This window comes from Sus scrofa, chromosome 14, assembly GCF_054392235.1.
Source record: "Sus scrofa isolate SSC_HxYL_T2T_F1_AM1 chromosome 14, Sscrofa_HxYL_maternal_Yorkshire_Landrace_v2.0, whole genome shotgun sequence".
Lineage (NCBI taxonomy): Eukaryota > Metazoa > Chordata > Mammalia > Artiodactyla > Suidae > Sus > Sus scrofa.
The window spans coordinates 127,404,528-128,453,789 of record NC_139396.1 but is presented as its reverse complement, the minus strand read 5'-3'; the positions used below and the strand labels follow the sequence as shown (position 1 = coordinate 128,453,789).

Sequence of the window (1,049,262 nt, the reverse complement as noted above, 5' to 3'; positions counted from 1 at the left end):
TAGGTGTTCCACCAAAGAAAACGAGAAAGTAATTAAAGTTAGCAATACAGAAAAAGAATGAAAAACAAAGACAAATGGACAGGAAAACAGAAATAAAGAACTCCAATAAAAAGAAAACAACAATATGACAATAGTAAGTCATTCCCTGTCAATATTTACTTTAAATGTAAATGGATTAAGTTATGCAATCAAATATAGAGTGGCTGAATGGATTAAAAAAATAAGAGCCATAGAGTTCCGGGCTCCTGTGGTGCAGCAGAAACAAAACGAATCCCACTGGGAACCACGAGGTTGTGGGTTTGATCCTTGGCCTCGCTCATTGGGTTAAGTATATGGCATTGCCATGAGCTATGGTGTAGTTCTCAGACACAGCTCGGATCTGGTGTTGCTGTGGCTCTGGCATAGGCAGGCCGCAAAAGCTCCAATTGGACCCCTAGCCTGGGAACCTCCATATGCCAGGGGCGTGGCTGTGAAAGGACAAAAGACAAATAATAATAATAATAATAATAATAATAATAATAATAATAATATCCAACTATGTGCTCTACCAGTGGCTCACTTTTGATTAAAAGTTATACACTGCCATAAAAAAGAACAAAAATAATGTCATTTGCTGCAACATGGATGGAACTAGAGACTCTCATCCTGAGAGAAGTCAGAAAGAGAAAGACAAAAGCCATATGATGTCACTCATATCTTGCCGGGGTCCAGCCCCAGCAGCCAGGAGACGAGGAACAGGAGGAGGGGCTACAAACAGGCGTGGAAAGAATTGGAGCCAACTCCCTCAGCAAGTGCTACAGATGACCCATTTATTGAAAGGAGAGCATCAGCTTTTATACATTTTACTCTTATGCATGATTATACAAACAACAATATATGTTAATTTATTATTCCAAACTATTCTTTTAGTTTTAGATTTTAAATAAAGATTACGCACAAACTGTACTTTTATTCTTAGAAAATAAGTAAATAGCAAGCAGAATAATAGGTATCTAATTTTTACTCTAACAATGATTTGGCATAAGGTGATAGATATTCTTGCCTAAGCTACCTATTGTGCTCCTCTAGCAGGCATGAACAGCCATTGATGGGGAGTGGGGTATTCACATGTGGCTTGCTTTCGAGGTCAAGCTGACCTCAGACTATTAGCAAGTTGTGCAAACATAAACTGTCTTAAATAAACCTTATCTATTATAAAAATCTTTATTAATTATAAAATCTATATATCAAAAAAATCTTGCCAGTTACAATAATAATTTCCACCTGCTGGGTCCCAACAGGTAGCGTTTATTATAAAAATATATATATATCTTGTCTTATACTATCCACAATTGTTGGGCCATGGGCAACACACAAACCACCCCCTAATCTGTCTCCATGGGGACGGACCAAAGTCCAACAAAGATCTCCAGGCTTATGTGGCAGTCCTGCGTAATATTTACTATTACTCCTCTGAAGGGAAACTTCCCATTCTTAGGAAAGTTCTTTATGCATGGTTCAATTGTTTTCAACCTATTTGACAAGGGCTTAGGTTTATAAGTAGGTAATGGCCCATACTTGGGTGGATGCTCAAGAATTTGAGAAGGTTCCCATATTATGAGCCAAGAATGACTCACAACACACATAAGTGTCAGACAGAAAAGAAGCGCAAGAATAGAAGAGGAAATCATATTTCAGGAATTTTTACTAAACAGGATCAGCTGGGGGATTCTTCGAAACTGCTTTGCAGCTTCAGTTTCTTCAGCCTCTGCTGTAGCTTTGCTTACAGTTAGGCTTCACACAGGATTATTCTTCTTAGCCACTTTGTGGCTCCCAGCAATATCTGGGATCTAACATATGGCACAAATGAACCTTCCTACAGAAATGAAAATCATAGACTTGGAGAAGAGACTTGTGGTTGCCAAGGGGGAGGGAGTGAGATGGATTGGGAGCTTGGGGTTAATAGATGCAGACTATTGCCTTTGGAATGGATTAGCAATGAGATCCTGCTGGGTAGCACTGGGAACTCTGTCTAGACACATATGATAGAGCATGGTCATGTGAGAAAAAAGAATCTATACATGTATGTGTAACAGGGACACCATGCTACACAGTAGAAAAAAATGTATTTGGGAAATAACAATTGATTACAATAATTTTTTTAATTAAAAAAATATAATAACCTGATGTAGGGAGTTCCTGTTGTGGCTCAGCAGTCACTAACCTGACTTGTATCCATGAAGAGGCGGGTTCAATCCCTGGCCCTGCTCAGTGGATTAATGATCTGACATGGCTGGGAGCTGTGGTGTAGACATGGTGAAGACATGGCTTGGATCTCATGTTGTGGCTGTGGTGTAAGCCAGCAGGTGCAGCTCCTATTAAACCCCTAGCCGGGGAACATCCATATGCCATGATTCCAGGCCAAAAAGACAAAAAAAAAAGGGCACAAAAGATTTGAACAGGCACCTCACCAAAGTAGATATACAGCTGAAGAAATGGCATATGCAAATGCTCATCATCATATGTCATTAGGTACTTGTAAACAAAAACAGCAATGAAATACCACTACACACATAGGATGGTTAAAATCCAATTCATTAATAAAACCAAATATTGGCAAGGACATGGAAACAGCAAGGAATGGTGGTTATTGTTGGGGGAAATGTGAAATGGTACAGATACTTTGGAAGACATTTGGCAGTTCCTTATAAAACTAAAGGAATCATTATGATATGATCCAGTAATCAAACTCCCTGGGATTTATCGAATGAGTTGAAAACTTATGGAGTTCCTGTGGTGGCTCAGTGGAAATGACTATCCGTGGCCTCACTCAGTGGGTTAAGAATCTGGCATTGCCATGAGCTGTGGTGAAGGTCACAGGCGTGGCTTGAATCCCGTGTTGCTGTGGCTGTGGTGTAGGCCGGCAGTTACAGCTCCAGTTCAACCCCTAACCTGGGAACCTCCATATGCCATGGGTGTGGTTCTTAAAGGACCAAAAAAAAACACAAACAAACAAACAAAAAACTGCAGGGAGCTGAGAAGATTCAAGGAGCCAAGGGAGGGAGTGTGCCTGAATGGAAGATTCAAGGAGCTGAGGGAGGGAGTTTGCCTGAAGGGTGCAATTCTGAAGGCAGGCTCCTAATCAGAAGAAGGGGTCTGACTGAATGGTGCAGTTCTGAGGACAAGCTCCTAATCAAAAAAAAGGGGTCTGTCTGTATAGCACAATTCCGAGGACAGGCCCCAGAAGACAATAAGGCTCACCTGCTGGCGTTGGTGGGGAATTGAATTTTCCAGGAAACAATTTCCATTTTGTGTTGCTGAGTGGGGATTGTTCCATGGATAACTTAGTCTTTTCTGTTATTCACTTGCTATTCAGTTTTACTCAGTCTTTCCTGTTTATTTACTTATTATTCTGATTTTCCATTCTTATTTTCCTGTGGTGATTTCTTTTTTTTTTTTTTTTTTTTATTATTTACCCACTGTACAGCAAGGGGGTCAGGTCATCCTTAGATGTATACATTGCAGTTACAGTTTTTTCCCCCACCCTTTCTTCTGTTGCAACATGAGTATCTAGACATAGTTCTCAATGCTATTCAGCAGGATCTCCTTGTAAATCTATTCTCGGTTGTGTCTGATAAGCCCAAGCTCCTGATCCCTCCCACTCCCTCCCCCTCCCATCAGGCAACCACAAGTCTCTTCTCCAAGTCCATGATTTTCTTTTCTGAGGAGATGTTCATTTGTGCTGGATATTAGATTCCAGTTATAAGTGATATCATATGGTATTTGTCTTTGTCTTTCTGGCTCATTTCACTCAGGATGAGATTATCTAGTTCCATCCATGTTGCTGCAAATGGCATTATGTCATCCTTTTTTATGGCTGAGTAGTATTCCATTGTGTATATATACCACTTCTTCCGAATCCAATCATCTGTTGATGGACATTTGGATTGTTTCCATGTCCTGGCTATTGTGAATAGGGCTGCAATGAACATGCGGGTGCATGTGTCTCTTTTAAGTAGAGCTTTGTCCGGATAGATGCCCAAGAGTGGGATTGTGGGGTCATATGGAAGTTCTATGTATAGATTTCTAAGGGATCTCCAAACTGTTCTCCATAGTGGCTGTACCAGTTTACATTCCCACCAGCAGTGCAGGAGGGTTCCCTTTTCTCCACAGCCCCTCCAGCACTTGTTATTTGTCGATTTATTAATCATGGCCATTCTGACTGGTGTGAGGTGGTATCTCATGGTAGTTTTGATTTGCATTTCTCTTATACTCAGCGATGTTGAGCATTTTTTCATGTGTTTGTTGGCCATCTGTATATCTTCTTTGGAGAAATGTCTATTCAGGTCTTTTGCCCATTTTTCCATTGATTGATTGGTTTTTTTGCTGTTGAGTTGTATAAGTTGCTTGTATATTCTAGAGATTAAGTCCTTGTCAGTTGCATCATTTGAAACTATTTTCTCCCATTCTGTAAGTTGTCTTTTTGTTTTCTTTTGGGTTTCCTTTGCTGTGCAAAAGCTTTTCCGTTTGATGAGGTCCCATGGGTTTATTTTTGCTCTAATTTCTATTGCTTTGGGAGACTGACCTGAGAAAATATTCATGATGTTGATGTCAGAGAGTGTTTTGCCTATGTTTTCTTCTAGGAGTTTGATGGTGTCCTGTCGTATATTTAAGTCTTTCAGCCATTTGGAGTTTATTTTTGTGCATGGTGTGAGGGTGTGTTCTAGTTTCACTGCTTTGCATACAGCTGTCCAGGTTTCCCAGCAATGCTTGCTGAATAGACTTTCCTTTTCCCATTTGATGTTCTTGCCTCCCTTGTCAAAGATTAATTGACCATAGGTGTCAGGGTTAATTTCCGGATTCTCTCTTCTGTTCCATTGGTCTGTCTGTCTGTTTTGGTACCAGTACTACACTGTAAGAAAGTTTTTTTTATTTTTTTGAATTGGATATGTAGATGTAGTTACAGCAACAGTGTAGGGAAAATATGTGCTCCAGTAGAAAACTATGCATTGTCTATAGTCTACTTTAAAAGTGTGCTTTATCTGATTGTGACTTTATTGGAGCAATCTGAAATAATTTAGAAATTATCAATATCTGATAGCATTGCAAAATAATTTTCATCTATATATATGGACAGGAATTACATTGTTCTGTCCAGTGGAAGCTAAGCTGATGTTCCCAACTAGTTTTGCTTTCATGTGCACATACACATCAACATTCCTCTAGTCTCAGTCAGTCTGTAGTTTTGTATCCTTCTCCTCTCAACTGATAGTAACACCTTATTACAACCAGGATAACAGATTTCCTCATTAATGGGTTAAGTAATATCTTTAACTTGTGTTCATTTAGGAAAAGAAGAAGAAATAAAAGTGATCAATAGGTATATGAGAAGCTGCTCTGCACACTAATCAGGTTTTACCCTGGTCTCAGCCTATTGATAACTGATGGTGTGGTTGGAACAGACCTTGTGATTTTTATGACTGCAAAAAGCTTTAGGAAAAAAAACATCAGAAAACTGTAAAAAATATAACTTTATTACCTGCAGGACCTGGAAGTTGCCAGCACACCTGGGGACACACTGAGAGACTGCAGGTGGAAGAAGAGAGAGAGACCATCTGCACACGGACCTGGAGTTCTGCCCTCATTGGGATAAAGAGTGGGGGCTCAGGGCTTTGAGGGCACACTACTGGTAAGTTTCAAACATAAGGAGTGGAAAGTTATTCCATGCTCCTGGACTGGAAGAATTAATATTGTTAAAATTGCCATTATACCCAAAGCAAAAAGATTTAATGTGATTCCTATCAAATTACCCATGACATTTTTCACAGAAATAGAACAAACAACCCAAACGTTTACATGGAACCCTAAAAGACCCAGAATTGCCAAAGCAATCCTGAGAAAGAAAAACAAAGCAGGAGGCATAACTCTCCCAGACTTCAGATAACTATTACAAAGCCACAGTCATCAAAACAGTGTGGTACTGGTACCATAACAGACATAGAGACCAATGGAACAGAATAGAGAACCCAGAAATAAACCCAGACACTTATGGTCAATTAATCTTCAGCAAAGGAGGCAAGAATATAAAATGGGAAAAAGACAGTCTCTTCAGCCAGTGGTGCTGGGAAAACTGGACAGCTTCATGTAAATCAATGAAACTGGAACACATCCTCATATCATGCACACAAAAATAAATTCAAAAGGCATTGTTTTGTTCTTCTTATGGCTGAGTAGTTTTCTATTGTGTATATATACCATTGCCTTTGGAATGGATTAGCAATGAGATCTGCTGTGTAGTACTGGGAACTCTGTCTAGTCACTTATGATGGAGCATGATAACATGAGAAAAAGGAATGTATCTGTGTATGTGTAACCGGGTCACCATGCTGTACAGTAGGAAAAAAATGTATTGGTTAAATAACAATTGAACATAATTTAAAAAATAAAAACTAAAAAAATAAATTGAAAATGGCTTAAAGACTTAAACATACAAGACACCATCTAACTTCTAGAAGAGAACATAAGCAAGACATTCTCCCACATCAACCATACAAATGTTTTCTTAGGTCAGTATCCCAAAGCAATAGAAATAAAAGCAAAAATAAACCAATGGGACCTATTCAAACTTATAAGCTTTTCTACAGCAAAGAAAACCATTAAAAAAAAAACAAACAAAAAGACAACCCACAGAATGGGAGAAAATAGCTGCAAATGATGCAATGTACAAGGGCTTTATCTCCAAAATATTCCAACAACTCCTAAAACTCAACAGCAAAAAAAAACAAACAACTCAATTGAAAAATGTGCACAAGACCCAAATAGACTTTTCTCCAAAGAACACATATGGATGACCAACAGGCACACAAAAAAAAATGCTCATCACTAATTATTAGAGAAACGCAAATCAAAACTACAAGGAGGAGTTCCTGTTGAGGCACAGCAGAAATGAATCTGACTAGGAACCATGACGGTGAGGGTTTGATACTTGGCCATGCTCAGTGGGTTAAGGACATGGTGTTGCCTTGAGCTGTGGTGTAGGTTGCAGATAGGCCTCAGATCCTGTGTTGTTGTGGCTGAAGTATAGGCTGGCAGCTGTAATTCTGATTAGATCCCTAGCCTGGAAACCTCCATATGCCACAGGTGCAGCCCTATAAAGCAGAAAACAAAAAACAAAAAACAAAAAAACCTACAGTGAGGTACCATCTCACACCTGTCATAATGGCCATCATTAGAAAGTCTACAAATAACAAATGTTGGAGACAGTGTGTAGAAAAGGGAACCCTCCTACAGTGTTGGAGGGAATGTAATTTGGCACAACCACTATGGAAAACAGTAAGGAGAGTCCTTGGAAAATGAAATACAGAACTACCATATAATCCTGCAATCCCACTCCTGGGCATATATCCAGACAAAGCTGTCACTGAAAAAGATACATACACCCACATATTCATTGCAGCACTATTCACAATAGCCAAGACATAGAAACAACCTAAACATCCATCAACAGATGAATGGATTAAGAAGGTGTGGTGGATATACATAAAGGAATACTACTCAGTCATAAAAAAGAACAAAATAATGCCATCTGCAGCAACATGGATGGAACTAGAGACTCTCATACTGTGTGAAGTAAGTCAGAAAGAGAAAGACAAACACCATATGATATCACTTATGTGGGGAATCTAAAATATGGCACAGACGAACCTTTCCACAGAAAAGAAATAGACTCACAGACATAGAGATCAGACTTGTGGTTGCCAAGGGTAAGGGGGGAGGGAGTGGGATGGACTGGGAGTTTGGGGTTAATTGATGCAAACTGTTACATTTAGAATAGATGGGCAATGTGATCCTACTATACAGCATAGGGGACTGTGTCCAATCTCTTGAAATAGAACTTAATGGGGAACATATGAGAAAAAAATGTGTATATATATTTTGGGTCACTTTGGGTCACTTTGTTGTACAGCAGAATATGATACCACAGTATAAATCGACTATACTTTAATAAAAAATTAAAAAGTAGAAAAACATAAAGAGTGGGAATACAAAGGACCAGAAGAAGACAAAAACAAGTAACCAATAACCAAAATCAACCAAGAACAACGGAAGCTCAATGGGGGGAACTCTCTGTAGTCCTGTGGCTGTCTTGTGCTCATCTGATAGCCATATCTGAAGGGGATGCAGCTTTGAATTTGGAATCAATGCCTTGGCAATCATAGCCTGAATCAGGTGTTTGCATTACCAAAAGAAACCAAAATCACAAATGTCTGGGTTTATCCTACACATTAGAAAATGCAAATCAAAAGCAAAGAGGTATCACCTCACATCTACTAGGATGGTCATTGTCAAAATGAAAGAGGGAAGGAAGGAGAGAAGAAACGAAGGAAAAATAGAAGGAAGGAAGGAGAGAGAGAGGAAGGAAGGAAGGAAGAAAATAACACATACTGATGAGGGAGTTGAGAAATTGAACTCCTGTACATAGTTAATAGAATGTCAAATGATTTACTATAACAACAGTGTGGACTTTCCTCAAACAAGAAAAACAGAATTAACACATTACCCAGCAATCCTACTTCTGAGTGTTGACCCAAAAGTGCTGAATCAGGATCTCAAAGAGATAACAGCATTCCCACATTAACAATAACCAAGAGGTGGAAACATCCTAAATGTCTATCAACAATTATGGATAAAGAAACGTGGGAGGAGACTGGCAAAGACAGCAAAGCGGGAAGACCCAAGCTTATCGCCTCTCACAGGCACACCAAAATTACAATTATTTACAGAACAACCATCAGTGAAAAAGACTAGAACCTACCAGAAAAGATCTTTAGCAACCAAAGATATAAAGAAAGAACAACAAAGAGACTGTGAGGAGCAGAGGTGTGGTAGAGTGAAGTCTACCCCACCCCCAGGTAGACAACCCACAAGGAGGAGAATAATTACAATTGCAGAGGTTGTCTCCAAGCAGTGAGATGTCTGAACCCCCTACGGGGCTCCCCAGCATGATGGTCCTGCAACAGGGGGACGTGCCTCCAGAATGTTTGGCTGTGAAGGCCAGGAGGGCTTATTTTCAGTAGTTCGAGACGATTGAGGGAAATAGAGACTCTACGCATAAAGGACAGACAAAATCTCACTTTCTCTGGGATGCAGGGCATAAGCAGTAATTTGAAAGGAGCCTGGGTCAGACATACCTGCTGATACTGAAGAGTCGTTGCAGGAGGCAGGAGGCAACTCGGGGTCACCCTGGAGGCATAAACTCTGGCGGCAGCCATTTGAGGAATTCATGTGAATACTGGTGCAGCCAAGTTTCTCTGTGATGAACATCAGCACCCAGCCCCCTCCATCCACCCAACAACCAGTACTCAGATACCTAAAGTGAAGCAACTAACCAAGTGGGGACAGAGCCCTACCCACCAGCAGACAGGCTGCCTTAAGAGCCTCTGACCTCACAGGCACTCCTGTATACAGCCCTGCCACCAGAGGGCCCAGGACCCAGCTCCAAACAGCAGTGCAAGGCACTAGATGCAGGACCCTCAGGGCTCTGCAGCCAAGGAACTAAGGACTCAGCTCAACACACCCCTCCAAGAATCCCCAGCCCTGCCCACCAGCAACCCTGCTCTAGTCTCAGGACAAGCCTCACCCACCAGAAAGTGGATAAGAGCTGAAGAACAGTGACAGCCTACACAGACCCAGTCCATCTATCAGTAGACCAGCAAGCCTGCTTATCCTTGGTGTCAGCCTGTATATCATCAGTGGACCTCAGTCACAGAATAACCAGAGGCCCACAGCCCTGAGATGCAGCCCATCCATCAGCAGGCCAGCACCAATCCTGAGACCCACTAGGCCTCAACCCTTTCTACCAGTTGGCCTACTCTAGGCTCAGGATCAGCCTCATCCACCAGTGGGCATACACCAGCACCAAGACTGTGATAGCGCTAAAGACTACACACCCAACCCATCTACCTGAAGGCCAGCAGGTAGACACAAGGGACTTGGTGAGCCCAGCCCCACATGCCAGCAGGCCAACACAAGCTTCAGGACACCTAGAACCCAGAGCCTCTTGTGTCAGAAACCAGCCCCACATACAAGCAATCCCATAAGAGCTCTGGTCCCTGGGTCCTATAGACAGACCCCAGGACCTGCCTCTGCCAGCCAGTGGAACAGAACTTGCCCTAGAACCTGGCTTCGCATTCTTGGATCAGTCCTGGGATCTCTTAAATCCTGACTCTGTCCACCAGTGAACCAGCACTATCCCTGAAATGCCTCAGCATTCCACAGTCAACCACTTCATGACTCAGCCTGGCCAACCAGTGACTGGCAGCCTCTGCACAGGGTGGCTACAGGCAACCAACCTGACCAGGGCCAACCAAGACTACCCAGTTGCCCACACCAGTCAGCCCACCAAAACAGCAGGAACAACACAGCCCACATAGGGGTAACTCCTGAGGCATACAGCTCTAGTGATGAGAGGGCAGTGTGTTGCTGGGATACACTGGATGTCTCCCACAAAAGGCCATTTCTCCAAAGTCAAGAAATACATAAAATCTACCAGATAAATAGTCATAAAAGCAACAGGTGATGCAAAAAGATAAAACCATAGAGGAGGAACTAAGTGAAGTAGAGATAAGTCATCTAACCAAGAACGAGTTCAGGGTAATGATCATAAAGATGATGAAAGAACTTGGGCAAAGCATGGATACATGGAGCAAGAAGTTAGTAGTTTTTAACAAGAGTTGGAAACTATAAAGAACAATAAAACAGCTATGAAGACTATAATAACTGACATTAAAAAAAACTAGATGAAAGCATGAGTAGACTAAATGAAAGAGAGGGACAACAGTGAGCTGGAAGACAGAATAGTAGACATTACTGACAACAAACAGAAAAAAGAAGGAAAAGAAATGAGGATAGTTTAAGAGACCTCTGACACCAACTAATCATACTAACATTCATATTACAGTGGTCCCAGAAGGCGAAGAGTGAAGTAAAGGAGCAGAATACATGTTTGAAGAGCTGAAAAGTTCCCTCTTCTGGGATCAATAACAGACATCCAACTCCAGAAAGCACAGAGAGCCCCAAACTTGTCAAACTAAAGAGGAACAAACCAAGATACATTGTCATTAAAATGTCAGAAAAAGATAAAGACAGAAAATTAAATGCAGCAAGAGAAAAGTAACAAGTTACACACAAGGGAACTCCCCTAAGGCTACTGGCTGACTTTTCAACAGAAACTCTTCAGGGCACAAGAGAGTGGCATGATATATTTAAAGTGATGGAAAGGCCAATCCAACAACCAATAATCCTCTACCCAGCGAGGCTCTCATTCAGAACTGAGGGAGAGATCAACAATTTTACAGACACGCAAAGAGAAAAGAATTCAGCACCATCTAACTACCTTCACAAGAAATGTTAAAGAGACTTCTCTAAGGCAAAAGGAGAGGCCAAAACTTGAACAGGAAAATTACAATGGAAAAAGTGCAACAGTCAAGGCAAATACACAATAAAGATATTTTTAAGACAGTGCTGCATTTAAAGAGAAATCATAATTTATGAAAACTGCAATAAGATATCACTAAATGGTTAAAAACATGGGCATCACTACGATTTGCCAGGACTGTAGGCATGGGCCCTGAAAGTAATTCTCAGACATGTCTGTGAGACTGAATATACAAATACAGTTCACTTAAGTGAATACACATGTCATTTGTTTCATGCCCCACAAGGTTCATTCCCACTCTGTCCAAGTAACAAGTATTCCCTGGTGAACTGCTCTGGAATAGACAGCATGCATTTATGCTATAGGAAAAACATCATGCTCCAACTCTTTCAGGACATGACTCAAAACTATTCTTCGTGTTTTTGACTTGAACACAAACAAGGTTCAGGATGGAGAATGATTAAATGACTTTTATATGCACACTGTGTGCACCATCATGGGTATAAACACTGAAAAGGCACAGAACACAAAAGCTCCCTTGGATCTCTTTTTCCTCCTCTTTAAGGCTGAAAACCGTAACTGACCTGAAGGATGTGGCCACCCTGGAAGTGTTTCCAAGGACATCATTGGAGACAGATCAATCTGTTGAGGTCAGAGTTAAAGAATAGAGTCACCCATCACTGGATTTTCCAAACTCCTCCACATGGCAGCAGGCTTCCTCCTGAACTCGGTCCTCAATGCTCCTCTTCCCCATCCCCAAATGCCTCAGCATCATGAGGGAGAAGCATCAGCTTTCCTTCCATGTCTTTGCGTTGCTAAATATGAGTCTTAACGAGAGAGGATACAGAAACTAGGAGGGAGTTCCTAGGGAAGAAGTGAGCTAGCTGACACTTGGCAGCCTTGAAAGTGGACCAAGCTCTGTTGGGGGGAGGGAGAGGGAAACATTTTGAAGTCCCGTATTTCATCCTCCTTACCCCTATTTCCAATGCTGAACATGCACACGGGCACACCCACCACATCCTTTAGCAGCTCTTGCAAGAACTGGGAGATTGCCTCTTTGAGAAAATCCCTCTCCCAGATCAATCAGAGCGTCCTTCACTACTTCATATCCACACAACACCACGGTAGGCTTCATGCCAAAATACAGAGTGTACACAGACCCTAGATTTTTTTTCTTAAAATTTTTATTATACTTGATTTATAATGTTCTGTAAATGTCTGCTGTACAGAAGTGACCCATTCATGCATATATATATATATATATATATATTATATATATATATATAATATATATATATACACACACACAATCTTTTTCACACATTATCCTCCATCATGTTCCATCACAAGGGATTAGATATAGTTGCCTGGATAGGGCCTCATTGCCTAATTATTCCAAATGCAGTAATTTGCATCTACTAATCCCAAACTCCCAGTCCATCCCACTCCTATCCCCTCCCCCTTGGCAACCTCTAGTGTCTTCTCCAAGTCCATGAGTTTCTTTTCCACAGATAGGTTCATTTATGCCAGATGTTAGATTTGGATATAAGTGATAGATATCATATGGTATTTGATTTCTCTTTCTGATTACTTCACTGGTATGAGTCTCTAGCTCCATATGTGTTACTTCATCATTCTTTCAATGGCTAAGACTTACATTGTCTTAACCCATTTATCAGTGGTTGGACATTTAGATTGTTTCCATGTGTTGGCTATTGTGAATAGTGCTGCAATGAACACAGGGGTGCATGTGTCTTTATGAATGAAAGTTTTGTCTGGATATATGCTCATAGTGGGACATCTGGATCATATCATAGTTCCATATTTAGTTTTATGAAGCACCTCCTACTGTTTTCCATAGTGGTTGTACCAATCTCCATTCCTACCAACAGTGTAGGAGGGTTCCCTTTTCTCTACACCCTCAACAACATTTGTTAGTTATAGACTTACCAATGATTGCCATTCTGACTGGTGTGGAGTGGTACCTCACCGTGGTTTTGAATTGCGTTTCTCTAAAGATTAGTGATGGTGAGCATTTTTTCATGCGCCTGTCGGCCATCCATATGTGTTCTTTGGAGAAAAGTCCATTTGAGCTTTCCATCCATTTTTTAGTTGGGTTGTTGGTTCTTTTTGCTGTTGAGTTGTAGGAGCTGTTGGCCCATTTTGGAGACTAAGCCCTTGTCAGTTGCATTGATTGAAAGTGTTTTCTCCCATTCCATAGGTTGTCTTTTTTTTATGCTTTCCTTTGCTTTGCAAAAGCTTGTCTGTTTTATTAGGTCCCATTGGTTTATTATTGTTTTTATTTCTCTTGCCCTGGGAGACTGGCCTAAGAAAACATCTGTAAGGTTGATGTCAGAGATGTTTTTCCTATATTTTCTTCTTACATTTTGATGGTGTCTTGTCTTATGTTTGTCATTAAGCTACTTTTAGTTTATTTTTGTGTATGGTGTGAGGGTGTGTTCCAGTTTCATTGACTTACATGCAGCTGTCCAGTTTTCCCAGCACCACTGGCTGAGGACAATTTTTCCCATTTCATATACTTCCTTCCTTTGTCAAAGCTTAATTGACCATAGGTGTCTCGGTTTATTTCTGGGTTCTCTAATTCTCCTCCATTTAACTGTATGTCTGTTTTTGGACCAATACCACACTGTCTTGATTACTATAGCTTTGTAGTACTGTCTGAAGTCTGGGAGAGTTATGCCTCCTGCTTGGTTTTTTCCCCTCGGGATTGCTTTGGCAATTCTGGGTCTTTTATGGTTCCATATAAATATTTAGTTAGTTCTAGTTCTGTAAACATGTCATGGGTAATTTGATAGGGGTTGCATATCGAATTTGTAGATTGCTTTGGGGACTATAGCCATTTTAATATTAATTCTTCCAATCCAGGAGCATGGAATATCTTTCCATTTCAATGAATCCTCTTTAATTTCCTTGATTCATGTTTCATACTTCTCATCATGTATGTCTTTCACCCCCTTAGTCAGGTTTATTCTTAGGCATTTAATTTGGGGGGGTGAGACTTTTAAAAGTATTGCATTTTTATATTCCTTTCCTAATCTTTCATTGTCAGTAAACAGAAATGCAACCGATTTCTGAATGGTAATCTTGTACCCTGCTACTCTGTTGAATTCATTGATCAGTTCAGGTGGTTTTTGTGTGTACTTAGCGTTTTCTATAGACAGTTATCAGATCATCTGCATAGAGTGACAGTTTTACCTCTTCTCTTCCAATGTGAATACATTTTATTTCTCTTGTTGGTCTGATTGCTGTGGCTAGGACTTCCAATCCTATGTTGAAAAAAAGTGGTGAGAGTGGGCATCCTTGTCTTGTTCCAGATTTTAGTGGGAAGGCTTTCCACTTTTCTGCATTTATTACATTGCCTGAAGGTTTGTCATAAATGGCTGTGATCGTGTTCAGATATGTTCCCTCTACACCCACTTTGATAAGCGTTTTTCTCATGAATGGATGTTGGATTTTGTCAAGTGCTTTTTCTTCACCTCTTGAGATGATCATGTAGTTTTGGCTTTTGTTAAGGTGGTATAGGACATTAATTGATATGCTTATATATTTTGAACCATCTCTATGAAATTGGGGTGAACCCCATTTGGTAGTTGTGTATGATCTTTTTTATATGTTGTTGGATTCAGTGGGTTAAAATTGTGTTGAGAATATTTGCATCTATATTCATCAAAGATATTGGCCTATGATTTTTTTTGGTAGTATCTTTGTCCAGTTTTGGTATCAGGGTGATGGTGGCTTCATAGAATGTCTCTGGGAGGGTTCCATGTTCTTCAACCTTTGGAAAAGTTTTTTTAAAAATGGGTATAAGTTCTTCTTTGTATGTTTGGTAGAAGTCACCTGTTAAGCCATCTGGTCCTGGACTTTTGTTTGTAGGGAGTGTTTTTACTACATACTCAATTTAATTTCTAGTGATCTGTCAGTTCATTTGATCTATTCCTTCCTGATTCAGTTTTGGCAGGCTGCATGTCTTTAGAAAGTTGTGCGTTTCTTCCTGGTTTTCAAATTTGTTGGCATATAATTGTTCATAGTATTCTCTTATGTTTTTTTGTATTTCTGAAGCATCTGTTGAGATTTCTCCTTGTATTATTGTATTCCCATCAAGTTCTCCTTTTCCATCTGTTCGTATTTGTTGTGTGTATTTCAGTGCTCCTATATTAAGGGCACATATATTGATGAATGTAATAGCCTCTTCTTGAATGGATCCCTTGAAGGACATTAAATACTGTCCTTCTTTGTATTTCTCTATGGCCTTTGTTTTAAAGTCTTTTTTTCTGATATGAGTATTGTGATTCCTGCTTTCTTCTCTTTTCCATTTGCATTTAATATCTTTTTGCCATCCCTTCAATTTCAACTCATATGTGTCCTTTGCTCTAAGGTGAGTCTCTTGTAGGCAGCATATTGCAGGCTCTTGTGCTTTTACCCAGCCTGCCACTCTATGTCTTTGGACTGGAGCATTCGGTCCATTGACATTAAGGTAATTATTGATAAATATGTATTTATTGCCATTTTAAATTTGTTTTCCAGTTAATTCTATGTTACTCTTTTGTTCCTTTCTTTTTTTGGTTGTATGATTTCCTTTTATTTTATGCTTGTGTACTTTTTAGTTTTAGTGAATGTATTGTTTGGTTTGAATTGTGGTGGCCCTGTTTTTCAGGTATGTTAATTCTTTCCCATATGTGTTTGCTTTAGCCTGATGGTCATATAGGATCAAGCACATTATTTATTTTTATTTTTATTTTTTTGCCTTTTCTTGAGCTGCTCCCACAACATATGGAGGTTCCCAGGCTAAGGGTCTAATTGTAGCTATAGACAGCAGTCTACCCCAGAGCCACAACAACATGGGATCTGAGGTGTGTCAGCAACCTACACCACAATTCAAGGCAATGCTGGATCCTTAACCCAATGAGCAAGGCCAGGGATAGAATCCACAACCTCGGAGTTCCCGTCTTGGCGCAGTGGTTAACGAATCCGACTAGGAACCATGAGGTCGCGGGTTCGGTCCCTGCCCTTGCTCAGTGGGTTAACGATCCGGCATTGCCGTGAGCTGTGGTGTAGGTTGCAGATGCGGCTCGGATCCTGCGTTGCTGTGGCTCTGGCGTAGGCCGGTGGCTACAGCTCCGATTCAACCCCGAGCCTGGGAACCTCCATATGCCGCAGAAGCGGCCCAAGAGATAGCAACAACAACGACAAAAGACCAAAAAAAAAAAAAAAAAAAGAATCCACAACCTCATGGCTCCTAGTCTGATTCGTTAGCCACTGTGCCATGATGGGAACTCCTCAAACATACTATTTTAAAAAGAGTTTAGATTTTCTTACGTTCATTTTTTTTTTTTTTTGTCTTTTTGCCATTTCTTGGGCCGCTCCCGCGGCATATGGAGGTTCCCAGGCTAGGGGTCTAATCGGAGCTGTAGCTGCCAGCCTATGCCAGAGCCACAGCAACGCAGGATCCGAGCCGCGTCTGCGACCTACACCACAGCTCACGGCAACGCCGGAACCTTGACCCACTGAGCAAGGGCAGGGATCGAACCCGCAACCTCATGGTTCCTAGTCGGATTCGTTAACCACTGTGCCACGACGGGAACTCCAGATTTTCTTACTTTCTTTCCCCATGTTTCATGACTTTAATGTGCTTTTTTTAACATCTGCATGTTTATCCTTTTACAGCAGGTTTTTTTTTTTTCTGTTTAGATCCGCCTCTCCTCCTCCAGCCTTCCCCAGCAATGGTACCTTGCTTCTCATGTGGGCCCAGACCAACTTCTAGGTTCCCTCAGCTCTGGTGCTCCATTCCCCAGCCCTTGGCACACTGCTCCCTACCCCCTCATATTATCTCCACACAGCCAGCCCTAGTTCTGTCCCCAGACCTGAACTCCTCAGCCTCAGTCTCAGAGCCCAGCCCCCTGCAATGGGTCTCAAGCTGTGGTGTCCTTGGAGGTGGTACTGACCATCTGTGCAGCTCTCCATCTGCATTGCCCTCCTCAGTTCAGCTGTTGTACTTTTCTTGGAGGCTTTGAGGTCCCTCCATCTTGGCTGATCCCCCCATCAGTCAGGTGGCTTCCCAGGGCGTGGGTTCCTTTCTTCTTTCACAGGTTCCTCTCAGGAGTTTTAGTCCTGTCCTGATTCCTTTCTCTCTTTTTTTTTCTTCTTTTGTTCTCCACAGTTAGATGGAGGGTTTCTTCCTCTTTCTTTGAGGTTTCAGGTCTTCTGCCAGTGTTCAGTAGATGTTCTGTGCAAATCATTCTACATGTAGATGGATTTTTGATGTGTTTGTGGGAGAAGGAAAATGCCACATCTTACTCCTCTGCTATTTGGACCCTGTAGGGCCATAGACTTTTGAGAGCTGGGAGTGGAGATGCTTATAATAGCAAAAAAAAAAAAAAAAAAAAAAAAAACTATTTGATAATATATTGTACCTGATGCAGAATGTATTACCATGCTACTATTATGTTAATATTCTGCCACATACAGCCTCAAATATTCTGAACTTAATACATAAATATGATGGTAATTATTAGAGCTCCCACTTATGGATGTCCTGTGATGTGCCAGGCTATGGCCTGAGTAACTGGCACACAGATTACAAATTAATTCTCTTATCAGCACCTTTAGCTGGTTTATTTGCTCCATTTATAAATAAGGAAACTGAGGTCAGGGAATTCTATTTCATTTTTAGCATCCCATGCTTACTATAGAGAGGATTCAAAGCTGGTACAGCCCTAAAAAAAAAACAAAAAGAAAAAAACTAAACAAAAACAAAGAAACAAAAATCAGACAATTTGAATGTCCAGGCTAGTTTGAGATCTGCTAGTATTACTAGCACAAAAAGAGAATAAGTGTCATAGAGGCAGTGCCAGGACATGCAGAATTTCATGCAAGAACAATATTGTCCATTCTGTAGCATTCCTAGGGTCCAGACAGCAGCTTCCTGCAGAATCCAAATGAATGCTCTGAACACCAGCTGGACCCTGACTCACCACATCTTTCACCTGAAGAAAACGCACAACTTACATAGGACCTGGCTTCTCTAAGGAAATCTCTACGCACCAAACATGTCACTTACTTTTTACCTTCAGTGCAAAATCTTAGCAAATGGCTATGAATCAAAGAAGGGAAGCAACACTCCCAACTTTTGTCACTTCATTATTTTGATTCTACTATATAAAGACCTAAATGTTGCTCTACTCACAAAACACATTATTTCATTCCTCTATTTATGACAATGACAGTCCCGATAAGCCAAGAGACGTATCAAATTTTACAGGCAGTAATTTGCTTCACAATGACCTACTTCTTACACCTCGCTCACAGGAATATATATTAGTTTTAGAGTTGGGCTTAATTTAATTACCCTTTGCAACACAATGAAGGAGCACAAAACTTAGTTACATTGCTTAAGGACTTGCCAATGTTCTTAACATCTAACTCTAGACTAGTTCCAAGAATGGGAGAGGACTGGGGCAAGGCAGGAGCTTCCCCTTCCCAGAGCTCTGTTTCCAGAGTGGGAGGAGAAGCTACAGGAGAGACAGAGCACCAGGACCACAACCAGAGCCATGATGCCTTCTCTTCTTAAACAGACAAGAAGATGTAAAGAAATGGAAAGACATTCCATGTTCCTGGATTGGAAAAACCAATATTGTGAAAATGGCCATACTACCCAAAGCAATCTACAGATTCAATGCAATCCCTATCAAATGACCCATGACATTTTTCACAGAACTAGAACAAACAATCCAAACATTTACATGGAACCACAAAAGACCCAGAATCGCCAAAGCAATCCTGAGAAACAAAAACCAAGCAGGAGGCATAACTCTCCCAGACTTCAAGGAATACTACAAAGCCACAGTCATCAAAACAGTGTGGTACTGGTATCAAAACAGACAGACAGACCAATGGAACAGAATAGAGAATCCGGAAATAAACCCTGACACCTATGGTCAATTAATCTTTGACAAGGGAGGCAAGAACATCAAATGGGAAAAACACAGTCTATTCAGCAAGCATTGCTGGGAAACCTGGACAGCTGTATGCAAAGCAATGAAACTAGAACACACCCTCACACCATGCACAAAAATAAACTCCAAATGGCTGAAAGACTTAAATATACGACAGGACACCATCAAACTCCTAGAAGAAAACATAGGCAAGACACTCTCTGACATCAACATTATGAATATATTCTCAAGTTAGTATCCCAAAGCAATAGAAATTACAGCAAAAATAAACCCATGGGACCTCATCAAACGGAAAAGCTTTTGCACAGCAAAGGAAACCCAAAAGAAAACAAAAAGACAACTTACAGAAAAAAATAGTTTCAAATGATGCAACCAACAAGGGCTTAATCTCTAGAATATATAAGCAACTTATACAACTCAACAGCAAAAAAACCAATCAATCAATGGAAAAATGGGCAAAAGACCTGAATAGACATTTCTCCAAAGAGGATATACAGATGGCCAACAAACACATGAAAAAATGCTCAACATCGCTGAGTATAAGAGGAATGTGAATCAAAACTACCATGAGATACCACCTCACACCAGTCAGAATGGCCCTCATTAATAAGTCCACAAATAACAAGAGCTGGAGGGGCTGTGGAGAAAAGGGAACCCTCCTGCACTGCTGGTGGGAATGTAAGCTTGTACAGCCACTATGGAGAACAGTTTGGAGATCCCTTAGAAATCTATACATAGAACTTCCATATGACCCCGCAATCCCACTCTTGGGCATCTATCCGGACAAAGCTCTACTTAAAAGAGACACATGCACCCGCATGTTCATTGCACCACTATTCACAATAGCCAGGACATGGAAACAACCCAAATGTCCATCGACAGATGATTGGATTCGGAAGACGTGGTATATATACACAATGGAATACTACTCAGCCATAAAAAAGAATGACATAATGCCATTTGCAGCAACATGGATGGAGCTAGAGAATCTCATCCTGAGTGAAATGAGCCAGAAAGACAAAGACAAATACCATATGATATCACTTATAACTGGAATCGAATATCCAACACAAATGAACATCTCCTCAGAGAAGAAAATCATGGACTTGGAGAAGAGACTTGTGGTTGCCTGATGGGAGGGGGAGGGAGTGGGAGGGATCAGGAGCTTGGGCTTATTAGACACAACTTAGAATAGATCTACAAGGAGATCCTGCTGAATAGCATTGAGAACTTTGTCTAAATACTCATGTTGCAACAGAAGAAAGGGTGGGGGAAAAAACTGTAATGGCAATGTATACATGTAAGGATAACCTGACCCCCTTGCTGTACAGTGGGAAAATTAAAAAAAAAAGAAACCCATAATCTGATCCCACTAAGAAGTTTTAGGAAAGAAATACTTTTTTTTTTGAGTATTGAGCCCAGAAAGATCATATTTAAATGCAAACCAATTAAAATTGCAAAAAAAAAAATAAAACAGACAACTGTGAGCCTGAATTCTAAAGTTTTTAAAACAGTCCCTGCTACCTCAACTTTTGCCCCTCTGATAGAAACAAACCAATCTATTACATCCACTTTGTACTCTATAATGAGTTGATTTTGCTGAAAGTATTGCTCTGAATTGTACACCTGTCTCACTGTTCACAAAATAGTAACGGTAAACAGCGTCCCTGCCTGGACTCAAAGGAACACAGGGTCACAGATTCTCAGGAGAAGAAGTGAAAAGTAGTGATTCTCCCCTCTTCATCACCAAAGAGGCAAAATTTGTTCAGGTAACTGAGGGAAAAGGAAATCTCAAGCATTGCATGGGCAGGGCTTGAGAAACTATGCCCCAGGCCTCCCAACTGCCTCCAGACACAAGGCCTTCTATTGCCTTTTGGAGTCTGTCTTCATCAGAAATGATGAGGTAAAGTACACACCGTGTTAATCAAAACTTTAGAAAATGGAGACCTGATTGAAACTAAGAGATGTTGACTTGGAGTCAGGACTGTAGTATGCCAGATATAGATTCAAGAAAAATTTACCCAACTAATGGCTACCAAAGAGGAAATGTAGGGGCCTCGAGGCATACAGTAGGAGGGTGGGATTAACATATACACACTACTATATATAAAATAGATAAGTAACAAGGGCCTGCTGTGTAGAACAGGGAAATCTCCTCAATATTCTATAATAAATTGTATGGGAAAAGAATCCAAAAAAGAGAGGATACATGTATTAACTGATTCACTTTGCTGTACACCTGAACCTAACACAACATTGTAAGGCAATTACACACCAATACAATTTTAAAATTTCACATATGTGGAATCAAATATACAGAATAAATGAACCTATGTACAGAAAAGAAGCTTACAGACATGGAGAACAGATGTGTGGTGGCCAGGGGAAGGGGGAAGGAGTGGAAGTTTGAGATTGGTAGATGCAAACTATTGCATTTGGAATGGATAGGCAATGAGTTCCTGCTGCATATCTAATCACTTATGATGGAACATGATGCAGGATAATGTGAGAAAAAAGAATGTATATGTATGTATAACCGGGTCACTTTGCTGTACAGCAGAAATTGACAGAACACTGAAAATTAACTAGAATAAAAAATTTTTAAATCTATGGCCCTGTGTGTACTCTGTATTTTGGCATGAAGCCCACCGTGGTACTGTGTGGATATAATGCCATTTGCAGCAACATGGATACCACTAGAGATTTTCTACCAAGTGAAGTAAGTCAGAAACAGAAAGACAAATACCACATGATACCACTTATATGTGTAATCAGAAATATGACACAAATGATCCCATCTACAAAACAGAAACTGACTCACAGACATAAAGAACAAACGTGTGGTTGCCAAGGGGAACGGAGTAAAGAGTGGGATGGACATGGAGTTTGGGGTTGGCAGAGGTCCTACTGTACAGCACAAGGATCTATTGATTTCTTGTTTTCAATTTCATAGGTGTCTGCTGATATTTGGTTTCCTTCTTCTGTGGAATTTTATATAATTTTCCTCCTCTTTCTCTAATTTCCTAAGGTGAACAACATTTTACATTATTGATCTTACCTCTTCTTTCTTTTCTAATATATGAATGCAATCTCTACATTTCCCTCTAAGCACTCCTTTCATCCTATCTCATAAGCTTTGATAAGTTGGATTTTCATTTAATTTCATTCAAAAATATCTTTTAATTCTCTTGAGATTCCCCTTTGACCTAGGTTGATGTAGAAGTGTGCTGTTTTGCCTCAAATATTTGTGGACTTTCCAGCTAATTTTTTAGAGAATACTACAGTTAATGCCAACCAAATGGACAACCTAAAAAGAAATGGATACATTTCTGGAAACATACAATTTTCACAGACTGAATCAGGAAGAAATAGATAATGTGAATAGATGGATCACTAGTAGTGAAACAGAAATTGTACTTTTAAAAAATCTCAGCAAACATAAATTATATAGGAAAATTCTATCAAACATATAAAGAACTAGCACCTATCCTTCCCAAACTATTCCAAAAAGTTGAAGAGGATGGAACACTCCAAAATTCATTCCACATGCCACCATTATGGTGATACAGAAACTATACAAAAAAAACATACCAAAAAGAAACTTACAGCTTGGTATCTCTATGAATATTTTTTTGTCTTGATTTGGCATTTCTAGGGCCCCTTTTGTGGCATATGGAGATTCCCAGGCTTGGGGGCTAATCCGAGCCACATCTGCAACCTACACCACAGCTCACAGCAACGCCAGATCCTTAACCCACTGAGCAAGGCCAGGGATTGAACCCTCAACTTCATGGTTCATAGTCGGATTCGTCAACCACTGAGCCATGACGATGGGAACTCCTCTCTGATGAATATTGATGAAAAAATCCTCAATAAGGTATTAGCAAACTGAATTCTACACTACACAGGAAGCAACATATACCATGACTGGGGAGGGATGGGTGAGGGAGGGCTATTTGTTCCAGGGATGTAAGGATTGTTTAAGGTCTAGAAATCAATTATCATGACATACCACATTAACAAAAGGAAAAATAAAAATCACATGATCATCTCAGTAAATGAGAAAAACAGTTGATAAATTTCAATATCCATTCATGATAAAAAGTCTCATCAAAGAGGAGACAGAGAGAATATATCTCACCATAATAGACAAACATGTATGTCAACATGTATGACAAACCCACAGCTGATGTCATATACAATGGTAAAAAGCTAAAAGATTTTCTGCTAAAATCAGGAACGTGACAAGAACGTCTGTCTTGGGGAGAACCCATTGTGGTGCAGTGGAAATGACTCCAACTAGAAAACATGAGGTTGTGGGTTCAATCCCTGGCCTCACTCAGTGGGTTAAGGATCTGGCGTTGCTGTGAGCTGTGGTGTCAATCAGCAGCTGTAGCTCTGATGGGACCCCTAGCTTGCAACCTCCATATGCCACCAGTGTGGCTGTAAAAAGCAAAAAAAAAAAAAAAAGCAAAAAAAAAAAAAAAGAAAAGAAAAGAAAGAAAGAAAAGAAAAAAAGAAAAGAATGTCTATCTCCACTTCTATTTAACATACTATTGGAATATATTCTCTAGCATCATGAATATCTCTACCCTCACTTATTTCATTTATCCACAGTCTATAATCACTAGACACATTACTGCTGTTATTGTTGCAGATGAACTATTCTGTGAGATGTATTAAGAATAAAAATGAAAATCTTATGTTACCTTCCATCTTCCATTATTTCTTCTGTAATGCTCTTTCTTTGTGTGAATTCGAGTTCTTTACCTGTATTTTTTTGCCTCTCTCTGAAGAAAACTTCTTTTTGATATTTCTGCCAGTCAAGTATTGGAAACAAATCCTCTCAATTTGGTTTGTCTGAGAGTCCTTCTTTCTTGCACTTTTCTTTCTGTCATTTTTACGGCCGCACCTGGGGCATATGGAGGTTGCCAGGCTAGGGGTGGAATCCAAGCTGTAGCTGCCAGCCTACACCACAACCACAGCAATGCTAGATCTGAGCCTCATCTGCAACCTACACCACAGCACAGGGTAATGCTGGATCCTTAACCCACTGACCGAGGCCAGGGATTGAACCTGCAACCTCGAAGATATTAGTCAGAATCATTTCCACTGAGCCAAAATGGGAACTCCAAGAGTCCTTATTTCTCTTCACTTTTGTAGCCACTCCTATGGCCTGCAGAAGTTCCCAGGCCAGGCATCAAACCCAAGCCACAACTGTGACAAGGCTGAGTCTTTAACTGCTAGGTCATCAGGGAACTCCTCTCCTTCACTTTTTTCTTTTTTTGCTTTTTAGGGCCTCACAGGCATAAAGAAATTCCCAGGCTAGGGGTCAAATTGGAGATGCAGCTGCTGCCCTACATCACAGCCAGAGAAACTTGGGATCCAAGCCACATCTACAACCTACACAACAGCTGCAGCAAGGCCACATCTTTAACCCACTGAGTGATGCCAGGGATGGAACCCACATCCTCATGATCCTAGTTGGGTCCATCACTGCTAAGCCATGATGGGAACTCCCTCTCCTTCACTTTTACAGATAATTTCACGGGATACATAAATCAAAGTGGGTGGGAGTTTTTTCCTTTAAATACCTCAAATATCTCACTCTACTCTCTTTCTGCCTTCATTTTGAAGATAATTCCAACATAATTTTTATTCTGTTCCCCTGTACGTAAGATGTTCTCTTCCTCTGGCTGCTTTCATTTCCTTTGTCTGTATATTCTGCATTTGACTATGATGTGCCTACATGTAGACTTTGGGATATTTTTCCTACTTGATGTTCTCTGAGTTTCCTGAATCTGTGGCATAGTGTCTGACATTAATTGTGGGAAACTCTCTGAAATGACTGCTCAAATATTTCTTCTGGAGGTCTCTTTGTCTTGAAACAATCTTTTCCATTGAAGCATTATACCCAGAGAGAACAATACACATGTTCTAAATGTGCAGGTCAACGCACTAACACCAAGGGAATATATCTGTATAACCAAGATACAGGTCATGAAAAAGAATTCCATGATTTTTTTTCATTGTACTGTTATGAACATTTCATTTCCTTCCTGTGTGGTGATCATTTGATTGGTCTGTTACATACCTTCCAATACATGTTTTCTTCATATCTCAATGTATTGCATTTCTCTTAAGTACATACTTAGAAGTAGAACTGCTAGACACACATGTGTTTACCTCCAGTAAAGAATGCCAAAGAATTGTCCACATGGTTGAACCCATTTACAGTTTTACTCAAAAGCCAGGTGCTTTGCTTTCGTGCCTACACATTGTATAATTCTTTTTTCATTTTAACCATTCTAATGGCTCATGAGAATATCTCATTAAAATTTTAACTTGCATTTCCATGAAGCTTAATGTTGCTGAGCACTTCTCAGATGTCCACTGGCAATACTGAGTCTTCATATGGGAACAACTAAGTTATTGTGGATATGAGCCAATAGGTGACTCCACGCCGTGTTTGAACAAATATAAGCATCAGAAAGAAAACAAGGTAGTATGTACAAAGAATTACTTTACTTTGAACAACCTGAAGGTAAATTGCTGACCTTATTCCAAAGACTTGAATTATTTTAGCAGATCTTTTCTTAAAAGAAGGCAAATCACCTACATAACTGTAATAAAACCTTCAAAATCAAGAAAATAATACCTACGCAATAGGATTTTCTAATTCTCATTTCTATTGGTGTTTCAGGGATAAATCCCAAACATACCCTTTATCTCCCAGTTCTCTACACTTCAGAGTTGTCATGAGACTAAAGACTTCACAATGCCAAAGTGTCATAACTCAACACACTGATGTTAAGAAGAAAACAAGGTGATGGGATGTAGAAAGAAAAACAGAATCTGCTAACATCTCCCAAGGATGTTGTTCTTGTTTAGAGAGAAAAGAATAACACTTAGAACACATGATTATAAGTACAAAAGTATACATTAACATTTGCCTGTAAGTTTGAAACACAAAGTAATGAGAATATTTCACATCTTTCGTGTTGACACAAACAAGAGGAATGAATTCTAACTCTTTCTCTTCATTCCTCCCTAATGCTGATCTTCTCACCATTTCTCTACAGGGTAGGGATGCTCTTAGACACAATTCCTCTCATTTTCCAACCCAAACCTCAAGTAACTCTAGATGACACTCAGCAAAAAGAGTTTTTCTGCCCTCTTCCCCTTGCTCCTTCTCTGTTCTTATCACTATGAAGACAAGAAAGGCCTCTTCCGACTCTATTTTCTTTCACTTCTTACCCGCATTACATACAAAAGAAGGAAAGTCTGAGACTGGCTCAGCAAAGTGTGATGCTTTTTATTTAGAAATGCAGAGGACAAACAGCTACATACTGGCTTATATCAATCACTCTACTGTTTCACCCTGATAACACAACACTAACTCAATATTAGGTAACAATGAACACATGTGATAGCCAATCTGAGTGTTACAGAGTATAAAGATAGCACATACATTTGCGCAGTAAAACTCAGGAAACTTTTAATGGAGGTTGGATATTCGCTGGATATTGAGGGAATGTGGAGATACAAGATGGGAGGTCAGAGAGAGCACCCCTGGTAATGAGAAAGGGGTGAACGAAGCCCAGAGGAGGATGAGTTACAGAGAACAGCATCATAGCAGCCGCAAGGTCTGCTCCTCATTATACAGGAATGAAGCGGAGCTGGTATGAGGGTGGCACGTGGCTTAAGCCTCTAGATATAGGGGTGGTGTCGATGTCCTTTAGGTCAATCACAGGTTCCAGGGTAAATTTCTGTAAAATGCTAGTCAGGAATAAAAATAGCTCCATGCGGGCCAGGCTTTCTCCCACACAAACTCGTTTTCCTGAAAATAACACACATAGGGGATTTGACCCCAGAATATTGTTTAGAACTCTCACAGAAAATATGCAATAACTATTTGACAAATAACTGAATAGGAGGAGGTTGGAAGGATGGTTAGAGAGACAGAGGTTGGATATACTCTCGATCCACCAAATAGCTTAAAGGGAACCTTCCATTCAACAAATATTTATTGCATTCAGCTCTATGTCAACCACTTCATTACATATTCCCACATTATAATTGTTCTTTTCCATTTCCAGTTTCTATCCGACTTTGCAGAAACACCTGCACTCTGCTTGTCCAGGTGGGTTGAGAGGAAAAGAACTGAAAGGAGGGACCTCATGTATCTGTATTTTCCTTTCCACCTCTGGCACCAAATTCAGCCAAAGATTTTTCCTTCATGTACTTGCAAAAGCACGTGGCTAAATGTGTCACACTCCCACTGGAAAATAGTCAATGTCTCTCTCCCACCTGTTTCATGAGATGAGGTCCAGATGGGTTGAACTGGCCCTCCATACTTTGTTCCCAGTCTAATGTTCCATATCATTCCTTCCATTCTTCAGTGCTATGCTACTGTACCGTCTACTCCCAGGGCTTGCCATATCCAGGCATTTAAAAAATTAAAGTACATTTGATTTACAAAGTGGTGTTAATTCCTGGTAAACAGCAAAGTTATTCAGTTTTATGTTGATCTATATACGTATTGATATAAAACTGAATATGTACAAAATATATATTCTTTTTCACAGTCCTTTCCATTATGGTTTATTATAGGATATTGATTAGAGTTCCCTGTGCTACACAGTAGGACTTCACTGTATATCTATTTTGTATAGAGTCATTTGCATCTGTAAATGCCAAACCCCACACTTACCCAACCCCACCCCATTTTCTCTTTGGTGACCATATGTTTGTATTCTATGTTTATGAGTCTATCTCTGTTTTACAATTAAGTCCATTTGTACCACATTTTAGACTACACATTTAAGTGGTATTAAATGGTATCTGTCTTGCTCTTTCTGGCTTACTCACTTAGTATGATAAGTTCTAAGTTCATCCATGTTGCTACAAATGGCATGATTTCATTCTGTTTTTATAGCAGGGTAATATTCCATTGGGTATATATGCTGCCACACTTTCTCTAACCATTGTGAATGCACATTTAGGTTGCTTCCATGTCTTGGCTGTTGCAAAGAGTAGTGCTATGAAGACTGGAGTGCATTTATCTTTTTGAATTAGAGTTTTGTCCAGATATATGACCAGGAGTGGGACTGCTAGATCATATCACAACTCTATTTTTAGTTTCTTAAGGAATCTCCATACTGGTAGTAGTGGCTGTTGTTGTTGTTACTAAGAAAAAGCAAGAAGTCAAAAATTTACTCTGGAAATTTTGACATATTCAAGGAACTTAAAGATCAAGCCAACAGAGATTAACCCCCAAAAACTGTGCACAGGAAAAAGATAATGTGCATTCATTGGTTATGTATACACTTAATATTCATAAAAACCATCATTCTCTAAATGATGGCACAGCTAGGGTTATCACCAACCCATTGCCTCCATTTTAAAAAAATTTCACTGGAGTATAATTGACTCACATGTTGTGTTAGTTTAGGTGGTATATTGGGTTTCTTTTAAGAGAAGGTAATTTCCTCACAGTTCTGGAGGATAGACATCCACGATGAAGGTGTTGGCTGTTATGATTTCTTCAAAGGCCTCACCCTCAACTGGCAGATGACTATCTTCTCACCATGCCCTCATGTTGTCCTTCCTCTGTACACTCACCTAGCCATATACACCTTTCATCAATCTCCAATGCACCATGAGGTTTCTAACTTTGGCTTGTGCTTTTCCATTTGGTTAAGGTGCTCATCTCCTAAACTTCCTCAGGACCCATGTCCCATGTCACTTCCTCTTTATGATCTTCACAGGCAAAAGAATCTTGCCCTCTCTGGGTTTCCTCAGAATTATATTCATGCTTCAACTGAAGCATGGAACACTGTGAATCATAATTCTCCATTTAATTATTTTTCTGCTCTGCTAAAATGTGCACTTTTGAAGGGAAGGCCCAGTCCTTGACATCTTGGTACATACTGAGCAAGACCCAAAGCAGGCATCAAAAGCCTCAATTGCATGAAGGTTACTCTATGGCCAGAGGCAAGGCACACACTGTAGCCATGGAGAACCAGTTTCCTAGGCCTAGGATCATGAGTGGAGGAAGATCATGGTGATCTGGAATCACTGCAGAACATCCGGCCACACTCCCAAGGAATCCTGATACTACAGTTGATGGCAAGTGCTGACCCTTTCAAACTAGAGGAAATGTCGTGTTCCTATAAAAATCATCACACCCTCTTCTCTTACTTTGCTCTTTTATGTTTAGAATGTTACTTATGCTATGTTACGCCTCACTCTATGGTACGAGTGACCAGAAAGCAGGCAGTCTCCCCTCTGGTCTCATGAGCAGCCTGTGCTTTTCTCTCCCACCACACTACTCTTCCTGGATTACAGTGATGTGTTTACTAATCTGCTTCCCTAACTAGGATGTGAACTGGTTTGTTGCCCCTTCAGTGCTTGTGAAGAGCTGTAACCCCAGAGCTCACCCTGGGGACTAAGAGACATTACAGCAAATACTCAAAAGTTGTAGACTTTTATGCCTTTCATATGTCAGGCAAGGAAAACCTAAATGAGTTTAACTTGCTAAGAGGAGCTCTTGGGGAGCTCAGGGACCTATCAAAGAGGTAGGGTTCAATTCATCTGTTTTCTAGCCTTTTCATTTTGGCAGAACTGGGTCACTTTCCCAGACTACTGATACAGGGGATGTATGATGATGGGGTGGAAAGTGCATGACATTGGGACTGGTGCTCAGGATCATGGATAAGAAGCAATTCCACCAGCTCCAGACTGAGCACCATTGAGTTCCAACCATGCCCTGAAAGGTACCTTGTCCCCTAAAGTGCCTAAGGCAATTAATGTTCGTTACCTGTTGAGAAAGGCATGAAGCAGTCACTCTTCTTAAAGTTGCCACTCTCATCCAGGAAGTGGCCAGGGTCAAACACCTCTGGGTTGGGGAATTCTTGGACATCATGTAGCAGAGAAGTCAGTGATGTTAATACAGTTGTGCCCTGGAATGAAAATGAAGATGAACTTCGTTATAAGGAAGTCATGGAGCTGGAAGAAATGTTGCAAATCATTTAGTCCAATCTTTCAATCTATAGTTGAGGGGTCCCAGGTCTACATAAGGGCAATGGCAATCCCAGGCAGACAAGCCAAGTGCAAAAGAGGGATGAGCTTAACATCAGTGGCAATGAGGTTACTCAAGTGGCCTCCAAAAGCATTTGAAAGACTGAGTACGCAGTCACTTGCGTGCTGTTATCCGAATCCCCTTTTATTTATCACAATGTTTGGACACTGTTCTCTGTCCCACCCTTTGCTCTATTTCAGTACTTCAGTTTTACACACATCTCGTGTGTAGATTATGGTTTAAAATGGAAGCCTGTGTTGGCTCCTGAAAAGTCAGATGTGTTTGGAAACTGTTTACAGGGCTTTTGAAAGGAGAGGTCTGATCTGATTAAAAATAACAAAGGGCAAATCCATACAGACAGAAACAGATCAGAGGTTGTCAGGGGATGGAGGGACGGAGGACTGGGCAATGAGTGCTTACTGCGTGAGGCATTTCCTTTTGGAGAGATGAAAATGCTCTGGTATTAGAGAGTAGCTATGGATGCACAACATTGTGAAGGCACTATGTTGCAGTGAATTGTCCACTTTAAGACAGCTAAAATGGAAATTTTCGTGTTATGTGTATTTTATCACAATAAAAAAGAAACTTTGCCCAAGAGGAAAAATAACTTTGTAGATAATATTATAAATACACTAACAACTGCTGAGTATTTATCTTGGGATGGAAATTTGTTTCCCTCAGTTTAAAAATTGGGGGAACAGTTCATTATGGACACATTCTAGGTTTAAAAATGTGAGATGATCAAATTAGGAAAATTATCATTTATCAACAGTTCAGGTAAAGATTATCAATTAATGCTAAACTTATTAGATGAATGAGTTAGGAAACAGTGTACTCACAAGGTCTTTAAAGTACTATGCCATAGATGTTTTTTTATTAATTACCTGTGAGAACTAGAACCCCAACAAAGGAGCCATATGCACACACATCCTTAATAACGGATTACCTTAGCATCACCAATAACAGGATAAACTGACATTACATGTCTTCAGCCAAACTGTGATGCAGTAGGACATACACAAAATCACATATGTAATTTTATTGTGCAATACACAGAACTGGAATCTAATCTCAAGGGAACAATCACACATGGCCAGAATGAGGAACAGTAAACATAATAATTGTCCCAGTTTTTCAAAACTGTCAATGTACTAAAATGAAATAAAGGAACAGGAACTCTTCTTGAAAACAAGGGACTAAAGGGACAACTAAATTAAGTACTGTGCCTTGACTGGATACTAGATGTCCCCACAAAACAAACAAACAAACAAAAAACAAAAAAAACAAGCTTTACAAGATATTTTAGGATAACTAAGAACATGTAGTTATAGCATATATATGAGATAAAATTATTGTATAGATGATAATTCCCTTAGTGTGAAGGCTTTATTTCTATGCAGATAAAGTCCTTGTTCAGGTACATACTGAAGTACTTAGATGTTAAGTATCATAGAAGACTCATAGATATGCAGTTAAAATGTAGATATATACACAAATTTCATTTATGTTAGATACATCCATTTTATGCTTAAATACTATTTAAATTTAAAAATATTTTAAATTCAAAACTGGGGGATAATTCCACCCTTTATCATATTTAAGGTCCCTAATTTTACTTTTAAAAGTATTGCCTTGTATATTTTAAGACAAATAATACAGACAGTTTCCACCAGGGCACAGTGGGTTAAGAATCCAATTGCAGAAGTTCAGGTGACTATGGAGGTGCAGGTTCAACCCCTGGCCTGGCACAGTGGGTGAAAGGATCTGGCATTGTTGCAGTTGCTGTGTAGGTCTCAGATGAGGCTTATATTCAGCCCTTTGGCTGGGAAATGCCATATGCCACAGTTATAGCCATTAAAAAAATACAAATAAAAATTCAAGGAGGTCCCATCATGGCTCAGCAGTTAACAAACATGACTAGTATCCATGAGGATGCAGGTTCAATCCCCGGCCTCACTCAGTGGTTAAGGTCATAAGCTGTGGTGTAGGTAGTAGACATAGCTCGGATCTGGTGTTGCTGTGGCTGTGGCACAGGCCAGTGGCTACAACTCCGATTAGACCCCTAGCCTGGGAACCTCCATATGCTGCCGGTGTGGTCCTAAAAAGACTAAAAAATTTTAAAACTAAAAATAAAACAAATAGGAGTTCCCACCGTGGGTTAGTGGTAATGATTCCGATTAGCATCCATGAGGATGCGGGTTTGATCACTGGCCTTGCTCAGTGGGTTAAGGATCCAGTGTTGCCATGAGCTGTGGTGTAGGTCACAGATGCAGCTCAGATCCTGCATTGCTGTGGCTATTGGTAAAGTCCAGCAGCTGTAGGTCCAATTCAGTCCCTAGCCTGGCAACTTCCATATAATGTGGGTAAACCTTTCAAAAAGACAAAAAACACGATACAATAAAAGAATAATAATAATACAGGAAACTGTTACTTTAAGATTTTAAAAAGTGGGTATCTTAAAAAAATAAAATTAAAAAAAAACCACCCTGGTATATTTTCAGCCAATGGTGCCAGGACAAGTGGATATTCATAGAGAAAAGAAATGAAGTACGATCACGACTTCACATCATAAGTACACATAAACTTTCAAGGGATCATAGGCCTAAATATACAGGTAAAAAACTTATTAAAAGCACAAGTATTTTAATAACACATGCTGGAAAAGAAATATGACAGAAAAAGCACAAGTCATAAAAGAAATAATGAATAAACTGGACCCCATCAAAATTGTAAACATCTGCTCTCTGAAAGACATTCTTAGACACCAAAAACAGAAAGAAAAAGATACACACTGGGAGTAAAGACCTGCAACACTTAGGCACAATAAACAGATTGCATACAAAAATACAGAAAGAGCTGTAATAAGTAAAAAATAATAGTCCAATAAAAACAGGACTATAATTTAAGAAAGCACTTTACCTATGAACACACATGAATAACCAATCATTACATGAAAAGAAGCCAGGAAGTTTCCTTGTGCTGCAACAGGTTAAGGATCTAGCATTGTCACTGAAGCAGCTAGGGCTGCCGCCATTGTGCAGGTTTCATCCCTGGCCCTGGAACTTCCACATGCCACAGGATCAGCCAAAAAGAAAAAGCAAAGAAGCCACATATCATCACTCACTGAGAAAACAGGGGTAACACAAAATGTAATATCACTAAACAATCGCTGCAGTGTCTTAAAATTTAAGACCACTAACACCAACGAGAGGACATTGAGCAACTGGAATGCTCAGGTGTTGCTAGTGTGGGAATGTAAAAGGTCACAGCCACACAGAAAACAGTTCGGCACGTTTTTCAATAAAGTAAACATTTAAGCCACAATTCCATTCCTCAATATTTATCTGAAAGAAATAAAAGTTTAGGTCAGCACAAAAACCTGTATGCAATTATTTGTAGCATCTTTTTCAAAGAGCCCAAAACTGGAAATAATCCAGATATCCACCAATTAGTAAATGAGTAAACAATTTGTGCTACTCCATATGATGGACCACCCATCAACAAAAAGGAATAAACTAATGACACATGCAATAACAAAGATAAATCTCAAACATAGTTTGCCACATAAAAAAGAGACAAAGACATGAGTTAATGACAGGTTATTTCCTTTGTGTCACATTCTATTATGTTTTGCTCGTGAAAAGGCAAAACTGTAGGACCAAAAACAGATCAGTGGGTACCACCAGCTAGAATTAGGGGAAATGCATCAGCTGCAAAAGAAGACTAAGAGAACCTTTTGAGGTGAGGACAATGTTTTAACTTAGTTGTGATGATAGTTCACTTACTATTCAAAATTCTTTAGACTCTACACTTAAAAAGGTGAATTTTCTTTGACGTGGCTTATATCTCAAGTAAAAAAATGAGGAATATATTAAGTCACAAAAAGTATATATGGTGAAAAGGAAATCATATCTAACAATACAAACCCCTTTAGACTTTCCAAACATAACCATTCCCACCAACTAGTTATATGTCCTTCTAGAGATATTAAGCACATCAGGCATATAGTCCTACATACATTTATGCCACTTAGCACTTTCTTCTCTTTTTTAACCCAGTGACAAGCATCTACTGGATCGTGATTTTTTTCTTCAATAAAATAATCTGGATATTGTCCCATATCAACACACATACATCTGCCTTTTTCATGTGTCATAATGTAAATGTGCCATTACACTTCTGATGAACATTTAGATAGGTCGAGATTTTTTTTTTTTTTTTTTTTGGTTTTTGTCTTTTTAGGGCCACACCCGCAGCATATGGAGGTTTCCAGGCTAGGAGTCCAATCACAGCTACAGCTGCCGGCCTACGCCACAGCTGCAGTAATGCCAGATCCAAGCCACATCTGCAACCTCCACCACAGCCCATTGCAGTGTCATTTCCACAACCCACTGAGCGAGGCCAGGGATTGAATCCACAACCTCATGATTCTTAGTTGGCTTCATTTTCTGCTTCACCACAACAGGAACTCCATCAAGATATTTTTTTACCACAAGTAATAATGCAAGGATGAATTTTTGGACATTCCTTCATTAGCATTTGCAGTGGATACTAAGAATTTTAATTACTGCACTAAAATATACCATATTTTAGTTTAATAATAGATATGACTGAACTGTCCTGTAAAAAAAGATGTACTTATTTATAATCCTGCCAGTGGCATTTGAAAGTTCTTACATACAAATAGCCTCACCAATACAATGTCTTCTTAGTGTCTGATTTCACCACGCTGATAGATGAAAACAAGTTTTTACCTTATATTTTGCATATGTTACCTGATTTAATTCTTGTCACATTTTACTTAAGTAAACAAGGTTAAAAGTAAGAAAAGTTCACAAATGTCATTACCAGGACATGAATACTTGCACATAGTATAAATAAGAAATTTAAATAGTTCAAGCGAGGTTTTGACCATCAAATGAAATTGCACCAAACTTACATTGGTTTTAGTTTTCCAAGTTTTTATATTTTTTGTCTTTTGTCTTTTTAGGGCCATACCCATGGCATATGGAAGTTCCTAGGCTAGGGGTCTAATCAGAGCTGTGGAGGCCAGCCTACACCACAGTCACAGCAATGCAAGATCCCAGCTGCATCTCTGACCTACACCACAGCTCATGGCAATGCCAGATCCTTAACCCAATGCACGAGACCAGGGATTGAACTTGCAACCTCACGTTTCCTCATCAGATTCATTTCCAACGTGCCAAGATGGGAACAGCAGTTTTCCAAGTTTTTACTACTGCATAATTAAGGATGAGGGATTTCTAAATTCATGATATAGGAGAAAAAAAATAAAAACCAAAAAAACCTTAGATCAGCTCTAACACAGTAGCCTTGAGTGATCCATGGCTACTTATATTTAAATTAAAGATAAATATTCTGCTGTATAACACTGGGAGCTCTATCTAGTCACTTTTGATGGATCATGATGTAGCATAATGTGAGAAAAAGAATACATGTGTGTGTGTGTGTGTGTGTGTCCTGGGTCACTTTGCTGTATAGCAGCAAGTTGACAGAACACTGTAAACCAACTACAATGGAAAATATTACAATCATTTCAAAAGACAAATTAAAGCTACATAAAAGGAAATAGCATTTAAAATTCAGTTCCTCAATTGCACTAATCACATTTTAAGCACTCACTAGGCAATGTAGTTTGTGGCTACCACATGGAACAACATAGATACTCAGAATTCCCTCTTCCCAGAAGATAGCAGTAGTAATTTCAATCTTAATAAATTTACAACCCCCTTCCCTTCAAAGTAGAATGTCTAGTTATCTGATTTTTATACATAATAAGATGGTATGTGCAAGGCTTCAAATTGGAGTAGCTTGTAGGATCCCAACTAGACAGTCTGAATAAAAACAAAAACCATGTGTTAGAAAGCAGAGGAAAGGTGCTGACAAAAATTAGGCTCAAAATTCCAGAGCTGGAAGAAACCTGGATAGGTAAACCAGCATCTATAATGAACTTACACGTGTGTTAATATCTAATTTGGAAGCAGGAGGTGTTATGTAATTCTGTCTGCCTAGTGGAGGAAGGAGGAATGCTTTTGGGAAGAAGATAAACATCATCTGAGAAAGCATTTTTTTTTCTTATGTATTATCTGAGCTTAGGCAAACTAATTAGGCATGGGAAAGATTATCAAGTGAACACAAAAAGAAGAGAGAAGGGGTATATATATATATATATATACATATATATATATATATATATATATATATATATATATATATATAAAACTGCTGTATAGTAGCAAGTTGACAGAACACAGTAAATGAACTACAATGGGAAACATTAAAATCATTTCAAAAGATAAATTAAAGCTACATAAAATATACGCACACACATATATGGTTATATATGGAAAATTACCCACCTAATTTTTGAGGCCAACAGTACCTTGATAGCAAAAGTCTGAGAAAATATTCAGACCCGTCTCTTCTGACATAAATACAAGAGTTCTCAATAAAATGTAGCAAACCAAATCCAGCTAGGTGTATGTGACAGAGACAGACACAGAGAGAGACAGAGAGAGCAAAGACAAAATATATGTCATGTAAAGAGATGCAGAGAATCCATCTGATGAAATTGATACACATTTATGAAAAAAATTATAGATTGCCAAGATCAGGGGAGAGAGAGAATTGATTCCCAAGATAAGGGGAGAGGGAGAGTTGATGAGCTGCTAACCAGTAGGTATAAACAACTAGTAATACAAGATGAGTAAGTTCTCGAGATCTGCTATACAACATTGTGCCTATATTTAACAATAATATATTGTACATTTAAAATCTGCTAGGATTTTAGTAAATTTAAGTAAATCTAAATTTTAAATATTATTCAAAATAATAATAATTAAAAATAATAAAATCTGCATTCTCAAAACAAGAAAATTACATTTTGTTTTAGTTTTCTTAATTAGGAAAGTATCAAATCACTAAAATCTCTGTCAGAAGGGAGAAGTAGGAGTAGTTCCTAACTTCTTCAATGAGGCCATCATTACCCTAATCCCAAGACCAGACAAAGATATTGAAAGGAAGGAAAACAACAGGACAATGGCTCTCAGGAACATACATGTAAAAATCCTCAACAAATAGTAGCCAATCCAATCCAATAATGTATAAAAAGAACCATATACCACAAGCCAGTGATACTTATCCCATGTATGCAAGGCTAGTTGTACACCTGAAAACCAATTAATGTAATCCATCACATCAACAAGACAAAGAAGAAAAATCAGAAAAGAAGAAGGAAGAAGAAGAAAAATCAAAGATGAAAAATCAGCCCACATGCTGATTATCAACAGATGCAGAAAAACACATTTAACAAAATATAACACCCATTCATGATAAAAATTCTCAGTGAACTAGGGATAAAGGGCAACTGCCACAACTTGATAAAGAATATCCAAAAAAAAAAAAAAACCCACCTAGAGCTAACATTCAATTTATTGAGAAACCCAAAGCTCTCCCACTAAGAACAGGAATGAGACAAGGAGGGCTCACCTCACCACTGTTTTTCAACATCATAGTAGAAGTCTTAGCTAAAGCAATAAGACAATAAAAGGAAATAAAAGGTATACAGACTGGGGAAAAATTAATAAAACTGTATTAGTTTGCAAGTGACATGATCATTTATGTAGAAAATCCAAGGGAAGTGAATACTTTTCTCTGAAACTGATAAGGGAGTATACCGTGATTGCAAGATACAAAGTTAATACATGAAAATCAATTGTTTTCATATATACCAGAAATGAACAACTGGAGATTAAAATTAAAAGCATAATGCCACTTACATCAGCAGTGAAAAAATGAAAAGAGTTGTAAATGTAACAAAGTAAGTATAAGATCTATGTGAAGGAGAACACAAAATGCTGATGAATAAAATAAAAGAATCAAATATATGGAAACAATCCATGGTCATGGACAGAAAGTCTTCATGTTGTCAAAATATTAGCTCTTCTCAAATTATTCTATCAATTAAATGCATCTCAACCAAAATCCCAGAAAATTATTATGACAATAATGACAAACTGATCCTAAAGTCTATATGGAAAGGCAAAAGATTCAGAATAACCAATTCAATGTTAAAGAACAAAGTTAGAGAACTAATGCTACCCAAATTCAAGACTTAATTTAAAGCTACACCAGTCAAAACAGTGCAGTATTGATACAAGAATAAACAAGATCAAATGGGACAGAATATAGAGTCAGAAACAGACCAACATAAATATAGTTGACTGATCTTTGACAAAGGAGCAGATGGCAATATAATGTAGTAAGACAGTTTTTCAAAACTGTTGCCAGAACATCTGAATGCCTGCAAGCAAAAAAAAAAAAAAAAAGGATATTATACCATTCACAAAATTAACTCAAAATGAATCATAGATCTAAATATAAAATGCAAAACTATAAAACTCCCAGAAGAAACACAGGAGAAAATCTAAATGTCCTCAGGTTTGGCAGTGACTTTTCAAAGGCAACATCAAAGGCACAATTTATGAAAGAAAGAATTGATAAAGTAGGCTTCATTAAATCAAAATTTTCTGCTCTGTAAAAGACATTTTAAAGAGAATGAAGGACTTCCCAGAGTGGCACAGTGGAAACAAATCCGACTAAGAACCATGAAGTTTCGGGTTTGATCCCAAGCCTCATTCAGTGGGTTAAGGATCTGGTGTTGCCATGAGCAGTGGTGTAGGTTGCAGACGCAGCTTGGATCTGGCATTGCTGTGGCTGTGGCATAGGCTGGCAGCTGTAACTCTGACTGGACCCCTAGCCTGGGAATCTCCATTTGCTGCAAGTGTGGCTCTAAAAACAGCATAAAACATAAAAAATTTAAAAATACAAAGGCCATAAAGAAAGTCAAAAAAGGACAGTATTTAATGATAAAAGGATCAAGAAGAGGATATTACACTTGACAATAGGATCTAACATAGGATCACCCAAACACATGTAACAAATACTAACAGACATAAAAGGAGAATTCATGGGAATACAATAATACTAGGGGACTTTAGCACCCCATTCACATCAATGGACAATTCCTCCAGACAGAAAATCAATAAGGCCACAGAGATCATAAATGACACAATTGATACTTTCAGGACATGACATCCAACAAAATCAGAATATACATTCTTCTCAAGTGCACATGGAATATTCTCAAGGAGAGACCACATATCGGGATATAAAACTGACCTCTACAAATTTAAGAATATAGAAATTATTTCAACTACCTTCTCCGACCGCAATGGCATGAAACTAGAAATCAACCATCAGGAAAAGAAATGAGAGAAAAACTGACTACATGGACATGAAACAACAGGCTTCTAAAAAACCAATGCATCAATGAGAAAATCAGAAGGATCATTTCAAAATGCCCCAAGAGAAATAACAAAGAAAACATGATCATTCAAAATCTATGGATGTCTCTAGACCAAACACTCTCTGACATAAACCACAGCAGTATCATCTCAGATCCACCTCCTAGAGTAATGACAATAAAAATAAAAATCAACAAATGGGATTTTATTAAACTTAAAAGTTTCTGCACAGCAAAGGAAACCCTAAACAAAACAAAAAGACTACCCACAGAATGGGAGAAAATCTTTGCAAATGAAGCAACTGACAGGGGATTCATCTCCAAAATTTAGAAACACTACTTGCAGCTCAACACCAAAAAAACACACCATCCCATCAAAAAATGAGAAGATCTGCACAGACAATTCTCCAAAGAAGACATATGGATGGCCCAAAAAAAAGCACATGAAAAAATGTTCAACATCACTCATTATTAGAGAAATGCAAATCAAAACTGCTATGAGGTATCACATTACACCAGCCAGTATGGCTGTCATCAAAAAGTCTATAGACAATAAATGCTGAAGAGGGTGTGGAGAAAAGGGAACCCTATTACACTATTGGTGGGAATGTAAATTGGTGCAACCACTGTGGAAACCAGTATGGAGATTCCTCAGAAAACTAAAATTAGAATCACCATTTGATACAGTGATCCCACGCCTGGCTATCTATCCAGAGAAAACCATGACTCAAAAAGACATGTTCTCCAATGTTCACTGCAGCACTATATACAGTAGCCAAGACATGGGAACAACCTAAATGTCCATCAACAGAGGATTGGATAAGAAGATGTGGTACACATACACAATGGTATATTATTCAGCCATTAAAAGGAAAGAAATAATGGCATTTGCAGCAACATGGATGCACCTAGAAATCATCATGCTAAGTGAAGTTAGTCAGTGAGACACCAACATCACATGCTGTCACTTACATGTGGAATCTAAAAGCAGACACACAAATAACCAAAATTATAAATGAAAAAGGAGAAATCACAACGGATACAGCAGAAATACAAAAAAAAACCATAAGAGAATACTATGAACAACTGTATGGCAACAAGTTTGACAATCTGGAAGAAATGGACAATTTTCTAGAATCTTACAGCCTGCCAAAACTGAATCAAGCAGAAACACACCAACTGAACAGACCGATCACTAGAAATGAAATTGAAGAGGTCATAAAATCACTCCCTACAAATAAAAGTCCAGGACCAGATGGCTTCACAGGTGAATTCTATCAAACATATAAAGAGGAACTGGTGCCCATCCTCCTTAAACTCTTTCAAAAGGTTGAGGAAGAAGGAATACTCCCAAAGACTTTCTATGAGGCCACCATCACCCTCATTCCAAAACCACACAGAGATACCACCAAAAAAGAAAACTATCGCCCAATATCATTGATGAATATAGATGCAAAAATTCTCAACAAAATCTTAGCCAGCCGAATCCAACAACATATCAAAAAAATTATACACCATGACCAGGTTGGGTTCATTCCAGGTTCACAAGAATGGTTCAACATACGCAAATCAATCAGCATCATACACCACATTAACAAAAAAAGGTCAAAAATCATATGATCATCTCAATAGACGCAGAAAAAGCATTTGACAAAGTTCAACATCCATTCATGATCAAGACCCTCACCAAAGTGGGTATAGAGGGAACATTCCTGAATATAATCAAAGCCATTTATGATAAACCCACAGCAAATATAATCCTCAGTGGGGAAAAACTGAAAGCCTTCTCACTCAAATCTGGAACAAGACAGGGATGCCCACTCTCACCACTGCTCTTCAACATCGTTTTGGAAGTCCTAGCCACAGCAATTAGACAAACAAAAGAAATAAAAGGCATCCATATAGGAAGAGAAGAGATCAAACTGTCACTGTATGCAGAGGACATGATACTATACCTAGAAAACCCTAAGGACTCAACCCCAAAACTCCTTGAACTGATTCATAAATTCAGCAAAGTGGCAGGATATAAGATTAACATTCAGAAGTCAGTTGCATTTCTGTATACCAGCAATGAAACATTAGAAAAGGAATACAAAAATACGATACCTTTTAAAATTGTACCTCACAAAATCAAATACCTCGGAATACACCTGACCAAAGAGGTAAAGGACCTATATGCCGAGAACTATAAAACCTTAATCAAAGAAATCAAAGAAGATGTAAAGAAATGGAAAGATATTCCATGTTCCTGGATTGGAAAAACCAATATTGTGAAAATGGCCATACTACCCAAAGCAATCTACAGATTCAATGCAATCCCTATCAAATGACCCATGACATTTTTCACAGAACTAGAACAAACAATCCAAACATTTATATGGAACCACAAAAGACCCAGAATCGCCAAAGCAATCCTGAGAAACAAAAGCCAAGCAGGAGGCATCACTCTCCCAGACTTCAAGAAATACTACAAAGCCACAGTCATCAAAACAGTGTGGTACTGGTATCAAAACAGACAGACAGACCAATGGAACAGAATAGAGAATCCGGAAATAAACCCTGACACCTATGGTCAATTAATCTTTGACAAGGGAGGCAAGAACATCAAATGGGAAAAGGAAAGTCTATTCAGCAAGCATTGCTGGGAAACCTGGACAGCTGCATGCAAAGCAATGAAACTAGAACACACCCTCACACCATGCACAAAAATAAACTCCAAATGGCTGAAAGACTTAAATATACGACAGGACACCATCAAACTCCTAGAAGAAAACATAGGCAAAACACTCTCTGACATCAACATCATGAATATTTTCTCAGGTCGGTCTCCCAAAGAAATAGAAATTAGAGCAAAAATAAACCCATGGGACCTCATCAAACGGAAAAGCTTTTGCACAGCAAAGGAAACGCAAAAGAAAACAAAAAGACAACTTACAGAATGGGAGAAAATAGTTTCAAATGATGCAACTGACAAGGGCTTAATCTCTAGAATATATAAGCAATTTATACAACTCAACAGCAATAAAACCAATCAATCAATGGAAAAATGGGCAAAAGACCTGAATACACATTTCTCCAAAGACGATACACAGATGGCCAACAAACACATGAAAAAATGCTCAACATCGCTGAGTACAAGAGAAATGCAAATCAAAACTACCATGAGATACCACCTCACACCAGTCAGAATGGCCCTCATTAATAAATCCACAAATAACAACTGCTGGAGGGGCTGTGGAAAAAAGGGAACCCTCCTGCACTGTTGGTGGGAATGTCAACTGGTACAGCCACTATGGAGAACAGTTTGGAGATCCCTTAGAAATCTATACATAGAACTTCCATATGACCCTGCAATCCCACTCTTGGGCATCTATCCGGACAAAGCTCTACTTAAAAGAGACACGTGCACCCGCATGTTCATTGCAGCACTATTCACAATAGCCAGGACATGGAAACAATCCAAATGTCCATCGACAGATGATTGGATTCGGAAGATGTGGTATATATACACAATTGAATACTACTCAGCCATAAAAAAAGGATGACATAATGCCATTTGCAGCAACATGGATGGAACTAGAGAATCTCATCCTGAGTGAAATGAGCCAGAAAGACAAAGACAAATACCATATGATATCACTTATAACTGGAATCGAATATCCAGCACAAATGAATATCTCCTCAGAATAGAAAATCATGGACTTGGAGAAGAGACTTGTGGTTGCCTGATGGGAGGGGGAGGGGGAGGGAGTGGGAGGGATCGGGAGCTTGGGCTTATCAGACACAACCTAGAATAGATTTATAAGGAGATCCTGCTGAATAGCATTGAGAACTATGTCTAGATACTCATGTTGCAACAGAAGAAAGGGTAGGGGAAAAAAGTGTAACTGCAATGTATACATCTAAGGATAACCTGACCCCCTTGCTGTACAGTGGGAAAATAAAAATAAAAAAATAATAATAATAATTAAAAAAAAAAAAGGAGTGTGTGGGCTAGGGCTGGAGGAGGAATTTTCTGAGAATTTTGGAGGACAGGATGTGGGAGTAGCTATGTGAGAGAATTAGATGGAGATAACAGGTACTGCAGTGGTCAAAGTAAACTCTTCACTGTGTGTTTTGATTGCAATACAGACACTGAAGTGAAAAAATAAATAAATAAATAAAAACAGACACAATGAACTTCTTTGTAGAACAAATACTGACTCAGACTTTGAAAAACTTATGGTTTCAAAAGCACACAGGTTGGGGTGGGGGGATGGGCTGGGGGTTTGGGATAGTAATGCTATAAAATTGGGTTGTGATGATTGTTATACAACTATAAATGTAATAAAATTCACTGAATAATTTTAAAAAAACAAAATCTATGAATGCCTCAAAAGCAGTTCTTTGAGGTGTTCCTGTCATGGCGCAGTGGTTACCGAATCTGACTAGGAACCATGAGGTTGCAGGTTTGATCCCTGGCCTTGCTCAGTGGGTTAAGGATCTGGCATTGCCATGAGCTGTGGTGTAGTTTGCAGACAAAGCTCAGATCCTGTATTGTTGTTGCTGTGGCTGTGGTGTAGGCCGGCAGCTGCAGCTCTGATTAGACCCCGAGCCTGGGAATCTCCATATGCCATGGGAAGCAGCCCTAGAAAAGACAAAAAGACCAAAAAAAAAAAAAAAAAAAAAAAAAGCAGTTCTCGGAGGGAACTTCATAGCTCAAAGAGGAAATCATTAAAAGAGAGATTCAGAAAATAGAAAAAAAGTCAATAAAACCAAGAGCTGGTTCTTTGAAAGGGTAAAAAAAATTGACAAACCTCTGGACGGACTCACCAAGAAGAGGAAAGAAAGAATTCAAACTATATGAGAAATGAAAAAGGAGAAATCTCAACAGATATGCAGAAATACAAAAAAAAAATAAGAGAATGATATGCCCACAAATTTGACAACCTAGAAGACATGGACAACTTTCCAGAGACAATACCGAATCAAGGAAGAATAGATCAATCGAACAGACCTAAATGTCCATTGACAGATGAATAGATTAAGAAGATGTGGTATGTATACACAATGGAATACTACTCAGCCATTAAAAAAGAACAAAATAATGCCACTTGCAGCAACATGAATGGAACTCTAGACTCTCATACTAAGTGAAGAAAGTCAGATGGAGAAAGACAATACCGTATGATATCACTTACACGTGGAATGTAAAAAATCGAACAAATGAACCCATTTACAGAACAGAAACAGACTCACAGACATGGAAAGCATACTTGTGGCTGCCAAGGGGGAGGGCAAGGGAGAGTGATGGACCTGGAGTTTGGGATTATTAGATGCAAAGTACTACATCTAGATTGGATAAGCATGGGGTCGTGCTCTACAGCACAGGGAACTATATCTAATCACTTCTGACAGAATATGGTGGAAGAAAATATGAGAAAAGAGTGTATGTATGTTATGGCTGGGTCACTTTGCTATACAGCAGAAATTGACAGAACATTGTAAACCAACTATAATAATAAAAAATAAACTTTTAAAAAGAATAAAAAATAAAAACTCATAGCCACAAATGACAAGCACCACAGAACCCATCAACCCACCACACATATGATTTTTGCAATTCTCTCATCTACTGAATTGAAACCATACTGTGAACATGGGAACTTTAAGAGCATTGAGCTCACTGAAACAAATCTTACCTTGGGGATGAGGTAGTTTCTGAATTTAATGTCCCTGGTCACTGCGTGAGGCAGGCTGATGGGGACCAGGTCAATGTATCTCTGGATCTCATGCACCACGGCATCTGTATAGGGCATGTGGATTCTGTCCTGCATGCAAGGACTTCGGTGTCTCTCAATCACGGAGTCAATCTCTTTCTGCACTTTGGCTGATAAGACACAAGTAAGACTGATGGAAAAAGAGCTATACCATATTTGCATACCAATTCAGGGACACATGGAGCTCTACCAAGGTGTCCCAACATCATTACAAACATCACTCACATGCTCAGAAGTACATCTAGACACAGAGACTGAGTTGTCTAATTATAGGTACAAGTGACTTTCACACAAGGAAGGCTTTGAGATCAATCTATACACACCTACATATCAGCACAAGGATGAATACAAATAGAAATATATAATGCTTCAAATATAAATAGATATTTGCATTCCCATGTTCACTGCAACACTACTCTAAACCACCAAGATACAGAAACAACCTAAGTGTCTGTCAATGGATAAAGAGATAAGGAAAAGACAGTGTATATAGAGAATATTATGCAGCCAATAAAGATGAAAATTCTGCTTTTTACAACAACATGAGTGAACCTGGATGATATTATGCTAAGCAAAGTAAGCCAGACTCAAACAGACAAAAACTGCATGATCTAACATTAGAGTGGAATCTAAATAAGTCCAACTCAGATTTCCCATCATGGCTCAGTGGAAACGAATCTGCCTAGTATCCATGAGGATGCAGGTTCAATCCCTGGCCTCACTTAGTGGGTTAAGGATCTGGCATTACTGAGAGCTGTGGTGTAAGTTGCAGACGTGGCTCAGATCTGGTGTTGCTGTGGCTGGGGTGTAGGCCGGCAGCTGCAGCTCCAATTCAACCCCTAGCTTGGGAACCTCTGTATGCCATGGGTGTGGCCCTAAAAAGACAATAATTAAATGAAAAATAAAAAAATCAAACTCATAGAAACTAAGAGGGAAAGGGGCGGTTGTCAGAGGCTGGGGTGGGGGAAATGGGGAAATGTTAGTCAAAGGGTACAAACTTTCAGTTATAAGATCAACAAGTTCTGGGATCTAATTACAACATGGTAACTATGTTAACAATGCTGTATTACATCCTTAAAGTTTGCTTAGTCGTTAATAAGCTTGATTGTGGAAATCATTTCAAAACTTGTCCATATATGAAATCATCACTTTGTACACCTTAAATATATAGATTTGTATTTGTTAATTATATTTCAGTAAAACCGGAAAAAAATAAAGTTGTTTAAAAAGAGATAAAACTCCTTTAGGCATATCTTCTGTCTAAATAGCATGGTTTTTTTTCCTAAATCTAATCTTTTAACATACCTCCCAAACTGTGGAAATTTTCTCCTGCTTTCTCACCAAATTTCTAGGATTTTTGCTGTACTTCAACAAATATAGTTCTCTACGCTACCCTAGCATTAGAATGCTGCATATTCAGAATGAGGAAAGATTTCTGCAAAAAAATAACTATTAAAAGTCAACTCTTCTCAGTGATCCCATCATGGCTCAGAGGTTAACGAATCTGACTAGAAACCATGAGGATGAGGGTTTAACCCCTGGCCTTACTCAGTAGGTTAAGAAACTGGCATTGTCATGAGCTGTGGTGTAGGTCACAGACTAGGCTCAGATCTGGTGCTGCTCTGTCTGTGGCATAGGCTGGCGGCTACAGCTCCAATTACACAACTAGCCTGGGAGCCTCCATATGCCATGGGTGTGCCCCTAAAAAGACCAAAAAATAAATAAATAAATAAATAAATAAATAAATAAATAAATAAATAAATAAATAAATAAAGGAGAAAAAAAGACAAAGTGTACCCTTCTCAAGAAAACAAATATCCAAGCCTAGGCCAATTTACGCTGCACATGCCTGCTGCAAATCCCTTCTCGTGAAGTCCAGACATTTATCCAGAATTTTTTATTTATGAAATCCATACCTTTAGTGCCTTTGCTATTGCTCATGCTGAATTCCCTGTTTTCAGTTGTCCTTTCCTGTTACACAAACTTGTCTTATTTTTATCCTTTTCTTAATGTTTGGACAACTTGTAGTTGGTGGCACAGTAATTTCAAAAATAAAGCATCTCTAATGAAATAACATGGAGGCCTCTCTCCATGTCTTCCCAACCGCTCTGCTGAAATCACCCCGCCCACCAAGTTGGTCATACCTGTGACATCTGGGTGCTTCAGCAGCAGGAGGAGCCCATATCTGAGAGTGATGCTCGTTGTCTCTGTCCCAGCTCTAATCAAGTCAACTGCAGTGGCTATCAAGTTTTCAAGAGTAAACACCATCTGGTGATTGTGTTTTTCCTAGGAATGATTGGATGTGATTATCTGATACTTTGCCAGCATGTATACTTGCAACCAATCTGAAATAACGCACTGTTATAAAGTTAAGTAAACCTGGACACTGGAGAGTACAGTACTAACACAACCACTATGGGAGTTTCCCAGTGGATCAGCATGTTAAGGGTCCACTGTTTTCATGGCTGTGGCCCGGGGCACTGCCATGGTGCAGATTCGATCCCTGGCCTGGGAACTTCTGCAGGCTGTTTACATGGCCAAAAAATTTAAAAACAAAAATAAATAAAATAAAAAAAACAAAACAAGATGACTGTATGGTAGCACAAAGCGTGAGGAGTGACAGATCTTCATTTCCTATTCCTTATAACTTGCTTGCCTAGAAATATCATTCCAAGCCTCTTTTGTAGCTACAATGGACAAGAAACATACTTCCTACCAAAGGCCTACTGGGCCAGGTTCTCCCCTTCTGTCTTACTCAAAACACAGACATGAAGGTGCATGTGGTATAGACACTATCTTGGAACACGAGTCTCTGAGCATGAAGGTGAAGCCTGTATACCTAAGTATGCCAAAGATGAATAGAAAGAACTTGGGTCCAGGATACTTTCGGGCTAGCCCTAGACTGCCCAACATGAGACGCTCTGTATATGAGATTAGAAAAAGCCTATTTCCTTAAACCTTTGTCATTTTTCTTATTGGTGGGCAAATACAATCTGAACTGACAGAAATGAGCAAACTAGAGCCATATCTTGAAAAATATTATAAGCCCGACTCAAGAGTTTGCAATTCTCTTCTCCCAACAAACTCTGTGTCTGTCCAAATTTCTTTCTGGTTACATCCAGATAAGGCTTCTTTCTCCCGCCCATCTACTCTCCTTACCACAATATATCTCTGAACCTCTCATTGCACCATTCTACCAATCCAAAATTCCCTCCCCTATGATTTATTGCAAATATTTGAAGCTCTACATCAAACTTCAGGACAGACAGGAAGCCCACCCAGGGTTAACTCTTCCTTCTCATTCTCCTACATGTTGTGTGAAGTGATCACATGCACCTTCCTTTTATGGCTCAACACTCTGTATTTCTCACTTGTTTGTATTTCCATCTCACCTGAGATGTACATTCTCTCTCTCCTCAGATGGCCTATTAGTATCTAACAAATAGGGTTCAGGTATCCTAGTTATTTAACCATTCATCTTTATTTAATTTTTTTTTTTTTGGCCATGCCCATGGCATGCAGAAGTTCCCAGGCCAGAGACTGAGCCCATTCCACAGTAGTGACCTGAGTCACCATAGTGACAACATTGGATCCTTAACCACTAGACCACCAGGGAACTCCAACAAGTCAATTTTAAACCTCCCATGGTGCTCAGTTCAGATCCTTCCACACATAATCATCTGATGTGCTGGTCAAATGATAGAAGATAATATAAGGAAAAGAATGTATACATATATATGTGTGTATGTGTTTCTGTACAGCAGAAATTGGCACAACAGTGTAAATCAACCATACTTTAATTTAAAAAATAAATATTAAAAAACCCTTAAAGTGCCAGTCAAGCATTTCTTGCCTCACCATTTAAACATCACTAATTAAGTACAGAAATAGTCCATAAACAAAAAAATTTAGGCAAACAGACATCAGTCTGTCATTAACATTTTACCTGTTCCATCTTGATCAGGAAACAATCAATGAAGTCCCGAGGGTCGTTAACATCCAGAGATGCTTGATGTTCCTTTACTTTCTCCAAAATATAGCTTTTTAAGTATGCAAAATTTTTAAACACTTTGTTATGACTCCCTGGGAGATAGTCAATCAGGGCAGGGAAAATATTGCAGGCCTTAAAGATTAAAAAATACACTTAGTAATCTGAAAATATATCTTGATGCCAAGCCCTGTTTAAAAACTGAGATGAACACAAAATGCTCTCTATCTTCAGGGGGAGCCTTTTACATTGTACACATAAAGTAATTATTGGCTGTTTGCACTGTGGCTCAGTAGGCTAAGAACCAGACTTGTATCCGTGAGTATGGGGGCTTGATCCCTGGCCTCACTCGGTGAGTTAAGGATCCTGCATTGCCACAAAGCAGTGCTGCAGGCTGTAGATGTGGCTCAGATCTAGTGTTGTTGTGGCTGTGACATAGGCCAGCAGCTGTAGATCTGATTCAACACCTAGCTCGGGACCTTCCATATGCTGCAGGTGTCGCCCTAAAAAAAACTTCTTTAAACTAATACTTTATGCCGATAGAAATATTTAAGGGGGACACTCTGACTAGATGATGAAAGTTGATAGTCATTTCCTATACTCATATATCAAACATATGATATTAAAATATCTGCATGTCAATTCTCTCAGTTTTTACATTAACTCTTCCCTACAACCCTGAAATACAGAATGAGATGAATGACTATGATTCACATTTTATACATAAGGAAACAGGTTAGGAAAGTTTGGGTAGCCTGATGTAGAACACAAAGCCACTCCCTGCTATTTTTACTATTATCAAGCAGCCTCCGAAACAGAATCACTATTTTTATAACTCAGAGGGATACAAATATGACACAAAACCCAACTCAGCATTTTATCGATAAAGGACCTGTGTACTAGAGCAGGTAAATGACTTTTCCAAGATCACGTGACTTTATTTCGGTAGAGTACATTGGCTCAGCACAGGGCAAAACTGTGGTGTCTAGTTAAGGCTCATACACCCTAAAACCAGTTCTGTCATCCCAAGCCCAATTATCTTGTCAGCCACATTCCCAACTAGCTACACCCCTGCCCTAGTCAGTGTTCCCTGGTAGCATCTGTGTTCACAAACAGTCTCTTCCTTGAAAGACCGATACTCTTCCCTAAATTAGGGTACTTATGTGAAGGAATGTGACAAAGAAATCACTAAGGGTCATTGGAGGACAAGCCTTGTGGGCAATGGAAGCCTTTCAGGAAGGGTCTGGCTGACCACTGAGGGCTATGGCCATGCTTTTGGGCCTTCATCAGAGTAGATTATGGAAGCTGGACTTGGAGGAGTAGTGGAAAAACCACAGCCAGAGAGTGAATAGGCTTGAATTCCAGCTCTATATTCAGGCATTTCTTTTCTCGTCTATAAAACAAAGGCTCTGTCATCTTTCTCAAATATATATGAGGCTAAGTATGCATGTATGAGGCTAAGGCACGACTGTGATGTTCAAACATTCACTGCATAGAATAACATCAGCAAGAATGGTGTAGTAGACAGCTCTAAAGGTCAATCCCTCCACAAAATATGTCAGAAAATCAAGCAAACACTATCACAATCAACTTGTCAGAACTTGTCAGAAACACAAAGGTTTACAGCTATCACAGGAATGCTCAAGTGAGAAACAGACAACTTTAAATGGCAAGAAAGATTTGTGGCTTTTTTCTGCCACTTGTCCCACCTCCCTCCTCAGCTTGGCAGTGGTTCCAACAAAGGTGGCTTGCGGGATGGGAGCTTGGTTCCTGGTTCCAGAGAAACCAAAACAGTCCTCACTCACAAAGAATTATGTGTCTGTATTCTGCCCTCTCTGAGGCTACCTGCAAGGCTGACACAGCCCCTTGCTTTTGTTTCTGCTAACTTAAAACTCAGGGCTGGAAATGCAGCAGGGATGTTGCACAAACCTAGCAAGATGAATGAATAACAACCTGCAGCCAACGGGGGCAAACAATTACACTTAAGGCATAGGAGAGAGCATCCAACCCAGCCACTGAAAAGGGAGGGCCTTGGGAAATTAGGACATTCAAAAGCACCCACGTGAACTGAGGAAATTAGAAAGTTAAGCACAAAAAGTCCTGAGAAGACACTATGCTTTCACCTCTGCCTGATCTCTAGGCTCAGTACAAGCACTAGGGGAAGACCAAGATAGAGTCCAAAACAGCCTGGCTGAGGCTATAATGAGTGCCCCAGCACAGAACTCACCTGGAAGCATCATTTCCTTGCTCCTTCCCTCCCTTCCTTTCTCTTCCTTCCTTTCCTTCATTCCTTTCCTTTTCCTTTTTTTTTTTTTTTGTTGTTTTTGTTTTGTTTTGTTTTGTTTTGTTTTTAAGGGCCACACCTGGGGCGTATGGAAGCTCCCTGGCCAAGGGTCCAATCAGAGCTGCAGATGGTGGCCACACCCACATCCATGTGAGATCTGAGCTGCAACTAAGACCTTCCAGCACAGCTACTGGCAATACCAAAACCTTAACCCACTGAGCAAGGCCAGGAATCAAATCCACATCTCATGGATAGTAGTTGGTTTCCTTATCACTAAGCCACAATGGGAACTCTCCTTCCTCTCTTCCTTTATCTTTTTCCTTCTGTCTCTCCTCCTTTCTCTCTCTCTCTCTCCATCTCTCTCTCTTCATCTGCCTTTTTTGTGTGTGTGGATCCTTATATTTAATGCTGTCTCTATTGAGATGCTAGCTGAAAATAAGCTAAAGGAAAGCAATTTCAGAGACCACATGACAAAAAGAGAGAAAGAGACTTTGCCAAAATACTTTAGAAAAGTCAGTAAATAAACTGGAACTTCTCTGGTAACCCAGCAATTAAGGATTTAGTGTTCTCACTGCTGTGGCTGGGGTTCGATCCTTGGCCCTGTAACTTTTGTATGCTGCATGCATAGCCAATAAAAAGTAGTTATAGTCTACATAAAGCAGAAAGAAAAAGGAAAACCTATAGCAAGTTAAAACTCACACACAGAAAGGGGAGAATCTGATTCTCAGAGTTACCACATTGAAATACACAAAATAACTCGTTCCCTAACATTCACTTCCAAGCATGGTCCATATGGAATTTTGGACTTGTCAAAGAGAAGAGCACAAACAATTCAGAAAAAGAGAATGTTGACTTCACCTGGATCCACAGGGAGTTCAGAATCCTGAAGTTTTCATTTAATTTTCCCAAGAAGGTAAGAAAATTTGGATCTGTATAATCAAAACGATTGTGCAAAATGATGGAGCAGATCACATTGCAGGGAGCACAGCTCAGGAGGAAAGTGGGATCACAGGGTGAAGCTAAAGATTTAAAAAGATTTAAAACACCATTAAAAAAAATATATATATATAACTTCTTTGTGGATAATAGGTACTTTTAGAATCTCTAAAGTAATATCTACCTAGAAATTCCCTCAACAGCAAAAATTTCAGCATCCTTGAAATCAATGCATCACTTTCCCCTTAAACACGAATTGACCATTCCATCCTGGTTTGTTTAATAATTATTTTCTAAATACTCTATTTATATCACTGCCTTGACCCAAGGAGCTGGCTATTGTGAAGAGAAGGAAAAAAAAGTCAGAATCAGTTTTTAAAACAATAATTCAGGTTAACTGTCAGTGAAGAATCATATCTGTTTGGTAAGCACGTAGAAAATTAAGCATTGCTGTAGGAAGGAAGAAATAATTAGGATCTGGAAATCTTTTATATGTAGTGAATAGTTGAAGGAACAACTGGTAGCATCAAGAAAGGAAAAGATTAAAGAGAGAAAGCTTCAAGTATCTGAAAGAACAATGAAAACAAGAAAAAGGCACCTATGTTGTTATGAGAAGAAAAACTAACACAAACACAAATTTTAAGATTTGTTTGCTGGAGTCCTCCTCGTGGCAGAGTGGAAATGAATCCAACTAGGAAGCATGAGTTTGCGGGTTCAATCCCTGATCTGCTCAGTGGGTTAAGGATGCGGTGTTGCCATGAGCTATGGTGTTGCTGTGAGCTGTGGTGTAGGTTGCAGAGGAGGCTCAGATCTGGCATTGCTGTGGCTGTGGTGTAGGCCAGCAGCTGGGAATCTCCATATGCCACAGGTGCAACACTAAAAAGACAAAATAAATAAATAAATAAATAAAGATTTCAAAGATTTGTTTGCCTAAAAGAAAAGTACATAAGCATTATTCATTTCAAACTTAAATCAAAGGGCAAACAAGGAAGGTTAAAATGATAACTGGAGTCCTTTTGTTTCTTTATTGCAATAAGGCGAGGGATGGGGTGGGAAAGCAATGTCCTGCTTTAAGAAACAGGGACCCTCACCACCAATCAGCCCTCACATTTCACTTATTTGGACAGATGCTTCCCTCTGATGGAATTCTAGGATATTGTTAATATAGCCACCAACAGTATATATTATGTTCTTCAACTTTTGAATACAGATCAATTCTACCACATTATGGATAAAAAATTAAAGCAGAGCAAAAGTAGCTTTCGTTTTTATTGGCCAATACTTAAATGAAACTGCTATAGTCACATAACTGATTAATTTTTTTTGTAATGGCCACACTGGCAGCATATGGAAGTTCATGGGCTGGGAACAAACCTGCACCTCCACAGCAACCGAAGCCACTGCAGTTGGATTTTTAATCCACTCCACCACATCAGGAACTCCTTATAAATTTTATATGCAAAAAATCACATCATAATGCAATTAAGCGTGACTTGTATCAAAGTACTGAGAGGAAAGGATAGTGATTTTAATACTAGGAATCCTACTTAGTTAACTGGTCCTCTGCCAGGATCCTTTTCAGCTGAAACATGTCCATTCACTAAGCTTCTAGGAAAACTTATTTTAGAAGGTAGGGGATAATTTGAGAAGGCTGTGAGATTTCTTTCTGTGTGTGGGACAGCTAAAATCTGATGTTTATCTTTCCTTTCACTTCATTGGAGAGAGGGAATTAATAAGCAGGTAATTTAAAATCTAGACTGAAAATCAGATTCATCATGACAAGCACTTCATAGGTCTAAACTTCAAGTTTAGAATTGATAGTTTAGTTAATTTCACAGTCCTCTAGGATATAGGACCCTGGTGGTCCCTGGGTTGAGGGCAGGCAGAATATTGGTTTGGTGTGTAATGGTTTCACAAAGAATGTGGGGGGAGGGGAAGAAGGGGAGGTATGGGCTTTGGAGGGGTTGATTGAAAAATCAAAGCCATGGTATAGACAAGATGTTTTGCTCTGTCTCAGAATTAACTAACCCTGAGAGAGAGAGTTGTTCCCTGGTTCTGCAAGGCCCCAAAGATGTCAAAGTACCATAAAGCAGAGAAAATAAAAAACATTATCATTAGGACTAATATCCATGAGGATGTGCATTCTCTTCCTGGCATTGCTCAGTGGGTTGAGGATGTGGCATTGCCATGAGCTGTGGTGTAGGTCAAATATGTGGCTTGGATCTGGCATTGCTGTGGCTGTGGTGTAGATATGGCTACAGCTCCGATTCGACCCCTAGCCTATGAACCTCCATATCCAACAGGTGTGGCCCTAAAACGCAAAAACAAAATTATTATACCAATAAAGGGGTAGATAAAGAATGCTGAAAACAGTGAGTTCCCATTGTGGCTCAGCAGAAAATGAACCCAACTAGTATCCATGAGGATGTAGGTTCAATCCTTGGACCCACTTATTGGGTTAAGGATCCAGCAGTGCCATGAGCTGCAGCACAGGTTGCAGACATGGCTCAGACATGGCATTCCAGTGGCTGTGGTGTGGGCTGGCAGCTGTATCTCCAATTTGACCTCTGTCCTGGGAACTTCCAGATGCTGCACCTGTGGCCCTAAACACACACACACATACAAAACCACTGGAGAGAGAAGCAAGTAATAGGGAAGGCAGGGTCATGAATTACTAATATTAGTTGAAATCTAGTTAAATTATTATATAACCTGGTATTTGTGTAATGTTCAAGATTATGCTATTGCATCAATGTCTTCAAAATAAATAAAACAATGCTGTACGTAGGGAGCAACATTAAATAACTCAAGCTGATAATTTTAAAACAGCTGTTTACATGGAAATCACAACTGATGAGATCTGCCCTAATGGATGCCTAAGCAATTAAAACCACATAAAATAATCGTTACTAGCCAGAACAGCAGGCAATGGGTCTCAGAAGAAAGCCTCAGACACATAAGTGAGGCTGACCAAACAAATAGAGCCCAATTAAGTTAAAGCACATGTCATTTGTTTCACACTCCATAAGGTCATGATGACAGCATTCCCACCCTGTCCACTTGACAAGTATTCCCTGGTGAAATGTTCTGGAATAGATAACCCACACTTACACTATGGGAAAAACACTGTCCTCTAATACTAAAAAAAAGAGACTTAAAACCTTCTCCCTGTATAACAAAGATTTGAAAACAAAGAGCTCAAAACAGAATAGGATTAAATGACATTTCAATCCACACTATGTGCACCATCATAAGGGTACAAACACAAGAAGCACAGGTACACCAAATCTTCCTTGTCTCTGTTTCACACCCTGCTCCTCCACACAAGGACTCACAACCACAGCCCATATGGAAGATTCGGCCACCCCTGAAATGTTCCCAAGGACGTCACAGGAGAAAGCGAGCATCTGTTAAGGTCACAGTTACAGAGTGTAGACTCACCCACCATTGGTTTTTCTCAACTCCTCCACAAGGCAGCGGGCTTCCTCTTGAATGTGTTCCTCAATGCTTCTCTTCCCCATCCCCAAATTCCGCAGGGTCATGAGGGAGAAGCGCCGGGTCTCCTTCCATATCTTTCCATTGCTGAACACGATTCCTACCAGGAGGAGAAGCAGAAACTAGGAGGGGGGTCCCAGGCAGGGAGGACTGAGCTGACACTTGGCCTCCTCACAGATGGACCAAGCTCTTCTAGGGGACTCTTCAAAATTTTTCAACCTCCCCACCCCCATTACTAATGCTGAACATGCACACCTACCATGCCCTTTATTAACTCTCTCAGCCATTGGGAAATTGCCCCTTCCAGAAAACTCCTCTCCCGCAGCAATTAGGGCTTCTTTCATTACTTCATAGCCATGCAACACAACAGCAGGCTCCAAGCCAAGATACACGGTATACACAGGGCCATAAACTTTTGAGAGCTGGGAAATGGAAAGAAAATGCAAATATTAGCAAAACAAGTCACAACTTCATCTATTTTACTCATGGTTAAGATTGCAATCAACATCATATTGTTGAAGTTGTTATTCCACCATACATACCTTCAAGCATTTCAGGATCTTATATATAAATATGGTGAAAAAGCAACACCCATTCATGATTAAAAAAAACAAAAAACTCTGACCAAAGTGGGTAGAGAGGGAACATACCATAACACAATAAAGCAGAAGACCTCAATGTACATTTTTTCAAAGAAGAGATTCAGATGGGCAATAGACACAAGAAAAGATGCTCAACATTGCTATTAGAGTAATGCAAATCAAAACCACAATGAGAGACCACCTAACACCAGTCAGAATGGCTATCAACAAAATGTCTACAAACAATAAATGCTGGAGAGGGTATGGAGGAAAGGGGACCCTCCTACACTGTTGATGAGAATGTGAAGTTCTACAGCCACTATACAAAACTGCATAGAGATGCCTTTAAAAACTAAAAATAGAACTACCATATGATCTGGCCATTCCACTCCAGGGTACATATCCAGAAAAAAAATAAAAACTGTAATTCAAAAAGTTACCCGCACCCCAGTGCTAATAGCAGTGCTATTTACAACAGACAATACATGGAAACAACCCAAGTGCCCATCAACAGACAACTGGCCTAGGCATTTTATTATAGAAAAGCAAGTCAAAACTACAGTGAGATACCACCTCACACTGGTCAGAATGGTCATCAATGAAAAGTCTACAGGAAGTTCCCTGGTGGCCTAGCAGTTAAGGATCTGGCATTGTCACTGCTGTGGTCATTACTATAGCACAGGTTTAATCCCTGGGCCAGGAGTTTATGCATCCTGTGGCACAGCCAAAAAAATTAAAAAGTCATCAAGTAACAAACACTGGAGGAGTTGTGGGAAAGAGAAACCTCTGCACTGTTGGAGGGAATGTAAATTGGTGCAGCCACTGTAGAAAACAGTATGGAGGTTCCTCAAAAACATAACAATAGAGGTGCCATATGATATGATACTGCAGACCCATTCCTAGGCATATATCAGGAGAAAACTCTCAGGTGAAAAGATACAGAGTTCCTGCTGGGGTTCAGTGGGTAAAGAAGCTGATACAGTGTCCATGAGGATGTGGATTTGATAATTCGACCAGTGAGGAAAGGATCTGGCATTGCAACAAGCTGCAGCACAGGCCACTATTGCAGCTCAGATTTGGCACCGCTGTGGTTGAGCCACAGGCCGGCACCTGAAGCTCTGATTCAACCCCTAATCCAAGAACTTCCATATGCCACAAGTGTGGCCCTTAAAAAAAAAAAAAAAAAGATTCATGCATCTCTATGTTTATAGCAGTGCTATTTACAATAAACAACACATGGAAACAACCTAAATGTCCATCAACAAATGAGTGAATGAAGAAGACGTGGTACAGCAATACAAAGAATGAAATAATGCCTTTTGCAGCAACATGGATGGACCTAGTAATTATCATACCAAGCAAGTTGACAGAGAAAGACAAATACCGTATTGTATCTCTTGTATGTGGAAACTAAAATATGACACAAATGAAAATTAAATTGAAAAGAGCTCTCTTGTGGTACAATGGGCTAAGGATCCAGCGTTGTCACTGCAGCAGCTTGAGTCGCTGCTGAGGCACAGTTCCATCCCTGGCCTGGAAACTTCCCTAAGCAGTGGGCAGAGCCAAAGAAAAAAAAAAAAGAAGAAGAAGAAAAGAAATAGAAACAAGACTCACAAAAAATTTATCCTTACCAAAGCGGGGAGGGGGGACAAATTAGAGGTATGGGATTAACAGATGCAAACTACTACATGTAAAAAGTAAGCAACAAGGATTTACTTCATAGCACAGATACTTATATTCACTATCATGTAACAAACTTCCACTGAGATGCTGGCACCCATACTGGAGTGCATTTCCGTGTGTGGTGGTTTGCTATTCCATGTGGGTCAAGACTTTACCCCACTCCACCATTCAGGGGTTGCTGGTGGTGCAGGCCACCTGGGGTCTGCTCAAGGAGTTCTTCCCCCAAGAGGGGTGCCAAGACAGAGCACCCAGGGCTCTCTGACTGGGGCAAGGCAGGCAACTTCCTCAGAGGCTTTGACACCATCTCGCTTCACAGGAGGGATTTGCTGGCGCCTTTGGGCCTGTTTCCCTCCCAGAAGCAAACCACAACATCATCATGCTGGTGGGAGGTGCCACAGCGCCTCTGGATTAAGACCGCAGCAGTAACGCCCAGCATGCACAGGGCACTGCATGCAGAGGGCTTGCAAAGCAATAATGCATGCACCTGCGACGAGGGCTCCAGACCTGGGCAGGCTAGGGGCTGGGAGCTCTTCCCTAATGGATGTCCCTCGGGCAGCTTCAAGGTGCTGGACCTTTTGGCCTAGTACCAGAAGCAGCCCTGGGGGACTTCCTAGTGGTAGTGGGCTGCCACTTCCTCATGGGCTCACTGCTGAGGCAGAGAGTGGGCTGACTCAACTTAAGATCCAGGAGGAATGAGTTTGGCCAAGTTTTTATACCAGGCACTCCAAATCTATGACTTCTGCTACCTGTTCCAGAGTTATGGATGCCAGGTCCAACCAGGCTGATATGATCACCTGGGTAATATCATGTTCATCCACAAGTTGACAGGAGAAGACAGATTCAGACTCTCTCTACCTCTGATTACAAATACAACTGAAACAAAACTGGGAACATCAGCTGATACTATTGTTTGGCTACACAGACATAAGACATCCTCATTTGAATTGTATCCATGTTTTGAAACAGCAGGATAATTTGGTAGAAAGGTACTTGAAGCACTTCACTTTCCTTCCACCTCCAGAAACTGACCATAATGTGGGTGCATGTCAAAGAGCCAGAAAAGCAGGGCCCTCAGAAAGGACTTGGCTACAGAAGTAACAAAGCTTGTTCATGGACAAGAAGGACTGGACTCAGCTAAAAGGTCTACACAAGCCCTTTATCAAAGCAGCATAGTTGCCCTGGAGCTCGTGTCTGATCAAGAGTTAACAGAGTTGTTGAAACAAGCTTCGTTTTCCAAATTAGTTCTCGACCCTGGAACAGGCTTCCTGGATGCTTGCAGCAAAGCAAATTCCATTCCCCAGGGTGTCAATTGATGACAGAAGGCAAAGTCAGTATAAATCAGAGACAAGTAACAAATCCTCAGAGTGTTTTAGTTATTGGACAACATATTCTTAAGAATGGACTTTCATTACTTAAAATAGAAACAAGGGGTTTCTGAAATGGCTTCAACTTGGTTGGAAAATCCTTCTGGGGGCTCAGACTTAACATCATTCATTTTCAAGACATGTGAACTTACATTCGCTTATGCAAATCAAACAGCAGAGAATGGAATATACTCTAGGCCTCACAGTGTGAGTAATTTCATTATTTATATGGGCTGTTTGTTTAATAGCACGATATTTTATTTCCTGATACTTAAACATTAAGGACTGTCATAGAAAGGCATGATTTCCAGGGTAAATCTCTTTCAATAATCACTCTTCATGAAAAACTAAATGATGTCTTTGCTATCCTGCCCTTCTTGCTCTTTTGTAGACAAGGAGGAGCAATGAAAAAGAGGTAGTATAAGAAATTGGGGGTACTTTTATAACAGGTGTATATCTCACTGGATTTTTGTTGTTTGTTTATGAAGCCAATACAGATCTCCATTAAAAAGGTGAAAAGTTAAAGGAAGCCATAGTTGGCATTAGAAATTAGAGGAGAAAAAGTTTCTTTTCAAAAAAAGAACAAAAATGACTGATTTGACTATTCAAAAATTTTCTAATTCAGTTTTCCAGTCCCTTGCCTTTGTTTCTGAATAATTAAAATTAGTCACAGCCATGCGTTTTTTCTTACTTAGTAAAAAATGTAGCAGTGTTTTATAACTTTATGAGTTTTGAGTTTTAAGTGTCAAATTATATCCCAAAGCTGATTGGAACTTGAGATAAACTGAAAAGTTAGGTAACCAACAAAATAAATTAGAAAATAATCACATGAGTGTATCAAAAGATAAAAGTAATAAAAAAATTTTGGGTCAAATTTAAAGGATTCAGAATCAAGACTTAGCTGGGAGTTCTTGTTGTGGTGTATCAGAAACGAATCCCACTAGTATCCATAAGGACGCGGGTTTGATCCCCAGCCTTGCTCACTGGGGTGGGTGATCTGGCATCTCCATGAGCTGTGGTGTAGGTCACAGATGCGCCTCAGATCCCATATTGCTGTGGCTGTGGTGTAGTCCACAGCTGTAGCTCCAATTCAAACCCTATCCTAGGAACTTCCACATGCTGCTGTGGGTGAGGCCCTTTAAAAAAATAGATTTAGTGAAATTAAGCTCTATATTCATTAGGCAGGTTGCTCCTCCAGAACTGTTTCCAACATCTGAAAAATCAAGATAATAATACCCATCTTTTCCCCGAAGATCACATGAAACACAAACATACACATAAAATGGTTTACAATGAGGTTTGTTCTAGAAAGTCTGACAGGCAGCAAAGCATGGCTTTAGAGTTCAGATTCTAGCCATTTACTACCTGGATTACTTGGAGCAAGTTGCTATCTTCATATGCAGAAATAGAGATGTAATAATATTCGTCATTTATGAAAATCTATTTGCATAAAAGTCATAAAACTTTCATACACTATAAGCTGTATTGCTATATTCCAAAGTAGATTTAATTGTTAACAAACTATAGATTAGTAGTTCCCACTGTGGTCAGTGGCAATGAAACTGACTGGTATCCATGAGGACTCATTTATTTGTTGAAATAGGAAGAATTTATTTGTTGACACACTGTAGTATCACTTCATATTGGCAACTTCATTTACATAGTAAGAACAAACAGATGTCCATTATGATGTCAGAGATCATCTCTACATTTCAGAGCTTCACTCAGTTTGAGGACCAACAAAAGGTTTTGTCCTTCTATACCTCTCTTGCCTCTGTTTTTCTTTGTACAAGGTTTGTGGTACTAGCAAGTGCATTACCATGTCAGGTAACATTTTCAATTTGAAATGTATTTGATACACTGGAGGAGAAAGGTGCATTATAAGTTTTTTTCCCCTGACAAATACAAAAAGCTAGACTAGAATAGCAGTTATCTATCTGCAATAAGTAAGACATGGATGGGTATAAATTCAAAACTGATGTTTGATGATGGCAGAGTGATTTTGAAGTGTGCTAACAAACACTTGGAAGCACATATTCTTTAGTTTGTTTAACTTTATGGCCATATCTGCAGTAAATGGAAGTTCCCAGGCCAGGGAATGAATCCAAGCCATGGCTGCTACCTATGCCTCAGCCGTGGATCCTTAACCCCCTGCACCAGGCCAGGAGTCAAACCCAAGCATCTGCAGTGACCTGAGTTGCTGCCATTGGGTTCTTAACCCACTATGCCACAGCAGGAACTCCAGAAAAAGTGTATTCTCTGAAGATGGTACAGCTAATAGATTCAAAGCAACACCATAATAGATCAGAATGAATCTGTTTATCTTTTGGAGTTTTTTTTTTTTTTAATCTTTTTGCCTTTTAGAGCCACACTGGTGGCAGGTTCCCAGGCTAGGAGTCAAATTGGAGCCTTAGCCACTGGCCTACACCACAGCCCCAGCAATGCCAGATCTGAGCTATGTCTACAACTTACACCCTAGCTCATGGCAATGCCAGATCCTTAATCCACTGAGCGAGGTCAGGGATCAAACCTTCATTCTCATGGATGCTAGTCAGGTTTATTAACCACTGAGCTATGACAGAAACTCCTGAATCTGTATATGCTGAGATCAGGTGCTGAACCTATTGTTTCATAGTAAATAGGTGCCAGTAGCTAAATATAAAAGACACAGCCATATTTTTCCTGCCAATATACTTCATACATATCATTACTTTAAATTTTTGGCTATCTTCAATATATAATTTATCTTACAACTTGTAATTTGAATTAAGAACTACCTGTGGAATTTTAGTAAAATATCTATATCTTCTAAACCTTTCTCTCAACCCCCTGAATGCCTTTAGGAGTATGTGTGTGTATACAGATATTTGTCTTTAAATAATAAGCCTTCACCCTGTTTTTATTTAAAAAATACCTTGTAATAATCTATAATGGACTATAATCTGCTCTGGAAATAACTGAATCACTATGCTGTGCACCTGAAATTAAGGCAATATTGTAAATCAACTATACTTCAATAAAAGATTTTTAAAAGATACATATGATGGTGATTAGTAATAACCTCTGAGGTCCCAGGCCATGGCCTGGGCAATTGGTACTCAGATTATTACTAATCATCATATCCTACTTTGAGCTAAGTTTCTTTACTCTGGCTTATGGGTAAAGAGATTGAGGTTCAAAGAATTTCCTATTTATTTCCAGTGTCTCACAGGTAATAAATAGAAGAACCAAGTTTCAACACTGTGTCCTTGACCTCTGATGCTTGAGCAATTTATCTGTTCCCATGACTACCTTGGATACTGACTGTTTCAGGACCACTCAAAATCTCATCCCACAGGGATTCTGACTCAGGAATGATTAGAGATAGAAATCTATATTTTTAAAAACCACCGCAGATGACTCAAATGCCCTGTCCAGTTTGAGATCCACTGGTATTGCTAAAACATAATGCAAGCATCACAGAGGCAGTGCCAGGTCACGCAGCATCTCATGGAAGAACAATTTCTTGCATTCTTGGTCACACACAGTAGCTTTGTGCAGAATCCAAAAGGATTTTGTTACCATCCAGCTAGCCGTGTCTAATTACTTTTTTCTTTCCTTCGCCCATACTTGTCCTGATCCCACACTATTTCCTTAACATCAGGCATAAAATAATTCCTCACAGGAGTCCAGTTTTCATGTCTGTTTGGAACAAAACACACAGTTTATAGGGTAGCTGACTTCTTGAATGAAATCTCTAATCACAAAACACTTCCCTTGCCATTTACCTTCAGCCAATGGTGATGAAAGAAAGAAGGGAAGGAACACCTGTCTTTTATCACATTATAATTTTGATTCTACCATACAATGACCTGTAGTTCCCATTGTGGCTCAGGGGGTTACAAACCCAACAAATGTCCATGAGAATGCTGGTTCAATCCCTGGCCTCACTCAGTGGGTTATGACTCCTGGTGTTTCTGTGAGCTATTGTGTAATTTGCAGACATGGCTGAGATTTCATGTAGCTGTGGCAGTGGTGTACACTGGCAGCTGCAGTTCCTATTCAACTCCTAGCATGGGAACTTCCACGTGCCATAGGTAAAGACAAAAAAAAAAAAGTCTGCAACAGGAAGTATTGTTTTAAAATGACATATTTTGGGAGTTCCCACAGTGGCACAGTGGAAACCAATCCAATCCGAGTACGATCCATGGGCTCATGGGTTTGATCTCTGGCCTCGCTCAGTGGGTAAAGGAACCAGCATTGCCATGAGATGTGGTGTGGGTCAAAGATGTGGCTTGGATCTGGAATTTCTGTGGCTGTGGTGTGGCCCAGCAGCTATAGCTCTGATTAAACCCCTAGCCTGAGAACCTCCATGTATCACAGGTACAGCCCTAAAAAGAGAAAAAAATGAAGACATATTTTAATATAACCTTTTAAATATATTTTAATAAATATATTTTTTAAAAATAGTTGTTAACTTACGCTTTGCAATCCAAAGGGTTGTAAAACATACTTACATTGCTTAAGGATTTGCTGATGTCCTTAATATCTAGCTGCAGGATATTTCCAAGAATTGGGAGAGGAGTGGGCCCAGGTGGGAGCTTCCCCTTCCCAGAGCTCTGTTTCCAGAGTGAGAGGAGAAGCAGACAGGAGAGACCAAGCACCAGGACCACAACTAGACCCATGATGCCTTGTCTTCTTAGTTAGACAACTGTGAGCCTGAAATCTAAAGCTTTTATAACAGTCCCTGCTAATTACTTGTCACTCTTTGACTCATAAAGTGAATAATGAGCCAAGTCTACTTTAATGTCTTTGAAGGGACTTTGGCCCCTTGATAAATATTAAAACATGGTGTTCTTAGCTCTCACCCTTGTTCCAGTGCCACGCCCAAAACATTCTGTTTTAGCAGGTCTGGGGGGAAGCCCAGGTAAACACCCCAGGTGACTGAAAATGAGTGAAATAAATTGCTCAACATTCTAGACACTCAGATTAACAACCAGTTTAGAATTTGATTTTGACAGCAATCCTTCTATATTAAAAAATGCTATACAGTAGAAAAAATATATTAAGGAAATAACTAAAAAAATGTAAAAAAAAGCTCATTCTTTAATTCTTTACCAAACATTAATATACTTTGTCCTTGAAAATAAGCCTTTTGAAATAACATACCATAATATACTAACATTATAGCTTCCTAAACATAAACTAGGTAATACAATTGATACATCTTGAAAATTCAAACATGTATCAAGTAATAAACTAAATTGATACTCATTTCTAACCTTAAACTATCCTCCTCCCCTCAAGTAAAAAAGGTGGAAGAAATTTTTAATTTTTACCTTTCATATAGGGAAATTCAGAAAGAACAGGAGATGTGTCCAGTGTCATATAGCTCATAAGTGACAAAATAGAGATTTGAACTAGTATCTTCTAAGGTCCATTGTGGTCTACCATGGCTCACACCACTGCTGTCTCAAGATCAATTTATAGGAAAACAAAACCACCTCCCCCGAATATTAGCTTCTCTGAATACACACCCTGCTGAATGTCCACAGAATAACAAGGTTCACACTAAATAGATGCTCCTTACTTGACTCCACGGCTGAAAGAGTCATGGATTCTCAGGAGAAGACATAAAAGAGGTGAAACTTGCTCAGGTAACAATGTGAAGAGCCCATCTCAGAGAATGTAGGGGGAAGGGCTTGAGAACCCATCACTTCCCCCAGGTCCCAGCTACTTCCAGATCCTGCTGTTTCTGTTGCTTTCTTTGACCTGTCATCATCAGAAATAATGGTATGAAGGAGGCCCAGGAAGAGGGGAGATTTCAGACAGAAGAGCAGGTGTGGATTCAGTGGAGCATGGGAGGCAGGGACTTCATTCAACAGACTCATAGCCTAGAACCATCACAACTTGGAAACCTGAAAAGGAAACAACATTTAGGAGTTCCCTGATGGTCTAGTGGTTGAGGATCCGGCATTGTCGCTTCTCCCGTGTGGGTCATTGCTGTGGTGCGGGTTTGATCCCTGGCATGAAAACTTCCACATGCTGTGGGCACAATTATTAAAAAGAAAGGAAACAACATTTAGTGGTCATAAGGACCTAAATGTCACTGGAATGCCACTGATACATTACTAGATCACTAATAGTAATCTTGTACAAAGACATCTTCTGTAAAGATATTATCATATTTGGTTTTTCTGTTGATGAACAGTGTTATATAAGTTACAAATGTACATTATGGTGATTCACAATTTTTAAAGGTTATACACCATTTACAGTTATCATAAAATATTGGCTATATTGCCTATGTTGTACAGTATATCCTTGTAGCTTATTCTATACATAACAGTTTGTACCTCTTAATCTCCCACCACTAGTTCGTTCTATATATCTGTGAGTCCGTTTCTCTTTTTTTTTTTTTTTTTTTTTTTTGTCTTTTGTCTTTTTGTTGTTGTTGTTGTTGTTGCCATTTCTTGGGCCGCTCCCGCGGCATATGGAGGTTCAATCGGAGCTGTAGCCACCAGCCTACGCCAGAGCCACAGCAACGCAGGATCCGAGCCGCGTCTGCAACCTACACCACAGCTCACGGCAACGCCGGATCGTTAACCCACTGAGCAAGGGCAGGGACCGAACCCACAACCTCATGATTCCTAGTCGGATTCATTAACCACTGCACCACGACGGGAACTCCTTTTTTTTTTTTTTCCCGTTTCTCTTTTATTATGGTAACTAGTACAGGAGCATGTACTTTTCCAGGAAGGTGTTTTTTTGTTTTGATTTCTTTTTATATAATGACTTTTTTAAAATTATAGCTTGTTTACACTGTTCTGTCAAGTTTCTACTGTACAGTACGGTGACCCAGTTACACACACATGTATAGATTTTTTTTCTCACATTATCATGCCCCATCATAAGTGACTAGACAGAGTTCCCAGTGCTACACAACAGGACCTCATTGCTTATCCATTCCAAAGGCAATAATCTGTATCAGTTGACCCCAAGTTCCCTATCCATCCCGCCCCCTCCCCCTTGGCAACCACAAGTCTGTTCTCCTAGTCCATGAGTTTTTTTCCTGTGGAAAGGTTCATTTGTGCCCTATACTAGATTCCAGATATAAGTGATATCATATGGTATTTGTCTTTCTCGTTCTGACTTACTTCACTCAGGATGAGAGTCTCTAGTTCTATCCATGTTGCTGCAAATGGCATTATTTTGTTCTTTTTTATGGCTGAGTAGTATTCTCATCTTCCTAATCTAGTCATCTGTCAATGGATATTTGGATTGTTTCCATGTCTTGGCTATTGTGAATAGTGCTGCAATGAAATGAAGGTTCAGGTGTCTTTTTCAAGGAAGATTTTGTCCAGATATATGCCCAAGAGTGGTATTACTGCGTTGTATAGTACTTCTATGTATAGTTTTCTAAGGTACCTTCATATGGTTTCCATAGTGGTTGTACCAGCTTGCATTCCCACCAACAGTGAAGGAGGGCTCCCTTTTCTCCATACTCCCTCCAGCCTTTGTTATTTGTGGACTGATTAATGTTGGCCATTCTGACGGGTGTGAGGTGGAATCATGTGGTAGTTTTGATTTGCATTTCTCTAATAATCAGTGATGTTGACCACTTTTTCATGTGCTTGTTGGTCATCTGTATATATTCTTTGGAGCAATGTCTATTCAAGTCTTTCGCCCATTTTTCAAGTAGTTGTTCTCAAGTAGTTGAGTATACTTGTTAAAGGAAGGGGCATGAACCCACATGGGCAGCTGGGGGGGAGCCCATTCCAGGCTGAGAGTACAGAATGCCTAGAGGACTGGATGGGCTTTCTGGGGCCACAGCAAAAGGAGTTGAAGTAGAGGAAAGAAAATGCCAACTCATGGTGTGTGAGTTTTTTATTGCTTTGGTGTTGCTCTCTCTAGCCTCTGCATGCACGGTCTGCCCCAGTTATCCGCCACAGGAGTGATGCTGGGCAGAACCTAGCTCAATTTCCCCACAGTGTGGTGTGGTCCACCTGGTCAAGGTAAGCGGCCACTGCCCATCTCCTGTAAGAAAGGACACTATAGAGGAAGGATGTCAGGGCAAAGATGAATACTTATAGCCACTGCTCCAGGTTCTGAAGAGTTTCCTGGAAGAACCCAATGACAGTGAGACATCTGGTCTAGCTATCCCTAGATATCAATGGGAGTTGGTAGAGTGTGTTGTGATTGTTCAGATGTTCATGACTCACTTAATTTTAGGCAGAATTTTTCAGGCAGTCAAAGAGAGTCTTCCTCTACATGGAGACAAGGAATCTGCCAGTAGCAGTTTAGCCAGAGCTGTAGCAAAATGTAGCTCTCTTGTCCAGTTTTGTCCTATGAGGGAAGAAGATACAAAGGCAGAAGTGTCTGGTGTCCTGGATATGTTCAGCCATATGGTGCGGAAGATCATAAGCACCATGGTAATACATGGCGGGAAAGAAACCCCTCAGTATTCAGGCCAGGAGCAGTTCATCTATGCTCCTAAAAAAAATGTCCAGCCTTTGGGTGATGAAACCCATCCTATCAAGAATGTGGAAGAAACTAAACCACAGTAAAAACTACTGTGGTGATTGAGAAAAGGCTTAGGGCATTCCCTGTGAGCTCTAGGGCTCGAGTGTAGAGTCTAGTCATGTCTCTGCGGGATGCTGGAGGAAGTGGACACAGGTGATAACCTGGAATCAGAGGACTGGGAGAATGCTGACCACCCAGCAGAAGGATCCAGGAGGACCTAGAGGGATGCTCCAAAGTCAAATGCGAATTCAAGCACTCAGAGTAGTAAGAACACATGCTACACAAACACAGCTAAAGCAGAGATTAAAAAGCCACCAGACGGGTCATCAGAAAGATGTCCAGACTGAAGAAGCCTCAATCAAATGGTCATATCAACATCCTGAGAAGGTAGGAAGTGAAATGACTGCGTTGTTGAGCTTTAGCAACAGAAACAAGAAGAATGTCTCAGAATTATTTGTCATGGAGGATCATGACTTGGCAGCAAGAGATGAGAAGTTCTGAAGCATATGACCTGATGAACCATGAAAGAAATGAGCTCAGGACCTACTGAAAACAATTCAAATATCTTCAAATAAAGCGGGCAAGAAAACTTTCTTCTTCCCAGAGGCAGAATATATATATATCCCTGGAACTGAAACTTCCTGAGAGTTTGGGAGGGAAGTGAAAAGAAGTTCATCATCTACAGAGAAGAGGATGTGGCTCTGAGACAAAGAGAAACCCTGTGATTAAACTTGAGCTTCTAGAAGTGGTTCCTCAGACATCTGATGCTCCCCAAGGAGCATTTGGCAGGGACCATTTGCTCCCCAGTCTCTGTGCATGGGCTTCCCACTCCTCAGACCCTTGAGTGCCAGACGGACCTCCCCCTGTGGCTCTCTTCCCCTACCCATGTCCCTGGGAGTCTAAGGGTGCAGCTCCTGGCAGGAGGATATTCCCCACCATTCCAGGAAGCCTGTGTGCATACATCCCTCTGGATCAGATCCCACCAAGGGGTTTTTGTCCATCTTTTTGTCCATCATGGCCTGGCTTTTTTCCTTAGACACCTCCATTCTGAAAATTGAAGTGTGTTACTTGTGATACTAGCTGTAAAATCCCTAATACACTGGAAAACGTTTTGGCACTGAGTTTCTTATTTCCTCAAAATACTGTGGAACTCTATGTGTATTGCTTTTAGAATACAAAGCTCATTTTTGGCAAAGAGTTTTACTTTCTTTCATCATGACACTAATATTTCAGAATTGATTCCATTTAAGTCATTCCACTTACATTATATGTCTAGGAATTAGAAGCAGTAGATATTGCTTTGATGAGACAGTTTATTTTCCTTTAAACAATACAATACTGTGAGCAGTGTGAGCCACCAAAAAGCTTGAAATTAAAAATACTTTTCTCTGTTAATGTTTTATCCATCAGTGTTATGAGAGATGGAAATTATTTCAAGGTCTCAATAAATTAGAGTTGAATATTTTTAAGTTTGTTATTTTTTTTAATTGCTGTTGGCTCCAACAGAGATGAGTGTTTTTGTTTGGGGGAGGTTTTTTGGCTGTATTCACAGCATGTGGAAGGTCCGGGGAGAGAGATCCAACCAGCAACACAGCAGTGACTTGAGCCACTGCAGTAACAATGCCAGATCCTTAACTCACTGCACCTCAAAGGAACTCCTGTAGTTGAATTTTTAATGGCTAATGTGTGATGATTGAGTGGAGAGGGCCATCTATGAACGGGGAGTTGAGTGAGACTGGGCCCATCCCTGTCTAGTGACCTCTGCTGTGTGCATCTCTGGAAGGGGCTCTACTAATTATAAATGCTCAGTGTAATTGTAATGCTAAGTGTGAGTGTCGATGCTCAAAGAAGAGGGAGGCAGCCTCAGGCTATTGCTGCTTGCCTCTGCACTAACTCATCAGGAGACCTGGTGGCCACTGTGACCCTGCAAATCTTTATCAGAAAGATGGACCTATCCCAGTATCACCCCCTCTTCAAACTGGTGTATTTAGGCTTCATATGTTCATGTCCTCAGTGGTATCTTGCCCCAAGATCTTGGGTATGGGGCCTTGGGACTGGAGGACAAGGACTGGAGGCAGCTCTGCTCAGTAGCAAGGCAGACACAGAGTCAGGCATATCCCCAGGACTGGCATGTGGAAGGCTTTGGGAGCAGAGAGACAACTGCAGTCTCAAGTATTTAGGCAAAGTGTCTTGAGTCTTAGGTCCAGGCCAGTTCCACCCTACAAGCAATAGACCACACTGTGCTGATCCTGAGTCCCATCCAGAAACACAGTCATGGAAAAGCAGCTTCCAGAGTCATCAAGGGAGCTGTGTTACAGATCCTTAGTGTCAGCCAAGAGAAACTGCATATGGTCTGACCACCACTAAGTCTCAGGTTCCCAATTGCTACCTGGATCCACCATTAGGAACTTCCTACCAGTCATCCTGGGAAGCTTCCAATATGAGTAGTGTCTTCAAATCAGGATAAAACTATTGCCCAAACCTGTTCCCATTACTCATCCTGAAGCAGGAGGGCCCCTTTCATTTCTGTTCAGTGATGTGAGGGGAGAGTTTCACCTTCTACTAATGGTGGACAAGCTAATCTCATCTCACCTTCTCACAGAGAACAACTCTCAAGTTTGAGAAATTTTTTCATAAGAAAACAATACACAGAACACATTGGAGAGCCCCCCAACCAAATCCAATAGATCCTAGAAGAGCTTACTTGAGAAAAAGCAACTGGAAGGGTGAGATCACTAAAGGAAGAGCTTTTCATCTGAGGTTAGGCTACAAAATGCACTAACTATCAAACTTCACACAAATGACAGAGGATCAGACAGAAAATCTAAGAAGTCATGTTGGTCAAATAAATTGATTTGATAATCAGAATTAACCACACAAAGTCAACTTTGAGTTCAGATGGCTTTCCACATAACTTCTCTCAAATTGAAGGAGCCAACACCAAACTTGTTCAGAAAGTTAGAGGAAGAAAGAACCCTTCCTTATGTCCTGCAGAAACCAATTATTATCCTGACACCAAATGTGGGAAAGACATCACTCGGAAATAGAATTATGCCACAATATGTTCAGGATCATGCTCACATTGTCTTAAAATATATTGATCCAGCACCAAGCATAATATCACCACCAAGTGGCCTTTATGAACAGAAATGAAAGTAAACTTGTAAAAATACAAATTTTAAGTCCACTGTTGTTAACTAAGGAAAAAAAAGACAAAGTCACCTCAGTAGATTTGGGGAAATTTGGAAGAAAATCATTACCCATTCATTATGTAAAAACAACACAGCAAACTAGAATAGAGGGAACATTTCCTCTATTGATAAAGCACATCCGTGAGGAGTCTAGAGCTAGCACTATCTTTACTGGTGAAACATGGAACTGTTCTCCCACACTAGGGAGAACAAGGCAAGCTCTCATCACTTCTACTCAACATTAGGTAACAGATTTAGTAAGTGAAATATGTCAGAGAGAGAGACAGAGAGAGAAAACAGACAAGAATATTGAAAAGGAGGAGGTAAGAATTTCCATCTTCACTACAGATATGAATTTATGTGTAGAAAAATCTGCATTTGGTTGTAAAATCTACTTACATTAACATGTACACAGGATTTCTTTTAATCGGATTTGGTAAGACACAGAGATAGAAAAAGGCCTGAAGTGAAAGAAGATGTTGCTCACAGCTCCCTAGAATCAGGACACACCAGGCAGAGCCACATGAAGATGCCCCCAGGGTGGTCAGGGGGCAGAGCTGGCATGAGGGGAGAGCATGGGCAAAAGCATTCACTGTGGTTTTAGTAGATGAAATGATGGGATGGGCAAGGCAGGCTGGTTAGGTAAGCTAAGATTAGCTGTTACATAATTTCCAGAGAGATACAGGGTTAAGGTGGCAGAATAGAAGGACTGGAACTCAACTTCTCTCCTAAAAACAACAAAATTACAACCAAATGCTGAGCAATCTTCGACCAAATGGACCAGAAACTTTCAAAATGATTCCCTACTCCAGGAAGACAAAGAGGAGGCCACATCAAGAGGTAGGAGGGGTGATTACATGAGATAAACAACCCCATACCTCCTGAATGGAGAGCCCCACAGACTGGAAAAAAGTAACTGTATCACAGAAACTCACCTACAGGAGTGAGAGTTCTGATCTCCATGTCAAGTCTCCATGCCTGGGGATCTGGCATTGGGAGAAAGAGCCCCTGGGGCATCTGGCATTGAAGACCAGTGGGGCTTGTGGGAAGGAGCTCCACAGGAGTGGGGGAAACAGAGAGCCCATTCTTAAAAGGCACACACAGACTTTCACATGTGCAGAGACCCAGGGCAAAGCAAAGACTCCCTATCTGGGTCAGACCTGACTGCAATTCTTGGAAGACCTCCTGGGAAAACAGGGGGTGAAGGTGGCTTGTTGTGGGGGAATGGCATTGGAAGCAAAGCCCTGGGGAATATTCATCTGCTTGCATTTCTCTGGAGGTGGCCATTTTGGGAAAATCTGGCCCCACCCATCAGCACTGAGAAGCCCCAGGCCAAACAACAATCCCCGCCTTTCAGTAAAGAGGCTGCTTAAAGACCTCACAGGCACACAGCCCCCTCTATTCTTACCCAGAGACAAGGCCCCACCCACCAGAGGGATAGGAATAAGCTCCACCTACCAGTGGGCAGGCAATCAGTCCTTCCCATCAGGAACATGTATAGATTCTTTTTTCTCACATGATCATGCTCCATCATAAGTGACTAGACATAATTCCCAGTGCTACCCATCAGGATGTCATTGCTAATCCATTCCAAAGGCAATAGGCTGCATCTATTAACCCCAAGCTCCCAATCCATCTCACTCCCTCCCCCTTGGCAACCACAAGTCTCTTCTCCAAGTCTACGATTTTCTTTTCATTGGAAGGGGTCATTTGTGCCATATGTTAGATTCCAGAGATAAGTGATATCATATTGTATTTGTCTTTCTGACTGACTTCACTCAGGATGAGAGTTTCTAGTTCCATCCATGTTACTGCAAATGGCATTATGTCATTTTTTTATGGCTGAGTGGTATTCCATTGTGTATATATACCACATCTTCCAAATCCAGTCATCTGTTGATGACATTTGGGTTGTTATATTTTCAGCTGTTGAGTTTTAAGAATTCTTAGTACATTCAAGAGTTCTGAGTAATGTACTATTCAGTTCTGTCAGTTTTTTTTTATGTATTCTGGTATTGCATACATATATATTTACAATTGCTATACATTCATGGTGGATTGCACATTTCATGACTATAAAATATCCTCCTTGTCTTTACTAACAATTTATTACTCAAATGAATTTACCTCATCTGTAGTTATATAATGATCATAACAATCCAATTTCACAGGATTTCCATCCTATAACCCAAGCACATCACCCCACCCCCCAAAATGTCTCCTCCGGACACCATAAATTTTTCAGTGTATATTAGTCAGCATCTGTTCTGCAAAGAATTTCAGTTTGTCCTTTTTTCAGATTACACATGTAAGTGAAAGCATTTGATGTTGGTATCTCATTGTATGGCTGACTTCACTTAGCATGGTAATTCCTAGGTCCATTCATGTTGCTAAAAATGCTGGTATTTTGTTCCTTTTAATGGCCGAGTAATATTCCATTGTGTATATGTACCATATCTTCTTAATCCACTCTTCTGTTGATGGACATTTAGGTTGTGGCCATGTCTTGGCTACTGCAAATAGTGCTGCAAAGAACATCAGAGTACATGTGTCTGGAATAGATCACTTACCAGTGATGAATTTGAATCAATTATTTTAAAAAAAATTCCAAATACATAATAGTCCAGGATCAAACAGCTTCATAGGTGAATTCTACCCAACATCTAGAGAAGAGTTAATACCTGTCCTCAAATCATTCCAGAAATTTCAGAGGAACAAATGATCCTCTACTCATTCTAGGAGCCAAACATCACCACTGATACCACATCACACAAAGATAGCACAAAAAAAGAAATGTACAGGCCAATGTCACTGATGAATACAGATGTAAAAAGCCTCCACAAAATATTAGCAAACTGAATCCAACCATACAGTGAAAGGATCACACACCATATGATCCAGTGGTATGTATCTCAGGGATACAGGAAAGGTTCCATATCTGCAAATCAGCCAATGTGATATACCACATCAACACACCGAAGAATTAAAACCGTAAGATTATCTCAAGAGATGCAGAAAAAGCTTTTGACAAAATTCAACACAGATTCATCATTAAAAACTCTCCACAAAGCAGGTGCAGAAGGAACATCACTCAGCACAATAAAGTCCAGAGCTAACATCGTGGTCAATGGTGAGGAGTTCCTGCTGTGGCACAGTGGGTTAAGACTCCAACTCAACAGCAGGACTGGCTACAGAGGACTGGGTTGGAGCCACAGCCCAGTGCAGTGGGTGAAAGGATCCAGCATGCCACAGCTCTGACATACGTCACAGCTACAGCTCACATTCAATCTCTGGCCCAGGCATTTCCATATGCCATGAGTGCAGCCATAAAAATAAATAATGGTGCAAAGTTGAAAGTGGTTCCCCTAAGATCAGGTACAAAACAAGTAAGCCCACTCTATCAACAGAGTATTGGCAGTCCTGACCATAGCAATCAGACAAGAAAAAAACTAAAGGAACCCAAATTTGAAAGGAAGAGGTAAAACAGATTGAACTCTTTGAAATTCACATGACACTAGACCCAGAAAAGCCTAAAGATGCTACCCAAACCTATCAGAAATCATCAATGAATCCAGTAAAGCTGCAGGATACAAAATTAACAAACATATTTCACTTGCATTTCTCTACACTAAAAACAAACTATCAGAAAGAGAGTAAAAAATAATCATCCCACTTTGAATCACATCAAAAAGAAGAAAATATCTAGAAATAAAATTATCTAAGGAGGTAAAAGATGTATAATTGGACAGTTCCCGTTGTGGCTCGGTGGTAACAAAGCCAACTGGTATCCATGAGGACACAGTTTTGACCCCTGGCCCCACTTGGCAGGCTCAGGATCTGGTATTGCCATGAGCTGTGGTATAGGCTGCAGATGAGGCTCAGATCCTACACTGCTGTGGCTGTGGTGTAGGCCAGCAGTTGCAGATCCCACTCAACCCCGAGCATGGGAACTTCCATAGGCTGTGGGTGTGGACCTAAAAATAAAAAAACCAAACCAAAACAACAACAACAAAGACAGATACTTGGGAAACTATAAGACACTGATGAAAGAAACTGAAGATGACATCAACAGATGGAAAGATGTACTTTGTTCATAGACTGTTAAAGTGACCATAAAACCAATGCAGCCTACCAATTCAATGTAATCCCTACCAAAATACCAATGGCATTTTTCACACAATGAAAACTAAGAATTGTAACAATTCATGTGGAAACACAGAAGACACCAGAAAGCCAAAACACTCTTGAGAAGGGAGAACAGAGCTGGAGGTATCATGCTCCTTGACTTCATACTATATACTAAAAAGCTACAGCAATCAAAACAGTATGCAACTGGCACAAAAACAGACACATGGATCCATGGAACAGAATGGAGAGCACAGAAATAAACCCACACACCTATAGTCAATTAATCTATGACCAAGGAAGCCAGAATATACAATAGTGAGAAAACAGTCTCTTCAATAAGTGGTGCTGGGAAAATGAAACAGCTATATGTAAAACAATAAAGTTGGAACATTTCCTCAGAGTGCATACAAACATAAATTAAAATGAATTAAAGACCTAAATATAAGGCTGCAAACCATGAAACTCCTAGAAGAAAATGTAAGTATAATTCTGTTTGACAAATCACATAGAAATATTTGGGGGGATCTGCTTCCTAGGCAAAGGAAACAAAAGCAAAACTAAACAAATGGGACCTAATTAAAACTTAAAAGCTTTGCACAGCAAAGGAAGTCATCAACAAAAGAAAAGACAACCTTCAGAATAGGAGAAAATATTTGCAAATGATGTGACTGATAAAGGGTTAATTTCCAAAATATGTTATATATAAATATATATTATATAAATATAAGATCCAAAATATATATACAGCTCTTACAACTCAATAAAAAAATACAAACCCAGTTCAATTAAAAAACAGGCAGAAGACCTGAATAGACATTTTCCAAAGAAGACATGCAAATGGCTACTAGGCACATGAAAAGATTCTCAACATTGATAATCATCAGAGAAATGCAAATCCAAACCACAATGAGAATATCACCTCATACCTGTCAAAGTGGCTGTCCAGAAAAGACCACAGAAAACAAATGTTGGAGAGGATGTCAAGAAAAGAAAATCCTCATACACTGTTGGTGGGAATGTACAGTGGTAAAACTACTGTGGAAAACAGGATGGAGTTTCACCAAAAGTAAAAATAGATCTATAATCCATCAATTCCACTGCTGGGTATACATCTAAAGAAAGGAAACACACTAATCTGAAGAGATAGATGAACCCCATTTTTTGTAGCATCGTTTACAATAGTCAAGATACGGAAGCAACACAAGTTGGGCTCAACAACAAGACCGGAACCAGAGCACTCAAGCCAAAAATTGTCCATAAGCTACCTTTGCTTCATTTTAATGCTAATATCCCCTCCCTAAGAAAAGGAAACCCTCCTGCACTGGTGGTGGGACTGTAAGCTGGTACGATCACTATGGAGATCAGTATGGAGATACCTTAGAAATCTACACAGAGAACTACCATATGACCCAGCAATCCCACTCTTGGGCATGTATCAATACAAAACATTTCTTAAAAAAGACACATGCACCCACATGTTCTGTGCAGTTCTATTCACAATAGCCAAATAATGGATACAACCCAAATGTTCATTGACAGAGGACTAGATAGGAAGATGTGTTATATATACACAATGCAATACTACTCAGCCATAAAAAAAGAATGAAATAATGCCATATGCAGCAACATGCATGGAACTAGAGATTCATCCTGAGTGAAGTCAGTCAGAAAGAGACAAATACCCCATGATATCACTTATCTCTGGAATCTAATCTAAGGCACAAATGAACCTTTTCACAGAAAAGAAAATCATGGACTTGCAGAATAGACTTGTAGTTGCCAAGGGCGAGGGGGAGGGAGTGGGGTGGTTGGGGAGCTTGGGGTTAATAGATAACTATTGCCTTTGGAATGGATTAGCAAGGAGATACTGCTGTGTAGCACTGGGAACCCTGTCTAGTCACTTATGATGGAGCATGATAATGTGTAAAAACAGAATGGGTACATGTATGTGTAACTGGGTCACCATGCTGTACAATAGAAAAAAAAATTGTATTGGGGAAATAACTATTAAAGACATAATGATTAATTAAAATTTTTAATTAAAAAATAAATAATATAATCCCCTCCCTAGTTAGAGCTTAAGACCCATTAACATAACATGCAATATATGAAGAAGCATCTTCTCAAACTGTGCTTATGTGAGATTATGCCCCCTCTTTACATATAATGACAACACTTTCTTGCTTGAAGAAACATCCCTTGCCCTAACTAATCTTTCCTTGCTCAGGGTGCCACAGCGTTGAGAAATGATTCCCTGTGGTCTCCTTACTTGCTGCAAATAAAAACTTCGCCTTGTGTGACAATTCATCTTGGTGTCGTCTCTGATTAAAAACTCACCAAAAAGTGAACTCCATCTGGTTTGGTAACAGAGTCACAGTTCAGTGGGTACCGAGTATCACCATGCAAGATGAAAAGTTCTAGAGATCTGTTATACAACAGTGGGATTATAGTTACCAATACTCAACACAGTAGTGTTCGCTTAAGAGTTTGTTTAGATGGCAGATCTCATGTTATGTGTTTTCTTCTTTTGCTATAAATTTTCTAAAAGTGTAGGGAACAAATGGTAGGTCAGATAATAAAAGAAACATGTAGAGTTTGTGGCTTCTATGCTACACTCTTAAGCATTCCTGGGCTCAAAGTCTTTTAATTTTATTTTTATTTACTTACTCTTTTAATCTTTTTAGGGCTACACCTGCAGAATACGGAGGTTCCCAGGCTAGAGGTCAAATCAAGAGCTATAGCCTCTGGCCTACACCACAGCCACAGCAACACAAGATCTGAGCCACATCTGCAACCTACACCACAGCTCATGGCAACACTGGATGCCTAACCCACTGAGTTGGGCCAGGGATCAAACCTGTGTCCTCATGGATGCTAGTCAGATTCATTTCTGCTGAGCCATGATAGGAACTCCCTCAAAATCTTAAAAAAACTTTTATTTTACAAGGATGGATAGAAGGTAATCTGGAAAGTCTTGGACACATTTTTATCTCTATGTGATTCAAAGGGAAAATGTGATTTTCTGTCTTTCATTTCACTTAATGTATAAGAAAGAATTTTAACCCAGTACAATTTGTAATAGCTGAAAATCAGTCATTGCAACACTAGGTAATGGAAGGTAAACAATTACCGTACATTTGTTACAAAAATCCAAAAGGATGGGGCAAAGTTTGCAAATGGTAAAGAGAGTCAGAGTCCACTTAGAGAAAACAAGAGAAGCAGGTGTCAATAATGCTGAAATCTAGTTAAATAAAACATTTTATAACTTGGTATTTTTCAGAGTTATAATGTAGCAAATATTTATTCAAAGCTTATGTCAATATAGAGAGTAGTGATTAACAAGAAACAATGAATGCTGATATTTTTAAATAGTGTTGCCTTTGTAGAGAAATCATAATTTATGAGAATTTCAGTAAGATATCCCTAAATGATCAAAACAGAGATGGGGTTACTCTTGACCAGAACTGTATGCCTAGCCTCATGTAACACTCTGACATGTCTGTAAGGCTGAACATGTAAATACAGTCCAATTAAGTACACATATCTCACCTGTTTCCTGCTCTGTAAGGATGTGATGAGGTCATTCCCACCCTGTCTGCTTAACCAGTATTCCCTGGGGAAATGTTCTGGAATAGATCATCACATTTACATTATAGGAAAAACATTGTTCTCTAACTCTTTCAGGAAATGTCTCAAACTATAATTTGTGAGTTCTGGCTTGAAAACACACAAACGTCAGGGTAAAGTACGATTAAGTGACCCTTGTACCCACACAGTGCGCACTATCAGGGGTGGACACACAGGAGAAGCACAGATACTCAAAAGCCCCCTTGGCTCTGTTTCACACCCTCCCTCCTCCACACGAGGGCTGACAACCACAGCCTATATGGAAGATGTGGCTGCCCCTGAAATGTTCCCAAGGACGTCACAGGAGAGAGCAAGCATCTGTTAAGGTCACAGTTACAGAGCATAGACTCAACCACCATTGGATCTTCTCAACTCCTCCACAAGGCAGAGGGCTTCCTCTTGAACTCTGTCCTCAATGCTCCTCTTCCCCATCCCCAAGTTCCACAGCATCATGAGGGAGAAGCGCCAAATCTGCTTCCATCTCTTTCCATTGCTAAAGATGATTCCTACCAGGAGGGGAACCAAACAAGGGAAGGCCTAGGCCATGAGGAGTGAGCTGACACTTGGAAGCCTCGCAGAAGGACTGAGCTCTGCTGGGAGCCTCTTCACATACCTCTTCATCACCCACCCCAATCTTATTACCAATGCCAAACATGTGCACATGCACACTCACCAAGGCCTTTCCTAGATTTTTCACACACTGGGTTACTGGCTCATCCAGAAAACGCCTCTCCAAGATGAATCAGGGCTTCTTTCACTGCTTCATATCCACAGAACACCACCACTGGCTTCATGCCAAAATACAGAGTGTATGCGGGGCCATAGGCTTTTGAGAGCTGGGAATGGAGATGCATGTAAGAGCAAAAGAAGTCAATATCTGATCATATATTGGGCCTGATGCAGAATGTATTATCATTCTACTGCTATGTCTTTATTCTGCCATATATAGCCTAAACTATTTCTGAATTTAATACATAAATATGATGATGATGATGAGAGCTCCGGCTTATGGATGTCCTATGATGTGCAAGGCAATGGTCCAGGCAATTGGTACAAACTGCAATTAATCCCCATATGAGCACCTTCAGCAAGTTCCTTTTCCCCACATAAATTAGGGGCAATTCCTTGGTCAAGGAATTTCAACTAATATCCAACATCCCATGGATACTATATAGAGGATTCAAATCTCAAACCCTTATTCAACCTCTGATCCTTGAACAACATATCAATCCTTAAAGCCTGTCTTTGAAGAAACACTGGGACGACCGCATCAGAATCACCTATGGAGCACTCCCCATGAGAATTCTGATTCCTTAGCCCTATGAGGAATGTCACAATTATTTTTTTATTGAAGTACAGTTGATTTACAATATCATGTTAGTTTAAGGTGTACAACAAACTGATCGAGTTATATACAATTTTTTCAGATTCTTTTCTATTACAGGTTACTACAAGCAAGATATTGACTATAGTACAATTCTTTATTTAAAAATAAATAAATTCAGGCAATTCTAATGCTCAGCTTAGTTTTAGATCTGATGGTATTACTAACACAGAAAGAAAGCAAGCATCATATAGGCAGGTCCTGGACATGCAGCATCCTCATGAAAGAACAATATCTTCCATCGTGCAGCATTCATAGGGTATAGACAGCAGCTTCCTCCAGAATCCAAATGAATGCTGTTATCATGAATTAACACCAGGCATGATTTGCTTTTTCAGAAAAGTTCTATTTTCATGGCCATCTGAACAAAACACACAGCTTATGTAAGTTATAGAGTACATAATATCTACAGTAAATGTCGTATCACAAACTACGTCACCAACCGTTTACCTCTAGCCCCAAATCACAGCAACTTGCTGTGAAACAAAGGGAAGCAATACTCCCACCTTTTCCAACTTTATCATTTGGATTCTACCATACAGACCTAAGCATCTCTCTACTCACAAAACACACTATTTTGCTTCTCCATCTATGACAATGACAGAGCTAAAAAAGCAAGAGGAATATCAAAATCTATAGAAATAATTTGACCTATTTTAACATATGGGTAAAAGGAAAAATATTATTTTTAATATTGGCCTTAATTTATTTACCCTTTGTAAGAGGCTCAAGGAGCATTAAAAACTACTTACATTGCTTAAGTATTTGCTGATGGCCTTAACATCTAACTGTAGGATATTTCCAAGAATTGGGAGAGAGGTGGGGCCAGGTGGGAGCTTCCCTTTCCCAGAGCTCTGATTCCAGAGTGGCAGAAGAAGCAGATAGAAAAGACCAAGCACCAGGGCCACAGCCAGATCCATGATGCCCTCTCTTCCTATTTAGACCACTGTGAGCCTGAAATCTAAAGCTTTTATACCAATTGCTGTTAATTCAACTCATGCCTCTCTGAAGTATTAAAGACACCAATCAGTTACATCCACATTGCACTCTATTCTGAGGTCACTCTGCCCGCTGATAAAAAATAACCTGTCATTTAACCTTGTTTTCTCTGTCACCAATGTTGATTCTGGTTTAATCATAGCCAGTTAGGATACAAATATTGATGATAAAATAAAAGTGGTTTCACTCTGCAGCCAGGATTGAGAACCATAGAAACAAGAAATTTGATGCCACAAAAGGCTCATAACTGTAGATTCAATCAATAACCACTTGGGAATGTATCACATTGAGGACAACCAAGATGTACCATACCTTTTTTATTTTTAAACATGTTTTTGTTGTAATGCTATATCTAACACTAGGATACTTTTGCCTTGAAAATGAAAGATTTTAAACTATTTTCATGTACTGTACTAGCATTACCATCATTTCTACATAAAACAGTTAATGACATCATCATATTTAAGATCTTTTAAAAATCAAAAAGGAGTAAGCATCATGATTCAGGTATCCAAAGTGAAGCCAGGTGGTCATTGTGGATGTGGTTTCAGACATGTCCTGCATCACTGAGAACTTAAATTCTGACCTGTGTCAAACTTAAAGATTCCACCAGGCATTTTCAAAACAATATATGCTAGTAGTTTCTACCTACAATCTTGTATTTTCAAAGTTCCCTGCCCCCTTTGCAAATACACAATCATTTCAAACCCAACCAATCCTTGCTTAACAAGCACATTTACATCTTGCCATCTCTAATCCCAATTCTTGTGCGGGTGGGGGAAAGTGCTTATAAAACACTAATTTATGACGTTATGATTCTGGAGGTCAGAAGTCTTTCCTTTCCCTCCCTGGCCTCACCTATGGCATATGGACATTTCTGGGCCAGGGATCAAATCCAAGCCACAGTTGCAGCAACACTGGATCCTTAATCTGCTCTGCCACAGTAGGAACTACTAGAGGTCAGAAGTTTTAAATCAAGGTGTCAACCGGAATGCGTTTCTCCTGGGGGCTCTAGGGGATAATCCTTTTCCTTGTCTTATCCAGTTTCTAGAGGCCACCCGAATTCCTTAGTTCATGACCACCTCCTCCACCTTCATGGACAGCAGCACAGCCTCTTCCAATCTCTGATCCTGTTGACTTTCTCTTACAAGGACACTTGTGATTCCAATGGGCCTACCAGACAACCCACGGTGGTTTTCTATTCTCAAGATCCTAACCTTTTTTAAACTTTCATACAATTTTTAATGGTTACTTTCCATTTAGGTATTAGGAAAATCTCCAATCCTAATTACTGACAAAAATGTATGTACCCTTGCAGTTTTGGCCTGTACAAAGGTCCCCCATTTTGTAGTCCACAAGAACACAAGTGCTTCTTGGATATATATACTCCTTGGCTGCTATCCTAACAAACCTCAAATAAACACCTGTTGAGTTCAACCAGCTCTCCATTCTTGGAATTTGTGGTTAAGACTAACACAATTCAAACATCTTGAATGATCAAAGGCATATAAAGTAGTTATCCAAATGAATTGACATGAATTTACCTTGAAAGCTCCTCTCTCCCCACCAAAATAAACATTGAAAGGTAGAGATTTTAATTTTGTGTTTTTCAAATGAGGAAAGGGAGATGCTGGGTGAACAGGAGAGCTGACCAGTGTCACACGGCTCGTAAACAATAAAACTCAGATTTACAAGGATATCATCCAATGCCCACTGTGATACACTCCCTTACACCACAAAATATATGCTGCTCGAAAACAATTTTAGAAAAACAAAACCAAACATGCAAAACTTACTCTGCGTATAACCCAAATGACTGTTCCCAAAACAACAGGCTTCCCAATAAACAGAAATCCCTGGACTTAAAGGAAAAAGAAGTCAAGATTCTCAAGAGAAGAAATCAAAAATAGGGATTCTCCCCTCTCCATCACCAAAAGGCAAAAACTTGCTCACATATGAGGGAAGAGGAAATCACAAAAATTTAGTGGGCAGGGCTTGAGAAGCTATGACTCGAGTCTCCATTTGGCCTACAGACACAATTTCTTCTGTTGCCTTCTGGAGTCTGTCTTCATCAGAAAAAATGGAACACAGTATTCACAGGGTTTAGCAAAATTCTAGAAAATGGGGACCTGATTGAAATAAAAGGCTATTTATTGGGAGCTCATTAGCACTCCTGGCATTCATTTAGTTCTCTCACCAAATCACATGGGATCTCTCTCTCAACAACAGTGGCACAAAGCCAGCCTGAGAAATATTTTATGTCTTACACTGAACTCTTCACAATGGTAAATGTACTGAAGAAAACAGAGTAGAGAGACCTGAAAACAGGAGACTAAAGGTAACAGGTGACCATGTTATAGGCTTGTTCCTAGGCTGGATTTTGATTTGCAAAGAAAACACAGCAATGAAGGTTATTCCAGTAAAATCAGGGAATTTAATATAGGTTGTACACTAGATATGCTATTCCATCAATGATAACTCCTGAGAATAAATGCTGTTGTTGCTGTGTATACAAAATTATTGTTTTTGAGATATCCATGCTGAGGTAGGCAGGTGCTGATGACTAGATGGACAGACTGATCATGGGATATTAATGGAAGAAATATTCACATACTGAGGTATGGGGAAGTCATTCTGGCTTCTGTATCAATTTAAGCTGAATTTCAAATGAACTAAAACAGCTTCTTTGTGGCCCATCAAACATACACAGCACATCAGTTTAATCATTAAATAAAAAGGTACACTGACCAGAAATAAAGAACGTCCATGTTAAAAAGAAGATTAATCATAAACAAATGCCTCCCTTCCTGGGATGCTAATGCCAGGTGCCAAAGCCATACTGACTCACTGAGTACTTGCTGATCTGTTTTTTTTGAAACCTTGAAGGAATGTATCCCTGACTTGATGGTCTTTGTTCTGACAAGGTATAAAACATATGGAAAACCCGGCTTCTTCCAGTTCCTCAGAGTTTTCTGAGAGGCTGTGTCCTGGGCCATAGCCCTCAGTTTGGTTCAAATAAAACACCCCTCTATTCGTATTTTAGACTGTTTACTGATTATTTCCATCAACACTGCAAAATAGATAACATACATACTAATTCATATCTTACATATATATGAGCATGTTCTCAATGTTTTTAGGCTTAAAATATTTAATGCAAAATTGGTGAAAACTTTCATTCCTAAAATTTATCATATAAAAGATCTATGACTCTATTTCTAAAATTATACCCTTGTATATTTTTATACAAGTAAGATATGAAAGTCTTTAAGATACAAAAAAAAAGATATGAAAGTCAACATATTTTCATCAAATGTTGTTCAATCAATTGGCTATGACACAATGAAGTGGTCACATGTAGAAGAGAAGACAATATAAATACACCCACATTAGGGAACATTTCTCACCTCATTTTATGTTGCCAGCACTGCCTTGATGATGAGAAAATTCTGAGGAAGAACAAGTATAGACCAAAAATCTCTTATGACTGGGAACAGAGAAGTCCTGAACAAAATGTTACAAATCAGGAGTTCCCATCATTGTGGTTCAGCAGAAATGAATCTGACTAGCATCCATGAGGATGCAGGTTCAATCCCTGGCCTCACTCAGTGGGTTAAGAATCTTGCATTGCTGTGAGCTGTGGTATAAATCACAGAGGTGTCTCAGATCCCAGATTGCTATGGCTGTGGCTCAGGCCAGTGGCTAAAGCTCTGATTAGACTCCTAGCCTGGGAACCTCCATATGCCATGGGTGCAGTCCTAAAAAGCCAAAAACAGAAAACAAACAAAAAATGTATCAAATCTAAGTGTGTGTATATTTGCAATATGGATATTTGGTCAGGAAAGTGAGGCCAATATATATATAATCACATCAATAGATGGATTCATCAAATGACACTTTCATGTTCATGATAAAAAAAATAATTAAAAGTGAGAGGGCAAGATTCCTTAATCTGATTTTTAAAATCTAACAAATTATATATAAAATCATTCTCAACAATGAGAAGTTAACTTCCACTCTCCTGTTGATCAGAAACAAATCAAGGATAAAACATAGATATTAACCCAGATAGCTACAAGGACCAAGTACAGAGAAACTGTAATTAACCTAGGGATGAGATTTTAGCAATAATTTTAAATTTAGTAAGATTGCTACATATAAAATCATCAAAATGATAAAACCAATTCTATTTTCAAAAGTTCTCATGTGACTCAGCAGGTTAAGGATCCAGCATTGTCACTGCTGTGGCTCAGGGTTGCTGCTGTGACATGGGTTCAATTCCTGGCCCAGGAAGTTCTGCAAGTTGTGGGTGCAGCCAAAAAAATTATGCTTTCATATTCCAGATGAAGGAATGGAACTGGTATTTTTTTAAAAATCTATAAAAACACAGATTTCTCATCATGGTGCAGTGGAAACAAATCCAACTAGGAACCATGAGGGTGGCAGGTTTGATCCGTGGCCTTGCTCAGTGGGTTAAGGATCTGGGGTTTCCATGAGCTGTGGGGTAGATCACAGATACATCTCAGATTGGTGTTGCTGTGGGTGTGGTGTAGGCCAGTGGCTACAGCTCTAATTAGACCCCTAGCCTGGGAACCTCCATATGCCATGGGTATGGCCTGAAAAAGACAAAAAATAAAAAATGAAAACCCTGTAAAAACAACAGTAAATACCTAGGGACAACTAAATGAAAGATATGCAAGCCAATGCACCTTTAAAAAAAACATTATTGAGAAAATTAAGGAAAGGCCTTCAAAATTGGGAGGATATATCATATTCATTAATTGAATGATTCAACATGTCATGAAGTTACATATTTTCAAACTGATCTAATGCCACTCTGAAAAAACTCTCAGCAGTGTTTTGGAAAACTGACAAACTAAGAGATTGATCTGGATATGTAAACAGGTAAGATTAGCCAAACAATATAAAAGAACCAGAACACATTTGGAAATCTTGTACTGCTAGTTGTCAAAATCTGTTATAAAGCTCTACAGACTAAAGAAGAAGAAACACACAGTCTGTCAACCACCATACATGTTTTTTGTGCTTTTCTCAAATTGTGTTCACAGTGTATTACACCCATACTGTTTAAAGGGGAATTTCAAAACCACTGAGGTCAGAATAAGAGAAATCATTCCTACCTTGGGGATGAAGTATTTTCTGAATTTAATGTCACAAGTCACCACACAGGGCAGGTTGGTGGGGGCCAGGTCATGTATCTCTGGATCTCATGCATCACAGCATCCCTGTAGGGCATGTGGGTCCTGTCCTGGAGGCAGGGGCTCTGGTGCCTGCCAATCACACAGTCCATCTCTTTCTGGATCCTATCTAATAAGAGACAAGTAAGACTGACGGGAAAAGAGAAAAAAGGCATACCACATGTGCATCTCAATTTAGGATTACGTAAAACATTATGAAGGTGACTTGACATCATTGCAAAGATCTATTTTATGCCCAGAAATGCACTAGACATACAGAGATAATTGATCTGTCTATAATGTAGATACATGTAAGTTTCCTACAAGCTAGGCTTAAGATACAGCTCCAGAGACCTCTATCTTATCATCCATGATAAAACAAAGAAAAATGATGAAATGTTTCATAATATAAATTGAACATAAACACAAGAAGCTCAAGTTTGTGGAGAGAGAAAAACAGAAATCTCATTAATTTTATATCAAAGTAATATAGGGATTGAAAATTTGTATGTTTCACTGTATTTGCGCATCGTGTGTGTGCAATCTTCAATGCTATTGCCAAATGCTATCACTGTCAACGTTCTAGCAGTTTCCTCTGAAATTCATGATCTATTTCTAAATATTAACTCTGTTCATACTTCTGACTTATAGATTTTTTTATCCAATATCTAATGTCCTGGAATGAGAGTTGAGAATTTACATCTCCGTTCTCACCTCATAAAAAATATACTCACACAAACTCAGACACAAATGCCTTCATCTGTTTCCCCAATTATATTTATAGGAAATGTTTTGGCTCTTAGAATATTCATTTTAGGAGTTCCCACTGTGGCTCAGTGGGTTAAGAACCCATCACAGTGTCCATGAGGATGTGCATTTGACCCCTGGCCTCACTCAGCGGGTTAAGGATCCAGTGCTGCTGCACCTGCAGCACAGGTTGCAGAGGTGGCTCGGATCTGGTGTTGCTGTGGCTGTGGAACAGGCCAGCAGCTGCAGATCCTCAACCCCTAGCCCAGGAACTTCCATATACCACAGGAGCAGCTATCAAAAGAAAAAGAAAAAAAAGAGAAAAAAAGAATATTCATTTTCCACATCTTTCTAACTAACAACAATGTTCCCTGTTAAGGCAGCTATAATTTTGCTTGTTTTAGGTTACTTTCTTGGACTTAACCACATCTCTTTAGTTCAATTCATGAAATTCTATATCTTGATTTAGAATTATTTCCAAACACTCATGTAGCTTTTCAAACTCCTAATCGTAATTATTCCATTATTTGAAAACCAGAGATAACCTATCACCTCTCTTTTGTTCTTAGGGTCTGCCCTTACCTCTGATGCACCTGTCTAGTCTATTCTGAAATGCATATTTTCCAGTCCTGATAGCTAGCAACAGCCCTGACACTTTCATTCTTTTTCATGAGTTCTCAAGATTCCTGGAGTCCATGACATCCTCCCATATGACTTCAGGCACTTGGATGAGAAAGGGAAAAGAGTGAGTAAAAATAATTATCAAACATACGAGTCTGAAAATACCAATTTAAAAATTAATGCACAATTTGATAATTACTGTTGAATTATTTTTTTCTTTTCTGTCTTTTGTCTTTTTAGGGCCCCACCTGCTGAGACCAGCTCAGCAGGATGGGGCTGAAGAACAGGTGCTGTGGAGCTTAAGGAAAAAACCAACCCAAAACAAAATGCCAACACAAAGCAAAACACAGAGACAGAGATAGTAAACATGGGAACCGGGGGACTCGAGGTCTCTAGAACTAAGAGCCTCACCCTCAAGAAACCACAACACTTTTATTTTACTCTTTTGATGAGATCACATGTGGAGGGGCTATGGGTGGATAATCAAGCAAGAAGATTGGAAAAACATGTCTCACAACAATGGATGATCAAGCAAGAATATTGGAAAAATGTGTCTCCTGACATCTCCCCCTTTTTGTTTTTACAGGAGGACAAAAACACATCTTGCAGCTTCTTTTCTTCATTACTTCTTATTATCTCTCACTTCATGCATCTATAGACAGAACAAGAGTCCAAGTTAAGTCTCACGTGGAACTCCTCAGGCTTCAGCTGTGCTTAGACTGACCAGTTTCCAGGGGTGGCCAGAGCAGGGCTCAGTGCTCTTTGATGATGGTGAAGGGAGTCTCTGGAACTTGACCAGGAGGGGATTCTCAAGGTGCTGAACAGCCTCCCAGGTGTCCATGTCAGCTGCAGATGCAGACTTCTTGAGTATGATGTGATAGCAGAGGATGGTTCCACGGGATAATAACTGTAACCTTTACAGCAGCTGGGGTTCTATGCAACACTTAATTTGCAAATGTCAATCAATAGCCACATCAAAGAATGTATCAAAGCCCAATATTCTCAATCCTCACCCCTGAGTTGGAGACTCTAACTGTGGGAAAAGGGGCGATGACCGCTCTAACTGCTGAAAATGGGCATTGTCAGGAAAAGCAGTTAGGTCTCCATTCATGGGACGGACAAGTGGGCCTTGATACATTACTTTGGATACCCCTTCTATCAACATTTGAGCATTGATAGCTCAATCAAGATGTAATGAAGCAAGAAATACAATTAATTATACAGGGTCTGAATAAAAGGATCAAGACCACAATGAATATAGCGAAAGAAATATTTTCACCAGGAGGAGGAAGTCAGCTGGTTCCACAGGGCAGCTCCAAAAGCTGGAGCTGGATAGGACAGCTCATGAATCTATTGTTGAAAATCTTAGCAGGGAATGAGACACATTCTGTGAACAATCAGGAATACAACATTTAGATTTTATAATAGCAAGACCTTAGTTAAGGAAATGCAGAAACCTTGATTAGGCTCCATTGGCATATATTCCCCCTTCTTTTTTTAATTTAGTTTAATTTTATTTTATTTTGGGGGGCATTCTATTAACCATGGTCTGTGATATAACAGATTGTGAACTGAAAGGAAATAATATTTTCTTCAGATTAACCTGATACTTTCCATGAGTTTCTGCATTAATCACCAGGTTTTAATACTAATAAAAGAAAAGCTTTACATTTGACTGACATACACTATCATTTTGCTAAAATGTGAGGGATTGCTGAGTAGTTATGTTGTGAGCCACATGGGAAGTCCTCCATTGCCATGTGAATTGAGGCTTTAACCTCTTACAAAATATCTTTCTAAAAGAAGAGTTGGAATCTGGAACAATCAGAAAGGCTTTGCAAAAAGAAAATGGATTCCCAGTCACAGCTCAAAGGCTGTGTAAAAATTTTGTAACTGGCTTGCCAGAAATATGAATGTGGCAGATTCATGAGGGAGGGGCCCAGGATTGGAGAGGAGGACTGAAAAGTGGCTCCATATTCAGAAGGAAGTCAACAGGCTGTCTGTCTTCCTACATTTAGAGTCACTCAGGACTCCTGAGTGGTGATAAGGACAGGAGCCATTATGGAAATGTCCTGCCAGTCCTGATCCTGGGCCTGAGGGGTCAACCACAGAGACCTTCATCTTCAGGGGCAGTCCCTCCTCCAGTGATCTCCCCAACATATGGGGCACAGCTGAGTCTAAGGGCATTCCCATTTAAAGGATCTCTCTTTTCCACAGAGGAAATAGGCTCTGGGCATAGGTCTCTGCCCTAGTCCTCTCACCTTGGAAACTCCCAGGTTAACTCCCTGTAGCACCATAACTAGAGCCTCAGCCTTTTCTCTGTCTCTCTTCTTGTTCTCCTTTCATTCTTCCTGGCCCTGATTATAACATATTTGAGTTGCTACTCTGAGGAGGTGCTCCAGGTCCTGATCAGGACCAAAAGCCAATTTTTTGGAGCTTTCTCCATATACTGGCACCAATTGAGCTATAAATTTATCCTTAAGAATTATTTGGCCCTCCATTGTTTCTGGGTTGGTTGGTATATGTTTTCTCAATGACTTTGAGTCTTTCTAAGAAAATTGATGGACTCTCTTCTTCCCCTAGTAAACCTCCAATAGTTTTTAATGGGCTTTACTCATGAGACTTTTACTCCCTCTACTATACAAGTAACAAAGTGATTTCTATGTCAATTGTGGTTATCTCCCTCATCAACAGACCAACTGGGATCACTCATAGAAACCACCTGACACCCTTTGGGAAGTCTTGTTCTATCTCTTCTAATTTGCCTCCAGCATTTATAGCATCATTCCCTTCATCTGCCCCAGCTTTGATTTGACAAGTTTCAAAGACTTTATGTATATTTTTTTTTCTCAAGGCAATGTCTGTTTTAGTAATAACACAATGTCCTTCCAGGCTAACTCAAAGGACTGTGAGACCCTGACAGACAGTGACCTCACAAATGTCTCTTAATTTGTTCCCTGATATTACACTAGAATTGTACTCATAGGGGGTAACACAATATGAAGTAAAAGACTAATTCCTTTTTGACTCTTCATAAGCATAATTTCCATCCCAGATTTGAATATTTTTAAAGTCAAGAGGAATTTTTTCACAAGTCAATTTGAAGCTTGCTTTTATCAAATTCAGGATAGGGAGGCAAGAGGCCTGAATCTTTCCAATTTATGGGGCTTTTGGCTTTAGTTATTATTTTGTTGTTGTTGTTGTTGTTGTTGTTGTTGGCCTGATTGGCTGGAGACTGTCCAAGAGAGTAATTCATTAACAGAACACAGAGGTTGATGGCCCATACAGACAGGAATCGGCTTCCCCTTAGGGCACCAATCCCAAACAGTTCCATAGTAACCATTAAGCAGTATGACCCCCTCCATAGCCCTGCATATATTCCAATGAATTTGATTTTTCATTCTCTTGAAGGTACATAAAGTTCTGTCAGGCATCCCCATATTAACTGGTTTCATCTGATGATAAGCAAAACTCCAGCCTGTAATTATTTGGAGTGAGTGGCTTTCTTTAAATTAGCCATTGCTTGGGCTAACATTGAGGCCTTAAAGGACTCCATTCCCACTCCCTGACAGGCTTTAATATATTTAGCAATGTTAGCTTTTCCTTTTAAAAATCCTGTGGCATTTTTGCAATCAGTATTTGCATTTTCACATGCTAACAATTTAAAAATAGTATCAGACACCTCAGAGTTAGTTTGTCTATAATTACTACTAATTATAATGCCTCTTGTAAATGAGCTAGAAATTCAGTATAAGGTTCCTTAGGGCCTTGTAGGATCTCTTGAAAAGAAGTATTTATTTGACCCTTAGATTCAATTTTATCCCATGCCATCAAGCAACATTGCCTAATCTGTTCAGTAGCTAAATCACTCATTCTCATTTGATCTTGAGGATTACCCCAAGGTAATCCCTAACAACTGTTCCATTGTATTCAGAAGATTTTGAGCCTTTCCTCCAGTGTGTATTCTTGCCTCCTTTGTCATAGATGAGTTGGCTGTAAGTCCATGGGTTGAATTCTGGGCTTTCTATCCTGTTCCACTGATCTATGTGTCTGTCTTTGTGCCAGTACCGTATGGTTTTGATGACTGTTGCTTTGTACTATTGTCTGAAGTCATGGAGCCTGATTCAGGCTTTGTCAGGATGTCTTTGGCTATTCTGGGTCTTCCATGGTTGCAAACAAACTTTAAAATATTTTGTTGGAGTTCTGTGAAAAATGTCCTTGGTAATTTGATAGGGATTGCACTGAATCTGTAGATTGCCTTAGGTAGTATGGTCATTTTGATAATATTAACTCTTCCAATCCACGAGCATGGTATATCTTTCCATCCATTTGTGTCATCTTTGATTTCTTTCATCAGTGGCTTGTAGTTTTCAGAGTACAGGTCTTTTGTCTCTTTAGGTAGGTTTACTCCTAGGTATTTTATTCTTCTGGATGCGATGGTAAATGGGATTCTTTCCCTAATTTCCTTTTCTGCTCTTTCATTGTTAGTGTATAGAAATGCTGTCAATTTCTGTGTATTGATTTTGTATCCTGTGACTTTGCCAAATTCATGGATGAGCTCTAACAGTTTTCTGGTAGAGTCTTTCAGATTCTCTAAGTATAGCATCATCTCATCTGCAAATAGTGATAGTTTTACTTCTTCCTTTCTAATTTGGATTCCTTTTACTTCCTTTACTTCTCTGATTGCCATGGCTAGGACTTCCAAAACTATGTTGAATAGTACTGGCGAGAACAGACATCCTTCTCTTGTTCCTGATCTCAGTGGGAATTCTTTCAGCTTTTCACCATTGAGAATGATGTTAGCTGTGAGTTTGTCATACATGGCCTTTATGATGTTGAGGAAGGTTCCCTCTCTGCCCACTTTCTGAAGGGTTTTTTATCAGAAATGGGTGTTGGATTTTGTCAAAGGCTTTTTCCGCATTTAGTGAGAGGATCATGTGGTTTTTATTCTTCAGTTTGATCATGTGGTGTATCACACTGATGGATTTGTGGATATTGAAGAACCCTTGCATCCCTGGGATAAATCCCGCTTGATCATGATGTACAACCCTTTTAATGTATTGTTGGATGTGGTTTGCTAGTATTTTGTTGAGGATTTTTGCATCAATGTTCATCAATGAAATTGGCCTGCAGTTTTCTTTTTGTGTGGTATCTTTGCCTGGTTTTGGTATCAGGGTGATGGTGGCCTCAAAGAATGAGTTTGGGAGTGTCCCTTCCTCTGCAATTTTTTGGAATAGTTTCAGAAGGATAGGTGTTAGCTCTTCTCTAAATGTTTGATAGAATTCGGCTGTGAAGCCATCTGGTCCTGGACTTTTGTTTGTTGGAAGTTTTTTAAGCATAGTTTCAATTTCCATACCTGAGATTGGTCTCTTCATCTTTTCTATTTCATCGTGGTTTAGTCTTGGAAGATTATATTTTTCTAAGAATTTGTCCCTTTCTTCTAGGTTTTCCATTTTATTGGCATAAGGTTGCATGTAGTAGTCTCTTATGATCCTTTATATTTCTGTGGTGTCCGTTGTTACTTCTCCTTTTTCATTTCTAATTTTATTCATTTGAGTTCTCTCTCTTTTTTGCTTGATAAGTCTGGCAAGCGTTTCATCAATTTGTTGATCTTTTCAAAGAACCAGCTTTTCATTTCATTGATCTTTTCTATGGTTTTCTTTGTTTCTATTTCATTGATTTCTGCTGTGATCTTTATGATTTCTTCCCTTCTACTCACTTTAGGTCTTGTCTGTTCTTCGCTCTCAAGCTGCTTTAGCTGTCAAGTTAGCTTGTTTATTTGAGCTTTTTCTTGTTTCCTGAGGTGGGCTTGTCTTGCTATATACGTTCCTCTTAGAACAGCTTTTGCTGCATCCCATAGGTTTTGGAGTGTCATATCTTTGTTGTCATTGGTTCCTAGGTATTTTTTAATTTCCTTTTTGCTTTATCCAGTGATCCACTGGCTGTTTAGTAGCATGTTGTTTAGTCTCCACATGTTTGTGTTTTTTGCAGTTTTTTTCTTGTTGTTGATTTCCAGTCATATAGCGTTGTGGTCAGAAAAGATGCTTGATATGATTTCAATTTTCTTAAAGTTACCGAGGCTTGATTTGTAGCCCAGGATGTGATCAGTCTTAGAGAATGCTCCATGTGCACTTGAGAAGAATGTGTGTTCTGTTGCTTTTGGATGAAATGTCCTATAAATATCTATTAAGTCCATCTGGTTTAATGCTTCATTCAGGGCCTGTGTTTCCTTATTGATTTTCTGCCTGGATGATCTGTCCATTGCTGTAAGTGGGGTAAGTCCCCCACTATGATTGTGTTATTGTCAATTTCTCCTTTTAAGGTTGTTAGCAGTTGCCTTAATTATTGTGGTGAACCTGTGTTGGCTGCATAGATATTCAAAATGGTTATATCTTCTTCTTGGATTGATCCTTTGATCATTATTCAGTGACCTTCCTTGTCCCTTAAAATATTCCTGATTTTAAAGTCTACATTGGCTGATATGAGAATTGCTACTCCAGATTTCTTTTGATCCCCCTTTGCATGAAATATTTTCTTCCATCCTCTCACTTTCAATTTGTATGTGTCCCTAGAACTGAAGTGGGTCTCTTGAAGACAGCATATGTATGGGTCTTCTTTTCATATCCATTCAGCAAGTCTATATCTTTTGGTTGGGGTGTTTAGTCTGTTAACATGTAGGGTAATCACTGATATGTATATTCTTATTGCCATTTTATTAACTCCTTTGGTTTTGTTTTTGTGTCTCTTTTTTCTTTCCTTCTTCTCTTGTTCTCTCCTCTTCTGGTTTGATGACTATCTTTAGTGTTGTATTTGAGCTGATTTTTCTTATTTGGTTGTGTATCAATTGTATATTTTTGGTTTGCAGGTATTTTGAAGTTTTGATATGAGTCTATATGTATATGAGATTGTTTTAAGTTATTGTTCTCTTAATTGCACGCTTATCTCCAGTGTCCTGCATTTGTATCCTCCTCTTCTCATGATTTCTGATTTTGTTGGTATAATTGTGCATGGATGATTTCATATGTTTACTGTATATATATATCTTTACTGGTGACCATTTGTGGAATTTTTGTTTCATGTTGCTGTCTTTTCTTTTCTGCCTAGAGAATTTAATATTTGTTGCAAGGCTGATTTAGTGTTGCTGAATTCTCTCAGCTTTTGCTTATCTGAGAAGCTTTTGATTTCTCCTTCAAATCTGAATGAGAGCCTTGCTGGGTAAATTAATCTTGGTTGGAGGTCTTTTCCTTTCATCACATTGAGTATATCATGCCACTCCATTCTGGCCTGTAGAGTTTCTGCTGAAAAATCTGCCAATGACCTTATTGGGGTTCCCTTATTTGTTATTTGTTTCTTTTCCCTAGCTGATTTCAAGATTTTCTCTTCATCTTTAATTTTGCTCAGTTTGATTAGTATGTGTCTCGGTGTATTTCTCCTTGGGTTTATTTTATATGGTACTCATTGCACTTCCTGGATTTGAGTGAGTGGTCCCTTTCCCATGTTAGGAAAGTTTTTGACTATTTTCTCTTAGAATATTTTTTCTGTCCCCTCTCTCTCTCTTCTCCTTCTGGCACCTCTATGATATGGATGTTGCTGCGTTTAATGTTGTCCCATCATTCTCTGAGACTCTCTTCATTTGTTTTCAATCTTTTTTCTCTTTTCTGTTCTGCATCCATAATTTCCACTAATCTGTCCTCCACCTCACTTATTTGTTCTTCTGCCTCCTGTATTCTGCTGTTAGCTGCTTCTAGTGAATTTTTTATTTCAGTTATTGTATTTTGCATCTCTTCTTGTTTAAGTTCTATATCTTGTATCTCTTTGCTCAGTGTTTCCTGTAAGTTATTCATCTTTGCCTCCAGTTTATTTCCAATGCCTTGCATCACCTTCAGCATCAACAATCTAAACTCTTTTTCCTGGAGGCTGAGAACCTCCTCATCGCTTAGCTGATATACTGGGGGTTTTCCTTTCTCCCTCATCTGAGATATAGTTCTCTGTCTTTTCATTTTGATAGGTTTTTGGTGTGGTGACCTTTTTACAGATAATAGAGTTGTAGCCTCTCGTACTTTTGGTGTCTGCCCCCCATGTGGCTGAAGTCAAATTGGGGGCTTGCTGTAGGCTTCCTGATGGGAGGGGCTGATGCCTGCCCCCTGGTAGGTGGAGCAGATTGTAATCCCTCTGGTGTGTGGGGCTTAGTCTCTGGATGGGATTAGAGGCAGCTGTGTGCCTGAGGGGTCTTTAGGTAGCCTGTTTACTGAGGGGCGGGGTTGTGATCCCACCTGGATTGTTGTTTGCCCTGGGGCTTCTCAGTGGCTGGCTGATGGGTGGGGCCAGATTTTCCCAAAATGGCCCCCTCCAGAGAAAGGCATGGCTGCTGACTATTCCCGAGAGCTTTGCTTTCAATGTCCATCCCTCACAACAAGCCACATTCACCCCTGATTTCCCAGGAGTTCTTCCAAGAACTGCAGTCAGCTCTGACCCAGATACCTATGGAGACATTGCTTTGCTCTGGGGCCCAGTGCATGTGATAGTCTGTGTGCACCTTTTAAGAATGGGGTCTGCATTTCCACCAGTCCTGTGGAGCTCCTGCGCAAAAAACCCACTGACCTTCAATGCCAGATGTTCCAGGGGCTCTTTCTCCCAGTGCAGATCCCCACACGTGAGAGTTTGATGTGTGGTTCAGAACTCTCACTCCTGTAGGTGAGTCTCTGTGAACCAGTTAGTTTCCAGTCTGGGGGGCTTCCCACCCAGGAGGTATGGGGTTGTTTATATCGTGAAATCACCCCTCCTCCCTCTTGATGTGTCCTCCTCTTTATCTTCTGGAGTAGGATATCTTTTTTAAGGTTTCCGGTCCATTTGGGGAAGGATGCTCAGCCTTTAGTTGTGAATTTTGTTGTTTTTAGGAGAGAAGTTGAGCTCCAGTCCTTCTATTCCACCATCTTAATCCCATCTACTAAAAATTTTTGACATAAAGTATATTCAGTCTAGTATACTACTACTTGTTCTCTTTTGGCTACCATTTTCATGGAACACTTCATTACATCCATTTACTTTCAGCCTCTGTACAACCATTAATCTAAAGTGAGCCTCTAGTAGACACCATAGTTGGATCTTATTGTGTGTGTGTGTGTGTGTGAGGGTGTCTTTTGTCCATTTATGGCCACACCCATGGCATATGGAGGTTAACAGGCTAGGAGTTGAATCAGAGCTGTTGCTGCCAGCCTACACCACAGCTGCGTCTACAACCTACACCACAGCTCATGGCAATGCCAGATCCTTAACCCAGTAGGTGAGGCCAGGGATCAAACCCACAATCTCATGGTTCCTAGTCAGATTCGTTTTGTTTCCACTGCACCACAGGAGAGATGGGAACTCCATGGATCTTATTTTTTTAATCCATTCAGTCACTCTATATTTGATTGGAGAACTTAATCCATTTACATTTAAAGGAATTATTGACAGGGAATGACTCACTATTGTCATTTGTTGTCTTCTTTTTATTAGAGTTCTTTCTTTTTTCCTATCCATTTGTTTTTCATTCTTTTTCTGTATTGATAACTGTAATTACTTTCTCATTTTCTTTGGTGGAACACCTACAGGTTTTCTTTGTGTTTACTATACAGCTTATGTAAAATATCTTAGTCTATTTTAAGCTCATAACAACTTACTTCAATCATATACAAATCTTTAAACCTTCAATTCTTCCCCAGTTTGTTATCATTGTCACAATTTACATATATTTATATTGTGCATCCCATTCACAAATTTTTTTTATTTTCTGTTAGAGTGGATTTACAATGTTCTTCAATTTCTATTGTCAAGCAATGTGACCCAGTCATACATATACAGACATTCTTTTTTTTTTTTTTTTTGGTCTTTTTTTGCTATTTCTTTGGGCCGCTCCCACGGCATATGGAGGTTCCCAGGCTGGGGTGAAATCGGAGCTGTAGTCCTTGGCCCATGCCAGAGCCACAGCAACGCAGGATCAGAGCCACGTCTGCAACCTACACCACAGCTCACAGCAACACTGGATCGTTAACCCACTGAGCAAGGGCAGGGACCGAACCAGCAACCTCATGGTTCCTGGTCGGATTCGTTAACCACTGCGCCATGACGGGAACTCCACATTCATTTTTAAACTACCTTCCTTCTCATATTTTAATAAGTTGTTGTTTCACTTTTAAAGTAGAAAAAAAGTCATTATTGTACCACCATCACATAGTATTCTTATTTTTCTGTATACTTACCTGTATTAAGGAGGTTTTTTATTCTTCCTTGTAGTACCATGGTGCTGATAATGGTACTTTCATTTCAAGCTGAAGAGCTCCCTTTAGCATGCTTTGTAAGGCAGTCCAAGTGGTGAGCAATGTTGCAGTTTTGTTTGTTTGGGAATGGTTTTTTTATGGTTTTTATTTTTTCCATTAGAGTTGATTTACCATGTTCTGTATTGGGTATGTCTTATCTCTCCATTTTTAAAGGAAGTATTGGTGGTATTGGTTCTTGGTTGGTGGGGGTTTTTTTCAGAACTTGGAGTATATTTTCTCATTCCCTTCTTTTCTGCAAGGTTTATGCTTTAAAATCTGCTGATAGCATTGAAGGAGCTCTCTTGTGACTAATGGCTTCTTCTGGCTGTTTTGAAAATTCTCTCATTGTACCTGACATTTGGCAATTTGATTCTCCTGTATCTCAGAGTAGATTTTTAATTTTTTTCTCTTATTTGAGGATGTTTTGTCTGTCTGTTTTGTTGAAACTCCTGCATTATTTTTTTATTGTTCACCTGACCCCATGATGACCATTATAACTGTTATTTTGAATCATCTTTCAGTTAACTCATATATCCCTCATTTTCCATTTTTCTTGACACTCTGCATTGCTGTCTTCACATAAGAAAAACAATCACTTCTCTCAGTCTTCACCAATGAGTCTTGCAGGAGAAGAACCTCACAAATCAATTAGCTAAAGATTCCAAAGGTCTCTTAAACCTGCATGTGAGACCAGCCTGTTTTTTTCTACTCCAGCAGTCCCTATGTGTTTAGAGAATGCTGAGTCCTATCAGCGATCCAAAACAAGCAAGACAGAAGCCAGTTCCTCATGCAACCCCCAGCCACCACCCCACCCCCAAAAAAAAGTTGTGAATTTTTGGAATGACAGAGGTGCCTGCCAACAGCTTTTGTTCTCAGGGAGAAGCTGGGAACTTGTGGGGGGGGTGGTCCTGCCCAATTACATAGCTCTTTGAAGGGTTGGCAGTTATGGGGAAAGTGTATCTCTGCCTTTCTTTCTGGCATGGATATAGCTAGATGCATGTTCACTACGAGTACAGAAGTCTTTCATCTAGTTCCTGGATTTTTTTAACAAAGAGATTTGATCCACATGTTGTGGTGAATCAAGGTGTCCACTTGGGGGAAGGAGAGTTCAGAGATTCCTATAATGCCATGTTAGGGATGTTACTCCTCCTTGCATGAGTTTTGGCAAACTGTACTTAAGGGATGGATCCATTTCAATTAAGTCATCAACGTGGTGGACAGAGCGTTACTCATAATACTCATTTATTATTCTTTTAATGTTCATGGCATCAAGACATGGCCCCTCTTTGAACTGCAATTTTTGTGATTTGTGTCTTGTTGATTTGGGGGGAGGGGGAGCCTGGCTATAGGTCTGTCAATTCTGTGGAACTTTTCAAAGAACCAGCTTTGGTTTCACTGATTCTTTCTAGTAAGTTCCTGCATGCACATTTCACTTATTTCTGTTCTGGTTTTCATTGGTAGTTTTCTGAAGCTTACTATGAATTTAATTCTTCACCTCAATATTTCCCTACAGGGTGAAGCTGCTCCTGAAAACAATTTATCTCACTTTCAAAACCAACACTCAAATAACTAGGTGACATAGAGCCAAGGGAAGCTATTCTCACTCCCTTTGTCCTTCTCTGTGAATCTCATTCTGAGGACCAACACAACCACTTTGCATTTTTTCTTTCCTTCTTTACCTGCCACATGCACAAAACTAAGGAAAGTCTGAGAAGTGGCTCATTGAATTCTCCTTTTTACTAGGAATATACACAGGAGAAATGGCTTGGCATTGGCAGATGCTAATGACCTAGTTTTATTTTGTATGGCATTCCTAGTACTAAGTACATAGTACTGCACAATATCAGACAAGCATTAGCAAAATATCCAATACAGGTGAAGAATAGCAGATACATTTCTGTAGTGAAATTCCACAAGGAAGAGAGGTGGTCAATGAAGGCATTCTCAGGAAAGATGGATGGCAAACAGGCGAACGATGCCCCAGATGAGAGGGAGGTGAAAACCAGATCATCAAAGAACCCAAAGGATCTAACATTCCTTACAAAGGAATGAAGCAGAGCTGGTAAGAAGGTGGCATGGAAGTTAAACCACCAAAAATAGGGGTGGTGTCAATGTCCTTGGGGTCAACCACAGATTGCAAGGTAAATTTTTGTAAAAGTGTGGTCAGGAATAAAAACAGCTCCATGCGGGCCAGGCCTTCTCCTACACAAGCCCATTTTCCAGAAAATAACAAAGACAGCACATACTCCTTGAACACTGTGTTTCTTGCCATCAGAAAGAGACTCTGTAGTAGTAACTATTTGATGAAAGGTTAAATGAATGAATGGAAAGCAAGATGGGTGCATAGACAGATGGACAAAGGTTGGAAAAACATGATAGCCACCTCACATCTTAGGTAGCATTCTTTCAACAAATATTTGTTGAGTATCAGCACTATGCCAATTCCTTCAAGTGTTTGCATATTATGACTGATCGCAATTTTGTTTTTCATTTTTAACATTTTCCTGAAGTATAGTTGGTTTACATGTTGTAATAATTACTCTGTACAACAGTGATTCAGTTATGCATGTACACATATCCATCCTCTTTTAGATTCTTTGATGACTGCAATTTGATTTTTTCAAGTTTCCATCGATCTTTCTCTAGAGACACCCACACATTTGTTGTATTTTCTCTTTCTAGTTTGATGATCCAACATGATTCTTCCCATTCCACAGCCTCTATTCTCTGCTGTAAGCATACCTCCTCTTCATCAATCTCTATACTGTCATACTTTGAACCTTCATACTTTGAAGTTTCAGGGTTATAACACACAGTTCCTTGTGGCTAAGATGCACTTCTCTTGTGTTTTTTTCCGAAGCTCACTCAAATTTTATTTCTGAATTTGAAAGAACTAGGCCACCTCTCCAGAACTTCAGTGATCAAGCCCAATGATGAGGATATATCACAAGAAGGGAAAATGCATGGGTGCTGGGATTGCTGCCCCTCTCCAGGGACAAAGAGCATTTCTACCAGCCCCAGAGTAGGTCCTCTGTCACTTCCAACTCATCTCCAGTAGGTATCTTGGCCTCTGAAGTCATGAAGAAAATAAATGTTGTTACCTGCTGAGAAAGCCATGAAGTGGTCACTTTTCTGAAAGTTGCCACCCTCATCCAGGAAGTGGCCAGGGTCAAACACTTCTGGGTTGGGGAACTCTTTGCCATTGTGTAGCACAGAAGTCAGTAATGTGAATATAGTTGTGCCCTGAAAGAAGAAATCAAGATAAACTGAACTATGAAGAAGACACAGAGCTGGAAGAAACCTTTCCAATTATTTATTCCAATCCATTGAGCTAGAGATGAATAAGTGTAACTCAAAATAAGGGCAGCAGCACTTTGATTCTGAGAGAACAAGTAATAACCAAGGATAAGTTGGAAGACCAGTGGAAGTGATGTTGCTAAAGTGAACTTCACTAGTATTTGAAATAATGAATACAGAGGTCCTAGGCTGCCAGATCTTATTAATCCATTCCACTTATCACCACATTTGGGGCCTTGTGTATGTTTCCACCAACTGCTTTATTTTATCACTGTGATTTTTCCATCATCTTATATATAGTTTATGATTTAAGACAGAAGTCATTACAGGGTTCCCATCATGGCTCAGTGGTTAAAAAATCTGTCTAGCATCCCTGAGGACACAGGTTTGATCCCTGGCCTCACTTAGTGGGTTAAGGATCTGGTGTAGCTGTGAGCCGTGGTGTAGGTTGCAGACATGACTCGTATCCCATGTTGCTATGGCTGTGGTATAGGCTGGCAGCTCCAGCTCTGAATCAACTCCTACCTGGGGAACCTCCATATGCCATGGGTGTGGCCCTAAAAAAGACAAAAGACAAATAACTAAAAAATAGAAATAAAGAAAACAGAAGTCATTATTGGAATTTGAATATCTGGAGTTATCTGTTCATAGTGCTTTTGTAAAGAGGCATTTGACTGAATTAAAAATAAACTTTCTGTGGCAAGAACAATGAGCCAGTAACATATATTAGCATTGATCATTGTCATGAAGACTGTTCATCGTAATTTTTAAAACCAGGGTAGCCTTCTTTATATAATAATCCTAGATTTGAAACACTGAAAACATGATAAGATTAGAAAAATTGTTGCATAACAATTCAGTTTAGTAGCATTAATTTAAGCAAGTTGTACTAGCAATACTAAAACTGCTAGATAAATGATTGAGAAGCACTATACCCACAAAGCCCAAAAGGGCCACCAACTGATTTTTTAAAATTTCAACAAAATTTTTCTCTTTAGGACCACACCTGAGGAAGTTTCCAGACTTCAAATCAGAGCTGCAGCTGCCAACCTAAGCCACAGTCACAGCAATGCCAGATCTGAGCTGCATCTGTGGCCTACCCACAGCTGGCAGAAACACCAGATCCTTAACCCACTGAGTGAGCCCAGGGATCAAATCCACATCCTCACAGACACTACATCGGGTTAACCTGTTGAACAACAATGGAAATACCTAGATTTTTATGAATTAAATGTCAAAAAGGACTTCTGTCATGCAGAAATCTGGCAGATATCACTTTACTATGTGAACAACACTGCATAAATAATTGTGGGATAAGTGACATGATGTGCCCTACTCCCCAGTGGATTTCAGTGGGACATACGAGGTGCTCGTGTGGTTCTGTTGACAAATCACCTGGAATCTATCTTTTGAAAACAGCAAAGCACAAAACAAGCCCAGGGCATATTTTTCATGACTACTAACCTGAACATTTCACAAAGGTAAATGTCCTGAAGGAAAACAAACAGGGCAAAGCGAACTGATAACAGGAGGTTATGAAGAAAAGATAACCATCATACATGCTTGTTCCTTGTCTGGATATTGAGTTGCAAAGGAAAAAAAAAGCTATAAAAGTTATTCCAGGAACATTAGGAAAAATTGAAATATAGGCTGTACATTAGATAATATTATTACATTAATATTTTCTGAGTGTATTATTACTCTGTATGCAAAAACTGAAATAGGAAGAGGTTGATGGATAGATGGATAGATAGATAAATGGACAATATTGAATGAGTTTTCACATATTGAGGTATGGGGAAGTTATTCTGGCTTATACACAATGTAACTTGAGTATTATGATCATTAAAACAGCCTATTTGCATCCCTTCAAATATACATTGCACACCTGTTTAACCATTAAGGCAGAAGGTGCACTGTCCATAAATAAAGGATGTCCATATTAGGAATGCCCCTCAAGTCAGCAGAGAAAAATCTGACTTGTATCCATGAGGACACAGGTTCGATCCCTGGCCTCACTCAGCGGATTAAGGATCTGGCATTGCTGTGAGCTGTGGTGTGGGTTGCAGACATGGCGCAGGTCTGGTATTGCTGTGGCTATGGCATAGGCCAGTGGCTACAACTCTGTTTTGACCCCTAGCCTGGGAAACTCCATATGCCGTGGGTGCAGCCCTAGAAAGACAAAATATATTTTTTTAAAAAAAGAATGTCCATGTTAAATATAAAAACTATATGTTGTAAGCCACAGGGGAAGTCCAAGTGGAAAAAAAATAATTGTATTTGGGAAATAACAAAAAAAAATAAGCACCCATAAAAACAAAAATATAAATAAACACATAAATAAATAAAACACTCTGACATCTTTTAAAAAAAAATAAGATTATATGATTCCTTTCCTGGGATGCCACTTCAGGAACTCCTTCAAGAATAACACTCCCTTCCATGCACCAAGGCCATACTGACTTACTGTGTAAATGCTGATCTGATTTTTTTAAAACCCTGAAGGATTATATCCCCGAATTGTTCGATTTTTTTTTTTGACAAAACATGAAACTGTGCTAAAAATTATGCTTCTCCAGAGCACTTTCTCAGAGTTATCTGAAATGCTGTGTCCTGGGATACAGTTCTCAGTTTGGCAAATAAAACTCGTTTTTACTTCTTTTATAGATTATCCAAAATTTCCATTGATATTGCAAAAGTAGATATATAAAGAAAAACATATATCCCTTATGTGTGCACATGTTTTCAATTGTTTTTAGGTTAAAAAACATTTAATGCACACTTGGGGAAAACTTGCATCCCCTAAGTGTATCATACAGAAGGTATATAACTCCACAGTTGAAATTACTCCTTTGTATATTTTTATACAAGTAGTGTATGAAAATCTTTCAGATACAAAAAAAGGTAGAAAAGTCAATATACCTTCAGCAAATATTGCTCTAATAATTGGATGTTTATAAAGAAAAAAGGGGAAACATAACTATTATTTCTCATCGTAAGTAAAAATTATCGGAGCGGATCAATGATCCAAATGTAAAAATTAAAACTATAAAGTTTTAGAAATCAGTAAGGGCAATCTTTGGAATCCTATGTTGGAAAAGGGTCTTTAGATTAAAAAAAAATCCAACAAATCAATCTCACAGCATTGCAAAGTGTTCCATTAGACAGACTGTCCTAGATATTGACAAATGACCCATGTACAAATACAGCCTACCACCTGTCTTTGTACAAAGAATGAGCTAAGCATTTTAAATTGGAAAAAAGCAATGAAGAAGAACATTTTGAGACACATGGACATTACATGAAATCTCTTCAGCCTCCACAAAGACTGGGATACAGCCATTCACATTTGTATCAGACATGTCCGATGACTACTTCCATGTTTCAACAGCAGAAGTGAATACTAGCATCAGACACTCCAGTGCTTCAAATTCTGAAATATTTACACTTTGGCCTATTACAGAAAAAGGTTACCAACTTCTGACTGAGACCATTATTTCTAGCTGTCTCAGTGGCTCCAGCCTTAGATAAGAGAAATCATTTTTCTGATAGGTAAAAAGGTGGACTCGGCCTCCCAGTAGTCATGTTTCTCACTGGGATGCTCATGCAGAAGGGAGCAGTCATTCCCGATACATACTTGGGAATATATACATGACAGTATGAAGGTCAATTCCTGATACAGTGGATGTGAGAGGTGTACAGTCCCATTTTGAGGTCCAGTGCAGTTTCCTGTTTACTTAGAAACGAGAGGAGAAACAACTCTTACCTTACACCTCAGTATTTTGAAGTCTTTTTCTCATCATGTCCTTTGGTGAAAAAAATAGAAGACCTGAAGTTCTAACCCTTGTGTGAAACTGCCAATCACTGAGACAAGTCCCATAATCCCTAAGAAAATTCTCTCTTCTCCAAAGAATGACCTTGGTACTTGCAGCCTTATCAATCTCATTACTTTCTTTCCCCAACAAAATACACATTTTAGTTATACTATTTTTTAACTTTAAGAGTAATACGCTTTGGCTCAAGTGGAAGAGAGAAGTTTGCAGCACACCAACTAGAAAGTCTGAATATGTACCCAGAAATTGTGTGGTAGAAAGCAGCAGAAATATGCCAAGGCAAAAGTCTGTCTCAGTATTCTCTAGTTGGGAGACTTTCAGAGAGGCAAGCTGACACCTGAAGTTAATTTTAGTCTTTGTCAATGCCCAAATTTTACTCAAAACACTCAAAATAGGATGTTACATCACTCTGTCTGCCTAGTAGGAGAGGGATGAATCCTTTCTGGAGTAAGATGAACATCATTTGAAACCCAGCATTTTTTCATTTATAATAATTGATTTTTAACCAAAATTAATTAGGCATTTCAAAGACACAATTCAGTGGTCACATGTAGAAGAGAGGAAGGCAATAAAAATATACCCACATTAGGGAATAATCTTCTCCGAATTTTATGATACCAGCATTAGTTTGATAAAGGAAATAGGATGACAACATTTTGAGGATGAAAAATTATAGATCAAAAATCTCAAAAGTAAAAATCATTAAAAATGCTTATGACTGACTGTAAACAGTGAAGTCCTGAACCAAATGTTGCAAATCAAATCCAACTGTGTGGATACTTGTATAATATGCATATTTAGTGGGAAAAGTGAGGCCAATAGATACAATGATATCAATAGATGGAGTTATCTAATAAAAAAAATGTTCATGGCCAAAAATATCATTAAAAATAAAAGGATAAGCTTCCCTAATCTGATTTTTAAAATCTAGCAAAATACACATACAAATCATTCTCCATAGTGAGATGTTAATCTCTACTCTCCTGCAGCTGAGAAATGAAACAAGGACAAAACAAAGGTATTAATCCACCTAGCAGCACAATGTATACAGACATTGCCATTAATCTAGAGACAAACTTTCGACAACGATTTTAAATTTTACAAGGCTGCTGCATGTAAAGTCATTGAAATGAAAAATCAAATAAATGAGTTCCTGTTGTGGTGCAGTGGAAACCAACCCCACTGGTATCCATGAGGATGCCAGTTCCATCCCTGGCCTCACTCAGTGGGTTAAGGATCTGGCGTTGCCATGAGCTGTGGTATATGGGTCACAGATGGGGCTCAGATACCGAGTTGCTGTGGCTGTGGTGTAGGCCCACAGCTGTAGTTGCCATTCCACCCCTAGCCTGGGAACTTCCAAACGCCACTGGAGTGGCCCTAAAAAGCAAAATAAAATTTAAAATAGAAATCAATTATATTATCATATTTTAGATAAAAGAATGGAAAATTATTTTTAAACATTTGTAACAACAACAATGAGCATCTTGGGAAAACTAAACAAAAGATTTGTAAGCCAAATCACCAAAACACCCTTCGTTATTTAGAAAGTTAAAGACTTTCAAAACTGGGAGCGTTTACCATATTCATTAATTGAAAGCTTCAAAATGTCCTCATAAGTCTTCCCACACTGATTTAATGTCACCCTGATAAATATCCCAGCAAAGTGTTTGCTAAATTGACAAACCAATACCAACATTCATTTGGAAATGTAAACAGCTAGGCCAAACAAGATGAAAGAAGCAGAATACGTTTGGAATCTTTACACTGACAGCTGTCAAAAATCTGTTATAAAGCTTCATAGATGTACCTGGAAACAAGACATAACCCAAAAAGGCGCCAAACACATGGTTTTGATTGGTTTTTACTTCTCTCACCTTGTGTTCACAGTGTATTACATCCATACTCCAGGAAGAGGAACGTCAAGACCACTGAGGTTCATATAAGAAAAATCAATCCTACCTTGGGGATGAGGTAGTTTCTGAATTTAATGTCACAAGTAACCGCATGAGGCAGGTTAGTAGGGACCAGGTCACTGTATCTCTGGACCTCGTGCACCACCGCATCCGTGTAGGGCATGTGGCTCTTGTCCTGCATGCAGGGGCTCCGGTGTCTGCCAATCACATGGTCAATCTCTTCCTGGATCTTAGCTGGCAAGAGACAAGTAAAATTGATGGAGAGAGGGAAAAATGCATACCACATTTGCATACCAACTTAGAGATCCATGAGACATGACGCAGGTGTCCCAACATCATCATAAACATCAGTTATATGCCTAGAAATGCACCTAGACATAGAGAGGCAATGCCCATAATATATATGTAAGTCTCCTACAAGCGAGGCTTAACAACAGCTAAAGAGGCATTTATATTAGCAAACATGGTAACACAAACGGAAATGATGAAATGTTTCAAAATATAAATAGAACATAATGGCAAGAAACTACAGTCACTGCAGAAAGAAAAGGAAATCCAGTATTAAAAATAATATATGGGTAATTTTAGGATAGGAGTAATTGAGACTGAAATAGTAACAAAATTATTTCATTAGAGTTGCTGTAATAGTACTTTTTTACATTTTAAAGTGAGACTGTTAGGCATTTAATAATGATGATATAATATATGTTTGACAATTCCTTGTGACATTTGCTGGGAAAATTGTCAGTTAGTAAAAAAAGAATAATATACATATGAAAAATTTATTTGCCTGCAAGGAATGTAGATACTTTTCTGGATAGGAAACTAATGTACTACTGAAATAAAAGTACATGCTGTAATACAAAAAAAAAAAAAAAAACAATAAACCACCACGTTTTGAAAAGTGGTACTATATGTGTTTCACTGTATTTGTGTAGTGTGTGTGCAGTTTGCAGCTACTACTTTCTTTAGCATCTAACTGCCAAATGCCATCACTTTGAACATTCTAGCATTTTCTTCTGAAATTCATTTCTAAATAATGACTCCGTTTCTATTTCTTAGGAATTTTTTAACAATATTTGATGTTCTGGTATTAGAGTTGAGACTTCCCATTTCCACCCCAACCTCATACAAAATATACCCAAATACACACACACACACACACACACACACACACACACACAAATTCCCTTAGTTTATTTTCACAAAATTTACATCACAATTTCTGGCTATGAAAATACTCATTTTAGGGAGATCCTGTTGCAGCTCAGCGGTTAAGAAATACATAGCGTCCCTGAGCATGCAGGTTTGATGCCTGGACTCGGTGAGTGGGTTAAGGATCCCATGTTGTTGCAAGCTGTGGCATAGGTCACAGATGCAGCTGGGAACCAGCATTGTTGTGGCCGTGGCATAGGCCGAGCTGAAACTCTGATTCGACCCCTAGCCTGGGAACTTTCACATGCTACAGGTGAGGCCCTAAAAAGAAAAAAAAAATTAATTCAAAGAACATTCTGATTACATCAACAATGCTCCCCCATAAGAGAACTAGGATTATGCTTCATTTTTGATACTTTCTGGAACTTAAACATGTCTCTTTAATTCATAAAATTCTATATCGTCACTTAGAATTATTCCCAAATATTGACATAGACATTTCAAATGCCTAATCATAATTTCCCTACTATTAGGAAACCGCAGATAATCGATCACCTCTCTTCTCTTCTTGGTTTATTCCTTTACACCTGCTTTAGCCACTGAAACATTGCAGGGTTTTGTTTTGTTTTGTTTTGATTGGCTTGTTTGGTTTTTTGGCTGCCCCAATGGCATGCAGAAATTTTTGGGACTGAACCTGCACAACAGCAGGGACAACACCAGATCCTTAACTGCTAGGCCACCACGGAATTCCACATATACCTAACTGTTTTGAAATGGATATTTTCCAGGCCCAATTTCTAACAACAGGTTTGACTTTTTTCTCTTTTAAAAAAATCTTTTTTTTAGGGCTGCACCTGTGGCATATGGAGGTTCCCAGGCTAGGGCTGAATCGGAGCTGTAGCCGCTGGCCTACACCACAGCCACAGCAATGCTGCAGCTGAGCTGCACTCTGCCACCTACACCACACCTCATGGCAATGCCAGATCCTTAACCCACTGAGCAAGGCCAAGGTTAGAACCTGCATCCTCATGGATACTAGCCAGATTTGTTTCTGCTGAGCCACGATGGGAACTCCACAGTTTTGACTCTTTTATTCCACCCTTCACGAGTTTTCCAAATTCCTGGAGCCCATGGCTTTCTCTGATATGACTTCAGGCATATGGATGAGAAAGGGAAGAGTGGGAGAAAATTTTTGCCACACATACAGGTCTGAAAAGACCCTCTTTTTAATAATACAGAATTTGACAGTTTCTCTTGAGATACCCAGTGCTGTTTTTCAAACTTAATCCTTTATACATGACCAATACATATCTCCGAAAGCTATCGTGATTTTCTCTGGTGTTCTGAAAAGTCATGAACCTGTGTCTTAGGGTGGATGTTTTCATTTGATTCGCTCTGCTAGACATGTTGAGAGAGTTTTCTGTCTACATGGCAACTTCTGGAGGTCTCTTCTCCAGAGTATTTCCACTTTCTGGAGTTTATTTATGGTACTGAATTTCAGGATGGAGAAAGGAACTAAAAGCTTCTGAATTCAAAAAATGAATTCCTATCTAACCTTTCCTCTCAGCTGTACACCTCACTCTTGCCCCCAGTCTCTGCCCATATGGGCCTCTTAGGTTCATTTCTCTAGACAGTAAGCACCTCTCATTCTCTTGTGCAAACACAGTTACCCAATAAAAGGAGTTGTCAGAAGGACATGGCAGGGTGACCTACCTTTATCAGCCTGTTGTTTCTCCCTCTCCACTCACTGAAAACCAGTACTTTCAGATACTGAATCTTATGGGAGTGTAAAGACACAAATGACGTTTCATTATACAACTGCCTCTTCTAACGTTTAGGCTATAACTTCATCCTCTCTGCTAATATCATTATCACCTCTCAGTATACTCTCTGTCTTTCAAAAATTTGTTGAAGATGGGTTGGCTGCTTCCTGACCTCTTCTCCATCTTTAAAAGGCTAATTCTGGTTTCAAGAGGCTATAGTCATTCCAGTGGGATCCTAACACAAAGCAAGATAATGTCTATGTCTAAAATGCTATGTATAACTGGAACTCTTTAAAGGTTAATTTCTACCAAATAGCCCTTTGTAAAACTAAAATTATGGACCCCCTCCACTCCACAATTCTTATTCTGGCAATAACCATGATTCTGGAAACAAACTTCTCAATGAATAAAATTCCTGGATACACACATCTCAGGCCAATTCCTTGTGATTCTAACTTTTTAAAGCACTTACAATACTGTGAAAATTATCTCAGGCAGCCTCACTAAATTTCCAGGATTTTCACTAATGTTTCCATAAGGAGCGTTTCCATTTTCCCTACCATGGTTTTATAACACTGAGTTTTCAGAATGGGGAGCATCAAAATGGCCTTTCCATAATAAAACCAACATGCAGTCTCTGGCCAGTTCATGCCCCTGTGCCTGCTACAAATAACCTCCCATGAAGTCCTGATGCTCTTTTGTTGATTCTGCTACTGCCCACAGTGTCTTCACTCCTCCCAGTCCTCCTTCCACATCATGTAAAGATGTCCCACTATTGTCCTTGCATAAATTTGAAAAAAAATACAATGGAGATTTAAGCAGTTCTCTAAGAGACACAAGGTCAAATGCACTCACAGTCTCTTTCCAACATCTCCTCTGAAGCCACCCTTCCCACCATGGTGCTCATCATACCTGTGACATCTGGGTGCTTGAGCAGCAGGAGGAGCCCATGTCTCAGAGTGGTGCTCACTGTCTCTGTCCCAGCTGCAAACAAGTCAGCAATAGTGACCGTCAAGATTTCCAGTGTATATTCTGATTGGTGATTGTGCTTCTCCTAGGAGTGATTTGATTTGGAAAAATTACAAAGCATGGGAAAAAAGCAGGTAAACAGGGACCATGAATAGCTAAAAAATAAGCTGACACAAATCATCCCTGAGGAAGCCCAGACACTGGAATGACTAGATAAAAACTTGGAGATACATGTCTTAAATATGCTCAGGGAGCAGAAGAAAACCATGGATAAGAACTAAAGAGTATCAGAAAAGTGTATGAACAAGTGCAGAATGAGAAAAGTCTTATAAAAGGAGCCAAAGAGAAATTGCCAAAGAAGAAATAAAAATGAGTAACAGCACATGAAAATATGGTCACTATCAGTGTTCATACAGGAAATGCAAATTAAGCTACAAGGAGATACCTCTTCACATTAACTAATGACAAGAAATTAGAAAGTAACTATGGGGAATTATGTGGAAAAATAGGAAATCTTTAGATGGCTGGTGGGATTATAGATGCTGCAGTCTCTGTAGAAAAGTCTGGCTGTATCTCAAAATGTTAGGTATAAAATGACCATAATCTCACCAATTCCACTCCCAGGAATATACCCAACATAAATGAAAACATACCCATGAGGAAACTTGCATGCAAGTTTGTAACAACATCTCTCATATGACCCAAAGGAAATGACCCAAAAGAATGATGTTGGTAGCAACATCATTCATACGGCCCAAAGGAAAAAACAGCACAAATGTACACCAATACAGAGAAGGCACACTAAATTATGGTATGAACATAAAATTGAACACTATTCAGCCATAAAAGAGAAAAACAGAGTACTGATACCAACTACAACTTAGATAAGCCTCCAAAACATGACACTAGGTGAGAGAAGCCCCGAAACAAGAGGGGCAGTGCTAGAGTTCCTTTATATGATAATACCATAACAAGCAAATCCGTAGAGACATAGAGCAGGTTAAAGGTTAACATAAGAGGGAGTGGAGTGAAAGAGGAATGAGCATTTGATGGATACAGGATATTGCTGCAAAGTGATAGGAAAGTTTTGAAATAAATGAACTAGTTGTCACACAACATTGTGAATGCACTAAATACCACTACAAGTACACACTTTAAAATGGTTAACTATATGGGTATGTGAATTTCAACTCAGTTTTGTTTTGTTTTATTGTTTTTTGTTTGTGGCTGCACCTGCAGCATATGTTAGTTCCCGGGTTAGGAGTCACATTGGAGCTGCAGCTGTGGCCTATACCACAGCCACAGGAAAACCGAATCAGAGCTACATCTATGACCAATGCCACAGCCTGCAGTAATGCCAAATACTTACCCCCCTGAGCAAGGCCAGGGATTGAACTCACATCTTCACGGACACTATGCTGGGCTCCTAACCTACCAAACCACAGAGGGAACACCTTCACCTCAATTTTTAAATGCCATTACTCCATAAATTGATCCAGATTTCCACAATCTCTATCAAAATCAGTACTGATTCTTTCGTATAAATTATCAAGTTTACCTATAAGTCATCTGGAAATTCAAGAAACTCAGACTAGACAAAACAATCTTGAAAAATAACAACAAAATTAGAGGACTCACACTTCTCAATTTCCAAGTAAACTAGATGAGATCCTGCTGTGTACCATGGGGTACTATGTCTGGTCACTTAGGATGCAGCATGATAATATGAGAAAAAACATTGTATACATATATGTGTAACCGAGTCACCATGCTGTACAGTAGGAAAAAAATAATGTATTGGGGAAATTTAAGAAAATAAATAAAAATTTAAAACTCAAAAAAACAAACTACAAAGATAGTAATTAATACTAAAAGATATGCTATTGATATAACTATTGACATTCTTTAATGATTCTAATTTTTTCCATTATAGTTGGTTTACAAGATTCTGTCAATTTCTACTGTACAGCCACATGTCCCAGTCCCACATATTATATACATTCTTTTTCTCACACGATCCTCCACCATGTTTCATCACAAGTGACAAGGTATAGTTCCCTGTGCTATACAGCAGGATCTCATTGCTTATCTACTCCAAATGCAACAGTTTGCATCTATTAACCTCAGATTCCCAGTCCTTCCCACTCCCTCCCCCTCCCCCTTGACAACCACAAGTCTCTTCTCCAAGTCCATGATTTTCTTCTTTGTGGATAGATTCATTTGTGCCATATATTAGATTCCAGAGATAAGTGATATCATATGGTATTTGTTTTCTCTTTATGACTTACTTCACTTAGTATGGGAGTCTCTAGTTCCATCCATGTTGCTGCAAATGGCATTATTGTGTTCTTCTTTATGGCTGAGCAGTATTCCAGTGTGTGTGTGTGTGTGTGTGTGTGTGTGTGTGTGTGTGTACAACATCTTCATAATCCCTTCATCTGTTGATGGACATTTAGGTTGTTTCCATGTCTTGGCTATTGTGAATAGTGCTGCAGTAAACATGTAGGTGCATGTGTCTTTGTCAAGGAAAGTTTTAGGATATATGCCCAAAAGTGGGACTGCTGGATCATACAAGAGTTCTATACTTAGTTTCCTGAGGTATTTCCATGCTGTTTTCCATAGTGGTTGTACCAATTCACATTCCCACCAATAGTGCCAGAGGGTTCCCTTTTCCCCACACCCTCTCCAGCATTTATTATTTGTGGACTTATTCATGACGGCCATTCTGACTGGTGTGAGGTGGTACCTCATAGCAGGTTTGATTTCCTATTCTCTAAAAATCAGGGATGTTGAGCATTTTTTCATGTGCCTGTTGGCCTTCTGTATATCTTCTTTGGAGAAATGTCTATTGAGGTCTCTTGACCACTTTTCAATTGGGATGTTGGGTTTTTTGCTGTTGAGTTGTATAAGTTGTGTATATATTTTAGAGATTAACCCCTTGTCAGTTGTATCATTTGAAACTATTTTCTCCCATTCCATAGGTTGTCTCTTTTTTTTTTTTTTTTTTTTTTGGTTTCGTTTGCTACGCAAAAGTTGTCTGTTTGATTAGGCCCCATTAGTTTATTTTTGCCATTCCTTCTGTTACCTTGGGAGTCTGACCTAAGAAAACACTTGTATGGTTGATGTCAGAGAATATTTTGCCTAAGTTCTCTTCTAGGAGTTCAATGGTATCTTATCTTAGGTTTAAGCTTTTAAGATATTTTGAGTTTATTTTTGTGCATGGTGTGAGGGTGTGTTCCAGTTTCACTGATTTACATGCAGCTGTCCAGTTTTCCCAGAACCACTTGCTGCAGAAACTCTCTTCTTCCCATTTTATATTCTTGCCTCCTTTGTTGAAGATCAATTGATTGTATATGTCTGGGTTTATTTCTGAGTTCTCCATTCTATCCCATTGGTCTGTATGTCTGTTTTGGTACCAGGACCATACTATCTTGATTATTGTGGCTTTGTAATATTGCCTGAGGTCTGGGGGAGCCTGCTGCTTGGTTTTTCTTTCTCAGGAATGTTTGGTATAAGTACTGACGTTTAGATTCCTGGAATAGGTGTCAGGTTACAGGAATAAACCCTCAAATTTTTAACCTATTGATTTTTGACAAATGGTGCCAAGATGACTCATGTGTGAAGAACAGTCTTTTCAGCAAATGGTGCAGAATCCATGCTCTCAGACATGTATCTTCAACTCCCTATCTATGCCAATTCACTTTACACTCAATTAAGGCTCCTCTCTTCAATCCACCTCCTCTTCTCCATCATATGCCCATGTATACAGTGTTATACATACAGAATTCATCCATCTGAAATGCCCTCCCTTGTCTTTCAATGCAAATATATTAATATTTATTTCCAACCACTGGCCATGCAGGAAGCCTAGACATATTAAGCCATTCTTTTGCATTCTCTCTCTTGCCACCTCACTTTTTTTTCTTTTTTTTTTTTTGTTTGCTTTTTAGGGACACACCTGTGGCATATGGAAGTCCTCAGGCTATGGTTGAATCAGAGCTGAAGCTGAAAGCCTACCCCACAGCCACAGCCACAGTGGATCCAAACACCATCTGCAACATACACCATGGCTCAGGGCAACACTGGATCCGTCACCCACTGAGAAAGGCCAGAGGTTGTACCTCTATCCTCATGGATTCTAGCTGGGCTTGTAACCTGATGAGCCCAGGGGAAACTCCTCTGTGTCTCTTACAGTGTGTGCAATGACCATGCCCATCTTCATACTACAGCCATAATTTTGAATTTTCTAACTGATTTCTAATTGTCATTCTGCCTCTCCTTAAGTAGATTATGAGTATCTAAAGAGTAGAAGCAATATCTTCAACTGATTTAATCATTAAATATTATCACTTTCATAATGCTTCCTGTAGATCCATGCACACAACAGTACGCATTCATGCATACTTAAGATGCTTGTCAGCATCACAAGCTAGCCCAGTGAAACATCCCTGATAAATACAAAACTATGCAATGAACCATAAAATGCACAAAATCAAATAACTGAGCTGTCATTAACATGGTACCTGCTCCATCTTGATCAGGAAAAAATCAATCAAGTCCTGAGGGTTGTTAATGTCCAGGGATGCTTGGTGTTCTCTGGTTTTCTCCAAAGTGTAACTTCTCATTTGAGCAAAAGTTTTAAGGAATGTGTTGTAACTTCCTGGGAAATAATCAAGGAGAACAGGGAATATGTTGCAGACCTGGAAGAGAAAACAAGAGTCTATTAAATAAAGAACACTTCAGGAAGACTTAAGCACTATATGCTCAGCCTGGTGAATAACTCTGTTAAAGTATCAATATAACATGGTCTTTGTAGTGAGGGGAATATTTATTTCACAATACACAATTTTCTATGCTGATGGACATATTTAAGGGAGAAAATGAGGACCAGGGATCAAAGATAATTATCATTTCCTATTCTCGATGTTTATAGTATGAGAGCATTTATATATAAATCTTTTCTTATTTTTACAGCAATTTTTCCCTACAGTCATGAAACATGGGATGGCATGAAATACAATAATTCCCATTTGTAGATGACAGTAGACTTTAAAGGAGTTCAGGCAAATTGACGTAGAGCACAGAGCTGGTCACTGATGTTTAGTACCTTCCAGAATAAAATCAGTATTTTACAACTGAGAGGGTCTGAAAGATACCATGAAACACAACTCAAATTTTCATGTATTAAGTAGCCATACACCAGAGCAATGAAGTGACATCTCTAAGATCACACCATCATCCTTTAGGCAGAGTGCAAAACATGTCAGCTTAGTCCAGGGTACAATTGAGATGTTTGTTTATAGCTCCACCATCCCCCCCCAAAAAAATTTATTCTCTCATCCTCAACGCAATTACCTCATCAGTTAGGATGCCAACCGAAGCCTCAAACTCTCCTGATTTAGTCAGGGCGCCCTGGCAGCACTCTCCCTCTAGAAGGAGACAGTCTCTTCCTTCCTAAATGCAGATGTTTCTACCAAGGAATGTGCTGAAGAAGGCATTAAATGGTGATTGGTGACAAGACGTGTGGGTAATGGAAGCCTTTACAGAAGGACCAAGAATTCCTTCTATTGCTGTGGTCATGTTTTGGGGAAGTTGCCAGAGTACTTTATGGAAACTGGGCTTTGGAATTTAGTGGAAAAACCACTGGACCAGGGACAATAGGACAGAAATGCAGTGCTGTACTCTGGGCATGTATTTTCCTGTCTATCATTAGAGGGCTCAGCCAAATGTGTTCTCCATGGTGCTGAGCTCTGGGCAGGATGGTGATCACACACTCACTTCACAGCTTGGTGCATAGAGAGATTTGGACTTCGTGGAGAAAAGAGCATAAATGGCTCTTTGAGAAGCAAGGATCTTGGCCTCCCCTGCCTCCATGGAGAGTTCAGAATCCTGAGGTTTTCCTTCACTTTTTCCATTAGGTTTAGAAAAGTCTGATCTTTATAATCAAAGCAGTTCTGGTAAATAATGGAACTGATCACATTGCAGGGAGCACAGCTCAGGATAAAAGTGGGATCACAGGGTGAAGCTGAAGAATCAGAAACAATTGAAACACACCATTAAAACATACACATGAAACACACTGTCTTTGAGATAACAAGTAATGATGATGTTAGAAAAAAGTTCAATTTCTTTCCTACAAATTCCCTTCAAAACAAATATTCCACATGCACAACATCAATACGCTGTTTTTATCTTCATCTGAAAAGACCCTTTTAACCTAGCTAGGTATACCATGTTTTTTAGAAAAATATTCAATTCATAACCACTGCCTCTACTTGTACTCTTTTCACACAAGGTTACTGTTAATTTGAAAATATAAAGAAGAACGCATTTTCTTTTTTTTTTTTTTTTTTTTTTTTACTTTGCCTGTCATTATTTCTTTTTTTTTTTTTTAAATTTTATTTTCCCACTGTACAGCAAGGGGGTCAGGTTATCCTTACATGTATACATTACAATTACAGTTTTTCCCCCACCATTTCTTCTGTTGCAACATGAGTATCTAGACATAGTTCTCAATGCTATTCAGCGGGATCTCCTTGTAAATCTATTCTAGGTTGTGTCTGATAAGCCCAAGCTCCCGATCCCTCCCACTCCCTCCCCCTCCCATCAGGCAACCACAAGTCTCTTCTCCAAGTCCATGATTTTCTCTTTTGAGGAGATAGAACGCATTTTCAAATGCCATTTTCATATCGTTTAATAACTAAAATTGTAAGTGCTGAATAGCATCTGTCTTCAAAGCTGTAGAAAATTAAGCACTGATACATAAATAAAGAGACTATTTAGAGACCTCAAAATCAAGACTCTTGTAGAATCAGCAGAGGAAAAACGAAGGAGAGAGAGATGGTACATGAATTCATGTATTTGGAAAGAATAAAGGGAAGTATCCATGCTGTTTGAGAAGTAAGACTAGTAACACAACAATTACCATAAACTGGATTTTTGTCTAAAGTAAAAATGATGTAAAATTTTTATTTCAAATGTAAACTCCAGGTAAGTGAAACAAAAAAGGTAAATTGATGAACATGGTTCTTTTATTTTTTCATTTCAATGTTTAAAAATATTTACCTTCTTAAAAAAATAAAATATTTAAAATATTTCCTTTCTTAAGAAGCAAATGTCCATCATTTCCAATAACCACAGAAATACATTTATTTGATTTATTGGGCAAAGCTGCCTTATGTGAACTTCTGGGTACCATTAGGCATAACCATCAAGAGAATACTATGGTTTAATACATTTGAATTTTTGCATCCTTTAAATCAAGTTTTTCATATTTCCTGCAAAGAAATTACATTAGAGGAAAACCTGTCCTTTTTTCTAGGAGGCCTATGAAATAAAACTCGTGTTATCAAATCATCAATGAAACATATTGAGATCCAATTATTATATTGAGACCCAATATTCACATCTATAGATGTCATTAAGGATTACTTAAATCAACCACACAGTGGCAACGTCACCTTAGAGAGATGGTGGATAGGCCGTCCCAGCCCTCATTCTCCCATAGAAGCACTGGTTTAGCAATGATATTTGGACTAAAATTTCTCTATGAGATTTCCAGAATCCTTTAAGAAGTCATTGTAATATAGGAAAGCTCAAAGCTGAAAAAAAAATGATAAAGTTGATAAGAACAGCAATTTCCCTTTACACGTATCACCATCTCCCCCAAGCTGGAAAACCTCAATTCTGGAAGAGTGCCCATTCTTACCACTCCTATTCAACACAGTATTATAAGTCCTAGCCAGAAGAAGTCCACAAGGAAAGTAAAAGGTATCCAAAGGAAAAGATTTCAAAAAAATCTGTTTGCAGATGCAATGATCTTACACATAAAAGACCCTAAACATGCCCCCCAAATTTAAAACTAATCAATGAAAACAACAAAGTTACATGATGTAAAATCACCCAACAGGAGTTCCCATTGTGGCCCAGAGGTGACCAACCTGACTAGTATCCATAAGGACACGGGTTCAGTTGCTGCCTCTGCTCAGGGAGTTAAGAATCACGCACTGCTGCAAGCTGTGGTGTAGGTCACAGATGAGGCTCAGATCTGGCATTGCTGTGGCCATGGAATAAGCTGGCAGCTGCAGCTCCAATTTGACTCCTAGCCTGGGAACTTCCATATGCCATGAGTACGACCCTAAAAAGAAAAAAGAAAAAAAAAATACACATACAAAAATTATCTGTGTTTCTATATTACGAAACTCCATGAAAAAAAAATCCCATTTTAAAAAGCAACAAAAACAATACTTAGGAATAAATTTAACCAAAGATGTAAAAGCTCTGAACATTTCTCTCTCATAAGATCTTAATGAAATTAAAAAGACACAAACAAATGGAAAGATATACAGTCCTTACAGACCAGGATTAGTACGCTTAATAGGTCCTTATTACTAAAAGCTATCTATAGAGTCAATATCATTTCGTTCAAAATTCTAATAGCTTTTAAAAATAGAAATATGAAAACAATCCTAAAATACATATGGAACCACAAAAGGCCCCAGATACCCAAAGAAGTCCTGAACATGAAGAAAAAAGCTGAATGCATTAAACTTTCTGGTTTCAAATAAAATTCCAGAGCTAAAAAAGCAAAACAGCAGTGTATTGGCATAGAAGTAGACATAGAGACCAAGAAACAGAATTGAGAGCCCAGAAATAAACTTGCATATGAACTATCAATCAATACTTGAGAAGGGAGTCAAGAATACTCACTGGCAAAAGGATAATCTTGTCAAGAAGTGTTATCCTGTCTAGAGCAGCCTGCTTTGTGGCCTTAAACAAGCATTGTACCCCTGCTTAATCACTAAGGAAGAGAATGTATTTTAAAATTAAAATGAGTGGGAGGGACTGGGAGTTTGGGGTGAGTAGGTGCAAACTATTGCATTTGGAATGAATAAGCAACGAGGTCCTGCTGTACAGCACATGGAACTCTATCTAAGCACTTGTGATGGAACATGATGGAGGACAATGTGAAAACAAGAATGTATATAAAAGTATAACCAGGTCACTTTGCTGTATAGCAGGAATTGACAGAAACCTGTCAATCAACTGTAATAAAATTTTTTTAAAAGTTGAATTGAAATGGAGTAACTGGGTTTTATGATTTCAAAATGGGGCTGATGGCCTTTGTGGAGATGGTTTAAACACATTACCGCATTACTAAGAACTTGAATTTTCTAAAGTTTATCAGACTCAGGTTTATCAGACCACTGGGCCTTCTCAACACAATATCTACTAGCAGCTACTGCCTGCAACTATGGGCTCAAGGTGGACCCTTACAACTATGCAATCATTTCAGACTCAAAACCAATCCTTCCTTAACAAATATTCTTACTTCATGCCATCTTCTGTTCTAATTCTTGACAAACAACTTACACGGTTTTGTGGGTTTTGTTTTTACAAACCCTCCCCCATTTCGTACCTGGCCAAACACAGTTCAAATGCTTCTTAAATCTGTCTCCCCCAGCTAATAGCCCTCAGTTTGGCTCAAATAAAACTGTTTTCTATTCCACTTACTGATTACTTCCATTCATGAATAGATGACACATACATATGACATTTTACATATAGTCGACCCTTGAAAATATGGGGGTTAAGGGCACCAACGTCCTGCACAACTTTAGAGTCAGTCCTCCAAAACCACAATTTCAATCAACCAGAAGTCATACACTACTGCAGAACATATGTATTTTTAAAAATTCACATCTAAGTGATCCCACAGTTCAAACCCATATTATTCAAATGTTAAAGAGATATACTGCACACAATGGAATATTATTCAGCCATGACAAAGAAGGAAATCCTTACATTTATAACAACATGGATGGATCTTGAGCATATTATGCTAAGTGAAATATGCCAAAGGGAAAAAGATAAAGTGTGTAATCTCACTTACATGTGGAATCTAAAAAAGCCAAACCTGGAGTTCCCATGTGGCTTAGTGGGTTAAGGATCCAGCATTATCAATGCTGCAGCTTGGGTCGCTGCTGTGGTGTGGGTTTGATTCCCTGGCCTGGGTACTTCCACATGCTGCAGGCAAGCCATCCCCCCTTGAAAAAAAAAGCCAATCTCCTAGAAACAGAGAGTAGAAGTGTGGTGACCAGGGGCTAAGGAATATGGGAAATGGAGAGGTATTGGTCAAACAATACAAATTTTCAGTTAGAAGTGAAAAAGGTCTAAGGGGCTAATGCAGAGTTCTCTTTAAAGTTAACATTACTGTTAATCATATACCCGAAAGGTGCTAAGGGAATCTATTGTAAATGTTCTCCAAAGAAATGTTCATTATATGACCTGAAGGGAGTGTTAGACAATGCTATTGTGGCAATCACATTGCAATATTAAGTATATCAAATCAACACATTTTACATCTTAAATCTACACAATGCTATATATCCATTATAGCTCAGTAAAGCTGAGGGGAAAATCCTGAGTGTAGATTACCTACTTTCAAGAAAGGTGATGGGTTATTTCAGCCTGGATATGCAGGTATAATTCCAGCCACAATGTAGGGAAAATGGGTGGGTCCTGCCGAAAACTGCATCTATAGTTCACCCTTGTCCTTTAGCTGACTGTGATTTTCCTGGGGCTATATGAAAGAATTTATCAATTATCAACAATGGAGAGCAATGCAAAATAATTCTTGTCTCTAAACAGAGAGTAGAAGCTCCCTATTCTTTTTTTATAATGATTTTTATTTTTTCTATTATAGTTGGTTTACCGTGTCCTGTCAATGTTCTACTGTACAGCAAAGGGACCCAGTCACACATGTATATATGTATACACATTCTTTTTCTCACATTATCCTCCATCACGCTCCATCATAAGTGACTATATAATAGTTACCAGTGCTATACAGCAGGATCTCATTGCCCATCCATTCCAAAGCAATACTTTGCATCTGTTAACCCAGACTCCCAGTCCAAATCCCACTCCCTTCCCCTCTCCCCTGTCAACCACAAATCTATTCTTCAAGTACATGAGTTTCCCTTCTGTGGAAAGGAAAGGGCCATATGATAGATTCCAGATAGAAGTCACACCATATGGCATTTGTCTTTTTCCCTTTGACTTACCTCACTTCGTATGAGAGTCTCTAGTTCCATCCATGTCGATGCAAATGGCATTACTTTCTTGTTTTTCATGGCTGAGTGGTATTCCATTGTTTATAGATACCACATCTTCTTAATGTGGTCATCTGTGGATGGCAAGGTGTCTGTTCTATCCAGTAGATGTTCACATGACTGTCCCAGCTAGTTTTTCTTTGTTTGAACATTCATGTCAGTAGTCCTATAGATAAGTATATACATTTTTACCCTTCTTCTCCTATGAATTGATAGTAACACCTTATTACAAATAGACGCAAATGACTTCCTCATTAATGAATTTAAAAATATCTTTAGCTTTGTTCATTTTTTCTAAAGTAGAAGAAGAAATCCAAAGGGCCAACAGGTATAAGAAAAAAAGCTCAACATCACTAATCATATTTTGTGCTGGTTTCAGTCTAGCAACAATCATTGCTATGCTTAGACCAGACTTTGTGATTCTTAAAATGACTGAAAGAAGCCCTTCAGCAATAACCATCCAGAAACTTTGAAAAATATATGATTATTTTTTATAAGAGCTGGAAATGGGCAACACACCTGGGGACAGACTGTAAGATTGTTAAGCAGAGAGAGATGGCTCCCAATTGGGCCTGGGTTTCTGTTCTCAATGGGGTAAAGTGTCAAGGCCCAGGGTTCTGAGGGCACACTGCTGATGAATTTAAAAGATATAAGCAAGAAATTAAAGCACTAGAAGAGAAAAAAAACAAGCAATGCAAACTATCAGTAAGTGAAATCAACCAAGAACAAAGGAGCCTCAGTTGGGGGAGCTATTTATCTAGTCCTGTGGCTGGCATGTACTTATTTGAGATTGACATTTTTGGAAGAGATGCTATTTGAAATTGTTGCCTTGGCAATAAAAGATTACATCAGGCACTTGCACTACATAAAAGAAAAATAAATATAGCTGTCTGGGTTTACACTTCACATTAGAAAATGCAAATCAAAAGCAATGAGAGTTGGAGTTCCCTGGTGGCCTAAAAGTTAAGAATCTGGCATTCTCACTGCTGTGCCTCAGGGTCAATCCCTGGCCCTGGAATTTCTGCATGCCACAGGCATGACAAAAAAAATTACTTAGGTATCACCTCACATGGGTTAGGATGGCCATTATCAAGAAGAAAGAAAGAAAGTGGCAGCAAACAGGATGGAGGTAGGAAGAAAGAAAGAAAGCAAGGAAGAAAATAAAAAGTTTTGGAGGCGGAGAGGACAAGATGGAGGAGGAGTAGGGAGACACCTTCGCCCTCTCCCACAAACACAACAAAAAAAGCACATCTACAGAATAAATGACTCGCACAGAACAGCAACCAATCGCTGGCAGAGGAACCTAAACTCCAATAACGGCAAGAAGTTCATGACATTACTGGGCAGAACGGGAGAAAAGAGGAGAGTGAGAGAAGGTGAATCCAAGCAGGACGGGTGCTCCCGAAAGGGAACTGCAGAGGAGAAAGGGTTCCCGCACCCTGGAAAGTCACCTACCGGAGGAAAGATCAAACAAACCGGAGGAATCTCCAGATGCAGAGAAGAGTGTAGCATTAAGTTGGAGTACGGAAAACCCAATCAAGAACCCAACGAACCATCTGAACTACGGGCACAGTCACCAAAAACTGAGACGCCTGGGTGGGGGCTGGGCACTGAATCCTTGGCTCCAGAGGTTGGTCCCCAGGAAAGGGACGGGGGATGCCTGGATGAGGGCTGGGCACCGAGATCTCAGCTCCAGAGGCCGCATCAGAGGGAAGCTGGGAGAAGAGCCTGGTCTGCGCCCGTGCTGGGGAGGGGAGAGAAGGGGTGGGTCCCCATAGAATACCCCCCACACCACAGCAAGCTTACAGGCCCACTAGCTAGCTGAAAGCTGTGCTTCCCAGTGCATCCCCTCCCCCACCCCCTACGCTCTCACCAGACCTGGGGCTGCCTGCCATCCAGGAGGGCTGGCCTCAACAATTGCCTGAAGCCTACCACCACAGGGGCTGTCCCTGCACAGGCCTGCTTGCCCTTTGGAGGGGCTACACTTCCGCAGAGCGGCACCAAACACCACCAGCCCCCGAGAAAAGGCCTGCAGCCCAGAAAAGCTAGAACAAGCTTAGCCAGGCTGTGAAGAGAACGGGCTAATTCTCGGATGGTTTTTCTGAGTTGGGCTGCCCCAGGGAGGAGCCTCTTAGGTCTCCAATGGCCCTGCTACCCGCCCAAGCCCCAGGGGGTGCTGAGACCTAGTGGACCAGCTGCATAGGACTGCCAGTTCCAGGCAGGACCCCCTGCAGCCCAGAAAAGCTGCAACAAGCCTGGCCGAGTCAGGAAAAGATCTCAGACGGTCTTTCTGAGTCGGGCTGCCCCGGGAAGGAGCCTCTTGGGTTTCCAGTGGCCCTGCTACATGCCCAAGCCCCCAGGGGGTGCCCCACTCCCATGAAATAACTGCTCAGCAACACCAGCCCCCTGGAAGAGCCCCTGCAGCCCAGAAAAGCTGCAACAAGCTCGGCCAGACTGTGAAAAGATCCGCCTACATTCTCAGGCCGTCCTTCTAAGTTGGGCTGCCCTAGGGAAGAGCCTCTTAGGTTCTCAGTGACCCAGATAGCTTCTCCAGCCCCCAGGGAATGCTGCACTCCTGAGGAACAGCTGCCCAACACCGCCAACCCCCTGCAAGAACCCCACAGCCTAAAAACACCAGAGCAAGCTCTGCATGACCAAGTGAAATCTGCTACCATCGTGGGGTGGACCTCCCAGTCCTGTCTGCCCTCAGGAAGCCCTCCTTTGCTTCAAAGAAACACTGTTAGCCCCATCAACACTCCAGAAAAGCCACACTCCCTCAAAAAAGATTGACCAACAACGCCAGCCCTCAGGAAATATTCCACGGCAGTGACAAGGCAAACACTGCCCGATAACAGAGAGTACAACTCCCTCAGGAGAAAGAAAACAACAAGCAAGATGAAGAAGCTGAGAAACCACCCCCAGTCAAACCAACAGGAGAACTCACCTCAAACAGTCAACAATGAAACAGATCTCTGCAGTCAGACAGACCTGGAGTTCAAAAGAGAAATAGTGAAGATACTGAAGGAATTAAGAGAAGATATGAACAGTAATGCAGACACCCTCTGAAAGGAACTAGAAAATATAAGGAGGAGCCAAGAAAAACTAGAACATTCATTTGCAGAGATGCAAACTGAACTAGGGGCAGTAAAAACCAGAATGAATAATGCAGAAGAACGAATCAGTGATATGGAAGATAGAATAATGGAAATCACTCAATCCGGTCAACAGACAGAAAACTGAATCAAAAAACTGGAAAGCAATATAAGAGACCTATGGGATAATATAAAGCGGGCCAATCTACACATAACAGGAATTCCAGAAGGAGTAGAAAAAGATAAGGGAATGGAAAATATATTTGAAGAAATTATCCCTGGAAACTTCCCAAATCTAAAGGATACTGGGTTCAAGATACAAGAAGCACAGAGGGCCCCAAACAAACTGAACCCAAACAGACCCACACCAAGACACATCATAATAAAAATGGCAAAAGTTAGTGATAAAGAGAGGATCCTAAAGGCAGCAAGAGAAAAACAGAGTGTTACCTACAAGGGAACCCCCATAAGAATATCAGCTGATTTCTCTACAGAAACACTACAGGCCAGGAGGGAATGGCAAGAGATATTTAAAGTGCTACAAGGAACAAATATGCAACCTAGAATACTCTATCCAGCAAGAATATCATTTAAAATAGAAGGGGAAATAAAAACTTTTCCCAACAAACAAAAACTTAAAGAATACAGCAACACAAAACCCAGGTTAAAGGAAATATTGAAAGGGCTTCTCTAAACCAAAAAGAAAGGAAGGAAAGGGAAGAAAAAAAGAAGAAGAAGAAGAGGAAGAACTAGGACTGAGGAAACCGCAATCAGAGAGCAGTCACTCAAATAAGCCAGCATACAGATTTAATCATGAACATGCTTCAAACAAAATAAAATTAAAAATAAAAAATGCAAAAGAGTCATCAAAACCATAAAATGTGGGCAAGGGATGTTAGGAAGTAAATAACCCTTTTTGTTTGTTTGTATGTCTCTCTTCTTAATTTTAATATAGTAATGAAGTGTTTGAACTTACAGGACCATCAGGCTAAAACACACAATTATGGGAAGGGGTTAGCATACTTAAACAGGGCAACCACAAGCCAAAACCAAATATTGCATTTGCAAAAAATGAAAAAAAAATACACTCAAGCAGATAATAACAGGAGACCATCCAACCAAAAAAAAAAAAAAAAAAGAAAGAAAGGAAGAATGGAGAACCATAGAATCAACTGGAACACGAGGTTCAAATGGCAATAAATAATCATCTATCAATTATCATCTTAAATGTCAATGGACTGAATGCCCCAATCAAAAGACACAGGGTGGCTGAGTGGATAAAAAGGCAAAAACCTTCAATATGCTGCCTACAAGAAACTCACCTTAGGACAAAAGATACATATAGATTGAAAGTGAAAGGGTGGGGAAAAATATTTCACGCCAATAGACATGACAGAAAAGCAGGAGTCGCAACGCTCATATCAGACAAAATAGACTTTAAAACAAAAGACATAAAGAAAGACAAAGAAGGACACTATTTAATGATTAAGGGATCCATCCAAAGAGATGATGTTACTATCATCAACATATATGCCCCAAATATAGGAGCACCCAGATACATACAACAAATATTAACAGACATAAAGGGAGATATTGATGAGAATACAATCATAGTAGGAGACCTTAATACCCCCCTCACATCAATGGACAGATCCTCTAGACAGAAAACCAATAAAGCAACAGAGATCCTAAAGGAAACAATAGAAAAGTTAGACTTCATTGATATCTTCAGGACACTACATCCAAAAAAAGCAGAATACACATTCTTCTCAAATGCTCATGGAACAGTCTCAAGAATCGACCACATATTGGGAAACAAAGCGAACCTCAAAAAATTTAGGAGCATAGAAATTATCTCAAGTATCTTCTCTGACCACAATGCCATAAATTAGAAATCAACCATGCGAAAAGGAAAGAGAAAAAACCTACTACATGGAGACTAAACAACATGCTACTAAAAAACCAAAGGGGAGTTCCCGTTGTGGCGCAGTGGTTAACAAATCCGACTAGGAACCATGAGGTTGCGGGTTCGGTCCCTGTCCTTGCTCAGTGGGTTAAGGATCCGGCGTTGCCGTGAGCTGTGGTGTAGGTTGCAGACGCGGCTCGGATCCCGCGTTGCTGCAGCTCTGGCGTAGGCCAGTGGCTACAGCTCCGATTCAACCCCTAGCCTAGGAATCTCCATATGCCGCAGGAGCAGCCCAAGAAATAGCAACAACAACAACAAAAAAAAAAAAAAAAAAACAATGGGTCAATGAGGAAATCAAAAAGGAAATTAAAGACTACCTGGAAACAAATGATAATGAGGACACAACCTCTCAAAATCTATGGGATGCTGCGAAAGCAGTGCTCAGAGGGAAATTTATAGCAATACAGGCTATAAAAAAAAAAAAAAAGAAAGATCCCAAATTGACAACTTTACCCTTCACCTAAAGGAATTAGAAAAAGAAGAACAAAAAAGTCCTAAAGTCAGCAGAAGGAAGGAAATTATAAAGACTAAAGAAGAAATCAGTAAAATAGAGACTCAAAAAACAATAGAGAAAATTAATAAAACCAAGAGCTGGTTCTTTGAAAAGGTGAACAAAATTGACAAACCCCTGGCCAGACTCACTAAAAAGAGGAGGGAAAGAACCCAAATCACCAAAATTATACATGAAAAAGGAGAAATCACAACGGATACAGCAGAAATACAAAAAACCATAAGAGAATACTATGAACAACTGTATGGCAACAAGTTTGACAATCTGGAAGAAATGGACAATTTTCTAGAATCTTACAGCCTGCCAAAACTGAATCAAGCAGAAACAGACCAACTGAACAGACTGATCACTAGAAATGAAATTGAAGAGGTCATAAAATCACTCCCTACAAATAAAAGTCCAGGACCAGATGGCTTCACAGGTGAATTCTATCAAACATATAAAGAGGAATTGGTGCCCATCCTCCTTAAACTCTTTCAAAAGGTTGAGGAAGAAGGAATACTCCCAAAGACATTCTATGAGGCCACCATCACCCTCATTCCAAAACCAGGCAGAGATACCACCAAAAAAGAAAACTATCACCCAATATCATTGATGAATATAGATGCAAAAATTCTCAACAAAACCTTAGCCAACCGAATCCAACAACATACCAAAAAAATGATACACCATGACCAGGTTGGGTTCATCCCAGGTTCACAAGGATGGTTCAACATACGCAAATCAATCAGCATCATACACCACATTAACAAAAAAAAAAGTCAAAAATCATATGATCATCTCAATAAATGCAGAAAAAGCATTTGACAAAGTCCAACATCCATTCATGATCAAGACCCTCGCCAAAGTGGGTATAGAGGGAACATTCCTGAATATAATCAAAGCCATTTATGATAAACCCACAGCAAATATAATCCTCAATGGGGAAAAACTGAAAGCCTTCTCACTCAAATCGGGAACAAGACAGGGATGCCCACTCTCACCACTGCTCTTCAACATCGTTTTGGAAGTCCTAGCCACAGCAATTAGACAAACAAAAGAAATAAAAGGCATCCATATAGGAAGAGAAGAGATCAAACTGTCACTGTATGCAGAGGACATGATACTATACATAGAAAACCCTAAGGACTCAACCCCAAAACTCCTTGAACTGATTAATAAATTCAGCAAAGTAGCAGGATATAAGATTAACATTCAGAAGTCAGTTGCATTTCTTTGTATACCAGCAATGAAACATTAGAAAAGGAATACAAAAATACGATACCTTTTAAAATTGTACCTCACAAAATCAAATACCTCGGAATACACCTGACCAAGGAGGTAATGGACCTATATGCCAAGAACTATAAAACTTTAATCAAAGAAATCAAAGAAGATGTAAAGAAATGGAAAGATATTCCATGTTCCTGGATTGGGAAAATCAATACTGTAAAAATGGCCATACTACCCAAAGCAATCTACAGATTCAATGCAATCCCTATCAAATGACCCATGACATTTTTCACAGAACTAGAACAAACAATCCAAACATTTATATGGAACCACAAAAGACCCAGAATCGCCAAAGCAATCCTGAGAAACAAAAACCAAGCAGGAGGCATCACTCTCCCAGACTTCAAGAAATACGACAAAGCCACAGTCATCAAAACAGTGTGGTACTGGTACCAAAACAGACAGACAGACCAATGGAACAGAAGAGAGAACCCAGAAATAAACCCTGACACCTATGGTCAATTAATCTTTGACAAGGGAGGCAAGAACATCAAATGGGAAAAGGAAAGTCTATTCAGCAAGCATTGCTGGGAAACCTGGACAGCTGCATGCAAAGCAATGAAACTAGAACACACCCTCACACCATGCACAAAAATAAACTCCAAATGGCTGAAAGACTTAAATATACGACAGGACACCATCAAACTCCTAGAAGAAAACATAGGCAAAACACTCTCTGACATCAACATCATGAATATTTTCTCAGGTCAGTCTCCCAAAGCAATAGACACTAGAGCAAAAATAAACCCATGGGACCTCATCAAACTGAAAAGCTTTTGCACAGCAAAGGAAACCCAAAAGAAAACAAAAAGACAACTTACAGAATGGGAGAAAATAGTTTCAAATGATGCGCCTGACAAGGGATTAATCTCTAGAATATATAAACAACTTATACAACCCAACAGCATAAAAGCCAATCAATCAATGGAAAAATGGGCAAAGACCTGAATAGACATTTCTCCAAAGAAGATATACAGATGGCCAACAAACACATGAAAAAATGCTCAACATCGCTGAGTACAAGAGAAATGCGAATCAAAACTACCATGAGATACCACCTCACACCAGTCAGAATGGCCCTCATTAATAAATCCACAAATAACAAGTACTGGAGGGGCTGTGGAGAAAAGGGAACCCTCCTGCACTGCTGGTGGGAATGTAAACTGGTACAGCCACTATGGAGAACAGTTTGGAGATCCCTTAGAAATCTATACATAGAACTGCCATATGACCCCGCAATCCCACTCTTGGGCATCTATCCGGACAAAACTCTACTTAAAAGAGACACGTGCACCCGCATGTTCATTGCAGCACTATTCACAATAGCCAGGACATGAAAACAACCCAAATGTCCATCGACAGATGATTGGATTCGGAAGACGTGGTATATATACACAATGGAATACTACTCAGCCATAAAAAAGAATGACATAATGCCATTTGCAGCAACATGGATGGAACTAGAGAATCTCATCCTGAGTGAAATGAGCCAGAAAGACAAAGACAAATACCATATGATATCACTTATAACTGGAATCGAATATCCAGCACAAATGAACATCTCCTCAGAAAAGAAAATCATGGACTTGGAGAAGAGACTTGTGGTTGCCTGATGGGAGGGGGAGGGAGTGGGAGGGATCGGGAGCTTGGGCTTATCAGACACAACTTAGAATAGATTTACAAGGAGATCCTGCTGAATAGCATTGAGAACTATGTCTAGATACTCATGTTGCAACCGAACAAAGGGTGGGGGAAAAAATGTAATTGTAATGTATACATGTAAGGATAACCTGACCCCTTTGCTGTACAGTGGGAAAATTTTTTAAAAAAGGCCAATTCTAGTTGTAATAAGCTACAGTTATTTCAGTATGATTATAACACAAGAAAAGATAATGCATAATTTTAAACTTCTGTGCATGACTGTAACTCTTTATAGGTTAATTTCTCAGGGTAGTAGTAGCTGATTCCTCCAGCTCCTTTTTTTTTCTCAAGATTGCTGTGGCTATTTGTCTTTTGTGTCTCCATACAAATTTTAATTTTTTTGTTCTAGTTCTCTGACAAATGCCATTGATAATCTGATAGAGATTGCACTACATCTGTAGATTGCCTTGGGTAGTTTAGTCATTTTGACAATACTGATCTTCCAATGCAAGACCATGTTATGCCTTTCTATCTGTTTGTGTCATCTTTGATTCCTTCTATAAATGTCTTATAGTTTGGGGACTATAAGATTTTGTCTATTTAGGTAGGTTGATTCCTAAGTATTTTATTAGAGAAATGCAAATCAAAATTATACTGAGGTACAACCGAGGACGGGATTAAGGTGGCAGAATAGAAGGACTTGAGCTCAACTTCTCTCCTAAAAACAACAAAATTCACAACTAAAGACTGAGCACAATTCACCAAAATGGACCGGAAACCTTAAAAAAGATACCCTACTCCAGAAGAAAAAGAGGAGGACACATCAAGAGGGAGGAGGGGTGATTTCATGATATAAACAACCCCATACCTCCCAGGTGGGAAGCTCCACAGACTGGAAACTAACTAGTTCACAGAGACTCACCTACAGGAGTGAGAGTTCTGAGCCACACATCAAACTCTCATGTGTGGGGATCTGGCATGGGGAGAAAGAGCCCCAGAGCATCTGGCATTGAAGGCCAGTGGGGCTTGTGCGCAAGAGCTCCATGGGACTGGGGGAAATGGAGACCCCATTCTTAAAAGGTGCACATGGACTTTCACGTGCACTGGATCCTAGGGCAAAGCAAAGTCTCCATAGGTATCTGGGTCAGAGCTGACTGCAGTTCTTGGTGGACATCCTGGGAAAACAGGGGTGAATGTGCCTTGTTGTGAGGGATGGACATTGAAAGCAAAGCTCTCGGGAATATTCAGCAGACATGCCTTTCTCTGGAGGGGGCCATTTTGGGAAAATCTGGCCCCACCCATCAGCCAGCCACTGAGAAGCCCCAGGGCAAACAACAATCCAGGTGGGATCACAGCCCTGCCCCTCAGTAAACGGGCTACCTAAAGACCCCTCAGGCACACAGCTGCCTCTAATCCCATCCACAGACTAAGCCCCATCCACCAGAGGGATTACAATCTGCTCCTCCTACCAGGGGGCAGGCATCAGCCCCTCCCATCAGGAAGCCTACAGCAAGCCCCTATACCAACTTCAGCCACTTGGGGGGCAGACACCAAAAGTACGAGAGGCTACAACTCTATTATCTGTAAAAAGGTCACCACACCAAAAACCTATCAAAATGAAAAGACAGAGAACTATATCTCAGATGAGGGAGAAAGAAAAAAAACCCAGAAAAACAGCTAAGCGATGAGGAGGTTCTCAGTCTCCAGGAAAAAGACTTTAGACTGTTGATGCTGAAGAAGATGCAAGACATTGGAAATAAACTGGAGGCAAAGATGGATAACTTACAGGAAACACTGAGCAAAGAGATATGAGATATAAAACTTAAACAAGAAGAGATGCAAAATACAATAACTGAAATAAAAAATTTCACTAGAAGCAGCTAACAGCAGAATACAGGAGGCAGAAGAACAAGTGAGTGAGGTGGAGGATAGATTAGTGGAAATTACGGATGCAGAACAGAAAAGAGAAAAAAGATTGAAAACAAATGAAGAGAGTCTCAGAGAACGCTGGGTCAATGTGAAACGCACCAACATCCATATTATAGGGGTGCCAGAAGGAAAAGAGAGAGAGAAGGAGACAGAAAAAAAAATTCCAAGAGATAATAGCCAAAAACTTCCCTAACATGGGGAAGGAATCACTCACTCAAATCCAGGAAGCACAACTAGTACCATACAAATTAAACCCAAGGAGGAACACCCTGAGACACATACTAATCAAACTGAGCAAAATTAAAGACAAGGAGAAAATCTTGAAAGCAGCTAGGGAGAAGAAACAAATAACATATAAGGGAACCCCGATAAGGCTATCGGCAGATTTTTCAACAGAAACTCTGCAGGCCAGAATGGAGTGGCATGATATACTCAACGTGATGAAAGGAAAAAACCTCCAACCAAGATTACTCTACCCAGCAAGGCTCTCATTCAGATTTGAAGGAGAAATCAAAACCTTCTCAGATAAGCAAAAGCTGAGAGAATTCAGCAACACTAAACCAGCCTTACAACAAATACTAAAGGAACTTCTATAGGCAGAAAAGAACAAGAGAAGAAGGAAAGGAAAAAAAGCAGCAAAAACAAATCCAAAGTAATTAATAAAATGGCAATAAGAACATACATATCAATAATTACCTTACATGTGAATGGACTAAATGCCCCAACCAAAAGGCATAGACTTTATGAATGGATACAAAAACAAGACCCACATATATGCTGTCTTCAAGAGACCCACTTCACTTCTAGGGACACATACAAATTGAAAGTGAGAGGATGGAAGAAAATATTTCAAGAAAATGGGGATCAAAGGAAAGCTGAAGTAGCAATACTCATATCAGACAAAATAGACTTTAAAATGAAGAATATTTTCAGGGAAAAAGAAGGACATTACATAATGATCAAAGGATCAATCTAAAAAGATGTTATAACAATTTTAAATATCTACGCACCCAACACAGGTTCACCACAATATATAAGGCAACTGCTAACAATCTTAAAAGGACAAATCGACAATAACACAATCATAGTGGGGGACTTTAACATCCCACTTACAGCAATGGACAGATCAACCAGACAGAAAATCAACAAGGAAACACAGGCCCTGAAGGAAGCATTGGACCAGATGGACTTAATACATATTTATAGGACATTTCATCCAAAAGCAACAGAATGCACATTCTTCTCAAGTGCACATGGAACATTCTCTAAGATTGACCATATCCTGGGCTACAAATCCAACATCAGTAACTTTGCGAAAATTGAAATCATACCAAGCAACTTTTCCAAACACAATGCTACTTGACTGGAAATCAACAACAACAACAACAAAACTGCAAAAACACAAACACGTGGAGACTAAATACCATGCTACTAAACAATCAATGGATCACTGGAGAAATCAAAGAGGAAATTAAAAAATACCTAGGAACCAATGACAACAAAGATACAACACTCCAAAACCTATGGGATGCAGCAAAAGCCGTTCTAAGAGGGAAGTTTATAGCAATACAATCCCACCTCAGGAAACAAGAAAAAGCCCAAATAAACAAGCTAACATTACATCTAAAGAAGCTTGAGAGAGAAGAACAGACAAGACCTAAAGTTAGTAGAAGGAAAGAAATCATAAAGATCACAGCAGAAATCAATGAAATAGAAACAAAGAAAACCATAGAAAAGATCAATGAAACGAAAAGCTGGTTCTTTGCAAAGATCAACAAAATTGATAAACCCTTAGCCAGACTTATCAAGCAAAAAAGAAAGAGGATTCTAATCAATAAAATTAGAAATGAAAAAGGAGAAGTAACAACAGACACCACAGAAATACAAAGGATCATAAGAGACTACTATCTGCAACTATATGCCAATAAAATGGAAAACCTAGAAGAAATGGACGAATTCTTAGAAAAGTACAATCTTCCAAGACTAAACCATGATGAAATAGAAAATATGAATGGACCCATCACAAGAACTGAAATTGAAACTGTGATTAAAAAACTTCCAACAAACAAAAGTCCAGGACCAGATGGCTTCACAGCCGAATTCTATCAAACATTTAGAGAAGAGTTCACACCTATCCTTCTTAAACTATTTCAAAAGATTGAAGAAGGGATACTCCCAAACTCATTCTATGAGGCCACCGTCACCCTGATACCAAAACCAAAGACTGCACAAAAAAAGAAAACTACAGGCCAATTTCACTAATGAACATTGATGCAAAAATCCTCAACAAAATACTAGCAAACCACATCCAACAATACATTAAAAGGATTGTACATCATGATCAAGTGGGATTTATCACAGGGATGCAAGGATTCTTCAATATCCACAAATCCATCAGTGTGATATACCACATTAACAAACTGAAGAATAAAAACCACATGATCCTCTCAATAAATGCGGAAAAAGCCTTTGACAAAATCCAACACCCATTTCTGATAAAAACCCTTCAGAAAGTGGGCATAACGGGAACCTACCTCAACATGATAAAGGCCATATATGACAAACCCACAGCGAACATCATTCTCAATGGTGCAAAGCTGAAAAAATTCCTGCTGAGATCAGGAACAAGAGAAGGATGTCCACTCTCGCCACTACTCTTCAACATAGTTCTGGAAGTCCTAGCCACAGCAATCAGAGAAGTAAAAGAAATAAAAGGAATCCAAATTGGAAAGGTAGAAGTGAAACTATTGCTATTTGCAGATGACATGATACTATACATAGAGAATCTGAAAGACTCTACCAGAAAACTGTTAGAGCTTATCCACGAATTTGGCAAAGTTGCAGGATACAAAATCAATACACAGAAATCGATAGTGTTTCTATATACTAACAATGAAAGAGCAGAAAAGGAAATTAGAGAAGCAATCCCATTTACCATCACATCCAACAGAATAAAATACCTAGGAGTAAACCTACCTAAAGAAACAAAAGACCTGTACTCTGAAAACTACAAGCCACTGATGAAAGAAATCAAAGATGACACAAATAGATGGAAAGATATACCATGCTCGTTGATTGGAAGAGTTAATATTATCAAAATGACTATACTACCCAAGGCAATCTACAGATTCAGTGCAATCCCTATCAAATTACCAAGGACATTTTTCACAGAACTTGAACAAAATATTTTAAAGTTTGTTTGCAACCACGGAAGACCCAGAATAGCCAAAGACATCCTGAAAAAGAAAAATGGAGCTGGAGGAATCAGGCTCCTGGACTTCAGACCATACTACAAAGCAACAGTCATCAAAACTGCATGGTACTGGCGCAAAGACAGACATACAGATCAGTGGAACAGGATAGAAAGCCCAGAATTCAACCCATGGACTTACAGCCAACTCATCTATGACAAAGGAGGCAACAATACACACTGGAGAAAGAACAGCTTGTTCAATACGTGGTGCTGGGAAAACTGGACAGCCACATAGAAAAGAATGAAATTAGAACACTCCCTAACACCATATACAAAAGTAAACTCCAAATGGATTAAAGACCTAGATATAAGACCAGACACTATCAAACTCCTAGAGGAAAACATAGGCCAAACACTCTCTGACATAAACAACAGCAACATCTTCTCAGATCCACCTATCAGAGTATTGACAATAAAAAGAAAAATAAACAAATGGGACCTAATCAAACTTCAAAGTTTCTGCACAGCAAAGGAAACCCTAAACAACACAAAAAGACAACCCACAGAATGGGAGAAAATCTTTGCAAATGAATCAACTGACAAGGGATTCATCTCCAATATTCATAAACAACTTCTGCAGCTCCATACCAAAAAACCAAACAACCCCATCAAAAAATGGGCAGAAGATCTAAGCACACAATTTTCCATAGAAGACATACAGACGGCCGAGAAACACATGAAAAGATGTTCAACATCACTCATTGTTAGAGAAATGCAAATCAAAACCACGATGAGGTGCCACCTTACACTAGCCAGAAGGGCCATCATCCAAAAGTCTACGAACAATAAGTGCTGGAGAGGGTGTGGAGAAAAAGGAACCCTAGTACACTGTGGGTGGGATTGTAAATTGGTGCAACCACATTGGAAAACAGTATGGAGATTCCTCAGAAAACTAAACATAGAACTACCATTTGATCCAGCAATCCCACTCCTGGGCATCTACCCAGAGAAAACCACGACTCACAAAGACACATGTACTCTGATATTCACTGCAGCACTATTTGCAATAGCCAAGACATGGAAACAACCTAAATGTCCATCGACAAAGGAGTGGATCCAGAAGAGGTGGTACATATACACAATGGAATATTACTCAGCCATTAAAAAGAAAGAAATACCAGCATTTTTAGCAACATGGATGGACCTAGCAATTATGATGCTAAGTGAAGTCAGCCATGCAATGAGACACCAACATCAAATGCTTTCACTGACATGTGGAACCTGAAGAAAGGACAGACGGAACTCATTTGCAGAACAGATGCTGACTCACAGACATTGAAAAACTTATGGTCTCCAGAGGAGACAGTTTGGGGGGTGGGGAGATGTGCTTGAGCTGTGGGATGGAAATCCTGTGAAATCAGATTGTTGTGACCATTATACAACTACAGATGTGATAAATTCATTTGAGTAATAAAAAAAAATGAAAAAAAAATGAGGTACCACCTTACATTAGTCAGAATGGCTATCATCAAGAAGTCTACAAACAATAAATGCCAGAAGAGGTGTGGAGAAAAGGAATCTTCTTACACTGTTGGTGGGGATGCAAATTGGTGCAACCATGATGAAAAACACTATGGACATTCCTCAAAAAACTGAAAATAGAACTACCATATAATCCAGCCACCCCATTCCTGGTCACCTATCCAGAGAAAACCATAATTTGAAACATGCACACAAAGTTCACTGCACCATTATTTACAACAGCCAAGACATGGAACCAACCTCAATGTCCATGCACAGAGGAATGTATAAAGAAGCTCTGGTACATATATACAGTGGAATATGACGCAGCCATAAAAAGAATGGAAATAACGCCTTTTGCAATAACATAGATAGACCTAGAGATCATCATACTAAGTGAAGTTAATCGGACAGTGAAAGACAAAAATCATACGATATAACTTATACAGGGAATCTAAAAAGGGCACAAATGAACCTATCTGCAGAACAGAAACAGACTCACAGACATTGAAAACAAACGTATGGCTAACAAAAGAGAAGGGTGTAGGGGATGGACTAGGGCATGGACAGGGAGCATATGAACACTGAGGTATGTGAAATGACTGGCCAGTGGGGACCTGCTGTATAGCACAGAGAACTCAATGCAATAGTCTGTGATAATCTATGTGGGAAAAGAATATGAAGGAGAATGGATGTGTGTACCTGTAGAACTGAATCACTTTATTGTATACCAGAAATTACCACAACATTATAAATCATCTACACTTCAATAAAACTTTTTAAAAAGGAAAAGAAGGTTAACTTCTAACAAAAAGTTCTTTGTAAAAGCTAAAACTATTAAACCCACCTCCCCACCAAAATTGTTTTCTTGGCACTAACCACTTTTCTGGACTAATAAAACTCCTTTATACATAAATCTTAAGACAGTTTCTTGTGTACCAAACCTTTTAAACCACTTACAATGTTTTTAAAATTATCTCAGGCAGCCTCACTAAATTTCCGGGATTTTCACTTATACTTCAATAAAGGGAGTTTTCATTTTCCCTTGGCTTTAGAACACTAATTTTTTTCAGAATGAGGAGCATCAAAATGGCTTTTCCATAATAAAATCAATATTCAGGCCAACTCATGCTGCTGTGCCTGCTATAAATAACTTCCCAGGAAATCCAGAGACTGCTTTGTTGATTTTGCTACTGTCCACAGGGTCTTCGCTCCTCTCAGTCATCCTTCCATATTATGTGAAAATGCCCCAATACTATTCCCATATCCAAATGGAAAAAAATAAGCTGTTCAAACAGAGACTTAAATAATTCTCTAGGAGAAACAAGGTGGAAATAACTTGCAATCTCTTTCCAACATCTCCTCTGAAATCACCCTGCCCACCATGGTGGTCCTACCTATGACGTCCAGGTGCTTCAGCAGGAGTGGCTCTCATCACCTTGGTCCCATTTCCAAACAAGTCAGATACAGTGTTATCAGGTTTTCAAATGTATTATTCTGATTGTTGACTGGGCTTCTCCTAGGAATGATTTGGTTATAAAACATTACAAAGCATATAAAAAAGCAGGTAAGCATGGGACCCTTAATAGCTAATAAATATGTTGACACAAATCATTCCTCAGGAAGCCCAGACACTGGAATTACTAGATGAAAAAGTTTGAGATATATCACTTAAATATGCTGAGGAGCTGAAGAAAACCCTGGAAAAGAACTAAAGAAAAACAGGGAGCTTACATGAACAAGAGAGAAGTACCTCACTGAGTACAAAGGATCCACAAGAGGACAAAAGCTCATTTTTCTATAGAAACTGTGGAGATGAGAAATCAGTGGAAAGGTACATTTAAAGTCCTGGATGTAAAAATGTCAACCAAGAACTCTATATCTGACATAACTACCCTTCCATAAAATAAGAAGTATCAAGACATTCCCCTAATAAAATCTGAGGGGTTCTTGGGTAATAGAGCAGACTTACAAGAAATGTTAAAGGGAATCTTCTTCCTGGTGAAAACCAAAAGGGACTAGATGATAATTCAAAGCCAGACTGACAAAGATTTTTGTTAAAAATAACTATGTAACCAAATACTAAAGCTAATATTGTTCTATTCTAGTATAAAAACTCCTTTTAATTTTATATATGATTTACAAGAAAAATGCATAAACAATCTTTAGAAATACATGGTTCTAGGAGTTCCCATTTTGGCTAGGGGGTTAAGAACCCGACTGGTATCCAAGAGGATGTAGGTTTGATCCCTGGCCTCACTCAGTGGGTTAAGGATCCAGCGTGGCCATATGTCAAAGATGTGGCTCAGATCTTGCATTGCTGTGGCTGTGGCCAGGAGCTGCAACTCCAATTTGACCCCTAGCGTGGGAACCTCCATAATGCTGCAGGTGTGGCCCTAAATAAATAAATAAATAAATAAATAAATTTATAAATATATGTTCCTAGGCACAAAACATATAAAGATATAATTTGTCACACCAACAAAATTTAGAGTAATGAAGTTGGATGGGAGGAGAGCTAACATATGCAGTTTGAAGCTACTGTGGAATCAATTCATACTGGACTGTAATATATTTAGGATGTGAAACAATAATCCCCAAAATTAGCACTAAAAATTAACTTAAAAATAAACAAAAACTTGAAGAAGGAATTAAAAAGATTCTCCCTAAAAAAAAGATCAAATAAAAATTAGATCTATACTTGAGTTGAGAAAAAACATCATAAAATGCATTAGAGCAAAAAATAACAGAGCAGATATAAATCCTTCAATATAAGTAATCACTTTAATTGACTGAAATTCACAACTTAAAACAGATATTGAAATAACTTTTTTTTTTTTTTTTTTTTTTTTGCTTTTTAGGGCCCTACCTGTGGCATATGAAAATTCCCAGGCTAAGGGTCAAATCAGAGCCATAGCTGTTGATCTACACCCCAGCTACAGCAACACAGGATCTGAGCCACATCTGTGGCCCAGACCACAACTCACAGCAATGCTGGATCCTTAATAACCCACTGAGTGAGGCCAAGGATCAAACCCACATTCTCATGGATACTAATCAGATTCCTATCTTCTGTGTCACAATGGGAACGCCTGAAGAACAAAATTTTAAACTATGATTTAAATATTTTATTACCTATCTATAATATATCCATACATGTGTAGAATATAATTCAGCCTTACCAAAGAAGGACATCCTGATACTTGTAATAACATGAATGGACCTTGAAGTAATTACTCTTGAAACAGATCAGACACAGAAAGACAAGCACCATATGATCAATTTCATATGTAAGATATTTTTAAAAATCTGATCTTGGAGTTTATGCTGTGGGTCAGTGGGTTATGTACCCAAATAGTATCCATGAGGATACATATTTGATCCCTGGCCTCACTCAGTGGGTTAAGGATCTGGCATTGCTGTGAGCTGTGGTGCAGGTTGCAGACATGGCTCAGATCCCATGTGGCTGTGGCTGTGGCGTAGGCTCGCAGCTTTATCTCCAATTCGACCCCTAGCCTGGAAATCTCCATATGCCACAGGTGGGCCCTAAAAAGAAAAATGAAGATCTGATCTCATAAATACAGAGAACACACTCCTGGCTGGCTGCCACAGGGGGAGGGTGGTCAAAATGAATAAAGGAAATCAAAAGGTACAAACTTTCAGTTATAAAATAATTAAGTCCTGGGGATGTAGTCTATAGCATGATCACTAGACTTAAAAAAATTGTATTGTATACTTGCAAGCTTCTAAGAGAGTAAATCCTAAAAGTTCCCATTACATGAAAACTGATAACCATGTGTTAAGGCATGTTAACTACACTTACTGTGGGATTCATTGTGGCATACAGTGAATCATCATGTTGTACATCTGTAATTAGTATTTTTTTTTTCATTTTATGGTCACACCTCCAGCAGATGGAAGTTCCTAAGGCAGGGGTCAAATAGGAGACACAGCTGCAAGCCTACACCAGAGCCATGGTAACGTCAGATCTGAGCCACATCCACAACCTACACCACAGCTTGCAGCAATGCTGGAGCCTCAACCCACTGAGCAAGGCCAGCGATCATACCCGCACCCTCACAGAAACAATGCTGGGTCCTCCACTTGCTGAGCCACAACAAAAACTCCTGTACTTAATATGTTTTATGTCCATTATTTTCAATTTAAAAAAACTGTATGTTGTCTACCAGAGACCCACTTAAGATTGAAAGGTACAAACATGTTAATGAGAAAGAAAGACAAAGATTTTGCAGGAAATGAGTAGTTAAATGAAGTAGGAATGATTATACTAATATTAGAAGAAAATGTGAGATTGTAATCCAAAAATAGTTTAAAAGGAACACATAGGAATGCGATGTTTTACATTGGATTTAAAAAGGTGACTTCTTTAAGATGCCATAACAGTATACATATATATGCACCAAGCTACATAGCTGCTTATGAAGAAAACACTGAAAGAAGTGCAAGGATAAATGGAGAGTTCTACAGTAATAGTGGGAGATGGATTTAGTATTACATTGGACACAGATGAAGAAACGCTCTGAAGTTTGAGGCTATTGCAGTAGAAACCTCCAAAACAAAGAGAAGAAATATTTGTAAAAGAGAGAAAGAAAAAGGCATATTCAAGGCCTAGGGGACAGGTTCAAAATGTTTAACATACTCATAATGGGACTATCAAAAGGAGAAAAACAGAGAGCAAGAAATATAAGAAATATGTGAAACAATAATGACTGGGAATTACCCCCAAATTAATATCATATGCCACACCACAGATCAAAGAAATTCAAAGAACACTCACCTAAATAAATGCCAAACATTGTAAACAAAGAAACCCCACTCTAGGCATACATTTTTAAACTACCAAAACATCAAAGGTAAATTAAAAATTCTGGAGAAGTAAAGGTAAAAAGCAACTTACTCATCAAGGAACAAAGATAAGAATTATTCTGCCTTCCCCTCACATACCTTGCAAGAAAAAACTGAGTGGAATGAAATATTTAAAGTGTTGAGAGAGAGAAAATAATTAAACACCAACCAAGATTGTGCATCCTGCAAAATGAAGCTTCAAAAGAAAAAACAGTAATGAAGACTTTCTCAGGAAAAAAAAAAAAAAACAGAGCATATCTGTTACCAGTAGGACTGCCCTGCAAGAAGTCTCAAAAGAAAGTCTTTCAAGAGAAGGAAAATCAAGCAGTTGAGAAACACATTTACATAAAGTAATGAAAAGTTACAAAGAAAGAGTGAGTGAAATTTAAAGTTTTCATTTTCCTTACTCATAATTGATTTAACAGCTAAAATTTGTTCATATGAATAACAATGTATTTAATTAGGCAATGCTTATGAATATATCATACATAAATATATATTTTTGGAGTTCTCATCATGGCGCAGTGGAAATGAATCCAACTAGGAACGATGAGGTTGCAGGTTTGATCCCTGGCCTCACTCAGTGGGTTAAGGATCTGGCACTGCCGTGAGCTGTAGTGTAGGTTGTAGATGTGGCTCAGCTCTGCTATTGCTGTGGCTATGGCATAGGCCAGCAGCTGTAGCTCTGATTAGACTCCTAGCCTAGGAATCTCCATATGCCACGGGTGAGGCCCTAAAAAGAAAAAAAAAAAAAAGAAAAAAGAAAAGAAATGCAGAATTGGCAATAGATTCTTCTATTCAATGCCAATGTAACAAATATATATATATATTTATATTTATATTTCCCTTTGATATATATATATATATATATGAGATTTCATAAAAATTAAAATGTTTGTAAATCAAGACAATGAAAGATATGAAATGAAAACCAAAGTTTTAGAAAGAAATATTTGCATTTGATACATATATAAGAGGATGATGCCATAAAAATCAACTTTCACAGCTCAACAACAAAGAAAGGAACCCAGTTTTAAAAGGGCAAAGGAATTTCTCCAAAGAAGATATAAAAATGGGTACCAGCACAATGAAAACATATTCATCACTGTTCATTAAGAAAACAAAATTATAGCCACAATGAGATACCACTTCACATTCCCTATTCAAGCCCTAGTAATTACAAGACATTAGAAAAGAAATAGTGTCAATTATGTGGGAAATTGACATTGCTCATGTGAATATAAATGCTGTGGTCACTGTGGAAATGTTTGGTTGTTCCTCAAAATGTTAGACATAAAATTATCATACGTCTCATAAATTCCACTCTGAGGAATATGCTCAACGTTAATGAAAACATGTCCATGAAGAAACTTGTTCACAAATATTGGTAGCAACATCATTCTTAAGACTCAAAGAGAAACAGCACTAATGTCCACCCACACATGAAGGCTTAAAAAATGTTGGGATGGATATAAAATTGAATATTATTCAACTATAAAAAAAAACTACTGATATATACTACAATTTAGATAAGCCTAAAAAACATATATGGGGTTTAAAAAAAGCCATAAACAAAAGGGATAAATCTATGAGTCCTTTTATATGATATATCCATAACAAGTGAATCCACAGGTGGGACAGAGGGATTGGAGAGTGATCATTTAATGGATATGGCACGTTACTGCAAGTGATGGGAAAACTTTGAAATAAGTGGGTTAGAGATCAAACAACATTGTGAATGCACTAAGTACCACTCAGTGTACACTATTTTAAAGTGTACCATTTTAAGGTTAACTGCATACTATGTGAATTTAACCTCAATTTTAAAAGCAGTACTTCATGAATTGATCTACAGATTTCATGTGATCCCCATCAAACTCACCAATGATTTCTTTGCATAAATTGACAAGTTTATCCTCAAATGTATCTGGAAAATCAGGGATACAGAAAACTCAAAACCATCTTTAAAAAACTGACAAAAAAATTAGAGGACTCAAAATTCTCAATTTTAAGACTAAATACGAAGCTAGAAATTAAGACTATCAGATGATGTGCTACTGGGATAAGGACTGATAAGTAGATTATTGGAATAGATTTGAGATCACACAAATAAATCCTCACATTATGAGTCAACTGAATTTTTATAAAGGTGCCAAGATGATTCATGTGGGAATAAAACTGTTTTCAGCAAATGGTGCAGGATTCATGCTCACAGACATGAAACTCCAACCCTGTATCTATGTCAATTCATTTTACTTTATACTCAACAAGCAGGAGTTCCATCATGGCACAGCAGAAATGAATCCAAATAGGAACCATGAGATTGCAGGTTCAGATCCCTGGCCTCACTCAGTGGGTTAAGGATCCAGCATTGCCATGACCTGTGGTGAAGGTCACAGAGGTGGCTCAGATATGGCATTGCTGTGGCTCTGGCGTAGGCTGGTGGCTACAGCTCTGATTAGACCCCTAGCCTGGGAACCTCCATATGCTGCGGGGGTGGCCATAAAAGACAAAAAAAGACACACACAAAAAAAATAATAACAGACAACTTAAATGCACCATTACAATATACATATGAAACACTGTCTTTGAGATAACAGGTAAAGACGATGTTAGAAACTTTAAATCAATCTCTCTCCACAAAATTCCTTAGCAATAAAATATTGCACATGTATAAAATCAACACACTACTTTTACCTTCATCTGAATAGACCATTTTAACCTAGCTAGTTAAATTATTTTCTTTTTAAATATTCAATTCATACCCACTGCCTTTTCTTGTACTCTTTCCAACCAAGGCACCTGCTGATTTGACGAGTAAATGATGAAAACATGTAAGAGGCCATTGTCATATCATTTAATTACTAATATTTTCAATGCTGAATATCACCTGTCTACAAAGCCTGAAGAAAATTAAGCATGGATACAGAAAGAAAGAGAATACAGCAATATGGCTGCAACCAGAGATTCTCATACTAAGTGAAGTTAAGTCAGAAAGAGAAAGACAAATACCACATGATATCACTCATCTATGGAATCTAAAATATGGCAAAAATGAACCTATCTACAAAAAAGAAAGAGACTCACAGACATAGAGAACAGACTTGTCATTTCCAAGGGGGAGTGAGGAAGGAGTGGGATCGACTGGGAGGTTAGGGTTAGCAGATGCAAACTATTGCATTTAGAATGGATAAAACAATGGTCCTACTGTATATATAGCACAAGGAACTATATTCAATCTCTCTGGAAAGAACATGATGGAAGATAATATGACAACAAGAATGTGTGTGTGTGTGTATATATGTATGTATGTGTGTGTGTGTGTGTGTATATATATGTATATATGTATGTATGATGGGGTCACTTTGCTCTAAGTAGAAATTGGCACATTATTAATCAACTATACTTCAATACAAATAATTTTAAAAGAGAGAAACTAGGAGAACGAAGGAAGGAAGGAAAAGAAAGAAAGAAAGAAAGAGAGGGAGGGAGGGAGGAAGGAAGGAAGGAAGAGAGGGAAGAAGGAAGGAAGGAAGAAAGGAAAAGAAAGAAAGAGAGAGAGGGAGGGAGGGAGGAAGGAAGGAAGGAAGGAAGGAAGGAAGGAAGGAAGGAAGGAAGGAAGGAAGGAAGGGACGGACTAGCTAGGGACTTTGAAATATTTTGTATTACAAAGAGCTGAATTTGAGTCATGTGAAAAATCAGCAGAGGAAAAGCTAAGAGAGCTTGGAGGTGAACTCATGTATTTGAAAAAATAAGTGTATAAAACCAGGAAGTATCCATGCTTATGAGAAGAAAACCTAACACAAGCAAACAATTACTATCAATTTGATTTTTTTGTCTAAAGAAAACATCAAGTGTAAATTTTTATTTCAAATATAAATCCCAGGTAAATGAAACAAAAAAAGTAAACTGATGAATGGAGTTCTTTTATTTTTTCATTTCACTGTGTAAAAAGTTCCATAATAATTAAATGTCCATCATTTCCAATAACTATAGAAATTAATTGCTTCAGGAAAACTGCCATATGTGAACTTCTGGGATATTGTTCTGTATAGATATCAATAGAATAGTACATCCTGAGAAACTGAAAATTTTCCATCATTTAAATCAATTTTATCATATTTCCAGTGAATAAATTACACTAGAGGAAAAGTGTCCTTTTTTGGTAGGAGTTCTATAAAATAATTTTATATCAAATGATCAAAGAAAATTTGTTACATAATGAGAGATCCAATATTTACATCTACAGATCTAATTAAGGATTACCTGAATCAAAAGAATGATAGATATATGTGCCACATCTTCTTTATCCATTCCTCTGGTTGATTGTGATACATATACACAATTGAATATTACTGAGCCATAAAAAAAAGAACAAAATAATGCCATTTGCAGCAACATGGATGGACATAGAGATGATCATATTAAGTCAGAAAAACACAAACACAATATAATATCACTTATATGTGGATTGTAATAAAAATGATAAAAAGGAACTTATAAAATGGTTAACAAAGTCTTAGATTTTTGCGTTTTTTGGTTGTTTTTCTTTTTGTTTTTGGGGTTTTGTTTTGTTGCTTTTTAGGGCTGAACTGTGGCATATAGAAGTTCCCAGGCTAGGGGTCAAATAGGAGCTAAATCTGCTAGCCTACTTCACAGCCACAGCAACATGGGATCCAAGCCAAGTCTCCAGCCTACACCACAGCTCATGGCAATGCCGGATCACTGACCCACTCAGCAAGGTCAGGTATCAAACCTGCATCCTCATGGTTACTAGTCAGATTTGTTTCTGCTGTGCCACAATGGGAACGCCAGATTTTGAAATCAAATTTATGGCTACCATAGGTGAAACCATGGGGGAAGGGATAAAATGGGAGAGTGAGATTAACACATACACACTACTATATACAAAAGAGACACCTAACAAGGACCTACTTAGAGCACAGGGAGGTATACTCAATGTTCTGCAAAAACCTATATGGGAAAAAACAATGCATGTACATATATGTAGAACTGATTCTAATACACCTGATGTACACCTGAAACTAATACAACACTGTAGGTCAAATATATGCCAATATAATATTTTTAAGTACAGAGAAGAATGACATCAGAAAGATGCAGTAATAGGAAGTTCCAGCCCTTCTTCCCCTGTAGAAACACTTGTTTAGAAATGATGTGCACAAATGAACATCTCCTCAGAAAATAAAATCATGGACTTGGAGAAGAGGCTTGTGGCTGCCTGATGGGAGGGGGAGGGGGAAGGAGTGGGAGGGATCGGGAGCTTGGGCTTATCAGACACAACTTAGAATAGATTTACAAGGAGATCCTGCTGAATAGCATTGAGAACTATGTCTAGATACTCATGTTGCAACAGAACAAAGGGTGGGGGAAAAAATGTAATTGTAATGTATACATGTAAGGATAACCTGATCCCCTTGCTGTACAGTGGGAAAATTAAAAAATATATATTAAAAAAATTTTAAAAAAAAGAAATGATGTGCAGACTAAAATGTCTCCATGAGATTGCCAGAATCCAATTAAACAGTCATAGGACCAAAGGCAAGCACAAAACTGAAAACACAGAAAATAGAACTGATAAGAAGTGCAATTGTACCAGACCTGAATCAGCACCTCCCATAAGCTGGAACAACTCCATACTAGAAAAACATGTCTTATAAACATTTGATTCATGAACAATATGAGTTAACGGCACCAACTTCCTGCACAGTCAAAATTCCATGCACAACTTCACAACTAGTCTTCCATGTCCACAATTTTGCATGTGAGGATTCACTCCACCAAAGAACATGTAGTGCTGTGGTACATATTTATTTTTAAAACTCTGCATATAAGTGGACCCACACAGTTTGCTGTTCAAAGTTCAACCATATATATATATATATATACATACAAAAAATACCATATGATTTTACTTATATGTGGAATCTAAAAAAGCCAAACTCATAGAAACAAAGAGTAGAAGGGGAGCTTCCTGAGACTGTGAGTGTGGCAAATGGGGAGATATTGGTCAAAGAGTACAAACTTCAAGTTAGAAGATGAAGATGTTCTGGGGAGCTAACATACAGAATTGAGATTACATTTAACATTACTATATCATAAACCTGCAAGCTGCTAAGGGAGTAGATCTTAAATGTTTTCCAAAGAAATGGTAATTATGTGACATGATGGAGCTGCCAGACAATGATATGGTGGCAATCATATCACAACAGCTAAGCATGTCAAATCAATATATTGTATATCTTAAACATAGACAATGTTATATATCATATTGATCTCAATAAAGCTGAGGGGAAAATATTGAGGGTAGATCACATCTTTTCAAGAAAGTTTTTTTTTAATTGGATATGTAGTTGTAATTACAGCCACAGTATAGGGAAAATAGGTGCTCCAGTAGAAAACTATGGATTGTCTATAGCCTACATTTGTGCTTTATCTGATTATGACTTTATTGGAGCAATCTGAAATAATTTAGAAATTATCAATACCTGATAGCAATGCAAAATAATTCTCATCTATATACATGGACAGGAATTATATTTTTCTGTCCAGTGGGAGCTAAATTGACATTCGCAGCTAGTTTTGCCTTCATGTGCACACACACATCAACATCCTCTAGTCTAAGTCAGTCTGTAGTTTTTTATTCTTCTCCTCTCAACTGACAGTAACACCTTATTACAACCAGGATAACTGATTTCCTCATCAATGAGTTAAGCAATATCTTTATCTTGTGTTCATTTACGAAAAGAAGAAGAAATAAAAATGATCAATAGGTACATGAAGATGCTCTATGTACTAATCAGGTTTTACCCTGGTCTCAGCCTATCGATAACTGATGGTGGGGTTGGACCAGACCTCATGATTTTTATGACTGCAAAAAGCTTTAGGAAAAAACCATCAGGAAACTGTGAAAAATAGAGCTTTATTACCTACAGGACCTGGAAGTTACCAGCACACCTGGGGACACATTGAGAGATTGTAGGTGGAAGAAGAGAGAGAGACCATCTGCATGCGGACCTGGAGTTCTGCCCTCATTGGGGTAAAGAGTAGGGGCACAGAGCTTTGAGAGCACACTACTGGTAAGTTTAAAACATAAAGAATAGAAACTTACTACTAGTGAGTTTAAAACATGCTCCTGGACTGAAAGATTTAATACTATTAAAATGGTCATTCTACCCAAAGCAAAAAGATTTAACATGATTCCTATCAAATTACCCATGACATTTTTCAGAGAACTAAAACAAACAATCCAAAAGTTTACACGGAACCATAAAAGACCCATAATTGCCTAAGCAATCCTGAGAAAGAAAACAAAGCAGGAGGGATATCTCTCCCAGACCTCAGACAATACTACAAAGCTACAGTAATAAAGACTGTGTGGTACTGGTATAAAAACAGACATATATACCAATGGAACAGAAGAGAAAACTCAGAAATAAACCCAGACACTTATGGTCAATTAATCTTCAACAAAGGAGGCAAGAATATAAAATGGGAAAAAGACAGTCTCTTCAGCCAGTGGTGCTTTGAAAACTGGACAGCTGATGGTAAGTCAGTGAAACTGGAGCACACCCTCACATCATGCACAAAAACAAAGTCAAATGGCTTAAAGACTTAAATATAAGACAAAACACCATCAAACTCCTAGAAGAGAACATAAGCAAAACATTCTCTGACAGCAACCATACAAATGTTTTCTTAGGTCAATCTCCCAAAGCAATAGAAATAAAAACAAAAATAAACCAAGGGCAAATATTCAAACGTACACACTTTTGCACAGCAAAGAAAATCACTAAAAAAAAAAACAAAAAGACAACTTACAGAATGGGTGAAAATACCTGTAAATGATGTAATGGACAAGGGCTTTACCTCCGAAATATAACAACAACTCAACAGCAAAAAAAAATAAACAGCTCAACTGAAAAATGCACAGAAATGGAGTTCCCGTCGTGGCGCAGTGGTTAACGAATCTGACTAGGAACCATAAGGTTGAGGGTTCGGTCCCTGCCCTTGCTCAGTGGGTTAACGATCCAGAGTTGCCGTGAGCTGTGGTGTAGGTTGCAGATGCGGCTCGGATCCCATGTTGCTGTGGCTCTGGTGTAGGCTGGTGGCTACAGCTCCAATTACACCCCTAGCCTGGGAATCTCCATATGCCACGAGAGCGGCCAAAGAAATAGCAAAAAGACCAAAAAAATAAGAAAAGAAAAAAGAAAAATGCACAGAAGACCCAAATAGGCATTTCTCCAAAGAACACATATGGATGGCCAACAGGCACATGAAAAAATGCTCATCACTAATTATTAGAGAAATGCAAATCAAAACTACAGTGAGGAGCTCCCATTGTGGTGCAGCAGAATCAATCAACTAGGAACCATGAGGGTGTGGGTTCAATCCCTGGCCTTGCTCAGTGGGTTAAGGATCTGGCATTGCCATGAGCTGTGGTGTAGGTCACAGATGTGGCTCAGATCCTGCATTGTTGTGGCTGTGGTGTAGGCCACAGCTGTAACTCCAATTAGATCCCTAGCCTGGGAACCTCCACATGCCACAGGTGCAGCCCTAAAAAGCAAAACAAACAAATTACAGTGAAATACAAAATTACACCTGTCACAAAGGCCATCATAAGTAAGTCTACAAATAAAAAATACTGGAGACAGTTTAGAGAAAAGGGAACCATCCTCCATTGTTGGTGGGAATGTAAATTGGTAAAATCACTATGGAAAACAGTATGGAGGTTCCTCGGAAAATGAAATATAGAACTCACATATCATCCACCATTCCCATTCCTGGGCATATATTCAGACAAAGCTTTCACTGAAAAAGATACATGCACCCACATATTCATTGCAGCACTATTCGCAATAGCCAAGACATGGAAACAACCGAAATGTCCATCAACAGATTAATGGATTAAGAAGATGTAGTACCAGTCCTGTCTGCCCTCAGGAAGTCCTCATTTGCTTCAGAGAGACCCTGGCAGCCCTGCCAACCCTCTGGAAAAGCCACACTGCCTCACAGAAGACTGACCAACACCACCAGCCCTTGGGAAACATTCCACAGCAGAGCCACGGCAAACCTTGCCTGGCCATGGGGAGTACAACTCCACCAGGAAAAAGAAAACAACAAGCAAGATGAAGAAGCTGAGAAACCACCCCCAGTTAAACCAACAGGAGAACTCACCTAAAGCAGTCAACAATGAAACAGATCTCTGCAGTCTGACAGACTTGGAGTTCAAAAGAGAAATAGTGAAGATACTGAAGGAATTAAGAGAAGATATGAACAGTAATGCAGACACCCTCAGAAAGGAACTAGAAAATATAAGGAAGAGCCAAGAAAAACTAGAAAATTCATTTGCAGAGATACAAACTGAGCTAAGGGCAGTAAAAACCAGAATGAATAATGCAGAAGAACGAATCAGTGATGTGGAAGATAGAATAATGGAAATCACACAATCAGATCAGCAGACAGAAAACCAAATGAAAAAACATGAAAGCAATATAAGAGACCTAAGGGATAATGTAAAGCAGGCCAATCTATGCATAATAGGAATTCCAGAAGGAGTAGAAGAAGATAAGGAGATGGAAAATATATTTGAAGAAATTATCACTGGAAACTTCCCAAATCTAAAGGATACTGATTTCAAGATACAGGAAGCACAGAGGACCCCAAACAAGTTGAACCTAAATAGACCCACACCAAGACACATTATAATAAAAATGGCAAAAGGTAGTGATAAAGAGAGGATCTTAAAGGCAGCAAGAGAAAAGCAGAATGTTACCTATAAGGGAACCCACATAAGGTTATCAGCTGATTTCTCTATAGAAACTCTACAGGCCAGGAGGGAATGGCAAGAGATATTTAAACTGCTAAAAGGAAAAAATAGGCAACCTAGAATACTCTATCCAGCAAGAATATCATTTAAAATAGAAGGGGAAATAAAATTTTTCCCAAAAAATAAAAGCTAAAAGAATACAGCCATACAAAACCCAGGCTAAAAGAAAGATTGAAAGGGCTTCTCTAAACCAAAAAGAAAGGAAGGAAAGAAAGGGAGGAAAAAGAAAAAAAAAGAGGAAGAACTAGGATTGAGAAAACCACAATCAGAGAGCAGTCACTCAAATAAGCCAGCATACAGATTTAATCATGAACATGTTTCAAACAAAATAAAATTAAAAAGAAAAAAAAAGGAGACATCAAAATCATAAAATGAGGGCAAGGGAAGTAAGGAAATAAATAGACTCTTTTTTAATTTTTCTTTTTTTTCTCTTTCTCTTTTTTTTCTTTTTTTTTTTTTCTTAATTTTAGTATCGTAATGAAGTGTTTGAAGCTACAGGACTATCAGCCTAAAACACACAATTATAGGAAGGGGTTAACATACTTAAAAAAAAAGGGGGCAACCACAAATCAAAACCAAACATTGCATTCACAAAAAATGAAAAGAAAAACACTCAAGCAGAAAATAATTGGAGACCATCCAACCAAAAAAGAAAGGAAGAATGGAGAATCACAGAATCAACTGGAACATGAGGTTCAAAATGGCAATAAATAATCATCTATCAATTATCATCTTAAATGTCAATGGACTGAATGCTCCAATCAAAAGACACAGAGTAGCTGAGTGGATAAAGAAGCAAAAGCCTTCAATCTGCTACCTACAAGAAACTCACCTTAGGACAAAGGACACATGTAAATTGAAAGTGAAGGGGTGGGAAAAAATATTTCATGCCAATACACATGACAGGAAAGCAAGATTTGCAATACTCATATCAGACAAAATAGACTTTAAAACAAAAGACATAAAGAAAGACAAAGAAGGACACTATTTAATGATTAAAGGATCCATTCAAGAAGAGGATATTACTATCATCAACATATATGACCCAGATACATACAACAAATATTAACAGATATAAAGGGAGAAATTGATGGGAATACAATCGTAGTAGGAGACTTTAACATCCCACCCACATCAATGGACAGATCCTCTAGGCACAAAACCAAGAAAGCAACAGAGATCCTAAAGCAAACAATAGAAAAGTTAGACTTAACATTTTCAGTACATTACATCCAAAAAAATCAGAATACACATTCTTCTCAAGTGCACATGGAACATTCTCAAGAATCAACCACATATTGGGGCACAAAGCTAACCTCAACAAATTTAGGAGCATACAAATTATTTCAAGTATATTCTCTGTCCACAATGGCATGAAACTAGAAATCAATCACAGGAAAAGAAATAAGAAAAAACCTACTTCATGGAGACTAAACAACATACTACTAAAAAACCAATTGGTCAATGAGGAAATCAAGAAGGAAATTTAAAAATACCTTGAGACAAATGATAATGAAGACACAACCTCTCAAAATCTATGGGATGCCACAAAAGCAGTGCTCAGAGGGAAATTCATAGTGATACAGGCCTTCCTCAAAATAGAAGAAAAATCTCAAATTGACAATTTAACCCTCCACCTAAATGAATAAGAAAAAGAACGAAAAAGAACAAAAAACACCTAAAGTCAGCGGAAGGAAGGAAATCATAAAGATCAAAGAGGAAATCAATAAAATAGAGATTCAAAAAACAGTAGAGAAAATTAATAAAACCAAGAGCTGGTTCTTTGAAAAGGTAAACAAAAATGACAAACCCCTGGCTAGACAAAGAAGAGGAGAGAAAGAACCCAAACAAAACTAGAAATGAAAAAGGAGAAATCACAATGGATACTGCAGAAATACAAAAAAACCATAAGAGAATACTATGAACAACTATATGCCAACAAATTTGACAACCAAGAATAAATGTACAACTTTATAGAGACTTACAGCCTGCCAAAACTGAATCAAGAAGAAACTGACCAACTGAACAGACCAATCACTAGAAATGAAATTGAATATGTCATAAAAGCACTCCCTACTAATAAAAGTCCAGGACCAGATAGCTTCACAGGTAAAATCTACCAAACATTAAAAGAGAAACTTATACCCATCCTCCTTAAACTTTTTTAAAAGATTGAAGAAGGAACACTCCCAAAGACATTCTATGATGCCACCATCACCCTAACTCCAAAACCAGACAAAGATACCACCAAAAAGGAAAGTTATCATCCAATATCTTTGATGAATATAGATGCAAAAATTCTCATCAAAGTCTTAGCCAACTAAAACAAACAACATATCAAAAAGATCATACACTACAACCAGGTGGGATTCATCCAAGTTTCACAAGGATGATTCAACATACACAAATCAATCAACTTCATACACCACATTAACAAAAGAAAAGTCAAAAATCATATGATCATCTCAACAGATGCAGAAAAAGCATTTAACAAAGTCCAACATCCATTCATGATCGAAACTCTTGCCAAAGTGGGTATGGAGGGAACATTCCTGAATATAATCAAAGCCATTTAGGACAAAACCACAGCAAATATAATACTCAATGGAGAAAAACTGAAAGCCTTCCCACTAAAAGCTGGAAGAAGACAAGCATGCCCACTCTCACCACTGCTCTTCAACATAGGATTGGAAGTCCTACCCACAGCAATCAGACAAACAAAACAAATAAAAGGCATCCAAATAGGAAGAGGTAAAACTGTCATTGTATGCAGATGACATGATACTATATATAGAAAACCCAACCCTAAGGACTCAAACCAAAAACTACTTCAACTGATCAACAAATTCAGCAAAGAAACAGAATATAAGATTAACATTCAGGAATCAGTTGTATTTCTGTACATGAACAATGGAATATTAGAAAAGAAATACCTTTTAAAATCCACCCCCAAAATATCAAATGCCTGGGAATACACTTGACCAAGGAGGTAAAGGACTGATATATCAAAAACTATAAAACATTAATCCAGGAAATTAAGGAAGATGTAAAGAAATGGAAAGATACTCCACACTCCTGGGTTGGAAAAATTAATATTATAAAAATGGCCATACTACCCAAGGCAATCTACAGATTCAATGTGCTCCCTATCAAATTACCCATGACATTTTTCACAGAACTAGAGTAAACAATCCAAAAATTTGTATGGAATGACAAAAGACCCAGAATTTCTAAAGCAATTCTGAAGAACAAAAACCAAGCAGGAGGCATAACTTCAGGCAACATTACAAAGCCACAATCATCAAGAGAGTGTGGAACTGGTACCAAAACAGACAGACGGAGCAATGGAACAGAATAGAGAACCAGAAATAAACCCAGACACCTTTGGTCAACTAATCTTTGACAAAAGAAGCAAGAACATAAAATGGGAAAAAGACAGTCTTTTCAGCAAGCATTGGGGGGAAACCTGGGCAGCTGCATGCAAAGCAATGAAACTAGAACACATCCTCACACCATGCACAAAAATAAACTCAAAATGGCTTAAAGACTTAAACATAAGACAAGACACCATCAAACTCCTAGAAGAGAACATAAGTAAAACATTCTCTGACATCAATCTTCCAAAAACATTTTCTCAGGTCAGTCTCCCAATGCAACAGAAATAAGAGCAAAAATAAACCAATGGGACCTAATCAAACTGACAAGCTTTTGCACAGCAAAGGAAATAAAAAAGAAAACAAAAAGACAACTTACAGAATGGGAGAAAATAGTTTCAAATGATGCAACAGACAAGGGCTTAATCTCTACAATATACAAGCAACTTATATAACTCAACAACAAAAAGGCCAACAACCCAATGGAATAATGGGCAAAAGACCTGAATAGACATTTCTCCACGGGAGATGTACAGATGGAAAAGAAGCACAGGAAAAATGCTCAATATCACTGAGTAATAGAGAGATGCAAATCAAAAGTACCATAAGAAACCACCTCGCAACAGTCAGAATGGGCATCATTAATAAGTCCACAAATAACAAATGCTGGAAGGGGTGTGGAGAAAAGGGGACCCCCCGGCACTGTTGGTGGGATTGTAAACTGGTAAAACCACTATGGAAAACAGTACGGTGGTACCTTAAAAAACAATACATAGACTAGCATATGACCCAGCAATCCCAATCTTGGGCATATATCTGGACAAAACTTTCCTGAAAGAAGTGCTGCATGTTCACTGCAGCACTTTCACAACAGCCAAGACATGGAAACAACCCAAATGTCCATTGACAGATGATTAGATTAGGAAGATGTGGTATGTATAGGCAATGGAATACTACACAGCCATAAAAAATAATAATAATGCCATTTGCAGCAACATGGATGGAACTAGAGACTCTCATCCTAAGAGAAGTCAGAAAGAGAAATACAAATGCCATATGATATCACATATCTTAAATCTAATATAGAGCACAAATGAACCTTTCCACAGAAAAGAAAGTCATGGACTTGCAGAATAGAAATGTGGTTGCCAATGTGGAGGAGGGAGTGGGGTGATTGGGGAACTTGGGGTTAATGGATGCAGCCTATTGCCTTTGGAATGGATTAGCAATGAGATCCTGCTATGTAGCACTAGGAACTGTCTAGTCACTTATGATGGAGCATGGTAATGTGAGAAAATAGAATGTGTAAATGTATGTGTAACTGGGTCACCATGCTGTACAGCAGAAAAAAAAATGTATTGGGGGAATAATTTTAAAAATTAAATTAAATTTAAAAAGAAAAGAAATATAAGTAACAAGTTGGGAAAAATAAGGCAACAGAGAACATGCTCGAAAAGATGCAAAAAGATAAAACCACAGAGGAAGAACTAAGTGAAGTAGAGATAAGTCATCTAACCAAGAATGAGTTTAGGGTAATGATAGTAAAGATGATCAAAGAACTTGGGCAAAGAATGGATACATGGAGCAAGAAGTTAGTAGTTTTTAACAAAGAGTTGGAAAATATAAAGAACAATAAAACAGGCTATGAAGACTATAATAACTGACATGAAAAGAAATCTAGAAGGAAGCATGAGTAGACTAAATGAAAGAGAGGAACATGTCAGTGAGATGGAAGACAGAGTAGTAGAAATTACTGACAACGAACAGGGAAAAAAAGGGAAAGAAATGAGGATAGTTTAAGAGACCTCTGACACCAACAATCATACTGACATTCATATTACAGTGGTCCCAGAAGGAGAAGAGAGAGGTAAAGGAGCAGAATACATATCTGAACACACAGGAGCTGAAAACGTCCCTCTTCTGGGATCAGTAACAAACATCCAACTCTAGAAAGCACAGAGAGCCCCAAACTTGTCAAACTAAAGAGGAACAAACCAAGATACATTGTCATTAAAATGTCAGAAAAAGATAAAGACAGAAAATTAAATGCAGCAAGGGAAAGGTAACAAGTTACACAAAAGGAAACCCCCCCTAAGGCTACTGGCTGACTTTTCAACAGAAACTCTTCAGGGAACAAGAGAGTGGCATGATATATTTAAAGTGATGGAAAGGCCAATCCAACAACCAATAATCCTCTACCCAGCGAGGCTCTCATTCAGAACTGAGGGAGAGATCAACAATTTTACAGACAAGCAAAGAGAAAAGAATTCGGCACCATCAAACTATCTTCACAAGAAATGTTAAAGAGACTTCTCTAAGGCAAAAGGAGAGGCCAAAACTGAAACGGGAAAATTACAATGGAAAAAGTGCAACAGTCAAGACAAATACACAATAAAGATATTTTTAAGACAGTGCTGCATTTAAAGAGAAATCATAATTTATGAGAATTGAAATAAGATATCACTAAATGGTTAAAACCATGGGCGTCATTACCATTTGCCAGGACTGTAGGCATGGGCCCTGGAAGTAACTCTCAGATATATCTGTGAGACCGAAAATACAAATACAGTTCACTTAAGTGAATACACATGTCATTTGTTTCATGCCCCACAAGGTTCATTCCCACTCTGTCCAAGTAACAAGTATTCCCTGGTGAACTGCTCTGGAATAGACAGCATGCATTTATGCTATAGGAAAAACATCATGCTCCAACTCTTTCAGGAAATGACTCAAAACTATTCTTCGTGTTTTTGACTTGAACACCAACAAGGTTCAGGATGGAGAATGACTAAATGACTTTTATACTCACATTGTGTGCACTACCATGGATGTAAACACTCAAAAGGCACAGCTACACAAAAGCTCCCTTGGCTCTCTTTTCTTCCTCCTCTTTAAGGCTGAAAACCATAACTGACATGAAAGATGTGGCTGCCCTGGAAATGTTTCCAAGGACATCATTGGAGATAGATCAATCTGTTGAGGTTAGAGTTAGAGAATAGAATCACCCACTGTTGGTTTTTCTCAACTCCTCCACATGGCAGCAGACTTCCTCCTGAACTCGGTCCTCAATACTCCTCTTCCCCATCCCCAAATTCCTCAGCATCATGAGGGAGAAGCATCAGCTTTCCTTCCATGTCTTTGCATTGCTAAACACGAGTCTTAACAAGAGAGGATACAGAGACTAGGAGGGAGGTCCTAGAGAAGAAATGAGCTAGTGACACTTGGCAGCCTTGAAGGTGGACCAAGCTCTGTTGGGGGGTGACAGAGGGAAACACTTCAAAGTCCCATATTTCATCCTCCCTACCCCTATTTCCAGTGCTGAACATGCACACGGGCACACCCACCACATCCTTTAACAGATCTTTCAAGAACTGGGAGACTGCTTCTTTGGGAAAACCCCTCTCCCAGATCAATCAGAGCTTCTTTCACTGCTTCATATCCACACAACACCATGGTAGGCTTCATGCCAAAATACAGGGTGTACACAGAGCAGAGTTTTTTCTTAAATTTTTTATTATACTTGATTTATAATGTTCTGTAAATGTCTGCTGTACAGAAGTGACCCATTCATACATACACACACACACACACACACACACACATATATATATATATATACACACACACACACACACACACACACACACACACACACAATCTTTTTCATACATTATCCTCCATCATGTTCCAACACACAAGAGTAGATATAGTTGCCTGGATATGACCTCATTGCCTATCCATTCCAAATGCAAAAAGCTTGCATCTACTAATCCCAAACTCCCAGTCCATCCCACTCCTTATCCCCTTCCCCTTGGCAACCACTAGTCTGTTCTCCAAGTCCATGACTTTGTTTCTTTTCTGTAGATAGGTTCATTTATGCCATATGTTAGAGTTGCATATCAGGGACATCATATGGTATTTGTATTTCTCTTTCTGACTGCTTCACTCAGTACGAGAGTCTCTAGTTCCATCTGGGTTTCCTCATCATTCCGTTAATGGCTGAATAGTATTAAAGTGTGTATATAGACCACACTGTCTTAACCCATTCATCTGTGGTTCGACATTTAGATTGTTTCCATGTGTTGGCTATTGTGAATAGTGCTGCAATGAACACAGGGGTGCATGTATCTTTATGAATGAAAGTTTTGTCTGGATATATGCTCAGGAGTGGGACAGCTAGATCATATCGTAGTTCTATATTTAGTCTTCCGAAGCATCTCCATACTGTTTTCCATAGTGGTTGTACCAATTTACATTCCCACTAACAGTGTAGGAGGGTTCCCTTTTCTCTACACCCTCAACAACCTTTGTTAGTTATAGACTTACCAATGATTGCCATTCTGACTGGTGTGAAGTGGTACCTCACTGTAGTTTTGAATTGCGTTTCTCTAAAGATTAGTGATGGTGAGCATTTTTTCATGTGCCTGTTGGCCATCCGTATGTGTTCTTTGGAGAAAAGTCCATTTGGGCTTTCTGCCCATTTTCCACTTGGGTTGTTGGTTCTTTTTGCTGTTGAGTTGTAGGAGCTGTTGGCACATTTTGGAGACTAAGCCCTTGTCAGTTGCATTGATTGAAAGTGTTTTCTCCCATTCCATAGGTTGTCTTTTTTTTATGCTTTCCTTTGTTTTGCAAAAACTTGTCTGTTTGATTAGGTCCCATTGGTTTATTATTGTTTTTATTTCTCTTGCCCTGGGAGACTGACCTAAGAAAACATTTGTAAGGTTGATGTCAGAGAATGTTTTGCCTATGTTCTCTTTTAGGAGTTTGATGGTGTCTTGCCTTATGTTTAAGTCGTTACGCTACTTTGAGTTTATTTTTGTGTATGGTGTGAGGGTGTGTTCTAGTTTCGCTGACTTACATGCAGCTGTCCAGTTTTCCCAGCACCACTGGCTGAGGACAATTTTTCCCATTTCATATACTTCCTTCCTTTGTCAAAGCTTAATTGACCATAGGTGTCTCGGTTTATTTCTGGGTTCTCTAACTCTCTTCCATTTATCTGTATGTCTGTTTTTGGACCAATACCACACTGCCTTGATTACTATAGCTTTGTAGTACTGTCTGAAGCCTGGGAGAGTTATGCCTCCTGCTTGGTTTTTTCCCCTCAAGATTGCTTTGGCAATTCTGGGTCTTTTACAGTTCCATGTAAATTTTTCGTTTGTTCTAGTTCTGTAAAAATGAAATGGGTAATTTGATAGGGGTTGCATATCAAATTTGTAGATTGCTTTGGGGACTATAGCCATTTTAATGATATTAATTCTTCCAATACAGGAGTACGGAATATCTTTCCATTTCAATGAATCCTCTTTAATTTCCTTGATTCATGTTTCATACTTCCCAGCATGTATGTCTTTCACCCCCTTAGTCAGGTTTATTCCTAGGCATTTAATTTTGGGGGGTGAGACTTTTAAAAGTATTGCATTTTTATATTCCCTTCCTAATATTTCATTGTCAGTAAACAGAAATGCAACCGATTTCTGAATGGTAATCTTGTATCCTGCTACTCTGTTGAATTCATTGATCAGTTCAGGTAGTTTTTGTGTGTAACTAGGGTTTTCTACATATAGTTATCATATCATCTGCATAGAGTTACAAGTTTACCTCTTCTCTTCCAATCTGAATACATTTTATTTCTCTTGTTGGTCTGATTGCTGTGGCTAGGACTTCCAATCCTATGTTGGATAAAAGTGGTGAGAGTGGGCATCCTTGTCTTGTTCCAGATTTTAGTGGGAAGGCTTTCTACTTTTCTGCATTTATTACATTGCCTGAAGGTTTGTCATAAATGGCTGTGATCGTGTTCAGATATGTTCCCTCTATACCCACTTTGTTAAGAGTTTTTCTCATAAATGGATGTTGGATTTTGTCAGGTGTTTTTCCTTCACCTATTGAGATGATCATGTGGTTTTTGGCTTTTCTTTTGTTAAGGTGGTATAGAACATTAATTGATACACATATATTGAACCATCCCCAAGAACTTGGGATGAACCCCATTTGGTTGTGGTGTATGATCTTTTTTATATGTTGTTGGATTCAGTTCGTTAAAATTGTGTCGAGAATATTTGCATCTACATTCATTAAAGATATTGGCCTATACTTTTCTTTTTCAGTAATATCTTTGTCCAGTTTTGGTAGTAGGATGATGGTGGCTTCATAGAATGCCTCTGGGAGGGTTCCATGTTCTTCAACCTTTTGGAAAAGTTTTTTTTAAAGTGGGTATAAGTTCTTCTTTGTATCTTTGGTAGAATTTGCCTGTGAAGCCATCTGGTCCTGGACTTCTGTTTGTAGGGAGTGTTTTTATGACATATTCAGTTTAATTTCTAGTGACCAGTCTGTTCAATTTTTGTATTCCTTCCTGATTCAGTTTTGGCAGGCTGCATGCAGTCTTTAGAAAGTTGTCCATTTCTTCCTGGTTGTCAAATTTGTTGGCACATAATTGTTCATAGTATATTCTCTTATGGTTTTTTGTATTTCTGCAATATCCGTTGAGATTTCTCTTTTTTCAATGCTTCTTTCATTTGAAGTCTTTTTCTCCTATTCTTAGGAAGTCTGGCCAGAGGTTTGTCAATTTTGTTTACCCTTTCACAGAACCAGATCTTGGTTTTAGTCATATTTTTCTATTGTTTTCTTAATCTCTCTTTTATTGATTTCCTCTCATATTTCTGATTTCATTCCTTCTGCTGACATGAGGTTTTGTTTGTTCTTTTTTTTTCTAATTCTTTTAGGTGGCAGCTTAAGTTGTTGATTTAAGAGTTTTCTTCTTTTTGAGGAAGGCCTGTACTGCTATGAACTTCCCTCTCATAACTATTTTTGAGGCATCCATAAATTTGGAATGGTTTTGCTTTCATCACCATTTCTCTCAAGATATTTTTTTCATTTCCCTTTTGATTTCCTTGTTATCCCATTGGTTTTTTAGCAGCATGTTTTTGGTCCTCATGTGGGCAGTTTTTCTCATTTCTATTCCGGTGGTTGACTTCTAGTTTCATGCCATTGTGGTCAGAGAAGATACTTGAAATAATTTCTATACTCCCAAATTTGTTGAGTTTAGTTTTGTGCCACAGTATATGGCCAATCCTTGAGAATGTTCCATGTGCACTTGAAAAGAATGGACATTCTGATTTTCTTCAATGTAATATCCTGAAAGTATCAATTAAGCCTACACTTTCTATTGCATCATTTAGGATCTCTGTTGCCTTACTGATTTTCTGTCTGGAGGATTTGTCCAATGATGTGAGTGGGGTGTTAAAGTCTAGTATTATTGTATTCCCATCAAGTTCTCCTTTTCTGTTAGTATTTGTTGTGTGTATTTGAGTGCTCCTATATTGAGGGCACATATATTGACAAATGTAATAGCCTCTTCTTGAATGGATCCTTTGAAGGACATTAAATACAGTTCTTCTTTGTATTTCTCTGTGGCCTTTGTTTTAAAGTCTATTTTGTCTCATACGAGTATTGCAACTCCTGCTTTCTTCTCTTTTCTATTCACATGTAATATCTTTTTCCACCCCTTCACTTTCAATTGACAGGTGTCCTTTGCTCTAAGGTGAGTCTCTTGTAGGCAGCATATTGCAGGCTCTTGTGCTTTTAAACAGTCTGCCACTCTATGTCTTTTGACTGGAGCATTCAGTCCATTGACATTAAGGTAATTATTGATAAATATGTATTTATTGCCATTTTAAACCTTGTTTTCAAGTTAATTCTATGTCACTCCTTTGTTGCTTTCTTTTTTTGGCTGTACGATTTCCATTAATTTTATGCTTGTGTACTCTTTTTAGTTTTAGTGAATGTATTGCTTGGTTTTCATTTTTGGTTGTCCTGTTTTTCAGGTATGTTAATTCCTTCCCATATATGTTTCCTTTAGCCTGATGGTCATATAGCCTCAAACACATTATTTAAAAAAGAGTTTAGATTTTCTTACTTTCTTTCCCCATGTTTTATGACTTCAATGTCTGTTTTTAAATTCCTCATGTTTATCATTTTGCTGTTTACTGTCACTTTTACGGCAGACTTTTTTTTCTTTTAGATCTGTATAGTGGCTTACTTAAGTGATTCCTTTCCAATTGTGGTTTCCTCCATCCTATTTCTTCTCAGTTCTTTTTTATTTAGAGGGGCCCTTTCAGTATTTCTTTTAGAATAGGTTTAGGACTAATCTACTCTTTTGGTTTTTGTTTGTTGGAGACATTTCTCTATTTTAAATGATACTCTTGCTGGTAAGAGCATTTTAGGCTGCAAATTTTTCCCTCTTAGAGATCTGAATATATCTGGCCACTCTCTTCTGGCCTGTAGTGTTTCTACAGAGAAAACAGCTGATAATCTTAAGGGGTGGATGGTTCCCTTATAATCAACTCTTTGTTTTTCTCTTGCTGCCTTTAGAATCCTCTCTTTAACTTTTGCCATTTTTATTATAATGTGTCTTGGCGTGGGTCTATTTGAGTTCAAATGGTCTGGGGCCCTTTCTTCTTCCTCTATGTTGATATCTGTTTCCTCCAGGTTTAGAATGTTTTCAGCCATAATTTCTTCAAATATATTTTCAATCCCCTTTGTTTTGCTTCTTCTTTTAGTATCTCTGTTGCCTTATTGATTTTCTGTCTGGAGGGCTTGCCCATTGATGTGAGTTGGGTGTTAAAAGTCTCCTAGTATTATTTTATTCTGGAATCCCTACTATGTGTAGATTGGCTGGCTTTATCTTATCCCATAGATCTCTGTTACTGCTTTAATGTGTTTTCATTTGTTCTTCTATCTGCTGTCCTGATTGGATGATTTCCAGGATTCTATCTTCCAAGTCACTAATTCATTCCTCTGCATTATTCATTCTGCTCTTCAGGGCCTTTCACTTGCCTTGTGTCTCTGCTAATGAACTTTCTAATGTTGGCTGGCTCCTCCTTATATGTTATAGTTCCTTTCTAAAGTAATCTGCATTACTGTTCATATACACTCTTAATTGCTTCGTATTTGTTCTAATTTCTTCAGTATTTTCACTGTCACCTTTTTGAACTTGCCGTCTGTTATACTGCAGAGGTCTGTTTCATTGTTTGTTCCTTCAGGGGGAGCTCTTCTGTTCTTTTAACTACAAATGGTTCCTGAGCTTCTTCACTGTGCTTATATTTTTCTCATTCTGTGAGTTTTGAGAAACAGCTCCCATAGTCTTGGAAGGCTAGTTATATGTGAGAGCACTCCTGGGTATTTTGTGAAGGCTTACTCCTTATTTTTGGCATAAGGGCCGCTTTTGGTTTGGATGCTTGCTCTCTTTGGTCTGTGCAGGCTGTTAACCCCTTGATAGGGTGCTGTGGGTGCTTTCAAGGAGGTGGAGCCACTGGGCCAGGCTAGTAGCAAGAGTCTGGTTGCTGGGCTGTTGATATTGACAAGAACCCATGGAAGGTGGCACAGGCTGCTCCCAGTTGCTGGGCTCTGGGAAGTGGCACTTATCCTCAGGCAGGTGTAGAAGGTGCCCAGAGCATTTGGCAGTGGCCACAGCAGGCCGTGTACATTCCCAGGGGAGTGAGAGTAATAACAGGTGGTGCTCAGTTGCAGTGTTCTCCTCTGGGGCTGCAGCTCATGGCTATTCACAGACCCCTAGCAGTGGCAGGCCATAACCTCCTCTGGAGTATGAATGGCTGAGATTGGCCCACTGCCCATAGACCATGCAAGAGGTGCACCATCACTTTTGGACTATTCAGGAGGCACCGCCACCCTGAGCCCACAGAAGAGGGACAGTTGCCCATAGCCTGTGTAGGAGGCTCCTCAGTGCCCAAAAACCCTGCCCTCCAAGAGTCCACTCATGCACAGAGAAAGATATTCCTATGGATATCTGCCTCTCCTCCTCCAGCCTTCCCCAACAATGGCACCTTGCTTCTCAGGTGGGCCCAGACCAACTCCCAGGTTCCCTCAGCTCTGGCGATCCACTCCCCAGCCCTTGGCATACCACTCCCAAGCCCCTCATATTGTCTCCACACAGCCCCTCATTTTATCTCCACACAACCCTAGTCCTGTCCCCAGAACTGACCTCCACAGCCTCAGTCTCAGTGCCCAGCCCCCTGCCATGGGTCTCAAGCTGAGGTGTACTCGGAGGTGGTAGTGACCATCTACACAGCTCTCTGTCTGCATTGCCCTCCTCAGTTCAGCTGTTGCACTTTTCTCAGAGGCTTTGAGGTCCCTCCATCTTGGCTGATCCCCCCATCAGTAAGGCGGCTTCCCAGAGTGTGCGTTCCTTTCCTCTTTCACAGCTCCCTCTCAGGAGCTGTAGTCCTGTCCTGACTCTGTTCTCTCTTTTTTCTTCTTTTCATCTCTTCAGTTAGATGAGGGGTTTCTTCCCCTTTCTTTGAGGTTTAAGGTCTGCTGCCAGTGTTCAGTACACGTTCTGTGCAAATCGTTCTACATGTAGATGGTTTTTTTAGATGTGTTTGTGGGAGAAGGTAAATACCACATCTTAATCCTCTACTGTCTTGATCCTGCAGGGCCATAGACGTTTGAGAGCTGGGAGTGGAGATGCACATAATAGAAAAAAAAATAACTATTTGATAATATATTGTACCTGATGCAGAATGTATTATCATCCTACTATTATTATGTTTTTACTCTGCCACATACAGCCTCAAATATTTCTGAACTTAATACATAAATATGATAGTAATTATTAGAGCTCCCACTTATGGATGTCCTGTGATGTGCCAGGCAATCCCCTGAGTAACTGGCACACAGATTACAAATTAATTCTCTTATCAGCACCTTTAGCTGGTTTATTTGCTCCACTATAAATAAGGAAACTGAAGTCAGGGAATTCTATTTCATTTTTAGCATCCCATGGTTACTACGCAGAGGAGTCAAAGCTGGTGCAGCCCTTAAAAAAAACAAAAAGAAAAAAACTAAACAAAAACAAAGAAACAAAAATCAGACAATTCGATGCCCAGCCTAGTTTGAGATCTGCTAGTATTACTAGCACAAAAAGAGAATAAGTGTCATAGAGGCAGTGCCAGGACATGTAGCGTCTCATGCAAGAACAATATTGTCCATTCCTAGGGTCCAGACAGCAGCTTCCTGCAGAATCCAAATGAATGCTCTGAACACTAGCTGGACCCTGACTCATCACATCTTTCACCTGAAGAAAACACACAACTTACATAGGACCTGGCTTCTCTAAGGAAATCTCTGTGCACCAAACATGTCACTTACTTTTTACCTTCAGCGCAAAATCATAGCAAATGGCTATGAAACAAAGAAGGGAAGCAACACTTCCAACTTCTGCCACTTCATTATTTTGATTCTACCATATAAAGACCTAAATGTTGCTCTATGCACAAAGCACATTATTTCATTCTTCTATTTATGACAATGACAGGCCTGAAAAGCCAAGAGACATATCAAATTTTATAGGGAGTAATTTGCTTCACAATGACCTATTTCTTACACCTCACTCACAGGAATATATATTAGTTTTAGAGTTGGACTTAATTTAATTACCCTTTGCAACACAATGAAGGAGCATAAAACTTAGTTACATTGGATAAAGACTTGCCAATGTTCTTAACGTCTAATTCTAGACTATTTCCAAGAATTGGGAGAAAAGTGGGGCCAGGCAGAAACTTCTTCCCAGAGCTCTGTTTCCAGAGCAGGAGGAGAAGCAGACAGAAAAGACCAAGCACCAAGACCACAACCAGACTCATGATGCCTTCTCTTCTTAAACAGACAACTGTGAGCCTGAAATCTAAAGCTTTTATAACAGTCTCTGCTATATCACCTTTCATTCCCCTGATAGAAACAAACCAATTACATCCACTTTATACCATATTCTGAGTCGACTTTGCCCCACTGATAAAGATAAAAATAAACTGTCCTTTAGGCCTGTTTTCTCTGTGTCCAGTGACCACTCTGGAAATTCTGGTGTCATTCTCCTGGGTTTGTTCCAGGTATTGATCGTTTTTCTTTTTAAAGGGTAGGGACTCCACTGTGCAGTCAGGATTAAGAACCACTGAGATAAATATTTTGATGACAGAAAGGGCTCATAACACTGGACTCAAATCAATGACCAGCTGGGAAGTTATGACTCTGAGGACAATTGGTGTATTCTATGCCTTTTTTATTTTTATTGTTAATGTTGACTTTGTAATGCTATATTTAACACCAGGACACTTTGTCCTTGAAAATGAAAGATTTTAAAATATTTTAAGGTACTGTACTAGCATGACATTTACCTATATATAAAATAGTTAATGATGACATATTTAATAGAATTTTAAAATAAAAATAAATAACTATGGTTCAGGCAGCCAACATGAAGCCAAATAAGTCATCATAGATATGGTTTCAGACATGTTCCTGCATTATTGAGAACATAAAATCTGAACTGTGTCAAATTCAAGGACTCCAAATAGCTACTCTCAAACCAATACATGCTAGGAGTTCCCACTATGGCACAGTGGGGTCAGCAGTGTTCCTGGAATGCTGGGACGCAGGTTCAAGCCCAGCCTGGCACAGTGGGTTAAGGATCCACTGTTGCTGAAAATGCAGCTTGGATCTGATCCCTGCCCTGGGAACTCCATCGGCCATGGGGCAGCCAAAAAAGGAAAAACAAAAACAATATATGCTAGCAAGGGCTAGCTGCAATCTTCTATTTTCAAAGTTCTCTCTACACTCAAAACTATGTAACCATGTCAAACCCCAACCAATCCTTACCCAACAAGAATCCTTACTTCTTGTTGTTCCCAGTCCTAATTCTTGACAAGACAATTATCTACCCTTGAGGCTAGAAATAAATAAATTTCTGCATTTTGTACTCCTGAAGAACAGTTTAATTTCTTGGATATGCGTCTCCTGGCCTGCAGTCCTAACAAACTCCAAATAAACACCCATCAATTTCAACAAGATCTCCAATCTCAAAGCTCTTGGTTAACAGTAACAGAATTCACACATCTTGAAGGATCAAACACATATAAAGTAATTACCTAAGTAAATGTACATGGCTTTGACCTTGAAATGCCACATCTACTGCCCCCCCGCCAAATAAACACTGGAAGAGGAAGAGTGTGATTTTGCAGTTTTCAAATGGTGGGAAGGGGTATTCTGAGTGACTGCAAAGGCTGCTCAGTGTCACATGGCTCATAAATAACAAAACTTGGATTTAAACTGAGATCTTCTGATGCTCATTGTAACGCATTCACTGACACCACAGCTGCCCCCAATTTCAGAAATAGAAAACCAAGTCTCTCAAAATATTACTCTGAATAGTACACCTGTCTGACTGTTCACAAAATTGTAATAGTAAACAGTGTCCCTGGACTCAAGGGAAAAAAGGGTCTTAGATTCTCAAGAGAAGAAATGAAAAGTAGTGATTCTCCCCTCTCCATCACCAAACAGGCAAAATTTGTTCAGGTAACCGAGGGAAAAGGAAATCTCAAACATTTAGTGGGCAGCGCTTGAGAAACTATGCCTCAGGCCTCCCAACTGCCTCCAGACACAAGGCCTTCTGTTGCCTTTTGGAGTCTGTCTTCATCAGAAATGTAGAGGTGAAGTAAACACCGTGTTAATCAAAATTTAGAAAATGGAGACCTGATTGAAACTAAGAGGTGTTGACTTGGAGTCAGGACTGTAGCATGCCAGATATAGATTCAAGAAACATTTACCAAACTAACGGCTACCAAAGAGGAAATGTATGGGCCTTGAGGCATACAGTAGGAGGTTGGGATTAACATATACACACTACTATATGTAAAATAGATAAGTAACAAGGGCCTGCTGTGTAGCACAAGGAAATCTCCTCAATATTCTATAATAACTTGTATGGGAAAAGAATCCAAAAAAGAGTGGATACATGTATAACTGATTCACTTTGCTGTACACCTGAACCTAACACAACATTGTAAGGCAATTATACGCCAAAACAATTTTAAAATTCAAAAAGGAAAAAAGGAACATTTGTGTTCCACTAGACTATGAAATGGGAGAGGCTTATGAAGGCAAGCCACAAAATTACGTATGTCGTTTATCAAGAACACCTTGGATCTGGCAAAGTAAGGGTTCCTGTTAAGGGAATATTGGGGTCAGAAATTGTTGCACAGCTACAGTGGAAACCTAAGACCATAAGATTGCAGCTGGCGGGTGTTGTTCTGAATAAGGCTGGTCCTGTCCTTAGGTCCAGTACATTTCAAAGAAAATTCAGGTTCTCAGTGGTGCAGAGACATGTTCAAGACCACATCCTTGGTGGCTGCCAGTCTCCCTTTTTGTATGTCAAACTGTGGTTACTCCATGAGATTTCAACTTCTCATCAACAGCAAGGAAGGGAGATTTTACAGAGAACAAAAGGTGTGGATTCAGTGGAGGTTAGGTGGCAGGGACTTCATTAAACAGACCCATAGCACAGAACCACCACAAGAAGCAAACCCAAACAGGAGATGTTATTAGCAGTCATGAGGATCTAAATATCACTGGAATAACAAAACCTTACTAGATTACTGACAGTAATTTACAAACATGTGCTCTAAAAAGACATTGTATTTGTTCTAAATTGATTATAGCAGTTATTTCCAAGTTGTTCTAGTGAGGAAAAAATAATTTTGTCAGGACCTAGTCACCAAATGTTATATTCCTCATGTTTACATGGATTCATGTTTTATTCCTAATGGAAAACAATTTTCACACCATAATAACTCTTTTGATTCTCTCAATTACCTTTGCCTAAGGTAAAATTACTTCCACTTTATGGATGAGGAAATGAGCCTTGGAGAGTCAGTACGTGGGTGAGGGACACAGTATCTTCAAGTAGTAAACCTTGTAATGGACCTTCCATTTCCTGAATCACACAAGCTTACCTCCACACAAAATTCAGGTAACTATGGTCACCACTTACTGAATGTGTGCAATATTTTGAGATTCACTCTATTCAATGATGTTACAAGATATATCAATGTAGTTAGTAATTACTCCACCATGTGATTAAAATGGGGGCCAGAAAAGTTTAGTTTTGTAACCTTTAAACTTGAGTGAGTCCAAGATTTGGTGTAACCTCTATTAGAACAAAGAGAAACAGTACTTGGCTGCCTAACTCACACAGCTCTAAACTCTAAAACAACTGCACTAGGTTATTTTAGATGAAATAAACATAGTCACTTTCTTCAGAGCAACCATTTTATTCCTACAGAAATGAATGTCCTTGCTCTGCTCCACATTCCATCTGTTGAAGACGTCGCTCTTTCTAAAATGAAAGAGTCAAAGACAAAGACTGAGGGTATCTCTGAAATCACTTAGTCTAATCCTTCTTTTTTCTAATGAGCAATTAGTGACAGGGAGACAGAATGCCCTCGCTGCATTAGTAAAAAGCCTGGTAGTGGAATCCCAGTTTTTCAACTTCCACTTCAATGGCATCTCATATCAAATGGCATTTCTGTTGCTGTCTAAATGAACAGGAGAACATAAATATTAAGCCCTCCATTGTCACAGGGTAATGCAAACTTCAGGCTGGCTGGAATTGCAGATTCAGGGTTTTCTAAGTAATACAATTTATTTTTTAGAGCAGTTTTAGCATCAAAATATATCTAGGCAAAAAGTACATAGTTTTCACACACTCCCTCCCCACACACCCAGCCTATCCCAACATCAGCAACCCTCACCAGTGTGGGTCATTTCCTATCATCAATGATACAACATTGACAAGTAGTATACACATGACATATGACATAACATATGACATAAATCAAAGTCAAAGATTACACTAGAGTTCACTCTTTGTATATTCTTTGGATTTTGATGAAAGTAGAATGAACTGTATCCACCATTAAAGTATCATATGGGATATTTTCATTGACCTAAAAATGCTCCATGGTCCACTGATCCATCCCTCCTTCCCAGGACCCTGGGAACCACTGATCTTACATTATCGCCATAATCTTACCTTTTCCTGAATGTTATGGAGCTAGAATTAGACAATACATAGCATTCAAATTGGTTTCTTCCACTCAGTAATGTGCTTAAGATTCCACTGTGTGTTTTCATGACTTGATTCCTCACTCCTTTTTAACAAGAAATAATATTCTATTCTATTGATGTATCACAGTTTCTTTATACATTCGCCAACTGATGGACATCTTGGTTGCTCCAAAGTTTGGGCATAAATTTGTGAATAAAGCAGCTATAAACATTAATTGTATCAATAAATACCTTTTACTTTATGAACATATTTTATAAAAACTGCTTTATAAAATGATGCAACCAACAAGGTCCTAGTCTTCAAACAACTAAAACAACTCAACACATACACACAAAAACCACCTCTTCCAAAAATGGGCAGAAGACCTAGACATTTCTCCAAAGAAGACATATGGATGGCCAATAGGTACATGAAAAAAATGCTCAAAACCACTAATTATTAGAGAAATGAACATCAAAACTACAAGGAGGTACCACCTCGCACTGGTCAGAATGGCTGTCATTAACAGGTATACAAATAGCTGGAGAGGGTATGGAGAAAAGGGAACCCTCCTATACTGCTGGTAGGAATGTAGATTGGTACAACCACTATGGAAAACAGTATGAACATGCTTCAGAAAACTAAATTTAGAACTACCATATGACCCAGAAATTCCACTCCTGGGTATTTATTCAGATAAAACTTTCATTCAAAAAGATACATGCAGGACTTCCCTTTGTGCCTCAGTGGTTAATGAACCTGACTAGGATCCATGAATATGTGAGTTCAATCCCTGGCCTTGCTCAGTAGGTTGAGGATCCAGGGCTGCTGTGAGCTGTGGTGTAGGCTGCAGACGCAGCTCAGCTCCCACATTGGTTGTGATATAGGTTGGCAGCTGTAGTTCCCATGTGACCCTCAGCCTAGGAACTGTATGCCTCAGGTGTGGCCCGAAAAAGTGAAAAAAAAAAGTATACATGTACCCCTATATTCATTGCATCATTATTCACAATAGCCAAGACATGGAAACAACCTAAATGTCCATTGACAGATGAATGGTACATATACACAATGGAATACCACTCAGCCATAAAAAAGAACACAATAATGCCATTTGCAGCAACATGGATAGCACTAGAGACTCTCATATTAAGTGAAGTAAGTCAGGAACAGAAATAAAATTACATATGATAGCACATATCTGGAATCGAATATACAGCACAAATGAACCTATCTACCGAAAAGAAACTTATGGACATGGAGAACAGATGTGTGGTGGCCAGGGGGAAGGGGGAAGGAGTGGAATGGAGTAGGAGTTTGGGATTAGTAGATGCAAACTCTTGCATTTTAAATGGATAGGAAATGAGTTCCTGCTGTATTGCACAGGGCACTATATCTAATCACTCATGATGGAACACGATGCAGAATAATGTGAGAAAAAGAATGTATACATATGTATAACTGGGTCACTTTGCTGTACAGCAGAAATTGACAGAACACTGAAAATTAACTAGAATAAAAAAAAATTTGTAAGTCTATGGCCCTGAGTACACTCTGTATTTTGGCATGAAGCCCACTGTGGTACTGTGTGGATATAATGCCATTTGCAGCAACGTGGATGCAACTAGAGATTCTCATACCAAGTGAAGTAAGTCAGAAACAGAAAGACAAATACCACATGATACCACTTACATGTGTAATCAGAAATATGACACAAATGATCCCATATACAAAACAGAAACTGACTCACAGACATAAAGAACAAACTTGTGGTTGCCAAGGGGCACAGAGTAAGGAGTGGGATGGACAGGGAGCTTGGGGTTGGCAGAAGTACTACTGTACAGCACAGGCATCTACTGATTTCTTATTTTCAATTTCATTGGTGTCTGCAGATTTTTGGGTTTTTTCCTCTGTGGACTCTGTATATAATTTTCCTCCTCTTTCTCTAATTTCCTAAGGTGGACATTTTACATTATTGATCTTACCTCTTCTTTCGTTTCTAATATATGAATACAACCTCTACATTTCCCTCTAAGCACTCCTTTCATCCTATCTCATAAGCATTGATAAGTTGGATTTTCATTTAATTTCATTCAAAAATATCTTTTAATTCTCTTGAGATTCTCCTTTGACCTAGGTTGATTTAGAAGTGTGTTGTTTTGTCTCAAATATCTGGGGACTTTCCAGCTAATTTTCTAGAGAATACTACAAACAATGAATGCCAACCAAATGGTAAACCTAAAAAGAAATGGATCCATTTCTGGAAACATACAATCTTCACAGACTGAATCAGGAAGAAATACATATTGTGAATAGACGGATCACTAGTAGTGAAACAGAATTTGTAGTTTTAACAAATCCCAGCAAACATAAGCTATATAGGGGAATTCTATCAAATATATAAAGAAGACCTAATACCTATTCTTCCCAAACTATTTCAAAAAGTTGAAGAGGATGGAACACTCCAAAAATCATTCCACAAGGCCACCATTATGGTGATACTGAAACCAGACAAAAACACTACCAAAAAGAAACTTACAGCCCAGTATCTCTGATGAATATTGACGAAAAAATCCTCAACAAGGTATTGGCAAACTGAATTCTACATTACACAGGAAGCAACATATACCATGATCAGGGGAGGGGGGTGAGGGAGGGCTATTTATTCCAGGGATGTAAGGATTGTTTAAGGTCTAGAAATCAATTATCATGATATACCACATTAACAAAAGGAAAAATAAAAATCACATGATCATCTCAATAAATGAGAAAAACAGTTGATAAATTTCAATATCTATTCATGATAAAAAGACTCATCAAAGAGGAGACAGGGAGAATATATCTCAACATAATAAAGACCATGTATAACAAACCCACAGCTAATGTCATATACAATGGTGAAAAGCTGAAAGATTTTCTACTAAAATTAGGAACATGACAAGAATGTCTACCTTGGGGAGTACCCGCTGTGGTGCAGCGGAAACGACTCCAACTAGGAACCATGAGGTTGTGGGTTCGATCCCTGGCCTCACTCAGTAGGTTAAGGATCTGGCATTGCTGTGAGCTGTGGTGTCAGTCAGCAGCTGTAGCTCTGATGGGACCCCTAGCCTGCAACTTCCATATGCCACCAGTGTGGCCTTAAAGGGCAATGAAAAAAAAAAAAGAAAAGAAAAGAAAAGAAAGTCTATCTCCACTTCTATTTAACATACTATTGGAATATATTCTCTAGCATCATGAATATCTCTACCCTCACTTATATCATTTATCCACAATCTATAATCACTACACATTATTGCTATTATTGTTGCAGATGAACTATTCTGTGAGATGAATTAAGAATAAAAGCAGGGAGTTCCCGTCATGGCGCAGTGGTTAACGAATCCGACCAGGAACCATGAGGTTGCGGGTTCGGTCCCTGCCCTTGCTCAGTGGGTTAACGATCTGGCGTTGCCGTGAGCTGTGGTGTAGGTTGCAGATGCGGCTCGGATCCCGTGTTGCTGTGGCTCTGGCGTAGGCCGGTGGCTACAGCTCCGATTCAACCCCTAGCCTGGGAACCTCCATATGCCGCGGGAGCGGCCCAAGAAATAACAACAACAACAACAAAAAAAAAAGACAAAAGACAAAAAAAAAAAAAAAAAAAAAAAAAAAAAAGAATAAAAGCAAAAGTCTTATGTTACCTTCCATCTTCATTTCTTCTGTAATGATCTTTGTTTATATGAATTAGAGTTTATTGCTTGTATTATTTTTCCTTTCTCTGAAGAAAACTTCTTTTTGATATTTCTGCCAGTCAAGTATTGGAAACAAATCCTCTCAATTTGGTTTGTCTGAGAGTCCTTCTTTCTTGCACTTTTCTTTCTGTCATTTTTAGGACTGCACCTGGGGCATATGGAGGTTCCCAGGCTAGGGGTGGAATCCAAGTTGTAGCTGCCAGCCTACACCACAACCACAGCAATGCTAGATCTGAGCCTCATCTGCAACCTACACCACAGCACAGGGTAATGCTGGATCCTTAACCCACTGACCGAGGCCAGGGATTGAACCTGCAACCTCGAAGATATTAGTCAGAATCACTTCCACTGAGCCACAATGGGAACTACAAGAGTCCTTATTTCTCTTCACTTTTGTAGCCACTCCTATGGCCTGCAGAAGTTCCCAGGCCAGGCATCAAACCCAAGCCACAACTGTGACAAGGCTGAATCTTTAACTGCTAGGTCAGCGGGGAACTCCTCTCCTTCACTTTATTTTTTTTTTGCTTTTTAGGGCCTCACAGGCATAAAGAAATTCCCAGGCTAGGGGTCAAATTGGAACTGCAGCTGCTGCCCTACATCACAGTCAGAGCAACTAGGGATCCAAGCCGCATCTGTGACCTACACCACAGCTGCAGCAATGACACATCTTTAACCCACTGAGCAAGGCCAGGGATGGAACCCACATCCTCATGGATACTAGTTGGGTCCATCACTGCTAAGCCATGATGGGAACTCCCTCTCCTTCACTTTTACAGATAATTTCACGGGATATATAAATCAAAGTGGGTGGGAGCTTTTTCCTTTAGATACCTCAAATATCTCACTCCACTCTCTTTCTGCTTGCATTTTGAAGATAATTCCAACGTAATTTTAATCCTCTTCCCCTGTAGGTAAGATGTTCTCTTCCTCTGGCTGCTTTCATTTCCTTTGTCTATATATTCTGCATTTGACTATGATGTGCCTACATGTAGACTTTGGGATATTTTTCCTACTTGATGTTCTCTGAGTTTCCTGAATCTGTGGCATAGTGTCTGACATTAATTGTGGGAAACTCTCTGAAATTACTGCTTAGATATTTCTTCCAGAGATCGCTTTGTCTTTAAGTAATATTTTCCACTGAAGTATTATACACAGAGAGAAAAAGACACATGTTCTAAATGTGCAGGTCAATGCACTAGCACAAAGGGAATATATCTGTATAACCAAGATACAGGTCATGAAAAAGAATTCCATGATTATTTTTTCATTGTGCTGTTATGGACATTTCATTTCCTTCCTGTGTGGTGATCATTTGACCGGTCTGTTACATACCTTCCGATACATGTTTTTTTCATATCCAATGTATTGCATTTCTCTTAAGTACATATTTAGAACTGTTGGACATGCATGCGTTACCTCCAGTAAAGAATGCCAAAGAATTGTCCAAATGTTTGAACCCATTTACAGTTTTACTCAAGAAGGCCAGGTGCTTTGCTTTCGTGCCTACACTTTCTATATTTTTTTTTTCATTTTAACCATTCCGATGGCTCATATCTCATTAAAATTTTAACTTATATTTCCATGAAGCTTAATGTTACTGAGCACTTCTCAGATGTCCACTGGCAATACTGAGTCTTCATATGGGAACAACTAATTTATTTTGGATATGAGCCAATAGTTAGATCCAAACCATGTTTAAACAAATATAAGAGTCAGAAAGAAAACTTGGTAGTATGTACAAAGAATTACTTTACTTTGAACCATCTGAAGGAAAATTGCTGACCTGATTCCAAAGACCTGAATTATTTTAGTAGATCTTTTCTTAAAAGAAAACAAATCTCCTACATAACTATAATAAAACCTTCCAAATCAAGAAAATAACACCTATGCAATAGGAACTTCTAGTTCTCATCTCTATTGGTGTTTCAGGGATAAGTCCTAAACATACCCTTAATCTCCCAGTTCTCTACACTTCAGAGATGTCATGAGACTAAAGCCTTCAGGATCCCAAAGTATCATAACTGCCAACACACCGATGTTAAGAAGAAAACAAGGTGATGGGATGTTGAAAGAAAAACAGAATCTGCTAACATCTTCCCAGGATTTTGTTCTTGTTTAGAGAGAAAAGAATAACACTTAGAACATATGATTATAAGTATGAAAGTATACATTAACATTTGCCTGTAAGTTTGAAACACAAAGTAATGAGAATATTTCACATCTTTCGTGTTGACACAAACAAGAGGAATGAATTCTAACTCTTTCTCTTCATTCCTCCCTAATGCTGATCTTCTCACCATTTCTCTACAGGGTAGGGCTGCTCTTAGACACAATTTCTCTCATTTTCCAACCCAAACCTCAAGCAACTCTAGATGACACTCAGCAAAAAGAGTTTTTCTGCCCTCTTCCCCTTGCTCCTTCTCTGTTCTTATCACTATGAAGACAAGAAAGGCCTCTTTGGACTCTATTTTCTTTCACTTCTTACCTGCATTACATACAAAAGAAGGAAAGTCTGAGACTGGCTCAGCAAAGTGTGATGCTTTGTATTTAGAAATGCAGAGGACAAACAGCTGCATGGTGGCTTATTGATCACTTTACTGTTTCACACTGATAACACAGCACTAACTCAGTATTAGGTAATGATTAGCACTTGCGAAAGCCAATCTGAGTGCTACACAGTATAAAGATAGCACATACATTTGTGCAGTAAAACTCGGGAAACTTTTAATAGAGGTTGGATATTCGCTGGATATTGAGGGAATGTGGAGATACAAGATGGGAGGTCAGAGAGAGCACCCCTGGTAATGAGAAAAAGGTAAACGAAGCCCAGAAGAGGATGAGTTACAGAGAACAACATCGCAGCAGCCGCAGGGTGTGCTCTTCATTATACAGGAATGAAGCGGAGCTGGTATGAGGGTGGCACGTGGCTGAACCCACTTAAAATGAGGGTGGTGTCGATGTCCTTTAGGTCAACCACGGATTCCAGAGTAAATTTCTGTAAAATGCTAGTCAGGAATAAAAATAGCTCCATGCGGGCCAGGCCTTCCCCCATACAAATTTGCTTTCCTAAAAATAACACACATAGGTGATTTGATCCCAGAATATTGTTTAGAACTCTCACAGAAAATATGCAATAACTATTTGACATATAATTGAATAGGAGGAGGGTTGGAAGGATGGTTAGAGAGACAGAGGTTGGATATACTTTCAATCCACCAAATAGCTTAAAGGGAAACTTCCATTCAACAAATATTTATTGCATTCAGCTCTATGTCAACCACTTCATTACATATTCCCACATTATAATTGCTCTTTTCCATCTCCAGTTTCTATCCGACTTTGCAGAAACACCTCCACTCTGCTTGTGCAGGCGGGTTGAGAGGAAAAGAAGTGAAAAGAGGGACCTCATATATCTATATTTTCCTTTCCACCTCTGGCACCAAATTCAGCCAAATATTTCTCCTTCATGTACTATCAAAAGCACAAGTCTAAATGTGTCACTCTCCCACCGTAAAATAGTAAATGTCTCTCTCCCACCTGTTTCATGAGATAAGGTCCAAATGGGTTGAACTGGTTCTTCATACTTTGTTCCCATCTAATGTTCCATATCATTCCTGCCCTTCTTCACTGCTACGCTACTGTACTGTCTCCTCCCAGTGCTAGCCATATCCATGCTTCTAAAATATTGAGATACATTTGATTTACAATGTGGTGTTAATTCCTGGTAAACAGCAAAGTTATTCAGTTTTTATATACATATACATAAAACTGAATATATATAAAATATATATTCTTTTTCACAGTCCTTTCCATTATGGTTTATTATAGGATAGCGAATATAGTTCCCTGTGCTATACAGTAGGACCTGTTTAGCTATTTTGCATAGAGTCATTAGTATCTGCAAATGCCAAAGGCATAACTTATCCCTCCCCCACCCCCTTTTCTCTTTGGTGACCATATGTTTGTATTCTATGTTTATGAGTCTATTTCTGTTTTACAAATAAGTCCATTTGTATCATATTTTAGACTACACATTTAAGTGATATTATGTGGTATCTGTCTAGCTCTTTCTGGCTTACTCACTTAGTATGATAAGTTCTAAGTTCATCCATGTTGCTACAAATGGCATGATTTCATTCTGTTTTTATAGCAGGGTAATATTCCATTGGGTATATATGCCACATCTTCTTTAATCAATGTTAATGGACATTTAGGTTACTTTCTCATCTTGGCTGTTACAAAGAGTCCTGCTATGAACACTGGAGTGCATTTATCTTTTTGAATTAGAGTTTTGTCAAAATATATGCCCAGGAGTGGGAATGCTAGATCAGATAGTAACGCTGTTTTCAGTTTGTTAAAGAACCTCCATACTGGGGGTAGTGGCTGCTGTTGTTGTTGTTACTGAGAAAAGAAGAAGGCAAAAATGTACTCTGGAAATTAGAACACATTCGAGGAACTTACAGATCAAGCAAGCAAAGATTAACCCAAAAAAAATGTGCACAGGAAAAAGATAATGTGCGTTCATTGGTAAGTACACACTGAATATTCATAAAAATGGTCATTCTCTAAATGCTGGCACAGCTCAGGGTCATCTCCAGCCCGCCTCCTTTTTAAAAAAATTTCATTGGACTATAATTGACTCACATGCTGTGTTAATTTCATGTGGTATATTGGGTTTCTCTTAAGAGAAGTTCATTTCCTCACAGTTCTGGAGGATAGACATCCACGATGAAGGTGTTGGCTGTTATGATTTCATCAAAGGCCTCGCTCCTCAACTGGCAGATGGCTATCTTCTCACCATGCCCTCATGTTGTCCTTCCTCCATACACTCACCTAGCCATACACACCTTTCATCAATCTCCAATGCGCCATGAGGTTTCTAGCTTTGACTCGTGCTTTTCCATTTGGTTAAGGTGCTCTTCTCCTAAACTTCCTTCAGGACCCATGTCCCATATCACTTCCTCTTTATGATCTTCACAGGCAATAGAATCTTTCCCTATCTGGGTTTCCTCAGAATTATATTCACGCTTCAACTGAAGCATGGATCACCCTGAATCATAATACTCCATTTAATTATTTTTCTGCTCTGCTAAAATGTATGCTTTTGAAGGGAGGTTTCAGTCCCTGACATCTTGGAACATACGGAGCAAGACCCAAAGCAGGCATCAAAAGCCATCAATTGCATGTTTTCTAGCTTTTTCATTTTGGCAGAACTGGGTCAGACTTTTCCCAGACTTCTGATACTGGGGATGTATGATGGGGTGGAAAGTGCATGGCATTGGGACTGGTGCTCAGGATCATGGACAAAAAGCAATTCCACCAGCTCCAGAGTGAACACCATTGAGTTCCAACCATGCCCTGAATGGTATCTTGTCCCCTAAAGTACCTAAGGAAATTAATGTTCATTACCTGTTGAGAAAGGCATGAAGTAGTCACTCTCCTTAAAGTTGCCACTCTCATCCAGGAAGTGGCCAGGGTCAAACACCTCTGGGTTGGGGAATTCTTGGTCATCACGTAGCACAGACGTCAGTGATGTTAATACAGTTGTGCCCTGGGATGAAAATGAAGATAAACTTTGTTATAAAGAAGTCATGAAGCTGGAAGAAATGTTGCAAATCATTTAGTCCAATCTTTTGATCTATAGTTGAGGGGTCCCAGGTCTAAATAAGGGCAATGGCAATCCCAGACAGACAGGCCAAGTGCAAAAGGGGGATGAGCTTAACATCAGTGGCAATGACGTTACTCAAGTGGCCTCCAAAAGCATTTGAAAGACTGAGTACATGGTCACTTGTGTGCTGACATCTGAATTCCCTGTATTTATCACAATGTTTGGACACTGTTCTCTGTCCCACCCTTTGCTCTATTTCATTACTTCAGTTTTACACATATCTCATGTGTATTTACCGTTTAAAATGGAAGCCTCTGTTGGCTCTTGAAGTCAGATGTATCTGGAAACTGTTTATAGGGCTTTTGAAAGGAGAGGTCTGATCTGATTAAAAATAACAAAAGGAAAAATCCATACACACAGAAACAGATCAGAGGTTGTCAGGGGATGGAGGGACGGAGGACTGGGCAATGAGTGCTTACTGCGTGAGGCATTTCCTTTTGGAGGGATGAAAATGCTCTGGTATTAGAGAGTAGCTACGGAGGCACAACATTGTGAAGGCACTATGTTGCAGTGAATTGTCCACTTTAAGATAGCTAAAATGGTAATTTTCATATTATGTGTGTTTTACCACAATAAAAAAGAAAATTTGCCCAAGAGAAAATATAACTTTGTAGATAATATTATAAATACACTAACAACTGCTGAGTATTTATCTTGGGATGGAAATTTGTTTCTCTCAGTTTAAAATGTGGGGGAACACTTCACTATGGATGCATTCTAGGTTTAAAAAAGTGAAATTATAAAATTAGAAAAACTATCATTTTTCAACATTTCAAGTAAAGATCATCAATTAATGCTACTACGCTTGTTGGATGAATGAGTTAGGAAACAGTGTATTCACAAGGTCTTTAAAGTACTATGCTAGAGATATTTTTTATTAACCACCTGTGAGAACTAGAACCTCAACAAAGGAGCAATATGCACACACATTCCTTAAAAACGGATTACCTCAGCATCACTGATAATGGGACAAACTGACATTACATGTCTTCAGCCAAACTGTGATGCAGTAAGACATACACAAAATCACATATGTAATTTTCTTGTGAAATACACAGAACTGGAATCTAATCTCAAGGAAACAACCACACATGGCCATACTGAGGAACATTAAACATAATAATTGTCCCAGTTTTTCAAAACTGTCAATGTACTAAAATGAAATAAAGGAACAGGAACTCTTCTTGAAAACAAGGGACTAAAAGGCACAGACAATCAAATTAAATACCTGTGTCTTGATTGGATACTAGATGTACCCACAAAACAAACAAACAAAAGAAAACAACACAAAAAACAAGTTTTACAAGATATTTTAGGATAACTAAGAACATGTAATTATAGCATATATATGAGATAAAACTATGCCATAGATGATAATTCCCTTAGTGTGAAAGCTTTATAGATAAAACTTTGTAGATAAAGTCCTTGTTCAGGTACATACTGAAGTACTTAGATGTTAAGTATCATAGAAGACTCATAGATATGCAGTTAAAATGTAGATATATACACAAATTTCATTTATGTTAGATACATCCATTTTATGCTTAAATACTATTTAAATTTAAAAATATTTTAAATTCAAAACTGGGGGATAATTCCACCCTTTATCATATTTAAGGTCCCTAATTTTACTTTTAAAAGTATTGCCTTGTATATTTTAAGACAAATAATACAGACAGTTTCCACCAGGGCACAGTGGGTTAAGAATCCAATTGCAGAAGTTCAGGTGACTATGGAGGTGCAGGTTCAACCCCTGGCCTGGCACAGTGGGTTAAAGGATCTGGCATTGTTGTAGTTGCTGTGTAGGTCTCAGCTGAGGCTTATATACAGTCCTTTGGCTGGCAAATGCCATATGCCACAGTTATAGCCATTAAAAAAATACAAATAAAAATTCAAGGAGGTCCCATCGTGGCTCAGCGGTTAACAAACACAACTAGTATCCATGAGGATGTGGGTTCAATCCCCAGGCCTCGCTCAATGGTTAAGGTCATAAGCTGTGGTGTAGGTAGCAGATACGGCTCGGATCTGGTGTTGCTGTGGCTGTGGCATAGGCCAGTGCTCTGATTAGACCCCTAGCCTGGGAACCTCCATATGCTGCAGGTACAGCCCTAAAAATATTTAAAAATAAAAATAAAAAAATAAAACAAATAGGAGTTCCCTTCGTGGCTTAGTGGTAATAAACCCAATTAGCATCCATGAGGATGTGGGTTCGATGAATGGCCTTGCTCAGTGGGTTATGGATCCAGTGTTGCCATGAGCTGTGGTGTAGGTCACAGATGCAGCTCAGGTCCTGCACTGCTGTGGCTGTTGGCAAAGTCCTGCAGCTGTAGGTCCAATTCGACCCCTAGCCTGGCAATTTCCATATGATGTGGGTAAGCCTTTCAAAAAGACAAAAAAAAAAAAATAGATACAATAAAAGAAAAATAATAGTACAGAAAACTGTTAAAGATTTTAAAAGGCACGTATCATCAAAAAAAAGGTATATTTTCAGCCAGTGGTGTCAGGACAAGCGGATATCCATAAAGAAAAAAAATGAAGTACAATCATGACTTCACATCCTAAGCACAAATAAACTTTGTACTTAGGGATCATAGGCCTAAATATAAAAGTAAAAAACTTATTAAAAGCACAAGTATTTTAATAACACATGCTGGAAAAGAAATATGACACAAAAAGCACAAGTCATAAAAGAAATAATGAATAAACTGGACCCCATCAAAACTGTAAACTTCTGCTCTCTGAAAGACATTCTTAGACACCAAAAATAGAAAGAAAAAGATACACACTGGGAGTAAAGACCTGCAACACTTAGGCACAATAAACAGATAGCATACAAATATATAGAAAGAACCGTAGTAATTAAATAACAACATTTCAATAAAAACAGGACCATTATAATTTGAGAAAGCATTTACCGATGAACACACATGAATAACCAATCATTACATGAAAAGAAGCCAGGAAGTTTCCTCGTGCTGCAACAGGTTAAGGATCTAGCGTTGTCACTGAAGCAGCTAGGGCTGCCGCTATTGTACATGTTTCATCCCTGGCCCTGGAAATTCCACATGCCACAGGATCAGTCAAAAAGAAAAAGCAAAGAAGCCACATATCATCATTCACTGAGAAAACAGAAATAACACAAAATGTAATATCACTAAACAACCACTGCAGTGTCTTAAAATTTAAGACCGCTAACAACAACGAGAGGACCTTGAGCAACTGGAACGCTCAGGTGTGCTAGTGTGGGAATGTAAAAGGTCACAGCCACACAGAAAACAGTTTGGCATGTTTTTCAATAAAGTTAAACATTTAAGCCACAATTCCATTCCTCAATATTGACCCAAAAGAAATGATAACTTAGGTTGGCACAAAAACCTGTATGCAATTATTTGTAGCATCTTTATTCAAAGAGCCCAAAACTGGAAATAACCCAAACATCAATCAATTAGTAAATGAATAAACAATTTGCTTTACTCCGTATGATGGACTGCCCATCAACAAAAAGGAATAAACTAATGATACATGCAATAACAAAGATAAATCTCAAACACAGTCTGCCACATAAAAAAGAGACAAAGACATGAGTTAATGACAGCTTATTTCCTTTGTGTCACCTTCTATTATATTGCACTCTTGAACAGGCAAATCTGTAGGCCAAAAACAGACAAGTGGTTACCACCAGCTAGAATTAGGGGAAATGCATCAGCTGCAAAAGAAGAATAAGAGAACTTTTGGAGGTGAGGACAATGTTTTATCTTAGTTGCAATGATAGTTCACATATTATTCAAAACTCTTTAGACTCTACTCTTAAAAAGGTGAATTTTCTTTGACATAGCTTATATCTCAAGTAAAAAATTGAGGAATATATTAAGTTACAAAAAGTATATATGGTGAAAAGGAAATCAAATCTAACGATACAAACCCCTTTAGACTTTCCAAACATAACCATTCCCACCAACTAGTTATATGTCCTTCTAGAGATATTAAGCATATCTGGCAGAAAATCTTACACACATTTATGCCCCTTACCACTTTCTTCTTTTTTTTAACCCAATGACAAGCATCTACTGGATCATGATATTTTTCTTCAATAAAATGATTTGGATATTGTCCCATATCAACATACATACATCTGCCTTTTTATGTGTCATAATGCAAATGTGCCATTGCACTACTAATGAACATTTAGATAGGTCAAGCTTTTTTTTGGTCTTTTGTCTTTTTAGGGCCACACCCAGAGCGTACAGAGGTTCCCAGGCTAGGAGTCCAATCAGAGCTGTGGCTGCTGGCCTATAACACAGCCACAGCAATGCCAGGTCCGAGCCATGTCTGCAACCTACACCACAGCTCAATGCAACACCAGTTCCTTAACCCACGGAGCTAGGCCAGGGATTGAATCCACAACCTCATGGTTCCTAGTCTGATTCATTTCTGCTGCACCACAACAGGTACTTCATCAAGATATTTTTTTACCACAAGTAATAATGCAAGGATGAATTTTTTGGACATTCCTTCTTTAGCATTTGCAGTAGATGCTAAGAATTTCAATTACTGCAGTACAATACACTATATTGTATTTTTAATAGATATGACTGAACTGTCCTCCAAAAATAGATGTACTTATTTATAATCCTACCAGTGGCACTTGAAAGTTCTTACATACAAATAGTCTCACCAATACAATGTTTGTTTAGTGTCTGACTTCATCTCTCTGACAGATGAAAATAGTGTCTCATAGTTTTTACCTTGTATTTTGCATATGTTACCTGATTTAATACTTGCCACATTTTATTTAAGTAAACAAGGTTAGCATTAAGAAAAGTTCACAAATGTCTTTATCAGGACAGGAATATTTACACAAAGTAGTATCAATAAGAAATTTAAATTGTTCAAGTGAGGTTTAGACCACCAAATGAAATTGCACCAAACTTACATTGCTTTTAGTTTTCCAAGTTTTTCTATATTTTTTATTTTTTCTCTTTTGTCTTTTTAGGGCCACACCCATGGCATACGGAGATTCCTAGTCTAGGGGTCTAATCCGAGCTGTTGCAGTGGGCCTACACCACACCTACAGCAACGCCAGATCCAAGCTGCATCTGCAAACTACACCACAGCCCATGGCAATGCCAGAGCCTTAATCCAATGCGTGAGGCCAGGGATTGAACCTGCCACCTCATGGCTCCTCATCAGATTCATTTCCACTGTGCCAAGAGGAGAACAGCAGTTTTCCAAGTTTTTAGTGCTGCGTAATTAAGGATGAGGAATTTCTAAACTCATATTACAGGGGGAAAAAAATAAAAACCAAAAAAACCTTAGATCAGTTCTAACACAGTAGCCTTGAGTGATCCATGGCTATTTATACTGAAATTAAAGTTAAATATCCTGCTGTATAGCACCGGGAACTAACTCTAGTCACTTGTGATGGAGCATGACGGAGGCTAATGTGAGAAAAAGAATGTGTGTGTGTGTGTGTGTGTGTGTGTGTGTGTGTGTGTGTGTGTGTGTGAGACTGGGTCACTTTGCTGTATAGCAGCAAGTTGACAGAACACTGTAAACCAACTACGATGGAAAACATTACAATCATTTCAAAAGATAAATTAAAGATAAATAAAAGTAAATAACCGTTAAAATTCAGTTCTTCAATTGCACTAATCACATTTTAAGCACTCACTAGGCAATGTGGTTTGTGGCTACCACATGGGACAACACAGATACTCAGAATTCCCTCTTCCCAGAAGATAGCAGTAGTAATTTCAATCTTAATAAACTCACAAACCCTTTCCCTTCAAGGTAGAATGTCTAGTTATCTGATTTTTATACATAATAAGATAACGTATGCAGGCTTCGAATGGGAGTAGTTTGTAGGATACCAACTAGAAAGTCTGAATAAAAACAAACCATATGTTAGAAAGCAGGGGAAAGCTGCTGACAAAAATTAGGCTCAAGATTCCAGAGCTGGAAGAAACCTGGAAAGGTAAACCAGCATCTATAATCAACTTTTGACTGTGTTAATATCTAATTCGGAAACAGGAGGTGTTATGTAATTCTGTCAGCCTAGTGGAGGAAGGAGGAATGCTTTTGGGAAGAAGATAAACATCATCTGAGAAAGTATTTTTTTTCTTACGTAATATCTGAGCTTAGGCAAACTAATTAGGCATGAGAAAGATTGCTAAGTGAACACAAAAAGAAGAGAGAAGGGGTAATTATACACACACACACACACATATATGCATATTGTTATACATGGAAAATTACCCACCTAATTTTTGAGGCCAACAGTACCTTCATATCAAAAGGCTGAGAAAAAATGCAGACCAGTCTCTTCTGACATAAATACAAAAGTTCTCAATAAAAGTAGCAAACCAAATCCAGCTAGGTGTATGTGACAGAGACAGACATGGAGAGACAGAGAGCAAAGATAAGAAGAGGCAGAGAATCCATCTGATGAAATTGATACACATTTATGAAAAAAATTATAGATTGCCAAGATCAGGGGAGAGGGAGAAATGATGAGTTGCTAACCAGTGGGTATAAACACATAGTGATACAAGATGAATAATTCCTCCAGATCTGCTATACAACATTGTGCCTATATTTAACAATAATATATTGTACATTTAAAATCTGCTAGGATTTTAGTAAATTTTAGTAAACTTAAATTCTAAATGTAATTTAAAATAATAAAATCTGTATTCTCAAAACAAGAAAATTACATTTTAATTTTCTTAATTAGGAAAGTACCAAGTCACTACGATCTCTATGAGAAGGGAGAAGTAGGAGTAGTTCCTAACTCATTCTATAAGGCCATCATTACCCTAATCCCAAAACCAGACAAAGATATTGAAATGAAGGAAAACAATAGAACAATGGCTCTCAGGAACATACATGTAAAAATCCTCCACAAATAGTAGCCAATCCAATCCAATAATGTATAAAAAGAACTATATACCACAAGCCAGTGATATTTATCCCATGTATGCAAGCTAGTTGTACACCTGAAAACCAATTAACACAATCCATCACATAAACAAGACAAAGAAGAAAAATCAGAAAAGAAGAAAAGTAGAAGAAAAATCAGCCCACATGCTGATTATCAAAAGATGCAAAAAAAAGCATTTAACAAAATATAACACCCATTCATGATAAAAATTCTCAATGAACTATGAATAAAGGGGAACTGCCACAACTTAATTTAAAAAAAAAAAAACACCTAGAACTAACATCCAATTTAGTGATAAACCCAAAGCTCTCCCACTAAGAACGGGAATGAGACAAGGAGGTCTCACCTCACCACTGTTTTTCAACATCATAGTAGAAGTCTTAGCTAAAGCAATAAGACAATAAAAGGAAATAAAAGGTATACAGACTGGGGAAAAATTAATAAAACTGTATTAGTTTGCTGGTGACATGATCATCTATGCAGAAAATCCAAAAGAAATGAACACTTTTTCTGAAACTGATAAGGGAGTATACCATGATTGCAAGATACAAAGTTAATACATGGAAATAAATTGCTTTCATATATACCAGCAATGAACAACTGGAGATTAAAATTAAAAGCATAATGCCACTTACATCAGCAGTGAAAAAATTAAAAGAGTTGTAAATCTAACAAAATAATTGTAAGATCTATGTGAGGGAGATCACAAAATGCTGATGAATAAAATAAAAGAATCAAATGTATGGAAACTTTCCATGTTCATGGACAGAAAGACTTCATATTGTCAAAATATTAGCTCTTCTCAAATTATTCTATCAATTACATGCAATCTCAAACAAAATCCCAGAAAATTATTATGACAATAATGACAAACTGATCCTAAAGTCTATATGGAGAGGCAAATGATTCAGAATAACCAATTCAATATTGAAGAACAAAGTTAGAGAACTAATGCTACCCAAATTCAAGACTTAATTTAAAGCTACACCAGTCAAAACAGTGCAGTACTGATACAAGAATAAACAAGAAGATCAATGGCACAGAATATAGAGTTCAGAAACACACCAACATAAATATAGTTGACTGATCCTTGACAAAGGAGCAGATGGCAATATAATGTAGTAAGACAGTTTTTCAAAACTGTTGCTAGAACATCTGAATGCCTGCAAGCAAAAAAAAAAAAAAAAAAAAAAAAGGATATTATACCATTCACAAAATTAACCCAAAATGAATCATAGATCTAAATATAAAATGCAAAACTATAAAACTCCCAGAAGAAACACAGGAGAAAATCTAAATGACCTCAGGCTTGGCAGTGACTTTTCAGAGGCAACATCAAAGGCACAATTTATGAAAGAAAGAACTGATAATCTAGGCTTCATTAAATCAAAATTTTCTGCTCTTTAAAAGACATTTTAAAGAGAATGAAGGAGTTCCCAGCATGGTGCAGTGGAAACAAATCTGACTAAGAACCATGAGGTTGCAGGTTTGATCCCCTGCCTCCTTCAGTGGGGTAAGGATCTGATGTTGCCATGAGCAGTGGTGTAGGTCACAGATGCGGCTTGGATCTGGCATTGCTGTGGCTGTGGCAAAAGCTGGCAGCTGTAGCTCCGACTGCACCCCTAGCCTGGGAACCTCCATTTGCTGCAAGTGTGGCTCTAAAAGAAGGCAAAAAAATTAAAAATTTAAAAAATTTAAAAATACAAAGGCCATAAAGAAAGTCAAAGAAGGACAGTATTTAATGACAACAGGATCAAGAAGAGGATATTACACTTGTCAATATATATGACCCTAACGTAGGATCACCCAAATACATGTAACAAATACTAACAGACATAAAAGGAGAATTCATGGGAATACAATAATACTAGGGGACTTTAGCACCCCATTCACATCAATGGACAATTCCTCAAGACAGAAAATCAATAAGGCAACAGAGATCATAAATAACACAATTAATTGATAAATTCAGGACATGACAGCCAACAAAATCAGAAAATACATTCTTCTCAAGTGCACATGGAATATTCTCAAGGAGAGACCACATACCAGGGCAAAAAACTAGCCTCAACAAATTTAAGAGTATAGAAATTATTTCAACTATCTTGTCTGACCACAATGGCATGAAACTAGAAATCAACCATCAGGAAAAGAAATGAGAGAAAAACTGACTACATGGAGATGAAACAACAGGCTTCTAAAAAACCAATGGGTCAATGAGAAAATCAGAAGGATCATTTCAAAATGCCCCAAGACAAATGACATTGAAAACATGACCATTCAAAATCTATGAATGTCTCTAGACCAAACACTCTCTGACATAAACCACAGCAATATCATCTCAGATCCAGATCCTAGAGTAATGACAATAACAACAAAAATCAACACATGGGACTTCCTTAAACTTAAAAGTTTCTGCACAGCAAAGGAAACCCTAAACAAAATGAAAAGGCAACCCACAGAATGGGAGAAAATCTTTGCAAATCAAACAACTCACAAGGGATTCATCTCCAAAATTTAGAAACACCCTCTGCAGCTCAATGCCAAAAAAACAAACAACCCCATCAAAAAATGAGCAGAAGATCTAAACAGACAATTCTCCAAAGAAGACGTATGGATGGCCAAAAAACACATGAAAAGATGTTCAACATCACTCATTGTTAGAGAAATGCAAATCAAAACTGCTATAAGGTACCACCTTACACCAGCCAGAATGGCCATCATCCAAAAGTCTACAAACCATAAGTGCTGGAGAGGGCGTGGAGAAAAGGGAACCCTATCACATTCTTAGTGGGAATGTAAATTAGTGCAATCACTGTGGAAACCAGTATGGAGATTCCTCAGAAAACTAAAAACAGAATTACCATTTGATACAGTGATCCCACACCTGGCTATCTATCCAGAGAAAACCACGACTCAAAAAGATACATGTGGAGTTCCCGTTGTGGCGCAGCGGTTAACGAATCAGACTAGGAACCATGAGGTTGCGGGTTCGATCCCTGCCCTTGCTCAGTGGGTTAACGATCCGGCATTGCCGTGAGCTGTGGTGTAGGTTGCAGACACGGCTCGGATCCCGCGTTGCTGTGGCTCTGGCGTAGGCCGGTGGCTACAGCTCCGATTCGACCCCTAGCCTGGGAACCTCCATATGCAGCGGGAGCGGCCCAAGAAATAGCAACAACAACAACAACAAAAGACAAAAAAAAAAAAAAGATACATGTACTTCAATATTCATTGCAGCACTATATACAGCAGCCAAGACATGGGAACAACTTAAATGTCCATCGACAGAGGAGAGGATCAAGGAGATGTGGTACATTTACACAATGGAATATTACTTGGCCATTAAAAGGAAAGAAATAACGGCATTTGCAGCAACATGGATGCACCTAGAAATCATCATGCTAAGTGAAGTTAGTCAGTAAGACACAAACATCATATGCTATCACTTACATGTGTAATCGAAAAAGGACCCAATGAACTTCTTTGCAGAACAGATACTGAAAAACTTACAGTTTCAAAAGCAGACAGGTGGGGGTGGGGGGATGGGCTGGGGCTTTGGGATAGAAATGCTATAAAATTGGGTTGTGATTATTGTTGTACAACTATAAATGTATTAAAATGCACTTAGTAATTATAAAAAAAAACAAAATCTATGGATGCCTCAAAAGCAGTTCTTAGAGGGAAGTTCATAGTGATACAGGCTTTCCTCAAAAAACCTAAATTTAGCAGAAGGAAAGAAACCATAAAGACCAAAGAGGAAATCATTAAGAGAAAGATTCAGAAAATAGAAAAAAAAATCAATAAAACCAAGAGCTGGGTCCTTGAAAGGGTAAACAAAATTGACAAACCTCTGGACAGGCTCACCAAGAAGAGGAGAGAAAGAATTCAAACAAACAACATGAGAAAGGAAAAAGGAGAAATCTCAACAGATATGCAGAAATACAAAAAATAAAAAATAAAAGAGAATGATATGCCCACAAATTCGACAACCTAGAAGACATGGACAACTTTCCAGAGATGATACTGAATCAAGGAAGAATAGATCAATTAAACAGACCATCACTAGAAATTAAACTGAATATATAATAAACATACTCCCTACAAACAAATGTCCAAGACCAGTTGGCCTCACAGGCAAATTCTTTTTTTTTTTTTTTTTTTTTGTCATTTTGTCTTTTCTAGGGCTACACCCGTGTCACATGGAGATTCCCGGGCTAGGGGTCTAATCGGAGCTACAGCTGCCAGCCTATACCACAGCCACAGCAAAACCAGATCTGAGCCCTCACAGGCAAATTCTACCAAACATACAAAGGAGAACTTATACCCATCCTTCTTAAACTTTTCCAAAGGATTGAAGGAGATGGAACACTCCCAAAGATATTTTATGATAACAAAACCAGACAAAGACACTACCAAACAAAGTTATAGGCCAATATCTTTCATGAATATAGGTGCAAAAATTCTCAACAAAATTTTAACCAACCAAATCCAAAAATACCTAAGAAAGATCCTACATAATGACCAAGTGAGATTCATCCCAAGTTCACAAAGATGTTTCAACATATACAAAACAATCAATGTCTACAGCCTAAGAAAGCTCAAAAACCACATGACCATCTTAATAGATGCAGAAAAAGCATTTGACAAAATCCAACATCCATTCATGATTAAAAATGCTTACCAAAATGGGTATAGAGGGAACATATCTTAACATAATAAAAGCCACCTGTGACACACAGCCAATATAACCCTCAATGGAGAAAAGCCGAAAGCCTTCCCACTAAAACTGCGAATACGACAAGGATGCCCACTCTCACCACTTTATTCCACATGGTGTTGGACGTCCTTGCCACAGTAATCAGACAAACAAAATGAATAAAAGTTTTTAAAGTGGAAGGGAAGAAGTAAAACTGTCATTCTACGCATATGTTATGATACTATACAATGAAAGGAATCCAAACAAAAACTACTTGAGAGAGATGGGACTAAGATGGTGGAACAGAAGGACCGGAGCTCAACTTCTCTCCTAAAAACAACAAAATTCACAACTAATGGCTGAGCAATCTTCACTCAAATGGACCGAAAACCTTAAAAAAGATATCCTACTCCACGAGACAAAGAGGAGGCACAACAAGAGGTATGAGGGGTGATTTCATGATAAAAACAACCCCATACCTCCCAGGTGGGAAGCCCCACAGACTGGAAACTAACTGGTTCACAGAGACTCACCTACAGGAGTGAGAGTTCTGAACCACACATCAAACTCTCACATGTGGGGATCTGGCACTGGGAGAAAGAGCTCCGGAGCATCTGGCATTGAAGGCCAGTGGGACTTGTGCACAGGAGCTCCACAGGACTGGGGGAAACGGAGAACCCATTCCTATAAGGTGCACGCAGACTTTCAGGTTCACTGAGTCCCAAGGCAAAGCAATGTCTCCATAGGAATCTGGGTCAGAGCTGACTGCAGTTCTTGGAGGACATCCTGGGAAAACAGGGGTGAATGTGGCTTATTATGAGGGAAGGACATTGGATGCAAAGCTCTCAGGAACATTCAGCACTGTGCATTTCTCAGGAGGTGGCCACTTTGGGAAAACCTGGCCCCACCCATCAGTCAGTGCTTAGAAGCCCCAGGATAAACAACAATCCAGGTGGGATCCCAGACCCACCCCTCAGTAAACAGGCTACCTAAAGACCCCTCAGGCACACAGCTGCCTCTAATCCCATCCAGAGACTAAGCCCCACCCAGCAGAGGGATTAGAATAGGCTCCTCCTACCAGGGGGCAGGCATCAGCCCCTCCCATCAGGAAGCCTACAGCAAGCCCCTATACCAACTTCAGCCACAAGGAGGACAAACACCATAAATACAAGAGGCTACAACTCTATTATCTGTAAAAAGGCCACCACACCAAAAACCTATAAAAATGAAAAGACAGAGAACTATAACTCAGATGAGGTAGAAAGGAAAACCCCCAGAAAAACAGCTAAGCCATGAGGAGATTCTCAGCCTCCAAGAAAAAGACTTTAGATTGTTGATGCTAAAGATGATGCAAGACATTAGAAATAAACTGGAGGCAAAGATGGATAACTTACAGGAAACACTGAGCAAAGAGATATGAGATATAAAACTTAAACAAGAAGAGATGCAAAATACAATAACTGAAATTAAAAAATCATTAGAAGTAGCTAACAGCAGAATACAGGAGGCAAAAGAACAAATAAGTGAGGTGGAGGACAGATTAGTAGAAATTATGGATGCAGAACAGAAAAGAGAAAAAAGATTGAAAACAAATGAAGAGAGTCTCAGAGAATTCTGGGACAACATTAAACGCAGCAACATCCATATCATAGAGGTGCCAGAAGGAGAAGAGAGAGAGAAGGGGACAGAAAAAATATTCCAAAAGATAACAGCCAAAAACTATCCTAACATGGGAAAGGAACCACCCACTCAAATCCAGGAAGCACAATGAGTACCATATAAAATAAACCCAAGGAGGAACACCCCAAGACACATAATAATCAAACTGAGCAAAATTAAAGATGAAGAGAAAATCTTGAAAGCAGCTAGGGAGAAGAAACAAATAACATATAAGGGAACCCCGATAAGGCTATCGGCAAATTTTTCAACAGAAACTCTGCAGGCCAGAACAGAGTGGCATGATATACTCAATGTGATGAAAGGAAAAAATCTCCAACCAAGATTACTTTACCCAGCAAGGCTCTCATTCAGATTTGAAGGAGAAATAAAAACCTTCACAGATAAGAAAAAGCTGAGAGAATTCAGCAATGCTAAACCAGCCTTACAACAAATACTAAAGGAACTTCTCTAGGCAGAAAATAAAAGACAGCAACATGAAACAAAAATTCCACAAATGACAAGGCTCACCAGTAAAGGCATACATACAGTAAAGAGACGAAATCATCCAGGCACGATTACACCACCAAAATCAGAAATCATGAGAAGAGGTGGGTACAAATGCATGACACTGGAAATGAACTTGCAATTAAGAGAACAATGTAAAACAATCTCATATACGTATAGACTCATATCAAAACTTCAGAGTAACTGCAAATCAAAAGTCTACAACTGATACACAAACAAAGAAAAATCAACTCAAATACAACACTAAAGATAGTCATCAAACCAGAAGAGGAGAGAGCAAAAGAAGAAGTAAAGCAAAAAGAGCAACAAAAACAAATCCAAAGTAATTAATAAAATGGCAATAAGAACATACATATCAATAATTACCTTAAATGTTAATGGAATAAATGCCCCAACCAAAAGACACAGACTGGCTGAATGGATACAAAAACAAGACCCATATATATGGTGTCTTCAAGAGACCCACTTCATGTCTAGGGACACATACAAATTGAAAGTGAGAGCATGGAAGACAATATTTCGTGCAAATGAGGATCAAAAGAAAGCTGGAATAGCAATACTCAGACAAAATAGACTTTAAATTCAAGAATATTTTAAGGGACAAAGAAGGTTATTGCATAATGATCAAAGGATCAATCCAAGAAGATATAACAATTTTAAATATCTATGCACCCAACATAGGTTCACCTTAAAAGGAGAAATCAACAATAACACAATAATAGTGGGAGACTTTACCACCCCATTTACAGCAATGGACAGATCATCCAGGCATAAAATCAGTAAGGAAACACAGGCCCTGAATGATGCATTAAACCAGATGGACTTAATAGATATTTATAGAACATTCTATCCAAAAGCAACAGAATACACATTCTTCTCAAGTGCACATGGAACATTCCCTATGACTGACACGTCCTAGGCTAAATCCAACCTTAGTAACTTTACGAAAATTGAAATGATATCAAGCATCTTTTCCGACCACAACGCTATACGACTGGAAATCAACAACAAGAAAAAAATCTGCAAAAAACACAAACACATGGAGACTAAACAACATGCTCCTAAACAACCAATGGATCACTGGAGAAATCAAAGAGGAAATTAAAAAATACCTAGAAGTCAATGACAACAAAGGTATGAAACTCCAAACCTACAGGATGGAGCAAAAGCTGTTCTAAGAGGAAAGTTTATAGCAATACAATCCCACCTCAGGAAACAAGGAAAAGCTCAAATAAACAAGCTAACTTTACATCTAAAGCCACTCAAGAGAGAAGAACAGACAAGACCTAAAGTTTGTAGAAGGAAAGAAATCATAAAGATCAGAGCAGAAATCAACAAAATAGAAACAAAGAAAACCACAGAAAAGATCAAAGAAACAAAAAGCTGGTTCTTTGAAAAAATCAACAAAATTGATAAGCCCATAGCCAATCTTATCAGAAAAAAAGAGAGACTCAAATCAATGAAATTAGAAATAAGAAAAGGAGAAGTAACAATAGACATCACAGAAATACAAAGGATCATAAGAGACTACTACATGTAACTATATGCCAATAAAATGGAAAACCTAGAAGAAATGGACAAATTCCTTGAAAACTACAATCTTCCAAGACTAAACCAAGATGAAATAGAAAAGATGAATGGACCCATCACAAGAACTGAAATTGAAACTGTGATTAAAAAACTTCCACCGGGAGTTCCCGTCGTGGTGCAGTGGTTAACGAATCCAACTAGGAACCATGAGGTTGTGGGTTCGGTCCCTGCCCTTGCTCAGTGGGTTAACGATCCGGCATTGCTGTGAGCTGTGGTGTAGGTTGCAGATGCGGCTCGGACTCTGTGTTGCTGTGGCTCTGGTGTAGGCCAGCAGCTACAGCTCCAATTCGACCCCTAGCCTGGGAACCTCCATATGCCGCAGGAGTGGCCCAAAGAAATAGCAAAAAGACAAAAAAAATAAAAATAAAAATAAAAATAAAAAACTTCCACAGAATGTAAACTGGAGAACCAGCCACTATGGAGAACAGTTTGGAGATACCTTAGAAATCTATACATAGAACTTCCATAAGACCCCGCAATCCCACTCTTGGGCATATATCCAGACAAAACTCTACTTAAAAGAAACACATGCACCCACATGTTCATTGCAGCACTATTCACAATAGCCAGGACATGGAAACAACCCAAATGTCCACCGACAGATGATTGGATTCAGAAGATGTGGTATATATACACAATAGAATACTACTCAGCCATAAAAAAGGATGACATAATGCCATTTGCAGCAACATGGATGGAACTAGAGAATCTCATTCTGAGTGAAATGAGGCAGAAAGACAAAGACAAATACCATATGATATCACTTATAACTAGAATCTAATATCCAGCACAAATGAACATCTCCTCAGAAAAGAAAATCATGGACTTGGAAAATAGACGTGTGGCTACCTGATGGGAGAGGGAGGGAGTGGGAGGGATCGGGAGCTTGGGGTTATCAGACACAACTTAGAATAGATTTACAAGGAGAGCCTGCTGAGTAGCATTGAGAACTATGTCTAGATACTCATATTGCAACAGAACAAAGGGTGGGGGGAAAGAATGTATACATGTAAGGATAACTTGATCCCCTTGCTTTACAGTGGGAAAGAAATTTAAAAAAAGAAATTTAGTGTAAGAAAAAAAATGAAGAAATAAAGAAATAATAAATTGAAGTATAGTGGATTGACAATGTTCTGTTAGTTTCAGGTGTACAGCACAATGATTCAGTTATAAATATATTCTTTTCAGATTCTTTACCCTGTGCTATACAGTAGGTTCTTGTTGGTTATCCATTTTAAATAGAGTAGTGTGTATTTGTTAATCCCAAACTCTTAATAAATTGGACATAATTTAAAAAAAAAAAAACTTACAACAAGCAAAAGTCCAGGACCAACCAGATGGCTTCAAGGCAAATTCTATCAAACATTTAGAGAAGAGCTAACACCTATCCTTCTGAAACTATTCCAAAAAATTGCAGAGGAAGGGATACTCCCAAACTCATTCTATGGGGCCACCAACACCCTGATACCAAAACCAGGCAAAGATACCACACAAAAAGAAAACTGCAGGCCAATTTCACTGATGAACACACATGCAAAAATCCTCAACAAAATACTAGCAAACCGCATCCAACAATTCATTAAAAGGACTGTACATCATGATCAAGTGGGATTTATCACAGGGATGCAAGGATTCTTCAATATCCACAAATCCATCAGTGTGATATACCACATTAACAAACTGAAGAATAAAAACCATATGATCCTCTCAATAGACGCAGAAAAAGCCTTTGACAAAAACCAACACCCATTTCTGATAAAAACCCTTCAGAAAGTGGGCCTGGAGGGAACCCGCCTCAACATCATAAAGGCCATATATAGCAAACCCACAGAAAACATCATTCTCAATGGTGAAAAGCTGAAAGAATTCCCACTGAGATCAGCAACAAGACAAGGATGTCCTTTCTCACCACTACTCTTCAACATAGTTTTGGATGTCCTAGTTACGGCAATCAGAGAAGCAAAAGAAATAAAAGGAATCCAAATTGGAAAGGAAGAAGTAAAACTATCACTATTTGCAGATGACATGATCTATACGCAGAGAATCCTAAAGATTCCACTGGAAAACTGTTAGAGCTCATCCATGAATTTGGCAAAGTAACAGGATACAAAATTAATACACAGAAGTCGATGGCATTTCTTACACTAACAATGAAAGATCAGAAAGAGAAATTAGGGAAGCAATCCCGTTTACCATCACATCCAAAAGAATAAAATACCTCGGAGTAAACCTACCTAAAGAGACAAAAGACCTATACTCTGAAAACTATAAGACACTGATGAAAGAAATCAAAGATGACACAAACAGATGGAAATATATACCATGCTCATGGATTGGAAGAGTTAATATTATCAAAAAGACTATACTATCTAAGGCAATCTACAGAATCAATGCAATCCCTATCAAATTACCAAGGACATTTTTCACAGAACTCCAACAAAATATTTTAAAGATTGTTTGGAAGCAAAAAAGACCCAGAAAAATCCTGAAAAAGGAAAATGGAGCTGGAGGAATCAGGCTCCTGGACTTCAGACCATACTACAAAGCAACAGTCATTAACATCATACGGTACTGGCACAAAGACAGACATATAGATCAGTGGAACAGAATAGAAAGCCCAGAATTCAACCCACACACCTACAGCCAACTCATCTATGACAAAGGAGACAAGAATATACAATGGAGAAAAGACAGCCGCTTCAATAAGTGGTGCTGGGAAAACTGGACAGCCACATGGAAAAGAATGAAAGTAGAACACTCCCCAACACCATACACAAAAATAAACTCCAAATGGATTAAAGACCTAGATATAAGACCAGACACTATACAACTCTTAGAGGAAAACACAGGCCAAACACTCTCTGACATAAACGACAGAAACATCTCCTCAGATCCACCTCTTAGAGTATTGACAATAAAAACAAACAAATGGGACCTAATCAAACATCAAAGTTTCTGCACAGCAAAGGAAAGACTAAACAAAACAAAATGGGAGGAAATCTTTGCAAATCAAACAACTCACAAGGGATTCATCTCCAAAATTTAGAAACACCTTCTGCAGCTCCATACCAAAAAAAACAAACAACCCCATCAAAAAATGGGCAGAAGATCTAAACAGACAGTTCTCCAAAGAAGACAAACGGCCAAAAAACACATGAAAAGATGTTCAACTTCACTCATTGTTAGAGAAATGCAAATCAAAACCACGATGAGGAACCACCTTACACCAGCCAGAAGGGCCATCATCAAAAAGTCTACAAACAATAAGTGCTGGAGAGGGTGTGCAGAAAAAGGAACCCTAGTACACTGTGGGTGGGATTGTAAATTGGTGCAACCACTGTGGAAAACAGTATAGAAAGTCCTCAGAAAACTCAAAATAGAACTACCATTTGATCCAGCAATCCCACTCCTGGGCATCTAGCCAGAGAAAACCATGACTCACAAAGACACATGTACTCTGATATTCACTGCAGCACTATTTGCAATAGCCAAGACATGGAAACAACCTAAATGTCCATCAACAGAGGAGTGGATCAAGAAGATGTGGCACATATACACAATGGAATATTACTCGGCCATTAAAAGGAATGAAATACCAGCATTTTTAGCAACATGGCTGGACCTAGCAATTATGATGCTAAGTGAAGTCAGCTATACAATGAGACACCAACATCAAATGCTTTCACTGACATGTGGAATCTGAAAAAAGGACAGACGGAACTTCTTTGCAGAACAGATGCTGACTCACAGACATTGAAAAACTTATGGTCTCCGGAGGAGACAGTTTTGGGGGTGGGGGGATGTGCTTGGGCTGTGGGATGGAAATCCTGTGAAACTGGATTGTTATGATCATTATGCAACTACAGATGTGATAAATTCATTTGAGTAATAAAAAAAAAACTACTTGACCTGATCAATGAATTCAATAAGCAGCAGGATAAAATATTAAAATTCAAAAATCAGTTGCATTTCTGTATACTAACAGTGAAATAAATACTAGAAAAGGAATACAAAAACACAACACTTCTAAAAAATCACCACCCAAAAAATTAAATGCCTAGGAATAAACCTGACCAAGGAAGTGAAAGACTTATATGCTGAAAAGTATAAATCATTAATCAAAGTAATTGAAGAGGATTCATAGAAATGGAAAGATAGTCCATGCTCATGGACTAGAAGATTTAATATTGTTAAAATGGTCATACTACCCAAAGAAATCTACAGATTTAATGCAATCCCTATCAAATTACCCATGAAATTCTTCACAGAACTAGAACAAATAATCCAAAAATGTATATGGAACCATAAAAGATCCAAAATTGCCAAAGCAATCCTGAGGAGAAAAAAACAACAAGCAAGCCTCTCCCAGACTTCAGACAGTATTACAAAGCTACAGTAATCAAGACTGCATGGTACTGGTACAAAACAGGCATACAGATCAATGGAACAGAACAGAGAATCCAGAAATAAACCTAAACACATAGGGTCAATGAATATTCAACAAAGGAGCAAGAATATAAAACAGGAAATAAACAGTCTCTTCAGCCGGTGATGCTGGAAAAACTGGACAGCTGCAAGTAAATCAATGAAACTAGAACACACCCTCACACCATGCACAAAAACAAACTCAAAATGGCTTAAAAACTTAAACATGGAGTTACCATTGTGGCTCAGAAGTAACAAACATGACTAGTACCTGTGAGGGTTTGATCCCTGGCTCTCAGTGGGTTAAAGATTTGTCATTGCCATGAGCTGCAATGAAGGTTGCAGACACAACTCAGATCTCTCTTTGCTATGGCTGTGGTGTAGGCTGGCAGCTGAAGCTCCAGTTCAACCTGTAGCCTGGGAATGTCCATACACTGCTGCTGTGGCACTATAAAGACAACAACAACAAAAAAGACAGACACATAAGACAAAACACCATAAAATTCCATAAAACTACCATAAAACTCCTAGAAGAGCCATGAGCTATGGTGTGTATCACAAACATGGCTTGGATCTGGCATTGCTATGGCTCTGGTGTAGGCCAGCAACAGTAGCTCCAATTCAACCCCTATCCTGGGAATCTCCGTATGTCCCCTATAAAGCAACAAAACAAAACAAACAAAAATTCCTAGAAGAGAACATAGGGAAAACTTTCTCTGACATCAACCTTACAAATGTTTTCTTAGGTCTGTCTCCCAAACAAAGCATTAGAAATAAAAACAAAATAAACCAATAGGACCTAATAAAACTCACAAGCTTTTGCACAGCAAAGAAAACCATTAAAAAAATGAAAAGAAAACCTAAGGAATGGGATAAAATAATTGCAAATGAAGTACCTACAAAGGCTTAATCTCTAAAGTATACAAACAACTCACACAGTCAACAGCAAAGTAAAACTCAAACCCAATTGGAAAAGGAGCAGAAGACCTAAATGGACAATTTTCCCAATAGCCACAGGAAAAAATGCTCAACATCACTAATTATTAAAGAAATACAAATCAAAACTACAATGACATACCACCTTACGCCAGTCAGAATGGCTATCACGAATAAGACAACAAATAAATGCGGAAGAGGGTATGGAGAAAAGGGAACCCTCCTACATTGTTGGTGGGAATGTAAACTGGTACAACCACTATGGAAAACAGTATGGAGGTTCCTCAGAAAACAAAATATACAACTACCATATAATCCAGCAATTCCACTCTTGGGCATGTATCCCAAAAAAACTTTTGTTGAAAAAGACACATGTACCCACATGGTCACTGCAGTACTATTCACAATAGCCAAGACATGGAAACAACCTAAATGAGCATCAACAGATGAATGGTTTAAGAAGACGTGGTATGTATATACAATGGAATACTACTCAGCCATAAAAAAGAACAAAATAATGCCATTTGCAGCAACATGGATGGAACCTGAGACTCTCACACTAAGTGAAGAAAGTCAGAGGGAGAAAGACAATACCATATGATATCATTTAAACATGGAATATAAAAAATGGCACAAATGAACCTATTTACAGAACGGAAACAGACTCAAAGACATGGAAAGCATATTTGTGGCTGCCAAGGGGGAGGGCAAGGGAGTGGGATGACCTGGCGGGTTTGGGATTATTACGTACAAAGTAATCTAGATTGGATAAGCATGGGGTCCTGCTGTAGAGCACAGGGAACTATATCTAATCACTTCTGATAGAACATGATGGAGGAAAATATGAGAAAATAGTGTGTATATATTATGGCTGGGTGACTTTGCTATGTAGCAAAAATTGACAGAACATTGTAAACCAACTATAATAATAAAAAATAATATTTAAAAAAGAATAAAAAATAAAAACTCATAGCCACATAAGACAAACACCACAGAACCCATCAACCCACCACATGTATGATTTTTGCAATTCTCTCATCTACTGAATTGAAATCATATTGTGAACATGGGAACTTTAAGAGCATTGAGTTCACTAGAAAAAAATCTTACCTTGGGGATGAAGTAGTTTCTGAAATTTAATGTCCCTGGTCACTGCGTGAGGCAGGCCATTGGGCACCAGGTCAATGTATCTCTGGATCTCATGCACCACGGCATCTATATAGGGCATGTGGCTTCTGTCCTGCATGCAGGGGCTTCGGTGTCTCTCAATCACAGAGTCAATCTCTTTCTGCACTTTGGCTGATAAGACACAAGTAAGACTGATGGAAAAAGAGGTTTAACATATTAGCATACCAATTCAGGGATACATGGAGCTCTGCAAAGGTGTCCCAACATCATTATAAACATCACTCACATGCTCAGAAGTACATCTAGACACAGAGACTGAGTTGTCTAATTATAGGTACAAATGACTTTCACACAAGGCAGTCTTTGAGATAAATCTATACACACCTATATGAGCATAAAGATTAATACAAATAGAAATAATAAAATGCTTCAAAGATAAATAGGTATTTTCATTCCCGTGTTCACTGCAACACTACTGACAACAACCAAGATACAGAAACAACCTAAGTGTCTGTCAATGGATAAAGAGATAAGGAAAAGATGGTGTATACAGAGAATATTATGCAGCCAATAAAGATGAAAATTCTGCTTTCTGCAACAAGATGAATGAACCTGGATGATATTATGTCTAAGCAAAATAAGCCAGACTTGAACAGACAAAAACTGCATGATCTAACTTATATGTGGAATCTAAATAAGTCAAACTCGGAGTTCCTGTCATGGCTCACAGAAACTAATCTACCTAGTATCCATGAGAATGCAGGTTCAATCCCTGGCCTCACTCAGTGGGTTAAGGATCCAGCATTGCAGTGAGCTGTCGTATAGGTGACAGATGTGGCTCACATCTGGCATTTCTGTAGCTGTGGTGCAGGCCGGCGACTGCAGCTCTGATTCAACCCCTAGCCTGGGAACCTCCGTATGCTATGGATGCGACCCCAAAAAGACAAAAATAAAATAAAAAAGTCAAACTCATAGAAACTAAGAGGGAAGGGTGTAGTTGTCAGAGCCTTGGGGGGGAGGAAATGGGAAAATGTTAGTCAAAGGATACAAACTTTCAGTTATAAGATCAACAAGTTCTGGGATCTAATAATGACACGGTGACTATAGTTAACAATACTGTATTACATCCTTGAAGTTTGCTTAGTCGTTAATAAGCTTGATTGTGGAAATCATTTCAAAACTTGTCCATATATGAAATCATCACTTTGTACACCTTAAATATATAAATTTGTATTTGTTAATTATATTTCAATAAAACTGAAAAAAAAAGTTGTTTAAAAAGGAATAAAACTCCTTTAGGCATATCTTCTGTATAAATAGCATGTTTTTTTTTTCTAAGTCTAATCTTTTAAAATACCTCCCAGACTGTGGAAATTTTCTCAGACTTTATCACCAAATTTCTAGAATTTTTGCTGTACTTCAACAAATATAGTTCTCTGCCCTACCATAGCATTAGAATGCTGCATGTTCAGAATAAGGAAAGATTTCTGCAAAAAACATAACTATTCAAAGTGGACTCTTCTCGGAGTTCCCGTCATGGCTCAGTGGTTAACAAATCCGACTAAGAACCATGAGGTTGAGGGTTCAATCCCTGGCCTCGCTCAGTGGGTTAAGGAACTGGCATTGCCATGAGCTGTGGTATAGGTCAGAGACCTGGCTCAGATCTGGTGCTGCTGTGGCTGTGGCATAGGCTGGCGGCTACAGCTCCGATTAGACCCCTAGCCTGGAAGCCTACATATGCCTCGGGTGCAGCCCTAAAAAGACAAAAAAAAGAAAAAAAAAAAAAAAAAAAGACACAAAGTGGACTCTTCTCAAGAAAACTAATATTCAATCCAATTTATGCTGGCCATGCCTGCTGAAAATCCCTTCTCATGAAGTTCAGACATTTATCCAGAATTTTTTATTTATGAAATCCATATATTTAGAGCCTTTGCTATTGCTCACGCTGAGTTCCCTGTTTTCAGTCATCCCTCCCTGTTGTCCAAACTTGTCTTCTTTATATCCTTTTCTTAACATTTGGACAACTTGTAGTTGGTGGCACAGAAATTTCAAAAATAAAGCATATCTAATGAAATAACATGGAGGCCTCTCCCATATCTTCCCAACCTCTCCTCTGAAATCACCCTGCCCACCCTGTTGGTCATACCTGTGACATCTGGGTGCTTCAGCAGCAGGAGGAGCCCACATCTCAGAGAGGTGCTCGTTGTCTCTGTCCCAGCTCTAAACAAGTCATCTACAGTGGCTATCAAGTTTTCAAGAGTAAACACCATCTGGTGATTGTGTTTTTCCTAGGAATGATTGGATGTGATTATCTGATACTTTGCCAGCATGTATACTTGCAACCAATCTGAAATAACGCATTGTTATAAAGTTAAGTAAACCTGGACACTGGAGAGTACAGTACTAACACAACCACTATGGGAGTTTCCCAGTGGATCAGCATGTTAAGGGTCCAGTTTTGTCACTGCTGTGGCTCAGGTCACGGCTGTGCTGCAGATTCAAGCCCTGGCCTGGGAACTTCTGCAGGCTGTTCGCATGGCCAAAAAATCTAAAAATAAAAAACAATAAAATAAAAACCAAAACAAGATGACTACATGGTATGACAAAGCATGTGGAGTGACTAATGCAATCTTCATTTCCTATTCCTTATAACTTGCTTGCCTAGAAATATCATTCCAAGCCTCTTTTGCAGCTACAATGGACAAGAAACATACTTCCTACCAAAGGCCTACTGGGCCAGGTTCTCCCCTTCTGTCTTCTTACTCAAAACACAGACAAGGAGTTCCCGTCGTGGCGCAGTGGTTAACGAATCCGACTAGGAACCATGAGGTTGCGGGTTCGGTCCCTGCCCTTGCTCAGTGGGTTAACGATCCGGCATTGCCGTGAGCTGTGGTGTAGGTTGCAGACGCGGCTCGGATCCTGCGTTGCTGTGGCTCTGGCGTAGGCCGGTGGCTACAGCTCCGATTCAACCCCTAGCCTGGGAACCTCCATATGCCGCGGGAGCGGCCCAAGAAATAGCAACAACAACAACAAAAAAAAAAAAGACAAAAAGACAAAAAAAACAAAACAAAACACAGACATGAAGGTGCATGTGCTATAGACACTATCTTGGAACACGAGTCTCTGAGCATGAAGGTGAAGCCTGTATACTTAAGTATGCCAAAGATGAATGGAAAGCACTTGGGCCCAGGATACTTCCAAGCTAGCCCTAGACTGCCCAACATGAGACGCTCTGTATGTGAGATCAGAAAAAGTACTATTTCTTTAAACCTGTGTCATCTTTTTTAACGGTGGGCAAATACAATCTTAACTGACAGAAATGAGCAAAGTAGAGCCATATCTTGAAAAATATTACAAGCCCGACTCAAGAGTTTGCAGTTCTCTTCTCCCAACAAACTCTGTGTCTGTCCAAATTTCTTTCTGGTTACATCCAGATAAGGCTTCTCTCGCCCACCCATCTACTCTCCTTACCACAACACATCTCTGAACCTCTCATTGCACCAGTCTACCAATCCAAAATTCCCTCCCCTATGACTTATTGCAAATATTTGAAGCTCTACATCAAACTTCAGGAAGCCCACACAGGGTTAACTCTTCCTTCTCATTCTCCCACATGCTGTGTGAAGTGATCACATCCACCTTCCTTTTATGGCTCAACACTCTGTATTTCTCACTTGTTTGTATTTCCATCTCACCTGAGATGTACATTCTCTTTCTCCTCAGATGGCCTATTCGTATCTAACAAATAGGGTTCAAGTACCCTAGTTATTTAACCATTTGACTTCATTTAATTTTTTTTTTTTTTGCCATGCCCATGGCATATAGTTCCCAGGCCAGAGACTGAACCATTCCACAGTAGCGACCTGAGTCACCCCAGTGACAACATGACCTTAACTACTAGACCACAAGGAAACTCCAACAGGTCAGTTTTAAATCTCCCATGGTGCGCAATTCAGATCCATGCACACATAAGCATCCGAAGTGGTCAGATGATGGCAGATAATACAAGGAAAAGAATGTATAAATATATGTGTGTGTGTGTATTTCTGTACAGCAGAAATTGGCACAACAATGTAAATTAACCATACTTTAATTAAAAATATAAATTTTAAAAAAACCCATAATGTGCTAGTCAAGAATTTCTTGCCTAACCATTTAAACATCCCTAATAAGTACAGATCCAGTCCAAGAACCAAAAAATTTAGGCAAACAGATAATCAATCTGTTATTGACATTTTACCTCTTCCATCTTGATCAGGAAACAATCTGAAGTCCCAAGGGTCATTAATGTCCAGGGATGTTTGATGTTCTTTTACTTTCTCCAAAATATAGCTTTTTACATATGCAGAATTTTTAAGCACTTTGTTATGACTCTCTTGGAGATAGTCAATCAGAGCAGGGAAATTACTGCAGACCTTAAGGATTAAAAAATATATTTAGCAATCTAAAAATATATCTTGAAGACATATATACCATATGCCAAACGTGTCTAAAAACTGAGATGAACTTAAAAGAGACACGTGCACCCGATGTTCATTGCAGCACTATTCACAATAGCCAAGACATGGAAACAACCCAAATGTCCATCGACAGATGATTGGATTCGGAAGAGGTGGTATATATACACAATGGAATACTACTCAGCCATAAAAAAGAATGACATAATGCCATTTGCAGCAACATGGATGGAGCTAGAGAATCTCATACTGAGTGAAATGAGCCAGAAGGACAAAGACAAATACCATATGATATCACATAACTGGAATCTAATATCCAGCACAAATGAACATCTCAGAAAAGAAAATCATGGACTTGGAGAAGAGACTTGTGGCTGCCTGATGGGAGGGGGAGGGAGTAGGAGGGATCGGGAGCTTGGGCTTATCAGACACAACTTAGAATAGATTTACAAGGAGATCCTGCTGAATAGCATTGAGAACTTTGTCTAGATACTCATATTGCAACAGAAGGGTGGGGGAAAAAATGTAATTGTAATGTATACATGTAAGGATAACCTGACCCCCTTGCTGTACAGTGGGAAAATAAAAAATAAAAAAAAAAACTGAGATGAACAAAAAATTGTCTCTATCTTCAGGGGGAGCATTTTACATTGTACATATAAAGTAATTATTGGGAGTTCCCATTGCGGCTCAGCAGGGTAAGAACCAGACTGGTATCCACGAGTATGGGTGTTTTATCCCTGGCCTCGCTCGGTGAATTAAGGATCCTATGTTGCCACAAAACTGTGGTGTAGGTTGTAGACGTGGCTCAGATCCACTGCTGCTCTGGCTGTGGCATAGGCCAACAGCTGTAGATCTGATTCAAAACCTAGCCCTGGGACCTTCCATAAGCTGCAGGTGTGGCCCTAAAAAACTTTTTTTTAAAGTAATTCTCTATGCTGATAGAGATATTTAAGGGGGACATTCTGACTAGATGATGAAAGTTGATAGTTATTTCCTATACTTATATATCAACCAAATGATATTAAAACATCTGCATGTCAATTCTCAGTTTTTATATTAACTCTTCCCGGAGTTGCCGTCGTGGCTCAGTGGTTAACGACTCCAAGAACCATGAGGTTGCGGGTTCAATCCCTGGTCTTGCTCAGTGGGTTAAGAATCCAGCATTGCCGGGAGCTGTGGTGTACTTTGCAGACTCGACTCAGATCCTGTGTTGCTGTAGCTCTGGCATAGACTTGCGGCTATGGCTCCGATTTGATCCCTAGCCTGGGAACCTCCAAATGCCATGGAAGAGGCCCAAGAAATGGCAACAAGACAAACAAAAAAAAAATTAACTCTTCCCTACAACCTTGAAATACAGAATGAGATGAATGACTATGATTCACATTTTATACATAAGGAAACAGGTTAGGAAAGTTTGGGTAGCCTGATGTAGAACACAAAGCCACTCCCTGCTATTTTTACTATTATCAAGCAGCCTCCGAAACAGAATCACTATTTTTATAACTCAGAGGGATGCAAATAGGACACAAAACCCAACTCAGCATTTTATCAATAAAGGACCTATGCACCAGAGCAGGTAAATGACTTTTCCAAGATCACGTGATTTTATTTTGGTAGAGTACATTGGCTCAGCACAGGGCAAATCTGTGGTGTCTAGTTAAGGCTCATACACCCTAAAACCAGTTCTGTCATCCCAAGCCCAATTACCTTGTCAGCCACATTCCCAACTAGCTACACCCCTGCCCTAGTCAGTGTTCCCTGGTAGCATCTGTGTTCACCGTCTCTTCCTTGAAAGACCGATTCTTCCTCCTAAATTGGATACTTATGCGAAGGAATGTGACGAAGAAATCACTAAGGATCATTGGAGGACAAGCCTTGTGGGCAATGGAAGCCTTTCAGGAAGGGTCTGGCTGACCACTGAGGGCTATGGCCATGCTTTTGGGCCTTCATCAAAGAAGATTATGGAAGCTAGACTTGGAGGAGTAGTGGAAAAACCACAACCAGAGAGTGAATAGGCTTGAATTCCAGCTTTATATTCAGGCATTTCTTTTCTTGTCTATAAAACAAAGGCTCTGTCATCTTTCTCAAATATGCACTCCATGACACTATGCTATGTATGATGCTAAGGCACGACTGTGATGTTTGAACATTCACTGCATAGAATAACATCAGCAAGAATGGTGTAGTAGACAGCTCTAAAGGTCAATTCCTCCATAAAACATGTCAGAAAATCAAGCAAACACTGTCACAATCAACTTGTCAGAACTTGTCAGAAACACAAAGGTTTACAGCTATCACAGGAATGCTCAAGTGAGAAACAGACAACTTTAAATGGCAAGAAAGATTTGTGGCTTTTTTCTGCCACTTGTCCCACCTCCCTCCCCAGCTTGGCAGTGGTCCCAACAAGGGCAGCTTGTGGGATGGGAGCTTGGTTCCTGGTTCCAGAGAAACCAAAACAGTCCTCACTCACAAAGAATTATGTGTCTGTGTTCTGACCTCTCTGAGGCCACCTGCAAGGCTGACACAGCCCCCTGCTTTTGTTTCTGCTAACTTAAAACTCAGGGTTGGAAATGCAGCAGGGATGTTGCACAAACCTAGCAAGATGAATAACAACCTGCAACCACCGGGGGCAAACAATTACACTTAAGGCATAGGAGAGAGCATCCAACCCAGCCCTTGCAAAGGGAGGGCTTTGGGAAATTAGGACATTCAAAAGCACCCATGTGAACTGAGGAATTTAGAAAGCTAAGCACATGCCCAGTGCAGGACACGGGTTAAGAAAAGTCCTGAGAAGATACTGTGCTTTCACCTCTGCCTGATCTCTAGGCTCAGTACAAGCACTAGGGGAAGACCAAGAGAGAGTCCAAAATAGCCTGGCTGAGGCTATGAGTGCCCCAGCACAGAGCTCATCTGGAAGAGTCATTTCCTCACTCCTTCCCTCCTTCCTTTCTCTTCCTTTCCCTCCCTCCCTCCCTTTCCTTCTTCCTTTTCTGTTTGTTTGTATTTAAAGGCCGCACCTGCAGCATATGGAAGCTCCCTGGCAAGGGGCTGAATCGGAACTGCAGCTGCCAGCCACAGCCACAACCACAGCCACACAGGATCTGAGCTGCGACTAACACCTTAACAGCACAGCTCCAGGCAATACCAGAACCTTAACTCACTGAGCAAGACCAGGGACCGAATCCACAACCTCATGGATAGCAGTTGGTTTCATTATCACTAAGCCACAAAGAGAAATCCCCTTCTTTCTCTCTTCCTTTATCTTTTTCCTTCTGTCTCTCCTCCTTTCTCTCTCTCTCTCTCTCCGTGTCCATCTTGCTCTCTTCATGTATCTTTTTTTTTTTTGGCTCCTCACATTTAATGCTATCTCTATCCAAATGCTAGCTGAACATGAGGTAAAGGAAAAGAGATTTAGAGACAACACATTACAAAAAAAAAAAAAAAGAGAGAGAGAGAGCGAGCAAAAGAGACTTTGCCAAAATAGTTTAGAAAAGTCAATAAATAAACAGGAACTTCTCTGGTAGCCCAGAAGTTAAGGATTTAGTGTTGTCACTGCTGTGGCTGGGGTTTGTTCATTGGCCCTGTAACTTTTGTATTCTGCACTCACAGCCAATAAAAAGTAGTTATAGCCTACATAAAGCAGAAAGAAAAAGCAAAACCTATAGCAAGTTAAAACACACACACAGAAAGGGGAGAATCTGATTCCCAGAGTTACCACATTCTAATACACAAAATAACTCATTTCCAAACATTCACTTCCAAGCATGGTCCAGATGGAATTTTGGACATGTCAAGGAGAAGAGCACAAACAATTCAGGAAAAGAGAATGTTGACTTCACCTGCATCCACGGGGAGCTCAGAATCCTGAAGTTTTCATTAAATTTTTCCAACAAGGTAAGAAAATTCTGATTTGTATAATCAACACGATTGTGGAAAATGATGGAGCAGATCACACTGCAGGGAGCACAGCCCAGGAGGAAAGTGGGATCACAGGGTGAAGCTAAAGATTTAAAAGATTGGAGTTCCCATCGTGGCGCAGTGGTTAACGAATCCGACTAGGAACCATGAGGTTGTGGGTTCGGTCCCTGCCCTTGCTCAGTGGGTTAATGATCCGGCGTTGCCGTGAGCTGTGGTGTAGGTCGCAGACGCGGCTCGTATCCCGAGTTGCTGTGGCTCTGGCGTAGGCTGGTGTCAACAGCTCCGATTAGACCCCTAGCCTGGGAACCTCCATATGCCGCAGGAGCGGCCCAACAAATGGCAAAAAGACAAAAAAAAAAAAAAAAAAAGAAAAGAAAAAGATTTAAAACACCATTAAAAAAAAATCTTCTTTGTGCATAATAGGTACTTTTAGAATCTCTAAAGTAATGTCTATCTAGAAATTCACTCATGAGCAAAATTTTCAGCATCCTTAAAATCAATGCATCACCCTTAAACATGAATTGACCATCCTATTCCAGTCTGTTTAATAATTACTTTCCAAATACTCTATTTACATCACTGCCTTGACCCAAGAAGCTGGCTATTTTGAAGAGAAGAAAAAAAAAGTAAGAGTCAGTTTTTAAAACAATAATTCAGGTTAACTATCAGTGAAGAATCATATGTGTTTGGTAAGCACATAGAAAATTAAGCATTGATATAGGAAGGAAGAACTAATTAGGATCTTGAAACAGTTTATATGTAGTGAATCAAGAAAGGAAGAGATTAAAGAGAGAAAGCTTCAAGTATCTGAAAGAACAATGAAAACAAGAAAAAGCCACTTATGTTCTTATGAGAAGAAAAACTAACACAAACGCAAATTTCAAGATTTGTTTGTCAGAGTTTCCCTCATGGCACAGCGGAAATGAATCCAACTAGGAAGCATGAGATTTCAGGTTCAATCCCTGCCCTGCTCAGTGGGTTAAGGATCCAGTGTTGCCATGAGCTGTGGTGTTGCCATGAGCTGTGGTTTAGGTAGCAGAGGTGGCTCAGATCTGGCGTTGCTGTGGCTATGGTGTAGGCCAGCAGCCGGGAACCTCCATATGCTGCAGGTGTGGCCCTAAAAAGACCAAAAGAAAAAAAGACTTCAAAGATTTGTTTGCCTAAAATAAAAGTAAATAAGAATTCTTCATTTCAAACTTAAGTCAAAGGGCAAACAAGGAAGGTTAAATTGATAACTGGAGTCCTTTTGTTTCTTTATTGCAATATGGCGAGGGGTGGGGTGGGAAAGCAATGTCCTGCTTTAAGAAACAGGGACCGGGGGAGAGGACAAGATGGCGGAGGAGTAGGGGGACACGCTCGCCCTCTCCTACAAACACAACAAAAAAAGCACATCTACAGAAGAAATGACTCGCACAGAACAGCAACCAATCGCTGGCAGAGGAACCTAAACTCCAATAATGGCAAGAAGTTCGTGACATTATTGGGCAGAACGGGAGAAAAGAGGAGAGTGAGAGAAGGTGAATCCGAGCGGGACGGGCGCTCCCGAAAGGGAACTGCGGAGGAGAAAGAGATCCTGCACCCTGGAAAGTCTCCTACCGGGCGAAAGATCAAATGAACCGGAGGAATCCCCAGATGCAGAGAAGAGTGTAGCAGTAAGTCGGAGTACGGAAAAACGGATCAAGAACCCAACGGACCATCTGAACTACGGGCAAGTCACCAAAAATTGAGACGCCTGGGTGGGGGCTGGGCACCGAATCCTCGGCTCCAGAGGTTAGTCCCCGGGAAAGGGCCGGGGGACGCCTGGGTGGGGGCTGGGCACCGAGACCTCGCCTCTGAAGGTTGGTCCCCGAGAGGGGGCCGGGGGACGCCTGGGTGGGGGCTGGGCACCGAGACCTCGCCTCCGAAGGTTAGTCCCCAAGAAAGGGCCGGGGGACGCCTGGGTGGGGGCTGGGCACCGAGACCTCGGCTCCAGAGATTAGTCCCCGGGCTAGGGGGGCGGGGAAGAGCGGAAACTGCTTGGGAGGTCTCTAAACCATTTGACGGGCAGAGACTGCCTGGGAGACTAGAAAACAAAGCTGTCGCAGAGGAAGGGAGCAATACTCTAGGGGCGGGGAAGTGGAAAGCCGCCTCAGAGGGAACCTGGGAGAAGAGCCTGGTCTGCGCCCGTGCTGGGGAGCGGAGAAAAGAAGGGGTGGGTTCCCATAAAATACCCCCCACGCCACAGCAAGCTTACAGGCCGGCTAGCTAGCAGAAAGCTGTGCTTCCCAGTGCATTCCCTCCCCCCACCCCCGCCACCCCCTAAGCTCTCGCGGAACCTGGGGCTGCCTGCCATCCAGGAGGGCTGGCCTCAACAATTGCCTGAAGCCTACCACCGCAGGGGCTCTCCCTGCACAGGCCTGCTTGCCCTTTGGAGGGGCTACACTTCCACAGAGCAGCACCAAACACCACCAGCCCCCTAGAAAAGGCCTGCAGCCCAGAAAAGCTAGAACAAGCCTAGCCAGGCCGTGAATAGATCGACCTAATTCTCCGACGGTTATTCTGAGACGGGCTCCCCCGGGGAGGAGCCTCTTGGGTCTCCAAGGGCCCTGCTACCCGCCCAAGACCCCAGGGGGTGCTAAGACCTAGTGGACCAGCTGCATAGGACTGCCAGCTCCAGGCAGGACCCCCTGCAGCCCAGAAAAGCTGCAACAAGCCTGGCCGACTTGGGAAAAGATCTCAGACGGTCTTTCTGAGTCAGGCTGCCCTGGGGAGGAGCCTCTTGAGTCTCCAAGGGCCCTGCTACCCGCCCAAGACCCCAAGGGGTGCTGAGACCTAGTGGACCAGCTGCATAGGACTGCCAGCTCCAGGCAGGACCCCCTGCAGCCCAGAAAAGCTGCAACAAGCCTGGCCGACTTGGGAAAAGATCTCAGACGGTCTTTCTGAGTCGGGCTGCCCTGGGGAGGAGCCTCTTGAGTCTCCAAGGGCCCTGCTACCCGCCCAAGACCCCAAGGGGTGCTGAGACCTAGTGGACCAGCTGCATAGGACTGCCAGCTCCAGGCAGGACCCCCTGCAGCCCAGAAAAGCTGCAACAAGCCTGGCCGACTTGGGAAAAGATCTCAGACGGTCTTTCTGAGTCGGGCTGCCCTGGGGAGGAGCCTCTTGAGTCTCCAAGGGCCCTGCTACCCGCCCAAGACCCCAAGGGGTGCTGAGACCTAGTGGACCAGCTGCATAGGACTGCCAGCTCCAGGCAGGACCCCCTGCAGCCCAGAAAAGCTGCAACAAGCCTGGCCGACTTGGGAAAAGATCTCAGACGGTCTTTCTGAGTCAGGCTGCCCTGGGGAGGAGCCTCTTGAGTCTCCAAGGGCCCTGCTACCCGCCCAAGACCCCAAGGGGTGCTGAGACCTAGTGGACCAGCTGCATAGGACTGCCAGCTCCAGGCAGGACCCCCTGCAGCCCAGAAAAGCTGCAACAAGCCTGGCCGACTTGGGAAAAGATCTCAGACGGTCTTTCTGAGTCAGGCTGCCCTGGGGAGGAGCCTCTTGAGTCTCCAAGGGCCCTGCTACCCGCCCAAGACCCCAAGGGGTGCTGAGACCTAGTGGACCAGCTGCATAGGACTGCCAGCTCCAGGCAGGACCCCCTGCAGCCCAGAAAAGCTGCAACAAGCCTGGCCGAGTCGGGAAAAGATCTCAGACGGTCTTTCTGAGTCGGGCTGCCCTGGGGAGGAGCCTCTTGAGTCTCCAAGGGCCCTGCTACCTGCCCAAGACCCCAGGGGGTGCTGAGAACCAAGTGAAATCTGCTACCATCGTGGGGTGGACCTCCCAGTCCTGTCTGCCCTCAGGAAGTCCTCCTTTGCTTCAAAGAAACACTGTTAGCCCCATCAACACTCCAGAAAAGCCACACTGCCTCAAAAAAGATTGACCAACAACGACAGCCCTCAGGAAATATTCCACGGCAGTGACAAGGCAAACACTACCCAATAACGGAGAGTACAACTCCTTCAGGAGAAAGAAGACAACAAGCAAGATGAAGAAGCTGAGAAACCACCCCCAGTCAAACCAACAGGAGAACTCACCTAAAACAGTCAACAATGAAACAGATCTCGGCAGTCTGACAGACCTAGAATTCAAAAGAGAAATACTGAAAATACTGAAGGAATTAAGAGAAGATATGAACAGTAATGCAGATACCCTCAGAAAGGAGCTAGAAAATATAAGGAGGAGCCAAGAAAAACTAGAACATTCATTTGCAGAGATGCAAACTGAACTAGGGGCAGTAAAAACCAGAATGAATAATTCAGAAGAACGAATCAGTGATGTGGAAGATAGAATAATGGAAATCACTCAATCTGGTCAACAGACAGAAAACCGAATCAAAAAACTGGAAAGCAATATAAGAGACCTATGGGATAATATAAAGCGGGCCAATCTACGCATAATAGGAATTCCAGAAGGAGTAGAAAAAGATAAGGGGATGGAAAATATATTTGAAGAAATTATCCCTGGAAACTTCCCAAATCTAAAGGATACTGGGTTCAAGATACAAGAAGCACAGAGGGCCCCAAACAAACTGAACCCAAACAGACCCACACCAAGACACATCATAATAAAAATGGCAAAAGTTAGTGATAAAGAGAGGATCCTAAAGGCAGCAAGAGAAAAACAGAATGTTACCTACAAGGGAACCCCCATAAGAATATCAGCTGATTTCTCTACAGAAACACTACAGGCCAGGAGGGAATGGCAAGAGATATTTAAAGTGCTAAAAGGAAAAAATATGCAACCTAGAATACTGTATCCAGCAAGAATATCATTTAAAATAGAAGGGGAAATAAAAATTTATCCCAACAAACAAAAACTTAAAGAATACAGCAACACAAAACCCAGGTTAAAGGAAATATTGAAAGGGCTTCTCTAAACCAAAAAGAAAGGAAGGAAAGGGAAGAAAAAAGAAAAGAAAAAAAAAAAAAAAAGAAGAAGAAGAAGAGGAAGAACTAGGACTGAGGAAACCGTAATCAGAGAGCAGTCACTCAAATAAGCCAGCATACAGATTTAATCATGAACATGCTTCAAACAAAATAAAATTAAAAAGAAAAAAATAAAAGAGTCATCAAAACCATAAAATGTGGGCAAGGGATGTTAGGAGGTAAATAATCCTTTTTGTTTGTATGTATGTCTCTCTTCTTAATTTTAATATAATAATGAAGTGTTTGAACTTACAGGACCATCAGGCTAAAACACACAATTATGGGAAGGAGTTAGCATACTTAAAAAACAGGGCAACCACAAGCCAAAACCAAATAATGCATTTGCAAAAAATGAAAAAAAAAAATACACTCAAGCAGATAATAACAGGAGACCATCCAACCAAAAAAAAAAAAAAAAAAAAAAAAGAAGAATGGAGAACCATAGAATCAACTGGAACACGAGGATCAAATGGCAATAAATAATCATCTATCAATTATCACCTTAAATGTCAATGGACTGAATGCCCCAATCAAAAGACACAGAGTGGCTGAGTGGATAAAAAGGCAAAAACCTTCAATATGCTGCCTACAAGAAACTCACCTTAGGACAAAAGATACATATAGATTGAAAGTGAAAGGCTGGGGAAAAGTATTTCATGCCAATAGACATGACAGAAAAGCAGGAGTTGCAACGCTCATATCAGACAAAATAGACTTTAAAACAAAAGACATAAAGAAAGACAAAGAAGGACACTATTTAATGATTAAGGGATCCATCCAAGGAGAGGATGTTACTATCATCAACATATATGCCCCAAACATAGGAGCACCCAGATACATACAACAAATATTAACAGACATAAAGGGAGATATTGATGAGAATACAATCATAGTAGGAGACCTAAATACCCCCCTCACATCAATGGACAGATCCTCCAGACAGAAAACCAATAAAGCAACAGAGATCCTAAAGGAAACAATAGAAAAGTTAGACTTAATTGATATCTTCAGGACACTACATCCAAAAAAAGCAGAATACACATTCTTCTCAAATGCTCATGGAACATTCTCAAGAATCGACCACATATTGGGACACAAAGCGAATCTCAATAAATTTAGGAGCATAGAAATTATCTCAAGTATCTTCTCTGACCACAATGCCATGAAATTAGAAATCAACCATGGGAAAAGCAAAGAGAAAAAACCTACTCCATGGAGACTCAACAACATGCTACTAAAAAACCAATGGGTCAATGAGGAAATCAAGAAGGAAATTAAAAACTACCTTGAAACAAATGATAATGAAGACACAACCTCTCAAAATCTATGGGATGCTGCGAAAACAGTGCTCAGAGGGAAATTTATAGCAATCCAGGCCTTTCTCAAAAAAGAAGAAAGATCCCAAATGGACAACTTAACCCTCCACCTAAATGAATTAGAAAAAGAAGAACAAAAAAGTCCTAAAGTCAGCAGAAGGAAGGAAATTATAAAGATCAAAGAAGAAATCAATAAAATAGAGACTCAAAAAACAATAGAGAAAATTAATAAAACCAAGAGCTGGTTCTTTGAAAAGGTGAACAAAATTGATAAACCCCTGGCCAGACTCACTAAAAAGAGGAGAGAAAGAACCCAAATCACCAAAATTATAAATGAAAAAGGAGAAATCACAACGGATACAGCAGAAATACAAAAAACCATAAGAGAATACTATGAACAACTATATGGCAATAAGTTTGACAATCTGGAAGAAATGGACAATTTTCTAGAATCTTACAGCCTGCCAAAACTGAATCAAGCAGAAACACACCAACTGAACAGACCGATCACTAGAAATGAAATTGAAGAGGTCATAAAATCACTCCCTACAAATAAAAGTCCAGGACCAGATGGCTTCACAGGTGAATTCTATCAAACATATAAAGAGGAATTGGTGCCCATCCTCCTTAAACTCTTTCAAAAGGTTGAAGAAGAAGGAATACTCCCAAAGACATTCTATGAGGCCACCATCACCCTCATTCCAAAACCAGGCAGAGATACCACCAAAAAAGAAAACTATCGCCCAATATCATTGATGAATATAGGTGCAAAAATTCTCAACAAAATCTTAGCCAACCGAATCCAACAACATATCAAAAAAATTATACACCATGACCAGGTTGGGTTCATCCCAGGTTCACAAGGATGGTTCAACATACGCAAATCAATCAACATCATACACCACATTAACAAAAAAAAAGTCAAAAATCATATGATCATCTCAATAGATGCAGAAAAAGCATTTGACAAAGTTCAACATCCATTCATGATCAAGACCCTCGCCAAAGTGGGTATAGAGGGAACATTCCTGAATATAATCAAAGCCATTTATGATAAACCCACAGCAAATATAATCCTCAATGGGGAAAAACTGAAAGCCTTCTCACTCAAATCTGGAACAAGACAGGGATGCCCACTCTCACCACTGCTCTTCAACATCGTTTTGGAAGTCTTAGCCACAGCAATTAGACAAACAAAAGAAATCAAAGGCATCCATATAGGAAGAGAAGAGATCAAACTGTCACTGTATGCAGAGGACATGATACTATACATAGAAAACCCTAAGGACTCAACCCCAAAACTCCTTGAACTGATTAATAAATTCAGCAAAGTGGCAGGATATAAGATTAACATTCAGAAGTCAGTTGCATTTCTGTATACCAGCAATGAAACATTAGAAAAGGAATACAAAAATACGATACCTTTTAAAATTGTACCACACAAAATCAAATACCTCGGAATACACCTGACCAAAGAGGTAAAGGACCTATATGCCGAGAACTATAAAACTTTAATCAAAGAAACCAAAGAAGATGTAAAGAAATGGAAAGATATTCCATGTTCCTGGATTGGAAAAATCAATATTGTGAAAATGGCCATCCTACCCAAAGCAATCTACAGATTCAATGCAATCCCTATCAAATGACCCATGACATTTTTCACAGAACTAGAACAAACAATCCAAACATTTATATGGAACAACAAAAGACCCAGAATCGCCAAAGCAATCCTGAGAAACAAAAACCAAGCAGGAGGCATAACTCTCCCAGACTTCAAGAAATACTACAAAGCCACAGTCATCAAAACAGTGTGGTACTGGTATCAAAACAGACAGACAGACCAATGGAACAGAATAGAGAATCTGGAAATTAACCCTGACACCTATGGTCAATTAATCTTTGACAAGGGAGGCAAGAACATAAAATGGGAAAAAGAAAGTCTATTCAGCAAGCATTGCTGGGAAACCTGGACAGCTGCATGCAAAGCAATGAAACTAGAACACACCCTCACACCATGCACAAAAATAAACTCCAAATGGCTGAAAGACTTAAATATATGACAGGACACCATCAAACTCCTAGAAGAAAACATAGGCAAAACACTCTCGGACATCAACATCATGAATATTTTCTCAGGTCAGTCTCCCAAAGAAATAGAAATTAGAGCAAAAATAAACCCATGGGACCTCATCAAACTGAAAAGCTTTTGCACAGCAAAGGAAACCCAAAAGAAAACAAAAAGACAACTTACAGAATGGGAGAAAATAGTTTCAAATGATGCAACTGACAAGGGCTTAATCTCTAGAATATATAAGCAACTTATACAACTCAACAGCAAAAAAACCAATCAATCAATGGAAAAATGGGCAAAAGACCTGAATAGACATTTCTCCAAGGAAGATATACAGATGGCCAACAAACACATGAAAAAATGCTCCACATCGCTGATTATAAGAGAAATGCAAATCAAAACTACCATGAGATACCACCTCACACCAGTCAGAATGGCCGTCATTAATAAGTCCACAAATAACAAGTGCTGGAGGGGCTGTGGAGAAAAGGGAACCCTCCTGCACTGTTGGTGGGAATGTAAACTGGTACAGCCACTATGGAGAACAGTTTGGAGATACCTTAGAAATCTATACATAGACCTTCCATATGACCCTGCAATCCCACTCCTGGGCATCTATCCGGACAAAGCTCTACTTAAAAGAGACACATGCACCCGCATGTTCATTGCAGCACTATTCACAATAGCCAGGACATGGAAACAATCCAAATGTCCATCGACAGAGGACTGGATTCGGAAGATGTGGTATATATACACGATGGAATACTACTCAGCCATAAAAAAGAATGACATCATGCCATTTGCAGCAACATGGATGGAACTAGAGAATCTCATACTGAGTGAAATGAGCCAGAAAGACAAAGACAAATACCATATGATATCACTTATAACTGGAATCTAATATCCAGCACAAATGAACATCTCCTCAGAAAAGAAAATCATGGACTTGGAGAAGAGACTTGTGGCTGCCTGATGGGAGGGGGAGGGAGTGGGAGGGATCGGGAGCTTGGGCTTATCAGTCACAACCTAGAATAGATTTACAAGGAGATCCCGCTGAATAGCATTGAGAACTATGTCTAGATACTCATGTTGCAACAGAAGAAATGGTGGGGGAAAAACTGTAATTGTAATGTATACATGTAAGGATAACCTGACCCCCTTGCTGTACAGTGGGAAAATAAAAAAATAAAATAAAAAAAAATAAAAAAAACCCACCTATATTTTACAGTAACTACAATTGTAAAAAAAAAAAAAAAAAAAAGAAACAGGGACCCTAACAACCAATAAGCCCTCACATTTCACTTACTTGGATAGATGCTTCCCTCTGATGGAATTCTAGGATACTGTTAAATATAGCCACCAACAGAATATATTATGTTCTTCAACTTTTGAATATAGATCAATTCTACCACTTTACGGATAAAAAAAAATTAAAGCAGAGCAAAAGTAGCTTTCTTTTTTATCGGTCAATACTTAAATGAAACTGCTTTAGTCAAATAACTGCTTAATATTTTTTTTGTAATGGCCACACTGGCAGCACAAGGAAGTTCATGGGCTGGGAACAAACCTTCACCTCCACAGCAACCCAAGACACTGCAGCTGGATTTTTAATTCACTGCGCCACATCGGGAACTCCTTATAAATTTTATATGCAAAAAAACACATCATAATGCAATTAAGCGTGACATATCAAAGTGCTGAGAAGAAATCATAGTGATTTTAATACTAGGAATCCTACTTAGTTAACCATTCCTCTGCCAGGCTCCTTTTCAGCTGAAACATGTCCAGTCACTAAGCTTCTACAAGAACTTATTTTAGAAGGTAGGGGATAATTTGAGAAGGCTGTTAGATTTCTTTCTGTGTGTGGGACAGGTAAATTCTGATGTTTATCTTTCCTTTCATGTCATTGGAGAGAGAGAATTAAGAAGCAGGTAATTTAGAATCTAGACTGAAAATCAGATTCATCATGACAAGCACTTCATAGGTCAGTACAGCTGCCACTAGGGGGTGAAAAAATTGCCATGAACATTCTAACCCCAAATCCAATTGTGTTAAAATGTCCTTGGGGGTTTATTTTTATTCAGATGTGAAACCAAATTCAGGAAGTGACTGCCAATGAAAAGACAGTTTGTTACTCATACTTCCCAAGAGGAGGGGGCACAGCACACAGGGCCACAGGTGGAAGCACCAAGGTTGACCAGGAGGCAAAAGAAACAAGCAGAGAGCACAGGACAGAGCCTTTACTGGGGTTTTCGTGGACTATATGAACTAAGAAGAGTAGGTTGGCTGGCTAAGTTTAGAATTGATAGTTTGGTTAATTTCACAGGGCCCTAGGATATAGGACCCTGGTGGTCCCTGGGTTCACTGAGGGCAGGCGGAGTATTGGTTTGGTGTGTAATGGTTTCACAAAGAATGTGGGGGGGAGGGGAGGAAGAGGGTTATGGGCTTTGGATGGGTTGATTTAAAAATCAAAGCCATGGTATAGACAAGATGTTTTGCTGTATCCCAGAATTAACTAACCCTGGGAGAAACAGTTGTTCCCTGGTTCTACAAGGCACCAAAGATGTCAAAGGACCATAAAACAGAGAAAATAAAAAACATTATCATAAGGAGATCCCCTCATGGCTCAGCAATTAACGAACCTGACTAATATCCATGAGGATGTGGGTTTGATTCCTGGATTTCCTCAGTGGGTTGAGGATCTGGCATTGCCATGAGCTGTGGAGTAGGTAAAAGATGTGGTTCGGATCTGGCATTGCTGTGGCTGTGGTGTAGGCCGGCAGCTACAGCTCTAATTCGACCCCTAGCCTATGAACCTCCATATCCAGCAGGTGTGGCCCTAAAAAGCAAAAACAAAATTATTATACCAATAAAGGCGTAGATAAAGAATGCTGAAAACAGTGAGTTCCCATTGTGGCTCAGCAGAAAAAGAACCCAACTAGTATCCATGAGGATGTGGGTTCAATCCTTGGCCCCATTTATTGGGTTAAGGATCCAGCATTGCCATGAGCTGCAGTGTAGGTTGCAGACATGGCTCAGACATGGCATTTCTGTGGCTGTGGTGCAGGCCAGCAGCTGTAGCACCAATCTGACCCCTAGCCTGGGAACTTCCAGATGCTGCACCTAAGGCCCTAAAAACACACACTCACACAAAAGAAACGCTGGAAACAGAAGCAACTAATAGGGAAGGCAGGATCATGAATTACTAATAATAGTTTAAATCTATTTAAATTATTATATAACCTGCTATTTGTGTAATGTTCAGGATTATGCTATTGCATCCATTTCTTAAAAATAAATAAAACAATGCTGCACATAGGATGCAACATTAAATAACTCAAGCTGATAATTTTTTTAGTACATATATCTACATATTCCTGAAAAGATTAATTTATTTTTTTCTTTTTTTTTTAATTTTATTTTCCCACTGTACACCAAGGGGATCAAGTTATCATTACATGTATACATTTTTTTTTCCCCACCCTTTGTTCTGTTGCAACATGAGTATCTAGACATAGTTCTCAATGCTACTCAGCAGGATCTCCTTGTAAATCTATTCTAAGTTGTGTCTGATAACCCCAAGATCCTGATCCCTCCCACTCCCTCCCTCTCCCATCAGGCAGCCACAAGTCTGTTTTCCAAGTCCATGATTTTCTTTTCTGTGGAGATGTTCATTTGTGCTGGATATTAGATTCCAGCTGATAATTTTAAAACAGTTATTTACATGGAAATCACAACTGATGAGATCTGCCCTAATGGACGCCTAAGCAATTAAAACCATAGAAAACAATCATTACTAGCAAGCAATGGGTCTCAGAAGAAAACCTCAGACACATTAAGTGAGGCTAAACAAACAAATAGAGGCCAACTAAGTTAAAGCACATGTCATTTGTTTCACGCTCCATAAGGACATGGTGAGAGCATTCCCACCCTGTCCACCTGACAAGTATTCCCTGGTGAAATATTCTGGAATAGATAACCCACATTTACACTATGGGGGAAAAAAAAAAATGAGACTTAAAACCTTCTTCATTAAATGACCTTTTAATCCACACTCTGTGCACCATCATAAGGGTACAAACACAAGAAGCATAGATACACAAAAGCTCCCTTGGCTCTGTTTCACACACCCCCTCCTCCACACGAGGGCCAACAACCACAGCCCATAAGGAAGATGTGGCTGCCCCAAAATGTCTCCAAGGACATCACAGGAGAGAAAGAGAGGAGTCTGTTAAGGTCAGAGTTACAGATCACAGCCTCACCCACCATTGGTTCTTCTCAACTCCTCCACAAGGCAGAGGGCTTCCTCTTGAATGCTTTCCTCAATGCTTCCCCATCCCGAAATTCTGCAGGGTCATGATGGAAAAGCACCGGGTCTCCTTCCATATCTTTCCATTGCTGAAGATGATTCCTACCAGGAGGGGAAAGAGAAACTAGGAGGGAGGTCCCAGGCAGGGAGGACAGAGCTGACACTTGGCCTCCTCACAGAAGGACCAAGCTGTTCTAGGGGACTCTTCAAAATTTTTCAACCTCCCCACCCCCATTACTAATACCGAATATGCACACCTACCATGTCCTTTATTAACTCTCTCAGCCATTGGGAAATGGCCCCTTCCAGAAAATTCCTCTCCCGCAGCAATTAGGGCTTCTTTCATTGCTTCATAGCCATGCAACACAACAGCAGGCTTCAAGTCAAAATACACTGTGAATACAGGGCCATAGACTTTTGAGAGCTGGGAAATGGAAAGAAAATGCAAATATTAGCAAAAGAAGTCATAATTTCATCTCTTTTACTCATGGTTAAGATTGCGATCAACATCGTATTGTTGATGTTTTTATTCCGCCATACATAACTTCAAGCATTTCTGGATCTTTTATATAAACATGGTGATAAAGCAACACCCATTCATGATTAAAAAAAAAAAAACTCTGACCCAAGTGGGTAGAGAAGGAACATACCTCAACATAATAAAGCAGAAGACCTAAATATACATTTCTTTTTTCAAAGAAGACATACAGATGGCCAACAAGCACAAGAAAAGACGTTCAACATTGCTGTTAGAGAAATGCAAATCAAAACCAGTATGAGGTACCCCCTAACACCAGTGAGAATGCCTATCAACAAAAAGTCTACAAACAATAAATGCTGGAGAGGGTATGGAGGAAAGGGGACCCTCCTACACTGTTGATGACAATGTGAATTTCTACAGCCACTATACAAAATTGTATAGAGATGCCTTTAAAAATTAAAAATAGGACTACCATATGATCCCGCCATCCCACTCTAGGGTACATATCCAGAAAAAAAAAAACTGTAATTTGAAAAAATACCTGCACCCCAGTGTTAATAGCAGCACTATTTACAATAGCCAAGCCATAGAAGCAACCCAAGTGTTCATCAACAGACAATCAGCATAGGCACATTATTGTAGAAAAGCAAGTCAAAACTACAATGAGAAAAGAAAAAAAAAAAAAACTACAGTGAGGTACCACCTCACACTGGTCAGAATGGTCATCAATAAAAAGTCTACAGGGAGTTCCCTGATGGCTAGCAGTTAAAGACCTGGCCTTGTCACTGATGTGGCTTGGGTCACTGCTATAGCACGGGTTCAATCCCTGGCCCAGAAATTCATGTATTCAGTGGCACAGCCAAAAAAATAAAAAAGCCTTCAAGTAACAAACACTGGAGGGGTGTGGAAAAGAGAACCCTATGCACTGTTGGAGGGAATGTAAATTGGTGCAGCCTCTATAGAAAACAGTATGGAGTTTCCTCAAAAACATAAAAATAGAGGTGCCATATGATATGATACAGCAGACCCATTCCTAGGCATATATCAGGAGAAAACTCTCAGGTGAAAAGATACGGAGTTCCTGTTGGGATTCAGCGGGTTAATAACCTGATATGGTGTCCATGAGGATGTGGATTTGATACCTCGCTCAGTGGGTTAAGGATCCAGCATTGCCGCAAACTGCAGCACAGGCCACAGATGCAGCTCAGATTTGGCATTGCTGTGGCTGAAGCACAGACCTGCAGCTGAAGCTCCAATTCAACCTCTAATCCGGGAACCTCCATATGCCACAGGTGTGGGCCTTAAAAAAAAAAATACATGCATTTCTATGTTTATAGCAGCGCTATTTACAATAAACAAGACATGGAAACAACCTAAATGTCCATCAACGAATGAGTGAACGAAGAAGACGTGGGACATGTGTACAATTGAATATTAATCAGCAATAAAAAGAATGAAATAATGCCCCATGCAGCAACATGGATGGACCTAGAGATTATCATACCACGTAAGTTAGAGAAAGACAAATACCGTATAATATCACTTATATGTGGAATCTAAAATATGACACAAATGAAAATTAAATTAAAAAGAGTTCTCTTGTGGTACAACGGGTTAAGGATCCAGCACTGTCACTGCAGCAGCAGCTCGAGTCGCTGCTGAGGCACAGTTCCATCCCTGGCCTGGAAACTTCCCCAAGTGGTGGGCAGAGCCCCCGCCCCCTCCCAAAAAAAAAATAAAGGAAGAAGAAAAGAAAAAGAAACAGACTCAAAAAATTTATCCTGGAGTTCCTGTCATGGCGCAGTGGTTAACGAATCCGACTAGGAACCATGAGGTTGCGGGTTCGTTCCCTGGCCTTGCTCAGTGGGTTAAGGATCCGTTGTTGCTGTGAGCTGTGGTGTGTGTCGCTATGAGCTGTGGTGTGGGTCGCAGACACGGCTCAGATCCCGCGTTGCTGTGGCTCTGGTGTAGGCCGGTGGCTGCAGCTCCGGTTGGACCCCTAGCCTGGGAACTTCCATATGCCGCGGGAGCGGCTCAAGAAAAGGCAAAAAGACCAAAAAAAAAAAAAAAAAAAAAAAAATTTATCCTTACCAAAGCGGGGGAGGGGGGAAAAATTAGAGGTATGGGATTAACAGATGCAAACTACTACACGTAAAAGGCAAGCAACAAGGATTTACTTCATAGCATAAATACTTATATTCACTATCGTGTAACAGACCTCCACCGAGATGCTGGTGCCCATATTGGAGTGCATTTCCCTGTGTGGTGGTTTGCTATCCCAAGCAGGTCAGGACTCTTACCCTCTAGGGCTGCGTGAGGCCCACTCCGCCATTCAGGGGTTGCTGGCAGTGCAGGCCACTTGGAGTCTGCTCAAGGAGTTCTTCCCCCAAGAGGGGTGCCAAGACAGAGCACCCAGGGCTCTCTGACCAGGGCACGGCGGGCTACATTCCCCAGAGGCTTTGACACCATCTTGCTTCACACAATCTACCGGCTGGCGCCTTGGGCCTGTTTCCCTCCCAGTAGCGAACCACAACGTCATCACGCTGGTGGGAGGTGCCACTGCGCCTCCGGATGAAGAGAGCAGCGGTACCGCCCAGTACTCTGGGGGCGCTGCACACAGAGGGCGTGCAAAGCAACGCACGCGCCTGCGCAGAGGGCTCCAGACTCTGGCGGATAGGCTCTGGGAGCTGTTCCCTAACAGACATATCTGGGGCAACTTCAGGGTGCTGGACGTTTTGGCCTAGTACCAGAAGCAGCACCTGGTGGACTTCCTGGCGGTGAGCAGCCACTTCTTCATGGGCTCACTTCTGAGGCTCAGAGTTGGCCGACTCAACTTAAGATCCAGGAAGAATGAGTTTGGCCAAGTTTTTATACCAGGTGCTCCAAAACCTATGATTTCTGTTACCTGCTCCAGGGTTATGGATGCCAGACCCAACTGGGTGGATCTGATCACCAGAAAAGCAGGGCCCTCAGAAAGGACTTGGCTACAGAAGTAACAAAGCTTGTTCATGGACAAGAAGGACTGGACTCAGCTAAAAGGTCTACATGAGCCCTTTATCATAGCAGCATAGAGGCACTGGAGCTCACATCTGATCAAGAATTAACAGAGTTGTTGAAACAAGCTTCGTTTTCCGAATTAGTTCTTGACCCTGGAACAGGCTTCCTAGATGCAAGCAGCAAAGCAAATGCCATTCCCCAGGGTGTCAATTGATGACAGAAGGCAAAGTCAGTATAAATCACAGACAAGTAACAATTCCTCAGAGTGTTTTAGTTATTGGACAACATATTCTTAAGAATGGACTTTCATTACTTAAAATAGGAACAAGGGATTTCTAAAATGTCTTAAGCTTGGTTGAAAAATCCTTCTGGTGGCTCAGATTTAACATCATTCATTTTCAAGACATACAAACATATCTTCGCTTAGGCAAATCAAACAGCAGAGAATGGAATATACTCTAGGCCTCACAGTGTGAGTAATTTCATTATTTATATAGGCTGCTTATGTTTGTGTAATAGCGGGATATTTTATTTCCTGATACTTAGACATTAAGGACTGTCATAGAAAAGCATGATTTCCAGGGTAAATCTCTTTCAATAATTATTCTTCATGAAAAACTAAATGCTGTCTTTGCTATCCTGCCTGTCTTGCTCTTTTGTAGATGAGGAGGAACAATGAAAAATAGGTAGTCTAAGAAATTAGGAGTACTTTTATAACATGTATATCTCACTGGATTTCTGTTGTTTGTTCATGAAGCTAATACAGATCTCCTTTAAAAAGGAGAAAAGTTTTGGTTTTTTGTTTGTTTGTTTTGCCGTTTTTGGGGCCGCTCCCGCGGCATATGGAGGTTCCCAGGCTAGGGGTCTAATCAGAGCTGTAGCCGTCGGCCTATGCCAGAGCCACAGCAACGCAGGATCCGAGCCGCATCTGCAAACTACACTACAGCTCATGGCAACGCCGGATCGTTAACCCACTGAGCAAGGGCAAGGGCAGGGATGGAACCCACAACCTCATGGTTCCTTGTCGAATTCGTTAACCACTGCGCCACGACGGAAACTCCTAAAAAGGAGAAAAGTTAAAGGAAGCCATAGTTGGCATTAGAAATTAGAGGAGAAAGAGTTTCTTTTCAAAAAAAGAACAAAAATGACTAAGTTGACTTTTCAGAAAGTTTCTAATTCAGTGTTCCAGTCCCTTGCCTTTGTTTCTGAATAATTAAAATTGCTCGCAGCCATGGTTTTTTTTTTTTACATAGTAAAAAATGTAGCAATGTTTTATAACTTTATGAGCTTTCAGTTTTAAGTGTCAAATTATGTACCCAAGCAGATCGCATCTTGAGATAAAATGAACAATTAGGTAACCAACAAGATAAATTAGAAGATAATCACATGAGTGTATCAAAAGATAAAAGGAATAAAAAATTGGGGGTCAAATTCAAAGGATTTAGAAACAAGACTTAGTTGGGTGTTCTCATTGTGGCGCATCAGAAATGAATTCCAACTAGTATCCATGAGGATGCAGGTTTGATCCCCAGCCTTGCTCACTGGATGGGTGATCTGGCATTTCTGTGAGCGCTGGTGAAGTTCGAAGATGCACCTCAGATCCCATGTGGCTGTGGTGTAGGTCACAACAGTAGCTCCAATTCGAACCCTACCCTAGGGACTTCCACATGCTGCTGTGGGTGAGGCCCTTAAAAAAAGGGGGATTTAGTGAAATTAAGCTCTATATTCATTAGGCAAGTTGCTCCTCCAGAACTGTTTCCAACATCTGAAAAATCAAGATAATAACACCCATCTTTTCCCCGAAGATCACATGAAACACAAACACACACATAAAATGGTTTACAATGAGGTTTGTTCTAGAAAGTCTGACAGGCAGCAAAGCATGGTTTTAGAGTTCAGATTCTAGCCATTTACTACCTGGATTACTTGGAGCAAGTCGCTATCTTCATATGCAGAAATAGAGATGTAGTAATACTTATGTACAAAAATCTATTTGCAAAAAAAGTCATAAAACTTTCATACAGTATAAGCTATATTGCTATATTCCAAAGTAAATTTAATTGTTAACAAAGCTATAGTTTAGTAGTTCCTATTGTGGCTCAGTGGTAATGAACCTGACTAGTATCCATGAGAACGTGGGTTCAATCCTTGACCTCGCTCAATGGGTTAGGGATCCAGCATTTCCCTGAGCTGTGGTATAGGTCACAGATACGGCAGCTGGAGTCTGACATTGGTGGGGCTGTGGGGTAGGCTGGCAGCTACATCTCTGATTCGACCCCTAACCTGGAAACTTCCATATGCAGGTAAAGTTAGGAAGAATTTATTTGTTGACACACTGTAATATTACTTTCTATTGGCAACTTCATTTACACAGTAAGAACAAACAGGTGTCCATTATGATGTCAGAGATCATCTCTACATTTCAGAACTTCACTCAGTTTGAGCACCAACAAAAGATTTTCTCTTTCCATACCTCTCTTGCCTCTGTTTTTCTTTGTACAAAGGTTTGTGGTACTAGCAAGTGCATTACCATATCAGGTAGCATTTTCAATTTGAAATGTGTTTGATATACTGGAGAAAGTTACATTATATGTTTTCTTTTTTCCCCTTACAAATTCAAAAAGCTAGAATAGAATAATAGTTATCTGATCTATCTGCAATAAGTAAGTCATGAATGGCTATAATTTCAAAACTGATGTTTCATGATGGAAGAGTGATTTTTTTTTAATTTTTTGTTGTCTTTTTGTCTTTTTAGGGCCACACCTGAGGCATTTGGAGGTTCCCAGGCCAGGGACCTGTAGCCACCAGCCTACGACACAGCCACAGTAACACAGGATTCAAGCCACGTCTGTGACCTACATCATAGATCACGGCAACACCAGATCCTTAACCCACTGAGCGAGGCCGGAGATCAAAGCTACAACCTCATGGTTCCTAGTCGGATTTGTTTCCACTGTGCCATGATGGGAATTCCAGCAGAGTGATTTTAAAGTGTGCTAACAAACATTTTGGTAGCACGTATTCTTTCATTTGTTTATTTAACTTTATGGCCGTATCTGGGGCATATGGAAGTTCCCAGGCCAGGGAATGAATCCAAGCCACAGCTGCTACCTATGCCTCAGCTGAGGATCCTTAACCCCCCACACCAGGCCAGGAGTCAAACCCAAGCATCTGCAGTGACCTGAGCTCCTGCAGTTGGGTTCTTAACCCACTCTGCCACAGCAGGAACTCCAGGAAGTATGTATTCTGTGAAGATGGTACTGCTAACAGATTCAAAAAAGTATCATATTATATCAGACTGAATCTTTTGTTTGTTTTGTTTTGTTGTCTTTTTGTCTTTTAAGGCCGCACAGGTAGCATATGGAGATTCCAAGGCTAGGGGTAAAATCAGAGCCATAGCCACCAGCCTACACCACAGGTACAGCAATGCCAGATCTGAGCCATGTCTACAACCTACACCACAGCTCATGGCAATGCTAGATTCTTAACACACTGAGTGAGGGCAGGGATCGAACCCACATCCTCATGGATGCTAGTCGGGTTCATTAACCACTGAGCCACGACAGGAACTCTTGAATCTATATATGTTGAGATCAGGTGCTGAACCTATTGTTTCTTAGTAAATAAGTACCAGTAGCTAAATACAAAAGACACAGCCATATTGTTCCTGCCAATATACTTCATACATGTCATTACTTTAAATTTTTTGCTGTCTTCAATATATAATTTATCTTACAACTTGTAATTTGTATTAAGATCTACCTGTGGAGTTTCAGAAAAATATCTATATCTTCTAAACCTTTCTCTCAACCCCCTGAATGCCTTTAGGAGTATGTGTGTGTATACAGATATTTGTCTTTAAATAATAAGCCTTCACCCTTTTTTTCTTTAAAAAATATTTTGTAATAATCTATAATGGACTATAATCTGCTCTGGAAAAAACTGAATCACTATGCTGTGCACCTGAAATTAAGGCAATATTGTAAATCAACTATACTTCAATAAAAGATTTTTAAAAGATACATATGATGGTTATTAGTAATAACCTCTGAGGTCCCAGGCCATGGCCATGGCAATTGGTACTCAGATTATTACTAATCTTATCATATCACTACTTTGAGCTAAGTTTCTTTACTCTGGCTTATGGGTAAAGAGATTGAGGTTCAAAGAATTTCCTATTTATTTCCAGTGTCTCACAGGTAATAAATAGAAATACCAAGTTTCAACACTGTGTCGCTGACCTCTGATGCTTGAGCAATTTATCTGTTCCCATGACTACCTTGGATACTGACTGTTTCAGGACCACTCGAAAGCTCATCCCACAGGGATTCTGACTCAGTAATGATAAGAGCTAGAAACCTGTATTTTTAAAAACCACCCCAGATGATTGAAATGCCCTGCCCAGTTTGAAATCTGCTGGTATTGCTAAAACATAATGCAAGCATCACAGAGGCAGTGCCAGGTCACGCAGCATCTCATGGAAGAACAATTTCTTGCATTCTTGGCCACACACAGTAGCTTTATGCAGAATCCAAAAGGATTTTGTTACCATCCAGCTAGCCGTGTCTAATTACTTTTTTCTTTCCTTCGCTCATACTTGTCCTGATCCCACACTATTTCCTTAACATCAGGCATAAAATAATTCCTCACAGGAGTCCAATTTTCATGTCTGTTTGGAACAAAACACACAGTTTATAGGGTAGCTGACTTCTTGAATGAAATCTCTAATCACAAAACATTTCCCTTGCCATTTAACTTCAGTTAATGGTGATGAAAGAAAGAAGGGAAGGAACGCTTGTCTTTTATCACATTATAATTTTGATTCTACCATACAAAGACCTGTAGTTCCCATTGTGGCTCAGCGGGTTACAAACCCAACTAATGTCCATGAGAATGCTGGTTCAATCCCTGGCCTCACACAGTGGGTTAAGGCTCCGGTGTTTCTGTAAGCTATTGTGTAATGTGCAGATCTGGCTCAGATCCCACATTGCTGTGGCTGTGGTATAGGCTAGCAGCTGCAGCTCCTATTCTACCCCTAGCCTGGGAACTTCCACATGCTATAGGTATAGCCCCAAAAAGCAAAAAAAAAAAAAAAAAAAAAAAAAAAAAAAAGGGAAGGAACATTCATCTTTTGTCATGTTATTTATTATTTTGATTCTCCCATGTTATCCCACTATTCTTGACAATAGCAGACCAAAATTAGTTCTGACACAGGAAGCTTTGTTTTAAAATAACATATTTTGGGAGTTCCTGTCGTGGCCTAGTGGAAACAAATCTGACTACAAACCATGGGGTTGCAGGTGTGATCCCTGGCCTTGCCTAGTAGGTTAAGGATCTGGCATTGCTGTGAGCTGTGGCATAGGTCACAGACACGGCTCAGATCTGGAATTGCCGTGGCTGTGGCATAGGCCAGCAGCCACAGCTCAAATTAGACCCCTAGCCTGGGAATCTCCATATGCCGCGGGTACAGCCCTAAAAAGACCAAAAAAAAAAAAAAAAAAAACTTATTTTAATGTCTTCTAATACATATATTTTATTTAAAAGTAGTTGTTGACTTACCTTATGCAACCCAAAGGGACGTTGAACATACTTACATTGCTTAAGGATTTGCTGATGTCCTTAACATCTAACTGTAGGATATTTCCAAGAATTGGGAGAGGAGTCGGGCCAGGGGGGATCTTCCCCCTCCCAGAGTTCTGTTTCCCGAGTGAGAGGAGAAGCAGACAGGAGAGACAGAGCACCAGGACCACAGCCCCATCAATGATGCCCTCTCTTCTTACTTAGACAACTGGGAGCCTGAAATCTAAAGCTTTTTTATAACAGTCCCTGCTATTAACTTGTGACTCTTTGACTCATAAATGAACAATCAGCTAGGTCTACTTTAAAGTCTTTCGAAGGGACTTTGGCCCCATGATGAAGATTAAAATGTGGTGTTCTTTCCTCTTACCCTTGTTCCAGTGACCTACCCAAAACATTCTGTTTTAACAGGTCTGGGGTTGAGCCCAGGTAAACACCCCAGGTGATTGAAAATGAGTGAAATAAACTGCTCAACAATCTGGATTCTCAGATTAACAACCAGTTGAGAATTTATGACTTTGATGGCAATCCTTCTATATTAAAAAATGCTTATCCTTCAATGCTTTATCAAACATTAATATACTTTGTCCTTGAAAATAAGCCTTTTAAAATATTTTAGTGTAATATACTAACATTATACCTTCCTAAACATAAACTAGGTAATATAATTCATATATCTTGAAAGTTCAAACATGTATCAAGTAATGAACTAAATTGATACACAACTTTAACATTAAACTCTCATCCTCCCCTCAAGAAAAAAGCTGGAAGAAATTTTTAAATTTTACTTTTCGTATAGGGAAATTCAGCGAGAACAGGAGATGCATCCAGTGTCATATACTCAGAAGTGACAAAACAGGGATTTGAACTAATATCTTCTAAGGTCCATTGTGGTCTACCATGGCTCGCACCACTGCTGTCTCAAGAACAATTTGAGGAAAACAAAACCACTGCCCCAAAATATTAGCTTCTCTGAATACACACCCTGCTGAATGTCCACAGAATAACAAGGTTCACACTAAACAGATGCTCCTTACTTGACTCCAAGGCTGAAAGAGTCATGGATTCTCAGGAGAATACATAAAAGAGGTGAAACTTGCTCAGGTAACAATGTGAAGAGCCCATCTCAGAGAATGTAGGGGGAAAGGCTTGAGAACCCATGACTTCCCTCAGTTCCCAGCTACTTCCAGATCCTGCTGTTTCTGTTGCTTTCTTTGACCTGTCATCATCAGAAATAATGGAATGAAGGAGGCCCAGGAAGAGGGGAGATTTCAGACAGAAGAGCAGGTGTGGATTCAGTGGGGCATGGGAGGCAGGGACTTCATTCAACAGACTCATAGCCTAGAACCATCACAACCTGGAAACCTGAACAGAAAACAACATTTAGGAGTTCCCTGGTGGTCTAGGGGTTGAGGATCTGGCATTGTCACTTCTCCCGTGTGGGTCATTGCTGTGGTGCGGGTTTGATCCCTGGGCCAAGAACTTCCACATACTGTGGGCATGATGATTAAAAAGAAAGGAAACAACATTTAGTAGTCATGAGGACCTAAATGTCACTGGAATGTCACTGATACATTACTAGATCACTAATAGTAATCTTGTACAAAGACATCTTCTGTAAAGATATATAATCATATTTGGTTTTTCTGTTGATGAACAATGTTATATAAGTTACAAATGTACATTATGGTGATTCACAATTTTTAAAGGTTATACACCATTTATAGTTATTATAAAATATTGGCTATACTGCCTATGTTGTACAGTATATCCTTGTAGCTTATTCTCTACATAATAGGTTGCACCTCTTACTCTCCTACCACTAGTTTGTTCTGTATATCTGTGAGTCTGGTTCCCTTTGTTATGGTAACTGGTACAGGAGCATGTACTTCCAGTAAGGTTTTTTTCTTTTCTTTTTATATAATTACTTTTTTTTAAATTATAGCTTGTTTATACTGTTGTGTCAATTTTCTACTGTATAGCATGGTGACCCAGTTACACATACATGTATAGATTCTTTTTCTCACATTATCATGCTCCATCATAAATGACTAGACATAGTTTCCTGTGCTACACAATAGGATCTCTTTGCTTATCCATTCCAAAGGCAATAATCTGCATCTATTAACCCCGAGGTCCCAGTCCATCCCCGCCCTTGGCCACCACAAGTCTACTTTCCAAGTCCATGAGTTTCTTTTGTGTGGAAATGTTCATTTGTGCCCTATACTAGATTCCAGATATAAGTGATATCATATGGTATTTGTCTTTCTCTTTCTGACTGACTTCACTCAGGATGAGAGTCTCTAGTTCCATCCATGTTGCTACAAATGGCATTATTTTGTTCTTTTTTATGGCTGAGTAGTATTCCATTGTGTATATATACCTCATCTTCCTAATCCAATCATCTGTGGAAGGACATTTGGGTTGTTTCCATGTCTTGGCTATTGTGAATAGTGCTGCAATGAACATGCAGGTGCATGTGTCTTTTTCAAGGAAGGTTTTGCCCAGATACATGCCCAAGAGTGGTATTACTGGGTTGTATGGTAGTTCTATGTATAGTTTTCTAAGGTACCTCCATATGGTTTCCATAGTGGTTATACCAGATTGCACTCCCACCAATAGTGCAGGAGGGTTCCCTTTTCTCCACACTCCCTCTAGCATTTGTTATTTGTGGACTTATTAATGTTGGCCATTCTGACTGGTATGAGGTGGTATCTCGGGGTAGTTTTGATTTGCATTTCTCTAATAATCAGTGATGGGGAGCATTTTTTAAGGGGCTTGGTCATCTGTATATCTTCTTTGGAGCAATGTCTATTCAGGTCTTTTGCCAACTTTTCAGTTGCAGTAAGGTTTTAAGCTGTACTTGAGTGAAGCTTCCTCAGAGTCCACTGGATATCCTCAGGGGGAAGAAAAATAGCCACTCTATAAGTTCTTATATTTTTGTATCAAGCATTATGATTTTTAGCGCTCTAAAACACTTTTTATGCACAATCTCATTTTTATTGCTTTGCCTTCTTTACACTTCCTTTTCAATTTTAACTTTTTTTTTTTTTTTGGTCTTTTTAGGGACACGCCCATGGCATATGAAGGTTCCCAGGCTAGGGGTCTAATCGGAGCTATAGCCACTGACCTACACCACAGCCACAGCAACACCAGATCTGACCACCTCTGTGACCTACACCACAGCTCATGACCACGCCAGACCCTTGACTTGCTGAGCGAGACCAGGGATTGGTTCCTAGTCAAATTCGTTTCCACTGCACCATGATGGGAACTCCTCAATTCTAACTTTTTAAGGTATATTATTAATTGTTTGATTCATTTTCACATGCTTTTCCTAAGTGTTCTCAAATATTAAATGGTATGAATTTTCTTCATTAAACAATAATATGTCTCTTCCATATATTGATGCTATATCTGTTTGTAGTATTTGAAAAGTATTGTTCTGTATTGTGTTTTGGTCTTTTTTTTTTTTTTTTTTTTTTTTTTTTTGGCCACATCTGAGGCATGTGGAAGTTCCCAGGCCAGGGATCCCACTCAAGCCACAGCTGTAACCAGAGCCACAGCAGTGACAATATCAGATCCTTAACCCACTAAGCCATGAGGGATCTCTGTAGTATTCTTTATTTGAAAGATTCTAAAAGATTATTTAGGAGAGTTCTGAAATTTCCAAGCAGCTGTTTTATTTCCTTCATACTGTTTTTAATTATCCTGAAATGGGAAACAGGAAATAATCTCCATTACAATATTTAATTTTTTTGAACGTTGAGAAATTATTTTTTTTTTGGTCTTTTTGTCTTTTTTTTTTTTTTGAAAGGTTGAGGATCTTTTATAGTCCAAAATGGTGAATTAATGTTATGTAGTCATTTGTTATTAACATTTGTTCAACATTTGAAATTATATCAGCCAGAGTTTTAACTGCCTGATGAGTTAGAACATGAGGTGTGAATCTCCAGGGATGGTAAATGTTGACTTTCTCCTTCCACATTCATTCAAATGCTCATGCATTTATTCCTCTCACAAACATGCAATGGAGCATGATCCCAGTCAGGCCCTGCAAGTGAGTATAGTTGTCAAAGGAAGGGGCATGAACCCACATGGGCAGTTGTGAGGGAAAACCTTTCCAGGCTGAGAGTATAGAATGCCTAGAGGACTGGATGGGCTGTCTGGGGCCACAGAGAGAGGAGTTGAAGTAGAGGAAAGAAAATGCCAACTCATGGTGTGTGAGTTTTTTCTCCCTTTGATGTTGCTCACTCAACTCTCTGCATGCACGGTCTGCCCCAGTTATCTGTCACAAGAGTGATGCTGGGCAGAACCTAGCTCAATTTCCCCACAGTGTGGTGTGGTCCAGCTGGTAAAGGTAAGAGGCCCCTGTCCTCTGTATCAAAGGCTACTATAGAGGAACGATGTCCTGGCAAGGATGTATACTTGTAGCAACTGCTCCAGTTTCTGAAGAGTTTCCTGGAAGAATCCACTGACAGTGAGACATCTGGTCTAGCTATCCCTAAATATCAATGGGAGTTGGTAGAGTGTGTTGTGATTGTTCAGATGTTCATAGCTCACTTAATTTTAGGCAGAATTTTTCAGGCAGTCAAAGAGAGACTTCCTCTACAGGGAGACAAGGAATCTGCCAGTAGCAGTTTAGCAAGAGCTGTAGCAAAATGTAGCTCTATTTTCCAGTTTTGTCCTGTGAGGGAAGAAGATACAAATGCAGAAGTGTCTAGTGTCCTGTGGTGAGGAAGATCATAAGCACCGCGGTAAAACATGGGGGGGGAGAAGAAACTCCTCAGTATTCAGACCAGGAACAGTTCATCTATGCTCCTAAAAAAAAAACAAATAAAACAAAAAAACAAAACAAAAACAACAACGACACCAAAAAATACCAGTTCTTGTCCTGGCACAGCAGAAACAAATCCGACTAGGAACCGTGAGGTGATGGGTTTGATTCATGGCCTCGCTCAGTGGGTTAAGGACCCGGCATTGCAGTGAGCTGTGTTGTAGGTCACAGACGCAGCTGGATCTGGCATTTCTGTGGCTCTAGTGGAGGCCAGCAGCTGTAGCTCTGATTAGACCCCTAGCCTGGGAACCTCTATATGCCACCGGGTGAGGCCCTAAAAATACCAAGACAGATAAAAACAAAACAAAAAAAAGTCCAGCCTTTGGGTGATAAAACTCATCCTATCAAAAATGTGGAAGAAACGAAACCACAGTTAAAACTACTGTGGGTGATTGAAAAAAGGCTTAGGGTGTTCCCTTTGAGCTCTAGGGCCCGAGTGTAGAGTCTAGTCATGTCTCTGCAGGATGCTGGGGGAAGTGGACACAGGTGATAACCTGGAATCAGAGGATTGGGACCACCCAGCAGAAGGATCCAGGAGGACCTAGAGGGATGCTCCAAAGTCAAATGCACATTCAAACAGAGTAGCAAGAACAATACATCCTACACAAACACGGTTAAAGGAGAGATGAAAAAGCCCACCAGACGGGTCATCAGAAAGATGTCCAGACTGAAGAAGCCTCAATCAAATGGTCATATCAACATCCTGAGATGGGAGGAAGTGAAATGACTGCATTGTTGAGCTTTAGCAACAGAAACAAGAAGAATGTCTCAGAATTATCTATCATGGAGGATCATGACTTGGCAGCAAGAGATGAGAAGTTCTGAAGCATATGACCTGAGAACCATGAAAGTAATGAGCTCAGAACCTACTGAAAACAATTCAAATATCTCCAAGAAAAGCGGGCAAGAACACTTTCTTCTTCCCAGAGGCAGAATATATATATATCCCTGGAACTGAAACTTCCTGAGAGTTTGGGAGGGAAGTGAATGAAAGTTCATCATCTACAGAGAAGAGGACGTGGCTCTGAGACAAAGAGAAACCCTGTGATTAAACTTGAGCTTCTAGAAGTGGTTCCTCAGACATCTGATGCTCCCCAAGGAGCATTTGGCAGGGACCATTTGCTCCCCAGTCTCTGTGCATGGGCTTCCCTCTCCTCAGATGCTTGAGTGCCAGACAGACCTCCCCCTGTGGCTCTCTTCCCCTACCCATGTCCCTGGGAGTCTAAGGATGCAGCTCCTGGCAGGAGGATATTCCCCACCATTCCGGGAAGCCTGCATACACCCCTCTGAATCAGATCCCACCAAGGGGTGTTTGTCCATCTTTTTGTCCATCATGGCCTGGCTTTTTTCCTTAGACACCTCCATTCCGAAAATTGAAGTGTGTTACTTGTGATACTAGCTGTAAAATCCCTAATACACTGGGAACAGTTTATGTCACCGAGTTTCTTTTTTTCCTCAAAATAGTGTGGAACTATATGTGTATTTTTTTGGAATACAAAGCTCATTTTTGGCAAAGAGTTTTACTTTCTTTCATCGTGACACTAATATTTCAGAATTGATTCCATTTAAGTTATTCTACTTACATTAGAAATTAAAAATTTAGAAATTTTAAATTAAAAATCTAGAAATTAGAAGCAGAAGATATTTCTTTGATGAGACAGTTTATTTTCCTTTAAACAATACAATACTGTGAGAAGTTTGAGCCACCAAAATGCTTGAAATTAAAAAATACTTTTCTCTGTTAATGTTTATTCATCATTGTTATGAAAGGGATGGAAATTATTTCATGGTCTCAATAAATTATAGTTGAATTTTTTTAAGTTCCTTTTTTTTTTTTTTGTAATTTCTGTCGGCTCCAATAGAGACGAGTATTTTTTGTTTGGGGGGAGTTTTTTCGGCCATACATGGAAGTTCCTGGGCCAAGGATCAACTTGAGGCAGCAACTTGAGGCACTGCAGTAACAATGCCAGATCCTTAGCCCACTGCACCACAAAGGAACTCCTGTAGTTGAATTTTTAAATGGCTAATGTGTGATGTTTGAGTGGAGAGGGCCATTTATGAAGGGGGAGTTTAGTAAGACTAGGCCCATCCACGTCTAGTGCCCTCTGGCTGTGTGGAGCTCTGAAGGGGCTCTACTAATTATAGATACTCAGAGTAATTGTAACACTCAGTGTGAGTGTCGATGCTCAATGAAGAGGGAGGCAGCCTCAGGCTATTGCTCCTTGCCTCTGCCCTAACTCATCAGGAGACCTAGTGGCCACTGGGACCCTCCAACTCTTTATCAGAAAGATGGACCTGGTGTTCCCATTGTGGCTAAGTTGTTAACAAATCCAACTAGGAAACATGAGGTTGCGGGTTCAATACCTGGCCTTGCTCAGTGGGTTAACGATCCAGCCTTGCCATGAGCTGTGGTGTAGGTCACAGACACAGCTCAGATCGTGCATTGCTGTAGCTCTGGTGTAGGCTGACAGCTACAGCTCTGATTGGACCCCTAGCCTGGGAACCTCCGTATGCCGCAGGTGTGGCCCTAGAAAAGTCAAAAAGACAAAAAAAAAAAACCAGATGGACCTATCCCAGAATCACTCCCTCTTCAAACTGGTATCTCTAGGCTTCATATGATCATGTGCTCAGTGGTATCTTGCCCCAAGATCTTGGGTATGGGGCCTTGGGACTGGAGGACAAGGACTGGAGGCAGCTCTGCTCAGTAGCAAGGCAGACACAGAGTCAGACATATCCCCAGGACTGGCATGTGGAAGGGTTTGGGAGCAGAGAGCACAACTGCAGTCTAAGTATTTAGGCAAAGTGTCATGAGTCTGAGGCCCAGGCCAGTTCCATGCTACAAGCAATAGACCACACTGTGCTGATCCTGAGTCCCATCCAGAAACACAAACATTCAGGGCAAAGCAGCTTCCAGAGTCATCAAGGGAGCTGTGTTACAGATCCTTAGTGTCAGCCAAGAGAAACTGCACATGGTCTGACCACCACCAAGTCTCAGGTTCCCAACTACTACCTGGATCCACCATTAGGAACTTCCCACCAGTCATCCTGGGAAGCTTCCAATATGAGTAGTGTCTTCAAATCAGGATAAAACTATTGCCCAGAACTATTCCCATTACTCATCCTGAAGCAGAAGGGCCCCTTTCATTTCTGTTCAATGATGAAATGGGAGAGTTTCACCTTCTACTAACAGTGGACTAGCTAATCTTTTCTCACCTTCTCACAGAGAACAACTCTTAAGTCTGAGAAATTTTTTCATAAGAAAACAATTCACAGAACACATTGGAGAGCCACCCAACCAAATCCAATAGATCCTAGAAGAGCTTACTTGAGAAAAATCAACTGGAAGGGTGAGATCGCTAATGGAACAGCTTTTCATCTTGAGGACAGGCCACAAAATGCACTAAAATTATCAAACTTCACACAAATGACAGAGGATCAAACAGAAAATCCAAGAAGTCATGTTGGTCAAATAAATTGATTTGATAATCAGAATTGACCACACAAAGTCAATTTTGAGTTCAGATGGCTTTCCTCATAACTTCTCTCAAATCGAAGGAACCAACAGCAAACTCGTTCAGAAAGTTAGAGGAAGAAAGAACCCTTCCTGATGTCCTGCAGAAACCAATTATTATCCTGAAACCAAATGTGGGAAAGACATCACTTAGAAATAGAATTATGTCGGTGTTCCCCTTGTGAGGCAGTGGTTAATGAATCTGACTAGGAACCATGAGGTTGTGGGTTTGATCCCTGGCATTGCTCATTGGGTTAAGGACCCTTGTTGCCATGAGCTGTGGTGTGGGTCACAGACGAGGCTCAGATCCCACATTGCTGTGGCTCTGGTGTAGGCTGGCAGCTACAGCTCCAATTTGACCCCTAGCTTGGAAACCTCCATATGCCGCGGGAGCGGCTCAAGAAAAGGCAAAAAGACAGAAGAAAAAAAAAAAAGAATTATGCCACAATATGGTCACTATCATGCTCACATTGTCTTAAAATATATTGATCCAGCACCACGCATAATATCATGACCAAGTGGCCTTTATGAACAGGTATGGAAGTAAACTTTTAAAAATACAAATTTTAAGTCCACTGTTGTTAACTAAGGAAAAAAAGACAAAGTCATCTCAATAGATTTGGGGAAATTTGGAAGAAAATCATTACCCATTGATTATGTAAAAACCTCACAGCAAAATTAGAATACAGGGAACATTTCCTCCATCAGTAAAGCGCATCTGTCAAGAGTCTAGAGCTAACACTATTTTCATTGGTGAAACATGGAAACATTCCCCCACACTAGGGAGAAACAGGCAAGCTCTCATCACTTCTACTCAACATTAGGTAACAAATTTAGTAAGTGAAATATATCAGAGAGAGAGAGAAAACAGACAAGAATATTGAAAAGGAGGAGGTAAGAATTTCCCTCTTCACAACAGATACGAATTTAGGAGGTTAGAATTTCCCTCTTCACAACAGATCCAAATTATGTGTAGAAAAATCTGCATTTGGATGTACAAACTACTTACATTAACAAGTACACAGGATTTCTTTTAATCAGGTTTGGTAAGACACACAGATAGAAAAAGGACTGAAGTGAGAGAAGATGTTGTTGCTCACAGCTCCCTAGAATCAGGACACACCAGGCAGGATCACGTGAAGACACCCCCAGGGTGGTCAGGAGGCAGACTGCAGTGAAGGGAAAGCATGGGCAAAAGCCTTTATTGTGGTTTTCATGGATGGAATGGGCGAGGCAGACTAGGAAGATAGGTAAGCTTAAGATTAGCTGTTTAAATAATTTCCACAAGCTCCAGGGTGCAGGTTCTGCCCTTCGTTGCCTGGTACCTGACCCTGAGATAATTAGGGCAAAGAAATGTTGTTGCCTCCTGGCCAGCAAGAGCCTGATAGCATTAGAAATATTGAATGAGGCCCAGATATTTCCAATATCTTCATTCATTTCCTTTACTGCCCTAGTTCCTGCCTTGGTCACTAACCTAATCAGAGACATGTTTGGTAGATACCTGGTTCATTTATTTAGGATGGTAAAATAGAAAGAATGCAATATAGGAGTTCCATTGTGGCGCAGCAGAAATGAATCCAACTTAGGAACCATGAGGTTGCAAGTTCGATCCCTGGCCTTGCTCAGCAGCAGGTCAAGGATCGGTGTTGCTGTGGCTGTGGCGTTGGCCAGCAGCTACATCTCAAATTAGACCCCTAGCCTGGAACCTCCATGTGCTGAAAGTGTGGCCCTAAAAAAAGACAAAGAAAGAAAAGAAAAAGAAAGAACGCACTATAAAAAGCCAAGAGTTCTAGGTTCTGAGTCTGGCTTCTCTGCCCTGTCATCTTTGGAAAAATTGCTTTCCTCTCTGACCTTATCAAAAAAATGAAATGGGAGACTTACTGTTCTCTAGGGTCCCTGAACAGAGGAACATTGTGAAACTGAGGTCCAGTAGGAATTTTGGTACTCAATAATCACATGTTCAGGGTTTTAAACACTTTTTTTTACTAACACTTTCAATAAGAAATACATTTATATGACAACAAAATGCACACACACACACCCACATGCAAATGAATTGAATTAATAAATAAATGAATGATTGGCTAAATGAATACATATGAACACTACTTGGTTACAGTAGGTAAGTGCTGTTTTAATTGTGTGGATGTATAAATATATACATACACAAATCATTTCTAGATGATATGCATCAAAAGGCTTAAAAATATTTCAACTAAAGATTTAAAAAAAATAATTAAATAAATTAATATACAGTGCTAGGTAAATGAGTAAGTGTTGTTAAAATGGGTAAATTATTCCTAGACAGTATTTATCAAAAGCCTAGAAAATGTTCACACCTTCAGATTTATAGAAATGTATCCCAAGAAGCAAATCAGAGACTTAAAAAGATCTTTATAGGAAACATTCCTATATATCCAACACTTATCCAATAATAGAAAATTACTTAAAAATCATATGATCTGGAGTTCCCGTCGTGGCGCAGTGGTTAACGAATCCGACTAGGAACCATGAGGTTGCGGGTTTGATCCCTGGCCTTGCTCAGTGGGTTAATGATCCAGTGTTGCCGTGAGCTGTGGTATAGGTCGAAGACGTGGCTCGGATCCTGCATTGCTGTGGCTCTGGCGTAGGCCGGCAGCTACAGCTCCGATTAGACCCTTAGCCTGGGAACCTCCGTATGCCACAGGAGCGGCCCAAGAAATGGCAAAACAACAACAACAAAAAAAAAAATCATATGATCCATATATAGTGTAAAGTAATTTGGTATGTACTCAGCAATATCCTTGGAAAGTATTTATAGATATAAATATTTATCTTGGGAGTTCCTGTTGTGGTGCAACAGAAATGAATCCATGAGATTGTGGGTTCAATCCCTGGCCTTGCTCAGTGGGTTAAGGATCCAGCATTGCTGTGAGCTGTGGTATAGTTGGCAGATGTGGCTCAGGATCTGGCGTTGCTGTGGCTGTGGCATAGGCCGGCAGCTGTAGCTCCAATTAGACCCTAGCCTGGGAACTTCCATATGCCACAGGTGCAGCCCTAAAAAGCAAAAAAAAAAAAAATGTATCTTATATTTGTATGGGAAAAAAATTTACTAGGTTTTATATACAATATAACCCTGAGAATGTAAATATGTGTGTCCTTTTAATTTTGCTCATAAAGAACTTGATTTCATGTTTTACAAATTTTCTGAAGTTGTAACTTTTTCTATTATTTATTTTTGGGGATGCGCCTAAGGCGTATAGAAGTTCCCAGGTCAAGGATCAAATCCTCACCACAGCAGCAACCCAAGCCACTGCAGGAAGAATGCCAGATTCTTAACCTGCTGGGCCATGCAGCAACTCCGAGTCTACTTTAAAATATAATGAAGTAACTTAGAAATTTCCCTTGCTATTACAGATACAATAGTTAGTGAATTGTTGTTTCTTCCATTTTTCCACAAGCAAAATAAAATAAATAAAATTGAAATCTTGCCTTGTAAAGTAGAAAGACTGCCTGAAATATTTAGAACCCAGGTCAGTTTTAATTGGAGAAATCATGACACCTTGTGGTCTTTTAGTATACTGCCACATATAACCATTTTTAGTACAAATTTAAGATGAAATGTTGAGATTGTCCTCCAGCTTGCACATTGAGAGGTTTCCCTTGGATTTCATGGCACTTACTTGTGGCAAAGAAGAGTTTGTGGAATGAGATGGTTATAATTAATTTTTTAAAAGTTTGTCTTTACTAAGCCACTGCTGTCAATAACAGGAAGTCTTTGAGCTAGCTAATCCCTAAATAAAGTTCCTTCTCAATTGAAAGAATTCTAAGTTTGCAGCAGAATTTTTATATACATATTTTTTTCTTGAGAGAAAGACTGGAATCACTAAGAAAAAAAAAATTTCCCTTTCTTGTCAAGTGAAAAATGAAAGAGCTGAAGAACACTTCGGAAGCCACACTGACCAGTGGAGCCATTCGTTGGCCTTGGTCCGATCCCAGCTCAGGCCCAGAGAAATCCTTTCAGGCACAGTAATCAAGGTCATAGGGCTGAGAGAGGACAGTGGGTGCAGAGAGTCACCTTACCTGGGGTTCTAAACAGAGTTAATAGGTAATGCAAACTCCAAAGCAATTTATTTTAAAGCAAGAACAGCTTAGGACATATTCATAGAGAACAAAATAAGAAAAATAATCGGGTAGTATTTCGTAATGGTAGAAATCTGGCAAAAGACGACACCAACCTCTATTATCTCTCCCAAAAATACATAAAAAGCATCTATTAGGGAGTTCTCATTGTGGCTCAGTGGAAAAGAATGTGACTAGCATCCATGATGACTTAGCCTGGCCTTGCTCAGTGGGTTAAGGATCCACCGTTGCCATGAACCATGGTGTAGGTCACAGACAAGGCTCGGATCCCACGTTGCTATGGCTGTGGTGTAGGCCAGAGGCTATAGCTCCGATTTGACCCCTAGCTTGGGAACCTCCATATGCTGCTGGTGTGGCCCTTAAAAAAAAAAAAAAAAAAAAAAAAAAAAGCAGCTATTAAGAATAGTTCTGTTGTTATTTGCTTTAATTTTTAAACGGAAAAAAGCATACTAGGTTTGTTAGGGCTCTGCCTTATTCCCTCAGTCCCTGCCTACAGTGCAACAAAGAATTGAGGTGGGGGGCCTAAGAGATGCAGGCAAGATCTCTGGGTGGGAGCATTACCCTGGAATCCAGGTGACAGGGGTCTGAACTGAAGGGAAACCCCTTAAAAGGGACAGTGTCACAGGTGGAGAGTTACAGCTCTTGCTGGGGCACTGTAAGTATGAATATGAACAAAAGCATTGCCACTGAGGGTTGCCTTGGAGACTGCAAATGAGTTCAAAAATCAGTTCAAAATGAGTTCAAAATCAGTTTCGCCGGACCGGAAATGTGCAGTAGATTTATTTAAAGCGAAAAATACACTCTCAGAGAAAGCAGCTGCCCTGAGAGGAGGGACTGGCCCTGCTTTACAATTGGGTTTTTCTTTATATCCCCATGCTGTGGACTTAAGTGGGGTCCTGATTTTCCCCACCCCAGCCCACTGCACCTGCATAAGGGCTGAGTGTTGATTGGTCTCTGTCTGGGGCGTATGTGATCTTCTGACTGGTCTCGGGCAGGATACCTCATCTGTATGGGGGACAGGTTATAGGGAAATTCCCTAGAGTCCCTTGATGTTATGCCTGCTAGGCCTGGTTGCTCAAAGTGGGGGAAGGAATATCCAATGAGGCAGGTGTGGTGATGATAAGGGTCCAGTAATTCTTGTCTTGTTCAGAGGCTTTGGGTTTAATCTCCTTGAAGGGGACTTAAAGCCTAACAGATTGGTTGCATGAACTCTACCAGAGACTTATCCCTAACAGATGGCCTTATAACAATTTACATTGAAAGATTTAGTGTGGATCAAGTTCTTTAACACATAGTGCCTGGCATGTAGGAGCACTCTGCATACATGGTAGCTAACATTATCATTGGACGGCTACAACAGCATTTTTTTCTATGTCGATAAGCTGGCTTCTGACAAAATTTTTCTGAAGTAGGATAATACACAATTTTCTGGTGTAGACAAATAAACTTTGCCTTTTGGGTGGTTATAATAGCATGCGACTGAAAACTCTGTTCATATTTCCCTGACAAAGAACTTAAGTATTTGAAAGCTGGCTAAAAACACACCATGGACAAGAAGATCCCCCCATGCATGTGCTCCTTTTTGCTTCCTGTGGTCAGTGCAGCCAGGATTCCATGAAAGAAAGGTGCCTTTTTCCTTCTCTGAAAAGCAGAACCATGGGTGCCCACTCCTGGAGGCACAGCTTCTCTGTGAAGCAAAACGTGACATGGGAACCCAACTAGTATCCATGAAGATGCAGGTTCCTTACCTGGCCTCGCTCAGTGGGTTAAGGATCTGGCATTGCCATGAGCTGTGGTGTGTTGTGAGACATGTTTCCCTAATCTTCTTCCTTGATTGTTGAGAGACATGTTTCTCTAATTTTCCTTGATTATCTACCAATAGCCCCTCCTCACATGATCTCATTTAAGAAACAGAATAAAAGCTGTGTGGTTTCTGGAGACAAGGCTCTTGGTCCCTGTGACCTTGATTCCCCCGGGTTCTCACCTTTACTCTCTCTCTCTCTCTCTGTGTCTTGATATTTTTGTCTTGTTGTTTTGTTATTTTTTTCTTAAGTTCTATAGCACCCGTTCTTCAGCCCCATCCTGCTGAGCTGGCTTCGGCAAGTGGCACCCAACATGGGGCGGGCAAACAGGCAGGCACGAGGAATGAAGGGCCGTGACTACAGTGGTATTTTGTGGAAGTGCTATGGAGCCCTGAGGAGAAGGGAGGAATTTTGCGTGGCCACACTCAAAAAAAAAAAAAAAAAAATCCTGTGGATAAGTTCCCTCTCTCAGGTATTTACGGGGTTAAATGGGAAATAAGGTAATTGCAGGAAACCATAATTCTTATATTTGTTTGTTAAGACAACTCCTTGAAGGGGGCATAAAAATAAGTGAAAACAAGCTCTCAGAACTTTTTAAGACTCTTGAGAAACACTGTGATTGGTTTCTTACCTTAGAAACGTTAGGTTTAAAAATATGGGAAAACATAGGAATGGAACATTGTATGATAAGGGTGTTTCAATTCCTGTGTCTATTTGGAATACTTGGAGCTTAATCAAATCAGTTTTAGAACCTCTACGGACTTCGGGGAAGTTAGAGGAGGAAGAAGAAGGGGAGTTTGCGCCTTTGTTGGAGGAACCTAAATATGTAGTCCCTGAACAAAATTACCATAGAGAATCTTTGGCTCCTGAGCCCTTGGCTCCAATTTTGGATACTGATATTCCTCAAATGCCTCATATTAGGAGTAAAGTGATGAGGACTCATCAAGCCTCTACTTCTAGGGTTGCAAAGGAAATGAGTGTCATCCCTGAACACCATCTATCATCTATTCAACAGGGAATTTTACAGGCTTGAAGGGAAGGCAATTTGGATGCCATACATTTAGCCTTTCTAGTAACTGTCAGGGAGACAATGGCTCCAGGCATTGATCCTGCCAATCCTGATGGAGTTTATGAGTTCATTCTTGAGCCCTTTGCTTTTAAAATTCTTAAAGAATTAAAACAGGCTGTTCAAAACTATGGTGTTAATTCTCCTTTTACAAAAAGAATCATGCAGGGAGTAGCTGAAGGAAACTGTCTGATTCCTGTTGATGGATACAGCTTAACCCGTGCTGTGCTATCGCCTAGGGAATACTTGCAATTTAAGTCTTGGTGTCAAGATCATGCCCAAATTGCTGCTAATCATAATCAGGCTTGAAATCTTCCGATTACAATGGAACAATTATTAGGGATTGGTCCTTGGATTAATCTTCAGGATCAAGTGAAGATGAATGATTTGGCCATTGAACAAATCAAACAATGTTGCTTAACAGCATGGGATAAAATTGAATCTAAGGGCCAAATAAATACTTCTTTTCAAAAGATCCTACAAGGTCCTAAGGAACCTTATACTGAATTTTTAGCTCATTTACAAGAGGCGTTAAAACGGCAAGTTACTAATTTTGAGGTGTCTGCTACTATTTTTCAATTATTAGATATGAAAATGTGAATACTGATTGTAAAAAGGCCATAGGATTTTTAAAGGGAAAGGCTAACATTGCTGAATATATTAGAGCCTGTCAGGGTGTGGGGATGGTGTCCTTTAAGGCCCCAATGCTAGCTCAAGCAATGGCTAATTTAAAAGACAAGTTTTTAGAAAAATGTTTTAATTGTGGCAAGACAGGACATACTAAAAAACAATGTTGTGCTCCTCCACGAGCCCGACCTTCCTTTCATGGAGTTTTGGCACCTTCTAGTTAGAATAATAAACAGCCCAGACTATGCCCAAGATGTAATAAAGAATATCACTGGGCTAATCAGTGCCGGTCCATCTTTCATAAAGATAGAACCCCCTTGTCGGGAAACTCCTTGGGGCAAGCTTCCAGCCCCATCAACCAAGGAAGCTTTCCCTATTCAGAACAAAAGCCAAACTCTCAACTGAGCGAGAGCCCCTGGGACTACATTCTGTACAAGCGTTTAACATCACAGTAGATCTTCTTAGTTTACAGGATTTAATTCTACATCCCAGTGAAACTCCTATTTCTATTACAACTAAATTAGAAAAACCATTACCAACTGATACGGTAGGATTGATAATAGAAAGGGCAGGGCTAACAGAACAAGGAGTTTATGTTCATACTGGTATATTGGATAATATAGGGAATGATAAAGTACAGGTAATGGTTTCCACTACAATCCCTTGGAAGGTTAAAAAAAGGGATTAGATTGCTCAAATCTTAATTTTACCTAGAGTACAGAAGAAAAAAGACAGGAATAATTTTAGACAGAAGGGATTTGATACCACAAGAGGGGCAGGAGTGTTCTTATCAGAAAAGGTCCTAGAGGAATGACCCACTTGTCAAGTTATCGTAAATGGGAAATCTTTTAGAGGACTAATTGATACTGGGGTTGATGTTTCAATCATTAGCCATTTACAATGGCCAGACACCTGGCCTCTTCAGCCAGCTGATATTGAAGTCACTGGGTTAGGAAAAGCAGGTCTCAAAAGGAGTGTCCAATGGCTTAATTGTGAAGGACCAGATGGGCAGCTAGCTAAAATGAAAACTTATGTTGCTCAACTCCCTATTAATCTATGGGGGAGAGATTTATTACAATGGCATGCAGAAATTTACTTACCACCAGTAGATCAATATAGTCATCAAAGCTAAAAAATGTTACAGAAATAGGGCTACAAACCTGTTGAATCTGAGATTAAAGTGGAAAAATCTGGTGTGGGACAGGGACCTTTTCATTAATGGCCACTGCTTGTAAAAACCATTATACTTCTCCTCAACCTATTCGATTAAAATGGACTATGGAAAAACCAGTTTGGGTTGAGCAGTGGCCTCTTTCTTAAGAAAAAAGTTTTAAGCAGTCTTGTCCAAGAACAATTAGAGAAGGGCCATATGAAAGAATCTTTTAGTCCTTGGAATTCGCCAGTGTTTGTTATACAGAAAAAACCAGGAAGATGGAGATTGTTAACAGATTTAAGAGGAGTAAATGCTGTAATTCAGCCTATGGGTGCCCTTCAACCAGGCTTTCCATCTCCTAGTATGATACCAGCAGACTGGCTGTGAATCATACTGGATTTAAAAGACTGTTTTTTCACAATTCCTTTACACCCAGAAGATAGGGAAAATTTTGCCTTTTCAGTCCCAGTGATAAACAATATAGCCCCTAGAAAATGTTATCAATGGAAGGTCCTGCCTCAAGGTATGTTAAACAGCCCTACCTTGTGTCTGTCAACAGGCTGAATTAACTAACTGCTGTGATCCATGTCTTGAGGGACTATCCTGAGCCAATAAATATTCTTTCTGACTCAGCATATGTTGTTCATGCTGCCAAAATGATTGAAACTGCTAACTGCTACCATTAAACAAAATTTACCTATCTCGTTATTAGATCTGTTTACAGAATTACAAACTGTTGTAAGGGAAAGAAGATATTCATTTTATATCACTCATATCAGAGCACATACTAACTTACCGGGACCTCTATTTGAAGGTAATAAAGAAATTGATTGCTTGGTAACACCTGTGTTACAGAAGCTCAACATTTTTCATGATTTAAAACACATGTAAATGTCCGAGGCCTTAAAGAGAGATTTGGAATAACATGGGCTAAAGCTAAGACAATAGTCCATCAATGTCCTGCATGTCAAACTATTAACAATCCTTCTCAATCCGAGCCTGGAGTTAACCCTAGGGGACTTGTCCCAAATGCTCTCTGGCAAATGGATGTTATTCATTATTCATCTTTTGGGAAATTATCATTTATTCATGTATGTATTGACACTTGCTCTAAATTTATTTGAGCTACTGCTCAATCTGGTGAATCTGCTAAACACATTATTTATTCATCATTTGTATGCCTGTTTTGCAGTCATGGGCCTGCCACAAACAATTAAAACTGATAATGGTCCAGCTATATCAGTACTCAAAACATTCCTGGATACATGGCATATTGCTCACTCCACTGGTCTCCCTTAACAACCCCCAAGGACAGGCTATTGTGGAACGAGCCAATTTATATATAAAACAGGCTCTTCAAAAACACAAAGGGTGACACAGAAATAGTTAAGTCACAACAGACATTTTTGAATAAAACCTTATTCACTTTAAATTTTTTAAATTTGGCCCCTGATGAAAAAACAGCTGCAGAGAGACATTTTAATATGGAACAAAAAAAGATTAACTTCCCTCAGGCTGAACAGACCTTGATTTGGTGGCAGGATCCATTAACAAACTTCTGGCCCCCTGGAAAACTTATTATGTGGGGTAGGGGATATGCTTGTATTTCACCAGGTCGTGGATTATAACCTGTTTGGATTCCATCAAGAAGAATCAAACCATATCATGAGTGAGCCTGCGGAGCATCCCTCAACTCCAGACCAAAAGGACAATGATAAGGGCTCATCTTCCCACTTGAGGTCAGATCAAACATCTAACCAGAAAGGCTGAAAATCTATTAAGAGGAGAAGAACTCAGAAAGGCATTGGGAAAACATAAACCAAGGAACCCAGAAACTATGAAGGGCCAAATAATGTTAAGGATAAATTCATAGCTTAATCAGTGCCAGATATATGGAGAAAGCTCCAAAAAATTGGCTTTTGGCCCTGATCAGGACCTGAAGCACCTCCCCAGAATAGCAACTCAAATATGTTATAATCAGGGCCAGGAAGAATGAAAGGAGAAGAAGAGAGAGAAAAGGCTGAGACTCCAGTCATGGCGCTAAATGAGTCAACCTGGGAGTTCCCAAGGTGCAAGGGCTAAGGCAGAGACCTATGCCTGGAGCCTGTTTCCTAGAGATCACTGGAAGAGGGACTGCCCCTGAAGAGGAAGGTCTCTGTGGTCGACCCCTCAGGTCCATGATCAAGACTGATGGGACATTTCCATAATGGCTCCTGTCATTATCACCATTCAGGAGCCCTGGGTGACTCTAAATGTAGGAAGACAGCCTATTGACTTCATCTTAAATACAGGAGCCACTTTTCAGTCCTCCTCTCCAATCCTGGGCCCCTTCTTCATAAATCTACCACATTCTTATTTCTGGCAAGCCGATTACAAAATTTTTTTACACAACCTTTGAGTTGTGACTGGGAATCTGTTTTCTTCTCTCAATGCCTTTCTGATTGTTCCAGGGAGTTCAACTCTTCTTTTGGAAAGAAATATTTTGTGGGAGGTTGGAGCCTCAATTTATATGCCAATGGAGCTTAATCAAGATTTATATCTGCCTTCAATGGACTAGATTTAAAGATGCCTTTATTTCTGCATTTCCTTGACTAAGGCCTTGCTGTTATAAAATTTAAATGTTGTATTATAAAATCAATGTTGTGCTAGATCTTCAACAGCAGATTCATGAGCTGTCCTATTCAGCTCCAGCTTTTGGAGCTGCTCTGTGGAACCAGCTGACCTCTTCCTCCTGGTGAAAATATTTATTCACCATATTCATTGTGATCTTGATCCTTTTGTTCAGACCCTGTATAATTAATTGTACTTCTTGCTTCATTACATCCTGACTAAGCTATCAATGTTCAAATGTTAATGAAAGAGGTATTCGAGGCAATGTATCAAAGCCCACTTGACCATTCCATGAGTGGAGACCTAACTGCTTTCCCCAATGACACCCCTTTTCAGCAGGAAGTAGTCGGAGCAGTCATCGCCCCTTTTCCCCACAGTTAGTCTCCAACTCAGGGAGGAATTAAGGCAGAATATTAATAGTATAGGAATATGGGCTTTGCATCTTTTGACTATTAAAGTTTGCAGATTAAGGGTCGCATAGGAACCCCAATTACTATAAAGGTTGCAGTTGTTGCCCCATGGAACCGTCCTCTGCTACTACATCGTGGTCCAGAAGTCTGCATCCGCGGCTGGCATGCATGCCTGGGAGGCTATATAGCACCTTGAGAATCTTCTCATGGTCAAGTTCTAAAAACTCCCTTTGTCATCATCAGAGAGTGCTAAGCCTTGGTCTGGCCATCCCTGGAAACTGGTCAGTCTAAGCACGGCTAAAGCCTGAAGAGTTCCACGTAAGACTTAACTTGGACTCATGTTCTATCTACGGATGTATGAGGCCAGCGATTTAAGAAAAAAGTTGCGAGATTTATTTTTGTCCTCCTGCAAAAGCAAAAAGGGGGAGATGCTGTGAGACATGTTGCCCTAATCTTCCTTGATTGTTGAGAGACATGTTTCTCTAATTTTCCTTGATTATCTACCAGTAGCCCCTCCTCACATGATCTCATTTAAGAAACACAATAAAAACTGTGGTTTCTGGAGGCGGAGCTCTTGGTCCCTGAGATCTTGAGTCCCCCGGGTTCCCACCTTTACTCTCTCCTCTCTCTGTCTTGATATTTTTGTCTTGTTGTTTTGTTATTTTTTTCCTTAAGTTCTGTAGCACCCGTTCTTCAGCCCCATCCTGCTGAGCTGGCCTTGGCAGTGGTGTAGTTTGCAGATGTAGCTCAGATCTGGCATTGCTGTGGCTCTGACCAGTAGCTGCAGCAGCAATTTGACCCCTAGCCTGGGAACTTCCATATGCCACAAATGCAGCCCTAAAAAAACAAAAAAAGCAAAAAACAAACAGACAAAACAAAACAAAAAACATAGAGAACTTCCATTTTAAAGAAAACATGTAAACACCTACATGTTCACACAAAAAGTGTGGGAATTAGCCCCCAAATTTAAAAGTTCTCACTAGGTGGCAAAATTATAAGTGATTTTTCTTTTTCATCCTTTTCTTTTTTAAAAGTATCTGATGTTTTGACACTTTCAACACAGGACCTGCAATAGCTTAGAAAGAAGGGAAGAAATGTTATTTGGAAAGAATGGTTGGATTTTTTAAAGACTGGAGAGTTTCTGCATGTATACTTACCAGTCTTAAATACTTTATTATTTGTCACCAAATCATCTTTATCAAGATTAATGTTGAAATTATAATGCAAAACATAAAGCCCAGCCATACCTTGAAAGGGTAAGTATAAACATAAGGTTCTTCTAGGGCAGAATGGGTATGAGAAAAGGTTTATTTTCACAATAAAACACCCTTCCTTCTGTAAATGGCCTTTAACGTCTTGCTCATCTGGGGGACACTGGGGCCTTCTGATAAAAGCTGAGGGTACAATAGGCAGTTTTGAAAACACCAATACCTGAGTAATCACACCCTATCAAGATATAGAATAACTCCATCCCCCTGGAAATTTCCCGCACTCACTTTCCAATCCATCCCCATTCTCAGAAGCAACCACTGCTCTGGTTTCTAGCACCGCAAATTAGTTTTACCTCTTCTGTAACTTCATAGAAATAGACATTTTTGAATGATAAAATTGGCTCTTTGCAAACACCAGACTTTAAAGGACTTTGAGAATAAGAGTTATAAGACAATAATGAGTATTCTAAAAAAGGTAGAAAGATCTGTAGAAATCTGAAAGGGGTAAAAATACCCCATTGTGAGAATCAAGAAAAATTAACGGAAAGTTATTTGAACTACACTTTGAAGACTGGACAAAAACTAAATATCACAGTGCTTCCAAAAACTATTTCAACTATCTCCAACTGCTTTTATACTTCTTCCCTGCATTTGAGAGAGTGAGAAATAATTCTCAATGGTAGTTTGCATAAATTTCTCATTGCCCTCTGTACCCATACCTTTGCCATGTAACTTTACAATAACCCCCTCCCATGATTCTGGGCTTGCCCTAATGACTTTCTTTGGTTGATAGGAAACTAGATTTGATACAAATAGAATGGGACAGTTAAGGAGAATTTGTAGAACATAGAAAGTCAAGAAATGGAACAGCTGAGCCAAACTTGAAAGCTTTTGGAACAACTGACCTTCACATTTGCTCCAGGACATAACTGTTAATAAAGTTCTCTCAAAATTAACTACTTATTAGGCCACAAAGAATATGTCAAGCACCAAAAACAGATATTACTCAAGCAACATTCACTGATCCCAATGCAGTAAAATCAGAATTCATTTTTAAGTCTAACAACAAAAAATGCACCCATCATTTGACAATACTGTTCAAAATATTTCTAAATAAATATAGGTGTGAAAAGATTCCAAAACTAAAATCCCAGCAATTTGCAAATGAATCTCAATAAGTGCCCAATATTTATCAGTATATAAATTGTATAGCTTTGCATGTGATCATTGGATTACAAGCAAGAAAAGATATAAATTTGCTAAATATTCAACTTCAATCAGAATATAAGAATATTAAGGTAGGAGTTCCCCTTGTGGCGCAGTAGTTCCCCTTGTGGCGCAGTGGTTAATGAATCTGACTAGGAACCATGAGGTTGGGGTTAAATCCCTGGCCTTGCTCAATGGGTTAAGGATCTGGCGTTGTCATGAGCTGTGGTGTAGGTTGCAGACGCAGCTTAGATCCTGCATTGCTGTGGCTCTGGTGTAGGTTGGCGGCTACAGCTCTGATTCAACCCCTAGCCTGGGAATCTCCATATGCTGCAGGAGCAGCCCTAGAAAAGGCAAAAAGACAAAAAAAAAAGGAAGATTATTAAGATAAACCCAAAGAAACATGGCAGACAAAGCTGATATAAATGGCTCCCCACCAACCATAAATGTATATACATACTGCATAAAATATTACAAAAATATTTTTATATAAACTCAAAGGAAAGAAAGGCAAATACTCAGGTGCCAGAACCCAAAAGATGAAGCAGAGAATACAGAATTGATTCAGAAACCCAAGGACAAAACAGAATTATAGCTTCAAAATGGGACATTAAGGGTTTTTTGTTTGTCTTTTGTCTTTTTAGGGCCTCACCCAGCATGTGGAAGTTCCCATTAGAGGTTAAATCAGAGCCGTGGCTGCCAGCCTTTGCCACAGCCACAGCAATGTGGGATCTGAGCCATGTCTGTGACCTACACCACAGCTCATGGCAATGCCTGATCCTCAACCCCCTGAGTGAGGCCAGGAATCAAACCCGCGTTCTCATGGATACTGGTTGACTTTGTTACCACTGAGCCACTCCAAGACATTAGGTTTTGAAACAACTACCTAAAACCTGGATGAAGCAACAAGACCACTTCACTCTATTATAAAAAGGATTAAAAGAATTCCATCCACCAAGATAGAAAAGTGAAGAAGTTTGGAGTTCCCATCATAGCACAGTGGAAACGAATCCGACTAGGAAACATGAAGTGTCGGTTCGATCCCTGGCCTCGCTCAGTGGGTTAAGGATCTGGTGTTGCTGTAAGCTGTGGTGTAGGTCAAAGACGCTGCTTGGATCTGGCATTGCTGTAGCTGTGGCGTAGGCCAACAGCTGTAGCTCTGATTCAACCCCTAGCCTGGAAACCTCCATATGCCGCGAGTATGGCCCTCAAAAGACCCAAAAAAAAAAGTGAAGAAGTTCACTGTCAGTCCAGGGCCTTGGGTAGGAAGAAAAGGGTCATTCATGAGAAACCACTGCTCTGCAATACACAAGGGGTGGAGGCTATGCTTTTATACCATGTGTCCTGGGAATAGTGATGAAAGTCCCCAGGACTGCTTCCAGCTTCACTGATGCACTAGAAAACCTCAGAAAGATTCGGCATAGCCAATAGCTAAGATTCATTATGGTGAAAGTATCTCTGCATTGAGAAATCAAAAAAAAAAAAAATTATGGAACCCAGATCCCCACTTTTGAGTAGGATGTAGTAGGTTGTAGAAGCTCAGTGCTCCTACTGCTGTAACCAGAAAAAGCCAGATAAAGCACATGTCATTGTTTTGTTGTTTTTTCTTTAAGATGCCAGAAAACAATGAGATAATGAGAACTACATGAATTTGAATTCCAGAGAAGTCCTTTGGAGGTTAGTTGAACAGCATTAGCCATTGTTTCCCATGCCCCCCTCCCCGAACTTTTGCACTTTGAGTACAGACTGAAGATCAAGCTCAACCCACACAGAGAAACTCTATGAGGGGAAAGGAAAACCAGTCAGTCTTTTGGGAGTTGCTAAAACTCACATGACAGATTGGAAGCTTGACAGACCCCAAAGGTGTGTCCAGTTTTCTCCACAGGACATTGCTAGGGCTGCAAATGAAAAGGTGAGGAGATAGACTGGTGGCCTCTAAAATGCAGAGTGGGAGTTCCCATCGTGGCACAGTGGTTAATGAATCCGACTAGGAACCATGAAGTGTCGGTTGGATCTCTGGCCTTGCTCAGTGGGTTGAGGATCCAGCATTGCCATAAGCTGTAGTGTAAATTGCAGACGCGGCTCAGATCCCGAGTTGCTGTGGCTCCGATTAGACCCCTAGCCTGGGAATCTCCATATGCCGCTCCCAGAAGCGGCCCTAGAAAAGACAAAAAGACAAAATAAAAATAAAATATAAAAAAATAAAATGCAGAGTGAAATTTCCCATAATTTCAAAGTGTTTAGAAAACAATGTTCCTCTAAAAGAAGAGGCTTCCAGCAAACACATAGCATCTCCATCTCAAGGCATTTGCCCAATTCTGAAGCTGCAGGGGAGCCTGAGACTCCAGAACCAAGATCAGAAACTCTGAAGGAGAAAGCCAGATTGCTCACAGTTTGTAAATCAAGAGCTGTTTTGAGCCACGCCCTTAGGAAAGAAATAGAGCTGAAATGTTACCAAAACTGCAACCCAGCCCCAACCCCATCCACCTCTATCTCTGGTTGTACAAAAGAGCTTAGCCCCACATGATTATATTTTTTAGTAGAGTGAAGTGAATTAAAACATGGAGAATTTCAATGGGTAATAGTAAAAAGAAATAAGAATTCTAGAACTGAACAATGAATATCTGAAATTAGGAGCTCATTAGATGGGTTTTAACAGCACCCTGGACACAGATGACACAACTAGTAAACTCAAAGACAGCAGAAAATATCAAATGAGCACACAGAAAAACATGATGGAAAGACTAAAGTAGAGAGTAAGATATATGTGGGATCCATTCAAAAGATCTAACATTTCTAACAAAGGAAAGGAGATGGGGAATGGGGCATACAGCCAACAGACTTGAGGGTGGCCCCATGACCCCTAAGCTCCAGGTGTTCACATCCTTCTGTGACTCTAACCAAAGAGTTGGACCCAATAGTTCTTTGTTTTGAGGGGCTCTCCTGTGTTTGTGGGATGTTTAACAGATTCCCTGGCCTCCACATATCAGATTCCCCAGTAACCCACCCCACAGCTGTGCCTACCAATTATGCCTACAGATCTTGCCAAATGTCCCCTGGAGGGCAAAATCATTCCTGGTTGAGAATCACTGCTTATAGTGGCAAAAATAGCAGATCAGTCGTTTCTGGGGCTGGAGGTGGGGTGAAGATTGTGTGTGACACAAGGAAACTATTCAGGGTAGTAAAATGATCTATATCTGCATAGTGTTGGTAGTTATACAGCCACATATATTTGTAGTTATATAAGTATATAATATAGGTAGTCTGTAGGTGTATAAGTTTGTCAAAACTCATGTAAGTTGTACCCTTAAAAGGTACACTAATCAAGGACTGGAGGAAGTGGTGGTCTTAGTCCCACAGGCAAAACATTATTCCTGTGACTTCAGGAAGACAAGGCTGCTGGGGAGGGGACCTCTCTGCCTTGAGAACCACAGCATAACTTTGGGGTACAGCCTAAGCCCCAGGAAGTATCTTGAGGTCTTTGGGCCTAAATCCATCCTTGCCTGTCATGCCCAAGAAAGGAAAATTTGAATGATGTCTCCACCTTCTGAGTACATGAGCCACTGCAGAAGGGTTGAGTTTGACCCAAATGTTCGATGAGCCAGTTAGTTCTACTTTCTCTGGGCTTTGCCATTTACTAAGAAGACGTTGAAAAGACCAAGTCCCAGGCATCGGTCTTGTACAGGAATGTAACTTTGAGTTTCAGGAGGAGGGGGAGGGACCAGCTGGCCAGAGGACCCTCTACTAAAACTTGAGGTTGGAGATCTTTGGGAACCTGGTATCCGTGGAATGCACAGACTTGCAAAGAAAATGTCTTCTCTAATTATTGGTTGTAGGCTTAATACCTAAAGGTTCAAGCTTATATTTTTATTCAATTTCAGATATCTCTGCTTATTTTTTTGCCTACTTGATTAATTGAACCCACATCCACATGGATACTAGTTGGGTTCTTAAGCCACTGAGCCACAGTGGGAACTCCCTAAATCAAGTTTTTAAAAGTCTGATATTAACCTGATTCTTATTCCTTTGTAGGTGATCTGTGGTTTTTCTCTGGAAATTTTTAGAATTCTCTCTTCAGCTTTGTTATGCTTAAATTTCACCATAACATGCCCAGTTTGGAGTTTTTTCTTATCTCTTCTTTTGCACTCTCTGAGCCCTTATATTCTGAGATTATCATCCTTAAATTATTGGAAAGTTATCTTCATCCTTTTTTCAAATATTTTATCCTGTTTTCTCTTTACTCCTGGGACCACTATCCAGATGTTAGTACTTTTAATAACATCTATGATACCTCTTAAACTTTTTTGTGTGTATCCTATTTCTTTACTCTTGCCTGCTAACTTCTGAAAGAGTTTCTCAATCTCCTCCCATCAATCAAAAGATAGAATCTGAGGAGTTTTCTTGTAGCATAGCAGGGTAAGGATCTGGCATAGTCACTGCAATGGCCTGGGTTGCTGCTGTGGCACCTATTTGATCCCTGGCCCCGGAACTTGCGCATGCCGCAGAACAAAGCAGAACAAGATGAAAGCAAGAATCAATATTATATGGGAAAGAGAAAGAGATTTAACAAAACTAGAAGCTGACTCTTGGAAAGGTTAACATGATAGGCAGAAGAGGATATGCTGCCTCTGTGGTGCTCCATGCTGTTACTTGCTCTTTACTCACTACTACATTTTATGTATTTTTTTTTTATTTTTTGTCTTTTCTAGGGCTGCTCTCATGGCATATGGAGGTTCCCAGGCTAGGGGTCTAATCAGAGCTGTAACCACCAGCCTATGCCAGAGCCACAGAAACACGGGATCCGAGCCATGTCTGCGACCTACACCACAGCTCATGGCAATGCCAGATCCTTAACCCACTGAACAAGGCCAGGGACCAAACCCGCAACCTGAAAATTACTAAGGCCCCCAAATAACTTTTGTTATGAGGTCTGTATTGGTCAACATTACCATGTTAGAAAGTAAAACTGAAAATTTTTGCAAGAATAAGCAAGCACCCATTCCATTCGTCCTCAGAGCAATGTCATCACATAGTGTGTAGCCTTTGGAAAACTCCACTGTATACTTGTGAGAGAATGAGAGAGAAAAAGGTAAATAATATCATAGTATTATTTCAAAAATTGTTTCAGTCTTCATTCTCCTAGCCTGGGAACCTGCATGTGCCATGGGCGCGGCCCTAAAAAGCCAAAAAATAAAATAAAATAAAATAAAATTTTTCCATTGTAACTATACCCCCCAAACACAAGTTTGACTTTCTGATGGAGCCTTGTTGGCATACACAGAACGGCCTCCTTTCCTTCACCTGGACTCTGGCTGTAATTAAAGATGGTCTGGTCATCCCCTGAAGCTATGCACTGAATAATTTGGAGTGCTTTTTCTCATGCTCTAACCTGTTTGGACTGCAACATAAACCTGTAAACTATGCTGGGCAGGGAATATCAGCCCCACTGGTATGAGGAAATAGATTTATATAGGTTGTCTGATCCAACATTGAACAGAACAGGCACAAAAATCCAGATCTCATCATTTCAAATCTGATATTTTCTTACATGCTAAACCGAAAAGATTGTTTTATCTCCCCCACCCCCAAATTTCCAGATCAACTGTCAAAAGCTTTTTTTTTTTGGAGAATGAGCAGAATTTAATGACATTTTTTTGGAGAATGAGCAGAATTTAATGATAAATTTGCAACAGTGAGTACAGTAAATAGAAATAATGTAGGGGAAAATGGCCATTATGTTAGAGATGCTTCAGGAAAATAAACATGTTCTTTTTTTTAAAAGTGCCTGTGAATGCTTATTAACATATCCAGGTTGGTTGCTTATGTTGTCGTGTTGTAAATAGTCAAGAGTTGAGCTCATAACACTTTACACCTTCCCTGGGGCAATTTCCACTTTCTTTAAAAGCTTTTAAGATCTACTCAGTCTGGACTAAGGTAATTGTTCTCCTCACCTAATGTGCTCGAGTCAAACTTCTTTTTGAGTTCTGCAGTTCAGGAAAATGCGTCAGAATTGCAGCTACAGTGGCAGTCAGCAGCAGCCACTGCATGGACTGAATTCTACCTCCTCACGCTTCGATGGGCTTCCTTTGCAACCATGTTTGACAAAGTTAATATGGCTGAGATTGAGAAATTCCATAAGTCGAAATTGATGAAGACAGAAAGACAAGAGAAAAATCCACTGCCTTCAAAAGAAACAATTGAACAGGAGAAGCAAGCAGGAAAGTGATAATGAGGCGTTCACGCCAGTATGTTGTGTAAATTCCACAAGCATTGCCTTCATGTTTTACTTTTAGCTGTTTACCTTTCTAAGATGCAGAGAGATTGGATCAAGTGTAAATGATCATGCTGCCCCTTTTCACATCAAAGAATGGAAAACTACTGACACAAAATCCGCACCCTCCTCTCACATCTGCCTGTCTGGCTGGTAGAGAAGGAGAAGAACTTGCTTGTTGGTGAAGGCTAGGTGGGACGACGGTGAAATCTAGCGAGAAAGCAAGCTGGTCCATGATGTTCTGAGGGCTGTAAAATACAGTTTAATCAGACTGCCATTTTGTTTTAGTTAAAATGATTTTTAAAGTATGGAATGCACAATTTTTTAATATGCAAATGAAAAGTTTGAAAACTTAAAAAAAGAATTGCAGCTACATGTTTATATTAGAAATGAAAAGAGTATAACTAGGGCAAAAAGAGGATCCTTTTTCCCTTCAGAGAAGCAAACAGATAATACCTTTTGCCAAGGAATGGAGATTTCTAATTCGTTTTTTGTTTTTGTTTTTTCCTTTCTAGGGCCACACCTGAAGAATATAGAAGTTCCCAGGCTAGGGGTCAGAGCTGCAGCCACAGCCACAGCAACTCGGGATCCAAGCTACATCTGTGGCCTACACCACAGCTCACAGGAATGCCGGATCCTTAACCCACTAAGCGAGGCCAGGGATCAAACCTGCATCCTCATAGATGCTAGTCAGGTTTATAACCCACTGAGTCACAGCAGGAACTCCTAATTAGTATTTTGTGAGACATTATAGCACAGCTGAAAGATTCTGCTATGGGTTGTATTTGACTCTTCTACTTAAGCACCATTTCTTTGGTAGTTCACTAAATTCCTCTTAATATAAAATGTAGTAGTGATGGTGGTGATGATGGTACCTGTCATTTATTGAAAATTAACTGTCAAACACTGCATGAAGTAGTTTATATATATTGTTTCATTTGTCCATAATATCTTTGAAGTTATAATCCAATTTAATCTTTTCCTTTTGTGCAAGATCCTACTTTAAACCCTACAACATCCTTTAAGGTAGGAGTTACTATGGTTTCTCTCATTTTACATGAGTTTATAATTGCCAGAGCCAGGACTTAACCGCTATACTGTATTACAGAACTAGGTTTACAATGGCATGAGGAAATCACAAAAGTACCTTTCTCTGATAACCAAAAAAAGGCATGCTTCTGTTTTTTCAGAGAAATATACATCAAAACTAGGGAGATCCTAGGACTCTTCTAAGGGAAGTGGTTCATAAGCTGTGAATTAGATTAGAACATCACATCTAATTCTGAAGGTGTAGGCTACCTTATTCAGTGACGTTAGATGCAGGCTTGAAATTCATCTACATCTCTCTCTAGTTCTAGGCTGTTATAGTTCTGCTTTGTCAAAAGCACTGCTGCTTATTAAGAATAGCCTGCATTTTGAAGTACTGAATTAGGGTGATCCTCAAAGGTACTAAAAGTCCATGTTGAAATTGTGGATTCTACACGATACTGTTTCACAGGGCTGGATCAGTCACTTTACTTCTTTCTGCATGGCAAAACTGGTATGCCTTGGAATATCGTTGATGTTACCTCACATTTAAATAGTATAGTTGCATTCTAGGTTGGGATTTTTTTCCCCTTCAACACATAGAAAAATTTAGTCTTATTTTACTGTTGAGATGCTTCTGCTGTCTACCTGATCTTTGTTCCTTTGTGGGAGGTGTGGTTTTAGAAACTCGCTTTGCCTTTGATGTTATTTTATCTCTAATGAATCCAGGAGTATAGTTTTGCTTTTCTGTTTAGTGCTTGATAAACTAATCCAATTCTGAGTTCTTTCATCTTTCTTTAATTCTAAGAAACAGTATTTCCTTCTTCAGTGTGTTCACTGGATTCTTCTCACTTTATTCCTGCTTCGTGTTTCCAACAAGCTCTCTGATATAGTGAACAAAACAGATAAAGTGCCAGATCACATAGAGATGATGAGAGACTGGCAGGCTGGAAAGAGTGTAGTCCTTTGGGGGGTGGTGGATGAGAGAATGGCAGATACTCATTCTGAAGTGAAATGCCAGCTGAGACCTAAGTGCCAAGGAGCCAACCACGCAAGTGTCTGAGAAATATGACTGAATCACAAGTCCAAACAGTAATGATTCGATTTGATCAATTAATTTGATCAATTAATCAATTTAGGATTGCCTCTGGCATTGCTGGTGCCTTACCTTCAGGTCTACTCAGGCCTTGAACTTCCATTGACTCCCATGAAAAGATTAAACCTGTCTTGTGCCAAGTAGTATAATATTCTCACACTGTTCGTCATACACCCTAGTACTGGTATAAAGATAATTCAATGGAAGGTAGAGACAAAAGTAGGAACACAGCAGGTATGACCTTGGTGATGAGCTAAATAGGGTAGAGGAAAGCCTCCAGCCTATGCCTGGTTCCCCAGCACAAGGTATTCATGTCAGAGATCTCATTTTTACAAAAAATTAAGATGGGATTCATTGCATATCTGTCAAGTATCCAAAGAAATACACTTAGTATTGGTGGTGATGGCAACAGCTAAGACCTTTATTCAAAAATCCAGTAATAAATTATACAGAGTAAGAGGAAAAAGGGAAAAGTAACTATATAATTGATCTGTTCTCACAAAAGGTATTCACTGGTACTGAGAGAAATTTTTTTTGTTAACATTTCCCAAACTTCATTAATTCACATACCTGTCTGTCATAGATTTTTCTATGTAGAACTAGTCAGTAGTGACGAAAATTAGAAGAGTGTTTACCTTGGCTAGGGTTATTAATTAGGAGGACAGAGAGCCTTCTGAGAAGAAACACCTCATCTTAATCTGGAGGGTAGTTATACAGCAGATACACCAATTGAGCACTTAAGATTTCTACACTCTAGGAGTTCCCGTCGTGGCACAGGGGAAATGAATCTGACTAGGAACCATGAGGTTGTGGGTTCGATCCCTGGCCTCACTCAGTGGGTTAAGGATCTGGCATTGCAGTGAGCTGCAGTGTAGATCCCAGACATGGCTCAGATCCTGCATGGCTGTTCTTGTGTCATAGGCTGGCAGCGGTAGCTCTGATTCAACCCTTGGCCTGGGAACCTCTGTATGCTGCGGGTGTGGTCCTACAACGCAAAAAAAAAAAAAAAAAAAAAAAAAATTCTACACTCTATATAACTTATCTAATAAAAAGTACATATGAAATTTGCCATGTTTTTTACTAACTACGCTATTTTTATATTTCTTTAAATAACATCTATTTAACTAAGAAGAAATGAAATCTTCATCTGACCACTGTAATTGTGTGGGTGGTCATGCTGTGTGCTGAGAATGAAGAGGCGGGCGTACATAATTATTTTATAAATGTTCTAAAATACTTTAGAGAAGAGGAACAGCTCACATAATGCTGCCCCCCCCCACTATGAAAGACCTTTTCATGTGGTGACATTTAAGCAAACAGTGAGGATATAGAGTAATCTGAAGAGTAGTAAGACTTAGAGTGCCTCAGTGGTTAGTGAACCCAACTAGCATCCATGAGGACTCGGGTTCAATCCCTGGCCTCACTCAGTGGGTTAAGAATCCTGTGCTGCCTTGAGCTATGATGTAGGTCACAGATGCAGCTCAGATCCTGCATTGCTGTGCCTTTGGCGTAGGCCACTGGCTACGGTTCCATTTTACCCTAGCCTGGGAACCTCCATATGCCTCTGGTATGGCCCTAAAAGACAAAAAAAGACCAAAAAAAAACAAAAAAAGTAGTAAGAATTAAGAAATAAAAAGGACCCAGAGACATGACTTGGGACCAATCTATATTTACATCTGACTACAGGACACAAAAGATTTAAAAGGGATATCAGGAAAAATTGTGGACAAGTTAATTTATCTTTTGGGGCTGCATTTCTCTGCTAGAACCTGTAGACATAGCTCAGCAAGTTGAGTTTTCAAATGTGTACTCATTTCAATCAGATCCAAAAAGAATATACAATAACAAGTACATTCTAGATCATATGAGTGACCAACTACTATATAATCAAGTACATTTGCCTATAATTAAATGTTCATACTTTCAGAGTTCCCTCTGTGGCCCAGTGGGACTGGCAGTATCTCTGGGGCACTGGGATGTAGGTTTGATCCCTGGCCAGGCACAGTAGGCAAAGGATCCGGCATTGCTGTACCTGTGGCACAGATCACAACTGCAGCTCAGATCTGATCCCTTGCCCAGGAACTCCATATGCTGCAGGGAGGCCAAAAATGCTCATGCTTTCAGATTATATTGGTATCAAGTAACACCTAAAGAGACAGCATTTTTATTGTGTCTGGCCACCATTTGCTTGGCATTGTTGTTGAACCCATGTCCTAGATATGCACAAGAGAATGGCATGACAGCATGTGGTAACTTTAAGCTTAGTTTACCACATCTAAGCCAAAAATAAAATCCTGAGAAACATTTGTTTTTACAATTCACTTTAAAAACCATTTCAATTTTTAATCAAACCTGTGCAGAGTTACAATCATTACCAAAATTAGGGATGTAAAACGTGTGTAACGGAAAGACAAGCTTCACTAGATTTTGGCATGTTACCTCTTTTCTGAAGGCAGCAGCAGTGGTAAGCCAAATTATAAAATTAGCAGATTCCAGAGAAAGACCAAAAGATAATACTTAATTTTTCTCATAAATATGATTCCTTAGGCCTGACTTTTATAACCATAATCAATGGTAAAAGATTAATAAACGTAGTATGTTATTTGTGACAATGCACTGACTGATACAGCAAATAGAGTAATAAAAACTTAAGTAGCATTAACTTAAAAAAGCTCAAAACCAAAATAATCCTCTGAAATAGAGCACTGAAATTAAAACAAGACACACTTATTCAACGTTTTGAAGAGAAATATTAGCACATTTCAGCCTTTAAATAAGGAATCACCCCAAACTTCTAAGAGAAAAATATCATGTACAATTGCTTAGACATTAGTGAAAGATTCCATCAAACATGTTTGCTTAGAAATGTTTAAGTTCTACTTTCACTACACCTCTCAACACATCCAGGAACTGCCACGTAATACAGAAGAATGACTCACTGAACAACAAAGCTAATGAAGTAGTATCTTTTTCATGGCAGCTTGACCCTGTGATGGAAGACAAGTTCTGGTTTGAGAACACCTTTTTATAAAGACGAAGCAGGGAGCATTTGTGTCAAAAATCTGGATTTTAAAACCAGAACAGGTACATCACAGGATGTAAACAAGAACCTTTTGAAGACATTCTTTAGCTCTAATTTAAAACAAACAATCAGGACTGGAAAATTCAGAATTTTCTAGTATCTCAAAAATCCCCATCTTCTCTTTAATTGGTCATGAGACATTCATTTGATCTAGAGAGAGATATATAAACAAGTGCTTTTAAAAAAAAAAAAGGAATAACTTAAAAAGAAATCTTAAAAGAGATGTCCAATATGTTTTTGTGAGAAGTGAGTCATCTGTCCAAAATTTTCCAATCCACAGAAATGGGGGCCACTTTAGCAAGAAAGTACGTTCCTCTTATTACAACTAGAACTGGCCTCCAGGAAACAAACATACCAAACATCAGTTTGCTAATCAACATCACTTCTGCTGAATTTAAGATATAGAGATGTGGAACAATAAACAGAATATCCATTTGAATTATGTTCTCAGAGTATTTTAAAAAGTAAATCATGATTAGTTTAAAAGTGGGAAAGCAAGGCATTATGAAAATTAATCTTTGTACACACTCCCATTGCTAATACGCAATCTTTTACATTTTTGTCAATACGATAGCTACTAAAATGAAATCGTAACTGGTGTTAATTTGCATTCTCTGATTTCGAGGGAGAGTGAAGCATTTTTTTATGTTCACCATCTGTTTCTTTCTGTCCTAGTACTCCTCTGCTCTTAAATTGTCCAGTTTTCTTGTTGATATTAATTACCTAAATATGACAACTGTTTCCTCTGTCCTTTTGCTATGTGCTGCAAATATGTGTGAACATAAGTTTCTCTTAACTGCTTACAGTATTGTTTGTTTTTACGGAAGTCTTTAATAAAATCTATTAATCTATTCATTTAGTTTGTGAGTTTTGTATACTGTTTAAGAATTCTCTTCTTATCCTAAAATCATACATATATTTCCTGATCCTTTAAGTTAAAAGTTTTCTATTTATTTATTTATTTTTGCTCTTTTTTTTTTTTAGGGCTGCACTCATGGCATATGGAAGTTCCCAGGCTAGGGATGGAATCAGAGCTACAGCTGCTAGCATTTGCAACAGCCACAGTGATAAGGGATCTGAGCCACACCACAGCTCAGAGCAATGCCAGATCCCCGACCCACTGAGCCAGGCCAGGAATCGAACCCAGATTCTCATGGATACTAGTCAGGCTCCACAACAGGAATTACTAAAAGTTTTCCTTTTAATACTGAGGTTTTGACTATTAGATTAATTCACCTAGAATTTATTCTTGAGTAGGGTATGAGGATCTATTGTCCATACAAATTATTTGGCATGCTTTGTTTAATGCGTTTCGCAGACATTACATTTTTTTACAAGTTGAAAGTTTGTTGCCACCTCGTGTCAAGCAAGCCCATCAGCACCGTTTTTCCAATAGCATTTGGGTACTTCATGTTGCTGTGTCACATTTTGGTAATGCTTACAATATTTCAAACCCTCAACCAGCAAAAAGATTACTACTTGCTGAAGGCTCAAGTGATGGTTAGCAGTTTTTAAAAATAAAGTATTTTTGAATTAAGGTGTGTATGTTGTCTTTTTTTTTTTTTTTTTTTTTTCCCACTGTACAGCAAGGGGGTCAGGTTATCCTTAGATGTATATATTGCAATTACAGTTTTTTCCCCCACCCTTTCTTCTGTTGTATGTTGTCTTTTTAAACAATGCTATTATTTCATTCGTTTCATAAGGACTACATTATAGTGTATGCATAACTTCTATAAGCACTGAAAAAACAAAAAATGTGTGACTCACTTATTGCAGTGGTATGGAACCAAGCCTGCAATATCTTCAAGGTATGCCTATACTGAATAATAGGAATTTCCCCTCTCTCGTTCAAAATGACACTTATTGTTTACTGATTTTCCATGGAAGTTTGGGTGACTTTCTGGATTCACCATACCATTAGTCAATTTATCTTATCATATGCTAATTCAATAGTCTTAATTATGGCTTTTTAATTACATCTTAATACCTGATATAGAATATTTTGTTCTTCAAAATTGTCTTGGCTCTTGGCCCTGTAACGAATTTTAAAAACAGCCTATCAGGAGTTCCCTTCATGGTGCAGTGGAAACAAATCCGACTAAGAACTAGGAATGGAGGTTACGGGTTCCATCCCTAGCCTCGCCATGAGCTGTGGTGTAGGTTGCAGATGCAGCTCAGATCTGGTGTTGCTGTGGCTCTAGTGGAGGCCAGAAGCTTCAGGTCTGATTAGATCCCTAGCCTGGGAACCTAGATATGCAGCAGGTGCAGCCCTATCAGGACAAAAAGACAACAAAAAACATCCTATCAGCACTCTATGAAAAGTCATAATGAGATTTTTAATTAGCTATCAATGTAAGGAATACAAGTTAATTTGGGAAATACTGACTTGTTTTTTAATTTTAAAATTCCTATCCATAAAGAGTTGTATCTGCACATTTACTAGGTCTTTCTGTAACTGTGCTTTGATGTGTTATAATTTCTCCATGAAGGCCTTAAAGAAATTATATTTAATCTTAGGCATGTTATAGTTTGGTAGGTGTTGTGAATACCTAATTTTGCAACAATTATCGCTAATACTCATGCTATTTTTTTTCTTTTTTTGGTCTTTTTAGGGCTGCACCCATGGCATATGGAGCTTTCTAGGCTAGGGGTGGAATCAGAGATGCAGCTGCCAGTCTACCGCAGCACAGCAACACAGGATCCGAGCTGCATCAGGACTATACCACAGTTCACAGCAACACTGGATCCTTAACCCACTGAGCAAGGCCAGAGATCAAACCTGCATCCTCATGGATACTAGTCAGATTCGTTTCTGCTGAGCCGCAACTGGAACTTCCTATAGCAAACTTCTTAGATTCTAACTTTCAGAGTCCCTTAAAACTTTTACACCACCTGTAAAAGCTATAATAATGAAACTAATTATTATTCCTATTTTTATTATAGCATTAGTTAGGACTTCCTTGTACGTTGCATTATGTTGTATAGTGTACACTGTGAATGAGCACTATTACCTACAATTGGTGTTAATTTTTGTAGTAATTTACTAGATGAATGCATTTTGTCAGATTAAGAACCTTCTTTTCTATATCAAATTTAAGAATTATGAGGGTGGTTATGATAGTATGTCAAGTGGGTTTTCAGTATCTAGTTCTTCTTTATTCAGTTAATGTGAATGCATGATATCAGATGTTACATTGTCCTTGTGTACCCTCTATGCTGCTTATTTTTATTTGACAATATGGTTAAGATTTGGACATAATGCTTTGTTCTCATCTTAAATTTTTTTCTGAGCTGAAATTAAAATTCATATAAACATGCTAAGAACTCAAGGTTGCTAAATCCAATTTGAAAAGAAAAACAAAATGGGAGGAATCACTCTTCAAAATTTCAAACTCGGAGTTCCTGTCGTGGCTCAGTGGTTAACAAATCCGACTAGGAACCATGAGGTTGCGGGTTAGATCCCTGGCCTTGCTCAGTGGGTTAAGGATCCGGCGTTGCCGTGAGCTGTGGTGTAGGTCACAGACGCGGCTCGGATCCCGCATTGCTGTGGCTCTGGCCTAGGCCTGTGGCTACAGCTCCAACTGGACCCCTAGCCTGGGAATCTCCATATGCCACGGGAGCAGCCCAAGAAATGGCAAAAAGACAAAAAAAAAAAAAAAAAAAAAAATTCAAAACTCACCATAAAGCAACATTAATCAAGATGGTGTAGTACTAGCCATAGGATTAACAAACAGATTAATAGGAATAGAACTGCACTGAGAGTACAGAAACAGTTAATTAATTGTTAACAATTAACAGTTAATTACAATTAACTAATTTCCAACAAAGTTCCCAAGGCAATTCAAAATGGAAAGAATAAACTTTTCAAAAAATTGTGCTGGGACAACTGGACAACATGCAAAAAAAAAAAAAAAAAGTGAATTTAGACCTTTATCTCATACCCTACACAAAAATTAACCGAAATATAAAACTATAAAATTCTTTTTTTTAAATTGTTATTTCCCCAATACAATTTTTTTCTACTGTACAACATGGTGACCCAGTTACACATACATGTACACATTCTATTTTTGCACATTATCATGCTCCATCACAAGTGACTAAATATAGTTCTCAGTGCTACACAACAGGATCTCATTGCTAATCCATTCCAAAGGCAATAGTTTGCATCTATTAACCCCAAGCTCCCAATCCACCCCACTCCCTCCCCCTTGGCAACCACAAGTCTATTCTCTAAGTCCATGATTTTCTTTTCTGTGGAAAGGTTCATTTGTGCCCTATATTAGATTTCAGATATAAGTGATATCATATGGTATTTGTCTTTCTCTTTCTGACTTACTTTACTCAGTATGAGTGTCGCTAATCCCAACCATGTTGCTGCAAATGGCATTATTTTGTTCTTTTTTATGGCTGAGTAGTAAATAAAATTCTTAAAAGAGGAGTTCCCACTGGGTGCAGCAGGTTAAGGATCCAGCATTATCTCTCTGGTGGGGCAGCTTCAGTGCCTGGCCTGGCCCAGCAGGTTAAGGATTTGGCATTGCCGCAGCTGTGGCATAGGTCATAGCTGTGGCTCTGATTTGATCCATGGCCCAGGAACTTGAATGTGCTATGGATGTGACAAAAAAAGAAAAAAAAAAATTCTTTTTTTTTAATAATGATTTTTATTTTTTCCATTATAGCTAATTTACAGTGTTCTGTCAATTTCATACTGCACAGCAAGGTGATCCAGTCACACATACATGTATACATTCTTTTTTCTCACATTATCATGCTCCATTACAAGTGACCAGACATAGCTCCCAGTGCTATACAGCAGGATCCCATTGCTTATCCTTTCCAAAGGCAATAGTTTGCATCTATTAACACCAAATTCTCATTCCCTCCCACTCCCTCCCCCTCCCTTCCTCGGCAACCACAAGTCTACTCTCCAAACCCATGATTTTCTTTTCTGTGGAAAGGTTCATTTGTGCCGTATATTAGATTCCAGATATAAGTGTTACCACATGGTATTTGTCTTTCTCTTTCTGGCTTACTTCACTCAAGATGAGTCTCTAGTTCCATCCATGTTGCTACAAATGGCATTATTTTCTTCTTTTTTATGGCTGGATGGTAGGTATTCCACTGTGTACACACACACACACACACACACACACACACACACGCATCTTCTTAATCCAATCATCTGTGGATGGACATTTGGGTTTTTTCCATGTCTTGGCTATTCTGAATAGACCTGCAATGAACATGCGGGTGCATGTGTCTTTTTCAAGGAAGGTTTTGTCTGGATATATGCCCAAGAGTGGGATTGCTGGGGCATTAGGTAGTTCTATGTATAGTTTTCTAAGGTACATCCATACTGTTTTCCATAGTGGTTGTACCAATTTACATTCCCACCAACGGTGCAGGAGGGTTCCCTTTTCTCCACACTCCTTCTAGCATTTGTTATTTGTGGACTTATTAATGTTGACCATTCTGACTGGTGTGAGTTGGCATCTCGTGGTAGTTTGGATTTTCATTTCAGTGATAATCAGTGATGTTGAGCATTTTTTCATGAGCTTGTTGGCCATCTGTATATCTTCCTTGGAGAAATGTTTATTCAGGTCTTTTGCCCATTTTTCCATTGGGTTGTTGGCTTTTTTGCTTTGAGTTGTATAAGTTGCTTATATATTTTAGAGATTAAGCCCTTGTCAGTTGCATTGTTTGAAACTACTTTCTCCCATTCTGTAAGTTGTCTTTTTTTTTTTTTTTATGGTTTCCTAGAAAAAAAATTCTTAAAACATTCCAACTTTGCTAGGCAAACATTACTTAGGACACCAGAATCATCAATAATAATGACAGCAAAAAAGGTAAATGGAAGTGCATCAAAATTTTTTCTTTTTCTTTTTGCCTTTTCTGGGGCCACTCCCGTGGCATATGGAGGTTCCCAGGCTAGGTGTCTAATCAGAGCTGTAGCTGCCGACCTATGCAAGAGCCACAGCAACAAGGGATCTGAGCTACGTCTTCAAACTACACCACAGCTCACAGCAATGCCAGATCCTTAACCTACTGAGGGAGGCCAGGGATTGAACCCACAACCTCATGGTTCCTAGTCGGATTCATTAACCACTGAGCCATGATGGGAACTCCAAATTTTTTCTTTTGCTCTTTAGAAAACATTAATTGGAGTTCCCGTCAAGGCGCAGTGGAAACAAATCCAATTGGGAACCATGAAGTTGCAGGTTCGCTACCTGGCCTCGCTCGGTGGGTTAAGGATCCAGCATTGCCGTGAGCTGTGGTGTAGGTCACAGACAGGTTTTCTCGGATCTGATGTTGCTATGGCTGTGTTGTGGGCCAGCAGCTGTAGCTCCAATTAGACCCCTAGCCTGGGAACCTTCATATGTCACGGGAGCGGCCCCAGAAAAGGCAGTCATGGCCCTAAAAAGCAAAACAAACAAACAAACAAACAAACAAAAACCTTAATCAACAAAGTACAAAGATACCCACATACTGAGAGAAAATATGTGCAAAATATATCATCTGATGAGGCAACTGTACCTAAAGAATTCTTTCAACTCAAGAAAACATAATTTTAAAAGAATTACTGGAAACTAAGTTGAAGATATGACACTATACCCACTGGTGTGCTGGTGTTTAACTGCTCGCTACTCCCTAAAAAGGGTCCTAGTTTGCAAAATATTTCTACTATCAGTAATACCAAGCCACTAACATAGCACTGCTGAATGCCATTAGGAAAAGATTCACAGAAACATACCATTATTTATTTCCACCCTACAGATTCAACACACAAATAATCAAGAACATAGACATCCATGATATGTCATAAAATAATTAGGAAATAATGTCTTTAAAATATTTTATTTGGATTCAAAGTAATTTATGATCACCATTTTAAGCATCAGCTCATTATTCTTACAAGTGATACATTAAGTAATTTATCCTGCCTCATCTGTATAGACTGTATCTCAGAGTACCAAAGAGTTGATGTGGAAAAATTATAATAGACTAATCCCAGCTAACAGAATGATAGAACAAGAAAATCACCATTTTGCAATGCTAAAAAAAAAAAGTTCAGGAGTTCCCATTGTGGCTCCATGGAAACAAATTTGACTAGCATTCATGAGAATGCAGGTTCAATCCCTGGCCCCTCTCAGTGGGTTAAGAATCCTGCATTGCAGTGAGCTGTGGTATAGGTTGCAGACCCGGTGTGGCTGTGGCAAAGGCAAGCAGCTACAGCTCTGATTCGACCCCTAGCCTGGGAACCTCCATATGCCTCAGGTGTGGCCCTAAAAAACAGACCAAAAAAAAAAAAAAAAAAAAAGACTGCATGGAGTTCCTGTCATGGCGCAGTGGTTAACAAATCCAACTAGGAACCATGAGGTGGTGGGTTCGATCCCTGGCCTTACTCAGTGGGTTAAGGATCCGGCGTTGCCGTGAGCTGTGGTGTAGATTACAGACGTGGCTCGGATCCCGCATTGCTGTGGCTGTGGCATAGGCTGGTAGCTACAGTTCCGATTAGATCCCTAGCCTAGGAAACTCCATGTGCTGCAGGAGCGGCCCTAGAAAAGACAAAAAAAAAAAGTTCAAAATTATAATCAATGACTGCTAAAACCATGAGGTTAAATAAAAGATCGGGAGTTCCCTAGTAACTCAGAAGGTTAAGGATCTGGTGTTGTCACTACTGCAATTTGACTTCCACATGCTAAGGACAAGGGCAAAAAAAAAAAAGTCATCAGGAAATTTTATAAATGAGTATCTGAATCAGCTGATCAATCTTAGCTAACCAAAAATAAGAAACAGGCATGATGCATTTTCTGGTATGATATAAAATATGAGAACAAAGCAGTGGTATTCCCAAATATGGAAACTGGATCTAATTAAGCCTATAGAGCTATTTACATAGCTATTTATCACTTTACAGAAAATAAGTAGATTGGGCGTTCCGGTTGTGGCACAGCAGAAACGAATCCGACTAGGAACCATGAGGTTGCAGGTTTGATCCCTGGCCTCGCTCAGTGGGTTAAGGGTCTGGAGTTGCTGTGAGCTGTGGTGTAGGTCACAGACTCAGCTTAGATCCTGAGTTGCTGCGGCTGTGGCGCAGGCAGCAGCTGTAGCTCTGATTCGACACCTAGCCTGAGAACCGCCATATGCCATGATGGGTGAGGCCCTAAAAAGCAAAAAAAAAAAAAATTATTTCACTCGAAGTCAGATACACTGGAGAAAGCATTTGCAAGTAGAAAAGCAGCATAAAATAAATTGAAAATCATAATGATTTCAACATCATGATGATTCCTCTAGGCTTCAAAGCTTATACAAGATGATTTTCAGCTTTTGCTAAAGCCCTTTATGCTAAAAGAATTTTTTTTTTTTACAGGGGATGAACAAAAGCAGAACTCCAAGAATTTCAGGGAACAGAATATAAAATGCCACTACCTCACCTGATTCACTTCCCTATTCCTCAGAATCTTTTCTAGATGAAAAAAATTAGTTTTTTTCTTTTTTTTTTCTTTTTCGGCCTCACCCGCGGCATAGGAAGTTCCTGGACTAGGGATCAAATCTGAGCAGCAGCTGTAATCTAAGCCACATCTGTGGCAAGGCTGAATCCTTAACCCGATATGCCATGGTGGAAACACCAAAATTACTGTGTTTTTAATATACTATTGTTGAAACTATAAAAATGGTGTATTGGAGCCAAATTTTTTTTCAAATGGTGGATTAAGGAATTTCCCATGTGATATATAGTAGGTTAAGGATCCAGTATTGTCGCTGCTATAGTGTGGGTTCAGTCCCTGGCCTGGGAATTTCCATATGCCATGATTGCAGCCAAAAAAAAAAGTAAAAAGAGAAATAGTGGGCTCAACAAAGTACATAGATCTTCTTGTAACACTACTTCAATATACCTTTAATATTCTAATATTTAATATATTTTACTTGCAAGAAGAGGCTTGAAAGTTTTCTTAAAGCATTGTGGCAGGCAAATCTTTTACCAAGATCAACATTAATAAGAACATTATGCTCAATGGTAAAAAGCTGAAAGCTTGTCCTAAATCAAGAATAAGACAAGGATGCCTACTCTGGCCACTTCTACTTACACAGTAGAGGAAACCCCAGCCACAATAATCAGACAAGAAAAAGAAATAAAAGGCATCCAAATTGTGGAAGGGTGGAAGTACAACTGTCACTATTTGCAGATGACATGTTGCTATACCAAGAACAACTAATGTCTCCACAAAAAAAAAAAAAAAAAAAAAAAAAAAAAAAAAAACACTGTTGGAACTAATACATGAATTCAGCAAAGCTGCAGGATACAAGATTAGTATACATAAGTCTGTTGTGTTTTCATACATTAATAATGACATGTTAGCAGAAGTAAAAAAAATTTCCCTTTTAAAAATCCCATCAAAAATGAAATACTGGGAGTTCCCATCGTGGCGTAGTGAAAATGAATCTGACTATTATCCATGAAGACACAGGTTTGATCCCTAGCCTCACTCAGTGGGTTAAGGATCCAGTGTTGCCATGAGCTGTGGTTTAGGTTGAAGATGCAGCTCAGATCTGGCATTGCTGTGGCTGTGGCGTTAGGCCAGCGGCTATAGCTCTGATTCAGCCCCTAGCCTGAGAACCTCCATATGCCACAGGTGCAGCCCTAAAAAGATTAAAAAGAAAAAAAAAAATGAAGTATTGTGAGTTCCCGTTGTGGCTCGCCAGTAACAAACCAACTAGTATCCGTGAGGTTACGGGTTCAATCCCTCGCCTTGCTTAGTGGATTAAGATTCAGGCATTGCTGTGAGTTGTGGTTTAGGTCTCAGGTATGGCTCGAATCTGTCTATGCTGTGGCTGTGGCATAGGCCTGCAGCTGCAGCTCCAATTTGACCCCTAGCCTGGCAACTTCGGTGTGGCATGTATGTGGCCCTAAAAAGAAAAAAAATATACAAAATATTTCTATTAGAGAAATTATATAATTAGCTAGAAATTCAAATTATTTCTGGGTCACTCAAAGTTCAACACTTCAAAACTGTGCAGAAGAAAATGAACTAGTAGAGGTCAGAAACAGGAATAATAGGGAAAAAAAGGAATGTGACTGTCACGAGAGTAGGGGGTGAGAGAAAACAAGGGACAAGTTTGTTTCCATAAAGAAGTGATTGACAGTCAGGTGGCAATGAGGTTGAGATGAGGACTGAGAGATATCCATTAAATTTGACCCATGTGTAGTCATTGATTTCCTTAGTTACTTTGGTGTGTGTTCAAGTAATTAAGTACCAGTGGAAAATTCTCAGTAGAAGTTTAAGAAATAGAGAATGGGAAAAATGTATAATCTAAGCTTCCTCTGTAGGCTGCAGGGGGATGCATCCAGAACATATCATGAGGGAAAGTGGAAAAGATGTCAGATGCAATAGGTTTGTAAATTTGATGTTGGGAATCGGAAAGGGAAGTTCTCTTTTACAGCTCTTGATTTCTTTGTCAGGTAGGCAGGAAGTGGGGCCATCTAAGCAAGAGGGAACAGTGGCTTTTTTTTTTTCTTGTTTTGTTTTATTTCACTTTTATGATTGGGTGGATGGTGAAGCCATTAACATGAAGAAGATTCTAGAAGAAGACATTTTGTGCCTCATCTGGACGATCTACCTCTGATTTTCTGTGACATATCCCCTTGTCAGCTCAGCTTTCATCATACTGGCCTTCTGATACTCAAACTTCTGATACCCAAGCCTTTGTCTCTTGGCCCTAGCTGTAGGTTCTGCTTGGACTATTTTTCCCTTTGGGCTAGCTGGCTGCTTGACATTTGGTTCTCTGTTTAAATATATGTCACTTCCTCAGATACCGGATTATGCAGTTTAAAGTAACTACCTAGTTTCTCTCACACCACTCTAACATCTGGCAGAGTGCTTCTCACACATGCTTATTTGCCTCAACTCATGTAATGTTAAGTTCCCTATCAATAGGGATCTTGTCTGTCTGGTTCATTGCTGTCCAGCACTTAGATTCCAGAAAAGACATTGAAATGGTGACCATTAAATGAAAGTGGATGAACAAAACTTTTCATAGCCACTCTTAAAGTCTGCACAGTGGCAGAAGTGTCAGAAGACACCCTAGTGCAACTTGTGTCAAATGTGGGCCCAGATATAAGATGAGATTTCTATCCTTTGAGAATCTGATGAAATTGCCTTGAATCCTATCCCATGTGTGTTTGGACAAATCTTCCCCATTCCATCTCTAAGGAATTAGAAGGGAAATGTTGGCCTTGAGCTGATCATTGACATCTGTAGAGCAGATACTACCAGGAACAAAGTATTTAGAGAAAAGCAGCAGATGGAGAAGAGATTTTGAGAGGTGAGCCATAACTGTGTTCAAAAGAAGTAACAAGAGGGAGTTCTCATTGTGGCTCAGTGGTAAGGAACCTGACTAGTATCCATGAGTATGTGGGTTAGCTCCCTGACACACTCAGTGGGTTAAGGATCCAGCATTGCTGTGTACTGTGGTATAGATCGCAGATGCAGCTCAGACACCGCATTGCTGTGACTGTGGTGGAGGCCGGCAGCTGTAGCTCTGATTTGACCCCTAGCCTGGGAACTTCCATATGCTACAGGTGCAGCCCTAAAAAGATAAGAAAAAATAAAAGTAACAAGAAAAGGTTTTTCAGTTCATTAGGGGGAAACCCTGTGAAAAGCAGTGTGTCAAAGTCAGGGGGAAAGAAATTTTGGAGTAACACTAGTAAAGGTCAAAAATCTTAGTAATGTGAGACTGACGGCTATTGTCTTTGGTTAGAAAGAGTTAGGATTTAAAATTAATTATTAATGAAGGTTATACTTGATCTTAATATTGAACTAGTTTTCAAAAGACCTGGGTTTGGCTACTGTTTTATCACAAAGTGATTGTAGCCTTCTGGGCAAGTTAATTTATCCTCTGTGAGCATCAGTTTTCTCACCTATAATGTAGGAATAAAATCAATCTGCTCTGCTAATCTCAGAGTGCTATGAAGGTTGATGAAGATGGTTATGAAAGATGTGCATTGTAGACGGTTGAATTTTGTACAAATACAATTGGAGTCAGAAATGGAGGAAGCAGGTGGTTCGTCACATGGCAAGTATACCATAAATTCTGAGTTGGAGGGGGGTGGCACAAGAACTTGTTGAAAGGAACTGCAGATAAGAATGGGTGAAACTGAAGGCTGAAGTGAAATTTAGAGACAAGAAAAGCCCAGCTCCTGACTTTAAACGCCATCTCTAATTATTGCTCTATTGAATTCCTGAATCTTACAGCTTTTCTACTGGCTGCTCTGCTCAATTTTTATCACTGCCTTAAGTTCTCCCTTATCTTGAAATGACTTTTTGAAACTCTACCATAATCTTATCATTTCTTTCTCCCATCCCGCCCACAAAAAGAGCTCTCTTCTGGGTCACTTTGGGAAATTTTACCTCAAAATGTGAACTGTGGATGGTGGGCAAGGTTGGCATTTTCACCTGGATACTCGTACAACCTTTCTGCCTAAGGGATCATCGGTTGGTGGGATTTAATCACATCAGACAGCGAGTGAAGGTGCCTTGGAAACTGCTAAGAGCGCTACCAAAGTACTGCATAGTTTGGCACCTTAAATAACGCGAGGAAACTGGGCCCTCCATGGTGGGCGGACTCGCCCAGCATTACAATGCTCGTCAAAGGCTGACTTCTGCAGCAGAACTCAGTTTCCCCAAGACCGAGGTCTAGTTAAACGTCCACGGCAGCCCGGGTAGGTTTGGAGGAAAAGCAAACTTCGGCAAATCTCGCGCCCCCGGTGTTCGGGGGCGGGGTGGGGAGCACGAAGTATCGCGAGATGACGGTGTTTTCCCGCGAAGGAGAGCGCGCGTTTTTCTCTCACTGGACGCTTGGCGGGGGAACTTGCAGCGGCCGTGAGGATTTAGCTCGCGGCATTGCAGGCGTTTAGAGGAGGGTACTGGGTATCGGAGTGTGTGTCCTGCCATGCCGGCACAGCAGCCCGCGAGCAGCGGCGGTGAGTGAGAAGAATCTTCCTGTTGGCGCGGGCGGCGGGGTCCGGGGCGGGGGAGGGGGAGCAGCATGGAGACTGCTGCCGAGCTTTGGGGGAGAGCCGACCCCAAACAGTCTGAGGAGGGAAGGACGGGTACCCTTTCTGTGAGGGGTGAGTGACGGACGCCCAGAATCGCACATATTTGTATAGTACAGGAGATTTTACGCAGAGGAGCTGTGTTTTCTTGAACATCCCCATTTGTAAGCTGGGGTCCAGGCAACTTGTTTGACATTGTGAAGACCTAGCTGAGAAGTGAGGCTGGCGTCGCTGTAGGTCTTCAACTTTTACCTTAAATACACCTGGGAAAGGAAGGAAGCTTCTTTAATTCGGATGTTGAGTGATCGCTTTCTAAAACTGCAATTTAAAGGCCGTGTCCCCTGCCCCAGGGTCCCTAGCTCCAGATATGGTTGAACAAGCGGAGACTGCCGTGATTACCCCAGCCATGCTAGAAGAGGAAGAACAGCTTGAGGCTGCTGGGCTTGAGAGAGAGCGGAAAATGCTAGAAAAGGTAATTTAGACATCAAGTTCTTCGTCCTTAAGTAGTAAACTGATGCTTACTTGGGGCTGTGGTTTGTTTACCAGTTTGATTTTTTTTTATCACCTTTAAAACGGGCTTCGTTATATATTTGTATGTTTACCGATGCTGTCTTTGAGGAAACTTTTGCACGGGCTTTGAATGGTGCTTCTATCAGATGTAGCCTTTCTTGGTCAATAAAGTGGCCTCATCTCACTTAAGTGAACATTTCAAATTGCTTATTTAGCCATCATAATTCTTCCAAAGTCGGTGGTGAATTCTTTTTAGTGAATTCTTTCGGTGCTTTATTCCAACTAAGTGATCAACTTGTTTTTTCTTTCTTTTCCATTTTTTGGGCTTTTGCTAAGACCCTTTAGGTTAAAATTTGATGTACCTTCTCAATGACAAGTTATATCGCTTGTGATTTTCTTGTTCAGAGTATTTTGTATATTACTAAAAGTAGTTTTTAACTTCTTGAAAAAATTCAATTCTTAAGTGTATTTTACTCCAGCATTGTCCCACCCTTTTGCTTCATCACTGCCTATGCAAGAATGTGCATAAACTGCTCTTATGTGCTGTTTACTAAGTGATTTTCTTGTAATTATTTAGCCCTCCCGATATCATAGTTATATAGTTACTTTTGATATATTCATGTACATATGATGAAACTGAGGCAATTCGAGGTGGCACACCAGTGAATTCGATTTAAGATTTGGCTGTCTCCAGAATTCTTGCCCTTAACCCTATACCTCTCTAAGGACAGTAATATTTTATTAACTCCATGTAATTACATGGACTTAAACTGGGGACTAATGCACTTTAAAGACAAGTAATGAATTAGTTGGTTCCCCGCTTTTTTATATCAGCAATGATTCTTTTGTTAGCATTGTTAACACCTCATGATCATATACTGAGTCAGTCACTGTTGTGAATGCTGGACATATATTTACTCACTGACGCCTCAGCTGTTCTATAGATACTATCATTAAACTCATTGTTATTAAACTTACTAGCTTAATTACTAGTATAAACTATTACTTTTATTAACATATTCTATAGCGTAGGTTCTGTTTTGATCTCATTTTACAATTGAGGAAACTGAGGTATCTAGAGGTTGCCTGGGGTCCCACAGCTAGTAAAGGTAGAACAAAGATTGCAGTGTGGCCCATGTGGTTCTAGTATTCACAATATTAAACCACTTTGTTATACTTTCACTCCAGTAAATACTAGTTTTTTTGTTACTAATGATTTGTAATTGAGGAAATAACTATTTGAAGACATGAAGTAGCATAAGAATGCATTTCCAGAATGCATTAGTTCAAATGAAGCACTGTTACATTTGAAAATTCTGTCAGAATTTGTGGTACCATAAGTATTTTTTGATTAAACTAGGAGTCAGAATAACTTAAACTTTCAGTGAAAGTTTTAAGCTTTTGAACAAACATCTTGCCATCAGTCCTGATTTTTTTTTTTTTTTTTTTTGCTTTTTAGGGCCGAACTCACGGCATATGGTGGTTCCCAGGCTAGGGGTTGAATCAAAGCTACAACTGCCAGCCTACACCACAACCACTGTAACATGGGAACTGAGCTGCGTCTGCAACCTACACCACAGCTCACAGCAGCACTGGATCCTTAACCCACCGATCGAGGCCAGGGATCAAACCTGCAACCTCATGGTTCCTAGTGAGATTTGTTTCCGCTGTGCCACGATGGGGGCTCTAGTCCTGAGATTTTTTGAAATTGTTACTCTTGAGGGATAGGTTTGGTACAGATGGCTTTTCTTTAGTGATTATGCATTATAGAACTTAAAATAGCAATTTTTAATCTATTTTTCAATCCTCCATGAGTAAAGTATTTAGCTTTTTTCAATCCTATTGATACAGGGTGTAATTTGCTAAAAAAAAATCTATGATCCATTGTTATTACATATGTTTTTATGTACAGATATTGCAGGAATTTGATTACTTTCGGCATTTGATGCTTAAAAATTATTCCTTCAGTGGCTATAGAGAAAATTCTAAGAATAAGTTCCAACTTGTCTTTAGAGCCAAAAAATTCAGTATACACAAGTAAAGAGTCCTTTGGGAAGAATACAGTATTTATGGGCATATATTTAGAAGTACTTAAGAGAGGAAGAGCTAACTTAAGTTCTTAATGAGAAGCATTTGCTTTCTTTAGGAGAGTTGAAGGTTTGTGAAGAGCCTGGAGAATGACTTTGACATTCATTTGCTACAGTTACTTTCTTTGACTTTTCACCTGCATTTCCTTTTGAAAGAAGTCATTGTTAGGTCTGAAAGACTTGGGAGTAGCATTAAGGTCTTTGTAGTGGGGGAAGGGGAAAGGTAAGATTTGTGAGTTTCTTAGAAAAGTAGAAGAAAAAAATAGTTCACGTGCGTGTAGACCAAACTATAACTCCCTGGGGAGTAGGGGGAATCTGGGGTGGGTAGAGGTAATAGGATGGGCAGTGGAGAATTTATGCTCTTGGTGACCATTGACATACTCATCCTCATCAAGAGAAGCTTCCTGCCCAGGCAATCAGTACTTTTCACAGATGAAGCTACAGTTTATGTTAATATAACAAATAATAAAATTAAGTCAAGAAAGGGTAATGATAAGATGAAATATTTACTACAAAATTATTTTGAAATACTGAAGACTGGGTTTTTAAAGGTTAATCATTGGCATAATTTTCTAATTACATTATAAATTATTGTTCCGGGAGTTTCTGTTGTGGCCCAGTGGAAATGAATCCAACTATCTGTGAGGATGAGGGTTCGATCCCTGGCCTGCTCAGTGGGTTAAGGATCTGTCGTTGCCTTGAGCTGTGGTGTAGGTCGAAGACACAGCTCTGATCCTATGTTGCTATGGCTATGGTAGCCTGGGAACTTCCATGTGCTGAGGGTATGGCCTTAAAAAAAGGCAATAAGTAATTGTTCCATGGTGGCACTTTACTTTTTTTTTTTAGGGCCGCACTTGTGGCATGTGGAAGTGCCCAGGCTAGGGGTCGAATTGGAGCTGCAGCTACAGCTGCTGGCTACACCACAGCAACACCAGATCCCAGCTGCATCTTCGACCTACACCACAGCTCAGGGCAGTGCCGGCTCCTTAACCCACTGAGCAAGGCCAGGAATCAAACCCACTTTTTCATGGATACTAGTTGGGTTTGTTACTGCTGAGCCACAATGGAAACTCCCCATTATGATACTTTAAAGCTTTAATTAATTTAATCTGAGCAGGATTTAAGGCAGCAGATAGATCTAAATTAAGCACAGTGTATTTTAACTAAAATATTAAATTTAAAGTTAAATTTAAGAATTCATATTTATAAAGTCTTTAGTAAGTTACCTATACTTTAATTTGAAAAATTGAATTTGAAAAGAAAACCAAAACAAAATAATAAAGTCTTAAGTAGTTTCATCTCCCCATTTGTAGTACTCATTTCATTCAGTGACTCCTTACTGTAATCATAGTAGTATATTGGTAATAGCAAAAGAAAAGCTGTCCTGAAAGAACTGAAATAGTTTTATGAGTCATTAACATATTATTTCCATGGATAAGATTATGGGTGATTTTTGAAAGAGTTGTAATTTTCCTGTAATTTGCATGTATTACTTTCATTAGATTTATTCTTAGGTATCTTGTTCTCACTGCTTTTATACTAGGAAATGAATTTATTTTGATAGAAAAGAGATAACTGTCTGTGAAATATGAGCCAATATACAATGGTATCTGATTTGGAAGGTCAGGCCTTATTAACCACTAATTAACACACTTACACACTCTTCTTCCTCCCAACCCGAAAAAGTGGAAACGCTGGTTGGTAAGATTTGTATAGATTTACCTCTCACTTGGCTTGTTCACCTCACTTAATGCTTTTCTTTTGAGTTCAGGTTATAGCATTGGGTTGGCAAATTATGAACTGGATTTGGCTTGCCTGTTTATGTAAATAAAGTTTTATTTACATATTGTCTATAACTGCTCTTATGTAGGAAGGCAGATTTGAGTCTTTGCAGTATAAACCATATTTTCAAATATTTAAATATTGGTTCTTTGCCCCTTTACAAAAAAAGTTTGTGGATCTTTATAAACTATTCATTTTTTTGTTTTCTCTCTTGTGCCCTCTGCTGTTCTTTTAGAATGTTTTAACTTTTATTGTGAATTGAGAGAGGGTACCTCCTCAGCCACTAGACTGTTGTATACTCTAACAAACCAATAAATAAATGGTGTGTAAAAATAATATGGAAAGCAGAGGTTTCTAAATGGAAGGTGTACAGAAAGTGAAAGATAAAGCTAAGAATATGAAAGTTAAAGCTAAAAGGTAAAGGCAAAGCTTGGGCAACATAATACTCAGGAGGAAAGCTTATAAGAAATTAATAGATTTAGCATGTTGAAAAATTTTGACACTGTAGTTTTTAAATTCTAAAAACATGTTCTAGGCTCTAGCTAGTGAGATTATCTTTTAATTCCAGTTTCTTTCAGATAAAACTGATGTATGAAAATTTTCTTTTCTGAAACCATTTGATTGTTTAAAAGCTTAAATTCTACTGCAATTAAATATTTACTTTCTAAGTTTAATGTCAAATATTTCAAAGTGGACTTTCAACTCTGTCAATGCCAGTAACAATATAATCAGTGTATGAAATTTCAATATTTTGTTATCCAAGCTATGTCTCACCAGATAGTTTATTGAATCCCAGAATCATGATTTATAACTATTCTAGCATTTTGTTTGTTTCATTTTTAGTAAACGAATTTAAAGTTATAATAGTATTTTTCATTACAGGAAATATATTAAACCTACAGAGCATTTATTCATTTATTTAGCCAGCTTTGTTACATGTTATGCAGAAAAATTAATGTATGTCAGAAAACTTAATAATTATGGAAACTTTCTCTTTGGATAGGCTCGAATGTCTTGGGATAGAGAGTCTGTGGATATTAGATATCGTAGACTTCAACATTTGCTTGAAAAAAGCAATATTTACTCCAAATTTTTATTGACTAAAATGGAACAGCAGCAATTAGAGGTATGTATGTGTGATTGATTATACTTAATAGCATGTTTTTTAATTTTTTTTGTCTTTGCCATTTTCTTGGGCCGCTCCTGTGGCATATGGAGGTTCCCAGGCTAGGGGTCGAATTGGAGCTGTAGGCGCCATCCTATGCCAGAGCCACAGCAACTCGGAATCCGAGCCTCGTCTGCAACCTACACCACAGCTCATGGCAACGCCAGATCCTTAACCCACTGAGCGAGGCCAGGGATTGAACCCACAACCTCATGGTTTCTAGTCAGATTCATTAACCACTGAGCCACGATGGGAACTTCATAAGTTTTTTTTAAAGAACGGATTTATTGAGATATAAATTACATACAATAAAACACGTACATTTAATTCTCAAGTTGAATGAGCACAATCAAGATAAGGAACATTTCCATCACTCTAAAAAGTTCTCTTGTCTAAATGATCTCTGCTTCTGGCCCTGGACAACCACTGATTTCTGTTCCTGTTATTAAATTAATATTGCTTTTTATAGAATATTATATAAATGGATTCATATGATAAGTACTCTGTGTCTCAGTGTATTTTTGAGATTCACCTATGTGTGTTTATTTAGTAGATCATTTTTATTCTGAAGAAGCATTCCATTATATGAATATACCAATGTTTATTTTTCTATTCACCTGTCGATGGTTTTTATCCTATGCAGTAATGTATTTAGACGCTAAAAATTGAATTTTATGCTGCCCAATCCCTTTTTTTAAAAAGTGCTTTAATTGAAATAGAATTGATATACACAAAACTGAACATATTTAAAATGTATACCCATGAAGCCACCACAAGGAAGATAATGAACATAACCATCAATTTCAAAAAATTCTTCCTGTCCCCCCCTTTTTAATGAGGTATACTTGACCTATAATATTATATTGGTTTCAGGTGTGATGATTCAATGTTTGTATATATTGCAAAATGGTCAGCATGTAAGCCTAGATCGTCATCATAGATAGTTAAAATTTTTTTCCCTTATGGCAGGAATTTTTTATAATTACTCAGCAACTTTCAGGTAATGCAATAGGTATCATTAACTATAGTCACCATGCTATATAGTACATCTCAGTGATTTGTTTATTTTACAAATGGAAATTTGTAGCTTTTGACACCCTTATCCCCATCCACCAATCTGTTCTTATGAGCTCTTTTTTTTTTCTTTAAGATTCCACCTGTGAGATCATATGGTATTTGTCTTTTTCTGTCAGACTTACTTCACTTCACTTAATCCCCTCAAGGTCCATCCCTTATTGTTGCAAATGGCAAGGTTACATTCTTTTTGTATGGCTGAATTCTTGCCCTTTTTTAGTTTTCTCCCATTTTCTTTTTTCACCAGATACTTAGCAATCTGCTTTCTCTAATTATAGATTTGTTTGCATTTTCTGTTGGTGACAAGTTCTTTGAGCTTTTGTATGTCTGAAAAAGTCTTCATTTACCTTCATTTTTTTAAAAATCTTTTTATTATTATAGTTGATTAATATTCATTTACCTTCACTTCTTTTTTCTTTTTCTTTTCTTTTTCTGCTTTTTAGGGCCACACTTGTGGCATATGGAGGTTCCCAGGCTAGGGGACGGATCAGAGATACAGCTACTGGCCTACACTACATTTACAGCAATGTTGGATCTGAGCTACGTCTGCAGCCTAGACCACAGCTCATGGCAATGCCAGATCCTCAACCCGCTGAGTGATGCCAGGGATCGAACCTGCAACCTCATGGCTCCTAGTTGGATTTGTTTCCACTGCGCCACGTCAGGAACTCCCTACCTTCATTTCTGAGAGATTTTATACTGTGTAAAGAATTTATTTTTCTTTAGTGCTTTCCCCCACTTCTTATAAAAGTATTTTATGGTGTTTCACTGTATTCTAGTTTATATTGTTTCTGACAAAACTGAAGCCTGTATAACACTGTAAGCAATCTAGTTGCCTCCCTTAACCCCATTACCTTTCAGATCTGTTCCTTTTCTGTTTCCTGCCTTTGGGCCTTGCTGTTTTCTATTTGGAATCTTCTCTATAGATAATTTGCCTGGCTTACTTCATCATCATCTTCAAACCTTAAACATTTTCTCAGTGACGCCTGCATGACAACCTTAGGTAAAGTTACTTGATGCCTCTGCTTTCACACTTCTGATTACCTTATTTTATCTTCCTATTGCATTTATCAATCTAAAACACTATAATTCATTTAGTCCACTAGAGTGTATGAAGATTTAAAACCTTGGGCAAATATCAACAGTATAATAAATCTGTACCCCCATCATTCACATTTAATGATCATTTTAAGATTTTGCTCTTTTTGCTAAAATCTCTTTCTCTTTGTTGAAGCCCTTTTTAAACCTTTGTATGGCAAAATGAAATAGAGAAGCGAATACCAAACCAAATGAGTTATTGTAAGGCAAATACACTTTTAGCCACATCTCTTGTGTCCTGATTTTAAAGCTTTGTTAGGGTGCTTATGAAACAGCTCTTTTAGTCTGAGGTTAACTTGGTCCCTCTACTGGATGTTCTAGATGCCCTGAGGCCTTGCTACTTTGGCTGAAGGGAATGTGAACTCTTCTTGATCCCTTGTGAGTGCAGGGATTGTTCCATTTGTCATTCCTCTTTTTCTGGCCTTGATTTTTTTTTTTCTTGTGCTCACACTGATCTTTAGGCAGCCTGAGAATATCTCTACAGAGCTTTAGAGTTCTCATCTCTGGTATTTGACCCTGGTTTGCTAGCTCCTCTGAGTTTTGCAGTGTCCTCAACTCAAGGAGACTGTTGAGTTCTATTTGGGTTCTCCCTCCACTATTTGCACTTGGAAATTGCCCCAGGCAGTAAGCTGGGCAGCCAGAAATTGACCTCATTTGTTTCCCTTCTGTCAGTGTTCACTGCCCTTTGCTGCATGTTATTTGAAAACCATCATTTGGTATATTTTATGTAGATTTTAGTTGCTTAAGGCAGGAGGGTATATCTATTCTATTATTCCATAAAGGCTTGAACTACAGGTTCTTGTTTTTAATTTTTAGTTTCTTCATTGTGAGGTTATTTGAGATGTGTGTTTCATACTTTGCATTTTCCACTTTTGACAATAAGAAAAAATTATCTTACAGGAACAGAAGAAGAAAGAGAAATTGGAGAGAAAAAAGGAATCTTTAAAAGTTACTAAGGTAATGTATAGTAAGCTAGAGTATTTTATATATATTGCCTTAAATATTGAAGACATTCTTTTGTATTATTTTGACTATTGATTGATCGTCTGTATAATTTTAACCTTTATCTGATAACCTGTCTTTGTTGGCTGTATAAAACCATGTAAAATCTGTTTCTCAGTATTTTAGATAAGAAAGCAGAGCTAAATTATGACTCCTTATCTTATGGACTAATTTTTCATAATAGCAAAATTTCACTTTCTTGTCTGGGAAAAAACTCTGCAAATATTTTGTATTGCAAGGTATTTTATAAGTAGCCAGCTCTTTTGGAGCCCGTAATTATTATTCTTCATGCCTTTAACCTCATCATGTCAATTTACAGCCATAACAGTAGTCTAAATTTTTATCTTATCCATAGCTGCAGCAGTGAAACCAAAATTGGAACAGATAGAATATATGGTGACAGCATTTCAGATAGAGTATTCATTTAGGGATAGCCTGAATATCAGATGTGATCTTTCAGGAGGATATGTTTTAACGTGAGACTGTTTAATGCCATATTGATAGGGATTGTACAAATAATAATTGTGCTAGTGAAAAAAAAAAATAATAAAAACATTTGTGGACTACTCTGTTGGGTATTGTTCTAAGCTTTACATGCTTTTACTTAATTCTCAAAGCAACTATTATAGTGTTGTTATCCTTATTTTACATATAAAGAAGCCTGATGTAAGGACATAAGGTACAGTTCATCCTCATTATTCATAGATTGCATATTTGCCAGTTAGCCTACTTGGTAAAATTTATTTGTAATCCCAAATCAATACTCATGTTTATGTGGCCATTTGCAGACATGTACATGTGCAGAGTGGCAAAAAATTTGATTCTTCCAACATGCACATTTCTAGCTGTGGTCCAACAAAGCGACCTACCTTATTTAAGCTGTTACAGTGCAAACAAGTGTCCTTCTTGTGGTCTATTTAATGCCTTGAATTTTGCATCTTTGTGGTTTTGGTGATTCCGATGTTTAAGATGACCATCAGCCACATTGTGCTGAAGTGCTGGCTAGTGTTTCTAATGTAAGAAGGCTGTGATGTGGCTTATGGAGAAAATAGGTGAGTTATGTAAGTTTCTTTAAGGTGTGAGTTATAATGCTGTTCAATGTTAATCAGCATTTATTTATTTTTTAGGGCCAAACCTGTGGCATCTGGAAGTTCCCAGCTAGGGATTGACTTGGAGCTGCAGCTACTGGCCACAGTCACAGCGCAGGATCACAGCCATGTCCATGACCTACACCACAGCTCATGGCACCACCAGATCCTTAACCCACTGAGTGAGGTCGGGGATCGAACCTGCATCCTCATGGATGCTAGTCGGGTTCTTAATCCACTGAGCCACAACAGGAAGTCCAGCATATATTTTAAAGAGATGTCTTTAAACAGCAACACACATAAAATAGGGTTGTGTGTTCATCAGTTGATGAAGATGTGACCAAAAGGCTTCCAGGAACCTAGACTTGTATTTCTTCTAGATACATTGATTCAGTGTTTACTAATTCAGTAGTCACAGCAACTTTATAGAACATAACTACTCTGAATGAGAATTGATTAACTTTGAAGGTCACCTATCTAATAAATAGTAATGCCAGGATTTGAACCTAGGACTAGTTTCAGACCCCACATTTAACTTGTATACTAACCTGCTTTTATTAGAAAACATCAAAATGCCAATAGGAGAAAAGAAAAGGTAACCTTAAGTCCAGTTACTTGATTATTAGTGTGGATAGTGGTGATGTTAAAATAAGTGCATAGCAGATAACTTTGCAACAAAAGCAATTATTAAAGACTGATATTTGACTCCGTAATTCAAGGGACTTATTTGAGGTTGTTGAAGAACATAGTTAAAATTTTGTTGGCTTAACCATTTACTCCCTACTCTTCAACCTGTTGATTTAAACCAGACCTCACAGCTAATTTTTATACCAGGTTTTGTTTTTTCCTAAAGATGTCAATCATTAAATCTGCCTACTCCATTTTACCAGTCTCTTGTTATTTTTTTAATCCTTTACATTTTTAACTTCGCTTTAAAATTTACTTTCTTATTTTGATTTATCATACATGTTGTCAACCTGTTCTTTTCCAGCTCTCAATTTGGAACTTTGTTTTTGGAACATCTTTTCCCTTATCTCCTCACTAATATTTTTTTCAGTTAGTATTCTCTTTTATTTCTACTTTCACTTGTATTTAACTTTTTTTTTTTTTTTTAAGCAAGAAATAGATTTATTAAGACAGGACAGCTTCCACTTGTATTTAACTTATAAATTGTACTGAAAAAGAGGACTCATTCCATACCATACCCAATGAATATCTTCATCATAAACATACAGTTAAAGAAAATGTACACATTAATTTCAAAATAAAAATGCCTGCTATCTTTAATTTTAAAATTTCTCTTACATGGAAGAAAATTGAGGAAAGTAGAAGCTTTGGGGAAAAGTAGAGAGATAAGGTTACCAACAAGTTACAGTAGAGAAATACAGAAAAAGTTTACCTGTTGGTAAGTATAATAGTGAAGAGTTGTGGATATGGTTCAGCTACAAGGAACCCTTAAATGGTGACCTTTAATATATAATGCCATAAAAGTCTTTAGGAAAATAATATTCTATATCCTTGTTTTGTAGGGTAAAAATTCCATTGATGCAAGTGAGGAGAATACAGGTAAATTTCCTTGATCTATTTGATGAATATGTGTGTGTGGGGGGTTGTCCTTTTAGGGCCACACCTGCAGCATATGTAAGTTCCCAGGCTAGGAGTCGAATCAGAGCTACAGCTTCTGGCCTATGCCACAGCCAAAGCAATGTGGGATCCAAGCTGCATCTGTGATCTACCCCACAACTCATGGGCCAGATCTTTAACCCACTGCGCGAGGCCAGGGATCGAACCCACATCCTTATGCATACTAGTTGGGTTTGTTAGCACCGAGCCACGATGGGAACTCCATTGTGTGTTTGTTTTTGTTTTAATTACTATGAAGAATAAAAATTTTTTTTTGTAGTTATGAGAAAGAAAAGAGGAAGAGAAGATGAATCATACAACATTTCAGAGGTCATGTCAAAAGAGGTAAAACTAAAGGGGGAAGGAAGGACACATAAGATTCAACACTGAATAAAACTTGTGGGTTTGGAACCTCATTAAAGCTGTCTATATTACTGTTATTTACCTGGTTTTTCTGCCAGTTAAGTGTTTTAGGGAAGAAGATGGCACTGTCTTCCTATTTGTTAAGGGGCATGAGTTATAATTATCAGAAATTATTATAACTTCTTAAAACCTCCAAACCATATCTTAAGAACTTTGTTCCTTATATAAAGACCATTAGGGAACTAAAATCATAAACTCCTTTCTTTTTTTTTTTAAGGGCAGCACCTGCTGCATATGAAAGTTCCCAGGCTAGGGGTCAAATCAGAGCTACAGCTGCCAACCTATGCCATAGCCACAGCTACGCCAGATCCAAGCTGCATCTGCAACCTACTCCACAGCTTACAGCAACACTGGATCCTTAACCCACTGAGCAAGGCCAGGGATTGAACCCACATCTTCATGGATACTTTATGGATACTCAGAACCTGCTGAGCCACAATGGAAACTCACCATAAACTCATTTCTAAAGCCAGTTTCTTTTTTCACCTACTTATTACCTCATTAAATAGAAATTAAGGAGAGTCTTCAGTTATGACAAATCCTAAATATTCCTTAAGCATAATTTAAGGTCACATTCTTAATTTAAAAAAAAAAAAAAACTAACCTTATTGCTTAACCCATTTTTCCTTTATCTGAAGTTCTCTTTACATCTTGATGAAGTATAAAATACAGGGTTTCACATAATGCTTGTCTTTATTCTAGGTGTATATCTGATATTTTCCCTTTTTTCCCATTTAAAAATAGTAAGACCCACTTAATTTGTTACGGAACATACTCAACCTTCAGGCTGAAAATCACTTTTAATGAGGTTTATTGAAGTTTAGATAATGACACAGCTTATTTTAATTCATCAAATGTTTGTGGCATATCTGCTGTGGGCAAACTTTGTTGAAGGTGGACACGTCAATTACAAAAGAAAGGTATCACTGACTTTGCGTGATACTGTTATCCAGTGAGGTGTTTAGAAATAGTCAAATTTGACTTGAAAACTGGATGCTGTTGAGCATATAGAAGGGCTTATAAGCGTGAAGTTCATAAAGATTTCATCTAGGAGGTTGAGACTTGAAGGATAAAAGTTAAATCATTTGAAGGTAGGGTTAGGAAATAGGGAAATAATAAGACATAAGGAAGATAACTGGGGAAGTGTTCTGAGAAGAGATAATAACACTTGACAAATGTCCAAAGACAGGAGAGTTCTTGGCAAGTTCAAAAAACTTAAATTATATTTGGCTCCAGTTTGTAAACAAAAGAGTGTTGAAGGATGAAGCCGTAGAGGTAGTGGCCTTGGGAGTTAAGGAGGTTTAATTTCCAATAAGAATACTTCATAGTTGGTATTGTTTTGATTCATTCACAAATTTGTCAAAAAGGTTCAGCTTATCTGGTCATTTAAAAAAACAACTCTTTTATTCTCTATATAAAATTCCTTCGGGAGTTCCCGTCGTGGCGCAGTGGTTAACGAATCTGACTGGGAACCATGAGGTTGCGGGTTCGGTCCCTGCCCTTGCTCAGTGGGTTAACAACGATTCAGCATTGCCGTGAGCTGTGGTGTAGGTTGCAGATGCGGCTCGGATCCCGCGTTGCTGTGGCTCTGGCGTAGGCTGGCAGCTGCAGCTCCGATTCGACCCCTAGCCTGGGAACCTCCATATGCCGCAGGGGCGGCCCAAGAAATAGCAAAAAAGACAAAAAAAAAAAAAAAAAATTCCTTCGGCCTTAGGATGTGAATATTATACCTACATAATACTTTTTATGTACACATATGAGACATATATGTGTACATATGTATGTATGTAGTGTCAGCCACTTATGTGTTGTGACATTCTCCTGTGTATCTCAAATTTGAGATATGCTTAAAATTTCTTGAATGTATCATACTATTTCATCTCTTTTGTCCTCTGCACCTGTTCATTCTGCTTGAAATGTATTCTAACTCTGTCTTTAATGATTATGCCCTGAAGACAGCTGTTTCAGACAATTTGATATAATACTCTCTTGAGTCACCAAGGACACTCAAATAATACTTGTCTCCATACCTTTAGCATCTAGTAGGTAATTCGAAATCAGAAGACTTCTACTTTTAATATATTTGTTGTTGACCTCTTGCTCAGAATTGCAAACTCAGATTTCTGTCCAGAGAGAAACCTAAAGTGGGCTGGAGTTGGTACTGAAATATATTTGGGAGTGAATCCTTGAATAATGGGAGTACACACAACTTGACTCTAGAGCAGGTTTTGGAGAACTTTTTCTGTAAAGGGCCACATAGTAAACATTTTGGATTTGAGTAGTTTTGTGGATAACTAATCAACTCTGAACTTGCCTTTGTATATGGAAAGCAGCCATAGACAAATTGTAAACCAGTGTGCCTGACTTTGATCTAATTAAACTTTATTTAGTCATTTATAAAAATAGGTTGCTGGCTGGTATTGCTCCATAGGGCTCTAGTTTGTCAACCTCTGTATTAGAGGAATGTGTGAATTTGGACTTAAGCTATTCAGATAAACTTTTTTTTTTTTTTCTTCTTTTTTTTTTCTTTTTTAGCCATGCCTAGAATATTGGCAGTTCCTAGGCTGGGAATCGAACCCACATTGCAGCAGCAACTCAAGCCATTGCAGTGACAATGCCAGATCCTCAACCCACTGTGCCATGAGAGAAATCCTATTCAGATAAACTTAGGTTTAAAAAAAAAAAACCCTGGAAAATTCAGGAGTAAATAACCCCCCCTTTTTTTCTCTTTTTTTTTAAGGCCGCACTTGTGGCAAATGGAAGTTCTTGTACCAGGGGTCAAATCTGAGCTGCAGCTGTGGCCTGTGTCACAAACCATAGCAACACTGGATTGGAGCCTCATCTGCAGTTTTTCTCTGTAGCAGCCAGATCCTTAACCCACTGAGCAAGGCTAGGACATAACCCAATTTTTAAGAGCTATTGATGAATTCAGAATTTTACAAGATGCCATGGGTTTAAATTTGTTTGATGTCCACCAGTTTGATTCCTCTGTATTTTAATTACCTTGCAAGCCTTATCCTCATTTCCTAGCATAAAATCAGAACAAGAATAATTGTTGAATGAATGAACCACATTCATTGTTACTTTGTTTTTGTTTTCTTAATGTTTTAGGAAATTTTGTCTGTGGCTAAGAAAAATAAAAAGGAGACTGAGGTAAGAAATTTATAATGGATATTAAATTTAGGAGTCATATTTGCTTCTCTAATCATTAGCACCTTTTTTATAGTTTTTAATTGGCATATAATTGACTTACAGCATTGTTAGTTTCAGATTATGGCAATGTGATTCATTCAGACTTTTTATTCTTTTTTTTTTTTTTTCCAGATTCTTTTTCCTTATAGGCTGTTACAAAACATTGAAAATAATTCCCTGTGTCTTGGCTATTATGCATAGTGCTGTAGTGAACATAGAGGTGCATATTTCTTTTTGAATTATAGTTTTATCCAGCTATATACCCAAGAGTGGGTTTGCTGGATCATATTGCAGTTCTATCTTTAGTTATATTTCTGTTTTCCATAATTATTGTACCAGTAAACATTCCCATTAACAGTACAGAAGGGTTCCCTTTTCTCTACACCCTCTCCAGCATTTGTAATTTGGAGATTTATTAATGATGGCCAATCTGATCATGAGGTCAGAGTTGAGGTGGTACTTTTGATTTGCATTTCTCTAATATTAGTGATGCTGAGCTTTTTTCATGTGCCTACTGGCCATCCATATGTCTTTGGAGAAATGTCTATTTAGGTCTTCTGCTCTTTTTTTTTTTTTTTGTGTGTGTGTGTGTGTGTCTTTTTGCCATTTCTTGGGCTGCTCCCGCGGCATATGGAGTTTCCCAGGCTAGGGGTCTAATTGGAGCTGTAGCTGCCAACCTACGCCAGAGCCACAGCAACGCGGGACCTGAGCCGCGCCTGCGACCTACACCACAGCTCACAGTAGCGCCGGATCGTTAACCCACTGAGCAAGGGCAGAGATGGAACCCGCAACTTCATGGTTCCTAGTTGGATTCGTTAACCACTGTGCCACAATTGGAACTCCTCATTTTTTGATTGGGATATTTATTTTTTTGTTGTTGAGTTGGTATGAGTTGTTTGTGTATTTTGGAAATTGAGCCCTTGTCAGTGGCATTGTTTGCAACTATTTTCTCCCATTCTGTGGGTTGTCTTTTCAGTCTTTTTATGATTTTCTTTGCTCTGCAAAAGGTTGTAAGTTTGATTAGGTCTCATTGGTTGTATTTTTGTTTTTATTTTTGTTGCCTTGGAAACTGACCCAAGAAAACATTTATCCAGTTTATGTCAGAATGTTTTGCCTATGTTCTCTTCTGGAAGTTTTACGGTGTCACATCATGTCTTATGTTTAAGTCTTTAAGTCATTTTGAGTTTATTTTTGTGCATGGTGTGAGGGTGTGTTCTAGTTTCATAGATTTACATGCACAAGATTTATTTTCTGTTCAGTATAAAGATTGGGTTATGACATATTTATAACCCAACTATGTTAAATGTAAATAAGATTAAGCATAATTTTAATAAATATGTAGTCACCTTTTTAAAGATAAAGTACAGTCTCATCTTTAACTACAATTTACTGTGGAATTGACAACATCTATACAGTGAATAAATATACTGATCTTGTGTTTATTCTGATAAAATTGACAAATGTATACATCTGTGTAACCACCACCCAAATTAAGATTTAGAACCTTTTCATTATGGTAGAAAGATCCCTTTTATCCGTTTCCAGTCATTTCCCCACCCCAAACCTAAAAGTAACTGCTTTTTTACTTCTGTCATAGATTAATTTTGCCTGAATTTTTTAAAAACATTTATCAAAATCTAGTTTTGATAAAACTGAAATATAAATATGTAGTCTTTTATTCCCTGCTACTTTTTACTCCTTGTGGTTGAGAAGCATCATTGGATGTTGTTGAGTTTACTGCTAGTTGGTTTCTTTTGCTGAATGGTTTTCTATTGAATACTGTAACATCTTTATCCATTCTCTTCATGGGCATTTGGATTGTTTCCAGTTTGTAACTGTTATGAACGGGGCTGCTGTGTTAATTTGTGTAAAGATCTTTGTGTGGACATGTTTTCATACTCAATGGAATTGCTGGGTCATATGGTAAATGTAGTTCAACTTTATAAGAACTTTATAAGAAAGTACAAATCTTTTTCCAAAGTGAGTACTTGCATGTTTCCTTCTGTAAACCATCTATTCATATCTTTTGCCCAGTTACTGGGTTGTCTTTATTGATGTGAATTCTTTAATCTGTTCATTGTCAAATCTATGTATTGTACTTTCTTTGCCTACTCATTTTCTTCATGATACCTTTTAATCAGAAAAATTTAAATTTTGTAATAGTACAGTTTATTTTTTCTTTTGGTGGTTAGTGCTTTTTTGTCTTAAGTATTTGTCTATCACAAAGTTGTCAAGATATTGCTTCGAAAAGCTTTATGGTTCTGGCTTTTGATGTTTAGGTATATGGTTTTGTCACATTTCATGTATGAAGTGGTGAAACTTAAGTTTCATATTTTTCCAGTTGAATATCCAGTTGTGGCATCATTTATAATATTTCCCTTTGAATTGACTTAATCCTTGTTTTCATATTCTTAAAATAGAATTGTGGACATAGCTAGCCAGTAAAATTTACCATTGGTCATACGTTGTGTCACAGACATAAATTGATACACTTAAGTTTTCTAACTATTTTGCCTTTTTCCTGAAGTAAAAGTAATTATTTAGATGGAATTAAATGTTTTTATGTTCCTTGAAAATAATTATTTAATGGACATTATGTGTTATCTTTGTTACAGGTGAAGGAAATTAGTTTAATAAATTCTTGGGTAGCACATTTTAGAGGTTTGGAAGGGATGTATAATTGTAAAGGATATTTCGAAAGTGTGTGTCTATTACCTGTAAGGATTATTTTCAGAAGCTGTTTTTTTTTTTTTTTTTTTTTTTTAATGGCTTTGCATTTGTGGTGTAATGGAAGTCACTCTAGGGTTTTTATTCAACATGTGGTTTTATTTCTTCATACCCAACAATTATACCATTGGATGAATTGTGATTAGTAGTTACATTTTTCTGATTAATGGAAGGTAGCAGCATTATTATGTGCTAAACTTCTAATTAAACCTTTTTTGTTACAGAATGAAAGTTCCTGCTCTAATCTTTGTGTAGAAGATCTTCAGAAAAACAGAGATTCAAATAGTATAATTAAAGATAGATTATCTCAAACGGTTAGGCAAAATACTAAATTCTTTTTTGACCCAGTTCGGAAATGTAATGGACAGCCAGTACCCTTTCAGCAACCAAAACATTTCACGGGAGGAGTGATGCGATGGTACCAAGTGGAAGGCATGGAATGGCTTAGGGTAATGAATCTTAGTGTATCCTATAATTTATGATGGTAATTCATTTCTATATACTAACCTGTTAATGTGATGTAATACGACTTGAGTTGTTCCTTCCATGTTTCACTGTTATATGTGAAACACATTTCTCTGTAAATATTTATGTTATGACTTACCCAGAATAAATTTTTTTTTCTTCCATATGCCAAACCCGTGGCATATGGAAGTTCCCAGGATCAAATCTCAGCCCAAGCTGTGACCTTCGCCACAGCTGTAGCAATGTCAGATCCTTAACTCATTGTGCAGGGCCAGAGATTGAACCAGCACCTCTGCAGAAACAAACTGGATCCTTAACCCACTGTGCCACAGTGGGAACTCCCAGAGTAAATTTTTGAAAGTGAAACATTATCTTATTTAAGGCTACCAATATTTTTGTGACTTTGATAACTGACTTCCCACAAATGTTATTACTTATGGTGCAAATATGTCATTCTCAAGATGGGTAAAAAGAAATAAATTGCTAACGAATGTTAGATGTTTATATCTGTTTAAATCAGTGTATATTTCTTTGGTCCAGATGCTTTGGGAAAATGGAATTAATGGCATTTTAGCAGATGAAATGGGATTGGGAAAGACAGTTCAGTGCATTGCTACAATTGCATTGATGATTCAGAGAGGAGTACCTGGACCTTTCCTGGTCTGTGGCCCTTTGTCTACACTTCCTAACTGGATGGCTGAATTCCAGAGATTTACACCAGAAGTAAGACAGGTTTCCTTTTACTAAATGTGTATTTCAAATGTTTTATCGTTTTGTTGCCTGAGTTAAGTTATAGATCTCTTACTCTGATTATGTTGAGTTCTTTGTAGCCCTCCATCCTATTAGAATTATCTTTCAATCTCAGCAATACTTTAAGTTTATATAGCATAATAGTTATTAGTAGTCTTGGACATCTTTCCAAAAATATCTTTGGATGATTTTTAGTGCATTAAATAATACATAGATTCACCAAAGACAGGCCTAGGTAGAATTTTATTTTTTTGCTTTTTAGGGCCACATCCGTGGCATATAAAGGTTCCCAGGTTAGGAGTAAAATTGGAGCTACAGGTGCTGGCCTGCGCCACAGCCACAGCAATGAACGCAGGTTCCGTGCTGTGTCTGTGACCTACACTGCTCACGGCAACACCAGATCCTTAACCCACTGAGTGAGGCCAGGGACCAAACCCAAAACCTCATGGTTCCTAGTCAGATTCGTTTCCACTGTGCCATGACGGGAACTCCAGAATTTATTTTTTAATTCTGTTCATCCTTGTGGTATTTTCCTTCCATACATAAGTGTTTTACTCAGATCTTTGCCTTATGAGACATATTTATTCTACAAATCGCTTTGCCATCTATCTCACCTTATACTTGATTTGTTTTTTTGTTTGTTTGTCTTTTTGCCTTTCTTAGGGCCACTCCCTCGGCATATGGAGGTTCCCAGGCTAGGGGTCGAATCAGAGCTGTAGCCACCGGCCTACATCACAGCCACAGCAACACGGGATCTGAGCCTTGTCTGCAACCGACACCACAGCTCATGGCAACGCTGGATCCTTAACCCACTGAGCGAGGCCAGGGATCGAACCCGCAACCTCATGGTTCCTAGTCAGATTCATTAACCACTGCGCCACGACGGGAACTCCTTGATTTATTTTTAATGGCTTTATTATTCTTCCATGGTAGTCCAGTTATTTATTAGAATTGATTGATTTGTGTTATAGAACTAAGGTTACGTTAAATTATATTTTTTCTCTTAGAAATTGATTTTATATTTTCCAAATTTTAATTTACATTTTGTTTTAACATTTGTTATAAATCAATGTAAAATCTTTTAGATTCCTACTATGTTATATCATGGAAGTCAGCAAGAACGTCGAAAGTTGGTAAATCATATTCACAAACGGAAAGGGACACTGCAGATCCATCCTGTGGTGATCACTTCGTTTGAGATAGCCATGAGAGACCGAAATGTGTTACAGGTACGAATGGTCCTCATTGGATTCTTGGTAGTCCATAAAATCATGTTTTTCTTAATTTATAACACTTCTCACTATCTAGTAGCATTTGTTTAATTTTTTTTTTCCTGGTAGAATATATGGCATTGTGCCTATTCCTTTAGAACCTGGAGGTTTTTATTAACAGAAAGATGGAGATGAAGTCTGTAGTCTTTGAGAAGAAAATTAAGGCCTTTGGCCCTTTAATCTATAGCCATAACATTATTTCAAATGTGTTAGAATCTGCCAGGCATAGACATTATCCGAGAATGTATTATAGATATGTCATACATATTACAGATGTTATCCATTTAATTTTAATCAAATAGTAAAATATATGAAGATAAGTTATTTTCTATCTCATGGATCAACTGTGGTATATATAACATTTCCATATCTACTTTTCTTTGTATTGTAGCTACTTATTTATTTGTGCCAAAGTTATTGTAATATTGTTGGAAAACGACCTCTCATTGCCTCTCAGTTCATTTTTTGGTGTTTTGAACTTTTCACTGCTCTGCCTATTTAATATATAGTTCTTTACTGTTTTTCTCTCTGACCAGTACGATTGACCTTTGAACAACATGGGTTTAGGGCCACCCACCTGGTGTGCAGTTGGAAATCCATGTATATTTTAGTCAGTCATCTTTATCCACAGTTATGGATCTGGATTTAGCCACCTGTGAATCATGTAATATTGTATATAGTATTTATTATTGAGAAAAATCTGCATGTAAGTCGACCTGAGCAGTTCAAATTCATGCTGTTCAAAATTCAGCTGTACATCAAATTTTATTTGTGTGCTGGTAGGATTTTGGAATGTGATTAGCATGTTATTTCTTCACAGTAAAAGTATCAGATACTGCATATAGGAAAAAGTGTACAGTAAGACTTAAAAGCACTTATAATTCTACCTAAGAATTTCTGTTGTTATACAACTATTGTTAGCATATAGGTATAATTTATAAATAGGGTAATGCTTTACACTGCTTATTGAAATACCTGTTTTCTACAAAATAATAAAACATGTAGATCTTTCTAATTATTTTGCTTTCTATGACTAGCCCATACTGAAACAGAAAGCTTCCTTGTTGATTTCATTTGCCAGTGGCTAGAATTTTTTTAGTTTTCCCTTTCACTGAGCTTTGGTTAACTATTTTAAGGATCCTCCTTTTAGAGGTTGATGGCATAGAGGGTATAGGACTTCAATTCTGGAGTAGCAGCAGAAGCATCTGAGTCTGTTTACTAATTCATTTTTCAGATTCCTCATCATTTCTGTTGCATTGGGTTCTTTTTCTTACTCATTTATGAAGGATGTTTTATATTTTGTTTGGCTTTTTAAGACATGTCATATAGTGAGAGATTATTCAGGATATCTGATTTGTTTGTTTTATTATCAAAAAGTTCCAAGTTTTTTTTTAATTAACAAAATCATAATATTTAAATTTTTCTTTTCATTCTGCTGTCAGTGTGTAAAGTAAAATGCAAAAGATGCCCTATTTCCTTCTTTTCCCCTAAATTGCCAATCGCATTATCCAAAGATATCTATACCTATAGTTATCAGTTGGTATTTATATTTCTCAAAAACTGTATATTTCTGTATTTTTACACATATTTGTGTATTTTTATCTTGCTTGAATAAGATAAAAGCATTAAAAATGAGAAATTGATTTTCATTACAACTTAAAGTAAATGGAGAGCTTTCTGTGAAAACATATATTACTAAAATTAGCTCCAGAAGAAAGGGAAAACCTAAACAAACCAATAACTATGTAAGAAGGGAGAACACCATCTGACTATGAAGAGCATCAGTTTCAGATGTGGGCTTCAACAATGAAAATCCTAATGCTATTTAGTGTTTCAGAGTATATAGAAATAGTAGCCTTTCATTTCCTATCCTAAAGTTTTTAGGACTCTAGGATAGCATTAAAACTAGATAAAGCATTAGAAAAGAAAACTACAGACTGCTTTGACTAAAGAAAAGGCATAATAGCAGATGGACTTTAATTATTAGTCCAGGGCCAAGTGAGGTCTATTTCAGGAACACAAATATGTATCAATTTTAGGAAGTTAGTCTATTAGTAGATCAGAGGAAAACACGATCTCAATACAGAAATAGCATTTGATAAAATTGAACCTTCATTCCAAATACAGAGGTTTTATTTTTAGATCTGCTCTTAGGAAAAACTGTGAGGTCATCATATAAAAAAGTTTTCCCTAAATTCCTTTTCTAGCATTGCTATTGGAAATACTTAATAGTAGATGAAGGACACAGGATTAAGAACATGAAGTGCCGTCTAATCAGGGAGTTAAAACGATTCAATGCGGATAACAAACTTCTTTTGACTGGTACTCCTTTGCAAAACAATTTATCAGAGCTTTGGTCATTGCTAAACTTTTTGTTGCCAGATGTATTTGATGACTTGAAAAGGTAGGTAAGCCAGTTATTTAATTATTTCTGTTTTTCTAACCTTGTCAAAATCTGTGCTTATAGTTTAATTTCTTTCTTATAGGTAGTTGGATTAAAGTGACAGCTTTGGGCTAGTTCTTTATAGTATATATCATACTTTCTACTCTCTTTGTTTTTTTATGGTTTTATTAAGAAATAATTGGCATATATCAGTGTACAAGTTTAAAGTACATAGGATGATGGTTGGGTTTACATATATCGGAAGTGACTACCACAGTTGGTTTAGTAACATCCATCATCTCAAATAGATACAGTAAAAAAAATTTTTTTCTCTTTGTGATGAGAACTCTTAAGCTGTTAACTCTTCTCTGTTAACAGCTTTCCTATATATCATAAAGCAATATTAAGTATAGTCATCATGTTGTACATTATATCGCTAGTGTTTATTTTATAACTGGAAGTTTGTACCTTTTTCTTTTTGGGGCCTCTGCGGTATATGGACGTTCCCAGGCTAGGGGTCCACCAATCGGAGCTACAGCTGCCAGCCACAGCCACAGCAATGTCAGGTCCGAGTCATATCTGCGATCTACACCACACAGCAATGCTGGATCCTTAACCCCACTGAGCAGGGCCAGGCATCAAACCTGCATCCTCATGGATGCTATTCAGGTTCGTTAATGCTGAGCCACAATAGGAACTCCAGGGATATACACGTTCTTCCAAATCCTCCCCATAGTATGTTCTTCTTTTGGAAAAAAAAAAAAAAAGAGATAAATAAAAAATTATTTCAATTTTATTTGCTTTGATTAAAGGAAAACTTTTATCTTGCTTTAAAATATTTTATAAGCCTCTTCATTGTTTTAACTTTGTAAAACACTTTCAGATGGATATTTTCATTTTATTCTCTAAAACAAGGGTAGAGAGGTTGAATACATCCCATCTCACACATGAGAAAACTTAAGTGTAAAGTTATTAAACATACTAGAGTCAAAGATATAATCAAGGTCTCCCAGATTCACCCTAATGCTTTTTATTCTAGAAACTGTTTGAATCTTCCCTTATATCATAAAAACAAAATATAAAAATAGTTTTCAGAAAGTAGTATCTCAGAAGAGTAAATAATCTTACCAGAAATTAAAAATAATGACACTAGAAATGTTGAAATCAGAAGGGCAAAGTAACTGATTTATACTTACTTTGGCATCAGTGAAGGAAGAAAGTTAATTTTGTGTGGGGAAAAAGTTTTATTTTGAGAATTTATTCTACCTCCGGTTACCAACATTAGCCCAAGGCCAGGGTGTCTTAGGAAACATTTATTAAAAGGCAAGATTTCCAGGTCCTGCATTTCTGCTGAGTATTGAGGAAGGAGCTAAGAAAATGAATTTATAAAACATGCCTCAGCTGATGAAAGTTTGGGAATATCTGGCCTAACTGCTGCATTAATGTTAATTCGCATTTTTCCCAATGGTATTTACTGACAGTACAGTGTTACTCAGTATAGACATGCTTATATATAATAGCTCACTTTTAATAGGTTGTTTTTACCTTGTAAAGAACTAAGGATATTAATAAATATCATTCTCAGGGTACGTATATATTGAATTTCAAAAACATTGTAGTGATCACATCTTTACCTAAAGAGGTCTTATGGCCTTGGTTTTCAAAAAGTTAGTTTTCATTTCTGTAACTTACTTAAAATGTCTCTTAAAATATGCACCTTTGGATGAGAGAGTGATCTTGGCTGTGACATCTGTCACCCCACTATCGCTAGGGTTGATTTGTCTGATCTGGCTGGCTAGGTTGGTGTCCCCTTCCTCCCATGGGACATATGTGTTCCTCCCAAAGATGCCTGCTTGGTCAAAGAGGACGTTATTCTCCAATAGAGGAGGACGCTTCTCTAGGTCCCCCGTAAGAGAATGTAGAGTATTCAAGCTTCCAGAACTGCAGACACCATATCCAAATGAAGCGCTGCATGTGGAGTCTGCCTTTATTTATTTATTTATTTATTTATTTATTTATTTATCTCAATTTTAGAGAAATACATTTTATTACATTTATAGTCATATAATGATTATCACAACCAAATTTTACAGCATTTCCATCCCAAACCCCCAGACAATCCCCCCACCCCCAACCTGTCTCCTTTGGAAACTATAAGTTTTTCAAAGTCTGGAGTCTGCCTTTAAAAAAGAGGAAAAAAAAGGAACCTTAATGTTTATTTAATGTCATACTATTGTAATAATATATTTTTAAATCAGAAAAACAAAGTTTCTTTTAAGAAAAGACCTGGTTCATAATGTAAAATCTATGTCATGTTAATATAATGAATTTATGTAATAGGATAACTTAAAATATTTTTTTTCTCTTACAGCTTTGAATCTTGGTTTGATATCACTAGTCTTTCTGAAACTGCTGAAGATATTATTGCTAAAGAAAGAGAACAGAATGTATTGCATATGCTGCACCAGGTTTTGACTTTTTTTCTTACTTTGCTTACTATAGATGTGTAGAATAAAAAAGGAACCCCTACAATTGATCTTTTTCAACCTGGTGTAGTAGATATTGAAAAATGAAGCACCAACCTCACACAAATTTATTTCCCTGCCCTTTCCCCTCCTCCAGAGATCACATGGCTTTACAGCAGAACCAAAGTGCTTTTCAAAATTTTGTCCTTTTCACATATATTCACTTTACCCCTAATGGTTACTTGTTAGCCAAAAATGAAAATTAAGTGTTTTACTTTAAACAAACATAATCTTTCAAAGGTCTCCCAGTTTCATATATGGGCCCCAAAAGCTTTTCACTGTGCTTTGACAATTTTATTCAAATTTTTTTTTGAAAATTTTTTTTTACTTTGAAGTGAAACCTCACAGTAATCAAAGTAAAAATAATATCCCAAATCATCATTCTTCTCTAGATTATTTGCATTTTAAGTCTGAAGCTTTAAAACTTATAGGAGTAAACTTTCAACACAAAAGTAAACTACTTTTTGTCTTTTTTGCCTTTTCTAGGGCCGCTTCCATGGCATATGGAGATTGCCAGGCTAGGTCTAATGGGAGCCATAGCCACCGGCCTACGCCAGAGCCACAGCAACGCAGGATCTGAGCTGCTTCTGCAACCTACACCACAGCTCACGGCAACGCCGGATCCCCAACCCACTGAGCAAGGCCAGGGATCGAACTCCAAACCTCATGGTTCCTAGATGGATTCGTTAACCACTGCGCCACAATAGGAACTCCTCAACATAAAAGTAAACTTTTGACAAGCTTTTTACCTTTCTGGGTTGGTTGACTTCTTCTAGCTCAAAACCTAACTTTTAAAAACTGCAGGCTGTAACTTTATCCCTAAGAAGTAGATATCACCTTCTTTCTGCTTTTTAAAGCAATGAAGTTATACTAGAAGATTTGAAAAATTAATTAAGTTGTGAAATGTTGTAGAAAACTGCTATGAGTACGAGTGTTGGTCTGGTCTGGAAAATTCCAAGGAGATCTTTTATATTGCCTACTGAGACATGACAGTTTCATATAGGAAGAAAAGAGGAAAAGGGGTAAAAGGGTATGTGGGGAGAGTATTCCTTTAGAAATGTTTAATATTTACATGTTTACTCATGTTTAAATTTTAGATTTTAACACCTTTCTTACTGAGAAGACTAAAATCTGATGTTGCCCTTGAAGTTCCTCCTAAACGAGAAGTAGTTGTTTATGCACCACTTTCAAAGAAACAAGAGGTCTTTTATACAGCCATTGTGAACCGTACAATTACAAACATGTTTGGATCCAGTGAGGTAGAGTGTGGATTTGAGATAAACCGAATGACAATTGGCATAGAAAATTTCATGATTGATTTCAGTCTTACATAAGGTTCATCACTTGTTTTCATGACTTACTGAGGGTGAATTTCTAACTGGGGTATAAGGCAAGAGGCCAGTAGCAGAAATTATCTCCTAGTAATTAAAATTCAAGTGATGGTTCATATATTCACTGCTTTGTGGTCATCTGGAATACTGTCTGAGGACAGACTTGAAAATACATTTGAACAATCACACATTATACTAAGGGCTTGCCATCTAGACCAGTCACCCCAAATACACAGCCCCTTTATAGGAAATGGTTGGTAGTCAAAAAATTCAACAGTATCTTCTATTTGAAAGGATTATCTTTTATAGTCACCCACCATATAAGAAGAGATAGAATTGGAGTGTGATTATCTTATAACTGAAGATTAGCATACCCTTAAAAATTTGTTCAGGTGTCCAGATTTTTGACTCTGCCATGAACCTATGTATTCTTTTCAAAATATTTATGATTATGCATTTCTGATTTTGTACAACCATTAGACTCTTAGCCCATTTTCATTTTTTTTGTTTTTTTTGTTTGTTTTTTTGGTTTTTTTTTTGTTTTGTCTTCTTGCCTTTTCTAGGGCCGCACCCGCAGCATATGGAGGTTCCCAGGCTAGGGGTCGAATCGGAGCTGCAGCCACCGGCCCACACCAGAGCCACAGCAACGCAGGATCCGAGCCGCGTCTGTGACCCACACCACAGCTCACGGCAACGCCAGATCTTTAACCCACTGAGCAAGGGCAGGGATCGAACCCGTAACCTCATGGTTCCTAGTTGGATCCGTTAACCACTGCGCCACAACGGGAACTCCCCATTTTCATTTTAAGTGAAGGGAAGGTCTGGCTTTTTAGCTATTAGGAAATTAAAGTAATTGCCTTTTGTGAGGGATTTCATTGCAGCATTATACCAATCCAAAGAAATATCCTCTGTAAGGCAAATATGTGGAGCCTTATTTCAGCCCAAAGCTATTAAATTGCTTTTATTTAAGTTCAATACGTTCAAAACAGTCTTATCTTTTTTTTTCTTTTTTTTTTTTTTTTTGCTTTTTAGGCCCACACCAGCAGCAAATGGATGTTTCCTGGCTAGGAGTCAAATCGAAGCTGCTGACCTACACCACAGCTCACTGCAACTCCAGATCCCCAACCCACTGAGCAAGGCCAGGGATTGAACCCACGTCCTCATGGATACTAGTCGGATTTGTTTATGCTGTGCCACAAAAATTTAAAAATCTTTTAATTTTTTCCACTGAGATATGAATGTATTAACTCTGATTCCAAATATTGTCATCAGTGTTAAAACAAATTTCACATGAAAACATTTACATTTGCCTATAGTTTATGGATTCTTGATTTTTTTGCCTTTGGAAATTACTAAACTTGATGAAAGACAAGATTATTTTTTTCTTTATATCCCAAAACATTTTTTACATAAAAATAAACGGTATTTCTTTAATTTGTTCTGTTTTAGAAAGAAACAGTTGAGCTAAGTCCCACTGGACGACCAAAACGGAGAACCAGAAAGTCAATAGATTATAGCAAAATAGATGACTTTCCTAATGAATTGGAAAAGTTGATCAGCCAAATACAGCCAGAGGTAGACCGAGAAAGGTATGAGTTTAAAAAATTTAAGGTATGCTTTAAACTGGTAATTTTGTACTTCTCATATTCATGGATTATGTGTTTTGGGCAGAGCTGTTGTGGAAACAAATATTCCTGTAGAATCTGAAGTTAATCTGAAGCTGCAGAATATAATGATGCTACTTCGCAAATGCTGCAATCACCCCTATTTGATTGAGTACCCTATAGACCCAGTCACACAAGAGTTTAAGGTGAATACTATTTAATAATACACTGTTCTGGTTTCTGTAACTTTTATGTTGGGTGAAAGTGTCATTTTGGGTTTTTTTTTGAGTGTTACTACTTAGAGTAGATACTGCTCTGTTTGTTTTATGAAGATTAAATGTTTCTAGTAAATGTAGACAGTGTTCTACCCCCAAATTTAGGACTTTAGATTGTTAAAAATAAAGGCTATATGTAAGCTAACTAGTATTTTTATTTATATATTCTTAGCTATATATACAGCTAAGAATCCTAAAATAAGTTTTTTAGTAACAATTGATTTCCACTCTGTTTTACTTATTTTCGTTTTTGGGGGTGGAGGGTGGGCTTGCATGTGGAAGTTCCTGGGCCAGGGATCCAACCCGAGCCACAGCAGTGACAGTGCCAGATTCTTAACCTCTAGGTCACCAGGGAATTCACTTGTTGTCTCTCAGAGATTGTTGTTACCTTTCAGTTATTTTAGTTTAGTTAGTATCTAGCTTATTAAAATCAATCTGGCTGTTAATTACTTCAATCTCAACAAATAGCCACAGGAGAGAACAAAAAGTTGACACTGAGTTGGAGGCTTCCAGATTAAATGAATGAAATTGCTTTCTTGGGCAGTCGATAGAAAAATAACATAGTACTGAGGAAATCAGTTCTCAGTAACCCTCAATAACTACTACTTCGCAGTAGGGTTCCTAACACCTAGCAATTGTGACATGTTGAGCCAGATAATTCCTTGTTAGGGATGTGCTGTCTGTGGTTTATAGGCCATTTGTCCAGCATCCCTAGCATCTAGCTACTAGATGCCAAAACATCTCCCTCCCCCAGTGTGTCAGCCTAACCTGTCTCCCAGGCACTGCCACATATACCCTAGGAGTGGAGGGCAAAATTGCCCCCATTTGAGAACCACTGCTTAAGCTTTTCATTGGTTAAGGAAGAAGGTCATTTCTAACACTATAATTGATGTTCGTAGAAGGTTAAAATTTTCTTTAATACTTAGATTGCTTATTATAAGCTCCTGTGCGTTCTTTAATTTCTACTGAGAATTCTAGCAGTAATTTTCATACACATTTGATAGAAAGTGTACTCAGTTGTAAAGAACAAACCTCAACATTATGTTTTATCATACAAAGTTTTGGAGAGAGGGGTGGGTAGGATAGATCAAGTATATACTGAAACTGAATTTTGGTTTTTGTGAAATCATTACTTTTAAAGTTTGTGGTTGCTTTTTTGTTTTCTTTTTTGTGTTGTTGCATCCATGGTATATGGAATTTCCACAGGCCAGGTATCAAACCTGTGCTGCCACAGAGACAACTGGGATATTAGCCTGCTGCACCACAGTGGGAACTCCTAGTTTTAAATTCTAGAATATGTTTTTCCTTGAGAAATATCTTCTGATAAAAAAAAGATCAAATAAGGTCAATTAGAAAAAAAATTTTAAGTTTTTAGGAATTTATTCGTCATTAAATTAAACTGCTCAGAAGGTTTTTATTTTGACAAAGACAAATTATTTGTAATTGTGACCTTTTTTTTCCTTTTCTATCTTTCTTTGCTCACGTTTAAGATTGATGAAGAATTGGTAACAAATTCTGGGAAATTCTTAATTTTGGATCGAATGCTGCCAGAACTAAAAATCAGAGGTCACAAGGTACTTTTGAGTAGATTTTTGGTTCACTAATTCTCTATTAATCAGTATAGGTATTAAGATATATTTAAATTTCAGGTGCTGCTTTTTTCACAAATGACAAGAATGTTGGACATTTTGATGGATTACTGTCACTTCAGAAATTTCAACTTTAGCAGGCTCGATGGATCCATGTCTTATACAGAAAGAGAAAAAAATGTAAGACTGCTCCTGTCATACATACTAAATTCTTTTATTTTCTATCTTGATTTCCAAATAATGTTCAGAATACCTACAAATATGTAGAGATAGGAAAGGCCAGAAACGCTATGTAGTAGGATCAAAAACATAGCATTTTGATTTAGTATTAATAAGTCTTTGTTGTTATTGTTCCTTTTTTGGCCACCCCATGGCATATGGAGTTCCTGGGTCAGTGATCAGATCTGAGCTACAATTGCTACTGAAGCTACAGCTGTGCCAAGGCCTGATCCTTAACCCATTGTGCTGGGCCAGGGATTGAACCTGCTTCCCAGTACTCTGAAGATGCCACTATGCCGTTGCTCCACAGAGGAAACTCCAGTAAGATTTAATGCTTCTGAAATTATATATACCTTCTAGCATAGCCTTACTTAATAATACCCTCTTTAACCATCGCTGTAAGAATATTTTTTGCCTGATCTGACTTTTTGACTTCCCTCCACCCCAGTATTTTACTGTGGAAAACTTGAAATATATATATAGCAACCAAAAGAATTTTTAATAACTACCTCTAAATCCACGTAGTACCTGCTGTTAAATTTTCGCTATTCATTTTTTAAATCACATACCTGTATTATAGCATTAGTCCATTACTGTATGTGTTCAGCATTCTATACTCCTTTGGTACCTTTCAAAGTAAATTACAGGTGATAACTTTTTTCTGATTACTTCAGCCTTTTTTGTCATTGTGTATAAAATTTACATTTCTTGAAGATATTAAAGTGTATATTTGCTGAGTGTCTGTATACCTGTGCCGCAAACCCCTATTAAGATACAGCTTTGAAAGTTCCCTCATCCTACTCATTCATTCAACTAACCTATCCTACCTACCCATCTTGTAGGCAACTACAGATTTCTTTTTTTCTTGGTTACCACTCTTGGGGGAGGATAGCCTAGACTTTTTTTTTCCTTTTAAATATTAACTATTCTCTCCCTCTCTCTCTTTTTTTTTTTTAATCTTTTTTTTTTTTTTTTTTTTTTTTTTGTCTTTCTTAGGGCCGCACTCGCAGCATATGGAGATTCCCAGGCTAGGAATTGGAGTTATAGCTGCTGGCCAACGTGGGATCCGAGCCGCATCTGTGACCTACACCGTAGCCTCATGGCAACGCTGGATCCTTAACCCACTGAGCAAGGCCAGGGATCGAACCCACAACCTCATGATACCTAGTTGGATTCGTTAACCACTGAGCCACGACGGGAACTCCTAACTATTCTCTTAAAGTTAAGTTCTTGATAAAATAGGTGCATGGAAAATAAATGACATTAACATGAGTAGATGTTTTGGCTTCTTTTGGATATGCCTTTTGTTTTGTTTTGTTTTTTGCTTTTTAGGGCCACATATGTGGCATATAGAAGTTCCTAGCCTAGGGGTCGAATCAGGAGCTGCAGCTGCCAGTCTGTGCCACAGCCACAGCAGTGCAGGATCTGGGCCATGTCTGTGATCTACACCACAGCTCATGGCAACTCTGGATACTCTTATCTGCTGAGTGGAGGCCAGGGATCAAACATGCATCCTCATAGATACTAGTTGGGTTCATTACCGACAACGGGAACTCCAGGATATGCTTTAATACTTGTAATTAAAAACATTTCCCTTGATCTTTTTGATTAAAGTTTATTTCCTCTATCCTCCTCACTTCTTTCTTTCTGGTTACAGTTTATTACAGTGAAAGGATACAGGTTAAAATCAGCAAAGACAAAATTGACAAAGGATGAACTCCAAAAGAAACTAGATGTGAACTTTCAGTGGAGTCATAGAAATAGCACTTAATTCTCATAGCAACAGTTTGTGGCAACACATGTGAAGTAAGCCAGGGAACTCACCTAAGCTTTGGTGTCCCAGGTTTTAACGGGGGTCAGTCACATAGGCATGGAGCACCCTTATGACTGGCCTGAGCTACTCAGTCTTAAGCTCTCTGAAAGTCAGTGCCTCTTGGAGCCTTTGGGCAGTAGGCATGATGATGATTTTTTGTAACCTAGAAAGTGAATCCTTTGAGAATTTTCTTTTTCCACCCAATTGGCCATTACTGAATTTATGGTTCTGAGGTTCTAGTACTTATTTATTCCATATCCAAAGTCCCGTGCGAATTCATACCCAGTGCGAAGAATGCTGACTTATTATATCCCTTGGCACACAACTGGCCTCCCTTTTCCTTTGATGGTAAACGTTTAGTGTGCAGCACTATATCCACATTCCAAAGCAGGAACAGTTTCTTTCTTAATTCCTTGTGTTTATTTATATTCCTTTTGCTTTTAGATGCACAGCTTCAACACAGATCCAGATGTGTTTATCTTTTTAGTGAGTACACGAGCAGGTGGCCTGGGCATTAATTTGACTGCAGCTGATACCGTTATCATTTATGATAGTGATTGGGTAAGTTGTAAGAGTAGCAATATAGTGATTATATTTTCATTTTGAATTTTTTAATCTTGCACACTTTGCAATTTCATAATCTATTTTGAAAAGTTATCCTCTTTAAGACAAGAATCGTTTCTTTGTCACGTGTCCAGTGTGTAAAGACTTTATTTTTTGTCTTTTGTCCTTCAGGGCTCCACTGGCGGCATATGGAGGTTCCCAGGCTAGGGGTCTAATTGGAGATGTTGCTGCCGCCTACGCCAAAGCCACAGCAACGCCAGACCCTTAACCCACTGAGTGAGGCCAGGGATCAAACCTATAACTTCATGGTTCCTAGTCGGATTCCTTTCTGCTGCACCAGGACAGGAATTCCCAGTGTGTAAAGCCTTGAACATACATTATCACTGAAGTCACTCTAGAAGTCTAAATTGAGTTAAGGCACTGTTTAAAAGATGCTAATTGGATCATGCTTTTTGAGTTTTACCCACATAGTTATGAGTTTAAATGATTTTAAACTGTTAAATGTTGTTTTTTTGTTTGTTTTTTTAACTTTAAGAATCCCCAGTCTGATCTTCAGGCCCAGGATAGATGTCATAGAATTGGTCAAACAAAGCCAGTTGTTGTATATCGTCTTGTTACAGCAAATACTATTGATCAGAAAATTGTGGAAAGAGCAGCTGCTAAAAGAAAATTGGAAAAGTTGATCATCCACAAAAGTAAACAACATTTTGTATAACTTTTTTGCTTCAGTTTTTCTATTGTGTGTTGTAAATTTTGTAAATAGCAATTGTTATTTTTATTTATAAAAAAATCAGCTCAGGATTTAAATAGGGAGGGGGGTAATTTGAAACTGTGAAGACCTAAACTGAGTTGGTGTGACCATAGACATAAGAGAAAGAAAAACATTAGCAATTGTCTCAAATGAGGTGCACTGGGGCAGAGACAGGTATCAGGTATATTTTTATTTTTATTTTTTTATTTTTTATTTTATTTTTTTTTGTCTTTTTGTTATTTCTTTGGGCCGCTCCCATGGCATATGGAGGTTCCCAGGCTAGGGGTCGAATCGGAGCTGTAGCCACCGGCCTACGCCAGAGCCACAGCAACTTGAGATCCGAGCCGCATCTGCAACCTACACCACAGCTCAGGGCAACGCCGGATCATTAACCCACTGAGCAAGGGCAGGGACCGAACCCGCAACATCATGGTTCCTAGTCGGATTCGTTAACCACTGCACCACGACGGGAACTCCTCGGGTATATTTTTAAAGTGCCATATCCTAAACTCTGTCATGGGGATTTAATTTAATACTACTGCTTATCTGTTTCTCATTTTTTAAAAAAAGTTTTATTTTTTTTTAATTGAAGTATAGTTGATTTATAATATTATATGTTTTAGGGGTATAACATAGTGATTCACAATTTTTATAGGTTATACTCCATTTAGGGTTATTAAAAAATAATGACTATTTCTCTATGCTGTGTAATACCTCCTTGTTGCTTGCTTATTTTATACATAATGGTTTTTATCTCTTAATCCTCTACTGCATTCTGACCCTACCCCTTATCTCTTATCACTAACCACTAGCTTGTTCTTTATATCTGTGAGCTGCTTTTGTAATATTCATTGGTTTATTTTTTTAGATTTCATATATAAATGATAAATACAGTATTTCTTTTATCTACCTTGTTTCACTAAGCATATACCCTCTAGGTCCAGAACCATTATGTTGAATAGGTCTCATTTGTTTATTTTTTGCTTTTGTTTCTCTTGCCTGAGGAGACAGATCTAAAAAATGTTGGTAAGACCAGTGTTAAAAAATGCATTGCCTGTATTTTCTTGTAGGAGTTTGATGGTTTCAGGTCTCAGTCTAGGTCTTTAGTTTATTTTGAGTTTATTTTTGTATATGAGAAATGTGAGAAAATGTTCTAGTTATTCTTTTACATGTAGCCATCTAGCTTTTTGAAGACACTGGCTTTTCTTCATTGCACATTTTTGCCTACTTTGTTGTAGATTAATTGACCATAAGTTCCATGGATTTACTTATGTGCTCTTTGTTCTGTTACATTGCTCTATACGTCTGTTTTTGTACCAGCGCCATGCTGTTTTGATTGCTATAACTTTGTAGTATTGTCTAAAGTCAGGGAGACTGATTCCTCCAGCTTTGTTCCCTTTTTTTTCCCCCCCTAAAGATTGCTGTTGTTATTCGGGGTCTTTTGTGGTTCTATACAAATGTGAGGATTCTTTGTTCTGTAAAAAGTGTCATGGGTGTTTTGGTAGGGATTGTATGAAATCTTGTAGATTGCTTTGGGTATTAGGGACATTTTAATAGTATTAAATCTTGCAATCTGAGAACATAGGATATCTGTTCATTTCTTTGTTTCATCTACAGTTCATTTCTTCAGTGTTTATAATAGTTTTCAGAGTATAGATCTTTCACTTCCTTGGTTAAGTGTATTCCTGGCTATTTCATTCTTCATTTGATTTTAAATAGGATTTTTTTTTTTTACATTTCTGCTGATAGTTCATTATTAGTGCAAGGAAACAATTGATTCCTATTCCTATATGTATTAACCTTGTATCCTGAACTTTGCTGAATTTATTTATTTATAACAGTTTTTTGTGGAGACTTTAGGTTTTTTTTTTTTTTTTTTTTTTGATATAGTATCATGGCATCTGAAAATAAAGACAGTTGTACTTATTCCCTTCCATTTTGGATGCCTTTCATTTATTGTCTGATTACTGTGGCTGGGTCTTCCAATACTGTGCAAATACAAATGGTAAAAGTAGGCGTGCTTGTCTTGTTCCTGATTTTTGAGGACAGGCTTTCAGCTTTTCACTATTGTTCTTGTTAATGTTAGGGATTTGCCTGCCAAAATGCTTAAAGAAAATTTCCAAGCCTCTTCTTGCAAGTAAAATATCTTAAATATTAGTATATTTACTATATAGAGGTATATTGAATACATAGTTATATTGAAGTAGTGCTATAAGATGTTTACTTTGTTGAAATCACTATTTCAAAAAATATTTGACTCCAGTATGCCCTTTTTATAGTTTAAATAATGGTGTATTAAAAACACAGGAATCTTTTTCATCTAGAAATAGATTTAAGGAATAGGGAAGTGAGGTGGGTGAGGCATTGGTGTTTTATATTCTGTTCCATGAGAATTTTAGAGTTCTGCTTTTGTTATTTTAATGTCAAATTCTCTTAAGATAAATGTCTTGATAGCTAACTTAAGAAAAACTGAAAATCACCTTATATGAGTTTGAAGCCTAGAGAAATATCTGTAATGTTGAAATCACCATCACTTTGTTTTATGCTACTTCTTTATTTGTAACTATTTTATCCAGTATCTATCTGGTTTTGAGGGAAATAATGGATTAGGTTTTAGATAAATTTTAGGAACATTCAGATTATAGCTAAAATTTCCATTGCGGGGGGGGGGGGGAGAAGAATTTGATTTTAATAAGATTTTCTGCAAATTAAAAAATTTTCATCCATGCTGCTTTTAAGTATTTGAATGATGAAGTAAATTCTATTTTGTCTGTTGAATTTGGTTTAAATTAAAGTTTATCTTTAATTTGTCCACGTTTTATTTTTCATTCATTTATTTTTCGCCGTGTCCCTGGGTGTTTCCAGATTTTAGTTCTTATGAATAACTTGCCTTGTACAAGTATTGGTGAGAACACTATTGATTTGTTCTTGGTCTTAGGGTGAGTGTTTACCTATAGAAAGCTACCAGACTTTTCCCCAGGTGGCCATACCATTTGACACTCCCTCCAGAAACTTAGGAGAATTGGAGTTGCTTTTCTTCCTAAACAGTTGGTTTGTCTGTCCTTTTTAATGTAAGGCATCCTGCTTGGTTTGCAATGTATTGCATTTTGGCTTTAAAAGCAATTCTGAGTGTTTTGAATTTCTTGACATTTTTTTCTAGATCATTTTAAAGGTGGTCAGTCTGGATTAAATCAATCTAAGAACTTTTTAGACCCTAAGGAATTAATGGAATTATTAAAATCTAGAGATTATGAAAGGTGAGATTTTTTTTAATTTAAGAAAAATATAATTCATAGTTTTGATTTATCATAGAGAACTGAATATTTTGTTTTCTTATAGGGAAGTAAAAGGATCAAGAGAGAAAGTTATTAGTGATAAAGATCTGGAGTTGTTGTTAGATCGAAGTGATCTCATTGGTAAGTATCTCATGGAAACTTTTATGGAAACTTTGAAACATACACAGAAGTAGAGAAAATAGTATAATGTACCCCTGTACACACAATTCATTGTGCTGTAACAGCTCACACCATTTAGCCAGTTTTGTTTCCTTGCCATTTTCTTTAATCAGAATCTTTAATTGATGACATTTTACCCATAGCGACTTTCTGGGTATCTTTTACTGAGAAGAACATCTGTTTTTAAGCATAGCCACAATGTCATTATTACATTTAAGAGCGTTGGCCCTAAAACCTTAAATATCATTTAATACCCAATTCATATCCATACTCCATTTGTCTCAAATCTTTTCACAGTTAGACTCAGGATCCAGATTTCACTGTTTGTTTTCTTCTGTTTCTTCTGTAACACCCTCCTTAATTTTGTTTTTCCATGCCATTGATTTACTAGAGAACCTGAGTTATTTGTCCTATAAAATGACCTGCATTCCAGAATTGGCTGATTCCCTCCCACCCACCTTACAGTCTTTTGACTTGTTCTTCAATCTACTTATTTTCTGAAAAGTGATAAATAGCTATGTAAATAGCTCTATAGGCTTAATTAGATTAGGAAATACCACTGCTTTGTTCTCATTTTAAATCATATCAAGAGATGCATCAGTCTGGGTTTCTTATTTTTAGTTAGCTAAGATTGTTTGATCAGCTGATTCAGACTGCTGCTATTCATAAAACTTCCTGTTGACTTTTTTTTTTGTCTTGTCCTTGGCATGTCTTCCTGGGCCAGGGATCAAATCCACACCACAGCAGTGACAACACCAGATCCTTTACCTGCTGCACCACCAGGGAACTCCTGATCTTTTATTTAACCTGATGGCTTTAGTATTCATTGGTTATGATTTTGAACCTTTTTTTTTTTTTTTTAAGTGTTGCAAAATGGCTATTTTTCTTGTTCTGTCATTCTGTTAGCTGGAATTAGTCTATTATAACTTTCCTATGTCAACTCTCTGGTACTCTGAGATATAGTCTATACAGATGAGGCAGGATAAATTGTTTATGTATCACTTGTAAGCTGTGTAGATGCCTAAAATGGTGACGATAAATTACTTTGAATCCAAATATTTAAAACACATCGTTTACTATTTTATGACATATTACAGTATTTTTGCTCTTGATTACTTATGTGTTGAATCTGTAGGGTGGAAATAATGGTGTTTCTGTGAATCTTTTCCCAGCTGCATTCAGCAGTGCTGTTTGTTAGTGGCTTGATATTAGTGATAGTAGGAATCTTTAATCCATGGAAATAAGAAAAAAATTTACAAAGTAGGACCCTTTTTAGGGAGCAGTGATCTGATTGTTAAAAACCATCACAGCAGTGGGTCTAGTGCCATGATATCAACTTAGTTTCAAATAATTCTTTTTTGTGTGTGTGTCTTTTTTTTTTTTAGCTATTTCTTGGGCTGCTCCCGTGGCATATGGAGGTTCCCAGGCTAGGGGTCGAATCAGAGCTGGAGCCACTGGCCTACGCCAGAGCCACAGCAACGCGGGATCCGAGCCGCATCTGCAGCCTACACCACAGCTTGCGGCAACGCCAGATCCTTAACCCACTGAGCAAGGGCAGGGATTGAACCCACAACCTCATGGTTCCTAGTCGGATTCGTTAACCACTGCGCCACGACGGGAACTCCTCAATTCTTTTAAAAGTATGCTATCTTCTTACTGAGTTGAAAGAATTCTTTATATATTCTAGATACAAGTGTCCCCTCAGATGATACATTCTAAAAATATTTCCTCCCAGTCTGGCTTATTGTAGTACTTTCTTTGTGTCTTTTAAAGAACAAAAGAAGAAAATTTTATGTAGTTCCATTTTTTTTGTTGTTGTTATTATGATTTTGGTGTCCTAAGTAATATTTGCCTAGCAAGGTTGGGATGTTTTCCTTTAAGAATTTCTTTTTTTGCTGCTACCTCAGGCATATGGAAGTTCCCAAGCCAGGGATCGAATCCCAGCCACAGCTACCACCTCTTCAACAGCTGCAGCAATGTTGCATCCTTAACTCACTGCACTGGGCCAGGGACAGAAGACTTGCTACAGAGACAACGTTGAATCCTTAACCTGCTGTGCCCAGTGGAAACTCCTCTTTTAAGAGTGGCACAGCAGAAATGAATCTGACTAAGAACCATGAGGTTATGGGTTCAACCCCTGGCCTCACTCAGTGGGTTAAGGATCCGGTGTAGACGTGAGCTATGGTGTAGGTCACAGACGTGGTTCAGATCTGGTGTTGCTGTGGCTCTGGTATAGGCCGGCAGCTATAGCCCCAATTCGACCCCTAGTCTGGGAACCTCCATATGCTGTTGGTGTGGCCCTAAAAAGACCAAAAAAAAAAAAAAAGTTTTACAGCCTCATATTTCGGTAAATTTTTGTGTAGGGTATGAGATAAAGGTCTGAATTTTTTTTGCATGTTGTCCAATTGTCCCAGCACAATTTATTGAAAAGATTATTCTTTCCATTTTGAATTTCCTTGGGACCTTTGTTGGAAATCAGTTAGTTAACTTTAAATGTGTTTCTGTACTCTCAGTGCTGTCCTATTCCTGTTAATCTCTTTCTTAATCCTATGCCCTTACTGTACTGTCTTAAGATTAATACTGCTCTGTTGAGTTTTGAAATTGTGAAGAGTGAATCCTCCAATATTGCTCTCTTTTTTAAATTGGTTTTAGCAATTCTCAGTTCTTTGCATGTTTATGTGAATTTTAATTTTCATACAGTTTAGGGAAAAGATAAAGAGATGAAGATAAAGCATTATGGTCAAATCTTAATCTTATTAAATAAAAATCAACAGCATAGACAATTTCACATTAATTTAATAAATGGAGAACTAGATAATAAAAACCCACTTGACATACTATCATAAGCATTATGGTCAAATCTTAATCTTATTAAATAAAAATCAGCAGCATAGACAATTTCACATTAATAAATGGAGAACTGGTTAATAAAAACCCATTTGACATACTATCATAACCACACATAATTCTTTTCTTTTGCACTTTTGGCTGCTTCTTGGCATATGGAGCCCCTGGGCCAGTGATCTGATCCTGAGCCACAGTTGTGACCCAAGCCACAGCTGGGTTGACAGCAGATCCTCACCCCACTGTGGGAGATGGAACCTGAGTCTTAGAGCTCCCAAGATGCCACAGTGAGAGGACCCACCCTCATAATTCTTAGATCTGACATAGAAAAGAATGTTCAATGTTCTTAATCTGACAAAATGCATTCATCTAGTAAATTACTAAGAAAATCAACAAATATCATAGGCAATAGCTCTCATTCCCATTATACACTGTACAACATAATGCAATGTATAAGGAAGTCCTAACTAAAGCTATAAGACAATAAAAATAGGAAAAATAGTTTTATTGTTGCTTTAGCAGATGGTTATAATTATCTCCAAAGAAATTCTAAGGGAATCTAAAAGAATTTAAGAAGTTTGATATAAACTAATAGTATGTACATTAGTGATAATTGTTTAGAAAATGAGGTACTTACACCACCTACAAAACTATAACATACCTAGAATTAAATGCAATAATTTCTTGGAGTTTCTGTCATGGCTCAGCAGAAATGAATCTGACTAGCATTCATGAGGATGCAGGTTCAACCCCTAGCCTTGCTCAGTGGGTTAAGGATCTGTTGTGGCTGTGGCTGTGGCATAGGCCAGCAGCTACAGCTCCAATTCGACCTCTAGCCTGGGAACTTCCTTATGCTGCAGGTGTGGCCCTAAAAAGCAAATAATAATTTCTTTAAGGCCTTGAAAAAAAAATTAGGAAACATTAAAGGACCATAACAGAACTGAATAAATGTATGGATATAAACTATTCATGGGTATGAATGTTTAATATTAAAAAAACTCTGTAATCCCCAAATTAACTTGTATTTCTTACATTGATCTTTTAATTAAAATCTCATTATGACTTTTTGTAGAGCTCTGATAGGGTATTTTTAAAATTTATATGGAGTGGTAAAGGGCCAAGAGTCAAGACAATTTTGAAGAACAAAATAAATAAGGTATTAAGATGTAATTAAAAAGTTATATTTAAGACTTTTGAGTTAAAGACTTCTGTAGGAGTTCCCATTGTGGCACAGTAGGTTAGTGTTCTTTCTGGCTTCTCTGTGTGGCATTGCCAGTTTGATCCTTGGCCTGGTGCAGTGGGTTAAGGTTTGGCATTACCTGAGCTGTGGCAGAGGTTCACAGATGTAGCTCACATTTGATTACTGGTCCAGAAACTTCCATATGCTGCAGGTGTGGCTGGAAAAAGAAACTGTAAAAAAGGACTTTTGTAAACACCCACAATACCATAAACAGATAAGAGACAAACCACACTTATCTGCAGCATATAGCACACAGACACAGGAAATGGTTATTGTATTTAGGTAACTAACAAGAAAACTGGATAACTTAAGAGTAGCAGATTACCAGAGAGAAAAATCCAGTGAATATAGAAATCAGTATGCAGATTAAAACCAGTAGCAATTTCATTTCAGTAGCTATCATATTGACAAAAATGTAAAGGGCTGCATACTAGCTATGGGAGCGTGTGCAAAGATTCATCTTCATACTGTCTTGTTTTCCCACTTTTAAACCAAGATTGTGCTCTTGGGAAAAAAAAATCTCTGAGAACAGAATTCAGATTGCTCTGTTAATTGTTCTACACCTCTGTATCTTAAATTCAGCAGAAGTGATATTGATTAGCAAACTTGATGTTGGGTGTGTTTGTTCTTGGAGGCCAGGTCTGGTTGTAATAAGAGGAATGTACTTTCTTGCTAAAGTGGCCCCCATTTCTGTGGGCTGAAAAATTTTGGACAGATGACTCCTCACAAAAACATATTGGACATCTCTTTTAAGTTCTTATCTGTTAAAAAAGAATAAGCACTCGTTTATGTATTTTTCTCTTAGATCAAATGAATGCCTCGGGACCAATTAAAGAGAAGATGGGGATTTTCAAGATACTGGAAAATTCTGAAGATTCCAGTCCTGATTGTTTGTTTTAAATTGGAGCTAAAGAATGTCTTCAAAAGGTTCTTGTTTACATCCTGTGATTTACCTGTTCTGGTTTTGAAATCCAGACTTTTCAGTCTTCTTTTTTGATTATATCAGTTTACATAATATAATTTTGTACCATTGCATAATTTTCTGAGCCTTATTAAGAACAAAGATATATTTGTAGGAAATTTAGATTTTCAGTTAATTTTTCAGACTGTAGTACTCTTGGGTACAGACTGATGTGTACTTAACCACTACCGGATTTATACAGTCTTCCTGTGGAAGTTTAATATCTTTCCCCCACCCCGCTTTTAGCAGTACAGTTTATGGGTTTTTGGTACTTCAGTTATGGAGTAGGCTTTAATGGGGGAAAGATTGGGATTATACTTTCTATTGTTTAATAAAAAATGGTTTGATTTTAAGGTCTATTTCTATAAAATAGTTTGCCAAATAAATGTTTGCTATCAGATGATTTTTTTTTTTTTTAAGAAAATTAAGGGCTCAGAAAAAAGTGTTGCCTGGCATTGTGATTCAACATTATTATGGAAACTTGATTTTGTTCATTAGTACCATATGCTTATGTCATAAAAAGATTTGAACAGGACATTGGATTAATACAGAGTACTGGAAGAAATTGTAGATTCTTGAAAAAAGACCTGACAGAAGTGGCAGTGTGTCATGCAAAATGAGAACAGAACAAGAGAGAAGATGCTCTAAAAATTTATGTCAGGAAGGGGCCAAAATAAGACTTATGATATAAATAACACAAATCCATACTAGAGGAGCAGAAAGGCCCAAATGGGAACAACATAGACAGTGTGGGTATATGAGACTGAGGAAGAGAAATACTGAATGGTCCCTGCAAGGAACGCTTGTGTGTAGGTTGTTTATCTTGCTGCCATGTATATTCAGATGGAGTTCAGATTCTCTCGGCCTTAGGGTGATGGAACCTAGGACTCAGAAGAAAATTTTTTTAGTCAACACATCTTCACAAATAACATATTGTGTTTATTAATACTTTACCATTGATTATGGTTATAAAAGTCAGGCCTAAGGAATCATATTTATGAGAAAAATTAAGTATTATCTTTTGGTCTTTATTTCTCTGGAATCCGTTAATTTTATAATTTGGTTTACCACTGCTGCTGCCTTCAGAGAAGAGGTAACATGCCAAAATCTAGTGAAGCTTGTCTTTCCATTACACATGTTTTACATCCCTAATTTTGGTAATGATTGTACCTCTGAACAGATTTGATTAAAAATTGAAATTTTTTTAAGTGAATTGTAAAAACAAATGTTTCTCAGGATTTTATTTTTGGCTTAGATGTGGTAAACTAAGGTTAAAGTTACCACATGCTGTCATGCTGTTCTCTTGTGCATATCTAAGACATAAGTTCAAAAACGGTGCCAAGCAGATGGTGGCCAGACAAAATAAAAATGCTGTCTCTTAGGTGTTACTTGGTACCAATATAATTTGAAAGTATGAACACTTAATTATAGGCAGCTATACTTGATTATATAATGGTTGGTCACTTACATGATCTAGAATGTTCTTGTTACACATTTTGTTTGGATCTGATTGAAATGAATACACATTTGAAAACTCAAATTCCTGAGCTATGTCTGCAGGTTCCAAAAGAGAAATGCAGCCCTAAAAGATAAATTGTCCATCATTTTTCTTGATCTCCCTTTTGCAAGTCTTCTGTCTTCAGTTAGATCAATGTGCAGATTGGCCCCCAAGTCACATCTCTGTGTATTCTTTAGTTCTTCCTGAGTGTCCTTTTAAGTTTCCTCTCTGTCCTTCACTGTTTGCTTCAGTGTTACCACCTGAAGAGCTCTTTGATAGTGGGGGCAAGGAAGGATTATATGAGTGTTCCTCTTTAAGTTATTTCAGAACATCTGTAAAATAATTATGTGTGCCTGCCTCTTTGTTCTCAGTACTCACCACCACCACCCATGCTATTAAGGCGGTCAGATGAAGATTTCATTTCTTAGCTTTAAAAAGTGAAAGAAATATGGGAGTTCCCATCCTGGCTCAGCAGTAACGAACCCATCTTGTTCAGGGATGTGGATTCAATTCCTGGCTTTACTCAGTGGGTTAAGGATCCAGCGTTGCCATGAGCTGTGGTGTAAATTGCAGACATGGTTTGGATCCCAGGTTGCTGAGGCTGTGGTGTAGTGTAGGCCAGCAGCTTTTGCTCCAATTTGATCCCTAGCTTGGGAACTTCTATATACTGAGGGTGCAGCCCTAAAAAGACAAAAAAAAAAAAAAAAAAAGTTAAATATTAAAATAGCATAGTTCTTACAGAAACGGGTGAGTTTAATTTTTATTTCTTACTGAGCTGTAACATCTCAACAAAGAAAACTGAGCACTTCATAGTTTTGCGTATCCAGTTGTAACTACTGTTCAGGTTAAGATGAGGTATTTCTTTTCAGAAGGCTTTCTTCCCTCCTAGTTAATAATCCTACCCTATAAGTATCTTTTCGAATCAGAGTTTTTGTCTTTACCGTAGATATGACAGGTGTAGTTTCGCTGGATGATATGATAACTTTTAGTGTTTTTGAGAAACCTCCTGATGGAAAATTCTGTTCCATAATGGTTGCACCAGTTCACATTCCTATCAACAATGTATGAAGGTTTGCTGTTTTCCATCCTATCTCTAGCATTTATTATTCAAAGAGTTTTTCATGGCCATTCTGCAGTGTGTTTGTTACATGTTTTTTCTTTCTTTTTTGGCCCCCCCTCGGCCTGTGGAGGTTTTGTGTGTTTTTTGGTGTTTTTTGGGTTTTTTTTTTTTGCTTTTTAGGGCTGCACCTGCAGCATATGGAAGTTCATGGGCTAGGGGTCAAATTAGAGCTGCAGCTGCTGGCCTACACCACAGATAAAGCTCATGGCAACACCGGATCCTTAACATTGGGTGAGGTCAGGGACCCAAATGGATACTAGTCAGGTTTGTTTCCACTAAGCCACAAGGGGAACTAAGTATTTTTTAAAACAACTTAATTTTCCTTTTTAAATGCTATGAATTACTGAAATCCAATTTAATTATTTTACTATGGTAGGGAAGCAAAATTTGCCATAGGAAAAACATCTGATAAAAATCACGTTTTCTTATATCAGTCTCTAAAGATAATAGGAATAAAAGCAAAAGTAAACAATTGGATCTGATCAAACTTAGAAGCTTTTGCACAGCAAATGAAAACAAAGACAACCTAGGACTGGGAGAAAATATTTGCAAACAATGTGACGGACAAGAGCTTAATTCCCAAATTACACAGTTTATACAACTCAATAACAAAATAACAACCCAATCAAAAAATGGGCAGAAAACCTAAATAGACATTTCTCCAAAGACACAGAGATGGCCAATAGGCACATGAAAAGATGATCATCATTGGTGATTTTTAGTGAAACACAAAACTGCAATGAGGTTTCACCTCATACTGGTCAGTATGGCCATCATTAAAAAGTCTACAGGAGTTCCCGTCGTGGCGCAGTGGTTAACGAATCCGACTAGGAACCATGAGGTTGCGGGTTCGGTCCCTGCCCTTGCTCAGTGGGTTAACGATCCGGCGTTGCCGTGAGCTGTGGTGTAGGTCGCAGACGCGGCTCGGATCCCGCGTTGCTGTGGCTCTGGCGTAGGCCGGTGGCTACAGCTCCGATTAGACCCCTAGCCTGGGAACCTCCATATGCCGCGGGAGCGGCCCAAGAAATAGCAACAACAACAACAAAAGACAAAAGACAAAAAATAAAATAAAAAATAAAAAAAAAAAAAAAAAAAAAAAAAAAAAAAAAAAAAATAAAAAGTCTACAAATAGGAGTTCCCACTGTGGTGCAATGGGATTGGCAGTATCTTCAGAGTGCTGGGATGCAGGTTTGATCCCTAGCCTGGAACAGTGGGTTGCTGGGACTTAGGTTGAGACTGCAGCTTGGATCTGATCCCTGGCCTGGGGATTCCATATGCTGCAAGATGGCAAAAAAAAAAAAAAAGTCTACAAATGTGGGAAAGTGTGGAGAAAGGGAGCCCTCATACACGGTGGGAATTTAAATTGTTGTAGCCACTATGGAAAATAGTTTGGAATGGTTCCTTTAAAAACTAAACTAAAAATAGTTACCATATGAGCTAGCAATCCTACTGCTAGGCATATATCCACAGAAAATTGTTTTGAAAAGATAACATGCACCCTGATGTTCCTTTGCAGCACTATTTACAATATCCAAGACACGGAGGCAATCTAAATGCCCATCAGTAGACGAATGGATAAAGATGTGGTGTGTTATGTGTGCACACACATACAATGGAATTTACTCAACCATAAAAAAAGAATGAGATAATGCCATTGTATCAACATGAAACATGAATGGACCTAGAGATTATACTAAGGGAAATAAGTCAAAAAAAGAAAGACAAATACATATCATTTCTATGTGGAATATAGAAAAAAGTGATACAAGCAAACTTACTTACAAAATGGAGAACAGACTCAGACATAGAAAACAAACTTATGGTTCCAAACAGGAATGGGGAGGGTAAATTACGTGTTTGAGATACAATACTACTATATATAAAACAGATAAACAAGGACTTACTATATAGCAAAAGAAACTATTCAATATCGTGTAGTAATCTGTAATGGAAAAGAACCTGAAAATATATATATATACACACACACGTATAAGTCACTTTGCTGTACATCAGAAACATAACATTACATAGGAAGGTTATCACTGCAAGAGAAAAGAGCAAAACGAGTCCCTGCTGTGGGTTAAGAATCAGACGAGCAGCTCTGGTTCCTGAAGAGGGACAGGTTCAGACCCCATCAGGGTGCAGTGGGTTAAAAGATCACTGGCATCTCTGGCCCAGGAACTTCCATATGCCACAGGTATGGCCATTAAAAGAAGAAATTAGCAAAAACTGATAGGAAATTTGACTTTAGAAAACTATTCTAATTACTACAGTCTTCCAATAGCATTTAAATAATACATTCTAGACCTAGGCTAACAGGAGAGGGAAGTAAGAAATAAGTAAACAAATGCAAACGCCTTATTAAATTTCGCATTATCTTGAAATTTCACATTATCTTGAGGCTCTTAGGAAAAGTTATTTTTTAGCTGAAAATATACTTTAACCAAAAAAACCTGTCACAGTGACATGTGAATAATGAGTACCTTCATAGTGCCTTAAACGGAGTTGATGGGAACATATAGTACGATATTCTAGCTGCTAGTCTTGTCAGTCTCAGGAGGTTGAAGGCCTAGTGTACCCTAAGAAGAGAAATGTGGCAAAAAGTTTATTCCTTTTTATCTCCACATGTAGTTAAATATCCCCAAAGTAACGACTCATTTCAAGTAGTTGCTCTGCTTACAGATTTTATTTACAGAATCATTGTTAATAGTGGTTTTTAGTGAATTCCTTATATTTACATCTTATATACACATTTGTACTAGAAAGGTAAAGAAACTGTACAGTAATAAAAATGAGAAAATACAGTAACTTAAGTCCAACTCAGGAAAGAAATACACAAAAGTAAGATTAAATTTAGGCAGGTGGTCTAACCTCAATGAGATTATTTCCAGGGGTTACAATCCCTCTATCAAGGTCACCAAGCCAAAGAAATAGTTACCAGAGTTAAAATGTCATTCTAAAATCTATTAACACCCTGGGTACTCCCCCTCAATATTTTATTACACTACTAGTTTGCACTAAGCAAGCTCCTATGATAGGAGTTAGCTTCTGAGGGTTCCTTAAGTGGTCCCTAGTCTAGAATGACCCATGGGGTAAAAATACATGGGTACCGTCTGGTCCCATACTCCTAAAGAGGCAGTCACTAACAAGATTCTCAGGCTTGTTAGTTTGAAGACAATATACCACCAAGAGAAATGGTGTGCTTAAGGGTTTTAATCCAAACTGCAACATAAAAAAGCACACTATAAATCTAATTATTAACCAAATAGGTTACACAGATACCACTCATAATATTCAAGTGATTTACCTCTGGCTCAAGAATTAAATTCAATGTCAACTTACCAATAATTAATCATTCTTTTATCCACTACGTCATCAAAGTTAGACTTACTAGAAAAAAAATTTTCTTTTTTCTTGCACTATTATTTCCATTGATTAGAAAGTTACTCAGTGTTTTACAAGTCATGGACTTAACCACATATTAAGATTTCAAACTTCAAACTGGAATTTACAAGTTGTTTCTAACAAACAGTGAAAGAATTTTAACAAATTTAAAGTCTTGCCAAGTAGTGTGCTATTTAAGAACTCTCAGAATTCATTACTTTTTACTCTTACCTGTGAAAAACCTCATTTATTTTTATGGACTTAACTCTCACCAAAAAAATCTTCAGTCCATTAAAGTGCAAAGAACTTTCTATCAGCTTTCTTAAATTACCACATAATTTCTTAGACTAGAAACAGGCTAAAATGCTCTGACTGATAGGAATTCCTTAAAGAAAAAAACAATTTTCCTTCAAAAACAAATAGACATGATACTGTGGAAAACATTTAAACAAATGCTAAACAAACTCCCACTAATATTTCCAGTTTCCACATAACCCAAATTTGCCCAATCCTGTGAGTGAAGATACACAACTTCAGTGACATAGCTAATATCAAAGGTGTTTGTTCATGGTCTATAATACCTTCAAAAGTTCAGAACTGATCAGCACTATTTACTTCAAACAGTAATTTGGAAGTTAAAGTAGTATCTAACAATCCTGTTGTGACCTCCAAAATGCCTTTATACTAATTGGTTTAAAAAAAAAAAAAAGATGTAAAAATTTGAACTGTATCCAAAGCTGTTAAAAAAATTTATTGCATTAAACTGTTACCTCCAAATTATGGAGTATGATCTAGCCATTTAAACTTTTTCCTTTGTAAAATGGCTCACCCTATAAAATACTTTATTAATACTGTCAAATAGGTTATCATTTACTTCAGCCATGGAATTCAAAATCAGCAGTTTTCCATGTCTTGATTCTTTTAACTTCAACATTTTCTTCCGTGCTTTTTAATAGAAAACAAAAAACTTTTATCAAAAAACATTTTTTATACTGGAATTAGTCTGTTAATTTTGAAGATTAGCTTTTCAGAGCAGGACTATTATTCTTGTCTCCTTCTTTAATATCCTTCATCACAGATGCAAAGACCTGGAAATTATATAAACATTAATCGTCAAAAAAACTACCATGCAGATTAAAGATATTGTAAAAACTATAGCTTATTAACTTTCATGTTTAGCTTTAGTACATAAAGGACACAGAATTGTCCTCTGAAAGGCTGCCATTTTCAAATCCTCTTGTTCATTTCAACCCAATTTTATAATGTATAATTAAACTCCAGTTTTCATCACATGCCATATATCCTATTTTATTTATTTTTCAAACATTCTAAAGTTATTAGATAACAAAACATTTTCTGGACTAATATTCTTATATTTTCATTTTCATAAGCAGTAAAACTGTGAGCTAATAATGTGTACTGTCTATCATTCATGGAGCAAGTATTCACACTATTTTTTTAAGTCTTTTAACTTAGACTGCTAATACATTTGCTTCTAACAATACTGAGCAACTAAAAATCAGGATCATATACTGTATTCTTTCTACTGCAAATCCTTAGTACACATCAGGTGTTTAAATACAACTGCTATCTATTTAAAGTACCAAGGTAATATATAATTGCCTTGGCAAATACATGACTATTGTAGGCTGTACTTCACTAAACTCATAAAATATTACTAGACTTACGTAAAAATAAAGCCATTGATCTGAAGAGGTGAAAGAGGAGCTATCTGTTTTTTTTGCAAAGTAAAAAATTGTTTTTCAAAGTTTTTCTTAAGTACTAACATTTGAGAAATACGTAACTTTTTTTAACAAGACATAAACTGTTTTAACGTATCTGTTACAAGTAGGAAAATGTCACTCTACCTGAGTCCATTTTTTGGTACTATTCTGCATTTGAATGGCTGCAATACAGCTGAACAGCTTTTCTGACGTGATATCTTCTGGCAATTTAGTTAGAAACTGTGCTATATGAATAAAGTCCATCTTCAGGAGAATATCTTCATATAATCGGAGGATTCCTAGTCCAGTCCTAAATAAAAATTCCTCCCCATCTCTGCAAAATACATCCCAGACTCGACAGGCCAGATCAAGTGGTAGTGACTTGCTATATAGCGTGAAAATCCTAAAATTAAGGGGGAAAAGTTACTGAAATTTTTCATTCATGTATTCATTCACTCATTAAGCATCTCTATTTAAAAAGAACAGTGCTTAATTAGGGCTAAGATAGCCAGGGAACTACAGGCTCTCTCGCCAAAAAAAAAAAGAGAAATGCTCTTTAGCACTGGCTTCGTACTTCAAAGAACTTGAGTGGTGGGAAATTAAGTAATAAATAACAGAAGTACGTTCATTTACAACATGAAGTAGAGATACGGCCTCATGTAAACCAGAGTGGCAGAGTAAGCTTGTGGTTAAGGATATGGGCTCTGAAACTAGAATACCTGAGTTTGAATCTTAGATTTGCAATTTATTGGCTGTATTACCTTGAGTAAGATACTTATCGTTTTTATGCCTCAGTTTCTTCTTTAGTAAACAAAGATAATAAAACTAACTCTGAAGATCATTTTGAAAATTAAAGGAGTTAATAAATGAAAAGCGCTTAGCATAGTGCCTGGCACATAGGAAATGATCAATAAAAGTTACTTATTATTATATGAGGAAATGAAGTACCATATTTTACTAACCTAAATGTAAAACCATAAAGTCTGACTTCTTTCTCTCTTTTCTTCTTTCCACAAACATCCCTGTCTGTTTTCCCTTCACCAATTTTTACTTACTACTTTTGGAGCATGTATACCGTCCATCAGAATCACCAAAATGGTCTTTCCCATCCCTTCTGACACTGTCTGATTGTGTACGTCTTTAACCAGTGGTACTCTGGGGTGGCACTCTAATTGGCATAGGAGAAGGGGTGCTAGAAAATGCCTTCTGATGTTGCTTTGGCAAAGCAGGTACACATTTTTTACACAGACTGTTTATCTGAGGTGGTGCCAATAAAATGTGAGCAAGGGAACTACAGGCTCTCTCGCCAAAAAAAAAGAGAAATGCTCTTTAGCACTGACATTTATTCCTCTTTGTGCACCACTGATTCTGGGATTTGTATGTTATAGTGTGCTCAACAGAGGCAGTGAAACAAAAGTCCATGTCTGCTTCTTAAATTATACACACATAATTAACTGTATAACAAAAAGCATTCTCTCGGTAGTACAAAGAATACCAACTCACTGTTAAAAAACGAGAAAGGGTACCAGGAGTGCCTAGGCATTTTCCAGGACACAGTCCTCACTTGGTATTAATTCCATCCTGTTCGTTTTATCAACAGTGATCCTGTTTTGCCTTATGTTCACACTCTTTAAGATAAACAATTGTGGATGGTTTTTTTCCCCCATTTTTGCAGACTTAGTATTTGATCTTGGTTCTCTGGGTCTCATAATGTAAAACCCTTCTTCCCATGATCTTGGCGCCTACTCAGAGGAACTCTAATGATGCACATGGGAATGGAAGAGAATACACTGAAAAATAATTTAGTTTTTTTAAGCCTAAATAGGAGTTCCTGTTGTGGCTCAGCAGTAACAACCTGACTAGTATCCATAAGGATGCAGGTTCAATCCCAGGCCTCGCACAGTGGTTAAGGATCTGGCATTGACATGAGCTGTGGTGGATCCCGAGTTGCTATGGCTGTGGCGTAGGCACACTCTTAATCAAATGTCTCCCCACAAAAATATGAGAGTTTCTCTATATGTAAGGATAGAGTTCTTTTATAGGTACGATCCTGTGCATAAGATTTACTCTAGTTCCTAAAACAGGCAAAAGTTACACTGATGCCTTTTAATTATCATATTTTATGTTTGTTGTGACTTACCAGTCTATCAAGTATATATCTGGTGTAAGACTATAAGATTTGAAATGAAGAAATAGTTTGGAGAGATTTTCTTCAAAAAATACTTCAAACGTTGCAAAATATTTCAGCATCTAAAGATAGAAATTTCAACGAAATTATTTAAGAATATACTCTAGAAATAGAGAAATTAAATTGTTAATCATAAATTAATAGAAGATCTTGCTTAGCACCTCCTTCCGCATCTTCATCAAGCATTCATAATAATTCAATGAAAAGCTTGTTTTAGATCAGATTACCTTGGTCTTCTAAATACTGTTTTTCACTCTAAAAGGTGAAAATTCAGACTAAGAAACTGACAGTCAAAGAAAAACACAATTCATTCCAAATGTCCATACCATGCTGTGATCCACACGAAAAAAGGCTAACTGGCATGGCTTATTCAGGAGATTTGCAAATGCAATGAAGGCATCTGCCTCTTCCAAGTTGAGAATGAGAACTGCTGCTATGAAGGACATGCCTTGGACCTTCAAAGGGAAAAGAAATTAATCAAAATGTGCTTTAAATAATAACTCTATATGGTTTACTTTATTGTATTCCTGGAAAATTACAAAGTAGAATTAACCAAGATTTCTTATTTTTTTTTTATTTCCCAACAAAGGTAAATACTGAGAACCACTACAAATTACGAAATCTCCTTAATTTTACTTTTCTTAATCATGGGGTATAAAAAATATTAGGGACAATTTTGGAAAAAAGAAAAAAGTACCAGCTTTCACTTGCTACCAAAGCCCATCTCAGGGTCCTATGTAGTTTTCATTATTTCTCAGTCCGAAATCTTTCAGAGTATAAACTCACAAAATTTAACAAAAATTGGGTGAGTATATTCATTGTTGTAACATATCTGTCTAAGGTAGAAAGTGAAACCTAAGAATAAAAGAGATCGCTGAGAAGTGCTGCTGAAATTCTAAGAAAGAAGAGGTTGAAGGGGTTAGGATACTGAGGCTGGATTCCTGGAAAAGAGGTAGGAAGAAATGAGGAAAAACCACTCTAAGATGGAAAAGGATGTAAGAGCAAACACGTATAGCACTCCCAGCTGGAGCACAAGTTTTACAATGGGAATAATGTAAGAAATTTCTTCTTCTGAGTACTCTTTGCAGACTCTAGAGTAATTGACCATTTGATTTTCTAAAATGTAAATTCTGTAAGGACAGAGCCTGTGGTAGGAAGAATAATTTGCCCACAAAGATATCCACGTCCTAATTCCTGGAACCTGTGAAAATGTCACTACACATGGCAAAATGGATTTTGCAGATGTGTTTAAATTAAGATTGCAATGGGAAGACTATTTTGGATTATGTGTTCAATTTTTACTTTCTCCTTAAGTGCATCTTTAATACTACAACCTGTCTCATCCTCAGACCTTCACTTCCCCCCATCCCATGCCATACTTTTTCCACAGCACTTATCATCTTTTAATATAACACATGATTTACATATTTGTTTGTTGTTTATTGTTTAGCCTCCTCCTAAACTATAAGCATCAGAAAGGGAGGAATCTTTCTTTTGTTCACTGAAATAAATAAAATGCCTAGAACAAAGCCTGGCATATAGCAACAGGCACACAATAAATATTTGTTGAGTGTGAATGGATGAATAAACAAGTGTAAAAATGAACATGCAACAAACCGGAGTAAGTTGTATCAGTCACCCTGTTGTGAGATCTCTAAAATTCTTCTATTTTAAGACAACGGCAAGATGGACATTTTATGATTTCTAGTAAAACATGACAAAGTGATCATACATTTTTCTTCCCTCCCAAATCCAATTAAAATAACAGCAAATAGTTAAATATTAACCTAGGAGGACACAAAGAATGGGAAATAACGTAAACAGTAGATAAAGAACATCAATAGCATTTTAGAAATTTAAATTTAACTAAATAAAGAATGTTAGAACTAAAATAGTTACTGAGGAGGAAGCCAGTAATTCAGCCACAAAATTTGGATCCGGCACTAAAGTGACCAGGCATCTCTAAAGTTGAAAGCTAGGGCTAAAACTAGGATTGGATGAAAATCTGTAAAAAGAGCCGATCTTCCCCACCCCCGCCCTGGAGGGACAGGTGCCTACTTTTCCTTCAACCTGGCAGAACATAAGAGGTTTATCCCTGAAGGAACACCAAGGAAAAGGAGAGTGAGAAAGAAGGGGAGAGAACACCACAGCAGGGACACTAAGTACAAGTTTACGTAGTGAATGGTAAAATCCCCTGTCCTCCAAGAAAGGTGGCAATCAGCCTCTGGTAGGTGATGGGAAGATTCCTTTCTGGCTAAGTTGACAGGATCAAGAAAAATAACACAGAGATACAGACATTTAGTCCTTTTTTTGAGGGCCACACCTGCAGCATATGGAGGTTCCAGGCTAGGGGTCTAATTGGAGCTGTAGCTGCCGGCCTATGCCAGAGCCACAGCAATGCCAGATCTGAGCCACATCTGTGGCCTACACCACAGTTCACGGCAATGCTGGATCCTTAACCCACTAAGCGAGGCCAGGGATCGAACCTGCAACCTCATGGTTCCTAGTCAGATTTGTTTCCGCTGTGCCATGACAGGAAGTCCCAGACATTTAGGAGCTAATACAAGGTAAGATACTATCAGATAAGATGGACAAAATGTTTACATTAAAAAAAAATAGTGAAACAAATACTTACATAACCAACATCAGGTCTGTAACATGTATATGCCCCTAATATACTATGTAAGACATCATGATATGGGCCACCCTTAGAGGAGAGAAAAATGAAATGTTAAACTATACAAATAATTGTTTCTAACTCTCAAAAAACATGTCCATAAACTTTACATTTTCTAATGACTAGTTTTAGTTTATTTAATCATTGTCAAAAATATTCTAAATGCACTTTGCAAAGATGTTTGCTAATATGGATAGAAAAATATTTAATTTTGGACAACCAAAAAAGCCAAATAAATTCACTTGATGGAATATAAGCTATATAGTTTGTGTGCAATTTTAAAGACATCTCAATTTGGTAAAATAAGATTATAATGAAAACAGATTCTTTCACATTTGAAATAATACAATTTCAGCAAAAACCATCAAGCTACACAAAATTAAGTTTTATTAATAATTTTAACCATAATGGTAACATTTTAAGTCTCGTTTTATCAGTCTAAAGATAGAACTCCATGAATAAAGACTTGAATCATATATACATATAAAATATAATCATTGCTTTCCTCATAAAGTATAAGAAACTTCAAAACAGCCTTTGCACAAAGAATAAACCATTTCTTCCTATTTCAACAGTAATTCTGAAAAATGTTTAATTTTGGAACAAATTTCTCTATATTTTAACAATTTACTAGGCAAAAATTCTTTTTTTGTTTTTTGTTTTGTTTTTTGGGTTTTTTTTCTTACCTTTTAGGGCCACACCCACAGCACATGGAAGCTCCCACTCTAGGAGCTAAACCATAGATATATAGCTGCCGGCCTAAAGCACAGTTCACAGCAATGCCTGATCCCTGAGCCAATGGGCTAGGCCAGGAATTGAACCGGTATCCTTATGGATACATATCCTCAGATTTGTTTCCACTGAGCCACAACGAGAACTCTCCAATTTATGGCTTTGCCTTTTAAAAAAAAATTACAGCTATGCATTTAGAGAATTTATTCCTTTGGATTGAAAAAAGAAAGAAAAGAAAAACAGTTGTTACAAGCTGGTTAGAAACCTTTACCTTCTGAAAGATGTAGAGAGATGGAAATGTACGGGATATGTCCAACTTAATTAATTCCAGACTGGCTTCCCGATCAGCAACAGATACACCTGCATTTACCAGGAAGATAAAATTGAAGTGATTACCTGACTATATACCAAGTTCAATCTTGTAAACACAGAATGATCATACAGCATATAATATTACTTGAAGAAAGTTAAAAGCTGAATAATCAATAAATTTGAAGAAATGCCACATAGCTTTCGCTGGAACTTAGAGCCTCTCATATTAAGAAAGTTTCTATATATTTATCAGGTTTATGGTAAAGATTTCTGCTTCTAGATTTTATACGAGGTACAAGATATACCTAAGACTATCGCCCCCACAATAACGAATAGGAAAAAACAAATTTCAATTGCCACATGTTTTAAAAAAAGGCTTAAGGGAGCTGTGGACACAAAGAGGTCTAGAGGATTTAAATCCCAGAAAGGAAAGAGAATTTCCTTTTTCATCCTAGGGGCAGGCGCCAGGTCTGGGAATGGGCTCAGGATTATGCTCGCCATAGACAAAGGTACTCTGCTTGGGGAAAGAGAAACCAGAAGAGCTTGTCAAGGCCACATAAGACTGATGTGGTAGCTAGAACCTGGAGAAGCCTGAATGTATATTTCTCCTGTGGGACTTTCACTGAGTGCTAGGGTAATGGAGAAGGCTGGGCAGGAAAGACAGAATCAATCACCCCAAATCACATGGCCCTTGGGAGAATGTCTTATTGAAGAGTGAGGCCTGTAATCAAAATAGCTCAGTTCTCATCAACAAATAGGGAATCCAAGATGACCTAAGTCTATCTAAAGCTGCAATCTTGGGAGTTCCCTTCATGGCTCAGCAGTTAATGATCCCAACTAGGATCCATGAGGATACAGGTTTGATCCCTGGTCTCACTCAGTGGGTTAAGAATCTGGCATTGCCAAGAGCTGTGGTGTGGGTTGCAGACATGGCTTGGATATGGCACTGCTGTGGCTGTGGTGCAGGCCTGGGAACTTCCATTGGTGCGGCCCTAAAAAGTAAAAATAATAAATAAAGCTGCAATCTTGCCCAGCTTAGTTATTGACTGCACTGAGGTGATAACCCAACTGCCTAACACAAAAGAGTGAGCTTCTTCAGGGGGAATCATCAGCTTCAATTTATACATTCTTTTTACATACTATTGACATACAACTTAAAAATTTAAGGTACGCAAAGAATCAGGAAAATATGACTTATAATCAAGGAAAAAAATAGCCAAGAGAAGCAGACCTACAGATAATCCAGTACTGGAATTAGTAAAGGTGAATATTAATTATTATAAATATGTTAAAGAAAACATAAGAAATGATAAGGGAAATGTGTGGGATGAAAAGATGAAGAATTTCCAGAGCATAAATCTATAAAATTAACCCGGTCAACATTCTAGAATTACAAAGTACAATATCTGTAATTAAAGACTCATTGGACATATTTAATAGACTGGATATAAAAGAAGAAAGGATTCATAAATTTGATTATAAAAATCACCTGAACACAGAAAGAAAAAGAATTTTGAGGAGTTCCCATCATGGCACAGCAGAAATGAATCCAACTGAGAACCATGAGGTTATGGGTTCGATTCCTGGACTCACTCAGTGGATTAAGGATCTGGTGCTGCCATGAGCTGTGGTGTAGGTCACAGACATCTTGGATCTGGCGTTGCTGTGGCTATGGTGTAGGCTGGCAGCTGTAGCTCCAATTGGACCCCTAGCCTGGGAACCTCCATATGCCGTGGGTGTGGCTCTAAAAAGCCAAAATAAAAAAATGAAAATGAATTTTGAAAAATAGGAGTTCTGCCAGAATAATAAAATGATTATTTATTATTATAAATAATATATTAGGGAATAAATTAAAGTCAGTGAGTGAGGAGACAAGAGGTCACAAGAGAGGTGTGAAGTTCATAATATCTACTTAATGAGTTATTAACATTAAATGAGGTAATTTATGATGAAAATTACAATTCCTTACACACTATAAAAATTACACTATTATCTCAGCAATTGGATTTCCAGAAATGTTTAATAAGAAAGACTATCACACCTTCTATGTCATTCTCTGAACTTGTTTCACTGAAGCTTTTCCACCGTTCTTTTGCTCTTGAGAGGAAGATTTCATAAAGTTCTGAGGGAAAAAGAACAAAAATTCATAAATAATAGTAAAGAAATTTATTCACATATTTTTTACTTTTTTTTTGGCCACAACCACGGCATGCAGATGTTCCTGGTGCCAGGGAATGAACCCTCACCACTGCAGTAACCACAGCCATTGCAGTAACAATGCTGGATCCTTCACCTGCTGCACCACATGGGAACTCCTCTATTTTTACTCTTAAAAATAATGAGAAAAATCCTATTAAAAGGTCAGATATCCCTTGTGTAGCAAGCATCAAAAATGTGGCAAACTGCAAAGCAGCAAAGAAACCATAAACAAAATGAAAAGACAACCTATGGAATGGGAGAAAATAGCTGCAAAAAGTGCAACTGACAAGGGCTTAAATCTCCAAAATATACAAACAACTCATACAACAACAAAAAAAACCAACCCAATTGAAAAACAGGTAGAAGACCTAAATAGACATTTCTCCAAAGAAGACATGCAGATGGCCAACAGGCACATGAAAAAATGCTCAACATCACTAATTATTAGAGAAATGCAGATCAAAACTACAATGAGGTATCACCTCACACCCATCAAATTGACCATCATTAAAAAGGCTACAAATAACAAATGTAGAGAGGATGTGGAGAAAAAGTAACCCTCCTACACTGTTGATGGGAATGGAAATTGGTGCACCCACCATGGAGAAGAGTATGGAGGTTCCTCAGAAAACTAAATATAGGGTTGCCATATGATCCAGCAATCCTACTCCTGGGCATATATCTGGACAAAACTATAACTGAAAAAGATACATAAATCCCTATGTTTACTGTAGCATTATTCACAATAGCCAAGACATGGAAGCAACCTAAATGTGCATCAACAGATGAATGGATTAAGAAAATGTGGTACATATACACCATGAAATACTACTCAGCCATAAAAAAGAACAAAATAATGCCATTTGAAGCAATATGGATGCAACTAGAGATTTTCATACTAAGAGAAGTCAGAAAGAGAAAGACAAATACTACATGATATCATTTACATGTGGAATCTAAAATAAGGCACAAATACACCTATCTACAAAACAGAAACAAATTCACTGACACAGAGGACAGATTTGTGATAGTCAAGGGGGAGGGGAGTGAGTGAGATAGGTTAGTAGATGCAAACTATTCCATTTAGAATAAGCAATGAGGTCCTACTCTATAGCACAGGGAACTCTATCCAGTCTTTTGGGATAGACCATGATAGAAGATAATTTAAGAAAAGTTATGTGTATGTATGTATGTGTATATATATATAAAATGTCACTTTGCTGTACAGAAGAAATTGGTACATTGTAAATCACCTATACCCTAATAAAACTGTTAAAAATGTGGCAAACTGAAGTATTTGATTCTACCAAAACTATTCATTTCACAACTAGAAAGCATAGAAAAATATTGCAGAATGGTCATCCAAATAGGTACAATATAAAATGTCTGTAAGAGGCAAGAAGAGATGCTTCCGCAAAAACAGTACCATCGTAGAATAGCAGAAACATGATTTTCTTGGAGTCAGACCTAGATTCAAATTCCAGATCTGTCACTTACTACCTGTGGGACTTCAAGAAAGGTACTTGATCATTCTGGAACTTGGCTTTCTTCATCTGTAAACTGGAGATAAATAACACCTACTCACAGGGTTACTGATTATTAAACAAGATAATTTATAAATCTCCTAAGACCTTAAAGACCCTCAACAGATGCTAGTTCTTGCTTTCCTTCTCCCTTGAAACTGGTTTCTCCATTATGATATTGCTACCCAAAACTACCTAAGCTACCCAAAGCTACCAAACTTCACACAGATTTGGCCAGAAGGGCTACATAAAAAGTCCCTACACCTGTCTTTTTACTTCAAATGCCAATCACTTTTTGAGACTACCACTCTGTGGTTTCTTATATAGGATCTCATTAAAAAATCAAGAACAGAAAAAATTGAAATTTTTTCTCAATTCTCACATTTTAACTGTTTTACTAATCATTACAGATATATAAAAATACATAAAAACAGTACTTTTCAATGACAAAACAGCAAAAAGTATTTCTTGCCCAAACAATAATACTAAGAATATTTTTTGCTTCAATTAATCTTTTTTAAAAAATTTGTTTTTAAAGGTAATACATGAATGTGATTTTTGATTTTTTTTTCTTGTGGACACACCTGCGGCATATGGAAGTAGCCACATCTGCGACCCACCCTGCAGCTTGTGGCAACACTGGATCATTAACCCACTGATCATTAACCCACTGAACCCTCATCCTCACAAAGAAAACATTGGGTCCTTAACCTGCTGAACCACGACAGGAACTCTGAATGTGATTTTTTAAAAAAATTCCATACAGAGTAAAAAATAAATTTTCTTCCCTCCAGTGCACCCGAGCTTACCAAAGCTCTAAAGATAAAAGTATGCATTCACAAACGTATACATATGTATATCTTCCTTTAAAGAAAGCGGTAACATATTACATGCACTGATCTGCATCTTGCTTTATCATACTGAAGTTGTTCCACATTAGTAGAACAAATCTGCCTTAGTATTTTTTAACAACTGTACACTATCCCAATGTATGACTGTACCATAAGTATATAGCCAGGAACCAGATCACTATAAAATAATTGAGGCTTAACTCCATCAATGATTTAATATGAGGTAGATATAATCTTAAAATTTAGACAGACAATTTGTTTGCAGTTATCAAAATGAAGTTTGCACTTTCTTTTTGCATTTATTTATTTTTGTATTTTTTTGTCTTTTTGCCTTTTTCTAGGGCCGCCTCCGAGGCACATGGAGATTCCCAGGCTAGGGGGTCGAATCAGAGTTATAGCCATTGGCCCACGCCAGAGCCACAGCAACTTGGGATCCGAGCTGCGTCTGCAACCTACACCATAGCTCACGGCAACACCGGATCCTCAACCCACTGAGCAAGGCCAGGGAATGATCCCGCAACCCCATGGTTCCAAGTCAGACTCATCAACCTCTGAGCCACGACGAGAACTCCTCTTTTTGCATTTTAGGTCTGCACCTTTCACACAGGAAAGTTCCCAGGCTAGAGGTCGAATTGGAGCTGCAGCTGCTGGCCTATATCAGAGCCATGGCAACACCAGATCCAAGTCATATCTGTGACCTATGGTGCAGCTTTCTTAACCCACTTAACAAGACTGGGGATTGAACCCACATCCTCAAGGAGACTACATCAGTCCTTAACCTGCTGAGCCACAATGGGAACTCCAAGTTTACACTTTTTAATTTCAAACTGATTCCAAGGTAGATCCAGTTTCTTTCTTTCTTTCTTTCCTTTCCTTTTTTTTTTTTTTAGGGCCGCACCCGCAGCACATGAAGTTTCCCAAGCTAGGGGTTGAATCGGAACTGTAGCCTCTCGCCCACACCACAGCCACAGAAATGCTAGATCTGAGCCACATCTGTGACCTACACCACAGCTCACGGCAATGCTGGATCCCTAACCCACTTGAGTGAGCCCAGGGATTGAACCTGTGTCCTCATGGAAGCTATTCAGATTTGTTTCTGCTAAGCCATAATGGGAACTCCAGTCCAGTTTCAATATTCCACTCAAATTTCAAAATTGTCTTGAAAAAAAAGGCTCACCTTTGGAAGTCACTAAATTGATCCAAAATAAGAATGTGGCAATGCATTTCAAAACATCAAAGTACATCTCTCCAGAAAAGATTTACAGTACTTATCTACAGTGGGAAGACCTGCAGCTCAGCTCAATTCCATGCTTGACTGTGCATGTCACACATTTTATTTTCTATCTACAAATGTAGAGCTTACAGAAGTACCTCATACTTGAACAGAGAATGCTTTGAGATAGGCGCATGTTTCACCTTCTGATTTTCTGAAAATAATGGCACTGTATAAAACACTCTCAATAAATTTCACTTTCATTATAATTTTATATTCATTATCACAAACAACTATAAAAACACTCCTTTGAAATAGCTAATAATCTTACTCCACTTACAGATAAAGAAAACTAAGACTTCTAGATGTTAAGTAATTTGCCCAAGGTCACAAACCTAATATATAGCGGGATGACCAAGATTTGAACCATATTTGAGGGACTTTAGAACCCTTTTTTTTAGTTACTTTTCTCTAACAGTGATAAATTTGAGTAAAACAAATACAACAGGAAAAGAGTCAAACTATTAGAGCCACTGAAAGTGAAAGTTATCAAAAGTAAATTTACTTTGATTGACATTCAACTTCTTTTCCACCACTAATGAAAAAGAAGAGAGTGCATACCCATTTCATTCCTGAATACGTAATTATTCAGTAGAGAGAAGCTAAAATTACTTTGAAAATAAATGATCCAGTTATTTTTACAAACCTTATAAATTTCGAGCTTTAAAAAGAACTTTTTGACTACAGTATCGCAAAAGGTTAATAACAACTTAACCAATTAACTATCAGGATACCTAACACTGTAAAGCCGAAGTTCTCAACAAAACTGCAAACAAAACTTCAGACACCAAAACTCCATCATCTCACCTATATGTAAAACCAATTCCTAAGACTTTGAACTAATACAATATGTATTCTAAGCTTAATTTAAAACTCAATCCTTCCTTTAAAAATCTGATTTTCTTTACCTGTTTATGGCCATACCTGTGGCATATGGAAGTTCCTAGAGTAGGGGCTGAATTGGAGCTGCAGCTGCTGGCCTATGCCACAGCTGTGGCAATGCTGGATCTGAGCCACATCTGCAACCTATGCCACAATTTGTGGCAACACTGGATCATTAACCCACTGAGCAAAGCCAGGGATTGAACCTGCATCCTCACAGACACTATGTTGGATTCTTAACCCACTGAACCACAATGGGAACTCCTAAATTCTAATTTTTTTAATTGAAAAAAAAAAGTTGAGTTAAAAATGACATGTTTAGGAGTTCCTGCTGTGGTACAGAGGGTTAAGAATCTGTACTGCATGGCTCAGTTTGCTGTGGAGGTGTAGGTTCAGCCCCAGCCTGGCACAGTGGGTTAAAGGATCTAGCATTGCTGCAGCTGTGATGTAGGTCACAGCTGTGGGTCAGATTCAGTCCCTAGCTTGAGAACTTCTATATGCCATGAGTGAGGCCATAAAAAGAAAATAAAATTAAAGAGCGATATGCCCATTACAGGGTATTTGTGAAAATCAATTTTATAAACCATACATGATCACGCTACTAAAAGTTGGCATCACTTTTAAGACTAGATAAACATTTAGATTTTTGTTACAATTTCTGTAAAACTATATGTAGTGCTGATTGCTAATGAATATCCTTGCAGAAAAGCTTTTGTACCCAATCCTGATTATTTATTAACTTACAGTGTTAGAACTGGAATAAATGGGTCAAAGGTTACATTTTTTGGACGTTCTGGTAGATATTTCTAAAATCAGTGTTCTGTCAATTTTCTACTGTACAGCAAGGTGACAGAACACTGTAAACCAGCTATAATGGAAAAAAATAAAAATCATCAAAAAAAAACTTCTAAAATCATTTTCAGTCATACCCTCTGTGGATAATTTTCATTAATTTTAGTTACATTTGAGGAGTAAGAAAACAGTATCTTGATGCTGTTTTAACATACATGTCTTTGAATTAGTGACCACCAGGAAAACGGTTAAATAAATTCCAGTTTGGCCAAACTGTGGAATACAATACAGCTACAGTGTATATAATTATACCTGTATGTAAGACATGGAAGGATGTTCAGATAGTTTATGGGAGAGAAAATATAAAGAAGAAAAAGAGAAGCCTTAAAAATTATCATCTGAAGATGTACACTTTTTTATGTACACAGAAAAAAAGATCTGGAAAAACATACACCAAATTGTTAACCTGTACCTATAGTAGGATCAAAAGCAGGATTTGAATGGAAGAGGGGGAAGAAACACGTAGTTAGTATTTTACTATTGCTTGCCCTTTTTTTCAATAAATATGCGAACGAAATTTTAGGTAACAATGTATTATTGACATTATTATACTAGAGTCCCTAAGTCTTTCTATGGTGGCTTGGTCTAGCATTACCATTATGAGATCATTTAGCATCTTTTATTGTCAACTATTTTTACCCTATTTTTTTACTCTCTTTATTTTACCTAATTTTTTTTAAGTTCATCAAATACTTCACCTCTACATTTTATTCCTATATGTCAAGTTTTTAAAAAACTTAAGAAAATTAAAAACAATAATAATCTCTTACTTTGTTTTGTTTTTTTAAACTTTAAAATTTTTAAATAAAAATACTCCAAAATAACTGGTTTGGGTAGAGAGGAAGGAAAATAAATTTCTAGCCTTCTTCCAATTACATATGTTTTCTTAAAGAGGAAACTTTTCCACAACTAGACTATTTTATTTTTCCTTATATATTCTTATTCATCTATTTCTACCTAGAATACCAGAAATTTTAAAAGTTACCTACAGTTAAGATATTTGGATGTCAAGATTATTATTGATGGTTATAAAGTAAGGAAAAATCACCCATCTTGTTTATGTAATACGAAAATATAGTTAATTTACTTATTAAATCATACCGGATTTTAGAGGGTAGGGAATGAAGCATGTTCTTAAAATGACATATATGATAGCACTTTTTCAAATGGCCAATCTACTAGTCTATTTTGTAACTCTGAAGATGGCTTTTTGCATGTGTGGGAGTAACTGAATATAGAATACAAACCAGGAGTGATATTTAGTTCATTTCCTACAGCTAGACTCCATACTTTCCCACGAACACTAGGGGGCAATCCCTGCCACCACAATTCTCGAACTCTTCTGGTACTACGCCTAGAATTAAAGGGGGAGAAAAAAAGGAGAAAGTTACTTTTTATACCAAAAATACTAGTTGCATGATGGTTTACCTAGTCTATGGCCACGTTACTGAATTATTTTTCAGAACACAGAGAGTTAAGTGATGTACTCTTTCCTGGAGTTCATGGTTGTAGGCAAAAAAAGCCTAAAAAAAATACATATAGTACCTTAGGGAGGGACAGTAGCAATTTGAAGGGAACTGCCTTCTATAGCTGCCACTTACAGTAAAGATACAATGGAACAATCATATTCATGGCGACAATTTTTTAAAAACAGGATAAAAGGAACATAAAAACATTGTCAATTCAGTACCAAAACAAAATCACAAAGCATTTACTATGGGTAAAGCCCTAGTCTTTGAGAGGCAGCAGAGTCTACTGAAAGAAGTGTGGGCTTTAGAGTCAAACAGACCTGAGTTCAAATCCGGTTAACCATTCATTAATTGTACAACCTTGGGCAAATCACTTAACCTCTCTTTGAGCTCCCCCATAAGATAAATGGGAGTAAAAATTTTAAGATTCAAATGTGATTACTTGGATAAAGAGCCTAATATAGTTTCTGTCACACTGTACTGATATTCGACAAATTCCCAATGCATATCCTAACTAGGCATTGCAGAAAACCTCTCCTACCCTCCAGTCTGGAGGAAAAATAAGGTATATACAAAAATATTATCAAAAAGTAAAAGGCAAAGTAAGGCAAGAAGTGTATTAGCCTCAAAGTATAATGGGACATTATAGAAGGGAAAGATTATATATATCATATTATCTTAATTATGAGAGAAGCTTATTAAAAGTCACTTTACTATTGAACATTTAATAAATACATATTACAATGAATGTAAACATTTAATATTTTCTTTGCCAAAAAACCTGCTTTACATCAAGAGTACATCTTGCAACAGATGATGTGTTAGAATTAAGAAAATATAGTAACTGAGGAAATTAAAAGTTTCATGGGGAGTTCCTGTTGTGGCACAGCAGAAACAAATCCGACTAGTATCCATGAGGATTCAGGTTCAATCCCTGGCCTCATGCACTGGGTCAGCGATCCAGCGTTACCGTGAGCTATGCTGTAGGTCACAGACGCAGCTTGGATCTGGCCTTGCTGCTGCTGTGGTGTAGGGCAGCAGCTGTAGCTTTAATCCAATCTCTAGTCTGGGAACTTCCATATGCCATGGATTTGGCCCTAAAAAAAAAAAATGCAAGAAAAAAAAAGTTTCATGGATTAAGCAGTATTTCAGATGGGTCTCAAATGATACGTAAAATTTTGACAGGCAAAGAGGATGGTCAGTAAGGGAAGTAAGTATTAGAGACTAAGGAATTCACAAAAGCAAAGCACAGAGGTAAGAGATTTTTTAGACATTAGTTGATAGTATAATTTAGCCAAAACATAAGACACATGCTAGAAATCATAAAAAAAATATAGAATTGGAAACATGAGATCTTTGGAGACAGACTGGAATTCAGGAAACGTCTGCTTACTTACATTACTTCCCAATTGGGTAGTATTTCATTGATCCAAATTACCATTGCACTTGCAATGTTTTCTTCCTGTTTAAATCGTTCTTTCATTATTTTTTTTCTTTTATGTGCTTCTTTAATTTCTGTTTTAAACAAGTAAAAGTTATTTCAATACAAAAGAGCTACATCAAAATGCTCTTCTCCTTCTAAGTCTACAAAAGAGGCTTTCTCAAAAAGAATATTCTGATAACAGGAAGGAAGAACAGAAAGAAAGAAAGGAGGAAGCCGAGGAAAGGAGAAGAAGAAGAAATGAGGGAACTAAGGGAAAAAAAGAAAGAAAATGAACTTAACATAATTTTAAAATAATCTTTTATTCTACAAAAATAAATGGAACAAAACTCAGAAAAATAACTTAAGTAGATTACTATATCACATAGTATATTTATACTTAATGAACTGAAATTTTTCATAAATTAACCATATAAAAACAAACTGTAATTAATCAATACTTTTTTCATACATGGAGTTCATGAATTTCCCCACATAAAACCACATGACATTAAAAAATGGAAGTTCCCATTGTGGCTCAGTGGTAACAAGCCCAAACTAGTATCCATGAGGATGTGGATTCAAACCCCAGCCTCTCTCAGTGGGTTAAGGATCTAGCATTGCTGTGATCTGTGGTGTTAAGTTGCAGGCGCAGCTCGGATCCCTTGTTGCTGTGGCAACTATAACTCCAATTCAACCCCTAGCCTGAGAACTTCCATATGCCACAGTTGTAGCCCTAAAAAGTGAAAGAAAAAAAAAAAAAAAAAGATTTTGCCAACAGCACTATAGTGACTCTTTTTAGTAGGATGTTTCGGTTTACTAATTAGATTCAAAATTTTAAATCCCCCTAAAACACAAACATAAAACACCCCTCTGAAGATCAAGTCACAGGTCACAATACTGGAATAAGAGATGCTTCAAAAATAGGGAGTTCCCATCGCGGCTCAGCAGTTAACAAACCCTGCTAGCATCCATGAGGACGAGGGTTTGATCCCTGGCCTCGTTTAGTGGGTTAAGGATCTGGCATTGCTGTGAGCTGTGGTGCAGGTTGCAGACGCGCCTCGGATCCTGTGCTGCTGTGGCTCTGGCATAGGCTGGTGGCTACAGCTCCGATTGGACCCCTAGCCTGGGAACCTCCATATGCCATGGACATGGCCTTAAAAAGACAAAAAGACCAAAAGTAGAGAAGTATATCTAGAGAGAGCGAATGAATTTTAGAATGAGTAGAGACTTCAGAGATCAACTAGCCAAACTGTTTTCTAATTGTGTTTCACATATGACTCAAAAAGTATCTACTATGGACAGAACACTGTAAACCAGCTATAATGGAAAAAAATAAAAATCACCATTATTTAAGAAAAAAAAAAAGGATCTACCATCTTAAGGGGGCAAGTAAGCAGCTCTATTTCGTTTTATTTATGTATTCAGATTCTATGAAGGAGTCCTTTAGAGAGGGTTCCACTGCTTAAAAAAAAGTGTTGACTGAGGGTCATGAAAGCCCAGATGTAGTTGACCTGCCCACCTCCTCTCCCCTTTCTCACACACACACACTTTACAGATGAGGAAACTAATATTAAGTCTGTTGAGAGTGTCACATCCTGGTAGTGTCAAACAGGATTAAAGCTTTGACCTTCTGATTTCCCAATTCAATGTTACTTCTATCACAGCAGCTTGTTAGGATCGTCTAATTTATCAGTAACTATCTTAAATATTATCAAACAATAAAATCAATGTTAAGAGTCAATTAAAATTTGTTGGGCCTGCTAGAAATATTTCTAATTCTGTATGGTAAAATAAACTTAAGCAATGTTTACATGGTTAGGCCTTTTAGAAAGACTGGCCTTAGATATCCTAGGTGTACTATAACATTAAAGAATTCACTGCACTTCCAAAGTAGTGCCACAATGTAGAACTGTATACTACACAATATTCCGGTCACTTAAGTCAAAGGAAAAAAATATCAGTTGTTAATAAAAGCATATGTCTAAAAATATATATAACTACGTAATATTTTCTAGAAATGTATCCTAAACTAATAGCACATAGTAAATAAATATTAGGTTACCTTATGTCTTATTGTTGGTTGGAAGAGAGAATGAATAAGTGTGTGAATTTATACACATAGGAGTACACATTTATGTACCTGTCCCAATAACACACACAACTGGGACTCTAGAGAAACTTCCTAAGTCACAAAAGCAAATTTTACTTCCAAAACATATTCTCAGAACCATATAGGAAATTACTATAAAATGTTAAAATTATTAAATTAAAAATACCAAAAACCTAATGTAAAAGAAGTGAATTTCATGAATAAGTTCATGAATAATATCCCCATTTATAAATTAAGATACTAGAAGTAGTAGTCCAAGGTTTATAACTGCAATTACAAAGTTCTCTCCTAGATAGTTTGCTGCCTTTCTCCTCAGATTAGTTTTGTAAAAGTACTTATAGAAAAACTCTGATTCTAGTATGACATTTTATTTATCTTTAGGAAAAAATTTAGTTCAAAAAATAAGAAATCAGCATCATCTTAAAGACAGACTTGATCAATTTCACCATCTGCCATCCTGCTGAAATTAACTAATAGGTTAATTTCCTACTGACATCAGTAAATTAAATAAATTGGAATTCAATTTTGTACCTCGTTTTTTAGCCTCAGCCACCATCTCATCATATTCTTGTCGGTGACGTAAAGCTTCTTCCATAGATTTGGCAGGTAGATTTCTGAAGAAAAAAAATTTTTAAGTCAATTTTTAAAAGACTATAACTTACTAAGTTTCCTGTCTTCTTTCCTTTTTGGCCAGATACAAAGAATTACTAATCTAACCTTCACATTTCATACACCAAGAAAGTAAAAACTGAAAAGAATTCTGTATCTTAGAAAAGATTTGGAATCCAGGCTACCAGTATTTGTTATACATATGTGTGTGTATATACATTCCATATATATTTGTTATACATTTTTTTAAAACGTCAGATTTTAGCCAATAATTCTAGGATATTAAAATCCACTTAGGAGTTCCTGTCGTGGCTCAGTGGTTAACGAATTCGACTAGGAACCATGAGGTTGCAGGTTCTATCCCTGGCCTTGCTCAGTGGGTTAAGGATCTGGCATTGCTGTGAGCTGTGGTGTAGGTTGCAGACACGGCTCAGATTCCGAGTTGCTGTGGCTCTGGCGTAGGTCAGCGGCTACAGCTCTGATTAGACCCCTAGCCTGGGAACCTCCATATGCCAAGGGTGCGACCCTAGAAAAGGCAAAAAAATAAATAAACAAAAATAAATAAATAAAACCCACTTAGTATAGTTTTTTTGTTTTTTGTTTTTTGGCAACTTCTTTGAGGTACAATTTCTTTTTTGTGTGGGGAGACACCCCTCAGCAAATGGAGTTCCCAGGCTAGGGATTAGATCTGGGCCACAACTGCGACCTATGCTGCAGTTGTGGCAACAATGGATCCTTTAACCCACTGTGCCAGGCCTGGGATCAAACCCCTGTCCTGACTGATCCCATTTTGCCATAGCAGAAACTCCTTTGAGTTATAATTTCATACGAAATGGGCAAACATATTTTAAGAGTAAAGTCTGATGAGTTTTGACAAATGTATATACCTGTGCAAACAACACACCAATCAAGATATAGAATGTTCTCAGAGTTCCCATTGTGGCTCAGAGTGTTAAGAATCTGACTAGTATCTTTGAGGATGTGGGTTCAATCCCTGGCCTCACTCAGTGGATTAAGGATTTGGCATTGCCACAAGCTGTGGTCACAGCCTGGATCTGGCATTGCTGTGGCTATGGTGTAGGCTGGAAGCAGCAGCTCCAATTCAACCCCTAGGCTGAGAACTTCCATGTGCCGCAGGTACGGTCCTAAAAAGAAGAAAAATATATATAGAATGTTTTCATCATTCTAAGATTCTTTTTGACCTCTTTACATTTAATACTTACTCACCTTTACCTTAAGCATAACATATTTATTTTGTATCACGATAGATGAGTTAGTTGTCTTCAAAGAATTTGATGTAAATTTTTCTGTGCCTGGCTTTTTCTGCTCATATTAATCCATGTTGTCCTGTGCATTAGTGATGTATTCCTCTTAACTAGTGAATAGTATTCCATTTATGTATGTGGATGGACATTTAGATTATTTCCAATTAGGAGCTACTATGAATAAAAGCCACTATAAATATTCAAATGTGGGTATCTGCATTCATTTCTCAGGGTAAATACCTAGGAGTAGAATTCCTGGATCATAATGTAAGTGCAGGTATACTTTTATAAAAAGATGCTTTACACTTACTAGGGTTTTAAGATAACACTCTAAATAAAAATTTGATGATTAATCAAGTATTCACTTGCATATATACTATGTTCTGGTTTATAAAGTCAAAGGCTTCACAGAGGCAGTGATTTAGATAGATGACTGTGAAAAAAGAAATACATTTCAGTATTAACACATATCCAAATATATCATAAAAATGTTCAGCTTTTGGAATCAGTTTTTAAAATTACTGTCAATAGGCCAGGTGAGAAAAGGTATGTGAAAACTTTCAAATTATATATTGTACTACTTTTTCTCTTCTCATGTTGGGGTATGCGTAGCAAGGAAGAATAAGGGTTAAGATTTCTGTTTTCAGGCCACATGGAATGAGATATCAGGTTTACCCTTTTAATTCATTAGACAAAATAAACAACAGTTTTTAGACATTGGACAAAAGGCAGCACAAACAGTAGTCCTTATGAGAAAGGAAACAAACAAGGTTAACTCTGCCTGACCTTATAGCCTGGAGTTTCCAGGTCTCAGTGCTGGGAGGGAATTTCAATACAGAGCCCACCAGTCTTGGTGAGTTGAGGAAACAGTTTGAAGTTGGGGAGTCCAAGATAGCTAGAATTTGCATCTCAGAGTACCAGAGAGAAGGGAGCTGCAGAGGCTTTGAATGAGTACTGATCCATGCACATGCGTGATTAAACTATGGTGTTCAAGGAAAGAAACACCAGAAAGAAATAGGTGCAACATCCTCAAAACCACACTGGCCTGATCCATACAAGTAGAAAGACCTTCTCATACATAGGGTATCAAGTGGAGTCCTTAGGGTACTGGCTCTGTAGTAAGGATAAATTAGCTCTAACCATGTAAAAACACACTATCTAGTGTCCAATAAAAATTACCAGGTATGTAAAGAACAAGGAAAATACAAACCATAATGAGTAGAAAAATCCATCAACAGAAATAGTACAGAAATGTCAGATAATAGGATTATAACTCAAAATGATAAAACTGGTGTCTGTTATAAATATACTCAAGAAGGTAGAAGAAAGCAGGAACATGATGCGAGAAACTCAGGATCCAAATCAAATGTCTAGAGCCGAAAATTTCTAAAATGATAAATTAAAAAATAGGATTTACAGCAAATAATATACTACTACAGAAGAAAAAATATAGGTGAACTTTAAGATATAATAATACAAAATTATACAAAATGGGAGTTCCCTGGTGGCCTAACAGCTAAGGTTTTAGCATTGTCACTGCTGTGGCTTGGGTTTGATACCAGGCCCGGGAACTTCCACATACCACAGGTGTGGCAAAAAATACACAACACAACAAAACAAAAACTATACTAAATTAAACACAGAGAGAAAAGAATATACTCCCTCCCAGTAAAGGTATAAATGAGCTGTGGGACATGAAAAAATATCAAGCAATATAATATATGTTTAATGAGCATCCCAGAAGAAAAGAGAGGAGTGTCCGTCGTGGTGCAGTGGTTAACGAATCCGACTAGGAACCATGAGGTTGCGGGTTCGGTCCCTGCCCTTGCTCAGTGGGTTAACAATCCGGCGTTGCCGTGAGCTGTGGATGTAGGTTGCAGACGCGGCTCGGATCCCGCGTTGCTGTGGCTCTGGCATAGGCTGGTGGCTACAGCTCTGATTCGACCCCTAGCCTGGGAACCTCCATATGCCGTGGGAGCGGCCCAAGAAATGGCAAAAAGACAAAAAAAAATAAAAATTTAAAAAAAAAAAAAAAGAAGAAAAGAAAGAGGGCAGAACAAAAAACTGCTGATGAAATAAAGGCTAAAATTTTTGCAAAATTGACAGAAAACTAAAAATGCACAGACACATTAAGCTTAATGAACCCTAAACAGATGGAACATGAGGAAAACCAAGTGTGTTTTGATTGATAATAAATCAGAGACTATATTTTGAAGAGCAGCAGCTTTGTGGAAAGCTAAGACAGGAAGGGCAGAAATGGGAAGGGAAGAATTTAAGACATTATATTAGGTATTAAAAGAATATAATATTGGAGTTTCGTTGTGGCTCAGCGGTTAAGAATCTGACTATTATCCACGAGGATGAAGGTTCACTCCTTGGCCCTGCTCAGTGGGTTAAAGGATCTGGCGTTGCCACAAGCTACAGTGTAGTGGGTCTGGGATCTGGCATTGCCATGAGTTCTGGAGGTCTCAGATGAGGCTCAGATCCCGAGTTGCTCTGGCTGTTGTGTAGGCCAGCAACTATAACTCCTACTCGACCCCTAGCCTGGAAACTTCCATATGCTGCAGGTGCAGCCCTAAAAAGAAAAAAAGAAAAAAAAGATAAGACAGAAGAGAGCGGTTGGGCAAAATAAGTGAAAGGGATTAAGAAGTACAGACCTCTAGTTACATAATAAATAAGTCACAGGAATGTAATATAAAGCATAAGGAATACGGTCAATAATACTGTATTAACTTTGCATGAGGACAGATGGCTACCAGACTTACCGTGATCATAATGATCAAATGTCAATTTGATGAGTATGCAGTACAGGTGAAACTACCATAATATTTTACAACAACTATATTTCAATTAAAAAAAGATAAGGCAGAGGAAGGCTGAAACAGGAATAGATATAAAAATTCGAGATTTTATGTTTCATACACTGGCTCATGGAGACTTCCAGAAAATATACATAAAGCTTGGAGACCAACAATTCTTCCCTATTAGTTTTAGGATTCATTGTTGGGATTAAAAAAATTTTTCTTTAACAAACCCATTTTTTAAATAAAATTTCTTGATAGCTTTTAAGTGAAACAATAATACACAAAATTAAATTTAAGTTTAAAACACAGTGTCCCTGGGAGTTCCCGTCATGGCTCAGTGGTTAACGAATCTGACTAGGAACCATGAGGTTGCAGGTTTGATCCCTGGCCTTGTTCAGTGGGTTAAGGATCCAGCATTGCCGTGAGCTGTGGTGTAGGTCGCAGACGCAGCTGGGATCCTACATTGCTGTGGCTCTGGTGTAGGCTGGTGACTACAGCTCCGATTCGACTCCTAGCCTGGGAACCTCCATATGCCGCGGGAGCAGCCCAAGAAATGGCAAAAAGACAAAAAAAAAAAAAAAAACCCACAACAGTGTCCCTGATGATAACTAAAATACTTACGATGGTCGATCCTCAAGAATCAGGGCAGTAGTAGAAAGGGGCTCAAATTCAAAATTCTTTCGTCTAGAACACTGAGGGGGTGGTTTACAGGTTCTCCCTGTTCGTGCTTCATATTCCTAGAATAGATTAATATATGCTTATGCAGAGATTTTTCCAATTTTCAGTTTGTATTAACTAAATCTGTACAATTAAAGATATTATGCTAAATAAGGAATGTATACAATTCATACATTAATTTGGTAAAAATATCAGGCAGACCAGAAAAGTCATTTCCCTCCCCTGGAACAATCTAAATTCTGAATTTATACCATATGTAAAGTATGAAAGTATGTCAAAAGAAGTGGGAAGACAGAAATGTACTAGATTAACTAGGTAAGGTTTTAGGAAGATGTTCCTGCTTGCTTTCTGTAGTATCAGCTATCCAAATCCATCTTTGAAAAATCTACAAGCAGGTAACATTACTTTCTAAAGCTTCAGCCAGATCAATAATGGAAATGTTGACATGAGGTACACATAATTCCGTTGTAATACTCTGAGGATCTCTCTTAAGAAAGATACTGCCAGGAGTTCCCATCATGGCTCAGTGGTTAACGAATCCGACTAGGAACCATGAGGTTTCAGGTTCGGTCCCTGGCCTTGCTCAGTGGGTTAAGGATCAGATCCAGCGTTGGCGTGACCTGTGGTGTAGGTCGCAGACGCGGCTCGGATCCTGCGTTGCTGTGGCTCTGGCGTAGGCTGGTGACTACAGCTCCAATTCGACCCCTAGCCTGGGAACCTCCAAATGCCTCCGGAGTGGTCCTAGAAAAGGCAAAAAGACCAAAAAAAAAAAAAAAAAAAAAAAAAAAAAAAAAAAAAAAAAAAAAAAAGATACTGAACCTCAAGTCAAACACTGATTTTGGATTTCAACCTACTCTGAACCTATTATATACCTACCTACTTACTCTAAATTGAAACAATTAACCAATTTATCTCATGCAAAAATATGGCCAAAGACTGTCAAATACTCCACTAAAATTAAGAAACTGTTACTACACTATTTTTCTCATTTGACTGAATTGATAATTCTCTTTAAAGAAATGAAATTAACAGTGTCACGTTTTTGGTGGACACATTTAAATTTCTACACTTAGGCATTTTTTCATAAATGTTCACAAGCTTCTGCTGAAATTTATTTCTAGAAATTTGCAAAAGATCAATAAGATGATTACTGGCTTAGAATTTCCAGAACCCACATTTTTCGTTTTCTAAAAAAAATAAAGGAGTTTCCACTGTGGTGTAGCAGGTTAAGGATCTGGCATTGTCTCTGTGGTGCTGTGAGGGTCTGATCCCTGGCCTGGTGCAGTGGGTTAAGGATCCCACATTGCCACGGCTGTGGCACAGGCTGCAGCTGTGGCTCAGATTCGATCCCTGGCCTGGGAACTTCCATATGCCACAGATGTGGCTGAAAAAGAAAAAATAAATAAATCATAAAAAATTAAAAAATTGAACTAGTGTTTGATCATCTCCAGACAACAAATATATTTTTCATGACATTCTCAAAGAATTACTCAGTGATTGCGCATATCAGCAAGCTCATAGGCAGCTAAGGAAGACATTACTTTAGATGAAGAAAATTAAATGCACTTAAAGTGATCAAATGTTTTCACTTACTAACTAGCTACTTTCCTACCATAGCCTATAATTCTTTTAATTTTTTTTTTTTTTTTTGCTGTTTTTTTAAGGGCTGCACCCATAGCATATGGGTGTTCCCAGGCTAGGGGCCCAATCAGAGTTACAGCTGTCAGCCTATGCCACAGCCACAGCAACGCAGGATCCGAGCCTTGTCTGTGATGTATACCACAGCTCATGGTAACACCATATCCTTAACCCACTGAGTGAGGCCAAGGATCGAACCCACAACCTCATGGTTCCTAGACAGATTCATTTCCGCTGCGTGACGGGAACTCCTAAATATTATCTTTTCTTACTGAATTTGACAGTTGCAAAATACGAACTGATAGTTCCATTCCTTTTAAATATCTGATCATTCCATTGAAGCTTAATCTTTCTTATTTGATACTACTTTAAAAAAATGTATGCTAGAACTTCCACGTGACCCCGCAATCCCACTCTTGGGCATCTATTCGGACAAAACTCTACTTAAAAGAGACACGTGCACCCGCATGTTCACTGCAGCACTATTCACAATAGCCAGGACATGGAAACAACCCAAATGTCCATCGACAGATGATTGGATTCGGAAGAGGTGGTATATATACACAATGGAATACTACTCAGCCATAAAAAAGAATGACATAATGCCATTTGCAGCAACATGGATGGAACTAGAGAATCTCATACTGAGTGAAATGAGCCAGAAAGACAAAGACAAATACCATATGATATCACTTATAACTGGAATCTAATATCCAGCACAAATGAACATCTCCACAGAAAAGAAAATCATGGACTTGGAGAAGAGACTTGTGGTTGCCTGATGGGAGGGGGAGGGAGTGGGAGGGATCGGGAGCTTGGGCTTATCAGACACAACTTAGAATAGATTTACAAGGAGATCCTGCTGAATAGCATTGAGAACTATGTCTAGATACTCATGTTGCAACAGAAGAAAGGGTGGGGGAAAAAATGTAATTGTAATGTATACATGTAAGGATAACCTGATCCCCTTGCTGTACAGTGGGAAAATAAAAAAAATTATAAAAAATAAAATAAAATAAAATAAAAATGTATGCCTGTCTTAAGCATTTCTTATAAACTTCAAGGTTTATGGTTTCTGCCAATGTTAAAAGTTTGTACTATTGTTTTATAACTGCCTTTAGTTCTATGTCCCCCCTTCCATCTGCTAAATACATGCTGTTCATTTTAAGAGTTCCTTCACATCACTGCATTGGATTTTTAGAGACTTTTTTTGCAAATTATTTAGGACCGTGTAAATTTTTATTGACTCCCATCCCAAAGAACTTTCAGTGTCAAAAGCCATGTAATCATTCATTTCTTTTGCTCTTTTGAAATTTTCTTTCCTAATACCTAGGATATACAAGTAATTATAATCAGTGTTTCTTTTCTACATTATAAATTCGAGTGTAACACATCTCTTTTTCTGCTAATGTTTATCTTGTTTAAAGATCACAGATGCTAAATATGTATGAGGTTGTTATTACTTAAACGGCACTTTGTTTTCCTACAATGTGACCTGACCTCACTGCCAGACAGAATGCAATGAACACTATCCAATAAAGTATTTTCCATGCAAACAAATGCCAGTACCAGACTGCAACATAAAACTTCTAAATCAATATATGTACTGTTTTAAACTTAACACATTTAATACTTGAAACAACCCTATGAGGCACATAACACACAGCAGAGGAAACTAAGCACAAAGACGTGCAGTCACTCTCTGAAGGTCATAAATGGTAGGCAGGGTAGGTTCTGGAGCCTGTCCTTTTTAACAATCTATTACCTTACTATGTATTAGCGGTCAGTCAAGTAGCTATCTGTGACTATTAATGAGAGAGGCTATTTAGTGAGAGAGGTGAAATCATGCAATGAAGGGCTAAATTTTAAAATAGGTAGATCAAGCTAACAACAATTCCTCAATCACTGATTCATCTAAACATTATAAAAAAACCAGTGTGTTTCCTGATGCAATATGAAGTACATCCTATTATTTTTTAAGTATTCTTGTCAAAAGAAAAATCAAACATGATTAAGCCTCTAGAATTGTGCTCTCCTATATGGTAGTCAAAATAAGTGATAACTGAAGCTCCCTGGTGGCTTAGTGGGTTATGGATCTGGCACTGTCACTGCTGCAACTTCGCTTGTTTTGATCCCTGGCCTGGAAACTTCCATCTGCTGTGGGCATGAACAAAAAGAAAAAAAAAAGTGATAACCCAAAAGTTGTAAATGCTCAAGTATACATAGAAAAATATAAAGGAATTTGAACTATTAAGAGCTTCTGTTCAGTGCTTTTACTGCTGTGGCCCAAGTTCAATAACTGGTCTGGGATCTGAGATCCCACACTTTGGCTGCACATTGTGGCCAAAAATTAAAAAAAAAAAAAAAGGTTCTCTTGAGGGTTGAACTAGGAATAAAGGGCATTTGTCTTACTTTATTTTTTTGGTTTTTATTTATTTATTTATTTTTGCTTTTTAGGACTGCACCAGCAGCACATGGAGCTTCCCAGGCTAGGGGTCCAATCGGAGCTACAGCCACCAGCCACAGCCACAGCCACAGCCACAGCCACATCAGATCCAAGCCACACCTGCAACCTACACCACAGTTTACAGCAACACCAGATCCCTAACCCACTGAGCAAGGCCAGGGATCGAACCCACAACTTCATGGTTCCTAGTTGGATTCATTTCCACTGAGCCACAAAGGGAACTCCGCACTTGTCTTTATTTATTTATTTATTTATTTATTTGTCTTTTTGATATTTCTTTGGGCCGCTCCCGCGGCATATGGAGGTTCCCAGGCTAGGGGTCGAATCAGAGCTGTAGCCACTGGCCTACGCCAGAGCCACAGCAACACGGGATCCGAGCCGCGTCTGCAACCTACACCACAGCTCACGGCAACGCCAGATCATTAACCCACTGAGCAAGGGCAGGGACCGAACCTGAAACCTCATGGTTCCTAGTCGGATTCATTAACCACTGCGCCACGACGGGAACTCCTGTCTTACTTTAAATTATTCATTATTAACTGACTCTTCTTACAAGAAATAAAGTAGTTGTTTGTAAGATAAATCATTTATAGTATATGGTGGATAACTGACAAAGATTTTACTGTGAGTTGGGATCAGAACTCGGGCAAAAATGATAGGTATTTAATTATATAAACAGAAAGGATTGGAAAGAACAAGCCAGCAGGAGCAGCAAAGGCATGGATTAGGGAAACACATTAATCTCACTGAATATGAAAAAGGACGGCAAATAAAGGGTAGGCTAAATTACAGGGCCTTTCATTGGGAAAAATATTTGGACTTCATGATGAACAAAAAAATGGAGAGTCACTGAAAAAGTCTGAACAAAAAAATGAAAAGTCTGGAGTTCCCACTGTGGCTCAGTCAGTTAGGAACCTGACATGGTGTCCATGACGATGTGGATTCAATCCCTGGCCTCACTCAGGGATTGAGTTAAGGATCTGAAGATGCAGCTCGGACCCAGTATTGCCCTGGCTGTGGCATAGGCCACCGCTGTAGCTCCAATTCAACCCCTAGCTCAGGAACTTCCGTATGCTACAGTGCGGCTGTGAAAAGAAAAGTCTTTTATTAAAAAGTAACGGGGGGGGGGGGGGGCGGGCGGAGGAAGATGGCGGAGGAGTAAGAGGTCATGCTCACCTTCTCCCACAAACACATAAAAAAAAAACACATTTACATGTAAAACGACTTGCACAGAACAGCAATTGAATGTTGGCAGAAGAAAAAATTAACTAAACAAGTACAACACAAGTGTTGTGAAAGGCAACACACAATCAAGTACATAAATATCATTTATGTATCCACCTTACAAATGAGATTTATATAGAACTGTCACTCAAATATTTTTCACATGATAAGAAGAAAGAAGTTGTATTCTAGCACTTCCTATCACCAATGCTTAGCATAAAAATGCTTTCAGGAGTTCCCATCGTGGCGCAGTGGTAACACCTGACCAGTAATCCCTGAGGATGCGAGTTCAATCCCGGCCTCACTCAGTGGGTTAAGGATCTGGCGTTGCTGTGAGCTGTAGTAGAGGTCTCAGACACAGCTCTGATCTGGCGTCGCTGTGGCTCTGGCGTAGGCCAGCAGCGTAGCTCCGTTTTGACCCCTAGCCTGGGAACTTCCATATGCTGCAGGTGCAGCCCTAAAAAGACACACACACACACACAAAAAAAACCAAAAAAAAACCTTGGGTTTTTTTGGCCGAACTCAAGGTATGCATAAGTTCCTAGGCCAGGACTGAACCCATGCCATAGCAGTGACCCCAGCCACAGAAGTGACAATGCAGATCCTTAACCTATGGAGCCACTAAGGAACTCCATATTTTTACAAGTTTAACTTATTCATTTTCCACTCAAAATATTGTCCTATAAAATATGTTTAATTGGGGTAACTAGAATAGTAGATGAAACCAGTGCTGGGGCAGGTTGGCAAATATCTGCAGTATAAGTTATTCTAGCTACTGTAAGAAAATTTGAGTCAAAAAGGCAATTAATTCTAAGCCTGATCAAAAGAGAGCAGGCAAGTGCTATTATTTCCATGAGCATAAAGTAGAAAAAGGACTTACAACTCCAAAGCAAAGAAATACTAGGTTCACATAAATGAAAACATGTTTTTCCTTAAAATAATCTCTCAGAAAAGAGAGCACATTTGCTTAATAACCTCTCATATTACAGGTGCTTTCTATTAATTTGAACAGCAAAGAACTATTTAGAAAAGGTGCATTATCCTGAAATTATCTCAGTCTGTGCTAGTTCAGAAGATTTTTTTTTTTTGCCATGCCTGCAGCAACTAGAAGTTCCCAGGCCCAGGGACTGAGCCTGTACCACAGGTGGAACCTGTGCCACAGCTGCAGTAACACTGGATCCTTAACCAGTGAGGTTTTTTTGTTGTTGTGGTGGTGGTGGTTTTGTTTAATTGGAGTAGGGGAGGAAGAAAATGAACACAAAGTAAGCAAGGATCTCGGAGGTATAACCATTCAGTTGCAAACTATCATAAAGAGCCTTCTAAACATTACCTTAAAAAATAATATAGTAAGAGATTAGGCTGATAGAACAAATAAAAGAAAAATGTAATCCATCTAGAAATTTGTGGCTTGAGACACAATTTCCCATAACAAGCTAAGACTCTTAAAAAGCACTGTATAAATCTTCAACTTGGAAGCAAGTGAAGATAATGTGCTCTGAGGTTAAAGACTACAAATCTGGGTCAATGATCTTGAACATAATGACATCAAAGATGTATGTAGACAGATTTGAATAAAAAGGCATTATTTCTTCATGTATTATTATACATGTGATTTGAATATGTAATTAGAAACTTAAGTATTTTTGACTTTCATCTACACTCTTAAAGTCATACATACATGTTGGACAAAAAATTCTTCAGAAACACAGGGTGGATTTCCACTTGGTGGACTGAGTAATTCACACCAATGTTCTATCTGAAAACAACCTCTGTGATCCCAGACAAAGGGGAAACAAATAAGGTGAGCCTAGTGCTCACTCCTGGGGGCAGTTCTGGACCTCCAGTACAAGGCAGAACTTGAAGAAAGCCTGACTGGTTAGTTAGAAGAGTCAAAGGGGGGTGCCAGAATTTGTCAGTCAGAGTAGCAAAAAAGGGCGCACTCAACTGAGGAGTTCCTGTAGTGGCTAATGAACCCGACTAGTGTCCATGAGGATGCAGGTTCAATTCCTGGCCTTGCTCAGTGGGTTAAGGATCTGGCATTGCCATGAGCTGAGGTGTATGTAGGTCGCAGTCATGGGCTGGGATCCTGCATTGCTGTGGCTGTGGTGTAGGCCAGCCAGCTGCAGCTCCAATTCAACCTCTACCTTGGGAACTTCCATATGCTGCAAGTGCAGCCATAAAAAAGACCTCCCCCGACCCCTGCCCAAAGCACTCTGCTGAGAAAGAGCTCCAGAAATCTGCACAGGAGTACTCTTGATTCTTTTGCTAAATACTAACTTGCACATGTGTAAGGCAAAACACTACAACACTGGGCAAAAAACAACCTCTGGGGAAAGAACAATTACTGGGGAGCAGCAAACAAAACAGTTCCCAGACCTCACCCACAGCTGAGAAGTATTCACATTCCCACTAACCAGAATGTAGTCATCACTGAATACACAGAATATTCAGGAGAGACCTGAACGTTCAGACTCATCTGAAACTATGCAAGTCAGAAGACAATGGAAAAATCTTTAAAGTGCTGAAAGAAAAAAAAATAATGGGGGGGGGGGGAACCCTGTTAGGATCCTATACAAAGAAAAAATATCTTTGGAAAATAAAAGCACAACAAAAATGTTTTCAGACAAACCTGAGAGAATCTATTCCCAGTGGACCTGCTCTATAAGATATTTTAAAGGAAATCTTTCAGGCAGAAAGAATATATCAATGAAAACATGAATCTACACAAAGAAATAAAAAACACCAAAAATAGTAAAAATAGAAAAACACCTTAGAAAAGATCAATACAAAAATATATAAAAAGTCATTTTTAAAGGATATCTGACTACTTAAAGCAAAAAATGCCAGCATAAACACAGTATTGTAAATCAACTATACATCAATAAATTTAAATATTGAGGAAACAAAATAATAATAATAGTGTACTGAGGGATTTTAGCACAAAGTCAGAAGGCAGAAAATGGGCAGTATAGTGTTGTAAAGTTATTACACTGTATTCAAAGTTGTATGATGTTTTTTGAGGATAGGTTATGATAACAGGTTATGATAACTCCTGAAGCAGTTCTCAACAGTGTTCCAGAGAAGGTTTTATGATGTCTGCAAAGTCTAATAGTGCTAACAGTTTGTCTTTGTCAGTGTTGATAATAGCACTAATTTTGCTAAAGTAATATTGAATAAAACTGTTGCTGCTCTAGCACAAATCAAGGCAATGAGACTAAACTACTATAAATCGCTGTGTTCTTCATGATACACACTCAGTTAAGGGGTATGGACTTAAGACTGTCCATGACAAAACAGTAAGAATAACTATATTAAATCTTGACCTGTGAGTAAACATTTTTTTGTTCTTTTTCTTTCTTTCTTTTTTTTTTTTTTTTGTCTTTTAAGGGCCACACCAGCAGCATATGGAGGTTCCCAGGCTAGGGATCTAATCGGAGCTGTAGCCACTGGCCTACCTATGCCACAGACACAGCAATGCCAGATCCAAGCCCTGTCTGCGACCTACACCATAGCTCATGGCAATGCCAGATCCTTAACCCAAGAGAGCGGCCCGGGAGCGAACCCGCAATCTCTTGGTTCCCAGTCAGATCTGTTTCCGCTGTGCCAGGATGGGAACTCCAACATTTCTTTTTTTTTTTTTTTTTTTTTTTTTTGTCTTTTTGTCTTTTTTGTTGTTGTTGTTGTTGTTATTGTTGCTATTTCTTGGGCCGCTTCCGCGGCATATGGAGGTTCCCAGGCTAGGGGTTGAATCGGAGCTGTAGCCACCTGCCTACGCCAGAGCCACAGCAACACGGGATCCGAGCCACGTCTGCAACCTACACCACAGCTCACGGCAACGCCGGATCGTTAACCCACTGAGCAAGGGCAGGGATCGAACCCGCAACCTCATGGTTCCTAGTCGGATTCGTTAACCACTGCGCCACGACGGGAACTCCACATTTCTTAAATACTGTATGTGACATAAGAAGTATACATAATGGTCTTATGCTGCACACCAAAATACAAGGGCGAGTAGAGGAAAATCACATGTGCAATCATACATGCAGTGAACTGGACAAATCCCTGTTATTATGAACGCTGTTTTTACTTAAAAGAAAAACCAACAGCAAATTATAGTTACTCAGACTTGAATATCTGGTAGACACTTTCTCAAATTTAAACAAAGTGGGCACTTCGTCTCCATGGTATTCCTCCCCAAAAAGCATAACCCTAGACAAGTTGTGAGCAAATCATCAGACAAACCTAATTTGAGGATGTGACATAATAAAAAATATATATTTGGTCTCTACCCACTTCCTGGCAGACAGCTCTTTGAAATCTCTAATGTGAATGCAATAAGTTTCTTTCTGTATGCTAATGAGATGACTATTGGCAGAATGCTGGGTATTCTCTGAATGGGGGCTGGGTGTCAGGGGTACCAACCTGGCAGCCATGCAATTGCAGGGTTAGAACTTTTAGCTCTACCCCCTGAGCTGTGGAGAGGGGACAGGTGCTGGAGGTTGAGTTAATCATTTGATGACCAATGATTTAATCAAATATGCCTATTTAGTAAGGCCTTCATAAAAAATCCTAAGACTTCCCTGGTGGCACAAGAGGTTTAAGTATCCAGTATCGTCACTGCTGTGGCTTGGGCTGCAGCTGTGGTACAAGTTCAATCTCTGGCCTGGGAACTTCTGCATGCTGCAGGTATGGCAAAAACAAAAACAAAACCTAACTAAAGTGGTTCAGAATGCTTCTGGGTTGATGAACATCCCTTGATGCTAGCAGGGTGAGGTACTCAGAGAGTGCCTGGCAACTCCGTATTCCTTCCCATATACCTTGCCCTCTGTATCTCTTCTATTTGACTGTTATGAGTTGTATCCTTTTATAATAAACTGGTAATCCAGTTAGTCAACTGTTTCCCTGGGTTTTGTGAGTGGTTCCAGCAAATTATCGAACTTAAGAAGGGTGTTACAGGCACCTCCAACTTACGGTTTTTTGTCAGGAGTACTAGAAGCCCAGAGTTATGACTGGCATTTAAAGTGGGAGGCCGTCTTGTAGGACTAAGGCCTTACCTGTTGTATCTGACATTAACTCCACATAAAGAGCATCAGTATTGAACTGTAGGATACTCAGCTAGTGTTGAAGAATTGGTCAATGTGGAAAAACCCTATACAGTTGGTGTCAGAAATACTGAGGGCAGAAAATAAATGGTAGATTTTCTTCTAAAGGACATTTTGGAAAATATCTGACTGGTATTCCTTAAAGTGTCATGGTCATAAAACCAAGGAAAGATTAAAAAACTGTTAAGGGCCAAGAAGCATGATAATGAAATAAAACGTGGTATCCTGAAACAGAAACAGTGCATTAGTAGAAAAACTGGTGAAATCCAAAGTCTGGAGTTTAGTTAATAGTAAATGTATCAATGCTGCGTTCTTAGTTCTGACAAATAATGCAAGATGTTGACATTAGAGAAAACTAAGTGAGTACACAGGAACTTTATTTTCTTTTCAACCTGTCTGTAAATCTAAAGGTATTCTAAAATTAAAAGTTTACTTAAAAAAAAGAGAAAAAGATGAAGTGATCCAATGAGTCCAAGGAAAGCAACTGAAAGAAAGTGCTGCCAATAAGAGTCAATCATTAAAGTGAAAATTAAAATTCTGCAAAAACTTAATTTTTTCCAGATGAGATTAGTGGTGATATTATTATATATTTGCTATTGTATAATGAAATGTTACATGTGGATGACCTGCATAATTTGGTGAACCAATACTTTCCAAATGGCCAGTGCATGATATTACAAAACCAAGTATGGGTAAACACATCCATTCAAAGTGCAAGAGAAACCAAAGGACTTTATTACAACAGAGTTATATGATTTCAGATTCCACAACACAACTTACCTTTAAGAGTTTTGGGGTAGTATTAAAGAATAGCCACAATTATCTGAAAAGGCTATTAAAATGCTCTTTCCTTTACTAACTACATATCAGAATAAGGCCAGATTTTCTTCACATACTTAAAATAAAAAAACATATAAGCAAGAAACTGAATGCAAGAGTAGATATGATACTCCAACCTCCTTTTATTAAGCCAGACATTAAAGAGATTTGCAAAAATATAAAATAATGCCACTCTTCCCATCAGCTGTATTTTTTAAATATTTTAAAAAATAGGTAACATAAATATACTATATATTACTATATTTATATTACTTATGTTAACATGTAATGACTTTATTATTGCTATTTTTAAGTGAATCAAAATATCTGAATCTTTCAGTTTTAATTCTGGGTACAGTAATAACTGACAGATAATCCCCATAATCAAAAACTCTTTGAGAGTCTTCATACCCAGAATCCAAAGCAGTTATAAAAATAAAATGTTTGAGAACTGCTGGCCAAGAGCAACCACCTAAAACAGAGGTACACCTAATAGTGGATATAAAATGGAGTAGCTAAAATACTTCTTTAATCCAAAAGAAGGCAGGAAATGAGGAAAAAAAAAAAAGACTCGGATGAGACAATTTGAAAAGTACCAAGGTGGTAAATTTAAACTAAGTTATATCAATAAATGACATTAAATGAAACTCCATTTAAAAAGAGGATATCAAATATATCCCACATACAAAAAAAAAAAAACCAACTTAAATATGAAGATGGATAAAAAGTAAAAGGACAGAAGAATAAACATCATCCAAACACTAACAGAAAGCAAGCTACAGTGGCTATACTAAAGTCAGACAAAAACTTCACAGTAAGATCCATTGCCAGGGCAAAAAAGACATTACATTAATGGTGAAGGTGTCAATTCATCAAGAAGGCATAAAAACAAAGCTTCAAAACAAAGGAGAAGAAAAAGAGCAAAAGGACAAATAGCCAAGAAGATTATGGTGGATATTTTATCACTTCTCTCTCTGTAATTCATAGAATAGACAGAAAATTATACAATACTTGAACTACACTATGATCTAACATGACATAACTGACATTTATGCAACAATAACCCAAGAGCAACAGAACACACATTCTTTTCAAGTGTACAAGGAACATTTCCTAAGACAAGCTATATCTGGGTCATAAAACAAGTCTCAATATATTGAAAAAGGCTGAAATTGCATAATGTATACTATATGAGCACAGTGGAATTAAATTAGAAATTATTTACAGAAATAAATCTGAGAAAACTAAAATATTTGGAAATTAAAACAACACACTTCTAAATAATCATGAACAAAAGAAATAACAGGAGTTCCCGTTGTGGCTCAGTGGGTTAAGAATCCGACTAGTATCCATGAGGATGCAGGTTCTATCCCTGGCCTCACTCAGTGGGTTAAAGATCCGGTGTTGCTGTGAGCTGTGGTGTAGGTCACAGGCATGGCTCGGATCCCATGTTGCTGTGGCCGTGGTGTAGGCTGGCAGCTTCAGCTCTGATTCAACCCCTAGCCTGGGAACTTCTATATGCTACACGCATGGCCCTTAAAAAAAAAAAAAAAAAAAGGAAATGAAAACATTCTGAATCAAGTGAAAATGAAAATACTGAAATTTGTGAAATGCAGCTTAAAGCACAGTTAGCATGGCCAAGGAGGTCGGATTTGGATTCCCAAGGTAAAAAAGGGAGAGAGTGGGATGGATGGGCATTTGAGAGGTTTTTAGGATGCAAACTGTTATATTTGGAATGGATGGGCAATGGGATCCTACTGTACAGTACAGGGAAATGTGTGTGATTGGGTCATTTTGCTGTGCAACAGAACTTGACAAAACACTGTGAATCAACTGTAATAATAATAAAAAATTACATCAACCAAAATAATAAAAAATAAAGCACAGTTAGAGGGAAATGCACTTAATACACTTACATCAAAAAGATAAAAGGTCTAAAATAAATGATCTACTTTTAGAAACTAGAAAACACAAAGCCAAAAGCAAGAGGAAAGTAAATAATAAAGAACAGAGGATTTCCCGTCGTGGCTCAGTGGTTAATGAATCAGACTAGGAACCATGAGGTTGGGGGTTTGATCCCTGGCCTTGCTCAGTGGGCTAAGGATTCAGCGTTGCCATGAGCTGTGGTGTAGGTCATGGACGTGGCTCGGATCTGGTGTTGCTGTGACTCTGGTGTAGGCTGGCAGCTGCAGCTCTGATTGAACCCCTAGCCTGGGAACCTCCATGTGCTGCGGGAGCGGCCCTAGAAAAGGTGAAAAGGAAAAAAGACAAATAATAATAATAATAATAAGGAGCAGAAATAAATGAGATAGAGGCAAAAGTCAGTGAGAAAAAAAGTGTTTATTTTTAAAGGTCTATAAATCTGATAATCTTCTGATAAAATTAAGAAAAAAGAAAACACAAATTACTAAAATCAGGAATGTATGAAACATAATCTTTGTCCATGTCACATGACTAGTAGACATTAAAAGGATAAGAGAATATTAACAATTTTATTCCAATAAATCCAACAACATAGATGAAATGTAAAAATCTCTCAAAAGGAAGTTCCCGTTGTGGCTCAACGGTTAATGAACCTGACTAGCATCTATGAGGACGTGGGTTCAATCCCTGGCCTCACTCAGTGGGTTAAGGATCTGGCGTTGCTGTGGCTATGGTGTAGGCCAGCAGCTACAGCTCCAATTGGACCCCTGGTCTGGGAACCTCCATATGCTGTGAGTGCAGCCCTAAAAGACAAAAAAAAAAAAAAAAAACTCTTGAAAGACATAAGTAAACCAAAACTGACTCAAGAAGAAAGAGAAGATGTCACAGCCCTCTATCAATTAAAATGTTAAATTTATAATTAAAAAGCTATTCAACAACAGCAACAACAACAACAAAAAACTGAGCATTCTTGGTTTATGTCAGTAATTCTCAAGTGAAGTCAACTTTGGCCCCAGGGAATGTCTGGCAAAAATCTAGAGACATTTATGATTGCCACAACTGTGAAGGGAGGCTACTGGCATTTACTCGGCAGAAGCCAGGAATGCTGCTCAATCCTACTCTGCACAGGAATCCACCTTTCCACCCAAGAAAAATTACATGACCCAAAATGTCAACAGTGCTGAGGTCAAGAAACCCTGGCTTAGATAATTTCACTGCCAAGTTCTATCAATCATTTAAGGAAGAAAAAAAATACTATCTACACAAATTCTTTTGTAATAGAGAAGAAGAAACAGCTCTCAATTCACCTAGTGATTCCAGCATTATCCCAACACCAAAATCAGATACTAAAAGAAAATTACAGACCAGTATATCAAATGAAAATGGAGGTTGGAATTCCCATTGTGGCTCAGTGGGTTAAGAAACTGACTAGTATCCATGAGGATGGGGGTTTGATCCCTGGCCTCACTCAGCGGGTTAAGGATCCCGTGTTACTCTAAGAGGCAGCAGTAGGTTGCTGATGTGGCTCAGATTCAGTGCTGTCGTGACTGTGGACTTGGATGGCAGCTACGGCTCCAATTCAACCCTCGCCCAGGGAATTTCCATATGCTGAAGGTGCAGCCCTAAAAAGAAAAAAAGAAAAAAAAAAAAAGAAAGCAAAAAAAAAAAAAATACTAGCATTTGAACTCCTAGTTTCTGCTCCAGCACATAAAAAGCTTACAAGTTACCAACCCATTTAATAAGTAAAAAGCTGAACAAATTAAAACAAATAACTCTTCTTAGATTCCTCAGAGACAAGAGGTCACAGGGAAAACTGCTGCCCCCAAAATGAGAAACAGATAAATGAATATAGAGAATCACAACTTACCAGAGTAGAAATCTATGACGAAATGTCTGTGGAAACCACTGCCAGGGTAGAAAAATAGGAACTGTAATTGACGAACTGCTGGAGGCTCAATGTGAACAGGTCTGAGAGCTAAAACTCCAAGAGAACCCAGTCCCACACACCTTTGCAAGCTTTACCTCTGGAACTCTCATCAGGCCCTGACAGTGATGGTCAGAGAAAAAAATAAATAAATAAAAACAAAAACAAAAAAAACCCATGTGCTTCCAGCAGAAAGAGAAAAGGAACTATTTTGAAATACACTAGAGCATTTCGTTAACAAAGGAGAAACTATTTCACTAGAGCCTAATCTGTTGGGGTTTTATCAGAGCCTAAGCTTCCCAGGGAAAGGAAAGTGCCCAACTCCAGCCCACTCTAGCTATCCTCTCCCACCTAAGTAGGGAGGGAGACTGAGAAGCACTGGTGAAGTTCACAGTCCAGGGCCACAGGATCACCAAGACTGGGAACTAATCACAGGAATATACAACAATTTTCCTCCCCCCGACATTATCACTATATTACTAATGGTCTATTTACTAAAGTTCCTCTTATCCAGCACACCACATCCACTCTTCAACAGAAAATTACAAGACATATTAAAAAGTAAAAAAAAAAAAAAAAAAAAGAGTAGAGACTGACCACGCATCAGAACCAGTCAGATATGTTAGAAATGTCAACATTAGTAAAGCAGGGATTTTTAAATACTATAATTAATATGCTAAAGGCTTTAATGGAAAAAGTAGACAGCATGCAAGAACTGATGAATAATATAGGCAGACAAATGAAAATTCTAAGAAAGAATGAAAAAGAAATGCTAGAGATTAAAAAAAAACCATAATGTGAGAAAAAAGAATGTACACATGTACCGGGTCACCTTTCTGTGCAGTAGAAAACTGACAGAACACTGTAAATCAGCTATAATGGAAAAAATAAAAATTATTGTTAAAAAAAGAAAAAATAAATACATTTAAAAAACCCCTACAACAAAAATGAACCATGCCTTTGATGGGCTCATTAGCAGACTGCAAACAGCTGAGGGAAAAAATGCTAGAGGATCTCTCATTAGAAACTAGAGGATCTCTCATTAGAAACCTCCAAAACTGAAAAACAAAGAGAACAAAGTCTAAGAAACACTGAACAGAATATCTCAGTACTACAGGACAACTACCAATATATGGGTAATGGGAGTATCAAAAGAAGGAGAGGAAAAGGAGCAAAAGCAATAGCTGAAGCAATGATAACAAGGAATTTCTACAAATTAATGTCAATACCAAACCACAGATCCAGGAAGTTCAGAACACCAACTAGGATAAATGCCCAAAAAATTACACCCAGCCATATCATTTTAAACTGTAGAAAATCAACGACAAAAAAAAAAAAAAAAAAAAATCTTGAAAAAAGCCGGAAGTTTAAAAAAAATACTTCCTATCCCAAAGATATGAATTACATTCAACTTCTCCTCAGTAGCCACGCAAGCAAGTGCACTGAGAAATATTTAAAAATATTACAAAAATTACACCTCCAGGAAAGCTAGAAAAAAATGAAAGGAAGGAAGAAAGAGAAGAAGGGAAAGAGTGACAGAGGAAAGGAAGCACACAAGAAGGAGGATGAAAGGATGGAAGGAAGGAAAGGAGGGAGGAAAGAAGGAACTGAGTTGATAATTAATTGCCTTCCAAAACAGAAAGCACCTGGCTCAGATGGGTTCACTGGCAAATTTTAAGAAACATTTAAGGAAGAAATTACATCAATTCTCTACAATTTCTTCCAGAAGACAGAAGCAGAAGGAATATTTCCTAATTTAATCTATGAGGCCAGCATTACTCTAATATTAAAACAAAGACAATACAAGAAATCTACATGCCAATACCTCTCAGGGGCACAGATGCAAATATCCTCAATGAAATATTAGCAAGCTGAATCAAACAGTGTATAAAAAGGATTATATACAATGACCAAGTGGGATTTATCTCAAGGATGCAAACTGGCTCAACATTTGACAATCAATTAATGTAATCTATCACATCAACAAGCTAAAAATGAAAAAAATCACAAGATCCTATCAATACCAAAACAGCATTTGACAAAACTGAACTCATTCATGACAAAAATTCTCAAAAAAGTAGGAACATAAGGTTACTTCTCAACTCAATAAAGAACACCTACAAAAAACCTACAGCTACTATTATATCTAATGATGAGAAACTCAAACTTTTGCCACTAAGATCAGGAACAAGACAAGGGTGTCCTCTCCCACCACTGCTTGTCAACTTTGTATGGGAAGTCCCAGCTAAAGACAAGAAAAGGAAACACAAGTTATACTGACTGGAAAAGAAAGAAATAAAACTATTTTTGTTGGCAGATGCTATGATTATCTACATGGAAAATCTGAAAGAACAGTAAAAAAATTTCCTGGAACTAATACGTAAGGTTGCAGGATATAAGAATTGTTAAGCACTTTCCTATATAACAGCTACAAATAAATGGAATTTGAGTTTTAAAACAAATTAACATTTCCATTAGTATCCAAAAAATGAAATACCGATATAAATCTAACAAAATATATACAGTATCTACATGAGAAAATTTATGAAACTCTGATGAAAGACACTATAGAAAACTAAATAAATGATGAGACGGTCCCTGTTCATGGATAGTAAGGGTCAGTACCGTCAAGATGTCAGTTCTTTCAGAACCGATCTACAGATTTAACATAAGCCTAATAAAAATCCCAGCAAGTGACTTTGTGGATACTGACAAAGTAATTCTAAAGTTTAAATGTATAGGCAAAGACCCAGAATAGCAAACACAATATTGAAGATGAATAATAAAGTTGGAGGACTGACACACCTGACTTCAAGACTTACTATGAAACTACATTTCAAGACTTACTATGAAACTACAGTAATCAATACAGTGTGGTACTAAAAAAAGACTAAACAAATAAATCAATTGAACAAAAAAAAGACAGCCCAGAAATAGCCCAACATAATCAGTCAATCTTTGACAAAGGAGCAGAGGCAACAAAATGAAGCAAAGATAGTCTTTTCAACAAATAGTGTGGAGGACTGGACATCTACATGCAAAAAAATGGATCTAGACATTGATCTTAAACACATCACAGAGATTAACTCAAAATGGATCATAGACCTAAATGTAAAAAACAAAAAACTATAAAATTATTATAAGATAGGAGAAAATCTAGATTACTTTTGGTACAGTGATGACTTTAGTTAGAAGGAATGCCAAATGCACAATCCATGAAAGAAATAATTAAGAAGCCAAACTTAAAAATTAAAAACCTCTGCTCTGTGAAAGACACTGTCAAGAGAATGAGAAAACAAGACAGACTGGGAGGAAAAACTTGCAAAGGATACATATAATAAAGAACTGTTATACTAAATATACAAAGAACTCTTAAAATTGTACTGAGTTCAGTTTTTATTATTATAAGAAAATGAATAACCCAATAAAAAATGGTAAAGGATCAGACAAGAAACTTCCATAAAATATACGGATAACAAGTAAACATATGAAAATATGTTCTATTTCACACATTAATTCAGAACTGCAAACTAAAACAAGAATCAGATACCACACACCTATTAGAATGGTTAAAATCCAAAACACTGAAACACCAACTACTGGGGAGAATGTGGAGCGAGGGGGACACTAATTCATTGCTGGTGGGAATGCGAAATGGTATAGTCACTTTGGAAGACAGTTTGGCTATTTCTTATAAAATTAAAGTATCATATGATTCAGCAACCAGATTCACTGATATTTACCCAAATTAAAACTTTCATCTGCAAAAATAAACACAAATATTTATAGCAGCTTTACTCATTACTGATAAAACTTGGAAGCAACCAAGATGTACTTCAAGATGCAAATGGATAAATGAACTGTGATATATCCAGACAGTGGAATATTATTCAACATTGAAAAGAAATGAGCTATTAAGCCATGAAAAGACATGAAGAAAACTTAGATGCATACTACTAAGTGAAAGAAACCAATCTGAAAAGGCTGCATTACTATATTATTCCAACTGTGTGGCATTCTGGAAAAGGCAGAACTATGGAGACAGTAAAAAGACAGCTGGTTGCGAGGGGTTGCGGGGGTGGGGAGGGATGAACAGGGAAAGCAGAGAGGATTTTTAGGGCAGTGAAACTATTCTACATGATACTATAATTGTGAATACGTATCATTATACATTTGTCAAAACCCATAGAATGCACGATAGAGTGAACCCTAATGTAAACTGTGGTCTTTAGGTGACAGTAATATGTCCACATAGGTTCACTGACTGTGTACCACATTGTACACAAATGTACCATACTGTGGTGTGGGATGTCAATAGCAGGAGAGAGTATACCTGTGGGGAGAGAGAGGAATACAGAAATTCTGTACTTTCTGCTCAGTTTGGCTGTGAATCCAAAATTGCTTTAAAAATAAAGTTTATTAATTAAAAATAATAATAATTGTGTGCATGTATGTATGCATGCATGTATGTGTAAGGGAAAGTGTATCCAATAACATACAAAATGGATAACAACTTTGACTACCTGGATTTTACCCCAGGGATGCAAAGATGCTTTCTTTAACAATTAAAAAGATGCCATTTAATAAAAATGGCCAAAACACAATACATCTGAGCTTTATCTTGTTTGAATGGACAAAAAAACTAGATATCTAGTGCCATAAGGGACCTAAGAGACATAAATTCAAATCTCTGAGGGATGGTATCATCTTAGCCTTCAAATTGTTTTCTACATATGATGTTTCAAATACTACATCCAGCACCCAAGCAAAGGTAACCAGGCTCAGACAGAGATGAAATAGCATCTGCTAACAAAAACCAGCGGAATCAACATTCAGTATAAACAGACCTATAGAATTTCCAGACATTGGAATTACCAGACACAGGCTATGAAAAACTATACTTACTATGTTTAAGGAGATAAAGGCCAAGCTTGAAATTTCAGCAGGGAACTGTAAACTGTAAAAAGTGATATAGCAGATTTGAAAAAGAAACAACTATAAACATAAGAACTGAAAAACACAAAACTGGCATTAAGAACTCAAAGATTGGGGCTGAGGGATCTGGGGTTTTTTTTGTTTGTTTTTTTATTTTTTTATTTTTTTTAACATATTCTCTACGCAATCCACTGTGTTTGGGAGCAGAATCATAGACTACTACAATAAATCTTAATGCCCTTGTTCGCAAACCCACTCTCTTCTACTTTAACTACCACAATGCCTCCAGAATTTTTCTAATATATGAATCTGATGTCTCTGTGCCTTACTTAGAATTATTTTTGTTAAAATCCAACGTACTAATTAGTTAAAACCCTTGTGGCTAATGACCTTCACCATCTACTCTATAATCCTAAAATACTGACCTAATTAATACTGAGCTAAACCAGTCTTATGCATTCCTGTTTGCTAACTCAATTTTCTCTATCTGGAATGGCTTTCCCCATCTTGTCTACCTGGTGACCTCCTACTAGGACACTTCAGAACACAAACTGCATGTCACCCTGAACAGAATTAATCACTCGTCATCTCTACTCTCATACTGTGTTCACAACTCTATTACAGCACTCACTGCACTATATTAAAATTATATATGAACCTTTCCCCTCCTCCCCACAATTGTACAGAATAACTGAAAGGCTAGGACTTATATTTACCTATTTCATAAGAACCTGAACTATGCCTATTGTATTATACACAGTCAATATATGTTAAATAAGTTGTGTATTCACTGAAATGAAAGCCAGAGACTCTTATAGAAGAATTTATGATCAATTAAAGAATTTTATCCTTCAAGTTCTGCTAGACAAAAGGTTTAGAGCTTGCTAATATGAGGTCACACAGAAAGTTGGTGGGCTCTGTATCCAAAGGGATTCACCAGAAAGAAAGTATGCTAAGAGGGAAATGTGAGAAAAGATCAGTCTATGGGTTCAAAGGGAGGGGGGCAGGAATCTTTGATTAGCTTCTTGAAGTAAAATATGGGGTCTGGGGAGAAGAAAGCTTCTCTCTTAAAGACAATGTGAAAGCCAATATAGTCTGATATACACACTGACTTGACTTTTGAGTTTCAGTGAACAGTAAGATTACTCCTCCTAAAGGGGTTAATGTTAAACTCATGTCAGCAAGTAAATTCTCATATTTCTATATTCTGTGAACAGTTACAGACAGCCAGAATAACATTTCAGAAATTTAAGAAACTATCCATGTGGACATCTCTATCACCTCAAGACCCTGTCTGCCCAAGATAAAGAGGCTCTCTTTTACCACTTGACCCAAGAGCCAGGGAAATCATCATCATGTTTGGAGCAGAGAGGGTATAACTGAAAAGGATGCCTTCACTGATTTATTCCAGAAGAAATAAAACCCACCCCATAAAGCAAGTTAACTGAAATCTTGGTACAAAACATTTCATCACCCTCTGGCATAGAGGAGTGCCTTAATAAACTGCATTTTGGCAAAGTTATCAGCACAATTTTGTTTACTGTAATTTTAAACCTAACATGATTACGAGTCTAACATAATGACAGAATGAGTACAACTTTTACTATAACTTTAATACACAAACTATGTATTATAGAATCAAATAACAAAAGTATCTGCAAACTACAACTCCTTTCCAGTTCTTTGTCTCTAACAATATAAAAAATTTTCCCACAAGGAGTTCCCTGATGGCCTAGTGATTGGGGAGCCAGCATTGTCACTGTTGTGGCATGGGTATGATCCCTGGCCCAGGAACTTCCTCATGCCATGGGTATGGATCCAAAAAAAAAAAAAAAAAAAAAAAAAAGCTTTCAAATTCTGCCCTGCTCAATTTGTGAAAACTTATTGCTTTTATTCTTTTAGTTTTCTTTAACTAATTTAACCTTCTAAGTTTCATACTCTCCCTTCTCCCAGAAGCTCAGGCCCAAAGCTGTTAAAAATTCCTCTCTGAATCTTCAAACCATACAAATTAACATTTATGAGATTAATGTATCTACACATAAGAAAGACATAATTTATCAAACTATAAATAAGGAACACACATGCAGTTAGAAGGTAGTTTTCCACTACCTTTTCAAGGTGACAATACATTGGTAAATAAATATGAAAAAAAAAGCATGCAAGTGTGTAACAATTTTAAGGACTTATCAAAAATAAATTCTGAACATAGTCCAGCCCCTCCACAATTTAACAATAATGAAGTAGTTCATTTATTGTAGTACTCCACCAAATTTTACACCAAATGAATTTATATTTAAGCATAATTAAAGCTAACAAATAGTTTTCAAGTATCCTAATACTACATGCACCAATAAAGTAAGTTTATATAAAATAAACTAGAAAATTAAGCTCTACCACTTGCAAAGCGTTATATAACTTATTGTGCACAGAGCACATGTTTTCTAGTCCTTTTTTCAACGCTACTGTTCCTAAAGTTTAAAATTTCAAAATCAACGGCTTAACTGAGGAGAGTGACCTATCCTACTTTTAGACAACTTGAAATGCTCAGATTAGTAAATTGGTGTCTTAAAACTTTTTTCCTTGCGTGTCAAAAGATATGATTCAACCACTCAACTAAAACATCACTCAGAAAAACACATGAGTGATGAAAAACATGAAACATCACCTAAGTACTACAATTTCATTTTCTCATTAAAGATGACAATATAAAAACAGTGCCAAGAAAAAAAAAATACTTTCTACTGAAAGACTGTCAGTTTGACATAAATAAGAGTATACTCAATCTAGAGTGCAATCATGTTACAATTATACATAACATGGCTCATTTGAATTCTCAATTGCAGTTTGGAGGTTATAAGACAAATTATGCTGTATTCCAACTTTAGCCTATTAATTTAGAAAAACAAAGATCTTAGGTCAATTTAACTACAATTTAACTGAAATACTATTTAAAATTAATAGATGCAATTTTTAACATGGCTCACCAACTGGTTCAAATGGCCACAAGCAGGAATTTCACACCTGCAAGAGAACACATGTGATAATCCTCATAAAATAATAATATGAATATTCATGTGATTTGGAAATTGTCAAGTTAAATGTCAAACTTGAGTCAGTCTGACTTTGTTATCCTAAAATAATTTTTATGTTTCTTTACTGTTAACATGGAAAGCACTAAAACTGATCATTTAATAAACTTTACTACAATAAAATTTTTTTAAAATATTTAACCTACAAATATCTTTTACTTTTTATGTCTGAAAAGCTATAGTTGCAAAATATGAAAAGGCAAAAAATATTATATATGGTAACATTTTAGTCTTGGGAAAAAACATATATAAGACAAGATATGTAAAAATATAGACATATGAAAATAATTGTTTTTCACACAAAAACTGAATTTTAAAAGACCTAAAAATGTGGAGGGAAAATGAAATGTGACACATCTTCCTATGTTTGATATTTCATACAGAATATAATATGTCATCTCTGCTATTAACAATTAATATAGAAAAAAGCAAACCCTACTTTATAGTTTGGTTTATACTATAATATGATAGGTGTCTTTCCACTAGAAAAAAATTCTGGCTCCCAAACATATAGTCTTCCTTAACATATGGCAACTCCATTCTGAATATTTCCTTTAAAAAATACTTATCCTATAAAATACTGCAACTACTATAATATTCTAAGAAATTTTACTGTTTTTGCCATTCAATAAGCAAGTGAGTCATCTTTAGAAAAGTCAAAGGAATCTCTTTTCCTTAATACTTTTAGCACTGCCTCATTTTTTCAAGCAGTTTTACACTGGAGTTACTAGCTACCTTCATTTTCTATAGCCTTAATAGCTTAGGACCATATACTAAAACATGACAGATGTGTTGTAACGTTCTTCATGGCTTTACTGCTAACAGCATTTTTTATTTCTGATTCCAAACATACAGCATACATTTGAAAGGAGTCAAAGATCTCAAATGTAGTTTTATATTCATTTTTAACAAAATTTAGAAGTCGGGGCTGTCAAAAAAAAAAGTGTTTTCAAGTGGGAACAGAGACACAAAGTTGTAAATTTACCATTACTAATAAAAGAAAATCATACCCGCACTTTGTGAATGACAACTGCAGGGAAGAGGACAGCAAAGTGAGACAACTGGGGAAGAGAGGACACATACAATAGGGAAAGAGAAAGCAGAAACATATTCCATCACAGGGTGGAAGAGATATATATTTTGAGGGTGGAAAACCATCAGAGGTACAATGACTTCATTAGCCATCATACCTCCCAGAAAACAAACATAACCATGAAAAAGGCACCAAAATACACACTAATCCCTATACACAACTGGAAAGGTCAAAAATTAAAAGAAGTAGCTGGGAGAAATATCATCTGTAAAAGGCCAGAAAAGGGACTTGTAGAAGATAGAAACTGCATTTCAACACCACTCCTTGTTCCCATATGATAATAAGAGCTGTTTTTTTCCTGAATATTCATCAAACTTTCAAACAACATATGTATAAAAAGGAGGGGGAATGTGAGGCCTTGGCTTTCCAAAATGAAATCAGCAGACTAAAGGCATAGACATATCAGTAAACAGGTAAGTATCCAACTAGTTATTAGAGACCTATGTTAAGAAAATATAACAGAAGTTCAGTTTACATAAAGATATAAAAGTATATGCGCAGGAGTTCCTGTCGTGGTTCAGTGGTTAACGAATCCGATTAGGAACCATGAGGTTGCCAGTTCAATCCCTGGCCTTGCTCAGTGGGTTAACAATCCGGCGTTGCCCTGAGATGTGTTGTAGGTTGCAGATGCGGCCTGGATCCCATGTTGCTGTGGCTCTGGCGTAGGCTGGTGGCTACAGCTCCGATTTGACCCCTAGCCTGGGAACCTCCATGTGCTGCAGGAGCGGCCCAAGAAATGGCAAAAAGACAAAAAAAAAAAAAAAAAAAAAAAAAAAAAAGCATATTCACATGCATATTCAAGGTAAAGTACCATAAAAATTCAAGACTACAAATCTTAAGTTGCAAGACCATGGGTCTGGCTCTAGAGGGCGACCTTGGTCCTCTAGACAAGTAAGTAAACTTTAGACAAGTTACAGAATTTACCCTCCCCCCCAAAAAAAGAGTTAAACTTTAAGATGTCCAGATAGTAAAAATTCTCAAACTTTCTTGGATTAAGAGACCTTAGCGGCTCAGTAGTTTTTCATGGCACCCCCTAAAACCATCAGAAATACCTAATCATTCTATTTAATAAGTAGTTATGTCCAACAATTTAGCAAAGATTTTTTATGTCCTAACACTTTGAACCCATTAAACACACACACGCACACATAACACACACATACACATTACAGGAAAAAAGTTTTATTTCATTCTTAAATAACCACAATTAATTATTAATTGGGCATGTGTGCCTGTTATGCACTGTATAATTTCACAAACCTTGAAACCAGATTGGACACCACCACCTTCATTTACTGTCCCACACTGATTTTTGCACAGTGTCCAATTTTTATCATAGCAAATTCAGAAAAAAAAGAATCACAAAGATACAATACCATAGACAATAATGTCATTTAATGTTGAAATTGTGTACTACCTCAAGCAGTCTGCACTGTGTCCAACCAACGTAAAGTATCACTGAGTTTGCAGTGGTCCCCCCTGCGTTAGCTACAGCACATGGGTGCCCAGGCACAGCTTGGGAATCACAGAACTATAGTTTTAAGTCCCAGGAGCATGTAAACTGCTCAATGTTTTAATTAAGTGTAAGTAAAATTAACTATAACTAATGTTTTTAAAGATTTCAAAATTATTTTCTTATTTACTTGGGAAACCAGTTTTTCTTTGAGTAATAAAAAGACAACTATTAAATTCTTAAAGAAAGATATTTTTTTACAATTTGATTATTGCTTTTATGTGATTATTTTCATAAATGCTGGTTGTACTAAATTTGATAAACAATAATTCGAAGAGGAGAAATAGGAAATTTATTATTTTATCTCGTCCTGAGAAACAACTTCTCTGAATTTAAAAATGCTGCAAATTGATCCAGTCTCACTGCTGCCAGTCTCACTAATTTCCTAGTCTGAGGAGCACAAGTACAGGAATCAAATAATATTTGAAATTCTTAAGAATAAGAATTCTTAAGAATAAGAATTAGCTTCTAAATTACTAGAAACGGACAGTATACCCACCCATCTCACAAAGACCGTGGTTACTGAAAATCAGAAAAGTGACCAAGGAAGGAGTTCAACCTCAAAATCTGTGCCACTGGCATATGCTACCATGATCAATTAGAAGTCAAAGGATGGGGTGAGAATAGTCAGCTAAGGGGAAGAAAAAGAAGATGAAGCTACCCAAGGAATAACTAGGAAATAAAATCAATGTTAGATTAAAGAATTTTCACAACCATACAATATAACTGAAAATGTGTCATGTTTAAAAAAAATTAAGGTTATTACAAATATATAGAGCACCCCAATTTTACATGTAAAAAAATGAAAATAGAATTTGGTTAATTATCTAAAAAAGAATATTTGAAAAGCAAGAAAAACCATATGGCTATATTAATACTTACCTGCTGAATGATTTTGGAAGTTTTCTGAAGATTCTCTCTGGGAGGGACTTTACCAAATAATTTCCAACCAGGAGCACTATGTACAACTGATTTGAGTTCCTTTGCCCTTTTTGGAAAAAGATTTCTGAAACACAAAAAAGTGACATGAATTGTGTTTCTGATAACCAAGGAACTACTTAATAATAATTTTTAAAGTCTGCTTAATCCCAAGACAAATGCAAAATACTTTTAAATAAAATTATTTCTACTACTTATACTACTACTAGACTGACAAGACTTATTTAAGAATACTTGGCTTATATAGAAATATTAGAAGATTCATCAACGGAGATGTTAAAGATAAAACAAATTGGGAGAAAAATGACAAGTGTAAATGAAACATAAATATTTGCTTTGAATCAGCTAGAGTGTACAAGAATTGACTATACATGTACTTGACAATAAAGGCCAAGAATCTGAGAACAAAAAAGTTAAAGAAAATCTGTATAAAATAGGTAAAGGATTATGTAATAAAATCTTTGGATTTTCAATAATGATCTGTTATTGTTTGTAATAAAAGGGTTTCTACTGAGCTCTATTGCTGTAGTTGTTCTATTGCTATAATGTATGTATATGTAAATTGATTTTCCTAGGACAGGTACGTACAGCAAAAGTGTCAGTATGTAACCAAGAAAGTCTCTCCCATTGAAAATCTTTTTAAAAATATACACAAGGTTCAAAGATTTTACCTATTACCTCCATATCCTTACCACTAAATTATCTACTGTACATGTAAGCAGGAATAATATTCAAAATACAAATATATCAATACAGCATGCCAGGGCATCACGGACTAATAAGAAAGGTACTGATGAATCCAAATGAGTATCAATCCTTCATATAAGCCATGATATAAATACTCATTAAGAAAAATTTAAATTTGCACATACAGTTACAGTCATAGTTATCTGAAATTCCAAATAATTCAGTTCATCTACACTTAAAATATTATATTAACATATCTGTTCTTAAAAGTACATTATTGTGATAAGAAGAGGGTAAGTTTTAAAATCATAATGTTAAAGCTATTTCTTAACAAGTTTAGAAAAGTAACAATGGACTCCTACAAGAGAATGTGGGCTATTCAATAATAAATTAAAAAAACACTCATTTCCTTTAGGTGTGTGATGGAAGTGAACTGATGACCATTTAGAGTAACTTCTACTTAGGATACTCTAGGTTTCATCTCAGGGACCATATACAGTAACCCAATTCTCTGTAAAATCTAGGCTGGAGATTTTCAATAATGATTATATTGAGGACTGGCATATTTATAACACAAGTTCAAGACTCTAAAGATGGCCTATTAATTTAAACAGTACTTGATAACTTATGTACTGCTTATCAATTAATTGCCTTATAGCTGTCTATTTATCCTGCAATATATTCTCTATGATAACAGACAGAATTCCTTTGAGCACTTCTCCTTTTAAAATAAACACGAGACCGTTAAGCTTTCTCAGTAGAGAGCATGGAAGGAACACAGCAGGAAAAAGGGGTTCTGATCTCCTGTGGTTTCCAGCTGCTGCAGTGGTTTGGGTGTGAAATCTGCTCAGTCATGTGCCCAGAACATTAAGTCCCTTAGCAAGCAAACTTGCAGCCTCAGTGACTCAACCTGGAGACAGCTTTCCTGCAATTCTGTTAATATGGAAACTGGCACTCCAAAGGCTTCCTGCCAGCACTGGTGCACCACTTCCCTCTGTAAATGCCACACAGCTCACTCCTACTCCCCAGGCAGGAGGACCAAGCCATGCTTCTCCTATGGGCCTCTTTATGGTCTGCCTACACTCCAAAGGACTGCCATGCAACCATGCTAAACACAGGAGAAAAAATTTGTCACCATGGCTTATGTAAAGAATTCTTGAATGTGACACCAAAAGCATGAAAAAAAAGAAAAAACTGATAACTTAAGCTTAAATTTAAAACATCTGCACTTCAGGAGTTCCCATCGTGGCGCAGTGGTTAACGAATCTGACTAGGAACCATGAGGTTGCAGGTTCGATCCTTGCCCTTGCTCAGTGGGTTAACGATCCGGCGTTGACATGAGCTGTAGTGTAGGTTGCAGACGCGGATCGGATCCCGCGTTGCTGTGGCTCTGGAGTAGGCCAGTGGCTACAGCTCCGATTCGACCCCTAGCCTGGGAACCTCCATATGCCGTGGGAGCGGCCCAAAGAAATAGCAAAAAAAAAAAAAAAAAATCTGCACTTCAAAAGACACCACTAATGTAAAATGAAAGACTAGGAAGATGCAGAAATCAGTCCCTCCACCAAAGTAAAAATTGAGCCAGCAAGAGCACTTGGAATCAACTATTTTAGAACTACAGAACCTTACTGGACATTTATAATAACCATGGGAATACAAGAAAGGAGAAGCTGCTAATCTTTCCTAAGTGAACAGCATGTGAACCAACTACCATCCCCCATTCCTTAGCCCCTCTCTCCACAGAAGTGGGGATAGCATCCCACTGGCTCCAGGAGGGATAGTTTCTGGAACAGGCAACAGCAGCCTCCATTGGCGGTATATATTGGTATATTAAAAGAGACAGAACTCTATTTGTTCCCCCTTTTTTTTGATCCAGACATTTAAGAAAATCTTTGACATGTCACCAGCTAACTACAGAAATAACAGAACATAAACTTGTAGCACACACAAAAAGGATTACACACTTTGCAAAAACAATTCAGAAACATCACAAATGGATGACTCTAGCCCTCAATGAGCAAAACTCAGCAATCACTCAAAATTAGGAGAATGGATTTACAGACATACCACAATACCCAGGATGTCCAGATCACAACTAAAAAATTACAATACATACAAAAAAAAAAAAAAAAGGAAAGTACGGACCATTCGCAAGAAAAAGCAAATTTGGCAAAAACCATTTCTGAGGAAGCCACGACAAGGGGGTCACTAGATGTTAAATCAACTGACATAAATAAAGGAAATCATGGACAAAGAGCTAAAGAAAACCAAGGTGGGGGAGAATGAAAAACAAAATGAGAGTATCATTAAGGAGACAGAATCATATAAAGGAACTAAACAGAAAAACTGGTGCTGAAGAACAGAATAAAATCAAAAGTTCACTGAAAGAGTTCAACAACAGATTATAGGCAAGCAAAAGAAAAAAAAATCAACAAATTTCAAGATAAGACAATTGAGATTATCTAGTCTCAGGAGCACAAAGATAAAAGAATGAACAGAAATGAGCAGAGCCTGAGAAACTTGTGTGACATTATCAAGTGTACCAAAACACATACTATGAAAGTCCCAAAAGCAGAAGATAAAAACAAAGGGGCTGAAAAAAAATTTTTTTGAAGAAATAGTGGTTAAAAACTTCTCAAATGTGATGAAAGACATGAATCTATACATCCAAGAAGCTCAACAAACTTCAAGCAAAACAAACTCAAAGAGATACACACTGAGACACATTATAGTCAAACTGTCAAAAGACAAATACAGAATTTTGAAAGCAGCAGAAGAGAAGCAACTATAATAAGTAATCTTCAATAAGATTAATACCCGATTTTTTATCAGATACCATGAGGGCCAGAAAGCAGCAGCAGTCTGTCATAATTTAAAATTCTTTAAATAAAAAAAGTATACAGCAAATCTATTCTTCAAGAAAGAAAGAAAAACAAAGATATTTCTAGACAAACAAATGTTAAGGGAGCTCATTTCTAACAGATCTGCCCTACAAGAAATGTAAGGAGTTCTTAACAATGAAATGAAAAGTAACTCAAAGCCATAAGAAGACATAACATTGGTAAAACTATATAGATAAATGTCAAAGCTGAAAAAGGTATTATTACACCTTGGAGTTTATAACTCCACATTTTCCCTATGTGATTTAAAAGGTAAATGCATGGAGTTCCTGTCGTGGCTCAGAGCTTAACAAATCCGACTAGGAGCCATGAGGTTGCAGGTTCGATCCCTGGCCTCGCTCAGCGGGTTAAGGATCCGGCGTTGCCGTGAGCTGTGGTGTAGGTCACAGATGCGGCTCGGATCCCGCATCCCGCGTTGCTGTGGCTCTGGCGCAGGCCGGCGGCTATGGCTCCAATTTGACCCCCAGCCTGGGAACCTCCATATGCCTCCGGAGCAGCCCAAGAAATGGCAAAAAGACAAAAAAATTTTAAAAATTAAAAAAAAATAAAAGGTAAATAAACAAATATTTACATATTTATGTTATTGGACATACAATGCATAAACATGTATTCTCTGACAATGACGATATAAAAGAGGAAAAAGAAGTGTATAGTAGCATAGTGTTTGTACACTAATGAAACTAGCTTATATGCTAATGAAACTAAGGTGGTACATTTAAACTAGGTTGTTTAAAGTTAATTTTAATTTAAGATGTTAATTGCAACCCCTAAAGTTACCACTAAGAAAATAACTTCAAAATAATACATAAAAGGGAGTTCCCATCTTGGCCCAGTGGTTAACAAACCCCACTAGTATCCATGAGAATGCAGGTTCGATCCCTGGCCTTGCTCAGTGGGTTGAGGATCCAGTGTTGTGGCTATGGTGTAGGCCGGCAGCTACAGCTCCGATTTGACCCCTAGCCTGGGAACTTCCATATTGCATGGGCACAGCCCTTAAAAAAAAAAAAGGAGCATGATTGGGGAGTCCCCCTTCACCCCCTTCAGTGCAGTTAAGAATTGGACTGCAGCAGCTTGGATCACTGAGGAGGTACAAGTAGACAGACAATAGCCGCCCCCACCTGCCAGAGGAGCTGGCACAGGGTGGCTGGTTTATTGGGTTGCAACACAGAGACTGCCCTAGTCAGGACTCTAAATATTTCAGAGAAGTGCTGGAAGCAACCAAGATGCACCCCCCACTACCCCCACCCCCACCCTGGGATCTGGGGAAGAGGAAGAGGTATGAATGGGGGGTGTGGGAGGCGGGTAGAGACAAAGACAGATTTTTTTTTTTTGCTTTTTAGATTAAAAAAAAAAAGAGGTTGAAAGTAAAAGGATGGAAAATTATATTGAAAGCAAATAGTAACCAAAAGAGCACTGGAGTAGCTATATTATTGTCAGACAAAATAGATGTGAAGTCAAAAAAGGTTACAAGAGGTGCAGGTTTGATCCCTAGCCTGGTACAGGGGGTTAAAGGGTCTGGTATCGCCACATCTGCAGCATAGGTCATGGCTGCAGCTTGGATTCAATTCCTGGCCTGGGTTCAGCCATTAAAAAAAAAAAAAAGGAGAATGACTGGATTGGCAGATTGGATTAAAACAATATCTATATGCTATCTATAAGAGATTTACTTTAGATTAAAAAAGAAGAGGTTGAAAGTAAAAGGATGGAAAATTATATTGAAAGCAAATAGTAACCAAAAGAGAGCTGGAGTGGCTGTATTATTGTCAGACAAAATAGATGTGAAGTCAAAAGAGGTTACAAGAGGAGTTCCCATTGTAGCACAATGGAAACAAATCTGACTAGGAACCATGAAGTTGCGGGTTTGATCCCCAGCCTTGTTCAGTGGGTTGGGGATCTGGCGTTGCTGTGGGCTGTGGTGGTGTAAGTCGTAGATGCGGTTAGAATCCGGCGTTTTGCTGTGGCTCTGGCATAGGTGGGTGGCTACAGCTCCAATTGGACCCCTAGCCTGGGAACCTCCATATGCCGTGGATGTGAGCCCAACACACGCACACATGCAAAAGGTTACAAGAGGCAAAAAAGAACATTGTATGTTGAAAAAAAAAAGTTTAATCTAGCAAGAAGATATAACTATTACAAACACACCTAACAACAGAACCCCAAAATATATAATAAAAAATTGTTAATACTGAAGGAAGAAATAGACAGTCCTATGATAATAACTGGAGGCTTCAGTACCCTGCTTTCAATAATAGAACCACAGAGATCAAAAAGGAAATAGAGGACTTAAATATTATAAATCAATTAGATCTAATAGACCTACACAGACCATTCCACTAAACAACCATAAAATACATGCTTTTTTTTCTTTTTCGGCCACACCCAAAGCATATGGAAGTTGCCAGACCAGGGACTGAATCTGAGCCACAGCTTCAAAAACACTGGATCCTCAACCTATTGCACTGGGCTGGGGATCAAACAGGTGCCACCACAAAGACAAACCAGATCATTAACCCACTGCACCACAGTGGGAACTCCAAAATACACATTCTTAAGGGCACATGGAATATTTTCCAGAATGAACAATATTGTTAATGCACAAAAGTCTTAATAAATTTTAAAATATTAAAATCATGGCAAAGTATCTTTTTCAACCACAATAAAATGAAACTATAAATCAATAACAGGAAGAAAACTGGAAAATTCGCAAATAGGCAGAAATTAAACAATACAGTCTTTTTTTTTTTTAATTTAATGGCCCCACCTGCAGCATATGGAAGTTCCCAGGTTAGGAATTAAATCCAAACTGTAGCTGCAACCTATGCTGCAGCTGCAGCAACACTGGATCCTTTAACCCACTGTGCCACAGCCAGAACTCCGCAACAGTCTTAAAGAGCCAATAGGTCAAGGAAGAAATCATAAATTAGAAAACACCTGAGATGAAGTGAAATGTAAATACAACATACCAAAACTTATGAGATAAAGCAAAGACAATGCTAAAAGCTATTTTATAGCTGTAAACACATTTAAAAAGAACCATACCTCATATCAATAATCTAACAGCACATTTGAAAAAAACTAGAAAAACAACAAACTAAACCCAAAGCTAGCAGAGGAAGAAAATAATAAAGATTAAAGTGGATAAAATGGGAGTTCCCGTTGTAGCTCAGCAATAACCAACCCAACTAGTATCCATGAGGATGCAGGTTCAATCCTTGGCCTTGCTCAGTGGGTTAAGGATCCAGCGTTGGTGTAAGCTGCGGTATAGGTCCCGTGTGGTTGTGGCCTAAGCCAGTGGCTACAGCTCCAATTTGACCCCTGACCCTGGAGTTTCCATATGCCTTGAGTGTGGCTCTAAAAAGAAAAAAATAAAAATTAAAAAATTTTAAATTAAGTGGATACAATGAAATAGAGAAGTTTAAAACAAAAGAAAAAAATTAAGCCAGTTCTTTGGAAAGATCGACAAAGTTGACAATCTTTTATCTAGACTGACTAAGAAAAAAAGAGAAGATCCAAAATCCTAAAAGCAGAAATGAAAGTTGGACATTAGTACCAAAATGAGTATATATGAATAGCATGAACAACTGTTCACAAAGAAATCAAATAACTTAGGTGAAATGGAAAAATTCCTAGAAATACATATACTTTCAAACGCACTCAAGAAATAGGAAATCTGAATAAACTTGTAAATAAGAAGATTGACTCAATAATCAAAAACCTCCTAACAAAGAAAAGCTTAGGACCAGATGGCTTCACTGGTGAAATCTAACAAATATTTAAAGAATGCCAATCTTTCTCAAACTCTTCTCAAAAACTTTAAAGATAAGAATACTTTCCAATTCATTCTGTGGCCAGCATTACCCTGATACAAAGCCAAAGACATTAACAAAAAAAAAAAAAAAAAAAAAAGGAAAGATAGAAAGCTATGGACCCAAATTCCCATATGAACATTAGACACAAAAACCCTCACCAAATATTAACATACAGAATCCAGAATTCAGCAGCTAATGTAAGGACTATACACCATGATCAAGTGAGATTTACCCCCCAGAATACAACGGTACCTCAACAAATTAAAATCAGTCAAGGTAATTCAGCATAGTAATAGAATGATGGGTGTAAAATCACATGATCATCTCTGATGACATAGAAAAAATTTTTAAGAAAATCTGACACTCCTTCATGACAAAAACACCACAGTACAAAGTAAAGTTGTAGAACATTTCCATCACATCAAAGAGATCCTTCGTGTTCATTTGCAGTCAATTCCCATTTCTAGTTTCTGGTGTACAAATCTTTCACTTCCTTGGTTAAGTATTTTATTGTTTTTGATGCTATTGTAAAAGCAATTGTTCTCAATTTCCTTTTGGGGTTGTTCATGCTAGTGTATAGAGTGTGTTTCTGGAACTTTTCAGATCTTTACCTATAATCTTAACTGTTTCAAATCTAAAAAGCTATAAAATGCTTGTCTCCTCACAACAATGCACAAAGTAGTGCTTTTGAAGTAGAAATACAGAGTTACATATATAATTAAAATGGGGTAACCATTAAATAAAAGAGCATAAGCATTTTTTTTTTCAAATTCAGTGAAGCACAGCTTCAAACAATACGACCTGGCTGAGAATACAGACATAGCAACAGAATGTGACTACAAATCTAAGATGCTAATATACATGACAGATCAGCAAATTGTCCATGGGCAGAGTTTTATAAGGAGTCTTTGGAACTGGTTATCTCTCTATAACTTTACCTACAATTAGATACTGTAATCACTACCAACCACACTGAAAACACTTATGAAAAACTAGAGGCTAGGCATATCACTAATATACATGAGACTTCTATAAGTCACAGAACAGTACTCTTTATTTATTTTGCTTTGTAGGGCCACACCTGCGGCATACACAAGTTCCCGGGCTAGGGGTCCAATCGGAGCTACAGCTCCCAGCCTATGCCACAGCCACAGCAATGCAGGATCTGAGTCGCATCTGCAAACTACACCACGCTCATCGCAATGCCAGAACCTTAACCCACTGAGCGAGGCCAGGGATCAAACCTGCAACTTCATGGTTCCCAGTCGGATTTATTTCCACTGGGCCACATCAGGAACTCCAGAACAGTACTCTAAAAATCACAGCCAAAGAGTTCCCATCGTGCGTAGTATCAATGAGCATGCAGGTTCAATCCCTGGCCTTGCTCAGTGGGTTAGGGATCGATCCCGCTGTGTAGCAAGCTGTAGTGTAGGTCGCAAACGCGGCTCAGATCCTGAGTTGCTGTTGCTCTGGCTGTGGCATAGGCCAGTGGCTACAGCTCCAATTCCACCCCTGGCCTGGGAACCTCCATATGCCACTGGTGTGGTCCTAAAAAAAAGACCAAAAAAAAAAAAAAATTCACAGCCAAAATGCAAACACACATAAATTTGAGTAAAGGCTGTTAAAAATTATCCTGCATCACACACAGAAAAAAAAAACAAAAAACTGTTAACATGTGTGTGCATGTGTTTATATGCAAAATTAATTTATAAGGATATTTTAGAGTTCCAAAATTAAAGTCAGGGAATTTTTTTTTTAAGCCACCCCCATGGCATGTGGAAGTTCCAGGGCCAGGGATAAAAACCCCAGCCATAGCAGTGACCCAAGCCACTGTGGTATCAACACCAGATCATTAACTTGCTGTGCTGCAAGAGAACTACAAGGAATATTAACTCCTTTTTTTTTTGTCTTTTTGCCATTTCTTGGGCCACTCCCGTGGCATATGGAGGTTCCCAGGCTAGGGGTCGAATCAGAGCTGTAGCTGCCAGCCTACGCCAGAGCCACAGCAACGCAGGATCCGAGCAGCGTCTGCGACCTACACCACAGCTCACGGCAACGCCGGATCGTTAACCCACTGAGCAAGGGCAGGTATTGAACCCGCAACCTCATGGTTCCTAGTCAGATTCGTTAACCACTGCGCCACGACGGGAACTCCCAATATTAACTTCTTAAACCAAGCAAAAATAGGTCTTTGAATGGATGTATTTTCTGCTATGATTAGCAAAGGAAAAAAGCAAAAAAACAACCTCTACAATAAAAAGTCTGGTTCCAATATATATTATAGTACAATATTACAATCATATTAAGTTCAGAATGAAGTTTAAATTCTCATTAAATCATAAGAAACAAATCAAAGCCAAATACCAGTAAATTTGGGTTACTATAAGGGATTTTCATAAAAGAATTGGAACCTACAAGTATCCAGCCAATTGCTAAGACAGGCCAAACTTCAGATAATGTTTCACATTAATTTCTTATGCCACTAAGAAATTTTGTACTGGGTTTTCAGGTTATCCTTCACTGCAAAAACTATTTATAATGTAGCTAAATGGTATACAATGCAATGAAAACTAATTCTAAAATACTTTTATAGATATATAGAATTATATTAAAACAACATTACATATCAAATGGGCTTCTATTCATTAACCCAGGAAGAGAATCTCCACTTTAAGGGTAAAACACAATAAGAAAACATATAACTAGACTAACAATGTGCCATACTCCATTGTTCTTCTCACACCCAATCCCTTGTCCCGCCCAGTCCACTGTCAGGGGACTGGGAAAGTTGAGGTCTCAATGCAAATAAATGTGTGGGACTAGATTCCTCATCACCTTTTCAAACCAAATATGCAGGGGCATGCAAGAGCACACACACACACACACACACAATTTGCACTCCCCCACCCTTTTTCCTATCCCCTAAGACATTCAAAAATTTTAAAGGTTTTATTTTTTTATCTTAAAGGCCGCAACCGAGGCATATGGAAGTTCCCAGACTAGGAGTCAAATTGGACAGGTGCAGCTGCCGGTCTATGCCCCAGCCACAATAAGGCCAGATCCCAGCCACTGCAACCTACACCTCGGCTTGTAGCAACACCCCAATTCTCAACCCACCGGGCAGGGCCAACTCCAAAGTTCTTAAATTTAAAGCAACATTAAAGGTTTCTTTGCAAAACAAACTAAACATGTTCAAGCACCCACACCTGAAAGAGGACAAATCTTCCTATATTCTGGAGGCAGAACTTGATGGTCTAAATGAGATTTATATGGCAGTGCTGGGGGAAGGGTCATTCATTCTGCCTGTTTCATGTTGCAGAGGAGGGGCAGGGGAGAGGGACACTTCTAGCTTCTCCCTGCCCCCTTATTTATCTCAAACTGAGGGGAAGAAATTTTGGTGACAGACATTGCTGCCTGTCATAGCAGAGAAGACACAATGTGCTCTACTTTTCTAATATGCAGGCTGCTTTCTCTGCATCCCTCCGTTTCCCATCTCCATAGGAAAGGCCTGCTGTGCTAGTGATTAGCTGCATAAATTTAATTTGGGTGAAGCATTAGGAGGCCTACTGCCCACCAAAAGGCATGTCTTTCAACCCAGATTTCATCAGTATTAAAGCTGATGTTTTGAGGGCCCATATGTCTGTGTCCTATGTCCATGTCTTTTTCTCTACTGATTACAAACTCAGATGGGCTGATAACTACGTGTTCTTCCCAAACCCCAACAGTCGAGTTTTTATAGGTGGAAAGATGTCTTATTGCTTTACATATATGGGAAATATTAAAAACTATGTTTTCTAGTTTGCAGTTTTTTTGTGTGTTTCATTCTGTGACACATTTTTTTCAGTATATACAGAGAATAGGGAATGGTAGTAGTAATCCATCTTTCCTCCATTAAATTCACTCTCCACCACCAATCAATGCTGTTTGCAAAGAAAACCACCTACATACACATGAAGAGACACAAACACAATCTTCCATTCTCTTCACTAACTTGTGTCCTCTCTTTATAACAAAAAGAAATTAAGAAAATCTGTTGCACCAGTTAAGAAAGAGCAACAGTTGAGAAACAGAAGCTTAATGTTTCTATATTGCTGAAAACATAGAGAAAAAGATGCATACAAAGAAAATACTGATGTGGGGATTAGAAGAGAAAGAAGGGAAAAGAAAAAAAAAAGGCCAAGCCTCTCTCTTAGTGGTTTCTATGATAAAGGTTGATGATTGGCTTTTGCTTGTTAATACTTGCTTCATATATCTGTGTCTGTTTCACTTTTCCATGATTTCTTCATTTCCTGTACTATACTAAAAGAATTACAGATGATATAAAAGAGTCAGATCGCTTGACTATTACACCCTATTAAAGGATAAAGCTAAGCAAAAACGGGCAAAACTTATTCACACCATGTAAGTTCTCTGCCCATAATTTCTAAAGTAGACTCTCCAGTTCTTGGGTCTTTAAGAATTGGCACACTAACTCACATATCTGAGCAACAGCCATGTAAATTCCATATTTTCTCAGATTGTATAATTTGACACTACAGAAAACTGTGACTGCCTAATCCTGAATCTTTTTACTGCCAATAATATTGTCAGCTCTAGAAGACAAAAAACCCCACTGTTTTTGCCTAACATTTATATCTATGTGACTATTTTACCTTTTTAGAGTCATTAGATAAATTCTAATCATCACTTAAGTGGAATTGTGCATTAAAAAGGCATAAGAATACTTTTCCAAACAGGAAAAAGTTCAACTTTAATCAAGAGAGTAAAACCAGCTTAAAAAATTAGAAATCATGACCTGATCTTCAAACTCTGTCTAGCAGAAGTTGGACTGCTGAGAACATAGCAACTTCCTGGACTTTGTACTTAAGTTTCCCCAAAGTATAATAGAAGGCCAAAAAGAAAACATTATCTAGTGAACATGGAATGCCACAGTTAACTACATACTTAATTCAAAGACGTGTAAGCACTGTCTCTTTAAGATGCAGTACTCTGGCCACCCTTGAATATTTTGGATTAAAGATCTGGCATGAAGATTACTTACATTCTTTCCAAACCTCAATCATTTTTCACTTGAAAAAGACTTTCAGCTGACTATATGCAAAAAAAAAAAAAAAAAAAAGAAAAAGGCAGTTTTTTTGTTTTTGTCAGATAACTTAGGCTTTTTTTAATTCCAAGAAGTTTTTTTCAGGCTGTTTTTAGATCTTGTCTTTGTCATGATTACAAATCCTAAAAATCAAAAATAGAGAAGTTAATTTAATACACACTGTTTAACTAACTTAAGTACTGCCAGAGATCAGAACTATCAGAAAAGGACAGAATTCAATATCATTTATTCTTTGTCAAAAAAAAAAAAAAAAAAAAACACAGAATTTCAATGCTGAAAGTAAAGGTTATAATTTTTTTTTAAGTGCCTCAGAGCTGCCAGGAACCTTAGAGAGTAACCAGGTCAAAGGTTCTTCATCAAGAATCAGTGAACAGGAGTTCCTGTCATGGCGCAGCGGAAACAAATCCAACTAGGAACCATGAGGTTGAGGGTTCGATCCCTGGCCTTGCTCAATGGGTTAAGGATCTGGCATTGCCGTGAGCTGTGGTGTAGGTTGCAGACGCGGCTCTGATCTGGCATTGCTGCAGCTCTGGCAGAGGCCAGCAGCAACAGCTCCTATTTGACTCCTGGCCTGGGAACCTCCACATGCTGTGGGTGTGGCTCTCGGGGGGCAGGGGGAAGAATCAATGAACAGGGAGTTCCTCTTGTGGCTTGGCAGGTTAAGAGCCCAACACAGTATCCATGAGTATGCAGGTTTGATCACTGGCCTTGCTCAGTGGGTTAAGGATCTGGTGTTGCCACAAGCTGCAGTACAGGCTACAGATGTGGCTCAGATCCAGCATTGCTGTGGCACAGGCTAAGCCAGTAGCAGCAGCTCTGATCTGACCCTTAGCCTGGGAACTTCCATATGACACAGATGTGGCTATAAAAAGAAAAAAAAGGAATCAATGAACTTACATGAATAGGCTAGAGGAGATTAATAAAACTTCTCAAACTGTATGCACAATTTGAAGTAAATGATATGCTCATGAACATTTTTCTTGGGCAGCTATTTACAGCTTTCATCACATTCTCCAAGTATTCAATGTGCCACCCCAAAACCCCCAAGAAAGGTTCATGAGCCACTTTCCGAGGTCACATAGATAATAAAATTTTGGAGCCAGGGCTCCCGCACAATTCTTCCTAATCACAGTTATCTTGTTCATGTCCTCCGCAGAACAATCAAGACATAAGATTTTTGCAACTATGCCTATTCTCTTTCATCTTACACACTGCCAAAATACTTCCTGATATCCATTTAAACAGTTCAAATTCATAAAATATTTTCTTAATGCTTGTTCATGTCAGCAAGTCCCCTTATGGTTAGGCCTGTTTCTTTCAGTAAATAAATTTCAGGCAATATCTTACTGATAGATATCTTTTTATTCTTTTGCTGCAGGGATAAAACATAATTGAATTAAGGGGGAAAAGAAAAAAATAATTATAAAAATATTCTTGCTTTTCCATTGCGTACTCATTACATATTGTATCAAAGGCTTCATGAAATAAAATTCCATTGCTCTAAGCCTAGTGTAGTACCTAAGACATTCGCAGGGAAGACAGAACCCACTAGAAGAAAATCAGAAGGATACAGGAAAGAACTTTTAAGAGAGGAATATAAGCAGTAATAAGGAACAATATCAGCAAAATATGGACAAAATATTTTAGTCACCAGGAGGTAAGATATCTTTTAACCCCTAAGAGAAAGTAGGGATAATGATGAATAAAACCAACCATGTGTGAATACTTTTCCATTCACGCTTTACATAAATAAATGTTAGTGTTTTTGTTTATAATAAAAGTAAAATGTCTTCTCATATATCTAATCTTCATAATCAGTATACAGCTTTTTGGAGGGTGATAATAAAAGTTCTAAAATCGTGGTGCTGATTGCACAACTGTGAATATACTAGAAATCACTGAGTTGTACACTTTAAATGGATGAGCTGTATAGTATGTGAATTATATCTCGATAAAGCTTTTTTTCTTTTTTTTGTCTTTTTAGGGCTGCACCTGTGGCATATGGAGGTTCCCAGGCTAGGGGTCTAATTGGAGCTGTAGCCACCGACCTACACCAGAGCCACAGCAACACAAGATCTGAGCCAAGTCTGCAACCTACACCATAGCTCATGGCAATGCCAGATCCTTAATCCATTGAGTAAAGCCAGGGATCAAACCTGCAACCTCATGGTTCCCAGTCGAATTCATTAACCACTAAGCCACGACAGGAACTCCTAAAGCTTTTATTTTTTAAGTGAAAAAAAGTAAAAAGAAAAGTAAGATCAAGTGGGATTTATTCCAAGAATGCAAAGCTCATTCAATATTCAAAAGCCAGTCAATGTAATCCACCATATTAAAGTCTAAAGAAGAAAAAAAAATCATATTAATTGGTGCATTTGACAATATCCTAAATCCATTCATGATTTTAAAAATACAAAGAAAACTAGGAATAGAATGGAAATTTCCTAGTCTAGTTAAGGGCATCTACAAAAATAACCTACAAGCTAACAGCATACTTAAATGTGAAAGAACAAATGTTTTGGCGATTGGAAACAAGGATGTCTGCTGTCATCATTCCCCTCAAAATCATACCTAAAATTCTAGCCAGGACAATAAGCAAGAAAAATAACTGTTACAGACTGGAAAGAAAAAAATTTTCACTATTTGCAGACAATACTCTTGTCTACATAAACAATCCCATGGAATCCACATAAAAGCTCTTAAGAGCTAATAAGTTTAACAGGGTTACCAGATAGAAGGCAAACAAAAATCAATTACATTTCTATATAGTACTAGCAGTGAATAATTAGAAATTGAAAATTTTGGGAGTTCCAGTTGTGGCATAGTGGTTAACAAATCCGACTAAGAACCATGAGGTTGTGGGTTCGATCCCTGCCCTTGCTCAGTGGGTTAACGATCCGGCATTGCTGTGGTGTAGGCTGCAGATGTGGCTCAGATCCGGCGTTGCTGTGGCTCTGGCCTAGGCCGGTGGCTACAGCTCTGATTCGACCCCTAGCCTGGGAACCTCCATATGCCGCAGGAGCGGCCCAAGAAATGGCAAAGAGACAAAAAAAAAAAAAAAAAAAAATTGAAAATTAAAAAAAATCATCACTTACAATAGCTCCAAAATATTAAATATGTAGATATAAGTCTAAGAAAACATGAGCAGGATGTGTATACTGAAAACTACAAAACTCTGATGGAGGAAGTAAAAAAAGACCAAAATTATAAATAAAGAGATATACTATGTTCTAGGAATGAAAGATTCACATAGTAAAGATGTCAGTTCTCCTCAAGGTAATTAACAAGGATTATCCATAGGTAAGTATAAGCTGATTCTAAAACTGATGTAGAGGAGTTCCCTTGTGGCTCAGGGAGTTAAGGCTCCAGTGCTATCAATGCCATGGTGCTGGTTACAGCTGTGCTGCTGGTTGGATCCCTGGCCTAGGAATTTCCACATGCCACAGATGAAGCCAAAAAAAAAAAAAAAAAAAAAAGAAAGAAAAGAAAAGAAAAAGAAAAAGTCTGATGTAGAAATGCAAAGGAAGCAGAAGAGCCAAAACAATTTTGAAAATTTATTTAGCTGTTATTTTCTGCACTAGAATGTGAGCTCTGTGATGTTGCCAGTGTATCAGACCGTGAGTTCTGTGTTCACCTAGTGCTGTACTTGCTCACATGAAGGAAAGACTGCTAATCTGGGAGCTACAAAGAAAAAAATAAGTGCTGTTCTCAAATTAGTTGTCTTCTCCATTCACAGCTGCTGTAACAAAAAACCATGGTCTTGGCGGGTGGTTAATAAACAACAGAAAACTCTTCCTTATAGTTCCTGGAGGCTGAGAAGTTTAAGATCAAGGCACTGGCGGACTCAGTGTCTGGTGAGAGCCTGCTTCCTGGTTTTACAGACTACATTCTTTACTGTATCCTCCCTCACAGGGCAGAAGGTACAAGAGAGCTCATTGGGCCTCTTTTATAAAGGCACTAATCCCATACATAAGAGATCCACACTTCTGACCTAAGCACCTGCCAAAGGCTCAACTTCCAAATAGTAGCACACTGGAGATTAGGTTTCAACATACGAATTTTAGGGAGGATACAAACATTCAATCTTTAATACTAGTCTAATGGAGGAGTATAGTTCTGGGGTGTTTTATTTCTTTTCTTTCTTTTTTTTTTGTCTTTTTAGGGCCACAGCCACAGCATATGGAGGTTCCCAGGCCAGGGGTCAAATTGGAGCTGTAGCCTCCAGCCACAGCCACAGCAACACTGGATCCTTAACCCAATGAGCAAGGCCAAGGATCGAACCTGCAACCTCATGGTTCCTAGTCGGATTTGTTTCCATTGCGCCATAATGGGAACTCCAGGGGTGTTTTATTTCTATGAACCTTTTTCATAACCCATTTCTTCTATAAAATATTTCCTCCTTATTCTTTTCACTTTCTACCTTATATACTGACCTGAATACTACTTTTCAACTATAAATGCATTGGGAAGAGGATTTGTGTAACTTTCACAACACCTTGTATATAAAGTAGTTAAACACTCAGTAACTGTTTATTTTTAAAACTAATACAGATTAGGGAGTTCCTGTCATGGTGCAGTGGTTGACGAATCCGACTAGGAACCATGAGGTTGCGGGTTTGATCCCTGGCCTTGCTCAGTGGGTTAATGATCTGTCGTTGCCATGAGCTTTGGTGTAGGTTGCAGACGCGGCTCGGATCCCGCGTTGCTGTGGCTGTGGCATAGGCCAGCGACTACAGCTCTGATTCGACCCCTAGCCTGGGAACCTCCATATGCTGCGAGAGCGATCCAAGAAAATGGCAAAAAGGCAAAAAAAAAAAAAAAAAAAAAAAAAAAAACTAATACAGATTAAAAATTGGCTATCTTTCTTTTGGCATGCAGTTTTACAAGTTTTACCACATGTATAGAGTTGTACAACTACCACCACAGCAGAGGTAATAAAGAGTTGCATCACCCTCCAAAATCTCCATCATGTTACCTCTTCTCTTAACCCCCTGCAAAGCACTGAAATGAGCCTGAAGATGGTCTTACAAGCCAGATTCTACACCAGAGGAGTAAATCTTGCTTCGCCTCAACTCATGTCCCCTGCTATTACCAACATCATAAGCATTTCAATTTATGTTTGCAAAGTAATCATAATGAATGAATGAATCACTGGCTTCACCAGAAAGGCTTTATTCTAGCTCTTTCTTTTCCTGCTATATAGTCTGTGCTTAAATATGCTTGCTGAATGAACAAGGAAAGATTCAGACAAACAGAAATTAGAGGAGAATGACAAATAACTGCTTCTGGCTAGAATAAACTTCAAAGTACAAACAGAAATAATAGAGCATTTCATTTCTTGCCCCTAATCCTCAACCTTCCATAATATCTATGGAAAAGTTTTAATTCTTTATCCTAACATTAAAGACTCTTTACAATATGGACCCAAATTATATTTCCAATGTTATTTCCTATTACACTTTTTACAACTAGGAGAAATGTATGTGGCTTTAGCATACATACAACCTTCCACTTCTTTGATAGTGCTTTCAACCCCAACCGTGATTGAAGCAGTAGCCCAAAGTAACCCCTATTTGTATCTCATGCTCTTGCTCCTCAGCTAGTACTGATTAAACTGGGACTGCTGATAAAACATGGACAAATTCATATGTAGGCTGAGATAATCAGATTTCTAGGATTTTGAAATAGAAGACTTAGAGACTGAGTCAGTCAGACAACAATAAATACTTGAACTGATAAATCATGTACAGTTGGGACTCCATATAGGACTTCTGCAAGTAGAAACCAGGCACTGAACAACCAAGAGGCAGAAAAGAGATGAGAAAAACCAAGCATCTCTTGAAAGATGGAAACCATTATTCTGTAGCTTGGGTGTATTTTATTTTTTATCTTCAGAATGTGTACAAGATGCCCATTACATGCTTACAATAAACCCTCCTTCATTTAGGATAGTATAAGTTAATTTTTGTTTCTTAAAACTAAATGAACCCTAACATATTAGCTAAACTGTACTCTTTTTTTCCAATATTCTCTACTTTCTTGCCTCTATGTTCTGGATAGCTATGTACACATCTTACTCTTTATAGGAAAAAACTAAATTAGATACAGGTATTTAGAGCCATAATATACGATATTTAAAACATTTCTACTTTTGTGTATCAAATGACACTATCAAGAAAATACAGGGAGTTCCTGTCATGGCTCAGTGGTAACAAACCTGACTAGTATCCCTGAGGACACAGGTTCCATCTCTGGCTTTGCTCAGTAGGTTATGAATCTGGCGTGGCCACGAGCTGTGGTGTAGGTCGCAGATGTGGCTCAGATGTGGCGTTGCTGTGGCTGTGGTGTAGGCTGGCAGCTGTAGCTCTGATTTGACCCCTAGCCTGGGAATCTTCATATGCCTCAGGTGCAGCCCTAAAAAGACAAAAAGAAAAGAAAGAAAAAAGAAAAAAAGAAAAAGAAAAGAAAATATAAAGACAAGCCATAGGATAGAAGATACATAATTTATCTGCTAATTAGAAATGCAAAAGGAGTTCCCGTCGTGGCGCAGTGGTTAACGAATCTGACTAGGAACCATGAGGTTGCGGGTTCGGTCCCTGCCCTTGCTCAGTGGGTTAACGATCCGGCGTTGCCGTGAGCTGTGGTGTAGGTTGCAGACGCAGCTCGGATCCCGCATTGCTGTGGCTCTGGCGTAGGCCAGTGGCTACAGCTCCGATTCGACCCCTAGCCTGGGAACCTCCATATGCTGCGGGAGCGGCCCAAAGAAATAGAAAAAAGACAAAAAAAAAAAAAGGAAATGCAAAAGACAACACTGTAAATCAACTACAATAAAAAAAAGAAATGCAAAATGATCCCAAGTGAAGAAAGTATAAAGGATACTTCAAAACTGGCAAAAAGTATTAAGACAATACTTATAAAGTTCAACATTTCTTTTACATCATAACATTGTCAGTTACAGATGTCATATTATGGATTTTACCACGACCTAAGTTAGTCCTTTAAATATGGACTGTTTTTGCAAATACCCTGTTCACAGGAGTGTAGGCCTCACCAAAATTAAACTGATATAGTTATACAGACCCAAAGATGACCAAACTCAAGGGTGGCAGACCCCCAAGTCACTGACTATTTAATCCTTCAGAAGAGTACCAGAGGTGAAATCATTTATGCTTGTTTATGTAAATCTCAACTATTTACATTTTATGCATCTAACTATTCGCCTATTTACCTTCTAGGTATTCTATTATTCCTAGAATATTAGAGTACTTACCATAGGTAACATACAACCAAACTTGCTTAGTTGGCTTCTTAATGTATTCCAGCTGACTCTCCTGTAATAGGAGAGTCTATCAGTTCTCTCTTACATTTGCCCAAATGATTTCTCTCCTACAGAAACATCTCCCAGAGATGGTACCAAACACTTTGAGAAGTGATACCATTACTCCGAGAGTGACCTCTCCAAAGGTTTCAATTGTTTAACTATGTAAGTTCCGGTACTTTTTTTTTTTTTTTTTTTTTGGTCTTTTCTAGGGCCATACCTGCAGCATATGGAGGTTCCCAGGCTAGGAGTCTAATCAGAGCTGCAGTCAGATCCGAGTTGTGTCTGCGACCTACACCACAGCTCATGCCAACGCCAGATCCTTAACCCACTGAGCAAGGCCAGGGATCAAACCCGTAACCTCAATGGTTCCTAGTCGGATTCGTTAACCACTGAGCCACGACGGGAACTCCAAGTTCTGGTACTTTTTTTTTTTTTTTTTTTTTTGCTATTTCTTGGGCCGCTCCCGCGGCATATGGAGGTTCCCAGGCTAGGGGTCAAATCGGAGCTGTAGCCACTGGCCTACACCAGAGCCACAGCAACGCGGGATCCGAGCCGCGTCTGCAACCTACACCACAGCTCACGGCAACGCCGGATCCTTAACCCACTGAGCAGGGGCAGGGACCGAACCCGCAACCTCATGGTTCCTAGTCGGATTCGTTAACCACTGCGCCACGACGGGAACTCCTGGTACTTTTAAGAAAGGTTTTAATCCAATAAATCTTTTGTGTGTTTGTGTGTGTGTATATATATATAGGGCTCTATGTCTCTACGCAAAGACAAAAAAAGCAAAAAAGATAATGTTTCCTACAGGGAGTTTGCATTTTAGTACGAGACACATATACATAAAAGTAATTACGGAAGTTCCAACACTCTATTTTTACCTCATTCAATACTCAAAAATGGGTGATGGGAGTTCCCTCATGGCTCATAGGTAGTGAACCTGACTAGTATCCATGAGGATGTGGGCTCAATCCCTGGCCTCGTTCAGTGGATTAAGGATCTGGCATTATTGTGAGTTGTGGTGTAGGTCGAAGATGTGGCTTGGATCTGGCGTGGCTGTGGCTGTGGCTTGGGCTGGTGGCTACAGCTCAGATTCAACCCCTAGCCTGGGAACCTTCATATGCTGCAGATGCAGCTCTTACCAAAAAAAAAAAAAAAAAAGATTCAAAGTCTACCTTCATTAAAGCTTCACAAAAAAGCTACTGGTATAAGCATGTCACTGAATTTGTTAACTACCCCTTCTGACAGGGACTGAATTTAATGTTACTTACATCAACGATCTGGATATCATACTTTACTAAAGGGTTGACAAAAACCAATAACCTACCACAAATATATCCAAGCCCCAGTTTCTCAAGTCCCAAGTCATCCACTACACTGCTGTAAGAGTCATTATTCTAAAACACAATCCTAAGAAGTTCCCTGGTGGCATAGTAGTTAAGGATCTGGTGTTGTCACTGCTGTGGCAAAGGTTCAATCCCTGGCCCAGGAACTTCCACATGTTGTAAAAGCAACCATATAAATAAAATGTAATCTTAAACATGTTTTCCTTATTTTAAAAACCCATCAAATGTCCTCTATGTACCTATTCCTCTCATGGAATCAATTCAAACTGCTTAGTTGCGTCACATAAACTCCTTCATAATTTAGCCCCAACCTTTGCGCCTAGGTTTCTGACACTCTACCTCACCTGCCATAAGGTGAGTTCATACTTATGGATGTCTACAGTTCCAAAAGTGCTGTGTTATTTCATATGTAATTCTGCATATGCTGTTGTGTGCCTGTACTGGCCTCAGCCTCATTCCAACCCAAAATCTTATTAGTAAAAAAAACCAAACAAACAAAAACCACCACAAGCATTCATGTTTCATCCATTGTGAAGAGTTCCCTAATGTCTTATCCCAAAGTTAATCACTCCTTCTTCAGTGCCACTAATGCATCTCTATATTTTCTTTTATAACACTAATCAGGTAATATTGTAAGTATTGATTTATATGACTCTCCTATCTTAAGTCTGTTAATAAAACATTATTCATCTAATTTTCTTATTGCCTCATATATATAATAGAGCTCAACAGCATCTATTGAATGAATAAATGGTAAGAGAATTGCAAACTAACTCATATATTTGAGTTATATACATATATGCTTAGCTAGGAGGGTCCAAAAACAAAACAAAACAAAAAAAGATTCAGTAGTAATCTTTAAATTTCTAAGGAGTAATTATGTAAAAGAAGAGACTTGTGCTTTGTGATTCCAAAGAGCAAATTAGGACCAGAAACATTAACTAGAGATACACTGTGCTTTCACATAAAGAACCTTCTAACAAGTAATAGCCTCAATTAGGTTGCACTGAGGAAAGTGAGCTCCTTGTTAGTGAAAGAATTCAAGCACAGGCTAAACAACATCCATCAGGTGCCTAAACTCTTTAAGAATAAAACGGCACTTAGCTCTAGAGTTGCTGTCGTTATTTTTTTGGTTGACATTTTGCTCATCTGACCTAGAACTGCTTCTTGAATTGAAGGAATCCATGATACAATCCATCTTCCAGCAGCATAGCTGAAATACCCAAGACCAAGTAATTGTCTTTTTTTTTTTTACTTGGTGGTCTCATACAATAGCAAAACGATCTTACAGCCTCATTAAAAATGTGTGGCTAGTTATTATTTTAATCAAGAACATTTTATAGTAGTTATCTTCTAAAATTTTTCTCCTCATGCAGTATAATTTTCGGTTATTTTATTAGAATGCCCAATGTCCTAGTGCTATATTCTTGATAGCATTAATGTGCTTCTGGAAGTATATCACAAAGATGGATGTCACCCTCTGGTTATATGTTCAATTACTGTGCTGACTACCTTATATAATAGTTATATAACAAAAGCTTTATTAGTCTTTGATAACAAATTTTGGTGCTCAACACCAATTATGAATCACAACAAATCTTTTGTTTTCCAAACACCCAAGGATTATCAATTTCTTTAATTCTAGATAGTACCAAAGAATTTAAAAAGTCTGTCCAATAGGGGTGGGGTAAAGAATGTCAAGAGCCATTTAAGCAACAAAAGCAACTTAAATTGTATCACTCTTCATAAAAACAGAAACTACTTATTAGTTGAGACCTTTTACTGATGTAAAACTTCAATAAGTTACTTCAAAACTTAAGTTTCTACACAATATATCTTCTTGAAAATGAACAATTTTCTCCTCATGGGTGAGAGAAATTTAAATTGTTTGCTAGATCTACCACGGTGCTTACAAGAGAAATTTCCCTTTTAGCACTAGAACACAAGTAGGAATATATTGCATGAAACTGTATTCTGCATTTATCTTACACTTTGATACATACACTTTTTAATACATGATACATACACTTTTTAATACATGAATCTATCATACTAACAACTTAAACTATTTTTCATTTAAATATAATAGATTTACAATGTTGTATTAATTTCTGCTGTACAGCAAAGTGATTCACTTATGCATATGTATTTTTTTCAATATACTTTTTCATTAAGGTTTATCACAGGATACCATATATAGTTTCCTGTGCTATATAGCAGGAATTTGTTGTTTATCCATTTTATATAATATAGTTTGCATATGCTAACCCCAAATCCCTACTCCATCCTTGCCCCATACCCCCTCCTCTGAGGCAACCTGAGGTCTGTTCTCTGACTCTGTTTTGTAAATAAGTTCATCTGTGTCATATTTTAGATTCCACATATAAATGATATCATATGGTTTGTCTTTCTCTTTCGGACTTACTCAATATGATAGTCTCTAGGTACCGCCATGTTGATGCAAATGGCATTTTTTCATTCCTTTTTTATGGCCAAGTAATATTCCATTGTGTACTTATACATACACCACATTTTGTTTATCCATTCATCTGTTGACAGACATTTGGGTTGTTTCCATGTCTTAGCTATTGTGAATAGTACTGCTATGAACATAGGGGTGTATGTATCTTTTCAAATTATACTACTGTCCAGATAAATGCCCAGAGCGGGATTGCTGGATCATACGGCTACTCTATTTTTAGTTTTTTAGGGAACCTTCAGACTGTTTTCCATAGTGGCTGCACCAACTTACATGCCTGCCAACAATGTAGGAGGGTTCCCTTTATCCACACTCTTTCCAGCATTTATTTATAGACTTTTTAATGATGGCCATTTGACCAGTGCGAGGTAGTACCTCATTGTAGTTTTGATTTACATTTCTCTAACAATTAGCGATGATGAGCATTTTTTTCATGTGCTTACTGACCATCCATATGTCTTCCTTGGAGAAATGTCTATTTAAGTCTTCTGCCCATTTTTCAATTAGGTTGTTTTGTTGTTGCTGAGTTGTATAAGTTGTTTAACAACTTAAACTTTTAAAGTCTAAATTAAACTTTATGGCACTCTCATCCGCCAGTGCAGACCTTCAGGAAGGAGGTGCAGGCCTGGTGTAATCTCCTGTCTGCACGGAGTGAAAGAGAATAATGCAGAAGGACTCTGGCCCACGAGTGCCTTCACACTGGATTGGCTTTGGTTATGTGGCACTGGTTGCTTCTAGTGGGATCATTGGCTATGCAAAAGCAGGTAGGGTCCCATCCCTGGCGGCCGGGGTCCTCTTCGGTGGCTTAGAGGGCCTGGGTGCCTACCAGCTATCTCAGGATCCAAGGAACATTTGGGTTTTCTCAGTTACATCTGGAACCTTGGCTGGCATTATGGGAATGAGATTCTACCACATTGGAAAATTTACGCCTGCAGCTTGACTGAGGATGCCAGTTTGCTGATGGTCGCCAAACTTGAAATTAGTGTGTTGAGTAAACCCCATCCATAGTAGTCATGGCCCCGCTTGGACTCATAAAGAATTTTTAAACTTCCTACTATTTTTTTGTGTATTAAGATAAATACGTACTGGAGTTCCCGTTGTGGCACAGTGGAAATGATTCCCAGTAGGAACCATGAGGTTGTGGGTTCAACCCCTGGCCTCGATCAGTGGGTTAAGGATCCAGTGTTGCCATGAGCTGTGGCACAGGTGGCAGACGTGACTTGGATCTGACGTGTTGCTGTGGCTATGGTGTAGGCCAGCAGCTATAGCTCCAATTAAACCCCTAGCCTGGGAACCTCCATATGCCAGTGGGTATGGCTCTAAAAAGCAAAAACAGATAAACATGTACAGGATTTTCACATATTTTGACATTTTACTTAAAACAAAAAAACTCAGAACTTGGCAGAGAAAAAAATCAGTTATTATCTTTATGAGTAGTGTATAACACAAGAACTTACTACCATAGTGCCCTCATTTAGATTGATTCTTGTTTATTAGTTTTCTCTCTTCTCCCTGTATCTGTAGGTAAAATCTCAAAGCATAAAATGTAGGTGTCACCACTGGGGCCCCTGAAACCCAGGACCAGTGTGAAAGAAAACTTTCAATGAGATTTAGGCTATCTGCTCTTTTGCTCATCTAGAGCACAGACCTACTTTAAAATTATGTTAAATGAAATCAATGTAAATAACATTTACTGTAAATAAAAAAAATTAAACTTTTTATATACAACTTTTTTTTTTTTTTTTTTTGTCTTTTTAGGGCCACACTCATGGCATATGGAGGTTCCCAGGCTAGGGGTCAAATTGGAGCTACAGCTGCCAGCCTAATTCACAGCCACAGCAACTCGGGATCTGAGCTACATCTGCAACCTACCCCACAGCTCAAGGCAATGCCACATCCCCCATCCACTGAGCAAGGCCAAGGACAGAACATGCATCCTCATGGATACTAGTTGGACTCGTTTCCGCAGCACCACCACAGGAACCCCCTACACAACTTAGTATTAAAAAATATTTCCATTGCATTGTATAACTTGTTACAAAGCCATGAGGGGATGTAGATAGTAGGAAAATAAAGAGGCAAAGGCGTAGCACTATCTTTAAGAAGCTGCCAGAAACATCCACAAAGGCACTGTTGTAAGCAGAATAGAAAAATAAATGGGTAGATAATCTGTGTTAACACTCTGAAGCCCACAGGCCAAAGTACAGAGCTAACTTCCAGCTAACATTTATTCTCTCCAGCAGTTTTTCTCTGTAGAAACTTCTTCAAACTCGTTTTCTAACAGTTTCTCCTGTCTCTAAAAGGAACCTCCACACTCTCCCAATTTTATCTTCTTTCTTACCACCTTAACTGGAATAGTATAGAAACAAAGTATTTATCTTTAGTTTTATTTTATATTCCCTTTCCAAGGGAAAGCAGGTAATATAAACATTTTATGTTTTTCTAACAAAAGCAGCCAAAAAAGCCCAATGAACTGTTGTGTAGTCTTTGAATAACTTTTTCCTAGGACAGCAACAGAAAAGTATTTCCCCTGCTTGACTAGAAAAAGACTACAGTCTAGATGAAAACCAGATCTGGAAATTCTAAATAATGCCCAGTGTATGATGGGTAGTTGTATATTACAGTATTTGGGAAAATATGAGAACACAGCACAGAATCTGATTTCAAAACTATCATGTTCAACTCCAAACTTAAAATGTTTTAATCTGGGTGAGGCTAGAGACAGGCAGAAGGAAATATTTTTTTAACCAAGAAATGTATCCCAACATAAAATTCAAATTAAAAAGAAACTGAGAAAAAGAAAAATGAAAAACTAAAAAGCCCAATTCAAAGGTAAATTAAATACATTACCAAATTTACTCTCAAACTAGGTCTAAGTAGGAATGTAACTTGTAGCTTGGTTTCTAAAGGTAAACTTCTCTTAATTGCAGGAAAGAGCCTGCTAAAAACCCAGACAGTCACATGGGTTTCCCTCTCTTTCTTGTTTTGGCCACAGAAATAAGAAGTGCAAGAAAGGCTGAAGCAGCAAATTCTGGAGGGAAATAAGCCATGTGCAACGTGTAGGATTTTTGCTTAAAGGCATGGAAAAGAATTACAACCACCCAGCAGAAGGAAGAAAAATACCCTTTTTGATAAACTATAAATAAGAGAGGTAACGTTATGACTCCTTTTTCTAAGTTAAAGCTTTTCTTCACTGAACGTGTTAGCATAACTATCTAAACCACATAGAATGAAAGTAAAGGACCTTTCCCACAAATAAAAAGGAAACTAAGATTTAATTAGGGAGAGATCATTTCTCAACCCAGTAAAGGTTAGAAAAAATACTTCCAAATTTGTATTTATATCTGTTTTCTACTATATCTCCATTTATACTCACCAATTATACAGTATATAAATACAACTCAATTTTAAATCAATAAAGCAATCTGAGCTATAAATGGATGCTGTACCTCCTTTCAGTTATTATCTGAGGAGACCTGTCTATAGATAATTACAGGTGACCCTTGAGCAACTCAGGGACTAGGAGCACCCTCCTTCCACAGAGTCAAAAATCCCAAGATAACTTTACAGTACACCCTCCATACCTGTGGTTCTATATCCAGGGATTCAATCAACAGAGGATAAGTATAGGACTGAAGTATTAACTACTGGAAAAAAAAATCCACATATAAGTTGCCCCATGCAGTTCAAACCCCTGTTGTTCAAGGGTCAACTGTATCTCATTAATTACTGTGGGGATACTACTTGCATCAGAAGCACTTGAGAATCCCTATTAAATATCTGGATTCCTGCTGGGCCCCAAATCCAAGATCTACTGAACCAAAAAGGGGGCTCAAAGAATTTGCATTCTTAACTTCCCCCCAACTAATGTTTAATAATAAATACAGTAGGGTCTTGCAAATATCAACCAGAACACCTGGGGACAACTCTCAATGTAGCTAATAGGGTTCCTAGGAATAAATAAGCCTGACTCAAAAAGGATTGGCTTTCCTTTTCTGAATAATACATTTAGAGATGGGTAACAGATGTATCACCTCAAAACCTCCAAATGTTTCCACTTTTCCCCAAAGCTTTCCTACCACAATGTACTAAGTATGAAATGTATGAGTAAGCCAAGTTAAACATTTCATGAATTTAAGTTTAAAAGGTGCCCTTGCCCATCTGTTAAAGTTCTTTAAAACAATAAGATACAAATATTTTAATGTTTCTCATCATTCTCTCCTTTCAGTTCCTTCTCAGATTTGCTTTTTAGTTAAAGCTTCAAGACATTTTGAAATTTTATATCACTAAACCAAAGTCCATTTTAACACCCATCCAATCCCAAATAAAAATTGTCTTAAAATCTATTACACAAATTGTGCAGTGTTTCTTCAGGGAGTACACAAAAATTCATTCTAGTCTCTCCCTTTCTCTAAACCGGTGGATTTCAGTGATGGAGCTGGGAAAGGGATTGTAGTGGTCTTCTGCACTTTGAAAAATAACATTTGAATCTTCACCATATGCCATATAATACAAGGCAGTTAGAATATTATCCCATTTAACCCTCATGACAATCCCATGAGGTAGGTATCACTACTATCTATCCTCATTTTATGAGTGAGTTGCCTAAGGCCCAGAGAGATCAAGTAACTTGTCCATAAGAACAGAGGCTAATTCAAACCCAGGCAATCTAACTCCAGAACCAGCATCTTTAACCACTATACTGTATCCTATAGTTTGAAGATGCCACCTGCCAAAAGCAAGTCCTCTGAATCCAGCTACGTAGGAGTTCTGGATTATAGAGAATCTAATTTTTTTTTTCTTTTTAGAGCTGAACCTGCAGCACATGGAACTTCCTGGAGTAGGGGTCAAATCAGAGCTGCAGCTGCTGGCCTATGCCAAAGCCATAGCAACTCCTGATCTGAGCTGCATCTGCAACCTACACCACAGCTCACAGCAACACTAGATCCTTAACCCACTGGCCAGGGATCAAACCTGCTGAGCCACAACAGGAACTCCAAGAATCTAATTTTTTAAAATGTGCTTTTAGGTGATTTTGAAGTATAACAAAGGCTAGGGACTACTGCACTAAGCTATTAGTTCTCTGAAGTGGAACACTAGCAACTTTTGAGAAGTAACTCGTGGTCTAGAAGTTAAGTCTAAAATTCCAGTTTATTGATTAACTAGAATTTACTTACTTTCCTATTCTCTCTTTCCCACTCCAAAGAAATTATAAAGAAAAAAAAAAAATCTAGAATTTTCTAAAAAAAAAAAAAAAAAGAGAGCTTCTGGTCTGTACAGCCTACTTCTGAGAAACTGAACAAAGATCATTGATGTTTAGCATGATTACTGAGGCAGAGTTAGACCTTTACCAAAAGAAATGCTCAAAGTAGAACTTATTTATTTATTTAGTCTTTTTGCCATTTCTTGGGCTGCTCCTCTGGCATATGGAGGTTCCCAGGCTAGGGGTCTAATCAGAACTGTAGCTGCTGGCCTAGGCCAGAGCCACAGCAACGTGGGATCCGAGCCGCGTCTGCAACCTACACCATAGCTCATGGCAATGCCGGGATCCCCAACCCACTGAGCAAAGCCAGGGATCCAACTCACAACCTCATGGTTCCCAGTCAGATTCATTAATCAATGAGCCACGACAGGAACTCCTCAAGGTAGAATTTAGAGTTGAAAGGGATATTTCTATCCCTGGTGACCTTCTCATTTTACACATGAAAAAATTATGCTGTTTTTCTTTAAGCATCCTCTTTAACTCAGTTAACATGTGCAGTATTTAGCCAACAAATATTTGAGGTCTACATGACTGAATGCAAGAGAATCGTGCAATATCACAGTGTGCTGAAGCTGAAAGGTACTCTGAATCTCCCAATTTCAAAGATGAGGGACTGAAATCTAGAAATTTAGTGATTTGCCCCAAATCACACAATTATTTAATGGTAGAAGAATCTACCCAGGACAAAAACCAAGTTTCTTATTCCTCAAGACAGTAGTATTATCACTACATAAAAAGCTATTTTTTCATTCATAAACTTTTTTAGCTTTTTTTAGAGCCATACCCACAGCATTATTGAATTATTATATGAATTATAAGAAGTTTATGGGGAGTTCCTGTCGTGGCTCAGTGGAAATGAATCCGATAGTATCTGTGAGGATGTATTTTCGAAGGATATGAAATTATGTAGAATTAAGATACACTTTCACATTTATTTTTCTTTTTAGGGCTGCACCTGAGGCATATGGAAGTTCCTAGGCTAGGGGTCGAATCAGAGACACAGCTGAGGCCTATGCCACAGACACATTAATGCCAAATCCTAGCCGCGTCCATGCCCTAGCCATAGCTTTCAGCAACATGGGATCCTTAACCCACTGAGGGAGGCCAGGGATTGATCCTACATCCTCAAGGACACTATCCTGGGTTCTTAATCAGCTGAGCCACAACAGGAACTCCACTTTTACATATTTTTCTAGAGGCATATAGAAACTGGTTGTTAAATCTAGTAAAAGTTGCTCTAAATAGACTAAATTGGGAGTTCCCGTCGTGGCGCAGTGGTTAACGAATCCGACTAGGAACCATGAGGTTGGGGGTTCGGTCCCTGCCCTTGCTCAGTGGGTTAACGATCCGGCGTTGCCGTGAGCTGTGGTGTAGGTTGCAGACGCGGCTCGGATCCCACGTTGCTGTGGCCCTGGCGTAGGCCGGTGGCTACAGCTCCGGTTCAACCCCTAGCCTGGGAACCTCCATATGCCGCAGGAGCGGCCCAAGAAATAGCAAAAAAATAAAAATAAAAAAATAAATAAATAGACTAAATTGAAAAGCTTTAAAAACACTGCTCTAGATCACCTTAAGAACAACTCATACTATCTTTAACTCATTTCCAATATTAAATCAATACCACCTTACCAGGTGATGTCTAGCAAATAAAAGACTTCGCTGATTACAGAACTACTGATTTTCCAAAAAGCACTGAAAGATGAACACAGTGATCCCTGCAGTTCCTTGTACTTTCAACAGTTCTGATTTTACAGGAAAACTTAACTGTCCCCAAATAAAACACTTTTAAGTCAGTATCTCTATGCCAAGCAAAGCATGAAGTTTAACTAGCAGTAACATACAAATGTTGGTTCCTTAGTTGTAACAAGTGAATCACAGTTATGTGATGCTGCCAACAGGTGAACTGGGTGAGGGATATACCAGAATGCTCTGTAACTTTTCTGTAAATATAAAACTATTTTTAAAAAGTGTTTAAAAAAATAAAAAGGAAATCTCAATACCCACTCTGAATAATTCAGAAAATTTCTACCAAAATGTAACTCCAAATTAATATTAGAGTAATAGTTGCTTTGCTTATTGGGGCTTGGTGTTAAAATGTTAATTTAGTTTAGCACCTCAAAATAACATGTTGGAGCACTTAAAATTCTCTTAGTCTCACAAAAATTGGAGTTTCCCAGTACTTTCTACCTAGTTTATATTCAGATGATCACACCTCTAACCATTAAGTCCTTAAGCCAATGCTAGATTTCCAATGGTTTATTATAGATACCTAATGTTTGTGGTTGGTTGGGGTTTTTTTAAAGAAAATACTAAATCTGGAGTTCCCGTTGTGGTGCAGTGGTTAACGAATCTGACTAGGAACCACGAAGTTTCAGGTCCAATCCCTGGCCTTGCTCAGTGGGTTAAGGATCCGGCGTTGCCATGAGCTGTGGTGTACGTCGCAGACTCGGCTCGGATCTGGCGTTGCTGTGGTTGTGGCATAGGCCGGAGGCCACAGCTCCAATTGGAAGCCTAGCCTTGGAGCCTCCACATGCCGCAGGTGTGGCCCTTAAAAAAAAAAAAAAAAAAAATTAAAAAACTAAATCTGAGGGGAGGAAAAGGGTCAGACACAAGGAAAAGATACAAAAGACTCTTCAGCCATTAGCTTCACAATCTATAATGGGTAGCTTCACGACATTCTAAAATCCTAAAAGACTCTTATTTTTATTCTAGGGCAACTAATTACACTCTTTTCAGCTTTTCTAAAACTTGAACCATTTAATCATATTACTATATAGTTATTAATATATAAGTAATGTCATTAGTGACATAGAAACGAATACTTTTGCCTTTTTTGTCTCTCATATTGACAAAAGTTGAATATTTAGAGCAAGTTATTTCTTTTTTCCCTTGAGCATTATTTTTTTTTCTTTTTTTTTAAGTGATTAATTTATTTGGGTGACTAATTAATTCAATTTGTCTAGGACCTAAATGCAGACTTTTTAAAATCACTCAATGAATTTTATTACATTTATAGCTGTACAACAATCATCACAACCAAATTTTATAGCATTTCCATCCCAAACCATCACTGCATCCCTCTGCCCCCCAACCTGTCTCATTTGGAAACCATAGGTTTTTCAAAGTCTGTTGAGTCAGTATCTGTTCTGCAAAGAAGTTCACTGTGCCCTTTTTTTAGATTCCACATGTAAGTGATAGCATTTGATGTTGATGTCTCATTGTCTGACTGACTTCACTTAGCATGATAATTTCTAGGTCCGTCTTGCTAAAAATGCCAGTATTTCGTTCCTTTTAATGGCTGAGTAATATTCCACTGTGTATATGTACCATATCTTCTTTATCCACATCTCTGTCGATGAACATTTAGGTTGTTTCCATATCTTAAAGCAAGTTATTTCTTCATTCACTTCATGAACAATAATACCACAACTATTTTAAAGAACTGCTTGTTTTGGGGACCTATAAAAATCTTTTAAAATTTAATAGAAGTTTGATATTTTGCCTTTTCTTTATTGAGTTGTTAAAGAAGGGATTTTTTTGAGAAACCAGTGTTGAAACTGCAGTTTTTATTTTAGTTGACCGGGAAGAAGACACAGGTGGAACAAATAAGGGAGCTCTATCTGAGAGAGGTCTATGATGGCTTGGTCAGGTGAACAATGATTTCATCAACTAGTGTAAACTCTGAGTGGGGGAAAAAAACTGGTTGATTTCATTGTTTCTGAGAACCTTATACTAGGAAAAATTATAAATGTTGGAAATTTTTAATTCTCACTATCACAACAAAAAGAATATATATTCTCAACAATTTTCATATTGAGGAGAATGGAGAAACCACTAAATGAGCCTTTTTAGTCTTCTCTGTTAAGCTACCTATAATAAAAAGAGCTCTTCGAAAATAATTTTTTGCAAAATTTAGGAAGTTTCAGAGTCAATGATTACAGGAAAACCTACATGCACCTCCATGCTACCGAATCTATAAAGTAAATTTTCTTTTCAGATAGAAGTATTTTTTCCCTACCTTAGTTATGCCCCTTTAAGTCACTAAATTCTTATGATTTTGGAAAAAAACTATCAACACTACCAGGAGACACAGATAGATACCTGTGTGTTTCTAAATTACAGTAAATCTATCAGCGCAATGGTACAAGTCAGTTGCCGAACCCTCCAATCATAACAGGTATTACTATAAAAAAGATTATTATGAAGGCGTGGGACAAGCCTCAAAGTATTAGATGGCTTTAAAAAATACATCTATTAAGAGTGTATCGATTTAAAAAATAAAATACTATTTTAAAAATAATTAAAAACATGAATTTGCTTAAAGGACATATAAAAAATGGTTTAAAGTTACATCACTTTCAAAATAGAGTAATAAAGAGATCCTTGAGAAACAAAGGCTAGCCTGGAAACATAAGAGATTTGTTTTTTAGCTTTCATCTTCTCACTGCTGAGTTGGTGAGTGGCAGTAATGGTACTCATCTCGCATTTAAACACTTTTAGATAGGAAAGGGCCAAGGATATAAGGCCCTTAGGGCTCCCATAATCAAGTCACCATAAACACAGAGATGCCCAGGTGAAGCTGAGGCAAGCTTCCAACAGGGACTGGATAAAACTCACCTCATCTGGCAGGGAGAGCAAGCAGGAAATGACAAGAGCAGTCCCATCCTGGACTAAATTCCTTTCTCGCCAACATGATTTCTTCCCTACTCAATGAAGCTCCAATCAATGATGTGTCCTGACTAAACATAATTTTATAGTAATAGAAATAACTGCTATAAAATATTTCCCTCTTGAAGTCCCCGTTGTGGTTTAGTGGGTCAAGAACCTGATATAGTCCCGTGAAGTTGCAGGTTCCATCCCTGGCCTCACTCAGTGGGTTAAGGATCTGGCATTGCTGCAAGCTTCGGTATAGGTCACAGATGCAGCTGGCATCTGGCTGTGGCATAGGCTCCAGCAGCAGCTCCGACTCCACTTGTAGCCTGGGAACTTCCACATGCCACAGGTGCGAGGCCATAAAAAATAAATAAAATAAAAATTCCCCTCTTTACTTGCACAAGGTTGAAACAAACACCACACTGTTCTTTTAAAGTATTTATGCTATAGAATTTTTTTTCCCCAGTAAATGGAAAAAAAGAGGAAGTAAAAAGAAGAGGGGAAAGATGGAGATAATCAAGTGGGAAAGAAAAGAGTCACAGGCGAACAAAAGTTATGATCAAATTCCTGGAATGAAAATCAAGAATCCTGGTTTCTCATCTCAGTTCTGCCATTAGTTAACTAAACTACTTTCTTAAGGCAGTGAGAAACCTGTCCAAAAAAAGAAAGTGGGGGTAAAGGTTGTACCCAAGAACAGGGTTACATAAACAAGACATTCCCAAAGGAAGCCTTCCCCTGAGCTTCAGAATTGAGAATGACAACTGCACAGGAAGAAAAAACACTCTTATGCTGTAGGAGCATGGGAAATTTCTGATTATTCTATTTGCGGATGGAATATTTGTTCAAAATTACAATACCTAGAACAGTAAAGAGGGAGAGTCCATGAACGTTGCCACTTTGACACTGCTGGAATGGGATGTTTCATACCAGCACTAGGTATTGTAGTTTCAGAAATGAACATCATAGTCTCTGCCCTTAAAGTGTTCAGAATCCAGCTAAGGTTTGACTAAATGCTAAGAGAAAAATTGTGCCTCTGTCCGACTCTGCCTTTCCCCAAGAATGTTACATGAAGAAAGCAATGAAGCCTTGAAATCTTGACATTAAGATCTCAAAAATGAAGCTTAGAGAAATTAACTTCAGGGGACCGAAGTTAACTGACTTCATACCCAGAGTTCTGATACACATGAAAAATGTGGCCATATGAATGTCAACCAGCTATGCTAATTAAAGTCCTATTAATCTACAGGTTAAGGGAATGGTCTTAAATTACATCAAAATTCCTGCCTACTGTTAATATGAAACCCTCTTATAACAAATTTGCCTTATTGTTCAAATATTGAATATATATATATCTGTCCCCAAACTTAATTCCCACTAGTTTGCACACCACCTCCACGTTAGGGACCATTGTTCAAATCATGTCTACACCCAGTGGGTGGCAAAGAGCAAGTACTCTGGGTATACTGCCTGAATTAGTGCTGTCCAAAGCCCTTTCCAGGTCTAAAATTGCCTGATATCTGATCAATACATGACCAATATCAAAACATGACCAATAAACACCTAAAAGCTTCACAGACCACAAATACATACACCTAACCCAATTTAAGAGGCTTTAAAATACTGTCACTACAACAATCTAATATGTTGTCCTTTGAGTAACACATAATTAGGATTTCCCAATCCTGATATAAACAACTTCATAATTTGCCTGTAAATTTATACAAGCAAGAAAAATACCAGTTAATAAAATAGAAAAAAGAATACCATTAATTGCAATAAGAAAACTGTGCCTGTGTGTCTACAAATATGAACATTAACTATATAAACCTCTAAAACTTGAGCTGCAGAACTGGTTTCTTTTATTTCTGGTTTTTGTTAAGATCCCTGAAAAGAGAACAAACACACAGTATAAAGAACTTTGAAAGGAAGCATTTTACAAGTTGGGAATATTTTTCTATTTGCCTGGAGACTTAAAAAAAAAAAAAGCGTGTCAAAATCTGACTCAAGAGAAATTGCTTTTTTCATTACTATGTATTAAGATGAGTATTTTCTAACTACTTATTTATCCCCATCAAAGCCTCATTCTGAAACCTGCAATGTCCATCACCATAATTCAATTTCAAGAATAGCAGGTCAAATTACATGTATTAATACCACAAAAAAATAAAAAGTTGCTGAAAAACAGTAGAGGCTTATACGGCAAAAGTAAAGGGGGATTTTCTAGACAAAGCGCCATAGCAATTTGGCTTTAAAGGCTGGCATCAAATTCTAAACACCAAACTGATGGCATTTTAATAGAGACCACTGAAACAAACTGTTAAACACTACGAAACACAAGACCCCTAATTTCAAGAATTTCCAAACTACTTGAATGGGTTTAGACTCCATGCAAACAGCTCTGCAAAATGACTTCCCTTTCTCTTTCACAACTGCACCCGCAACACACACACCGCACCGCCGAGTCCACTCCTAGCAGTACAATAAAAAAAAAAAAAAAAAATAGGGACGAGGAGGGTTGTCTGTTTTGCCGGAGGAGGCAAAACTGGAGATACACCACTATCACGGTGGCCTGAATACACAGAAACCAGGTGTGAACAGCAGGTAGAGTGCCCAGCGAAACAGCAAGACTTGCTCTCCACCGCGCGCAGAACTTCTCCGGTACAGATCCACAACACAGTGCAAACTCAGTTCCTCTTCCCTCATGAAAAATCAAAGCTCAAACCTAATGCCAGCGAGAGCCGCGCGGACGCGGTCCCCAAGCCGCTCCCAGCCAGCTCTCGGCCTCGGCCTTGGCCCCGAACCCGCCCCGAGCCCCTGGAAAGCCTGCGCTGTACCTGGCGAAGAAGTCGGCGAAGCCGCCGCTCCGTCGAGCCCGCGCCGAGGTCCCCGCGGGGCCCTGCTCCGCCGCAGGCGAGGGCACCCGCGGCACCGCCGAAGGCAGATGGTCGCGGGCACTCTGGAGGCGGCTCACCTCGAACGTGTTCCGAGAGTTCAAGTGAACATCTGAAAAACGGAGGCGCGGCTCCGCGTCCGCGCCCCCGCTAGTCCTCTCCGCTGTGCTGACGGCGGACGCGCCCTCCTCGGGACTCCGGGAGCCTGCTCCCGGCCGCTCTACGTCCTCGCTACCGCTGCCGTCGCTGGCCCGTCTGCCCCCCGAGCCGCTACCCGTGCCCTCGGTTTTTTCGGTGTCCGCCGCCGCCAGACAGCAGCTCCGCAGCGGGTCCTCCAGAGGCGCGGCCCAGTCTGACTGGTTGCCTTCGCCGTCCGCGCCCACGTCTCCAGGCCCCTCCAGGCGGAGGCAGCTGTGGCGCGGCTCCCGGCCGCCAGCGCTGGCCAGGTCGCGACAGTCCTGGCCCGGCAGAAAGCCCGAGTCCCCGTTGGTCATGCCTTCGTGCCGCGCCGCGCAGGCATCTGCCATCTCTGAGCTGCGGTGCTTGGAGCCCGCGTACGGTGGGCAGGCGTCCGAGAGCGGGGCTGAGAAGGGCGGCGGAGCGCGGGGCTGGCAGGCGGGGAGCGGACAGTAGCACAGCCCAGGCTCCAGCTGCCCCCCGGCTCCCGTGAGGTAACGCCGGAGGAGCTGCCGAGGCGGCGGCGGCGTCTCCTTCTCCTCCTCCTCCTCCGGAGGCTCCACAGCGTCTACGCCTCCGCCAAAACCTCCCGTGGCCCGAATCATCTTCCCGTCCAGGCCCGCGGGCTCAGGCGCCGGCACCGGGAGCAATTTGGGGTTTCTCCCCGGACAGGCTCCGACATCCTCCGGACCCACCATCGGGGACCGGGTGAGCGCCGCCCAACGAGGCGGCGGCTGCGGCGGAAGAGTGCCGGGCGCAAGCCGGGCCAGGGAAGAACCCTGGGTGCTGGGGCAGCGGCGGCCGCCGCCGCAACGTTCCCAGGCCCGCCCCTCCCTCCCGGGGATTCGGGCAGTTGCGGGAGGGCGGGCACGCGCCCGGGCTCGCGCACGCGCAAAAGCCAGACCGGTCAAGTCCCGACCTGGCGATTCCGAGAACCATAGAGATGGTAGCTAGAGAGACCCGCTCCGTGACACTCTAACAGCCAATCTGGGATCGGCCATCCCGACAGTAGAAGTTGGTTGGCCCACTCCTAAAATGACGGTTCTTACCGAAGCACAGGCATGGCTCGCTTAGCAAAAATTCACTTGACGTACTTAATTTATGGGAGTAAAATACAGGGTATTAGACGTAAGTCCTTCCAGCTCTGGTTGTTCTACCGGTCGACTTTACGCTTTTGCATTCACCGCTCCATCGTCATTGCCACAATTTAGGGCTTCATCCCTTAATGTCAACATTCTTCCTTTTCCACTTCATCTTCCCCAATACTACCAAAGTTGTCTTTTATCATCTAGGACCACGTTTCATCACATCGCTCTCTTAAAGATTTCCATTATCACTTAAAGAAAGAAGTATGACAGGAAGAAGAGAAGGCTATTAAAATAATTCCAGCACCCAATGATAATGGGTTAAAATAGAGTGATAACCAATGAATGGAAATGAAGTATGTTTAAGGTAGAAATTACAAGATGTGATAACTGATCAGATATAAGGAGTCACTGGAGAGGGAGGAACCAGCAAATTACTACAAAACTCTTGAGACTGAAATTAATTGGATTTGAAGAAATAGGGATCTGGATTGGAAATAATTTGATTAAGAGGAGAAATATATCTGGTAAAGTAAGAGACCAGGAATATCCAACATACAGAGTTCTAAAACGGGTTAGGGCTTCCATTTAGAGAGGAAGATTGAAGAATCATCCACATAATGCAACTTGGTAGTCATGAGTAACATGGCCTAGGAAGACTCAACATGGAGGTGAGGAAGAGACTCAAAGGTGTCATTATTTCAGGATGGACAAAGAAGTTGTATTGCAAGGATTAAAGAGGCACTAGTTGTGGATAAAATAAAATGGCAAATATAGACTACTCATTCTAGACATGTGTCAATGAAAGGATAGCAGCAGGAGAATAGAGAATTAGAGGAAGAAGCATTATCAAGACTCTAAAGAATGTGTCTCTCTATGTATATATATATATATCTATATCTATAGATATAGATATATAGATAGATATATATATAGATATATATAGATATAGATACACATACAGAAAACAGTGAATATAACCTATAAATAAATAATAAAATGGAGATCCATGTACCTAGCACCCAGTTTAAGAAACATCAAAGGTCTTTTATAATGAGCATTTTTGAAGGCCTTAAGTAAGGACTAAGTGGCAAAGGCACAGTTAGCAATGCATTTATAATCAAGATCCTTCAGAAGAAGAAATGACCTACAGAACACAGGTGGAAAAATTAATATAGGAAGAGAGAAAATATTTGCAAATCATATATCTGATAAGGGTTTAGTATTCAGAATATATATAGAACTCAACCACAAGAAGACAAACGATTTAAAAAAAGGTAAGACTTGAACTGACTTTTCTCAGAAGATATGATAATAGCTATTAACAAATGATTCTCAGCATAATCACTAAGGAGGTGCCAATCAAAATTTCAGTGAGGGAGTTTCTGTCATGGCTCACTGGAAATGAATCTGACTAGCATCCATAAGGACGCACGCAGGTTTGATCCCTTGCCTCACTCAGTGGGTTAAGTATCTGGCATTGCCTTGAGCTGTGTAGGTCAAAGATGCAGCTTGGATCTGTCATAGTAGGCCAGTGGCTACAGCTCCAATTCAACCCCTGGCCTGGGAACCTCCATATGCCACAGGTTCCACCCTAAAAAGACAAAAAAAAAAAAAAAAAAGAAAAAGAAAAAAAAAAAAGACAGAAAGGCCTCGGTGAGACCACACTCATACCCCCTAGGATGGCTGTTATCAGAAAAGTAGATAATTGGAATTCACTGGTTGTGCAGCATGTTGAGGATCTGGTGTTGTCACTGCTGCTGCTCAAGTAGCTGCTGTGGCAAAGGTTTAATCCCTGGCCCTGGAACTTCCTCATGCTGTGGGCCAAAAGAAAAAAGTGGAAAATAACTGGTGTTGTAGAGGATATGGAGAAGGTGGAACTCTCACACATCCAGTTCAATCCTTGGCCAGAGAACTTCCATAAGCCACAAGTGTGGCTAACTGTTAAAAGGGGGGGAAAAAAAAGAATCGAAAACAGAAATTCAAACAAAAACTTGCTCATGAATACTCAGAGCCACACTCTTCAGAAAAACAAAAAGATGGAAGCAACCCAAATGGTCAAAAATAGAGTAGATAAACTAATGTGATATATACACACAGTGGAATATTACCCAGCCATAAACAGGAATTAAGTACTGGTACATACTACAAAGTGTATGAATTTCCTTTTTTTTTTTTCTTTTTAGGGCTACACCCGTGACATGTGGAGGTCCCCAGACTAGGGGTCTAATTGGAGCTACAGCCACATGATTCAAGTGGTGGTTGCATGACACTATTAATGTACTAAGTACCACTGAATTGTACCTTTTTTTTTTTTTTTTTTTTGGTCTTTTTAGGGCTGTACCCACAGTATATGGAGGTTCCCAGGCTAGGTGTCAAATAGGAGCTGAAGCTGCTGCCCTATGCCACAGCCACAGCAGTGCCAGACCCAAGCCTCCCCTGTAACCTACGCCACAGCTCACAGCCACACTGGATACTTAACCCACTGAGGGAGGCCAGGGATCAAACCTGTGTTCTCATGGATGCTAGTCAGATTCGTTCCTGCAGAGCCATGAAGGGAACTCTAGCACTTTTTTTTTGCTCTTTTTTAGGGCTGCACCTGTGGCATAAGGAAGTTCCCAGGCTAGGGGTCAAACTGGAGCTGCAACTGCCAGTCTATGCCACAGCCACAGCAATGTGGGATCCGAGCTGCATCTTTAACCTACACCACAGCTCACCACTGAGCAAGGCCAGGGATCAAACCTCATGAATACTAGTTTGGTTCTTTCTGCTGAGCCATGATGGGAGCTCCCAAATTGCACATTTTAAAAAGCTTTATGTGAATTTCATCTCAATAAAAAATTTAAGTAACATAAATATAGTTGTATGATAGTAAAGATGAGGGTGGCTAAGAGAATTGTATCTCAATCTTTTGTCTTTTCAGCCTTTTCCCTCTCTGCCTGAGAATTTATACTTGGAATTTTCTTCTTGCTGTCAAACCTTCTCTAACTTGCTGACTTATTTTTTTTTTTCTAGCTACCACTCTATTTCTCCTTCTATGAAATCATACTATTTTCATAGTCCAGTTTTTCCAAATTATTTTGTTCATCTCCTTCCTCTCCTATGGTCAATAGAAGGTTTTATGAACCATAATAGCCCATAAAACCCTATTATTTTCACAGTGCATACTCAAAACTGAAACATATTTATATTTTGTAACTTTATCTACAATCATATGTATTGCTTAATAAATGTTAGTGGTTCTTGTTAGTGTTTAGTGGTTATATTTCCTACTTACCACAATATAAGTTTCTGTCTTATCTGATAAGTAAGTAATACCATATCCTATCTTACAAAGAAAAAAAAATCTACTTTGAAGGTGTAGTATATACTTTTTGTGGTCCTTAAGGTGACATTAAAAACTTATGATACCACATTACATTATGACATTACTGCAGCTGTAGACATAAATAATATATCCTGGTACAGTCCTATAAATTAGCTAAAATCATTATGATGAGAAAGGATAGTCTGAATCTCTGCTATAAAACATCAATAAACCTAGTTAAAATATGAGAAACTATTGGTATACTTTGATTCTTACATCTTCTAGAAAAAATTGACTTTCACAGACATTCTCAAAACACATATAGTCATATTCTATGTGTATGATCCAATTCTCATTATTGAAGGATGAAATATGGTAGCTACCATATTATTATTTTGCTACAATTTTACTCAAGGAGAGTACAAAAGCCCCTCAAAGGGCCTCAGAACTCCTCATATCTTTCTTTAATCATCATTTTCCCTGTTATACTAGATTTCCAAACAACATTGATGAAACAGCTTTACCTTCTATCACCTGAACTCCTTTTTTTTTTTTTTTTTTTTTTTTTTTTTTTGCTTTTTAGGGCTGCACCCAAGGCATATGGAAGTTTCCAGCCTAGGAGTCAAATTGGAGCAACAGCTGCCAGCCTATACCACAGCCACAGCAATGGGGGATTCCCTGACCCACTGAGCAAGGCCAGGGATCGAAACTGAATCCTCATGGATACTAGTCAGATTTGTTTCCACTGCAATACAATAGGAACTCCTGCCTTCTATCATGTTAAATCACCATTATTGCCAGGCACATACCCTTAGAGGGATATTTCTCACTTAGTAGCACATTAGCAGCAACACTGGGGACTTTTTTTTTTTTAATAAATGCTGATGTCTGGGCCATACCTAAGATCAATTAACTCAATCTTTCTGGAGAAGGAACCTTACACTGTTATTAAAAGACATTCACAGAGTTCCCGCTGTGCCGCAACAGGATTGACAGCATCTCCGGAGCACTAGGACACAGGTTTGATCTCTGGCCCAGCACAGTCCGTTAAGGATCCGGCATTGCCGCAGCTGCACCCCAGGTCACAACTGTGGCTTGGATCTGATCTCCAGATTCAAGGAACTCCATATGCCCTTTACACATTGTCCACCTCAAGATGCAATACCCTGAGAGGTGGACAACATGGCCGAGGACATACAACCTCTGTCTAATCACACAAAATGTCAGATGAACTCAAAATGAGGAAAATTCTATTAAAACATAGACTTAAAAAAATCTATTTTAAAAACGAGGGGGGGAACTCGATTCTTCAAAAAATGTCAGTATTGGAGTTCCCGTCGTGGCGCAGTGGTTAACGAATCCGACTAGGAACCATGAGGTTGCGGGTTCGATCCCTGCCCTTGCTCAGTGGGTTAACGATCCGGCGTTGCCATGAGCTGTGGTGTAGGTTGCAGACGCGGCTCGGATCCCGTGTTGCTGTGGCTCTGGCGTAGGCCAGTGGCTACAGCTCCGATTCAACCCCTAGCCTGGGAACCTCCATATGCCGCGGGAGCGGCCCAAGAAATAGCAACAATAACAACAACAAAAAAGACAAAAGACAAAAAAAAAAAAAAAAAAAAAGTCAGTATTATAAAAGGCAAAGAAAAGCTGTGGACATGATTGAGATTAAAGAGGGTTAAAACAGTATGACAATTGCACGCAATGCATGCCCCTAAACTGGATTTTGTATTAGGTAGAGAAAAGGGAAACATTCTGTGAAGGATTTCATTAGATCAGCCAACACAGTTGTCATACGTATGGTGGATTAAATTACGATGTCTATGTGAAAATTGATGTTTACAATTAATAATTGTCATATTCTATAAGAAAATATTTCAATTCTTAGGAAATATACACTGGAGTATTTAGCATAAAGGGTCATGATATGTGTAATTTACCCTAAAATGATTTAGAAAAAAACTTCTGTATGCACACAGATACACACAGAACAAGGGAAAAAGTAAATGGGATAAAATGTTAACAGTAGGCAAATCTGGGAAAGATATATAAGTGTTCCTTGTGCTATTTTTACATTTATAACCATTTGTAAGCTTAAGGCTATTTCCAAAAAAAATGATTTTTTAAAGCTGTCTCTATTTTCTCACATCCCCTTCAGATTTAATCCATTCTAGCTGCTGCCCACAATTCTTCACTCACTCCCATTAATGACTTACTCCCTATTTTTTTTTTTTTTTTTTTGGTTGCATCTACAGCAAGTTCCTGGACCAGGGATCAAACCCAAGCCACAGCAGTGACCTGGGCCACTGCAGTGATAATGCTGGATGCTTATTAACCCACTGCACACAAGAGAACTCCTCCCTGTCCCTAATTTAAGAGAAAAAAATTCAGCCTCTATCTTGCTGATCTTTCTGTTGATTCATTTTGTTGATCAATAGCATTCATTCTGTTGGTCACTTCCTTCATTCTGAAACATTTTCATCTAGCTTTCAGCTCTTAAAACAAACTCTTTTCCCCTAGTTTTCACTACCCTATTGTTGCTATACTTTGTTTTCCTCCTACCTCTTTAACCAATACTTCCAAGCTTCCTCAAGGGAAGAGGGATTTCTCCCTTCTTAACTCAAGTTTCTTAATGGAATAGTTCTGAACACTCTTTTCTTTTTCAACTCTCTTCACCCCAGGTAATCTCATGATTTTGATGACCATCTATAAACTGAGAACTCTAGAATTGATTATCTACAGCGCCAACATTATAATCCAAATGCCTTCCTGATATTTCCATACAGATATTTTTAGTCACCATAAACATAACACGACTAAAATGAGTCTCTACTAGTTTTCTTCCAACATTCTCCATCTTTTTTTTTCTTTAAGGGCTGCCCCTGCGGCATATGGAAATTCCTAGGCTAAGGGTTGAATCAGAGCTGCAGCTGCCAGCCCACGCCACAGCCACAGCAACACCAGATCTGTGGGTTCAATCCCTGGCTTTGCTTAGTTAAGGATCCAGTGTTGCCCCAAGCTGCGGTGTAGGTCACAGATGTGGCTTGGATCTGGTGTTGCTATGGCTGTGGCATAGGCTGGCAACTACAGCTCCAGTTTGACCCCTAGCCTGGGAACTTCCATGTGCCACAGGTGTGGCCCTAAAAAGTAAAGAGGAAGAAAAAAAGAAAAAAGAAAAAAGAAACCAACCCTGCCAACATCTTGCTTTCAGACTTCTGGTCTCTTGAATTATGAGAATAAATTTCTATTTCTTTAAGCCACCAAATCTGTGGTAATTTGTTACCATAGCCTTAGGAGGCTAAAGTACCAAGGTAGTCACTAAGGTCTATCTGTTTTTACCCTCCTAAATATATTTTTAAAATTATATAATACAGGAGTTCCCGTCATCAGTTAATGAACTTGACTAGTATCTATGAGGACACAGGTTCCATCCCTGGGTTAAGGATCGCTCAGTGGGTTAAGGATCCAGCATTGCTGTGAGCTGTGGTGTAGGTTTGCAGATGTGGCTCACATCCCTGCGTTGCTGCAGCTGTGGCATAGGCCGGCAGCTATAGCTCCAGGTCCAGTTGTTCTCCTTAATGTCCCAGGTCTGGGAAACTCCATATGCTGTGGGTGCAGCCCTAAAACGACAAAAGACAAAAAAGAATTATATAATACAGTATTATAGATTATAGTTCACCATGTTTTATATTGGATCCTCTGAAATTAGATAATTGAGTGATCCTTATAACTTTTCAGCTATAAGATAAAGTCTAAGGGTCTAACAGAAATATCCTCTAAATGTACTCACCTCACACCATATCTACCCCCTACAAGATCTCTTTCCTGGGTGACAGAATTAACCTCCAACTGGTCTCTCCACATTCACTTAGGACCACATTCAAACAATTCTCCAGGCTGCAGCCAAAGTACGTTTTTATAAACAAATCTGATCATGTCACTGCCCTGTTTTTTTTAGTCACCTTTGTATTAACTTTTCAACCTTTTAAAAGAAACACTTTTTCCTCAATTTTCATTTCTCTATCGTCTTCATTTTTCCCCCCCTACATTTTAGCTATTTCTTCTGAGTACTCTTTGGGAGGGTTCTTCTACAATCCAATTTTTTTTTTTTTTGTCTTTTTGTCTTTTCAGGGCCACACCTGTGGCATATGGAAGTTCTCAAGGTAGGGGTCAAATTGGAGCTGCAGCTGCTGGCCTCCACCACAGCCACAGCAATGCCAGATCTGAGCCATATCTACAACCTACACTGCAGCTTGCAGCAACGCCTGATCCTTAATCCACTGAGCAAGGCCAGGGACCAAGCTGGTGTCCTCATGAATACTAGCCAGATTTCTTTTGACTGATCCACGACAGGAACTCCCCATAATCCAAATTTAAGTGGCTTCCTAGTCTCTTTAAGGACAGAGTCAAGTTTTTTTTTTTTTTTTCCATGACCTACAAAGCTCTTCATGGTCTATCTACCTGACCAGCCTCTTCTCTGACTTCTCTCCTCAACTCCCTGAACTTCACATTGGTCTTCTTTTTGTCATAGTTACTACAAAGCTCCTACCGCAAACTTCTGTATTTAGGTTGTTCTCCTTAATGTCCCATGTCTTCATTATACTGATTTTTATCTACCCCTCCCATTTCATCTCACATTTCTTTTGTCCTCATTCTTCAGGTTTCAGACACATCAGCCTTTTCCCTGTTTCTGTGTCTTTTTTTTTTTTTTTTTTTTTTTTTTTTGCCTCACCCACAGCATGTGGATGTACCCAGGGAATCAAACCTGCACCACAGAAGCAACTCCAGCTGCCTCAGTGACAACATGAGGTACTTAACCCGCTGTGCCACAAGGGAACTCCCCCTTTCCCTGTTTCTGAAATTATGTACTCAGCCTCTTCTCCCTATGGGTCTTCCCTATGTTGGTCCTTCTGCCTAGAGGGTCCTTCCGCATCTTGTTAACCTGGTTAACCCCTTCTCTTTCAGGAATTTTTTTAATTAAAAATTTTTAATTAAAGTCTATTAATTTATAGTGCAAATCTCTGCTGTATAGTAAAGTGACTCTAAAAATATGGGATGTTTCACGAACTTTTGTGTCATCCTTGCCACACTAATCTTCTCTGTATTATTCAACTTTAGTGTAAGTGCTTGCTGAAGTGAGCACTCAGGTCTTGGTTCTTTTGTTTTCGTTTTTTATCTCTTAGGGTCGTACCTACAGCATATTTAAGTTCCCAGGCTAGGGGTCAAACTAGAGCTGCAGCTGCTGGCCTACACCACAGCCACAGCAACATCTGAGCCACATCTGTGATTTATGCCACAGCTTGCAGCAACACCAAAACCCCAATCCACTGAGTGAGGCCAAGGATTGAACCCACATCCTCATGCATACTAGCTGGGTTCTTAGCTCATTAAGCCACATTGGGAACTTGTGGACTCAGGACTTGGTTTTAATATCATCTCCTCAGAGAAGCTTTCTCTGATCTCCCCTCCAATTCCTTAGACTCCACTTATATGCTTTCAGAGCACCCTTTTTCTTTGTAGTGAGAATCACAGCTGTTATTTTATATATATATATAAATATATATTATATATATATTTATATATATATATAAATCTGGAGGGGGCATTTGCAGGCGCGCGCGCGTGCGCGCGCGCGCACACACACACACACTGCAAGCTCTATGAGGGGAGGAAGTATGACTGTTTTCTTCACCATCCTAGCAACAGTATCAACCACAGTGTCAAGCACATAGTAGCAATAAACATTTATTAAGCGAATACATGAATAAATGGGAGAATAAAAATACTATCAAAATATGTGTGTAGTCCCCAGGAAATCTCCAATCCAACAGATTAAGCATAGCTCTAATCCTTAAAACTAAAATCCAAAAAGGGCCTAATATTGCTTCCCACTTACACTCTTTTTTTTTTTTTTGTCTTTTTAGGGCCACACTCATAGCATATGGAGGTTCCCAGGCGAGGGGTCTAATTGGAGCTGTAGCTGCTGGCCTAGGCCACAGTCACAGCAATGAAGGATCCGAGCCACGTCTGTGACCTACACCACAGCTCACGGCAACACCAGACCCTTAACCCACTGAACGAGGCCAGGGATTGAACCCGCAACCTCTTGGTTCCTAGTTGGATTCGTTAACCACTGAGCCATGACAGGAGCTCCCCCACTTACACTCTTAAACACATGCAATTACTGTCCATGGATGAAAGTTTAACCCCGTTTTGTACAAGTATGCATTAGTGAAGCCTAAAATAACCATAGGTCATCCTCACTAAATACTGATCTGAAAGTAAAGACTTTGATGATGAACTGATTACACAAAAATGTGGGCAATACGTCCATTTGAAAATTGATTGACAAGATATAGAATAAATTTAGTATCAAAATCCAAAAAGAAAAAAAATTCCTGTAAAACAATCTGCGTGACTATTGGACTTGGATTGCTAGTGAAATCAGCCTCAACTTCCATGAATGATTTAAATTCCATGCATGCCTAGTAAAGCCTCAGCTGGTAAGAGAAGGTGACTAGTACTAAGGTTGTGAATTAGAGTTAGATAGCAAGTATTGAGAAGATGTGTATTGCAGATTAACCAGAAGGCTAAGACATGTGGGAAATGAATGACAGTAAGATCACAAAGCAGCTGCTGTTTGGTAAACCACAGCGGGACAACCACAAACCAAGAGACAGATGAGATGCTTTAGAAATGCATACTGATCCTTTGGGGAAGCAAACTGATGCCACATAATGAGAGGCACTGTAATCCTACTCCTGGGAATTTGTCGTTAAGAAAATTATTCAAAAGAATATAATAAAAAATATACAAAGATGCCTGTAACAAAATATTTCATAGTTAAAAATTAGAAATTAAAGTGTCAATAATATGGGAAGTGTAGGAAAAACTAGGTATAACCGAAATATTTTGAAGATAATTAAAAGGATAAAATACAGAGATATGGGAAAATTTTACAAAATAACACTAAAAGGTAGAGATACAAAATTGCATCTCATAATTATGATGATATATACAATTTGCATCTCTAGCTTGGTGAAGGTCAAAGATAGATATGAAAAGAGAATGATGTGCTTTTTTTGATTTTTATACTTTTCTATAATATTTTAAAAATTGATTAAATGGCAATTCTTTAAAAGAATGATCTGAAATTCATTTCCTTTTTTTTTTTTTTTTTTAAAGGGCTTCCCCCATGGCATATAGAGCTTTCCAGGCTAGTGATCAAATCAGAGCTATGGTCACTGGCCTACACCACAGCCACAATACCAGATCCGAGCTGTGTCTGCAACCTACACCACAGCTCATGGCAATGCTGGATCCTTAACCCACTGAGCAAGGCCAGGGATCAACCCTGCATCCTCATGGGTACTAGTCAGATTCATTTCTGTTGATCCATGATGAGAACCCCTGAAATTCATTTCTAAATACACGTCATTGCTAATAAACAAGATTTGCAAGTTTTTTTGTTTTGTTTTGCTTTTTGCTGCAAGAGGGCATTCAGCTACATTTGGGGAAAATCACATGTGTAATCTACATTTGAAAACTGCACAGACCAGCAAAAACAATGACAGGTTCTGCAAATAGTTGTTACTGCTATAATCAAATGAGAGTTTTTAAGTAAATTCTCATGAGGAGGACTAACATTTATTAAGTGTTAGTATTTTCAGAAACATTTGAGGCCAGACCCAAAGTAAGTGAAATATTTCTTTTTTAAAGTGATGTCTTTATTTAATTACAAAAGTATAACAGGAAGCCATTTTGCAATAAAAAGAAAAAAAATTAAAAAAGCCACAACCCTGCTATACCCAGCATTAATCAAAATCAATATTAACTGAATACTCTTTTACAGATATGTTAATTAGCTATCTTGTTTCCTAATCTGTGGATGAAGAAAAGCATTTTAACCAACTCCATTTTTGAACATTTTGATTCCTTCCAATTGTTTATAAGCACTGTTGCAGTCTGATTCATTGTATGTAAATATCCATACACATCTTTGGTTATTCTCTCAGGCAAATATATCAGAAATAGAATAACAGGGAAAATCATATACATTTTATTTCTTATTCAACTTGAAAAGCAAAAGACTTGCATTGCTTTTTACATTCTCTTCCCTTGTCCAATTAAATCTTTCTATCCATTAAATTCCCACCCATAATCCAAAACCTAGATTTAAGTTCTATTTTCCAAGACAATTTCAGTGAGATCTACAATGCTCACTGATCTACCATATCTTGTACTAATTTTTATTGTGAAGTAATTTGAAACTTTAAAAATTTTGCAAAAATAAAAATAAATAAAACATTTGCAAAAACAGCACAAGGTACTTCCATATATTTTTCATTTAGATTCCCAATATTAATATCTAACATAATCATAATTCAATTATCATGATAGTGAAATTAACATTGCTATAATACCATTACTTAACCTATAGACCTTATTTAAAATTTTCATTTTGTTCCACTAATGTGCTTGATTTGGTGCAGGATCAAGCATTCCTTTTAGTTTTGATGTCTCTTTCTACCCCTTCAATGCAGGACAGCTTCGCAGACTTTCTTTGTCTTTTCACGGCATTAGGGCTACTTGTCCAGTTGCACAGGGGCCTGCCTTGCATATTTGGCTTAATGCTGTGTTGCTGTTCTCTTGAAATTCTTTATCATTTTAAAAGAAATTTTGAAAATTTCACGTTTTATTATGAACAAGGTTCTATAATTATGTAGCTGATTCTGAATGACCTCAACACTTTTGAAGAAGATTGGCTAGTTATTTTGTAAGATCCCTCAATTTAGGTTTGGTCTATTTCCTCAAAATTCAATTCAGGATATGTGTATTTGGTAAGAACACCACAGAAGTGATGTGTCCTACTGCATTATAACAGGAGGCACATAATATTAGTTTATCCTAATACTTGTGATATTAACTGTAATAACTTGGTCTAGATGATGCCTGCCAGGTTTCTGCACTGTCAAGTCATTATCTTGTTCTTTGATACACATTTCCAAATTGCTTTGTGTGAAAGTGCCCACCATCCTGAACCCTCACCAAAGATAGATAGCTCTTTTATTTTATTTTATTTTATTTTATTTTTTGCTTTTTAGGGCCGCACCCATGGCATATGGCGATTCCCAGGCTAGGGGTCTAATCGGAGCTACAGCTGCTGGCCTACACCACAGCCACAGCAACGCAGGATCCGAGTCACATCTGCAAACTACACCACAGTTCAGGGCAATGCCAGATTCTTAACCCACCGATCGAGGCCAGGGATCAAAACTGCAACCTCATGGTTCCTAGTTGGATTTGTTTCCACTGCACCACAACAGGAACTCCAGATAGCTCTTTTAAAAAGTCTCAACTTTATATAAGTAAAAGGACTTCTCTTCAATTTAGTTTTCTTTGAAAAGTACTACTAATGAAGATGGACCTCTCTCCCCTACCTCACTCCACTCTCATATTACTTCACCATTTACACTTATTTTTTTGAGACTATGTCAAACATTTCTTTGGCCCAATCTGCTTCTAGTCCACCTTAGTAATTAGATAATCCTAAGAAATATTTTTGAGTAGAAAGGAGATCGTGGAGAAGTGTACAAATTATGGGCTAAAAGATCATCTCACAGTGTTTTAAATGTTTAGGAAGAGACAACAGAAACTTCCTTTAGCAGATGGTTATTATCTTTAGTATACAACTGTGTGCTGTAAATTCCTGAAAGCCTCTGGATCCAGGCTACTAGGGAAGAATATGAACTCTGGTGGCTTGCTCACAATGGATGTGAGAAGAATAAAAGGGACACAGGAGAAAAAAGAATTGAATAGAAGAACCAGGATGCTATGCTGGAGCACAGTAGGGATGAAGTAACCATATAACAGAAAACCTTTGATAGCTGAGCTGTTCTGGGGACCCAGCTGGCATGACATAGTCAAATCAAGTACACACTTAAACCTATGACCCAGCAATTCCACTCCTGTTATATCCTTCAAAGGAATTTTCTCACAGGTCCCTAAGAGGATATGTTAGAGGACACCCTTTAAAGCGTGTGAGTGTTGTTGCTGCTGTTGTGTGATGTGGAAAAGAACTGGAGACCATCCTGAATTGGAATAAATACATAATAATCAAGATGGAGAACTACGTGACAATTAGCAACAGCATGTTAGTTATGCACAGAGCAACTATTAAAAATAGGGTGCCAGCAAAAGCAAAAACTGGAGTTCCCATTGTGGCGCAGCGGAAAAGAATCCCACTAGGAACCATGAGGTTGCAGGTTCGATCCCTGGCCTCACTCAGTGGGTTAAGGATCTGGCATTGCCATGAGCTGTGGTGTAGGTTGCAGACACGGCTCGGATCCTGCCTTGCTTTGGCTGTGGTGTAGGCCAGCGACTACAGCCCCGCTGATTGGACCCCTAGCCTGGGAACCTCCATATGCCACGGATGTGGCCCTAAAAAGCAACAAAACAAAACAAAACAAAACAGGGTGCCAAGTAAAAGAAATAAATGAGGATAATAATACATCATTTACTTAATAATACATATATATAAAACAAATGTACCTTTTCATAAGAACATATTTAAAATCTACATTAAAATGGTTGTGTATGGAAGAGAGGAGAAAGGAGTTGTTAAAAGGGGATAAAACTGAGTAGCCTGACAAATAAAAAAAGTAACAGTTCTGGTGTGATGGATAATGATAATGTATCGAGAACTGAGGATGGTATTAACTCTGCATTCAAGGAAGAAGAAATAAAGGAAGGAAGGAAAAGAAAGAATGGGAAAGAACGAAGAAAGACAAAGCAACAACGTCTCACCAGAAATAATCTCCCTTTGATCACAGGGCTTTGCACATGCTGCTTCCATTTGCTCAAAATTCTAATCACCACAACCACCACCACCACCACCACCACCACCACCTCCACTACCACCACCGCTGCCGCTGCCACCACACACACACACACACACACACACACACACACACACACACACACTCCTCTTTTCTTCATAAGTGAGATCAGTCATCATTTCTTCAGTAAAAGCCTTCTCTGACCTCTTTGATGAGGCCATATTACCCTATTACAATAGGTCTTAACATCACATACTCTTGCTTTTTTTGGCACTAATTACATACAAATATTTTAGAATTAGGAAACTTCACATCCATTTGTGCGGTTCTTTGAGTAATATCTGCTTCTCACTAGTAGACCACAAGCTCAACAAGGGCAGAGATGGTATCCTTTTCTCATTCTCATGCCCTGACACTGGCTGACATAGAGTAAGTGGCCAGTTAATAGTTGTTACATGAGTGAATTAATAAAAGGATAAATGAATGAATTGACAAGAATAAAGATAGGAAAAGAGAATCAAAGTGGAAGAGGTAAGGAACTAACCTCACAGGTCTTGAAATTATTTGCTGGCAGGAAGGAGGGACCCTTTCTTAAGTTTACCACACCTTTTATATGCCAGGTGCTATGCTATATACTCCATCTCACTGACAGGTAGGCATTGTTATCCCCATTTTTTTAAGTAGTAAAAACTAAATCTCCTTGCCCTCAATGTTCATGCTTTTTTCCCGTATACCGTTTAGGATGTGGGAATTGAGAGAAGCCTGAAAAGGTGACTATTCACCAAGCATGCTGCGTATAAGGGAAAGAAAAGAAGAGATGGAGAGAAAAACAAGAGTTTAGCAGAATGCAGGGGGATACTCACTAAACGAAAAAGAGAGATGGCAACCAAAACAGTACTTTTGACCCAAAACCAGAAGTGATCTACAGGAAATCTCACCCTTGGGATGGAGAGTAAGAATAGGCTGAACTATTATTATGTAGTGTAATTCTGAGATTTAAAAATCTAGGAGTTCCTGTTGTGGCTCAGCAGGTTAAGAACCCAACTAGTATCCATGAGGATGCGGGTTTGATCCCGGCCTCACTCAGTGGGTTAAGGATCTGGCATTGCCCCAAGCTGCAGCATAGGTTGCAGATGTGACTCAGATCTGGACTTGCTGTGGCTATGGCACAGGCCTGTGGCCATGGCTCTGATTTAGCTCCTAGCCTGGGAACTTCCATGCAACACAGGTGTAGCCCTAAAAAGACATAAATAAATAAATAAATAAATAAATAAAATCTAGATGCATGGGTCTCACACTCAAGTGTCTTTAGGGACCAAGAAAACTGGTGGGAGTTCCCACTGTGGCTCAGCAGGATAAGGACCCTATGTAGTCTCTGTGAGGATGCAAGTTTGATCCCTGGCCTCATTCAGTTGGTTAAGGATCCAGCATTGCTGCAAGCTATGGCGTAGATCGCAGACACAGCTTGGGTCTGGTGTTGTTGTGGCTGTGGCATAAGCCTCAGATGTAGCTCCGACCCCTAGTCTGGGAACTTCCATATAATGCAGATGTAGCCATAAAAAGGACAAAAAACAAAACAAAACAAAACAAAAAAACAAACCCTGATGGCTATCAGACAAGATGTAGGGGGCCTTGTGGGGGAACTAGAGACTGCATGCTCAGGGTATGCCCTACCTAAAGAAATTAAAGAATCAATGTAAAATATCACACACACACACACACACACACACACACACACACACACACACACACACACCCTTCTAAACAAACAAAACTATTCTCTGGCAGAATTTGGCCCATAAACCTTTAGTTTGTGCCCCTGTGGCTTCTATAAATTCTAGAGAAAAGAGTTAACCATGTCAAAGAAATAAGTAACAGAAGAAGTATAGTAATAAAAATCTACAACAAGCAAATGGGGCTTATAAGTTTATACTTAGGATTCATCTTAACTATCAGTTAAATGTAATTTAACAAATCAGTAAATATTTATTGATTACTTGTAGATAAAAAGTAATGACCTGGGTTTCGGGGGTGACAAGATGAAATTAGTTATTACTTTTGTACTTTGGTTTTTAGTTCTCAGTTCAGGTCTAACCAAGTTTTATGAATGGATGATCACGCAAGTTACAAAATAACTTTTCTTGTCCTCTCAGTAGAAAATCAGTCCCTTAGGCTGTCTGTGATTTAAATCTCACCTTCACATCTATTCAGCTTTAAACCTATCATAGTCATGTAATGTCTTGTATTCTAAAGTTGCCTCTTGTCTATTTCCATAAAAATTCTGATTTCTTTAGTCTTGGGTGATAGGAAAATAACTTATGTTTGAATTCTGGTGCCTACCAAGGTCCCAGTAAAGATGCTCAATAAATGGTCACTGAATCCAACATGATGTTTTTAAAATATGCCCAAATTTCTTCAAAATTCCTCCCTTCAAAAAGGTGAACTCTAATGCCCCTATCATTGAGAGTGGTCTGAATTAAGTGACTCACTTTTAACAAACTGAATAGTGGAAGTGATGACTTCCAAGACTGGATCTTAAAAGACATTAGAGCTTATCCCTTGTTCTCTCTCGGATCATTTGCTCTGGGGGAAGCCAGCTGGTGTGAAGACACCCAAGTAGTCCTATGGAGAGGTTCATGTAGTGAGAAACTGAAGCTCCCTGCCCACATCCAGTAGGGAACTGATGCTCTTGAAAGAGCCACATGAGTGAGCCATCTTAGAAATTAATCCTTGAGTCTCAATAAAGTCTTCAGATGACTGCAGCCTTGACCACATCTAGATTTCAACTCTGAGAACCAGAACCATCCTGCTAAACCATTCCTAAATTCCAGCCCCATAGACTGTGTGAAATAATAAATGTTTATTATTGTTATAAGTTGCTAATTTTCAGGGCAACTTGTTAAGCAGAAATACATAACTCATATGCCTACTGAAACTAGCTCTATATTATGATACACACATACACACATCTTATCTTTAACGCTTAGCTATTTTGGAGCCTCTTTCACTTATTACCTCCTTCCCCTCCTTTATTTCCCATTTTTGTCACCTCCAGAATCCACCAATTCCTTTTTTTTCTGATAAAAAATCTTAGACAGAATATTAAAATATTTGCTCCAGATGGGTCCAAGAAAGAGTCCTTAGAGGCAGATCTTTATCATTTTTCTTGTGTGACAGATGTTAGAGGAGATATTTTGGATCATCCAGACCTCTCATTAATCTACTCATAAATATCCACTTATTTCAGTTACTATCCATTTATTCACCTCAGTAGATTTTAATTATAATCAGCAGCATCAGCTTGGAAAATGAAGGAAAGCAATCAGAAGTGTAAATGCCACCTAAGCAGGCCTTTGGAGTTATGTGAGTAAGCCCATGAGTGGAAGTATTTCCAAACTTGTAACTGAAGGGAGGACTTGACCTTTGGTGAGAGATGGAGTGGAAAATATTAGAATAAATAGGGGCAGCATCATTTGAGGTATGAAAATGATATACAGGATACTTTAGATTTTAGTTTCATTCTATACTCTCTTCTCTGCTCAGAATACGTCTCAGTTAAAATAGAGGCCAAGACAATGTGTCCTTGTTTTACAGAACATTGTTTGACAGAGAGCTCCTAGCAGAGTCTGGTACAGAGAGGAGAGTGTTATTGCTGCCAAAGGGACTACCAGGAACTGTACATGACTTTGTGTGTGGAATCTACTTCCCCTTCCCTAGAGATTTTGGAAAGCAATGACTAAATACAGAGTGGCTCTGAACAGCCAATGAAAGTAAAGAAAGAGGAAATGTCAGGCCTTAGAAGTTAAATTTATCAACAAAAATCTTAAATAGAAAAGAGCGTATATCACAACCCTAGGAAAATCCCTCTTTGTTTCCAGATCTATAACACCCTGATTAGAAAAAGAGCTTAAGCTATTTGATCTCTTTTAGTGAAAACCACTCCCACTGGTGGGACTGGTATCTTGCTACATTCTCCCCACCCCCGCCAGTATAGCACAGATTTGATGACACTATATTACCTAATTGTCAGATTCATGAGCTTTAAAATGGAGCCAATATTTATGTCATAAGATTATTGAGGATGAAAAGAGATAATTTAGATTTAGAGTAAAATAAAAAAGTGCTTAATAAGTGATAATTGTCTTAGGTTGGCACTCCCTGAATTGCACCCTGAGTCAAGGTGTTATGAGTTGAACTGTGTGCCCCTCAAAAAAAGATGTTAAAATTCAGAGTTCCCATTGTGGCTCAGTGGGTTAAGAACCCGACTGTTACCCATGAGGACGTGGATTCTATCCTGGCCTTGCTCAGTGGGTTAAGGATCTGGCATTGCTGCAAGCTATGGCTCAGATCTGGTGTTGCTATGGCATAGGTTGGCAGGTGCAGCTCTGATTCGACTCCTAGCATGGGAACTTCCATATGCCACACGAGTAAAATGGAAAAAAAAAAAAAAGATGTTAAAATACTAACCTCCAATACCTATGAATGTAACCTTATTTGGAAATAGGGTCTTTGCAGATGTAATCAAGCTGACATAAGGTCATCAGAGTGGGTCCTTAATCCAATATAATGAGTATTCTTACATGAGGGAAAAACAGTCACATAAAGACAAAGAGACATTAGGGAGAATGCTATCTAAAGATGGAAGCAGAGATAGGAGTGATATATTTACAAACTGTAGAATGCCATGGATTGTCAGCCATCACCTGAAACCAAGAGACACGCATGGAATAGACTTCTTCTGAGAGAGCCCTAAAAAGGAAACAACTGCACCAATGCATTTATTTCCAACTTCTAGCCTCCAGAATTGTGAGCGAATAAATTTCTGTTTTAAGCCACACAATTTGTGGTACTTCATTACAGCAGCCCCAGGAAACCAATACACAAGGATTTGAGGGTACAGGGTTTATCCTGAAGGAAAGACCTGGAACCACCAATGGTAGTAGAGTGGGATGACGGGTACATTACTCTGCAAGTGGGGCTCAATCTGTCTGCAGACTCCTGGAGACAATGTAGAAGATGCCTCAGGGTCATCCTGCTTCTGAGGAGTGAGGACATTGGTGTACTTATTAACATTGGTATGCTAGGGTTCCATGGCTGCTATAATAAATCACCGCAAATTTGGTAGCTGAAAATAACAGACACCTACTCTCTCACAGGTCTAGAGGCCAGAAGTCCAAAATCAAAATCCGTGGAATCATTAGTCAGCAGGGCCACCCTCCCACCAGAGGCTCTAGGGGAGAATCTGTTCCCTGCCTCCACCCCCTTCTGACGGCTGCTGGCACTCCTTGACTTGTGGCTACATCACTACACCTTGTGTCTGTGGCCACAGTGCCTCCTTCTCCTCTGTCTTTGTGAAATATCTCTTTCTTATAAGAATAGAAAGCAATCAGAAGGAAATCAGTGCTTTCATTTACACCCCACCTGGACAGTCCAGTATAATCCTTCCATCTCAAGATCCTTAACTTAATCACACCTTTGGCTTCATAATGTAAAACTCACCAGTTTCAGGGCCTGATATCTTTGGAGGACAATTCAGCCTACCACAGTTGGTATATGTATTTATCCTTCTGCTTCCTTTTGCCATTGGTTTAAGGCTGCTCTCAGGAATGAAAATTCCTTGGCACTTCTGGCCTGCTCTGCAGGGGTTGAGAAAAACTCCTCAGGTAAAAACTTGCAAAGGACTTTTTTCCAGCATGTATGGAATGGGAAATGCTGAAAGAATGTCAATGGGCCAACAACAACATCTGCTATGTTATTATTTTATATTTTGTTATTATGTAGGTTTTTGGTTAACAACTTTAAATTGAATAATCATTAGTTATTTTAGCCTAGTTTCCTGATGACCCACAATACAAATTATTTGCACTATCTATGTGACCTTGCTTAGAAAATGCTACCCCGCCTATCTGAACTCTGTCCTTCCTATTGAGATCTACTTAAATGTACACTGCTCTGTCCTTTTCTCCAAAGCTGCTTTCATTTATCTTTTCTAGCAACTATGCAGTCTCTAATTAATCTCTATTTGGTCATGCACATTATCTTTCTCAACTATATTTTAGCACTGTCCCAGGTGGAGGCCATGACATATATACTTCTAAACTTTTTTTTTTGAAGCCACACCTGGGGCATATGGAGGTTCCCAGGCTAGGGGTCCAATCAGAGCTATAGCCTCTGGTCTATGCCACAACCACAGCAATGTGGGATCTGAGCCACATCTACACCACAGCTCATGGCAATGCCAGATTCTGGACCCACTGAGTGAGGCCAGGGATCGAACCCACATCATCATGGATACTAGTCAGATTTGTTTCCACTGAGCCACAATGGGAACTCCTACTTCTAAATTCTTGATGTTGGGATTTTGGAGACTTACATTTATAATTTGTTACCACTTAGTAATTTTTCACAAGGAAAATACTAAGCATATACTTCAAACCTAGAATGTGCTTTTATGTGCTCTTAGTTTCTTCAAGGTCCTTTGTAACATAAATTATCTTGTGGCACAGGAACATCTGGAGCCTTATTGTACTATGCCTACCTAATGACAGTTTTCAAACCAGTTTGTCTTTAGAAAACAAGAAGAATTGGGATATGATGAATAGTCTAAAAAGCCCTGGCTAGTTTCCAAATATCTCTGGAACATCAAGATTCTAGCTGTGGGTAAATGAATGAAATAGAGAATGTTGGAAGAAGTACAAGCGAAAAACATAGTCTAATTTTGAACATGGTGACTTGAAGTTCCATAGTTATCTCCTGGAGATATCCTGGAGGTAGGTGGTTACACAACTGAAGCTTGAGGGAAAGGTATGGACCAGACAAAAGATTTGGGAATTTCTCTGCATTAGGTAGATGGATGATATCACCCCAGGAGAGCAAGTAGAACAAGAAGAAAAGTAGAAAAGTCTGCCAAGAGTAGAACCCTAAGAGTCACCTACCCTGAAGAGGCAGAAGGAATGGAAGAAGGAGAACCTGGGGAAAAGGCTGTTAAGGGAGCCAAGGGAGTCGAAATTCTAATGAGAGCAGAAAGAAATGCAGCAGAGATCTAGTGAGGTTAAAAAAGAAAGAAATGATGTAATTTAGGGCACACTTAAAGATGAAAAAAATCCACAACTTGGAGGTTCTTGGCAATCTTAAGGAGAGCAGTTTCAGTGGAATTCTATGCGCAGAGTGTTAAAAGGGCTCACAGCAATCTCTGTGGGTACAGTCCCTGTTTGGGGTAGCCCAGTGACCCCCTCAGCCCAAGTGTCTGGGAAAGCTTGGAAGATTGAAGAGGATCTAGAGACCAAACTGAGTTTAGCAGTAATTTGAGTGAATGGAAAATGACACAAAGCTGGGAACAACATAACTGAGAAACCACAAGATTATATTACTAGGACTCATGTAAACTTCATTTGTTAAGTCTGCATTTAAATAATAGACTGCTCAAAATTGAGATGGGAGAGACTGAGTTTGGCAACAGTTGCTTCAAAATGATCCAAAGATTTTAGTTGATTAAAAACTTAAAATGGGCCAAGAGTATGACTTAATTCTTAAAAAAGCTAACACAGGCTCGGGCTGTGATAACAGTTACAAGGAAGTGGAGACATCAGAAGAAAAATAGGTTTTTTTGGAAGTAAAGACAAGCAGGGAAAGAGGAAAATACAACAGCAATTAAAAGGAGATGGGGTATTGAAAAAAAAAGTTAAGGATGGAAGAGCTTTGAATATGTTTACCAGCCAAAAGGAAAGATCCGTCAGGGAGGGACAGAATACAGGAGAGAATGGATGATTAGTGATACAGGAGTCTGATGGAGCTGGAAGAAGTTGGTTTTGAACTGAAATGGGGATGCCTCAGCAGTGATGAGATTGGAAGGAAGGCCGACGGGATGGGAGTGACTACAGATAATTTGCTATGTGTGGGAAGGAATCCAAACACTTGGGAAGAGCACAGGCTAATGTTTTCAATTTGTTTGATGAAATAATACTCCAGTGGGACAGGTTCTGCTGTTTTCTGAGAGTGTGTGTGAAGAGAGAGCAATGGGGAAATTGGGGAAGTTGGAAGGGAAGGAAGGAAGAGTTCTGGACAAGATAGGATTCTTGGTCTTTGATGTGGGATCCAGAGACTGGCAGGTTTCTTCTCAGTCTCTTTAAGATCAACACCCACTAGGGAGCTCAGAATCTTTTGAGCCTCTGCTGGCTTTCCCTCCTGGCTCAGGACTGCTAGACCAGGCTCAGTGTCAGGGATATGCTCAAGAACCGCCCCCCCCCCCTTTTTAAATTTACCTGAAGTGGAATTCTTAAATTTATTCATGAAAAAAAAGTACGTGAGAAACAATCATTTTGAAAAACATATTCTTATTCTTGTAATGCATAACTCTTCCTGCTAAAACTAATGCCTTTGGTGCAACTACTAAGCAGACAGTCGAACTTACAGAAAAGTAAGAGTTGCAAAATAATGAAATGCAGATGAATCTCACTGATACAACTCTTTTTCAGACAATGGTTAAAATGAAGGCGAAAAGAGTTTCAAAATAAATTATTAATAATCAGACTTTTGAGTGCCAGAAGGTCATGAGAAATCATTAGCCATTCCACAAACGTTGAGGGCTAGGCGAGAGTAGGGTAATACCCATGAGGAATAAGCTCTTCTCTGTCCTCACGACATCACGGAAGAAACGCTGAGTGCAAAAATTAGTATCTATAACAGAAAGATGAGGCGAGCTACATCCTCCAACAAGCTAAATATGAGGAGAGGTACAAACTGCAGGAAGGTGATTGAAAAAAGTCACGTCCTTTCGTCCTGAGAGTAGGCGCTTGATTTCATGAAGAATTTCAAGGAAATAGTGTAGGAGTCAAAGATTCAGACACTGTAAAGTAACTCCCACCACCCACCACCCACCTCCCACCTCCCACCTCCCACCTCCCACCTTTGACGATTCAGGGTTGCGGGCATGCCCATGCGCGTGCACGCCGGGGCGGATCCGGCCCAGGGCCTTTGAGGACGTCACCGCGAGAGGGCGCGCGCCCTCACCTGTCTGCGGAAGTCCCGCCTCCATTTCCGGCGGCGGAAGAGGCGGACGGCTAGCGGCAGCTTCCGGCCGACGGTGTTGCTTGTTTTGCACGTGTGTCGCCCCTTTGGAATTCCTGGATTACCTTTGCTCTTGGCGAATTTGTCTGGCCGGGATTCCGTGCAGACTTAAGGATGAAGGCTGTAAGTGTCTTTAGAAGCTCGCGGTTTAGGGCCCCTTTGGCTCACAGAGGCGCGGCTTACTGTAGCTTTTCGACGGGTTTTTGCCCTTGTGTGGGGTTTGGTGGCCTAGATTAGGGGCTTCTTTCTGACTCTTTATGCGCTGTCAGCTTCCCCGCCCATAGACCTGGCTCCTTCTTCATCGCCCACTGTGCGCTCTTGGCTGTTGGGGGCCACAGTGAGACTAGCACGGAATCTTGTATTCGCAGGATGTCACACTTGAATGGTCCTTCGAGACTATCTTTGGAACATGTTATTTTACAGATGGCAAGCGAGGTCCTGTCTTCAATGAGCTTATGTGTCGTGGGACCTGAGATAAGACCCCCGGCCCCCCTTTTCCCCGTAAAGGGTAAGGGAATAGGAAGCAAGTGAATTTTGATACAATGACCTTCAAGAAAGTTGTGATCCGCATACCGAAGCTCAGTTTTGCTTTCCTTAGTTTAAAGGTCTTTGACAAGTCTCCTAATCTCTTTAAGACGTAGCTTCATCAAAATACGAGGAAAACAGCAATCATTACTTAATTAGGCTGTTGGGGGTAATATGTTAGAGCACTTTGTGAACAGTAAAGTGATATGTAAATGGCAGTTGTTATTGCTAAAGACACCTGGCATTTTGCTCTTAATATGCCAAACTACAGATGTTCAGCTATCCTTGAGTAACCCTTTACCACTAGCTCAGTGGTTCTTCACCTTTTTTGGAGTCTTAGACTCTTTTGAGCAGCTGTGGATTCTGGTCACAGGAAGAACCTGCAGCTGAATAACTGACGATCTAGTGCCATTCTGTAGGATTAATGCCACAGTTTGGTTTTAGCTCTTATATGCAAGGCCTATGGCTGGGAGATGTTAAAATTGTGGAATTGGTCTAATGAAATTTAAAATCAATTCTCTTTAATCTGATTTTTAAAATAAAGTAATTTAAATTTCTGCATATACAGTGGTCCTTTTGTTTTTTTCTAGAGACGAAATAAAAAACAGGTCCCAAGCTTTCGGAAATTGCTAAAAACTAGTAAAGTCAAGCTTGAAAACAAACTAAAAAACAAACAACTTAAACAACAAAGCACTCAGAAGAAATACCGAAAAGAACAGAGGAAACTAAGGCAAGCTGTAAAAGATGCTGTGTCTAAGAAACCTATTCCATTGGAGGACCCAAAGAAAAAACATCGAGGTAATTGGGAAGCATTCCCATGCTCCCATTTCCATTGATTTATTCTGAAGTGTTCTTCATGGAATACATTTGCTTTCTAGTAATCACTCTTCTTGTTCTCAGGTCTTCCTAAAAGTAGGTACAGATCATAGTTTTGTATAATTGATCATAATCAGAATGAAAAAACATTTCAGTACAGTATCCACAGTGAGAAAGAGCTAGCCTCTGCTTTTAGTTTGTCTAGAAAGCAGATCTGAAGATACAATACATACTTGGGGAAAACAAACTCAGAGTAGCCATGTACTACTGTTGGGGAGCATGCCAGCTCTGCCCCTTTCCCATTCACTGACAGTTAGCTAAGGTAAGAATGGGGTGTTCTTCACAGTGTTGCCAGGTTTCACTTGGAAACTTGCGGGGAAATTGAGCTGTACTCCTCAGGGTCATTCTTTTGTAAACCTATTCAGAAACTCCCAAGTACTCAAAACAGGTAAGGAATATGATCATGTTGAGTCAGACCAGTGTTTCTCCCATGTTACTGGTACTTTCAGGGTATTTATGTTTGACGGTGTCTGACTATTCTTCTCATGCGTATCTCATTCTCTTATCCTGACCTATTTAGTTTCATCCCTTGGGAACATGTTATTGTGATGTATAAAAATGTTATAGGAGTGAAAGTTAGGAAACTTGAACTTTTCTTGTGATTTTTGTTACCTACAAGCCATGTGGCCTTATTTGGTCACCTAATTTCTAGGTACTTCTTCTGTTAAAAAGAAAAATGCAGTGTTTTCTTCTCTCTAAATTTCAGAAGAACTTAAAAAGCATGATGTGTTAATAATTATATTTTAAAAATAAAAGCAAACAATTTCTTCATTTTTACATATTGTACATCTAAATGAAGTCTCTCAGGCAGTTGGGTGTAAGAGTATAAGTGAAAGATCTGGGTTGGAGAGTATAATTTTGGGAATTATCAGCACACAGATGGTAAATGAAGCCTTAGTCTTGGGTAAAATCACTGTGAAGACTGTGTAGCATGAAAGTAAGAGAACCTAGAAGAGAATTTTAAGAAACCTCAGCATTTAGTGGAGGAACCTGTAGCCAGAAAATTTGAAAGAAAACTTGAATTGTACAGTGTCTTAGAAATGAAGAGTGTTTCAAGAAAGAAGGAAATGGTGTTCTAACATGAAATAATATAAAATAAGATTTTAATTAAAAAAGGTGACAAGTAGTTGTGTTTTGAAGTTTTCACCCACTTGAAATTATAAGCCATCATCATGTGCAAGATAGGCTTATACTATTTGAGTAAAACAAGGAAAAAACTTCGTGTGTGTGTGTGTGTGTGTGTGTGTGTGTGTACTCTTAAACTCATATGTACTTCCTATAAACATAAACTCATTGTTACTTCCTGTAAACAATCATGGAAGGATTTGAAAGAAAGAAATGGACTTTCCTCTGACCCACCAATCTCCCTGCTAGGAATTCATCTTATGATTATTTGAAAAAAATTGCCAAGACTATGTGTGCCTAAGCATGTTCATTGCAACACTATCAATAATAACAGGAAAAAAAAGAAAGAAGGAAATACCACTGCCAAAAACTGAAAGTAAACTGTCTATTAACAAGGAATTGTTAAAATAAATGATAGAAATGTATGCAGTTGTGTATAGCTGTTAAGACTAAGATAGAGACAGGAAGTTCCCTTCCTGGCTCAGTGGTTCATGAGGATGTGGGTTCGATCCCTGGCCTTGCTCAGTGGGTTAAGGATCTTGCGTTGCCATGACCTGTGGTGTAGGTCACAGACTCAGCTCAGATCTGGCATGGCTGTAGCTGTGATGTAGGCTGTAGCTCCGATTCGACCCCTAGCCTGGGAACTTCCATATGCCATGGGTGCGGCCCTAAAAAAAAAAAAAAAAAAAAAAAAGTCTAAGGTAGGGACATAGTCTAGCTATATGATCTATAAGTTCTATACAGCAAATGATGCACCTTTCATCACTTCCTCCAAAAATTTTTTTAGCAGCTGCCTCTTTTTATGTGCATTTAAGCAGTTTAGAATGTATTTTAAATTTTGGCATGAGATTAATGAATTTCCTCCTGGAAAATGACTTGACCATCTTAAAATGTTAATGTGAAGAAATCAATATACTGGAGAGGTAGAAGATATGGGGGAGAGAGGGCTTCAATGAAGAACAAGGCAAGAGAAAGCATGAGTTTGGGGGATCCAGAGCATAGGAGGAGAGGTGCCTCTTCCAGTGTTAGGAGTAGGAAAAAGGAAAAGTTGAATGCAGATGCTGTTGAATTCATTGTGGGAAATTGAAGGAGTTTCTAGATTATAGCTTTTCTTAGTGATATAGTAATCTAGGTTTTCTGATGATTATGAAGTGAGGTAGGTGATGGGGTTAGAAGTGTGATGTTAGTAAGAGATTTGAACTCTTGGGAAAACAGAAAGGGAAATAAACTAATTGCTGGTCAGCTTTGAGAAATGGCAGGCTCACTTAAAATAGATAGGACTTCCATTCTGTGCAGTGCGCTTATTTATATAGCAATATTTTCAAGTGTCAGTGGAGTCAGGAACAATAATAAATTCCATTAGGAAAAATGCTAAGATCGTCTTGTCCATGGTTGGATCCTCAGCACTTGGAACAGTGCTTGGCATTCAGTGGCCATTCATTTTTTTATAAAAAAGAGAGAAAGAGGAGTTCCCTTCATGGCTCAGCGGAAACCAAAACATCCATGAGGACGCAGGTTCAATCCCTGGCCTCGCTCAGTGGGTTAAGGATCTGGCATTGCCATAAGCTGTGGTGTAGGTCACAGACTCGGCTCTGATCTGGCATTGCTGTGGCTGTGACATAGGCCCGTGGCTATAGCTCTGATTTGACTCCTAGCCTAGAAACCTCCATATGCTGTGGGTGCGGCCCTAAAAAAAAGGCAAAAAGGCAAAAAGGCAAAAAAAAAAAAAAAAAAAAAAAAAGCGCGAGCAAGGGACGGAGAAAGAACTTAGAATGATCTGTAGTTGAAGTTTTGTTAGATGTAAGTGCCTAAAATGTAGGGAAAGTAGTTGAAGATATTGATAGAAGGGTGTTTGAAGTGATAATCATGCAATCTAAGCGACAGAGTAAAGATAGAACACATTAATAGGTAGAAAGTAGAGAGGCCAAAGGATGAATTGAAGGTCTGTATATTTGGTCAAGAAGTGTAGTAAAAGTAACTGAATGAGGGCTAGAAGGAGAAAAGGTTCTGGTCGGACAGTGGAGTGAGCACCAAGATTTGGGATGTGGCCCTTGGAGGGGTGGCTGAAGCGGAATGGAAGTGAAAAACTTTGGAGATCAGAAGGAGCTAAAGGACTAAGTCATTGATTGGTTCTCAGATGCTCTGAAACATGTTGCAGAATGGAGGAGACACATTTATTTTTTGGTTCTTACAGGGACCTAAGAATCTCCTGGCATTTAGACTTAAGGTATTGGAGATGCTATCATTTTGCCTAACATAGGACACCCACGTACAGCAAAGAGTTGTTCTTCCCAACATGTCAGTAGTGCTCCTGTTTAAAAACATTGGGCTAAAGTATTAGAAAAGTGTAAGCTTTCTTATTGTAGTCGCAAGAATGAAGAATTCTACCTCTCTGATACTTATTTCTGATTTTTTAATTTTTGTCTTTTTAGGGCCACACCCGCGGCATATGGAAGTTCCCAGGCTAGGGGTCAAATCGTAGCTGCAGCTGCTGGCCTATGTCATAGCCACAGCAACGAAGGATCCAAGCCGTATCTGGGAACTACACCACAGGTCATGGCAATGCCAGATCCTTAACCCACTGAGCAAGGCCAGGGATTGAACCTGCATCTTCATGGATGCTAGTCAGATTTGTTTCCACTGAGTCATGATGGGAACTCCCCTGATTTTTATTTGTTTGTTTGTTTTAATGGAATAGGTAAAAGGATTGAGAGGGAAGAGGAAGAAGAAGAGGAAGCCCTTCCTTTAGATATGATGGATGAAGATGACTTACAGTTAATGAAAGATTTAGGACAAAGAGCATCTTTTCTGACAAGAGATCTTTCTTCTAGGTAACATTTTATTTAGATTATAATCATTCATGTCCTTTCAGTATTAAAAACTTGGTTCTGAATTTTACTCAGATGGTCAGTGCAAGACACTGCTTAGCTCTGGACACAATGTTTACAAAGAATAAACCCTATTCAGTTGAATTCCTTAATAAAGTTCATAAATAAAAGAAGCTGATTTTATTTAATATATATCTTGCCTTTTTTTTTTCTTTTTAGGGCTGCACCTGCAGCAAATGGAAGTTCCCAGGCTTGGGGTCAAATCGGAGCTGTAGCCACTGGCCTACACCACAGCTCACAGCAATGCTGGATACCAACCCAGTGAGCAAGGCCAGGTATCAAACCCGTGTCCTCATGGATACTAGTTGGGTTTGTTAACCACTGAACCACAGCGGGAATTCCTATCTTTATTTCTTTTGAATCTGAATGGTGAAGTAGAATGAATGCATAAAGTATTCTGTTTGGGGCAGAACAGTCCTGAGTTCTTTATGGCCATGATATTAGTCCTTGTTACCCTATTAGGTAAGCATTACTCCCCTTTACACAAAGGAAACTAATGCTTTCCCCATAGTCACAGTAGTGGATCTGAAATTTAAACTTAGATATTTAAAAATTTTTTTTCTTTTTTTTTTTTTAGGGCCACACGTGTAGGATATGGAAGTTCCCAGGCTAGGGGTCAAACCAGAGCTGTAGCTGCTGGCCTACGCCACAGCCATGGGGACGTGGGATCTGAGCTGAGGCTTCGACCTACACCACAGTTCATGGCAACGCCAGATCCCGAACCCACTGAGCAAGGATTAAACCTACATCTTCATGGGTACCAGTTGGATTTGTTTCTGCTGCACCACAATGGGAACCACATGGGAACTACCCTAAACTTAGATATTTTTAATTCCTAAGTCCATGCTATGTTCTGAAAGTTTGGGGAAAGAAAGCAACATGATGTCAACCTTGGCTCTGTGGAATATTCTTCAAAAAGATCTGCTCTGATTTTCACCTTTATTTTGCATCCAAAGGGAAAACTAAATGTAGCCATAGTTTGAGTCTTTATGAGAAACTGTATAATTCATTTATTCATTTACTGTTCAAGTGCTATGGTCTAGGTGCTAATATCTATATGCCTGTTTAAGTTTGGATTAGTGGTTTATTTTTCTGTACTTTTAAAATGATAGGTCTATACGTTCCTTTCTAAATATATTAAAACTAAAAAGTAATTTTTTTCTACAGTGAGCCTGTTCACGCCAAGAAGCGAAAGCATGAGCGTGTTATTGATAAATATGAAAAGATACCAAGAACTCTGCAAACTGCATCAGAGAAGGAACTGATTCACTTGCTTCCTATCAAAGATAAAAGTGGCATAATCCCACAGACCAGAGAGAAGCCAGGTGACTCTGATCAGCCCGTGTAGTCCGTATTGCCTTTTATCCGTACCTACAAAAAGGGGGTAGCCGCAGTTAGTCATATAGCAAGGTTGATGATTTTGGCTGGAAATAAAGATGATTATCTCAGGTGCTTGGTGCCACCTGTGAACAGCTGAAGCCTCAAGGTTAGAGTGATCTTTTCAGAGTATTTCATTCTAACTTACGTTGTTTCTAAAACTAGAGCATATTGGTCATCCTTTATTGGCTTTTTTCTTACATGTATTTTTTGAGAAATAAAACAGACATAAAAGTCTAAAAATAAAAGATGTAAAGTTATGTGGCTTATCACAAAAAACATACCCATAAATCTACCATCTAGGCAAGAAGTACTGCTAGCACCCAGAAACTTCCCTTGCGTTCCCTCAGTCACTAATGGCTGTCTTCTAACAAGAGTAACTGTTTTCGAGTTTTATGGTAATCACTTCCCTGCTTTTCTTTGCAATTTCACCACTTAAGTATATTATCACATATTTATATGTGTATTTTCCATATAGTTATTGACAGTAACCAAGATGAAGAAGATCAAGAAGAAATGGAACCTGAGGAAGGTAATGGGTTGCATCTTTCTAGTTACTACATCGTAAATTGAGAATTACATTTTTTTACATAATAGTGAATTTTATTTTTTATTTTTTTCTTGTGATAAGAAGTCCTAGCATTTATCCTTTTAGCAACTTTCATGTAACATACAGCACTGTTAATTATATTTGGAGTACTGGTCATTTTAAGATCATTTGGAACATTTTACCACATGTTGAAAGTCTCACCTTGTGTAATTTGATTCCTTGTTGCTTATATTATGCAAAATTATATGTGGTTACATTGGTGATTTTTAAGCATGCATGAAGAATTTTGTAAACTTACTCTTTTGAATTATTTTAAATTGTAAATGAAGGACCTGCCTACAAATAACTTAATTTTTTTTTTGCTTTTTAGGGCTGCACCCGTGGGTGGCATATGCAGGTTCCCAGGCTAGGGGTCAAATTGGAGCCACAGCAGCTGGCCTGCATCACAGCCACAGCAACAGCAACACCAGATCTGAGCTGCATCGGTGACCTACACCACAGCTCGCGGCAACGCCGGAGCCTTAACTCACTGAGTGAGGCCAGGGATCAGTCCTGCAACCTCATGGTTCCTAGTCGGATTCATTTCTGCTGCGCCATGATGGGAACTCCCAAATAACTTAATTTTTGAGCTTTAAATTATAAAAATGATTCTGTGGTACAAAATTATTTTGGTTCTTTCTTAGAGCAATTATACTTTATATGTGTTGGTTTTACCTAACTAAATGTGGGTTCTAATAGCTAGAACAATTCTAATCAAAGTTAAACTGAAAGAACGTATTTTATAGTTTGAAACTATATTGGTTTGGAATTTGTGATAGAACATGCTGGTTAAATTTTACTTTCTCTTCGCAAACCTTATTAGTGTAAATGAGATTACAGGTCAACTATTCAGCTGTTCTTAGGCATCCTGGGTAGGCTCATTACAAATTATGACTGTAGTGTTTATTAAATCTAGTTCCCTGTGAATATCTTAAGGTGGAAGTATTTTGTGTCATTTGAGTGTGTCTACACTCAATTATGTAGAGTTGAAAACAAAGGAGCATATTCTGTACTATTTAAAAACTAAATCAGATTGCTTTTTCTCTTGTTTGTTAAGAATATGAACTCTTAAGTCAGACTGCCTGGGTTTGACTCTCAATTCTTCCAGGTATGTTAGCTTAGGCAAGTTACTTTCTTTTTGCCTTGGTTTATCTACAAAATGGGGTTAAGGATAATAACTACCTCATCTGATTATTATTGAGAGGATAATATGGGAATCTTGGCCCATGGCAGGCGCTTGATAAAAGTTAGCTGTCATGTTTATCTGTTACTACAAGAAAATTTTATTATTTAATGTTCTTGGATACTTGTAAATAAAGAAATGTTAAAGAAGGGAAACCTAATCTGTTTCAGAGATCATTGAAGAGCCCATTAAAGAGCTGACTTTAGAAGAACATTTAATTGAAAGGAAGAAGAAACTACAGGAGAAGAAAATGCATATTGCAGCTTTGGCATCTGCCATATTATCAGATCCGGAAAGTAATGTAAGTGTAATTAACTTCCTTAGGCTCTTCATATTATGTGGTGTAACTGTCTGATCTTTTAAGATTCTCTTGTTAGCCGTAAGCACACGCAGAAAGGAAAAGCATTAACAAAATGTATTAACTGTGAGAGTAAGAGAGTAGACAGAGTCTTAGCCTAATCCAGTTTCATTTCTTCTGTGATCTTAGAAAAGTCAGTTAAACATTCTGAGTCTTAATTTCTTCATGTCTAATTGAAAATACTGGACTTAATGTTGTAACTCTAAATGTGCTGAATGTAAAAATAAATAGTACTAGGGAGGAGGAACCAACTAGCAAATTGCTTGATCAATCTTCTTAAGGAACCTGCTACACAGAAGTTCCTTAGAGTTCTTAAGGAACGCGCTACACAAAAGTCGCTGAGATTTGTTCAGGGATACTTGTAAGGTGGAAATGTTTTAAGTGAAATAGACTGAAGAGTTGTAATGAATTAGCAGTGGGTCATGGGCACAGTGGTAGAGATGGTGATGTCATAACATGTGGGCTCAAGAAACCTGAGGTTCAATCTTGGCTCTACTGTGTACTGTCTATTAGACTTTGGGTAACTTGTTTTACCCAAGACTCGTTTTCTTCATTTCTAAAAAGAAGATGGTACCTATTTTAAAACTTTGTTCTGAGGATTAAATGGTAAAATATACCTGAAGACATTGAAGTGGTACTATTATTCTTGTTATCTTGGTGTCCCTAGCATCCTATTACAACAAATATTTGTTTATTGAATGATAAAGTAGGTTGTTTACATTTATGGAAAAAATTCACGTGGGTATGCTTTGCAGTAGTACTTGTCCTTTTGTAATAAAGCGAGGGGAAGGTCTGGAGCAGATTTGGGGAGGGGATTTGGAATATTTCTCACCATTATGATCTCATTTAATCTGTATAAAACCATAGAAGCAAAAGCTATTGATCTCATTTTATAGCTGAAAAATTGAGTCTTTAAAAATTCAAGTGCTGTGCTCCAGATTTTAGCAGCCATTAGATTGGAACCTAGGTCTTCTGATTCTGGATCCTCATGCTCATTTCATACAAGTTAGGGCTGCACATAGGTGATGGCATATTTGTCCTGCTCACTACCATATAGCAAACATTGCTCACCAACCAGAGTGTTGTTTCTTGAGCTACCACTTCAGTGGGCAGCGGTAGTTCATCCACTCAAGCACATTTGTTGGAAACCAGTTTTTCACTTCATTACATACAACAAATGATCTTTATATGAGTCTTGTTGAAGCTAAAGTTAATGTGGATATATTTAATTCACATACAAGTGTATATTTAGTTCATGTACAGATGATTAATATACTTATTTGATGTATGTAACATTTTAATATATTTCAAAAAGTGTTTTTTGGAAAATAGGACACATACTTTAAGAAAAACCAATGCCATTCGCAGCAACGTGAATGAATGTAGATATTAGCGTACTAAAGTAAGTTAGACAAATATCAACTATACTTTAATTTAAAAAAAGTAGCATCATGAAAAATAAAAAAACAAAAGAAAACCTAATAAAGAATTTCTAAAAAATAGGTAGATTAATAAATTTAAACTTTCTTAAGCATATTTTTTCTAACGTTATTTCACAGAAGTAAGATTAAATTTTAGTGATTTATCTTTTGTTAATGTGAGCAGTGCCTGGAGTTGTGTGTGGTTTGAATAGTCTGAACCATTGTGTGAATTTCACTTATTGTGCCATATATTGTCACTTGTTCATAATTGTTTTGCCGTTTCTCTAGCCTTATAAGTTGTTTCTTTAACAGATTAAAAAATTGAAAGAATTACGTTCCATGCTGATGGAACAGGATCCTGATGTGGCTGTCACTGTTCGAAAGCTGGTGGTAGTTTCTCTGATGGAATTATTTAAAGACATTACTCCATCATATAAGATACGGCCTCTTACAGAAGCAGAAAAATCTACCAAGGTAATGCTGGATATAATTACTACACAAAATAAGTTGAAAATTTTGTATAGCTAGAGATAGGAGAAATAGGGGGTTTTTTAAATTTGTTTTTACAAGACTCCATATATAATAGGCACTCATATTTTGTGCTCATTAAAAAATAGATTTCAGTGTTTTGATTTAAGAAAACGATCTTTTTGGTCTTTTTAGATCCGCAAAGAAACCCAAAAATTAAGAGAATTTGAAGAAGGCCTGGTTAGCCAATATAAATTTTATTTGGAAAATCTGGAGCAAATGGTTAAAGGTATATTAAAAATATCTTACAAGTATGTAACACACTTAGCTTTGATCAGGAAGGTGACTTCCGTTTTCTGTGCTGTGTTGAGTCAATATAGTGTATGATCGGAGCCGGGTCTGGAGTCAGACTTCCTGGGCTTAAATACCGTTCACTTCTTAATACCTATGTGATGGGCAAACGGCAGTCTGTCTGTGCCCCAGCTCTTCTGTGTGTAAAATGAGACCGAGAGTAGTACTTAATCATAGAACTGTTGTGAGGAGTGAACTCATGTGTAGATATAAAGTACTTAGAATTGTGTCTAGCCTGTCCTTGGCACTCTATCAGCTCTCAGTATTAATAGTATGGTTGCTACAGTCCTTTACTAGTAAGTAGTTGTATTACGTTTCTTGAATTCATGAGTGGTTGGATTTTATTCTGTGCTTTATTTGGAGGAAGTAGTTAGGAGAGAAGGATAACGTGAAGTGGATGTAGTGAGTGCCTTGAAGATGAACTTAATAAGTCAGTTATTCAGGATGATTAACTATCAAGCCCTGTTCTCGATGTTTAGAAGAGGAAGGGCATAAGAAACAGTTGGTCCTGAATGGGGAAGAGATTTAATTGCCAAGGCAAGTTGCTTTCACCTGACTCACTTGGGCTTTCATACTCAGTGGTGGGCCTCAGGATGGTCCAGCTGCTATCTCAGCTGCAACAGGACCACTGAATCTGTTGGCCCAGTAATAGCATGGATGTGGGAGGGGGGTTAGCACAGATATAGCTTCTGTGCTCTGGCATCCCAATTGGAACCTACATTTATTCTAGGGCCTGGGAGCTTCATGTAGGCCAGCACTGTCCAATAGAACTATAACAGAAAAAATAAAGAATTCATGTTTCATGTTGTGTTGAATTTTCACATTATTGCTTATTATTGTAAAAGAAACTAATTCATTGAAATTTTAACTAATGAGTAAAGTAACTACAGTTATCCTTTGATTAGACTGGAAGCAAAGGAAGGTGAAGAAAAGTAATGTAGTTTCCTTAAAGGCCTACAAGGGACTGGCAGAGGTGGCTGTGAAGAGCTTGTGTGAGCTGTTGGTGGCTCTACCTCATTTCAACTTCCACAACAACATCATTGTATTGATTGTCCCTCTCATGAATGACGTGTCAAAATCGGTGGGTTGCTGTTGTTGCTCTTGTCCTTATCAGAAAATTATAGACCATATGATTATTTTTTTTTCTCTCTCTCCTCTCAGAATTCATTTGGAGCTATTATTTATTGCTAAAATAAGATCTTTTGTTAAATACTGTCTCTTTAAACAAATTGTTTGGGAAGTTCCTATTGTGGCTCAGTGGTAATGAGCCCGACTAGGATCCATGAGGATGCGGGTTTGATCCCTGGCCTTGTTCAGTGGGTCAGGGATCTGGCGTTGCCATGAGCTGTTGGTATAGGTCGCAGATGTGGGTAGGATCCCATGTGGCTGTGGCTGTGGCATAGGCTGGCAGCTGCAGCTCCAGTTCAACCCCTAGCCTGGAAACTTCCATATGCTGCAGGGGTGGCCCTAAAAAAGCAAAAAAAAAAAAAATTGTTTGAGCATAAGTTTAGTGCAGTGGTTCTGAATGGGAGGCAGTTTTGTTTGCCCTCCAGGGAACATTATTAAGCTGTGTCTACACACATTTTGATAGTCATGGCTGCGGTGGTGGGAAATGTTGATCCTGGCATCTGATGGGTAAAAGTCAGGGAGGCTTCTAAATATCCTACAGTGCACAAGATAGGCACCCACAACAAAGAATTATCTGGCCCTAAATGTCAGTCCTGCTGAGGTTGAGAAGCACTCGTTTAGTGTAACCTTTTATTTTTCAGATATCTGAAATGTGTTGCGAGGCAGTAAAGAAACTCTTTAAACAAGATAAATTAGGCCAAGCTTCCCTGGGCGTGATTAAAGTGATTTCTGGTTTTGTGAAGGGCAGAAATTATGAAGTTAGGCCAGAGGTAAGCCTTTCTTTTCTTACTTTTGTATTGCGTTTATTTTCAAATTACGTAGTTAATTTTCAGTTCTTATGAGGAATCAATTTTTTTATAGAAATGTATAGAGTGAAAGTATTCAATTCTCCACAAGTAACCACTCATAACAATTTGGTATATAGCCTTCTAGATGTTATTCTCTGTAGCTATAGACATACCTTGTTTATATTTTTAAATAAAAATGGGTTTATACTATGGAAACTATTTTGGAGCTGTTTTCATTTTATATATTGCATACACATTTTTTTTTTTCTTTTTTGGCTGCCCCGCTGCACATGGAGTTCCTAAGCCAGGAATCAGACCTGAGCCGCAATTGTGATCTAAGCCACAGCCACAGCTACAGCAACACCGTATCTCTTAACCCACTGTTCTGGGCCAGGGATCGGACCTGCATCCTGGTGCTATAGAGACACCTCTGATCCCATTGGGCCACAGGATGGGAACTACATGCCTTTGCATTTTGTTCATGGTTTCCTTTGTGTGTGCAAGGTTTTTTTTGTTTAAGTCTTACTTGTTTGTTTTTGCTTTTGATGCTTGTGCTTTTGGTGTCACATCTAAGAAATGAATGCTCAGACCAGTGTCAAGGAGCTCTTCCCCTGTTTTCTTCTAGGAGTTTTATGGTTTTAGGTCTTATATTTCTTTAATCCACTCTGGATTAATTTTTGTGACTGGTAGGATAAGGGCCCAGTTTCATTCTCCTGCATGCCGATATCCGATTTTCCCAACCCCATTTGTTGAAGAGACTATTTTGTATTCTTGGTGCCCTTCCTGAAGGTTAGTTTACCATCTGCCACATTCTTTGATTTGGAGCTATTTGTCCTTTGTGGGTGATATTTTATGAGCACATAGAATATCTACTGAATATTCAAATTGATCTTTCTGATATCTCTAATGACTTTAGGTTCATTATTTATGCTTCTATTTCTTCCTTGTTTCCGTTTCATGCTTTAAAATAATACAAACCTATAGTTCTCAAGTTTTTTTTTTTCCCCAAGAATGTTGCTTTGACTGCAGGTCAGTCGAGTGGTTTCATCCCCCCAAAATGTAGGGTTTAACCCCCTTTTTGTCTTTGTATTTGGATGACTGCTGTAGCACACAGTATATCAATTTCTAAATTAGTTTCTGAGTTTTTTGAATGGCTTAAGACATTGTGGTCTCTGGACCAGCATCAGATGGCAATTAAAAATAGGGATACTGGGGCCCACTGCAGACCTGCTGAATCGGAAACTCTGGGGACAGGGTCCAGCTATTTGTGTTTTAATAAGCCCTCTCGGTGATTATGATGTTTGTGAAAGTCGGAGACCCACTGGCTTAAGGGAAAATAAGTTGTCTTAATAATATTAGTCTTTATGTTATTTTTTTATTAGAAAAGAAAAGGATTACAGCTGTTAATTGCAAAAGTGAATCTGGTTTGAGAGATTAAAGCTGGTTTAGAAATATCTAATAAATATCCTCTCATCCCATACTGGTCCAAGCTTTTTTCTGGCTGATTGACTCTTGTAACCCTGTCTACCAGTGCCATGTAGTGTTCTCTCTTCCTTGTTCTTATTACGCTACAAAATAATGTTAACGTGTATTCAGCTAAATACTAGCATCCTTCATAGATGAAAATGACTGAATATGTTTGGCCAAAAGGTAATAGAACTTTGTGTAAAATGTGATAAAAGATGTTTGAAAGTTTTTGTTTTGTTTTTTAGCATGAACGAAGAAAATAAACATTAATGATTATTCTGTTTAAAATATTTGAGGGCAGTATAAATATTAAGTGGTATAATTGTGTTTTCTTCAATGATAGATGTTAAAAACATTCCTGTGCCTAAGAATCAAAGAAGTAGAAGTGAAAAAAGACACAGAAGATATTAATAAACCAAAAAAGTTCATGACTTTCAAGGAGAAGAGAAAAACTCTATCAAGAATGCAGAGAAAGGTTTGATTGATTTCCTTTTTTAAAAAAAATTTTGATGTTAGCTTAAAATACAGACTAGGCACAGGTAAAAATTAAGTCAAAAATAGTTAAGTCATAAATATTTTAAAATCTAAATATTTCTAAAATTCAATTAAAAAAATTGTATTTTCCTGTTACTGCAAAGAAATGTTTTATTAAATCAACTTAAACTGACAATTCATTGGCAAAGACAGCAATAGATGAAAAGATTTTCTTGCCTTGATGGCTTTTATCTTTTGGCTTTTTCTTGCCATGCTGGCGTTTAAGATCCTCTTAGATTCATTGTAATAACACAGATTCCTTCCTTAACCGAAAGGATGTATTCATGTGAAGTTGGCAACAAAGTAGGTTCTAATTGAATCTCATTTCTCTCTTGGTTTGTATTCGAAACCCAGGTTGAAATTCCAGCCTTTTGTTTACTCTGAGACTTTGGAAACTTTTTTTAAAAAATATTTTGAGAAGTGCAGCTAATAATAGCACCTGCCTTGCAGGGTCATTGTACGGTTGAAATAAAATGACATAAGTGAAGCACTTAGCAGAGTGTACAGCCCTGGGTGTACTTTATAAACAGTAGTTACCACCACCTACTCCCATTATTACTTCTCTAAACATTTCTAAACACTTTATTAGGGTTATCAAATTGGTTGTAAAAGCAAAACAAAAAATAGTTTCTGAGAGTTCCCGTGTGGCTCAGTGGAAACGAATCTGACTAGTATCCATGAGGACGCAGGTTTGATCCCTGGCCTCACTCAGTGGGTTGAGGATTGGGCATTGTGGTGAGCTGTAGTATAGGGCACAGACACAGCTTGGATCTGGTGTTTCTGTGGCTGTGGCGTAGACCAGTGGCTACAGCTCTGGTTGGACTCCTAGGTTGGAAACCTCCATGTACTGTTCTCCGGGTGTGGCCCTTAAAAAAAAAAAAATTCCAGGTATACCTGCCTTTTAATGTGTCTAATAAATTTGGAAATCAAAATAGACTTTTTTTTTATTACTCAAATGAATTTATCACATCTGTAGTTGTATAATGATCATAACAATCCAATTTCACAGGATTTCTATCCCATAACCCAAACACATCCCCCCACCCCCCACACTGTCTCCTCCGGAGACCAGAAGTTTTGCAGTGTCTGTGAGTCAGAATCTGTTCTGCAAAGAAGTTCAGTCTGTCCTTTTTTCAGATTCCAAATGTCAGTGAAAACATTTGATGTTGGTGTCTCATTGTATGGCTGACTTCACTTAGCATGATAATTTCCATCCATCCATCTTGCTAAAAATGCTGGTATTTCGTTCATCTTAATGGCTGAGTAACATTCCATTGTGTATATATGTACCACATCTTCTTGATCCACTCCTCTGTTGATGGACATTTAGGTTGTTTCCATGTCTTGGCTATTGCAAATAGTGCTGCAGTGAATATCAGAGTACATGTGTCTTTGTGAGTCATGGTTTTCTCTGGCTAGATGCCCAGGAGTGGGATTGCTGGATCAAATGGTAGTTCTATTTTGAGTTTTCTGAGGACTTTCTATACTGTTTTCCACAGTGGTTGCACCAATTTACAATCCCACCCACAGTGTACTAGGGTTCCTTTTTCTGCACACCCTCTCCAGCACTTATTGTTTGTAGACTTTTTGATGATGGCCATTCTGGCTGGTGTAAGGTGGTTCCTCATCGTGGTTTTGATTTGCATTTCTCTAAAAATGAGTGATGCTGAACATAATTGTTAATAAATGCAGGTGAATATTTAAATTATTTATACCGTACAATCTTAATATAAGTTGGACAAGCCTGTTAAGACCCAATAAGAACATGGCACCTCTTTAACAACTTCATGTGAGGGAAGGAGACTTTGTTCCTTGGTCAGTCCCCTGTGTCTCAGGTAGGCTAACAGACATTGTTTGCTGTTCTTACAGCATAAGGGAATTTTGTTGAATTTCTTTTTCTTTCTTTCTTTCTTTCTTTTTTTTTTTTTCTTTTGACCGCCTTGTGTCATATGGAATTCCCTGGCCAGAGATCAGAACTGAGTTATAATTGGGACCAATGCCACAGGTGCAGCAATACCAGATTCTTAACCCATTGTTCTGGGCCAGGGATTGAACCTGTGTCCTGGCACTGCAGAGATGCCACCAATCCTCTTGTGCCATAGTGGGAGCTCCTGTTGAATGTCTGTATGTATAGTATCTGGTATACATTGTAAATGAATTTGGGAAAGTACGGTCAATGACTGGTTTCCATGTTGTAGATTACTTAACAATAAGAATTATTTCTGGGCTCAGCATATTCTTTTTTCTTTTTTGAAAAATTTTAAGCCGGTTGTGGCTTAGCAGAAACGAATCTGACTAGTTTCCATGAGGACACAGGTTCGATTGATCCCTGGCCTCACTCAGTGGGTTAAGGATCTGGCGTTGCCCTGAGCTGTGGTTTAGGTCACAGATGCAGCTTGGATCCCATGTTGCTGTGGCTGTGGTGTAGGCCAGCGGCTACAGCTCCAATTCGACCCCTAGCCTGAAAACCTCCATATGCCACGATGTGGCCCAAAAAAGACAAAAAAAAAGAAAAATAGAAAAATTTTAATTTAGATTATGGAAGACTACGGAGAGTAATATAACCTATGTCATGTAGTTACTATTCTGAATAAGCAGATATTAATATGCTTTAGTTTTTTTCTTGAAAAGAAAGAAACCATTAATGATAGAGTTAGAATCCCCTTTGTTCCTCTTTCCACTCTTATTCTCCTGCTTTCCTCCCAGGAGGCAGCCGCTGTCACAAATTTGCTTTGTATATACTGCCTATTCATGTTTTTCTACTTCTGCTTATATTTGTATTCATAGACATTCTCTATAATTGTATGTGTTTCATAATATTTACATAGAGTGCCTTTCTGAAGTTGGTTTTTTTACTCAGTGGTACATACTCTTTTTTTCCAATCTGTTTTCAGTGGAAGAAAGCGGAAGAGAAACTAGAGAGAGAGCTTCGGGAGGCCGAAGCTTCAGAGAGTACTGAGAAAAAACTTAAACTGGTAGGCACTTTTATATACTTTTATGCTTTTAAACTGTTCTGTTAAATGATTTTAACTGGAGATTTATTGTTTTACCTTGTGATTGATTTTGGTTTATTTCATGAGGTTTAGGTATGTGGTGTGCAAGAAATGATAATGTGAACAGTGATGCTAGTTATAGGAAATCACGGGACACGTATCTTCATTCTGTTTTGTAGAAGCTCTTAAGATTGAGTAGTGGGGAGGAATGGGAAGGGACAGAAAATGATGAGCTTCCAAAGCGCTAACTCAGGAGAAAGTATACCAGGTATGGTAAAGTAATTTTGTCTGTTCTGCAGCACACCGAGACTTTGAATATCGTGTTTGTAACCTACTTCAGAATATTGAAGAAGGCCCAGAGGTCACCTCTCTTGCCAGCAGTCCTGGAAGGTCTTGCCAAGTAAGGGCTGTGTAGGTTGAAACCTTTTAGATTCTTTCTAAATAAATAAGACCAAAGTAACCATGAATTTTAAACAGGGTTAACTAATGACGATGTGGTGTTCTTCTCAGTTCTCATTCTTTGTCATCAGCCTCTCCTTGAAACTGTTCATAATACTCTTTTTTTTGGTTTTCTCACCCCAGCTCTTATTTTTAAATCTCTTTCACCCTTTCAGCTTATTCAATTCTAGCTGTCCCTAAGGTTCATCCCTCAGTTCTTATTTGGTTTTGCTCTGTAGTCAGTTTTCCACTATCACAGTCTGAGTGGTTCATGCCAATGACTCTTAAGTCTGTTCTAACCTAGCTTGCATATCATTTCTTTAGTCTTTTGTGGTCTGTTCCTCTTGAGATAGATCTTTTTGTATTTTCTGTCAACACAAGTGAACATGGATATAAGCCAGATTAGCAGTTGTCCTGATAGTTTTCTACAATTATTTGAGATATTATCCTGTGGAAAAGTGCCATCCAGTAAACATATAGTGAAAACTACATATGTAATTTAAAATTTTTGGTTAGCCATATTAAAAAGGTAAAAAGGATCGGGTAAAATTAAATATATTTTATTGAACTAATTTTTTCTGAAATACTATTTTTACATACAACCAGTATTAAACATTAATGAGATGGCATTTTTTTTCATAACATATCTTTATTTTTATTACTCAATGAATTTATTACATTTATAGTTGTACAGTGATCATCATCATCCAATTTTATAGGATTTCCATCCCACACCCCCAGCACATCCACCCACCCCCCACCTCTCTCCTTTGGAAACCATAAGTTTTTCTGTGGTTTGTGAGTCAATATCTGTTCTGCAAAGAAGTGCATTGTGTCTTTTTTTCAGATTCCACATGTCAGTGATAGCATTTGATGTTGGTGTCTCATTGTATGACTGACTTCACTTAGCATGATAATTTCTAGGTCCATCCATCCATCTTGCTAAAAATGCTGGTATTTCGTTCATCTTAATGGCTGAGGAACATTCCATTGTGTATATGTACCACATCTTCTTGATCCACTCCTCTGTCGATGGACATTTAGGTTGTTTCCATGTCTTGGCTATTGCAAATAGTGCCGCAGTGAGCATTGGAGTACATGTGTCTTTGCGAGTCGTGGTTTTCTCTGGGTAGATGCCCAGGAGTGGGATTGCTGGGTCAAATGATCAGTTCTATTTTTAGTGTTCTGTGGACTCTGCATACTGTTTTCCACAGTGGTTGCACCAATTTACAATCCCACCAACAGTGTACTAGGGTTCCTTTTTCTCCACAACTTCTCAGCACTTATTGTTTGTAGACTTTTTGATGATGGCCGTTCTGGCTTGTGTAAGGAGGTACCTCATAGTGGTTTTGATTTGCATTTCTCTAATAATGAATGATGTTGAACATCTTTTCGTGTGTTTTTTGGCCATCTGTATGTCTTCTTTGGAGAATCCTCTGTTTAGGTCTTCTGCCCATTTTTGGATGGGGTTGTTTGTTTTTTTGGCATTGAGCGGTAGGAGGTGTTTATAAATTTTGGAGATGAATCGCTTGTCAGTTGATTCATTTACAAATACTTTCTCCCATTCTGTGGGTTGTCTTTTCATTTCGTTTAGGGTTTCCTTTGCTGTGCAGAAACTTTTAAGTTTAATGAAGTCCCCCATTTGTTCATTTTTTTTTTTTTATACTGTCATTACTCTAAGAGGTGGATCTGAGATGATGTTGTTGTTGTTTATGTCAGAGAGCGTTTGGCGTATGTTTTACTCTAAGAGTTTTATGGTGTCTGCTCTTATATCTAGGTCTTTGATCCATTTGGAGTTTATTTTTGTGTGTGGTGTTAGGGAGTGTTCTAATTTCATTCTTTTACATGTGGCCATCCAGTATTCCCAGCATCACTTATTGAAGGGGCTGTCTTTTCTCCAGTGTATATCCTTGCCTCCTTTGTCATAGATGAGTTGGCTGTAGGTGCGTGAGTTGAATTCTGGGCTTTCTATCCTGTTCCACTGATCTGTATTTCTGTCTTTGTGCCAGTACCATATGGTGTTGATGACTGTTGCTTTGTAGTATCGTCTGAAGTCATGGAGCCTGATTCCTCCAGCTCCACTTTTCTTTTTCAGGATGTCTTTGGCTATTCTGGGTCTTCTGTGCTTCCAAACAAACTTTAAAATATTTTGTTCAACTCCTGTGAAAAACGTCCTTGGTAATTTGATAGGGATTGAATCTGTAGATTGCCTTGGGTAGTATAGTCATTTTGATAAGTTGACTTTTCCAATACAAGAGCATGGTATGTCTTTCCATCTGTTTGTGTCATCTTGGATTTCTTTCATCAGTGTCTTATAGTTTTCAGAGTACAGGTCTTTTGTCTCTTTAGGTAGGTTTTACTCCTAGGTATTTTTTTCTTTTGGATGTGATGGTAAATGGGATTGCTTCCCTAATTTCTCTTTCTGATCTTTCACTGTTAGTATATAGAAATGCAGTCGATTTCTGTGTTTAATTTTGTATCCTGTGACTGCAAAATTCATGGATGAACTCTAACAGTTTTCTGGTGGAGTCTTTCAGATTCTGTAGGTGTAGTATCAGGTCATCTGCAAATAGTGATAGTTTTACTTTTTCCTTTCCAATTTGGATACCTTTTATTTCTTTTGCTTCTCTGATTGCTGTGGCTAGGACTTCCAAAACTATGTTGAATAGTAGTGGTGAGAGCGGACATCCTTGACTTGTTCCTGATCTCAGTGGGAATTCATTCAGCTTTTCAGCATTGAGAATGATGTTAGCTGTGGGTTTGTCATATATGTCCTTTATTATGTTGAGGTAGGTTCCCGTTATGCCCACTTTCTGAAGGGTTTTTATCAGAAATGGGTGTTGGATTTTGTCAAAGGCTTTTTCTGCGTCTATTGAGAGGATCATGTGGTTTTTATTCTTCAGTTTGTTCATGTGGTGTATCACACGGACTGATTTATGGATATGGAAGAATCCTTGCATCTCTGGGATAAATCCCACTTGATCATGATGTACAATCCTTTTAATGTATTGTTGGATCCAGTTTGCTAGTATTTTGTTGAGGATTTTTACGTGTATGTTCATTAGCGAAATTGACCTGTAATTTTCTTTTTGTGTGGTATCTTTGCCTGGTTTTGGTATCAGGGTGATGGTGGCCTCATAGAATGAGTTTGGGAGTGTCCCTTACTCTGCGATTTTTTGGAATAGTTTCAGAAGGACAGGTGTGAACTCTTCTCTAAATATTTGATAAAATTCACCTGCAAAGCCATCTGGTCCTGGACTTTTGTTTGTTGGAAATTTTTTTATCACAGTTTTAGATTTCTGTACTTGTGATTGATCTGTTTATCTTTTTTATTTCATCTTGGTTTAGTCTTGGAAGACAGTACTTTTCTAAGAATTTGTCCATTTCTTCTAGGTTTTCCGTTTTATTGGCGTATAGCTGTATATAGTCGTCTCTTATGATCCTTTGTATTTCTGTGGTATCCGTTGTTACTTCTCCTTTTTCATTTCTAATTTTATTGATTTAAGTCCTCTCTTTTTTCCTTAATAAGATTGGCTAAGGGTTTATTGATTTTGTTGATCTTTTCAAAGAACCGTCTTTTCGTTTCATTGATCTTTTCTGTGGTTTTCTTCATTTCTATTTTATTGATTCCTGCTGTGGTCTTTATGATTTCTTTCCTTCTACTCACTTTAGGTCTTGTCTGTTCTTCTCTCTTGAGCTGCTTTAGCTGTCAAGTTAAGTTTGTTTATTTGAGATTTTCTTGTTTCCTGAGGTAGGCTTGTCTTGCTATAAACTTTCCTCTTAGAATGGCTTTGGCTGCATCCCGTAGGTTTTGGAGTGTCATGTCTTTGTTGTCATTTGCCTCTAGGTTTTTTTAATTTCCTCTTTGATTTCTTCAGTGATCCATTGGTTGTTTAGTAGCATGTTGTTTAGTCTCCACTTGTTCATGTTTTTTGCAGTTTTTTTCTTGTTGATTTCCAGTCATGTAGCGTTGTGGTCAGAAAAAATGCTTAATATGATTTCCGTTTTCTTAAGTTTACTGCGGTTTGATTTGTAGCCCAGGATGTGATCTGTCTTAGAGAATATGCCTGTACACTTGAGAAGAATGTGTATTCTGTTGCTTTTGGATGGAATGTCCTATTAATATCTATTGTGTTCATCTGGTCTAATGCTTCATTCAGGGCCTGTGTTTCCTTGTTGATTTCTGTCTGGTTGATCTGTCCATTGCTGTAAGTGGGGTGTTAAAGTCCCCCACTATGATTGTGTTATTGTCAATTTCTCCTTTTAAGGTTGTTAGCAGTTGGCTTATATATTGTGGTGAACCTATGTTGGGTGCGTAGATATTTAAAATTCTTACATCTTCTTCTTGGATTGATCCTTTGGTTATTATGTAGTGATCTTCCTTGTCCCTTAAAATATTCTTGATTTTAAAGTCTATTTTGTCTGATATGAGTCTTGCTACTCCAGCTTTCTTTTAATTCCCGTTTGCATGGAATATTTTCTTCCATCCTCTCACTTTCAATTTGTATGTGTTCCTAGAAGTGAAATGGGTCTCTTGAAGACTGCATATAGATGGGTCTTGTTTTTGTATCCATTCAGCCAGTCTATGTCTTTTAGTTGGGGTGTTTAGTCCATTAACATATAAGGTAATTATTGATATGTATGTTCTTATTTCCATGTTATTAATTGCTTTGGGTTTGTTTTTGTTTTTTCTTCCCTTCTTTTGTTCTCTCCTCTTGTGGTCTGATGACTGTCTTTGGTGTTGCATTTGGGTTGATTTTTCTTACTTGTTTGTGTATCATTTATAGATTTTTGGTTTGCAGTTACTCTGAAGTTTTGATATAAGTGTCTATATATATATATACAAAATTGTTTTAAGTTGTTGGTCTCTTAATTGCAAGGGCATCTCCAGTGTCCTGTATTTATACCCTCCTCTTCTCAAGATTTCTGATTTTGGTGACATAATTGTGTATGGTTAATTTCGTCTCTTTACTGTATATATACCTTTACTGGTGAGCCTTGTCATTTGTGGAATTTTTGTTTCTGGTTGTGGCCTTTTCTGCCTAGAGAAGTTCCTTTAGTATTTGTTGTAAGGCTGGTTTAGTGTTGTTGAATTCTCTTAGCTTTTGCTTATCTGAGAAGCTTTTGATTTCTGCTTCAAATCTGAATGAGAGCCTTGCTTGGGTAAAGTCATCTAGGTTGGAGGTTTTTTCCTTTCATCACGTTGAGTATATCATGCCACTCCCTTCTGGCCTGCAGAGTTTCAGCTGAAAAATCTGCTGATAACCTTATTGGGGTTCCCGTGTATGTTACTTGTTTCTTTTCCTTAGCTGCTTCCAAGATTTTCTCTTTGTCTTTAATTTTGGTCAATTTGATTAATATGTGTCTTGGTATATTCCTCTTTGGGTTTATTTTATATGGAACTCATTGCGCTTCCTGGATTTGAGTGAGTGTTCCTCTCCCATGTTAGGGAAGTTTTCGGCTATTATCTGTTTTTTTTTTTTGTATTGCTATTTTCTTGGGCCACTCCTGCGGCATATGGAGGTTCCCAGGCTAGGGGTCAAATCGGAGCTGTAGCCGCTGGCCTACACCACAGCCACAGCAATGTGGGATCCGAGCCATGTCTGCGACCTACACCACGGCTCATGGCAACGCTGGATCCTTAACCCACTGAGCAAGGCCAGGGATCAAACCCGCAACCTCATGGTTCCTAGTCGGATTCATTAACCACTGAGCCACAATGGGAACTCCTCGGCTATTATCTTGAATGTTTTTTCTGTCCCCTTCTCTCTCTCTTCTCCTTCTGGCACCCCTATAATATGGATGTTGGTGCTTTTAACATTGTCCCAGCATTCTCTGAGACTCTCTTCATTTCTTCTCAATCTTTTTTCTCTTTACTGTTCTGCATCTGTGATTTCCACTAATCTGTCCTCCACCTCACTCATTTGTTCTTCTGCCTCCTGTGTTCTGCTGTTGGCTGCTTCTAATGAATTTTTTATTTTAGTTATTGTATTTTGCATCTCTTCTTAAGTTTTATATCTTGTATCTCTTTGCTCAGTGTTTCCTGTAAGTTATCCATCTTTGCCTCCAGTTTATTTCCAATGTCTTGCATCATCTTCAGCATTGACAGTCTAAAGTCTTTTTCCTGGAAGGTGAGAATCTCCTGATCACTTAGCTGTTTTTCTAGGGTTTTTCCTTTCTCCCTCATCTGAGTTATAATTCTCTGTCTTTTCATTTTTGTAGGTTTTTGGTGTGGTGACCTTTTTACAGATAATAGAGTTGTAGCCTCTTGTACTTACGGTGTTTGTCCTCCTTGTGGCTGAAGTCAATATGGGGGCTTGCTGTAGGCTTCCTGATGGGGGGGGGCTGATGCCTGCCCACTGGTAGGTGGAGCTTATTCCTATCCCTCTTTGTCTCTGGGTGAGAATAGAGGCAGCTGTGTGCCTGAGGGGTCTTTAGGCAGCCTGTTTAGTGATGGGCCTGGCTGTGATCCCACCTGGATTGTTGTTTGGCCTGGGGCCTCTCAGCACTGATGGGTGGGGCCAGATTTTCCCAAAATGGCCACCTCCAAAGAAATGCATGCTGATGAATATTCCTGAGAGCTTTGCTTCCAATGCCCTTCCCCCACAGTAAGCCACATTCACCCCCTGTTCTCCCAGGAGGTCCATAAGAACTGTAGTCAGGTTTGACCTAGATTCCTACAGAGCCTTTGCTTTGCCCTGGGACCCAGTGCACGTGAAAGTCTGTGTGTGCCTTTTCAGAATGGGGTCTCCATTTCCCCCAGTCCTATGGAGCTCCTGCACACAAGCCCCACTGACCTTCAATGCCAGATGCTCTGGGGGCTCGTTCTCCCAGTGTCACATCCCCATGTGTGGGGGTTTGATGTGGGGCTGAGAACTCTCACTCCTGTAGGTGAGTCTCTGTGGTACAGTTACTTTCTAGTCTGTGGAGCTTCCCACCTGGGAGCTCTGGGGTTGTTCATATTGTGTAATTGCCCCTCCTACCTTTTGATGTGGCCTTCTCTTTGTCTTCCGGAATAGGATATCTTTTTCAAAGTTTCTGGTCCATTTGGTGGAAGATTGCTCAGCATTTGGTTGTAAATTTTGTTGTGTTTAGAAGAGAAGTTGAGCTCCAGTCCTTCTGTTCTGACATCTTAATCTCCTCATAATGTATCTTTGAAAACTGGTGTACATTTTACACTTAAAGCGCCTCTCAATTTGAACTTGCCCCAGTTCAAATGCCTAATGGCTAGTGGATGGTTAGTGGCTACCACTGTTGGACACTTCAGCTTTAGAAATAGGACTAATGGCTGGAAGATAGAGAAAAGGCAAATTCAGTTCAATATAGTAGAGATTACTTTCCAATGACTGGACCTATTTGGCGATGAGATGCTTTTCTTTATAGTGTGGCCCTTGTCATTAAAAGAGAGGTTGGTCAGATTTTCAAAGAGAAGGGATTATTTTTACGTTAAGGAGAACTTGTTTGTTTTTTCAAAGATTAATTTCTTTTCTTTTTTTTTTTTAAGGGCCATACCCGCAGCATGTGGAACTTCCCAGGCTAGGGTTTGACTCAGAGCTGTAGACACTGGCCTGCTCCACAGCAACAGCAATGTGGAATCTGAGCTGCATCTGTGACCTGTACCACAGCTCGCAGCAACACTGGATCCTTAACCCACTGAGTGAAGCCAGGGATCGAACCCGCATCCTCATAGATACTAGTCAGGTTTTCAATGAGCCGCAGTGGGAACTCCCGAATTTCTTTATTTACACTTTTAATAATATATGCTCATTTAAAAAATTCAAATAATGCAATTAAAAATTAGGAGTTCCCTCCCTAAATCTGCTCACCTGCCTTCTTTCATACAAACTGAATCTTTTACTCAAATTTATACTGTTCTGTAACTTTTGTTTTTTGGGTTTTTTTTTTTTTTTTTCTTTTGGATAAAGTTATTCTGGGTATCCTTCCATGTTAGCATAAATAGATAAACTTTTTTTAAAGTATGAACTTTAATACTCTGTTTTATGGATATATATAAAACTTTATTTGGTCAGTCCCCAAAGCTGCATTGGAAATATCCTCAATGCCCTTGTGTGCATATATTGCCAGATCCAAAGGTATGTTCATTTTAAATTTGGATAAATATTGCCAAATTGCTTTCCTAAAAGGTTGTACCAACATACAGAATACATGACTTCTGAGGTCTTTCCTTCTAAGATTTACCTAGTGTCAGAAGCTCTTGCACTAATATTGAAGAGATAGTTTATTTCAGTGCTAAATATCTTAGAGTGTACAGAGTGCTCTGACATTTAATAGCTCTGTTGAGTGATCTCAATTATTTCTAGAAATAGAGGACCAGGACTGTCCGTTCTTATAGAGGATTATACGGGTAATGGATTGCTCAGCCTGAACTAGACACTAGATCCAACATTTTATTTTAAAACTTTCATAGGGTCTGTTTCCTTATGATAACCGAGTCTTTTCTTCTTTCCTTTTTGTGCCCTGTTTTCCTAGAAGCTTAACACTGCTGGCTCCTTTGTGGTTTGAACATTGCTGGGCACCTGGTTAACTTTCCTTAGAGAAGTTGTTTGTTCTTGGCAGCTTCTTTCTCAGGGCAGAAGTGCTTTTGAGATAATATTTTAGTTTGTTTAGTGTCTCATATTTTCCTGTTGAGTAGAGTGTCTGATTGTAGATGAATTGTCCAAAAGGCCAGTCTCAGTTAATGAAAAGTATCAATAATCACCATCATCTTCATCATAGCTAGCATTTTTCGAATAAGGGCTATGAAAAATACGGTTTTAAAGTCAAGTTTAATTTTTAGCTGCTTTCTGTTTTTAGCCTAACTTTTAACTAAATTTTGTTTGGTTTTAGGTTTGCTCACCTTATAAATGTGGAGTTTTTTGATGACTTATTAGTAGTTCTACATTCTCTCATTGAGTCTGGTGTAAGTAACTCTACTTTTGAATTACTTTTCAAGATATAATGGTAATTATTCTTAATACTCTTTTTTTTTCTCTTTTCATTTTAAGGACCTAAGCTATCAAGAAAGTCTTCACTGTGTTCAGACTGCTTTTCATATTCTTTCTGGGCAAGGTAAGACACTTTCTTGATTGAGTTTTGTTGGCTTTAACTTTGGAGGCTGTAACATACCTAATTGGTGTTTATTGTCATTTCAAAGGTGATGTACTGAATATTGATCCAATGAAATTCTATACACATCTTTACAAAACACTGTTCAAGTTACATGCAGGTATGTAAGATTAGGTAATGCGTCTTTAATTTTTCTCTTTTAAGAATATGTTGTGACAGAAATTATAGTCAAGGAAAACTGAGAAATAGGAGCTGGTATATAAAATGCTGGCCTTCCAGTGCCGCATCTATATTGAACTGTCAGTGAGACTTGGAGAGAGAACTTTAGGAATTGACCGGAGATGCAGTATGACTCCTGGCATCCTGTGAACAGTGTAGCACCACTGCATCACTGAGGGAAGTGATGTGGGACCTGTAGAACAGGCTCATCTTGGATTTTTCCAGAGTTTAGTGAAGTTGCATAATGAAATAGCAATGAAAATAGCCCTGAAGGGTGTATCTGCTATTTTAGGTGCTACAAATGAAGGGGTTGAGATCGTCCTTCAGTGCCTTGACGTCATGCTGACTAAACGCAGAAAGCAGGTTTCTCAGCAGCGGGCCCTGGCCTTCATCAAGCGCCTCTGTACCCTTGCTCTTCACGTGCTTCCAAATTCAAGCATTGGCATTTTAGCAACTAACAGAATATTAATGCATGTAAGTATTGAGACAAACGAATAGAGCTAGTTCTTGCATTGCAACAGTACTGTTTTGTTTGATGCACGTCTTTTTCCTCATTTACATTATTATTTTAATTATAAAAGTGATTCACACAACAAAATTAGGTGATAAGAGAGAAGTACATAAAATTACAAAAGGAAAGCATTTCACCCTGGTGACGCTATGCAAAGATAACCATTTTTACCATTGGTCAGTGTCCTTCCAGCAGACTTCAAAATTCATTTATAAATGTGTTCACCACACAGACACACACACACACACAAACAATGGAACTTTTTTTTTTTTTTAATAGAAAGGTGATTGAAGGGATTATGATATACATTATTCCTCTACAACTATTTTCTTTTTATTTTTTTGCTTTTTTTTTTAGGCCACATCCGTGGCACATGGAGGTTCCCAGGCTAGGGGTTGAATTGGAGTTACAGCCGCTGGCCTACACCACAGCCACAGCAACGCAGGATCCGAGCTGCGTCTTCAACCTACACCACAGCTCATGACAACACCAGATCCTTAACCCACTGAGCAAGGCCAGGATCAAACCTGCAAGCTCATGGGTTACTAGTTGGATTTGTTTCCGCTGCGCTACAAAGGGAACTCCCCACAACTTTTTTTTTTTAAGCACTTAATGGTAATGAACACATAGTTCTTACTCTGTGACTTCAGCTGTTATAATGCTTTTATAAAAATTAACTTGCTTAATTTTCATAACAACTTTGTGAAGTAGCTACTGTTATTGTTCCCATTTTATAGATGAGGAAAACAGACCCACAGAGTCTAAATAACTTGCCTAAAGTGATACTGCTAGTAAGTAGAAGAGGTGGAATTTAAATTAGGCATTGTGGCTTTTTCTTTTTCTTCCTTTTTTTTTTTTTTTTTTTTGGCCTGCAGGTGCACATGTGGCATATCAAATTCCTGGCCAGGGATCAAATCTGAGCCACAGCTTTGACCTATGCCACTGCTGTGACAATGCCGGTTCCTTAACCCATTGCAACACAGTGAGAACTCCTGGCTTCTTCTTTTGATGGGCGTATATTCTTTCCTTTTTTTTTTTTTCGCTATTACGAATGATGTTACAGTAAATATTTTTATATGTATAATTATTTCTATAGGAAAGATTCCTAAAAGAAGGATTGATGAAGAAAGAATATCTTTTTTTTTCTTTTGCAAGATAAAGTTAATTCTCTTCAAAACAAGCAAATAAAATATTTCTTTGCAGTTTTTATTTCTTATGGTATAAACTTAAATTGCAAAAATTAATACTAGGTATAAAGTGCATGTGCTTATAGCTCTTATATAACTATAAAATCAAATTATATTTACATACAAATAGAAGTGCAGAACCCAATAACATTCTTAAAGTTAACAATATTACTTCAATTAATCCTTCTTTTTATGTGATATTTTTGCAGACTTTCCCCAAAACAGATCTGTTGCTTGATAATGAATCGCAGGGAAGTGGAGTTTTCCTTCCTGAGCTGGATGAACCTGAGTACTGTAATGCTCAGAACACTGCACTTTGGGAATTGCATGCATTGCGGGTAGGACTGTCTGTTCCCTTACACTCTCCCCTGCCCTTTGTGAACAATTTTTTTTTTCAGTGTTTCCCCAAATAGTTATAATTGCCAGAGAACTTAATATATTTTGTTTTGGGAGTGTTTTTCCCAGAATACCTATTTTATTTTTTTGTCTTTTTAGGGCTGCTCCTGCGGCACATGGAGGTTCCCTGGCTAGGGTCGAATCAGGGCTTACACTGGCCTACATCACAGCCACAGCAACGCCAGATCCAAGCCATGTCTGTGACCTACACCACAGCTTGTGGCAACTCTGGATCCTTAATCCACTGAGTGGGGCCAGGAGTCTAACCTGAATCCTCATGGATACTGGTCAGATTTGTTTCCACTGAGCCATGACAGGAACTCCCCCAGAATTCCTGTTTTATTTTTCCCTGCCCTCATTGTTAAGATGTTGAGATGCGTTTTCTAAGGAAGCAGAAAATGATGGCAATTTTTGTGGTGTGAAATTTCTTGAAATCTTTCCCTAACACTATTCAGAATAGAAGGTTTGTCATTGGGTATATTTGTTTCCTGTCTTGAATATTCAGGGAGACTTTCGTACAGCCACCAGTTTCAAGAAGGTTTCACCTCTGTTGTGATCATACAGTGCAGACAGCAGCATTAGAATGAGGCTTACAGGAAATATATTTTCTTTTCATCCTGTAAAAGCAAGACAAAGCTATGTCACTGGTAACTTGGTATCAAACAGATTTGTGTTGGAATCCCTTGAGCAAAAATAGTTTTTTTCTGTAGGTATATGGTTCTTATGAATTACATATGCATATGCAGTTCTAAAAAAATTAGTGTTTATTGAAGTGTAGCTGGTGTATTATAAAATATTGACTTGTGCAAAATGTGATTGTCTTGTTCCCTTCAGCGACATTACCACCCCATAGTGCAGAGATTTGCAGCTCACCTCATCGCTGGAGCTCCTTCTGAAGGCTCAGAAGCACTCAAACCAGAGTTGAGCCGAAGGTAGTATTTAGCATTGCCTTATTACAGAACTTCAAATTTCAGTTGATAGCTTTTTTTTTAAACTAAGAGAAGTCTGTTTTACAAAGTAATAGATTTCAAAATGTAAAGTGCTAGTTGGTTATCTGACTTTGGTCTATGTAACATTCCTGAATTATTCCAAAGGGAAAACATGCTGACTCGGGGTGGGGGCTGGGTGACGGGGGAGGGTCAAAGAACGTTTCACACATACAGATCAGTAGAAAGAATAGCATAGTGAATCCCCAAATGCTAATTACTTAGGTTTAGCATTTAAGAAGATATGCCATATTTGCTCTACAGGAAGACCCATGAATCCAACCACAACGAGACTCCTGTTTCTCTTTGAGTGGTTCTGCTAGGACCAGAAAGGGAGAAGTGAGGAGGGAGAGAAAAGAAGTACTTTGAACACTGCCAACCAGGAGGGAGCAGTCTCTTTCCTTGGCGCTCACAGCCATTTCTATTCAGTGCCCCCTGATCTGTGATTTGGACTGGTGCTTCTAGCATTCACCTTATACTCTTCCAGATGGGAAAAGCATCCTCCTAAAAGAACAACTTTTTATTCTGAAAAATTTTAAAAAGTACAGAGAAGTTGAAACAGTATAAATCACTCCCCCATTAGCAAATACTTCAGTTATACAGAAAATGATATAAAAAACACCCTCTAATATTCCCACTACTCAGAATTAATATTTTGCTGTAGATTTTTCTCCTTTGCAAGCCCACTTGTTTCTTTAAATTGGAGATCACAGACAAGTGATCTTAAGGCAAGATTTTTGGCCCCTTCAGAGTTTGAATAAAAATGTCATTAGTTGCTATCTTTTAAATATTGGAAGCATTCACCTAAACACCACATTTCCAGCTTCTCTTGAAGTATTGACTGGGAGATTTGGCAAAACAGGTCCTCTGTTTTAACCTGGCAGTAGTAAGCTGCTTCCCTTTCTAAATGAGGCATAAATTTCTTGTAAATCCATTTCCTTCTGAGTAAGATAAAAATAACCTTTGGTCTTATTAACTAAGACCTATTATATAACTAGGTCTTATTAACTAAGTAAGATGGCCATTTACTTTTTTCATCCCTCAAACTTCCCACTTGTCCCCCAGTTTTATTTTTCAAAAGGAAAAAAGAGAAAATGATTTTTTTCACTTTTTCATGATCCTTTTCTGGCGTGTTTTTATCAGAGATCTTCAACTTTTTGCCTCATTTATGCCAGAAGTTTCCTTTTCAGGAGGAAGATGAGGCATGGGTTTATCCCAGAACCTTGAAAAAGGAGACCTCATGACGGGCTTCCCCTGGAGAGTGGCACTTGGGATGTGAGCCTGATTGCAACCCTGAAGGCCCTTGCTAGTCTCCTTTGGGGAAAGTGGACCAGTCTCAAATCATTAAGGATTCATTTAGATGCATAGGTATAGACATTTACTCTCTCCTGATTGGCTTCTCTTTACTTTCAGTCCAGGCAAACAACTGAAGGGTTGAGCTGAAATCCATGGAAAATAACTCCATGCCTTATACTCTCATGACTAGCTTACACTCAGCATATTGTTCACATACCTGGTTGAGTTGAGATTTGATCACGTTGAGCTTGAGGTCTTTTGCTCAGCCTTTTCATCCAGGCCTATATTTCTGAATGTATACTGTACATCTCTGAGGTGAATTTAGTTGGATAATGGTGTCATAAGATGAGATTTAGGATTATTTAAATAAATATATTTTGTTGGTTTCCAAAGAAAACAAAAACACAAATGAGAAAAGATATGTATTCCTGTGTTCATTGCAGCATCATTTACAATAGCCAAGATATGGAAGCATCTTAAGTGCCCTGATTTATCAATAGATGAATGGATAAAGATGAATTATACATACATAATACAATGGAATATTACTCAGTCATGAAAAGAATTAAAACTTGCCATTAGCAATATCATGGATGGACCTAGAGGGTATCATACTAAGTGAAATAAGTCACAGAAAGACAAATACATGGAGTTCCCATCTTGGCTCAGTGGTTAACGAATCTGACTAGGAACCATGAGTTTGCAGGTTTGATCCCTGTCTTTGCTCAGTGGGTTAAGGATCCGGCATTGCCATGAGCTGTAGTGTAGATTGCAGACATGGCTTAGATCCTACGTTGCCGTAGCTCTGGTGTAGGCTGGCGGCTATAGCTTCAGTTGGACCCCTAGCCTGGGAACCTCCATAGGCTGCAGGTGTGGCCCTAAAAAAAGACAGAAAAGAAAAAAAAAAAAAAAAAAAAAAAAAAAGACAAATACTGTATGATTTCACCCCACCCCCCCAAAAAACTAGAACAGATGAACAAAACAGAAACAGATTTATAGATACAGAGATATAGGTAGTTGCCAGAAGGGAAGGGGTTAGGAGGAGGAGAGAAATTGGTGGGGGGAGATTAGGAGATGCATACTTAATAGTTACAAAATAAATGAGTCATAAGTATGAAATGTACAGTGTAGAGAATGTATGAAATAATTATGTAATGTCTTTGTATTATGACAGATGGTAACCAAACTTCTTGGGATGATCATTTTGAAATGTATAGAAATATCAAATCACTATGTTGTGTAACAGGAGCTAACATACTGTTGTAGGTGAATTATACTTTAAAAACAGACTAATAGAAAAGATCAGACTTGTGGTTACCAGAAGGGGAATTGGATGAAGGCAGTCAAAAGGTAAAACCTCCAGTTAGAAGATAGCAAAGTAGGAGAGATGTAATGTACAACACGATAAGTATAATTAACACTACTGTATGCTGTATATGAAAGTTAAGAGAATAAATCTTAAGATTTCCCATCAGAAGGAAAAAAATTATTTTCTATTTAATTTTGTATCTGTATGAGATGATGGATGTTCACTAAACTTACTGTGATATTCATTTCATGATGTATGCAGATCAGATCATGCTGTACAACTTAAACTTACATAGTGCTCTATGTCAGTTATATCCCAGTAAAACTGGGACAAAGATTTTAATGAGAAAAAAGTCACAAAAACCAAACCGAGGTTGTGTTATATACGGGTTTAGAATAATCAGTCATTCTCTGGGTACAATTTAATTATTTTCAAGTTATACAGATTTGGTGGTGTCTTTCATTTCTTACATTTTTGATTATAGATCTGCTACAGAACTTTTTGAGGCTTACAGCATGGCAGCAATGACATTCAATCCTCCTGTTGAATCTTCAAACTCCAAAAGGAAAGTATGTGGTACTTTTCATTTATTAAAAAAAAAAATGAAAAAACTAAATTAATATCTCTTAACTGATTTCAACTTGCTAAATTGTTTTCTAGGTAGTTTTTTTGTGTGTGTTTAGGAGTTGACAGTAGGAAGGATCTCTGGGGATGGAATTCTATAGAGAAAGTCATGAAACTTTCATTTCATTTAGGATATGGCTGATATGACCTATCTCCTGTCATTGTTATGTTTCATGTGTTGTTTGGGGTCAGCTGTTCCTTTGCTCAGGGCTTTGCTTTTGCTTATGGCATAAAAACTTTTAACTCAAAAAAATTTTTTTTTTTTTTTTTTTTTTTTTTTGTCTTTTTGTCATTTCTTGGGCCGCTCCCACGGCATATGGAGGTTCCCAGGCTAGGGGTCTAATCGGAGCTGTAGCCACCGGCCTACACCAGAGCCACAGCAACGCGGGATCTGAACCACGTCTGCAACCTACACCACAGCTCGCGGCATCGCCAGATCCTTAACCCACTGAGCAAGGGCAGGGATTGAACCCACAACCTCATGGTTCCTAGTCGGATTCGTTAACCACTGCGCCATGATGGGAACTCCTAACTCATACTTTTAATATTTTTTTCAGGATAAAGTTTTACAAGGGGATTCATTTTTGAATGAAGATTTAAATCAGCTAATCAAAAGATATTGCAATGAAGATGCTACTCCGTTGCCTCTGGATTTCACCAAGTATTTGGAAACATCACAACGGTAGTAGAAGAATGAGGAGTCAGTGGACTTTTTTGTATATTTTTGTGTTTGTGCAGATGCACATAAAGCTATGTCATTAATTTAGGACCTTCTTGAGGAGGAAGAATTTCCCTTTGCTTGGCACAGAGTTCTGCCAATTGTGAAAAGAGGCACAGGAAAATCAAGACCATAAGATTGCTTTTTATCATTCAGTGACTCTTTATAACCAAATAAACATTTTTATTGCAACACCACAATGGAAATAACATTCTAAATTTGGGTGTATATAATTTTATGAAGATTTTTTGAGAAAAGGAAGAATAGCTTGCAATTGGATACCAGGTTCTTTGACTCTTACTAGATGGTATGCTTCAAGAAGTAACCTAATTTCAGAGTTCCTCTGTGGCTCAGCAGGTTTAAGGACCTGGTGGTGGTCCTGGAGAGGCTCTGATCACTGCTCTGGTGCAGGTTTGATCCCAAGGCCAGGAACTTCTGCATGCTGCAGGAGCAGCAAAGAAAAGAAAAAGAAGTAATCTAATTTGGCCTATGTGAAAAAGAATGAGGGGCGTCATGGCTACTGTCAAAGTCTGAGTGTGATTCTAGTCTCTTCGAAGTTCTTTGCATTTTCTGTCATGCCCTGGAGGTTAATGGGGGGGGGGGGGAAGAATTGCTCCCAGGTAGAAAAAAGTCTGAGACTTTACTATTCTGTTTTAAGGATAAACAGTACCCAGTGAGGGGCTTCTCCCACTGCCTTTTTTTTTTTTTTTTTTTTTTTTTTTTTTGAGATGAAATGCCTATTCTTATGAATACATTTTAAAAGCAGTATTTTATCTAACAGCTATTGTTTTATTCTAGGAATGGCCTATGAAATGTGTTTTAATAACCAGGTTATAAATATTCTCTACTGTGAATAGTTGAACAAAACAGCTGTTTTTTTCTGCTTCCTGTTCTTCTGATGTGAGAATTTTAAGAAATGCATAGCAGTCCAACTAAATCTCATATTTCTTGGGAGAAAATAGCTTCAAATGATGCAACTGACAAGGACTTAATCTCTAAAATATACAAACAACTTATACAACTCAACAGCAAAAAAGCCAACAAGCGAGTTGAAAAATGGGCAAAAGACCTGAATAGACATTTCTTCAAGGAAGATGTACAGATGGCCAACAAGCACATGAAAAAATACTGAACATCACTGATTGTTGGAGAAATGCAAATCAAAACCACTATGGGATACCACCTCACACCAGTCAGAATGGCCATCATGAATAAGTCCACAAATGACAAATGCTGGGAGAGAGTGTGGAGAAAAGGGGACCCTCCTACACTGTTGGTGGGGATGTAAATTGGTAAAACCACCATGGAAAACAGTATGGAGGTTCCTCAGAAAACTAAATACAGAATTACCATATGATCCAGCAGTCCCACTCTTGGGCATATACCCAGACAAAACTTTCCTTGAAAAATACACATGCACCCGTATGTTCATTGCAGCACCATTTACAATAGCCGAGACATGGAAACAACCTAAATGTCCATTGACAGACAAATGGATTAAGAAGATGTGGTACATATGTGGTACATAATGGAATACTACTCAGCCATAAAAAAGAAAAATAATGCCATTTGCAGCAACATGGATGGAACTAGAGACTATCATATTAAGTAAGTCAGAGAAAGACAAATACCATATGGTATCACATATCTGGAATAGAATATATGACACAAGTGAACCTTTCCACAGAAAAGAAACTCATAGGAGAACAGACATATGGTTGCCAAGGGGGGGAGGGGGAAAGGAGTGGGATGGACTGGGAATCTGGGGTTAATAGATGCAAACTATTGCGTTTGGAATGGATAAGCAGTGAGATCCTGCCGTATAGCACTGGGAACTGTGGTCACTTGTGATGGAGCATGATGGAAGATGGTGTGTGTGACTGGGTCACTTTGCCGGACGGTAGAAGATTGACAGAGCACTGTAAACCAGCTATAATGGAAAAAAAAAATCATTTGAAAAAAATAAATCTCCTATTTCTTCAAAATTATAGAAGCTAAATATTTTAGTTTAGTGCTTAAAGTTTTTTTTCCTTGTGAAATAAAATAGTTTATCATTTCCAGCAGAATGATGAACATCAGCTTAATAGTGCATGTTAATCTTTTAGCATATTATATATGATTTTTTAGTGTTTCTAAGGTCAGTTTTTTAGGCTTGATTATTTAATGGTGAGAAATGTGTTATTCAGCATAAAATATTTGCTTTTAACCCATTTTCTAGATATCAGAGTCCAAGAATGTTATGAATATTTGTTAAGATGACCAAGGGGTCTTTCCCCTTTGGAGTATGAGTGACCAATACATGTCACAAAGCATTTATTTTCCAAACATATACAAATACATTTATAGTTCACTTTGGCAGCAGAAACTACAGGCAAAAAATCAATTTTGAGAGAAATTCATCAGCTATTTCACACTTGTATTATGCTTTTAATCTTGTTACATATATAGAGACTCACAGTGGGACCATAAAATTATACATCTAGAATTTGAATAGCCTCTATGAATCTGAGGATGAAACAGATTTATGCACTAACTTCTATAACTTTGTATTGATGAGTTTCACTTTCAGAGCTAAATATCATAGTCATTAATAATAACACACAACACACACCCTGAGGCTATAATAAGCTACAGCCCTAACAGTTTTTAACTAAATAGTGAGCACCTACTATGGGCTTAGCACTGTGCTAGGCACTTACAAGTAAAGTGAAGTAGTAAGATGCAGCCTCAGTCTTCTATGTGCTTACATGCCAAGTCAGATCATTTACACTTTTTTTTTTTAATGTGACACTACCCAATTCAACGTCAGAGTGAGTTGTTTCAAATTTCAGGGACCTGTATCATCTGAAATATGGAGGGTTTCAGAGGCCTGCCTATTGGCAGACTTGAGCATAGTATGTTTTGGATCTGTGATTTGTATACAAACAGCTTGATAATCATCAAGATTCAGTATTTCTTATCAAAATCCTTAGGCAAGCATTGCATTTAGGAAGTTGATAAGAGATGACAGAGACCATATAAATTGTTAACAATGGGAGTTCCCACCATGGCATAGTGGTTAATAATCTGACTGGGGTGGCTCAGGGTCGCTCCGGAGTTGCAGGTTTGATTCCTGGCCTGGTGCAGTGGGTTAAAGGATTCAGCAATGCTGCAGCTGTCGCATACATCGCAGCTGCAGCTGTCGCATACACTGCAGCCGCAGCTCGGAGTTAATCCCTGGCTGCATGTGTGACAGGTGCAGCCATAAAGTGGAAAAAACAAAACAATGTAATATATCATAGAAATGTTGACCCAGGTATGGGCTTTGAGTAAGAGGCAATCTCCTTTTCTAATAACTTTTTGGAGGGCCCAGGTATTCACCTCTTCTTGCCCTGCTGCTGATGTGAGAGAAGCAACTGAGAGCTCTTTCCCCACAGGCTGCCTTTCACTATGCCAAGTTTTAGATCAGACACCAGCCAGGAAAATCACCCTACTTACTGGCATGGGGACAGTTGTAGAGCTTTGTGATTTGGTTAATTCAGTTTTAATCACACCAGTATGAGAGTTCTGATTACTTTTCAGAATTAAGCAAGACCTGTGAGGATCTGGGCACAGGAGGAGAGGTGTATAGATATATTGGAAAGGGAGAGAACAGGAAAGGGAAGATGTTTTTAAAAAAGAATACATATGGAGCCATAGTTGAGGCTTTCTATCATTAATGAGCCTCCAGTGTCTCCAGGGCCATTACGATGGGAAACCTCTGGAGTTCTGTGGTGCAGTGGGTTAAGGATCCAGCTTTGTCACTGCAGGGGCAGTTTCAATCCCCCACATCACATGCCACAGATGATGCAGCCACCCCCCCAACCCCAAAAAGGGCTTTCTGTCACTATTGTGATGTCTTCCCTAGAACAAACAAATTTACTCATTAGCTTAATTTCAATAGATGTTACCAACGCTTAGTAAAAAAACTAAAAATTATTGAATATTAAAAAAGGGGAGAACTATATATGGAAGTAAATGTGACTAAAAAACAAGGCATCAGTACCTCACTTTTGTTAGGTCTGGACTCTGTATTACCTGCCAACTGGAGAATTTATAAATAACTTACTTGTTGAATGACATGAAAAGAGGCATTCCCTTTAAGACAGCACTTTCTGCCCCAATAATGTTCCTTCCTTCGGATTTATCCTCAGACTTACACTCAATTCCTTCACACCCTTACATAAACTTACATTAGTTTGCAAAACAGCCAATTCCAGATGAGGTGACTGAGAAAATTAATCTTTCTTCCAGCATCACACATCATATAGGATTGTTATTCAGATCCTTTCTTGCCAGCTATCATTACCTTAAAAGTTGACAACTAACAGAGTGACAATTCATGCTCCTTTTTGTTTTTAGTGAAGCATCTTAAAATACTTTTCCTCAAAATTTTGTAATAAAGCCAGCTTGCATATTTAGATTCTTTTCCTTATCAACTTCACTAATGAAAATGTGCCACCCAGATTTTTAGTAGTCTGAAAAGTATAATGTAATGACTATAGTCTGGGTAGCTATTTTATTTTTTTTTTTAATTTGCCTTTTTGGTTTTTTAGGGCTGAAACCACAGCATATGGAGGGTCCCAGGTTAGGGGTCTAATTGGAGCTGTACCTGCCAGGCTACATCAGAGCCACAGCAACCCCAGATCTGAACCGCGTCTGTGACCTACACCACAGCTCACAGCAATGCTGGATCCTTAACCTACTGAGCGAGGCCAGGGGTCAAACCCACAACCTCATGGTTCCTAGTCGGATTTGTTTCCTCTGCGCCACGATGGGAACTCCTGGGTGGCTATTTCAGATGTATTATAAACAATAGGATAATTTCATTTGGTATACTGATACAGCTGTATAATTCAGAGAAAATCTGTCAAGATTTCCTACTTTGGGCAAACACCAGGTTGTGCTGATTAGTCATAATAGTAAAGTAAATCCTGGAGTTCCCGTTATGGCTCAGTGAGTGGTTAATGAACCCGACTAGCATCCATGAGGACGTGGGTTTGATCCCTGGTCTCGTTCGGTGGGTTAAGGATCTGGCATTGCCATGAGCTATGGCGTAAGTTGCAGATACAGCTCGGATCCTGCATTGCTGTGGCTGTGGCTTGGGCTGGTGGCTACTGCTCAGATTAGACCCCTCACCTGAGAACCTCTGTATGCCGTGGGTGCAGCCCTAGAAAGACCAAAAAAAAAAAAAAAAAAAAAAAAAAAATCCTTTACATTTTGAGCAATATGTCTCTCCTAAAATCACAAAGACTCAACTACAATAGAGTATGTGTTTTCACTTCTCAATGGAATGAACCAAGTTGTTGCAACATAGGCAGTAGGCTGGGTTCATGCAAAACTTAGTCTCTCATTCAGTCTCAAAGTTTTAAGTTTCAGATTTTATGCTTCAGCCAAATCAATTATGTTAAAGTCTATGGGGTAGGGTTGGGGCAGGGCAGAACTTAGAAAGAGTCAAGGCCAGGTGATAAACCTAGTGAGACCAATCTTGCTTTCCATCTCTATACTCTGCACAGTTTTCACGTTGACTCGAGCCAATTAAACCAATAACTCGGTTTTTATTACACGGTAAGCACAACCAGAAAGGAAAAAGTGCCTATTAGTTTAGAGGAGCTTGTGATTTAGTGGTTTTGGATGTTTTTAAAAATGAGACAAGGAGTTACGGTCATAGCTCAGTGGTTAAAGAAACTGACTAGTATCCATGAGAACACGGGTTCAATCCCTGGCTCTGCTCAGTGGGTTAAGAATCTGGTGTTTCCGTGAGCTGTGGTGTAGGTCACAGACTTGGCTTGGATCCTGCATTGCTGTGGCTGTAGTGTAGGCCAGCAGCTACAGCTCTGACTCGACCCCTAGCCTGGGAACCTCCATATGCTGTGGGTGCAGCCCTCAAAAGACAAAAGATTAAAAAAAAAAAAAAGGCAGTATTGTGCATTTGTTGTAGACTATTTGATTTAAAAAGAAATCTGCAGCAGGGTTCAAATGATATGAAACTGGAATAGCTGAATTCTGTGGACAAGCAGATGGTAATTCTAGTGCTGAGGCTTTGAGTCAGTAAGAACTTCCAACAACAGGAAAGCTGCATTACACTTTTTTTTTAGAGTATGCAAAGAACTTGGGGATTGTTTTATTCATTTTTATGGTGAAAAACTTCTCAAAATAAAGGTTAGGGTTTTTAATGTGTTTCATAATTTGAAGAAAAATGTCTTAGGTATTCCTCTTGTGGCTCAATGAGTTAAGAACCCAACTTAGTGTCCATGAGGATGTGGGTTCAATCCTTGGCCTTGCTCAGTAGGTGAAGGATTTGGTGTTGCCATGGCTGTGGTGTAGGTGGGCAGCTGTGGCTCTGATTCAACCCCTGGCCTGGGAACTTCCATATGGCGCAGGTGCGGTAATAAGAAGAAAAAAGTCTTATATGTTTGGTTTTTTTTTTGTCTTTTCTAGGGCCACTCCCTCGGCATATGGAGGTTCCCAGGCTAGGGGTCTAATGGGAGCCGTAGCCACCAGCCTACGCCAGAGCCACAGCAACGCCAGATCCGAGCCACGCCTGCAACCTACACCACAGCTCATGGCAACGCCGGATCGTTGGCCCACTGAGCAAGGCCAGGGATCGAACCCGCAACCTCATGGTTCCTAGTCGGATTCGTTAACCACTGCGCCACGACGGGAACTCCTTAAATGTTAATATCCATAGATAAAATTTGGACTTTAGAGGAACACATTTCATTTTAAAAGACATAATATGCTTCATACCAAGAATAAGAAGAATCCTTTACACTTACATTTTAGTTTTATACAACACAGTTTTAAAAATAATTTACATTAAATGGCAAGTCTCCCTTGGATCAATAGCTCTTCAGTGAATCAGAAGTGAAAATGATGCCTTCTGGTCTAGTTCAGGTTTTTCGAGCATACATTTCTTTTTAGAAGATTTGTCTTCAAATAGTCAAATAGAACCACTAATGCTTCTAATCCATAAGCGATATCAAGAAAGCTATGTATAATAAATAGATAGGTACAGTGTCAGTACAAACCTTGCAAAATAAATAAACACCAACTCAATCTACTTCTGCTTTAAAAATACAGTTATGTTTCTTGTTAAGATGTTACAACTCAGTAGATACTATATTATATGTTATTCTAAATTCATTTTGTGGAAACCAAAAGTCTGTGAATATATAAGTAATAAACATAAAAAAAACCCCACCCAACATGATTCTATATGTAAAAAAGAATCCTAAGAGTACACTATGGTACACAATGTAGAAACTACACTGAACTACTTTTTAATGAATCTTACAGGACATATTTACACTTGCAATGCCCAAAAACTTCCAATTCTCAGCCATAAAACGTATGACCAAACTAGCTTGCTTATTTTTAGACCTCTGTGCCTCTTGTTCTCAGTTTTCTAAGTCGGGTCAGCAAACTATGGCCCTTTGGACCAGACTCCAGCCTGCCACCTGTTTCTGTGTGGCTCTTGAACTAAGAATGGTTTTTACATTTTTAAGTGATTTAAGAAAATCAGAAGAACATGACATGGGAAACTTATGTAAAATACTAATTTCAGTGTCTCTGAATAGCTTTATTGGACCACAGCCACATTCATTCATGTATGTATCGCCCATGACTGCTTTTGCACTAGAGCTGAGTAGTTGCAACAGAGACCATACGGTCCATAAAGCCTAAAATATTTACTATCTAGCCCTTCACAAAGTTTGCTGACCCTTGCTCTAAGTCAGTTATTGCAAGCTTAGCTATGTAGATCTTCTAACCGTTGACCTGTGTAAAATGGCAGTCTGCTGGGCTTCTCTGCTTCGTTCTTCAAGAAACTGGCCAGGAGCTAGCCCTCTGCCATTTTGTTTGTTACCTCAGCATGGGCCTCGTATCATGAGTTCAGAAATCATCAATTTCCAGTTTAATGAAAATAAGGAAATTATATTTATTTCCGTCATGATCATTCTTTAACTTCTTGCCAAAAGATCTTCACCTGTAAAGTTGTATCATAGGTTTGTTAGTATATTTAAACATGAAGGATCGGAAACACAAGTGTACTAAGGGTTTAGTGTTTTCAGCCAACATGAACCCAAAGCGCTGGTGGCTGGGTTTGGGGGAGAGACTGTTTCCTATAACTCACAGTGTTATAATATCATGTTCCTGGAAGGTGGAACATTAGGCTATTTTTGCCTGGAACACCACATTCTTTCTAGAGTTTTTTTTTTCTTCTTTAACCACAATTAAATTGTTCAACTTAAAAAAAAAAAGTGGACTTCTTTCAACTAGTTATATATATTCCTTCATATAAGGTAAATAACTACTTGTTTAGAAGGCCAATGGGAGAAAATTACATCTTTCTGGACCCCACATTGGTACCCCCCATCTTTAAGGGATAAAAACCCCTATAGGACAACAGAGGAGGGCACTCTTCTCCCCTTCTCAGCCTGTCCTGGGAGCTGTTTGTTTTCCTGTAATAAAGACTTTGCTTGCAAAAAAAAAAAAAAAAAGTATATATATATATATATATATATATATATTACTTGTTTAGAAATTCTTAGATTATTATTAGGGATAACTCTTTAAACTTTAGAGGTGAGTATTTTAGAATAACATGAAGTATTATATCACTTAGCAATAAGAATACTAAACTTATTTTCTTTTGAGCATATAGGAGAGGCCCTTCTTTTTTCACAAGTGTTCTTTCTTGGAAACATGATCTGTAACGTTAACATAAGACATATTTTCCCATAGATGCATCAATGGCTATTATTATTAAGTATTTTATCAATGGCTATTTTATTTTTACTTTTTTAAAAAATAAATTTTATTGGTGTATAGGCCGATGTTGTGTTAGTTTCAGGTGGACTGCAAAGTGATACCAATGGCTAATTTAAAGAGAAGCTTCCCAAGTTTAAGGAAAGATGTGAGGTTAATTGACTGATTCTGAATTGTCTGCTTACTGTAGAAAAATTGAGTCCAAAAGTAATCATCTAAATTTCCACTACCTTCCCTACTCCTAAAATACAAGCAAATAGAAATGCTCATTATAGCAAGCATATTATTTAAAATCAGATTTCTAGTGGAGTTGTATTCCTATGTGCTTTAACCTTCTGGCACACTGAGGGTTCCTTATACACAGAGTGTATTTTCACTCTATCATTATGGAGGTTATAATATACAGGTGTGTATAACATTATCATACTTATGATTTATTTGATGCTACATTCTTGCTATGGAAAACAATATTTAAAATTTGATTGCTGTTTGTAATGGTGTGTTCATAGACCAGGGTGAGTCATTTTCCCCAAACCTGAAGAAGCTCAACATGGTGCTAGGTCCTAAAGCTAACCTGGCTCTTGGAGAAGTACTGACTGTGACACTGCAGCAGAAAAGGAAGTGAACATGGAACTTTAAAAATGGGATACCAGGAATTCCAGTTGTGGCTCAGTGGTAATGAACCCGACTAGTATCCATGAGGATGTGGGTTTAATCCTTGGCCTCACTCAGTGGGTTAAGGATCTGGCATTGCCATGAGCTGTGGTGTAGGCTGGCAGCTACAGCTCTGATTAGACCCATACCCTGGGAACTTCTATATGCCATGGGTGTGGCCCTAAAAAGAAAAAAAAAAAAAAAAAAAAGGGATACCAGATGTACCTCAACAGAAAATGGGTACTGAGCCTTCTCAGAGTCTGGAACAGCCTAGGGCTTCCTATTCTGTGTATATTCACCATTATCTGAAGCTAGGTGATGTGGATTGCTGCCTTATTGCCAAGATTTCTTCCTGATGTGTCTTTGCAAGCAGAACCTAAACAGCTATGAATTGGAATAGCTGGAGGTGCAGATGTTCTGCAGGAAGTGGTTTCCTGTATTTGGCCTTATCTGTTTAGAAAGAGTTTTCTTTGTAAATGTACAATGGGGCTCCAGTTGTCTTAGGAGTGGCTCCTTAAACAATGGGTCAATGTAGCAGGCCTTCTTTGGAGCTGTTAGAAATCAAATGTGGCCCTGTCAAGAAGGATCAATGAATTATTTAATTATGAGCTTCTACAATTTTATGCAAGAAATATCTGACTGTGGTAAAGACAGATGATGTAACTCTGCAGTTTAGGAAACAATGCCTTCATTGTGCTGTTGGTTGTTCTTTTTCTCTTTTTTGGCCGCACCCAAGGCATATGGAAGTTCCTGGGACAGGGACTGAATCTAAGCCACAGCTGCCACCTATGCCACAGCTGCGGCAAAGCGGAATCCCTAACCAGACTAACTGGACTGGGAATCAAACCTGTGCCTCAGCAGCGATCAGATCCACTGTAGAGACAATCCTGGGTCCTTAACCTCCTGCACCATAGAGGGAATTCCCTGGTTGGTCTCTTGAGAATTTTAAATCTTAGAACTATGATGGACCATGTGAAAAGTGGGCTTTAATAATTCTTCGGGCTCATTAAGAAACTAAATGAAAAGAAATCTGCTTGGTTTCCTCAAAAGTATTTTTTTTTTAAATTCAAGTTCCATATAATATGTCTTTTTTAAGACAGAATGAAATGTACTCTATGTGAATACCAAGCAGTGAGCTGGCAACCAAAGGCATGATTTACTGCAGGCTGTTATTTTGCTTTCTTTTTAATCATCACACCCTGGTTCCCAGATTTTAATTTTTTAGTTGAGGCAGAAAAAGTTGAGGTTGTTGAGGCTCAATCAGACCTAAATTAGAAGAATATAAAACTAGAACACTAAAGGAATAAAAGCTGCATAGCAGCCTTCCAAGAATGTTCATGTGAGTTACCAGTAATTAAGATAGTTCTATGTCTGAAGAAATAAGGCTGTTGTAGTTTGGGCAAGTTCATTGTCCTCTTGGGGCCTTTAGTTATCTACAAAATAAGGGGGTCTAAAATTATAAACGCAGAAGGGATGTTTATCTTCAGAGCCCTTCTCCCTTAGGGTACCACTCTTACCTGCCCCCGGGACATCCTCCTCTTAGAAAAGACAAAAAGGGAGTGTACAAACTATGGCTTACTACCTAGTATAGGTTGACCCCCCGTTTCAGAATGGTGCAGTGACTCCGAATACCTGGATGAAATGTGCTAGCCTTGCTCACTGCCGATAGTCTACTGTGTCACTGGAGGACAAGCCACCCGCAGGTTTCTCCTCCTTGTTCTGGACGCTTTCTGAGGCCAAGACCGGAGCAGGTGATGTGAGTCCTCGGGGCTGTTTAGTTGACTTGGTGAGCTTCTTGAGTTCACTTGCAAAAGAGATGCCTTTTCTTTTGTCTTCTCGGGATGCCTGTGTAAAACAAGAACTTTCCTTTGCTATTATGTTAAAGCCAGGATCCTCAATCACATGACACTGTATCAGAAGCAGCCTTTTCTTCTTCTCTCTCTAGTTAAGCAGAGTTTTGGGAAGCAGGGCTGAGGGATTACACTCTCAGGGTTGCTTAAACAGAGGGGAATACATTTCTTTTCACCAAATGGAAACAGCCAAATAATACTCTTCTAATTTCCTTGACTCAAGGACTTTATCCTACATTTCACTAACTCCTGAATTTGATCCCCGTAGTTATGAATATCAGATTATTTGTGAAGATAGCAAAACAACCTTGAGCTTTACCTGCACCTGTTCCTTTAGCTTAAGGATGAATTTTCCTGCACCTTTCCACTTGCTTTGGGCTTGAAACACACACTCCTGATCCAAAAGGACGCGCTGGGAGGACTTTGGGGTAGAAGACTTCTTGTTGGTGGTGTCTTTCACCACCTCTTCCAAAAGCACATAGTCACTTGGGTTGGGGTTGCTGAGGATGCTATAGGAATATTTGGCTTTGCATAACGTCTGAAAGATAAGTTATGATTAACTGAATAAAGATAGTATCTCCAACACTTGTTTCACTGTAACTGAGACGTTAAGGTGGAAAAATGTCACAGACTTTTAGAGAAGGAGGGGATCTTTCAGATCATGTCACCCACTTCTCATTTTACCTTTTTGTCATTGTAGCTTATACGAACTTTCCCACATTGCCTAACATAGCTTCACGATGGTCCACAATTTATGCGTTATCTCCATTTTCAGACCAGGAAGCTTAAGAGGTCAAGCAGATTCCAGAGGGTGCACAGCTAATAAGTAACAGAAAAAGGGCTTGAACCAGATTTTCTGCATGAACCCGAGCTTGTGGACACAAGGGTCATGCAGACAGCAAGGGACAGAATTCTGACCCTCAGGAGCCTCTCTGTCCCACAAGGCTGCTCACAGTCTCATCTCACAGTCTTGGATGTTGAAGACATTTTATCTATCTATCTTTAGGGCCACACCTGCAGCATTTGGAAGTTCCCAGGCTAGAAGGTGAATCAGAGCTGCAGCTGGGGCCTACACCATAGCCACAGCAAAACCAGTTCTGAGCTCCATCTGTGAACTATGCTGCAGCTCACGGCAATGCTAAATCCTTAACCCAATGAGTGGGGCCAGGGATTGAACCCACATCCTCATGGATACTGGTCAAGTTTGTAACCCACTGAGCCACAACAGAACTCTTGAAGATTTTAGAACTTACCTGGTCTCACTTCTCATTCAGTACAAGATTACCTTTCATCTATGCACTTTTTCACTCGTCAAAGATTTACTGAGGGCTTACTATGTCCCACACATTATACTTGAGTTTGGGGAGTTTCAAAGTCTATTAAGGAGGCTAATGCTGATCAAATTATCATACAATAAGAATAGCAAGTAGCACTTAAATAGTGCTTCTCATTGTATTAGGCATGCATGCTTTATATATACTTCCTTACTCTTCACAACAAATATATGAGGAAAGTGCTCTTATACTATCTCTGTGTTATCTACATGGCAATTTACCATACAGTGGTGAATAAGATATGGTGGGAAGATTTATATGACAGAAATTGGCAAAGGCTACAAATCACAGCCTTTTTTCTTTTTTTTTCCCCCAAAGAGCCAGTTTAGCAGCATACCACTGTAACTAAGGCACAGGTGGTTAAATAACTTGCCCAAGACCTCAGAGCTAGTAAGAAGTAGAGCTGGGACTGCAACATAGAGCAATCCGATCCAGAGTCCATGCTGTTAACCATGATGCTATACAACTTCTGAGATGAGTGTTTAATAAATGCAAATCACAACACAGCTTTGAAAGGAGGAAAGAATTCTCTGGAGCCAGGTATATAGAGTGGGACAATCAGAGGAGGGGCGAGGGTCGGAGGAGGCCTCCTGCATGTTCTCTGAAGGATCCCTGAGAGAGTTCCCATTGTGGCTCAGCAGAAATGAATCTGACTAGTTTCCATGAGGATGGAGGTTTGATCCCTGACCCTGCTCATGTGTTAAGGATCTGGTGTTGCTGCCATCTGTGGTCACAGACGTGGCTTGGATCCTGCATTGCTGTGGCTGTGGTGTAGGCTGGTGGCTACAGCTCCAATTAGACCCCTAGCCTGGGAACCTCCATGGGCCATGGGTGCAGCTCTAAGAAGACAGGGGAAAAAAAAAAAGGGGGGGATCCCCGAGAGATACTAGTTATGGGCTTAGGCCTTTCTGGAACAGTGACACTCCTGCTTGGCAGAGCTGCCTCCTGCATCTGTTATCAAGGCCTCATAGAGTGCCTGACTCACCACAGGTACCAGGCGAGTCTCGCTGAAGGAATAAATAGTTCCCAGCATAAAGAGGCATGCTGTCCCTTGTCAGGTCTCCATTGTTTTACAGCCTCATTCACAAAATGAGCTGATGTCTGATTTGTCCCAACAGTTTACTCTGTGGATGGGACTGAGGTGAGGAAGGGGAGGCCGTCACCTGCTGGATGACATCCTGGGCGGTGCTGACACGGGGCGCTTTGATGACCGTCCGCGGTTGCTCTGGAGAAACGTCATGCACTTGGACAAAGAAACTCTCCTCCTCTGAGCTCAAGATCATCTCCTTGTCATCTTGAACAATGCTTTTCTCTTCCAGGTTCTATGTTGAACAATAAGAAAAGTCTGAGTGAAGGGGAGGATGGTACAGAATCAGGAAAGAAAAATCTAGGAAAATTTTGAGATGGATCTTGGTAATGTGAAAACAGCTTCTTCTTAGCTTTATATTCCGTACACTAGTTAATATTTCAAAAACTATTCAAAAAGTATATACACGTCTTCTTAGAGGAAGAAAGTACTGTAAGTTTTTGCTGATGTTGAAACACTGATAAAAAGAATCCAAGAATTACCATCACTGTCCTGGAAATTCCAATCAGCCTAGGACCCAGAATTGTCCCATTGATATTAAAGTCAAAAACGGGTAACTGTCACCAGGTGGCGCCAAACCGTAACCAGGACCCAAAATGACTGGACCTGGAGCATCTCACCAGCAAGCTACACAGGCTCATCTCAATCGTTTCATTAATCTTGAAGTTGTGGTCCCTATAATTTAACACAACTGAAGTGTTTAGACCCTATTCATCACATTATGCATGAGGAGGAGTTATTTACTATATTTATCCCATAAAATAAGATTGTATGCTAGTACATATACTGTTCTACAGCTTATTTTTTCTTCCCACCTATGATATTGTAGTCATCATTTCCTGTAAGTTTCTAAAGATTTTGCATAATATGTCATTGTATTGATCAAAAGGTATTTAACCAATCAGAGAATGGGGTTGGGTGGCAATTCACACAACATAATTTATAATCTCACAGTCCTGAAAATCAGGATGCAAATAAGCAAGACAAAAACCAAAAGAAGTTCTAAGGTTTGCCATATAAAATATCCCAACAACCATGCCTTGGGAATTCTAAGAGAACTCTGTAGAGCCTCACTCAGAGCTTACTGATTTTTAAGCCATTTTCAGCCACATTAGAAGCCACAGATTATGGCTATAACAATAGCCCTTATTTGCATATTCCTTTATAGTTTACTAAGCATTTTTCTACATATTGTCTACATGTTTGGCCTGAGTCTCATACTAATTTTTAAAGTTTTATTGACATATGGTTAATTTACAAGGTTGTGATAATTCCTGCTGTACAACAAAGTGACCCAGTCATACATATGCATATATCCATTCTCTCTCAAATTCTGTCCCCACATTCACGATAATCTTTTTTTTAAAATTTAGGGCCACACCTGCGGCATATGGAAGTTCCCAGGCTAGGGATCGAATCAGAGCTGTAGCTACCAGCCTATACCACAGCCACAGCAATGCAGGATCTGAGCCGTATCTGTGACCTACACTACAGCTCAGCCAACACTGGATCCTCAACCCACTGAGTGAGGCCAGGGATTGAACCTGCATCCTTATGGATACTAGTTGGTTTTGTTACCATTGAGCCATAATGGGAGCTCCATAGTAATCTTTTTGAGTCAAGTAGGGTAATTTCTGGTACTCTTTTCACAAATTAGGGCACAGAGATTAACAGAAATGAGATGAACTCTTGAAGGTCATTGATGTAATTTGTGTCAGAGCCAGGTTTGCTGGATTTCAAATCCAGCAGCTATCTGAAGAAAGCATATTGACCGCAAGAAGATATCTAAGAGATTGAGAGCTTAGGAGACAAGAAAATTATACAAAGCAGGCAGGAGAGGTCAGAGGTCACAGACAGCAGCTTAGGGACTTTGAATATATGGGAAAACTACTAGTATATCTTACGAGTCCTACAGAGTTAACTAAATGAAATACAGCCCCAAACTATCAACTATGTCAGTGATGGCTTGCTTTCATTAAGTGCTGAGTTAATTTATTCAATCAATAAATTTGTACTGTGTGTCACTGTGCAGCTAGTAAGCCTACATACATTAAATCTGATTTGTTTGTTTATTTTTGCTTTTTAGGGCTGCACTCACAACATATGGAAATTCCTAGGCTAGGGGTTGAATCAGAGCTACAGCTGCTGGCCTACACCACAGCCACAGCAACTCAGGATCTGAGCTGCATCTGTGACCTATATATACCACAGCTTGTGACAATGCTGGGTCCTTAACCCACTGAGCAAGACCAGGGATTGAACCAGCATCCTCATGGATCCTATTTGGGTTTGTTAAACTGCTGAGCCACGAAGGTAATTCCCTGTTATCTTTTCTATTTTCTTTTTGCCATTCTCACAGCATGAGGAAGTTCTAGGGCCAGGGACTGAACCCACCCCATAGCAGCAACCCAAGCCATAGCAGTGACAATGCTGAATCCTTAACCTTCTGAGCCACCAGAGAACTCCTGATTTATTATCTTTTGAGATAATTTCACAGTCATTTAAAAACTCTTCTCCCAACAAAGGCATATAGAGGAGAGCTTGCAATATTTTACTTACCAGAAAATGCTTGTTAGTCTTCTCCTCTAAATTACCCCCTTTCCCCCCCCACAATGCTTCTGTTCTACTAGCTTTATTACACATTTATTCCTGATGTGGCTACTGCCTGTTGTCAAATACATTTAAAATGGCATATAGGGGATCCCTAACCTCCAAGTCCTTCTAACCATGTGATGAAGTCCTGCTGTGACACTCAACAGCCTGCCCACGTTTCCTTCTGCTCACTGTTCCCCATGGTGCTGGGCGAGGAGGCACCACAGGGCTAACTCAACTCCTGCCTGGGCAGCACCAGGTGGTGGAAAGAAGCCCTAACACCTGAGTTCTTTCTACTTTTCTCCCTGTTGTTACTTATATCCCTGAACTCGTTTCTTTTCTTTCTTTCTTTTTTGTCTTTTTGCCTTTTCTAGGGCTGCTCCCATGGCATATGGAGGTTCCCAGGCTAGGGGTCCAGTTGGAGCTGTAGCCACCAGCCTACACCAGAGCCACAGCAACAAGGGATCCGAGCCATGACTGCGACCTATACCACAGCTCACGGAAACATGAGATCCTTAACCCACTGAGCAAGGCCAGGGATCGAACCCGCAACCTCATGGTTCCTAGTCAGATTTGTTAACCACTGAGCCATGACGGGAACTGCATGAACTCATTTCTTTTGTGTAGAATGGTTTCCATTAGCTCATGAGATTATTCAAAATGGTGAGTGTTTAATAGCGTTAAACACTATAAGTCATTATGCAAGTATATGGTTTAAAAAATTCACTGTATGTTCTGTCCTCCTTTGTCATAGATTAGTTTCTCATAGGTACTTGGGTTTATATCTGGGCTTTCTATTCTGTTCCATTGGTCTACATTTCTGTTTTTGTGCCAGTACCATATTGTTTTGATGACTTTAGCTTTGTAGTATTATCTACAGTCAGGAAGCTTGATTCTTCCATTTTCATTTTTCTTTTTCAATATTGCTTTGGCTATTCGGGGTCTCTTGTGTTTCCATACAAATTTTTAAATATTCTGTTTTAGTTCTGTGAAGAATATCTTTGGTAATTTGGTAGAGAATGCACTGAATCTGTAGATTGCCTTGGGTAGTACAGTCATTTTGACAATATTGATTCTCCCAATCCAAGAGCATGGTATATCTTTCCATCTGTTTGCGTCTTAGATTTCTTTCATCAAGGTTTTATAGTTTTCAGAGTATAGGTCATTTGTCTTTTTAGGTAGGTTTATTCCTAGGTATTTTATTCATTTTGATGTAGTTGTAGGGATGGTTTCTTTGATTTCTCTTTATGATATTTCATTATTAGTATATAGCAAACTGGAAAGCTACATGTATAAGAATGAAAGTAGAGCACTATCTAACACCATATACGAAAATATACTCAAATAAACCAACAGGACCTAATAAAACTCAAAAGCTTTTGTACAGCAAAGGAAATCATTTAAGAAATGAAAGGACAACCCACAGAATGGGAGAAAATCTTTGCCACTGATGCAACAGACAAGGGTCTAATCTCCAAAATATACAAACAACTCAAGCAATTCAACAGCAACAACAAAATTGTTTGTTTGTGGTTTTTTTTTGGTCTTTTTAGGGCTGCACCCACAGCATATGGAGGTTCCCAGGCTAGGGATCTAATTGGAGTTGTTGCTGCTGGGCTATGCCAGAGCCAAAGCAATGCCAGATCTGAGCTGCGTCTGTGACCTACACCACAGCTCACAGCAATGCTGGATCCCTAACCCACTGAGTGAGGCCAGGGATCGAACCTGCAACCTCATGGTTCCTAGTCAGATTCATTTCTGCTGTACCACAATGGGAATTCCAAAGAAAATTGTTTTTATTTAGGTCTTCAAAATCAATTGCAAAATGGTCAGAAGACCTAAATAGACATTTCCCCAAAGAAGACATACTGATGGCCAACAGGCATATGAAAAAATGCTCAAGATCACTAATTATTAGAGAAATGCAAATCAAAACTACAATGAGGTACCATCTCATACCAGTCAGAATGGCCATCATTAACAAGACAGTGAATAATAAATACTGGTGAGGGTGTGGAGAAAAAGGTATCCTCCTCCACTGTTGCTGAGGATGTAAACTGGTACAATCACTATGGAAAACAGTATGGAAGTACCTCAGGAAACTAAATATAGAGCTACCATATGATTCAGCAATTCCACTGCTGGGCATATATCCAGACAAAACCTTCATTGAAAAATATACATGTACCCTTATGTTCATTTCAACACTATTCACAATGGCTAAGACATGGAAACAACCTAAATGTCCATCAACAGATGAATTGATTAAGGTGATGTGGTACATATAAACAATGGAATATTACTCAGCCATAAAAAAGCCTAATGCCATTTGCAGCAACATGGATGGAGCCAGAGACTCTCATGCTAACTGAACTAAGCCAGAAAGAAAAAGACAAATACCATAAGATATCACTTTTTTTGTGGAATCTAAAATATGGTAGAGATGATCCTATATAAAAATAACAAACAGAAAACAGAAACAGAGTATGGCCAAGAAGAGAAGACTTGGAGTTCCTGGGGTGAGGAAACAGGAGGGAGTGGGAGGGAAGGACATTTTGAGGGTTCGGGGGATACAAACTGTTATATCTGGCATGGATGGGCAATGGGATCCTACTGTACAGCACAGGGAAATGTGTGTGATTGGGTCACTTTGTTGTATAGCAGAACTTGATGAAACATTGTAAATCAACTATACTTTAATAATAAAAAATAAAAACAATTCACTTCACTGAAATGATCACTTATAGGATACTTTTGTACATATGGTAAAGACAGAAATAGGAAAAAAATTTTTGTGAGAAATGAAAGATGGCTTCAATAGTCCAGCTGAGTCCTCTGATATTTTCTCATAAAGCTAATATTATTAGAATCACTTTTTCTCCATCTTAGTAATTTGTATGTCTGATGGGAAGAGGATGCTAGGGAGACAATTACATTTCTTTGCTTAAAGGAAGTGACCTTTTAGGTCTAAGGCAAGGTTAGGAGGGAAGGCAGTGGCTCTGGTTCCTGGAGGAGATGCTGGAGTTTTGCAGAGGCTAATAAGCCATGTTCACAGTTATGCAGAGAGTGAAAAAGTAACACATGATGCTGAAAATGGGCTGTTTATCACCTCCACTGCATCCCAGCATGCATGGACCAGTGATGGATGTTTTATCAGCCCAGCTCTATTACATGCCCCAAAGTGGCAGATCATGTGCCCAGAACAGGGCTTGGCACATATTAGGAGCTCAAAAAATATTTGTTCAAATTGCTGAAGTGACTCAACTACTTCATTATCTATTTATCATGAGGCATGACTGTCTATGTAATAACCTTATATGTCATTTAAAAAAATGGCAGTAAGTTAGTAGGCTCCTATTAGATTATATATTAAAAAAAGTGCTTCATCAGCAAACCCTACCAGGAGCCCACCAACCTGGAGCTGGCATGTAGTCATTGCATTGTTTCCTTTGTGAGAATTATCATGGGAATATTAGTGAACATAATACAATTTATTACAAATTCTGACCAAAGCTGAGAAGTTATTCTTTGTATAAAGTTATGGAATATTTTCAGGGAGTTCCCGTCGTGGCTCAGTGGTTAACGAATGTGACTAGGAACCATGATGTTGCAGGTTCGATTCCTGGCCTTGCTCAGTGGGTTAAGGATCTGGCGTTGCCGTGAGCTGTGGTGTAGGTTGCAGATGTGGCTCAGATCCCGCGTTGCTGTGGCTGTGTGGTGTAGGCCAGTAGCTATAGCTCCGATTAGATCCCTAGCCTGGGAACCTCCATAAGACACGGGAGTGGCCCAATAAATGGCAAAAGGACAAAAAAAAATAGTTTTACATATATATATAATAAAGTTATGGAATATTTTCAAAGATATACTGTTGTTTTACTTGTTAGCACAAAATCTTTTTTTTTTTTTTTCTTGTTTTGCTTTTCTAGGGCCGCACCACATAGCATATGGAGGTTCCCAGGCTAGGGGTCGAATTGGAGCTGTAGCTGCTGGTCTATGCCATACAGCCACAGCAACACCAGATCTGAGCCATATCTGCGACCTACACCACAGCTCATGGCAACGCCAGATCCTTAACCCACTGAGCGAGGCCAGGGATCAAACCTGCAACCTCATGGTTCCTAGTCGGATTTGTTAACTGCTGAGCCACGATGGGAACTCCAAGCACACAATCTTTTATTAGCTGACACAGGCACCGACGGGAAGGCAACCAACCCCCAAACATAAAATGCCTGCAGGCCTTTCATTACACAGTACTGTGACCCTTACAATGATGTCTTCACGCATTGAGATAAAACATTAGACACATCGCTAATGACATGCTTAAAGAATGAATCCTTTGAGTTCTTGCTCCCTTTGTTTCATAAGGGATGATTTTTAGATTGAATTTCTGTAATTTAGAGGTAACATTCTGAATATGTACAGAAGAACAGAAATCACTACTCAACATTTACTCAAGAAGAATAAATAAACCAAGAATAAATAAACCAAGTTGCAATAAGAAATTCTAAACTTGAGGGAGGCGGCCAGTGATGTGGTAGTGAGTTATATAAGGGCTGTTACTATGTAGGCTGCCCGAGGACACACTTACTTCTTGCTGGGTTTTTAAGACAATCCTGCCAACATATCCCTCTTCTGGAAACCAGCTGCTTAAAATCTGCATGATCTCCTCTTCTGGACCAATGGCTCTTTGGAATGGTTGTTTCCTACATTCATTCTTTTCTTTAGATATAAAATATTTTTCTTCCATCAAAAAATAGTCTGTGGCAATAGGTTTAGTGTCTTGATCAATGGTCAGAATCTAAAGAAAAAGCAAAGGCAAATTTAGGCACATGTCTGACGAGTGGGCAAAAACTTTAATTCCAAAGAAGTCTATTATCATGGGGTTCAGTCAGGTCTGTCTGATGTGCAGTTTATAAGAGAAATCTACCCTGCAGTTTTTCTTAATTCTTTCTGGAAGATCTAAGATTTATCTTATGTCCAAACAGGATTGTTTATGTTCATTCTGGGCAATGGCAGAATTTATTCATAATCTCCAAACAGCATAACTATTTTCCCCACTCTGGAATGAGCACTTTTACTGAATTAAAAACTTTAGGTTTTCAGTCTATGAATTTAGCTCTTTGTAAACTTGCAACACAGGACTGAGGGCAAAGAACCCGGTCCAGCTTTTACCAAGATAATCTCCCATTCTCATGTTGGAAATACTCAATCATCTTCTAATCTCATCTGATCTAAGTTCCCAGGAATTCTCTTTTCAATAAACTCTTGACAGTGTGCCTAGAGGTCTGTTTTCTCTATTGGCTACGGATGCTGGCAGTCAGAGTGGTTGAGACCAGGCTGGGGAGCCAGACAGAACTGGGTCTGAGGTCTGCTTTTAATACTCGCTGGCTGTGAGGTGCTGGGCAAGATATTTGACCCTTTGGAGACTCAGTTCCTCCATCTATATCATGGGAAGAGTAACAGCCTCTTAATTTTGTTTTGTGTTACGATGAGGCACTGATTATATAGCATAACATGGGCACCTTAGGAGAGAATGCAGTACACACGAGCCATCATGATAGCTACTGTTACTGATGTAGTTACTGTTACTGAACTTATGTGTAACTTTCACACTATTTTCTACCCTACAGATTCCTGACAAAGGCTGAACTTGAAGTGGATCATCAGAGAAGGCTGTCACCATCTGGCTTGGATGAAGCAAATACCTTTTTCCTTAGGCATCCTCCCCCATACCATCCCCAACCCTGCCAGCCCCCACCACATACACCCAAATGATGCAACGAGCAACCACTGCCGGGTTTCACTTAGAGAAGCAGAATGAACAGGGGATGGTGGCGGCAGAAGATTCTCAGGAAGATTCTGCTCCCCTCACCCCAGCCCTTGGTCTATGACTGACTGTGTGGGGACAAGGCAGCTGCTACTATAGGAATAATTCAGGACAGAAAGCTTCCAGGAGCAGATCAGTCAACACTGTCACCTCCATGAGAGGGCAAGCCTCACTCTCTCCCCATTTCTGCTTTATGGACATGTGATGACTCACCTGGGGTGACAGTAAAGTAATGCACTGCTCTTGATGGATGGTCCATGGCAATGTTTCCTTACTTTATATCTTCCCATGTTATAATGTCTCCAAAACCCCAACAATACTTTGTGATAGTAGGCATTGAAATTCATGTACCAACTGATTTATAAAACAAACAAAATCCCTGGTAGTAACTTCTGTTTTTTTAATCTATGAAATCTGACACTTAAGCTGCTTTCTCTGATTCCATTTAAGTAAACGGTAAAATGCTATGCAAAATGTTAACCTGTCCATAGAGAACTCAAAGGAGAACTGTTTATTAACCATGGGCTCAGTGAACTTACTTGTTGGAGGAGCTGCTTTGCCTTGGTGCCTCCATTTATAGAGAAAACAGTAAAGGGCTCTGGTCCAGGGACCCCATGTACTGTGACTCTATGGGTCTGCAAACATTTTCTTTCTTCTGTATTAAACATCTGTCAAAGAAGATCACATGGTTTTTCATTCACTTTCATGCACATGTTGTTTCTAGGCTACATTCAATATAGAAGTGCTAGTTCTCAGAAGTACATACATAACATGTAAATACAAAAGAAGAGCATCCTTTTATAACTAAGTGCATCTTTTTGTGGTTGAATAGGCAATGGTTCATCTTTCTTAGTAGTTCAGTAAGAATATTTAGCAGCATACCACCAAATTTAAATTTATTTTAAATAACAGTGCCTCTTTCCATCATAATTAGGGGACTGATGTTATCTGAAATGTGTGTGTCAGTCCTTACTTATGAACTGACATTCAACAGTGTCTATTGAGCTCCTTCTCTCTTAAGGGTATGGTCTAGAATTATGGATGGAAAAATGGTAAACAAAATATTCTGGCCTTAGAGATCTTGCTGTCCAGGTGAGAATGAATGGGGCCGACCGAGATGGTAGAGATGGTTAGAGATGAATGGATTTGAAAGACGCAAAAGAGACAGACTTAGCAAGTCTTAAAAGGGGCAGTGAGAGAGAGGGGCAAGTCCATGATGATCTTCAGTTACTGTCTTGAGCAACAGAGGGTGATGTCTTTTTTTTTTTTTTTTGTCTTTTTGCCTTTTCTAGGGCCGCACCCTCAGCATATGGAGGTTCCCAGGCTAGGGGTCGAATTGGAGCTGTAGCTCTGGCCTACGCCAGAGCCACAGAAACACCAGACCGAGCCTCATCTGTGAACTACACCACAGCTCATGGCAACGCCAGATCCTTAACCCACTAAGCGAGGCCAGGGATCGAACCCACAACTTCATGGTTCCTAGTTGGATTCATTAACCACTGAGCCACGATGGGAACTCTGAGGGTGATGACTTCTAAGGTCAAAGAACACATATTTACCAAGCATATACACTGCTGCCTGGAATATAACAAGGATGGCATGGTGTAATATAATAAAAATAAATATTCGTTCTTTGCTCATAATTCTAGGCACACATCTCCTAAACCCCTTGGAATCTCTGGAGTGATGAGTGCTTTCTGCAGGCTAATAAGAGACTTACAGCTAGAGGCCACTAGATGGTTTCAGGGTGGAAGAGAGTCACCAGAAAGACCAAGTCATAATTAGATGGCTGGAACTTTCAGTGCGCCCTCTTCTGACTTCTCATGTTGTTTCTAGGCTACATTCAACATAGAAGTGCTAGTTCTCAGAAGTACATACACAACATGTAAATTCAGGGGAAGGGAAAGGAGCTGGGGATTGAGTTAATTACCAATGGACAATGATATACTCAGTCATGCCTTTGCAAGGAGACCTCTCTAAAACCTCCTAAGAGATGGGATCTGGGGAGCTTCTGGGTTATGGAACACATGGAGATGGTGGGAAGGTGAAGTATCCAGAGATGGCCTAGAGGCTCTGCTCCCTCTCCCCTCATACATGGCCCTATAGATCTCTTCCACTGACTGTTCCTGGGTTGCAGCCTTTATAAGCTAGTGGTGGTAAGTAAAACTTTCTCAGTCGTTCCGGAGTCATTCTCTGAGGTCTTTAAGCAAACTAATGAACCTAAGGAGAATCTCTTGACTTTACTGGTCAGAAGTACCAGTGACAAAACTGGGACCTGCAACTGGCATCTGAAATGGAGACAGTCTTGTGGGCCTGAGCCCTTAACTTGTGGATCTGACACTCACCCCAGGTAGACAGTGTCAGAGTTAAACTGAAAGACAGAACACCCAGCTAGCATCAGAGAGTTGGAGAAGTGAGGATCAGAAATGACATCACACATTTGGTGTCAGAAGTGTGAGGAAGATCTATTCACTCATGGCATGTGTGGGATCAGCTCTAATGGGTATTGAGGGCAACCAACCCAGAACCAGACACTTAGCCCCATCTTGTCTGTCTTGCCTGTCTTCCTTCCTTCCTTGCCTTCTTTAGGGCTGCACCTGTGGCATATGGAAGTTCCCAGGCTAGGCGTTGAATCGGAGCTACAGGTGCTGGCCTACACCACAGCCACAGCAATGCAGGATCCAGGCTTTGTCTATGACCTGCAACGCAGGATCCAAGCCGTGTCTTCAACCTACAACACAGCTCATGGCAACACCAGATCCTTAACCCACTGAACAAGGCCAGGGATAGAACCTGCATCCTCATGGATATTAGTTAGAATGATTACCACTGAGCCATGAGGGGAACTCCTTGTCTTTCTTAAAACATATAATTCTTGCTCTTGGGAACCAGGCAGCCCAGTCTGTTTCCCAGTTCTTGTCATAAGACAGAAGCGATACCTCCCTCTACCTTGGCCAGAGTGCTATTTTTGACCTGAGACACTAGTTGAAGGGAAAAGGAGGAAAACCTAAGAAAATAAGGTGAGGGAGAGAGGACGGGGGAAAAGAGAGAGAGAAGAGGGAGAAGAAGGGGTGGGGGTGAGGGAAGAAACTGTTGAGGTGAGGGAGAGAGAAGTAGAGGAGAAAGCAGGGCTGCTCAGAGGTGGCAGTGGCCAAGCCAGAGAGCCATTGTGAGCACAGAAGGCACCTTTCTGAAGGTTGTTAGGATTGATTCAAAAGTGAAGAGATTATTAAACATATAAAGAGGCAACTGATGGACACTCTTTTAAATTAATTTTTAATGAGCAAGCATAGTGACATTTACCAGTAAATTAAAGCAGCATTCCTTGTTTAAGTAAACAACCCTGCATTACTGGGATGAGTGGTGGCCCAACAGTTCTAGAACTTCAGTGGAAACTTGTTTAAACACAGCTTCTGCAATGGTGGCCCTTTTTGCCATGTTCCTCTCCCATTCCCAAGAATGCAGGTGCTGTGTGTCTCTAGGTGCCAGGTGATTGCTACCCTTACACAGTTACGTGTTGCCAGCAGCCCCATGTCACCACCAGTCCCTGGCTGCTCACACGACCCTGCTTGCCTGTGACATCTGCCCCTGGACTGCTGAAGAAGCAAAAGATTTTCCTGGTCTAACCTAAACTTTCTAGAAGTATCAAGATGCTTCCTAGCAGGCTTTGCATAATTAACCTTTTCCCTGTGTTGTTATTTTTGGCTCACTTCCTTGGCAGGCACTATAATGCACTCAGAGTATGGGCTTTGGCACTAGATGAACTTGGGTTTATAGCTGTGTGACCTCAGGTGTACTTGACTCTTACCTCCCCCTGTAAAGTGGACATGATACCAATAAGCTATTCCGCAGAAGTTATTGAGAAGATTAAGTGAGTTAGTATATGTGTAAAGTGCTTAGCAAGTGTCAAGTATCAGCCACTCTTCTTCTTATTTCCATAGCTACCTAATCAATGACCCAAATGGACCAGATTTCTGGAGCACAAGAAAGCCTGCCTCTAGCATAGCAATCCCCGCAAACATGCTGAGTGAAACAGAACTTAATTACCAAAGAGGCTGGCATAGGACTGCCAGAGGAATTCTCTTCCATCCTCCTGCTGTTTATGAATAAACTAGAGATTTCCAAGACTTCATTGTGGAGGTTTCGCAGCTGAAGATGTCGATATCCTGGAATAATCCAGAATTGGGAAAAGCATGTTAGCCATGCACTGCAGAGTTCTGCAACAAAGATTCCCTAGAGAGGTCAGTAAATGATAGGGTGAAACAAGACTTTAAGATGTGGCAAAAAACAGATGCCTTTTCTCTGGCAGACAGTTGCCCCTGGGGACAATTGGGGGGCCACCTAGTGGGAGTTAACTTGTTCGGGTATTATTTCTAACTTAGACTCAGATGGAAAATTTTAAACTCAAAACTAAATACAATAGGAAAACCTGATCATTTTAAATCAAACCATCTACAGTCACTGTTTTAAGTATATTCCATCTGAGAACTGCCTGAGTGATAGTAAAGTATTCCAACAAGAGGGGGTTGGTTAAATAAGTTATGATGCGAGTGTTTATACAAGTATATTATTTATTTATTTATTTTTTGTCTTTTTAGGGCCGCACCTGCGACATATGGAGGTTCCCAGGCTAGGGGTCCAACTGGAGCTATAGCTGCTGGCCTACACCACAGCCACAGCAACGCCAGATCCTTGACCCACTGAGCAAGGCCAGGGATTGAACCCGCAACCTCATGGTTCCTAGTTGAATTCGTTAGCCACTGAGCCACAACAGGAACATCCTATTCAAGTATAAGACGGAATGATATGCAGACCTTAGAGTGGTAATGAAGATGGATAGCTATTTACCTGAAAAGTTGCTCACTATATACATTAGTAAGTGAAAACCAGTAAGTTGCAAAACACTAAGATTAGGAGGAAGCTTAATTGTTAAAAATATATGCTAGTATATATATTCTCTACATGGATAGAGAAATAAAGCCTGCAAAAGATATATACCAAGAGTAACTATTTTGAAGAGATAGAAAAATGGATAATTCAAAAAGTTGTTTTTGCTTTTTTGTACTTTGTTGTATTTCTGTAAATAACTTATGAATTGAATGGTGGTATTCTCCTAAAATCCCTATGTTGAAGCCCTACCTCAGAATGTGACTGTATCTGGAGAAAAGATCTTTAAAGATGTGATGGGATTAAAATGAGTCATTAGGGTGGGTCCTAATCCAATATGAACAGCATCCTTATAAGAAGAGGATACTGGAACACTGGAATAGACATTAGATGCTGTACACACAGACTGAGGGATGACCCTGTGAAGATGCAGGGAGAAGGCAGCCATCTGCAAGCCAAGGAGAGAGGCCTCAGAAGAAAGCTACCTGGCTGAAATCTTGATATTGGGCTTCTAGCCTCCAAAACTGTGAAAACAAACAAACAAACAAACAAACAAACAAAAAACCCCAAAACAACCCTCTGTTGTTGAAGCTACCTAGTCTGTAGTATTTTGTTATGCAGCTAGAGCTAATACACTGACCATGCATTCCTTGCATAAGAGAGAAGATAAATAGGAAAAAAACAAAAAGTAGAAAACAGTAATGTATTGGTAGAGCTCAGAGGCTGGCAGCTTGATTGTTGTTGTGGGAGGAAGTCTGTATTGGAACCTGGGTACTCAAAGGAACCAGCAGGGTCAGTGTCCCTGGAGCTTGTTAGAAAGGCAGAACCTTAAGCCCTAGACCCACCGCATCAGGACTGGCATTTTATTACCAAGAGCCCTGGGTGACTCCAATGCATATCAAAGTTCAAGAAGCAATGCACAGACATTCTAGGAAGGTGTAATAAGCTGACATCTCTCCCCCAAGGGCCACAGCAAAGCCAATGCACAGCAAGTCTGCAGCTCTGGCCTTTGCTGGGAATTCTCCTCTTTCCCTTCTGCACCCAAGTCCACTCCCTGCTTTTGACACTGCACTCCTACCAGGCACTGACTCCAACCTCAGCCCACAGATGCCACACTAACCCTCCCTGCTCTGGGTTTCCTCTTACGTCAATCTCTGCCTTAAACATGCCAGGGGTGTGGTGGGCACTACTTGGGGAGAGATGTATGGGAACATGAGCTCCCAACGTCAGCAGTGGTGGGATAGGCCACCCTTCATAATGCATGTTGTCAATAATCTTGGGTTTTAGAATAACAGAAAAGAAAAACATCTTTTGAGATGTACTCAGGGTTCAAACTCATTACTTCCTTCTGCCTCTTATTTTAACATTTAACTTAATGTTCATATAAATGAACATTTCAAACATACACAAAGTAGAGCAAAGAGTGTAATGAACTCCGGGGCTCAGCTACAATGATCATGAATGTTTGACAGTTTTATTTCACCTCGCTTTAGAGCCTTGAGTGGGATGATTCTCTGAGCAGTGACTGCTGAGCTGTTGTTCTCCACGACGGCAAAACGAAGAAACAGGAGATCTTCAAAGTGAACCCGGAAGAGGAACTGTTCGTTCCACATGGGGTTCAGAGTATTGCGATGGATGGGCTTCGTGCGGAAGTGGCAGCTATCCAGGGCCATGCCCAGGACGTCAACCTCGATACAGGGGCTTCCTGTGCTGTTACTCGGGCACACATTCTGCCCAGAAACAATCTGAGGGGGAGAAAGGGATCAAAATCACTGAGGATGCAAAGGAAACAGGTCACCTCTGAGCCTCATCGCTTCCCTCCACAAAGAAAGACAAAGAACACTCTGGAATTAACCAGATAAATGATAAATAAAGTTGCTTAAAGAAAAGGGCAAAGTTACTGTAATCAGGTAAGTGCATGTCTGGAATCATGGGGAAGTCTATTTTGTCAACAGCATTCACCTAACTATAGCGTTGCAACTGTCAAAATGTCCAGATAGCTTCAAAAACCAGGCAATTAAGACAAAATTAAGTTTCTCAAAAAGTTGAGAAACACAGGAGAAAATCTTATATATGTAACCACAAATCTGTTACTAAAATTCTGTTCAAAATCTTTTATATGTGTATTTTGTAACTTTAAAATCTTATTTTATTTTTAATTTTTAAGTTTTTGCTTTTTTAGGGCTGTACCTGCGGCATATGGAGGTTCCCAGGCTAGGGGTCCAATCGGAGCTGTAGCTGCCGGCCTACACCACAGCCACAGCAATGTGGGATCTGAGCCACATCTGCAACCCACACCACAGCTCACGGCAATGCCAGATCCTCAATCCACTGAGCGAGGCCAGGGATCGAATCTGCATCCTCATGGATTCTAGTCAGATTCGTTTCTGGCTGATCCACTACGGGAATTCCCCTATAACTTCAAAATCTTTTTTTTGAAGAGTTTAGTTCTGGAGCAAGTCACAGGGAATGTTTTTAAAAATTAATTCGTAGCCTTTTGTAAACATGAAGCTATGCTCAAGTCTAGCAAAAATGGTCAGATAGAAAAGGAGCTACTGCCCTACTGTTTTAGGGAAAGAGGAAAAGCAGTTCTACGGTAGGAAAATCTCTGAGTGGGGACCTCCCAGGGGTTTGAGGTGTCATAAGCAGAGGCTGCTTGGCATTCCTCCTTTCTGGGGGAAACAGATGGGCAGAAGGAAGTAACCATTCAGTGGTTACTTCCTCAGCGAAGAGGTAATGAGAGAAGGGAGAAATTGAGTAATTTGCTACCAGGACTCTGATGTTAAGGGCGTTCTGTAGAGTTCTAACAATTAGTTAATTAGGCAATAAAAGGAATAAAGACAGACCAGAGATGATAAAGGTTAAACTGCAAGAAGGAAAGATATTGAATTTTTTGTATATTGATGCCTGTTTTACCTCATAAGAGTTTGTTAAGTGTTTAAGATGACCTGCTCGAACAAGGAGCTCAGCTTTTATGCGATGCACTCAGAGTTATGATTCTGGGGGCCCTGGGAGACAGAATTACCATCGTCAGTATGGAGCTCATAAGTCCTCCTACTGGGCTCTGGCAAATACAGTGACTTCATACCTAAGCCATAGCTGCTGCTTTCTGAGAGAGAAAGATATTCTTTTAGGAACCACATCTGCACAAACAAAATTGTGACACGAGAGCTTTGCCATGCTGTGAATTCAAAGGCAGTTCATATTCAGGAGGGCTTAAACACCCTCCCATTGGGATGACAGGGGTCAGACTTACAGTTAAAGAATAGATGGCGGGCTCCATGCTGTCCAGGTCTCTTTCCAAGGGAGAGAACTTCTGATACATGGGGCAGTTTTTGTCCCACAGAACTGGGGGTTTCAGAACATAACCACAGCCACCGTTGGCCTCAAACATGGCAGCATTTAAGTGTAAAGGGAGGTCTGCAAAAGAGTCAACATTGCTTGTTACTTTGCCGCTTAAATGTTATCTTTTAAATTGACTTTAAGGTTCAAAGGAAGTTTATATCAATTTTCCCTAAGCTTAAGCATGAAGAAAGAACCACCCATTCATTCCATAGACTGATTGATTACTATGTGCCAGGTCATGTTAGGCACTAGAGCTACAGCAGGAAATAGGACACAAAATCCCTGTCTTCATGGAGCTCAGTCTATGGGATATGCCTGGTGTTCCTGCTCCACTCAGGACCTGCTTAAAAACTCCTGCCTCTTAAAAACTCCTCTGCAAATAAAAATTTACAACATCCTTCCAATAAATAACCTTTGAAATACTTAAATTTATACTGAATTTTAGAACGGCATAATGGCATTTTCTTATCCCCAAATGCCAAACCATGAAGAAAATTGTATGACCAATTCTTGCTTTTCAAACGTAAGACAAAATCTTAAGAATCCAAGAAGGACTGGGAGCAGAGCCAATGAAATGGTGCTTCTCCTTGCAATCTCAATTTCAACTCATAAATTATAGTACTTCTACCTCTATTTTTAAATTGTAGTTAAATAGGAAAGAAAATAATTATCACATGTGATTTGCATTATGTCCACAATCCCCTCAATCACAAACTCTGGGAACCCTCACAACAGCTTCCAGTCTTCTGTGGCCAAATTTTATTTGGCATAGTTCTTTGATGAATGGTCGGATCCCTTTTTGGGCTCTTACACACTCCAACATTCATCTGATGGCGCAAGTCTGTAGAAAAGTTGCATTCCAAATGAGCAACAAGTTTATGAGACACACCTGACAAATGTTCCCTCTGATAGATTCCTTCCAAGTGCAGAATGAACTTTGCTACATGGACCAACATCAAGGAAAAGTGTGGTAAGTAAGCACCACGGAGCAATGAGAAGTTGGCCTCTATTTGTCTCATGTGTAAAGCTTTCCCTGTATGTGTGGTTGGCCGGGATTGTGTGCAGTTCCTGGGGTAAGGTATCTTAGACAAATAAGAAAGCTCCTTGGGCCTCAGTCTCCTTATCCATAAAAGTGGTGCACAGGACCCTTCCTGTCAAGCCTCTGCCAGCCCCAGTGTGACTGATTCTTTGAGGCCAATTGTCTTGACTGCAGTGGGAGAAAATTCTCTTCCCACATGACTCTGTGACAGAGAAACAGGGACTGGGGCTAGGATGGTTCAAAGAGTGAAGCAAAGTAGCTCACAAAGAGCTGGTAAATGTGAAATGAATACACAGTGTATTACTAACAAAAGCACAGCAGTTCTACTCACTCAATTCTTGCTATGTACCAGGTTCCATTCTAAGAACTTATGTATATCACTGCCCCCCAATAACCAATGAGGTAGATTCTTTGAGTAATCTCACTTTTATAGATGAGGGAACTGAGACACAAGAAGTGAAAAAAAGCCCAAGGCACACAGCTAGTTAGGGTTGCATCCAGACAGCCGGACCCACAGTTCCCAATCTTAACTACCAAGCCCTATAATGACTTCTCACAGAGGATAAATGAGGTCATGTGTGAAATTCTTTTTGGCACATACAAGGTGCTGGATAAACAGTAGCTATGAAATTATGATTATGGTGTCAGCACTCATTTGGGTTTGAAGTCTTATTTCATTAGCACTGTGTCTGTCTTTCCAGCTTTCCAAAACTTCAAAGCACTTTTTCTTTTCTTTTTTTTAATTTATTTTTTATTGTTATTTCCTCCAACACACTTTTTTCCCCCACTGTACAGCATTTATATATACATGTATATATAAATTTTTTCTCACATTGTTGTGCTGCATTGCAAGTATCTAGATATAGTTCTCAGTGTTAAAGCCCTTTTTCTTAACTAAAATCTCATCTAGTGGTTTGGCATGTAAAAGAGATCCACGTGGAGCCGCTCCGTTTGAAATAAAGGTGGGACACAGGTCTAGTTTTTTTATTGTCCCCTAAGAGTGTTCACAGAATTTCATCTAGGGCTATAGTTTTAAAACCTTTGTTTTAACCAAATGAAAAAATGTGCACAGGAGTTCCCATTGCAGCACAGTGGAAATGAATCTGACCAGGAACCATGCAGTTGAGGGTTCAATCCCTGGCCTCACTCAGTGGGTTAGGGATCCAACATTGCTGTGAGCTGTGGTGTAGGTCACAGATGCAGCTCGGATCTGGCATTGCTGTGGCTCTGGCTTAGGCCGGCGGCAACAGCTCCAATTAGATCCCTAGCCTGGGAACCTCCATAGGCCACAGGTGCGGCCCTAAAAAGACAAAAAGACCAAAAAAAAAAAAAAAAAAAAAAAAGTGCACAGATCTGTGTGACTCTATCAACTGCATGGGATGACAGATCAAGCATATCCTTACCTTTATGGCCTTCTATTCATTAAAAAAAAAACTGTATTAAGTGGACCATTCTTATAATCATTATCCCTATATTTTGGGGCTGGAAAAGTCATCATAAAGGGTGTGATGATCCTTCAGGAAGGCTTAAGAGATATTAATAAAAGTTTCTCTTTTGACTGGGGTTGCATTTCTATCTACTTGTAGGTCCTAAGACATGAGGCCAGGAATCATTTGGCCCCAGATGGAAAGAACTTTGAGGGGTGGTTGCCTGCAGTATCCAGAGTCTACATACCAGGCTCAAGTCAGTTTCCAAACTCAAGAATTGGTTTTCTTGAGTGTAGACCTGGACTACTCCTGATTGCGGATCACTGCAGACCTTCTCAGAGTTGATGGAGCCATTCGAAATTCTGGGACGAGAAGGCCCTAAGTCCATGGACACATTTTAGGGGCATCGGGGCCCCCCAAAACTCAAAAATTTTAAGGCAGATGATCCATGTAACATATATGGATGTTAGAGGGACAATGGGAAGGGGTTCTTTGTTATATGGTTGGGATATTTCATGGAAAATCAAGCACTCCCTAACCTAGGAATTCTTTTCAAAAATGAAAAAAATAGAGATTCCTATGTTGACTCTTATCTGTCTATTCAGATTTGAAATTCACATAGAAACACCTAGAAGTATCTGGACCAAAACTCGAGAACCACAGGTTCAGACTGCAGCGAGGCTTATCAAGACAGTCTGTTAGTTCAGTGCAACATGCATTTACTGAGCATCTACTATGTGCAAGAGACTGACCAGGCTCTACCCCAGTTACAGATGAACACACTGGAACTGCATGTAGCTTTTGCTTTGTCCAGAGTGGGAGATATTTAATCATGGCTTGCTGCATTGAATCAAGAGAAGTTATATGGCAGTACTTCCTCCTGGGTTGGAAGATTATGTAGAGAAACTTAAGGATGAATCACTCAACAGAGCTACCTGCCTCCCCTGAGTGGGGCTGCTGGAATGTGCATTCCAGCTTGACTTGAGAAAGAGGCAGAGCCTTCACGGGTGAGTGGAGGCCAAGCTGCAGCCTCAGTGTGGGCTTCCAGATTGCAGGGAGGCCCAAGGAGGGGTAATTCCTGTGCCTCCTTCAGCTGTGGCTCCCTCTGCCATCAGTGGAGCCAGTGTGTCTGCGCCAGCCTCAGAACTTCAGGAAAAAGGACACATCCAAAACCAAGTGCATTTCCATTTCCTTGAGAAAACCATTTTGCTAGTTATTTCAGTTCACTTAAACTATTTCAGTATCATATCAACCAAGGGCGCCAGTGACACGGGGCTACAGTCAGGGCCAAAGATATAAACCCACAAGCCACTGGGGACAGATTTGAAAATAAATTTTTACAGCTTTGAAAATATTTCACTATTATTTCCACTTGTGAGTCCAAATCATACTGTTTTCATAACTTATCAAAAACACTTAATGATAGCTAATGTTTGTGGAATGCTTTCTGTGTTCCAGGCACTATGCTAAGCATGGTACTTCACCTGCATTATCTTATTCAATTTCAACTGACAAAAGCAAATATAAGAAGGGCAAAAAATATGACTGATGTCTCTAATCATACGTCTGTAGAATTAGCCACAAATAGGCTCTGGTGGTGCCAGGTGGCTAGCTGGTCCCAGAGCTAAAGCTGTGGCTTGACCTTGGCTGCAGACAGGGTTATGCTGTGGTTGATGGTTCAGCATGGTTGCTTAGGATCTGATCTGGTTCATGTGAGAAGAAGGAGAAGGCTGCTTGACCGTACAAAGACAAGACTGATTTTTGAATGAGCTTCTAGGAAACGTTCCTCATCTGCTCTTCCTTTACCTTCTGTAACTTCCCACCTTCCCTCACAGCTAAATGGAGCCAAAATGCTTTTATCCTTTAAACACCCAGAGTCCTTGAATTTATCATTATTAGATATTCTGTGATCTTGAGCAAATTAGTGGCTGTGTCTTGGTTTGCTCATCTGGGAAATCGGGATCATAAAGGTACCAGCTTCTTAGGGTTATTTCAAAGGACAAATGAGATGATAGAGGTAAAAAACTGAGCACAGTGCCTGGTGCACCACACTGAGTATGCAATAAAGGGTAGCTTTTACTCTGGAGTTTTCGGTCTCATCAGTTATCCCTGGTAAGAGAGTCTCATGTACAGTAGAGAAGCATGATCTTACTTTGTCTGTTCATGCTATTCACAGACTTGCTTCCTTTTGTGTCATCTACTCTTAGAGCACTGACCATTATTCTCCATATCAATCCCTATATTAACTTGCAAAGTGTCTGGAGAGACCTCGGGTTTTTTGTTTTGTTTTGTTTTGTTTTTTCCTTTTTTTAGGGCTGCACCTTCAGCATATGGAAGTTCCCAGGCTGGGGGTCGAAGAGGAGCTACAGCTGCTGGCAGGATCTTTAACCCAGTGAGCAAGGCCAGGGATTGAACCCACATGCTCATGGATCCTAGATGGGTTTCTTTACCACTGAGCCACGACAGGAACGCCTGAGACCCCACTTTTTAACTGCAAGAACAAGAATCAGCAAAACAGTTACTGAGGGGCATTAGGTAATCTCTGCCCCCAAATATCTTTAAAAACAAACTGGACACAGCCCTAACAAGCAATTTTATGTTTTAAGAAGTGCTTTAAAAGGGGGCAGGAACAGGAACCTGGTAGGGGGCTCCTTGATATTTCTTTTCTGTTGCCTTAACTCTAAAAAAGTCAAGGGCACAATTCAATGTCTAATTCACTTCTGTATTTTCACAGTCCCATAGGTCCCAGTTGGGAATCTTGCCCTCTTTAAAAAATGTTTTCTGTTGAACTACATTTGAGATGTAAGATGCAAAGGAGAGAGGTGAGGAGGCACCCTTTCGGGTGAAGCAGGCCCATTACCATCGGTCTGGTAGTTGAGTGCCACGAGCTGTATCCCATGAAGCCAGAACATGAGGGGGTTGGGGTTCGATGAGTCGATGCGGGTGGCAGCCGGGTAGGTCCTCAGCAGCTGGCAGGCAGTGTGCTGGATCAGCTTCTGAGAATACCTGCGACACAGACGTTTGGCAGCGTTTTCGTTGAGCGAGGAGATATGATAGCATTTGGGAGTTCTGATGATGGCGCTGAGGGACGTGGTTGGGTTGACGGAGGAAGAAGAGTCCTCCCAGGCCTGCCGCATTCCTTCACAGGAACCTAAACCCCCAAAGATTAGCCTCAGATTAGTGTAGAAAACTGAATATTCTAGAAAGATAAATCTGAACATCTCAGTAAGCCATTATAGCACACATCACACATCAGAATGTGTTTCCTGTGAGTTAGTCCACCACTTGGAGACAAAATGACAGCCTTTCTATTTGCTAGATGGGGTGCTAACTATTCATGAATCAGTAAATGGTTTATTGTTCACTAAACAGTAAAGCCAACTAGATATTCTGCAGAGAAAAAAAAAAAAAAGCTATTGAGCTGTTCTTTTTTTTTCTTTTTTTTGGCTGAACTGAGGCACGTGAAAGTTCCTGGGCCAAGAATTGAACCTGTGCCATGGCAATAACCAAAGCCACAGCAACGACAATGCTGGATCCTCAACCCGCTGAGGCATCAGGGAACTCTGACTAATTTTTTTTTTCTTCTTAGGACTGCATCTGTGGCATATGGAAGTTCCCAGGCTGGGCTCAAATTGGAGCTATAGCCACCAGCCTACACCACAGTCACAGCAACACCAGATCAGAGTCACGTCTGTGACCAACACTGCAGCTCAAGGTGACCAATGCTGGATCCTTAACCCACTGAGCAAGGCCAGGGATTGAACCCATGTCCTCTTGGCTACTAGTCAGGTTTGTTACTGCTAAGCCACAAGAGTAACTCCCCAGATACTGGGTTTTAAAATGAGTGTAACAACATCAATTTAAATTAAAAGCCTAATTTGGGAGTTTGCTATTAGCAGATGCAAATTATTATATATAGGGTGGATAAACAACAAGGTCCTCCTGTATAGCCCAGGGAACTCTATTCAATATCCTGAACTCTATTCAATATTCAATATTCAATATGGTGATAAACCATAATGGAAAACAATATGAAAAAGAGTGCATATGTACCTATAACTGAATTGCTTCGCTGTACAGCAGAAATGAACAGTTGATTTAACCTTGTAAATCAACTGTATTTCAATAAAATTGTAAATTTTAACCTTGTAAATCAACTGTATTTCAATAAAATAAATTAAAAAATTAAAACATAAATTAAAAGCCCGAAAGTCCTTTGCCTCCCTACCCCATCTATCCTGTGTATATATTTACACAAATACACAATAATATATGTACAAGGGTAATTCAGTCTAGAAATATTTATAGCAAAAAAAAAAAAAGCAGCAACCAAAAAAATCTATGAAGCAACCCAAAAATTTTACCAGTGAGGAAGAGGTTAAATAAACGATAGCATATCTACACAATGGAATAATATAGGGGTGTTAAGAAGGATAAGGTAGATCTATGTGCAGAAAGCTATGTGAAAAGTTATAGCAAGTATAAAAACTACAAAAGTAATGTTTGGTTATATCCCATTTGGGTTTTCTTAAAAAGGATCTTATTTTTCTTCAACTAAACACAATAAACTTAACAGCAGTTACCTCTGGGGAGTAGAACTGGGACGATGTGAGTGGAAAGAAACTTAAATAATACTCTGTATTGTTTTGAGTTTTTTAGCAATGAGAATTTATTACTTTGACAATAAAAAGTAATTAGAAATAAAATGGATATATCTTCTGGAGTTAAAATAGTGAAGAGCGAAGTTCCAGGAACCACGAGAAGGTTCCAAGGTGGCTCCAATTTTTACTTTTGAGGCAAACACTATTAGAACATCTTCAGTGAAATGCTATTTTTTTGGAAGTTAGGAGGGTAATTTCCTAATTTAAAAATATTTATACCACATTTAGATACCATGATACATTCATGAAAATAAAAAAGATTAAAAAAGTTCCAGGGAAGTGCTTAGACAGTGAAATACCAGAATTCTCCAGCATGCAGAATCAAGCAAAGCTATGGTCAGAAGGTGACTTTACTTTTTCCAGATGTTTTGTTAAATGATGCTGTCTCCCCGGGGCTCATTCTGCCCGGATTGTTGCCAAAAATGGACTTCCTGCTTTTCCTTTCTTTTCCTCTGCTAGAGCCAGATGCATTTAGAGTTGACAGGCCTGTTCCCATAAAATGAAAATAAATAAGCCAAAAACTGCAAGCAAGGGAACTCAACATTTTCCATCCCTGTTAATGTTTATTTTCAAGTCCTACTATTCCCACAAACTCCCTTGAAGATCTACTAATACTTTTCGCACCGTTAATAATAGCATTGTAGGGGATGACAACAAAGTTTTTATCTTTGTAGGCAAATGTGACCAGACCTGCGTGATGATTATAGAATGACCACAAAATCACACTCTCACCCACCTGATTGTACACCAGGAAGATTTTGAAAAAGTACATGAAAAGAACGTGCTCCAGAACCTTATCACACAATTTGGAGAGATGAAAGAATAGCCAAGAGCCTGAGCTGTAGTATCCTTATTATCTAGGATCAATTCCTGCTTGTGTGAGCTTTGATTTAACATCTACTTTCTTCATCCTCAGTTTCTTTATCTACAAAATGGGTGCAATGATAGGAACTTGCTCACAGGGTTAATCCCAGGATTAAATGGGAACCATATTATGATGATAATTATGTTTCCAGGCTTTTCTTTCTCACTCTTGGTCCAACCACTCCCTGGCACAGTGCCCTGTACACAGCAGGAATTTCACAGATAATTGCTGAATGAGGAAATGAACGCACACCATACAGATGGGGCTCCAGTGCAGGAAGTGTGACTTAGAGGCACCAGTGAAGTCAGAGTTGCCTCCAAATCGTTCCCACAGTCTACAACTGTATCATTAGAAAGTAATTCCTTTAGCTGAAGCATCATTCAGGAGGTCCACTCTGAGAGGAAAATAAACCTTCCAAGAATATCATCAGAAAAGTCAGGATAGGAGTTCCCGTCGTGGCGCAGTGGTTAACGAATCCGACTAGGAACCATGAGGTTGCGGGTTCGATCCCTGCCCTTGCTCAGTGGGTTAACGATCGGGCGTTGCCGTGAGCTGTGGTGTAGGTTGCAGACACGGCTCGGATCCCACGTTGCTGTGGCTCTGGCGTAGGCCGGTGGCTACAGCTCCGATTCAACCCCTAGCCTGGGAACCTCCATATGCCGCGGGAGCGGCCCAAGAAATAGCAACAACAACAACAACAAAAAAGACAAAAAGACAAAAAAAAAAAAGAAAAGTCAGGATAAAGCAGTGTTTAATAAGAGTGTAGACTTAAGTTTAAACCCTGTTCCCTGTGGTGTAACCTCATATAAGTTACTTAATCTCTCTCACCAACTCTTCCTTATCTCCAAAAGTGTTGTGGTTAGGATTAAATGAGAAAATGTATATCTACCCCCTTAATAGAATGTTGTGTTCAGAGAAAACGCTCAGTTTGCAGCAGTTGTGGGGCTTCTATATTTTTCTCTGAAGAATGTGTAATTGCAAAGATGCACAAAATTGGACTGGCAAGTTCTCATGCTTTAGCTTATGTGCATTTTGCCCCCTACAGAGTGACTTAATAGTGGATTTTCTCCCAAGTTAAACCAGTGAGGGGCTGGAGTGAGGGGCTGTGTTTACTTGAGGGTTTTTGCACGCACCTTGGCACAGGTTGCCATCCCTCAGGGGTAGGAGGGCCCTCCTGTGAGGAGCCTGGGTGTTCTCTAGGGTGGGGGGGAAAGTAAGCAAGTAAACAAGGGCTGGCAATCAAGAAATGGGAAGGAATCTGGAGAAGCTCAGAGCAATAAGTGAAGGAACAACAGAGAGCTTTCATCTGTCATGTTGGCCCGTTTATCAATGACAACAATCATTCCAAAGAGCCAACTGTTTTTTAGACAGTGTGCTAATCACATGGTATACTTCATTGCTAATTTTTACAACAACTCTGCAAGGTAGGACTATTATGCCTCTTTCACCGATAAGGAGCCTGAAGAGTAGAGAAGTTATAGACCTGGCCTGGTCAGGGTCATTGAGGAGTCAAGCCCTGCCACTGAAGCAGGCCTGTGATCTTGGAGAAGTGACTTGACTTCTGGGGAAGGTTATACCCATGATCTTCATGGTGCCTCACTGCTCTGGAGATTTATTTTTGCAGTGTGGCTCCTTGGAAAGGACTTGGGATGGTGAAAGGTGAAATGCGTTGAAATTGATAATGTGTTAAAACGAAAATCAATAGTGTAGCAAAATGAACACTTTATGGTATTCTCCTCCTTAGCATCAAAACAAATCATAATGACAATAAATATTTAGAAGGTGTTAGGACAATGATTCTGGTAACACGATTTAGTCATTTTGAGAAAAGGAAATAAATTTGGGAAAAGAAAAATGTAAAAAACTTCAATTACTAAAAAAAAATTAAAATATAATATATCTATAAAGAATGTGTGTTATATAAACATTTTTAAAAAAGAGTATACTTGGGAGTTCCTGTTGTGGCTCAGCAGAAACAAATCTGACTAGTGTCCATGAAGATGCAGGTTCAATCCCTGGCCTCACTCAGTGGGTTAAGGATCTGGCATTGCTGTGAGCTATGGTGTAGGTCGCAGACGCAGCTCAGATCCTGCGTTGCTGTGGCTGTGGTGTAGGCTGGCTCTGATTTGACCCCTACCCTGGGAACCTCCACATGCTGTGGGTGAGGCCCTAAAAAGACAAAAAAAGACAAAAAAAAAAAAAAAAGCATAGTTGGAACTTTAAAAATAAGTCAAACAACCACACGCTTTGCCTATGCTTCAAGTCTGAAGCTGGACCAAATGACCTTTTGACCCTTCCATAGTCCTCTATCTGTACAGACACTATTTCTCAGGATGACTTCAAATATCTCTGGAAATTTATATTCTTTGTTTACTCAGTATTTGAGAAGAAAAGACAAACCTAGAGGAATAGTTTGTGTGCAATGGCAGCTGAATTTACAAAGAAAGAGATGCAGTGAGTGTGATTTGTGAGTGGAAGTGGTGTTCACATTTGTTTCTGTGATAAAGGACATGCAAGTCACGAGGCTCTTTGACAGGGAGATGATTTTATCCCATGATAAGAACAATTTCAAAGCTGCAGGTATGGTCATATTGTACTTATGAGACAAAGTCAGGATCTGTGAAGCTAAACCTACATGCTAGGTTCTTGCATTTCTTTGAAATCTTTGTACTGTACTTATTCATTCACATCCTCTTCAACAGAATTTGCTAGCAGATAAGCAGTAGCAGCTATCAGAAGTTTAAAACCAGTTTATGGAAGAAAACTTAAAATTGAGGAATTTGATTTTTTTCCCCTCTGGTGTGGGTAAAAGGCTGCCATGACCTAATTTTTTAATAGCCCAATATCTGTGTCCTCTTTGCAGGGCAGAGTGAGAAGATAAGCCTCTGCAAGTCAGGATCTACGTTCAGAACATCATGAAAAAAATCAGGGGTGGTATTTTAACTTCCCTCTCCAGGCCAAATTCATATATGCTGCTCATTAACATTTAGATGGATGCCCCCAATTCCATCTCCTTTCTGTCCTCAGAAATCTTGTGTAAGTAAGGGAATCTTTCTTCTTAATAAGGAGAGATTAATTTTTCTGACTTCTGTTTGCCCTCCACCTCCTGCTGCCTCATTAGGATGAGCTCACTGACAGCACACCCTAACAAGAGAGGCAGTGTAGTGCTATGGTTAACAGCAGGACTTTGGAGACAGACAAGCTTCAGAATCATAGTTCTACCATTTACTAACTGGAATGCACATTTTTCTTTTTTCTTTTTAGGACTTTACCTGCAGCATGTGGATGTTCCCGGGCTAGGGGTTGAATCAGAGCTACAGCTGCTGGCCTATACCACAGTCATGGCAATGCTGGATCCAAGCCGTATCTGAGACCTACGCCATAGCTTGGGACAACATTGGATCCTTAACCCACAGAGTGAGGCCAGATATTGTACCTGTATCCTCATGGACACTATGTTGGGTTCTTAACCCGCTGAGCCACAATGGGAACTCCTGAAATGAAAATTTTTTGAAGGGGAAGTGATTTATAGCATAAGTTCACTTGTACTTCTAGAAATGGCCAACTGGGGAAAGCCTTCCACTCAAACCTTGTCCTTGATCTTGGCAGTTTGGGTGGAGACTCACAACCCAGCTCAGGGATGGGCCATGTCAGATCACTGCACATGCCAGACTGTCAGATCAGTGCACACAAGTGATTAGTTTGAGCACAGGCAATGGACCCAGTGAAAAACAAGAAACTGCTGCTGAAATTTCTGCAAGAGATGCATACTGAGGCTGAATCTAGAAATATTCTGTGCTAGCCTTGTAACCACAAAGGGAAAAGGGCCAATACAGTGGAGGCAGAGTGAAAAATGGGGAGAGAGAAAATCCTGGATCAAGCTGTACCTGAAACTTGTGATGCACATTTCCCTTCATTTTTTGACGCAGTCAATAAATTTCCTTTTTGCTTAGTCAATTTCTGCCACTTTCACATAAGAGTCTTAACTGATATGCTCTGAAACCTTGGCCCAATTATTATATCTCTCACAGACTGTTTATTTTAAAATAAGGATCCATCCATTTACTTCAGAGAATCATTATCAAGTCAACTAAGATGATGTATATAAAATACTGAGCACAAATATTGGTACTGAAGTGCTTAATAAATTTTAGTCATTAGGTGTTATGAATATTATCACTAAATATTATGAAAAGACATAAGCTGAAGAATGAACATTTATGGTATTTTCCTCATGAGCTTTGTTAAAGCAAATAGTAATAATAATAATAATAATATTTAGAAGGTACTGTAACAATGACTTCAGCAACACAATTTAGTTATTTTGAGAGCATTCACAATGCCCAATTAAATAAATGATATATTTTTACCTTTGCCTATCTTTGAATGTTATAAATGATACTGCCTATTCTTACCTGGAAATTTTACTGCTTGGCAATAGATGACAAGGTCAGAAAGCTCTGGTGCGATCTGTCTGCTTTCTTTTTTATTCTGAGGAAGATAAAATTCTTCTCCCAGTTCCATGTCATAAACCTATCATGGGAAAAATGGTACCAGTTGACAAAGGCATATGCCACTCAGTCATCCCTGAATCCGTAAAGCTCTTTATCTGTTCCTCTCTCCTGTTATCAGTATGTTTCACCTTGTTCTTTATCCACAGAAATGTCCTAACACCCTCCAGAGAGAAAAGCTTTCTGAGAGCCAGGACTGAGTCTAACTCATCCGTCATCTTCCTTCAGGGCATAGTCTTAAATGTGGTACACTCAATGCATATTTGTTGACTAAATAGATAGTAGAGTATCTTTTGTGGCTCAAACTTTTGGTATATTTTATTTTGTTCTCCAACAATGCACAGCAACTATGTCTACAGATCTGCTGAGTCTACACACTTTGAGGTGCTTGAGGGTAAGGTCTGGGTATCTCATTTATCTTTCTATTCGTTGTGTCTTTTCTCTGTCAACACTTCCCTGTCAGCCCCATTTATCGTGTCATCCCAAACACCTTAAAAATTTGTAGCCACTCCTTGAGGGTACCAAAGAGGCTATCCTACTGGTCTGAATGCCCTGTTCTTGTCTTCTTAATATCATCTTCCCCGAGGCTCTGATGACACTGTGATTGGGGCTCTACTTTGTACTTAATTTCAAGCACTGTTTACATGCTCATCCAAATCACTAAATCACCTCCTGTGCCATCTCAGTGCCTGCTATTCACTAAGATTTCAGCAGGTATTGGTTGGACGAATCAAGGACTAACCTTCTACAAATGGCAGATGGGGGTCCCATATCATCACCATGTGGGTTTTGGCATCTAAGGGAAAGTGAGGGGAAAGGTGAAGGGAAGGGATAGGGAGGGAGTGAAAGCCCATCTGAAACTGACAAGAGTACCACAGTCTGAGTGTAACTTAACAGAAACCATTCACGTACCTTTCCTTTGTTGCAAGCAGAATTATCTGCTTTCTTTATCCTCTTGGGGATTTCTTCATTATACTCAAACTGAAGCTTGTCATTACATGATTTATTTTCAGGTCTGTCTTCTAGAATGTTGTCTGAAAATGAGTTGACAGGCTTCAGCGAATGAGAACAGAATGTCTCACTTAAGGGCTATGTCTACATCCCTGCAAGGATATCCAGGTACTTACACTTGTCTGTAAGACTGAGGCTCTGGCTACGTGTTACCAAAATTATGAGTTTGAAGTATAATTTTTAAAATTTGATAAGTAATGTGTTTACTTTTGATTGAATAGACTAATTTACTAGTAGTGCTGATACTGTATAGACACAATCTAAATGAGAAGGTACATTTGCATAGAGATGACTGGAACTGTGCAAACATTATCAAAGATAGCCTGTCAAGAAGTTCTCAGCACACAAGTTTAGGAAGAAGTTAGTGGCTGAAGCACTTCTAGATGGTGCCTACATGATTTAAACACTCTCATTTTATTTTATTTTTTGATTTTTAGGGCCATGACCGTGGCATAGCAAAGTTCCCAGACTAGGGGTCGAATCAGAGCTATAGCTGCCAGCCTACACCACAGCCACAGCAATGCCAGATCCTTAACCCACTGAGCGAGGCCAGGGATAGAACCCGCAACCTCACAGTTACTAGTTGGATTCGTTTCCGCTGAGTCATAATGGGAACTCCCATTCTCATTTTGTTTTATTTATTTTTTATTTTATTTTTTCCCCACTCTCATTTTATTTATTTATTTATTTATTTATTTGTCTTTTTGCCATTTCTTGGGCCGCTCCCACGGCATATGGAGGTTCCCAGGCTAGGGGTCTAATCAGAGCTGTAGCCACCGGCCTACGCCAGAGCCACAGCAACGCGGGATCTGAGCCGCGTCTGCAACCTACACCACAGCTCACGGCAACGCCGGATCGTTAACCCACTGAGCAAGGGCAGGGATCGAACCCGCAACCTCATGGTTCCTAGTCGGATTCGTTAACCACTGCACCACGACGGGAACTCCCCCCACTCTCATTTTAGAATGAAGCTATTAGCTCCTCTTACCTCTAGAAATGCCAAAACTAGAAGAAAAAAAAATACTGCAGTGCAGTTTTCACAATTACACTTACTTGGAAAGGAAAGTTTTCATTATTGTCTATTAACTTATTAAGTGGAACTCTCAAGGACAGGAATTAAAATATATCTGAAAATTTCCAAAGTATGACATATAATCTTATACTTCTTTGGTATTTCTATTCACAATGATTTTAAAGGTGTTAGAGTTACATTGTGATTATGTTCTTTTAAAATGAAAAACGAGAAAGCTCATTTCTCACCCATTATTTACTATCTTATCAGACCACAAATGCTTAGATCAAAATATCCTTATACCAAATCAGGGCCACGCAGACCACCGAGAGGTAAATGAGATCAATGTTTTTATTCTTACAAGTGCCACAACTTCATGCTAATCAGGGCTAAGAAACTGGAAACAGAATGCCAACATTCATGCAGTTAATATGCCCGGTTCAAATGGCTTTACCTTCCTGACTGTTAGGAGCAGGAGAAGCAGTAAGGACATCAGCTACAGAAAAACAGAATCAGAAAGGGAATAAAAGTAAGAAAAATTAAGACAAAAAGCCAGATAATAAAAACTAAGGAATGAAGCAAAGCCTAAACAACAACTGCTTAGATTACAAGATAATGAAACAAGAAATCCATTGATTTTACATTTTGACTATTAAGGGATGCAAGGGCTAGCAATAAAAGAAGTACAAACACTCTTAACATTAATCATGCCGCCACATTCACAGTACATATTTTCAGTTACTGATTGTGCTAATACTCCCCCAAATTACTTTATGTCAAAGGAATAGAAATGGATTAATTTGTTAGAATCATGCAATCATTGTCATGGAATGTCTAGATGAAATTGCAAATCTAAACCCGTACTTTAGTGCATGTTCAAAGCTAGTCAAGATAAACAGCAAGGTTGGAAAAAATTAATCAATATTTATTTAATAAAATTTAATTAAATAAATATTCATTAAGAACTTACTGGCCAAAAGGCTGAAGCAGTTCCCGAAGTGTATAAGCCTCATTTGCAACTTTCTTTATATTTTCTGGAAGTAAATTTGTGGCTAGGAATTATCACATTTTTATAGCCAAAAGAGGTTTTAGATGAACTTGCTTATTTTATATATGTGAAAACTGAGGACCAGAGTTGTCACAGAGATGAACTGGGCCATCCAGACTTTAAAGATGGGTTCTTAGCCTAAGATGCCTGTGAAAGGCTCAGAGGGCCTGTGAAAACTCCTGCAATTTTAGGTAGAAATTTGAGAGCATGTTTATTTTATAGGGGACTGGTCACAGCTTCCATATCATCCTCAAAGGGATCCATCATTATAACAATGTGAGAAAACTTAAGAAGCCAGGAATGGTCCTAACATAGCAAGCAGGATTTTTATTTTATTTAATTAATTAATTAATTTTTTTTTAGGGCCACACCATGGCAAATCGAAGTTCCCAGACTAGGGGTCGAATTGGAGCTTTATCTGCCAGCCTACGCCACAGCCACAACAATGCCAGATCTAAGTCACATCTGTGACCTACAGCACGCTCACGGCAATGCCGGATCCTTAACCCATTGAGCAAGGCCAGGGATTGAACCTGCAACCTCATGGATATTGAGCCACTGAGGGAACTCCCAGCAAGCAGGTTTTTATTTTCTTCTCCTCTCAGCCCGAGGAAGTTAAGATGGGTGAGGGAGGCAGGGATGAGGTAGACACCACAAGTCATGACCAAAAGGACAAGACTGACGGGGCATTTAACAGTAGCATAAGGAAGCCTGAGTAGGATGAGCTTAAACAAGTCATGGCATAACTACATGAGCAGTTGGGAATCAGCCAGTCAGAGGAATCTTTCCATAAAGTGGCAAATTATCATGCAATGGTACTGGATTTAACTGTCTTAGAGCATAGATGTTAGTGCTGGAAGAAGAGAGAACAATTGCCAACAAGTAATGGAAACTTGCCATTATACATCTGAGGGACCCAAAGTCTAGAGCAGTGAAAAGACACTGACCCAAGGTCTCATGGTCTATTGGAACAGAACCTGCTGGGTGCTTTCCAAGTTTCCTCCACTTCAGGACACAGGGGTTTTAAAAAAGCATCCAACTATCAGAGAAATTTTACCCTCCTAACTAAAAATAAATCATAAATCTCTTTCCCCTACCTGTTCATTTTATTATCTACATATCAAAACTTCCTATAATAATACTAGCAATACTACTAATAATTTAAAAAAGGCTTCTCCTTTCCTGTTTTCAAAAGCACAGACAAAATACAGAAGTAATTTACGGGAGAGAGCGATTTTATCTTTCAGAGCACAAACTTTTCTTATACAGGCAAATGACATTTGGATTTGGTTGATTCCTTAAATGTGGTTTTCACTTCTTATCGAATACACATGTTCTTCTATGAAACAATATCACCGTGACTGTGGTAGAGATCCACAGGGTAGAATAAGTTGAACACAAAAACATTCATGTTCCCACAACTTTTGAGGAATAGGATACAAGAAGTTATCTTAACTCCTTTCCATCTTCTCCCTCTTTCCACCTCCCCATTGGAAAATATGCCCCTTGTGTTATTTGATGGGATTTCAGGTCAGGCTTTTAGTTGATGGTATGAAGCAATCAACTAGTACTAAGGACAAATATTAAATGGACAGAGACGAGTACTGTATTTGGCGGCAGGAAGAGACTGGACTGTAACTACTGGCCATGTCAGAAGCTTCCAGAACCACACACAGCTAGGAGACAATTGTGCTGTGTGAGAAGACAAGTGGTAAAATGGTCCCTTATCTAGGCATATCTGCATATGAACAAAACAATGTCCCACAGAGCAGTAATACATTGGACATTATAACATTTAAATAAATAAGAACTTTGGCATTTTTTCCTTACTATATTTTTGTCTTTCAGAAGTTGCCAAAAGTAAACAGTTTACCATCATCAGTGGTACCTGAAAAAACATTTTGCAATCTCTAGGAAAGGATACTAATTTAGTGCAAATGAAACACACCTGAAACCTATTTCTCTCATCATTCACCTGTAATATGGAGGTAACATCATTGATGTGACTTTTTTGTATTACACCATTAGCCACCATTTGGGATGTTTTATCTTTTTGGTGGGGCGGAAATGTCTGGTTGGCTTAGTAATGTGAAAACCAGGGGAAGTGGGGTGGGCAGGAGGGAAATGATGTTTCTTCCTTTTCCATGCTCTTAAAAAGCTGGAGTGCAAGCCGTGAAAGGAAGGAGCAGAGACCATGGGAATGTGATGCTGCCCCCTGCAGGTGGTGCAGGAGAGAGAAAAGATTTAGCCACAGTTTACAATTCCCATCAAGAGCATCAGCCACTCCAGATACTGAAAAGCTGAGAATATAATCTCTTTGCTGTGATTCTAACTTCCTTCTCTAGAAACCAATTTAGGAACAACCTTTGTGCTGCTTCCCAAACCCTCCTCTTTTTTCCTTGAGTGGTTGCTGTAGTGGCTGACAGAATCCCTTTCCTTGCTTGGTCCTCTTTGCTAAGAGGCAGGATTCCAGAAACTCTTGGATAATATTACACCAATCTGTATTGTTAGTCTATGGAGTGCCAGACTTATTTCTGGAAAAAAAAAGACACACACAAAAAAGAAAAACCAACATAAAATTATTCAGGCACTTCCCTGTGCACAGCATACGGTTGGTTCTCTTACCGTCAGAGAGGGATTCATAGTCATAATCATATTCATCCTCTTCATCTTCCTCTTCTTCGTTATTAGCAGGTGGGGGGTTGGCACTGCCACCATTATAAGCCTGAGCTTGCATGGATGCTAGCTGATGAGCCTGTAAAATACCAATAATTAAAGATTGCAGACGCCTAGCTGCTAATCTTTCACTTATGGTTTTTGAAATGATCACCTAATGCTTACCACAGTCAAAAAATGGCTTAACCTATTTTGATTCGTTCGGCAAAAAACCTAAAACTCTAGGTTGACCTAACTACAATATCAATACTTAGGCAAATGTTAATATCCTTACAGGAGGAATCCAGGATCTTTTAGGAAGCAATCATAAGGGATCTGTGTGTGGTATCCAGCCATTCAGGCAAACTCTCCAGGAGAAACCTGAGTGCTTCAGAGAACCAGCAGCAATCTCAAATGATGAAGTAAATCAGCCTATCCATTTTGGAAAGGTAAAGCTCTGCTAAGAAATTGCGTTTTTCTTCTTCTTAAAATGCTATCTAAAGGCCTTTCACCTTGAGAAAAATGTCAGAATCCCTTGGATGAGACCAAAATAATGTCTGATTTAAATAAGGTTTCTTCAACAGATTTTATCTGAACCATCAATCAGATTAATAAGACAGGCCTAGAAAATTCTGCATATTTGATGTGTACTATCAGGGAGATCATTTGCCTTTATATTTGACTTAGAATTACTGTACAAGAATAAATATAAATCTGGGAACCTAGCATAAGGAAATAGTCCAAAATACAGAAAAAGTTACTTGCATGGATTAAAAACAGGAAACAACCCAAAAGTCCAATAATAGAGGAACGAAGTCAGTAAATTATGGTGTATCTGCTTGAGAGAATGAGACTTGAAAAAATAATTGTGGTATCTATTGAACAAAGAATACAGAATTTTGTGTGTAATAGAGATAAAAATAATACTTATACATGTAGGTATATATATACACACACACACACACACACATGTATCTATGTGAATATATATAATTTCATATCCTTTGTTCAAGAACTATATAGCTCTCTGTCAATATATAATGATTATGATGATATAAAATGACATGCATAAAAGGCTAGATGTTAAATGTTAATATAGCAGGGATTCTTGACCCTCAGGCAGTCTGGTGAGGCAAGATCCCTTCTCAGAATGATATTTTTAAATGCATAAAATAAAATATATGATTATAAAGGAAAAAAAGAGAATGTTGAATATAGTCATTAAATGTAAAAAACAAAACTGTGCTACAAGGAATATATTTCTTTATTGACGCAGTAAAAGATACATAACACTAGGTCAAGTAATGTTTTTGAAATGGTGATAAGCGTAAATAATTCTTGGAGATATTAGCAACAACTGTGATATTAACTGGTGATAAAGCTATTGCCAATGTTACGGTGTTTAGCTGAATTTCAGCTAGAGGTTAGTGAAAATGAAGATGTTACTTTTTTTTTTTCATCTAATACCACCTGTATTATACCTGTAGATGTCACTAAGGTTAAGAATTCATGTGATACAGAGTTGCAGTCATGGCTCAATGGTTAATGAACCCGATTGGTAACCATGAGGAAGCAGGTTTGAACCCTGGCCTTGCTCAGTGGGTTAAGGATCCAGTGTTGCCGTGAACTGTGGTGTAGGTTGCAGACGCAGCTCAGATCTTACATTGCTGTGGCTGTGGTATAGGCTGGCAGCTACAGCTCCAATTTGACCCTCTGGAAACCTCCATATGCCGTGGGTGTGGCCCTAAAAAGACAAAAGACTAAAAGAAAAAAAAAAAAAACCAAATAAAATAAAGAATTCTGTGATACAGGTTGTGTTTGGCCTTATATTTATAATAAAAATATATACATAAAAGCTAGTATATATGAAGGAGATAATAAATAAGATCCTACTGTACAGCACAGAGAACTATATTCAATGTCGTATCATAAGCCATAGTGGAAAAGAATATTAAAAAAAGAGTGTATATATAACTGAATCACTTTGCTGTACAGTAGAAATTAACGGGAGTTCCCGTCGTGGCGCAGTGGTTAACGAATCCGACTGGGAACCATGAGGTTGCGGGTTCGGTCCCTGCCCTTGCTCAGTGGGTTAACGATCTGGCGTTGCCGTGAGCTGTGGTGTAGGTTGCAGACGCTGCTGCTCGGATCCCGCGTTGCTGTGGCTCTGGCGTAGGCCGGTGGCTACAGCTCCGATTCAACCCCTAGCCTGGGAACCTCCATATGCCGTGGGAGCGGCCCAAGAAATAGCAACAACAACAACAACAACAACAACAACAACAACAACAACAACAACAACAACAAGACAAAAGACAAAAAAAAAAGAAATTAACACAACACTGTAAGTCAATTATACTTCAATTAAAAACATATATACATAAGAAAGATACAATTTAGGCTATGTCTATATCCATTTAAACTTCTCACAATGCAGTCTGCTCCAGATAATTGAACACTGTCTGGGCTCAACATTTTTATGGGACACTAGTTCCATGGTGTTAAATAGCTGTTATGCAAAAAAAAAAAATTACAATAACAGTAACCACAAAACACAAGGGAAGTTTAAAAACAGCAGCTCTCACAAACTGAAACACATTCCTACTACAGAATTTCACAGAGCCTTCATTGAATATGCCAAAGGGCATCACGATTCTTCAAAGATCTCCAGTGCAGGCTTTCCCACGCCTGTTCAACCCGGGAATTGTTTTTCTTTTTTCAGAGTGTCTCATAGGATTAGTGTTCTTCCAAACTTTGGGAAATCTGCTCCAGGCACGAGTGAGCTACAAAAGCAAGTCCATCTGTCCTGGATAAACGAAGCACACAAGGTGGAGCCTAGTTCTGGGGATGGTGATGCAAAGAGCCTGGTAGGAGCCACACATCGGAGTGCCGCTTTTCAAAGCCACACTGCCAGCAAATTTCAGAAAGCGGCACGCCAAGTTCCCTTGGACGCTCAGGTACCCCCACCAGCACAGGAAGTATGGGAGAGGTGGCCCAATGCCAGCCAAGAGCTGACTTTCTTATTCTTTGCAATATTCTACCTATTTCGAGGCAGAAGAACAGGACCCCAGTCCTTGATAAAAGCAATTCAGCTATAGGTCAGGGGCTTAGAGGGAGGGTCAGGTGAGGAAGCTGGCTCAGATGGGTCTAGTCAGGAGCCAAGTCTTACTTGCTCTGTTCCCCCAGGCCCTGCATACTACTTGTCACTGAATGTGAACTGTTTGAGTCTAGCAGGTTGGAATTTGGGAGAGGCTAGAATACTGGCGATCTGGCAGGGGGTAGTTAGGGGCCCTCAGCAAGAGCCTTAGCACAAGCCTGAGGGGGATGGAGGGCATTAGAGATCCTGCTCTGGTCAGTCCATCCTTGCTGAGCACGAGTTCCTTGCACAAAAAGGACCCAGGCCCTCTGAGTTAGGGGGTGGGTCTGAGCACACTGGAGCTCTGGCAGGCATTCATTCAACCCCCTGTGAACTCAGATCACCAGGTCTGGGCCCACAACCTGCTAGATAACAAAAAGGCCTTGCAGATGTGGCAACCAAGACTTCCTGGGAAATGACGGGGGCCTGGAAATGATCTTAAGAAACTAAATGTAGGGTTACACTGTCCCATTTTCCCAAAAGAAGGAAGAGCTAAGTTGTGTAAGTTACTTGGTAGGAAGTATCAGGGTGGCACCTGGAAAAAATCTCAGAATGGATTATTTGGCTTTAATTACTCAGAAAATAAAGAGGTGATTAGCAAGAATTAGCATGGGTTTACTAAGAATAAATTTCCCACACAGTGATCTTTTCAGACTTTTTTGATAAGGTAACTCACTTTGTGGGAAATAACAGATAAACAGTATTTCCTAACTTTCAGGATGATAAGAATTACTGTTTTTTTTTTTTTTTGTTTGTTTGTTTGTTTTTTGTCTTCTGTCCTTTTAGGGCCACACCAGCAGCATATGGAGGTTCCCAGGTTAGGGGTAGAATCAGAGCTACAGTTGCCAGTCTACGCCACAGCCACAGCAACATCAGATCTGAGCCATGTCTGGGACCTACACCACAGCTCAAGGCAGTGCCAGATCCTTAACCCACTGAGCGAGGCCAGGGATTGAACATGAAACCTCATGGTTCCTAGTCAGATTCGTTTCTGCTGAGCCACATCGGAAACTCCAGAATTACTTTAAAATAAGCAGATTACCAGGGCTTCCTTATGGAAATTCTGATTCAGTCAGGCAGATCTGGGACCTAAGACTCTATATCTTTAAAAGTACCCAGTGATTCTTATCAATGTAGCCTGACATCTGCATTGCTTTTGAAAAAGTTTTTCCTCAACAACTGAATCTGAATCCTGGCTCCACGCTATGAGCTGGGTGGCTTGGAGAAAGTCCCATGAAAGGCTAGGCCTCAGTTTTTTTTTTGTTTTGTTTTGTTTTTTTTTTCTATAAAGAAAGAGGTTGAAGCAGACTCTGCAGAAATGTGGGCTTCAGAGAAGACAGCACCAGACAGGAGTGATAATCATCTAAACTCAGGGAGGTTCTGCAAGAAGGGCCACAGGGCCCTCTGATTGGCCATCTGGCTCAAGAGCAACTTGGGTGAAGGCATAATTCGAAAAATTGCTAACAAATACATTGGATGACAGATGTCAAAATCTACAATAAACTTTGTATGCAGTAATAACACACCAAAACCAAGAAGAGCAAATGTAACAGATAAATATTAGGCTTCTGCTACAAAAAGATTAATATTAATTGTAAACTTGGAAAAATGTGGAGACTAGGCATAGGTTTAGTCCTGTGAAATAATGGAACTCTTCATTTTCCACAAACTCAGCATGAGCCTGGTATGCATTAAAGAATTCAAATAGCAGAGTTCCCATCGTGGCTCAGCAGTTAACGAACCAGAGTAGCATCCATGAGGACGTGGGTTCGATCCCTGGCCTTGCTCAGTGGATTAAGGATCCGGCATTGCTGTGAGTTGTGGTGTAGGTCGCAGATGTAGCTTGGATCTGGTGTGGCTGTGGCCAGCAGCAACAGCTCCGATTTAACCCCTAGCCTGGGAGCCTCCATGTGCAGTGGGTGCAGCCCAAAAGAGACAAAAGAAAAAAAAAAAAAAGATTTTAAATAGCAAAAACAGTCCTAGGTTGTATTAACTGAGGTATAAAGTTCAAATTAAGATAGGTGATGGTTTCACTGTCCCTGTGCTGTTGGCCCTGAGCTTTCACTTAGCTCTGCAAATCACATTTTAAGATTGACAAATTCAAGCATATCCAAAATGTAAGAATACACAAATATTCTTAATGGAAGTAAAGAGTCTTAGCAGCCATATCCTGAGGACACAACAGAAATGTTTAGCTTGGAAAAGAGAAAAGCTGATGGGGAGACACATGCTAGCTTTCTAGATATGCAGTTAGTCTGAGCAGTTTCGGAGGGAAATAGGGCCAAAGAGTAAGAGGAACAGGAAGGAATATTCAGGCTCAACATAAAGAAGACTTTTGCAACAACACAATCTATCCATTAGTGGAATGGGGGCTATATAAATAACTGTAAATGACTGCACAAAGAATGGGAAAGGCAGCAGCTACAAGAACATCCAAATATATCTTGGAGACCACAAGGCAGAGGTATGCACAGGACAAGTGGAATCTGCTTGGCACTGAGGAGTGGGTGGTAGTTGCTGGATAAAGAAAACAGCCTGGAGGAACAGTGCTGCAGAAGAAAAAGGGCCTTATCTTGGGTAGTCAGTTACTGCTCCAGGATTCGAGGAGGGCCGGGCATAAGAGGAGACATGGTAATATTTCAAACAACTTCATAACAAAGCCCAAGCCCATCTACATAGGTCTCCTGGCTTCTGGAATTCAAGTACATAACAAGCCTTCAGGGATTAGCTTTGGAAGTGCAGATCGGGACAAGGGTAGACCTAGTAGGGGTCTCAAACTGGTGGCACTTAGGGCTGACTTCACCTCCACACTAACTTGTTTGGCTGATGTTGTGTTTCAAAACTTTTTAATTAAAGCTGTTCATTTATGAGGGCAGGCATGCTCCACTGTTGTCCTCATCACTTCCAATTGTCATATATCCAGCTGGCTCTTCATATTTACATTTCCTGCTTGGCCCCTGAAGGTGGCTGATTTTGCAACTCTTGGCTTAGAGCTCTGTGTGATCCTCCAATTGGGCCATGTGTACCTCCAGGGTACACAAAGACTTCTAGGAATATGCAGGCTCAGATCTTTTTAAAGAAGCCAATTTCTAGATTAAAGTTTTTCAACATCTATGCGTACTCTTTTTAAAAATAGGCCTACCTGAGAACAAGCTTATATTTGGCTAGTTTTCCCTTCCCACCTTCCCTTCATAATTGCTCTTCTCCACTTTACAAAAGAAAAGCATAGCTCTCATTTATAAATCAACAATCTTACTATGATACATGAGATGAGGTGAAAAAGCACCCAAGGTAAAAGGACTTTTGAGGATGTGAAGCTCCTAAGAGAGGCCTAAGAAACTGAAGAAGGGACTATCATATTTCATCCAGGCAGCAAACACATTCAAGGTTCCATGCCTTGTCTATCTGTCTGTCTATCTAACTATCGGCTATCTGGGTGTCTGTCAATCATTTATTATTTTTCCTTCTTTCCCTTCCCTTCCTCCTATCTGTCCAACTCTTCATCTATTTTAGAATTAAAATTCAGAAGTGAGACGGTCATCACAGGGATGATAATACAATGTTTATTTGAATTAAAAAAATAAAGTTAGACTTTCTGACCAAATGTAAGTCTAACTTACTAGGCTGATTTATTTGACAATGAGAACTGTTTTTGTATATTATATTTGTATATAATTTATGCTATCTATTATATATTTATACACAACAAATACTATGTCTGAAAAGACATTCTTGGTAATTATTTAAACTTACGATAAAAATTTTAATGTCATCTTCTGCTGAGACCAGCTCAGCAAGCTGGGGGTGAAAGATGGGCGCTGTAAAGCTGAAAGAAAGTTAAGACATAATAAAAGACACAGAGACAAGATACAGATCAAAGGTGGGATCAGACGACTCAAGACCTCATGGGTCAAGAGCCCGAATGTCAGTGCCTCACTGCTTTTATTGTGCTCATTGGTATTTTAAAAATGTGAGTAGGGACAAAAGGTTTTGGGGTATAACCGCCTCCAGTCACGTAGCAAGTTATTTTTTAACTTTAATCTTTAGGCGTATGATTGTTATCTATATGGCATGAGGAAGACTAGTGACAGCTATCTATGCATCACATCTCCAGAAGCAGTATGTGTCTATGCGAACGGCGTGCCTATTTGTGCTTACCCGGCATGCCAAAGTCGACACTTTGTTCTCTCAGCTGATGCATGTCCTGTTGTTCCATCCTCTTCAGCCCAATTCTTCTTCTTCTTTTTTTTTTTTTTTTTTTTTTTTTTTTGCCTTTTGTCTTTTTAGGGCCGCACCTGCGGCATATAGAGGTTCCCAGGCTACAGGTCTAATCGGAGCTGATGTTGCCAAGCTACACCACAGCCACAGGAATGCCAGATCTGAGCTGCATCTGCAACCTACACCACAGCTCATGGCAATGCTGGATCCTTAACCCACTGAGCGAGGCCAGGGATCAAAACCACAACCTCATGGTTCCTAGTTGGATTCGTTTCCACAGCGCCACGATGAGAACTCCAGCCCAATTCTTATAGTTAATCATATGCCAGTTTACGTGTTGTCTCACAGCCAGGAAGGAGTTAGGGTAAGATATCAGGGTTAGGGGAAGATGGTGGATGATGTTTCCCAACAATCTTCAGAATGTATGAGAGGGAAAACATATTTGAGAAAGACATACAGTTTTTCAAAATTCTTTTAAGGGATGCTTGAGCAAAAAATTTTTGATGATCATAGGTCTAGAGGATGTGTGGTAATCCTGAGTCGCTTTAGTGAGGACAAACCTGATTGTCAGGGATCTGCTGGGCTGGATTGGTTTGGGGACCTTTCTGTAAATACCTGCTTTTTTTGCTCAGAAGCGTAAGTTTGAGGATAATGGAGCCTATGGCCTCATATTCCTTTCCCACCCTGAAGGCATCTGAAGCAACGTAGACCTCAGTGAATCAAGGATGTTAGTGGATGATATAACATGCCTCTAACTCAGCCTGCACTTTGGCCACCTGGAATTCTGCTGTGGGTGAGCTGGATAATCTGGGAGTTTCTAGTACTTATTAGAATAGCAGATGACAGGATGCTCCAAAGGGCCCCTTGAGAAGCAGTAATGATCTAGAACGGCAAGAAACACTGGACATAGAGCCTAAGACGTGGGATAATAAAACGTTTATAGAGTAGTTTGCACTTCTGACGGGGTTCTATGCTTCATCTTGGAAGAGTTTCTGTGAAATTTTATTGTCAAAAGGGTCCTTTGAGGCTAGTTACCTTAACAGTCCCATTTTACTGAAGAAATGAAGGCCCAGGAAGATTGACTGACCCATGATCCCATGGCTGGTTTTTGACAGAGTCTGTGGCTAGAACCTGGCATCTTAGCTCCCCACCGAATCTCAGTTTTCGATATCATGCCATATATAATTTGGCTTTAAACTCAGGTCCCAGCTGTGAATTCTCTAAGTTAGAGCTGTTAGAAGATTTGATGATTGTTCCAAATACTCTACTCATTTAAGTGAAATTGGACATCTGACTCAATTCAATTTGACATTTAAAAATAATGACTTAGGACAAATGTTCCAAATTTGCTGGACTCCTAGAATCCTTCTGCTGAATTCTATGTTCTCTGAAAACCCTTTGGAGCAGGACTGGAGTAGGGCCTTGAGGTTTGGAGGCGATGCTAAGAGAGAAATTAAAAGTTATAGGCTGTGTCCCAGTTTTAGCTCTGGACTGTCTATGCTGCCAGAACTGCACCATCCTACTCCTATGGGGGCTGAGGTTTATGCGGCAACTCTTGGTTGCTGTGAGTTTCAAAAGTGGCGTTTCAGGGCCAACAGTGCCCTACTAAACAGGACAGATAGTTTTGGTAGCTTTTGTTCTGTGGGATAGGTAAGTATAACCTGCCATATTGACTCAGTGGTCCTGGACCTGAACTTTTTCACAGATCCTTGGGCTGAGGGCCCTCTTACACAGGCAAGCGTGGGGTGCTTGGGCTATAGATCTCCGTGGATGAGGCAGGTACAGAAGTCCCTTGGGGTCCACATGTCACAAAGATACACTGTGTCAACTTCCACGGTGGGACCACAGGGCTGCTGCTATTGAGGTTCTACTGACCTCAGGAGTCACAACCCCATGTCTAAGTGCTTCCCCTGCAAAGGACTCTTCTTAAAGGGGCTCTAGTGACCACTGTGGGACTGAGAGCCACAAAGCCCAGGTTCAGGGACAAGAGTCACACATGATTCTGCTCAGAATAAATTAAATAATGAGGTACATTCTACATTCTAAAGAGCATTTATCATTCTATTAAGTTGAAAGCTAAAAACTGAATATATCATTCAAGCAAACTCAATCTTCAAAAACTGGTTACCCAGCTGGTAACATTAACGTCTTTGTCCTGAGCATACAGCAAACCCATAACCTTTTCAACAAGAGGAGAGTACCTTTTGCTTTAAGATATCCACTGGTGTCTGATGGGCTTTTAACTTCTTATTTTTAAGAAGCACTTTTCTTCTGAGTTGGTCAGGTGAGGGAAGCATTGGATCATCTGAGAAATCACTCTCAAATAAGAATTTAGCCACCAGTTTTTCTCCAAACACAGTCTGAAAACAGTAAAGGAAAACACGCAATCAACGCCCTTTATCTATTCTTGAATTACTTAGCTGGCTATTTCAGCCCAGTTGAATTGTTCTATAAATCCTGAGAAGAGGAATCAGGAAATAAGTTATATCCATGTGTCTCGCCCCCCCCCCCCACCCCTGTGTAGTTTCTTACTGGACAGAAGGGAGGGGGTCAGAAGGCCAGGAGGAGGGGTACAGGCCACCTTCTAGGGGGGCAAAGCTCTAACTATTTCGGAAAATACACTGGGTTCAGATGTACTAAAGAAGAAAAAGAGATTTAATTAGAGGCTGTGGTCTGTAGAATATGGTCCATTCCAGATATGAGTAAGAAGTCACAAGGATACTAACTTTGAAGTAAGTGCAAAGTGGGGACAAAAAAAAAAAATAATAATAGGGAGAATTTTCTACCATTTAGTATAAAGAACCTCAGACATCATTCTTATGAAGATTTCCTGAGCATCTGTCTCCAAAGGGAAATGTGTGTCCCTCAAAGAGGTGGGTGGTGGGGGGAAGGCACAGGATGACCCATTGGGGTGAGTGTAGAAAATATGGCAGTTTCTTTCTTTTTTTTTTTTTCTTTCTTTTTAGGGCTGCACCTGTGGCATATGGAGGTTCCTGGGCTAGGGGTCGAATTGGAGCTGCAGCTGCTAGCCTGCGCCACAGCCACAGCAACACTGGATTCAAGCTGCATCTGTGACTTACACTGCACCTTGCAGTAATACCAGATCCATAACCTACTGAGGGAGGCCAGGGATTGAACCTGCATTCTCATGGATACTAGTTGGGTTCTTAACCTGCTGAGCCATAGTGAAAACTCCTCTTTTTTTTTTTAAATGACTTTCATTTTTTCCATTATCATTGGTTTACAGTGTTCTGACCTTTTTTTTTTTTTAAATTTAATTTTCTTTTTCTGGCCGTGGCATGCAGTGACTTAATGTGGGATCTCAGTTCCCAGACCAGGGAATCAAACCCAGGCTGTAGCAGTGGAAGTGATGTATCCTAACCAGTAGACTGACAGGGAACTCTGGCAGTTTCTATTTATAATTTTTTTTTTTTAAGGAAAAAAGAACATAAATGGGAGTTCCTGTTGTAGCTCAACAGGTTAAGAACATGACTAGTATCCATGAAAATGCAGGTTTGATTTCTGGCCTTACTGAGTGGGTTAGGGGTCCTGTGTTGCCATGAGCTGTGGTGTAGGCTGCAGAAGCAGCTTGGATCCTACATTGCTATGGCTGTGGTGTAGGCTGGCAACTGAAGCTCCAATTCAACCCCTAGCTTGGGAACTTCTATATGCCACTGGTGCAGCCCTTAAAAACTGAAAACAAACAATAAAACAATATGATTTTGTCATAGGAAACAATATATGCTAACATAAAAACTCTCATAAATAGACCATGATGGAAGATAATATAAGAAAAGGAATGTATATATATATGACTGGGTCATTTTGCTGTATAGCAGAAACTGGCACAACATTGTAAATCATCTATACTCTAATAAAAAAAAAAACTCTGCCAATCTTAAGCTGTAATATATGGAGGACACAGTCAACAAGATCCTTTTCTATAGAACAGAGAACCATATTCAATGTTCTATGATAAACCATAATAGAAAAAAATATATAAAAAAGAGTGTGTAGGAGTTCCCGTCATGGCGCAGCAGAAATGAATCCGACTAGGAACCATGAGGTTGTGGGTTTGATCCCTGGTCTCATTCAGTGGGTTAAGGATCTAGCATTGCCATGAGCTGTGGTGTAGGTCGCAGACGCAGCTTGGTCCATTGTTGCTGTGGCTGTGCTGTAGGCTGGCAGCTGTAGCTCCAATTAGACCCATAGCCTGGGAACCTCTATATGCCGCAGGTGCAGCCCTAAAAAGACAAAAGCCAAAAAAATAAAAAAATAAAAAAAATTAAAAAAGAGTGGTATATATGTATAACTGAATCACCTTGCTGTACAGAAGTCAATGCAACATTGTAAATTAACAATACTTTGATTAAAAAAATCAGAAAAAAATCCCCTCTCACATATGCACATTTAGGCAACTTGGAAGCAGATCTTTCTATTGGTTAAAAAATCCTCTAATTGAAGGGTTTTGGCAGAGTTAAAAGGCAGAGTTCCTGCTGTGGTGCAGTGGGTTAAGTATCTGACTGCAGTGCCTTAGTTCCCTGCAAAGGTGTGGGTTTGATCCCTGGCCAGGTGCAGAGGGTTAAGGATCTAGCATTGCCTCAGCTGCAGCTGCAGCTCAGATTCGATCCCTGGCCCAGGAACTTCCATATGTACACACACACACATATGCCATACATATGCCATACACATGCCATATATATGTGTGTGTGTGTGTATATATATATATATATATATATATATATGTGTATATATATATATATATATGACAACATCTTTTCAGTAAGTTTCTAAAAAAGTTGATTGATACCAAGAAACATACAAATTGCCTAGCCAAATTTCCAACAAAAATCTTTGCCTCATTAACGGAATTGAGAATGAGTACCATGATTTGGCAAATGCAGCTAATGATACACCCCTTTTCCATTTGGATACAGGTATCTCCGTAAGGTATCTTTACCAGCTACTGTTGTTGTTAAAAACAGTGAAATGATAAATTAAACTTAAAACTAGACATCCAAGCCAGTGAACACAAAAATTTCAAAAAAATGAAATGTATTCAATCACATTACTCCCACTAAAAATTTAGAAAATAAATACATAAATAATACATTTACTTGAAATTTTTTATGATAGCAAAAGGGTTTTGCATCATTAATAAATAATAGTATTTAAAAGTTATTTACTTCCATGTTACTCTTTCCTTGCTACTTTTTTATATTCCATTTTTGCATGTTTTAATATATAAAATATGTTAATAAGTAGGATATGTGTAATAATTCATGATAGGTCCACACACACAATAGGAATACATGGTGTATTTTACTGAGAGGGGTATACAATCAAAAACATTTAAAGACTATTATTCTAAATGACGGCAAAGAAAAGGTAATATGAAAAGCTAATTTGTTTTGTTGGCGTTGGTATCTGAGGACATTTCCCCATGGCCATGCCCTGCCCTCCCTAGAGCCGTATTTCCATCAGTACCTCTCCCAGTGGAGGAAGGGGGAAGGCTAATGGAACATTCGCCCTTCACTCTATCTGCATTATAGTTCCCTTGTATAAGCAATGGCCGAGTATTAAAGGCAACTGTTCTGGCCAGTCTGACCTTAATGCCAACTTGGATCCCCATCTCTGTAGCTGGACCACAAGAAGATTTGACTTATTTGCTCTATTTTCAGCTTTTCTACATATCACTGACAGGTGACATCTTGGCATCCCTGATTTGTGATACTGGAAGTGTTGGAGAACTGAGAGGCTTTCTGGAAATGGTCAGAAGACCACAGACCGGTGTTTTTATCACTCCAGCTGAAATGATGGGCCATTCAAGAGAGAGCCCAAGATCCCAGGGCATCCTCATTTCTCAGGTCTGAGGGACCCTTACTGTACATGCTTCACAGCTGAGGTCCAGTTGTGGTGTGGTCCATGGTGGCTCCAAACAGAACTCAACAAGAATCATAAGACAAAGGCTAAGATACCATCCTGTTACTTAGCAAATACCTTACCTTGAAAATTTCTGCCATTTTTCGTTGCTGAGGCAATGAACAGTGGTTCTCAATTGATATGATGATAGGCAGATCAGAAGTGATGAAGGCACTGCGATCGATGGCTTCAACCACTTCCTATGAGAGCCGAAACAGCTCATTAGAGTTCAGATATCTGCTCAGGGTGTCAAGGCAAGGTACTTATAGCCACAAAAAGCATCTAAATTGTTGCATACAGAAAACTCTGGCCAACGTGGTTTGTATCTTTTCAAATTAAGCAATACTGTAGCTTATTTTCTTAATTATATTTATTTTTTTGTCTTTTTGCCATTTCTTGGGCCGCTCCCGCGGCATATGGAGGTTCCCAGGCTAGGGGTCGAATCGGAGCTGTAGCTGCCAGCCTACGCCAGAGCCACAGCAACGCTGGATCCGAGCCGTGTCTGCGACCTACACCACAGCTCATGGCAAAGCTGGATCGTCAACCCACCGAGCAAGGGCAGGGATCGAACCCGCAACCTCACGGTTCCTAGTCGGATTCGTTAACCACTGCGCCACAAGGGGAACTCCAGTGTAGCTTATTTTCTACAAAGACAGTAAAATATTCATATCGAGTACTGTTCATATGCTATAAGGAATGGCTATCAGTATGCTCAATTTAACAGATCAATATGTATATTGAGTATATTACAGGTAAAAGACACTGTTTTAGTTACAGCATCAAAAAATAATAAGGCATAAGATACTTTCCTGTTTTCAAGGAGTTTATGATCAAATCTTTTGGGGGAAATAAGACATCTATCACGTATATGTGTGTATGTGAACAGTTACCAACTCCTCCTTCCCTTAATGTAGGGTACAAAAAGTTTTAAGAGGGCTGAATAGGAAAATGCATTTTAGCTATCATCTTCACATAAGAAGCAGAAGTAATAATATTCCTTCCCAGCCCAGGTACTGTTAAGAAAAAAATTGTATTACATCCAAAGATCTTCTGAATGAGGATAGTAACTGCGTGATGAGCTAATAAGCTACTTAGAATTCAAATGAGACCATTCTCCCCTGATGGAGCCAATTCTCAATACTTTATACTGTTAATTATTTAATTATCTCCTAACACATGATGTTAGCCTTTGTCCGTAGGACACCAAGACAAATGACCTTTAATTCCCAAAAGAGGACAGCCCCTGCCTTTTTTATATACCATTTTACAGTGTGAAAATTGCAACAATATTATTACATGATAACTAACTTAAGGGAATGGTTACTAAACTTGAATGAGAATCTCATGAGAGTTCTAGATCAATTCCCACCAAAAGAACATGTGCATATCCCACACAGTTTGGGGAAGTCTTGAGACCCAGGATAAGAACCCGCCAACCTAAGGTATTACTTGGAGGAGTCAATCATTTATACAATGAATGAAGATACTGACTGATTTGACTGAAAGAAAGCTACAAAGCATTACCTTGAAGGGGATCTTGGTTGTCAGTGTATGTCCATGATAAATGATGGGCATCCCATCATCTCCGTCCCAGCAGTCCAACTCTACACTCCTACAGCCTTGCAGCAGGACCTGTGATATCAATGAATGAATTCATCCCAGACTGGCAAGTGGAAATAAAGCCTCAACTTAAACCCAGCACCTGCTTCTACATACCAGTGTTCACTCTCCAGGTTAAAACAGAAGGGCCTAAGACTGAAAAGAAGTACTTCATTTTGGCCAAAGGCCGCAATTAATCAGATATGGAGAAGGGAGAGAGTAGATTAAAGTGGAAAGAGTGCTTACAAGCATTGAATGCTATTGGAAGGTAAAATCTGATAGCAAAAACATAGGACTACTTCCCCATCAATTTTTAGTCCCTCAAGGGACCCGCACATGGTACATTCTGAAATGGGAGAGCCAGGCTAGAGCTCCATCTGGGCAGATGTCAGTGGAGGTGACACATGCTGATGCCACAAACCAGAGAAAATGAGGTCACTGATTCCTTAAGGAACTGGCTAAACATTTATATGAATCCAATCAGGGTAAAGTCTCCTCTATTTAGGCCCAAATTCTATCATTGGCTAATACTTTTGCAATGAACATGTGGCATGTATGAAGAGCAGAAGCAGGGAGTTATCAGGATTTGCCTTTCTGTCTAATCCTAAATCAGCATCTACAGCAGAGATGACAAATAATCCATAAACTTCCCTCTCCCATACCCACAGCAGTATCAGTAATCGATCATAATACACTTGCCCTGCTAAGTTCTATTGTGTCATCTCATGATCTCCTCAGTAAAGTACTCCAGGAAACACTAGAATTAGATGAGATGATACCTATTTTCTTTTCTGGCTCTAGACCTGGAAGCAGAGCTTCTGACACATGTGCTTGTGTTGCATCTCTGTAACATTTGCTTGGAGCAACTTCTTTCTCCATATCCTCTACTTGTGGGCCTTCTTAAAAGGCGACCATGTATTAGAAGGGCAAACCAAACCAAGAGGTGGATATGTCCGTGAATGGGCCAACTCTGATTTAAGAATACACATAGTTATGAGTTCTCTTGTGGCACAGAGGGTTCAGGATCTGGTGTTGTCACTGCAATAGCCTGGGTCACTGCTGTGCCATGGGGTTTGATTAAAAAAAAAAGAAGAATCCACATAAATATTTCCATGTGATAGCAATCCAATACTAGGGGCTAGTGGCCACTAGAGTTGCTGTAACATAACTCAGATAGCAGAATCCCCGTTATTTTATTTTGTTACTTATTTTTTGGCTGTTCCCACAGCATGTGGAAGTTCCCAGGCCAGGGACTGAACCTGTGCCAGAGTAGTGACCTGAACTGCTGCACTGACAATGCAGGTTCCTTAACCTGCTGTGCCACAAGGGAACTCTGGCCCTTATTTTAATGTTTTTATATGAGATACTTGCTAGATTCTTCCTGTTGCCCAGCATGCTGCACCTGGTTTTCCTAGGTAACCTATCTTCCCAGGTGGAACGGATTCTGTGGCAAAGAATCCGAAGGCTATCAGTTTCTTTCAGCACTAGAGTTTATAGAAGCATGTTGCTTTAGCTGAAAACTGTCATGTAATAAGACAGCTGGGACATGAGGCTCTCTCATCTCTGTAGTGAGCCACCCTGGGAAAAATGTTCACTGACTGGCAGCAGATGAGATGCGTTTTCAGCATGAAAAGACTGAAGGTCTTTATCAAGGTCTGCATGCCATTAAGACCTCCACATACGGCTAGAATAGGATGACCAGGGCTGGAAATTCCAGGTGAGAATAGGGCTCTTTCTCATTTCTCATCTGCCCCATACAGTAATGTCAGGAGGTAACTGGGAGGCCTGAGGGAGAGCAAAGAATGGTAAGAAATAAAATAAAATAAAAGGGAGCTTCATCCTAGGTTTAATCACATCTGTGAGTCAATTTGAGGGGTTCTTGTGCCTTATTCAAAGGCTGTGACAATCTCTACTTGTGATGTAAAGTTAAGGAGTTTTTAAAAAAAACCTCTCTGGGAGTTCCCGTTGTCGCTCAGTGGTTAACGAATCTGACTAGGAACCATGAGGTTGCGGGTTTGATCCCTGGTCTTGCTCAGTGGTTTAAGGATCTGGCGTTGCCATGAGCTGTGGTGTAGGTTGCAGATGAGGTATGGATCCTGTGTTGCTGCGGCTCTGGCGTAGGCTGGCAGCTGTAGCTCCAATTCGACCCCTAGCTTGGGAACCTCCATATGCTGCGGGATCAGCCCTAGAAAAGGCAAAAAAAAAAAAAAAAAAAAAAAAAAAGGCAGACAAACAAACAAACCTCTCTGATGTCAAAACGGCAAGTTCAGTAGGAATAAAAGCTAGGACATTGGTTCTTGCTTGTTTTCCTGGGGGATACACACACAAACAAACACACACCCAGATACACACATTTCATTCATTTCCCGTAGAACAATGGATTTCAAACTTCTTTTAACCTTGGAATTCTCAGTGCAAATGGAGGCCTAATATATAAAGCACAGAAAAGTGCAAACCTTCAGCTGCAGTGGGGACAGAGTGTAGACCCCTCTGCTGCCTGTGGCAGCAGTAGAGGCCCCTTGACAGAACTCCTATCTTGAAAATTACTACTCTAAGGATACATCTTCATTTCATAATACAATGCCTTAGATTTTAGAGTTTAAAACACATATTCCATACCAAGTAAGTTTTGGGACAGAAGGCTGACCCGTGCTTTGAGGAATATCTAGAACTCATTTGAGAAAGGAAGATCAAATCTGCCAGGTTTGTGTAAACAATACAATTGTAATTTTTATACTTGGACACCCCCCCCACCCCCAACGCAGGCACACACATACAAATATACACTTATATTCCCTGGACCTAGCTAGCTCCTTCCGTAATTAACTCCTCTCAAGGGAGTTCAGAAAACAGGCAGCATAGACGAGGAAGTTGCAGAAAATATAATGGAAGCAGTGGACATGTAGATCAGTGAGAGCTGGATGTTTAGGTCAAAGGGAGGTGCTTTTTCTAGTCCAGAGAATCTTCTGAGTTTTTAAGAATGTTCCCATGAATTTAAGTGTATAGGGATAGTGCTTACAGTCTGTGTACATTTTTTTTGGTAAGTTGGTTGCCATAGGGATAAATTAATCATGTAACAAATTGGAAAGCAAAACAAACAATATTTTGGGAATAACTTCATAGAAAGTTTCATTTTCTACTATGTTTTCCCACTACGATATATTGATTTATTTAGCATTTAGTGAAATGATTAGTTTTCCCATGGGAAAATATAATTTTAGTTGCGTAGGTCAGACTCACTGGGATCTAAAAGCTAAGAGTGTCAAACAAATACTCCCCAACCCCCCAGAATAAAGGTTAAGTATAGATGAGGAGAAAAAAGAAAACAAAAAGAAATTAAAAAACCAACTGTACATATAGGCAATTTTCCCACATATTATGTTTCCTCACATTTCCCATTTAATAGTGTATAAGTACTTTAAAGGAGTCTGGGGTCAGGTTTTGTGACTTTAGGGGTTACACAAATAAGGTTTAATGAAAACCACATTCCAAGTGAAATTCTCCGTACCTGACTGTAGAGTTCTACTGAGGATTCTCCTTTGAGCTGATGGCCCGTGAGGTAGGTATTGTGTGAAGATTCAATGTAATAATAGGAGAGGGGCAGCTGCAATTCTTTGATGTTCTCCTGCGATTCATCATTTTTCGAGGCAAAATTATCTTTATCCATCAGAAATCTAAAGGAAACAAATTTTCTTAGGATTGCACATGAAAACTATATACTCTTTTTCTTCAAAATTGAAGTATAGTTGACTTACAATATTATATTAGTTTCAAGATATACAACACAGTGATTCAGTATTTTTATCGATTATACTCCATACAAAATTATTATAAAATATTGGCTATGTTTCCTTGTACTGTACAATTGCATCCTTCTATTGGATTTACTTTATACCTTGTAGTTCATATCTCCTAATGCCCCTTCCTCTATTTGGCTCCTCCCCAAGCCCCTCGCTTCACTGGTAACCACTAATTTGTTCTCTGTATCTATGAGTCTGAAAAATACATGCTCTGGAGTTCTCATTGCAGCTCAGCGGAAACGAACCTGACTAGTATCCATGAGGACGCAGGTTCGATCCCTGGCTTCACTCAGTGGGTTAAGGATACGGTGTTGCCATGAGCTGTGGTGTAGGTCGCAGACATGGCTCGGATCCCACGTTACTGTGGCTGTGGTGTAGGAAGGCAGCTGTAGCTCTGATTCAAACCCTAGCCTGGGAACCTCCATATGCCGTGAGTGCAGCCCTAAAAAGCCAAAAATAACAGGCAAAAGATAATTTAAATGTTACCTTGCAAATCCTTCAAATGACATCAGTCCCTGATGACACATACTAACGCTAGGCTCGAACTTCTGCAAGGGACACAAAAAGAGTGTTATTTAGGTAAAGGAAACTAATGGGGAAAAAAAACCACCACATCATTTTTTAAAACTGTTCTGTTTTCACCAGGAAACATCTAAACCAAATATTTGAACTAATTTAGTTATGCAGTGGTAAGAGGTAGTTTTTTAGTCCAAAAGAAAATATTTATTATATGTGAGTTTATTATATGAGCATATTTATTTAAGAGAAAAAAGGAGAGCGGGAGAAAAGAATAAGGTTGATTCATACGAAAAAAAAAAAAAAATGGTGTCAGTTTATCCTGGTCAAGATGGGGATCCTAACAGTAGCTACTACCATAGAGTTGGTGGGAGGTGAAATGTGAGGATTCATACAGTATAGTGCTTGGATTTCAGCATATTTTGGTGAGCACTCAATCATGGATCACAACCTCACATTTCTAGCACTTCCAGGAACCAACTCCAACTGCTGCACAGTTGTCCTGATTGGCAATCAGCTGACAAGGGAGGCTGAAAATCTAGACTAATTCTATTGCATGTGGTGCGGCCACAAGGAACCGTCTCACCCCGATCTCCTGCCACCCCCTAGCAGAAGCCATTGCCACCTCTCATCTGGGTTGCTGTGATAGCTTCCTACTCAGCCTCTGTTTCCACTCCTTCCCTAGCACAGTTTATACTCCAATGGGGCCACAGTGACCTCTTACATCATAAATCAAATCATGTTACCTCTCTGCTCAAAAATGTGCAACAGCTTCCCCCATTTCACATGGACTCAAGACAAATGCCTTAAAATGCCTGGATGATTCAGCCCCTTCCCACTTATCTGAAATTGTGCCTGCCGCTGTCCCTCTGGCTCATGCGGCTCCTGTTATGCCAATCTTTTTGTTGTTCCTCACTCTGAATTTACTCCTGTTTGCTACTCCCTGTCCAGAATGTTCTTTCCTTAGACCTTTATGTGGCTTACTCATTCAGGGCTCAGCTCAAGTGTCACCTCCTCAGAGTGGCCCTTCCTTACCCCTCTCAGCCCTCCTGCATCACTCCATCCCCTTACTTTGCTCATAATTTTTCAGAACCCATTATTACCCGAAATTACTTTATTTGTTTATTGTCTGACTCATCCACCAGAATGTAAACTGTTTTGATAGTTGAAGCTTGATCCTATTAAATACTATATTCCCAGGGCCTAGAACAGAGTCAGGCCCATAGTAGGAGCTAACAAACATTTGTTAAATAATCAAAGTGTTGATAATCTAACTACTTATTCTATTGCATGTGCTAGAACAAGAAGGAATCGTGTACTGATTCCTTATAGTAGTCACCAAGTAAGAGAAGGCCTAGGACCTATGTTAATTGCATGCTACAAAAGAATACATATATTTGGTATTAAAAAAAAATCCCCACAACTCTCTATTTCTGACCCAGACTTAAAGGTACTGGAAAGAATAAATGTTTAGCAGAAAATAATTAGAATGGTCAGAGGTTTACATATTTGTGTACATGTAAAACAGGTACAAACCTGGATGATGCTGAGAATTTCATCATAAGTGCAGTGTTCTCCTTGGCAATTCACTAGGAAGTCATTGAGCTGGAGGATGCCAATCCCAAATACGCCCAGGGATGTGCTCTCCACCCCAGTGCCGTTTGTCACGATACTTGCAGCAGCAATGGCATCAGATATTTGCCTCTGGTTGTCAGACAGCTGCTGTTTACTCTTAATGAATAATCCCAAATCCGAGACATTTCTGGTCAACAAATCTGAAATAGAACCACCCACAGAACATGGACAAACTAGCTAGCATCTTTCATAAAGTTCATTTTGGATATAATGGTGCTATGGGATTACTAAGCTGGAGAGACCCTTCACTAATCTGTCTAAACAAGCCATCAAGCTTATTGCTTCTTCCTGTCTTCACAGAGTCAAAGAATAAAAAATGAATAAATGAAAAAAAAGAGACAAGAGATAGATGAATGATCTTGAAAGCCCATAACCTTTGGCATTAGATGGAAACTAAATGTAAATTCAATTAGGGACTTTAGGCTGAATTCAGGCTTTGGGTTTTTTTTTTTTTTTTTTTTCCTTCTTTTTAGGACCACACCTGCGGCATATGGAAGTTCCCAGGCTAGGGGTCAAATCGGAGCTATAGCCGCTGGCCTATGCCACAGATACAGCAATGCCAGACCTGAGCTGCATCTGCGACCTACACCACAGATCACAGCAACACAGGATCCCCAACCCACTAAGAGAAGCCAGGGATCCAACCTGCACGCTCATGGATACTAGTCAGATTGTTTCCATTGAGCCACAATGAGAACTCCCAGGCTTTGGTTTTTGAGAATAACTACATCTACATTTTTATGTTTACAGAGATGGAAGACGTACCCTTAAGATTACAGTTTTTCTCTAATTTAAAAGCGTAACTGTAAACATTTGTGTGCAGGTATCTGTGGGAATATAAATTTTCAACTCATTTGAGAAAATACCAAGGAGTACCACTGCAGGATCATGTGGTAAGAGTGCTTTTAGTTTTGAAAGAAATTAACAAATTTCCTTCCAAAGTGGCGATACGCTTTTACATTCCCACCAGTAATGCCACAGCCGCTCCACATCTGCACCCACTTTAGCACATGGCCATTCTAATTCTTACCACTCTGAGGAAAGTCTGTCAGTTTCTTGCAGAACTAAGTATAGACTTATCATAAGATCTGGCAATTATGTTTCTAGGTGTTTATCCAAAAGAGCTGAAAACAGGTCCACACTAAAAAAACTGTACTCCTAGTATTTATAGCAGCTTTATTCACAATTGTTAAAACCTGGAAGCAATCAAGGTGTCCTTCGGTAGGTGAATGGATAAACAAACTATGATAATATACAATGAAATTGTAATGAAATATTATTAGGCAATAAAAATATATGATCTGTGAAGCCATGAGAAGACACTGAGGAACCTTAAATCCACATTGTTAAATGAAAGGAGCAAGTGTGAAAAGGCTGCATACTGTGTGATTCCAACTATTTGTCATTCTGGGAAAGGCAAAACTATGGAGACAGAAAAGAGATCAGTGGTGGCCAGGGATTCAGAAGGAGAGTGGGCACAATGAACATATGAAACACAGAAGATTTTTCAGAAACTATTCTGTATGTATCTACTGCCATGGTAGATATATGTCATTATACTTTTGTCAAAACCCATAGAATGTACAACACAAACAGTGAACACTAATATAAATTATCAGCTGCAGTTAATTTATATATCACTATTGGCTAAACTGTAACAAATACACCACACTAATGCAAGCTACTACTAAACAGAGGAAACCACATGTGTGTGGAGAGAGTGTGTATGGGAGCTCTCTGCTCATTTTTCAGTAAACCTGAAATTGTCCTAAAAAAATAAAATCTATTTGTTTTTCAAAGAGTGTAACCACTTGACTAATCATAGTTATACACATTTATGACTAAAATTGAAAAAGGATAATAGTCTTAGCTAATGGATAATATGTTTTTAAATAGTTAAAAAGCAGATGTGTGAAAGAGAGCAGTTTTTCTTTTTTCCTGTCTACTGTTTATAGTTTCCAGCAAGAACAGAAGAAAAATAATAGGCTTCAAATGCATGGGTGGTGATGGTAATGGTGGTGGTGTGAGTGGGACACAGGAATTAGACATTCTGGTTGACATATTAGGAAAAATGTCCTGGATGGTCAGACAGTAGGGCTCTGCTGAGGTCACTAAACACTCTCCTGCAAAGGATGGACGGGCTGAGCACCCAGCTGCCTGGAGGCAGGGAAGAGACAGGTAGTTTGCAACTGGGATGTCCCACACACCTCCTGGACATTTGGGAATGGGTGGGAAAGGGTTTTTAGCTGTCAGAATAACTGGAAGGCTCTACTGGCTAAATATTCTGGAATCCATGGACAGATTCACACAATGATGAATTTCCTTGTCCAAAGTGCTAATAGTACATACTCATCTTCATAATACCACCGTTAGAGAAATAATTCTCTAAGCATTTCACCATGCTCCAGGCAGCAGTATCCCATGTGAGAGAGGCTAAGGAGTTGTGTGATAGGATCAATAACCTTCACTTTTTCCCTTTTATTTAATTTGTAATTAAAGTGTAGTTGATTTACAATGTTGCGTTAGTTTCACGTGTATAGCGAAGTGATTCAGCTATATACATATATCTATTCTTTTCCATTATAGGTTATTACAAGATATTGAATATGGTTTCCAGTGCTATACAATAGGCCCTTGTTGGTTTTATATTTTATATATAGTAGTGTGTATATGCTAATCCCCAACTCCTAATTTATCTCTCCCCCACCCCTTTTCTCCTTTGGAAACCCTAAGTTTGTTTTCTAGGTCTGTGAGTCTGTTTTGGTTTTGTAAATAGGTTCCCTTGTATTATTTAGATTTTAATTAATAATTAATTAATTAATTGTGGCTGCAGCATGTGGAAGTTCCCGGGTCAGGGATCGAACCCACGCCACAGCAGTGGCCTGAGCCACTGCAGTAACAATGCTGGATCCTTAACCCACTGCACCACAAAGGAACTCCTGTATCACTTTTTTTTAGATTCCACATATAAGTGATATCATATGATATTTGTCTTTAATCTGTCTCTAACCTTCATTTTTAGATAGAATGTTCTCCAAAGGAATTATTAAACTGTCACACAAACCTAGATCAGGCTGAAGACCGCTGGTGTTTTCATCAATGGTCAGGTTGGTGTAGAGGGGGGCCGGCTCAGAGCCAGCTCGGTCGCAGGGCACGGCGTAGATGTCAAAGAGATCCTTCAGGTCCTTGCGGCTCCTCACACTGGACACAGGATGGAAAACATCTTTAGCATTGTTATAACAAGGTGAGGGTAGGAAGAGAAAAGCTAAGAAGAAAGCCAGCCATACCTGAATGATTTGAACAGCTCGACAAATTCCACAAAACTCATGTTGCTGTCTGAAACCATGAAGCTCTGAAAGCCCTTCATTCCTCCTTTGATCCGCCCATGCCAGCTGCTGCTGCTCCAGGCACTGCAACAAAGACATGGCCTTAATGGGTGGAACTGGGGCCAGGTATGTCATTCTGCCCCAAGAGATGGTCTCTAATCAGCAACAGAGGCAAAAACATGGACTGTAAGTCACTGAAGGTTTAGACTATTTTCTGGGCTCTCTTTTCATTTCTCTCAAAATTAATCTATATTGTGTCAGAGGAAATAAAACATTATCCGTTGAAACCACTTCCTGTTTACAGCTTACTTAGTAAGGGCACAAAGCTGAGGTTAATATTCCTCTACTAATCAAAACAATCTTTGAAATCATAGGTCAATGGGAGGGAAAAAATCCCATAAATTCAGTGGTTTTGAAGAAAAGTCATTTAAAAAAAGCCTCAAATTAATAACATATGGAAAATTATACATGTTCTTTCCTATATTCTAAATTATAGAAAGACATTTAACAAAAAAATCTCAAATGTATCAATGTCTTCTCTTTTCCCTTTTTTAACCAGTTCTTATATGAAAACAAGGAAAGGCTTTTAATACTAATGGAAAATGTGAGTCACAAAAATATGAAGGATGGAAAGAAGCCAACTCTGCCTAGAATTATATTTGCACCTGTCAAGGCTGTATCTATTTATTATAAAAATATCAGTCAACTTGGTCAAAAATTCGGTCTAGCTGTTTCACGACATTCTTTAATTTCTACACTGGTTCCCTGAGACGAGAGTATGAGAAATGTTTGGACTGGTTTTTGGTCAAATCGATGGATAGGTTATTTCTTTTTTTTTTCCCCCTTTTTTGTTCTTGTCTTTTATTTTTTACTTTTGGAGTATTTCAAATATATAAGTAGAGAGAATACTGTAATGAACAGTTTGTCCTCAATCCTGCTAACAGTGTTTATTCATGGAAGATTATTTTGTGTTGACATCTGAAGGTCACCTCTATTAATGGAAGAGTATTACAAATGGATAGATTTCTAGTACTCTGTGCTTGGGCTGTTGATCCCCAGTGTGATATGGGAAACAGAGCATGGAGGTTCAGGAGGAGGAAAAAGGCCTGATAATAAAGGGGCTTATCATTTGCATTTAGACAAGTATGTTTCCTGCCTTCCTTCCTTCTGGTTCCAGGTTCAACCACTGTCTATAGATACCAATCACCCTCTGGCTTTAGGAAGCTGTCGACTTGGTCCCTTCCTAGGGCTCAGTCTTACTTTCTCCTTGAAAGACCTTGAACATCATTCAGGCTGATTTTTCTTCTCCTGCCTTGTCTTCTCCTTCTGGTTTATATACTTGGGCACTGCCCCCTGTCCTCCTGTGGCAGGGTCCTGGGATTGTACATCTGGCATGGTAATTTGTCTACATCTACCTCTTTGAAAAGATCTTCCTCCTTTACTCTGTCCTTCCTTTTCCTGCTTTTGAGTGATCGAAATAAAGGGAAAGGCCACTTAATTCAAGTTATCTGGGTATCTTGTTTATTTGGGATACTGTAGAGGCTGAAATATAATGTAAAGAATTCTGATTTGTTGGAGCTCTTAATTTTGTTACAAACCTAAACTTATAGAAGAGCTGCAAGAGTGTAAAAAGAATTCCCACGTACCTGGGGACCCAGTTTTGCCAAGTATAGAAATTAGGTTTATGATTGTGAAAGGATGTTTCCCTTTAAAAGAGAATTCAGGGAGTTCCCATTGTGGATCAGAGGAAATGAATCTGATTAGCCTGCATGAGGACGCAGGTTCAATCCCTGGCCTTACTCAGTGGGTTAAGGATCTTGTGTTGACGTGAGCTGAGGTGTAGGTCACAGACGCAGCTCGGGATCTAGCGTTTCTGGGGCTGTGGCGTAGGCTGGCAGCTACAGCTCTTATTCGACCCCTAGCCTGGGAACCTCTATATGCTGCAGGTGCAGCCTTAAAAAGACAAAAAAAAAAAAAAGGATTCACCATAGGGTTTTTAACTATAGTGAGCTTCCAGAAAGAGAGGAATAGGGGAGAGGAGGGAGAGAGATTTTGTGTGTATGTGTGTATGTGTAAAATTAACATTTCTAAAGCTGATATCTGTATAGATCCATTTCCTCCTCTCACTCCTCTGTTTGACAAAGTAAAGAGTGTCTGTTTTATCATAGTTCCGTCTGGAACCTCTGCATTTCTTAAACTTTAATGTGGGGTGAAGGGAGATGGTGTGGCAGTCTGGTCCCTTTGAAAGGATTTCATTTCATTTCATATTATTTCTTTTGAGAGGATAGCTGTTGTTTCAAATATATAACTTGCATGGACCTTACAAAATAATTTACTATAATACCAACTTTAGAGTTATACCTAAATATATCCAACTTGCTATAAGACATTCATTTCTCCAGACTTATATATCTTATATATGAGAAAAGTGTTAAATATGTTTCACCATGAGCAAAGGTTCAAATTGTTTACACTGAAATTTATTCTTCATTTAGAGCAGTGTTAGCCAATAGAATTTTCTGCAGTAATAGAAATTTCTTTATCTACACTGTTTGGTACGGTAGCCACCAGACACACTGGTAGCTATGGAACACATTTTTTTTTTTTTGCTTTTTACGGCTGCACTTGCACCATATGGAAGTTCCCAGACTAGGGGTTGAGTCCGAACTGCAGCTGCCAGCCTGTGCCACAGCCACAGCAATGCCAGATCTGAGCCATGTCTGTGACCTACACCACAGCTCACAGCAATGCCAGATCCTTAACCCCCTGAGTGAGGCCAGGGGTGGAACCCGCATCCTCATGGATCCTAGTCAGGTTTGTTATCACTGAGCCACAATGGGAACTCCGGTAATGGAACACTTTCAATGTGGCCAGTGTGACTAAGGAACTGAGTTTTAAATTGTATTCAATTTTAATTAATACAAATTTGAGTTTAAATGGTTGCCTTAACATTCCCCCTACTGTGGCTGGCGGCTGCTGTATCAGACATTGTAGAGTTAGAGGCTCGCAGCTCAGATTTTGTTACTGCTACTGACTTTGAAGGGTTGGTCTGTCAAAAAAATTAGAAGCAACTATAGCAAAATAAAAAGGTAGAAAACAACAACAACAACAACTGGAAGTTCCCTTTATGGCTCAGCAGTTAACGACTGACTAGGATCCATGAGGACAAGGGGTAGATCCCTGGCCTCGCTCAGTGGGTTAAGGATCTGGCGTTGCCGTGACCTGTGGTGTAGGTTGCAGACACAGCTCAGATCCCATGTTGCCGTGGTGCAGACTGGCAGCTGTAGCTCTGATTAGACCCCTCGCCTGGGAACTTCCAGATGCTGTGAGTGCATGCAGCCCTGAAAAGAAAAAAAAAAAAAGAAGAAGAAGGTAGGAGTACAAAATCAGGTAAATCAGGAGCTCTAAAAAATTTCGAGGTTTTTAGTTTTACTGTGACTATTAAATCAAAATCAGAGACTATCTGTCCACAGAGCACTGGAAGAAGACGCCCTTCTGCACAACTTGAGGGATGTGAAGGGTCCTTCTGTTTCATCATGTTAAGGCCCCACCTGGACGGGCTCTTGTTTGAAGAAGACAGCACAGGGGAGGACACTGGCCTGATGGGAGATGATGTCCCGGCAGCCACGTTAGGGGACCCAGCCGTGGTCAAAGAGTGAGCTCTTCTGGAAGGGAGAGGGTTAGGAGGGCTCGTGATGGTATTCGCCTCTGTGAGAGTGAAAGGCAGAGAAGAGACAAGGACTCCGATTACACTTTCCCTCAGAAATCGAATAAAAAAGATGCTTTTGAATGTCTGAGGAAATTGACTTCTAAAGGCACTTTCAGTATAAGAAGCATCAAAATAGTCTGGTGGCTTCTCAATCCTGGCTACACATCAGAATCATCGGAGGAGCTTAAAAAAGTGCACAGATGTCCAGGTTCCAGCCCGAGTGTCTCTGAACCAGGTGGGCTGGGGGGTGGGAAGGGCATCTAGATATATTTTTTGAAATCTCTAATATCCAGTCAGGAGGTCAGAATCTAATCTATCAAATTGTATCTTGTGTATCTAATATTCCCTATCAACAATGGCAAGTTAATTCATGAGAATTTTCTTCTAAGTACACTTGTATTTGCAAACTTGTGTTTGCAGAAATACCTCTTGGGCTCCATCATCTAGTTAGAAACAAAGGTAAGCATATTTAACATGATAAAGGATTTTGGTAAGAATGCGTACAATACTTAAATCTCAGTTTAAAACTTTCCCATTAAATGCATATACTTTTCCACTGAAAAAAGTTTCAGATGTGAATTTGCTGCCTTACCTGATTCCTCTTGTTCATTAATGTCTTGAGGATCAGAACCACTCCGGCTCCGACACTCTTTGTGCGTTTTGGCCTTTCGCATGGCCATCTCATCGTCGGTTGCCTCTCCACTCTCCCCCTGGGAACACAAAACTCATGATGTTTCTCAGTCTGTATTTCTCTTCCATCACTGCTCTAGTTGGGGCAGATTCCTATTTTCTCACCGACCCACCTTCAATACTGCCTCCCCCTGTGAAACGAGTACAGACCTATGCAAAGGCTGACCAAATACTCCCGTGTTATATTTATTCCATTTGTCATCACTATAATGCAGCACTTTTCAGGAGATGGGGTGACCAGAGGAGGCACAGAACCCCTGGAATCTGTGCAGAGACAGACTTATGAAGCAGAAAAAGTTTCACTTAAACATCAGCAGCCTCCCATATGCAAAGAATGGGACTTCGAGTTAACATGAAGAAAGTATACTAGTATATAATAGTGATAATATACATCTCATCTAATCTATAATATATAGAGATGGATATATTTATTTATCATGGTAAAAAAACATAAAAGTTACCATCTTAACCATTTTTAAGTGTATAGTAGAGAGGTGCTAACTCTTTGTACCTTGTTGTCCAAGAGCTCTCTTGAACTTTTTTTTTTTTTTTTTTTTGCTTTTTTAGGGCCACACTCATGGCATGTGGAAGTTCCCAGGCTAGGGGTCGAATTGGAGCTATAGCTGCTGGCCTACACCACAGCCACAGCCATAGCAACACAGGATCTGAGCCACATCTGTGACCTACACGACAGCTCATGGCAATGTCAGATCCTTAACCCACTGAGCAAGGCCAGGGATCGAACCTGTGTCCTCATGCATGCTATTCGGATTTGTTAACCGCTAAGCCATGACAGGAACTCCTAGAACTTTTTCATCTTGCAAAAATGAAACTTTATACTCACTGAACAACTCCCCTTTCACCCTTCTCCTCAGCCCCTGGCAACCACCATTCTACTCTCTGTTTCTAAGAGTTTGACCACTCTAGGTACTCTATAAGTAGAATCATGTCATATTTGTCCTTTTTTGACTGGCTTCTTTCACTTAGGAGAATGTTCTCAAGGTTCATCCATGTTGTAGCACATGATAAGATTTCCCTCCTTTTTTTTTTTTTGTTAAAGGCTGAATAATATTCTACTGCATGTATGTACCATGTTTTCTTTATCCTTCATTTGTGATAGACACTTACGTGGCTTCTCCTAATAATATATTTTATTTTATTTTTTTTACTGATGTAATTATTTTATTTATTACTATTATTTTTAAATAGTTATTTCCCCAGTACAATTTTTTTTCCTACTGTACAACATGGTGACCCAGTTACACATACATGTACACATTCTATTTTCACACATTTGACAATATATTTTAAACTGAATTTTGGCCCTCTAAGACCTGCCTAATCCGATCCCTGTTCTTTTCTGGTCTCCTCTGCCCACCACAGAGCCATGCTCCAACTTTGAGCCTGAACCTAGGGCTCCATGTGCTTCCCTGAGCAAGCTAAGCGTCTGTGCCTTCCCGCTGCCTCCTCTGCCAGACATGCCCCCCCCATGTTGTTGCCTAGTAAGTCCTATACATTCTTCAAGACCTATTGCTCCCTTTCTCTGTGGAGCTTTCCCTGCCTTCCACTCAGCCCTATATATGCCTTCTCTCTGCTCTCATAGCACTTTGCAGACAGCTTGACAACGACTCTTATCTAGATCTTACCAAGATTGTTAACATGTGTGTGTTTCTCTATGGACCCTGACTTTCCTCTGGTATTGACTCTGTTCCCAGAACTGGGCCTGGCATCCAGGAGGTGCTTGAGAAGCTCTTGTATTTCATTGGTTTTATACGTCATCTTGTTCCCAACCCAAAAGACCTAAAGTCATTTATGGTGATGGAGATCATAGAGGGGTCCCAGATGATTGGGTTTAATGCTTAATAAACAAGTAACACTCTACCCTCATAAGGATTTTCTTCTTTTTCTTGGTGGTGCTTATACCCAAGGTGTTGTTTCTCTGCATGTTGGGCTTTTCTGCACTCTTTGCTGATGTCCCGGGGCTGGGGTTTCGAGTACTCCATCGTCTGCCACCAAACAACTCCACAGCATGAGCCAAAGTTGGGCCTTCATATCGTCCATCCTCCTGTAAAAGAACCACATTCTCAACACATAAGCAGAGGGTAAGCCATGGGGAAGTAAATATATTAAAGGCTTCCAGTAAATTCCCAGAGGTAGAGGAGCATAGGCAGTCAGCTAAGAATAAAGTGGCTCTGTTTTCTAACTGTCAGTCCTCTCTGGTGGGATTTCCTTATGTCTTCTATTGTCCTGGTCACATCCCACTGAGGTCCAGTGATGTGCTTTAACAGGGCCATGTTCAACTGGGATTAACCAAAAAAATTTCCCTTCTCAGTTTCAGAGGTTATATTCCAGAAAATCAACACTGTAGGCAGTTCATTAAGATGGAATTTGTGGTGGAGGGAGGACAAGATGGTGGAGTAGAAGGACTTAAGCTCATGAAAACACCAAAATTACAACTAACTGCTGAACAACCATCAATGAAAAAAGATGTACTTTGCAAATTTAGGCTTTGGAAGACTTGGGAGTTGTACAAATATGTATGAGTCTATTTGAGGAAAATCAAGTTTTATTTGCTATTGCATCACACTAGATATATTTTTCACCTAGCCTGATGCTTGGGGGAGTATGACATGAAGTCAGAGTAGGTAGAGTACATGCTTTGAAGGGCTCTGGGAGCGCCTCAAATAGTTGAGCTGCCATCCTCTTAAGTAACTGATATCCAAGGATAGAGAGCTCAGGGGAATCAGAACACTATGCATATTGTGATGCTATGAGCAGCAAAAACATACTCAGTGGGAAGGTGATGGTTTGGATTAGCTGCTTCTTGTAAGGCAACTCTATGTAACATGCACTAAGTATCAGCAGGGATTCATTAATTAAACAGTGGACAACGATTCTCCTTATTAAGTCAGGAAAGCCAGCTAATAAAACTACAAAAAGTCACATATGATTTAAAGACAATACTGATATTTTACAGGTTGTATAAAAGGTATCTTTTAAAATTACTCTCCATTGACTATCTTTAATTTCTGTAAACTTTTAAGATTAGTCCTCCTATGCAATTCCAAAGAAGTGTTTGTAAATGGATTCTGGTAGATAATATGCAAATAATAAAGAGACTGTGTGTGTATGTGTATTTGCTCCTTCATTCTAGTGTTCAATGACTATCCGATTTTATGACTTGAGTTGTGAACCCCCCCCCCCCAACTGATCTCATCCTATTATGGATCCTAGGATGCTGAATAACTTGGATACTTGATGACCTTTTGAGTCTTTTTTTTTTTTGGCTGTACCTGTTGCATATGTAAGTTCCCTGGCCAGGAATCAAATCTGAGGCACAGCTATAGCAGTGGCAACACCGGATATTTAACCCACTGTGTAGAACCAGTGGGGATGGGGTGGGGAGGGTAGGATCGAACTTGCATCTCAGCAGCAACCCAGTAACAATGCCTAATCCTGAAACCACTGTACCACAAGGGAATTCCTTGATGATTGTTTGAATGATACTCGATAAAACCTTTTGGTGATCTTTCGTTGTGGATATCTGTGACTTGTGCCTGTCCATGGATCACTTCTCTTTTCTCTAACCATACCCCAATCTAACTCTATCTTTTTTTTACTGGATACAGTCTTGGGTCTATCAATCAAATGGAATATCCTCCTTTGACTAATGGTTGGTACAGGACTCAAATAAGCCAATCAGAATCCCTGTCCCTGGGAAATGAATCTTGAATGTAGTCATATGGAGAATGAAAATGGCTGGAGATGATTCCACATGATGCAGGCCTGATGAAGAAACTCCCTGCTAACAAGTCACTATAAATGATTCCAAAGTGGAATAAACATTTCATGACACGATTCGATTTTAATTACCTTATTGAATAACATATTCTGAATCTGAAAGAAATCTTATATAAATTTTATATATAGATTTTAACACATCTTTAAACATTTAATAGACTCCTTCATTAAAATTTAAAAGTTCTGCTCTGCAAAGGACACTGTCAAGAGAATTAGAAGACAAGCCACAGATTGGGAGAAAATATTTACAAAGAAACATCTGATAAAGGTCAGTTATCCAAAATGTACAAACAAATCTTAAAACTCAAGAAGAAAACAAACAACTCAAGAAAAAAATGGGCCAAAGACCTTAACTCACACATCTCACCAAAGCATATATACAGACGGCAAATAGCATATGAAAAGATGTTCCACATCATGTCATCAGGGAACTGAAAAATAAAATGAGATATCACTACACACCCATTAGTATGGCCAAAATCGAGAATGCTGACAACACCCCAAATGCTGGTGAGGATGTGGAGTAACAGGAACTCTCATCCATTGCTGGTGGGGATGAAAAATCATACAGCCATTCAAAAGGCAGTTTGGTGGTTTCTTATAAAACTAAACACACTTTTACTGTATGATCCAGCAATCACATTCCTTGGTATTTACCCAAATGAGTTGAAAATGTATGTCTAGACAAAAACCTGAACGTGAATGCTTATGTCAGCTTTATTCCCAATTGTCAAAACTTGGAAGAAATTAAGAAATCCTTTAGTAGGTGAATGGATGAATAAACTGTGGTTCACCCAGATAATAAAGTATTATTCAGCAATAAAAAGAAATGAGCTATCAAGCCACAAGAAGACATGGAGGAAACTTAAATGCATGCTACTAAGTGAAAGAAGCCCATCTAAGAAGGCTACATAGAAGACTCCAACTTCTGACATTCTGGAAAAGGCAAAACTATGGAGACAATGAAAAGATCAGAGGTTGTGGGGGACTAGGGGAGAGTGGGGTACAGTGGGAGAAGGAGATGAAGAGGCAAAGCACACAGGATTTTAAGGCAGTGAAAACGTTCCATATGATATTATAATGATGGATATATGGCATTGTATATTTGCACAAGCCCAGAGAATGTACAGCACCAAGAGTGAACTCTAAAATAATGGACTTTGGGTGATTATGATGTGTAAACGTAGATTCACCTATTGTAAAAACCATACTATTCTGGTGAGTGATGTTGACAATGAGAGAGCTATGCATGTGTGGGGGCAGGAGGTTTATGAGAAATCTCTGTACCTTCCTCCCAATTTTATTGTAAACCTAGAACTGCCCTAAAAAAACAAAATCTTGAACAAAAAAAATTTAATAGACCCATTACCATGTACATATAAAAGAATCAGCCTCTACTGCTTTGGTTTTTCTAAATTCAAAACATCCCAAACATGAGCCAAACTTTACTTTTAATGGAAATATTTTGGGCCTGGAAAAGCAGGATGCCTTTGTTTAATCTTTCAAGGAGACTTTCTGGGAACTAAAATGTAGTTTGAATCTTTTCTTTCGTTTTACACGAAACAATAAACTTATTTGGGATGGGTGAAAGATGTACCTTCTATTTTTAATTTGGGAGAAAGACAACTGTGAGTGAAGGTACATTCTTGGTTTTAAAAGACAGTTCATGTGGAAGTTGAACATTCAGAAACTGATTCCTTAAAAATATTCACGCCCTTTTACCTCTGACATATCTTTGCATATGATACCTTGAAGACTGTTAAACTACTTAATTCTTTAAGTAAACCCTCCTTTTTTCCCCTTGAAGATAGCCAGACTCAGTTTCTGTTGCTTACCATCAAAGAATTTTACTGATAATCCTATGTTAAACCTTCTCAGCTTCCCAGAGATCTTTCCAAATATACAGGTTCTTAGCTCTGCCCATGACAACCTTGAGCCAAAGCCAAGATACCAATCCTTCCTTCACATCCCATGTCAGATCTCTGCACTTTCCTTCTAATTTGCTGTATTCCTAGGCTTCCTTACAAATGGCACTATTTTTCTTATAATTTAATGAATATTATTATATTTATAGTAGCCATCACCACAATCTTCTTCTTGTCTTTTGCCTTATTTCCTGTTACTATTGCCACTGAGTCAATTTCCATTTACTAGTACTAACATACTTATATTTGAAAGTAACTGTGCATGCACTCATCACACGAGAGGCCTCTGCTATCAGAAAGATTATTTTCTATATAAGCGCTTCCTAAACTGTGGATAAAGAAATACACCTAAGAGCAGTTAACAGAGTTTGGAAGAAATCAAGACCTTCCATACATTTCTTTAAATTTTAGATACATTTAAATAGATTTATTTTGTACTTTGGGTCTAAGATTCTTAGAGCTTTAAACGTACTAAGCCGCATTATAAATCACCAAGAGGAGCATTTAGCATGATGCCTATTTGACCTTTTGTTCTCCAAGTACCAAATTAGCATCTTTTTGATGTTTCCTGAGACAATTTGGGAACTGGTCTAATATTACGGGAAAATGAATAGTCTGTTTATCTTTTTCACTTAAAAAAGAAAGAAAGAAATCTTGAGTGCCTATCTTCCTAGATGGCTCATGTAATAACAGTGTTTTGAGGAAGAATGTCAGCTATGTTTTCAGAAATGACTGAGGTATATGGAGCTGTTTTATTGTTTTCTTTCTATGGCCACACCTGCGGCACATAGACGTCACAGCCACAGCAACGCTAGATCTGAGCCGCATTTTTAACCCATGCCGCAGCTTGTGGCAAAGCTGGATCCTCAATCCTCTGAGCAAGGCCAGGGATCAAACCCGCATCCTCACGGAAACTAGTTGGGTTCCTAACCCACTGAGCCACAACAGTAACTCCCTATATGGAGCTGTTTTACTGTTAAATTGTGATGGAGAGGTTCCACGCAGGGGTGGAGGGATGGGAGCTGGGAGAAAGGGAGGGGTGCAGCTGTGTTTAAAACTGCATAGGACTGAGTCTGCCCCAGGTCACTTCCTCTGTCTCTTCTCCTGTAGCATCTCTTACCTCTTCTCATGTTCATAATCTCAGCTGGTGCCCCCTTCAGCACAAACCACAAGTTGCCAGGGTAAATGAGAAACTAAGTAGACCTTATATGTTAATTCGGTTATTTTATGCATTAAGATTGGGAAGGAAACAAATGGAGCAAATAAACCACACAGGCTTTGTGATAGTGATTGTAATTGAGCTCAAAGGCTTTGGTTTACGCCCAGATTGAATGGATTTTCATGATTCTAGAAGACTAAAGAAGGACTCTGTAACAGAAAATCGATATTCATAATTACTCCTGAAGGCCTTTCTTCCAAGCAGCTGACAGCACTGAGAGCTCCCTGTGGAGTAGGCAGGAAGAAGGTATTTTGGTTTCCATTTTATTATTTATTTATTGATTAGCTGTGCCCATAGCATGTGGAAGTTCCTCGGCCAAGGATGGAAACTGCACCCCAGCAGTGACCTGAGCCATAGCAATGACAGTGTCAGATCCTTAATCTGCTGAGCCAACAGGGAACTTCATGATGTCCGTTTTATTTACTGATTGATTTTTTTGCTTTTTAGGGCTGCTCCTATGGCATATGAAAGTTCCCAGGATCAGGGTCGAAATGGAGCTATAGCTGTTAGTCTTCACCACAGCCACAGCAACCAGGATTCAAGCAGCATCTGCAACTGACACCACAGTTCATGGCAATGCTGGATCCCCAACCCACTGAGCGAGGCCAGGGAATGAACCCACATCCTCATGGATATTAACTGGATTCATTTTCATTGCACCACAATGGGAACTCCCCATGATTTCTATTTTAGACGAGGTAACTAAAACTGGGTTTGTGCTATGTATATGTATATAGACCTATGTGTTTATTAATTCATTAATCAAGTTAGTTGTTCAGAATATGATCACTTCTCACAAGTACTGCATGGATGTGGAAAATGTTTTTACTTCTCAGAAACATGTTAGATAGAACTGTGAAAAGTACATGAAAACAGCCATTTGAGTAAATTAAGTCATAGTTCTATTTGCTCTGTGAAACTAGTAGAAAAGGATTTTTTCCCTCTAAAAGACAGAAAAACAGGAGTTCCCATCGTGGCTCAGTGGTTAACGAATCCGACTAGGAACCATGAGTTTGCAGGTTCGATCCCTGGCCTTGCTCAGTGGGTTAAAGATCCAGCGTTTCGGTGAGCTGTGGTGTAGGTTGCAGACTCAGCTTGGATCCTGCGTTGCTGTGGCTCTGGCGTAGGCAGGCAGCTACAGCTCCAATTCAACCCCTAGCCTGGGAACCTCCATATGCTGAGGGAGCGGCCCTAGAATTGGCAAAAAGACAAAAAAAGAAAAAAAAAAAAGACAGAAAAACATAATAGAGAAAAACAAAAAACTTGGTACAACTCATTTGACAATGTCACCAACAGTGTCATTTTGTAGTGGGGATTTATGACTCAATTTCCAAGCAATTTCTGCCCTCCTTCCTCCACAAGCATGCTTCTCTGGTTATGCCTGTTTCTTCTCACTGCCTCATTCAGCCCAGTCCTGCTGCCACCCTTAGCTGGAGTATCACAGAGCCTGATAATTTAGAGTTAATGAAAAACTCATTCAATTTAAGCCATGACTGTGAGAAACCGCCTTCTAAGCGCTGCTGCCACTACAAATCTAGTTTGGAAGAACTCTAGGTATGAGTTTATCTTACATTTGGGAAGGTTTCTTTTAACCTTAGAAGTTCTGCAGTTAGGCAGCAATACACAGTGAGATAAATAACATTAGATGATGAAAAAGGATTTCAATTTCCAAAGTGAAGGTTTCCAACATATCAGCTGGTCTCTAAATAATAATAAAAGCATTCAGATTAGGGTGCTTTTCATTTTCACTCTAAGTGAAAATGCTTACATTAACTGGTTTCTTTCCAGATGTGAGAGGTACAATAACCACAGTCACTATTTTCATACAAAATAATAATAGGGCCTACTATGAACCAGACAGCTTTTTATATTTTTTTGCTTTTTACGGCTGCACTCGAGGCATATGGAGATTCCCAGGCTAGGGGTTGAATCAGAGCTGCAGCTGCTGGCCTACACCACAGCCACAAAGATCTACACCACCACGCTAGGATCTGAGCTGCATCTACAACCTACACCACAGCTCACGGCAATGCCAGATCCCTGACCCACTGAGTGAGGCTAGGGATCGAACCTGCATCCTCATGGATACTAGTTGGATTCATTTCTGCTGCGCCACAACAGGAACTCCCCAGACACCATTCTGAATTTACATTATGGCTTTACACTGTGTTGGCTCGGTTAAACAAGAGCCAGTCTATGAACAGGTCTATGAACCTTGGTGATCTAGATGCCAAGTGTGTTTTTACAAGATTCATATCTGAAGAATTATGATACTGAGGAGAGAAGGAAGGCTGCACCCCTTACCTGGTAGAGGCTGACGTACTGTTTCCGAAGCCACTGCTGTCTTTGGTCAGGGAACTTCCTCATCTTTCTCACGGCTCTAGTGAGTTCCAACAATCCGCTAAAGAGCATTTTAGCTGTGTGCTTTGGTGCCACAAAGTGCAATAACCTATTGTCCGTGGTCTGAAGTCCATAGAGCAGTGTCACACCAGTCTCAGAGAGAGACATGTTACTCAGTTTGTTCTGAACACACACAGTGTGTATATCAATGTTAGGGTGTCCCATGTACACAGCCTTTGCTGAAAACAGATCCAAGACCCCCTCCACCAGGCCACTTAATCCAGCATTGCCCAATAATGGGAATTTTCCAGGCTCAGATGTGTTACTAAGCACACCAAGTTTTGCTTTAGCACTGGCTAGGGAAGCAGTAGTGGGCTTTATCCAGGTCAAGGTGCTGTTGTCAGGCTGAAGCTGAAGGAAGCAGCGGGCAGAGAGGTGTGTGTCTTGGTCATAGTGGATGACTGTGGCCCCCTGTAGCAGGAACTGGTGCACATCAGCTTGGATGGACAGCACATACCACGGGATGAGCTCTGTCCCATGGTCAAAGGCCTTCTGTGGCTCTTCTGATCCATGAGGGTCCCAATCTTTGGGCTGCTCAAAGATGTCATTTTCAGAATCCAATAAATCTCCAATTATAAACCTGTGGGAAAGAGATACAAGATTGGCGTGTCTTATAACTAGAAGTGAGAACAACACAAAGTTTTCACCGACACTGAACATCATTTTTTTTTTTTTTTGTCTTTTTAGCTATTTCTTGGGCTGCTCCCACGGCATATGGAGGTTCCCAGGCTAGGGGTTGAATCAGAGCTGTAGCCACCGGCCTACGCCAGAGCCACAGCAACTCGGAATCTGAGCCGTGTCTGCAACCTACACCACAGCTCACAGCAACGCCGGATTTTTAACCCACTGAGCAAGGCCAGGGACCAAATCCGCAACCTCATGGTTCCTAGTCGGATTCGTTAATCACTGCGCCACGACGGGAACTCTAGGACATCATTTTATTTCCACTATGAATTCAAGTTAACATAGGAAATATGAAATGCTAAAAGTTAGAGAGTAAATTTTTATATCTGCATTCTAAAAATTTATACTTAAAAATATATCTGACCACAGGCCTAAAGAAAGGAACTCTTAGATTAATTATTGCATTTTAACACAAACAACAACTTTCATTATTTACTAATTATCCCTCTTGTGTCAGGAATGGTGTTAAATACATTTTACACTTAATTTGGCCTACTTGCAAAGTAAATTTTCTTATTCTTTTTTTAATCTCTGGGGAAGCTAAGGTTCAGAAGGGGTAGGTAACTGGCTCCAGGTTAAGCATTTTGGTCTGACTCTTTAGCCTGGGGTCTTCATCAGTAGGTTCTTTGCTTTCTACTTGATCGTAAACAAAAGCCATTGAATACAATGGGGCTAAGACAAAACAAGACTTAATAAGTGGGGCTGAGAAGTGCCTCTGTTAAAAATGTGATCAGTTCAAAGACACTTACTGGGAAATACCATCACAGTGGCCACATGAGCAATAACAGCTCTCCTTGACTCAACTTTAGATTTTTGGGGTGTGTGTGTGTGTGTGTGTGTGTGTGTGTGTGTGTGTGTGTGTGTAGGTATGTGCACAAAGAACTGTATACTTGGGCAGTTTAGCAAGTTGCCTTCCCTGAGTCAGGAACCTGGATTACTAGGGCCAGAAGGATCCTGGGAGGAAGGCAAGAGAGCCTTTATTGCTTCCTTCCTATCTGTCACTGTTGCAGGGATGTGGCCAAGAGACTCATTCTCTTCAAAGCATGAGAACTTTTTAGTAAAATCAATCTTTCTGCTGTTTGGTTTACAGACATCACTGGCAAAGTGGTGGTAAGGAGCTGGTCCATATATCCCTGGAAAGGAATGTTCACATCATCTAGAGGTATCTGAGCATCCATCTGCTTCTTGGTGAGGCATGAACAGCAGCAGTGGGCTTCTCGGATTCTCAGTCTAGAACCTGGTTCCTGAGCGAGATTTCACTCCTGCTTTCAAACAAGAGGTTCTTCTTCTTTGCCTCAAATACAAATACATATTCTTAAGAAAAGAAATCCACAAATCTGATGGTCAGAGTATCTTTTTCAGATAAGCCACAGTGGAAACAACCCAAATGTCCAGCAACAATAAAATGTTTAAATAAAATGTGATGTATTCATACAACACAATCCTGCACAGCAATGAAAACAAACATGCAATGGCTAACTACCTGCAACAACATGGACAAATCTTAAGCAAGACATACAAGCATATATACTGAATGACAACATTCAAGCACATGTAAATTTCAAAACCAGGAAAAAATACTACATTTTTTAGAAAGGCATAATAGTGGTAAAGTTATAAAGAAGAGCAGGATGTATTATCATCAAACACAAAAATGAATTTTCTCTAGAGGAAAAGGTGGTGACATAATTGAGGATGCAAACAAGAGTTTTATGGGGGCTGACAATATTTTCACTCTGGGTCATAGTTACACACGCACTCACTAGATAACTATTCAAATAATTAAAAAAAATTAATTTTAGAGTAGTTTTAGATTTGTAGAGAAATTGCAAGGATAGTATACCTCACATACAGTTCCCCCTATTTTTAACATATTTGATTAGGGTGGTATATATGACACAATTCATGAACCAATATGTTATTAATTCAAGTCCGTACTCTGTTTAGACCCCCCCGCCTTCGTAGAGCTGCACCTGCGGCATATGGAGGTTCCCAGGCTAGGGGTCGAATCAGAGCTGCATCTGCCAGCCTATACTACAGCCACAGCAACGTGGGATCCAAGCTGTGTCTGCGACCTACACCACAACTCACAGCAGCATTGGATCCTCAACGCACTGAGTAAGGCCAGGGATTAAACCTGGATCCTCATGGATACTAGTCAGATTTGTTACCACAGCAGGAACTCTGTAGATCTCCTTTTTTAACCTATTTCCCTTTTTAGTTCCAGGATACCATATTACATTTAATAGTCATATTTCTTTATGTCACAGTTTCTTAGACTCTCCTTGCTTTTGATAATCCTGACAGACATTTTGCAGAATGACCTTCAATTTGAATTTGCTTGATACTTTTCTCATAATTAGACTGGGGTTCTGGGTTCCAGGGAGGAGGACCACAGAGGTAGAGTGCCATTCTCATCATATATCCAGGGAACATGCTATCAACACAACTTACCCTGTTGATGTTTGACCTGGCTAAGGTAGTGCTGGTCATATCCCATTGTAAAGTTACTTAAAAAAAAAAAAACTCCCTTCTATATTGTCCTCTTTGGAAGGAAGTAACTGTGTGGAGCTCACACTTAAGGAGCGGAGAGTTCTGTTCTACCTCCCAGGTGGTGGAGTGTCTACATAACTTACTTGGAATTCTTCTAATTGGGAGATTTGTCTCTTCTCCCTCATGTGTTAGTTTATAATTTACATACATGGACTCATGAATATTTATATACTTTGTGTTATAATCTCATGCTACTTTATTTTGTTGTTCAAATTGTTCCATCTTTGGCCTTTGGGAGCTCTTTCACTTGGCTCTTGCTTCTTTGAACATAACCCCATTGTTATGGATTTTTTTTTCAGTACTTCTTTACTTTCTGGCACAGCAAGATTCTTTAGGTTCATCTTGTCTATTTCCTATCCCAGTCCTAGAATCAGCCCATTTATCCAAAGAGCTTTGCTTACTTTCACTGAAGAATATTAGTGAAATATTCTTTCACTGATAGAAACTAGTTCTTTAGTGAAAGAAATTATTGAATTTCTTTTTGAATGTCTAATTAGTGAAAGAAAATACTCTTTCTCTAATAAGGAACCAAGATCTGGGGGAAAGGTGCAACTCCATCTCTCTTTAATGCACTTTTCTTAGTGTCACATTTCACCATAAAAGGTGAAGAAAGAAAAAGGAAGAAAATCCTTTGTGTTCAACTTAGTTCCATCCCTTTGAAATTGCTCTCAGTAACAAAGGAAAATTAATACTTAGGTCCTCTTGCACAGTACTTCTGTCTATGCTTTACATATAGCATGGTGGTTAGGAAAATGCCCTTCGGGGTCACCCTTGGTTTGATGTTCAGTTCCACCCCCTCTTTACTGTGTAACCTAGTCAAATCACTCAACCTCTTTGAGCCTCACTTTACTCTTCTATTAATGGCAAAAAGACAGTACCCATTTCACGGCAGTAATGGTGAAGCTCAAATAAAGTAATACTTGTAAATGACTCCAGCACAGCATCTGGCTCAGAAAAGTATACGACTATAATTAACACAAAAAGACCAAGATTTCATGCTGCTACTTCTCTTTCCCACTTCCGTTTCTCTAGGCTAAATCAGCCCAGCTGTTCCTCTAGAGGGACTTTTTCAGGGCCACATCCAATTCTTTCATCTTTTTATTTCCTTCCTCTGGGACCATTTCCACATTCTCCCTGTCACATTTCTTGTTGTTGCTGTTGTTGTTTTAAGAGCAAGAAAGATTCAATTGGTGAGCGTTAGTACCCATGAAATGTAACAGATGTTAATGTGGACATAGAACTTTGGAATTTAATATCGCAAGAGAAATGGTGTTTTCCATATCCCATTTAATTTTAGTTCTGAGCTAAATCAAGTTATTTTTTAGTGAAAAAACTACAGGCATTATGAAAATCAGTGTCTGAAAAGAAAAAAATTATGAGGCTATTCTGGAGCCTGTTTCTGCTGCTCAGAGATGATATAAGTTGGGAGAAAGTGGACACTGACTTTCTTTGTATCAGTTTCTGTTTTAGAACATGAAAAGAGCTACTGATAAGTGTTAGTAATTCTTTTAAAAAGCATTCTTCCAGGGACTAATGCCCAAGGTAAAAACTGACAATTGTAATGAAACAAACTCGTAGATCACATGGTAATTGTATGCACTGCTATGCCTGATTCTCTCAGGAGACAAGTTTCTGAGGGTTTACAAGAAGGAATAAGGTGGAACTTAAAGAGTTACTCAGGAATCAAATAGCATTAATCAAATCAAAGATGTGGTCTACCAGCAAAGAAACTACCGAGTCAAACTTAGGGAATATGCCAAGGAATGAAAAAAAATTTTGTACCGAACAGACCCCTGAAGCATCCTTCAGTTAGAAACCCTAAATTGACAGATAAACACTTTTCCAATGTTCCCTGATGAAAATCTTATATTATGGGACAAGTGGGCTATTTATCATTCTGGTTATGTATTTTCTTTATAACATGTTGATTGATACCTCCTGCAAAGTTAATGTGATTACATAAACATGATTCATTAAGTGATAAGCTTAAATTCAATTCTGTAAGATAGAAGAAAATGTATACCTTTTCCAAAGGACTTGCTATAGCTGTTCCCTGAAATAAAATTCAGAGCTCTGTTTGCTTCTGGAAAAATTCTTGCTTTTAATTAATGTAGCACCTTCCTCAACCACAGGAAGCGTCTAAATTATATCTGGGTAGTGTGAGGACTTCAGAGCTAGCCTGCCTGCGGTTAAATTCTGGCCCTGCTGGATGTGAGATTCTGAGTAAAATGGAAATGCTATGAAGATTAACCAATTTAATATAAGTATTTGGGACAGTGTTCGTTTAAAAGTAGTATCTTGATAAATAACAGCATGCCAAATATTAATAATATCATTATTGTCCAGAGTGTATCTGCAAAGTCAATCTCTCAAAACATAGCCACTCAAATAAACATTGCTTCTTTATAAAAATGATGTCCAAGTTTCAAGTTGGGATTCAAGTGATAAACAAGCTTAAACCGAGTGTTCTGCAGACAGTGGGAAAATGCCTTTCTCTATTACAGGTGTCAGAGGCAGGACTGGGTCTCAGATACTGGCCAAGGAGACAGAAAGAGAGAGAAAAAGAGGACGGGTGGTCCTAGGTATCCTCGGACACAGGCATCCCCAGAAAAGTCAGGGGCAGGTTGGCAGGTGAAGGGCTGGGCTGGGCTGGGCGGAAGCAGTCGGCTGTCCCTATAGGATGTTAGGAGATGGGTGTTTGTAAGGTTGGGACATTATTACACCACCCTCTGTGGAAAATAATGTATTGGTTTCCTATCATTTTATTATTTTATGTGTTCGCCTAAGTGTGTGTGTGTGTGTGTGTGTGTGTGTGTGTGTGAAATCCTGGTAACTATGATCTTATCTCAGATACCCTACTTGCTTATGCTTAGCTTTTTTTTTTTTTTTATTCTTGTGGGATTGGATCATCTTCTGGGGACATCTCTAAGGTGGTTGTTGGGGTGTGAGGGCAGAGAATACTGCTCTCTCCAGTAAGGAAGTGGAGAGTGACAGAGGGGTGCTCCTAAAATAGTGACTGCTGCCAAGGGTGCCCACACCTTAAGGGCTCAGCGTGGCATGTGAAGGGTGTGATGGCAGGCATTCATTACAATAACCACCATTTATATGTCCTTTACAATGCAAAACTGCTTTTCTGGCATGCATCATCTCATATAATCCTTATGACAACCTCATAAAGCATTACGATCATTCCAATCATACAGATTACAAAACTGAGGCTTAGTTAAGATCAAATCACCTGTCCAGCTGACACAAATAGTAAGTGGTGGGAGCAAGATTCAGTCCCAGACAATGTGACTGCAAGCTTTGAGCTCTTAATTATCTCAAGCTGCCCCCATTCTAAGGTTCTATCTGAACTTATCTACTTATATCCAAAATGGACAAATAATTTTTAAGCTGCAGCATTTTAAAGAGGGTTAATAATGCTGATGATAAGAACATGTAGCTCCTATTATCTGTACACCTAAATAGAATTAATTTCCATTTTCCTTTGAAATGGTGCCGTATGCTACTTTTATCCCTTCAGGACTTATATACACATAGGCAAAGCTTATTTATTCTTCATGCTGGTAATTTGAAAGTCATTATTACAGATCATAGGAAATGTAACTGGAATATGTTTAGAATTCAGATGTTCCTAATCTACAGGAACTAGAAATAAAAAGAAGTTGAAGGTTAGCCCTTTCTTCTTGCAGGAGAAAAGATCCTGCCCTGCAGTTGAACACGTGGTCAGGCTCACGACCCAGCTCTGCTGGGCACCACTTAAGCAAGTGACTCCACCTCTCTTCCAAGTACCACTTCCTCACCTGTACAGGGAGATGAGGAGTTGGATGAGTTGAGCTTAAGATCTCCCTGACATTTTGAGATTCTCTCTACCATGTCCCTTTCCTGCTGAGGTCTTGAACATTTTATGATCATTTTTCCAGGGTTTCTGTGGGTGCTTTGAATGGGTTTTCTGGCAGGAGTAGCTGAGATATTTGAGAAATATCATTAGAACACCTTACCAAAGGCTGGATCTGGATGAACCACAGCACTGTGAAACTTTCCCTTCTTTCTTTGATGTAATTTTCACACAGTTGGTGGTTGCCATAGGAATAGGGACTGGAGATTATTGTTCATAGAGTCTTCGTTTCAGCCAAATCAATAACAAAGCACAATTCTCCTGAGCTTTGGAATCTGGAAATCCCTTTTCCAGATACAACCCTGGGCTGAATATTTTAATGTGGGTCTCTGGATCAGCAATGGATTCTCAAGTCTTGGCAGGTGGTTTCAGTGAATTCTATTAAACACTCCCAATCTCGTGAGTTCAGTGGTCCTTTTCAAAGTAGCAGTCATGTGGGGTAAGAAAACTTAGTGGTATTGAGGTACATAAAATTCAATATGAGGATTTCAATATGACTTCACAGGTTTTGTAAAAGAAATATTTGCATTTTTGTGCTCCCCCCCTCCGGCCCCCAGAGTGCTTTCAAGCAGGATCTGGAAAATGGGAAGTGGAAAAGAAATGGTCTTAGGATATAGATGATAAGACAATTAAGAAAGGGCAATGCAATAAGCGGAAAGTTGGAAATAAAGATTTCATGAGAGGTGATGCAATGAGGAGAGAAATTTATCATGTGAAAAAATCCGAGGCAAAAGGAAAGAATGGTGAATGGAAAGCTCAGAGGCTTGGTCTCTGAGGTTCAACCAAAGATAGTATTCCTAAAAGTATTTTGGAAAGGATGACACCTGTAAGTAACATACACACCTACACACACGTGGATGCACACACACACACACAGACACGTACACATATACATATATACACAAAAATATACACACATGGACCCAAAGAAGGGTTTTATCAAAAAAAGTCACATGAAATTCAGGATTTTATCTATTCAGGGCTGTTCTATGTCTTATAGTAGGGTTTAAGGATGGACTTTCAGCCAGATGTCAGTATGAGGAGAAGGTACGCCTTTCCTAAACAACTGTTTGATTTTTCCTACAAATACTGTGAATCCTGATTCCTTCTTTCCTATGGCCACTATCTCAAAACAAAATTTAGTCACTGTTAAAACTATACAATATACTTTTCTGTATGTTTTATTTTTTCCTATCCTATTTTCCCTTTTCCTTAATATCTTTAATTATTTATATTTACTTATAAACATTTACAAAATCTTTTATGGGAGGAAGTAGATATATACACAGATATCTATATTTAGAGATAGTTATATAGAAGTAGATATACTTATATGATATACATCTTATGTATTTTACATATAAGGACCTAAGTGGCTGTAAGATATTCCTGGAGCTTTTTGTAAATGGTCCTCTATATACAGAGTGACACTATTGTCAGCAAAAATTAGCAAGGAAGTGTTCACATAATCTTGATTTGAGATAAACTTAAAAAGAACAATTGATGGAAGCTACCTGTGAGACATTTGAGCTTTAGGGACCAGACGCTGTGGTAAGGTTAATCTTCGAGCACCTGAGTCCTCTATGGGGGAATGAGCTAGGAAGTGAAGTTTGAAAAAAAGCCCAAAGACTTTGGAGAAATCTGAAATATTAGTTTACCTCCTTAAAACTACAACATTAGGGATTCAGAAACAAGGCATTCATCTAGGTGTTTGCAATTTACAACCAATTTTAAGGATCTGGCACTACAATGCCAAAGGAATTATTTTCCAAAAATACTATCACCCTTCCCAGTGTAGGCTCATAACACACAAAGAGACAACCAGGAAAGGCTCTGTGAAACAAATATCAATGTCTTATGTTTAAGTCCTTACACAACTAACTGCAAGGTATGACTCACGAGTACTGAACACAAATAAAACCTTTTGTGGCCAGTCAGTAGATGCCATAATTTCGAATGATGCTCAAGGATTCCTCATGCTGGGCCAGGCTCTACTATTCGAGCTGGGCTTGTCAATGAGTAAATGGCCTTGAAAAGATGCAATACTTGCTTAAGACCCCTGATTTCTGGACTTCTCATTAGGTTATGGGTTAAGTAAGCATGTCTGGCTACACCCCCTGCCCTAGAGTCCTCAGAGGTTTTGGGGAGCTGCAACAATACTGATTTCTGGGTGTGACTCCAGCCCTATGAACTTAGTGTGTTTGACTTAAAAATATGTTAATACTCAACCCTGTGCCCCACTTAGCGATTACAAAAACTATTTTTCTAGAAGGTATGAAATAAGGATCACGGTTCTAATTCTGAAATCTACTTGGTTAAATTTTTAGAAATGGCAAGATAGTTCTGGCTTTTAAAAAGGGATAAGAGATAGCAAGAAGTTAAATTATGAGCAGTAATTTTAGAACAAAGAAACCATATTATAAAGGTAAATCCTAATTCAGAATTGGTAAATTTTAAAGATAGAGAGGCAAAACTTATGGATAAAAGTGGTAGCTTTTTATTACCTGAAACCAAACTGGAGTAGGAAAAATAAGAAATGAGCAACCCAATTTTTAAAATGTAAAACTTACTGCCATCGGGCTTTATCCTTCAAGGAATTTTTCCTGGAGCTGCTCCCTTCACTGGGGCTGTCCTCCTCCTCAATCTCCAGGCTTCGACTGCAGCTCCTGATGATCTGAAAGATGCTGTTGACAGTGGACTCCTTCTCTGAATTCTTTAAGCCATTCTGTCCCACTCGTTGTAAGAAATTATCTTGTCCACTGTAATCAGCTACAAACTACAGAAAAATATATGGAGAATTTGTTACTGCAACTTCACACACTACATCTGAATATCCTACGGGCTAGGAAAATGAAATCATAACAGCCATAAATAATGGAATTTGTATCTATTTTATTGGGGGGGGAGAGAACCTTCAGAAAAACATTTTTTTCCTTTCACCACGTGAAATACAAACTCATTCTTGTTTTCACTAAGACAACTTTAGTCCCTCTAGGAATCAACACCCTATTTTGAATTTACAATGCAAAAAGCAGTATTATTTCAATGTTCCCTAGGGAAAAAGTAGCCACTTTACAGAGGAAGGGCAGAGTTATTTTATTCTTGTAGTGAGAATTGAGAAAAACCATGACCAGAGTCTATTATTCTATGTAACGGGATAAAATTACTGGGAACCAAGGAAATGATCTAGAAAGGGGGGCATTTTGTTTTATTTCCCATGATCCTATGATAACACAGAGGCTTCCTGGTGGTTTGTAAGCTCTTATTGTCTATATTTGTGATCAGGAAGGTTTTCCCTCTTCATCAAAGGTAAGAGGGGCAGTCAGGTCATGATATCTGGTGTTCCTTCCTTCTGAGGCATGAAGGAATCGGAGTGGGTATAGCTTGGGGGGCTTGCTTTAAGTTTTCTCCTCTATTTCCTACACTTATATTTCCCCTCATAAGCCAGGGAGATGTAAGCCAGAACCTAGCAGGGCCTCTTAAGACTTCCTGGTACCAGGAGATGCTTTTTTTCCCCAGGTGACCTGGAAGAGGTTGCAATTTTAGAGGAGTCTTGCCACTGCAATTGAGAAGGGGTGCATATGTGTGTGTGAGTATGTATGTGTGTGTTTGTGTGTGTGTGTGTGTGTGTGTGTGTGCGCGCATAAGATCAGCAGTGGGTAGAGTCACCATGGTGAGAATGACTCTAGGTTTGGGTGTGGGACTTCTACATATGGGACTCCTCAAAATTCTGCATCAAGTCCCCGCCACCTTTAGTCCCTTCTTTCATTTCTAAACACCATATAGAGAGGTTTCTGCATCTTCGGCTTCTCAATGCCCCTTCTTTCCACACCCAGTGTCCTGAATCCAGGCTCACATGGTCCTTTCCACTCTGGAGGGTGACGAACAAGAAGCACTGGGCTGAGGAGAATGGAGGCAGTGAAATCAGGTGACTTAGAGGAGGCATTAGCTTCCCACAAAAAAGGAAAGAAAGGCAGCGTGGACTTCCCCTGTCTCTTTCCCACTCATCTGAAGAAGTTACTACTTTCCTTTGACTTCTCATGTCCCCTGCACCCAGACATTCCCACCCACAAGAGAGACAAAACTCCATCGACCTTTAAAAAAAAATCAGAAAACAACACCTATTGGCTCTTGTACTTATACATCAGTCCATTAAAGTTAACTTACTTTTAACCTCCAGTCAGACTAGTTGGTATTCTCTTCTCTGGAACTTTCAAGGACCTAACGGTTATCCAACACAACAGTGACAACTGATAACCCTGGGCTCAGAAAGGCCTCTCTTCTGGCTTTAGTGAGGGGTGAGTCAGGCACCCACAGTGACTCTCCAGATGACGAGGAATTTGAAAGGCCTCACCTCTAGAGCTTCTTCTTGGGAATTGTACCTCGGGCAAAGCTTCATAAGGCCCGAGGCTCCATCAAGCACCTCACAGAGCTCCTTCAGAAACACCCCACAAAACGGAACCACCTTGCAGCCAGGGATATGCAGTGCCCGTGTCACCACCTTCTTGTACTCGCAGGAAGATTCGTGCTGGGCCATGGCATCCTTCAGGCTCCTCATGGTCTCCAGGTCAGACTGGTCCATAAACTGCCACATTTTTAAAACTTTTCTTGACCTATTGCAAGGCAATGACATTTTTTTTTTTTTTTAGACTGAAGGAGAAATAAGTTACAGTAACTAGTCTAATTCCATACAAGTTCATTCTTTTTGTTTACATTTTCTTTGTTTTAATATTTATTTATGATTCACATCTCCACCTATTTCCCCAATGATGTGAATATTACTTTAATAAATTGAAACACAAAGTTAAAAAGGACAGATACATACAGTTAATTTTGAAAGGTGGGTATTAAACTAAGGTTTGAGATTTTGTGGTTTCTGGTTTCCCAACAGGGAAACCTCATGGGTAATATTGTTTTTACAAATATTTGTGGAGAATCACCTGCAGAAAAGGTGTTCATCCATTCCTCATTTATTTTTTTAATTTTTTTTTACATAATGATTTTTATTTTTCCATTATAGCTGGTTTACAGTGTTCTGTCAATTTTCTACTGTACAGCATGGTGACCCAGTTACACATACATGTATACATTCTTTTTCCTCACATTATCATGCTCCATCATAAGTGACTAGACAGAGTTTCCAGTGCTGCACAGCAGGATCTCATGGCCAATCCATCCCAAAGGCAACAGTCTGCATCTATTAACCCTAAACTCCCAATCCATCCCACTCCTTCCCCCTTAGCAACCACAAGTCTATTCTCCAAGTCCATGATTTTCTTTTCTGTGGAACGGTTCATTTGCGCCATATATTAGATTCCAGAAATAAGTGATATCATACGGTATTTGCCTTTCTCTTTCTGACTTACTTCACTCAGTGTGAGAGTCTCTAGTTCCATCCATGTTGCTGCAAATGGCATTATTTCGTTCTTTTTTATGGCCGAGTAGTATTCCATTGTGTATATATACACAACATCTTCCTAATCCAATCATCTGTTGATGGACATTTGGGTTGATTCCATGTCTTGACTATTGTGAATAGAGCTGCAATGAACACGCAGGTGTATGTGTCTTTTTTAAGGAGAGTTTTGTCCAGATATATGCCCAAGAGTGGGATTGCTGGGTCATATGGTAGTTCTATGTATAGATTTCTAAGGTACCTCCATACTGTTCTCCACAGTGGTTGTACCAGCTTAAATTCCTACCAAAAGTGCAGGAGGGTTCCCTTTTCTCCACAATCCCTCCAGCATCTGTTATTTGTGGACTTACTAATGATGGCCAATCTGACTGGTGTGAGGTGGTATCTCATGGTAGTTTTGATTTGCATTTCTCTGATAATCAGTGATGTTGAGCATTTTTTCATGTGCTTTTTGGCCATCTGTATATCTTCCTGAAGAAATGTCTATTCAGGTCTTTTGCCCATTTTTCCATTGGGTTGTTGGCTTTTTTGCTGTTGAGTTGTTTAAGTTGTTTGTATATTTTAGAGATTAAACCCTTGTCAGTTGCATCATTTGAAACTGTTTTCTCCCATTCTGTAAGTTGTCTTTTTGTTTTCTTTTTGGTTTCCTTTGCTGTGCAAAAGCTTGTCAGTTTGATTAGGTCCCATTGGTTTAGTTTTGCTTTTATTTCTGTTCCCTTGGGAGACTGACCTGAGAAAACATTTGTAAGGCTGATGTCAGAGAATGTTTTGCCTATGCTCTCTTCCAAGATTTTGATGGTGTCTTATCTTATATTTAAGTCTTTAAGCCATTTTGAGTTTATTTTTGTGCATGGTGTGAAGGTGTGTTCCAGTTTCATTGATTTGCATGCAGCTGTTCAGGTTTCCCAGCAATTCTTGCTGAATAAAGTGTCTTTTTCCCATTTTACATTCTTGCCTCCTTTGTTAAAGATTAATTGACTGCAGGTGTCTGGGTTTATTTCTGGGTTCTCTATTCTGTTCCATTGGTCTGTATGTCTGTTTTGGTACCAGTACCACACTGTCTTGATGATTGTGGCTTTGTAATAGTGCCTGGAGTCTGGGAGAGTTATGCCTCCTGCTTGGTTTTTGTTCCTCAGAATTTCTTTGGCAATTCTGAGTCTTTTGTGGTTCCATATAAATTTTTGGATTGTTTGTTCTAGTTCTATGAAAAATGTCATGGGTAATTTGATAGGGATTGCAGTGAATCTGCAGATTGCTTTGGGTAGTATGGTCATTTTTACAATTTTAATTTTTCCAACCCATAAGTATGTGATATCTTTCCATTTCTTTACTCTTACATCTTCTTTAATCTCCTGGATTAATGTTTTATAGTTCTCAGCATATAAGTCTTTTACCTCCTTGCTCAGGTGTATTCCCTGGTATTTGACTTTTTGGGGTGCAATTTTAAAAGGTATTGTATTTTTGTATTCCTTTTCTAATATTTCATTGTTCATATACAGAAATGCGACTGATTTCTGAATGTGAATCTTATATCTTGCTACTTTGTTGAATTTGTTGATCATTTCAAGTAGTTTTTGGGTTGAGTCCTTAGGGATTTGTATATACAGTATCATGTCATCTGCATACAGTGATAGTTTTTTTTTTAATTTTTCCTGAACCTTTATTATTATTACTTTTTATTATTTTATTTTATTTTCCCACTGTACAGCAAGGGGATCAATTTATACATGTATACATTTTTTCCCCTACCCTTTGTTCTGTCGCAACATGAGTATCTAGACATAGTTCTCAATGCTATTCAGCAGGATCTCCTTGTAAATCTATTCTAAGTTGTGTCTGATAAGCCTAAGCTCCCGATCCCTCCCACTCCCTCCCTCTCCCATCAGGCAGCCACAAGTCTGTTTTCCAAGTCCATGATTTTCTTTTCTGTGGAGATGTTCATTTGTGCTGGATATTAGATTCCAGTTATAAGTGATATCATATGGTATTTGTCTTTGTCTTTCTGGCTCATTTCACTCAGTGTGAGATTCTCTAGTTCCATCCATGTTGCTGCAAATGGCATTATGTCATTCTTTTTTATGGCTGAGTAGTATTCCATTGTCCTCTTCTTTCCTATTTGGATGCCTTTAATTTCTTCTGTTCGTCTGATTGCTGTGGCTAGGACTTTCAGTACTATGTTGACTAACAGTGGTGAGAGTGGGCATCCTTATCTTGTTCCAGATTTTAGTGGGAAGGCTTTCAGCTTTTCTCCATTGAGTATTATATTTGCTGTGGGTTTTTCCTAAGTGGCTTTCATTATGTTAAGGTATGTTCCCTCTATACCCACTTTGGTAAGAATGGATGTTGGACTTTGTCAAATGCTTTCTCTGCATCTATTGAGATGATCATGTGGTTTTTGACTTTTCTTTTGTTAATGTGTATGACATTGATTGATTTGTGTGTGTTGAACCATCCTTGTGAACATGGGATGAATCCCACCTGGTCGTGGTGTATAATCTTTTTAATATGTTGTTGGATGGCTAAAATTTTGTTGAGAATTTTTGCGTCTATATTCATCAAAAATATTGGCCAATAGTTTTCTTTTTTGGTGGCATCTTTGTCTGGTTTTGGAATTAGGGTGATGATGGCATCATTGAATGTCTTTGGGAGTGTTCCTTTTTCTTCAACCTTTTGAAAAAGTTTAAGGAGGATGGGTATAAGTTCTTCTTTGTATGTTTGGTAGAATTCACCTGTGATGCCATCTGGTCCTGGGCTTTTATTAGTAGGGAGTATGTTTATGACATATTCAATTTCATTCCTAGTGATCGGTCTGTTCAGTTGATCTATTTCTTCTTGATTCAGTTTTGGCAGGCTGTAAGTCTCTATAAAGTTGTCCATTTCTTCTAGGTTGTCAAATTTCTTGGCATACACATCATTAAAATAAAAAAAGAACCTATGTTTTCTTACTTTCCCTTCCCATTTTGCATGATTTTGATGTCTTTTTTTTTCTTTAACATCTTCACATTTAGAACTGTATGCTGGCTTACTTATGTGATTGCTTTCCAACTGTGGTTTCCTTCAACCTAATTCTTTTGCTATTTTTTTTTTTTTTAGAGAAGCCCTTTCAGTATTTCTTTTAGAATAGGTTTAGTACTGCTGTAGTCTTTCAGCTTTTGTTTGTTGGAGAAATTCTTTATTTCCCCTTCTATTTTAAATGATATCCTTGCTCGATAGAGTATTCCAGGTTGCAAATTTCTTCCTTTCAGCACTTTAAATATATCTTGCCACTCCCTTCTGGCCTGTAGTGTTTCTGTAGAGAAATCAGCTGATAGCCTTATTGGGGTTCCCTTATAATTAATGGTTTGCTTTTCTCTTGCTGCCTTTAGAATCCTCTGTTTAACTTTTGCCATTTTTATTAATAATTTGTCTTGGTGTGGGCCTGTTTGGGTTCAATTTGTTTGGGGCCCTCTGTGCTTCCTGTATCTTGAACTCAGTATCCTTTAGATTTGGAAAGTTTTTAGCCATAATTTCTTCAAATATATTTTCAATCCCTTTTTCTTTTTCTTCTCCTTCTGGAATTCCTATTATGTGTAGATTGGCCCACTTTATATTGTCCCATAGGTCTCTTATCTTGCTTTCATGTTTTTTCATTTGGTTTTCTGTCTGCTGTCCTGATTGGGTGATTTCCATTACTCTATCTTCCATGTCACTAATTTGTTCCTCTGCATTGTTCATTCTGGTCTTTATTGCCTTTAGCTCCCTTTGCATCTCTGCAAATGAATTTTCTAGTCTTTCTTGGCTCCTCCTTATATGTTCTAGTTTCTTCCTAAAGGAATCTGCATTACTGTTAATATCCTCTCTTAATTCCTTCAGTATTTTCACTATCTTCCTTTTGAACTCAGTGTCTGTCAGACTGCAGAGGTCTGTTTCATTGTTGACTGCTTTAGGTTAATTCTTCTGTTGCTTTAACTGGGAATGGTTTCTGTGCTTCTTCATCTTGCTTGTGTATTTATGTGAGTTTGGGGAAGCCAAATTGTAGTCTTGCAAGGCTATTTCTATGCAAGAGCACCCCTTTATATTTTCTGAGGGGTTACTATTTATTTTTGGTGTGGGAATTTGAATATTTGCTGTCTCTTTCTTTGGTGTGAGCAGGCTGTTTTCCCCAGGATGCTCAGTGTGTTTTCAGGGAGGAGGAGGCAATGAGTAGGGCCAGCAGTGAGTGTGTGGTCACTGGGCTCTCAACAGCAGCAAGGGCTGTGCCAGAGCCATCCCGCCCTCTGAGAGCCCGCGGGCATGTGCACTCAAGGTGCAGGGAGTTTCCTATGGTTGTCCGCCCCTCCTCCTCTCCTCTCCTCAACAGTGGTGCCTTGCCTCTCCTGCAGATCCCTTTCCCACTTAGCCCACGCAGGTGGTGCTGACCAGCTGCTCCTAGTTGTAGGGTCTTGGAAAGGGACAGTGACCAAGTGTCTAGGTGTTGCCCAGAGCATTTGGCAGTGTCAGCTGCAGGGCGGGTGTGTTTCCAGGGGAGTGAGAGCAACAGTGTATGGTGCTTGGTAGAAATACCCTCTTTTTTTCTTTTTTGCCAACCCCTGGGGTGACTAGGGTCGCAGGTGGGCCCACTCACAGGTCCCCAGTGGCGGCAGGCCATGGCTCCCTCTGGCCTCCAAGATGACCTCCACGGTCTGTCCCTGACACCTGTAGATCATGCAAGAGGCACCATGTTGCACTTACCCCCCAGTGTCCTTAGCCCACACAAGAGGTGCCTGGCCACTGCTAGCCTGCACAAGAAGCACCTAGTCTCCTCTAAACAAGCCAGAGGCTTCTCGCTCACAGCCTGCGCCAGAGCTGCCCCACCCTCTGATAGCCCGCAGGCATGAGCATGCTCCGTGGAGGAAGTTTCCTATTGCGGCCCGCCCCTCCTCTTCTCCCCTCCCCAACAATGGCGCCTTGCTTCTCCTGTGGGTCCGGACCTGCTCCCAGGTTCCCTCCGCCGTGGCATTCCTCTCCTCAGCCCATGGCATACTGCTCCTTAGCCCCTCAGGCTGTCCCCACACAGCCAGCCCCAGCCCCCTCCCCAGGACTGACCTCCAGAGCCTGAGTCTCGGTGCCCAGCCCCGCCTGAATGTTTTGGGCTGTGACGTCTGGCCGGTGGTTCAGATGATGTACGGCTCTCACTCTGCTTTGCTGTTCTCAGTCCAGCTGCTGCACTTTTCTTGGCAACTGTGAGGTCCCTCCACTCGGCTGATCTTTCTGTCAGTTAGGTGGCTTCTCAGGATGTGGGTTCCTTTTCTCCTTCACAGCTCCCTCTTGGGAATGCTAGTCCTATCCTGATTCCTTTTCTCTCTCTTTTTTTCTTTTGTTCTACCCTCTTATGTCAAGAGTTTCTTGCCCTTTTTGGAGGTGTAAGTTCTTCCGCAGCGTTCAGGTGACGTTCGGTGTGAGTCGTTTTACATGTAAATGTGTTTTTTTGATGTGTTTGTGGCAGAAGGTGAGCTTGACCTCTTACTCCTCCACCATCTTGCTCCTCCTCCGCCTGAAGCCTGTTTTGGACCCTGTTGTTGAATTGCTTCTACAGAACCCAGCTTTAACATTAAGTTACCAGCCAGTCTTGCAGGACACTATCTTAAAATATTTATTTGCAGAACAGGATGTTAATGAGATTTTTCCTATTTTGAAATTGCTACTGAGGGAGTTCCCATTGTGGCACAGTGGAAATGAATCCGACTAGGAACCATGAGGTTGTGGGTTCGATCCCTGGCCCTGCTCAGTGGGTTAAGGATCCGGTGTTGCCGTGAGCTGTGGTGTAGGTCGCAGACACAGCGCGGATCTGGCGTTGCTGTGGCTCTGACATAGGCTGGCAGCTTACAGCTCCAATTAGACCCCTAGCCTGGGAACCTCCATATGCTGTGGGTGCGGCCCTAAAAAAAGACAAAAGACAAAAAAAAAAAAAAAAAAAGAAAAGAAATTGCTACTGAGGACAATAGGTGACATTAAACCCCACCTTCTAAAGAGAGGCAGTGAGTTGTTACCAGGAGACCCAAACTGCTCTGGACTCAGAGGTCTCTCACCCTCCTTCAGCAGAGAAACTGGGGCTGAGCAGCTCGGTAGAGAATGCCTCTTTGGAGAGAGCTGTCAGGGAGTCATATGTAAGGAGGAGGAGATCAGCAAAAGTGTAGAGGCCTCAAAGAAGCTGCATGGAGAGGGCGACCAGTGTCCTGGCCTTTTCTGATCACACAGACTTACTGATGTGTGACTTGCCTGAGGAAATTTAATTGTGAGAGGCTGCCTGAGCTGCCAATTGGCAACGTGGGGGAGAAGGATCCAGTGGGTGTGTCATGCATTTGCAGCGTTTGGGAGCACAAAGCACTGGGTGTTTCTGGGAGCCAGGACTGGACACTGAAAGGCACCTGGACTGGAGCTACCTCTAAGGGCCTGCCTCTGAATGAGGCGACCCTAATGAAAACCGTCTGTGAAGGTAGGACCTCCAGAACCAGAGGCTGGGATGCAAGGACTGATGGTCGGCCAGGCCAGCAGTGCATTGCCCCTCACAAGGTAACTGTGCATTGGGAGGTCTCTACGGGACAGGAAGTGGTGGAAGTTACAGCAGGTAATGAGGAATTAACCCTGGAAGCACTCCACATGGCTCTCTGTGTGGGCACCAAAGCCACGTCACAACTGTCCCCATCAAGTAAGACTGGCTCCCTTTACCTCTCTTCTTCTGCCCACTTTTTCTGCAGGGATCTTGAGTTGGAGAGAGGGAGAGAAAAGATAAACCATATTTTCCCACCCTACTGCAGCTTTCTGAGACTGGATGGGCTTCCAAATTTGGGGAAAGGGTGAAGCTTTTTTTCTTTTTTCTTTTTTTTTTGTTGGTTTAAAAGGTATTTATTGATCATATATAAAATAAAGAAAACCTTATATATCATAAGCATACACTATGTACAGCAAAAATACCAGGTCTGGCCCAGTGCTGCCTCTCCTGGACAACAATTTAGCAATAATAATACTGTACAGGGCAGGGAGGGAATGAGGCCACTCTGCCCCAGGTCAACCCCCGTGCCCCAGCAAGGCCTGTCCTCACTTGGAGCTTCAACAATATCCCCCCAACCCAGCCCCTGAAGATGCCAGGGTACCCGCCATTCCCTCCTATCTGTGGCCTTTGGCAGGGAAGGCAAGGTCTGATCAACACCACTTGGCTGGAAAGGGTGAAGCTTTAAATGAGAAGTTGAAATTCTCAGCGTTTCTGTCGTGGCTCAGTGGTTAATGAACCCAACTAGTATCCACGAGGATGCAGGTTTGATCCCTGGCCTTTCTCAGTGGGTTAAAGGTCTGGCATTGTCTTGAGCTGTGTTGTAGATCTCAGACTCAGCTCAGATCCTGAGTTGCCATGGCAGTGGCATAGGCTGGCAGCTACAGCTCCAATTGGACCCCTAGCCTGGGAACCTCCATATGTTGGGGTGTGGCCCTAAAAAGACAAAAAAGAAAGAAAGAGATTCTGATTTTCAGATTGGACTGAAAAATTGTTATGTAATACTTAAGATATCCAAAAGACATAAAGAAGTATAACATGACAAACACCCATGCACTGACCTCTCAGTTGAAAAAAATGAAGCAGTAACACCATGGTTGAGTAATACCATGGGAGCAGATTCCTCCACAATTCCTGATACTTTCCCAACACAGGCAGATATTGCTAAGCAGTTTGTAGAATTGTTTGTGCTTTTTTTAAAACTTTATACAAATGGTATAAAGTAAGTACGCCCACGTTTAGGTAGGTACTCTTAGGCAACCTGCTTTTTTGCCATAGCCGTACATTTCTGAGATTCATTCGTGATCGTGGGCGCAAAAGAATAAGACTGCCTGTTAACCACACAAGTGACTGGGAAAGACCCAGGGTACCCCGAGGTAGGATTCAGAGAGACAATTTGGCAGATGTGAAAGATAGTGAGGTCAAAAAGGAAAACTGTCTCCTGATTTCACCCCTTTAGGTCTAGCTTGTCCTATAACGGTTTTCTTAGAAGATGGTGAAAATCCTTTTGGGGAGTTCCTGTCATGGCTCACATGAGGTCACAGATACAATCCCTGGCCTTGCTCCGTGGGATAAGGATCTAGTGTTGTTGTGATCGGTGGTGTAGGTTGCAGATTTGGCTTGGATCCTGAGTTGCTGAGGCTGTGGTGTAGGCTAGTGGCTGCAGCTCCGATTCTATCCCTGGCCTGGGAACCCCTGTATGCTGTAGGTGCGGCCCTAAAATGAAAAAAAAAAATCCTTTTGGGAGCACAGATTGGAGGTTTAAATAAAAGAACTGAATACATGAGTGAGACATGGTTCTCATTATTTCATCATCCTTTTTCTGTGAGTAATGGAGTAGTCATGGTACATTGGAGGGCAAAAGCCAAACTTCAGCAAAAATCAATGATATTTTTGTTAGATTGAGAACTGACACTTTTTTTTTTTTTTTTTGGCTTTTTAGGGCAGCACTTGCGGCATATAGATGTTCCCAGGCTAGGATCTAATCAAAGCTGTAGCCGCCACAGCAACACCAGATCCAAGCCGTGTCTGCGACATACACCACAGCTCATGGCAACACTGGATCCTTTAACCCACTGACTGAGGCCAGGGATCGAACCTACAACCTCATGGTTACCAGTTGGATTCTCTTCCGCTGAGCCACTATGGGAACTCCAAGAATTGACACTTATAAAAAACCTTTTATTTCTTTTCATGATCGTAAAGGTACCAGATGCTCTTTGCAGATAATCTGGAAAATATCAAAAACATAGAAAATCTACCCACAGTTCTTCCATCCACAGACAACATTAGGTATATTTCCTTCTAGTACTTCTGTTTGTGTCTTTCTGATCTAAATATTTTATAAATTTTGTTGTATAAACATCACTGAGGTTATAAGTATAGACAGCTTTGTTACCAGACAGTTTTACCTATTATATGTTATTTATTTTCCAATAATATTAAAATTTTTTTCATAAATATCATTTTTGATGGCTAAATAACATTCCTTTGTATGGTCACATCATGTTATTGCCTTCATTTTTCTATTGTTGTTCATTTGGGTTATTTTATTACTTTTGAATTGAAGTATTGTTGACATTTATATTGACATTAAAATTGAATAAACACTGTTACATGTACATCTTTATACTTCTTGTTTCCTTGTTTGAGAATTTAGTTTAAGGAAGCAAAATGTACAAAGTCAACTGAAAACCAAGGTCACTTAATAATAAGCTTGTACCTCCTTCCCATCTAATTGTTTAAAAAATAAAAAACAACACATCTTGATGTAGTTCGATTAACTATTTTCAAACCTGAAAGTACACACATGACTCTGCCTCCACAATCATTCGATTACAAGGACATCTAGCAACTTACCTCCTATCTACATAGTCCCATCCATTGAATTATTAAACACTTTACCCATTTATTTATAAAGATCAGTTCGGTTTTGAGCCAAATATAGAAGCATGAAACTAAGTGGCAGTGGGTCTGGAGTGCACAGGAATTTGGTGAGATTTAGCTGATTTCCTTATGTGGGGTCTGAAGAATCAAAGAAAAAGCCTGAAATATTATGAAGCAAGATCAATTTATAGATCTATTTATAGATTTATAGACCCCTCACTAGGAAGGTGAATCTCAGACAATGACAAAAAAGAGCAATAATAGGTTCTTTTTCTGGAGCCTGACTATGTGCCAGATCCATATGCTCAATACTTTACATTATCTGACTAAATCCCATATAAAAGTGTAGATGCTTTTTATTATTGTCCCCATTGACAGATGAAGAAACTGAGGCTCATTGAGGACAAGTAACTTGTCCAGACTACACAGCTATTCCCTGGGAAAGCCAGGATTTTATTCCCTGTTATTCTTTTTTTTTTTTTTTATAGATTTTTTTTTTTTTTTTTTTTTGTCTTTTTGCCATTTCTTGGGCTGCTCCCACGGCATATGGAGGTTCCCAGGCTAGGGGTCGAATTGGAGCTGTAGCTGCCGGCCTATGCCAGAGCCACAGCAATGCGGGATCTGAGCCGCGTCTGCAACCTACACCACAGCTCACGGCAATGCCAGATCGTTAACCCACTGAGAAGGGCAGGGATCGAACCCGCAACCTCATGGTTCCTAGTCAGATTCGTTAACCACTGAGCCACGACGGGAACTCCTTCCCTGTTATTCTAATTTGATGACTTCTGTTCTTCTTCCTCATACCACACTGCCACCCACAAGAGTGAGGAGCAGCTGGAGTTCCCTGGTGGCACAGTGGGTTAAGGATCCTGTGTTGTCACTGCTGTGGCTTGTGTCTCTGGCTCCAGAATTTCCATGTGCCATGGGCATGCTCCCCAGCCCCGCCACCACCCTGGGTCAAAACAATCAGTGAAGGGCAGTTACCTTATGCAAGGTAACTGAGGCTGAAAAGGAAAAAAGTGGAGGCTTTATTGACAGATCACCATTGACAGAATGGTGATCTTATAGTCTGATGGAGAAGGTGTAAGAGCAGGCCATCACAAAGGTTAAAGGGCACAAGCTCTGAAATCAAGGCTGCCTGCATTCACATTCCAGCGATGCCAGGTGACCTTGGGTGAATGACCTAACTTCTTATCGTAGTTAGAATATTCTTCTTTTGTATGGTGTGGGAATACTAATAGTATCTACCTCAAAAAATTGTTCTGAGAATTAAAAGATGTGATGCATGGAACATGCTTAGTCCAATGCTTGATACACAGTAAGTGTTCAATAACAATGGGAGCTAACATTATTAAATGTATATTATCAATGTCAGCCTCTGTTCTTCAGTCAGTGGTTGGGAGCTTATAGTGCTGGGGTAATTCTTAAGGGAGAGCTGGGAAGAAATAGAGAACAATAGGGCTTCCAGGACAGACAGGGAAAGAGTGGAGTCAGTGATGGGGCTGATGGAATTAGGCCATGAGCATGAGGTCAGAGCAGACACAGCTAGTGAGGATCTTGACTGCTGAATTCTGCAGCATCTTTGAGGGACAGGGATTGTGGCTAGCAGGAAATAATATATTTTCCCCAAATAATCACTACCAATTGCCTGGTTTGGACAAATGTAGTTACCTGGGCAACTGATCAGAGCCATGCAGCTGGTAAGAGGAAACCCCCAGGTGACCACATTTCCACTGCCCATACCTGAGGCCGGCCAAGAACTCCATGACGGCGTTGTAGTTGCCCATGTTCCAGCAGCATTTGGCCACATGCACCAAGTACGAGAAGACTTCCCGCTTCTCCTCCATGGAGCCTGCAGTGAGGATCAGCCACGTCACCCAGGAGCTCACCTGGAGAATGCAGAGAGGGGTATCCACTGAAACCATGGATACATATTTTGGGAGCTTGGTACATATTTTTTTTAATAAGAAAAATGTCTACTTTTAAAAAATCAATTTAGTATGAGGAAGGGAAGGCCCCAGCTAAGGGAATGAAGTGAAGCTCTAGCTTCATCACCGCTCTGTGGTGGGATTAACCTCTCTGGATTTGTCATTGTCATCTTATAAATGTGGCTGAAAGGTAATTCATAAAATTCCTTTTCATCTACAAAAAGTCCATGAGACCACAAGAAAAAGGCCTAAGGATAATATTGCTTTAAATATATTTGACAGATGGAGCAAGATTAAATGCAATCAATACACTTACCCATGAGAGACCCATGACCAATGAGAGACCATTGGTCAAACAGTAAAATGCCTAATAGTAAATGAAAAAAAAATGCAGAAAAAAATTTTGAGCTATCTTTCACAAATGCCTTATCTAGTACGCTTCTCAAATGACTAAATAATAAGAAACTAATATAGCACTTATTATGTAACTGTCTCAAGCACTTCATATATGTTAACTCACTTATCTCTCATAACAATCCTGAGTCAGGAACTATAATTTTCCTCATGTTACAGATAGAGAGGAAAATGATGGATGGAGGGCCTAAGAGACTTGCACAAGGTCCCCAACCAATGGGTGGCAAAGCCTGAATTTGAACTGAGATGTGTGCCCCAGAGGTGACACTACTAACTACTCACTAAATGCCTGAAGTGTATACACAAACTCTAATTTTCTTCTACTCTAGGCTTAAACTTAGGTCTAATGTGACTTGTCTTTTATACTACACAGACTGGAGTATAATATTTAATAATCGTCTACTACTAAAGTCTCCGCTTCATGACATGTAGCCTCAAAAATTTTCTGCTTAATCTTATTTCGCTGCTCTCTAGACTTTGGTGCTGGACCACAGTGTTCATGTAAATTACTTTCTCCATCCTGGCTAATGTCTGGGCTGATAAACTCAGTCGCTAAAAGAACAAAGCTTTGGTCTTGACCTCACATAGCCCAGGAGTTGTACTTGAACCAAGAAACAGTGCTGACACCTGAGTGAGAGAGATGGTTTATGCGACCCAAGACAACGGCAATTAAAAAAAAAAAGAGTTCAAGGTTTAAGGCAACCATTTCCCTGACTCCCTCCCTCCAAATAAAATGAGAGGAATGAATGGCATTTAGTGCTGGCAGCAACCAGAGAGGGCAGTCCAACCCCATTCTTCCAGATCAAGAATCCAAGGCTCACGGGAGAAATGATTTGCCGAGGTCACAATTCTTGTTGATGTCAAAACTAGGACTCACAGGCTGGTGCTCTTTCATCTAATGAAGAATAGCTAGGGTTTTTTGTTGTGTTTTGTTTTTTGTTGTTTTAACTTGGCACTGGTAGGTCCTTCTAAGTACTTGAGAGCTGCACATTTGAAGACAAAAATGGAATCAAAGGAGAAGGTACTGAGAAGAGTACCAAAAAGTGATTTAAAAAAATGAAAAAAGCAGAACAGAAGAGATTGATGCTGAACATTTCTTTTCTCTCGCAACACAGAAACAAACAGGGAAACAGTAACAGAATTTCAGTGCTAAAACAGGTTATTATACTCTGCTGTCAGCCAGAAGCACTGCAGTAATAAACTGTCTCTTCTCTTCTGAAATTGCCTGAAGCAAAATGTGATGGGACACCTGACACCTCTAAGCCCAGCCCCAGCCCAGTGGGCTGCAAGAAGGCATCTCTGGTCTTCACCTGCTCTGGACTTTTGCTGGGCTCTCGTGAAACATAAGAATAGATCTGGAATCAGACTCAGGGCGAGCCATGGTCCAGATCATCCCACAAGGAATTTTGAGCCTCTTGGGAAGAAGAAAACAATTTGTTCCATCTCTTGAGACTGCTTTGAGCACACAGGAACCCTCTGGGATGCTCAGAGCCAACCCCTTTTCTGTAGGTGTGAGCAATCCCTGGCTCACTGTCTCTATGCTTTGTCCCCTTACCCGGTGACCCAGTTAAAAGCCACTTTTGTGAAACTCTGGCTTTCTAGGACAAGAAATTATTTTGCCAGTAGTTACTGAGTGTGACTGATGCTTCCATCTAATCTTCTTTTAGTGTGATTAGCTTTTGATAAGCCCTATCCTGCTGTAAGAAACCGTCAGAAAACCCTTAGAATTCTAACATCATTGGCCCTTTGAGTTACATATTCAAACCTATCTCCTTACAAATAAAAATGAAATCCTAAAAAGTTAAAATGGTTCCTCAAAGACATCCAATGCATAGTTTTTGAGGCCTCTGGCTATATTCTTTCTATGGCTTTAGCTCCTTTCCTGTTGAAACTGATGGCAAATCAGGGTCTCTGCGAAGTCACTGTTCTCTCAGACTTCTGGTACCACACAGTGATTTATCAGGGCCCTGCCCTGAAAGGGTTAACTCGTCTCCCTTGGAGAGACCTGCTTCACAGAGCAGGACAACCACGTGCTTTGATGCTTTGTGCCTCAATCCTGACCACACAACCAGATTTATTTCCTATCAGTCAAATCACTTTCCATATACTTTCCCACAATGCTAGGAAAAAAATAGCGATACCATATTTCACATGGAAACCTAATTTAAACCAACTGTTCCATCTCCGCGTGTGAGTCCCCAGGGCTTGGTTATGAGATTATGTAAGCACTGTTATCATAAACACACACACACACACACACACACTTGCTTACAGACTTCAGGGCAATGCTAATTGTGGCTTAATGTACTCATAGTACCATAGGCGTGAAGCAACGAGAGTGTCACCACTAATTAAAAAAAAAGTCATCATAAATGAAAAAAAAAATGACACAAGAAGGAAACAAAGATTTGGTGATGATTATAAAATATAGCCCAAAGCATAAATATGGTCATATTTACTAAGAGGACAATGCGATGTGCTGCCAATCCAGAAAGAATTTCAGGACACTGAAATCACACAGAAAAATACAAAAAACACATATGTGTAAAGTACTATGACTCAAGCATAGGGAGCAGCAGTAGAGTAGAAGGGTATTAAATGTGGCATGTTATCTTGCCTATGTCAGTCATCAGCACAGCATAAAGAGGGGATCTGGCCCCCAGCCCAGTTCTTGAAGAGTTCTTCCCAGAGGCTCTGTGCTCACCCTGGTGACCCTGCCCCTCCAACATGCCCACAACTCCACAAATGGTTTATTTTCCCTCTCTGGCCTTTCTCTGTACTCTTAGACCAGCCAATGTGAACAGCTTGCTCTCTCTTCTCATGTCAAATACCTTACTTGCATCACACAAGCTCGGTCTGGGAGGAACGCTCTCGCTCCATTCAAAATGACCTTTCCCTGGTCCACCATGTCTTGTCCCTGTCCTGGGTAAAGCCAAATCCTTACCTTGGCCCTTGAGGCCTCCCATTTCTCCAACTTCACCTTGGCCCTCCTCTTTCTCCTGCTTTTAGGGGGGTGAACCTGGCTTTTCCCATCTTAGGGATCTTGTCCTGATTGTTCATTCTATGGAAGGTGTCCCCCATCACCCCACCTTTGGTTTAGCTAATGCCAACTCATCCTTTAGGCAGGACCCTGCTTAGAACTGCAGTCAGGATCCCTGACCGGGCCCCACGCTTTAGAAGGCTCAGGTTGGCCTACACCCCACTTCTTCCCACAGAGTGAGAAGCCTGTGGGGTTGAGGGAACACGTCTGCCTACTGGCTGTGCAGCCACCTCCAGATCATTCACCCCTGTAGAGCCAGGACTCCCACCCCACTGTCCAAACAGTCCACTCCCAGGCTGGCCAGGGCCTATTATCTGGATCAGTCCTCTCAAGGGTAGATCATAACCGTAGGTCTGAAGGCTGGACAAGTCTGGGGTGAGGGTGGTGTGTGGATGGAGTTTACACTTGAGGCCTGAGGTGTCGACATGACACAGGTTCATGAACCAGGCCAAAGGCTGGGCTTCCTTTGTATTTTGTCATGACTCCCCTAAAGTCAGGGACAGGGCTGCCTTCAGGAATCTGTCTTGAGGAGGCCTACCCTGTTTTCCCACCTGGGCTGGGACCACATGCTGTGCATAATATGATGCCCCCATGTTTCCTCGGCCCCAGACTCCCTACTGTGTTCCCCAAAGCGGACACTGGGGCTGCCATGCTCACCAGCAGCAGAGCCCGTTGTAAGTACTTGAATAGAGTCTGTAAATGAGCAGATGTGACCTCCCCTAAGAAGGCCTTTCTGATGGCTCACCTATAGCACCTCACATGCAACTTTCTCCTGCTTCTCTTTCACTGAATGTTGGACCTTGAGTCTAACGTCACGTCTGCACTTGGATTCTCACAGCTGTGTGGTTTTGCATCTGGCTTATTTTTGTTATATTTGTGTGCCTGACTCTTTCACATGGGTTTGTTCTGTCTTCTCCATGGACCTTACGTCCTCGAGGGCAGAGACCATCTTTCCCACATCTCCAGTGTGGGGGTGCTCAGTGCCCCTGACTGACAGGCAGGCCACTCAGAGTCCCAGGGGGCCATGGGCAGAGAGGATTCTCAGTCTTCAAATGGTCAGAGATTATATTTGGGAAAAGGCCTGAACACTTCCTACTGCTGTTCCCAGGTCCAGAAAAAGGAGACAAATGATTTCCTGCCAAAAATTTTTTTTAATATGCTGAGCAGAAGTTTTCTTTGAAAGATGATACTTTGTAATGGGTATCTGATCACCCTCACTGCAAAATCCAGGCTCAAATGATGAAATCTAAAGAAGACAATGAAACTCTGTCTAGACAAAGCTCCTCTCAGGTGGGCTGTGTGCAGTGCACATCTCTACCTGCCCTCCATGGAGCTTTACAAGAACAACCCTTGAACTAGAGCATGTGGCATGCACACTCAGGCAACACGCTGACACACACCCACACACACCCTGCCTAGGCAGCACTCCTCACAATGTGAAGCACTGGGTTTAGGCTCTCCCAAGTGTTGGTAAGATGTTTACTCAAATGAAGATTCCAAGGACTTACCCTGAACCAGAAATCAGACCCTCTAGGAGTGGAGCCCAGGAATCGGCATTTTTAGATAACTCCCTAGTGTTCTTCTACACCCTTGAGTTGAGAGCTATCTCAGGGATTCAGCGTCCCTTTTTGCACACCTGAGCCTCGAGTCAGGAAAGCATCACTTTTGTACACCTGTCCAGTACTTTAAGTCACTGCTTCTATAGCTGTCCCTGAGACTGGGCCTGTGATCTGCTCAGAACTCAGAAAGATGGGGCACTGGAGACACACAGCATGGTCGGGGGAGCACAGGCACTGGAGTTAAGTGGACCTGCCCTCAACTCCCAGCTCCATTGTTTCCTTGTACAGGTCCCTGGGGCAAGCCAGCTACCTTCTCGGAACCTCAATCCCCTTTTCAGTAAAAAGGGAATAATCATATTCACCCCATAAAATTACTGTCAGGTAGAACCTGGAGACAGTATCTAAAGATCCCAACGTGATGCTGAGTGCGTAGTGAAGGGCTTGATAGATGTTTACTCCTACGCCCACCTGCTGCTATGGCAACTACTATTAATATTACTACCTGAGTTTATTTTCGTGCATGATGTGAGGGTGTGTTCTAGTTTCACTGATTTGCATGCAGCTGTCCAGGTTTTCTAGTAATACTTGCTGAAAAGACTGTCTGTTTCCCATTTTATGTTCTTGCCTCCTTTGTCAAAGATTAATTGACCATAGGTGTCTGGGTTTATTTCTGGGTTCTCTATTCTGTTCCACTGGTCTGTATGTCTGTTTTGGTACCAATACCACACTGTCTTGATGACTGCAGCTTTGTAATATTGCCTCAAGTCTGGGAGAGTTATGCTTCCTGCTTGGTTTTTGTTTCTCAGACTTGCTTTGGCCATTCTGAGTCGTTTGTGGTTCCATATAAATTTTTGGATTGTTTGTTCTAGTTCTGTGAAAATTGTCACGGGTAATTTGGTAGGGATTGCAGTGAATCTGTAGATTGCTTTGGGCAGTATGAACCTTTCCACAGAAAAGAAAATTATGGATTTGGAGAGTAGATTTGTGGTTGCCAAGGGGGAGGGGGAGAGAATGGGATGGATTAGGAGCTTGGGGTTAATAGATGCAGATTATTGCCTTTGGAATGGATTAGCAATGAGATCCTGCTGTATAGCACTGGGAACTATGTCTAGTCACTTATGATAGAGCATGATAATGTGAGAAAAAAATGTATACATGTATGCATAACTGGGTCATCATGCTGTGCAGTAGAAAAAAAATAATATATTGGGGGAAAAATAAAGAACAGTAAAAATTGAAAAAAAATTTAAAAAATTCTTTAAAAAAATATTGCTATTTGAGTTGTAAGAGAAGCTGAATTCAAGGAAGCAGAACACAGAAATCCAGAAAAGAAGAGTCCCTAAGTCCCACTTCCTAACTATAAGGAAGGAAGTAGCCCAAAGCTGGACCAGGAGGCTTGAGAATGGTTTGTGCCCCCGCCACAAGCCTGTCCTAAAAGGGTAGCTCACATTATCTCTTCTCTGAAAGCTTCCATAACTCATCATTAGGAATAAAACATCTATTTTTTTCTATTTAAATTGCCTAATTCCATATATGTAAGCAAATATTAATATACGCAAGTATAGGTGTATTGACAGTACCTTGTCCTAAACCAATCTTCCCCAGATATCACCTCCTTAAAGCAGAGGCCAAGAACATATTCATGCTGGGGTCTCAGTCCTGAGGATGCAGCAGCCAACAAGTGACACCTGCCCAGGCATCCTCCTTGACATGAAGTGAGTGCAGAAGAGTCTCAGACTCCCAGGCCTGCTTGGCATGGTTCCACCATGACTTTGTTTAGGAGAAACCCCAGTGGGAAAAAAGAAAGCCTCTGAAGGCGGCGTCTGGAGAAGCCCCAAGCACATCTTGGATTATATCCCATCTACTTTGCCTTAAACTGCATCACAATTCTATGCAGAACAAACGCTAAACCTTTTTTTTTGGCCTTCAAGCCTGGTACCATCTGATCTAAACTTACATCTTCACATTCATGTTCACTGTTGCCCACTATACAACTGTCATTCCAATCTAGCTACATTTTGTATCATTTCCTATTCTCTGGGTATTTCTACCTCTATGCTATTGTTCAGTCTGTTTCCTCTCCTTGTGACTATATAGGGGATTTTGTGTTTGTTTATTTGTTTTCCCTTGCCTGTCCAATATCTCCGAGTTGAATCACCTTTTTCTCTTGTAAATCTATATAGATTACATAAAGCTGCCCCTCTCCCGCCTTCAGTCCTGGCCTGATTTGTTCGAAGACAGGTATATGACCCAAACCAGGCCAGTCAGAGCTCTCTTTGAGTTTTCTGCTGAAACCATCAGGGAAAGAAACATAATCTTTTTGTTGGAATCATAAACTTCAAAGATATGAGGCTGGAGCTACTGATGGCTATTTTTGCCACAATTTCAGTAGACCCTGCTTGAGAATGAAGCCAACACAGAAGAAGGATGGACTCCTAAGGACACTGGTCAGATTCTTAGATCCAGCCATACTTGAAGCTCTGCGAAGATTCCATACAATAAATGAAAAAATTCCATTATTTTGTTTGAGCAGGTTCAAGCTGAGTTACTGTTAACTTGCAACTGAAAAAAAAAATCATTGACGCTCTTCATCAGGTAGCCCTCTTTCTTCACCTATTGAGTATTTACTACGTACGGTGCCATGTGGGATACTAATAAACAAGAAAACTATGATACATGCCCTTGGGGAGCCAGGAGCATCATGGGAAAAATACCATAAGCAAGTAATTATATAATAGTGTGGTTGATACTCCAATTGGGCAGATACAAGGCCAACTTTATCCATTTACAGGCTACCATCTTTAGAAGTCTGTTTTCTTTTCCCCTCATTCTTTGGTTCTAGCTGCCCTCCCAAAGCACTTTATTTATATCTCTATAGCAGTGCTTATTCTTTCTACAGTTACTGCATGCCTGTGAATTTGCCAGGAACTATGCTAGGTATGTGGGCTAGAAGGGTTGGAGCAAATATAAGGAAAGTAAGTTAGCATGCTCTGCCATGCAATGAAGTCAACTGTATACACATTCACCTTCTCTAACAGGTCGGCACCTTGAGAATAGTGACCATATCACTCTGGCCATTTTTCCATTGTTTGCAGAACGTTTTCCTCATAGTTTGCAAAAGATAACTGTTTATTCTCAAATTCTTCACCTAAAAATTCCCTAAGTACTCATAAATTACATATAAATTCAGTAGAATTATTTACTTTATTTTAAAAACACTTTCCTTTTATTTTGGTTCCATTTAACCAACACCTGGAATCACAAGTTACATGTGAATATTCCCAGGATGTGAACTCTAGACACTCTGACAAGCCCTCAATTCCACATGACATACTTAATTTAAATGGCCTTTTTATATAGTTATAAAGAATAAGGGAACGCTACCCAATATTGTGTGATCGTCTATATGGGACAAGAGTCTGAAAAAGAATGGATTGTGTATCTGTATAACTAAATCACTTCATTGCACAGAAGAAATTATCACAACATTGTAAATCAACTACATTCAAGTGAACTTTAAAAAGTGAAAAAAAAGTTTTGCAAATGTTTTGCTATTCCACTCTCTGTGACACTACATTACTTAAAAAAATTGAGGTATAATTGACATGTAACATTATACTACTTTCAGGTGGACAACATAATGATTTGCTATTTGTGTATATTATATATTATGTTAACTGCACCATAATAAGTGCAGTTACTATCTATCACTATACTTAGTTACAAACTTTTTTTCTTGTAATAAGGACTTTTAAGATCTACTCTCTTAGCAACTTTTAAACATGCGATACAGTATTACTAACTAGTCGCCATGCTATATATTACATTCTCATGACTATTTTATAACTGTAAGTTTATACATTTTAATCCCCTTCACTCATTTCTCCCACCCACTCCCCAACTCTTGCCCTCTAGCAACTGCCAATCTGTTCTCTATATCTATCTATATCTATATCTATGAGCTTAGTATTTTGTTTTGTTTTGATTTAAATTCCACATATGGGAGTTCCCGTTGTGGCACAGTGGAAACAAACCCACATCTATGAGGATGTGGGTTTGATCCCTGGCCTCGCTCAGTGGGTTGGGGATCTGGTGTTGTTGTGAGCTGTGGTGTAGGTTGCAGATGCGGCTCGGATCCTGAGTTGCTATGGCTGTGGCTTAGGCCGGAAGCTGTAGCTCTGATTTGATCCCTAGCCCGGGAACTTCATATGCTGTGGGTACAAAAAAAAAAAAGAGAAAATAAAAATTCCACATATCAGTGAGATCATAATGTAGTTCTCTTTCTCTGACTTATTTCATTTAGCATAACACCCTTGAGATCCATTCACGTTCTCAACAAATGACAAAATTTCATTCCTTTGTATGGCTATTTACTATTTTAAAATCAACCCAAGAAAATATTTTGACTTAGACATGCAAACCATTTATAGTTAAATGGACTGCAGAGAATTACAACAGCTGTTCACGCTGTGTTACCCTTTTCTCTCTAATCGCAATTGAATGGATCATTCATCCTGAAACCGTCTTTAAAAAAAAATTTATGCACTTGTGGCACAGGGAAGTTCCCAGGCTGGGACTGAATCTGAGCCACAGCTGTGAACTATGCCACACCTGCAGCAATGCTGGATCCTTTAACCCCGTGCACCAGGCTGGGGATCAAACCTGTGCCTCTGCAGCAACCTGGGATACTGCAGTCGGATTCCTAATCCACTACACCACAGCAGGAACTCCCTGAAACCAATTTTTAAAATGTATTCAAGAGTAAACCTAATTTCATGTTTATTCTCCCCTGTTGTAAAAGTATTTACTGATAGTCCTTAAATAAATAGGGTCTTTGTTATTTCATCCTATTTCAATAATGGAATTAAAACCCACAGCTAGCAGTTTACATAAAATGTCTTAATATAAGTGAGTTGTGAACACCAGACTATCCTGCTCCTATTGCAGAGACACTTATGAGCCAATTTCTCCTCTTTGCATGATATTAATAATACATACAGTAACAAAAGCTGGCATGTATTGGACATGTGCTTGTGAGAGGGACACTGCTTATCCCATTTAATCCTCTCAGCCCTACATGGCTGGTCCTAGCACTGTTCCCATTTTATAAATCAGGAAGCTATAGTTATGAGTGGCTAGGCTAGTTTGCTGAAGGGTAACCAACCTGTAAACTATGAATGAGCCAAAACAAATTTTTAAATTTCTATGCTTTACTGTTTTCCATTTTCTCTTGAACATTAGACAAAAGGGAATTATTTACAACTTTTAGCCCTGACAACTGCCCTGATCTACTGAGCAAAGAAATGCTTAGCAAAGGCTATGTGAGCTCACTTCCAAGATCTGAGTAGCTGAGTCCTGTCTCCTTTAGAAATAGAAAGGCAGCATTCTGAAAGATCAAAGAGAATGTGGTGCAGGTGCTTACAGGTTGTTTCCTAGTGTTCCTGTTCTGTCTGTAGACATGTAGAATAGGACAATGTCCTCATAAATTAGAGTATGGAAGTAGAAGGAGTGTGTGGGAGAAAGTACATGAGAGATCCCATCTCTGTAGCTTACTCATGGGGACAGCTAGGTGTCCCAGGCAGAGGTTTGAGAGCATCCAAGAAACCTCTTACCGAGTTGCTGCCACTACTGGAGTGGCCCACATGCTCTCCTCCTCCCTGCAGTCCCTTCACTCCAGCTATGTAGTAGGATCTTTAGCAAATACATACTCATTAAGGGGATCATTACTGAGTACCACCCTCAATAAGCTCTCACTCCAAGGGGTACTGCTCTGGGCACTGGGGCATTCAGTGAGGCGGGGGGCAGACACCGTCCCTGCATTCCAGGAGATGTTGGCATTTGCACTACATAGCCATGACTGGTCCCTTTCTATCCGGCTATGACCTGGCTCCCATGGGGCTCTCCTTCATTTTTCTTCACTGGGGATCTCAACTGGGCAGTGCCAGCAGGCACTGAGAGGCTGACACTCTCAGAGGCCGTATTTGCCCTTCTGGACATCAGTGAAACAATGAAGGTATCAAATACCCTTAGAGAGTCTACTAAAATAGACTTTAAGTACTTACTATGTATTAATTCATTTAATCCTACAACAACCCAATGAAATATATGCCATTATCATATCATTTAATAGATGAAATGAAAGCAGAGAGGTTTAGTCACTTGCCCAGTGACATACAGCTAGTAAGTTGTGCGTGTTTGGGGGGAATCCCAACCCAGGCAGCCTAGCCCCAGAGCCTACACTATAATATTGTCCTCTGCAGGCATGAGTTGGTTCTTGAATGCTAGTGTTTCTTGGGGCTCTGTCCTTGATACTTCCTGGATCTCTTCTTAGGCTCCATCCTCTCCCTAGATGATTTCCTTCACTTACCTGGTTTTACCCACTGCTCTACTGATATCTCCAAATATCTCTCTCTCATCCTCTATATCCAAGAATTAAGTGAACTTTTCAACCTAAAGGGCTCAAAGGCCCCTTAAGCCCACCCTAATCTCAGTCCTTGATTCCTACCTCACCTTCTGTTCTCACATCCAACTGACTACCAGATAGCCCAGATGTCACCTCCTCTAGGAAGTCTCTCCTGAATCCTCATATGGCTAATCAAAATTACTTTGTCACTGCACTTTGACCCCTTTCCTCCTAGGCCTTGTCACTGGGACTTGAGCTCCTTGAAGGCAGGTATTGTTTAACTCATCTATTTCCCAGCACTGGGTACAGCATGAGTGGTAAGTGCTCAATAACATCCTATTCTGAGTTACATACAAAGCAGAGCAGTCAGCTCTCTGCAGTGCTGCCCTGCTCAGAGTGTCCAAGTGCCTGGATGCCCAGCCCCATCCTGTAATCAACTATTAGCCTACTCCTCACCCAGGAGGCTCCTGCTGGGAAAGGATACCCAGGGAGCCATGACATAGAAGGCCTGTGGGCAGTCTGGTCCAGGACTGGAAGATTCCATTTTCCCTGAGAGAACTGGGCATCAGAGAGTGAGGGTAGTGATGGTTTTCTCATCTGTTCTGGAATGAGCTGGACCCATTCTGAGGTGCCCCAAGTGGTGAAGAGGAAATGGCCACCCTGGTTACTTAAGTCCATGGATGGGAAACTCATTAGCTACAGGCTACACTGCTTGGAAAAGGGAGAGAAAGAAGGTTGTCCTTCAGGACAACTGAGCAGGTCTGGGCAGTTCTGAGACCTGCTGTGAATCACTCTGGGCCCCAGGGCAGGTGAGGGAAAAGTGAGCCCAGTATGTCACTATTGCACTTGTAGGGCCCAATGTCAAGTGTTTGTTGAACTGCAGTATGGATGGTAGCAGGTAACAGGAAACCAACAGCTAAACTGACACCAATGATCAAGCAGGAAGGAGAGAAGGGAAGGGGATAAAATCATTTGCATGTGTGGGCCTATGCTTCCCTGAAGACAGATCTGGCATCTCACGAAGATCAATCACATCCTGCCCTGCTGGACCTTGGTGGATATAATGGATAATTAAGAAGAAGATAATTAAATCTGCTGTCTGTGCAATACGTGCGTGCAGGGGTGAACTTCTGTGAATGAAACTTGTTAGGTAATGAATCTAATGAAAACCAGAATTCTGTCTCTTCAGCTTTCCTGTTTCAGTGGGAAGTGGGGGAGAGAAGGAAGAATCCAGGATTTGGACTTAAAGAAGTGCATGTTCACATCCTGGCACTGCTTTCCACTATTTCTGTGACACTGAACAAGTTTCTTACCTTGCCTGAGACTCAATTCCTCACCCACAAAATGGGAACAATAAATGTCCTGCCATAAGGGGGCGTATGTATGGTGACTAATAAAAGATATGATATATGTAAAGAGCTCTAATGCTTGGAACAGAGTACATACTCCATAAATGTCAGCTCCTACTGATAATTAAAAATAAGCAGCTCCTTCTTCAAGATGTAGTCTTTATGGAAACAACGCTGGCCTTTTTATTGCAATGCCAGCTTCTCTGTTCTGCTGAGCAGAGAGGGGCTTCCCAAGGATTAAACCCTCAGAAAGAATGATCTTTTGCTTCTTTTAAAGAGACCCAGAAGGGAGAAGCAGAGGGAAGGTGGAATAAGGACACACACACACACACACACAAAACCTGAGAAAAAGCCTATCAAGAGAAAGGTCTAAGGAGAGTTGGCAGGAAGGGATGGGAAATAAGAAATGAGGAAGAAGGATTTGAGTGAGGGCTGTCTGAGGAAGTAGGGACATGTGAATACGGTTTGGTAGAAGAGGAAGTGCTTGGAAAATAGCAGTGAGTCACAAATAGGTACTGAAAGGGCAGCTGTCTTGAGAACCCAGGGCCCTTTATCCAGGAAACATCAGGTGCCCTGGGTAGCAGTTACATTTGATTCAGAGTGGGATTAAACAACGGCACGGGACATGGGCCAGTTCGATAACTTTCTCGCTTTGTGAAAAGGAGGTCATTTTCCTAGGGAAAGAACAGATCTCAATTCAGAAGAAATCCAACAGAGCTGTACCTGTAAGGCAAAAATTCTAAGGATGTTCAAAAATTCTAAGGATAAAATTACTTGATATGCTTTGCCAACTACCTAATCTATAAAAATAAACAGTGACTATCCTGTGATGAGATGGTGTAACTGGTTGAACGGTAACTACCCTGGTGATGCAAAGCAATGAACTTGAGACTAACAGCTGAGGGCTCAGAAATTCACTTCAGGAAGCAAACAACTGCCCAGGAGCCTGGCTCCAGCACTTCCATGCTGGACCTGACACTTCATTTGTCCTATCTGTAGACTGGCATGCTTCTTCAGGAGTGACCATCCACCTGCAGCTTTAGATTTTGAAATTTTGGCTGGCAGACACCTGTACCAATTTTGAGTTAGTCCCATGTATTTTGCATACAGGTGGTGCTTAATAAATATTCCAGCAGTTGTAGTTATCCCTCCCTTCTTCAAAGACCCAGATAGAGACAGGTCAGCCATGTTGTGTGGTAATGTGTCCCAAAGTGTGTTCTGGGGACATGTTCTACCAGATGTTACGCATTTTGTGAAGAAAGTGTCTGGGGCCATACAAGTTTTAGAGGTACTGGGATAAACAGATTTCTTCACTGGCAGGATTTCTTGGAGCTTTGGGTATGCTAATGTGCATGGTAAGTCTCCAAGAAGGGGTAATATTCAGAATTTCCTGAATTCTTTATACTATGTTCCTTTTCAAAGGAACACTAACATCTAGAGAGATCCTGGAATATTGGCACCAGGTCTCTCCCAGCTGCTACAGGCTGGAGCCAACGTAGCCAGAAACTTGTCTCTGCTGGAAATTCTGGAGACCTCAGCCTGCCTTTGCCCAATCTAAGAACACATCCTGCCACCTCTACAAACTGCACGGTGTGAGTGGACTTTGAGAGGTAGAAATTATCACAACTGACAGCTTATGGTTTTATAATAGTGTCATAAATCCAGAATCAATACATCATTATGGGAATTCTGAAACAAAGGCACAAAGATTTTTCTTATAATACAAAATGAAGACCTTTAGCCATGTGGGCAATTATTGTTTTATAGCCAAGGCAGTCATGGAGAAAGAGCAGAACAAGCCAGTTTTAGCCATGTTGTTCCATTACACAATGTGACAACAAATACATCAAAGGAACTTAGAGGTTATTTAACTCATTTTTCTTATTTTAAAGATGAAGAAACCCCAAAACAGAGAGGTCAGGTGACTTGCCCAAGGTTACCTAGCTAGTCAGTGGCAGTGCCAGGGCCACACCCCAGGTCTCCTGATCTTAGGACATCCCAGAATCACCACCTGCTGGGCTTCCACAATCTTTGTGAAGAAGGTTTGATGTATTCTCACCTCTCCCTCCTTCCCACCATCTGTGGGTCTGCAGAGGCAGGCTCACCTGGACAAAGAAATGGCGCATGCCATTAAGGGGCTAACCTAATCAAAAAATGGGCAGAAAACCTAAACACACATTTCTCCAAAGAAGACATATGAATGGCTAGAGGCACATGAAAAGATGTTCAACATCACCACTAATTATTAGAGAAATGCAAATCAAAACAACAATGAGGTACCACCAATGGTCAGAATGGCTACCTTTAGTAAGTCTACAAATAACAAATACTAGAGAAGGTGTGGAGAAAAGGGAACTCTCCTTCACTGTTGGTGAAAATGCAAATTGGTACAACCTCAGTGGAAAACAGTATGGAGGTTCCTCAGAAAAATAAATATAGAACTGCCATATGATCCAGCAATCCCACTCCTGGGAATATATCCATACAAAACTATAATTCAAAAAGATATATACATCCCTATGTTCACTGCAGCACTATTCACAATAGCCAAGACATGGAAACAACCTAAATGCCTACTGACAGATGAATAGATTAAGAAGATGTGGTACATATATACAATGGAATACTACTTAGCCATGAAAAACAAAATAATGCCATTTGCAGCAACATGGATACAACTAGATATTCTCATACTAAGAGAAGTAATTCAGAAAAAAAGACATATCACTTATATGTGGAATCCAAAATACAACAAAAATGAACTTATCTATGAAACAGAAACAGACTCAAAGACATAGAGAACAGACTTGTGGTTGCCAAGAGGGAGGAGAGGTGGAAGAGAGAGGAGTTGGGATTATGGCATTAGTAGATGCAAACTATTACATTTAATATGGATAAACAACAAGCTCCTATTGTATAGCACAGGGAACTATATCCAATCTCCTGGGATATATATGTATAACTGAGTCAATTTGCTGTACAGCAGAAATTGGCACATTTTAAATAAACTATGCTTTAATTTTTAAAAAATGAGAAAAAAAGGATATGAGCTGCAGAAATTCAAAACTTTGAGTGTGGGGAGGCTGAAGGGAACTCCACACCAGGGGAAGAGGGGGTTTATTTTAGAGACTGGGGCCACATGGCTGCAGGACTTTGGAATGATTTTGCTGAGTGGGCTGAAGTTCTGCTCGTTTTTTTTCAGGAGAGTCAGTTAAAGAAGTTCTGGGGCTGTGTTGACAGTTTTTGAATGTATGTTGACAGTTCCTTTAGAAGTGACTGACCTGTTCGGGGTCTGGTAATTTACGGGTTACTTGAAGCCCTGGCAGGAGGAGGTGGGGGCCAAATACCAGCCTTGCTTCCTCTGTATCGAGAAGGTGAGTTTTCACCTCAAAGGGGTTAAAAACATGTTTCGTATCTGGCTCAAGAAATCTCTTTAGAGAAATATTTACTTGGGAAGTGTTTAGGGTGTAGATGACAGAGATTGGAGTTCCCATTGTGGTGCAGTAGAAATGAATCTGACTAGTAACCATGAGCTTACATGTTTGATCCCCGGCCTCACTCAGTGGGTTAAGGATCTGGCGTTGCCAAGAGCTGTGATGTAGGTTGCAGATGTGGCTTGAATCCTGCATTGCTGTGGCTGTGGCATAGGTCGGCAGCTGTAGTTCCGATTGGAACCCTAGCCTGGGAAACTCCATATGCCACAAGTGTGGCCATAAAAAAGCAAAAAAAAAAAAGAAGAGAGATTGAAATGTAAAAAACACCATTTAACTATGAGAAAGTGACACATCTTATACCAAAACAAAACAGAAGAAAACAAAAACCCAAATCAAACCAAAACAAACCAAGATCATAGTTCTGGCAGTGCTAACTGGACAAATATTCTTTCCTAGATGCAGTAGAAGGTTGGGTAGAGAGCTCACGTCTGAAGTCAGACTTTCTGGATTCAAGTCTCAATTCTAACATTTACTGACAATGATACTGGGCTGATTACTTAGTCTCTTTTATTCTTCGATTTAAAGCAGGCCTATCAGCAACACCTACCTTACAGAATTGTAGGATTAAAGGAAATAAGGAAAAAAGTGCTTATATTTACAAGCACAGGAGAAAGGTTAGCCAATTTTACCAGTATTAATGAGCAGGTATACAATGATTTCCAGATATGGCATTTGGTTTTGAGGCACCAACGCTTAATGTTGTATTTATTTAAGCTTAGAAGTTATGCTTTTTTTGGCGTCTTTTTTTTTAAAGGCCACACTCATAGCATACGGAAGTTCCCAGGCCAGGGGTCAAATCTGAGCTGCGGCTGAAGCCTATGCCACAGCCATGGCAGTGCAGGATCTGAGCCAAATCTGTGATCTACACTGTAGCTCACGGCAACACAAGATCTTTAACCTACTGAGTGAAGCCAGGGATCGAACCTACATCTCATGGATACTACTCAGGTTCTTAACCTGCTGTGTCATAATGGGAATTCCAGAAGTAGACATTTAATGTCTTTAAATAAGACATTTAATTAATGTCTTATTATGCCTCCCGGGCCCCTTGCTGGCCTCTCTGCTCCATGGCGGGGCTAGAGAGTATCATGTCTTAGACTCATGCATAGAATATGCCTCCATTACACTCAGCTCATTCTTCTCTCTCTTTTTATTTTTGGCTGTGCCCTTGGCATGTAAAAGTTCAAGGGCCAGAGATCCAGCCCGCACCATAGCAGAGATGCAAGCCACTGCAGTGACAATGCTGTATCCTTAACCCACTGCTCCACAAAAGAACTCTTCAGCCTCATTATTTAAATTCAATATTTTTATATCTTGTAGCAGTGAATAAACTAATAAAAAAAGATGATACTTGTGTCCACAAAGTGACAGATGTTAATAAAAGAGCAAAAACAGGTTTTGCTATGAGATGATTAGAGTTCAGTGAATAATACAAAATTAAGTATATCTGAAAACTAGATATTTTCATATAAGGTTGACTATAAGAGTTCTTTATATTTTCTCAATTTTCTAAGATACAGAAAAAAATCTTCAAATGTATGTCACATTTTTTTCTGAAACAAAACTGGTACACATAAATTTTTTTCCTTTTAACTCTAAATGAATAGACTACAGCCTTCTATCAAATATATTCAACACCTGTAGCATATAAACTCGGGCCCAGATTTCCTAAAAATTTTGGATATGTTTTAGTATTTTAGTGATAAAACCCAGATGTCTTGTTTTACATGCCCTGGAAGAAAAGAAACATACAACCTTACAAAGAACACTCACCATTTAAAATCTGATTAAACTCTATGCCAAACAAGGACTGGAAAGAGTATGATGTTTGTACAAACAATCTTTTAAAAAGTATTTTTCAAATCCACTTAAATGTCCTGGAAAACTCCTGAAATATGAACCAGCAATATTTATTTACATTCCACCCCTGCATTGGAATATTAGTTGGGTCATAGCTCTGTGCTTGGAGTGGAAGTTATGGTGATGATTAGTTTGGTTCTCCAATCTGTGTTTTGAGGCCCACGTGGAGTAAACCCCACTTTGGTCACTTATACATATGACGATACCATTTAGAGCCAGGTGGTTCCTAAAAATGGCTCTGTATCAGAACCACCTGAGAGAGTTCACCATTTATCATCTTGTTTTTCAGATCTGGCAAGGGGGAGGGTAAGAATCTGTCCTTTTAAAGAGTTTTTCTAAGTGATTCTGATTAAGCCTAGGAACTGCTCATCTAGGGCCCTGGCCATTCTCAAATGTAAGTGGACACAAGTCATAGAGGAATTTCTTTTTTTTTTTTTTTGCTTTTTCAGGGCTTCACCCGAGGCACATGGAGATTCCCAGGCTAGGAGTCCAATCAGAGGTACAGCCGCTAGCCTACACCACAGCCACAGCAATGTCAGATCTGAGCCATGTCTGCGACCTACACCACAGTTCACAGCAACACCAGATCCCCAACCCATTGAGCCAGACCTGCAACCTCATGGTTCCTAATTGGATTTGTTTCTGGTGTGTCATGACAGGAACTCCCGAGGATTTTGTTAAAATGTAGATTCTGATTCAGTAGTTCTGGGCTTGGGGTTGGGGTTGGGTGGGGAGATGCTGCATTTCATTCTCAGATCTCTTCAATCTCTTTCAATCCGAAATTGTTCCTCCATGTTTCTCTGTCTTTCTTGTCCTTTGCAGTTTCAAAGATTGCAGCCTTGTGTTCTATAGGATGGCCCTCAACCGGAGTCCATGGGATATTTCCTCACGACCAGACTTTGGTTACACCGTTTGTCAGGAATACCCAGATGAAGCTGGGTTTAGCTCAGTGCATCATAACAGAGGTGCAGGACGGCAACCCTTTGTGTCACTTGGTCTTATCAGCCTAGATCATGTGCCCAGATTTCTCTACCATGAAGTCACCATTTGTCCTCTGACAACTGATAGCATTTTGTGGGGAGGTCTTTCAAAGATTGCACTGAATTCCTGCCCCTTATCAACCCCGTGTCCACCTGTCTTCCATTGATAACTACCACCTGGATCAACCACCTATCCCTTTGAGATGAGCCAAACGGTGATTTGTATTTCCACCATTCGTCTATTAGTTGCATTCTTTGCTAAGAATGAGCTTTCCCTTCACTGCAAAGCAGCTCCTGAGTCTTTTGGACATGTTCCCATCATCAGTTGAGCATTTACTCACTTTCTTGCATGACAAGATGTTTCAGACTTATCCTTAATGTTCCTTGTCCCAGCCATGGAATTAGTCATTTACAAAGGATGCCCTTGGTTTCCTTTTAGTTGAAGATGGTATTTAGAATCCAATATCTGCGTGCTCACGCTACTGGAACGTCATTGCTTCTAGGACTCCAGATACACAGAGGCAGAAAACACACAAACACATCCACACACATCCTGCAACTATTCCTATATTTGCTTCTTTATGTATATATTTAAAAACATAAATTCACAATAAAATCTGAATTTCCATTTAATACCTCAAGGTTCTTCCTTTTTTTTTTTTTTTTTTTTTTTTTTTTGCTCTTTAAGGCTGCACCTGAGACACATGGAGGTTCCCAGGCTAGGGGTCTAATCAAAGCTACAACTTCCAGCCCACGCCACAGACACAGCAACGTGGGATCCAAGCCATGTCTGCGACATACACCATAGTTCATGGCACCGCCAGATCCTTAACCTACTGAGGGAGGCCAGGCATCGAACCAGCAACCTCATGGTTCTTAGATTCATTTCTGCTGAGTCATGATGGAACACCCTGGTTTGTGTCTTTTCAACAATGATGAACCCAGCCTTCATGTATTTATCCTTAGTATATTTAGTACTTATTTATTGAATCAATGGAGTTATTTGCTCAAAGTAACTGATATTCTAACCATCCAGGCCTTCTCTTCTGTCCACCACCTACACGCCCTCTTCACCACCCTACATTCTCTAACATGCTACTGATGTACCTCTGTGTGGCTCCCATACCCCTCACTTCAATGACATTAGGCTTGCTCCTGACTCCTCCATGCTAGGAAAGAAAGAGAAGGCTATCCATCCTTTGTAAATGGATCAATAGTGTCTTATGTCTAAGCTCTAGTGGTTAGTAAATTCATAATGTTGAAAGTAAACCTGACATTCACTAATGAAAAAGTAAACATTGAAATATTTTAAACATTGTGTGTGTGTGCGTATGTATGTGTGTGTGTGATAGCTGAATTTTAAAGTTGTAAATAACTTTAGAAGCACTTAGTCAAATGATGTCAAATTTGGAGGTCCCAGGATTTTATGGGAATGCCTAGGATACAACATTGAATAAGCAGAGCTGCTCTGATGACGTGAGGTTGGATAAGGAGTAGGGCAGAGTTTTCTCAAGGAATATTCCCTAGGGCTCCTCAGAATATCAGTTCAACCTCACCAGCCTCATCCGAGCCCTCAAGGAGAAGGCAGGCTTTACTGACCACTTTGCCATTTGCTAACAGCTTAGCCTCTTAGATTTGTCCATTGTTCACTGTTGACACATGGCCAGGAACCACCTATGGGGCCAAGATGTGTATCTCAACAGACTTCGGGATTCTCACATTCTTTCTAAACCCTTATGGAGGGAAATCAGAAGATCTGCCCACTGATGGCACCAACTCCAGCTGTTCACAGGATGGCCTAGATCTCTATCTCTTAACTCATTCCCAAATCATTTCAATACAGCATTGAGGTGAATAGGATATACCCAGCCCCCAACTTCCCGTAAGGACAGACAGAAACATATTTACAAGACAAAAAAAGAGAGAGAGAGAGAAAGCTGTCTTTCAGTGGTAGAAGGGTAAAGAGTACCCAATATGAAATGAAATGAATGATGAAATGAAAATGAATCAATGAAAATGAATAGCTACACATATAAACATGGATGAATTTCAAATACAAGAACAAGTCAGAAAAGCATACACACAATTTGTTCAAAACCTTTCAATGCTTTTCCATATCATTCCGGGTAACAATGAAATGGTTCACAAAGCATCAAGCCATTTGACCTCACCTCCTATTGTTCCCATCCCCCACAGCCACACTGACCTTCCTGTTCCTTGAATGTTCCAGGCATAGGACCCACTCCCACCCACTCCACAGGGCATTTGCACTTACTCTTCTGTCTGGACTGCTCTTCCTTCAGAGGTTCAGATAGCTCCCTCCCTCCACCCCTTCCTGTCTTTACTCAATACTGGCCTCTCAGTGAGGTCCTCCCTCACCACCTTCCCCAACACTCTGCAGTACTCCCCACCTCTCTCTCCTACTTAATATTTCTCCCTAGCACATGTCATGCCTTATGCTTTACTTCTTTATCTTCTCAGCTGTTTCCACCTGACTAGAATGTAATTCCTACCAAGTGGAGATTTTTGTCTTTTGGACTACAGGATCTCTGGAGCCTAGAACGGTGCCTGCCTGGCATGTTGTAGGCATTCAAGCACTATTTCTGGATGAATGACTGAATGAACAAATGAATGATATTCCAAGTGTGGCCTCAAGAAGCAAACAAAAGTGCTAGCTGACTGATGACAGGAGGAAGAGCTCATTTCCAATTCTGCTGGATCCAAAGAGCTGCTTTTGGCAGCCTGCCTTGGACATATAATTCTAGTTGACAGATGAACCCATTTAGTGATCCATTTAGGAACTGGGAGGGGGGGTGCATTTGGGGGCTGCTCACCCTGTAAAGGATGTTACATTGCTTTCCCACTCACAACAAAGTGTTTTAATGAAGCGAAAGTAATTTGTTTCCTAGTTAAGGTGGCCAACTGGTGACTTTGCCCTCAGACTCTTGCTGGCCAGCCCTCTCCTTCATGTTCTATGTATTTAGTCATTCGACAAATATTTGTGGAGCAATGTCTACGTGACAGAACTTCACTACCACACTAGGGCTTCAATGTGCCTGACTTCCTTCGAGTTTATTTACATGCAACTGTACTTCCTTTTCCTTCTTTATCTCTCTCCTCTGCTTCCTCTGCTCTCTTTCTCTCTCTCCCCAACTCATCAGGTCTCTAGTTTCAACTTTATTATTTTAAGCAACTCATGTTTGTTGTAAAAATAAAATCCAACAATATGGCTTTCTGTACAGTAGAAAATGAAATTTCCTTCCTTCCCTCACTACGGGTCACCCTAATAATTATATTTATCGGCTCTTTCTGCAGGTTGAGAAGTAAGAGTCCCCAGGGAATAGAAAGGTGGTGAAAAGGTGGAGAACTTTCACAAACCTGATTTTATTTTGTATATAAAGGGACTTGCCAGGAATCTCAAATTTTCAACTGTCTATAGCATGTCACACTTGTCAAAAGCTTGGCTGAGGCAACTGGTATTTGAGAAAGACATCCTAAGGGTCATACCAGGCAGTCATTCCTTAGATTTTCTAAGCTTTATCTCTCTGCCAAGTGACTGTCAATAAGCAGCACACCTGGACTAGATTATCTTAGCTCTCTACTTGCATATCTTGAGAGAGCTATGTTTTAAAATTAGGTCCTTTTGTTGAGGGTCAATATAAAATAACATCCAGAGAGAGGCTGTTTCTGCAAATGCTTTTGTCCACAAAAGAGTTTTTGAAGACTATCTATCTTCTAAAGGACACATAGAAAAAATTGCTTCCAGAGTTTAGCTTGGATTTTTTTGACAATCTGGTATACTGCTTCTTCTTTGACTTCCTTCTCTCATTCCTCTTCTTTGCCCTCCTCTCTAAACTTTCTTCTCTAGATTGTAAGAATAATACTATATCATCACCTCTCTCTTTTTGCCTTGGTTACCAGGAAGCTTGGACCAATTTTTGAATCAATGGCATCAGTTTCCCTTTGCCTAGGCATTCTTTCTTGAATTGTTCTAGCCTCTCTTGCATAATTCTAGCCTTTTTACTCTGCCTTTTAAAAATGCTTCTTAGGAGTTCCCGTCATGGCTCAGTGGTTAATGAACCCAACTAGTATTCCTGAGGACAAGGGTTGGATCCCTGGCCTTGCTCAGTGGGTTAAGCATCCAGCATTGCTGTGAGTTGTAGTGTAGGTTGCAGACATGGCTCAGATCCCGAGTTGCTGCAGTTGTGGTAATAGGCTGGCAGCTGTAGCTCCAATTCAACCCCTAGCCTGGGAATTTCCATATGCCATAGGTGTGCCCCTAAAAAGACAAAAGACAAAAATAAAAACGCTTCTTAAAATCTTTTCCCCCTATTTTTTGGCAAGGAGGAGACATAAATAGTCCATTAATAAAGTATCCAATGCTGACATTTTACAATTTATAAGAAAAATAAGGCTGAGAGAGATTGCCTGCACTAAGAGCCATAAAAAGCTAGTTAACAGAAGCTTTCGGACTAAACCTGAGGGTCCGCACTCTTTCACAACCCTATATTATTTCAAATTAAAGACAAGTATTTCTTCTGCCTTCAGATGTGAATATTCATTCTTCTTGATTTCCTTTGTGTTCTGATTTTAGGGAGAGACAGCAAGGCTGTGGTCTGTTATGATTGTCCCACTCATCACCATCAAGGTAGAAGGGTTGACAGGGTCCAGGAGGAAGAGAGATATCTTACATCTTTTCTGTGTATGGTAGTCCAGCTCTGGCAACCTACCAAATTTGCTTGGGACCTAAGACATAATACCGAGGATACAGACAAAATATCTTTAGAAAATATCTTGATCTGGCTGGGGTGCCACTATGTATTTGGGTTTTGGAGGTATTTCTGGGTGTGACATTTTTGTTGTGGACTGTGGGGTCACCAATAGAAGGTGACTTTCAATGCAAGCTGAAGAATTCTACATTTTGAAGTTTGAAATATGGTAGTTTATACTCCCAAAGCAAGTGCGACTGATTGGATTTAAAACAAAACTTTCCCCCTAGAATGCTACTGTGACATTAAGATTCTTATTTGTACTTCTATGTTTATTTATACCAAAAATTAGGGCAAATGTAGAGAAGGGTCTAGGAGCACTGAGTTGGACAAATATTCAGGGCAGACTGATATGTGTCCCTAAATGCTGTGGAGGAGGGCGTCACAGCTGGGGGCAGCAAGAGCATGGCGGAGCCTTGATCTGACTGGGGTGCCACTATGTGTTGGGGGTTTTGGAAGCACTCAGTCTGTCTAGAATCCCAGCTCTCCCAGATATCAGCTGCATGAACTCTGGCACATGTTCTAAGTTCTTTGAGCTTGGGTGTGCCCACTTATAAAACAAGAGTGACTCTACTCCAGGATTGTGCAGAGGATTTCATAAGACCACATAGATGAAGCATACAGTGTAGACTTAAAAGTGTTCACCATTACTGAGTCAGGTTAGAGCAACCATGGCAGCCAGTCAGTGACTAGGTTACTTAAATAACCTGGCAAAAATCATAAAGAAAAACCTGAGAGTACACAGTTATCATGGAAGATACTAAAGACGAGCTGGGTATTTTTAGCTGAGGACAGACTTAACTCTCTGGGATGGAGAGTGCTGCAGAGAAGACAGTTTTCAGACTGTGATGAGGCAGACTTATATTAGGATAAATCAAACCAATGAATAAACTCTGTACTTGGTAACTGCCTAACTCTGTTGGACTTATGTACCTTGTAGCCAAAGGGTCAAGGTTCCCTCACATTGTCATCAAGGCATAAATGACCTTGATGCTCTGGCGAGCTGAGCACAGAGTGAGCCAAAGCTCCCTTGGAGAGTAATAATGAGGAAAGACTCCAGTCCTAAGATCCAAGCCCAAGGAGAAGACACCCTTGTGAACTGAGTGATTGGCAGCCCTGAGTCTTGAGGGGTGAGGTTGGGGGGGCATCAGCTTCTATGGGGGTGGTGGTGAAGTTCTTGGCTCAGTTTCAAGTCACAGTGAATTGGATCTGAATGTAAGAACAGCTTGCCAGAAACTTTCTGTTACAAGAAACTCGCTAGAAAGAATGGAAGATTTAACTGCTACAGATCCATTAAAGGCATCACTACTATCTCAAGGAGGGAGGAAAGGGTAGTGTGGCCAGGAATAAATTAAATTGATAAAAAGAATATGGGAATTTCTCCTTGGAGTAAAACATCTTGACTGACTGGCCTTGATGGTCCAGATGTTTGGATGTGGACTTATATTCTACATGCCACAGTCACACTGTAAAATATTGGGTTCTACAACATTTGTTAAGTTGGTTTTATTTGTACACTTGCTCTTGTTTGCTCTTACTTGAAAGGCAAAACTAAATATTATTTAGAGAACAAATGAAAACCAAGCTGGATTTTGTCTTTAACTTGGCAGGAAAGGTGGCCTTTGATTTTGTGCCTAATATTCTGAATAATTATCCTCTGGGTTTTAATTTTTTTTAACCAAATACTTCTCTATATTTAAGTTTTATTTTATTTATTTTTTTATTACTCAAATGAATTTATCACATCTGTAGTTGTATAATGATCATAACAATCTGATTTCACAGGATTTCCACCCCACAGCCCAAGCTATATTTAAGTTTTAGAAAGAAAATGCCCCCCAAATATTTATAATCCTCCTTTTCTTTGAGTATCTAAGTGAGCAACAACAAAATAAATGTTTCATTTGATGATTACATAATGCATGCCATATAAACTTAAAAATATTTTGCCTAAAATTTCATCAAAATTAAACTGAACTTCTACGGAGAATACTTTACAGTGGGGCAAAGTTTTGTACATACACATAATACAAATGGAACTTCACATCAATTCTTATTTTGTGAGAAGAAAACTTCTGAAAAATAAACTTTTAATTTTAGAATATTTTTAGACTTAGAGAAAAGTAGCAAGAATAGCATGGAGAATTCTCATATACCTAGCATCCAATTTACTCTTTTATTAACATCTTAGGTTAGTAATATGCTATATTTGTCACAATTAATAAAGCAATAGTGATATATTATTAACTAAATTCCACAATTTAGTCATGTTTCTCAGTTTTTAATCTAATCTCCTTATTCTTTAAAGTTACTCACTTCCCACCCCCCCTTCCACATTTATCTTCTTTCGAAGGGAGTCACATGTCCAGCTCACTCTGAAGAAGCAGGGAATCATGCTCCCCACATCTTAGAGGGCAGTTTCTGGAGTGAGTTATTTAGAATTCTTTTGCATAGAAGATTTATCTATTTTTCCCATTTATTTACTCAATCATTTATCCATATCAGTATAGATCCCTGAAGATTTATCTTACACTTTGGGCTATGTTTGGGCTACCCTGTGATACTGCTGCCTTGGCAGCCATTCTGTGTGGCCAAGTGTTAAACCAACACTAGCTTCTCCCTCCAACAATCTCCCAATAACAGCCTGTAGAATCACAGGTAAGTATATTTCTTTCTTTCTCTCTCTCTCTCTTTTTTTAGGGCCACGCGCATGGCATATGCAGGTTCCCAGGCTATGGGTCCAATCAGAGCTGTAGCTGTCTGCCTACACCACAGCCACAGTAACAAAGGATCTGAGCCTCATCTGCGACATACACCAGCTCACGGCAATGCCAGATCCTCAACCCACTGAGCAAGGCCAGGGATCGAACCTGCATCCTCATGGAGGCTAGTCAGATTTGTTAACTGCTGAGCCACAACGGGAACTCCAACAAGTAAATATATTTCTGATAGGACTCCTCCAAAGACTCTTGTGATTGGCACTCTCTCCCAAATACTTGAGGTCTTGTGTACCTTAGATAAGACCCTCGTGGAGCTTACCAAAACCCTGCTCTTTTTGTTTTGAATTGACCAATCTGGCTTTAGCCTGGACCTCAAAGCACTCCACTCGTGGACCCTCATGAAAACATGTGCCCCAGGTCCTGCCTCCTTCAGTGCCTGTGCCCTGCCTTGACTTCTCCACGTGACCCTCTAGGTGTGTTGTGTATCCCTTTCAGGAATTTCCTTAGTAGTATTTTTAATCAAACCAGTGGCTCACCATCTGACACAGAGGGTTCCACTTAACCCACATTCGTTTAAAAAAGTCACCACAGGCTATACTCTGATATAGGTTTTCCCCTGCGATCTGAAAGCAGAACATCCCTAAAAAACCTTTTGAAAACCAAAGTGATTACCTTAGGACACATCTTGCTAACAGATCCTCACAGACACATGTTAGAGCTATGGCACTGCGATAATGAGTGCAGTTCTCAGGGAAGGAGCTTGGTAGTGCCACTCTCACTATGCATTGTGGTGGATGCTGCCTCTCTAACTGCTGGCTGCAAAACAAATGCTGAAGGCTATTTTGCATTTCACCTTTTTTGGTAAAAGTGGAAATCCCTTTTAGATTTATTTTGGTTAGCAAAACAGGTACTAGTGCAGATCTTTCGGGAAAGTGAAGTGGAGTAAAGTGAACTTTCAAAAAGCCATAGATACTTGTAGTACTTTGTTACTCAAATTGTTCCAGCTTTGGCCCCTGGGAGCGTCTTCAGTTGGCTCCTGTGCCTCTTTAACATACCCATCATTGTGGATTTCTGACCCCTTGTATTGTAATACCATCAGATGCTTCAAGTTCATCTTGTATATTTCCTGCCCTGGTCTCAGAAACAGCCATTTCTCCAAGGTGCCCTGGTTCCTTTTACTGGAGAATGGAACTGGAAACCAAGATCTGGGGAGTAGGTGTGCTCATTGATACTGGGGTGTCAGTTGCTTCTAGGCCCTCAGATGCCAGAGCAAAAAAAAAATGTATGTGTGTATACTCACCTGTGAATTCACACATATCTATAAATATTTCTACATGCAATTATCTGTACATTATGCTAAACGTGAGTTCACACTGATGCCAATAAGAAAACCTTTGCTTGTTTGTTTCTCACACCTTTCTGTTTCTAACACAGAACATGCAAATTTCAAATCTGAATGGAGTAAATTAAAATTGTTACTTTTATTTTCAGTTTTTCTGCTCATTCCTCCCACCCCACTTTGACAGGGCACGTAAGGCAGTCAGTCCTCTTGACTGCTGCAGATGTATGAATGCCTTACCCTGGGGACACTGCCTGTCTAACAGACTTGTATTTATTTCTCCCACAGTACGTCATACTGCCTGTCTTGCTGACTCCAGTACTGCTGACTTCCATCACATAGGGTCATTTTTCTTTACAAAACTGACTCACACTTGATGATTTACATCTTGGTCATTTATCTGCTTCTGTGAAAAGTTCAAAAACTGGAGCCAAAACAAACTTCAGAATGCATCTAAGGCAAAATCTCTCACTGCTTTAGACTCGCTCTAACTCCCTCTTTCTGCCAAGATGTAAGGGGAAAAAAACAAAACACTTAGCTCATGTGGGAAACAAGTTTTACATATACGTGGGCATGATCATCATCACCAGCATTTCTTACTTGGATACAGAACTTCACAGATTATGAGGCACTTCTCGTTATGCTGTTTCATTTTTACTTCTATCTAACAATCCTAAGACAGGCAGGTAGAGATTTCTGTTCCATTTACTGATTGAAAAAAACTGAGTTTTGTGACAGCAGATGCTGGTGAGGGCTGTTGGGAATGCCAAGTGATACAGACACTTTGTACAATGCTTTAAGAAATAGTTTAGCATTTACCCAAGGGAAATGAAAACTTATCTTCACCCACCTAAAAATGTTTTAGAGATTTAACTCATAATTGCAAAAAGCCTGAAAATAACTCACATGTCCTTCAACTGATGATGGATAAAAAACTATGATAGATATACACAACAATGGAAAACTACTCAGAACAAAGTCTTGATATGTGCAATAACAATTAGGAATTTCCAATGCATTATGCTTAATGAAAAAAGCCAACCTCATAAGACTGTAAAATTCCACTTATATGACATTCTGGAAAAGGCAAAAGGATAAAGAAAGAAATTGGATCATTAATCCTCACAGGTCTGCAGTAGAGGAAGAGACTGATCACAAAGGGGACAAAGGGAACTTTTGGAATGAGGGAAATATTCTCTATTTTGATTGTGGTCATCATTACACAACTGTATTCATGTGTCACAACTCAAAATGACACCAAAAAGAGTGATTTCTACTGAGGGTAAATTATATTTGAATTCAAAAAAGGGAAGAAGATCATTGAAAAGAGATGGTGGAAAGGAAAGTTTAAACAAGCTAAGTTACCTATTTATTCTTAGCAACTTAGTCATAGTCACCAAGCAGAATCAGGAACCGAACACAGGTCTTCTACCCTCAAGGCCAGAGTTTTCCTATTGAGAATGGACACATATCTAAAAAACAACTGATTTTCTGCATTCCCTGCTTACAGACATAAATCTATAGAGCCTAAAGAGTGAGACTCATAAAGGCTGACCCCTTTCTTCTTGTCCACACTTGAAAGCAGAGATCTCACTTTCCCTACCCAGGACACACATTCCTTCTCAAGGTCTCAGAAAAACAACAGCCAATCTATGAAGGATGAGACTGTATCTTAATAATATACTTCATTGTCAGAAATGCTGTAAAGAAGAATTTGAATGGAAATTTCTTCAAAGAGGATATTTATACATGAATGTTCATAGCAGCATTATTATAATAACTGAAAAGGGGACAACTCACGTGTCCACCAACTGATGAATGCACAAACATCATGAGTTATATCCATATAAGGGAATATTACTCCACAATAAAAAAAGAGTGAAGCACTGGTATGTGCTACAATATGGATGAACCCTGAAAACATTATGCTAAGTGAAAGAAGTCACACACAAAAGACCACATATTGTATGATTCGATTATGTGAAATGTCCTGAATACGGAGATCTACAGAGACAGGAAGTAGATAAATAATTTCCAGGAACTATGGTTAGAAAGGAATAGGGAGTGACTGCCAATGGGTATGAGGTTTCTTTTGCGAGCAACGAATATGTTCTAAAATTGATGATGGCAATGTTTGCACAACTCTCTGAATATTCTAAAAAGCCACTGAACCAAATAATTTAAATGTTTGTATTATATGGCATATAAAATGTATCTCTATAAAGCTGTTACACAACAACAATACTGAAAGTAGAAAAAACAAGCAAGCAAACAAAGAAGAAGTGTTGCAGCTATAGAGAAAGCACACAAGAAGGGGGATTAGGTGTTCAGAGCTGGGCAGTCCCACCTCCCTATGCCTGAGTCGGGCCCTTTCTCCCTAAATTTCTCTCATCCTAGGAAGACTCCCTTCAGACTGAGCTGTGGGTGTAGCTGCTTCCTCTCTGGGGGCTCTTCCCAGATGTAAAAACTAGGTTGAGGGTGGATCAGACAAGAAATCACTACCTGATGAAGGGAACACTTCCTGCTATAATACATAGTAGGTAGCAATAGCAGAAACCTCACTGTCACACCACCCAGTAGAATTCAAGTTGCTGAGCTCAGGGTACTGGCTGTTGACTGGCAAATTTAGTTCCTGCCCCTTCCTTCACTGCATAGAGGGGTAGAGTGAGTGGGTAGTGCATATTGGATATTTTGGATTTGGTACTACTTTCGATTCACTTATGTATTAAGCATCAGAGGATTATAATAATAATAGATAACATTTATTGATCATAACAACCTTTTCTAGGGGGAAGTACCATCCACATTTTACAGAGGGGCAAAGGGAGGCTTAGAAAGACTTAGTAACTTAGGTCACATAAATAATGCAGCTGGACTTGATTTGTTAAATTACATGTGAAGCACTGTCAAATGAGTGGTGATAAATCTTAGGTTACAAAAAAAAAAAAAAAGAAAGAAAGAAAGAAACAAACAAAAAACCAGTGCAGCTGGGATTTAAACTTAGGGAGATCAGACTCCAGAGCTTGAGTTCTAAGGGGTGCTGGCGACTACCTGATCTAATTCTTTGTGTTACAGGGGACAAACTGATGCCCAGGGGCTAAAGGATTTGCTCAAGGTCACATGGCTGGCTAGACGCAAAAGGAAGATTACAGCCTCATGATCTTGTTAAAAATTTTACTTGGCCACTTTTAGATTCATGGTACAGAGATGGAAGAAATTCCCTGAAGTCCAGATCTCACATCCACAGTCCAGAGTTGTCTAACTTGAATCTAGGCAAATGGGTATGTGTTGTTTTCTTTAGGATTTCTAAGAAAGAAGTTTTCAAAATCTTCAGGGAGTTGTATTGCTGATAGAACGTCGTGTGTGTGTGTGTGTGTAGTTTCCTACTAGTCTCATCCTCCCAGGAGAATGGAAATTGCTGGGTGTAATGTTAGTGTTATTCTCCTCAAAGATGTACTCCTCCTCCAAAAAAAAAAAAAAAAAAAAAAGACTCCAATTCTTACGGTGGCATGGGAAACTTCTTTCCTGTGTCATCTCATTGAGTCCATTTACACAGGGACTTTCCTGGTAAGAGACAGACTTGGATCTCCATGGTTTTGACACTGAATCCCCAAATTAATCTCCTAGGGCTAGAAGAACTCAGTTAGAGGTCACATGGAATCAGCCCATCACCTGTCAAGGATGATGACTGCCCTGGCCAGGGTTTGGGCATGGCAGGTAGGGGACAGGAGAACACACGATATTTTAAAATGTATATTTAGCACTTTACTAAATGCTTTTACTCATGCCATCAACTACATTCTGAAATTTCAAATCACATTAAATGTGGATATGAGTAGCATTGTTGTTTTTTTTTTTTTAACATTTTGAAAGGGAACATGAGTTAAAAATGTTAGAAAACTTTACTTTAGATGCAGTTTCTCTAGTCTATGAATTCATTTACAGACAGTTGAACCAACCCTAATATCAGTACCTCTATCTGCCACTCTGGCAATCATTCAAAGAGCCCACAAAAGTATGCTGAAGTGTTCAAAATGGGGACCTCTACTTCCCCAAACCTCTTGCTAGCTTGGGAATAGGGACCTCAAAGTGTTATAATATTGGAAGCAAGGAAATTTTTCTTGCCTGTTCTCAAAGCAGTGATCCAGAGTTACTAGTTTCCTAGAATCATTATCTTCATCATTAGTTATTTCTTGAGTTCTTGAGTCTGGTTTGATCAACATGGCAAACACATTCCCCAAAATTATCTCTTTTAATTCTTACAACAACTCTGTATGTTAGGTGGGTGTTATTGGTACCATTTTACAGATAAGGAGACTGAGGTATAGTATGGTTAAGAAATTTGCAGGGGGTCCCACCACCAGGAAGTAATGGAACTGGGATTTGAATTCAAGCCCCATTCTCATCCAGAGTGGGTGTTTTAGGCCCTGTGTAAATGGTGCCCTCTGGAATTGTTCAGTGTCTCTGCCACTTCCCATGGAGCACGACAGTGAGTCATCCAGGCTGTTGTGAAATATGTGAAAGGGGCAAGAAGGGATGACAGGGGAGAAAATTAGACATGTCCATTGGAGAGCCCCTTAAATGTGGCTACAATGCCTCAACACTATTTGGTTGGGAAAAGGCGCTAGGAGAGAATGAAGAGCAGAGAGCTACCTCTTGCTATGGCCACAGGGACAGGGAATAAATGTGTAAGCCAAACGAATGAATGTGGGTCTTGCTAATAGTCGTCACATAATTCCCCTGGGTAAGGATGGCAAAACTATTAGCCGAAGCAGGATTTTTATCAGAAGAATATCTGGTTCCCTCATTGGAACAGATAAGAATTACTTATATTAGATTATATAAAAGGTAGCTTGCCTTGTTAAGAATAAGAACAGTAACTAAATTTCTGGGTCTGGCTCGAAATTCTGGAATACCATTATGTCTCGAAACAGTGTGAAGTAAACATTTTTTTTGGTGATGTTTACAAGATGTTAATAAGGAAATCACACTGTAAAAAGCAATTAAAAATTTGTTTTTTTAGGAGTTCCTGTTGTGGTGCAGCGGAAACGAATCCGACTAGGAACCATGAGGTTGCAGGTTTGATCCCTGACCTCGCTCAGTGGGTTAAGGATCTGGTGTTGCTGTCAGCTGTGGTGTGGGTTGCAGACTTGGCTGGGATCTGATGTGACAATGACTGTGGTGCAGGACAGCAGCTGTGGCTCCGATTAGCAATTAGACCCCTAGCCTGGGAACTTCCATATGCCTTGGGTGTGGCCCTAAAAAGCAAAAAAAAAAAAAAAAAAAAAAAAAAAAAAAAAAAAAAAAAATCTGCCTTTTTAAAAAAGAAAGTTTCATACCATACCTTCCATGGATTTAGCCTGCTTATCTCATCCATTGGTTGGGGCCAAGCTTTTGGGAGCCCAGCAGGGAAACCCGCCTTGTGTTTATATGGCAGTAGAGAAAATTAGTTTCAATTCACTTGTAGAAGTGGATTTCAGAGGAAGGGATTTGACAAAGTTGTTAAACCCAGTGGAGGCATAAGAGGAAAGCTGGGCTGATTATGGATCTGAGTACTGTCATCTTGAAATTCATTTTGGCCCCCAGAGTATAAATACACTTCAGTATTTTTGTTAGGATTGCCAGAAAATCAGCAAGTGTTCACTTTCTTTGGCCAACAAAAGCATGACTCTCTGTGCAAAAAATTTCTGCACATTTATAAACAAGAACATTTAGAAAATCCCCTCTTGCTGAGAGATATTACAACAGATATATTTAACTGTGCCATAAAATAAAGCAGATATTATGAATACCGTTAGGTTCATCAAGCACAGGAAAAGTTTTTATGTCTCTCTTCTGACATGAACTTAAACATGTCTTCCCATCCCCAGCAAAACACCTTCCCTGTACAGGGCTGCTCTGATGAGCCACCATCCAAATTTTCACCTTTGTTTTCTATCATACTTCCAAAACAAGTATTCCCAACCCACCATCTACATTTGCCCACCCTGGTTTTCCATCCCTGTGGACTATCTTAATGGTGGTCTCTAAGTGACCCAGGACCTCCTACCCAAACCTAAGGCAAAATTTTTCTCCCTCACGAATCTCCCAGTTGAAAAAAGGCCATTGGATGATCTCAAACTTTTTGGCAAACTTTTTCTCTAAATAGCCAGATGATGAATGTTTTAGGTTTTGTGAGCCATTCAATCTTTGTTGCAACTATTCAGTCCATCAATTCAGGGTGAAAACTGCCAGAGAAAATATGTAAACAAATAAGCTTGGTTATGTTCCAATGCAATTTTATGTGTAAATACTGGAATTTAAATTTCATCTTCAATCATTACAAAATATTACTATATTTTGATTTTTAAAAATCATTTAAACATGTAAAAACTGGAGTTCCCATTGTTGAATAGTGGAAACAAATCCGACTAGGAACCATGAAGTTGCGGGTTCGATCCCTGGCCTCTCTCAGTGAGTTAAGGATCCGGTGTTGCCATGAGCTGTGGTGTAGGTTGCAGATGTGACTCAGATCCCGAGTTGCTGTGACTATGGCGTAGGCCGGCAACTATAGCTCCGATTTGACCCCTAGCCTGGGAAATGAGAAATTCCATATGCTGCGGGTGCAGCCCTAACCACCACCACCCCCCCGCCCCCAAAAAAGGAAAAACCATTCTTACTTCATAGGCTAAAAGCAGGTGATGGGGCAGATTTGGCCCATGGGCCATAGTTTGATTTTGGACAACCTCCCAACCCAAACTAGGAGTTTCTTCCCAGCTTTGCAGCCAGTCAGCCAGGCTCTGTGTGAAATTTCACCAGTTTTAAGAAGCTCACTATCTCAGAAGGCAGTCTGTTCCAAGGCCAAGATGAAATGATGAGCCCTAGTTCTGCCTACTAAAATCACAAAGAATAACCCAATTTCATCTCCATGGCAACCCTTCAAATTCTGAAATGCACCTATCCTGATCACCTCGCAAGTCTCCCATTTTGTCAAAACAGTCCAAGTTTCTTCAGCTACAGCTGGTACAACATTTTTATTTTTAAGTGTCCTCTCTGCTCTGGTCTGTAGAAATTCTGCAAATCTGGCCTCAGACTATACTTCAGGTGTGACCAGTTTAGGGTACAGTCAAGGAATGCTATGACATTCAGTGATCTGTTCACCATTCTGGACTCCATCAGTGCATTTCTCAACTTCCTTGGCTCAAGATAATGAAATTCTTCCCCCTTGGTTTTCATCTCCCACAAAGCCTGATCCTCCTGTGATGCCCACATTCTCCTTCTCACTGGATGACTTTATCTGCCCTGATAGTGCTTGTTACCAAAACTTCTTGCTTTGAGCCTGTGACCTCTCTCACACTTGATGTCTTAGGAAGCAGATTAATTCTAATGGCTCAGCCATTCCTTCTATAGGGATTATTCCCAAATTGTACCTGTAGCCCCAGTTGTGTAGTACACGAGCTCCTGGCTCCAACCTCCTGCTGCTTACCTCCCACTTGAATTTATTTCATTTATTTTATTCTCATTCTAAATGTCCAACTTGAGTATCTCCTGACATGAAAATGATACTGATGATGAGAGTAATAATAGAAATAACATTAGTTGAGCACCTGTACTGTGCTAGACACTATTTTGAGCTAAGGATTTACTATCTTACTTAATCTTTACAACAACCCATGAGGAAACTCTTGTTGCCTCTTTTATAGTTGGGGAAATAGGCTCAGAGAAGTAAAGCAATTTAGCCAAATTCCATGTGCTAATAAGATACAGGGACAGGATTTGAACCCTTGTATGTCTGAATCAAAGCATGTCCTCTTGACCACATTGGATGGTATTTATAACTACCCAGATGCTGTGATGGGGTCCCATGTATTCCAAAAGCCCTTCCTGGAAAGCCCAAAGTCAAATTTGAACCATTGCTTTCATTGAGCCTTCCTATCCAATGGGTCACTGCACTATTGGGATTCTTTTTCTAAACAATCAGGAACCATTTCCCCCTTTATTCTCACCAGCATCTTACCCTAGGTTCCTTGTCATCTCCTGTTGTTTACTGCAACTCTCTTCTAACAGGTCTTCCTGTACCTAGGCTCCCTCTTTAATCCATCATGCACGATCCTGTCTAGAATATGTTTGCTCAAGCTGGTTCTTTCACTTATAAAGTCCTCCCTGCCACACACAGCATTATCATTCATTCATTTGACTTATCTTGGAACTGTCTAGCCCTAAGTGACCTGCAACCCTCATCCTGTGTGGAGGAAAGGAGGAAGGCTGGAATGTACGTCACCTATCATGTAATTTAAATATTTCACATGTGTACTTTTTGTTCCGTACTATTTTTTGCCTTTGGTTGTTTCAAGAGCAGTGTGTTCTGCAAAACTAGAGGAAGATCGAGAACATAAAGTTCCAAGGGAAATACTGCAAAGATGTTTCTGGATCATCTGGACCATAATAGCCAAGACTTAGAAAAGAAACTAAGTAACCATTGACAGATGGATGGATAAAGAAGTGCAATGGAATGCTACTCAGCCAAAAGATACTGAACCATGGATCTTTTTTTTTTTTTTTCTTTTTCTCTTCTGGAGTAGGTTGGGAAGCCAGAGTTCTGCAGCAAGATTTTTAGGAAAAACTATTTTTGGAGTGTATATCAAAATGCTAGGCATGAAGCCGGAGTGAAAGGTAGCAGTGATGCAGGGAGAAGAACACTGGCCTTGGACTCAGAAGGACAAATTGCAACCTCAGATCAAAAATAAGAGAGGCCCTATAAGGATCAAATGAGCTAATTCACATTGAAGAGCTTTGTGTAAGTGTAAAGCATAGTATAAATGCGCTACTATTTCATTAAGAGTTTTAATTTAAGGATACCTTTAAAATTCTCCCCCCAGAATGTAAATTAGTGCGGCCACTAAGGAAAGCAGTATGAAGATTCCTCAAAAACTAAAAATAAAGTTGCCATACAATCCAGTAATCCTACTCCTGGGCATATATTGGGAAAAAACTTTAATTCAAAAAGATACATGCACCCCTATGTTCATAGAAGCACTATTCACAATAGCCAAGACTTAGAAAACAAACTAAATAACCACTGATAGATGAATGGATAAAGAAGTGCAATGGAATGCTACTCAGCCAAAAAAAGGAATTAAATAATGCCATTTGCAGCAACATGGATGAACCTAGAGATTAGCATACCAAGTTAAATAAGTCAGAAAGACAAATACCATATGATATCATTTATATGTAGAATCTAAAATATAATACAAATGAACTTACCTACAAAACAGGAACAGATTCACAGACATAGAAAACAGACTTGTGCTTGCCAAGGATGGGGGGTGGAAGGAGTGTGGGCATAGGGGAGGGAAGGATTGGGAGTTTGGGATTAGCAGATGCAGACTATAATATATAGAATAGATAAACAACAAGGCTCTACTGTATAGCACAGGGAACTATATTCCATATTCTGTAATACAGATCTAGAGAATAGACTTGTGGTTCCCAAGGTTGTGGGGGGAGGATTGGGAATATGGGATTAGCAGTGGCAAACTATTACACATAGGATGGATAAACAAGGTCCTACTGTATAGCACAGGGAACTATAATCATTATCTTGTGAGAAACCATTATGGAAAAAGATATGAAAAAGAATACATATATGTATAACTGAGTCGCTTTGCTGTACAGCAGAACTTAACATAACACTGTAAATCAACTATATGTCAATAAAATTTTATAGATGAATAAATAAAAGGAAGAAAAGAGGTGGTAGAGGTGGCCAGGGGGCTAGAGGCTCCTGTCTACAGACTGCCAACTGGCCCAGGCTGGGTGCTCCATATATGTTGTCACATGAACTTGGGGTGCTGCATTGTACCCTAAGCTCTGGTAAGGTGAATGTCTATAGAACTCACTGCTGAAGAAAGTCAATTAGTTGGAGGCTCCTGATGGTAGAGAAATAATGCATAAAGCAAATATCTTTTGAGATAATTATAAAAGATCTGAATATGAAACCCGGTCCTGCCGCTTAACTACCACTCTGTGACTTTGGGCAAGTTAACCTTCCCTATATTCTGTTTCTTTATTTTAAAACACTATCCATAAAGGCGGAGAGATAAGTTAGGTGTTTGTGATTAACATACACAGACATCTATATATAAAATAGATAACCAACAATTGTATAACACAATATCTTATAATAGCCTACAATGAATCTAAAAACAGAGAGAGGATAGAAGAAACAGGTATGGTAGCTGGAAATGCCAGTATACTCCTTGGCTGAAATTTTTTTCTTTTTTCTTTTGGACCAGGGCCTCTCCTGTGTGTTTTCCACCCTAATGATTTATACACAATTTTACTGTCTGTATAAGGTGCAATGATAAAAGAATGAAACATGTGTTTGTGTAACGCTTATAGAATCATGAGATTAGGGTCTCACTTTCTAATCCATGTGGCTCAGATTCAGGTGCCAGGACAGGAGGGACCAAGACCTCACCTTCCACAAAATATTCCCTACTTTGGCCTGGAGCTGAATCTTCACTTCCTCCTCTCTCCTTCTCCAGCTCTCAAGGAATCTGTGACCAACCACTTTGAGAAGCTAAGGCAATAAGGCCCAGATATACTTTCTTCCCTATATGACAAAGCCAACTACTTCCTCTATAATGACAGAGTTTCCCAAAGCATGTTCTATAATGGATACTAGGCCTGCGGGTACTTAGTGCTCTAGTATGTTTGTGAAATACTGCACTCTAAGAGGGTCCCAATGTACATCAGCACAATAAATGACCTGAGAAGTCCTGCAAAGAAAAAAGAAAAACTTAGTTATCATTGTTTGCTCAGTGTGTGGCATATGTTTTAGACCACAGGGCAATATTTTTCCACATACTGCATACTGACATCCCACACAATCCATTTTGGGAGATGCCCCTCTGGTCTTACTTGGTTACCCCTAAATTCCTCGAACAAACTAGCATTTTCTGCCTCCATTGCCCCTCTGGTCTTACTTGGTTACCCCTAAATCCCTCGAACAAACTAGCATTTTCTGCCTCCATTGCCCCTCTGGTCTTACTTGGTTACCCCTAAATCCCTCGAACAAACTAGAATTTTCTGCCTCCATTGCTCTATTCATGGTAATTCCCAGGGCAAGTATTTATTGTGCAACTAGATGCAGAGTACTACAAGTGTAGTAGCAGTATAACAAAATCGTTTGGGCTTTGGGATCACAAAAGTCTGAGTTTCATCCTGGCTTAACCACTTTCTGCCTATGTGACAGATGTAGATACAGCCTTTCTAAACCTCAGGTTTCTTATTTGTAAAATAAAGCAGTGATTCCCATCTTTAAGGGTCGTATGGAAATGAAATGTGACTATGTGTGTCAAGTGTTTGCCCAGGTCAAGGCACAGAATTAACAGTGTTACATTACTAATTTCTCTATAATCATTATTGTAGTCATCATTATCATCATCATCTAAATAAATGGAATAACAATAAGACATCCTCAAACAGCTGTTTGTCAAATTAACCAAATTTTTTCTTTCCTTTTTAGAGGGTAATTTGACTTGCATATCAAGGAAGTGCCTTGGCTTTAGGAGGTCATTTCACAGAGTATCTCAAGTTATACCTAGACACAAAATGAGAAAAATCTGTTGGACGACTGTGCTAAGAAAATTCGTATCTATACTAAAAACACTTTGCAAAGAGAGGATAAATGGTTCAAGGCCAACCTGATGAGCAGCCATAGGGCTTCCTATTAATTGCTATTTGGTTTGACATTTTTACCAACAATTTGAATTAAAAACACCATGAAACATATGTATGAAACCTGAATGTGAAAAACACTGGAAGTGGTAGCTAATTCAATACATAATTAAATTAATATTCAAAATATATTTGACCATTTTGGGGGGCTTGAATGCCAAAAAAAGAGAAAATTTAGAAGAGACTTAAATATAAAATACTACATCCACACAAGAAAACAACAAATAAAACAACCCATGCACACAGAAAAGTTGGCTATTTGTATGCTAAAGTCTAGGGGGGGCTAATGGTTAGCCACAGCTGACAGAAAAATTAAAGAACAGAATGACCCAACTGCAAGAAGGGAGAGTCTCACTGTTCAGAATAGACTGGGGAGCTTCATTTTTAAGAAGGATATTGAAAAGTAATTTAAGTTTTGACAATATACAGAATGTCCAACCACCAGAGAACCAAAGCAAAGAAAGACAATTTCTACTATTTCCCTGGGATCCACCGGTAGAATTTATAAGGAGGCAGATCTCAGGAAGAATTTTAAAACAAATTAGGCTCCATCAATAGAACTAAGCTCACTGAATTGGAGTGAACTCTGTCTCTGAAAGTTTTTAGGAAAAGTGAGGAAAACACGCATGGGAGAGATTCCTACATTTTGTGGAGATAGGAGAATATAACACGCATCTGAAATTTCATCAATGATCAAGTTCATAATTGTGAATGTTTAAAAGCCTTGCCAACCTCCTAGGCTCTGAAGCCTTTGGCCATTCTCAAGGGAGATGTGCCTGTGTGGTCTTTTCTTCCACTCTCATGGCCGCTGCAGTCCTTATCTCATGTGGCATGGCATCATGCTAGTTACTATTTATTGCGTACCTACCCTGTGCTGGGTGTTTTCATACACATTAGACTGTTTAAATGTCCCAATCACCACATGAAGTTGATAAAGTTATTCCATTTTACAGGTGAGGAATATGAAGAAATCAGTTCATGTCATTTACTTGCCTAGAGCCCCATAGTGAGTAAGTGGCAGAATCGGACTCAAAAATGAGACTCAGCAGTAGAATCACCTCTTTCCATTACCTATGGACCTTCTTTAACCACTGTCTCCCATGTGATAGGTAATGCTTTGCATTGCTTTTTTTCTAAATATGCATATTTGTTCAATATCTTGTCTTATATGCCTAGAACTAGGTCATAAATTCCTTGAACAAAGGGCCATGTTCTACTTCTCTTATTATTTCTAACAGCACCTATTTTAATAAACAATTGCTAATACCAATTAGCATTATTCCATAATATTAAATATTTATGGAGTATCTAGTACATAGCTGGCACTCTGCAAAGAACCAGTCATAGAACAGGTTACACGGGTTTTTCAGAAAAAAAGTAAACAAGCCAATGGTTTCCCTGACTTCTTTTTTTTTCTTCATTTTTGGCTGCCCCAAGGCATATGGAATTCCCAGGTCGGGGAGCAGATCTGAGCCTCAGTTAAGACCTAAGATAAGCCACAGTGGGGGATCAAACCTGTGCCCCAGCATTCCCAAGACACTGCCCGTCCCATTGCTCTACAGCAGAAACTCCCCCCAACCTCCGAACTGAGAGGTGATCAGAAGAAGATAGCAGCTGGGGCGAGGGTGTGGGGGGTGGGGCAGTCTTATGCAGGGGAATAGCAAATGCAAAGGTTGGGTAGGGAAAACTAGCTCAGAGTGTTCAGGAACAGAAAAAAAGGTCAGCATGGCTGGAAAATAGCCAGAGTTTCTGGGCAGATGGTATAAAGTTAGGTTGGAGAGGTTGAGAGGGGCAAAATCATGCAGTCTTGCCATTTTGGATTTCATTCCAAAAGCAAAGGGAAGACCTTGGCAGATTTTTAGGAAGGGTATAATCTGATCTGATCTGGTCTCTGGGTGGAGAACGGATTATAGGGTTAGAGGATATATAAGCATAAAAGCAGTACTGCAGGTGAATGCAATGGTGGCTGGCTCCAAGGTGGTGGCAGGGGAAACACTAAGAAGTGGTCCAATTCAAGATGCATTTTGTAAGTAGAGCAAATGGGACTTGCTGATGGTTTGGATATTGGGGGTTTGGGAAAAAGAGAATAGATCAAGAAAGACTCTGAGGTTGTTACATTGAGCACCCAGGTAGGTTTGGGGTAGGGAGAATGAGGATGAATGGGATGGACTAGAAAGAAGGCCATAGTTCTCTCTGGGCCATATTTGAGATGCCTTTTATTTTTTGATTTTTTTTACATAATGATTTTTATTTTTTTATTATAAATTTTTATTTTTATTTATTTATCTTTTTGCCACATATGGAAGTTCCCAGGCTAGGGGTCCAATCAGAGCTGCAGCTGCTGGCCTATACTAGAGCCACAGCAATGTGGGATCCGAACCACGTCTGTGACCTACACCACAGCTCACAGCAATGCGGGATCCTTAACCTACTGAGCAAGGCCAGGGAATGAACCTGTGTCCTCATGGATGCTAGTCGGGTTCATTAAACACTGAGCCATGATGTAAACTCCTGAGATGCCTTTAGACAGTAGAATGTAAGCTCTATGCATGAAGGAACTCTGTCTTGTTCTTTGCTGTATCCTCAGTGTACAAAGAAATGCATAGTATATAAATTGGAATTTAATAAAATCTGTTGAATGAAAAAAGCGAAGGGGAGGCATTGAAAAGGCGATTAGATTTATGAATGTTTAAATCTCTTTGGCAAATACATTCTTCCTTGGCTCCTACATGTGCAGTAAAGATCTCTAAGAGAGTGGTTTTTTCAGAGAGCTGAATTAAACATCCTAATAGGGTCAGTTAACGCAGTCCTGAAGAAAGACTTAAAATCCCAGTCTCTGACTAAAGCATACCTGGTCTTCCCCGCAGTGTTCAATGTCTTTTAAGTGACATGTCTGATGGGAATGATCACTGGGCCTTGAGACAATGCTACACTGCTTCTCTGAGTCAGTTAACTATTTCCAGTTAAAAAAAACTTCTCATGTATGTCAAAATCTTATTTGTCTATTTGCTAATCCACTCAGCTCATTCTTATTTCTATCAGTCCCTGGATTGAAGCCCGCTTTCAACAGTATAAAACAGGCTTCCAGTGGGTCAATGGCTTTGGCAGTTCTCATTCTAGATTGGCTAAATCGAAAGACATGATGTGAGCTTTAAGAAGGATAAATAAAAGGAATTCCTGTTGTGGCTCAGCGATAACGAACCCAACTAGGATTCATGAGGATGCGGGTTTGATCCCTGGTCCTGCTCTGTGGGTTAAGCATGAGGTCTGGCGTAGCTGCAGATGCAGCTCGGAGCCTGTGTTGCTGTGGCTGTGTTGCAGGCTGGCAGCTGCAGCTCTGATTCTATCCCTAGTTTGGGAACTTCCATATGCTGTGGGTGTGGCCCTAAAAAAAGAAAAAAGAAGGTAAATAAAAGAATAAAAATATCCTGTCATGGTAACAAAATAGTTTGAATATTTAAGATTTCAAAACCAAGTCCACTGGGACCGAAGAATGAAACAAAACAAAACAAAACAAAACAAAACAAAAACAGAAGGAAGGAAGGAATTATTTTCAGACAGATTTCGATGCCACTGTCCTAGCCATTTCAAGGACCTCAGTCTCCTAATTTGAAGGAGATGCCAGATGCTCTTGTGTATAACAGTTGATTTCTCCAGCAGAAGGCAGGTTTTCAGCTTCAAAAGGGCATTAATAGGTTTACTCTTTTTCCTATATCTTGAGATAGCAGTTTTTCTTGTCAAGCAGCTCTTAGCAAGACCATTCTCAAGGCTCCTGTTTCCGACCAGCTGGCCCAAGGGCAGGTGATGAGCCTAAGATTGAGCCCACAGAAGGCTCTGGAGGGATTCCAGCTGGCTCTATGTCCCAGGTGACCTTCCTCTACCCCCTTGTGTTTGGTCAACCTAAGCAGTCATCAACCTGCTTCTCTACCCACACAAATGTGGGCAGCTCAAAGTGACCCTCAGGTGCTACTTATTCCTTATATTTGGTAGGTTTCACCAGGTGTCCGTTCAGCTAAGTTTAAAGGCCACCTCCTCTGTAAAGAATGCCAAGGTGTAGCTTAGCTCCCTGGGAAAGAATTGTAAGAATAAATCAACTCTCTGGCCAGAGAAGGGCTGTTTGGGCCTGGATCCTTTCAACCAGAATCCCTTAGATACTTCTTAAGTAATGATGGTCACTTTGACAAATTCCAACATCTAGCAGTCTTTCTGGTCATAGCCAAGGAAGGACCATTTCATAATAAAGAAAAAGCATGACATGTGGTAATATCCAAATGTGTTCTTTCACTTGAAATATTTTGGAAAAAATAATGTTTTGAATTTGTATGTACAACCACGTTAGAAAAGTTTTCTGTCAAAGGTCCCCCTCTCCCCTTTTATGCAGAAAGCCAAGCAAATCAGTTCAGGGCTGCTATACACTTTTTTTCCTCGTATCTGAATACTATGAGATAAACTGTTAATAAAGCCCTCTTGGGATGAGGGAAATTTTAACTCACTTTAGAAAACCAGATTTCTCCTTGCCACACTTTCAATGTCATGGAGTCAACAGGAAGTCCAACAGTGCTATACATGTTGAAATAATAAAGACCTACATGACAAGAAAAACTGCTATCTCAGGATACAGGGAAAAGTAAACCTGCTAATGGCCTTTTGAAGCTGGAAACCTGCCCTCAGCCAGAGAAATCAACTGTTACACAGAGAGTGTCTGGTAGTGATGTGGGAAGTGGTAGATCATGGAGCCAAAAGTTCATTCTGTTGGCAAGTCCTGAGGACCAGCTGTATATGCAGACCATAATGAGTTCCAACCCCAAAGGTCATCAGTGACCGAACAAGAGGACAGAAGCAAGAGGCCATACTGAGGAGGTATAAAGCTTGGTAACTAGTGACTCAGAACTGTGATCCCAGAATACACTACCTCCTCAAGCCACATTTCACCACAGCCCTTCGCAAGAAAAGGGTGTGAACTCCAAGAGGGTAAGAATGCTCAACCTCTATTTGCTTTTCCTCCCTTTCCAACTGCATGTCTTAAAAGTGTGTGATTGCTTTGGTAAAGTTATCTACCAAAAACACTTCTTTGTCTCCTCTGGAAAAGATAAATGGCGCTGGAATTTACTTGAGGAGGAATCAAAAGTAAGATCAAAAAGAATGTGGGCTAGAAGTAGAGGCTAGAGAGAGGAAGAAAGAGGGGGAAAAAAGAACAACAGATTTGAGACTGTCAAAGGAAGAGACATTATGGGTGGCCAGCGAGTGAGGCTGCTCAACCTGAAAGGAGAGAACACTGGCTTCTTGGAGCTTTAAATCAAGCTTTAGATTAAACCTTACAGAGAGGTTTTCAGATCAAAAGGGTGCAGGAAGCCCTGCCTGACAAACCAAGGAAGCAGGACTGAGGCCACCCCCAGAACTCCCTTGACTACGACCAGCTTGGAGGCTGGTCCCTTGTACCTGATTCTTTTTTCTTGCAAGGATAAAGAGAAGTCACTCCAGTGAGCATCAGTCTTGATGTTGGGCAGGAGAAAGGGAAAGGGGAGAAATAATGCTTCCAAGCCACTACCTAAATTGATTTTAAATGAATTATTTCCTGGTTTCCTTAATGTAAGATAAACCCTTTCAGTTATCTCATGATTGTACTTGGAATTACATCTTAACCATATTTTCCTAAGAATCAAGGTTATGCAACATTGCCCGAAAGGCATCAGGGATTCTTTTCCCTTTCCCTACATTTACAGTTAAGTCATTGTGTAAAAAGTTGTTAGAATTCAGGAAATGTCTAGCTCATGATCATGTTCTGCTGACAATCAGAAACAATCTGCCTCCCTAGACCATGAGTCTTTCTTGCTTGTGACAAGAACTGGTTGTCTTATCTGGAATGTCTTCCTTCCCTTCTCCACGATGGTCCCCCTCTATCCCAACTATCCCTCAATGTCTAGTCTCAAACTGCAGAGCTGAACAGAAAGCTCTGACCACCCACCTGGACATCTCAGCTCCCACCATCTGTGCCATCCACACTGCACAGATTTTCTGCCTTTTTTGGTAGTGATTTGTGCCCATGTCTGACTACAGTTTAAGACTGGTAGCTTCTGGCAGCCACAGGCTATTACTCACTTTCCTTAGTGCTTATCCACTATGGTGTCCTGCTTCTGAGAAGTGCTGAAAATGTTAATGGAATGACTGAATGCATGAACAAATGCATTTGCTTCTCCCCTAAGTGACTAGCAATGCAGCTAATATTCTCTCACTGGTCTTTGAAATTCTCCAGTGTTCAAGAAATATATATTTTACTTCCACTGAGGAAAGAACATTTATTTTGTGTATCAAGTTCTGATAGAACCAAAGTATGGGCTAATAATGCTGTAAATTTTCATCATGTATTGCTAATTTCTTATTTAAAAGAATCAGTTTATATACCAATTTAAAAAAGAGATGGTTATAGCACAGCAGGTGCTCAACAAACAAGTCAAATTATCTTTTTCAGCAGGGCTGAAATGATACCATTTATTTTGTTGGTGGTAATTTTCTAACAATTAACAGTCTAAGGAAATGTTATGTGTTTCCTTGGGCTCTGTGGAAAGGCAAGGTGGATCTTGCTTTCAAAGATGATTCATTTGCATTACTCCCCTAGAAATATAATAAAGTAAGCAAAGTCAAGAAATTTTTAAAAAGTCGAGTGAATGAATGAAAGAATGATAACAGGAAACTAGATAAAAATAGAAGTGGAAGAAGTAGAAAAACAGTAGATGTACAGGAGGTTTAGAACAAAAATAGAGAGGGAAGAAAGAAGGAAAGGAGACCCCAGGATAATTAAATTCTAAATCAGAAATTCTAGATTTACTACAAACTTTAACTTGACAATTTAACAAGTAGGGAGGCAAGGCAGCTGGCTGAGAAGAGAAGAGACTTGAAAGAGAGACATCTGGATTCTGAAATTTAATTAGCCACTGTGTGACCTTGGACAAGTGACTCAACCTCTCTGAGCTTCACTATTTTTTTTCATCCTTCTTAATTTCTGAAGTAACTTTAGATTTACAAAAAAGTTACAAAAATAGTACAGAGAGTTCTCACACATAGTTTACCCAGCTTCTCCTAATGGTAGCATCTTTCATAACCATAGTCCCATTATCAAAGACAGGAAATTAACATTGATCCATTAATACTAGTTAAACTACATGCCTTATTAGAATTTCATCAATTTCCTCATCAATATCCTTCTTCTAATCTAGGACCTAATATGATCCCAGATTGTATTTAATTATCATGACTCTTGGTCTCCTCTAGTCTGGGCAGTTCCTTGGTCTTTCCTTACCTTTCATGACCCTGAAACTTTTGAAGAATAGAATGTCCCTCAGTTTGGGGTTCTCTGATTTTTTTCTCATGATTAGATTTAGGTTAAGATTTTCTGGGGGAGGGTGCAAAAACATCACAGAGATGACATCAGGTCCTTCTAAGTGCATCACATCAGGAGATACACATCAATACGTTTTATACTGGTCATATTGACCTTGAGCAGCTACATAACGTGATGTCTACTGGATTTCTCCACTGTTCTATTTTTCCTTTTGTAATCAATACATATTTTGTGACTAGAGACTTTGAGACTCTGCAAATACCTTGTTTCTCATATTTTGCCCAATAATTTTAGTATACATCAGTGGTTCTCACCTGTAACAATTTATTGCTGTGGTGTCCTAATGGTGATTTCTTATTTCCCTCATCCTTTCTACACTTATTAATTGGAAGTCTTTTATAAGTAAGAGCTATACCTCCTCCTTGCCTTACACTGATTTATTCACTCAATTATTTATTTATATTAGTATAGACTCATGAATATTTATTTAATTCTGTGGACCACAGTCCAATATTATCATTACTTATTTTGTTATTTAAGCTTCAGTTTCTTCATCTGTGAGTCAGAGACAATGACAAAGGCCTTATACAATGACATAAAGATAGATGCAAAAATTCTCCACAAAATATTAGCAAACTGAATCCAAAGACTCAGTTTCAGATTCAGAAAAAGATTTTGACAAAACTCAACACCTGATAAAAAACAATCCAGAAAGTGGGCATAGAGGGAACCTACCTCAACATAAAAAGAGCCATATATGACAAACTCACAGCTAATATCATCCTCAATGGTGAAAAACTGAAAGCATTTCCACTAAGATGAGGAACAAGACAAGGATGTCCATTTTCACCACTGTTATTCATCATAGTTTTGGAAGTCCTAGCCGTAGCAATCAGAGAAGAAAAAGAAACAGGAGGAATCCAAATTGGAAAAGAAGAAGCAAAATTATCACTGTTTTCAGATGACATGATACTATACCCAGAAAATCCTAAAGATGTTTCCAGAAAACTGTTAGAGCTCATCAATAAATCTGGGAAAGTTGCAGGATATAAAATTAATACACAGAAATTTATTGCATTTATAAATACTAACAATGAGAAAAGAAAAAGGAATTAGGAAAACAGCCCCATATACCACTGCATCAAAAAGACTAAAAAACCTAGGAATAAGCCTCCCTAAAGAGACAAAGGACCTGTACTCTGAAAACTATATGACATTGATGAAAGAAATCAAAGATGACACAAACAAATGGAGAGATATACCACGGTCTTGGATTGGAAGAATCAGCATTGTCAAAAATGACTATACTACCCAAGGTGATCTACAGATTCAATGTAATCCCTATCAAAATACCAGGGACATTTTTCACAGAACTAGAACAGAATATTTTAAAATTTGTATGGAAACACAGAAGACCCTGAATAGTCAAAGGAATATCAAAAAAGAAACTGGAGGAGTCTGGCTTCCTGATTCCAGACTATATTATAAAGCTACAGTTATCAAAACAGTATGGTATTGACACAAAACCAGAAATATAGATCAATGGAACAGGATAGAAATAAGCCCAAGCACCTGTAGTCAACTAATCTATGACAAAGGAGGAAAGAACATAGAGTAGAGGAAAGATTAGTCTCTTCAATAAGTGGTGCTGGGAAAACTGGACAGCTACATGTAAAAGAATGAAATTAGAACATTCTCTAACACCATACACAAAAATAAACTCAAAATGGATTAAAGACCTAAACATATGACTAGTTACTATAAAACCCCTAAAGGAAAACATCAGCAGAATGCTCTTGGACATAAATTACAGCAATATCTTGTTTGGTCCACCTCCTGGAATAATGACAATAAAAACAAAAATAAACCAATGAGACCTAATTAACTGAAAAACTTTTGCACAGCAATATAAACCATAAAAAATGAAAAGATAACCCAGATAATGGGAGAAAAATCTTTGCAAATGATGAAACTGACAAGGGATTAATCTCCAAAATATAGAAACAACTCATATAACTCAACAACAAAAAAAACCAAACAACCCAATTGAAAAATGGGCAGAAGACCTAAATAGACATTTCTGTACCAAAGATATACAGATGGCCAGTAGGCACATGAAAAGATGCTCAACATCACTAATTATTAGAGAAATGCAAATCAAAACTACAATGCAGTACCATCTCACACAGATCAGAATGGCTATCATTAATAAGTCTGCAAATAACAAATGCTGGAGAAAGTATGGAGAAAAGGGCACCCTCCTACACTGGTGGGAATGTAAACTGGTACAACCACTATGGAAAACAGTATGGAGGTTCCTCAGAAAAATACAGAACTACCATGTGATCCATCAATCCCACTCCTGGGAATATATCCAGAGAAAATTCTAATTCAAGAAGTTACATGCACCCATATGTTCATAGCAGCACTACTCACAATAGCCAAGATATAGACACAACCTAAATGTACATCAACAGATGAATGGATTAAGAAGATGTGGTACATATATACAATGGAATACAATCAGCCCTAAAAATGAATGAAATAATGCCTTTGCAGCAACATGGATGAAACTAGAGATTCTCATACTAAGTAAAGTAAGTCAGAAAGAGAAGGACAAATACCCCATGATATCACGTATATGTGGAATCTAAACTATGGCACAAATGAACCTACCTACAAAACCAAAAAGGATTCAGACATAGAGAACAGACTTATGGTTGCCAAGGGGAGGGGGAAGGGAATGGGATGGATTGGGAGTTTGGGGTTAGTGGATGTAAACTATTACATTTAGAGTGAATAGCAATGAGGTCCTACTATATAGCACAGGGAACTATATTCAATCTCTTGGGACAGAACATGATGGAAGATAATATGAGAAAAAGAATGCATATGTTTGTATGACTGAGTCACTTGGCTGTACAGCAGAAATTGGCATAGTATTGTAAATCAAGTATACTTTAATAAAAAAAAATTAAATGGGATTTAATAATGTGAAATTATCCAATCCAGACCACTTAGTAAATAAATGCTAGCTCCTTTTCTTCTTTTTCTTTACAGAAAGTAAAGCCACACTAATTTGGAGGTAAGACTATTCTAAATAGGTGAAAATCTGAATTTAAGAATTCTCTTTAAATGGAATGAAGATTTTCTACCTGAAAGTACATAAAACAACTAGAATTTAGCCATCCCAGTTTTTCCTAGTGTGGGTCATTTGGGATGAGCCTGTAATGACTATATTAGACTGATTTTTAATTAGCATACACATAATCTGTATGAAAACAGATGTCCGAGACTATTTGAATACAGACTGTTCTTTTAAGTAGTTTAAGTATTTTCCCAGAAATCTTGTTTACATTCTGAAGTTGCTTAGCTAAACTATTTTCAGAGATAGTTCTAAGCATGCCTCAAGCCAGCTATGGTTCATATCATTACTAATTCTGATTTAGTGAAATCACTGATTCATCTTTGATTCCCAAAGTTACAGTAGTGAATGGAAGAAATACAAGTTTTCTCTCTCCAAAACTAATCTAAAACTAGCTTTTCAAAGTTCAGGCAAATCGCTTTTAAGTTCAGGTAGAATTTAAAACAACAACAATAGCAACAAAGGAAAGGGTAGAGTGCTAAAGATGTTTGAGTGAGTTGATCCAGAAGTTTAAAATAATTCACAAAATACAGTAAAATCCACTAATAAAACCACTCAGTTTACTAGAACTTTCATTTTCCACTCTGTTTTTATCAGTAAGGAAAATCAAGAACATCAGGAGATTTATTTTAAAAGGCTACTCTGGAGGCCATGTGGTTTACAAGTGTTCATGTGGACTCCCACAGAGTCTGTCTTACTCAGTTCGGAGTGGGACCAGGAATCTGCATTTTAGCAGGAGCCACCCCCATCAGAAGCCAGATTCAGGCAAGAAGCAGGATACTGCTGTGGTTCAAAGCCCAGGCTCTGAGACTTGACTCTGTGGGCTTGAATTTCACTATTGCCACCTACCACCTCTATGACCTTGGACAAAGAACATCTCCTTGTGTCTCAGTTTCTCCGAGTATCTGTCTTCCAGGGTTGTTGGGAGGAGCAAATAAGAGGCACACATTAAATGATGAGCATGACAGTGCTACATGGATATCAGCAATTCTATGGATAACGGATCTCCTTTTGAAGAATGGTGTTCAGGGTATGTCTGAACACAGAACTGCTTGCAATCAGCAACTAACACATTCTACACCCACTGGGCCATGGCATGGTCATGATACAACCATCACCAGGGTCATGATGGGTAGGCTATAGAGGCTGTGAAGCGAGCTGGTATAGTTGGAAAGTGTTTAAGTAACAAAGGCTGAATGATATCTAGGACCTAGGATGGGAGCATCCTCTTAGTATTTAGGCAGTTTACTAAAAGACTAAAACAGGCAACTATTGTGGAATTTAACCAACTAACTACCAAACACAAAGACTGAAATTTTGTAATTTAATATTTAAGACAAAGAAATTAAGTCTAAAAGAAATAAAATGTGGAACAGAAAGCTCTGGGTGTGGGGTTATACTATGGAGAGAAAGTGTTCTTGAAGCCCAAGAGGGCAGCATCCCCTGGCCCTAGCACAGCATGGAGACCTGCATCTCTGTCCTATCCTCCATCCTTGGTTCAGAGCCACAGGGTGTCAGCTACTGGCTTTTCCCCTAGACCTCTTACAGTGCCTCCCTCCTAGGTGCTCCCAGACTCTGGTCACACTCGTCCTCTTCAGAATTGGCTTCTGATAAAGTCTCAGAGGACTTGGGGAGACTTTCTGTGGCTGAGGAGCTTGACAGGATGCAGAGATCAAGAATGAAGGGATTTACTACCCTCCTAAGACCACATTCCTCTCAGGTCTCCTGATCCAAGTGTATTAGCATTTTTTTAAAATGATTTTTATTTTTTTCCATTGTAGTTGGTTTACAGTGTTCTTGCATTAGAGTTTAATTTCTTCTGAGGAAGCCTGACAGGGGAAGTCAGAATGGGCTAAATAGACCCCATGGCCAAGGGATCATGTTGTCAAAAACTCAAAACTGAGCCATGTGGTCTTAAAAGCACCTGTAGGAACAGGGGGAGAATATCTGAATATGGGCCCAGGGAGAGTATTTTGGCAAGTACGTGGATAAAATGGGGGGTTTGGGTTATCCAAAGGGAGAAAGCTTGTGGACGTGGGATGGAGCTGGGCCCAATTAGGCTGAAGGTTAGGATGGAGTGAAGAGAGAAGGAGGATGACAGTGTGTCTAACCCACTACCTGAAAACAGCCATCACTAGTGATTCAATTACAAAACATCTCGAAGTGGCTTCTTACCTCATTAAATCTCATCACAAGATCTTCAAGGGCATTATGCTCTCCATTCTGGGAGGTAAGAATGGATGCTGAGATGGATGCTTTGAGGCAGGGCAAGGACCTCTGGCATTCTGGAGTGCCCAAGTCCCGGGTCAAGAAGCAAAGATAGTCAACCGGCAAGACCCTTCGGTAAATGGTTTGCTCCTGCTCCATCAGGATGCTGGCAACTTCCTCTGGGAACTGGATGAGGGGCTGCAGATCAATCAGTTCCTTGCTGATCCCAGCTGAACTTGAAGGAAGGGCACTGGAATTGGCCATAGAGATGCCTGGTTGGCGTTCTGGAAAAAAAAAAAAAAAAAAAAAAAAAAAAAAGAAAGAAAGAAAAAAGCAACAAAAGTCACGGTTACGCCAAGGTTGGTATCCCCTGCAATAGATGTTTACTTAACATATCAACACCTCATTCTTGATCTCTGCATCCTGTCAAGCTCTTCAGCCACAGAAAGTCTCTCCAAATCCTCTGAGACTTCACCAGAAGCCAATTCTGAGGTTTTCTAAGCCAAAATCCTAGAGGTTCCTCAACCAAAGTTTCTGCTTGATGAATAGTTCTATATTATCTCTCCTATTATGGAGACTGTTCTGATATCTGGCCTGCCTGCCCCCTCCTAATCCTTCGGGGTAGGGTAGGCTTAGTTTTCCACTGCAGAAGCAGAAGTGTTCCAGTACACCATTTCTAACCAGTTCACTGTGACACTCTGCAGAGAAGCAATGTTGTAAAACATACCATTTGCTTCCTAATCCTCCAGGGCTAACCATCAGTATGAAAAGCAATGAGGGTGGGTGAGGGTGGGTGTGGGCACAGCAATTGAGATAGAAGAGAAAAGGCTGCAGGGGGAGGAGGCATGTACATGCATAGGTATATACCCTTTGTGTATGAACATGCAGGAGACTCAGGGACCCTCTGCACACCAGATTTCAAAATGTCATGGTCTACCCTGTCCACATTCCAAGCTCAAAGACTCCAATTCCAGAAAGATCCATCTAGGGGTTTGCAGGGATAGAACAACCTATAAAATTAAGGAAGGGAAAGGTAATAAGGAGAGGTATCTAAATAAATAAATCTTATTCCCTGCTCCACAACTAATAACAATAAGGTGGCAGTGGGAGGGAAACTAGCAAGTATATTAGATGGAGTAATAAAGGCATTCATTCGTAGGCTCAGAATTATTCCCTTGGCCCAAATTCACTTTGCTTCAGTGGATAGCTCTACTTTCAATCCCTTTCTTTCCACTGACTCTCTTTTGCCTACATAGATGTTCAGTTTCCCTTAACCTTAAATACAAACCAGTAAAACTTTCCTTCCCCCTTAAATTCCAAATCTGCTCTAGTCTTACCCTCTCTAGTCTACTCTAGTCTTACTGAAGTACATACCTTCTCTAAAAGGGTAGTCTACTTTTCCTGATTCCTTCTTCCATGAGTATGGCAACCATATCTACTGATCCAAAAACCAGGCTACACCATCTGTCCAAACTAATAAATCAATAAGAATGTGGATGGAACAGCAAGATGGAACCCAGGTCTTCCTGGGAGGTCCTGGTTCTTAGACCACAGTGCTGTCAGGGCATCTCCACTGACAGTCTGATATCTAACGTTTTCCCCCCAACTTTCCCTTTCCTAAGCAGCCAATCCACCTTTGAAGCATAGCTCAGGATAAGTTCCTGGCATTATCTGCTCTTTAATTGAATTGCTCCCCTTTTGGAGGATGGCTTTTAATGATGATCTGAAAAAAAAATTGTGAGGTGAAAGCTTTAAAGTTTGAACTACGTTGCTCTCCACTGATGCAACCTGAACTTGTTTTAAATGTATTCCAGTCAGAACTTTGTCTTCCATGTTAAAAAACCATAGTATCCAAATTATCATTTCTCTTTGGTTAAAATGTGAGCAGGTAAGGAGTTCAGTAATTTATTCCAAGCATTTTTATCCATCTTTTGGATCAAACTACCAAAAACTGCAGCACAAAAAGTGAGGAATACTAAATTATATTTGGTTCTCTCTAAATTCATATTTGAAAATAATTAAAATAAGGCAGGAGCTCAAATTGAGCTTATATGGCCTCCCTTGCAGAACAGTTTATAAAGTGACTGATTTCCTGAAAATTGAATGTGGCCTGAATGAGGACAGAGGCAGACTGCAGTTTCTGACACTGATAATTTATGTACAGTAGAGTGAGCCATATATAGGAAGTCTGCCCAGAAGTAACCAACTCTAAGTCAAGATTTCAAAGTGTAGCACTCTGTGAAGGAAATAAAAGTAACTCCCAAATCTTATAAAACACCTGCTTATATAATATTCATGAGAAGAGATACTGTAATAAAATATGTAAATAACACATGATAAGGCGATGTATTGTAAACCACAATATATCTTGAGATATAAATCACATGATGTTATAATGAATGAAGAAGAGTCTAGTGTTTGGTGGGAAATAGCAATAAAAGAGACCAAACAAAAAAGGAATAAAAGAAGAAAAAGAAACCTGGTGGTGTAACTCCAAAAAATGTAATGGCTGCATGTGTCTCAATATAAGCCCATCGTCACACTCAGAAGAAACACAAATCTGATGTTAGAAACTTTGAAACACAATGTAGACCTTTAGCATATGTTTCCTTAAAACAGGATTACTCAGGGACTTTATATCATATACCACAAAGAAACATTCCAAACATCTTCCTGGGACATAATTTTCTATTCTCCAAATTCTACACTTATGGCAGCTGTTAAAAATACTCCCCACTTTTGAATGTAACTGGTACAACCATTATAGAAAACCGTATGGAGGTTCCTTTAGAAAACAAAATATACAACTACCATATGATCCAGCAATCCCACTCCTGGGCATACATCTGGACAAAACTACAATTCAAAAAGATCCAGGCACCTGTATGTTCACAGAAGCATTATTCACAATAGCCAAGACATGAAATGTTCATTGAAAGATGAATGGATTAATAAGATGTGGTACATGTACACAATGGAATACTACTCAGCCATAAAAAGAATGAAGTAATGCCATTTACAGCAACATTGATGCAACTAAAGATTATCATGCTAAGTGAAGAAAGAAAAAGAAGGACAAATACCATATGATATCACTTATATGTGGAATCTAAAATTTGGCACAAATGAACCTATGTATAGAACAGAAACAGACTCACAGACATGGAGAACAGACTTGTGGTTGCCAAGGGGGCAGGGAGTGGGACGGATGGGGAGTTTGAGGTTAGTAGATACAAACTTATTACGTTTAGAATGCATGGGCAATGAGGTCCTACTGTATAGTACAGGCACTATATTCAGTCTCTTGTGACAGAACATAATGGAAGATAAAAAGAGAAAAAGAATATATATGTATGTATGACTGGGTAACTTTGATGCACAGCAGAAATTGATACAACATTGTAAATCAACTATACTTTAATAAAAAATTAAAAAGATAAAATAAAAAATACTTCCCACTTTCATTCTTGCTGAGCTCTCCTTATTACCTCCTCCTTCCCATTCCCGTGCCTCATTGCCCCAACTCTCAGCTCTAAGTCACCATCAGACCTTCCTCTCAGCAACATGGGAAACTCTACAATGGATTAAAGACCAAGGAGCTCTGTGACTCCTGATCATTCCTCCTTATTTATGGAGCAAAGTTCACTAATCCCACTGAAAACTGTAGCTCTTCTCTTGTGAAAAAATTTTTAGAAAATTTCTGGTGAATGTACTTATCAATCTCATTTACAGACAATGTTTGCTCTCAGCCCCATGCTCTCCAGTTAATAGAAAAGGGCTATACCTCTAGATACTCTCACAGCCTAGAAAAACTTACCATGAGATGCAGTATCTTCAAGTTCTGATTCCCTGCTCAAATAATAGCTTCCCACTTAAGTACTTTATATGGATTAATTCAGGAGTGGACAGATTTATTATGTGATGCTCACACAAGGTCACGTAAGTAGAAAGCTGGGAAGCTGAGGTTCAAATCAGGGTCTTTATTTCTTAAGAGCTCATGTTCTTGATTACTCAGTATATTATCTCATTTAGCATTCTGGGTTTTGGATGCATCTCAAGGGATTTCGGTTGGTATAAACCAACTTCTTGAGCTTGGCTACTTGGAGTGGTCTGATAAAATGAGCTCTTCAAACTCCAAAGGTAAGGATTTAACCCAGTTCCCCTCCTAAGTCAGCCTGGGACCATCATGCCAATCATTACATTACAACTACATTAGAATGTTGCACATAGAAACTCAAAAGTGCCCTCTTCTTTCCTTCTTATAAATTCATAGGAATGTCCTCATGTTTTAAACCAGTATTTTCCAAAGTGTGCTACTCGATTTACATGAAATATGGTTCCTTGGTTAATCATTTAGAGATATACTGGGTTAAATAAAGTTAAATAAGCATTCTTTGTCTATTTTAACTGTAGAACTTCTCAGAGCCTTTAATAATTCCCATCAGGAGAATATACTATTATAGCACACAGTAGCTCTCCTAAACCTTGCTGTCTATCTCTGTGTCATTTACATGTGAATTACAATCTCCTCAAAATTTTTGTCAAAGGGGGAAATAGGGCCTTGGGTGCTTGTGAGGTTAGTGGTTCCAAAGCTTATTCTGTCATATGTAAAAGTCCAAGGGTGAGAGAACTGAGGCTTATTTAGGAAACTGCAAGTTATTCCCTATGGCCACAGGATATAAGAGAGATGGAGCATCATTGTAGAAAATGAAGGAAGCTTTATTTTCCAGAAGGCACTAGAGAACAGGTGTAGCTAAAAGGAAATGATAGGGGTAGTGGGAGGAACCAAACATGTACATGAAGAAATGTACACCCTAGACTTTTTGTTCTCCAGGTGGATCTAGGCAATCACCCCACCTTGAAGGAAGGCAGTTTGGGCCAAGTCTTCCTTTGAGGGATGCTGCTGTGAGAGGCACCCTCTTCTGCCATCCCCACAGAGTCCCCCACTTAATCCTTGGTTCCTTCCTTCTTTTCCGGGGATTAGAAAGCCCTGATCTTGCCTATAAACTGCCATTTTCATGGGCTGTCCATAAATTGGACATATCCTAGAAATATTCAGAAAAGCCTCTAAACTGGATAAGCACTTTTCCTTGATAACTGTTCACCCAATGCCCCGGGTATTGTGTTTTTGGGAACTCCCAAACCTAGAATTCTGTCACCTCCAGGGTTAGCACTTATTCAGAAATGCTAGTTTAGGTGCAAGCCCATGGAAGAGCCTCAGGCTTGGGCTCAGCAAAACTTCCCATGGATTTCTCTTTTTGCCTTTTGGTCCCTATCAAAACAAAAACATTTGGTTTTTCTTGCCTCGGACACAAATCAAGTGTTTACCAAGGAATCTCACATAATCTACTATCTAATGAGAGGGATTCATGACAGGTAGTCATTGCTAATCTCATTTTTCATAAAGCTGGAGTTAAGTTGCTACCTGACTTGCTTAAGAATCCAGTTTGTGAGTGGTCAGCCTGGAACTGGTAAAAGCTAAGAGAATCAGAAGATTCTGGCTCATGGCTCAGTACTCTGCATTATCCTGAGCAAAGCCTGAGTTACCTTGGGTGTGCTTTGTGTCTAGGGGCCAGGCTTATTAGCTGCCAGTACACCTGAATGGGGTTAAGAAAGACTTAGCAGAAATTCCTTCATTATGCATTGAATATCTACTATGTGCCAGGCTTTGTTTCAGACTACACTGATGTTGGGATTTTGTGAATAAGAAGAGATCCTTGTTCATAGAGAACATCCTAGGAGAAAAGACTGATAAAACAATAATATAACGTGGGTGGGGGAGGGGAAGGTGTTGGATAGGGCTAGGAAAGGTGTAGTATTTCATAGCATATATTATCTAGAATGTTAGTTATTTCCTCAAGTTTTTCTGCCAAGATTTTCAAAGCTTTACCATCCAAGATGCTCTTGGCTTGGTCACCCTAATACTTTTCTGACATCTCAACAATAGCTATTTACCTAGCTCTTGTTTCTCACTATTTATCAGCCTTTTCCATCAAGTAATTCATTTAATTCTTACAAATAACCCTATAAGGCAATTATGACTACACTCATTCTACAGTTGACAAAAACAGAGATCTGAGAATTTAAGCAATTTGCCTAAAAACCATATTGCTATTAAGAAATGGGACAGGAGTTCCCTTTGTGGTGCAGTGGAAAATGAATCCAACCAGGAACCATGAGGTTGTGGGTTCAGTCCCTGGCCTTGCTCAGTGGGTTAAGGATCCGGCGTTGCTATGAGCTGTGGTGTAGGTCGCAGACATGGCTCGGATCACATGTTGCTATGGTTGTGGTGTAGGCTGACAGCTGTAGCTCTGATTGGATCCCTAGCCTGGGAACCTCCGTATGGTGTGGGTGTGTCCCTAAAAAGCAAAAAAAAAAAAAAAAAAAAAAAAAAAAAAAAAAAAAAAAAAGAGAGAGAGAGAGAGAGAGAGAGATGGGACAGGAAATAAATTCAGCTCTGTCTCCAAAAGTCTACCATCTATTATGGTCAGCATTTTGAGGGAGATTTTGCAAGGGAGATAGATTCCCCTGATTTCCTTCTGTCTGTTCCTTTGTTTTTCTCTCTTACACACACACACACACACACAGAGCCACATAGCCTTTTCTTTTCTGGATAGGGAAAGAGGTGGTTAGAGACTCAGGCAGGATTATATCTTGCAAGAATCTGACTTTAACAAAAAATTTAACAAAATATATAAAAAAGGAGTTCTGGTTGTGATTCAGTGGTTAATGAATCCAACTAGCGTCCATGAGGACTTGGGTTTGAACCCTGGCCTTGCTCAGTGGGTTAAGGATCCAGCATTGCCATGATCTGCAGTGTGGGTCACAGACAAAACTCGGATCCCGAGTTGCTGTGGCTGTGGTGTAGGCTGGCAGCTACAGCTCCATTTCAACCCCTAGCATGGGAACTTCCATATGCTGCGGGTGTGGCCCTAAAAAGACAACAACAGTAACAACAAAATAATAATAATAAATAAAAACAAAAAATAGAGTACATCAATTGTAGCTTAGTATTTATTTATTTATTTAGGTAAAACCTTTGGGAGAACCTGCCACATAGCTCTGCCTCTGAGACATTATTTTTCATTCTCGTTTTCTGTGAGTGGTGCTGTAATGGGCACAAGCTTTCTCAGAAGGCAAAACAAAAACTTAAACATGCATACCCTTTGTCTTAGCAATTCCACTTCTGGGATTTTATCCAACAGAAATTCTTGCAAAAACATAGACAGAATGAGGTAAATTTATAGGTACTAAAATTGAAAACAAGTGAAAAAAGAAGTTGAGAACAATGGAATGTAAACCTATTGGAGGAAAAAGAATTTTATAAATGTAGGTATATGTTTGCATATCTGTCCAGTACATACCAAACTAATAGAAGTGTTTATATATTATACCGCTCTGTTTCATTGAAGTTTTTTTCTAATGTATGTGTGAGTGTTTTAAAAAAAAATCAAAATGGTATCTGAGAAATTCACCTAGAGAACAAAATTCTAATCTTTTCATGGGTGCAAGCAGGTTTGGCATTTAAACTGCTCAGATTTTTCCAAATATTGCAATACTGTTTTTCGAAAAATTTCTTCTTGGAGTTCCCTAGGGGTAAGGACTCGGCATTGTCTCTACTGTGGCTTGGGTTCGATCTCTGGCCCAGGAACTTAAAAAAAAAAAAAAAAAAAAAAAAAAAAGAAAGAAAGAAAGAAAAGAAGAAGAAGAAAATAGAAAAGTTTCTTCAAATTATAATTAGGGAAGAAAGCAGGAAACACTTTTATATCTACTGTATACATATTTCTTTGATTTGAATTCCTTTTATAGACAATCTATTTTTTTAACTTCAGCATTAGATTCATCAGCTGCACATTTAATAATCTTCGAGTGGTGCAATTCCAATTACATAAAGTAAGAGAGGACAGGAAGGATGTTAATTCTTTATATGAAAGATTTGGAGTTGGCTGAAAGACGCTAAATCCCAGGCGGAGTTGAAAATTGCTTTTCAACAGGGAAGTAATGGGTTTAGAAGAAGGTTAGTTAACTGGTGATTCTTTCTCATTATCTGTTATTGGTTTTCAGAGTAGTAATCAATCCTGCAACAAATGTGTCTGGTTTGTTCTCAATGCTACCTCAAAAAGACAACTTTACAAAATCAATGAAGCATGTTGTTTCTAAGTCAGTACTTTTAAAAAAAGAAAAAACCAATATGCCTAGATTGAGAATTAAGCCATGTTCAGCTAAAACACTTTATGAGACTGAAGAGCCTCACAGAAAAAAACATTTGACAGAATTCCTTGTAATAAAAAATAGCTTCTGTACTTTGATTTCCAAAGAGATATGAGCCCACAGCAAAAGTATAAAAAATTTAGCGAAGTATAAAGAAGAAAATTAAAATAATCAATAATCCTACACCCGCAGATAATCTTTGCTAATATTTTTGTTGTAGCAGTTCACATTTTTCTATAAATACATACATTTATAAAATTTGAGTCAAATTTGAAAAAAACACTTTTCCCCCCCAAACTTAAAAAAAAAAAAAACCAATGTACTTTATGGTGCAATTTCTCCAACTCTAAAACTAGTTTTCTAATATTTGATCTTAATGGCTTAGTAGTCAATGTTATGTTTACAATTTTTTAACATTGTAAGTAACAGTGTTAAAAAAGCATTGTAAATATATCTTTATATGTACATATTATGTTATCCAAAAACATTAAAAGAGAGAAAAACTCCCCACCCACATTGGGAAATTTCCACAGAGCAGTCATTTCTTTTCTTTTTACAGCACATTAACTAAATTTAGCAGTATCCCTCACTGATCACCTACTTCTGGTTACTTTGGCCTCACTGATCATTTTTTTATTACTTTGGGTAAACAAAATTAATTGAGTCCAAATTCATATTGTAAGCTATAATAAGATGCCATGCTACGGAGAAGAAAATGGCATTAATAACCCAGAGTTAACAGGAGGGAAAACCTAGAGTGTCAGTGATAATCTAAAACCTTTGTACCCAGCGGCACATTCCTGATGGCCAACCTTGTAAATGCGGATAGTTGTAGAATACAGCCCATGCAGGCCACCCAAACTCCAGAGTCCAATCTGGTTGAGCTACTTAAATGTACACTAATTACCCTTAAGAGATTTTGTGTCTTTATTTTGGAATTATCACCATCAAACCACTACTACTAAATTATATTAGCAAATAACATATATAGTAGCCATTACTTACTGTAGGCTAAGAACTACGCTAAGCTCCCTAAAGAGGTCTCCCTCAGTCCTCACAACACTCATGCAGATGGCATGGCACCCTATGCAATTATTGTACCCATTCTTACAGATGGGGACAGAGGTTACGGAACTTGCTTAACATCACATTGAGATTAGCTATGGAACCACTGCCACATCAGTCTGACACCAAACTTGGGGCTCCCCAAATCACCACCTTACACAGACTTGAAAGATTTCTTCCTTTAGTGTCTATACAACTGACAATCAGATGTTTTCCTTTTGGTAGATAAATGAGGCAGGACTCAGACCTAATGCTCAAGCTAGACAGACTACCTATAGGGTAGGTGGGATGAATTTTCTATACTTTACAGATCAGGAAACCATGCCTCTGCGAGGTCAAGCTTTTTGGCCAAGGTGATGGAGCTGATTATGGGCAAAGCTGGACTAGAACTCAGGCCCCCAAACTCCAGTCCAGAGTATTCCTTCTCTACTCCACTGCCTCCCCTACTTGGTGTGCTTAGAATTTCAGGTGGCTGTAAACTTTTGGGGGGAATCTCCTTGAGAGAGAAAACAGGGAAATGGAGAGTGTCATTCAGTAGTTATGAGTGAGATCCTGGGAGTCACTCAGGTGTGGGACGGCAGGCCGGCTCAGGCAATGACTTGCTGTGTGACCTTGGGTAAGTTCTCTACAACCTTGTCACAGTGATGATGGGGAAATTCAAATGGAAAATGCCTGTAAAAGTTTAGCGCATATTTGGCTCTCAGTAGTTAACCATTTTTATCATCACGAATTCATCATTTGAGAGAGGAAGAAGGAATTCTGAGGCCTTTCATCTTAGAAGCCAGATGGAGAGACTTAGTCATATATCAAACCATTTCAGGCTATGGAAACTTTTGCTTTGTTTTCATAACCTGCAACTTGTACCCTCTGGTGTAGTGCCCACTGAAATCAAGCATTTTTTAAAAACAGCCTCACTTATTCAAATGGAAGGAAATATCCATAACATCTTGCCATATATTGTAGTAATGGATCCCCCAATTTTAAAAAAAAAGCTATCCCCTCCCCACCCCAAATATGCTGTTCTTAACGCTGCATCTTTTCCCTCTATGAAGAGAACATTCATATCCCTTCTAACTTGGCATTATCAGCAGTCTTCATCAAGATGTCAGAGTACTCTCCGAGTTAAATGCTTTCATGCTAAAATACTGCTGAGCTATTTATGTCCATTCTTTTTTTAATTGAAATATAATTCACACACCATAAAATTCACTTTTGAAAGTGTACAATACAGCAGTTTTTTTAGTATGTTCACAGAGCTGAACAACTGTCACCATAGGCAGTTTTAGAACATTTTATCATCCCTACACATTAGCTGCTATTCCCCATGGCCCAACTCATATCAGCCCCCAACAACCACTACTCTACTTTCTGTCTCTATGGATCTGCCTATTTTGTATATTTCCTATAACTGAATTATGCACTATGTGGCTTTTCGTGTCTGGCTTCTTTCATTTATCACATTTCCAAGGTTAATCAGGTTATAGCATGAATTAGTACTTGATTTTTATGGCTGAATAAGATTCCATTTTATGTATATACCAAATTTTGTCTATCCATGAATAAATTGATGGACATTTGTATTGTTTCTACTTTTTGATGACCATGAATAATGCTATTACAAATATTTGTGTAAAAATTTCTGGTTCAGGTGGATACCTAGGGATGGAATTGCCGGATCGTATGGTAATTCTAGGTTTAGCAGTTTTTAGGAGTGCCCAAACAGTTTTCCATGAAGACTGCACCAATTTAAATTCCCATCAGTAATGTAAAGGCTCCAATTTTTCCGCATCCAAGTCAACACTTGCTTTCTTTAATTCTTTTAAAATTGTAGCCATCCTAGTGGGTGTGAAGTGGTATCTCACAGTTTTGGTTTGCATATCCCTAATGACTAATGAGGTTAAGCATCTTTTTATGTGTTTATTGGCCATTTGTAGGCCAATTGCTTTTTTTTTGAGATATACATTTAAATCCTTTGCCTGTTTTTTGAATTGAGCTTGTTTTTGTTGTTGAGTTTTATATATATTCTTGATATTAATATCTCATCATATATGAGATTTGCAAATATTTTAGTCCATTTACTGATAGCGTTCTTTGACACACAAGAACACACACATTTCAGATCTTTTCCACTATAGCTTATTACAAGATATTGAATATCACAAAAATTTTAATTTTGATGAAGTTCAATTAGTCTATTTTTCTTTTGTTGCCTGTGCCTTTGGCGTCATATACAAAAATCACTGCCAAATATAATGTCATGATACTTTCCCCCTATGTTTCATAGTCTGAGATATTATATTTAGGTCTTTGATTCATTTTGAGTTAATTTTTGTATATAGTTTAAGGCAAGGGTTCAAATCCACTTTTTTTGGCATGTGGATATTCAATTTTCCTAGCACTATTTTTTGAAAAACTGTCCCCATTGAATGGTCTTGATGCTCTGTTGAAAATTATTTAACCATGGATTCAAGGATTTACTTCTGGGATCTCTTTTCTGACTCCTTTGTCTTTATGCCCATACTATGCTGTTTTGATTACTGTAGCTTTGTAGTAAGTATAGAACTTGGATGTGTGAGTCTCCAACTTTTTATTTTTTTGGCCACACCTGTGGCATGTTGAAATTCCTGATCCAGGGATTGAACCTGCACTGCAGCTGCAAGCCAAGCCACAACAGAGATAATGCCAGATTCTTAATCCACCGAGTCTCCAGGGAATTCCACGAGTCTTCCAACTTTTTAACTTTTTTTTTTTTTCCTTTTTAGGGCTGCACCTATGGCATATAGAGGTTCCCAGGTTAGGGGTCAAATTGGAGCTACAGCTGCTGGCCTGTGCCACAGCCACAGCAATGCAGGATCTGAGCCACATCTGTGACCTACATCATAGCTCACACCAATACCAGATCCTTAACCCACTGAGCAAGGCCAGGGATTGAACCCACAACTTCATGGTTCCTAGTCAGATACATTTTTGCTGCATTATGACAGGAACTCCCAATTTTTTAACTTTTTATTTTAAAAATTTATTTTTATTATTTTGGGTCCCCTGAAATTCCACTGAATTTTAGAATCAGCTTGCCGAAAGGCAGTTAGAATTTTGATAGGGATTGCATTAAATCAGTAGATCACTTTGGGTAGATCACTTTGGGGAGTGTTGCCATCTTAACAATATTAAGTTTTTAATCCATGATCACAGGGGGTCTTTCCATTTATTTAGGTCTTTTAAAATTCTTTCAACAATGCTTTGTAGTTTTTAGTGCACAAGTCTTGGATTTCTTTCGTTAAATTTATTCCTAAGTATTTTATTGTTAATGCTGCTGTAAATGGAATAGTTTCATAATTTCACTATCAGATTGTTCATGGCTAATGTACAGAAATAAGGCTGAGCTTCTATCTTGCAACCTTGCTGAACTCATTTATTAGTTATAATAGTATTTTAGTGGATTCCTTAGGGTTTTCTATAAACAAGATCATTTTATCTGATAATAGTTTTATTTCTTTGTTTCTAGTTTGGATGCCTTTTATTTCTTCTTGCCTAGAAGTGGTAAGAATGGATATCTTTCCATTCTCCATCTTTCTGGCTCCTGATCTTAGGTGAAGAGCTCTTAGTCTGCCATGATTATGTTTTATGTTAGCTGTGGATTTTTCATAGATGCACTTCATCAGGTTAGAGAAGTTCCCTTCTGTTCCTATTTTATTGTGTGTTTTTAATCAGAAAAAGGTGTTGGATTTTGTCAGGTGATTTTTCTGCATTTATTGAGATGATCACGTCATTGTTACACATTACTCTATTAACGTGGTGCATTATTTGATTTTCATATGTTTCAGTGTACATTCATTTTACATTGATACACTGTGTGTTTGTTAAGTGCAGTCTGAGAAGAGCTTTGTGTATGAGACCGGCAGACATTTATCGTCTCTATTTGCAGTTCTGACCCTAACTTGGACCTGTACATTAGACAAGAACAGATGGCAAACTGGGACGTGACTGTAACCATGACTTCAAATTACAAACACACCGATATTTTTAAAAATTACGTTTGTTTTAAAGAAAGGAAATATATATTTTTAAAATTCATGTTGGAAATGTGCTCTTTATTGTTGTTTCTTATTATAATCACATTTCCAACCCATGCTGATATGAATATCAATTAAAATTGCTCTGTGACTTAAAAGAAAACTGGAACATGTTATTTCTGATTTAGAACATATTATTGCAGAACTGACCTGTACCAGACTTTGGTAGGTCAAAGTCACTTAATAAGAAAAACACATAGGGACTTGGAATTGTTTTTTCCCCCATAAAAGGCAATACTACGGTACTGACAGTATCACTTGCTAACATTTAAGTATCTCTTTTAGTTCTGCGAGTGAGTCTGACCAAAGCATGATTAAGTATTTCATTCACAGCTGAGGAAACTCAGAGAGGTTAACAACTTGCCTAAATATTCACAGGTTAGTAAGGGCCTGAGGCCAGGATTCTGACTCAGACTCATTTGACTCTAAAGTCCATTCTCTTCATCATTTCTTATTTGTTGGCTACTGGAGTTAAATGTATAATGAAACTCAAAACTGTTCATTTCTCCCTTTCAACTAAAATGGGACCAAAATCTGGGGGACATTAGGATTCACAGTTTCCCACTTGTTGACCAAATGCTACTTCAAGTCAAGTACTCAGTAAATACTTACCATTGTGAATTCAACCTATGGGTCGCACTTAATCTAGTAGTGGACAAGGCTGTATAGGAACTATTTTGTAATTAAACATGCAGTTAATGGCTTTTTGAGTATGTTTGTTGATTTAACTAGAAGATCTATACTGACAAAGTCAAAGCCATCCACAGGGGGGGAAAAAAAAAATCTATGCCAAAATGGCTAATGATAGATTTGAGGGCATTGTGATTTGGCGTATTAAAATCACCACAGAGTTGCCATGTAGTGAGAGCCTAGCAAATCTACTAGCCTAAGCCCAACAGCATGGATGTTTCTTAGGACATTACAGGATCTTGGTTTTCCTCATGCCTCTCTAGCAATGGTACTGGTTTCTGGGCCTCCTTGCAGTTCCTCAGCCTGAACTCTATAGTCTCAGTTCTCTGCTCATCTCTCTCTCTCCTCCTAGAAAAGCTCATCTCAAGCTGTAACTATCACAGATAAGCAGATGATTACAAAGGTGTAATCCCAGTTCTGACCTCTCACTCAGCTCCAATCCCATTGCTTCTTTTGGCAGTGCCTACTGGAACATCAGCATTTCGGAGTCAAGCTATCAAAACTGGACCTAAATTTGTACTTTCTTTTTTAGGGTACCACCTTCAATTTCCCAGGTCCAAAATCTTGGACGCATTTGTTATGCTTCCCTGTTCTGGGCTGAGTTTGCATCCAATCACCCACCAGTTACTGTAAGAATTCGTCCCTGCATCTCATTTTCATTGCTTTCTCTTAACCGCCACTGGCAGAAATGAACAGTTTTGAGTTTCATTATACATTTAACTCCAGTAGCCAACAAATAAGAAATGATGAAGAGAATGGACTTTAGAGTCAAATGAGTCTGAGTCAGAATCCTGGCCTCAGGCCCTTACCAACCTGTGAATATTTAGGCAAGTTGTTAACCTCTCTGAGTTTCCTCAGCTGTGAATGAAATACTTAAATGGTTGGTAACACCATTTTGACTGCCCTTTACTGTGAGATATTGAGAGGAATCCTTAGAAAACCCTTCTTTAGACAGTTTAGGGGGTTAGCAAGGCCATCTGGCCCTGTGAAGTGATGTCCACAATGCAGTAGGAGGTGGAAAAGGGTGCAGCCAGCCCAATAAAATGTGTAAAGAAAACACACAGTTTTAAACATGTCTGGGAAAGACCTCATACTTCCTTCCTGAGGTCAGTTCCTTCTCTGGTTTGGTATAAAACAGTCACAGGACCTGGAATAACAGCTGTCAGCCTCTCTCTGAGCAGCAGAGACAAAGGAGGTGCTAATGCCCATACCTGGACATGAACAGTTCAGGTTGCTTAGCTTCTAGTATATGCGACCCTAAGACTGGACTGCTGCCAAGGCCCACCATGCAAACCATGGCTTCATGCCTAGGTGCCTTGGGCACTTTTCATTCAGAAGCATGTGGTAAGAGGTAGTGAAGGAGGAGCCCTGGGCTTCACATGAAATATGGAAGAGTGCTCAGGTGCTTGGGCTCTGACTTGGGATGGAACCAGCCACCCTTTAGTCACTCAACCCTATAATTAATCTCTCAGAACAAAGCAGGCCATCTGCTCAGCTTCTTGTGAAATCCTAGCTGGAGGGAGTAAAAAACACCACTAAAGAAATAAGAAAATGGGGGAAATAAATTTTCTTAAACTGCTCAGAAGTGAAATAATTCACGTGGTTGGAACAAATACTTCGGCAAACCTCTGAAGTTGAAATGGATGGTATCACTACAAGGTCCCCCAAATTCCTTTTCAAACAGAGATACCCACTTAGCCTAACCATAGGGCCTTGGGTCTGGGGACTGGGGCAGGCAAGTTTGGGGCCAGAAGAGAATAGCTCAGGACAACAGAGGGTAAATCCACCAGCTATCTACCCTTTGTTCAAGCTCCTTCTTAAGCAACTGAAATGTGTAGGGACACCAATTTATAATCTCTAAGTCTCAGTTTTCTCATCTTTGAAGTGGGGCTTGTGAACCTACTTCACCAGGTTGCTTTGGGAATTACATGAGCTGTACATAAAACACTCAGCATAGTGGCTGGGCCATTTATAGAAGACCTGCATATCTCCATATGAACTCCAGAGAGGTTGTCATATGTCCTGAGAATGTGTTAATATTTACTTGTTTAGAAGCACATGAGAGTTGGCAAAGGGAGGGAATAGGTTATTAATACACACAAGATATGTAATTTCACTCTGTTGAAGATTCAATTACTCACTGGTCTGTTATTTTTTTCAGAATGACTTCCTTTTTGTCTACAGTTACAGATATAAATAATACAAGGAGATTCTGTTTTCTAACAGCTGGCAGATCATATCTAATTACTCTGTAAGCTCTTCACCTGAAGGGACTCAACTGGCCCCTGATCTCTCTGAAGGAAGAATTTTCTCTGGCCTTATAGTTGCTGACCATCAACCCTGGGTACCAAAGAGAATCCCCAAACATCTCTGTCACTGGAAGAGACTTTAGTTTTTTCCAAGTTGACCTTGAAACCAAATGAGACTAAGAGATTGAAGAAGAAAGGCAAGGGAAAAAAGACTGTTTGCATGATTAGTGAGTGGCATAGCTAGGACTTGAACACAGGGCTTTTTAAAATAAAATAATGTAGATTCTGATTTATGAGGTCTCAGGTATGGTATGAGATTTCTGCTGGTTATGGGACCATACTTTCAGTTGTAAGAGGGTTATATTGGTAAAACACTTAGAACAGTGCATGGCATGTGGTTCTTGATTCAATAAATGATGGTTATTATTGTTTTTATTACTTGTACTGATTAAACTGCATGCAGCTCTCAGAAATTGGGTGGGTATATTTGGGTTTAGAAGTCTGTTTTATGTGGACTTGATTGACTCAGATCAGTGCCCAGGGTTCAACAACTAGTTTAAGTAGGCTGGTAAACCAATGACACCAAGCTTTGAAGATGCCTTTGGAACTGAGGACTAGAGCTCAAGGTGGAGTGGAACAAACATACAGGAGAACATTTGAAAAAAAGCTGCCTCCTATGTGTGGTGGTAACCAAAGGATGCTCCAGCAGAATGGAGCCCTTGCTCTGTGTGCAGCTGGCAGGCTTCCAGTTCCAAGACCAGGCATGGGCCTGGCATGGGAGTTATTGGCCCTCAGAGGATGAGTTAGTTCTTCTAAGCCAAACGTGGGTGACACAGAAAGGCTCCTTGAGGAGGCTTCCAGAGATAATTTAGAGTCTTGCTATTCATGAGGGTCTTGGCCATCACTTGGGAATCCTCTAAAAATTCAGAATTTAGTCCCTACCCCAGACCTAGTAAATCCAAATGTGCACTTCAACAAAGTCCCTGGGAGACTCCTATGGACCTTACTATTTGAGAAGCACTGTTCTGAAGCAATTTCACTGTAAGTGGGATGGCCACAAGGAAAGAAGCACCCATATACTGAATAAGCCCCTTGGCTTCACAAATCCACACCCAAAACGCAACCACAGGCATTAATTATCATCACAATTACTTGCAACAGTAACAACAGCAGCTTACACTTGCATACTGACTTGAAAGCCTCTACATTCCTCTGATTTATAGGCAAAGCCTATTATTTCCACTTTGTAGATACAGAAAACTAAGGCTCAGAGAGATTAAATAATCAAACATGAGGTCTCTTAAGTACGACTCTTTGAAATTGCACCTCAAAAATTAATTGTCAACATAGAATTCTAAAGTTATTTTATTCTATCATAGATCACTTAATAAATACATGCTTTCTCGAGGAGGATTAAGATGGCGGAATAGAAGGACTGGAGCTCAACTTCTCTCCTAAAAACAACAAAATTCACAACTAAAAGCTGAGCAATCTCCACCCAAATGGACCAGAAACCTTAAAAAAGATACCCTACTCCAGAAGAAAAAGAGGAGGACACATCAAGAGGTAGGAGGGGTGATTTCACGATATAAATAACCCCTCTCCTGGATGGGAAGCTCCACAGACTGAAAACTAACTGGTTCACAGAGGCTCACCTACAGGAGTGAGAGTTCTGAGTCCCATATCAAGCCCTCATGTGTGGGGATCTGGCAATGGGAGAAAGAGCCCCTGGAGCAACTGGCATTGAAGGCCCGTGGGGCTTGTGCGCAGGAGCTCCACAGGACTGGGGGAAGTGGAGACCCCACTCTTAAAAGGCGCACATGGACTTTCACGTGCACTGGATCCCAGGGCAGAGCGAGGTCTCCATAGGAATCTGGGTCAAACCTGACTGCAGTTCTTGGAGGACATCCTGGGAAAATAGGGGTAAATGTGGCTTGTTGTGAGGGAAGGACATTGGAAGCAAAGCTCTCAGGAATATTCAGCAGCTGCCTTTCTCAGGAGGTGGCCATTTTGGGAAAACCTGGCCCCACCCGTCAGTCAGCAGCTGAGAAGCCCCAGGGCAAACAACAATCCCTGTGGGATCACAGCCCTGCCCCTCAGTAAACAGGCTACCTAAAGATCCCTCAGGCACACAGCTGCCTCTAATCCCATCCACAGACTAAGCCCCACACACCAGAGGGATTAGAATCAGCTCCACCTACCACTGGGCAGGCATCAGCCCCTCCCATCAGTAAGCCTACAGCAAGCCCCTATACCAACTTCAGCCACAAGGGGGGCAGACAACAGAAGTAAGAGAGGCTACAACTCTATTATCTGTAAAAAGGTCACCACACCAAAAACCTATAAAAATGAAAAGACAGAGAACTATAACTCAGATGAGGGAGAAAGGAAAAACCCCAGAAAATCAGCTAAGCAATGAGGAGATTCTCAACCTCCAGGAAAAAGACTTAAGATTGTTGATGCTGAAGATGATGCAAGACATTGGAAAGAAACTGGAGGCAAAGATGGACAATTTATAGGAAACACTGAGCAAAGAGATACAAGACATAAAACTTAAACAAGAAGAGATGCAAAATACAATAACTGAAATAAAAAAAACTCACTAGAAGCAGCCACAGCAGAATACAAGAGGCAGAAGAATGAATAAGCAAGGTGGAGGACAGATTAGTAGAAATTACGGATGCAGAACAGAAAAAAGAAAAAAGATTGAAAACAAATGAAGAGATTCTCAAAGAACTCTGGGACAACGTTAAACGCACCAACATCCATATTACAGGGGTGCCAGAAGAAAAAGAGAGAGAGAAGGAGACAGAAAAAATGTTCCAAGAGATAATAGCTAAAAACTTCCCTAACATGGGAAAGGAACCACTCACTCAAATCCAGGAAGCACAATGAGTACCATATAAAATAAACCCAAGGAGGAATACACTGAGACACATATTAATCAAACTGACCAAAATTAAAGACAAAGAGAAAATCTTGAAAGCAGCTAGGGAAAAGAAACAAGTAACATACAAGGGAACCCTGATAAGGTTATCAGCAGATTTTTCAGCAGAAACTCTGCAGGCCAGAAGGGAGTGGCATGATATACTTAAGTGATGAAAGGAAAAAACCTCCAACCAAGATTACTCTACCCAGCAAGGCTCTCATTCAGATTTGAAGGAGAAATAAAAACCTTCACAGATAAGAAAAAGCTGAGAGAATTCAGCAACACTAAATCAGCCTTACAACAAATACTAAAGGAACTTCTCTAGGCAGAAAAAAAAAGACAGCAAAATGAAACAAAAATTCCACAAATGACAAGGCTCACCAGTAAAGGCATATATACAATAAAGATACAAAATCATCCACACATACTTATACCATCAAAATCAGAAATCATGAGAAGAGCTGGGTACAAATGCAGGACACTGGAGATGACCTTGCAACTAAGAGAACAACAACTTAAAACAATCTCATATACATATAGACTCTTATATCAAAACTGCAGAATAACTGCAAACCAAAAATCTACAATTGACACACAAGTAATCTCTGGAGAAAAAATATATCTCATAGTAAATAAGTGCATAATCCACCATGAAGGGGGTCATTTGACATCATTCTTGGAATGCTGAAGTCTTCTTACATCTGATTCTGATTTCCTCTCCATCAAAGAATTTATGATAATTATAATTAAATAATGCAACTGTACAATTAAATAATACAGTTCTACAATTGTATTATCAACAACCATTTCTTTCCATGGTACAATGTAAGGTCTATATGTCTTGTTTATCACATCACCTAGAATGGTGTAATGCCTATATTGAAGAATCAGTAAGATGTAACAAATTGTGAGGGTATATTTATGTAGCTACATTGTTTTTTAATCAATTTATTCATTTTATATTTTACTTATTTCAGAGGATGTATTATTTTTGTTATTCTTACCAGTTATTCTTTTTATCATGCCATATAAAATATTTAATGGTATATAAGGCTTTCTTCTTTATAAATTTTAGTTGCATAATATTCACAATTTTAATATAATGCTAATTTTTAAAGAAAAATTGAATTGTAATAGATAATACTAAATAGTAAAGATGAAAACCATACAAAATGGGATAAAGTATAGAATAAATTTCCTATTTGTCTCAGCATACTTTCCATTCCACTTCTCCAGAGGGAGTCACTTAATCTGTTTCTTAAGATCCATGATATAACAATCTGTGTGAATGTAATTGTGTTTAAATATATGTATTTTATTCTGTAAAAAAAAATAAAATTTCAAAAAAAAAATAAAGATCCAAAAAAAAAACCACAAAAAAATTAAGTTGCTTTGAAAGATAACATAATTTGGTGATGTACTGATTAAAAATTGTTACATCCAAAGCTGCATCTAAACCAAAGTTGTTCTATTTCATGTTACTATGCTTAGTCCAACAAATTTGCAATACCTATTATTTCACATGATAAACATTAATGATTTTAAATAAATGTTTTTATTTTTTGATTAAAAAAATAAATACATGGTTTCTCATCAATGTGTACAATTGGGCAGTCAAAAAGATTAGTCTTAATTAATAACAGTATTTAACAGTATTTCATGCTCTCTCCCTCCTGCCAGAACTGACCCCTTTCTAGCCCTCCCTGAGGCTAGAGAAAACAGTATTTTTTAAGAAGGAGAAAAAGTAGGCTTTCTGTTTTTAAGTCTGAAGTAATGAAGGTATAAAAATTACCTTTTTAAAAAAATAAAACCACTATGGAGTTCCCGTCGTGGCGCAGTGGTTAACGCATCCGACTAGGAACCATGAGGTTGCGGGTTCAATCCCTGCCCTTCTCAGTGGGTTAATGATGCGGTGTTGCCATGAGCTGTGGTGTAGGTTGCAGACACGGCTTGGATCCTACATTGCTGTGGCTCTGGCGTAGGCTGGCGGCTACAGCTCCAATTGGACCCCTAGCCTGGGAACCTCCATATGCCGCGGGAGCGGCCCAAGAAAATGGCAAAAAAAGACCAAAAAAAATTTAATAAAAATAAAAATAAATAAATAAATAAAACCACTAGAATTTAAGTCCACGTTAAACACTGGGCAGTCACCTTTGGGTACTATATGTGATGCAGAGGTGCTCCAGGTAGCCCTGGTCCTTTCTGGGAGGTGCTGTTTTCAGAGTCCACAACACTGTTGTGTTTGGACCTCCTATACTTTATGTGCTATCTCCAACTTCTGATAGAGAGCCTAGAGAGAAGAGTTTAGTACCTGTCATTGAATGAACTGATGGAGAGACTGATAAACACAAAGGAATGTGACACAGCCTAGGGCCAAAGGAATCCAAGACATGGCCCCCACCCCTTAATGTGGAGAGGTCAGAAAGTTCTGGATGGCATGTGGCATACAAGTCAGCAGACTTTCCCTCAGATAGTGAGTGTAGTTTCTCCAAGTCCAGACATTCAAGGTAGAAGCAAGGAAGAGAACAGCAAGTCCTACAAATGGAATCCTTTGGCAAGGCTCATCTGCCTGACCCACTTTTGATAAATGAACCTGTGCTCTGCTGAACATATCTGTTTCTTCAGTGCATGTGTATGTCCTTTTCTTCCCATCCCCTGTCCATTTCTCTCCCTTTCCCCTTTTCCTCCCTCATTTCCTTCTATCCTTTCTCTTTCTTTTAAAAAGAACAATTTGCATTAAATTTTTAAAATTTCATCATGGCTGAGATAGAGGAGGAAAAGGAATTTACCTGTGCATCATCCACCTGAGCCAGCTGGGAAGAAAAGAGAAACCCTTCAAGCAGGTGGGGCGTGGCTGCAGCCTAGAATCATGGAATGGGGATGGTGGTTGCCGGGAAAAGCTCTGTCTAGATCCCTATCCTCCTGAGGTCTGCCTTGACCCAGAGTCCACCCTCAGCACCAGACATTCTCCAGACCAAGGCTCCCTTCCCAGCTCCATTTCCCACAATTCCCTCCATGGTCTCTCCCTCCTGCCAAACCTGACCCCTTTCTACCCCCTCTTTGAGAACCATCCTGATCTAAGCCTTTGTTCTTCCTATTTCTGGAAAGTCTTCTTGCTCCATCTCCACATTTTTTGTTTTGTTTTGGACAGTGTGCTCATCACTTTATATTCATTAGGTTCATTGATTTTATCCCATTATAACTTTCTAAGGCAAGTATCTGCATTGTCCCCTTTTTACAGGAGGGATGATGAAACTTAGAAAAAGAAAGGTTAAGTAATCTGTTCCAGGACACACAGCTTGTGTGTTGTAGATCTGGTATTTAGGTTTGTCATCTAAATGCACACTCTCAATCACTTCTCTTTGCCTCATATGTGCTATAGCACAATGTAACCACATGTTTGCATGTCTTATTTTTATTTTTTTTCTTATAATGATTTTTATTTTTTCCATTATAGCTGGTTTAGAGTGTTCTGTCAATTTTCTACTGTATAGCAAGGTGACCCAGTCACACATACATGCCTACATCCTTTTTTCTCACATTATCATGCTCCATCATAGCATATCTGACTTTCTGTCAACTAAATCATCGACTTCTAGAGAAGAAAAACACCATTTTTGTTTTTGTTTTTTTTCATCCTGGTTAGAACAAAGCCACAGCCAGCATTTTGTCAGTGTTCTCATATTATGCTATATTACACTGTCTTTCCTAAAGGTGGACCAGAGTCAGACTAAGACCTCAAGTCTAGGTCAAGATTAGTTCAAACCATACTTCTGTGACCTCTAGATTCATGATCATCCAGGGTTTGGTCCTTAGCTGCTCTGTGTCTTGGTTTCCTAGCCCCATTTCCATCTCCACCTTTTAATAGATTGTGAACATTAGGGAGATGGGGTATTGTTTATTCTTTTTCAATCCACCCCTTTCACTGTCCCCAAACAGTGCCTAAGAAAATGTCTAGCCAGAAGGCACCAAATTGACTAGTGAATGAATGAGTGTTCATAATTCTCTGTGAAAAAGCCTCTCTATTAAAAAAAAATGGGGTCAAAAAAGAAAACATGCCACTTAACTATTATCAGGAGAGACACATCAAGTTAAGCTCTATTACGCATATTGAAAACTAAACTCTGAGGCTGGAAGAGTGACAAAGGATATTGAAAATAGAAATTAAGGTTGAGAACTTACCAAGACCCTGTCTATGGAAAATGTGAATGCTCTCTGGAGCTTTTCCAGCTTAGTTCCTGAATATGTAACATACTTCCAGAAGATCTAACTTGGGCTTTAACGTCCCATTAGCAGGGAAGGAAAAGTATACTGTGTATGTTTTAGCTTCAGAATACAGTCCATTTCTGGGTTTGCAACTGAGGTGTTAAGACACTTCAAAAAAGGACAAAGACCAAAGTACCCACAGTTATATCACACTGGAGTGAAGCAGTGAAACAGGACATTAACTCACTTGAAGACCCTTGAGGCCCCTAACTTTCCCCTTGGATAACTCTGAAAGGCATCCAAAAAGTTCCAATTTGGGCAGGGGTTTGTTTATTCTGCTTGGTTCAATTCAGAGCTACAGATCCCTAATGGTTTTCACGTCCCTAAAGGTTTTCCACATTTGGACAAGATCTATGCTTTATGGAAGACTGAGGGGGCCCCGCTCCCAGCCCCTCAGGCTGAGCCAACCTTGCCAAGAGCACTCAAATGCCCTGACTCCAGGAGAAGTTTAGCAGCATCTATCCCTTGGCACGAGCTCGGGGATTTTCACAATGCTGCTATGTCGTAGTAAAAATGCCTCCATTCTTAACCAACTGTAATTTTTATTACATTTCATTTTTCTCCCAGTGATGCTAAATTTTCAAGCCCAATCATTTTCCTGAACCACTGCCCTGTGCCAATGAAAACTAAATGGCCTCACACTGGCTCCTGGCCCTTTATTCTGAGCACATCATTCCTGATCCGGGAATACTCATGCAGGTTTGTAATAGCCACTCTCCCACCAAGGGTGTCCTACCTCCAGGCTCTTGACCCTAACAGGCTTTTGTTGGTCCATCCTTCCTAAAATTCAACCTGCTGAAGAGCCTATGATGGCTCTCTAATACTTTACATCCAAATTTTCACTTTGTTCTCTCCAAACTTTGACCACATTACCAAATCAGCCTTATGCCTCACTGTATCCACCCATGAGGTCCTTGCTGAAAATCACTTCCTCATTGTTTTCCAGGCACTGCACTCATTCCCACTCTGGCACTTTATCTCAAGTACTTTTCCTGTGTGGACAAGATTCTGCAAGAGAAGCCAGTTCAAAGAAGACATTCGTACATTTAGAGTCCTTCTCCTCTTCGTCCCAATTTCCAGCCCAGCCTCCTAAACCCATGAACCTTATGTTTTAGGTTCAGAACACAGTGCATAAGAAATCCTCCTTAGCATACCATCCAGGAGTCACACATGCAGATGTTGGAAAGCCAGATAAGTGAGAAAATGAGACCTGAGCTGGGAGAGAGACAACCCAGCGATGGGGCCAGGAATATGAGAAAGGGAGCTGGTATGTCTTACTTGGGGGTGAGTGCATGGACCAGGGCCAGTGCAAAGGGCCCAGGGAGGATGGTGGCCCAGGGGTGCTAGAAAAGCCAGAACTCTACATGTTAATGCAAAATTTCCTAATTTAAAAAAATATTGCAGCTGTCAAAGAAAAAGCCACAGGGCCTGGATTTGGCCCGTGAAGAAGTTTTTGCTCTGCTGGTCAGAGCAAGACATTGCTATGACTCAGTACTCGTGAGTCTGGCTTGGAGTAGGGGAGGGTTAAAAGTCCCCCTGAGACTGGAGGGGAAGAGGCTTCAATCCCCCTTTCTAGTCCACACCACAAGCCTCTCATCTAAACTTGGATTAGAGTTGCCAGCAAGTAGAGAAGAGCTGGGGTACTAGGCTATTCCTCCTTTGCCCATCTTCTCAGAAAAACCACACAGCACATCAGTCTCTTTTTCAGAAGAATCATTTATTTTCAGGTTTAACATCCATGACAGTTTTAAATGTATTTATATTTGGGTACAAAGAAGGCTGGAGGGGCAGTGTAGGTGGAGGCATCTCTAGTTGATTTTTGTCAGAATCATCCTTTTGATGAAAGAGAAATCCTATTATTCATTTCTGCTTAAAACCTTCTGATGGCTTCCCACGGCTCCTAAGGAGACAGACAGAAACCCTTAACAAGAGCCTGTACTACCTGGTGGTTCGTTTTGCCTTTCTGTGGCTTAATTTCTTCACATGTAAAAATGTGAGTCTTAAATAGATAATATTAAAGAAAAAACAACAACACTGTGGGAGTGCCTGGTCCACAGTGAGCACCTGCTCATCTTTGTTGTTCTGAGTTCTCTAGACTTTCTTGAGGAACCCTCCAGATCTCTGCTCTCCATTCAAACCTCAAACTTGTCATATTCCCAGCTGCCACTGGGCCTTTGCACAAATGATCACTTCTGTTTAGAAAATTCTTCCAGCTCCCCTTTGCTCAGTTAACATCTATTGGACCTTTAGCCCTCAGCCTAAACATCACTGCCTTCTCTTCCTGGGTCAAATCTCCCTTTTAGAGGTTCTCACACAGCCATGGCCCTCTCCCTGGTAGCATGTACCATGGCCACCGTTTGTCATTTATTTTTGTAATTATCTGATCCTTACTGGTCTTCAAGCTCCACGTGATTAGGGAAAATGTCTGTTCTACTCCTGGTTCCTGGCAGTGCAGGTGTTTAATAAATATTTGCAGGGTAAATGAACTTCCGCCACCAGCAGCCTGTTCTTGATGTGCCCAGGTATGATGACCTTAGAGAAGAGGGCTTCCCCCTAAATATGAAGGAAACAGGGACTCCTCTCTCAACGTGAGGACTGGAGAATGGAGGTGCCCTCATCTCTTTGTTTGGGAAAGAGATCCCACACCCTTCAAAGCAGGACTAATGCAGAGACTGGAGCCAATCTTTTTTCCCTCCTTTTCTCAAAACCAGTGTGGGCCCACTTTGAAGAGATAAGACCTTCAGAAGCACTTGACAACTGATGCAGTGGTATAAGGGCAGACAGAACAGACCAGAGGGAAATCATTCCATGGCTGTGGGCCAATTAATACCTCCCAACAGGACAGGCTTTCCTGCTCAAGGCCAATGAAGATCAAAGGTTTAAATGTGCCTTATATGGGTCATGGATGGTCAAGTCTTCTGCAATGTGCCTTCAGTCACACATTGAGTATGGCTGGGACCAGCCCAAATGACTTTTGTAAATGGTGCTTAAAAAACAAGAATTGCTGGTAAATTAACTTTGGATGCTGGTGATGCACACAGCTTTGAATCAGGTGGCTTCAAACATTTCTTCCTGGATTTAGTACAGGTAACTGCGTGTTAGCCTCGAGTTGTGTGCATATGTTCATTTATTCATTCACCCACTCAACAAATATATTCTGAGATTTCTTCTTCAATTTGGTTGATTCTGTACTATGACAACATAGCTATAGATGAGATGACATTTCCAATAGGTACACATATCAAAGAATGCTTGAGATATCCTTAAAGTCCTTGGAGGTCTCTAGGCCAAGGAGGCAGCAGGAGTGTAGGGAAATGATCAATTTTGTAGTCTGATGAAACCTCATTCAAATTGGGGGTTCCATGTTGTAATTATATGTGTATGTATGTAAACACACACACACACACACACACACACACACACACACACACACACAGGATAGGCTGAGATCTGAGCTGGAGATAAAACTTGAGGGTTTCCGAGTGGTTAAGAACTTGGATTGGGAATCAGACAGACTTGTGATCAAAGGCTGGTTTTACCCCATTAAATCCAGTTAAAGGTTTTGGTTCTAGACTTGGTAGTCCATAATCTCAGATTTTGTGAGTTGCCAGAGTCTAAAACTTCTTTACTCTCATTTCCTCTCCACATTCCCAGATCATTCACAATAATACCAGCTTGAAGTGGATTTTAGATGAGTCTGATTATTAATGCAAAAATGAGATTTTGGATGCAAGAAGGGTAAAATTCCTACAACTGCTGCCAGGGTACTTCTGGTGACTGTAAAATTCATAGGTAGAGCCTCAGAGAAGATGAAGCATCCATTTGTTCAAGTCATCATAGAATTGTCTGTGGGATTAATATTATACACATTCTTTTTTTTAAGCTTGTTGTTATGAAACACAGAGTTACAAAACTTAAAATACCAAATATGTACATATTTCCAGTTGGCAAAACATTTTAGACTTTCCAGAAGGTAGTAAAATATCTTTTGTTAGACTTCAGTCCATTGAAAACTAAACACTCTTAAAATGTCCTCTTACTTTCAACTGTACTAGTAATTTCTTGGTTTTAAGACCTAATTCCAACAGAAGTTTAAATAATGACTCAGACTATCCTGAGATCTTCTCCTTTTTCCCTCTTAAATATTTGCTACTGACCCACATGTTATAATAAACAAATTATAAGAATATTCCATTATGTTCTATAAATGTTCCCATGGACAAGAATTTTCATAGCTCATTTAAATGAAGTTTTTGTTCTTTAAAAAGATAAACAATTTAAAAACACTCAAAAGGATTAGTTACACATACTGAAAAATCTCATTTGATTTTATTGTAAAGAGTAATGCATCTTCATAAAAAGGTACAAATTCTAAATACGAACACTAAATTTTTTACCAATCCTAGTAGACATGGTGCCCAATTCCAGGAATAAATGTTTAGTGTCTTTTCTACTCTGGAGGGAAGAGAGATGACATTAACAGAGATGAAGCAGAAACAAGAGAAGCTTCATAATACAGGTAAGGACTTGCTTTCCTTGGTTAAATAGGTGTTCACATTTATCCAGGCTCTTAAGTGGTTTTAGAAACCTCTGACTTCATTCAAGATGGTATAAGGACTTCCCTCTGAGCCCCTACATCCTGTTCTTACTTCAAAAATAACATTTATTCTCATGTGAAAATTGCATGTTTATATCCCCATCTCCTCACTAGCAGGTGACTTCCTTGAAAGTTAAGACTTTGTCTTATTCACTGTTTTATTCTCAGGGCCTAGCACAGTGCTCGGCACAAAGAAGATACTCAGTAAATATTTGTTAAATGAATTAATGAATGGCCTTGATGCTTGAGTCCTAAGGAAAATCTAACTAAAGACTTTACATAGCAGTGGCCTCCAGCCTCTAGATACCTCCTTTCAAGTGTCCCATATGATGCTACTTCTCTGGGCTCTTAGCCAGGGAAACATGGAATCTATGTTTCCTTCTCTTGTACAACTATGACTGAGCTAAAAGCAGAGCACCCGAATGAAGAACAGTGGAAGGCTGGCATTTCAAGGGGCTAGTAAAGGGTGGGTGCAATCATCATTACCCACATCATCATCCTCAGCATCACATCATTGCCATAACATTTACCGAACACATGTTAGATGCCAGACACTATGCTAAGTTCTTTGCAGAAGTTGTCTTATTTAATCCTCAGAAAAACTCTATGAAGTTGTTGCTCTTATTCCTGCTTTATGGTGGCGGACACCAAAGCCTAGGAAGGCAAAATCACCTATTCAAGATGACATGGTGTAGTCAAGACTCAAGCCAAGACAGAATGATGTTCCGGTTCCATTTCATGAAAATACTGACAAAGAGAGCCCCAAATAATTCCATATTCATCCTGAGCCCCTTGCTCCCTGCTTACTTCAACAAAGCCTCTGCTTCCCTTCTCATCAGAATATGAGCCCCCAAATAGTCTGTGTTATGGCTGTCAAAAACAATACTATTGAAAACAAGGGGCTTGAATTCATCAGTCCTCACATAGGCTCCAAATACCTCTTTTGAAACATTCACATAGTATGTGCACATGGAAATTAACTTTCAAACAGTATAGATGGGTAGGAGACAAGTAAAAGGCTTCTTTTGGAGGTAACCATTTTTGCAGGATTTTGTGTCTACTCTTTGGCAGTTATCGCCCAAGGGTGAAAAAGATTTTCATCCCATTTTAAAAAATATACATTTCCTTCCCTTTCAAGAATGTATTTAATCACTTCAATGAAGGATGAGGAATCTGGCCCATTCTCCACATTATTGCAATTTTTTTTTTTTTTTTTTTTTTGGTCCTTTTGCCTTTTCTAGGGCCACTCCCATGGCATATGGAGATTCCCAGGCTAGATGTCTAATCGGAGCCGTAGCCACCATTGTACGCCAGAGCCACAGCAACCCAGCATCCGAGCCGTGTCTGCCACCTACACCACAGCTCATGGCAACGCCGGGTCCTTAACCCACTGAGCAAGGCCAGGGATCGAATCCGCAACCTCATGGTTCCTAGTCGGATTTGTTAACCACTGCGCCACAACAGGAACTCCTGCAAGGTATATTTTTAAACTTTATTTTTCTATTAGTAACTGTTTGTTTCAGCTTTAAATACTATTTTTTCTTCTTTTTATAGCTGCACTTGAGGTATATGGAAATTCCAGGGCCGGGGACTGAATCAGAGCTGCAGCTGTGGCCTATGCCATAGCCATGGCAACACGGGATCTGAGCCATATCTGTGACCTACACTACAGCTTGTGGCAACACCAGATCCTTAACCCACTGAGTGAGGCCAGGGATTGAACCTGTATTCTCACAGAGACAATGTTGGGTCCTTAACCCACTGAGCCACAACAGGAACTCCCTTTAAATACTATTCTTAATCTTCTCTCTTCATTTCAGTTTAAATGTATTTCTCAACTCCCTCAAGGTTATCTATCTGCTCTTTATCCTTCTCTAAACCTGCCTCTTTTTTTTGGGGGGGGGTAAATGCAATGACTTCTTATTCCAGTTGGTTTGGGGGTAATATTGCTTATGGACAATGAAAAATCATTTTTAAGGATCTTTTCATTTAAAACAGTCATGAGTTCAGTGTTATACGTGTTAAGCAAGCTTCGGGGGGAAAACTTAGAATTTAATCACTGTTGTTTCTTTGAGTTTCAAATAACTACCTTGCAAACTAATTTCAGGAATATGGCCCACTCTGAGTTTCTGTAATTAGGACTTGACATTTTTATGACCAGCTCAAATATGAGAACCTCAACTGACCGACTGGGGTTGCTGTCTTCCCCAACCTTTTTGGATTTAACCAACCCCTAACTTCTTGATTTTTTAATGTGATAGGGAGGGAGGATAGGCCTATGATCCAACAGTCTATTAATTTTCACCATTAATAACACATTGAAAGGATCTGAAATGATTTCTTTAAAGCTAAAAGTCATGGTCATCTTAGACTTGACTCCATTTATCCCTGCTACATTCATTGTCTCTACATTCTATAAATTCTACCTCTTATACCTCTCTGCTGCTTCTAAAGGATTTAGACTCTTTGGCGCAGTGAACAGTTTGCGCACTGCACAAATATCTTTACCCGCATGCTGCACACAAAATGATGTATGTGTCACATCATCCTTCGGAGAGTGGGGAGGAGGGGCCTTTTTGTAATTTTCACCAATTGCTAAATGTGCCAAAAGTATGGCACTCTGCGTTAGCAATGGCCTCCTAAATGCCTCCAGTTCTCACTGCCCTTTCCCTGGATCTACCTTCCACATCAAGAACATAATTCCTGAAGTATTAGAGATTCTAATTTGGTAGGTGAAGCCTAGAAAGCTATAATTTGGACACTTAGGCTGGGTGATTCTGATGCAGGTGGGCTAAGGATGACACTCTGAGCAGCCCCACCCCACACTGCAGCCAGAAGGGTCTTTGTAAAAGATCTGATCACATCACACCCTTCCTCAGAACTCTTCGGTGACTCACTACTTACAAGGCAACATCCAAGCTCTTTATCATGAAATACAGACCCCCTGGAGACTTATTTTTTCCCCCAGCCCCAGCCCCGGTCCCATGCCTTCCTACTTCCTCCCTGTACTCCCCAAGCTTCGGCCAGAACAGCCTAGTAGACCAGTAGTCCCTGAACACACCATGCCTTTTCCTGTCTCATACCTTTGCACCGGGAAACCCCAATCCCTCTGCCATTACCAGCTCCTCTATCTGTCCCTGGCCCTCCTGGCAGAGTTTCTCTCATCAGTCAACACTCCAGGTCTCTAGTCCCATCCATCAGGTCCCTCCCTTCACAAAGCTCAGCTGGGATCCACTGCAGAGAGAACAGGAGGTTGTGTTTTTAGGGGAGTAGCAAGTGAGGAGTGAATGAGCTGGGAGTTAGGAAGGCTCTGAGAAAGAGGAGAGAAGAGTTCAGACAGGGAGCAAGGAAGGCCCCATTCCCCTTGCACTGATAAGAGCTTTTGAGATACTGAAAATAGTTTTTGTGCTAGCTTAGAAACTTCCTGAATATATGTGCATTTTCATTTTGTATGAATTTGATGTTAGTGCAACCTATAGTGTAAAATCAGTGATTTCTTTCTTCGGTTCTAAAATTATCTCATTCAATTAAATATTACAAAAAGCGATGATTAGATGTTTCCTGATTTTATGAACACACTGCCATTTGAATCTACAAAGGTTTACAGACTGACTGTTCTGCACTAGCCCTGTGCCAGGCAAGGTGTGTGTGGGAGAGGAGAATGAGTGTTAAATCCTGGGACGAGAAATATCCCCAAACAACTAAAACAAAGCAGAAGTGGACAGGTGCCGCTGGAGAGCTGCAAATGTGGTCTCCATTGCAGCTGTGACCACAGGCCTTGGAGAGGCTTGATCTGGGTTGGCTACACACAGCTACTAGTCATGTGACCTTGGACAAGTCACTTAACCTCTATGAGCTTCAGTTTCCTGGTGCTAATAATTTAATCCTTAGAGGATCATCAAAAGGACTATCTCAGTTTCCTAGTTCTGCTGTAACAAAATACCACCAGTGGGATGGTTTAAAATAACAGAACTTTATTCTCAGTTCTTGAGGCTAGAAGTCCAAAAGCAAGGTGTTGGCAGGACAATGCTCCCTCTGAGACTCTGGTCAGAATTCTTTCCAGCCTCTTCCTAGTAGTTCTTGATATTCTCTGGTTTGTAACTGCATCACTCCAATCTCTGCCTCCATTATCGCATGGTCTTCGCCCACATGGCCTGTCTCCCTGTCTTTTCTTCTGATAAGGAAAACTAGTCACTGGGTTTGGGGCCATTCTGAAAACAACCTCATCTTAACTCAATTATATCTGCAAAGACCTTATTTCTAAACAAGGTCTCATCCATAGGTCCTGGGAGTTAGAACATCATGTCTCTTTTCAGGGGACACAAGTCAACCCACAATAAGGACTAATGAAATGAAACAATGCAGATAAAGGACTTAGTGCATTGCCTGAAACACAGTGAGCACTCAACAGGTCCCCTGGGTTTAAGTACTGACTGTCACTGACTACCTGGGTTCCCCTGAGTAAGTTTCTTCATGTCTCGGGGCCTTGGTTTCCTCATCAGTAAATAGTACCTCCCTCACTGGACCATTGCATGGTTTTCAATGAAATCACATGTGAAGCACTCAGAGTAACACCTGGCACCCAGAAAGAATGAAAACTATTATTATTAACCAAATACTAAATAGCTATAAAACTATTTAGTATTATTAACAGCTATTTCTATGATTCTATTTAACTCTAATCCTCCTCTGATCCCAACTCTTTCTTTATAGATGGAAGAGTTTATAATTTCAGAGCTAACAGTAATGGGGATGTCATCTTGAAAAAATTCAAATAAATATGTAATTCCTCTACTTGCCCCTCCTCCCCCCACCCCAAATACACATAATTATGTTAATGCAAGAAGCATCTTGTCACAGGTAACATTTGAAATAGGTAACTTGGCTCTCCACTGGAGCTTTGGAGAAGTTCCTCCTGCTTATAAGCAGGGGTATGGACTTACACCTGAGCATGTTAAGGTTACATCTAGATATGGAGCATTCCTGGTCATACCTGGGCATGAAGTCACACTCCTGGATGACACCTAGCCACCTGCTATTCCAAGGCAGAGGGCTTTTGTCCTGTGCTCATGAACTTCCCAGCCCCATGAGCTACAGACCCCACCATAAGTGAATAGCCTAGCACTTTATGGATGTCTTGAGGGTAGCAAGGGCTACCTCAGCAGACCTAAAACCTAATATTACATTTTCTCTAGAGTGAGAAATATTATTTCACAAGTTGAAGGCCTCCAAATGTGAATGTGGTCTTTTGCCCTGTTCCCAGAGGTAACAGTCCCAGGCCATAGTGGCCAGCAGACAAATACTTTTTAGTTGATTAACTGGTACAAAAACATACCCCAAGTTACACTGAAGCATACTTTAACATTGAGAAAATAATTTCAAGGTCATAAAGCTAGTAAGTCAGAGGATTTCTTTAAATAAACTTAAATCCTGGAATTAGAACTATGCATGTGCCTTTCCCTGCCTGGTAGGCATGTAAAAGGTAATTGTTTTGCTTAGGAGGAAGTCGACAAAGACAGCCTTAGTAAACTAAATTATTTACGAGCTAGAATCACATAGTTAAAATGAGTGTGTATGTATTCTTACTAGGACTTATTTTTATACTCAAAGCTACTCACTTTAGAAAGTGACACAAATAGAATATACTTACTATAGTAGAAGAAAGTAAGTTGAAAATTAGAAAAAAATGTTCTCCATTTTCAAATAAGAATACTACATTTGTAGGGCACTTTTTGTTTTCATATTAATATTCTATTTATAGTCCATAATTGATGACAAACTTTAATATAGTTATTCTATACATATACATACTCACACCCAAACTGGTTAAAAATGAACAGTAGAGTTTTCATTTCTACCACATAATTTAAATATGGATAACTATGCTTTGTGGTTATATGTAAAAATTCAATCCTTTAATCTATAAACTTACCTAGCAGCAATTTGAGAAGGAAAAATTGAGTTTAATGTACTACATTTATTATATTGGCTGATACAATATGCACATTTGAAAATAGTTAGCTGCCTTATATTGAAAAATTCTCTTCCTCACCGCTATTTATTTTTTTTACTTTTGCTATTTCAGTGCTTTGTGGTACTATTAATTTCTCACTCCTTCCTCTCCCTTTATACTTTATCTTGCTTTTGTAATTTTTAGTAGGGATTTCATTGGAAAAAAAGAAACAAAGCAAGTGATGGGTTTAGAAAACATCTTCCTGATTATTGAAGTCAACGATTCTTCTGGCTGCCATTGCTATACAGAGTTGTTCCTGGGATTCTAGCAAGGTTAATGTCGAGAGAAAGAAGGGCACCCAGCGGGAAGTAGAGATCTTTGATTGCACTCAACTAGGTGAAGTCCCTGACAAGACAGTGTAAGCTCTCCATTTTCAATTTTGAGACAGTACATCCTTGTAATCAAGGGCATACTCTTGCCGATCAACACTTCATATCAGAAAATGTTTCTCATTGTTTGGCAAACTTCCAGTTAGTAGACAGACCATCCTCATTGGTCCTGAAGGCAGAAAACTAAGAAGGTACTGACCTTCAGCTGTTTTTCTAGAGCCACCTGTACCGTTGGAGGTGTGGGAGCTGATGGAGTTGTAGAGTTAGCACAGTCCTGCAGACTGTGGTAAAGCTGAAAGGCAGCAAAACTCTGTCCAATCAATACTCAAGTTACCAATTCCTGACTTGTGAATGCCCTGTGAATAATGAAGTTTGTTGGACATTTTATCCTCCTATTCTTACCCATCATAGGCAGCGCCAAACCTCATCTCACAATCATAACCACTTCCAGGAGTCAAGTTGACTTGGGATACCTGCAGGTCACGTGAAAAGCTGTCTTCATATTTCTTTTTAACAAACTTGGTTCTTTCTAACATGTTACTAGGCCTGGCACCAAAGACCTACATAACATGCTCCTCCTCCTTTTTAAATTCTTCAGTTCTTGTGTATGTGTGTGATAAAATATATATAACATAAAATTTAGCTGTTTTGAATAGTTTGGTGTTATGCCATTGTCACCACTGTCCATCTCCAAAACTCTATTCATCTTGCTAAACTGAAACTCTTTAACCATTAACAGTAACTCCCCATCTACACCCACCCCCATCAGCCCCTGGCAACCATGTTTCTATTTTCTGTCTCTATGCTTTTGACTATTCTAAGTACCCTGTATGAAAGGAATCATACATTATTTGTCTTTTCCCGTCCTCCTTTTTCTCTACCTTTTATTCCATTTAATCCACTTCAAACATGATCTCTCTCGTGGAAGAGGTCATACTATTTTTTTTTTTTTTTTTTTTTTTTAGGGCTGCACCTGTGGCATATGGACGTTCCCAGGTTGAATCAGCGCTACAGCTGCTGGCCTATACCACAGCCATAGCAACGCCAGATCTGAGCCACGTCTGTGACCTACACCACAGCTCACAGCAATGCCAGATCCTTAACCCGCTGGGCGAGGCCAGAGATCTAACCTGCAACCTCAAGGTTCCTAGTTGGATTCATTTCCACTGCGCCACGATGGGAACTCCAAGAGGTCATTCTTTTTGACTCTCTTCCTTACCCTTGCCCTCTGGAAAGGAAAATTTAAGCCCTGTCCTGCCTCCCTTTTCCCTTCTTCATTCCATTTATAAGCTTCTCATTAAAAGAAAAAAAATAGTTACTGCAATAATAATTTTCTGAATCGTTCACATTAGACATGAGTTTTGAAATATTATTAACCATAACAACAGAACTACGGGTGCCAACATCTAAAATTTCTGAAATGGCCCAAAGTTCTTTTCAAAATCTCCACAGACGTTTTAGTTGAACACCACTCCTCTTAATTAAAATTATCTCCCTCAACAAGAAATGACTTTTAACTCACTTCTATTGCTTTTTTTACCAAAGGCTGATTCTCAGTATTCAAATAATTGTGTTTTTCTCTTTATTCCATGGGAAGTGTGTACATTGCAACTGTGTTTTGGGGTTAAAGAGGTTTTTGAGGACTAGAGTCTGGGAACCAAATCACAATATTTAATATTGTTTTTCCAGGAAAGCATTCTCACAGCTCCTGAGAAATGAACTTCTAGGAGTTCCCGTCATGGCTCAGTGGTTAATGAATCTGACCAGGAACCATGAGGTTGTGGGTTCGATCCCTGGCCTTGCTCTGTGGGTTAAGGATCCGGTGTTGTCATGAGCTGTGGTGTAGATTGCAGACACAGCTCGGATCCCGCGTTGCTGTGGCTCTGGCGTAGGCCGGTGGCTACAGCTCCGATTAGACCCCTAGACTGGGAACCTCCATATGCCATGGGAGCAGCCCAATAAATGACAAAAAGACAAAAGAAAAAAAAAAAAAAAGAAAAGAAATGAACTTCTAGAACATGAGTCATTTATAAACTGGGATTGAATGTGTTACTTCTAATAGATTTACATTAGTGAAAGCTGTTGGCCTACTCAATGCCACAGGACACACAGTGAACAAAAAAAGGAGGAGACAACCATAGCACAGCAGCCAACTTATCCTCTAGACCCCCTGCTGGAGTATACAACTAACAGAGCGCAAGACCCAACTAATCAACAGGCTGAGCCTATAGATTCTATAAACACCTTGTAACTTTTGAATCATTTTTTTTTTCCGCATTGTCTTCCACTGCATGTTGAAGAAATGTATGTGTCACTATGGCACATACAGACCTTGAAAATCCCATGCGAGAGGGCATAGAAGCAGAAAAGTTTCCAAGAGAGCAAGTAGAGCTACAGAAGTCAGCAAGTAGAGCTACAGCCAACCAGCTTATGGAATATTCAGCAGAAGCTACTCACAGAGGGATATCAGAAACCATTCAGTAGCTGCAAAACAGAAAGTTAAAGAAACTCCCAACTCTTGCATAAAATCCCAATTTAAAGATAACTTATCAGCTGATGGTCCAACAAGCCTCCGAAAGAGGAATGTTGATCTAGGAAATTCTGACCTGAACAGGGAAGTGTGAAAGGCAACTGAGATCAAGTTATTATCAGGGCAATAGATATCTTAACCAGTGGCCCCCTTTTTACTCTCCAAAGTTCTGTGCAAGACTGGAGGCAGGCTGCCTTGCTTTGGAAGTTTGGAGATCTGCCCCTTTTCAATTAATGGGGAAGAAACAAAGTGGCTTCTATTGACTGTGGTTTGTTTGTTTTCCATCAAGCCATTGGTCACATAGAACATGAACTCCATTTATAAACTCTCTGAGCACAGAGCTGCTCCCACATTATTTGGCATTTAACTCTCTGGGGTCTCAAACTATTTTTTGAATACTTGGTGCATACAAATCTGGCTTTCTCATTAGGATCATAACTTACAGGCAAGTAAACTGACTTGTACTTTATGAGGATGCCCCATAATGCTGGGGCCAGAGTGGGTATCTGATAAATGCCCCTTGATTAACTCACAGGATAAGGTCACCACATAGAGTCACAAACACTGAAGCAATGCCAACTCTACATGCCAATCTCAGTCCAAATTCCCAGGAAGAGGAGTAATGGAGAATGTCCGCTTGGTAGTTAGCAGAAATTTTGAATCCTATGTAAAGGGAAAACTGCATGCTACCTAGAGACTGCAAAATCTATCAGGGAAGGGACTATGTTTTGTTCCCTACCTAGCATGTCTTAGGGGCTCAAAAAAAAAAAAGTATGTTGAATGAATGAAACACATAGGAAACCAAGCTTCTCCTCTTTAGTCTCTTGGATTAGCCTTTCCACATCTCGTGTTTTCTTCATTCATCATTTATAACCAACACACAAAAATTAGGGTGATTCTAGAGAATAAATCATTATGGCACTCACATGTTACACAATGAGGTGTGTGCCTCCTCTAGGGTCTGCCCCAGGGATGTGGGGTGGGGTGGGATGGGATGGGGGAGGCTGTGGATCAAGGAGGAAGGCCCCTGGCTTATAGTCGTGGAGGCCCCTGGCCTGCTGTGGAAGGACAAGAGCTGCTCTTCTTGAAAGAAATTGCTGGATGTCAGACTGAGCTCTTGGCAGCCCCCAGGCAGTGGAACGCTGCTCTGCATGGTCCCCGTCTGGCTGGCAGCTTCCGGCCAGGGAAGGCTGCCAAGCGGGTGGTGACAGCTGTGCGGTGCACAAATCTCTCTGGTGCACTGCCATTTCTGACCTGCCTGTCTGCTACTTACTTGCTGGGGAGTTCTGATGCTAGGGGACCCCATTTTTCTTTGACTTTTGTTTTTTAGCAAGATGTTTGACTATCTTTTCTTTTAAGATAGGAATCACTGGAAAATGGCCTTTAGCTTTTCTGGTTAACACGAACCGACTAATTTTGTGTAGGACAGAAAACTATGTCCTACTCTGTTCTGAGTGCAACGGTTGGTTTTTACTGTGACCACATGACTACACCTGTTTATGAGCTTCTTTTCACAGTAATTGACATCTGTCATAGACAACCACTAGGAGGAAAAACCTACCTGAGTGGTTATTTAAAAATTAAAGATAGCTTTTTAGCCATTTACTTCTTTTGAAAAAAAAATTTCAAGATCTTAGTCCTTTGTTGTTCAGAATGTTTACACCTTATGGAATTTTGATAAAAAACTATCTTTTTATACTATATCTTAAAGCAGCTACTTTAAGGTTACTCATAAGTGGACTCAATTTTCTATTAGGAGATGCATACATGTGAACTTAGATTCTTTTCTGCATTCAAAGACGAAAAGTGAAAAGCGAAATTTCAGACATTACCTTTCAGCATCATTCGTCCAGTGGATCCTCCAAAAGAACTGAGAAGGCCACTTCTTGCTCCTAGAGATGTGGTGGCTTCTAAGAGGGAGCCAGTGATATACTGAGATATGGAAGTCCTTTGCAGGGTGGCACGATATTCACAAACAGTGTCTCGAACACATTGCTTTAAGCACGGACCGATGCTAATCCTTTCATGGGCTGTCTCAGAGGCTGAGGGCTTTGTGAAGAAGTGGAGGAGGGATCCAATTGTCTCTTCTGTTTCTTCTCCCCTTCTCACTGCACTGTAGATCTGTGAATAGCACAAAGTACAGGAAGTATTAATCTAGTTTCTTAGAAAAGCAAATTAACTTGTTGACAAAATGCCAAGATGACTTATTAAGAAAGAAGGCTCAGTCGCTCTAAGCACAAACACTTGTGAACACTGGATTCATGCATTAACCTGAACATTCTACAGACACCATTTATTTGGGAAAGCTATGTGTAGTTATGAAATAGGCCATTCAAACAACCCTGCTATCAAACAGAGCACTTACAAGTTGTACCAACCAAAAATATATTCAGCTCAAATTTCGCTTCCTCCTCAGCAGCGCAAAGCTTGTCTGCAGACCTTTCCTTTTTGTCCTTTTGGACTCTCCTGGGTGACTCTGCCAGATATGTCTCTCTCCAAGGAACACTTCAGACTGATATTCCTGAGGAATCTTTTCTCTATTCTTAAAATGAAGTCAGGATGACAGGGTCAAGGGGAAGAACTTCTATATTTCTCTCTCCAGCATAAGCCTTCAATCCATCAGCTTGGCTCGAACTCTTTGATTCCTTTTCTCTCTTCTTCTGCCCTCACCTCCCACATTCAAGCAGTTGACAGATCCTGCCTAGTCCCCTTCCTTCTTCCCCTCCTTCCTTCCATCCCTGCCACTATCCTGATTTCGTCTTCCCTTCGTCATCTGAATTCACTAAGAATTATCCCAAAGTGACTGGATTATTAGGACAGTTTCCCAGCCATAATTCTAATCCATTCCAATACAATCTTTCAACATGCATCTGTATCGATCTGCTCTGTACGAAGCACTGTGTTGAAAGAGGTGGGGCATGTATAAAGAGTCACACACACTTCTTGTGTTACAGGATTTCACAATCTAATTTAAAAGACAAGACCTGAAAATTATGAGTTTTGACATTATTTCTGGGAGGTTTCGGGTTTTGTCAAGTTCTCCAGGAGGCCAAAGACTTCTGGGAAGTGTAAAATGACAGGGAAGAAATACCACAAGGTGAGATAAGCTAGCTTTCTGATGGTATAATAAAGGTTTACTATATTGTGTTGTCACCAGGAAGCCCCTATGAGCATCTTGCCTTGACTGACTTGTCATTCATTCATTCAATTAAAAAAAGTTATTATGTGTTTATATACCAGTTATGTGTCAACCTGGGTAAAGAAGATAGCTTCTCCCATCCAAGAGTTCACAGCCTAAGGAAGACAGACAAGCAGCAAGCTCAGAGTAGGATGGAAATGGAGGTTACCTCCTCTGGTGACACTAATGAGTGGCCAGGGAAGAGGAGATCCCTGTGTGCCCTCCATGCCATGCATACACCCTTGTGATGCTGCACACTCCAAGTCTCACCCTAACCATGGCCCATGGGAACTCAAAAAGACCTCTCTTGAGCTGTGCAAGGTCCTTAGGAGTCCCTTGAATGTACCCAGAACTCCCTTGATATTTAACTGTGCTGATACCCTAAATAGATTTCTACTCTGCCTTCCTCTGCCTACTGATACATATTTTCCATTTGAAGGCAGAGTGTGAATTCTTTAGCTTTAATTCTCTGTCATTAAATTTCTAACCATTGCAGCCATGGACATGGTACTCCAGGACAGAAAGAGCCCAGGCTTTGGGGTCAGGTATGTGGATTTGTACAATGAGCTCTGCCTTGACCAGCCAGAGGATACTAATGCCCCTTCTTAGAGATACTGTGGGATTCACCAAGACAATACATATCAAATGCTCTGTCTAGTGTCTAGAAATGGTACCCATGACTACTGGGCAAGAGGAGAATGACCTCTATCCTCAATGATCAGCAGGTGGTTGTATAACAACAGTGTGGTCTATGAAATTCATTGTGATGGGGTTATACCCTTGCTCTTATGTGCTGCTGGATAATATCATCCTAACCTTATTTGGGTATATTGTGAGGAAAACTTGGGTAGAGAGCTGCAGAGCTCAGGATGTGCTTTTCTTCTCTCAGTTCCAAATCATACAGGCAATCTCCAACACACTAAGTCTCAAAAGAGTCCTTCAGCAGTCAATGCTCTAGACATTCAGAGAAGAGAACCCACTATGAAGTTTGCTAAAGAAGGCTTCAGAGGGAAAGCAGATTTGAGCCGTGCCTTAGAAAACAGGCATGGCTCTCAGTGGGGACAGTTGGGTGGTGTGTGTGTTGGAGGGGGCGATTCACATGGTAAATAAGGGTCAAGAGGCTTGTGCCCTAAGGACAGTGAACACAGCAGGTATTAAGAGCAGAGAGTGTGTGTAGGGAAACAGCTGGGAAATTGGAAAGGTCGGTTGAAGGAGAAGCTTGAATGTCAAGCAAAGAGGTTTTATCCATCAGAGGTGGGGAACCCTCTACCTTGTTTTTGTCTGTCTACTAGTTGTTTTTAGCAGAGGAAGAATGCCAAAAATATTTTATTTTACAAAGGTTAATATGCCAAATGGTTACTAGTTACCAATATGTTGAGCCACTGTCTTTACTTGCCAGGCTGCTCCAGTGGCTCATTCTGGCTTCACTCATTACCCAATATATTCTAGTTTCCAACTCACACCTTCAGAGATTCCCAACATCTCACTCAGTCACTTGCCCAGCTTTGCCAAAGTGTCTTCCTCACATCAGTAAATCTAGAAGAACTACATGAAATAAGGACCCCTTGATTATGGAAGTTTGAAACATCCAGGATGTATTTCTCCTTTCAAAGATTTACATTATTAGAATAGAAACAACAATTAAAAGGGTCAGAGTAAAGAAATCTATTTTATTTTATCTTGTTTAGCTGAGTGTTTTGAGTACTTCTGATGTTTTTTGACCGCAAAAAAAAAAAAAAAATTTTTTTTTTTTTTAAAGAATATAGCCAGTGGGAGTTCCCACTGTGGCGCAGCAGAAACGAATCCAACTAGGAAACATGAGGTTGCAGGTTCGATACCTGGCCTCACTCCATGGGTTAAGGATCTGGCATTGCCATGAGCTGTGGTGCAGGTCACAGATGCGGCTCAGATCTGGCATTGTTGTGGCTGTGGCGTAAGCTGGCAGCTGTAGCTTCAATTAGACCCCTAGCCTGGGAACCTCTGTATGCCGCAAGTGCAGCCCTAAAAAAAAAAAAAAAAAAAAAAAAAAAAAAAAAAAAAAAGAATGTAGCCTGTGAATGTAGCATTGTATCAAATACTTTGCTCTGATCTAATGGCTTTTTCTTATTCTCATGTCCTCGACCTCTGTGGAATATCTGAAATAGGTCTTCACCTATCTTTCCTGAAGACCTGCCTCTCTTAGCATCTCACTGATTATTCTATGGCTCCTCTTCCTTCTCAGGCCTTTAGGACAATTGCAATGCAATAGAGAGGTGCCAACAAGTATCTAATGTAGGCGGTCGATAAATGGCTGGTGACGAGCCAGGCTGGTTTGCGTTCTAGCTCCTTTGCTTCCCAACTGTGTGACCCTGGATAAGCTGCCTTGCCATTGTGTGCCTCAATTTCTTTTCCTCTCCAGTGCAGGAATATAATAGTATCTGCCTCATAAAGTTGTGGTTAAGAATTACAAGCCCTGGTAAACATAGTAATGTGATTAGAACAACGCTTGGTAAATGCTCAACAAATATTGGTTTTTATGATGATGGTGTCACGGATGACTGTGGTAGATTACAAAAAGGGCCATAAATTATTTCCTTCAATAATTCTGGGCCAGGCTTGTGATTTGCTTAACCATCTGGAATTTAGTAAACATAGTGCAAGCAAAGTCCTGTGGGTTGCAGCTTGCTCTCTCTTGCTTCTTTTGGGAATTCTGAAACAACTACCATGTTGAGAAGCCGGAGCTAGCTTGCAGGAGGATGAGAGACCATGGCCTAGTCACTCCTGTCACCTTTGCTGATAGCCCCCCAATAGGTAGACACATAGTGAAGTCCATCCTAGACCCTAGATCATCCAATTTCCACTCCACCTGCCTTCATAGATATATGAAAGAGCCCAGCAAAATCAGTTCATCAAGACGAGCAGAATCACTCTGCCAACTCACAAAAACATGAACTAAATAAATAACTATTATGAAAAGTCACTAAGTTTGGGGAATACCTTGTTACAGAGCCATAGCTAATTTACACAATGATGTGTTGGGCACAAAGATAAGTATTTCCTTGCATGAGATTTGAATCCACACACTAATCCTATGAGATTGATTCATTTTGCAGATGGAGACGGTAAGCCTAGAGAGGTGGAAAAATACAGTCAACTTTACACAGCTAATAAGAGGCTGAGCCAGGACTGAAATTGGGTTTGTCCAACTCTGTGGCCTCGCTTTAACCATCACACTAAACATGGTCACACCCAAACTCCAAACAGTGGGATTCAAGAAAACGTCATTATTTGGCAAGAGTTTTAAGTGATGTTAACGTTGCTGTTGTTATTGTTTTTATTCATTATAATTCCTTTCATAGTCACTCCAAATTGCTTTGGGAAATAGTCAAGTTATGACTAATGATCAAATATGTTTCCTTTATATGGAGATTCATATTTTTAAATTACGAGGTAAAAAAATACATAAACTTTATCTCATTTGATTAATGGGGTTATAGATGGGGCTGAAAACTAGACAGATTACTGCCCTATATGGGTCAATATCTTTTTTGAGATAATATCAACAAGTCACAAGAGAAGATCTAATCTTGCTAAATAGATTATGTGTCCATTCATTCATTCATTCATTCAACAATTGATTTCTATGTATTGAACACATGCATTGTGCCAAGCCCAACAGCTGGGGATCCAGCAGAGAACAAGAGCTTTATTTTAGTGAGGGAAGGCAGACAATAAACAAGTAGACAAAATAAGTTAATTAAAAATTGTAGACCATTAGGGAGTTCCTTTGTGGTGTAGCAGGTTAAGGATTCAGCATTGTCACTGCAGTGGCTTGGGTTGCTACTGGGTGTGTTTGATCCCTGGCCTGGGAATTTTTACATGCTGCAGGTGCAGCCAAAAAAAAAAAAACCAAAAAAACAAAAAAAACCCTGCAGACTATTATGAACAGTCAAGATATATTTTGGATATAGATTCTACAGGACTTTCTGAAGTTGTTGGGAATGAGGATAGGAAAGGAGTCAAAATTCTTATAGTTGTCCATTGTGAAGTTCTTAGAGATTTTAAGATTTATATATATATTTTTAGATTCCACATATAAGTGATAACATTCAGTATTTATCTTTCTCTGTACAGCACAGGAGATATAGTCAATATTTTGTAGTAACTTTAAACAGTATAATCTATGAAAATATTGAATTACTAACTTGAACACCTGAAACGAATATTGTAAATCAACTATGTTTCAATTTAAAAATATGTATATAAAGAGCTATAACCCTAGAAAACTAAATATAAAACTACCATATGACCCAGCAACCCCACTCCTGGGCAATAGATCCAGACAAAACTTTCCTTGAAAAAGACACATGCACATGCATGTTCATTGCAGCACTATTCACAATAGCCAAGACATGGAAACAATATAAATGTCCATTGACAGATGAATAGATTAACAAGATTTAGTATATATACACAATGGAATACTACTCAGTCATAAAAAAGAGCAAAAAATGCCATTTGCAGCAACATGGTTGGAACTAGAGACTCTCATACTAAGTGAAGCAAGTCAGAAAGAGAAAGACAAATACCATATGACATCACATATCTGGAATTTAATATATGGCACAAATGAACCCTTCCACCGAAAACTCATGGACTTGGAGAACAGACCTGTGGTTTCCAAGGGGGAGGAGGAGGGAGGGGGATGGACTGGGAATTGGGGGTTAATAGATGCAAATTTCTGCCTTTGGAATGGATAAGCAATGAGATCCTGCTGTATATCAGTGGGAACTATATCTAATCACTTAATGATGGAGCATGATAATGTGAGAAAAAAGAATGTGTACATGTATGTGTGACTGGGTCACCTTGCTGTACAATAGAAAATTGACAGAACACGGTAAACCAGCTATAATGGAAAAAATAAAAATGATTAAAAAAAATAAAGAGCTATAGATGAATGTTGCAAACAGTACTCCTCATATCACTTATGTGTAAGCAACCACTGTGAACTGTGAGTGGATCCTCTCCATGGAATTACAGTATTCCCATTAAGGCAGGTGCTGCATTTGAGCAGAATGACCTTGATATTATGAAGTTACTTGCAGAAAAGCAAGCAATGCTTAGACAACACTTAAAAAAACATTCGAAGGTCCTTGTCACTCAAGAAACCAGCACTGGGACACGGAGTTCAGACCCTAAACAAAGTAAAACAAACATTCAAGGCTGATGATAGCTGAGTAATCCAGACAGAGATGAAATCAGACTTTGGTGCACTGAAAGGCACGAAGCAGTAAGACACACATGTCCACAGCACTCACCCAAGAGGAAAGCTCCTTTCTCTATACAGCCAGAAAGGGCTTTGTCTTAACTTGACTTCTACTGGGGTCCACTCACCCAGGAGGAAAGCTCCTTCCTCTATCAGCCAGAAAGGGGTTTGTTTGTCTTGACTTCTACTCGGGTCAAAGAGGGTACTTGATAAGAGGAGTCAATTTTGTATGTCCTCTGTTTTCAAAGCTATCTTTCTATTGTCAGAGCTATGGAAAAATCACAGTGCTCCAAGATTAATGACATATTTTCTGAAATCTTTCAATAAGAAAAAGGCTTGTTACTTAGGTGTCCACTGACTCAATAATCATACTTGTAAACACTGCAACATTTATTGAGTGCTTAAAAGGAAGGAGGCACTGACCACTGAGATATGATTTCACTGAAACTTCAAATCAGCTCTCAGAAGAGATCCCATCACATAAAAATAAGGAATTAAGGTGCACACATCTGGGACTCAGCATCAGGACAATCATCTCTAAGCCAGTGCTGCTACCCATCAAACCAAACACTTAGAGAAGTCCATACTACAGTTGTTTTCAGAAAACCACTTTCAAGAGAGGGGTACTGTAATAATGATCCTTTCACCTCTCTTTCTTTGTTGTCTGCCTCTTCTTTCTAGAATGTCAGCTTCACGAGGACGATTTCCTTTTTCACTGTTCTATCTCCAGTGTCCGGAAGTGTTTGGCATTAGAGCTTCTCAATAAATAGCTCTTGACTGAATTAATGAATGTCTCTATTTTATATCTGGACCAAGAACTTGACTAAAATCGTCCAGTTTTTTTGGTCCTGAATGTCTTAGGTTCATCTGAACCACAGGCGATATTGTATTGTCACCTGTTTTGCTGAATACCAGATACAGAAATCACATGAAATAGTATCAAATCTTTATAAAGGATTCAGAATGGCTGTAGCCAAATGAAGCTCTAATCGCTATTAACCAAGCATGGGCTGTTCTGAGAAATTAACCAATAGTTTAATGTTATTCCATTATCATTTGCTGATTGGCTTAGACTTGAGGATGCTTTACCAGATCTAGTCCCCAGCCTGATTTTTCATGAAAACAATGATTTGAAAGGATAATGGAGACTAAAAAAACAGGATATGGATTCATACATTGACTCTCTTAATTCAGTTTAATTCAACAAATGTTGAGTTGCAGTTACAGAGGCTATGGAAGATGCTTGAGAACAATGATTAAAAAAAAAAAAAAAAAAAGACTAACTCTGCCCTGTTACTGAAACCCACCCCTTCCCCATAGTTTTCTTATCTTTAACATGAAGGGATCAACCAATAGTATCCCTACGTCCCTCTTAGTGCTACTGTTTGATGACCAATATTTTTTAGCTTTCTTAAATGGTGGATAGAGAAAATTAATTAACCTTAATTTAATGAGTTTGATCATCATTATTCTCAAATAGAGTTTATAGTTAGGGTCTTTGGTTTCCTTCTCACTTCTCAGTGTTCTCCATCAACATCAGCCATCATTTACCAGTGACTATATTGCTACTTCTAGTAGTGCCCTTACCCTCTCTGTAATGTGATTCTTAAAGTAACCTGAGGTAGAAAAACAGATAATCACATTTATTTGAACTGTGTTAACAGAGTTAATAGGCTGGGTAGCAATGTAGGAGCTTTCCTCACAGAATTAAGTGTGAGAGCTGTGGTTTGGAGATCCATTTTACTGGTCCCATGGGTCCCTTTCCTAACTTCTGGAATCTAGAAGCAGTGCTTCAGAAGGTTGCAGATGCTGGAAGTTTGTTTTCTGATGGGTGTTTGTGTCTAAAAAAATGCAGGAGTTCCCCTTGTGGCTCAGTGATAATGAACCTGACTAGAATCCATGAAGATGCAGGTTCAATTCCTGGCCTCATTCAGTGGGTTAAGGATCTTCTGTTGCTGTCAGCTGTGGTGTAGGTCACAGACACATCTCAGATCCCAGTTGCTGTAGCTGTGGCACAGGCCAGAACCTGCAGCTCGGATTCGACATCTAGCCTGGGAACTTCCATGTGCCACAGGTATGGGGACCTAAAAACAAACAAACAAACAAACAAAAAATGCAATGACATAAGAATATTTAGTAAACTGTGAGGCTGTATGGGATGGGAGGTGGTAACTGAGGCATCTTAGAGACCCAAGGGGTAGGGATTTTGGTAGCTGGCTTGTTGCTTCCCCTGCTCTTGGTTCCACATTCCATTCCAGTGCCCGTGTGGAGAATTCCATTCTACTGAGAATACTCAGATCATGTACAAGATGCTAACCAAAGAGCGCTCCAAAGAGCCAAAAATAAAGGCTTTGCTAAGGCCAGGCCAATTAACCAGAGCTATGCCACTGGTGCCTACAGGAAGCAAGTGAAAATTTTATTATTGCAGGAAATATCTAAGAACGAGTGTGAGAGGATGTCCCAGGATATTTGAGAATCTGGAAAGTTAATGGCTTGAAATGCTCTTGCATATAACTGCTACTAAGCCACATTTTACCCTTGCTCAAATTTTGCCTCCTCCATACAGCCTTCCCCGGGCTCCAGCAAGAACTAAGCATCTCCTTTTCTGTGCTCCAACTGCCCCTATGCAAAGCTCTATAGGGGCACTTTCTGCAGAGTGTAGAAGTCACTGTTTACTCCTCTTCCAGGCTATGAATCCCCAAGGCAGGCAGGGGTCATGTTTTATTCAACATCTTGTCTCCAGCATGTAGCGTACTGCTTAACACATTGCAAACAATGAAGAGATGGGGAAATAGAGATAGAACTAAAGCCTTAGAGCCAGGTGCTCAAAGTGTGGTCCCTAGTCCAGCAGCTACATCACTTGGGAACTTGTTGGAAATGCATATTCTTGGGCCCCAAATCAGACCTACTAAATAAAAAACTCGATGGTTGAGACCTAGAAATCTGTGTTGTAATAATCCCTCCAAATGATCTTAATTCCTGTTATAGTTTTTTTTCCTCTCTCTTTATGGCTTCAACTAAGGCATATGGAAGTTCTCAGGCTAGTGGGTCGAATCAGAGCTGCAGTTGCCAGCCTATGCCACAGCCACAGCAACACCAGATCTGAGCCATATCTGCAACCTATGCTGCAGCAAGCAGCAATGCCAGATCCTTAACCCACTGAGTGAGGCCAGGGATTGAACCCACATCATCACAGAGACTATGCTGGGTCTTTAACCCACTTAGCCACAATGGGAACTCCCATTCCTGCTAAAGTTTGAAAACCACTACCTGAGATTTTAAGGGACCATATTACCTTTCATCTCTGACTGGACATCTCATATTATCCATCCCATAAATACTCATATCCACATCATCTTCCTTCTGGAATGGGAGCTCCTGAGGACTGGGGTGAAATCCTATTATCTCTATATTCCCCAAAGCCCCTAGCTCTAAGTCCAGCACAGGGTCAACTTGACAAATGCTAGTTGAGTGAACGGGCATCTCTGGTAGAAATTCTCTGTGGCTGTGAATATAACAGGCCTTTCTGAAATGATGCCTCTGGCTTAATATTTCCAAAGATGAATCATGTCTGAGATACTAATTCTAATGGGAATTATTGTACAGATGAATCACATCGTAATGAGAAAACCTGCCTGCCAAGGAAGCCTCTTGAAAAGAAAAAAAAAAAATTAAATCAGGACAAATGGATTATGTTGGAAGGCTTGTGATGTCAGGCTGTGAATTAGGCCAACAGAAGGGATTTAATGGCCTGAACTACCAGGCTCCCTGTAGTTCTAAGGAGCAACAGGTCAATTAATGAATCACATGGGGACAAAGCCCCTGCAAGACAAAAAGAAACTTTCACAAATCCTGTAGACTGTGATGCCCTGGCACAGAGGCTTAGGGGCAGGACTCTTGCTAAGCTGTAAGGGAGAGAAAGTTCCTGAAGTCCTGTGCATCCACAACAGGTAGAGGAGACCAAGGCCAACCTGTACGGCCAAGTTGTTTGCTTCCTGTGCTCCAAGTGGACTCCCACTCACCTTGACCCAGCTTCTAACCTCCCTCCCTCCACCCAGCTGAAAAGGATCACTTTTTTTGCCATCTCTCTTTATGACTTTCAGAGCCCTGTTCTACTTAGATCATCACTTCTGGACCAACTAACCCCACATTTCCTTCCTCTACTCTTTGCCTGGAACTGCTCTGTTATAACCATCAAAGGTGGGACAGCAGAGCAGACACCTTACGGTGGAGAGGAAAGAGAGTGGTCTTTGCATCACACTGATCCTGTTGGACTCCTTGTGCCACCAACAAGTAGCAATGGGAAAGTAACCTGTGTTTCTTTAATGCACATTATCACAAAGTTGGAATAAACCAGGATCAAATGGGATAAGATAGCTGGGAGTTCTCCAACTACACAGCCCTTGTGTATCCAAGTGGGCATAATGGCATCCATGCCTGAATCTTTAGAGCTATAAGGCCACGCCTGCTTCCCTGCAGGACCCGAGACAACTTCCTAGCCTCGAAAGCTATCACCGTACCCCCACCCCAACTAGTTATTCACTGGTGTTCCCAAGGCATGAAACTACTTCTATGCTCAGGAGCATTTGCCCAGCCTCCTGCATGTGAATTCATGTGGAGATGTCTGAGTGTTTTTGGTCCAGAGCTCCATGAACAGCCAGATTCTGAACTCGGTTTGGGGCTAGTACACCCACTATGCTATAAATGCAAAGCCTCATAGCAGTCTTTGGTTATATATGTGGTATTTAATCATCATCATCATCCCCTTGGTTCACCTAAGAGTGACAGCATGAATCCCCTCTCTCACCCAGGTTTCTTCCTCTCACTTCTCTGCTGTCTTCCTCCTCTCTAGGTTGCTCCTAGAGGTGTTGTATCCAACTTTCTCTGGGTTTCCATGGTTTCTTCACTCTCAATTTTTGTATTCCTTCCCAAGTTCATGTCCCACACTTTGCTTTATTACTATGATCTGGGTTTTCCTTGCTCTGTCTGTCCTGATCTTCCCATTCTCCTCAGTCGTTCTGTTTTCTCTTTTTCTCCACTTTTCATTTCTCTCTTCCAATCCCATTTCTTTTCACCCGTATTTGGACTTAGATCCTTTGAACTGCATTTCCATGAGCAAAGAAAGAGTTGGGAACAAGGGAGGGGCATTAACTAGTAGGATCTGCAAACTGAGACCCTCCTCTAATTGTGAGTGGACATTTACTTGTCATTATTGAATGCACAATTGTTTCTTCTACCAGAAAACTTCGATGCTTTAAATCTTGAAAGTCTCTCATTTGATGGAAGCCAAGTAATGGTTAACAGAGAGGCACAAGGGACATTCTTGCCCAAACATCCAAGGAACAAGAACTCAGTAGTTAAACCAACACTGGACCCACCCTCAGAAAGAGGACCCAAGGTAAGCTGGCCTTGAAGAGTTGGGCTGGTTACAGGCATGATGGCATCCATTTCAGAGCCCCATGCTGCCAATAAGACTTGAGAGCTGTTTAGAATAAGCAGTACAGATGCTCAGATTTCACCTGGGGGACAGAATCAGACTTAACAGCCAGTTAGTGAACATACTTCAGGCATATGGAGTAGGTAGCAATGGGATGAACAAGGAGCTGGAGTTGTCAGCAAGCTTAGACTTGTCAGGAGGCAGCATCAACACCAGGCCCCAGGCAGGGTGTTCACCCGGGGGAATCTTTTAAGAAACTTGGACTGGCATCCACTATAGATACAAAATCTCTGGCCCCATTTTAATTTCTGAAGGAGAAAAAATCTATGCCAATGAATATCTTCCTTGTTGGACACGATTCATTCATTCATTCATTCACTCTACAAATATTTAGTGAATGTCTACTTTGTGCCAAATAGTGGGCCAGAAGCTGGAGACAAAAGATGAATAAAAAAGTTTTTGTCCTCAAGAAAGTTATTAAGTATCAGAGGAGGTAGGCCAGAAAGTGAGCAATTCTATGTCAGTATTTGACCCCGCAATGGTGGAAATACAAGGCGATTCAGAAACACAGAGGAAGGTCTTAGAAGGCCACGGAAGGCTTCTCCTGGAAGGTAACATCTAGACACAACCTAAAGACAATAAAAGTTAGCCATCCAAGGTGAGGGCAAAGTAAGATAAGAGAGAGGAAAATGTTCTTAACAGAAGGAGTAGCATGTGCAAAGTTCCATATGGTTGGAGTATAGACAGTGGGCAAAAAGTCTGGGGATATAAGCAGGGTCCTTCTGAGTCTTTACAAGTGGATGCAATTCTAGCCCAGAACTATTTCCTTTCACAAATATTTTCTAAGCAAACTACTGCAGAAGTACCTTCAAAAGAAAAAGGGAAAAAAAGTTTACAGCTGGAGGGTTATATCTCCTATGCCTGGGGATACCCATCACCCCTTTAGGAGTATCATGCTAAACACTAAGAATGCAATCTTAGTCCCAATCTCAGCTCTTAAATCACCAATGGGATAGAAATTATCACTTCTAAGATTTCTTATAATGTGATGATTTTCTTTTCCTTCCTTCCTTCCTTCCTTCCTTCCTTTTCTTCCTCCCTCCCTCCCTCCTTCCCTTTCTGGCTGCACATACAGCATATGGAAGTTTCTGGGCTAGGAGTCGAATTGGAGCTGCAGCCAGGGCCTATGCCACAGACACAGCAACACCGGATCCAAGCCACATCTGTGGCTTATGCTGTAGCTTGCAGCAATGCCAGATCCTTAACCAAGTGCAAGGCCAGGGATTGAACCTGCACCCTCACAGGCACTATGTTGGGTTCTTAACCCACTGAGCCACAACAGGAACTTCCTAATAGGATGATTTTCTTGTTACTAACAAAAATCAAAGGGAAGGGAAAAAGGGCCCAACATACCTGTCAGCCTGGACTAGGCGAGAACATGGGCTTCATCATACCCACAGTGTAACAGTGACAGAGGCATCCCACTGAGTGGGTGGTGGGCCAGGACTCTTCCTGTCTAGTTGGAGATGTACAGCCAGATAGAGATGGGAAGACTCTGAAGGAAATGTTACCTTCCTCTGTATCTTCATAAGAGTGGAAAGGTAAGTCTTTTTTTTTTTTTTTTTTTTTTTTTTATTTTCCCACTGTACAGCAAGGGGGTCAGGTTATCCTTACATGTATACATTACAATTACAGTTTTTCCCCCTCCCTTTCTTCTGTTGCAACATGAGTATCTAGACATAGTTCTCAATGCTATTCAGCAGGAACTCCTTGTAAATCTATTCTAAGTTGTGTCTGATAAGCCCAAGCTCCCGATCCTTCCCACTCCCTCCCCCTCCCATCAGGCAACCACAAGTCTCTTCTCCAAGTCCATGATTTTCTTTTCTGAGGAGATGTTCATTTGTGCTGGATATTAGATTCCAGTTAAGTCTTCAAGAAAGTTCTAAAGTATTGGGAACTAAAATAAATAAACGAATGAACAGGTGATAGCATTAGAACTGCACTTGAGTTCATGGAGAAGAGTCAGGGACATTCTATCACCACTTAGAGAACTTCTGTCTTGTTACAGAAGCGCTCAGCTACATGTGTGTCTGAGCACCTATGTCCAGGGCTAGGATTATAAAAACTGAGATCAAAAACAACATGTACAAAGGATTCAAGAGTGGGAGAAAGTTGTCACCCTCCATATCGCTTGTGCCTACCCTGGAGTCAGACAAGAAAGTTATCGTCATCCTGAGCTGTATTCCAAAGAACTCCATGCATAATATTACAAAAAAAAAAAAAAAAAAAAAAAGGAAAGAAAGAAAAAGAAAAAAAAAAACACCAAAGTTGAATCAAAACTGAGGGCTACGGCCATATGAAAGAAAAACAAGCTTCTAATTTACATTCCAAAAATAAGGCATTTTGGCCCTTACATTTTGTCATTTAAAAAGCCTGTTCTGTTGTCTCTACTGAGCTTAAGGTTTTTCTTGGCTATCAAAACAAAGAGGTCTTGTTGACAGAAATAGGCGACAGTGTTTTGGTAAAAAGATTATATACAGAATAATGGTATGAACCTCTATTGTGTAAAAAGAAGACTTAAGAACCTTCCCTGTCTCCAGATGCTCTGGGTTTCTTGCATCAGCCTCAAATACTATTGTCCCTCACTTTGAGGGAACCCTAAACAACTGGATGTAGTCGTGATTTTCTACAAGTTTACAGAGGACACTTTTATAGATGTGACTACACATAATGAAAAGCAATGTCAATCACTGTGTATACATTAACTACAGCTTCGACCCGACCCCCCCCGCCTCCCCCAGGATCAACCACCTGTGGGGTGACCCAAGAGTTTCTCCCCTCTGTGCCTTCCATGATTACAGCGATCCATGGTATTGGATACAGCTGGAACTCATGAACCACTGCTTGAATGGATTTCACCTGGCTCTTGGAAGTTGCATTTACCAGTAATGTCAAAGGCCTGGGCAAAGATGATACAGCCAGTATTAGGCGTGAGTCCATGCCTGGGTGGGCTAGAAATAGGGTGGGGCCTCTGAGGCTCACTTCCAGCAGAAGGGGTAAGAGCTAAGGGAATGTGAATAGTGAAAGTAAATGTAGCGCTGAGTGGAAAAGGGGGGGGCCTTTGGTGGGTCCACACTCTGTGTAAATCCTAAATATTTCTGTAGCTTCTTCAGGCATCAATGAGTAGATGCCTTTTCAGAAGCGAATGAGGCTTTAGCTGAAAGGTTCCATCATCTATGGCCCAAGTCAGGCCAACTTTTGTTCACTGAGCTCATTCCGTGTGTTCTTTGTTCTTTCAAAATCTGTGTCCTCACTATAAGAACCCCACCTGTGCTTAGCCATTGACTTTATGTGTGTGAAAGAGAGAAGGGAGCTCTATTTGTTGTGCTCATGAGGAGAGGGGAAGAATCACAAACAGGAACCTGGCATGGAGACTCAATGATGCACAGACCACAGACGGCCCTCTTAACTCTTGCTCTTTGGGTCCAGCAGTGACCATGATATACTACAAAATAGGAGGCAGAGGTACTGGGAATGGAGTGAGAAGAGACTCTGGGAAATGGGCTAGAAAGTCAGGGGTGCAGGGACAATGTCAGAAGCTTTTTCTATTCCTTTGACGCCCTCCCTCTAAACTGCTTCCTGTCAACTCTTCACCTTGCAGCCGTGGAGAAGCAAAAGCAATCTCTTTAGGAAGTAGAACATATTCTGAGTTAGGAAGGAGGGCATGGCTATCCCTGGCTGGGTTGATTCCAGTTTTCTTCCACCACCTCCCCAACCCAACAGTCTCCATCATCTGCTCTTCGACGTTTTGCCCTGTACACATTCCTAAGAATTCTTAACACAGACCTGACAACTTTTTCCAAAGGGCACTTTTTTTTTTTTTTTTTTTTTTCCTACCAAAGGATCCTTTTCTCACTTCCAAAATCAATCAAAGGCCACACACAAAAAGTTAAAAAGAAATCATAGTATTTTCAGACTAAAGACATAGAAAATAAGGAAAGCCAAGAGCAGTACGTAGAGCATATATAGCAAATGTGAGGATAAATGTGATCTTCATGGTGAGCAGTTAAGAAATTGGGGTGGGGGGGGTAGGGAAGGACTTTGGCTACCTTCCAAGGAGAGAATCATAGATAAAAATCTGAAGCTTGAGATGGAAAGAGGAAGGCAGAGGCAAGAGGAGGAGAAGCAAGGACCGTGTATCTGAGATGAGCGCTTCGGAGACGCCCTGGGTTCCTCTCTGGTTTTGGATATCACAACAATTATCACCCTTCATCCCTACTCTATGAAGTGAGTACTGATTAATCAATGACTCATTGAGTGTCTCCTGAATGATTGGGGATAGTTGGGAAAGCAAGGCTGGTAATAGGGAAAGTTAATTAATAGGACAAGACAGAAGATAATAAGTGAGAAGAGAGAGGTTCAGGCAGCTCAAACAGGCGAATATTTCACTGGGATGTGAGCAGCCACCCTGTGAACAGGGCACAGCAGAATTAACCTATTGTGAAGTCTGGAGGTGAAGAACTAAGGAAAGAACATGTGTACTGTGATTATCTGGGGGTGATACAGGGATTATAATACTAGCAAAGCTACCTACAAGTGAGGTGCTATGGGGCTTAGTATAAAAATCCAAGCCTGACAGGAGAGAGTGAGGTCATGGGAAAACCATGAAGGAACTAAGCCCCAAGAGGGACAAAGTTGGGCTAGGACAGCAGGGAGAAATGTGCTCATGTGCATGGACAGTGACTTCCTCTGAAGTGTAAATCTGGGATGAAGATCAGACTGTCAGCCCCAGAGGCTGGATGTCCTTCTGCCTTTAGCTACATTACTGTTGGACCCCATCTGTCCTGGTGAGAAGGAAGAGAAAGGCCGGGAAACTCAACTTGTTCCAATTTTGTGGACAGTGAAAGGGTTAGGGGAGAACAGTCTTTTTCTTTCCCTTTGGAAAGTTTGCCTTTAAGTCCAGGAAGCTTGACACCAAGCATTCTGGGCTTGGGGAGTCCCTCTGGACTGGGACTTTTCTATTACAGCAAAGAATCTACAGTTCTAACACAGGTCCTATGGAGCCTTTCAGTTCCACCAGGTCATATACAACTTCTTTTTGGTGGCGGCTCCCCAGTGGCCATCACAGGGCCAAGTGGGCTGCATGTCCTATGGGTGTCTCTCTTTGTCGACTTCAAAGCAGCTATGAGTGTGTCGCCCAGAGGACCACCTTGACCCTTGCATCTCACTTTAGTAGCCTGGCAGCTGCAGCTCTGATTCGACCCCTAGCCTGGGAACCTCCATATGCCACAGGTGTGACAGTAAAAACCAAAAATAAATAATTTAAATAAAAAAATGAGTTTGTGTATGTAAAGCATGGAGAGCAATGTCTAAAACTGAGCAAGTTCTATGCAAGTTCTGGTCTTTTTCTTACTCACTGGACATCCCAGGACATCTGCACGGCTTCTGGCCCATCATTCTCCCTGAATACTCAGGTGCTATCTGGATTCAGCTGAGAACTAAATGTATCCAAGCAGGATTTACTTTACTTTTCTCTAAGTTATCATCCCCATTTTAAGCTCTGTCAATATTAGAAGGAACAGGTAGATAGTAGAGTTCTTTCTCTGCTGTTCCTAATTCACTTAGTCAGTGCTAAGTCCTCCAGTGAAGCATAGCTGTGACCTTTTAATTTTTTTTAGATAGCAGCTTTACTGAGATATAATTCACCCATTTAAAGTATACTGTCAATTTTTTGGGGGGGCTGCACCCACAGCATATGGAGGTTCCCAGGCTAGAGGTCTAATTGCAGCTACAACTGCTGGCCTACACCACTACCACAGCAACAACAGATCGGAGCTGCATCTGAGACCTACACCACAGTTCACAGCAATGCCAGATCCTGAACCCATTGAGCGAAGCCAGGGATCAAACCTGCAACCTCATGGTTTCTAGTCAGATTTGTATCCGCTGTGCCACAATGGGAACTCCCTGTCAATGGCTTTTAATATATTCATAGAATTGTGTGATCATCACCACTGACTAATTTTAGAATATTTTCATTACCCCAAGGAGAAGCCCTCCCCATTTTCCCCCAAGCTCTCCAGGCTTAGGCAACCACTAATCCACTTTCCATATCTACAGATTTGCCTATTCTGGACATTTTATATAATCCTCTATTTTTTTCTAAAGAGGCTAAACTCTTCTTTCACTTATCGTTAATCTATTTCCCTGTTAATCTATTTCCTTAAAATACTGAGCCACAGGACTAGGCCCATAGCAGACATCCAACAAATGTTATGTTGAATGAAAACCAAAACATGGGTTCAATGTATTTAAGCATATGTTTTCATACTTTTATCTTTGGATCTTCTTGGTCCAAAGCAAGTTTGGGAAATAAATCAGGAGAAGTGGTGGTGTTGTCTTTCTAAGACATAAAAAAGCTTAGCTGAGTCTCCTCAAAGTGAAATTCTAGTGCAGTGGTTCTCAAACCTGGCTGTACCTTAGTGTCACCCAGGAAACAAAAGCACTGAACCTCCCCAGCCCCCACCCCCAAGGTTTTGATTTACCAGTCTGGTGTAGGGCCCATCAGTATCTTTTAAATGTTCCCCAATTTTAAATATGATTCTATGAACAGCCAGGGTTGAGAACTCTTGTTCCAATGGAAACAACTGTTCTAAGCAAGAATAATTTGTTGAATTCCATCCATGCGCAGAATGATACACAGCCCAAGTTTTCAATCCTGTCTTCAGGGAAATGAATCTGAATTTTAAAGAAAGCAATAAAAACCAGAATATTCATTTCATAAAAATTTTCTTTAGAGCCAACATTACTATTAGACTGAACCATATGAAATTGCTGATATTTGACTGTCTTGAGCTATGAAATGGAAATTTCATACCAAACCAACTGAATGCATTTATTTAATGATATAAGGTACATATAATACTTCATCTGAACCATCATTTTACTTATTCACCTATGCATCTTCTTTGTGTTTCACATACTTTTAAAAAAGAACATTTGAAGCTTTATTAAATATATATTTCTGGTAAAGGATGGAAAATAAATTAGCCATTAAGGAACATAAGCATGATAACCTACAGATAAACACCAACTCTATAGACAAGTCTCACTTTTGCCACTCATTATTTCTGGAAAGACCATTATAAAGCAGATTGTTATACAGCAAGTTATATTTTCCCATAGGAAATCTTTTATGATTTGAGATTGTGTTCCTGACTAGACATCACATAAATCAGAGATATGATCAACAACAGGTCACAAAAGCAAAGCTGCAATAGCTATAAACCTCTATAAACCTTTAAAATAATAAATTATTCAAGCACCTTAAAATGTCACAATTATATTTTACAGCATATTGATTATTATACTGCAATTGTGAAAAGGACTTTAGCACTATCCATCAAAATTCAAAAAGTGCACATTCTCTAATCCACTACTAATGGTCTTTCCTAGAGGAGGAAAACTGGCCCCATCTGCTCCCCTGTTTCAGGACCAAGTATAAGGGTTTCGGCCTAGACCCGACCCTGCACAATCTCTCTTCTGACCGGGCTGTGCCCTCAGGGCTCTGGACCATTCCTCTGCCTCCTCACCTGAGGCTCAGCTACTTCTACCTGCGAGCTCTGCTGCCCTCTGTTGCAAGGACAATCCTGTTCTGAGTCAGCAGGAATTTAAGAAGCTTTATTCTTTGATTCAGCCTCCACAATGTCTAGTTTAGTGCATCTGCTTTCATTCCCATCTCAGGCTGGGAAGTCCTGCTTCTTCCTCCTTCCTGTGACCAGAACTGTACGAATCTCATTCCTTCTGGGACTTGTTGCTTGCCCAACTTCTTCCTCACTCCTCTGCCTGCAAGTCCTCTCCTTGAATCCCGCCTACTGGTCTCTCTGGTCTTTCGTGCACCACACAAAGGGGTGGGAATTTGGGAAAGTATGTACATGATTCCAGACTAGCCATTTTGTCCCCAGAGGACATTTGGTGATACGTGGAGACATTGTTGGTTGTCACAATCGAAGACACGCTACTGGCATCTAATGGGTAGAGGCCAAAGGTGCCACCATAACCTAGAAGGCACCAGGCAGCTCCTGCAGCAAAGAATTACCCAACCCTGAACTGACTGAGGTTGAGAAACACTGTTCTAGAGAAATAAAACTGCAGCACTACCAACCAAATCAAATCAAACATTACCAACAAAGAAGGGTAATGCTTCTGTTTCTGGTTAAAAGAAACTTCTTCCCTACAATTATAAAAAATTCATGCATAACTCTCCCAGACTTCAAGAAATACTACAAAGCCACAGTCATCAAAACAGTGTGGTACTGGTATCAAAACAGACAGACAGACCAATGGAACAGAATAGAGAATCCGGAAATAAACCCTGACACCTATGGTCAATTAATCTTTGACAAGGGAGGCAAGAACATAAAACGGGAAAAAGAAAGTCTATTCAGCAAGCATTGCTGGGAAACCTGGACAGCTGCATGCAAAGCAATGAAACTAGAACACACCCTCACACCATGCACAAAAATAAACTCCAAATGGCTGAAAGACTTAAATATATGACAGGACACCATCAAACTCCTAGAAGAAAACATAGGCAAAACACTCTCTGACATCAACATCATGAATGTTTTCTCAGGTCAGTCTCCCAAAGCAATAGAAATTAGAGCAAAAATAAACTCATGGGACCTCATCAAACTGAAAAGCTTTTGCACAGCAAAGGAAACCCAAAAGAAAACAAAAAGACAACTTACAGAATGGGAGAAAATAGTTTCAAATGATGCAACTGACAAGGGCTTAATCTCTAGAATATATAAACAACTTATACAACCCAACAGCAACAAAACCAATCAATCAATGGAAAAATGGGCAAAAGACCTGAATAGACATTTCTCCAAAGAAGATATACAGATAGCCAACAAACACATGAAAAAATGCTCAACATCGCTGATTATAAGAGAAATGCAAATCAAAACTACCATGAGATACCACCTCACATCAGTCAGAATGGCCGTCATTAATAAGTCCACAAATAACAAGTGCTGGAGGGGGTGTGGAGAAAAGGGAACCCTCCTGCACTGTTGGTGGGAATGTAAACTGGTACAGCCACTATGGAGAACAGTTTGGAGATACCTTAGAAATCTATACATAGAACTTCCATATGACCCCACAATCCCACTCTTGGGCATCTATCCGGAAAAAAACTCTACTTAAAAGAGACGTGCACCCACATGTTCATTGCAGCACTATTCACAATAGCCAGGACATGGAAACAACCCAAATGTCCATCGACATATGATTGGATTCGGAAGATGTGGTATATATACACAATGGAATACTACTCAGCCATAAAAAAGAATGACATAATGCCATTTGCAGCAGCATGGATGGAACTAGAGAATCTCATCCTGAGTGAAATGAGCCAGAAAGACAAAGACAAATACCATATGATATCACTTACAACTGGAATCTAATATCCAGCACAAATGAACATCTCCACAGAAAAGAAAATCATGGACTTGGAGAAGAGACTTGTGGCTGCCTGATGGTAGGGGGAGGGAGTGGGAGGGATCGGGAGCTTGGGCTTATCAGACACAACTTAGAATAGATTTACAAGGAGATCCTGCTGAATAGCATTGAGAACTTTGTCTAGATACTCATGTTGCAACAGAAGAAAGGGAGGGGGAAAAACTGTAATTGTAATGTATACATGTAAGGATAACCTGACCCCCTTACTGTACAGTGGGAAAAAAAAATTCATGCTGATCATAGAAAAATTAGAAAATAAAAAGAGCAAAAGATTGCATGTAACACCCTATTATTGTATATTTTTACATAGTTGTGACTTTATCAGATACAATTTATTTTCTGCTTTTCTTGCATAATACGACAACCAAGCATTTCTCCATATTACTAAAAGACATTGCTTTTTGTTGTTGCTTTGTTTTTGCTTTTTAGGGCCACCCCTGTGGCATATGGAAGTTCCCAGGCTAAGGGTCCAATTGGAGCTGCTGATGCCAGCCTACACCAGAGCCACAGCAATGTGGCATCCAAGCCATGTCTGGATCTCACTGTGGCTCACAGCAACACCAGATCTTTAACCCACTGAGTGAGGCTAGGAATTGAACTTGCATCCTCATGGATACTAGTCAGGTTCGTTACTGCTGAGCCATGAGGGTAACTCCTAAAAGACATTGCTTTCATTGTGACATTCTTGCCAAAAACAAACCACAGTGTAATGAAACCTTTTCTTATTAGTGTAATTTTCAGTTGTTTCCAGATTTCCACTATTATAAAATCTGTTGTGATATACATACTTATGCATGAAACTTTTTCTAAATGGGTGGTTATTTCCTGGCTGAATTTTAGAAAAGATCTATATTCCTCACATAATTTTTGAAATACAAACAGGATTTGTAAAAACATTCTAACATCAATACTCATGTGAAACATACTTCAAACCTTCAACTTAGAGTGTCTCCATTTGAGGAACATCAAAGGAGCCAGAAAAAAAAAAAAATTGCAGAACTTTGAATAGAGCAGTGCAGTGGATCATGAGAACAAGAATAAAAGGTCTTGTGATTTTTGGCACAGACATAGCTAATATGCCCTTAAGATGGCAGGATTTGCTGGTTACAGGAGCAAAATTATTTTATTTAGAATATCTTTCTTATGAGCACAAGGCCATTTTTTAATTTATTAAAGCAGTTTAGGTATTTAATTTAGTTTAATTTTTGGTTGTATTTTCTCTTTATCTCAGGTTTTTAGACTTTTGGAATGCAAATTTTTGATAAACACCATGACAGCTGTTGTTGGAATAAACTCAGAACATTTTGAAACAAGAATAGGTCAAAGATAAGTTTTTTTTTTCCCGAAGATAATATTTTTTTCCCACCCAGGTGATGACAGTATGGCTACAGTGAAGTCGAAGTTAAACTCTCACTTTCTTCCTTCTCCTGGATTCAAAGGAAAATCTACAAGTGTACATAAAACAAAGCAATATGTCTTGATGTGTAAACTTTCAGGGATGGTAAGAAGTTGGAAATGAGAAGACTCTTGTTTCTACTTCTCTTTGCCACCAGCAAGGCCCTGGCTTTGTCATTTGAAGTGTTCAATTTCAAAAAAAGGAAGACTATCAAATATGAAACGGTACACGGGAAGTGTTTTTGGAGGTATAGCGTACTTCTCTAAATGCAATAACAGTACAAAGAGGTTGTTAGTGTGAATTCCTGTGTATTGTCCTTTATGATGTCAACCCAAGTATGGTTAAGGACAGAAAAGTTAATCAGGCAACACGTGGGGCTGGAAAGAAGCAGGAAGAGGTATGTCTGGGGAAAGAATTAATGGTTCAGAATCAGGTATCATGACAGGCATCAAATCCTCATCCAAGTCACAGGTCTAGGAACCAAGGTATTAGCAATGATGATAAGAGGCATCAAAACAACATATACCAGCAGCAACTATGACCACTCACACCACTGTTTGAGGGTTTGCCTCCGTGTAAGCCCTCTGCTAAGTACGTTACTGCATTATCTCAGTCAATCCTCATAACTGCCCAGTAGGAGTGGTTATAGAAACATACACAAGACAGGCTTAGAGAGGAGTTCCGAGTAATATAAAATCTTACAGGAACAGAGATTTAAAGCTGTTTTCTGACTCAGAACTCAAGGGAAAGATCAGGAAAGAGTAGGAGTCAAATAAAGAGGCCAGGGACAGCACTGAGGAATCATGAACCTGTAAGGCAGGCTGAGCTGAGGCTGAGGCCTCCCTGACCTTTCCTCCTGGACAAACAGCTGGAAAAGCTCTCGGAGGCCCAGGGCTACGGCTGAGCTCAGACCTTGCCTGTGGCAGAGTCCAGCGGGGGCCAGGAGGTCTTACAAACTGACCGGGATTGTTCCTCCAGTAAAAGACAACAATTCTTGCTACTGCACTGCCCTCTCTTCCCTCCCCTCCCCCATGACCAGGGTCGGAATGGACTAGGAGGCCAACAGGCTCTGGCCTGCACCATGGAGAGAAGCAGCACTGGAGCCTTGGTTTCCAGGTAACATGTACCACAGTGGGTTAGCTTCATAGTCCATTCAAGCCCAGAGCTCACCTCCAACAGGGAAATCAAATGCAATGACTTGTCAATTTTTTTTTAATAACAAAAAAGTATTTTCAAGAGAAATCTCATGTAGAAGCCCAGAATTTATAAAAGATAGGAAGTAGAGAGATTCTGGTTTAAACAGAGATGAAGGAAGCCCAGAATGCAACTCATTCCACCCACCCCCACCCCAACCTAAACACTTTCTTGGACACCAACAGGAATAGCTAAGGACCCCAAACCTTCTAAATTTCTTTAGAAATCCAGTAGCAAGTCATTACCATGTCGTTTCCTAAAACCTTTTTCAAAAATCTATTTTTCCATCTGCACCACACTTGTGGCTACAGAGACCACTACTTTCTTGCCACTTTCAGAAGTACCTTTCTTTTGTCCTAAACTCACTCTGCTCTAACTTCAAGAGATATCTTTTCTTCCTAGTAGTTACGCTAGGACGTCTATTTATGACTTTAGAAACTTTGTTCACATCCTCCTCCTTTTTCCAGACAGAACATTCCTAATGTTTAGTCTGTTCTCACTGGAGGATTAAATGCAATAGTGTATGTGTAAAGGACCAGCAAGGGAGGTGGCATAAAGGAGAGGGTCAGCGAGCATCGGGCCTTTATCCTTCCTTTTCCATCTCTATCATTTAAAGGCTCTTTTCTAGTTTTTCCTTTCACGTAACCCTTTGTTTGTTTCTTTTTTTTTGCTTTTTAGGACCGCACTCGCGGCATATGGAGGTTCCCAGTCCAGGAGTCAAATCGGAGCTATAACTGCCGGCCTATGCCACAGCCACAGCCACAGCAACACAGGATCTGAGCCGCGTCTGGGACCTACACCACAGCTCACAGCTCATGGCAACGCCAGATCCTTAACCCACTGAGCGAGGCCAGGGATCAAACCTGCAACCTCATAGTTCCTAATTGGATTTGTTTTCGCTGTGCCACGATGGGAACTCTGCTTTGTTCCTTTCTTAATCACAGTCATTGCTGTGTTCCAAATAAGGCTGGGCAAGATGACGAGGTCATCTTTACCTACCCAGCCAAATACTGATACCACAAAATTGCAAGCGTCACCCCAACTAGCACCATGGGACCTGTCATCATCACAGCCGGGAACACTAAGTTCACTCTTCTCTATGTAGTCTCCAAGTTCCCTTGCTAGGAAAATTGTAACAAAGAAACATTGGCCTGAATGAGGATCTTTATTAGGTTGTTGCATAACTGACGGAGGGAGAGACAGAGGCAGAGAAAGCCCACAGAAGTGAGAAGTGAGCGAGCAGGGAGGGTTTGATTTTAGTCAAGCAGTGTGGAAAGAAGAAAGAACTTTCTTCTGCAGAAAGAGAAGCACGAGAAGCAGTGAAGAGGCATTCTCAGAGAGGATAGGAACTGTCAGGAAGGGAGCTAGCTAGCTCTTACTTCCTGACCTTGTACTTGGAGGTAAGAAAAATCACAGGGAACTATTAGCAGAAGGATAAATTGGCACAACTTTTCAAGGGGACAGTTTATCAACATTCATTGCAGTCTTGAGTGTATATATCCTAAAAATTCAGCAACCACATTTTTTAGGAATCTGAACTTACAGAGATATTAATATTGCACAGAGATGTTCAGAAATGTTCATTCTGGCACTGTTCCTTTAGGAAGCGACTGACTGAATAAATTATGGTGTAGCTGTACAGTGAATAGCAGGCAACAGTGAAAAAGAGTATGGTAGCAATATATGCACTAACATGAAAAGATCTAAAAAAATACAGGACATGAATAAGGCAAGTTGTAATATATATAAAATATGAGCCATTTTTAGTTTTAAAGTTATGTAACTATTTATGTAAACATAAGAAAGCTATCTAAGAGGATACATATGGATTATTTCAATTTTTTGGCAAGAAGGACAATTGTCACTTTTTACTTTAGGTATTTCTAGACTGTGGGAATTTGTAATGAAAAATTAACAGGAAAGCTAGCTATAGTACAGTGGTTATACACATGTGGTGTGAAGCTGTACCATCCAAGTTTGAATCCCAGCTCTGCCTCATCCTAGAAGTGACAGGTAATTTAATCTGTGACTCAGTTTCCTCATTTGTAAAATGGCAATAATGACAGTACTCATATTATAGGGTTGTTGTGCCAATTAAATGAGTTAACACACACAAAGAGGTTAGAAAAGGCCTGACATATAGCGAATACTCCATAAATTATTGGCCTAAAAAAAGGATATATCTTAAAGAAAAAAAAATTACCAGAAGAAAGAAGGGAAAAAGGTGGGGAAAGAAAGATTAGTGACGTATTAAAAAGGGCCTCAAACACTGGGCTAAGGAGTGAAAATCAATTTATTCAGTAAGAACTGAAGAGTCATTTATTCACTGAAAAAATATTGTGTGCCTTCACGTGCCAGATACCGTTCTACATGACTGGGACACACCAGTGAATGAAATGAACAACAGCATTTTGGAAACGGTCTGATGTAATCAAGACTGGCCTTCTGGGTATGATGACTATGCGTCTTAAAAGCGTTTTGTGTGTGTTTGGGGGGAGGTGATCAGGAAGACCAGGGCTGTCAGTGAGGAGGCCACTGCATTGTTTGGGCCACGAGGGCCTGATACACAAAAGGGATTCTAGGCCGGAGTCCAGAAGAGGTATCCAAAGCCTGAGTGGACAGGCAGGAAATCCCAGTGTTGGCGAGGTGGCTGAGCCTGGAGGGGTCAGGCTGGGAGCTGTGGGTCAGAGAACCTCCGAACATCAGCTTTTTAGAGTTTCATCTCAGCACCGGCCAACTCACTTGGCCTGCATTTAGGTGACCTGGTTCTAGTCCCACATTTATCACCATTGACTGGAGGGGCTCTGGAGAATGAAACTTCTCTGGGCCTCAGAATCCTCATATAAAATGAACTGTCCCCCCTGATGATCTCCAGGGCCCCTGTCGACTCTAACATTCTAGAGTTTTCATGTCATCCCACTGAGGCAAATGGAGGGGACTTCCCTTCCTATTACCAGCGTATTCTGTACCAGAGTCAAAAGAGAAACCTTTAAAACACAGGATTCAGATGTGCAGGATAATGTATGAGAAGACTGTTTACATTCACTTCCTTTTTGAGAAAGCACATATTGAATTTAAGCCAAATGTACATGTCAAGGTTTGAAAACAGGTTACTCAACTCATTTCTTCCCACACATGCAGCTGTTCTAAAGTATAAACTATACTCATCCAATAAAGCCATCATCTGTTCTATAAAGAATATGAACATTCACCTGGCCCTTATTTTTAGAGGAAGAGGTCAAATGCACAAGGGGTGAGATGCAGTTGAGTCCACTGTACCTGATGCAGACAGGGGCTGAAGGTGAATTATAAAATGTAATATCTGAACTTGTGGGTATTTCAATGAGATGGCTTGGAAGAGCAAAAGAAATAAATTACTGAATATCAGAGTGGCAAAACAGAAGCTGCAAAAAGCCGTTTCATTTGTCCATTCATTCAACAGATCACTCTCACAGAATAAATCACCAAAGTAAACAGACTCTGACTCATTTCCCATTGCTTGTTGGAGTTTGGTTCTTTTTTCCCCTCCAGGGTCATGGAATGCGTGAACTTCAGGCTTACTCTCTGTGTGAGAAAAGCCCTGCATGAGGATAATCAACTCTTTGTTAGAAGAAATTGTAACTTTCTATTACCCACGAGTAGTGGGCACCGAAGCCAGGATGCCTGAGCCTTGATCCCAGCTCGCCAACCCCTAGCTAAGTGACTTTGAGCAAACAACTACTAGGCTCCTTCCTGCCTCTGTTTCCCCCTCACAGCGTTGTGATGAGGATGTTACTATTCCCACGTTGTTTGGAACAGTGCCTGATGTACAGTAATCACTATATATGTGTTTATAAAATAAATCTTAGTTGCCAGAGGCAACACCAGGCAGCTGAGAGCAGCCGCACACTGGTTCTCTTAAAGGACACTTCCTCTCTGCTCATGCTACTCACACATAAAAGTACCAAGGAAAGTCATACATTAGACAAGACAAGGATCAGCTGTACTTTGTGTTTCCTTAGGAAGGGCTGGGAGGAATTTACATAGAAAAATCTCCTGCCAGGACTGCTGAAATCAAAATTACTCTTCTCTTTAAAAACAAGATATGAGTTTGTTGGTAGAGACGAAATTAGAATGCTTTGGCATGGTGCCCACCAGCCTCAGAGTCTGTAATTTCAACCAACTGTTTCCTTGAGTTATTTGAACCAATTTTATTCTTAGCTGTTCCAGTGTGTGAGGGATTGAGGGTGTGTGTGTGTATGTGCACATGTACACACACATAGTAGGGGGAAAGGGTGATAGTTCAGGTAAGACAACATAGCTTGAATATTGCAGTTTAGGTCATTTCACCTCCAACACTTCAAGTTGTTACTTACAATAAAGAAATGAACTTCTTGAGCCTCCATTACTGCAATTACCGGAAATGAAGAATGGTCTTGAACAACTGGTCTTTTGGGTGCTGTTTTCTGGATTAGTACCTATTATTCAAAGTGGCTGGTCCTGCTGTATAGCACTAGGAACTATATTTAGTCACTTATGATGGAGCATGATAATGTGAGAAAAAGTAATATATACATGTATGTCTGACTGGGTCACTTTGCTGTACAGTAGAAAACTGATAGAACACTGTAAACCAGCTATAATGGAAAAAATAAAAATCATTAGGAAAAAAACAAAAACAAAGTGGCTGGGATAATTTGTTTTCATATGGATTGCCATCGTGAAGGCCAACTAAGACAAGACCTCAGGGTATCTGGCAGCACAAGTAATTAAGAGTAAACCTTGGATTCGGGCCCCAGTTCAAGCTCCAACTTTGACACTTCTTAACTTGTGACCTTGAAAAAAATCTTTGAACCTCTCTAAGCCTCAGTTTGTCTGTCTATAAAATGGTGATAAAATGACAGCATCTGTCTTATCAGGTGCTTGTGAGGAATAAGTGAGAATAGTCAAGAAGCACTCAGCATGGTGCCTGGCAGTCAGTGCTCTTTAAACAGCGGATTTCACAAGAAGAGCTGTTCATGTCCCCAAGTGCCCCGGTGAGATCGCAGGTGTATTCATCTTTGGGTTGTGCTGGGCAGCTTATTAGCTGGTTTTTCTATTTGCTTTTAAAATTTCCAGTGAGAACTCTTTTAAAATGTGCTATCTGCCTCCTCTACTATTTTTCTTCTTTGCGGTGTTTTTTTTTTTTTTCTTTTAAGATTGCAAAACAAACCAGCTATTTTAAAGTGTGTCTGAGTGCTTGCCTATTATTCATCAGAAGAGATTCCAGGGCTCTTTGTAGGAAGATATTTCATGGCGGGATGCTTTATTCAAGGAGCTGCCTGTTCCGTTCTTTCTTCCCTCTAGACAGCCCCTGGAGGTGGCCAGACTGGGGGCTCTGAGAGCTGAGTGCAAGGCAGAGGAATGGAGAGTTGGTAAGAGCCAGTGTTCTGTCCTTGGCCCTTTCAACAACTAGCTGTGTGACTTTAGACAGATCACTTAAACTCCCCAGACCTGTACTGTCTTCATCTGTGATAGGAGATGAACAACAAAAAAAGACAATTCCTCCAGGACAGCAGATAGTATAAACATTGTGCTCTTCACTAGTTACCAAAGAAATGCAAACTATAGGAATACAAAGACATCATTATTAATATTATTAAAATAATAAAATAATAATAATAATAATAATAATAATAATAATAAAGTAAAATAATAAAAATTTAAAAACAACACCACTGGAGTTCCCATTGTGGCACAGCGCAATTGAATCCGACTAGGAACCATGAAGTTGAGGGTTGGATCCCTGGCCTCGCTCAGTGGGTAGGGGATCCGGCATTTCTGTGAGCTGTGGTGTAGGTCAAAGACACAGCTCGGATCCCGAGTTGCTATTGGTGTAGGCCGGCAGCTGTAGCTCTGATTTGACCCCTAGCCTGGGAACCTACATATGCTGCAGAGGCGGCTCTAAAAAGCAAAAAATAAAAATAAGAAAATGAAAACAACATTGCTTATTTTTTAGCATCGTTGGAAACATAGCACATTGGTACAACTGCAAGGGACTGGGAAAAAACCATATTGTGATGGAGTGGAATAGGATGGTCACAGGTAGTTGTAGAAGTCCCAACAGGGAACCATAGAGAGAGAGAGACCTAGGGAATTTTGGGAGACCACTGTAAATTAATAATCGCTCAGGAAAGCCGTCAGAACAAAGCAGACTCACCTCAAATAAAAGCATGAGAGATATGCCTCAGGTCATTTACCCTTACGACCAAGGGCAGGAGTTTAAGGACCAACGTTCTGCTGATGTGAATAAGCACCCTGACAGTCCTATTCGACCTTAAAGGGTCAAATACTCTCTTATTGGTTACGAAGGAGGAGCTGCTACTTGAAGAAAGAGGAAGAAAGAGGAAGAGGTGGTCTTTTCCCACTCTCCACTTCCCTTCGATTATAAAACTATAGCCCACCTGATCCTGGGGCAGAGCCTCCTTGCTTGCCTGCCTGCATCTCTCACAAGCGTCCTAACATAATAAATCTATTTCTTGCCTATCACTTTGTCTCTCACTGAATTCCTTCTGAGCTGAGGCACAAAGAACCTGAACCTCAGTAAGCCCAAGTGATTCTAGGGTGAGTGATTCTAATTTAAAAGCTGGGTTCAAGTTAGGTTAAAATCCCAATCTGGGTTCCGGCTAGGTTCAAGTCATGTGTTGTCGGTTTCAGTGTCTCATGAAAGACAAGGAGGTTAATTTAGGTGTGAATCCTCACCCCTGCAACTCACTCGTTTTGAGGCCCAAACATTTTAAGATTCCACTGCCTCATCGGAGGGAAAAATGGGTAAAATGGAGATAATAAAGATAATGCCTACTTGCTGGGATGCTGCGAGGTTTGGAAATAATGTAGATAACAGATCGAGCTTAAGATCTGGAATATGACAGATGCTGCTATTGCGGCAAAGATGATACTGAAGAAATGATGTTGAGGACGCCTGATCCTGCCTGGCTCATACTATAACGCTGCTGGAGAGGAGACCTAGTTCTCTCTTCTTCTCTGGATTTCTTGTCAGCATCTAACTTCTCAGCAGGCAGGGCAGATAACTGCTCCGCTGAGGCCCCACTCACCCAGTCTCCTAAGGGATTCCGACCTATGGCCTCAGAGGTCCCCAGGCAACTGCAAGTCCGCGCCCCACACTAATATGATCTAAAACACACGCACACACTCACACACATACCACACTGCATGTCAGATGCCAGTCCTGCCTCTGGCCTCTCAGGTGGGACCCCTCCAGTGCCTGCACACAGAGCAGGGAGTTCACTTTTATCCTGTGACCCACAACCTTCAAGCAGACACAAGCCAGCGCCTCCTGAGAGCTCAAGCTCTCTGACACATCTGTGGCAACCATCACCGTGAACATCTTCTGTGCCAGTCTCTGGTCACTATATTTACCAAGCAACTCACCCCACCTGAGGGATGCCCTCAGTCCCTTTTCTCAAAGACCCATTTGCTTCTGAGGAGGGTGTTTCTCTTCTTCCTCAGATTTCTCTTGTGATTCATCTCTTGTTTTTCAGTAATCCAAGCTCAGCATTCACTTGACTTGCCAGAGCCTTTATCTACTCAATATCAAAGAGGTCTCTTCTCAAATGTTTCTTTGAATTCTTACTCAATACCAGGTTCTGTTCCTGTTCCCATTTTGCAACCTAATAAGGACTGAAATTTGTTTTCAGTAGTTACTTGATTTTTTTTTTTCTCAGCTTTAAAAATAATTTCAGAGAACCATAGAACTGAAGTACTGACAGGAACTTATGAGTCCTTGCTTCATTCATGAAAACACTGAGGGCTCTGGCAGTCAGCTCTACGGGGTCACACAGTCACTCAGGAGAGAGAAAGCAGACCACAGACTCCTAGGAGGTGCTCCTTCTACTTCCCAGCCTGTGCCATGCCTTTCTTTGGTTAACCAGGTCTGGTCGGCATGGGGAGGCTTCTGACAGACAATGACTACATTTCTCTCCATGGAGAGACTGGTGGGGCCCAGCAGCACTGCACAGTATCTCCTCCCAGGTGTCCCAAATCCATCACAGATTCATTCCTCTCTCTTACTTCCAGGCTTTTGTAAATGCTCTGTCTTCTTCCTGATAACTCCTACCCAGTCACGTTCATTCTCTAGGTGCCATCTCCAAGAAGCTCATCTGAGCCTCCCCACAGGGAATCATCCCATGTGCTGTGTCCCTGGCACTGTATGCCATCTCTCCAAGCTGGGTATTGCTCACTAACTCGAAACAGATCATTACCTATTTACACCTTCCCACACTCTCCTTCACTCAGAGGCCCCTCACCCTCCTTCATACCCACCCTCAGAGCCCTTCTCTTTCCTTCACTCAGAGATCCCTCTCAACCTCCCCCACCCAGAGCCCCTCACCCTCCCTCCCCCAGATCCCCTCACCCTCCCTCCCTCACAGCCCCTCACTCTCCCTCACCCTCCCTTACCCTCCCCCACCCAGAGCCCCTCACCCTCCCTCCCTCACAGCCCCTCACTCTCCCTCCCTGACCCAGAGCTCCCACCCTCCCTCACCCTCCCTCCCTCACGGCCCCTCACCCTCCCTCACCCTCCCTTACCCTCCCCCACCCAGAGCCCCTCACCCTCCCTCACTCACAGCCCCTCACTCTCTCACACCTTGTTTACTCAGAGCCCCCTCACCGTCCCTCACTCAGCTGGAGCTCCCTGCTCCTGAGTCACACCTTTTCTCATCTAGGGCTCTCATTCCTAACCTCGTGGCTTAGGAACTTGGCTTTTGACCCAGTGTGACCCAGAGTTCTGAATTCCCTTCAGGGTGTGATGGGAGGGAAGACTGTGACCTCAGTATCAGCAGAAAGGCGATATAGATGTGGTAATGGAATAACTCTGGATCTTAGACTTTTCTAAGACTTTTCCCACATTATCTCATTTAATTCTCCAAACAACCCTGAGATTTAAGTCCTTTAGGTTCTCCATTTTACCTAGGAAGAAACAAGGAGACGCAGAGTTCACAGACAGGTGAGTCAGTGGTTGTTCTAAAGTTCACCTAGAATACCAGACTCTTAACCATTGCCTCTTTCTGTAATTTCCTACAGTCTTCTTAAAGAGGAGGGGTGTATACTTGTGATCTCCCTGACCATTTAAGCACTCACCTGTATGAACAGGACAACTAGAAAGTTTAAAGTGGCTATTTCTTTTTTTTTTTTTTTCTTTTTTTTTCTTTTTTATCTTTTTAGGACTGCAACCAAGGCATATGGAGGTTCGAAGGCTAGGGGCCTTCTCAGAGCTACAGCTGCTGGCCTAGGCCACAGCCACAGCAATGCCAGATCAAAGCCAAACCTGCGACCTACACCACAGCTCATGGCAACGCTGGATCTTCCATCCACTGAGCGAGGCCAGGGATGGAACCTGCGTCCTCATGGATACGGTCGGGTTTGTTTCTGCTGAGCCACACGGAGAACCCCAAAATGGGTATTTTAACATGCCCTTCTGTCAGGTCTCCCTGGTTGGCTTACTCCCATCCTGAAATGCACTTTTACCTCCTATGATGGTCAAATATCCCCCAAGTCCTACCTGCCTCCTCCTCACGATGAGGTCTTCAGCCCAAGTTAAATTCTTCACCCTCCATACTCTTAACTATGTTTACGGATGGTTCTGCACAATGTAAGACTTCACAAAATTGTCCAACTACTAGTATGCTAATTTATTATTTTATAACAATCATGAAAATAAATACTTTTTAAAAAATGAAAAAATGTAAAATTGAAATATAGTTGATTTATAATATTGTGTTAGTTTCAAGAATATAGCATAGTGATTCAATTTTTTTTTCTTTTTGCAAACTACATTCCATTATAGGTTATTACAATATGTTGGGTGTAATTCCCTGTGCTATACAGTAAAATTTTGTTGCTTACCTATTTTATATATAGTAGTTTGTTATCTGTTAATCCCATACTCCTAATTAATCCTTCCTTCCATGATTTTTTATGTGGGTGAGTCTGTTTCTGGAAACAAATACTTTGAACATTCGCTATCTGCTAAATATATTTTTCTTGTTTACTTTTCATGAGAATTCTATAAAATGGATATAATATCTCCCTACTTACAAATAAGGACACTGGTCTTGATTAACTTGCTTGAGAAAAAGTAACACATCCCAGCAGTTTAGAGAGTGAGCTCTGGATTAGTCTGCCTGGGTTCAAATCCCAGTTCACTACGTAGGTAAATGGGCAAAAACAGCTTCTGTAAGCCTCAGTTTTGCGATCTATAAAATGGGGTTGCTGAGAGCAATTTCATGTGCTTGATGTGCTGAGCACAGGGCTGGCAAATAGTAAAGTGCCCAGTGATTATAAGGACTTAATATTATTAGGAAGAAGTAAAACTTAGAGTCAGCTCCTTATTGTCTCACCAGGGGCCCATGTTGTCTGTTTTTCATATATTCCTGAAGTAGGCAGAGTTTACTGTCCCTATTTTAGAGATGAGGAATTAGGTTTAGAAAGGTGGAAGTGACTTGTTTATGATCACACAGCTGTTAAGTGTCAAGGCTGGCATGTGAGCCAAGTGCAGCTTTACTTCCCAACACAGGCTGCCTTTGTGAATTCTCCAAATTTCATGTAATTTTCTGCCTTCCAAGTGAGTGATAAGCTCCTCAGAGCCAAGCAAAGACACTTTGACTTTCCTTGCATTTTTCAAATGGCCTGGCACAGCATCACACACGCTATGCTCTGAGTATCCAACTGGTAAAGAAAATACTAGCTGTCCTTGCTCAGCCTGGCACTCAGTTAATTCTTTAAAACCGTGAAACATCAGCCATGATGGTGGAGACTCCTAAGACCTATGAAATACAAGAGAGATAGTTCCAGAGTAATCTAACAACTTTATGCCTCTTTATTTATAAGAACTAAGTCTCAGTCATTCAACTCTACAAAAGATTGAATTTTCAACCAGACAATCACCACAACTTCTTCAATAAGTAAATGGTGTATAAAAAAGAGAGAAATAAGGAGACATATCAAACAAATGTCATATTTGGACTTCACTGATCCCTTATTCCAAATATCAAATATTAAAAACCATGCTGGGAACAATCAGGGAAATTTGAATACAGACCTACACCACAGCTAGGGTATAGCTAGGGATCCTTTAATGCCACTGTGCCCAGCTGGCTAGGGAGAGAACCTGTGCCCTGGCTCTGCAAAGACGCTGCCAATCCCATTGCACCACAGAGAGAACTCCTAGGCTCATTATTAAATAACTGTTTGGAATTATTATTTATTTGTTTAGATTAGGCTAATACTTACTATGGTTAAGTTTTTAAAAAGACTCTCTGTAAAGAATATATAATGAAGTTTTTATAGATGAAATGATATAAATCTGGGGTTTCCTTTAAATACTCCAGCAGGAGGGGAAACTACTCCTGGGAGGAGATTGATAAAATATATTTGCAAATATTAATAAATGCTGAAGAAAAGTGATGGGCACATGGGGCTTCGATGTATGATTCTCATTTGTGGGCATTTGTTTGAAAACCTAACAGAATAAGATTTTTTTTGACAAGATTTTGTCAAAAAACAAGACAAAATCTTGTTTTTCGTCTCTCTCGTTCTCTCTCTTTTTTTTTTTTTTTTTTAAGGGCTACAACTGCGGCACATGGAAGTTCCCAGGCTAGGGGTCGAATTGGAGCTGTAGCTGCCGGCCTACGCCACAACCACAGCAACGTGTTTTTTAAAAAGAAAGAATGATTGGTGAATCCCCAGCAATCTCCTCTTTTGTTCTTTACCTGCTTTGCTTCCTAGAGAGCTCAGTCTCCTTGATGACATGCAAAGTCATCCTCCTCTTCCTTGGGCTCCCAAATGTGCTCATTCAAGTGAGGCTAAACACCTGTTGTGATGACCACTCCCCTGGACCATTCTCCACCCCTCCCAATCAGCCTGCTCCACACTGACTTTGTCACCTTTCCCCCAAAAAACTGTCTCCATTATCCCATCTCTACCATTACTACCATCTCTTTCCCTGGTTCTAGCTAGAAACCTCAGCATCACCTTCATGGCTTTCCTTCCCTTCATCCCTAAACCAGGCAAACTAGTGACGCTTTGGAACATGACTTGGACAGATACCTTTTTCCTTCATTCCGACTGCTCCAGCCTCACTTAATGCCTCTGCACCTCACAGCTGGATTGTGGTAGCCACCTCCTCACAGGTCTCCCTCCTCTGACCTTTCTCCTTTCTAGGCAAACAACTGAATTATCTAAAACTCCAATTTGCCAAGCCTTATGCTCCCACTTGGAAATGCCCATTTCAAACACATGTGTTATATCCCTGTCCACTAATGCAGCCCTCTTGGGAGGTCTTCTGGTTGAGATCCACTAATTACCTTGAGCAGCTCATTGTATGCCTTCTCTAGCTGTTTTAGAAAAAGTCTGGTTACAGGAAGCCTGGAAGCTCCATCAGGCAGGGGCTTGTCTGTCCATCACCACATCGCAGCATTTGGCACAGTGCCTGGCACACAGTTGTGGGTGCTTAGTATATATTGATTGAATTGAATAAATAGATTCACTAGTGAACAAATACTGTGAAAAAAAAAAACTGACTTCACTTTTCCCTCCATGTATGAAGTACTCTCCTCAGCATAGTACAGTTGGTCCTAACCTTGTCAATATAGAATACCCTAAATCCATGCTTTGAGAACCTTTGTTGGTAGGTTCCCTCCATGCCCACTTTCTACAGAGTTTCTAATAGAAATGGGTGATGAAGAATGAAATTAAAACATTCTCTAACATCATACACAAAAATAAACTCAAAATGGATTAAAGATCTGAATATAAAGCCAAATACTATACAACTCCTAGAGGAAAACACAGGCAGAATTGACATAAATCTCAGCAATATCTTGTTTGATTCACCTTCTAGAATAATGACAATGAAAAACAAACCAATGGGATGTAATTAAACTTAAAAGCTTTTGCACAGCAAAGGAAACCTTAAAAAAAAAAAAAAAAAGATAACCTACAGGGGAGAAAACCCTTGCCAAAAAAAAAGTGACCGACAAGGGATTAATCTCCAAAATATAGAAACTTCTCATGGAGCTTCATATCAAATAAAAAAATTTTCAAAAAATGGGCAGAAAACCTTAAATAGACATTTCCCCAAAGAAGACATACAGATTGACAAAAATATATATATACAAGAAAAGATTCTCATCATCACAAACTATTAGAGGAAAGCAAGTCGAAAATACAATGAGGTATCTGCTCACACTAGTCAGAACGGCCATCATCAAAGAGTCTACAAACTGGAGGTCCCTTCATGTCTCAGTGGTTAACCAACCCGAATAGGATCCATGAGGATGCGGGTTCTATCCCTGGCCTTGCTCAGTGGGTTAAGAATCCAGCGCTGCTGTGAGCTATGGAGCAGGTTGCAGATGGCACTCAGATCCCAAGTTGCTGTGGCTGTGGCGTAGGCCAACAGCTGTAGCTCTGATTCGATCCCTATCCTGGGAACCTCCATATACTGCAGGTGTGGCCCCAAAAAGTGCCCCCCTAAAAAGTCTACAAACTATAAATGCTGAAGATGGTGTGGAGAAAGAGGAACCCTTCTACACTTGTGGTGGGAATGTAAATTGATGTGATCACTATGGAGGACAATACAGAGGTTCCTTAAAAAACTGAACAGAAGAATGGATAAAGAAGATGTGGTACATATAAATTATGGAATATTACACACCCATAAAAGAGAATGAAATAATACCATTTATAGCAACATGGATAGATCTAGAGATTATCATATTAAGTAAAGTAACTCAGAAAGACAAATATATGATATTACTTACATGTGGAATCCAATAAAAATCGTACAAAAGAACTTATAAAACAGAAACTCACAGATTTCAAAAGCAATCTTATCATTACCACAGATTTCAAAAGCAATCTTATCATTCCCAGTGAAGCCACTGGGAAGAGGGAGGAATTGGGAGGGTGGGAATAACACATACACACGACTGTATAAAATGATGATTAACAAGAACGTACTGTATAGCACAGGAAAATCTACTCAATAGTCTGTAATAACCTATATGGGAAAAAAGAATGGATATATTTATACTAATGACTGCTTCACTTTGCTGTACACCTGAAACTAATACAACATTGTAAATCAACTATACTTTAATAAAAAAATACTTCACACACACACAAAAAAGAAACTTTGCTGGGAAACCTTATTTGAAAATCCAAATAAAAGACATTCTAGGAGTTCCCTAGTAGGCTAGCAATTAAGGATTCAGCATTGTCACCACCGTGGCTTGGGTTAGACCCCTGGGCCAGGAACTTCTGCATGCCATAGGTGTAGCCACAAAAAAAAAAAAAAAAAAAAAAAATTCTAGGGTTTCCATTTCCCCACATACACAGTCTAAGCAGACCTTAACAGATAGGTCAAATAGTCTTAGCTTTATCTCTGCCTGAATGTGAACTTGATCTAGCCAGTTTCATCTGTCAAAGGAGGCAGTGGTTAGCTAATCAATGGGATCCTATCAGATGTAATTTTCTTGGTACTTTCTTTTATAGAAGCCATAATGCTTTGTGCCTAACATGCTGTGTTAGCTGAGTGTTCACAGAGTCCTCTTTATTACATGTTCTAGCTGCTTGCTTGACAATGGAAATCAGTCCTGCTGGTTTAAAGTTCCTCTTTGGAACTGACCTCCCGATGGAGTTACTTTCATTCCTTTGTTTGATACACACATATTGAGTTCCTATTATGAGCCAATTCGATGGTAATCTGTCCCTCCTAGCTCTGACAGAGGACCTCTTGACAGTGGCAGATGGTACATCTTTTCAGCCTGCCTTTACACCCATTATGTTATTCCAAACCCAGGGAAACCAGTGGAGACAACCAGGTAGGGCTTATGGTTGGCTCACCATTTTGCGAATGACAGATAAGCAGCAAGTGAAAGGCAGGGGTACCTAGAATCTAGGTCTCCTAAATCCTGGTCCTGGTCTCTTTAGTTTCATTCCCTGCTGCCCATGGGAACAGTAACCTGGACAGCTGAGAGGGTGAAGAGAACTCAGGCCCCTGCTGGTGAAGCCACCTCTACAATCTACGGATAAAGCAATGAAGTGATGGCCAGAATAAGGATGAATCTGGATCACAAGAAGCCCCCCCAGAACAACTGGAGATAGCCTCACTTTTAGTTCTGGAGGTCCCTCAAGTTCCAGATTTGCCTGGCAGCCTAAAAACACCCCAAAAAACTGGTCCTAATGGCCTAGGAGCTGGGCTGCATCAAGGCCCATGGGCCTGAGAGGTTTCTCCAGAACATGGAATTGGAAGGAACATGTGATCAGAGTCTAACAGGTGGGCTCAATCCCACCTGTACTCCTTAGTAGCTGTGTGAAATCAGGCCTGTTATTCGTGTGTGAAATGAGGATGATACCATCCACTATGTAAGGTTTTCCAAGAGGATGAGAAGAAATACCCTACATGAAAGTAGCTGGTATGGTGCCAGGCCTGATTACTTCCCTCTCCCCTACTTCTAGTGCCTATTGCTCCTCTCCTAGGCAGCAGCCCCATGGCCATGGCACACAGTAAGTGCCCAGTGTCAATTATTCTTATTAAGGAACAGAAGGGCCCATAAGGTACAGTGGTGACTAAGAAGCCCACAGCAGAGGCAGGGTGCAGAGGGGATGGAGCCGAAGCAAGACACTGAGTGCATCTTTCCCGAAGATATGTGAGCCCTGAGGGGGACCCAGGAGGTGGCTCACAGCCTTTTCCTGGTAGAAATAAAAACAATTCTCTTTAGAAAAGAATCAGTTACAAAGGGAGTAGAAGGAAGAGGGGAGCATTTGACAGGTGATTAGAACATATTATTTGTTAAAACAGCTGAAACAGTCTATAATTTTACTAGCCATTGGAAACAATTCCTGGAGTAGCCATGTGAGAAAAGAAGGTTTCTGCTACCAAGTTTTGAATCTTGCTCTAATTTGATTAGGTTTAGCTAATCAAAAATAGACATAAGAGCTAAAAGAAACAATTAGAGCTGAAAGGAATTCTACTTCTACAGAAAATTGACCAGGAAGGGTAATGAATAACCCTTTCTTCTCTTGTACCTGTGACCACTAAGCTAAGCATCTCTAAACCAACACTGCTCCTTCCCTGGGGCCAGCAACTTGTGCATAAGCACAGCACACACAAGGCACTAACCTGCTGGTGGACCCTGGGTGTGAAATCTGCCTCTGGGGAACAGGTAAAGTTGTGTACTGAAAGGGGTGTCTACCACCCATGAGTAACCACCCAGCGGCCCTAGGTCTCTAGGTCTGGCTGTTTCCTTGGCCTGGAGCACTTTCCTTCCTGGCCCTTCTCCTCCAAACTTTCACCTGAGGGCTCCTCATTCTGCGGATATGACCCTCCAGGGGGCCTCTGCTCCCCACCAGGTCTGGATGAAGGGGACCTCCAGAAGCCCCCTCAATCATCTGTTCTTTCTCCATTCAGGCACTTATCATACCTGACTGTGTCTCAACAGGGATGATTTTGCCTCCAGGGGACATTTGGCAATATCTACACTTCTGGTTGTCAAAACTGTGTATGACAGAGGATGCTTCTGGTGTCCTGCAATGCCCAGGACTATCCTCACAACAAACAACTGTCCAGCTCCAAATGTCACCAGTGCTAAGGTGGACAGACCCTGCTCTAGTCTAAGTGTTTATTTATCTTTCTTACAATGGCTGTCTCATTCGTATCCTCAGTATAATGCCTGGCACATTGCACTCAAAAAAGACCTGTTAAATGACTAAATGACCTTCAGCCCAGCTCCCATCTCTTAGTTACTCCTGCTTGTTTTAACCCTGACCAGCTCTCTGTACAGCCTCTCCATCTCACCAAGCACAAATTCTGGTTGCTTTCTGATGCCAGCCAGCCCCACCACTGGTCCCATTCTACTCCCGCATAGAGAACTAGGGCTACCTGAGGCAAAGCAGAGAACAGGGCATCTGGACTAGTCATGGAGCAAAACTAGACAAAGTCAAGACCATAAGAAAGGGAAGAAGGCCTAAGCCAGCTGGGAGCAGGGCCAGACCACCAGACAAATCGGGCAGCTGGACTGTGCAGTTAAGGGCTCAAAAGCTGATTAGTTTCCAAATCCTCCACATGCCTTTTATTTAATTAATGGATAGTGAGTGTCCATTTCCGAGGCTGCAGGAATCTTCTTTCCTTTAAGTGAAGCAGAACCATATGACGAATACTTTCTTGAAACCCTGAGTCACTGCCCATTTGTTTTTTTTGGGCTTTTGCTACTGAGTTCACATGAATAATTATAAACTTACTTTACTTGATTGTAAGGGGCTGGGTAATTCTCAGAAATTTCAAGAATGAAATGTTCACAACCACTTTCAAGACTGTGACACCGCAGGCTTTGGGAATTTAAAATCACTGTGGTCTTAAGTGTATTTTCTTATTTGATTTATTATATTACATATTTCATACACATCAATTATAATTTATGTTCATTTATGTTCAAATGAAGTAGTGAAGAGAGATGAAGCCAGGCAACTTTTCTTCTGGACAACAAAAGTTTAGGGGGGTTGTTGCTTTTTGAAGCTAAAGATGAGTTGTTTTCACTATCAGCCCCACAATTCCACCTTTGAATTCTTTTAGAACTTTGGATGAATGCCAAGCTGTCCCCATGATTTATCCATATCCAGTCTGTCGACTAGGTCTAGAACATTCTGTGCATCTACTACTACTTGATCTAGTACCTCTGCTTCTAAAGATGATTTAAGAGTGTTATTCAGTTTGATATATTTTTCTGAAAAGATCAAGGCAAATAATTTATTTATTCCTGCTGGCTCCTTCTCATACATCCAAAGGAGTATTCTGATAATCTACAAAGGTTCTACCATGTCTTTGGCTGGCTCCTTCACTCCAATTACTTTAAAAGGCCTTCTGATTTTTGCATTAATGTCTGTTTCTTATAAGATACTCCTTAAATTATATGTGGCTCTTTTTCATGAGCTTCCTAGGTGGATTTCCCTGTTCTTCCCTGAATTAACTTTATATTTTTCCAGAAGATATGTTTCTTGGGAACACATCTCTGCCTTGAGCAATGCTCTTTGAGCTGCATCTGTAAATAGAGATTATTATTCCAACCTCCAGGGCGATGAGATCAAATGAAGGCAGGCACATAGAGGGTGATGCCTGATGCCTTGCTCACAGTAAGTGTTTAGCAAATGGTTCTTTATCATCTTAGCTAAGGAAGGTGGGGTAGGAAAAGGAAGCTAGTTCTTCTCAACTCAATGCTCTAAATGGTTTTCTGAATCTTGTCCTACTATGTGCTTCCCAAATGGTGTTGACAATGTTTTTAAAAAATTAGCTGGCAAGATTCTTGAGGTTTATGATAATCTTTTTCATAATTATTATTCACTTTTTTTCTCCATTCTCCTGTTATGTATACATTATCTTGGTTTTCCATCCTTGAACCAGACTGTTAAACTTATTAGGATTATTAAATCAGTGTTCACACACAGATACTTCCTGCACCTTCTATGGTGCTTCTCTTCCTTTTCTTCTATAAAATCATTAGTACAGGAAATGATCATCTGTCCTAATTCATCCCAGGGAGGTATTGTGCCAATCTACAAGCGAGTAAACACCCTCATTATTACTAATTGGTCCGATTTTTTAGCTTGGCCAGTCCTATTCCAGTCTCCAGCTCAATCTCATTATCCTTGTCAGGTGGCTATAACCCCCTTCTACTGCCATATTTTCATTAGCTGTTTGGCTATTTCCACTCACTAGGCATTTCCTGATGGCATTTTTATGCTGAGGCTCCTTGGATTTCTCCATTACTCTGATAATCTGCTTCATGATCCTGATTTCTTATTCTCCTTTGCCAGCTTTCTCATGAGAGCCTTTGGTTTCAGAGAAACTCAAAAGCCCTGAGCCCTTCTCTTAGCAGGACCCTTGAATTTCACCTGTTTCATGAAGACTATGTACTACAGCAATCTATTATCTATCTATCTATCTATCTATCTATCTATCTATCTATCTATCTATCTATCTATCTATCTCTACATAGCTCAGCAATGATCACAAAAGGTTCTGATCTTCAGCCTCTTTTTCAGCTTCCCAAATTAGCTTTCAGAACTTTCCTACTGTATGCTTCCAAGTTGTGGTACTGAGACCAAAGAGGAGTTGGGTATGTGACTCTCAGAGCATACGTAGGACAGCTTCCATCCTATTGATTTCCTATTCCTGTTCTCATCATTTTCACCAGATGATCTTTACCCAATTAGTGCCAGGAGATAACAACACCCTTTGCCAACTGTTGCAAAATGGTTCTGAAATGCCCCCAAGCCTTCCCTGTGCCCTGTACCCACCTTAGCCTTCAGTGGTTGCCACAGTGCTTTCCTAACAGATATGATGTGCTGACCCCACTGGATTCCTAGTTAGACTGACCCCAACAGATAAATCACTGAATAGATACCACTTCTGGTAAAACCTCTTCCACTCCACCACACACACATACACCTGCTGTTTCTCTGTGTATCTTCACGTTGTAGGTGAAAACATGGAAATTATTAGCATTAGATGTCTAAACAGTTTGGATTCAACTGGCACCTCGTGGCAAAGCAAGTCAGGGTGTGAAATGAACACTAAATCAAGCACAGTAGGTGTTCTACCTCCTTGTTCTTCTTGCAGCAAGAGCTCCTTTGGAAAGTGTTAGAAGTGGGTGCCAGAAATAAGAGCTTACGGAGTTACCACATGCGTCATACCCCATAGTCTTCCCTTTCTCCATCCTCGTTCTGGATGACTTACTTCCTTTCCTAGAATCTCTACTATACCCAAAGTCTCATAAGGGCACAGATGTAATCTCTCCAGCACATTGCTGTACCTCGGGGCCCAGCAGTGTGTGGCACACTGGCCCCCAGTAAACACTAACTGAGCCATTGTTTCCATGAGAACAAACCTGTTTACAACTCCGCCCACTACCAAAGTGTGACCTGGGTTCATTTGTGTCAAGCAGATCCATGGGTGTCACTTGCCAGACAATAGGGCAGATGTGGTGACACTCACAGGGAAGGCAGAGGTGAGCGGGGCAGAGACAAGTCATTTTTTTCCAGCACATATGTGTGTATATCTATATAACTACAGTAAATGTTTACAAAAACACAACCTATAAAAACAGATTTTTGGTGTAGGCTGTGCTCACTTTTGTTGATGGCATTGCTTCAGATTGTAATCAAAGCTAGAACTCACAGTGGCCCACCGGAAAGGCAATACCCTTCACTCTCTGTGTGTGTACATCACATACCACAGTTATTTACACAGAATACCTTCCCCCATTACTACCCCTCTCTCCACCTCAATTCTGATTATAGGGATGTGATTTATTTGCCACCCCAGTTTCTCCCCATGGGTTACTGTGGCTATTCGTTTCAGCAGCAGCCGTTCTGAAAACTGCAGAATAGAAAGTGAAAAATGGACGCAGAAGGAGAAGAATTTCAACCAGTATCATTTGAAGTGTGGTCCCAGGAGGTGGCATCAGCACCTAGGGAACTGCTAGAAATGCAAATTTGGGGGCTCAATCCCCATCTTGGAGAACTTGCATCTCTGGGGTGGAGCCCAGGAAGCTGTGTTTTAGCCGACTCTGCCGGCGTTGCTTGCTCAAGTTTGAGAAGCACTGTTGGCTCCTTTTCAGAATTCTCTCAGGTGCTGCTTATGGGAGACTGGGGGTCTGGAGCCCTGGAGGAGGCTTTTCATTATCTACCTTTCTGTACTGCTTGAATTTTGTTCAGCCACATACACATCTTACTATTTCAATAGAAATAACAACAACAAACAAACAAAACCTTTATCAAGAACACATTAGAAGGGAAACGATAATTAAATAGCAACTGTTCTAAGATGTTCCCTCTAATTATTCACCAACTGTTTACCTGGCCAATTACCCCTCTCTCCTGAATGACAGGTAAGGAGGAAGAAAGTAGAATGAGGATAAGGTAATACATTGACAAAATCATATTTTGTTTTAACAAATATATAACAAAATATATTTCATCAAATATTTCTAAAAATATTAGAGAACCAAGGAAATCCCTTAATATATCTACATGACCATGAGTCAAAGCAGGACAACATCAGGGTTCACCATTTCCACACTGTACAGTATGATTTTTTTTTTAAAGCTTAAATATGGAAAGCATTTGTAACAATAGCTTATCTAGATTCTTCAATAATCGGCAGAGCATGAATATGGCACAATTAAGAGATTGCATGTTTAAGCCTTGGCATAATTCTCTTTTCCTAAAGATTACAGTTCTCATACCTTCTCAAATTGAACCTTAAGCCTGCCTTATTATCAGCCATCGCACTAAAAGACAACACAAAGGCTGAAGTTCTCGGTTAAAGCAAATGCTAGACGCTCTACTGCCAGTCTGTTTCCCAAAGGAAGAAACAGAGACCACGTGAACTAAAAGGGCTCATTACACAAAAACAGTAGGAACAACTGGATTCAGAAACCTTCTCTCATCCAACTAAAGCGGAGTCGCCTACACTGAATGAAAACATTTTATTTTCAATAAATAATAGAAATCAGGAGTTCCTATATCTATCCATCTGTTGCAAACAGCCACTATTCACTCCTACCAAGAGACCCACACTCTTACAGTAAACTGGTGTATCAAGTGCCCCCATCCTCACTCTGACACCTCCACACTACTTTGACCACAGGAAGAAAAATGAGCTTGTGTCAGGAAACTGTCATGATTTCTCATGTTACTCTTAAAGGTGTTGTTACCCATCAACTGGAGGTATAGAAGGAATGAACTTTTAATTGAAAACTTTAATCCTAATACTCATACAACATCATATGCTCTTGAAAAGGGTTATAGAAATTTGCAGATAGAGTTGTGTGAGCCATTTCAAGAGTAGTCTTCATAGCTTGAATTCCTTAAACATAGTACTCAGCAATGAAGTTAGCCAAATACAGAGAAACAAAACAGTTTTCAAGTTTTATTCTGGGTTATTTTTAACCCCAGAATTTTTTTTTTTTTTTTAAAGAAAAGGAACAGAATTTGGAATTGAGTTGGTGGTAAGCAGAAAACTACTCTTCCAATGATCTCTTGAGCTGATCTTATCAAAGGTCTAACATGCTTTTAATGCTTGTGAATAAAGAGTTTAACTACACCGATAAGATCACTTCTCCCCTAACTATGGACATTTACATGGAAAAAAGTTTTAATAAGGTATATGCGAAGCATCAAAAAACATGTAGCTCATTCTAATAAAGAATGCCATCAAATATAATTGTACTGAACTCTTTTAAGTATAGTTTTTTCCTCATAAAAATTAACTGTACTTAAGGACAGTCACATAAGTCAAAAGATAAGGAAAAAAATCAAATCTGCAAAAAGAAGACCAACTTATTCACACACTAGTATCTGAAGAATATAATGATACATTCATAACACACCACAGGCCATTATAAAAGGAAGAAAAACAAACATCTAATGAACCCTCAGGATTCCTTTCAAAACCTCGTAGACTAAAATGCACAGAAATAATCTTAAAGCTGTATCTTCAAAGGAAGAGAAATTTGCATCTGTATAGTTAACTATTTTGGGTGAAAATATTTTAGAAACTTCCTTAAGTAGGAAAGAAACTTCACTGATCCCCTCTGTGAAATGTCTCAGAGGAATTGTGTTTTGGCTAACACTGCACAGCGGTGTGAGTAAAGAAACAGTCCCCAGAATTTCATGCATTAAGAATATCGGGGGACTTCTTGGACAATGGGAATCCTTACCTGGTCTTCTTTAAGCCTCCAACATCCACATCCATCCTTTAACAAGGTAAAACTTGGTATTGCAGACAGAGGGAGGAACCAACCAACCCTCAAGGCAGGCTGAGAGCGTGCAAAGCCCCAGCTGACAGCCTGCTTCCCTCTCCTGAGGCTCTCTGCCTAAGAGGCTGCACAGAAACCAAGCCCAGTGCCAAATCTTAATCCCTTTGCAGAATCTCACATGGAGCTGCCTCACCTCTTCCATTCCCGCAAAGCCTCTTCCTGCTGCACTTCCTTCTGAAACCATTCATCACTGCAATGACCCACCAACTGAAGCCCAATCTCAAACTGTACTAAAAATCCTATAACACGCAGGGTGATGAGTGTTTACATTAGCTGAAATGAAATGATGTAATATCCAGAATCAAGGGAGGGCCCCCATCCAGAGTCAGGGCATTGTAAAAATCACTATGAAATACAACTTAGCTAGATGAGGAAAAAAATTCATCCCTGTGTTTTATGAATTTAGTCTCTGTAAATTTAGGGTTATTTGGATTATTCTGGTCTCACCAAGTATCATGTTTTTCAAATAGAAATTCAGAACTTCTCAATTCCTCATAGTTTTAGTAGAGATGAAAAAAAGGTAACAAACAGAATCCAGTGCGTTCATGAGCAAAGAAGCTGGTGTCAAGGCACCAATCCAGGGAAGTGGAAGCCTGCCATAGCTGCAGGGGGCCAGAGCCTCCCACAGGTGCAAATGCCTCAAAGGAAAGGCATCTCCAAGGAAAAGCAGTGTTTCTTTAAGCTAGAAGTCCATTTTTCTTCCCATTAATTTTTGATGAATAAGAAAGTCCAGGAGTTCCTAACACCATACTATTACTGATGGGCAACTACTATTGATTACTGCAGGATCTTATGGTCCCTGACCAGGGTGGGACGGGAAGATCTGAGAGGCTACACTGCTGCTGGATCAGAGCAGGTGAGGGGAGGGAAGGGTTTGTCAATAGAACCTGCTTGAGAGAGAGACCAGGTAAGGTTCTCACCACTGATCTGAGGTTGGCTTGAGACTGGTGGGGATGCCAGAGGTAGATTTTTTGTTTTTGCATGTGTTAATGATCACAACATGAAATTTAAAAATGTATTTACCATATGCCGGGCACTGTGCTAAGCACTTTATTTACAAACCTCATTTAACCCTCACAACAACCCTACCTAGCAAATACTGTTACTGTTCCCTTTCTGCAGGTGCCAAAGCTCAAACCTGGTACCGAAGTAGTGGTACTGAGTTTGTCTGGTGTACTCAACTATCAGTCCATTACTCCTGCCAGTTCTACCTGCTACACAACCACACCACCATAAGCAAGCTCTTCACTCTGCAAAGGGACAAAGTGTTACTACACGAAGGTGTGACAAGCATGTGTTTGCACCTCCCCAAATGCATAAACCAAATCCTTGGCTGTTGCTACCCAGGAACTCCAGGCCCCAGAGCTCCTGGCCTTTTTGCCAGGCCTTTGGAAGGAAGGTGGGAAACCTCCAAATGCAGGGACAAGAATCAGATGTCACACAAAAGAAGCTCTGGCCTGGCTCAGTTCTGCCATGAACCAGTGTGACCTTAGTCAACCCACTTCCCTTTCTGAGTCCTGGTAAAATTAGGAGATTGGATTTAGGATTCCTTCCAGCATGAAATCTCCATGACATATGATTCTAAATGATGTGAATGCTGGGTGAGATGTTATTTCTAAAAAACCAGAATGCGGGAGTTCCCGTCGTGGCGCAGTGGTTAACGAATCCGACTAGGAACCATGAGGTTGCGGGTTCGGTCCCTGCCCTTGCTCAGTGGGTTAACGATCCGGCGTTGCCGTGAGCTGTGGTGTAGGTTGCAGACGTGGCTCGGATCCTGCGTTGCTGTGGCTCTGGCGTAGGCCGGTGGCTAAAGCTCTGATTCAACCCCTAGCCTGGGAACCTCCATATGCCGCGGGAGCGGCCCAAGAAATAGCAACAACAACAACAAAAAAGACAAAAAGACAAAAAAAAAAAAAAACAAAAAAAAAAAACCAGAATGCATGCACCCAAATGAGACTTCAATCTAAAATGACAACAATAACAACAACAAATAATAATAATAGTAAAATAAAACGATCCCATTTATTGAATTAGCCTACTATGCAAGAGGCACTGTGCTTAGGGCATTACATGAATACTCTCACTTTTCCTTATAAAAGCCCCTTATAAGGCACATCATTATCCCCATTCCACAGCCAAGAAGTGAAGGCTCAGAGGGAACAAAGGATTTGTGAAAGGCCAGCCACACAGCTGGTAAAGGGGACAAGTAGGAATTGGAGTCAGGCCCGATAGAGTCCAGAGCCTAAATACTCTATCTATACTACACTGCCCATTGTTCTATTAACACGCTTATCACTCAGAGCAATTCTGGAATACTTCTTGGGAAACTTCCTTCAGAACCTGTACATTGTACTTTAGTAAACGTACACTTTTGAACATCTATTTCATCCTGGACACCGCAGGGGTTACTGACATTTGGTCCTGCTCTCCAAAGGCTCCTAACCTAGTTGGAGAAATGGAGGCAGAAGGAGGTTTTTCTTCCAATGGAGACTGCACTAAGCATTACAACACAGGACAACGGGAGTTTGGGCAAAATTATCCAAATTATTGCTAATATGCCCAGTGGTGGTAAATATCCATCCTTAGAGGGTGGATGCAGTTCTGGCTCATCACAGGCAAGACAATGAGAGCCAAGTCTGGGGAATAAAGTGGGTCATTAAGCTGGGCAATACCATTTTTGGTCACAAGCTAGGTGTGGCTATAAAGTAGTGAGATAGATTTTCCTGTGTGGCCCAAACTAGCTCTGAAGGCAATTCCTAAAAGGCAGTTCCAAAAATGTTTTGAGCAATGATACCATCTCCAGATTAAAGGCAGAACCACCCAAAGTGATTCTAAAAGACAAGATTTCCCAAGCACAGCACTTGACCACAGCAGAGGCAAGGGGCTGCAGCATCACTTGTTGTGTGCTTCCTATCAGCAGGCCCAGATGAGCTTGTTTTCTGTTGTGTCTCCAGCATCTGGCATAGTGCTTGGCATGGAGGGAGGCTCAACAAATGTTTGTTGACTGACTAAATGATATTTTTGAAGGCACAGATTCTGGATTATTTGTTTCTAAAAATTGTCTTACTCTTTGGTCACACTTAAATATCTGCATATTGACTGTGGACATGTTCTCGATGAGCCAAATGGCCAAACTATCTACCAGGCCAGGCCCTGGGTGGTCAGCCTGGTCATGAGCTTGCTTTCACGACACTGTCTCATCCTGTCCCTACCCATGGCCTGTCTTGCATTCAGTGTGAAGAGAAATGAGAACCAGACACTAAAGAAGCCACCATAAAGGACATGCTCAGGGCCTATAACCAAATGGGCTGACTGCATGCCAGCTCTGGTAGTCAGGCAATGCTGAGGAATGCTTCTACTGCCCCACTGAAGGGGCAGGGCACCTTTGAACACCACAGCCACACTGACCTCCTAACAGATCTAAGTCTGGGGGAAACCAGGATGTCCAAAGAACCATCTGCCAACCCCAGTCTGACTCCATACACATTCCAAAAAATGAGCTGACATCTCTAAGACCCCATGGGGTTCCCCAAATTAGAACAACAAACTGGAGTTCAGATTAGATCTTGGGATAGTCAGAAGTCGGACTTCAATCTCTGTGGCCATTAATTCTCCCCTAAGGACTCTGCCACTGAGACTCTCAGAGACAAAGGAATCTTTTGGGTTTAATGTGACCCCTTGGCCTAACTGTCTATCACAAGTGAAGGAAGGGGTGGTGAGATCTGCCTGGGTACTTACTCCTTCAGTGCCTCAACTCTCCTTATCTTTAAATAAAGAAAATAATAGTAGCCCCAAACACAAGCTTATCAAATAAGAAAACACATATAAGAGTTCCCTTCTTGGCTCAGTGGTTGAAGAACCTGATTAGGACCCATGGGGATGTGGGTTTTTTTTTTTTTTTTTTTTTTTTTTTTTGTCTTTTTGCTATTTCTTGGGCCGCTCCTGCAGCATATGGAGGTTCCTATGCTAGGGGTCCAATCGGAGCTGTAGCCACAGGCCTATGCCAGAGCCACAGCAACTCGGAATCTGAGCCGCGTCTGCAACCTACACCACAGCTCACGGAAACGCCGGATCGTTAACCCACTGAGCAAGGGCAGGGACCGAACCCGCAACCTCATGGTTCCTAGTCGGATTCGTTAACCACTGCGCCATGACGGGAACTCCGGGATGTGGTTTTGATCCCTGGCCTTGCTCATTGGGTTAAGGATCCAGCACTGCCATGAGCTGTGGTGTAGGCTGCAGACGTGGCTCAGGTCCCAAGCTGCTGTGGCATAGGCCGGCAGCTGTAGCTCCCATTCCACCCATAGCCTGGGAATTTCCATATGCCGCAGGTTCAGCCCTAAAAAAACAAAAAGAAAAGAAAAGAAAATACATATAAAGGATGTAGAAGAGTGCGAGATCCAGAGTGGATCCTACAGCCTATCAGTTGTTACTGCTATTGTTTCCGACTTGCTGGAAGCGGGAAAGGAGCCAGATGACGGCACAGCCAGTGGTGAGGAAGAGTACTCATGTATTTCCACATCTATTTACTGTGTCATCCTGCACAGATGTTTTATGCCCTGTTTAATGCCTCAAATGATTTGGTGTGGTTTTTATCCCCAAGTATATAAAAATCAAACATCAACATCCAGTTCTAAGAAAGATATAGAGGCCTGAGTTGTCTGAGGAAAGCCACTCTTGTTAACCACCGCATTTAGCTCTGAGCTTCATTTAGCAAATGGTAATAAAAGAAATACACTGAGGATATCACAGATATCATCCAATCAGGAAAAGAAAAAAAAAAAAAAAACCCACAAATGTGCAAGTTTAAGCCCAGAGACAAACTGTTTCCTGGCTCCAAATTTCCAGAGGAAGTTATAGCTGGGATATAGGGCACTGGGTGACATAAAGGACAATGCCTTCCCGAGGACTTGTGTGAAAGATACAGAGCCATGTTTCCAAGGGCTCCAGGATAAAGGCTGAGGGCTCACACGAAATTGTAGTTCCAAAAAGGCTTTTTTGGTTTCATAGAATATCAGTGCTAGAAGGGCCTTTGGTCCAGCCCCCCTGATTTTAAAGCAGCAGAAAGAGTGACCGGGGAGGTCAAGGGACAGCTGGCTGAAGACTCAGATTCAAGCTCCCAGTCCAAGCTTCTTACTGACCCTGAACTCTTGCCCTCTCCCTCATCTCTTCCACCAACAAAAAGATGCCTTCCTCAATCCCTCTCCCTGTGGGAAATGGCAAAGCTGAAGCAGCCTCCTTCACACTGTGGGAATCCCTTTTCTTTAAGTTTGGTTAAAAATAAATTTGAAAATGTTTAAATTTTCAAAATCCAGGCTGGCAAGTTTCCAGGTGGCCTTAGGCGTCTGCAGTACAAAGTCACTCTCAGTTCTAAACTGTTGGCTGTGTCGAGATGCACTCCTTTATCCTGAAATCATTTTAAAAGGTTGTGTATTTTAGAAGCTACGATTCTAGAAAGTGCCCCTCAGTGTTCTAGGTGCTCTAGGTGATATCCTTACTTCCAAAAACACCATGTGGAAGGGCTCATTATTAAAACAGGATCTGAACAGATTTGGTTGATGAGAGCCTAAGGTCTTATCTACAAACTCTGTTACTCTTACAGAACAAGAATCCTGTGAGGCAGGAACAAAGCCTGGCAGTCATGCTTGTGTCCAGGCCCCTGTTGGAACAATGAAATTTCTGAGGTCAACACTTGGCATGTGTCATATGAACTACAGTTGATAACCTGAAATTCTAGGAGACTCTCTGGAAAGAGAGTCTTAAAATAGGGGTAAGTCTTTAATTGTGGTGTCCTGAGGACAACATTCAAACAAGACCCCCAGAGAATATCAACATGCCACACCTAACAGGGACATTCACTTCTAGCCAATCATAGGAAACTGGTGCTTGCTGTCACTGGGCAAGAAATAAGCGGACATGGTGGACTGGCTGGGGACCCAGGCTGAACAGTTCCCAGGCTTTGGTATGGCTTCTGGCAGGGTCACGTGCTAGAGTATGACGTGGGCAAATGGCTTAATTCCTCTAGGTCCCAGTTTCCCCTTCCATAAAAGAAGACAGTAACAGCAGTGCCTTCCTTATAAAGTCATGGGCATTACACGAGATGATGTCATCAGTAAAGTTGTTTAGAAAAGTGGTAGATACACATTATGGGCTCAGTGAAAATTAGCTGATGAGAGCAGACGTGTTTCAAGGCAGATACCAAAATAGAGATTACTGGTTGAAATCGGTAATACAAATGTCCTCAGTATAAATTAGATGGTGTTAAACGTTTGATGTAGTTCCACATTTTCTAGGTACATCTTGATTTTATTCTACCTAAGACACATTTTTACAATTTACAAAGCAATTATGTACCATATAAGTATTATGAGTTCATCTAAGTTCTTAGCAGCATCCTTTATTGGCAACATGTAATATTTACTTTCATATTCTTGACCAAGAATGTAAACTCCAATTTCCTGCTGTTCCTTCTTACCTGGAGCTTGGATGCAAGAAGTAATAATTACAAAGAATTGCCAAAAATATGTTCAGCCCATCTATTCCTCTTAAAAATTTATAGTTTTGATCAAATCATTAGAAAGCAACACACCTAGAATATCAATATTTTTACTTTACATAAAATTGCTTTCATTAAATTTATTCCAATGTTTTGCCATTGTCTTTTCAATGATGTTCTGTAGTTTTCAGTGCCTAAGTCTTATACATCTTTTGTTAAATTTATTCCTAAGTATTTTATTCTTTTGGATGACATTGTAAATCGAATTGTTGTCTTAATTTCATTTTGGAATTGTTCATTGCTAGTGTAAATAAATACAACTGGTTTTTGTATATTGTTCTTGTATACAGCCACTACCTTTAATTGATGGATATTATAAAAAATATTCATTCATTGAAAAAATGCATTATATATCAGGCAGTGTGCTGGGCTATGTTATATAATTTAGAATAAAATAAATATGGTCTCTGCCCTTTCAAGGAACTCGGGGTTCAGTAGGGGAACCAGGTCAAAGTGAGGTACAATTCCCCATTACCTAGAAGATGCTAGTAAGCCTTGCACACATCACTACACAAGGTCCCTATATGAAAGCCATGGCAGAAGCTCCTCGCTCTCTCTGAATTAAGAAATGCTGTGTATGCCATTAGCAATGATTCTATTTTGATTCCATGCCCAGTGTCAATTGTGTAGTTGGAAAAGTTTTCTTTGCTTCAGTTGCTAGGAAGCTTAGGGCTATGTTTGGCCAAACTCTAGCAAATGACACTAAGGCAAGAATTAATTTTTATTTTGCCATATCTATTTTCTCTTGCCCCTGATTTTCTTATCTTTTTATTTTATCTTGTTTTGGATAGATCTCTGTAAGCTGTCTCAGACATTTCATTGGATAGAGGCTGGGAAAGTAGGGAAGAAGGAAAGACAAAAGGAAATTTCAGTTACTCGTTAATATTCCTGAGAATAACTTACAGTGAAGATCTACTTCTCATTTCTGAAGTTCCACCAAGATGTGATTTTATTACCTGAGTGAATGCTTATACAATCTGGAATAAGAACTATTTCATACTTATATGGTTCTTTAATCTGCTTTTGGCAGGTATAAACTAAACAAAGTCTATTGGTTTTGTTCAGACACACTGGAAGTGCTTCTCTGGCATCACTTCAATAAAATTTTCTTTCCTCATAAGACATAGAGGTTCTGGACAAAAGCAGGCTAGGTAGAAGGGGGTGTCTTTTCCATAAGTCACTTGTGACCAAGAAACAGTATAAGTAGTTCAACTTTATAGGTGCTCATACCTGAGTTTGAATCTTTATTCTATTTTTTACTTACTAGCTGTGTGACTCTGAAAGAGTTACTTATACTCTACCATGATTCAGTTCCTTCATCTATACAGATGAGATAACACCTACATTATTGACTGCTAGTGTAAACAAATTAAATGAGATTTAGCATAGGGCTGAGGACACATTTATTTAACACTGTTATAGAAGTACTAGGCAGTGTAATAAGATAAGAAAAACAAAGAAGATGGCAAAGGAAGAAATATACCCAACTGTATGTAGCAGCTTTGTAAAAGTAAATTATATTTCTACTTGATCACAAAAATAAATTCCAAATGAATAAAAATTCAAGATGCGAAAAGCAAAACATTTAAAACATTTTGAGGAGAATGTCCTTACAATCACAGAACAGGTAAAGATTTCTTAATCAAAATATAAAAAGAAGAAGTCATAAAGGAAAATGTTAGTTGGATCTTATTAAAATCTAAAATTTCTATAAAATACATGATAATATAAACAAAAACAAAGACAAGTTGTAGGCTAGCAAAGGAGTAATCTAACTACACAGGAAACTTTACAAACCAATAAGTAAAAGAAAAACAAGCAAACAGATAAATGGAAAAAGATATAAACATGGAATTCATAGAAGCAGCCTAAGTAGCCAATAAATATGAAAAATGTTCAACCTTACCAGTAATCAGGGAAATATTAATAAAGACAAGAGTGAGGTAATATTTCCCATCCATAAGACTAGCCAAAATGTCAAGTTTTCTATTTTCCTCCACTTACAGACTTTCCCATGACTGCTCTGACAACTGTCCGCATAGTGCTACCTCTGAAGAAGGAGGAAGAGTGGGGAATGGGGCCTACAATGGTCTCTACAACATTTTTTTTTCTTTAAAAAAACTGGAGTTGGGGGGCAAACATGTCAAATGTTGACACTTGCAACTCTGGGCATTGGGTACATGGCTATCGACCATAAGCTTCTTTGTGTTTATATGCTTGAAACGTCCATAATAAATAAACACAAGCAAACAAACTATATCTAAAATAATCTTATTGATATTGAAGAGGAACAATAGAATAAAACAATGTCTAAATTCTGAATAAGGCTGGCTGGGCCCAGAATGGGAACTGAGATGCCCTGGAGAGGGCCAGTATGAAGGCCAGTAGATGAGGGCAGTGAGTGATGCGAAGAAAGATGCACATTTTAGAGAAAACACTGGTCCGGAAATAAAGGCTAAAAGCAGAGGAACTAGTTCTCTGGAAATCCAGAATAGCACAGCCCTAGCGTGTCCACTCACTGCACAAATATTTCTTGCACTGCAATATCTTACAGGATCTTGGGCCTAATTCTATATTAGTCTTGCGGTAGAGACAGACTTGTGAAATAATCAAACTAATGGTTGAGATTGGCAGGCGAAGGGGAGTGGTTTTGGGAAGGCTTCCTTGAGAATGTGAAGTCAACCACCATGTACAAAGAGGTAGGAAGCAGAAGAGTATGTCCCAGGCAGAGGGAACAGCGTGTGCAAAATCCCCGAGGCAGAAAGGAGTCCAGGCCTGTGAGGTGTTAGTGCATAATCTAAAGAAACCTCCATGAAAGTTTGTGGGGTATTGTGAGGAAGGGCACTGCAATCAGGATCAAGGAGTGTGTACTTACGTCTTCCTTAAAGTCCAAGGAACCAGAGAGAACTCCCTCAGGGTGAAAGACCATGGGTAAAAAAGTTCAAGACATCTAAAAGCTACAATAAAAGCTGTGTAGGAAAAAGAATGACAGGAGTAATCCATTGGTCTGAAATCCCCTTTCACTGAATAAAATCAATTAGAAACTTGAAACTTTAAAACAAGTCAGTAGGCTGAAGGGTAGAGGACCAGTGGGAAAGGAGCTAAGAAGAAATGGGAACCTACTGAGGAAGGGGAAGATTCCTTACATGCCAAGTTTTGGAGAAATTCCTAGAGCCAGGAGGCAGCAAAGTGGATTATGTCAGCAGCAGCTAAAAACACCAACCTAGGAGCATCCCTCTTGGACAGCACCTCAGCCTAAACTGGTCACACACAAGAAATTCAGGAATCAGAAATTCCAGTTGGCTTGGGGCATGAATTTCTCCAGAGGGTTCTTGGATTGGCTCTGCTGTAGCAAACAGAAGATAATATTTTTTACACCTGCAATTTTCATAATGGAAACTGACATCTTCTTGGGATTACACCAAGGGAAATAAATATAACTGAAAGCTTTCCCCTAATATCATATCAAATCCAGGCTCCAGGGAGGACATTAACATTTTCTCATTTCAAACAACGCTCGGTGCTGGAGTCTGTTGGTGGGAGAGAGTGTGACCTCAGATTTGCTCCAATGACTTTTTCTTAACATTGTGATGAAAATATCCACTTGACTTGAGTGACATTTGCCTATTTGCCCTCAAGTCCACGTGCAGCCCCTTGAGAGAAAAAGTAACTTGGGACTAATTTTTTTTTAAAAGATTTTTAATGCCCACCAACGTAGAAATATTAAACCTCTCTCCACATGGAGGAAAATGAATTGTAATAACACTGGGGTATGTGCTGGGGAGAGATGCAGCACATACCACTATTAAGTTTGGGTTCTGCTTCTTCATGGACGTGTTATTTTGCCCACGTCCTCAACTTCTGAAGTCTGTTCCTTTTAAGTATAAAGAAAACTAAAAAGCCCACCTCCTAGTGGTATCACTGTGAAAGTCTAACTCTGCAATGTTTATTAAGCACGAAACACAGAAAGCACCCAATTGTAGCTGCTGCTAATATTTTTGATGATATTCATAACTATCAAGGCAAAAAGTGCTTCTTAGGGTCATGCTTGCTATTTTCTGATAGGCTAATTTGCATGGAAAACCACAAGGCACTGGCAAGAATTACAACCTGAATACATCACCTTTAAAGAAGGGCTTAAGATGCTGAAAACAAAATCATCAGTTCCCATGATCTGCTTATTCTAACACATGGGGATTAAAAGGACTAAATGTAGTGTGTCACTGCATCAAAAAGTTAAGAGAGTGTTGGGATTCAACTTTTTTTCAGACTAAAAAAAACAATCAATGAGATACTTATGCCATATAACATGTAATATCCCCCAGCAGAGACTGAGGCAGCATTCTATAATCACAAAATGTATAAATATTCACATTATATAGAATGAAGATCATAAAGAGCCTCATGGCAATTCATGTCAGGTTTTGCCACCGAATGAGCTTGCTGTGAACTTAAAATCTTTCAGTTTTTATTTTTTATTATTGATTTATTTATTTATTGCTTTTTAGGGCCACACCTATGGCATGTGGGAGTTTCCAGGCTAGGGGTTGAATCGGAGATGTAGCTGCCAGCCTATGCCAACAGCAATGCAGGATCCGAGCCAACTCTACCACCTACACCACAGCTCGCCTGCTGGACCCTTAACCCACGGAGCGAGGCCAGGGATTGAACCTGCATCCTCATGGTTACTAGTTGGGTTCATTATCGTTGAGCCACAACTGGAGCTCCCAAGCAAATCTTTCAGTTTGTAGGTTTTTTACTTTTAAAATTAAGTTGCTATATTCAGACATTTTACTTTTGTGTCCTTATCTTACAGAAATAAAATCTCACAGTGCCCAAAGATATAAAACAATGTTCCCTCCAACATTGTTTTTAATAGCAAATGGTTGGAAACAGCTTTAAATGGCTGCCAGTAGGTATGGAAGCAACCTAGGTGTTCATCCGCCCAAGAGTGGATAAAGACGTGGTATATATACAATACGGAACACCACTCCGCCATTGGAAAAGAATGAAATCTTGTCATTTGCGGCAGCATGGATATACCTGGATGGAAGGTATTGTGCTTAGTGAAATAAGTCAGACGGAGAAAGACAAAAACTGTGTATTATCACTTATATGTGGAATCTAAAAAATAAAACAAACGAGTGAATATAACAAAAAAGAAACAGTCACAGATATAGAGAACTAGTGGTTAATAGTGGGAAGAGGGAAAGAGGAAGGGGCAAGATATGGACAAGGGATGGAAAGGTACAAACTGCTATGGTAAAATAAATAAGCCACAAAGATATATCGTACAACACAGGGAATATAGCCAATATTTTATAACTATAAATGGAGTATAAGCTTTAAAAATTGTGAATCACTGTTTTTCCCCTGAAATTTATATAATGTTGTACATCAACTACACCTCAGCTAAAAAAAAAAAAAAAGACTACCAGGAGTTCCCGCTGTGGCGCAGCGGAAACAAATCCGACTAGTAACCATGAGGTTGCAGGTTCGATCCCTGGCCTTGCTCAGTGGGTTAAGGTTCTGGCGTTGCCGTGTTCTGTGATGTAGGTCTCAGATGTGGCTTGGATCCTGCATTACTGTGGCTGTGGCATAGGCCAGTGGCTACAACTCTGATTTGACCCCTAGCCTGGGAACTTCCACATGCCATGAGTGCGGCCCTAAAAAGCAAAAAAAAAAAAAAAAAAAAAGACTGCCTATAGGAAGATGGATTAATACTGGGTGGAACTCCACACTGTGAATACTCTGTACCCATTACAAAGAATGACATTCTCTAGAAAAGGGTTTCTTAACCTCAGCACTACTGACATTGGGGGCCAGATTATTCTTTGTAGTGGAGGGTTGTACTGTGTATTGGAGGATGAATATCTAGCAGCATCTCTGTCCTCTACCCATGCAAAGCCAGTAGCACCACCATCTACTCTGGCTGCAATAACCAAAAATGGCTCCAATCATTGCCAAGTGTAAGCTGGGAGCAAAAGTGCCCCCAGTTGAAAACTGTTCTAAAGACAATCACATATACGGATAACCTGAAAACATAGATAAGTAGCAAAAGCAAGATGCAGAATAACACATATTACACGATTCCAATTTTATTTAAATGGAGATACATATATCTGTTAGCAAATCCCTTGGGAAGGTGAGGGCGGAGCATAGGCGACTTTCCCCTCCTGTTTTATCATTTATGTACTGTTTTAATTTGGTAAATTTTTATTTCAGAAATGTGTTTCCTAGAGTTCCCATTCTGGCTCAGTGGTAACAAACCTGACTAGTAACCATGAGGATGTGGGTTCAATCCCTGACTTTGCTCAGTGGGTCGGGGATCCGATGTTGCTGTAAGCTGTAGTGTAGGTTGCAGACATGGCTCAAATCCTATGTTGCTGTGGCTGTGGTGTAGGCTGGCAGCTGTAGCTCTGATTCAACCCCTAGAACTTCCATATGCTGCCCGTGTGGCCCTAAAATGCAAAAAAAAAAAAAAAAAAAAAAAAAAAAAAAAAAAAAAAGAAAGAAAGAAAGAAAAAAGAAGAAGAAAAAGAAATGCAGTTCCTGGAAAAAATATCAAGATAGACAATTTGACAGTAAGTACAAATATTTAAAAGTGGAAATAAAAGTATTGGAAAAGGACACGTGTTCAGGACAGGAAAGAAATCCCACTTGAAGTGGGTATCCAGCAGGGCTCACAGGAGAGCCATGGTGGCCAGAGACTGCTTCCAACACCCTGGCCTTGTAAGAGGCTAAAACCATTATCTGACCATTGGACTGGAAATATTCCAGTCTGACTGCAGAACAGCAATCTCCTAACTGCACACTTCAAACTTCTCCTGAGGGCTTTTTGGGTTGTTGTTCTTTTGAGGCAGAAATTAAAGGAATCTTGCCAAGACTTAGCTGAAAGAGCAAGGGCTGAAAGATTCAGTTCTATTTCCACCTACTGGTAGGAAAAAAGACAACAGTGCACAATTCAGAAAAGTCAGTACATCCCTCAAACAACTCACATTATTCCTCTCCAACCCTAGTAAAGACCTCTGTCCTCTGAACTTCTACTGCGAGAGACCAAAAGCCTCAGAAATCACCTGATAGTCATATAAGCTTAACTAGATGCTTATTGATCAAATCAAGTTACTGATCAAACTGACCACTGTACAGTTTTACAGCATCTGTCTTTACTCTAGGCTGAGAGCTCTCTCAAGAAAATACATATTATCTTTACTACCTTCCTACAGAACACTCTCTTTAATAAGAATATCCCTGACCCTCTCTATTTAGTTGGATTTTTTTTTTTTTAATCAGGCTCTCCAGAGCTCCTATAAAGGCAGCTTAGGGCAGAGGTAAAAGGACAGGTTCTATGGCCAGCGATACCTGGATTCGACTCACAGACTGTTCCATTTTCCTGTAGCCAACCTTGAGCAAGTCACTTAACCTGTTCCAGCTGCTGTTTCCTCTCCTGGAAGGTGGGGATCTTCATGTTGTCGCCTTACAGGACTGTTGTTAGAATTAAATGAGCTCATGTACTCAGCACAGTACTTGACTCAGAAAATAAGTGTTAGGTATTTTTATTACATAATAATTCCACTGACTTTCACCCATTTCCCATATGAAAATCTGAGGCAAAGACTGATGCTCAAGAGGAGGGGAACAATGAACAGTGGGACACAATTTGGATGCTACTCCCTCCCTGGGTCATGGTGCAGGCCTCCCCAGCAGCCTGCTGTTCCCATTTCAGTCGGGAAGAGGATATCATCTGACGTCCTAACAGAAATGCCGGCATATTTATTTCATGACATGCATGTTTCCAGTCAAAGGATCCAAATACATTCCCTTTACTCAAATGAAGGCTCTGCCTGAGATGGACACCGAAACCAATGCTTTCACCCGACGGCAATTTTAATTTAAAAAACAGAATGCCAGCAGTTTAGTTAGTAGAAAAAGTATTCAGCCTTCTAAGGTGAATGACTCCCAAAATCCATACTAATGGATTTGGTATATTTTATACCAATTTTGCTTTCTCAGGTAAACCAGCATGAACACTGATATATCCCAACATTTTTGTTGTTGTTGTTGTTATTTTAGGGCTACATGTGAGGTATATGGAGGTGCCCAGGCTAGGGGTCTAATTGGAGCTATAGCTGCTGGCCTGCGCCACAGCCACAGCAACATGGGATCCGAATTGTTTCTGCGACCTACACCACAGCTCACGGCAATGCCAGATCCTTAACACACTGTGCCAGGCTGGGGATTGAACCTGCATCGCCAGACTCAAGGCCAGATCCTTAACCCACTGCACCACAGCAGGAACTCCCTAGCCTGGTATTTTAAAATAATTTATTGTTGTAACCCCAAATAAAGGATGCATACGATGTCTACATCGTGTGGAATGATGGGGAAGAAAAGGGGAGGAACAGTGTTTCCCAAGAAGAACTCCAAGTCCAGCCAAAGAGGTGGGCATGTCCCCAGCTATTCTGCTACAGGTGCAAAAACAAAGTGCTATAGAACAGAAGAGAGAGACTACCTCTGATGGAGGACATGGAGGCTTAGGAAAGACCTCACAGGAAATGATTTCTGAGCTAGTTCTTAAAAGATAAGAATTCAATGCCAGGAGAATGGGAAGGAAGGAGGCAATAAAGGGAATAGAGACGCCCAGGCACTTGAAATCCTATTGTCTTTATGGAAAACATGTGTAGACCAGTGTTGTCCAGGCATAAACTGCTTATTTGATAAGAGAGGAGCAGAACTTATCAATATAGATATTCTACTTGGTGTTATAAAAATTATTCTCAAAAAAAAGATTAATACCAAGCTTCAGAAAATGGATCAACGCAAAACTGAAATCTGAGGAAATAAAGCTATTAACATCAGTAACTAGACTAATCGCACCTTTTGAAAGCAAATGGGTGTAAGCATCAGTTAAAAGGGCTTTGGGGCATTACCATGAAATTTATACCCTAGTAAGACAGTATCATAACGTGTTCTAACTGACTGATAGAAATGCTTGGGATATTTCTTTATGAAAGATTTTCAGGCCATGCCTGGACTCCCCAAAGGAAAGTGTCACAGTGATTAGTACTGTCTGCCTTAGGTGTAATGGGTAGATGGCAGCACTGTCATCCCTGATCTAAAATTAGAGAAAGCTGAGGGAAAGAAAATAAATTAAATCACTCAGTTGGCTTCCATTTATTGAGTAGTAAAAACTCTCCCAACATGTTTCCTCCTATCTACTCCTCTTCACTGTTCCATACCAATTCCGCTTCTCTTCTTCACTCCCTGACCTGCAATATCTCCTTTTCTGAACCCCGTCTACACATTCCTTGAGGTCTAACTCCAGACCCACTTTTCATGAAGCCATTCCATTCCTGATGATTTTCAGTGCTCACTGAGCCTATACATGACTTTAAACATATGGGTTACAAGTTTTTAAGTCAGTTATTTGGAATTCAGAACATGTTCACTCATAGAAAAGGTAATATAAATGTTGATTAGTATCCTAATGCCACTCCGTAAAATTTTTTTTTTTTTTGTCTTTTTTGCTATTTTTTGGGCCGCTCCCGCGGCATATGGAGGTTCCCAGGCCAGGAGTCGAATCGGAGCTATAGCCACCGGCCTACGCCAGAGCCACAGCAACGCGGGATCCGAGCCGTGTCTGCAACCTACACCACAGCTCACGGCAACGCCGGATCATTAACCCACTGAGCAAGGGCAGGGACCGAACCCGCAACCTCATGGTTCCTAGTCGGATTTGTTAACCACTGCGCCACGATGGGAACTCCCAACTCCGTAAAAATTTTAAGTTATGACATGGAAAAACTGTATTTGCCAGACTGTTCATTTAAGGATAACTAGGATGTGAAGGCAATCTGGTTGCAACATCTGTCACCCCATTTGATTACCAGGGTTGATGTGGCTGATCTAGTTGCTAGGTGGTGCCGTGCTTCCTCCCTCGCTGCTCCATGTATGACCCTCCTGAAGCCACATGTTTTGCTGAAGAGGTAGAGAAGGACCATTCTTTAGTCAAGAGTATCTGAGTAGCAATGCTCCCTTGCTAGGACCTCTAAATAAGTTCTCAGGGTCCATTTATAGGAGAACATACAGTAGACAAACTTTCAAGACTCCAGACATGAGCAAAAGAGGCACTACCTGTGGCTGTATTCCCTTTTTAAACAGACAAATAAATAAATATTTGTGATGAGCTGCTTGGGATTGGGTGGTGAGTTAACACATCAAGAAAATGGACTGGGAGTCTGGGGTTAATAGATGCAAACTATTGCATCTGGAGTAGATAAGCAATGAGCTCCTGCTGTATAGTACAGGGAACTATATCTAGTCACTTGTGATGGAACATGATGGAGGATAATGTGAGAAAAGAATGTTTATATATATGTATAACTGGGTTATCTTGCTATACAGTAGAAATTGACAGTACACTGTAAAACAACCATAATGGAAAAAATTAAAATCACTAATTTAAAAAAAAGAAAGAAAGAAAATGCCCAAAGCCTGGGCCAGGAAGCTGGATCTGGAAGGATGAAAACAGAGAGCTATGTGCCCCCTGGGGCAGAGGTGTGGTGAGAAGGAGAACTCCTGTTGCCACCTAAAGTTGGAGATGCCAGGGGAGAGGTCAGAGTTGGTTCTGAGAGGAAGGTGACGTCAGCTCTAAGCCTCCACATTGCTCACCAATGCTTCTAGCAGAGTTCCAAGAGCAGGGCCACCTGATAGCATCCTGTGACATACATTTAACCTTCATCATGACATACAAACATGAGAACAGAAAACTCTTCTTACAATTTCAGGAATTAAACATGATAATAACTAGTAAAAAAAAAAAACCCCACAAGTGTTATTGTTGGTGCTTGAGGAAAAAAAAATGACTTATTTGTAGGGGAATAAAGAAATAAATGGAGGGGAGTTCCCATCATGACTCAATGGTAATGAACCTGACTAGTATCCATGAGGACACGTGTTTGATCCCTGGCCTCACTCAGTGGGTTGAGGATCCAGCATTGCCTTGAGCTGTGGTGTCGGTTGCAGATGCAGCTCGGATTTGGCATTTCTGGGGCTGTGGTGTAGGCTGGCAGCTATAGCTCTGATTCAACCCCTAGCCTGGGAACTTCCATATGCCTCAGGTCTGCCCTAAAAAGACAGGAGAAAAAAAAAGGAGAAGGAGGAAGAGGAGAGGAAGGAGAAGGAGAGGAAGAAGAAAGAAAGAAAGAAAGAAAGAAAGAAAGAAAGAAAGAAAGAAAGAAAGAAAGAAAGAAAGAAAGAAAGAAAGAAAGGAAGGAAGGAAGGAAGGAAGGAAGGAAGGAAGGAAGGAAGAAAGGAAGAAGAAAAGAAAAGAAGGAAGGAAAGAAAGAAAGAGACTGGAGTTTTTCAAGACTTTAAAGCTCACCACAAGTCGAAAACCTATAGGAGCCAAGTAGATAAATGACAAAGGTAACATGCATCAAATGGTAGAAACAGGGCAGGTAAAATGTAGGGATGAGGGCCCCATCTAAGAACATTCAAATTCAAATTTAAATTCAAATAATGATTGTAACGGCCGAATAATAAAGGAGTACTGCATTTCAGCCTTGGTAACTTCTCTCATACCCATTTTATAGATGAAAAAAATATGATGTCAATCCGGTGCAGTTTTGCAGAAAGTCTGGCAATTGTTAGATGGACAGAACAGAGTAGGCATTCCAGGCAAAGAAGGTTATATGAGCAAAGGCATGAGCAAAGGAACAGCCTGGGGCTTCCCAGAGCCCTGTCATCTCCAGAGGATGTAGGGCAGATGGGAGGCAGGAGGAGGCAACCTAATAGAAGAGGACACAATGTGCCACCTTGAGCATTTGTCGCTTTTTCTATACGCACTGGTTAGAAACCCATGCTAGGTAACTTGTGCCTCACCTGTCTCCCTCACCTCCCTCAAATCCCACTCTCCTCCCTTCTCCATCATGCTCCATACCCCAGAGGCTGCCCAATACAGACTGCGCTCCCAGCTCCCTTTCCTCATCCAATGAGGAATACTAGCAAGAATTCAGAGGGAGGAAGGAGAGAGGAGTGGCACTTATTTTCATCTTTCCTTTCCTGCTACTGCCTCAGGTTGGATACATCTTTCTACTAATTACCGCTCAGGTCAGACAATCCTCTGTTTCTGGACAAGGAACCACCCAACTCCCCTTACCCTTTTAGGGCCCCTGTTGCTGGTCCTGGGGCACTTCACCAGTCCTCATTTCTGTCTCACCTCCTAGAATACCTTTGTAAATATCGTTTTGATTAAATTCTCTTCAAGTGACCCATTTTGAATGTACCATCTGTATCTTGCCTTGACCCTAAATTCTTAAAAAACTCTTGAGGGGCTCTTAACAGGGAATGTTATGACCAGATCTGCATTTCAGAGAGGTATTTCTGGGTCTTGGATGAAAGATGGTTTGGGGGCAGCAATAATAAAGGCAGAGCTTTTAATGGTGCTTTGCAAACCAGGAGTACTTGTTAAAAATATAGATTCCTGGACCCCACCACTCAAAACTCTGATTCAGAAGGCCCAGGATAGAATCCCCAAATCTATATCTTTAAATAATGACTCTATGTGAGTATGACAGAACTTTGCAGTTGTCCAGGGACACTGACTAGTATGTTTAGCAGGATCCAGAGACAAGAGGAGGACACCTCATGGAACAAGGTCTGCTTCTAGAGGACTAGGAGGGACAGGGAGGGAAATCAGAAACAAAGGTAGGGGGATTTGTTTTGAGAAGGCCAAAGAATATCTTTTCTTTTGAGGGCAAACAAAGGAAAATGAGTGTAAAAAGGAAGTTGAAATTTTCACTTCATACCTTCAATTTCTCATGGAGGGAGGAGTGGGAGTCACACTGAGACTGAAAGACAGGCCAAGGTGTGAGGAACCAGGGCGATGCAGGTTTAGAACAGGCACTGCAGGGTAATGAGTAGAGGGTGATGACAAGCAACATTTTAGGACTTCTTGGTGGAGCTGAGACAAGAAAGCATGAAGTTGTGGATCATCAAAGGGTTTAATTTTGTCATTTCTCTCCAGCAATACTAAGCCATGTCTAGAAATGGAGATGGCAGTAGTTGGATTGATCCTAGTTGGGAGGGTTGTGGAGCAGGGGTAATGGAAAGATAAGGGGCCCAGGACGTTGAAAGTACACACAAGCATGGGAGTAGCAGCACTAAACATGCGGGGAAGTGTCCAACTGATGCTGTCCTTGGTACTGAATTAGCCTTTCACAGAACACTGTCATTTCACTGTGAAGTTGTGGGGGGATTGGTACATGTTTCCTGTTCCTCCTCAACACCCTGCCATACTAGACTTGAGTCAACAGACTGTGACTGTGCTTCCAATCCCATAATACTGTGAATGGTGTGAATACAGGGCTTACAGGCTGGATACTATCATTTGCTAAAGATCCAGTTCCAATATTTAAGGAATTAAATCAACAAACATTTATTGAGAACTTTCCTTGTGCCATACATTGTGTTGGGCACAGGGGTAAAACAACAACAAAAACAACACTCAAAAACCACAGAAAAAGTTTATTCCCAAGTCAAAGCTTTTATTTGCTTTTCTTAAAGAACATCAGAGGGTCCTATTCATCCCTTCTCTTTCCTCTCCAATTTCACTGCATCTTCCAGCAGCGGCAGAGTGCTCTCTGCAAAATGACCTCCCCTAAGTTCACTATCTTTCCAGGTAGAGCTTTGATTTCTATTATTGTCTTACTTTCCCTGGGTGTCCACTAGTCCACAGATGAACTCAGCTTCTCTCTCAGCCAACCAGTATACTACCTCTTTTGAAAGAGAGATCAAATAGAATACTGAAAAAGTAGCATAGACTTATCCTTAGCAGACTAGAGGAGGGAGAAATGCTGTCAACAGTAATACACTATTTTTTTTTGCCACCTTGGCATCTAGAAAGTCCTCCATAAGCAGAGAGGGAGGCCACACACTGACTATCAGCTGAGCATGGAACTTGCCCGCAAATATTTTAAAGCTGACCATCTTTGGAACTATGTCAAGGTCCCTGCTGCCCTTGAGTGGCCAACAACCCTTTTCTTTCCGTTGGTGCAGCTGGCCCAAGCTATCTTGGCAGGGTGACAATTTCCAATTAATTTTGAAAATCTTAGTTAAAGGTCTTCTTTTATTTTCCAGAGCCTGAACTAAATACTGGGAACAAAGAGATAACTCAGGACAATTCCTGTCCTCAGAGATCTCATGATTTAATGGGGCAGGCAAATATGATGCAACAAGTTCTAGGCCCGCAACCTGACCAAAGTACAGAAAGAGTGAAGCATATAAGGGTGGATTCTGTTTTCAATCTGTTGAGTCAGAGTTGGTGGTGGGAATCCAAAGGCCGTGTCTCTTATCTAGGAATAAATAAAGGCAGCAATCGCATAAGGTTTTATGTGCAGGGAGTTAACACTAAGAGAAGGCTGGACATGAGTCTGTGTCTAGGACTGGAAAACAAGGTGTAAGTTTCCCCAGACGGCAAGTGTCAGAGCCGAGCCTTGTCTCAGAGCCAGTAGGTCAAAAGGAGGTAAAGAAATACTTAATATCACTTATCCAGGGCAATCCAAGAATCTGGGACCAGATTATTAGATAGTTAAAAACAACTCGACTTCAATGACTAAGGCAGGCAAAGGTCCAGAACCCAGGACAGGTAGAAGCAGAGGCTGAGTGAGCAGCTGGGGTGGGAAATATGAACATGGAGAGTGACAGAAACAAGCTAGCAGAAACCTAAGAACAGAAGGTTGCCTTAAAGATGATGAGTGAGAAGCTGAGGCCAGGACTAAGCATGGATGTCAAAAGCTCCTGAGGGCAGAACAAGAAATGAAAAAGTCTTTGGCTCACACTCCAAGAAAGCAGTTGTGGAACAAAACACCAAAAAAAAAAAAAAAAAAAAAAAAAAAAAAAAAAAAACGGAACTCTCACCTCAATTATTGCTCAGGGCTCTTCTGAGAAAGGTAGGAAGCAGCAGAAAAAGGGTTAGGTTACTCTGTTTCCTAGAATATGGGGATTTTAAACACCCAACCTTCAACAAGCACAGCCTTGCAAATAAGCAATTAATACGACCCAAATTCCGTGCTCAGTGCTTTTACTCCATTCGTATATTTAATCTTTACCAAATCCACATGGTAAATACCATCCTTATCTTCAGATGACAGAGGGATGCTCAAAGAGGTTACATATATTGCCCAAGATCACTCAGTTAGGTGATCACTCTGGACCACAGCTCTACCTGACTGCAAGTCTCGTGATCTTAATCATGTAATTAGCCTCCCTCACCATGAACAATAATCTGCTCCAGGTCTCATCACTGGGATCACCCTGAGTGGGAGACAAGGCAAAAGGAGTTTTTATAGGAATAAAAAATGATATATGGTAACACACGGCAAGGAAGCACTTGTACAGAGTTGATGGCCATGATGTTAGGAGTCTCGAGGGTCATCCAAATGAACACTGAAGTTTTCAGACCCAGCTCTTGCCCACCTCTCACAACCCTCAGCTGCCACCCCTGCTTCTCAGTCTCTGGTCTTCCTTTGGCCTCTTCAGAATATGCTGTGTTTCTCTTCACAGAGCCTTTGCACATGTGACTGCCTCTGCCTGGACACTCTGTCCTGCTCCTTGACCACCTTGACCTAACCAATTACCATTCCCCTCCTAGTATGGAATTGAACCTCACTTCCTTACAAAAGCCCTCGCTAACCACCCTCTTTCCCACTAGGTTAGGCCCCATAGAACCCTGCACTTTTTTCTTCAAACATTTATCACAACTCTAATTAATTTATCTAAGCCATATATCTTCTTACTGAGTGGATGTCTCAAGAGATGAAACGAGTGGTGAACTATCCTGAGCATCTCTATAAATATTTGCTGAGTGAATGAATAAATAATGATTTTTAAAATGGGGCCAAGGAGTTCCTATTGTGGCCCCGTGGTAACAAACTCGAGTATCTATTCAGGTGCGGGTTTCATCCCTGGCCCCACTTAGTGAGTTAAGGATATGGCACTGCTGTGAGCTGCAGTGTAGGTCATTGATGTAGCTCGGATCTGGTGTTGCTATGGCTGTGGCATAGGCTGGCAGCTGCAGCTCTGATATGACCCCTAGGCTGGGAACTTCCATATGCCACAGGTGAGGCCCTAAAAAGCAAAAAACTAAAAATAAAAAATAGGGTTAAGGTAGGACGAAAATGTTCCAGTTGATAAAATTCTTTAGACAGAGTCAATCATTCATTCATTCAGTTCACTCAACACAGAGTAAAGTGCCTACTCTGTGCCAGGCTCTGTTGTACAGATGTACTGATGATGATTAATGTACTTCTAGATATTCAGTCTGGGATTATAGCAATGAGATGTGTCAACACTATAGCAAGGGCCTCAGGCAGATGACATGAACATTCTATGAGAGTCAAGGAGAAGGTGACTGTTCAATGCTTGCTCCCGGTACAGGGCAATGAGAAAGCCAAACCCTCTCCTTCCCTACAAAGCTGAGGCTTCCATGTGTGAAGAGGGCAGAGTACATGATGCCTTCATTAAGAATGAAACTGCTATAAAGGAAAGGACAGGAGAGAGAGTGGCAAATAAAGCAGAGTCGGGTCTGCTCACAGGAGGGCAAGTGTTCTGAAGAGCGCAGGAGGAAAACGGAGCAGGAAGAAAGCAGGCAGTAAAGAGTCCAGGTAAGAAAGAGCTGGATACGTTCTGGGAATTGGGCTAAAGGCAGCAGGATGGGAGGGAGAATGGAGTAGTGGGCATGAAATCAGGGACAAGAAAGCAGCAGAAGGGGTTTCCAGTGGGTGACATAAGTAGATGACAGGAAGTGAGAGCATCAGGGAAGAAGGATACTTAGAAGATCCGCTAAGAGAATCACATGCTTTTATGAAGTTTAGAAGTACAGAGTCAAGAGTACCAGGATGATTCATGCACTTTCCTAGAACCTGATGTATTGCCAAGACTGGCTATAAAACACTGTAGTCTGGGAAAATCAGAAAGACAACTGACTATGCTGTTCAGAGGCCAACATAAAATCTGGGAAGGGTATTTCAGCAATGGAAGGTCCAGATAAGCCCCTAGAGCTGCTGCCCTAAGATTTTCCAATTTTCTGCTTGAGAGCTAAAAATACTGTCTTTGAAATCCAAAGACAGGAAAAGTTAAGAGACCGATAGCCAATACTTATTGAATGTTTACCATATGCCAGGCATTGCGTGAATTACGAAGTGCTTTGTAAATTTGTCACATCAGTCCAATCAAGTAGGTATAATCATTTAGCAAATATAAGGACTATGAGAAATCAGTAACTTATCTATGATAAGTTCACAAACAGAAGCACAAAAAATAGGCCATCTGAGTTCAGAGCCCACACCCAACCACCAAATTATCACAATAATAATAGCAAACTCACCTCTGGGACTTACTCTATGTGTCATGTACTGTTCTTAACATGATATATCTATCAACTCTTTTTATTCTTACAACTGCAAGGTAGACAGTGCTATTCTGACACTGTAAGGTGAAGAAACTATGAGACAAAGAGGCCAGGGCATTTGCCTGAAGGCACACAGCTATGGTGAGGTGGGGCCTGGATTCAGACTCAGGCAGTCAGGCTCAAGAGTCTGCTCTCCATCACTATACTGGCTCCTCACCTGAGCTATCCCTCCAAATGGCATCATTGGAGGCATGGAAAAACAAAAACTAGCCTTTGTACTTGAGATTTCACTTTGCTACAATTTGGATACCATCAGTGAAACTTTCACTTCCTTACTCACATGAAAAAAACTGAGAAAATCAGAAAGAATCATTTCCTGATCACATAAGTAAAAAAGGCAATTTCTCTTTGGCCAATGAGCTACTGTTTTGTGTGACTTTCCTTTCTCCTGGATAGCTTATTTAGGGGCCTGGGCCTCAGTACACATCAATTCTCATCCACAGACATGGGATGCTGGTTTGGTCTTTTCCATTTCCATGGACTTCAGGAGAACTACCAATTGGAGATCACCAGCTTAAGCTAATCTTTTGATCTCCAATAAAGAACCTCATTTCCACTGCAACCTGTTATAATCTTCCTACACAACTGGTTTTTCCAGCTTGTCTCAGTGAGAAATACGCTCTGTGGAAAGTTTACCAGACCAGGAAAAAAAACGGGTTTTGCTTGAACCTTGCCATACTGAGCACCAGTGCCCCTTCCCATGGCTTGCTCCTTGTTGAACACTTAAGAGGCAAGTTCTCTGCCATGTCCTTAGTCTCACAACTGAGAAACATAGAAAGGTTTCATAAAGTTGAAAAAGGGGCAGAAGGAAATCGAAATCCAGTAACTGCGCCAGAGTTCATGCTAACATTAATGCATCACAGCTGCAAAAAATATTTCCTACTTTGCAATCAGAGAGTCCAGGAGTTCAATATAAATGCACTAATCCTTGTAATTTTCTTGTAAGGCAAGCCACAGAGTACTCGTTTCTTCAAGGCACAGGGAAGTGAGGTCTTGCCAAGCTCCCAAAACTAAGAAACAGACATTTAAAGCAAGTTAATCTTATTTCCCATTTTCTCCTTTATTTTTATGTCTTTATTCTTTTCTGTATGTATAAATTCTCTGACTAGTTCTATCAACTGGAGACCTCACACATTTCCATCACTAATAATAATAATAATAATAGTAATAGTAACAATGATGGCAGGCCCTATTTATTGAGTACCCTCAATAAGGGCCAGGCACCATGCTAATACTTTAATACATATAAACTCACTGGAATCTTACAACCACAATAGGAAATAAATAGTAAGAATATCTCCATTTTACAGAAGTTGAAGCTTAGAGAGGGGAAAGTAACTTGACCAAAACCCAGCATATAGTAAGCCTTCATTTCAAAGCCACACTGCCTCTCATACCACCCGAGCCCTGACCTACATACCACATGCCATTAAAATCATGAACCTTAAAGAAGTGCCCATATGGATATTGTTTTGAACTGCCTTTTTATTTTAAGAAGGCAAACAAAAAATGCAAATACCTCTTCCACTATAACTTGATGTAATATAACAGTGTGCCAAGTTTAATCAAACCCAGGCACTTCTTCAAAAGCCACAGGATGAAAATAAACATACAAAAAAAAGCTATCAGGAGCAGAAAGGGAATGCTGAGTGCTTGAGTTGAAACAGGGACCACTCATTATATTCATGAAAACATAAAGAAACAAAATGGAGCTCAAAAGCAGTATAAATGTCAAATGTGTTGAAATAAAGCGCTGAAATAAATTCACTCTCAAACTTGGTAGAAGGCGTGTAAAATGGAGTACAAAGGCGCATTCCCAGTGCAACAGTACGTGAGTCAATAAGATTAGCACGGAACACAAATATTTCTGATACTTGAAGCAGCAGAACTATTTTTTTCTCAGTCCCACTTGCCAATGTGCTCGCCAGCCCTGCTTACTGGCCAGCTCCATTAGGCTACCTCACTGCCTTTCAGACCTCATCTACTTAGTGAAAGACATCCTTTTACATCTACATCACTACTTCCGTACACCTTCCCTATCATCACCAATGGCAACCACATCCTTTTCTGAGATCTCCACCGTGGAGTTACCACTGGGTTCCTCCTTCTCCCTCCATAGTCAGACGTCACGGGTCACCGCGTTCCAACAACCTTACTCTACATTGCTCTAGTCATCCACCTGGCACAGTCCCATCACTGCCCACCAAGCTGCTGCCAAGACCTCAATCCTGGTCTTTGCAGAAATTTTCTCTTCTGATCGCTCCTCGTATCACAGCCCAAGCAACTCATCTAAACCATAACTTTCACAATGTTATTTTTGTACTCAGGAACCACTGGGGGCTGCCTACTGGTCCCACGTCATTTGAGGCTCTCCAAGCATTCTAATTTTCTTGCTCTCCACACGACTGTGTCTGTTCAGCCAAACTTCTTTTCTTCCTTTACCTTTTAAAAGGTCACCACCCTCGGAGTCTGATATATAGAAGTGTGTGCCTGAATCTGTTGTTTAGACAGTTAGATCAACATAAGCTCTATGCAGATACTTGTACACGGTTATGCAATGGGACTACTAAAAAATTGATGAGGAAAGATTCCCATGGACCAACTGCTTCTCAGAGGTCCAGCAGATGACTTCAATTTTTTTGTTTTGGTATGGTTTGTTACTGTTTCACTTTTGGCAAAGTTGTATTTATGAAATGTTTTTCCTTTATACTTTTATAATAAAGCAAATGATAGAATCCCATAACATTGGCACTGAGACTTTAAAGTGTAATTAATCCCCCATCCTCATTTTATGAAAGAGAAACCAGCATCCTGGACTGGTTAGATGATTTGTTCTAGATCCCCAGAACTTAGCCCTTGAGGCTCCTGATCGTCACCCAAATTTTAGACGATCCACTCAACTCTGCTTACCATGACTAATGGAGACAGGGGGACACACAAAGCAGCACTTCTAGAGCATGCACATTCCATGACCAAGGGAATCTTGGTCTAGTAATTCAAAGAAGTTCTTTACTAAGGAAGTTTTCAAATGCTCATGTATACTATGCCTTTCCAGGGAGCAAAGGGAAGAGTAAAAATATGAAGTGCTATGTTTCCTAAACTTGGTTATCACAGAATGCTTGGCTCAAAAGAAGACTTTGAAGGGCTGGAGTTCTACAGAACACATGTATGAAGAAAGGTGGTTTCTGATTCCAGAGACAGGCATAACCCTTAAAAAAAGAAGAGCACTGAGGGTCTACACTGCGCTTCCCCAAAATTTACACACCAAGAGCACTGATAACAACTAATGTTACACAGCACTTGACAATCTAAAACAGCATTTTAACGTGTAATAACAAACAAAAGAAGTGTTAACTCTCCATTAAAAAAAAAATGTCTCTGTTATTTGCAGGGGTCTCCCTGAAGAATTTGTTACAACAATTCAATTATAGTTAGGTTTTTGTTGCAGAAAAATGGCCAAATAGCTAACAAATGGTGAAATATTATAATTAGAAGGGTCTTAAGGTTGATCTAGTCCACTGGTTCTCCAAATTCATTCCTATAAAACATAAGTTTTCAACTACCAAAACTGAGAAACAGTACGCCTTTTCTAATTCAAAGAAAAAGAAACTTAATGAATCTAAGTGAGAGAAGGAAATGAATTCTACCTACAGACAGTGAGCTTGAAAGACCCTGAATTCCAGATGAGAACAGAGGTTCTGGCTGACAACTTGAGTTTAGTCAGGTGAAAACCCGAACAGAGAATACAGCAATACCACATAAGACTTCTGTTTTACAGAAACTTGAGATGGTAAATTTGTGGTGTTTAAAGGCACTACACTTGTGGTAATTTGCTATGCAACCATAGAAAACTGATACAGATTTGTGCTAGGTTGTCATTAGAAAAATGGGCAAAGGACATGGCAAGGGACACACAAACAGTCTGGTGGAAGAGTACATTGATAATCCTTCTTAGAGGAAGATGTCACACTAAGTAATAAGGGCCTTAAATATGTCTATACCCACTGACCCAGTCATTCTACCTCTAGGAAGTTACTCTAAAAGAAACAGAGATGCATACAAACAATGTCACAGTATCATTATTTATAATAATGATGATAAATATCAAATATTAGAAAAATGGTTGACCTAATTATTGCATAACCATATGATGACATATGGGTCAGCTATTAAAAATATTTTCAAAGAAAATTAACGACTCATGCAAACGCCTGTGATATAACATTAGATGTAAAAGCACCCTGGGGGAGTTTCCATCATGGCCCAACTAAATATCCATGTGGATGTGAGTTCGATCCCGGGCCTTGCTCAGCGGCTTAAGGATCTGGAGTTGGCATGAGCTGTGGTGTAGGTCACAGACGCGGCTTGGATCCCACATTGCTGTGGTTGTGGCTGTGACTGATAGCTGTAGCTCCAATTTGACCCCTAGCCCGGAAACGTCAATATGCTGCATATGTGGCCCTAAAAAAAGACAGAAAAGAAAAGAAAAAGCAGCCTAGGGGCTTAGCCAAGATGGTTGAGTAGGAAGAGCCCAGGCTCACCTCCTCTCATGGGCACACCAAAATTACAACTATTTATAGAACAACTAAAAAACTAGAATCTAGCAGAAAAGATCTTCCATAACTAAAAAATATAAAGGAACCACAACAGATGTGTAGGAGAGGTGGAGTTGAGACCCAAACACCTGAGTGGGTGACCCACAAAGGGGAGGATAACTACAGTTGGAGATGTTCTCCCCAAAGAGCAAGGGGTGTGAACCCCAGACTGGGCTCCTCAGCCTGGGGGTCCTGCACAGGGAAGCTGTGCCCCCAGAATGTCTGACTTTGAAAGCCAGCTGAGCTGAGTTTTAGAACACCCAGGGAGTTGTGGGAAATAGAGACTCCATTTTTAAAGGGTGCACACAAAATCTCACATGCTCCAGGATCAAGGGCAAAAGCAGTAATTTGAAAGGAGCCCAGATCAGATCCATCTGCTGATCTTGGAGAGCCTCCTAGAAAGACAGGAGGCAAATGGAGTTCAGCTGGGGACATAGACACTGGCAGCAGCTATTTTGGGGAGCTCATTCCACAATGTGGACACTGGTGCTGTCAAGTACCACTCTGGACCTGGCCATGTCCACCAGCCTGTCAGTACCACTACTGGAATGCTCAAGGATAAACAACTAGTCAGGCGGGAACACAGTCCCACTCATAAGTAGACATGCTCTTAAGTCTTCCTGAGACTACAGCCATCCCCAGGATACAGCCCTATCCACCAGAGGGCCCAGGACCTAGCCCTGAACACCAGTGCACAGGCACCAGACCTAGAATCCCTGAGCCCAGTCCTAACAACCATCAGGCCAACACAACAACTCTGGGATCCCCAAGGCCCTGCAGTCAGAGACCCTGGGACCTAGCTCATTCACCAGTGAGTCAGTTGCCCCAGGACCCCCTGGGCCCAGCCACACCCACAAGCAGGCCAACACCAACTCTAAAATACCTTGGACTCCACCAGCCACACTTGGATCCAGCACCACTTATCAGTGGGACATTACCAGCTTTGGGATGCCCTAGAAACTGAAGCCAGCTATGTCATGAATTGGCCCCACTCACATGCAGGCTAACACTAGATCCAGGAATCCAGACCTCATAACCCACCCTGGTTTTGCCCACCAGTGAGCACTAGCTCCAGGACCCCTGGTACTCCATAGCCAGTCACCTCATGACTAGGTCCAGCCAATCAGCAGATGAAGCCTCTGCACAAGGCAACCAATTGGACTGGACAGCCACACCTAGCAGATCATCCACAGCAGTCATCCCATCACAAGAGGAAAAACCCATGCAGCCTACATACAAGGCAACCCTAGAGCATATAGCTCTGGTGATCTGATGCGGACTGTGCTGCTGAGACGCACAGGACAGCTCCTACAAAAGACCTCTTCTCCAAGGTTAGGAAACAATCAACATACCAGATACATATAATTAAAAACAGCAAATTAGGCAAAAAGAGGCATCAGAGGAACATGTTCCAAATAAAGGAACAAGATAAAACCCTAGAAGAACAACTAAATGAAGTAGAGATAGAAAATCTACCTGATAAAGAGTTTAAAGTAATGACTGTGAAGATGATCAAAGAACTCAGGAGAAAAATGAATTAATACAGTGAGAAGTTAGAAGTTGTTAACAAAGAGAACAGAAATTTTTAACAAAGAATTCTAAAATATGAAGAAGAACCAGAGTTGAAGAATCCAAAAACTGAAGTGAACAGTAAAAGGAATCAATAATAGACTAAATGATACAGAGAAATGAATCAGCAAGCTGGAAGACAGAGTAGTGGAAATCACTGAACAGAAAAAAGATAAATGAGGATAGTTTAAAAGACCTCTAAGAAAAAATCAAGTATATTAACACACACATTATAGGGGCCCCAGAAGGAGAGCAGAAAGAGAAAGGGGCAGAGAACATATCTAAAGACATAAGAGTGGAAAAATTCCCTAACCTGGGAAAGGAAACAGATATTCAGGTCCAGTAAGCATAGAAAAATCCCAAACAGGATCAATCCAAAGAAGACCACACCAAGACACACCTGTAATTAAAAGGGCAAAAACTAAAGATAAAGAGATAATATTCAAACTAGCAAGGAAAAGTAACAAGTTACATACAAGGGAACCCCCATAAAGTTATCAACTGATTTTTCAGCAAAAACTCAGTAAGCCAAAAGGGAACAGCATGATATATTTAAAGTGATGAAAGGGAAAACAACAAGAATATCTACCAGCAAGGCTCTCATTCAGAGTTGATGTAGAAATCAAAACTTTCACAGACAAGCAAAAGCTAAAAGAGTTTTGCACCACCAAACCAGCCTTACAAGAAATGTTCAAAGGGCTTCTCTAAATAAAAAAAGAAAAGGCTGCTACTAGAAACATAAAAATTACTAAGGGAAAAAACTCACTGGTAAAGGCAAATACATAGTAAGGTAATAATCAATCACATACAAAGCAAGTAGGAAGATTAAAAGACAAAAGTAGTAAAATCGTCTATATTTGCAATAAGTAGACAAGGGATAGACAAAACAAAAATATGTAAAATCTAATGTCAAAAACAGTAATTGTGGCATTAAGAGGAGTAAAAGCTGCAGAGTTGCTAAAATGAGTTTGAACTTAAGAGATCAGCAACCTAAAAAAAATTATGTATATGTATCAGTTGCTGTATGTAAACCTCATGGTAACCACAAATCAGAAATCTACAATAGATACACACACAAAAGAGAGAAAGGAACCCAAACATAAGAATAGTCATCAAATCACTATCAAGAGAACAAAAGAAGAAGAAAGGAACAAAAAAGAACTACAAAAACAACCCCAAAACAATTAACAAAATGGCCGTAAGTACAAGTCATGAATAATTACTTTAAATGTAAATGGATTAAACGCTCTAATCTAAAGACATAGAGTGGCTGAATGGATACAAAACAGGACCCATAAATATGCTTTCTATAAGAGACTCACTTCAGATCTAAAGACACACACAGCCTTTAAGTAGAGAACTAGAAGAAACAATTCTAAAATTTGTATGGAAACACAAAACACTCTGAATAGCCAAATCAATCATGAGAAAGAAAAACAGAGCTGAAAGCATCATACTCTCTGACTTCAGACTATACTACAAAGTTACAGTTACAAAAACAGTATGGTACTGGCACAAAACTAGACATGTAGATTGATGGAAAAGAAAAGAGAGCCCAGGAGTTCCTGTTGTAGCTCAGCGGGTTAAAAACCCAACTAGTATCCAAGAGGATGCAGGTCTGATCCTTGGCCTCACTCAGTTAAGGATCCAGTGTTGCCACAAGCTATGGCATAGATCGCAGATGTGGCTTGGACCCAGTGTTGCTATGGCTGTGGCATAGGCCAGAAGCTGCAGGTCCAATTTGACCCCTAGCCTGGGAACTTCCATATGTAGGTGTGACCATAAAAGGATAAAAAAAAAATAGATGGGATGGAAATCCTGTGAAATTGGATTGTGATAATCATTATACAACTACAGATGTGATAAATTCATTGAATAATACAAAATTAAATAAAAATAAAAAATAAAAACAAAAACAAACAAACAAAACCCCCAAATCACTGGACGGGTCAGATGATGACACTTTGGAAATGGGGCTCTGAAAGAGCTTCAACCTCATTCTACCCACTCAAGTGGCTGTCAGCCTGCTGATTTTCATTGCGACTACAAATTGCTATTTTTTTTGGTGACTTTGGAGCTGGAGAAAAGGGATAGTACCAGGCAAAGTTAAAATGGTGCAAATATAACTTCTCTTATCAATATTCAAACATTTTTCTTAAATAAATATTCATAAGGTTAAAAAAAAAATATATATATATATATCATTTATCCTGGAAATATGCCATACATGAAAACGGATAAAACTGGGTGATTTCCAATGTTCAAGATGTGCATTTACTGGCAATCATGATAATAAGTAAAATGTTTTAATTCTGAAAAAAAATAATAGAGATCCAAGAATTTAAACTCATGGTCAAATAATCTACAACAAAGAAGGCAAGAATGTACAATAGAGAAAAACAGTCTCTTCAGTAATTGTTGGTAGGAAAGCTGAATAACTACATGTAAAAGAATGAAATTAGAACATTTTCTCACAGAATGTACAAAATAAACTCAAAACATATTAAATACCTAAATGTAAGACCAGAACTATAAAAGTCCTAGAAGAAAATACAGGTAAAACACTCTTTGACATAAATCACAGCAATATTTTTTTTGGATCTATCTCATAAGGCAAAGGAAACAAAAGCAAAAATAAATAAATGGGGTCTAATTAATTAAAACCTTTGCAACAGCAAAGGAAAACACTGACAAAATGAAGAGACAATCCACTGAATGGGTGAAAATATTTGCAAGAGATATGATTTATAAGAGGCTACAATCCAAAATATATAAACAGCTCATTCAACTCAATGGCAAAAAAGCCCCAAACAACTTAATTTTAAAATGAGCAGAAGACCTGAATAGGCATTTCTCCAAAGAAGGCATATAGACAGCCAACAAGCACATGAAAAGATGCTCAATATCTCTAAGCATCAGAGAAATGCAAATCAAAACCATAATGAGATATCACTTCACACCTGTCAGAATGGCTATCATCAGAAAGACCATAACCAGTAAATGTTGGCAAGGATGTGGAGAAAAGGGAACCCTTGTACACTGTTAGTGGGAATGTAAATTGGTGCAGCCACTGTGGAAAACAGTATAGAGGTTCCTCAAAAAACTAAAAATAGAACTATCATAGGATCCAGCAATTCTATTCCTGGGTATATATCCAAAGCAAATGAAAACACTAAATAGAAAAGATACATGCACCCCAACGTTCACAGCAGCATTATCTACAATTGTATTCATATATACAATTAGTATATATGTACATTGGAATATTACTCAGCCACAAAAAAGAACGAAATTTTTCCATTTGCAACAACATGGATGGACCTGGACAGTATTACGTTTAGTGAAATAAGTCAAATACTATAAAGACAAATACTATATGATAACATGTGGAATCTAAAAAATAAAACAAACAAATGAATATAACAAAACAGAAGCAGACTCAAAGACAGAAGAAACTGGGGGGAGACAGTAGAGGGGAGGGGCAATATAAGGGTAAGGGACTAAGAGGTACAAGCTATAAAGATGTATTGTATGGCACAGGGAATATAGCCAATATTTTATAATAACTTTAAGTTGAGTATAATCTATAAAATTTTTGAATCACTATGTTATATGCCTGAAATTAATATAATATTATAAATCAATTACAAATTAATTTAAAAATTAAAAAATAAAAATAAAGAGAAGGTGAACTAGAATATTAGCTTTGAACCAAAAAAGAGTGACATTTTAGAGTAAGAATCTAAATGGTTTAGTAATTAAAATTTGATGTGGGAACTAATTTTATTAATTATTTTTAATAGTTATTTCCCCAATACAATTTTTTTTCTAGCATAACATGGTGACCCAGTTACACATACATGTACACATTCTATTTTCGCACATTATCATGCTCCATCATAAGTGACTAGACATAGTTCCCAGTGCTACACAGATTAGCTACTCTAATCGCTAATCCATTCCAAAGGCAATAGTTTGTATCTATTAACCCCAAGCTCCCCAAATGGGAACTAAATTTGTCATTTCCTTTTTCCTCTCTCTCAAAAAAAAAAGCAGCCCACAAAATAGTATGACTATTGTAAATCATCTATACTTCAATTAAAAAAAAACAGGGAGTTCCTGTCGTGGCGCAGTGGTTGACGAATCCGACTAGGAACCATGAGGTTGCGGGTTCGGTCCCTGCCCTTGCTCAGTGGGTTGACGATCCGGCGTTGCCGTGAGCTGTGGTGTAGGTCGCAGACGCGGCTCGGATCCCGCGTTGCTGTGGCTCTGGCGTAGGCCAGTGGCTACAGCTCCGATTCGACCCCTAGCCTGGGAACCTCCATATGCCGCGAGTGCGGCCCAAGAAATAGCTAAAAAGACCAAAAAAAAAAAAAAAAAAAAAAAAAAAAAAAAAAAAAAAACAGTATGAAAATAGTGCAGCTATTGTTTGGACATAACTCAATATTTTAAACACAGAATAATCATATTACCCAGCATTTCTGCCCCAGGTATATATCCAAGGGAACTGAAAACAAATTCACACAAAAACTGGTACACATATTCAGAACATCGTTATTCATAGAGTCAAAAGGTAGAAATAACCCAATGTCTAATAACTACTGAATGGATAAGTAAAAAGTAGTATATTCATAAAATGGAATTTTATTCAGGCAAAAAAGAAATAGTACTGACACATGCTACTCATGAATAAACCTTGAACACATTACGCTCAGTGAAAGTCAGTCGCAAAAGTCCACATATTGTATAATTATGTTTATATGAAATGTCCAGAATAAACAAAGAGACATGAATTAGAATAGCAGTTTTCAAGGTCTAGGGGAGTGATGGCTAACAGGTATGGAGCTTCTCTTTGGAGTGATAAAAATGTTCTAAAATTTATTATGGTGATAGCTGAACAACTTTGTGGGTATGCTATAAATCATTGAATTGTATATTTTAAAAGGGTAAATTTTACGCTGTGAATTTTTAGCTAAGGTAAATTACACCTTAATAAATCTCTTCTTTTAAAAAAATAAAGGCTAGGAGTTCCCAGCGTGGTGCAGAGGAAACAAATCCGACTGGGAACCATGAGGTTGAGGGCTTGATCCTTGGCCTTGCTCAGTGTGTTAAGGATCCAGTGTTGCTGTGAGCTTTAGTGTAGGCCGAAGATGCAGCTCAGATCCCGTGTTGCTTTGGCTGTGGTGTAGTCCAGCAGCTACAGCTCCAATTTGACCCCTAGCCTGGGATCCTTCACGTGCCACAGGTGCGGACCTAAAAAGACCAAAAAAAAAAAAAAAAAAAAAAAAAAAAAGGAAAAGAAAAGAAAGAAAGGATAAAAAACCCCAACAAAACAAAACAAAATAAAACAAAAGGGGGTCTCTGGTGGCACAGTGGATTATGGATCCAGTATTGTCACTGCTGTGGCACAGGTTCAATCCCCGGTCCAGAAAATTCTGCATGCCCAGGGCATGGCCAAAAGGGAAAAAAAAATTTTTTTAAGTTAAGAAAGAACATTATACGACTCAAAATTTGTGGAAAAAAATGTATATGCATGGAATAAAGAATAAAGGGAAAAATCACTAGCTATTCTTTGGTGGTTCAATTACAATTTTTTTTCTCTTTTTTTTATAATATAGTGAACTTTATTTTATTTTATTTTTTTTGGTCTTTTTGTCTTTTTAGGGCTGCACCTGTGGCATATGGAGGTTCCCAGGCTGGGGGTCGAATCAGAGCTACAGGTGCCGGCCTATGCCACAGCCACAGCCACAGCCATGCCAGATCTGAGCTGTGTCTGTTACCTACCCCACAGCTCACGGTAATGCCAGATCCTTAACCCACTGAGCAAGGCCAGAGATCGAAACACTCACCTCTTGGTTCCTAGTCGGATTTGTTTCATTGTGCCACGATGGGAACTCCTTTTTTCTCTTTTTGGTATTCTCAATTTTGTAGAACAGATACACAAATTCTAAAATCTGAAAAATCTGTTACTTTAAACATTTTTTATACTACCTACCACAGTCTTTCCCAGAATATAAAATAAGAAGGTATTTAACTTAGTATATAATGCCATTCCTAGTTATTTAATGTTTCATAAAACATAATTTCATGGTGCTTGAAAAAAGAATCATAAATTCTGGGTGATTTTCCAACCACATTTAAAAACCACTAATCTAGTCTAACCTTCTATTTCTGTTTTTTTTAACCCTCTCTTTTTAATGTTGACAAAATCCCAAGAGTGATTAGTATAAATTTAAGCACATAGTGCTGCTTTTTAAAAATGAAACAAGCAAACAAAATTAATGCTTAGCTTTCAGAAAATTCACATCTACTGAGCTAAGGAGTTTGCTTAAAAAAATATATAAGAAATTCTCTGGTGGCTCAGAGGGTTAAGGATCCTGCACTGTCTCTGCTGTGGTGCAGGTTCAATCCCTGGCTCAGGAACTTTCACATGCCATGGCTGTGGCAAAAAAAAAAAAAAAAAAGATAATCTTTAAAAGAGTCGTGGCTTGGCAGCAATGAACTCAATTAGTATCCAAGGATGTGGGTTCAATTCCTGGCCTCGCTCAGTGGGTTAAGGATCTGGCATTGCTGTGAGCTGCAGTGAAGGTCGCAGATGTGGTTCAGGTCTGGTATTGCTGTGGCTGGCAGTTTGCAGTTCCAATTCTACCCCTAGCCTGGGAACTTCCACATGCCATGGGAGTGGCCCTAAATCTTGCCGTACAGATATCCAGACCAGTCAAGCTGCAGAATCCACAGGATGCAGACCAGTGAGTTGGGCATCACCTCAGAATAGGTTCAAAGACTCTTTGATAATTCACCTTGGTATGTGACCATAACCATGATCAACTACTAAAATTCACATGAAATCATATAAGGCTTTGAATGGTAATCTAATTCTGTGTGCATGTCTTGCCTTCCCAAATAACAGTAAAGTCTCTACGCGAAGGGATCACAGAATATCCCTATGGAGTCAAGCACAGTGAGAGCTTAAAGTAAGAGATACTCTAAAACAGCTTGAAGAGAAAGGCCGTAAATCTGTTATACACTACATGAGGCACTGGGGAGAGATCCATAAACTACCTCATTACTCCTCACAATAACTCTATGAGGTATGCATTACTGGCATCTCCACTTTACAAGTGGGGGAGCAGAAGTTCAGGAGAGGTTAAATAAACTGCCCAGTTTACAACGAGAAAGAGGCAGAGCTGGGATTTGAACCCAGAAAGTATAACTCAAAAGTTAAGACCAGAAAACTCACCAGCCAATAAACATTTATTATGATTCAGGCAATGTTCTATGTTTCATTAATTTTATATACATAATAATTAGCTTATTTGCAATATATCATTAACTTAATCCTCGGAACAACCCTATGATATGGACCAACTATTATCCCTATTATTATACTGTCTCCTTTCATGATAAAATGATTTGTATTCCTCTTTCAGATCACAGCTCTCAAATTTCAACTCTTCAAAACGTGACTCTGTGACCTACATGGGCTTGTCCTTATATTCTCTGACAGAGCAGGCCATTTTAGTTTCACCTGAATAATTTGCATGGTTATTTAATTTTTGTCTGTTTGCCTCAATGGTCTAAAAGCACTAAAAGGGAATGTTATTAATGGCTCAGATAATTCTGACTACTGTTAAGAGAGGAAACCCTGAACTCAGGGGCTTCACAGAGTAGTTTATTTTCTGCTCACACAGTCAGCTATGGGCACTCAACAGGAATATTTCCGTGTGGTGGTTCAGAAACCAGGCTTCTTGCATCCGGCCCTCCATCTCTCCTGGGGCCTCCCATCTTCCACCTCCAGTGGATGGATGGGAAAAGAGGGACAGCCTGGAGAATTAACTAGGAGGATGTGTCAATAGGCTGGACCTATAGGTGGTGTACTTGACTTCTGTCCATATTCCACTGGCCAAAACTCTGGTGCATGGACGCATCTGGTGGCAAGGGAGTCTGGGAAAAACGTGGTCTAGCTGGGAGCTGAATATAAAGGAGAAATAGGTTTGGTAACAGCCAACCAGTCTCATTCACGGAACAGACCACCACATACTTACCTTTTCATCTTCTGATACTGTCAGAGACTGTGGAGAACTGAGGGGCTATCCACCCTTCCATGTGACCCCTTGTTTCACCTAGTGGGGCATCTTTAATTTTCATGACAGAGTAAAGGCCCCTATAAGCTCTGTGACAGAAACTGGTTCTGTCTTGTTTTGTTCATCATAGTATGCCTACAGCTAACAAACTTTTTAAGGGCCTGTAAAAAATGATTAAGCACCAAAGAAATAATTTATTGGCTAAAATATGAAAGGGAAGACTGCAATACAAAGATAAAAGATATTTCCTCAAAAGGTAACATCCTGTTGATTAGTTACCTACAAGTTCACTCTACACAGTTATGCAGAAATTTAAAACAGTGAAAATTAAAAAAATAATTTACTGTTTAAAAAATTCAAAATGATAAAATCCCTTCAAAAAAAAATAAAGCAAAAGCTCTGTTTAAAATGGTTTATATGGTACCATTTTAAATGGGAAGGGCTTTGAAAACAACAGTGCATCATAAATCAAATGAAAATCATCATCAAACAGCCCTCCTATATAGCAGTGGGCTCACAGATGGTATGTAGTCATCATTATCAAATGCTGTCATGTTAGGTTTTAGAATGACAATGGGGACACTTGGAATTCTTAACTGAGACCTCATGAAAGCAGAGGTCAAGGGGAAGAAGGAAATTTAGGGTTTAATGAAGGTGAACTGGAATAAAGATAATATTAGCCATTTGGAGGAAAGGAGACAATTGGGGAATTGGATTTAACGTTGGTCTTTCTCTTTCCCCAAAGTCTTCCTGGAGCCCACCTGCTCAGCAAGGAGGATCTGTCACCTCTTCATTTACAGACTGTACATAGAATTGGCATTTTTTTTCTGCTTGCTTATGACTGATTTCATTCTCGTTGGCTGAAAAGACTGGCAAAGCTGACTTCATCTACAGTTGACTGACCCCTTTTCTCACATGGTTGAGACTTTCTTACCTACGTCCTGAGACATTCAGTCTTGCTTTTTTTTTTTTTTTTTTTTTTCCCTTGACGATTTGATCATTTGCACTGACACTCTCACTGCCTGTTTCTTCAACCTGGATTCGGACAATTTACAAATCTGAGTCTCAGATTTTGACCATTTACTATCATTTAAAATATCTAATAGAAAAAAAGAAAAAATTAATGTGGCTACCCTGTAAAACAGACTAACTTCTGTTTTCCAGATCTGCTCTACTCTGCAACTTCATTCAGAGGCTGGAAGGCTGGCTCTTACTATGGTGACTAGACCTTGGCAGCCCCAGTTCCTAACTGGAATGTGAAATCCCAAATCTTTATCCCCGGCCTTCATTCAACAACTGGGAGAATTTATATCTAAGACAGAGCCCACACTCTGGAGCAGTCTGGGTTCCTCTGACTATAATTTCCCAAGGTAATTCAATAAACCTTTCTTGAGGCCTTGCCGAAGACAAGCCACCCTGGCAGATGCAAAAGCTCATATAAATATGAATAGGTCAGAGGTGTACAATGTAGGAGGGGCAGCAGCCTCTATATAACTACCATTTAGCAGGGTAAAAACATCACACACAGTAAAGAAGGTACTATAATAAGATACTGTAATATGTACAATATGTGCTCAGATGTAAAAAGCACTATCTTCTACTACAGAACTTCCCATTTTACTATTATTATTCATAGTAGTCATAGCAATCATAATCATAACAGCAGCAGTTCAAATCTGTTGGAACAACTGCCATGTGCTATGTATAGTGCTTTTTCAGATATATCCAATCTTCATGACGTTCTGCACTAGGTGGTATTTTCATTATTCTCATTTTACAGGTGAGAAAAACGGAGACTTAGAAAGATCAAGTAAATTGCTGGAGGCTCCAGTGCGAGTTAACCGTGGAGCCGGGATTCCTTCCAAAGCCCAGATCTTAACTGCTTACTCTGCTGCCTGTATAATACATTCCACTATTATGAAAACTCAAAGAAATGAAGGTCCTTCCAGAAGTTTTCCCTTCGGAAAGCACTCCTCCTCGGGACAGTACATTTCAGGTTCCTCGGGAGGATTCAAAAGCATGCCCATGGCAATTAATCAGGGATGGCAAATGGCTTATTGCTGTCCAGACTTTTTCAATTTGCTAGCACCAAATAAATGTTTAGTCATGGAGTTGAAGAATAATAAAATAAAAATGAAACCTTGGGGAAATAATATGAATCACACCTTAAGACTATATTTTTCTAGTCTTCCAAAGTCACTGATCCTTATATTTAAAAGCAACGACTGGTTAATAGGAACAAGACATAATGCTCACCACCTTTATGCCCAAAACAATCACTAATTTTTCTGTCCAAGTAGGAAAAGACTCTTTGAACTTTCTTTGTTCCCCACCCTTTTTTAATTAAGAGAAAGTGGGAGGGAGAAAAAAAGAATTCTCTGCCTTTGTGCTTAAAGAAATAAAATACAATGTTTAAGTTGCAATGTGAAGTCTCGATGTGCTTTTACTAACATAATTTCAACTTTCTCCAAATACATCTGTAAAAGAAATTACCCATAAAAATACTCCACAGCAAATATGAGAATCAGGAGATACAAAGAGGTTTATCTACTGCTAGGAACCCTCTCTGTCCTTCCCAGCCTCTCCTTTCGACATGCCCTTTGCTCTCTGAGTAGGAGGAAGATGGGAGAGGGATTCAAAACAAATCTTGTCTCAAAGTTTTATTTATTACCTCTTCATGATTTGGTATGAAGGGGGAAGGAAGAAATAGAAAAATAGCTATTAGAGTGCTCCTTCAAAGGTTATTAGTAATATTTCTTGTCAAATACAACTGAACTGAACTTTGAAAAACTTTGCCTTTGGTTTCTCACAAAAGATTTCCATTTGGGCTTTGTCCCTCCAATCCTTAACTTAATCGATCATTAGTCAAATAAATATGTACAGGGAATCTGTCTTAAGCAAAGCACTTTTCTAGGTAGAAATGATAACAGAGTTCAGTAAGAAATCCATAGCCTCCAGAAGCATAAAAGTGACATCGAATTCATAGGAAAAGGTCTGGAACCTGAACCTGCAGTTAACTTGGGGGTTGGATAGAGATGGGAGGAGATGAGGCAAGGAAGACTCAATCACTTATCAATTTTTATACCCCGTTTTTCTTTCAAGGAACAAGTATTAAAAAAAAGTGTGGCTTTTGCAATAGTTTTAAATTTTAAAGCCTAGTAAAGGAGATAATATATTAAAAAAATACAAACACAGGTATTCAAGAAGTGAGTCAGATGACCAAAGCTTCCCATAGATCTACAGATGGTTTGCTTGTCACTGGCCACTTTTATTTTATTTTTGTCTTTTTTTGGGAAGGGGGGCACGCCTGCAGCATATGGAGGTTCCCAAGCTAGGGGTCAAATTGGAGCTACAGCCGCTGGCCCATGCCACAGCTACAGCAACGCCAGATCTGAGCTGAGTCTACGACCTACACCACAACTCAAGGCAATGCCGAATCCTTAACCCACTGAGCAAGGCCAGGGATCAAACCCGGATCCTCATGGATACTAGTCAGATTCATTTCTGCTGAGCCATGACAGGAACTCTGTCACTGGTCACTTTTAATCACATTGATGAGAATATGGGTTTTTAGTATGCTTAACCATCCTCAAGCATTATGGGCTGTGTTCAATCCTTTATCCAGATTTATTTTACTAAGGGTGATTTGAAGTTTTACTTTTAGTGCCCCTATGATAAAGAATGTACTGTCATGATGCCCAGAGGCCTCCAACATTGCCCAGTGTTTGACCACATCATCAGAAATTTCTGGCTAGCTCTGGGATGTGTATGCTATCTCCAAAATTTATGAAATGATGTATCCTTTTGATGAGCATACTTTTCAGAGGGATCAGTTTATCATAAAATGAGCAAACAATGGTGAAGGAGATGTTTGATCACCCAGATACACCAATGCAGCTGGCAAAACCTTAGAGCATATTCTTACTCATGAAAAGCTATGTAATTACATGTTTATTTATTAATTACTTCTATAATTTCAATTTTTTTTTCTTTGGCTGCACCTGTGGCATGCATAAATTCTGAGGCCAGGGATCAGACCCAAGCCATAGCAGTGGCAATGCTGGATCCTTAGCTTGCTAAGCCACCAGGAAATTCCTCAATTTCTTCCAAGTAACTCTGCAAGTCCATGAGCTTAAGAACATGTATAAATGGCAGAGTTATACATCCCCCATGTGCCTCCTGATAAAATATCATCTTATCAGAGAATTCTTCTTTCATTTCCCTTATTAAAACAGCATCTCTTGGAGTTCCCATCATGGTTCAGCGGAAACAAATCTGACTAGCATCCAAGATTATGCAGGTTTGATCCCTGGCCTCGCTCAGTGGGTTATGGATCCTGCATTGCCATGGCTGTGGTATAGGCTGGAAGCTATAGTTCTGACTCAACCCCTAGCCTGGGAACTTCCATATGCTGCAGGTGTGACCCTAAACACATGCACACACAAACCAGCATTTTTTTCCCTTTATCCTCTTTTTATGTACCCTGCTCTATCACATATCACCATCCGACTGTAATTTTATTTGTATTCTGCCTATGGTGTTTTCCTTCTACTAGAACATAACAGAGACTACTGTTTGTCCTCTGTTATCCATTCTCCCCTGGATTTATCTGAGTATATGATCTTTCAGAATTAAGACTATATTTTCCAGCTTCTTTTGGAACTAGGCAGTGACCATGTAACAAAATGCTGGCCAATGGAATGTTTTGGAAATCTCTGGACAATCCAGTCCTTAAAAAAAAAAAAAAAAAAAAAAGCAGACATGTGATTTCTTCCTGCTTTTCCTCTTCCTGTCGTTGAAAACATGGATGGAATATTGAGCCATCTTGGACCATGTGAATGAGAAAAATACTCCAGAAGGAGCATGGATCCCTGGATGATGTGGTAGGGCAGGATTTCTAAATAACCAGGACCACTCCTAAGTGACAAAGAAACATAGTTATATCTTATTTAAATCATTTTAATTTTTGATCATTGTTAAAAACAAGAGCCTATATCCCAACTAACGCACTTCAATAGGGCAGGGGCATTTCAGTTTTTTGTTCACAATTTCTCTCGCTCACTAATAGAACCTGGCACATAGGAGTCAGTACTCAGTAAATATCTGCTGAATGAAGGGGTGAGTCAATGAATGTTTAAATGCTATGTCCACTTGGACCTAGAAATTACCATGCTAAGTGAAGTCGGTCAGACCGTGAGACACCAACATCAAATGCTATCACTTACACGTGGAATCTAAAAAAAGGACACAATTAACTTTGCAGAACAGATACTGACTCACAGACTTTGAAAAACTTATGGTTTCCAAATGGGACAGGTTGGGGGTGGGGGGACGCGCTGAGGGTTTGGTATGGAAATGCTATAAAATTTGGTTGTGATGATAGTTGTACAACTATAAATGTAATAAAATTCATTGAGTAATAAAAAAATAAAAATAAACGCTATGCCCACTTTGAGTTTGAGTATCTTTTCTCGTTGGAGCTAATCAGCATTATGTTTAATTTGTGTGGTTTGGATTTTGTTTTTACCTTAGCATCTTTTAATTCAATATATTCAAATGCCTTGTCCCATTAGTCAGAAAATAATGTACTTCAAACCACTCACTACTAATACACTGAGGCTTTTGGTTCCCAAACATCTTAATCTGAAAAAGCAGTTGAGGAAATCTTTTCAACAAGTTTCCATTGCCTAGCCATCTGACAGCATTAAAATAAACTTAAATATTAATACTCTACTTCAACTTCTTCCAAGTATCCCATTCCATAAACTGGCAATAGTTATGAGCAGACATACATACGTCATTAAAAACATCGATCATTTTCTCCATCTCATCAGACTTTGAACCTGGCTCACACTTTCTACTAAAGAAGAATGAAATGGAAGTTGGTTATCCCAACCACTTCTTTGACTTACACAAACTCTTGGATACCTTTTACTCCCTCCTTTCCTTGCATATACCTACAGGTGAACTCAGCATTTACATGTTTAGGAAAAATTTGTCAGATTTCTTCATGGCAAGTAGTTAGACCCTATTAGTACATATTTTCTAGAAGATAATTCTTTTGTAAACCTTTTGAGGGGGGACAAAAACCTTCTGAGTATTCAGGGTTCAACTCATACCTAAAGGTTAGATGCCCTAATAGATAACTTGATATATTGTGATAGCCTAAGAAAGATTCACAAAAGGAATGGGATATACCTAACAGGCTTTACAAAATGGGCAGGATCTTAAATAGGGAAATGAAGGGGGACACGACAAGAAGAGGAAACCAACTCAGGGAAAGGCTTAGAGGAAGGCAGGGAAGAGAATAGCACTATTCATAGTCATTGAGAACAACTCAAATGACTGTTAACAGTGGACTCATTGAAGAGTAGGATATTCATGAAATGGAATGATGTAGTAAGCGGCAGTGAGAATGCACAAACTACATGAAACAACGTGAATGAATCCTGCAGATAAAACGGTGGGTAAAAGAAGATATGGAATATAGTACCTACTATGAGTTTATTTACATAGAAAAAAATAGGCCAAATGAATCCATGGTGTCAGAAGATAGGACTGATTACTTTGGGGGGGTGCAATGTGGGGGGAGACACTGGAAGAGGATACAAGGAAGGCTTCTAGATGCTAATGTCCCATTTGTTAAATTAATTTTGGTGCTGGTTACATCACCATATTTACCTTGTGAAATACAGTGAGCTGTACACATTATATGGTTTATGTATTTCTCTGTAGGTATGCTACACTTCAAAAACAATAGCAATAATAATAAGTAGTAAAGGGCCAATAATTGTAAGGAAATTCCTGAAAACCTGTTAGAACTTCCAAATAATATTGGCACAGTGATGGATAAGTTACCCAATGAACTATATCAGGAGGCTCACAGAAGACCAATAAATATGGGGAATTTTGATACAGGACAGTGGTGGCATGTCAGATTAGAGCTGGAAAATGAGTATCTATATGAAAATAGACTAAAATGGGATCCCTGCCTCACACCATATATAAAAATCAAGGATTTAAATTGATTATGGAATTAAATGTCAAAAATAAAATTTTATAACTCCTCATAGAAAATACAAGTGAATCTTTTAGACTTCAGGTAGACAAAAATCTCTTACAAGCAAAAAGAAGTGACTATGAAATTAAATTCTAGTAAATTTTACTATTAAAAATTAAGAATTTTGTTTATCAAAGGAAATATCACAAAAAAGAAAGAACAATTTAAAATTGGGGAAAATATTAACAATACACACAAATAAAAAAACAATAATACCAGGAATGTATTTATGGAACTCTTGCAAATCAGTCAGATGCATAAGCAATGCAATACGAAATAGGCTAAAGATCAGAGGCATTTCACAGTAAAAGAAACATATGGCAATGACGATATGAAGATAAGTTAGTATCATTAGTGATCAGAAAAATGCAAAATTAGCATAGAGAAATACTTCTAAATCTGCTCAACTAGCAAAAAAACAAGTTGAGGAGTTTCCGCTGTGGCATAATGGGATCAGCGGTGTTTCTGCAGTGCCAGGACCCAGGTTCAATCTCCCATCTGGCACAGAGGGTTAAAGGATCCAGTGTTGCCACTGCAGCATAGGTTGAAACTGCAGCTTGGATCTGATTGCTGGCCCAGGAAACTCCAGATGCCACAGGGCAGCCACAAAAGAAAAAAAAGTTGATAAATATCAAGTATTAGAGAGGATGGCAGATGCAGAGAATCTTCTGCACATCATTGGTGGGGGGGTTTGGACTCCAAACTGGTACAGCCACTTTAGAAAACAGCCACCATCTCCCAAACTGGACATTCACATACCCTATGTTCCAGCAATTCTACTCCTAGGTATACAGTTGACCCTTGAACAATAGGATGGTTTGGGGCTACACCTCCCCCACCCCCCGTGTAGTCAAAAATTGGTGTTTAACTTTAAAGCCCCTCCAAGGTTTCACATCCTCAGATTCACCAATCCTGAAGATGTGTAGTACTGTAGTATATATTTCTCAAAAAAATCTGCATATAAGGGGACCCAGGCAGTTCAAACTCATATTGTTCAAGAGTCAACTGTATACCCAGGAGAATATTTTGGACATTAAAACAAGCAACATATACAATACAAAACTGGTCAGGGGAAATTAGTTTAAAATAGTAAAAACAGGAGTTCCCGTCATGGCGCAGTGGTTAACAAATCCGACTAGGAACCATGAGGTTGCGGGTTCAGTCCCTGCCCTTGCTCAGTGGGTTAACGATCCGGCGTTGCCGTGAGCTGTGGTGTAGGTTGCAGACGCGGCTCAGATCCCGCGTTGCTGTGGCTCTGGGGTAGGCCAGTGGCTACAGCTCCAATTTGACCCCTAGCCTGGGAACCTCCATGTGCCGCAGGAGCGGCCCAAGAAGTGACAAAAAGACAAATAAATAAATAAATAAATAAATAAATAAAATAGTAAAAACATAGAAACAATCTAAATATCCATCACCTGGAGAATGCATGAGTAAACTATAATATATTCAGAGGAATATTAAACAGCAATCAAATGAACTTCAGCAACATACAACAGTATAAATGTAACTGAGAAATATGATGTCATGAAAAAAGTCTCAAAAGATTATAGAGTGTAAAGTTCGAAACAACTGAAATTTAAAATACACAGCTTTTTTATTGAGGTAAAATTCACATACAATTAACTAATCACTTTAAAGTGCACAATTCAGTGACATTTAGTAAAAAAAATGTATAATTCTTAAGAATACATATAGATGCAACAACACTGTATAAAAAGAAAACTAAGGGAACATTGGAAAGGATTAAAGACGATTGTACGTGAGTGGATGGGTGGGTGGGACAAGCAGAGGTGTGAAATGGTCTAAAGAGGGGACTCCTATGGCTAGATACAGGGTATTTCAAGGCCCTAGCTTTACTTCTGGCTCATAAGTCTATGAGTGCTTATTTCATTACGGAAAATGGCCAACTACATAAACAAACAAATAAAAAAAAAACTGGTCCTCTTTGCCTCCTCACATCAACAAGTGCTGTCAACTTTTTGCAAAGAAGGTAACTTTCACAATGGGTGCTCTGAAAATAAAACAGGAAAATTTCTTTTGAGATAAATTATCACTTAAAATTTTATGTGAAGTAATTTCTTTGGGGGAAAATGCTAAGGCAAAATGGCAAAAGGCCTCTGAAATCAACATTATATTTGGGATAAGTCACATGGACTCCTGAAAGTGAGAAAGGTAGTCAGCTTTCTTACGATGGAACATTTTTGCCTTTTCACTGCTGGAAGATGAGTAATCTCAGACTCCTGGCAGGACTCAACCAGGATAACCCACCTCCTCCAGGAAGCCTTCTCAGGCTATACATATATCCCTTCCACTCAGAACAGACACTATATCCCATAATTTAGAGTTATTTCATTAGGGTCCCTAAAGAAAGGTCTTTTTACAGGAAATAACACAGAATTGTGATTAAAAATTGAGGCTTGAGAAACAACAATAGTGCCGGTACTGTCTAAATGCTTTAAAATTAAGACCATTTTGGTTAACATTTAACATATAACCACCTATTAAATCTTTACAACCCAAAGAAGAGGTCAAGTTATTATCCCCACCTTAGAGATAAGGAAACAGAGAGGTTAATTAACTTTCATTAGGTCACAGAGCTAGTAGGTGTTGGGTTAGAATTTTAACCCAAGCACTTGAGCTCCTGAGCTCACTTAACCACTCTGGAGCCTTAAGCCTTCAATAACTTAACTTTCCTAATACAATCAGTTTGGCCCCAGACCTTTGGGTCAGAAATAGTGTTTGGCATCTGGCACAGAGGAAGAGAATTGGCTTGAAAGCAACCCAGGTTCTATGCCTGGCTCTGACACTGATGCTTGACCAGACTTGGGCAAGGCCACTGCCTCTCTTTTGACTCTCAGTTTCCTTCTCTGTAAAATGAAGAGTTGGACTTGATGGTCTCTAAGGCCCTTCCAGGGCTAATGCTTTATGAGCCTGGGATTCCTGGCTGGATTTCTTGCAGCTCAGGCCATACTGGCTCTTCCTGGGCCAGGTCTGGCCCCTCCGGCTAGGCTCAGTGTCTCACATTTGGCTCTGCTTCCCATAAATAAGAGAAAAAGAACAAGGGGAAATATCCTCCTGAGAGACTGGGAGGGATCCCACGGCTGCTCTGGATGCTTTGAAGAACTTACAGTCATTAACCAGAGAGAGCTACCTGCCAAGTGAAGGATGGAAAGAAACTGGACTAAAGGGAGAAATGAACTCACAAAACTTGGCTACATTCAAACTCAAAGGGCATCTCTGAGTACTTAAAGAACTGACAATGTTATTGCAACAAGATGAGCCAGCGTCTTAAAGAACTGAAGAGAGGATAAGCACCAAACTGGAAAGGACCAGAGAACACAGGAAAAACCTAATAAACTACATACCAACCAAGGTTATTTACAATCTGGGAAAAGAGTGGAATAAATGAAAGGCAGTATGGGCATACCTGCCTCCACCATCCCACCACGGTAGAGGTAGGTGTACTAAGAAGCTATGCATCCCAGGAACCCTAAAGGCATTAGGCCATAGCATGTGTTTTTATCCTACTTTAGAGATGATGAGACAGAGTCTTCTGAGATTCAGATTCTGGTCTGTGTCTTCCATCATTAGCTACGTGAACCTGGCCAAGTAACTTCACCAGCTTAGGGTCTTGGCTACTTTAGCCATAAAATGAGGAGCTGAATAAAATTATAGAAGATGAGGCTTCTAGCTCAAGAATTTCGCAGTTCAAAAAGTTACCAAATACTTTTTTAATATTCACCTAGAAAAGCATTCATGCTGGACTAGTTTAATTTGTTTATATTTTAAATCATTGGAACTCAATGGATTCCACTGTGCTGAGCACATGATATATGAATCCAAGAGCAAAACAATTAAAGCTTTAGGCTTCAATGGCTCTGTTGATTTTTGTCCACTGGCTACTACCCAGGATGGCCACATACATTCTTAAGAGGGTTGTGCACTGTACAAGGGCACCTAGCCAAGAGGGGTGAAGGAGATGGGGCCGAATTTCAATCTGCCCTCTGGCATGAGCCTGGTGTTCCTGAGGCTAGGTCCAAACTAAAGTGCATTATGAGTTTGTAGGTGCCTCTGAACTATCCATCAATGCTGAAGCAAAGGAGTGAGAAAGATCGTGAAGCAATGGCCAAGTTTGCATTCAAGTTATTTTACATGCAGGACTTGTAATTTTACCTTTGTTTAAAGCATGTCCAGGAGTTTCCATGGTGGCTCAGCAGTAATGAATCTGACTAATATCCATGAGGACGTGGGTTCGACCCCTGGCCTTGCTCACTGGGTTAAGGATCTGGCCTTGCTGTGGCTGTGGTATAGGCCGGAAGCTACAGCTCCAATTTGACCTGTAGCCTGGGAACTTCCATATGCTATGGGTGCGGCCCTTAAAAAAAAAAAAAAAAAAAAAAAAGTCAAGATACCTCCTTTCACCTCCAGGAGAGTTTATAAGCCCCTCAATAAAACCAGTCCTATCCTTTATGATCGCCCATCAATAATGAACCAAAGCACCACTGGCCAGGATGCTTTTTTTTTTTTTTTTTTTTTTTTTTTTTTTTTTTTTGTCTTTTTGCTATTTCTTTGGGCCGCTCCTGCGGCATATGGAGGTTCCCAGGCTAGGGGTCGAATTGGAGCTGTAGCTGCCAGCCTACGCCAGAGCCACAGCAACGCGGGATCCGAGCCGCGTCTGCAACCTACACCACAGCTCACGGCAACGCCGGATCGTTAACCCACTGAGCAAGGGCAGGGATCGAACCCGCAACCTCATGGTTCCTAGTCGGATTCGTTAACCACTGCGCCACGACGGGAACTCCCTGGCCAGGATGCTTGAATGGACTATTTTGAAAATCTGAACCCAAACTCAAAGGATTAAGACATTTTGCATATTGGCAGCATGAACAGAAAAGAGAGAGAGCCTTTCCAGGTGATTCCTTAGAAAGGGGCATCTCTTATTTAGCTGAGCATGCCCTGATGTTTAAAACAAATCTATTTAATTACTTCGACACTTCTAAAGCTGGTAGCTACCGAATACTTGCCAAAATGCAGAAGAAAAAAAAATTGGGGAAAAAGTTTGCTGGATCCCATTCTGGGCTTCTAAAGTCAATGGGGTCTTTACACGTGGACAATTCTTTGTCACCATTATCAAGTCACTCATTTTGAGGCTCCTGATTTTTCTAGCAACAAATTAGATCTGCACGTAGTTCACTCACCATCTTTTTCCTTTAAATTATGATCCACAGCTACAAACTCCAATCATTCTGGATTTACTGGGTCAGTTTCAATTTCAAATATTCTACCCCTCTCTCTTCTCAATAAAAAGTTCCCAACTTTTTATTTGGAAAATATGGTTGCTACAATAACAGCATTACCCTCACAAAATATCACTCATGCCAGTCACATCAAAACTACAACGCACATATTTAGTTTGTGGCCATCAAAAGGAGAACTGGCTGGTCCATCTAGGGCCTGAGACCATTTTCTTGGTCTCATTAAAGAAAAAAAACTAATGCATTTGCTACTAAACAAGTTTTGGATTCACCAATTTAGGACTCAAGTGAACTTTTTCCCTTGTTCTAGAAGAGAGTTTTTCAAGGCTAAGAAATGACTATTTGATGGAAGGGTACACAATCTGGAAAAACTGAAGCCATGGGGCTTTCCAACTGCCAAACTCCCACATGCTGGCTCTCGAGACACATCCACACTCACTATTAAAGTGTCACCATTTATAATTTGGTGCTAAATCTTTCTGAAGCTAAGCTACTCAATATGGTCTACTGAAAAAAGTGATTCCTTACTCTACTAAAACATAGGGATAAGATCAACTAGATGGTCATAATAAAAGTTACCTATTCTCAAGTTGAAAATTAAGTTATTAAAACTAGACTGGCATCATGAAAGGGAATCCAAAGGACGATTTCGATAAACAGGTTCCACTCAATGCTTATAGCACTTCTGAAAGGATATAGCTGATTCTGGTTTTGTTTTGCTGCCTCTGCAGTATTTTTGAGTCTCTTTTCCCCCAGGTTCCTCACTCTGAATCCTCAGAGCATGGAGTAAGAAAAATCATAATTATGAGGAAATTTTATGATGTTGGCCAAGCACTTGAATACACAACCAGCTCATTTTTTTTTCCTCCAGCCTCCCCACCTTGTGAAGTAGGTGAAAACTTCATTTTAATACTGTGACTATGGAAATAAATGTTACTGAGTAATGTTTTTCATACTCGGATCTGTTGGTCAGAATCTTTGTAGGATCAGAGAAAACTTTAAAATGGAAAAACACTGCATTATGTTCCCACCAGTTTTGGTCATTTCGGCGTGATCATGAATAAGCTATAGATTCTGAGTCAGATGTGTGCAGTTTGCTTTGGACTTTGTTCTTGCTTACTTATAAAACCTTTAAAATGTCCTTCTAAATTACAACAATTCAGTAAAAACTCAAACCTTCGGGCTTGGTTTCCTCTCTCTTACAGGCTGAGTCATAAAAATAAATCTTAGCCATTTCAATAGCCAACACGCCCCTCACATTAAGAATTGGTATTGTTCCCCAGGTCTCTTGTTTCATCCAAGGGTCACACCCAGCTCACATCTGAAGAAAGAAACAGCTCGAGGACTCATCCAGCGCAACATTTGCACATTTAATAAGAGAGTAGAACCTCTGCCAAGTTACTGGGGTGAGTTACATCAGAATCTTCCAGGGGAACTTCTGAGGAACTGTTATGAGCGTGGGCTTTGGAGGTCACCAGACCTCGGTTCAAGTCCTGATGCTGTGTGAGCTTGGTCCCATTACTTATCATGAGCCCGAAATGAGGATGTTCCCAATATCAGCCTCATAGAATGAAAAGAGGGAAAAGAGCAAAGACATCTGGCAGTAAAGGGCCTGGCACCGTTTGAGAGCCCACTAGGTGCTTGCTGTTTTACTGCTCCAGGCACTTCAGAGCTTAGCCAGTGCTGAGGGAGCATATGTCCTCAGTTCTTCCACTCCTCCAAGTCTTAGAGTGATAAGATTCTCTACAAATCAAACCGCTGGAGGAGGGAGAATATTCCCTCACCCCAAAATCCAGGGTTAGGACTTAAATCAGGAAGTCACAGACTTCTGGGGCTTTTAGAGTTAAGAGAACACATTAAGTTAATATATGCAAATTATATATACAGTGTCTGACATACAGCAGGCAATGAATATACATCTATCCTCACTTTCCTTTATACCCAAAGGAACTAAAATCCCAGGCCCTAAAGTGACTCACCTAAGGTCATACAACCAGTTAATAGTAGAGCTGGAATTGGTACTTAAGCCTTCGCTTTTTTTTTGTTGTTGTTGTTGTTGTCTTTTTATGGCTGCACCCGCAGCATATGGAGGTTCCCAGGCTAGGGGTCAAATTGGAGCTGTAGCAGCTCGCCTGCACCACAGCCACAGCCACACGGGATCCAAGCCAAGTCTGTGACCTACACTACAGCTCATGCCAATGCCGGATCCTTAACCCACTGAGCGAGGGGACAGGGATTGAACCCACGTCCTCATGGATACTAGTCAGGTTCGTTACCCCTGAGCCACAACAGGAACCCCTCATACTTGGGTTTTTAAATGATCTCCCCAACTAACAAATGCAGTATATGCCATCCCCATCCCTGACTGCAAGACAGAACTAGATTCCCTCCGGTCCATGATGGAAATCTGTCTGTATGGACTAGGGCTTGCGAAGGGCAGGGACAGAGCTCCCTTTCCTGGGACAGGAAAGACAGGGGGCTCTCTTTCCTCCCTGGCTGACGATGGATCACAACAGTCTCAGGTGTTCCCTTATAAACTTAAAACTTTGGCAACTTTCCCAAGGGTTTTTACAGCTAGTTGAAATTGGGGGGAATGGGGGCAGGAACAAGTAGATCCAAACATGTCCCTCCTTTGTCTCTTAGGCCAAGTCTGCAGCAGTGATCAGCATGGATCTCTGGGTTCACAGGACTGCAAATGGTCCTACTGAATATCAATGGAAAATTCTGATTCTGTCCTAGGTATTGCACAAAGGAACTGGTTCCAAATGCTGAGGGTCAGGGGAAGGACAGCTGACAGGCTTGAACTGAGCCTGGGGAAGGAGAGAAGACATCAAAAGTGGGTGGAAACCGCCTATATTCATTTATAATTCAGGAAGTCATTCAAGAAATATGTATTGAGCACTGACTCTCAGAGACTTTCTGGACTGGGATACATGGTAGGGGGAGGGGACTGGCAGCAAAGAGCACAGAGAGGCTGTGAAATCTGGGCTGAGGAAGGAAGGAGGGGTAGGAATTAATCAGGTACAGAGGGTTGTTCTAAGCCAGGGGAAGGCACATTTTTTGCTACAAAGGACCAGATACAAAATTTCTTAATCTCTGCAGGCTATACAGTCTGGATTGCAGCTACTCAACTGTGCTGTTACAGGGAGAAATCAGCTATAAACAGTACATAAAGGAATAGGTGTGACTATGTCCCAATAACTTTCACTGGTGAACAGTAAAATTTGAATTTCTTATAATTTTCACATCATAAAATATTCTTCTTTTTGTGATTTTTTTTTGAACACTTTAAAAATGAGGAACCGTTCTTAGCTTAGACTTTAAGGATAACTATATTAAGCTATATAAGGGTTTAGGCAAGCCATTCCTGAACTATGAAGAGAATATGCATTTCTAAACCACAGATTCTCTTAGACCTTTATACCCAGAGCTGGGACTGGGTGAGACAAGAAAGTTGCCTATGGCTCAAAATTTAAGGGGGCATTCACAAATAAGTAGAGAGCTAGCACCTGCCTCCTTAAAATTTGTACCATAGGCACCTGCTTGTCTCACCCCAAGTCTGGTCCTGCTGGACCCAAGCATGGAGGTACGTTACTATGATCTGGCGACTTCCTGCTCAACCATCTCTGCTTTGGATGCCTTCCTTGTGATGCACAAGTTTGCAGGTAACAATCCTGTTCCCAGACACTGCCCTGGGGAGAATGTGGATAATAAGAAAAATGACTTAATGCATGATAATAAAAAAAGGATTAGGCAGAAGAGGAGGGCGAAACTATGCAGACTGGAGTTTGGAGAGAACTGTGGGGAAAAAGAAGAAAGAAAGGTTTACTTGAAAGTTGAGTTGTTGCTGATGGGGTAGCATGAGAAAGACTAAGATGAAATCAATATCCAAGGAAAAGGTTTAACAAGTTTCATTTACATTAAAACTATAAACCTTCAGTGCCACTCTTTAACTTTCATTCATTATATCTATACATACACTTATATCCAAATACATATTGTAATTCATGCATCTCATAATAGACATATCTAGAATATATAAAGAACTCAATACTTTAAAACAAAAATTTAGGAGTTCCTATCATGGCTCAGTGGTTAACGAACCCAACTAGCATCCATGAGGACATGGGTTCGATCCCTGGCCTCGCTTAGTGGGTTAAGGATCTGGTGTTGCCATGAGCTGTGGTGTAGGTTGCAGACGTGGCTCAGATCCTACGTTGTTGTGGCTCTGGTGTAGGCCAGCGGTTATAGCTCTGATTCAACCCCTATGCTGGGAACCTCCATATGCCATGGGTGAGGCCCTAAAAGACAAAAAAATAAATAAATAAAATAAAACAAAAACTTAAAAATGGGCAAAGGATTCGAATAGGCATTTCTCCATAGTTACACAAATGGTCAACATGAAAAGATGTCAGCATCATTAGCCATCAGGAAAATGCAAGTCAAAACTACAATGAGCTATCAGTTCTTACCCACTAGAATAGCTATAAGCAAAAAGATAGACACTAAGAAATGACTGTCAGAATGTAAAGGAATTAGAACCTTTGCACATTGCTGGTGAGAATATAAAAAGCTGCAGCTGCTTTAGAAATAGTGTGGCAGTTCCACAAAAAGTTATACATAATTACATAACCTAGCAGTTCCATTTTTAGATATATACCCAAAAGAAAAACATGTCCACTGAAAAAACTGTACATAAAAATTCATAGCAGCATTATTCATAATATCCAACGAAGTTTTAAAAAAGCCTCAATGTCCAACAACTGATGAATGGATAAAGAAAATGTTTATATTTATACAGTAGAATATTATTCAGCAGTAAAAAGTAACAAAGTACTGATACATGCTACAATTTATATGAACCTTGAAAATATTACACTGAGTGAAAGAAGCCAATCACAAAAGACCACATACTATATGAGTCCATTCATATAAAAGTCCAGAATAGGGAAATCTATAAACATGGAAAGTAGATTAGCAGATGCTTAGGATTGGGGCGGGGGTAGAGATGGAGAGAATGAAGGGTGATAGCTAAAGGGTATTTTTTGAGGTGATAAAAACGTTCTAACATTGTGGTGATGATTGCACATATCTGTGAATATATCCTAAATCACTGGATTATATACTTCAAATAGGTAAACTATAGGGTATGTGAATTCTACCTAAATAAAGTGATTTTAAAAATTTAAAAAATCCAAATATTTCTTCTTCCCTCCAAGGAGATCTGCTTTTGGGTTTCGCAGGAGGGCTCTTCCTGAAGATCACTGTGTCTTTGTGTTGCTGAATGCTGAGGTGGTTTTCCACTGAGCTCTTTCTAAAGGCTTGAGGGGTGATGGCCTAAGTGAGAGTGAAGGAATTATCATTCAAGGGCCAAGTATTGGGGCCAGGGATTTGGATAACTAAGTTCTGCAAAATTCATGTCCAATCTGAGGCTCTGAATGCATCCAGGTCACCTGCTAGAACCAAAAAAGAGAAAAAAAAAAAAAAAAAAAACAACCAAAAACTACTGGACAGGGTCAGAAAATGACCTCAGCATTATTGTCTGAGAACAGCTTTTCAGGAAGGGCCCTGGCTTAGCCAGGAGTCAGTCTGGTCATGGATGGGTTGCGGAATAGTCACTACCTCCACTCCATTGCCAATGATGCTTCAATCCCTGCATGTGGAATCTGAATCACTCCAAGAGGCCTACAAGCCCTGAGGGGGCTGTTGTACTTAGGTCAGCACCCAGGGGGACTGGGTGGGGGGAGGGACACTTCATTGCTCATGACTATGGGAAGGTCATTCTATGGGCAGCTTGAGTCCCTCCTATGTAAAAAGGCATGGTGTGGGTTATATCAGGCCTTCATATGATGCTCTTATTTTTGCCCACAGGTTCTGATTCTTTTCAGGTCACATTCTAACCATGGCCCATTTCCAGGGATGGAGCAGGCCTCTCTAGCTGCTAATTTCCATTATGCAGGACATCTGGGGAAAAGGGAAAAAAAAAATCCTAATGCTGACCATGTCTGTCCCAAAGCTACCATGAGATCTGTATACTGACTTATTGAAGTGATTACTTTCCAACTGTGACTTCCTCCATCCTCTATCTTCTTACTTCTTTCCTATTTAGAGGAGACCTTTCAATATTTCTTTTAGGATAGGTTTAGTATTGCTGTATTCTTTTAGTTTTTGCTTTTCTGAGAAATTCCTTATTTCTTCTATTTTAAATGATAATCTTGTTGTGTAGAGTATTCTAGGTTGCAAGTTTTTCCCTTTTAGAACTTTGAATATATCTTGCCACTCCCTTCTGGCCTGCAGTGTTTCTGTAGAGAAATCAACTGATAGCCTTATGGAATCTAAAATAGGGCACAAATGAACCTATCTACAAAACAGAAACAGACTCACAGACATAAACAACAGACTTGTGGTCACCAAGGAGGAGAGGGATGGACTGGGAGTCTGGGGTTAGTAGATATAAACTATTACATTTAGAATGAATAAACAACAAGGTCCTACTGTACAACACAAGGAACTATATCCAATCTCTTGGGATAGACCATGATGGAAAAGAATATTTAAAAATTGGCGCAACATTATAAATCAACTATACTTTAATAAAAAAAATATTTTTTTTAAAAAGCTACAATCAGAATAACAGTGGTGGAGTTCCCGTCATGGCTCAGTAAAAACGAATCTGACTAGTATTCATGAGGATGCAGGTTCAATCTGTGGCCTCACTTGGTAGGTTTAGGATCCAGTGTTGTCTTGAGCTATGGTGTAGGTTGCAGACACAACTCAGATCTGGCATTGCTGTGGCAATGGTGTAGGCCAGCGGCTACAGTTCCAATTTGACTCCTAGCCTGGGAACCTCCATATGCCATGGGTGCGGCCCTAAAAGGCAAAAAAAAAAAAAAAAGAAGAAGAAGAACAGTGGCCATGAATACATTCACCTTAAACTAGGGTCCAGAGTTAGTAGCTTTAATCCCATTTATTTTTGCCAAATTCCAGCCAATGGGCTGGTGTAACTACAGAAATGTCCAAGTAAATTCATTCTACACTGCCCCAGTGCAGCTAATAAGGGAAAGTTACCCACAAAGCTGGCCTCTCACAGCCCGTCACATTTTCCACTGATGCACTAGACGTGACTAAACTGTGCAGGGACAGCCCAGGAGCTGGATTCCCTTCTAATGTGCTCAGCAGGAAGGGGCCAGCATCGTCCTGTACCCATGTCATGAACCCCACATAACCCTTAGTAATGGAAGAGGAGGCCTGGCATATCCCCAAACACAGGCTTTCAGCTCAGCCTGTGCACCCTGTGAAATTTTAATTATTTCAAGGTCCAAACTGTACCCAAGTTGCAGGGAGACTAAATTTCCAGACTGGAAAATAAGACATGTTGCTATTTCAGCAGCCATCTATTACAACACTGGACATTAGGGCTCAATGGATATTTGACCATCTATAAAGTACAGCTTAGAAGATGAATTTATTATCGGTTGTTCCCTTTACACATAACAGAGAAAATAAAGAATCAAGGACATACATACCAACAAAGATATTTATATTAAACACTCAAATATTTTTCATTGCCTCAAGTTTAATTTTCTCTGCTAGAGAGTAGAACAAAAGGTAAAGAACAAAGACACATTTTAGAAGGATGGAAGTGCAGCAGGTAGAAGCCTGGTTTTGATTTTCCTCTTTAATGTAGATATTCTAGTGTGACTTCTAAAAAGTAAAAATTCATTTTTTTTTCTATTTTGCTATACATATTCTTGCATGGTAAATTGTCTTGTGGATCAAGGCAGGGAAATAAATGAAGCAATAAAACAGGACCTGGTGGGCTGTCTGCCTTGTTACCCTCACTTTCTACATGTTCTATCATTCAGTGCATGCAGAGCTCAGGTTACATGGGTGACTCCTGCAGAAGTAGGAACCTCTTGTACTCCGTATTCAGAATAACTACAGGTACTTAATCTCCCTAAAATTCAGGCAAGGAGAGAATTTTTTAAAAGTAAAAGTACCCTTAATCGACCTTTAACCTGGAGACTTTAGCCACTTGCCAAAATATGCTGTCTTGTTGAGTCAATAAATCGACAGCAGACAAGGGAGTATTGATGTAACTGGATAAGGGGTAGGTTTTAATTTTTTACAGTCAGGAGGAGGAGGATACCAATACGGTTAGTCAGCCAGCCAGCATTAATCCTCATTAACGTCTCCCATTCAAAGCTATTCTGCTCTGCACAGCTGTGCAAACATAGATTAATTGGGTCATTTTGACAAAAGCAGACAAGAAAAAGATGCTTAAAGTGAAGCAAAGGAACTAATTGGACAAATAACATATTCTCTAAATGTGTGGGAAGGATTGAGCAAGCTACCACATCATAGATAGAGGAGCAAATATTCAAATTCATGCAACTGCAAATGTCTCTGTGTGTGAAGCCAAAGAGAAGAAGGTGGGGACATGCTCTTAACAGAGCATGTGGTAAATGGTCCTGGGGGAGGAGTGTAGCTCTCACTCCCTTCCAGGCACTGTGAACTGAGGACTTTATGGTAGCATTGAATTGAATCTACCAAGGACCATTATTCCCAGTTTACCTTTAAGGCAATTAGGGAAAGGAGGTTAAACAACTTGCCCAAGGTCACATGGCCAGTAGATGATGATGGAGTCAAAGTCACAATTTCAATTCAGGCCAAGTGACTCCAGACACCATGTTTCTAAGCATTGCTCTGCTCTGTTTTCTCAATACTCGGTATCGTGCATTCATTACAGACAGTGTAAAAAGAGGTAGGGCTATTTCATGCCCTTGATAAATTTATAATCTTACTGAAGAGCCAGGATGGACATGTGAAATAATCAGAGAACAGGAACAGGATCATTGCATTGGAGGTCTGCATTTTTTGGTGGAGAAAGCAATTTATAAAAGCTTCCTTACAAGGAAAGGAGATATAATTCACCTGCGCAACTCTTGAGAAGGATTTCCACCAACCCCTAAATTAAAGAATGAGATGTAGAGACAATACCGTACTTTAGAAAATGCTGACTCATTTCTGTCGTGTTTCAATGTTCAAAAAGGTCTCTTCCTTTCAGAAATCATCTTTAAGATAGGACAGAAGGATAACTGGCCCATCCTCTGGCTTCATCTTAAGGGTTAATAAAAATGCCCACAGTTTCCTGGAAGGCCAGACAGAGAGACGGAGAGAGAAGTTCCCAGGGTTCACTCTGTGGGAGGTGTAGTAACCTCTCCCAGCCTCCAGAGACTAGAAGCAGGGAGGAGCTGACTTGCATCATCTCTTTGGTTCTTTTCATTGGAAATTACCCATGCCAAGGCTTGTGACCAGCAGAATAGGGGCAGGTTTGAGTTAGGGACCCGTGAACATTCTCAGAAGTGGCAGGTCTCCCAAAACTGGAGAAATAAGTACAGGCATGCCAAAAATCCTTCTAAAATTGACATTAGATTCACGACCCTCATGTCTGTATGAGTGTATGGGGAACTCTGATAATAGTTTCAGGCCGTCTACTTCCATTTACTTGACTATATTTAAATTTCTGCTGGGTTTTTAATGTTCAAGGTCAAGTGTATATGGATTTTTAAAATCAACGCATTTTTAAGTGGGATGGCCTGTTGCTGTCAGCAGCAGTTTCATGGTGAGTGTTGGACAAGTCATCACAGTGCAGGCTGGACACACATGCAGAACAAGCTTATTTCTCCCTTTGTGGACAAAATTCTGTCAGAAGTGCTGGGGAGCATGTGGATAGCTGACACCACCTCCCGACTCAGGTCTCATGGGGAATCAGGTGAAGATTCAAAACCAAATCCTCTGATACTTGCTGGGTTGAACAGCCTGTCAACTATACAGAAAGAAAGAGCTTCAGGCTGTCACTTTTCAGGCAGGTTCCTAGGGCACCCCTGACACTCCTGAGAGGTGGGTCATGGAATTTAGGGCAGAGCAAATACTCTTGAAATGTCCTGACCAAAAAGTAAAGAGCTCAGTTTAAGCTCCTGGTCAGTGGTTCTCAACTCCACAGAATCATATAATTACCAGGGGAAACCCTGAAAAAATATTCATGTTGTGCCCTACCCTAGTGATTCTGACTCAGAGGGTCTGGGATGGGACCTGGACACTGATTCTAACGTGTTAACCAAGGTTAGGACCATCGTAGTGAACACAGCCAAGTCTGAGATACCAGAAGCATCAGTGAGTAGGGCTACTCAATCCACAGACACTGAAAAGAACAGAATTATTTTCGTTCCTTTAGAAGTTTAATCTAAATTTTAGAGCTTTCCAGATTTTGAGAAGCTAAGAGTGTGAGTTGCCTGTTTTACAATCCTAGTTAAACCACTTACTAGCTAAGTGACTCTGGGCAAGGCACAGAACCTCCTTAAGACTCTATTTTCGTAGCAATGCAAGGGGTTAATAATCAGAGCAATATCAGAAAGCAGTCGAGATGACTGCATGAAATCAAGGATGTAAGTTGCTTAGCCCAATGTCTAGCACACATAAAATATTAGCTCACATGGTTTACAATGATGAAGAAAATAAAAATACTCTAGCCATGTATCAATTAAAGGGATGTTCTAGGCTGGGTATTTATTTATAGGTCCAAGTTTTAAAGAATTGTGAAGAATGGAATGTAAGAGTTATAGAAACAGTTTCTCCATGAAATTCAGGTGAAGGAAGCAGGGCTATTTATCCAGGAAAGGAAGAAACCCAGAGGACACATGATGCTGGCTTCAGACACAAGATCAGGCCCAGGGTGGGCAGCCAAATATATTTATTTATGGAACAGAAATCTAAACTTAAAGAGGGGGAACTGTGGATGGAGAACCCAAAAATTTGGATGAAAAAAAAATGCTTTTATTAACCACTGAGAGAAATTTAGCATTTCCTTCAATTATGAATAAAGGCAACAAAACTCAAAAGTACAAGCAGGACCTGTGGTCTTATCATCAATAGAAATCAAAGGTATTTCCATATATCATAATCATGGAAGAAACCCTAAAATAGTACTTTTTTTTTTTTTTTGTCTTTTGTCTTTTTAGGGCCACACCCAAGGCATATGGAGGTTCCCAGGCTAGGGGTCTAATTGGAGCTGTAGCCACTGGCCTATGCCACAGCCACAGCAACGTGGGATCTGAACCATGTCTGGGACCTACAACACAGCTCACAGCAACACTGGATCCTTAATCCACTGAACGAGGCCAGGGATTGAACCCGCAACCTCATGGTTACTAGTCGGGTTCGTTACCAATGAGCCACGACGGGAAGTCCCTAAAATAGTACTTATAATTAGGGTGACCAAATCTAAGGGGCCTCCCAGAACGCGGGACTTAAGTTCTAAAACTGGGAAAACCCCAGGCAAATCACTCCCTACTAAAGTTCATTACTACTTTGAAATTATGGTAGTTATCACATCCCTAGATGTCATTATTTAGTGGGCTGATAAAGAAGCACCCTGTTATAGCCCCCTTTCAAAAATATCTTAGTAAGAGTTCCCGTCATGGTGCAGTGGTTGACGAATCCGACTAGAAACCATGAGGTTGCAGGTTTTATCCCTGGCCTTGCTCAGTGGGTTAAGGATCTGGCGTTGCAGTGAGCTGTGGTGTGGGTTGCAGATGCGGCTCAGATCCCGCGTTGCTATGGCTCTGGCGTAGGCCAGCGGCTACACCTCCGATTCGACCCCTAGCCTGGGAACCTCCATATGCTGCGAGAGCGGCCCAAGAAATGCCAAAAAGACAAAAAAAAAAATAAAACAAAAAACTTAGTAAATGTATGTCCACATAACCTGTGTCTGTTATAATCCTTTGGCTTTTTTGTTTGTTTGTTCGTTTTTTGTTTTTTGTTTTTTTGGTTTTTTTTTTTTGTCTTTTCAGGGCTGCACATGTGGCATGTGGGAGTTCCCAGGCTAGGGGCTGAACCAGAGCTGCAGCTGCCAGCCTACGCCACAGCCACAGCAATGTGGGATCTGAGCCGCATCTTCAACCTACACCACAGCCCACAGCAATGCCGGATCCCCAACTCACTGAGCAAGGCCAGGGATTGAACCCCTGTCCTCATGGATACTAGTCAGGTTTGTTAACCACTGAGCCATGTCGGGAACTCCTATAATCCTCTGTATTTTATTTGATGCATTTAAAACCTGTTCTTCTCAGCCCAAAGGCATCACCAAATTGCCAAAAGGGCCCATGGCATAAAAGGTTAAGAGGGAAGAAACTAAAGAGAATTGGCCAGAAAATGGAGAAAACCAGATCTAAGTTCCTTTAGGCTTTGCTACCTAAAAGCAATGATGAGCTATGTGGTAGAAAAGAATAGAAGTGTGTATCTCCCAAGGACACAACTAGATAACCAGTTAAAGGAGCTATGTTCCCAATCTCGAGTCTCTGTTTTGTAATCCTATGTACAGTAGGAATCTCCTTAATTTCTCCACTCCTGATGACATGTCTATATATGTATTTTGTTATTTACACTGTTGCAAAGTTCATCCTGTCAGCTATCAATTTCAGTGTTAGGTCTACTAGTTTCTAATAACTACAAATGCTTCCTCTAAGAATCATAATTTGACAGAACTATAATATATTGTGAATGGACACGACAGAAATTTTGTTTTTAAAAGATCAGCTTTTAAGAATCGATGAAAAGAAACTTTAACCCTTACCGGATACCAGTGGGCTTCTGACAGACACTGGCGCCCATCTTGCCTGATCACCACTGTTGACAGCCGTCCCATGACTCTCCTGAAAGGCAGTGAGAGACCATTTCTCTTCTGATCAATGTAACTCCAAGCTCCCAGCCCAATGTGACCAGAAGGCAGAGTTCTCACAATGGCCCTGGTCCCGGTATACACCGATTTCTTAACTTCTCTGTCGTTTTTACAAAATCTCCTCACTAACCAAGTGGACCGCTCCCTTTTGCTTTTGAGAAAATCTTCTTCTACATCTTCACAATTATCAGGGAAGTCCTCAAAATGGCTCAGAAAGGTCTTGGCAGGTGGATTGTCAGTAAAATCCTCCCTGCAAAAGCTGTCCCTTGAACATAGCACATTGGCCTTTGGGAAAGAGGCTTCAAAGCACAAGGATTTGTCATTCAAAGGGTCACAAGGATCATACTGCAGCTGCCTATTCTTATTATCACAGTTATTTGCCAATTCCATCAGTTTGCAAGTATACGCCAAGTAATTTTTCTTTGGCTCCCCACCAACACCAGGCAGTACACAGTTTCCACAATCATCCAAGACCAAGTTATCTGACAGGGGACAGAAAGTGTCTGGCATTCTTCTGTCCACTTCATAACGAAAGTGAATCACTGTCGGGTTGCTGTCAGGGTGTGCCCGGCCCATCTCTATGATGGCTGATTGAGTTCCTAATGGACCCATGCCCATGGGAGGTCTGTCCATTTCCAGTTGAATTCCAGGGAACACCTTTCTTTCCAGTGGAGAAGGGATTCCAGTTTCTAAACACAGGTCTTCCTCTGTGATAGACTCGCATGTTTCATAAAACTGGCTCTGAGGAAGGCCACGCTGATGATTTTTCAATATGTTGTTGCAGTTAATATTAAGGTTTTTCACAGAATCTGGCATGCTTCTCTCCCAGCACTTTTCATTACTGTTCTCATCACTCATTATTGTCTCCTTTGCTGCTGAGAGATTCGTGTGCAAGTTGCTTCCAGAAGATTCTTCTGTAAGTGTGTTCAGTTGTGAGATGGTATGAGAAGTCTCTCCACACTGCCTGATGGGAAGGGACTTTGGAAAATTGATGTCTGTGCCCTTTTCACTACTTTCATCTACAGCCAACTGAGCAGATACCACTTTTCTCTGAGTCACAGGTAAGAGAACAGAAGCTGCCATTTCTTCAGAAGTCATCTTGATCAATGAGCAAGTTTTAACTATTGCTTTGTTTCTCCTCCCTTGTGATCATGTCAAGATGTTAATAAAATCACTGATTATTAAAATAATCTCAGATATACAAGTACTCTGAGAAACAAAGTGACAATTCCTCTCATTTAGGCACATTAAGAGCCAAATAAATTTCCCAAGTCATTACTTCCTACCATGTCCAATGTTTTTCTAGATCAAGGTTTTAAGGTGGTAGATCAATTTTCTTTCTTTGGTTATTTGAAGCAATTCTTTTGAAGACTTTTATTAGGCAGTGCATTCTGTAACTTCTGATCCATCACTGGCTTACAATGATTTAAAAATCTAGTCTGAATGTTTCCTGTAAGAAAAAGAGATAATGTCAAAGTTCGTGGCACTAAGTGAATTCTTTAAAATGAACTCATAATTCTAAGCTAATGCAAAAAAATGAACCCATTTTAAGCAAGGAGTTTTGCAATTAGAAGTTTGTTTTAGGCATTTACTTTTCTTGTTCAATATTTCAGAACTTCTGTCTCCAACTAAAATGGAGTAACAGAGACCAGATTTATCCCCCTGCCTTCAACAACTGAAAAATAAGATCAGAAAAAAAATTAATTAATGGTTTTCAGATACCGAACAAGAGGCAACAAGAATAGTGATCCCTGAAAGAAGAAAAAAATAAAGCAAATAAGGTGAGCTCTATAAATTCCCTGGCTTACAGTTTGAGAGTTTTTAGGCTACCAGGGAGGGAGGAGAAACTCAAGTGAAACTCAACAGCAGGTCTAATTTAAGAGAAGGAGTTGAGAGTTTAATGGGGCCAAGGAAGTGAGAGAAAGAAGACACATGAAACAAGATGAGCAAATATAAGCATGACAGTAGGTGTCTCATAAGAAATAATGCAAGCTCAAAGAGAATGGAATGAATCTTTAAGGTACTGAAAAAACATATACAACCAACATAGAATTTTATACCTAGCAAAAATATCTTTGGAAAAAGAAAATGAAATAAAGACTCTTTAGACATGCAAAAGATGAAAAGAATTAATTACTAGAAAACTTAACATATAAGAAATGGTTAAAAAAAAAAAAAGCCCATCAGACAGAAGGAAAATGATACCAGATGGAAATCTGGATCTATACACAGAAATAAAGAGTATGAGAAATGTTAAACATGTGGGTTAAAAACAATTTTTTTCTTACTTTTTAAAGAACATTAGATAATTGACCATTTAAGGCAAAAATAATAACAATATATTGTGCAGTTACTAACAAATGAAGAAATAAAATACATGACAATAATAGCACAAGTGGAGTTCCCATCGTGGCGCAGTGGTTAACGAATCCGACTAGGAACCATGAGGTTGAGGGTTCAGTCCCTGCCCTTGCTCAGTGGGTTAATGATCCAGCATTGCCGTGAGCTGTAGCGTAGGTTGCAGATGCGGCTCGGATCCAGCGTTGCTGTGGCTCTGGCGTAGGCCGGTGGCTACAGCTCCAATTGGACCCCTAGCCTGGGAAGCTCCATATGCCATGGGAGCGGCCCAGGAAATAGCAAAAAATGACAAACTAATAATAATAATAATAATAATAATAGCACAAGTGTTGAGAGGGGGGAAATTAAAAGTATATTGTTATAAGGTTATTTTCTACATGAACTGGAATAAAATTACTTAAAGATAGGCTGTTATAAGCTAAAAATGTATAGTAAAGCCCCAATGCAAATACTTTAAGAAAAAATACAGGAAGTCCAAATATTACAATCTTTAAACATTTTTCAAATAATAAAAAAGGCAGAATAAAGGAAAGGATGAACAAAGAACAGATGTGACAGATGGGAGACAAATGGTAGATTTAAAATTTTCAAAAAGTATCTTTGGGCAGTGTTTCCAACTTTTCCCCCGTAAAATATATACATTTTAATTCCCTATTTTATTTGAATAAATTATTCAGTTGAATGTATGCAGACATAAATATTTTTGATTTGTGAAAGGCATTATGTTAAAAAATAATCTAGCCTATTTTATTCTCCAAATTACTGAACCCTGCTCTATGGTGGGAACTGTGTAACAAGCTAGATGGCCAGGATCAGCTTGTGAGTCTACTGAGAGAGACAGAGAACTGAACAGATTTCAATCCAGTGTTTCAAGTTGTAAAGGACATACAAGGCACTCTGGCACTTAGCCTCATCACCAGTTCCTTTAGGTAAAGCTGTTCTTCCAAAGGCAAATGATGAGCATTCAGTCTCTTCTGTCAACACCAGATTCACCTTATCTTTGTTCTTTGCCATACAGATGTCCCCTCTTCTCTTTGCTTCCCCCTTTTCCACTTTTCCCTTCTCTTACATATATGCCCCCTCAAGCAAGCACAGTCACAAACTTTCACAACTATCCTGCTCCCAGCACATGCAGATCCTCACAACTACCCTGAAGGGTCCAAGGACACTCTCTCCATCAGATACTTCACAGGGAACAATCCAGCCCACCCAGAGCATCAATGTCCTGGTTCAACCTCTTAACCCCTTCTACCTTTAGTGTCTTCCTTCCAATTTGGTTTATTTTTTCTTTTCCTTGGAAAATGCCTCTCTTATTTTCATAGACATATGCTCAGTGTAAAACAATTCAAACAATGCAGAAAAACACACAATTTTTTTTTACCTTAACACAAATTCCACCACCCAGAGATAACCACATGAATACTATGAGGACTCTCCTTCCAGAATGTTCTCTATGTAGTAACATACAGAGATATAAGTATATAATTACACAAATGGCAGATAATACTGTACATGCTGTTTTCATACCCACTTTTGAAAATTCAAAATTGAACAACTTTTCATGTCAGGAACTATACTTGGTAACTGTGATGGTTTACGGCACTAACGTGTTTCAGTATCTTTGCACTATTTTTTTTTTGAGTAATTTTTCAGGCCAAAGCCTTCAGATGGACAGTTCATTTGTCTTTTCTCATCCATGAGGAAGGTAATTCAAGGGAGGTGCTGCTTAAGTCCTACTCTAAGCACTTTGCAATTATTACCTCATGTAATTCTCACTCAACCCTAAAGATAGTGTGATGGTTTTAAAATTTATCCACAAATTCTTTGGTATTCCTCCCTTCAAAAGGTAGAGACTTGGAGTTCCCTGGTGGCGTACCAGTTAAGGATTTGGCATTGTCATTGCCGTAGCTTGGGCATAGCCAAAAAAAAAGTTAGAGCCTAACTACCCTCTCCTTGAATGTGGGCTGTACTTAGAGAATGTGGTGGAAGTAACATATTCTGAGAATAGGTCATAAAAACCATTCAGATTTCTTGTCTGCTATTCCTCTCTTGCTTTCTCTGGGAGAAAATCAGCTACCATGTCATGAAGAGAGTTCCCTGTGGCAGGAACTGAAGCCTCCTGACAACAGCTACTTGAGGGAACCATCTTGGAAAGTGCTCCCCCAAGCTCAGTCAAGGCTCCACACGACAGTGGCCTCAGTCAACATCTTGACTGTAACCTCAGAAGCCACCCTGAGACAGAAGCACCCAGCTGAGCCCTTGCCAAATTCCTGACCCATAGAAACTGTGAGATAATACATGCTCACTAATATTGAGGCACTAGGTTTTGCAAATCATTTGTTGCACAGCAACAGATGACTAATACAGGTAAGTTCTATCATTACCCACGTTTGACAGATTAAAAACCAAGCATAGAAAAGCTAAGTTACTTGCCAAAGATCACACAGCTGTAAAATGGTGAAGTCAGGATTCCAATCCAATCCAATCTCTGCTCTTCACCATAGTTCTGCTGCTTTCTTTGCTATCTAGTGTGAAACCTCACAAGTTTGGATTTCTGATGTACCCTAGTGACAGAGATTTATGGCCTCTGGGAGAATCCTCTCTTATTTGTATCTGTCTCTGGAAGGCTGAGGTTTCTGCTTTGCCTCTAGGTTAACCAGGTCTGAGCAACATCACAGGGAGCTGACTGCCTGGAGCACTGATCTAGCTCCATCTCAGGTCATTCCTTAATCTGACTAATCTTTTTTTGAGTACAAAATTAAATGAGACAGGGATCTGCCCTTGATTTCCTTAAAAGCTAACACATCATCAGTTAAGGTATAGTGGAAACAAGGAGATGATCCAGGTTAACACAGAGGAAAAGCATCTAAATCTGATGATGGAGACTGGTGGGGGTGATTGCAGGGAGGGTCTCCTGGAGAAGATGATGACCATAGCTGAGGTCTGAAAGACAAGGAGAGTTAGCTAGAAAAGAAGAGGGGTGAACTTTTCAGAGAAGAGCAAATGTGGACTCGTCTAGAGAGAAATAGTAAGACATTGGTGCCTGGCACTTGAAGCAAATATTTTAATCATTTTGGGGTTTTCAGCCTCAGGGTAGGGGAATATCAGTCACAAACAATCTGTTGATAAGTTTCCACAGGCTAAATCAGGGGGCTGGCAAACTACACATGAGGCCAAAATCTGGTCTGCTATCTTTTTTGTAAAAAAATGTTTACAGGAACACAGTCATGACCATTTGTTTCTGTACTGCCCATGGCTGCTTTCATGTTATAATGGTAGAGTTGAGAAATTGTGATGGAGACTATGTGATCTCAAAGTCAGAAATACTTACTGTCTAGCCCTTTAGAGAAAAAGTTTGCCAAACCACTCGCTAAATAAATGAGTTAAAATAATGCCTGTTTAGAGCCAGAAAACTAAGTGGGAGGCTTATTAGCCATCTTCATATATTTGAAGAAACTGAGATGAGGCAACAGGCTTGTTTTATAGTTTCAAAAGGTGAGATCAGGGCCAAGACAAATAAATTACTGGGTAAACATGCTTTGGCTTAGTCTGATAAATAATTCCTTAACATACATACATACATTTATTTATTTTCTTTCTTGGCTGCCCCTGCAGCATATGGAAGTTTCCAGGCCAGGGCTCGATTCCAAGCTGGAGCTGTGACCTACACCACAGCAGCAGCAATGCTGAATCCTTAACTGGCACCAGGCTGGGGATCAAACCAGTGCCTCCACAAGACAAGCTGGATCATTAACCCACCATGCCATTGCAGGAACTCCAATAATTCCCTAACTTTTAGAGTTTTTCTACAAAGGACAAGCTATCTTGGATGCCAGTTTTCTCCTGATGGTTGTAGAGGGATTTAAATAGAGAGGCCTAGTGTTCAGCAAAGTAGGTAATAATAGAGGGAATGAATGATTGCCTAGAATGTTTAATTATAAAAACAATGGCTAATACTCGTTGAGAACGTACTGTGTTTCAGATATGTTCTAAGCACAGTGTACATGTTTTCTCACTTCATCTTCATGATAAAATTAACAGGATGGCAGAAACTGCTAATTGTCCCCCTCAATCTCATTTTCCTCAATAATAGAACATCTGGATTTTAGCCAAGCAAATGGCCATCCCCTTATCAGCCTCCTTAACAGCTAGATATAGCAATGAGACTACGAATGTGTAGTAATTAGATATAAGCAGAATGGTTTGCTACATATGGAAAGTGTCCTTGAAGGGAGAGGGTATGCTTTCTCTTCTCCCTCCTTCTCCTTTTTGCTGGCTGCAGGGAAGGCATGATGGCTGGAGCTGAAGCAGCCATACTGGACTGAGAGGAGAACATGAGAAAAGATGCCTCACACAGCAGAGAACCAAGATAGAAGCCTCTGTGCCTGTTTCCTGGGGAAAGAAAAACAAAATTCTATCTTAAGTTACCACTATTTTAGGTTCTTTGTCACTGGCATCCAAATCTTTTCCTAAAAAGTTTAGGGCTATTGTCATCCTCATTTTATGGATGAGGCTCAGAGTATCTAAGAGTACCGAGATGTGATATAACAAGGAAGCTATATAGAAAATTCCTGCATTGGAGGGAAAGTTACAGTCTCTAATTCCTACTATGTTTCCAACATTATGTTCTTTAAGCAGGTGGAATCTTTTGCATCATAAAGAATAATAAAATTAAAAAAATACTAAATACAAGCATATTGACTTTTCCAACTGTAGGTATTGGAAGGAGGTGGGGCTTAACAACAACAAAAACTAATCAGACAATTGCCAATGATTTATTAAGCCCTTGTTATGTTCCACAGAGTTCAGAAGGCAAGATGGCCATGGATCAGAATATCAGTAAAGCTCTGACTGAGGGAGATTTAAACTGGAACTTTACAAAGAGGTAGCAATTATTTTTATCCATATTTGGATAGAAGGAACAGTATAAAGAAATATGAAGAAGAAAACACAATGCACAAACATGAATTCAACTGAAGCTCATAGGAAAACACGTCATCTAATCAAAGAAAGTGAAAATTTCTCAGTGATACACCCTCATGGAAAAGAAATACGAGGGTAACTGTCAAAGCTGGTAACAGAATTTAATAGTTCTATTTGCCTATTAACTTAAAGGATTTCATAGCATCCCTTCGAGTATCATGGATATGACAAATAACATGCCAGTTATTTTCTTATGCATGCTCTTCTCTCTAAAGTCCACTCTGCAAAGAGATTAAAGAAAATATTTAGTCTGCACAACCCTTTCCTCCCTTTCTGCCTACCACAGGCACATGGAGTACACGATTGTATGCACATACCCACACCAAACACTCTACACGATACGAGTCAGTCTTCACTTTTTCTCCTCCACTGAATGTTCCACTCCCTCCCGACCTTTTTTCTCTGAACTATTATGATGGAAATTGCATAACTCACAAAGAAAAAAATTTTTTAAATTCCCAAAAGACACTGGTGTACCAATCTAGTTCCTTTTCCCAGACCCCAAAGACTTAATTAACCCTTTGTGACTTCTACTCTCTTTATCAGAAAAGTTTTAGAGTCGATGGCTAGACTTGTGACCCAGAAAATCTAGTGATACCTTAATCTTTATACTCTGTGTATATGAGATATCAGGAATTGCCTGATGAGTAAATATTTTTGAACTATACCTTGATAAGGCTGCCAGTACAGTACTTTGGAGGATCTCAAAAAATTTATCAAACAGGTTAATTCTCGATTGTAAAACTCACAAGGAAAGGAAATCCTCACTGCAAACATAGTCTCTAATCAGCCTGCCAATCACCCCTTCTCTCCCTATTGCTCTTCCAGAAATATGAGGATATAGACATTAGCAAAATGTAATTTTAAGCCAAGAGTGGAGGTGAGCAGGATTAAGGTGCTGACATGCACAGGATGCATTCACACAATGATTCATATTTTTGATTCAATGAGAAGGAAGGAGAGCAGGCAGTAGAAGATGACATCAGATCCTCCATAGTTTAGTTCCAGTTGATTTTTTCCAACTTCACCTCTAATCAATACCCCCAAGGAAAAGACATCCTGTCGCACTGGTCTTTTTGCCATTTATGGAACCGGCCTAGAACTTACTACCTCTTGCATTCCCCTTCCCATTGTCTTCTAACTCTACTAAGACTCCATCACCCAGGTTAAACAGCATCTCCCCTCTGCAGTCCTCCCTGATGCACACCTTTCAGCATTAATTGCTCACATCTGTGTTTCCTATAGTTCTGCCTACATTTTACCACCATAGCATGTCACCACTCACTGCACTGCTGCTATTGATAGTGTAAGACCCCTGAGTGGATTAAGAGCTTCTGAAGAACAAAGACCTTGTATCTTCAAACGCAAGGAGTTTTATAGAGACCCTGCACCCCACATTCCTGGCATATACCTAGGCATATATCTTGGACTCAAAAGGCATTTGACTTTTTCCTTCCTTTTCATGGATATTTCAGTTCAAACCTTGCCCATTAGGACCAGGATTACCTAAGAGCTTCCAGCCTTCCAAGCTCTAACCTTCTCCTCTTTCAATCCATCCCATACAGTTTTCTGAAAAATCTTCCCCAAACACTATTCTTACGACATGACACCTTTCACCCATATTACTTGGGAAGGAACAGAGTGCCACATTGTTTAGTGTAGTAAATCCAAATCTGACCCTAATCCTCAAGAATACCATCAATTTCTTTTTTTAAAAAAAAAATCATACTATATAGCACAAGGAACTATATCCAATCTCTAGAGAATAGAAGATGGAAGTTAGTATGAGAAAAAGAATGTGTGTATATGACAGGGTCACTATGCTGTACAGTAGGAACAGGCACAACACTGTAAATCAACTATGTTTTAATTTTTTAAAAAAAATCTGTAAAAAATCCTGCAGGGACTTTATTTGGGATTCATCTTAATCACTATGTCATTTTGGAGAGGAATAACATGCTAACCATATCGAGGTTTATTAATCCAAACACATGATGTACCTAGCCACTATAGTGCCCCCCCAATATGTATGAATATATGTATGCATGTGTATACACACATCTCTATATAAGTATTAAAGTTATATAAGTCATGTTTCCTTTTATTCATAGTTTGTGGCAATATTTTAATCACAAATGAGTTTTGTCTGATGATTTTTCTGCATTTATTGAGGTAACTGCATCATTTTCTCCCCTAATAAGTTAACTCATAAACTATATTGATTGATTTTCAAGTATTGAAAAGAATTTTACAAATTCATGAAAAATGTAAAAAACCTAGAGTAACCAAAGCAACAAAGGGAGAACAAATTGGAGGACTTAAATAATCTATCTATCTCAAAGCTATGGTACTCTTGATGGTGTGTTATCAACATAAGGATAGAAATGTCAAAACTACCATGAGATACCACCTCACACCAGTCAGAATGGCCCTCTTTAATAAGTCCACAAATAACAAGTGCTGGAGGGGCTGTGGAGAAAAGGGAACCCTCCTGCACTGTTGGTGGGAATGTAAACTGGTACAGCCACTATGGAGAACAGTTTGGAGATACCTTAGAAATCTATACATAGAACTTCCATATGACCCTGCAATCCCACTCTTGGGCATCTATCCGGACAAAGCTCTACTCAAAAGAGACACATGCACCCGCATGTTCATAGCAGCACTATTCACAATAGCCAGGACATGGAAACAACCTAAATGTCCATCGACAGATGATTGGATTCGGGAGAGGTGGTATATATACACAATGGAATACTACTCAGCCATAAAAAAGGATGACATAATGCCATTTGCAGCAACATGGATGGAACTAGAGAATCTCATCCTGAGTGAAATGAGCCAGAAAGACAAAGACAAATACCATATGATATCACTTATAACTGGAATCTAATATCCAGCACAAATGAACATCTCCTCAGAAAAGAAAATCATGGACTTGGAGAAGAGACTTGTGGTTGCCTGATGGGAGGGGGAGGGAGTGGGAGGGATCGGGAGCTTGGGCTTATCAGACACAACCTAGAATAGATTTACAAGGAGATCCTGCTGAATAGCATTGAGAACTATGTCTAGATACTCATGTCGCAACAGAAGAAAGGGTGTGGGAAAAAACTGTAACTGCAATGTATACATCTAAGGATAACCTGACCCCCTTGCTGTACAGTGGGAAAATAAAAAAAAAATTAAAAAAAATTAAAAAAAAGAAATGTAGATCAATGGAGTAGAGTCTAAAAATAGAACAACACATTTAGTCCATTGGCTTTCCAACAAGTTTTATGTAAAGGTAGTTCAATGGGGAAAGGATAATCAATAAATGGTGCTGGATTCAACTAGAAAAGTAATGAACATCAACCCCTAAATCATACCGCACACAATAAGTAATTCAAAATGTATTACACAAGTAAATATAAAAGCTATAACTATAAAACACTTAGAAGAAATCTTTAAAAGTTCTATAGAAGTTGTAGTAGAAAGCTTTATGATCTTTGGATAAAAAATTTTTTCTTAGAATGCAAAAAGCACTAACCATACAAGAAAAATAAGGTAAAACAAACTTAATCAAAATTGAAAACTTCCACTTTTCAAAAAAAAAATGCCATTAAGAAACAAATAAGCAAGCTATAGATTGGGAGAAAATAGCCACAATACTTTACCTGAAAATAAATTCTAATATCCAGAATATATAATTTAAACCTCTTATAACTCAATAATAAGCATAAGACACAATTTTTTAAATGGGAAAAAGACTTGAACAGACACACAACCAGATAATAATCAAGTGAACAGTCTATTAACAAATTGTGACAGATCAACATCATTTCTGTATGGAAAAAAATCAACTTTGATCCCTTCTTCATATCACATACAAAAGTTATTAACTCAGTGGATCACAGTCCTAAATGTAAATGTTAAAATTATAAAGCTTCTAAAAGAAAACATAGGAGAAAATCTTTACAACTACTGGAGTAAGCAGAAATTTCTTAAACTGAACATAAAAACACAACCACGAAAGAAAAGCAATTGATAAAGTGAACTGTACCACAATTAACAACATCTGTTCTTCAAAAGGCGAGTCATAGCATAGTAGAAAACACTTTTTAATATAAATATCTAGCAGGGGATCTGTATCCAGAATACATAAAGAACTCCTACAACTCAATAAGAAGACAAGCCAAGTTTTAAAAGTGGACAAAATTTTGAATAAGCTCTTTTCAAAAGAAGAAGTACAAACACGTGAAAAGATGTTCAACATCATTAGTCATCAGGGAAATACCAACTAAAATCCCAATGAGATAACACGTTATGCCCATTAGAATGGCTGAAATTAAACTAACTGGCCATGCCAAAGTTGGTAAGAATACGAAGCAACTGGAATGTAAAATGGGAATGTAAAATGGTACAATCATTTTGGAAAATGGTTTGGTGTTTTTATAAAGTTAAATATACATTTACCATATGACACCCATATTCCACTCATAGAAGAAAAATAAAAGCATACATTCACAGACTTATATGCAAATGTTTACAGAAGCTTTATTTATAATAGCCACAAACTATTTGTCTATTAATAGATAAACAATCTGAGGTCTCTTCATACTATAGAACGGTGCTCAGTAATTTCTTTGAAGAAATGATCTTGTGAGGATTTAACAAACATAATCTCAATAATTTGGGATTCAAAACATGAATCCCCAAAGCATTAGGTTGTATGAAAGAAGCCAGACAGTGACTGATTTCATCTATTTGGACTTCTAGACCACTGCTGTTCAATATAGTAGCCACTAGCCGTATGTAACTATTTAAGTATAAGTAAAAACAATTTAAATCAAGTAGAATTAAAATTTCAGTTCCTCAGCTCTATTATCTACATGTCAAGCGTCACACATGGCTGGTGGGAACTGTATTAGATAGCACAGATAGAATATTTCCATCAAGGCACAAAGTTGTATAGAACAGTGCTATTATAAAACATGCAAAATTATGATATGCAGGAGAAGCAGATCATTTGTTGCTGGGCTGGGGGCGGGGCAGGAAGAAGTGGAAAGACTATAAAATGGCATAAAGGCATTTTCTGAGAATGATGGAAATGCTATCTTGACTGGGATGATGGCTACACAGGTATATCTCATTCAACTATATATTTTACCCCATATCAGCTTTTCAAGTGGACTATAGGATGCATTATTTCATTCCCACTTCCACTCTCAGTCAGGCACCTCTGAGCACTGAACAACCTACTCCACTGCACAATATGATGCTGAGAGAGCACAAGGATAGTGGAAACATTCAATCTGAGTCTGGATTCTAGCTCTATTTAACCTTGGTAGGGCTTAGCTTCTATAGTTGTAAAATGGGGTGAAATAATAGTTTCCCATGTAACCCTTATAATAATTCTATGAAGTAGAAATCCCTCAAAAATAGTACCTTTTATACTTAGCACTATAAAAATCTCTCCAGAATCTTCACATATAACTTCTTAATATAGGACCATGTGTATTTCTTTTAAATCACTTCCCAGGACTATAATAATAGAGGCTCATGGAGTTCCTGTCATGGCCCAGTGGTTAACGAACCCACATGAGGACATAGGTTCGATCCCTGGCCTCGCTCAGTGGGTTAAGGATCATAGCATTGCCATGAGCTGTGGTGTAGGTCACAGATGCAGTTCGGATCTGGTGTTGCTGTGGCTTTGGTGTAGCCTGGCAGCTGCAGTTCTGATTTTACCCCTAGCCTGGGAACTTCCATATGCGGCAAGTGCAGCCCTAAATAGCAAGAAAAAAATAATAATAATGGAGACTCAATAAATATGTGCTCACTTACTGCTTTGTGTAGAATATTATTTGTATGTCAGTACGTGATGATTTTCCTTATCTCATCAAGTGCATGCAACTAAATGATTTTTAAGTTGTACAAATTTACTGGGTGCTCAGCACATGTGTAAGCACATGACTTCACAGGAAGTGAAAGGCACAATCTCCCCCTACAAGGAAATCATTTGTTACTACGGAGCTATAAAGGAGAAACTTAGGATATGAGTTATTATCATAAAATACTGAAGCGTATAATACAGCCAGCTAAAAAGTGGGCAAATCAGTCAATAGTGTGGACTAACTGTGCAACAGATCAAAAATGAAAATAGAGATGGCAGAAATCAGCAAGAACTGAAGCCATGTGTGAAGAGTTTCTACAGAATATCATAGTCTTTAAAAGAGGACTCTGCCCTGGGAAGGAGAGAGGGAGAGGGAGTCTTGTCTTGGAGATAGGATGGAAGGCCGTGGGTTGGCTGGCACATGGGGCTACTCTGGCCTCACTAAGGCTAATTGCAGCAGAAACCATCCTAGACAGGGGTTGGAAAGTTCTCATACCAGGTCAACACAACACATTTTAGGGAGTCATGCAATGAAGAGGAGGCAAAAAGTGGATGCTTCCCAGAGCTGATTCTTTGAAGGCCCTGTATTACCCATCCAATGCATCAAAAATACAACAGACCTCTCCAAGCAGCCAAATGCCACCATTTAGTTGGGATACCTAGAGCTCATGTTACAAACAATTTTTATCTAATTGGCAATTAGGCAACATCAACATACCCCTTCACTAAACGGTTTTGTTTTTTTTTTCCCAAACTGGTATTCTACAAGTCATTCAATTAATGTAATTGCCTTTCCAACGAATTAAAAATACATGTGATGAAAACTAACTCACTCCGAAGGAGATAAACATAACAGAACCCCTCTACTACCCTAACACATTCTCATATTACAGCCCCTCAGTAAGACAATCCTGATTCAATCAAAATAAGATACAATTCCGCTCCTGCTGACTCTTCTCTTCATGGCTGTGCTTCCTGCTCTGCCTCCTTGCTGGGTGCCCTGCATTTGATACCTAGCCTACATTTCATCACCACACCAAGTGAAACATTTTCCAGACTAAATAAGTCTCCAGCTTCATAGAGGTTTTCTCACAAAACCCCAGCAGATGGAAAGCATTTTAAATCATACACTTAATGACTAAGATGGCTATTTTCATTTTTATATTTACATTATATTACCACCAGCATCGATAACGGTTTTCAGAGGTCCTCTAGTCAACAAGCTTCAAAATTATTCCTGTTCCTCATGGATTCCCACCAATGATAGCAAGTTCTGGGTGGAGGCCCAAGCCAACAACTGACTCAAATAGTTGATATCATTCTAACAGTGCTTGTTTTCAGCAGAGTTAAAAATGCAAATAGAACACCTCATTAAAACTCAAAGTTCACTTTAGCTCTGCCTCTGACCTACCACTGAAAAGTCATCATCCAAAAGGGAGAAGCAACATTACTCATACTTTTACCTGATTGAGGGAAAAAAAAAAAAAAAAAAAAAAGATGAAACAAACAAGTTTTCAGAGTTATGCTACTGTTGTGGTTTTTTTTTTTTTTTTTTTTTTTTTTTGGTCTTTTTGTCCTTTTTTGGGCCGCACCCCTGGCCTATGGAGGTTCCCAGGTTAGGGGTCTAATCGGAGCTGTAGCCACCAGCCTATGCTACAGCCACAGCCACGCCATATCCGAGCCACATCTGCGACCTATACTACAGCTCAAGGCCAGATCCTTAACCCACTGAGCGAGACCAGGGATAGAACCTGCAACCTCATGGTTCCTAGTTGGATTTGTTTCTGCTGTGCCACCATGGGAACTCCTGCTGTTGTTTTTTAAATTTGTTTAATCTATAGGCCGATACCTTGGCACTTCTATTATTTTTCAGGGCAGTGTAACCCAAATTACAGACATGTTTGCTGAGTCCACAATCTGAAGCAAGCAGGGCTGCTCTGACCTGTACTACCAGCCCTCCGGCCATTCCTGAGCCTTTGACAAGGGTGGGGATAGGGGATACCCAAGGAGGCCAAGGGACGTGCAGGTGGGGGCAAGGAGCCGTGATACGGCCAATCTCACATCTGGATGGTATGGGGTCCTCAGCAGATCAACTGTGTCACAGGTAATACTATACTTGGTAAGGTGGAGTTCATTTTTGTTATCATATGTCACTATTTAAAACATCAGTTGTGATTTTTATGATGAATGCCACAGATTTTTTTAAAATGGCAAGTTTTGACAAGAACGTTGTGCAACATTCCATACTGTTTAACAAATAACACATTATATCCTTCTGATTATAAAGGTAATACACATTTATTGCAGAAAATTTGGAAAGTCTAATAAGTATGAGGTAGAAAAGATAAGATCATTAGGTAAGTCCTAATTCTGTAATAACTTCTTTTCAGTTTTTTCCCCCATGAACATAGATCTTTAATGGAACTGAAATTATACTGTTTGTACTATTTTGATTCTGTTTCTCATTTAATATTATATTGTCTAAAAGAATAACTTTGGGACATAATGAAATCTATATAAACAGCCATCTCTTTTCCAACGTTCCAAATCTAATTGCAAAAAGGAGAAAATCACGGAAAATCATAGGCTGTGCTTCACTGAAATCATGCATCACCTCACCTGTTTGATATATTTGTAAACACTGCCCTATTCTTGGAATACAACAACTTCCAGATTGCTCGATCTTTCTACCAAGGGCTGGTCAACCAAAAAGTGTGATTCATTCATTCACTTAGTCAACAAATATTTTCTGAACACCTACTATGTGCCAGATCCTATGCGAGGTACTGAGTACAGATGGTCCATAAAACCACTGGATTGAACTGAAACTTATCAAAGGGATATTTACCATGTTTAAGAGATATTTTATGCTTTTAAACTAAGCCAAACAGAGCCAGGTCTGAGATGATCTGACAAAGTTGGCCTCTCCAATCTACCAATTTGACATCCACTGCAAATTTGACCAATTTGATCTGGTCTCCTGTTCCTGAACCTACTTATTCACCCTCTTCTGGGTTCTTATCACTTCCAAGACTCCCTATGTAGCTTCCTTTCCACAGAGTTACATTCTCTTCAGGAACTTTTCTGAACAGTGACCACGAGCCTCATTCTCAAACTATTGCTGCACCAACCTTCTAGAATCATCCATCCATTCCTAACATCCCTTGTTCCCTAGCGGGGGGGGGGGGGGGGAATGAGCATCTGGTACAGGCATCAGAGTCTCATTTTCCATATTATTTCCCACAGCTACACACTACACGCATCCCTACTAACCACCTAACCATTCCTCTCAGGAAGTTCTCCACATCAATCCATCACTGAAAAGATCCTTTTTTTTGTCTTCTTTTTCGGCCACCCCTTGGCACATGGAGTTCCCAGGCCAGGAATCAGACCCCAGCCACAGTTGCGACCTATGTCACAGCGGCAGCAATGCCAGATCCTTTAGCCCACTGTGCCAGGCTGGGGATTGAACGTGCAGTCCTGACACCGCAGAGATGTTGCCCATCCCCTTGCACCACAGTGGGAACTCCTGAAAATACCTGCCAGGAAAAACATTCTACCCTCTCAATTGCTGCAGGCCATACACATTTTTTTTTCTTCGTATCCTGAATGATATTCTCAGTTGCCTTCCTGCAGTAGGAGCACAGCTAAAGAGAAAGCACTTTTGAAATAGTAAAGTTTGATTCGCTTTAGCCATAACTCCTTAAGAAAACATAACTACCTGGGTCACTTCACCACTCCATGCCACATCAAGACCTCAGATCTTCCACACAGAGCACCAATCTGAGAGCGCCACGTGTATAATCTTAGTCTTCACAGCAACTTCGGGGAGGTACATGTTATAAACACAATGTCCAATTCAGAGATAAGAAAACTGAGGTACTGAGGTTAGAGATTAAGCAAATTGCCCAGAGTCATTAAGCTAGTGGCTGCTGAAGCAGATATTCAAATCCATGCAGCTTCTTCCCCCAGAGGAATGTTTTTCTGCCCTGGCTAATATTCCTCCTCACCTGTTCTTCCCGTGAGGCTGAAAACAGTGATTCTCATCAGCATCAGAATCACGCGAGAGACTTAGTAAAAACACACTTGCTTGGGTGCTAGTCAAGAGAAAGAGATTCTGGTTCAGGAAGAAGGAGGAGATCTGCATTTTAACAGGCATGTCCTCCTCCTCCCCATACCAGGCAATTCTGGGGGCCAGCGGTCTTCCGACCACACTGAGAGAAACACTGTGGGGACTAACCCATCAGGCAGAGAGGCTTTTGGAAAATGGCATTCATGTCCTCATTACTCACGATCTATCAAGGCTTTTTAAAAAGTTGCAGGAGTTATCGGTATATAGGAACAGAGTGTCAGCTTGGCATGATGAAAAAGTTCCTGAGACAGGTGGTGCTGGTGGCTGCACAACAGCATGGACATATTTAATGCCATGAAACTGTACACCTAAAAATGGCTGGAAAGGTAAAGGTCATGGTACGTGTATTCTACCACACACACACAAATGACAGGATGCCCAACTCTCCGCTATCTTATAGAAGGTGTTTCTGACATCCTCTCCATGTGGGAAGAGGTGAGGTTCACTCCTAAAGGATCTCTTGGGAAAGGGATGACTGAGAGACAAAAGATAGGAAAAAATGGCCCTCGGGGAGGTGGGGGGGCTGTCCCCAGGTTTGGGCTGGCTGTGCCCACTCAAAGTCGGGGCAACAGGGGGTCTGGTGAGAGTTCCCAGCACACCTGAGCACACCCCATGCCTTGCCTGCCCATGGTTTATCCCTGTCATGAATGTACATGGACAGAGTAGAAAGGGAAGAGAGGTGTTCACGTTGGGGAAAGAGTCTGCTTCGGGGCGCCAGCACCAGCTTCACTCTGGGACTCTCAGCAAGTTACCCCACCCCCCTCAGGTGGCACCTGGCCCATTCCTTCTCACTTTTCAGATTTCAGCTCAGATGTCATCTCCTCAGAAAAGCTTCCCCTACTCTAAAGCAGCCCCTTCTCCTTCCCACTCACCACTTTCTGTAATATTACCCTGCCTGTCTTCTGAGCACTCACCGTCACTGGAAATTCTATTTACTACTTATTGGATACAAGTTACTTGTTGACATCGCCTAACTAGACCCAGAACTTCCTGACTGGGAATGTGCTGGTTTTGTTCACCACCATGGTCCCTTGCTGGAGACATAACTGGAACTTAATATATATTTGTAGAATAAATAAGTGAGTCAGCCTTATTTGTTTCATTGCGTATAATCAGTTCCTTCTACCTCCCAAGGTGATTTGTAGGAAAGGGCAAATGAGATCAAGTCAGCCAAGGTGCTTTAAAATGAAAGACTCCACACACAAGGTAGGGTTATCGTGTATAGGACGGGGGCAGGAAGCAGTTCCTCCACCACCCTGGCACACTGAGTCTCCCTCCTCTCTTCTCTACTCCTCCTAGACAGAGATTTGTCTGGAATCTAAAAATTATGATGCTCTACCCTGCAGACCAGCTATACATGATGCAACCATACACAACGCAAACAAGGCGAGGCCTCTCAATGAGTTTCCTCACCAGTGAGGCTCAAAGAACAAGATGCTACTTAGGACGTCAGTGATCTTCCAGAAAGGCAAACCTAGAAGAACCACAGAGATCCTGCCTGCCCTAAGCCAGTTGGGTTTAACAAGCATGAACTGAGTATCTGCCATATTCCAGGTCCTGGACTCAGCCCCATGGACAGAGAGGTGACAGAGACTATACCGGTGGAGTGGGAGATAGATACTGAGTTGAAAACTCAAATTCAGTAAGAGGAATCTGGAATGGGGGGAGTAGAGAAGGCTTTGTAGAGTGACTGACACCTAAAGTGAATTTAAAGAACAGAGGGAAGAGGAATGGGGAAGAGTGGACAGTCTGATGTGAGGCAGAGAATGGAAAGACTCTGTGTTGTGTTTAGGGAGCTCCAAGTAGTGAAAGCACTGGGTATTGAATGCTGGAGTGTCTGGTGTGTCAGGTGACAAGTTGGGGCAGAGGGGTGGGAGATGTATCCACAGAAGTGGGTGGCGGCTGCTCCCCCACATGGAGTAGATCAGAGCCATTCCAGACAATTGCCCCTGGAAGCCTTGTGATGAGCCCCGTCACTGGTCCAGCAGCCCAGAGGGCCAGTCTGGCTTGACTGGGAGTAGAAAAAGGTGAAACACAAATGGTCAACCAGACTTCACTGTGCTGGAAGCAAGGAGGACTTGAGTTGGGCAGGGCTAGACTTGGGGAACTGGAGAGAGATTCCAAGGGAAATTTCTTCCCAGCCAGAGGTGTCACATGTGCTGGAGGACATCGGCTGCCAATGTCATTGATTTGGAGTTGCCTGCGAAGCCCTGCTCCAGGCAGTCTCACCCTAGGATGATGCAGTTTCCTAAGAGCCTAGGAGAGTGTCATACCTGCTGAGTCAGTGCTGAACAGAGGGAAGTGGAGAAAGAACTAGTGTTGAAACTCTGTATTTGAGCCCAAGTGGAATCTCCTCTGAGCCTGAGTGAGGGCAAGAGAAATGAAGAAAAGGAAAATTAGGGCCCCGGTATTTTGCATAAAATACATATGCCCCAAATCTGCTCACAAGACATGCTATGATTTAGAGCGTTAAAGGCAGGAAAACCAGAGAGGGAGAGGGAGAAGGAAAGGGAGAGAGGAAGTTGGGGGCAGGTGGGGGGGGGGGGGAAGAATGGTTGACTTGGAATAAAGCAGGTATAGAAAAGGGTTCCCCTTCCTTTCCTTTCATAGCTGTCCTTATACTTAAGAAATCCCATGTACTCAAGAAAAAAGGGGAACAATGTACAGTGCCTCAGTGGGCATATATTTTCAGAGGCTCCCAGTGAGGATTTAGAACTCTGTATATTCATATCAATATTTGTAAAAAGAAAAATGTTCTCCACCCCACCCCCACCGCAATCAATCAGTCAACACTGGCTTGGACCTGGGGATAGAGGTGAAAGGCCCCACCTTATTAGCACAGACTCACCTTTCCCCTTTTTCCCCACTACTTCTAGCTCCTCCAGCTTAAGGCAGAGAGGATTCTGGCAAAGTTGAATAAACAGTGGCTGAGCCTGACACAGAAATTCCCTGCCCTAAGGTCAATAGCATATTTGAAGTTGATACCTTGGTGGTGGGGGTGGAGGGGGGACTAGGGCACCAAGGGGCAGTAAACAATACCTTAATCATCCATCTGTGTTTCCACCCTGCAAAACCCAAAGAAGTAAGTCTCTCTTACCTACTTCTGCATCCCCACAACAAATGTCTCCTTCCTCTAAGCCACCATAGAGGATGGCAACTTTAAAAAGTAGCATTTTCTGCCTGCCTTCTTCCTTATGTGCTTCTCACTGCCCCTGATAGCCTGTCAACTTGCCTAGCCTACCATTACCAACAGACTCCAGTTTCCGGGGAGCAGTCTTCTACACACTGCAAGCAATGAATACCTGCCGGAGGGACCGATACAAAAACTGGAAACAAAGAATATTCCAACAACAAAATATTCAATAAAACATATTAATTCATATCCAGGAAAAACAGGGGGTTTTTTTGGTTTGTTTTTATGACTTAGATTGAGACACATTTACCTAGAAAGAGCTCCAGGCTATGCTGCTTCATTTTTTTAAGGTAAAAATAAAGAGCAAACATGTTGGGAACTCACTTACATAAAACAAAACAAAACCACACACACAAAAACAAAAGTATATCTTTATGTGTGTGTGTGTGTATGTACAAGTATTTAAATGCATAGAAAAACATTTGTAAGCACACCCGCCCAACTAGGAACAGTGATCACTTCTGAAAAAGAAAATGTAGAAGTGGATAGGGATTAATGGGGGCTTTTACTTTATCTTCAATGTTTACATTTTTTACAACCAAGAATGTATTCACATATGACTTGCATCATTAAAAATAAATCAAAAATACAATTTTTTAAAATCTGAAATTACTATATGAGATTTCATTCGGTAAAAGTTTGCTTTAATGCATTGAAGTGCCCGTGGAAGGCAGTAGAACTAGTTCCCACTTGGGCAAGGGTTTGTTTATCCTGCTTATCTCTAGTTAGAGCCAACAATGCTAATGATTCTGAATAGCACTGGCCACTCCTTGGCCATCCCATCCCCTCCCACCCACGGCCTCAACTATCACCTCTATGTGGATGACTCCCAAATGCCTCTTTCCAGACACAGCCACTCCCACGAGCTACAGTCCTGACTTCCCAGCTTCCTGTTGGATGAAGCCAACACCCCATGTAGAAAACCAGACTCCTGTCCTCCCTTTTCTCCCTCTTTCCATTCTTCTGCCTAACTTCCTCCTTCCTATTAACTGGCATCTCCTTTTTCCCAGGACATTGGAAAGGAAATTTCCCAGTCATCTCTAGCCCCTTTAATCCACACATCTACCCAGTTATTTATCATATTCTGATTTTTCTAAAAAGTTCTTCCCAGCTATTAGCCACTGACACCACCCTGGTTTAGACTCTTTCCAGGCCTTTTCACCTGGACTAGTAGAATCACCTTCTAAATGAGGTTTGTGCCCCTGACTGCCTGCTTTGATCCATCTGCTAGATGCTTGACTTCCTATCTGGTGAAGACCCAACATTCCAGCCTGCTGAGGTCATTTTGAGCCTCCATTCCATCACCTATTGTATTAGCTATTTTCCTAACTTTGAGTCATCTGAAAATTTGGGAAATAAGTCTTTTTGCCTTCAGCCAAGTATCTGACAAAAATATTAAACTGGGCTGAGCCAAAGACAAGCCTCTGGACTAGAGATCTCTTTCCAAGGGAACCCAGTGCTTATCACTGGAGGAAAGAAACTTCAAAAAAAAAAAAAAAAACAATTAGTGTCAGACACTTTTCATAAACCATCTCATTTACACTTACAATTCTGGGTACCAAGTATTGGTATCTTAATTTTAGAGGTTTAAAGCTGAGGTTGAGAATGGCTGGGTAACTTGTGAAAAGCCTACAGCCATCGAAGTGGTGGAGTTTTGATTTGTACCACAAGTTTGTGTTTGTTCCATAGCTCATGGTTTCTCTGCCACACAGCTGGATCCTGACGTTCTAATAGATACTGCACACACCTCTTAATCTGCATCCAGGGATTTTCACAGTCCAGCTTCAAACCTACCTTTGGTACAGTAAGGACTATATCATGTATCAAACACAGTAATATTTTACATACTTTGTTTCATTTAATCTGAACCAAACCTATGTTCATTTTAAAGATTCAGAAACTGATGCACAGTGAGATTAAAATAGCTTAATCTGGGAGTTCCCTGGTGGCCCAGGAGGTTAAAGATCTGGCATTGTCACTGCTGTGGCTTGGCCTCAATCCCTTGCCTGGGAACTTCCACATGCCAAGGGTGCAGCCAAAAAAAAAAAAAAAAAAAAAAGCTTAATCTGTAAATTAAGCAACTAACTCAAATAAAGTTTCAAAAATTAGCCCCAGAAGTTCCCTTCATGGCTTCAAGCTGTGGTATAGGTGGCAGACATGGCTCGGATCCTGAGTCCTGAGTTGCTGTGGCATAGGCTGGTGGCTACAGCTCCCATTCAATCCATAGCCTGGGAACTTACATAAGCCATAGATGTGGCCCTAAAAAGGAAAAAAAAAAAAAAAAGGTTATCCAGGTAGTAAACAGCAAAAGTGGATTTCAAACTGGGGTTTCCCTGACTAGGGATATATTTAGAAGGAAGAACAGATGGGAAGTTCGATTTACAGAGTCAATCAACATAAATTTATGGAGCACCTTTGTCACGGGATCAATATTGTGCTGGGGTTGGAGATATTAGGAGTGAACCCTGCTGCGGGCTTCATGGAGCATCTGCTTTATTAGGAAAGACAGACACAGAAGTGGAAGGTAGCAGAGTGTAGTAAGTGCCAGGAGGGAGAAGCGCAGAAGTTTAGCCTCAGAGAGTCGAGCTTTCTGCCCTCAGTAACTGGGTCTACAAAGATTCTCTTCAGTGCAATGGGGAATGCAGGAGAAACAGGTTTGGGAAAAGACTGTGTTCGATTTGAGACGCGTTTTGGGGGAGATGTCTCACAGGCAGCTGGATACCTAGGTCTGGAGCTCAGGAGTGAGGCATGGGCCTTGCAAGATCTGGAATCATTGAGGTAAAGGTGACACAACTCACGGAGATGGATTTACTCTAAGGATCCACAACATATCTGGGGAAAACCAAAAAAGAGAAGGCCTCAGAGAAGACCCTCTCCACCTGGCTGACTAATCCACTCCTGAGAACAACCCCTCTAAGGACTGTTTTCACCTCTTCCCAAGCAGAAATAACGTTCCATCCTTTCCATCAAGCTGTACCCTAACTCCTTCAAGCCCTTGCTCTGCTCCAGAAAACTCCAGCCCAGAGCTCCCTCTCCTGGACTCAAGCCATTTAACAGCTGACCAGGGATATTGAAAATTTCAGGTATTTGTGCCCTGTCTCCCTAAGTGGACTAAAAGATCTTTGATGGGAAATCTGGGTATAACATTAGGAATGCAGTGAATTTCCTCTTTAAAGAACCAACCAATAGTATTCAATTTCAAAAGTGTGAAAAAGAAATAGCACAGCATTCATGTGAACTAGTTACTCCAGATGAACCCGAATGCCTTTTTCAATACAACAGCAACAATGTCCTGGGCACTGTCCCAAGATTCCCCCTGAGCCTCTGCACTGAATAGAGCCAGTGAAGGTAAGCATTTCTTGCCTCTTCTTGGGTCTTCTGGTCTATTCCTTCTTTAGTTCCAGCAGCCCTTACTTCCAGAACTCTTCAAGTTGAAATTTCTTCAGAAGAGAAGACATGAGGCTGAAAATGTTTTACTTGAGAAAACACCAAGTAGCAGCCATAGAATCCGCTTTCCTATCAGTTAAGTCAGAGTTTTAACCAAACCCCTTTAGCAAAATATTGTCTAATTTTACAATTTATAAACAAGTGCACATCCGTGGTGTTTAAATTACCCTTCCATAAATAGGCAATGTTGGAAATACTGAGAAAGGGAAAGAGTAACATCTTGTTTCACAAATTACAGAAATTCTCGGGTTTTTCAACTGTATCATCACCTGGCTCAGGTGAACTCAGCTGGGCAGTGGCCATGGGGATCTTGCTCACCAGCATCCCCCATCAGCCAGAAGAGTGCCTGACACGTGGGAGTGAGTCAAAAGGACAGCTAAATGTACGAATGCTGAATGGATGAGAAAAGAAGTCTGGGAAAAAAACAAAATTGTGGGGGAAAACAAGGAGACAGGGAATGAAGGACAATATGTAAGTAGCAAGAATGTGAAGAAGGCTGAGGCAGAGACAACCAACCACCTCCTCATATCGTAGGCTCAGATTCTCCTCAATTTCTTCACAAAGACACTGACACAGGAGCTAAATCTTTGGGTCAGTTTTCTCAGTCCTGTAGCTGTCATGTGCACACTTACAGAACTGACCATTCAATATTTTTAAGTTTTGTAACTGTTTCTCTCTTCCTTTCTATATGCCTTAGGAAGACTTTTGGTTTTTCAACCTTTCACTAGACTAAGATTTGACACTGAATATGACCATTACTAGACTCTAAGCTTGTCTTTCAGGTTTGCTGCTTTGATATGAAACATCCCATCAGTCCAGAAAAGGGGGCTGAGGTCCACATTCAGTTTCTGGAATCCTCACAGATGGTGCCTAACTCTTTAATAGTAGAGTTCCAATCTGCCTATCTTATGAGCAGTGCAAAGAAAGGAGAGCATCCTAGTTTAAAAAATTTTAAAAAGGTGTTACACGATCCGGCGTTGCCGTGAGCTGTGGTGTAGGTTGCAGACACGGCTCGGATCCCGCGTTGCTGTGGCTCTGGTGTAGGCCGGTGGCTACAGCTCCGATTCAACCCCTAGACTGGGAACCTCCATATGCCGCGGGAGCGGCCCAATAAATAGCAACAACAACAACAACAAAAGACAAAAAGACAAAAAAAAAAAAAAAAAAAAAAAAGGTATTACATGTTCATCTCAGATGAAGAGCCCCAATTAACCAATCTACACTTTATCCTCCTTACTCTCTCCCACAGGAATAGTGTCCCCAGCCCCTCACCACCTCTGAAGCTGCCCCTGTCACTCTCAGGAAAGCACAGGGGTCTCCTAGAATTCAATCCATGCACACTCAGGAGCAGCAAGCTAATTTTAATACAAGTCTTTGATGACCATGGCTAACATAAAGCTACTCTAAAAATAAAAATGAAGTGAAATCTAAATGGGCTCTAGATTAATCTCTATTTTATAGACAGAGTTCGTTAACACAATAAAAACAAACTGACACAAGATTGGAAACACAGCTTAATGATGGGAAACTTGTTAATATAGCACACCAGTAGTTCAAATGTGAAAAAAAGCATATGATCATCTCAAAGACTACCTTTTTGGCTTTTAACAAAATTCAATCTCTTTCATAAAGAAAATAATCTAAGAGTATAAAACTACTTCCTCAAAGTGATTTAAACTATTTTGAACTAAAAGCCACCATCAACTTATTAGTAAATATGAAAAGCATCTCCATTAAAATCCAGAATAAAATTTAAATGTATACTATCTTTCCTCTTAGTCATTAAAGTTCAAATTTCTGAGTTAAAAAAGAAATAATCATTATTTGCATATAATACAACTCTCAACCTAGAAAGCTCAGGAGAATAAGCTAAAAAATTAAATTGATTAAATAAAAAACATAAAATATATTTAAAAATAAGAAATACAGGCTCCCTGATGGCCTAGTGGTTAAGGACTCAGCATTGTCACTGCTGTGGCTCAGATGACAGCTGTGGCTCAGGTTTGAGCCCTGGCCTGGGAACTCCTACACGCTGCAGGTGCAGCCAATTAAAATATATATACACACACACAATTAATATAAGGATTACTATAAAACTTCACTAAGAGATTAAAAATAATTAAGTAAACTAAGAAATATACCCATATGGAAAGACTACATATGTAAACATATTAATTCTTCCTAAATTAATATATACATTTATTACAATCCCAATTAAAATATCAACAGGTTTTTTTAGATGCTGACAAAATGTCTCAAAATTTAATTTATAAGAAGATTTTGAGAAAAAGAAGGAAACAATAATTACATTGAGAGAGAACTTGCTTTATGTGATATTAATATATATTATAAGGTTAAAATAATTAAAACAGGGTGGTACCCATGCAGTAATTTACAGATAGAAAGATTAGGCCTAAAATTGACTTTAGAATATACAAAATAAGCTTAGGAATTATCTAAGATTATCCAATAAATATATTATTTAAGGAAATTATATAATATATATGAGGAAATAAATACATTATGAAGGAAAATTAATTATTTAGAAAGCAGGTTATAATATGTAGCAAAAAAAAGTGATTTCAAATGAATAGCTGACTATAACTAAAAGTTTAAAAAGCTAAAATATAGTTAATCACAGAAAGTAAAGAATATAATTTTAAAAGCCATGGAAGTAATCAGCAGGGAGGACATACATGTATCTGGCCAAATGAAAATTAAAATTTTATATTCATTAGAAACATGATAAACATTTCAAAATATATCTCATTAATATTTATATATAGTATCTCATAGTAGGATAAACATAATTCACTTAATTATGATTAACAAAGTTGGGTGAAAAGTTATAAAACATGAAAGTACGATCCAATTTGGAAAAAAACAGAAAAAAAGAACCCTAGAAAGCTATGACTCAAGCATTAGTTATAACTCTAGGTGGTAGAAATACAGAGATTTTATATATTTTTTTATTCTGGTTTTCTCTATTTTCCAAATCATCCCAACTTAACTTGTATTATTTTGTTATCAGGAAAAAGCTCTAGTTGAGAAAAACAGCATCAAATGACAATGATAGGAAATACTTGAAAATACGATAAATTCTTTTCTTAATTCATTAAGAAGTCTCAAATAAAGAAAGACAAATGGACAAAGAACACAATTAAGTAATTAACCAATAGAAAGCATAATATCATTTATTTTTCGTAATCACAAAAATGCACAAACTATGAAGTCAAGTTTGGTTTCTCTCACTGACACACCACTGAAAAGATCACTCTAGGAGATCATTAGTAGAAATGCAAATTGGCACAACCCTTTTAGAGAGCACCTTGGCAGTACATATCTTGAGCCTTTAAAAAAGTTCTCCACTTGATCTAGTTATTTCACTTCTAGGACTCTGCACTAGAGGAAGAATCAGAGATTGAGGCAACGGAAAGTTACTTAAATAGAAGAAAAACAGGGATCAACAACTGCATGTCCAGTAAGAGGGAAATAGGTATGCCCTCCTTGGGACCACAACATGAGAAAACGAGACCCAGCCACTGAAATCAAGGTTTGGAAACAGCTAATGGTGTGGGAATATCTTAATGATGGAGTGTTAGGCAAAGAATCCAAGATTGAAAAATGTATTATTTATCTACAATATGCTCTTAATTTTCTTTGAAACAAACAAAAGTCCCAGTTCTGCTGCTCCCCAGCCAGGAGGCTTTGGTCAAATCTTAGTCTCTCAGAAGACTAGTTTCCTTAACTCTGAAAGTAACAGGGGAACAATTGGATTCCTCATTTTTCCACTGTTGCATGACTTAGCTTATAATAAAAGTAACAAATGGGAATTCCCATCATGGCGCAGCGGAAACAAATCCAACTAGGAACCATGAGGTTGCAGGTTTGATCCCTGGCCTCGCTCAGTGGGTTGGGGATTTGGCGTTGCCATGAACTGTGGTGTAGGTCGGAGACTCGGCTCGGATCTGGCGTTGCTGTGGCTCTGGTGTAGGCCGGCAGCTGTAGCTCCGATTAGACCCCTAGCCTGGGAACCTCCATGTGCCACGGGTTCGGCCCTGAAAAGACAAAAGACAAAAAAAAAAAGGTAATAAATAATCATAAACAGATGCATAATGTCTGCATTAATAATTAAAAGAATATTGTTAAAATTATTTTGGATTAAGCTTTTTTAATTACTTCATTTTTATTGACGAATAGTTGACATACAATATACTAATTTCAGATGTACAACATAGTGATTCAATATTTTCATAGATTATACACCATAAAAAGCTATTATAAAATATTGACTATATTCCCTGTGCTGTATATAACACCCCTGTGACTTATTTATTTTAAAACTGCTAGTTTGTACCTCTTAATCCCCTTAATCCCTTCACCTATTTCACCCCAACCCCTACCCCTCTCCCCTGTGGTAGCCACTAGTTTATTCTCTGTATCTGTGAATCTCTTTCTGCTTCATTATATATGTTCATTTGTTTCGTGTTCTATATTCCATATATAAATGAAAACATATAATATTTGTCTAAAATGTCTTTATTTTTAAACTAATAATCTAAAAAAGTGACATCTTTTAGACCCGACTGCTTAGCTAGTGATAGTTCATTAGAAATACGTGACAGGGCTAGAAATAAGCACGCTCTCTTATCCTCTGTAACTAATTTGATCTGGGCTTGCCTGCCTGAGTCAGGAACACACTTCACCTGTTGTCAGCCATCCCATGACTTGGCACTGGTGAGGCCCGGCCCATCCTCAGTCAGCAAAGGGTTGTTAGTCAAAATTCCAAATCCAGGAGATGCCCTAGGAGAATCTGCAAGGCTGTCTGACTGCTGTTGCACCGATAGTAGAAGAAAGTCATTTTTTGGAGTTCTTTTTATATTTATAAACTTACGTAATTTCTGTGAACAGCTCAGAAGTTCCTGTGGTCCTCTCTTAGACTCATAAAATAATTGAGCATACTTCTTTCACAAATGCTTGGAACTTTACCAATCCCTCTGACTATGAATTTGAAGACCCTGCCAGAGGCATGATGAAAGAACAACCTCAGGCACAGAAGACCAGGCTGAGTTAGGGACTAATTAGCCTGCTGAGTAGAAAAGAAGGGAATCTGAATTTGCTCAGACCCCAGCAGTTAACAAAACTGCAGACCAAGTGAGGCTCACGCTCTACCCTGTCATCCAAATTCATTCCGCCTTTGGAGGGGAAAAGGAATATAATTTCATGCCAAAAGCATTTAACTTCTGTGAATTTTATCTACCTCTGAGACTGACAAACCAGACTTAGAGAATGCTTCCTTCCTCCAGGCAAATGTATCACAGGTGAAAATACGTTCATCAATGAAATCTGAGTTCGTGTTGTTAATAATAACAAATGAATTGAAACTTTCTTTAGAAATGACAGTAACTTGAACTAACTCCAGTGATATCCAAATTAAACTGTGTTATATGATATTTTAATCCCAGATGTGTCTAGTATGCACTTGGTCACATGTGTTTTTCCCAATGATTTTTTTTTTCCATTCTCTGGATTTTCCATAGCCAGTGATATTATATAGTTTAAACCTAAAAATGAAGTCATCAAAACAGAGTCTCTCCTTGCTTCTGCCTCTTCCTTAATTCTGAATATAGTAGTCTTACTGTTTTATTATTAATACGTAGCTGTTCCTACAAGGCAATAAAATACATAAATGCTAACCATATTTTGTTACAGCTCTGAAGTTGTTTACATGTGTAATCAGCCCCTCTGAAGGAGACCTTGCAGTATTTTTATAACTGTAGCACATTTCACTGAGGCCACCACAGAGCAGATTACTCCACAGTCAGCAACAATGCCACCACTACGTAGATAATGGCACTGGCCAGCACTGTTTGACCAATAACCCCATCAAGCCTAGCTACGCTGTTTATGTTTATTTTCTTAAATCTTAAGGGTGGAGGGGAAAGGATGCAAGAGTATTAAATCTGCATTATGGACCCAACTTCCTAGAGAATAAGCAGGGAAGAGACTGCAGTTCCACTCCACCCCTGTGGTCCCAGCCCCCACAGCTGGTGGCCAGGAAGGAAAGAATAAATATCCTGCAACTCCTGAGAGCAAAGGGGACCTTCTTCTGGACAGAGGCAAAGAGACCTCGGGGAGGTGAGATGTGCCTTTGCACCCATGAGAAGCAGCCTTGTGTCACTGCACCTGAAGTCACCTGTGGTCAGGGACAATGGACATCTCAGGGGCAACCAGGCAGAGAGAAAAGAGTAACAGAAATAAGATCCCTGGCTGTAGCACCACCTGAGAACAAATCCCCATGAAGAGATGAAGCTAGATTCTTTTTCTGTCATTCCTTTGGGAAACTCAGAATAAAAAACATCAATAGAATTTTGTTAATTCTTACTGCATTTCTGGCACTGTTCTAAGCCTTCCATATGAACAATCTCATTTATCAGGTGCTACTATTACCCCTCCCATCATGTGAATGAGGAACTTTATGCCCTGGTAGAACAAGTACTTTGCACAAGGTCATACAGATTGCATACAAATAGTTGAGCCAGGTAAACAAATCCAAGCAAGTTGGTTCCAGATCCCCAACTTGCAAAATGCAATTAGAGAAAATACAGTGCATTCTATTTTTTTGTACATTAAAATCCCTGGGCTAAAGGTCATACATAATGTGCCTTAACTTTGGGTTTAGGTCTTCTCAAACTTCTGTCTCTCTAGCTATAGCACTGCCCTTTCATGCCAAATCTAAGGCAGGACCTCACTATATAAATAAAATGAGTAAGAGACAGGCAGCTCAGCAGAAGCAGGATGAAGGCTGAGATCTTCATCTCCTGCCATCTCCCTTACCTGGCAGAGGCCCCAACACACAGTTGGAAAACCACGAATCCAAACCAATACCACTCTGAATTATGTGCTTGAAAGACAAAAGAAGCACAACTCAAAAACCAGCAACAGCCAGCTAAACCAAAGGAAAGGCAAAAATAACCACCACCCACCTTCCAGCAGTTACAGAGGTAGCTCGCCATCCAGGCCCTGACACCAATCATCTCAAGTTTGAGTATTTGAGGGGCCAGAAGGAGGTGGAATTCAGGGCTGGAGCAGAGAGTCAGGAATGAGGCAAATCCAATAAACAGGCAGAGGTGGGAAGGAGAGCCAAGAGGGCGCTGGGGCCAGCGGTCTGTGGTGAGTGAGCGGGGCTGCTGTAGGAACAGAGGTGGGAATCTGAGAGGGAGGCCAGCACAGGAACTGCTCCCAGAGCCAGCGTCCTCGGCTTCAAGTAGTCCACACATATTATGTGATATAGGAATGGCAAAAACTTACCAAGCATCTCAACACTCACTTAGCTACCTTTCTTTCTTCCTTCCTTTTTTCCTCTTTTTCTTTGTTTCCTTCCTTCCTTCCTTCGGGTGGGGATACTATACCACCTTCCTTCTCGCTGATTCAAAGAGCACCTTTCCCTTCCTTACAGTTACAACCACTCACGATCGATCCTGTCAGCATGAGCAGACAGAAATGCCTGCTTTGGGGAGTTCTGTGGGTAACAGCTAAGCGAGCCAGACTGTGTGGATTCACATCTCAGCTCTACCCTGTTCTAGCTGTCTAACTTTGGGCAAGTTACCTAACCTCTCGGTGCCTGAGTTTCCTCTTCTATGATAGGGAGATAAGAAAAGTACCTACCTCAGAAGGTTGTGAGGAGGACAGATAAATACACATAAAGTACTTAGAACAGTACCTAGCAGTGTTTCAACCAAATGCTGGCTATTATCATTCTTTTATTTTGACAGCTTTCATTTCCCTCCTGACCACTTTCTTTTTCCTCTTCCACATGCTATTAGTTTCCTATTGCTGCTGTGACAAATTGCCACAAATGTGGTGGCTTAAACAATACAAATTTGTTATCTTACAGTTCTGGAGGCCAGAAGTCTAAAATGGGTTGGCAGCGCTGACTTCCTTCTGGAGGCTCTAGGGAAGAATCCTTTTTCTTGCCTTTTCCAGCCTCCAGAGGCAGCCTGCATTCCTTGGCTTCTCAGCCCTTCCTCACATTACCCCTACCTCCTACGGGGGACTCGGCTTCTCTGGCCTCTCTCTTATAAGAACCTCTTGATTAGACGGAACCTACCTAGATAATCCAGGATAGCCCTCTCATCTCAAAATCCTTAATTTAATCACATCTGCAAAGTTTCTTTTGTCATTTTTAAAAATTTATTTATTTATTTTTCTTTTTAGGGCTGAACCCATGGCATATGGAAGTTCCCAGGCTATGGGTCCAATCAGAGGTGTAGCCTCCTGCCTACGCCAGAGCCACAGCAACGCCAGATCTGAGCTGTGTCTGCAACCTACACCACAGCTCACAGGAATGCCAGATCCTTAACCCACTGAGCAAGGCCAGGGATTGAACCCTCAACCTCATGGTTACTAGTCAGATTCATTTCTGCTGAGCCACTACAGGAACTCCTCTTTCGTCATGTTAAGTAACATGTTTACATGTTCCCAGGATTAAGAGTTCGACAACTTTGGGAGGGCCCCTGACATCATTCAAACCACCACACTTGCCTTTCCAAAGCCTAAAGTTGTAGACTGGCAACACTTAGGTAGGCCCAGAGAGAAAAGACAACAATATTAGTGGCTATCTTTTTGAGTGCTGACTAGGTACCTTTCTATTATGCAAACTGCTGTAGGTGCATTACCTTACTTAAGTCTCATAGCAATCCCATAAAAGTACTCTCTTACAGAAACGATAATTTCTTGTCTAAGGCTGAACAGCTAGCAGGTGGCAAACCTATGTAAACTCAGGTAAATTTGATCCTAGAGACCTTGTGTTTGAAAAAGTGCTATGTTCCTATGCCTTAAGCTATTATAGGTAGAGGCAATGACCACTAGGGGCCTTGGAGATTGTGCCACCAGAGGTATACATGCTTCTGGGACACAGAGTCAGGGGTCCTGCACAGCCTGTGCTATAAGGCCCAGATGGCAGAGCCTTCAGAACATTTTCTTACACTCAAAGCAGAAAGCTTATGATTACTCAATAATTTCTTCAAAAGCAGGTTTAGAACAAAAAGCCAAGAGACCAGCTGGAGAGGTAAAATTCAAAGCATGTTCTTAACCCACCCCACTCACTACCATCCCTGCAGTTCTAATCAACCTCCTGAAAAAATGTAGAAACTCAGTCTCCCCTGGAAAGACTTCCAAATGAGACAGATTGATCCAGATCCTTTGATGTTTCAGAGCCCTGGGATGTTTCACCAGGATGTTTCAGAACCCCAGCTGGCCACTAGAATGGCTCCACCCATAGCACAAGTGTCAGTATCCACCAGGACCAAACCATCCCTTGCCTTCTGCCCCACAACAGTTAGGAGTATACAAGCTCCCAGGTGCCCCAGGTTTCAATTAAGTGTCCAGTGGTTTTTACCAACAGCCACAATGAACAACCCCTTTTCATACCAATTCTTACACAGTAAAAAGCTCAAAACCAACTGTGATGAGCACAAGGTGGAAAAGGGCAAGCTAAACAGTTGCTAAGCATGCTAATTACAGTGGTTTAACTATCCGCAGCATTTCAAAACCTCACCTGCTAAGCAACTGAGCCATAGCCCTATCTTACACTTTCTGAAGAGGTAAGTTAGAGCTATTTGGTTTCACCCAGTCAAAAGAGCCAGTCATTCATTTTGGGTGATGAACCCAGAGTCCAGTGCAGGAAAGCAAAATGATCAAGGGAATGGAGTCTGGAGCCGGCCTGCTCTGATTGGATCCTGGACCTGACACTTTACTGCTGTGACTTCACGCAAGTTACGTAACCTTTTGGTTCCTCATTTTCAAAAGGGGCATAACAATAGCGGTCCATATGCCCTTATTCAAAATTAGAAGTTCTTTGGGCTTTTGTAATGGTAAAACTGTACACATGCCATACAATAAATACTGCTGTAGGTGGAATCTGAAGCAAATATGTCCATTATCTCTGAGATGAAAAGGTGTAACTAGTTCTTACCAGGTGAGAAAAATAAAGACTATACTCATATCAACTCAGACCGAATTCTGTAGCCAAAATTATGAAAACCAGAGTTTTGAGAGTTTTTAGATTTTAGAATTGCAGGTATGGGATAACAGATCTCTGGCATTTACCTCCTCACATTGTTATTAGGGATTAAATGAATTAACAGATATAAGGTGCTTTAGAATACTGTCTGGCCTGCAAACAGTATTATTTAAATAATGTTACCAGCAACAACTACTACTATTATCTTCATTAAAATAGATTTAGTAGGGGACTATAAGCAAGAAATTTTACAATTATGACTAAATTTGGTTTGGAAATCAGTACCTTGGGGATGAACAGTCATTAATCCTTTAGAACAATATTCCAGAGCAGAATTTCTGAAACGAGGAACAAGTTCTACCTCTAGTATGGTAGCAACTCACAATATCTATTAAACACTTGAAATGTGGCTAATTTCATTTAAATCTAATTAATTTAAGTGCTGGAGTTCCCTTCATGGATCACTGGTTAATGAACCCGACTAGCAACCATGAGGTTCGATCCCTGGCTTCACTCAGTGGGTTGGGGATCCAGTGTTGCTGTGAGCTATGGTGTAGGTCACAGACATGGCTTGGATCCCGTGTTGCTGTGGCTGTGGCATAGGCCGGCAGCTACAGTTCTGATTAGACCCCTAGCCTGGGAACCTCCACATGCTGCGGGTGCGGCCCTAAAAAAAGACAAAAGACAGAAAAAAAAAATTTTTTTAAGTGTAAATAGCCACATGTGGCTTGTGGCTACCATACTGGACAGTACAGCTGTAGAGGGCTGGGTTCCAATCTGGCTCCTGAAAACTTATTTAAACCATAATACAGATGAGTTACAGCATCAATAAAAACAAGCCTGACTTCTGCACCCTGGGGGGCAGAGAGAACCACATGAGGCTGAACACAGTTTCACTTCCTTTCTAGTCCCTATAGTTGGTCAACAACAAAGGGCATCTTTGATAGATTCTTTCTCTACTCCCCACTTCCCCATCTCCAACTCTCCTCCTGGAGGCCCCACTTACCTGCACCACATGCTTCTCTAAGCCCCCATTAATACATCCTAGTCCTTCTATAGGAGTATCATGCTTCCCATCATCTGCCTTTCCTCTCCCCAACCAATTCCCCACTTGCTCAATGCCAAGATCTCAACCAAATGTCCAGAGAAAAGCAAACTGATCAAACAAATTCACACTCCAAGCTGTTACTGCTTTTTCTGGCTTCTTACCTGCTTCTCCCTCTACAATCAAAACTCTAAATTATTGTATTCCCCCAGATCCTCTCTTCCCCGAAGTAGAGGGAGCCCCGGAAGAGAAAGAGGACCCCCGACTGAAGCAGTTCTTGTCCTAGCAGTCTGATTGTCAGCCAGGTGTGTGGAAGGCAGGGCCTGCCAACACACACACACACCCACACACACACACGTGCAGAGCAGCCTCGGTGCAAATAACTTCTCATGCTCAGGCATAGGAAATAGTCCCTGCTCTCTGTTTTAGAAGACATTAAGCACAGCTCTTTTCAATTTTCCTTTAGTCATTTAGAAACTTGTAGGTAACAAACTGCACATCAAATAAATTGTTTAAAGTATATAACAGAAGCCCAGAGAAGACTGTGACTAAGATTAGTTGCAAGTAGAAAAAGAAAACCAACCACCTTCACTGGAATCTAGCTTCCCCACAGCCCACTTGAGCATGGAATTTTTAATGACACAGGTCAACCTTGGAGCACATCCAAGGAGCTTATGTTACTAGAAGGACTGGAAGACTGTCCCTCCAGCACTTATTTGGTCCCAAGGCTTGACCCAAAGACGATTATTATACATGGCTCCTGAGTAAAAGGAAAATTTCCGTTGTGAGGCTGTAAATGGAGGACAATTTACACGGTAAACATTATGCTCTTCTCTGAATCCTTTCAATTATTATATCATCCCCTTCTCCAAAGTAGAGATGTGTACTGAAGAAGCAAAGTCACAACATTATTTCTAGAGGGGCTTCTAGGTGCAAAGATTGTGCCAAGAAAGCCACTCTTAATGCCTTCAATCAGAAAAAAAGAAACATCTACATAAATAACTCAAAGAACAAAAGGAGAAAGCCCTCAAAGGTGAAACGCTGCAGGCAGCAGAGCTGGGAAAGGCTGATTGTTTGGGGCTGGAGTATCAAGGAAGGTTTCAAAGCAACAAAACTCAGACTGAAGGATGGTTAAGTTCTGGAGTGGTGAAATGGAGCAGGAAAGGCACTTAGGAAGAGCAAAGGATGTTCTAGGTGACAATATTGTCAGGCATACTTCGGAAAGTATTTACGAAGTCATGGCTGCATCCAGCATCCAGAGACACTCCACCCCCACCCCTTCTCCACCAATACCAACGGGGCCCTCTCCCTGCATCTATGGGATCACCTGTATCCACTTCCCCTAATAGGTTCTCAAAAATTCTCCCTGGTAGAGTGCAGCACTACTTGGCCTCAGCTATGCCCATTCTGTGGCAGCAGCTCCACCCTATCCCTACCAGGGGTTTCTACAAGAAACACAAGGAAACACACTAATCCTGCAGGGATCTAAATAACCTACTGGCAAATTGTGCATGATGCAACTAAAATTAAGAACCATGTGGAAATAAAACTTTTCCAAGTGAATCCTACTTAACATCTAGTCAGGGATCTCGCTTTTTAAAATGACGCTTTTTGAATCTTTGAATGACGGATCACTCTTACACTGAATAATTAGTTGAGTCAGTTGAACCAAGTGTCTCATGGCTTAAACACAAAACAAGGGCGGGGGTGGGGGGAAGGACCATAAATCTACACTGTGCATTGAACATGAGCCACAACGGAGGACTTTTCCTTCTAGGTTATTCATTATCACAGCATTGGAGGACTTTAAGAGACGACGCAGCCATTCTTTTAGTTACCAGTTAAAGTGAGACCAGATCCAATATTGTATTTTCTAGGACTTGATGCAGCTCATCTCTCCAGGAACAATCTCTTGATCACTTTCCTTGAAATACTGTTGCTAGGTACCGCCTCAGAAAGAGCTTATATTTTTCTTCTTGGTACTGCACACACAAAATGCAGTGGAGACCTGAGGGAAACATCGGAAGCGGCGAAGGGAACACTTACAGTGTGTCCCCCAGCCCCTGTGAAGGCTGGCCTGCATCCCCTCGGGAGTCGCCTGCCTCCGGTCTCCCCCGGGGGCGGGGGGAGGGGAGGAGACACTCTCCCGCCAGGTACGAGGAGTCAGGCTGCTGCCCTCGGCGGGTCTACTGGATTTGGTGACTAAAAGCCCACCTCGCCCTTCTCCAAGCCTCAGGAACCAGAGCTACAGAGTAAGCCTCCTCACCTTTCCTCTTCTGGCGGTCACGCCGGAGTCCCCAAGCGCAATGTCCCTCTGGAACGCCCCTGTCCCTAGCGGCGTCGGGTGTCCCCGCTACTGTGTGTCAGCGGCGGAGCGGGTGCCAGCAGCGCGCAGAGCCAGGCAAGCGCCCGGGAGGCAGAGCGCGGTGAGCGCCGCCCGCCCGCCGCCGCTCCCGCCCGGGGGTCCGCCGCCCCCGCCGTCCGCCGCCCTCCCGGTCCGCGTCGCCGTGTGCGCCCCCGCCCGGCGCCGCTCCCTCGCTCCGCGCCCGCCGAGCTCTGCGCGCTGCCCGGACGGCGGCGTGGGCAGCAGCGGGGCCCCCGCCCTGGGCTGGGCTTTCCCAGAACTTGCCCGCCCCGGGTGAGAGGCCGCGAGCGCCGCCGCGGGCTGCCTGGCGGCCGGGGGAGCGGCCAGAGACGGACCCGCCCCCGGTCACGGGCAGCGCGGAGAAGGCGGGCGCGAGGGGCGGACCCCGCCGCCATCCCAGTCCTGGCCGCGGGCCGCGCGACCCCAGCCCGGCCTCGGCCTCTGGGGTCGGCCCGGGGCCCGGGCCCCGGGCGGGAGATGACAAGAGCGCGGCGGGGTCGCCCGGTTCTGGGGAGGGCGGGAACTCGGTACCTTCGGTCACGGGAATTCAGTCTCGCACCTTCGGTCAGGGGCCGTCCCTCCTTGATACTCAGGGAAACTTAGGCTCTTGGAGGCTGAATTACTTGACCAAGGTTTCTCTGGGAAGGGCAGCACCAGAGCCCCAATGTGTCCGGTCGTTCATCTCACAAATGTTTATTGAGTACCACAGGGAGCCCAGCGCCAGGCTCAGGAGATACTCTTTGACTCCTGATAGTGACCAGCCAAATGATGACATCCAGGTCTGTGAACTCCAAATCTAGTGTCTTCCATTGCTGAAGCAAATATGGGAATGTTCACCGCTGCCAGAAATGCAGGCTCTTCATGGAATCTTCCCTAATCACTGAGGTGATTTTTACACCCACTGACAGTCAGGAGAGCCAGGGACCTGGAGAAAAATCGAGCTTTCATCCCTCTCCCTTTCCCCTAAATCGTCCCCCTAATTGACAAACCTTCTAATGGACAAACCATTCCATAGGCCTGACCCATTCTCCTACATTCAGTCAGGACCAATTCCTGTGGCCCCTACTCCTCCCATTTGTCCTCTCCTTGATAGAATCATCCCTCACACCACAGCCGTTATTACTCTTCCTCTTCTACAACTTTTATCTGCACAGAAACCTTCATTGGCTCCTTCCAAAATAACTCCCCATGACTGTAGGAACCCAATAAGTTCTGGTTAATGTGGACCACCCAACGTGATGTTTCTCCCACCCCAACTCTGTACTCCTCCTTAGGCTGAGCATCTACCTGGAGCATTACTGCCTCCTCCTACACACTTTACTCCTGCTCAGTTTTGACCCTTTCAGGTCACTCTTAAGAGTGGCTTCCTCTCCTTTGAGCCTCCAGAGCACAGGAGGGGTTGGAAGGAGAATGCACAGGAGGGCACCAAAAATTCTGCCTATAGAAAAAATATGCTAGCCTAGTCCTTAAATTGTTTTGCTGTTTTCCCACCACTAGGATTCAAATGAAATTCAACATTACCTCCTCCCTTGAGATCTGGCTTCAGAAAGATCTCTGCAGAAGCCTCTGAGGAAACTGTTTATGAAAAGCCCAAGATCTTAGCCCTAAAAGAAAATAGTGAGTAGTCCATTTACTCCAACCTCTGAGACTGCATGGTGCTGGACAGGTGAATGAAGAAGCCAGGAAAAAGGAAGCATCACTAACTGTACACAAGGTAGGCTCTTTGTTTAATATACAACTTTATATTATGACTTTATAATGCATTGAATGAAGCTAGTAATATCCAACATCATCAATCACCTGGAGCCCCCAAAGATTTCTATTAAAAAAAAAAAAATAGGCGCAAGGGAATTAGATTGTTGCAAACTGGTGACTGCGCAAGCAGTTAACATCGAATCCTCCATATGAGTCATTGCACCATTAGTAACCAAGGAAAGTCTAGGCCCATTAAGCAGGGAAGTTATCTGAGTGTGATAATCAATATCACCCCATCCTTAGAAAAGGGCGCCTCCCCCAAATCTTTACAAAGAGAGCAGGTCCAGATCAATGTCCTTTTTTCAGCCCCCTTGCTCCTTCTCTGAATGAGACTGAAGGGAGCCATGTCCCTGAGGCTGCCTCACCGCATTGGAATGTCTGAGCTAACAGTGCTTCCAGAGGGTTCATTGCTCCTCTGCACAGCACTGCCCAGACTTTCTGGAGATTTTAATTCACTCCTCAGCCTCGCCAACAGTTGCACACAAGGTGCCTTTTTTACACCCTGCTCTCTGTTCAGAGAAACACACAGACCATCTCAGGGGAACAATGGCTCCATTCAAAACTTTTTCAAAAGTACAGCATATAACCTCCACACTGTGGGTTGCCGCCAGCCATTATCTGGAAGAAGAAAGACGGTCAGATAAAATGCTTGTGAACTGGGGGAGCACTGGACAATTTCCATGGAAAATTCAGCTTCAGTAAACTAAGTTATGCATCTTTGTATACAAGACCATTTTGCATGGTCAAAAACAACAACAAAGACAAAAGGACCAAGAAATAATGCCATGGAAAACTATCTAAATGTAGTGCCTCAATGTTTGAAATTTCCAAAGAATGCACACATCTCTTTTGAACTTGTTACATAATGGTCTCCATTTGATGAAAATCAATTTAAGTAAGTTATAAACGTTGGGACTAGGGAATTTCATTTGTAAAATCATTATAAGAAATGGAATCATCTCCTTACTTTCTTACTCTCTCATCCCGTAATTTTTATGATTGGGGGGGATGTCTCTGACTTCATGGTTATCGCTGCCAGTGGGAGGCCCCACACCCCCTACTGCACATATTACAGAAAAAAAAAAAAATGATTGGCTCTTTGCCACACTCAACAAGCCAGCCATCAGTTAACCCATTTATAAACAAAACTTAAGGTTGGGAACTGAGCAGTCAGCACAGGCCCCATTTACAGATGTACTGATCTTTGTTCAATAGAAGTGAATTGCTAAGCAGAGGAATTTGCTAACAGACTTCTGGGTAGCCTTGAAAGCCAAGGAAGAACTGGAGGAACAAGGCAAAAGTTTAGGAGTTGCCATTTCCTCCTCTTCAAAGTCACTGCTTCAGAGTGTACGGGAGTTACCAGCTGTCTGCAAATAAGCTAATGAATTCAGACAGTGGGGACAAAATAAGTTTTCCAGAGTTGTCTCGTGTGAGGGTAGAAGTACTAAGGCGGGGTCCCTTCGTGGCTCAGTGGTTAACGAACCCAACTAGGACCCATGAGGTTGCAGGTTCAATCCCTGGCCTCACTCAGTGGGTTGAGGTTCCGGCGTTGCTATGAGCTGTGATGTAGGTGGCAGACGCGGCTCATATCCCACATTGCTATGGTGTAGGCCAGCAGCTGTAGCTCCAATTCGACCCCTAGCCTGGGAACTTCTATATGCTGCAGCTGCAGCCCTAAAAAGAAAAAAAAAAAAAAGAAAAAAAAGAAGAACTAAGGCACTTTGAGGTTGGTGAAAAACACCAACATGTTAAAGCAATAGGTAGCTCTACTTGTGTGAGGTGTTAGGAGTGAGGAAGGAGACCTGTCTCTCAGTGTAGCTGGTATTAGGGGCTACTTGAGTTGATGTGGGTCCGCTTGAGTTGATATCCTCAATCAGGCAATTTATTTACCTCTCCGTGCCTCATTTTCCACTTCTGTAAACTGTACCTATCCTTAGGGTGGTTGTGAGGACTAAGTGAGTTAACCTATGTGAAACACTTAAAGAAATAAAACTCAGAACTTTATTTTAATTTATGTTTTTGGTATTTAAAAATCGTGCTCTCCTTTCAATATTGCAAATACCTTGTTAGTGTTTTGACGAAAAGTCTATCCTTTTTTTCCCCTTGAAACATTCTGGAATCTCACTGTAATTTCTAGTTCAGTTGCTCTCAGCAAAAGGCAGGTCCAGATCAAATCATTTCAAGGAGCTGTAACTAAAAATTATAAAAGCACGATTTTTAAAAAGGTTTTAAATAGGCAAGAATCTTCAAGAATAGGCAACGGAGCTAGATAGAGACTTCTCTATACGTAGATTTTAATGTTTCATGTTGTTCGAAGTGGCCAAATGTTCTGAAGAGGAAGGGAACTCTGATACGATGATGAAACTCAAAGGAAAATAATATTTGCTTGAAAATCATCATTGTCTGTCCAAACTTGGCTGGAGTAAGTCTGCTAGGAAAATGGCCATGGCTCCTGGGTGACCCCAGTTGCTACGAATTGTCGATAGATTGGACTGGCCACCAAGGACATGGAGGCAGTTTTGAACAGGCTAGTGTGTTCACTGATTCTCCAACTGGAAACTTGGTGCTGACTAGTTCTACAAGCCCCCAGACGTGAGCGTGAGCATGCTTTCAGGGAATTGTAGGCCTCAGCCTTCAAGCCATCCCAGTGGTAGAAACTTGTGAAAGTGTTCTTTTTCTTGCTTCTGTGTTCTCAATGAAGTGATAAACAACATTATCAGGTGAGAGTAAAGATAGGGTAGGAGATACAAAAAGTTTGAGTGAGAATGTATGAAATACTTATTAAGGGAAAGTGGGAGAGTGAATGAAATGGGGAAATATATTGCCAGGTAGTAAGTGTCCAACTGTGGTCACACATGTCCTGTGAGCCCAGTAGTTATTATTGTACATTTTTCTTCAGACAGATTTATGGGTATGTTAGAAGAAAAAATGGAGAATTAGATTTAACTAGGGTTATTACCCCAACAAGAAAGGAGCAAGTATTTAGGATACATGCAAGGGAATGTTTGTAATGATCACCTATCAAATTCAGCCAGGAAAGGAGGAAAGTGAAGACATGAGGCAAGTGAAAATCAGTGAGGTTGAAGGCTTACCATGTGCTGTGCTCAGTACTTTATATACGTTGTATCTTGTATTGGTCTTCACAAAAAACCTGGAGGAGAAACTATTATTGTTTCCATTTTAGAGACAAGGAAAACTGAAGCTCAGAAAGGTTAAGCAATTTGCTCAAGGTCACAGATTTGAACTCATGCAGTCTGCTTCCTAAGCCACACTCTTACCCCAGCCTTCCCAAGACATCTGAATTTGTTCCTTCCACACTGAGCTCACCTTGCTTACCCCAACATCCCATCATCCCTGAACTCTTCTGCAATGAAAGCTACATTTTCTTCCCCAGTTATTGGGGCAGAAAGAGGAAGGGCTAGCTAATTTCTACCACCTCCTTTTCATCACTTGTCCCACTCCCACTTTCCCCACTACCTTCCCTTGACAGTCTTTCCAACTTAAAAAAAAAAATTTTTATGGCTGCACCCACCACACATGCAAGTTCCTGGGCCAGGGATTGAATCCAAGCCACAGCTGTGACCTATGCTCCATCTGTGGCAACACTGGACCCTTAACCCACTGCACCGGGCTAGGGGTGGAATCTGTGCCTCAGCAGCAACCTTAGCCACAGCACATGGTCTCTTAACCTGCTGTGCCACAGCAGGAACTCCCCAGTTTTATGCAACTGGCCTGTTCTGGTTTCTTCCTATCTTCAACAAAGCCTTCTGTCTGTCTTCCTCTCCAGCCTATTTCTAACATTATCCTAAAGGAGTCCATATCCACACTCCCTTCCAATATTGAGAATATGTGGTGCCCTCCATGAAAGCTGGGCCATGTGCACACTGCATCCCAGCATGGAAAACCATAGCTGAAAAAATGGTAGGTTCCCAGCAAATCCAGGAACCTTGCCACCTCAGTGCTTTCCAGCACTGCTCAAACTCAGCTGTTCTCAAGCAAGGCCACACCTCCAAAGTTTCATCTATGAAATTCCCTTCTCTGATCACAGATTTATTTTCTTCCTCTTCTGTTATTAGGTTGACACTTCCTTTTCTTCATTCTCATTTTCCAGAAGCAGCTTCTCACCCTTTGGTATGTATCTCACCCTGACAAGACCTTGCAAGCAGTGTATAAAAGAAAGTCTCCATTAACCACAGCTCTACCTATCTAAAATGTGTTCCAAACCTGCCCTCCTGAGCAGCCGTACTTTGAGGTCTGTAATGCTCTTCTTTCTCTCCCCTTTGCTAACCTTTCCTACTACTTTCCCAGGCCTTCTGTGTTCCTTTTGATCTCTTCTCTTTTCTCGGAATCACTGTTTATCTCTCTCATTAACATGGCTTATTCATGTGACTTGGTTTTAACAATTCTCTAAGCCTGATTTTATTCTTTACTTTAGTAGAGATTTTACTAAAATAATGAAAACTAAAAAACAAAGTCTAATTTACTTTTTATAACAGTTATTATCTGCACATAGAGAACGTATCTTCTGAGTTCCATGGATATTTACAAGAAGGGGTCAGGAACATCTCGAGAAATTGTAGAACATATACAGGCTATAGTCTCTGACTAAAAAGCAAGAAAGCTAGAAATGAATATTAAATATTTTAAACCAAAAAGCATCAACCTCTCAACAATTAAAACATGTTCTTCTAGATAATGACTTGGTCACAAAAGAAATCCAAATGGTAATTATAGATTTCCTGGAACATAACATAAATGAGAATATTACTACATAATCTAATTTATGAGATATGGCTAAAGCAGTAATTAAAGGCAAATGTGCATCTTTAAATGTTTTTATTATTAAACAAGAAAGAGTAAAAATACATGAACTGAGAATTCAAATTTTTAAAAAATACCAAATTCCAAGAAAAATGAAACTAGAAAAATAGTAAAGATGAAAGCCTAATCAACTAGAAGGTAAATCTTAAAGCTGGTTCTTTGAAAAACATAAAGTGCCCTCAGGAAAGGAGCATTAAAAAGGAATAACACTTCTGGAAAACATAATCAAGAATAAGAATACTAACAAAATTATAAAAGGGAAAGAGAACACTCTAATAGATAAGTGACACTTTTAATTATAAAAGAATACTATGATAAAATTTAAGCTAATCAATTGTTAAAATATGAATGAAATTGATAATATTCTGAGATTGTATTACCACAGGTGATCCAAGAAGTAGAAAAGTCTGTATTTCCTTTGGATCACTATTACTGAGTTCAGGGAATTTTTTTTTCTTTATTACAACTCTTTTTTTCTTTTTCTATTCCTTTTTAGGACCAAACCTGAGGCATATGGAAATTCCTAGAGTCATGAGTTGAATTGGAGCTGCAGCTGCCAGCCTACACAACAGCCATAGCACAGCAGGGACCCGAGCCACATCTGTGACCTACACCACAGCTTGCAGCAATGCCAGATCCTTAACCCACTGAGCAAGGCCAGAGATTGAACCTGCATTCTCATGGATACTAGTCGGGTTCTTAACCCACTGAGCCACAACAGGAACTCCTTCCTTACAACTCTTGTTTTCCTGAGATATTAGCCATAAACAACCTTTGCTCAGTCTCCTTTGCTGCTGGGGCAGTGACAGGTTACCCAGCATCATCAGCCAGGCATGTATGTGTGAGACATAGATTTGAAAGTGAACAATTTGAAGAAGAAAGCTCTGTACAGAGTATATTTTGCTGGTGCGAATGAAAGCAGAGAAACTCAGCTTTTGGGGGCATCTGCAAAGCTGGATTCTTGATGCCAAGGTGGCTTTAGTGTTGGTAGGAGATGGAATTCCAGAAAAGTTGAGTTTCTGGCAATAGTGCTAACTTATGGCCTCCAAGGCTTGGAGAATTATTTGAGGCATTATTCTTGGAAGCCTAGCTTTGAGGCTGACTCTCCAGCTCTCAATAATTCTGTGAGCTACTCGAATTCCTTTGGGTAAATTGCTTTCCTGCCTAAGTTAGTTTCTGTTACTTATAACTGAGAATTCTGACCCAATAACCAATGAAAAAAATGAAAGTATTTAATTCATTGCATAAATATTTACTGGGGAGTTCCCGTTGTGGCACAGCAGAAACAAATCTGACTAAGAACCATGAGGTTGCAGGTTCAATCCCTGGCATTGCTCAGTGGGTTAAGGATCTGGTGTTGCTATGAGCTGTGGTGCAGGCTGCAGACTCAGCTCAGATCCTGCATTGCTGTGGTTCTGGCATAGGCTGGCAGCTGTAGCTCCAATTCAACCCCTAGCCTGGGAACCTCCATATGCCATGAGTGTGGCCCTAAAAAGTAAAACAAAACAAAACAAAAAAAAAATTAGTCACTTTTTAGGGTAGGAATTGTGTAAGGTACTAGGAAAACAACAGTGCCTGGGAGGGACTGATATAATCCCTGCCTTCAAATAGTTTATAATTTAATGGAGTACTTATCAATGCATCTTCACCAAAAAATGTTTTAGCATGGTACTTTCAAAGTATTTTCACCCAACACTAGTTCATCAGTATATAGGGGCTCTGTGGCCAAATACACTTTAAAATGCTGGAGGCTTACAATGCACACTGATATACCAAAGATTATGAGAAGTTCCAGATAAATAATGATTGAACTCTATTTAACCTGGAGATTCCCTAATTTACAAAACATTGCACAGAACTCTTGCTGTGAAATGCTGCTCATGGGCCAGATAATTTTTACTATTGGTTCTTCCAAACTTTCAGTAGACTTAATCAAGTGCTCCTAAATATTTTCCAAAGCAAAGAAAATATCATGAACTATCTCTAAGAAGTCTAGACGTGACAAATCCTAAATGTAACATAATTGGATCAAATTCGATAGCATAGTTTAAAATCGTTCACTCTGTGCCAGTCAAGATTTATCTTGAGTTTAAATATACTTGAATATTTGATAATTGATTAATAAAAATGCATATAAATAAGTCAAAGGAAACAAATTATCGTATCAATAAATAACCAGAAGACATTTCATAAAATTAAACACCACTTTCTGCCTGATGTAAAAATCTTTTTAAACAAATAATATAAATGCATGTTCTGGAGTTCCTGTCATGGATCAGCAGAAATGAATCTGACTAGTATCCATGAGGACGCAGGTTCGATTCCTGGCCTCGCTCAGTGGGTTAAGGATCCAGTGTTGCTGTGAGCTGTGGTGTAGATCACAGACATGGTTCGGATCTGTTGTTGCTGTGGCTGTGGCGTAGGCCAGCGGTTACAGCTCCAATTTGACCCCTAGCCTGGAAACCTCCATATGCCATGGGTGTAGCCCTAAAAAAGACAAAAAAATAAAAATAAAAAAATAAATGCATGTTCTTAATACCAAAAGGAGTTCCCACTGTGGTTCAGTGGATTAAGAATCCATGAGGATGCAATTTCCATACCTGGCCTCACTCAGTGGGTTAAGGATCAGGCATTGCTGCAAGCTGTGGTGTAGGTTGCAGATATGCCTAGAATCTGGCATTTGTGAGGCTGTGGCATAGACCAGCAGCTGCAGCTCTGATTTGATCTCTAGCCCAGGGAACTTCCATATGCCACAGGTGTGGCCCTAAAACAAGGGGAAAAAAATTAATACCAAAAAATGCCTACTTATGGTTATTATTATTAAATATAGTCTGGATGTTTTATTTAATATGGTAAGATAAAAAACATAAAATAGAAATATACTTCCTGAAAAGGGGGAGATAAAATTATGATTGCCCTCAGTAAATACGATTATGTACTAGATAACCCAAGACAGTCAACTACAAAATACTTAGAATTAATGAGGGCTTACTAGTGTGGCTGAATAAAGACAAATATTAAAAAAATAGCTTTTCTATAAAACACTAATATCTACTTAGAGATATATTGGGGTGACCTCATTTACAATAGCAACAAAAGCATTGCAAAATAGAAATTAGGTACTGGTTACCAGAGGGAAGGGACAGAATGGGTGAAGGAGGTTAACTGTATGGTGATGGGTGGTAACTAGACTTGTGGTGGTGACTTTATATTGTAGATGTTGAATTACAAAGCTGTGAAATATATAGATTTTTTTCTATTATAGCGTATTACAGGATATTGAATATAGTTCCCTGTGCTATAGAGTAGAACCTTGTTATTTATCCACCCTGTATATAATAGTTTGCATCTGCTAGTCCCAAACTCCTAATCATTTCCTCCTCCACCCCCCTCCTCCTTGGCAACCACACGTCTGCTCTCTGTGTCTGTGAGTCTGTTTATGTTTCATAGTTAAGTTCATTTGTGTCAGATTTTAGATTCCACATATAAGTGATATCATAAGGTATTATTTGTCTTTCTCTTTCTGACTGATTTCACTCAATGTGATCATCTCTAGGTCCATTCATGTTGCTGCAAGTGGCATTATTTCCTTCTTATTTGTGGGTAATAGTCCATTGTGTATATAGACCACATCTTCTTTATCCATTCATCTTTTGATGGACATTTAGGTTTTTTCCATTTCTTGGCTGTTGTAAATAGTGCTGCTGTGACCATAGGGGTGCATGTGTCTTTTAGAATTGTAGTTTTGTCCAGGTATATGCCCAGGAGTGAGGTTGCTGGATCATATGGAAACTCTATTTTTAGTTTTTTGAGGAACCTCCATACTGTTTTCCATAGTGGCTGCACCAATTTACATTCCCACCAACAGTGTGGGAAGGTTCCCTTTTCTCCAAACCCTCTCCAGCATTTGTTACTTAGAGACTTTTAAACGATGGCCATTCTGACCAGTGTGAGGTGGTACCTCACTGTAGTTTTGATTTGCGTTTCTCTAATAATGAGCGATGATGAGCATCTTTTCATGTGCCTATTGTCCATGTGTTTGTATTCTTTTTTTTTTTTTTGCTATTTCTTTGGGCCACTCCCGCGGCATATGGAGGTTCCCGGCTAGGGGTCTAATCGGAGCTGTAGCCATTGGCCTACGCCAGAGCCACAGCAACGCGGGATCCGAGCCACGTCTGCAACCTACACCACAGCTCATGGCAATGCCGGATCCTCAACCCACTGAGCAAGGGCAGGGACCGAACCCGCAACCTCATGGTTCCTAGTCGGATTCGTTAACCACTGCGCCACGACGGGAACTCCTGTTTGTATTCTTTGTAGAAATGTCTATTTAGATTTTCTGCCCATTTTTCAATTGGGCTGCTATTTGTGTTTTTTCTTGTTGTTGTTATAGATTTGTATGAGCTATTTGTATACTTTGGAAATAGGCCCTTATTGTTTGCGTCATTAGCAAATATCTTCTCCCAGTCTGTAGGTTAACTTTTCATTTTGTTTATGATTTTTTTTTTCCTGTGCAAAAGCTTCTAAGTTTGATTTGGTCCCATTTGTTTGTTTTTGCTTTTATTTCTATTGCCTTGGGATAATGATCCAAGAAAACATCTGTACAGTTGATGTCAGAGAATGTTTTGCCTAAGTTCTCTTCTAGGAGTTTTATAGTGTCATTTTTATATTTAAGTTGTTAAGCCTTTTGAGTTTATTTTTGTGCATGGTGTGAGAGGGTCTTCTAACTTAATTGATTTGCATGTGGCTGTCCAACTTTCCTAACACCACTTACTGAAGAGATTTTTTTCCCCACTGTATATTCTTGCCTCCTTTGTCAAAGATTAATTGACCATAGATGGTGTGGTTTATTTCTGGGCTCTCTGTTCTGTTCCACTGATCCATGTCTATTTTTATGCCAATACCATGCTGTTTTAATTACTGTGGCTTTGTAGTACTATCTGAAGTCTGGGAGTGTTATGCCTCCTGCTTTGTTCTTTCTCCTCAAGAATTACTTTGGCAGTTCTGGGTCTTTTAAATTTTATATAAATTTTAGGATTATTTGTTCTAGTTCTGTGAAAAATGTCACAGGTAATTTGATAGGGATTGCATTAAATCTATAGATTGCTCTGGGTGTTATGGCCATTTTTACTATTAATTCTTCCAATCCAAGAGTATGAGATATCATTCCATTTATTTAAATAATCTTTAATTTCCTTGATTAATGTTTTTATAATTCTCAGTATATAGGTCTTCCTTGGTCAGGTTTATTGCTAAGTATTTTTGGTGGGGAGATGCAATTTTAAAGGGTATTTTATTTTTATATTCCCTTTCTGATATTTCATTGTCAGTACAAAGAAACAAAATCTATTTCTATATGTTACACTTGTATTCTGCTACCTTGCTGAATTTGTTTTGATCAGTTCTAGCAGTTTTTGTGTGGAGTCCTTAGGGTTTTCTATATATAGTATCATGTCATCTGCTTATAATGACAATTTTACCTCTTCCCTTCCAATTGGATACTTTTCTTTTTCTTGTCTGATCGCTATGACTAGGATTTTCAATATTATGTTGAATAGAATTGGTGGGTGTGGGCATCCTGATCTTGTTCCAGATTTTAGGGGGATGGCTTTCAGCATCTCACCATTGAGCATTATACTGGCTGTAAGTTTGTCATAAATAGCTTTTATTATGTTGAGATATGTTCCCTCTATTCCCACTTTTGTAAGTGTTTTTGTATCATGAGTGGATGTTGAATTTTATCAGATGCTTCCAACAACACATCAAAAAGAATGTACCATGACCAAGTTGGATTCATCCTGGGGTCACAGGATTGGTTCAACATGATGCAAATCAATCAATGTGCTACACCACATCAACAAAAGAAAAGATGATCATCTCAATAGATGCAGAAAAAGTGGGTGTGATTTTTATCATCTGAAAATATAAGCAAAACTGCAGCCCAGCAACAAAACCTAAAGTGTCTCCCAGTCAGCCTTACCCCATCTATTTACCCAATTCATGTCACTGCACAATTTTCCTAGTCACCAGGCTTAAAATTCCCAGGAATCTTTAACTTCTCAAAATCTTTGTCTTCACCTCCATCAATAAATTGGCAAAAATATTTTCAACTGCTGCTTATTATTGAGTATATGCTATGTATCAAGCACTGTGTTAGTTGCTCTACTTACTAAGTCTTATTTCATCCCCAACTCTATAATATTGACATTATCTCCTATTCATAAATAGGAATCTAAAGTTGAGAGATATGGAGTAATTTTTCTCTAGTTCAGCTGTGGGATGTAGCTCATTAATGGGTCAGGAGATCAATTTGGTTGCCATGGCCAGCAGCTGCAAGAAACAAAATATAAAACATCGGAATACATCATGCATATTAAGAGTAAGAACTGTTTCATTAACCTTTGATCTAGGGATGTGTGTGTGTGTGTGTGTGTGTGTGTGTGTGTGTCCTAGAATACAACATAAAACATTTTGCTTACTGCATGTCATATTTAGAAAAATTTAAATGCACTGTCTTACTTAGTACGAGATGAAGGATTCAAATCCAGGATGTGGGTCTCTAAAGCGTTACTACTTCACCGTTTACTAATCAGCCTGGCATTCCATCCTCTCCATCACCATCCCCTTCCTGTCTTTTCAGCCTTATTCTCCACTTCTTTCACCCCAGCCATGGACTATCATCTTTCCACAATATTTTCTCAAGGTCTTCTGAGGTTAAGCCTCAGATCAGACTGTTTCTGCCCCTGGTCTCCCATCATATCTACTAGGACAAAAACCTCCAGAAAATCATCATGTCATCTTTTATATGAAGCATACAATCAAAGATTTCCCCATTTTGATTTTAGAGAAGGAGGATCCACTCTTATAATTAAGATTGATATGGGGAGTTCCCGTCGTGGCTCAGTGGTTAATGAATCCGACTAGGAACCATGAGGTTGTAGGTTCCATCCCTGGCCTTGCTCAGTGGGTTAAGGATCTGGTGTTGCAGTGAGCTGTGGTGTAGGTCACAGACGGATCTGGTGTTGCTGTGGCTGTGGCGTAGGCTGGCAGCTATAGCTCCGACTAGACCCCTATCCTGGGAACCTCCATATGCCATGGTGCGGCCCTAGAAAAGACAAAAAAATTGATAAAGTACATGCTTTTATGTTGCATTATACTCTAGTAGAAAGATAAGTACTCTTCGATGCTTTAAGGTCGTTATGATGCCATTGAGTAAATCTGTGATAAAGGACCAAGAGTGGTACCAGTGGTAGCTAACATTTATTTACTTTGTGACAGGCCCTGGATTAATTCTTTACAGAATCATTGATTCATTGAACTAATTGAATCATTAGCCCTATTTCATAGATAAGAAAGTTGAGACTTAGAAGCGATGTAATTAGCCCAAGTTTGCATAGCTAGTAAGTGGAAGATCTATTTTTCAAAGCCCGGCTGTGTTTTTCCAGAACCTACTTGGTTTACTCCCATTACTGTGCTGTCTTTAGACTAATTTCCCTAAAAAGCACTCTGAATACTTAGTTTCGAGTTCATGATATGTGGTAGGGAAAGCCTGAGAGCTGGGGGCTGTTCACAGAGGTAGTGCCTGGGGAAAAAGCTGCTTTGGAGGGTTGCAGTGAACTTGGAGGAGTTGTTATGAGATCTAATGTGAGGCAGCAGCACAGCTGGGATGGAGAACAAGAATTTTTGTTGAAAGATCCAGGGTCATTTATGGTAAAGTGATCCTGAAGGTTAAATCTAAAGTAAGGACAAGAATCAAAGTGGAAACATGAGTAGCCAGGAGACAACGGTTCAGAACTAAGGCAGCAAACAGCAAGCTCATGTATGGGAAGCTCCTTGGCTTGTACTTAGGGACAAGGGACTTGAAGGTCATCGGCAGTCATGGGGCAGTGTCTCCCATGTGCCTTGCTAGGGAAACATGGGACGCCTTTTCTGCCAAGCAGCTCACATGTGCCAAGCACTCACCCTGGGGCCGGGCAGATGATGGTGTACACCTGTATTCCTTTGAAGAGGGAGCTGCCATTTATCATTGCAGTAGATCTTGATATAGGACTCAGTGACCTTTCTATCACCTGTCCTCTAAACCATAAATATTTCAAGCAGACCATTGTCTTAGTGAGACCAGTTGCTGTGTATTTGTAACTTCACTGGTCTGGTGAACTTGGAACCACATCGAACTAGACATTGTCTGCTGTGTGAAAGTCTTTACCGTATTCTCCTCATTTGCCTGAGGAGGAACAAACAACGTAACCTTCAGAGTTATAGAGGGAAAAAGCACTCAGCCTCTGTCTTGGTTCTCTCTTTGAGCTGTGCCAATGCTTCAGATTGAAAATGCTTCCCCTTCAAATGAAAAGGAGTTTCTCAAGACTCCCTCCCGTGCATGGAAAGTGATCATTCTACAGGGCCATCTGTAGTGAGTTTTTAAAGCTTATTCCAGTAATACCACATCCCACATCGTTCCATTTTGTTTCTTTATAGGTGTTTTTTTTTCCAGTCTTTAATACAATTTTATTTTCTCAACCATTAAAAATGATACCCAAATTTTGTTTTAACTGGATGATCTGTAAACAAAGGCTTATCCAGCACATGTATAGGCAGGTGAATGTTGCTTCTTGAAATGGTTTCACCCTCTGATCATCCAACCCAAGTTGCCCTTTACACAGCCTTGTCACCTGCTTTTGAATGCTGGGCCTTCTTGTCAGAACTGTCATTCCCAGAGCCTACTCTTCCTTTCCTTTCAGTGGCATTCTCCAAAATCTGCCATCCAACTCTCCTACAGCGTTTTTTTTTTTAACATCCTGATGTATTTTCCTATTTATTTGTTTATTGTCTGGCTCCATTCCTTACCATGCTGTTTCCCCAGCTTAGATGTGATACAGACTAAACATCATCTCAACAAATGCTGAAAGGATGAGTGCATAAATGAGCAAAGACCATAAGTGAAATCTATAATTTAAACGTAGGGCTCAGACTACTTGTCGCAGTGCAGCAGAAACAAATCCAACTAGGAACCATGAAGTTTCAGGTTCGATCCCTGGCCTGGCTCAGTGGGTTAAGGATCTGGCGTTGCCATGAGCTGTGGTGTAGGTTGCAGATGCAGCTCAGATCCTGCGTTGCTGTGGCTGTGGTGTAGGCCAGCAGCTGTAGCTCTGATTGGACCCCTAGCCTGGGAACCTTCATATGCTGCAGGCGTAGCCCTAAAAAGAAAAACAAAAACAAAAACATAAGGTTCAATCCAAATATGCTTCCAATTAAACAAAATCATTTCAAAAAGTGTCATTGTAGGATATTTTTTAATAGTTAGTAGCACCACATTTAGCAATGGAAAGAAATGGATGCTAATCTTTGGTACCTGAGAACATTTAATGTGAGGTGTAGTGATGTACAATATATTTATAAATACCTTTGTATTTGAAATAAGAGTAATATTGCTTAATAAGCAGAAGACATGACTAACTCAATTAGAGGTAGAGGTATTCATTTAAACAAAATAAAACCTATCTGACAACTGATCTTCATACACTAAATAAAGGGTTTATGCTAAATTGAAAAAAGTTGTCCCAGCAATACCTAAAAATATATAAGTACAAAAAAATAGACATTTTACAAAATATTGGTGTATACTTTCTTTTCCATGGAATATAGCCATAAACTACAACACACTTGAATATATTATGAATACATAATTTTCTTTGTTTAATCCATGACATTTATGGACCACAGCTCCAGAGTATAGATCCCACACTATATGATTCAATCAATGAGTAAAGTAAAACAAGTACAACCCTCTGTGACTAAAGTAGCCAGAAACATGCACCAAGCATGGTGCTTGTAAAAAACTACCAGAACTAGGCATCTGACCGTGTTGTTTGCACACGGCTTATTGGAGAGATTTCAGAGACTCACTCTGTGTTCTCAGGAGGTATCACCCCAGAGATAAGTAAAATGCAAGTACTGATATCTCACTGAGTTGTGAAAACTATTAGTTTCCTATTCCTGGTATAACAAATTACCACCGGGTTAGTGGCTTAAAATGCAGAAATTTGTTATCTTACAGTTCTAGAGGTTAGATATCCAAATTCAGTCTCGCTGGACCAAAGCCAAGATATCAGCAGGGCCGGTTGCTTCAGGAGGCTCTGGGGGAGAATGCTTCTTGCCTTTTCCAGTTTGTGAAGGCTGCCTGTATTCCTTTGTTTGTGGCCGCCATCACTCCAATTGATCTTCGCTTCTGTTGTCACATATGTTCCTCCAATCCTCTTGTCTCCCTCCTATCAGGACCCTTGTGATGATGTTGGGCTGGATAATCCAGGATGATATTTCATCTCAAGATCCTTCACTTATGACATCTGCAAATCCTGTTGCCATATTTAGGTAACATATTTATAGGTTCTAGGGATTAGGAGGTGGGGGTCCAGTGTTCAGGCAGATCATAACCAGGGAGAATGAGTCTTAGGGCTTCACCTTGTAAAATACAGCTTCTCTTCCAAACTGATCCCTTGGTAGCTATTCTGATTTATTTTATCTTTGTTCTTCCCTTAACTATGATATTATCATGTCATAACACAATATGCCAGGTACTATTTTTGTACCTCAGACATACTAACTCATCTAGTGTAGGTACAGGAAGATCGAGCAGTTTAAGTGGCAGAATCAAGATTTGAACCTAGGCAGTTGTCCCCTAGATTTAATAAGTACATTGTCCTGATTCGTGATGACCCAGCCTCCTCCTAAGCATCCTGGTGCTGAGTGTGACATCTTAGTTAAGCCACTTGACATCTTACAACAGCTTCCTCAGTCTCTTGCTCCCACAGGACACACCAACATGGCCTCTGCTTTGGGCGACAGGCACCTTCAATCAAGACAGAAGCCGCCTTCAGCCTCTGAGAAGCTTTGAGTCAGTAATCAAATTAAATCTCTGATCCCTCAAAGCCGGGGACCAGCTCTTGACCATGGTAACTCTACAGAGGATTAGTCCTTGAAGTCCAGCCAGATGCTTTTCTGTAGCCTTTACTACAATATTCAAAAGTATTACTTTTAGGAGTTCCCATTGTGGTGCAGCAGAAACATCCAACTAGTATCCATGAGGATGTAGGTTCGATCCCTGGTCTCACTCAGTGGGTCGGGGATTCAGCCTTGCAGTGAGCTGTGGTGTGGGTCACAGACATGGCTCAGATCCTGCATTGCCGTGGCTGTGGTGTAGGCCAGCAGCTGTGGCTTCGTTTCAACCCCTGGCCTGGGAACATCCATATGCCGCACATGTGGCCCTAAAAAAAAAACACAATTATTACTTTTAGAACGGGGAATGTGACTCATGCTTCTATTTTTTATTGAGTACATAGAAGCAACAGTTAATGCAATTTGGTCTGAATTCTGAGCATAATTTCACTGTCGGAAGAGCAGCCACACTCAGATTTATTAGAGGCTGGAGGCTCTGCCACAGTTCATTAAAGTTTTTCATTATTCATGTCGATTAAGCTAAACACATTCTGGTATGTCAGACACAGAGCTGCTGTTCATATTAGACACTTTTCTTAGCCCAGGAAACCTTAGACACCTAGGAAATGCATAGATACCACTACCTGTGGGTCTCACCACCTGTGGTGGCCAGAGCCACCACTGCCTTTTACCTGCCCACCTGCCAACAGCCCGCTGTCTGGTGTGTCTGCTTCTGCTCTTGCCTCCTGCATGTACTTTCCATACCACAGCCAGAATAATTATTTCAAAGTATGAGTCAGTCACATTCTGTGATTGAATCACATGGCTCTTCTACTCAAAACCCTCCAGGGGCTCCCATCTCATTCTGATATCCTTCCTTGACCTTGAGGCCCTGCACGATCTGGTATCCCTGACATCTCTCACCTTTCCCTTCCACTCTCCCTTTTCATCATATTTACCTTCTTGCTGTTTTTGAACATGATGATTATTTTTCTACTTCAGGGACTCTGTACTTATTTCCCCCAAATGTTTCCATGCATTCATCCTTGCTCTCTTCAGGCCCTGGTGCAAATGTGGCCTAATCAGTGTACTCTTCCCTGACAAATCTAAATAAGAAAATAGCAGTTCCCACTCCCTGGCATTCTTTATCCTCTTTACCCCTTTTTATTTTTCTCCATGGCATTTATCTCCAGCAGCAATGTCGTAAATTGATTTGTTGATTTGGTTAATTTCTGTCTCTCCATTGAATGCTCCATAAAGTCGGCGGCTTTGCTTGTTAACTAGTATCCATAGTACTTAAATAGTGTCAGGTACATAGTAGGTTCTTAGTAAGTAGATATAGAATCATGGTTAACGTGTAGCCTGGACCTAGACTACCTTGGTTTGAATCCTGATTCTGCTCTTAATTGCTGTGAGAACTTAGTCAAGTTCATTTACCAGTAGCTCAGTTTCATTATCTATAAAATGCAGGTAATAATAGTATTCACATCCTAATGTGACAGTGAGAATTAAATGAATTGATAGTTAAATGCCAGGAAAAGAACATGAGATATAGTAGGTACTTGGTAAACTTTAACATTATTGTTGTTGTTATTATTATTATTATTATTATCTTGCTTCTTCTTTTTTTTTTTTTAGGGCCATACCTGTGGCACATGGAAGTTGCCAGGCTAGGGGTCACATTGGAGCTACAGATACCAGCCTACACTGCAGCCACAGCAATGCTAGATCTGAGCCACATCTGAGACCTACACCATGGCAACGCTGGATCCTTAACCCACTGAGCAAGGCCAGGGATTGAACCCACATCCTCATGGATCCTAGTCGGTTCCTTAAGCACTGAGCCATGAAGGAAACTCCTTAATTAATGTTATTTGTTAAATGAGTCGATGTGTCTGTGTCGGGGGTTTAGTTCTGAAAAGTTCCCCCTAACGCCTGTGTCAGAATATTAGAATTCTGGCAGTTAATTCAACACTGTTGGCATCAAAGCCTTGTGTCTGTGGACTATAAATATTGTGAGGGAATCAGATGGTCAGGACTTGTCAGTGAGATCCAGCTTGAGTGGTTGGCATCAAATACTTTTGATTGATTAGTTGTAGCTGGGACATTTCCTCAAGCCCAGCCCCCATTATAGTTTCTACAGCTGCTTTCTCAGAGACAAATAAGGGCCATGTCCCCTATTTTCTTTGCTGATTTTGTGTATTAGAAAAATATGGAGTTCTTTCGTGGCACAGTGGGTTGGGGATCCAGCATTGCCAAGTGCTGTAGTGTAGGTTGCAGGCTCAGCTCAGATCCTGAGTTGCTGTAGCTGCGGTGTAGGCCAGCACCTGTAGCACCCATTAGACCCCTAGCAAGGGACCCTCCATATGCTATGGGTACAGCTCTAAAAGGCAAAACAAAAAAACAAACAAACAAAAAAACCAAGACCTCCAAGGGATGAGAAAGGAAGGGAAAGCTCAGAGCATAGCTATTGTTTACTCAAAGTGGATCATAGGTCTAAATTCAAAACCTGAAACTATAAAACTTCCAGGAGAAAAGGTTTGTAACTTTGGATTAGTCAAAGATTTTTTTAGATACAGCACTCAACACATGACTCATATAAGAAAAAACTGATACCTGGACTTCAACAAAATTAAGAATGTCCATGACCTCCAGAAAATTAGGAAATTCTGCCTTTTGTTTTGGCTCTGCCTGCAGCATGTGGAAATTCCCAGGCCAGGGATCAAACCCATGCCACAGCTGTTACCAGAGCCACGGGAGTGACAATGCCATATCCTTCACCCACTAAGCCATGAGGAAACTCCAAGAAATTCTGCTTTTTGAAAGACATTGTTAAGAAATGAAAAGATAAGCCAGAGACTAGGAGAAAGTATTTGCAAATTATATACCTAGTAAAGGACTTGAATCTAGAATATATGAAGAACTCTCAAAACGCTATAATAAGAAAACAATGCAATATTAAAAATGAGCAAGAGATTTGTGTGGACACTGCTCAGAAAAGATATACAAGTGGCAAATTATTGCATGAACATCATCAATCATATTTGTTAACTAAAATCACAATGAAATATCGATACTCGTCTAGTAGAATGGCTAAAATTAGAAAGATTGATAATACAAGTGTTGGTGGAATATAAAGTTGGAACTCTCACAGTAAAAATGAAAAATGATGTGCAAACTTTGGGGGGAAAATAGCGGTTTCTTAAAAAGTTATCTATATGCCTACCTTATGACTTAGAAATTCACTCCTAGGTATGTCCCAAGAGAAATGAAAGCATATGTCCATAAAAAGACTTGTACATTAATTGCCATAACAGCTTTATTTGTAGTAGTCTTGTTATGGACTGAACATTTGTTTCTCCTCCTCCCACACCTCAATTCATGTGTTAGAGCACTAACCCTCAATGTGATGATATTAAGAGGTGGAGGCTTTGGGAGGTAATTAGGTTTATATGGGGGCATGAGGGTAGGACCCTCATTATGAGATTAGTGTCCTTATAAGAAGAGGAAGAGAGACCAGAGCGCGCTCTCTATCTACCATGTGAAAATACAGTAAGAAGGTGGTTGTCTGTAAGCCATGAGAAGGGCCCTCCTCAGGAACTGAATCAAACCTTGGTCTTGAACTTCCCACTCCCCAGAACTACGAGAAACAATTGTCTGCCTTTTGAGCCACCCACTCTACGGTGTTTGTTACAGCAGCCTGAGCAGAATAAGACAAGCCCCAAACTATAAACAATCTAAATACCCACCAATAGATGAATAAATTAAAAAATTGTGATACACCCTTACGATTAAATACTATTCAGCAATTTTAAAAAAACTGTTGAAGTTCTCTGGTGGCTTAGCAGGTTAAGGATCAGTGTTGTTGCCCATATGGCATGAATTCAATTCCTCGCCCAGGAAATATCAGCAGCCACAAGCGCAGCTGAAAAAATAAAATAAAATTTTAAAATTAAAATAAAAAACTATTGATACATGTAATAATGTGGATGAAAATCAAAATAATTAAACCTAGTGAAAGAAGTTAAATTTAAAAGAGAATATCATAAGGAGGCTATTTTTTATTATTCCATTTATATATAATTCTATAAAATAGCAGCTAATATGTAATGATAGAAAGCAAATCAATGGTTGCTGAGGACAGGATGGGAGAGAAAGGCAGGAGGGAAGGATTATAAAGACAAGAGGAAACTTTGGGGGTGATGGACCTGTTCATTGATTGTATTAATGATTCATAGGTATATACACAGGTCAAAATTTATGAAATTGTACACTTTGGAAATGTGAAGTTTACTATATAGTGTTAATACCTAATAAAGCTGTTTAGGAAGAAAGTAGTGTACAAAAGAACATTTAAATATTGCTACTCATTGTATTGGAAAAAAGAAGGAATAAAACTTGTGGGCTTTTCACTTTTTTTGAAAACACACACACACAACTAAAATGGTTTCCTGTTGGGGAAGGAGAGAAAAGAATGAAAAAAAGATGTGTGGCAGATTAAAGATGCCACATATTTTTTAACTTCTTTCCATCAAGAAGTAGAGTCTGTGTTCCTGATCCTTGAAGGTAGGCAAGTTTGAGGACTGCTTTGACCAATAGAATTCAGTGGAACTAACACTGTGCCAGGATACGAGCTTGGGTCTTAAGACAGAGCTTCTTCTTCCTGGCTATTGGAACCCTGAATGCCATGTAAGAAACAACTACAGTAAGGTTGCCGTATTGCTAGAAGGAGTGAGCTAGTCATGTGGATAAATCATATCTATGTGGGAGAGGTGCCCAGACAGCTCCCAGCTCTTCTAATCTGCAGCATTCAGTCCATCCTTGCTGAGGTCTCAGACATTGTAGAGTAGTGTCAAGGCTTCCCTGCTGTGCTTTTCTGAATTTTTCACCCACTAAATCATGAGATATAATAATAAAGTATTGTTTTAAGCCTTTAAGTTTTGGGGTAGTTTTTTATGAAATAATATGACTTTGATTTCTCTAAGTATATGTCTTATTGTAGTTATCTAATGCAATGTAATGCCCCAAACTTAGTGGTTGAAAAAAGTGACAGTTTTATAATTTCTTACAGTTCTGGGGTGGTTCATTTGCTCCATGTGGTGTCAGTTGGAACCACTCCTATGACTGCCTTGAGCTGAACACTCTGTGTTCCTCCACTTGGCCTCATACTTCACATAGTGTCTCATTCTTCCAGATCTTTCTCTGTGGCCTCTATTTCCAGCAGGATAACCTGGAATTTGTTATAGCTTGATGGCTGGATTCTAAGGAGTGTTCCTAGAAGACAAGTCCCAATTCAAGAGCTAATCAAGCTTGCTAGGGTCCCAGTAACCAAAGTAAACCATTTGGCCAAGTACAGTGTCAGTGCGATAGAAGACTACTTAGGCATGAAAACCAGAAGGCATAGTTCATTGAGGGGTACCAATATAACAACAGTCTATCATAGTGTATGTATAGTTTTCACCTTTGAAACACATAAATGTTCTACTTTTTCAAAAAGTGAAATGAAATTAAAATGGTGAAAAAAAACCAAACTCTAAAACTGAATACTAACACTTATCAAATTGACAATATACCCATGCAAAAAAGGAATCCAAGAAACTTTCTAGCAGAATACTCTAATCATGTACCCTTAGTGGGATATAGTCTAAGGACAAAGACAAATCCTTCAAGAAAATGAGCTTTAAGCAGAAGTCATAAATAGACATTTCTCCCAAGAAGTCATACAGATGGCCAACAGGCATATGAAAAAAATGTTCAACATCACTAATATTAAAGATATGCAAATCAAAACTACAATGAGGTACCACCTCACACCACTCAGAATGGCTATCATTAGTTAAGTCTATAAATAACAAATCCTAGAGAGGGTGTGGAGAAAAGGGAACCTTCCTAGACTGTTGGTGGGAATGTAAATTGGTACAACCGCTATGGAAAACAGTATGGAGGTACCTCAGAAAGCTAAATATAGAGCTACCATATGATCCAGCAGTCCCACTCCTGGGTGTATATCCAGACAGAAATTTCATTCAAAAAGGCACATGCACCTGCATGATCATTGCAGCACTATTCACAATAGCCAAGACATGGAAACAACCTAAATGTCCACTGACAGATGACTGGATTAAGAAGATGTGGTATGTATACACCACAGAATACTACTCAGCCATAAAAAAGAACAAAATAATGCCTTCTGCAGCAACATGGATGAAACTAGAGATTCTCATACTAAGTGAAGTAAGTCAGAAAGAGAAAAACAAATACCATATGATATCACTTGCGTGTGGAATCTAAAATATGTCAAAAACGAACCTATCTACAGAACAGAAAGAAACTCATGGACATAGAGAATAGACTTATGGTTGCAAGGGGGGAGGGAGATGGAGTGGGCTGGACTGGGAGTTTGGGCTTAGTAGATGCAAACTGTTACATTTAGGACAGACGAGAAATGAGGTCCTGCTGTATAGCCCAGGGGACTTTATCCAATCACTTGTGATAGAACATGATAGAAGATAGGAGAAAAAGAATGTATATATATGTATAACAGGGTCACTTTGCTGTATAGCAGAAATTGACAGAACATTGTAAATCAACTATAATTAAAAAAAGAAAATGAGTTTTATTTAGTAGGTTTTACTTTGGTAGAGATATTGGCATTGTAACTCTGAAAGCATTCTTGCGTATATTGTATGGTAAAGTAAATACATTTATATTTCGAGGTTCATTATAGTTAAAGGGAAATACAAACGTGGAGCAGGAGAAGAGGAGGAAGAACCTTGTGATGTTATGTTTGAATTGGAAGTGTCAGTGTGAACTCTTGATTTCCTGTATAGATACATGCACACATCTTAGTCTTTCCATGGATTGGGCCTGGAAGCAATGATGCCTAGTAGTAATGAGCATAGCTATTATCCACAGCTTAGTTACTACACACCATTCCCCACTAAAAGGAACCAGGTTTCCTTAGAGAAACTGCTCATTCCAAGTCTGGGACAGTCAAAGCACAAGGTGAGCCTGTAATGTCTTTTTGTGCCAAAAAGCAAAGATGTGCTGAGAGACTAGTGGGGACATGTCCAAAGGTCACAGGCATTAGCTTTAAGAAGCTCTTACCAATCAAATTTGGGACAGTTTGTGTTTCAAAAAAGACCAGCATTACTAATGGATTATAACACTGTATTGTGAAAAGAATCCTTGAGGAGTTCCCGTCGTGGCTCAGCCTTAACGAAACTGACTAGTATCCATGAGGATCCCTAGCTTCGCTCAGGGGGTTAAGGATCTGGTGTTGCCATGAGCTGTGATGTAGGTCAAAGATGTGGCTCAGATTTGGCGTGGCTGCAGCTATGGTGTAGGCTGGTGGCTACAGCTCTGATTTGACCCCTAGCCTAGGAACTTCCATATGCCACAGGTGCGGCCCTTAAAAAAAAAAGCAAAAAGGCAACAACAACAACAAAAAATCCTTGAGTTCATAGGGATATTTTAAAGGGGGGATATAATTCATTTATATTCAGAAGAATATCAGCTGATATATAAAAAGGAATAATAATTGGATTAGCAATACTGTTTGTAGCCGCCAATGTAGTAACTAATTAGGAAGCATGGTCAAGGGATCCCAGTCCTCCTTGGTGAGTGTTGTTGGGGAACGTGATATTCATACTGTCTCTGAGTATCATCTCCACAGATGATTCTCTCTCTGTCTCTTTTTTTTTTAAACTGTAAGATGCTATAGTGTGATTGGGTCACTTTGCTGTACAAAAGAAATTGAAGAAACATTGTAAATTAACTATAATTTAAAAAATGATACTATGTATGTTTTTTTATTTTGTAATTTATTTTTTAAAATTTTATTGGAGTATAGTTGACTTACCAATGTTGTATTAGTTTCAGGTGTGTACAGCAAAGTGAATCAGTTACACATATAAATATATCCATTCTCTTTTTCCCGTATAGTCTATAAGAAACTATTGAGTGGATTTCCCTGTGCTATACAGTAGGTTCTTATTAGTCATCTATTTTATACAAAAGTGTGTTATTCCACCCTCCCAATTCTTCCCTCCCCCACAACAGTTTTAGCTACGGTAACCATAAGATTACTTTTGAACTCTGTAAGTTTGTTTCTGTTTTATAAATAAGTTCTTTCGTATCATTGTTATTCGATTCCACAAATAAGTGTTATCTTATGATATTTGTCTTTCTCTGCTGACTTACTTCACTCAGTATGATAATCTTTAGGTCCATCCATGTTGCTCCAAATGACATTAGTCCATTCTTTTTTATGGCTAACATTCCATTGTACCACATCTTCTTTATTCATTCCTCTGTCAGTGGACATTTAGGTTGCTTCCATATCTTGGCTATGTAAATAGTGCAGCAACGAACATTGCGGTGCATGTATCTTTTCAAATTATTGTTTAATTACAAAGGTAAAAGGTGCATTTACAGCAGACAGTACTTTAACCCAATGATGAAACAGCATAATGAGTAGCTGGACACCGTAGTTGGACACCATGACATCATGTGCTTCCTGATAGGATGCAATGGGGAGCACACATACATCATCACAAATATGGTGCTTTTGACCAAAATGTTTGACCTGAATTTAAGCATGAGAATACCATGGGGCAAATGCACAATGTGAGATATACTACGAAATGATTGGCCAGGACTCTTCAAATAAAAGTCAGTCACTGAAAAAGTTAAAAAATATGGTGGGAAGCTTTTCTAGATCAAAAGAAACCTTAGAGAAGTGACAAAGGCAAAATGTGAACCTTGGTTGAATTCTAAATTTTAAAAAGCAGCTTTAGAAGACATATTGGGATTATTGGGGGAATATACTTAGGTACTGGATAGTAGAAACTGTTTTGTGTCAGTATTAAATTTCTTGTGTATGGCAATGGTGTTTTGGTTATGTAGGAAACACATGATTGATTAGGCCTAAGGCATTTATGATATCTGGAACTTTGAGATGGTTCAACAGAAGGAAATGTGTGTGTGTGTGTGTGTGTGTAGAGAGAAAGAGAAAAAGCAAATGTGGCAAAATATTGGCAATTACTGAATCTAGATTTGGGGCATATATTATTCTTTCAACTTCTGTGTAAGTTTAAAATTTTTTAAATAAAAATTTGGGAAAAAATAGAAAAACAGTTAAGGAAAAACAAATACCATTTTATGCCTATTAAATGAGTTCCTCCCACCTCGCTATTCTTTGTTTTTTAAAATAACATCCAGCACTGCCAAGGTTGTGGGAAGCTTATACAGTGGAATTGTATGTATGTATTGTACTATGACCATAGGCTCAACCTACATGGACTAGAAGGCAGCAACTCTTACTAAGTGCAGGAATTCATCCAACCTGGTCGAGATGGCCATTGCCCTGAAGATTTTTCCCTAGGAATTAAGTTGACAAAAGTAAAATGCTATGCCTGCAAATTGGAAATGGAAACAACCCAGATGTCTAACAGTAAAGGTTAGCTTTAGGAAATTATATTCCACCACTAGAGGAAATATTATGCAAGTAATAAACATCAGTTTTAAGACCTTCTAAAATGAAAAACAAGAGATTATGGTTAGCATTTTGTTCTTTAAAAAAGGGAATGCAGAATTGGGGAATTCCAACTTTGAAAAAAAAGTGTAGATGCATATGAACCAAAACTACCAGGTAATATGCAAACATTAAATTCACTGTATTATTGTGTCAGAATTATGGATCTTTTTTTTTCTTTAAAGTCATTTAAAACAATTGCAGTTTATGTAGTAAAGAAAACACGATCTCAATAAAGTTAAATTTATTTCTATATAAACTTTCATGGAGTGGTAGATAAAGGCACCATATTTCAGTGTATCTTGGTTCGGTAGATATTCTAAAGATCAAATGACAGAGTAGTTAACCTTCGAAAATATGTATGCCAGGGGTATGGACTAGGAAGAAAAAAAGAAAACTCAAAGCTATGTGCCAGTGTGGTGGGATCCTGAACATTTTCATTTCTCTTGATAATATTTTATAAGTACATTAAAAAGTAATTTAAACAAGAAAAAAAGAATGAAACACTTATTTTACATATTTTATCTCTTTTAAGCTATAGACCACCTCTTTAAAAATAAAATAGGGGCTTTAAAGTAGGTTGACTGTGGAGGTTGCTTTTCTTCTGTCTCTCAACTGGCTGGCTTCTGTACCTTCATTAGGAGACTCCTGTTATTTTGGTTCTAGCATCCTTTCTCCCTCCACTGGTATTAGCCCCTGCAGTCTAGCTCTAGGGGTACTACCCCTCCCCAGTTCTTAGCCATGTGCTTTTTGTTTGTGTATGGAGGTAACTTTATACACTTCTCCTTAAGAAATAAAACTAGCTCATAAGAAGCCTTAGGGCCTTTGCCTGGTTCTCTTGGAACACTCACTCTTGGAGCTCAGAGCTACCATGTAGGAAGTCCAGCAGTTCTGCTGGAAAGGTCATGTGGAGATTCCCTGAAACCACATGGAGAGAGAGAAAGACTTAGCGCCCCCCACCCCCACCCCGCCAACTGTCCCTGCTAAGGTGCCAGACAAATAAGTAAAATCATCTCAGAAACTGAGTCCCTGCCAGACCAATTCAGCTACAGGTAGAATGCCCCTGGTGGTCCCCATAGATGCCATAAGGACCTGAAGAATCGCCCAGCAGAGACCTGCTCATTCTTTAGATTCCCAGTGATTGTAGTGTTCTTCAACTATTTGTTTGTTTAACAGAATTTAGCTTTGGTTAGCTTATGCCATATATTAGTTTCCTATTGATGCTGTAACAAATTACCACTAACTTAGTGGCTTAAAACACAATTTTATTACCTTGCAGTTCTGAAGGTCAGAGTACAAAACAGGTCTCCCTAGGCTAATAACATGGCATTGGAAGTGTGTGTGGAGGGGAATCCATTCCCTTATCCCAAGTTTGGGAAGCTGCCTACATTCCTTTGCTTATTGCCCCCTTCCTCCACCTTCAAATCCAACAGTATTACGTCTTCAAATCTCTCTCTCTGAGTCTGCTCCCATTATCATCTCTCTTATCTGACCTTCCTGTCTCCTTTCCTCTCTAAGGATCTATGTGATTTCATTGGTTCCACCCAGATATCTCCTTATGTTAAAATCTTTAACTTAATCACATTGATAAAGTCTCTACCGTGTAAGGTAACAGATTTATAGGTTCCAGGAATTAAAACATGGATACATTTGGGAGGCCATTATTCTCCCTACCACATGTCACAGAGGAATATTTTGGAAGGACATTATATCATGAAAGCTAAGGAGAAGTTGGACCACATAGATTTAGGGAGGGCGGAAGCCTCGTCATCTCTAGGAACTTGAGCAGTAGGAATTAATAACAGCATTTTAAAAATCACAATTAGAAAGCTCTTACCGTGCACCAGTCACTTCCATAAGAACTCCACTTGTATTATCTCATTCAATATTTACATGAGATGTATGAGGTAGATACCCTACTTGGGAAATTGAGACGCAAACATCTTCTCACTAGAGCTATGCCATTGATTTAAAAAAAAAAGAAAAAAGAAAAAAGAAACTTCAAAGCCTTTAAAGCCTCTGTCTTTTAGCTTACAATTCAAATTTCTGGGACAAATCAGCTATCATAGGTCAGGAGACTTACCCTGGACTATGGCTACTGAGAGGATCTGGTGGCACAGACATGGCCAGTGTGTACCACTCTTAGAGAAAAGGATTTGTTTGAGCCATACAGCCATCCCAAGAAGTGTCCACTGCAAGAATAAATATTGCTTTAGAGACTTTCTTTGGTAATGAAAAAATGTGTATGACTAACCCAAATTTGACATGTACGGTGATCCATGAAAATCCATAGGAAAAAGAATGTTTTTACTATCTTCAATACGATATAATTTGACTTAACAACTGTTTAGGCAATTATGAAGTAAGAAATTGGAGCTTAACTGTTGCTTTAAAACTGATAGAATGATTTATTACTCTACTGTGAGTTAAACTATAGTTTCCAGATACTGAAGAATAAAGATTTCTGAAATCAAAAGTTGGGGAATGTAACTTGTCTCCGAAATTTACATATTATATTAGCATATTAAAGATTAGCTGGGAATAAACTCTTTTACTTCTTACTGGTTAAACCAACAAATCTGCTTTCTTAGCACAACTATTAACATATCTTTTTCTGTAATATTTTAATACCAATTTGGGCAGCTCTAAGGCAGAGCACAGATAAACTGAAATATTTATGGAATTCCACCTTTCCTCATCACGGTAGCTGAAATTTAAATTCTGTTCAAGTACAATTTTGTTTCTTTGCTGATAACATATCGATTTTTTAATTTTTTTTTTTTTTTTTAGGGCCGCACTCGTGGTATATGGGGGTTTCCAGGCTGGGGGTCTAATTGGAGCTATAGCTGCTGACCTATGTCACAGCCAAAGCAACATCAGATCCAAGCCACGTCTGTAACCTACACCACAGCTCACAGCAGTGCAGGGTCTTTAACCTACTGAGCGAGGCCAGGGATTGAACCCGCAACCTCAGGGTTCCTGGTCGCATTTGTTTCTGCTGAGCCATGACGGGAACTCCTAAAATTTTTAAATTTTGTATCTTTTTTTTTTTTTGGCAGTGCCTCCAGCATGTGGATATGCCCAGGTCAGAGATGAAACCCAAGCCACTGCAGTGACAATGCCAGATCCTTAACCCACTGCTCCACAAGAGAATTCTCAACATAATTGATTTTTAAATACAAAGACCAGTAGTTCTCAAAGTATGGTCCTGGGACCACCATCAATAGCAGCAGCACTTGGAAACTTGTTACAATGCAAATTCTCAGGCCCTACTTCTGACCTATTGAATCAGAAACTCTGGTGTTCAATCTGTTTTTTAACCAGCTCTGTAAGTGATTCTGATGTAGGTTAAAGTATAAGAGCTGAGGCAGGAGACGCTCCAATAGCTGTGCTTCATAATACTCAATTCACATGGACCTCTTACAGACCATTATTCCTAAAGCAAAAAACTTAGCTTACAGTGACCAACTGTCCTGGTATTCTAGGATTCAGGCCTTTCAGCCAAAACTAGGGCGGTCCCTGGCAAGCAGCGATGGGTTGATCACCTTCTTCCAGTTTTTCTCTCCCTTTTTTACAGATGAACAGAGATTAAGGGACTCATGAAAGTCCAAGAGCTAGGACATTGTATAGGTAAGATTCACATGCAGAATGTTTAGTTCAGAGTGGACTTTTATCCATCATGCTGCATCACCTAACAAATGGATGAGAACCCCTGGCTGCTCACTGCTCCATGGCAGTTTGGTGGTCAGCTGTAGCTGGCTTCTCAGAGTTCAGGCTGCAGCGAGTCTTTCTCCATCTGAAGGATACTCCACTTGGGGTTGAAAAGAAGTTCTGTTCATGGAGATCAGAAAAAGACAACCTCTTATCCATCTCCCACCAATAGTATAGTATAACATAGTGACAAAGTCCTGACTTTGAGTCCTAAGGTGGACTTACTATCCTTGTAACCTTGGGCAAACAGCATCCTCTACACTCTAGTTTCCTTATTTATAAGTTGGAGATAAAGATGGTACGAGGACAAAAGGATTAAGTGTGTGAATGCACATAAAGCCCTAAGCACAGTGCTTGGTGAGCAAATACAAGTAAACAAGAATAAGGAGGGAGACTACTCTTATCTTTTGCATTCAGGCCTTGGTACCAAACGCACTTGGCAAGATTTCTTTCCCACTGCACTGAAGAAGATGGCAAAGAACCAAATGATGGGAAACTATTCATTCAGTAAGCACTATATGCTGATTAGCTGTAGCACCTGGCACACAGTAGAATCCCAACACATATTTTTAAATGAATGAAATCTGTGGTACAAGCCATGTATGATATCTAGTTTTGAGGCTATAGATATAAACATGATAGGCCAGACCCTATATAAACAATCTAATAGAAGAGGTGGATTTTAAAGAAAAGATAGTAGTAGAGTACAATAGTCATAACAGGAGCATGCATAATGGTTTGGGTGAGCACTGGCAGAGCACCAAGGAAGAACTTAACTGAGATTGCAGATGAGTGGTTAGGTAAGTCTTCACAGGACAGCACAGTTGAGTCTAGAAAGACAAGACTCAGTCTTGAGAAAAGGGAGGTGTGGACGTTCCAGTAGAGTGATGGTATGGACCAAGGACAGAGGCGTGGAGACCATCATTGTTCTGTGAAATAAACAGAAGCTGAATATATTTTAACCGTTGATCATTGGAGAGACTGTTAGATCCAGCATGTCCAGGTGGGCTGGGGAGGAGTCTGTGTTGTCCCTCCTCTGAGCACGTATATGTGCTGGTTCTTCAGATACAGATATGATGGAGTGGCAGGAAAATTAGACTGGCGAGTGAAGGCCCCTGTTTTCAGCTTTGGGAAAAAAATTTATTCTTCATTCATTTTTGTTCTCTAGCGCCAAGTTCAAGCTTCTGCAAAGACTGGGTGTTCCCCAGATGCTTCAGACAGCTTGGCAGAGAAGCAATTCAGTCAGCCAAAACTGTAAACAGGCTCCCCAATTGTTCTGGGGACTTGCTGTTCCCCAGCCCTTTACCCTGAGGGGTCTTGGAGGCTGGGATGTGCAGGCCTGGTATTATCCAACTTAACAGAAATAGACTCCCAGGCATGGAAGACAAGGCACACAAAGGGAGATACATACCCAGCTGTGTGGGTGTGTACCCCTAGATGCATGTTTACCCCTAAAGTAGAGATTGGATATTTCTGACTCTTCTACAAAACCGAACTGGGATTAAAATACATGTAAACACATTCGTTTCTTCAAATCACTGTCTTTCATCATTTCACAATTAGATTGCAATTTATTGGTTTCTAGAATTAGATTAAAGCAGTCTGCAGGCAATGACTCTCATTAAAATAATATCTGCCAAAAAGAAAGGCTCCAAGTTGGTATGAACTCCAAATAATTCAAATATAACATCCACATCGTCTCTCTGACCTCCCTTTTCTAATCCTGTTGAACTCAGTCTGAATTTTGTATAAGGTTTATTTATCCTGATCAGAAGCTTAATAGACTAAAATGTAATTACTGTACTTAAGATATATGGCTCTGAAGAGGACTAAAACTTGTTTTCTTCCTTAGATTTACAAGAAAGTCAATTTTAGCGCAATTGACTTAACTTTGATAGCCATTTTTTTCTTTCCTGAGGAGATCAAGTGACTTTCAGTTGCAGAGAAGTAAACAAAAGTAATCTCTTTCATAGGAATGCTTAACATTAACAAAAGTAAAGGAAGTCGCAAAATTGACCTGTCAGAAAAAACCAACAGTATTTATAAGTGACTGCAGCAATTTACAAGTGATTTTTTTAACCTTCTATTTTACAGGAGCAAACAAATATAATGACCTGAGCATAATATATTCACAAAAGGGAGGGAGGATAACTTAACAGGTTCTAATCCTGGCTCTAGCCTCTTAAGAAAACTGCTAGAATATTCAGGTCTCCTTTTCTTTGCCTTTAGATGGGGCACAAAAGTACCTTTGCTGAAAGATTAGTAGGGGGAGAAGGATGAGGGGTGATTTCTTGCAGGGATGGGGTTGCCCTTTTGGGATGATGAAATGTTCTGGAATTAGTTGGTTGTGATGGTTACACACCTTGTGAGTATACTAAGAACCACTGAGTTGTTCACCTTAAAGTGGTGAATTATATAGTGTCTGAATTTTGTCTTCGTTTTTAAAGAACATACATGTGCTACTTAACGGGACTATCATTAGGAGGTAGAGAGGAAGTATACATAAAACCTTTGTAAAACAAAAAGCGTCATTTTTAGTGAGGATCAGTTTTATTAATAGGGAGGTGGTGGTTGTTCTTTGTGTTTTGGTTGCAAGTCCTAGAAACCTAACTTGAGACTTTACTGATTTACATCAGCAAACCACAGGATGCCATGAGCCCTGAAGTTAGAATTCCAAGTGGGCCACATTCTCTCCACCTCTCATCCTGGCTTTTCTGAACATCACCTTCATTCCCTCTCTTGTAGCAGGGGAACAGGTATCTTGGCAGCCAGACAGACAACTTCTGTTTTGTCACCAGAAAGGTCAGTCTTTGGCTCTCTGGCCTAAAGTGCAAAATTACAGTGGAGTGACTCTTGTTGGCCCAGTTTGGGTAAATTATGCAACCCCAGACCAGTTAGAGATGCATGGGAGATGCCTTCTGTAAGAAAGTTGGCAGGTCCCATTAGAATCACACAGGTAGCAGGGAACTTCCCCAGAAGAGGTGGACAGAATGCTGCCTTCAGCAGACAAAAAGACAGCTGTCCCACAGTAGACCAACAATCCAGGCCTCCCCGTGGTGAAGTCAGAAGGGACTTTATTATTTTGTTTATTTATTATTTATTTATTACTGAACTATAGTTGATTTACAATATTAGTTTCAAGAATACAACATAGTGATTCTTCTAGATTATACTCTAAAGTTTTCATAAAATACTGACTGTATTCCATATGCTGTACAATATATCCTTGTAGCTTATTTGTTTTATACATAGTAGGTTGTACCTCTTACCCCACCTCTACCTTGTCCTTCCCTCCTCCCTCTCCCCACTGCTAACCACCAGTTCATATTCTGTACCTGTGAGTCTATTTCTTTTTTGTTATATTCACCAGTTGTAACATTTTTTAGATTCTACATATAAGTGATAACCTACAGTATTAGTTTTTTTCTCTGCATGACTTACTTCACTTAGTATAATACCCTCCAGGTCCATCCATTTTGCTGCAAATGGTGAAATTCCATCCATTTTAATGGCTGAGTAGTGTTTCATTGTGTGTGTGTGTGTGTACATATATCTATATCTATATCTATCTATCTATCTATCTATCTATCTATCTATCTATCTATCCATCTAGACACATATGTATATATACATCAGGGAAGTGAGATTTTTCAAGATCTTACCAGGTAATTCTGAGGTCCCTTCAAGCTTGAGAACCAGTGACTGAGATCTTACTGCTTTCCTCACACAGAGGTTGTGAATGAGACATGGTATGGAAAGTTCTTGTCAACTAATGTGTTACAAAGTGGATGATGACAATGAGAAAGATATTTTTTGAGTGCTCACCAGGTACCAGGCACTATGTTCAGCATATTATAAGCATAATCTCATGTAATCTTCAACAGCATTAACCTACTAGTGTTATTTTCCGTTTTCCTTGATTGTAACATGTCCTCAGGTGAAGACTATCAGTTTAATAACAGTTATCAGAGAGTGTCTGTTGTTAGTTAGCAAGAAAGTATGGAAACTTCATCAATATACCAATGACAAAGATTTGCTTTACTTATCTTTGTAAATGTATAGTTACTTGAGATGAAATACAGATAAATGTGTATGGTCCTATCAAGTGCAGTTAACTCATCTGAAGTGATAGGAAATGTACAGATACCTTCAGTGAAAACTACGAACTTCTCTTGCATTCACGAATGATAGTCATGTCCCATATTGGGGCATCCACACTTGGCTGGAAGCTGGCAAATTTATTCAGAAACAACCCATTTCAGAAATAATAAAATGTGGGGGAAAACATTTATCTTAGGGTTATAGAAACATGGTTGTTATAATCCCTATTTTCAGATGATATTTTAAGAGATTAAGTGACTAGCCCAAAGTAACATGGTTGATTATGTGGCCAAGCCAGAAATACAACCCAGCATCTCTGACACTAGAGTTCTTGCGAATCTCCTCAACTAACAAACTTTCACTTACAAACTTTCCTTGATAAGACCAAAGCATCTTGTCGGAACAAAATCTTGTCAGCTCTGCCTGCAGCCAGCAGTTGGATTTAGGGGTTCCCTGGAACTTGCAAATGGATGAACACAGGGGTGGGCTTGCAAGACCTAACCAATCCCTAGAGTAGAATTAATGTGTTTTTCAGTGTAATATAGGAACTAGTTTTAAATTTGTACTAATTTAAAATCAGGTATAACAACTGAAAATTCAGAGTCCAACAAGCTATGAATGTATTTATCTTTGAAAATAGTAATTTAAAAAGTCAAGACAGTTAAAAAAGGAAAACAGATTGAGACCATAGAATGGGGATGAAATGATCAATTGGATCAGTTTGATGCTTTAAACAGGCCATTGTCAAATTGTCAGCATGACAAAACTTACCTAACACTGTTTGGTTCTTTTCTTTCTTTTAAAATTACTTTTTTAGTTATAAGGGGATTTAATGATGATTTTTTAAAAGAAAGCAACAGAGAACAATTCAGAAATAAAAAGAATAGGAATTCCCACTGTGGTGCAGTGGGGTAAGGATCCAGTATTGCTGCAGCTGTGGTGTAGGTTGCAGCTGCAACTCATATTTAATCCCTGGCCTGGGAATTTCCATATGCTGTGGGTGCAGCCAAAAAGAGAAATAAAAAGAGTAAACATTTAATCTCCCTCCCTACTCACATAAAAGACAATCAGTTTAGGGCATGTTTTTTTTCTAGAATATCCATATCTAAAACAATTTTTCTTTATTGGCGTGGATCATGTATGTATAGTTTATAACTTGCTTTTTTTCTGTTTAACATAACCCAGTGACTATCTTACATTATTTTAACTAGAAGGTAAATTAAACAACCTTCTGTAAGCACTTTGAATTGCTTTTAAAACTGCAAATATTTGTTTGGCATTATAGACATTTCCTTAAATGCAGCCCTACTCTCCCAGCTTTAGTAAAACTTAAGTCAAATCCAAAGTCGCTGAACAAGATGGTACATCCTTTATTCTTTTCTGCTGGTACAGAAAAGACTTAATTTGTGGCTTACAACATTTGTGACATGCTAAACAGCAACCTCCTTCCTTGATTCCTTTGGTCAGCACTCTGCTGGTAAACTGGTTTTGGGAGGGGGTGAAGAGGGAGCCCTGATTTATATTTTGCCAGTTTCCATGGTGTAAATACTCTCACTGCGGCTGGTTTCAAGTATCAGCAGTTTAACAATGAACTCACAATTTTTTTTGATTATTAACAATCAGCTCTGAGCTGCTAAAGCATCCAAGTGTCAAGCCGATCAATGATCAATTATGGCACCAATAGGACATTTAAGTCTAATTTCCTGCATATGGTCACTGCACCTAAAAGAAAGGTAGGTAAAATGGAGCAAATGACTGTAGGCCAAAAATGGGAGGAAAAAATGAATCAGGGGAACATTCCTCTCATATTTCTTTATTAACTTGGAATTTCTAGAATGTAACTTCTGAATATCATGAGATTCTTTTGTAGATGTACAGTATAAATATTATTATGCTAACATTTTTTCTTTTCCCAGATAGAAATAAAACAGCTCACAAGTTTGGTTTTATGTGCCATTAAAAGTTCTTTGCAATTTTCCCTTACACAGCTGTTAAATAGCTTATACCTCCAGTATTTTTTCCTGCATAATGATTTTTATAGAAACAAATATAGTAAGCATTTTAAAGTCTTAACAGTAGTGACAATAAAATAATGGGACTTTTAAAATCCAACCGTGTGTTTGGAAAGATAGGAAATCCATGAATTTATTTTCCGGGGAAACCACACACTCATTCTGTTGAGAATGCCATTGCTCAAAGTGTTTTGGAAATCCTCTTTCTGAAATATCTTTGACACAAGATTGTGAGGTATGAATGAAAATTAATTAGGTTGCCTTATTATACTGCTTCATATGTTTTAAATTAAGAATAGAACCTCTGATGTAGGGTAAAAAGCAGTGGATTTGAAATCAGACCTGAATTCAAGTCCAACCTCTTGTTTTGTAACTTTGCATATTCCTAACTTCTCTTAACCTCATTTTCTTCCTCTGCAATTGGAGAATAAAAATGCCTACAGAAGAGGTTGTCTTGAAGATAAAATGAAACAAGGCATTGTTACAACACCTTGTGAAATGAAACCCACTCTTCAAATGTACGTTATTGTTGGCCCAGCTTTATAAAAACTGAATGGGCTTTGCTATTTCCAAAGCTCAGATGTAACCACTGAAAGCACAAATGTTCCATCATTAACAAAGCATTTGAATGATTGTGGAAGAAGCTCTGATTCCTCAGGTCAGTTTGTTGAATCCAAATGAGAACTCATCTGGGACCCAGAGACATTGTATCCCGTGTTGAAGCCCTTCTCACTCTCCAGGTCTTGAGCATTCTCACTTCTTCCTGACCCCCTGCTTCCCAGCACATACTCCATTGGGTAAAAGTAGGGAACACAGGCTAAATGCAGGGTATTTATGAAAATGAAATTTGAAAGGATCCTGGCTGGGCTTCTGACAAACATCATCATCCCTCACACACCTGGAAGCCTGAGCCAGCCAGCCCTCCTCCTCTGAAATCGCTGACTCTAGTACTGCTGCCATTGTGCTGTGTTAGGATAGCCAACCTGAGGGACAGGACCACAGATTCCACAGTGGAGCATGAGCATGAGCAGGCTGTTCTCTACAGTCTGAAGCCATGAGCGAGAAATTAACCCCAAATCCAGCCAAGCCACAGTCACCCACACTGCTAAGCAAATCCCAACCCTCCCACTCACAACCCGCTCAGTCACATGAATGAAATATTTAGCCAGGTTACCCCAAGTTTCTTGCTGTAAAGCTAATCTTTTGTGGTCTGCTGGAGCAGTTACTGAAGTCTATCATCTGCAATAGTTCTTTCAAAACTGGAAGTATTTATTCTCTTTTCACTTTTCATGTTAATCAAAAAATAAATAGCAATCACTTAAGTGTTTTAACAATGCTTGTACCACATACAGTCTGCAAAATAGAATAAGGGATAAATACATGTCAGTTTACTACATTCTGGATTTTTTTTCTTTTTAGTTTTAAAAGTGTGCTTTGGTTATTAAAAAAAAAAAAGTAAGGAAAACTGTTTAACATTCTGAGGGGGAAAAAAAACATCTCACACTTGGCTGTAAAATTTTCGTTTATGGAGATGAGTTGTCCTGTATAATAACAACCTTATCCAAGGATTTACCATGAATATCCTCTCTAGATTCCACTGTCTGACAATGCAGGGTTTTGTAGTTAATGCAAGGCAAGTATGATATGCCTTAAAATAAGGCAAACACAAATATAGTAATATTTGAAACAGTTTACAAGATAACAACTATTCCAGTGACAGACTAAACACAGTAAATATTCTGACCAAAGATTTGGTTATTCTTGGTTCAAGCCATTGCAGATGATTTAAAAAATAAAAAAATAAAAACCAAACCAAACAAAAACCGCAGCTTTTTTTTTTTTTTTAAGAATTCCTTGAACTGGAGATATCCCAATGTGGTACCTCTCTTAGTATTCTGTAACTGTCACCTTAGAAGCTGTGTATTTGAGGTTTGAAGGTAAATTAGTTACTAAAGCAGCAGACTAAATGTTCAGATGTTCTCATCTAGCAGAAATGAGTACTCCAGGCCCATTTTGTAAAGCATTCAGTTATATATTTCCTTATTTGCTGTTGTTGCCTATAAACATTAGTGAAATGTACACAATAGCTTCTGGTCACTTGGTCTCATCAATTAGTCATTTCTCAAGGTCAATAGAATCTTTGAGGTCATAGTATTAATGTTAAATTACTTAATTAGAAAATGTTTAAGCAATGGTGAGATTAAACATTTTTTTTCTCCCAGTGGAGACTTAATAGTCTTTCACAATGAGTATCTTAAAATACATACATATATATATATACATATATATACACACATATTTGCTTTTGCTTTTTAGGGCTGCACCCGTGGCATATGGAGGTTCCCAGGCTAGGGCTCCAATTGGAGCTACAGGTGCTGGCCTACACCACAGCCACAGCAACGCCAGATCCTTAATCCACCGGGCAAGGCCAGGGATGGAACCTGCAACCTCACGGTTCCTAGTCGGATTCATTTCTGCTGCGCCACGATGGGAACGGAAATATATATATTTTTTTAATTTTAAAAGTAACTCATGTTCACAAAATACAAAAATAGAGATTAAAAAAAAATGAAGACATAAGTCACCTATAGTCACATTGCCAAAAGAACAACTTACAATTTGTCGTTTACCCTTTAAGAAATATTATATTTCAACTGAAGACATATTTATTAATAATTTAATATATGCCCAGAACTGTTTTAGGTGTTGAGAGAAAAGGATGAATGGGGTATATACTTGTCCCCACGGACTCACCAAGAGGGCATTCAGGTTATTGACCAGGAGCTCGTTTGTTGGTAGAAGGGTCTTCCATGTTAGCAATATTATGGCTTTAAGCATAATTGGAAACAGTGCTATCCAAGTATGTCAAAATTTCCTACAACCTCTGGGTTAACAACTGACACACACATGCATGCAGCATTCCCAGACTTATTTACATATGAAGTCCTTTTTCCAATAAAACCATTGCTGCACCCAAAAGGAATGAAAGTATATATCTACAAAAAGACCAATATAAAGGAGTTCCCCAGTAGCTTATAAGGGAGTTCCCTGGTAGCACAGTGGGTTAAGGATCTGCTGTTGTCAGTGCTGTGGCTTGGTTTCGATCTCTGGCTCAGGAATTTCTGCATGCCTCAGGTCAGCCAAAAAAGGAGACTGCTATAAGAATGTTCATGACATCTTTATTTATAATAAAAATGAACTAGTGGTTCACACAGCATATCTATGCACCTCACAACATGAACACTGACACACTATATGGTACCTTTACATAAAATACAAAATCAGGCACTACTATAAATGTAATAAAATTCATTGAGTAATTTTTAAAAATCAGGCAAAACTAAGCTATGGTAATAGAAATCATTTAAAATATTGATTTTAGGAGGGTCTAGGTGTGACTGGAAAAATGCCCCAAGAACTTTTGGGAGTGATGGAAAGGTTCTCTGTCTTGATTTGGGTGCTAATAATACAAGTGTATACTTTTTTTTTCTTCTTTTTAGGGCCACGCCTGCAGCATATGGCAGTTCCCAGCCTAGGAGTCAAATCAGAGCTGCAGCTGCCTGCCTACACCACAGCCACAGCTATGTCAGATCCAAGCCACATCTGTAACCTACACCACAGCTCCCAGCAGTTCTGGATACTTAACCCACTGAGTGAGGCCAGGGATCAAACCCACTTCCTCATGGATACTAGTTGTACTTGTAACCTGCTGAGCCCCAGGGAACTCCCCAGTATATACTTCTTAGTAACTTTTAATTTTGATATAATTTTCAACTTACAGAAAAGTTGCAAGGCTGGTAAAGGAACTTCTGTATTCCCTTTATCCAGATTGTTGAATGTATACATTTATTGAAACTCACTGAACTGTATGCTTAATATCTGTGCCTTCTACTGTATGTAAGTTTCACCTTATAAAGGGAGAATAAAGCTATTTTACTGAAAAATTTTTTGGAATTTGTTACATCTTCAAAAGAATGTTGTATACTTTATGCATTATTTCCCATATTTTTTTGGATGTGAAACCCAGCTTTCAATAAAAACCCGCTGCACCAGCATTCTGAGGAAGGCCTGTTGAGACCCAGTGCTGTAGGAAAACAGTTCTCAGGTCTGATTGCACAATGGAATCATTCCTAAAGTCCAGGCTGCACCCCAGACTAACTAAATTAGACTCTCTATTGCTCGAGCCCGGGCATCAGCCTGTTCAAGAGTTCAGGTGATTACAAGGTGCAGCGTGGTTGAGAACTACTCTCTTACGAAGTAGCACCTCTCTTATTTTCCTAAAATATATTGGACTTGTGTTTTATTGTAGACTACACACATCTTTCTTAAGCATCTGTACTTGCCCAGTTAGAATATGTTCACATTTAATAAATACTACCACCAAGTCCAAGGACCTGGACTTGGAGGGTATCACTGGAAGCAGAGATCTATCTTACTGGCTGGTACTGAGAGGCTGTCTGACCTCTGAGACCCTGGATTCCAGCCTTTCAACCCCCAGTTACTGCTTGCTCTGGACCAGATACCCATGTCCACCTGTGGTATTTTCTGCCAGCCCAACCTAATGACCTAATTGGTTGCTGTGTTCTCTGCCATGTGACCTGCACCCAGTGAGAAAAGGATTTGGTCCCTGGAGCTGTGCAGTCTTATCCTGAACTTTCTCAGGCCATCCTACTTTCCCCTGAGTCTCTGATTCATTTCCGCTGAGCCACGATGGGAACTCCTTTTGCCTCATTCTTGACCACAGTCTCAAACTGACCTCTTGGATTTAGCATCTGATTCTGTCCCTTTGGCTCCAGTCCTTATCCCAAATGGGACTGTGCCCATAGGTCTGTCACATAGTCTCCTCTCCCCTCTCTGATACCAGTACCTTCAAATCCAAACCAGGATCCCTCCTATTGGCAGCTGGGTGAACCTCAGATCAAAAAATGGAATAGGGAAGTTTCTCCTGTCTCAGCTGATGTCTCTGATCTCATCTGAATGTGCAGTTTGGGCCTGACCACTCTGACTTAGCTGATTTGACCCCCTGACCCAGCCTGGCCATCTTTATTCTCTTGGATGTTGCAAAGAGCTGGAATTAAATAAGAGAAAATGCCCGGACGTGCATTAGGCTGAAGCCGTTGTATCAAGTTTCCATGTGCTTCGGAGGGACTGGTGTCTGCCCCAAATTCCATTCCACTGACCATGTGGTGCATTCTCAGTGCAGGCGGCTGGATGAAGTGCGTATCAGAAAATACAGCTGTTCGCCCCACAGAACTCCAAGTGCCCTCTCCTGTCATCCGCCTTCCCTGGCTCCAGCCTGCCCCTTCCTGGCCTGGGCTGTAGCTTTGATCCAGGGTTTATCCTCATGTCTATTCCTGGTTTGTATCTGTCTCTAGCCCCAAACCCATGTCATAGATACCTCCAAGGGTATGGAGAGGCCAAATTCCTGACATTAGGTTCATGGATATCTCTTGTTTTTGCCTACTCAGCCTCGACTCCATTCTTCTGGTAACAGCACCCAACTTCCCAACTTTGTCTTGCGGGAATCTGTGCTCATCTCCAGTCAGCAATGACATAGATCTGTCATGCATGTGACGCATCCCTCCCTTGTCTGAGGCGTGGGCAGAAATCCCAAACTAAATCATTTAGATGCGCTCTCTCTGAAATTTGAATAGAACAGAGCAGCAAAAGCTTTGCCATGGTCCCAGTTAGTCAAACCCACTTATCTAGAAGGTAATTTTTTTTTGTTTCTGCCACCTAAAGCCTCTCACGTCTCTCATTCCTGCCCTTTTCTAAGCTTCAGTCTAAAGCTTTTTCTTCAATTCCCAGAGTTTCTTTATGGTTATTATTTTTTTTACAGTAGGAAGAACTGGTTCTATTGTTGCCAATAGATAAAACTAATTTACAGCCAGCTTTTTTTTTCTTTTCATATGACTTCACAGAATTATTTTGAAAGGGTGATTTATATCCCAGGATTGCACTAAAAGGATGTAGATCAGATTTGATTACAGATCTTCCCATATAGTCCTCACAATATGCAGATGAGACTTGAGGAATTGGGGTAACGTGCAGTGCCTTGGTCATCTACTTAGTGACTTTATATTAGGGGGAATATCTATTAAGCACTTCCAATGGATGGGGAGAAGGAACATTTATTCAACATTTAGAGCCTTCTATACAAAATATGAATAATTGATTCACCTAAATTTTCTTAAAAACAGCATCTTAGAGCTTCCAAAGTTCACTAGAGTTTTTTTTTTTTTCTTTTAAAGAGATGTCGTATGGTTTATATTTGATCATTGAAAATACAGGAATTTGCTCAGATTTTCTTTTTTAATTTTCCACAAAATTTCCAGTTACAGGAAGATAAAATATTCTCTTTTGGTTCTGAAAGGAATTGTTGTAACTATCAGCATCTGTTATCTCCAATATATATTGAATAGTTCAGATGCAAATACAGCATTCTAGATCCATCATGAATGCAAAATATGCAATTGGTTTTTCACAGTGTGAAAAGAGTGTTAAGTCTTTTGAGGCCCACAAACTTTGTCTATTACTTTTATCATCCTAGCCAAGGTATTTGTTTTATGGCAGAGCCTCAGTTTCCTCACTTATAAAACAGAACATGCCAGTAATATTTATTTCATGGAGACCTAGCACAGGTTGGATGAGAACAGCCTTCAGGCTGGCACATCGCAGGCAAACAAATGTGTTGAATGAAGCATTTGTATATTACTTCCCAGGTCTACTTTGTTCTCCCAAAATGCTTTCTTAAAATTATATAGTAGGGAGTTCCCTTCATAGTGTAGTGGAAATGAATCCGACTAGGAACCATGAGGTTGCTGGTTTGATCCCTGGCCTCGATCAGTGGGTTAAGGATCTGGCTTTGCTGTGAGCCCTGGTGAAGGTCACAGATGTGGCTCGGATCCTGTGTTGCTGTGGCTGTGGTGTAGGCCGGCAGATGTAGCTCCGATTCGATCCCTAGCCCGGGAACCTCCATGGGCCGTAGGTGCCACCCTAAAAAAAAAAAGAAAGAAAAGGAAAGAAAAAAAGAAAAGAAAGAACTAATTGATTTATGTTGATATTGATTTTTTTGGTCTTTCAGTTCCTGCCTGTGTCTTAGAAACTGAAAATAATTAGATTATTTTCATTTTTTAAAGCCCAACCTCAGCTGTATATTTGGAAACAAGCGAGGGAGAAAAGAAAAGAAATTTAAATTAACAAGGGTGTAATTTTTGTCTAAATAGATTGTAAATGTTGATATGCCAAATGAGACATTCGAATAGTGTCTGGCTCATGGAGGCTTAATACTTAATAAATACTTGTTGGCTTAATACTTTAAAAATATTTGCTGAATGAATGAAAAATAAATACTTGTATGAGCAAATCAAATCATTTGTTAATTTTTATGAAACATTATGTTAGATGGAGCTTGCAGGAGCCAGGAGTACTGGTTCAGTCCTGACACTTTACAGGGGAGGACCTGACCTCAAGAAAGGTCAAGTTGACTAAGGAACTCTGGAAATTTTCTTACTTTCCTGCAAGTTGTCATTCCAAATCTCTTCCCATAAACTGACTTTTAATGTGTACACAATCAGCTTACTGACCTACTAGGTTTTCCCCCTTCGGTTTGCCCTAATAATTTAGCACTCTTGCATTCATACAGCATGTATTTATTGTATGCTACTCTGCAAGGCACTGTTCTAAGCAGTAAACAAAACCGTTCAAAATCCTGCCTTTGGGGAGCAATATTCTAGTGAGAGGACAGACAATAAAAAAGTAAATAAATAAATATACATTATCTTAGATAGTACTACATTCTCAAATAAAGCAGTATAAAAATGATGAAATTCACCCCTACGTGTATACTCAAAAAGAAATGATAAGGAGTTCCTGCTGTGGCTCAGTGGAAACGAATCCGACTAGGAACCATGAGGTTGCAGGTTCGATCCCTGGCCTTGCTCAGTGGGTTAAGGACCCGGTGTTGCTGTGAGCTGTGGTGTAAGTTGCAGATGTGGCTCAGATCCTTCGTTGCTGTGGCTATGGCGTAGGCCAGCAGCTGTAGCTCTGATTAGACCTCTAGCCTGGGAAACTCCATAGGCCACAAATGCGGCCCTAAAAATAAAGCAAAAAAAAAAAAAAAAAAAAAGAAATGATAACACACGTCCACACAAGAACATACACAAATATTCTTTACAGTATTACTCACAATATCCAAGAAGTAGAAATAATACAGCTATCCATCAGCTGATGAGAACAATAAAAATGTGGTATATCCATAAAATGGAATATTATCTGGCAAAAAAAGGAATGACGTGCTGATACATAGTATAATGTGGATGAAACTTGAAAACATTACATTGCAAAGCCAGTCACAAAGGACTACATATTGTATAATTCCATTTATATGACAAGTCTAGAATAAGCAAATACATAGGGACGGAAAGTAGATTAGTGGCTGCTAGGACTGAGGATTTGGGATGATTGGGAAGTGATGGCTAAAGAGTGCAAAATTTCTTTTGGGAACAAGGAAAATATTCTAGAATTGATGGTAGCGATGATTGCCCAATTCTGTGAATATAATAAAGTCATTGAATTGTGCACTTTACATGAGTGAATTGTATGGGAGGTAAATTGTAGCTCAATAAATCTTTTTTTGTTTTTAAATAATGGAAAGTATGGAGATGAGAGTGGGCTGCTGCTGTTTTAGGGAAGGTAGTCAAGGAAGTCTCGATAGTGTGACATTTGAGCAGAGACCTCAAGGAAGAAGGTGAGCGAGCCTGTGGGTATCTGGGGGAAGAACATTTTTGGCAGAGAGGACAGCAAGTGCAAAGGCCCTGTGGTGAATACAAGATTGAGACGTTAGACGAATGCCAGAAGATCATGTGACTGGTGGAGAGAGCAAAGGTGAGGTGGTAGAAGAGGAAGTTAGAAGGTTAATGGAATGGGGTGGGGATGTTGTTTGTGACACTTGTCAGCCTCTGAAGAATCTTGGCTGTTCTCAGTGGGCAGCCACAGGAGGCATGACATGATTTTTAGACAAATCACCTCTTATTATAGATCCGAAAATTAACTGCATTCATAACAGCATTTGAAGGAACTTCTGGCTTCACTTCTGGGCTTAAATTTTAGAACAAAAGTGGAACAATGAGTGGGGGTAGGGGGGCTCTTACCCAGGCCTGAGAGCATTGCTTAGTCTGCACTGTCAGAACTAGAGGTTAGGAAGGAGTGTGGAGTCTGAGGCTTGATCTCACATAATTCCATCTGGTTTTATAAAAACTTTCCTTATGAGAAGAGACACCATCAGACTAATCAGAGATTGCTTTTAAGAGTAAGAATGCCAGGCCATAAAAGGATGATCTGATATAATTGGAAGGTTATATCTGATATGACTGAAGGCCAGTGGTAGGAGTAGTGGAAGCCGACTTCTGAGTCCCTGTCTAAATCAAAGGATAGATGGCAGGAAGATAAGTTATTGAGCTCACAGACTTTAGAATCCATTTATCTGTCCTTAACTTCTGCTCTCTCTGCCTGTGCTTTTTACCAAGAGACACTGCAGAATCAATGGAGGCGAGAAGGGACAGTGGGAGGAAGGAAGTGATGAAATTTATTTTCTGTAATGATGAAATAATTCCTTATTATTTTCTGGAACTAGTTATTTATTTATTTGCTTCCTCTACCTTCTAAACCAAACTATTACGAAATATATGCGCATTCTAAAGCATCTTCTTTCTGTGGGTGAATTTTAAGGAATAATTTTTTTTCCCTCCTTTTCTTCTGCTTAGCTAACTTCACTCTTGACAACCTGCAACTTACATTTACTCAAATAAAAGAAATAATGGAGCTGTGTACAAGACCTTTTGGCAGAATAGCTAGTGGTCTGAGTGGTAGAGAATTATGTTGTAGGAAGTGAGAGATGCTCTCTTGATTCAGTCGTTCTCAGTATCACAGATGACATTCAACAAGAAATCAGGAAATGTGAGTTGAATGGATGAATGCCAGGTTTGTACTTTTTCTTGGCTCCTAAAAATGAGCTATTTGAAATGCAACCAAAAAAAATCATGCATTCTAGATAAAGATCTGGATCATTAAGGCAAACCTCCCTCTTGTAGGGAGATTTCTAACCTGAGGGTGCTCATTGTTCTTAAGGGGATTGAAATAAGTTTGGGAGAAGAAGATGCCATGGCTGGTTTTATCAGGGGATGTCAGGGGTTGTATCCATGGTGTCAGAGACCAAACTGAATAGACTAGATGTGCTGGAGCTCATGGAACCAGAGTTAGGAGGTGTGGCCTTGGTCCAGTTAGAATATAAATCAAGTTTGTGGACTAAGGTTATTGGGATCCTGGGGAGTGGTCTGAATAAAGAGCCAGCTTTTGGAGTTCCCATCATGGCTAGCAGTAAACGAACCCAACTAGTATCCAGGAGGATGAAATTTTGATCCCTGGCCTCACTCAGTGAGTTAAGGATCCAGTGTTCCTGTAGGTTGCAGATGTGGCTCAGATCCCGCATTACTGTGGCTGTGGCGTAGTCCAACAGCTATAGCTCCAATTCGACCCCTAGCCTGGGAACCCCCATATACCACAGGTGTGGCCCTAAAAAGACAAAAAAAATTAAGGTAAATTATTTCTAGACACTCCAGTTGAAAGTTCTGACTTCAGTAATTTAAATGATTTCCTGGAGTTCCCACCATGGCACAGTGGGTTAAGAATAACCCACTGATTCCAAATCTACACAAAAGTGCCCTGAAAGATTCCTTTGGTCAAGAAGAAAAGTGATGAATCAGAAAGGGGGAAAGGCTGTCCTATTTAGGTATCATATATAATAGACAGAAATTGATTTTTGATAAGGAAGCAAGCAGCTGCAAGTACTGAAGTTCAGCTTTCATGAGAAATGGTTGCTCTATTTTAGGGTTCTTGCCAAAGCTGGAACAGGTGCTGATTTTGTTTTTCTCTCCCTTTCTTTCTTTCTTTCTTTCTTTCTTTCTTTCTTTCTTTCTTTCTTTCTTTCTTTCTTTCTTTTTTCTTTCCTTCTTTCATTCTTTCCTTCTTTCATCGCTCATAACTCACAGAGGTTTAACTGATTAGAAGAAGGCCGCACTCAATGGACTTAGGCCCACGTGGGCTGTTGTTCAGGCAGCACATGCTCCAACCAGCTTGATGCTGGTTGATACAATTCCCAAAGCCCTTGTGGAATAGTTGGCTAGGCGAGATCCCACCCATATTAAAATTAGAATCACACCTGCCATGTCCAGCATGTGTTAAGTTTCTGAAAATACTAGAGAAGGAAGATGGCAGAAATATTCATACCACTGAGTTCTTAAAGAGCCATGGTACTAGGACATTGCTGACGGGGATAAAAGGGGAGAGAGTGGGAATATGCAATGGCTTTTGTTGCAAAAGTCTTCTAATTAATGCAAGACTATAGGAATTCCTTGAGGCAGATTGTGGCAAAACATTTATTTATACCTCTTTATTTTAGAGTTTCCAAGCATAAGTTTAGTTTTGCCCAACTTCTTAGTGTCTTCTTTTTAAAATATTTAAACAGGAGTTCCCATCATGGCTCAGTGGTTAACGAATCCGACCAGGAACCATGAGGTTACGGGTTCGACCCCTGGCCTTGCTCAGTGGGTTAAGGATCTGGCGTTGCCGTGAGCTGTAGTGTAGGTCGCAGACGCCGCTCGGATCTCGCGTTGCTGTGACTCTGGCGTAGGCCGGCAGCTGCAGCTCTGATTGGACCCCTAGCCTGGGAACCTCCATGGGCCGTAGGTGCCACCCTAAAAAAAAAAAAAAAAAGACATAAAATATTTAAACATTTATGCTTAAGATTTTGCTGAGAATAGGATATAAGGCAGAAGGGTTCAAAAAGGAAGGTGAAGGTGCCAAATGGGTTTTCAGAGGTAACTGCGCGGAATTCGCAGTCCATCTATACTTGTCACAAGCTCGAATGCCATGGACTCCACAGTCACGTAAATGAGACTTGGCCTGGGTATAGGACAGCTGGGCATGGACAGGGCTGCCTTACACTGTCTGGGAGCTGCAGAGGACGTGCTCTCTGTGAGGTCACTCAGCTCCAGCCAGTTGTCCCCATGTAAGAACGTGGGCTCAGTGTTGCCAGATCTCCTGAGTTTTTAAGACAAGCCAGAAATCTGGGTGCTATATAAGCTTTCTCAATTTTTTAAATGCTGGCGAGATCAACGAAAGCACATCTACCAGCTTATGTAGCCCACCAGCTGCTGATTTGTGACACTGCCCTAGATAGCTCGCTACCTCTTTCTCACCTGCTGTTTGCCAGGCACCCCTGTCGGCCAGTGTGAACCACTAGTTCCAATGTGGCCTGGCTTGCCCCATCCTGCCAGCTACGCCATGTCTTTTTGGGCCTGGAAAATGTCCCTGTCCTCCCACTTTCTCTGACAACCTTTCTGGGCTTCCTCAGCCCATTTTTCATTTAACTCATATTTACTGATGCTTATTATGTGCCTGGCACTCTTTCAGGCATGGAGACATACCAGTGAATAGGACAGGCAAAAAGCCCTACCCATCCTCATCTCCCTTGATCGTTCTTTACCCTTGAATCCACAGAACTTGCCGGAAACTTGAACTTTCATCACACCTCTGGCACCAAGGGGTTAAGACCAGATGCCTGTCAAATTCTCCAACATGTAAACTCTCTCTGTGACTAAAGCAGGAGCTTCTTGACAGCAGACACCGTGTTTTCTACTTCTTGAACCAAGTGTCTAAAAATGTCCACTGTGGTGTTGATGAAACTGATTTCATGGAGTAAGTCACTGTTCTTATCACTTAACTTCTTATCACTGTTCTTCAACAAGATTTATGGGATTTTCTTTATTTTGAATTTCATACTAGGATATTTTATTTTGAAGTGTCCATTAACCTCAGAGAATAAATAGCTAGGACTTTGGAGAGTCACTATGGCGACTTTGTGGTGTCTGTCAATTCCAGGCCACAAGGCTCAAAGAGAACCTAATCAAAGGGAATAAGAGCCGAAGGGAGAACCTGGCTACACGTGTCCTCTCAGGGGTGATTTTCCAAGACTCTGCATGACTTTGTCTTTGTGCTTTGAAAGAGTTAGGGCTTCTCATTCCACAAAGCATGTAGGTCACTCTTAAGAACACACGTCTCAAATCTGCCCATCAGCTGTTTTCATTGTCTCTGACCACTTAAGTTAGTACAATGAGATTTGGTAGTGCAAGTATATAGAATAGTTGGACAAAAATATCTTTATTTTTGCTGAACTAGGGACCTATGTGGGTATACCTTGTAGAGAGCCAGCTTAAGGGAGAGAGTAAAGCTAACATAGGGGAAAATAAGGGAGAGACCTAGAGAGAGACAGACAGACAGAGAGAGAAGATCTGGATGACACTGATTGAACCCCTGGATCCAGCTATACTTGAAATGACTATACTTTAGAGTAAAATTTTTTGACTTCCTTTTTCACTTGGGCAATTTGAACTGGATATCTTACCACTTAGAATTCAGGGATTCCTGATTGGACTTTGTCATTTTATTTCAGCATTTAATAAACATTTATTGAAGCATCTACTATGTTCCAGACATTGTTTTGCTAGTAAGTACTGGAGATACAAAGTTGAAATGAGATAATTTCTTTTCTTTATAAATTCAAATTATGAAAACTTCACCTTTTTTTTAGCAACTCGGTATATTTGCTCCCCCTCCCTCACACACACATGCATACATACATTCTTTTTTTCAAACTAAACATTTGAGAGTAAGTTGAAGAGATCCAGGCCCTTTGCCACTAAAATGTGTTATCTCCTGAGAATTAGGGTAGGTCTCTTATCATTCAAATTTAGAAAATTTAATATTGACTTAATATTTTTATCTAATGTATAGTCTATATTCAAATGTCACTTATTACCCCAATGTTGACTATAACAACACTTTTCTTCACCTCTCCAGGATTTAACCAGGACCATTCATTTAGTTGCCATTTCTCTTTAGACTTCTTTAATCTGCAATGATCTATTAACCTCTTACCATTTTTTATAACATTAACATTTAAATTGTGTGTGTGTGTGTGTGTGTGTGTGTGTGTGTGTTTTCTTTTTAGGGCCACACTCATGGCATATGGAAGATCCCAGGCTAGGGGTCAAATTGGAGCTGTAGCTGTGGCCTATACCACAGCCACAGCAACACAGGATCCGAGCAATGTCTCTGACCTACACCACAGCTCATGGAAACGCCAGATCCTTAACCCACTGAGTAAGGCCAGGGATCGAACCTGCGTCCTCATGGATGCTTGTCAGATTCATTTCCACTGAGCCACGACGGGAACGCCACATTAACATTTTTTAAGTGTGCTTGCCTGTTGTTTTACAGAATGTCCCTCATTTTAGGTGTGTCCGAATGTCTTCTTATGACTTTGTTATGATTATGCATTCTTGGCAGAAATTATGACAGGAATGGTGTATTTCTTTCAGTGCATCACAGCAGGAATCATCTGATGTGGTTCATTTCATCTTGGGTGATATTAATTTTGATCACTTCTCTGCCATATTTTGATAAAGATACCATTTTTTCCTTTGTAATTAATAAATAATCCTCAAGAAGATACTTTGAGGGGAGTTCCTGTCGTGGTGCAATAGAAACGAATCCAACTAGGAACCATGAGGTTGCAGGTTCAATCCCTGGCCTCACTCAGTGGGTTGAGGATCTGGCATTGCCATGAGCTGTGGTCTAGGTTGCAGATGTGGCTTGGATCTGGCATGGCTGTGGCTGTAGTATAGGCTGGTGGCTACAGCTCCAATTAGACCCCTAGCCTGGGAACCTGCATATACCACAGATGTGGCCCTAAAAAAACAAAAAGACCCCCCCAAAAAAAGGGAAGATACTTTGAGCTTATATATGTATTCTGGCCCCCAACAAATTTTTCCCCAGAAATTTTAGCAACTATTGATGATACTTAATAAGACAGTGGTTGAAAAGTAGTGATTTTTTAAATTCTGTTGCTTGCTCACATATTTTTCTATAAATAAGAATTTTCTCAGAGTTCCTGCTGTGGTGCAACGTGGTAAGAACCCAAATGCAGCAGCCCAGGTCCCTGCAGGGGCATGAGTTCAATCCCTGCCCAGTATAGTGGGCTAAATGATCCAGTGTCGCTGCAGCTGCAGCTCAGATTCAGTCCGTGGCCCAGGAACTTCCATGTGCCATAAAATAAATAAATACATTTAAAAAAATTTTTTTAAAGAACTTTCTTTCTTGCCCTATTCCTTTGTCTCTCTGTTTTTAGTATAAGTGTATACTCATGTCATCGTTTCATTTTTGAAAGAAGTTCAAATTTAAGGAAATGGTGTTGATGTAATTTTTGAATGTGTAAAAAAGTTAACATGGTTCCAAAAGTCAAAACTATACAAAAAAGTTTACTCAGAGAAGCATCAGTACCTCCTCCTGACCCCTTCTTTCCCACTGTCCCTCTGTAAGGGACATTATCATTAATTTCTGGTTTATCCTTCTTGTAATTCTATTTGGGAAAATAAATTCGTGCATTCATAGTTTTATTTACCTTGGTCTCACTCATGTATTATTAAATTTCACCTTGCTTTTTTTAACTTTATATATCAGAATCACACCTTTCATCCAAAAGAATAAAATACCTAGGAGTAAACCTACCTAAAGAGACAAGAGACCTGTACTCTGAAAACTATAAGACACTGATGAAAGAAATCAAAGATGACACAAATAGATGGAAAGACATACCATGCTCTTGGATTGGAAGAATCAATATTATCAAAAATGACTATACTACCCAAGGCAATCTACAAATTCAATGCAATCCCTATCAAATTACCAAGGACATTTTTCACAGAACTCGAACAAAATATTTTAAAGTTTGTCTGGAAGCACAAAAGACCCAGAATAGCCAAAGACATCCTGAAAAAGAAAAATGGAGCTGGAGGAATCAGGCTCCCGGACTTCAGACTATTCTACAAAGCAACAATCATCAAAACTGTATGGTACTTGCACAAAGACAGAAATATAGATCAGTGGAACAGGATAGAAAGCCCAGAATTAAACCCACGCACCTACAGCCAACTCATCTATGACAAAGGAGGCAAGAATATACAATGGAGAAAGGACAGCTTCTTCAATAAGTGGTGCTGGGAAAACTGGACAGCCACATGGAAAAGAATGCAATTAGAACACTCCCTAACACCATACACAAAAAGAAACTCAAATTGGATTAAAGACCTAGATATAAGACCAGACACTATAAAACTCTTAGAGGAAAACATATGCCAAACACTCTCTGACATAAACGACAGCAACATCTTCTCAGATCCACCTCTTAGAGTAATGATGGTGAAAACAAAAATAAACAAATGGGATCTAATCAAACTTCAAAGTTTCTGCACAGCAAAGGAAACCCTAAACAAAATGAAAAGACAACCCACAGAATGGGAGAAAAATCTTTGCCAATGAAGCAACTGACAAGGGATTAATTTCCAAAATTTATAAACACCTTCTGCAGCTCCATACCAAAAAAACAAACAACCCCATCCAAAAATGGGCAGAAGTTCTAAACAGACAGTTCTCCAAAGAAGACATACAGATGGCCAAAAAACACATGAACAGATGCTCAACATCACTCATCATTAGAGAAATGCAAATCAAAACCACGATGAGGTACCACCTCACACCAGCCAGAATGGCCATCATCCAAAAGTCTACAAACAATAAGTGCAGAGAGGGTGTGGAGAAGAAGGAACCCTAGTACACTGTGGGTGGGATTGTAAATTGGTGCCACCACTGTGGAAAACAGTATGGAGAGTCCTCAGAAAACTAAACATAGAACTACCATTTGATCCAGCAATCCCACTCCTGGGCATCTATCCAGAGAAAACCATGACTTGCAAAGACACATGTACTCTGATGTTCATTGCAGCACTATTTGCAATAGCCAAGACCTGGAAACAACCTAAATGTCCACCAACAGAGGAGTGGATCAGGAAGATGTGGTACATATAAACAATGGGATATTACTCAGCCATTAAAAGGAATGAGATACCGGCACTTTTAGCAATATGGATGGGCCTAGAAATTATCATGCTAAGTGAAGTCAGCCGTACAATGAGACACCAACATCAAATGCTTTCACTGACGTGGAATTGGAAAAAAGGACAGACGGAACTTCTTTGCAGAACAGATGCTGACTCACAGACATTGAAAAACTTATGGTCTCTGCAGGAGACAGTTTGAGGGTTGGGGGGATGTGCTTGGGATGGAAATCCTGTGAAATTGGATTGTGATGATCATTATACAACTACAGATGTGATAAATTCTTTTTTCAAAAAAAATTTAATCAGTAAAAAAATTATTAGATTAAAAAAAAGGATCACACCTTTCAGTACTAAAAAACTTGTCCTTATTTTTTAGTAATAGTTTTATTCACATACCATACAATTCACTCATTTGAAGTGTACAATTCATTGATTTTTAGTTTATTCGCAAAGTTTTGTGGCCATCACCATAGTCAATGTTAGAACATTTCATCACCCCAAAAAGAACCCTGTACCCTACCATGCCCCCCAATTCCACCAACATTAAGAATCTACCAGTCTGGCGTTCCCGTTGTGGCTCAGTGTTTAACAAACCCAACTAGCATCCACGAGGACTCGGGTTCCACCCCTGACCTTGCTCAGTGGGTTAAGGATCTGGCGTTGCTGTGAGCTGAGGTGTAGGTCACGACATGGCTCAGATCCCACGTTGCTCTGGCTGTGTTGTAGGCCAGCGGCTACAGCTCCAATTCAACCCCTAGCCTGGGAACCTCCACATGCCACCAGTGAGGCCCTAAAAGACAAGAAAAGACGAAAAAAGAAAAAAGAAACCACCAGTCTGTTTTGTCTCATTAGTGTTGCTTATTCCTTCATGTAAGTGGCATTGCACAATGTATAGTCCTTTGAGACTCTTTCACTTATAACAGTGTTTTCAAGATTGATCTATGTTGTATCATGTATCAGTACTTTGTTTCTTTTTATTGCCAGATAATATTCCTTTGTGTAGAAATACCACATTTTATGGCTCCATTCTTCAGTTTGTAAACCTGAGTTGTTTCTACTTTTTTGGTTGTTATGAATAGTGCTGCTGTGAACATCCATGTGCAAGTTTTTGTATGGACAGTGTTTTCAGTTCTCTTGAGTATATACTTAGGTGCAGAACTGCTAAATTATATGGTAACTCGATATTTAATTGTTGAGGAACTACTAGACTATTTTCCACAGTGGCTGCACCATTTTACTATCCCACAAGTAATATATGAGGGTCCCAATTTCTCCATGTTCTGGTCAATACTTGCTATCATCTGACTTTTTGACTATCCTAATGGGTGTAAAGTGATATCTTATTGTAGCCTTGCTTTTTCACATCCCTGATGCTTGATGGCTCCTTATTCACTTTGACTACAGCATAGTATTTCTCTGTATGATGCACCATAATGAGCAAAGCAATTTCTTAAAGTCTTTTGCCTTCTGGGGAGCTCATTGACCAGTAGGAGAGACAATTAAACTAATAATCAGAACACATTTCTTATACAATGATTTAAGTAAGGACAGGGCACTGCAGAAGTAGAAAAGAAGGAGACACTCGTTCTGAGAAGTGAAAGGCTTAAAAGAGGGATGAGTCTGAAAGGGGAACTTGGAAGTGGAGAGAAAGGCCTTTGAGAAGGTAGAGAAGCTTCCAAGAGCTTGTGTGCTTAAGGAGATAGACCTTTCCTCCTCTAGTGTCACTATTCTTACGATATCATGTGTAAGCTACTGAGGAAAGTGAATCTTTTTTTTCCTTGTACAGCTAATTATTATTTTACCTAACAGTACAGGAGGTCAGCGAAGGACAGGCAGGAACTTAGAATTTTCTGTGGTCATGTTGGCATGTCAATAAATAAAGCCATAATGAAACAAAATATTGAATGCCATGATATGCTTAAATTGCAATTAAATACTTTGAAATCCATGCCAAGTTGTTTCCCTTGTGGGTATAAATATTTAATGATAATCTGTATTTATTTCAGTGACCAAAATGAAAAAAACTTTGATTGCTTTCATTTCCTTAATCAGCTCCCAAATTCCTGCTAGGTAAGCCACAAGTTGGCTGCCCTATCAATGAGAGGAAGAGTGGAGTCCTGATTTATTCTCTGTTTGCAGGTGGCTGACTTGGCCAGCAGAACCCTGTGTCTTACCAGGTAGTCTCTCTACTATCTTTCTTCTCAAAGAACCTGTCTGGGAGCCAGGTCTGGACCAAAATTCAGGGCCAGGTTCATTCATCTGTCACCATCCCAGGTGCATGGTTTTGATGGGAAGAGATTTGGTTCCTAGCCTAGTTTCCAAGCCTTGCTTCTTAGATCAGCTATGGTTATTTGTCTAGCTTATGCTGGTCCTCTGCTTGGCTCTATCCAGGGACTCTAGGAATGGCTGAAGTATGGGATAAACAGAAAAGCCAACTATATTCCTGGCCCTGATGATTCTTTTGACCACGATCTGCTCATTTATTCCAGAATTCCATTTTCAGAATGTCTGCTAATTTCTGCTATTGACACTGGCCTTAACCAGAAGGACAAGGACTCCTCTTGTTCCCTTTGATTTAGTGTATTCTGACTCCAGACTTTGAAAACACTGAATGAGATTGTTCCATTCAAACCCAGCTTTGATGGAGATGACCCCAAAGGCAGAAACCAATAGTTAAAATGGAGCAAAGGACCAGGACTGGAGATGTTTAGGGAGAGGAAACGTAACACTTCATTTCTCTATACTATGCAATTTTTTTCTTTATCAGGTATACATATTATTTCATGAAAAAGAAGACAAATAAATTCACTGTGAATTCCTGCTTGGAAACAGAGCTCTTCCTTCAATCAGGTTAACATCAAAGGCCAAAGAGCAGGAGTCTTTCCTCTGATGATTAATACTTCTTATACTTAACTTTAAGACCGTCGTTCCCTTTGCCATGCAAATTTCAGAAAAGAATAAAAATAGATTTTTGATAGAGGGCATATCCCTGTTAGAAATGGATGCTCACTGTGAGGTCACACAGTGAAGTGGCTAAGAGCACCGCATGCAGGAATCAGGCAGGTAGAACAAGGAGATTCTGACAAGGTGCTTGTGGCTCAGGAAAGCATCTGAGAACATCCTTCATCCTTCTCCTATGTTTAAAATATAATAATCCTTAATAGTCATTATGCATTAGGCGTTGTGCTAAACCCTTTACCTCCACAGACTCATAATTCTCGCAACATCTCTGTTACTTGGGGACTAATAAGCTCTTTCATAGATAAGGCAATCGAGGTTTACGAAGGTGATTTTACCTGCTCAAAGTCATCTAGCTAATGATGAAGCTAGGATTCAAACTCTGGTTGATCTGATTCCAGAGTTGAAACCATCAACCACCATGCTATACTGCTCTTTGTTTGGTATAACACACTTTTTAGATGTATATTATAACATTATGAGATGTTCAACCAAAGCATTTTGAAAACATTTAGATGCTTAGTGCCTGTGTCCATCAAGCATTTACTAAAAGTTTCAAAACCATCCCCTTTTGTTTCATAAGTTGAATAAAAAATACTGCATGTAAAATTTCACCTGTGAAATTTTATTTACATTGTAAGGCTAGTACAATGGTGTTTCTGCCAAGCCCAATTGAACATGGTTAGTACAATTTGAAGCTATTAAGGTGTTTTGTTTTTAATAGGATTTGTTAAGTAATTAAATATCTATATGTCTGTCTATCATTTGGCTTCTAATTCTTAGGTTACTTATTTCACCTTGACCAAAATATAATAATATTTATAAAATTAAAAAATAAACCATAAATATATGCAACATAAAAACTCTGTTATAAGTATGGAGAGTTAGACAGGCAGGATGCCAGAATTATATGAGCCAAGCCTTTATAGAGTACAATATAATCATGGTAAGGCAGCTGGTAAGGCAACTCTTATTTTTGCAATTTATAGCTATGATGTGATGAGCACCTGGGCAAAGCAGGTGTACCCTAACCTTGATGGACATCTAAGGGAGGGCAGCTCCCTGGGATGTGGGAGCATGCTTAGAATTTCACATGAGTGGTCCTGAATGGTTCCTGAAAAAAAAATTTTAAACAGTGCAGAGCTCCCGCCTCCATAATTAGTTTATAAGAAATTTAGATAATTGTTCCAAGATGGAAGAAGTCTTGTTCCACATTGTTCATAAAACCTATTTAACCTGGTATTTCAAATTAACATATAAGTAGTCTTTAATAGATGTGTAAGTTTTTTATTTATTTTTAAAAAATTTTTAGGGCCGCACCCAAAGCATATGGAATTTCCCAGGCTAGGGGTTGAATCAGAGCTGCAGCTGCTGGCCCACACCACATCCATAGCAACGGCAGACCTGAGCTGTGTCCATGACCTACACTGCAACAACGCCAGGTCTTTAACCCACTGAACTGGGCCAGAGATCAAACCCATGTCCTCACGGATACTAATCCAGTTCATTACCACTGAGCCACAATGGGAACTCCTATAAGTTGTTTTTACTACAGTTTTCGAATGAGTGAGGTACAGTCTTTATACTTTGACATGGAAAATGCCCACAATAAACTGTACTGAAGTTGGAGGACAGGTGTTTAACATGATGTCATTTTTCTGGAGTTCCTGTCGTGGCGCAGTGGTTAATGAATCCAACTAGGAACCACAAGGTTGTGGGTTCGATCCTTGGCCTTGCTCAGTGGGTTAAGGATCTGGCATTGCCATGAGCTGTGGTGTAGGTCGCAGATGTGGCTCAGATCTGGTGTTGCTGTGGTGTGGCGTAGGCCGGCAGCTGTAGCTCCAATTAGACCCCTAGCCTGTGAACCCCCATATGCTGAAGGAGTGGCCCCAGAAAAGGTAAAAAGACAAAAAAAAATGCCATTTTTCTAAAAATCAATCAAATTTATGTGTGTGTATATATATGTGTGTGTATATATATATATATATGTATATATATATATATATATATATATATATAAAGAATTCACTGTACTACTTAGCATCTAGGGAGGAAAATTGGGGCACTGAGCCTTCCATTTATATTTTACACATTTATGTGTTGTTGAATCTTTAAAGTGTCACTTTTGAAAGCAGAAAAATATGTATACATCTTTTTAAAAAATAAAAATATTTAAAAATATGTAGTTCCTGTTGTGGCTCAGCGGAAACAAACCCGACTAGTATCCATGAAATGTGGGTTTGATCCCTGGCCTCACTCAGTGGGTTAAGGATCCAACATTGCCTTGAGCTGTGGTGTAGGTCACAGATGTGGCTCTGATCCTACGTTTCTGTGGCTGTGCCACAGGTCGGCAGCTGCAGCTCTGATTTGACCCCTAAGCCTGGAACTTCCATATGACACATGTGCGGCCCTAAAATGCAACACACACACACACACACACACACACACACACACACACACACACACACACACACAGCGCGTGCACAACATACTCAAGGACATTTGAAAGCCGCATGAAGTCTTGACCATCCAGATCTAAACCACAAGGGGGTGCCATTGGACTTCCAGACTCCTGTTTCCTCCTCTGTAACATGAAGGTAATAGCCACAGAGAGGTGGTGAAGACGTAGCCTTGAAGCATTACTTGTTGTGCCCTGAGAGCTTGCCTTTAATTTTCCTAAATCTGAATAGGCGTTGAGGGAAGATGAAATCAAAGAATCCTTATTCTATTTGACTGTATTTATTAAAACCAGAACAAGAGTTTAATACTTAATTTCCTCCCTTGTCTTAAGTCTCTTCTCACACTCATAATCAGAGTGCTGGAGGGGAAGGAAGATTGGAAATTGGCTTTCTTGGGTCAGTCTCTCCTTAAAGAATCTAATGAAAGTTAAGCACCTTAATCCCAGAAAGCTGCATGGAACTTTCAGTACTCTTCCTGGAGATATTGAGGCCCAGATTATGGACCCTTCATTGATTTAATTTTATGCAAGAGAAAGACATGGTCCAGGGACATCAAGGCCACCAAGCCTGTGGGGAGGGCTCAACCCTGTTTCCTTGTTGATGTTTTCCATATATTTGCAACCAGCAGGAAGCCAGGTACCCAAGGCCTGTGGTAACAGTGGTTGGTGCCTGTCGGGGAAGGGGACATTCTCTTCTTTGAGCTTCTGCATTGCAACTGCATTTCCACTTCATGTATGCATTGAAAAACAGCTGTGTTCTTTTAAAATCAGTAGCTTATTAACATTAAGAGTGAGAAAAGCTACTGTTCTCTGATGGGTCTTGTGGGTCCACAACCATGACCTCATTTAATCCTTACAATGTCTTAGTAGACACAATGGGACCGACCTAGATCCCCTTTGCTGTTGCCCCCAGAGCCCAGCTGCTGTGAACTTGGCTATTAACAGCTCAGTGATTCCACTCCACCCCACCGACCCAGAATGTCTTCTGGGATTCCAACCATCTACAGTGCTGTGGTGTGGTCTGTGCTCCAGTGCACCCCTGGATCATGCCAAGATTAGACCTCACCTGGAACCGTATCCTGGCTTGCTTCTCTCCCCGTCCGTCATCTTTTTCCTCTCAGACCCTCACAGGCTTTTCCTGAAGAGTGTTCTCCTAATAAGTTACACCCCCTCAATCCCTTTCTTAGACTCTACTTGTAGGGAGTCTGACCTAATACAACTCCTAAGTGTCACCTCATTATTGTTGTTTCCAGAGAGTGGTGACTTATGATGATACCCGGTAAAATTCCCTTTATAGAATTACATTTGGGGCCTCAGAGATCATCTGTCTAATCATTTTACAGAAAGGACATATATGTATATATACACTTATATGTATGTGTGTATGTATACTTTATGTATTTTTATTTATATATATATATATATATATTCCCTTGCTTTTCCATTTAGTATTACATCACAATTATTTTCCCTTATTTCTAGCTTTATAAACATAATTGTGAAAAGATGTATAAGATTATAACTTATGAATGTAGCTTGTTTTGGGTGGGGGGTAAAGGAGAAAGAAATACTTTATTGCTTGCCAGGCAGAGGGGGCCACAGCAGGCTAATGCCTTAAAGATTGTGCCCTGAATGTAACTTTAAAAAAAAAAAACAAAACTAATATACTCAAATAAGGAAATAGTTATTTACATTTTTATCCCTATAAATTATAAAGAGAAATATCTCCATATAAAGGGTTTTTTTCTGTGTTCAGATTATTTTCTTAGGAAAGACTTCTAAAAATGAAGTCGCTGGGCCACAGGGTATCATACATATTGTAGATTTATTTTCAAAAAAGATTTTACCAGTTTATATTTCCAACCATCGTGCCATCTAGCAATTTGAACCCTATTATCCATCTTGAGTATTGTCATTTAAAAAACAGCATGAAACCAAAGCTTTAACTTAAATTGAAAAAAACTCATTGCTCTGTTAATGTACTTTATTTATAGTCAGGCTGAAATTTTTTGTATATTTATTAGCCATTCATGTTTCCTATTTTGGGAGGTTTTTTCCCCTTGTTTAATGACTTTATATAGTTTTTGAAGGTCACTCTGGAAAAATATATTGATTTCAGACTTGGTTATTAAGCCATTGATTTGGAGATATTTATCCTGTAATTTTTCCAGAGCAACTTTTTCTACCTGCTCTGAGGCAAAGTGGGTGGGAGAAGATTTGAGCCTGAAGAAATTCCACAGTAATTAACACTCAACCAGATTTACCTCCCTTGCCAGAAGCAAGATGGGATATCTCAAAGAGAGGATTTCTAAACAAAAAGTGCAATGAGATAATTTAACAAAATATTTTAAGTGGAATACAGGCAGAAATGAAAACATCCTGGTGGAGCCAGAAAATGTCTACAAATGTATGAAGAAGCACAAAGCAAGCAGATGACATTGTACAAAATGCAAGGTTTAGGGCACTGAACTCATGTACCTTGAAAATACAAACACACATGTCCCTAAATGTTAAGTTTGTCTGATGATGTGGTTTTGAAAATGTTTCTTACTTGGTTATTTTTTTATTTCAGAAGCGAGGGGACAACAAGAAATAATAAGTTGAATAGGTAATCAATACTGAAAGCAAAAGTAAGCATTTCGGCCTCCTCCTTAATGAAGTGTTATCAATTATATATTTTCATGCTAAAACATTTTAAGTGGTGACAAATTTTCACGAGACAAGAGTAAATTCTGTATTGAAATTCTTCAAGCTTGAGCTCTAGCCAGAGGTGAACTTTATTTTGGAAAATCTGAGAAAATAAACTCCATTGATTCTGAGGAGTGGGAAGGATCCTGAAATACCCCTTGCTTCTCCAGATGCATTATTTAACCCAGCACATTTCTCACAGTAGCTGCTCCAAATCCCTCCACTTTTTCCTGAGTTGTGTGGAGAAGACAGAGGCTGGGTGGCCTTCCTCATTTACTCCTCCTCTTCTCCCACTCAATTACAAGTTCTCTGAGGGCACTTGGCTTTCATGTCTTTATCTTCCCTCCTCCCCCTAGCACACGGCAGATAGGCATGGCTCAATAATTAAGATTTTTAAAATAAATGATTCAGGTAAAGTCAGCTTTTTAAAATTGACATAACTGACCAATAACATTATATTAGTTTTAGGGATACAACATAATGATTCAATATCTGTATATGTAGTGAAATAATCACCACACTATGTCTAGGTTAAATTCTGTCACTGTATATAGCTACAGTGTTTTGTTTTTTTCTTGTGATGAGAACTTTTAAGATTTACTTTCTTAGAGACTTCAAAATATAGAATATAATATTATTAACTATGGTCACCTTTCTGGACATTGTATCTCTATGACTCATTTATTTTATAACTTGTGCCTTTTGACCACATTCACCCATTTGACCTGCCCTCTACTCTCCACCTCTGGCAACTATTAATCTGCTCTCTATGAGTTCAGGGTCTGTTTTTTAAATTATTTTTTAGATTCTACATATAAGTGAGGTCATACAGTATTTGTCTTTTTCTGTCTGACTTATTTCACTTAGCACGATGCCCTCAAGGTCTGTCCATGTTGTTTAGATGGCAGATTTACTTTTTTTTTTTTTTTTTAACAGTTGAAATATATGTATAATGCACTTAGGTTTCTTCCAGTCTTGGTTATTATAAGTAAATAATATTGGAATGAACATGGGGATGCAGATAGCTTTTCAAGTTGGTGTTTTTGTTTCCTTCTATGAATACCAAGGAGTGAAATTGTTGAATTATATGGTAGCTCTGTTTTCAATTTTGCATTTTGGGGGGATGAGGGTGATGAGGTGCCACACTTGTGACATTTGGAAGTTCCCAAGCCAGGAATGTGCCAAAGCAGCGACTCCAGCTGCTGCAGTAACAATGGAGGATACTTAACTCACTGAGCCACAAGGGAACTCCTATTTTTAATTTTTTGAGGAACTTCCATACAATTTTCCATAGTGGTTTCACCAGTTTACAGTCCCACTGTAAACTGGTGCCTGAGGGTTTCCTTTTCTCCACATTCTCACCCATACTTGTTATTTCTTGTCTTTGTGATAAGAGCTGTTCTAACAGGGGTGAGACAGTATCTCCTTGTGGTCCTAATTTGCATTTCCATGATAGTTAATGATGTTGAGCACGTTTCTGTGTACCTGTTGACCATCTATATTTTTGGGAAAATGTCTATTCAGATTATCTGCCTGTATTTAAATCGTTTGTTTGCTTTTATTTTTGTCTTTTGTCTTTTGTCTTTTTTGAGGGCCACACCTAAGGCATATGGAGGTTCCCAGGCTAGAGGTCTAATCAGTGCTGTAGCTGCTGGTCTACACCACAGCCACAGCAACACCAGATCTGAGCCGAGTCTGTGACCTACGCTATAGCTCACGGCAACACCAGATCCTTAACCCACTGAGCAAGGCCAGGGATCGAACTTGCAACCTCATGGTTCCTAGTCAGATTCGTTTCCACTGCACCATGACGGGAACTCCTGTTTTTTTTTTTTTTTTTTTTTTGATAGTTTTATGAGTTCTTTATGTATTGTGGATACTAACCCCTTATCAGATGTAGATGTATCCATTCCACATGTGGCTTTTTCATTTTATTTATGATATCCTTTGCCATGTAACTTTTATAAGTTTGCCATAGTCTGACTTGCTTATTTTTGCCTTTATTACCTGTACTTCTGTTGTGAAATCCAAAAAATCATGATGTCAAGGTGCTTACCTCCTGTTTTCTTTAGGAGTTTTGTAGTTTCAGGTCTTATGTTCAAGCTGCTTTGTGGTACATTTATTGACTACATATGTGTGGGTCTATTTCGATGGGGGGGGGGGAGCAGGTAAAGTCAGCTTAAACAACATAACTCCAGATTTTATCTGGTCGGACACTGATACCTATCGCCTTGAAATAATGAACTAATAAAAAAAAGAGCACGCAGAGTGCTTCACACAGGGCTGGGTTTGAATCTTATTCTACTGCTCATTAACTGGTTGATCTTGGATAAGCTGTTTAACCACTCAATCCCCAGACCCCTATTTTTCAGATACTTCATCTCTAAAAATGAGGATAATAAAAATTCTTGCCTCACAGAGCTTTGGGGAGGATGAAGTCAGATAAGGGACTTGGTACAGAGTATGCCCCTTAGCAAGTACTTAAATGAGTATAATACCTATTGTTATATGTAATTAGTATCAAACCTCTGAATACTATCCAGTTTTTTAAAGTGTTTTCCTAATGTCTTCATGTCATGTGCAGGAGAACCTCAGCTAAAAAAAGGAAAGTGGGTGTTGAAGGTGAGCTAGTAGGACTGTTTCTTAGCTCCTTCTCCCAGACTTGAGAATTTCTGTCTGTCTCAGGTGCCAGAAAAATCTGCCCCTTCCCCTCTTCATGAGTGGAGGACAGAACAAATGCCTCTGCTTCACTTTCCCATGTGAGCACCCCATCATCCTCTGCTTCCAGCAGTACCTTGCTTATTGCTGACATGGACGGGTGTATTTAATGTCTGAAAAGTCAATTTGCTTGAATTCTCATGACCCCTCTCATGAATGGACCCTAGACAACCTGTTTTCTTCTCAACTTGTCTGCTTGCATCTTAGAGATCGTTTTTATTTTGCAAATTCTAAAGCTTTGCCTTTGACATGCCTATCAACATAACTCAGTCACAAAGATTTCAAGGCAGAGTAATTAATACACATGGGTTGTTCATTAATTCACTCAGAAAACATTTATTACATGCCTAAAAGAAGAGCACAGAGTTCCTGCTGTGGCACAGTGGGTTAAAAATCCAACCTTGTCTCTGAGGTGGCATAGATTTGATGCCCAGCCCGGCACAGTGGGTTAAGGATCTGGCGTTACTGCAGCTGTGTTGTAGGTTGCAGCTGCCGCTCCAATTCACTCCCTGGCCCAGGAATTTCCATATGCTGCGGGTGCAGCTGAAAAGGGAAAAAAAGAGAAAGGAAAAGAGAGTACATGTTTAAATGTAGAATAGCTTGTTTGCTTTCCCTCCTGATAGCCTTTAAGCACTAATAAGGTCACTTTTTTCTGGTTTTTTAAAATAATGTCTGACTGTAGTGACATCTGCTGGTAAAATTGAGCTCTAAACCAAAGGGATGGTGTGTAAATAGCCTCGAAGTCATTTTGACAATTTTTTTTCCCCTAAGGTGTAGTCCAGGCAGGCGTCCAAATGAACACTCCTTAATAATGAGAACTACTAAGCCACTTCACTAAAATCACTTTCCTGTAAATGATTTCTGAATCTTAAAAGCTTTTCTGTTTGAAAGGCTGCTGCTATCTTTGCTGAAAAATCATAGACCAAGCTGCTGTGCAGCCTTTTGAAAGTGCTGTACACAATAAAGTGCACAGAATCTTAGAAAAATATTGCATTAAAGTAATTCATATTGACTTGGAAGGCTGAGAACCATGACTAGTATAGCCTTGCCATTATCTTGCCATTATGGGGTATTCCAGGGCAAATTATTACTTAAAGCTAATCTGTGTGCCCTTGGAATTGTCTTTTTTTATTTTATGATTTTTATTTTTTCCATTATAGTTGATTTACAGTATTCTGTCAATTTCTATAGTACAGCAAAGTGACCCAGTCATACATATGTATATTCTTTTTCTCACATTGTCCTTCATCATGTGACTGGATATAGTTCCCTGTGCTATACATTGCTTATCCACTCCAAATGCAATAGTTTGCATCTATTAACTCCCGACTCCCAGTCCATCCCTCCCACTCCCTCCCCCTCCCTCTTGGCAACCACAAGTCTATTCTCCATGTCCATGAGTTTCTTTTCTGTGGAAAGGTTCATTTGTGCCATGCATTAGATTCCAGATGTGTCATTTCATATGGTATTGGTCTTTCTCTTTTTGACTTACTTCACTTAGTATAGAGTCTCCAGTTCCATCCATGTTGCTGCAAATGGCATTATTTTGTCCTTTTTTATGGATGAGTAGTATTCCATTGTGTATATATACCACATCTTCTTAATCCATTCATCTGTCGATGGACATTTAGATTGTCTCCATGTCTTGGCTATTGTGAATAGTGCTGCAATGAACATGTATGTGCATGTATCTTTTTCAGTGAAAGTTTGGTCTGGATATATGCCTAAGAGTGGGATTGCTGGGTCATATGATTGTTCTATAGTTAGTTTTCTGGGGTACCTCCATACTGTTTTCCATAGTGGTTGTACCAATTTACATTCCCACCAACAGTGTAGGAGGGTTCCCTTTTCTTCACACCCTCTCTAGCATTTGTTATTTGTGGACTTATTAATGATGGCCATTCTGACTGGTGTGAGGTAGTACTTCATTGTAGTTTTGATTTGCATTTCTCTGATAATGAATGATGTTGAACATCTTTTCATGTGCTCATTAGCCATCTGTATATCTTCTTTGGAAAAATGTCTATTCAGGTCTTTTACCCATTTTTCCATTGGGTTGTTGGTTTTTTTGCTATTGAGTTGTATAAGTTGTTTGTATATTTTAGAGATTAATCCCTTGTCGGTTGCATCATTTGAAACTATTTTCTCCCATTTTGTTGGTTGTCTTTTTCTTTTTTTTATGGTTTCCTTTGCTATGCAAAAGCTTGTAAGTTTGATTAGGTCCCATTGATTTATTTTTGCTTTTATTGCTGTTCCCTTGGGAGACGGACCTAAGAAAACATTTGTAAGGTTGATATCAGAGAATGTTTTGCCTACATTCTCTTCTACCACAATTGTCTTTTACATGATGCCAGTTCAGTGGTTAAATTCTTAAGGTACTTACCAGTAGCTCATTTTACACAACATAATTGAAATAATATGCATTTGCAGAAAAGGGGGGGAAGGGAGAATAAGACATAATGCTTTTGTAGCATTTGTAAATAATTAGGATGCTTAAAAATTGAAGTTTTTAAATAATGGGTTTCTTATTACCTTAAATTCTGGAGGGACAAATTACTATATAATTGTCTGATAAGTTATTACCAGTTTGCAAAATATTAACTACCACTCATAGTGCCACAGAGTTTTATCAGTCAGGATGCATTTGGCTGGATGTCCTCAGGGTTGCAGGAGGCTGCAGTGGCTCCAAGCAGCACCTCCTCACAAAGCAGAAAAGGTTCTTATCAGAAACCTCATTGTGAGAACCAGAAAATCTTTCCCAGCGGTATTGCCTATAAACTTCCCTTCTCATCTAACTAACTAGATTGGTTTCTTTGCCCCTTTCTTTTTTTCTTTTTACAGCCACACCTGCAGCATATAGAAGTTTCAAGGCTAGGGGTTGAATGGGAGATGCAGTTGTCAGCCACAGCCACAGCCACAGCCACAGCCATGACAGATCTGAGCTGCGTCTGTGACCTATGCTACAGCATGTGGCACTGCTGGATCCTTAACCCACTGAGCAAGTCCAGGGATTGAACCTACATTTTCATGGATACTGGTTGGGTTCTTAACCTTCTGAGCCACAACCAGAGCTCCATCTTTGCTCCTTTCTGTATCAATCCGTGGCAAGTAAATTAGACTATCATGGTAGTTAAAAGTCACTCCCACCTATCCCTTCATCAGAGGTTGGGTTGGGGTCACTTTCCCTGAGCAGTAAAACAAATTTGGGGATAGTCAAGCAAGGAATGGATATGATAAATTGAGGAGTAAATGGGGTGAGGAGGGAAATGAGATAGGTGTGGATGATTCTTCCTAGAAGTCTAGTTTTTATGGGAAGAACTAGGATAGTAGCAAAAGGGAAAGGTTGGAATTAGAAAAGGATTTACTTTTGTTTGGCTAGAAGATGGGAGAGATCTGAACATAATTATATATAGAAGAAGAGGGGCCAGTAGAAGTGAGGAATTTGAAGAATTGGAAAAACAAGTTCCTGGAGCTTATGAGAAAGGATGGAATCACTAGATAGCTACCAGACTTCAGGATTTTGAAGATCAAATTCCAAAAAAATTCATGGATCCATCAGAGAGCTGCCAACTTATTTTCTCAATTAGAAGCGTTAAAACAAATTGACAGTCCTTTCATTAAAATTATTTTCTTTGTAGCAGTTTCTCGTCTTTTAAACATTTTTTCTTGTTGACTTTAGAACTATCCATATTATTTTTTTGGCTATTGGGGAAAAATTGGTGAAATTTAAATAAAGTTAGTATATAATACATTAGCATTATGTTCATGTTAGTTTCTTGATTTTGCAAATTTTACTGTGGTTATTGAAAGAATATGCTTTTAAAGGAAATAGACACTGCAGAATTTTAGGGGTGTGATTGTTAATTTTATGTGTCAGCTTGGCTAGGCTGCGATGCCCGGTTGCTTGGCCAAAAGCCCATCTGATGTTGGTGTGAAGGTATTCTTAAAATGTGATTAACATTTAAATCAGAAGACTTTAAGTAAACCAGATTATACTCCACAATGTGGATGAGCTTCATCCAATCAGTCGAAGGCCTTAAAGAGCACAGACTTGGGTTTCCTAAAGAAGAAGAAATTCTCCTGAAGATTGCAACATGGACAATCTGCCTGATTTCTATCATGTTGCCAGAAGAATTCAGACTCAGGAATGCAACATCAGCTCTTTCCTGAATTTCAAGGCTGCTGGGCTGCCCTATAGATTTCAAATTTACCAGCTCCCACAACTTCCGGAGCCAATTCCTTAAAAATCTCTTTCTCTCTTTCCCCCACCTCCTCCATACATACCTATTTCAAGATAGGTATGTACCTCCTATTGCTTTGTTTCTCTGGAGAACCCTGAATAATGCAAGGGGTAAATGGCACCACATCTGCATCTTACTCGCAAATGTTCACTCTTGGGGAATCTGGGCAAAATGTAGTGGGGATTATTTGTACAATTCTTGCAATGTTTCTGTAATTCTGAAATTATATCAAAATAAAAAGATAAAAGAAAAACTAAGTGTATTTGAAAACCACTTTGAAACATGGCTTTTCTCTTATTCAGGAGCTTATGAACTTGGCTAAGTTTCCAAGGTAAACTGACAAAGGACTATTTAACGCATAATGTAGCTCAGATACTGGGCCCTCTGAAGGTGATTAAATAGGAAGAAGACAATGCAATTTTAATAGTGATTCAATCAGAAGGAAGAGCATTACAATTGAATAATAGATTTTAATTAATCTTTATTTTGGTGGAGAAACTATTGCGAATTGTTTAATAGTCAGTTGCCAGTGTGAAAAATTGGGGCACTAAACAGTTGAGGAAAAAATAGTAGTTAAATAAGAAACTGGTGCTCAGGTGTATGTTGGGGGAGCATTTAAGGAAGGTTAACTTTAATTTGATTTACTTAGAAGAAATTCAAGCATACTTATGCACTGAGGCTAGGCAGCTAGGCTAGAGGACATAACTGAAATTACACCAGAGAGAAGCAAATATAATACATATGAGAAAGGATGGAATCTTAAGCAGTGCTTTTTTGATTTTACATATCACTGAAGTGTTTTTAAATGATAAGACTGGAGGACTAATATGAAATTAACTTTTACATTTGCCAAGTTAAGACATAAAAATAAAGACAGACAAAGCCATCCAAACAATGGGAAATGAATAAGAAATGAAACTCTAAATACAGAAAAGGCGTAATGGAAGGATTTGATAAATTTAGCATGATGTTCTCCTTTCTTTGAGGACTATTTATATGGATTCTCACTTTTGACGTTAATCCCAGCTGAGCACGTATAAGCAGCAGCTGTGTCTGTCCTGGTGGCTGGTGTGGAGCAAGCCAGAACGGGGTGTTCTTACAGCACACCTGGGATGTTGCACGTCCCTGTCTCCTTTGACTTGCTTCCCACAGTCGATGCCAGTAATCCCTAAGCTGGCTCCATGGTCTGGTTCCTCCTTCCCCCAAGAACAACCTTACAGGTAGGACTTGTGACATCCACTTCCACCTGCTTTGTTGAAATTGCATATTTATCTGCCAAGGTTGTGATTATTTTTATATCACCAACTTTTGCCCTTTGTTAATGTTCAAACTCACTTATCTCTTTCCAGTTAGTGTAGCTTTCCTTTTTTTTTTTTTTGTTCTTTCCTTCATTATTCCTTCTCAAAGAATTTTTTTTTCTTGGCTGGGGAAGTTTATTAGCACTTTGTTTCTGCTTCTCGAATCCGCATGGTAGGTGTCTCTTTGCCTTGACAGGGAATGGCCGGTTTGGTTACACACTTTACTGTGATGTTTATATACTTTAGTTTAATTCCTTTGAGATTTTTTTACGCCCTGCCCTACTTCATGACCTTTGGGGTAAAGTCCAGAGCAATTTGCCTACTTGTGTCTGTAAATGGGAAGCATGAGATCAGTTAGAAAGTGCTTTGTGGAGTTTTTTTCGTGGGTCAGCGGTAATGAACCCAACTAATATCCATGAGGATGCAAGTTTGATCCCTGGCCTTCCTCAGTGGGTTAAGGATCTGGCAGTGCCATGAGCTGCGGTAAAGGTTGCAGATGTGGCTCAGATCTTGTATTGCTGTGGCTGTGGTGTAGGCTGACAGTTGCATCTCCAACTTGACCCCTAGCCTGGGAACCTCCATATACCACAGATGCAGCCCTAAAATGCAAAAAAAAAAAAAAAAAAAAAAAGCTTTGAGGGAAGTTCCTTGGTGATCTAGTGGTTAGGATTTGCCACTTTCTCTGTTGTGGCCCAGGTTCGATTCCTTGCCTGGGAACTGAGATCCCACATCTAGCTGCATGCTGCAGCCAAAAAGAAAGTGCTTTGGGTCAAATAGACCTTTGTGTAACCTACTCTATCTTCTGTCCTTTGCTGGTTATGTGACCTCACATAAATCTCAAACATTCTCAGTTTTATCTTTAATTCATAAAATAGGGAAAAGAACATCAATCTTGCAAGGTTATTCCAGTGAGAGAAATGTGTAAGGAGCTTTGATATGTGCTGGCATGTAGTAAGGCTCAAACAATGCTAGCTGCTACTGTTATCTTCCTCCCCCACACCCCCAAGCACTTTGTCAAATTGGGCTGTCAAACTAGGTAACCACTTGTTACATGTAGCCACTGAACACCTGAAATGTGGCTGTTCTCAACTGAGATGTGCTGTAACTATATATAGACACCAGATTTCGAAGGCTTGGGATGATAACTAGAAGGTACAATGGCTCACGAATAATTTTCTTATATTGATTACATGTTGCAATGGTAATATTTTGGATATATTAGGTTAAATAAAATATATTACTAAAATTAATTTTACCTATGTCTTTTTACATTGTTTAATAAGGCCACGAGAAAATTCAAAATTGCATATTATTTTAGCTCAGACTGCTGTAACAGAATACCGTAGATGTGGTAGCTGAAATGACAGACATTTATTTCTCACAGTTCTGGAGGCTGGGAGGGCCAAGATAAAGGTGCCAGAAGATTTGGTTCTTGGTGAGGACCTTCTTCCTGGCTTGCGGATAATGTCCTTCTTCCTGTATCCTTATGGGGTAGACAGAGAAGGCTCTGGTCTTTCCTTTTCTTATAAGGACACAAATCCCATATTAGGGACCCCATCTTCATGGCCATATCTAAACCTGTTTACCTCCCAAAGTCACCTACCTCCTAGAATCATTGCATTGAGGGTTAGGGCTTTAAACATATGAAGTTTAGGGGGACACAGACATTCAATCCATAGCACGTATGTAGCTTCTACAATATTTTTATTGGACTGTGGTCTTGTAGTGGGACTTTTCTCTGTGAAATTTAAAAAGCTGACAAACTACTCTCTGAGAACTTTCCTCAGAGATCACTACTGAGTATGATTCTTTTGTCCATAAGACATCCAGGCTGAGGATGTCATGTTGTCCTTACCACTTATTTGGCCTTAAGCTTCTCTCTTTATTGTTAATTGTTTTTTCATGTGCATAGAAGATCAAAGATAGCAGATAATGAGAGAGAGGGTGTCCCCTGGAAAAGAGTGGTGGGTTCTCTCATCACATCTCCAAGCGGAGGCACCTCTGAGTGAAATGATCATAATTCAGGGCTGAGTCGTAAGGGAATGAGAATCTGGTTAAGCAGCATGTAGACAGCAAAATCAGGTATTGATTAAAGAATTTGGGGGGCAAGTAATAGAAAATAATTCTGACTTAATCACAAATAGGGGATTAATTGGAATAATAGTGCTCACAGACTTTATAATAGAGCTGGACAACCGGATGTTAGGATGGACAGGACCTACTATAGCCAAAGAAGTTCAGCAGGCCACACCCATGGCCCATCTCATTGGGCATTGCTATCCAACAACTCAACTGTGTGCCTTCTGCTCTTGCGACTCTGCTCAATATTCAAATAACCATGAGAGAAAAACTTGACTTTGTTGAGTTCAGGTCATGGGCCTACCTACTCCTTCAGCCATTGGGGATGGGATCCTGTATTGCCAGCTCCACCAGAAGTATGCGGGATCAGGGTCAGGTGCTTCTGTAAAGGGAGAGGGTCATGCAGAGACTGTGCTATGTGTTCACCAAATTCCATTGCATTTTCCTCTTCCTGGACAGAAAGGAAAAAAATCTTATTTTCTACCTTCCTTTTCAGTTAGGTTAATGTCTATGGGCTACAGGTAGAAGTAATGTTCTCCATGTCCAAGCCTGTGTGGATGTAAACTCTGTGCCAATCTTGTAGGCTGTTTTGGAAGTCAGGATCCTAGGTGTTCCTGTCATGGCTCAACGGAAACAAATCTGACGGGCATCCATGAGGACACAGGTTCGATCCCTGGCCTTGCTCAGTGGGTTAAGGATCTGGTGTTGCCATGAGCTGTGGTGTAGGTCACAGACACCACTCGGATCCCGTGTTGCTGTGGCTGTGGTGTAGGCCGGCAGCTACAGCTCTGATTTGACCCCTAGCCTGGGAACCTCCATATGCCACGGGTATGGCCCTAAAAAGACAAAAAAAAAGAAGAAGAGGAAGTCAGGACCATAAAATAGAAGGAGCCTGGAGGCCTGAATCATCACTTAAAGGAGAGATTACATTAGTCTTACAATTTCTATCAGACTGTGATGTAACTAAGAAATAAAACTTTATTGACACATCGCTGAGATATGGGGTTTGTTTTAGTAGGTAGCATCATTACCCTGAGCAATCCAGAGGTACTAATTACAAGAAAGGGGATGAAGATTTCTGCGAATACATTGTTTCTCTGGGAAGAGTCACAGTAACCAATAACATGGAAACAAATGAGGAACAATGCCAGTTTATTAGTATACATTGAGAAATAGAACAGTTTAGGGAACTAGGCACTCAATCTTTTGCTTAGTCCATTCTCTTCTGCACTTAAAGTATGTGAGAAGTCAAATTTTAATCATACACCTACAAATTCCAGTGAAGAGTCCTATGAAGCAATCCCTTCAGTATAGCAGCAAACACCGTGGAGTTTCCCTGTCCTGCGCTCAGCCCCAGCTAGGAGGGTGATAGAGGGTACTGACAAGGTCAAGGTCTTCAAGGTCTTTGAGGCCAGGCAGACTTAGGGTAGTGGGCCAGCTCCAACATTTACTAGTGAGGGTATTGGAATTTACCAGGTAGTTGACCCCATCCAACCTTTTTGAACTTTAATTTCCCAATCATCCTATCTCCCAGCATTGGCAAAGATTGCATGAGACAAGATCAAGAAGCTCTTGGCCTGGATGGGACATATTTAATAAATGTTAGTTTCTTTTTTACATAAAAATAATCTTGGTGCTATGAAAGGCAGATATTTAGCTCAGGGCTGGGCAGTGTTTGGGGGATCTGAGGAGATATATTTCTTTTTCTTTCTTTTTTTTTTTTTTTTTTTTTTTTTTGTCTTTTCTAGGGCCACACCTATGGCATATGGAGGTTCCCAGGCTAGGGGTCTAATTGGAGCTACAGCTGCTGGCCTACGCTAGAGCCACAGCAATGCAGGTTCCGAGCCATGTCTGCCACCTACACCACAGCTCATGGCAACACCAGATCCTTAACCCACTGAGCAAGGCCAGGGATCAAACCCGCAACCTCATGGTTCCTAGTTGGATTCGTTAACTACTGAGCCACAACAGGAACTCCCGGGATATATTTCTATTGAAAAGCTGAAATGCAGATTTTCCTTTTGTATTTTCTTCAGTCGTAGAGCATGTGGGAATTTAAGTCTAATTTGTAGGCTGGATGAGGAAAAGAGGAGAAAGCAAAAGGAAGTCAGTAATTATGAGCCAAATGATAGATCAGACTAAAACAGTAAACATTTCTCTCTCTGTATATATGTATGTATATCTCTATTTCTCTCTTTTATTCTCTTCTTTCTTGTCTCCTTTCCTTTCTATCAAATCATCTTTTTGTTTTTGCTCTACCAGTTTTATTTTCTACTTCATGTTTGGATTAGGTTGTATATCCACATAGCACAAAATTTAAAAGTTATAAAGGGGGATTCAGTGAAAAGTCTCCTTTCCACCCTGCTCTTCAGCTACCAGATTCTTCTCCCTAAAGGCAGCCAATGTTACCAAATTCTTGTGTTATCTTCCTGGAATATTATTTATCTTCTTTCTATACAATTGATCACATCCTCTATTATACTACTATGTTAATCTTGCTTTTCCCACTTAACTGTCTTGAAGATTATCCTACATCCATGTATGTAAAGCTCCCTTGCTCTCACTTAATTTATTTTTTATGGCATTGTATTTTGTGTATGTACCATTGCTTGCTTAACCAATTCTCTATTGAGGGAACATTCAGGCTAGTACAATTTTTTTTTTTTTTTGCTATTACTTAATGTTGTGATGAATAATCTTGTATGTATCACTTTGTAGTAAGCAAGTATAAGTCAAATTCCTGAAATGGAACTTCTGGGTGGAAAATATGTGCATCTGTAAAGTAGTCCATGCTGTCAAATTGCCCTTCATAAAAGTTGTGTCAGTGCACATACTATGCTACAGAATATCAAAGTCTTCTGGCTTTTCTAAAGTGCACATACAGAGGAACCAAAGAACATACACAGGAAGTAACAGAGACTATTTGATGTGACCTGATGACCATGGGCCAAATGGATTGCTTATTGTTCCTTTATTCTCTATTGGGTAGATAATCTGGTCCTCTCATAGAGATTTAGAGGTAACTTCACAATTCTAAAATTAAACACGACATTAAAGAGGTTTCTAATTTAAAATCTGATATTTAGTTGCATCTCATACTGCAGAACTTCATGAAACAGAAGTGATGGGTTTAATCTTTGTTTTTTAAGGTTTCAAATTTGATAACTCTATTAAATTTGTGGATCGAAAAGTTTTTGGTCTTGTATCCCTTTACTCTCTTAAACATTATTGAGGACTCCGCAGAGATTTTGGTTCATGTGGGATACACGCACACACACGCACACAAAAGCAAAACAATATATTATTTATAAATTATTTATTTAAAACAATTCCATTATATGTTAATACAAATAAAATTCTTCTGGAAAGTAACTTTTCTTAAAATTAGTGATAAAAATAGCATTGTTTTTATATTGTTGCAAATCCAGTTCAGTAGATAACAGCTAGCATAGTACCTTGTGGAACCCAGTGGACTTCTATGGTATAACATTTTTTGCCCTACCTTGACACCAATTAAGTCTGCTCCTTACCCTTTTGCTATAGAACCTCAGCCCCAATTTCCAGGAAATGATGGGCAGTGCCAAATTTCACAGGCTCTTTATGAATTGGTTTTCCAAATCTGATTTTTGAATAAGCTAAAACCTAAATGGGTCTTTATGGATCACAGAGGGTCCCTGACAGGGCCTCTTGCAGAATTCTAGAATATGGTGGCTGTATTAGATTTAATGTAAAGGACCAAAGGGGTTATATAATAGTGTGCTTGGGGTTCTTCCCAGGCTTAACATGCCTAACATACACTGTAATTACCAAATCCTCATGCCAGTAGTGAGCATGGCTCCCTATACCTAGATCAGAGACCAGTGTTTTAGCAAAGAGAGCTGGCTCTCTTCCTACTAGATTATCCCCCATAGACTGATGGTGCTTATTGGATGAAAAGATACAAAGCTAGAAGAGCCATGCTGAATTTGAAGAATCATGCATGTACAACAGAGAATCAGGCTCACCCCCGACACACACACCCACTCAGAAAACCAAGTGCAATACTCACAGAGCTAAAGCAAGAACTAGAAAGGTGGGCATATCTATGTGTGTGAAAAGACTGTGACCCTTTGCAACCCTACATGGGCAATCAGTCAGGAAATGAGAGCTGTCTAACAGTAGAATTCTGTGCTAGCAGAAGGAAGCCAAATGAGGTTTGTACACCTGGTGAGGCTGCTCAGGGGTAAGGACCCTGAGCTAGGCATCATTTTGAAGAGGAGAATAAATGCTCAACTTCATATTAACCACCATTCAATATTTAAGTGTTTTTGTCCTCTTTGTGGTCTACAGTTCTTCTGTGACCTTATTTGTCACATGGGTTGGGCTAAATAATATTTTTCTATTTAATAATTGAGTCAAATGAGGAAAACAGGTTCAAGGACACTAAGTGGAAGGGCCTAGCTGGAAAGTGATTAAACCACAACCAGACTTTCAGACAGCTAATCAGTGCTTTATCCAGTCTTCCTAAGTGGGCTACTGTGGATGAGAGAAGTGGGAGACAGTGGAATAGAAGCTCTGCTGAGCCACTGGAGGCTAAGAGGCTTTAGAGGACAAAGATGTGCGTGAAATACAGAAGAAGGAATCTCCTGGAAAATGTGAGAGTTGGTGGGGAGATGGACTCAAGTCTTGAATTTGTGTTGGGATATGGGAAATCAAGTTGGAAGGGTGGGAATAGGGCCAGATGAATAATTTGGATGTGATATGGTGTGTAACACAAGGCTTCGTTGTGGCTTCATGAGCCACACTGTTACTCTGGTAGTAATAATGACAGCAGGGCATTGGGAAGTCTGACAGTGGAACAAGGATCTGAGTGAAAGAGAGTCTAGAAGCGTAACTCACTGAAGCTACTATTGTGGTGATCAGTGTTGGACTAAGAAAGCAGCAAGTGGAAAGGATGAGGAAAGAATTCACAAGACAATAAGAAGATACACACTCTAGGACTTAGTTTTGGGAACAAAAGCTGCTCCAAGCTCTGAGGATCTAGAACAATAAAGGCCTCACTACGATGGGGTTGTGGGTTGGAAATACTATAAAATTGGATTGTGATGATCATTGTATGACTATAAATGTAGTAAATTCATTGAATAATAAAAAAAGTCCTCACTGGAACGTAAGATTAGGCCTTTATTTTAGAGACACTGAATTTGATGTGATGGTAACAGAGGAACAGATAAACAGTTTGAAACTTGAAATTACATCACAACTGAATGGCTAGAGATCGATCTCTTTTATAAAATACATCTTGAAGCATATGGATGAAAAAAGAAATGTAATATTAGCTAGTACATATGCTACAATCATAAAAACCAAAATACAGTTTTCTTTCATATTAATTTTATTAGTAACTATAAAATAGCTTATGAACATAGTTTCATTTTCAAGATATATAAACTACAGTCTTTGCAAAATATACACACCCATAATTGTTACAATACATAGCCTTGAATACACCTTGGACATTATAAAAGTGTTTAAAAATCACACCCTATAAAAGTTTGGAGAAGAATCATTTTCTCCAACTCTGGTCATATATTGTAACATTCAAGCATTTAAAACCATGCTATTGAGATAAAACATGTCTCTAGGGCACAGGCCCAAAGGGGTTTAACTTTCAAGGTTTCATAAGTTCCTTTGTTGTGCAAGATAAAGAACCAGGAGAGGGTTCCCTGAGAGTTGATTTTCCTTAGATAGTTCAAGCAGTTTTTTACTTTCCATACTTTATCATGGAACTAAAGGAGGGGAAAATAAAGCCATGGAAACCCACCTTGGGCAGGTCCACTTCCTAGCATCCTTGTCTATGAAGCATGTCTCCTGCAAGAGGATTTCTAACCTCTGAGCCCTAAAATGCTCTAATTCTATAATTATCTAAGATACTTGTAAAATGATGCTGTTTCAACTCTAAAACTCTAACATTGCAAATTAGGCTAAAGTTATAATGATACTGTGACTCCTCTAAACAGACTTCATTTAGGACTTGTCAGGTGGGAAGCATTTGAGAAGATCAGCAACAAAAATTCCCTCTTGGAACTACTGGAAAAGATCCTTTCGAACTAAGGCATAAACCTCAGAAGCCAGGTTCTTTCTTACTTTGATAGAATTATGATGAAAGGGTGGGAAAGAAGCTATAATCTTTCAAATCTCTAGGCTTAAGATAATAATAGATGCAGTCAGAGCTGGAGACCGTTATAGCCTCACCAATAAAGGGTTCATTGTGACAAAGAGCCATTTGCAATGTACTCCCTCCTTCCTGATTAACTTCCCAAAGTTTTCCTAAATTCTACATTCTCTCTAACAGTAGAGTACTGGCCTGATGACGTTCAAGACATAAAAATGTGTTGTTTGAATTCATGACATTAGTATCATGGTGCAGCATTGACATTTAATATCATACTGATATAGTGAATTTAACAGTGATTTTTTTTTTTTTCTGTTCAAGAAACTACAAAAATCAACCATGGATTCACAGGTCTTTACATTTAACATATGACATGAAGCATTATGACATATAAGTCCACAAGGGAAAAATATAAAAATAAGTTCACTAGGATTACTGTACTTTAAAAGTATTTTTTTAAAAAATATACTCCAAAGTCTTCTAAATATTTGGTGTAGAATAGAGGTATCTTAATAGAGTGAACCATAAGAAACTATGATTTTTGTAAGTTAAAAAGGTAAAATCTCATCAATTTCTTATGATTCAGCCTAATAAAATCCTGAGAAAATCGTATTTGGCATCGCCCCATAAATTCAAAGAGCATTTATAGAAAAATCACATTTCTAGTACAGGGAAAACACTTTAGGATGGAAACGTGCACATTAGCCATGCCAAGAGTTCTCCTGAAATCTTAGAAAGTTAAGAAAAATTTAGTGCAGTTTCAAAAAATCAGAGGACAGTTAAAATTACAGAATGTAGCTGCAGTTGCTAATGCCACAAAAACAGAAAACTATTAGCCAAATTTTGTGATTTAAAGATTTTTTTAAAGTTTACGTATAAAAATTTCAGCATTAAAGTGAAAAGGCACATATAGGGGTTAAAAGAATGACAATCATTTATAAAAGCCTTGAAAATCAGGCTAATTCATTTGTTTTATTAACACCATTAAGTAGGCACCAACTCCAAGTTTCAGCTTTGGCCTCCTAAATGGGATTACATTTCAAATGGATTATCAACATAACACTAATTATATAGCAGCATTATTACCAATAAGTTTCTTAGCCTCCATACTGCTAAAAGAACATCAAAAATTTCCACCTTATCCCGTCAGTACCAAAAATACACTTTAAAAATTACATATATTTATACTTAGAGTCATAAAAAATTGTGCAGTTTCTCTTCAACTAATGATCTGTCCTCTTACCAGTGCCACCTCAACAACAACAAAAAAAACCCAAAACCAAAACCAAAAATAATCGACAAAAAAGAAAATTGCTACACCAAATTGACTGGCTATTCTTAACTAATTAAAGACATACCATATTCGAAAATGATATTTTAATTACAAAATTTATTAAATATCATCAATGAAATAAAAGCAATTTTCCAGGAGTGAGTGTGTGTGTGTTTGTGTATGTGTGTGGTGTGTGTCTGAACTGGGTGATGGTGTACTTTAAAAAAATACACATTTCAGCAATGATGCTTCAATGGGAACTCTGGTACCATTTACGAATGGCCGCTCCAGTGCTACTAGCTATTACGCAGAGGGAGCCACCCACTGTCCACCATGATGGCACTTTATTAAAGAAAGTTATCTGGAAGATGAAAGCAAAGACCACTTCCAGAGTCTTCATTAATGCTACGAGCCCTGCTTTTTCTATTTGAATGGCTTTTGTGAGAAACACCTGACCCCCCAAACCAAATATCCCAATTAATACAAGAAATAGCCTGTCCAACCCACAGCGTGGCAAACTCCATTCTCCTAGTATAAAAAGAACAGTGACGCACTCCATGAGGCCAACGACTACATAATACCAAATGCTCAAAATGTAGTCCACAGATTTCCCCATTTTTCTTAAGACAACTAGAGTCACTGCAGCAAACACGGTATGTGCAAGTGCTGCAAAAGTGCCCTTCAGGTGAACTGAATAGTCTCTATCCGTCTCCTCGACACTGGAGCCAAACAGAAATGGTGGCCTCACAATAAGGATCACGCCGGTCAGTGTGAACACGGTGAAAACAGCATCCCAAAGGCTATATCTTTCCTTGAGAAATATGCAAGCAAATATAGATGTAAATACTGGACAGCTAAATGTGATCACCGTGGCATCAGCGAGGGACGTCGACTGGTAGGCATAGTATATAAGGATCATGGAGACAGAACCAAGGACTCCTCTGAGAATGAGGAAGATTCGTTGATCTTTGGGGCCTATGAACCCAGTTCTGTAAATTCAAAGGAAAGAATGCATATTAAAGGAACTTGGTATTTGTTTTCAAATTACATTTTTACAAATTAAACATTATTTAAAAGTCCTATCAAAAAATAAGGAAATAATAAATGAATTATAGTGTCTGTAACTATTATACATATAGCTAATAACATAAAAGTATTCACAGTATGAGCAAAAAAGAGTACAGGAGACACACATAAATAGTAAAATTCAGCACATACGGATTTATCCTTATGTATAGATATATGCTTGCAAAAAAAAGACAAAAAGGAAAATATACTGAAGTGTTCATTGCTCTTATACCTGAAAAGGTGGACTCGTAGGTAATTTCCCTTCTTTATATTTATTCCCCTCAAATTTTCTGTAATGAAAAAGTATTATTTTTATAAGAAAAATAATTTCATGGATTTCCTACTGTAGTGAGTTAAGTCAACTGCAGTGGCTCCAGTCACTGGCAAGGCTCAGGTTTGTTTCCCAGACTGGGGCAGTGGGTTAAAGGATCTGGCATTGCTGTAGCTGTGGCTTAGATTTAATCCCTGGCCTGGGAACTTCCATATGATGTGGGTGTGACCATTAAAAAAAGAAAATTCATGATTTAGAAACTTGGGATTCCAAGTGTGCATTCTCAGTCTTAATGAGTTTTTCTAGTAAAGCTGAAGCAGTGCTAAAATTTATTTTAGCCATTGAATATAAGACTTTTAATTGTTCTTAAGAGTAAAAACACACTGGAAAAGAACCTGTAGCATTCAGATAAGTATAATTACTGCTGCTCAAATGCTTTTCATTTAAATATCTACAAAGCAGAATTCTGTGTAAATTCCTGGCTAGGTGCAACTCACTGATTTGTGCCAAGGTTGGACTTTTTTTTTTTTTTTTTTTTTTTGTCTTTGTCTTTTTAGGGTTGCACCCACAGCACATGGAGGTCCCCAAGCTAGGGGTTGAATCGGAGCTGTAGCTGCCGGACTACACTACAGCTAAGCCATGTCTGCAACCTACACCATTGCCAGATCTTTAACCCACTGGGTGAGGCCAGCAATCAAACCCATGTCCTCATGGATGCTAGTCGGGTTTGTTACTGCTGAGCCAAGAAGGGAACTCCAGGGCTGGACTTCTTTAGAGCAGCATCTAGGCCTGATATAGGGATCTCTGGATCTCTGAAGTTACCTTTGGTCCACACTTTGAGAAGCTTAAGAGTCTTCCAGGATAGTGAAATGGGTCAAAACAGATTATCGCCAACAATTTCAGAAAATTCTTCTAAGTGCTTTCCTGCCAATACTTTTATTCCAAAATGGAGAGAATGACTGTATTAGCATCAGTGATCTGTTGCCATTCTTGGAAATTTCTGAAGTCTTACCATCATTTCCTAAAATATTTCCTAAAATATTGTGACTTGTCCACACTTACACAAGAATTTCTGACATTATTTTTAATCTTAGTGGATTTTCCCTTTTCTCACCAAAGCCTCAGGATAAGGAGTGAAACTATTTTAAGTAAATCTGCACCAAGTTATAGATACAAGGAGACTTTGCTAGCAAGCGACTAAGCTTTTAATCTGCAGTTTAAATGTCTTTCCCCAAAGAGAGAAAAAGCCAAACTGCTACCAGGAACCTAATAGTGGCTCCTCCCAAGGTTCTAAGTACACAGAGGTATGTAGAGGTTTATAACTGTGTGGGGCAAGCATAATTTTAACCTGGGGAGGGTGTGTGTGTAGGGGAGGAGGGGGGCCATGTGGAAAGGGAAGAGGAGCTGGGCAGGGAGAGCACAGTAAGGATGGGGAATATAGTTTTCGTGTAGGGCAGAGGACAAAGACTATCACTCCCTCTGGTTTACCAATGAGGACAATGAACAAGAAAAGTGTTTAAAAGGCCTTTCTCAAGATCCCCATTCCCACAGTACCCTGGTGGGAAGACCTAAATATTTCTACTGTAACCTTCTGTCTGCCCTGGCAGTAGGGCAGCCTGTTCTACTTAAAGAAACCTCTGACACTGGGAGATGGAGACACTACTATTTCCTTCTGTTTACTTTTTTCTTCCAAATACTAGTTATGCCAAAGGAAAGAAGGGAGGGTGGTATAAGATGGGGGGAAATGTACAAGGAAAGCTTTGTTCTCAAAATAGGGGGTGGTGAATAAGTGAATCTCTTTTCACTCCTTTGTTGGGCATGTGGTTTGTGCTTATGAGAGTATCTTCTGTGGGTGGGTTCTTGCAAGTTTTTATTAATCTGAGCCAAAGGGTACAGGGACTAGTAAATCTATGAGAGGGATAAAGCAGATGCTGTAGAGTAAAAAATTTAAGCAGGTCAAGAGATCTACAAACATTTATTAATACCTTCTACTTTGCAGGTAAGAAATACTTACTTTCTGTATATTAAGCAAGGGATAATGATTAGCATTTGGAACACACATCGGAATGCACTAATTTCTACAGCGTGGATGTCTTGTACTTTTTTAACAAATAAAGCCGCCACTGAGAAAAGGAAGGCAGACAATAACATGTAAAACATGCCAAGTCCAGGACAGGGTGCTTTCTTCTCCGCCTCTGAAAAAGATTAAATTCTGGTTAGTCCTTGCTTTCAAATGTATGTCTTATCACCTTAACTTAGAAATTAAGAAAAAATGGAACACTATTCATGGCTAATAGGCTACAACTATTACCTCTTAATCATATCCATTCTCTAGACCTGAACCATTTTCCCCATCAAGAATAAAGAACCACAGACAAAGGGCAGCAATTTAAACCTATATTTTTAAAATGCAGTTCACCCTAGAACATGGATTTCTTTGGCTCACTGGAGATTCATCCCTCACTTGTAAGTCAAGAAGAAGTAAAAAGCTTGTAAAGATGGTGAGAGAAATCTTGAAGAAATGCTTGTCAAGATGGTGACAGAAAAATGCTTCCAAGAGATATTTTATATCATCTATTGGTGAACTGGGCTTTATGCTGAAAGTGTTTTTTCTAGAAAACAGATCATAACTGTGTGATATGGCTACTTGTTGATTAGCTGAATCCCCCCACAAATCTGTGAGCTCCTCCAGGGCAGAGCTCTCAGCTGCTCTATTCAGGCCTGGCCCATGGAAGACCCTGAATAAATATTTGCTGAATGAAAGAATATTGTGAGAACTTCATGGAAAGCTATCTAACACCCACAAGCAGCAGCATAATCTGGGAAGGCTTTCTGTTTAGTTATTTTGAACTCAGGCAAATCTTTAACTTTTCACAGTTTATCTTCTATTTACAGCATAAACTCTTTGAGGGCAGGGGCTAGGTTATCTATCCCTCTGATCTCAAAATGCTAAAATATATATATATATATATATATATATATATACATTGTTTTTTAAATTAGAACTGCCATCTAGTACCAACTTCCTTGGTTTAATCTGAACCAGGAAACTTCTGCTTTCTCCAAGGGATCAAGTATTCAATCCATTATTGACTCAATCCATTACTGACTGTCTGTAGGAGCAGCTACTGCCTTTGTCTTAGCTAAGACATGAGTGAAACCTGATTTCAATCTCACCCCCATCTTCCAGAGAGTAAAATGCAACAGAGTAAGGAGAGAACTCCCTAAAAGATAGGCCACACACTGAGGAATATATTTTTTTCCTTTTTAGAACTAACACAAAAACAAGGAGAGAAGAGGAAGGAAACATGGTACTGGCCAGTTAACAGCCCAGCAGAGCTGAAGGATGTGTGGACACATGCACTTTGTAGTAAAACAGGGATTATCACACCAATCTAGGAATTTACAATTGGTTACTCAGCCATATAACAAGTATTGCGCAATGTTTTTTTTTTAAATGCCCTTCTGTGATAAATGCAAATACCTGGTAATGTATTTCAATATCTTCATGTTAATTAGCTGCCTTTGCCGACAAGTGACAAATAGTTTGCAAAGTGGGACCAAACTATGATGACGCACAATCTTCCTGGGAGCACTCTACAGCCTGACATTTGTAGTAAAAGATGCCCTTCTGGTCAGAGGCCTCCACTTCTTCATATTCTAGATACAGCAGAAGAGAATGACTTGGAGCTGGCAATCCTCCTCTAATAGGTTGTCTGTTATAAGTGCCAGGATCCTTCACATTCTGTTTTGTACCTATGTGCTCAGCTACTGTAGAAACCAAACTGCACATACCCACGCAGCCCATGAGAAGAAAGCTTTAGAAGAATTCCAAGTCAAGCACCACAAAGTACATGTCTTGGCTGTGGTCAGCCTTAGAATTCAGCTTCTGAAATTTCAGAATTTGGGTCCAAATAAAATAGTTTTTCTTCAACCCAACCCTTCCATAGAACCTACACCCTCAGAACAGAACGGGAAGATCAAGGACAGAAAACATCTCCCTGGTCTCTATTTCAAGGATCTCCTCCAACCCAAACTTTGAATTTTTTCTCCGGAATATTTTAACTTAACATGATATTTTAACTCTTTCCAAACTTTAAGTTATAAGGTCTGGCTGAAATTGATTATTTGTTGTGAGAGTGAAGACTGGTTCTCTTTAGGCAAACCTCAGTCTCTTACAGAACAATAATTTCAATTCTCTCTGTCAAAGGAGATGAACCAGAGAACAGCATAATCTATCCAAAGAGGCATTTGCGTATGTAATGTGCTCCCAGGATTATATTCCACTGCAAGCCTATCTAATAGGTTGGCAACTCTAAATAAGTGGCCACAGTGCAATTTCCTGAGTAAGAAGAAAACTGAAAAGTTGTTCAGTTTCTCTAGTCTCTGCTTGAAACTGGTGAATCACTACCCAGGTTTGGGAGTCAGAATTAACTAAGGAACTTTTAAAACTTCAATCCCAGCCCTACCTCAGACTCACTGAAACAGGATCTTGGTCACTAAACAACTCTACCAGTTTCGGAGCCTAAGGAACACACTCCTTCCAGGGGAATGTGAGGTAACTTCTGGCTTCAGTCTAAGAGCCACACTGTCCCTCAAAAAAAATAAGCAGATGTCTTAGGATAGCTGCTTAGGATATGCTGTCTGGGAAGGTTATCCAAGAATGTAAGAAAAAAAAATGGGTAACAATTTCAACCTGAACTTGAAAATGAACTTTCTTGAGATAAACCAGTTGGGTTAAGAGGCTAAAATGATACTGTCACATTCAGTGACCACAGTATAGGGTTTAAAGTGTTTTTATGGCAATCCTGTTTTTGGAATAGTATCTTGTCACTTACAATAAGTATTACTAAGTCTTAGTATTGGTGACTTTCTCTGAAATTAAAAGACCTCTCAAGATTCTTAGATGCAATTACTTACATAGGTTTTGCCATGTGCTGCCTGAAGTATTTCTCTTTGGTTCAGAAACAAGGGAATCATTTAAAAGTTTGCAAAGACTAACTCAGCAGTTCCTCAAAACAGCATGCAGCCATAGGAGGTCAAGGTGAGAAACTGACTTCTTCAAAGCTGCACATCTTGTCAACCCAGCTGAAGATAACCCCTGCTCTGGAGGCACCACCAGCCCATGCACAGATGATCAAAAGCCTGATCATTTCTGTTAGCATTTAGGACAAAAGTGTAGCAAGAACCATCTTCTTGGGGTTTGTCTCTCTATAAAGTTTGTGAACTTTGTGACTCTCAAGAAAGTGCATACAGAGAGGAGGGAAAAGTGGGGTTGGATAAAGGGCATAGAAATCTCAAGTCACACTGACAAAGGATGAGGTGGTGCGGGTTGTGTAACTTTGTCTTGAAAGGAAATCTGCCTATTTCTCCTTTCAAGAAAGCTCCTCCAAGTGGGTGATGGAGTTAAAGGAGGAAGGTGCTTGTGGTTAGGAGAAAGGGCCCTGGGCTGGGTCTCTAGCAAACTGGGATCCTATCCCTGGTGCTGCCTGGACTTGTGCTGTGTCTCGTCCACACATGCCAGATCTTCAGAAAGAAAACAAAACCTTCCCAAAGCCCTCACCTTCCCGGGATTCAATTTCCTCATTTATCGAAGGAAGACCCTGAACAAGACAAGGAGTTTCTCACAGGGGTCCCTGGCTTTGGACACAGGGCCCTTGAACTTCTTACTTATGTATGTAAGATTGTGTCTCTGTCTCCTTTTGCATCAGTTCTTAAATATTCCTCGTAACTCAAGAAGGTTAATAACCAGTGGTCCCACTTAACTCTTCCTTCCCAAGATTCTAAGACTCTGGAACAAACATTTTTCTAGACTCGATGCTTTGCAACTTCCTCTTTGAGGAACACCGTTTACCATCGAGATCAGTGTTTTTAGGTTAGCTTCCTCCCAATCTTGGCCAGCTGTGGGATGGCCTTTCTCGCTGACCCTCAACCTCCGACCTCGGGCAGGGCGCACCGAACGGAACTGCAATCTGACTCCACGATCCTGCCCGCAACACTTTAATTATAGGAACAGTTTCAGAATAACAAACGGGGGGTTCCAAAACAGGCAAACTTTCTCTGGTCTTCGTTTCGACGGGGTAGCAGGGGGCTTCTGGTGCCCCGTCTCAGGTGACTGCGCTAGGATGTTCCCGAGCTCTGGGCAGGGTGGGAAGAGGGGGCGCGTTCCGCACCGCGCCCCGACCCCACGGCTGCTGGGACTCCACCCGCCGGCTCCCGCCCAGTCCCCCACGGGGAGACCCTCGCCAGGGTCCGCGCCCCGCACTCACCCTGCTGCGCGCGCGAGCTGCACGGCCAGGAACTGCACTGCCAGCACCTGCCGGAGCCGGGCGTCTCCGCTATCTCGGCGTCCACCCGCCGCTCCTCGCTGGAGCCCGGGGGCCGGTCGTCCATCAGCTGCAGCCCGTACTGCGGCTGCTCGGTGGCCCCGGTGTCGTTCTGGGGCCGCATCGCCGGGCCCGCGCTCTCCTCACGGCCACCGCGGCGTCTGGAGCGGGCAGCAGCGGCTCCGCGACTCCACTCTTCCGGCCGGCGGCGGTGGCAACGCAGCGCATGCGCGCGCGCGGCCCTCCTCCCCCCTCCCGGGGAACTGCGCGCGTCCTCCCCAGCCTTCTCACCTTCAACTCCTCCTGAGCTGAGGGAGTCTGACAACAGGTGAGGTTGCAGCGCCCAGGACTAACCCGAAGGCGTTCACCCCTCTGCTGCGGTCTGGCTAGACTGGCCAGCGGCTTGGAGTCATTATTTCCAAGGCACACTGGACCGCTTTCTGTCATTGCGAAGGGGGGGACCCCCGAGGGTGGTGTAAACTTCTCTTGGGGCAGGTTAGGGGCCTGTGCATTTATTTATCCGTGTGGCCCAGCATTCAGCACTTCTGGGACACCCCGAAGACCCTGCCAAGCAATGTGCCATTCTTTGAAAGATCGGGGGTTTTTCCTCCGTGTGTCGTTGCCACTTATCCAAGGAGGATAGAATTTTACCAGTTTTCGAGTTTAAAAATAAATAAATAAAAAGATTAGCAGGTAACCTTAGGAGAACTGTATCATTCATATATATATATATATATCCATTTATATGCTTTTTGTAACCATAGACACTCACGATTGATCTTCATTGTCTCTCCCTTCCTCACTTCCTCCATTCTCCCTCCCTTCCTTCCTCCCTTCCTTACTGTTGTCAACTGACATATCCTAATTTGGTTAGAAATAAAATTCCGGTAATCAGAGAGTTCCCTGCTGGCTCAGCGGGTTAAGGACCTGGTGTTGTCACTGCTGTGGCTCAGGTAGTTGCTGTTATTTGGTTGCATCTCTGGCCAGGGAACTTCCACATGCCGCAGCTGGGGCCAAAAAAAAAAAAAAAAAAAAAAAAAAAAAAAAAAATCCAATAATCTGATGTAACTATACCTATTAAAATCAAAGATTTACGTCTTTTGGCCCCAAGACTTATTAATAGCCTCTTTGAGTTTACATAATCCCTTTTTCATTTCTTTGCTTGCTTCAAATGTGAAAGGAGATTCTCTGGGCAAGGAATAACCTGTCTACACTGTTCTAGGTCCAAGCGTAAGCAGATTACTAAACAAGAGTATGTGCCTTGCCTTTGCTTAGATATTTGCACAAACTGGTCCGCAGGTGAACAATATTTGCCCTGAAGTCAGACGTCCTAGACTCTGGCTCTGATTTTGTCACTGACTATGTGACCTTGGACAGTAGCCACCAGGCTACCTGAATCCAGCCTTGGTTATTCATTTAATTAACAAAGAAAAATATTACTCTTCCTGCTTTGTAGTTGTGCAACTGAAGTGCAGTGATGTGGGCAAAATCACCATGTCACCCAAAAAGCACCTTACTGAAAAAGTGTATTTTTAAGTAGGGCAAACATAATTTATTCTCCAAAGTGGGATTTTTTTTTTTTTTTTTTTTTTTTTAGGGTAAAAAGGGGAGTTCTTGGAGTTCCTGTCATGGAGCAGCAGAAAGGAATCTGACTAGGAACCATGAGGTTTCAGGTTCTGTCGCTGGCCTCGCTCAGTGGGTTAAGGATCCGGCATTGCCATGAGCTGTGGTGTAGGTTGCAGACTCGATTCGGATCTGGCATTGCTGCGTCTGTGGCGTAGGCTGGCAGCTGTAGCTCTGATTCGACTCCTAACCTGGGAACCTTCATATGCCTCCAGTGTGGCCCTAAAAAGCAAAAAAAGGGGGGGAGCTCTTTTAAAAATTTTTCAGGACAATAGGCCTAAACTGGTACTGACCTAGGCAAACTGGAATAAATGACCATCTGAATTCTAACTTGATTAGCATTTACCTTTGCCTTATTCTTAAGAAGAATTTAATACTGCTTACAAAAATATGTGCAACTGATCTTGGTGGTGTTGGTGCTTTGGAGGGGATATTATAGGAAGGAGTGGTGAGGGTTATTAGATCATGATTATGGAGCAGGGACCGAGAAGCTTCTCCAAACATCTAGAAGGTCGAGTGCAATTTCACAGTTTCATGCTGAGATTTAGATGTGCAGAGCAAAAAACCCATGAGATATTTTGATTTATAAGAAATATATATCTGGCCCCATCTGGATGACCAAAATTTATTTGTCACATATATTTGATCTTCAACCAGGGTTCCTGGCTCCTAACTCTCAAAATTCTTGAAATCCCTTGATTAAAAAGAGCAATGGGAGCATCTTTCGTATAATTTGGGTTTCTTGTTCTCAGTTTCTGAAATGGCTTCTAAGCCTTAGAGATAAAATGGATGTCGTGTTATTAATACCAAGCCTCTTTCCACCATAACAGGGTTTATATTAATGGAATGACTTTTAAGAAACACCTAAGGATGGGGGCTGGTTGCCAAGGGAACCAATGTGGGATTAGTGGCTTGGCACTTTCAGTCCCTTTCCACCCCCCATTCTCTCCACCTTTGGGGAGGGTGTAGGGGCTAGGAGCTGGAGATTGAGTTCTGTCAATGCCCAGTGATTTAATCAATCATTCCTATGTAATGAAACCTCCATAAAAACACCAAAGGGGGTGGGGGAAGAGATTTGGAGAGGTTTTGAACTGATGAACACATGGAGGTGCATAGCTTCTGTATGCAAAATCATGCAGTGTTCCAGCTGAAATTCCACTTCTGAAGGAATTTAATCCTCCAGTGAAAACAGGAACTCTCAATGTGATACCAGCTAGCCATGGTGGGTGGGAGTGGCACTCCTCTAGTTCTGGTGTCAAGAAGGAAGAAGGAAGATGAAAGTACAGAAGAGTTCCTGTCGTGGTGCAGCAGTTAACAAATCCGACTAGGAACCTTGAGGTTGCAGTTTCGATCCCTGGCCTAGCTCAGTGGTTAAGGATCCAGCATTGCCCTGAGCTGTGGTGTAGGTCACAGACGCGTCTTGGATCCTAGCTCTGGCACTCTGGCATAGGCGGCAGCTGTAGCTCCTGATTTAACCCCTAGCCTGGGAACCTCCATATGCAGCGGGTATGGCCCTAAAAAGAAAAGAAAAAAAAAAAAAAAAAAAAAGTAGACCCTGGCCCTAAAAACAAAAAGGAAAAAAAAAAAAAGAAAAGAAAGTAGGGGCAGACCCTCGCTATTCCTTAACTAGTGAGAGTCTGAAATCCTCATCATCCCAGTGGTAGCAGATGGAGACGTCCTGCAACCACGAGAGTTCAACTCCTGAATTCCCTTGTTGTTTGCAGGTGAGATGGTCTTAAGTGAGATATTTGTTAATCAGGAACTCTTTTCCTAGTATGTCTACCTGATGCATACCATACTGGTATCTTGGTACTGATTTAAAAGACCACCCTCCCCCCGCCCCCCACCAAATCAGTTTCTTGCTCTTTTAACTAAAGCAACTTATGATTTGAAAAATGGCAGTTTGGAGTTCCCGTCATGGCGCAGTGGAAACAAATCTGACTAGGAACCATGAGGTTGCGGATTCCATCCCTGGCCTCACTCAGTGGATTTAGGATCTGGCACTGCCGTGAGCTGTGGTGTAGGTCACAGACAAAGCTTGGATCCTGCATTGCTGTGGCTGTAGTGTAGGCTGGCAGCTGTAGCTCCAATTTGACCCCTAGCCTGGGAATCTTCAGATGCCAAGGGTGCAGCCCTAAAAAGCAAAAAAAAAAAAAAAAGAAAGAAAGAAAGAAAAGAAAAATGGCAGTTTGTTCCAAGAAGTGAGGTTCAATATTTGTGTTTTGGGAAAAATGTGTACTGTGGAACATAAGACCATAATTCTAAATTCCTTGGTAAGTGAAAGCGAACAAGCAAAAGAGAGGTGGTTTAGTATAAATGTAGAATATTGCATCTGAGAGGCAAAATAAAGAACTGACTCTGGAATTATAACAGGAAGAAAACGCCAGGGTTTGTTCCTAAAAACAAAAAAACAAAAGAAAAACACATATTATTATCTTATGACTCAGCAATTTCACTTCTGGGTATATACTCAGAAGAATTGAAAGCAAGGAATCGAACAGATATTGTCCACTAATGGAGTGGAGGAGAGGATAAGGAGTTATTGTTTATGTTATATGAGTTATATGAGTGTGTGTGCTTACATATACTTTTATATATCGCTATTTTTAAAAGTTTAAATATGCCAGGGAAAGCCCTTCTGAGAGTGCGCAGCAGCAGACAACTAATAAACCAACAATGTAGATCCAAAGTTGGACTAAACCTGGGTCTGCATACAAACTGAGACATGCAAGCTATTTTCCCTGGCACCAGCTATGCCCTCTCTTTAGTTCTGGCTCATATAGAGGTAATAATTATATACAGCAGTAATAATGCATAAAAAAGGAAAAAATAGGAGGAAAAGAGGTAACATGGTATTGCGTGTTCAGGCTTCTGAAAATTTTCCATCCAACTATCCCTCATGGCTAAAAAGTGTGAACTTGGAACTTTAATTTCTGGAGATACAGTTTAAAGCTGTTATAAGAAATGGGAAGTTTCTTTCAAGTTCTGGGTTCTACCTTTAAAATTTATGACAATTTTCCATTCTGTTCACTACTATATTTAGTATCGTTTGTTCACATTACTTTCTCAGCTAAAGTTGTTTAAGTGCCTACACCTGACTGTTTACAATTCCTAGCCCGGGTAGAGTGGGGGACAAAAAAAGTGAGGCTTCAGTCCTCACAGGGATGGGGCAGGGGGAGGGGTGGTGAAGGAGGAGTGAAAAAGAACGCTAGCAAGACCCAGCTGCATGCAAAGCTGATGCCCAAACTTGTGAGTCTTGTTTAGTTTCCCACTGCCTCTCAGTTTGACATATTAGCCTGAGAGTCAGAAAGCAGTTCTCTGTGGTTGTGTGGTTCTGGACACATCTGCTGGGCTCTCTTCATCTCCATTTCTTCAGCTCTGAAGTCGCAAGGCTGGATCCAGAGCAGTCACTGTTGGGTGGAGGAGAGCCCTGGACCCTTAATATGGCCCAGACTTTCTCCAGCAGTCTTGTGCTTTATTACTCTCCTCTGTTTCCACAGTGCAAAAGGTAGCTCCCATATAAATGATTTCTGGCACCCCAGAGAGCCCGTTCCCTCCTGTAGGAACTTGTGTTCTGTTTACAGATTATCTGAGAATGAGGATGCCTGAACTTTAGACTTGGCCTTATATGATAAAAGAACAACATAATCCACTTTACCCCTAAATTTGTTATAATTTGGGATTTGGATTCCACCCAGTTCTCATGATAATTTCTCTTTATTAAATACTCAGAATAAGCCAGCACTATTAAATGCATCATTTCATTTAATCCTTGGATGAACTTCATCAGCTAGTTTAACATAATAGCTAAAAGCAGGGCTCTGGAGTCAGACTTCCTGGGTACCTTCCTGACTGTCTTACCAGCTGTGTGTGACTTCAGACAAGTGACTTAGCCTCCTTCTGAGCCTCTGTCTTCATGTCTATAAAGAGGGATAATAATAGTATCCAGCTGCTATGAGAATGAAATGAGATAATAATGTGTAGAACACCAGAGAGTAAGTATTTTTTTAAAAAGCTGTGCATTTTATTACCCCCATTTTACAGATGAGAAAAATGGAGGCTCAGAGATGTTAACTTGCTAAATTCACACTGATAGGAAAGGGAAGAAGTAGGTTTGGAACCCAGGACCATCAGAAATCAAAGTCTATGGTCCAGATGACTACTTATCCAGAAGTCTTAGTTACCAGGGTTGCCAGCTTCCAAGGGGACTTCCTTAGAGCACTTGTTTGTTTGTTTGTTTTTTGGTTTTTGTTTTTTATGTAATAGCCTGTCTTGGACCTTAAGGCTATTATTATAGTAACTTTCTTTGACTACATTCTATACTACAGTGATGCTATATGGTTTACATTGGGCTTGTAACGTCTCTCTAGCATCTTAACTTTCCCAGTAGTAGGATTTAATGGGGAAACAGAAATAGAGCAGATAGCAAGAGAGTGGAAGGAAAATAGTAGAGTGCCCTGGACAGGCAGAGGATTCAAGAAGGGACAAAAAAAAAAGAAAGAAAGAAAGAAAGAAAAGAAAGAAAGGAAGGAAGGAAGGAAGGAAGGAAGAAAGAAAGAAAGAAAGAAAGAAAGAAAGAAAGAAAGAAAGAAAGAAAGAAAGAAAGAAAGAAAGAAAGAAAGAAAGAAAAAAATTGTGGGAGGGACTAAAATCAGGTGTGTGTTGTATCTATTCACTTTGTAAATTGCCTGTGAATACCACCCCCCACACACACCCCTGCCCTGAGGATCCAGGTTAATACCCTAGTTTGAGGAGTTTCCCTAGTGGCACAGCAGGAAAAAATCCAACTAGGAACCATGAGATTGCAGGTTCCATCCCTGGCCTTGCTCAGTGGGTTAACAATCCGGCGTTGCCATGAGCTGTGGTGTAGGTTGCAGACGCGGCTCGGATCCCGCGTTGCTGTGGCCCTGGTGTAGGCTGGTGGCTACAGCTCCGATTCGACCCCTAGCCTGGGAACCCCCATATGCCGCAAGAGCGACCCAAGAAAATGGCAAAAAGACAAAAAAACAAAAAAACAAAAAAAACTGTGTATACTGGAGTGTGATAATGAGATTATTATAGATGAGATAATAGGTTAGCTTCTGTTAATATTATTAAAAATTGCTTTTCTTTGCTTCATGGCATTTTGATTTTTATAATATGAGTCCTCAAGGGAGGAAGAAGGATTAGGCAAAGGGTCATACAGCAGAGAATTCCAATATTAAACCATAAAAGCATCACTTTCTTTACAGAAAAAAAGATGTGTATGTGTGTACACACACACACTCATACTCAGAGTTCTTGGCTACTACAACCTAACAGGGGCCAGCCCTGGTTTTCTGAAGCAGCAGCAATTTCTCCTTTAGAGGTGGTAAGGATAGGAAGCCCTCAGGAAGTTCCTTTTTGCACAAATCCAGGTGTATTTGTTTAACCTTTCTTCTTTCTCCATATATACTTTTTAAATTATAGAACTAGATTTTGAAGTTTTATGCAATATTCAATACATGATAAAAATTTTAACAGTACAAAAGAGTACACTATGAATAATGAAAACTTTGCTCTCTCTCCTCAATCCCACTACTCAGAAGCAACCGCTGTAAACACTTTTTGTTTTTAACTCTTCTGGTGATTGCCATTCTGCTTTTATACATTCTTAGGTTTCCGGTTACTGATTTATTCTTTAGATGATTTCTTTTACTCTGCTTACGAAGATGAAGAATTTTAGTGTATTTTACCGACTCCTAATTTTCTTTCTACCTGTCATGACTTTTTGATCAACTGATGTCTTTTCAAGTTGGTATCTGGCAAGATGGGGACATGTTTGACTTTAGGATAATGGTGGTTGCCTTTTGTCAAGCCTTTATGCTTATAAGGCAGGCAATTTTCTAATACATTATATATGGTAATTTAATTAATCTTCAGACCCATGCTAGTCAGAAGACACTACCCTCACTTTACAGATAAATAAATTTAGGTTTTGGCTAGTTATGTAACTTGCTCAGAGTCCTATAGTTTGACTTAACCTGGACTCCCTAACACCCAAGCTCACTTTCTTAGCCATTGTTACTCTCCTAGAATAACAAATGCCTTAAGGCCAGTCTAGTTCCACCAAGAAGAATAGTTCCTTCGTCCTGCAAGTTATGTTTGCGTGTGTGTGTGTGTGTGTGTGTACATGTGCACATGTTCATGTGTATCTCCATTTATAATGTAGAAATAAAATGTATGGTGATATTTTAAAGAATGGAAGAGGGAAAATAGAAGCTTATAAGTTTCTTCATTTGTAGATATGTTCGTTATTTTTTTTGTTGGTGGCAGTTAAATATCTTTTAAAGATGAGAAAAAGCTTTTATATATACTCAAATATTTACCATGTCTGGCACTCTTCATTCCTTTGTGAAGATCTAAGTTTCTATATGGTATCATTTTCCTTTAGCCTAAGGAACCGTTTAAAACATTTCTTGTGGAGGGGATTCCGGGAACAAGATGGTAGAGTAGGAAGACCCTGAATTCACCTCCTCTCTTGGGCACACCAAAATTACAGCTCTTTACAGAGCCATATTGATGAGAAAACTGGAACCCAGCAGAGAAGATCTACAACTAAAGATATAAAGAAGGAACCACAACCCGGATATGTTGGAGAGGTGGGGTCGAGGTATGGTCAAGACCCAAACCCCGTAGTGGGGGATCCACAAAGAGGAAGCTAATTACAATTGGAGAGGTTCTCCCCAAGGAGCAAACTGTCAAAGTCCCATAGCGGACTCCCAAGTCTGAGGTCCTGTACTGGGAAGAAGTCCCCAGAAGATTTGACTTTGAAGTCCAGCAGGGCTTACTTTGGGGAGACCCAGAAATCTATGGAGAAGAGAGAATCTGCTCTTAAAGGATACACACAAAATCTCACACGCTCTAAGACCCAGGGCAGAAGCAGTAATTTGAAAAGATCCTGGGTCAGACCCACCTTCTGATCTTAGAGAGCCTCCCAGAGAATGAGGAGGCAACTGGAGCTCTCCCTAGGGACATAGATGCTGGTGGCAGCAATTTTGAGCTCATTCTACCACTTGGACACTGGTGCTGACAAATGCCATTTGCAATCCTTTCTCTAGCTTATCAGCATCAGGACCTGACCCCTCTCACCATCCTCTCTGTACTGGTACTGGGACACCTCAAGCTGAGCAAAGCTGGACTAGGACACAGCTCCACCCACCGGCAGGCAGGCTGCCTTAAGACCCCCTGAGCCCACACCCTCCGTAGGACACACCCCTTGTCCACCAAAGGGCCTAGGACTTAGCTCAGCCCACCAGTGTTTAGGCAGAAACCGCAGGACCCCTTTGGCCCCAGCCCTGCCCACAAGTGAGACAGCACTAGCCTAAAGATTAGACTTTACCATCATGGGCAGCCATCAGCCCCAAGACTTCCAGCTCTGCCTACCAGCAGGCCAACATATCAACTGTGGGACCAAAAGAACCCTGCAGCAGAGACCTCAGGACCCAGCCCTGCTCCCAACCAGAGGACCAGCACTCGCTCTGGGACCAGCCTCACACATCAGTGGGAAGGCACAAGCTCCAGCACTACCACAGCCCTGCAGGCCATCATGGCAGGACCCAGTCTACACACCAGCAGGCTAACACCAGTCCCTGGACTCCCTGTGCCCTGGCCCCACTAATAGCAGCTATGAGACACCTTATACCCCTCAGCCAGGTGCCTCAGAATGCAGCCGCATTCATCAGGGGGCCAGTACCAACTTTGAGACATATCAGAACCCACAGTCAGCCATGTTAAGAACAAGCCTCACAGAGCAGCAGGCCAACACTAGATCAAGGAGCACAGGCCCCACAACCACCCACCTCAGAATCTGGCTCTGCCCATTACTGGGCCTGCACTAGACCTAGGATTCCCTGGGGTTCCACAACCAAATGCCTTGTGACCAGGCCCCACCAACCGGTGACTGGAAGCCCCTGCACATGACAGGTCTTAACAACTAACCAGACAGGGTACCAGCCATGCCTACCATATCACCCACAGTACTCAGTTTGCCACAACAGAAGGACCCACACAGCCTACATAGGGCATGCCTAGAGCATATAATTCTGATGATCAGAACCAGGGGAGTGTGCTGTGGGATTCATAGGACAACTCCTACAAAAGGCCACTTCTCCTAGGTTGGAAAATATAATTAACCTGCCAGATGCATAGAAATAAAAATAGTAGAGTTCCTAGTGGGTTAAGAATCTGGCATTGTGACTGCCGTGACTTGGGTCACTGCTATAGTGCAGATTCAATCCCTAGGCTGGGAACTTTCTTGGGCAAAATGAGGCAACAGAGGAGTGTATTTCAAACAAAGGAGCAAGATAATGCCCAAGAAGACCTAAGTGAAGTGGAAACAGGCAGTCTAACCAACAAAGAATTTGAGGTAATGATTGTAAAGATGATTGAAGAACTTGGGAGAAGAACTGATGAACACAGAAGTTTAACAAACAGGGGGAGATGTAAAGAATAACCAAACAGAGCTAAAGAGTATAATAACTGAAAATTTAAAACTAGAAGGAATCACAGGACATTAAGTGTTACACAAAACAGATCAGTGAGCCAGAAAACAGTAGTAGAAATCATTGACACTGAACACACACAAACAAAAAAAAATTAAAAGAAATGAGGACACTTTAAGAGACCCCTGAATCAACATCAAATGTACTTACATTTGTATTATAGGAATCTCCAAAGGAGAAGAGAGAGAAAGGGGCAGAGATTTTTCAACAGAAACTCTGCAGGCCTGAAGACAGTGGCATGACATATTTTTTTTTATTATTAATCAATGAATTTATCACATCTGGAGTTGTATAATGATCATCACAATCCAATTTCACAGGATTTCCATCCCAAGCACATCCCCCCAACCCTCAAACTGTCTCCTGCAGAGACCATAAGTTTTTCAATGTCTGTGAGTCAGCATCTGTTCTGCAAAGAAGTTCCATCTGTCCTTTTTTCCAATTCCACGTCAGTGAAAGCATTTGATGTTGGTGTCTCATTGTACGGCTGACTTCACTTAGCATGATAATTTCTAGGCCCATCCATATTGCTAAAAGTGCCGGTATCTCATTCCTTTTAATGGCTGAGTAATATCCCATTGTTTATATGTACCACATCTTCCTGATCCACTCCTCTGTTGGTGGACATTTAGGTTGTTTCCAGGTCTTGGCTATTGCAAATAGTGCTGCAATGAACATCAGAGTACATGTGTCTTTGCAAGTCATGGTTTTCTCTGGATAGATGCCCAGGAGTGGGATTGCTGGATCAAATGGTAGTTCTATGTTTAGTTTCCTGAGGACTCTCCATACTGTTTTCCACAGTGGTGGCACCAATTTACAATCCCACCCACAGTGTACTAGGGTTCCTTTTTCTCCATACCCTCTCCAGCACTTATTGTTTGTAGACTTTTGGATGATGGCCATTCTGGCTGGTGTGAGGTAGTACCTCATCTTGGTTTTGATTTGCATTTCTCTAATGATGAGTGATGTTGAGCATCTGTTCATGTGTTTTTTGGCCATCTGTATGTCTTCTTTGGAGAACTGTCTGTTTAGATCTTCTGCCCATTTTTGGATGGGGTTGTTTGTTTTTTTGGTATGGAGCTGCAGAAGGTGTTTATAAATTTTGGAAATTAATCCCTTGTCAGTTGCTTCATTGGCAAAGATTTTTCTCCCATTCTGTGGGTTGTCTTTTCATTTTGTTTAGGGTTTCCTTTGCTGTGCAGAAACTTTGAAGTTTGATTAGATCCCATTTGTTTATTTTTGTTTTCACCATCATTACTCTAAGAGGTGGATCTGAGAAGATGTTGCTGTCGTTTATGTCAGAGAGTGTTTGGCATATGTTTTCCTCTAAGAGTTTTATAGTGTCTGGTCTTATATCTAGGTCTTTAATCCATTTTGAGTTTATTTTTGTGTATGGTGTTGGCATGACATATTTAAAGCAATGAAAGGAAGAAATCTACAACCAAGAATACTCTATTCAGCAAAGCTTTTATTCAGAATTGATAGAAAGATAAAAATGTTTTTACAGATATGAAAAAACTGATAGAGTTCAGCACCACCAAACCAGCTTTATAAGAAATGTTAAAACGACTTCTCTAAGTGAAAAAGAAAAGGCCCACAGCTAGAAACATGAATGAAAATTATGAAAGGAAAAAGCTCATTGATAAAGGAAAATATACAGTAAAGGTCATAAACAACAATGTACAAAGCTAGTAGGAAGGTTAAAAGACAAAAAATATTAAAGTCAACTCTATCTGAAATAAGTAGTTGAGGGATATAGAAAACAAAAAATGTAAACTATGTCAAAAAAACTAACTTTAAAGGGCAGAGAGTAAAAATGCAGTTATTAAAGTGCATTTGAAATTAAGATATCAGCAACTTAAAGTAATCACATGCATGGTTGCTATATACAGACCTCATGGAAACCATAAACCAAAAATCTGTAATAAATACATAAACACAAGAGAGAAAGGAATCCAACAAAGGAAGAAAACAAATGAATAAGAAACAAAAAAGAACTAAAAATCAACCACAAAACAATTAAGATGGCAATAGTACATACCTATCAATAACTACTTTAAATGTAAATGCATTAGTCAAAAGACAGAGTGGCTAAATGAATATAAAAACAGGACCCATACATATGCTATGTATGAGACTCACTTCAGATCTAAAGACAAACACAAAACTGAAAGTAAGGAGATAGAAAAAGTTGCTCCCTGAAAATGGAAATGAAAAGAAAGCCAGGGTAGCAGCACTTATATCAGACAAAATAGAATTTAAAATAAAGAATGTAACAAGAGACAAAATACATCACAAAATGATCAAGGGAGTCAATCCAATAAGGGGATATAACAATTGTAAATATATATGCACCAAAATAGAAGCATCTAAATACATGAAGGAATTTTAACAGGCATAAAGGAAGAAATTAACAGTAACACAATCATGAGTGAGGTGTTAAAGTCAAAATGGATTAAAGACCTAAATTTGACTGAAAATCATAATACTCCTAGAAGAAAACACTCTTTGACATAAATCATAGTGCAATATATATATATATATATATATATATATATATATATATATATATATATTTATATTGCTTTTTAGGGCTGCGCCTGCAGCATATATAAGTTCTCAGGCCAGAGGTCAAATTGGAGCTGTAGCCCCTGACCTATGCCACAGCAACACAGGATCCAAGCCGCATGTCTGCAACCTATACCACAGCTCACAGCAATGCAGGGTCCTTAACCTACTGAGCAAGGCCAGGAATTGAACCAGCCATCTCATGGTTCCTAGTCAGATTCATTTCCCGCTGTGCCACAGTGGTGAGATATTACCTCATGGCTGTCTTGTTCTTATAAGGAGCAGTGGCATGTTTAGAACTATAGTTATCTGTTGCCCATTTAATATATTTCCATTGCAAAACCTTGGAGAGATTACTGGACTTGAATTTCAAAAAGTGTTATCATACTTTCTATATATTGAACTTTAAAACTCAAATTCACTTTAATTCACATGCATTTATCAATTGTGTACTATGTGCCAGTACCAGGCTAGATACTAGGGCTGGGGACCTTTGAGGATTTCCCCATTTAGTGAGAAGGAGTAGACATATAAGTAGATAATCACAGTATACTGTAGTAATATGTTAGAGAGAGCTGTAATTATGATTTTGTTAAGATTATGTTAAATGATATATGTTTTTTAAACATTATATTTTCACAAAAGCTTCAGCCTGTATTAGTGGAACAATCTTCTGGAATTCCCAGAGGCGCCTTTACATTTAGTTTAGACAGACTTACAAAGATTAAAGAGAGTCATTCCTTTCAAAGGGTCTCAGTGTTCAGTCAATTGAGATGATCCTATTATCCATCAAAGAAATGCCAGTGCCATTCCCATAGGCTTTCCTCTCTCAGTGTTCTCCTTAAATGACCTCAGCCCTTTTCATTTCTCACTTATGTTCTCTCATAACCAGCTCATCTCTTCCCTGGCTTTAATTACCATTTATCTCTGTCCATGATCCCTATGTCTTTAACCCTGCTCCAGTCCTCTCTCTGAGCCCACTTTTAACTACTCTGGTATTTAACCACCTTTTCCTGATACTTCCACTGGCACTTCAGTTCAACAGGTCCCTAACTTCACAGTCCTCTTCTTCCTCTTTCCCATCCCAGTGGATCTACTGTTATTCACTCAGTCTGGGATCCACTGTTATTCACTCAGTCTGGGAGCCATTCACTCAGTCTCCTCCTGCACCCTCCGTATCCAATCAACCAGTAATACTTCTTAATTCTTCCTTGTAACTACGTCTTGAATTTGTCCACTGTCTTTTGTTCTTGTTTTTTTTTTTTTTTTTGTCCACTGTCTTTATTCCCATGGCCACTATTCTGATTTGAGCTCTCTTGCCACCCGTTTCTGCATTGCCTCTTCCCAGATCATCCTGACTTTAGTCTTAGTCTTCACACTAACCTGTCTTCAATACCATGATCTAGAATGCAAATCTTATTATATTACTTTCTAGTTTAAAAATCTTTAGTGAAACTCCCATTACCTACAGTAGAGCTTCCCAAAAGATGTGTGCTGCAATGACTGAAGATGTGCCAGTCATGGCTAAGGTGGGGCCAAGTGTGTTGCCAACCAGCCACAAGCAGTCTCAATCTTTTACCCTTGTGTCCATATGTGTTTTCATTTTCCATGTATAGTTACAAATGGAATGTTTAGAAAGGATTGGTGACAGCATTAAGCTCAAACTTAGGGGACTTACTGACTTCTCCAGTCTCATCTCCAGCACTCACTGCCTCACATCTTGTTATCTAATCAGTGCCATTTTCCTGCCTATATCACTACACAGAGGGTAAGTTTGTCCATCAGCTGGGAATAAATGTCTTCCTCTCTCTAGCTGGCAAATGTCCACACATCTTTTAAAATGTAATTCAAGCTTCTCCTTCTTGGGGAGCTTTCTCTGACTTTCTAAAATGGAGTTGGCCTTTGTGCTTCCATTATGACTCCTAATCTACCAATGCTATGGGATCACCACAGTGAAGAGCATTTTTTTTTTTTTTTTTTTTTTGGTCTTTTTGCCATTTCTTGGGCTGCTCCTGTGGCATATGGAGGTTCCCAAGCTAGTGGTCGAATCGCAGCTATAGCCGCTGGCCTACGCCAGAGCCACAGCAGCGCAGGATCCGAGCCGCATCTGCAACCTACACCACAGCTCACGGCAACGCCGGATCGTTAACCCACTGAGCAAGGCCAGGGATTGAACCTGCAACCTCATGGTTCCCGGCCAGATTCGTTAACCACTGCGCCACCACGGGAACTCCGAAGAGCAGTTTTTAAAAGCATATTTATCCCCTTGCTAGTCTGAGGCTTGTCATCTTTGCTTCCCTAGTGCCTGGCACAAACGAGGCTTAAGAAAAGTTTAGGTGAACCAAATGAAGTTTAATAGTTTATATCACTCAGGATGGGCTAGGTTGTGCTGATACAACAAATGACTTAACACAATAAAAGCTTATTTTCTGGTCATGCTATAAATATTCAGGTTGATAGATGTTCCACATATAAACTCTTTTACGTGTGTGTAGTTTATAAATATACATAATATGTATGTGTTTTTTAAATCATGCTATAATGCACATAACATAAAATTTAGCATTTTAACCAAAGTGTACAATTCAGTGGCATTGTGTATTCACAATGTTATGAATACTTATGAATTGGAATTACTAAGTCCAGAAATTTTCATATCTGCCATTTGAAATCCCACACCCATTAAGCAGTCACTCTCTGTTCCTTATGCCCCAGCTTCCACTGCAACACCTGGAAATCATTAATATGCTTTATTTGCCTATTCTGTGTATTTCATATGATTGGATTTATATAATATGTGACCTTTTGCAACTGGTTTTGTTCACTTAGCATAATGTTTTTACATTTCATCCATGTTGTGGCACATATCAGTACTTCATTCCTATTTATGGCTGAATAATATTCCATTATGTGTATATCACATTTTGTTTATTCCTTCATCAATTGATGGACACTTGTCTTGTTTCCACCTTTGGCAATTGTAGTTGTGGCTGCTGTGAACATTCATGTAAAAGTTTTGTTTAATCACCTGTTTTCAATTCTTTGGAATCTATACCTAGAGATGGAATTGCTGTGCCGTATGGTAATGCTATGCTTAATTTATTTTTTTTTATTTCTTTTTATTTTATGTCTTTTTGCTATTTCTTGGGCCGCTCCCGCGGCATATGGAGATTCCCAGGCTAGGGGTCGAATCGGAGCTGTAGCCGCTGGCCTACGCCAGAGCCACAGCAACGCGGGATCCGAGCCGCGTCTGCGACCTACACCACAGCTCACGGCAACGCCGGATCATTAACCCACTGAGCAGGGTCAGGGATCGAACCCGCAACCTCATGGTTCCTAGTCAGATTCGTTAACCGCTGCGCCACGACGGGAACTCCTTGGGAACTCCTTTTTTTTTTTTTTTTTGTCTGCTATGCTTAATTTATTGTGAAACTGTTTTCCACAGCAATTGTACCATTTTACATTTCCTCCAACAATATATGAAGGTTCTAATTGTTCTACACTTTTGTCAACCCTTGTCATTTCCATTATTATTGTTACTATTATTGCCTTATATGGTCCTAATGCATTTGCATCACTCTGCTCATATATTATTGGCCAAAGCAAGTCACATGATCATACCTAGCTTTAAGAGAGATGAGAGGTGCAGTCCTACCATCTGCCAGAAAGAGAAGCACAAAGACATTTGTAAGTATTCCTAATGATATTATACACCTAATATCTAGGGAAATGAGAGATTAGATCAAAACCCATCACCTTCCTGGAAGTTGGACTTCCCTTCGTGGCGCAGTGGTTAACGAATCTGACTAGGAACCATGAGGTTGCGGGTTCGGTCCCTGCCCTTGCTCAGTGGGTTGACGATCCGGCGTTGACGTGAGCTGTGGTGTAGGTTGCGGATGCGCCTCGGATCCTGCACTGCTGTGGCTCTGGCTAGGCCAGCAGCTACAGCTCCGATTCGACCCCTAGCCTGGGAACCTCCATATGCCGCGGGAGTGCCCAAAGAAATAGCAAAAAAAAAAAAACAAAAACAAACCATCACCTTCCTGGAAGTTTATGCACACAAATCAGGCCAGTTTCTCATACTTAAATATTACAAAGTTCCCAGAAGGAGACTGAACAGAGATTTGCCGAGAGTTGTGTAGATGTAAGCTAAAAGAAGAGGAAGGGAAGAAAGACCACATGGAAAGAAGAACAGAAATGTATTTTTAAAAGTCTAAAGGTGAATGCCTAATTTTGTTAATTATTTATAAATACATTTTATTTCTTTGAAAAAAAATAGATCTCTCCTTTTAGTGCAGTATAGTGTAGCCAAATACCACCCAAACTCTGATAATTTAACTTTAATCCTGGAGTTAATTCAACTCTCAACGGCTTCACAAATAACTGCAGCAGTATATTTGGTTAAATAAAATAATCATCATTTTCTGATGAAACTACAAAACCAATCTGGCAAATGTGGAAATAAAAATCCACATGGCAGGATTTTCCTGAAAAGAGGCACTTCATGTAAACAAGCTTCTCCTGTTACCCAGCAACCACTCCTTTGGAGTTCCCTCTAGTGGGGTTATGTCAACTGGCAGCTGGTATAACCTTGAAATGATCCAGTTTGTTTTCCTGTTCCCTGATGTGTAGAGGTCACTGCTGATTATAATGTGGTTACTATTTGTTATTATTTGGAATGTGATAACATGGCAGAATTGCCTCAAAATGCTCTTTTTTAAAAAATATCTTGACATTAATTTTGCATATACAGTAGGGTCATCCTAGATGCACATTTCAAAGCCTAAGGATATTTGTATTTTAAAAATAAGAATGACCAACGTGGATGGCGGTGGTTAGAGTAGGGGGATAAGCATTACACTCTATCCAGTTTGTAGCTGTTTAATCACTAAAATAAACTTTCATTATTTAAATTTCCCAGGTTTGAATCTCAGCTCCACCACTACTAATTGTATGTCCTTAGACATGCTTATTAATCTCTGAGATACCTGAATCATCTATAAATAAAACAGGGTTAATAATAGTAATTACCACATAGACTTGTGAAAGTTAAATGAGCTCATATATAAAGTGCTTAGAAAGGTGTCTGGTACACAGTAGCCCTGTGTAAGGAAAGGCTTTGTTTTGGGATCGTGTTCCTTCTTGACAAATGACTCTTGCTCTTCCACCCCTACCTGACAGGGTTAGGCACCTCTGCTGTGTGTCTCCTTGGTGTGCTGTACTTTCCCGTGGTTAAATAGCACTTAAATGGAATTATAATTTAATTCTGTGTTCAGTTACCTGTGTCCCCCAATACCTGTAAGCTGTGGGAGGTTGGAGACCCAGGCTGTATTGTGCACCACTACATCCCCATGTGTTGGATGACTTACCTGTTGTGCTTTGAGCAGTGTAGTGTGAGGATGCAAAAGCTTCCAGCCTAACATACTGGGGAACAAGGAGAGGGCAGCAGTTGTCTAAGATTTACCAGGACTTTGCAGGAACTCAGAATAAAACTGTCAGGTCATAGGCATGCATTTTGAGCAGGGAATAATCTTTTTTTTTTTTTTTTTTTTTTGTCTTTTTGTCTTTTGTTGTTGTTGTTGCTATCTCTTGGGCTGCTTCTGCGGCATATGGAGGTTCCCAGGCTAGGGATTGAATCGGAGCTGTAGCTGCCAGCCTACGCCAGAGCCACAGCAACATGGGATCCGAGCCGCGTCTGCAACCTACACCACAGTTCACGGCAATGCCGGATCGTTAACCCACTGAGCAAGGGCAGGGACCGAACCCGCGACCTCATGGTTCCTAGTCGGATTCGTTAACCACTGCGCCACGACGGGAACTCCCATTTTGAGCAGGGAATAATCTTAATTTGAGTTCTTTTAGCATCGCTGCTTGAAGCAGGATGAAGCAGCTACCAACTGATCCACTAGAGAACAAGGGTACACAAAGTCATTTTCTTGTCTTTAAACCCTTTCTTGCAAGTAATGGGGTTCACCTGAATTAGCTTCAGAAAGGACGGGTGGAAGAGAGGCTGTATGTAAGGCCATACATGACTTGTCTCAGAATCTAAGGACAGGAATGCAGCTGAGTCCCCTGCAGGACTCCCGTCAGGAGCTAAGGCACCCTCTTGATTCCTCTCTCTTTCTCTCTGGAGCTAGATGGTTCTTTGATAGATCTCCCTGACCATCTGCTTCCTCTGTTTCTTAACTCCTCTGTTCAGTGGAAGAAAAGTCTCTCAGCTCTTATGGTTATGTGTTCCTCAGCTCCAGCTGCACCCTGAAAATAACTAGCAGCTCCTTGGCTGCCAAACTCAGTTTTCAAGGGAAACTCTGATTGGTTCAAATTGAGTCAATGTCTCCCTGGATCTGATTTATAGTTGCCGGATCATCTATCACAAACAAGGTTGCCAGGAGCCTCCTTTCATGGTTGAGCAATTCACTGCGAATGGGTTCACTAAAAAAATAGGAAGATACTACAGTAGGAAGATACTGCTAAAACAATGTCATTCAAAGTGATCCACAATGTACTGCAAGTTTGGGTAAAAGGGAGTTCCCATTGTGGCTCAGTGGGCTGAGAACCCGACATAGTGTCCATGGGGACGTAGGTTCAATCCCTGGCCTCACTCAGTGGGTTAAGGATCTGGCGTTGCCATGAGCTGTGGTATAGGCTGGCAGTTGAAGCTCTGATTCCACCCCTAGCCCAGGAACTTCCATATGCCACAGGTATGGCCATAAAAAGAAGAAGGAAAAAAAAAAAAAGATTGGGCAAGGGAAATAACATTATAGTGCACTGTGGATGTCTTAGCTCACCAGAAACCACTGGTTTTCTGTAGTTTTTGAGAATTGTCCCTTTGGTGGCATTAAACACATATAAATAAAACTTCCTTCCACTTCATTCAAAATGTAAAGAACTGAACATGGTTCTCTGAAAACAAGAGGACACATGCTCCTCCCTTTGCCTGGAACTTTCTTCCCTCTTTATACATTGGACTCATCCCTAATCCCTACCCATCTTTCAGATCTCCCTTTTACACATTCCCCAGCTGAAGAACATGTTTTGGTTTTTTCTCCCAAGGAACTTATTTGGCCAGACCCAGGTATGGAAAGGGTCCTACATCTAAAAAAATGTCTTGGGCCTCTTGGTGGTGAGTGTGGCTTGTGCTATACAGGAGGACCCAGTGTGGCCATGGGAACTTGATCTTGGAGTTGTAGAATTGCTTGACCACTAGTTAGTGGCACTTTGCTGGCTGTGATCTCTTCCACCTTCATGATATGGATCAGTTGGGCCATGCTATGTGCCCATGTCATAGTAGCACCTGTGAAGGTCAGGTCTGAGTACTGGCAATATGTTTAATGCACAAAGTCAGATATGCAATATATGAACACTTAGTTTTCCATGAATTAACTTGATTTCTTTATAAGCCCTTGTTCTGATTTGAGTGGTAGCCATTAAATCTTAGTCCATCAGGGATTTCCCCACTATCACAGTGGGGCATCAGAGTTTTGGTATCTAGTGCTAAAGTAAAGGAGAGGGTGGTGGGAGGGAGAAGTCAAATGCCTGGTTTCTGTTTCTGCTAGGAATCCTCACTTACCTCTAGTTGTTAAAACATGCAGGTCCCCGCTGTCAACGCCTCCTAGCTCACTGGGTACCTTCTCAGGTGCACACAACTCCTGATTTTCAACATCATACTAGGCCCCACATGAACTCTGTGATGTGGTTGCTGCCCTTCACTGTGCTTGGGTTGTATTCAGAATAATCATCTGCCCTCTCATACTTATCTTAGAGGACCTCAGGGAACATTTCTTAGGCCCACTTACCCATGTCACCACAGCCCTTTTAAGTCTGAGGTCTTGCCTCATCCCCCACCCTGAGCTCAGAACCCAGTCTTATTTGGAGCTTCTGCTGTGTTGTCCCTTTGAAGTTCTACTGGAGAGAGGCAGCTTTGGTCCCCTCCATATTTAGAACTTCAAAACCTTTCCAGGATGTTGGTCCTTCCCCTTCCCCACACCCAAGCAGCCCAGGGGGAAAGCAGGGGGAATGTTCCTTTCTTAGAACCAATCTACTCACTAGCCAAGGTCAAATAAGCTTTTTCTGATCTGGGCATGGCAGGTAGAGGAGGAGGTAGGATGGGAGAAAGGAAAGAACAGAAATAAACAAGAAACAAATGCAGTAATGGACAAAATGGAGTTTTAAGTGGCTTTCTATACCCCCCCATGGCAAGATTCTAGAAAGTTCCACTTAATAAATCTTTTACCCACTTAGAAAAGCAGTAGTCACTGGAAATCAACAAGAACTCACTAGTTAAGTTAATCTTATTCTTTTTTAGTGATTTACAAAGCTGCAAGATCAAGACAATGCTAGAGACAGTGCTCCCAGATTTCAGCAAGGCTGGTGGGAAAACAGTGGTCACTGGGAGTCAGCAAGAATCCTTAGCACTAATAGGTACTTTTACATGTAATATTTTCATTTAAACCTAAAACTAACTCAATAAGTGGAAGAAAAACATATTCTGAATGTCAGTTATCTATTGCTGTGTAATAGACTACTCCATACCTTAGTAGCTGAAAACAATTGTTTTTGCTCAACATCGCTGATTATTAGAGAAACGAAAATCAACACCTCAGTGAGGTACCACTTCACACCAGTCAGAATGGCCATCATTAGTCTGCAAATAACAAATGCCAGAGAGGGTATGGAGAAAAGGGAACCCCCTTGCACTGTTGGTGGGAATGTAAATTGGTATAGCCACTGTGGTAAACAGTATGGAGTTTCCTTAAAAAAAAATAAATAAAAGTAAAGTTGCCATATAATCCATCAATCTCACTCCTGGGCATATATCAAAGAAAACTCTAATTTAGAAAGATACATTCACTCCCAATGTTCACAGCAGCACTATTTACAATAGCCAAGACATAGAAGCAACCCAAATGTCCGTCAATGGAGGAGTGGATAAAAAAGATCACACACACACACACACACACACACACACACACACAGAGGAATATAATACCATTAGCAGCAACATGGAGGGACCTAAAGATTATCATACTAAGTGAAGTAAGTCAGACAGAGAAAGACAAATATCATATATCACTTATACATGGAATCAAAAATATGACACAAATCAACTTATTCCACAACAGGAACTCCCCTCAATTCTTTTCCATATAGCTCTTCCACATGGTTAGCTTAGACTTTCTCACAGCATGATATTCTCAGGGTTGTTGGACTCCTTATACAGTGCAATATCTGTAACCTTAAGACTTAGGCCCCGAACTTGTACGATGTCATTTTTGCCACAGTTAAAGTAAGGCAGAGAGCGAGGGCAGATTCAAGGAGAGAGATAACACAAGGTATGAATCCTGGGAGGAACAGTTCATTGCAGGTTACTAAAGTACACATTGGGCTTGGGATTTTAATGGCTCACATTACTGACAGATCTGAGAAGTATAGCTGACTTAGCAATGTCAGTAACAAGGCACTCAAGTGAGGTCAATATGCTTCTCTTTGCCTCTCGTCTCCTCTCTCTGTGTCAACACCAGTCTTAGGCAGACTCCTTTCTACTGGTGGCAAGATGGTCACAGTATTTCCAACTTTCAAGGCTCCTTGGAGAATCGTATAGCCATTCATCCATGTACCTATCCTATGACGGGAGGATGGACTATGCTGATTGGCTAGTCCAGGTCATGTGCTCACCTATGGCACGAACTGTTGATTGACTGCCTACCCAACAGTGTTTTCTAGCTCTCTTCTCCATTGACTGAGAGTCTGAAAACGCCGGATACTCCATTTCTCAGCTTCCCTTCCAGCTAGGAGCGTCCATGTTACTAAGTCTGACCAATGAAATGAAGGGGAGGTGATCTTTCAGACTTCCAGGGAAGATTTTTATTGAGAGTTTAGCTACTCCACAGCGTTGCTCCCTGGGCATCGAGTTTGTTTGATTAAGTGACCTGTGGGAGCCTTAAACTAACACTAGTCCCCTCATACAAGCCCATACCCTAGATAACAGCCTGCAGAGTCACAAGTAAATGGCAGTTAGATATGACTTCCCGACTATTGTGATAAATAGTCTTTCCCACCTTCCAGGGCCTTCCCCTTGTTCCCTCCCCTTTAGATAAGACCCCTGTGGAACTTTCCAAAGCCCTGCTCTTTGAATGGACTCATTCAGCCTTTGCTTGGGAACCCCAAGCTCTCCACCTACAGACCCTGATCAATGCACGTGCCCCAGGTTGTGCCTCTGCCTCTGCTTGCACCTTGTCTAGACTTCCCCGCTGACCCATCAAAGAGTGCAATGCACTTCTCCCAGTACCTGTGATTAATAAACTTCTTTTTCACTTCCTCTTACAGTCTTTTATTGAACCCCAGCTCACCATCCTGCATCCTGGAGATCTGCTTAAGAGATATTAATTTAACAAAGGTATAACAGTGTTCTTCCCTGATTAAATGAGAAACTAGTCTTCCTGTGTATGCAACCTACACCCTACCTAGCAACTTCCTACTTTGAAACTAATGTGTGATAATGAAGAGGCTGGAGTGTGACAATGAGGAGAAGGCCAAGAGAGTCTCAGAAATCCAGACCTTCTGCATTGTTCAACCAATCCAGAAACCTCCTACACTGTTACTATAAACATCTCTATGGTTTAAAGTCATTTGTAATGGAGTTCTCCCTTGCATCATAGTTAAACACCATTCCTAGGGCTGGGGAGGTGGGTTCAAGTACTGAGAGTGTAGGAGGGATAGTTCCCCCCAAAGAAACTCTAGTACTGTTACTAGTAGACAGGGAGTGAATAAATGCTTGGCAGTGAAAAAATGTCCATTTTAACACATAAATCCTGGATCTAGGAACAGATCTCAGGTTATTCAGCCCTCAGAGGCCCATGAAATTAGCTTGCTTGCTTGCCTTCTTTCTTTCTTTTTTTCTTCCTTCCTTCCTTTTTTTCTTTCTTTTTCTTTCTTTCTTTCTTTCTTTCTTTCTTTCTTTCTTTCTTTCTTTCTTTCTTTCTTTCTTTCTTTCTTTTCTTTGTGTGATTGATTTACAATATCATATAAGCTCCATGTGTATAGCATACTAATTCATAATTTTTAAAGATTATTCTCCATTTATAGTTATTATAAAATATTGGCTATGTTCCCTATGCTGCACAATATATCCTATTCATTTTACATACCATAGTTTGTAATTAATCCCTTAACCTAATCTTGTACTTCCTCCCTTCCCTTTCCTGAAACCAGCATTACTTTTTTCATTTTGCACATGAAGAAACTGAAACGGAAGGAGATTGAAAGGTTTTCTCCTTGTCACTCAAGTACTTAGTGGCAAATCTGGGACCACTACCTGGTTCCTTGGGTTTTTGTTGTTCTTGTTCTGTTCCTTCCATAAAGGGGCACAAAGCAGTAGGGATAACTTAGCACCTTGAAGGAAAATTAAACTCCTAGAGGATTTTGACATGCTAGAACAATGTGCTAAATCAACAGACTGTAAGAGAAAAGAACAGAAATATTATTTGACCTTGAAATCAACATGGCAATGTGACGGTCATAATAGTCAATATGAGGAGTTGTTGAAGAACAATTAATCCAGATGATCTACAAAAGAAATGAAAAATGTTATTTGAACCAAATTTGAGGATTATAACCCAGGAAGAGCATCTCAGAAAGCTCTGAGAACTATTCTCCCCCTTAGAAGTCAAGGCAAGTTTGTAAAGTTTTTTGAGACAGAGAGCTGTACATCAAATGATATGTTATTGACAGTTTATATGATCCAGATCTAAGTGTCATCATGGTAGGTCATGTGACCCTGTACAAAATCATAAGGAATGTTATCTTTTAAGGAGTTGTCGCGATTCTAGATTCTAGGAGAATGTTGCTTTTTATGGCTGAGCAGGTATTCCTGCTAATGCAGTAAGTTTGGTCGATACATAATGCAGATACAACAATGCACAATGGGGGGAGAAAGGCAGCCAACAGGCAGAGAAGAATCTCTTATGTTTAAATTTTTCTTGTCTTGCCATAAAATATGAATTTTATTTCACAGGATGGATATACAATTGTTATACTTTGATTACTGTATTAACCATCTATAGCAGTATAACCAATTATGCTCGGAGTATAGCAGCTTAAAATAAGTATTTGTTATCTCAGTTTCTATGGTCAGGAATTTAGGACTGATTTTCTGGGTGTTTCTTGCTTATATTCTCTCATGAGGTTGCCACAAAACTTTTGGCTGAGCTGTGGTCACTTGCAAGGCGGCCTGAGGCTGGAGGATCCCCTTCTAAGACTGTACCCAGGGCTGTTGTCTGGAGGCCTCAGTTCCTCACCATTGGCTTTTTTTTAAAAAGGGCTTTTGGGAGTTCCCGTTGTAGCTCAGTGGTTAACGAATCTGACTAGGAACTGCGAGATTGTAGATTCCATCCCTGGCCTTGCTCAGCGGGTTGAGGATCTGGCATTGCCATGAGCTGTGGTGTAGGTTGCTGGTGCGGCTCAGATCCTGCATTGCTGTGGCTCTGGTGAAGGCCGGCGGCTACAACTCTGATTAGACCCCTAGCCTGGGAACCTCCATATGCTGTGAGTGTGGCAAAAAAAAAAAAAAAAGATAAAAAGGACTTTTGGAGTGTTCCCATGACATAAAAGCTGACTTTCCCTGGAGCAAGTGATCCAAGAAAGAGCAAGCAGGAAACGTCAGTGCCTTTTATGATCTAGTCCCTGGAGTGGCATTCTATCACTTTTGCTTTATTTTCTATTCATTAGAATCAAGTCACAAGTCCAAGTTCATACTCAAGGTGAGGATTCCACCTTTTGAAAACAGTGGCAAGTGTTTGTGGACTTCTTTAATCCACCCTTCATTACCTTCGTCAAGACCATACATGAATCATTTGTCATGATTCTGAGAACTGAAATTTAAGGAAAAAATATAACCCTGGAGTTTTTCTTTATAATACCTATCATTGCTGTATTATTTTTATGTGATTATGTATATAATATTTATCAATCCTCCTAGATTGTAAGCTTCCGTGGGATAGCAGTGTAACCTGTTTTTCTCATCCTCAAGATCTAGTTTATTACTTGACACAAAGCCAGTGAATGGAAAATACTTGTTGAATGTTGAAAAAGTTCACTGGACAAAGATCCAAGGAGAATTAAAGTTCATGCTACATAAGAAATAGTTGGAGTAAATTGAGACCTAGCTTGAGAAGAAAAGACTCACTGGGGAACATGAGAGTTCTCTTCAAACCTGCAAAATAGGGAGTTCCCACTGTGGCACAGTGGGATAAGAACCTGGTGTTGTTGAAGCTACAGTGTAGGTTGCAGCTGCAGCTTGAATTCAATCCCTGGCAGGGGAAAACACACATACACACACAGGCATACACACAGACACACACACAGACACACACACACACACGCACACACACACACACCTGCAAAATAGAAGAGATTCATTATGGACACTACTAAAGGAGGGAGTGGCCATTGACTAGTAGAAGCTCCAGGGTAACAGATTTTATCTGATTATAAGGAACAGCTTTGTAACAATCAGAAACATTTTACAATGGCTAGAGGGTTTAAAGAGGGAGTAAATTGTTTGAGTGCCTGCTGGAAGATCACTTGTTGAGAATATTACGAAAATATGATTATATTAAATAGCATGTGAGATCAGATTTTACAGAACTCAGAGATTATGTGATTCTGTAATCTCATATTTATGGTATTTACCTAATTTTATTTATTTATTTTTTCTTTTTATGTGCTGCACCTGCCTGTGTCATATGGAAATTCCTGGACTAGGGGTTGAATCAGAGATGCAGCTGCCAGCCTATGCCACAGGCACAGTAACACGGATCTAAGCCACATCTGCAACCTACGCCACAGCTTGTGGCAATGCCAGATCCTTAACTCACTGAATGAGGCCAGAGATCGAACCTGCATCCTCAAGAACACTATGTTGTGTTCTTAACCTGCTGAGCTACAACGGGAACTCCTATTTACCTAATTTTAAATATCAAAACAAGCAAATATAACTGTCTGTTCTCTGTGGTAAGCATCTTTATTTATCTAGCATGTGCTCCCATTTCTTTTTGAAAATGAAGTTCCTTTGTTTTGAGAGACTGCTCTACCTGCCAACCTTGTGATTTTAGTGGGTACTGCTAAGCAGAGTACTCTGCCTCTTCCCTCCAGATAAAGTAGGCATGCGACTCCATGAATCTATCAGAGTGTTCCAGGGACTTTTCTAATTGGAACTAAAGAAGCAAATTCTGTCATCTCTCTCATCTCTGGTGTGAGAGAGGGAGGATGTGAGCCTAGGAAATGCTGGCAGATGTACTCCAGCCTCATGAATGACATGAACCCAGAGAGAAGAAATAGAGATGCAGATGGAGAATGAGATGAACTTCTAGTTCCTGCTGCCAAATGCTTTTGAGACTCCATGTCACATCTGCTTTTTCAGCAGTTTTGTTTCGTGAACCAGTAAAGTCTCTATTTTCGTCCAGAGAAGTTCAAATTGCGTTTCTGTCACTTGCAATCAGAATCCTGAACAGTTGCCTCTCCTATCCTGATTTCTCTATTTCTGTTAATGATACTGTTCATGATAAAGCTGTGACCCCCCCACCCCACTCCCACCTCAGACTTCTTTTGTTTAGCCCTAGCCTCTGCGAGTCTCACCAATACCATGTGCTATGAATTCATCCTTCCCCAAGTCGTTAAGTTGAATGCCTAAAAACACTACTTTGGTCAGTTTGCCCCAAAACCTCCAAGAATATATACCTTATTCAAATTCTGCTCAGACCATGAAGTGACAAAGTGAAAGCTTTTACAAGATGTCATCAAATTCTTTGCTAGTTTTTTCTAATTATGGTTTCCTCTCCCTCAAATGTCCTGCCTACTTCCTGCATGAATCTCACTCTCCCTTCCAAGTCGAGTTTGAGTCCCACCTTCTTTTTGAGGCTTTCCTGAGCATCTATCCCAAGTCAAAATCATCTCTCCTCTTTCTGGACTTTTGGAATATTTTGTCTCCTTCAGGCATTTATCAGTGTAATTATATACAAATCTTCCATTATTGCTGTTTGTCTTTATGTCCTATTTCCCTGATTACACTAAGATCTCTGGATGTGAGAGAGGTGCCTTATGCATCCTCACATCCTCACGATTGTCAGGGTAGCACTACCTTGCTCACAAGTTTATTCATTCATTTAGCAGATTTTATTGAATATCTGATATGTGTCAGGAACTATTCTCAGTTCTGAGATATAACTACAAATAAAGCAGATGGGAAAATTCTACGCCTATCATCAAAAGGAACACAAATAACAAATGTTAGTGAAAATATGGAGGAAAGGGAACCCTTGTGCACTGTTGGTGGGAATGTAAATTGATGCAGCCATTATGGAAAACAGTATGGTATGGGGCTTTCTCAAAAAAAACTGAAAATAGGAATTCCCGTCATGGCGAAGTGGAAACGAATCTGAATAGGGACCATGAGGTTGCAGGTTCGATCCTTGGCCTCGCTCAGCCAGTTAAAGAGCCGGTGTGGCCATGAGCTGTGGTGTAAGTCGCAGACACGACTCAGATCCTGCATTGCTGTTGCTGTGGCTATGAAGGAAGCTGGCAGCTGTAGCTCCGACTCGATCCCTAGTCTGGGAACCTCCATATGCCCCAAGTGCGGCCCTTAAAAAAAGCAAAAACAAAAAACAAAAACAACCCTAAAATTGGAACTACCGTATAACCCAACAATTCCACTCCTGGGTATATATACAAAGAAAAGGAAAACACTAATTTGAAATGATACCTGCACCCCAGTGTCCCTAAGAGCATTATTTACAACTGCCAGAAGTTCCCATTGTGGCTCAGTGGATTAAGAACCCAACTAGTATCCATGAAGATTTGGCTTTGATCCTTGAACTTGCTCAGTGAGTTAAAGGATCCAGCATTGCTGATGCAACTCAGGATCCCATGTTGCTGTGGCTGTGGCATAGGGTTCTGATTTGACCCTTAGCCTGAGAACTTCCTTATGCTCTGGTACAGCACCCCCCCCAAAAAAAATACAATTGCCAAGATATGGAAGCAACATATATCTATAAACAGAAGAATAGACAGAGAAGATGTAACACACCCCATACACACTGTGGAATACTCAGCCATAAAAAAGAATGAAACTTTGCCATTTGCAACAATACGAATTAATTTGGAGGGCATTATACTAAGTAAAATTAGCATATTTATATGTGTAATTATTAAAATTAGCAATTATATGTAGAATCTAAAAAAAATTAAACAATTTAATATAACAAAAAAGGAGAATATTTGCAGATATAGAGAACAGAGTAGTGGTTACCAATGAGGAGAGGGAAGAGGGGAGGGACAAGAGAGGGGTAAGGATTTAAGAGATACAAACTACTATGTATAAAATAAATGAACTACAAGGATATATTGTACGTCACAGGGAATATAACCAATATTTTACAATAAGTATAAAGGGAATAAAACCTTTAAAATTTGTGAATCACTATGTTGTACACCTGAAACTTAATGTTGCACATCAACTAGACTTCAGTTTAAAAAAAAAAATTCTAGGATTTCCTTGTGGAGCAGCAAGTTAAGGATCCAGCATCATCACTATTGGGGCTCAGGTCGCTGCTGTGGCACAGGTTTAATCCCTGGGCTGGGAATTTCCTTATGCTAGGGGAATGGCACCAAAAAAAAAAGAAAAAAATTCTACTCTTGGCAAGCTTATGTTGTAATACAGTAGATATGGAAAATAAGTTGTCAAGGACAATTATATTCAAAAAATAGAATTCTGTTTATTAAGCTGTAGTGGATAATTATGTAAAACATGGATATGAATAAATATAATAAATAACTAAAACATATAGTATTGTTAAATAGCGCCAAGTGTTGTTGACAAACAGAGCAGGGATTGAATTACATGGCTGAGGGTATTACAAGTGCTCAATGAATATGTATTGATGGATTTTCTTCCCTCAGATATTTATTTAAATTGTTTTTACCAACTTTGCAAATCTGTTTGATGAGGTTGAACTTCCCTTTCCATAACACCCATGCAATCTGAAAACTATTCATTTTCAAATATTTCCTCTATTCATTTTCAAATATTTTTAAAGCTGTAATTAATCATTTCTTTGACATTTTATAAGTGTATTCTTTTTTATCTTTTTTTTTTTTTTTTCCTTTTTACAACCACAGCCATACCTTTGGCACATGGAAGCTTCTGAGCTGCAGCTGCTGGCCTATGCCACAGGCATAGCAATGCAGGATCCTAGCCTCATCTGCAACCTAAGCTGCAGCTTGCAGCAGCACTGGATCCTTAACCCACTGAGCAAGGCCAGGGATTGAACCCACATCCTCACGGACACAGGTTCTTAAGCCACCAAGCCACAGTGAGAACTCATAAATATGTTCTTAAAGTTGACCCTAAAATCTCAAAGAGCAGGGGTTGCAAACTTGAATGGTCATGGGGCTAGGCTGAGCAAAGAAACAAGGAGTGGGAGCTTTATTTTGCTGCTAGGCAGGATTCCAGGCCAAATGTTGCCAGATTTTTCAAGTGAAACCAGAAGTCTGATGTTGAAATCGGACAACTAATCACATTAAAAAATATATCGTGCAGGCCAAACAGGACAGCTCTCTCAGAGTCTGGCCTACCAGCTTCCTATTTGTAACTTTTTTTTTTGTCCTTTTAAGGCTGCACCCGCAGCATGTGGAGGTTCCCAGGCTAGGGGTTGAATCAGAGCTGTAGCCGTTGGCCTACACCACAGCCACAGCAGTGTGGCATCCGAGCTGCATGTAACGACCTACGCCACAGCTCACTGCAATGCCAGATCCTTAACCCACTGATCGAGGCCAGGGATTGAACCTGTGTCCTCATGGATACTAGTCAGATTCGTTTCTGCTGAACCATGACGGGAACTCCTCGCTATTTGTAACATTTGACCTGGGGAATATTGCCTACCCTCACCACTTCTACATTGATCATTCCTGCTTTGCAGGAACACTTGCCTGCAAAGGCTAGATTTCACCAATCTTTCTCTGCACGAATCTGGCATTAACTGTCAGTAAGTCATCTGTGGACATACTCTCTGCAATAACTTAGAGCCAGCATTTTCTATTAACACAGTTCATATTCCTAAATCCAAGTTTCCTGCTCATGGGATTGAAGAGTCAGAAGGCAGCTTATAGAAGCAGGGCTGGGTGTTGGGATTGGGATGGTGTCCTCTCTGAGCCCCTCACCCTTCTTTGGCATCTTCTTTGGCATATTTTTGCCTTCTTTCTTGAAGACTAATTAATTGTAGGTGTCTGGGTTTATATCTAGGCGTTCTATTGTGTTCCATGTATTCGTATGTCTGTTTTTGTACCAGTACCACACTGTCTTGATTACTGAATGAAATACTGTCTGAAGTCTGGGAGAGTTATAACTCCTGCTTTGTTTTGGTTTTGGCTTTGGTTTTGTTTGTTTGTTTGTTTTGTTTCATTTTTGTCCTCAGGATTGCTTTGGCAATTCTGGGTCTTTTTATGCTTCCATATGAATTTTTGGGTTATTTTTTCTACTTCTTTGAAAAATGTCTATGGTAATTTGATAGGGAATGCATTAAATCTATAGTTGCTTTGGGTAGTATGGCCATTTTAACAATATTAATTCTTCCAATCCAGAAGCAGTGCTAATACTTTTTCACATGCCATGCAAATGATTGACAAGCACTGAGATACTAGACCTGGGGAAGTGGGTTTGCAGTGGTGCCATATTCCAGATGCAAGCCAGGAAAACAGTAAGAAGAGAAACATAGACTAGAGGAAGGAGAAAAGAGTAAAGTAGTGAAGTAGCCAGGAATGGGAGGTAGTAGGGGAATTTAGACAGAGGAAGAAAGAGGTGTGTAAGAGTTATACTGGGGCAAACTTCTTAGATGCAAAAGATGCAAGATAAAGGGAGAGGATAGAGAAGCTGGGCTTGTTAGAAAGATAGGCTCAAGGACTGGGACTCAGACTAAGCATGGATAGATAAAACCATGAAAGCTGCAACCATGAAAATTGGACTCTATAGATTAAGCCATGTTAGGCTAGACTAGTGAAGGAAGCCTATTATTATAATTCTCTATTGCATGCCTTAACCCAAGACTTCCTCATTCTATAGCAAAGTTGCTGTGGAACATGCCATTATGGGATACCAGAAAGATGTATGGGGACAAGGCTATAGCTTGAAATCTCAATAGAATAAGACCCCGTAAGAGAGTGTATCATAGGTGACAAAGTAAATGTAAGGTGTTTGTCCCGGTTCTGGAGGGAAACAGATGGCATATAATCATTTGTCATGTTAAGAGATCAACAAAGGAGTATTGATAGTAGAAAGTCATTACTACTCTTAGTCCTGAAGGAGCAAGGAAAGGAATGGTGCTGGAGATTGCAGGTAGGAGAGGGGCTGAAAGTATTTCTAACTCACACACTAAACCTCAGTTTCCTAATTAAAAAAAAAAAAAAGTATTTCTTTCAAACTGTTGTAAAGATAAATCCAAGAAAAAATAATTAACATTTGAATAACACTTGGGATGTACCAGGCATTGTTTTGATCATGTTACACATGTATGCTCTTTTAAACTTCACCAAAACTCTTCATGGTGGGTTCTATTGTTATCTCCACTTTAAAAATGAGGAAAGAGAGTCATTTGACTAAAGTCACAGAACTTGTTTATTTATTTATTTATTGTCTTTTTGCCTTTTCTAGGGCTGCACCTGTGGCATATGGAGGTTCCCGGGCTAGGGGTCTAATCAGACCTGTAGCTTCTGGCCTACACCACAGCCACAGCAATGCTGGATCCCTAACCCACTGAGCAAGGCCAGGGATCGAACCTGCAACCTCATCGTTCCTAGTCGGATTTGTTAACCACTGAGCCATGACAGGAACTCCTAAAGTCACAGAACTTGGAAGTAGCAGAGCCGGTATTGGAACCTGGCTAGCCTGACTCCAGGGTCTGTCTACTTCTAAAGCATTTCACATGGTAGCACAGAGTAGGGCTCCAAAATGTCTCAGCAGTAATACTTTTGAGGATCAGGTCCCACAAGAATGCCCAGAAAAGGATGCTGGGACTTATCTATTTGGTGGAAGGAAGGTGGTTCTTTTCCAAAGTCTAGTTTAAAAATGCAACTGTGCACCTGAAACACCAAGTGAAAAACTCAAGGAGAAGAAGGGTTTAAGATGGGCCAATCAGGAGTTCTGGGGTCAATCTGATGACATTTCAGAAGCTACCCCATGATTTTTTTTCCTTAGGTCTTTTCTCATTTGGGGGTTTCTGTTTCTCAGGGACTACACCTCCATTCCCCCGGATTCTTCCCCCTCTGGAAGGGAGCAGGAAGGATCACATGGGGCCTTCCTAGGACAAACCCCTCCCCTCATGTCCTGTGCTTTAGCTCCTCTCTGAATTACCTAGATAACAGTATCTGATGCACATTTTTTTGAGTTGTTTTACGGTTGCTAAAACCCCACCAAATGAAAGCAGTAATTAACTTGATGACCCTGTGCACACAGCCCCAGACCTACTGGAGCCTGAGGATTGATCAGGTGACACTACCCTGTTACCTCACCATCAACCCATCCGAGAATTGTTCATGAGCTGATCACAAACTCTGTCACTCCCCTCCCTCACTCAGCTTTTAAAAATGCTTTCCTGAAACACATCAGGGAGTTCGGGTGCTTTGAGGACTCCTTGCTTGGTGCCCCGCACTTTCCTTCATCACAACCCGTTTCAGGGCACTGGCTTTCCTGTGAGCAGGCCAGCCGGCCCAAGTTTGGCGTGGTTAATACTTCTTCCACTTCCAACATGTTAATTTCAAATTTGGCCAGTAGGTGTCAGCATCTATCACAAAATGGATGATTGCTTAAACCATCTTTACATGTAAACTCATTTAAATTAATGTGAAACAAATTAGTTTCCTCCATTGTTAATGCTTAGAAGGCCATAATTCCATTTCCATACCACCATTTCGCTGGATACATGTACAGAAATGACATTTAGAACATTACAAAAATGTAGGGAAAGTTTGAGGAGCAACTGCCTGCTTGATGGAAAGGTTAAGAAAATAAGACCAGAGGAGTTCCCGTCGTGGTGCAGTGGTTAATGAATCCGACTAGGAACCATGAGGTTGTGGGTTCGGTCTCTGCCCTTGCTCAGTGAGTTAAGGATCCGGCGTTGCCGTGAGCTGTGGTGTAGGTTGCAGACGTGGCTCGGATCACGCGTTGCTGTGGCTCTGGCGTAGGCTGGCAGCTACAGCTCCGATTCGACCCCTAGCCTGGGAACCTCCATATGCCGCGGGAGCGGCCCAAGAAATAGCAAAAAAAAAAAAAAAAAAAAAAAAAAAAAGAAAAAAGAAAATAAGACCATTTTCATTAGTCCATCAGCAATTTAGTTACTGATGTACTCTGTGTAGTCAATGATAAAGAAGAAGCCAAGAGTCTTATAGCATAGGATCCTGAAGTATAAAATGATGTGTGTTGGCTACTGGTGCCCTTTTTGGTAGAAGTTTGCCTTGGTTCTGGTGTTTGCTCTTGGTGTTGCTGACACTCTGTCCACCTCTGTAGGCAACGCTGTCCACCAGTGCTGAATAGAAACTGGGACCGAAATGCAACTAGGAACGTGGATATAGTTTTGGGTGAAGGAAAAGAAAATAGCTTTTATTGCTTTGCCAGGCAAAGGAGGCCATAGCAAGGCTAATGACTTAAAGACTGCGCCCTCCATTGGGAAGAACTGTGGAAGTTTCATTAATGAAAAGGAGGAAAAAGGGTTTTCAGATAGGAATCAGGATCAGAGCAAACATGCATTCTTTCTTTGGGGGGATCTAAGTCATCAAAGCAAGCATCAAGAGATCTCAGCATTAGACTCCCAACTCTAGAAGGGGGCAATTGAGGCAGAATATTAACTCAGGTAGTCAGTGTAGGAGTATGGGCTTCGATGCATTCTTTGATATGGCTATTGATTAACATTTGTGGCTCAAGGGCTCCAGGGAGTAACATCCCCACAGGACTTGTTTACCATAGGGAGTGTACCTACGCCCAGATGGACATTAGATGGACATTAATCCCTAATCCCCTGTGACTCAGTTTACAAGAAGAAAGGGGCAAAGAAACCTTAAGAACTACAGGACATTTCTACCCCTAAAACCCCTATCAGATAAGGACTGATATAGGTAACTGGGCAAGGCCAATGGGAGAAAACCACATCTTTCTGGACCCCAAGTTGGTACTCCCCCATATTTAAGGGATAAAAACCTGTATAGGACAGTGGGGGGGAGTCTTCTCCCCCCTCCCAGCAGCCCTGGGAGCTATTTGCTTTCCTGTAATAAAGACTTTGCTCGCTTGCTAAAAAAAAAAAAAAAAAGAGAGAAAGAGAGATCTCTGTATAATCCTGATGGTGGTCTTCTGGGTTATTGCCTAGAATAACGGTACTTGCAAAAAGGGCGTATTGGTCAGAGATTGGAACAAACTAAGAAAGTTCCTGAAAACCATCATGGGCTAATAATCTTTAACCCACAGGCAATTGTGCTCAGGGTGTTTAGCTTACAGGTGATTGTGTATAGGGTGCAATTAAGCCAGGCAGAAGCACAGGAAAGGACTCTAAGCTGTTCAATTTTAAAGAATTCATTTCTAAAGAAGTATAAGGAATACAACTTTTCTCTTAGGTACATAATAAGATGCTTATGTGATTACGTGTATCCCTTGAGAAGGAACAAGGATCCTGCCCCCAAGGCTGTACTATTGCTTTTTTGTGTGTGTGTCTTTTGTCTTTTTAGGGCTGCACACGCGGCATGTGGTGGTTCCTAGGCTAGGGGTCTAATCGGAGCTGTAACTGCTGGCCTATGCTACAGCCACAGCAACGCCAGGTCTGATTCACATCTGCGACCTATACCACAGCTCACAGCAACGCCAGATCCTTAACCCGCTGAGTGAGGCCAGAGATCAAACCTACAACCTCATGATTCCTAGTCGGATTTGTCTCTACTGCTCCATGACTGGACCTCTTGTACTATTGCTTCTTGACTGTTCCTCCCTTGTCTTTGCATCGCCTTCCTTCCCTGATCAGCAACTGTCTGAATCTGCCCCTTGGAATTCAGGGAAGGTCATGGAGGCCAAATGAGGCCCATCTCCTAACAATAAGAAATGGGAGACACAAAACGGCTACTGTGCCAAGAGCCCCCCGGGCCCTGCTCGGTTACACTGCCTCAATCTATATGTATTTTCCATAGCATACAAGTGTGTCCTATTTTAAGAAAGCAGAGCATGTGAAAATCTGGACAGTTGAACTAATATATCCATGGAGCACCTATTTTCTGCTCCTTAATGACATCTTGGGCAGATCCCAAAGCTACCTAGTCACACTCAGATATTAAAAAGCATAGCCTACTTCAGTCCAAGAAGAAGCCTCATTTTCACATCCAACTCAGTGTTCTGTCCCTCCTCCCCAGCTTGGGTATGACCAAGGGGACTTGCTCTGGGTAAGCGCTGTGTCTACTTTAGGGGAGCAAAAGTTGCCATCCCCAAACATGTCTCTTTGACATGCATGCAAGTCATTTCCGTTGGAAAACAATCAAGGCCCAAAAGACTAAACAAATAAACAAACAGACCCTTTGATCTTCTCCCTCACTGCCTAAAGGAATTTAGGCAGAGGACCATTCCAGGGAGGGAGCTATCACCATAGATCTTTACAGCATGAACTAGGTGTGAGATATTTAGAGTATGACCTCCTACAGTGGTAAGGAGAGAGGAACCTGGCAAAGTCTGTTTGTTAAAATATTTCTGTGTAGGGGCGTTCCTGTCGTGGCGCAGTGGTTAACGAATCCAACTAGGAACCATGAGGTTGCGAGTTCGATCCCTGGCCTTGCTCAGTGGGTTAAGGATCCAGCGTTGCCGTGAGCTGTGGAGTAGGTCGCAGGTACAGCTGGGATCCCGAGTTGCTGTGGCTCTGGCATAGGCCGTTGGCTACAGCTCTGATTTGACCCCTAGCCTGGGAACCTCCATATGCCTCAGAAGAAGCCCAAGAAATGGCAAAAAGACCAAAAAAAAAAAAAAAAATTAAAATACATAAATAAATAAATAAATAAAATATTTCTGTGCATCCCACTGTCTCAGCATGGCCCAGCAAACTTTCTTTTCTTTTCTTTTTTTTTTACGGCCACACGGCATATATTCCACAAGTCATATGGAAGTTCCCAGGCTAGGGGTCGAATCGGAGCTTCAGCTGCCAGCCACAGCCACAGCCACAGCCAACTCGGGATCCCAGCTGTGTCTGTGACCTACACCACATCTCAAGGCAATGCCAGATCCTTAACCCACTGAGTGAGGCCAGGGATCGAACCTTATGGATACTAGTTGGGTTTGTTATTGCTGGGCCACAACGGGAACTCCCAAACATTCTTTTTTAATTAAATTTTTTTCAAGCAAACTTTTTTTTAACCAAACATTTGTTTTTCTATCTTCATGTTAATTCCCTTCCTCCCCTTTGAAGTCCCAAACCACTACCCCAATCATCCCCGTTTTCTTTAGCTAAAGATGCTATGGAAGATGAGGATTTCAGCCATTTTGAGGAGTTAGTGTTCCTGGGTCTCTCCCATGTATCCACAAGTTATTAAACTTTTATTGTCTTCTGTTAATCTATATCAGGGCAATTTAATTCTTAGACCAGCCCAAAGATCCTAGACTGGTAAAGGATAATTTCTTCCTCCCTGACACACTCTCACTCCTTCCTACTCTGCTTCTTCATTCTTTAGGGCTGGAGAAAGCAGAGGAGAGACTAAAGAGCGAAAACAAAAACCTCTGCAGGGAAAGAGGCCCCTGCAGATTCCCTGTACTGCTGGACATCCCATCAGCCAGGACTTGGCACATCTCGGTGCAGGGAAGGATGGGAGATGTAGTCTATTCTGAATACCCATGTACCTACCTTCCGCATAACCTTTTCTGATCATCACCCTCAGCCCTTCTGGGATGAGGTCCTCTCACCACCAGGCCGCTGCCTACTGTTGACTTAAAAACTACACACAACTTACGAGGTGAGACTTAATGTTTTATCTGGGACAAAATGAGGACTATAGCCAAGGGGGCAGCATTTCAGATAGCTCTGAAACACCACTCTGAAGAGGTAAGGGGGGAATGTCGGTACGTATGTGATTTTGGTGAAGGGGGAGGTTTATGTAAGAAAGCACACATTTTACAGAAGTTTTCTGCTAGTCTCATGAAAGTTACTGCTATTCATGAGAAGCAGACGTCCCACAAAGCCTTTCAGTGCTTTTCTAGATATGAGGAGATGCAGAAATTGGGGTCCTAAAATCGTCTCCTGAAAATATCTGTCTGAAGACCTGTTCTTCCAGTTTTCCAGAGCACAGAGTGCTTCACTCCTGATCTCCACCCTGAGCCCTTTCAGGGGGTGTTGTGGGTCAGCAGCTGCAGTAGCTCATGATTCACCCATGAAGAGGCAAGTGCCAATCTCTAGTTCACTCTGCTCATGGTACCAATGAGAAGGCTTTAGCTCTGCTAAATTTGTGGAGTCAGTTGCATCCCAGGAAATGCAAATATTCTTGCTTGAGGAGCCCTGGCATCCCTCCTCTAGGGCGATTCTACTACTCTGGGAATATTTCTACTCTTGATTTAGGCTTTAGGGCATGATGACATAAAGATAACAGGACCTCTTGTGTTCCTCCTAGGCCTGTGAATGTACTTAGCACCTATTTCCCTCAGCTTTAGGGCTTTATTGACAATCCCAAAGTCGAGGGGAATGTTCCATTCAATATCCTGTGACCCAAGGTCCCATATGCAAATATCAGATGTGAAAATTAAGACCAACCAAATGAGAAAAGCAAAGGCTCTTTAGTCAGAGCCTACTATTGGGGAGTCAACTATTGTCACTTGTATTTTGGCAGAGACTCAAAGGCAGACAGAGGAGTGGGGAAGCTTTTTTGGCGGGGGGGAAGGTTTCAGTTATGTTTTAACTGAAGCATATTGACATGAAGAAGCTGTATGCTGCCAAAAGTGGAACATTCTGTGTGACTGATTAGGCGTAGATACTTGTTTTTTCTGATTGATCCCCAATTGAAAATAGGGATAAAAATTAGGAAAACTATCTGTTATTAATCAAGTCCTGGCCATTTGGGGCTGATTATGACAGAAGTTATTGTTTAGCTTCCTGGATTGCCATTAGAGGTAGCAAACTGGCTTCTTGCAAGTGTGATTTATAGCAGGCTGACTTCTTACACTGTTAACTGCAGATAAGGGTTTGGTTTCCTGGGCAAGTTACAGCAGATTGTTCTATTTTATGTGTAATCAGGCCGTTGTCTATATATTTGGTCTCTCAGTAGCAAGGAGTAAACTGAATTTTGCTTGATCAACTATGATAGTACTTCATATTTATATCATGTTTTGCAAATTATAAAGTACATTAATGTGTGTTTCTAATACTAATTAGTATAGAAGTTCTGTAGGACATTGTTATCTTCACTGTAAAGCTGAGAAATAGGCTCAGAATGGTCAAATGATTTTCCACAATCACAAAGCTGCTAAGGAGACTGGTAGCATTGTAAGTAGATAGGGTAGGGAGTCCCCAGAAAAAGAGAACCTGGCATGGCTTTCTTTCTTTTTCTTTTTCTTTTCTTTTTTTTCTTTTTTGTTTTTTTAGAGCCGTACACACAGCATATGGAGGTTCCCAGGCTAGGCGTGAAATCGGAGCTGTTGCTGCCGGCCTACATCACAGCCACAGCAACACTAGATCCGAACCGCATCTGTGACCTATACCACAGCTCATGGCAACGCTGGATCCTTAACCCACTGAGCGAGGCCAGGGATCGAACCTGCATCCCCATGGATCCTAGTCAGGTTCGTTAACCACTGAGCCACAAAAGGAACTCTGAGGCATGGCTTTCTTGGCATAAATGAAGCCGATTTTGGCCTGAGCCATTTTGTGATCTAAGTCTGGCCTTAATGCTTAAGATTGAACAGATCTCAGTAATTAATTAATCTTAATGGAGCAGAAGAATGCAAAAGCAAATGATTACTATCAAGCAGAAGAAGTAATAATAGCAAAGATAATACATCAGTTGGAAAGACTCCCAGCTCTGTTTCAGTAGTAAAGATTAGCCTGAAGTGCTCAACCCCCAGATCAATTTCCAATCTAAGCAAGGATGATATTGACCTTTTCTAACCCTTGTGACTCCAGTCAAGTAAATCTTGGACTCTGTCGACCACCCAAGCCTCTTTATTAATGTGCATGTACCCTTAGCTTAAAACTTCCCCAATTTTGCTTTTTGGGGAGACACTAATTTTCAAAAGATCCCCAGTGTTCTCCTTACTTGCTGCATGTAATAAATCCTTCCTCCTGCTCTTTGGCTTCTCTGTGTCTTTTGGCTTGAGACTCACCAAGAGATGACTGAAAACTTTTTTTCAGGTGACAGCATGATAAACATGCATCCTGATTTTCCAAAGTCTGTCTCAGTTCTTTTGTCCTGGAGTCCCATGCAGTTAGCACTGCCTTTTACTCTCAGAAGTGCCTTGGTTTTAACAATAAATCATCTATATTATCTTACCCAGGTGGGACTTGAACATGTGACCTCTGAGTTCCAAAACCACCGCTCTGTTTGCCAGATTTTATCAATTCCAGGTTCTCTAGTCACTATCTCTCCCACCTCTAGGCCTTCCTTCACCAAGGCATGCCACTGAGCAGACTCCAGTCCAATGACTTGTTTAAACAAAAGTTGTCTTTGAAATCTGCCCTGTTGCCAAGTGGTTGATAAAGGCAATTCACAAAAAGTTTCTATGAAGAGATAATTAGCAAAATGAAAATAGAAATGTGGAAATAAGACTTGGCATTTAGTAGTTTAATGTCCCTAAAGGAGCCATCTGCCTCAGCCTGAATGTTTGTAATAAACAGGAGAGGAGGCTGTGCATTGGTGTCAATGTTTTAATATCTCACTCAGGGCAAGCTTTACTGAACTGAGGTCTCTGAACTTTAAAAGCTCACTGACTCCTTTAAAATAACAAAAATTGTGTAAATGAACTGGTTACAAACCCATTCAAGATTATTTCTCTTCAACAGTACTTGGAACTCAAAGTCAGCTAATTTTCTTCAGTTAATTAATTCCTCCTTTCTTAAACTGAGTGTCTGATTGCCTTAAGCAACCCTACAGAGAGGCCTTTTTCTCCTAGAACAAGAAGTTGGCTACATAGTTTATGTTAATGAAAACCAGCAGGTGGCAAACGACTGCTCTTTGGAATGAAGGCGTTGGGCCACTTTGAGACCATTGAGATGCAATATAGTCTGGATTTGAGAAAAAGGAAACAGTGAAGCAAGAAATAAATTGGTCACCCTGTGGTCCCTTTGTGGACCTTGGGTTCTCTTGCCCAACCAAGCTCTCTGCCAACCTCCCTTTCTGTATTCTCTCTGCTGTGATCCTTGAATTAATGAGGATCCTTTAAGTCAGTGTCAAACCAAGCCGGCTCCCAGAACTTTTCATAAATCATTCAATGCAGAAATTCTTCACAGCAGGAGACAACCTCTCTTGAGCTCAGCTTCAACTTACATCATTGTTGGAACTGCAAGAAACAATCTGGTCCATTCTCCTAATATTTGGCAGGGAAGTTCCTAAAGGTGGGGTGCCCATTCTATTGATGAGTTATCTGAATCTCTATGGAGGAGATGAGTAGCAGGGTTAGGACCAGCATCCCAGTCCCCTAGGGTCATGTTCATTCCACTGCATCCCTTTGCCACCAGCCAGAAGCTGTAGACCTGGGCCCATCTTCAGCTTGCAAATGGAGTTATGTTCTGAAATCTCATTTGTGTGTCCCTTGTTTGGGCCTTGGGACACATTTTCTCCTGGAAACATTGCTTGTTTACATGCTGATTAGGTTCCGAGGCTAGTTAAAAACTTATTTTAGGAGTTCCCATTGTGGCTCAGTGGTTAATGAATCTGACTAGGAACCATGAGGTTGCGGGTTTGATCCCCGGCCTCATTCAGTGGGTTAAGGATCCGGCATTGTCGTGAGCTGTGTTGTGGGTTGCAGATGTGGCTCGGATCATGTGTTGCTGTGGCTCTGGTGTAGGCTGGCGGCTACAGCTCCGATTTGACCCCTAGCCTGGGAACCTCCATATGCTGCAGGAGTGGCCCCACAAAAGGCAAAAAGACAAAACAAAAACAAAAACAAAAACTTATTTTAACCCATGTCACTGTTGCAATTGTAGGAGAGCAAAATTTGCCACCTGGACTGTGTCTCTTTAGAATAAGAATTATTTTTAGGCTGGTAATTTTTTTTTTTTTTTTTTTTTTTTGTCTTTTTCTAGGGCCGCACCCACGGCATATGGAGGTTCCCAGGCTAGGGGTCTAATTGCAGCTGTAGCCACCGGCCTTCACCAGAGCCACATCTGTGACCTACACCACAGCTCACAGCAATGTGGATCCTTAACCCACTGAATGAGGCCAGGGATCGAACCTGCAACCTCATGGTTCCTAGTCAGATTCGTTAACCACTGAGCCACGACAGGAACGCCTAGGCTGGTAATTTTTAAGTTACAAAAGCCTCAGACAGTCTTTTGTCTTACCTCCCCCTTAACTGCCTAAATTAACTTAGATAAAGGGCCTGGTCCAGGAAGAGCATTATCACTAGAAATGACTGGAAAGAATATGGGCTAGATGTGTTAGATGACACTTGGAGATGCTGGGGAACAATCCTTCCTGTGTCACTTGGTCTCTTGCATGGCAGAGCAAACATTTGTTTGCCAAACATTTGTTTTTCCAGCTCTATGTTAATTCCCTTTCTCCCCTTTGAAGTCCCAAACTCTTACCCACTTCTCTCTCTCTCTCAGATGGTGTCAATCGAAAACTAATACAGGAGGCTGCAAATAAGAAAAGAGTTTATTTGAGGAATTGAGGACTGCCATTCAGGAGACACAGATTTGGGTAATCCTCTAAGTATTACCAAGCCCAAACTCATACTGCTCGCCACCTGACAGGCCAATCAATGGAGAGACAAAGGGTTGGGGCAGGAAATAGCAACTTTTCCAGGAAAGCCAGCAGACTGAGAAGATGGCATACTAACGTCCTAAAGAACTGTCTTGCCCAGGTTTGAATGTTAGTTTCTTTTATGGAACAAAGAGAGGGAGGTGAGGAGGTAAAGTAAAAAGGAGAGAAGTTGCTGCAAATGTTTCTTGGTAGGAACCAGACTCTGGAGGGAAATGTGTTATTTTCCTGCAGCTGTTCACCGGGCAGGATGTTTCCAGTGAACTAAACAAAGGGTTTTTTTTTGTTTTGTTTTGCTTTTTAGGGCTGCACCTGCAGCATATGGAGGTTCCCAGGCTAGGGGTTGAATTGGAGCTGTTGCTGCCGGCCTACGCCAGAGCCACAGCAACGCAGGATCCGAGCGGTGTCTGCGATTTACACCATGGTTCACAGCAACACCGGATCCATAACCTACTGAGCAAGGCCAGGGATCGAATCTGTGTCCTCATGGATGCTAGTCAGATTCCTTAACCTCTGATCCATGACGTGAACTAGACAAAGGTATTTTAAAACTCAGTTATGTGAGACACGGTTCCTGGAGATGGGCCATTATGCATACTTTAAGCCATAGGCAACACCTCTGTAGGGATTAATTTGTAGCAAAAGGAATAGAATACAAAGTTAAAGAAACAGATCCAATATGGAGTCAGAATTACAAAAAGAGTATTCTGGGGAAGAGAATAAGCAAGGGGCTATAAAGCCACAAGGCTGTTAAAAGTTGCCTGGTGAGAATTGTGATTGCCTCTGACACAAAACAGAAGATATTTGTCCTTAATGAATCACAAATTATTGAAGGGTAGGAGTCTGATAAATATATAGACTCTCACAAGTTATTTTAGGGTAAGGGTCTGATAAGTAGCTTGAGTTTCTGGCAGGTATTCTGTGTACTTTCATTAGGACTGTAAGCCCTGACAAGGTTAAATTCCACCCAGGCTGAGATGCATGCATAGGTCACACTTCCTCAGTTGCCTCCTGGCTCCACTTTAGAGGGCTCTTTCAGCGATACCAAATCCTTTTTGATTTTCCCTTCACTATGGTATAGAGGCCTTAATTACCTAATGCGTGGGGCCTCCATAACATGCATAATGAGATTTGACTTTCTCCTATTATTCTGCTTCATGTCAATTTTAGACCAGCCAGAAGAACCTAGGAAGTGGGGAAGGAAAGCAGGGGAAAGTGGGCAGGATAAGCAGGCTGAGGATTGACTAATTGATGAATTTTGGTGGGCTCTGGATATAGGAGTGCTCTCTTTCTAGTACTGGCCCTGGGGGGCTATTAGGGCAGAGGAAGAGTGGCCGTGAGTGTGAGAGCCTGATAGAAGAGGCTGGAGGGAGGTGGGCCCTGGATGGGGTAGTTTGCACATGAAAAGTACTAATCCCAGCAAGTCTTCCTATCTCTAGGAATTGGCTAGCCCTTGGAGGAGCAGTCATTTGGGGTCTGCAAGGCCCCAAGATGTCAAAGCATTGGAAAATGAAGGAAATTAAAAAGCATGATGAACACAAGTCCTCCCTGCTATAGCAGGAGTGTGAAAGCTGCATTGACTTCCTTTTTAGTTAAAATGAGATGCCCCCACCCCTACTCACCATCTCCCTGCCTGGTTCTTAGATAATTCAAGAAAGGAGATACTATGCTTATTCCTGGTAAGGCAGATGGGCCCTCAAGCAAATAATTAGAAAAGCGGCAGAGATGTGGCCCTGCTTGATCTCTGAATTTGTGGAGCGAGTTACAGTGTGAGAACTCAGTTGATTAGGCTCAAATATACAGAAGGAATTTTAAAGAACTTCCATTTCAAAACGTCTCTGCAACTCTCATTATCTTAATAAAATGAAAGCAAAAGGAAAATGGATGAATATTTAAATCAATTTAAAATGTGTTAGGAGGAGTTCCCATCGTGGCACAGCAGAAACGAATCTGACTAGGATCCATGAGAATGAGGGTTTGATCCCTGGTCTCACTCAGTGGGTTAAAGATCTATCCTTGCCATGAGCTGTGGTGTAGGTTGCAGTGCAGCAAGGATCTGGTATGACTGTGGTGTAGGCTGGCTGCTGCAGCTCCAATTTGACCCCTAGCCTGGGAACCTCCATAGGCTGAAGGTGTGGCTCTAAACAGAAAAAAATAAAGATGAAATGTATTAACCCGGGCTGATACATGGTGCTTTAGATAATTCTTGTCAGGTTGGAGAAGCAGTGCAGAACTGCATATCTGAATGGAGAGCCATGAAGTGCTGTTTTCAGACAGCATTTGGGACATGTTTGTAGGATATGTTTGGTAGTTGATAGTGGCTGAGTAGGGTTAGATATGGCCAAACCCTTCAAAATCTTCCAGAAAAATACTGTTGATAACAAAACACATAGTGACAGCAAGTTGTACGTTATTTAGAACATCTATCAGGTTAATCAGCACAGGAAACCTTCAAGATCAAGGCCTGTTAGAACTGGGCTGGAGAGAATTAAAACAAATAGTAATCCCACCAAACTATTTAGTAGAGCTTACTAAACTTTACATACATAATTTTTTTAATCCTCAGCCAGTTCTAGGAAGTGGTTATGATGGATGATCTCCTTTCATAGATGAGGAAATTGAGACTTAAAAGTATGAAAGACAAAATGCAGTGGACAATCAAAGAGCTAGTTTTATTCTGGTTACTGCAGTAGAGAGAAGGTTCATTAGCATGGATGGTCTTAATAAAAGGGAAGGGGCCTGCAATTTTATTGAAGCAGATAAATACAGGAATGAATCTAGAGAATCCTGGACAGGGTAGAGATAGGTCTTGGAATCTTCAAGGTCAGATTTGTCCTTTTCAAGATTAACTGCTTCCTGGAAGACAAAAATGTGGAGAGATTTTAGAGCACAGAGGGTGGGAGGACTTTTTAACCCTTCTTGTTTTCTCTGGGCTCAGGTAAAATTCAGTGCTCTTGAAGGTTGAGAAGCACATTCAAAGGCAATCATCAAGTTAGTGGCTCAGCTGGATTCAGACCCAGTCTGACCAGCGCAATCTGTTCTCAATTTGTGTGGCCAGAACATCAGTTTTTATTAAAGAGAGAGAGATTGAGTGGCATTTAGCCAGGAAAAGCCAGGTCAGGAAAGACCAGAGAGTTAAGAAGCAGACCCAGTTCTCATGAGCCTGGATGTTCTAATTAAATCGCTCTAGCATCATTCTTTGAGGAATCCAACAAACAGGGGTTCAGGATGGGAGTCCTGGTTTGGGGAAAAAAGTCCCAAACTCCCTATAGGCTAGAAGAATAACCAGGACTTGTCGGAGACTCCGAGGCAGAGGCTGTCTCCATTCTTTCACCTTAGGTACCCCTCTGGGCTTGTGCAGACAGCTGGGCAGATATGTGGGGGGCCAGAGAAAGGCCGGTTCCTCTTCTGAGGAGTTCTTCAGGTGATCCTGGCAGCTAACTGGCAGAGCGGCGATGCCGCTTCACCTTAATTAGCCATCATTCTCATGCACTCATTAAGCAGGTTCAAGGAACTTTATCACTTTGTTAACTGAAGGGTAAAATGAAAATGAGTTTTTTTACACTTGTGCAGCTTAACAATTAAAAGGCAGGGAGGTAGTTCTGTGCTTTGTAACTTGTAGGGCCTCAGATAACTTTCCCTAGGACTGCTAATGCCAACATCCTCTCATTAAATACATACTGATTGAGCACCTACAATGTGCTAGCACTGATACAGGCTATTCAATGAAAAGAACAGAAAATATCCTTACTTTCCTAAAGTTTACAAGCTAGTGAACTAAGGAGATAATGAACACAATAAATAAGTAAATTAAGGAGAATGATAAAACATGATATGTGCTTCAGAGCAAGGTAAAGGGATTTGGAATTGCTGGGGGCAGTGTTTGCATTTTAGATAGGATGGTTGAGAAGTTGCTATGTGAGCCTTGTAGATATAGGGGGAAGGGTGCTTTGGACAGAGAGAGGAACCAGTGCAAAGGCCCTGAGGTGCAAATGTGTATGGTATGTTCAAGGAACAGCAAAAAGGTCTGGTTGGAGCAAAGAAAGGAAGGGTGGAATAAAATTCATGCTTTATGGCAAGATAAGAAAAAATTAAACATAAAACATTTTTCTCTACCTTTTGGCCACCTCTCTCCCCTCCGATGTGCATCATGTATCTGCATTAAGCATCGACCAAATCGCCCCATCAAAGAGCAACATTTTCCTAGCACAAATAAGATAACTCCTTAAAAGATAACATTCCTTCTTGATCTTGTAAGGGGTCACTTTGTACTTATACGTCTGGGTCGTGCAAACTATCTAGGTCATTTAATGCACAGCCCTTTGTCTCAAAAACTTGTATAGCTATGCTTTGATCTCTGATGGGTGGAACAGTTCTTAGAGCTTTCCCCCTTTTTTTTTTTTTTTTTTCTGGTCTTTTGTCTTTTTGCTTTTTGTTTGTTTTTTCTAGGGCCGCACCTGTGGCAAATGGAGGTTCCCAGGCTAGGGGTCAAATCAGAGCTGTAGCTGCCAGCCTACACCACAGCCACAGCAATGCAGGATCCAAGCCTTGTCTGCGACCTACACCGCAGCTCACAGCAACACCAGATTCTTAACCCACTGATCGAGGCCAGGGATCAAATCCTTGTCCTAATGGATACTAGTTGAGTTTATTAACCCCTGAGCCATGATGGGAATTCCCCTTAGAGCTTTCTGAGAGGCTTTTCTTGGGTTATAATCTTCAATTTGGCTCGATTAAAATTTTCCATTTCTTCTTAAGTTGACTGATTAATTTTTGGTCGAGAGAAGGAAGAATATGAAAGGAAAGGTCAGAGAAGTTATGAGGACCAGATGGTAGGGACTTAAAAGGCTTTAAAAGGGCTTTTCCTTTTATTATGAATAAAACAGAAACTAGAACATTTGTTATCACCCTGTTGCTATGACTACTGCTGTTCTTATTTGCCTATTCTTGGAGGAAGAGGTTTGGGTCCTTTTAGAGGCACAAGGGATCCAGGACACCAACTGGGAATAAGAATGTGGGAGTTCCCATTGTGACTCAGTGGGTTAAGGACTTGATGTTGTGTCCATGAGGATGCAGGTTTGATCCCTGGCCTTGCTCAGTGAGTTAAGGACCTGGCGTTGCCACAAGCAGTGGTGTAGATTGCAGATGTGGCTTGGATCTGGTGTTGCCATAGCTGTGGCATAGGTCTGTGGCCCCAGCTCCAATTCGACCCTTGGCCTGGGAACTTCCATATGCTGTGGGTACAGGTATAAGAAGATGAAAAAAGGGAAAAAGGAAACAAGAATATAAAAGGATAGATATCAATGTGATGTTACAATTGAGGGAAAAAATTGAAGAGGTCGGAATTATTGGACTTGGTTCAACTATCTCCACCTTTGCGAAGTCTCTTTGACTCATCCACCCATGAGAGCGGGGCAGGGGACCTTTTCTTTGGGTTCCCATAGCATGGTGGGCTTGCCCCATCATAGTATCCACCCATCCTGTTGTACTTGTCTGTCTGTGAACCTTCTCTTATAAACTGGGATCTTGAGATCAGGTTCCCTATCTTATTTATTGTCTTTTTTTTCTCCATGGTGTCAAATTCAGTTCTGGTGTATGATACCAGTGAATGATTAATGAATGAATGCTCCCTATGAATTATTGAGTGCCCACTATGTGTTGGGCACTACCTATGCATTTATATGCATCTCCCCATTTAATGCTCCTAGTAATTCTCAGAAATAAAGACTATTACTATCCTACTTTACTGTTGAATAAATGGAGGCTCAGAGAAATAACTTCTCCAAACCTAGTAAGTGAAGAAGCCATGACTTCAACCTAGGCAGGTGAGCCTCAGAGCCTGTGCTATTAACTGTTACCAAATGGACAGATAAGTGGACGAGTGAGTGGAAGGATGAGTGGGTGGTTGGATGGATGGATGGATGGATGGATCAATGGATGGATGGATGGATGGAACATGTCAGAATTATGATGCAAAGTTTGAATTAGTGTCCTAGAAGTTAGCAAAGATAAAGGACATATTAAAATGTATCTTTACTCATTAATAATTTGATAGCGAACCCCAGGAGGCTAAAGTTGTCTGTCTGCTGTTGATAGGATAAAGGAGGAGGAATGTGGAATGGGCAAAAAAGGTAATAATGCACCTAGATTATTACCAGATGCATTAACATCCCTCCCTTTTGCTCTGGGCTCACTAGAAAGCTCATTTCCAGACTCTGGAACCGTCAGGATTTATGGCCGAAACTATTGGGGTGTTAGGTGGGGAATGAGAGATGGCCAGAAAGGTTTCTCAGAGGAGGTGAAGTTTTACTTTTTTAGGGCTTTTTAGATATAATAATCTACAGGGATCTGCACCAATCATAAGAGTTATAGTTCAGTGGGTATTGGCAGAGAAGGTGAAATTTTGAGTGAGCCTTCGTAGAACAAACTGGAGGCTAAGGGTCAGGAGTACAGAACATGTGCAGAGGCACAGAGAGCTACGAGAGCATTCAGTTCCTTGTGGCAGTAGTTTGCGCCAAGAATAACATGCTGTTTGGGGATGACCAATAGATAGATAAGGCTGGAGGAAAGTCCACAGATGTACATGCCAGAGCTAGAAACTAGCTTACAGTGCAGTTTTATTGCTATTGTTGGGACCCAGGGTCAGCCACCCTCAAATGTGACTCAGTGGCGTTTTGATTATTCTGAAGCAATAATTAAGATTATTCTTAAGCAACCAATTAAGGTTATGGCCAATGCAAGTGGAACACTCTGCCTGACCCCCTCTCTGTTGCCTTAAAAGCAGGAAATAAATCTCTTACATGAAAGATATACTCCCTGCATCTGGATATAGAAAAACACCCTTATCACCAAAGACAGGGAATCCGCGGCCAAAAATCCTGTACAAACAAACCTTGTTACTTTAATTTACTACCACAAACCCAAACTCTGTTTATGTTCTTCATAGTTGGGCACCCCAAATTCATGTTTCTTTGTTCTGTCAATTCCTCACAAATTTGTTTCTTTGTTTAAAAACCATAAAATCTGGAGTTCCCGTCATGGCGCAGTGGTTAATGAATCTGACTGGGAAACCATGAGGTTGCAGATTCGATCCCTGGCCTTGCTCAGTGAGTTGAGGATCCGGTATTGCCGTGAGCTGTGGTGTAGGTTGCAGACGAGGCTCGGATCCCGCGTTGCTGTGGCCCTGGCATAGGCTAGTTCTAGGGCTCTGATTAGACCCCTAGCCTGGGAATCTCCATATGCCGTGAGAGCGGCCCTAGAAAAGGCAAAAAGACAAAAATAAATAAATAAATAAAAATAATAAAATAAAATAAAAACTATAAAATCTGCTTGCTTTGGCCACTTCTTAGGTCCCATTTCTATGAGACAATGCACAGGATTAAAATTTGTCTCTTTTTCTCCCGTCAATCTGACTTGAGTCAATTTTATTATTAGTCTAGCCATAAGAACTTTTTTTTTTGAGATTGAATTATTCAAACTCATTTCTTTTTTTAAAAATTTTATTTTTTTCCATTATAGCTGGTTTACAGTGTTCTGTCAATTTTCTACTGTACAGCAAGGTGACCCAGTCACACATACATATATACATTCTTTTTTCTCACATTATCATGCTCCATAATAAGATATAGTTATAACTAGATATAGTTCCCAGTGCTATACAGCAGGATCTCATTGCTTATCCATTCCAAAGGCAATAGTTTGCATCTATTAACTCCAAATTCCCAGTCCATCCCATTCTTTCCCCTTCCCCCTTGGCAACCACAAGTCTGTTCTCTAAATCCATGAGTTTTTTCCTATGGAAAGGTTCATTTGTGCCATATATTAGATTCCAGATATAAGTGATATCATATGGCATTTGTCTTTCTCTTCCTGACTTACCTCACTTAGTATGAGAGTCTTTAGTTCCATCCATATTACTGCAAATGACATTATTTTGTCCTTTTTATGGCTAAGTAGCATTCTATGGTGTATATATACCATATCTTCTTAATCCATTCATCCGTTGATGGCCAGTTATGCTGTTTACATGTCTTGGCTATTGTGAATAGTGCTGCAATGAACATGTGGGTGCATGTGTCTTTTTCAAGGAAAGTTTTGTCTGGATCTATGCCCAAGAGTGGACTTGCTGGGTCATATGGAAGTTCTATGTATAGTTTTCTAAGGTATATCCATACTGTTTTCCATAGTGATTGTACCAGCTTGCATTCCCACCAGCAGTGCAAGAGGGTTCCCTTTTCTCCACACCCTCTCCCAGCATTTGTTATTTGTGGACTTATTAATGATGGCCATTCTGACGGGTATGAGGTGGTACCTCATTGCAGTTTTGATTTGCATTTCTCTAATAATCAGTGATGTTGAGCATTTTTTCATGTGCTTATTGGCCATCTCTATATCTTCTTTGGAAGTCATAAGAACTTGAATGAGGAGTTCCCTTTGTGGCTCAGCGGTTAATGAACCTGACTACTGTCCATGAGGATGCGGGTTTGATCCCCGTCCTCACTCAGTGGATTAAGGATCTGGCATTGCTGTGAGCTATGGTGTAGGTCGCTCTGATCCTGTGTTGCTGTGGCTGTGGCATAGGCCAGCAGCTGTAGCTCTGATTTGACCCTTAGCCTAGGAACTTCCATATGCTGTGGATGAGGTCCTAAAAAGAATTTGAATGATTGAGGTGCAAATTTCTCCCTCCCAACACTATTTTTATGTAGAAAACCTTAAATCCCAATAGTAAGACCTCTGTTTTCTGCTCTCTCTTTTGAATTCCTTGATTCCTTCCATTTCATTCTACTCCACATCCACATAGCTGCAGGTGATGTTGCTTACCTTAAGGCAAGCTTCTGCATTAACCTCTACATATCTAGTGAGCTTCCCAGACAATTTATTTTTTCCCCTTTTTTCTTTTATGGCCACCCTGAGGCATACCGAGTTCCCAGGCCAGGGATCAGATCCGAGCTGCAGTTACAACATGCCCCTCAGCTGCAGCAACTCTAGATCCTTAACCCACTGCATCCCAGCATTCCACAGACACCGCCTCCATTTCCTGTTGCACCACAGAAGGAACTCTCCCAGCCAATTGTTGACAGTGCAGAATCATTTATTCTTGAGGATATAAATATGTACAGCAACTGATTAGAGCTTTTGTTTTTTTCGGGTTTTTATTTATTTATTTATTTATTTGGTCTTTTTAAGGGCCGAATCTGCAGCATATAGAGGTTCCCAGGCTAGGGGTCAAATTGGAGCTGCAGCCACTGGCCTACACCAAAGCCACAGCAAAGCCAGATCTGAGCCTCACCTGCAATCTACACCACAGCTCATGGCAACGCCAGATACTTAACCCACTGAGGGAGGCCGGGGATCAAACCTGCGTCCTCATGGATACTAGTCAGATTCCTTCCCGCTGAGCCACAAGGGTAACTCAGGAGATTGCTTTTTGTAGTGAATGAGGACATCATTCAAGAGTTAGGAGAAGGGGCACAACTTCTGTATTGTAACTACATCAGCTCCCAAGTGGAAGCATCATCCCAAACACAATGAGAGCTGGGAAACCAACTGACCATAGTTCAGTTACTCGGTACATCTGAGTCCTTTCTGTGTGCTTGGCGTGCCCCTATTTCTTTCTCATCTTTGCTCAAATGGCATCTCTCCTTGAGGCCTGTGCTATTTAAAATCTCCTTCTCCCCATGCACAGATTTCCTATGCACCCTTCTTGGTGTAGATTTCTCCTTAGCTGAGCTAGCAAGAGTACACATTTTATTTATTTATTTTATTTATTGTCTGTCTTCACCACTAAAATACAAGCTCCCAGAAGGCAGATGTCTTTGTTTACTGTTATTTCGGCAGCATCTAGATCATAGCACACCCTTAAAAAAAAATTTGTTGAATCAATGATTTGTGTTAAGTTATGTAAGGAACATAGAGGCTCTGAAATTGCAGCATGTTATCAAGTAATGGACATAAACCCATAACTCAAGTAACCTTAGAAGAAAAGGAATGAAAAATAAATGAACAAGGCAATGTTTCAACGTCAGTAATAGAAACCTGAATAGCCTGCTTTAAGCTAATCATCTTACACATTTGACAACCTTAACCAAATTCCTGAACATTTCTTTAAAAGGCACAGATAATTTAGCTGCCTCCTTCTTAAAAGCAGGGCATAATTATAGGTACACAGACTTTGGTCTTTTTGTCTTTTTAGGACTGCACCCGCGGCATATGGGGGTTCCCAGGCTAGGGGTTAAATCAGAGCTATAGCTGCCGGTCTATGCCACAGCCAAAGCCACATGGGATTGGAGCCACATCTGCAGCTTACACCAGAGCTCAAGGCAACACGGGATCCTTAACCCGCTGAGCAAGGGCTAGGGATTGAATCTAAGTCCTCATGGATGCTAGTTGGGTTCATTAACCACCGAGCCACGACGGGCTCTCCACAGATAACTAAAATTTTGAACATTATAATTTTATATGTTAGGAAGTGGTGTGCAGCTTCATTGACGCATAGGAGCTTTTAACGTCCTATTTTCCAGGTCTCTTATCCTTGATTGAACTTGGATTTCTTAGTGATTAATTGAATTTGATTTCTTCTCCATGTAAATTTTAACAAAATACTTCATTGAACATGCAGATTGTGGCAAATTTTATTTTGTTTTAAAAATGAGTTTTTATTCATTAGACATTTAAATCTATTTTTCTGAGATAAACTTTGAGATACATGCATCTGTCTAAAGATTTTTTCTTGCTAAAGGCTTTAAAATATAATATTCATGAATAATTATTACCTGTCACCTTTTGAATTTATGTTGGCTATAGACTGACTTGCTGATTTTCTCCTCAATGTCAAATTGTAAAACCCTGTGCAACAATTTGGTAAAGACTTTGCAAATGCTCAACTTCGGTCTTTTTCTCCACAGAACTTGTCAGTGGCTTTTCAGATATAGTTCAGAATTCACAAAATGGTCCCCATGGAATCCAAGAAACAGTGCAAACTATGGGCCCCTGCAGCATAGATGCTTCTCTCATCATAGCATTTGTGCTTATGTTTCTATTATGGGTTAACAAATGTTCATGATGTTCAAGGAAAAAAAAAAGTGAGTTCACTCATTCATTCAACAACCATTTTATGCAGTATTTAGGAATGCTGGGCATAAATCCAGGTGAGGGATTACTGCTGTGCACATCTGTATCAATCTATGTAACAAAACTGACATAGAGCCAGTTCTCATGGAATTTAATTCTTGTGAAGGCAAAGATAGCAGACAGGTAAACAAGCAAATGAATGACATAATTTTAAATATATGAGTAGTACTCTAAACAAAATGAAACAATGTAATGTGATGGAAAGTAGAGAAGGAGCAACTTTAGAGTAGGTTCTTAGGGAGGGCTTCTCTGAAGAGGTGACATGAGCTAACACTTGTATGACAATAAAATTGGTCTAGAAAGATAGGCTGAGAAGAGGAACTGTACTCTCAGCATTCCACAGCTGGAAAATTGCTCTCAGTTATCCAATCTTATTCTTCACTTTTCCCCACATGCACCTGCTGCTCTAGCCAAGTGTGTGCTGTGCATGACAAACTTCACTCACCCCCAACCCCCACCCCAAGGAGGTAACATATTCTTTCTCGGCCCCAAATCATGTTTCTTAAAACCGAGATGTGTAGATGCCTCTTCCTCTCAAATCCTATTGTTTAAGTGATAAAAGGGGAGGGGAAATTTTTTTTAAAAGATATTCCTTGGTGTCTGGGGAAGACCACTTACCCATTCCATGCACCTTCATCCTGTAAGGAAGAGAGTAGCCTGTTGAGTGAGGGGGACTTGGCCAAAGGTATGACATTTGACCATGAACTTTTGGACTTTGAAGTCCAGCCAACTGGTGCACCAGTCTGATAACTCCTGCCAGAAGATTATTTAGTGCTTGGTGTTGACACATTTGAGATCTGCGTAAACCTTATAGGAAGATTCCTCTGTTTATTTCTAGAGAGATATTTGGCAGCAGAAACTTTAAACTGTGTTTTGGAGCCAGAGAGGAATATTCCTGAAGCTGCCATCCACATCCTGAAGCAACTTGACGCTGAGACTCAGGAGCCTTCTAAAAGTGAGTGTCCCCACAGGCTGTACTTCTTCGACTTCTAAGCCTGTAGATTCTACAGTTCTGGGGTGTTCAGATCTTTCCAAACTGCCACAACCCTTCTCATCATTCAAAACATACCTTGCCTAATATCTTCCCAACCACTCTGGCTTCTCTGAGGCCCTGCTGTGCTCAGCATACTGCCTTCAGCGCCTCTGATGTAGTAGATCTGAATTCTAATACAACTCTTCTCTCGAAGACGACGATGATCAACCTGTTCCAATAACTTGCTTTCCATCCAAAAGAGACTCAAGAGAAAAGGGAAAGAGACAAGGCTGGTGCCCTGCTCTCTAGAGTTCTCTAGTGATCACAGAGAGAGGCCTTCTTAATTTGGATAAAACCGGTTTTTCTAGCTCAAGAACAACATTCTCAGCATAAAAGGTTCTCAAACTTTAGGGGGCAGAAGAATCTCCTAGGTAGCTTGCTACAAATGCAGATTTCTAGGGATTAGCCCCAGAGGCCTCATTCACTAAGGCGGCTGAGGCCTGAGAATCTGCATTTGTAATTATCACCCTCAGGTAATTTGCATGTTGCCTATCAGAGGACATTTTGAGAAACATTTGCATAGTGGAAAGTAAGAAACCACTGCCCACCTCTACCTTCTTCCGTGTAACAGGTCACTCTTTTCAGATAAGATCCTTTCACTCATCCAACAGTTACCTCACCAGGCACCACAATCAGCATAGGGAAAGTACAGCCATAACAACATTTGAGACATACTTGCATAGACAACTGCTGACTTAAAATGGTTCAACCTACAATTTTTTGACTGAAAGCAATATGCATTCAGTTGAAACTGTACTTAAAATTTTTGAATTTGACTCTTTCTTATAATCACAATATGTGGTATGATATTCCAATGATGCTGGCCAGTGGCAGCTCCCAGGCAGCCACAGAGTCAAGAGGGTAAACCACCAATACACTTAAAACCATCCTTTCTTTCACTTTCAGTACGGTATTCAATAAATTACAAGAGCTATTCAACATTTTATTATAAATAGGCTTTGTGTTTAATGATTTTTGTTCAACTTTTAGCTCATGTAAGTGTTCTGAGTGCATTTAAGGTAGACTAGGCTAAGCTATGGTTTTGGTAGGTCAGGTGTATAAGATGCATTTTTTTTTTTGCGTTTTAGGGCCACACCCATGGCATATGGAGGTTCCCAGGCTAGGGATCTAATTGGAGTTATAGTTGCCAGCCTACACCACAGCCACAGCAATGCCAGATCTGAGCCACATCTGTGGCCTACACCACAGCTCACGTCAACACCAGATCCTTAGCCACTGAGTGAGGCTGAGGATATAACCCACAACCTCATGGTTACTGGTCAGATTCATTTGCACTGCGCCACAACGGGAACTCCTAGATGCATTTTTGACTTAAGACATTTTCAGCTTTTGATGGTTTATCTGGACGTAACCCCTTTGTAAGTGGAGGAAGGTCTATACTAAAAAGTAATACGTTGTTTATCTGAAATTCACATTTAACTGGGAAGTTTGTATTTTATCTGGCAATGCTAGGAGGCAGGGGGCAGGAAGGGTTCCTGCAGATTGAGTCCTCTGCAAACACATTCTGAGATGGTGTTTTGTGTGGGATGTTTACAGGACACGCCTTTGAGATCAACACACGTGGAAGGAGGAGAAGGAAGCTGGACTAGGCTGATAGAGAAGGCAAACTGAGATGTAGGTCCAGCGGCTTCCACCAACCCCACAGACAGCCCAAAGCATCTGAGTTGTCCCACACTGGGCTGAAATGGCTGGGATGACATACTCGTGCTTCCATCCATCATTGGGTAGGGTGTTACCTTAGGCAAAGTGGCTACCTGTAGCTGAGGCTGACCCTGAAGGGGCCCATAGCTGAGGGTTATCTGCTGACAGCACTCCCAGCAGCTGGGCAAGTCCTTCCCTTAATTGGGACCTGGGATTTCACCATCCCTGTGTCCCCTACAAAAGCCTGAGACTTAGTGGTTCCAACCACTGAAATGTGGACATGAAAAATTAATGTGATCTTACAACATCGTAAATCAACTATACTTTAATTTAAAAAATTAATATGAGGGAGTTCCCTTGTGGTGCAGCAGAAACAAATCTGACTAGTATCCATGAGGATGCTGGTTCCATCCCTGGCCTGCCTCGCTCAGTGGGTAAGGATCTGGTGTTACTGTGAGCTGTGGTATAGGTCGTAGACATGGCTCGGATCCTACATTGCTATGGCTATGCAGCTCCGATTTGACCCCTAGCCTGGGAATTTCCATATGCCACAAGTGCGGCCCTAAGAAGCAGTAAATAAATAAATAAATACGATCTGATTTTATACTTGAGAGATTGCAATACCTGGATATGGCAATCCAGTGGTTAAATTTGTTCAGCAGGAAATCTCTGGCTTACAGTTACATTTACTATTGGATTTTTTGAACTGGTTCCCAGTGTGATATTTTTGTAGATAATAACTTTCAAACTTCCACAGCCCAGAAAATAGAATTCTGAGAGGTGAATGAGTGATTCACAGTGAAATCGCTCAAGGTTTAAGAAACAGAGCTGATGAAAAGCGAACATTAGTGTCTAATCATTGGGTGATGAATGCCTTTACTTCCTATAGTCCATAGAGTAGTGAAGAAACCTCTTTACCCAGTACCATCCCAGGATTACCTTGTCTCCCATTTTCCATTCATTTATGCATTCATCCAACAAATACTAACTGACCTTGTCTGTAGATATAGGGTCTTATTCCTCATATAGCAGAATTTATGAGAGCTTTCCAGTAATACAGTTTGATTAAAAATAGAAAGTCTGCTTTTGTCACTTGATATGTTTAGATTTTTAAATTTTTCATATCTTCCAATGCCTTATTTGTTTTCCTTTGACACAGGCATCACAGCTTCTCTTTTCTCAACATCAATAAATTATTTAAAAACACTGGTTCCCATAGCAACTTCAAAGGTTAATAATGCATCCAGGCCAGAGGATATCCAGAAAACTATTTGTGATAGAATCACAAGGTCTTCCAAAGGAAAAAAGATGCTTCAAACATTTAAAATTTACCTCTGAGGGGTCATAAACACAGACACGTGCACACAACGTTGACTGATGGTGTAATATAGGGTTTTCTGCATTTTAGCATCTCACTGCAATGCAGGAATGGGGCAGTATTCCCCGAGAGAGCTAGACTCTTCATGCATGGGGATGTGTGGCTGGAAAAAAAGGAGTGGCCCTAACAATTGTGAGAATAGTATTTTTCTGCTGTAGAGTTTCAAGGCAATCATAGGATCATCTCATTTTTGTCAGATGTTAGGAGAATGTTGAAGATTTGATGATAACATATCTGAATTTGTCAGGCTTAGAAAAAAATGATATTGAGAAAGCAAAGGCAGAAGAACAGAAAGTAGAGAAAGAAGATGAGGTGGTCCTGAAAATGTACCACTGGATTTCCTATTGGGAAAACAAAATTGCAAGCTGGCCCCAACTCCTGTCCTTCTAGATCTACTGCAACCATTGTGTTGAGTCTTGCTTCCCTAGGCTGCTTGCCTCAATGATTGGGCACAGCCGAGGAACGAACGCAAGCCCATTCCATCAAGAGGTTTGTGACTTTATTTATTTATTTTTTTGGTCACATCCCTGTGACATGCAGAAGTTCTCAAACCAGGGATTAAACCACTGAGCCACCAGGGGATTCCCATTTTGCTTGAAATTCTTCCCAATCTTCCTTTCCAATTTTTATTTTTATTTTTCCAATATTTATTTATTTATTTATTTATTTTTGCTTTTTAGGGCCTCATCTGTGGCATATGGAAGTTCCCAGGCTAGGGGTCTAATAGCAGCTATAGCTGCCGGCCTACACCACAGCCACAGCAACATCAGATCTGAGCCGAGTCTGTGACCTACACAGCTCAAGGCAATGCCGAATCCTACCCACTGAGCGAAGCCAGGGATCAAACCCTCAACCTTGTGGTTTCTAGTCAGATTCATTTCCCCTTCACCACAACAGGACCTCCTTGATTGTTTTTTTTTTTAAATGGTGTACTTGAAAGAGCAGAAGATTATCATTTTGGTAAAGTCCAATTTATCAATTTTCTTTTATATTTTGTGCATTTTATATTTTATATTTTATGCATTTTTATGCCTAATCTAAGAAATTTTTGTCTATCGTAGGGTCACGAATATTTTCTGGTATATTTTCTTTTACACATTTTACTTCTCTAAGTATTATGTTTAGGTTTATGATTCCTTTAAACATTTTTTAATGTATGATTTAAAGTAATAGTTGAGGGAGTTCCCGTCATGGCTCAGTGGTTAACAAACCTGACTAGCATTCTTGAGGATGGGGTTCAATCCCTGGCCTCACTCAGTGGGTTAAGGATCTGGCCTTGCAGTGAGCTGTGGTGTAGGTCATAGACACAGCTCAAATTCCACGTTGCTATGGCTGTGGCGTTGGCCAGCCGCTGCAGCTCCGATTGGACCCCTAGCCTGGGAACCTCATATGCTTCTGGCCCTAAAAAGACAATCAATCAATCAATCAATCAATCAATAAAAAGTAATAGTTGGATTCATTTTTTAAATGTATGTTTTAGTTGTTCTAGCACCATTTGTTGAAAAGAGTATTCTTTACCTATGGAATTACCTTGGTACCTTTTTAAAAATAATTAATTGACCATACATGTGTGGGCCTCTTTCAGGATCTCCTGCTCTTTTAGACTAATCTGTCTGTTGATCTTTATGCAGTACTACTTTCTTTTTAAAAAAAAGTTTTTAGCAGTTTTTCTTCCAGTTTTATTGAGAAATAATTGACATACATCACTGTATACGTTTAAGGGGTACAACATGACCGTTTGATTTACATATATCAGGAAACAATTACCACAGTAGGTTTACTTAATATTCATCATCTCATATAGATCCAATAAAAAGAAAAAGAAAAAAGTCTCCTTGTGATGAGGACCCTTAGGATCTATTCTCCTAACTTTCCTGTGGATCATACCGCAGTGTGAACTGTAGTCACCCTATTGTACCTGACCTCCCTAGTGCTTGTTTATTTGATAAGTGGAAATTTGTGTCTTTGGACCACCTTCCCCAAGCTTCTGGTAACCACAAATCTGATCTCTTTTTCTAGGAGATTTTTTTTTTTTTTTTTTTAAGATCCCACGTATGTAAGATTATATAGTGTTTGTCTTTGTCTGACGGATCTCACTCAGCATCATGCCTTCAGGGTCCATCCATGTTGTTACAAATAGTAGGTTTTTTTGTTTTTTTTTTTTGTCTTTTGTCTTTTTGTTGCTGTTGTTATTATTGTTGCTATTTCTTGGGCCGCTCCCGCGGCATATGGAGGTTCCCAGGCTAGGGGTTGAATAGGAGCTGTAGCCACCGGCCTACGCCAGAGCCACAGCAACGCGGGATCCGAGCCGCGTCTGCAACCTACACCACAGCTCACGGCAACGCCGGATCGTTAACCCACTGAGCAAGGGCAGGGACCGAACCCGCAACCTCATGGTTCCTAGTCGGATTCGTTAACCACTGCGCCACGACGGGAACTCCTTTTTTTTTTTTTTTTTTTTTTTTTTTGAAATAGTAGGATTTTATCATTTTGTGACTGAATAATAATATTCCATTATATATATACTATAATTTCTTTATCCACTCATTCATCAGTGGACACTTGGATTGTCTCCATATCTTATCTATTGTAAATAATGTTGCCATAAATATGGGTGTGCAGATAACTTTTTGAGTTAGTGTTATTACTTCCTTTGGATATATTCCCGGAAGTGGAATTGCTGGATCATATGGTCGTTCTATTTTTAATTTTTTGAGGAACCTGCAGACTGTTTTCTGTAATCGCTATGCCCATTTATATCCCATCAGCACAAGTGTACAAGGGTTCCATTTCTTCCATATCCACTTCAGCATTTGTTATCTCTTGTCTTTTTGATGATAGTCATTCTAACAGGTGTGAGGTGATATCTCATTGAATACTACTCTTTCCCAATTATGGTTCATTTTATAGTAAATCTTAAAATCAAGTAATTTATGTGCCCCAACATTTTTTTCTTTCAAAATTGTTTTGGCTCTTCTAGGTTCTTTGTATTGCCACATAAATTTTAGAAATAGCTTATCAATTTCTACAACAAAGTTGGCTGGATTTTGATTGGGAATGAGTCAATAGTTCAACTTGGGGGAGACATCTTAATAATATTGAATCTTGTGAAATAATAGAATATCTCTGTCTATATATCTATATCAATATCTGTCTATATATCTATTTCAATATACCTATCCCTGTCCCTGATTTCTGGCACAGAGATCCTAAAACCCTTGTAATTTCCTCAGTGATAAGAGTACCAGGGGCATCTTTTATTCTAATATTTGGCCTTTGATCCTATTTCCTGACATAGAGCTCCTAAATCCCTTACAATTTCATGGCTGATAGGAGTGTCTCTTTTTCCAATGGGGAGACTCTTGGTGGGTTCCTGGATAGCTTCAGGAGGTGGGCTGGTCAGCAAAAGGACCAAGCCACAATTTGAATTAAGTCCCACTCCCCACACTCCAAGGGGAGAGGGACTGGAGATTGAGCTAATAATCAATCATGTGTATGCAATGCAGCCTTCATAGAAATCCCCAAAGTACACGATCCAAAATCTTCTGGATTGGTGAGCATATCTTGGTGCTGGGAGGAATGTGCACTCAACTCCACAGGCACAGAAGCTCCTGTGCTTGGGATACTTCCAGACCACACCCCATATATCTGTTCATCTGTATCCCTTATCATTTTCTCTGGTGAATGTAGTAAAAGTTTTTCTGAGTTCCGTAACCTGGTCTAGCAAATTATTAAACCTGTGGAAGTGGTTGTGGGAACTTTGATTTATAGCTGTTCAATCAGAAGTACCAGGAACAGCCTGAGACTTGTGATTGGCATTTGAAGTAGGGGCAGTCTTGGGGGACTGAGCCCTTAACTTATGGGATCTGACGCTCACCCCACATACATAGCGTCAGAACTGAACTGAAATGTAGGACACCTAGCTGGTGTTGGAAAATTGGTGGGTGTGGGAATAAACCCACATATCTAGTGTTAGGAATGTTGAGTATATGAGTAAAGAAGAAATAGGGAGTTTTTCCTAGACAAGTCTATGTTCAATCTGGGGAGAATCAAAACCTTATTATTGAGTCTACATGGTATATATATAGTACATACCTCCATTTTGAATTATAGGCTTAAATATAAATTTTATTCCATTGTTTTACATGTCTTCTTTAGGAGTTCCAATGATCACTATCCTTCATTTTCTTTCTTTTTTTTTTTTTTTGTCTTTTATTTTTTTTAGCATATGGAATATGGCATACCTATGGCATATGGAAGTTCCCAGGCTAGGGGTCCAATTGGAGCTGTAGCTGCTGACCTACACACCATAGCCATAGCAATGCTGGATTCAAGCCACATCTTTGATCTACACCACAGCTCACAGCAACACCAGATCCTTAACCCACTGAGTAAGGCCAGGGATCGAACCTGTGTCCTCATGGATGCTAGTCAGATTTGCTTCCGCTGAACCACGATGGGAACTCCATCGACCCTTAATTTTCTTTGTCTTCCATTTCTTCCACTTTCTGTCTGAATCTTTTACTTTTTTTTTTTTTTTTGGCATATCTTCTGCCTCTCCTTGGTATTCTTCATTAAAATTTCATTTGAGTCTATTCTGTGTTGAGTAGTACTTGTAATTTAGCCTTCCTTCCTAAAATAATTTTGTCTTTTTCCAAGTTCAATCAATTGATTGCTCAATCATTTTATCGATCTATCTGCCTATCTATCTATCTGTCCATTTCAGTTCTTGGATTTCCAATTTCTGACTTAAAGTGGTTTTTTATATTTCCAAAGTCTTGTATGAAGATATTTATTCCATTCAGAACTTTATGTTTTTTTGTAAGAATTTTCTCCAACTAAAATTTTTTGCTTTTCATTTTTTCCCCTTAGAGTAGCTTTGTGTGGATTTATGCTGCTTCATTTCATTTTATGGATATGGAATAATTTGCCATTCCTAGTTCAAGATCACCCTCTTCTGACAATGTGATGAAGTACAGTTCCTCTAAAGGATTTTTGTTTGTTTGTTTGTTTGTTTTGTTCTTTTTTGGGCCACACCGGTGGCATATGGAAGTTCCCAGGCTAGGGGTAGAATCAGAGCTACAGCTGCCAGCCTACACCACAGCTACAGCAATGCAGGATCCAAGCCTTGTCTGTGACCTATACCACAGCTCACTGCAATGCTGGATCTTTAACCCACTGAGTGAGCAAGGACAGGAATAGAACCCACATCCTCATGGATCCTAGTCGGGTTCATTACCACTGAGCCATGATGGGAACCGGATTGTTTTATTTTTAAGTTGAAAGATAGATAATTATTAATGCTCTTTTTATAGTTTACCTATTCCAGGTTCATAATCTCCTGTTCTGATTTTATTGGTGTTCTTTTATTTCCTTGAAGATTTTAAACAGATTTATTTCAAAGATGTTTTTAGATTCATCTTGTATCTTTGTCACCTCAGGATATAAATCTCTCCTTGTGATTACTTTTCAGAAAGTAGTCATTTCATTTTCATTTTATGTTTTCTAACCTTTCCTGGAGAGTTCATATTGCATGGGAATTTTCTCCCATACCTCCTTTGTCTGGGAGGCAGTTTCTTAGCTACCTTAGCTTTGGTCTCTTGGGTTGTCAAAACTCAACCCATATCATATGTTTGCTGTTCAGCTCAGAGTGCCCCATTTCTGGGATGACAACTCTCCATAATTCACATGATATAGAGCAGAAAATGCTGTGGATACTCTGAGCAAGTAGTGTATTTCTGCTACAATTCTGGGTGGAGTTATTTTGCCCACTATTCTTGGGTGGGAAGCCCAGCACAGATCCCCAGAAGGTATATCCAAGCCTTTCTGGGGGGACATTTAACTCCACCCCTGTTTGTCCAGCTCCAGTCCTGCCTTTTGTCCCTGGTTTTATATTTTGCCTATTGTTTAAATTTACTTGTGTATTGAGCTGCTGAGATTTTCCTCTTGAAAGAAGCATGTAGGTATGTTTTAACATCTTAACCTCTCATTCTTATGGATTTGGAGCACAAGAAATAGCATCATGAGTGTCTTCACTTTGAGACCTTTATCCAGAGGTTTTCATACCTTTTGAAAAGTGAGAATGACAATATATATCTGAACCCCCCCAAAATATTTACCTTTTGATCCAGTAATTCTGCTTCTGGAAATTTTCTTAAGAAAGTAATCCAGGAGGCTGACCACTGGCATTGGGTCTGAGGAGATGCCGCCCTTGCCGCAGAGCTCATACAGCTCTGAGCCGGCTGCCAGGAGTGCGGAGGGGGATGCATGTATTTTTGCTGGCAGTAAAAGGAACACCTGTTGAAACTCCTGACCAGGGTAAAGCAAGGCTCCTAACTCTTTTGGGAACAACTCTGGAGTACAGTTCACATTTTCACGGAAGCTTGTCACAATTTCTCCAATAATTCTATGCTTCCTGGCAATTTTCTATACGATGATCCAACTCACTTCATCCTAAACACAGCTTCTCTCCTGAGTGTGCTAATTCCCAAAATGCCATAGCTACGTGGTGTTTTGATCTTTGGAATTAATAAGTATTGAAAAGTTTTGAAACTGAACACAAATTTTTACAGCCACTGAGTTTTCTGTAAGGAAGGAGTGATTAGTAAACTGCACTGTTTCTGTGATAAGGTGAAATGAAAGGTATTTACATTGGAGGGCCATTTGCTGGTTCTTCGTATGTGGTTTTGAAGTGCAGATTTTCTATAAGAAGATGCCTCTGTTTAATGCATCTGGTATCTTTTTTATTTTTTATTTTTTTGTCTTTTTGCCTTTTCTAGGGCTGCTCCCTCTGCATATGTAGGTTCCCAGGCTAGGGGTCTAATCGGAGCTGTAGCTGCCCGCCTACGCCAGAGCCACAGCAATACCAGATCCAAGCCACGTCTATGACCTACACCACAGCTCACGGCAACACAGGATCCTTAACCCACTGAGCAAGGCCAGGGATCAAACTCACAACCTCATGGTTCCTAGTCGGATTCGTTAACCACTAAGCCACGACGGGAACTCCGCATCTGGTAGCTTTCTGAAGAGAGGCTTTGTAGGCAGGCTGGGCAGGCCCAGCTTCTAAGTTAAATGACTGTAAAGTAAGAGTGTAGTAGATAAATACAAGGAAATAAGAGATTTGTAAGAAACTAGGTCCAGCTTAGCTTATAATGAAGGGGTATTATATCAGGAGAAGAAAATTTTGAATTATTCAGTCATGGTCATTTAGACAAACTTATGTGTAAACCAGAATCATCTCTTTACAAGTTTATTATAGATTGTTTTTATTACCATACATATTCCTCTTGTGTTATATTAAGAAGGTATATACCCTCTTGTTTTATATAAACCAATGTCTACCTCATGAGTGTGTTTTTTTGGTTTTGAACATTGTGTTGACAGATGATTCATTTTTACATTTATTAAGTTACTGAGTTCATGAAGGTCCACATTCATGACATGACTGACTGATGGATGATAAAAGATAGACATCTTAGAAGCAGCCTCTGAGTTGGCCTTCTAATTTTGGAACAGAGTGGGTTTTGCTGTCTTTCCAGATACACGGCTGCTAAATCAATTAAGAAAACAATTTATTTCTCATAGTTAAAGTGTATGGTAACTTAAAGGTCTCTGCTTATTTGGTTGAGCAATCTTGTTGAAGTCTGCCATTTAGAAAACAAAATATAGTATGGGCAACCACACAGGCAAAATGTGGATGGCGGAAACTGCTTTTCTAGCAATAGTATCAAAGTAAATAATGGAGTCTTTTTTTAGCAGGTCTTTAGTAAAACATAACATCAGCTTTTCTTCGTCTTTCTGTTCTCAGTTCCCATATTTTGCCCACTGATATTTTGCCCATTAATACATGAGTCAGTGTGGATAACCCAAAATTGTAACTATTTCCAAAGCAACAACCATATTGAATTCTCATGACTTAGAGAAGCATCCTATAGTTGCTGATATTAATTGCAAGAAATAACTATATACTCCCTTGAGAAGTAAATATCAAGAAAAGTTCTGATACGCGATGAAACTGAAGAAACTAGTAACATTTGTATGCAAAATTGAGTGAAAGAATTATAAAGGCAATTTAAAAATCAGTTTGCTTCCAGCTGACTTTTGGGGGTAATGATCATTGTTTTGTATTTCAAAAGTACTGAGTTTAGAAATCAGTTGTATAATAATGCCTTTGTGTGTTTGTCTTTTCTCATGCATTTTTAAATAACCAGTAATCTATACTTTAATAAAATTTTTCTTTGGTGTAAGATTACTGCAAAAAAAAAAAAAAAAAAAAGAAAGAAAGAAAGTAATCCAAAAAAAAGAAGAAAAGCTTCATGCACAAAGATGTTCATGATTATTGCAGGTTATAAATATATATCTGGATATATCATAAATATTTCCCCAAACCAGGGAAATATTTCATAAATAATAAACTCAGTATAATTATGTACAACTTCTAAAAATAATTTACAAAGAATGTATAATATAAAAATGCTTATTATAATAAAAGAGAGAAAATAGTCATTAGACATTTTTTAAAATGTGTGCTTTAAAAAAAAGAAAGCATAGAAATTCCCTAGTGACTTCAGGCTTAGGGATCTGGCAATGTCACTGCTGCGCCTCATTGTCACTGTGGTGGCACAGGTTCAATCTCTGGCCAGGGAACTTCTGCATGCTGTGAGCACAGCCAAAAAATATATATATAATAAAATGAAACAAAAGAAACAAAGTTAAATTTTGGAATTCCCATCATGGCTCAGGGGAAACAAATCTGACTAGTATCCATGAGGATGTGGGTTCCATTCCTGGACCCACTAAGTGTGTCAGGGATCCAGTGTTGCTGTGAGCTGTGGTGTAGGTCACAGATGTGGCTCAGATCCTGTGTTGCTGTGGCTGTGGTGTAGGCCAGCTGCTGTAACTCCAATTCGACCCCTAACCTGAGAACAATATGCCACAAGTGGCCCTGAGGTAAAAAATGCAAAAACAAATAAACAAACAAACAAAAACAGAGAGAGAGAGAGCAAGAGAGAAAGAAATAAATTTAAAAAATAAATAAATAAAGCATAGCAGTTCCCGTCTGGCTCAGTGGTTAACGAATCTGACTAGAAACCAAGAGGCTGCAGGTTCGATCCCTGGCCGAAGGATCTGGGTTAAGGATCTGGCATTGCCGTGAGCTGTGGCGTAAGTTGCAGGTGTGGCTCAGATCCCACGTTGCTGTGGCTGTGGCTGTGGCATAGGCTGGCAGCTACAGCTCTGATTAGACCCCTAGCCTGGGAACCTCCATATGTCATGGGTGCAGCCATAGAGAAGGCAAAAATACCAAAAAAAAAAATAAATAAATAAATAAAGAAAGAAAGAAAGAAAAAAGAAAGCATAGAAAGATAGAAGAATGAGAGTTCCTGTCGTGGCGCAGTGGTTAACGAATCCGACTAGGAACCAGAGGTCGTGGGTTCGATCCCTGGCCTTGCTCAGTGGGTTGACGATCCGGCGTTGCCGTGAGCTGTGGTGTAGGTTGCAGACTCAGCTTGGATCCCGCGTTGCCGTGGCTCTGGCGTAGGCTGGCAGCTACAGCTCCAATTAGACCCCTAGCCTGGGAACCTCCATATGTCGCAGGAGCGGCCCAAGAAACGGCAAAAAGACAAAAAAAAAAAAAAAAAGAAAGATAGAAGAATGGAAAGAAATGGCACAAAAGTGTCAAAAATTGGTTGTCTCTTGGTGATTTTTTCCTTTTATTTTCTATAATTCCAAAATTTCATGTTATGTGGATGGATCATTTTTATAATAGGAAAATACCTAAGTAAATATCTTGTCCAAAAAGCAAAATGATAGAAGAATGAATTTTACATAGGCATGCTTTCTGTGATTATAATGGATTGGCATTCCACAAAATGGTTGATTACAAAGCATAGTTCTGATGGCCTAAAAATAGCCGAGAAAGCTTTTGTGTTACGGGATTATTTGCTGTGATCAGATCACTTTTTAGCATCAAGGCACAAGTAGCACCCGGCTGGAGATAGAGAGCAAGGAGGCAGGACTAGGAGGGGATGGCAGATGGCAAGAGCCTACAATCTGTGGGCAACTGGCCAGAAGCCAGGCTCCAGTGAGGGAAAGGGCAAACCACGAGATGGCACTGAGGATCAGTTCGCAAGAGGCATAACAGGAGCCAGTATTCGCTGAGTTTGTGCCAGGCACTGATTGGACCCTGAAAACATATAGACAGACCACCTTCATGAAACTTATAGCCCAGGGCAAGGGTTGTCAAATTGGGGGGTGGGAGAGAAGGAACAGACAGTAAACATTTTAGGCCTTGTGGGACCATGCTATCTCTGTCACAACTACTCAGCTCTGCCACACAAAAGCCATCATAGATGACATTAAATAAATGGGAGTGGTTGAGTTCCAGTAAACAAAAATAAATGGTGGCTGGATTTGACCAGTGGGCCATCATTTTGCCAACTCCTGATCGAGGGTGAAGACAGGCAATAAACAAGTAAACATATCAACATGAATATTGGACTGTGATCATGTCCAGAAGTAAGTAAGGAGGGTGTTGTGGTAGTGAACTGCTATAGGTGTTCCAATTTACCTTTTTTTTTTTTTTTTTTTTTTTTTAATTTTTATGGCCGCACCCCTGGCATATGGAAGTTCCCAGGCTGGGGATTGAATCTGAGCCACAGCTGCAATCTACACTGCAGCTGTGGCCATGCTGGATCCTTTAACCCACTGCACCAGGCCAAAATAGAACCCTCACCTCTGCAGCGACCAGAGCTGCTATATTCAGGTTCTTAACCCACTGCACCACAGCAGGAACGCCTATATTTTATCTTTTATTGAGGCATTATATCCATGCAGCAGAGCATACAAATCTGAATATATATATATGTATATATACATATATACATATGCATATGTATCTATATCTATATCTATAATGTACCCCAGAACTGCATCCTGAAAAATCAGAATGATTTGTCCAGTTAGAGTTGGGCAGAGGGAGGCCTTTCAGGCAAGAGAGAAAGCAAGTGCAAGATCCTGCAGCAGGAAAAGACCTGGCATTTTGCAGGAACAGAAAGGGGTTCCATGTGACTGCCCAGCTGTGAGCTTGGCATAGAGTGAGCCGTGTGAGTGGAGGAAAATCCTACAGAATTTACAGGCCATCGTGAACACTTTGGCATTTTATTCTCTGTGTAACAAGAGAGCAGTGGAGTGTTTTAAACAGAATAATGTGATCTGACTGAACGTATTTTAATATGATGTGTCAGCCAATTTCTTGTCTTGTTTCTGATATTTTCACTCTCGATGTTTGCTTAGGGCTGGCAACAGGGACTGGGGGCTGGGAGCTGAGGTGGCATGTGTGAGAAAAATCCACCAAAGAACACCATTACCACCCACCGTGTGCTGAACCACAGGCAGATTTGCTTTATAAAACGTCTCTTTGAAATATTACCATGACAGGACTTATTGATACCTGTCACTTGGCCACTTTAAGAATTATGCATTAACTATAGACAAGGGGAATTCTCATTGTAGCTCAGCGGGTTACGAACCTGACTGGTATGCCTGAGGATGCGGGTTCCATCCCTGGCCTCACTCAGAGGGTTAAGGATCTGGCATTGCCATGAGCTGCAGTGTAGGTTTCAGACATGGCTCGAATCCAGTGTTGCTGCACCTGTAGCATAGGCCGGCAGCTGCAGGTCTGATTTGACCCTAGTGTGGGAACTTCCATATGCAACAGACAGGAGCCTAAAAAAAAAAAAAAAAAAAAAAAAAAATCATAGACAAGGGCTTGAGAAAAATGTGAGCAGGGGGCTCAGAGATGGCATCAACTGGCAGGTTCAGACCTGGCAGCTGCAAGAAAGGTAAGTAGTGAAGTCAGTGTGGAGGCTCGGGAGTGAGGCTGGAAGGCCTGTCGTAATAAGCAACTAGCTCCCAGGCAAAGATAGTCTGAGGTTGTAGGAACTGGGAAGGTTTGGTTTGATTGTGTGTGGCTTTGTTCTGATTTGATTTTTTAAAGACGTGTTGTGGAGAATGGTTAAGAAGTGTCAGAGGTGCAAGAAGGGGTGGAGTGTGCATAAGTAATTAGAGAGAAACTAGCCTTTGGAGGTTTATATCCTTTCTCCCGTCCCCACCACTGCCCTCCTTCCCTCCTTTCTTTTTAATTTTATTTTTTATTTTTTTACGGCTTTACCCTCAGCATCTGGAGGTTCCCAGATGAGGGGTTGAATCGGAGCTACAGCTGTTGGCCTACATCACAACCACAGCAATGTGGGATCCGAGCCACATCTGCAACCTATACCACAGCTCACAGCAAGGCCAGATCCCCAACCCACTGAGCGAGGCCAGGGATCGAACTTGCATCCTCATGGATACTAACTAGTCAGATTCGTTTCCGCTGTGCCACAACAGGAACTCCCCTCCTTTCTTTTTTAAATATATGAGGATGAAAGAACATGCAGGTATTTGCATCAGTGGGTACCACCTTCTTAAAGTTTTCATGGAACACGAACCTACTAAAATGTTATTCGCTATTTGTCTCACATTTAAAATTAGCTGGCTGTCCTGTACCAGTGGCTTTGGTTTTGCTGCTTCAGCCTCAGGAAGCAAGGCTTCTGTAAGACCAGCCACCACCAGGAGGCAGCCGGGTGCTGTGCTGACGCAAGATGTCAGGTCTCTGGCTTCTTGAGGATCTGAGTCTGTCTTCCTTCTTCCTCTTCAACCCTTCTGACACCCACCCCCCCAACTTAACCACAACTTTCCACTGCTCACTGGTAATCTTGCTTTGTTACAATAGCTAAACTCAAAAGAAACATTTAGAACCCTTTCTAAATGTAATAAGAACCCGTAGTATAAAATGCATCCTGTCTTCTCAATTAATTGCAGTCATAAATTAATTCTTTCTTACTTTAAAAATCTGAATTTAGCTGGAAAGACTCACAGTTCTTATCACTTACCCCTTTGACCTGGGTGTCCCCTCTCCTCCCTGCTTTCCCTCCTACCCTCCATCTGCATTGGCTCTTTGCTCCCTCTCTCCCCACCCCTTCCTTCCTCAGCTCATCACCATGGTTACATGGGGAGCTGTTTCTGTGGTGCCCTCTTCCGTAGCCTGCTTCTGAGATAATTTCCCCAGTGAATTCCAACTCTTCCTAGTTATCTCTGCCCTTATCCTCCATCAATGAAGAAAAAAAAAATTTTTGATGGAGAGGGAGATGGCAAAACAAAGAACTCCTGCCTCTCAAATATCAAAATTTTTTCTATCTGTAACGAGGAGACTTTCTCCAGCTGATGTTACCTCTTCTTTCTGTTTTCCTTCTTTAGCAGGAAAATCCACACCTGATCTCATAGCTCATACTCTGGTGTGAAGCCTAAATCCATATTTAACACTTAGTTAGCTAAGCACCTTCAGGCCTTGTGGCTGTAATTACACTGAGCAACTGTTTTCTTCTTTAACTGCCTCCAAGTTAAAAGGGTCCCTTTAGAACAGAAAAAGGAACTGAACCAAGAAGAGGAGCTCTGTCTTATGGCGGAGACTTCAGTGTAGAAAACATCCACCTGGAGTTCCCGTCGTGGCTCAGCAGAAAGGAGTCCCACTAGCATCCATGAGGACACAGGTTCCATCCCTGGCTTTGCTTAGTGGATTGAGGATCCGGCGTTGCTGTGAGCTGTAGTGGAAGATGCAGCTCAGATCTGGTGTGGCTGTGTAAGCTGGCAGCTGTAGCTCCAATTGGACCCCTTGCTTGGGAACTCCCATATGTTGTGGGTGTGGGCCTAAGAAGACAAAATCAACAACAACAACAAAAAGAAAACATCAGCCTGCTCAACCTGGGCCTCAGCAAGGGGTTTTAGAGGGTAGCCAGTGCCCAGCAATGAGACATTTAAGCCAAAGTCCCCCAGAAGAAGACATTTCAAAGTGAGATGGAGTGGAAACATCTCTAATAGCTTTAAAGCAGCAAAGATAATTCCAGAAAGCTTTAGGTGTGATAACATGGAAAAGAAGATCAGAAACAGAAGGGTTTTGATAAGTATTTGGCTTTGGTTTCCTTGGTTTTGGGCAACTTGAGATCCTGCGAATTGGGTATTTTTCCATGTTCCTCATGAGGTTCATGAGGATAACCTACTTGAATCATGCAAATGTTCATTCAAAAGAAAAGGCAGAATTATGTTTGTCTCTCCAGTAATTCTGTTGAAACCTATGATTCATAGGGTCCATTCTCAAAGAAGACCTGAATCAAATGAACACAGTTTAAGCAACATTTTTTTTTTAGTGTCACAAAAATACTGTAACCCACAAAAACGCTTCCTAGAATCCCCCCATGTCCTCGCCCACCCACCCCCTTACATGGTTGCTTCTGAGTCTCTTCAGAATTTGGACTTCACCTTCAGCCTAATCTGTGGGTTTCTTTGTATTATCTTCCTTCCAGTTTTGCTGCATGAGAGGCTCTAAAACAGGACTCTGCTGGGAGGACTTGGGGAGAGGAAGGAACTGAATAGAAGGCTGAATTTTTGTTAGCTTCAGGGCCAGGGGAAGGGCTGGGAATACTTTGACAGCAACAGTTTTTCCTGGTTAAACTAACCCCTTTGGTAACAAAGTTAGTTATCAAAATAATTTACTTTAATGCTCCAACCCACTGGGACAGTCATCTCAACCAGCGATAACTCTGAGTGGTGCTCGGTTCTTTAACCTGCACCTGGGGCTTGATGAGTCTTGCTGTGTTCAAGGGCAGTAAAATTCAGCTACACAGTCATCTCTGGCTTAACCAAAGAAGGAAGGGAGGCAAGGAAGCAGGCCCTCTGTGTGTATGTATGACCCTCACCATGCTCACCATCACCTGAGTGAGAACACTACAGGAGGGCAGTGAAATCTATTGGGAAGATGTTATTCCCCTTTGTTGTGGGGTGGTGGACATTGGTGACACAGGCAAAGCAATGGTCAATCTGTTGGGGCCTGCACAATAGGCTTATTAATTAAGAGAAGCCTATCTCTTGACTGAGTCATCAGGAGTGTGTGTTCTAGTCTGCAGCTTTGCATTACCCAAATTGCCATTAGGACAGTTCCTCCTGGGATGAGCAGGCTTTGGATGGTTAATCCAGCCACTCAGGAAGCAAGCCAGTGGATTGATTTCAGGGAAAAACATCACCTTCAAGAGAGGCAGGTTTGGGGTATGGCTTTCCCATTGAGATAGTCTGCCTAGAATACTAAAGTAAGATGGTATTTAAATATTTTCCTCAGTTTTGGATTCTTACTCTGGCCCCTGCTCATCAGGCTAAAGTGGAACCTTGGCAACGTTTATTCAGCAAAGTTTTAATCGTTATTCCAATTCTTGAAGTTTAGTAGCCTCTGGACTCTGTTCTTGGAATTTCCAGAACAGTCTCAGGAAAGGAAATCTTTTTCCCCAAACCTCCTTTCCATTTCAGTTGTCCCTTTTCTGAGAACCACCTTTTGTGGTCCTGATCTGGAGCACAGATGTCCACAGCAGCTGCCACATGGTCTCTGGGGCCACCTGCAGGGGCAATCTGGTTCTGTGGTCCTCTGCTGACCACAGTGGACTTGTTCTGCCTGTTAACCGTTGGATCACACCCCCCTCCCTGCAAAGACTGCAGTTCTTGCTCTCCAACTCTCTTTCTTCAGCTGTGTTTAGCAGGTACCCAACCCTCTTATTTTTAAGGAGCATGGCATGAAGCCACATTGCAGTTTCCAGGTAGAGTTTATCTAACATGCCCGGGTGAATGGTTCTGGCACCCATCATAATGGATAATGGGTTATTTCTGGGAAGGGCCCTGAAATATGACCAGAAAATGACTGAGCTCATCGACTATGCTCTGCCTCTCATTCGATTTGTTGTCAGACGGTAATATCTCTTGACCTCGCCCCCACATTTTGTAATAGTTCCTATTTAGGGGCCTCTAAACATGAAGCCACTCACTCTAGCATAATAATAATTGTTATTGTTATGATTCGTCAGCTACAGCATCCTTGAAGTAGTAGCTGAGCCTTGCAGAAATTTCAAATATCAGCATGAGGTTGATCCTTTAAACAGAAAGCAAAGGGAAACAGATTTGGAAAGATGCTGAGGGAAGCAAAACTGGGTATCCTAGAAATAAGAGAGACTAGCTTTAGATACCCCAATGTGCTGGGTTATTCAGAACCACTAATACATGTAACATTTTATTTTATGATGTTGACTTTTTCAGAGTCTTGAGCTGGCCCCTCTGATCCTTCCCAGCACACTAATGCAGACTACAGGGCAGTGTCTGGAATGTGCTTCTGGGATGATCCACCTACCATGTAGCCTTTTTTGTTTGCCATGGAGGAGCATTTCAGCAAATGTGTGTATTTAAAAGTGGTCTGCACTCTGCCCCTACACCAGTGTAAATATATTGTAAGCATGAACATCTGGCTTGTCTTTGATGACTACAGAGTATATTGGCCTTAGACTAGGAGAATGAGACAGTGAAATTCTCATCAAAACAAGAGTGGCATCTCTAAGAGATGGCTAGGGTGGGGAAGGAAGGGGGCTTAGGCTCCTTTAATCTACATTTGGGGAGAAATTTTCCTTTAAAAAATGTATCCAAATATTATATGATAATAGTTTTTAAAAATCAAATGAAAGAATTCCAATAAAAACAGTGGCAGAAGCCAGGGCATGCTTGGTCATGGCTCTTTTTCTCCTCTGATACAGTTAAATTGTAATGTCCCAAGCAGTGGCTATTTCATCAGCGCATGCATCAGCATATGAAGATTATGATGACTTGAAACAGTGCTCTCAGGAGCATGAATAAGAAAGAAATTTTTATTATTTCAAGCCAGTAATATTTTAGCTCTACCAAAGGGTTACCACAGACCCCAGCCGATCCTGCCTGATACAATCAATGCAAGTACAGTGGTCATTCACTAGGGCTCTGATTTCAGAGGGACCTGGATTTTTTTTTTTTTTTTTAATCTTTTTAGGGCTGCACCTGCGGCACATGGAGGTTCCCGGATTAGGGGTCAAATTGGAGCTGTAGCTGCTTACCTACACCACAGCCACAGCAAAACCAGAACCAAGCGCTGTCTCCAACCTACACCACAGCTCACGGCAGTGCCGGATCCTTAACCCTGTGCACGAGGCCAGGAATTGAACCTGTGTCTTCATGGATGCTTGTCAGATTCGTTTCTGCTGAGCCCAATAGGAACTCCTGGATTTTTTTTTAATTGAAGTATATTTGATGTACCATATTGTGTTAGTTTCAATTGCACAGCATGGTGATTCTGTATTTTTTCAGATTATATTTCATTGTAGGTTATTATGAGATAATGGTGATAATTCCCTGTGCTATATCATTGTTACTTGCCTATCTTATAGATAGTAGCTTGTATCAGTCAATCCCATGATCCTCATCTCCCCTCCACTTTGGCAACCACATGTTTGTTTCCTATGTCTGTGAAAGACAGACCTGGATTTGAATCTGGACTCTGCTCTCTACCAGCTATGTGCCTTGGATAGACTTCTGAACCTCTCTGAACTTTGGTTCCTTCTCTAGAAAATAGTGATAATAGTAGGATTATTGCAAAGCTTGAATGACGAAATACATGTAAAACATTCAGCACGTCTTGCACCTAGTAAGGGCTCAGTACGTGGTAGCTTTCAATGATTAATGATGTTTTTAGCCTATTTAACATAAGTTCACAGGCACAATAAATACAGGAGGAATGTGTGTGAGCCAGCAGGTATCACATAGAAGGAATACTGCCTTTTAGGAGTGGTAGAAAGGAATAAGTTCTTCAAGCCTTGCGATGAAAATAAGTGCACATATGACTATTCTGTGATAGTGAAGGGGAAGGGGCCTTTATATCTGGTCTTCTAAAATAGTATCTCTGCTTGTTCACACTCCATTCAGAGAACAAGTCCTCTTTACTCAACCTTGATGAATTCTGGGCTAAAAATACTCCATTCCCATTTGGTGCAGTGAAATGTCATATCCATTAAACACCAACATACCAAATGCTGCTTGCAGATCCTCAAACCAGCAAATCCAAGGCAACAGGAAATTGTGATCATCCTCAGCTTGTTCATACTGCACATCTCAATAAATTATATTGAAGGATTATCTTAGAGCTATTTTAAATTATAAAAATAAAGAACTCTTATACTCCAACCAACTCATTTTTAAAGAAAGGAAATTGCGGCCCAGGGGAAGAAAGTGACTTTTCAAGGTCACAAAACTATAAAAGTGGTGGAACTGGGCCAAGAGCTCCCAACTTCCAAGCTAATTTTTTCCCATTACAATGGAGAGTAACAGAATTTTCAGAGCTGGAAGGACCCTTAGGATGGCCTGATCCAATTTCAATAAGCCTTAGAGATAATTGAGGCCAAAAGAATTCTTAAATGTCTTAGCCAAGGTAATGCTGAAACCACTTTCCAGAATTTTTTGCCAACTTTTATAATCATAGGCTTGGTGCTTTTGACATGCCAAAAGCCATGGTGGGTCCAGTGTGGTTATTTAGAGCAAGGGCCCCCAGATCCCAGATAGTGGACTGGGAATGGGCAATCAACCACAGAATCAACTAAGGAGTGGATATTTAATAAAAAATTCCTGGGTCCTATCTTTGAAGATTCAGTTTCGATGGGTCTGAGGTGGGGCCCCAGGAATCTGTATATTTAGTTTGCTTTTTAGGTGATTCTGGGGGACATTCGGATTGGGGAACCACTGTCAACAGAAGTCAATGCTTTAGGTTCCGTTCTCTGCTGAGATTGCCCTGTGACAGTTTCCAGCTGATGACAAGATACCTGCAGGAAAGCTTAGTCAGGGAAAGTCCTGGGCCACTAAGGAGCCTCTAGGATTTTATTCTGCAAATCCAGCCTCAAGGTGATTAGAGCAAGGAGAGAGCTGCCCGTGCCAGATGGAGATTGATCTGAAGTGGAAGCACATTCAGGAGAACAGAAAGTGATCTAGGAACGCGTGGTCTCATCTCCCAGGCACGAGTGGCCACTAAATCAAAATTGGCAACTTGACTTCACTTGGGAAGACGTCATTTTAAAATGAAGGATATCCGTTTAAATATTTTAAAATGGAATATTTGAGAGAACACCATTTAAAATGTATATAGAAATTATAACAATGAATCATCATGAATAATAGACAAAGATGGGAGGTTATGTTTTGTCAAGTTTCACAAAATAAGAGCTGGAAGGGCTCTTTGAAACCTTTTAATGAAGGGACTCTAGACACATTTGAGGGTGTGGCCTTTCCTCTGGTAACTCTCTAAGTAGAAGTTTGTGATAGAGACCACACCTCTTGCGAATGACTTTTGTTGTTTTGCTTGTCCAGCATCCTTTCCTTCTTTTCAATAGCACTCTAATTTTACTTCAGGGAATCACCCTTCTTCCTCATTTCATGTGGTTCTCATCCATGGGTTTCAGGCATGGGCACATGACCCAAGCTTGGCCAATCAGAGTACTCTATCCTTATCTGAGGCAATTGCTTCAGGGATGTTCACTGGACCAAAGAGCATCAGTCCCCCAACTTTTGCTAGACCTACTGAGAAAGAGATCTTGCTCCAGGGCATGACTGAACTGGCAAGAGGCAACGCTGTTGCTGCTGGTGGGTGTCTCTCTGTCATGAATGGAGAGACTGCCTTAGGAAGAAGTCAACATAGGGGAAGATAGAGCCAAGAGTCAGAGAGAGACAGATGAATGAAAATATCATCTGAGTATCTGTTCCAGATTTTTCTGAAGCTAGATGCATTTTTCTTTTTCTTTTCCTTTTTTTTTTTTTTTTGGCCACCCACTGCGTAAGGAGTTCCCAGGCCAGGGATCCCAGCCTCAGTTTCGATCTATGCCTGAGGCAATGCCAGATTCTTAACCCACTGTGCTGGGCTGGGGAGTGAACCTGTGTCCCAGTGCTCCAGAGTCACCGCTAATCCTATTGCACCACAGTAGGAACTCCTAATAGAGGAGTTTTGTTTTGTTTGTTTGTTTTTTTGTCTCTTTAGGGCCACACCTGCCGCATATGGAGATTTCAGAGCTGTAGCCTCTGGCCTATGCCACAGCCACAGCAATGTGGGATCCTTAACCCCCGAGCGAGGCCAGGGATGGAACCCATAACCACATCAGTGGTGAGAATACCTCACCACAGTATTCTCTCCACTAATGCAAACTTGACCACATTTTAATAAAAGCAAGATTTATTAAAGCATAGGTAATTTCCTAGAGGTCAGAGTCCCTCAATGTTCTTCAGTATTCCTCACTGTGAATGCCTGAATTTCACAGACCGTGTCTCCTGTAATCTTCTGTGTTGGAGCTGGGCAATGCTGCTGGGGTGGTCTGCACTTCGCTCTGGTCATCTGCCTGTCCTTCTCCTGATGAACTCAGCTGCCTCTGATGTCAGGGTGCATTTCTTCTGGAAGTCTACAGACAGTCTCAGCTCTCACAGAAAAGGATGTGATGGTGTAGGGGAATCCTCTGCCTTACCCAGTCAACGCTTACTGCTCCTACACAGCAACGAACGCACCACTTTTGCAACATGCCCCAACTCAGAGAGCAGAATGCAGTGGTCAGATGCAGGTTCCCAGGTCAGACTTGCTGGCCGTGATTACTAACCACATCAGTAGAATGGAGGTATTAATGGTATCTACTTCCTAAGATAGTTGGGAAGCTTATATTGAATCTACAAACCCACTCTATGACAATTGTTACTAGCATTTTACAGATGAGATTAACTTACTTGGGGTCGCTGAACTAATAAGTGGTCACATTGAGATGCAAACCCAGGTCTACTTGAATCTAAAATACATGCAGTTAACCATTATGTCTACTGCCCCAAAGAGAAAACTAATGTGGGCACCATATGGATAGACCTACAGGCAAAAATGGGAAAACATGGGTCATGTTTCACTTCTCCTATAGAGCTTACTTTTGCCTTTTTAAAATTTTTTTTGCATGCTGCCTTTAGTGATAAGCCCTAGTGGTAAGCAGATCCTTTAAGGGTAGGGACAACTTCTTGCTCATTTTTGTTTTGATTGTATTGTCTACCGTAATGCTTTGTACATAGTAGGTGATCAATAAACATCTTCAACAAACCTGTGCTCGCTGTATCCACAGGCATAGAGGTCTATTAATAGTTTGAGGCTATGAGTGACACTCTAGGTACCTAAAACCTAGTCCACAGAACTGAAGGATAGGAACCTCTTTGATTAATCCATGGAGACCCAAAGGACTAGAAGGTTTATACTTTGGGGAAGTCTGGCCATTTACAATTTTTATCCCCTGGGAAGGATCCATGTCCATGGCAGTTTACAGAGTTCCGAAGTTTTAGTATATCTTTTGTCTTTAAGCACTTCACAGCATGGTGTCACTGATGAATACTCTCCAAAAGAATCTTAACTTTGCTTCTTAACTGGCGTATGACTGTGGGCATGTTATTTAGCTTTTCTAAGGCTCAGCTCTCTCATCTGTAAAATAAGACTACTATTATAGAATTACAGAGGATACAATGATAATACAGATAAAGCACTTAGTATAGTGCCTGGGTTACAGTAAGTGCACAATAAAGGCTACCTATTATTACAATGAAGTTAAAATATTAAATACTGTTTCCTAAATTAAAAAAGTTTTTAGAATTGTTAACTGTGTGTGAGTAGACAATGTCAGGAAGTGAAGGACAAAGGACAGTTGTCCTGGGATCTGGCACCATTAAGAGGACTGATTTCTGAGACACAGTTTTGCTGAGAATTATTGTTAAAAGCATTAGCTAGGGAAGATGCCTGTCCTGGGCATTTCTGACCAGTGTGGACCATGGATGTGGATCCTTCCCTGGGGTTAAAAATTGTAAAGGGCATAGATTTTCCCAAAGTATAAAGCTTCTAGTCCTTTGGGTCTCTGTGGATTAATTAAATTGGTTCCTATCCTTTAGTTCTGTGGACTAGATTTTAGGTAGATCTACCAAGTGCGTTTTTTTCTTTTTCTTTTCTTTTTGGCCACCCCGCAGCATATGGAGTTCCTAGGCCAGGGATCAAATCCAAGCCACAGTTGTGAGGTAGCCACAGTTGTGGCCATGCCAGATCCTTAACCAAATGTGCTGGGCCAGGGATTGAACCTGCATCCCAGTGCTCCCAAGTTGCCTCCAATCCCACTGTGCCACAGCAGGAACTCCTACAGTGTGTGTTTTAGTAACTCTGGAAATATATTGTGTCTCTTTAAACTTCTGTCTCTCCCTGGTTACCCTCAGGGAGCAGGTACACCTAAGCAGGACCGTTCTTTTGAGGGTAATGCATGGCAAGTATTCCTTGTGGGACTGGAAATTTACCATAGGGAATGTGGCTGCATCTCAGATATGTGAACATGAAGGCTGCTGGAACTGCTGGGCTTAAATCTCTTGCCTTCTTATCAACTTTGCAGACTCTCTACAAAGTAGGACTGTTTCAGGAGATTGAGGGTGTGTGGCATAGAAGGATCATAGCTGCTAAGACATAGTCCTGACTCTCAGTGTTGTATAACCTGGTGGGAGAGATGGGCCTATCGACAACTAACCAGGAGTTCCTGTTGTGGCTCAGTGGTTAACGAACCCCACTAGTATCCATGAGGCCTCGGGTTTGATCCCTGGCCCTGCTCAGGGTGTTAAGGATCTGGCATTGCCATGAGCTGTGGTATAGGCCGGCGGCTCAGCTCAGATTGGACCCCTAGCCTGGGAACCTCCGTATGCCGCTGGTGCAGCCCTAAAAAGACAAAAAAAAAAAAAAAAAAAAAAAGATTAAAAAAGTCTCAACTAACCATAATGCAAGGCAGAATGAATTGTGAGCCTTGATCATGGTAAAAGCAATAGGCTGAGAAAGCCAGAGAAAGGAGAAATCCTACCTAACTAGTTGGATGAAAAGGACTAAGGTAAAGAGTGAGAAAGGGGAGTTCCTCTCATGGCTCAGTGGAAACAAATCTGACTAGTATTCATGAGGATGCAGGTTTGATCCCTGGTCTCACTCAGTGGGTTAAGGATCTGGTGTTGCCATGAGCTGTGGTGTAGGTCACAGGTGCAGCTTTGATGTGGCATTGCCGTGGCTGTGATGTAGGCCAGCAGCTACAGCTCTGATTCAGCCCCTAGCCTGGGAACCTCCATGTGCCATGGGTGCAGCCCTGAAAAAAAAAAAAAAAGACTGAGAAAGGGCATTGTAGATGGTTGGAGTAGCCTGAGCCAGGAAGCACTTAAGTGCTGAGATAGACAGGGATTGATGAGCTATGTGAATAACTGGAGAAAGGACTGGGCCGAGTGTCAGGAGGATTGGATTGTCACTTGCTTCACATCGCTGGGTCTCAGGTTTGAGGTAAATTAGACAGTCAGCTTGTTAAATAGACAATGCCTCTATGAAAACAAACAGGGCAGCATCTAGATCCGTACTCTCTGCATCCCTGAACCCAGCAGAGTGCCTGCCACAGGGTAAGAACACTGCTATCACATTGCAAACAGGAGATAGCTTTTAAAGATGAAATGACAGTGAATTACATTAAGACACTAAGGTAGAACATGATCCCAAAGCATGCAATATTCTGGGTGTGGAGCCCATTAGCAACAGCTAGAACTTGGTGAGTGCTAATTTGTGCCATTCTGTGTTAGGCACTTTGTGAGCTGGTCTAATCATTGCTTCCAACAAATCACTCCAAAACTTGGTCTTTTGAAACAACCATTTTATTATGCTCATAGATTTGATGGGTCAGGAATTTGGACAGGGATGGCCTGTCTCTGCTCCACAGTTTCTGGTCTTCAGTGGGGAGGATTTGATGTGATACCTTGCCAGCTGAGGGCTGAAGTCGCCAGGAGGCATCTTCATTCACAGGACTGGTAGTTGATATGGCTGTTGGCTGGGACCTCAGCTGGGGCTGTTGACCATAGCTTGGGCTTCCTCAGAATGGTGGCCTCAGGCTAAAAGGACGTTCTACATAGCTCAGGCCTCCAAAAGTGATTGTCCCACTTTCACAAGGCAGAAGCTTCATTGTTTTTATTACTTGGCCTCAAATGTCCTGCATCATCTCTACCACATTCTATTGGTTACAAGCCCATCCTGATTGAAAGATGGGGGAATTAGTCATCACCTCTTGATGAGGTTTGATCAAGGTTCTACAGAGCCCATAGGATGGGAGGTATTGCTGTGGCCATATTTGGAAAATTCAATCCACCATGTGTGCATTGTCTCATTTAATCCTTCTGCTGTCCTTGGAGTAGGCATTACTGTCCCTTGACAGATGAAAGAAACTGAGGCTCAGAGAGGTTATGTAACTTGCCTGTGGACAAAGCTGGTACATGGCAGGGCTGGATTTCAAACCCTTCTGTACCAAGCAGGTGTTCTCCAAACATATATGCTGCTTATAGGACAAGCGAACAAAGAAAGTCAGACATTTGAAGGCCAGTTCTCCCCATGAAGAGGATTAAAGGCAGGAAATTCTTATCCCCCAGAACACCGATATCAGAATTACTGTCTTCCCCATGTGGTAAAGAAATCTAATTCCTCTGCATAAGTCCCCAAGGTGTTGCTTCCCAGAGACAATGGAACTACTGTGTGTACCTCTGATGCCTCAAGTCTGCCAGATACGTGCTGCCAGTGTAGTTGCTATCTGTCTCACCTGTCCCTACCCCCTAGTTATTTGGCAGAAGTCATTTGTCCTGGGGAACAATGAGCTAGAGGATGCTCTGATCCCCTCCATGAAGGCAGCACACAGAACCAAACCATTTCAAGAATATCTCCTCTACCCTGATCCCCTTTTGAAATCATATCTTCCCTTTAAATTCAAACAAGGGGCTCTTCTTCCAGGAATTCATCTTTGATACTCCCATGATTCTTAAAATTGGAATTTTCAGGTGATATTTGGCCCTCACTGCATACTCCGTAGGTTTTTGTGTCCTAACTCCCCTTTCCGTCTTCTAAGGCCCCACAAGTCAAGGACTGTGCCCTAGGCTTCCTCAGTTTTCCTCCCCAAACCACAGAGATGATACCCTGTTCTTAATAGGTACTCAATCAATATGACTGATTTGATCAACGGGCTCATGAAGTTTATTATTAAGATTATAACAGGAGGACACAGGTGCATCTTTGAAAGTCGTTTTTGAGAGCTGTGCCAAGTACTCACGTACCATGTGATCCAGGAGCAGAAATTTAGAAAATCAGATATGAGTCTTGTAGGCACTCTGCAGTATGTCAGTAAGATATCAGAACTGGTGTCAGAGTTCCCATTGTGGCGCAGTGGTAACGAATCCGACTAGGAACCTTGAGGTTGCAGGTTCGATCCCTGGCCTTGCTCAGTGGGTTAAGGATCCAGCGTTGCCGTGAGCTGTGGTATAGGCTGCAGACACGGCTTGGATCCCTTGTTGCTGTGGCTCTGGCGTAGGCAGGTGGCTACAGCTCCGATTCAACCCCTAGCCTGGGAATCTCCATATGCCACGGGAGTGGACCTAAGAAAAGGCAAAAAAAGACCAAAAAAAAAAAAAAAAAAAAAAACCCAAAAAAACCCTAGTGTCTAGAAGCAAAGCATCCCTGATCAAATTAAAAGGACTTCATATTAGATACATCTGAGGCAAGGGCTGTAAGGTTACAATCTCTGTCAGATGATTCTAGAATCAGATATTTAGGAAGTCCCTGAATAGGGTTTTAAAAATCCCAAATCTTGACTTTAGCTTCTTTTATAACTTGAATGAATGATGTTTTTAACTGGAGCTATCAGATAGGAAAGGATGGATCTAACTCTTCTTTTTTAAAACTAGCCTTCTTATAATAGGTACATTTTTCTACCTATCTTTCAGTTTGTCACCATTCCACCTCAAGAATGTTCCTAAAAGCCATGCCCTTTGGAAACACCTTTGGATGTTCAAACTTAGCTGATCAACCTGTTAACAAATGATGGATAATCAATATCAGTGTTCATCTTCAGTCATTATTCACATAATGAATTCTTGATCCCAGGATAACCCTATTGAATAAAACTCTGTCTTCAACATAACATCACCAAGAATAAAATAACTCCTATAAATAATCACCTTTGGGATATGAAAGAAAATGTAAACATTTTATTTGGCAGTTGTTTCTGAACACATGAATAAATAAATGGAAAAGTACATATTAATATTTCTTTTTGGAGTAACAGATACCATTAAACGCTTATTTACACATCTTCACTGCAAAGAACAGTTACACAATTCAATTTTGTCTTATAAAAGGTAACTTCCCACACCACTGGACTGGACAGTTAAGGATGGAGATACTGGTAGTGCTTGGTTCTAGCAGTCTCAATGTTTGAAAGGCATTCATTTGCAAGTGTGATAAGAAGAGTCATCATGCATTGAGTTCATCCGGATCATGTACTGTAGAAAGTTTCTGATGGCAGCCACAGAATTTGGTGTGTCATGCGCTTAAGTCAACTATGACATGTTTGTAAATCTGTGTATTTCCCTTAAAACTGGAAGCAAAAAGAAAATTACGCTTATTAATGGACACATGCGTGAATGATCTTGGTGCCTGAACATTTAATTCCTGAAATTTCACAAATTTGGCTTTCTCTGCATCCCAGTTATATACTTGAGTAAAGGAATAATCACTTCCAAGAATTGCATATTGATAGTTATTAATCTGAAGAGGCTGGAACACCATGGATCCTCGCGAAGGCATCCTCTGAATATCCTGAAATGAGGAGCCTCCCCATTTCATTACTTTGGAATCACCAATGAATCTGGTCAAGCAAATGTACACGTCACCTTTCACTGAAAAGTGCTTAACGGCGTATACATCCTCCATGTTAGGGATGTCAGTTTGGTTAGTGAATAATTGTATTGCTTTATTCCACTGATAAATTACAGGACGCTGGGAACTACTGGACAGGATTAAGTGAGGCGTTCTGAGTGTCTGAGGTGTTCTGGCTATTTCTAGATATTCCACATCAGTATCCCTGTACCACGCATGTAAGGATTGATGGGAGTAGAATCCATTTCCGTTCCATTTATAAATGGTAGTAAAACCAGCTTTTGAGCTGTCGGCGACCACAAAGTACCAGTTGTTTTCGATCTTGAATGTTTCAATGTCATTGGGTTTTCGGATTTTGAGAATTTCAATATCCTGGATTTTTATGAATTTATTTGCAAAACTGTCTCGCTTATAGATGTGAGAGCCGCCAAACAGCTGGGCCACAATAACATAGAGCTGAGTTTCAATGACTATAGGCTTGCACACTACAGTGGACGTGCCTAAAAAAGACAAATGAGAGGTTAGGTGAATGGCCATCCTCTTATCGACCATGCAACTGCCAGCCAAATCAGCCTGAAATAACAGATTTCCTTGGTTGATCAGGCTAGACCAATTTCTTTTTCGTTTCTTTCTTTTTTCTTTTTTATTTTTTGGTCTTTTTAGAACCACACTTGAGGCATATGGAGGTTCCCAGGCTAGGGGTCAAATTGGAGCTGTAGCTGCTGGCCTACACCACAGCCTCAGCAACACCAGATCCAAGCCGCATCTGCGACCTACACCACAGCTCATGGCAACACCGGATCCTTAACCCACTGAGCCAGGCCTGGGATGGAACCTGAGTCCTTATGGATACTAGTCGGGTTCATTAACCACTGAGCCACGATGGGAACCCCCCAATTTCCTAATAAGGTCCAATGGAAGCAGGATCCCAAAGTTTTGTGCCTTTGTACCTCAGGAGGCCTTGTTACCAACAACTGAATTGTCCTGTCACATCTAACCTGCACTAGACATTTGGGACACATGGCTACTGCCTGAGTTTTCTCTTTTCACTTCTTGGAGAAAGAAAACATTGCTTTCCCTGGCATGTCATGAGTTAATCATAGTAATTCTAGTGAAAACTGTCATTTATTGAGCACCTACTATGTACTTTGCCAAATCATCTCATTAACTTCCCCAACAATATTAAGTGATAAATATTATTACCCTCCCTTTGGCAGATGAGCAGACTGAAGCTCAGAGAGGTTCAATGCTGCTAGGAGAAGGCAGAATTGGGATTTAAATCCAGGCTACCCGCATCTCTATGCTTTTAAGCAAGCCTAGGGTGGGGAGTTAGCTGATCCATGGCTTCTAACTAGGGTTCCATAAGGTACTAGAACAAGCTTCAAAGTATAGACAGTGGTCTGGGAAGCCCACAGCTCTACCTCCAGTTGGTTTGCTCTGTGTATGAACTGCTTCTTGCTCTAGAATAAACTGACTTTCCCCTGAAAAAGCAAAAAGATGTCTCTTGTGATTTTTCCAAAGTTTTAGGTCACTGGTGGCAGAGAGCAGGAAGAGGAATCCTTGAGGAAAATGCAAGAGGGACACAGTCATGGGCAATGCTCCTGAAAGTTATTTGGGAAATCTCAGAAAACAATATGGGGGCCTGTCAGAAGCCTCACTCAGTATCCTTTGTTAAGGGTTTGATGTTTATCAATAGATTCAGATCTCCTAGAAATCTAGGAAATCCAAAAAAAGTAGGGCAAATCTGGTCCCAACCCTTTTCTGACTGCAGCTCTAAGGGATCTGGCATAATAAGTTCTGCATCAACTCTTTCTATTAATTAACTCCAACCATAGGCAAAATTATTCTGTTTTTGACCCTTTTCATGACTCATCTGATTCTGCGACCTTGGGAAAAATCACTTAACTTCTCTGGGATTCAGTTTTCTCTTCTCTACAATGAGGATTGGGACTAGGTTAGCGATGGCCACTAGTTTTGGACCATGTACCAATATTGATTGACTGATTGATTCTGTCTGCCTGGAGAACTGTGTTGAGAGGGATTCTGTCTGATAGATTAGGGATGCCCGTCTGGAGTGATGGAGGGGATAGTGACCACATATATGACATATATTCATCATCCTAGATTAGATGATACCATTTGAAAGTCTGCAAATATATGATTCATTTTTCTTTCAAGTGCTCATCTAAAGATTCATTCAAAGCAATTGACAGACTGTACACATGAGAAGAACATGGTTTAGATTGCACAAAGCCCTGCTGCAGTCCACTGGAAAACAGAGGGGACTTAGGGAAAGGAGAAAGCATAGCCTTCTGCCTCTAGAGGGAAGGAGGATTCTGGGAGGGTCCCAGTTTGTAGGGGATTCTGCCATCTGGGCACCCCAGTCTTAGGCATCACTTAGACCTAACAATGCAGTGGGGCCAATGACCACCATCAACCATTTTACAAGTAAGGAAATGAAGCTTTAGGGAACAATCCCAGACACCCAGTAAATGGTAGAGTTTGATTTAAATGACTCTAAACCCACACCAAACATTCCCTGGCATCATTCATCTTTTCCTGCTGCCCTTGGCCCAAGCAGCTTAACTTTTCACTCAAAACACAAGCAAACTTTTCATACCTGTAATGTTGTCATAATTCCGGAAGGTTTTTTCTACATGGTCCCATTCAAGGAAAATGCACTTTCCAGTAAAAGGCTGAGCTATGACAACATACTCATCATTCATATAAGAAAAAGTGTCTATAGACAGTGATTGATAAGGCAGGTCTTGAGACTTTGCAAATTCTGCAAAAATAGAAAACGATGATAAATAATAATGCCTCATTCCTTGCCTAGATCTCAAATGTCCCTAAGAAATACATTTATTCTAGAGAAACAGTGAAATGGCAATTTTTACTTTCCTTTTAAACACATGAAGTTTTAATGGTTCATAATATTTTTAACATTAGTTTTTTGTTTTTTTTTTTTTGGCCATTTCTTGGGCTGCTCCTGCGGCATATGGAGTTTCCCAGGCTAGGGGTCGAATCAGAGCTGTAGCCACCGGCCTACACCAGAGCCACAGCAACGTGGGATCCAAGCTGCGTCTGCAACCTACACCACAGCTCATGGCAACGCTGCATCCTTAACCCACTGAGCAGGGCCAGGGACCGAACCCGCAACCTCGTGGTTCCTAGTTGGATTTGTTAACCACTGCGCCACGACGGGAACTCCTTAACATTAGTTTTCAATGTGTAAAAAATATCAATTCCTGCATATGCAAAAAAGTATCTTTATTTTAATTTTGTGACTTGGAATGATTTGGAATACATTACCTGTAATAATGCAATCAAAATCCTTGGTGGAGAGACTGTTGATTTTGCGCTTCTTGTATTCTGGGGGGCCTTCACAGTAGATGTCTTCAACAGTTGCATTGGTGTGGCCTAGCCATTCCACCAGCCACTTCAGTTTACAGTCACAGTTAAATGAATTACCTCTCAGGTCCCTGAAAGACAAACTTCAGCTGCTTTTGACATATGAGGGCCCTTCCTTCCCAGGTATGATTTCTACTTCAGCAATTAACATGTGCAGAATGACTTCACCTGGCTTTATATCATGCCTCATAACCTACCTTGAACCTGGCTGACCATTCACTTTGGACTCAGAGAAAGACCACAGTGCACCCTTGTAGGCCACCCCAGTCAATGGAACCTTATAACTTTACTCCCTCTCGGATTCAAAGGTAGCTCAACTTATAGCTATGCTGTCTATAGAAATATAATGTGGCTCACATACGTAATTTAAAATTTTCTACAGACACATTACAATGTAAAAAGAAACAGATGAAATTTTTAATAGCAATATATAGAATTTTATCATTTTGACATGTAGTCAATATAAGAATTACTAATGAGATATTTTATATTCCCTTTCTATACTAAGCCTTTGAGGTCTAGTGTGTATTTTACACTTACAGTATACCTAATTCTGGATAATAAAATTTCAGCATAAATTCCTGATTTAGATTTTGATTTAATAAAATTTACAGTTAAAAAATAGATTCATATGTCCAAGTTGTTTCCTACATACTTAAAATTTTTAGTTTTAAATTTACATTTAGTTTTTTATTTAATTTTTTAAAAATCAAGTAAAATTAAAATTCAGTTACACTAGGAACACATTTCAAGTATTTAGTAACCACTCTTATGGCTACCATACTGGACAGCGCAGGTCTAGGAGACAGAAGGAGGCGATGGTTGTACCGTATTTAATTAAATTGAGTGAGCTGTTTGCTTTTCTTCTTCCTCACAGACATAATTAATCCTGATTCTGTTCCATGGTCTACAAATTCAGTTTTAATAGGAAATGACTTCGACACAGCTGGGTTAATGCAGACATGCAATAGTTCATGTCTGTGATAAACTACACAGCATAAATAGCTTAAATTTCCACATTCGATCCCAGCTCAGCAAGTGCTCTGTTTATTTGCCTTGTTTCTGTTCAGAAACTCTATCTTTTTCCTAAAACCCTTCTTGGTCATACAGAATTCCTAAGATAGGTATTGCCTATTTTTTCACACAGCACATGGATAATTTTTAAACATTAAAGCATCTAAAAATGTTTTTCAGGGGATATATTCAAGAAAACCAAGAAATCCACTAAAAGGCAAGTGGACATGGATCCTTGCACTTTTTAGACATTCTTGATTTGGGCCTATCAAGGTAAGCCCAAGGGGCCAAACCCATTGTGAGAGTCCCTGGATAGACTGAGCTAATGTGTGTTTTCTTTTGCTGGTGCGGAGCAGTGGCTGACTTAAGGTTGGGCCAGCAGGTCCCCAAATAAGCTGTATCACCAAGTCTGCCATGGAGAATCATCTAACTTCCAAGGCATCCCCAGGACCGACCTCATATCCCAAGAAAACTCTGACCCAGAATAATGAATGTCAACTTTTCTGAGCTATTGTAAACCAGAGCAGATAACTGTGGTTTGTCTGAGACCCTTTGGAAGTGTCCTGATTCTGACACTCTCTTGGAAATAAACCGTCTTTCAGGAATTGGGGTAACAGACATGAAGGAGGGGCTGGGGGAATACAAGGAACAAAGAAAGGTTTTCACTAGCTTATTTGAAGTTAACCTCAGTATTTGAACTTAAATACTGAGGTTAGGAGAAAATACTTGACTCGAACTTCTTGTTATTAGAGAAAAGTTGTTTTGAATATATATTCCATAGCAAAGTACCTGAATAATAAGAACTCTTTTGTTTTTATGTATCTTTTTTGTTGTTGTTGTTCCTGTATTCTACCTTATAGCATTTAAATACCTTCCTAACGTTCTGGAAGATACTTACTAAGCTAAATTGCTTTTGAGAGGGTTAGGCATATATTACTTGCTTTGCTTACTGCAAAATATACAAATTCCTTACAAAGATCTTTCACTCTGAGGCTTAAAAGTCAAAGTTTGAAAGCTCTTTTGTTTGAAAAAGGGTCAAAAATAATTAAGTTCATTCCCTTCCTGGGGCTTAAGCCAAATTCCTGGGGATTAAGCCTAGAGTTGTTGTTCAGTCTAATGAGAGAAAAGGCAAACTTTCCTCCCTTCCCCCCACTTCCTGCTCTATTTCTCTGTTGACTGACCAACCCATGGGTGTAACCTTTCATCTTTACTCTGTCAGTTTCCCAGACTTCTTTATGTTTTTCCTTTGCAGCCCTATTTCCTGGACCTCATGAGAAAAAAAAGGCATCTTGAAATTTCTATCTAACCCTCCTCTTCCCACCCCCTCGAAGTCCCTTGTCATGACTCCTTCCCATACAGACACACACTTCGTCAAAGGAAAGCTTGGGACTGTATTTTCCACATATATAGTGGTAGATATCATACAAGACTCAAACAGTTGTCCAACTAAATTCAATTTAAATTTAAAAATTATCACTTAATTTAAAACCAATTTAAAAATTTGATAACCAATACCAACGTTCTTTGTTAACTACTGCAAATTAATTAATTAATCGGTGATTTCTTAGGTCCTCTTACACATTTGTTAAAGAATCCAGGCCTTTGAAAATGTCCTTTGGGAGAGTCTGGAGATTGTTGTTTGCAAGGCTCCTGGGGAGAAAAAAGAGTGATATAAACTGTAGTCATAAACTAAATAAATGCGTTTTATAGATAAAGCTTAGTTATGAGTTCCCTTCTGTTCCTTCCAGACTATACTAAATTACTTGTAGAGCTTTTTTTTTCTTCTTATAAGATTCGACTCAGACTTCTGCTATTGTATTTTCAATTCCTGGCCTTTTTGCTTCAATGCCCACTCAGTATTTACGGCCCTTTATATATTATGATATTAAACAAATGAACATGCACCCTCCCCAAATACCAGTAACAAAATGATGCCTGGGCATCGGTCTTTCTATTTAGCGCTGAATATGAGAGACTCATTCTCAGACTTTCCGTCTGGGGGAAGTTTCCCCCAGTGATGACTAACTCAACTGGTGACAGTGTCTGTCTCCACATGCTCCCTCCCCTCACACTCAGGCTGCCCTTCTCTTCCCTCCCCACTCCTCACTTGCTCCAGAGAGCAGCTCAACCTCCAACCAACAGGATCAACAACTCTCAAATTTGGGGGCTTGTCTAATCTATCCCCACGCCAGCACATCTTTTTCTCTTTCCGAAGTACACACCTGCTTTTTCTACATTTTCCCCTTTCAACTCCATTCATTCATTCCTCCTTAGAAAATAGCTTCCTCATAAATATCCATCCATCCATCCATCCATCATTTTTAATCATCTCCTTTCCCTTTCAGTTCTTGCACTGTTATCACAGGAATTGTTTTCTTCTCTATTTGTTCTTCCACATATCACTCAGATGATTCTAATCAAGGTTAACCAGTAGGAAACCGTGCTGATAGTATCAAGGAAAGGAACGTGTGCCCACGCTGCAGAAATGTGCACATAACAAGGAGCAGATACTGCATGACAGGGAAGGGTACTAGGTCCTGGTAATTTTCTATTTTTAACCAGCATTATAAATATACATGTTATATACGTTTCTGATGAGTGTTTTAATTTTTCACAATAAAAATTTAAAAAACTAAAAGATCCTATGCTGTTGGGCTCCAAAGCCCTTGAAAATTCTCTCAAATTCTATTTAAGTCCTTTCAGAAGTCTTCTATCTTTTCCGCCTCCTGTAATTGATACAAGATTTCTCAAGTGTAAACATACAAGACTTTTAAAAACTATTTTTAAGTTAATTGTGTTTTTCCTTTGTTGTTGTTGTTGTTGTTGTTGTTGTTGTGCCTGCGAAATGTGGACGTTCCTGGGCAGGGATCAGACCTGCACCACAGCAGCAACCTGGGCTGCACAGTGACCATGCTGGTTCCTTAACCCACTTTGACACAGGAAATTTCTTTTTTTTTTTTTGTTTTTTGTTTTTGTTTTTTTTTTTTGTCTTTTTTGTCTTTTTTGTTGTTGTTGTTGCTATTTCTTGGGCCGCTCCCGTGGCATATGGAGGTTCCCAAGGCTAGGGGTCGAATCGGAGCTGCAGCCGCCAGCCTACGCCAGAGCCACAGCAACGCGGGATCCGAGCCGCGTCTGCAACCTACACCACAGCTCACGGCAACGCCAGATCGTTAACCCACTGAGCAAGGGCAGGGACCGAACCCGCAACCTCATGGTTCCTAGTCGGATTCGTTAACCACTGCGCCACGACGGGAACTCCCAACACAGGAAATTTCTTATGCTGTTTTTCTAAGTTTTAGAAATTACCACTAGATTGGAAAACTTTTTTCAATGAACCTTGGAATGAAAGAAAGGGAACTGAATCAGAAGTTCCCAGTCTCAGTGATGGTCTGTTTTGTGACAAAGGGATGGCCTTGGAATCCTTCTGAGCTTGGTTCAGAACCCTGACTCCACTATTTACTGGCTGTGTAACTTTCGTGGTGTACCTTCCCTATGACTCAGCTTTTTCATTTTTAAGTGGAGGTAATAATGTCTCATACTATAAGAGTGTTAGAAAAAGTAAATGAGTTAACTCAGGATGGTAGCTGGCATCTGGACTACTCTTAATAAAGGGCAGTTGGGAGGAGAAGGAGGACAGGAAAGAGAAGGGCTTTTGTGTGGCCAAAAAACAGCACTTGCCCAAGAAACAGCACTTAGAAAACTGACCATACGAGAGAACTCCTCTGACTGTTCACCTACATAGTATTCATAAAATGCTGCTAAAGAAGGTTATTCAAGAGAATGTCTCCATAATTCATTTTACTAATCAGTGGTTGAATGAAGAGATTTCCTGGGATCTTGGACCAGTCTGGACTCACTCTCAAGATATGAGTCTTAATTTAGTTGCTGGCATGACATGTCCTCAAGTCCTCATGCTAACTTCTCCGAAGTGTACATCCCCCTCCCAGAAATCAGCACAAAGTGCAACTGACTGCAGGGCACAAGCTTGGAGAAGGCTGGGTCATTGGACAATGGGAGTGAGGTGATAAAAAAGTCAAGTCCTGAATTACTGCTGCCAGTAGGGTTACACAGTAAGAGGCACCATGTTTTCATTGCTGTTCCGGGCAGTTTGTTTCAACAGCTGGTGAGTCTGCTTCCTGCCCAAAGAACAGAGCTCTGGGCCTCATATAACCTAAGTGTTAAGAATCAATGAGTTTGATCACAGGTTTGTCTATGGGGTAAGAATGTGCCGTATCTGGGTAGCTAATGAGGAGTAGAACTGATTGGGAGAGGAGTGAAGACAGGGTAATGAGAAGTTTGAGAAAACATTGCATCAATGTTAATTTTTTTTTTTTTCTATCTAGGATGACTCTGTAGGGAGTACTGGAAGGGATATATATATATATATTACCATTGTATCCTCGGTGCCTGGCATAATGTAAGTCCTCACAGATCATTTAAAATGAATGAATGAATGAATGAATGAATGAGTTGGGCTAGAGTGGATAAGAGGAAAGGCACCTATCTAGACAAAGAGCAGATAAAGCTTCTCTTAGGCCTCTTGTTCCAAGACACTGAGTTAGGGAGAAAGTGCAAAGCCCTGCCAGTTATCATAGCCTCTCCTCCACACCACATGTTTGGATGCTGCAAGTGCCCTCCCTCCTCTGAGCCTCACTGTGGTAACAATCCCCAAATAACAGGAGAGCTCTTTAAAGTGTGCCTGAAACTAAGCTCCATTCTCTAGGTCCTGATTCAGAGTCTACCTAAGAAACATTCTTAAAAACACCGAGGAAACTGCCCAACTGAACACCCAGCTGCCTTGAGACTAGGGAGAAGAGACCAGCTGAGAAGGGTCTCAATGACAGGAAGGCCACTCTGATATTTTCATGGTTTACCTGAGAAAACCTCTTAATTATGGATTATGGAACCTACTGGAAAGTCTTCTCTCTAAGGCAGACCAGACTGGCTCAGACAGCACGTTTGTTTCAGTGCCGTTGGGCTCTGCTGCTAAGAAAGCATCGCCCACGGCCATCTGGGGTGCTCCCAGCCTCCCTGCAGTGCAGATTCTCAGCTTGAGTTGGTGTCTCACTGAATTTGCTGTACTGCAAGGGCAGTTATTTTAATTTCCTACAAAATGTTTAAAGGGGATAATACACTGCAGCATTTGGAATCCTGATCCAGGACCAGTAGAGGTTATGCATAAAGTTTAGTTTATGATGCTTACTGCCTACCATGCTCTGTTCTAGGCACTTCGCATAGATTAACTCATTTAATCTCATGAGAACCTTAGGATCTAGGGACTCCTAAGTGTCTTCTTATCCCCCACCTCCATTTTCCCCATGATCATTATCACTTCCACAGGCACCATGAAGCTCAGTGACCTGCCTGATGTCCTACAGCCATTAATAGGGAAAGCCAGGCTTTGACTCCAGGTAATCAGGTGGCAGAGATCCCCCTCAGCCATTACATTGCACTTCCCTCTTTATATCCATGTCATTATGAAGGTGGAAATTAGGACATCTTGGCTGACTGGGGACGGACGGGCACCCTGAGTTCGGGGACTGCTGTATAGTCATTTGCACCCCCACAGTGCTGAGCAACCAGTAAGAGTTCTGCAACCCATATAGATCGATGACATTTGCCCTACCTCACAAATTTTTATACAGGCATGCAAACAGTCCTGCCTCCACTGGTCCTTAGCCACAACAATACTAATGTGATGCCCAAGGAAATCCCATAGCATTTAACAGAAACCAATACATAATGTTTAGAGCTTTTATCATCACTGGCCATGAACTATTTTTTTAATTCACTTTTTCCCTGATTTCCGAAGTAATACATGGTCATCAGAAAAATTCAAACCTTTCTGAAATAGATAACCTATTCAAACATAAGATGATCATGTATAATATTAGGACAGTCATTCAAAATAATTAAGAGAGGGTCCCAGGACTTAATGGGCTTTGTAAGAACTTAAGTATAAGGAACTCATTTTTTTTGCTGGGGGGTGGTTGAGGGGGTGAGGAGTCTATATAGTAACTTTCAAGTTTTCTGTAAATGTCTCTCTAGAAGGTAAGTCTACTGAGATGGATGTATAAGAAGGTGAGATAAGTTCATCACTTCTTTAGGAATGAACTGAATTTATATCAATGCTCAGTTAGGTCCCTTGGAGCAGCTTTAATGTAAGGCCAGAGTAGGAACTAGTTGGATCTAAAAGCATGTGTCTAATCCCACCTATTTGCATTTGGAGACTAGGGCTCATCTCCTCAGAATGTTCTCTTTCTTCCTCAGCCATATTTGCTTCTCCTGTCATGTCCTGTGGAAGGATCCAGCCAGCTCCATAACAGCTTTCTGGTCCTGCTATAATTGATGTGGTGGAGAGGGCACCAAATGTCTCATTAAAGACCCTTGGAAGCTTGCGGTTTTAATGCTACTAAGTGGGGAGCAGCTTACTTTCAGGGTGCACCTTTGGGTTCTCATTTGTCCTGCCCCACCTCTTTAAGAAGGTCATCAAGAGACTATAACGAGGTCAAGAATATAAAAAACCTTTGTAAACTCTTCCTGCAGTATATGCAGGTTAGAGGGGGAGACATCATTCTTTGCCACTTGCATGTTTGCCTGTAATTGGGAAGAATTGGTCTGAGGTAGAGAAAAGTGCACTTTGAAAGCTAAAATCTTAAAAAGAAAATTAATGGCTCAAATAAATGTCAGATTTATTTATAAGTGGAAAATGAACTTGATGTGCTGAGCAGCCAGAGGGACATTTAGTTTCAAATCTTCCCCACCCATCTCTCCTTGAAAGGAAAAGAGGAAAGGAGCAAAGAAAAAAGGAAGGAAGGAAAAGAAAGGAAGGAGGGAAATACACCTGGAAGAGCAGCATAATTAGAAAGGAGAACATGACTTGGGGACAAGACACTCAGTGAGAAAATACTTGTTTGTCTAAGTCCTCTTGCTAGACTGAGCTCTTCTAGGTTGGAGCTGGATTTTATTCATTTTTGTGCGGCACATCTTAAGAGACTATTTAGGATGAACCATATGGCAATGCCATTTTTGCTGAACGAAAACAGTCTAATATAGGCAATGCCATACGAATCAACCTAAGTGTTTGATAAAGATGCAAGAGATCTAGGGGTCATATTCAGTCAACTTTAACCTGCTTTCTCCTCACACCTCCTTCCTACCTCCAGCATCCAATCAGAGAGGTGGCTTCCCTTTCATTGTCTATTTGACCCTTAAGATTCATGCTTTTCTCTTTAAAGGCTACCTTTTGTGTTTCCTTGAGCTTGAAAATTTCCAGATATTAAGCATGTGCTGTATCCATGTCCCCTTCTCATACATTTCATACCACTTTAGAGGCTTCAAATGACCCAAATTTATGTTTCCATTTAATTTGGGTTTTCTTGTTTGTTTCTTGCTTTTTGCTGTTGCTTTTTTTTTGTTTTGTGTTTTTTTTTTTGGCCATGCCCGCAGCATTCATAAGTTCCTGGGCGAGGGATCGAACTGGATCCATAGCAGCGACCTGAGCCACAGCAGTGACAGTGTTGAGTCCTTAACGGCTGGGTCACCAGGGAACTCCAATATTTCCATTTCATTTGATGGACATAAAAGGCTCTAGTCAAACAAAATGGATGTTCTTCACTAGGGTGTTGTATAAATCCCCCCCCCCGCCCCTCCCCTCCTTTCTCCTCTTTCTGTCCTTTCTCAGTCTTTCTTCTTCCCTCTCTCCCCCACTTCTTTCCATTCTTCCCTCCTGGTGAGGTAGGCCTTTGGGCTGGAGAGTGAAGTAAAGGTCATGGCAGGGCTTATATCCAGGTTCCCAGAGGAAACACTGGAATCTTATCTCTTTCTTTCAGCCCCTCACCAGAGGACATGTTAAATGAATTTATGTGAATTAAGTAGGTCTCAAGTTGGGGTCATGAATGTCCATTTCTCTTTCCATATATTTGTTTCTTTTATTTGTTTTTGTCTGAAGGATTAGTTTGTCAGTGTTTGGCTTTGTGATCAAATGACACAGCATTCATATCTTAGGCAGCCAGTTTCGAACCACATTATAACATCGACATGAAATGCGATGTTGCAATTGCTGTTTATTTCATGAACATTATCTTCCTCATCACTTTATAATGACTATAGATAGAAGCCTTGAAAGGTATAGTGATTTTGTAAAATACATCTGGCCATCCATTCTTGTTGCTGCAAATCCAAAAAGCAGCAGAGACAGGGACTAGAAGAGGTAGCATTATGACCATGCAGACACCCTAGAATGCAGGCTCAAAGGGCAGGCATAATGTTTGCCTTGTTACCTGCTGCCTCCTAGGGCCTAGAACAGAGCTGGGATGAGGTACTGTGAGCAACAGGCTAAAATTGACAGAATGACTATAATGCTTAGGTTGCTTGCATCTTTAACACCAATGAGACACCTATTAGGCGCTTGAGAAATAGGCTTTGAACGGATGAGTAGACATAGCAGTTCAGGTATTGAGTTGATGTTATGATAATTCCATAATACTCACTTTACTTGTCACATATCCCTCCAAACTTCTGTCCCCTCACTTCTAAAATGGGGGTTATTGTGCCTCTCTGGCAGGATTGTCAAGAGGACTAAATGAAAATTCACATAAAGCATACTGACCAACATAATAGTGGGTACTTAACAAATGTTACTGCCTTTTTTTCCCCCATGCCCTTATAATTTCTTTAAACATCTGTCTGTCTGGGAGTTCCCACTGTGGCAAGTAAGGTAAGGATCTGGTGTTGTCTGTGCAGTGGCTAGGGTCACTGCTGAGGTGTGGGTTTGATCTCTGCCCTGGCACAGTGGGCTAAGGATCCAGCATAGGTCACAGCTACAACTCAGATTCAATCCCTGGCCCAGGAACTTCTATACACCATGGATGCAACAACAACAAAAAGGTTCCTATTGTATAGGGTTTCTCAACCTCAGCACTGTACCATTTTAGGTTGCATAATTCTTTGTTGTGCAGCTGTCCTGGGCACTGCAGGATGTTTAGCAGCATTGCTGCCTACTACCCACTAAGGGCCAGTTACATCCTCTAGTTGACAACTGAACATGTCTGCAGATATTGGGGAATGTTCACTGGGAGGCAAAATTGTCCCCTGTTAAGAAAACCTGAGGTACCTCTAATTACCCATTGAATAATTCAATATTTCACTTACAAACAAATTGTTCAGGTACTATATGGACATGGCCTGTGGTTATAGTATATGTTTAAATGTATATGAAGTCAGGGCTTATACAGAAAAAGAGAAACAGCAAATATCAAAGTAAGCTATATAGTCAATTCATGAAGTGAATCATGATGTGCATAATTAAAAACATTGAGTCACACATTGTCCTGCATTAGATTGTTTTCCTAATTATTGTTGGTTTGAGCTAATAATAGTGTTAATAGGAACTGGTTTCCTGGACACACACTGGCTGATGACAGGGAGAGAAGGTCCCTGGTGAGATACCATTTGGGTTTCTTAAATTTTTATGGATGCCCATAAAGTGGGTGCTTTAACCACAGGCCATGAAGCTGCATTTGTCCACTGGGTAGCTTAAAAAGTAATAGCAACATTCATACTTACAGGTGAATTAAAGACTTTAGTCCCCGGAAAGTATGTCTTGAAATGGACTTGATGTTGTTGTTTTCTATGAATCTGCAATAGGTTATATTTTTTGTCAGATAGCTGTAGGAACCTGAAAGCCCTTGTCTTGAATCATTATGTTAAAAAAAAAAAGTTTTTTTTACTTACAAATACTCTAGATGTGGGAGACCAATAAAAGCATCATCACTGATCACATCAAAGGAGTTCGATGTGAATAACCTGCCCAGAAAAAGTACACAATGAAAACAGTTAAACTGACAGACTGTCAATCTTTGCTGCTTTAATCTCTCAGAGAAGTGAGTGGGAGCTGAGCATGGAAAAATATCTGAATGTATGCCATTCCACAGTGTTATTTATTCAGGTAATTCGTGCAGCTTTTTTTTTACCCTTAATTATCTCATCAAATGCTTACTGAAGGGGGTGTTTTGTGCCCCATTGCTCACAGTGATGGATATCACATGCCCTGGGTAGCATTTTGGACATGGTTGGGCAAGCGTTACAGTCAACATGTTGCACATTTTCATGGCAAAGATAAAAACAGAATCTTTCCCTCTTGCTCTAGAAACTTCTGGAACATTCTGACCAGCCCAAATAACAGTGTCATGGTTTCAAGCCTGGGAAACCTAGAAAACTAGCTCCATGCCTGGTTGTGCTGTGATATCTCAACACCAACTAACCTCCTTCTTTGAAAATAGAATAGGCTGAAGATGAGAAACAATGAGGCTTAGGAAGAGTCTCAGGTCCATTCTATTACTAAATAGTTGAAAAAGAACACTTTTACTTGGACAAATTTATTTGCAATTTCAAAATCCATGGGGATTTGGTTTTGAAATGACTGACAAAAATGAACATCAACCAGCAGAACCCACATCCTGTTGAATTCCTCGAAGAATTTTTTTTCTGAATGGGAGGCTTAACAGAGGTGATTATACGCCAAATAATAAAAACAAAGTTTTTCTTTTTTTTTAGAGTTCATATGAATTTATTCAGTTCCCATTAGATAAATGTTGATATAAACTGAAAATAAAGTTTTAGATGTACTGATGATAAATTTATAATAGGTTCAGGTGACATTCCGTCTACATGTTAAGGTTCTTGTATGGGGGAACCTCAGCTTTCACTTGTAACTAGTATCCAAAATGTGACTGTGGTCATGGGACAGACCAGAGGTTTGACATAATTTGACAATTCATGCCTCATGCATACTGTTTAATTGCACTATGTCAAATCCAGTATTCTCTGTTAGTAAATTTTTGACTTATATTTTTGAAATGTAGGGGTTAAAAATAATTACCACTAACCAGCTGAGCGACTTAACCTCTCCAAGTCTGTTAACTAAGGGGATTAAAACTAGGGAATCTCACTTTTTGAACAGTTATGAATAACTTATTTGATGCCAGTATTGCTTCAAAATAATGAGGGGAAGGGAGAGCAGTGGCTTAGAGAAATTGAGCACAAGGTGATAATTTTTGAAGCTGGAAGCTGGGTCCATGGGAGTGAATTTTACTATTATCTCTACTTTTATATGTGCTCGAAATTTCCGGTTAAAAATGGGGAAAACGTGAACCAATCAAACCAAACCGGAAGATCTCTTGCATTTCTTCCTAAGTGATATCATTCCTGGAATAATGTTGGATTCCCTTCTATCTCTTCTCCTTCCGACATCATAGCTTGATACTCAAGTGATTTTCTAGGCTCTGAAGAGTCAGCACTATTGAACAGTCATACATATTAGATGCCCAAAGTTATTAAAACAAATTCAAAGCTTTATGATTTCTTTCAGTCACAACTTTTGCAATTGTCTCTTATTACTTCATGGTTCTGGGTTTGCAAGTTAAGCTATCATCCAAAGGCTTCCTTAGGTTCCAGTATTTGCGTTTCATCCTGTATAGGTAGCATCAAGGATGGAGAGAATGAAATAAGGCAGAAATAGATACAGAGAAATACCTCCCATGCTCACTGGTTTGCCAGCTGTCCCATGGTTGAACTGGTGACTTCAAAATCACTCACTCCAAGTCACCAGAAGAAATGGCCTTTTCTCCTTATGTTGAATCAGATGCAAAACAGAGTAGGCTATGGATATTAGTGGGCAGAATTAGCCCACAGATGTCAGGAAAATAAAACAGAGTTTCCACTAGAATTTTTATCTGCTTATTCATTGCTTATCCCTAACACCTGTAATAATGCCTGTCCCATAGTGGACACTGAATAAGTATTTTTTAAATAAAAAAGGATACACTTTACATTAAATTCTGGTCATTACTACATTACTAGATTGAATGTTCCTTACAGGAGGGACTTATCCTTACTGACTTTTGTGTCCTTAGCCCTGATCACAGTTTCTGGCTGAAGTGTGTTTAAAATCTCTGGCTAAAACTACATCTACAAGCAAAAATATGGGTGAATGTCACAAACCTCAGTCCAGGGCAAAAAGCCAGAAATGTGAGTGCATGTATTTGAAGAAAAAATCCAGCAAAACCAATCTATGCTAATAAAAGTCAAGATAGCGTTTACTCTTGGAAGTGAATAGTAACTGGAAGGGGATGCAAAGGGAGCCTCTAATGGTAATGTTTGGTTTCTTGACCAAATAGGTTTTTATTACAAGGTGTTAACTTTACAAAAAAATCATGGCAGGGGGTGGGGGTGATGAATAGGCAGAATATAGAAAGTTTTTAGAGCAGTGAAAATATTCTGTATGATATTATGATAAATACTTGTCACTATACACTTGTCCAAACCTATAGGATGTACAGCACCAAGACTGAACCCTAATGTAGACTGTGGACTCTGGGTGATCAAGTAATTTCATCAGTTGTAACAAATGTACCACTTTGGTGGAGGAGGTTGGTGATAGATGAGGCTATGCATATGTCAAGGCAGAGGTCTGTGGGAAATCTCTGTCTTGTCTTCAATTTTGCAGTGAACCTAAAACTACTCTAAAAAAATAAAATCTTAATTTAAACTATCAAGATGTACACTTAGGACAGGTTACCTTTCTTTATTAAATTATATTTTAATTAAAAGTTTTCTTATAAAAGCTTTAAAAATCCCTCTGGCTAAGATAATGTCTTAGTCCTTGGATTCTAAATTCAGCTGTTTTCTGTAGACATGGATTCCATGGACAAAGATTTGTAAAATTACACATACACTCTAAATATAGTTGAGCAGGATATCCATTTTATTATCCTATGTATACTTAAAAAGACTTAAAAATATCCTGTTCTGGAGTTCCCGTTGTAGCTCAGCGGTAACGAACCTGGCTGGTATCCATGAGGACATGGGTTCAATCCCTGGCCTCACTCAGTGGGTTAAGGATCCGGCATTGCTGTAGCCGTGGTGTGGACTGCAGACTTGATTTGGATGCCACGTTGCTGTGGTCATGATGTAGGCTGGCAGCTGCAACTCCAATTCAACCCCTAGCCTGGGAACTTCCATATACTTTGGGTGCAGCCCTAAAAAGAGAAAAAAAGAAAAGACCCTGTTCTATAAAGAAGGTAAAATGCTTATCTTTAATTTTTATGGGTTCCTTTCTGAAGGTTTGGTTTCAATATCATGATTTGTTATTGAGCCAGATGTTAAAGAATCCCACAGTCCCTGTTAAGGAAACTGTGTCACTACTTTGCCACCCCCCACCCCATCTTCACATATGACAGACCTAGGGTAGACCAGGGAGGCCATATTTTATACTTCATAACCTCCCTTCCTTTTCCTAGATTATTAGAGCAAGAAGGACTTGGTGCCTCATCCAAATCAGCTGATCCTGAGGTCACTCAGCCTCCCTTGGCCCAACTAGTCTGGTTCAAAAAGGTGAGTTGGGCTAAAGATGAATCCCTTATTGGGGGACTGGAATTGCAAACAGAGATGGAGCCAGACATCAGAGGACCTGAAGGAGAAAAAATGCTTTCAGGTTGAGTTAGTTCTATGGCAGGCAAACTGTGGGCAGGGCACACTCAAAAGAGAGCAAAATGTGGAGGGAAGTGTGTGTGAAGGCTGGAGCAGGGAGATGCCCAAATCTCCTGTGCTTCTCAATCTCAGTCACTTGGAATCACCTGGGGAGCTTTAAAAATAGGACTGCCTGGTTCTCACCTGCAGGGATGCTGGTTAAATTCTATACCTGGGGTGTGGGCTGGGCATGCGATATTTAAAGGCTTCCCAGGTATCTCTTATATTCAGCTGAGGCTCTGGCTGCTTACAGTAAGCTTTCTGGTGAGCTGCAAGAGCCTTCCTTTACCTGTGGTGACCAAGGAGGCCTCTGCTTTTTTGCAGCGAGTATGGCTGGAATAGTTGCTCTGGTCCTTGAAGGTGCTATGGATTGTCCTATCCTCATAACTACGGGTAGCAAGAGTCCACAATAATATGACTCAGGTTTGGCAACTGATCTCACAATAGTAGCATGAGGAGGGGTGGGTGGGGATCAACGAACTGTCTGAATGAACTTGCTTCCTTCCAGTGTCTTACTATTTTATTGGGTTTTTCCAAACATGAAATCTTATTATTCTCATTGCCTTCTAATTTATTATTTTATCTGTTTATTTATTTTTTCTTATTCCTTAGAATATTTATTATTGCATGCTTAATTCATAATTTTTATTCTTTCTGATTTAAAATGAAAGTATTTAGAAATATGACTTGACCTCTGTGTAAAGCTTTCCATAAGTTTTGACAGATAATTTCTTAAAATTATATATTTGACTTCAACAAATATTTAGAATAATATTCTTAAAATTCCCTCTTGATAATTTTTTTAAAAGCTTTCATGGTTTATGATTAATATTGCACTGGGACCAGAAGATGAAGTCTGTAAAATGTCTGTTAACAGTGAGCTCCAGTTCCTCCTTCTGATATTCACTGCCTGTAGGAATGGATCATATCTATCCATAAGCAATAAATTAACACCAAGACCATAAGGCTATCACGGGGTCCTAGTTGACCGGAAAAGCTAGAACCAGCAGCACTTAATTCAGAAGGAGCAAGAAAAGTGGGTGATAGAGTCAGCATGGAGCTCACAGTGCTTGGGTCAGCAACAGAGAAGTAAAAGAAGCAAAGGACCACAGAATGAGGATCTAGCTACACTGGAAGGAGGTCAAGGCTAAGGCGGCCCACAGTCCAGCTGGGAATCCTCAAGAGTGAAATAACCTGGAAGGCTGATGGGCTACTGAAGCAGTTTCCTGCCCTGGCTTCTCACGTCTTCCAGGGACTGGGAAAGGAATACACTGACAAGGGAATCACAAAGCCTGGGTCTGAATTCCCACTTGGCCATAAATTCTCTGTGTGGCCTTGAGTATGTCACGTCTCCTATCTATGTTATTAAGTGAGGGGGCCTAGAAAAAATAATGTTTTAGGCTTCTAGATTGAAAGATGTATGAGTTTGAGCTCATATCACCACAGGCTTCATTCCTGGAAGAGTAGGCATGGGTTCTGCATGAGGAGTAGGGAGTGATAGGGAGGCAGGCCTGCAGTCAGCTGAATGAAAAGAGTAACCCTGCTGAGAAAAATCTCCCTTTGTCTCAAACCAGTCTGCTCATTTGGTCACATCAGGACCCCTGGCTCTAATGACACTTCTGGCTCTCTCTAGTCACCTGTGACATCTTAACTGCCATCAGAATTGTCTTTGGCCCACAAGTGGTCTGCCTCTTGTCTTCCAGCTAAAAGCAGATTTTCATGGCTATGGAGGGGAGATGATTTAGGAATCTTTCACATAGAACTCCCTTCCTCTGTAAGGGCTACTCTAGATGAAGAGAGGGATGAACATCAAGCATCGGCTTTTCACTTAGAGATGGCATTGATTAGGTACAGAACAGAGAATCTGGTTTTAAGCTTGTGGCTGCCACTTACATGATACATCAAGTAGGTAAATCTGTTTCATCATTTGCTAAAATAGGAATGATAATTTAAAAAGCCTTCCCGGGAGATTCCAAGAATTACGTGATATAGTATATAAGATCATGTCTCCAAAGCTTCCACCAAAGAATATCTCAGCAAAGAGCATAGACATGAAATATCAGGGCTGGAAAGAGCTGTTAGGTCTAGTGAAGGACCTTAGCTATACAGTAAGGGAAACTGAGGTCCAGTGAGATTGTCACCTGCTGAAGAGAACTTATGAGCATCATCTAAGAAATTAGGCAGCTGTGGGCAATGTGTGTAAACACAATTTCAAGTATATATATGTGCTTGTATGTTTACATATGCATATATATATAAATGAGAGGGCAAGGTGCTTGGGTTACAGCTGTTGGAAGATCTGTGGGTACAGCTGGAGGGGCTGGCCAACTTGTTTAGAACTGTCTCTGCTTAAATGATTCAGACCTTCTAGCTGTTACTAATATTCTCCATTATCCAAAAAAAATAGGGCTGGTTGAATGATAATTAATAATAGGCTGGTGATTCACTTTAGTTAAACGCACGCATTCTAAGTGCATGTGCCACGTGAATAATTTACATTTGAATATTTTAAAATATGCTTTTAAGATAAGAAAGCATTTTAAAAGGAGGCATCACGCATGAACACATTATGTCATTGTTCTTTTGGACGCTCATCCTTGGAAAACAGTGTAATTCAGTGATTCTTAAGTAGATCACCACCTCTTCAATTTGGTTTAATGGAAAATAACCTTACTTTTGTGCCACATAAATCTTAGGTGGGGGGGGCACCTAAAGAGACATGCCATTCCATTCCTCTTTTTACAGGTAAGGAAACCAAGGCCTGCAGAAGTCTGACTTAACCCAAGGTCAGATCTTTTGTCAGCAGCAGGGCCAGGTTTAGAATATAGATTTTAGATTTGCAGGGATTCCCTGGGGAATATTTTTGGCATGCACACTAGCAAAGATTGGAACATGACCAAACTCAACTCTTTGGTTTTATAGTTCATTACCTCTCATCACAGGATAGTCAAAATTTTTCTTTTCTAGGAGCTGGTATAAGTCCATAGCTCACCCTCCAGATACTGTTTATAAACTCTGTTTCTCCCTGTTCCCGGAAAAAACAAGGAGAAGGGACTTAAATTTTATTTAAAGCCTATTCTATGCCAAGTCTCATCTTTAGCAAATTGCCATCTATGAACTTATTTTAATTCTCCAGTGAACACTATAATGTAGATTTCATAGTTTCCATTTAAAATACAAAGAAACTTGAGGTGAGAGAGGGAAAGTACTTTGAAGCTTGTAACTGGCAGGGCTGGAATTCTGTGCTCAGGCATGATTCCCCGCCCTCTACCTCCTTCCCCCAAGTCCTACAAGGTGAGTAGGGGTGGGGGGTGGTAATGATTGTGGGGAAGGCACTGCTTCCTATTTTTAATCAGATCTGCCCAGTATCTAGACTAGCAAATCTAGACTAGCCTTGCCCAGTAGTTCCCAGAGTCTATTCCCTAGAACACAAGGCCTTTACGGGGTTGAGAGGTTTTACATGAACAACGACAAAAACCAAACTAATAAATTTGGGAAAAATGGGTAAATGAAGTTCATCATGGTTCCTAATTACATAAATCTGTCTCTCCTTAAGTAAATTAAGGCTCTTCAAAAGGGATTTAAATATGTAATTTCCCAATCTTATCGATAATGGGACCCTTTTATCACTGAGTTTTATATAAAATGAATATATCCAGGGAAAGGCTGGATTAGCCCTTTGGGAAATAGCTGTGAGGGAACCCGCTCCAAACAAAATTAGTGAGAGTGTAAATTTAAGCTCAAGGGGCTTTTTCCTGTTGAACAGGCTGCAAGTGATAATATACTTCCTCTGAAAGATGGAATATCCAGTGGGAGGTCCCCAAAGAAGCAGCGTGTGCCAGGCTGCTGGACCAGGTGGAGAGCCTGGCAGTGAGGCATGCTTGCAAATATCACATTCAATGAATCCATACTAACAAAGCTGTCTGAGTCACTTCCTATATGGAGATAGATGGTTTAATGTATCCCTTAAGATGGGATTCTTTCTACCTGCCTGTTTTACTAGTAAGCCCCTCTAGAACAAGGTAAGTTATAAATAATGAAGCTAGTAAATAAGGCAAACACCAAAGGTGTAGATTCCCAATATCCTATTGGAGGTTAAGAAAAGTAAAACAACATAAAATAATGTCAGAGGCTTTTCTAAGCCAAGGTGCTTTGTGAGCATTTCCCCAAATTTATTTGAGCACAGAATTCTTTTTTTTCCTCAGGACAACTCTTCCACAGGACACAAGTTTAGAAAACATTGGTCTAAGGTATAACTTTAAAGTATATAAGTCCTTTTCCATTTGCTCTTTTTTTTCTCTTTCTCTCTCTTTTTTAAAGCAAGGAGACCAGACCTTACACATACAAATGAGAGTTGAATCCTAGGGAAACTCGGGGGTTCCTGCCAGCAACGCTGCCGCTCTTTCAAAGGGCTTTTGAAACTCCTTTTCAGTGATTGTCTCCAGGAACCAGGGCACATTCCCCTGAATATCCTCATTAATGGGCAAAGGTTGACCCTTTGAGAGGGGATTTGATTTGGAGAACAAAACTATGCAAAGTTAAGCCCAGTGATTCATGTTCAAGAGGAAGTAGATAGACGTAGTTAAAAGTGAGGATGCGGGTTTAAAATCCGGCTCTGCCACTTAGAAGGGTTGTGATATCAAGGAAGTTACCTAACCCTTCAAGCCTCAGTACTTCATTTGCAAAATTTTCATAATCATACCTCCTCACAGGGTTATAATGATGATGAAATAAAAAATGAGAGGTTTAAAATGGTAAGTATCAGGCAATACTAAAATGACAAATGTCTACTAACAAAACTTTGCCTGTTTTTATTGTGTGACTTGTAACCTGGCAGTAAAGACCGTTCTCAAAGATCTAGAAATGTTTAGCTATGGAAGCAAAGTTAGGAAGAATCTATGATCTCCCCTAGGGAATTCTCTGCAAGTCAAAGGTTATTTGTATATAAATACATAAACTCTAATGTTTATTTTTTGAAGGCTCACTTTTAAAAATCACATTTTACACAGGCCAGCACCTGTCATCTTGCCATGTAAATTGGCTCAGCAATGCCTTTCCAATCCTTGCCTCATGGGAGGGATACTGAAAAAATGTTTTATCATCAGCCACCATGGGAGGTCCTGGTAAACTCCCCACAGACCTACTTGGGAAACTGGGACCGACATTATTATTCTAATAATAACTTAATAGCCAATTCCATATTATGAGGCTCTTTCATTTAACAACCTAATTTACCAGTTTGTTAGAACTGACACAATAAATTTTGTCCATTTCTTTAACAAGGCTGTTTTCCATATTATAATAATTTAAAGTACTCACTTGTACACTAGAATTTTTAAGCAGGAAAACCTTAGTTAATTGAATATGAAGGTCTCAAAATGCCAATGTATGTTTTATTTGGTCTTTATCCTATTTAAAATCTGCCTCCAGATTTTTGCCTTCCCCTGAAGATTAGAAAAATATGACCCCATGTTCATGTGCCATATCAGCAATAATCAGTTGGAACTGAAGATGTCATTTTTAGGTAAGGTATGTCTTTCTGGTTTACTGCAGTCACTACCACTCCCTATTGCCCTATACCCAACTGTTCTCCTTCATTTACCTGATCATCCCAACCCCTGTTGGGAAATTGCATTTGAGAACCATAATTTAATCTATCTCTGGTATTTTATTCACATAAAATCTGAGGTCCAGGATATTTGGTCATACAGTCCCACTACTGGTTGAGCTGGATTTCAAACCTAAGTCTCCTGATTTCTACTTCAGGCTTCTTTCCACCTTACTATAGAGCTACTCATCTGAAGGCTGGCTGGGGTTAATTATTATAAACAAAATCTGACATGTTTGCAAAATATGGTGCCAGTTGTTTTTTTAGGAGGAGGAGAGAGGATTCCCCTCCCATTCCTAGAAAGGTAAATAGTTCATGTTTCCTGTGAGAAGATTAAAGAAAGATTTTTTTAAGAAAGATTTTTTAGCAGGTTCTGATGGAGACCTATGTATAGAACAATAAAATTTTTAAGCTAGCATTGCAGGCAAATCCAGCCTATATAATCAGATGCTAATCTGATGTTATGGTCATTCAAATTAAAGTGATTTTCAGAACTGTAATAAAAGCTAATGTTTATTGAGTTACGGGAACTCTGCCAAGTGCTATGCATGTATTATTTTCTTTAATCCTGATTGTAATCCTGTAATAGGTACTAGGGTTATTGCCCACTTTGTAGATGCAGGTAATGAGGCTTGGTTAAGGTTGCCCCAAATCCCAGAACTGGGAAGCAGCAGAGTGAAGATTTGAACCCATGTCTGTTTGACTACAAAACCTTTGTTCTTTGCTACTTGCCACATTGCCAGCTCACCAGGATTAGCCATTTTGATATCACAGTCATCACTGTAATGCCCTGGGATCATTTTGTAGCCCATATCAGCCAGACTCAACAATGGGCAAGAGTTACCATCATTACCCATCAGCTTATTATCATTTTGAACAAAATGAGAGCTTATCAAGACGACCTCATAATACATTCAAATAAAGGCAAAATATAATTTACTTTTTTAGGGCTCACCTCCAAATTGGAGCTGCCATATCAAGGTGGAAAGGAGATATCACTCGTCTTAGTGTCTCTCACAAAGTCCAATGCTGTGCTTGTTGCACAGTAGAATCCCTAAAAGTATTTGCTGAAATGGGAGGCTTTTATTTTGTTACTGCTTGCAACTATACAATGAATAAACACTTGTTTTAGCTAAGCCAATATAAGTAAGTCAAAAAGGAAATTATATTTGTATTCACAAACTGTTCTTCATCTTAATAATGCTTAACCAACATTTTTCTTTGGATGTCCCATTAGACCAGATAAAGGAGCAGTTGGCCCTTCACGGGAGAGAGGCTAGTCAAACCTGGGAGAGAACCTGGGCAGCAAACATGATTTTGTACTTGTCAAAGACCTAGAGGAAGTCAGAGTGGGACAAAGAGATTCAGGCAGTGGGTCTAAGGAATGATTTTGGATGCTTGCCTTTTAAGTTCCAGTACACTGGAAATATCTGTGGAAGAAGTTTGACATAATGTCAGGAAAGAATATCTCTTCATATTTTTTTTTTTTTTTTTTTTTTTTTTTTGTGGTTGAGCCTACTTTCCAGACCTCCCACACTATTAGTTCATGTAAAGTCTGATCATGTATACTGAACATAAGAAAGAGCATGAACATAACCAAGACTATCTAATGATAGGAAAACAAGAGTCTTTCTCTATTATAAAATCTATAAAAATAGGAATTGAATCCAGCAAATATATAGTAAGCAAGATCTAAACTTACAATATCCAAACTCTTTTCTAGGACCTTGACTACTGAGAATTTTCCATGAAAGACAAGGGCAGACACAAGCACAAATAGCTCTAAAAATGACAGGAAGAACTAGAGACACCAAGAAAGTCTATAGAGCTTGAGAAAATAGTGATCAGGGAATGAGGTACTTCAGGCTGGTATGGATGGAGCTTGGAGTGTGTGTGTAATCTCACACCCACACTATCAATTCTGTGAAAGATGACCCTAAACAAATAACCAAATTCTTTTAATACCAATTCAGATGTCCATTATGTGTCTCTGTTTCTCGGAAACCATTAAAGTCTTCCAAACACAAAGGTGACATGATGAGATCTGCACTTCAGGAAGGTAACAATGATGGAGGTGGGGGAAGATGAGGACTGGAAGCAGAGGGACCAGTGCAAAAGCTCCTGCAGCAGCCTGTGCAACAGTGACTTCAGCCTGAGTTGGGACTACAGTTCTGGGGTGGCATGAGAAGATGGCAGGTTCTCATGCTGTTTGAAGAGGGACTTGTCCAGTTGAAGGTGGACATGAGGGAGCTGTCACTCCTAAGTTTCTTGTTTGAATAATTGAGAGGATGAGATACACTTTCAGAGAAAACATTTGTTGTACAGGGCTGGTGTGCACAGTCACAACAATTAATTAATTTAAGAAGTTAAAAATCAGAGCTGTGGGTCATTGGGCAGATTGTAGACATAACAGCCTAGGTGCCTGAAATTTTTACTTCTTGGTCCATTGCGGGCCATCAGCTGGGCACAAACCAAAACATGCTCATCTATAACCAGTCAGTAATTCCTCTAGAAGCCCTCTTAGCTGATAGATTTAGCTTGCATAGGCACTGAAGATTGCTAAATTTTTCTTATATAAGGATGAATAGGAAACGAGAAGAATCACTGTAAAGGTGAGATGGGCTATCAATATTTTTTCATGCACAAATAACATTTTAAAGAACTAAATGATAAAGTCTTACTATAGATAGACTTATTACTTAATCTTGTTCATGCTGTTTGTTTTTCCTGTTTTTTAGTTTTTTACTATATATTTATGAGTTGATTGTGGATTAATAAAAGAAATGACATTTCCCCCCAGAGAGATCAATTCTGTTACTTCAAACAAGACCAAATCTCCTTGGAATAAGTAGAAATTTTTCTGGTTACACTGAAATCTTATATAAAGATTTGTGTGTGTGTGTGTGTGTATGAAACTAACCTAACCCTATAATTTACTGCCTGCAAACAGAACTCTTTTAAGAGTTGGATCTATTTAGTTTATTAAAATTTTTATCAACAAATGGTTATGTGGCACATTTTATACTCTTCAATTGAAATTTTACTTCCGTAATGAGCCTATATCATTGGTGATATCAGTCTGAGGTGAAGAACAGGGCTGTCCTGTGTAAAAACACATTTCCGTAAACTGCATTTACTATAGGCACCACTACCCAGCACTGAAAGTAGACTGGAGTGAATAATCATCCCATTGGTTGGCGTTTCACAACAGGCCTTTGGAAAACATGAATGAAATTACATTAGCTTGGGAAAGGCTTTGTGCTGTGGTTGTTTAAAACCATAAATGAAATTAAAAAAATAGGTTTGTAATCTGATGAATTTTTACCCAATAATTTTATTCTTTCTCTCCTCTCCACAGAGTGTGGTCTTTTGTTTTTCTTCCTCCCCAAAACACCGTGCCAGCCATGGCCTACAAGTTCTTTTCCCCCAAAACACTGTATGTAACTTAAGGAGGTATTACGTCAGTTTCTGTCAGTACCCCAGGCTGACATTTCAAAAAGTATTTCTCATCATGCCTTCTACAGAAGGTCTGAAATAGCATTTGGGGACTTAATGAAATTATTAGATTGTTAGAGTGGGTGATGGGAACGGGTCATTTCTTTTCCCTTTTAAACAGCTGCGCAAGAAACCAATGGCCTTTGTACGTCAATCAAGCAGAACTGATTCTGAAGTTTATCTCTTCACGGGATATGACGGGTCAGTCTGATAACCCGTGGTCACAAATGTCATTAGAATTCATTGCAAACTCCAAGCTATGACTGGTGTGATCCAGGTCTGGTCTGATGGCAAAAGTCATGCAAAGTTAAATCAGACCCCTTGACCTTCATGTTCTGATGGGGGTTTTCAGAGCACTGAGTGGCTCTGTCCCACAAAATAATTCTTTTCTATCTGAGAACCATCCATTCCCATCACTATTATGATTATTGTACTATTCCTATTGGAAGCCTTTTGATTTATTTCCTCCTAGATGAAAATGCGCTTCTTAGACCCTTTCTTGAAGGCAAGAAGAAACAGAGAAGACTGGACAGGAAGAATGGGGAGTAAAATATTTAGGAAACAGGATCCTGGAGATGAGAGACAAAGTTTGACCTCTGACAATTTTGCAGAAGATCAGCCCAAGCACAAATCTGCCACGTTGAGGTTCGCCAATGTGAGTTAAGTAAGGACATCCAGGGCAAGAATTACTCGCTCTTTTGTTATTTCTGAAACCTGAACTGCTTTTAGAAATAAGGGCTGGAATGTTCCATAGGAACTCAGAGCATGGAACGCAGGGGCATGGCACACACTCGGTGTGGGCTATTTAAAAACCAGTTCCTTGGCTTCCCTCTGTGATTCTAAATACGTGTAATCACATTACCCTGCAGCAGCCGGTAACTATTTCTATAACATTGTCCAGCATCTGTGCTCGCCGAGGCTGGTCCAACCAGCAGAAACAAAGTGGAGAGATATTAACTGATAAGGTTGATTGATCCAGGCTTTCTGTGTCATGGCTAACAACCGCCTAGTACTGGCACATGAGTAGTATGTGTCAACTGACACTTTTTGAATTTTAAGGACTGATCTCTTAACTATCCTGGGGAGATAGAGGTACCTTAGGAGATAGAGGTGCCCTAGTATCATCAAAAGGATGCTTTCTAAATGAGCCATTTATTTAACAAATAAATAACATAGGCACAATTGATCAGTTTCTCACATACAACCAATTCTTATCCTATGGAAAGATCTCAGCATTGAAGACTTTGCCCCTTTATGTGCTAAAGACTCTGTCTTTTTTTTGATTTGTTTGATGTGCTAACACTTTCCCTAATCAAATTATTAGCTGCCTATCAAACACATAAATCACTTAGGAATATTCTACTCAATTGTTAATTATTCAAAGATATTAGCTAGTAGGACATTAACCAACATTTTTATATACTGTCCAAACACCTGATCAGGTTTGTGAAATGAAATAATCAAACCAGTTTGGGGATTTCACATAGACAAAACAATAGATGAAGTGATTTTTTTTTTAGCTTTATGTAAAAAGTTAAAACCCTACCGATGATAAAATACGTAATCATTTGTCATACCCTATGCCAAGCATTTTATCTACTTAAATCTTATTTATCTCTGATAACAACCCTTCAAGGTGTCATCACCTCCATTTTACAGATGAGGAAATCGAGGCTCAGAGAGATTTAGTCACTTGCACACGATCACACATCTAGTTTCTAGTGAGTGGTGGGGTGAGATTTATACATGGGTCTCTTCCCTATCAAAGCCATGTTGTTTGCCTCTGAATATATAACCTCAAGCAGCCAAAATGGCCAATTAAGGCAAGAAAACAGAAAGCAAACAAGGAAAAAACTTGGGTCCTGGATCATCTTATAGTTAAGATAACCATAATTCAGTTGATGGACAACTGGCTGATCCCCCACCCCCACCCCACCAAGAACCAGTAACTACAGCCCAATCTGTGGTCTGTGGCCTGTGGCCTGTGGCCTGATACCTGAGCACCAGGGGAACCTCCCCCTGCCCAGTGTGGTCCTGCTCTGAGAACTAGCAATTCAATTGCCAAATGTTACACGTCAGAACAAATTATCCATGTTACATTATGCCTGTGGAGAAATCTGATTTCTTAGTCAAATATTATTTTTTGACTATTTTCAGACATCAATTCAATATGTGATTACCTTGTGGCTAACACAAAACACATAGCAAGGACTAATCCTTTGCACTATCCTATATTAATATTTTCTTTCCCTTCTTGCAAGGGGACAAGTTATAAATTAGATGAGATTAGAAAGCAGTTACTTGAGAATTAATATTTTAAGGAATTACCTAGAAAGAACTCAGATTTTTCTTCCCCACACGGTAAATCACAGAGTAGCAGCCTGCCCCAGGTCCCCGAGGACAACATCTTGAGCGCATATGTTATACTGAGTTCTGTATTGACTAATTCAGAAACTCCAGGGTAAAATAACTAAAGTTCCCAAGTCAAAAATGAAAGTAAAAGGGTGGAATGAAATTAGGATCATTGTTGCAACATTCCAACAACTTCATAAATAGCCGTGAAAGTTGAGAGCATTACAGGTTAGCAAATTTACCACTGCAAGCATCAACCTGCACCAAGCATCAAGTCGCAAACAAATCCATCTACCTCTTACTTTACTGATATTCTTTTCCTCTCCAGAAATATAATCACATTTGACAACATTAATATTGAGATCGTTTTACTAGAAGGCTTATCCAAATATATGCTATATTAAAAATAGTCATGATATAAATATTTCTCACAAGAGCTGCAGCGATGGTGTGAATAAAAAACTCCCTTCTGAGATTTCAGTAAAACCAGATCTCACAAAGGATCTGAAAGAAAACAAAACAAAACAAACAGACACACACAAAGACACACACACACAAAACAAACCTTATGTTAATCCGGTTTAGCAAAACAGTCACTATTTGACACTATTTTATGAAGTACGATACTGTTCCTTCCCAGATAAAGTAGGAGAGATGATTCTGCTACAGGTTTCTCATAATAATGTTCGGGGGTGGAAGATAGCTAAGCATGTTCTGTAGCAGCTAATAAAAATCAAAATTTCTAAATGCAGCAAAATGTTAGCCCTGTCAAATGGCCAAGCCTGCAAGAGGAATTTTTCTCTCCATGCCCTTCTACCAATACATACAAAGCCCCAAATACATCAGCTGGAATTTTAAAATCGTAAATTAGATATCAAAATGCTTACGGGCCTTACAATGAGATAACATCAGGAGGAACGTTGCGTGGAATGGATCTGGCATTCTCACATAAAGCATTATCTTTGGTACAAGTACACACGGCAGGGCATTTTGGCTTCGCTGGTTTCTTCCCCTCAGTCAGCCAAAGCGCAGATAAGAGACATAGGCAATAAGCAATTCTTTTCAGGGGGATGCAGGCATTTCCCATCCTTTGGCTTCTCTCTGATTCCATGCAGTCGAAAAAATATCCCCAAACATGAACAGGGTTCCTGGAATTCAGATGGTGATTGTCTTGCTCTAAGACCAGGTCACATAAGAGTCCACCCTTTTCCTTTGCCTCTGCCTCTCTGCTTTTCAAAACAGGGACCTGCAGCTGATTCGTGAGCTGCTCCTTGCTCCAGCGATGCACTGCTCGGGGAAGAGACCTGTGAGGTGCTGCGAGATGGGAGGGATCCAACTGCTGGAGGAGAGAGCGGACTTGCATCACCACGAAAACACTGAGCACAGACCAGCCTTCGAAGGCAAAGCGAAGTGATGTAACAGAAAATAAACAGCTTTCTGCTTGCACCGGGAGGCCCTTTAATTGTTACCAAAAATAGGACAGCATTATGTCTTATTAGTGAGTGGGTGGGCGGGCGGGTGGGAGCAGTCATCTTGCATCGGATCTCAGCAATCTCAGAAACCTCTGGGAATTTGCTTTTCATGTGGCAAACAACCTAGTAAGAAAAACTAGCTTTGGAGCCAGCCCTGGCTGGAAAAACGAAGTGAAATGAAACTCTCTCCCTCCGCAGCATTTGGGTAAAACCTGAATATTTCTTGCTGAGTCCACCTGACTGATGCCATCACTGATGACAAACAAGAACACATGGAGAACGTGACTTTCAGGGAATGAATGTGAGTCAATACTTTCCTGACGCTTAACTGTCATAAATTATTGATTTTCATAATCCACCCCCCCCAACATGTGAGCCATTCCCTCCTCCCGTGAGGAGGGAGGGAGATAGAAGCACAGACTGCCTCTGTGTCTGAGCCACCCTCCTCACCTCTCGCACCCCACCCCCTTCTTCAGCACTACAACCAGAAGCCTGGAAGGAACTCCCTGCCAGCAGGAGGCAGCCAGCTTTGGCTTCCAAAGCTCTGGAAAAGGTTTGGCTGAGCCAAGGAGGCTGAGATAGGGTGGGATAAAGGCCAGAGTGAGAGTCAGAGACCTGGCTTTTGAGGGTCCAGTTCTGCCATGAATTAGCTGAAGGTGTCTCTGGATCTACTCCCCTGTCTGTAAAATGGGCATGATGGTATATGTACTATGAACCTCAAATCCAAATGGTAGGCTATATTGTAGGCTATGTTACTGCCATATTTGATGGGGAATGAGGATGCACCCTTGGAGAAGGAAATTCCAAAAGAAAAACAGGAGGCCCTGGCTTTGGGGGCAGGGCAGTATAGTCCAAGAGGGCGGGGAGATGTTCAGGATGGAGGAATAGACGCTTGGTCCTCGTACCACAATGCAGACATCCATCCCTCGAGCTGGCACAACTGGCCCAGGATGTCCGTGCACAGCCCTTGCTCTCTCAGCAACTTAGACTGAGAGGAATATGAGGACTATTCAAGCAAATATGTGATCATGGCATAAACATCCTACATGGATCTCAAGGCATTGACAGTCTGCCCTTTCCCTCTCTTAGGTAGCTCACTCCACACTCACTTCAAGCCCCTGTTGGCTTCTCTGTAAAGTCTGGGAGGGAAGGGCAGTGGCCGTCAAGGTCATTCCTGCATTTGATTTCTATCTCTGTACTCAGAGGATGGCAGGCTCCATGAAGGGAGGGATCCTGCCATGAACCCAGTGCCTGGACAGTGTTGTGTTCACCATGAGGAACCCCGTGTTTGTCACAAGCAGCAACAGAGCCACGGATGCTCTCCAAAGTTGGGACATGCTCATCCAAAGAAACTCCAAATGGCTCCTCAGAGTTATCACAAAGGAGGTCAAGGACAATTCCCTGGAGAAGCCATGATCCAGCTGAGTTCCAAGGTAAAGGGTGGATGATGTAGAGGGCTGGCGAGAACGTTTCCAGGGGGAGCAAGTCCCATTTGCAGATACCTGGCCACCACCCAGAGAACCACGGATGCCTCTGCAGAGTCTTAGGCGGAAGAATGGTATGATCTGGTTTGTGTTTCAAAAGGACCAGTAGGTTATTATCATTAAGCCAGTTTTTGAAAGTTGGGGAACACATTGGTTTTTTTGTTTTGTTTTGTTTTGTTTTTTTTTTTTTTTTTTTTTTAATAGAATAGAAAAAGAAAAAACTAAGTCCAGGAGAAGTCATGGTTTTAGAACCTGTACTACTCTCGCTTCACTGTCCAGGGCTCTGTGAAGGGAGCGAGTAATATCACAGTGATTTTAGAAACCGTGACTTGTGGGCAAACCCCACTTGGATCAGGAAAAGTGTCACTTAAAAGTTGGCTGCAAGTCAGATTTTTGTAAACTGAATCCTGCTTCGAGTGCACAGTGGAAACTTGCTCTGTAAAATAATTATGTGGTGAAAATTTTATAGATATTTTTTATTCAAACAATCACCCACACCCTAAGTTATCCAACTTGTAAGTGCTGTGGTTTGTAACTATAAAGACTTGGAGAACTTTTAAAGCCCTCAAACAGATGGGGAGACTGAGGTACTGAGGTCACGCAGATGACAAGTGGCAGAGCCACCCCTCTGCAGCAGGTGACACTCTGGCAGATATTTGGTTAAACTGATAGGTATAGGCAAACAGGATATTTCTTTCCTTCTGTTTCACTTTCAAATGTATCATATTATCAAGATGGCTCGATCAGCTCTTGGCTTTGTGCTCTGTAGAAGAGCGGTCAAAGAGAGGGTAAGCAGTCTTTCATGTTTGATTTGGTTAAGCCGGGAGGGTAAAGGAATGAGGGAGAGAAATCAGAGCCATAAGCACTTTGCAGCTGTATTTATCCAGCGGTTCAGTTTGTCAGTTCAAGTGGAAAAAGGACCATGGCGGGGGGTGAAGGGGGGTGCTCTAAGGACAAATTACAATGGACATTCTGAAAAGACAGTAACTTTTTCTTTTTCTATGGCATTTAAAGCCCAGACTTGAATTCCCTATTCAATTAACACACCCACTAAGATCAGACACAATTTTAACTGTGTGATGCAGATAGATTGCTGATGTTCTTTTAGGGAGAAGAAACCATTCCAGGCTCCAGAATTGGATTGAGGAGGAGACTAGTGAGACAAGGGCAGGTTGCTGCTATATTGAAATCTTGAGGGGGCTTGGGAAGAGGCTTTACTGATGACCAAGCTTCCCCGCCTTCCTTTGGGAGGCCCTGGGAGGGCGCAGAGAGGATGTGGGAAGTGGGAGGATAGAACCTGAGGGGTTTCCACCAACTAGGAGGCCTTTGTATAAGGTTTGGCAATCCACTTGTACATTATGGTGGGAGCCTTGGGACAGGGGCCTAGAAAGGATGAAAGCAGAGCTGGAAGGAGGCCCAGGCAGGTGGGGAGGCCTAGCTGAGGTAGGCTCACTGCCCCATCCCAGCTCTGGAGGAATAGCTCAGGGGGTCCAGGGCTGGCTCTGCACTTGGCCAGCCATGTGGTCATGGGCTAGCTATTTAACTTTTCTAGGCTAGTTTTCTTCCCTGTAAAATGGTGAGTATGTCTAATAGTACATATCATAGAAAGTTGTAGAATGAAAGACAATAATGTCTCTAAAGTCCTTCGCATGGGGTCTAATACACGGGAAAGATTTGTCATTGTCGTCATCATCATCTTTGCAACAGGACCTGAATTCTGAGCAGGTGACTTCTGATACTTGGGAAGCAAAGCTTTCAAATAAAAATGGGTTTGTCTTAAGTGTATGTTCACTCTAGGAAGCAGGCACTTCTGGGCAGGATGAGAGACCATGGCCTTGCCAAGAGTCTCGGCACATGAGGGAACAAAGAAGCCTCTTGGGAAAGAAAGAATTCTCTCCCAGTTTGGGTGAGAATAGGAGCACTCAAGCTTGTTCCAAGGACAAGTTCCAGAGCTGAAGAAAAAGAAGGTGCTATAAACAAAGGATGGATGTTTTTTCCTTCAATCTATTGCCCTTGAACATGAATAATTTTGAGAGGGTAAGAAAAATCTATTTGGGGATTCCTGTAACAAAAGATATTCTCTCTAGTTTGGGGGCACCATGGCATTGCATGTGAGTGCTGTGAGGATCACACACAGTGCTCTGGCACCTGGAGCTGCTGTGAAGATGTCAGACCCACAGGGTCCCTATCCCGGCCCATGGCTCTGGCATCATCACAGTCACCAAACTTTGCACCAGGAGCAACTCACCCTTAGTGTCCCACAGTAGTGACAGCCTCACAGACATAGGAAGTGGCAAGCGATCCTAGCAGAGAGCCTAATCAGAAGAGAAGGAAAATGAAGGATGTTTGGGAGCTTATGTGTGATGTTCCCTGGCATTCTTAGAACCCGGACGGGGTCTTTGAGGAGGGGCTGGCAATTCTGAGAGAGTTGATGAAAGCAGAGAGAGAGAGAGAGAACAGCCTGTGCCGTGGGTCTGATTCCAGTTTTCCCCTCAGGCTGGTGTGACCTAGGAAACAAGTAAACAAATCATTATTATGAGCCTTAAAAGATCCAGCTTGGCCCTGCCTCCTTTTACACTCAGACATGCAAACTGGTGTCAGTTAAAGCAACTTTCTCAATAAGCAGGGTTTTTGAAGCGGCAAGTCAGATACAGTAGTGGGCTGCAAAATCACTCTAGTAGTTGCAAGAAGAATTTTAAGGAATAAATCACTTTTGCGTCCAAAATTAGACTCTACTGCACCTGTAAGAGTAGCTATTGCCTTGTGATGCTTTTGTTTCCATTCTTTGGTATGTAAGTGTGTGTGTGTGTGTGTGTGTGTGTGCACAGGGTTGTGATGAAAATGTATTTCTTTCAATCAGTTTATGACTTCCCCCCCACCAAAAAAAAAAAAAAAAAAAAAAGGGAGAGAGAGAGAGAGAAAGAAAACACTGCTTTAGAGGGTGTTAAAGATTGTCACCAATCCCAGGAGTCTGTGAAATGGCAAAGAAATGTCGATCTCAATTTCAGTAATTAAGTGAAAGTGATTAAGGACAGCAATTAGATTTGTTGAAATACCATTTTTGGTATTTACTAGCTGTGTGACCTTTGGAAGGTTGCTTAGTTTCTCTGTGCCTTATTTTCCACACTGGTAAAGTAGAAATAATACTTTATTTGCATTGTTGATATTAGAATTCGTGTCAATGCATGTGGAAGATGTGTTAAAAAGAAGGCATTCAACTTCTGATAACTCTCTCAGAATTAAACGGGAAGGGAGGAGACAGCAGTGACAAGAGGGCCAGAACTTAAAGATTAGAAGTAGTGTGTCAATAGGATTCTTTGGTAGAAAGTGTCTCTGCTAACGTGAGCATAAAAGGACCTTATTGCCAGGGTGATGGAGTGATTCACAGAATCCAAGCCGGCTGTCCAAGCAGGCTTCAGAAATGGAGAAATTTGTGGGAGCTTGGGGATCTAGGCTGCAGGAGCTAATGGGCAATGTCCTCAGGTGAATTCATTCCAACCAGTTATCATCCACATGCTTCTCCCCAAAGGAGAGAGTACATCAGGCTGAACTGGAGCCAGGTACCCTCCCATTTGCCATGGGAAGCCAGGGCGCCTTGACTGGCAATCTCAACAAGGACCACACACTATGGTGCTGCTACCAGAAGCCGAGAGGATGAACTCTGGGCAGACAAAACACTAAGGGACACTCACTAAGGGATATGTGCCAGGATCTGTTAGACTAGGGCAACGGGAAATGGTATCAGTTATCATCCCAAAGCCAACATCAGGATTTTGAATTTCAGCGACCAGGGGACCATTTAGATAAACAGATATCAATAATTTCCCCAAAGTCAGCTAAACTCTTATGTCTTGATTGTGGAATTAGGGGATTTTCAATACTTGTGGTCCAAGAGAATACAAGTTTGGACAAGAGGGGAGTTGAGAAGGCAATAATAACAAAAACTGACACTTAAAGAATGCACATCATATGCCAGCTGCTGTTCTAAGCACTTTGTGTATACTAATTCATTTAATTCCCATAACAATCCCATAGGGCTAGATGTTGTTGTTGTTTTTATTTCCTCCAGATTTATAGAAAAAGAAAAGGAGGTTAAGGAATATGCCCTGGGTGCTGCAGTTAGTGAGGAGTGACACTGGGGTCTAAGCCAGGCATTCTGACTCAAGTGCCCAAGGTATTAGTCCTACTGGACACTGCCTCTCTAGAGGGCAGTGGGGGATGTGAGATACTAGTGCTGCTTGGGAGGCTCATATCATCTCACTGGCCAGGCACTGCTACTCAACTACACTTCCCAGGATGCAACTGGGCTGTCATCTTAACCCTTTCCTCACCAAAAGTTCCTCACTGTCTTGGGTAAGAAGTTTTTTAATGGCAAATATGGCAAAATCTAATTTCTCTAAAGCATGATGATGCCATGGAAGCGTGAATGTAGATGTCAGTGGGAGTAGATAGCAAAGGGACCCAGTCTCTCTCTCTCACACACACACACGTGTATATACATTCTTTTGCTTACATTATCCTCCATCGTGTTCCATCACAAGTGACTGGATATAGTTCCCTGTGCTATATAGCAGGGCCTCATTGCTTATCCATTCCAAATGCAGTAGTTTGCATCTATTAACCCCAAGCTCCCAGTCTATCCCATTCCCTCCCCCTCCCCTTTGACAACCACAAGTCTGTTCTCTAAGTCCATGAGTTTCTTTTCTTTGGAAAGGTTTGTTTGTGCCGTATATTAGATTCCAGATATAGGTGATATCATATGGTATTTCCCTTTTTCTTCCTGACTTACTTCACTTAATATGAGAGTCTCTAGTTCCATCCATGTTGCTGCAAATGGCATTATTTTGTTCTTGTTTATGGCTGAGTGGTATTCCATGTGGGTCTCAGTTTCTTTGTGTGAAATGAGACCTATAACGCTGACTTCACAGGCTTTTGCCAGTCTGGATGAAACTGTGTCAATGAAAGCATTTGATATGATGAGTAAGTTATCAAAAAAGTATGAGGGGGTTATTATCCTGTTCTAATCTTGTTTACTGAATTGAATTCTACCCTCCCTCTACAACTAGCTCTTATCTCTGATTCTTTCTTCTCTATTTTATTTCCCTTTATTGTAAGGGTACCTAAGATTTGTTTTAATCAGGTATGGTAAGATGTGCAGACGTGGAAATGACTGTCATGAAGGAAGAGGTTGTTATACTCAGTTTCCTGGAGTTTAAAATAGAAGGCATGGCATGCTGTGCAAGGGGGCTAATTGGGGAAGCACTAGGGTCACTCAGGAGGCAGAGAGAGTGAAGAAAAAAATGTGGACAAGAGGCTTAATGTGGACTAGTTTGAATAATCTCAGTGAGCTTTGTGGCATCAGGTTGTCCCTAATTATCTGATACCTATTCCTGAGTGTGAGAGCCCAGTAGAGGAGATGGTTAGAGATATGGACTCTGCATTGGTTGATTTGCATAAGAAAGATACATTCACAAGTGAGTCCTTTACTGTCTCTTGGAATTGGCTAACCCTGGGAGGGGCAGTCTCTCCCAAATCAGCAAAGCTCCAGATGTTAAACCATTAGAATAAAAAAAAATTAAAAGACATGCTCAATACAACCTTCTAGCCACTCCTCAATAGGAAGCAACTGAATGGTCTCTAAAAGAACTGGGAACAGCATTGAAACCTGGGTAACCACCCCATTAGGAGTGGTGGTTTGCAAGGAAGGGAGTAAATGGGTCAATGAATCCAGTAGAATTTCAGCCCTGGCACTATTTGGTTTACCAAGATTCCAAGCCCGTCACAAACTGAAACCTAGGTAAACAGGATGAAAGGCAGCAACTTGTACTGCTTTAAAAAGCCTCCTTGAAGCCAGGATCCACAATTTATTTATCTTTCCATTTCTTTGATTGAATGATCATTCAGTGGGAGAAACAACTCAAGTGTCCTTGTTAAAGAGAAAAGGTAGAAGTATGGGCCGGTACTTCTCTCTTAAAAAATGAATTTTATTTTGCTTAATTTTTATTCCCAAAGTTAAATATGCTGAATTTACACACTTTCATAACTGTCTTCAATTTAGAGTAGAAACTGAACTAGCCATGGATTGGAAACCATTGCTTCTGTCCCCTAAGGAAGAGCTCCTGCTGGCTCATGTTGGTGGCAGAAATTGAACCAGCTCTGCTTTCCTTCCCTGGTTAAATTTTCAGAGGAGGACAAAGGATGTCATTGATGATGAAGATGATGATGATGATGTAATGATAATGGTGATTGATAATCAAGATGACAATAGCAATGATGACTAACACTTAACACATGTTTATAACATGCTAGTCACTGTTATAGGTGCTTTAGAACTATTACTCCATCTAATCAGATCACATGTAGTTTGGTTATTATTGACTCCCAATTTATAAATGAGGAAACTGAAGCACAGGGGCTGGATATATTGCCCAAAATAAGTTCAGTCTGGCTGTAAACTGAGGCATCCCATGCTCTTAATCACCCCATGGAACTGTTGCTTGCTTCAGAGTGGTTTACCAAAACAAAGTTGATCTCAGCTTATTCATACAAGAGCAGGCAAGAGCCATGGGAGTGCAGAACCCCAGTTAGGTGACGTCTATTGAGCCTTTGAGCTAGTCTGGGCATGTAACCAGGGCTGATCCTTGGAAAAGCTGTGGCATATGGGAAGTTTGTCTCTGGGACATGGAAGGAAGAAAATGGGCTAAAATCTGGTTCTGTCATGGATGAATTGTATGACCTTGGGCACAGCTTTTGACGTCCAGGCTCTGGTTTTCAAAGGAAGCTGTTGGGCTGGATCATCTCTAAGGATCCTGTTCATGTCAATTTTCCCTGCCAGAAATCCTGTTGGGGAGTAGATTATTGGAAAGGCAAGGAGAGTGTTGAGCAGGTTCTTGCACATCCGGCGGTAAATAGCTAATAACTGTTTGGGTGCCCTGAGGAGCTCTGAAAACCTGGGGCGTGGCTGCCGCCTGCTTTGTGTTGTGCCATGTGCCTAAAACTAGTGAGTGGATAAACATCACCTTGTGGCTATTCCTAAATGCTCAGAAAACCTTGAAAAGAAGGAAGGAGTGCCTATTTAGTGAGAAAAGTATTATAGAAGACATTGGAGGGGGGCAGGGTAGCAAAGGAGGGCTTTTCATCATTTCGGCCTCAGAATAACCAAGTGGGTTTCGACCCAGGGCAGCATTGCCTTCCTAGGAGGTGTTTGGAAATGCATGAGGGCATTTCTGCTTTCACCCTAGCTGCAGTTGTTGGACTGGAGATGCTAACATCCTGAAATTCTTGGGACCTCCCCACACAACGAAGAATTGTCCTGGCTAGAATGCTCAGAGCATTCCCACTGAAGAAGAATAAAGGAAGTTCTCATAGTGGGGAACATAAAAAACTTCTTTGTGCATTTTTCTGAACATTAATCAATAATCCATTAACTCAGGGAAGCTGAATGCTCTTCACACAGAATCCAAAACAAACTGACAGATATCCTCTGGCAAGAACTGGAGAGGCTGTGTAGCTTTGGACATGGCGTTTCATTTCCTTAGGCCTCAGTTTCTCCGTCTTTATAGCACTAACCTTCCTAACTTCCTAATTCCCGTCCTCAGAAAGGAGAAATAGCTTATAAAAATCAAGGCTTGGAAAATCTTTGTTTTTCTCTTTTTGTGTATGGTGATACATGTAGTGCAGTTAACCAAAATGCATATGTCAAAGTTTAAATCAAAATTATACAGAAGCGTACTTTGACTATATTGATTATAGTTAATAACACTGTCACATATTTGAAAAGTGCTAAGAGAGTAGATCTTGTAAGTTCTCATCATAAGAAAAAAATTTTGTAACTACATTTAGTTATAGATGCTTACTAGACTTATTGCAGTGATCATTTTGCAATATATACAAATATGGAATGATTATGTTGTACACCTAAAACCAGATAATGTTGTAGATCAATTTTACCTCAGTTTCTTAAAAGTATACAGAAGCAAATGATCCAAAATATTTTTGATAAAGTTTGATTTCAGCTATTTAGAATTTTTCCTGGAAATATATTTGAATTTTTCAGAGCCAAACACCAAAAATGCAGACAAGGCCACAATAGGCTACCTTTCCTCCTGGCTAAAAAAAGCAGCTTATTAGGGAATAAAACAAGCATAATTCTAAGTCACGGATGGAAAGGTGAATGTGATTGGGCCAGAAACATAATTTGGAATAGTCCCAAGGGAAAACAGTGGCTCTAAGAGTATTGCCTCCAGGATGGGACTTGTTTATTAGAATATAAAGTTGAAAATGTGATTACTCGCCTTCCTTCTTCTACTTTATGCCTGAATTATTCCCAAGATAGTTATTAGCAGTCACTTTTTTTTTTCTTAAAAGAGACATTCCTTCATTCTTTCAGGGAGACTATTAACTGCTTTTTTGTTTGTTTGTTTTGGTGTATGATTCTGAAATTACAAGGAAAACCATGTAACTAGACTGCACATGCTGGAAACTTGAACTTCATGATGTTGGATTTCAGGCTTGTTGCTTTTGTCTTATTCGTTTAGAAAGGCTCTGTTTTGTTTGGCTTTATTCTCTCATTCTGAAAGAACTAAGAGCTTTCCATTGCTGCCCATGACTTGTGGCCTATATTACACTCATTCGTTTTGGTGGGAATGATGACCCAAGAAGGTTGGAATTTGACCCCAGAAAATGACAAGGGAATGACAGAACTGGTTATGATCATAGGATTATGCCCTGCTGGTCCAGGACAGGAATGAGTATCAGCAGCAGAAAATCCCTGGGCTTCTGTATTGGCCCCTGTCCTCGTCCCACATTTGTCCCTGCCCCTTCTGCTCCCAGCAATGGAGCAAGAAAGATGGAGGAAACAGTATGTGCTGGGCTTCCCATGGGCCGGATGGTCAATTGATCATCTGCCCTGGCTTGCAAGTATCATCTTCACTCTACAGTTAGGGAATCAGAAGTTCACAGAGACTAAAGGACTTGATCAAGACCATCTAGTTTGGCTTCACATTGACTTCTATCTGTTTCCAAGTGTTATGTAATTCCTTACTTTTGATGTATATGAAATTATAGACAGTTCTTGAGGTCTTGTCTATGTGAGGCAAGTATTATGTAAAATGTCTATATAGCATTATTTGTTAATATATATTGTTTGAGGCACAGAAATGACTGAAGCTGACTCAGCACTAGCTCTGGAAGCTCTGGGAAAACCTGGGGGACCCCTTGGTCAGCCCAGTCCAGTAGCATATAGTCTAGTGTGGTGGCTATAACTCAAGTCCTAGCTCGGCATTTACCAGCTGAGTGACCTTACCTCTATAAGGAGGTAAGGAGGCATGAAAACACTTAGCTTCAGTTCCTGGGCCTTGCAAATTAAATTGACAAAAGGCAGTTTAATTAAAGAGGAAAAAAGTATTTAATTACATATTTACACATGGGAGTTCACAAAGAAATGTGACTCAAGGAGGTGTAAGAATTTGGGGTTTATATATCTTCTTAATAAAGGATGATAAAGTACAGCAAAGAGAGACAAAGGAAAAGGGGGTTTGGGCCCTCTGAGGAGGTGGGTAACTTCTGGGAAGATAAGTAGGAAATATATGGTAAATAAGAGTGGTTTAGGGAGTTCTCTTGTGGTGCAGCGGGTTGATGATCCAGCATTGTCATTACAGTGGCTCAGGTTGCTGTTGTGGCCAGGGTTCCATCCCTGGCCTGGGAACTTCTGCATGCCTTGGGTGTGCTTCCGCCCCCCCCCCCCCAAAAAGAGTTGTTTAGTAAGGCTTATTGTGCAGATAAGGGTGCTCTCATGTGATAAGAGTTCTCCCAAGTAGTTCTTTTCCTTATACCAGAGACAACAGAGACACATTTAGAAGTGGAAATTTATGTTACCTTTACAAAGGAAAACTTATACCTACCTTTTAGATAGGAAGGTAAAAGGCAGAGAGTTAATTGTTCTCAGCTGAAATCAATCTTAAAGGGAGTTCCCAGGTGGCATAGCAAATTAAGGATCTGGCACTGTCACTGTAGTGGCTCAGGTCACTGCTCTGGTGTGGGTTCAATCCCTGGCCTGAGAACTTCTGCATACCATGAATGCCCCCCCACAAACTAAGACAAGAAAAAAATCCTTAAAAAAAGTGATGTATTTTCCCCCCCCACAAAAAAAAAGAAGAAAAAAAAATCCTTTAAAAAGTGATGTATTTGGGGTTTATGTACTCTGATCACCTTCAATGAGCCTTGCCTGTGTATAGAGTACTGTGCTAAGAACCTTTATATGTATATTACCTTATATCATTTCCTGTTTCTTTTATTTTCTTTTCCAGTTTTATTAAGATATAATTGGCATACAACACTGTATAAGTTTAAGGTATGCAGCATAATGATTTGACTTACATCATAGAACTATTACCACAATTGCTTTAATGAGCATCCATCATCTTACATGCATTTATCACTTATTTTTATAACAACTCTGTGAGATAGATATTATTAATATGCCCATTTTTCAACTAAGAACATTGAGGCTAGAGAAGTGAAATAAATAAGTCATAAACCTAGCCAATGGAAGAGCTAGCATTTGAACCTTGGAAAATGAGAGCATTAATTAATAATTTCTTAGTATGGGCAATTTTTTTGCAGGAATGGAAGTTGGAGACACTATTGTTCCTAGTATTTAGGGGGAATCAAGAAAGGGATCCTTGTAAGGATAACTTGATCCCCTTGCTGTACAGTGGGAAAATAAAAACAAACAAACAAACAAAAAAGAAAGGGATCCTTGTGAGAGTTCCCTAGTAGTCTAGTGGTTATGATTTGGTGCTTTCACCATGGCAGCCTGAGTTCAGTCTTTGATATGGGAACTGAGATCCCACATCCAGCCTCTTCATGCTGTGGTCAAAAAAAAGGAAAAGCAAGAAAAGGATCCTTGAAAGGTGTTGTAAATCCTTCAGTATCTGGTAGTTTGGGCCGTAGGAGGATCCCCCAAAATATAAATGGAGTAAAGCAGTGAGGCAGGGCATGAAGAACAGAGCAAGGGGCTGAGGGAACCTTTCAGACAGGCTTTCCCAACTTATCAGGACCAATCCAGGCTTTCTCCTATCAATATCAGTCATAGGCCAGCTGCCCTGTATCTTTTTCTCTTGTATCTTGCAGCTCCCAGGAATTTTGGGAATTTGGTGGATGGTTTCCCCCCACTTCTCTGGCACCTTAAGTCCTGATTCTCACAGTGCTGGCTGTGTCTGGGACTCTGTCTCCATGGCTTCTTCATGGCTGCCTTGGAAGACAAGACTTTTCATTTCAAGGGTCAGAAGATTACACTAAACAGAAAATACCATGAAATTATAGAGGCTATGAAACCTGCCCAAGCTCCTCCACAAATGACTCGCCTTTACTTCTGACTCCCTGTGACATTATCTCCCTAGAGTCAAACGACAGCCTTGCCACTTGCTACCCAGGTGACCTTGGGCAGTTATTTAACCTCCCAGAACACATTGTAAAAGATACCTGCTTCTTCAGGTTGGAACGAACACTCAAAAAGTTTTACAGGAGTTTCTCTTGTGGCGCAGCAGAGATGAATCTGACTAGTAACCATAAGGTTGTGGGTTCGATCTCTGGCCTCACTCATTGGGTTAAGGATCCAGCATTGTGGTGAGCTGTGGTGTAGGCTGCAGATGAGGCTTGAATCTGATATGGCTGTGGCCAGCGGCTACAGCTCTGATTCAACTCCCAGCCTGGGAACCTCCATATGTCACAGGTGCGGCCCTAAAAAGCAAAAAAAAAAAAAAAAAAAAAAAGCTTGTATATTTGAAAGTCTTAACACAGAAAAAATGCTGAGTAAATATCATATGGACTGAATCGTGCCACTCACCCCCAACAAACTCAGATATTGAAGCTTTAACCCTCAATATGACTATATTTGGAAATGGGCTTTATTAGGCAATTAGGCATAAATGACGTCAAAAGGATTAAGTCCTAATCCAATATGACTGGTGGAGTCAAGGAAGAGATACTTGGGGTACATTACCAGAGAAAGACAATTTAAGGACATAGTGAGAAGATGGCCAGCTACAAGCCAAGGAGAGAGGTCTCAGGAGAAACCCAGTATGTTGATCCCTTGATCTTGGACTTCCAGCCTCCAGAACTGTAAGAATATAAATTTCTATTGTTTAAACCACCCTGTTTGGAATATTTTGTTATGCAGCCCTAATGCAAATGTTAATTACACTTCTTTTTCTTCCCCAGTTTTTTGAACACACACAAAGACAACTCAGAATTTGAATTAGAAAAATTTGACCTGCTTGAGTTGGGAAATTGAGCCACTGGGACTCGAAACTTGGAAAGAGAACAAAGGGAGGGCAGTCTGTCCTCAATGTCGTGGTGAAACACACTTTATAGGCTTGACCAGGAATTATTGAATGATCTAGGCTGAATAGTGGACCTTTGAGTTTCTGTTTACTATTGACCAAAGGCCCACTTTGAAGTTTCATCAGTCAGAACCTATAGGCTCATGCCCAGTAGAGATATAAATGAATTCTGAAAGGTAGAAAACATAATCTTCAAGTTCTGTTGCTTGTAGGACAACCAAGTTTGTGTCTAATCCAGTCATTTTATTCCAACATTCTTTCTCCAATGCCTATCTAATTCCAATTCCTCTAATTCTCTTTGGAATCATTTTTTGTCATCCCTTCAGGACTGAATTGAATAAATCTCCAACATGTGTTCATTCTATATGTGCATAGGAGTCATATTTTTTCTTTTTTTTAATTCACACACACACACATATTCTTTTTTAAATATGTGGTCTATCCCAGGAGGTTAGATATAATTCCCTGTGCAATACAGTAGGACCTCATTGCTTATCCATTCTAAATGTAATAGTTTGCATCCACTAATCCCAAACTCCCAGTCCCTCCCATTCCCTCTCCCCCCTCCCCTTAGCAACCACAAATCTGTTCTTCAGGTCTGTGAGTCTGTTTCTGTTCTGTAGCTAGGTTCGTTTGTGCCACATTTTAGACTCCACATATGAGTGATGACATATGGTATTTGTCTTTCTGACTTACTTCACTTAATATGAGAATCTCTAGTTGGATCCATGTTGCTGAAAATGGCATTATTTAGTTCTTTTTTATGGCTGAGTAGTATTCCATTATATATATGTACCAGATCTTCTTAATCCATTCATTCGTTGATGGATATTTAGTTTGCTTCTATGTCTTGGCTATTGTGAACAGTGATGCTATGAACATACATGTGCATGTATCTTTTTGAATTGTAGTTTTGTCTGGGTAGATGCCCAAGAGTGGGACTGCTGGATCATATGGTAGTTCTGTATTTGGTTTTCTGAGGAATCTCTGTACTGTTTTCCATAGTGGTTGTACCAATTTACATTACCACCAATAGCACTGGAGGGTTCCCTTTTAAGAGTCATATTTTTGACTTTGTGAACTTTGACAAGTACAAGGAAGCCTGGTAGGTCTAGAATGTAAAGATCATACTTTAAGGTGACATAAAGCTTTCTTGAGCTTGTAATTTGCTTTTTCATTTCTAGATTTTTCTTCATTTCTGTATTAGCAGATTTAAAGCACCAATGTTCAGGAAGTAAAATAAACCACTAGTTACAGAAGAATTTGATTCCCTCAACAGGCAGAGGAAACCTAAAGCCAAATGTAAGGTTGGTTTTCATCCTTTATTTACTCCTTCTCTCCATCCCACCTTGCCACATACTGACAGAGCCCTTTAATCTGGGTTTGTCCTTGCTGTCTCTTTTTCTTGAGTGATAGGAAATTATCTGATAGAATTCAAGGTATGAATGACAACAAGTGGTTCCTCCAAGGCGTTGTATTGAAATAGGGATTGGAAACTTTAACCTGGTCGCTTTTAGACTGCACTTCTTGGGCTTTGCATTGACTTCTTTAAATTTTTTCTCTCTCTGCCCCTTCCTCATAAATACACTTTAGCCAGAACAACTCCATTTATATACTAAGATTCAGGTAAGATTTCATTTGAATGATCAGTTTCTTAGGAGATGCATTTAGCCCCAAGAAATGAAGCTTTAATGACAGCAGAGGCAACTGTATTACAGTAGAAAGAACCCTGAAGCCAAGACACATGATAAGACCTTGCTTTGCCCTTTACCACCTATGTAACCTTGTGCAGATTACTTGGTTTCATAAAGTCTTGAGGTATATGTTTATATCCTTACCTTGCAAAAGAATTGTAAATATTAAGTGATTTGACATAAAATGACACATGATTATAAAGGGTTGCTATGAACAAATTTTCAGGTGTTGCCAACATGCAGTGGAGATGTTTAGAGGCCATAGGAGGATCCCCTAGAATTCCTCAAATCATGCTGAGTAAGTGGCCACCTGGTCATATGACTATTGATTTTCAGCATGTGATCCCTTGCTCCCTTGTTACCTGGAATTCCTTTTGCCATCCATCCGATTTTCCAATTTCTAATTAAAATGTGGAGGTTTCATGAGAACTCTGCAGGAACAGTTTTTATGAAATGTTTTCTCCAGTGGAGCAGATTGTGCTGCTCATCCAAGTCAGTTCTCAAACAAATTTAACTCTCAGCCCTGTAGCCTTCATACAGAAAGGCAGGAAGAGCGAAAATGGAGCTATGATGAACAGTGCCAATTGGACCGCCTCATGCTTCTGACTCATTTCAGAACCATTATCATGTCAATAGAAACATCCCTTTTCTCCCCATATTTTTTGCAAGGAGAGGCTGTTAGTAAAGCAAAGTCTAGAGAAAAGCTGCCCATTAACATTGTGATCCAGAATTCCTCTTGTGGCTCAGCAGTCATGAACCTGACTAGTATCCATGAGCATGCAGGTTTCATCCCTGGCCTTGCTCAGTGGGTTAAGGATCCAGCGTTGCTGGGGTGTACGCCAGTGGCTATAGCTCCAATTCAACCCCTGGCCTGGGAACTTCCATATGCCACAGACGCAGTCCTAAAAAGATAAAACAAAACAAAAAACAAACATTGTGATCAGGCTTAAAGATAAAGCAGGGGGAGTTCCTGTTGTGGCTCAGTGGTTAACGAATCCAACTAGGAACCATGAGGTTGCAGGTTTGATCCCTGGCCTTGCTCAGTAGGTTAAGGATCTGGCATTGCTGTGAGCTGTGGTGTAGGTCACAGATGCAGCTCAGATCTGGCGTTGCTGTGGCCGTGGTGTAGGCCAGTGGCTACAGCTCTGATTAGACCCCTAGCCTGAGAACCTCCATATGCCATGGGAGCAGCCCTAGAAAAGGCAAAAAGACAAAAAAAAAAAAAAAAAAAAAGCAGGGATAGATATCCAGAGATGTCTTGGTCACTGGATGAAAGGGAAGAAGTAGCATTGGAAAGATGAGAAGGGAGAAGTCTATATACCAAAAGCAGGGCAGATATCACACAATAGTAAATAACTATTACTTAGTAAACATTTACTATGTTCCTGACATTGTGCTATCAATAAATTAACTTGTTTGATCGTCATGATTATTGTATTATTCACGATTCACGGTAGGCTAACTGTCCTGCTAACAAACAGTTCCCAAATCTCAGTGACTTAATAAGGTAATGGCTAATTGCTAATTCATGTCCCCATCCTCCCCAGGACCTTGGAATTCTTTTTTTTTTTTTTTTTTCTTTTTTGTCTTTTTGCTATTTCTTTGGGCCGCTCCCGCGGCATATGGAGGTTCCCAGGCTAGGGGTCCAATCGGAGCTGTAGCCACTGGCCTACACCTGAGCCACAGCAACACGGGATCCGAGCCGCGTCTGCAACCTACACCACAGCTCACAGCAACGCCGGGTCCTTAACCCACTGAGCAAGGGCAGGGACCGAACCCCCAACCTCATGGTTCCTAGTCGGATTTGTTAACCACTGCACCATGATGGGAACTCCATGACCTTGGAATTCTTAACTGGACTCTCTATCCTCCATCAGATGAGGAAGAGGGAGAGAGTGCACATGGGGAGGGTCCCTCGGGAGGGCTCTCAAGGTCAAAGCCTCAATGTGGCACACATCATTTCTTCCCACATGGCCAGAACTCAGTCATGTGGCCCTGCTTAACTGCAAAGGGAGCTGGGAAATGTCCTCTAGGCATATGACCAGGAGGAAAAGGAAACAAGGCTTGGTGAATACATGGCTTCTGCTGAAACACCTCATCCTTACCCCCATTTTATAGATGAAACTGAGTTTTGGACCCGTGAAATAACTTGACAAATAGCGCATGGCAAGTGAGTGGTAGAACCAGGATAATTTCTCAGGATGACACGTTCTTGATATAGCCCAAGAACATGACTACAGATTATAAGGCTTTGCAACTAGAAAAGAACATGTCTCTTCTCCTAAGCACATTCCCTAAGCCTGGGGATTTCCTGAAGTTTTCAATGTAAGATATGGACATTCCAGTTTTCTAGACTATAATGGAAAAATAGTAGTGGATTAGGACAAAATAATCCAAGGATAGTACATTTGTAATGTATTTGATTCCTCCCAAAGTTGCAAGTCTGGCCCCCTGGTTTTGTCCTTAGATGTTAGATGATAGTTAGAACTGAGTTCATTTTGTGCTGCAGAAAATCCTGTACCCTTAACCACTGCATGTTGTCTCAACGATTCCTTTAAGATTCCCTTGTTTAATAGCATGTTCTGTAACATGACTGCAGAGACATCGACCACATTTTAGACCTGGGGGAATTAGAAGCTATACCTTCACTTCCATGTCTTACTGAGTAGTGGTGGCCCCAATATGTCATCTGAAGCTTTTACTTCCCTATTCTGTGTTCCAGGCATGTAAAACTATGAATATCCCCTTAAACTCACCTGTTATCCAGGTCTTTGCACTCATTGTTCCTTTAGCCAAGGTGAGTCTAGAATCACTGGGGTGGGCCTAGACATTGGGAGTTTTTTTCACTCCTTAGGTGGTCCTATTTTATGGCCAGGGAAGAGGACCAAGGAAAGGATTGATCTAAGCTATTCATGGCCAGTCACATTCTCCTTGGCCAGATGGACAAATGAATGTACTCCTTATCATTTAAGATAGATAATATTTTGAGAAGTCCACTCTCATGACCACAATTGTTTCTCTGAATGCCCTAGACTGGCTTGAGTATTTTCTCAAGGGCTCCTATAATACCTTTGATCTATTCCTATCATAGAACTAATTAGTCCACATTACTGGATAGACCAGCCTAGGAGATGCTACCTTAACAATTCAGAAGACTCTGTTTTCCCAATGTGTCATAGCTCTCTAAGGCCTCCCTGGAGCTACCACTGCTCTGCAGGACACAATAGTTGTAGCAGTGGGTTCTGGTTCCTTGCCCCAACTCTAAACTGTCGTACAAATGGCACCTTTCCAGGGTGTCTTTATATCCCAAAGAAGTGACTGCTTTTTAAAATCTTGAACCCCTGTATTCCATGTCTCCCAATTTAGACCCCCCCCACAATGGCCCTGCCTTTCTATGACATCACAGCTCCCTTCTGCAGCATGAATTCCATGTTTAGCCAAACGAGGGTTGCTTTAGGCCAAGATTACCTAGTACCCCACTGAGGAGAAGGCCCAGGCTGATGCCATCCCCATAAGCAATGCTGCAAAGTGCAGATGCCTGGGCAGTCCCATTGCTGAGGAACCATCATATATGTTGGACTCACAGATTTTAAGCCTGACTATTGAATCAGTGTCCACTATGATGAGCCACTAGGAGAAAATGATGACAACGTGAATGGAAAATAATACTTTGAATGCCAGGCCAAGTTATGGCACCTTGGTCAGGCCATCAGTTGTGACAGAAAGGGACTTCTCCATGGAGGACTCTGGATTGGATGAGATGTGATGCTCCAGGTCCTGACCCATCCCCTCATCGCCCTTCCCTGTGTGTGCCCATAACCCTCTTCCCTGATACCATTTTCATTTTATTCACCTTCCCCTGCCATCAACTTTTGAGTTCTGGGTATTTAATTTGCCAGAAACCTGGGGAGAAAACCTACTGTGTCCTTGGTGGTGCTGTTTGTTTTTCTAGTATGCCCATTTCCTCTTCTCCTCTCCATCCTTGAGGTTCTGTTCAATGTCATCTCCTTGAACTTGAGATCTGAGTTTTAAGGCTCTCTATGGAGAAGAGAATTGAGGATTGAGGAAAGGGTTCTGGGAACAGTGTAAGGCTGATGCTGGACCTACTGATCCAGCCACCATGTACCATGGACATGCCTTGGGGACAAGGTGACTGTGTGTGTGTGTGTGTGTGTACACTGAAAGTTCTGTATCACATGGGTTCTGTAGCTCCAGAAGCACAGGAAGGGGTGGACATGGTCCCAGAGAAAGAGACACCATCTCCCAATGCTCGCTAGGAATCTCTTAGGACTGTCAGTGCTCGTCTGTCTTGGTACCATAGCAATATCTAAACTGAGCAGAGGCTTGCTCTCCACAATCGAACTTTACTTCTTTTGCATTAATATAAAGCAGTACAAACAGCAGACAGCAGAGCCCCTTGGCAGACTGACTAGACTTTCTTGTTTATTCTGTCAGGCATAATTAACTAATTAATAATTAATAGATTAATCAGTTTGGACTATTTTCTCTGGGAGCTCTTGCTCTTATTCCTGGGACAAGTACATTAGTGAAAGTAAAGTGGACTCTCGTGATCAACAAGATGAAATTTCCAAATCGTCATAGTTTCAGCACTAACGCAAATGTGGCCTCATTTTGAAGGCAGGTGAAGCAACACATGCCAATTAAATCGGTAAAAATTTCTTGATTAAATTAGTAAACTATACACAATGGAATACTACTCAGCCATAAAAAAGAACAAAAAAATGGCCATTAGCAGCAACATGATGGAACTAGAGACTCATACTAAGTAAAGTAAGTCAGAAAGAGAAAGACAAATACCATACGACATCACTTATATCTGGACTCTAATATACGGCACAAATGAACCTTTTCACTGAAAAGAAACTCATGGACTTGGAGAACAGACTTGTGGTTGTCAAGGGAGAGGGGAAGGGGGTAGGAAGGACTGGGAATTTTGGGTTAACAGATGCAGACTATTGCCTTTGGAATGGGTAAGCAATGAGATTATGCTGTATAGCACTGGGAACTATATCTAGTCACTTATGATGGAGTGTAGTAATGTGAGACAAAAGAATGTATACATGTATGTGTGACTGGGTCACCTTGCTGTACAGTAGAAAATTGACAGAACACTGTAAACCAGCTATAATGGAAAAAATAAAAATCATTATAAAATTTAAAAAAGAAATAAAAAGAATTTGATACCATCAAAAGGAAGAGAATATGTTTTAGCAGTGGGAATCACTTAGAGAATGGTAATGTGGAAGAGACTGTAGGTATGAAGTCAGAGAATTTCCTCGATAGACAAAGGGCATCTAAATAAAACCTAAGTTTACCTTATAAAAAAATAAACTCAAAACATTGAGTTCCCTCTGTGGCACAGCAGGTTAAGTATCCAGCATTGCCACAGCTATGGTATAGGTCACAGCTGCAGCTTGGATTCAACCTTTGGCCAGGAAACTCCCATATGCTGCAGGTGCAACAAAAACAATTTTGTGGGTTTTTTTTTGATGAAACAAAACTCCTTTTATCCAATATCTTATTTTCTTCCTCTTATCTCCCATATGATAATCTCATTCAATAATTGTAGACCAAGGAATTCCTGTCGTGGCTCAGCAGAAATGAATCTGACTAGCATCCATGAAGACACAGGTTCTACTTGGTTGTGGGTTTGATCCCTGGCCCTGCTCAGTG

General features: G+C 39.8%; 9 protein-coding genes, 2 long non-coding RNA genes and 6 pseudogenes across 50 annotated transcripts; 8 read left to right on the top strand and 9 right to left on the bottom strand.

The window, feature by feature from the left end:
* Window positions 1–26,684: 26,684 nt before the first annotated feature.
* CYP2C293 (cytochrome P450 family 2 subfamily C member 293) lies at window positions 26,685–64,765 on the bottom strand. The gene is made up of 9 exons (XM_021074020.2): window positions 64,384–64,765; window positions 56,519–56,681; window positions 56,210–56,359; window positions 52,687–52,847; window positions 49,503–49,679; window positions 47,701–47,842; window positions 45,479–45,666; window positions 30,212–30,353; window positions 26,685–27,229 (listed from the first exon to the last, which is right to left on the bottom strand). Exons 1-9 carry the CDS (start codon window positions 64,549–64,551, stop codon window positions 27,048–27,050), a joined length of 1,473 nt encoding a protein of 490 aa, XP_020929679.2. The 5' UTR covers window positions 64,552–64,765; the 3' UTR covers window positions 26,685–27,047.
* On the top strand, window positions 58,558–60,073 carry LOC100620144 (tyrosine--tRNA ligase, mitochondrial pseudogene; annotated as a pseudogene).
* Window positions 64,766–100,547: 35,782 nt separating the features above from the next.
* On the bottom strand, window positions 100,548–167,495 carry CYP2C290P (cytochrome P450 family 2 subfamily C member 290, pseudogene; annotated as a pseudogene).
* A 10,844-nt stretch (window positions 167,496–178,339) lies between these two features.
* Window positions 178,340–239,295, bottom strand: LOC100624435 (cytochrome P450 2C18-like; annotated as a pseudogene).
* Window positions 226,748–227,568, top strand: LOC146396991 (tyrosine--tRNA ligase, mitochondrial pseudogene; annotated as a pseudogene).
* Window positions 239,296–261,742: 22,447 nt separating the features above from the next.
* Window positions 261,743–261,874, top strand: LOC100513953 (thymosin beta-4-like). The gene has a single exon (XM_084995015.1). It carries the CDS (start codon window positions 261,743–261,745, stop codon window positions 261,872–261,874), a length of 132 nt encoding a protein of 43 aa, XP_084851141.1.
* An 18,097-nt stretch (window positions 261,875–279,971) lies between these two features.
* Window positions 279,972–322,386, top strand: HELLS (helicase, lymphoid specific). 6 transcript variants are annotated; one of them, XR_014826666.1, is made up of 23 exons: window positions 279,972–280,105; window positions 280,528–280,649; window positions 285,560–285,682; window positions 288,794–288,850; window positions 291,513–291,549; window positions 291,887–291,951; window positions 295,141–295,182; window positions 298,173–298,397; window positions 298,954–299,136; window positions 300,249–300,392; window positions 302,642–302,838; window positions 305,189–305,285; window positions 306,440–306,601; window positions 308,123–308,262; window positions 308,345–308,483; window positions 310,043–310,126; window positions 310,202–310,321; window positions 312,618–312,734; window positions 313,273–313,432; window positions 316,649–316,745; window positions 316,828–316,904; window positions 321,833–322,203; window positions 322,294–322,386. XR_014826666.1 is itself a non-coding variant. In XM_003359300.5 (22 exons), the coding sequence occupies exons 1-22, from the start codon at window positions 280,075–280,077 to the stop codon at window positions 321,925–321,927; spliced, it is 2,514 nt and encodes an 837-aa protein (XP_003359348.1). In that variant the 5' UTR covers window positions 279,972–280,074; the 3' UTR covers window positions 321,928–322,386. The 6 variants fall into 6 exon arrangements, 2 of the variants coding, with proteins under 2 accessions (XP_003359348.1, XP_084851105.1); XR_014826669.1 differs by lacking the exon at window positions 291,887–291,951; XR_014826667.1 differs by having other exon boundaries at window positions 316,828–318,203; window positions 319,212–322,386.
* Window positions 322,387–322,407: 21 nt separating this feature from the next.
* On the top strand, window positions 322,408–333,518 carry LOC146396990 (uncharacterized). Its single transcript, XR_014826716.1, has 2 exons — window positions 322,408–325,389; window positions 325,728–333,518. It is a non-coding gene; the product is annotated as an uncharacterized LOC146396990 (long non-coding RNA).
* On the bottom strand, window positions 327,274–417,688 carry TBC1D12 (TBC1 domain family member 12). 3 transcript variants are annotated; one of them, XM_021074011.2, is made up of 13 exons: window positions 416,618–417,688; window positions 380,171–380,294; window positions 353,505–353,620; window positions 348,737–348,819; window positions 346,070–346,187; window positions 344,451–344,557; window positions 337,665–337,745; window positions 335,583–335,671; window positions 334,538–334,609; window positions 332,229–332,357; window positions 331,855–331,964; window positions 329,859–330,117; window positions 327,274–329,078 (listed from the first exon to the last, which is right to left on the bottom strand). In XM_021074011.2, exons 1-13 carry the CDS (start codon window positions 417,547–417,549, stop codon window positions 329,010–329,012), a joined length of 2,289 nt encoding a protein of 762 aa, XP_020929670.1. In that variant the 5' UTR covers window positions 417,550–417,688; the 3' UTR covers window positions 327,274–329,009. The 3 variants fall into 3 exon arrangements, 2 of the variants coding, with proteins under 2 accessions (XP_020929670.1, XP_020929672.1); XR_014826670.1 differs by lacking the exon at window positions 344,451–344,557; XM_021074013.2 differs by lacking the exons at window positions 344,451–344,557; window positions 346,070–346,187.
* Window positions 404,535–404,897, top strand: LOC102158170 (transmembrane protein 14C pseudogene; annotated as a pseudogene).
* An 8,596-nt stretch (window positions 417,689–426,284) lies between the features above and the next one.
* LOC146396989 (U6 spliceosomal RNA) lies at window positions 426,285–426,383 on the bottom strand (annotated as a pseudogene).
* Window positions 426,384–441,131: 14,748 nt separating this feature from the next.
* On the top strand, window positions 441,132–476,162 carry NOC3L (NOC3 like DNA replication regulator). Of its 2 annotated transcripts, none has more exons than XR_014825618.1 (21): window positions 441,132–441,267; window positions 442,260–442,467; window positions 446,369–446,501; window positions 447,726–447,883; window positions 448,414–448,467; window positions 449,878–450,008; window positions 451,799–451,960; window positions 452,150–452,243; window positions 453,211–453,386; window positions 454,075–454,203; window positions 456,032–456,163; window positions 459,117–459,197; window positions 459,515–459,626; window positions 468,501–468,573; window positions 468,659–468,722; window positions 468,808–468,879; window positions 469,231–469,412; window positions 470,846–470,974; window positions 471,867–471,964; window positions 475,108–475,192; window positions 475,805–476,162. XR_014825618.1 is itself a non-coding variant. In NM_001144115.1 (21 exon segments), coding segments are annotated over 21 exon segments (2,400 nt in total). In that variant the 5' UTR covers window positions 441,170–441,258.
* A 369-nt stretch (window positions 476,163–476,531) lies between these two features.
* Window positions 476,532–825,389, bottom strand: PLCE1 (phospholipase C epsilon 1). Of its 14 annotated transcripts, none has more exons than XM_084994884.1 (34): window positions 825,098–825,389; window positions 824,670–824,839; window positions 787,676–789,230; window positions 677,454–677,742; window positions 638,637–638,953; window positions 586,142–586,287; window positions 573,943–574,201; window positions 572,159–572,364; window positions 562,355–563,030; window positions 554,988–555,170; window positions 553,008–553,125; window positions 552,258–552,414; window positions 548,668–548,790; window positions 548,445–548,581; window positions 545,282–545,520; window positions 543,716–543,777; window positions 542,938–543,103; window positions 539,355–539,462; window positions 537,914–538,030; window positions 534,110–534,268; window positions 524,528–524,657; window positions 519,744–519,865; window positions 518,736–518,853; window positions 513,810–513,941; window positions 511,655–511,945; window positions 506,240–506,403; window positions 504,467–504,728; window positions 502,144–502,262; window positions 498,636–498,764; window positions 496,858–497,067; window positions 489,754–489,912; window positions 487,576–487,794; window positions 487,039–487,251; window positions 478,262–483,970 (listed from the first exon to the last, which is right to left on the bottom strand). In XM_084994884.1, exons 3-33 carry the CDS (start codon window positions 788,876–788,878, stop codon window positions 487,063–487,065), a joined length of 6,909 nt encoding a protein of 2,302 aa, XP_084851010.1. In that variant the 5' UTR covers window positions 788,879–789,230; window positions 824,670–824,839; window positions 825,098–825,389; the 3' UTR covers window positions 478,262–483,970; window positions 487,039–487,062. The 14 variants fall into 14 exon arrangements, 13 of the variants coding, with proteins under 13 accessions (XP_084851011.1, XP_084851012.1, XP_084851015.1 ...); XM_021074005.2 differs by lacking the exon at window positions 824,670–824,839 and adding an exon at window positions 521,309–521,350 and having other exon boundaries at window positions 478,364–483,970; window positions 825,098–825,298; XM_084994885.1 differs by lacking the exons at window positions 478,262–483,970; window positions 824,670–824,839 and adding an exon at window positions 476,532–477,895.
* On the bottom strand, window positions 771,559–776,673 carry LOC146396988 (uncharacterized). Its single transcript, XR_014826719.1, has 2 exons — window positions 774,586–776,673; window positions 771,559–774,288 (listed from the first exon to the last, which is right to left on the bottom strand). It is a non-coding gene; the product is annotated as an uncharacterized LOC146396988 (long non-coding RNA).
* LOC106506098 (uncharacterized) lies at window positions 824,969–1,031,852 on the top strand. 17 transcript variants are annotated; one of them, XR_014826692.1, is made up of 13 exons: window positions 824,969–825,083; window positions 826,694–826,910; window positions 935,650–935,719; window positions 950,056–950,334; window positions 967,253–967,369; window positions 1,001,770–1,001,806; window positions 1,005,933–1,006,006; window positions 1,014,891–1,014,984; window positions 1,020,550–1,020,643; window positions 1,024,695–1,024,877; window positions 1,027,817–1,027,989; window positions 1,028,245–1,028,347; window positions 1,029,250–1,031,852. XR_014826692.1 is itself a non-coding variant. In XM_084995013.1 (6 exons), exons 1-4 carry the CDS (start codon window positions 1,011,507–1,011,509, stop codon window positions 1,027,835–1,027,837), a joined length of 330 nt encoding a protein of 109 aa, XP_084851139.1. In that variant the 5' UTR covers window positions 1,011,336–1,011,506; the 3' UTR covers window positions 1,027,838–1,027,989; window positions 1,028,245–1,028,347; window positions 1,029,250–1,031,852. The 17 variants fall into 17 exon arrangements, 1 of the variants encoding a protein (XP_084851139.1); XR_014826694.1 differs by lacking the exons at window positions 935,650–935,719; window positions 950,056–950,334; window positions 1,020,550–1,020,643 and having other exon boundaries at window positions 1,001,770–1,001,862; window positions 1,027,817–1,027,974; XR_014826689.1 differs by lacking the exons at window positions 935,650–935,719; window positions 1,001,770–1,001,806; window positions 1,005,933–1,006,006.
* Window positions 902,662–912,831, bottom strand: SLC35G1 (solute carrier family 35 member G1). Of its 2 annotated transcripts, XM_001928762.6 has the most exons (3): window positions 912,554–912,831; window positions 908,299–908,479; window positions 902,662–905,934 (listed from the first exon to the last, which is right to left on the bottom strand). In XM_001928762.6, the coding sequence occupies exons 1-3, from the start codon at window positions 912,732–912,734 to the stop codon at window positions 905,196–905,198; spliced, it is 1,101 nt and encodes a 366-aa protein (XP_001928797.2). In that variant the 5' UTR covers window positions 912,735–912,831; the 3' UTR covers window positions 902,662–905,195. The 2 variants fall into 2 exon arrangements, with proteins under 2 accessions (XP_001928797.2, XP_084851133.1); XM_084995007.1 differs by lacking the exons at window positions 902,662–905,934; window positions 908,299–908,479 and adding an exon at window positions 909,709–909,944.
* LGI1 (leucine rich glioma inactivated 1) lies at window positions 996,475–1,027,986 on the bottom strand. Of its 2 annotated transcripts, none has more exons than XM_005671297.4 (8): window positions 1,027,471–1,027,986; window positions 1,027,007–1,027,078; window positions 1,011,325–1,011,396; window positions 1,011,157–1,011,228; window positions 1,003,168–1,003,239; window positions 1,000,477–1,000,658; window positions 999,785–999,949; window positions 996,475–997,664 (listed from the first exon to the last, which is right to left on the bottom strand). In XM_005671297.4, the coding sequence occupies exons 1-8, from the start codon at window positions 1,027,935–1,027,937 to the stop codon at window positions 996,829–996,831; spliced, it is 1,938 nt and encodes a 645-aa protein (XP_005671354.1). In that variant the 5' UTR covers window positions 1,027,938–1,027,986; the 3' UTR covers window positions 996,475–996,828. The 2 variants fall into 2 exon arrangements, with proteins under 2 accessions (XP_005671354.1, XP_001928756.1); XM_001928721.6 differs by having other exon boundaries at window positions 1,000,477–1,000,646.
* Window positions 1,031,853–1,049,262: the final 17,410 nt, after the last annotated feature.

Coding starts and splice junctions, on each gene's coding strand:
- CYP2C293 (XM_021074020.2), bottom strand. CDS start 64,551: ATGGGTCTAGTTGTGGTCCTGGTGCTTGGTCTCTCCTGTCTGCTTCTC. Junction 56,682..64,383: donor TCAGCAAATCCTTAAGCAAT/GTAAGTATGTTT, acceptor TCCATTTCCCAG/CTCTCAAAAGTTTATGGCCC. Junction 49,680..52,686: donor TGAACTCCCTGTGGATCCAG/GTGAAGTCAACA, acceptor TTAATCTTTAAG/GCCTGCAATATTTTCCCTGC.
- LOC100513953 (XM_084995015.1), top strand. CDS start 261,743: ATGTTTGACAAAGTTAATATGGCTGAGATTGAGAAATTCCATAAGTCG.
- HELLS (XM_003359300.5), top strand. CDS start 280,075: ATGCCGGCACAGCAGCCCGCGAGCAGCGGCG. Junction 300,393..302,641: donor GAGACCGAAATGTGTTACAG/GTACGAATGGTC, acceptor TTCCTTTTCTAG/CATTGCTATTGGAAATACTT. Junction 302,839..305,188: donor GTATTTGATGACTTGAAAAG/GTAGGTAAGCCA, acceptor TTTCTCTTACAG/CTTTGAATCTTGGTTTGATA.
- TBC1D12 (XM_021074011.2), bottom strand. CDS start 417,549: ATGGTGGGTCCGGAGGATGTCGGAGCCTGTCCGGGGAGAAACCCCAAA. Junction 334,610..335,582: donor CTCTCTACATCTTTCAGAAG/GTAAAGGTTTCT, acceptor CTCTCCTCTAAG/GGTGGCCCATATCATGATGT. Junction 329,079..329,858: donor GTACCAAAAAATGGACTCAG/GTAGAGTGACAT, acceptor TATAATTTCCAG/GTCTTTGCATCTGTGATGAA.
- PLCE1 (XM_021074005.2), bottom strand. CDS start 788,878: ATGACTTCTGAAGAAATGGCAGCTTCTGTTCTCTTACCTGTGACTCAG. Junction 548,582..548,667: donor GAGCTGTTCAAATCATTCAG/GTATGGCTGGCT, acceptor TCCTGTGTCCAG/TGTGAGGAGCCGCAAGGACC. Junction 487,252..487,575: donor AGCTAAAGGAACAGGTGCAG/GTAAAGCTCAAG, acceptor TGTTTTACACAG/GCATCCCGAGAAGACAAAAG.
- SLC35G1 (XM_001928762.6), bottom strand. CDS start 912,734: ATGCGGCCCCAGAACGACACCGGGGCCACCGAGCAGCCGCAGTACGGG. Junction 908,480..912,553: donor CAGCTCGCGCGCGCAGCAGG/GTGAGTGCGGGG, acceptor AATCTTTTTCAG/AGGCGGAGAAGAAAGCACCC. Junction 905,935..908,298: donor CCTTGCTTAATATACAGAAA/GTAAGTATTTCT, acceptor TTGAATTTACAG/AACTGGGTTCATAGGCCCCA.
- LOC106506098 (XM_084995013.1), top strand. CDS start 1,011,507: ATGTATGCCATTCCACAGTGTTATTTATTCAG. Junction 1,014,985..1,024,694: donor AACTAGTCTGGTTCAAAAAG/GTGAGTTGGGCT, acceptor ATTTCCTCCTAG/ATGAAAATGCGCTTCTTAGA. Junction 1,024,878..1,027,816: donor CCACGTTGAGGTTCGCCAAT/GTGAGTTAAGTA, acceptor TTTTCAAAACAG/GGACCTGCAGCTGATTCGTG.
- LGI1 (XM_005671297.4), bottom strand. CDS start 1,027,937: ATGCAAGTCCGCTCTCTCCTCCAGCAGTTGGATCCCTCCCATCTCGCA. Junction 1,011,229..1,011,324: donor CTCCCACATCTAGAGTATTT/GTAAGTAAAAAA, acceptor AACCTATTGCAG/ATTCATAGAAAACAACAACA. Junction 999,950..1,000,476: donor TTTTGATTGCATTATTACAG/GTAATGTATTCC, acceptor CTATTTTTGCAG/AATTTGCAAAGTCTCAAGAC.